Consider the following 1,153,433-nt stretch of genomic DNA (forward strand, 5'->3'; position numbering starts at 1 on the left):
TACATGCAATTGTAACAAAGCATATGATTCATGGACCATGTGGAGCACCCAATCCTAATTCTCCATGTATGACAAATTACAAATGCTGTAAGGATTTTCCGAAGGAATTCCAACATAAAACTATGGCTATCCAAAGTACAAGAGAAGAAATACAGGCCAAAATATACTTCTTAACGGAAAGAAACTTGATAACTCTTGGGTTGTACCATATAATCCTTACTTAGCGTTGAAGTACACTTGCGACATTAATGTGGAAGTTTGCGCATCAGTGAAAAGTGTCAAATACCTTTTTAAATATGTGTACAAAGGTCATGATTGTGCAAATATTGTCATTCAAGAACAAGGTACTTTGAATCACGATGAAATAAAGACCTTTATTAATTCAAGGTATGTCAGTGCTCCAGAAGCAGCATGGCGTTTGCATGGGTTTGAAATGCATTATCAATCAGTTTTTTTCAACCCAAATGACATTACCACAGCAGAACAGAGAGCTTTAACCCGTGATACTCAATTGACAGCTTGGTTCAAATTGAATCAACAAGAAGAGGAAGCAAAGAATATATTATATTCGGACATTCCTTTGCATTATGTGTTTGACTCTCAAAATTGTTGTTGGAAATTACGTCAACTTGGTGCAGAATTTTTTTGGGGACGAATGTATTCTGTCAATTTAACATCGGATACAGAGCGTTACTGTATGCAGGTGCAGTGTCCTTTCAAGATCTGAGGACGGTACAAGGAAATGTCTATCCCACTTTCCAAGAGGCTGCAAAATCAAAAGGACTTATTAACGTTGATCACGTGTGGGAGAACACTCTGGAAGATGCTGTCCACTTCAAAATGCCTAAACAGCTTAGGGAATTATTTGCATATATCTGTGTTTTTGCATCATTACAAAATATGAATGCACTTTTTCTAAAATATGAGCAATATCTCATTGAAGATTTAATTCACAAACATAAACAACACAATGATGATTGCACAGTATGTCGTAAGATCGCACTTAAAGGGAACCTGTCATCAACTTTATCCTAACCTTACTGAGGGCAGCATAAAATAGTGACAGAAATGCCGATTTCAGCGGTGTGTAACTCATGAGCTAAAAGTAAGCGGTTGTCGAGAACCAGCATCATAATCATTGCAGCCCAGGCCTTGAAAAGAATCAAATCTACCTGAGAAGAGTCATGGTTATTAGTAATCTCCTGCTCTCCGCCCATCTGCTGATGGTTGGCAGTTCTCTCAGAAAGGGAGAAAACTAGGTAGAAGACAGTCAGTCGTCAGCAGATGGGCGGAGAGCAGGAGATTACTAATAACCATGACTCTTCTCAGGTAGATTTGATTCTTTTAAAGGCCTGGGCTGCAATGATTGTGATGCTGGTTCTTGGCAACCACTTACTTTTAACTTATAAATGAAAGACCGCTAAATCAATTCACCTGTCTGTACTTTATACTGCTGTTAGTATGGGCAGGTTCCCTTTAAAGAAATAGCCAACATTCTGGTACTATATGTCAAAACCTGTGAAGATTTTGGATTGCCTTCCATTATGCCAAATACTGATCTACTTTGGAATATGTATTAAAAGTAATTACAAAAATACACAGGTGAAGAAATGGAGAAAACATTAACCCTTTCATGACCAAGGGTCATTGACGCCCCAGTGTCCAGGTCAAAATTTACAAATCTGATATGTGTCACTTTATCTGGTAATAGCTTTGGAACACTTTTATTTATCCAAGCCATTCTGAGATTGTTTTCTCGTAACACATACTACTTCATGACGGTCATAAATTTGAGTCAATATATTTCACCTTTATTTATTAAAAATCCCAAATTTACCAAAGATTTTTAAAAATTCGCAATTTTCTAAATTTCAATTTCTCTGCTTTTAAAACAGAAAGTGATACCTCATAAAATAATTACCTAACTTTCCCAATATGTCTACTTTATGTTTGGATCATTTGGTAAATGTTAAAAAAAATCCAAAACCCACTTTTTAAGGACCAGTTCAGGTCTGAAGTCACTTTGTGGGGCTTACATAGTGGAAACCCCCCATAAATGACCCCATTGTAGAAACTTCACCCAAGTTACTCAAAACTGATTTGACAAACTTTGTTAACCCTTTTAGGTGTTCCACAAGAATTAAAGGAAAATGGAGATTACATTTCTAAATTTCACTTTTTTGGCAGATTTTCCATTTATTCCATTTTTTTCTTTAACACATTGAGGGTTAACAGCCAAACAAAACTCAATATTTATAATCTTGATTCTGCGGTTTAGAGAAACACCCCACATGTGGTCGTAAACTAATGTAAGGGGGCATGGCAGGGAGCAGAAGGAAAGGACTGCCACATGGTTTTTGAAAGGCAGATTTTGCTGGACTGGTTTTTAGATGCCATGTCCCATTTGAAGTCCCCCTGATGCACCCTTACAATAGAAACTCCCAAAAAGTGACCCTATTTTGGAAACTAGGAGATAAGGTGCCAGTTTTATTGGTACTATTTTGGGGTACATATGATTTTTTATTGCTCTATATTACGTTTTTTGTGGGGCAAGGTAACCAAAAAAATGGCACCGTTTTGTTATTTTAAATTTTGTACAAGATTCATCTGACAGGGTAGATCATGTGCTATTTTTATAGAGCAGGTTGTTATGGACGCAATGATATCAAATATGTCTACTTTCTTTATTTGTTTGTTTCAGTTTTACATAATAAAGCATTTTTGAAAAAGAAATTATGTTTTTGTGTCTCCATTTTCTGAATGCCATATTTTTTTATTTTTCTGCCGATCGTCTTGTGCAGGGTTTGTTTTTTGCAGAAAGAGTTGAGGTACCATTTTTGGGTACATAGGATTTTTTGATCATTCATTATTTAACTTTATGAAGCAAGGTGACCCAAAAAATTGGCTGTTTTGAAACAGTTTTTATTTATTTATTTTTACAGCATTCATTGAGGGGTTAGGTCCTGTGACAGTTTTATACAGCAGATCGTTACGGACGTGGTAATACCTAATATTTATACTTTTTCTTATTTATTTAAGTTTTGCAGAGAGCAGATCAGAGCCTGGAACAGGCACTTTTACACTGCTGCAATCCGATTGGTTAGTCTGCACAGACTAACCAATCGGATCGATTGCCAACAAGGGACCACTCTGATTGGTCCCTTGCCGGCATTACTGAACTGTATGCTGTCCATGACAGCAGCAGTGCAGGGGCAGAAGCTTTAATCCAAACGTTTTGCAGCGCTTGGATTAAAGAGCTGCTATGACGTCTATACACGTGCTAGCTGCTAGCCGTATGGCAGTCTGGAAGGGGCTAAACAGAGAACAAAAAACTGCTTTAGAAAAAAATATTGTCTGCAAGCAAAAATGACAACCTTTGCTACCGTTGTTGTTTTTTTTTGGCTCATCCAGGAGGTAGTGGTAAAACCTATCTTTACAAAACTCCTCTCTTTCACAGTTCATGGAGAAGGTAACATTGCACTCCCTGTAGCCTCAACAGGTATAGCAGCCAATCTTCTTGAGGGTGGAAGAACATACCACTCTCATTCCAAATTACCTGTTCCAATAGTTGAGAACTCAATAACAAATATGTGTCTCAATTCTGCTGTTGCTGAAAATTTGAGATCTACAGTACTCATTTGGGATGAGTGTACAATGGCCCCGTCTATTGTTCTTACAGTGGTCGACAAACTTCTAAAAGAAATAATGGATAATCACAAACCCTTTGGAGATAAAGTTTTATTACTTGGTGGAGATTTTCGGCAAACACTTCCAGTGGTTCTTCATGGTGACCGGACAAAAATTGTAGAAGCATGTATAAAGTATAATAAACTGTGGCAAAACTTCCAAACGCCCAAACGGGCGTTGCGGGAAAATGTGCAGGTGCGTTGCGGGAACACCCACGATTTTTCCACGCGAGTGCAAAACACTGTAATGCGTTTTGTACTCGCGTGAGAAAAATTGCGCGTGTTTGGTACCCAAACCCGAACTTCTTCACAGAAGTTGTGGCTTGGGATCAGTGTTCTGTAGATTGTAGTATTTTCCCTTATAACATGGTTATAATGGGAAATAATAGCATTCTGAATACAGAATGCATAGTAAAATAGCGCTGGAGGGGTTAAAATTTTTTTTTTTAACTCACCTTAGTCCACTTGCTCGCGTAGCCGGCATCTCTTTCTGTCTTCATCTTAGCTTTTTGTAGCAACAGGACCTGTGGTGACGTCACTCCGGTCATCACATGATCCATCACCATGGTAAAAGATCATGTGATGGATCATGTGATGACTGTGACGTCACCAAAGGTCTTTGTTGCTACACAAAGCAAAGATCAAGACACAAGCAGATGCCTGGCTGCGCGAGCAAGTGGATTAAGGTGAGTTAAATTTTTTTTTTTTTTTTTTTTTTTTTTTTTTTTTTACCCCCTCCAGCGCTATTTTACTATGCATTCTGTATTCAGAATGCTATTATTTTCCCTTATAACCATGTTATAAGGGAAAATAATAATGATCGGGTCTCCATCCCGATCATCTCCTAGCAACTGTGCGTGAAAATCACACCGCATCCGCACTTGCTTGCGGATGCTTGCGATTTTCACGCAACCCCATTCACTTCTATGGGGCCTGCGTTGCGTGAAAAATGCACAAAGAGGAGCATGCTGCGATTTTCACGCAACACACAAGTGATGCGTGAAAATCACCGCTCATGTGAACAGCCCCATAGAAATGAATAGGTCCGGATTCAGTGCGGGTGCAATGAGTTCACTTCACGCATTGCACCCGCGCGGAATACTCGCTCGTGTGAAAGGGGCCTTAAGCTTACTAACAATATCCATTCAGTTGACACTGAATTCAGCAATTGTTTGATCCAAGTTGGCAATGGTGACCATACATTGAAGGTTTGCCCTTAGACATAATTGAAATACCTTAAAAAAAAATGTATATACAGGAAATATTGTCAAATAATTATTTGGAGAAAGAATTCCATATGCTGATGTCTCAAAGATAACAAAAAAATGTATTCTTTGCCTAAAGAACTCTGATGTTGATAGCATAAATGAAGAGGTGCTCAACATTTTGGAAGGAGATACTGTGACATTCCTCAGCTCAAACTCAATTGATGACTCAACTGAAGAAGATATGCAGAACTATCCTATAGAGTTTCTTAATGAGCTAACTCCAACAGGAATGCCGAGGCATAAGCTGAACCTTAAAAAGTGAGCAATAATTATGGTCCTTAGGCCTCATGCACACGACCGTTGTGTTTTGCGGTCCACAAATTGCGGATCCGCAAAACACGGATGGCGTCTCTGTGCGTTCCGCAATTTGCGAAACGGCACGGACAGCCATTGATATAACTGCCTATTCTTGTCCGCAATACAGGCAAGACTAGGACATGTTATATTTTTTTTGCGGACCACGGAACGGAGCAACTGATGCGGACAACACACGGAGTGCTGTCCGCATCTTTTGCGGCCCCGTTAAAGTAAATGGGTCCACATCCAAGCCACAAAAACTGCGGTTCGAATGCGGACCAAAACAACGGTCGTGTGCATGAGGCCTTAGTAATATAAATACTAAAAGAGGATTGTGCAACGGAACTAGCCTCTTTGTTAAAGGGGTTGTCCAAGTTATATTTATTGATGACCTATCCTCAGGATAGGTCATCAATATCAGATTGGCCGGGGTCCGACACCCGGCACCCCCTCCGATCAGCTGTTTGAAGAGAAGGCGCACGCCGTGCCAGCGCTGCCTCCCCTTCACTGTTTACCTTCTAGCTGTTGCATCTGCAGCGGTGAGCAGGTGTAGTTACACCCAAGCTGTCCCATTCATTTCAATGGTATGGATCGCTTCTATACATCGATCTGTACCATTGAAATGAATGGGACGGCTTGGGTGTAATTACACCTGCTCACCGCTGCAGATGCAACAGCTAGAAGGTAAACAGTGAAGAGGAGTCAGCGCTAGAACGGCGCGCACCTTCTCTTCAAACAGCTGATCGGCGGGGGTGCCGGGTGTAGGACCCTAGCCAATCTGATATTGATGACCTATCCTGAGGATAGGTCATCAATAAATATAACTTTGACAACCCCTTTAAAGATTTGAAAAGAAAACTCATTATTGCTCAAGTAATAACAGGTTCAGCTGAAGGGGATATGGTCTTTATTCCCCATATTAATTTGGCTCCATCTTCTACTAATTTACCATTTACCTTAAGAAGGCGACAATTTCCTGTTACATTAGCCTTTGCCATAACAATTAATAAAGCTCAGGGGCAAACCTTAGAAAAAGTTGGCATTTACTTGCCAGAACCAGTATTCAGCCAAGGTCAGTTATATGTTGGATTATCAAGAGTTAGAACTTTTTCAGATGTGGTTGTAAAGGTTGTAGATGGTCCTGAACAAGGCAAACTATTGCCAAATTCAGACAGAATATTTACAAAAATTTTAGAGAAAAATTTCAAGACGTAAATTTTTTTTTTATCTGCTTCAGATATTGTATATTGCAGATTGTTACAAAGTTAAGGCAATAATAATTATACTTACTGTATTGTGATATACACGTTTCCATTTTATTTTTATTATTATTTTAATTCTGATTTCTTGGCAAAAAAATTTTTTGACAAAAATAAATAAAACAAGAAATACAATGTGGTCAAATTCCCTTGCCATTTAATATAGACTACTAATATTAATACTGTTCCTACTAATGTTATTAACGGGCTTAATGTCTAGTCTAAAATAAATGGCTGAAACAGATGCAAAATGTGCTAAGGGATGACTAAAATACAGCATCCATTTTTGTTTTTTTCTGCTCTTCCAGCAGATAAGAAGAACGGAAACGAAAAGGGTGCTGTTGTCCCAGCCTTATCTGCTTAACTTGATTCAGTGACTTAGATTCATTTTGAGCAGCAGTACTTATACTCTCTTCTCCTCATATAGTGACCATTCTGGATGCAGACCAGTCACTTTTTCGGCCGCATTCTGCATTACAATACACAGTTGGTTTCACACCAAAGAGTCCATGGATCTCCAGTTGAAACACAATATTACTCCAGGTCTTGAGCAGTTTGGCTTTCATCCCTAAGGCTGGGTTCACACCTGAGCGTTTTACAGCGCGTTCCTACAAGAAGTACAGTAGCTTCTTTGGGGCGTCTTGTCGCGCGTTCCCGTACATAGACTTTCGGGAACGTGCGACAATGGGCGATCGCTTGTCTCTGTATGCGCGATTGCAAACGCCGATACAATCGCGCATACAGAGCGCTCCATCGCGAACGCTCAGGTGTGAACCCAGCGTTATACACATTGCTTGATGCATAGTAATTACAAAAAAAGTATCTCATCCAGTTTTCATACAGTCACCAGGAACAAAATAACTATTCAAATATAAAACAGCACATTATGCACAAACATCATCTTTATGCGTGCTGGAGAATTTAGTTTTTCCATGCCAACCAGAAACATACATTTACAAATTATTCTGATGGTGATCCCTAATAGCATAAGACTCCTATTCAATCTTGTAGAAGGACAATATCTTGAAATCTTTTCCTTTATAACTCCACTGATTTTGCTGAAAAATATTATTTTTATTCTATAGCTTCATGTGTAATTTTAACAAACAGAGACCTCTAGTGGACAGTTGGCTTAATGACAAGCTTGCCATTCTGGCAGGACAGAATTCACATCTTTCCTATTTCTGGCCACTTTTGTGTCCTGCCCATTTACAAAAAATCTTTTTAGCCCACCTTAGCTCATCATATTTATAACCTGTAGCATTTCTATTTGCTCTGAAGAAACGCACATACACTTTGTAAATCAGTAAGTAATGTCGATAGAATTGTAAAAGGCAAATCAGAGTGTTGTATACAAATCTGTTGAGGGTAAGGCCTTCCACTATCAGGAAGCAGTGATCTTGGAAATGAGGAGTAACTGAAGCACGAAGTGCCACTAAAGGGGTTGTCTCACTTCAGCATACAGAATTTATCATGTAGATAAAGTTAATACAAGGCACTTACTAATGTATTGTGATTGTCCATGTTGCCTCCTTTGTTGGCTTCATTCTCTTTTCCATCACATTAGATACTGCTTGTTTCCATGGTTATGACCACCCTGCAATCCAGCAGCAGTGGTCGTGCTTGCATACTAGAGGGAAAAGTACCAGCCTATGCACACTCCCAGTCACCAGAGAGGCTAGAGCCTTTTAGTACAGTGAGCAAGTATGACCACCACTGATGGATTGCAGGGTGGTTGTAACTCCTGGAAACGAGCAGTGTATAATCTGATGGAAAAATGAACCCAGCCAGCAAAGGAGGCAATATAGACAATCACAATACATTAGTAAGTGCCTTGTATTAACTTTCTCTACATGATAAATGCCATCTACTAAAGTGAGAAACCCCTTCAACTCTAGGGTGCTGTCCATATGAAAAGGTTTACATACATATTAATAAATTAAAAAAACAAGTACAATGAACATGAACTAACCTAGTGACAGACTGGTACAGAGGTACCATGCTCAGAAGGGCTTATAATCTACATGGGTGAAGAAGACAGCAGAGGATGGTCGAAGCGGCTCATCTGGTTGTTTGGTGGCAGCAAAGTTAAAGGGCACCTGTCAGCAGATTTGCTGCATCAGGACCAAAATCCATCAGGACTAAAATTTGCTGCATTAGAAAAGGTACACAAAGATTGGAGAGGAGGTGATTACATAGGGAAACTATCGAGACTAGAAACAAAGAGAATTTATGAATTCAACACTTTGCTACCAATGGGCCTTAATGCAGAGTTTGAACTATTCGGTTTCCTGTAGAAAGTAGGTGGGCGCCATTTGTCGACGGTGGACCGTGTCATATTATATTCTGACCGATCCTCCCTTGACAGTAGGCCCCCACCTATTTTTTAGCCTCCCCTTCTGATTGCAACACTTCATATGTGGAGAGAAGGAATCGAATCTATACACACACACATATATATATATACAGATGTATTTATCTATTCAAATTTCCATGCTTATTATGTTTTTATCTCATTATATCATTGGACTTTTATTTCTAATATTTATTTTGAATTTTATTTCGAATTTGTATTCACTTTTATAGTGTTCACTCAAGAAAATGTTATGAATTGTAGTTCTAATCAAGTAGATACCATGCCTGATTATAGAACTATAAGAAAATTCAATATAACCCGAAATCGCAACAAAAACGCATGGAAACCGCATCATGGCTCCCGATGCGTTTTTTGTTCCTTCTGACACTACATATATAGCATAATATAATGTATGTTTTTATATTTCAGTTTTTTGCTTGCACTAATATTTTATACCTTTTCTATGGTGAATCCATGCCAGGTTTTGAATAGATACGAGATTATGGAGATGAGCGATTTCCATATAAATATGGGGTAAAAATGGGGGACGAATAACCACTGAGGAAGGGACGACACACAGTCCCGAAACGTGTTTGGTACCACCGCCCCCCAATCCAGAGCAAGGAGGACTTCGAAGCACAATATTGGATCCTATATTATTTTCTGCACCACAGCATCAGCACACAATTTTCTACTAAGGAATTAATACAGGGTCATTACCAACCACAAGCCGTAAGCCGTGAAAGAGTGAACCACCCGCCCGCCCATGTGAGGAAGTCATCAGTCTCAAGGTCTATCCGACATCAATACATGTCTGCAGGTCAGCATGTGATGCAAATAAGTGTGCGGTATAATCGAAGGGTGAAAACGTGGACACGTAAATGTATTCATTATCATTACAGCACTAGTGTCTCAGGACTAACGGCTATATACGGCATATCTATATCCCTGCACGTGCCATGAGTTTGGTCCTCATACCATAGGAAGAGAGACTATTTAGAGTACTTTTTGAGTCCAGGACGATTTTTCCAACAACATTTTATGTTTTTATCGTATGGTATTGATTTTACTGTATGGTATTGATTTTATTGATTTGCCATTTATTTTATTGTATGGTTTTTATTTGTATTCTTTATTGTACATTAAATGATTGTGTGGTTCCAAGTACTAGTAAGTGCCCAGCCACTGCTGCGCCCCCTTTACACTTTAATTGACAGGGCCAGGCAGTGAACACATTTTTACTGTCTGGCCCTGTCAATTAAAGTGCCAAGGACGCGGCAGTTGCACAGAAAGCTGACCCTTTAGGAGTAACGGCAACACCCCTGTTGCACCTAGAGGCTCGTTTGCATATATTACAACATCATTTTTCTCAGCAATGTGGACACATATGAACATGAGACCAACACAGATGCCTTCAGCCGCCAAGCGCACTGGTCACAGGTCAGCCAGTGTCATAGGTACAAATCTGACTAATATGACAGATGCCCTTTAACGTAGGTTGTAGGTTTTCCTAAAATGGTTGATGAGGAAGAGTCTGATGTGCTGGGGTAGTGAGTTACAGAGTATGGGAGGTGCACGGAAAAAAATCCTGTAGATGATTATTTGAGAAGCAGACAAAAAGAGAGAAAAGAAAGAGGTCCTCAGAAGATCGGAGATTAAGTGTGTGGGGGGAAGAAGTAGGGGGGGGGGACAGATTGTGGACATCCTCGTATGTCAATGTTAGTATTTTAAACTGAATTTGGGACTGGCAGAGGGTAAAGGCTGAGGAGAAACAATGTATTAATCAAGTATTGGAGCATTGTGTAACCTTTTTTCCATACAACTGGAAAAATCATCATTAACAAACCAATGGACATGTTTGCATATTGTGGTAGTGGAGAATTTAAGATGCTCCCCCAACCCTCTGATAGGAACTGCTGGAAGAGCAACCTGCTCTATTAAACCCAATAGAAGATGCATAAGGCGTCATGCAGTAAGCTCCCCCTAGTACTTGCTCCAAGGAGACAGAATTATACCATTTAAGAATTTATCAATGCTGGACAACATTTTTTTTCCCCAAGGTTTCACAAGATGTATTTTGCACAAGAAATTGTGACTTTTCAGGCTTTTTCACTGCCCGTTCGTACTTTAAAAAGTTGGTTGGGCTTAGAAATAAAGAAGGAATGTTCTCCTCAGCCATAATTTATACCATAAAATTGCCATAAATTATAGGTAAAATCTACGCCAGCCTGTAGTTAGCATAGAATTCTGTCACGATGCACTCTGTGCGGAAGCGGGGATGGCCGGGGCGCGCAAGGTGCCCGCTCCCATGGTAACTACAATAGGGCTGAGCACTAAGCGTCTCACTCGGCGCTCGGCCGCATTAGAACTCAGGAGTCATGTGACGCTGGCCACGTCACATGACTCTGCCAGTGCCCTATTTAAACAGGCAATCTGCTGGCCACAGATTGCCTGTTATTGAGGTCCTTCCTGCGATATACTTACCTGGTTTGTTGTTCCTGCTTGGCTTCTGATTTCCCGTCCGTCTCATTCTTTGGCTTTGGCGTTCCCTCCTGGTTTTTACTTCGGCTTCTCCTGATGATCCTCCTCTTGCTCCTCCTGTACCTTTCTGCTTGTTTGACTTCCCTGTTGCATGTGTTGTTTGTCTTCCCTGCACTTTCCTAACTCAGGTTTGTCGACCAGTTGTCCCTTGTCGCTAGGACTTGCGAGGCAAGTACACAGGGACAGGGGTGCGGGTGGAGTTCAGTGGTCCCTTCCCCACCCCCTGTGTGTGTGACGATTTCACTTTGTGGTTCATGGGCAGCCCAAGATGTTAAATATTTATTAAGGGGCTTGGTGCATCCTACCCTGACCATCTTTTGACTAATGGTACAGACTCACATTCACATTTTAAATGCAGTTTTGGAAGCTAAAATTTGGAGTAAAGCATAAAAGGAGAAAAAGTACTAAAGACAGGTACAGCTGCTTTTAAAAGAAAATTCTTTCCTGGTTTTGGCTGCACAAGAAATGTGAAAGTATGGCAGTGCCTTAAGACTAGCATATGAAATGCCAGTCTTAGCAAATGTAAGACTATTGAGACCCTTGTAAGAATCTGCATAAGATGATAAGAAATAATCTTATTCTTGGCAGAAGTTCTAATAAGGATTCTAGGTGACTCCTGACAATAGTTCTTAGTATTAATGTGCTGGAGACATCTGAGTGGAAGAACAGCAGATATCTCCACAGTCTGAGAATATGAGCTGGAGAATTCCACATTTTTGCATGGAATGGGAGGACACTAAAACTAGGCAAAAACTCTGAGATGCAGATGCTATAAGAAGCGCAGGAAAATGAGTGTGGACAAGTCCATGTTTTCTAGGGATGTGCTCTGTGCGATGTGACTCCTGGCTCACAATGCAGATAATGTACTTATGGATATTATGTATTCATGAAGTGAAGTGCAGTGTATTGCTCTCTTATTCTTCTTCCAGATTAGTTCTAGACAAAAACATTCCATCGACAGGATCATTTTCACTGCAAAACAAAATAATGCATTGTGTGCGCGATGAAGGAAAAATGTTGCTTTACAAGACTTGAAATATTTTATAGAGGTCAGGAGAATCGATACATGGGAAATGGCATTCTTGATAAAATTCAGATTACTAATTCATATAAGATTATATGTCAGTGACTCTGTGACTATCTACAGTGGGGCAAAAAAGTATTTAGTCAGCCACCAATTGTGCAAGTTCTCCCACTTTAAAAGATGAGAGAGGCCTGTAATTTTCATCATAGGTATACCTCAACTATGAGAGACATAATGAGAAGAAAAAAAAATCCAGAAAATCATATTGTCTGATTTTTTAAGAATTTATTTGCAAATTATGGTGGAAAATAAGTATTTGGTCAATGACAAAAGTTCATCTCAATACTTTGTTATATACCCTTTGTTGGCAATGACAGAAGGTCAAACGTTTTCTGTAAGTCTTCTAAAAGTTTTCAAACACTGTTGCTGGTATTTTGGCCCATTCCTCCATGCAGATCTCCTCTAGAGCAGTGATGTTTTGGGGCTGTTGCTGCGCAACACAGACTTTCAACTCCCTCCAAAGGTTTTCTATGGGGTTGAGATCTGGAGACTGGCTAGGCCACTTCAGGACCTTGAAATGCTTCTTACGAAGCCACTCCTTCGTTGCCCAGGTGGTGTGTTTGGGATCATTGTCATGCTGAAAGACTCAGCCACATTTCATCTTCAATGCCCTTGCTGATGGAGGGAGGTTTTCACTCAAAATCTTACGATACATGGCCCCATTCATTCTTTCCTTTCAGTCGTCCTGGTCCCTTTGCAGAAAAACAGCCCCAAAGCATGGTGTTTCCACCCCCATGCATCACAGTAGATATGGTGTTCTTTGGATGCAACTCAGCATTCTTTCTCCTCCAAACATGACGAGTTGAGTTTTTACCAAGAAGTTCTACTTTGGTTTCATCTGACCATATGACATTCTCCCAATCCTCTTCTGGATCATCCAAATGCTCTCTAGCAAACTTCAGACGGGCCCGGACATGTATTAGCTTAAGCAGGGGGACACGTCTGGCACTGCAGGATTTGAGTCCCTGGCAGCGTAGTGTGTTACTGATGGTAGCCTTCGTTACTTTGGTCCCAGCTCTCTGTAGGTCATTCACTAGGTTCCCCTGTGTGGTTCTAGGATTTTTGCTCACCATTCTTGTGATCATTTTGACCCCGCGGGGTGAGATCTTGCGTGGAGCCCCAGATCGAGGGAGATTATCAGTGGTCTTGTATGTCTTCCATTTTCTAATAATTGCTCCCACAGTTGATTTCTTCACACCAAGCTGCTTGCCTATTGCAGATTCAGTCTTCCCAGCCTGGTGCAGGTCTACAATTTTGTTTCTTATGTCCTACGACAGCTCTTTGGTCTTGGCCATAGTGGAGTTTGGAGTGTGACTGAGGTTGTGGACAGGTGTCTTTTATACTGATAACAAGTTCAAACAGCTGCCATTAATACAGGTAACGAGTGGAGGACAGATGAGCCTCTTAAAGAAGAAGTTACAGGTCTGTGAGAGCCAGAAATCTTGTTTGTTTGTAGGTGACCAAATACTTATTTTACCGGGGAATTTACCAATTAATTCTTTAAAAATCCTACAATGTGATTTCCTGTATTCTTCCCCCCCCCCCCCCCCATTCTGTCTCTCACAGTTGAAGTGTACCTATGATGAAAATTACAGGCCTCTCTCAATTTTTTAAGTGGGAGAACTTGCACAATTGGTGGCTGACTAAATACTTTTTTGCCCCACTGTATATATAGCAAATCTACATGTAAAGACTTTTGTAGACAACCTAACAGACAGATAGTATAATCCAAAGAATATATTATGGACATTACTCTTCCACACCACCACACAAATAAAATAAAAGATTATTAATACATGCCACCAGATGTTCTGCAGTCACCCACTACGGACCAGTCACTGACAATCCCTCCACTGGCTACCCACTGCCTACAGAATTCAATTCAAAATAGTAGCAACATAGAAACATAGAAACATAGAATGTGTCGGCAGATAAGAACCATTTGGCCCATCTAGTCTGCCCAATATACTAAGTACTATGAATAGCTCCTGGCTCTATCTTATATGAAGGATGGCCTTATGCCTATCCCATGCATGCTTAAACTCCTTCACTGTATTTGCAGCTACCACTTCTGCAGGAAGGCTATTCCATGCAACCACTACTCTCTCAGTAAAGTAATACTTCCTGATATTATTTTTAAACCTTTGCCCCTCTAATTTAAAACTATGTCCTCTTGTAGCAGTTTTTCTTCTTTTAAATATTCTCTCCTCCTTTACCTTGTTGATTCCCTTTATGTATTTAAAAGTTTCTATCATATCCCCGCTGTCTCGTCTTTCTTCCAAGCTATACATGTTAAGGTCCTTTAATCTTTCCTGGTAAGTTTTATTCTGCAATCCATGTAGTAGTTTAGTAGCTCTTCTCTGAACTCTCTCCAAAGTATCAATAGCCTTCTGAAGATATGGTCTCCAGTACTGAGCACAATACTCCAAATGAGGTCTCACTAGTGCTCTGTAGAGCGGCATGAGCACCTCCCTCTTTCTACTGGTAATGCCTCTCCCTATACACCCAAGCATTCTGCTAGCATTTCCTGCTGCTCTATGACATTGTCTGCCTATCTTTAAGTCTTCTGAAATAATGACCCCTAAATCCCTTTCCTCAGATACTGAGGTTAGGACTGTATCACTGATTTTATATTCTGCTCTTGGGTTTTTATGCCCCAGGTGCATTATCTTGCACTTATCACCATTAAATTTTAGTTGCCAGATTTTTGACCATTCATCTAGTTTTCCTAAATCCTTTTCCATTTGGTGTATCCCTCCAGGAACATCAACCCTGTTACAAATCTTTGTGTCATCAGCAAAAAGACACACCTTACCATCGAGGCCTTCTGCAATATGGGTCCCAGAACAGCTCCCTGAGGTACCCCACTGGTAACAAGACCATGGTATGAATATACTCCATTGACTGTTGTCTCCCCTCTGTTGTCTGTCCCTCAGCCACTGCCGAATCCATTCAACAATATGGGAGTCCAAGCCCAAAGACTGCAATTTATTGATAAGCCTTCTATGTGGGACAGTATCAAAAGCCTTACTAAAATCTAGATAAGCAATGTCTACTGCACCTCCTCCATCTATTATTTTAGTCACCCAATCAAAAAAATCTATAAGATTAGTTTGACATGATTTCCCTGAAGTAAACCCATGCTGTTTTTCATCTTTCAATCCATGGGATTGAATACAAGATCGTCCACTACCTCTCCTATCCATGCATTCCTGGTCCAAAGTTAATACAAGGGCAGGGGTGGATTGGCCATAGACCTTACAGGGAAAGTTCCCAGGGGGCTGCCTGGGCCCTCCTCATGTCCAGCCAGTGGAAGTTTTTGGGGATATATTTTGTGCTGTTTGCAGTATTTTGTGATGGACCATGGTATTTGGGTCTGTGGGGTGGTATAATGTGCCACAATATGTGATTGCTGGCAATGCCTTCCATCAATTTGGACCCAACTACAAAATGGGGGACACTTTTAGTATTTTTTCCAGGGCCACTTTAAGTTCCCAGTCCGCCCCCGAACAAGGCACTTACTAATGAATTGTGATTGTCCATATTGATTCCTTTGCTGGCTTAAGTCATTTTTTATCATGAAGCCAATTCCATCTCTGGTACAGAACTTTTCTTGTCTGCAACACATGCAACTCCCCACATGCTATCTCTAGTCCTCAACCTCTCCTGTCCATACATCTATGACCTACTCTCCTGATACCTCTACACTCCCCATATCTAGTCTCCAGCCCTGAACCTCTCCTGTCCATATATCTCTGACCTACTCTACAATACGTTCCCACACATAATATCCAGTCCTCACAAGACATCTTTCTTTTCTCTCTTATCTGCTCCTTTCACAATTGTCTACAAGATTTATTTCATGCATCCTCCATACATAGGAGTTCACTACCCCAGCACATCTGACTCTGTCCCACCTTTGAAAACCAACCTGAAAATCTATCTCTTCAGAAAAATCTACAACCTGCAATAAAGGTGGATTTAGATGGGCCACCAAGCAGCAGATTGTCAGGAAGTAAGAGCTTCTTCCCAACAGTTGCTGAGGTGAAGCGCTGCATTTACATGCAGCAATCACCTCCACAGTATGAGGACAATGGATCGCGAAATCTCTTGTTCTATGTGATGTACAGGCCTGGTTCATTCTTTTTATAAAGTGATTGTCATGTACCATATGATGTCTGATTTAAATTTTTTTATATCAATCATGGCATAACCCATTTGAGGAGAGCATTTCTTAAAGGGTTATATCTGGATTTTACTATATATGGCCTATCCTCAGAATAAACCATCAATGTCTAACCCCCCCCCCCCCCCCGACCCACGCCAATCAGCTGCTTTATGGTAGGTCTGGCACCGGAACTACACAGCTCCATCGGTGATGGGGGCAGGGCCGATGCAAGGATTTTTGCCGCCCTAGGCAAAGATCCATTTTGCTGCCCCCTTATGTCACTCACTCACTGACAGACACACACACACACACACACACACTGACAGACAGACACACACTCAGACACTCACTGAATGACGTACACAGAAACTCACTGACAGACACACATACACTCACTCACTGACAGACACACATACACTCACTGACAGACATACACCTACCCACTGAAACACACACACACAGAAACTCACTGACAGACACTCACTCACTGGCAGACAAACACACACATATACTCACTGACAAACATACACATACTCACTGACAAACACACAGACACTTACTGACCGACAGACATCCAGACTCACTGACATACACTCACTCACTGACATACACACACAGACACTCAATGACAGACACACATACATTTACTGACAGACATACACTCACTGACATAAATACACAGGCACACACTCACTCAGTGCACTGGGGTCCAGTGTGGTGCAGCTGCTCAGTCCTCCAGCGCGCCGTTTAGTATGCCGGGGCCGGAATGACGTCATATTCCGGCATCACAGAGCGCGCACGAGGGCGGAGTGGGGAGCTGCTAGAACAGCCTCCCTTGCCGCCCGCCTCCTCTCCTCCGGTAATTTACTGGCAGAGCAGGCACCTGCCATCAGGGTAAGCAGATGCCTGCTCTGCCATATTTAAGAAGGACCTCCACCTGCTGGTCCCCCTGTAACAGCGCTGGGGGCAGCTCAAGATCCGCTTGCCCAGGGCTGCAGCCCCAGTCAGGGGGAGCCCAACAGGGCGCCCCCAGCAGGCCGGCGCCCTAGGCGGACGCCTATTTCGCCTATATGGTTGCACCGGCCCTGGATGGGGGTGGTTACTGCAGCACTGCTTCCCATTCACTTCAGTGGGAATACGATTTGTCCACTGCACAGCGGACAGAGTTGTGTAGTTCCTGAGGATAGGCCGTCAGTAGTAAAATCCTGGAATACTCTTTTAATTATATAAAATATATGCAATTCATTAATAATAATTAACCACAATTAGGGTGCCTTTACACATGGCAGATTTTGCTTCCGAAATTTCAGCAGCTGAAAGTGAGTTCCATACAGCTGAAGGGCTTGCAGAAATTCACATGCCTCCTGCCAAAACAGCTCCATTCAGATGCAAGGAATTGATTTTCAGTCGCAGTGAAGGGACCTTTATCATTTGAGCTGTAGTTGAACGTATCTTGTTATATATTAACATACTCCTGGTCCCCTGTTGGTATGAAATGTACAGAATGACCTACACCAAGTTAAATATCACATCCATACGGTAACGCATTACTAAAGCTGCACTTTCATCCCTATTGAATGATTTGTCTCGCTCAGCAGTATTTTCCAGGTTAAGCAGCAGAGGGAGCAAACCGGCTCAGAAAACCATCTACAAATCACCCGAATCCTAGCACATCCTCACACCGAATAACTGTACTGCACATCATACCTATCACAATATGGGAGCAGCTCCACCTCTGGGAGGATGAACACATATCATAAACCAAGTAATATATAATGATATAATAAATATGATAACTTGCGCACTCTGCGGTTATCGCGTCGAGCAGCACCTGGAGCACAGATTTAAAGATTCAGTCTATTACATCTGACTCAGCATCGACATCCCCACGAGGAGAAACAAGGAGAAAGGTCACTTCCTTCTGGCTTCTTCAGGCATTTTGGGAATGTGCAGCTCACTGCAATGCAGAAGGGTTTTCTTCATAGTATTGTTCTCCAGGCAGCAATATCTTAATGTATAATCACTGTACAATTCATTAGCTAGGACTCCAGATGCTGAGATCTAATTTACCAATGTACAAATAGCACGTCCAAGTAATTCCATTATTTTAAAGATTTGCGTCCATTAAAACAAAAATTTGTAGAATTAACTCGGTATTCAGATTGCTCATACCCTAAAGACCATTGCTTTTATTGTTTCCTTGATTTTTTTATTTTTACTTTTTATTTTTTTGCAAAACTAGACGGCTGTCTCATGTAGTGCTACTAACGGACATATAGAGTTGAAACCAGAAGTTTACATACACTATATAAAAAGAAATATATGCATGTTTTTGTCAATATCTGACATGAAATCAGAATAAACCTTTCCTGTTTTTGGACAATTAGGATTACCATAATTATTATTATTAGAAAAATGCCAGAATAATGAGAGAGTATGTTTTAAGGCATTTTTATTACTTTCTACAATGTCAAAAGTTTACATACACTAAGATTACTATGTCTTTAACCCTTTCAGGACCAAGCTATTTTGCACCTTAACCCCTTAGGGACCTGGCTCATTTTCACCTTAAGGACCAGGCCATTTTTTGCAAATCTGACAAGGCCATTCTGAGATTGTTTTTTCGTCACATATTGTACTTCATGACACTGGTAAAATGGAGTCAAAGAATTTGTTTTTATTTATAAAAAAAAATACAAAATGTACAATTTTTTTTGAAAAATTAGCAAATTTCCAAATTTCTATTTCTCTAATTTTATAATAGATAGTAATACCTCCAAAAATTGTTATTATTGTACATTCCCCATATGTCTACTTCATGTTTGGATCATTTTGGGAATGCCATTTTATTTTTTGGGGACGTAACAAGGCTTAGAAGTTTAGAAGCAAACCTTGAAATTTTTCAGAAAATTTCTAAAACCCACTTTTTTCAGGACCAGTTCAGATCTGACGTCACTTTGTGAGGCTTCCATAATAGAAACCACCCAAAAATGACCCCATTTTGGAAACTACACCCCTCAAGATATTCAAACTGATTTTACAAACTTTGTTAACCCTTTAGGTGTTCCACAAGAGTTATTGGCAAATGGAGATGAAATTTCATAATTTAAATTTTTGGGCACATTTTCCATTTTAATCCATTTTTTCCAGTAACAAAGCAAGGGTTAACAGCCAAACAAAACTCAATATTTATTGCCCTGATTCTGTAGTTTATAGAACCACCCCATATGTGGTTGTAAACTACTGTACGGGCACACGGCAGGGCGCAGAAGGAAAGGAACACCATATGGTGTAAAGTGTGTGCATCCAAAAATTATCTGTGATATCCAGTGTACTTTTTCAATAGACTGTCCGCTGTGGACAATAAGATTAGCTGCGCCACATCTCCAGTGTAAAGTGTGCACATCCCAAAAATATCTGTGACATCCAGTGTTCTTTTTCAATAGACGTTTCCACTGCAGACAGTGACATTACCAGTGCCACATCTCCAGTGTAACGTGTGCACCTAAAAATATTATCTGTGACATACAGTGTACTTTTTACGTAAACTCTTTGAACAGTGACATTACCATTGGTACCTCTCCTCCTGTATACAGTGTTCATTTTAGGAATGGTCAGCTATCATGATCAAGTATCAGATTAATGCCAGTGTGACATCTGACCCTGACACCTGACTCTGGCATCCAGGCCTGCGTCTTGGACAGGGGATTGGCCAGCACGTAACACAGGGGAAAAGGAGGCAGTGGTGTGACCCGCAGACACAGATTGTGGACCCAGGCGGTCGGCTCACCTATTACGGTGCTTTGATGCCATGTGGCGGATCATGCTGCTGGTGGTGAGGTTGCTAGTGTTCACACCCCTGCTCATTTTTGTATGGCACAGGTTGCAAATTACAATACTTTTGTCATCTGCACTTTCCTTAAAAAAGTGCCAGACTGTCTCCAGTGTAAAGTGTGCGCATCCCTACGTCATCTTCTTGTTACTGTGGATGCTCAAGAGTTTGGGAATCACCTGCACCTGGACCTTCGCAAGCACCATCAGCGACCACATCCACTTTCATGTCCCAGCGCAGTGTAAAACTGTCCTTACCACAGGCATTTGAACGCAAGCGCAAATACCCAGCCACCTACCCAAAGGCCATAGTATTAAATGCGCAGCTTTCCAAATTACTGGCCCTGGAAATTTTGCCATTTAGCATCGTGGACACTGAGGCCTTCCGCAGCCTGATGCCGGCGGCCTTCCCGCGCTACGCAGTCCCCAGCTGCCACTATTTTTCTAAGTGTGCTGTGCCCGCCTTACACCAACATGTGTCCCGTATTATTACCTGTGTCCTGACCAACGCAGTTACTGGGAAGGTCCACTTAACCTCGGACAAGTACATTCGGCCAGGGACACTACATATCCCTGACGGCACACTGGGTGAATGTTGTGGAGGCCGGGAGCAAGTCGTACCCTGGGATGGTACAGGTGCTACTAACGCCAAGGATTGCGGGCCCTATGTTGATCAGGGTTTCCGCCAACACCTATTACGTTAGTGGCTCCAACCCCCACTTCTCCTCCTCCGCCTTCCCCTCCGCTTCCACCTCCGGGCAGAGGGTGGGGCTGCAGTGTGGGTGGGAGGGTGGGCGGTGTGTGGGGGGGGGCTGGTGCGCGATCATCTGCCCTCCCTCCCTCTTATTTTCAGGATGGCCGAGGGGTTAGCAAGCAGAGTGTCAGCACATTGCTGACACTCTGCTTGAAACGGATGACATCAACACACAGATGTCAGCCGTTTAACCCCTTCCATGCCCCGGTCCGTAGGGACTGCTGTATGGAAGAGGTTAACAGGGAGGGAACTCCCTCTCCCATCTAGGGCTTCTGTGCCTTTTTAGCCCCCGATTCTTGATGGGATTACAGAGGGAGGGGGCCCCCCTCCCTCCCCATCACCCGCTGCTCTGTTGTTGCAGCGAGTGATGGTTACCATGGCAACCGGACGTATTCACAGGCTTCCAGCGGTCCATGGTGCTGATCAGACTTCTGCTAAAGGTAGAAGTCTGATCAGACTTTGTAAAGTGAAATACAGTACAGTACACTATATAGTGTACTGTACTGTATTATGCAGACATCAGACCCACTGGATCTTCAAGAACCAAGTGGGTCTGGGTCAAAAAAGTGAAAAAAAAGTAAAAATAAAAAAGCACATTTATCACTGATTAAAAAAAAAAAAAAATATGATGAAATTGAAATTTTGCCCACCTTACTTCCCAAAAAGGTAATAAAAGTGATCAAAAATCGTACCAATCAAACCGTCACCTCATCTCGCAAAAAATGATACCCTACATGAGACAATGGCCCAAAAAATAAAAAACTATGGCTCTTAGACTAAAACATGATATTTTTCAAAAATGCTTTTTTGTGTTAAATGTAAAAATAAATAAAAAAGTAGACATATTAGGTATCACCACGTCCGTAAGAACCTGTTTTATAAAAATACCTCATGACCTAAACCCCGAGGTGAACACCATAAAAAAAAACTGTGTCAAAAGCCATTTTTTGTCACCTCACATCACAAAAAGTGTAATATCAAGTGATCAAAAAGTCGTATGCCCCCCAAAATAGTGCCAATCTAACCGTCTTCTCATCCCACACAAATTATACCCTACCTAAGAAAATCGCCCAAAAACTGAAAAAACTATGACTCTCAGACTATGGAGACACTAAAACATGATTTTTTTTGTTTCAAAAATTATATTATTGTGTAAAACCGAAATAAATAAAAAAAGGTATACCTATTAGGTATTGCCACGTCTGTAAGAACCTGCTCTAGAAAAATACCACATGACCTAAAAATCTAATAAAAACGGTGTCAAAAAAGCAATTTTTTTGTTACCTTACATCACAAAAAGTGTAATAGCAAGCGATCAAAAAGTCATATGCACCCCAAAATAGTGCCAATCTAACCGTCATCTCATTGCGCAATAATGATACCCAACCTGAGACAATCACCTAAAAACTGAAAAAACTATGGCTCTCAGACTATGGAGACACTAAAACATGATTTTTTTTTTTTGCGTCAAAAATGAAATTATTGAGTAAAACCTAAATAAATAAATAAAAGTATACATATTAGGTATCGCCGCGTCCGTAAGAACCTGCTCTATAAAAATAGCAGATTATCTAACCTGTTAGATGAACGTTGTAAATAATAAATAATAAAAACTGTGCCAAAGCAGCTATTTTTTGGCAGATTTTCCATTTTAATCCATTTTTTCCTATAACAAAGCATGGGTTAACAGACAAATAAAACTCAATATTTATTGCCCTGATTCTGTAGTTTACAGAAATGCCCCATATGTGGTCGCAAACTGCTGTATGTTCACATATAGCACCCGATGACGCGTTCCGGCCAGCCAATCACTTTAATGCCAGCAGCCAACATGGCTACGGCGTTACAGTGAAGGGCAGTACTTACCTGCACGTTTATTGGCTGAAACATGTGGGGAGGAGACTCAAGCATTGCACTTGAGTAGTAATAAGCGGGAGGTGCCATATTCAATTTCGCAATATTTCGCGAATATTCGATTGAATATTCGTCTTATATTCGTCGAGATCAGATATTCATCATTATTCTATTTATCGCGAATAATATGCGATTTTATTATTCGCGTATTGCCATTTTTATTTTTAACTGTATAAGACAACCTTCCTATTGGTTGGCTATTGGCTAATATGTGTATTTTACGAATATTCGCCATATTGCTACATATTCTTGTTTTAGAATATGCCCAATATTGTAAAAAACTAAGTGACAGGAATATAGAGAATATTCGTAAAATACACATATAGACTGCAATTTAGCTAATATGTGCTATAGTATTTTTTTTTTATAGTCTAGCTTGTTTTGTCTCTTCTGAACTTCAGATTTGGAAAAAATTTACACTATAAAAAAAATATACTATAGCACTATATTAGCTAAATTGCAGTCTATATGTGTATTTTACGAATATATGCTATAATGCTATATATTCTTGTCTTAGAATATGATGAATATTCAAAAAAACTAAGTTAAAGCAATATAGCGAATATATTTGTTATTTAGAATATTTGTCTTTTTTTTTTTTATGTGTAGTGTTATTCCACTTCGACAGACTCCTTCTCGACAAGCGTCCCCGTCACCATGGGAATGCCTGTGGGTTAGAATATACCATCGGATATGAGTTTTCACGATCTCAGGGAAAACTCAGATCCGATGGTATTTTCTAACCCACAGGCGTTCCCATGGTGACGGGGACGCTTGTCGGGGAGGAGTATGCGAGCAACTGCACAGATTGGAAAAAAATGCAAATATTCTAAGTAAAAGCAACTGTTTACCAAGTCTGGACTCAACTTTGTTCTACACCATCCAAATTCAACTCAAACCCCTTTTTGGACTGCTTCAGACCCCACCACGTCTGGGATCCACAGATATCCAGGTAGGAACACCATGACACGTGTAAATAACATCTACAGAGACTGTACGCCACCCTGCACCACTCTGGCAATCCTACCCTTGGGTACCAACATTACCATCTACAAAGGGAGCCTTGAGCTTCCGCTGCTTAACCGCAGTTGGCGTCACATTTACTTGCTCTATAAGAGGGACATATTTCGTATAAACCTCCCAAGGGGCAAGGGATACCCTAGGTGTGGCCTAGTGGGCCCATTGCAGAATTACTTGTCTGTGCTGGGCTGCTGTAACTACTTGATCTGACCTCTCCAGGCTTGATCAGGGCCCAGAGGAAAGAAAGGCAGCTATATCTTGGACTAAGCCTGCTCTGCTCCTCCATACACTTCCTTCTCCTCTCTCTCTCTGAACTTGAACTAACTTTATTAGCAAACCCCTGGCTATATATAATACCGGTATGTGCCGCCAGCATCACCTAGGGGTGAATAGATGTAATGCCAACGCCCGCCTGATATTAGGAAATACAATACATTAAATATGACAGCAGCAAAAGTTTAAAGTGCCCACATATAGCACATAGTGGGACACCGCACCTGACAGATTTATCATCATTACGCCACATTTCATTGTAGGAGTACGGACTGCCGGGGGATGCACTTTGTTTATGATAAGGCATGCACCTTTTCATAAATCAATGGCATCCTCCTACGGCACAGGGAAAACGCTAGTCTTGATAAATCTCACTTAAATAGGATTTTATGGAGTCTGTTACCAAGAAATTCATTGTTAAATCAGGCACAATGCCTTGTAGGGCCACATCAACTGAATGTAAAAATGCCTTTCACTGTAGCTTCATTCTGGAGAAAAAAAAGGACTTTAACCCATATGCAAATAAGCAATTACGTGCACTCAGGGCGGGTCTAAGCCACTCTGTGCACTCTTGCTCGTCCTGCTACTTCTGCCAGTTCCTCCATCACTTTCTTGATTGACAGGGCCAGGTTACTGTCAGGTCATTATGCCTGATTCTGTCAATCAAGAAGGAGAGGAAAGGGCTGGCAGATGAAGCAGAAGCAGCAGTATGCACAGAGAGGCTTGGGACCGCCCTCAGTGCACTTAACTGCTGATTTGCATATGGAATAAAAGTACTTTATTTCTTCAGAATGACGACAGGATCGCTAAGTAAAAGGTATCATTAGGCTGAGCTAGGCCTACAAGGCATTGCATCTGATTTAATCGTACATTTCTGCTGACAGACTGTCTTTAAAGCAGTGTTCCTCATGATTTGAGAATATCCCACAGAATAAATACCTGTGGTAAGTCCTAATGCACTGACACTAATTATACCCCCTGCGCAATACTGAGGAAATCCTGAAAATGTTACTGGCAGGTGGGCCCCAAGGACTGGAGTTGAGGTTCCCTGCTTTAAAGCATCCTAATATGTTATGTGTATAAGGGTGTATCAACTGTTCTCTGATGTCAGGGCACTGAAGGATCAGGTGTGTTGGATATCAACATGCTTGAACCCTTTTTGAATTTGTTTCAATTAAAAAAACAAGTGCATGCTTGACCTGCTCAAGAGTGCATTAGGGCATCTGGAAGAATCCCCGGAATAATAGCAATCACCCAAAAGCCTCATTCACACGTCAGTGTTCCACGGATGTGTGCTGTACGTGTTCTCCTCTGACAGTACACGTCCATATTCATTTTAATGTGTGTATTAACACATCAGTGTTTTAGCCAGGTCCGTCGTTCCGTGTTTTTAGCACGGATGCATGCTCTATTTTGTCCATGTTCACAGATCCATCACGCCCATTCTAGTCTATGGGTCCGTGAAAACCACGGATGCAACACGCATGCCATCCATGTTGCATCTGTGTATCACGGATCATTAGTAAGAGATGCTTTGAAAATAATTTTTCAGCTGTTCAGTGTCAGCGAAACACGAATGGCACACGGACCGCAAAAAACGGACACACGGACCCAGCGCGGATCCTTCACGGACAGCTTCACTGATGCATCACAGACCACCGTCTCACGGATTTGAGCACGGACACGTGAATGAGGCTAAACAGAAACCACAAGCAAGTGGAAGTCAGAGAATACCCTATTTGGTTTGAAGAGGTGGTTTGATACACCCAGCTGGACCTTCATTCATAAACTTCCAATGGGAATAATAGAGGAATGGCGCAAAAGAATCATAAGAATAGATGCTCCAGAATTGTTACTACATAGAGAAAGCATGTAGTTAATAAAACAGACATGTCAGGAGAGGTGACAGCTCCACATTAACAGTGAGCAGTCACATTTACATGTCTTTTAGCATACTCCAATTGATTACACATATTATCCTAATTTTATAGCACCTTAACCACAAGGGCTACATGGCAGACATTCTCTTGCAACCTAAGTCAACCAACAATAGTAGATTACAATACAGTGCTCTGGGCAGCCTTCAGGGGCTCCTGGGGAGCCTATGGCTGCTCAAAAAGCCCATCAATATTGTTGGGTGTCTTTCCAGTGCCATGCATTGGAATATTGCAGCATGGTATAGAAGCCAGCAGCTCCTGTCCACGCCATTCACTTTCATAGACCACAGACCACTAGGCCTGAAACCTTTAAGGCAGCTGAACAGTGCAGGTGGTCAAAAAGCAATGACATCACCATGAGGACCTGCAGCACGATGAAATAGTTGGGACTGCCTGAGCCAGGACACAGGCGGCATGATGGCATCATAGCGATTATCTGTGACAGGATGCATTATAACTACTGGGGGCATGTTATAACTACTGGGGCACTATTATAGGCACAAAACTCCTGGGGGCAGTACAGGGGGCATCATAACTTCTGTAAGCACTATACAGGGCATTATAACTCCTGTGGGCAGAATAGCGGGGCATTGTAACTACTGGGGCAGTATAGGGGGGATTATGCAACAGGCAGCCCAGGGGTGATTGGGTCCAAGTGTTAGAAATGCCAAGTGGGCTGTTGAGGCACTAAATATTTGTGTCATGGTGCTCCTACCTGGATACTGTCGCTCGCCAGGGTTAGGTTCCGTAGCAACAAAGGAATTGTAGTTGGTAGAGTAAGTAGAGTCCAGACTTTGTGAAGTTTAATGGTTTTACTTGCATAAACTTGCAATAAACTTGTGTCATCCAAACAGTATTTGATCCTTCTCTTGGCTTTATCAGGCTAAGGTAAACTGGAATACTTTGCTTTATCTGTTTGCTGCTGTGCTAATCTCTGGCTTCAGTCTGGTTTTTATCAACTTCAGTTTCTGTTTCTTATGAGTAGGGTGTCTTTGGGGACGTTTTCCCTCTCAGAGGTACTAATTCTTTTTATATATCAGGAGTATGCTGCTCTTTGAGCTACTTTCCCAAAGCTCCTGCAGCAGTGAGGGGAAAACGCTCCCTCACCACACCATGCTGCTTCATTCTTTCGCTCCAACTCTCAACTCCCTCACTCAACTTCACTCAGCTTCCTGCAGTAGGAAGCAGGTCTAGCCCACTAGTGTCCGAAAAGAGGGGAGAATGGAATGGTAAGTTCCATTTTATCTAAAGGTACACTGCCACCTGCTGGTAAACCTGGCACAGTGCATGAAATATAATACATAAGAGTACATAGCACCTAATGAACAGGCCTGGAAACAGAAGGCATGGTGGTATCACACATTGGTTAGGCATTTAAGACAGTAGCAGGTTGTCGGAATGGTAGGGTCCTCTCTGGGGTACTACAATTATGATATCTGGAGGCATTATAGAGGGCCTTATTACAACTAGGGCCACTAATGAGTTCCTTATTGCTACAGAGGGCTCCATAGGGATGCCTTTTAGACTCAAATGTCCATTTACCTAACTGCCAAATTGAAATCATTCATGCCTTCTTATTGTTAATATATGTACAGTCAGGTCCATAAATTTTGGGACATCGACACAATTCTAACATTTTTAGCTCTATGCACCACCACAATGTATTTGAAATGAAACGAACAAGATGTGCTTTAACTGCAGACTGTCAGCTTTAATTTGAGGGTATTTACATCCAAATCAGGTGAACGGTGTAAGAATTACAACAGTTTGCATATGTGCCTCCCACTTGTTAAGGGACCAAAAGTAATGGGACAGCTGGCTTCTCAGCTTTTCCATGGCCAGGTGTGTGTTATTCCCTCATTATCCCAATTACAATGAGCAGATAAAAGGTCACATTTCTATCATCATCCCCCAACCTGGAGTCCCCACAGTGTTATCCTGCTGCTTGCTGTGCCCCCCAATACCCCAAAATACTATCCTGAAGAAAAATGAGTGCCCCCATAGTAATAGTGCTCCTCATAGTCCCACCGATAGTAATTCCCTTCTAGAATGCCCTCATTAGTAATACTGCCCCCTACAGTGCCCCCAACCATGATAACGCTCCCCCAAAATACCCCTATTAGTAATTCTGCCCCCTACAGTGCCCCCAACCATGATAATGCTCCCCAAAAATACCCCCATTAGTAGAAGAGCCCTCCAGTATTAATACCCTCACAGAGACCCCAGTATAAATAATGCCCCCTATTGTTCCTCCAGTGGTAATAAAGCTCTCTACAGACCCGTCAGTAGTAATAAGGCGGATCTATAAGTCACTTCTATAGAAACCCCAGTAGTAATAAGAACGTCTATAATGTCCCCTGGATTTATAATAGCCCCTACAGTGCCCCCAGTATTTATACTTCCCCCTACTGTTATAATGCTCACCCTAAAGTGACCCTAGTATTTATAATACCCCTACAGTGCCCCCAGTATTTATGCTGCTTTCTACTGTTATAATGCTCACCCTATAGTGCCCCTAGTATTTTTAATGCCCCCTGCAGTGCCCCTGTAGTTATAGTCCTCCCTCAACCATACAGTCCCATGTAAATAACAGCCCTCTCTATCTACAGCCCCCTCCAAAATACAGTCCCATGTAAATAACATCACCCCCTCCCCAGCTGCCTCCAACATGCAATCCCATGTACACAACACCCCCTCAACATTCAGCCCCATGTAAATAACATCATTCCCAACCCCACCAGCCACCTTCAACATACAATCCCATGTAAATAACATCACCCCCTCAACATTCAGTCCCATGTAAATAACATCACTCCCTCCTTCAGACCCCTGTAACATTCAGTCCCATGTAAATGACATCACTCCCTCCCACAGCTGCCATCAACATACAGTCCCATGTAAATAACATCACTGCCTCCCACAGCCGCCTCCAACATATAGTCCTATGTAAATAACATAATCCCCTCCCACAGCCGCCTTCAACATACAGTCCCATGTAAATAACATTACCCTGCCCCAGCCCCCTCCAACATTTAGTCCCATGTAAATAACACCACTCCCTCCCACAGCCGCCTCCAACATACAGTCCCATTTAAATAACATAATCCCCTTCCACAGCTGCCTTCAACATACAGCCCCATGTAAATAACATCACTCCTTCCCCCAGACCCCTCCAACATACAGTCCCATGTAAATAACATGACCCCCTCCCCAGCCACCTCCAACACACAGTTCCATGTAAATAACATCCCTCCCTTCCGCCCTAACATACAGTCCCAGTTAAATAACCACAGCTCCCAGCATTGCTCTGCCTCTCCCTTCAATTACCTCTCCTCATGTAGCAGACATCACCACAGTGTCTTCCCCCAGGTCTTTTCCTCTTCACTGCCATCATCGATGGTGACATCATCGCAGGTCCTTCTCAACCACTGCCTGTTTTACTGGTCACATGACCTGTAATATCACCACAGGTCGTTCAGTTCTTCCAGGGCATTAGATTCAATTGTATTGCCATCCTGAGGGCAGCAATACAGTTGTATCTAGCAGGCAGGCAGGACATTCAGGGCCTGGGACAAAACATCAGGGGCCCAGGCCCCAAATGTTTTAACCTAGCAACTCCCCTGAGTCTTTCTAAATATGTCTTTATCTCTAGGGCTGGGAGAGGGTATACTGTGCAATATATGTTTTTTTTACTCATGGGACCTAAGCTTGAGAAACAGCCCAGGGCTTTTGTGCCACTTAGTACGCCCCGTCTACCGACAGTTGGTATAAAGTTGAACATAATAAAGTTCAACATATGTTTCCTGCCATACACCAATTGTATAATCTAGCAGGAGCCACTATGATAAATGTGACACGTCTGCACTGCCTTAGTTTACTCTGGATTAGTAAATCTGTTCCATATGCGGATATTTATTAGACTATTCACGCCACTTTTGTGGCATAAATAGGTCGGTAATTTTGTTGCACGAAATTTGGGCAGTAAAATTCTTAAATCTTTTTTTTTCCCCCTCCCAATCTCCCCGAGACCAAGACAAAGCAACAGGTAACGCACAAGGGGTTTCACAATTAAACATTGTGGTTTAATATTTATACTGTCAATGAACATTATTAAAGGGGGGGGGGATCTTAAATCTATGTCAGCAAAGGTTCTGGCGTAGAGTTAAGGCTGATACATAATCTGCTGGAGGAAGAACCAAACTTAAGTAGAAACCTGCGCCTCTACATAACTGACGCTTCCTCTGGCAGCGCAGAGTGCCTTAAGACTTAATAAATCTCCCACCATTGTGTTTGCAACTACGTATTTAGTACAGTTCTTGATTCTGATAAAGCCAACAAAGCTATTTGTGTTATAATTTCTAGGTCGTTCCTTAGTAATTATTAGTGGACTGTGCAGTCGCTTTAGCCATTTCATTAATAAAAGACCCAGTAACGGTATTCATCTGATAAATCCCCACTGTTCCAACGCTGACGATTTACTGCTTCCAGTCATCTGTGTTGCAACGATGATGTCATCAACTATCAACTTGGCTGCTGCAGACAATCTCAGGCCTCAGCAGTGCAGTCATTGGCTGCAGTAGTCACTTGGATAGTCAGTGGCATCAGCGCTGTAGAACAAACTGGCACTGGAACAACAAGGATTTACAAAATTTGTACTGGGTGTTTTATTACTTTATGCCATTCTCCCTTTGGTCCACTTTTAATAGTTTTTTTTACATGATACGTGAGATTTTCATATAGTAATATAAAATATATATTTTTAAGAAAGTGAACCTGGCAGTGTGTTATCCACTGTGTTTCTTGCTTTCCTACATTGCATATTGTCCACAAACAAGGATATCATTTAAATGAGGCACAGCGATTTCTCTCTAATGCTTTCCTGGGCAGATTTCATCATGCTATAGAAGTGTACCGAGAAAGATGCCCAGTTTAGAGCATTGTGCTAATGAATTCAGAGCAGCACTCATGATTTCTGCCAGGCTGCTCCTTCGCATACAATTGTACTGGCTAAGAGATGCTTTCCCAGGAGAAAGCAACATCTTTAGGGATATTGCTGTTTCTCAAACAAATTAAATTTATGCTTTTATAGCTTTCCACATAGTGTGCGACAAGGACAGATTCTACCTAGAAAAAATATTATGTCATGTATTGAATGCAATACTTTGACTTCTCTTTTTGCTTAGCTTGACTTAACATAACTAAGGATCCATCAGGTCAGACTAGTAATATCTTCTACCTATACAGTGCTACCCAATGTTATAAGCACAATGTCAATCTTCATATTCTTCTGTTATTTTATACTGTATCTGTACCTGATGGGTCTTTTATGTTGGCATAGGTGTCAACATAAATATAGGTATGCATTCCAAGTCCTCTAGACCAGTCATGGCTAACCTCCAGCACTCCAGATGTGGTGAAATTACGACTCCCAGCATGCTCCATTCATTTCTGTGGAGTTCTGAGAACAGCCAAGCAAGTGTACATTTTGGGAGTTGTAGTTTTACCACAGTTGTAGTGCTGGAGGTTAGCCATCTTGGCTGTAGACCATCCTGGGGTACGCAACCTTTTGTGGTCATTGTGACATTGTTCTATTTCAGGGAGCCGCAAAAAAATAATTTGTCGACCAGCGCTCATTTGCATCAGCCTATGGCACAGGCCGATACAAACGAAATGGGGGATGAATGATTGCAACCACAGTCGTTCTTCCTTCAGCTCTATTGATTATGGGCAGCACATCCCTCATTACAAAGGGAGATGTGTTGCAGATAATGGGAATCTTTTATCCTGATGAAAGATATCCATCAGCTGACTGATCAGTTGGTCGGCAGTACCAGACAATTATCAGGAATGAGTGTTCCTACAATGCACGTTTTTTCACATTTTGTTATGTTGCAGCCTTCTTTTCTTTGCTCCATTCAGCTTTCCCTCAACTCTGACCAGTCTCCATGTTCCAGCTGCTGTAAAACACCCCATAGCATAATGCTGTCTCCACCAAGCTTCCCTTTAGAGATGGGATTTTCTACAGACGGCAGAGGTACCCATAGTGGATGGCATCCGTGTTGTATCCATGTTGCGTCTGTTTTTCACTGAAGACTGATAGGAGATTCTTTGGAAATTAATTTTCAGCTGAGCAACGTCCGTGAATTACGGATGACACATGGATGGAAAAAGACCAACCACGGATCCTTGACGGACATCTTCACGGATGAAATACGTACACTTTTTTTCACGGACAAGACACTGACACAGAATTGTGGACGAGGCCTAACAGGGTTATTAAGACCATTTGCTATCATTGCCTGGACCCTTCATTACATCTGGTATAAGATGTAATATTATACTTTTCTAATAATCTTTTATGTCAGATGAATATATATTATGGTCCACATACACATCTACTGATTTGCCATTAGATAGATGTAATTACAATGGGAATATAGGTGTCACGAGGGTGTCAAGAGCCACGCCTGACTCCGTTGTATCCGGGGTCAGGAGGTCGCAGCGGTTGGCTGCACGCTCTATGTAAGATAGGGATGTTTCCTTATTGTAGCTTTCTGGGTTTGTTTTGCGAACCCTTTTGGCTCACTCAGGGATCCGTAGCTCCTTCTCTCAGCTGTTCCTTGTCCAGCACTCCCAATCCTCCTTATATTCCCCTCTCACACTTCTCTGGTTGCCAGATATAGAGCTTCCTGCCTGGACATCTATTCTGACCCACTGGAGCTGTGTTGCTGCGTTCTCTGGTAGTTGATCCAGAACGCTACCCTCCGGATCCCTGTTGGACCTTTGTGGACAGTTGTTGTCGTCCACCTGGGTGTTTGTTGTGTTTGTCTGTCCTCTCCCTGGTGTTTCCCTCTTAGTGTCAGTGGTGAGGACTAGCGATCCCACCGGCCCGTTCATTATCTAGGGTTCATTTCAGAGAAAGCCAGGGTTTAGGCACGTGATCGCCGCACGGGTGAGGAACCCGTCTAGGGACGTCAGGGCAGTCAGGTGCCAGCCGCAAGGAGAGTTAGGGGTCACCACCTTTCCCTCTCCCTTGGGCAGGACTTTCCCTTTTTCCTCCCTGTGCGTGTTGCCGGTCATTACATTATATCTGGCCCTTATTTTTGTGTAGGTAAAAAAAAAAAAAAAATTTTTTTTACCTACTTAGAATCCAGTATGGATCAAATTGCTGCTCTGTCTGAACAATCTCATGGCCTGTCTTTGGAGGTGGCAGGATTGAAGGCGTCGGTCCTCCAGCAACAGCAGCAATTACAACAGACCGCAAGTCCAGCGGTTGCTACTGGTAACCAGGTTGTTGCGGAACCCAAGGTCCCTCTCCCTGACAGATTTTCTGGGGGAAGGGACAAGTTTTTGATTTTCCGTGAGGCCTGTAAATTATACTTTAAGCTGCGCCCTTACTCCTCCGGTAATGAAGAACAGCGGGTGGGGGTTGTTATTTCCCTGCTGCAGGGGGACCCGCAGTCCTGGGCGTTCTCTTTACCTACTGATTCTCAGGCGTTTCGGTCAGTGGATGAGTTTTTCGGGGCCTTGGGTCTCATATATGATGACCCTGACCGAGTCGCACTGGCTGAATCAAAATTACGGAGACTCCTACAAGGAGAGCGGCCGGTAGAGGAGTATTGCTCTGACTTCCGTAGATGGGCTACGGATACCCAATGGAACGACCCGGCTCTCAGGAGTCAGTTCTGCTCTGGGTTATCCGAAAGGGTTAAGGATGCGCTTGCATTGTATGAGACCCCCTTTTCCCTTGATGCAGTTATGTCCCTTTCTATCCGTATAGATAGACGTCTTAGGGACAGGTTGAAAAAACCGGAGCCATTGGTAACCCCTCCCAAGCAGCAGTTAGTCTGTACGGACTTGGATGAGCCTATGCAGCTAGGAGGAACTACTCGTCAGGTCCGTCCTCCTGAGGTTCGCCGTAGGCGTGGGGTTTGTTTTTTTTGTGGGGAGAGGGGTCATTTCATTAATGTCTGTCCTTCTTTCCTCAGAAACAAAAAAACCGTCGGAAAACTACTAACCCCAGGCTGTGTGGAGGATGTCAGCCGGGGGGTATACGTTTCCTCCATACGTACATCACAATTTGTGTTGCCAGCAGTTATTGTTTTTGGTGATAAGACAGAGACTATTTCTTTCTTTCTAGACAGTGGAGCAGGGGTAAATTTGATAGATGCCCATTTTGCCTGCACTATGGGTTTGTCTCTGTACACTACAGAGACCTATTCCCATATTTGCTATAGATTCTGCTCCTCTGTCTCAGAGAAATCTCACCCACATTGTTCATAACTTACACCTTCGGGTAGGGGACCACCATAACGAGATGCTCTCATGTTATGTTCTGGAGGGGCTTCCCACTCCGGTAGTGCTGGGCCTTCCCTGGTTGGTAGCGCACAATCCAGTGGTGGATTGGCAGGCCAGGGAGATATCGGAGTGGAGTGAGCCATGCAGAGAAAATTGCTTAAATAGCAATTGCTTAGTCGCCTCCATAGCTACCCTACCTACTTTTGTTTCGGACTTTGAGGACGTTTTTTCTGAAAAGGGTTGTCAGAAGTTACCACCTCATCGTCCTTATGATTGCCCGGTTAACCTTATTCCTGGCGCAAAATTACCCAAGACCAGGTTATATAATCTTTCAGGTCCAGAGAGACAAGCCATGAAAGATTATATCTCTGAGAGTTTGGCTAAGGGACACATCAGACCCTCTTCTTCACCCGTGGCTGCAGGGTTTTTCTTCGTTAAAAAGAAAGATGGGGGCCTGCGTCCTTGCCTAGATTTTCGTGAATTAAATCGGATAACCATCCGAGACCCATACCCTCTTCCTCTCATTCCTGACCTGTTTAACCAGATTGCGGGTGCTAGGTGGTTCTCCAAACTCGATCTTAGGGGGGCCTACAATCTGATTCGTATTAAAGAGGGGGATGAGTGGAAAACAGCTTTTAACACCCCTGAGGGGCATTATGAAAATCTAGTTATGCCTTTCGGCCTGACCAATGCTCCTGCCGTCTTCCAACATTTCGTTAATGACATTTTTAGTCATCTAATCGGCAGGTTTGTGGTAATATACCTAGATGATATCTTAATTTATTAGTCTGATCTGAGAACACATGAGGAGCATGTCAGACAAGTACTACAGGTCCTACGGACGAATGAATTATATGCTAAAATTGAAAAATGTGTTTTTGCCGTTCAGGAGATACAATTCCTAGGTTATTATTTATCTGCGTCAGGTTTCCGTATGGATCCTAGGAAGGTCCAGGCAATTTTAGATTGGGATCTTCCTGAGAACCTCAAAGCATTACAACGGTTCTTGGGCTTCGCGAATTTCTATAGGAAATTCATTAAAAATTATTCGGTGATCGTAAAACCCCTTACTGACATGACTAGGAAGGGGACTGATTTTTCTAAATGGTCTGACGCCGCTAAAGTTGCTTTTTCCTCTCTAAAAGAGAGGTTTACCTCAGCACCTGTACTAGTCCAACCTGATGTCTCTCAGCCTTTTATTGTTGAAGTCGATGCATCAGAGGTGGGAGTGGGGGCTGTACTGTCTCAGGGTCCGTCTCCTGGCAAATGGCGTCCTTGCGCTTTCTTTTCAAAAAAACTATCTGCAGCAGAACAGAACTACGATATTGGCAATAGGGAACTGTTAGCTATTAAACTTGCGTTTGAGGAGTGGCGTCACTTCTTAGAGGGGGCAGTCCACCCCGTCACTGTGTTTACGGACCACAAAAATCTGCTGTACCTCGAATCAGCTAAGCGTCTCACCCCTAGACAGGCTAGGTGGTCGCTATTTTTTACCAGGTTTAACTTTGTGATTACCTATCGTCCTGGGGCAAAGAATACCAAGGCTGATGCACTCTCTCGTTGTTTCCCTGGAGGGGGTAATGTGAGTGATCCGGTGCCCATTCTTCAAAGAGGGAAGGTGTTAGAGGCCCAGGAGGACGCCCCGGTCTCTTGCCCCTCAGAGAAATTGTTTGTACCGTTGAACCTACGTCTCGAATTATTAAAGGAACATCATAATTCGGCACTTGCTGGGCACCCGGGTGGTAAAGCAACCTTGGAGCTATTGTCTCGTCGTTTTTGGTGGCCAAGGTTGCGTCAGGATGTATTGGATTTTTGTGTCTTCTTGTTCTACCTGTGCGCGCGCAAAAGTTTCACATACACGTCCTGCAGGGTCTCTATTACCACTCGTCATTCCCAATAGACCATGGACACATCTGTCTATGGATTTTATCACTGACTTACCTTTGTCTGCAGGTAAAACAGTTATTTTGGTAGTAGTGGACAGGTTTAGCAAAATGGCACACTTCATTGCGTTACCCGCACTACCTAATGCTAAAACTCTTGCTCAGGTATTCGTCAGTGAGATCGTGAAGCTTCACGGGGTCCCCTCCAATGTTGTTTCTGATCGGGGAACCCAGTTTATTTCTAAATTTTGGAAAGCTTTTTGTTCCTGTTTGGGGGTTCACTTGTCCTTTTCCTCAGCTTTCCATCCTCAGTCGAATGGACAGACTGAGCGTACCAACCAAAACCTGGAGACATATCTAAGATGTTTTGTGTCTGAAAACCAAGAGTTGTGGTCGTCATATTTACCCTTAGCTGAGTTTGCAATAAATAATCGCCGTCAGGAATCCACTGGCAAGTCACCATTTCTTGGTGCATATGGTTTTCATCCCCAATTTTGTACTTTCAAAGAGGGGGGGTCTTCTGGGGTTCCCGAAGAGGAACGGTTTTCGTCATCTCTTTCATCGGTATGGCAGAAGGTGCAAGCTAACTTGAAAAATATGGGAGGTAAATACAAATGCATGGCTGATAAGAGACGGTCGCCAGGTCCGGACCTAGGAGTGAATGACTATGTGTGGTTATCTACTAGGAATATCAAATTGAAGGTTCCCTCTTGGAAACTGGGTCCTAGGTTTATTGGTCCGTACAAGATTGTAGCCATCATCAACCCCGTGGCTTTTCGCCTGGAGTTGCCTCAGACTTTTAAAATCCATAATGTCTTTCATAAGTCGTTACTCAAAAAATATGTTCCACCTCTAGAACCGTCACTGCTGCCACCCCCTCCTGTTGTCGTGGATGGTAATTTAGAATTTCAGATATCCAAAATTATTAATTCTCGTCGGGTCCGCCGCTCTCTCCAATATCTGGTGCACTGGAGAGGTTACGGTCCCGAGGAAAGAATGTGGGTTCCTGCGTCTGAGGTAAACGCCGACAGGCTGGTTCGGATTTTTCATGCCTCTCATCCTGAGAGACCTGGTCCTGAGTGTCCAGAGGCCCCTCGTAGAGAGGGGGGTACTGTCACGAGGGTGTCAAGAGCCACGCCTGACTCCGTTGTACCCGGGGTCAGGAGGTCGCAGCGGTTGGCTGCACGCTCTATGTAAGATAGGGATGTTTCCTTATTGTAGCTTTCTGGGTTTGCTTTGCGAACCCATTTGGCTCATTCAGGGATCCGTAGCTCCTTCTCTCAGCTGTTCCTTGTCCAGCACTCCCAATCCTCCTTATATTCCCCTCTCACACTTCTCTGGTTGCCAGATATAGAGCTTCCTGCCTGGACATCTATTCTGACCCACTGGAGCTGTGTTGCTGCGTTCTCTGGTAGTTGATCCAGAACGCTACCCTCCGGATCCCTGTTGGACCTTTGTGGACAGTTGTTGTCGTCCACCTGGGTGTTTGTGTTTGTCTGTGTTTGTCTGTCCTCTCCCTGGTGTTTCCCTCTTTGTGTCAGTGGTGAGGACTAGCGATCCCACCGGCCCGTTCATTATCTAGGGTTCATTTCAGGGAAAGCCAGGGTTTAGGCACGTGATCGCCGCACGGGTGAGGAACCCGTCTAGGGACGTCAGGGCAGTCAGGTGCCAGCCGCAAGGAGAGTTAGGGGTCACCACCTTTCCCTCTCCCTTGGGCAGGACTTTCCCTTTTTCCTCCCTGTGCGTGTTGCCGGTCATTACAATAGGTGCCCGTACACATTGATGAAGAACTGCAGCAGTGAGGGATCTGGCATGATCCCTCACTGGCTACAACTTTCCAGAGGAAATTATTGGACATACAGTCCAGCCAGATCTTCTGGTTCAAACAGGCCTACAGCATCCACACTGGAGATGTTTCAGCTTGCAGCCTAGAATCTGACGGTTCAGGACTGAAGAAGGGCTTGTAAGATGTGGTGGTGGAAACTTTGCAGAATCCTGTTCTGTCTGAAGTCTTACTTTTTTTTTTTTTTACAGGAAGCTTTCCAGTTTGGGTTAAAACCTAAAACTGTAAGAGTGCATTTCATGGCTGCCACTGCTTGTATAGATGGAGCCTTTGTGCATTTATGCATTTTTTTTAGGTTTTTGTATCTTGAAAGGTTTTATTTCTGTTGGCAATTACATCAGCCAAGAAGGTATCAGACTTTGCAAGCTCTATCATGTAAAGGGCCATATCTGAAAGTACATCAAGAAGACTTGATTTTAAGGTTGATGCCCTATATCCTACCAAATGTCTCATCTGACATTAATGTAAGTTAAGAAATTCATTTATCAGAATCCCCTAGTTGTAATAAGGCCCTCTATAATGCCTCCAGATATCATAATTGTAGTACCCCAGAGAGGACACTACCATTCCGACAAGACAAACTTAATCTACTGATCATTGGAGAACCAGGGTCCTTCAGGTCGGTTGACCAGCTGTTTATAGAGAAGTATAAAAGCCAGCAAGACTACACTGCTTGGATTAAGAATACTATTAAAGTCTGCTTCTAGATTTCAAGTACTCCAGTTACCAGGTGGATTTACAGCACACTCAACTAGGTCTACTTACGAACCACATGGTATATCCGATCATACTCCAATGTTAATTTCGAGGGCTGACTCTCTACCCCCAGTGGGGAAAAAATCCTTTAGGCTAAACCCACATTGGATACAGGTGGTCGGTGACCAAGAAAAAATTGGGAAAGACATTTCAGAATTCTGGGCACTAAATTATGGATCCACACACATACATTATGTGTGGGATTCCTTGAAGGCCATGATAAGAGGGGCATCTAGTATGAGGATTATGCGGAAAAGGGCGGAATATGCTAACACTGAAAAGGAATTGGTAGAGAGGGTCGGGGCGCTTGAGGCGGCCTTGGCCAAACAAAATGAGAATGGCACTCGATCATTACTAATGGAGGCAAAGAGGGAATACCAGACTTTTCTTTATGAAAAGGCGCAACATAGACGCTTTTTTGCTGGACAGCAAGATTTCTTTGAGAAAGGCAAGACAGGTAGAATGCTGGCATCGGTGATTGCTAGTCAAAAGGCCCAAATCCCAATAAAGCAAATAAAACTGCCAACGGGTGTACTAACTAATGACAGCTTTAAAATCAAAACTGCCATCGTAGAACACTTTACTAAAGTGTATCGGTCGGAGCTCGGGGTGGATGACGGAGCCCAGGCTCTTTTCTTTTGAGGGTATGGCACTCCCTTGCCTTTCTGGGCACTAAATTTGCCACTTTCTCTTGAAGAGGTGGAGAAAGCTGTTGACAGTATAAAGGGCAATATGGCTCTGGGCAGGGACGGCATACCTTTTGAATTTTACAGAGCATTTTGCAAAACTGTACTGCCTCTTCTTCTGCAAATGTTTAATGAATCTTGGAGGAGTGGTTCACTCCCCCCCTCCTTGAGGGAAGCCTCAATTTCCTTAATCCTGAAGAAAGATAAAGATAAGACAGAGGTCGCTACTCAATACCGATTACAAGATACTAGCAAAAGTACTTGCAAACAGGTTAAGGGGGGTTGTTCACCGTCTGATCCATTTGGATCAGACGGGTTTCATCCCAAAACGAGATATACAATCTAATATTCGCAGGGCCTTTCTTAATATATATGTTGGGGTGGGGGAGGATCGCTCCATCCTGTCTTTGGACGCCGAGAAGGCCTTTGACAGGGTGGGGTGGTCCTTCCTGTGGGCGACTTTGGATAAAATGAATTTGGGCGAACATTGCATTAAATGGATACAGTTACTTTATTCGGATTCTAGGGCCAGAGTTAAGATAAATGGGATCCTCTCGCTTGTAAAATCCGGCAGTCTAATCATATCATAGGATTTGGAGGGAGAGGAGAGGAAGATAAGATTAGTCTATATGCGGACGACATTCTTGTATTCCTGAGGCAGGGATGGAAAGCCGTTACACCTGTTATGAATATCTTGAAAGAATATGGGGCGATATCGGGGTATAAAGTAAACTGGGATAAATCTGAACTTCTCCCTCTGGTCCGAGTGCCCCCTGACAGGCCCTTAGGCATTAAGTTACTCGGACTAACTGATTTCATCCGATATCTGGGTATCAGTATAAGTGCGGACCTGTCTCGATATAATTCCTTAAATATAACTCCTATGGTTAATAAGATCAGGGAGAAGATCCGGTCTTGGCAGAAGCTGCCTCTGTCACAGGAGGAAAGGATTGCGCTGATCAAGATGGTGGTCCTCCCTATTGCATTATACCCACTGACAGCATGCCCGATATGGATTGATGATTCCATCTTTGGGTTAGTGGACAAATTGATGAACGACTTAATCTGGGGGAGGGGAAGGGTTAGGATTAAGCAAAAATATCTCTGTATATCGGAGAGAAGGGGTGGCCTTTCCCTTCCATTCCTCCAGGGATACTATATTGAAGCACAGATAAAGTGGTGTTTGGGAGGGGGGAGGACAGAAAGCCAGGCCGCTTTGTTGTTGGGTATCCTCTCAAGGGATTTCCAGGGGCCATATGGGGATATTTTTTTTCTGTCCTGGAGACTGGTCATTTGGACATGAGGAAAAAACTATGTTTGATTAGCGATACACTAAATAAGGTTTGGAATAAGATAAAAAAATTACTGGGTGAGACATTCCCTACTTATTGTACCCCACTTTGGCACAATTATAGTTTAAAAGAATTTAAGTCAATTGTAGATTATAAATACTGGAATTCACGCAGAATTAACCGCTTAAGGCCTCATGCACACGACAATATTTTTTCACGGTCCGCAAAAACGGGGTCCGTAGGTCCGTGATCCGTGACCGTTTTTTCGTCTTCCTTGATTTTTGGAGGATCCACGGACATGAAAAAAAAGTCGTTTTGGTGTCCGCCTGGCCGTGCGGAGCCAAACGGATCCGTCCTGAATTACAATGCAAGTCAATGGGGACGGATCCGTTTGACATTGACACAATATGGTGCAATTGCAAACGGATCCGTCCCCATTGACTTTCAATGTAAAGTCAGGAGTCTCAGACGGATCCGCTCATATAATGCAGACGGTGGCTCCGTTCAGTACGGATCCGTCTGCATTATATTGTTAAAATATTTCTAAGTGTGAAAATAGTCTCAGACGGATCCGTCCAGACTTTCAATGTAAAGTCAATGGGGGACGGATCCGTTTGAAGATTAAGCCATAGTGTGTCATCTTCAAACGGATCTGTCCCCATTGACTTACATTGTAAGTCTGGACTGATCCGCACGCCTCCGCACGGCCAGGCGGACACCCGAACGCTGCAAGCAGCGTTCAGGTGTCCGCCTGCTGATCGGAGCGGAGGACAGACGGTGCCAGACTGATGCATTCTGAGCGGATCCGCGTCCACTCAGAATGCATTAGGGCTGGATGGAAGCGTTCGGGTCCGCTTGTGAGCCCCTTCAAACGGAGCTCACAAGTGGACACCCGAACATTTTAACTTGAAGCGTCCCCATCACCATGGGAACGCCTCTATGTTAGAATATACTGTCGGATATGAGCTAGATCGTGAAACTCAGATCCGACAGTATATTCTAACACAGAGGCGTTCCCATGGTGATGGGGACACTTCAGGTTAGAATATACTGAAAAACTGTGTACATGACTGCCCCCTGCCCTCCCTCCCCTGTAGTTAACTCATTGGTGGCCAGTGCGGCCGCCCCCCCCCCCTCCCTCCCCTGTAGTTAACTCATTGGTGTCCAGTGGGCCCCCCTCCCTCCCCTGTAGTTAACTCATTGGTGTCCAGTGGGCCCCCCTCCCTCCCTGTAGTTAACTCATTGGTGTCCAGTGGGCCCCCCTCCCTCCCCTGTAGTTAACTCATTGGTGTCCAGTGGGCCCCCCCTCCCTCCGCTGTAGTTAACTCATTGGTGTCCAGTGGGCCCCCCCTCCGCTGTAGATAACTCATTGGTGGCCAGTGGGCCCTCTCCCCTCCCTCCCCCTCCTAATTAAAATCGCCCCCCCTATCATTGGTGGCAGTGGAGAGTACCGATCGGAGTCCCAGTGTAATCGCTCGGGCTCCGATCGGTAACCATAGCAACCGGGACGCTACTGCAGTCCCGGTTGCCATGGTTGCTTAGCAATTTGTAGAAGCTTCATACTTACCTGCGAGCTGCAATGTCTGTGACCGGCCGGGAGCTCCTCCTATTGGTAAGTGAAAGGTCTGTGCGGCGCATTGCCTATAGCACAGACCTGTCACTTACCAGTAGGAGGAGCTCCCGGCCGGTCACAGACATCGCTGCTCGCAGATAAGTATGAAGCTTCTACAAATTGCTAAGTAACCATGGCAACCGGGACTGCAGTGGCGTCCCGGTTGCCATGGTTACCGATCGGAGCCCCAGCGATTACACTGGGACTCCGATCGGTAATCTCCACTGCCACCAATGAAAGGGGGGGGCGATTTCAATTAGGAGGGGGAGGGAGGGGAGAGGGCCCACTGGCCACCAATGAGTTATCTACAGCGGAGGGAGGGGGGGCCCACTGGACACCAATGAGTTAACTACAGGGGAGGGAGGGGGGGCCCACTGGACACCAATGAGTTAACTACAGGGGAGGGAGGGGGGGCCCACTGGACACCAATGAGTTAACTACAGGGGAGGGAGGGGGTAGCGGCCGCACTGGCCGCCAATGAGTTAAAAATAGGGGGGGGGGTCTGCCCCCTGCTGCCTGGCAGCACCTCCCAGGCAGCAGGGGGCAGTCATGTACACAGTTTTTCAGTATATTCTAACCTGAAGCGTCCCCATCACCATGGGAATGCCTCTGTGTTAGAATATACTGTCGGATCTGAGTTTTCACGAAGTGAAAACTCACCTCTGAAAAAGCTTTTATGCAGACGGATCTTCAGATCCGTCTGTATGAAAGTAACCTACGGCCACGGATCACGGACACGGATGCCAATCTTGTGTGCATCCGTGTTCTTTCACGGACCCATTGACTTGAATGGGTCCGTGAACCGTTGTCCATCAAAAAAATAGGACGGACAGGAAACACGGATCACGGTCTCGGCTGCAAAACGGTGCATTTTCCGATTTTTCCACGGACCCATTGAAAGTCAATGGGTCCGCGAAAAAAAAACGGAAAACGGCACAACGGCCACGGATGCACACAACGGTCGTGTGCATGAGGCCTAACTCATATAATATCACACGGTAATATTATTCCTTTAGATGAATTAATAAAAGGTACACCGTCTTTCTTAGATAGATATAGGTATGCACAAATTAGTCATGCATATACAGGGAGTGCAGAATTATTAGGCAAGTTGTATTTTTGAGGATTAATTTTATTATTGAACAACAACCATGTTCTCAATGAACCCCAAAAAACTCATTAATATCAAAGCTGAATATTTTTGGAAGTAGTTTTTAGTTTGTTTTTAATTTTAGCTATTTTAGGGGGATATCTGTGTGTGCAGGTGACTATTACTGTGCATAATTATTAGGCAACTTAACAAAAAACTAATATATACCCATTTCAATTATTTATTTTTACCAGTGAAACCAATATAACATCTCAACATTCACAAATATACATTTCTGACATTCAAAAACAAAACAAAAACAAATCAGTGACCAATATAGCTACCTTTCTTTGCAAGGACACTCAAAAGCCTGCCATCCATGGATTCTGTCAGTGTTTTGATCTGTTCACCATCAACATTGCGTGCAGCAGCAACCACAGCCTCCCAGACACTGTTTAGAGAGGTGTACTGTTTTCCCTCCTTGTAAATCTCACATTTGATGATGGACCACAGGTTCTCAATGGGGTTCAGATCAGGTGAACAAGGAGGCCATGTCATTAGATTTTCTTCTTTTATACCCTTTCTTGCCAGCCACGCTGTGGAGTACTTGGACGCGTGTGATGGAGCATTGTCCTGCATGAAAATCATGTTTTTCTTGAAGGATGCAGACTTCTTCCTGTACCACTGCTTGAAGAAGGTGTCTTCCAGAAACTGGCATTAGGACTGGGAGTTGAGCTTGACTCCATCCTCAACCCGAAAATTCCCACAAGCTCATCTTTGATGATACCAGCCCAAACCAGTACTCCACCTCCACCTTGCTGGCGTCTGAGTCGGACTGGAGCTCTCTGCCCTTTACCAATCCAGCCACGGGCCCATCCATCTGGCCCATCAAGACTCACTCTCATTTCATCAGTCCATAAAACCTTTGAAAAATCAGTCTTGAGATATTTCTTGGCCCAATCTTGATGTTTCAGCTTGTGTGTCTTGTTCAGTGGTGGTCATCTTTCAGCCTTTCTTACCTTGGCCATGTCTCTGAGTATTGCACACCTTGTGCTTTTGGGCACTCCAGTGATGTTGCAGCTCTGAAATATGGCCAAACTGGTGGCAAGTGGCATCTTGGCAGCTGCACGCTTGACTTTTCTCAGTTCATGGGCAGTTATTTTGCGCCTTGGTTTTTCCACACGCTTCTTGCGACCCTGTTGACTATTTTGAATGAAACGCTTGATTGTTCGATGATCACGCTTCAAAAGCTTTGCAATTTTAAGAGTGCTGCATCCCTCTGCAAGATATCTCACTATTTTTGCCTTTTCTGAGCCTGTCAAGTCCTTCTTTTGACCCATTTTGCCAAAGGAAAGGAAGTTGCCTAATAATTATGCACACCTGATATAGGGTGTTGATGTCATTAGACCACACCCCTTCTCATTACAGAGATGCACATCACCTAATATGCTTAATTGGTAGTAGGCTTTCGAGCCTATACAGCTTGGAGTAAGACAACATGCATAAAGAGGATGATGTGGTCAAAATACTCATTTGCCTAATAATTCTGCACTCCCTGTATGAGCACTCAGGATAAAAGTTTATTGGCCATTAGGGCAAGCCCCTTTTTGGATTATTGTTTTAGATTTAAGGATTATCAACTTACACTCTCTCAAATATATCATAAACTCTGGGACTGTTTGGGGGAAATAACTATATTTAAAAGTGAGGGAGGCTGGGAAGCTGAATTGGGCGAGGGGAACAGCTTGGAATGGGATATGGTATATCAAAACATAAAAAAAGTATTGATCTCTCAGAAATACAGATTGATACAGTTCAAAATTGTTCACCGCCTATACTACTCCCCCGCCTTCCTCGCCAAGATATATAAGGAAAGGAAGGACTTGTGTTGGAAATGTTCATCAGAAAATGCGGAGTTAGGTCACCTACTATGGAATTGTCCAGAAGTGCGTGGGTTTTGGACTAGTATTTATGAGGAATTATATAAAAGATATAAGATCAAATTGAAGCGAAGTTTTACGCAGGCAATATTGGGTCTTTTCCCCCGCTCTGAGCTGATCCCCTACCAATTACGAGTTAGCATGGAAGGTTTTATGGTGGCAAAGGCCTTGATAATTAGCCCTAGTTTTTATGAATGGAGGGCTCGGCTAGACACTATTGAAGCCTATAGAAGAGTGGCAAGGAAATTGGAGTGATGGCTCTCCGAGGGGGCAGGCCCCCTTACTTGCTTCAGGCCCCCAAGATCCCTTATACTGGAATTTTTGGAAACAGAAATCAAGGTAGATATTAAAATGCGGACGGATCCCACAGCAGGGAAACAAAAGGGATGGGGTGGGTTAAAAGGAACAAGTGTATTAACTTGTATAAAGTATATTTGTAAATTTTAACTGGTTGATAAGAGAACTTGTATATTTGCTCCAGAAAATAATAAAGGATTAAAAAAAAAAAAAAAGAATAGGTCTACTTAGTCGCTTGGGCAGAGAAAAGAGGGAAAAAAAGGCATTGGATCTAATATGCAGGGCCACTACATGTCTTCTCCATGCACCTTTACAAAACAATATAAGTTGGATGTATCTGGTGCTTGCGATTCAGCCTTTGACAGACAAGTAATTATTAAGGCTGCTATTTCTTCCCCCCCACCCCGGTTTGATACTGCTTTTCAGATTCCTATGTGTGTGCTGCCTGAAGGACGATAAGGAAAGTCTAAATTTACTTACCAAAATCTTTCTTTCCTTGAGTCCAAAGGCAGCACATACAGTATATCCCTCCCTGAAAAAGACACTGCTTGGAAAAAACACGGCTGTCTAGTGGGTTTGCACTCCTTTATAGGGGGGTTAATTAGTCTAATTTACTAATGATTTATCTTCTACCCTAGACAGGAGGAGCAAGACATTAACCATTTGTGTGTGCTGCCTTTGGACTCAAGGAAAGATACATTTCGGAAAGCAAATTTAGACTATCTCATTATCTATCTATTTCTAGATCTATCTGTTACACATACACAATTTAATGATTGTTGTGTATTGTTGGTTTTCAAAACCATTCTTCTTAGCATTTAATCAGGAACGGGCTTGGCATATCTGGGGCTCTAAGCAAAGTTATGTCTGCAGATATAGTTGAAAGTTGTGGCCAAGGCAGATTCTAGCTTTTTGCTGCCTGGGGTGAAAATAGAAATGGTGCCCCCTATGCATTGTCCTCAATCCAACCCTTCCCTCCAGCCTTACTGCAAAGACATATCTGAATTGGATATTGAATAAATATTTGAGTTGTTGTGTTATTTAATGTTTGCACTGTACACCAGCAGGTGAGGTATGGTTGGCATCAAGAATAGGGCCAACCACCTAATTCCTGCCCACTTAGTAGGAGTGGGCTGCTCCTACATTCTGTCAGGGGATGGGAGTCTTAGCTAGTTGAACTAGATCTGGTTGAACTAAAAGGCTAGCAACGTAAATGATGGGTTTCCTGCAATAAACCATGCTAAATGATAGATTACTGTGCGTTCCACAGCTAAACTCCCTCTCACCATTTAGCATGGGGATCCATAATTTCACAGACATTTTCATCTAGCACAACTGCAGTGAGAAAGTTTGTACAGAGCAACAGTCAAACGTGCTGCCATTCCATGAAAACTCTATAGAAGTTATGCGACCAGCTAAGCAAAAGTTGTTGTAGGGGAACCACTTTAACCTGTTACGGACACGGGGCGTACCTGTACCGTCGGGCGGTGATCAGAACTGGGTGCCTGCTGAAATCAATCCTGTGACCCCCCCGTATCAGCGATCGCTGCGGATTAACCCCTTCTATGCCACTACCGCGGCATAGAAGGGGTTTGTGTTGGAGGGAGCCCATCGAGTCCCCGCGCTGTTGTGGCAGGGACTCGATGTCCCAGAAGGCAGCCAGATGCCGTGCAGAGGCTGCCCAATGCCTTGCATGGCATCGGGAACTGCCTTCTATGGGTGCCGAGGAGATCCAGTCTCAGGCTAGGTCTCCTAGGCAACCTGTTTGTGTACTACTCACTGTAGTACACGAACAGGCAATGCATTACAATACAAATGTATTGTAATGCATTGCAGAGGGGATTAGACCCCCAAAAGTGAACATCAGAAATAAAGTAAAGAAAATAAAAGTAAAAAAAAAAGGGTTTTTAATAAAATTTATAAAGTTATAAAATTAATAAAGTAAAAAAAGAAAACAAAACGCCCCTTTCCCCTTTTTTATAATAAAAAACTGAAAAAATAAAATAAAAAACACACATATTAGGTATTTCCGCGTCCGCAATGACCGGCTCTGTAAATATATCACATGATCCACCCTGTCCGATAAATACCATAAAAAATAAAATTAAAAACGGTGTAAAAAAAGCAATTTTTGTCACCTTACATCACAAAAAGTGCAATACCAAGTGATCAAAAAGGCGTATGCCCCCCAAAACAGTACCAATCTAACCGTCACCTCATCTCACAAAAAATTAGCCCCTACCTAAGCCAATCGCCAAAAAAATAAAAATAAAATATGGCTCAGAATATGGAGACACTAAAACCATTTTTTTGTTTAAAAAATGCTGGTATTGTGTAAAACTTAAGTAAATAAAAAAGTATACATATTAGGTATCGCCGCGTCCGTAACAACCTGCTCTATAACAATATCACATGACCTAACCCCTCAGGTGGAAAAAAAAACGGTGGAAAAAAAGCAATTTTTTGTCACCTTACATCAAAAAAAGTGTAATAGCAAGCGATCAAAAAGTCAAACGCAACTCAAAATAGTGCCAATCAAACGTCATCTCATCCCGAAAAAAAATGAGTCCCTACACAAGACAGTCGCCCAAAAAATAAATAAAACTATGGCTTTCAGAATGTGGAGACACTAAAGAATCATTTTTTTTTAAATGCTTTGTTATGTAAAACTGAAACAAATAACCCAAAAAAGTAGTCATATTTGGTATTGTCACATCCATGACAACCTGCTCTATAAAAATACCACATGATCTAACCTGTCAGATGAATTTTGTAACTAAACAAAAAATAAAAACGGTGCCAAAACAGCTATTTCTTGTTACCTTGCCTCATAAAAAGTGTAATATAGAGCAACCAAAAATCATATGTACCCTAAAATTGTACCAGCAACCTATCCCGTAGTTTCCAAAAAGGGTAACTTTTTGGGGAGTTTCTACTCTAGGGGTGCATCAGGGGGGCTTCAAATGTGACATAGCAGCTTAAAATTATCCCAGTGAAATCTGCTTTCCAAACACCATATTGCGTTCCTTTCCTTCTGGCCAATGCCGTGTGCCCATACAGCAGTTTACGACCACATAAGGGTTGTTTCTGTACACTACAGAATCAGGGCCATAAATATTGAGTTTTGTTTGGCTGTTAACCCTAGCTTTGTAACTGAAAAAAATAGATTAAAATGGAAATTCTGCCCAAAGTGAAATTCTGAAATTTCATCTCCATTTTCCATTAATTCTTGTGGAACACCTAAAGGGTTTACAAAGTTAGTGAAATCCATTTTGTATACCTTGAGGGGTGTAGTTTCTAAAATGGGGTCACTTTTTTGGAGTTTGTACTCTAGGGGTGCATCGGGGGGCTTCGAATGGGACATGACAGCTCAAAATTATCCCAATGAAATCTGCTTTCCAAAAACCATATGGCATTCCCTTCCTTCTGCGCAATGCCGTGTGCTCGTATAGAAGTTTACGACCACATATGGGGTGTTTCCTTAAACTACAGATTCAGGGCCATAAATATTGAGATTTGTTTGGCTGTTAACCCTTGCTTTGTAACTGGAGAAAATGGAAAATCTGCCAAAAAAGTGAAATTCTGAAATTTCATCTCCATTTTCCATTAATGATTGTGGAACACCTAAATGGTTAACAAAGTTTGTAAAATCAGTTTTGAATATCTTGAGTTGTGTAGTTTCTAAAATGGGGCCATATATGGGTGGTTTCCATTATGTAAGCCTCACAAAGTGAGTTCAGTCCTGAACTGGTCCTTAAAAAGTGGGTTTTGGAAATTTTCTGAAAAATTTCAAGATTTGCTTCTAAACTTCTAAGGCCTCTTTCACACGGGCGTTGCGGGAAAACGCACAATTTTTCTGCGTGAGTGCAAAGTGTTTTAATGCGTTTTGTACACATGTGAGAAAAATCGGCATGTTTGGTACCCAGACCCGAACCCGAACTTCACAGAAGTTCGGGTTAGGTGTTGTGTAGATTTTATTATTTTCCCTTATAACATGGTTATAAGGGAAAATAGCATTCTTAATACAGAATGCTTAGTAAAATGTCCATTGAGGGGTTAAAAATAAACTAATTTAACTCACCCCATCCACTTGATCTCCTCTTCTTTCTACTTTCTTCACGACCTGGCTAAAGGACCTTAGATAACGTCACTGTGCCCATCACCATGTGATGGACTATGTGATGAGCGCAGTGACGTCATCAAGTGGATGGGGTGAGTTAAATTTGTTTATTATTTTTAACCCCTCAATGGACATTTTACTAAGCTTTCTGTATTAAGAATGCTATTATTTTCCCTCATAACCACGTTATAAGGGAAAATAATAAAGATCAGGTCCCCATCCCGATCGTCTCCTAGCAACCATGTGTGAAAAGCACTTGCTTGCGGATGCTTGCGATTTTCACGCAGCCCCATTCACTTCTATGGGGCCTAAAAACGCATAATATAGAGCATGCTGCGATTTTCATGCAACACACAAGTGATGTGTGAAAATCACCGCTCATGTGCACAGCCCCATTGAAGTGAATGGGTCCGGATTCAGTTCGGGTGCAATGCGTTCACCTCACGCACTGCACCCGTGCGGAATTCTCGCCCGTGTGAAAGGGGTCTAAGGCTACTTTCACATTCGCATTATGTGCGGATCCGTCATGAACGGATCTGTTCAGATAATACAACCGTTTGCATCCGTTCTGAACGTTTCTATTATCTTTAACATAGCCAAGACGGATCCGTCTTGAACACCATTGAAAGTCAATGGAGGACGGATGCGTTTTCTATTGTGCCAGATTGTGTCAGTGAAAACGGATCCGTCCCCATTGACTTACATTGTGTGCCAGGACGGATCCATTTGGCTCAGTTTCATCAGACGGACACCAAAACGCTGCAGGCAGCGTTTTGGTGTCCGTCTCCAAAGCGGAATGGAGACTGAACTGATGCAAACTGATGCATTCTGAGCGGATCTTTTTCCATTCATAATGCATTAGAATGCAAACTGATCCATTTTGGACCGCTTGTGAGAGTCCTGAACGGATCTCACAAACGGAAAGCCAAAACGCGAGTGTGAAAGTAGACTTAGCCTTCTAACGTCCCCAATAATAAAATGGCATTCACAAAATGATCCAAACATGTAGTAGACATATGGGGAATGTAAAGTAATAACTATTTTTGGAGGTATTACTATCTATTATAAAAGGTAGAGAAATTGAAATTTGCTAATTTTTCCAAATTTTTGGTACATTTTGTATTTTTTATAAATAAAAAAGAATTTTTTCAACTACATTTTACCACTGTCATGAAGTACTATATGTGACGAGAAAACAATCTCAGAATGGCCTGGATAAGCAAAAGCGTTTTAAAGTTATTACCACATAAAGTGACACTGGTCAGATTTGCAAAAAATTGCCTGGTCCTCAAGGTGAAATATGGCAGGGTCTTGAAGGGGTTAAGTTTGTATGGGCTGGATTTCTTTCGACTGGGAGATGGGATTGATAGAGGGATTTCCCAGTGGGGAATAAAGCAGACCTCAGAATGTTAGTCTGGGGGGGAAGGAAGCCTGAGGGGCTTAGTGTGGTTATAGCCAGGAGGGCTGTTACAATGAAAGGGGTATTGAAGCCTGGAGAGAGGCCTCGTGTGGTCAGAGTCAGGAGGACTGTTGGAGTTAGGGTTGCCACCCGTACGGGATTGACCCGGCCGCCGGTCAGGATGGATTGGAAGCCGGAGAGCTTTGGCGGTCAGGAGCACGAAGACGCTGCTGAAGGAGAGCAGCAAACCCTCGCCCCACAGCATGGTGGCTGCGCTGGGACTGAGCTGCTCTCACTCCCAGATCAGGCCGGATAACAATGAGACGAGTGCTCCTTCCGTCCCCGGCTCCTTTCCTATCACAACACCTCCCCTCATCCCCGGTCTCCGTTACCGGGCCCAGGAAAGCTGCCGGACTCTCACACAACACTCTACAATCAGCAATCAGTGTGCCAGCCGGGAGTGACAGTTCCCGGGGGATGAGGGCCACATTACTCTAACTGGGGATCACTAATGGGGACACTATTTTTAATGGGTGGCACTAATGGGGGCATTTTTCTTACTGGGGGGCACTAATAGGGCCATTACTCTTACTGGGGCACACTAATGGGGGCACTACTATTACTGAGGGGGCATTACTATTACTGGGTACATTACTATTACTGGGGGGCGCTAATGGGGGCTTTAATATTCCTGGAGAGCCACCCTGTGTTAAGCCACGCCCCCAAACTCACTGCCATTTGGGGTGTGGCTTAACTTGCCTGGTATTTTTTGTTGGGAAAGGTGGCAACCCTAGTTGGAGTGTGAATTCCTCAAGGTGCTGTGCTGGCCATAGCCAGGAGGCTGTTGGACCTTATGGCTGTGTGAAGCCGGATCTCCCCTGGTGTGAGCAGTGCTCTATAGGTGAGACAGGAATCACCTTTGTATTAGGTAGAGCCCAGAGGGGAAGGTATTTATTTTTGCTTTGTTATGTTATGCTGGTGCTATCTTCACCTCACCAGGTGATGCTATAACTTGGATGCTACCCTGTTATGCTGAAGTGACCAAATAACGCACGGATTGGACTTTGAAACCCACTGTCTTAGTGAAAATCTGTCATTGCCAACCCTACTGCGAGTACAGATCCCTACAGTACTTTTATGCAAAACGCTTTTCAATAGGCAAATGAGCAGTTAAGTGCCATAAGGGTGGGCCCAAGTAACTCTAAGCACTTTTGCTCCTCCTGCTTCCTCTGCCAGCCCCTCCCTCTCCTTCTTGATTGACAGGACCAGTTTCCTGCATAGTCATCTTGTCTAGCCTTTTCAGTTATTTTTCAGAATGAAGCAATGAATCGCTAAGTAAAATGTATCTTTACACTCAGCTGAACTAGCCCAAAAAGACATTGGGCCAGATTTATCATGACTCTGACAGCTCACTCCATTTTCACATATGTCTAAAGTCAGTTTTAGCCAAGTCAGATTTATGATTGGCCCTTTAAGACTGTAATAAATGTGGTTTGACGGTAGCAGTTAATCCGTCAGTAAGCAGCTTTACAAAAGTCGCACGTTTTTATGAAAAAGTCGCACGTTTTTATGAAAAATATAAAATGGATAAACAGGGCACTCACGGATAGCCGAGACCAAGTATTAGAAGCAATTATTAGCTTTTATTACTACAACAAATAAAGTCGATAAAACAATGTAGCACAATGTGGCACAATAATAATAGATAAAACAATGTATCACAAAAAACAGTATCGTAGGTGAGCTGTAGATAGGATATATTGTAGTCTATTGACCAGCTGAAAAATGTTCAATGATGCGATCTAATATATCTCCAGTCCAATGACGTTGCATCCGAAAATGCTATCAATGATTCATTGACTGCAGTGTTTCAATTGAGAATGGCGGCGTCACGCCGAAGCAATAAGGTAGCGGCGTCCCGCTCCTGAATAGCTTGCAAAGAAAGATAATCCGTTACCTTTACATCGACCTGTAGTTCGTCCGGAAATGTCACTTTAAGCCTTCAGATGTTTTGTTCCCAGAATATGCCTTTTGTTGTATTTTAGCACTATTCCATCAGGATATTGAATTCGGCTCGTTTTTTTCCGTTACGGTCGGTTAGTTGGTAACTCCAATATTTCAGTACAGCAATGGGGTGTAGCACCAGACGCGTTTCGGGGTCCAAACCCCTTCCTCAGTGGTTTGGACCCCGAAACGCGTCTGGTGCTACACCCCATTGCTGTACTGAAATATTGGAGTTACCAACTAACCGACCGTAACGGAAAAAAACGAGCCGAATTCAATATCCTGATGGAATAGTGCTAAAATACAACAAAAGGCATATTCTGGGAACAAAACATCTGAAGGCTTAAAGTGACATTTCCGGACGAACTACAGGTCGATGTAAAGGTAACGGATTATCTTTCTTTGCAAGCTATTCAGGAGCGGGACGCCGCTACCTTATTGCTTCGGCGTGACGCCGCCATTCTCAATTGAAACACTGCAGTCAATGAATCATTGATAGCATTTTCGGATGCAACGTCATTGGACTGGAGATATATTAGATCGCATCATTGAACATTTTTCAGCTGGTCAATAGACTACAATATATCCTATCTACAGCTCACCTACGATACTGTTTTTTGTGATACATTGTTTTATCTATTATTATTGTGCCACATTGTGCTACATTGTTTTATCGACTTTATTTGTTGTAGTAATAAAAGCTAATAATTGCTTCTAATACTTGGTCTCGGCTATCCGTGAGTGCCCTGTTTATCCATTTTATATTATTTGCTGTATTGAGAGAGTGGTCTCAAATTACAGGAGCACCTGGTGTGGTTTCAGTGCCCTAGTGCGACATTTATATATTTATTGGTTTTTATGAAAAAGTCGCATGTTCTATTAAAAAGTCTCATAAGATAAGCATGGTCCTCACTGGAGTGAAATTGCGACTTTTTTGTGACTTTTTAAATAGTCCCAATAGTAAATCTGTCTAGAGATTCATTTACATAAGAAAAAAACGCCCACTTTCAGAAAACTGGCAAGCATAGTGCAGAGCAGAAAAAAGTCACAAATTTGTGCGCAGTTTTAGCGTTTGGGACTTTTTTTGGGACCTTTTCACTCCATTATTCTGACCAGAGCTAATGATAAATCTGGCCCATTGTGCCTGGTTTAATAGTGAATTTCCTGGTGACAGATTTCCTTTAGGCTACTTTCACACTAGCGTTCGATCGGATCCGTTCTGAACGGATCCGATCATATTAATGCAGACGGAGGCTCCGTTCAGAACGGATCCGTCTGCATTAAAATGGCAAAAAAAAGCTAAGTGTGAAAATAGCCTCGGACGGATCCGTCCAGACTTTCAATGTAAAGTCAATGGGGGACGGATCCGCTTGAAGATTGAGCCATATTGTGGCATCTTCAAACGGATCCGTCCCCATTGACTTACATTGTAAGTCTGGACGGATCCGCACGCCTCCGCACGGCCAGGCGGACACCCGAACACTGCAAGCCGCGTTCAGCTGTCCGCCTGTCCGTGCGGAGGCGAGCGGAGCGGAGGCTGAACGCCGCCAGACTGATGCAGTCTGAGCGGATCCGCTCCATTCAGACTGCATCAGGGCTGGACGGCTGTGTTCGGGTCCGCTCGTGAGCCCCTTCAAACGGAGCTCACGAGCGGACCAACGAACGCTAGTGTGAAAGCAGCCTTAGTGAGTCAAATATTAAATCCTTTACATAATTTAAAGAAATCAGACCTTGCAAATGAACCAACATTAGTAATTTTTAAAAAGCTGTTTCAACAGGCTTATTTCAAAGATTTTATGTCAGTTTAGAAGGTCATGTCATGCTAATCCAACCCATGTACAATTAAAGAGTTGGATCTATGCCGACTCTCAAGGGTCTCTGCATAAATGAGCACTTTTCTACACTGTGGCACAGTCCCCGCATATAAACTTATTTCCTAGAGTAGTAGCCTATGGGATCATTCTTAGTAGATCCAGATTTTAAAAATAAGTCCAGTTATTCTAGATTATATATATTTTTCGCCTTATAGGACAAACCTAACCAAAAGACACAGGCCTAGGTTTTAGAGGAGAAAAATAAGAAAAAAAATATTTTTAAATTAGACCCCAGATCAAACCACCAATCCAACCCCCAATGTTAAAGAGGACCTTTCACCTGGAAAAACATTGTATTGTAAGTATCATGACATATAGAGCGGCGCCCAGGGATCTCACTGCACTTACTATTATCCCTGGGCGCCGATCCGTTCTGCCGCTGTGCCCTCTGGTATTTTCGCTCACTTGGTTATATTAGGCGGAGTCTGCCCTTGTTCTGCTGGGCGTCTCCTCCTCTTAGACTGTAGTGCTGGCCAATCGCAGCACAGAGCTCACAGCCTGGGAGAAAAAAAACTCCCAGGCTGTGAGTTCTGTGCTCCGATTAGCCAGTGCTACAGCCTAGGAGGAAGAGACGCCCAGTAGAACAAGGGCAGACTCCGCCTACTATAACCAAGTCCCCTAAGTCTCCGCCTACTATAACCAAGTGAGCGACGATACCGGAGGACATCGCGGCGGAACGGAGCGGCGCCCAGGGATAATAGTAAGTGCAGTGAGATCCCTGGGCGCCGCTCTCCATGTCTGTATACTTAGTTCACAATGTTTTTCCAGGTGAAAGGTCCTCTTTAATCAGACCTCAGCTTAAAGCCCCAAGCAAACCCCCAATATTAATATGACCTCAGATCAGACCCCCACTGTTAATAAGACCCCTTATAAGACCTCAGCTCAGACACCAATATTAATAAGAGCCCAATGTAAATAAGACCCCATTCAGACATCAGCTCAGACACCCAATGTTCATAAGAACCTCAGATCACACCCCCATTAAGGCCCCAGACCGCCATGTTACTCAGAGCTCAGAGCAGAAAAAAAAAAAGAAATCAACTTACTTCTTTTGCTCCGCTCCAGAGATCCAGCGCTCTTCCTGCCACACTAAGCCCCTCAGTCTTCCCTCTCCCCCGACATCTCACAGTGTGAGTGAACCAGCACAGCATGCAGAGCCTTCAGGAGAAGACCAGGAAGCCAAAGCCCACATGGGGAGTGCATTCACCACTCCCCAGTCCTTCTATACCTGGGGGGGGGAAGTGAATCTTATAGGGCAAAAAATATGGTAATGTTCTCTTTGCAACTAGGCATCATCACTGGCTTACCAAGAGGTGTAAAGTTTTTGAAACTTTGAGAGAAAAAGCAGCAATCTTCTTGGCATGAGAAGACCAGGTAGATAGTCCAATGTGGCCAGACTAGAGGGCACAGCCTGGGGGGAGGCCAGCATGATGAGGGGGAGGAATCAGTGAGATAGGTTAGGCAGGGATTGGTGTGTTAGAAGGTAGGGGTGAAGTGCCAAGGGGGTCTTATATAGGTTTGCAGGAGGCGGAAAGGGGCCATTTTAGTGAAGTGAAGCGCAGGCAGCTCCCACCCACTCTCCCCCTTGTTTGCAATTATGTATTGTTTGCGGTGCCGGTTGTTTTGTTTTTCAGGTCACAGATTGCGGATGGGCGAAGTTCTTCTCACGGCAGTCATGACAGTCAAAGGTCCTTAGAGTTGGTGGAATAACAGGATCCGGCTCCATGGTTGAGGATGGACTCCTATGGTTGGTATTTTCAGGGCAGGTTTTAGGTCCATCAGTGGTGCCTCCGATCTAGCGCTCATCGGCTGGGGGCAAGATGGAGTACCCTGTGGAGTAGGGTTTAACCAAAAACAGCTGGGGCTTCGAGGACCTACCTTATAATTAATATATGATATATATATATATATATTATATATATGTTTGGTGGGTGTGTTATATGCTGTTGCACATGGGTTAGTTGTACAGTTTTGGGGGAAATGTAAATATTTAATAATAAAACGGCTGCTGTGGCCGAGTCAATCCAACCTGGTGCCCATGTCATTGTTTCTGGGACATGGCGGGGGTGGGGAGTGGGCCCGGAATCAAGTGCGATAGCCAATACCTGCTTCATGGCTTTTGTGCAAAATACTGCACATACACAATGATGGATGTGAAATGAAAAAAAAAAAATATATGTCTTTTTAATGTACAAAATTAAAAGCGTATTCCACTTATAACAAGTTATTCCCTATCCACAGGATAGGGGATAACAATCATATCAGTGGGGGTCCTACTTCTAGGAACCCTACCAATTGCAGCACGCCAGACCTGCAGGGTATTGCGATAGTGAGGTCACGGTTTTGGGCAATCAAGGGTTACTCACTTTCTAGAGGAGAACCCTGGGCAGGCATGCGGCAGTGAAGGAGAGGTAGACACAAGCTCCTCTGGGGCACACTCTGTATGGAGGGACCAGACCTGATGGAGTGTGAGGTGCCCTGGATGTTGCAGGTATTTTGAGTGCCTGAGGCAAGGTCCCTTTAAGGATCGTGACGCCAGTGCCTGTAACGGTGGCACACCGGTTTATAGGAGTAGTAATGGAGTACACAGATGGTATGGTAAACCAAACGTTGCTTTACTTTGGAAAACAGTCCAACTTTGTACATACAGATGTTTATGCAGTCCCTTATATCACAAATGCCACAGCAGGTTCACTTCACAATATGGCAGGTATAAATCTTGCAAGATACTTGGAGGGTAAACAGTTAATGCTTCGCAGAACTATGCTGCACTATCCCCTAAGCTATTCTAGCTGGCTGGATCCCAAGGCCCGGATGCCTAAATGCTGGCTTTAATCCTTGGTATATAAATCTTCCTCCAGTATTGACCCTTGCTTCTATCTTAACCGCTACAGGACCTGTAATTTCTCCTGGACGAGCCAGCGCGTCCTCTCGCGAGACGCAAGATTTCGGTCAAAGCCGGCCCGCGCATGCGCATTGCGGGCCGGCAAAAGTTCGAGCTGTATTTCGTCACCAGCCTGCCAGCCAATAATCGTTGCTGACGATTTTAAAAAAAATCAAATCAGAAGCCAGTTAACACTTTATATTTGTAAATATAAGGTGTTAAATGGCTTCTGTGCTCCTCTGCTGGTCCTTTTAGTCGGTTGGTCTCAGCAGAGGAGCAGGCATCACAGTGAGTAGCCACCAAACACTACACCTTAGCCCCAGATCACCCCCCAGCACCCCAATTAACCCCTTGATCACCCCTTCTTGCCCCTGTCAATCACCTAGTGAAAGGGAAAAAAAGTGATCAGTGTAAACTGTCACTTTTTTTTTTTCACTGGTATTGACAGTTAGGTTTTAGAATAGTTTAGGCCCCTTTGTTAGGTAGTTAGCGTCGGTTAGCGCCCAGCCCACCGCAGTCGCTGATTCGCTGATTAGCGTATCGCTAATCAGCATTTGTACTTTTATAGTATCTGTAAGTGATCAAAACTGATCACGGTCAGATCTATAATAGTATTAGTGTCACCTTAGCTCGCCCTCCACCCAAAACGCAGTGTTTGCCCGATCAGGCCTGATCGGTCGCCCACACGTGCGTTCACCCACGCCCGCCCCGCCGCAGTGACAAAAAATATTTTTTTTGATCACTGCACAATCACTTTACAAGCGCTGCGGCGATAAAAAAAAAAAAATCTGTTTTGATATTTTTTTATCAATCACAGCAGGCTCCGGTACTTCGCTAGCCTCCCATTTGTAAGACAGGCTTGCTTTTTTTCTTGGGTAGTCTCAGGGAATACCCCTAAATTTAGTAGCCCAAATGTCAAACAGGGGGTATTCTTCTGAAGAGGCCTACAGGCTTCTGACCCAGTCGGATGAGGAATGGGAACCCTCATCTGATGAATCTAGCGGGTCAGAATATGAACCTGTAGAAAGCAGTGGCAGTCTGACCCAAAGTTTGGACGATGAGGTTGAGGTCCCTGATACCACCAGGCGTACCCGGCCCCGTGTTGCTAGACCACAGGTTGCGCAGGATCCGTTTCAAGAGCAGCAGAGTGGGGCTGGCGCTGTCTGATTACGTGGTGAGGCATACACCAGCAGCGCAGCCCACCCTGGACCTAGTACCAGCACTGCCATACAACCTGGTGAAGTAGCGAGCACCAGAAGGGCAGTTGAAGCTGGTACGGTGGCACGTGCAATAGTTACTCCGTCACAGCCACCGCACAGACAGGCCCGTAGACCCCCTAAGGTGCTGGCAAGCCCTGATTGGCAGTCCCCAACTTCAGGAGTGGAATAAGGCGTGACACCCGCTATTTCTGTCCTTACTGCCCTGACCACCCTGCCCTATGCTTTGGAGAGTGTTTCCGGAAGTACCACACACAGGTACACTTAGCATAGGGATCACATCTCACAGGACAGGCACACAGGGCTATTAGGGCCCATTCACACACAGCTGCTGCAAACCTCTCCTTTGACCTGGGACAAAGTGCATAATGTACTTCGCCACATCTTTGGGCGATTTGCGCTTTGCACATTGTCCCATGGGGAAGGAGAGGTTTGTCCTATAAAGGTAAAAAACAAAAAAATAAAAAAAGTAAAATCACCAGTAAGCAAAAAAGTTAACGTTCAGTTCAAAAAGTTAAATAAAGTTTATATGTTCTGTTCAAATGTTATTATAAAGTTAATAAAATTATTGCGTTGCGGCCTGGTTTTTTCTTTTGTTTATTTTTTTTTACCTTCCAGGTGGACCAACCGATCGACTAGCTGCAGCACTGATGTGCATTCTGACAGAAGCATTGCGCTGCTGTCAGATTACACAAAAGTCGGTGTATGCGGCGCTGCAAGACGAGATTTCTCCTCTTCAGTAAAAGATACGTTTGCCGAGGCATATGAGCTGAGGAGGCGGCGGTGTTCATATGCTTTGGCAAACACTTTGTATATATATATATATATATATATAAAAAAATAAATTAAAAAAATCCCGGCAATGATTTATTCATCCACATCGATTGATGTGAATGGAGAAATCGGGTTTGCCAGGGCATACGAGCTAAGTGGGTATGGATGTTGGGCGGAGCTCCTATGTCCTGGCAGACGCCTTTCCCCTCCATTTTTTTTTTGGGCAGAGATTTTTTCATCCACATTGATCGAGGAAGAAATCTGTGCCGTTCATTTTTTCTTTCAGCTCAGAGGCTGAACCGAAAAAAAAAATCTCATTACCTGTATGCTCAATATAAGGGGAATAGTAGAAACTCCTAATGATGGCCATACATGTAATTGCGGAGACCCTCAAATGCCAGGGCAGTACAAACACCCCACAAATGACACCATTTTGGAAAGAAGACACCCCAAGGTATTCGCTGAGGGGCATATTGAGTCCATGAAAGATTAAAATTTTTGTCCCAAGTTAGCGGAAAGTGAGACTTTGTGAGAAAAAACAAACAAAAAAAATTAATTTCCGCTAACTTGTGCCCAAAAAATAAAATTTCTATGAACTCGCCATGCCCCTCATTGAATACCTTGGGGTGTCTTCTTTCCAAAATGGGGTCACATGTGGGGTATTTATACTGCCCTGGCTTTTTAGGCGCCCTAAAGCGTGAGAAGAAGTCTGGGATCCAAATGTCTAAAAATGCCCTCCTAAAAGGAATTTGGGCACCTTTGCGCATCTAGGCTGCAAAAAAGTGTCACACATGTGGTATCGCCGTACTCAGGAGAAGTTGGGGAATGTGTTTTGGGGTGTCATTTTACATATACCCATGCTGGGTGAGATAAATATCTTGGTCAAATGCCAACTTTGTATAAAAAAATGGGAAAAGTTGTCTTTTGCCGAGATATTTATCTCACCCAGCATGGGTATATGTAAAATGACACCCCAAAACACATTCCCCAACTTCTCCTGAGTACGGCGATACCAGATGTGTGACACTTTTTTGCAGCCTAGGTGGGCAAAGGGGCACATATTCCAAAGTGCACCTTTCGGATTTCACAGGCCATTTTTTACAGATTTTGATTTCAAACTACTTTGCACGCATTTAGGGCCCTAAAATGCCAGGGCAGTAAAACTACCCCACAAGTGATCCCATTTTGGAAAGAAAACACCCCAAGGTATTTCATGATGGGCATAGTGAGTTCATGGAAGTTTTTTATTTTTTGTCACAAGTTAGTGGAATATGAGACTTTGTAAGGAAAAAAAAAATGAAAAAAAATTCATCATTTTCCGCTAACTTGTGACAAAAAATAAAAAGGTCTATGAACTCACTATGCCCATCAGCGAATACCTTAGGGTGTCTACTTTCCGAAATGGGGTCATTTGTGGGGTTTTTCTACTGTCTGGGCATTGTAGAACCTCAGGAAACCCGACAGGTGCTCAGAAAGTCAGAGCTGCTTCAAAAAGCGGAAATTCACATTTTTGTACCATAGTTTGTAAACTCTATAACTTTTACCCAAACCATCAAAGACATGTAGAACAATAAATTTAGCAAAAAAGTTATATATGGATGTCGTTTTTTTAAAAAAAAATTACAACTGAAAGTGAAAAATGTCATTTTTTTGCAAAACTTTTGCTAAATTTCGATTAATAAAAAAAAAAAGTTGCAATGTCAGCAGCAATGAAATACCACCAAATGAAAGCTCTATTAGTGAGAAGAAAAGGAGGTAAAATTCATTTGGGTGGTAAGTTGTATGATCGAGCAATAAACGGTGAAAGTAGTGTAGTGCAGAATTGTAAAAAGTGGTCTGGTCATTAAAGGGCTTCTGTCACCCCACTAAACAGTTTTTTTTTTTTTTTTGGTTTACAGTTATAATCCCTATAGTGCGATTTCTGCATACATAAGCTAAATAATCATTTCGGTCCAGTAGAATTTGTTAAAAACGTAATTTTAAAATATGCAAATTACCTTGCTACCAGCAAGTAGGGCGGCTACTTGCTGGTAGCAGCCGCATCCTCTGATCCTAAAGACGCCCCCTCCGCATGTTGATTGACAGGGCCAGGGAACGGGATCGTCCTCTGCTGGCCCTGTTTGAATTCAAAATATCGCGCCTGCGCCGTACCTGTCTTCAATCGGCACAGGCGCACTGAGAGGCGGCCGCTCGCTCGGCCGCTCCATCCTCAATGCGCCTGTGTCGGGTGTAGATGTGACATCATCGGCGCAGGCGCATTGAGGATGGAGCAGCCGAGCGAGCGGCCGCCTCTCAGTGCGACTGCGCCGATTGAAGACAGGTACTGCCCAGGCGCGATATTTTGAATTCAAACAGGGCCAGCAGAGGACGATCCCGTTCCCTGGCCCTGTCAATCAACATGCGGAGGGGGCGTCTTTAGGATCGGAGGATGCGGCTGCTACCAGCAAGTAGCCGCCCTACTTTCTGGTAGCAAGGTAATTTGCATATTTTAAAATTACGTTTTTAACAAATTCTACTGGACCGAAATGATTATTTAGCTTATGTATGCAGAAATCGCACTATAGGGATTATAAGTAAACCCAAAAAAACAACAACGGTTTAGTGGGGTGACAGAAGCCCTTTAAGGGTGTTTAAGCTAGGGGGGGGGGGGGGGATGAGGTGGTTAAAGTACCTCTGCCCATCAGCCTACTTATCTGAGCTGGTTGTGCTGACTCTGCTGGGTTGTAGGTGGCTGCAGGTTGCTCCCAGGAGGTCCATTCCTACTACTGGGGTTGCTTCATCTGTGCTTGTTAGGTTACTGGTCTCCAGGCAGGCTGTACTCCTTCTAGCCTCCTGGGGCAACTAGAAGCCTGGACTATCTAGCTGCATGTCAGGAGGAGGCCCTCAGCATATCTCTGGCTGGTGCCTTCTCACTTCTGTCTCCACAGACTCCTGACTATGACCTAACCCCTCCCTGTGCAACACGCCAGACCTGCAGGGTATGGCGACAGTGAGGTCACGGTATGGGCAATCGAGGATTACTCACTTTCTGGAGGACCCTGGGCAGGCATGCAGCAGTGAATGAGAGGCAGACACTAATTCCTCTGGGGCACACTCTGGGTGTAGAGACCTGGCCTGATGTTGGGTGAGGTGCCCTGGTTGTTGCAGGTGTTTAGAGTGCCTGAGGCAAGGTCCCTTTAAGGTTCGTGACGCCAGTGCCTGTAACGGTGGCACACCGGTTTCCAGTAGCAATAAGTGAGGTACACGGATGATATGGTGAACCAAACGTTGCTTTACTTATAACAGTCCAACTTTGTACATTAACCACCTCCCGACCGCCTAACGCGCCGATGCGTCCGGGAGGTGGTTGATTTATTCCTCCTGGACGCATCGGCGCGTCATCTCGCGAGACGCGAGATTTCCTGTGAACGCGCGCACACAGGCGCGCGCGCTCACAGGAACAGAAGGTAAGCGAGTGGATCTCCAGCCTGCCAGCGGCGATCGCTCGCTGGCAGGCTGGAGATCCGAATTTTTTAACCCCTAACAGGTATATTAGACGCTGTTTTCATAACAGCGTCTAATATACCTCCTACCTGGTCCTCTGGTGGTCCCTTTTGTTAGGATCGACCACCAGAGGACTCAGGTAGGTCAGTACAGTCCCACCAAACACCACACTACACCCCCCCCCCCCGTCACTTATTAACCCCTTATAAACCCCTGATCACCCCCCTGTCATTGATCACCGCCCTGTCATTGATCACCCCCCTGTCAGGCTCCGTTCAGACGTCCGCATGATTTTTACGGATCCGATCCATGTATCCATGGATCCGTAAAAATCATGCGGACGTCTGAATGGAGCCTTACAGGGGGGTGATCAATGACAGGCGGGTGATCACCCATATACACTCCCTGATCACCCCCTGTCATTGATCACCGCCCTGTCAGGCTCCATTCAGACGTCCGCATGATTTTTACGGATCCGATCCATGTATCCATGGATCCGTAAAAATCATGCGGACGTCTGAATGGAGCCTTACAGGGGGGTGATCACCCATATACACTCCCTGATCACCCCCTGTCATTGATCACCCCCCTGTCAGGCTCCATTCAGACGTCCACATGATTTTTACGGATCCGATCCATGTATCCATGGATCCGTAAAAATCATGCGGACGTCTGAATGGAGCCTTACAGGGGGGGTGATCAGTGACAGGGGGGTGATCACCCTGATTACCCTGATCACCCCCTGTCATTGATAACCCTCCTGTAAGGCTCCATTCAGACGTCCGCATGCGTTCTGTGGATCCGATCCATGTATCCATGGATCCGTAAAAAATCATGCGGACGTCTGAATGGAGCCTTACAGGGGGGGGTGATCAGTGACAGGGGGGTGATCACCCTGATTACCCTGATCACCCCCTGTCATTGATAACCCCCCTGTAAGGCTCCATTCAGACGTCCGCATGCGTTCTGTGGATCCGATCCATGTATCCATGGATCCGTAAAAAATCATGCGGATGTCTGAATGGAGCCTTACAGGGGGGTGATCAGTGACAGGGGGGTGATCACCCTGATTACCCTGATCACCCCCTGTCATTGATAACCCCCCTGTAAGGCTCCATTCAGACGTCCGCATGCGTTTTGTGGATCCGATCCATGTATCCATGGATCCGTAAAAAATCATGCGGATGTCTGAATGGAGCCTTACAGGGGGGGTGATCAGTGACAGGGGGGTGATCACCCTGATTACCCTGATCACCCCCTGTCATTGATAACCCCCCTGTAAGGCTCCATTCAGACGTCTGCATGCGTTCTGTGGATCCGATCCATGTATCCATGGATCCGTAAAAATCATGCGGACGTCTGAATGGAGCCTTACAGGGGGGGTGATCAGTGACAGGGGGGTGATTACCCTGATCACCCCCTGTCATTGATAACCCCCCTGTAAGGCTCCATTCAGACGTCCGCATGCGTTTTGTGGATCCGATCCATGTATCCATGGATCCGTAAAAAATCATGCGGATGTCTGAATGGAGCCTTACAGGGGGGGTGATCAGTGACAGGGGGGTGATCACCCTGATTACCCTGATCACCCCCTGTCATTGATAACCCCCCTGTAAGGCTCCATTCAGACGTCTGCATGCGTTCTGTGGATCCGATCCATGTATCCATGGATCCGTAAAAATCATGCGGACGTCTGAATGGAGCCTTACAGGGGGGGTGATCAGTGACAGGGGGGTGATTACCCTGATCACCCCCTGTCATTGATAACCCCCCTGTAAGGCTCCATTCAGACGTCCGCATGCGTTCTGTGGATCCGATCCATGTATCCATGGATCCGTAAAAAATCATGCGGATGTCTGAATGGAGCCTTACAGGGGGGGTGATCAATGACAGGGGGGTGATCAGGGAGTCTATATGGGTGATCACCCCCCTGTCATTGATCACTCCCCCCCTGGTAAGGCTCCATTCAGCCATTTTTTTTGGCACAAGTTAGCGGAAATTTTTTGTTTGTTTTTGTTTTCGTTTTTTCTTACAAAGTCTCATATTCCACTAACTTGTGTCAAAAAATAAAATCTCACATGGACGCACCATACCCCTCACGGAATCCAAATGCGTAAACATTTTTAGACATTTATATTCCAGACTTCTCACGCTTTAGGGCCCCTAAAAAGCCAGGGCAGTATAAATACCCCACATGTGACCCCATTTCGGAAAGAAGACACCCCAAGGTATTCCGTGAGGGGCATATTGAGTCCATGAAAGATTGAAATTTTTGTCCTAAGTTAGCGGAAAGTGAGACTTTGTGAGAAAAAAAACAAAAAAAATCAATATCCGCTAACTTATGCAAAAAAAAAAAAATTCTAGGAACTCGCCAGGCCCCTCATTGAATACCTCGGGGTGTCTTCTTTCCAAAGTGGGGTCACATGTGGGGTATTTATACTGCCCTGGCTTTTTAGGGGCCCGAAAGTGTGAGAAGAAGTCTGGGATCCAAATGTCTAAAAATGCCCTCCTAAAAGGAATTTGGGCCCCTTTGCGCATCTAGGCTGCAAAAAAGTGTCACACATGTGGTATCGCCGTACTCAGGAGAAGTTGGGCAATGAGTTTTGGGGTGTCATTTTACATATACCCATGCTGGGTGAGAGAAATATCTTGGTCAAATGCCAACTTTGTATAAAAAAAATGGGAAAAGTTGTCTTTTGCCAAGATATTTCTCTCACCCAGCATGGGTATATGTAAAATGACCCCCCAAAACACATTCCCCAACTTCTCCTGAGTACGGCGATACCAGATGTGTGACACTTTTTTGCAGCCAAGGTGGGCAAAGGGGCACCTTTCAGATTTCGCAGGCCATTTTTTACACATTTTGATTTCAAGGTACTTCTTACACATTTGGGCCCCTAAATTGCCAGGGCAGTATAACTACGCCACAAGTGACCCCATTTTGGAAAGAAGACACCCCAAGGTATTCCGTGGGGGGCACGGCGAGTTCCTAGAATTTTTTATTTTTTGTCACAATTTAGCGGAAAATGATGATTTTTCTTTTTTTTTTCTTTTTTCCTTACAAAGTCTCATATTCCACTAACTTGCGACAAAAAATAAAAAATTCTAGGAACTCGCCATGCCCCTCACGGAATACCTTGGGGTGTCTTCTTTCCAAAATGGGGTCACTTGTGGCGTAGTTATACTGCCCTGGCAATTTAGGGGCCCAAATGTGTGAGAAGAACTTTGCAATCAAAATGTGTAAAAAATGCCCTGCAAAATCCGAAAGGTGCACTTTGGAATATGTGCCCCTTTGCCCACCTTGGCAGCAAAAAAGTGTGACACATCTGGTATCGCCGTACTCAGGAGAAGTTGGGCAATGTGTTTTGGGGTGTCATTTTACATATACCCATGCTGGGTGAGAAAAATATCTTGGTCAAATGCCAACTTTGTATAAAAAAATTGGAAAAGTTGTCTTTTGCCAAGATATTTCTCTCACCCAGCATGGGTATATGTAAAATGACACCCCAAAACACATTCCCCAACTTCTCCTGAGTACGGCGATACCACATGTGTGACACTTTTTTGCTGCCAAGGTGGGCAAAGGGGCGCATATTCCAAAGTGCACCTTTCGGATTTCACCGGTCATTTTTTACAGATTTTGATTGCAAAGTACTTCTCACACATTTGGGCCCCTAAATTGCCAGGGCAGTATAACTACGCCACAAGTGACCCCATTTTGGAAAGAAGACACCCCAAGGTATTCCGTGAGGGGCATGGCGAGTTCCTAGAATTTTTTATTTTTTGTCGCAAGTTAGTGGAATATGAGACTTTGTAAGGAAAAAAGAGAAAAAAAAAAAAAATCATCATTTTCCGCTAACTTGTGACAAAAAATAAAAAATTCTAGGAACTCGCAGTGCCCCTCACGGAATACCTTAGGGTGTCTTCTTTCCAAAATGGGGTCACTTGTGGCGTAGTTATACTGCCCTGGCAATTTAGGGGCCCAAATGTGTGAGAAGAACTTTGCAATCAAAATGTGTAAAAAATGCCCTGCAAAATCCGAAAGGTGCACTTTGGAATATGTGCCCCTTTGCCCACCTTGGCAGCAAAAAAGTGTGACACATCTGGTATCGCCGTACTCAGGAGAAGTTGGGCAATGTGTTTTGGGGTGTCATTTTACATATACCCATGCTGGGTGAGAAAAATATCTTGGTCAAATGCCAACTTTGTATAAAAAAATGGGAAAAGTTGTCTTTTGCCAAGATATTTCTCTCACCCAGCATGGGTATATGTAAAATGACACCCCAAAACACATTCCCCAACTTCTCCTGAGTACGGCGATACCACATGTGTGACACTTTTTTGCTGCCAAGGTGGGCAAAGGGGCGCATATTCCAAAGTGCACCTTTCGGATTTCACCGGTCATTTCTTACACATTTTGATTGCAAAGTTCTTCTCACACATTTGGGCCCCTAAATTGCCAGGGCAGTATAACTACCCCACAAGTGACCCCATTTTGGAAAGAAGACACCCCAAGGTATTCTGTGAGGGGCATGGTGAGTTCCTAGAATTTTTTATTTTTTGTCGCAAGTTAGTGGAATATGAGACTTTGTAAGAAAAAAAAATAAAAATAAAAAATCATCATCATTTTCCGCTAACTTGTGACAAAAAATAAAAAGTTCTATGAACTCACTATGCCCATCAGCGAATACCTTAGGGTGTCTACTTTCCGAAATGGGGTCATTTGTGGGGTTTTTCTACTGTTTGGGCATTGTAGAACCTCAGGAAACATGACAGGTGCTCAGAAAGTCAGAGCTGCTTCAAAAAGCGGAAATTCACATTTTTGTACCATAGTTTGTAAATGCTATAACTTTTACCCAAACCATTTTTTTTTTTGCCCAAACATTTTTTTTTAATCAAAGACATGTAGAACTATAAATTTAGCGAAAAATTTATATATGGATGTCGTTTTTTTTGCAAAATTTCACAGCTGAAAGTGAAAAATGTCATTTTTTTGCAAAAAAATCGTTACATTTTGATTAATAACAAAAAAAGTAAAAATGTCAGCAGCAATAAAATACCACCAAATGAAAGCTCCATTAGTGAGAAGAAAAGGAGGTAAAATTCATTTGGGTGGTAAGTTGCATGACCGAGCGATAAACGGTGAAAGTAGTGTAGTGCCGAAGTGTAAAAAGTGGCCTGGTCATGAAGGGGGTTTCACCTAGCGGGGCTGAAGTGGTTAAGATGGTAATACAGTCCTTTACAGTCCCAAATGCACAGCAGGTTTATATTACAGCAGGTTTCAATCTTGCAAGATACTTGGAGGGTATATAGTTAATGCTTGGCAGTACAATGCTGCTCTATCCCCACAGCTATGCTAACTGGCTGGATCCCAAGGCCCGGATGCCTATTCGCTGGCTTAAATCCTTGGTATGAATTCCTTCCTCCAGTATTGGCACTTGCCTAAGGTTACAATACCTTTGTTTCCTAGCTGTCTCTCTCTGCTTCAGGTGACAGGTGGCTGCAGGTTGCTCCCAGGAGGTGATCTCCTACTACTGTGGTATCTCAACTGAGCTATCCTTAGCCTCAGGAGCTTCAGGCTGACGAGGTAACTCCTCTAGTCCCCTGGAATACACTGCCCACTCCCCTGTCTGGGCCTTCCTATATATCTAGGGCTCTCTAGCTCCCTCTAACGTCTGGGAGGCTAAACTGCACCCTGACAGGCCTGACACCCAGTTAACACAGGGAAAATACACAAATGCAGTAAAACACATTAACTTGTGTAGTGCCCACCTTTACCCAGTGGGACACTACACCTGTCTGGGCCTGGACATTTATACTAGGGGCTCCCTATCTCCCTCTAGTGTCTAGGATGTCTAACTACATCCAAATAGGCCTGCAAAGCATATAACAGGGGAAACAACACATGTAAAACACACAGAAAATACATTAAATACATAGATAAATATAATATCACTGTCCCTTGTGAGCAGAAGTAACACGTGACCTAATTGACCCTTGTGTAGTGCCCACTCCTACCTAGTGGGACACTACAATCATGAGAACGGAGGCTCCATACCTTGTGGAGCTCCCCTGAAATGGACAGAGCAGCAGGTTGAAAATTCATGCTGCCTAAGAAATGCTGTCCTGTCTCAATGAAGATAAAAGCATAATTCCTTATCAGCAGGGTTTCATGAGGGATCGGTCATGTCAAGCAAATCAGATTAGCTGCTGTGAGGAAGTAAGTTCTAGGCAGTACAACTCGTCCATTTGTACTGTCTTCACAACGACACCTAGTATGGAGGAAAGGTGCCGCTAACAGGACAACAAGCTACAAAAACAGCCAAAAGACTATATGGAAGGTCCAGCACCACAAAGATAAAATTCTAATTCTTTAGGGTACCTTCACACTAGCGTTTTTCTTTTCTGGCATAGAGTTCCGTCACAGGGGCTCAATACCGGAAAAGAACTGATCAGGCATATCCCCATGCATTCTGAATGGAGAGTAATGGATGCATCAGGATGTCTTCAGTTCAGTCATTTTGATTGATCAGGCAAAAGAGAAAACCACAGCATGCTATGGTTTTATCTCGGTGAAAAAAAACTGAAGACCTGCCTGAATGCCGGATCCGTAATTTTTCCCCATTGGAATGTATTAGTGCATTCAAAATACCGGAATGCCGGATCCGTCCTTCTGGCCTGCGGATGCGCAGACCGGTAAAAATGTGAAAAAAAATACAAGACGGATCCGTCTGTCCGCATGACAAGCGGAGAGACAGATCGGTTTTGCAATGCATTTGTGAGACGGATCTGGATCGGTCTCACAAATGCTTTCAGTCACACCCAGATCGGCAGATCCAGTGGGCAGTTCCGACGAAGGAAATGTGAAAGTAGCCTTATTCATATTTTCACGTGTTGAACACGCGATTCCGGTCAGGGGCTCTTACTTGTAGCTAAAGTAAGAACCCACTCCCTCTGAATACTTAAAGAGGTATTCTGGTTTTAATGATTACATTTATTTCTTTAGAGAATATTATGTCATACATTTTCTAATATACATTGTGGTGACGTGAGCACTAAAGTGTATAAGGCCCTACCGGAAAGGGACCCGGAGGCTATGGGATAGTGACCCGATCAGGTGCTGGTACAAGGGTATGTTATTACTTGGCCATGATACGTTCATATGTTTTAACGCGTTTCATCAACTGAACATACCATAATATATAGGGAGATAAATGCAACTAAGTCCCAAGAATCATCAGGGGACACAGGGCTTAGGGCTGAGTACATATAAGACTGCTGAAGGGCGTATGGCGTAACTCCGCAGTGTGACAGTAGAAGCTCCTATGGCGCTTATGGCAACAATCCCATAGAAGGAATGTAGAGTAGACGTGTCCACATTATAGTACTCGGTTTGGCAGCGCCACTATTAATGTAGCAGGGCGCTGTGGAGGACACTGTTACATTGTCAGGGGCCACAATTAAAGGGGCAGCTGCTGTGGAGGTCACTGTTAATGGGACAGGGGCAACTATTAAAGGGGCAGGCCGCTGTGGAGGTCACTGTTAAAGGGGCGGGCACTGTGGAGTTCACTGTTAAGGGGGCAGGGGCCACTATTGAACTGGCAACTACTGCGGAGTTCACTGTTAAAGGGGCAGGCACTGTGGAGGTCACTGTTAAAGGGACGTTCACTGTGGAGATCACTTTTAAGGGGGGCAGGCTGCTGTGGAGGTCACTGTTAAGGGAGGGCACTGTGGAGGTCACTGTTAAATGGGCAGGCACTGTGGAGGTCACTGTTAAAGGGGCAGGCACTGTGGAGGTCACTGTTAAAGGGGCGGGCACTGTGGAGGTCACTGTTAAAGGGGCGGGTACTGTGGAGGTCACTGTTAAAGGGGCGGGCACTGTGGTGGTCACTGTTAAAAGGGCGGGCACTGTGGAGGTCACTCTTAAGGGGACGGGCACTGTGGAGGTCACTGTTATGGGGGATACTGTTGATATCTTTTAACGACACACACAAACATTAAATGAAATAGATGAAAAATACCCATGCGATGCTGGGTCCTTCTGCTAGTAAACTGATAAAAACCTATAGTATTTAGTGCTTCTGGGCTTTTAACACGATTTCCTGACATATTTAACAAGGGGGCGGACTATGCGGAAAGTAGTTGGAGGTTCATGAGAAATAAAATACACCATTGTGTGCCAAAATGTCGCCACAATTCTTGTGTAAAGATCTGTCTCAAAGTAAGGCTACTTTCACATAAGCGTTCTCAATTCCGCTATTGAGATCCGTCATAGGATGTCAATAGGATCTCAATAGGGGAAGAAAACGCTTCAGTTTTGTCCCCATTCATTGTCAATAGGGACAAAACTGAACTAAGCGAAATGGAATACACCAAAATGCATTCTGTTCCATTTGGTTGCGTCCCCATTGCGGACATAAAAATGCTGCAAGCAGCGTTTTTCTGTCAGCTATGTGGTGCGGAGCAAGACGGATCCATTTTCTCTGACACAATAGAAAACGGATCCGCCCCCCCCCACTGACTTTCAATGGTGTTCAAGACGGATCCGTCATGGCTATAGAAGACATAATACAACTGGATCCGTTCATGACAGATGCACGCGGTTGTATTATTGTAACGGAAGCGTTTTTGCAGATCCATGACAGATCCGCATAAAACGCTAATGTGAATGTAGCCTATGCCGACCAATAGTTGGTGTAGAGTCTGAGACGATTGTCCATCCGTGCACCACATTTATCATCCAGCCTGAGCCCCTGTGATAAGCCTGGTGCAGGTCTAAGCTTATATCATCTTTAGGATTAGTGAATTGGGGCCATACAATTTCATGCACCATTTTTTCACCATTCCTTTATTTCATTATTTTCATTAGACCCTCGTTTATATATGTTCTGCTGGTTATAGCAGTATGTAATATATATCCAAGGTCTTCATTGCCCAGCTATGACTGGCACAATCAGAATCCAATTAACACATTAATGGGGGAGAGTTATAAAAACTGATGTAAAGGAAAACTGGCCTAGTTGCCCATAACAACCAATCAGATTACACCTTACATTTTCAAAAGAAGCTTTGAAAAATATAAGGTGGGATCTGATTGGTTTCTATGGACAACTGTCAGTTTTCCTTAACTACAGTTTTGATAAGTCTATATCATGTTTATTGAAAGTGAAAAGAACGATTAAACGTAATGGAATTTATATTAACAATCAAGGAGGAGTTACAAGGATGAGATCAGAGCAGATAACCCACATTACACATAACCCATGTATACAAATGGTAATACATACGTCTAATACAGTGGATGGAAGACTTCGATTTTTCTCAGATTTGTGGAATTACACTCATCAGATGCGCTTCTTCTGCTATTACTTGTATCCTACAGAACATCTGACAGGATTTTATATACCTGAAAATGACATCTCAGGTAAAGAATATTTGTCTTTGAATATGATTGGTCAGTTGCTGATCATGTGACCATGTGGCCTGGGCAATTGTGATGATTACATCTGGAACTTCTGTGAGTGACAGTTGGATCTGACAGTTAGAGAGTTGACCGGCGACGGTGGAGGAGATGTCTGCTGACCCAAAGCAGAGCGCTTTTATGGATGCGGAAGAAGAGGAGGCTACAGAGAGAAGAGAAGGAGTGAAGAGACGAAGACCCGGCGCTGACTCATCGGCTGATGAGCAGAAGTCTTCAGTCAAGAGGACCAAACAACCAGTCCAGAAAAAAGAAGAGATGAAGAAGATGGAGGAGGTGGTAATCCACATGATGGGGGTCAAGAAGAGACCCATGGAGGAAGAGGACAGAAGTGAGCACAGAGGAATGAAGAAAAGAAGACCATTCCTGGAAAAATCCATCAAGACAGCTCCAGAGGTCCAGAAGAAAGAAGGCCTGCAGTGTGACCAGAGAGGCTCAGGTAGATGACCTGTATGTGATTAGGATGGGAAGCCATGAAATTATACTGTATTCATATATCATGTCTAACGCTGTTCTCATGTAAAGAACAAAATTCTTCCATATATTTTATCATGTGAAATGTAATGATGTAAAGGCCACGTTCTTGTCTTATGTTCTCCTCTGTTAGGATAATGATTAACCTCCTCAGGACCGCCGTACGCAGGACTGCGTCCTGCCGGCGGCCCTGCTCTTCTGGGTGGACGCATATACGCGTCCTCCCGCGATACCCGAGATTTCCTGTGAACGCGCGCACACAGGCGCGCGCGCTCACAGGAACGGAAGGTAAGCGAGTGGATCTCCAGCCTGCCAGCGGCGATCGCTCGCTGGCAGGCTGGAGATCTTATTTTTTTAACCCCTAACAGGTATATTAGACGCTGTTTTGATAACAGCGTCTAATATACCTGCTACCTGGTCCTCTGGTGGTCCCTTTTGTTAGGATCGACCACCAGAGGACACAGGTAGCTCAGTAAAGTCGCACCAAACACCACACTACACTACACCCCCCCCGTCACTTATTAACCCCTTATGAACCCCTGATCACCCATGATCACCCCATATAAAATCCCTGATCACCCCCCTGTCATTGATCACCCCCCTGTCAGGCTCCGTTCAGACGTCCGTATGATTTTTACGGATCCACGGATACATGGATCGGATCTGCAAAACACATACGGACGTCTGAATGGAGCCTTACAGGAGGGTGATCAATGACAGGCGGGTGATCACCCATATAGATTCCCTGATCACCCCCTGTCATTGATCACCCCCCTATAATTGATCACCCCCCTGTAAGGCTCCATTCAGACGTCCATATGATTTTTACGGATCCATGGATACATGGATCGGATCCGCAAAACACATGCGGACGTCTGAATGGAGCCTTACAGGGGGGTGATCACCCATATACACTCCCTGATCACCCCCTGTCATTGATCACCCCCCTGTCATTGATCACCCCCCTGTAAGGCTCCATTCAGACGTCCGCATGTGTTTTGCGGATCCGATCCATGTATCCATGGATCCGTAAAAATCATTCGGACGTCTGAATGGAGCCTTACAGGGGGGTGATCACCCATATACACTCCCTGATCACCCCCTGTCATTGATCACCCCCCTGTAAGGCTCCATTCAGACGTCCGCATGTGTTTTGCGGATCTGATCCATGTATCCATGGATCCGATCCATGTATCCATGGATCCGATCCATGTATCCATGGATCCGTAAAAATCATACGGACGTCTGACTGGAGCCTTACCAGGGGGGTGATCAATGACAGGGGGGTGATCAGGGAGTCTATATGGGTGATTACCCCCCTGTCATTGATCACCCTCCTGTCATTGATCACCCCCCCTGTAAGGCTCCATTCAGACATTTTTTGGGCCCAAGTTAGCGGAAATATATATATTTTTTTGTTTGTTTTTTCTTACTAAGTCTCATATTCCACTAACTTGTGTCAAAAAATAAAATCTCACATGAACTCACCATACCCCTCACGGAATCCAAATGCGTAAACATTTTTAGACATTTATATTCCAGACTTCTTCTCACGCTTTAGGGCCCCTAAAAAGCCAGGGCAGTATAAATACCCCACATGTGACCCCATTTCGGAAAGAAGACACCCCAAGGTATTCCGTGAGGGGCATGGCGAGTCCATGAAAGATTGAAATTTTTGTCCTAAGTTAGCGGAAAGTGAGACTTTGTGAGAAAAAAACAAAAAAAATCAATATCCGCTAACTTAAGCAAAAAAAAAAAATTTCTAGGAACTCGCCAGGCCCCTCATTGAATACCTTGGGGTGTCTTCTTTCCAAAGTGGGGTCACATGTGGGGTATTTATACCGCCCTGGCTTTTTAGGGGCCCGAAAGTGTGAGAAGAAGTCTGGGATCCAAATGTCTAAAAATGCCCTCCTAAAAGGAATTTGTGCCCCTTTGCGCATCTAGGCTGCAAAAAAGTGTGACACATCTGGTATCGCCGTACTCAGGAGAAGCTGGGCAATGTGTTTTGGGGTGTCATTTTACATATACCCATGCTGGGTGAGAAAAATATCTTGGTCAAATGCCAACTTTGTATAAAAAAATTGGAAAAGTTGTCTTTTGCCAAGATATTTCTCTCACCCAGCATGGGTATATGTAAAATGACACCCCAAAACACATTCCCCAACTTCTCCTGAGTATGGCGATACCAGATGTGTGACACTTTTTTGCAGCCAAGGTGGGCAAAGGGGCACATATTCCAAAGTGCACCTTTCGGATTTCGCAGGCCATTTTTTACACATTTTGATTGCAAGGTACTTCTTACACATTTGGGCCCCTAAATTGCCAGGGCAGTATAACTACGCCACAAGTGACCCCATTTTGGAATAAAGACACCCCAAGGTATTCCGTGAGGGGCACGGCGAGTTCCTAGAATTTTTTATTTTTTGTCACAAGTTAGCGGAAAATGATGATTTTTCTTTTTTTTTCTTTTTTCCTTACAAAGTCTCATATTCCACTAACTTGCGACAAAAAATAAAAAATTCTAGGAACTCGCCGTGCCCCTCACGGAATACCTTGGGGTGTCTTCTTTCCAAAATGGGGTCACTTGTGGCGTAGTTATACTGCCCTGGCAATTTAGGGGCCCAAATGTGTAAGAAGTACCTTGCAATCAAAATGTGTAAAAAATGGCCTGCGAAATCCGAAAGGTGCACTTTGGAATATGTGCCCCTTTGCCCACCTTGGCTGCAAAAAAGTGTGACACATCTGGTATCGCCGTACTCAGGAGAAGTTGGGGAATGTGTTTTGGGGAGTCATTTTACATATACCCATGCTGGATGAGAGAAATATCTTGGTCAAATGCCAACTTTGTATAAAAAAATTGGAAAAGTTGTCTTTTGCCAAGATATTTCTCTCACCCAGCATGGGTATATGTAAAATGACACCCCAAAACACATTCCCCAACTTCTCCTGAGTACGGCGATACCAGATGTGTGACACTTTTTTGCAGCCAAGGTGGGCAAAGGGGCACATATTCCAAAGTGCACCTTTCGGATTTCACCGGTCATTTTTTACACATTTCGATTGCAAAGTTCTTCTCACACATTTGGGCCCCTAAATTGCCAGGGCAGTATAACTACCCCACAAGTGACCCCATTTTGGAAAGAAGACACCCCAAGTTATTCCTTGAGGGGCATGGTGAGTTCCTAGAATTTTTTATTTTTTGTCGCAAGTTAGTGGAATATGAGACTTTGTAAGAAAAAAATAAAAATAAAATATCATCATCATTTTCCGCTAACTTGTGACAAAAAATAAAAAGTTCTATGAACTCACTATGCCCATCAGCGAATACCTTAGGGTGTCTACTTTCCGAAATGGGGTCATTTGTGGGGTTTTTCTACTGTCTGGGCATTGTAGAACCTCAGGAAACATGACAGGTGCTCAGAAAGTCAGAGCTGCTTCAAAAAGCGGAAATTCACATTTTTGTACCATAGTTTGTAAACGCTATAACTTTTACCCAAACCATTTTTTTTTTTGCCCAAACATTTTTTTTTTATCAAAGACATGTAGAACTATAAATTTAGCGAAAAATTTATATATGGATGTCGTTTTTTTTGCAACATTTTACAGCTGAAAGTGAAAAATGTCATTTTTTTGCAAAAAAATCGTTACATTTCGATTAATAACAAAAAAAGTTAAAATGTCAGCAGCAATAAAATACCACCAAATGAAAGCTCTATTAGTGAGAAGAAAAGGAGGTAAAATTCATTTGGGTGGTAAGTTGCATGACCGAGCGATAAACGGTGAAAGTAGTGTAGTGCCGAAGTGTAAAAAGTGCTCTGGTCATGAAGGGGGTTTCAGCTAGCGGGGCTGAAGTGGTTAAATACCTAACATGTAACGTACTATTTCGTCACATGTCCAAAAAGGGTTAATAGTATATTTTTTTCAAGAGTGAAAAAGTATAGTCTATTAAGCTTTCGAACTAGCTAGTAGTCTGAAAAGACTGTATACAATAAAGGCTGAACTTGTCTTTTTGTAACATTAACTATCCAGTATAGGTTAGTTTTTTTGCCACCTGTCAGTGGAAGGCCTGTATAAAGCTGTATAGGCTTACTAATGCATACAAACATGTTAAAGCAGACATTGCAAAAGCAGGGCTTGAACATGTGTTACAGTGGTGTACCATGGCCACTGCAGCTCTACTCACTCCACTGCTCCAGGTCGCGGCGGCACAGACTCGCTTCCCACTCTGCACTTCTTGCCAGTGGGTTTGACGATCAGAGTAGCTCTGTCCTTCCACGCAGGCTGCATCCTGTTTTCCAGCTCAGTCTCTCTCATTCTGCAAGTAGGGAGTACACGTGTTCACTCAGCCTATCCTTTTTTAGTTTGGAGCCCCATGAGATGAAAAGCCCTCTGACAAAGGCTTTGTGTGTTTCCCAGATTATTGGGCTTGAGGGGCCAGAGTTTTTATTCAGCTCGAAAAAAGCTGAGATTTGTGTTTGTATGTCCGTTAGCACTTTAGTGTTTTCTAAAATCTGTTCATTGAGATGCCATCTCCACATTGTAGGAGGAGTATTTGTTAAGGTGAGGGAAAGGTGAACCGGAGCATGATCCGATATGGATATAACAGAGATACCTGTGGCCGTGACACGTGGTAATAGAGATGTGTGAATCATTAGATAATCCAGTCTTTGGTGTGAGTTATGCACTGTGGAGAAATAGGAATAGTCCCGAGCGGAGGGGTTCTGCAGCCTCCAAATATCTGTAAGAGAAAGGTCAGAAAGTTTAGATCGTAGTTTAGCTAAGGCGCGGTGAGAGATATTGGATTTTGAGGTTGAGGAGTCAAGTAACGGATTCAAGGTGACATTCAGGTCACCCCCCCAGAATTACCAGACCATCTGCAAACAGCTTAAGTTTATCTAAGGCATCCAACAACCAAGGAATCTGTGCATGGTTGGGGGCATATATATTTGCTAAAGTAAGTTTAGTAGTATATATCTGAACCTTCAGGAATAATATTCTACCCTCTTGGTCAGTGTATTGTTGTAGTACTTTGATCGGTAAGGATCTATGGAAGGCTATGGAAACCCCTTTGGAAGCTGAGGTAGCATGACATGAATGGTACTAATCTGTAAAGTGTTTAGTAGGCAGTTTGGGGATTTTGTTTTGTTTAAAATGGGTCTCCTGTAGAAAGAGAATGGAGGCCTTAAGTTTCCTGAGAATGTCGAGTACATGATACCTCTTGTTGGGGGTATTTAAACCACGCACATAAAAGGTGGCACATCTAATTTCACTCATGCTCTCAAGGTCTCTAATCGTTTGAAATAAATAGTAGAGAGGGAAATAATTAGAGTGGGGAAGAAGGGGGTGAAGGTGAGATACATAAATCATAGATACAGGCTTCCACAGCAATATTTTTGAAGCAGGAAGAAGTCATCATCTTCATGATGCTCCTCTCTTTCCTCTCAGGAAGCGGTAAGCGTACCTTGGCCTAAGAAACATACACAACATTTACCAATAGGCCACTTCATTGTGATAGTATCTCTATATCAAAAGCGAGAGAGTGTGGATTAGAGGAAATGAAAGAGCACCACCATCATCTGAAGCATAGCATTCACCTAAGTATTTCAGTAGACATATTCTCAATCACTGCTAAATCATAGCATTTATATCCTATGCAATTTGACCTAGAGTCCTAAGTTTGTGGTACCGTGCGTGGCATGCTCCAAAAAAGACAGGGATAAAAAGATGGACCGGGAAACAGTTCCCTGAGGTATTTAAGAGTTAACTTCACATTTGTCTGAGAAGGACAACTTGCAGACATTCTGGCTAGATCTTCTTGAGGCAGATGAACCGTAAGGACACCTATAGGATTCTGGTTATAGGTAACCTGAACAAAACGTGGGTTGAGAAAAGTTATGAAGGGTATGGTCCTGAAGTCAGCGGTGCGGCGAGCTGGTATGAGCTGAGGGCCTCTTGGTTCTCTGAGGCTTCGGAATGGTGATAGTGTGCCAGGATAGACCATGCGGTTTCAAGGTCAGCTGGGGTTTTTATGATAATTCGCTTGTCATTTTTCATCACAGATATTCCAAAAGGAAAGAGCCATGCGTACTGAAGACCTTTTGATCTCAGCTTGTCCAGCAGTGGTCGCAGCAGGTGTCTTTTCTGGAGAGTTGAAGGTGCAATGTCCTGATATAGGGATATTTCTGCCCCTTCATAGCAAACAGGGCTTTTTTCCCTTGCTGAGCGGGGGATTGCAGCTGTATCCACAAATGAGAGCAGTCCACAGATTACATCTCGGGGTGGCTCACTTGGTTTGGGTTTTGAGCGCAATGCTCTATGGATATGCTCTATCACGACTGTCATGGCGCGTTCTAGCCCCAATAAATCGGTGAAGATCTCTGTGCGCCACTTTAGGGAGCGCCTCCCCTGCCCAGGATTCAGGAATCCCCTTGAACGAATATTTTTACGTCGGCTTTTATTTTCCTGGTCCTCTATCAATGTGTATGCCGTATTCACATGTGCCTCAAGCTGCTCTGTTCTTGCTGCAAGTGCGGAGGCATGAGAGGTAAGCTCTAAGCATGTCGTCTCTAGGGCCTCTGTCCGGAACCCAAGAGCGTGTAAGTCTGTTTTTATGTCAGCCAGGTCAGCTCTTACCGGTTTCAGTGCCTGGGTTAAAGCCTTCTTCAGCACTGCCGCAGTGAGCATTTCATCTGGGGTCTGTTCATCATCACTGCTGGAGTGGCGTTCATCTTCAGACTCCCGATGCTGGGTAAGCTCCGGCGCTATCTTAGTCTGTGAGGCGGGAGAATGCGTATGCCGTTTGGCAAAGAGTTTTGTGACTGCTGCTTGATTTATCTTTGTCCTAGCGGAACCTTCACCTTCTCTCGGTTGATATCGCCCTATATTGCCCATATTTCATGCGATTCAAGGGGTATTTCAATGCTTGTGAGAGTACGTGGCAGGAGAGCTCTTTCTCAAGCTGCCATCCAGTCCACGGTCAAGCTCCGCCCTCCGTGTCACCTTATCTTTTGAGGGGATTTTACATAGAACAGCTTTTCACCGTTGTATAGGTTAATCATGTCCCCCCTTGTTGTCTCATGTCTCTTCTCACAACTGAATAAATAAAATTATCTTAATCTTTTCTCATAACTAAGACCCTCCATGCCCATTATCCATTTTGTCGCTCTCATTTGTATTCCCTCCAGCTCCAGGGCATCCATTCTATGGACTGGTGCCCAAAACTGAACTGCATATTCCAGATGGGGCTGCACCAAAGATTTGTAAAGTGGTAGTATTACATCCCTGCCTCGCAATTCCATACCTTGTTTAATAGATGAAAATAGTCTGCTAGCCTTAGAAGCAGTTGATTGACATTGTATGCTGTTATTTAATCTACACCCAAATCCTCCTCTATAAGTGACTCTCCCAGTGTAACATTCCCCAGGAAATATGGAGCACAGAGATTATTACTACCAAGATACATAACTTTCCATTTATTCACATTGAACCTCATTTGCCAAGTTGATGCCCAATCACTCAGAGTGTCCCAGTCAGCTTGTAGTTTATTGACATCTTCCATAGACTGTAGAGTAGTACACAGCTTAGTGTCATCTGCAAAAATAGAAACTGTGCTATTAATTCCATCCTCAATATCATTTGAAAATAAATAAAAAATGGTGGACCCAGCACTGAATCTTGGGGTACGAACAACACTTATAACCTGGGACCATTCTGAATAGGAATCATTGACCACAACTCTCTGGACACGGTCCTTCATCCAGTTTTCAATCCAGTTACAAACTATACTTTCCAAGCCAATAGACCTTACTTTACCTATTAAACGTCTATGAGGGACAGTATCAAAAGCCTTTGTAAATCCAAGAACACTACATCCACAGCCGCCCCTCTTCCCAGGTTTCTACTCACCTCCTCATAAAAACAAATCAATTTTAGGGTCCATTCACACATCTGTAATTTGCTATTAACCACTTAAGGACCACAGGTTTATACCCCCCTAGTGACCAGGCCCTTTTTTACAAATCGGCACTCCACAACTTTAGCGGTTTATTGCTCGGTCATGCAACTTACCACCCAAATGAATTTTACCTCCTTTTCTTCTCACTAATAGAGCTTTCATTTGGTGGTATTTCATTGCCGCTGACATTTTTACTTTTTTTGTTATTAATCGAAATTTAACGTTTTTTTTGCAAAAAAATGACATTTTTCACTTTCAGCTGTAAAATTTTGCAAAAAAAACGACATCCATATATACATTTTTCGCCAAATTTATTGTTCTACATGTCTTTGATAAAAAAAAAATGTTTGGGCAAAAAAAAAATGGTTTGGGTAAAAGTTATAGCATTTACAAACTATGGTACAAAAATGTGAATTTCCGCTTTTTGAAGCAGCTCTGACTTTCTGAGCACTTGTCATGTTTTCTGAGGTTCTACAATGCCCAAACAGTAGAAAAACCCCACAAATGACCCCATTTCGGAAAGTAGACACCCTAAGGTATTCACTGATGGGCATAGTGAGTTCATAGAACTTTTTATTTTTTGTCACAAGTTAGCGGAAAATGATGATGATTTTATTTTTTTTATTTTTTCTTACAAAGTCTCATATTCCACTAACTTGCGACAAAAAATAAAAAATTCTAAAAACTTGCCATGCCCCTCACGGAATACCTTGGGGTGTCTTCTTTCCAAAATGGGGTCACTTGTGGGGTAGTTATACTGCCCTGGCAATTTAGGGGCCCAAATGTGTGAGAAGAACTTTGCAATCAAAATGTGTAAAAAATGACCGGTGAAATCCAAAAGGTGCACTTTGGAATATGTGCCCCTTTGCCCACCTTGGCAGCAAAAAAGTGTGACACATCTGGTATCGCCGTACTCAGGAGAAGTTGGGGAATGTGTTTTGGGGTGTCATTTTACATATACCCATGCTGGGTGAGAAAAATATCTTGGTCAAATGCCAACTTTGTATAAAAAAATGGGAAAAGTTGTCTTTTGCCAAGATATTTCTCTCACCCAGCATGGGTATATGTAAAATGACACCCCAAAACACATTCCCCAACTTCTCCTGAGTACGGCGATACCAGATGTGTCACACTTTTTTGCTGCCAAGGTGGGCAAAGGGGCACATATTCCAAAGGGCACCTTTCAGATTTTGCAGGCCATTTTTTACACATTTTGATTGCAAGGTACTTCTCACACATTTGGGCCCCTAAATTGCCAGGGCAGTATAACTACGCCACAAGTGACCCCATTTTGGAAAGAAGACACCCCAAGGTATTCCGTGAGGGGCATGGCGAGTTCCTAGAATTTTTTATTTTTTGTCGCAAGTTAGTGGAATATGAGACTTTGTAAGGAAAAAAGAAAAAAAAATGAAAAATCATCATTTTCCGCTAACTTGTGACAAAAAATAAAAAATTCTAGGAACTCGCCGTGCCCCTCACGGAATACCTTGGGGTGTCTTCTTTCCAAAATGGGGTCACTTGTGGCGTAGTTATACTGCCCTGGCAATTTAGGGGCCCAAATGTGTAAGAAGTACCTTGCAATCAAAATGTGTAAAAAATGGCCTGCGAAATCCGAAAGGTGCTCTTTGGAATGTGTGCCCCTTTGCCCACCTTGGCTGCAAAAAAGTGTCACACATCTGGTATCGCCGTACTCAGGAGAAGTTGGGCAATGTGTTTTGGGGTGTCATTTTACATATACCCATGCTGGGTGAGAGAAATATCTTGGCAAAAGACAACTTTTCCAATTTTTTTATACAAAGTTGGCATTTGACCAAGATATTTTTCTCACCCAGCATGGGTATATGTAAAATGACACCCCAAAACACATTCCCCAACTTCTCCTGAGTACGGCGATACCACATGTGTGACACTTTTTTGCAGCCTAGATGCGCAAAGGGGCCCAAATTCCTTTTAGGAGGGCATTTTTAGACATTTGGATCCCAGACTTCTTCTCACACTTTCGGGCCCCTAAAAAGCCAGGGCAGTATAAATACCCCACATGTGACCCCACTTTGGAAAGAAGACACCCCAAGGTATTCAATGAGGGGCATGGCGAGTTCCTAGAATTTTTTTTTTTTTTGCATAAGTTAGCGGATATTGATTTTTTTTTGTTTTTTTCTCACAAAGTCTCACTTTCCGCTAACTTAGGACAAAAATTTCAATCTTTCATGGGCTCAATATGCCCCTCACGGAATACCTTGGGGTGTCTTCTTTCCGAAATGGGGTCACATGTGGGGTATTTATACTGCCCTGGCTTTTTAGGGGCCCTAAAGCGTGAGAAGAAGTCTGGAATATAAATGTCTAAAAATGTTTACGCATTTGGATTCCGTGAGGGGTATGGTGCGTCCATGTGAGATTTTATTTTTTGACACAAGTTAGTGGAATATGAGACTTAGTAAGAAAAAACAAAAACAAAAACAAACAAAAAATTTCCGCTAACTTGTGCCAAAAAAAAATGTCTGAATGGAGCCTTACCAGGGGGGGGGGTGATCAATGACAGGGGGGTGATCAATGACAGGGGGGGGATCAATGACAGGGGGGGGATCAATGACAGGGGGGTGATCACCGATATAGACTCCCTGATCACCCCCCTGTCATTGATCACCCCCCCTGTAAGGCTCCATTCAGACATCCGCATGATTTTTTACGGATCCATGGATACATGTATCGGATCCACAGAACGCATGCGGACGTCTGAATGGAGCCTTACAGGGGGGTTATCAATGACAGGGGGTGATCAGGGTAATCAGGGTGATCACCCCCCTGTCACTGATCACCCCCCCTGTAAGGCTCCATTCAGACATCCGCATGATTTTTTACGGATCCATGGATACATGTATCGGATCCACAAAACGCATGCGGACGTCTGAATGGAGCCTTACAGGGGGGTTATCAATGACAGGGGGTGATCAGGGTAATCAGGGTGATCACCCCCCTGTCACTGATCACCCCCCCTGTAAGGCTCCATTCAGACATCTGCATGATTTTTTACGGATCCATGGATACATGGATCGGATCCACAAAACGCATGCGGACGTCTGAATGGAGCCTTACAGGGGGGTTATCAATGACAGGGGTGATCAGGGTAATCAGGGTGATCACTCCCCTGTCACTGATCACCCCCCCTGTAAGGCTCCATTCAGACATCCGCATGATTTTTTACAGATCCATGGATACATGGATCGGATCCACAAAACGCATGCGGACGTCTGAATGGAGCCTTACAGGGGGGTTATCAATGACAGGGGGTGATCAGGGTAATCACCCCCCTGTCACTGATCACCCCCCCTGTAAGGCTCCATTCAGACATCCGCATGATTTTTTACGGATCCATGGATCGGATCCACAAAACGCATGCTGACGTCTGAATGGAGCCTTACAGGGGGGTTATCAATGACAGGGGGTGATCAGGGTAATCACCCCCCTGTCACTGATCACCCCCCCTGTAAGGCTCCATTCAGACATCCGCATGATTTTTTACGGATCCATGGATACATGGATCGGATCCACAAAACGCATGCGGACGTCTGAATGGAGCCTTACAGGGGGGTTATCAATGACAGGGGGTGATCAGGGTAATCACCCCCCTGTCACTGATCACCCCCCCTGTAAGGCTCCATTCAGACATCCGCATGATTTTTTACGGATCCATGGATCGGATCCACAAAACGCATGCTGACGTCTGAATGGAGCCTTACAGGGGGGTTATCAATGACAGGGGGTGATCAGGGTAATCAGGGTGATCACCCCCCTGTCACTGATCACCCCCCCTGTAAGGCTCCATTCAGACATCCGCATGATTTTTTACGGATCCATGGATACATGGATCGGATCCACAAAACGCATGCGGACGTCTGAATGGAGCCTTACAGGGGGGTTATCAATGACAGGGGGGTGATCAGGGAGTGTATATGGGTGATCACCCGCCTGTCATTGATCACCCCCTGTAAGGCTCCATTCAGACGTCCGCATGTGTTTTGCGGATCCGATCCATGTATCCATGGATCCGTAAAAATCATGCGGACGTCTGAATGGAGCCTTACAGGGGAGTGATCAATGACAGGGGGGTGATCAATGACAGGGGGTGATTAGGGAGTGTATATAGGTGATCACCCGCCTGTCATTGATCACCCCCCTGTAAGGCTCCATTCAGACGTCCGTATGCTTTTTGCGGATCCGATCCATGTATCCGTGGATCCGTAAAAATCATACGGACGTCTGAACGGAGCCTGACAGGGGGGTGATCAATGACAGGGGGGTGATCAGGGAGTTTATATGGGGTGATCATGGGTGATCAGGGGTTTATAAGGGGTTAATAAGTGACGGGGGGGTGTGTGTAGTGTAGTGTAGTGTTTGGTGCGACTTTACTGACCTACCTGTGTCCTCTGGTGGTCGATCCTAACAAAAGGGACCACCAGAGGACCAGGTAGGAGGTATATTAGACGCTGTTATGAAAACAGCGTCTAATATACCTGTTAGGGGTTAAAAAATTCGGATCTCCAGCCTGCCAGCGAACGATCGCCGCTGGCATGCTGGAGATCCACTCGCTTACCTTCCGTTCCTGTGAGCGCGCGCGCCTGTGTGCGCGCGTTCACAGGAAATCTCGCGTCTCGCGAGATGACGCCTATTGGCGTTAGTGTGACCTGGGAGCGCCGCAGAGATGACGCCTTTCGGCGTTAGTGTGACGGGAGGAGGTTAAAGATTTTCAATCCTTTTTTGCGGATCCATGTTTCTGCAAAAACCTTCTGTTTATTTGCAATTGTATATTGCAATTGATAATATTTTGCGGAATGTCATCCATTTTTTGAAGACCGCCAAAAAACGGAAGGAGCAATATGATAGTTGCCAGAGTACAAAAAAAATAAAAAAAATAAAATATATATATATATATATATATATGGGTCCGCCGGCTCCATTTGTGATCATTGATGAGGGTTCCTATTGTCACCCCAGCTCATGCAGCCCTTCCCTAGACACGATCTGGATGACCGGAAGCGCATCTTCAACTATCGATTGACTCGCGCCTGTCAGTATGTGGAGTGTGCTAACCACTAAGTGGAGAGTATTAATGTCGTTCATACCGTTGAATCCGGACAATGCCACCCTGGCGATAAAGGCTTGTGTACTCCTACACAACTTCACCAGAATTCACGATGCCTTCACAGAAGCAGATTTGGGCCAAAATTTGGAATCGTTGTCATTTTTGACCAAAGCTGGCCTGGATAACCTGGAACTGCTGGACTAGCTGTTCAGAAACTCTATGCCGACTATTTGTGCAGCCCTGAGGGGGCATTGCCATCGCAGTTGGATGCCATGGGCGGAAGTCGTTGATTTCAGTTGGAATCTGGTTTATAAATTAAAATAAAATTAGTTTAGTTAGATCCCCTGTTGTTAGTTTAGATTAGGGACTCGCAAGAGAATGAGGACCCTTGACGTGGGCTTGCGGGCTGAGGTATTTTGTAATATCCAAATTCCACTGTCTATTTAATTGTTCCATTAAACACATTTGTTTTTAAGAATTTGGTGTAAATACCTTCTAATACCTCATTTCAAATTACATCTTAGGCTACTTTCACACTAGCGACACTAACCTCCGACAGAACAGCCTGGGCCGCTTGTGTGAAAGTAGCCTTAAAAAGGCAAATTTATTTATTTATTTTTAATTATTTTGACATAATGGGGTTGTCCTGGTTCACAGCTGAAGCCAAACATGTTCCATGTATATAATAATTATTTAGCAAAAAAAAAATTACAAATCGTATAATTCCCTTGTAAAAGGGCCTGGTGTTTGAACAGTTGGGGATCTTGGCTCTGAAAATGTCTATGTGGAGCACGTTGAAAATCAAGCATGCGATCTCTTGCATGCTCAACACAATGCATCACCTCCTGTGGCTCTTCTAGGCCGGCAAAGAGGTCTATCACTAAGACCAACACAGAAATGCACCGAGTTTGCCGTTCACCAGGCACACAATGAAGATAAGGTGCTTGGCTTTTTAATGCCGCCTCTTCCTTGCTGTCAGATCGATTCCGGTTAAGATATTGGAGAACCCGAGAATCGATCAGGCCTCGAATATATACCTCAGAATCAATCTGAGGGCGCCGCCACTGTCTGCTCTTCGGTGCAGCCAAAACAGGGGTGTGTTCTGTGTTGGCCTCAGTGTGCTCAACCTCCATTGCCTGGGAGAGATCCGAAAGCTCCTCGACAGTAAGTTGAGAAGCCTCCGAATGAAGAGCCATTGGTGGAAAAACCTCTGCAGCAGACAATTATTCTGGATTTCTTGAGTCTGAATGCGCAGGATCAGAAAGATTGTCCACAATGCTGTAGAAAAGTAATAATAATTATTAATACAATTATTATTTTTAATTCTACTTTTATTAAAAATAAATATTAAATGACTTACGGACGTAATTCCATCACCGGCTTTAAGAGGAGGAGCGCAGACCCTACAGGTAAAGAGAGGCAAAGCAGGCACACTGCGAGCACACAGCAGGGCTCAGTCTGCCTGGAAGCTACAATGCTTCGGTTGTTGGCTGCCAGGAAGAAGCAAGGGCAAGGCCAGAAAGGTAGGTAATGGAGCAGCTGTACTTACCAGGAGAAGAGCGGCGGCTATGTGAACAAACAAATAGATTTGACTTGGGGCTAAACCTAAGGGCTCAAGCACACGGCCATGGCCGTATTGAGGCATGCAAACAGCATCGGCCATGTGCACCACACATCACGGATGCGGACCTATTCACTTAAATGGGTCCGCAATCCCGGAGGTGCGGTGCGGAACGGAGGCACGGATCGGAAGCTCTACAGAGAAAAAATAATACTTGGTGTAATCTATAGACCCCCTAACATCACAGAGGAGATAGAAGTAAAGCTGGATAATCAAATACTGGGGCTGCACAGGCTGGTGCAGTGGTCATAATGGGAGATTTTAACTTCCCAGATATTGGTTCTTCAACTGCAAAGAAGAGAAAATTCCTCAAATTGCTGCAGGACCACTTTATGGGCCAGTTTGTAGAAGCTCCTACTAGGGGCGAAGCTTTGTAGAATATGGTCATTTCTAACAATGCAGAGCTTGTTGGAAATGTTTCTGTTCGTGAAACAGGAGCCAGAGCACACCCAGAAGCGCGCGCTTCCGGGTTTGCATTTGCATGCGCTCAGAAGCCATGGTAAGAATGAGAGGGCTCCATCTTTAAAGTCCCAACCAATGATGTATATAGCCGTATGGCGGTCAGGAAGGCCTTCATGCATTTTCACGTACATGTACGTGAGGGAATGCGGCTTCTTGAAGCATCCTCACGTGCATGTATGTGATGTTATTGATAGGATGCTGGATCCGCCGGCATCGCTGTATGCGGTGATGCCGGTGGATTAACCCTTTTACATGCTGACCGCGGCACAAGCGGGGTTTACAGAGGGAGGGGGCTCCCTCTGATTCCATCAACCCCCCCCCCCCCGCGCTCCGCTGACAGGGGGCCAATGGTTGCCATGGCAGCCCCGATGCCTGAGGGCTGGGTCTCATAGGCAACTGTCAGCGTTTTACTGTGTAAGACACTGACAGTTCAATTCACTACAATACATAATGTATTGTACTGAATTGAAACAGGGATTAAACCCTAAAAAGGTGAAGTCCCACAGTGGGACAAATATAAAAGGTAGAAAGAAATGAAAAAAAAAAAGTTATATTTATAATAAAAAAAATAAAGTTTCAAGTAAAAAAAAAAAAGCCCCCTCACCATAAAATAGTGTTAAAAAAAATCAACCAAAAACAGACATATTAGTTATTGTCGCATCCATAACGACCTGCTCTATAAAAATGTCACATAATCTACAACCTCAGGTGAACGCCGTAAAAAAAATTATAATAAAATATTTTTGGTCACCTTGCATTACGAAAAGTGTAATTCCAAGCAATCAAAATGACACATGTACCCCAAAATAATACCAATCATCCGTCATATCTTCCTGCAAAAAATTAGACCCTATCTAAGACAATCACCCAAAAGATATAAAAATATGGCTTTCAGAAAATGGAGACACTAAAACATGATTTGTTTTTCTTCAAAAATGTAAGCGAGAAAGAGAAATATACGTGCTTGTAAAATTACCTTTATTTATATATTATGGGTAACAGGACAAACCTGATGATAACCAATTCCAGGCCCTGACATGTGTATCCACGGCGCATGCGCGAGATTATGGCATGTCAGCGCCTGGAATTGGCCTCACAGGACGCACTGCACATGCGCCTGCCGGCAATGAGGAGTGAATAAATTAGCAGTGGGGCGGTGCTGGGCTCCAGGAGAAGGGGCGCGTCTGGGCTCCAACAGCCGGAGTGACAGCCCCTTGGGCACCTTACTCAGGTAATTACCATATTAATAAAAGCGATTTTCTAGACAAAGGACAACACTCGCGGGTGCGATGCGTCAGGTGAACGTATTGCACCCGCACTGAATCCTGACCCATTCCTTTTTATGGGGCTGTGCACATGAGCGGTGATTTTCACGCATCACTTGTGCGTTGAGTGAAAATCGCAGCATGCTATAGAAGTGAATGGGGCTGCGTAAAATACCATAAAATACCCTGCGGATACCATGCGTTGCGTTTTTTCACGGAAGTAACTTAGCAACACTCCTGGGATATATAATACAGGAAGTAGGCGTTTTTTTTCTGTGTGTCTGTCTGCGTTTGGTTTGTGGCAGCACATGAGGGAGAAGTTGTCTGCTGCTTTTTCAAGCCCTCGCGGAGCCAAATCTCGTCAACATGCCAAAAACTCCACGTGCCATGGATGTTGAAAAGCTCATTGCCCTGGTGCAGGATAGGCCCTGCCTCTGGGATCTTCGGTCTTCAGAATACCAGGACAGATATAAGAAGGGCGCTGCCTGGGTGGAGGTTACCCAGGATTTGTTTGCAGCCATATGAGAAACGACCAAAGGCCAAAGTCGCAAGAATTTAAGTAAGTTAACAATGTATACATGTTTGATCCATGTTGTCCTCCCTGGTATATAAGCCTTGTTATACGTTAGTTTACCTATCACTATAGAAATTGATACGTGTTCCTTTCTTGCCTTTCTATTACCAGTTGAAGAGGTCAAGAATCGTTGGCGGAGCTGCCGTGACCAATTCCGCAAGGAAATTAAAAAACAGGGGCAGAGCGGGGCTGGGCCCCCAAGAAAAGACCCTACCTCTTCCGGGAGCAGCTAATGTTCCATCGCGCCATCATGGATCTGCATCCGTAAGTCCATTCTACACACTAAGATATACGCACTGTATGTCGAATTTTTAGGTACTGTGAATGGTTTGAATGGATCAATGTGAAATGTCATAGTTTGCAATAGCAAACATTCACATTGCTCCTTTCTTAACCAAAAGTTGAGTAAGATTGATGGTATGGATACCTAGGTTAATAATGTAGCGGGGTAACCCACATGCTCTATGGGACATAAGATGTCTAATAAATGTGTAAAAAAGTTTTTTTTTTTTCCCTAGTTTTGGTTAAAGTTAACACGATGAGTATAGACCTTATATTTCTGAGTGTGTGGGTTATCCATGCTACATCTATACTACCACAATTACCACATATGTCTTATATTTGTTGGCAGGGGAGTTGCTAGTGTCTGAAAACATCTGGGGCACAAGCCCACTGTACAACGCCCCCGTGAAGCAAAGTCCCACCCATGAAGCTACGTCCCCATCCCCGGGGGGGAGGGGGGCTTCACAGTAGTTATTAACCCCTTTCAGCAGTCCCCCCTTTAGTGAATGGGGGACTGCTGAAAGGGGTTTAATAACTACTGCGAAGGGACTAGCCATCTGGGCAACCCCCAGATCACCCCCACCCCCCCTTGTACTAGTTCAGCTACTTATCTGCTGCGCCAGCATGAGTTCAGTCACTTCTGTGGCATCGGTGCTAAATCGCAGGACGGGATTGATCACCGATGCCACAGAAGTGACTGAACTCATGCCGGCGCAGCAGATAAGTAGCGGAACTAGTACAGGGGGGGGGGGGGGTGATCTGGGGGTTGCCCAGTTCCAATCAATTTAAAAAGTCCCTGGAATATGCCCAAAAAATGCTACCAGCAATCCAGCATAACATTCAGGGCACTGGACAAAATATATGGGGCACAAGCCCCGAATTTTTGCCATAATGACGCCCCTGTTTGTTGGGCCAGTTAGTACTATGTGACAAATGTAGATTGTGTAACTCATGACAGGAATATGTTCAAGGATTTTTTTTAATCGTCATGTATATATATTTTAATCATTTTGTAGAATGGAGGACAACCTAGAGGAGAAAGGAGAAGAATCGGCTCCACAATTGTTCAGTGCTTGTGAGGAGGAGACGACAGCTGGCCAGCAGGAGACTCTTCCTGGACCAACACCAGCACCTTCTGAGCCTCCTGCAGCATCAGGAGCTGATTCCCCCCCCCCCCCCCCCCTCTGGCTCTACCCAGCAGGTCCAGACGACGGGCAAATCCTCCTGCCGAGTCCAACATTAATGTCCAAGTTCTGGATTGTTTATCTCGGGCTCGGCAGGAGGATCATCTTAATATGTTTGCCAGTAGTCTGGCCCATTATATGCGGCAGCTACCTCCAGAACGGTTATTACGAACAAGAACTTCGGTAGAAATCGTTCTGGAGCTAGCAAATTCCCTTCCAGATCCCTCTGTCATGCATGACGCCCTAGAAAATTTGCGCCGCTATGGGCAACTATTTGTCCCCAACAACCCCACAGTTTCCCAGGCATTACCGGACAACCAACAAATGCCCCCCCCAAGGGATCATTATGGGCCACCAATGGCGCCATACGTGCCCCAGATTCAGGGTGAACCCAGCTATGGTCCTCCGGGACCCTCGCCCAGTCGAGCTGGCCCACCACAATGCCTTGGGCCCCCTTCTCAGGCCCAATATTCAAGGGCTCCTTTCCAGAGCCAATATTCGGGCCCCCCTTCCCAGGGCCAATATTCTCAGCCTCCTTCCCAGAGCCAATATTCTCAGCCTCCTTCCCAGAGCCAATATTCTGGCCCCCCTTCCCAGAGCCAATATTCTCAGCCTCCTTCCCAGAGCCAATATTCTGGCCCCCCTTTCCAGAGCCAATATTCGGGCCCCCCTTCCCAGGGCCAATATTCTGGCACCCCTTCCCAGAGCCAATATTCTGCCCCCCCTTCCCAGGGCCAATATTCTGGCCCCCCTTCCCAGAGCCAATATTCTGGCCCCCCTTCCCAGGGCCAATATTCTGGCCCCCCTTCCCAGAGCCAATATTCTGGCCCCCCTTCCCAGGGCCAATATTCTGGCCCCCCTTCCCAGGGCCAATATTCTGGCCCCCCTTCCCAGAGCCAATATTCAAGGGCTCCTTATGAGGGCCAAGCTCCAAATCAGGCTGGACCTTCACAATACTCAGCCCCTCCTTATCAGGGACCTTCATTGCCATCAAGGCAGTATGTTAATTTATAGACATTTTGAGAGACGAATAATTTTAATTTAATATAACAGAGAATTTATTTTCATATTGTGTGCAATAAAACACATTTTTGTTTTCAAGCTTCTAATGTGTCAGATTTTATTTTATTGTGCATACACATACAAATAACACAATATATAGATAGAAAATTTTTACGAAACATTAGTAACCACAGAGGACACATATGAAATGTTAATTTTGCACACAAACACTGACGTTCAATACTTTTTATTTTTAGGGGTTCTTACATCAAAATGTAGGTCATACGAAATTTTTATGAGTATGTTTTATTACACATACATACCAAACATGTTAGACCAACAAATCTATACTCCTAGAACACCATATAATCAATATTAACACATTTTTTTTTACTCTGTATTATACAGAAAATCATTTTGTAAAAATTCTCTCATTTTGCCACATTTAGCACCGTAAAATGTTATGAAACAAAGTGTAGCTAATAGATAAATGAGGTATTAGTACATATTTCACATACCATGTAGATTAGACTATTTGGTAGCAAAATATGTCAGCTCGCAACCCACGTCAAGGGTCCTCATTATCTTGCGAGTCCCTAACTAAAAAAAGAAAAAAGTAACTAAACTCAAACCATCCTGGTTAGGAAAATATACTGGCAGACACAAAAGTCCATGAATTGAGGACTACTGCTGAAAAGGAAAAGAACCGATAGGGGACATAAAATAATCCGAAAATAATTCCCGCACTCTGAGTCCAGCAGATCCAGATCGTCCAAGTAGTAAAGTCTCTCTTGGTGATGGTGTACTGTACACTTGGGCGTCTTCATCAGGTGTGGCCTCATAGGTGCGTATGTAGTTATGCTGCACTACACACGCCTTGATGACCACATTGACATTTTGTGGTGCCAGCTGTATTGCCGACTGGAAAACCCGCCATTTATTTGAAAAAATGCTGAATGTGCACTCCACAAACCTTCTGGCTCTACTTAACCGATAATTAAAATTGCGCTTCTTGGCATCCAAACCGCGTCGAGGGTAAGGATGCATCAGGTGGCTAGAAAGGGCAAATCCCTCGTCCCCTACGACCACATAAGGCGCAGGTGGCCCAGTAGAGCCAGGAAGGTTTGCTGGCTGTGGTACGTCCAGTTGGTTGGACTGAAGCCAGCGACCCATTCTGGAAGCCCTGAAGATGCGAGCATCTGCAGAACTTCCATAGGACCCAATATCTACAATTATAAACCTGTAGTTTGTGTCAGCCAAGGCCAACAAAACTACAGAGAAAAACTGCTTATAATTATAGTATTGGGACCCTGAGTTCAGTGGCTCCATAACCCGTATGTGCTTCCCGTCAAGGGCACCAATACAATTTGGAAATTGAGCCCTCTCCTGGAAGCCATGGGCTATATCAAGCCACTGCTGCCTGGTTGGTTGTGGCAGCACTGAAGCCTTCAGTGTCAACCAAATGGCGGCACATGTAGCCCGTACCATGACAGCAATTGTGGAGGTGCCCATTCGAAAAACAAAATGTAAAGACGAAAAAGAATTACCAGTCGCCAGATATCTGAAAAGACAAAAAAAAAAATGATAATTAGACACTTTCATAGCATATGTTTATAAATCTAGCACATTACTTGACATTATTTAATGGAAAAGTAGCTGGTAAATATATGAAACAAGCACATAGTGGTATATTTTTTAAACATATGCTTTATATTCTTAGATAAAACTAAATAAGGAATAGCATTTAAGCTTCATAAAGTTCTAGACAATTAACATATACACACAGGTGACGTGTCCTCATCATTACATGCTGCATTTAAATTATTAACCCCTGCGGAACTGGATTCTGGTGTGACTAATCTAACCACACACAGTTTATCACTAAAAATAAGGGAGTTTAAATTCAGGTCTACTACATTTACGTACTCAGGCATATAAGATGAAAAGTTTCGAATACATAGGCCATTGACCTAACAACTATGTATTGGAAAACAGGGTGTCATTCAAGTATTTAGTCTGAGAATATATATAGTCTTACCTTAATAATAAGCCGTTCTTCAGGTGACACACTCCGCCGCATATTGGTGTCCTGGAAAGTTAAGGAAGGCCTCCACTCCTCCAACAGACGATCAAACGTACACACCGACATGAGGCAATAATTGAAGAACTTTGGAGGGTGCGCACGGAGCTCAGCGTACAAGCCAACAAAGATACCTTTGCTGGCACGCTGCGAAAGTATAGGATGCACCCACATACGCTTCCTCCGCGGCTCCTCCTCAATCATTTCTGGCTGCTCTCCAAAACAGCGGGAGACCAGCCAGTGCAAAAACACATGGTCAGTGGATGACAGGGTGAAAGTGGACATCCTGCAAAGGATAATCCAATAACAAACACACACACACACCAACCAACACATAAACCACTCCACACAAAAAATGGAGCTGTCCAACAAAACACTGCATGCTGGGGGTATTTATATTGTGTTTGCAGTTACAGGTGAATGTAGTGGATGGATCAGTTTTTTTTCACGCGCGTGAAAAAAAACACATGCCATCCGGATGTCACGCGCGCGGGAAAAACGCAAGAACGCGAGGCAATCGCATAATGAACTGACAGCACTCGCATGAAAAATCGCAAGCTTTTAACTGAACGCACCCTGAACGCATCCGGCAGAAAAAAAACATGATGCCCGTGTGAAAGAGGCCTAAGGGTAGTAATGCTAGTATATTTTAATACAAAACGAGCAGACTGATGTGATGATGTTAAAAGCTCTGTCACTAAAATCCAGGTGATAGAATCCCTTCAAATTTAAAAATCTGCAAAAAAAAGTGAAATGTGGAAATTTCACCTCTATTTTCCTTTCATTCTTGTGGAACACCTAAAGGGTTAACAAAGTTTGTGAAATCAGTTTTGAATAACTTGAAGGGTGTAGTTTCTAAAATGGGGTCATTTATGGGTGGTTTCTACTATGTTGCCCCTATACAGTATAATGTCTCCTTGTGGCCCCTATACAGTATAATGCCTCCTTGTGGCCCCCATACAGTATAATGTCTCCTTGTGGCCCCCATACAGTATAATGTCTCCTTGTGGCCCCATACAGTATAATGTCTCCTTGTGGCCCCCATACAGTATAATGTCTCCTTGTGGCCCCTATACAGTATAATGCCTCCTTGTGGCCCCCATACAGTGTAACGTCTCCTTGTGGCCCCCATACAGTATAATGTCTCCTTGTGGCCCCATACAGTATAATGTCTCCTTGTGGCCCCCATACAGTATAATGTCTCCTTGTGGCCCCCATGCAGTATAATGTCTCCTTGTGGCCCCCATACAGTATAATGTCTTCTTGTGGCCCCCATACAGTATAATGTCTCCTTGTGGCCCCCATACAGTATAATGTCTCCTTGTGGCCCCCATACAGTATAATGTCTCCTTGTGGCCCCCATACAGTATAATGTCTCCTTGTGGCCCCCATACAGTATAATGTCTCCTTGTGGCCCCCATACAGTATAACGTCTCCTTGTGGCCCCCATACAGTATAATGTCTCCTTGTGGCCCCATACAGTATAATGTCTCCTTGTGGCCCCCGTACAGTATAACGTCTCCTTGTGGCCCCCATACAGTATAACGTCTCCTTGTGGCCCCTATACAGTATAATGTCTCCCTGTGGCCCCCATACAGTATAATGTCTCCTTGTGGCCCCCATACAGTATAATGCCTCCTTGTGGCCGCCATACAGTATAACGTCTCCTTGTGGCCCCCATACAGTATAATGTCTCCTTGTGGCCCCCATACAGTATAACGTCTCCTTGTGGCCCCCATACAGTAAAATGTCTCCTTGTGGCCCCTATACAGTATAATGCCTCCTTGTGGCCCCCATACAGTATAACGTCTCCTTGTGGCCCCCATACAGTATAACGTCTCCTTGTGGCCCCTATACAGTATAATGCCTCCTTGTGGCCCCCATACAGTATAATGCCTCCTTGTGGCCCCTATACAGTACAACGTCTCCTTGTGGCCCCCATACAGTATAATGTCTCCTTGTGGCCCCCATACAGTATAATGTCTCCTTGTGGCCCCTATACAGTGTAACGTCTCCTTGTGGCCCCCATACAGTGTAACGTCTCCTTGTGGCCCCCATACAGTATAAAGTCTCCTTGTGGCCCCTATACAGTATAATGCCTCCTTGTGGCCCCCATACAGTATAACGTCTCCTTGTGGCCCCCATACAGTATAACGTCTCCTTGTGGCCCCTATACAGTATAATGTCTCCTTGTGGCCCCCATACTGTATAATGTCTCCTTGTGGCCCCTATACAGTATAACGTCTCCTTGTGGCCCCCATACAGCATAACGTCTCCTTGTGGCCCCCATACAGTATAACGTCTCCTTGTGGCCCCCATACAGTATAACATCTCCTTGTGGCCCCTATACAGTATAACGTCTCCTTGTGGCCCCCATACAGTATAACGTCTCCTTGTGGCCCCTATACAGTATAATGTCTCCTTGTGGCCCCCATACAGTATAACGCCTCCTTGTGGCCCCCATACAGTATAATGTCTCCTTGTGGCCCCCATACAGTATAACGTCTCCTTGTGGCCCCCATACAGTATAAAGTCTCCTTGTGGCCCCTATACAGTATAATGCCTCCTTGTGGCCCCCATACAGTATAACGTCTCCTTGTGGCCCCCATACAGTATAACGTCTCCTTGTGGCCCCTATACAGTATAATGTCTCCTTGTGGCCCCCATACAGTATAATGTCTCCTTGTGGCCCCTATACAGTGTAACGTCTCCTTGTGGCCCCCATACAGTGTAACGTCTCCTTGTGGCCCCCATACAGTATAAAGTCTCCTTGTGGCCCCTATACAGTATAATGCCTCCTTGTGGCCCCCATACAGTATAACGTCTCCTTGTGGCCCCCATACAGTATAACGTCTCCTTGTGGCCCCTATACAGTATAATGTCTCCTTGTGGCCCCCATACTGTATAATGTCTCCTTGTGGCCCCTATACAGTATAACGTCTCCTTGTGGCCCCCATACAGTATAACGTCTCCTTGTGGCCCCCATACAGTATAATGTCTCCTTGTGGCCCCCATACAGTATAACGTCTCCTTGTGGCCCCTATACAGTATAACGTCTCCTTGTGGCCCCCATACAGTATAACGTCTCCTTGTGGCCCCTATACAGTATAATGTCTCCCTGTGGCCCCCATACAGTATAACGTCTCCTTGTGGCCCCCATACAGTATAACGCCTCCTTGTGGCCGCCATACAGTATAACATCTCCTTGTGGCCCCTATACAGTATAATGTCTCCTTGTGGCCCCCATACAGTATAACGTCTCTTTGTGGCCCCCATACAGTATAAAGTCTCCTTGTGGCCCCTATACAGTATAACGCCTCCTTGTGGCCCCCATACAGTATAACGTCTCCTTGTGGCCCCCATACAGTATAACGTCTCCTTGTGGCCCCTATACAGTATAATGCCTCCTTGTGGCCCCCATACAGTATAATGCCTCCTTGTGGCCCCCATACAGTATAATGCCTCCTTGTGGCCCCCATACAGTATAACGTCTCCTTGTGGCCCCCATACAGTATAATGTCTCCTTGTGGCCCCCATACAGTATAATGTCTCCTTGTGGCCCCTATACAGTATAACGTCTCCTTGTGGCCCCCATACAGTGTAACGTCTCCTTGTGGCCCCCATACAGTATAAAGTCTCCTTGTGGCCCCTATACAGTATAACGCCTCCTTGTGGCCCCCATACAGTATAACATCTCCTTGTGGCCCCCATACAGTATAACTTCTCCTTGTGGCCCCTATACAGTATAATGCCTCCTTGTGGCCCCCATACAGTATAACGCCTCCTTGTGGCCCCATACAGTATAATGTCTCCTTGTGGCCCCCATACAGTATAATGTCTCCTTGTGGCCCCCATACTGTATAACGTCTCCTTGTGGCCCCTATACAGTATAATGCCTCCTTGTGGCCCCCATACAGTGTAACGTCTCCTTGTGGCCCCCATACAGTATAATGTCTCCTTGTAGCCCCCATACAGTATAATGTCTCCTTGTGGCCCCCATACAGTATAATGTCTCCTTGTGGCCCCATACAGTATAATGTCTCCTTGTGGCCCCCATACAGTATAATGTCTTCTTGTGGCCCCCATACAGTATAATGTCTCCTTGTAGCCCCCATACAGTATAATGTCTCCTTGTGGCCCCTATACAGTATAACGCCTCCTTGTGGCCCCCATACAGTGTAACGTCTCCTTGTGGCCCCCATACAGTATAATGTCTCCTTGTGGCCCCCATACAGTGTAACGTCTCCTTGTGGCCCCCATACAGTATAATATCTCCTTGTGGCCCCCATACAGTATAACGTCTCCTTGTGGCCGTCATACAGTATAACGTCTCCTTGTGGCCCCCATACAGTATAACGTCTCCTTGTGGCCCCCATACAGTGTAATGTCTCCTTGTGGCCCCTATACAGTATAATGTCTCCCTGTGGCCCCCATACAGTATAATGTCTCCTTGTGGCCCCCATACAGTATAATGTCTCCTTGTGGCCCCCATACAGTGTAACGTCTCCTTGTGGCCCCCATACAGTATAATGTCTCCTTGTGGCCCCCATACAGTATAACATTATTGTGGGACTATTTCTTATATGGCACATCCCTGGCAGGGAAGAGGACTCAGGTCTCCTGCTCTAACGACCCAGAAAGGCAATAGGGCCGATCTGGGCCATTTAACCCCTTAGAAGCCACGGTTGCTATCGTTAAGTGGTGTAGAGGGAGAAGCCCTGTCTCCCATTGGCAGCCTGCCAATAACACAGCTCCATAGAAAGGAAAAGAAAAAAGTAATGGGTCTTAGGATGTAGCAATGCTAAAACATTTTTTAAAAGTTTATTTTTTGTGCAAAAGTATCAAAATGTAAAAAAACTAAACAAAAAGTATATGTATTTGGTATGACTGTAATCATACTGACCAAGGGAGTAAAGGTATCATGTTACTTATGCCGAAAAAATAAATGCTGCACAATGCATAACTTAAGTACTCAGTGGCAGTATTGCTGCCCCCCCCCCCCCAAGAAAAATGTAATAAAAGCCAATCAGTAACTTATGTGTAGCCCAAAATGGCGCCATTAAAAATTTCAACTTGTGCAGCAAAGAACAGCCCCTCACACGACTGCAGCGACGGAAAAATACAAATGTTATAGCTCTTGGAACGCAATGATTAAAGAAATTGAAAAAGATAATAATAAGAAAAAATTGCTTGGTCACTAAGGGGTTAATAATACAAAATAATTGATTGCGATGACCTGAGGCTGGCAGATGAGGTGACATAATGACAGAGGAGAAGGTGCCAGGGGCAGGAGCGGCTGCTGACAAGAATACATCTCTCCATAGAGGTATCCTCGAAGTCTGACCCGACCACCCTGGGCACCTGCGACCACCCTGGCAAACATGGGCATGCCTTTGAGCTTCACAGGGGGTCCTATGTCCGTCGCTGTCGGTGCCCATTACATAACCCAGTTTGCCAGGTAACCATCACCTTGGCACTATCCACCTCGCCTCTAATGAATGAGCAGCATCAGCATATGTGGGCGTTGTAGTCCTCAGGCTGGCAACGCTCCTATACCAAGCGTCGGCCGAAAGCTGGCGGGAAACTACATCTCCCAGCATGCACAGCGCCGTGGAGGCGCGCCCCAGTCATTGAGCAAGCCGCCCGGGTAGCCCCTCCTAGGTGCCGCTATGTGACACTGACATGTCTTACGGGCTCTTGGCAAAGTAGTGCTGCCCATTGGTGAGTGAAGCGTGCGGCCATGGCGGGGGGCAGCGAGACGCCGAGGTCCTCCAGGGCACTGGAGTTCTTCCAGCATCAGGGGGCTCTGGAGCTGCTCGTCTTCAACTTTCTGCTCATCCTGACCATCCTGACCATCTGGCTCTTTAAGAACCGTCGCTTCAGGTTCCTGCACGAGACGGGCGGGGCCATGGTGTATGGTGAGTGGTCTGTACCCAGAGGTGGGCATGGGCACAGCATCTGCAGACGTGCAGGAAGGAGGACCAGAGCTGCCACATCTCTGCATGTGCAAGGACAACTCTCTGCACACTGGCATGATGGGAGTTGTAGGTGCCCTGCACCTTGGGGACCACAAGATGCAATGAGACTAGAGCTACCTGGTGTCAGGAGCAGTGACTAATGTTATATGGCCATGTGTTGTAGGGCTCTCCGGCCTCTTATAGGGGCACTCTACCTCCGGGATCCGGAGCATTTCATCATGCCTTTTGTACTGGGCACAATGATGGCTGCAGATGCCGTCAGTATCCACATGGCGGCCATAAACACGTGTAGGTTAGGCCTCTTTCACATTTGTGTTGTCCGGATCCGGCGTGTACTCCACTTGCCGGAATTACACGCCGGATCCGGAAAAACGCAAGTGTACTGAAAGCATTTGAAGACGGATCCGTCTTCAAAATGCTTTCAGTGTTACTATGGCAGCCAGGACGCTATTAAAGTCCTGGTTGCCATAGTAGTAGTGGGGAGCGGGGGAGCAGCATACTTACCATCCGTGCGGCTCCCGGGGCGCTCCAGAATGACGTCAGAGCGCCCCATGCGCATGGATCATGTGATCCATGCGATCACGTCATCCATGCGCCTGGGGCGCCCTGACGTCACTCTGGAGCGCCCCGGGAGCCGCACGGACGGTAAGTATGCTGCTCCCCCGCTCCCCGCTACACTTTACCATGGCTGCCAGGACTTTAGCGTCCCGGCAGCCATGGTAACCATTGAGAAAAAGCTAAACGTCGCATCCGGCAATGCGCCGAAACGACGTTTAGCTTAAGGCCGGATCCGGATCAATGCCTTTCAATGGGCATTCATTCCGGATCCGGCCTTGCGGCAAGTGTTCCGGATTTTTGGCCGGAGCAAAAAGCGCAGCATGCTGCGCTATTTGCTGCGGCCAAAAAACGTTCCGTTCCGGAACTGAAGACATCCTGATGCATCCTGAAGGACGGACTGTCCATTCAGAATGCATTAGGATAATCCTGATCAGTATTCTTCCGGCATAGAGCCCCGACGACGGAACTCTATGCCGGAAGACAATAACGCAGGTGTGAAAGAGCCCATAAAGGGGTTCATCATGTAGAGCAAGTTATAACAAGGCACTTACTAATGTACTATGATTGTCCATATTGCTTCCTTTGGTGGCTGGATTCACTTTTCCATCACATTATACACTGCTCGTTTCCATGGTTATGACCACCCTGCAATCCAGCAGCAGTGGTCGCACTTGCACAGTATAGGGAAGGAAGCCAATCTCTCTGATGGCCAGGACTGTGGGAGTGCACATAGGCGGGTGCTTTTTCCTATAGTGTGCAAGCACGACCACCGCTGATGTCTCCTTGTGGCCCCCATACAGTATAATGTCTCCTTGTGGCCCCCATACAGTATAACGTCTCCTTGTGGCCCCCATACAGTATAATGTCTCCTTGTGGCCCCCATACAGTATAACGTCTCCTTGTGGCCCCCATACAGTATAACGTCTCCTTGTGGCCCCCATACAGTATAACGTCTCCTTGTGGCCCCCATACTGTATAATGTCTCCTTGTGGCCCCCATACAGTATAACGTCTCCTTGTGGCCCCCATACAGTATAATGTCTCCTTGTGGCCCCCATACAGTATAACGTCTCCTTGTGGCCCCCATACAGTATAATGTCTCCTTGTGGCCCCCATACAGTATAACGTCTCCTTGTGGCCCCCATACAGTATAACGTCTCCTTGTGGCCCCCATACAGTATAACGTCTCCTTGTGGCCCCCATACTGTATAATGTCTCCTTGTGGCCCCCATACAGTATAACGTCTCCTTGTGGCCCCCATACAGTATAACGTCTCCTTGTGGCCCCCATACAGTATAATGTCTCCTTGTGGCCCCCATACAGTATAACGTCTCCTTGTGGCCCCCATACAGTATAATGTCTCCTTGTGGCCCCCATACAGTATAACGTCTCCTTGTGGCCCCCATACAGTATAACGTCTCCTTGTGGCCCCCATACAGTATAACGTCTCCTTGTGGCCCCCATACAGTATAACATTATTGTGGGACTATTTCTTATATGGCACATCCCTGGCAGGGAAGAGGACTCAGGTCTCCTGCTCTAATGACCTAGAAAGGCAATAGGGCCGATCTGGGCCATTTAACGCCTTAGAAGCCACGGTTGCTATCGGTAAGTGGTGAAGAGGGAGAAGCCCTGTCTCCCATTGGCAGCCTGCCAATAACACAGCTCCATAGAAAGGAAAAGAAAAAAGTAATGGGTCTTAGGATGTAGCAATGCTAAAACATTTTTTAAAAGTTTATTTTTTGTGCAAAAGTATCAAAATGTAAAAAAACTAAACAAAAAGTATATGTATTTGGTATGACTGTGATCATACTGACCGAGTTCAGGTACCCGGACCCGGACTTTTTCACTGAAGTTCGGGTTTGAGTGATTTTATTATTTTCCATTAGAACGGTGGTTATAATGGAAAATGGTTATAACGGAAAATAATAGCATTCTTAAGACAGAATGCTAAATAAAATGGCCATTGAGGGGTTAAAATTTTAAAAAAAAACCTCACCTCATCCACTTGATCGCTCAGCCGGTATCTTCTTTTCTTCAGGACCTGCAAAAGGACCTGCGGTGATGTCACCGCGCTCACCACGACCGACGTGCGGTTTAGTCCCATTGAATTGAGCTATATTACGAAGCGACACCCGCCATGTTTTACAGTGGCTTCCATCCGGACATCACGCCATGTTCTTAAAACAGACTTGTGATGGGCGTTAAAAAAATGTACACACTTGTCCGTTTTTCACTGTTGTGTGCCTGTAGCCTTACACCCATGGCCTCCAGACTCACCCCCCGGGATATCCCATCAGTGTCTTCTTGCTGGGAGTCCAATTGCTGGGACTTGGGCAGCCACAAGAATAAAGGCGTCATGGGGGTCGCTCCTAGGCTTTGACTGTCCGCGTTGTCTGGTGTTGTTGCTCAGCCCAATAACTTGGTCCGCAGCACATGGATGGAAGCGGCGCTGAGTTTTAACTTCCCTGCCTATATCATTGTCATAGAGCCAGGTGTACTGATGATATATAGCGGTGATATACAGCGGCATCGCTTGTACAAACCAGTACTGTGCAGCTCAATAGGATTGTAACGCTGGGCGGAGGTCTTATTATTAGGGGCCCCTCCTTTTGTCTTAAGCCTCATTCATTACATCCGTGAGAAGGTGGTCAGTGATGCATCAGTGAAGGATCCGTGTGTGGTCCGTGTGTCAGTTTTTTGCTGTCCGTGTGCCGTCCGTGTTTCACTGACACTGAACAGCTGAAAAATAATTTTCAAAGCATCTCTTCCTAATCATCCGTGAAACACAGATGGCATACGTGTTTCTTCCGTGGTTTTCACGGACCTATAGACTATAATGGGCGTGATGGATCCGTGAACATAGACAAAATAGAGCTGCATCCGTGCTAAAAACACGGACCCACGGACCGTGCTAAAAGACTGAGGTCTGAATACGCACCTTAAAATAAATGGGGACGTGTGCTGTCAGCGGAGAACACGCTGAGGACATGGGTTGCCAGATGGCCACTTACACATCCGCAATATTCAATACGATTTGATACATATGCAAATTAACCTGAGAGTCAGAGCTTGAAAATATGACTCTTCTGGTCACACAAGTAAGATATGACTCTTATGTTAATTTGCATATGTATCAAATCAGTTTTTCTTTTTACACAATAAAAGCACACAGAGCTATGGGGACTGGGTATTGCGGATGTGCTAGCGGCCATCTAACAACCCATGTCCTCAGCTCTATACACAAAATCCCGGTGACAGGTTCCCTTTAAGTTTGTCTTAATAATAAATGCTATTTGCTGAAGTGAGACAACCCCTTTAAGAGCTAAACCCTCCCAAACCAATGTATTAAGAATTCATTACTAGATATTATATATAACTGGCCTTGCTTTCCTTCCATCGAAAGTGTCAGGTAGCTGCAGACAAGCTTGCTGAATATAAATATTTGATGTCCGAAAGTCTTTATATACAGTATGTCTATCTATCTATCTATATGTGTATATTAGGGCTGCATGATATGGGAATTTTGTGCGATTGCGATTAGGGCACTAAAAATTGCGATAACGATATGAGATGCAATATTTTAAGGGAATTGTGCTAGAGGTCTATTTGCACTGTTATGGAGGGGATCTGTGGATGACACTGTTATGGGAGATCTGTGGATGGCACTATTATGGGGGATCTGTGGATGACACTGTTATGGAGCGGATCTGTGGATGGCACTGTTATGGGGGGATCTGTGGATGACACTGTTATGGGAGATCTGTGGATGGCACTATTATGGGGGATCTGTGGATGACACTGTTATGGAGCGGATCTGTGGATGGCACTGTTATGGGGGGATCTGTGGATGACACTGTTATGGGAGATCTGTGGATGGCACTATTATGGGGGATCTGTGGATGACACTGTTATGGAGCGGATCTGTGGATGGCACTGTTATGGGGGGATCTGTGGATGACACTGTTATGGGGGGATCTGTGGATGACACTGTTATGGGGGGGATCTGTGGATGACACTGTTATGGGAGATCTGTGGCTGGCACTATTATGGGGGATCTGTGGATGACACTGTTATGGAGCGGATCTGTGGATGGCACTGTTATGGGGGGATCTGTGGATTACACTGTTATGGGGGGGATCTGTGGATGACACTGTAATGGGGGGGGGGGGGATCTGTGGATGACACTGTTATGGGGGGGATCTGTGGATGGCACTGTTATGGAGGGGATCTGTGGATAACACTGTTATGCGGGATCTGTGAATGACACTATTATGGGGATCTGTGAATGACACACTGTTATGTGGGATCTGTGGATGACACTGTTATGGGGATCTGTGGATGGCAGTGTTATGGGGATCTCTGGATGGCACTGTTATGGGGGATCTGTGGATGACACTGTTATGGAGGGGATCTGAGGATGGCTGTGTTATGGAGGGGATATGTGGATGGCACTGTTATGGTGGATCTGTGGATGGCACTGTTATGGGGGTTGTGTGGATGACACACTGTTATGGGGTATGCGTGGATGACACTGTTATGGGGGATCTGTGGATGACACTATTATGGAGGGGATCTGTGGATGACACTATTATGGAGGGGATCTGTGGATGACACTATTATAGGGGATCTTTGGATGACACACTGTTATGGGGGATCTGTGGATGACACACTGTTATGGGGGATCTGTGGATGACACACTGTTATGGGGGATCTGTGGATGACACTGTTATGGAGGGGATCTCTGGATGGCACTGTTATGGGGATCTCTGGATGGCACTGTTATGGGAATCTCTGGATGGCAGTGTTATGGGGAACTCTGGATGGCAGTGTTATGGGGGATGTGTCATCTGATGCTATGTGCCATCCATAGATCCCCCCCCCCATAATAGTGTCCTTGCAGTGTGAAGGGGCGTTATCTGTATTAGGAGGGACAGCGGAGACCGGTGCAGTCCCTGTATTCTAATGCACCCAGGGCAGGCCTTTGGGATGTGCGAGCTGTGCGGCCGCACAGGGCGCCATGCCAACAGGGGGGCCCGCCGGCCGACACAGCTCGCAGTCGGTCTCTTACAGCAGGCCGGCCCGAGATTGTGTGAGGCGAGCCTGGCGAGCTGAGCCGCTGCAGCTGCCAGGTCAGGTTCCGGAGCGTGGAGGAGGAGCTTAGGGGCGCAGGCGCAGCGTCCAAGTGCTGCGCCTTCACAGAGAGCCGCGGAAGGATCCGCTCAATGTGTGAGGGTGGCAGACTGTGCTCTGCAGACAGGGAGGGAGCAGAAGACTTCAAATAGTGAGTACCTGTTCTTTTTTTTTTTTTTTTTTTAACCAAATATCTTTCATTAAATGGGGGCAGGGTCTAATTAAGGGGGGCAGGGGACTGGATAAGGGTGACAGACACTGGGTATAATTAAGGGGGCAGGGGACTGCATAAAGGTGACAGGGTATGATTAAGGGGGCAGGGGACTGGATTAGGGTGACACTGGGTATGATTAAGGTGGTCAGGGGACTGGGTAAAGGTGACAGGGTATGATTAAGGGGGAGCAGGGGACTGGCTATGGGTGACACTGGGTATCATTAAGGGGGGCAGGGTCTAATTGAGGGGGCAGGGGACTGAGTAAGGGTGACACTGGGTATGATTAAGAAGGGCAAGGTACTGGGTAAAGGTGACAGGGTATGATTAAGGGGGGCAGGGGACTGGCTATGGGTGACACTGGGTATGATTAAGAAGGGCAGGGGACTGGGTAAAGGTGACAGGGTATGATTAAGGGGGCAGGAGACTGGCTATAGGTGACACTAGGTATGATTGTACTTGTTTGCACTTGCACTTAAATTATCTGTAATAAAAAAAAACTGTTTGTTACAAAGATATTTTTCCTCTTTGTGTATGTGTAGGTGACCCGGGGGGAAAGGGGGCCCCACAAGATTAGCTCGTACAGGGCGCCTGAAGACCTAAGGCCGGCCCTGAATGCATAGGCCCCGCTCACTGCTGTATAATTATATATAACTTGTAGGCATTGTTAAAATATAATAATCCTGTATAATCCACCTGTATTACTTACAGCTAAATTCCGTAGAAGAGAGGAGGGAGGAGGCAGGGCGGGCGGGCGGGCGGTGCGTCGCTCACTACGTCACGCGCCCGCGCCGCCTGCTTCATTCATAAAGTGGGTGGCGCCGGTGCATGACGTAAGGAGTGACGCGCCGCCCGCCCGCCCTCGCGGCCTGCCTCCTCCCTCCTCTCTTCTACGGAACTTTAGCTGTAAGTAATAGAGGTGGATTATACAGGATTATTATATTTTAACAATTCCTACAGGTTATATAATATTATACAGCAGTGAGCGGAGCCGGTGCATTAGAATACAGGGACATTTTTGGGTCTGCCAAATCGTCATATCGCAATCGTTGATTATCGCAATACGATTGCTTTGGCGATATATCGTGCAGGCCTAGTGTGTGTATATATATATATATATATATATATATATATAATTTTTTTCTTTCCCTGAATGAACTGTTAGAGTGGACTCTTATGAGGAAGTGGCTGGCATGCACTGATAAGACTACTTACCCAGCACCGGCACTCATCAGCTGCACTGAGCACTGCGGCCTCTTCACAGCATACCAAGCACAGCGCCGTACATTGTATAGTGGCTGTGCTTGGTATTGCAGCCCAGGCCAATTCACTTGATAGTGTATGGACCATACGACCCATCAACATGACATCACTGGCCCAGGAAGAGGAAGTGGCACTCACCAGTGCGCTGTGGCCCATTCCAACAGCTGATCGGTGGGGGTGTCAGAACTTCACCAATCAGATATTGTTGAAGTTTCCTGTGGATAGGTCATTAAAACTTGAATCCTGGAAAACCCTTTATCTGTACATTCCTAACAGCCCGTAAACGCTTAGAACTACAGTCAGGTCCATAAATATTGGGACAATGACACAATTCTAACATTTTTGGCTCTATACACCACCACAATGGATTCGAAATGCAACAAACAAGATGTGCTTTAACTGCAGACTGCCAGCTTTAGGCCGAATGCATACGGCCATGTTCCGCGGCCGAGAGCGGTCCGTGGTATGCCGGGCTGGTATCCTGTTCTGAGCAGGAGCGCACGGCGTCATTGGTTGCTATGACGCCGTGCGCTTCATGTCGCCGCTGCACTACAGTAATACACATCCAAATCAGGTGAACAGTGTAGGAATTACAACAGTCTGCATATGTGCCTCCCACTTGTTAAGGGACTAAAAGTAATGGGACAGAATAATAATCATAAATCAAACTTTCACTTTTTAATACTTGGTTGCAAATCCTTTGCAGTCAATTACAGCCTGAAGTCTGGAACATATAGACATCACCAGACGCTGGGTTTCATCCCTGGTGATGCTCTGCCAGGCCTCTACTGCAACTGTCTTCAGTTCCTGCTTGTTCTTGGGGCATTTTCCCTTCAGTTTTGTCTTCAGCAAGTGAAATGCATGCTCAATCTGATTCAGGTCAGGTGATTGACTTGGCCATTGCATAACATTCCACTTCTTTCCCTTAAAAAACTCTTTGGTTGCTTTTGCAGTATGCTTTGGGTCATTGTCCATCTGCACTGTGAAGCGCCGTCCAAATGAGTTCTGAAGCATTTGGCTGAATATGAGCAGATAATATTGCCCGAAACACTTCAGAATTCATCCTGCTGCCTTTGTCAGCAGTCGCATCATCAATAAATACAAGAGAACCAGTTCCATTGGCAGCCATACATGCCCACGCCATGTCACTACCACCACCATGCTTCACTGATGAGGTGGTATGCTTAGGATCATGAGCAGTTCCTTTCCTTCTCCATACTCTTCTCTTCCCATCACTCTGGTACAAGTTGATCCTGGTCTCATCTGTCCATAGGATGTTGTTCCAGAACTGTGAAGGCTTTTTTAGATGTCGTTTGGCAAACTCTAATCTGGCCTTCCTGTTTTTGAGGCTCACCAATGGTTTATATCTTGTGGTAAACCCTCTGTATTCACTATGGTGAAGTCTTCTCTTGATTGTTGACGTTGACACACATACACCTACCTCCTGGAGAGTGTTCTTGATCTGACCAACTGTTGTGAAGGGTGTTTTCTTCACCAGGGAAAGAATTCTTCGGTCATCCACCACAGTTGTTTTCCGTGGTCTTCCGGGTCTTTTGGTGTTGCTGAGCTTACCGGTGCGTTCCTTCTTTTTAAGAATGTTCCAAACAGTTGTTTTGGCCATGCCTATTGTTTTTGCTATCTCTCTGAGGGGTTTGTTTTGTTTTTTTCAGCCTAATGATGGCTTGCTTCACTGATAGTGACAGCTCTTTGGATCTCATCTTGAGAGTTGACAGCAACAGATTCCAAATGCAAATAGCACACTTGAAATGAACTCTGGACCTTTTATCTGCTCATTGTAATTGGGATAATGAGGGAATAACACACACCTGGCCATGGAACAACGGAGAAGCCAATTGCCATGTGCCATGAGTATCCTGTGTGAGTGGTACATGTGCCATGAGTATCCTGTGTGAGTGGTGCATGTGCCATGAGTATCCTGTGTCAGTGGTGCATGTGCCATGAGTATCCTGTGTGAGTGGTACATGTGCCATGAGTATCCTGTGTGAGTGGTGCATGTGCCATGAGTATCCTGTGTGAGTGGTACATGCGCCATGAGTATCCTGTGTGAGTGGTGCATGTGCCATGAGTATCCTGTGTGAGTGGTACATGTGCCATGAGTATCCTGTGTGGGTGGTGCATGTGCCATGAGTATCCTATGTGTGATTGGTGCATGTGCCATGAGTATCCTTTGTCTGAGTGGTGTATGTGCCATGAGTATCTTTTGTGAGGGGTGTGTGATAAATGATCATTCCATTTAATGAAGATTTATTCAGAACCTTTATCACTCATGTGAAAAGTAATTGCCCCCCTTAAACCTAATAACTGGTTGTGCCACCCTTGACTTTTGGCATCGCTGATGAGTTATGAGACTTTTACATTGTGGTGGAGGGATTTTGACCACTCTAACTTGTCAATTTTTTTTTTTGTTCAGCTACATCGGAGGTGAATTCAGCATCAGCTTTAGGTCACAAACTGATGGGAGGACATTCTCTTTCAGCATATTCTGAGAGAAAGCACCATTCATACTTCCATCAATTGTGGCAAGTTGTCCATGTCCTGCAGAAGCAAAGCAGCCCAGCCCATTATCCTACCACCATCACATTTTACTGAAGTGATTGGCACTGTTCGTATGATATTCGTATATGGTGGAATGTGATGTAAATTTTACGCCAGACGTAAATTGAACCGTGTCTTCCAAAAAGTTCCATACTTGACTCATCAGTCCACAGGATATTAGCCCAAAAGACTTAGGGGTCTAGATATTTTGGCAAGGGCAACACAATCCTTTTTGTACCCATTGTCTTTTTTAGAGTTAATTGCTCACAGTGCGGATTTGTATGCAGAAAATCCACATAAAAAACACAAATATTTACTATTTATTGTGGTTTTGTGCATTTTTTTGCGTTTCTATTGTAGTTTTTGGTGCTGATTTTCAGTTTATTTTAGCAACTCCAAGTATGTGGGATAAGCTGCGGATCTTAAAGAGGACCTTTCACCAGAATAAAACTTCTAAACTGACTACACAGACATGGAGAGCGGCGCCCAGGGATCTCCCTGCACTTACTATTATCCCTGGGCGCCGCTCCGTTCTCCCGTAATTGCCTCCGGTATCTTTACGGTTAGGCCCCACCCAGGGGAACCTGCCGGCGCCTCCTTCTCCCATGCTGTAACGCTGGCCAATCGCAGCGCTCAGCTCATAGCCTGAGAGAGAAAAAAGCCTCTCAGGCTATGAGCTGAGCGCTCTGATTGGCCAGCGCTGCAGCATGGGAGAATGAGCCGACGGCAGGTTCCCCTGGGTGGAGCATAACTCTGAAGATACCGGAGGCTATACCGGGAGAACGGAGCGGCGCCCAGGTATATCAGTAAGTGCAGGGGGGTCCCTGGGCGCCGCTCTCCGTGTCTGTATAGTTAGTTTAGATGTTTTATTCTGGACTATAAAATCTGCACTGCAGGTCAATTTCTGTGCTTGCAAACCTCTGGGACCCTATCTCCAGAAGGGGCACTTGAAAGTGAAGTAAACGCACCGTGCATTTGTGGTGCGCTGTCTATTAATTTCTATAGGAGTTCTGAAAATAGCCAAGGGAGCGTGCTTCATTCACTCCAATGCTCAGCTGTTTTTGACAGTCCAATAGAAATGAATGGAAGGTGGTCGCACATGCGTGGCTGTTCTAACTTTGAAAAAAAAAAAACACCATACAACAGCACTCTGCAAACCACATAAAGTACAGTAATGCCATAGTAATAGAAAATATTCTGGTGCTAATGCTACGCTTACAGGGGTGTGGAAATCGTATCGCCCGATGCCCGGGACATGCAGTTCCGGGCGCCGGGCAGGTAGTTTGTTAAGTAGCTTAGCCCTGCCGCGGGCAAGTAGCAGGGCTGAGATGGCTTTGTTTACCGGAGCAGTGGACGCAGTGGAATGGCGACGAGCTGGGGGCGTGGAGCGGCGGTGACCGAGCAGTAGGCGTAGAGCAGTGATGCAGCCGCGGTGACAGAGCGGGGGCTGGGGGGCATGCAAGCAGCATTTTGACCGGACCTCAGGCATAATTGTGCCTTGCTATCCCGTGCATCCGATCGCCAGCGGCTGTGGCTACGGTGCCATTCACTTCAATGGATCGTCACGCCCCATCCTGCCCCACAACATAGTGAGCCGGCAGTGATGTAGTGCATTCTGGACAGAATCATCTGGTGTGAACGAAGACTAAACTTAGAGTCATTTCACACCACAAAGACTGGAACGCAAGCCAACCACCTCCCTGCATAAGGAAGCGTGGCGGTGCATTGGAATATGGTTTTGATTTAAAATGATTTTTTGCATCAGGACAAGTAGATTGTCATGAGGGACAAGTAGGTCGAGCCCCCGCTTTAGTCCTTCGAAAAGTATTTTTTTTATTTTCATTTCCATACCCCTGGCTTATTTTGTAAAATTTAGATTCTTGGCAAATCCATTTCTACAAAATTATTTGGGCCCGTCTGCCACACGTCAAGGCGACCCTAACACGAATTACAGGGGTGTGAGGTCCGACTCACAAACAGCTCACCAGTTACCTCCAGCATGTAGCCATGCTAGCAATGAGAGGAGGGAGGAGTCTGCGAGCCCCACTCAAGACTGGCTGATATGGCCCAGGCCTCACAGGTGCACCTAAATGTAGCCTGTGGATGGAGTTTATACACCTCCAGGCATCCATATCAGCCAGTCTTGAGTGGGACTCGCAGACTCCTCCCATTGCTAGCATGGCTACATGCTGGAGGTAACTGGTGAGTTGTCTGTGAGTCGGACCTCACGCTCCTGTAATTCGCCCACTGGCTCCTGGTATTGCCCACATGGCCCAGGTAGGTGAGGACCCGAGCTACTTGAGAAACCTTGGCGCGGTGCTCGGGCTCAGACATGTCCTCCACAGTTGGGTATTTTGGCTAATCTCTCAATTCTACATCAGTTTGAGGGTTTAGGAAGACCGCAGAGTGCACCTGTCTTTGCTATTATTATATTGGCTGGAAGTTGCCTTTAATAATGCTTATTTTGTGATATTTTTATTAGACTGGCTTTGTCATTTTGCTTTGTGGAAGCACGTTGTATTAATATAACTTTAGACTGTATGCATGGAAGGATTCACTTCCTGCTAGGTATTTCTTCACCGCTGTCAGCAATGACTAATAGGCCTCATGAATGATTGAAGCATATACAGCAGTATGTGTCCTATACATTTCCTATACATTAACTGCAAGAATCTCATCGGCCGGTTTAGTGTAAAAAGAAATATTGATTTCCTTCTCAGTTCACTCTTTCTGTGCAATTTGCAGGAAATGCTAACTTTTATCTGGCCTGATATTTCACGTGGCGTTCTGACTTCTGCTGTTTCCTTTCACACTGTAGGCTCAGAAACGAATGTCTCCCTCTGCATTTTTGTATGGCAGTTCCTTGTTTTTCATCCAAATTCCTCCACCCAAACAACAAAAGGGGGATCGTTTTACCATGACAGACTCCTGCAGCAGCAACATCGGCGCAGTGCCTGAGAGAAACCCTGGGGATCATTTACGAATATTTTACCCCAGCTTTTGGAATAAAAATAGTCGCAAGGCCCCTTTTTGACCAGCCATGTGACAATATTAGGTCGTATCGCCAGTGTCAAAAAGTTTTCAACAGTTGCGCAGAATGGGAGCGTGATGGGGACGGGACTTTGGCCCGGGCAAATTTACTAAGGGTCCATTCACACGAACCTATGTCATATGGCGGAACGGGTGTGGACCCATTCATTTCATCCGTAGTTCCGTTCTGCGGCCCCGCAAAAATATACAGCATGTCCTATTTTTGTTAGGAATCGCATACAACAATAGGCATTTTCTATATAGTGCCGGCCATGTGTGGTCCGCAAAATGCAGAAGGCACACGGCCGGTATCAGTGTTTTGCGGATTTGCAATTTGCAGACCGCAAAACACTTTCGGTCGTGTGACTGTAGCCTTATATGTACTCCTGGAAACAGGCATGCAAGTTGGCGAAAAACGACACTAGCCCACCAGGCGCACAACTGCCTTAGATTAGGCATAATTCAGGTCCAATTGGAAGTAGAGCGTTTATCAGTCTTTAGTAGTGCAGCTGCCTTCCCTAGCTATGTGAAAGGCCTCGTACTAAAAGCTGAGCACAGCAGGTAAAAGATATAGGGGAAGCTTTATCAAACTGGTGTAAAGGAAAACTGCTTTAGGCTACTTTCACACTAGCGTTTTTGCTGGATGCGGCAGGGTTCAACTAAAACGCTTCCGTTACTGATAATACAACCATCTGCATCTGTTATGAACGGATCCGGTTGTATTATCTTTAACATAGCCAAGACTAATCCATCACGAAAACCATTGAAAGTCAACGGGGGACGGATCAGTTTTCTATTGTGTCAGAGAAAACGGATCCGTCCCTATTGACTTGCATTGTGGGTCATGATGGATCCATCTTGCTCTGCATCCCAGGGCGGAACGCAAACCGCAGCAGGACGGAACCAAATGCATTTTGGAGCATTCCGTTCTACTCAGTTACGTTTTTTCCCCAATGACAATGAATACGGACAAAACTGAAGCGTTTTTTCCGGTATTGAGACGCTAAGATGGATCTCAATACTGGAAAATATAAAAGCTAGTGTGAAAGTAGCCTTAGTTGCTTTTTGAAGCCAATCAGATTCCACTTTTCATTTTCCAAAAGAGCTCTGAAAAATGAAAGGTGGAATCTGATAGGCTTCAAAGAGCAACTAAGCCAGTTTTCCTTTACACCAGCTTTGAACTATCCTACCCACTGTACAGGGCACACACTGAAATCCATGCGTTGGATTCTTCAATGAGAAATGTTCTCTTTGTCGTTGATCTCTTCTGTGGCTAATAGATTAAGCCCTAAATGGGAGCCTCCCTTATCATGTACATCCTTCTTATGGTACGACCACAAAGTGGTCAGGTTTCTGCATGCAGTTTTGGAAGCTAAAACCAGGACTGAATTAAAAAAAATGGAGACATCCTATCACTCCTTTATATTTTCTCTACTTTTAAGATCCAATCCTACTGCATGCAGAAACTTGACCGCGTGGTGGTACCCTGTGGGTGGATCCTCAAAGCCATATTCCAACTTGTGCAGGCTAAACTGGAGCGTAAGGTCTAAGGGATTATGCGTCCTTCACCATATGCCCTCCAAAAGGAGGGATTGATGTTCCTGAAGCAAATCCATAGGTTATGCTTACCTGGAGTACTTTTGGATTGGTGATGTAGCAGTAGCAAAAATAGTCTAGTAACAGGAGGTAAGCAGAAATAACATGGGCAAAGAGAAGAACAAAGTGAAAAGCAAGCCGAGGTCAGAGACACTGTTTGTAAGCAGTGCTAAAATCAAAGAGAGTAGCAGTATGTCTTCAACTAACCGAAGTCCAAGCTGGCAACATGATAGTATTGGCAGTATTGCAGCCTGTGCTTTTGCTAGGCAGCTTGCTGTCAAGTGCATGCGGTTGCACCTGGCAACCTGTGTAGGTATGTGTGCACTTTCCCTGTTTTGTGTGCACGGGGTTTAGGTGTGTGTGCACTTTCCCTTTAAAGAGGACCTTTCACCAGAAAAAAGTATCTAAACTGACTATACAGACGTGTAGAGCGGCGCCCAGGGATCCCCCTGCACTTACTGTTATCCCCGGGCGCCGCTCCGTTCTCCGGTTATAGCCTCCGGTATGTTCATAGTTAGGCTCCACCCAGGGGAACCTGCCGGCGTCTCCTTCTCCCATGCTGTAGTGCTGGCCAATCGCAGCGCTCAGCTCATAGCCATAGCCTGTAGTGCTGGCCAGCGCTACAGCATAGGAGAAGGATCCCTGGGCGCCGCTCTACACGTCTGTATAGTCAGTTTAGATACTTTTTTCTGGTGAAAGGTCCTCTTTAAGTGGCTTCACTACCCTGTCTGGTCTTGGAAGGGTTAATCCCCTTTCCAGTGTGTGTCTGTGTGGGTGTGGCTACTTTGGGCTATTTAGCCTCAGTTGAGACCTGAAGCTGAGGGGTACTCCAGCCTTGTAGTAAGCTAGAGTCATCCTCCTGGTCTTATACCATCTGCCAGTGAGGGCCACCATTGTGGTCATAAAAAGTTATGCTTGATCTTTATTTTATGTTCTTGTGATGTCTTATCTTACTGCAGCTATGGATCTGGGTTCCAGTGTGTATATGTGTGTGTGCTGTGTCCTTTTATGTTTGGTATGGACATTCAGCATGTGAGCACGGGATCCAGTCAGTGTGTCTGTGGCAGGTAGGTGTGGAAGTGGTTTCACTCACCTGCCATATCCATAGGCTGTTTATGTTTCCCCTTCCTTGCAGTTTAGCCAGTTTAGACTCCTGTTCCTCCGTGTCTAGGAGGAACAGGTTGTCTTATCCCAGCTCCTAGCTCAGGGATCTTCTGAGGGCTAGTAGGGACCCGAGGTTCCTGAGTATGAGCCCTCCTACCATCTGGGTCGGCTCATACAGTTAGGAGTCAGGGTCAGAGTTAGGGACGCTGCAGGAGGTGACCTGCTCCCTAATTCTGTTCTCCTGGTCAAGCAGTTTCCACATACGTGTAACATTGCACGGCTGAGGGTTTCCCCCATCCTCAGCCGTGACAGTGGGACAATACGTAATAAGTATTCATGACCAACGGAACCCACAAGTATGCAGGGACAACAGAAGTAGGCGGGGCCTCAATGATGATAAGAAAGGTGAGAAATCAGCCCAGAACTACAAGGGAGGAGCTGGTCAATGACATGAAAAGAGCTGGGACCACAGTTTCAAAGGTCACTGTCGGTAGAACACTACACCATCATGGTTTTAAATCATGCATTGCATGGAAGGTTCCCCTGCTCAAGTCATCACATGTCCAGGCCCGTCTGAAGTTTGCCAATGACCATCTGGATCAGGGGTGGCCAACCTGTGGCTCTTGAGCCACATGCGGCTCTTTGCTTCTTCAAGTGAGGCTCTCTTTTCCTGATCAGGCACTGTTACTACTTTGCAGCTCCAGCTCACTCTCCACTATGGCCTGATGCACACAGTGTGAGAACGTAGTACGTGGAGACACGCACTATGACCTGATGTTGTGCTCATCAGGTCACAGTGGAGAGAGTGTCAGACCTGCAGAGTAGCAGGTGTCTAAACAGGAGCCCAGTGCCTGATCAGGAGAGGGAATTTTTTAAAATTATAGAACTGAGCATGGGGGTCTGATCTGAGCATGAGAGTCTGATCTTAGCATGAGTGGGAAGATCTGAGCATGAGGGTGCAGATTTGAGCATGGGGGGCAGATCTGAGCAAGGGGGTCTTGTTTGAGCATGGGTTGGTCAGGTCTGATGAAAAATACACTTTTTCTTTTATTCTCTAATGACCTCAGATCAGATGAAAAATCATTTTTTTCCTCTTATTTTTCTCTGTTAAAACCTAGGTGCATCTTGTAGGGCGAAGAAAATGGTGACTCGTGTGTAAATGTATAGCTTGTGGCTCCTGGTAGTCATAAGTTGTTTTTTTTGGCTCTTTGTGTATGTAAGGTTGGCCACCCCTGATCTGGATGATCCAGAGGAGGCATGGGAGAAAGTCATGTTGTCAGATGAGACCAAAGTAGAACTTTTTGGTCTAAACTTCACTCGTCGTGTTTGGAGAAAAAAAAAGGATGAGTTGCATCCCAAGAACACCATCCCTACTGTGAAGCATGGGGGTGGTAACATCATGCTTTGGGGGTGCTTTTCTGCGAAGGGGACAGGACGACTGCACTGTATTAGAAAGAGGATGAATGGGGCCATTTTTTTGTGATATTTTGAGCAACAACCTCCTTCCCTCAGTCAGAGCATTTAAGATGGGTCGTGGCTGGGTCTTCCAACATGACAACGACCCGAAGCATACAGCCAGGATAATCAAGGAGTGGCTCTGTAACCAGTCTCCAGACCTAAACCCAATAGAACATCTTTGAATGGAGCTGAAACTCTGTGTTGCTCAGTGACAGCGCCGAAACCTGACAGATCTGGAGAAGATCTGTGTGGAGGAGTGGGCCTAAATCCCTGTTGCAGTGTGTGCAAACCTGGTCAAGAACTACAGGACACGTTTGACCTCTGTAATTGCAAACAAAGGCTTCTGTACCAAATATTAACACAGATTTTCTCAGGTGTTCAAATACTTATGTTCAGCAGTGCAAGGCAAATAAATTATTTAAAAATCATAAAATGTTTTTTCCAAAATTTTTATTTTATTCTGTATTAGTGTTGAGCGAACTTGTGTTTTAAGTTCAGCTTCTAAAGTTTGGGATCAGGTTATCGAAGAATCGCGTTATGGATTCCGCTACCCCGGACCAAGTTATGGTCCGTGGTAGCGGAATCCATAACGCGATTCTTCGATAACCCGAACCCGAACTTTAGACGCCGAACTTAAAACACAAGTTCGCTCAACACTATTCTGTATCTCAGAGTGGGAATGCACTTACAATGTGAATTTCAGACCCCTCCATGATTTCTAAGTGGGAGAACTTGCAAAATGGCAGGGTGTTCAAATACTTCTGTTCCCCACTGTAGTGCCACCAGCTGTTTTCTCTTTTTCTAATTTCTTTGTCCTGCTCACTGAGATGGAAGCACATGCTCAGTTCTATCCTTCAACTGCAGAAAGGACCCCCCCCCCCCCCCCGAGAAAGGACACACCCACTGATCTGTCATCTTGAAATAAAACCAGCAGAGCAATTGCAGCAATGAATAGGGAGAACTCTGGATCCATGTGAGGTACAGGGCTGGTTTTGTATTTGTTAGAAAGAGACAATTGTGTACTATATGATATTGGATTTTCATTTTTTACATGAATCGTGGGATAAGCTCATTAAGGTGTGTACACATGTGCATGCGTGCACTGCTTCCATCATGACTGGGTCACATCGTGGTAAATTATTAGCCTCCATTTTCTCATCCTGCTGCATGGATCTGTGAAAGCGCAGTAGATTTTGAACTAATCCTAGACGTCTTCACGAATACAGCACACGGCCTAAATGGAAGCTGAACTCTGCGGGGACGAGTTACATTTCTGTATGACCTATATTAGCAAATTGTAGACGTCTGTGCATTTTCCGTCTAATAGCCCTGGGTTATTAAACTCTAGACGTCTCAGGAGGCTCCGTAAAGAGCCTGCGAGGCTTGGAAGACTCTGAGTATATTGACTGGCGGCATCTGTTCTGATGGGACATGTTCATCACAGTAACAGGCAGTTAAGTGAAGTCCTGATAGCCTAGAGGTCATGTATAGCACAGTATCCTGGCCATATGACACGGGAATAAAAATGACCCAGTTTGTATAAAGGAATTGGGGGACATGAGATGTCAGCAATTTCTGGCAGTTATATATCATGTACAATGATCCCTAAAAGTTAAAGTAATAATATTACTTAGAAATTGGTCTAGAAAAAGCCATTGTAACCTGAAAATAGTGTCATCTGCGGCCATCAGTGTGTGATGTGTCAGACCATAGCAGTCATTTATGGTGGTAGAACTTGCCTTTGTCACCCTGACCAAGAACTGAGGGATTTCTATTTTGTTATTCATGATAATTTCTAATATTCTGATGAACTCTCTTTATACAGTATATATGGTCTCTCGTGTTTTTCTGAGAAGCAGAGAGAGCTTCTCTATATCTGATACCAGTAAATGGTGTGACAAGGGCACGCTTCCTGGAGAATGGAGGCTAACGCTTTCCTCTGTGATAACACGAGTACTGTCATGTGTTCAGTCTGTGAGTTATGACCTTCTCCGCTACTTTATGATTTTTCTATCTTTTTCTTACATATTATTAATTATATAGGACGACGTACCTTCCTTGTCAGTAAGCCGTCCATTATACTGCATGTGACAAAGATCTAAATACAGTGCATTCAGAAAGTCTTCAGGCTCTTCACTTTTTCACATTTTGTTATGTTGCGGCTTTGGGCTAAAATAAAAAAATAAAAAAATCATGTTCTCCCCATCAGTCTGCACTCAGAACCCCATAATGAGAAAGTGGAAAAAGAAGTTTAGAAATGTTTTCAAATTTATTAGAACCAAAAACTAAAATTTTGTATGGACATAAGTATTCAGACCCTTTGCTATGACACGTAAAATCTGGCTCTGGGTCCTCCCATTTCTCTTGATCTTCTGAGCTGAGAGACAGGAATGTGTGGCCACAGATCTGGAGAGGTGGACAAAAAATGTCTGCTGCACTGAAAGTTTCCAAGAGCTGGCCACCCTTCCAAGTAAGTGGGGGACAAGGGCCTTGGTAAGATGACCAAGAACCCAATGGTTACTCTTGTATATTGGTCGAGAGGCTCAACCAACACGTATCCACCAAATTCTTTACAGGTATGATGTCTATGATCATCGTTCTTCCTCTTCATAACAATCACTGGTTATCAGTATTTGGTAAGTGTTAAGGAGAATAAGATAAATTGTTACATTACCGATCCTTATATGTATCCGAGGAAGCTCTATATTCGGAGCATAGGTAGACCGTGGCACCTTTGATATCTGTAGTGGTTGAGCTGGCCTCGGCGTCCCACGTGGCATCCCACGTGTTATCGGGATGCCGGCCCATTCAGCTCTCCGCTGCTGATCACTCAGAGTGTCAAGGCGCTCCTATTCACCATGGGTAAATGTAATTACATTAAATTCAGCTTGTTTTAATGGTACCAATCTTGCATGTACTGTCTGCCTCTCAAGACCAGACGCGTTTTGGAGCCTCGTGCTGTTTATATTACCCATATTTTCTTTTTCTTTTGTGGTTGTTCATATAGTTTTATTTAGCCCTTTCTTTCATTTCTATAGACTGCAATTGTGTAATTTGTTCTATTTTTTTAAAATTTTGAAGTTTTTATAGGCGATAAGCCCCTGTTCTTCTTTTCTCTTTCAACTAACGCCTATGAAAATTTGAAAAATAGAACAAATTGCAAAATTGCAGTCTATAGAAATGAAAGAAAGGGCTAAATAAAACATATGAACAACCACAAAAGAAAAAGAAAATATGGGTAATATAAACAGGATATAATTAGTGGCATATCTATATCCCACACTGTGTATTTAATGTATAGGTACAATGACATAATACCTTCTATATTTATTTATTATTTATTTATTTTATGCACTTATATAGTGCTACTAATACTTTACAGACATTAGCATCCAACTGTCCCCAGTGGGGCTCACAATCTAAGGTCCCTATCAGTATGTCTTTGGAGTGGGAGGAAACCTATATTGTCTTTCCATATGAAATCGAAGAGTAGACATTTATTAAATTGTCTGAAGATGAGTATGTCTGAAGATGACTGATTATTGCTATTTAAGCTAAATTACTACTTTTAGCAATTTGTATCTAAGATAATATGAACGTAATACATCTATTTATGGAATTTGGACAATTATTATAATTTGTAATCAAATATACATGTTGAAATGAAAAAACGCTTCAGAAACGCATTAAAAACACAGGTGCGTTTTTTGGACTATATACAGATTGCTTATGAATAAGTTTGCAGATGACATAAGTCCTGAATCAGAGCAATATGTGACCCTCTACAAGGAGAAATTATAAGAGGAGATGAAGATATCAGTAATTTGGACCTGATCCATTCCATATATTGGTATTGATTTTGATAAACTGACAAGCACCTCCTTCTTGATTGATGAACTACCTTTAAAAGGATTCATTGCAGCATAGTACTGTCTACCACTGATGAAGGAACATGAGGTTCGGAACTCATCTGGTCTTGAGAGGCAGACAGTACATGCAAGATTGGTACCATTAAAACATGCTGGATTTAATGTAATTACATATACCCATGGTGAATAGGAGCGCCTTGACACTCTGAGTGATCGGCAGCGGAGAGCTGAATGGGCCGGCATCCCGATAACACGTGGGATGCCACGTGGGATGCCACGTGGGACGCCGAGGCCAGCACAACCAATACAGACATCAAAGGTGCCGCGGTCTACCTATGCTCCGAATATAGAGCTTCCTCGGATACATATAAGGATCGGTAATGTAACAATTTATCTTATTCTCCTTAACACTTACCAAATACCGATAACCAGTGATTGTTATGAAGAGGAAGAACGACGACCATAGACATCATACCTGTAAAGAAATCTTGTGCACATTTGAAACTGACTAAAAAAGAAAGCACTAAATATATATAAAAATGCATCATTTAAACTGGTATAATAAGGAACTCTGAATAATCAATTCATTTGTGTTAAGATCCACATGAGGACATTGATACTAACTATAATGTGAGTTACCTATATGGAATACGTCGAACAACACTGCTGAATATTACTGGGTGGACCCAGCTGTATATTTGATGTAACATATATAAACGGTGTAACGTAACACTGCCATACCTCATCTATATCCTTATAACAATCGACGGTATTAATACTATAGTGGACTTTATTATGCCAACATGCACTTGAATAATAAGGATATGGAGTGATGCATGACTGTCGCTGATGGTCTTTTATGCTGCTTTACGTGGTTTTAACCTCCTCCCGACCGCTGTACGCACCGATGCGTCCTGGAGGTGGTTGATTTATTCCTCCTGGACGCATCGGCGCGTCATCTCGCGAGACGCGAGATTTCGTCACAGCCGGCCCGCGCATGCGCATCACGGGCCGGCATCTCGTCGAGAAGTATTTCGTCAGCAACCTGCCGGCCAATGATCGTGGCTGGCAGGTTGCTGATTTTTAAAAAATCCAATCAAAGGCCAGATAACAGATCGTATTAGTAAATATGATCTGTTATATGGCTGCCCTGCTCCTCTGCTGGTTCTTTTCGTCGGTTGGATCCAGCAGAGGAGCAGGCTACACAGTGAGTACACCAAACACTACACTTTAGCCCCAGATCACCCCCCTGAACCCCAATTAACCCTTTGATCACCCCTTTGATCGCCCCTGTCAATCACTAGTGAAAGGAAAAAAGTGATCAGTGCAAACTGTCACTTTTTTTTTTCACTGGTATTGACCGTTAGGTTTCAGTATAGTTTAGGCCCCTTGGTTAGGTAGTTTAGGGATCGGTTAGCGCCCAGCCCACCGCACCGCAGTCCGTTATTCGCTGATTAGCGTATCGCTAATCAGCATTTGTACTTTTATAGTATCTGGAAGTGATCAAAACTGATCACGGTCAGATCTATAATTGTATTAGTGTCACTTTAGTTCTCCCTCCACCCAAAATGCAGTGTTTGCCCGATCAGGCCTGATCGGTCGCCCACACGTGCGTTCGCCCACGCCCGCCCCACCGCAGTGACAAAAAAAATTTTTTTTTTGATCGCTGCACATTCACTATACACGCACTGCGGCGATAAAAAAATCAGTTTTGATATTTTTTATCAACCGCAGCGGCCTCCGGTACTTCGCTAGCCTCCCCTTTGTAAGACAGGCTTGCTTTTTTTTTCTTGGGTAGTCTCAGGGAATACCCCTAAATTTAGTTGCCCACATATCAAACAGGGGGTATTCCTCTGAAGAGGCCTACAGGCTTCTGACCCAGTCGGATGAGGAGTGGGAACCCTCATCTGATGAATCCAGCGGGTCAGAATACGAACCTGTAGAAAGCAGTGGCTCTCTGACCCAAAGTTCGGACGAGGAGGCTGAGGTCCCTGATAGCAGCAGGCGTACCCGGCCCCGTGTCGCTAGACCGCAGGTTGCGCAGGATCCGCTTCAAGAGCAGCAGAGTGGGGCTGGTGCTGTCGGATTACGTGGTGAGGCATACACAAGCAGCCCAGCCCTTCCTGGACCTAGTACCAGCACTGCCGTAGAACATGGTGAAGTAGCGAGCACCAGAAGGGCAGTTGAAGCTGGTACGGTGGCACGTGCAGTAGTGACCCCGTCGCAGCCACCGCAAAGACGTGCCCGTAGAGCCCCTAGAGTCCCTGAGGTGCTGGCAAACCCTTATTGGCAGTCCCCAACTTCAGCCGCACCTGTAGTTTTCCCTTTCACCGCCCAGTCTGGAGTTCGGGTTGAGACAGCTCAGATCGATTCGGCCCTGGGATTTTTTGAGCTGTTCTTGACTGCGGAGCTCTTAGACTTAGTTGTGGCAGAGACAAACCGGTATGCCACACAATTTATCACCGCTAACCCGGAAAGCTTTTATGCCCAGCCTTTCCGGTGGAAACCAGTCCAAGTTTCCGAACTTAAAACTTTTCTGGGCCTCCTCCTCAAATGGGCCTGACAAAAAAGCATGAATTGCGGTCATATTGGTCCACGAACCCGATTCATCACATGCCCATGTTCTCTGCTGCTATGTCCAGGACACGATTTGAGACCATCCTGCGTTTCCTGCACTTTAGTGACAACACCGCCTCCCGTCCCAGAGGCCACCCTGCTTTTGACCGGCTCCACAAAATTCGGCCCCTCATAGACCATTTCAACCTGAAATTTGCAGATTTGTATACCCCAGAGCAAAACATCTGCGTAGACGAGTCCCTGATACATTTTACCGGGCGCCTTGGCTTCAAACAATACATCCCAAGCAAGCGCGCCCGGTATGGGGTCAAATTGTATAAGCTCTGTGAAAGGGCCACAGGCTATACCCACAAATTTCGGATCTATGAGGGAAAAGATCAGACCCTGGAGCCGGTCGGTTGCCCTGACTACCTGGGGAGCAGTGGGAAGACAGTTTGGGACTTGGTGTCACCCTTATTCGGCAAGGGGTACCATCTTTATGTGGACAATTTCTACACAAGTGTGGCCCTCTTTAGGCATTTGTTTCTAGAACGGATTGGCGCCTGTGGTACCGCGCCTGTGGGCTTCCCCCAGCGGCTCGTTAGCACCCGTCTTGCAAGGGGGCAGAGGGCCGCACTGTGTAACGAAGAACTGCTCGCGGTGAAATGGAGAGACAAGCGTGACGTTTACATGCTCTCCTCCATTCACGCAGACACGACAATACAAATTGAGCGAGCAACCCGTGTCATTGAAAAGCCCCTCTCAGTCCACGACTATAACCTTCACATGGGAGGGGTGGACTTCAATGACCAGATGTTGTCTCCGTATTTAGTTTCCCGCAGAACCAGACGCTGGTATAAGAAGGTGTCTGTATATTTGATTCAATTGGCTCTGTATAATAGTTTTGTTCTCTACAGTAAGGCTGGGAGAACTGGATCCTTCCTCAAATTTCAGGAAGAGATCATCGCGAACCTCCTGTATCCAGGAGGTTCCGTGGCCCCATCCACCAGTGTAGTTAGCCGTCTACACGAGCGACATTTCCCCAGTGTCGTTGCTGGTACCTCAAACCGACCGCCACCCTGAAAAAAATGTTGTGTCTGTAGCAGGAGTGGAATAAGGCGTGACACCCGCTATTTCTGTCCTGACTGTCCTGACCACCCTGCCCTATGCTTAGGGGAGTGTTTCCGGAAGTACCACACACAGGTACACCTAGCATAGGGATCATCTCACCAGGACAGGCACACAGGGCCCATTCACTCACTGCTGCTGCAAACGTCTCCTTTCACCTGGGACAAAGTGCATAACGCACTTCGCCACATCTTTGGGCGATTTGCGCTTTGCACATTGACCCATGCGGAAGGAGAGGTTTGTTCTATAAAGGTAAAAAAACAAAAAAACACCAGTAAGCAAAAAGGTTAATGTTTAGTTCAAAAAGTTAAAGTTTATATGTTCTGTTGCAAAGTTAATAAAATTATTGCGTTGCGGCCTGGTTTTTTCTTTTTTTTTTTTTTCTTTTTTTACCTTCCAGGTGGACCAACCGATTGACTAGCTGCAGCACCGATGTGCATTCTGACAGAAGCATTGCGCTGCTGTCAGATTACACGCAAGTCGGTGTATGCGGCGCTGCAAGACGAGATTTCTACTCTGCAGTAACAGATACGTTTGCCGAAGCATACGAGCTGAGGAGGAGGCGGCGTTCCTATGCTTTGGCAAACACTTTGTATATATATAAAAAATAAAAAAAAAAATCCCGGCAATGATTTAGGCTAGGTCTACACGACGACAGTTGTCGCGCGACATTTTGTTGCACCAATGTCGCGCGACAATTTTTATAATGGCAGTCTATGGTGTCGCACTGCAACATGCGACATGCTGCGACTGCGACGCGACAGTCGCAGAAAATCCATTCAAGATGGATTTTTCTGCGACTGTCGCGTCGCAGTCGCAACATGTCGCATGTTGCAGTGCGACACCATAGACTGCCATTATAAAAATTGTCGCGCGACATTGGTGCAACAAAATGTCGCGCGACAACTGTTGCGCCCTATCTGTCGCGCGACTTTTTGTCGCGCAACAAATGTCGTCGTGTAGACCTAGCCTTATTCATCCACATCGATTGATGTGAATGGAGAAATCTGGTTTGCCAGGGCATACGAGCTAAGTAGGTATGGATGTAGGGCGGAGCTCCTATGTCCTGGCAGACGCCTTTCCCCTCGATTTTTTTTTTTTGGGCAGAGATTTTATCATCCACATTGATCGATGCGAATGAAGAAATCTGTGCCGTTCATTTATTTCTTTCAGCCCAGAGGCTGAACGGAAAAAAAAATCTCATTACCTGTATGCTCAATATAAGGAGAATAGCAGAAACTCCTAATGCTGGCCATACATGTAATGATTGCGGAGACCCTCAAATGCCAGGGCAGTACAAACACCCCACAACTGACCCCATTTTGGAAAGAAGACACCCCAAGGTATTTGCTGAGGGGCATATTGAGTCCATAAAAGATTTAAATTTTTGTCCTAAGTTAGCGGAAAGTGAGACTTTGTGAGAAAAAACAAAAAAAAAATCAATTTCCGCTAACTTATGCGAAAAAAAAAAAATTCGATGAACTTGCCAGGCCCCTCATTGGATACCTTGGGGTGTCTTCTTTCCAAAGTGGGTCACATGTGGGGTATTTATACTGCCCTGGCTTTTTAGGGGCCCTAAAGCATGAGAAGAAGTCTGGGATCCAAATGTCTAAAAATGCCCTCCTAAAAGGAATTTGGGCACCTTTGCGCATCTAGGCTGCAAAAAAGTGTCACACATCTGGTATCGCCGTACTCAGGAGAAGTTGGGGAATGTGTTTTGGGGTGTCATTTTACATATACCCATGCTGAGTGAGATAAACATCTTGATCAAATGCCAACTTTGTATAAAAAAATTGGAAAAGTTGTATTTTGCCAGGATATTTCTCTCACCCAGCATGGGTATATGTAAAATGACACCCCAAAACACATTCCCCAACTTCTCCTGAGTACGGCGATACCAGATGTGTGACACTTTTTTGCAGCCAAGGTGGGCAAAGGGGCACATATTCCAAAGTGCACCTTTCAGATTTCGCAGGCCATTTTTTACACATTTTGATTGCAAAGTACTTCTCACACATTTGGGCCCCTAAATTGCCAGGGCAGTATAACTACGCCACAAGTGACCCCATTTTGGAAAGAAGACACCCCAAGGTATTCCGTGAGGGGCATGGCGAGTTCCTAGAATTTTTTATTTTTTGTCGCAAGTTAGTGGAATATGAGACTTTGTAAGGAAAAAAGAGAAAAAAAAATCATCATTTTCCGCTAACTTGTGACAAAAAAAAAAAGAATTCTAGGAACTCGCAGTGCCCCTCACGGAATACCTTGGGGTGTCTTCTTTCCAAAATGGGGTCACTTGTGGCGTAGTTATACTGCCCTGGCAATTTAGGGGCCCAAATGTGTGAGAAGTACCTTGCAATCAAAATGTGTAAAAAATGGCCTGCAAAATCCGAAAGGTGCACTTTGGAATATGTGCCCCTTTGCCCACCTTGGCAGCAAAAAAGTGTGACACATCTGGTATCGCCGTACTCAGGAGAAGTTGGGGAATGTGTTTTGGGGTGTCATTTTACATATACCCATGCTGGGTGAAAAAAATATCTTGGTCAAATGCCAACTTTATATAAAAAAATGGGAAAAGTTGTCTTTTGCCAAGATATTTCTCTCACCCAGCATGGGTATATGTAAAATTACACCCCAAAACACATTCCCCAACTTCTCCTGAGTACGGCGATACCAGATGTGTGACACTTTTTTGATGTCAAGGTGGGCAAAGGGGCACATATTCCAAAGTGCCCCTTTCGGATTTCACCGGTCATTTTTTACACATTTTGATTGCAAAGTTCTTCTCACACATTTGGGCCCCTAAATTGCCAGGGCAGTATAACTACGCCACAAGTGACCCCATTTTGGAAAGAAGACACCCCAAGGTATTCTGTGAGGGGCATGGTGAGTTCCTAGAATTTTTAATTTTTTGTCGCAAGTTAGTGGAATATGAGACTTTGTAAGAAAAAAATAAAAGAAAAAAATCATCATCATTTTCCGCTAACTTGTGACAAAAAATAAAAAGTTCTATGAACTCACTATGCCCATCAGCGAAGACCTTAGGGTGTCTACTTTCCGAAATGGGGTCATTTGTGGGGTTTTTCTACTGTTTGGGCATTGTAGAACCTCAGGAATCATGACAGGTGCTCAGAAAATCAGAGCTGTTTCAAAAAGCGGAAATTCACATTTTTGTACCATAGTGTGTAAACGCTATAACTTTTACCCAAACCATTTTTTTTTTTTGCCCAAACATTTTTTTTTTATCAAAGACATGTAGAACAATAAATTTGGCGAAAAATTTATATATGGATGTCGTTTTTTTTGCAAAATTTTACAGCTGAAAGTGAAAAATGTCATTTTTTTGCAAAAAAATCGTTACATTTCGATTAATAACAAAAAAAGTTAAAATGTCAGCAGCAATAAAATACCACCAAATGAAAGCTCTATTAGTGAGAAGAAAAGGAGGTAAAATTCATTTGGGTGGTAAGTTGCATGACCGAGCGATAAACGGTGAAAGGAGTGTAGTGCCGAAGTGTAAAAAGTGCTCTGGTCATGAAGGGGGTTTCAGCTAGCGGGGCTGAAGTGGTTAATTTGACTTTTATTGTATTTGTGTTTATATAGATGCTTCTTTTTAATAAAATACCTTTTTAGATATGTAGTATTTTTCCATATTTTTTTCTTATAATTCTTTTTATTTGAGAACAAGGCATGAAAAATACAGAACATTAAATATCCATACATGTTCATAGTAAACACAAGATGGGAAATATTAGCATGCCCTTATTCACCTTTTCAAAACGTAACATAACTCAAAAAGAGAAAAAACATCCCTCCCTCCCCCCAACAAATGAGATCTTATGGATGAAGTCTTGCGTCTCTGCTCTGAATTTCAGGTTCCACATGTGATTTTTCTCAAATTTCAGTATTGGGCCATCTCTCCATTCCTAGATTTCCAATTTGCCCAATTTCCCTCCTAGTTGTGCTTCTAGGTACCAAGTGGTCTGGTGAAGGGGGACATCAGTTCCCTAATTTCTCCCTCTGACAATTTAGATTCAATGAATTTTCTAAATTTTTTGATGAACTTGCTAATTTCTCTTTCTTTGTATCTTTCCATTTCTATCCTCTCCATATTGAGCACTTGTTTCATGGTCCCTACCACTTCATCCCACGTAGTTTGTAACCAATGTTTTAGAATGGATTTTTTTTACTGACATGAGTAGTATATGTATGCCCTTTTGAGCTACCTCTGGACCCTCTGCATCTGTTTGTACCCTGGGTATATAGTGAAAGATGCATTGTTCTGGTTTAAGTAGCACCTTCACTCCCCAGACTGTCAAAATGTAATTCACTGCTTGCGACCATTGACTTTAGGTTCCCACAGGCTATGTAAGAGTCCTGCTCTTGAGAGGGAACATTTGGGGCACTGTCTTAGATAGTGGGCTGGGGCATCCTTGTAGGATAGGTTAAATGCATAAGTCGCTCTGTGCATAATCCTGAACTGGATCTCTCGCCATTGTTCATTATGCAGGGCTTTTCTTACAAATTCGTAACCATCCCTCATCTCCTTAGTTAGGTTTAAGACACCAAGTTCCTCCACCCAGGGAGAGAAAGTGTTAGCCACTAAATTAATAGTTTGTGTGTTATGAAGTCTACAGTATATGTCTGACAGAGGTAACATAGATTTATCAGCACCCAAGAGAGCCTCAAACCATGTTAGTCTGTCCGTTTCTCCTAACTTTTCCGATTGTGATCTGCAATAAGAGCGTAGCTGGTGAAACAGAAGAAAATTAGAGGAAGTCACGCTATATTTAGCTTGAAATTCTTCCCAAGTGATCAAAGACTGTTTCTTGTTGTCCAAGATATCTTTCAGTTTATGTATGCCCTTATGTCTCCATATTTTGTACATTTTTATGCAAGAGGATGAGAACCCCCGCCTTCCTATCCCGTGAAGGAGAGCCCAACACTTGTCCCACCCACATCTTTCGCAACCTCCAGAAGTCTTGTACCTCCAGGTGTGTCTCCTGGAGAAGAGCCACATCTATCTTGAGTCTACGTAGCTGTCTCAGAACATTTATGCACTTAAATTTGGAGCGCAATCCCTTGACATTTCATGTGGCTTTTCTCATGAAGAATTTTCCTTATTGGTTTCTACAGAAGACCCCACTCAAGGACCAAGGATCAGTTCCCTATACCTCTCTATGATTTCGACCCCTTTAATGCAGTGCAAGAAAATATCTCTTTCCCATTCCCTCCCGTCTCGTTCCCTCCCCCCAAACACAGGAACCCCAACATTTAAATACAACGATTGCATATATTCTCTGGACTTCTCTTTTTTCGCACAGAAATTGGGGAAGTCGTTGTCCTCCTAATTAACTCTATAATATATTAAATTAACCCCTCTTTGACCTTGTCCGCCCTTATGTCAGTATGGCCACAATGAGTTCCCAACCCAACGTTAAACATATACAATTGGAAAGCGGGTGTCGGGAGCATCTAAACCCGTGTAAGAACACTAGTTATACTTAACATTGTTAAAAGCTATTGTAACGGTATCAGCAATTAAGGTAATGCTAACAAGTTTCCCTTGTATCTCGCACGTTACCGCAAGGATCAGAGTTCTTGTCAGTCCCAATCTGGTCCTTGGCTCGGGAGTTGTGAGGCATCTAACCCCTTAATTTTTGCTGACCTCTTGGGGGAACCGCGGCTTCTTGGTGTTCTATCTCTCCGATCATTCCCCGAGAAGAGATCCGTCTTCGTTGAGTCGGTTTGCGATGAAGGACTTCCCCGCTCCAGATCCAGTGCTTCATGTGCTTCTCTAGGGGTGAGAAAGGTCTCTGTGTTGCCGTCTGGCCGGAAAACTATTAGCGTCGCTGGGTAAATCAAAGTGAATCTAGTCTTCTGTTGGACCAGACTGGAGCAGATGTTTGAGAAGGCTCTCCTGCGTTTCGTCACCTCCACAGAGTAGTCATTGAACAGTAATAGCTTGTTTCCTCTTACTTTTAGCGGCAGTGTGATTTTTCTATAGCTGCTCAAGGTTTCCTCCTTCGCTGCATAGTTTAGGCACTTCACAATGATCGTTCACGGCCTACTGGAGACCAAGGCTTGTTCCGCCTGTCTTGGTGGTCCCAGTCTGTGGGCTCTCTCTACTATAAACTGGCCTTGAAGCCCTAGAGCATAAGGTACTTCTGTTGCACATATCTTGGCTAGTTGAGATGACGGAACTGTTTCTGGTAGCCCAACGATTCTAAGGTTGCTCCTTCTGGAGGGATTCTCCAAGTCTTCTACCTTCTCCTTCAGGGATTGATTAGAGCGTTTCACCTCCTGGGCATAGGTGTGGGCCTTCTCCAGGTCCTCCTCCATCCTGGCTACTCTCTGCTCAAGCTCTGCGATCTGAGTGGAATGACTGTACCTCAGACTGAAGCTGCTGCAGGGCCGTGGAGACTGTGGCTTCTAAAGTAGCTTTAATGTCAGGTGCCAGTAGCTTAGCTACTTCTATTGCCATATTTTTACATGAAATAGTAAGTCCTGGTCCTGAGGCATCGCTCCTCCCTCCTCACCAGAAGTCTCTGCAAGCGCTGTCACCGAGCGCTGAGGTGGCTGTGAGGTTGACCTCGTAAGCCTGCTAGCTCTTTCTGATGCGGCCGCCATCTTACCCCGCTGGTAACTTTCAGTGCGCTGCGGGAGAGCCGGGGTTGGAGGAAGGGAGCCTTCTGCAGGTATTTATAGAATGTGTCGGCAGATAAGAACCATTTGGCCCATCTAGTCTTCCCAATATACTGAATACTATGAATAGCCCCTGGCACTATCTTATATGAAGGATGGCCTTATGCCTATCCCATGCATGCTTAAACGCCTTCACTGTATTTGCAGCTACCACTTCTGCAGGAAGGCTATTCCATGCATCCACTACTCTCTCAGTTAAGTAATACTTCCTGATATTACTTTTAAACCTTTGCCCCTCTAATTTAAAACTACGTCCTCTTGTAGCAGTTTTTCTTCTTTTAAATATTCTCTCCTCTTTTACCTTGTTGATTCCCTTTATGTATTTAAAAGTTTCTCTTGTTTAAATACATAAAGGGAATCAACAAGTTAAAAGAGGAGAGAATATTTAAAAGAAGAGAAACTGCTACAAGAGGACATAGTTTTTCTCCATGCAGTGTCCCGTATTATTAGCAGTGGCTTTGGAGGGGCTTAATGACCCCGTGTCGTGCGGGCTCCCTTATGGGCGGCTGGTGCTGGAGCAACTTACTCTCCCGTCCTCATCTGCGCGCGCCGGAACCGAAAGCCTATATTTCCATATTAATATCAGATGTATGAGTGCCCTCCAAACTCTCTATTCCAATTTTTACTCTAGCTGCAACCCAAAGATCCCATGTGCAGATGGGAGAAACTTCTAGACGCTCAACCATCAGCACAGCACTCCACCAATTTGAGCTTTATCGCAGAGAGGCCAGAAAGAAGCCTCCCCTCACTAAAAGGCACATACAAGTTTGCAAAAAAAGCACACTAATGGACTTTGACTTTGAGAAAGAAGATCTCTGGTCTGATGAAACCAAGACCTTTTTGCCCTCAATTCTAAGTTTTGTGTCTGGAGGAACCAGGCTGCTCAATACTATCCCTACAGTGAAGCATGGTGGTGGCAGTCATCATGCTGTGGAGTTTTTTCAGTGGCTGGGACAGGGAGACTGGTCAGAGTTGAGGGAAAGCTGAATGGAGCAATGTGCAGAGATATTCTGATCCAAAGTACCAAAGGTTTACCTTCCAACAATACACTAAACCTAAGCACACAGCCAAGACAACTCAGGAGTTGCCAAGGGACAACTCTGTGAATGTCTTTGAATGGCTCAGCCAGAGCCTGACTTAAACCCATTCGAACATCTCTGGAGAGACCTTAAAATAACTGTCCACCAACGGTCCTCATCCAATCAAACAGACCTTGAGAGCATCTGCAGAGAAGAAAGGTAGAAAATTACCAAATCCACTTGTGGAAACCTTGTGGCATCATAACCAATAAGACTGAAGGCTGTAATTGCTGCCAAAGGTGCTTCAACTAAGTCCTGAGTAAAGGGTCTGAATATTTATGCCAAATTAAACAAATTCATTAAAATGAATTGCTGAATTCCTCCAGCACGGGAGTAGTTCATTTATTATTTATGCATCTACCATGCACTGCTACAAGAATGACAGGTCTTTGCATACGATTGCATGCTCTCAACCTGATTAACTTTGGCTGTATGATCAGCAATCTTCAACTATAGCATATCTTTTCTTTGTGTTTTTCTTTGTCATTTAGCATCAAATACTGCTACCAAAGAATCAGCAAGCTGCTGTTGATTGATCTTTTTACATAGGGTCATACAGCAGCAAAAAAAGTTGAAGAGGTTTTCCATAAAATTGATGGTCTAACCTTAGACCATCAATTTCAGATGTTGGGGTCCAGCCCTCAACATCCTCACCAATCAGCTGATTGAATGAAAGGGCCAAGAAGACACCAGTAATAAATGGTACATGGTAGGTTGGCGCCCTGTTATGGATTCTGCGTTGGGGCCCTGGAGATTCAGGTTATGTGAATGCTATTTACTGTACATGTATTATTATAATTACAGAAGCATTGTCTCCGCTGAATAATGTTCTTTTAGTTTTATGTAGATGAGAAATGGGATGTGATGGTTGAAGAGAGGCAAAGATAAAATGTCTTGTGGGCTACATGATGGATGATGCCACTTGTGTGACTTATTGCCATCAGTACTTTACTCTGCTACTTGTTTCTTACTCTGTATGTCTGCTCCCTGTCATGTCACACGTCAGCATTGCTTCCACTGTGCGGGGAGCCGAAGCATTTCCACCTGACCGCTTATTTCTATGAAGCCATTTCTCGGATGTTCTTCTTCCCATACCTTTTTTCTGCACACACATAAGTAGAGAAACATTAAGCCCTGCTACCCCTCTGAGCTGAAAGTCTCTGATGCAGCCAACATCTCCTCTTTAAATTGTGATCTTGAAGGGTATGGACCTGCGCCAGACGACTGCGAGAACTGTACCAGGGAGCAGCAGGAGGCATTTTTAGCCGAGCTAAGTGGTTGTGGCAGCAGGACTGCTCTTTTCTCCACAATTATCAGTTCACAGTGTCATATCTCATTTGTGACTGATTTGAAATGAAACACAGCACGAAGCAGAAATGTCCCTGTCCGCCGGCAGATTACAGAACAAGGAGCACATTATTAGCACATTTATTGTTATGCAGTGTAATACACTTGAGATAAGGCAGATAAAGCAACTTCTCAAACCCTGGCAGTACTTTATGTAGGCAAAGCCATTGTAATCAGTGTAACGACACCATACAGGGCAATCACAAGCCTGTCAGGGTACTGTGGTAGAATATGTACATGACTGAGAAGCTTCAAGTCATTACTAGTACTGGAAACAGTGAGATTCCTCTCCAACAGGGCCACCTGAAATGGGTCCATTTACAGGGAATGTGTCACCAGAAAATGACCTATTGTTCAAATCACGTTTTTATGTTTAATATATTTTTAAAGAATTTTTGTTGATGTTATTTTTAATTTTCCATGTCAATATCCATAATCATACAAAAACCATTAAATGCTGCAGTTTTCACACTGACCACTAAGGCTGAGTTCACATCAGTGTTCAGACTTTACGTTCTCCTGCTCCGTCCTGCGTGCACGACCTTTGTCTCTGCTTCAAACATCTTCCTCTGAGCGGAAACCTAATGGACCCTGTTTATAGTCTATGGGGCCTGTAGGCTTCGTTCGGCTCAGTTATGTGCCGAATCGGTCCTTTCCATTCTCCTGCTCCATTAACGGAGAAGGAGAACGGAAAGGCTGAACGCTGATGTGAACTCAGCCTAAGCCTAATAGCAGTTCTTGCTCTTAACAGATCACTTTACTGCAGTTACCTGCTTATCTGTTATTTTAATCCTGCCTGTAATGATATCACCTTTGTGTATAGATAAGACAGGATCCACCTCCTGACCATTGTGTCTATGGCCCATGGGGCTGCCGTAAAGCAATTTTCTTAATGCTTTCTAAATGCTGTTAAGAACATCTCAGGCAAAATGGCCGCCCCCATAATCATGTTCAGAAAATAGAATGAAAAAGTCTGTTATCAGAAAATAAAAACAGATTAGAAAAAAAGGAGATGTGCCACTATCTGGTCTTAACCGGCAGATACAATTTTTGGTGACACATTTCCTTTAATCCTATGAAGGCATAGTGCATTTTACATTGCTCCGCAGGATATTTTGTATATTATTGGTATTATCATTGCTATAACAGTATTATTCATATTATTATTGGAGTGGTATAGTAAAATATTCTCTATTTTAATTTCTGTTGCTCTGAAGAGGCTTTTAAAAAGTCACATCTCTATAGAGCTCTTTTATTCTGGAAATAGGTGGCAGTCTTAGATTACCAGCTGTGACAGCAGCACCTCCATGTTGGTCATGCACTCCTCCCAATTGTCCAAGACTGGTTACTAACTATTGTGAGTAAAGTTTGTAGACCTATGCTTAAGAAAGACTGGTAAGTATCCTGTTGTACAGGTACTCTGGTCAGTGTAAGGACCCATCCGAATAAAATTACCTTGTTACGGCAGGTGGGATCACACAATGTAATCAGACTGTGTGCAGAGAACCTCACATTTCTAAGGGTACGACCACATGACGCAGTATGAGCCGCTCCGAGCTATAACTAAACTAATTAGGAGTGCCTTGTTTATTTGGTCTGTATTGTTAATGGCCACGTGATATTGCAGATGCCGAGCTGACATTAACAATACGGACTGATTAAACAGTTCGGTCTTAACTGGTTTAATTAGAGCCTGCTGTAGCTTGTACGGGTGTGCTGTACTTGCCGCAACTTGACTGCATAGCAATCGCGATTGGTCGAACCCTAAGTCTAGTAAATTTGGCCGAAATGAAAGTTAAATTAGTAAAAGTATGCCTTTTGCATGTACCGTTGCATTGTAGTCACGGTAGACATACACCTACCTATGTATTTCACTTTGTTACCATATGCTTCCACCAATGTAGTCTTCTCTCCAGTAACATGTCAGAAGATCCCATTAATGAAATGTCATCATTTTTGTATAGTACGTCCAATTTTCATTTTACACTTTTTAATTTTCCGTTAAAGGGTTATTCCCATGTGGATATTTATGGCATGTCTACAGGAGATGGGACCCACACCTATCTTAACACCTGCCTCTTTTTATGGCCCCAACAAAGGGAGAGATGACCTTGCATGCGCAGCTTTCTCTGTTCACTTTTATGGTATTCAGAAAATAGTATGGTCACTGGTGGACCACTTGCTGGGATCTCCACTGATCACGGGAATGGAAGTCTCCATGTCCAGTTTGTGAATGGAGCGGTAAATGTTGTGTATGTGAAGATCCCTTTAAATGTTGTTAACCGGGTGCCCCGTGCCTGCGATTCTGGCCCCATACTCAGGTACGGGTGCTGAGCTTCCTTACTCCTCCTCGCTACTCCGCGCCATTCTAATAGACGCGGGCAGCGGGATTCTTAGCTGTGCTCTTCGCTCCTGCTGCCGGCATTCCCCTCCTGGCTCTAAGCGGAGCTTGCGCTTCAGCTTAGAGTTCCTTGTGTGCATAGGGTGTTGGCGGGCGTGTCTCTCCTCCTTATGTGAGGCAGCACGCACACGCCCTCTATCTTCCCCAGCCTATGGCTGGTCTGCAGGATTTATTTAAAAGCGCTTCCTTCTATGGGAAGACCCTTGAGCAACTTGGTCTAGCTTTTCTAGCCCTATTGTGTGAAGGGATTTAGTGTGATTCTGCTTTACTGTGTACCAGACCCTGCTTCTTGTTTAAACAGACTTTGCCTATTTGCTGCCACCCCCTGACCTAGGAATACGTTCACAGACTTTGCCTCATTGCTGCCTGCTTTGAGCTTGGTCTTCGTACCCTGACTACTCGTCCGCCTGATCAGGCTCTAGCCTCCCAGCACCCTCTGGGTGCCCTGTACCACCTGGAGGTCAGTCCAGTGGGTCCACACACAGGTCCCGATTCCCACGTGTCCTAAGCCCCCTCGGAGGTAGCACCTGGTACACCCCTCAGGAAAGTCTATCCTCACCAACAGAGGTATAGTGAAGAACGAGTGGTGTACTTAGACATTGCCCCCTGAACATAACAAATGTAAACCTTCTAGTAGCCCTTAGCATCCAGTAGAGCAATGTTCCTCAACTCCATTCCTCAGGACCCACCTACCTGTGGTAAGTCCTGATGCGCTGACACTAATTATACGACCTGCTCAATACAAAGGAAATCCTGAAAACACGACCAGTAGGAGGGCCCTGAGGACTAGAGTTGAGGAACACAGCAGTTGAGGGAGCATAATGAAAACTGGCCTTGAGGAGTAATGTGTTTACCCCACACACAAGGTATAATAGTAGACTGAGGTTCCGGACTCTCCAGTTTTATTTGTTCTTATTTTATATTCTCCATACGTTTGCGTTAGAAGAAATGTCTTGTGTATTGCAGCAGCTTTTATGTGCCAATAGATGACTATAAACCACCATATACTATTCTTCATCTGCAGGTCTGGTAATGGGACTAATTATACGTTATGCCACAAAATCCTATGACCTGGAAGATGGGGCTGTTTACGACTGTGAGAGCTTGAAGAGTAACCCTACAACGCTGCTTATTAATGTCACTGACCGCGTATATCAGTATGAATACCGTGGAGAAATCAGCAAGCACAACATGAAAAATGACCAAGGGAATGCCATGCTGCAGAAGGTAATTAAGTGCAGATGTTTAGAGATGTTTTGCACGGAGTATGGGAAAGCTCGGCCATACTTTCTCCTACAGTGAAAAGTGTGTGGAGGGCCAAATCCACATCTTTGGCCCCTAGAGTAGAGAAGGGATGGGAGCTGAGAAACCCCTCTCCCCGAAAAGGCAATATGGAATTGGTTTGTCGGTGTCAGACAACTCCTTTAGTACATTGTGTAATGATTAAAAATGAACTTTAAGAGGAATCTATCAGCAGGAAATTCACTGTTAAACCAGGCAAGGTGGCTTGTAGTGATGCCTTTCACTTAGTAACGTATTGCTTCTTTTTGGAGAAAAGGTACTTTTAATCCATATGCCAAAGACCAGGTAAGTGAACTGAGGGTGGGCCCAAGCCATTCTGTGCCTTCTTGTTGCTTCCTCTGCCAGCTGCTTCCTCTCCTTCTATGCAGGAACCTGACTCTCTTAATGTAGAAGAAGATAGAGGGGCTGGCAGAGGAAGCAAGAGGAGGAAGTATGCACAGAGTGAATGGGAGCTGACCTGCAGTATGCCAGCATGGTCGTGCACAGTGGACGAGCCTTCTGCTACTGTCTCTGCCCACTGTTCTAGCGGTTTCTAAACACAGCTGACCTCCACCAATCTAATATTGATGACCTGTCTGGAGGATAGGACATCAATAGCAAAAAAGCTGCAGTACCTGTTTAAAGGGGATAGCCAAGACAAAAAATGATCCTCCATATGCCAGGCTCCTCACAATGAATATACTTACCTGGCTCCCCGCTCCCTGCACCACTCCTGGTCACCTGCGATGCTAGGGAGGCTCGTCCCCCATCCTGCCATTGGCTGCTCCCCCCGACACCGCATGTTTTCATCTGCGCACGGGAAGAAGCAACAGTGGCGGTGTGTGGACCAGGAGCGGAGCAGGCAGTTGGGAGCCAGGTAAGTCTATTCATTGTGAGGGGCCCGGCATATGGGGGATCATTTTATAGTCTTGGATAACCCCTTTAAGACTAGAGGGATCTTTTATTCTATTTTCATCAAAAATAGAAAATTAACATCTAGAGCTGTTTGATACAAGTCAGATAATGTAAACGGTTGCATTTAGAAGAGCTTTCATCTAGTATATTTCTATACATGTTAGCAATCAGTTTCCAAAAGTACATGATTTACCTGGAACAGCCTAGGCCCTTATTAGCAAGTCATAGCGTTTTCAGCTTATTGACGTACCCGGCACTTTTGTTTAAGTGTTTTTGGACTAAACTCTAAAGATGGAGATGGGTACATGAAGTTCCTTTGGCTCTACAGCTATGCCAAGGCAGTGGCTCAGAGAACTGGCAACACTTTCCAAGGCTGTCACCTTCTATGCAGAAAGGGTCCAGGGATGAAGTATAGAGTAACAGCATGTAATATTTAGGTCGAAAATAAATACACGCTATAAGGTGCACAAAGGACTTTTATTCCCTGGTGTCCTCAGTGCCAACTACGCGGTTGGAAGACAATGTCCTGTTTGTGAGTATACAATGAATAGACAGAATAACCTAGAATATGACATGATGAGGCACTTTGTATTTCATGTATGAATATGTCAGTACTACACATTTGGACAAGATAAAGTAGAACCCAGGAACCAGGCAATGCAAAGTTAGAGGTGGTCTTGTCATCCTAGACATTGGTAGCATATTCCAAGGATATCCCATGGTGTGCTCTCCATTCACTTCTATGGGAGTTCCGAAAATAGCCAAGCGAGCGTGCATAGAAGTGAATGGAGAGTGTACCGAGCATGCACGGCCATCTCTCCGTTCACCTCCAGCCGAGCCTTCTGTGCTAGCGTGGTGTGCGCTCGTTCACTTTGGGAGCCCTATTCTAGAAATAGGTGCGGGTATGCCACCAATTTCTCAGATGAGACAACCCCTTGAAAGGGGCTGAACAGTAAGTCACTGTTAGATCACACAAAACATAAACAGTTTTCAACTGGTTACAATTTAACCCTTAGGCTCCCAGCTCAGTAGTGCTGGAGTGTTATTAAACATGCATGCATGCGTGAGTGGGCGCCATAGCTGGCAGGTCTCTGCTGTTTCAAGCAGCAGAGGCCCACGGGTAATGTTCGCGACCGGCAATGATGCCGATCGCAGTCATTTAAGCCTTTTAGATGCTGTGGTCAAGTGTGACCTGGACATCTAAATAGTGAAATACCCGGAAGTGCACGTGCAGCGATCAGGGATGCCAGTCATTCATTCTAATATGCTGAGTCTCTTTGAAGAGACCCAGTGTGTTAGAACTGCAGCAGGTGGCAGGCCAACATAGGATATCTGCAAAATCAACTTATACTGTCATTAAATGGGAATACAGTATAAGTTTTCATCAATCTGTGTACTGTATTTTGCAGTCACCAAGAGGGAATATAAAATAAGTTAAAAAAAAGTTTAAAAAAATATTAAAGAATATAAATAGTTAAATTACCCCCTTCGCCTAGAATAATAACATAAATACATAAACAATAAAAAATAAAAAAATATAAACATCATGGGCATCACCATGTCTGAAAATACCCATGCTTTTAAAGTATAAAAATATTTATCCCATACAGTGAATGGCGTAACGGAAAAAAGTTTTGCAATGGCCGATTCACTAGTTTTTCATTGCTTCTCTTACCCCAAAAAATGTTTTTTCAAAGTATTTATTTATTTTCTCAAAAACTGTGGTTTAATTGAGTTTTTATTTCCAATTTCACCACATTTGGAATTTTTCCCCTGCTTCCCATTACATTGTATTCCATATTAAATGGTGGCATTAAAAAGTAGAACTTATCCCGCAAAAAATTATCCCGCAAAAAAAACCCTCATACGGCTATGTGAATGGAAAAATAAAAAAGTTACGGTTCCTGGAAAACGGAAGAAAAACTAAAACGAAAAATACTCCTGTATCCAAGGGGTTAAACATAATTCTTTTGTATCTTTATATCACTTGTGATGGTGCACCCTGGTGTTCTTTTGAGACCCTCTCAGAACATCTACCTAATGTGTTCAGGGGTTGCTGTCACATGTGTCACTCTGTCCCATCTCTTGGATCTTTTTGTACAGAGGCAGCAAAGTAACCTTGTGTAGGCCTGCCAATAAGAATCAGTGCACTAGAAGCAGATTCTTCTTACCGGCACATTCTGAGACGGAATCAGATTACCACCGGGAGGCGCCATAACAATTATTTGTAATAGTGATATTGAGACACAAGATCATTTTTTAATTTAACTCAGATTATTTTATCAAGAAAAAGTAGGAACAAGTCCCTTCAGGAGAATGTAAAAAAAGCTCTGTGCTCCATCACAAACCTACCTTTATGTTTTTATATTCCATACTGTGATATAAGTGTACCTTTTAAAGGGGTTGTCCAGCATTCTGTTAATGTTGGCCTATGGTCAGGATAAGTCAACAACATCAGATTGGCGGGGGTCTGATGCCCATCTGCCTTGCCAGAACTCAGCGGTGGAACTACACAGCGCCATCCATTGTGTAGTGGACAGAGTTGGTAGCTGCAGCACTGCTCTTATTCACTTCGGAACTTGTGCTAAAATCTTCAACTTATTTTTTGAATCCCTTTTGGCAATGCATGCAGCAGAGCAGGTAGTCCAGTTGTCTATGGAGCCGTATGCCACCGAACGCCTCTACTGCACAGCTCATCAGCTGGACGGCAATTCAGTAAGGAGAGTGGGTGGCCCGGTGCTTGACTCAACCTACAATGCCGGAAACCTCAGTTACAAAGCCCTTTTGCAAAAGCTGAAGAGGTTTTTGGCCTTGTATGGTTGCCCAGATTATGAGACAGAACACTTTTCTATATTTTTTCCTGCCTATTTTGGATGTCTGGTGGGAGGTGTACCTGCAGTCATAACTGGAAGGACGCTTTAAAGGGAACCTGTCACCTGGATTTTGGGTATAGAGCTGAGGACATGGGTTGCTAGATGGCCGCTAGCACATCCGCAATACCCAGTCCCCATAGCTCTGTGTGCTTTTATTGTGTAAAAAAACCGATTTGATACATATGCAAATTAACATAAAAGAGTCATATCTTACTTGTGTGACCAGAGAAGAGTCATATTTTCAAACTCTGACTCATCTCAGGTTAATTTGCATATGTATCAAATCGGTTTTTATACACAATAAAAGCACACAGAGCTATGGGGACTGGGTATTGCGGATGTGCTAGCGGCCATCTAGCAACCCATGTCCTCAGCTCTATACCCAAAATCCAGGTGACAGGTTCCCTTTAAGCTGTCATTCCAGTTTTAAAATGTTATCCGCAGAATAGAGAATAACTATTAGATCAGTGGGGTCCAACCAGTGGGACGCGACTGATCACAAGAATGGGGGCCGCCTATTAGGTTGAGCGTGTGCACTGATTGCTGCAATCATCTCTATTGGACTGCCAGAAATACATAGCTAAGCGCTGGTACTCAACTATTTCCATCAGTCCCACAGAGATGATAAATCAGCAGTGCACACGCTCAACCTGAGAGGGGGTTCCTGCTCTCGGGACCGGTACGGGTCCCAGTGTTTGGACCCCTACTGATCTAATAGTTATCCTTTATCTTGTGGAGAGGGGATAACTTATTACAACCGGAATACTACTTTAAAGCAAGATGTCTACACTACACTACAAGAGAAAAGTTATAATCCAGTGGTGGTGAACTTAGGGCATGGGTGCCAGAGGCGGCACTCAGAGCCCTCTCTGTGGGCACCCGCACTCTGGAAAAAGTCTATGATGAACTAATATGCCTTAGATGTTACCTGCCATTCATCACCGCAGGGCGACCTATGAATGGCACAGGCAGTGCACTGAATGTCGGCAGGCTTTTATAGCTAAATGATGAGGTACATGGAAGATATACTATATTGGACTGTAGTATTCAAGTTAAATTGCCGTGTTGGCACTTTGCGATAAATAAGTGGGTTTTGGGTTGCAGTTTGGGCACTCCGTCTGTAAAAGGTTTGCCATCACTGTTATAATCTATATGAAATCCTCTTTAGTTTTGTAGGTAATTCCAGGCAGTCTGTGAGAAAAGCGCATGTGCTAGTATCCCCCATGGCAACACTTCCGGCTCCTAGGCTCTAGCGGATCTGTTGGACCTCATGTCAGCCAAGACATTTAAACTTCTTGTTTCACTTTATAAAAACACCAAGGAATCTTGCTCATAGACATTCTGGAAGTACAGCTTTCGTGCATGCAGCAGTTTTCTTTTGCCCGTTTCTTGGGATATTTGCCGGAACGCGGCCGGGTCTTCGCCGGTCACCATTATAGTGAATTGGGCTGGACAGAGCCTTAGAAACCTCGGCCAACGCCGGAGTGCGCAGATGTCCAGCAGGCTGTTCCCTCTGACGCTAGTGTGCAACTAGCCGCTTCTGTCCATTTCTTTAGTGTTTTTTCCTGTCTATTATTTTTTCTGTTTTCTATAAAGTTTCTGCACTACCACAGCATCCTGAACAGTCCTCAGTATGAATGTCTGTATCCACGTGTGGTCTGCTAACAGAATTCATATTGCGTCCTGAGCTGAGGCGCTGGGAAGCCTTATCTTCGGAAACCTGCAGAAGTTGCTGGCTGTGCAAATCCACTGGTGTTTTAGGAAATGGTGATGAGATGTGTGCACCACATGTTAGAAAGAGCAAGCAAGGTCGCTGAAATAGCACTTCCTGTTTATCGGCACTGTCACCCAGCTGCAGAAAGTCACTAGAAGAAATCACATCGGGGGGGCAGACGCCTTTAATCATGACCCTCCTGAACCACACAAAAGTGAAATCATTTCTTATAGCATCTTGTGTCTGATCTCTATTAAAACATGTCTAATTTTACATGACGTCTTTTGACCTGTAATACCATATTATTATTATTTTTTCCAGATGACCTTTGACCCTGAGGTTTTCTTTAATGTGCTGCTGCCTCCAATAATTTTCCATGCTGGATACAGCCTGAAGAAGGTAACGACAACATTGTAGTGCATGGACAGAGGGGAGTGCACGTTGATGGCTCCTCACTCTATTGAGTGGCAGATTATCTCTACCACGGGTCACGTTATGTGCTTCTGTTGTGGAAGGGATTCTATTGTAGACATTGTTACAAATTGCATCCACTTGGCCGTGGCCACAATCTTGATTCCTAATATCAGATCATGTAAGATTCCCTTAAAATGCCTTTTCTTACAAAAGCTGATATATAGGGGAGCCCCAGTGATCCCAAGATTGGAGGGTCTCTGAGTCCCCTCTGTGAATGGATCGTTAGTACATGTCAGTCCCTAGCTCTGGTCACTTTTATGGGTGTGACGGAGCTCTGTCATTGTCAGTCCCATGGAGTGACTGGAGCTGTAGACCGACACTGCCCATTCATTCGAGACTCGGACTCACAGAGTCTGGGTTCAGTTGGGGGCCCACTGGTCCAGCCTCTACAATCCAATATTTATTTATAGAATAAGATGATTCATATTTTCATGGGATAACTTATTTAAATGGAACCTGTCACCATAAAAATGCATGTGCACTGAAAACCTTACTTTTCAATCAGGCGTTTGATCTTCCTATATAACACTTTGGTTTAACCAATTTGGTTTATATAATTTTGGAGGTTTTCTTAAATCTTAGTCTATAAATTCGGTTTGTAATGTTCTTTTATTTTAAAGATACTTATTCCCAACGTTTATTAAATTGTTTTCTTCACATTCTCTATATCTCGTCTGAACCCTTTGAACCTTGAGATCCCCCTACCTTACTCCCCTTTTTCTTGACTCTCCATTTGATAAGTGCTAGGAGATTGGTCTCTGAAATAGGTGCCTTATTCTCTAGGGCTTTGTGGCCCATGGCAAAGTGTCATGCCTTCTTTTTTTCCTCCCTGTTAAATTAGTCAGCTAAGCGCATCGAGGCCCGAAGGGTAAGACTGCGTATACACAAGACTATACATCATCATCATCATAAAAATGCAATCTAATCTGCAGGCAGCGTGTTATAGAGCTGGAAGAGCTGAGCAGATTATTTATTATATGGGAATTATTATAGCTATGTGGGAAAAGATTTAGTAAAACTTGTAATTTATTCAATTAAAGGGGTTTATCAATCTTCTCAGCGCCTCCTGCTCTACAACATGCAGTAGCGGCGCAGCCTTCTCGCTGCTTTCCCTAGGCCAGTGACAACACGTCAGCGATCACATGTCCTAGGCACAGCTCAGCCACATAGAAGTGAATGGGGCTGAACTGCAATACTGTGCTTTGCTTGGTGAGCAGGGAGAAGCCCACAGCGCTTACAGCTCTCAACAGCTGATCAGCCGGGGTCCCAGGTTTCAGACCACCCCACCAATCAGATACTGATGACCTATCCTGAGGATAAGCCATCAGTTGTAAAATCTCGGAAAACCCTTTTAAATCTCAGCTCCTTTCATGCTGAGGAGTGCTATGGGTCGTCCTACTTACTAATTGGCAGCTTAGCTTAAAGGGGACCTGTCATGTTGAACATGGTGATCTGCAGGCAGCATGTTAGAGAGCAGGAGGAGCTGAGCAAATTGATATATATTTAGATTTATAGGAAAATACTTAGTATAACTTGTATTTTATACATTTAAATACCTGCTCATTCTGGGCTTTCAAGTCTAGGAGGCGGTCCTATTAGTGATTGACAGCTATGTCTGTATACACAATCATAGAGGAAGGCTGTCAATCAATGATAGGACCGCCTCCTTTACTTCAAAGAATGAGCAGGAATTTATATGACTGAAATACAAGTTATACGGAATCCTTTCCCACATAACTATACATCAGTCTGCTCCGCTCCTCCTCTGCTCTATAACATGCTGCCTGTAGCTTACATTGCCTTTTCATGGTGACAGGTTCTGAAGTATAGAGAGGACGGACAGGACAGGCTGAATGTGGGGCTGTGGTAATGGAGACTGCATACAAGTGCTGCTGCTCATTAGCCACATCCCCACCTCCTCTCTGTACTTAATGTCTCCTCATGAACTCCATTCCTACAGAGATGCAGTTAAATATCATATTAAACTGTATTCAGATTAGTAAGCCCTGACAAGCAGAGCAGAGAGGAGGATGAGGCAGCTCTTTAGCTCAGTGTTGTGAAGTAACTTGTCCTCCTGTGTGATTAGTACAGGTTTAGTGTGTACTAATGATGCTCCCCAGACAAAATGAGCCATTATAACTAATGATAGGTGTTTGGGAATGTTTTTTTTAAAAATAATTTTATTGTATTAATTCCTGGAGAACCCCTTTAAGGTGAGATGTTGCTATTCCCTTGCAGCAGATTTGGCATGGGGACATTCACCACCAGTAGAGCATAACTGCACCAGGAAATAATGATATCTTCCAGAAGATACACTGTCTATAAAATAATGTATATAAGACGTATATACCGGCCGCTATCACGTACCTGTGGTGTAACCTCTATGTTCATCATTTACTATTGTAAGAAACTGTTCACATGATATCAAATGCTATAAAATAAGACTTTGTAGATGTTGTCACCTTGTTGCTATTAACAATCAACCAAATAACTGTCTCTTGTGCTGCAGAGACATTTCTTCCGCAATCTGGGAACCATATTAACATACGCGTTTCTGGGTACCGCCATTTCTTGCATTGTTATTGGGTAAGTGGAAATAGCTTAAGTTTTTTTCTTTCACGTCTGCTATTTCTGTGAATTGACATGTTTTTCTACATATTAATCAGCATTCACATGACCGTGGTGCCGTCATGCCCATGTTGTGGACCCTCAAAGCGCGGGTCACTCCTCATCGCAGTGCAGACCCATGGACTTCAATGGGATCGCGTTCTTCAAGATGTGGCAAAAGATAGGACATGTTCTAACTTTTTGCGGCATGTAGACACAGACCTGGAAGCCCACGGAGGGATTCTGTGTGTTTCTGTGTGCTTCCAGGTCCGTGCCGACATGCCGCAAAAGATAGAACATGTCCTATTTTTTGCTGCGTCTTGCGGATCAGGGACCCATTCAAGTCAATAGGTCTTGCGGTTTGCAGTCCACAACACGGGCTCAGCAGCACCACGGTTGTGTGAATACGGCCTTAACTGGAGTTTGAAACTTTCATTTTGTAATATATAAGGTATTTCATGGACGACACCTTGTGGACTTCGGATACGCTGCTTGTTTCATGCAAAGCTTCTTTTTCCTCCTTGTAGAAAGTTTACCTTGTGCACATACTGTAGAGTAATAAATGACCTATTACAATGTATATACTATTTACCAGTCAGAGGATAACGCGCACAGTTTCCTTAGGGCTCTTTCACACGAGCGGATGCTGTGCTGGTAATCCGCTGCGTGAATGAGAGCCAAGCCCCGTTCCGGACAGCAGAGACATGGAGCATTAACATGGTTGATAATGCTCCGTGCCTCTCTGTGACCTTTTCACTACGAAATCAGTGAGATAAAGTTGTCACTGGGATTGTGTAGCAAAAAGGTCACAGAGAGGCACGAAGCATTATCAGTCATGTTAGTGCTCCGTGTCTCTGCTGTCCGGAACGGGGCTTGGCTCTCTTTCACGCAGCGGATTTCCTTAAACATAGAAACTCACCCACCTATTTCTTTCCTAGAGTGACACTTCTAAAGAGTGACTGTCCATCAAATCTGAAAAGTGAGCACAACCTTGTATAGACTATCCCCCTGGCGTTATGTCCATTAGGGCCTGCTCCAGAATCTGACAGCCAGTGTCACTTACAGTCATTATCACCGATAAATCACTAGTGGCTCCCTCCACCCTCAAATGGTAAAAAATGGCAGCCTTTTACAAGAGTATTCACACAACCGGGATAAGTACCAGTCAAAAATATGTCGTATTAATAGGCACCCAGTGGAAAATTCTGCAAATTACGAGAGTGTAGGTTACCTTTAAAACTTTTAATGATAATACCTAATATAATAGGCCCATAATCAAATAATACAATTAAGATTGTGAGCCCCAGTGGGGACAGGGATGTGAGTGATGACAGTCTCTGTACAGAGCTGCGCAATATGTTAGCGCTATCTAAATGAATAAAATAAATAACTTGACCATTTGGTGCAGATTTTGCTGCTGCGGAAATTCCTGTAGATACGGTGTGGATTTAGGGTGCGTCCACATTTGACATGTCTACTGCAAATTTTTACCCTAAATCTAAAATGCATGTGTTGAGACTCTGCTAATTATAAAAAATAAATACAGTAATAAAATACATTAAATAATCCCCTTGTAGTAATTTAGCCTGCTTTATGTGTTTTTTTTAATTTACCTTACTTCCTATACATTGCTGACATATGTTCAGGCTGTAGCCTAGCTCCAGCCCCAAGAGGAAAGCGAGTTCCATGTGGTTGGATTGGGATGATCAAACTGTTATAACATTATGTGTAGGATGTTATATTCATGGATTACCATATTTTTCGCCCAATAAGACGCACCCCCTTATTAGGCGATGGGGCGAATACTAATGTGCGCTTCCATTATGGAAGCGCTCATTAATACCAGAGGACCAGGAAGCAGTGAAGGCTCTGTACTCACCACTTCCTGGTCCTCTGCTGTTGACTGTGTTGTGGCTGCGCACAGTGTAAGGGCACTCTGTGACAAGATGGAGAAGAGAACTGGATCCTAGGGGCAGTGTTGTCCGGAGAAGGAGAGGTAAGTTGATTTTTTTCATTATATTTGCTTTGCAGCATGGGTGTCTGATCTGAGGCATGGGTGTCTGATCTGAGGCATGGGTGTCTGATCTGAGGCATGGGGGTCTGATCTGAGGCATTGGGGTCTGATCTGAGGCATAGGGGTCTGATCTGAGGCATAGCTGTCTGATCTGAGGCATAGGTGTCTGATCTGAGGCATGGGGGTCTGATCTGAGGCATGGGGGTCTGATCTGAGGCATGGGGGTCTGATCTGAGGCATGGGGGTCTGATCTGGGGCATGGGGGTCTGATCTGGGGCATGGGGGTCTGATCTGAGGCATGGGGGTCTGATCTGAGGCATGGAGGTCTGATCTGAGGCATGGAGGTCTGATCTGAGGCATGGAGGTCTGATCTGAGGCATGGAGGTGTGATCTTAGGCATTGGGGTCTGATCTTAGGCATGGGGGTCTGATCTTAGGCATGGGGGTCTGATCTTAGGCATGGGGGTCTGATCTTAGGCATGGGGGTCTGATCTTAGGCATAGGGGTCTGATCTGAGGCATGGGGGTCTCATCTGAGGCATGGGGGTCTCATTTGTAGTATGGTGGTCTCGTCTGAGGTCTGATTGGAGGTCATTCACATTGGGGTCTGAGCTGAGGTCTGATTGTGGGTCTGATCTGAGGTCTTAGTGGAGCCTAGTTAACATTGGGGGTCTGATCTAAGGTTTGATATTTTTCTTATTGTCCTTCTCTAAAACCTAGGTGCATTATTTTGGGCAGGTGCGTCTTTTATGGCGAAAAATACAGTATATACTGTAGTTACATGGGTTGTATTACGGCACAGTGTGGGTAAACTATCTCCATAGTGACATTTGACCAGTATCCCTGGAAGGTACCTTCTTACTTTCTTCTCATTAAACAGTAATCCAGATTTTTAAAATTTACGGTTTATCCTTAGAATAGGTCATCAATATTAGATCAGTGGGGTTACGACTCCCGACAACCCTGCTGACCAGCGCTGAGACCTCTTCACTGTTAACATTGCACTGTACTGGGCAGCAGCATAGATTTCCTAGCATCTCACCAGAATTAAAACTAGAAACAAGTGGGCGCTGCAGGCTGATGGACAGGGGCTTGCAACCAGTTTCGGCTTTGAACTATCACCTTCATGGTCTGATGAAGGTACTCATTCAGTGCTGAAATATGTAGCTTTGGAATATAACTTCAATAAACCTGATACAAGATGCTGTCCTTACTCCAGCAGCATCCACTTGTCCCTTGGTGTTTCTCTTCTGATGTGATGTTCTTGTTGGACCGGTCATGCATCAAGGCATCCACTATGGAGGAGCAGCAGCTGGTCTATTACTGCTGAAAGCTATTGTGCGAGTTGTGCCTGGTATATGCACATCTCACCCAGGTGAGCAGTTTAATGTTACCCTGCTATACAGGTTTTCTATTGCCTGCAGGGCTCTGAACTATGGGACGCTTTTTTTTTTTCCATTTTTCATATAGGTCTTTACATTTAATAGTGGCTGTGTTGGTTTTTGCAGCCTTTTCTATTCTAGTGAATGTAAGAAAGCTGCAATATTAATCACAACTGCAACTAAAAGTATGGCGCTGAGCACGGAGCGATGTAACAAGGAGGCGGCCGCGGCACTCGAACAGTTTTTGCATAGGTTTTCTAATACAAAGAATTAACGTACTCAGGAATGAGAAGACTATACGTTACAGACTAGCAGTTTTATTGGCCCTGTTGAATTCTCTGAATCCTCAAGAGTCCATTAAAATATGCAAACTACAGAAAACAAATCCATTTATCCAAATGTGGAGATTAAACACAGTCATTTTAATGCAAAGTCAAATGAAGATGAACATCAGAAACACATTTTACCTAAATCAGTATAGTCTACTCTACAGCACTCAATGCCCCAAGAAAATCATATAATACCGTATTTAGAAGTAAATCATGTCTCACATTTTTCTGACACTAATTTCCTTACGACGAAAGTGATTGACAGCTGTCGTGTGTACAGCCAGTGGTCAATGGTTGGTGAGCATAGATAGGGGGTGCCGACTCATTAATTTGGTGAGTGAACCATTTTTATTCTTAGCAGGTTTATGCCGTTTGGTGTAATAGGTCCGCTATAATATTCTGTCCTTACATAGGTTTTTAAGCCCTATTATAAACTACTTCACTTTGCTCCCCCAACCTCATCACCCCAAGAAAAAATGTTTTCATTTAATTTCGACCTCTGCAATCCTGTTCTCTTGTGCACATGATTCATTCTGCTATCGTTCTACAAATCTCATTACTTTATGTATGTATTGCAGTCTGCAAATCACGGATCTGCAAAATATAGACATCTTCGCCTGCACCACTGTCCCTACCTGCTTGCATGATTGATCTGCCCTAGATGATGGCCCACAACTGGACGGTGGTCCCTTCATTACTAAGTGCAGGGGTCCACAGGGCAAGTACCAAACAGTAAATGTAGTGACAAATGCGCAGAGCAGATAACTGAGTCGATGGTTCAGAATCCCAGAACCACAACAGAACCAAACTGAATATTGCAGAGTCGTACAAGCCTAAGTCAGTATCAGGAGAATCAAATCTAAAGCCAAATCAGAAACCGGAAAACAGAAACGAACCAAGCCAGGAGGTCAATCCAGGAAGTCTCCACAAATCCAAATCGTCAGGCAAAGGAGTAGTAGTCAGAAACTTGCCGAGGTCCAACAATCCAAAGGTCAAAGAAAGTAATATAGCAGGGTTATGAGGAGTAACATCCTAATCACAGGCACCTGATTTTCCAATGATGCGACTGTGCAGTGTGTATACTAAACTTGCTGTTCCAGTAAGTAAATGGTGCCTTAACTGTCATAGTGACCGTAGCATGCTAATATACTGTAGTATGGGGACATTTGTTAAACCAGATACGTCAGGTTTGTGTTATAATAATGTCGCACAACACGCCAATTGCAACTTTTTGGGCTAAATTTAGGAGACACACGACTCTTCAAAGTGGTCTATGTTTATGGTAGAAAAGTCAGATTAGACCTGGATTATGGCACATTTGCTATCTGCAACACTTGAAATGTTACAGAAATGTCACATCCGACGCCAGACTGCCCCCTGGTGTAATTTCTAAGACTAGGGCCCCATGTACACGACCGTTCCGTTTTTTTTTGCGGTCCGCAAACCGCAGATCTGCAAAAAAACAGAAGCCGCCCATGTGCCTTCCGCAATTTGCGGAACAGAGCGGAAGGCCCATTGTAGACATGCCTATTCTTGTCCGCAAAATGGACAAGAATAGGACATACTATATTTTTTTTGCGGGGCCACGGAACGGAGCAACGGTTGCGGCCCGGATGCCGACCCCATTGAAGTGAATGGGTCGGCATCCGGGCGGCAAAATCTCCGGCTCGGATGCGTACCATAACTACGGTCGTGTGCATGAGGCCTAAGTCATACAACAAATACATAAAAACAGTGCACTGCTTCATAATTTAGTGCAACCACACAATGCAAAACCAGACTTAAAGGGGTTGTCTCACTTTAGCACGTGGCATTTATCAGGTAGAGAAAGTGAATACAAGGCACTTACTAATGTATTGTGATTATCTACTGTATATTGACTCCTTTGCTGGCTGGATTCATTTTTTCATCACATCATACACTGCTCGTTTCCATGGTTACAACTGCCCTGCAATCCAGCAGCAATGGTCATGCTTACACGGAAATATGATTCCGACCAGCAAAGGAAGCAATATGGATAACAACAATACATTAGTAAGTGCCTTGAATTAATTTTCTGTACATGATAAATGCCACTTTTTGAAGTGAGAGAACCCCTTTATAGTGACATGAAAACAATCTCAAATGATAAATGTTGCCCTACATGTTTAAGGCAGTTAAACAGTGATAATGGGATAATAAAAAAATTATAAAAATTATTTAAAACAGTCTGCAAAATAGATGAAATTTAAAGAGTAACAAAACTTTTAATTACGGTAGTTTTTTTTTTGTAAAATGTCCTAAATGCCCTAATAACACTTTTGCTAATATACTTTTATTAATGGATTTCTCTTTGCGCTTTAAATTTACTTTTCTGAACACTTTATGAATGTGGCTGCAGCAAACAGTATGGGCAGGAGCGCATTTTTACTAAATGCTGGCATAGCACATGGATAGCCTGTAACTATGTGCTATGCCAGGATTAGCTGAGTGGCTCCTGCCTGTGCCTGCTTCGCTACGAGTCCTGCATGCCATTTTAATATAAAATACATTTTCTTCAGCAGACATACATAAAAGTAAAAAAGACACTTGGGTGTCCACACAACTGTAATAATAATAATGTGATGTAATTGAAGACACTCTCTGTACAGCTCTGTAGAATATGTTAGCGCTATATAACCAGTGAAAAATTTATAATAAAGAAAAGTAGTATAAAACAATATATCGGTTGGGTGGGTGCTACAAAAAGTAGAGAAGTGGCTCAAAGTGATCACATTTATTATTAAATTATGAAACACGTGATCTGATGACATCACTCCACATTTCTATAACATTGTTATAGGTGATTTTATAAGTATAAGCGTGATAATATTCTGTGATGTCATAATTTTATTTCCACATTGGTAATTGGCGAGGAATAAATCTATTGTGTGACAATGCCCTGCCATCTTGTGGCAGACCAAACTAACTGCACTGTTAGCAGCATTTCCAATTAAGGCTATATTCACATGACCGCATCCGTTTTGTGGTCCGCAAACTTCGGATTCACAAAATGCGGATACTGACCCTGTGCATCCTGAACTAGGATATGTTCTATAATTTGCGGCATGGCCACACAGATGAGGGCAGCACAACGATGACATCCGTGTGCGGTCCGCAGTTTTTGTGGCTTCATAGAAATAAATGGGTCGGTATGCGATATGGAAAAAAAAGCAGATTGGGGGCAGACCGAAAATAAGGATGTGTGAATGAGGCCTAATGCTATAATAAAATTGTGTAGCTCAGAATGACTTGATTTTTTTTTATTATTATGGGCTTCCTCTTCTTTGCCTTAAATTTTATTTTTATTTTTTGTATACATTAAAAGTGAATACTATAATTGTTAGATTTTGCGTGTAGGTTATCTATGTCCTGTCCCTGTTTGTGAATTAAAGGAGTTTTTCTAGGATTTTGGTATTAATAGCCTATCCTTAGGTCTGACTTCTTGCAGACCCATCAATCAGCTGATTGATGGGACACAGTGAAGTGACAAGTTGTTTCTCCCACAATGCTGTGCGGTTTATAGCTTCAGTTGGACCTGTGGATAGCTGGTGTTTGGATCTCGGCTAGGTTCCTGGTGCTGCCATGGCTTCTTGGAAGTTAAGTGTTACCTTTCCCTTTGTATTTTGGCTTTTCTGTGTGTTGAATTTTGTTGTCATTTTGTATTAGGCCTTAGGGAGACTCCCGTTCATCCTTCCTTTTGGAGGAACAGGTTGTCTCATTGCTGTCATTAGTACCAGGATCCTTTAGGGTTAGCTAAGACTTTAGGTATTCCTGTGTATGAACTCACCTACCTCTGGGGTCTGTTCATACTGGTAGTCAGTCAGGGCTTTGGTTAGGGTTTTCATTAGGAAGTGTCTATTTTCTTTCCCTAGTTTTCAGGCCTTATTTCCTTTCCCCTTTGCCTCCTATGTTCGATGTGGGGTTTCCCTCCCAAACTAGAGCGTAATTTTGTTTGTTTGTTTGAGTGCAGCCATGGATCCAATTGCTGCACTGGCAGGACAGTAGCAAGGGCTATCTTTGGAAGTAGCCGACCTCCGCACGACCATCTCGCAGATTCAGAGGCCACAGGCTGTTGGTCCTGGTGGTAGTGTTGGAGACCAGGTCTCTCTGGAGACTAAAGTTACCCTCCCGGACAGATTCTCTGGGGGACGTGATACTTTTATTCTGTTTAGGGAGGCGTGCAAACTGTATTTTAGGTTACGTCCACACTCATCTGGGAATGAGAAACAGCGAGTTGGTATGGTTATTTCATTGCTTAAGGGGGATGAGCAGTCATGGGCTTTTCCTCTGCTGATCAGATCGCAGTCGGTGGATATATTTTTCAAAGCTTTGGGTCTTACCTATGGCAATCTGGATCAGATATCCCTGGCCGAAACCAAGCTGCGTTGCCTTCGTCAGGGAGATTGTTCTGCTGAGATTTATTGCTCAGAGTTTAGGAGATGGGCTACGGATACTGAGTGGAACGATCTGACTCTCCCTAGCCAGTTTTGTCAGGGTTTATCAGGGAGGTTGAAGGACGCTTTGGCCTTTCATGAAACTCCTGTGTCTCTAGAGGCTGCTATGTCTCTTGCCATATACATTGAGAGAGATCTAGGGGCCCCCACTTTGAGGACGTACTATCACATGATGTATTGTCCTCTTTGGGTGAAGATACTCCTGAGTTTAGATCTGGGGACAAACCCATGCAGTGAGCTACTCCTGGATCTGCTTTTAAGCGTATTAGTCGTAAGAAAGGAGTGTTTTTTTTCTGTGGACAGGAGGGACATTTTATTGGAGTATGTCCATACATTAAGCGTAAAAAAAAAAAGGGACTTTTAATTCCTATTTGACTCTTGGGGGGCTGAGAGGAGAGTCAGAAAATGTGCATTTGTCTTTGACTGGTAATACCTGATTTCTCCTGACTGCTAAGGTGGCGCTAAAGTAAAAAACTGTGGGGATTGCGGTGTTTTTCGACAGTGGGGCAGCAGTGAACCTGATTGATACTCAGTTAGTCCGTATGAACGGGTTGTCACTGAGTGCATTAGAGAAAAATATTTCAATTTTTGCTATTGATTCTGCACCTCTAGGTCAGAAGTGTTTATCGCAAATGGTGCATGATATCAGATTAAGAATCGGTGACTTTCATCAGGAATTTATCTTGTGCTTTTTGTTGGAGAGTCTCCCTGCGTCGGTGGTTCTGGGTTTGCCGTGGTTGAGCAGGCACAATCCAACCATCGATTGGCAAGCTAGACAGATTCTGGATTGGGGTGACTATCGCGTTGCCAATTGTCTTAATACATCTTTTTCTGTTTTAACTGATAAGACATTGCCTTCATTTATATCTGATTTTGCCAACGTATTTTCTGAGTGGATGCCAGGATTTACCTCCACATCGGGAATATGATTGTCCTATCAACCTTATTCCCGGAGCTAAGTTGCCCAAATCTATGTTGTATAACCTTTCTGGGCCTGAAAGAGGACACATAAGACCTTCCAAATCTCCAGTGGCAGCAGGTTTTTTGTTTGTTAAAAAAAAAGACTGAGGTCTTCGGCCATGTCTGGATTTCCGTGAACTCAATTGGATTACTGTCTGTGATCCTTACCCCCTTCCTTTGATTCCTGATTTGTTTAACCAGATTGTTGGTGCCAAGGTGTTTTTCAAGTTGGACTTAGAGGGAGCATATAATCTGGTCAGGATCAAGGAAGGGGATGAATGGAAGACGGCTTTCAATACTGCTGAGGGTCACTTTGAGAACCAGGTCATGACTTTTGGGTTGACCAATGTTTCAGCTGTTTTCCAGCATTTTGTGAATAACATTTTTCATCATCTTGTGGGGAGGTTTGTAGTCGTGTATTTGGATGACATACTAATTTGTTCTCCAGACGTGGAGATACATCAGGGTCACGTTAGATTGTACGCAAAATTAGAGAAGTTTGTTTTTGCTGTACACAAGGTGCAATTTTTGGGATACCTGTTGTCATCTTTGGGTTTTTGAATGGATCCAGAGAGGAAAGTCTGTGCTGTATTGGACTGGGATCGACCCGAAAACCTGAAGGCTCTTAAGCGGTTTTTGGGGTTTACCAATTATTACCGAAAATGTATTTAGAACTATTCAACATGACTAAGAAAGGGACAGATGTTTCAGTGTGGTCTGATTCGGCGTTGCGATCCATTTCTGCAGTTAAGGAGTGCTTCTCTTCTGCCCCTATATTGGTGCAGCCGGATGTTTCACAACCTTTCATTGTGGAAGTGGACGCGTCAGAGGTGGGAGTAGGAGCAGTTTTATCGCAGGGCCCGTAACCTGGTAAATGGCATCCATGTGCCTTTTTCTCTAATAAATTCTGCAGAGAGAAATTACGACGTGGAGAACAGAAAGTTACTGGCCATTATGTTGGCTTTCGAGGAATGGTGTCATTAGTTGGAAGGGGCGATTCATCCAATCACGGTGTTTACAGATTACAAAAACCTGGCTTACCTAGAGTTGGCTAAACGACTGAATCCACAGCAGGCCAGATGGTCTTTGTTTTTCACCATTTTCAATTTAACTGTCACTTATCATCCTAGGGTTAAGAATGTCAAGGCAGATGCCTTGTCACGTCGTTTTCCTGGAGGTGGTGATTTTGAAAATCCTAGCCCTATTTTGTCGGAAGTGGTGGTGATATCCGCCCTATACCCTGACTTGGAGGTGAAGGTGTTAGAGGCTCAGGGAGACACACCGGATTCCTGCCCCTCTGGGAAATTGTTTGTGCCATCGGAATTGCTTCACAAGGTGTTTGAGGAACATCACTGTATGGTTCTTACAGGACACCCTGGGAGCAGATCCACTGCCGACCTCATCTCTCGTTGATTCTGGTGGCCGGGGTTGCGTAAGTGTGTTGAGGACTATGTATCGGCATGTAGTGTCTGTGCACGCGCTAAGGTGACACATACTCTGCCTTCCGAATCCCTACTTCCGTTGCCCATCCTGTCCGGACCATGAACTCCATTTAGCTATGGATTTTATCACTGATCTGCCTAATTCATTAGGAAAGACAATTATTTTGGTGGTGGTTGATCGTTTTAGTAAAATGGTGCACTTTATAGAGTTGTCTGGCCTACCTAATGCTAAAACACTTGCTCAAGTGTTGGTTGACAACATTGTGAAACTTCATGGCATTCCCTCTGACGTGGTTTCTGATCGTGGGACTCAGTTTGTGTCCAGATTCTGGAAGGCGTTCTGTACTCGGCTGGGGGTACAACTGTCTTTTTCTTTGGCTTTTCATCCTCAGTCGAACGGACAGACTGAGCACACTAATCAGAGCCTGGAGACTTACTTTAGATGTTTTGTCTCTGAGAACCAGGAGCAGTGGTTGTATTATGTCTTCTATAGCCATGACGGATCTGTCTTGAACACCATTGAAAGTCAATGGGGGACGGATCCATTTTCTATTGTGTCAGAGAAAACGGATCCGTCCCTATTGACTTACCTTGTGTGTCAGGACGGATCCATCTTGCTCCGTACCACATCGTGGACAGAAAAACTCTGCTTGCAGCGTTTTTCTGTCCATGATGGGGAGGCAACGAAACGGAATGGAATGCATTTTGGAGCATTCAGTTTTGTTCAGTTTTGTCCCCATTGACAATGAATGGGGACAAAACTTAAGCGTCTTTTACCACTAATGAGATTCTATGACGGATCTCAATAGCGGACTTGAAAGCGCTAATGTGAAAGCCTAAGTCGCAGTTTTTTGGGGCATATGGGTTTCACCCGCAGTTTGGCATGTTTTCTGGTTCACAAACTTCTGGTATTCATGAGGAGGAACATTTTTCGTCATCATTATCATCTATATGGCGGAAACGTCAAAATAACTTGATTAATATGGCCAACAAGTATAAACGTGTGGTTGACAGTAAACATATGAAGGATCCGGACCTACGAGTGGATGATTTAATGTGGCTGTCCACAAAAAACATTAAGTTGAAGGTACCTTCTTGGAAGTTGGATCCATGGTTTATTGGTCCATATAAGATCACTGCTATTATTAATCCTGTAGCTTTTCGTCTTGAACTTCCTCAGGCTCTGAAAATACATAATGTGTTTCATAAATCATTGTTGAAGCGATATGTTGAACCTTTGGAGCCGTCTTCCCTGCCACCCGCTCCTGTCATGGTGGACGGTAGTTTAGAATTCCAGATCGCCAAGATAATTGACTCTCAAACTCTACGTAGATCTCTTCAATATCTTGTTCACTGGAAGGGTTATGGACCTGAGGAGAGGATGTGGGTACCGGCATCTGACGTGAATGCAAGAAAGCTTTTCACAGGTCTCACCTGGTTAAGGTCGGTCCTGGGTGCCCGGAGGTCACTCGTAGAAGGGGGGGGGGTACTTTCACGGACGTACCAAGACATACAGACACCCCCAAGACAGTGAGTGGCAAGAGATCTTTGAGACTGGCAACATGTGGTTTGATTAATGGATTAATAGGCGTCTGTGTTGTTTCTGGCACTGGCCACACCCTTAACCTCCAGGTGTTGCTATTGTGGTCATTTGACTTTCCCCATTTATAGTTGTTTCTCCCACAATGCTGTGTGGTTTATAGCTTTATTGGACCTGTGGATAGCTAGTTTTTGGATCTTGGCTAAGTTCCTTGTGCTGCCATAGCTTTTTGGAAGTTAAGTATTACCTTTCCCTTTGTATTTTGGCTTTTCTGTGTGTTGCATTTTCTTGTCATTTTATATTAGACCTTAGGGAGACTCCCATTCATCCTTTTTGGAGGAACAGATTGTCTCATTCCTGTTATTAGTACCAGGTTCTTTAAGGATTATATAGGAATTCAGGTATTCCTGTTTATGAACTCACCTACCTCTGGGGTCTGTTCATACTGGTAGTCAGTCAGGGCTTTGGGTTAGGGTTTTCACTAGGAGGTGTCCAACTTCTTTCCCTAGTTTTCAGGCCTAATTTCCTTTCCCCTTCCCCTTCTATGTTCGGTGTGGGGTTTCTCTCCCACACTAGAGCGTGACATTCACAGCAACTCCAACTCCAGCAGAGGTCAGAATAGAAGAACTGCAAAGTAGTTTTATATCTGTCAGCAAGGGAAGCAGAAAGACTGAGGACAAAGCGAGGTCCACATACACCCCGTGGGGTTACGGTACTGTGCAAAACCATACCTGTGTGATTCTATAGATACGGGACTTTATTGTTTCTTTAAAGCCGGCTGGAGCAAGCCGGTCACTGCTGTTTACTGCCTTATTGTTTTGTCAAGATCAAAAGACAACCACTGCTTTGCTTTCACTGCTGAAAGGCTGCTGCTGGGTTCTTATCTGAAGGCTACCATTGGGGTAGATCCCTACACCTCATTGTAGTTCAATAGCGCTCACAGAAATGACGAACAGTTTGTGAATTTAAAAATCCACGATGCATTCATTAATTTCTTCGGCATATGGATGGGATATAAAATACCTTTCACATACATTGCCAGCTGAATATTAGTAGATTTTGTAAGAATCTAGGATAACAGAATCCTTAATATGTGAACATGGTCTTAAACTGCGCTCGCTAACTGCACCTCAACTGTGAATGGAGATTGGCCTTAGCTTCGTGGTTCCATAGTTGCTCCTACGTAAAAGGAGAACATACTGTGCACTATATGGACAAAAGTGTTTTCATACAGTCCCGTTGCCACAGGTGTATAAAATCCAGCACCTAGCCATGCCTTCTGCCTTTACAAACTTTTGCAAACAAATTAGTCATTTTAAAGAGCTCACCATATTCAAGCGAGGTACTGAAACACAGGGGCATAACTAAAAAAGGCTGGGCCCCATACCAAACTTTTGAATGGGCCCACCTTCCTTACACATGGCATAAATAATGTGCTATTCTCTGGGTAGGTACGATTACTGCAATACCAAACATATGTGATTAGTTTAAGTTTTACTACTTTTGTACAATAATGGCACATTTCATGGAAAAAAAGGACAGTATAGGAACATTGTAAAATGTGTGATGATTGTGTGGACAAGCTCTTATCTGCACACTCCTTTTCTGGAACAAGAGACCTTCTCATATGAGACAATCATAGAAGTCTATGTTACCCATCCTCCTTTGGATATGTACAGTAGTTACACAGGGAGAGGAGGATCTATGTCTCTCTCCTTTCCCTGCAGCCTGCCGGCATGTCCACCACTGCCCCCTCTCATCTTCTAGGCTGGCCGAGATTATAGGTAACCGAAGGGGGGCTGATTTAACTTGCTGTATCTCATTCTGTATGACAGCAAGAGATATGAAGACAATCTGAGCTTTAAAGAAAGACTAGGATTGAGGTGCTAGCTACCAGAAAGCGGGGTCGCCAAGTACTGTGGTGCATAGTTCATATAGGGCACCAACACCCTTCTGACTCAATAGCTGCCAGACCTCCTCTGTCGTTAACATCAGCACAAAAACAGTGTGCCAGGAGCTTCATGACATGGGTTTCCATGGCAGAGCAGCTGTATTCAAGCATTATATCACCAAAAACAATGACAAGTGGCAGATGGGGTGGTGTGAGGGACATGCCGCTAGACTCCGGAGAAGTGGAAACATATTCTGTGGAGGTACAAATCCTGCTTCTATATCTGGAATTCTAATGGGTGAGTCTGGGTTTGGAGGATGCCAGGACAATGTTAACTGCCTGACTGCAATATGCCACCTGTAAAGTTTGGTGGAGGGAGAATACTATGGAGTTGTTTTTCAGAGGGTGGCCTCCTTAGTTCCATTGAAGGGAAATCTTAATACTTCAGCATACCAAGACATTTTGGACAATTATATGCTTTCAACTTGAGGAAGCAGTTTGGAAAAGACCCTTTTCTGACCTAACATGACTCTGCCCCAGTGCACAAAGCAAACCAGGTATGGTTGGGTGAGTTTGGTTTGAAAGAACTTGACTTGCCCACACAGAGCCTGTTAAATATATGTGATACAATAATAATTATATATATTGGCAAGGTTAACTATACAGTACACAGCAGTGTATAAATGATGCACGTCACATATTCACATGTCCATATAATACAATAACAAAACACCAGGCAGCAATTCTCAAGCTCCCACTGTGCTGAAACGTTGCATTGGGTACAATAAAGGATCTTACACTGAGTGCTACCTGGAGTTTTGGTATGGTATCTATATTAAGTATACTAAGGTGGTGTGGGTTTGTCTCACTTCATGTAGAGAAAGTTAATACAAGGCCCTTACTAATGTACTGTAATTGTCCATATTGCCTCCTTTGCTGGCTTGATTCATTTTTATGTCACATTATACACTGCTTGTTTCCAGGGGTTATGGCCACCCTGCAAATCGGGAGTGGTGGCCGTGCTTGTACACTATTGGAAACATTGCTGGCCTATGCTCACTCCCACGGTCCCGGACACTAGAGAGGCCGTGGTGCCTTCGTCCCATGATGTGCAAGCATGGTCAGAGCCCCCATTGAACACCTTTGGGATAAACTAGACAGGCTCTCTCATCCAACATCAGTGTCTGACCTCACAAATGCTCTTCTGGATGAATGGGCAAAAATTCCCACAAACAAGCTCTAAAATCATGTAGAAAGCTTTAAAGGGGGACCAACTTCATATTAATGCCTGTTGATTTAGAATGGGATGCTATAAAAGCTACTTTACAGTAAATGTACTTTGCAAGTGTCCTAATACCTTTGTCCATATAGTGTATATAAATACTGCATTCATTTATATTTTAACATGACTACCACTAGTTACCCAAAATTTATCTGGGTTGGTTCATTATGATGTTTTATTCAAAGTTTTACTAAAATATTTAAAAAATGTTTCTCACACTAACTATGGCTGTATGCAGTCTTCAGAAAATTACCAGTAAGAGAAAAATGTTAACAGCAGTAGACAGTTTTCCTCCACTGAATGAATGTCTTATTTTCCATTTTACATTTTGAAATTGAAATTATATTGATTTTACTTTCTTGTATGCAACATTTTCAGATTACTGTCTTGAAGCATCAGCAATCCGTTCAGTATGCATCAGGATGTCTTCAGTTTAGTCACTCTTACGGTATTTGGCCATAGAAAATACTGCATCATGCTGCAGTATTTTTTCTGGCCAAAATTCCGGAACACTTGGGAGCATTAATTTGCATTGAAATGTATTAATGCCAGATCGGTAACAATATGTAAAAAAAAAAATACCGGATCCGTTTTTCCAGATGACACCAGAGAGACGGATCCGGTGTTTCAATGCATTTGTCAGATGGATCCGTAAAACAAATCCTATCCTTTTGCAACGGCAACGGAACTGCCTGCTGGAATCCAACAACGCAAGTGTGAAAGTACCCTTAAAAGGACAAGCTACACATTTCAGAGGCGGTCCACCACCTTCTTAAGTTTAAATAACCCCTTCAGCCCCCGTGATGTACCGGTACATCACAGTGCCTGAGGAAATATATGAAGCGGGCTGCTGCAGTGAGCCTGCTCCATATGCGGTGGTTGAACCCTGTCATTTAGCCCCTTAGATGCTGCGATCATGGCATCTGTGAGGTAAGGCAGAGGAATGTAGTTCCCTCTAACTTCTACCTTCCGATTGGAGCCCCCGCAGTGAAATTGTGGGGCCCCGAACAGTTAATATAGCAGCCTGGGAGCTGCTCAAGCTTTTGATGTCTTGGTAAGCTTCCTGCTAATCTGTGCACGAGGCACAGAACAACAGGGAGCTCGTCAAAATCCCATTCACCCTAAGGCTTTTACACGGGCGAGTTTTCCGCGCACTGAATCCGGACCCATTCATTTCTATGGGGCTGTTCACACGAGCAGTGATTTTCACGCATCACTTGTGCGTTGCATGAAAATCGCAGCAAGCTCTATTTCGTGCGTTTTTAATGTAACGCAGTCCCCATAGAAGTGAATAGGGCTGCGTGAAAATCGCAAGCATCCGCAAGCAAGTGCGGATGCGGTGCGATTTTCATGCACGGTTGCTAGGTGACGATCGGGATGGGGACCCGATCTTTATTATTTTCCCTTATAACATGGTTATAAGGGAAAATAATAGCATTCTGAATACAGAATGCATAGTACAATAGTGCTGGAGGGGTTAAAAAAATAAATAAATAATTTAGCTCACCTTAATCCACTTGCTCGCGCAGCCCGGCTTCTCTTCTGTCTTCTTCTTTGCTGTGTGCAGGAAAAGGACCTGTGGTGACTTCACTCCGGTCATCACATGGTCCATCACATGATCCATCACCATGGTAAAAGATCATGTGATGGACCATGTGATGACCGGAGTGACGTCACCACAGGTCCTTTTCCTGCACACAGCAAAAAAGAAGACAGAAGAGAAGCCGGGCTGAGCGAGCAAGTGGATTAAGGTGAGTTCAATTTTTTTTATATTTTTTTAACCCCTCCAGCGCTATTGTACTATGCATTCTGTATTCAGAATGCTATTATTTTCCCTTATAACCATGTTATAAGGGAAAATAATGCAATCTACAGAACACCGATCCCAAGCCCGAACTTCTGTGAAGAAGTTCAGGTTTGGGTACCAAACATGCTGATTTTTCTCACACACGTGCAAAACGCATTACAATGTTTTGCACTCGCACGGAAAAATCGTGCGTGTTCCCGCAACGCACCCGCACCTTTTCCCGCAACGCCTGTGTGAAAGAGGCCTAAGGCCTCGTTTTTTGCGGACCGCAAAAACGACACAGTTGTGTGCATGAGCCCTTATAGTAAAAAATGAAACCAGAAGCAAAGCGGTGCATGGAGGGAGTCGGAGGAACGGAAAGACCAACAGGTAGATTGAGGATGTTGTGAAGGAGCGTAAGATTCCAAAACCCGCAGGTAAGTGATAGTAGCAGGATATAAGGTAATTCCAAGTGCTAAACAACCCAGATATCAAACCTAAATAATGAAAGCTGGAAATAATAATAATAGAAAGAAGAGGGAACACAAATAAAACGTGATAATGAAAGGGATGATGATATATTTACACGTATTCTTTATTTGGCATATAACTGGCATAGACCTAACACACAATGAGAAAAAATAGTCTCCTAGAAGTGTTCTGCATTTATTACAGTTGTTGAACACAAGATGGCCCCACTACTCTGACTTGAAATGTGAAAGCAGAAGATATGACATAGATGTTGTGCTAAATGCCATATTCGTGAAACTCCTGCGGCCCAATATCTGATGTATGCAAATTCAGTGGAAAAAGTGGGTGCAACTCCCATTGAGCGCTATTCTTTTAACAGGGTTATCTGGGAATTTGATATGGATGGCCTATCCAGATCAGCCGGGGTCCGACGGGACCCCCGCTAATCAGCTGCTCGAGGAAGCTGCGGCGCTCCTAGATCATTGACGTCATTGTGCATCGGTCACGTGGCCTTAGTGCAGCTCAGTCCCATTCAGGTGAACATTCAGGCACAGTCGCTATACAGTGTACGTTGTTGTGCTTGGTACAGTAACTTGGTACAGAAACTGCCAGGCTCACCAGACCCCGCCGGCGCTCACCATGGGGCAGGAGTCAGACCCCTGCTGATCTGATATTGATGATAGACCATCAACATCAAATTCCTTGATAACCCCTTTAACAAAAAATAAAATGATTATAAAAAATAATAATATGTTGTTACACCGTAAAACAGATTGATTGGCAGGGTTTGTGCCCTGTTGGCAAATCTGCCCTTGGGCAAGAGACTGGCGCACTGTTTATATGGCGCTGCAGCAATAAGAAATCCCTCCCCCCACTGATGTGGCATCACCATGGCAGGTAACATCAGCTCAGCCACCTCCAAAGAAGGTTCCCGAGATAGCGGAATAACGAATAAAGCTAAATACAGGGGAAACCTGGAGAAAAACCACACATAACCCCTGAGCTGCTCACAAGTGTGAATGTGACCTAAACAGTCGTGGTAAGAGCAGACTAGGTATTGTCTCATTAACTCCTTCATTAATGTTGTTCTGCTTTTTCATAGTCAGGGTTTTAGTATATCTTCATATACAATGCATTACATTTTGTTAACCTGCTGGTTTGGGACTGTTAGCTTAATTTACCACTAGGTGTCAGTCTTCTCCTATAAACTGAAAGTCACTAACATCTATTCTGTACAGATTGCACTTTGTGAGGTTGTCCCCGGTTAGGCTGGAGCTACATCTAGACTTCTATTTGATTGACATTTAATTGATTTTAGCTGCAGTGCACAGAATTCATACAAGTCCATGTACTGCTTTGGACTACAGCTGTCACTCGATTATTACAGTCAATAAGAAGTGCTGCAAAAAGTCTAGGACCTGTAGCTCCAGTCTATTGTATCCTCATTGTTGGTGGCAGGAATGAATGCTCTATACTAGAGATCCTTTCATCCTTTCAACTTTGACCTAGATTTTGGTGGCACGATGCAAGCATGGAAATTCTGTTCAGAATTGCACAAAGATCCCTTAAAGGGTTTGTCCCTTTACAACAGGGGTGGGGAACCTTTTTACTGACCAGGGCCATTTGGATATTTGTAACATCGTTCGGGGGCCATATAAAATTCTCAACTTAAAAATTTGACGGCTATATTTGGTCAAACATACAAGTGACTTAGGGGTAAGTTACAAAAAATGCGTTGCAATTAAAAAAATCTAAAGCGCTGTATTTTTGCAGCACAAAATGACACCTGCACTATATATTACAAATAGTACAGGTGCCATTTTGACCACACATAGCTAATATTTAAGTTGAGAATGTTATATATTTAGTTCTTTATTTGGCATTAATGGCAGGAAGCTCATCCCAGGGGGGCCCAGAGAGGGGTTCACTCAGCTTTTACTCTCCCTGCCACTGGCCCTGCCTTTTTCTTTGCAACTGTCCCTACTTTTGTCCCTTTCTCAGCCTCAGATCTGCCCCCTACCTCCATCAGCCTCAAATCAGCCTCCCCAGCCTACATCAGCCTCGGATCAGACCCTCATCAGACCCTCCCCAGCCCTAGATCAGACCCCCATCAGATCCCCAGCCTCAGATCACACCCCCATCAGACCATCCCTAGCATCAGATCAGTCCCCATCAGACCCCCCCAGCCTCAGATCAAACCCCCAATAGGCCCCCCACCCTCAGATCAGACCCCCACCCTCAGATCAACCCCAATCAGACCTCAGATCAGACATTTAAAATAAATACTAAATAAACTTACCTCTCTCAGCGCTGCCACTTGGCAGATTTACTTACCCTCCCTGGTCTTCTTCCTGCCGCTCTGTACTGTAACCTGACAGCGCACAGCGTCAGGTCATAGTGCGCATGACCTGACGCTGGAAGAAGACCAGAGAAGGTAAGTACAGCTAGCAATGTGCTGTTCTCACCTACCTTGCCTTCCCTAATAGAAGCGGTTATTAGCATTTTCTGGCAGGGGCAGGGGGCTACATGAAATGGAGGTTCCCCACCCCTGCATTACAACAACTTATCCTCAATCTACAGGATAGAGGCATTGGAGAATGGGGCCCTGTGTTCCTCCATGTGAATGGAGCGTTGGAAACACATCCATACAACTTGGTGGGACTGCTGGAGATAGCTGAGCTCTTGTAATTGGCTCTTCTGCAGTCCCATAGAGTTGAGTGGAGCTGCAGAGACATATGTATTTCTGACGCTTCATTCAAACAGGGGAACATGGGACCCCATTCTCCCCAGAAGTCAGACCCTGCCGATCAGACTCCTGTGGGTAAGGGAGAAGATGTATTAGGACAACCCTTTTAACCGGTAGCCATCAAGAACGTAGAGAGGTCTTTTGACATTTGACAGGTGAATGCTGCCCTAGGGTTCAGTTTCACTAATCTCCACTCATACACTGACTGTAATTCACAAAAGGTTTTATCTTTGGTCACTGTATGGCAGCATTTTTTTTTACCGCATGTACACAGAGTGGCTCGGAGGTGTGACTAGTGCAAGAGGATGGTTACAGCGAGACATTCCAGTAAACCATGTCCTGTAGGGAAAGCAAAGCACATCTGCTGAATGTGGATGTGTTTAGCTTTCATCCTAAGGCACACCACTTAGTAAATACTGCCGTGCCTTATATTTCTTTGCGTTGTGTCAGTGCACTTGTCATGTGTATGGCACCCACTCAACTGATTCTTTTACAATTGTTTCAGGGTTCTTCCCAGCTGAAACATGGGGTATATTATTACTAGGAGTGCCTAGCAGTATTGTTCCTAAATATATTGCTTCAGGGACACAACACACATCATGGTCAGACTTGGACATTGCCTGGGAGTTCTAGGGTCATGTAGCCCAATGTAGCCTAAAATTGGTTTGGATAGTTTTTTTCCCCTTAATAAATAAAACCATCATTTAAAAACTGCATTTTTGCATTTACTCAGGTTACCTTTGCCTGATATTAAAATTTGGGGATAATCTGAAACATTTTTAAGGGATTGTCCAGGGTCAGGGCTGAACCCGGGCGTTCCCCCTATTTTCACCCAGGCAGCCCCCCTAAGGCTTCTTTCACACTTGCGGCAGAGAGATCCGGCAAGCAGTTCCGTCGCCGGAACTGCCTGCCTGATCCGGCAAAACGTATGCCAACTGATGGCATTAGTAAGACTGATCAGGAACATGATCAGTCTTAAAAATGCCTGATCAGTCAAAAAAATGCATTGAAATGCCGGATCCGGCATTTACTTTTTTTAACCTTTTTGTCAGTCTGTGCATGCGCAGGCCGGAAGGACGGATCCGGCATTCCGGTATTTTGAATGCCTGATCCGGCACTAATACATTCCTATGGAAAAAAATGCTGGATCCGGCATTCAGCAAAGTCTTCAGGTTTTTTTTCGCCGGAGATAAAACCGTAGCATGCTACGGTTTTAGCTTTTTCCTGATCAGTCAAAATGAATGAACTGAAGACATCCTGATGCATCCTGAACGGATTGCTCTCTATTCAGAATGCATGGGGATATGCCTGATCAGTTCTTTTCCGGTATAGAGCCCCTGTGACGGAACTCTATGCCGGAAAAGAAAACCGCTAGTGTTAAAGTACCCTAATATTAGCATTGGAGCATTTTGTGCCCTGCTCTGAATGTCACCTGTAAAATGGCTAGGGCAGCGCTAAAGCCCACCTTTCAGAGACGATGACATCACTGGGAACACTGCTGGGCAGAAGCCTCCTCCTAGCAGTGTGCCAATGTAAACAAAAAAGCCTGTGCCCTGTGCAATACAGCTCAGGGCAAGGGAGAGCATTGAAACATGAAATGCGCCGATGTTAATATCAGGGGAGCCGGAGGGGCGAAAATGGGGGTATGTCTGGGTTCATCTCTGAACCCGGACAAACCCTTTAAGTGTGACAAGTGTGCAAAAACAAAATAAATCTGTAAGGGAGCAAATCCTTTATCACAGCATCTCACATTAATAAATGTGAGTTTATTGTACTCAAGTTCAAGCTGTTGCTGAGACTACATTCACACGACAATGAAAAAAGATGGCCATTAAAAAACGGCAGACATGTCCTATTTTTTGATGGCCACTATTCACTTGCCGTTAAATAAAAACCAGCCATGTGAATAGCCACATTGACTTCAATGATTCTAAAAACAGCCATGTGATGGCCTTTTTCACTGCCATGTGAATGTAGCCTTCCTCCAAAATTTGCACCAGACATTAGAGCCATTTGTAAAAGTGGGCACGACATGCATAGGAAAAAAAATTGACGTATTTAAAAATACCCAAAATTTATTGGCGGTATGTGGCATTGTGATAAATTTGTCACAAACAAAGGCATAATTGCCGCCAGCAAAAGTGACGTCATAAAATTGCTACAAAATAAATACCCCCCATAGAGTGTTACTTATATCCTGCGGAGGGGAGCCTTTCTTCAGGTTAGAAAAATAAAGAAATGTCAGTTTTAGTCCACAAAATGAAACTAAGCTTGAAAATTCCAAGCTTTTAGAACTGCTCTGCAAGCCTTCAGCCCGGTGATGTGAAATGATCCGGTTAACGTTGTGCCAGTGGCGGATCCAGAGCCTGGTCTCGGGAGGGGCATTTCCAGATTATTTTCTGTCCGCTGCCACAAAACAATGGTGCTTATAGAACAGACTACTATACTGTATATTGTGTGGCACAGTGTAGAGGTATACTGTATATTGTGGGGCACAGTGTAGCGGTATACTGTATATTGTGGGGCACAGTGTAGAGGTATACTGTATATTGTGGGGCACAGTGTAGCGGTATATTGTGGGGCACAGTGTAGGCTATATGTGTATAACATAAACATATTTCACATGAAAGCTTACAATTACTTGGCTTGGCCCTTGGGGATCTCGGACACCACTTTGGCCGGGGGCTCAGTGGAGCTGATTTTGTGTTTTATCCTAATGAGAGAGATTTCATAATAAGCATTTGGAGAAGGGGCAGATGGATAGCAGAGCAGGGAGAGGCTGGTGGTGCTACTAGGGGGTCATACCATGGGGAGTAATAAAGCCCACCATAATGCCCCCCCAGTAGAAATAATTCTCCTTATAATGTGACAGTGCAAAAAATACCCCCTTGTTTATGCCCCCAGTTGAGCTAATGTCCCCATAGTGCCTCCATAATGTGCCAGTATAAAATATCCCTATATAGTGCCCCATAGTGCTCCTCTTCCCCCTTCCTCCTAGTGCCCCTCATAATGTACCAGTATATAGTGCCCCAGTAGATGCCCCAATAATTTGCAAGTATAAAATACCCCTTCTTAGTGCCCCCCGTATATGACCCCATAGTACTCCTCTCCCCCCTTCCCCATAGTACCCACCATAATGTGTCCCAGTATAAAATGCTACTGTACAGGGAGCCCCCCATATAAAATACCCCTTATTTGTGGCCTCAGTAGATGCCATTAACAAGAGCCCCCAATCATGTGCCAGTAACAAGAGCCCCCCAATGTGCGAGTAACAAGAGCCCCCCCAATGTGCCAGTAACAAGAGCCCCCAATCATGTGCCAGTAACAAGAGCTCCCCCGTCATGTGCCAGTAACAAGAGCTCCCCCATCATGTGCCAGTAACAAGAGCTCCCCATCATGTGCCAGTAACAAGAGCTCCCCCGTCATGTGCCAGTAACAAGAGCTCCCCCGTCATGTGCCAGTAACAAGAGCCCCCCATCATGTGCCAGTAACAAGAGCCCCCCCAATGTGCCAGTAACCGGAGCCCCCCCAATGTGCCAGTAACCGGAGCCCCCCCAATGTGCCAGTAACCGGAGCCCCCCCAATGTGCCAGTAACCGGAGCCCCCCCAATGTGCCAGTAACCGGAGCCCCCCAGTAACCGGAGCCCCCCAATGTGCCAGTAACAAGAGCCCCCCCAATGTGCCAGTAACAAGAGCCCCCCCAATGTGCCAGTAACAAGAGCCCCCCCATGTGCCAGTAACAAGAGCCCCCCATGTGCCAGTAACAAGAATTCCCCCACGTGCCAGTAACAAGAGCCCCCCCAATGTGCCAGTAACAAGAGCCCCCCCAATGTGCCAGTAAAACTATTGTCTATTGTACATATAAAAAAAACAAAAAAAAAACACTTATAGTTACCTCCATTTCAGCGATACGATGCAGGCCTCTTCCTGCGCTGTACGGCTCAGGCGGCGCAATGACATCATCGCGCTGCCTGCACCGCCCTCTGATAGGCTGCAGGCACTAGGCCGGCAGCCTATCAGAGGAAGGGGAAGGGACACGCCTCTCCCTCCCCTGCCCCGCCGCACCACAGGCATCTGTATCGCTGTCCTGAGGACGGCGATACAGATGACTATGGAGATGAGCGCTCATCTCCCTGTGCCCTGCGGCCGCCGCCCCCCACTTCTGAGCAGCTCGGAGGGGGGTGGGGGGAAATTGCCCCGTTGCCCTCCCCTCTTGGACCTTGGATCTGCCGGTGCGTTGTGCTGTGGCAGAGGTTGCACTTGGTACATGTGGTAGAGAGCAGGGGAGCAGCAGTGTTAAAGGGGTTTTCCAGGCTTTTAATATTGTTGACCTATCCTCAGGATAGGTCATCAATATCAGATGGGTGGGGGTCCTGCACCTCTGCCGATCAGCTATACGAAGAGAAGGCACGCGCTGTGTGCAAGTGCCGTCTCCTGTTTCTCTCCCTGCTTGCCGCTGCTATATCAGGAGTCAGGAGACGGCACGCGTGCACAGCATGTGCCTTCTCCTCATACAGCTGATCGGCAGAGGTGCAGGACCCCCACCCATCTGATATTGATGACCTATCCTGAGGATAGGTCATCAATATTAAAAGCCTGAAAAACCCCTTTAAGGAGGGTCAAGTCAAGCACAGTTAATACAGATTTCTATGTTATAGTGAACATATCTACATTGCTAAATTACCCCAACATACTGTAGTGGTTGCCTGTAACAGTTGTAGTGGTTGCCTGTAACAGTTGTAGTGGTTGCCTGTAACAGTTGTAGTGGTTGCCTGTAACGTGTGGATGGAGATTGGTTTCTGCTCCGTGTTATCAAAAAGCAGAAGGAGAAGCAGCAATTTGTGGTGTCCTCTTGCAAACCAATACTGTACAGATCTATACCCTGTACATCAGAAGTGGCCAGACTTTTTAGTTCAACTTTTTGTGAAGCCTGAGCCAGGTCTGGTCACCGATGTCCCGCTGCCTTCATTACAGGGATAGCGCCCACAGGTAGATCCGTAATGCTCCTCCCTCTGGGGAAGTGTATATTAGCAGTTTTCCAACTTCTCTTTTGAAGCTAGCAAGAGAGCTGCCTTTTGAGATCTACTGGTGTGTGCTCTATTGTCTACTGGTACTTACCTACTGTTTGGCCACCACTAGTAATAATTCCCCTCCTTACCCTGCCCTCACCATACCACCTTTTTGAAAACTGGAGAGGGCAGCGTAAAAACTCCAGTTGCAACTCAATTTACAAGTCACAATGGCATTTACATCCTTGGTGTGCTACTTTTTTATGCCAGAAAACTGCTGCGAGGGGAATATAAATCTAATTTTTTTCAGTTCAGCATGTCCGCAAAACAACGGTTTGCATTCTGCATTTTTGCGAACCCATAGACTTCAATGGGGTCACGTCCTGATTTAGCCTGACAAGTATAGGACATGTTTTATTTGTTTTGCGGAGCCATGGAACCGAAGAAAAGGTCCCCATAGAAGTGAATGGGTCCGCGTCTAATCCGCAAAAGCAACATATGGCCATCTGAGCCCTTAGGGCTCATTCAGATGACCATATGTTTGTGTGCATTTCAATGGGGCCGCAATAGATGCAGACAGCATACCATGTGCTGTCCGCATCCGTACTTCCGTTTTGTGGCTCCGCAAAAAAGATAGAACATGTCCTCATAGGCATTTTCTATCATAAGGCTGGCCGTTCCGTTCTGCAAAATTCAGAACACATGGCTGGTATTCGTGTTTCGAAAGGGCCACAATTTGCGGACCACAAAACAGATAGAGTCGTCTTAATGACCATGTAACAGCCATTTTCAGAACAAGAACAGTCTATTGGAAAGATTTATCATAACCAGGGGCACTGCCGGATTCTGTGCACGCCTCTTCATAAAGTAGACGCAGCATCCGGCATTACATACGCCTACACTGGCGTAGATTTCAGTGTTCTTCTAGAAGATGATAAATATGGTGGGGCCGCTGCCCCCTCCTCACCACACCTTCTTTTCGGGAAAGTGACAAGGCCAGGAGAGAAATGCAAGTGGTGTTTACGTGCAGTTTGCGACTTTTTCACGCCACGCAAGTGGCAATTTTAAATGATGAATCTGGCACTATGGGTGTATTTACATGTCCATTTTTTTAACTACCTATCAAAAAATATGACATATCCTGTTTTGTACATTTTTACGGCCCAACAGGCCCCATACAGTTGAAGGGGACCATTCCTAATGGCCGTTTTTTGGGGGAAAATGGACAGTTTAACCGTTTTTTATTGCCATTTGTTGTCTTGTTAATGTAGACTTAGTTTAGTTGAAGGAAAGGACTTGATTTTTTATGTAAAAAAAATGCTTCAAAAAGTTGTGAAATCTGAACTTTTCCCAGCAAGTGGCGCTAGAGTTCTCTGGATTGTACTGCATTAGTCACACCTTGCAATTTATTAACCTCATATTCTCCAGATTATTACTCCAGTGACACTTATGATTGATTTGATTGCCTTTTTTCTGCCCGTTTTCTTATTTGTGCATGCGATCTTGGACCTCATTTATTTTTCTGTCTGGTTGGGAGCAGGCAGTGGCAGCAGCAAAGCCTGTGGAGGGGATGAGACACAAGTTCCCCTGCAGGCAATGATGATACAGAGTGTGTCACCTTTAGGTCGTGGATAGCATCCATCACTGTTGTCTGGGTGAAACTCTTTTTTCCTGTGTCAGCTTTCCATGGAGGAAGTAAGATGCCGCAAGACTTGAAATTATCATTCAGGACAGTGTTCGTAGCCAGGACCGTTCTTCTAAATTACTTAGGTTTTCATCTGCCAGTCTATTTGTAAGAGGCGGTTCGTTAGTACGGTATATAGTCCAAGCGTAACATACTTATTATTTTCTATAGGAAAGTGGTCATGCATTGACATAGCTGTCAGGGGTTAAAGAAGGTAGCAGCCACACATGCCACATAACACGCCACTATTAGTAATGACATTTGGCCGGTGGGGAGCCCTGTTATTTTCTCTGTGGCCCATTAGCTTCAAGTTCCACAGCCCACGATTCACAAGGTTCTGTTTGTCCAAGACTTGACAAATATGTTATTTCTGCCCAAATATGAACCCCTACCTATCTTACCAAATGAATGTGTACTATTCTACAGTATAGTAGACGGATGTCTACATGCCATGCTAATCATTCGCATAAATAAGAGGTTGTCTTTTGAAGGCATGGGGCATATGGACATCATATGGATGGGTGGTCCTTCTGTGCTCCCTAGAACAGAGGGCCATGCTGGCAGACACAATGCATCCCAATCACTGGATCAGCCGCCTGGTTTACATCCCAAAACGGGTTGTAGGTTTACATCCCAAAACGGGTTGTACCCGTAGGTTTACATCCCAAAACGGGTTGTAGGTTTACATCCCAAAACGGGTTGTAGGTTCACATCCCAAAACGGGTTGTAGGTTTACATCCCAAAACGGGTTGTACCCGTAGGTTTACATCCCAAAAGGGTTGTAGGTTCACATCCCTGGCACATTTTCCGTTTTCTGTTATGGTCTAGGAACAGAAAAAATAACATGAAAAAAAATAAGGAAAACATTGAATCTGACATATAAAGGACACCAACGGCACCCAAGAAACTCCATTGACTATATATAATGCTGTCCTTATACATTAATGTGTTTTGTCGTGCTTTTTTCCCAGAACCTCCACCATAGATGTGAACATTCCCAGGGGAGTAGCTAAAGGCTCATGGGCCCTGATAAAATTGTTCAGCTTGGGCCCCCCTCCCTCAGTGCTTTGTGGCCATGGGGAGGGAAGCACATTCTTGCTGCCTGAGGCAAAAATTGAAACGGCACCCCCGTCAAATTTCTTGACTTAACCTTTCCCTCTAGCCAGAGGTGTAACTTGACCATCAAGCACTTTCTATACCAGTGTCTTCTTATGCGGCACAAGGGTCTTTGTGCCTCCTCAGGCTCCTGGGCCTGGTAGCGACTGTTGCCCTCTGCACCCCCTATAGCTACGCCCCTGAACATTCCCTAAGTAATTCCCTGTTATTTGGACAGTCCTCCAGCAGCGTGCTTTCTGACGATGGATTAGTAGGGCAATGAAGAGTAATCACACACCCTGCAAGACTGACAAGTAGGATATCTCCAACTTGGAAAACTAGCAGTTCTGATAATTTGTATATTATGGAATTGATAATTATGCAGTTTCCTGTTACACAAGGTGCATGTTTATTCCTATGGAGCCTTAGTTTTTGGAAGTATAATACAGAGTTACTGAGCTGGGATCCTTAAGTTATTTTCCAATTTTTTTCCCACCCAACTACTGGGGTGAAATTGTTTCATAACTGTGCATGTCATGCCCACTATTTGCTCCACTTTTACAAATGGCTCTAATGTCTGGTGAAAATGGTTGAAAAATGTGTCCCACAGCAATTAAGACAATTTTGGAGTAAGGCTACATTCACACGACGGCCATCACACGGCTGTTTGTAGAATCATTGAAGTCAATGGGACTATTCACGTAGATTTTTTAACGGCCAGTGAATAGTGGGCGTCAAAAAATAGGACATGTCCTATTTTTGGCCATTTTCATGGCCAGATGGACCCCACTGAAATCAGTGGGACTTGTTTTAACAGTTAATAGACTGGAGGGGTTAAAATAAAAAGAAATTACTCACCTCATCCTCTTGCACTCGCAGAGGCAGAGTTATGACATCACCATGCACTCTCAGCATGTTCGAAGGGAGTGCATGGTGATGTCATCACACTGGGAGCGCAGGTCCTTCTGCATCAAGTGATTGCTTTTCTCAGCGGACACATATGAACATGGGACCAACACAGATGTCTTCTACTGCCAAGTGCACATGTAACAGGTCAGCCAGTGCCATAGGTACAAATCTGCTGACAGATGCCCTTTTTTTACAGCATCCTCACTTCTCTTGTCTGTCAAGTGTGAAAGAAACCCAATATTGAAAGCCACAGGCCAAAAAAAGTAATAGTTTGTATGCACTAAGTCCGTGTCAGTGGGATATGTGTGCTTGAAAGAATTATTTTATTGCCCTACATACAACTACAGGAAATGCATAGTCAAAAAAATACGGTATTTTTTTTTACACACAGGGGGTCGTTTATTAAGACCGGCGTCTTAATATCCCCTATAGCAGGTGGTGGATCTAAAGGAGTTATGAAGAGGCGCAGGCCTCTCCATAACTCTGGCGGATTCACCACCGCTTCTAAAAGTATGACCGCTTCCGAGCTGTGTTATATTTAGAACATTTTCTACCCTAAACCTAAACCCGCCCATGCCAGACCTGGCGTGAGTGGGAAGAAGTCGCAAATTGCGGCACAAAGGACCTTTTGCGCCGCAATATGCACCAGAAATACGCCTAATATAGGAGTGTTTCTGGTTAGTAAATGACCCCCACAGTCTTTAGCATTTTTCTCTTGTTCAGTTGTATGGGCCTCTTTTTTTTATGACACTTGGAAATGCTGTCATACTAGTTACCAATTTTAATTAGTTTCTGATGACATCTGTCAGTTAGTTAGCATCTCCATTCAGAAACAGAGTGACAGTTTGCCGAACGGTTACAAGCAATTTGGCTGTACTTCCTGTTGTCAAAAATGTTACTAAAATGTCACTACCTCTGTAAGTACCGGTAAATAAATGATCACATTTTGGTGTCTATTCTTTAGGTTCTAAATTTTCGTTTTGCATGATTTTCGAATGCATTCTCCATGAAATAGCTATTTCAAAACATCTTTTGTTAGAACTCTGAGATTTGCTGTTCCTGTGTTATTCCTCCTAGAAATACCAGTTTGTATTCTGGAGCTATTCACCCCTAGAACCATATCTCTTCAAAACAATGTCATTTGTAGAACCTCATGGTAGGATAGAGAGGTGTGCTTGACAGGGAGTGGGGCTTAGCAAAATTGAGGTGGAGTTTCATTGGGAAGGGGGTGGGGTCTAAGATACATCAAAATCATGCCACGATTCTAGCTTAAAGGGAGTCTGTCACCACATTTGAGCATATTAGACTGATCAAATAGCGTTATATGTGCCACCGAGAACTTAAAAACTGTACCTTTGTTGTATCTAATGGAGTTTTCTTTCAGCCAAAAATGAACTTTTAAGATTCTGTAAATACGGCCTCTCAAGTGCCCAGGGTGGCGTCTCAATCATCCGAGCCCCAGGCAGCACCTCCTCAACGGCTCATAACCCCGCCCTCCGTGTGCCTCTGCCCGCCCGTTTACTCTCCTCCTCTCTCCTTTTCCACTGCGGCTGCGCGGTCAAATTCGTAGCGGGCGCAGTGGAAAAGGAGAGAGGAGGAGAGTAAACGGGCGGGCAGAGGCACACGGAGGGCGGGGTTGTGAGCCGTTGAGAAGGTGCTGCCTGGGGCTCGGACGATTGAGACGCCGCCCTGGGCACTTGAGAGGGCGCATTTACAGAATCTTAAAAGTTCATTTTTGGCTGAAAGAAAACTCCATTAGATACAACAAAGGTACCGTTTTTAAGTTCTCGGTGGCACATATAACGCTATTTGATCAGTCTAATATGCTCAAATGTGGTGACAGACTCCCTTTAAAAATCTTTTTTAAATAAGACAACTAATAGTTGGTATAGAGTCAATGTCTAACCCTGCTCCAGATTTATCATCTAATCTGAGCCCCTGTGATAAATCTGCGCAGATCCATAGACCATTTAAAAGCCCCTCTGTTCGGGAAGATTATCGCTAATGAGTGTTCGTACAAACGCTTGTAAGGGTCCATTCACACATCCGTAGTGTATTGCGGATCCGCAATACATCCGGCCGGCACCCCCATAGAACTGCCTATTCTTGTCCGCAATTGTGGACAAGAATAGGACATGTTCTATTTTTTCTGGAGCCGCGGACCAGAAGACGGGCACGCTCCGGAAATGCCAGATGCGGACAGCACACTGTGTGCTGTCCACATCCATTCCTGCCCTATAGAGAACGAATGGGTCCGCACGTGCGGAGACATTCACGGACGTGTGAATGGACCCTTAGTGATACTCTAAATGTGTAAAAGTGCTGCCGATTACCCGATGAACTAGCAAAACGCTTGTTCATTGAGTAATGGGACCATTCATGCAGACACCTAAATCATCTTTTGCCAGGAGCAGAGTGCAAACAATAATTCTGGACGAGCAATGTCACTAATCAGTAAGCAATTGGCAGGAAGGAATGCTTTCTTCCCAACAATCGCTTGCTACATTGAACCATATAAAGAGTCACTGTACTTTGACACAATTTCAATTTATTTGACAGAGAATGGTGTAACTACCAAATTCTAAATCACTTGATTTAAAATATAAAATTCATGGCCACTGGTGGTCTTACTTTTACCTAAGTTGCAGTCCACTGCCTGCTGTCAGGCAAGCTCCTTCATTGGTAACAGAGACTCATAAGGCAGCTGAGAGGAAGTGCGGGCATGTCAGAGCTAGCTGAGATCCTGATAAAAAAAACAGCTTCTGCTTTGCTTATGAACATTACCGAAGCCTCCTGTGTGTCTTTAAGTGTGATTTATCCTTCCTTATCTGTTCTGTCAGCTCCGGAGCTGAAAACAAGCATAGTGGGAAGCATGGGAAAGGATGTCACAGCAGTAGAGTGGCGCAGCCAGAAGGGAGATGACTCCCTGCTTCTGAGTGAAGTGCATCTAGCTGTGCAGCTGAAACAGGGAATAATTTGGCTGAAAATAACCCTCAAACATTACTTTTTCTTTACAGTTATGATTGTACATAGAAGCACAGCCATTTTGCAAACTCTTTTTATTTATTTTTTTAAACTGTTGCGCTTCAAGTTTACGACATCTACAGGATTATTAAATCTAGGTCAGAGTCTTAAAAAAATGTGTATTTCTTTAGTTTTTATTTATATTTTATGTGTTTATTATTCTTAGAAACATTCTTTCTGATTGTAAATCAATGTATGTGAAGGTTTGGGATGAACATCCCAATAACATAAGAGCTTTGCTGTGTTTGCCTTATCTGGGATATGTCTTTCCATCAATGCCAAGCTGTGTACATAAGAGGATAATAGAATACTGTGTGGAAATATTGATCCTTATGCAAACATAGCTTAGTAAATTATAGCTTTATACCAGTGATTTTGTATACTTAACCCTTCAAGTGGTTCCTCCAATCTTCCCTTGAATGGTTTCTGAAGTGTTATTTGTTGAGCAAGGTATTGCAAGGATTCTCACTCATTAAAGGTCACATTAAATCTCACACAGTCAAGCTCCTGCTATAGAGGTTAATAGAGACATAAAGACTAATCTGAAAAGGTGAAGGATTAAACGAAAGGCAGGCAGTGTCTGTTAATGGTCACTGTAAAGCGATAAAATTGGTAATTTTTTCAATAGTCACCAGATGTTGTGTTGTTGAATCTGCTGACCTGTGCTTCAGTATGATAAACCTGTACGTATGCTAAATGATGGAGAAACATGTGCTCCTGTAAAGGACATTTCCAATTACATTCATTATGAGGGAGGTCATCACATTCTGGAAATAATGCATTGTTTTTAGCAGTGTCTGACATGTTCGGGCCAGTGCCTAGAAGCAGGTGGATGACTGCACCAGAACTTTGTATTCATGCCAGCCAATCTAAGGGTTTAAATCCACCTGTTTGCCAAAGTAATAGAAGTGCAACAGGATTATGTCAACCTTCATTACTCTTCATCACAGAGCGATGAGCCCTGCCTCTCCATTCACATACACTTCAGGGATCGGTTCTGGAGATAGGAACGGGTCCCAGAGGAGGCTGCATTATTTTGTTTGCCTTGGCGGCGGCTGACTCCCACTGGTTGCTGAGGTTTACTGTCTACAGCTGTCCCCTCGTCTCTTCCACTGGCAAATTTACCCAGTGCTTTACTATTTGTTACACACAATTGTAGAATTTGTTTCCTTGACCCAAGTGCATAATCTTGAATTTATCCTCATTAAACCTTAATTGCTTTCAGTTAATAACATTTTGAACACGACAAATAACAATGGCACATAGTGCACAGAGCATAGTGCTGCTACAGAGTGCACAGATAGCAGCACTATATAGGGTCTACAGAGCAACCTGCCCACATGAAATCACCATATCTATTGCCATTGCCAAAATAATAGTGCTTTAAAGTGACCAAATAACCAGTACCCGAGCTCTACTATACTCTATTAAAAATGGCTGCTGCTCTTAGGCTAGGTCTGCGCGACGACATTTGTCGCGCGACAGATAGGGCGCAACAGTTGTCGCGCGACATTTTGTTGCACTAATGTCGCGCGACAATTTTTATAATGGCAGTCTATGGTGTCGCACTGCAACATGCGACATGTTGCGACTGCGACGCGACAGTCGCAGAAAAATTCATCTTGAATGGATTTTCTGCGACTGTCGCGTCGCAGTCGCAGCATGTTGCATGTTGCAGTGCGACACCATAGACTGCCATTATAAAAATTGTCGCGCGACATTGGTGCAACAAAATGTCGCCCGACAACTGTTGCGCCCTATCTGTCGCGCGACAAATGTCGTCGTGTAGACCTAGCCTTAGTGGGAGGAATGAAGCGCTACTAAGGGATGGAGATACAGCAGATTACAATCTTCCTTCAGACTCTGCTTGTAGTTTCCATCTGCACAGGAAGGGGAGAAACTGGCTTCCTGGGTCACCCATAAGTATAAGGACAGAAAAGTAAGTCCTATCTGGGTCCATTCACGCGTCCGTAGAATGGGTCCGCATCCGTTTCGCAAATTGCGGAACGGTGTGGACCTATTCATTCTCTATGGGGCAGGAATGGATGCAGACAGCACACAGTGTGCTGTCCGCATCTGCATTTCCGAAGCGTGCCCCCGATCTTCCAGTCCGCTGCTCCGGAAAAAAATTGAACATGTCCTATTCTTGTCCTGCAATTGTGGACAAGAATAGACAGTTCTATGGGGGTGCCGGCCGGGTGTATTGCGGATCCACAATACACTACCAACCTGCGAATGGACCCTAAGCCACATGATGCAGTGACTGAAAAAGAAGATGTGAATTTCTGTATAAACTAAGCATCTAAAAATGTAACTTAATTAGTAATGGAGGTTTACTATCTACTAACAGTGGCAGTGGTTCTATCACTATTCATTTATTTTGCGCTAGTCTACTTTATAAGGTTAGACCCACACAAAGCAATTGTTGGATTGATTGCAAAAGTTATCACCATAGTAGGAAATCTTCCATTTTTTAACTGATTACTTTGGAAATGTCTGCAAACAGATTTAGGAAACAGAAAGAAAGCACCATACATATGAAAATGAGAGAAAGCACCTAAAAAAAACATAAAATAACTGGCAACTCTTCAAAAATGGTTTGGGTCTTGATCCTTTATTCCCCCATATATGTTCAGCATTTCAGCCTTTTCAAGCCGTTCCAGTCGTGCAGAGCAGGTACAGTACGTACCACGGTGCATTCATCTAATTACCTTGATGTAGTGCAGAAATAAATATACAGTGACACACCGAAAAAAATTCCATTCAGATTTAGATCTACGCTTTTTAGCAGCCAGATACTTTGTGACAGAATTCCGTATTGCTTTGGCCTTATCAAAGGTGAATTGCTGATTGTGAACTGAGCCTAATAAAAATGGATGATGGCATGACGTGAGGGTGCAATTATACATATGACATATTATCCGTTCACCAGAGGGTCTATTCTGGATTTCAGGTACAGTTTTCCAGTTTTTCCCTTCCATTCTGTTTACATTGCCTTTTGCCAGTAGCTTTTAAGCGAGCTAGCCATTTATGAAATATGTTTTGTAGCCATCGCTGTAAACGGCATCAAATTAAAAGCATATGTATCATCCAAATGATTACATATTCAGGACCCTCCAAGAGATAATCATATTCAAAGCTTGTGTTGCTTCTGCCAGTTATCAGCAGCCTAAAGCTGGGTTTAGGGACTAGTGTTGCTCTGTATGAACAATGCGGAAAGGAAATAGTGTTGTTGCCTTTGGCGCTGCAAAGACATTTATTCTCATGTTGCATCTTATGATGCTTGAGGTGAGAGCTGATGAGTGACAGCGTGAACGACGGCATAGCAAAGACAAATAACAGTGAAGGTTATTGCACACTTAGCTGTAAACATAAATCTTCACCACGACCTCTCTGTAATTCACTGCAGGGTTACATGGGATTGTCTAATGAAAAGTCTATGAGCATTAATGGGAAAATAATGGGAAAGGACGCCTCGTTTCTTGTATTTCTTTCTTATATACAGTTTTAGGTGTGGAACAAAATGCTGAAAATTGTGAGAATACTTTCAAAAATAGAAGCGTTAATACTTTATTTTTATGTCAATTTAAAAATGCAAAGTGATTGAACAAAAGAGAAATCTTAATCAAATCAGTATTTGGTGTGACCACCCTTTACCTTCCAAACAGCAGCGGTTCTTCTAGGTACACTTGCAGACAGTTTTTGAAGGAACTCGGCAGGGAGGTTGTTCTGTGGATGTAGGCTTGCTCAGATCCTTCTGTCTCTTCATTTAATCCTAGATGATCTGTGGGAACAATAGCATCACTTCCAGGACCCCTTGTTCTCCTTTACACTGAAGACAGTTCTTAAAGGGAACCTGTCACCAGGATTTTGGGTATAGAGCTGAGGACATGGGTTGCTAGATGGCCACTAGCACATCCGCAATACCCAGTCCCCATAGCTCTGTGTGCTTTTATTGTGTATAAAAACCGATTTGATACATATGCAAATTAACCTGAGATGAGTCAGAGCTTGAAAATATGACTCTTCTCTGGTCACACAAGTAAGATATGACTCTTTTATGTTAATTTGCATATGTAGCAAATCGTTTTTTTTTTACACAATAAAAGCACACAGAGCTATGGGGACTGGATATTGCGGATGTGCTAGCGACCATCTAGCAACCCATGTCCTCAGCTCTATACACAAAATCCCGGTGACAGGTTCCCTTTAATAACCTTCCAAACAGCATCAGTTCTTCTAGGTACACTTGCAGACAGTTTTTGAAGGAACTCGGCAGGGAGGTTGTTCTGTGGATGTAGGCTTGCTCAGATCCTTCTGTCTCTTCATTTAATCCTAGATGCTCTGTGGGAACAATATCATCACTTCCAGGACCCCTTGTTCTGCTTTACACTGAAGACAGTTCTTAATAACATTGGTTGTATATTTGGGGTTGTTGACCTGCTGCAGAGTAAATTTGGAGACCATCAGATGCTTTTCTGATGGTTTACATGCTAATTTGGTCAGTAAGGAGCCCAAATGGCTGTGCTGGCATCAACCTCAAGTTATGAACTGCTCATGCACTAGTTGTCCTGCGCAGGATTATGGTGTTTCAACTGTGTGACGTTGGGGGAGCAGGGAGAAGAGTTGGAGGATGCGGGGTGGTGCTGAGCTGCGTAAACACTATTAATAGACCCTTACTGACGTAATTAGCATATTTATAAAAATTTTTTTTAAACTAAAGCACCTCTAGCTATGCCACATGTATGTTACGGACATGCTAGTGGAGATCTAGCAGCACATGTAAAGGGGTCTATATGCCCTTTTACCCTTTAACCCCTTAAGGACATAGGACGTACCGGTACGCCCTATTTCCCGAGTCCTTAAGGACCAAGGACGTACCGGTACGTCCTGACTTTAAAATCGGCATTCTGGCGCCGCAGGGGCTAATTTGAACAGGATGCCGGCTGAAATCATTCAGCCGGCATCCTGTTAAAACGCCAGGGGGGGTCATGTGACCCCCCCGTGTCGGCGATCGCAGCAAACCGCAGGTCAATTCAGACCTGCGGTTTGCTGCGCTATTTGCAGTTTCTGATCCCCGCGGTCCCTGACCGCGGGGATCAGAAACTTTAGAGTGTCTAAAATCAATATAGTACACCCCCCCCCTGCACCCCTGCATGATTTGATGGCAGCGGGTGGTGCAGGGGGGGTGTCGCAGGCGGTGGGGGCGTTGCGGGAGGCGGGCGGTGCGGCAGGCGGGATCGCGATCCCCCGCCCGCCTCCCATTGAATAATCGTTGGTGTACAGTGGGTATACCAGGGTGCCAGCACATTGCTGGCACCCTGGTATAAACGGCTGACATCGTTGATGCGATGTCAGCCGTTTAACCCTTTCCATACAGCGGTCCGTACGGACCGCTGTATGGAAAAGGTTAACAGTAAAAGGGAGCTCCCTCCCTCTCCGATCGGGGGGCTGCTGTGCCTTTGCAGCCCCCCGATGGGAGAGGGAGAGAGCCCCCAGACAGCCCCCCAGAGCCCCGTCCTTACCCTTCCCCGTCTGCGCAGTTCTGACCATAACTGAGCAGACGGGGAAGGTTCCCATGACAACAGGACGCCTGCTCAGGCGTCCTGCTGTCCATGGTGCTGAACAGATCTATGCTGAAAGCATAGATCTGTTCAGTGTAAGTAAAATACAGTACAGATACCTATATAGGTTCTGTACTGTATTTTACAGACATCAGACCCACTGGATCTTCAAGAACCAAGTGGGTCTGGGTCAAAAAATAAATAAAATAAGTGAAAAAAGTTAAGATAAAAAAAAAAACATTTATCACTGAATAAAAATTCAAAAAAATAAAATAAACTACACATATTAGGTATCGCCGCGTCCGTAACGACCTGATCTATAAAACGGTCATGTTACTTTCCCCGCACAGTGAACGCCATAAAAATAAAAAAAATAAAAACTATGAGAAAATTGAAATTTTGCCCACCTTACTTCCCAAAAAAGGTAATAAAAGTGATCAAAAAAGTCGCATGTACGCCAAAATAGTACCAATCAAACCGTCATCTCATCCCGCAAAAAATTAGACCCTACTCAAGATAATCGCCCAAAAACTGAAAAAACTATGGCTCTTAGACTATGGAAACACTAAAACATCATTTTTTTTGTTTCAAAAATAAAATCATTGTGTAAAACCTACATAAATAAAAATAAAGTATACATATTAGGTATTGCCGCATCCGTATCGACCGGCTCTATATAAATATCACATGACCTAACCCCTCAGGTGACCACCATAAAAAATAAAAATAATAAATTGTGCAAAAAAAGCAATTTTTTGCCATCTTACGTCACAAAAAGTGTAATAGCAAGCGATCAAAAAGTCATATGCACCCCAAAATAGTGCCAATCAAACTGTCATCTCATCCCGCAAAAAATTAGACCCTACTCAAGATAATCGCCCAAAAACTGAAAAAACTATGGCTCTCAGACTATGGAGACACTAAACAATTTTTTGGTTTTAAAAATGAAGTTATTGTATAAAACTTACATAAATAAAAAAAATTGTATACATATTAGGTATCGCTGCGTCCGTGACAACCTGCTCTATAAAATTACCACGTGATCTAACCTGTCAGATGAATGTTGTAAATAACAAAAAAAAAACGTGCCAAAAAAGCTATTTCTTGTTACCTTGCCGCACAAAAAGTGTAATATAGAGCAACCAAAAATCATATCTACCCTGAACTAGTACCAACAATACTGCCACCCTATTCCGTACTTTCTAAAATGGGGTCACTTTTTTGGAGTTTCTACTCTAGGGGTGCATCAGGGGGGCTTCAAATAGGACATGGTGTCAAAAAAACCAGTCCAGCAAAATCTGCCTTCCAAAAACCGTATGGCATTCCTTTCCTTCTGCTCCCTGCCGTGTGCCCGTACAGCGGTCTACAACCACATATGAGGTGTTTCTGTAAACTACAGAATCAGGGCCATAAATAATGAGTTTTGTTTGGCTGTTAACCCTTGCTTTGTAACTGGAAAAAAAATATTAAAATGGAAAATCTGCCAAAAAAGTGAAATTTTGAAATTGTATCTCTATTTTCCATTAAATCTTGTGCAACACCTAAAGGGTTAACAAAGTTTGTAAAATCAGTTTGAATACCTTGAGGGGTGTAGTTTCTTAGATGGGGTAACTTTTATGGAGTTTCTACTCTAGGGGTGCATCAGGGGGCTTCAAATGGGACATGGTGTCAAAAAACCAGTCCAGCAAAATCTGCCTTCCAAAAACCGTATGGCATTCCTTTCCTTCTGCGCCCTGCCGTGTGCCCATACAGCGGTCTACAGCCACATATGAGGTGTTTCTGTAAACTACAGAATCAGGGCCATAAATAATGAGTTTTGTTTGGCTGTTAACCCTTGCTTTGTAACTGGAAAAAAAATATTAAAATGGAAAATCTGCCAAAAAAGTGAAATTTTGAAATTGTATCTCTATTTTCCATTAAATCTTGTGCAACACCTAAAGGGTTAACAAAGTTTGTAAAATCAGTTTTGAATACCTTGAGGGGTGTAGTTTCTTAGATGGGGTCACTTTTATGGAGTTTCTACTCTAGGGGTGCATCAGGGGGCTTCAAATGGGACATGGTGTCAAAAAAACTGTCCAGCAAAATCTGGCTTCCAAAAACCATCCGGCGCACCTTTCACTCTACGCCCCGCTGTGTGGCCGTACAGTAGTTTACGGCCACATATGGGGTGTTTCTGTAAACGGCAGAGTCAGGGCAATAAAGATACAGTCTTGTTTGGCTGTTAACCCTTGCTTTGTTAGTGGAAAAAATGGGTTAAAATTGAAAATTAGGCAAAAAAATGAAATTCTCAAATTTCATCCCCATTTGCCAATAACTCTTGTGCAACACCTAAAGGGTTAACAGAGTTTGTAAAATCAGTTTTGAATACCTTGAGGGGTGTAGTTTATAGAATGGGGTCATTTTTGGGCGGTTTCTATTATGTAAGCCTTGCAAAGTGACTTCAGAGCTGTAGTGGTCCCTAAAAATTGGGTTTTTGTAAATTTCTGAAAAATTTCAAGATTTGCTTCTAAACTTCTAAGCCTTGTAACATCCCCAAAAAATAAAATATCATTCCCAAAATAATTCAAACATGAAGTAGACATATGGGGAATGTTAAGTCATCACAATTTTTGGGGGTATTACTATGTATTACAGAAGTAGAGAAACTGAAACTTTGAAATTTGCTAATTTTTCCAAATTTTTGGTAAATTAGGTATTTTATTATGCAAAAAAATTAATTTTTTTGACTTTATTTTACCAGTGTCATGAAGTACAATATGTGATGAAAAAACATCTCAGAATGGCCTGTATAAGTAAAAGCGTTTTAAAGTTATCAGCACTTAAAGTGACACTGGTCAGATTTGCAAAAAATGGCCTGGTCCTTAAGGTGAAAATGAGCCTGGTCCTTAAGGGGTTAAGGGTGCATTCAGACGACCATACTTTTGGGTCCGCATCCGTTCCACAAATAGGCACTTCTATATAGGGCTGGCCCTATGGTTCCGCAAAATGCAGATGGCATAAGTCCAGTATCCGTGTTTTGTGGACCACAAACCACTTACGGTCGTCTGGATGTAGCCTTAAGGGCAGCGTCTACTTTTTTATTTTTATTTTTTATTCACACCTGGTTTTGGCTTCAAAACTACATCTGAAAACCTTATAAAAAACTTGATTGTGTGCAGGCAGCTTAACCGTAAAACGGATTGCAGCAACAGTTTGCAACAATGTAACATACGGTAACACTATGTTCTAGCCAAGCCTTTTATAATGTATATGGATGAAGATGGGACTTGAAGACAACTTTTTGTTGATCCTAACTGGACTAACTAGAAAAATAGTGCCTTTTAATTTGTTACTTTTATAAAATTGCTGTGCTGCACTATTTTGTATTCATATTTTTATTGAGTTTCTTCTTTTTAACAAAAAAATAAAAATAAAATAATGCATAAAAATCCCAAACGAATAATGTTGGTGCGTAGACATTACTTTGGAGCACAGTCTATGTTGTTGATTAGGATACAGTGACACGTACTGTACATCTAAAAAGTATATCTAAAGGAATGTTCCCTAACCTGAAACAGTTTGTGCCAGATATCTTTGGTTAATGCATGAAGCCGTTGGTAAGGGAGAGCAACCCATTTTTATATCCCTTTTCACATGGAATTTTTATATCTTATATGAACCTAGAGAGTTTTATTGTACCATGTTTTATATTGAAAGAGGGAAGCTAAGTCCAGTAGTCCCCTGGCTGGATAAATGGCCGATAATAAAGTTTCTCAATCTAGTAAAGAAATGTTCTGTTCCCTTCTGCTTATGCTCCTCAGTGGCTAGTCTGTCTATTCCCATCAGTTTTTTAAAGATGGGAAATGATCTCTGAGACACTCATAGTATCTGACTAGCCATTTATTCAATAACTAGCACCTTACTACTAGCAAGTAATATGTATTATTGAAGAGGACATTTCATCCTCTGGGGGCCTCAACCAGTGAAACAGATTGCTGTCTGGCTTGATGGACAAGCCAAAATTTCATGGCAATTTTTTTTTTAAAGGTTTTTGGCATTTGGATCATGCCATGATCTCATTTGTATATTTTGGGGAGGCTGGTATATTAAAATTGTAGATAGCTCTGTGCATTAGCTTAAGCCATATACAGTATCTCTCCAGCTTCCGTTAATTATCATGCTGTGCACTTTTTACATTCCCCCCTTTCTGTCTCCTATGTCAGCGGTGACAACCGTTTGGGTGCGTGGTGCGGGCTAGCCTGTGGTGCAGCACAACAACTTACAATCTTATCATGCTCTACGGTATACCCCCTCTAATAACTCATCATGTGGTACGTGCCTTAGTGTTTCTCCTGAGTAAGCGCCAGCCTGGCTTGATTTTATGATAAAGTTTATCTGCTCTCCAGGGTGAACTATAACTTTAAACTGAGAAGTCCTTGTGATGAGTAGTCAATAATCCTTGTGGCCTGACAAATTGGAAACCCTAAATAACTAGACTACAGGCCTGATCTCAGTCTCTAAGATACTAGGCGCCATCACTGTAATGAGGTGCGTGCATGATCTGTCTTACTGTCTTACTGACCCCGGTCTGCTCTGCATCAGTTGGTGACTGTGAACTGAGCAAAGGCTTCTCCAACAAGTATACGGTACAGTAGTGTATGTTGCTTTGCTCCTCAGCTTTCATCAGCGTTCCTAGCAGCAATCCTCCTTCCTCTGGACAGAATCAGGGTCTTGAAAACGATCAGCTTCACTTGGCTGCAGCTCTGGTCACAGAAGGATGCGCCCACCCCTGGATGTGAATGGATTCTCTCCTCAGTGTCTCTCTCAGCATCCCTCTAAGATGGAGGATCCTTCAATTCCTTTTCAGGCTTTGTAACTCTCTCTCATGAATATAGAAATATGCAGTCTGTTAGCTGTTTTTGTTAGGTGGCATCTTGTGGCCAAACAGCAGAATGTCAGTCCAGATCATTTAACTTAATTTACACAGTGTTCAGTCAATGAGACCAGTTTCCCCATCTCACAGCTATATCAAGATGTTGAGTCAGTCTCCCAAGATTTAAAGTATTGACAGTGATTCCCTAATGACACTTGTTTGAAAAATATAGTACAGAGATAATACAGAAACTTTTCCCGTCCTAGGGTCGGTGACAACATCAAATTTAGTATTGGCAACATCCTTGCTGAGAGACTCTAGATGTCCTTTGCAGAAAGCTTGGACTTCCATGTTAGGCCTCATGCAAACGACCATATGTATTTTGCGGTCCACAAAAAATGGATCCGCAAAAAATACGGATGCCGTATCGTAGGGATGGGCTGCACTTAAATGGGGAAGGAGCAGCTGTGTTGGGGGAGAAGATGGCTAGAAGGTTGGAGGAGTGTTTAAACTAGGGACTGGGGGAGGGTAATTACGTTACAGGATGGGAAGATAGTGCAAATAGAGACCGGAGCCAAGGTAATGGGACTGGGGGAGAAATGGAAAGAGGGACTAGAACAGCTCAGAAGGAAAAGTGTAAGGTACAAAATATGCATAAACCTCTTAAATGTATGTATACTAATCCCAGAAGCCTGACTAATAAACTGGGGAACTGGAATTAGTGATGTATGAGGAGGACTATGACATAGTGGGAATAATTGAGACATGGCTGGATGATAGCTATGACTGGGCGGTTAATGTACAGGGTTACAGTCTTGTTAAGGAACAAGAAAAAAACAATGTGGATAAATAGAACTGTAAAGAAAGCAATAAAGGACAAAAAGAAAGCATTTAAATCACTAAAACAGGAGGGTGGCGAGGAAGCACTGAAGAACTATAAGGAAAAAAATTGAATATGTAAAAAACAAATAAAAGCAGCCAAACTAGAGACCGAGAGATTAATTACCAAAGAGAGCAAAACTAACCCTAACATGTTTTTCAATTATATAAATGGTAAAAAGTATAAATCTGAAGGTGTCGGCCCTCTGCAGAGATCGATGAAGAGAAAGCAAAGCTATAAAATATTTATTTCTCCACTGTATTCATTGAAGGAAATAAACTGTCAGATGAAATGCAGAATGTAAAAGTAAATTCCCCATTAAAAGTGTCCTGTCTGACTCAGGAAGAAGTACAGCAGCGTCTTAAAAAGATTAAAATAGACAAATTGCCAGGACTAGATGGCATACACCCCCGTATCCTAAGAGAATAAAGTAATGTCATAGCCAGACCCTTATTTCTGATATTTAAGGATTCTATACTGACAGGGAGTGTTCCACAGGATTAGCACATAGCAAATGTAGTGTCAATATTCAAAAAGGGTCCAAAAACAGAACCCGGAAACTGTAGGCCACATCTGTCCTGGGTAAACAGTTTGAAGGTTTTCTAAGAGATGCTATCTTGGAGTTCCTCAAGGAAAATAAGCAAATAACTCCATATCAGCATGGCTTTATGAGGGATCGGTCATGTCAAACTAATTTAATCAGTTTCTATGAGGAGGTAATTTCTAGACTTGACAGCAGCGAATCAATGGATGTCGTATATATCTGAACTTCTCCAAAGCATTTGACACTGTGCCACATAAAAGGTTAGTATATGAAATGAGAATGCTTGGACTGGGAGAAAATGTCTGTATGTGGGTAAGTAACTGGCTCAGTTATAGAAAACAGAGGGTGGTTATTAACGGTACACAATCAGATTGGGTCACTGTCACTAGTGGAGTACCTCAGGGGTCAGTATTGGTCCCTATTCTCTTCAATATATTTATTAATGATCTTGTAGAAGGCTTGCACTGTAAAATATCAATTTTTGCAGATGACACTAGACTGTGTAAAGTAATTGACACGTAAGGGGACAGTATACTGCTACAGAGGGATCTTGATAGATTAGAGGCTTGGGCAGAGAAGTGGTAGATGAGGTTTAACACTGGCAAATGTAAGGTTATGCACATGGGAAGGAATAATGCAAGTCACCCGTACATACTAAATGGTAAAACACTGGGGAACCCTGACATGGAAAAGGACCTAGGAATTTTAGTGAACAGCAAACTAAACTGTAAAAACCAGCTGCTGCCAAGGTCAATAAGATAATGAGTTGCATCAAAAGGGGCATAGATGCCCATGATGAGAACATAGTCCTACAACTTTACAAATCACTTGTCAGACCACACCTAAAGTACTGTGTACAGTTCTGGACTCCTGTGAACAAGGCAGACATAGCAGAGCTGGAGAGGGTTCAGAGGAGGGCAATTAAAGTAATAACTGGAATGGGTGGACTACAGTACCCTGAAAGATGATCAAAATTTGGGTTATTCACTTTAGAAAAAAGATGACTGAGGAGAGATCTAATTACTATGTATAAATATATCAGAGGTCAGTACAGAGATCTCTCCCATCATCTATTTATCCCCAGGACTGTAACCGTGACAAGGGCACATCCTCTGCGTTTGGAGGAAAGAAGGTTTATACACAAACATAGAAGAGGATTCTTTACGGTAAGAGCAGTGAGACTATGGAACTCTCTGCCTGAAGAGGTGATGATGGTGAGTTCACTAAAAGAGTTCAAGAGGGGCCTGGATGTATTTCTGGAGTGTAATAATATTACAGGCTATAGCTACTAGAGAGGGGCCGTTGATCCAGGGAGTTATTCTGATTGCCTGATTGGAGTCGGGAAGGAATTTTTTTCCCCCTAAGTGGGGAAAATTGGCTTCTAAGTCACAGTTTTTTTTTTTTGCCTTCCTCTGGATCAACTTCCAGGATAACATGCCAAACTGGATAGACAGATGTCTTTTTCCAGCCTTATAAACTATGTTACTTCCGTGTGCATTCCTTATTTTGCGTAAGGGAACAGCTGGCCCTTAATAGAGCAGTACTATCCTTGTCCGTAATGTGGACAATAATAGGACATATTCTATTTTTTTGTGGAACGGAAATATAGACATACGGAAAAGGAATGCACATGGAGTAACTTCAGTTTTTTTTGCAGACCCATTGAAATGAATGGTTCCGTATATGGTCCGCCAAAAAAATGGAACGGACACGGAAAGAAAATACGTTCCTTTGTATGAGGCCTTAGGGAAATTGTTTAGGTCTGTTAATTGGCATTTAGACTTGATTTCTACCGATGTGAGCCACCTGCTAAGTTAAAGATTCACTTTTCTCTTTGGATATGGAAAAGGCCATGGCCGCTTCCCTGTGAACTCCGGGTACTCCCAAAAGGGCATGCAGTTTGTCAGCAAAAAGGTGCATTGAGTTTAAATGTTGGTAGTATGAGATAGACACACTTGGTTACACAGGAGTCTACCAGTTAGTAACATCACTTATTACAAATATAATCTTATTGAAAGGGGTTTTGTGCTTAAAAATAAGATTACACAGCACTCTGAGCTGTTTTCCTTCCATTTAGTTGCAAAGATCACTTGATTGATTCACTTGTTTCGATCTGTCATGACAGATCCACTGTAAATGGAGTAGTACCAGCAGTGCCAGAAGAAAAAAAAAAGAGTGTGTGTGTGTGTGTATATATATATATATATAAATATATATATATATATATACAGTCATGGCCAAAAGTTTTAAGAATGACACAAATATTAGTTTTCACAAAGTTTGCTGCTAAACTGCTTTTAGATCTTTGTTTCAGTTGTTTCTGTGATGTAGTGAAATATAATTCACGCACTTCATAAGTTTCAAAGGCTTTTATCGACAATTACATGACATTTATGCAAAGAGTCAGTATTTGCAGTGTTGGCCCTTCTTTTTCAGGACCTCTGCAATTCGACTGGGCATGCTCTCAATCAACTTCTGGGCCAATTCCTGACTGATAGCAACCCATTCTTTCATAATCACTTCTTGGCGTTTGTCAGAATTAGTGGGTTTCTGTTTGTCCACCTGCCTCTTGAGGATTGACCACAAGTTCTCAATGGGATTAAGATCTGGGGAGTTTCCAGGCCATGGACCCAAAATGTCAACGTTTTGGTCCCCGAGCCACTTAGTTATCACTTTTGCCTTATGGCACGGTGCTCCATCGTGCTGGAAAATGCATTGTTCTTCACCAAACTGTTGTTAAATTGTTGGAAGAAGTTGCTGTTGGAGGGTGTTTTGGTACCATTCTTTATTCATGGCTGTGTTTTTGGGCAAAATTGTGAGTGAGCCCACTCCCTTGGATGAGAAGCAACCCCACACATGAATGGTCTCAGGATGCTTTACTGTTGGCATGACACAGGACTGATGGTAGCGCTCACCTTTTCTTCTCCGGACAAGCCTTTTTCCTGATGCCCCAAACAATCGGAAAGAGGCTTCATCGGAGAATATGACTTTGCCCCAGTCCTCAGCAGTCCATTCACCATATTTTCTGCAGCAGATCAATCTGTCCCTAATGTTTTTTTTGGAGAGAAGTGGCTTCTTTGCTGCCCTTCTTGACACCAGGCCATCTTCCAAAAGTCTTCGCCTTACTGTGTGTGCGGATGCGCTCACACCTGCCTGCTGCCATTCCTGAGCAAGCTCTGCACTGGTGGCACTCCGATCCCGCAGCTGAATCCTCTTTTGGAGACTATCCTGGCACTTGCTGGACTTTCTTGGACGCCCTGAAGCCTTCTTAACAAGAATTGAACCTCATTCCTTGAAGTTCTTGAGGATCCTATAAATTGTTGATTGAGGTGCAATCTTAGTAGCCACAATATCCTTGCCTGTGAAGCCATTTTTATGCAACGCAATGATGGCTGTACGCGTTTCTTTGCAGGTCACCATGGTTAACAATGGAAGAACAATGATTTCAAGCATCACCCTCCTTTTAACAGGTCAAGTCTGCCATTTTAACCCAATCAGCCTGACATAATGATCTCCAGCCTTGTGCTCGTCAACATTCTCACCTGAGTTAACAAGACTATTACTGAAATGATCTCAGCAGGTCCTTTAATGACAGCAATGAAATGCAGTGGAAATGTTTTTTTGCGATTAAGTTAATTTTCATGGCAAAGAAGGACTATGCAATTCATCACTCTTCATAACATTCTGGAGTATATGCAAATTGCTATTATAAAAACTTAAGCAGCAACTTTTCCAATTTCCAATATTTATGTAATTCTCAAAACTTTTGGCCACGACTGTATTTATATACAGGGAGTGCAGAATTATTAGGCAAGTTGTATTTGAGGATTAATTTTATTATTGAACAACAACCATGTTTTCAATGAACCCAAAAAACGCATTAATATCAAAGCTGAATATTTTTGGAAGTAGTTTTTAGTTTGTTTTTAGTTTTAGCTATTTTAGGGGGATATCTGTGTGTGCAGGTGACTATTACTGTGCATAATTATTAGGCAACTTAAAAAAAAACAAATATATACCCATTTCAATTATTTATTTTTACCAGTGAAACCAATATAACAGCTCAACATTCACAAATATACATTTCTGACATTCAAAAACAAAACAAAAACAAATCAGTGACCAATATAGCCACCTTTCTTTGCAAGGACACTCAAAAGCCTGCCATCCATGGATTCTGTCAGTGTTTTGATCTGTTCACCATCAACATTGCGTGCAGCAGCAACCACAGCCTCCCAGACACTGTTCAGAGAGGTGTACTGTTTTCCCTCCTTGTAAATCTCACATTTGATGATGGACCACAGGTTCTCAATGGGGTTCAGATCAGGTGAACAAGGAGGCCATGTCATTAGAGTTTCTTCTTTTATACCCTTTCTTGCCAGCCACGCTGTGGAGTACTTGGACGCGTGTGATGGAGCATTGTCCTGCATGAAAATCATGTTTTTCTTGAAGGATGCAGACTTCTTCCTGTACCACTGCTTGAAGAAGGTGTCTTCCAGAAACTGGCAGTAGGACTGGGAGTTGAGCTTGACTCCATCCTCAACCCGAAAAGGCCCCACAAGCTCATCTTTGATGATACCAGCCCAAACCAGTACTCCACCTCCACCTTGCTGGCATCTGAGTCGGACTGGAGCTCTCTGCACTTTACCAATCCAGCCACGGGCCCATCCATCTGGCCCATCAAGACTCACTCTCATTTCATCAGTCCATAAAACCTTAGAAAAATCAGTCTTGAGATATTGGCCCAGTCTTGACGTTTCAGCTTGTGTGTCTTGTTCAGTGGTGGTCGTCTTTCAGCCTTTCTTACCTTGGCCATGTCTCTGAGTATTGCACACCTTGTGCTTTTGGGCACTCCAGTGATGTTGCAGCTCTGAAATATGGCCAAACTGGTGGCAAGTGGCATCTTGGCAGCTGCACGCTTGACTTTTCTCAGTTCATGGGCAGTTATTTTGCGCCTTGGTTTTTCCACACGCTTCTTGCGACCCTGTTGACTATTTTGAATGAAACGCTTGATTGTTCGATGATCACGCTTCAGAAGCTTTGCAATTTTAAGAGTGCTGCATCCCTCTGCAAGATATCTCACTATTTTTGACTTTTCTGAGCCTGTCAAGTCCTTCTTTTGACCCATTTTGCCAAAGGAAAGGAAGTTGCCTAATAATTATGCACACCTGATATAGGGTGTTGATGTCATTAGACCACACCCCTTCTCATTACAGAGATGCACATCACCTAATATGCTTAATTGGTAGTAGGCTTTCAAGCCTATACAGCTTGGAGTAAGACAACATGCATAAAGAGGATGATGTGGTCAAAATACTCATTTGCCTAATAATTCTGCACTCCCTGTATAAATATATTTCAGGAAATAGGGCAGCACTCCTCCAAAGCAGCAATTCGGGTGCCAGCGTTTGACCCTTGATTCTGGGTGTATAGGTAGCTTTAAAAATCCACGGCACACCTCTGTAGTAAGTAATACAACGTGTCTTTATTCACACATGTCACTGCAGCGACGTTTCGGTCCCCTAACGGAACCTTTCTCAAGCCAAGTCAACTAGAGAGGTGTGCCATGGATTTTTGTAGCTATATATATATATATATATATATATATATATTCAAAATCGAGGCAGCACTCCAGAGTAAAGTGAAGATGGTGGACCCTTTATTGACCCCTCTGCAATGTTTCAACTGCTCAATGCAGTCTTTATCAAGGATGCTTGATAACGACTGCATTGAGCGGTTGAAACGTTGCAGAGGGGTCAATAAAGGGTCCACCATCTTCACTTTACTCTGGAGTGCTGCCTCGTTTTTGGATACATATTGCCTTATATTGACTGCAGAGCCTGCGTTTTTTGAGGATTTTGCACCCGTGGTTTATTTGACCAGTGCTGCTGTTTGATTTTTTGTTTATATATATATATATATATATATATATATATATACTGTATGTGTGTGTGAAACTCGAAAAATTAGAATATCGTGCAAAAGTCTATTTATTTCAGTAATGCAACTTAAAAGGAATTACATTAATGCAGCTTAAAATTAGAATATTGTGAAAAGGTTCAATATTCTAGGCTCAAAGTGTCACACTCTAGTCAGCTAATTAGCCCATACCCCCTGAGCAAAGGGTACCTCAGAATTGAGTTTTGGGGGTTTTCATAAGCTGTAAGCCATAATCATCCAAATTATAACAAATAAACGCTTGAAATATCTTGCTTTGCATGTAATGAGTCTATCTCATATGTTAGTTTTACCTTTTAAGTTGCATTACTGAAATAAATGAACTTTGCACGATATTAAAATTTTGCGAGTTTCACGTGTATATATATATATATATATATATATATTACAAACCGGATTCCAAAAAAGTTGGGACACTAAACAAATTGTGAATAAAAACTGAATGCAATGATGTGGAGATGGCAAATGTCAATATTTTATTTGTAATAGAACGTAGATAACAGATCAAACGTTTAATCCGAGTAAATGTATAATTTTAAAGGAAAAATACGTTGATTCAAATTTTCACGGTGTCAACAAATCCCAAAAAAGTTGGGACAAGTAGCAATAAGAGGCTGGAAAAAGTAAATTTGAGCATAACGAAGAGCTGGAAGACCAATTAACACTAATTAGGTCAATTGCCAACATGATTGGGTATAAAAAGAGCTTCTCAGAGTGGCAGTGTCTCTCAGAAGCCAAGATGGGTAGAGGATCACCAATTCCCACAATGTTGCGCAGAAAGATAGTGGAGCAATATCAGAAAGGTGTTACCCAGCGAAAAATTGCAAAGACTTTGCATCTATCATCATCAACTGTGCATAACATCATCCGAAGATTCAGAGAATCTGGAACAATCTCTGTGCGTAAGGGTCAAGGCCGTAAAACCATACTGGATGCCCGTGATCTCCGGGCCCTTAAACGACACTGCACCACAAACAGGAATGCTACTGTAAAGGAAATCACAGAATGGACTCAGGAATACTTCCAGAAACCATTATCAGTGAACACAATCCACCGTGCCATCCGCCGTTGCCAGCTGAAACTCTACAGTGCAAAGAAGAAGCCATTTCTAAGCAAGATCCACAAGCTCAGGCGTTTTCACTGGGCCAGGGATCATTTAAAATGGAGTGTGGCAAAATGGAAGACTGTTCTGTGGTCAGACGAGTCACGATTCAAAGTTATTTTTGGAAATCTGGGACGCCATGTCATCCGGACCAAAGAGGACAAGGACAACCCAAGTTGTTATCAACGCTCAGTTCAGAAGCCTGCATCTCTGATGGTATGGGGTTGCATGAGTGCGTGTGGCATGGGCAGCTTGCATGTCTGGAAAGGCACCATCAATGCAGAAAAATATATTCAGGTTCTAGAACAACATATGCTCCCATCCAGACGTCTTTTCAACAAGGTAATGCCAGACCACATTCTGCATCAATTACAACATCATGGCTGTGTAGGAGAAGGATCCGGGTACTGAAATGGCCAGTCTGCAGTCCAGATCTTTCACCTATAGAGAACATTTGGCGCATCATAAAGAGGAAGGTGCAACAAAGAAGGCCCAAGACGATTGAACAGTTAGAGGCCTGTATTAGACAAGAATGGGAGAGCATTCCTTTTTCTAAACTTCAGAAACTGGTCTCCTCGATCCGCAGACGTCTGAGTGTTGTAAGAAGAAGGGGAGATGCCACACAGTGGTGAAAATGGCCTTGTCCCAACTTTTTGGGGATTTGTTGACGGCATTAAATTCTGGTTCAACATATTTTTCCCTTAAAATGGTACATTTTCTCAGTTTAAACTTTTGTTCCGTGATTTATGTTCTATTCTGAATAAAATATTAGAAGTTGGCACCTCCACATCATTGCATTCATTTTTTATTCGCGATTTGTATAGTGTCCCAACTTTTTTGGAATCCGGTTTGTACATAAGTACTTCAAAAAAAAAATAATATATATATATATATTCTTGAGAAATAAATAAACATGTACCTCCCAACTATCACTAGATTTGATGCCAGTGGATGCCCCTAGACAGAATGAACAGGCTAATACTATAGACTACTGTATCCTTTAGATCTCTCTACAATTTGGTACATTTGCACATGTCTATCTACTCTTAAATTAATTTTATACTAGCATTGTGGAGCTTTTTGTTCTAAATGTTTTGTTCTAAGGTCCACTGTAGTTTCTCACTTTGCTCAAAATCCTGATATATTGTGTGTATATACTGTGTGTGTGTGTGTGTGTGTGTGTGTATGTATATATATATATATATATATATATATATAATTTTTTTAATATATATATATATATATATATATATATATACAGTACAGACCAAAGGTTTGGACACACCTTCTCATTCAAAGAGTTTTCTTTTTTTTCATGACTATGAAAATTGTAGATTCACACTGAAGGCATCAAAACTATGAATTAACACATGTGGAATTATATACATAACATAAGAGTGTGCAAAGCAGTAATGAAAGCGAAAGGTGGCTACTTTCAAGAACCTAGAATATGACATATTTTCAGTTGTTTCACACTTTTTTGTTATGTATACAATTCCACATGTGCTAATTCATAGTTTTGATGCCTTCAGTGTGAATCTACAATTTTCATAGTCATGAAAATAAAGAAAACTCTTTGAATGAGAAGGTGTGTCCAAACTTTTGGTCTGTACTGTATATATATATATATATATATATATATATATATTAGGGCTGCAGTTATCGATTATTTAAGTATTATAACGATTATTCCAACAATTAATCAAGCACTCTAATAAGAAAAAAGAAATTAAAAGAACATTTTCAATAAAAAATCATCAGCCCCCCATGCCATTAGTCCCCTCTCCCCTGCCATCAGTCCTGCCCCCATGCCATCAGTCCTCAGCACCATCAGTTCCCCCCCAGTGTCATCAGCTCCCCCAGTACCACCAGCCCCCCTGTACCATCAGCTCCCCCACAGTGCCATCAGTTCCCTCTCCAATGCCATTAGTGCCTCCCCCAGTGCCACCAGATCCCCCATTCCATCAGTTGCTCCCCCCAGTGCTGTCAGTTCCTCCCCCAGTGCCACCATCTCCCCCTGTGCCATCAGCTCCCTCATGCCATCAGTTTCTCCCCCCCCAAGTGCCATCAGCTCACCCCCAGTGCCTTCAGCTCCACCTCTCCTGTACCACCACCACAATATTATATATTTTATATATCAATCATTTGTTCTACTCTAGAAGACCTTGAACTTCAGCAGATGTTCAAAAAACTTAGAATAATGGTGGAACATTGTATGGTTAGGGACATCCATTTTACTGCCATGTCCGTATGTGTTAAGTGCAACTTCATCATGGAACCTACTCGATGAATAGTGAAATGACATTTTCGAAACACAGACAGTGCTCATTTAAAGCCTTTTCACTTTCCCACATTAGCACACAAGGTTGTAACCTGATCTGTGACACTAAGACACATCGCTGGCTGGGGAATAACCCTCAAGGAATAAAAAATGCTGCCGTAAAAAGCATCTATAAAGACAACCGTTCTCCAGAGTGTTTTAGCACTTGTGGATCATTCCTCATGTGAAGCCTTCCATTTACACTTGCTTTCATCCATTACATTACGTCTGTGAATTTAATATTTGTTTAGGACCTACAAAGTCAAGGTTTGGAATAGTTTTTGTCCTGTATAGGTATTTTCTTGTATACGTGATTCCACTAACAGCATGCCATAGAGCATTTCTACTCCTCCGGGCCAAAGCATCCTGGGTAGGTAGCATAGGGTCTAAATAAATTAAATAAATTGTTTTAGACATTTCTTAAAAATCCTTATTTTTTACCAGGTTTCTTCTTCAAGATGTCTTATGTTAGACTCAGTGATCAGTGATTAGAGGAATGCTGTATTATATCTTATTATCTCCTGGATCTGAGCAGTGGCTCTGGTTCGAAATAGACAGATCTTAGGACTGTGAGGGTCGGGGCAGTGTATCTGCCTGAAATTTGGTTACACAAGTTTAGGCTCTGTTCACATCTCTATTGGGGACTTCATTCCGAGCCATCAGTTCTGTCACCTTTGCTAAGAATAGTGAGACCAACTATAGAAACCACAGTAGAACCCTGAGGGACCCCATTATAAATTTGCACAGCACTTCCTGGCTTCAGTTATAATGGAAGCCATGACACAGTTGTGATCAGAGCCTTATTTAAAGAGGACATATCACCAGTCTTTACATGTCTTTTCTTAGAATATCAATATCAGATCATCGGGGGTCTGACACGCTGTACCCCTGCCAGTCAGCTGTTCTGCAGCATCTTCAGTTCATATAAATGCTGCAGTAACCAGCTTCACCCACTACACAATGGACATAGCTGTGTCGTTCCGGTGCGGACCTCTGGTCCTGCACTACTACATAAGTGCAAGCAAAGTCAGACCCCAGCTGACCAGATGTTGATGACCTATCCTGAGAATAGGCCATCTGTATAAAAGTATTGGAAAGCCCCTTATGGTCTTTAAAGATGGGGCTAGCTCGTGAGTGCAGCGGGACACCATAACTGCCGGGTTTCGGCTGTTTTCAATAGCAGAGTCTGGGGGCTAATGTCTTTAATTATCTGTAATGCAGCTATTTAGACCCTCAAATGTGACCACAGCATTTGGGAGCCCTAAAATCAGGGGCCATACGCTTGTCTCCCCTGACTGCCTTCTCCTGGCTGAGAACGGTGTAAAGGGAAAAAATAAAAAAAACAATTTGAAATTTTTCCCCCTCAGTTTGCCTACCAAAAATGTTGAATGAAAAGTGATCAAAAAGTCACACACACTCCAAAATGGTAATAATAAAAACTACAAAAAAAAAAGCCCTAATACTGCTCGGTAGACATAACTATAAAAAGTTATGGAGGTCAGAATATGGCAATAAATACATTTTTTATTAAAGTATTTCTTTTTTTTCAGCATTAAAACACAAGAAAAACTATAGAAATGTGGTATTGTAATCATACTGGCCAAAAGAATTAAGGGCACAGATCTTTTTTTTTTACCGCATTGCCATATAGTGAATACGGTAAAAACAAAACCCATAAAACTTTGGTGGAATTGCATTTTTTCCCAACTCCATCCCATTTTTTTCCAGCTTCCCACTACATTATATTCAATATTAAATGGTACCATTAGAAAGTACAACCTGTCCCGCAAAAAAAGAAACCCTCATACAGCTATGTGAACAGAAAAATAAAAAAGGTTATGGCTGTGGGAAGGCAGGGACTGAAAAACGGAAAATCGCAGGGTCCTGAAACAGTTAAGCTGGTTGTTTTGTGACTCAGCCGTCTGTTTGATTTTGACATGACTAGTTGACAACAAGTTATCCTGTTTCCACCTTCGATCATCTGCTCCTTACCTTTTTACCCTGGTTCCTCTCCACATTGGATGTTTACCAGATGACCAACAGGCACCGAGGTCCTGGGGTCTACAGAGTACCAAGACCTTATATACATTTGTGAGAAATGGAGTGTTTAGTGGTAATATGAGGTAGAGTATAGTTCTTTTTCTGGATATCATGGAAACAGGCCTGTTGAAGCCAAGGGGAAATGCCCATCGAGGTGTGTTCTTAGACCTCTTTCACCAGGCTCCCTCAAAGATGTCTGCAGGTTGGTTATTGTCCTGACCTCGGTTTTGGTTATATCTATTTGGGTTTTTTCTTTTTCCTTTATGTTTCTCCTGGTCCTACAGCGACTTAGGGATGGCTAACCCTTTGAGTGGGTATGTTACTTCATCCCCTCTGTAGCATTAGGATTTGATATCATTATTTTTTGATATTATTTGGTTTGGTACAGGCTTACCTTCCTTTGTGTTAGGGCTCATGCACAGGGCCGTTGTGCGGCCGTTCTGTGCACTGGGGACCGCAATTTGTGGTCCCCAATGCACGGGCAAGATCCCTGCGGCGGCTGGGACGGATCGAGGCCTATTCAACTTGAATGGGTCCGTGATCCGTCCACACCATAAAAAAATAGAACATGTTCTATTTTTTTGCGGTGTGGAGGCATGGACAGAAACACCATGGAAGCATTCTGTAGTGCTTCCGTGGGGTTACGATCCGTGCTTCCGTTCTGCACCGCATCTCCCGTATTGCTGACCCATTCAAGTGAATGAGTCCGCATCTGGGATGTGGGGTGCACACGGCCGGTGCAATACGGCCACAGCCGGGCAACGGCCGTTTGCATGAGCCCTTATGTACATGTATTTCCATCTTTTGTGGGAGCTATGTGGGTGCTTTTTGGATCCATACTCAGTACGGCGTTTGTGGACATTGTAACTTAGCTAGATGTATTGTCCCCATTTTACATGATTTATGTCTACTTATTTATATATGCTGCAGTAAAGAATATAATATTTTTATATACCAGATTCCTGCTTGCCTTTTCCCTGTCATAGGGTTTTTGTATAGGTTGTTGTTCAATCGGAGCGGGCTGTGTAAAATAGTTTTTTGAGGCTTATTTGTTTTATTTTTTTCTGTTACAAAAAAGAGCACACATTTATATATTTTCTCTTCATAATGATCACTTTTGGTTATTTTGTTCTGCACTTTTGAAGTCTTGCTGATCAAGGCCAGAGCTCCAGATTGCTGCATTACACATGCTCTGCTATCACTTCTATATGGACATGAAATGACCTGATATTAACAATGTCGTATAGCAGGCACTTGGGAAAAACCAAGCTGTGATCCGGGAGCCTTCATCTCCTTCATTCCTTCCTCATCGCTGACGGCTGTCCCCTCAGACGCACCGGCTCATTTGACTGATGTCTGATCTTTGAACACTCTGTCTCGCAGATCCGGTGATCACTGTATTCTTAGCTGTGCCTTGACCTGTAAGCTGTCATTTTGTAAGCCAGATCTGTCAAACAGAGAGACTTGTGCTAACGGGCGCACACGCTGGGACTGGCATTTATTGGGTAGAGTATCTACGGGTGCTGAACTCGACTTGAAACTGGTAAAAATTGAGTTGGGAGAGAAGATTTATAATTTATTGTGCTCGATTTTACGCGAGGTTTGAAATATTAAACTCGTATTTTACCTTTTGTCCCCTTTAAACCAGAAGCTCTGGAGCCTTGTGAATAAATAATACATAAGATGCTTGTGCAGACCTGACACCGCCGAGATAGATACCTGATGAGTAAGGCAATGGAAAGGAGGTTTTTTTTCTGTATTTATTTCCTTTCCCTCTTTTGACATGACAATTAGCGCAGTAGATGTTCTGCTTTAGGACAGTGTCATAGTTAGGCAATGGCCTCCGATAATGAATCATACAGATGTAGAAATGTGCCAGAATCTATTAGATTCCACAAATGGTATTCTAAATTCTAGAATTCCGGCAGCAATTTAGAGCGAGGAGGCCGTAAATCAACATGCGCTTCCATGTGCAGAAAGCATTAGGCGTGAGATCCAAAATGATAAAATCAATGTTTGTGTACAAACTTAAAACATGCTCTGGGTAAACCGAGGAGAGCTAAAACCCCCATGTATCTTCATATCGACTGAGTTCAGGTGAGCCTTTATTACATTTACTTTTTAGCCTTCTTTTTATTACTTTTCAAAAGTAAAAAATACAGAGCGATGCTGGAAATAGAGTCAGCAAGCAGAATTGGTTACCCGCACTGTAGTCCTTTACTTAAGGCCTCATGCACACGGCCGTTGTTTTGGTCCGCATTCAAGCCGCCATTTTGGCGGCTCGGATGCGGACCCATTCACTTGAATGGGGCAGCAAAAGATGTGGACAGCACTCCGTGTGCTATCCGCATCCGTTGCTCCGTTCCGTGGCCCCGCAAAAAAAAAAATATAACATGTCCTTTAGGACAAGAATAGGCATTTATATTTAAGGCTGTCCGTGCCGTTCCGCAAATTGCGGAACGCGCACGGACGCCATCCGTGTTTTGCGGATCTGTGATTTGCAGACCACAAAACACACCATGGTCGTGTGCATGAGGCCTAAAGGTGTTGTCTCACTTGAGCAAATAGCATTTATCATGTAGAGAAAGTTAATACAAGGCACCTACTAATGTATTGTGATTGTCCATATTGCCTCCTTTACTGGTTTGATTCATTTTCCCATCACATTATACACTGCTTGTTTCCAAGGGTTATGGACACCGCTGCAGCGTAGATACAAGGTGGTTGGGACGGGAGCTGCTGCGCATGAGTGCCTATGTGAGGGCCCCCCCCCCCCCCCCCCGGGTCCCTGACACCAGAGATAGGTCCGTGCTTTTTCCTATAGCGAGCAAGCACGTCCACTGCTGCTGGATGGCAGGGTGGTCGTAACCATGGAAACATGCAGAGCAAAATGTGATGGAAAAATGAATCAAAAGTCATGGCCTAACGATTTGAAGGTATATGTTTCTTACAATGAAAAGGAAATCACTGCCTATAGGAAACGTTAAAATAAAACAAAAAATCTTTATTGGTTGTTGATTAAAATGCGCACAGAGGCAGACAAAACCTCTATATAATGAGGGGTTAGGCAGTGTACAAGAGATAGGAGCGGTTTATGTATACCAACAGTCTACGGTGTATTGGGGCATACCAAATGTAAGTATCTTATGCAGCTTTAGGCCAGACCTGACGGTTACCCCATTCTGTACACCCTGCCTGATAGTAGGAGTAAGGCCTCATGCACACAAACATATTTTGTTTCCTTGTCCGTTCCGTTTTTTTTTTGGATAGGATGTGGACCCATTCATTTCAATGGGTCCGCAAAAAATGCGGACAGCACACCGCGTGCTATCCGCATCCGTATGTCTGTTCCGTAGCCCTGCAAAAAAACTAGAAAATGTCCTATTCTTGTCCGTTTTAGGCATTGTTACAACGGATCCGCAAAAAAAGAATGGCATATGGATGTCATCCTTTTTCTTTCTTTTGTGGGTTGCAAAACACATACGGTCGTGTGCATGTAGCCTAAGGCCTAGTTCACACGAACGTTTTTTTTGCGGGTGTACGGGCCGTTTTTTTGTGTTCCGTATACGGTCCGTATACGGAACCATTCATTTCAATGGTTCCGCAAAAAAAACGGAATGTGTTCCGTATGCCTTCCGTTTCCGTTTTTCCGTTTTTCCGTTCCGTTGAAAGATAGGGCTTGTCCTATATTTGGCCGTAAATCACGGGTCGTGGCTCCATTCAAGTCAATGGATCCGCAAAAAAAACGGAACACATACGGAAATGCATCCGTATGTCTTCCGTTTCCGTTCCGTTTTTTCTGAACCATCTATTGAAAATGTTATGGCCAGCCCAATTTTTCCTATGTAATTACTGTAAACTGTACATGGCATACGGAAAAACGGAACGGAACAACGGAACGGAAACGGAAACACAACGGAACTCAAAAACGGAACAACGGATCCGTGAAAAACGGACCGCAAAAAACTATAAAAGCCATACGTTCGTGTGAACTAGGCCTAAGACTGCAAAGGGATTGTGAGAATGAAATCTGTGTGGTGCATCCACCGCTGTGGTCTCACACTCCCGTTCAGAGTGTTGCTCACTGCCATGAAATCCAACATGCAGGACATCTGCTGTCAGAGGACAGTCCCCCGTATGCATTAGATCCTGGGCATGTCTCAGCATAAATCTAATGTGTAGCCAGGCTTACCACTTATCTCTTATTTATGCAAATTAAAGGGGTTATCCAGATCTTTAAGGAGGACCTCTCCTGACATGTCTGTTTTAGTAACTAGGTACTTGCCGTCACCATGACGTAATGACTTTGGAGCATCTGTATGTCCCATTCCTCAGAAATGATCAGTCGGGGTTGTGTCCCTGCAGAGTCTACAGTGCAGAACTGTACAAAAAGAAACCCCTTTGAGCAGAAAGATGAAAATACCCAGCTGTCAATTCATACATTTCTGGGAGGGATAACAGAGGAGCAGTAAAATGTAGAGTTCTAAGAAAAGATGCTCCTTATTCCTTATTAAATAATTTAGTAAAGCAGACATGTCCGCAGAGGTGACAGCCCATCGTTACTGTCCGGTTGGTAGAATAGAGGAGGTAAGTAAATGGTGGAGCATATGTGTAATCCCCGCCAACCTTGTTCACCTACATGGGCACATTTCCACTCCGATTTAGGGCAGTATTTCCAACCTGGAAAGGCGTAGACCCATTGAATGACAATGTGGCTAATCCTCCTGAGGATCTGCGATAGTGCAAACTGCAATCCACGAGACATCTGAGACAGAACCCCGAAGGTCAGGTTTCTACAACTGAAAATACGTATCTGCTGTGTGAACATCTCCTAAAGGAAATGTGTCATCAAAAAGTGACCTATTGTTTAACTCATGTTTTTATGTGAAATACTGTATATTCTTAAAGAATTTTTGGTGATGTTAAGTAAAAAAACAAAAATCCTGCAGTTTTCCCACTGACCACTAAGCCTAAGGCTATATTCACTTTTGTAACGGCCATCACACAGCCGTTTTTAGAACAAATTGAATGTAGCTATTCACTTTGCCGCTTTTTTAATGACCAGTGAATGTCGGCTGTCATAAAATAGAACATGTTCTATGTTTGGGTGTTTTCATAGCACGACGGACCCCATTAAAATCAATGGGATAATTTTTAACGACCGTTAGACAGGAGTGCACCCATCCAACGGCCGTTAAAAATGGGCACACTATAGCAGTATGGCCTTTTAGGGGTTACATATTTTTTTACCCACCTCATCCACTTGCACACGCAGAGGCAGACGCTCCTCTCTTGATTCTGAAGGACCTGCACTAAGCATGCACTGGTGTACAGAAGCTCAGCTCCCATTCATATAAATGGAAGCTGAGCTGCAGTACCCCAGCATGACCACTACACTGTGTATGGCGCTGTCTGCCTCCAGCACTGTGGCTGCATGGAACAGCTAATGGGTGTCAGACCCCCACCAACATGATATTGATGACCTCTCCGGAGAATAGGTCGTAAATATCTGTAGCCAGGAGAACTCCTTCTTAAGGCTACCTTTTACTGTTGCCGGTGCTAGGACATTCTTATATATGTAAGTGCTAAATAATTGCAAAGCAAAAATGAGGAAGCTGATGTATGGGATGAAAATTAGGTAATGATTAAAAAGAAAAAAAGTTTTCTAAAAAAAGAATGAATGTGAGAGGACAAGAACCTCAGCAAAAACCATGGCAAATCCAATAGCTGAACGTCCGTGTGGTCGTACCCTAAGGATATTGGTTTCTCGAGAAGCCCCCCGAGTCCTGTTGCCAGTATCTTGACTCACTTGAAGTTTCTCTTGCACTCAGTGTCTTTTGTAAGGAGTTGTTATATTATTTGTAGGTGATTATTTGGTTTGGACATGTTGCTCCATGCTTGAGGTTTTGATTGTGGTCGGAAGTGTTGCTTGCACACAACTTATTCCGGAATTCTGCTGAGAATATCGCCACAGAAATTCCATTTGTGGAGGTAGTACATCCGAGGTTTACACGGTACTAGGAGTCATACTCTAGAACGATCTGGATGGAACCGCGGATCTTCTGTTAGTGTACATATTATAGTATAGTGTGAACCAGTTTTCCCCCCGTGCACTTCTCAGAAAGATATTTTTAACGTTCTGAGTGTACTCTGCAAACATATAATTTGGTGGCACGTAATAACCGCATGGCCTTCTACTCTTCACACTTGTTTTTCTATCTGGTGTCTTGTCCTATAAAAACATGTAATTACATCCACACAAGCCTTTATTATTCACTTTCGGTAATAGCATCTCCACTTTTTTTTTAGACTTTAAAATGATTTTCTTGCTTTTTATTTGTCATACTACAGTACATTCCTATTGCTTTGATATGGTGTATGTTTAAGAGCTGCCTGAACCCATCAGATGGACTGCTACAAATGCCATCTGCTTGGAAGTCAGTTCTTATTTTGGAAATGACTAATTGCTTTTTTTTTAATGGTACAACTCAAATTTTATTTATCTCCGCATCTGGTGCATGTTCCTTGTGGTCCAAATGTAATCAGTCTTAGAGCAGTCCCAGATTCTTATCTGCGTTAGTTCTGCTAATTGCTGTTAAAGGGGTTGTCTGGAAGCTTCAAAAATGACATTAAGAGCAGGAAATGTTCTAAAATAAAAACAGCCATTACTCACCTGTTAAGTCCCTGCTTCTCAAACGTTGTGATGATATTGATGACCTACCCTCAGGATAGGTCATCAATATTAGATCAGCGGTGGTCCGTGCTGGTGTGAGCGTTCCATCTTCTTAAGTGTTCACCTGTATGCCGTATAATTTGTAGGTGCGGTGCAATGTAATTACAACTGCTCGTCCAATTCAAGCGAACGGGACTAGCAGTTGTAGTTACACTGCACCGCCACTATAATCTAGAGAGAGTATAGAGTTAAACAGTAAAGATCACACAGCACTCGCCGCAACCCCTTGAAACAGGGTGCTGATAGGTGGGAATACTGGAAGTCAGAGCCCTGCTGATCAGATATTGATGACACAACCCCTTTTGACAGGGACGCTGTCTGTGGTTGATGATGGTTGATTTTCCTACAGCGGTGACTTGTTGTATATCCACATGACCGCTGCAGCCAATCAAAGGACTTGGGACATTGATCCAAGTATTATGTCTAAGGCTAGTGATCGGTTTCAGGGTTCATGTGGATAAAGGCACTTCACCACTGCAGGAAAATAAACAAAGCTTGGAGGGACCACCATAGCATCAGCACTGGAGCGGTGGGGATTTAACAGCTAATAGTGTTTTTTTTTGTGTATCGGCGAAGGACAGGTGCTCGTTGCATATGTAGGGTTGGAGCTTGGAGAGGAGCCATGATTGGTGTAAAAAAGTAAAATCAGACTGTTGGGATTCGAACCCGTGACTAGCCACATCCCAGGCAGTAGCCCTGCTTACTAGGCTACCATCCTCTCTGGACATTCCTCCCTGAAACCTATTAGTTAACCTCAGTCTTGCCAAGCCTTGCTCATCACCCTTGATTCCCCACACCTGGTACTTCCCTATATAAGTCCTGCCCCTTGCACTCTAGCTTGCTGATTATTGAGCTCCTGAGCCTTGATCAAGCTTCTCATCTGTTGCTCTTGCTACTGCTGGAAGTCCACTGCTGACCAGGAATTGCCTACCGACTACTCTTCTGCCTTATCCCTACCTACTGAACTGCTACCACCGTTGCCATCCGGATTGTCTGACCACGCTTACTGCCGCCTGCCCTGACCCACCGCCTGCCTACCGACTACTCTTCTGCCTTATCCCTACCTACTGAACTGCTACCACCGTTGCCATCCGGATTGTCTGACCACGCTTACTACCTGCCTGCGGTCCTTGCCACTGGGCTCCACTCCTACCTCCAGCCAGCGGTCCTCTGACACAGGTGAGCCTGTAAGACTGTTACACAGACACAATACACTACATTACAATCTCTTTCTAACAAAGGTAGAACCAGAGTCTTGTATCTCACATAGGTCCAGAGATCTCCCCATTCACTGCTCCAATTGCTCTGCTAGATTCTCTTCAGGCTAGTAGCCCGGGGGGGGGGGTTGTTCTCTCTCAAGGAGTATGTCCTTTCTGATGCAGCTCTCTCCCTGTAACTGTCACCGCTTCTAACAATAGATATGGATGATAGTAGTTGATGGATGAAACCAAGCATGTACGTCCACCTTAGTAGGTGGACGTGCGCATTACTATACACATTAAACAGGAAGGGCGCCATTATGATGTAGTAAAGAGGGTATCTCACAACTAGATAAAAAAAAATTAACACTACATTTTAAAAGTAGCCAATTTGTCATGCTGAATTATACTAAAATAATAATTAAGGGTGGCAAAACCCCTTTAATTACCATCGTCATTCTTATTATTTTTGTAAACATTTTTAAGAGGCCTCACTTCAATGTATACAGATGGTGTGAACCCACAAGATTAGAGGGAGAAATCATTTTTCTCTCCAATAAGACATGGGATGGGAAGACGGGGCAAGCACTTGATTCTGCCATCCTGAGATATGGGAGCGGGTATGGTAGCGTAAAAGCAAACATTTTTTCATTCCTCCCATAGGACGCCCTCTTTTTACCTTTGTTTTACAGTCACTAGAAGATATGCTGTACTTGTGTCCCTCTGATAAATTGGGGAAACATTTATTTGGGTATTTTCAAATTCTTTATTAAGGCCCTTTTACACGTGCAAATATCATCGCAGTTATTGAGAATGGACATTTATAAAAACTTGATCCTGTTGGCTCATTCCCAATAATTGCCCTGTGTGAATGAGCCGCTGATCTCCTGACCCTCAAGCAATCGAGTAATTGCATTTTTCGTGCAAGACCAAAAATCTCCATTGGATGGCAGTGCATTGGCCTGTGCACATAGGGGATGTGGTGCTGAGGGGCGTGTGAAAAGGCCCTTTAAACAAGTTCTCTATCAGGGCTGTAATTGCCACCTGTAAAAGGATCCCTAGGGTGCTAATACACCTGTGGTTTGAGCCTGGGGTACTGCACAGTGGTTACCGCTAATTGCCAGGCCACATCTGTATGTCCTACTAGAAACAAAGGTTAGCGGTGACTGCAGTACTGTAACCGTGGCTCACGTAATAGCGCTGTTAGGAGCGCTATACATATGTCTTGAACAGCTCTGCCTAGTAACAGCTGGATATTGTAAGACCGTGATAACGGAGCTTGTTTCATCTTGACATTCCCTCTTTGGAGAAACATATCCAAAGCATTTTCACAGATATTAAAATTATTACTTCCCGAGATCAAAGTCCCAAAACCATGTCTCTTTTTAGAACATCACACTGCCCGCAGGATGCTTCGGGACTTATCTGGGAGTTCTGTTAGAGGTTTTTCTACAAATGTCACATATATTCTCATCCTGTCTGACAGCATCACAAGTACCCACTCATCTGATTATTTTCTTACAACCGTGGACCGACCAATTTAAAGTAACTGCCGTCAGTGTAGCGTTAACTTGATTGATGTGCTAGGTGTAGTTTGTCGGAGTATATTAACATTGCATATTTTCATTTTTCACTGCATCTTTTTGCATTTTTATCATCATCTCAAGCATGTACTGGTGGAAATTTTAGAGCTTAATTTACAGTTTTACAGGTTTCCCGCTCCCTTATGGGAAATGTGTATTTTTGTGTCAAATGTACCAGTCTTTACTATGACATATTTATAATTTATCTTCCTTTAATTTCCACTGTAAAACTTTAAAGCTGAATTACTTTACAATCGACTGTCAATGAAAAAACGTCAGTTATAGTCTCAGCAGTTGGAGTGTTACTGTTTGCCACACTGGTTCTTTAGGGCTTACACACACAAACGTGTTTTCTTTCCGTGTTCGTTCTTGTTTTTTTTTCGTACTGTATACGGAACCATTCATTTCAATGGGTCTGCAAAAAAAACTTTACTCCGTGTGCATTCTGTTTCCGTATGTGTAGTATAACCGTATGGCTTTTTCAGTGTTTTGCAGTCTGTTTTTCACGGATCCATTGTTCCGTTTTTTGTTTCCATTGTGTTTCCATTTCTGTTCCGTTTTTCCGTATGGCATATACAGTATACAGTAATTACATAGAAAAAATTGGGCTGGACATAAAATTTTCAATAGATGGTTCCGCAAAAATTGAACGGATACGGAAGACATACGGATGCATTTCCGTATGTGTTCGTTTTTTTTTTTTTTTGCGGACCCATTGACTTGAATAGAGCCACGGAACGTGATTTGCGGGCAATAATAGGACATGTTCTATCTTTCAACGGAAAAACGGAAATACAGAAACGGAATGCATACGGAGTACATTCATTTTTTTTTTTTGCGGAACCATTGAAATGAATGGTTCCGGATACGGACCGTATATGGAACGCAAAAAGCGGCTCGTAAACTGAAAATAAAAACAGTCGTGTGGAAGAGGCCTTAAAGTGACAGGTTGACACGCCCTTTTTCCCCACCCATAACCCCGCCCACGCTGCGCACAATCCCTCCCAAAGCGCCGCCCGTCGCACACCCCAAACCACGCCTAAACACCGCCCATTCAACGCCCCTTAGGCCTATTGCACACGGCCGTTTTTTTTCCCGTTTACTGGCCGTTTTTTGCGTTCCGTATACGGTCCGTATACGGAACCATTCATTTCAATGGTTCCGCAAAAAAAACGGAATGTACTCCGTATGCATTCTGTTTCCGTTTTTCCGTTCCGTTTTAACATAGAACATGTCCTATTATTGCCCGCAAATCACAGTCCGTGGCTCCATTCAAGTCAATGGATCCGCAAAAAAAACAGAACACATACGGAAATGCATCCGTATGTCTTCCGTTTCCGTTCCGTTTTTCCCTGAACCATCTATTGAAAATGTTATGCCCAGCCCAATTTTATCTATGTAATTACTGTATACTGTATATGCCATACGGAAAAACGGAACGGAAAAACGGAACAGAAACGGAAACACAACGGAAACAAAAAACGGAACAACGGATCCATGAAAAACGGTCCGCAAAACACTGAAAAAGCCATACGGTCGTGTGCAATAGGCCTTATTCTGTTAGATCTGATATCATGTCAGTAATTCAATTAAGTTTTATGATATTATGACATTAAGCGTGTATTAATCCCTTACTAATCCATTATAAAAATTGACAATGGCTAATTGATCTGTCTATCTTCCTAAAGCTAAAGTAGCTTTGATGATGTCACCACAGGTCCTGGATAAGTCATTCGGGTATAATGTAATTAAAATCCAGTGCTTTCCCCGCTGATACGAATTGTCCGTATTTACAATATAGGCCGCTGGATGGTCGATGATTTTATTTTCCGGTAATAAATCACACGGAAATACACCTTTAAATATGCATCCGGCGTGAAAGTCGCCTTTGTAGCTTTGTAACCGTTCAAAAATTCGAACCAGTCCACAGATAAAGTGTTGTCAGCCTTTTGCTTCGCCGAAATGTGTACGAGTAACATATATTCAAAAACAGCTGATTCCTCTTGAAAATTTGGTTGAAACAGTTGTGGGTGTCTGTTGTCCGTCCAAATATAAGGCGCCATAATTCAGATTATAGTGATTGAAGCACAAAGGATTTCTTTGGCAATTCCCCAAAAATGATTTGTTGTCCACAAACGCTTGTATTACTGTTTTTGGGTTGTTTCCCAGAAAAAGATTCTCATGGTTAGATATGCGCGTGCCTGCGGGAATGCTATATACCTTAAGTGATGCTCGATCGACAGAGTACTTTGCGTTAGGCACGACCTGATTCTCCCAGCGGGCGATTCTTGAACTCTTTTGACAAACAACAATGCGTGCTGTATTTGGACTTTAAAATGGAACGCCCGAGCAGACATAAGACAGAAGGAGTCTTTGTTTCTGGTCAACTTTATCTTTAGATCTAGTCCGTTCATTATTAAGTTAGGCTGATTAAATATATCGGCGTAAATGGGTCCCATTAGTTCCACACTTCTAGAGCGAGTGGTATAGTGAGCTTTTTTGGTGAAACCGACATTACGACCGTCGAGAGCCCAGTCATCATGATGGCCCACGGTATCTTTATAGAATAAGCCGGCTGTAAATTGGGCCGCTAAAGTTAGTAAATTTTAATTTATTAGGGATTCTATATACCCTCTATACGTATAAAAGTTGTCGCTTCTTGAAATCATTGTATTGCTGAGCATTATGTCCAATTGATTAAAAAGACTAGCAATAGGGTAGTTAATAAGGGCGACGCGGGATATGTTGGGTATGGGTGTGTTATCCAGGCTAACGATTCTGCAAACGACGTGTTACAGCGTGTTATTTAGGTTGAAAATAATATTCACTGCTGCCCGAGATGAAGAACTCCAAAGGCGCGTTGTCGGCAATAGCCGCTATCGGTTGTACCTTTACATAAAGCGATTTTTCAATACTTATTTGCGTAAGCGTTATTTGAAAGATATCCAACAATGATTTTCCTACTCGACGGATGCGACATGTACAAAGCTTGGTTAGAAGCGACATGTACAAAGCTTGGTTAGAAGATGTCGCTCGGTGAACGGTTTCTTGTTTTCTGGTGGCTACATCTCTTATTCGGTGCTGCTTTATTCATAAAAGGGGTTAGGACGACACCATCGTGGCCACGTTTTCTTTTCCACGTTTTTCTCTGAATTTGAACGACGTCAGAGCCCTCCTTCCCTTGCTTAGGTCTTTAGCGACATTCCTGGCAGCTGTTTTTATGTACGGTTTTACAAGTTCCACACCTTTCTTGAATAGTGGAACGACTCGACAGAACAGCCCCAGAAATAACCCAGCGAGCCCAGAACTGTGTATGAATTCTGCGCTGTGAAAGCTGTCCACACCATGACTGGCTTGAGATATGTAATAATGCATATACGCATCCGGGTTGCCGTACACTCTCTGGGACAACATTTTAATTCGTCGTCACAGCGCGAGGTCTAAAGATTAATCGCACAATAGTTTTCCCGTATTTGAATTTAACATGTTTTAAAACAGGCAAGCCAGATTAGTTGTAGCACAAAACGATGTGCTCCGCGTCTACATTCTTGTTTGAACGATTGCGTGAGTACCCCTGGAGCCCCAATATATTGCCTAACTTTTCACCAGGCATAAACTTGGCATAAACCTGTATAAGCTCAATTTTGTTACATAAGCAGTTCTATCAATCCCGTTGTATCTTAGACGCAATTTATCAGGTGGTATTTTTATAGAATCAAGTTTGTTATTAATGGCTTTGATCAGCTCGTTGATATTAGGGTAATAACCCAGTTTAACAAAAAACTCTCTGACTTCGCGCCGGGCGATGTAGAATACACATTTGCCAGTTCCAAAGGTTTTCCACATATGAGGGTACTGAATCTCGACTAACGTCACTTCACAAGGACCGCAAAGATGGACGGCTTTTGCTAATTTAGTGGTGTAATCAGCTATGGTATTTTCAGGGTAAAGTTTGGCGGAAGTGTTGCAGGATAGCGTTATAAAAAATGAGCCGTCTTCCATAGTTTACACGCTCACCAACTGCTTTTCTGGAACCCAAGAGTTAAACTTTTCAGGGAAACCGACCCACTTCACAAAATAAAGCGTTTTCCCCCTAACCTTAGCAAAAGATGAAGAAGCCGCGGCACTCAGATGGATAAATTCCAATTTCTTTTATTTCACCTCTTGTGGCAACGTTTCGACCAAACGGTCTTTATCAAGCACAACACAAACATAGTATAGTGAACATATATATAACTCCCCTTGGCCTCACATCGGCCACAATTTAGACATACCCTTTTAACCCTCTATGTACATTCTATACCGTTTCTGATATATAATACAAAACACAAATCCTCATTAGTTCAATTATTTAGGTCTTTGCCTACCGTGCCTCCATGCTGTTCGAGCCCCGCACGGATCTACATCGCTCCGGTGTATTAACACACTGCGTATTACCTCGCCTGGCGTCCCTCAGTTCAAACTGCGCTTGCGCCGGTAGCGTCACTTCCGCCCTTCTGATTTACTTTCGCCAGTCCTTCTGACATGCGACGGAGTTCCCGATCACATGACCAGAAGTCTATAGTGACGTACTGTCACCTGATCATAGGTTGCTATGCTACCGGACGCCAGGCTCTAATTATACACACAACTTCTGGCAAGGGTCTTTCTGAGACATAATGCGGGCGATCCAGAGCACACCAGAGCATAGCCATTCATTCCAACAATTATTTTACTATATATGGGGCACTGTCGATCTTGTAACCTTTTTCCACCTAAAATTAGCTCTATCGTGCACCATGTACCTGTCAGGGAATGTTCGTCGTCTGTGTGGATGCAAATGTCTTTCTGAGAATTCAATGCGCATGTATAGCGTAGCGGAAACATTAGTTTTTTATTCAGTTTTAGAGATGGGACCGGAAAAAATAAATCTCTTGGCGGGTACACTTTAACTTTGGCAATGCTAAAGTATTTTTTTATGTGTCCAAAATGATCATAACAGACAAATACAGGGCGCCGTTAGTTTGGTCTGCAGACATTACTGCATCTATATCTTACATTGTATCGCTAAAGGAACGTCTTTTGAAAATGTATTACAAATATTTTAGTGATTTTAGAAAAAATGACCGTGTTGTACGTACCTTTGTAACAAAGCACATGAAGCAATTATGTATATGTTGCTGTAATTATGCACAAACGTGCCTACCCTACAGCGTAATTGAAAAATTTACCGTGATGCGTCGTAAATAATTTTGTTCAAATCACGTACGCCTTTGATTTTTATTTAACATAATTTCGTAACAAAGTAAATTTCCTAACGAGACAATATGTTTTCGCCGCTCTTAAATAACGTCTTAGGACATGTCCGAACATGCCTTCATCATGTCCAAACATACCTTGACGTGATTCGCAAAATAGGTGTTGTATTTCACAAAATGGACGCTGAGGGCAAAAAATAAGGACGAATATGTCTTCGACGTGTATTCGGCCCCCGGGAAAGTTGGGTGGCGGAATTAGCTATTGTTAATATTCATAAATGATACATATCTGTGTTAGCTGCGGTGATCAAATATTTTGTTCACATACGCCTTCAATTTTATTAAACACAATCGTATATAATTAAAGCAAATTTCCAACATCGCAGGTCCTGCAGGATCTAACAAAGGGAATGCGCCAGTTCCCTTCCATGACCTGTGGTGACATCATTAAAGCTACTTTAGCTTTAGGTAGATAGACGGATCAAATAGCCATTGTCAATATTTATAATGGATTAGTAAGAGTTTAATAAAAGTTTAATAGCATTTTATTTTTAAAGATATTAAAACTTAATTGAAATACTGACATGATATCAGATCTAACAGAATAAGGGGAGTTGAAAGAGCAGTGTTTAGGCGTGGTTCTGGGCGTGCGACTGGCGGCGCTTCGGGAGGGAATGGGAGGGAATGTGGGTGGGGTTATGGGTAGGAAAAGGGGCGTGCAGACCTGTCACTTTTAGTTTGACGAAACCTATAGAAGTTATACTACTCGTATGTCTGTTCCGCAAAAAAATACAACATTTACTATCCACATTACGGACAAGGATAGGACTGTTTTTTATTAGGGGCCAGCTGTTCCGTTCTGCAAAATACGGAATGCACACGGACGTCATCTGTATTTTTTGCAGATCCGCAAAATACATACGGTCGTGTGCATAAGCCCTTTGCTGTGCGGTTTAGGGTACTTTCACACTTGCGGCAGAGGATTCCGGCAGGTAGTTCCGTCGCCGGACTGCCTGCCTCATCCAGCAATCCGGACGCAAACGGGTGCATTTGTGATGCGGTTGTCATCTGGAAAAACGGATCCGGTATTTATTTTTTTCTAATTATTAAAGGTCTTCTCAGATCGGGAAACCAGATCTGGTTTTCCGGAACACTTAGTACTGGATCAGGCATTAATACATTTCAATGGAAATTAATGCTGGATCTGGCATTCCGGCAAGTGTTCAGGATTTTTGGCCGGAGAGAAAACTGCAACATTCTGCAGTATTTTTTTCTGGCCAAAAAACGTAAGAGGGACTGAACTGATGCATACTGAACGGAATGCTCTCCATTCAAAATGCATTAGGATAAAACTGATCAGTTTTTTTCCGGTATTGAGCCCCTGTGACGTAACTCAATATCGGAAAAGAAAAGCGCTAGTGTGAAAGTACCCTTAGAAATACAGCCCACTCATCTAACAGTTGTGGTTGCACAAGCGTATTACCTGGCATCTGCGCAAGTGATTCTGCACACGAGGCGCTGCCTTTTTCCCTTTTTCTCTCATTAGCATCTCAATAAATTTGGCTCATCTTATACCAGTGTATTGCTTAATAAGACTGGCATTAATAAGGTGCCAGTATTAACCCCTTAGGGACCCATGACGTACCGGTATGGCATGGTTCCCGAGTCCTTAAGGACCCATCACGTACCGGTATGTCATGTATAGTTCCGATCACCTCCGCCCGGCGGGCGGTGATCGGAACCCGGTGCCTGCTCAAATCGTTGAGCAGACACCTTGGCTAAATGTGCGGGGGCAATCGCCGCAAACCGCAGGTCAAATTCAGACTTTCGGTTTGCGGCTTTTACCTGGTGCGGCGGTGGTGCCATCGGGTCCCTATGGATCTCACAGGCCGGAAGCTGTATGAGTAATACACACAGTATTAGGCCTCATGCACACGACCGTTGTGTGCATCCGCGTCCGTTCTGTCATTTTTCACAGTTTAGCGGAGGTCCCATTCATTTCTATTGAGCTGTGAAAAAATAAGAAATCATTGTGTAAAACTTACATAAATAAAAAAAAAGTAAACATATTAGGTATCGCAACATCCGGGACAACCTGGTCTATAAAAATATCACATGATCTAATCTGTCAGATGAATGTTGTAAATAACAAAAAATAAAAACGGTGCCAAAACAGCTATTTCTTGTTATCTTGCCTCACAAAAAGTGTAATATAGGGCAACCAAAAATCATATGTACCCTAAACTAGTACCAACTATACTGCCACCCTATCCCGTAGTTTCTAAAATGGGGCAACTTTTTGGGAGTTTCTACTCTAGGGGTGCATCATCTCCATTTGCCAATAACTCTTGTGGAACACTTAAATACCTTGAGGGGTGTAATTTCTTAGATGGGGTCACTTTTATGGAGTTTCTACTCTAGGGTTGCATCAGGGGGGCTTCCAAAATCTGCCTTCCAAAAACCATATGGCAATTTTTCCTTTCCTTCTGCGCCCTGCCGTGTGCCTGTACAGTAGTTTATGACCACATATGGGGTGTTTCTGTAAACTACAGAGTCAGGGCCATAAATATTGAGTTTGGTTTGGCTGTTAACCCTTGCTTTGTAACTAAATTTTTAAATTGTATCTTTATTTTCCATTAATTCTTGTGGAACACCTAAAGGGTAAACAAACTTTGTAAAATCAGTTTTGAATACCTTGAGGGGTGTAGTTTCTAGAATGCAGTCATTTTGGGGTGTTTTTTTTTTCTGTAAGCCTCGCAAAGTGACTTCAGACCTGAACTGGTCCCTAAAAATTGTGTTTTTTGAAAATTTCGGAAAAATTTCAAGATTTGCTTCTAAACTTCTAAGCCTTGTAACATGCCCAAAAAATTAAATATCATTCCCAAAATGATCTAAACATAAAGTAGACATATGTGGAATGTAAAGTAATAACTATTTTTGGAGTTATTACTATGTATTATAGAAGTAGAGAAATTGAAACTTGGAAATTTGCAATTTTTAAAAAAAATTGGGTAAATTTGGTATTTTTTTATAAATAAAAATGCATTTTTTTTTTTACTTTATTTTACCAGTGTCATGAAGTACAATAGGTGACGAAAAAACTGTCTCAGAATGGCCTGGATAAGTCAAAGCGTTTTAAAGGTATCGGCACTTAAAGTGACACTGGTCAGATTTGCAAAAAATGGCCAAGTCTGTAAGGTGAAATAGGGCCGAGTCCTTAAGGGGTTAATAAATTCATGAATTCTTTCCCCCTTTCTAAATATAGGGCTTCTGATCAAACAACTAATTCTAGGTATACACAGAGGTTACTGCTGCCTAGGGTGAAAACAAAAAATAGAGCAACTTTGCAGATAGTTGTAATAAAAATTCATCAATGTGTGTTTACAGCTCTTTCACAAATGTATGTGTCTCCATGGTAACAGACTACAAACTGTGTAGTCTGATCCTACAGCCATACTTTCTGCCATCTTTATCTAAATTCTTACTAACATAACATGCTGTGAGTCTGATCCTCTGATCCTGCAACCACATCTCCTTCTATCCACCCCCTCATTCTCACAGATATCCTACACATTTCTTAGGACAGGCAATTTGATTGCCTGATCTGACTATACAGAATTTGTAATCTGTTACCATGGGTACCATAGGTAAATATAGATCTGCGTAGGAGCTCTAGACACAAAGAAGGAGTTTTATCAAATTGGTGTAAAGAAAAGCTGGTTTAGTGTCCCATAGCAACCATTCAGATTCCACCTTTCATTTTCCAAAGGACCTCTGAAAAATGAAAGGTGGAAGCTGATTTATTGCTACGGGCAACCAAGCCAGTATCTTTTGCACCAGTGTTGATAAATCTCCCCCGATGTACTATGTCTGTTTCTCTTCTTGTGAGACTCTTATTAGACTCTTCATCTGCTCTCCCCTCCTGTTTCACTAATTGTCAAATAATTGCATAAATCTGTCTTCAGTGAAGACGGTAAGCAGCTTACTGAAGGATCACATTACAATTGCAGCCCATAAAAGTCAATAGAGAGAGGAGGAGGGATGTGCTGCTGAAGAGAGACACTGGCAGAGAGACAGGCCCAGACCTTGCTGCTGGCTTGTAAGTGATTTACTGTTTCAGTTCACTGAAGGATACACATCTAATGTCCCTCATTGCACTATAGAAAGTTATGGGAGAAGAATCCCCTGTTCACCCACTAGCTGATACCAGCTAGTCTTCACCCACTAATTCAGGGAAAACTGAGAATTTCAGGAAGAGACTGCAGATGGTAAAACTGCAACAAAAATGCTAGTAATAATTGTTGTATTTGCCAGATATTGGGGGGATGGGGTTATAATTTCTCTCCAATTTTGAGTGGCAAAGCTCACCAAATGTTGCAAAATTTGACCAAAAGTCGCAAAAATGCACAAAATGTGGCACGCTTAACTAGCATACCAGATTTGATAAATGTCCTTCATAGTGTTTTTCCTCACACGGCTTATTTTGAAAAGTCACCTGAAACAGTGGTTATACATTGGAGGCATATCAGATTCCCTCCTCTGGGACCTACACCTATACTTAGAATGGAGCCCGCAAGTGCCAGAGGGCAAGAACTCGGGAAGGGCAAGAACTCCATTCTCTGTCTTAGGGTCCATTCAGATGCCCGTAGTGTTTTGTGGTCCGCAAATTGCGGACAGCAAAACACTGACACCACACATGGCCGGCACTATATAGAGGATTCCTATTCTTGTCCGCAGCTGTGGACAAGAATTGGACATGCTCTATTTTGTTTCAGAGCCGCAGACTGGAAGTTCAGGGCCGCGGACCGGAAATGCGGATGCGGACAGCACACTGTGTGCTGTCTGCATCTTTTCCGGCCACATTGAAAATAAATGGGTCCGCACCCATTCCGCATAATTGCGGAACGGATCTGGACCATTCATATGGACATGTGAATGGACCCAGGGGTGTAGCTGCAGGAGAAGCGGCTGCTTTGGGGCCCAAACTCAGAAGGGGCCCACCCAGGAGGAGGACTAAAAGATTTTAATGTCAAGACCCCCCATAACAATGACGATATATATAGTGACACCAGGCTCAGACTGGCCCATAGGGGTACAGAAGAATCCCTGGTGGGCCAATGAGCATGGTGGGCCCCTAGTCTCCCACACTCTGCACAAGTGGCACATAACACAGTAGACTTACCACACTACTTACATATATTCTATGTACAGCACCTCCACCAGCCTATGTTCATATAAAAAATCGTGTTAAATTTGAATGTGTCCATACGGTGGGCCCCGAAAATAAATTTTACTGAGTGACACTGTAGGAAACTGATGGAGCAGCTACCGGGTTTGTTCTTAAAGAGAGTTATCTTGACTAGCCACAAGAGTGGGGGTTTCACAGGAGGAGGTGGTTGCGAAGAAGTTTCTTGGGGGAAGCCAAATCAAAAATTTGCTGTGGGGCCCAGTCATTTCTAGTTACACCACTAGACCCTGACCCTGGGTTCAGACCTGAGCGTTTTACAGCGCGTTCCTACGCGCTGTAAAACGCACAACAGGCAAGAACCAATGATTCCCTATGGGAATGGTTCTCACCTGGGCGTTTTACAGCGCGTACGATCGCGCTGTAAAACGCCCGACGTTCAAACAAGTGCTTGAGCTTTTTTTTGGGCATTTGTCGCGCGTTCCCGCACATAGATATTCGGGAACGCGCGACAATGTGTGCACGCCTGTCTCTGTATGCGCGATTGTAAACGCCCGTACAATCGCGCATACAGAGCGCTCGTTTCTGAACCCAGGGTTAGTATCATATTAGTTTAAAAGGAACCTGTCACATTACATGTGCAGTCCTGTCTGCAGGCAGCATGGTACAGCGCAGAAGGAGCTGAGCAGATGGATATACAATCACCTAAAGAATTATTAGGAACACCTGTTCTATTTCTCATTAATGCGATTATCTAGTCAACCAATCACATGGCAGTTGCTTCGATGCATGTAGGGTTGTGGTCCTGGTCAAGACAATCTCCTGAACTCCAAACTGAATGTCAGAATGGGAAAGAAAGGTGATTTAAACAATTTTGAGCGTGGCATGGTTGTTGGTGCCAGACGGGCCGGTCTGAGTATTTCACAATCTGCTCAGTTACTGGGATTTTCACGCACAACCATTTCTAGGGTTTACAAAGAATGGTGTGAAAAGGGAAAAACATCCAGTATGTGGCAGTCCTGTGGGCGAAAATGCCTTGTTGATGCTAGAGGTCAGAGGAGAATGGGCCGACTGATTCAAGCAGTCATCAATAGAAGAGCAACGTTGACTGAAATAACCACTCGTTACAACCGAGGTATGCAGCAAAGCATTTGTGAAGCCACAACACGCACAACCTTGAGGCGGATGGGTTACAACAGCAGAAGACCCCACCGGGTACCACTCATTTCCACTACAAATAGGAAAAAGAGGCTACAATTTCTACGAGCTCACCAAAATTGGACTGTTTAAGACTGGAAAAATGTTGCCTGGTCTGATGAGTCTCGATTTCTGTTGAGACATTCAAATGGTAGAGTCCGAATTTGGCGTAAACAGAATGAGAACATGTATCCATCATGCCTTGTTACCACTGTGCAGGCTGGTGGTGGTGGTGTAATGGTGTGGGGGATGTTTTCTGGGCACACTTTAGGCCCCTTAGTGCCAATTGGCCATCGTTTAAATGACACGGGCTACCTGAGCATTGTTTCTGACCATGTCCATCCCTTCATGACCACCATGTACCCATCCTCTGATGGCTACTTCCAGCAGGATAATGCACCGTGTCACAAAGCTCGAATCATTTCAAATTGGTTTCTTGAACATGACAATGAGTTCACTGTACTAAAATGGCCCCCACAGTCACCAGATCTCAACCCAATAGAGCATCTTTGGGAATGTGGTGGAACGGGAGCTTCGTGCCCTGGATGTGCATCCCTCAAATCTCCAACTGCAAGATGCTATCCTATCAATATGGGCCAACATTTCTAAAGAATGCTATTAGCACCTTGTTGAATCAATGCCACGTAGAATTAATACAGTTCTGAAGGCAAAAGGGGGTCCAACACCGTATTAGTATGGTGTTCCTAATAATTCTTTAGGTGAGTGTATAGTGTTATGGGAAAAAATACACTATACAGTATATTGCATTTTATTAATTTAAAATCCTGCAGTGAGTGGTCTTACCTCTGTGAGCATAGATAGAGCTGTCAATCACTAGTAGGACTGTCCACTGGACTCCTGAGTCCAGAATGTGAAGGGATTGAATAAACTACAGATTATACAGAATCTTGTTCCAGAAAACAATCTTACCCGCGCCTTATGACCTGCACAATGCTGCTGCAGATATGACCTCTCATACAATGTGACAGGTTCCCTAAAATAATGGGCATTCTGGGATTTTACTATTGATGACTATTGATCAATATCTGATGGGTGGGGGTCTGACTCCATACACCCCCAACGATCAACTGTTTTCAAGTGGCTGGAACTACACAGCACTGCAGTAACTAGCTCCATGCGCTACAGAGTGGATGTGGATGGAGCAGCTCAGCAAGGACAGGCTGTCAATAAAGACATTACGGAATATCCCTTTGAAAGTTTTATAAAAGTAAACATAGGCGGGGAACCTTTTAAAAATCACTTTTAGAAGAAGTTTTGTGAGATCATGTTTCTGTTGGTACAGTAGTTTCATAAGTTTCTGCATTGTGCAAATAACTTGGCCATCAGTACATATATTATATGTAATTTTCCATATGATGATGCCAGGTTTGAATCTCCTCGAATTATGTTACTGCCAAGCATAAGTACCACTATCCCTCCAGTTTTTCCACTGCAATACCACCGAGAAATCACAGTGCTTTAGATTTGACTCACAGCCGTAGGTGTTACATTTAATTAAGATTCCTTTTATGCTCCGATGCCTCCTGCTCTTACTCTTTTCTTGGTCTCCGCACATGCTAATCTCCTGCAACCAACATCAACCATCAAACAGCAGGAGTATTGTTATGCTTTACAAAATAAGAAAATGAAGTATGATGCAGATCACACAGAGATAATACTGGGATGGGAACGCTAAATCAAGACTCAACCTGAATTTACATCGCTAAATACTTGGTCTTGTCACCTCATTTTATTGCATTGTGGAAAACAGACTTTTCTTCAGCTTCCAAAGTTGAAAAAAAGTCTAAGAAAAACTTTTTCATGACAGACAGTGTGCAAAAAGTTCTTAGTGATCTCAATAATTCCCAAATGCTCTGAAGCATGCAGAAAGAGAACCAGGAACAGGTTGTCAACAGATGGTAGAGTCGGCTTTGCTTTCCTTTACCCTGAAGAGTTGCATCATAGACTAAGCTCTACATTATAGCATCAAGGCTCTTATTTTATTGAATCCTCCTGTGTTAACTGGTACTGAATAGAGACACAGTCTGGACAGAATTGACTAATACTTGCACCTACCAGCAAAGGCTGTGTGGCATGTGGTCGTCCATATGTGTTATGCAACTGTTGGCACTTTCAGGTGGATTGAGGTTCAAGAAATTTACTTATGTCAAGGTATTGGCAGTGGACATGAGTGATAGAAATCAGTGGTTGCGTTTGATAGGTCATACTGGGGGATACCAGGCACACCCCTAGCACTGAGGATGGAAACCAACTTATTTCTTAAAGGGGACCTTTCACCACTCCTGACATGTCTGTTTTAATAGCTACATACATTCCCCATGTAATAACAATTCTGGAACATCTATTCTTATGGCTCTATGTTGTGTCATTCCTTTATTATTTCTACTAGAAGTTATGTATGAATTGCTAGCAGTCTGCAGTAAGGGAACAGAGGGGTGTTACCCAGTTGGGGAGTGTGTACCTGCACAGACTCACTCTATCCAATCAGTGCTCCCATTGTCAGACTGTGCAGGTACCCCCCCCCCCCCAACTGGGTAACACCCCTTTGTACCCTTACTGCAGACTGCTAGCAATTCATTCATAACTTATAGTAGAAATAATAAAGGAATGTCACATTATTACATGGGGAATGCATGAAGATATTAAAACAGGCATGTCAGGAGTGGTGAAAGGTCCTCTTTAACTAATAAGACCCCCATCCATGACTGTGGACATAGACCTTTAGAGCAGGATGTGGACACCATGCTGGTTAATGGCCAACATATCAAGACTGGGATGCTTTTTAGAAATCCATAATTTATGCACCAACTACTCTTACGGATCACAGTAATTGTAGGCCTTGGGAATCTTTTGCACAGGCTCCTGTATTGCATCTGTTTAGCAACACATTTGGTGTAGATGTTTCCCTCCTTACCGTTCTTCTAAGACTGAGGTATCCTGAGATGAATGGCACAAGATCACCAGCTTTGAAAATATGTTTTTCTTTTCAAAGCTTGTCAAGTATTGCCACTCGTCTTGGGATATCTGATGCAATTGGTAAGGAAAGACACATCCTTGGAAGTGTTTGTGGAGTGTCACCTGTATACACCACTACTCCTTCTAGAAAATAATCATGAACATGGAAATCTAGCTCTTTGAGTGCTATGCCCCTTATCCAAGCAGTTTACTTTGACCCTGATTACCGAAATTCCAGCTGGTAAAAAAAAAAAATGTTTATTTGTGCAAGGAATCTATTTGTACAACGCATGGCCATAGATGGGCTGTCTCTGAAGTATGGGCTTGTGCAGTAAAGGTCACTCGAGGGCACTTACATGTATGTTGTCTTTGCCCGGTTTATTGTTATATATGGTTGGAACACAGTTATGAGGGCATCTATAGCATTCTCTTGGAAATTTTGAGAGCTGCAAAAAATAAGCCATGGACATATCTGTATTTACTACCGTTGATGGATATGTGGCTCACTGTTCAGTTACATGAGCCTTTCAACATCTATGCCCTGCAGTCCGAGAGTGCTGCCCCTGCCTCCTCCACCTTCCATGGAGTCAATTGACAACTGCTTTGAGATATATATATATATATATATATATATATATATATTTTTTTTATTAATTCCCCACCTACCCACTCGATGTGTCCCCTGAAGGAAAAGTATACTTCCATGCTTCCTGAAGCTTGGTTCCGGCTCTGTGGTTCCCACACTGTCTTCAGTGCACTTCCAGTCCCTGCATGTAAATTTCTGGCACAGACGGGGTCAAATGCTCCACTCCAACCAATGACTGGCCTGAGTGGTGACATGTTCCCAAGCTGAATGTCACTGCTGGGTCATGTGCCACTTGGGGACACATCATTGCCGAGTCTAGTCATTAGCTGCATCGGTACATGTGACCTCATCCATGCAAGAAGTTGGGAGCTTTGAGCAGGTAAGTGTACTTCCCTTCACAGGTCTCGCTGGGTGGGGAATTTAAAAAAATAAAGTGGACAACCCCTTTAACTGTTTCCTTTTTTATATATCGAATAGAGCTGTATGTTTTACGGAACTTGTTTCAAAGGCCTAATGATTTAATTCTTTTTATTCATTATCATTGCTGTTGCTATTACTTTACACTGATATCCTACGACATTACATTTCTATTTTTCTTTTCTTTTACTAATTATATAGGATGTGTTGTTACCACATGTAGATTTGTAGACTTCCCTTTATTTGTTAAAACATGATTTAAGGTTTAAGACTCCTGCAGCAGATTGCTGGGACAATAATATATTCTCTGCTAGCAGATTTTGGACACCGCACATTTGACACTATTTCTGGCTCATTTGCCTGAGTAATTATAGGATTTTAGTCATCAGTCATATTTGCAGGCCTCCTTCACCTCCTGTAACTTTCACACAGTTTTATATTGTGCTTCTTATGTCTTTTTTTTTTATCTTGCTTAAAGTGTACATTCACCTTTGATCACCATTTAGCAATTTACATGCAGACCATCCAAGCGGGATATGGGAGAGACAGGACCACTTTTAACTTGAAGTGCTGCCATTTTTCAGTTATCTATGACCTTTGCGCTCTAGCACATCACAACGTACATGAATCCGGAAAATGTTAAAATGCCATGCCTGCTTAAGAGGACATAGGTCCTGGTACTGTTTTAGACATTTATGGAGGTACTATAGGTGCTACCTATGGGGTCATGCTGGCTGACATTTGTAGGAGAAGATACATTAGTTGGTCCAGGGCTCGGGCTGGCATTTTTGGGAACTTCTCGGTTGTCACAGCAGACTGTTCTTGGCATAATAGAACATTAGGTGTCTCTTATAGAGGCAACATAGCTATATGGCGGCAGAGGCAGCAGTCTATTCTTGTTATGGTGTCTGAGGGGGTCTAAAGGACTCTACAATGTAAGAAAAGTGTTATTCTAATTTCATATGGCAGATGGGGTCTAGTTTTTTTACTGGCAACCAGGAGCTTTCAGGTACACCTCTGCAGGCACTGTATCTGCCTTTATCATGGAGTCACTTTGGCATGCTCTCCTGTAATGGACTAAAAAGGAGGTTTGAAAATAGAGTTGCACATTTAAATTTCAGGGTGTTAGAGGCTAGGTGTACTATATCTAGATAAAATGCTTTGGAACTTTTTAAAGGGAATCTGTAAGCTCAGACACACCCTTCAAAGAGTAAGCGGTGTATAGTGCTGGTGAGGCAGAGTCCGGTTATGTTGTTTTTTACTTGCACTCTGCAATTCCTGAGGTCGTATGTTGCTGATGACCAGCAATTATGGGTTAAATACCTTCCGTTGGCTGAATTTGCTTTGAATAACCGTGTTAATTCTTCTGCTGGGGTCTCCCCTTTCTTTTGTAACCATGGTTTTCATCCCCGTTTTCATTCTGGGTCGTCCGTCTCCTCCTCTATCCCTGAAGCGGATAAACTCTCCTCGGGCCCGGGTTCAATCGAACCTAGAAATGGCTCAAAGTTCTCAAAAACAAGGCCGATAGGAGACGTTCCAAGGGGGTGAACTTTCAGGTTGGGGACAAAGTATGGTTGTCCTCCAAGAATCTATCTCTCATTGTAGCTTCTAGAAAATTTGCTCCTCATTTTATTGGACTGTATAAGATCATGGAGGTGATTAATCCGGTATCGTTTAAGTTGGAGCTGCCAGAGTCGTTCCACATTCATAATGTATTTCATAAAGCTCTACTTAAAAAGTATTTTGAACCTGTTGTACCGTTGAAATCCTCGCCTCCGCCGGTTCTTGTTAGTGATGCTGTCAAGTATGTGGTGTCTAAGATAGTAGATGTCAGGAGAGTGCGTAATTCCTTACAGTACCTGATTCACTGGAAGGGGTATGGACCTGAAGAGAGATCTTGGGTACCTGCCAGGGAGGTTCATGCTCCTAGACTTGTTCGAGAATTTAATTTAGAACACCCTGAAAGGCCATCGCCTGAAGTCTTGGGTCCGGTGGCCCCTCGTAAAAGAAGGCGCACTCGGTCTCCCATCAGCTGCAGACCTGCTGCTTAGCTTTGGGAGCAAGGATCTGTGTTTGACCTCGTTCCCAGGGCGGCTTTGCTAGCTGGGAGGCTCCCTGCTCCTAGGTCTGCCTTGAGCGCCGAGCTGATCACTCGGTGCTCGACTGGTCGGTCTGTCGGTCATGTGACGCTGGACACGTCACATGACCCTCACTCCCCACTATTAATACAGGCAGCCTGCTGGCCACAGGTTGCCTGTTAATTCTAGGTTCCTGGCATTTTGTTGGACTACTGAATACTTCCTGATCCTGTTCCCTGACGATCCTTTGCCTGCTCCTCCTGTACTGTTCATCTCTCCTGGTATCCTGACCCCAGCTTCCACCTGATGATTCTTTGCGGACTTCTGTTGTACTTCGTTTCTATCCTGGTATTTGACCTGACTATTCTCTGCTCATTCCTTAGTACTGCGTAGCTCTCTAGGTATTGACCCGGTCTGTTCACGTTCCGTTATTTGTCTTGTCTGTCTTCCCAGCACGTATCCTAAGTTAGGGACTGAAGTGAACGGTGCGCTAGAAGCAGGTAAGTATGAAAATGCAAAGTGGGATAACCCCTTTAAATTCCAATAGAGTAGAAGGTAACTTTAATAGTGCAGGGTACATGAAGTTCGATCTGTTGATATCCTAATTAACATTTTTTTTAAAGGATTTATTAAAATAAAACGTTTTTCATATTGTCCTGGAGTGATTCATTTCACGTCATGTCACGTCAATTCATATTAACTACATATGCCATAGAAAGAAGGCCCTTATGATGAGTATATGAGGTTACCGCAGTTCTCTGTACTCACGGATACTTTCCTGGAATATGAAGCAGAATGAGGAATTTCTAGCAGGATGTGTTTTGGAGAATACAGTAGAATTTCAGTTTACAGGAGTGGAGGACATATCAAACTGGCATATGGTGCATTTAGGTCTACTGTACTAGTGCGTGGGTGGTATCTTCAAGGTCTCAGCTCTGTTACACAGGCCACCAGCGGTGACACAAATTGCAGTAAAACAGGGCAGTCAATTACCAAACTACGAGATGGGAAGCAATTTGCTTCAGAAAGATATTGCCTCCGAGGGAGTAAATGCAAGGATGTCATGATTGTAGACTATTGAATTTGTACAATAACTTGCAGCATGATTATAAACGTCCTGCTGGTTGGCATTACGGCTGTTGTGGCCTGAAATTCCTGTTAGTTTGAAATGATCTGATTAACTTTACAATATGCAAAGAAAAAAACTATCACTCTAAAGCGCTCCCTGAAATGTAGCTCAGCCTGCGACAACCACCTAGCTTTAAGACCTTGGTAAATAAATGGCTGGCTTTAACAATATGTTTCTATCTTTTATTCCTCAAAAAAAAATATCCTTTTTATACTCTAAACATGACATAAAATAACCATAAAAAACACAAAAGATGCAGAAAAATAAAACTGATAATAAAAGACGCTTAAAGGGGTATTCCCATCACAATGATCACTGTTAAATCTGTTAATGATTTGACAGTGATTATTTTTGTAAATACATTAAATTACCCAATTCCCACCCTTTTTGAGAAAATAAGTCCCCTCTTACCTGATCGTTGTCTTTCGTCTCCAATGGTTACGGCCACCTCTCCTGTCGAATCCCGCCGCTCTTGCGCAGAAGACTGAAGATTTTCTCTCGGCCGGACCGCGCAATGTCCTCAACGCGCACGCCGCAGCGCATGTGCCATGATGACTTCTTCCTGGCCAGTATAGTACAGAGCCGCGAACGCGCACACCGACTCTTCACTATACAGGCCAGGAATAAGTCACCATAGCTCATGCGCGGCGGCGTGTGCATTCAGGACATTGCCCGGCCGGGAGAAAATCTTCAGTCTTCTGCGCAAGCGCGGCCCGGCCGGGAGAAGACGTCAATCAAGCCCAGCCGAATCCAGGAAGTGAACGTCGCACTCAACGAAAGTAAGTATGAAAAGTGGAACCTATAATCATATGTGGCAGTTCTCATGCGACTTTTTATTGCCGCTTTTGTTTTAAAATTGCGATCCTCCAGTTATATTCCTTTCATACGGTGTTCCTTTATAGTAATATATTGGAATCTTAGTCTCTCCTGTATTACAGCTTTCTTTTGCCGTGCTTATGCCGTGCTGTTTGTATATTACTGGCTGCGATACTCTTACAGTTAGTATCTCTTACCGGCATCCAGGCGTTTTGATACAGCACTCTGCGCTGGTTTATACATATGTAGCTTCTCCCTTTATATGCCTCATCTTCCAAGGCTGTTCTGTCTCAACCTTGGAGTTTGCTCTCGTGCCGCCACCTTTTGTTGTAGTGCATGCGGGCTGGGATTATCGGGATGCCAACTTTGCCATGCACCATGTGCTGTTTCAATGAGGGTCTCTTTGAGATATGATCACCGCTCAACTAAATTTTTCTTTCCAAATGCGTTTCGAAACCGTCAGGTTTCTTCTTCAGTGGTAAGGTTATAATGAAGAATAAGGGACGGACTGCTATTTATATCCCGCCATGATCATTCAAAACTCGGACTGGACTGCATTAGATCAATGTTAATACTAAAATTGTGGATCGGACTATATTTGCTTTTCACTGTTGTTCACACATTACGGTATTATTGATCTATCTTCAACCTGGTTTAAATTGTTAATAGTTAATCGCTTTTGAATAAGCTCATGAAAAAAGGAGGAAAAATAACATTTCTCCAGCAATAACATTGTACACACTGTTGCAATATTATATAGATATACACATAATTAGACTAATTAGGCCTCCCATTTCTTTGAGATGTTTCTATACCTTGATTGGTGTCCACCTATTGTAAATTCAGTTGATTGGACATGATTTGGAAAGGATTTTTTCGATATAAGGTCTCACAGCTGACAAGTCTTATCAGAGCAAAAACCAAGCCATGAGGAGGTAAGAACTGCCTGTTGAGCTCAGAGACAGGATTGTGGGGTGGCATAGATCTGGAGAAGGGTATAGAAACATTTCTGTTGCACTGGAAGCTCCCAAGAGCACAGTGGCCTCCATAATTCTTGAATGGATGATTTTTAGAACAACCGCGACTCTTCCTAGAGCTCTGCTCCCCACCTTCGGGGGAGAAGGGCTGCTATGGATCAGTGAGTGCAGACCCACTATGCGAACTAAATCCTACGGGCGCATCACAACTGCCTGGCCCTGAAGTCTCAAAGTCTTGCGCCTGTGCCTTTTGTTATAGTGGGCAGCACAGGCGCAGTACAAGACTTGGTGGTGGTGGGTGCGGAATGAGGAGGAGTGAGCGGAGTCTCTAGGAGCAGCGAGTTGAAACTGCACCACCCTTGTTTTTCCTACAGGCTTATTTGCATATCGCAAAACTGCAGATATCCCCCTGATTGTAAAGCACTATGGAATATGCTGACTCTATATAAATAAAGATTATTATTGAATGTGGGCCAATGGGACCAAGACCATGATGTTCAGCTGCTAAGGGCTCATGTCTGTTGAGACGGTTTTAGGTCTGTTTCTGATGACAGAACCCCTTTATTACCGTAAAAAAAGCAATATTTAAACTTTATAAGGGGCCATTTGGGTGCCTGTACCACATTTCTTCGATCATTCAATTGCCTGGGCAGTCTTTAATGTTCAGGTGTGCGCTGTGGTTTGTGCAGATAACTAGACCACTCCGACATACAATTCTTAAAATCCCTCGTGAAGGTGAGCTAAATAAGCATTAAACGGACTAATTAAACTTTAGCATTTTAATGCATTTATACAGTTTCAGGTTTATGACTCGTAATTGAGGTAGTAGAGAAAAAATGGTTCTCCTGATAAGAGGAAATAATTATAAAACGCATTAAAGCTTCCGTGCAGTAAGAATAATATATGCATGCTACTAAAAGTGAACTGTTTTTACTAAACTACATTTCCCATTCCACTTAATTAATAGCATATAAATAAAGACTTTTAAAGTATACCGAATGAGTAAAATATTTAATGAGCTTTCTGAAGTTCTAATGCAGGAAATGGGCTGTCAGCAATTTTCCTGATTTGTGTTTGCAGAGTGGAGACTGAAGTTAATCAGCAGATTTAGCTGGTAGACAAGAATCCTCCTCTCTTAAGGGTTTATAGCACAGGAAATTCAGCAGCAAGGATCTTTTGGATGGATTATTAGGCTAATGCGCTGTTGACTTCGTGTACAACTCTGAACTTCAAATACCCTTCTGACGTTTTATGGCGCTCCGTGGTGTAGGGCCTCATCTTTGCTTAAAGTTGTCTTACTAATTAACCTTAATAGAAAATCAATGGTCTATTTCAATCTGTTCCTCTGCAAATTAGTACAACAACAACAACAACATAACAATGACTTGCTGCATTTCAAAAAAATATGTATTGATGCACTCTACATGAAGGCAAGATGTCTTGGCAAAGTTAATGGCTTTAGAGGCAAGCTGTATCTCCATGAAACATATGGACAGCAATCATAAAACCATTCGGATAGTTAGCAGATGATTGTGTATCTGTGTATAATGACTTCCAAACCTTTAGTGATGCAGTATCCTTTCTTCTGATCAATTTGGGGACATAGAGGGCAAAGCCTGGTGGCAAAACGTGATTTTTTAAAACTTGAAACCTATGAATGGATGGAAAGTTCACTGCATTTTGAAACGTATGTAGTGGACCTAACTTAAAGGGTAACTCCAGTGTATGAAAAATAAAAATGAAGAAGCTTTGCTTGTATAGTAGTCTTTGTTTAAACTTGCAGGCATGCTCAACCAGCTGTTGTGAAACTACAACTCCCACAATGCCCTGCTGTAGGCTGTTCGGGCATTCTGGGAGTTGTAGTTTTGCAGCAGCTGAAGGGCCGCAGGTTGAGCATGCCGGGTTTAAAGTGACCTATGTATCGCTATGGCAACAGACTACAGACAAATTCTGTGTAGTCTGGTCCTGCTGCAGGGGCATCACTAGGCATTTCAATTTGTGGCCTGTATGCCAGATTATAAGTATACTGCCCCGGACCTAACTATGAGCAGCAAACATTACGGTACTTTGTTAAACTCCTCTGCCTAAGGGTCAATTCACATGTCCGCAAATGTTTTGCAGTCTGCAAATTGCTGACCTGAAAAACACGGATACTGGCCATGTGCGTTCTGCATTTTGTGGACCGCACATGGCCAGCACTATAATAGAAATATATTTTCTTGTCCGTGTCTGCAGACAAGAATAAGACATGTTCTATTTTTTTGGGGGGCCGCGGATGCGGACAGCACACAGTGTGCTGTCCGCATATTTTGTGGCCCCATTGAAAATGAATAGGTCCGTACCAGTTCCGGAAAATTGCGGAACGAATGCGGACCCATTTTGCGGACGTGTGAATAGACCCTAACACAGCTCTGTCTGCAGCAGCAACACAGTAGAAGTGCACATTTCTTTATACTGCTGTATCAGTGTCTTTTTAAGCAGCGACTCTACACAGTGTAGAACTCAGTTCAGTGTACAAGCAGCATGGACATTGCTCTGATGATGCTGTGTATTATCTGAAGCCTTGCCCCCTGATCCCGCTCTGCCCTGCAGCCAAATCCGTCTATGGCTGCACGCAACATGTATATACAGTCATGTGAAAAAATTAGGACACCCTTTGAAAGCATGTGGTTTTTTGTAACATTTTTTAAAAAAAAGGTTATTTCATCTCTGTTTCAACAATACAGAGAGATTAAAGTAATCCAACTAAACAAAGAAAACTGAAGAAAAGTCTTTTCAAGATCTTCTGTAAATGTCATTCTACAAAAATGCCTATTCTAACTGAGGAAAAAGATAGGACACCCTCACATGTATTCCCTCTTAAATTGGCTCAGATCTCACACAGGTATATCACACCAGGTGCACATAATTAGTAGATCGTTACTCTGCATGTTGAATGAGGCTTGCCCTATTTAAACCTTAGTTTGGTGTGCTCCTGACTGTTGAAGTGAGAGTGAGCACCATGGTGAGAGCAAAAGAGCTGTCAGAGGACTTCAGAAAAAAGATTGTAGCAGCCTATGAGTCTGGGAAGGGATTTAAAAAGATCTCAAAAGATTTTGAAATCAGCCATTCCACTGTCCGGAAGATAGTCTACAAGTGGAGGGCTTTCAAAACAACTGCCAACATGCCCAGGACTGGTCGCCCCAGCAAGTTCACCCCAAGAGCAGACCGCAAGATGCTAAAAGAGGTCTCCAAAAACCCTAAAGTGTCATCTCGAGAACTACAGCAGGCTCTGGCTACTGTTGATGTAGAAGTACATGCCTCTACAATCAGAAAGAGACTGTACAAGTTTAACTTGCATGGGAGGTGTGCAAGGAGGAAACCTTTGCTTTCCAAGAGAAACATCGAGGCCAGACTGACATTTGCCAGAGATAAAGTTGACAAAGACCAGGACTTCTGGAATAATGTTCTTTGGACAGATGAGTCCAAAATTGAATTATTTGGACACAACAGCAGAGGACATGTTTGGCGTAAACCAAACACAGCATTCCAAGAAAAGAACCTCATACCAACTGTGAAGCATGGAGGTGGAAGTGTCATGGTTTGGGGCTGCTTTGCTGCAGCAGGACCTGGTCAGCTCACCATCATAGAATCCACGATGAATTCTACTGTGTATCAGAAGGTGCTTGAAGAACATGTGAGACCATCAGTTAGAAAATTAAAGCTGAAGCGGAACTGGACCATGCAACATGACAATGACCCAAAACATACTAGTAAATCAACCAAAGATTGGCTGAAAAAGAAGAAATGGAGAGTCCTGGAATGGCCAAGTCAAAGTCCAGATTTGAATCCCATTGAGATGCTGTGGGGTGACTTGAAAAGGGCTGTACGTGCAAGAAACCCCTCAAACATCTCACAGCTGAAAAAGTTCTGCATTGAGGAGTGGGGTAAAATTTCCTCAGACCGATGTCGAAGACTGGTAGATGGCTACAAGAACCGTCTCACTGCAGTTATTTCAGCCAAAGGAGGTAACACTCGCTATTAGGGGCAAGGGTGTCCTATCTTTTTCCTCAGTTAGAATAGGCATTTTTGTAGAATGACATTTACAGAAGATCTTGAAAAGACTTTTCTTCAGTTTTCTTTGTTTAGTCGGATTACTTTAATCTCTCTGTATTGTTGAAACGGAGATGAAATAACCTTTTATTAAAAATGTTACAAAAAACCACATGCTTTCAAAGGGTGTCCTAATTTTTTCACATGACTGTATGTGTTTCTTCATGTGCCTGTGCTTGCTGTCATGCAGATTGGAGAGGCAGTCGGCCCCCAGGATGGTTCGGACTGATTCTGGCCAGTGTTCGGACACCAGCTTGTGCTCCCTCAGGAGGATCTGCCGCACGTTTTCAGCGCCCCATGATGCGCACGGTCCGGGTTCCAAACAGATGCGTCTTGTAGATGTGTCCGTGCTTTCTGAGCTTCAGTTGCAGTAATTTACGTCTCTGTAGCACCATCTGCAAGGTTTCTCCAAAGAAAGGCAGCCCCGTAGTGCCTGGGGGCAGCGGGTACTGGAATCCGGGGTCTCTGCAGCTGTAACAGTACAGCTTCCACAGCTTGACTGCAGTGAGCAGCAGCAGGACTGGCATCACAGGCACTGGTGACCAGGGTATAAAGCTCCATGGTTGTGGCTCCCCTCCATATCATGGTGCTACAGAGACGTAAAATCCTGCAAGTGAAGCGCAGAAAGTACGGACACATCTACAAGACGCATCTGTTTAGAACCGAGACCGTGTGCATCATGGGCGCTGAAAACGTGCTGCAGATCCTCCTGGGGAAGCACAAGCTGGTGTCCATGCACTGGCCAGAATCAGTCCGTACCATCCTGGGGGCCGACTGCCTCTCCAATCTGCATGACAGCCAGCACAAGCACATGACGAAGGTCATCGTACAAGCCTTCTCCAGGGAAGCCATGGAGAACTATGTTCCAGTCATGGAGGAGGAGATGTATATATGTGTGTGTGTATATATACCGTATATATGTAAAGATAAAGGATTGGTTGGGGCACTCCGCTATCTGGCACTGTATGTATAATCAATAGTCGACTGGTATAGTAATATATACAGCTTTATTATAAACATAAAGTGCACATACAAATATGTAGATGTGTGACTAATCTCCCTGAAACATTAGGGTTAATGCTATCAGACATCCACTATATCTAGAGACAATATAGCACATAAGCATTGTTTGCTGTAGTTGATCAACTTAAAAAATAAAAAATAAAAATAAGGGTAAAAACTAAAAATAAGGATAAAAATAGAAACAGTAAAAAAAAATTTAAGTGAAAAAGTCACTTATGTGGTTGCCAGTTTGGTAGTCCAGTATGTATGAGGCATATATCAGGATAATAGTTCAGATGATATTGCTCCTGATATTATCAGCCGATATATATTGGTAATGTATAAACCAGACTAATGTCCTTTTGACCATATCCTGGACGTCAAAATCACTTCTCTATCTGCGATGAAATGACACCTGAGGTGCTGCTGTTACTACGGTATCACAGTTGGCCAGGGATGTCATGTGACCACTCCTGTGAAGATGCTTGCTGTGATGCATGCTGGGATTTTTACTTCCACTTTGCAGCTGCTCCGCCCACACAGCCTCTCGTCTATGGGAGCATACTATGCTGAACACATTAGAAAAATTATACCTACACAGTATGCCTCTCGTTATACTAATACCTCGTGGCTTTAGTTATTATCTGGGGCCATTTTTATTTTTTTATGTGTATGGTGGCGAACCCCCTTAACCACTGCAGTTCACTGCACTTACTACACTGGTTTAAATTGTTCTTCATTTTTGTGGGTGAGGGAAGCCATATGTCTTGGGGCTTATCCTCTGATGTTATAAGAGCCTGCAGTCACTCTCCCGTGTATCTGTCACTTAGTTCTTGATAAGGCCTCATGCACACGACCGTTGTGTGCATCCGCGGCCGTTGTTCCGTTTTCCGTTTTTTTTTCCACGGACCCATTGACTTTCAATGGGTCCGTGGAAAAATCGGAAAATGCACCGTTTGGCATCTGCGTCCATGATCCGTGTTTCCAGTCCGTGAAAAAAATAGGATCTGTCCTATTTTTTTCACGGACAACGGTTCACGGACCCATTCAAGTCAATGGGTCCGTGAAAAATCACGGATGCACACAAGATTGTCATCCGCGTCCGTGTCCGTGATCCGTGTCTGTTTTTTCCTATCATTTCAAAGGCAAACTTGACTTAGATTTTTTTTTTCATTTTTCATGTCCGTGGATCCTCCAAAAATCAAGGAAGACCCACTGAAGAAAAAACGGACACGGATCACGGAACAACGGAAACCATTTTTGCGGACCGCAAAAAAAAATCTGCGTGCATGAGGCCTAACTTTAAGGGGGCACGTTAGAAAAAAGTTTGAGAAAGACTGAAGAGGGGTGACTAAGGGAAAATCTAGTCAAAGGTGGGATGAAATCAGATGTACTCAAATGTTTGACATTATGGCTAGAGATCAGCGAATTTCGATTCGGCTGATTTGCCGACTGTTATAAAAAAAAAAAATTGCTTTGTGACAATTTTTTTTGTAAGTAGTGGGTGCAATGACAGGGAGATGCGATTGCGCTGCCCCCCGTCATTGTACCCCTCAGATGCCGCGTTCATACATGATCGCGGCATCTGATTGTAAAAATCATGTCGGCCGACATGCTGACGTCATACTTCACAACGCAAGATCTTCAATCAAGGTGGCGGCTGGCGGCCCCTGGCCCATCGATAGCAAATGGAGGTAAAAATGTTTATTTTTTATTTTTATACTATTTAAGGTTAAATCGATTCGGCTTTAAGGCGAATCGAATTTATCCTGAAATTCGGATCGAATTCCACTTTGTGGGATTCAATTCGCTTATCTCTAATTATGGCCATCACCCTTAGTCAATGATTGGCTGCAGCAGTGTTACAAAGCGCATGTGGATCACCAAGCTGCTATCTCTTGGAGGGATCTCTGTTCAAGTGATAGCTGGCCCAAGGGGGTCAAGAGACACCAGTGCAGATCACTGAAAAGGTCAGGCAAAATCGTAGTTAGGGACCGACAATTTGAAGAAAATGGTGCTTTAATCCAAGAGAAATGAAGTACAAGCAACCTATGGGGTTGCTTGTACTTCATTTTTCTTGGATTAAAGCACCATCTTCTTCAAATTATTGGATGCTGCCTCTTTTTCTACATATCCATTCGGAGGAGTATTTGGATATGGCTCCGGAGACGTGTATCTAGAGTTTCTAGACTCCTTTTTCGGTGGGTGTTGTATTTATTTACTTTTATATATAGTAGTCAGGGACAGGCCAATACCTTCTGTGTGTCAGGGCCTGAGATTGTGATCTGGGTAGGCAGAGTTTGTGCAATCTGATAAACAGCGCGAGGATAGGACAGGCAGCTCGGGATCAGAACAGACATCAGGTAGAGGTCAGGTCAGGCAGCAAAGGATCTGATTCTGAAAACATGCAGAAGTCGGTACATGAGCAGATGATCATAGAAACAGCACACCATTGCAGGACACTAGTGAACTAGAATGTATTGCTCAGGACCACAGGGGAAGGTGCCTTAAATAACCCAAGGAGTGAAGATTAGGGTGTGCAGTGGCACTTTAAGAGGTGGCCTGCATGAATTAGAGGAAAGCCAGCCAAAAGCAGGCCACAGCCTGTGGGAAGAAGTGGAGCTATTTCGGTGACGGATCCTGAGGGAAGGAGGGGAGAGATGTCAGCAAATCTGACCTGTGGGGAACAGGTGAGCAGAGTAGTGCCGGGGAGCAGAGTGTTGGGGAGGGGGGGGGGCACAGTCCGCCACTATAACAAGCAGTCACTTGCAGCATTATAAGGGACAAAAAGTACTGAAACTGTCGAGGATGAGTTCACATCAGCTTTCAGTCTGTCCCTTCTTCTGCTCCGTTATAGGAGCAGGAGAGAATGGAAAGGATGAACTCGGCACTTAACTGAGCTGAACGGAGCCTTCGGACCCCATAGACTATAATGGGGTCCATTAGGTTTCTGCTCAGAGGAAAATTTTTGAAGGGGAGGCAAAATCTTCCTTTGAGCGGAAACCTAAAGGACCCCATTATAGTCTATAGGGCTCCGTTTGGCTCAGTTACCGTATTTGCCAAGTTATTTGCAGTTTTTAAATAAATTGTAAGTGTAAAGACAACCTCTTTAAAATATTATACATGATGCCGTTAAATATATATATTTTTCTTTTGCTGAGCTTTTCATGAAATGTGTGTCCATCACATGTTTAGACCTAACTTTTATCCACTGGAAGTAAACAGTGAAGGTTCCTATAAAATTACGGCAAGAAGAGAGCTTGAACACAGAAATGATGTTGGAAGATTGTTATAACTTGACATAAGTCACATAATAACCTTTATTCGCTGACAGTAATACCCCTTTGAGACTAGATCCTAAAGGTTCTGCTGGTTGCAAAGAAGGATCAGACAAGATTCTTTAATATGCAAAGGGCTAACTGAACCTACAGAATCAATGTGTTGAATTTCATGGAATAATACACTGAATGATATTATAGGGTGAGTGCACGTTTTTACTAAATTCCAATCAATTGTTACAGTGAATATCATTTACAGCGCAGGCTGTGAATACATTTAGTGTGAAATGCCTTTCAGATAACACCTCCTGAAGCTAGTTTATGGTCATAACCTTGCGGAGGTGAAGCAGATAAATTATTTGTCCAGGTTTTTTTTACAACACATTTTCTTTACACATACATACAGTATTTGCATGTTTCTAGAATGGCCAGAATGGCCAGCAATATAGGTCTACATATGGGAGGAACATGCATAAAAATGTGAAAAGAATCAAGTTAATTGTGTAAAATTATTAAATGGAGGCTTTCTAGCTCAGCTAAATGCAATGATACTTTTCACTTAGTGATCTGTTGCTCCATTCTGGAGATAAAGTACTCTTACTCCATATGCAAATGACAGTTAAGTGCACTGAGGGCGGGTCCAAGACACTCTGTGGACGCTTGATGCTTCCTCTGTCAGCCCCTCCCTCTCCTTCTTGATTGACAAGGCCTGGTTACTGTGTAATTATCTGACCTGGCCCTGTCAATGGAGAAGGAGGGGCTGGCAATGGCATTACAGGACCTGGCCCTGTCAATGAAGAAGGAGGGGCTGGCAATGGCATTACAGGAGGCCGCAATCTGTGACTTTTCCCCACTCGCGCCAGGTCTAAAAAAGGGTGTGTGTAGGGGACAGACCGGCAGGCCCATCTCATTTATCATTTTCTCTGCCTGTTTTAGGAGTAGAAAATGGTCTAAATTTAAGCAAGCTAGGAAGATGGCTGTGGATGCGCCGAAATTATGTAGAGGCCGGCGCCACCAGCGCAAGGGGTTATTAAGACCAGCGTCTAAACTGCTGATCTTAATAAATGACCCCACAATGTTTGTGACTTGTTTTACATCAGAAAACTGTAGTGGGGGCAATAATAAATCCCTCCCCCATGGTTTACATTGACCAGAAGTGCCCAAATTCCAAAAAGTATTTCAGCGTGTTATTACTTGCTGATCCCTGCATTTTCCATAGAACAATAAAGGATCTATCGTTGCAGGAAGATATTTTATCGAACATGCGTGCATCTCATTATGTAAAGCAGGTTTTATGGTTCCTGCAGCAAGTCTTGAACGTGTTTTGATTTCATGCAAGGTGTTTTTTTCATCGGAAATATCTCCTTTCATTTTGGAGCCTCCTTCCCCCCAAAATCCCTCTGATTTTGCAGGGAGGAGAAGCCACAGCCAGGCAAACATTTCACTGGCTTTAGCCACCACATAGTAAATATGGGCAACATGTTGGCTCAGTAGTTGGGGGCACTGTTGCCATGCAGCATTGGGGTACTCTGATTCAAATCTATCAAAATGCAACATCTGAATGACTTAGGTTAATTGGCTTAAAAATAATATCTAAAGACCAGTGGTCGCAATAACACCTATACAAGAGTCATAGACGCCTGTACAGGCAATTTACAAAAAGTCTCATACGTATTTCTACGAATGACACTTTCCTTGGCCTGGAGCGCTGTGTTTGCATAGTCGGTGTGGTGTGTTCAGGGCCTGCCACCCATATCATTAATCCTGGTGCGGGTGGCAGGAACTGAATAGGCATAACAGGCTGCCCTGTGACATCGCTTCTGCCCACCGTGGGAACCCAGCATTGACTGAACCTCTGTAACGGTCAGCAGCTGAGTTAACTCCGATGTTGGTCATTTCACTCCGTAGATATTGCAATCAATAATGCTTGGGCTTAACATGACTGTATGGGTAATAGACTTATAGACTGACTGTCACTGGTACTGTCATAGGCCATAGTGCATTGATGTACATTATAAAAGACATGTCCCCTAGTGGGACTAAAACAATACAATAACTAGTTATTAAACTATTTTTTCCATAAAACACAGTTTTATTTTGTAAAACTGTTAAAAAAACATACATATAACACAGTGCTTGCCACAGCCTGTACAATAAAGACATGTTTTTTAAGCTGCCCTATGAACAATGTTTAAAAAACGCAAAAAATACGGAATAGTTTTTTTTACTCTAGACCCCTGTCCCCCAAAATAATAAATGTAAGTCCAGGCTCTTGAAATGTGGTAACATGACAAGACAAGCTATTATTGTGCAAAAGTAGTAAAAAACATAAAACTGACCCATAAAATAAAAGTAACATGCTTTTTATGTTACACTGTGAACATTGTAAAATTAAAGTGCAATCAACAGTGACTGCTTTTTTCCCATTACCAACGAAAAGAAGATAACAAAAGTTATATATACCCAGAGAAGTTATCACTAAAAAGTACAATTAACCCCTCCAAAAAACAAACTGTCATAGACCCAAAAAATAAAGTTATGGCCAGAAAAAAAAAAAAAAGAACAACCACCGAACGTCTTCTTTTTTTACTCCTTTACTGAAAATACTCCTCAAAAATGCTAAAAGGAACCTTTATACAGAAAAAAAAATATTAGTGCAACCATTTAAATGGGTTGTCTCACTTCAGGAAGTTATATTTATTATGTAGAGAAAGTTAATACAAGGCACTTACTAATGTATTGTGATTGTCCATATTGCTTCCTTTACTGGCTGGACTCATTTTATCATTGCATTATACACTGCTCGTATCCATGGTTAAGACCACACTGTAATCTAGCAGTGGCCGTGCTTGCACACTATAGGACCCTGGGAGTCCGCATAGGCTGGTACTTTTTCCTATAGTATGCAAGCATGACCACCGCTGATTGATTGTAGGGTGGCCGTAACCATGAAATTGAGAAACGTATAATGCAATGATAAAATGAGTTAAGCCGACAAAGGAAGCAGTGTGGATATTAATACATTAGCTTGTATTAATACATTAACTTTGTATTAATACATTGGTTTGTATTAACTATCTCTACATGATAAATGCCACCCATTTGCTGAAGTGAGACAACCCCTTTAAACTTAGTCCCTCAATGTATGACCATATACAATACATCATTGAAAAGTTCGTTTATTTATAGGGAGTCTGTCACCACAATTTGCCCTTATAGACCACTTACATAGCACTATAGAATAACTATAGATCAGTCAAACAGTACCTTTGTCTTTTTGTTTGGATGTTCACCAGGGGCAAAAACTGAGTTTTTTTCATATGTAAATGAGGGCTTGCAAGTGCCCAGGGGCGGCGTTTGGGCTGTAAGTGCCCAGGCTGCTCTTCCTCCTTCTCACATAACCCCTCCCCAGCCTGTTGCTTGGCCCGTCCTGTAAGCCTCTTACGTCATCCAGTGTACTGGCCGATATCTTGCCCGCGCATGCACACTGCATGGAATGATGCTGCTGCCCACAATGGTCATCACAGTGCGCATGCGCGGCTGGATATCGGCCAGTACACTGAATGACGAAAGAGGCTTACAGGGCGGGCCAAGCAACAGGCTGGGGAGGGGTTATGTGAGAAGAAGGAAGAGCAGCCCAAACAGCCCTTACAGCCCAAACGCCGCCCCTGGGCACTTGCGAGCCCCCATTTACATATGAATAAAACTCAGTTTTTGCCCCTGGTGAACATCCAAACAAAAAGACAAAGGTACTGTTTGACTGATCTATAGTTATGCTATAGTGCTATGTAAGTGGTCTAAGGGCAAATTGTGGTGACAGACTCCCTTTAAGTAATTCAATCCAAAAAGTGAAACTCATATATTGTGCTTGTGCACACTTTTTTTCTTCCACTAAACTTTCCATTGATATGCATTTCTTTAGATACAGCCAGCTTCTTTAGCTATGACCTTTTGTGGCTTACTCACGTTGTGGATAGTGTCAGTGACTGTCCTCTGGACAACTGTCAGCAGTCTTCCAGACTGAGGGACCATTTAAAGGCTTAGGAAACCTTTGCTGGGGTTTTCTTTTGATTAGCTGATTAGAGTGTGACACCATTAGTCTACAAGATTGAACTTTTTCAGGATATTCAAATTTTCTGAGATACTGACGTTTGGGTTTTCATTAGCTGTAAGCCATAATCATCAACTTCAACTCAACTTCAAAAGAAATCAAAGATTGAAATAGATCACTCCTTGTGTAATGAATCTATATAATGTATGAGTTTCACTTTTTGAACTGAATCATTGAAATAAATTAACTTTTCGATTTATATTTATTGAGGTGCACCTGTAAGCTATATGACCTTTTGCTTAGCCTCTAACCAGGTTTTCAAAAATCTATTGACCGAAGTGAAAATCTTTCTGTAATACCGTTACTTTCTTGTTGTTGTTTAGTGAATACTGGTTTGGTCCAAAAATGACCCCTTCATTGTGAAATGTCATCTTCTGTAGACACCTAATTTATTATAAGATTTATACTTGTATGTTTTACGCCATTGTTTTCCTCCGACCAGATGAAAGAGTGTGATTTTTCTCTCTCTTGAACAGGTTGATAATGTATGGCTTTGTTAAGGCCATGGTACAGCTGGGACAAATTCAAGCTGGCGATTTTCACTTTACTGACTGTTTGTTTTTTGGCTCGTTGATGTCTGCGACAGATCCAGGTAATTATCGTCTCAGGAATGTGTGATCGTCTCCTGATTGCTAAGCCAAGTGCATGTTCAATATCCCATTGCAAATGAGCTTTTTCTCTCTTGTGGAAATAACTATATTTGTCTAGAAACTTTCAAATGTTGTGAAAAGTAAAAGCTTTTTGTTAAAGAGCTCAGTGCTGAAGGATAATTTGTAAGCGTCTGTAAACATAAGCAGTGGTACAAGACAAAATGTCCAATGCAATTTAGTTCTCAGTGATCCATAGCAGTGTACTGTAATAGTCTGCTGCACAGCAATTTCCTAAGTCTAAATATACGATATCAGTCTTTTCTTAAACGAGAAGCACTGGGTCTTTTATTCATGCCATGCCAGCATTTAAACCCAGCCTAAAAATCCACCTGTAATTGTGAGGTAGGAAATAGATAGAATGAGCTAGCATTCTATTCCAGTGACCATTGCTTCCCCCCAGATTCCACGTAGTTTACATTCTTTTTTTTTTTTTTTGTTATCAAATATAATTTTTATTAAAATAAAGTTTAACATTTGAAGAGAGTACAGTATTTTTGAAAATACAGCGTTTGAAAATAGTACAGTTCTTCTGAAAATACAGCATTTAGAAAGAGTACAATTCTCCATGATATCAATCATGTACTCCAGGTAGAAGTGCTACAATATTTTAACACTAACCCTACGGAGAGACCACCGGTAGTTTACATTCTACAACTTGATTGCCAGTTCACCACCCTACCATGTAGGTTGTGGGATGGTTGTGCTGATAGTCAGATATGAATTGGAAGAGTGATTATTTGACATGCTGGACACCTACAAAGCTAGATACATCTTCAGACTGGGTTTCCACATTCAGGTTTTTATGCAGTTTTTGAAGCCAAAGCCAGGAGTAGATTTAAAAAGAGGAGGACACTTTCCTTTAAAGGGTTTGTCTCACTTCAGCAAATGGCATTTCTCATGTAGACAAAGTTAATATAAGGCACTTACTAATGTGTGGTGATTGTCTATATTGCCTCCTTTTGCTGTTGTGATCATTTTTTTCATCACATTATACACTGCTAGCTTCCAGGGGTTACGACCACCCTGCAATCCAGGAGCGTTGGTCAAGCTTCTATACCATAGAAAAAAGTTTGCACTCTTGCGGTCCTGACCACCTGAGAAGCCGGTGCCTTTTCCTACAGTGTGAAAACACGTCCAAAGCAGGGTGGTCATAAATCCTAGAAACAAGCAGTTTATAATGAGATGGAAAAATGAATCAAGCCAGCAAAGGCGGCAATATGGACAGTCACAATACATTGGTAGCAGAAGTGAGACAACCCCTTTAATGTGTCCTCAGTTAATGATCCATTCATGGCTCCACAAACTCCATAAAAAAAAAACTGCCTTTATAGAGTTGTGGAAATACAGTATATTGTCCATACACCCACCCACAACCATGGTCCCTGAGAGAAGCTCTTGGGAACCAAATCTTAACACAGCTTATTACTGATTTTAATAGGTTCATTTGATTCCTATGAATTTGACCTAAGGGCTCATGCACACGGCCATATATTTCTTCAGTGTGTTATCTGTTTTTTCTTGGACACCAGTGACCCTTTGATTACTATGGGGCCATGTACACATCCACTTTGGTAGAATTGTGCGCCTGAGCCCCAGATCCCAGCACATGTCCTATTCTTGTCCGTATCTGTGGATGAGAATAGCCCTTTCTATTGATGGAAGTGAGAAAAACAAAATTTGTATTTTGCAGATGCTTTTTTTTGTGGACCGAAATACAGACACAGATGTGTGCATGAGGCCTAAAGCTGGGTTTACATGTAATTTTCAAGGCTAGAGGCAGAGTTGTTAAGAGCTCATTTTCATCCCTTTCTTCCCAGAATTCCAGAGGAGCATGTATGACCTATAAGTCTCCTCACGCGATTAAGGCGCTCTCTCCCCAAGAAGAGATAGTACCCCCCAAATCATGACTTAGGCCTCTCACCCAGTTAAGCCAGCACTCTCTGCTCTGCACTGATGAGGAGCAATCACCCCGAAACAGCTGTCTGCAGATGAGGTGCTGGCTTATTTAATATCTGAGTCATATCTCGAGGCCTATTTAAATGGTTGAACATTGAGTTATAGGATATCTGCCTTACATCTGGGGGCATTAAAGGCTAAGCTTGTTAAGAGCTTATTTGCATACTCTGTTCCCAGAATTATATTTTTTTCCCCCCAGAATCTGCATTCTGCGGTGCCTGGGAGTGTCTGACACACGCATACTCGGAAGCTGGGTGGGGCAGAGAGGCTCATACTAAGTTTTGCTATGGTGCCCTGTGAAATCCGTGTAGGCCCTGTCCAGAAGGGTTTCAGCATAAATGTATTTTTTTTTCATCAGAAGCAGAGCAATCCTCCATATATAATGCAAATTGTATAGTGATAACATAATAAAATGTTATGAGTTCCATTTCTAGGTCCCGATTATGTTCTCAGAATGGCATCATATCAATCATAAGAATCAGTTTAATGAAGTGTGATAGCAATTATCGATCAGTCCTGTAAATGATGGATAGCTCCTAATGTATGCTTCATTTTCACAAATGCAAGTTTTTCTGAAACGTGCTGACATTCTCTTGTCTTGTTCCTAAAATTGCCGACATCTGGGTTTTTTATTTTATCTTTGCAGTTAACAAGAAACATCCTGTAAAGTATAATTTACTGTACAGTACATGGCTGCTAATGTAAATCAGTGCTTCGCTCCATGTGAGATTTAAAGGAAATCTGTCACCATTGACTGCCCTATCCAACTATCTTCATTGACACATAGACGTGTCAATGAAAAAAAAATTAATGTCCTCCAAAGGGCTTTTATGACCTTATGGGGGCCACAAACTGTAAAATTAAAAAAAAATGTGTTTTATAAAAAAAAATATCTAAGTTTCAGGTGTAAAAAAGCACCCTTTCCCCTAATCAAGTCATTTAAAAATTTCTAATAGAAAAAATAGACATATTTGGTACTGCTGTGTCCATAATAACCGGCTCTATAAAAATATCACATCATCCACCCTATCAGGTAAACGCTGTAATAAAAAAAAAAATAGAAATTATGCCAAAACAGCCTTTTGTCACCTTACCTCCCAAAAAACATAATATCAAATGATCAAAGTCATATGTACCCCAACATGGTACCAACGAAAACATCACCTGCAAAAATCGAGCCCTCACACAAGACCATTACCTGAAAAAAAAAATGTCTCTAAGGAAACGGCAACACAAAAAGAAAATAAAGTGATTAAAACAAGAAAAAAACTAGATTAGGTAATAATAATGGTATCAATCTGCAGAATAAAGTTATCATATATACCACATGGTTGAACCCCATAAAAAATTAAAACCACTGACAGAATTTAAATTTTTGTCCACGTCACCTCCCAAAAATGAGATAAAAAGTGATCATAAACCCATAAGTACCTCAAAATGGTGCCAATAAAATCGATGGCTTGTCCTGCAAAAAATGAGCCCCCACACAGCCCTACAAAAAGTTATGGCTCTTAAAAACTATTTCAGCAAATTGCATGTTAGAAAATCCAGATGCCTCTCCTTCCCTTCCGAGCCCTGGCGTATCACTATCTGTCTTAAAAGCATCGAGATTCAAATGTAACAAAAAGCTAATTTTTCAATTTTTTTGTACATTTTGGATATTTGTGATAATAAGTGTAAAACATATTGAGGCAAATTTACACTAACATGAAGTACAATGTGTCACGAGATAACATTCTCAGAATGGCTTGGATAAGTAAAAGTATTTCAAAGTTATTAGCATTGGTTATTAGAGTGTGGGAGCTCAGTCACTATACAAGACGAGCCAGGTGAATGCTTTTTGGTGTTTCTGTTTTGTTGTTTAATCCGTTTGAAGAAAACGTAAGGCAGCTCTCACCTGCAGTAGTAAAATCACCAGAGGTGCACGGATGCCGCTCCTGGATGCGGTATATACAGTAAGAAAAAGAAGAAAATCCAGCTCTCTCCGGTGAAAAAATGAAAAACTTTAATCCAGCAAGTTTAAATTCCATACAGGTGTACAAATAGCAGTCAACACGTTTCAGACCTCAGAGAAATATGGGTCCTTCCTCATGACAAACGTGTTTATGAAATGGGAGCTCCCTCTTAAGTAGCACATACTAACCCCAGGCTGATAGGTATCACCTGGGAGGTGGAGACCCAAGGGGGCGTTCCCATGCACATGACACAGAAGAAAACCCTTTTTAATCAAGGGCAAACACCAGCAAAAAGGAAAAAAGGAAAAGAACCTTACATACAGGTAAATTAAATCACGATGGCTACTTTCACACCTGCGTTCGGAGCGGATCCGTCTGGTATCTGCACAGACGGATCCGCACCTATAATTCAAACGCTTAGATCCGTTCAGAACGGATCCGCCCGTGGATAACAGCAGATATTACATCCCTATACACTAATATTCCCCACAATTTGGCCATCATTGCGCTGAGGTGGTTTTTTGAATACTACAGTGACTACACCCAGACTTTGAGGGAATATGCTGTCCACGTGGTGGATTTCCTCCTCAGGCACAATTATTTTTTGTTTGGTGAGAATTTTTATCTTCAGGTGTCGGGGGTGTCGATGGGGGCTAAGTTCTCTCCCTCCATAGCTAATATATTTATGGCGTGGTGGGAGGGACACTTTCTCCTCATCGACACCCTCCCACTCCTGGACCACCTACTCTGGTATGGACGTTACATTGATGACCTGCTGATGGTGTGGTCTGGTGATGTGACGTCCATACCGGAGCTTATGAAATATTTTAATTCCAAGGTGGATGACATACAATTTGTTTTTCATACTCACCGAACTGAGATACAATTTCTGGATCTGTGCCTGAGGGGGGACCCCTCCACCAGTGTAGTTAATACACTAACTCACCGCAAACAACTAGCAGGTAATACCATACTTCTGGCCAAGTCATGCCATCCCTCCCATACTATCCATAGCATTCCTAGGGGGGAACTTATACGTGCCCGTCGTAACTGTTCCGATCAGAGAGCTTTTGAGATAGAAGCCTCTAATATTACTAATAGACTGTTACGCAGGGACTATTTACAGCAGGATATACAACATGCTAAAAAAAATGGTTTCACAAATCAACAGACAGTCATTGATTTTTCCGGAACAGTCCCAGGCACGCAGACCACTAGTGAACTCCACTCACTGTCAGCAAGCAACTTATTTCGTTACACAATACAGCCAAGAGTTCTCTGCCATATGTAAAATTATGAAGAAATATCTGAATGTACTCAATTTTGATAACGAATGGTCTGATATTGTGTCCAACGGAATTAAATGTGTAGCCAGGAAAGCACCCACCCTGGGTAATATCATTAGTCCCAGCTTTTTTTCAGTGTCCAAAAAACCACAAGCCATCTGGTTACAGCATAAAGGGAATTTTAAGTGTGGTCACAAAAAATGCATCTGTTGCCAACACATGACCACTGAGAAAACGTTTAAGTCCATGAACAACGAAAGGGTATATAATATTCAGTCCTATATTAATTGTAACACCAAGCATGTGGTGTATCTTATTACATGTACACTGTGTTCCTTGTTGTATGTGGGCTGCACCACCACTCCTTTAAAAAATCGGATCCGCAGACACATTTCCGATGTGCCTCATTATAAGGACCGGAATGTCTCTGCGGTCAGCCTGCATTTTGCAGTGGTACATGCTGGTGATGTATCCCACCTACAGGTTAAGGGCATAGAAAGAGTTTTTTTGCCGCCTAGGGGGGGAGATCACAGGAGGAAACTCCTTAACAGGGAGGCCTTCTGGATCTTCCAGTTAGAATCTCGCCAGCCCTGTGGGTTGAATAGACGCCATGATCTCATTTTACAGTACTAATGTGGGATCGTGCCGTCTTTTTTCTTACACACATTCTTTGCCATTAGTATTTTTGCTCTCTTTGTATTTGTATTTTTATATATTATCACTGTTTTAGGCTGCTTTCACACTGGCGTTCGGGGCTCCGCTTGTGAGTTCCGTTTAAAGGCTCTCGCAAGCGGCCCCGAACGGCTCCGTACTGCCCTGATGCATTCTGAGTGGATGCGGATCCGCTCAGGGTGCATCGTTATGGCTCCGTCTGTCCTCCGCTCCGCTCAGCGGGCGGACACCTGAGCGCTGCTTGTAGCGTTCGGGTGTCCGCCTGGCTGTGCGGAGGCAGGCGGATCCGTCCGGACTTGCAGTGGAGGTCGGTGGGGACGGATCCGTTTGAATTTGATACTATATGGCTCAGTTTTCGGACGGATCCGTCCCCCATTGACTTTCGGTGTGGGGTCGGGACGGATCCGTTTGCGTTGCCGGGGAGAAGGGAGAAAAAAGAGAAAACATATTTTTTTATTTTTTATTTTTGTTCATGGTGATGCGGGCGGATCCGTTCTGAACGGATCTAAGCGTTTGAATTATAGGTGCGGATCCGTCTGTGCAGATACCAGACGGATCCGCTCCGAACGCAAGTGTGAAAGTAGCCATCGTGATTTAATTTACCTGTATGTAAGGTTCTTTTCCTTTTTTTTTTTTTTTCCTTTTTGCTGGTGTTTGCCCTTGATTAAAAAGGGTTTTCTTCTGTGTCATGTGCATGGGAACGCCCCCTTGGGTCTCCACCTCCCAGGTGATACCTATCAGCCTGGGGTTAGTATGTGCTACTTAAGAGGGAGCTCCCATTTCATAAACACGTTTGTCATGAGGAAGGACCCATATTTCTCTGAGGTCTGAAACGCGTTGACTGCTATTTGTACACCTGTATGGATTTTAAACTTGCTGGATTAAAGTTTTTTTCATTTTTTCACCGGAGAGAGCTGGATTTTCTTCTTTTTCTTACTTTAATCCGTTTGGAACTGAAATAAATCCCTACGTTACGTTATCGGGACTGTTGCATCTGTGTCACCGCCACACTGCCCTACCACGCTTCAGACTGAGTCTCCCACACTTTCAGTAGTGGAGTGGGAGTGGTGAGTCCCACTACCACCTATTCACCACTCCAATAAAGCCGGCCCAGATTTTACCATTTACCAACAGTTCAGCAACTAGACTCCTGAACCAAACAACATTATCAGCTTTTAATATCTCGCCCAGCGAAATATACACTCCCTCCAATACAATTCCTGCTGTCTGCCTACACCATATAAAGTGACACATGTCAGATTCGCAAAATAAGGCTTGGTCATTAAGCGTTTAGAAAACGTTATCATTAGGGTTCATTCTTATGGCTGTATGAATGAGTCCACATCCGTTCCGCAATTTCGCGGAATGGGTGCTGACCCATTAATTTCAATAGGGCCGCAAAAGATGCGGACAGCACACTGTGGGCACTATTTTTGTCCGCAATTGTGGACAAGAATAGGCATTTCTTTTATAGTTGCGGCCATGTGCGGTCCGCAAATTGCGGAATGCACACGGCCAATATCTGTGTTATGTGGATCTTCAAAACACTACTCTTTTTCAGATCAACAGAAGAAAAACTGAGTTTTTATCAGGTGAACCACAGCTATGTGGCTATGCAGACAGTTGGACAGGGGTTTGAGTCATTTTTGGGTGGAGTCGGAAGTTGTAAAAATGTGGCGGCTCCTGCTCCAGCTTCAAAACAAAACTAAAATGATGATATAATTTATATATTTTTTGTCCCAAAATTGTTTTCCAATAATGCTCTATGGAAATAGCCTGAATATTTACATGATAATGATGATAAAATGCCTGATGTTATTATTGTACTGCAGTAAATGTGTCATGGCTAATTACTATACATGCTCCATTCAAGATGAAGTTGGAGCTGGACTCGTAGTCAGAGTTGGAAGTTTTATTTACCAACTCTACAGCCCTGGTCTTGGACCTTATCAGCACAGAGCAGAGAACTGATTTTCGAGAGATGTATGGCTATGGCCTTTTTAGGATACAGATTTACTTGTAATCATTAATTAGATGTAATTTGTTTTTACAGTATTTCTCTGGAAGTTTCATTAAAATTCCTGAGACTATCCTTTTATGCAGCTACCAATTAGAACAGGCAGGTCTGCAGTATAAGCTGTGAGTCTGCAACCTGCGTTTAGGATTCGAGTCACTCATGAAGGTCCATCTTACTTGGTGGTACCAGTGCAACTTTTGTTTAACCTCCTAACAGTCACGGTAAAATTGGAAAAACCCTCCCAAAAATTTCACTTTTTTTATTGTAGATTTTTAATGTTTGTCTGCAGTAAATCTTGTTGGCGCGTAACTCTGGGGACGCTACTGCATTTTTAACCCCTTAGTGACATCATTCATTTTCGCCTTAAGGACCAATAATATTTTCCCCCTTTGTGTTCTAGCAGACATAACTTTTGACGTTTTTCTTCAAAAAAAATTTTTATTTAGCGGAATTAGTTGTAGGTTTATAGGAGCCATTTTGGATTATATAGTGTATTAAATAACTTTTATTATTTTATTTTTACGGGAAAGATAAAAACAGCAATTTTTACATTATTCTGTGGGATTTTTTTATGGTGTTCACTCTGTGGTAAAAATAACGTAATATTATTATGTGGGTCAGTACATTGATGATGATCCCACATTTCTATATATTTTTTACAGTTTTTTTTTCTCTCCTCCTGCAGCCTGTCAGCTCTGCTGCTGCTCCCTCATTCTCCTCCAGACTGAAGAGGGGGGGGGGGGGGCTGCTTTAACTGCTCATATCTCTGGTTTGGTACCAGCTACAGATATGTGTTTGAAAGCTGGCATTCCAGGGTTTCAGCCGATACCAGAATGACAGAAATACATTCAGTACAAGGGAAGATAGCACTGATAGAAATCGGGATGCAGTGAATGCAGCTGAAAGTGAAAGTAAAAGCAGATTTTGCCCGTGATTATTCCCGACTCGATTTCTAACAGTGATTTCTCCTCTGTTGCTTGGCTAATGCTGTCATTTTGGTCTTGTATGAAAGCCTGGAATGTCAGCTTTCCAACAAGACCAGTTGCATGTAGCCATTCAGGAGATAGCAGCATCTAAAGCAGCCCTCCCCCTCACACTGCCAGAGCTGGACTCGGGGAAAACAGTTAGGGGGTTAATATTGTATGTTCTTATCAGTGGTGTGATAGGCGAGTGGTGATATGGTTCTCAAGTTTCAGGTGTATACCTTTAGAGGCATTTTTGGATGACCAATCTCTTTTTTAAAAATGTTCAGCTGTTTCTGAGATACAAGAGTTATTTGCAAGCTTTTAATGTGTTTTCTTTGAATCGTCAGATGACAGCTCATGTAGGGCAGGAGATCAGAGATAACTACACATGAGCTGTCAGATGATGAGATTCAAAGTAAACACAAAGTGACAGCTTGCAAACAGACTGATTTTTAACTCTTGTAAATCGAACACAACTGAACATTTTTAAATAAAGAGCAATTTTTAAAAAATGACTTGTAGCCCAAAATGAGTAAAATGTTGTTATAATAAAATGCCCCCGAAGGTGCGCACAGCCTTTTAAGGTCTTCTCATAGGTGACCAGGATCCACTGTATAAAAGCCATGGACTAACTACATCGAAAGCCCAGTTGCAGACGTGCCCTAGTAATGGTGACAGTGAGGTGTTTGTCCCTTAACCTTGTAGAACCTTCTATCTTGATAGTTTTCGGCATGTAAGGACCATTGACCCTGACAATAGCCTGCATGTCTTATCTTGTGTTTAGCAGATTTTCACCATGCCTCTACAAGATAAAATGCAAGTTTCCTCAAGTATGTATAGCAGTACCCTCACTTAGTTCTTTCCGTTTATACAAGAACATTAATAACAGAAGATCCTTTTCTAGACTGAGATTATTCATTATTGTATCTTCAGTACAGATGAGTGTTATTCCTTGAGAATTGCAGACATCTACAGATACCTGCTTGATTAATCATTTTAAGTGCTTGCCAATAGGAACGAAGTAGCATCTTCAAGGGAAAAGTGTGTGCATGCTCTTATTGTGTAATAATATATATGCCAATAATCTTGATATTTTATTAAATATTAGTGCTAGGTCTTCAGAACTGAAACATACATCCAATATGTTGGGCTTAGTCTTGTGTGTAAAGTGAAAATGTATTTATGTATACATTTGACCCATGGCATTAGGGAATATTTGGTGACTGTTAGAAGACAAATATGTCAAATTAGCTGACTCGCCTAAAAGAATACCACATTGGTTGACATATATGAGCAGTAGTAAGATGCAAATCACTTTAAAATCAAATCCAAAATAAAGCAGAACTGATACAGTCCTCCTGTAGCACAGAGACCCCAGTGAATAGGACAATCACCTCCATGAAGCTTTTGATTTTGGAAAGAAGACTCAGAACTCAAATATGTATTATAAACGCAAACCAGAGACTAATCTGCAGACAGCACTGTTTCAGGGATTTTGTCCATCATCAGTACATTGCAGAGAACTGGCTGGCTGAAAGGGGTTGTGCAAGATTGGGGAAGGGGGGTGGGTTTAACAAACCTCCCCACTGGACCTTTAAATCAAAGATTACTTACCTGCTTCCCAGCACTGGCTCTCCGCTCCTTCTCCTCCAAAAAAGCTGAGTCTAAAAAGGCCTTCAATAAATAATGGTCTTTATTAATTGTATGTATAAAACATCATCAAAATAGAGACAAAAATACATCACTAACATGCGGTATACACCTGAGGGAGACTCACATGAATACAATTATCATAGAGGGAGGGGATAAAGTACAAGGAATGATAAACATCCCAAATCCATAAAGAAAAAAGTGACCAGTGCAAAAAATAAATGCTAGTGCATTACAATACATGGAATAATCTGCAAAAAACACCCCTCATAAAAAATGTAACATAAGTCAATCACATACCCCCAGATGAAGGTGTTTCTGAAACGTGCGTCGGGGTGTGCCGTTATCCTGAGGTGACTCTTCCATCAATATGTATGTGATTGACTTATGTTACATTTTTTATGAGGGGTGTTTTTTGCAGATTATTCCATGTATTGTAATGCACTAGCATTTATTTTTTGCACTGGTCACTTTTTTCTTTATGGATTTGGGATGTGTCTCATTCCTTGTACTTCATCCCCTCCCTCTATGATAATTGTATTCATGTGAGTCTCCCTTAGGTGTATACCGCATGTTAGTGATGTATTTTTGTCTCTATTTTGATGAGGTTTATACATACAATTAATAAAGACCATTATTTATTGAAGGCCTGTTTAGACTCAGCTTTTTTTGTTTAGGTGCATCTGTTTCATATTGAGTGGGCTTTTTGTGAGGGGTGGTTATGTGGCCCATTATTGGTTTCGGGCCTTTACTTACCTGTGTTTATTAATCCTTCTCCTCCAAGCCTGCGATGTACCGCTGGGCTCCCTCGATGTCAATATCTGGATTGACATTGCCACAGCCAATCGCTTGCCACAGCGAAGACAGAATTCCCTGGCTGGACAATTTGTCATGACGTAAGGAGAGCCGGTCACCCCTAGTGATTGGCTGCGGCAATGTCAAACTAGATGTTGACATCGAGGAAGCCCAGATGAGCACTTTAGGCCTGGAGGAGAAGGAGTGGAGAGCCAGTGCCGGAAAGCAGGTAAGACATCTTTCCTCTACAGGTCCGTCCAACTGGGAGGGTTTGCCAAACCCCCTATTCTTACACAACCCCTTTAATGTGTTTCGTTAGCCTGCCAACACCATGCTCTGTACTGGAGACGGATAATAACCCTAAAGAGTTCTGTCCACAGAGGAGTCTCTGGTTTGCCTGGTAAGGGAAAAGGTGTATATTTTTTTTCCATGAAGCACTGTCTGAAAATAAGTCCCTGTACACTGCTAAGTCTCTTCAGTTTAAGTCTGACCCTCAAGAAATAAGATTATTTGCCCATCGCTGCTATCTTTTACTACCTCTCACTATAGAGCTATACTGTACTGTTGGGCAGTCTTAGGGTAATCACCTTATAAACACCCTCTAGCAGCGAGACAATGTTTTTCCTGCCAGTCTTTCTCTCTGCCTCTATGTAATGCAATGTGACATTTTAATGCATGCCACTAGCACTTCTGGGTTTTTCAGACAGGTGAGAGTTTCTGTCACTTGTCCATTGCTCATACTTAAATAGACGCTGCCTAGCTAAGAAAGTGCTTGCAAAAATCATTCATTGAAGGGTTAGCATAAGCCTATGTTCACATGGCTAAAAACACTATGTATTCCACCTTTAAAAATGGCTGTTTACACAGAATAATAAACAGCAAAACTGCAACCAGAAGTTTCCCATTGATTTCAAAAGGAAAAATGTGACCATGTGCATATACACAAATACGCTTGAGAAGTAGTTTGTTGCTTCTTTCAAGTGTGCTTTAGCTGCATTTCCCATTGAAGTCATTGGGGAATGGCTAAAATAACTTGCAGTATTTGGCATGTTTTAGTGGTTCAACAACGCCAAGAATGCACTGCTTTCAGAGTCGGATCACTGACTCAGGCCACTATTTCTTGTCACACATATTTTACCAATGTGAGTATAACCTAAGGATAATTTTACTCTAAACCCCGTCCAAAAAATTGCTTTGGTCCAGCTATTCTTGTGGTAAGATTGTGGAGAGATTCTGCCACATACTTTGATCAGTGATATATATGGGGATGTTTCCTGCAGTCCTTTGTATCTATCCATCTCCTCACTATCTCAAGCTCCTTATCATTCTCGCTGTATTTTTTCTTGTGTGTTTATTTTTTCCAGATGTCACACATTCATATATTTTGCCTCAGGCCATTGGCACTTTACATCATATTGCATATTGTATGGTTTTGTTATACATTTGTATGTATTTATTAGTATTTGTGGGTGATGTCATGTATAAATATGAGATTTTAGATGGGAAAATTATTTTCAATGGATCTCTGATGTGTGCATGTTTTTTATTTATTTTTAGTTCATACATAATCAATAAAATGTTTTGATTATACTTAATTTTTCTTGAGTGTGCACAGTTTATGAAGTCTTCTTTGTTGTTCCATACTGCCGCGTGTCCGTCTGGTTGAGGTGCGGTTGGCAATGACAGACTCTCAGATTTCAGGGGTTAAAAGTCCAAACAACTTTTATTGTCCATCCAAATGAAACTGGACTTCAAAGTTCATTATTCACTTTTAAGCATCCATATAAGTGACAAACAAAAATAAATCACCTTGCCCATTTGGGCGCTAACTATACATTAGATTACCTCACCTAGTTGTTCCAAATCCAACACAGGGGAATCAGGCTTTGCACAACCACCACAGGTCATGCAGCTTCCAGGCACTGACCCTGAATGAGGCTCTCAGCCCTGTCTTTATCCCCACATTAATGAGCCCAGCGGTTACACCTGGGTTCATCTTAGGCTAGTAGAACATTTTACCCACCATTCCATAAAAATGAGGATTCTGGGTAAGATATACACCCACTCCAGGACTTTACCAGTCACCATGTTACAATACATAGCTTATACTGTCCTCATACACATTAGCACGGTGTGTAATCTGACATGTAGCTAAACCCCTTGTCTTGATAAAAAAAAGGCTGTGAAGCTGTAACCTTCTCTTTAAAAAAAAAAAATATATTTATTTGAGACACGGTACATCGTACACAAAAACGTACAACCATCATTAAAACATATACAAACATGTCCTGCACATAGAAGAACAATAGAAACCTTCCATGACCAAAGCATTTTTGTCTGAATGTTACACATATATCTCAATCCAGCGAGGGCCTTCCACGGGTTATGTACCTTTAAGCCTAATAATGGTTTTATGTTAGTGTCGTTGTTTTAGCCTACCTAACATGCCTTTCAATTGCTCAGTCAAATAACATTGGGTAAGAGTAAAGGGTCTCATTATTGTATCAATTTCCGAGCTAGAGAGGATTTGCACTATTAAGCTGCGCCATTTTTTAAAGAACTTTCCTACACTTCCCTCCTTACACCTTTCTGCTTCTCTATGTTCCAGTGACAATAAACCTTTCTGTTTTTGCAAGATTGACCCTCTTGAGGGAATCGTGGGCTGCAGCCAATTTTGCAAGAGACATCTCTTAGTCACCAAGCAAATGGCATGAAATAGGACTGGTAGCCTTTGTTCGGTTTGGCCCCCACTGCCCGTTTCCTTCTAGTAATGGAAGAGATAGATCATAGGTCTTAGGGGAATATTGAGGTTCCAGATAACTTTGATTATTTGTGCTACTTGACCCCATAGAAAATAGGTCTGCAGGAGGGCCCAAAGACTGATGCAGATCTGTGTGTGGTGTGAGACATTTTGGGCAACTTGTTAGTCTACTTGGTCTGATGGGGGCTGGCGGCAAATTGAAAGCATAGATAGCATTATGCATTATCCTAAAATGTGTGTCTCTCCAGGTTTCATTTAGTTTAGATTTTCTCAGTGCTCACCAGCCTTTCACAATCTTGTCCCCCACCTCTTGATCTTCCAAAATCTGGGCCCATGGTCTAAATGACAATGGGGGCAGCCCATCCCCTAAGGATTCTGACTTGGGAGTAGAGAAAGGATATGGATTGGGGGCTTGTCCCTCTCAGTAAGATCTTGTCAAAGCCATTTCAATTGGGTTTCTCGAGAGATCAGACAATCTGTCAGTGAGAAATTTCCTGACCTGGGCAAACATGATGCCTTGGAAGGGGTTTAGTTTGTATTTGTCTCTGACCTCCTGATATGTCAACCACCTATGCTCTAAATCATGCATCATATGTTGGGCTGTGAGGATTTTCTTTGGTCTCCATTCTTTAAAGAGATCACTACTCCTACCTTGCTCAAATTCTGGGTGGCCCCATCAAGGTAGGTATTTCGATATCTTTTGACATAAACGGAAATCTTTTCTAAGAGCTCTCCATGCTGCTCAGGTATGTCTGAAAAGGGCTGAATTCCTGAGAGACATAAGCATATCTTTCAGTTCCATGTGGAGCAGGGTGCATGGGTCCCAAGGGCAGCAGAGGTTTTTCTCTGGTACATGGTCTAAGTGAAAACTCGTGTGCCACCCAGTCTAGAATATGTCTGAGTAGGCACCACAGGTTATATAATCGTATATTCGGCATATTCATTACCCCCTTTATTTTGAGGGCCATGAGTTTTTTTTTTATACCTAATCGAGGGTGTCTATCTCGCCACAGAAAATGTGTAATTTCACTGTGCAACTTGGCTGTATCCATATGTTTAATCAATAAGGGCAAAGTCTGAAGGGGGTATAAAAGTCTTGAGAAGCTCATCATTTTAATTAAATGTATCCTTCCCAAGAGTAATAGAGGTAGGTTGTGCCATTTACGTAGTTCTTGAACTATCTTATGGATTAGGGGAGTATAATTGAGCTTGTACAGAGAATCCGCCATGCTTCCCACTTTAATCCCCAGATAGGTTATACTGTCTTTCACTATCGGTATTCCACATAGAGACTCCTGGTTGGCCATGACGTTCCCTTACTGTAACTGTAGGAGTACGCACTTGGCTGTGTTAACTCTGATGCCTGAGAACTTTCCAAAATCATTGATTCTTTTTAGCACACCTAGCAGCTCCTCCCAGGGTTGTTCCTTGAACAGCAGAATGTCATCTGCGAAAAAGGCTACTTTCAGCTCAACATTCCCTACCTTAATGCTCTCAAATTCTACCCGGGTATTCAAATAGGGGGCCAAGGGTTCCACTGCCAAGTTGAACAAAAGAGGAAACAGTGGCAACCCTGCCTGGTGCCTCGATGCAGAACAAAAGGGTCAGACAAGAAGCCCTGGGTGCCTATTCTAGCTTGTGGGTTGGAATAAAGCTGTTTTAGATACATCCAAAAGGAACCCATCATCCCCAGTTTCTTAGCACCCACCCTAGCCACTCCCAATGAATGTTATCAAATGCTTTTTCAGCATCCAGTGTGACCAGGGCAGGAGCCGAAACCCCCCTCCTCTCCGACCTACTGCATCAAGCGCCGCCAGGACTCTGTGGATGTTTGTGACTGCCGATCTCCCCTTTACAAAGCCGACCTGTACTGGGCTGATCAAGCTCGGTAGAATTTGAGCTAGCCTATTGGCCATAAGTTTAGAGTAAATTTTCAGGTCTTGGTTGATAAAGGAGATCGGACGGTAAGAGGCCGGGTTTTTGGAAGATTTGCTCTCTTTTGGCAGCAATCTAATGTGGGCCATATTCACCTGTGGTGATAACACCCATTTGCATTACCCACACATGACAGGGTAGGTGAGACCTGCACTTTCAATATTTTGCAAAAATCTCCAGAGTATCCATCAGGTCCTGGGGCCTTATGACCTGGTAGCTGGGTAATTGTAGTTTGTATCTCTTCTGCCGTGATGGGCGCATTGAGATAGCTTAGTTGTTCAGGGGTCAAAACGGGAAGATCCTATTCCTCAAGAAAATGTATTTCTCCCCCTCCACTGCCCTCAGGCTTGCAATACAGGTTTGAATAATAGTCCCTAAAGATCTTCAGGATTTCCGAGGGGTTTGACTCAAGGGCACCTCCAGGTCTGCGCAGCTGATACAAGGGATGTGGTGGGAAACATCCCCTAGCTAAGCTGGCCATCAATCTCCCTGCCTTGTTCCTATATTTATGGAGTTCTAATTCCCATTGGGATTTATAGAAACCTTCCCTCCTATCTGCCCAGGTTTCAAAATCTCGTCTTGCCTTAATCCAGGCTTGTTTATCCTGCAGCTTTTGGGTTTGTATGAACTCTCTATATGCCTTTTGAACCGCCCAGCTAGCTTTAATATATTGGGTTTTGGTTGCCTTTTTAAGCCCTGCTACATGTATAATATAATAAGGTGGCCCCTTATCACTGCCTTACCCACCTCCCAAAACAGTGTGGGATTGGAGACATGTTCTTGATTTAAAGTATTATACTCTAGCCACCAACCCTGCACCAAACGACAAAGGATTTGTCTTTCGCTAGGGAAGATGGGAACTGCCATACAAACTCTGCTCCCCTCTAGACCATGTCCGCCAGAGTCAGGATAACTGGTGAATGATCTGAGATCACCCGATCTCCAATGAATACCTCCTGCACCCTAGACATCAGTTGGGGATCTGTGAACCAGTAATCGTTTCTAGACCATGAGTCTTGTGCGTGGGAGTAATGGGTATATTCCCGAGATCCTTCACACATCCAGCAAGGATGTGTCCTCTAGAAAGGCAGCCAGAACCCCGCCACCCGCTTTTGTAGTGGCCTTAGGGTCACCTGCCAGTTTGCGATCTTCATTTGGAATTGCTACTGCATTAAGTTCACCCCCCACTATCTTGTCCCGTATTTGATCTTGCAGAAGCCTGTCTCTCAAGGATTCAAAAAAATGGCTTCTGAGCCACATTCGGGCGTATACATTATAGAGACTGAGTTCTCCACTCGGATGGGTTATCTTTAAAACTAGCACTCTTCCTATATCATCTGTGGACTGAGCCTGCACTTTATGGACTAGGTTTTTGTTTTAGTGTAAGCACCCCTGCTTTACCTTGAACTGCTGGAGATCCATAAACCTCCCCCACCCAAAGCTTAGCCATTCTTTGGAAGTCAGACTCTATTAGGTGCGTTTCCAGCAGAAGGGCGATTTCTGCTCCTAGGCGCAGCACCATCATACGCTTCTGCGGGGAGTGCAGACCTTTGACGTTCCAGGTGATTATTTTAACAATTATGTAGTATAAGAGAGCATCTCACCTTCGCTGTGCAGACTCATGTAGGCATGGAAGTAATCAGCAGGATCAAAACAATAATAACGCCAACAGAAAAAAAAAAATAAGTAACATTGTGAACCAAGCAGTAGTCCCACTGTTGATAAACAAAAATACCAACAAAGAAATATAGAAAAATAAAAATAGTAAAAGAAAACAAAAGTCCAAAATAATAAAGGGCAGAGTTAAAAAAAGCACTGCAAAGAATATTAAATAATAAAAGTAAATAAATAGTTCACCACTACGTTTCACGTCTTCTTGCGGTGTCACAGACCTCCGTATGAAGTGGGTTCAATTCACATCAAACAGCAATTATTTCAAAAAGAAATCACGCTGCCTCACATAGGCTGTGACTTGACCCATATGAGTGATGATGGGGATATGGCAGTTCTTTTCAATGCAACCGAACACCTGAGTTCCACCAGAAGATAGTTCTCACCATAGAACGACCCTTCTGTGGATATTAGAGGTTGGAGCACATAGTGAAGTTCCACCAATTTACCATATAACAATAGGTTTTTATTATACTCACAAAAGTATAAAATCAACCAGCATTTGTGCAAACATAAAATCGTCCGTTCTCACAGAGCCGCCTGACCCAGGTTTCGCTAGGATAGCTTCATCAGGAGCTATCCTAGCGAAACCTGGTATGGACGGCTCTGTGAACACGGGCGATTTTATGTTTGCACAAATGCCTGTTGATTTTATACTTTTGTAGGTATAATAGAAACCTATTGTTATATGGTAAATGGGTGGAACTTCACTATGTGCTCCAACCTCTAATATCCACAGAAGGGTTGTTCTGTGGTGAGAACTATCCTCTGGTGGAACTCGTGTTGAAAAGAACTGCCATATCCCCATCATCACTCAGAAGTCACAGCCTATGTAAGGCAGCGCGACTCCTTTTCGAAATAATGGTAGTCCCACTGTAAAGAGAAGAAAAGTCGTAGACTTCCTTTTTTCTCCGTTCCCTCTAATCTGGACATGTTGGGGAAGAAAAATACATAATGTGACAGTACCTTCATAGCTCGATGCCACATTAGGGCGTATCTGTGGATCCAAGCAAGAAGTCCCTCAGCGCCGATGTAGCCTTTGCTCTTTGGTTGCTGGTGTTTAGCGGTCCATCCCCCGGTTTGTTTGACCCGGTGATGATCCAGGTGAGTTGTGCAACGTGGTTCTTGGTCTGATTTTGTTTACTGCCTCGCTGCCGTCTCGATCTAATAAACATGGACCCTGAGCAAAAAGGCTTCAACCTCCGAGGCGGATTCAAAAGTCTTGAACGATCCATCTGCACATTTGACATGCAGCAATGCAGGGTACACTAGTTGAAATCGGATATTGCATTGAAATAAAGAAGTACAAACCCCGCTGAAAGCTCTTCTCTTTTTTGTTACTACTGCAAGCGTTGAACAAGATGATTTTATGACCTTGGTAAGTCAGCAGTTCTTTGCGAGCCTGATAGGCTCATATGATGTCCTCTTTGTCTGTAAAATCTAGGTACTTCATTATGACCTGCCTCGCTCTCTGGGGGACGCCTCCATGTTCTCTCTAGATCCATCTGCAGCATTTAAGCAAGGTCTCAGTCTATGCGTTCCACTTTTCGTGGTATTGATAAGCCAAGTGCTTTAGGTACAGTTGCAAGAAAAAATATGTGAACCCTTTGGAATGATATGGATTTCTGCACAAATTGGTCATAAAATGTGATCTGATCTTCATCTAAGTCACAACAATAGACAATCACAGTCTGCTTAAACTAATAACACAGAAAGAATTCAATGTTACCATGTTTTTATTGAACACACCATGTCAACATTCACAGTGCAGGTGGAAAAAGTATGTGAACCCTTGGATTTAATAACTGGTTGAACCTCCTTTGGCAGCAATAACTTCAACCAAACGTTTCCTGAAGTTGCAGATCAGACGTGCACAATGGTCAGGAGTAATTCTTGACCATTCCTCTTTACAGAACTGTTTCAGTTCAGCAATATTCTTGGGATGTCTGGTGTGAATCGCTTTCTTGAGGTCATCCCACAGCATCTTAATCGGGTTGAGTTCAGGAATCTGACTGGGCCACTACAGAAGGCATATTTTCTTCTGCTTAAAGAGGACCTTTCATCGGTCCAAACATTGTGAACTAAGTATCATGACATATACAGAGGTGCCCAGGTATCTCACTGTACTTACTATTATCCCTGGGCGCCGCTCCGTTCTCCCGTTATGTCCTCCGGTATGTTCGGGGACTTGGTTATAGTAGGTGGAGTCTGCCCTTGTTCTGCTGGGCGTCTCCTTCTCCTAGGCTGTAGCGCTGGCCAATTGCAGAGCTCACAGCCTGGGAGGTTTTTTCTATAACCAAGTGACCGAACATACCGGAGGACATAGCAGGAGAACGGAGCGGGGCCCAGGGATAATAGTAAGTGCAGTGAGATCCCTGGGCGCCGCTGTATATGTCATGATACTTAGTTCACAATGTTTGGACCGATGAAAGGTCCTCTTTAAGCCATTCTGTTGTTGATTTATTTCTATGCTTTGCGTTCTTGCATCACTCATCTTCTGTTTAGCTTCAGCTGGTGGACAGATTGCCTTAAGGTCTACTGAAAAATGTCTTGATAAACTTGGGAATTAATTTTTTCTTCGATGATAGCAATCTGTCCAGACCCTGACGCAGCAAAGCAGCCCCGAACCATGATGCCCCCACCAGCATACTTCACAGTTGGGATGAGGTTTTGATGTTAGTGTGCTGTGCCTCTTTTTCTCTACACATAGTGTTGTGTGTTTCTTCCAAACAACTCAACTTTGGTTTAATCTGTCCACAGAATATTTTGCCAGTACTGCTGTGGAATATCAAGGTGCTCTTGTGCAAACTGTAAACCTGCAGCAATGTTTTTTTGGACAGCAGTGGCTTCCTCTGTGGTATGCTCCCATGAAATCCATTCTTGTTTAGTGTTATACGTATCGTATATTCGCTAACAGGGATGTTAGCATATGCCAGAGACTTTTGTAAGTCTTTAGCTGACACTCTAGGATTCTTCTTCATCTCATTGAGCAGTCTGCGCTGTGCTCTTGCAGTCATCTTTAGAGAACAGCCACTCCCAGGGAGAGTAGCAGCAGTGTTGAACTTTCTCCATTTATAGACAATTTGTCTTACTGTCGACTGATGAACAGCAAGGCTTTTGGAGATACTTTTATAACACTTTCCAGCTTTATGCAAGTCAACAATTCTTAATCGTAGGTCTTCTGAGAGCTCTTTTGTGCGAGGCATCATTCACATCAGGCAATGCTTCTTGTGAAAAGCAAACCCAGAACTGCTGTGTGTTTTTTATAGGGCAGGGCAGCTGTAACCAACACCTCCAATCTCATCTCATTGATTGGACTCCAATTGGCTGACACCTCACTCCAATTAGCTCTTGGAGATGTAATTAGTCTAGGGGTTCACATACTTTTTCCACCTGCACTGTGAATGTTTACATGGTGTGTTCAATAAAAACATGGTAACATTTAATTCTTTGTGTGTTATTAGTTTAAGCAGACTGTGATTGTCTATTGTTGTGACTTAGATGAAGATCAGATAACATTTTATGACCAATTTGTGCAGAAATCCATATCATTCCAAAGGGTTCACATACTTTTTCTTGCAACTGTAGGTCATACTCACAAATGCGTCACAGCTCCAACCCCAATACCTCCTCCGGTAGCCCCACCAGGCGTAGGTTACTGCTGCGAGAGCGATTTTCTAAATCGTCCACCTTCTCTTTAAGCGCGCCGAAATATAGGGGGATCACAGCGGACGAATGGTGGGGGATGAAAAAAAAAAAAAACACCCATGGCATCAGTGGGGGCCGCCCTACAAGGTAATACCATAATTAGCCGATGTCAAAACTGATGAAAGTCCTCTTTAAAACATTTATGGTGCCCCTGCAGTTGATCCAGCAGTGCTAGTTTAGGTAGGGTTTCCATAATTATGTAATGCCCTATCACATTAAACAAGAGATTGCACATGGGCGATTTAAGCAGTTGGGGCTGATGGAGGTGGGAGGGTAGCGGTCTGCAGTCATATTTCACAGGTGAGGCAAGGTTTATTACTTTGTAATATGGATTAGCTTCAATGGAGAGTTTAACAGCACCAAAAAGAGTTTAACAGCACCATATTGCCATTGTAAAGATGTGAAAAAGAGTTTAACAGCACCATATTGCCATTGTAAAGATGTGAGTCACATTTTTCATTAATGCTCACCAGCTCCATGTAATGTAGCCAAGGTTTTTTGGGACCATGCTGTATCTCACAGCTTGGAAACACTCGACGCACTAACACAGTTTTAGGTTCTCTTACAGCTTTCTTTGTCCTCCAGATTAGTTTACATAGTTTGTTCTATACCTACCACTCCCTGTTGTCTTACATGTATAGTTTATTACCTTTCCAACCATTCATACCCTATGACAAATACTTACTCTAAACAGAAACAAGTAGTACATAGTGATCCTTTACATAAAGCTTCATAGACAAAACAGATGGAATTTTCTACCATATGAAACAGGCTCAACTCGTTCTGATGTGCTAATAGGCACCACGTTTTAGATTACTTGAAACAGATATCTGTCGGCTTCTGTTCTCCTTTGATGTAACTTGGTAAGATAAGCCAGCAATGAAAATAGCATGACAGTAACAGAATGACCAAAAACAAGGGACATTGGGGTAGATTTACTAATATTGTGGAAACGAGAAATAGACTGTCTAAAGATGTGCCAGCTCTATCACAGTGGCTGAAGCTGGATGATAACTGTCTAGTTTTTACAATCTATTCGGTGGCTTAGTTTGTGCCAAAGTTACGTACTGAAGTTTTGCCATGCTCTATCCAAGGAAAAGCTACATCTCCATAGACACCACTTGTCGGTCTTGGTGAAAAATTGCCCTACCATTACATGTCATATTCAATTTGTAGATCATTTTTATACTGTAGCTGCTCTGCAGAGATTTGGCTATAAATGGGGAGAATGACTGAGCATGTGTGAGCAACAACACTCAGTTCATTAGATGGATTTGCACATTAATATACACTTTGAACCCCAGGTGGCGCCATACTACGTAGGTAAATGTCTGGACTCTTTACTGGATCGTTTATTTTAAATGGCAAATATGCTTCATTTTTTATGATCTATAAAATGAATACTACAGGTAATAGTGAGACAATTTGTTTAATAAGACAACTGATTTAATAGGACAGCTCTGGGTCCTCCTCTTTTTTTTAAAATGGCAAATATGCTTCATTTTTTATGATCTATAAAATGAATATTACAGATAATAGTGAAAGAACTCGTTTAATAAGACAACTCATTTAATAAGACAACTCTGGGTCCTCAGACTGGGCCTAAGGTTCACCTTCCAACAACACAGTGACCCTAAGCACACAGCCAAGACAAAATAGGAGTGGCTTAGGGATAACTCTGTGAATGTCCTTGAGTAGTACAGCCAGAGCCCTGACTTGAATTTAATCGATCATCTCTGGGGAGACCTGAAAATGGCTGTCCACTGATGTCTCCATCCAACCTGACATCTTGAAAGGGTCCGCAGAGAAGAGTGTCAGAAAATCCCCAAATCTAGGTGTGCAAACCTTATGCCATCATACCCAATAATAATATTTTAGCTTTTCTTTTTCAATACATTAGCAAAGATTTTTACTTTGTCTTTATTGGGTATTGAGTGCAGAATGCTGGGGAAATATTTGCATTATTTTAAATTTACCATATTTTTTGCTCTATACAACACACCTAGGTTTTAGAGGAGGAAAATAAAAAATATATATTTTTCATCAGACCTCAGATCAGACCCCCATTGTTAATCAGACCTCAATGTTAATCAGACCTCAGTCTCATGTGGCCGTATATAACCTTCACTAGGGTACATGAGTATGCTTGGCCTTTCTGTGACCCCAAGCAAAGTTATGTCTGGGGGTCTTAATGAAAGATATATTTTTATATAGCAAAATGCAATATTCACCCACCTTGTACTATGTTTATCTTCTCACTGCAGTCAGAAATTGTAACAGCGGCTGCTGTGCGCCGCTGTTCCCCTGCTTACCGCCGCGGTCCCGGGTGCTGTGTTCAGCAGTGATCTGCTGTCAGTGTTTCCTTTCAGCCCTGATCATATCATGCTTGCCGCTTGTTTCCTGCAGCATTTCCTTAAGGGCCGACGCGTGTCACTTTCTGTGTTTTATGTGTTGGATCATGTGACCTCGCCAACCAATCCTAGCCCTCTTGCACATATATAAGTGGCTCAGACCCCTTCCCAGATGCCTCAGTGTCAAGGTCCTTCTGTTCTGCAAAGGTTCCTGATATCCACCTGTGTTCCTGACTCGGACTTGTATTCCTGGACCCTCTACCTGTTTGATCCCTGCCTGCTTGACTTGACTCTCCTGTTGCCGACTCGGATTGCCTGACCTGTACCTGTGCCGCCTGCCCTGACCTATTGCCTGTCTGACTTTGCTTCTGCCTCATCCTTTGGTCCTGCACTGTTGCTCCTGTTTACGACTCAGCCTGCTGACAACGCCTGCACCTCTGGTACCTTTCCCAGGTACTCCTGGTCCGACTGGACCAGTTGCCTCGTGTGCCTATCCTCCTAAAGAGGTAGCGATCTGGTGTTCCCCTCAGGAAAATCTATCCCCACCATCAGGGGTACTGTGAAGATCGAGGGGTTCACTTAGACAACGCCCTCAGAGGAGGTAGGACAGGTGGCACAGTGGGTTCACACCCGCTGGTTCATGACAGAAATGAACTAATTTGGTTTTGGTTTCCACAAAAACTTTGATAATGTCATATCACTATATACAAGAAGAGGTATAACCTATACCAGCTGTACATATATAATTATGTACAGGAGATTCCCAGGTTATCCCACCATGGTCCATATCACTATATACAAGAACAGGTATAACTTATACCAGGTGTACATGTATAATTATATACAGAGGATACCCAGGTTATACCAGCATGGTCCATATCACCATATACAAGAAGACAAAAAATTAAGAAACTTCGCGGCACTTCCGTGAATGTGCATTTATTCACCCGGTATCATGGTTACCACTGCTTGAAAATAGTCCCACTGAGAGGACTGAAACATTGCATAATACCGAGTGAATAAACACACATTCACGGAAGTGCCGCAGAGTTTCTTTATTCTTTGTATTTTTGGGCTTGAGGGATCGCCCTTCAGCCACTGGCACTCTAGCATTTGCTTGATTTACAGCGGTGCTCCCTGATTTATTTATTCTCATATACAAGAAGATGTATAACTTATACCAGCTGTACATATAATTATATACAGAATATACACAGGTTATACCAGCATGGTCCATATCACCATATACAAGAAGAGGTATAACTTATATCAGCTGTACATATATAATTATATACAGAAGATACCCAGGTTATACCAGCATTCTCCATATCACTATATACAAGAAGATGTATAACTTATACCTGCTGTACATATGTAATTATATACAGGAGATACCCAGGTTATACCAGCATGCTCCATATCACCATATACAAGAAGAGGTATAACTTATACCAGCTTTACATATATAATTATATACAGAAGATACCCAGGTTATACCAGCATTCTCCATATCACTATATACAAGAAGATGTATTACTTATACCAGCTGTACGTATGTAATTATATACAGGAGATACCCAGGTTATACCAGCATGCTCCATATCACCATATACAAGAAGAGGTATAACTTATACCAGCTTTACATATATAATTATATACAGAAGATACCCAGGTTATACCAGCATTCTCCATATCACTATATACAAGAAGATGTATAACTTATACCAGCTGTACATACCAGCATGGTCCGTATTACTATATTGAAGAAGAGGTATAACTTATACCAGCTGCACTTCACTACACCCCTACTCAAATAATAGTATATATAATATCCCATGCTCTCTAGCAGACACTATATATTTATATATACACACTAACATTTGTATATTGTATATCTGTCTCCCTATATATTATATAATGTCCCTTTATAGTGGTCAATACTGTATACATATTGTGGGGTTTTGCTCTGGTAGACAGGCTAGCGGACGCAGTATAGAGGCAATCACAAAGTCTTTAACTTAAACAGTTGGGTGTTCATTCACACATAAGGAAAAACAAAATGACTGTTCACAGTCTTGGTGTTTGTTCACACCATGCAATGTCCATAGAACAAAATCTTCACCTGGTTAGCAGTTTTCCATCCGCAGTCCACAGCGGGCTTTAGGGGCCTGTTTCCCGGCATGCGGCTCTCAGCCCTTTAGCACGGCACAAATTCACAGGTCCCAAAACAGAGAGACTCCCCGGCTTCTCTGTTAGATGGAGGAAAAACCACACCCTGCTGAGACTGCTGGCTGGGTTTTATATAGGCCAAAAAAGACCCGGCCTGGAGCGTGGGGAGAAGCCACCCACCCAGGACTTTGGCTACTCCCAGTAAGAGCCGGCCCGGATCGGCTTTACAGCCATACTAACAACAAAACAGTGTCAGTCAGCACTAGCTGCCGCTGATACTTAAAACTACCGGCTCTTACCTCACCGGGGCCATGAATCTCGGTGACACATTACTTCCATCAATGATGGCCCCTTGCGCCTTCCTACAATACTAAGTACTGTATATGTGCTTTTGCTCTGGTTGCTTATTTCTGCAATATACAATGGGGTATACATTACATATACTGGATTTATATAGTGTATATCAGGGATCAGCAACCTTTGGCACTCTAGCTGCTGTATAACTACAACTCCCAGTATGCACACTTATTCAGTTATTCCTGTAGTTTTAGTTTCAGAGCAACTGGAGTGCCGGAGGATGCTGATCCCTGGTGTATAGCCTCTGAGTACAGTACATATATACTGCAGAGCGGTCACTTGCCCTTTGCACAGGCTTCGGGCCCAATCTCCTCGCTCCCCCACTAGTAGCAGGTGCTCTTCCCATCTCGGAGCTCCCTGATCTCCCGCTCTTGTGTCCAGTGCTTCTGCTCTGTCTGATCAAGTTGCAGGATCGCAATCTTGAGTCAGTTCCTGGCAACAACGGTCTCCAGTAAGGACTCGAGGCCAGGGCTTAGTTTTGTCCAGTGGCCGCCGTAGTAACTGCCCGGGTCACCATCGCCCTGTCAGTTCACCAGGCATCTTTTAGAAGAAGTGAGCTTGCCAATCACTAAGGCTGATCTGAGCCTTCCGGGCTGTGGCCTACTCTGGCCTGCAAGTTCCAAACTTTCTTGAGCTTGATGGGCAGTGGCCCCATGCTGTTGGATGGTTTGCATCGTGGTAAAGACTGCCACTGGGTAAGTGCACACAGCGTGTATTATGCATAGATTTTTCATACAGAAAATCTACAGCCGAATAGAGTACCAGCTAAGTATGTGAGATTTTGAAAATCTCATCTGCATGGTGCAGAAACTTTCTGCATGGAAATTGACCTATGATGAATATTTTGAAATCTGCAGCATGTCAATTGTTATGTGGAATTTCAGTGCAGAGTTCACCCTTTGTAACGCAAATGGTGAGAACTGGAGCAAATCCACAACAAAATCTGAAAGTAACACATGCTTGGTGGTGTAAACGCAAACTAGACATTCCAAAGATGCAATAGATTTATCATCTGGCATCAGCCACTGTGATAAATCTGGGGCAGTTTAAGACTATGATGTTCCAGCTCAGCTCTATATACTGTAGTCATCACATTCTAACATCAGAATGTGATGTTGATGGTCATTTACAGACAGGTGTCGGCAGTTGTAGACTCATGTTGTCACACTCTAATCAGCTAATCGACACAAAACACCTGCAAAGGCTTCCTAAGCCTTTAAATGGTCCTCAGTCTGGTTCAGTAGGCTACACAATCATGGGGCAGACTGCTGACTTGACAGTTGTCCAGAAGACAGTCATGAACACCCTCCACAAGGTTGGTAAGCCACAAAAGGTTAGAGCTAAAAAAGCTGTCTGTTTACAGAGTGCTGTATCTAAACATATAAGGCTACTTTCACACTCGCGTTTTGTGCGGATCCATCATGGACGGATCCGTTCAGATAATACAACCGTCTGCATCCGTTCAGAACGGATCCATTTGTATTATCTTTAACATAGCCAAGACGGATCCGTCTGGAACACCATTGAAAGTCAATGGAGGACGGATCCTTTTTCTATTGTGCCAGATTGTGTCAGTGAAAACAGATCCATCCCCATTGACTTACATTGTAAGTCAGGACGGATCCGTTTGGCTATCTGCAAGCAGCGTTTTGGTGTCTGTCTCCAAAGTGGAATGGAGACTGAACTGATGCAAACTGATTCATTCTGAGCGGATCCTTCTCCATTCAGAATGCATTAGAATGCAAACGGATCCATTTTGGACCGCTTGTGAGAGCCCTGAACGTATCTCACAAACAGAAAGCCAAAACGCCAGTGTGAAAGTAGACTTTATGGGGAGTTGAGTAGAAGGAAAACTGTGGTAGAAAAATGAACACAAGCAACAGGGATACCAGCAGCCTTGAAAGGATTATCTAGAAAAGGCCATTCAAGGAGTGGACTGAGACTGGAGCCAGTGCTTCAGTAGCCACCACACACAGACGTATCCAGGACATGCGCTATAACTGTTGCATTCCTTGTTTCAAGTCACTCGTGACCCAGGGACAACTTCAGAAGTGTCTTACCAGTCAGTGATGGTTTGGGGAGCCATCTCATCTGCTGATGTTGGTGCGCTGTGTTATATCAAGTCTAAAGTCAGTGCAGCCATCCACCAGGAAATTTTAGAGCACTTCATGCTTCCCTCTGCTGACAAGCTTTATGGAGATGCTGATATCATTTTCCAGCAGGACTTGGCACCGGCACACTGCCAAAACTACCAATACCTGGTTTAATAACCACAGTATCACTGCGCTTGATTGGCCAGCAAACTCTCCTGATGTAAACCCGATAGAGAATCTATCGGGTATTGGCAAGAGGAGGATGAGACACCAGACTTAACAACGCGGACAAGCTGAAGGCCGCTATCAAAGTTACCTGGGCTTCCTCAAAGTGAACCTGTCACCTCTACTATGCTATCCTCACTGAGCGTTTCTAAATGTTCATTCTGTTACCCTAAACATATAAATGACACTTTTAATTTCATTTGCAGTCGAATTCAATAAGTATTATACATTTTTGTACTTCCCGCCTTTTATGCAAAGAGTCATATCTTACTTGTGTGACCAGAGAAGAGTCATATTTTCAAGCTCTGACTCTCAGGTTATTTTTCATATGTATTGAATCATTTTTTTTTTACACAACAAAAGCACACAGAGCTATGGGGACTGGGTATTGCAGATGTGCTAGCGGCCACCTAGCAACCCATGTCCTCAGCTCTATACCCAAAATCCCGGTGACAGGTTCCCTTTAACACTTTTGCAGCGCCAGAGGCTGGTCACCTCCATGCCACTCCGCATTCATGTAGTAATTTATTCAGAATGAGCCCTGACCTAGGATTGAGTGCATATACCTTTCAGTAGGCCAAAATTTCTGTATTAAAAATAATATTTAATTGGTTTTATATAATAATCTAGTTTTCTGAGATACTGACTTTTGGGTTTTCATTAGCTGTAAAAGCCATAATCATCAATGCTTGAAATAGATCACTCTGTGTGTAACAAATCTGTATAATATATGTTTCACTTTTTGAAGTGAATTACTGAAATAAATTAGCTTTTAAATTAGCTTTTTGATGATATTCTAATTTATTAAGATGCACCTGTATGTGTGGAAAATTTTCACTGCTGTGATTTTTAAACAGGTTAGTCGTACTTAGAGATGAGCAAATTTTTCAAAAATTTAATTCGGCCGGTTCGCCAAATTTTCCCAAACTATTTGATTCGATCCGAATTAATTAGTGGCGAATCGCGTTTAAAAACAGCCATTTCCTGGCTGCAGAGAGCCTGTATAGTGGTGTAGAACACTGTGCCCTGCAGTAACACGCATAGGGAGTCTGCTGTGGTAGTGAAATAATACTGTGAGTCAGTATGACATGCAGATAACGGGCGTCGCTCTTAGAATCACTGCACACTTCACTTATTTGGGCAGTTACGGGGCCAAAACTGACCAAATAACTCAAGTGTGAACTCAGCCTTACAGGTCAATGTTAGCATTAGGTATAAAGGACTGTGTAGAGGGCCAAGATCCTACTATAGAGTGAAAGAGCGCACTTCTTTTACACCGTTGTCAGCTAATTCCACATAGATGTCTACAGAACCTGTTCTATTAAACACTTATACAAGTAGAGCCCCCCGACAGTGTGGAGAGGGTGTCAGCAGTAAGTTTGTGTTGACATCACTGATTATATTGCCCTTCCTCTGATCCGTCAGAACAATAACCCCCAAAAAACAGATCCTGTCTGTGGAGCATACGTCTTTTCTCGGTCAGCATTTGGTCAGTAATCCATCAGTATTACTAATGCAAAAAAAAAAAGGAGTGGATCCAAAACAGATGACACGTGAATGGAATATTTTCATGTCTTCTGTGTTTTGTACCCACTCCTGCTTTTGGCTACCAAATCATAAACCGATTCTGATGCAAAATAGGGACCTTGTCATGCAGGCCTTACACCTGTTACATAGAAAGGATCCCTTGTGAGTCTCATTTTTCCTTCCTTCTGACAGATCAGAAGAAGGGTCAAATAAATGATTGTCAACCAGGCCCAAAAAACTGAACAGTTTAATCCTAATCCATTCTGAAAGGCGAGCATTCCATTCAGTATGCATCAGGATGTCTTCAGTTCAGTCCCTCTTTCGGTATTTGGACGGAGAAAATACCGCAATATGCTGTGGTATTTTCTCTGTCCAAAATTACAGAAAACTAATTTCCATTGAAATGTATTAGTGCCGGATCCGGCATTATAATTGCCGCACTGATGGATTCCGTCTTCTGGTCTGCGCAGACCTTTAACCTCTTAAGGACACATGACGTACCGGTACGTCATGATGTCCTGGTACTTAAGGACACATGACGTACCGGTACGTCATGAATGGTTCCGATCACCGCCTGCTCGGCGGGCGGTGATCGGAACCCGGTGCCTGCTCAAATCATTGAGCAGGCACCTGGGGCAAATGCGCCGGGGGGTCCTGTGACCCCCCCATGTCGGCGATCGCAGAAAACCGCAGGTCAATTCAGACCTGCGGTTTTCTGCGTTTCCGGGTTATTCGGGTCTCTGAAGACCTGATAACCCGGAACAGGATGGTGATGGTGGTGTGATTTCACTCCACCAATCACCATCCAGCGATCCTGAGTGGTGATGGTGACATCACCACTCAGGATCGCTTTCTGATTGGTCAGTGGGCGGTCCGGCGGCAGATTCAAAAGAGGCAGGCGCTCCTCTCCTCCTCCTTTTGTGTTCCGGAGCCGGAGGAGAGAGGAGCTGCCTGCACGTGTCTGCTGCCACCGCTGCACCGCTGCCTGCACCCGATCTGTGCCCCCAGGACCCGATCTCTGCCACCAGCACCCCCCCATCAGGTACATAGGGACAGCTAGGGAAAGTTTGGGTTAGGCAGGGAAAAAAAGGGAAAGTTAGTTTTTTTACTTTTCATTGCATCACCCTAGTTAGGGTGTCTGGGGTCCACAGCACAGCTGTGTGACCCTAGACCCCCCAGGGGTGCTGCCACTTGCCCCCCCCTGCCCCCCCTCCCCCCTTCCCCCACTTTTTTGGGGTGCAGGATTTTTTTTATTTTTTTTTGTGTACGCTGACTGTGGCCGGCACTCTTAGCGTCCGGCCACTGTTAGCGCATCGCACACCCCACCGCTGATCAACTTCGGACGGTTGATCAGCGGTTTTGAATTTTTTTTTCACATTTTTTGGCCTTTTTTTTAGTCAGTTTTTTTTTTTTTTTTTTGTTAGTTTTAGGGTGAGTTCGTGAACACCCGTGCCCCCACACACACGCACACAAAATAAAGAGTTACACACACGCACATACACACGCAGACACACACTCCCCTATGGCCCGCCGGACGTTCTCGGCCGAGGAGGCATACGCCCAGCTTGCCTCCGAATCCGAGAGTCCCAGTGAGGATGAGGATGACCCCACATTCCTGTTGTCATCCGCATCCTCCTCATCATCTAGCGATGATGATGAGCCCCCAAGGCGGCGGAGACGCCGCCAGGCGGAGCAAGGGGACCGCCATGTTAGGGACCCTGTGGCCCAGCCTAGTACGAGCAGCTCTGGGGCTCGTACTGGTTTCCCGGCCCACCAGTTAAATCCACCGGAGCACCCTGCCGGTGAATTTGTCTGGTGTAGCCCAGAGCGATACGAGCCCGTGATTCCTGATTTTGTAGGCCAATCAGGAATCCAGATTTCCACAGTGGGCTACACTGAATATGACTTTTTTCGTAATTTTTTCAGTGACCCACTGGTAAATCTGATGGTGGAGCAGACGAATCTGTACGCCCAACAGTCTGTTGCTCAACACCCGGGCTCCTTTTCGGCCAGGCCCGGTGGCTGGACGCCGGTCAGTGCAGCCGAAATGAGGACATTTTGGGGCCTCGTGCTGCATATGGGCCTGGTCAAGAAACCCAGTGTCAGGCTGTACTGGAGTGGGGACGTCCTATACCAGACCCCACTTTACAGTACGGCCATGACACGCTCCCGGTTTGAGGCCATCCGGAAATGTCTGCATTATTCCGATAATGCAGCATGTCCCCCCCCCGAGGTGATCCTGCCCATGACCGTCTGTACAAGATACGGCCGGTCATCGATCACTTTGGGGCCAAATTCATGGAGGCCTATGTACCTGGAAGAGAGGTCGCAGTTGATGAGTCTCTCATTGCGTTCAAGGGGAGACTCATTTTCCGCCAGTATGTGCCCACCAAGCGGGCGAGGTATGGCGTGAAGCTATACAAAATTTGTGAGAGTACCTCAGGGTACACTTACAAATTTCGTATATACGAGGGGCGAGATTCCCGGATTCAACCCCCAGAATGTCCCCCCACTCTGGGTGTTACCGGGAAACTTGTGTGGGACCTTATGTTCCCACTGCTGGATAAGGGTTACCACCTTTACGTGGATAACTTTTATACCAGTATCCCCTTGTTCCAGTCCCTTGCCGCCAGATCCACGTTCGCTTGTGGGACCGTGCGGAAAAATCAACGCGGCCTCCCTGCCTTCCCCCTCCAGGTACCTATCCCCAGGGGTGAGACCCGTGCCCTTACCACTGGAAACCTGTTGCTGGTCAGGTATAAGGACAAGAGGGATGTCCTTATGCTGTCCACAATTCATGGTAACGGCATCACCCCTGTCCCTGTGCGAGGTACCGCGGCAACGGTCCTCAAGCCCGATTGTATCGTCGCCTACAATCGGTATATGGGAGGAGTTGATCTCTCTGATCAAGTCCTCAAGCCATATAACGCCATGCGCAAAACCCGGGCATGGTACAAAAAAGTTGCGGTCTACTTGGTGCAGGTTGCCATGTACAACTCTTTTGTACTATCCCGAAGCGCTGGCAGCACAGGGACATTCCTCCAGTTCTATGAGGCAGTCCTCAAGGCCCTGATCTTTTCGGACCGGGAAAGAGCAGGCCGGAGTACCTCGGGAACTGTAGGCGCCCGGATCGTCCCTGGCCAACACTTTCCAGATGTGGTCCCCCATACTGGAAAGAAGGGACGAACCCAAAAAAGGTGCAGAGTGTGTCACAGGAGGGGGATACGGAAGGACACCACAACTCAATGTGACACGTGCCCCGATCATCCGGGCCTCTGCATTATTGGTTGCTTCAGGGAGTATCACACTTTCATGGAGTACTAAATTTATATCCCAATTTAGGACTGACATGGGATAAAAAAAAAACTGGTTCTCAGACTTGAGACACCCAAAAAAACTAAAATAATTTATTAAAAGTATACATATTAGGTATTTCCGTGTCGGTAATAATCTCCTCTATAAAAATACCCCATGACCTAACCCCCCAGATTAACACGGTCAAGGAAAAAAAAAAAAAAAGGTGCAAAAAAAGGATTTTTTTTGTCACCTTACATAACAAAAAGTTTAATAGCAAGCGATCAAAAAGTCATATAGCCCCCAAAATAGTGCCAATAAAACCGTCCGCTCGTCCCGCAAAAAATGAGCCCCCACATAAGATCCCACATAAGATAATCGGATAAGAAAAAAAAAAATGACACTTAGACTTTAGAGATACAAAATTATTTTTTTTGTATCAAAAAGGATAATATAGTCTAAAACCCAAATAAATGTAAAAAAAGTAGACTTATTAGGTATCGCCACGTCCGTAAGAATCTCCTCTATAAAAATACCCCATGATCCAACCCCCCCAGATTAACACGGTCCAAAAAAAAAAAAAAAAAGTGCAAAAAAAGATTTTTTTTGTCACCAAACATAACAAAAAATGTAATAGCAAGCGATCAAAAAGTCATATAGCCCCCAAAATAGTGCCAGAAAAAACGTCCGCTTGTCCCACAAAAAATGAGCCCCCACATAAGATAATCAGATAAAAATAAAATAAAATAAAAAAAATGACACCTAGACTTTAGAGATAACAAAAAAATGTTTGGGTATCAAAAAGGATAATATAGTCAAAAACCTAAATAATTATAAAAAAAAGTAGACTTATTAGGTATCGCCGCGTCCGTAAGAATCTCCTCTATAAAATTATCCCATGAACTAACCCCCCAGATTAACACGGTTAAAAAAAAAATGAAAACGGTGCCAAAAACTAAATTTTTGGCACTTTTTCATTTCAATCCGTTTTTTCCGGTAACAAAACAAGGGTTAACAACCAAACAAAAGTTAATATTTATTACCCTGATACTGCAGTTTACAGAAATGCCATATTTGTGGTCGTAAACTGCTGTATCAGTAAAAGGGAGGCCGCAAAAGGAAAGGACCGACATGGTTTCTGGAAGGCCGATTTTGATGGCCTTTTTTATTGACACCATGTCCCTTTTGAAGCCCCCCTGATGCCCCCCTAGAGTAAAAACTTCCTAAAAGTGACCCCATCTAAGAAACTACACCCCTCAAGGTATTCAAAACTGATTATACAAACTTTATTAACCCTTTAGGTGTTCCTCAACAGTTAATGGCAAATGGAGATGAAATTTCAGAATCTCAATTTTTGGTAACCTTGCCTCACAAAAATGTAATATAGAGCAACCAAAAATCATATGTACCCTAAAAATAGTCCCCCAAATAATGCCACCTTATCCCATAGTTTCCAAAATGGGGTCACTTTTAGGGAGTTTCTACTCCAGGGGTGCATCAGGGGGGTTGAAACAGGACACGGTGTAAATAAACCGGTCCATAAAAATCAGCCCTCCAAAAACCAAACGGCGCACCTTACACTCTACGCCCCGCTGTGTGGCCGTACAGTAGTTTACGGCCACATATTGGGTGTTTCTGTAAACAGCAGAGTCAGGGCAATAAAGATACAGTCTTGTTTGGCTGTTAACCCTTGCTTTGTTAGTGGAAAAAATGGGTTAAAATGGAAAATTAGACAAAAAAATCTAATTCTCAAATTTCATCCCCATTTGTCAATAACTCTTGCGCAACACCTAAAGGGTTAACGACGTATGTAAAATCAGTTTTGAATACCTTGAGGGGTGTACTTTCTTAGATGGGGTCACTTTTAGGGAGTTTCTACTCCAGGGGTGCATCAGGGGGGTTGAAACAGGACATGGTGTAAATAAACCGGTCCATAAAAATCAGCCCTCCAAAAACCAAACGGCGCACCTTTCACTCTACGCCCCGCTGTGTGGCCGTACAGTAGTTTACGGCCACATATTGGGTGTTTCTGTAAAAGGCAGAGTCAGGGCAATAGAGATCCAGTCTTGTTTGGCTGTTAACCCTTGCTTTGTTAGTGGAAAAAATGGGTTAAAATGGAAAATTAGACAAAAAAAAATCAAATTCTCAAATTTCATCCCCATTTGTCAATAACTCTTGCGCAACACCTAAAGGGTTAACGACGTATGTAAAATCAGTTTTGAATACCTTGAGGGGTGTACTTTCTTAGATGGGGTCACTTTTAGGGAGTTTCTGCTCTAGGGGTGCATCAGGGGGCTTCAAATGGGACATGGTGTAAATAAACCAGTCCATAAAAATCAGCCTTCCAAAAACCAAACGGCGCACCTTTCACTCTACGCCCCGCTGTGTGGCTGTACAGTAGTTTACGGCCACATATTGGGTGTTTCTGTAAACGGCAGAGTCAGGGCAATAAAGATACAGTCTTGTTTGGCTGTTAACCCTTGCTTTGTTAGTGGAAAAAATGGGTTAAAATGGAAAATTAGACAAAAAAATGAAATTCTCAAATTTCTTCCCCATTTGCCAATAACTCTTGTGCAACACCTAAAGGGTTAACGACGTATGTAAAATCAGTTTTGAATACCTTGAGGGGTGTAGTTTCTTAGATGGGGTCATTTTTGGGAGGTTTCTATTATCTAAGCCTCACAATATGACTTCAAACCTGAACTGGTCCATAAAAAGTGGGATTTTGAAGATTTCTGAATAATTACAAAATTTGCTTCTAAACTTCTAAGCCTTGTAACATCCCCAAAAAATAAAATATCATTCCCAAAATGCTAAAAACATGAAGTAAACATATGGGGAATGTAAAGTCATCACAATTTTTGGGGGTATTACTATGTATTACAGAAGTAGAGAAACTGAAACTTTGAAATTTGCAAATTTTTGCAATTTTGGGGTAAATTAGGTATTATTTTGTGCAAAAAAAAATAATTTTTTTGACTTCATTTTACCACTGTCATGAAGTACAATATGTGACGAAAAAACTATCTCAGAACGGCCTGGATAAGTCAAAGCGTTTTAAAGTTATCAGCACTTAAAGTGACAGTGGTCAGATTTGCAAAAAATGGCCTGGTCCTTAAGGTGAAATAAGGCTGTGTCCCTATGGGGTTAAAAATGTGAAAATAATAAATAACGGATCAGTTTTTCCAGGTGACACCAGAGATCTGGTATTTCAATGCATTTGTCAGACGGATCCGCATCCGGATCCGTCTATAAATGATATCAGTTTGCATACGGATTTCCAGATCCGGCAGGCAGTTCCGGCGATGGAACTGCCTGCCGGATCCTCACAACGCAAGTGTGAAAGTACCCTAATAAGCCCTTTTTCTTTTTCCCCACTAATACACGCCAAAAAAAGGCTTTAGAACATATAACTGTGGCCGTGAACGGCAAATAATATACAAACCGGATTCCAAAAAAGTTGGGACACTAAACAAATCGTGAATAAAAACTGAATGCAATGATGTGGAGATGGCAAATGTCAATATTTTATTTGTAATAGAGCGTAGATGACAGATCAAACGTTTAATCCGAGTAAATGTATCATTTTAAAGGAAAAATACGTTGATTCAAATTTTCACGGTGTCAACAAATCCCCAAAAAGTCTGGACAAGTGGCAATAAGAGGTTGGAAAAAGTAAATTTGGCAACATGATTGGGTATAAAAAGAGCTTCTCAGAGTGGCAGTATCTCTCAGAAGCCAAGATGGGTAGAGGATCACCAATTCCCACAATGTTGCGCAGAAAGATAGTGGAGCAATATCAGAAAGGTGTTACCCAGCGAAAAATTGCAAAGACTTTGCATCTATCATCATCAACTGTGCATAACATCATCCGAAGATTCAGAGAATCTGGAACAATCTCTGTGCGTAAGGGTCAAGGCCGTAAAACCATACTGGATGCCCGTGATCTTCGGGCCCTTAAACGACACTGCACCACAAACAGGAATGCTACTGTAAAGGAAATCACAGAATGGGCTCAGGAATACTTCCAGAAACCATTGTCAGTGAACACAATCCACCGTGCCATCCGCCGTTGCCAGCTGAAACTCTACAGTGCAAAGAAGAAGCCATTTCTAAGCAAGATCCACAAGCTCAGGCGTTTTCACTGGGTCAGGGATCATTTAAAATGGAGTGTGGCAAAATGGAAGACTGTTCTGCGATCAGACGAGTCACGATTCAAAGTTCTTTTTGGAAATCTGGGATGCCATGTCATCCGGACCAAAGAGGATAAGGACAACCCAAGTTGTTATCAACGCTCAGTTCAGAAGCCTGCATCTCTGATGGTATGGGGTTGCATGAGTGCATGTGGCATGGGCAGCTTGCATGTCTGGAAAGGCACCATCATTGCAGAAAAATATATTCAGGTTCTAGAACAACATATGCTCCCATCCAGACGTCATCTCTTTCAGGGAAGACCCTGCATTTTTCAACAAGATAATGCCAGACCACATTCTGCATCAATCACAACATCATGGCTGCGTAGGAGAAGGATCCGGGTACTGAAATGGCCAGTCAGCAGTCCAGATCTTTCACCTATAGAGAACATTTGGCGCATCATAAAGAGGAAGGTGCAACAAAGAAGGCCCAAGACGACTGAACAGTTAGAGGCCTGTATTAGACAAGAATGGGAGAGCATTCCTATTTCTAAACTTGAGAAACTGGTCTCCTCGGTCCCCAGACGTCTGTTGAGTGTTGTAAGAAGAAGGGGAGATGCCACACAGTGGTGAAAATGGCCTTGTCCCAACTTTTGTGGGATTTGTTGACACCATGAAATTCTGATTCAACATATTTTTCCCTTAAAATGGTACATTTTCTCAGTTTAAACTTTTGTTTCGTGATTTATGTTCTATTCTGAATAAAATATTAGAAGTTGGCACCTCCACATCATTGCATTCAGTTTTTATTCACGATTTGTATAGTGTCCCAACTTTTTTGGAATCCGGTTTGTATTTTTTTGCCACTGATACAAGCCAAAAAGGGCTGTCATTTTCTCACTTCACCACACAACAGCTAATAAGCCCTTTTCCCCCACTAATACACGTCAAAAAAATGCTTTAGAACATATAACTGCGGCCGTGAATGGCAAATAATGTTTTTTTTTTTTGCCACTGATACACGCCAAAATGGGCTTTAATTTTTTCACTTCACCACACAATGGCTAATAAGCCCTTTTTCTTTTTCCCCACTAATACACCCCAAAAAAAGTATTTAAAACATATAACTGCGGTCGTGAACGGCAAATAATATATATTTTTTGCCTCTAATACACGCCAAAAAGGGCTGTAATTTTCTTACTTTAACACACAATGGCTAATAAGCCCCTTTTTTCCCCACTAATACACGACAAAAAAGGCTTTAGAACACATATATAACTGCACTCCACAAGGGCTAATAATACCCCAATAACAAGAACACTTTGCTGGAATTACAGAGGTATCATCTATTGCAAATCTAAAATGAGCAGCAGTATAATGACAATTTGGATCCGCAGTCAGTGCAGCAAGGTGTAATAGGATTGTTCCTATTGCCAAGGCTGTAATCACTCCTATTGAACCCTGTTCTGCTTCAATACTGTGGAATAATTCCTCCCTATCCTTTCCCTACACTTCTATAGCGTGAAAGAGCGCACTTCTTTTACACCGTCGTCAGCTGATTCCACATAGATATCTACAGAACCTGTTCTATTAAACACTTATACAAGTAGAGCCCCCCGACAGTGTGGAGAGGGTGTCAGCAGTAAGTTTGTGTTGACATCACTGATTATTTTGCCCTTTCTCTGATCCGTCAGAACAATAACCCTCCAAAAAACAGATCCTGTCTGTGGAGCATCTGCCTTTTCTCGGTCAGCATTTGGTCAGTAATCCATCAGTATTACTAATGCAAAAAAAAACAGGAGTGGATCCAAAACAGAGATGACACGTGAATGGAATTCTTTCCCTGAACTTCTATGGAGCAAAATATACGTTTTCAAGTCTTTTCTACCACTTTCCCTAGTGCCTGCTGACGTCTCTCCCTGCACTAAGCACTAGGGATCGACCGATATTGATTTTTTTTGAGCCGATACCGATAATCTGTGAACTTTCAGGCCGATAGCCGATAATGTATACCGATATTCTAACTAAAAATTCCTACACAAATCTGCTGAAAATAAACATGTTTATTGTTAACGTGTAGCTTTTTTTGTAAATCTTTATTTTTCATTTATATGTAATATTTTGGTGTTTCTGTTTTTTTACTATTTGTTTTTTTTTTTACTAACCTTTAGCCCCCTTAGGGGCTAGAACCCTTATCCTATTCATCCTGATAGAGCTCTATCAGGGTGAATAGGACCTTACACTCTCCCTGTTGCTCTGTGCTTTGTGCACACAGCAGCATGGAGCTTACCATGGTAGTCAGGGCTTCAGTAGCATCCTGGCTGCCATGGTAACCGATCGGAGCCCCAGGCTTACAATGCTGGGGCTCCGATCAGAAGCTGCCACTGCACCACCAATGAGGAGGGGACCCTGTGGCCACTGCCACCAATGATTAATACTGGAGGGCTTGGGTGGGGGGGGCGCACTGCGCCACCAATGTTTTTAATACTGGGGTGGGGGGGCGCACTGCGCCACCAATGATTAATACTGGGGGGCTTGGGTGGGGGGGCGCACTGCGCCACCAATGTTCTTAATACTGGGGTTGGGGTGGCGCACTGCGCCACCAATGAAGATAACTCTCTCATTAATTCATATACAGGAGGCGGGAGCTGGCTGCAGAATCATATAGCCGCACCCGCCCTCTATGAGCGGTAGCCACTATCCGCGGCAGTTAACCCCTCAGGTGTGGCACCTAAGGGGTTAACTACCGCGGATCGCAGCTACTTGTCATAGAGGTCGGGAGCTGGCTATGTGATTCTGCAGCCAGCTCCTGTCTCCTGTTGAATTTGAATGAGTTAGTTAACATCATTGGTGGCGCAGTGGCCACAGCCCCTCCCCTCCTCTTCTCCTCTCTCCTCTCATTGGTGGCAGAAGCAAAGAGAGGAGGGAGACACTACTTCCTTCTCCTCTGTGCTGCTGAGTGAACACGGATCGCGCTGAGAGCAGCGCAATCCTTGTTCCCGATTTGTTATTGGCATATCAGAAAAATAGATGCCGATACTGAAAACTTTCAAAATCCTGACTATCGGCCGATAATATCGGTAAAACCGATAATCGGTCGATCACTACTAAGCACACTGGAAAATGGCTGAATCCAAGATGGCTGAGGCTATTTATAGGGCTGTGACCAGTGATGGCCAGTTCGCATTGTTCGCCCATGAACACATGTGAGCTGCCATCTTAAATCACAAGTCCGGCGATGCACAGGTAAGCTCTTACCTGTGCCTGCGTCGTGAGCCGGTCTGAAACAAATGCGGTCACCGGGAGCAGGCAGTTCCGAGAACAGCCGCCGGAGGCCTTCATCGGGCTGTTTTCGGAACTGCCTGCTCCCGGTGACTGCATTTGTTTCAGACCGGCTCGCGGCGCAGGCACAGGTAAGAGCTTACCTGTGCATCGCCGGACTTGTGATTTAAGATGGCAGCTCACATGTGTTCGTGGGCGAACACTGCGAACTGGCCAACACTGGCTGTGACATCACAGGGCTGGCTGGCTGCTGTTTGGATGCATGCATGGCATTATGGGTGATCCTGCCTTCTCAGAGTTCCTTGCTCCATGTCCTAACATGTGCAGCAGCCATTTCTGGAAAAGAAATGCGATTAGTTACCACGAAGTGTGAGGAAATTCGGATTCGGTGCGAATCGAATAATTCCTGAAATTCGGATCCAATTCCACTTCGCCAGCTTCGATTCATCTATCTCTAGTCGTAGTGTAACTGTAGATCATGTTCTGATAGCTCTGGGGCTTGTTCAGGTCCATGAGTAATTTTGGATAGAGGCGTTTTAGGTCATCTTACTGTGACCTTTTGTAGTTACCTCTGCTTTTGTGAAAATAGCTGTAATTAGTTATTTTTACCTATAACTACATATGCTATATTTATCTACATTGTATTTGTCATTTATATTAGCATAAGAGGGACTAAGAATGTCATGCATAATGTGTAATCTATGCATAATTCCTGACATTAACATTTATAGAGCATAGCAAAAACGCACAGTCAAGTGTCCTTTTCTTGCCTCATTAACATCTCGTTAGCATCACGGGCCATTGCGCATGATGGTGCTATTATGGAAACAGACATCTAGGATAATTCAACCCTGGTCGGTTTCTACGAGGACAGCGCGCTGATTAACGACTGTTGAAGTTGGCGCCATTAGATATTAGGAACATGACTTAGTGAACCTTAACCTAAAGGGAATTTATTTGGGATTGTAAAATTGCTGAAAATTGAAGGACAAGTGAGCAGACGATGTCAGGGACTCTGCACATCCCCACGTTACTTTCAAGATGTTTTAATCTTTGGGTGACAGATTTATTGAATATTAGTACATGAATGTGAATACATCAAGGTCTTGGCTTGTCATCATCAAAAGGCTACTGGCAGGATCCAGCGATGATACATTGCCATTGCTGTATTTCTCCTTGTCACTGATGGTGTAATTATAAAAAATAATTGCCCTGCTTTGTATTTTTCAGTAACGGTTCTGGCTATTTTCCATGAACTACATGTGGATACTGATCTGTACACCCTGCTCTTTGGAGAGAGCGTCCTCAATGATGCTGTCGCTATTGTCCTCACATAGTAAGTGCTGTGTACTCCTTGAATTTCATTTGAATCTAATATTCATTCTCTGAACATTTAAAAAGCCATTTTTGAATGGGATGAAAGATGTGGTGGTATGAAACATAACCTCCAGCGATCGGATACTGATGATAGGTCATCGGTATTAAAGTTTTAGAAAACCCTTTTAAGAAGAGGGGAGGGCTGCTTTAGCTGCTTATATCTTGAGATTGCTTGCAGCTAGAGATATGGGTCTGGCATTCCAAGCTTTCAGACAATACCAGAAGCACAACATTATATCCATTACATCAGAAGATATAGCTGTTAGAAATCGGGATGGCAGAGAATGCAAATGAAAGTCAGAGTAAAAGCACGTTTCACTGATTTCACTCCTGACTTGATTTCTAACAGCTATATGTTTCTATCAGCTCTCCGCCATTAAAGTCTTGAGGGCCAGGAGGTTTCCTTTCATACTTGGTTGTTCTTTTCAACTTGTTTTTGTGATATTTGTAATCCTGCACTGTTTCTTCCCATTAAATAAGGCACTGGTGAACGTGACTTAAGGACCAGCGCCATACATGTACGGCACGCTGATCGGGCGGGTGCAGGAGCTGCGCCTGCCCGATCAGTGGCACGGACCCACAAGTCACTGACAGCCGGGCCCCTGCCAGCGTGTTAACCCAAAGCTTTAACTGCGGCATACAGAGGGTACAGGTGCCCTCCGCTTCCCTATCGGGTCCCCAGGCTGCAGTGGCAGGGACCCAATGGCAGAGAAGGCAAGCCCGATGCCTTCCATAGGCATTGGAGCTTTCCTTCTACTGAAGCCTGTGAGATCAGCTCAGCTCTTAGGCCCCCTGCACATGAACGTGTGCGCCCCGTGGCCGTGCAACCGCAGCGGATTGCGGACACATTCACTTTAATGGGTCCGTGATCCGCCTGTTTCGCAAAAAGATAGGACATGTTCTATCTTTTTGCGGAACAGAAGTACGGGACGAAACCCGACGGAAGCACTCCGTAGTGCTTCTATAGGGTTCCATTCCGTACTTCCGTTCTGCATCTCCGGATTTGCGGACCCATTGAAGTGAATTCCCACGGACTGGCGCCCATGTATTGTGGATCTGCAAATGCGGTCCGCAATACGGCAATGGGACACTTAAAGTCGTGTGCAGGAAGCCTTAGGCTGGGTCTCACAGGCAGGCTGACAGCATAAAAGCTGCCAGCCATTGCATTACAATACAGGTTGTATTGTAATGCATTGCAGAGTGTCCCAGAGTGGCACAAAAAAAAAAGTAAAAAAAAAAGTAAAAAAAAAAGTTTTTCACATAAAAATAGAAAGTTTCAAGTAAAAAAAAAAAATCCCCAAATAAAAACACATAAAATTGTAAAAACAAATAGGAAGAAAAAAAGGAAAACCAGACATATTGCGTATTGCTACGTCCGTAACGACCAGCTCTACAAAAATATCACATGATCCACCCCCTCACCTGAACGCCGTAGAAAAAATGAAATAAAAAACTGTGCTAAAACAATCATGTTTTTGTCACCTTACATCACAAAAAGTGCAACACCAAGTGATCAAAAAGGTGTATGCCCCCCAAAAATAGTACCAATCAAACCGTCATCTCATCCCACAATCGCCCAAACAAAAAAAAAAATATATGGCTCTCAGAATATGGTTTCAAAAATGCTGTTATTGTGTAAAACTTAAATAAATAAAAAAGTGTACATATTAGGTTTCGCCGCGTCCTTAAGAACCTGCTGTATAAAAATATCACATGACCTAACCCCTCAGTTAAACACCGTAAAAAATAAAAAAATAAAATTTTTGTCACCTCACAAAAAGTGTAATACCAAGCGATCAAAAAGTCATACACACCCCAAAATCATACCAATCAAACGGTCATCTGATCCCACAAAAAATGAGACCCTACCTAAGACAATCGCCCCAATCGCCCTAAAAATAAAAAATAAACTATGGCTCTCAGAATATGGAAACACTTAAACATTTATTTATTTTTTTGTTTCAAGTAATAATAAAAAAAAAAAGGATACATATTAGGTATAGCCGTGTCTGTAAGAACCTGCTGTATAAAAATATCACATGAACTAACCCCCTAGGTGAACACTGTAAAAAAATAAAAATAATTTGTAAAAAAAAAGCAATTTTTTGTCACCTTACATAACAAAAAGTGTAATGCCAAGCGATCAAAAAGTGATATGCCCCCTAAAATAGTACTAATCAAACCAAAATCTCATACCGAAAAAAATGATCCTCTACATAGTACACCCAAAAAATTTAAAAAAACTATGGCTTTCAGAATATGGAGACACTAAAAAATATTTTTTTTTTAAAATGCTTTATTATGTAAAACTGAAACAATCATCCCAAAAAGTAGTCATATTTGATATTGTCGCGTCCGCAACAACCTGCAACAAAAGCACATGATCTAACCTGTCAGATGAACATTGTAAAAAAAAAAACGGTGCCAAAACAGCTATTTTTTGCTACCTTGCCTCACAAAAAGTGTAATATAGAGCAACCAAAAATCATATGTGCCCTAAAATAGTGCTAACAAAACTGCCACCTTATCCCGTAGTTTCCAAAACGGGGTCACTTTTTGGGAGTTTCTACTCTAGGGGGGTCTTCAAATGTGACATGGCAACTTAAAAAATTTAAAAATCTGCCTTCCAAAAACTATATGGCATTCCTTTCCTTCTGTGCCCGTACAGCAGTTTATGACCACATATGGGGTGTTTCTGTAAACTACAGAATCAGGGTAATAAATATTGAGTTTTGTTTGGCTGTTAACCCTTGCTTTGTTAGCGGAAAAAAATGGATTAAAATGGAAAATCTGCCAAAAAAGTAAAATTCTGAAATTTCATCTGCATTTTCCTTTAATTCTTGTAAAACACTTAAAGGGTTAACAAAGTTTTAAAATCAGTTTTGAATACCTTGAGGGGTGTAGTTTCCTAAATAGGGTCACTTTTTTGGAGTTTCTACTCTAGGGGTGCATCAGGGGGTCTTCAAATGTGACATGGCAACTTAAAATTATCCCAGTAAATCTCCCTTCCAAAATCCATATGGCGTTCCTTTCCTTCTGCGCCCTGCCATGTGTCCATACAGCAGTTTATGACCACATATGGGATGTTTCTATAAACTACAGAATCAGGGTAATAAATATTGAGTTTTGTTTAGCTGTTAACCCTTGCTTTATTACTGGAAAAAAATGGATTAAAATGGAAAATCTGCCCAAAAAGTGAAATTCTGAAGTTTTATCTAGATTTTCCTTTAATTTTTGTGGAACACCTAAAGGGTTAACAAAGTTAGTAAAATCTGTTTTGAATACCTTGAGGGGTGTAGTTTCTAAAATGGGGCCTTTTATGGGTGGTTTCTATTATGTAAGCCCCTCAATGTGACTTCAGACATGAACTGGTCTTTAAAAATTGGGTTTTGGAAATTGTCTTAAAAATTGTAAGATTTGCTTCTAAAATTTGACGTCCCAAAAAAAGAAAATGTCATTTACAAAATGATCCAAACATGAAGTAGACATATGGGAAATGTAAAGTAATAACTATTTTAGGAGGTATCACTATCTGTTAAGCAGAGACATCGAAATTTTGAAAATGTCAGATTTGCAAAAAAAAATAATAATGCCCTGGTCTTTAAGGTGAAAAATGGCAGGGTCCTAAAGGGGTTAAAATATAATGTATAAGGGCAGTGATACTGACTATTTTTGTAATATACTTTAATTTAAAAAATCATACATTTTTAATAGAAAAATGGCTCTAAAGTGGCCCATTTTGAGCCTTAGCAACGCTCCTCTGTCTTCTGTCCACAACAGTGTAGACTTGCTAACACTGACTCTGTTATGTAAACAGAAGACAGAGGAGTGTTGCTAAGGCTCAAAATGGGCCACTTTAGAGCTATTTTTCTAATAAAAATGTATGATTTTATTATTTAAAGTATATTACAAAAATGGTCAGTACTACTGCCCCTACACATTACACAAATAAAAATAAAACAGCAGTTACACTTTAGTAATATAATTTTCTTATAGTCAGCAGTAGTTAAGAGACTTTGGGGGTCATTTATCAAACACTGGTGGCGGCAAAGGTTGGCCTTTTTTTATAACAAGATGCAGGCCTCATCATAAATGAGGTGCATTCTTTGCCAGTCTGTGTGCCTAGATTGAAATTTATTACAGCACCTGGCTGGAGTTGATTTCATCCTTTATACCATGAAGCTGCCGTAAATGATAGTTAAATCGTCACTCCCACCTGGTATGCCACACACCCCCCCCCCCCCCCCACATTCCCAGTGACGAGGTTTGTGTAGAAATGCTGCGTGTATTTAAATTAAGGTGCATGGGAATTCAAAAAGTCGCAAAATAAGGGTTTACAACTTTTTTACACCAGTTTCTTGGTTAGGGAGTCCAGGTAAATGACCCCCTTTGCCTATATGAACTGAGTATTGAAGTTACAATTTTTAGTGAAGCACATCCTATAATTTCTGAAAAAAAGAATGTAAATACACTACCAGTAATTAAAGTTTTCTCAATCATAAAAACAGGATACAAACCATTTACTGATACAGCTGGTGAGTCACAAAGGTCAAGAGCTTTGGGCCTTTCCACAAGAACGATATTATTCATTCAGTGCCAGGCCGGCTGGTGCCAGCATTTAATGCCCCTTGGTATTGTACCGGGTGCATTTCAAATGAGCAAACAAAAATATCTGTTGTTAAATTCTACTCATAAAATTACAGAAATGATTCCTAGTCTGTCCAAAAGCTGTGTGGCATCAGGCGTGAAGTACTGTAGATGGATGCAGTAGAAAATACAGCTCCTGGTACAATTGATAGAGCTGCTATCTAGTGACTGAGAAAACAGAAGGCTACCACTGTGTAGATGGCTAATGCACCTGAAGCTCTAAAATCTAACTGTATGAAGCGTAATGTCCACTAGTAAAGAAGCAAGTCTTAATCCTCAAACTTCTTTATTCTCTTCTCTCTTAATGCCATTATTAAAACTCCATTAGTAAAATGACTAGAACCACTGAAAGTAATGATGTGCACGAGTTGTCAACAGATGAGCCCCAGGAGTCTGAATGTTTTGCAATGATCAAGAGAAAAAGTTTGTTTAATGAAGGTATGAACAGTGAGCCAGTATTTAAAGTGGTTGTCCAGCCGGTAATATTGATGACCTATCGTCCATGCGGGCACCGCTTTCTCTTCATTACACTGCACTTCGTCCATGTCAAGGAACGAGTACTTGTAATTACACTGCTCCGCCACTGCACAGGAGATAAGGCGTAGTCTAAAGACCACCTCCTCGTCAAACAACTGATAGGTCACCAATATTAATGGCTGGACAACCCCCTTTATATAGACTTAGGCCCTGATTTATCATGCCTGGCTTCATATAGTCCTAAAATGGGGCATTTGCAACCTTTTGGTCTCACTTGAGAAAACACTTTGAGACTTTTTGCATTTTTACACCACTCACTCCAGTTTCGAAATATGGGTGGGGGAGTGGGTGTGGCTAGTTATGTTAATGAGTTTCACTCAAGATTAATGACTGAGACTTGTTTTAAAAGTCGCAGTCCCACTCCAGTAGGAGGATGGCTTAGGAAAAATTTAGCTTTTCTAGACCAAAGTTTTAAGTTTAAAGGGCTTCTGTCACCCCACTAAACCTTTATTTTATTTTTTGCTTACTTATAATCCCTACACTGCGATTTATGGCTACATGATCAAATTAATCATTTTGGTCCTGTAGATTTAGTTTAAAACAAGCTTTTAAAATATGCTAATTACCTTGCTACCAGCAAGTAGGGCGGCTACTTGCTGGTAGCAGCCGCATCCTCCGATCGTAAAGACGCCCCCTCCACATTGTGATTGACAGGGCCAGTGAACGGGATCGTTCTCTGCTGGCCCTGCCTGTTTGCATTTAAAATCTTGCGCCTGCGCCGCGGCCGTACCTGTCTTCAATTGCCGCAGGCGCACAGGATTGCATTTTACTCATTTTGGGATTAAAATAATTTTTCGGTTGGTCTTTATTTAAAATATTCAGTGGCTTTGTCATAAAGGGTTAACTTTTGCCTAGCTGTGAAAATCTTTGCTAATAACCCTTTTCTCTAAATTACTAATAGCTCAAAATCAATTATTAAAGGCTCATTCTTATCAGTAGAATTGAGCTATGAGTGTTTATAAGATGAGAGATAAGGAGCCCTCAGCTGAGATGCCTGATAGAACACAGTAAAACACAAAGTAGGCTACTAGAGAATCTCAAGGCTGTACAGAGAAAGGGTTTCAAAATCTTTACTAAAGACCTATAGAAAAAATTATTCTTAGCTTAAAATTAGAACAATGCAATGGCAAAAAAATTGCCCCCAAAGGTGTCCATAGCCTTTAACTTACATTACATAATTTCTAAATTTCTTCTAAACATTATTGTAGTGGTATAGAGATGGAAACGAGGCATAATATGAATATAGTCAATAACTGGTAGTTGCTGCTGGGATGGAGACCAAGATAGACAAGCAAAAAGTTTTAAATCTAGAAACATGACACAAAAAAGTAGCCAAAAGTGGGAAAGAATTTAGACAGCATGATATTGAGGCTAGGCAGACAGGTGGAAATGCCTTTTAAATCTAAAAACTGTGACATCAGGTAGAAAGTGGTGGCCTATAAATAACAAGGTGACATGTGAGATCAGCTGAATATACTACAGTCAATGGGAAAAGAAAAAGCCAAATGGACCTGACAAAAGATTGATGTTTCCTAGCACAACTGACACTTTATTATACAGGGAGTGCAGAATTATTAGGCAAGTTGTATTTTTGAGGATTAATTTTATTATTGAACAACAACCATGTTCTCAATGAACCCAAAAAACTCATTAATATCAAAGCTGAATATTTTTGGAAGTAGTTTTTAGTTTGTTTTTAGTTTTAGCTATTTTAGGGGGATATCTGTGTGTGCAGGTGACTATTACTGTGCATAATTATTAGGCAACTTAACAAAAAACAAATATATACCCATTTCAATTATTTTTTTTTCCAGTGAAACCAATATAACATCTCAACATTCACAAATATACATTTCTGACATTAAAAAAACAAAACAAAAACAAATCAGTGACCAATATAGCCACCTTTCTTTGCAAGGACACTCAAAAGCCTGCCATCCATGGATTGTGTCAGTGTTTTGATCTGTTCACCATCAACATTGCGTGCAGCAGCAACCACAGCCTCCCAGACACTGTTCAGAGAGGTGGACTGTTTTCCCTCCTTGTAAATCTCACATTTGATGATGGACCACAGGTTCTCAATGGGGTTCAGATCAGGTGAACAAGGAGGCCATGTCATTAGATTTTCTTCTTTTATACCCTTTCTTGCCAGCCACGCTGTGGAGTACTTGGACGCATGTGATGGAGCATTGTCCTGCATGAAAATCATGTTTTTCTTACCTTGCAGACTTCTTCCTGTACCACTGCTTGAAGAAGGTGTCTTCCAGAAACTGGCAGTAGGACTGGGAGTTGAGCTTGACTCCATCCTCAACCCAAAAAGGCCCCACAAGCTCATCTTTGATGATACCAGCCCAAACCAGTACTCCACCTCCACCTTGCTGGCGTCTGAGTCAGACTGGAGCTCTCTGCCCTTTACCAATCCAGCCATCTGGCCCATCAAGACTCACTCTCATTTCATCAGTCCATAAAACCTTAGAAAAATCAGTCTTGAGATATTTCTTGGCCTAGTATTGACTTTTTAGCTTGTGTGTCTTGTTCAGTGGTGGTCGTCTTTCAGCCTTTCTTACCTTGGCCATGTCTCTGAGTATTGCACACCTTGTGCTTTTGGGCACTCCAGTGATGTTGCAGCTCTGAAATATGGCCAAACTGGTGGCAAGTGGCATCTTGGCAGCTGCACGCTTGACTTTTCTCAGTTCATGGGCAGTTATTTTGCGCCTTGGTTTTTCCACACGCTTCCTGCGACCCTGTTGACTATTTTGAATGAAACGCTTGATTGTTCGATGATCACGCTTCAGAAGCTTTGCAATTTTAAGAGTGCTGCATCCCTCTGCAAGATATCTCACTATTTTTGACTTTTCTGAGCCTGTCAAGTCCTTCTTTTGACCCATTTTGCCAAAGGAAAGGAAGTTGCCTAATAATTATGCACACCTGATATAGGGTGTTGATGTCATTAGACCACACCCCTTCTCATTACAGAGATGCACATCACCTAATATGCTTAATTGGTAGTAGGCTTTCGAGCCTATACAGCTTGGAGTAAGACAACATGCATAAAGAGGATGATGTGGTCAAAATACTCATTTGCCTAATAATTCTGCACGTAGTGTATAGTCCACTGGGTGATAAATTAAACCCCAGCCACTCGGACATACCGGTATGTTGTGAGGTAATGATCTATCTAATTATCCTTGCTTGAAAATGGCCCCAGCGAGTTGAGCTGAACCATTGCATATGGGTGAAAAGAATCACTTGATTTTTCTTATTTTCTCATTGGTTTTTTTTTTTGGTTTTTTTATTGGTACTGAGATACCATATTTTTCAAGGACCTGACATGACTAGATTGTCCCCCATATTGTGTCCTTCACAAACAGATAGAGAACAGACCACTGAAAAATCAATATTGCACTGGAAATGACTGCAATTCTCTACTAAGCATTATTGTGTGAAGCGAGAGTTCAGTCAGTACATTTTATTTTTTTTAAAGAAAGTGATTACAAAAGATTTTCCAATCCAATCTAAAACGTAAGAGGTGAGAATCTAACCCAAAGTTATTTGAAGAGTTGGAAAGAAAGCAGAAGAAAGAGTTCAACATAATATCAGCTTTGTGGAGAGAGATGGAATCCTACTGCAGAATATGGAGACTCCGACCGGCGGTTCCCAGTACAATAATACAATAAACATACATCGGAATTACAAGGGATCTAAGACGTCGCCATAAAGTGGAACAAATACAGCAGCAGGCAGTACAGGCACAGATAGTGCAGAACATACACGTCACTTGTAATAGATACATGCATACTGTACATGGAGTCAGACAGCTGAGGACCTCAAATCTACTCATTTTCAAAAGGAAACGGAGAAGAACAAACTTTTTGTAAGCGGATATGAATACTTTGTAGAGCCAAGTAAACTGCATTCAGATTTGGAAAAAAAAAAGTTTGTTCTTAATAATACGTTCATCCTTAAGGTATTTGTCTGGGTAAGGAATGCAATAAGACAGGATTACTCCCTGTGTCTTCTCGGTCATTGCTACAAGAATAGGTAACTCACACATTTACAATCTATCCTTTTTGGCACAGAACTTCTTTTCTCTTCTCTAACGCTCTTTCAAATACTTATCTGATATCTCACATCTTAGGGCTGTAATGGCTAACCTCTGGCACTCCAGCTGTGGTAAAACGACAACTCCCAAGATGCACATTTGCTTGTCTGTTCCATAGAAATGAAAGGAGCATGCTGGGAGTCGTGGTTTCACCACAGCTGGAGTGCCGGAGGTTAGCTATCACTGTTTAGGGTCTGGCACCAGGTGCCCCAACAAGATTGAGAACAACCATAAATATCCCTCTGCTATAACCTCTTGATTGAAATGAATTGTAGTTACAAATGCATACAAATTCTAACTGTAAACCCAATATGTATGGTATCCAAGTGGCTGAACCACTATAGATATGGCAATGATAACATGTAACTCCAGCCAAATATAAAAAATTCGGACTGTTAAATATATAGAACCTACCACTTCCACCCCAAGTCTAAAGTTACCCACAATACTGACCAGATTTTCTGTAGCCCACATTGGCAGGCTCGGAGCACACCAGTTTTGTTCCCCTTCTCTGAAGTTACACTGGATTTTCCTTTCACTTCTGAAATACTATCTTGTTGATAGGGACCAAATGAACATACGTGAAGTTGGTTATGATTGACAGATCCCTCACTATGCACACAGACCGGAAGGGATCTGTCTAACATAGAAAGGAAGGTGGGGGGAGGAAGAAAGGACACATCTCAGATCCAAGTGTAGAACACTGTGGAGTCATGGCTTTTAAGCTATAATTACTATTACATCACACATTTACAGAAGTACTATTAGGCTGGGTTCACACGGGCGTTGCAGGAAAAGATGCGGGTGCGTTGAGGGAACATGCACAATTTTTCCTCACGAGTGCAAAGCATTTTAATGCGTTTTGCACAAGTGTGAGAAAAATCGGCATGTTTGCTACCCAGACCCGAACCCGGACTTCTTCACAGAAGTTCGGGTTTGGGTTAGGTGTTCTGTAGATTTTATTATTTTCCCTTATAACATGGTTATACAGAATGCTTAGTAAAATAGTGATGGAGGGGTTAAAATAAAATAAAATTTAACTCACCTTAAGCCACTTGTTTGCGCAGCCCAGGCTTCTCTTCTTTCTTCTTCTTTGAGGAAAAGGACCTGTGGTGACGACACTGCGCTCATCACACGGTCCATCACGTGATCCATCACCATAATGATGGATCTTGTGACGGAACCATGTGATGAGCGCAGTGACGTCACCACAGGTCCTTTTCCTCCTAGACAGCAAAGAACAAGACAGAAGAGAAGCCAGGCTTCGCGAACAAGTGGATGAGGTGAGTTTAATTATTATTATTTTTTTTAATCCCTCCAGCCCTATTTTACTAAGCATTCTGTATTAAACATGCTATTATTTTTCCTTTATAACCATGTTATAAGGGTAAATAATAATGATCGGGTCCCCATCCTGATCATCTCCTAGCAACCATGCGTAAAAATCGCACCGCATCTGCACTTGCTTGCAGATGCTTGCGATTTTTTTTAACGCAGCACCATTCATTTCTGTGTGGCCTGCGTTGCGTGAAAAATCGCATGCTGTGATTTTCACGCAACGCACAAGTGATGCATAAAAATCACCGCTCATGTGCACAGCCCCAAAGAAATGAATGGGTCCGGAATCCGGATTCAGTGCGGGGTGAAATGCGTTCACCTCATGCATTGCACCCGTGTGGAAGTCTTGCCCGTGTGTAAGGGGCCTTAGTGTTAGAAATATGGCTTAAAGACTATGTACACCTTCAGAGGCAACTTTCTTGTATGATTGTATGTTACTCATTTTTGGCTAAAAATCTTTTTTTCAATTGGACTGGAAAAATATGTTCTGTCACAAAGGGTTAACTGTTTTTCTAGCTGTGTGACTGGTACTTTCATTTTCACTTTGTGCCAGTCATCTAATAAAGCTTAATTCTAAAGAGATAATAAAGAGATCATAAAGACTTATTTATGCGACATTCTTATAAGTAAGATAAGAACTGAGCTATAATGAGTGTTTATAATGTCAGAGAGCAGAGATAAGGAGTCCATCTGCTCCTGGTCTGGCGGAAAAGAAATACGTTCCAAAGGGTGCTACTAGAGAATGTCAGCTCTGTACAGAAAAAAAGACGACATGTTTTTAATAAAGACCAATTTAAAAAAATGTTTTAGCTCGAAATGAGTACATAGTTTTTAAATGCCTAAACTTACCAGATCTATTTCTACCTGAGAGTAGGAGAAGAAACGCCGGCGCTGCTTGAGTATAGTGGAAACTAATTTATTGACAATAATAAAGCTACACGTTTCAATGTGGGTATCACATATTCCTCAGACCATCTGGACAATGGATCCTCCCTGGTATCTCGCTTCAAGTTTGGCTGCAGCCTGAGACTATACACTACATGCCTTGTCAGCGTTGTGCCTGAATTGCACAAAGTTCCTAAGGTGAGCATCTTTTTAGCTCCCCCACCCCTTCTGTGTGGTCGCAGTATATGTGCTATTGTGGAGCCGTTCTGTGTTTCTTCATTAGAATCCAGTATTTCTACAGGGCAGGATCAACTTGGGGACAAAGGGCGGAATTTATCATAGGGGAATATTTTAAGTCAGTTTTGCTTGAGTCTTTATGTCACATTTATCAAATGTTGCATGCTGTCTGATAAATTTGTCTTATTCTTAAAGGGGATTTAAAGTGGCCACCAGCGACATGTCCTAGAATGTGAGCAGAACTGGTTGCCTCCACCTACAGAGCTGCCTACCGTGAGAGGACAGGGCTTCACTACACTGTTCTACAATAGAAGATAATGATGCGATCCTGCCTATGATATGGCATCATGGCTGTAGTATATGCAAGTGCCAGAGCGTAGTATGGCCCTGCTCCCTCTCACCCCCTAGAAAGCTCTGCAAGTGGTGGTACCAGCCCCTGAAGGTGTACATAGCCTTTAAGTATTTGACGATGATGATGTAAGAATGCCCAATTGGTGAATACTCAAAGAACATGACATGAAAGACCATGCTTCCTTGAGGAAATACCAGACTGTGCTACCTTAGTTTTGTTACTGTATGTGTATGTGTACTGGCAGACGAGGCCTGTGCTATAATAGATGACAGAAATCGTAGCCAGACTTGGCCCTGAAATTCCCCAACTTGTGCTCTCCCCAGCAGATGCAATGCAGTGTCGTCATAGTGAATGCTTGGCTGAGTAGGAGAACGCACGGGCTGAGGATCATCCCCTGTCCTGTTCCCAGCCTGTGTGCTCACCTGTTCGGCTCAGCAGACACTATGACGTCACTGCATAATTCTTGCTGCTGGGAGAGCATAATGTGCTCTCCCAGCAGCTAGGTGAGTATTACTGATTTTATAGAATTAATACTACAAGGGCTTTACTGCTGTAAGAGGTGCAACACTACTGTAAGGGGTGGACTCTCAGGGTCCAGGATTATTGAAAGGGTTCACTAAGGGGACATGACTACTGTATGGGGGCACAAAAGGAGCATAACTACTGTGAAGGGGCACTAAGGGGGCATTCTACTGTGTTTGGGCACTAAGAGGAGATAAGTACTGTGTGAGTGCACTCAGTGGACATGACCACTGTGTTGGGGCACAAAGGTATCATTCTACTGTGTGGGCACTAAGGTGAAATAACTGTGTGGGGCACAAGGGGGCATACAGTCCTTTAGGTGGCATAATGTAAAGTAAACTTTTGACTCCTACTCCTGTCCAGCGCTAGAAAGCATTTTATTTTCATATTTTTGCATGACTAAATTGGTGAGGGTTTGTATAGAGGCCATAGGTAGACTTGACTAGCCGCAGGAGTGTGGGTTGTAGAGAACTTTCTCAGGGGTCAGTTCAAGAGTTTGCTAAGGGGCCCAATGTTTTTGTGTTAGGCTACTTTTAAACTAGCATTAATATTTTCTGGTATTGAGATCTGTCATAGGGTCTCAATACCAGAAAAAAAACTCTTCAGTTTTGTCCCCATTCATTGTCAATGGGGAAAAAACTTAACTGAACAGAACGGAGTGCTCCAAAATGCATTTGGTTCAGTTTGGTTGCGTTCTCTTACCAGAGAGAAAACCACAGCATGATGCAGTTTGCTTTCCGTCATTGGATGCGGAACAGGACGGATCGCCATGACCCACAATGCAAGACAATGGGGACGGATCCGTTTTCTCTGACACAATCTGACACAATAAAAAACGGATCCGTCCCCTATTGACTTTCAATGGAGTTCATGTCGGATCTGTCTTGACTATGTTACAGATAATACAGCCGGATCGGTTCATAACGGATGCAGATGGTTGTATAATCAGTAATGGAAGCGTTTTTGCTGAACCCTGCCAGATCCAGCAAAAACACTAGTGTGAAAGTAGTCTTACGTCCCTGGATAGATACTTTCTCAGTTTTCCACATAAGCATGCTCACCTCTCCATACATTGCAGCCAGCAAAGTGGACCCACATCTATTAGACTTTTATGGCATTTACCATGTGGATATGCCATAAAAGTATGTGATGGGAATAACCCTTTAACATTTTAATGTATTGAAAACATATTTCTTTTGAAACATCCTTTGGTAAATAGTGCCCCTTAAAGTATAGTCCTTGGTAGCGATGGAATACATGGCATTCACTACTAAAATGCAGTGATAATCTATTCCTTCCTCAAAATGTAAGCAGTAACGGGAGTAAGGTGCATAGCAGGCAGATTTAAAAGACTTGTAGTGGAACAGATGAATAGTAAGTAGCATGAGTGACAGCGAGAAATGCATGATGCCATGAATGTGTATGAGAGCTAGGAGTCAGGGTAATTAAATATTTTTGTGAGGTTTTTATCAGCTTATGTAAATGTAACTAGCCCTGAGCAGCCACAATGCCTGAGCCAAATTGCTTTCTGATCCAATGAATTAGAATTATAAGCCTTTCATGTACACATTATTAGAATGTAGCTTCTTTCTTTTATGGCTGATGTTGTCCTATGCAATTAACTTATTTCTATAGTGTTACATCCCTGTATGTTAATGGGAGCCCGCAAAAAGCTGTGAAATCTCAAACGATTGCCTTTCTGTTGGGTAGAGAAAATTGGAAAATAGTTAAATTCAAATGAGGATGTGTGTATTTATCATTGTAAATCGCATCAGAGGTACTGCAGATAGCGCCGCTCATTTATCTACCAGTGAGATTTAAAAGACAAAAAGCGGCAGGGAATTGCATTTCATGCCAATGGATACTGTGGGCATCAGGTTTCCAAGTAATTATACTACCACAATTTTAATACAGTGGCAGGTTTAACATCAAAGCCTCCTTACGTTTGAAATTTATGCTTGAAACACTTTCAAAACTTGTTGTCCCCATATGCCAGGCTGTATTAAGTCCTACCAGATGGTTTACTTCATTTAAATACACTTGAACACTCTGTACTGATGTACTGTTTTACAATGGATCAGGTGTTTAAAAGAACAGCATTGGTACAGTACTGCTTTTCACAGTTCCCACTGCAGTCACAAACTTTAAATTTACTAAAATAACAATATACTCTTATAAGGTTGGCCACTCCCTGCCGTTATGAACTCTGCCATCCCTTGGCATCACAGATCTGGCCTTTTTCTGGATCTCCTTGTACTGTACCTCTTTGGACACACTCATGCCACCTCCTAGTATCTCCTGAGGCTCTGTCCTGTGACCTTCTTCTCTTCTCCTTTAGCTTTGCCTAGGACAGCTCATAGAGTTCAAGGGATTTCAGTACCACTTCTGTGCTGATGACACTCAAATATATGTCTCTAACCAGATGTTACCTCATTGTTATCCAGAGTTCAAAGCCTCTATCTTCTATATGCTCCTTCTCCTCCCACTTTCTAAAACTCAACGAAACGTAAAAAATCTACTTTTCTCTATGTCACTAAACCACAAAGAACCATCAATCACAGTTAATGGCTGCAAAGTTTCCCCAGTTTCACAAGTCCACTGCCTTGAGGAAATCTTTGATTCCACCCTGTCTTTCATACCACTTATGTAAGGTATTACCATCTCCTCCTACTCCCAACAAATATTTATTGATTCATCCCTTTCCTCAACTTCTCATCAACAATATGCTAGTGCCCTCATCATCTCCCACATAGACTACTGCAACATCTTTGTGGGCTCCCATTTAGCACTTTTGCGCCCCTCCAATCTACTATAAGCTGTGCTGCCCAGTTTGTCCACCCCTTCCATTGTTTTTCCTCCTCCTCTTCTCTCTTCGAATCCCTTAGCAATTTGAAATAATAACAATGACGTACAGCATTGTGTGTGTGTGTCCCCTATGATACATCTCTGACCTAATCTCCCAACGCCTTCCTAAACATACAATACAGGGAGTGCAGAATTATTAGGCAAATGAGTATTTTGACCACATCATCCTCTTTATGCATGTTGTCTTACTCCAAGCTGTATAGGCTCGAAAGCCTACTACCAATTAAGCATATTAGGTGATGTGCATCTCTGTAATGAGAAGGGGTGTGGTCTAATGACATCAACACCTTATATCAGGTGTGCATAATTATTAGGCAACTTCCTTTCCTTTGGCAAAATGGGTCAAAAGAAGGACTTGACCGGCTCTAAAAAGTCAAAAATAGTGATATATCTTGCAGAGGGATGCAGCACTCTTAAAATTGCAAAGCTTCTGAAGCGTGATCCTCGAACAATCAAGCGTTTCATTCAAAATAGTCAACAGGGTCGCAAAAAGCGTGTGGAAAAACCAAGGCGCAAAATAACTGCCCATGAACTGAGAAAAGTCAAGCGTGCAGCTGCCAAGATGCCACTTGCCACCAGTTTGGCCATATTTCAGAGCTGCAACATCATTGGAGTGCCCAAAAGCACAAGGTGTGCAATACTCAGAGACATGGCCAAGGTAAGAAAGGCTGAAAGACGACCACCACTGAACAAGACACACAAGCTGAAACGTCAAGACTGGGCCAAGAAAGGTTTTATGGACTGATGAAATGAGAGTGAGTCTTGATGGGCCAGATGGATGGGCCCGTGGCTGGATTGGTAAAGGGTGGAGGTGGAGTACTGGTTTGGGCTGGTATCATCAAAGATGAGCTTGTGGGGCCTTTTTTTCGGGTTGAGGATGGAGTCAAGCTCAACTCCCAGTCCTACTGCCAGTTTCTGGAAGACACCTTCTTCAAGCAGTTGTACAGAAAGAAGTCTGCATCCTTCAAGAAAAACATGATTTTCATGCAGGACAATGCTCCATCACACGCGTCCAAGTACATCACAGCGTGGCTGGCAAGAAAGGGTATAAAAGAAGAAAATCTAATGACATGGCCTCCTTGTTCACCTGATCTGAACCCCATTGAGAACCTGTGGTCCATCATCAAATGTGAGATTTACAAGGAGGGAAAACAGTCCACCTCTCTGAACAGTGTCTGGGAGGCTGTGGTTGCTGCTGTACGCAATGTTGATGGTGAACAGATCAAAACACTGACAGAATCCATGGATGGCAGGCTTTTGAGTGTCCTTGCAAAGAAAGGTGGCTATATTGGTCACTGATTTGTTTTTGTTTTGTTTTTGAATGTCAGAAATGTATATTTGTGAATGTTGATATGTTATATTGGTTTCACTGGTAAAAATAAATAATTGAAATGGGTATATATTTGTTTTTTGTTAAGTTGCCTAATAATTATGCACAGTAATAGTCACCTGCACACACAGATATCCCCCTAAAATAGCTAAAACTAAAAACAAACTAAAAACTACTTCCAAAAATATTCAGCTTTGATATTAATGAGTTTTTTGGGTTCATTGAGAACATGGTTGTTGTTCAATAATAAAATTAATCCTCAAAAATACAACTTGTCTAATAATTCTGCACTCCCTGTACTCTTGTATTCTGTTCCTCACCTCCTTCTTTGCTCTCCTCTTATCTTCTTTTCACACCACTGCCTCCAAGACGTGTCCATTGTATCCTCATACTCTGGAACTCACTATCCCAATCAATCAGTCTCTCTATCCCCATTTTGATACCTTCAAAAGTAACCTGAAATCTCAACTCTTTAAAAAAAAGTCTATTCCTAATGTCTCCTTTCTCACTTGTAGATTGTAAGCACTCGCAGGCAGGGTGTTCTCTTCCTCTGTACCAGTCTGTCACTCATTTATGTCATATTGTACTTGTTTTGTGTCTTACAGTATGTTTGTACTTAAACCCATTTTCATATGTACAGCATCTTACAATTAATGGTGCTTTGCAATGAATTATAATACATCATAATGATGTATCCACAATTCTTAATGATAAGTTCTCTTAGAGACAAAACTATGTCAGGAAATTACCTAGCCATGATCAAGTGCATGGAGTGCATGGCAGTTTTAGAAGGGTCGCTATGCCGACCTGCCAATTAGGTTTCTGGCTTGGGGGCCAATCCCAGAGCTAGACGGGGATGTGCTCGCTGTCCTTGCCTGTAATTTTATATCCTGGTTCCTAACCATTGTGTACTACTCTTTGCACCCCAGTCTAGTAAGTCTACTTCTAGAAAGCTCGCATCAGTTTTCTGCTACATAACTCTGCAGATGTAACCTAAGTTCCTAGCAGCCAAGTCCATCTAGCCTTGCGACAGACCCTGGTATAGTACCTCAATGTAGCCTTAGCTTCCTACCAACCAGAGTGGTTAAGGAAGACTGATAGTAGTTTCTGTGTTTTCTGGGTATGGTTACGGATAGTGACCGCAATTTTTCTGACAAACTGCTCTTGTAGAATTATATATATGTTTCCTCATGTCTTCTCTATAAGGAGCTCTGTTAAAAATGAACCAGCCAGCTCTCCTGACCTGCTTGTTTTAATATATGCACAAGGTATGATGAAAAAGTCCAAAAACCCATATTCCATATATAAAGCTTTGACAATAAATACTTGTTGGCTGCACACTGTAGAATGAATTCCATGATAATACATTGCATAGAGATGAAATATGTGTTGGTGAGACTTTTTCTCTTTTAATAACTACTTGCATTCCTCTTTAACCCTTTCATGACCAAGGGTCATTGATGCCCCAGTGTCCAGGTCAAAATTTACAAATCTGACATGTGTCACTTTATGTGGTAATAGCTTTGGAACACTTTTACTTATCCATGCCATTCTGAGATTGTTTTCTCGTGACACATTGTACTTCATGATAGTCTTATATTTGAGTCAATATATTTCACCTTTATTTATGAAAAAATCCCAAATTTACCAAAAAATTTAAAAAATTCACAATTTTCCAAATTTCAAATTCTCTGCTTCTAAAACAGAAAGTCATACCTAATAAAATATTTATTACTTAACATTTCCCATATGTCTACTTTATGTTGGCATCATTTTTGAAATGTCATTTTATTATTTTAGGACGTTAGAAAGCTTAGAAGTTTAGAAGCAATTCTTACAATTTTGAAGAAAATTTCCAAAACCCACTTTTTAAGGACCAGTTCAGGTCTGAAGTCACTTTGTGGGGCTTACATAGTGGAAAACCCCCATAAATGACCCCATTGTAGAAACTACACCCCTCAAGTTACTCAAAACTGATTTTACAAACTTTGTTAACCCTTTAGGCGTTCCACAAGAATTAAAGGAAAATGAAGATGAAATTTCTAAATTTCACATTCTTGGCAGATTTTCCATTTTCTAAAAAGATTTTCTTTAACACATTGAGGGTTAACAGCCAAACAAAACTCAATATTTATTACCCTGATTCCGCGGTTTACAGAAACACCCCACATGTGGTCGTAAACTGCTGTACGGGCACACGGCAGGGCGCAGAAGGAAAGGAATGACATACGGTTTTTGGAAGGCAGATTGTGCTGGATTGGTTTTCTGAACGCCATATGTTTTTTATTTTTCTGCCGATCGTCTTGTGCAGGGGCTAGGTTTTTGCAGAAAGTGTGGAGGTTTATATTGGTACCATTTTTGGGTACATAGGAGTTTTTTGATCATTCATTATTACACTTTATAGGGCAAGGTGACCCAAAAATTGGCTGTTTTGGAACAGTTTTCATTTATTTATTTTTACAGCGTTCATCTGAGGAGTTAGGTCATGTGATAGTTTTATAGAGAAGATTGTTACGGACGTGGCAATACCTAATATGTATACTTTTTCTTATTTATTTAAGTTTTACACAATAATAGCATTTCTGAAACCAAAAAAATGATATTTTAGTGTCTCTATAGTCTGAGAGCCATAGCTTTATTAATTTTTGGGCGATTGTCTTAAATAGGGTATCATTTTTTCCGGGACGAGGTGACTGTTTGACTGGTACTATTTTGGGGGTGATACGCCTTTTTGATCGCTTGCTGTTGCACTTTTTGTGATGTAAGGTGACAAAAATGGCTTTTTTTTACACCGTTTTTATTTTTATTTTTTTATGGTGTTTATCGGATGGGGTCTATCATGTGATATCTTTATAGAGACAGTCATTACGGACGCGGTGATACCTAATATGTGTAGTTTTTTATTTTTTATAGGAAAAGGCAATTTTTTTTAATTTTACATATTTATTTATTTTTACCTTTTTTTTTTTTCCAATTTTTTTTTTATCAAGTCCCTCTTGGATCATGAAGATCCAGTGGGGCTGATGGCTGTACTATACTTTGCAATGCTCTTGCATTGCAAAGTGTAATACATTCAGATGCCCTGTAGGTGGCAACAGCGGACGCTTTTGCAAAGCGTCCGGTTGCCAGGGCAGCCATCGAGGCTGCCATTGCAGCGCAGCAGCCCAGATGGTGGAGAGAGGGAGCCCCCTCCCTCTATTAGCCCTATGGATGCCGCTGCCGCGGCATCTATAGGGTTACAGAATTTACAGCAGAGTGTCAGCATAGAGCTGACACTCTGATGATGGCGGCGGCTCAGGAATGGGGCCGCCGCCATCAAACAGCAGGGGGGCAGACGGGGGTCAGCGCTGGAAGGGGGGGGAGGTATGTCACGGCAGCAGGGGGCGGACTCAAGGAGGGGGCAGCGCCGCAGCACTAGGAACAGATGGAGGGGGCACAGATAGGCAAGCACAGATCGGGGCGGGGGGGGGGACAATTGTCTGCACGCACAGATTGCGTGGGGGGGGATTTGATGTCTGCACGCACAGATCGGGGGTGGGTGGGGCGTTGCACAGATGGGGGGGACTGCGAGGACACTGCTTTCAGGCTCTGATCTGCAGAGCGCAGATCAGAGCCTGAAACCGGCATTTTAACACTGCCGCGATCCGATTGGTTAGTCTGCACAGACTAACCAATCGGATCGATTGCCGGCAAGGGGCCACTCTGATTGGTCCCTTGCCGGCATTACTGCACTGTATGCTGTCCGTGACAGCATACAGGGCAGGGGCAGAAGCTTTGATCCAAGCGTTTTGCAGCGCTTGGATTAAAGAGCTGCCAGAACGTTTATATACGTGGTAGCTGCACGGGGTATGTGCAGCTATCACGTGTATATACGGATTGCGGTCGGGAAGGGGTTAAGGAATCCTGGAGCATCATGTCTTGCACCTTTACACAGAATTCCAGAGGAGCATGTATGACCTATAAGTCTCCTCACACTGATTAAGGTGCTCTCTCCCTAAGGAGAGTTAGTTCCCCCTGACCTGGACACAGGCCTCTCGCCCAGTTAAGCCAGTACTCTCTGCTCTGCACTGATGAGAGGCAATCACCCCGAAACAGCTGTCTGCAGATGAGGTGCTGGCTTATTTAATATCCAAGTCATGTCTCAAGGCTTATTTTAAGAGCTGAACATTGACTAATAGGATAGCTGCCTTACATCTGGTGGCATTAGAGGCAGAGCTTGTTAAGAGCTCATTTGCATCCCTTCCCTTTCATGAAGGTGACCGCGCTGCCAAATGCAGATAGTAACTGCCAAGTGAGGTCAGGAAATATCAGGCTTTTCTCATATGCAACCAAACATCCAAATTCCAGCAGGGATAGCCCTATCACAAACGATCCTTCAGCGGAGGTTAGAATTTTGTGCACATAGTGAAGATCCACCAGGAAAATAATCTTTAAAAGTTTTATTATACTCACAAAGGAGATTAATTAAAAAAGCCTGAAACAAACATCCAAGCTCATGGATCTGCCCCAACCCAGATTTTGCCTATTCCCTTCGTCAGGGGAGATTGTCACACCCACATAGGGGCGTGCTGTTTATGGGCGAGATGGTTAAACACATAACGAACCCTCCCCTACGCGTATCCGCATTACAGCAGTCTCTTTCATTGTATGCATTCCTAGTGAGATCAATACTATTGGGTGAAGCATACCATGTGACTTCATTATGAACGAAAAAAGGGGTTGAAGGGCAGCAGAGGTGGGGCAAGGAGTTGTATTAGATTATTGGTTATAATTGGACACGTGACTTTTTTATGAATGAGCATCAAGCGCTCCGCATATTGTTGCTTCTACGTTTGTCTTTATGATGGTGGGGATCTAGTGTTATTTGGAAGTTTTATTTTAGATTTTATATACTTTTAGACATATTTTATACTGTAATTGGCAATTGCTGTTTGAATGAAAGAAAAAAACTGAAGGGAGGGAGGAGAGGGTTTCAAATGCTGTTGAATGTGAACTGTGCCCACCTCAAACTGAGATCAGCAGTGCCAAAAAGTAACCATCTCAACAAAGAACTTTTTTATTTATTTTTATGTCTTGCACCATTGCTCCATTTCTCTTTTGTTCCTCCTGTAAGTATATGAATAATTTAACTGGGTGTTACCATTCCCCATGTCGATAGGATGGGTTCCTACAAAGTCCAATATTTCTAGCACTGATTGGACAGTATAGGTACACACCCCTTTGATAGGGTAAATGGTTACACCCAGTGCTCAATGTATTCATTAATTTATAGGAATAAAAATTGTATATATTTCCAAAAGAGTATGGAAACATTTTTGGAAGAGTATTATATATTTTTTCTGTTGAAGATATATAGAAACCACCATATAGAAGTACCGCTGTATAAACAAAAATTTAGCGTGAAGTTAATTTCAAAGTCCCCCACAAAGATCAGATTATCATTAGATTATTATGCTGCTCAAAATGAATCATTTTTTTTATAAAGGAAAAAAAAAACAACAACGAAGGGCACAAGTACTTATTGACTACCTTAGTTTTTTCCTTGCCTTCATTTAGACAGCGGTTCAATGGCCTGCTTGCTATTGACTTTAATTAGGTTGTTGTAGGTGCCTGCTCCTGTTTGCATTCTTAATTTTAGTTTGTGCTTAGGGACATTAAACTTTCAAGGACCATTAATCTGAGAGAAGCAAGGTTTTTGTCACCAGATATTAGGAGGAGCAGCCATAGCATAATAACACAATGGAGTGATTTGTATGGTATGAGGTTTCTTGATTTGTGTCGTGGCCTGATGCTGTACGAAAAATCCAGAATATTTTTTATCTCGATGACCGCTTTTTGCCAGTGCTTGTAAGTATAGTGCTTGTGAACATCTGTTTATGCAAATATATATATATATATATATATATATATATATACACAGTCAGGTCCATAAATATTGGGACATCAACACAATTCATCGCTGTTAATGACTGCAAAGAATTTGCAACCAAGTATTAAAAAGTGAAAGTTTGATTTATGATTATTATTCTGTCCCATTACTTTTGGTCCCTTAACAAGTGGGAGGCACATATGCAAACTGTTGTAATTCCTACACTGTTCACCTGATTTGGATGTAAATCCCCTCAAATTAAAGCTGGCAGTCTGCGGTTAAAGCACATCTTGTTTGTTTCATTTCAAATCCATTGTGGTGGTGTATAGAGCCAAAAATGTTATACTTGTGTCAATGTCCCAATATTTATGGACCTGACTGTGTGTATATATATATATATATATATATATATATATATATATATATATATATATATTTATTATGAAGAGGTAGCACTCTGGTAATTGTGAAGAAAACTGGATCTCCCAATGCAAATATATATTGTAATACGGGGAAGATCGCTCCAATAAACTAGGTGCATGAGCCAGCCCAGGGTTAAAGATAACCTGTGTTTATTTTCCCCAAAAAACTAAAATAGGTACAGCTTCCAGTAGCCAAGGTAAAAAAAACAACTTAAAGTCTGCTTAGTTCAGCATAACATAAACAGTAGAACAGTCCATTCAAATAAAGGTATTATTACCCAGGGTTTTTCTTTAGCCCGTGATAGTTTTCATTCAGCTTTCCTGCCAAACTTTACACGTGTCCTTAGATTCCAGCTTTGCTCACAACCACCCACTGCAGTGTGTTCACCACCCCACACCCGGTTTCTCTCACTGACTCTTATCAGGAGAGTGAGTTAACCCTGTGGGTACCGGATCTCAGGTAGTGAGGAGTGGAGACCCCTTCCCGCCCGAATGTCAATTCGGGGTCTCCGAAATTCCGGATCCCAAATATCCTCTTATAATACAGAGAGGACTGCTAATCTGTCCTCTCCGATTTTGGCAATCTTTTTCCGGAATCTCCTCACCCTCCAAGGGTGAGCCTCCTGACTAGCAGCGCTTTCTTAAAGGCACCACAACTCAAATAGTGGCAATATATATCTGTCACTAAGGACCCAACCGTACAGAAAAAAGCATCCTCTTTATTCCACAGAAAAGCATGGTAGCACTTCAAAACGAGCTTGCCAGAATTTTCCTGCAAACATGGGGGAGATTTATCTTATGCCAGTTTTCGTGCATAAAAAAGTCACACCAGTCACAGTAGGCATTTTTATGCCATCCTCTCAACTTTCCAAAAAGGTTGCATAGTAGCAGTGGACACGGCCATCGGCCTCTGCACAGTTATCATCATGATGCTAATATCTGTAAAACGTTGCGGAATAAAGTAGCGCTATATAAGTGCGTAAAATAAATAAATTTATGCCAGTTTTCTGGCATAAATGATGACTAAAATCCACGCCAGCTACGAGGCCACAGACTGCCAAAGGGTGCATTTAATATATGAAGAGGTGTACGAGGTGTATACATTAAATGCATCCTCTGGTGGTACAGGGGATATAAAGACTGGCATAGCACATGCTTGTCTTGATAAATCAGAGCCAAGTGTCATGCATTTTTACTTTTTTTTCCCATCTGTTCATAGATAGCAAAATGGAGCATCAAGGAGATCTCAGGCAACCTTGAGGTGGACCACAATGTATTTTTTGGACAGCGGCAATCTTTTTCCTTCACAACGCTGTGTATGGAGGAAAAAGAACATTGCAACATTGCCTACTAAGGGTACTTTCACACTAGCGTTTTTCTTTTCCGGCGCTGAGTTCCGTCCTAGGGGCTCAAATCCGGAAAAGAACTGATCAGTTTTATCCTAATGCATTCTGAATGGAGAGTCCGTCCCTCAGGATGCATCAGGATGTCTTAAATTCAGTCTTTTTGACTGATCAGGCTTTTCAGAAAAACGTAGCATGTTGTATTTTTACCTCCGGCCAAAAATCCTGAACACTTTGACTGAACGCCTGATCAGGCTTTTTTCCCATTGACTTGCATTAACGCCGGATCTGGCGCTGTGTGTTCATTCAAACTGGATCCGGTTTTTGCATGTTAAACCCGAAAAATGTGAAAAAAAAGTTAAAGTCCATAAATGGCGGATCCGTTTTTTCCAATGCATTTTTACATTGTGTTTAAAATCCTGATCAGGATTCAAATGTAATCCGTTTTTTACATGTTTTTCCGGATCCGGCGGGCAGTTCCCGGGTCGGAATTGAACGCCGGATTTAAACAACGCTAGTGTGAAAGTAGCCTAACACCAAAACCTCATCCTAACTGTAAAACATGGTGGAGGGAGCATCATGGTTGTGAGCTTGTTTGCTAGATTAGGATCTGAACATCTGAAACATTTAATTCTAAGGTGTTAAAAACATTTTACAGGAGAATATAAAGTAAGCTGTCCATGACCTCAAACATAAGAGACTGCATAATGCAGCAAGACAAATACCCTAAGCACACAAGTAAATCAACTAAAAATGTTTAAAAAGAAGACTGTTGTTTTGGAATGGCCAAGTCAGAGCCCTGACCTTAACCCTATCGATATGTTGTGGCGTGACCTGAAGAAGGCTGTGCATGCAAGACATACAAGAAATATTGATGAACTAAAGAACATTTGCAGAGAGGAATAGTCGACAATACTTTTTCAACATTGTGCAAATGTTACTTGCAGCTACAGGAGCTGTTTTATGGCAGTGAAGTAGGATCTACGGGTTATTAAATTCAAGCGTTAATTTACTTTTTCTTCCTGCACTATGGATGTTAACTCATTGTGCTCAGTATAGGACATGAACAGTGCAACAGTGCTACTTTAGTTACTGTGCATTCTGATTGTGTCTAAATGTGACACGGATAACAATGTTATTAACCAAATTTAATTTAATAGATTTTTAAATCACCTCATTTAGAAAATCTGCCTGCATCCACCTGAAAAAAGGTTTACAGTTAAGGCCCCTAGAGGTCTCACTTCTACCTAACTTGTAGTCCACTGCCTCTTGTCAGGCAACTGAGACATACTGTAGAAGACGGTTCACAGGAAGCGGGGACGTGTCCCAGCTAGCTAAGCCTGGTAAAACAACTGCTTCTACACTTCATCTGAATTCACAGGGGCCTCCTGTGTGTCTGTAAGTGCGATTTCCCCCTCCTTATCTGTTCTGTGAGCTCCGGGGTTGAAAACAAACATAGTGGGAAGTAAGGGAAACTATGTCATTGCAGTATAGTGCTGGCAGAATCCACATAAAGGTGATAATCCCGGCTTCTGAGAGAATCGCATCTAGCTGTGCAGCTGAAGAGAATAATTAGGCTGAAAAAGACATTAGGGAAGCCCAAGAAGACCTATTCCTTCACAGTTATGGTTGCACAAATAAGCACAGCCATTATGCAAACTTATTTTGAAAACTCAGGTAACGTTTTAAGGATGACTGTAGTACAAGTACTTTCTGCGGAAGTCCAGGATTTAAACATGGTGCCCACTCAGAAGCTGAGAAGGCACCGTAGCCACCAGGTTTCTGCTGTTTTAGTCTACATTCACACAACTTAAGCCTATTCATTTCTGCAAAAAATGCAAACTGCACATGTCATCCTTGCTCTCATCCAAGAGGCATTGCCGCAAATTATAGAACATGTCAGATTCTTGTCCATTTTGCGGACAAGTATAGGCATTTTTACAATGGAGCCTGCAAAAAAATTTGGAATGCATATGATCTCATGCGTATTTTGCGGATCTGCAATTTGTGAAATCAAATTTTGATTTTTACAAAGGTTTTTATCTTTTAAAAGTAGTAAAACACAATAACAACTATATAAATTTGGTATTGCCATAATTGTACTAACCCTGAGAACAAGGTTGTCTGTCTTTTTTAGCAGAAAGGGTAACTCAGTTAAAGCAAAACCCAAAATAACAGCACCCTGTTTTCCTGTGCAAGATATGGTAAATTAAGTGGTGCCAATAGAAAAGTGAAAAAAATGTTATGGATTTTGGAAGGCAGGGAGGAGAAAACATACACAAAACCAAAATCTGGCCTAGTCGTGAAAGGGTTAACAGCGTTTTGGGACTTTTGATATGAATATAATTCATGGGATAATTCCTTTAAGCATAACACTTATCTTGTTTTGTCTGTTTCTTGCCTCCTTATCTCCTAACTGCTGCTTTCACCTTTTAATGTGTTTGATCAGACATTTATGCCTAAATGCTCCTATAGGAATAGTGTTCCTGCCCTAACAACAGAAATCAGACAAAGCTCTGATTTCAGCCGTGTATCCCCTTAAAGTGGTTGTATAAGTGTTTTTTTTATTTTACTAAAATGACACTGGTTCTGATAAAATTATTAAAATTATTATCTTCCCGATCCAACGAGTTGGCTCTGTCATCATTCAGAGTTGCAGCCAGTGATGTATTGTTTGGCTATATACCGTTGTGTTCAATCACTGGCTTTAGTTGTACTCTCTAATGGAATTGGAGAAAAAACGCAATTCCTCAACCATTTTTTTACGGGTTTTGTTCCCATGGAATTTTGTTTGCGGCAAAACTGACCCATGCCCTTCATTCTCTGGGTCAGTACGATTACAACAATACCCCATATGTATAGATTCTTTTTCAGTGGCAGTGATGCCTATGATGTTTATATTTATTGTTATTTAAGTATTTATTTTTTTATTATACAGAAAGGGGGGTGATTTAAACATAATTTTTTTATTTTTTATTTATTTTTAACATTTTTGAATTTTTTTGTAATGATTTTGAAGCTCATATATGAGCCTATAAATTCAGTTCGTTAATTTTTCATTTTGTGCTATCATGGATTTTTAAAATGAGTTTTGGACTGCTGATCATTCATTCATTTCTCTTATTGGCCTGCCATCTGGTGGCCAAAATAAGAATTGAAGCATGAACACTATAAGCCTCGTCAGCGAGGCTTACAGTGTTCAGCGCAACTACCGATGCCCCCACCCCCCCTGGGTTTTTGCGCATTTAGATGCCGTGATTTCACTTGATCATGGAATCTAAAGCCTTTAATTACCGCGATCGGCATTATTGACGGTCACGGTAATTAGCCGCAGGCCATGGTGCCTGCTGCACATACGAGTGGGCACCATGTTTACACATTGCTGGAAGCGAAAGGGTTAAAGAGTAGTCTCTCTTTGATATTACAGAGTACACCCGGGCGACAATAGGAACCAGTTTTTCTTTTTCATTGCTGGGACTTCCCCAGGTTTTAGCCAGGACTTCATGTATGTCCATGTGACTGTGCCTAGCCCTGGCCTTTATATAACAATTAAGGCTAATGTTAGTGTACTAATGCTAGTTTATTTATTTATTATACACTCTTATATAGCGCTACTAATTCCGCAGCGCTTTACAGACATTATCATCCAACTGTCCCCAATGGGGCTCACAATCTAAGGTCCCTATCAGTATGTCTTTGGAGTGTGGGAGGAAACCGGAGTACCCGGAGGAAACCCACGCAAACACGGGGAGAACATACAAATTCCATGCAGATGTTGCCCTTGGCTAGTGTACTAATCTGTGCCATACAGTCTGGAAAACGCAACTTTTTAAGCACCAGCACATTTATCACTATTTATTAGTATTTATGCCATAAACTGGCATGAATGATCACTGAAATCTATGCCAGATACGAGCAGAAGTAGATTTCAGTCTGGCACGCAGACTGCCGGAGGAGGCCTGCACCTCTACATAAATTAAATGCCTCCTCTGGTGCCGCAGGCCCTATCAAGACCGGCATGCACACGTCCTTCTTGATAAAGTAGGGCCAAAGTGTTTTAAAAATGTTAAAATACACGTTTGTAACATTCTCATTTTTAAATAGAATGTTCTTTCACATGACAACTCATTTTCCTGGAGCTTTATTAGGGGGGGGGGGGGGGTTCACAATTTTTCTTCATTGTTTTTCCTTTCCAGTTTTTCCATTGTTTTTATTTTTTTCTAAAATGCGAAAATGTGCAAAGGTCAGATGTTTACTAAAAGACAATAGTGAATTATAAAACACACGTTTTTATCTGTGCCGTTTTGGTGGGTTTCTTGATTCTGCACCAAACATAGAATGCTCTTGGTATACAGTTTTTCCAGGTGTTTTCCCATAGACTTTTCTATAGGACTTGAAAACCACCTGAAAAAATGCATGCTAAAATTGTCTTTATTAAAAGCTGCCCTAAAATGCTTGTAAAAAATAAATAAATGAAATTCATGCAAGATCCAACAGGTTTATATTTCGGACAACTGATGTGCCGCAGTCACCTGCAGGACACAACATGACCACATTCACTGTCATTAGTTCCGATGCTGCATCTTGTCACTGTGATAATTGGCTGTACAACCTGTTGCGCTGCCAAAGTTGCCCTAGCTTTAAAAAGGGGGTTTCTCCTCTGAGACAATGGGGGGCATATTGCTAGGATATGCCTCCATTGTCTGATAGGTGTCGGTTCCACCACTGGGACCCGCATCTATATCGAGAATGGAGTGGGCCAAAACGGTGGCTGTAGGACTCTGCTCCAACTACCACCAAGCATTCTCCCCATAGAAGTGAATGGGAGCGCATGCACTGTCACCGCTCCCATACACTTCAGTGGTCCCATAGAAATGAATGGAGGGTGGCTGCGCATGCACAGTGTGCCCTTCGCTTCTTTCAGGGCTCTATTTAGGACTAGGTGCGGGTCCCAGTACCTATCAGACAATGGGGGAATATCCTAGAGATATGCCCCCATTGTCTCAGATGAGACAACCCCTTTAAAAAGGTCACTGAGTTTTAAAAAAAACATTTTTTTCGTAGAGACATATTGAAAGTTTTGATCAGTGGAGTTTGAGAGCTGAGACCCCGACCAGCTAGAACGATGAGAGAAGCGTTCACATATCACTCTCTCTTCCCTCGCTGCAGGAGACGGCTCAGTAGAAGTCTGACTGTCTTGATCCCGTCCTCTACAGGGAAGAAATAGAGACCGCCGTACAGTATGTAAACCCTTCTCTCTCCTTGTTCTAGGGATAGCACTTGTGTCATATGTCTCTATGACATCAAAAGTTTTTTGAAAATTCGATAACCCTTTGAGCACCTTTTTTTTTTCATTTGTGTGTAGCTATTTGTAGGAGCTGAATATAGAAAGAAGATCTCAGAGAATTACAGCTTCCATCGGAATAGTAAAAGTCCTTCATTATGTAATTTTGGCTATTTTATTACCGTCATGGAAAAATGTCTCTGATTTTAACAAGATCCATAATTGCAAAAAAATCTCCATGGGATGGAGCTAGATCGATACACAGGCAGCCAATATGTTATTGTCTGAAGCAGGGGATAAATAATCTGCCCCCGCATCTTTCAGTGTGGAGCATAAGTATTCACATGCCATTATTATAAGTAGGCGCTCTGGGAAAATAAAAGGTCATGTAAATTTTTTCATCAGAGGATGTGCTGAAAATGTAGTAATCAAAATGAAGAGGAATATTAAATGCGAAGCAGGAGAAGTTCATAATTCAAGTATAAGGAGCATTTATTCTGGAGATCATTGGGACAGATTTATCATGCTTTCACTCCAGAATTTTGGCTTCAGAAAGTCGCAGAATGGGGATTTTTCGATACTAGGCTGCACTACTGCACAGCCTAGTATCTTTTAGAGCACATGGCACACGCTGCCCTCAGTGCGCAACATTTTTTCCTTAGCCGGCACATCGAAGAAGGACAGGGTCCCTCCATTCCCACTGACGTGGCCGCCACTGCCACCAATGAAATGATTAAGGGGAGGGGGTATGAAGCTAATACTGAAGGTAATACTGAGGAGGGGGGAGAGGTCACTGCGCCACCAATGAAAAAAATTAACACCTAAATACAAATGTAGGCAGCGGCCTCAATGATAGGAATCCTGTCATACCCCATCAATTAATCCCTCAGGTGCCGCGATCAATGCTGATCGCAGCACATGAGGGGTAATTGATTGGGTCCGGTGGCATCGCCGTTCCTTTTCATTGAGGCTGGGTGCCAGCTGTGTGATACAGCCGCCACCCACATTTGTATTTAGGGGTTAATTATTTTCATTGGTGGCGCAGTGGCCCCCCCAAGTATTATCATAATTATCGACGTCCCCCCAGTATTATCTGCACAGTGGCCTCCCCCGTTTTGTGAGCGGACTCAAAACGTCTGGAAGCTGCATTTTTGTGTCCTATCACTGAAACGGAACAAACCGGATCTGTCACCCATTGACTTTCAAAGTATTTAGTTATGGATCCAGTTTATTCCATTTCGATTTCTCAAAGCAGCATCCTGACGGAACTGATGCATCCTGATATGTAATCAAAACGTTGGGAGCGTGCAACGTTGGGAGAGGAGGTGAAGTGAAGTTCTGAGGACCGGGCGGCGCGGCCGCTAGCGCTTCTATCCCCCCCCTTCCCCCGAGGATGAGGTGAGACAAATCCACGTTTTTCAGAATACCGCTACAGCTAATCCGAGGTAATACCGGGAAAAGGGCACGGGCTTATGGGGAGTTGAAAGCTGGGCCATGAGTGCTGGTCCCAAAGGTGTATATGTGGAACCTGGGTGGCACCCCTACCCCTGAAGGGCCTGTAAATTGGGAAAAGCACAGAAAAAGAGGAAAGCTACCAGCGGTAGAAATATAAAGTTCGATATAGCGATTGCTGTTTGGACTAGGGGCTGGGGGGGGGGGTCTGAGATGGCTCCAATGAAGAGTGACTGAGGCGTGTGGCCTAAAATACAGTTTCTCCACTGGTCTGACCGTTTATTGGAAGGAGGAAAGGCGGAAAAGTGTGGGAAAGAGAGAAAAGGAGGAAAAAGGAAAGAAAGGAAAAAATAAAAAATAAAAGCAGACAAGTGGGAGGTATATGAGGTGTAAACAGCTCGGGAGCCCGCTACCCTACACCCTGAAGTGGAAAGCAAGACTGATATTGCGTTATGCTATGGAGTAATCTTACTAACCGAACTAACCAGCCATCATGAAGGTTATGAATTAACTGGTCAACGAATGCCTACTAATTGAGACTCTATCACTGTTTTCCATTATATAAACCGGCACAAAGTGATTGGTTAATAGAACTGATTAATCACAGGTTGTCATGGATGTTATGAACTAACTCTCTAACTAATGTCTATTAACTAAGAGTCTGCCTCTGTTTTTTTAATTTTTTTATTAACTGGTAATATTCGATCGGCTGTTGGCTTTATGGCTGCTTTCACACTTGCGTTTGGGGTTGCGCTTGTGAAATCCGTTTGAGGGCTCTCAAAAGCGGCCCCGAACTGATCCGTTCATCCCCAATGCATTCTGAATGGATAAGGATCCGCTCAGAATGCATCAGTTTGGCTCTGTTCCGCCTCCATTCCGCTCTGGAGGCGGACACCAAAACGCAGCTTGCAGCGTTTTAGTGTCCGCCTGGCCGTGCGGAGCCAAACGGATCCGTCCTGGCTTACAATGCAAGTCAATGGGGACGGATCTGTTTGACGTTGACACAATATGAAGCAATTGCAAACGGATCCATCCCCCATTGACTTTCAATGTAAAGTCAGGAGTCCCTATTAATATACCAGTACTAATAAGATCAGACTTTTCTCCAATCCGATGGTATATTTTAACTTGAAGCGGGCCCCATCACCACTATGTTAGAATATACCATCGGATTTGAGTTAGATCGTGAAAACTCTGATCCGACAGTATATTCTAACACAGATGCGTTCCCATAGTGATGGGGACGCTTCAAGTTAGAATATACTAAGAACTGTGTACATAGCTGCCCCCTGCTGCCTGGCAGCACCCGATCTCTTACAGGGGGTTGTGATAGTCGCTGGGGCTACGATCGGTTACCATGGCAGCCAGGACGCTACTGCAGTCCTGGCTGTCATGGTTACTTAGCAATTTTAAAAGCATTATACTTACCTGCTCTGTCTGTGGCCGGCCAGGCGCTCCTCCTACTGGTAAGTGACAGGTCTGTGCTATAAGCAATGCACCGCACAGAGCTTTCACTTACCAGTAAGAGGAGCCAGCCACAGACAGCGCAGGTAAGTATAATGCTTTTAAAATTGCTAAGTAACTATGGCAGCCAGGACTGCAGTAGCATCCTGGCTGCCATGGTAACCGATTGGAGCCCCAGCGATTAAACTGGGACTCCGATCGGAACTCTCCGCTGCTACCAATGATGGGGGGAGATGTGATTTTAATTAGGGGGGGAGAGAGGGGAGGACGCACTGGCCACCAATGAATTTAATACTTGGAGGGAGGGAGGGGGGCCGCACTGGCCACCAATGAATTTTATACTGGGGAGGGGGGCCGCACTGGCGGCACCTGAGGGGTTAATTGTGCGGATCACAGCCCCCTGTAGGAGCTCAGGTGCTGCCAGGCAGCAGGGGGCAGTTATGTACACAGTTCTTAGTATATTCTAACTTGAAGCGTCCCCATCACTATGGGAACGCCTCTGTGTTAGAATATACTGTCGGATCTGAGTTTTCAGGATGTGAAAACTCAGATCTGAAAAAGCTGTTATGCAGATGGATCCGTTCTGAATGGATACCATAGTTTGCATTATAGGTGCGGATCCGTCTGTGCAGATACCAGACGGATCCGCACCGAATGCAAGTGTGAAAGTAGACTTGGTCATGAATTTAACTGTATGTGTATACTTTAGGAGGGAGAACGACAATTGGTGGACTATGGCTATTTGAATTGTAGAGGCAACAAAATACGTATGTAAACGGAAAATTGATGGACGTATTGTTGTTCAACGGGTCTGTATGCTGATCCTCCCTCGCTATTGATTAAGCTAGTGAAACTGTGGATTGCTATGTAAGGTGGGTGGAGGAGGGGCGCAAGGGGCAGGTAGTAAGAAAGTCCAGAGATGGCTAGACAGGGAGCTGGAAAAAAAGGCAGGGTACAGGTGGAGCTTAATACCTCAATCTCCCCAATGATTAAAACATCAGAAAAATCAAAGCAGTTACTCCTGACTAGGGATGAGCGAACTCGAACTGTATAGTTCGGGTTCGTACCGAATTTTGGGGTGTCCGTGACACGGACCCGAACCCGGACATTTTCGTAAAAGTCCGGGTTCGGGTTCGGTGTTCGTCGCTTTCTTGGCGCTTTTGTGACGCTTTCTTGGCGCTTTTTGAAAGGCTGCAAAGCAGCCAATCAACAAGCGTCATACTACTTGCCCCAAGAGGCCATCACAGCCATGCCTACTATTGGCATGGCTGTGATTGGCCAGAGCACCATGTGACCCAGCCTCTATTTAAGCTGGAGTCACATAGCGCCGCCCGTCACTCTGCTCTGATTAGCGTAGGGAGAGGTTGCGGCTGCGACAGTAGGGCGAGATTAGGCAGATTAACTCCTCCAAAGGACTTGATTAACTGATCGATCTGCAGCTGTGGATCATTGAGCTGCTGATCCTCAATTGCTCACTGTTTTTAGGCTGCCCAGACCGTTTGTCAGTCACATTTTTCTGGGGTGATCGGCGGCCATTCTGTGTCTTGTGGTGCGCCAGCACAAGCTGCGACCAAGTGTATTTAACCCTCAATGGTGTGGTTGTTTTTTGGCTAAAGCCTACATCAGGGTGAAGCTGTCACACCAAGTGCATTTAACCAGCAATAGTCTGTTTATTTTTTGGCCATATACTACATCAGGGGCAAGCTGCGCCCGTCACCAAGTGCATTTAACCCTCAGTAGTGTGGTTGGTCAAGCTATTACACCAAGTGCATTTAACCAGCAATAGTCTGTTCATTTTTTGGCCATATACTAAATCAGGGGCAAGCTGCGCCCGTCACCAAGTGCATTTAACCAGCAATAGTCTGTTCATTTTTTGGCCATATACTACATCAGGGGCAAGCTGCGCCCGTCACCAAGTGCATTTAACCCTCAGTAGTGTGGTTGGTCAAGCTATCACACCAAGTGCATTTAACCAGCAATAGTCTGTTCATTTTTTGGCCATATACCACATCAGGGGCAAGCTGCGCCCGTCACCAAGTGCATTTAACCCTCAGTAGTGTGGTTGGTCAAGCTGTGACACCAAGTGCATTTAACCAGCAATAGTCTGTTCATTTTTTGGCCATATACTACATCAGGGGCAAGCTGCGCCCGTCATCAAGTGCATTTAACCCTCAGTAGTGTGGTTGGTCAAGCTATCACACCAAGTGCATTTAACCAGCAATAGTCTGTTCATTTTTTGGCCATATACTACATCAGGGGCAAGCTGCGCCCATCACCAAGTGCATTTAACCAGCAATAGTGTGGTTATTTTTTGGCCATATCCCAGTCGAATTCTGTCACTAAATCCATACTGGTCACCCAGCGCCTAAATACTAGGCCTCAAATTTATATCCCGCTAAATCTCTCGTTACCGCTGTACTGTTGTTGCTGGGCAAGTTATTTAGCGTCCGTCAAAGCACATTTTTTGTTCTGGGTTGAAATACAATTCCCAATTTAGCAATTTCATAATTTAGTGGTTTCTGCTATATCAGAGCTATTTGAAATCTATCCCTAAAAGGGTATATAATATTCAAGGTGCACATAGGGTCATTCAGAATAACTTCACACACACGCTACTGTGCATTTCCAAGTCCAATTCTGTTAGTAAATCCATACCGGTCACCCAGCGCCTAAATACTAGGCCTCAAATTTATATCCCGCTAAATCTCTCGTTACCGCTGTACTGTTGTGGCTGGGAAAGTTATTTAGTGTCCGTCAAAGCACATTTTTTGTTCTGGGTTGAAATACAATTCCCAATTTAGCAATTTCATAATTTAGTGGTTTCTGCTATATCAGAGCTATTTGAAATCTATCCCTAAAAGGGTATATAATATTCAAGGTGCACATAGGGTCATTCAGGATAACTTCACACACACGCTACTGTGCATTTCCAAGTCTAATTCTGTCACTAAATCCATATCGGTCACCCAGCGCCTAAATAGTAGGCCTCAAATTTATATCCTGCTGAATTTGAATACAATACATTGGGCCAAATAATATTTTTGTTGTTGTGGTGAACCATAACAATGAGGAAAACATCTAGTAAGGGACGCGGACGTGGACATGGTCGTGGTGGTGTTAGTGGACCCTCTGGTGCTGGGAGAGGACGTGGCTGTTCTGCCACATCCACACGTCCTAGTGTACCAACTACCTCAGGTCCCAGTAGCCGCCAGAATTTACAGCGATATATGGTGGGGCCCAATGCCGTTCTAAGGATGGTAAGGCCTGAGCAGGTACAGGCATTAGTCAATTGAGTGGCCGACAGTGGATCCAGCACGTTCACATTATCTCCCACCCAGTCTTCTGCAGAAAGCGCACAGATGGCGCCTGAAAACCAACCCCATCAGTCTGTCACATCACCCCCATGCATACCAGGGAAACTGTCTCAGCCTCAAGTTATGCAGCAGTCTCTTATGCTGTTTGAAGACTCCGCTGGCAGGGTTTCCCAAGGGCATCCACCTAGCCCTTCCCCAGCGGTGAAAGACATAGAATGCACTGACGCACAACCACTTATGTTTCCTGATGATGAGGACATGGGAATACCACCTCAGCATGTCTCTGATGATGACGAAACACAGGTGCCAACTGCTGCGTCTTTCTGCAGTGTGCAGACTGAACAGGAGGTCAGGGATCAAGACTGGGTGGAAGACGATGCAGGGGACGATGAGGTCCTAGACCCCACATGGAATGAAGGTCGTGCCACTGACTTTCACAGTTCGGAGGAAGAGGCAGTGGTGAGACCGAGCCAACAGCGTAGCAAAAGAGGGAGCAGTGGGCAAAAGCAGAACACCCGCCGCCAAGAGACTCCGCCTGCTACTGACCGCCGCCATCTGGGACCGAGCACCCCAAAGGCAGCTTCAAGGAGTTCCCTGGCATGGCACTTCTTCAAACAATGTGCTGACGACAAGACCCGAGTGGTTTGCACGCTGTGCCATCAGAGCCTGAAGCGAGGCATTAACGTTCTGAACCTGAGCACAACCTGCATGACCAGGCACCTGCATGCAAAGCATGAACTGCAGTGGAGTAAACACCTTAAAACCAAGGAAGTCACTCAGGCTCCCCCTGCTACCTCTTCTGCTGCTGCCGCCTCGGCCTCTTCTGCTGCTGCCGCCTCGGCCTCTTCCTCCGCCTCTGGAGGAACGTTGGCACCTGCCGCCCAGCAAACAGGGGATGTACCACCAACACCACCACCACCACCTCCGTTACCAAGCGTCTCAACCATGTCACACGGCAGCGTTCAGCTCTCCATCTCACAAACATTTGAGAGAAAGCGTAAATTCCCACCTAGCCACCCTCGATCCCTGGCCCTGAATGCCAGCATTTCTAAACTACTGGCCTATGAAATGCTGTCATTTAGGCTGGTGGACACAGACAGCTTCAAACAGCTCATGTCGCTTGCTGTCCCACAGTATGTTGTTCCCAGCCGCCACTACTTCTCCAAGAGAGCCGTGCCTTCCCTGCACAACCAAGTATCTGATAAAATCAAGTGTGCACTGCGCAACGCCATCTGTAGCAAGGTCCACCTAACCACAGATACGTGGACCAGTAAGCACGGCCAGGGACGCTATATCTCCCTAACTGCACACTGGGTAAATGTAGTGGCAGCTGGGCCCCAGGCGGAGAGCTGTTTGGCGCACGTCCTTCCGCCGCCAAGGATCGCAGGGCAACATTCTTTGCCTTCTGTTGCCACCTCCTCCTTCTCGGCTTCCTCCTCCTCTTCTTCCACCTGCTCATCCAGTCAGCCACACACCTTCACCACCAACTTCAGCACAGCCCAGGGTAAACGTCAGCAGGCCATTCTGAAACTCATATGTTTGGGGGACAGGCCCCACACCGCACAGGAGTTGTGGTGGGGTATAGAACAACAGACCGACGAGTGGTTGCTGCCGGTGAGCCTCAAGCCCGGCCTGGTGGTGTGTGATAATGGGCGAAATCTCGTTGCAGCTCTGGGACTAGCCAATTTGACGCACATCCCTTGCTTGGCGCATGTGCTGAATTTGGTGGTGCAGAAGTTCATACACAACTACCCCGACATGTCAGAGCTGCTGCATAAAGTGCTGGCCGTCTGTTCGCGCTTCCGGCGTTCACATCCTGCTGCTGCTCGCCTGTCTGCGCTACAGCGTAACTTCGGCCTTCCCGCTCACCGCCTCATATGCGTCGTGCCCACCAGGTGGAACTCCACCTTGCACATGCTGGACAGACTGTGCGAGCAGCAGCAGGCCATAGTGGAGTTTCAGCTGCAGCACGCACGGGTCAGTCGCACTACAGAACAGCACCACTTCACCACCAATGACTGGGCCTCCATGCGAGACCTGTGTGCGCTGTTGCGCTGTTTCGAGTACTCCACCAACATGGCCAGTGGCGATGACGCCGTTATCAGCGTTACAATACCACTTCTATGTCTCCTTGAGAAAACACTTAGGGCGATGATGCAAGAGGAGGTGGCCCAGGAGGAGGAGGAGGAGGAGGAAGAGGGGTCATTTTTAGCACTTTCAGGCCAGTCTCTTCGAAGTGACTCAGAGGGAGGTTTTTGGCAACAGCAGAGGCCAGGTACAAATGTGGCCAGACAGGGCCCACTACTGGAGGACGAGGAGGACGAGGATGAAGCATGGTCACAGCGGGGTGGCACCCAACGCAGCTCGGGTCCATCACTGGTGCGTGGCTGGGGGGAAAGGCAGGACGATGACGATACGCCTCCCACAGAGGACAGCTTGTCCTTACCCCTGGGCAGCCTGGCACACATGAGCGACTACATGCTGCAGTGCCTGTGCAACGACAGCAGAGTTGCCCACATTTTAACCTGTGCGGACTACTGGGTTGCCACCCTGCTGGATCCACGCTACAAAGACAATGTGCCCACCTTACTTCCTGCACTGGAGCGTGATAGGAAGATGCGCGAGTACAAGCGCACGTTGGTAGACGCGCTACTGAGAGCATTCCCAAATGTCACAGGGGAACAAGTGGAAGCCCAAGGCCAAGGCAGAGGAGGAGCAAGAGGTCGCCAAGGCAGCTGTGTCAATGCCAGCTCCTCTGAGGGCAGGGTTAGCATGGCAGAGATGTGGAAAACTTTTGTCAACACGCCACAGCTAACTGCACCACCACCTGATACGCAACGTGTTAGCAGGAGGCAACATTTCACTAACATGGTGGAACAGTACATGTGCACACCCCTCCACGTACTGACTGATGGTTCGGCCCCATTCAACTTCTGGGTCTCTAAATTGTCCACGTGGCCAGAGCTAGCCTTTTATGCCTTGGAGGTGCTGGCCTGCCCGGCGGCCAGCGTTTTGTCTGAACGTGTATTCAGCACGGCAGGGGGCGTCATTACAGACAAACGCAGCCGCCTGTCTACAGCCAATGTGGACAAGCTGACGTTCATAAAAATGAACCAGGCATGGATCCCACAGGATCTGTCCGTCCCTTGTCCAGATTAGACATTAACTACCTCCCCTTAACCATATATTATTGGACTCCAGGGCACTTCCTCATTCAATCCTATTTTTATTTTCATTTTACCATTATATTGCGAGGCTACCCAAAGTTGAATGAACCTCTCCTCTGTCTGGGTGCCGGGGCCTAAATATATGCCAATGGACTGTTCCAATGTTGGGTGACGTGAAGCCTGATTCTCTGCTATGACATGCAGACTGATTCTCTGCTGACATGAAGACAGATTCTCTGTTACGGGACCTCCCTCCTCTGCCTGGGTGCTGGGCCTAAATATATGCCAATGGACTGTTGCAGTGGTGGCTGACGTGAAGCCTGATTCTCTGCTATGATATGCAGACTGATTCTCTGCTGACATGAAGACAGATTCTCTGTTACGGGACCTCCCTCCTCTGCCTGGGTGCTGGGCCTAAATATCTGACAATGGACTGTTGCAGTGGTGGCTGACGTGAAGCCTGATTCTCTGCTATGACATGCAGACTGATTCTCTGCTGACATGAAGACAGATTCTCAGTTACGGGACCTCTCTCCTCTGCCTGTGTGTGTGCTGGGCCTAAATATATGCCAATGGACTGTTGCAGTGGTGGCTGACGTGAAGCCTGATTCTCTACTATGACATGCAGACTGATTCTCTGCTGACATGAAGCCAGATTCTCTGTTACGGGATCTCTCTCCTCTGCCTGTGTGTGTGCTGGGCCTAAATATATGCCAATGGACTGTTGCAGTGGTGGCTGACGTGAAGCCTGATTCTCTACTATGACATGCAGACTGATTCTCTGCTGGCATGAAGCCAGATTCTCTGTTACGGGACCTCCCTCCTCTGCCTGTGTGCTGGGCCTAAATATCTGACAATGGACTGTTGCAGTGGTGGCTGACGTGAAGCCTGATTCTCTGCTATGACATGCAGACTGATTCTCTGCTGACATGAAGACAGATTCTCAGTTACGGGACCTCTCTCCTCTGCCTGTGTGTGTGCTGGGCCTAAATATATGCCAATGGACTGTTGCAGTGGTGGCTGACGTGAAGCCTGATTCTCTGCTATGACATGCAGACTGATTCTCTGCTGACATGAAGACAGATTCTCAGTTACGGGACCTCTCTTCTCTGCCTGTGTGTGTGCTGGGCCTAAATATATGCCAATGGACTGTTGCAGTGGTGGCTGACGTGAAGCCTGATTCTCTACTATGACATGCAGACTGATTCTCTGCTGACATGAAGCCAGATTCTCTGTTACGGGATCTCTCTCCTCTGCCTGTGTGTGTGCTGGGCCTAAATATATGCCAATGGACTGTTGCAGTGGTGGCTGACGTGAAGCCTGATTCTCTGCTATGATATGCAGACTGATTCTCTGCTGACATGAAGACAGATTCTCTGTTACGGGACCTCCCTCCTCTGCCTGGGTGCTGGGCCTAAATATATGCCAATGGACTGTTGCAGTGGTGGCTGACGTGAAGCCTGATTCTCTGCTATGACATGCAGACTGATTCTCTGCTGACATGAAGACAGATTCTCTGTTACGGGACCTCCCTCCTCTGCCTGGGTGCTGGGCCTAAATATATGCCAATGGACTGTTGCAGTGGTGGCTGATGTGAAGCCTCATTCTCTGCTATGACATACAGACTAATTCTCTGCTGACATGAAGCCAGATTGTCTGTTACGGGACCTCTATCCTCTGCCTGTGTGCTGGGCCTAAATATATGCCAATGGACTGTTGCATTGGTGGCTGACGTGAAGCCTCATTCTCTGCTATGACATGCAGACTAATTCTCTGCTGACATGAAGCCAGATTGTCTGTTACGGGACCTCTCTCCTCTGCCTGGGTGCTGGGCCTAAATATATGCCAATGGACTGTTGCAGTGGTGGCTGACGTGAAGCCTCATTCTCTGCTATGACATGCAGACTAATTCTCTGCTGACATGAAGCCAGATTCTCTGTTACGGGACCTCTCTCCTCTGCCTGGGTTCCGGGGCCTAAATACCTGAGAATGGACTGTTCCAGTGGTGAGTGACGGGAAGCCAGATTCTCTGCTATGGGACCTCTCTCCAATTGATTTTGGTTAATTTTTATTTATTTAATTTTTATTTTAATTCATTTCCCTATCCACATTTGTTTGCAGGGGATTTACCTACATGTTGCTGCCTTTTGCAGCCCTCTAGCCCTTTCCTGGGCTGTTTTACAGCCTTTTTAGTGCCGAAAAGTTCGGGTCCCTATTGACTTCAATGGGGTTCGGGTTCGGGACGAAGTTCGGATCGGGTTCGGATCCCGAACCCGAACATTTTCGGGAAGTTCGGCCGAACTTCTCGAACCCGAACATCCAGGTGTTCGCTCAACTCTACTCCTGACCAATATGCGAGGACAGATTAGTCTGTCAAAAAAGAAAAAAGAGGATGGGTCTCTAGTACAAGAGGGAGAGTCTATTATAGAGGGAAGTTTTAGTCTGAAAACATTAGAGGCGAGTTTCCAGTCTAGGGAGAGTTAATAAACAGGGGAGAGCGATGGAAGAAATTGCTGCAACAAAGGAGGAGCAGGCTCCCAGCCTGCAAGACATATTTCAAGAAATAAAAAAATATAACTTGGTAATTCAGGATCTCTCTCTCTCTCTAGACTGGAAATATTAGGGAGTCTGTGGGGCTCCTCAGAGTGGATGTCCAAAAATACAAAGAAAGGTTGATAGAAATCAAGAAAAGAACATCTTACTGAGGACCTCCTGCAGACAATGGTTAAAGAAAAAAACTCACTAAAAGAGGAAAATAGGGAATTAAAAAATAGAGTACTGGAGCTGGAAAATAGGACTAGAAGGTCCAATCTGAGATGTCTTGGAATCCCTGAGGGTGCGGAGGGGCAAGACCTATGCGCCTTTTTACAATCATGGCTCATGGAACAGTTGGGCCAGGATATCTCAGATTATAAAAAATTTGTGGAATGGGTCTATAGGATACCATCTAAGCCACCGGTATCCGGAATGAGATCGAGACCCATACTCTTTAGTTTGCTATCGATTAGGGATAAGGAGGAGATATTGCGCAGATCAAATAATAAAGGGAAATAAGAATATTTGGACGTAACAGTAATGTTATTTTCGGACTATGCAAAAGAAACAATAAAGGAAAGAAGTTGCTTTATTGAGTGAAAAAAATTCTGCGTTCGAATAATGTTAAATATTCGATGATGTTCCCGTCTAAACTTAGGATTGAGTGGAAAAGTAAAAACTGAGTTTTTGACAAAGCAGATGCGGTACAAAGTTGGATTAAAGAAAATATAAGGAGTTGAGGGGCAATTGGGCTGGGGGCCGGCGGGGAGGGGGAAATGCTAAGAGAGAAAACCAGGAGAGAAATTAACCTGGCTCATTCAGGAGGGAATGGGGGAGGACATTTGCTGTGCTATGTTGTTTTTTTTTTTTTTTGCCTGCCTTCTCTCCTCCCCTCCTCGGGGAATCTAGCTACGTTAGAAGATTGGGTGGACAACTACATAGGTCTTTATGAGAATAATCTCTTGGAATATTAGGGGTTTGAGCAGGGGAGCAAAGAGGTTGGTGGTTTTTGATGCAATACATAGATTTCTACCTGCAATAATTTGCTTACAATAGACGCATCTGACAAGTGAAATAATAAAGGGGTTGTCTAGACCATGGATACAGCACTCTTTTCACTCAGTTTATTCATCATATGCAAGAGGTGTGAGTATCTTGATACATCGGGGGGAGGGGGGGGGGAAACGTGGAGATAGTTCAAAGTTTCAGATTCTTGGGAGTTCATATTAGTCAGGACCTGTCATGGATAGCCTTCAGAGGCTTTATTTTCTGAGGAGTCTGAAGAAAGCACAACTCCCAAAACAGCTGCTAGTCAATTTTTACAGGTGCACCATAGAATCTGTTATCACATACTGCATTACAGTGTGGTACTCTGGCTGCTCTTCTGAGGACAGGAAGACCCTCAAGCGCATCATCAGAATGGCTGGCAGAATCACTGGTACTCAGTTACCATCACTGGATGACATCTTCACTGCTCGCTGCAGCAACAGGGCAAAAATTATCTGCGGGGATCCAACTCACCCCGGCCACAGCCTTTTCATTCCCCTACCCTCTGGTAGGCGTCTTAGAGCCCTACCACTAGGCTGAAGAACAGCTTTTATCCCAAAGCAATCAGTCTCCTAAATGCTCAGAGATTATTGCCCCTTCCTAGGATAGAAACTACCACAGACTGAAAGTTACTGCTGCATTCCTGAACCCATGATGACCTCTTGTCTGCAGTGGTGTCTGAATCAGTGTGTATATATACTCATAAGCACTTCCTACTTTGCTCTTGCTATATATATGCTGTGAACTGTGAATAGTAATGCTTTCTAGTGCAATGTTTTTTTTTTCTAGTGTAATGCTTTAGTTTAAATTTCAGTTCTTGTTCCTCTGTCCATGGCATCTAGGATTGCTCCAAACAACATTTCATTGTATTGTACATTGTATTACATTGTATTGTACAGTGACAATAAAGGCATCTTATCTTATGTTCCGATTGATAGTTTGCTGGAAGGAAGACCGTGGATAATAGCTAATGTATATATACCACCACCTTTTAAAATAGATGTCCTTTTAAAAATGTATGACATAGCGCTCAAGGTAGGGGAAAAAACACTTCTAGTTATGGGGGACTTTAATAAAATTATGGATAGTAAAATAGATAGATGTAGGGTTGGTAAGGTTCAAAACTTCTGCACGTGCACTTGAAAAATGGCAAAAAATCATATTTAGCATGGCTGGATCTTAACAAGGTTCCAAGTAGAGCTTCAACATGCAACAAGAAGAAATGGGAGTGAGACAAAACATTTTTTGAGCATTCAATTTAATGAAAACAATGAATAAACTGAAACAGGCTGTTTTTCAGCTGATCAAAAGTTTAGGACCACACCCCAAAAAAAAACTAAACCCCCCCAAAACAGAAATCCAACTTCCAAACATGAACTCAGTAATGAGTAGCTCCGCCGTTATTGTTTATCACTTCCAAAATTCGTTTCGGCCTGCTTGATGCAAGCGTTTCCATGAGGTGAGTGGGAACATTTCTCCAAGTGGTAATGACGGCCACACGAAGGCCATCTACTGTTATGTTATGTTATGTTATGTTAGGAAGTCTGGAACTGTTGTCCATTTTTGTAAACTTCCCTTGCCATCCATCCCCAAAGGTTCTCAATTGGATTTAGATCAAGGGAACATCCAGGATGGGCCAAAAGAGTGATGTTATTCTCCTGGAAGAAGTCCCTTGTCCTGCGGGCATTGTGTACTGTAGCATTGTCCTGTTGAAAAACCCAGTCGTTACCACACAGACAAGGGCCCTCAGTCATGAGGAATGCTCTCTGCAACATCTGGACATAGCCAGCAGCCGATTGACGCCCCTGCACTTCCTGAAGCTCCATTGTTCTACTGAAGGAAAAAGCACCCCAGACCATTATGGCGCCCCCTCCACTGTGACGCATAGAAAACATCTCAGGTAGGATCTGCTTGTCATGCCAGTGACGTTGGAAACCATCAGGACCATCAAGGTTACATTTTTTCTCATCAGAGAATAAAACTTACTTCCACCTTTGAATGTTCCATGTTTGGTGCTCTCTTGCAAAGTCCAAACGAGCAGTTCTGTGGTGTTCAAGGAGACAAGGTCTTTGAAGACGTTTTTTGTTTTTGAAGCCCTTCAGTCTCAGATGCCGTCTGATGGTTATGGGGCTGCAGTCGGCACCAGTAAGGGCCTTAATTTGGGTCGAGGATCGTCTTGACGGACAGCCAATTGGATCCTCCGGCTCAGTGCTGATATAAAAAATTTGGGTCTTCCACTTGACTTTTTTGTTCCATAACCCTCAGGATTATTTAAGAAATTCCAAATCACTGTCTTACTGCGTCCCACCTCAGCAGCGATGGCGCACTGTGAGAGACCCTGCTTATGCAGTTCAACAACCCGACCACGTTCAAAAAGGGAGAGAATTTTTTGCCTTTGCGATCACAACGTGTGGCTACCTGACAGAAAATGACAATGAATCCACATTTTGCACAGATTTGGAATTTTAAAGGCCTGTTTCAGTTTAATCGTTATTTTCAATTAATTGAATGCTCAAAAAATGTTTTGTCTCACTCTCATTTCTTCTTGTTGCATGTTGAAGCTCTACTTGGAACCTTGTTAAGATCCAACAATGTAAAATATGATTTTTTTGCCATTTTTCAAGTGGTCTTAAACTTTTGATCAGGACTGTATCTGGAGGGTACTACATCCCAAACTAAAAAAATATTCATGCCTTTCAAAGACGCATAGGAGTTTATCACGGATTGACTTAGTCTTCACAAACAACACAGGTGTGTCGGAAATTGAAGAGGTTAAATATGGTCAACGTGGGATCTCGGACCATAACCCAATTATTATAAATATAAAAATATAAAAATAAATGCTTAACGAGAATGCACATAAATATAGGGTGGATAAATATAATGGGGATGCACAATAAGATTTTAAAAGTTTTTTTAGATGAATGACGATACAGCATCAGCTAATATATTCTGGGAGGCTGCGAGGGCCTATATGAGAGGGATTTTTATAAAGTACACGGCAATATACAAGAAAGGGATAAGAGAAAAAAAATATCAAATTGCAACAAGAGGTAGAAAAGTATGAGGATAATTATATTAAAAATACTACGGAAAGTAATTATGAGGCCTGGATAGAGAAAGTTTCAAAACTAGAAGATGAGCGACTCTTAATGGCAGAACAACAGAAAGAAAATTACATGAAGGATAACTATATTTTTGCGCATATACCGGGCAAAAAGTTAGCGGCCCTAGTAGCGATGCAGACAAAAAATAATTATATACATTGCCTATTAGATAAATCATGAAATAAAATCACTGAACACGCAGTGAAAATAGAACTGCTTCAAGAATATTTTAAAGATATATATATAATACTAAGATAAATAAGAATCCTGTGCAAATTCAACAGTTTCTGGAGACAATAACTATCTCTATGCTAACAGCAGAGCAAAGTGAGAAACTGGAGGCCTCCTTGAATGCCCTGGAAGTGGACAAAATATTATCTAATATCACGAAAAATAAATCCCCATGAATAGACGGTATCCTGTTTGAAGTCTATGCTCTATATAAAGAAATATTTATCCCGAAACTATTGACAATGTGGGCGACTAAAGAAAGATAGGGAAATTGCCAGACTCACTGAGAGAGGTATTGATTACATTGATTCTAAAACCGGGGAAAGATCTAACCCTTCCGGACTCATATCGTCCCATCTTGCTAATTAACACTAACAATAAAATATTGGCAAAGATTTTGGCAACTAGACTTAGAAGTGTGGTATCGGGACTGGTACATGAGGATCAGGCGGGCTTCATGTCAGGCAAGACCACAACAGATAATGTCATGCGCTATTTTATGAACACCCAGCTTGAGCCCGAAAATTGCGGTGAACGACTGATTGTTACATTGGATGACTCAAAGGCGTTTGATACTGTAGAATGGCCCTTTTTGATAGCAACATTGAAGAAGATGGGACTCGGAGATGATTTTATATCCTGGGTAAATCTGCTATATACGGAAATTTCAGCAAAAGTGATATTGAACAGGGAATATTCTGATAGTATACATATCCGTAGGGGGTTAGACAGGGATGCCCTCTCTCCCCCCTGCTTTTTGCTATATCTATGGAGCCATTAGCGGATATGATCAGGCAAGATGCAGCAATTGAGGGTTTCAGGTTTGGTGAACACTAGGAAAACATTTCTTTATATGTGGATTACATTATGCTTTTTGTAGGCTCACATAGATCCTTGACAAAGATTTTTTAGGTCTTTGACCAATATGGTGAATATTCTGGGCTTAGAATAAATTGGTCTAAGTCAGCATGCGTCCCGATTGATCCTCTGAACAATTTTATTCCAGGAGCACTGGAAATTATGAAGATTAATTGTAACGGTCACGTACACACACACACGGGGGGAGGATAGTGACCACTGCGCTCCACCCTCACCCCTGGACCTGCCTACTTGCCTCACGAGTCCTGATGACAGGGGACAACTGGACAGCAGTCCCTAACTTAGAATACGTGCGGGAAGGACAGACAAGACAAATAACGGATAGTGAACGGACTGGGTCAAAACCAAGAGGACAAGGCAGTACAGAGGGATAAGCAAAGAAAGGTCAGGAGAAGCCGGCGTCATAAATACCAGGAGAGTCGAGAAGTACCAAAGGAGTCCGCAAAGAATAGTCAGGTGGAAGCCGAGGTCAATATACCAGGAAGGATGCGCAGTACAGGAGGAGCAGGCAAAGGATCGTCAGGGAACAGGATCAGGTAAGTACACAGGTATCCAGCAACTGCCAGGAACCTAAATTAGCAGGCAACCTGGGGCCAGCAGGCTGCCTGTATTTATAGTGGGGAGTGAGGGTCATATGACGTGGCGAGCGTCACATGACCGACAGACCGACCTGTCAAGCACCGAGTGATCAGCTCGGCGCTAAAGGCAGACCTAGGAGCAGGGAGCCTCCCAGCTAGCAAAGCCGCCCTGGGAACTAGGTCAAACACAGATCCTCGCTCCCGAAGCTAAGCAGCAGGTCTGCGGCTGATGGAAGACCGAGTGCGCCTTCGGAACCTCGTTACATTAATGAACCAGTTAAATACAAACCGGATTCCCAAAAAGTTGGGACACTAAACAAATTGTGAATAAAAACTGCAATGATGTGGAGATGGCAAATGTCAATATTTTATTTGTAATAGAGCGTAGATGACAGATCAAACGTTTAATCCGAGTAAATGTATCATTTTAAAGGAAAAATACGTTGATTCAAATTTTCACGGTGTCAACAAATCCCAAAAAAGTTGGGACAAGTAGCAATAAGAGGCTGGAAAAAGTAAATTTGAGCATAACGAAGAGCTGGAAGACCAATTAACACTAATTAGGTCAATTGCCAACATGATTGGGTATAAAAAGAGCTTCTCAGAGTGGCAGTGTCTCTCAGAAGCCAAGATGGGTAGAGGATCACCAATTCCCACAATGTTGTGCAGAAAAATAGTGGAGCAATATCAGAAAGGTGTTACCCAGTGAAAAATTGCAAAGACTTTGCATCTATCATCATCAACTGTGCATAACATCATCCGAAGATTCAGAGAATCTGAAACAATCTCTGTGCCGTAAAACCATACTGGATGCCCGTGATCTCCGGGCCCTTAAATGACACTGCACCACAAACAGGAATGCTACTGTAAAGGAGATCACAGAATGGGCTCAGGAATACTTCCAGAAACCATTGTAAGTGAACACAATCCTCCGTGCCATCCGCCGTTGCCAGCTGAAACTCTACAGTGCAAAGAAGAAGCCATTTCTAAGCAAGATCCACAAGCTCAGGCGTTTTCACTGGGCCAGGGATCATTTAAAATGGAGTGTGGCAAAATAGAAGACTGTTCTGTGGTCAGACGAGTCACGATTCAAAGTTCTTTTTGGAAATCTGGGACGCCATGTCATCCGGACCAAAGAAGACAAGGACAACCCAAGTTGTTATCAACGCTCAGTTCAGAAGCCTGCATCTCTGATGGTATGGGGTTGCATGAGTGCGTGTGGCATGGGCAGCTTGCATGTCTGGAAAGGCACCATCAATGCAGAAAAATATATTCAGGTTCTAGAACAACATATGCTCCCATCCAGACGTCATCTCTTTCAGGGAAGACCCTGCATTTGTCAACAAGATAATGCCAGACCACATTCTGCATCAATCACAACATTATGGCTGCGTAGGAGAAGGATCCGGGTACTGAAATGGCCAGTCTGCAGTCCAGATCTTTCACCTATAGCAGGGATGGCCAACCTGAGGCTCTCCAGCTGTTGCAAAACTACAACTCCCAGCATGCCCAGACTGCCTACAGGTATCAGCCTACAGCAAAGCATGGTGGGAGTTGTAGTTTTACAACAGCTGGAGAGCCACAGGTTGGCCAGCCCTGACCTATAGAGAACATTTGGCGCATCATAAAGAGGAAGGTGCAACAAAGAAGGCCCAAGACGATTGAACAGTTAGAGGCCTGTATTAGACAAGAATGGGAGAGCATTCCTATTTCTAAACATGAGAAACTGGTCTCCTCGGTCCCCAGACGTCTGAGTGTTGTAAGAAGGGGAGATGCCACACAGTGGTGAAAATGGCCTTGTCCCAACTTTTTGGGGATTTGTTGACACCATGAAATTCTGATTCAACATATTTTTCCCTTAAAATGGTGCATTTTCTCAGTTTAACCGTTTGTTCCGTGATTTATGTTCTATTCTGAATAAAATATTAGAACCTCCACATCATTGCATTCAGTTTTTATTCATGATTTGTATAGTGTCCCAACTTGTTTGGAATCCGGTTTGTATTTAGGTATTCAAATAACCCTGAATCCCAAGGATTATATCCAACTGAACGTGACCCCAAAGATAAAGGAAATAAAGAAAAAAATAGAGGTATGGAAAAGATTGTATGTCTCGATGGCAGGTCGTATCTCCTTAGTGAAAATGTGCTTGCTACCATCCCTTAACTATATCCTATGGAATTCACCGATAATAATACCCCCAAAAATATTTAAAATAATAACTAGCACATTAATGGACTTGATCTGGCGAGGAAAAAAAACTAAGAAAAAAAAGCACAAATATTGTGTATTCACGAGAGGGAGGGCGGATTATCAGTCCCAGATGTGGAACTTTATTTTATTTCCGGCCAAATAAAAAACATGATAATGTGGAGTAATACACAAAGAAATAAGTCTATGATCGCAGGAAAAAATAAAAGACTAGAGAAATGTAATATCTTTCAATTAATTGAAGCGGGATTTTGAGACAACAGAGTAGTAATAAAATACCGCTCTTTGAGCTGATGGATATGGTTCGGAGACAGGCAAGGAAACTATAGAACCAGGTGGGACTCCATGCAGACACCATACTGTGGAGTAATATCTAGCTTACTGATCTGAAGCTAATTGAGCAGACAGTGTGGTGGAAACATGGAGTCTACAAACTGGGCCAGATATAGAAGGAAGGCAACATAATAACAAGGACTGCAAATTGGGCAATTTAGAAGTGAGATTCTTCTACCTACAGTTAAAATGTGCATTAAGAAGGTTGGTAGGGAAAACTACACAAATAGAGACCCTTCCGCAGCGGCTTCTTAATGTATCTAGATTAACGGCAGGGGGGAAGCTAGTGTAAAAAATATATGAATGTTTGTTACATCAAAAGACTAAGGGAAGAGCAACTTTTAGCCTAATGCATAAATGGAGAGAGGTTATAAATCCCCAGCAAGAAGAGTTCTGGGTATCAGCAATACAGCAAAAAAACAGGGTTTCAATGAATTTTTCACATAGGATCACCTATACTAAACCGTCTCTATTACTCCCCTGAGAAACTCATAAAATATTATAAACCCAAAGTATTTAGTTGTTTAAAATGTGGGGAAATAGGGGTGGACGATGTCCATATACTCTGGATGTGTAGAATGATTCAGGAATTCTGGGGACAGGTTAAGGACAAAATAGAGCAATACCATCAGTTTATAGTACCTAATAAATTTGAGATTTGTGTATTGGGAGTGATGGAAAAAACGGATACCCCCCAACATCAAGAAATTGCATCCAAACTCCTTTTTCAGGCAAGGAAATGGACATTGGGGAGGTAGGGCTTCCCCCTTGATTAAAGAATGGGAGAGGCTCACTAAAAATGCACTTACTAGAGAAAAATTCCATCTGGTAAATATCTAAAAGAAAAATAGATATAAAATTATGGAAGATATGGCTAGTGTAAGCTTTTTTCTGATATTCTTAGGGCCAGATTTATCATTAGCTCAAGTCAGAATAATGGAGTGAAAAAGTCGCAAATTTTTGCGCAATCGCTTAAACTGCGCAAACATTTGCGACTTTTTTCTGCTCTGCACTATGTTCGCCAGTTTTCTGAAAGTGGGCGTGTTTTCTTATGTAAATGAATCTCTAGACAGATTTACTATTGGGACTATTTAAAATGTCGCAAACAAGTCGCAATTTCACTCCAGTGAGGACCATGCTTATCTTATGAGACTTTTTAATAGAACATGCGACTTTTTCATAAAAACGTGCGACTTTTTCATAAAAACGTGCGACTTTTGTAAAGCTGCTTACTGACGGATAAACTGCTACCGTCAAACCACATTTATTACAGTCTTTAAGGGCCAATCATAAATCTGACTTGGCTAAAACTGACTTTAGCCATATGTGAAAGTGGAGTGAGCTGTCAGAGTCATGATAAATCTGGCCCTTAGTTTTTTTTCAGGTTACTTTTATCTTCTGTGTGCTGGGACCCCGGGTGGTGGGGAGTGAGAAAATGCAGGGAGGTATTAAAAATGTTTCTTTTTATCTTTTTTTTTTCTTCAGGCAGCAAATAAAGAGAATGGGGGGGGGGGGGGGGGCTGGTATGCATGAATTTGTAATTTTAAAGTTACAATGTTTTGTATGATGCAAGAAAATATATAATAAAGATTATAAAAAAATAAAAATAAAAAAATGCATTAATGCCCAAGTGGCAAAAAAGATCCGGTTTTGTGGTCTGCGCATACCGGATCCGTTTTTCTGGATGACAAGCGGAAAGACGGATCCGGTATTGCAATGCATTTGTGAGACTAATCTGCATCCGGATCTGTCTCACAAATGCATCTATATGCGTCCAGATTGCCGGATCCGGCGGGCAGTTCCGGCAACGGAAGGCATTGTTCTGGTGTCCGCCTCCAGAGCGGAATGGTGACTGAACGGAGGCAAACTGATGCATTCTGAGCGGATCCTTTTCCATTCAAAATGCATTAGGGCAAAACTGGTCCGTTTTGGACCGCTTGTGAGAGCCCTGAACGGATCTCGCAAACGGAAAGCCAGTGTGCTCTTACCTCATACTACTGACATACCATGACCTGGATGAATGAGAACCTTCACAGACAAGATGAAGAATGTTAGTTTACGAGGGAGGGGGAGAGGAAAAGGTATGTTCAAACATGGTGGATGCGCTGTGGATCATCTGCCACGGAATTGCAGGTTGAAACCTGCAAAGTATCGCAATACCAGCAAAGCGATGATTTTACAAAATGTTAAATCCGCAGCAGTTTCAGTTGTCAGTTTCTACTGCAGATTTCCACAGCGGGTATCATCCTTTGCTCAGCATAGGGTGAAATATGAAGCCGTTCCACAGCAAACACACTAAGCTCTCAACTTTTTGGACTCTTCAGGCTGTTATTCTTACTGACCAGGTTGAGGTATAAGTTAGGCTTCTGCTTCATTATGGTTGCACCTCCTGCTCCCTGCATTCGTCATACCTCTTGCATTACTTATCCCTGTTCCCCACTCTCAAAACCATGTCTTCTACATTGTTCGGCTAAGTTACCAATGGATTATTCCAGACAGTATATTAATTAGAATTATTAGAAAAATGTGATTTTGACTTTCTTGTACACCTTTACATCTCTTGGTGAGTTTCTTTAACCTTTAACTTTAATATTTTGTGATGGATTACGCAATGACTATGTCTGGGGCATAACTAGCGGGCAAGGGGCATGACAGCAAGTCACTTTGCCTTCATTAAGTAATTTACATATGGGCTTGGGTAGAAAACTGAGTATATGCCCATATATGAAGGAAAGCTTGGCTATGACACTTAACTATATTTTGCTATTTATACCGTTCCTCTTTTCACGCTCACTTTAGATATTTCTCTTTTCTTTTCTCATTCACTTCAGTAGGGCTGAGCTTTCAATACATTTGACTAGCCTCCACATAGTGTATGAAATTGTGCTAGTCCGTGGCAGAGGTGCTGGATGTTGGGCCCCCACCTCTCTGATATTGATCACCTATACTAAGGGTAAATCATCAATATTACAATACTGGAATATCCCTTTAATGCTGTATTATGAAGCAGTGTGTGGAAAAATACAGATCTGTCAGATCAATCATTACAGATCATGATGTATCATTGAAGGGGTTGTCCCACAAAAAAATATTGTATAGTATTCAAACCAGCACCTGGATCTGAATACTTTAATTGCACGTAATTAAAAATTTAGCATAGCCACTGAGATATTCAATAAAATGTATCTGTATAGCGCCACCTGCTGTTTGTTTATTTTCTTATTTCTTTGTCCTGCTCACTGAGATGGCCACACATGCTCAGTTTCATTCTTCAACTGCCTCCTGAGCTGTGGCAGGGAGAGATCCAGCATCAACGACATGCCCCCTGAGCTGTCAGCTTAAAGAGGACCTTTCACCTCTACTGACATGCCTGTTTTAATAGCTTCAGACATTCCCCATGCAATAACAGTTCTGGAGCATCTATTCTTATGGCTCTATGTTGTGTCATTCCTTTATTATTTCTACTAGAAGTTATGAGTGAATTGCTATTAGTCTTCAGTAAGGGTCCAGAGGGGAGGTAACCAGTTGGGGGGGGGTAGTACCTGCACAGTCAGACAATGGTAGCACTGATTGGATAGAGTGAGTCTGTGCAGGGACACCCCCCCCCCCCCAACTGGTTACCTCCCCTCTGTACCCTTACGGAAGGCTAATAGCAATTCATTCATGACTTCTAGTAGAAATAATAAAGGAATGGCACAACATAGAGCCATAAGAATAGATGCTCCAGAATTGTTATTACATGAGGAATGCATGTAGCTATTAAAATAGATATGTCAGGAGCGGTGATAGGTCCTCTTTAAAATAAATCTAGAAGAGCAATGATTGGGGAAATCTCTAGATCCATGCGAGGTACAGGGCTGGTTCTAGCTTTGTTAGAAAGAGATTGTCATATACTATATGATCATTTTTTCCATTAGTCATGGGACAACCCCTTTAAAGGACACATTATGTTCGTCATGGATCCTGGTAAATGAAGCCATGACACCAGCATGAGGATATTCGATTCAAATTAATGGATGCTATGGAACTAAAGTTTTCCCACAATACACACTTATTCCCTATCCACAGGATAGGGGATATGTATCTGATCGATGGGGGTCTGATCAGTGGGATCCCCAAGAATCACGAGAATGAGGGTCCACTGTCCCCCTATTAATAGAGGGTCAGGTTGAATATGTTCTATCTCAAGCAGTCCCATAGAGACTAAGCGAAGCGGTACCTCATCATTCTATCTCTCCATTCATACAGGGACATGGGACAGATAAGATACTTATCCCCTATCTAGCATGGAAGTGGTTAACAAGATTCCAAGTGAACAGGAGAATTAAAGGAGTTTAGCCGCGGGAAATGTTTTATAGCATCTCCTTTAGCTAGTGTCATTTCTTAAACTCTCAGTCTGACCATGTACTGCATCGGCCCAATTCTTTCCCAGCCATGTAAGGACCCTTTCACGCAAGTGTGGTCAGCTGCAACTTGTGTGTTAGCAGATGGGGCAGTTTACTTTTGAGAAGGCATTTCTTGAGGCAGGCCCCTTAAAGGGGTTGGTCACTTGTGACAATGTATATGTAAGATGACTATATCACAATTACTAATATAGCCTTTCTTGATATTCTGTGCCATTCTCTATATTACATAAGCCATGTCCCCTTTCTGGTTCAAAAGGGGAATGCGGCACCTGTAGCCCATTTCCTGCACACGCCTGTACACGGTGGCTCTGGATGTTTCTACTCCAGACTCAGTCCACTGCTTCCGCAGGTCCCCCAAGATCTGGAATCGGTCCTTCTCCACAATCTTCCTCAGGGTCCGGTCACCTCTTCTCGTTGTGCAGCGTTTTCTGCCACACTTTTTCCTTCCCACAGACTTCCCACTGAGGTGCCTTGATACAGCACTCTGGGAACAGCCTATTCGTTCAGAAATTTCTTTCTGTGTCTTACCCTCTTGCTTGAGGTTGTCAATGATGGCCTTCTGGACAGCAGTCAGGTCGGCAGTCTTACCCATGATTGCGGTTTTAATGAACCAGGCTGGGAGTTTTTAAAAGCCTCAGGAATCTTTTGCAGGTGTTTAGAGTTAATTAGTTGATTCAGATGATTAGGTTAATAGCTCGTTTAGAGAACCTTTTCATGATATGCTAATTTTTTTTGATAGGAATTTGGGGTTTTCATGAGCTATATGCCAAAATCATCAATATTAAAACAATAAAAGGCTTGAACTACTTCAGTTGTGTGTAATGAATCTAAAATATATGAAAGTCTAATGTTTATCAGTACATTACAGAAAATAATGAACTTTATCACAATATGCTATTTTTTTTAGAAGGACCTGTATAGTTGTAAGTATTTTATAATCACTTATTTGAAGCCTATATTTTATTTTCCTACCATTGTAGCAGCAATTCGTGTAGAGCAGCGGTGCGCCTTTGTTGACCTTTGCTGTGGGCACCTTTTACAGAATGAGTCCTTTATTCCAGCAGCTATTTAAGGGTACTTTCACACTTGCGTTTTTCTTTTCCGGCATAGAGTTCCGTCACAGGGGCTCTATACCGGAAAAGAACTGATCAGGCATATCCCCATGCATTCTGAATGGAGAGCAATCCGTTCAGTTTGCATCAGGATGTCTTCAGTTCAGTCGTTTTGACTGATCAGGCAAAAGAGAAAACCGTAGCATGCTACGGTTTTCTTTCCAACGAAAAAAACTGAAGACATGCCTGAACGCCGGATCCGGCATTTTTTCCCATAGGAATGTATTAGCGCCGGATCCGGCATTCAGAATACCCGAATGCCGGATCCGTCGTTCCGGCATGTGCAAGCGCAGATCGGTAAAAAATGTGAAAAAATTTAAAAGACGGATCCGTCGGTCCGCATGACAAGCGGACAGACGGATCCGTCCTTGCAATGCATTTGTGAGACGGATCCGCATCCGGATCCGTCTCACAAATGCTTTCAGTCAGCGGCAGATCGGCAGATCCGGCGGCCAGTTCCAACGATGGAAATGCCCGCCAGATCACACTGCCGCAAGTGTGAAAGTAGCCTAATATGCGGCTGTCCTGCTTAAAATGGTATGTAGAATTACCATATGTTTTGCCCTATAAGACTCACCGGCCCATATGACACACCTAGGTTTTAGAGGAAGACATTAGGAAAAAAATATTTTTCATAATACCTTAGATCAGACAGACCGCCAATGTTAATAAGACCTTCAATAAGGCCTCAGATCAGACCCCATGTGAATGACCCCCAATCAGACCTCAGATAAGAGCCCCAATATAAATAAGATGTCAGATGAGACTCCCATACCTCATACCAGCCCCCAGCGATATATCAGCCCCCAGCGATATATCAGCCCCGAGCCTCATATCAGCCCCCAGACATATATCAGCCCCAGGCTCAGATCACATAAAATAAAAAATCTGCTTACCTGTCCCGCTCCGGGCGCCACTGCTCCTCCCCTCCAGCGCTCTCTCTTCTTCCTGCCATCGGCTGTGCTGTGACCTGACACGCACATCAACAAGTATAGAAGGAAGATGCTGCGCATGCCCTCATAAGGATCGGTAATCAGTATGAGGGTCAAATAAACCTGGTAGTGTTGGGACCCTTGCCTACTCTGGCAGTCAAAACTGATAAGAGAAACTGTCTTGATAAAACGATTCTTAATTGGTTTCCAATATTGTGACCAATAAAGAATCGTTTTATCGAGACGCAGTGCTGGATTCCTCTTATCAGTATTGGACTGTTTCCGGAGCGGCTTCTCTGCGCAGTCACATTTTCCTGGGATTGGACCTTGCAAAGTGGTTTAGTGGTGAGCTGTATGACCATCTCTCATCTTTTTTCATTTGCAAGTCAAAATTGATCCAAGCCTTCCAAAGAAGCGAAATAAACTGTGTGTAATGGGAGGAAACCTGAAAGGCAGAGGGAAGACTGCAGAATGTGACTTTTACCTGGAGCCCATGTCGTAACAAAGGAGCTTACCTGTCCTACGTTTTATTGCTGCTCTGAAGTTCACCCATGAGAAATGCCTTGCCACAGAATATTTTAGAAAACTGGGAAAACCAGGACACAGGGAAAGTCAGGTTTATGAAGAAGATGTGGCCTCAGAAACTATTTTTAGTAGCAATTGAGGAGATTATCACAGAACATGTGAAACGTGCCGTAAGCATGGCGTTCATGGGCGGTATGCCAGGGGGATGCTGGTCTTTGATACAGTGGATAAGTGGAAGAAGGAGCTTAAAGCTTTCCTGATGAAGAAATGTAATGGAATTTCCTTCTGTAGAAAGTAACAGGGCCTATGAGAAAAGTAATAAATGTTTCACGTGATAAAAAGAAATGCGGTTGTAACGATATTTACTTCCCCGCCAGGGACTACTCGATAACATCGGTGCCCTCCTTTGCCCTTTCTCCTCTTACCTTGTCTCTGTTTTACAGATGCATTTCATGTCCTTAAAATACACTAAGTGACTCAGCCTGTCCATAGTTATCATTAATCTCCTTTCATGTCCTTATAGACGGTAAGGAATGAACCTGTCATGACTATCCACTGTTATCAGCTGGTGAGAGGTAACTGATATTTGCCCAGGAAGGATCTCAATACCAGCTGGAAGGACAATCTAATAAGCTTGTCATTATCCGAGTCCAAATGTGAAGCTCTTCACCCAGGCATGGGGATATTTATCAGGAAGTCAATTCCTAATACCGTAAGGCCTCGTGCTTACAGCCATATTGCAGCTATTGTTGTTTATGGTGCCAGGCTCCATGCCCTCACAGCTGTATCACCTGTGGCATCTGGGAGTGCAACCATATGATACATTGGCATAGGAAAGTGTATGGATAAAAAGTGCATACAGTAAAAAACATTGAGTGCATTGCGTCCCTTATCGTGCGAAGCAGTGTGGGGCTACATTCACTGGGTGATGCTGGTACCAGTTGATGCTTTGGCGGTGCACACATCACTAAATGTACCCTCAGGGCTCGTTCACATTTGCTTTGGAGGCTCCATTAGTGTCCTCCGTCACAGATTCCATCAAAAACACCAAAGAATTAAAGGGGTTATGTTATAGAGAATGAATGGAGCGACAGGGTGCATGCATGGAACCCTTGTTCTTGGGATCAGTAGTGATCGGACCACTACCAATAAGGCTACTTTCACACTAGCGTTTTTGCTGGATGCGGCAGGGTTCAACAAAAACGCTTCCGTTACTGAAAATACAACCATCTGCATCCGTTATGAACGGATCCGGTTGTATTATCTTTAACATTGCCAAGACGGATCCGTCATGAGCTCCATTGAAAGTCAATGGGGACGCATCCGTTTTCTATTGTGTCAGAGAAAACGGATCCATCCCCATTGACTTGCATTGTGGATCATGATGGATCAGTCTTGCTCCGCATCCTAGGACGGAAAGCAAACTGCATGCTCTCCGGTATGAGAACGGAACGGAATGCATTTTGGAGCACTCCATTCTGTTCAGTTAAATTTTGCCCCGATTGACAATGAATGGGGACAAAATTGAAGCATTTATTTTTTATTTTTTCAGTATGACAGATCTCAAAACCGGAAAATATTAACGCTAGTGTGAAAGCAGCCTAAGTTAGGCATAACCCCTTTAACAGGTAAATAATGGTTGTTTTATTATTTTAACAAAAAAGCAAACAAAAGCTTTATATTCCTAAAACATAATTATTTTTAAGCTTAAAGGGTGCTTTCAGGTTTGGGGTATTGATGACCTGCCCTCAGGATAGGTGAACTCCATTTCACTACAGCTCTTAAATTGGAGCTCGGCTGCAGTAACCCGGCACGACCACTACACTAAGAATGGCGCTGTGGTTGTACCAGGGTCACTGGCTGCTGATCGCGAGGGTGCCCTCAGACCCCGATCAGTCTGATACTGATGACCTATCCTGAGGAATGATCATCAATATTGTCAATCCCCTTTAAAAACAGGATTCCTTTTTGGTAGAGGATGGAGCTAGTAGAATCTTTGTTTTACTACATCCAACATTCCGGCTGGTGTAGGACATTGAAATGGTGCAATTACTAGATGACAAGTATCACCAACCATGTTGATGTTACTGCAATATTTAAGAAGGCTCTAATATGAGATGTGCACTATTCATCAGGAGCCCCAGGCTAAGGTAAATTGGGGAAATAAAGCAGATTGGAATTGGTTTTGGATACTCAAATATTGTAGCATTCAGCTGTATTTGTTTTATTTATGCATTGCAATGCAGCCTTTGTCAGCACAGAATTCATCCACGAGCACGAAGCTGTGTTATACAGCCCAATCTGCTTCTTGGAAGCATTTCCAAATGTACTTTTTTATTTTTATAATGCATTATATTAACAGGAAGCTATCAGGAAAAGTCATATAATTGTATTGATGCATTATAAGTAGAATTGCATTTTCAGTGCGGATTACAATCTCTTTATTTTGTTCTTGAAGTAAATTTACTATTCAAGCAGCATAAGCCGGAACTTGAGGCAGTTATCTGGTTGAGAAAATCCATTTTCTTTTTTAATATTTGTGTTTGTTGTATAAAACTTTATAAAGACATAACTGTATTTTAGCATTGTATGACAAAGACAATTAAAATACAAAGCGCAAAGTCTACAATCTGTCTAAAAAGTGGTGACATTTAGTGCAGCTTTTTACAATTTTTACTGTCTCACTCGAAAAATTGCGGGGCTTAGGCCTCATGCACACGACAGTTGTTTTTCTCGGCCTCCGTTCCGTTTTTTTTTTTGCGGATAGGATGGGGACCCATTCATTTCAGTGGGTCAGCAAAAAAATGCTGATAGTTCATCCTTTTGTGTTCCACGTCCGGTGTTTCTCTTCAGCAAAAAAAATAGTGCATGTCCTACTTTTTTCACATTTGCGGACAAGGATAGGCATTTATTACAAGGGAATTGGCGGGGGCACAATTTGCGGACGCAAAAAACAACTGTCGTGTGCATGAGGCGTTAGCCAGAGGGACATTACTTCATTGAGAAATTGGCGCGGCCTAAAATGTGAATTTTGTGCCAAATTTGTGCTACAATTTTGGTATCAAATTCTGTGTCAGTGCAAGCCAGCCAATAGCTTGTGTAGAGTGTAGCTATGCACCAAATGTATAATCCAGCCTGGCCCAGTGTGACGAATCTAGTGCAGATCTAGAAAGCCTGCCTAAGTTTATACCATCTATAGGTTTAGTAAATCTGCCCCATTGTTTGTGCTAGGACTTGTCCATTGCTATTTTGTATAGCTTAAAACTATGGACACCTTTGGGGAAATTTTTTATTGCATTTTACTCATTTTATACTGAAATCAAGTTTTTTTTTTTTATCATTCAGTCTTTATCAAGATTTTTCAACAGTTTCTGTTCTACAGCCATCACCTTCAATGTACCTGCAGACCTTTCTTTCTGCTTTACTGTGAATCCATCAGAAAGCTGCTCTGATGGCTGGATGTGTAGCCCTTATCGGTGAACTTCCGCCTGCTCATAAACGCTTATTTAGGCCAAATTCTTATCTGTTTTATACAAATTTAACTATATATATATATAGAGAGAGAGAGAGAGAGTGGGGACTCGCTCTGGTAGTTAGGACAAGTGGACGCAGTATAGAAGCAAAGACCAGTTTATAACTCAAAAACGTCAGTGTTTATTCACACTTGTTGCAATTACACAGTACGACCGTTCATTTGCAGTATTGGTGTTAGTTCACACCCAGATAGCTCAAAAACAAAACAGCCACCTTTTGTCCTGGGTGTTAATCCACACCCGACCGGCATAGCTCAGAACAGAGCAGGCCTCCAGCCTGGCACAAGGCTCAGATCCCGGTACAGAGATTTCCAAAGCTCCAATGTCAGAGAGAGATAATTCCCCACACCTGACACTGCTGGCTGTTTTTTATAGGCCTGACAAAACCCAGCCTGGAACGTGGGGAGTAGTCACCTACCCACCCACCCAGCACTACTCCCAGTAAGAGCCTTCCCGGATCAGCTATTTACAACCATACTAAATAGCAAAGTGTCAAACAGCAACTGCTGCTGACACATGAAAACTGTCTCTTTCTCCTCCGAGGCGAGGAACCTCAGTGACACATACCTATCATCCACGATGATTCCTTGTACCTTCTTACAATACCTATTTGGAGGACTTTAAACTGGGATCATTTGATCAACTGCGTAATACAGTGTATTGCTGTTTTATAGGAGACCTAACATGGCAGGCTTAGGCCTCATGCACACGACAGTTTTTTTTCACGGTCCGAAAAAACGGGGTCCGTGGGTCCGTGATCCGTGACCGTTTTTTCGTCCGTGGGTCTTCCTTGATTTTTGGAGGATCCACGGACATGAAAAAAAAGTCGTTTTGGCGTCCGCCTGGCCGTGCGGAGCCAAACGGATCCGTCCTGAATTACAATGCAAGTCAATGGGGACGGATCCGTTTGAAAATTGAGCCACAGTGTGTCATCTTCAAACGGATCCGTCCCCATTGACTTACATTATAAGTCTGGACGGATCCGCTTGCCTCCGCACGGCCAGGCGGACACCCGAACATAACTTGAAGCGTCCCCATCACCATGGGAACGCCTCTACGTTAGAATATACTGTCGGATATGAGCTACTTCGTGAAACTCATTTCCGACAGTATATTCTAACACAGAGGCGTTCCCATGGTGATGGGGACGCTTCAGGTTAGAATACACTGCAAACTTGGTACAAGACTGCCCCCTGCTGCCTGGCACCACCCGATCTCTTACAGGGGGATATGATAGCACAATTAACCTCTTCAGGTGCGGCACCTAAAGAGGTTAATTGTACTATCATATTCTCCTGTAAGAGATCAGGGCTGCCAGGCAGCAGGGGGCAGACCCCCCCTCCCCAGTTTGAATATCGTTGGTGGCACAGTGTGTGCCCATCGCCCCCCCCCTTCCTCCCTCTATAGTTAAAAATCGTTGGTGGCACAGTGTGTGCCCATCGCCCCCCCCTTCCTCCCTCTATAGTTAAAAATCGTTGGTGGCACAGTGTGTGCCCATCGCCCCCCTCCATCTCCCCCCCCCCCATCATTGGTGGCAGCGGAGTTCCGATCGGAGTCCCAGTTTAATCGCTGGGGCTCCGATCGGTAACCATGGCAACCAGGAAGCTACTGCATCCCTGGTTGCCATGGTTACTTAGCAATAGTACAATTGTAGAAGATTCATACTTACCTGCCTGCTGCTGCGATGTCTGTGACCGGCCGGGAGCTCCACCTACTGGTAAGTGAAAGGTCTGTGCGGTGCATTGCTAAAGAACTGTCACTTACCAGTAGGAGGAGCTCCCGGCCGGTCACAGACATCGCAGCAGCAAGCAGGTAAGTATGAATCTTCTACTATTGTACTATTGCTAAGTAACCATGGCAACCAGGGCTGCAGTAGCTTCCTGGTTGCCATGGTTACCGATCGGAGCCCCAGCGATTAAACTGGGACTCCGATCGGAACTCCGCTGCCACCAATGATGGGGGGGGGGGGGAGATGGAGGGGGGCGATGGGCACACACTGTGCCACCAACGATTTTTAACTATAGAGGGAGGAAGGGGAGGGGGCGATGGGCACACACTGTGCCACCAACGATTTTTAACTATAGAGGGAGGAAGGGGGAGGGGGCGATGGGCACACACTGTGCCACCAACGATATTCAAACTGGGGAGGGGGGGGTCTGCCCCCTGCTGCCTGGCAGCCCTGATCTCTTACAGGAGAATATGATAGTACAATTAACCTCTTTAGGTGCCGCACCTGAAGAGGTTAATTGTGCTATCATATCCCCCTGTAAGAGATCGGGTGGTGCCAGGCAGCAGGGGGCAGACCCCCCCCTCCCCAGTTTGAATATCGTTGGTGGCACAGTGTGTGCCCATCGCCCCCCCCCCCCTTCCTCCCTCTATAGTTAAAAATCGTTGGTGGCACAGTGTGTGCCCATCGCCCCCCCCCTTCCTCCCTCTATAGTTAAAAATCGTTGGTGGCACAGTGTGTGCCCATCGCCCCCCTCCATCTCCCCCCCCCCCCATCATTGGTGGCAGCGGAGTTCCGATCGGAGTCCCAGTTTAATCGCTGGGGCTCCGATCGGTAACCATGGCAACCAGGAAGCTACTGCATCCCTGGTTGCCATGGTTACTTAGCAATAGTACAATTGTAGAAGATTCATACTTACCTGCCTGCTGCTGCGATGTCTGTGACCGGCCGGGAGCTCCACCTACTGGTAAGTGAAAGGTCTGTGCGGTGCATTGCTAAAGAACTGTCACTTACCAGTAGGAGGAGCTCCCGGCCGGTCACAGACATCGCAGCAGCAAGCAGGTAAGTATGAATCTTCTACTATTGTACTATTGCTAAGTAACCATGGCAACCAGGGCTGCAGTAGCTTCCTGGTTGCCATGGTTACCGATCGGAGCCCCAGCGATTAAACTGGGACTCCGATCGGAACTCCGCTGCCACCAATGATGGGGGGGGGGAGATGGAGGGGGGCGATGGGCACACACTGTGCCACCAACGATTTTTAACTATAGAGGGAGGAAGGGGAGGGGGCGATGGGCACACACTGTGCCACCAACGATTTTTAACTATAGAGGGAGGAAGGGGGCGGGGGCGATGGGCACACACTGTGCCACCAACGATATTCAAACTGGGGAGGGGGGGGTCTGCCCCCTGCTGCCTGGCAGCCCTGATCTCTTACAGGAGAATATGATAGTACAATTAACCTCTTTAGGTGCCGCACCTGAAGAGGTTAATTGTGCTATCATATCCCCCTGTAAGAGATCGGGTGGTGCCACGCAGCAGGGGGCAGACCCCCCCCTCCCCAGTTTGAATATCGTTGGTGGCACAGTGTGTGCCCATCGCCCCCCCCCCCCTTCCTCCCTCTATAGTTAAAAATCGTTGGTGGCACAGTGTGTGCCCATCGCCCCCCCCTTCCTCCCTCTATAGTTAAAAATCGTTGGTGGCACAGTGTGTGCCCATCGCCCCCCTCCATCTCCCCCCCCCCCCCATCATTGGTGGCAGCGGAGTTCCGATCGGAGTCCCAGTTTAATCGCTGGGGCTCCGATCGGTAACCATGGCAACCAGGAAGCTACTGCATCCCTGGTTGCCATGGTTACTTAGCAATAGTACAATTGTAGAAGATTCATACTTACCTGCCTGCTGCTGCGATGTCTGTGACCGGCCGGGAGCTCGACCTACTGGTAAGTGAAAGGTCTGTGCGGTGCATTGCTAAAGAACTGTCACTTACCAGTAGGAGGAGCTCCCGGCCGGTCACAGACATCGCAGCAGCAAGCAGGTAAGTATGAATCTTCTACTATTGTACTATTGCTAAGTAACCATGGCAACCAGGGCTGCAGTAGCTTCCTGGTTGCCATGGTTACCGATCGGAGCCCCAGCGATTAAACTGGGACTCCGATCGGAACTCCGCTGCCACCAATGATGGGGGGGGGGGGAGATGGAGGGGGGCGATGGGCACACACTGTGCCACCAACGATTTTTAACTATAGAGGGAGGAAGGGGAGGGGGCGATGGGCACACACTGTGCCACCAACGATTTTTAACTATAGAGGGAGGAAGGGGGAGGGGGCGATGGGCACACACTGTGCCACCAACGATATTCAAACTGGGGAGGGGGGGGTCTGCCCCCTGCTGCCTGGCAGCCCTGATCTTACAGGAGAATATGATAGTACAATTAACCTCTTTAGGTGCCGCACCTGAAGAGGTTAATTGTGCTATCATATCCCCCTGTAAGAGATCGGGTGGTGCCAGGCAGCAGGGGGCAGACCCCCCCCTCCCCAGTTTGAATATCGTTGGTGGCACAGTGTGTGCCCATCGCCCCCCCCCCCTTCCTCCCTCTATAGTTAAAAATCGTTGGTGGCACAGTGTGTGCCCATCGCCCCCCCTTCCTCCCTCTATAGTTAAAAATCGTTGGTGGCACAGTGTGTGCCCATCGCCCCCCTCCATCTCCCCCCCCCCATCATTGGTGGCAGCGGAGTTCCGATCGGAGTCCCAGTTTAATCGCTGGGGCTCCGATCGGTAACCATGGCAACCAGGAAGCTACTGCATCCCTGGTTGCCATGGTTACTTAGCAATAGTACAATTGTAGAAGATTCATACTTACCTGCCTGCTGCTGCGATGTCTGTGACCGGCCGGGAGCTCCACCGACTGGTAAGTGAAAGGTCTGTGCGGTGCATTGCTAAAGAACTGTCACTTACCAGTAGGAGGAGCTCCCGGCCGGTCACAGACATCGCAGCAGCAAGCAGGTAAGTATGAATCTTCTACTATTGTACTATTGCTAAGTAACCATGGCAACCAGGGCTGCAGTAGCTTCCTGGTTGCCATGGTTACCGATCGGAGCCCCAGCGATTAAACTGGGACTCCGATCGGAACTCCGCTGCCACCAATGATGGGGGGGAGATGGAGGGGGGCGATGGGCACACACTGTGCCACCAACGATTTTTAACTATAGAGGGAGGAAGGGGAGGGGGCGATGGGCACACACTGTGCCACCAACGATTTTTAACTATAGAGGGAGGAAGGGGGAGGGGGCGATGGGCACACACTGTGCCACCAACGATATTCAAACTGGGGAGGGGGGGGTCTGCCCCCTGCTGCCTGGCAGCCCTGATCTCTTACAGGAGAATATGATAGTACAATTAACCTCTTTAGGTGCCGCACCTGAAGAGGTTAATTGTGCTATCATATCCCCCTGTAAGAGATCGGGTGGTGCCAGGCTGCAGGGGACAGTCTTGTACCAAGTTTGCAGTGTATTCTAACTAGAAGCGTCCCCATCACCATGGGAACGCTTCTGTGTTAGAATATACTGTCGGAAATGAGTTTTCACGAAGTGAAAACTTAGATCAGAAAAAGCTTTTATGCAGACGGATCTTCGGATCCGTCTGTATGAAAGCAACCTACGGCCACGGATCACGGACACGGATGCCAATCTTGTGTGCATCCGTGTTCTTTCACGGACCCATTGACTTGAATGGGCCCGTGAACCGTTGGCCGTGAAAAAAATAGGACAGGTTATATTTTTTTCACGGCCTCGAAACACGGGTCACGGGCGCGGTGTAAAAACGGTGCACAAGCCGAGTTTTCTACGGCCCCATTGAAAGTCAATGGAGCCGCAGAAAAAAACGGAAAACGGCACAACGGCCACGGGTGCACACAACGGTCGTGTGCATGAGGCCTTAGTTGGCTTCACAAGGCACACAGCTGCTGTTGCAGTCTCTTAGCACTGCATGATTGCATCACAAGGGGGTTGATTAGGGGACAGATGGAGCTTCCACTCTCTGTGTAAATTTTCAGATGCTGCATTAACTATTGACTGCAACATCTTATGGGGTGGGTGTCTCCATGTATGGAGCAGGCTTAGCTCCAGAGCTTACTTCATACACTTCTCCTGCACCTGTTACCTACATGTAAGGTGTTAAAGAATCAGTAGTTTGCGAGAATAAAGCAGTTAGGATGTTAAAAAGGGTATGTCTCAGCTACAGATATTAACCACTACAGGACCGTGGCATGCAGGATTGCGTCCTGGCGGCTTCCCTGTTATTCCTCCTGGACGCGCCGGCGCGTCCTCTCGCGAGACGCAAGATTTCCTGTGAACGCGCGCACACAGGCGCTCGCGTTCACAGGATTGGCAGGTAAACGAGTGCATCTACAGCCTGCCCATATAGACTCCCTGATCACCCCCCTGTCATTGATCACCCCCCTGTAAGGCTCCATTCAGATGTCCGTATGTGTTTTGCGGATCCATGGATCCGCGGATCCGCAAAACACATACGGACGTCTGAATGGAGCCTTACAGGGGGGTGATCACCCCATATGAGTCCCTGATCACCCCCCTGTCATTGATCACCCCCCTGTAAGGCTCCATTCAGACGTCCGTATGTGTTTTGCGGATCCGCGAATCCACGGATCCGCAAAACATGGACACCGCGGATCCGCAAAACACGGACACCGGCACTGTGCTTTCCGCATTTTGCGGATCCGCACATTGCCAGAACTATATAGAAAATGCCTTTTCTTGTCCGCAATTACAGCTGAAACTCTATGTCTGCGCGCTGCGATCCACCGCTATTAACCCCTCAGATGCCGCACCTGAGGGGTTAATAGCGGCGGATTGCAGCGCGCAGTCATAGAGGCTGGGTGTCGGGTATGAGATGTGTCCGGCACCCGCAGCCTGCATTTGTATTAAGCATAAACGATATTCATTGGTGGCGCAGTGGCCATAGCCCCTTCCCTCCTCCTCCCTGCATGTTTGTTATCGCCGCATCTGTAACGGCCTGATCTATAAAAGGATCACGTACTTTTACTGCGTAGTGAACACCATAAAAAAAAAAAGAAAAACTATGATGGAATTGCAATTTTGCCCACCGCACTTCCCACAAAATGGTATAAAAAGTGATCAAAAAAGTAATATGTACCCAAAATAGTACCACTCAAACCGTCATTTCACCCCTCAAAAAAATGAGCCCCTACCTAAGACAATCGCGCAAAAAATAAAAAAAGATATGGCTTTCAGAAAATGGAGACACTAAAACATGATTTTTTGTTTCAAAAATGCTCTTATTGTGTAAAAACAAAATATATATAAATATATATAAAAAAAACATATTAGGTATCACCGCGTCTGTAACAACCTGCTGTATAAAAATATCACATGCGCTAGCCCATCTGGTGAACACCACAAAAAAAATAAACCAAAAAACCTTACAACACCAAAAGTCTAATACCAAGCGATCAAAAAGTCAAATGTGCTCCAAAATGGTACCAATAAAACCATCATCTCATCCCACAAAAAAAATTGATCCTACCAAAGACAATGGCCCAAAAAATAAAAAAAAAATATGGCTTTCAGAAAATGCATGTGTAAAATAAAATAAAATAAAAAATGCACATATTAGGCATCACTGTGTCCGTAACAACCTGCTCTATAAAAATAGCATGTGATCCAACTCGTCTGGTGAACACCGTAAAAAATAATAATAATAATGGGCCAAAAAAAAAATCACAAAAAGTGTATTACCAAGAGATCAAAAATTGTGCCCCAAAATGGTACCAATCAAACCATCATCTCTTCCAGCAAAAATTAGATCCTACCTAAGACAATCACCCCAAAAAATAAAGAAAATATGGCTTTCAGAAAATGGAAACACAAAAGCATGTATTTAAAAAAAAAAAAAAATTATTGTGTAAATCCAAAATAAAATTAAAAAAATAGACACATTAGGTATTATCACTTTGTTACGACCTGCTCTATAAAAATATCACATTATCTACTCTGTCAGGTGAACATTGTAAGACAAAAAAAAAAAAAAACTGTGCCAGAACAGTAATTTTTTTATTACATTGCCTCACCATGTGCTGTCCGCATTCGCATTTCCGTTCCGCAGCCCCACAAAAAAATAGAGCATGTCCTATTCTTGTCCGTAGCCATGGACAAGAATAGGCATTTCTATCATAGTGCCGGCGATGTGCGGTCCACAAAATGCACATGGCCAGTGTCCGTGTTTTGTGGATACGCAATTTGCGTACCGCAAAACAGTTGCAGACACGTAAATGGACCCTTATGGTCCGTGGTAGCGGAATCCATAACGGAATTCTTAGATAACCTGAACCTTGTACGCTGAGAAACACAAGTTCACTCAACAATAGTCGCAACATTTTAGCTCATAGCTTGAAAAGAGACTCTGTGAATGAGCTGAAAACAGTGCGACCACAGGAGTGAATAAAGTGTTTGAGAGTGCGGACATTTTTTTCTTATATATGTCATTTATCAAACTGGTGTAAAGTAGAACTGGCTTAGTTGCCCATAGAAACCAATCAGATTCCACCTTTCATTTTTCACTGATTCATTGGAAAATGAAATGAGGAATCAGATTGGTTACTATGGGCAACTAAGTCAGTTCTACTTTGCACCAGTTTTGATAAATCTCCCCCAATGTATACTTCTATATGTTGTGGGGATTTTCTCTAGTAGACAGGCTTGCGGACGCAGTATAGAGGCAACAACAACGTCTTAAACTTAAACAATTCGGTGTTTATTCAACATAAGGATAAGCAAAACAAAAAGTCAGTATCAAGGAAACAGTCACCTTGAGTCTGGTGTTTGTTCACACCATGCAGCAATGCAGAAGTCCTTGGACATAGAAGAAACCACCTGCTCTCACACCAACAAGGTAGCAGGCCTTTACCCAGGCCCAAACTCCCAGGTCTCAACACAGAGGCTGACAGAGATTTACTGTCAGAAAGGAGTAAATTCCTACCACTGACAGTGCCTCCTGTGTTTTATAGCCCAAATCAAGACCCGGCCTGGAACGTGGGGAGAAGCCACCCACCCTGCACTTTGGCTGCTCCCAGTAAGAGCCGGCCCGGATGGGCTTTACAGCTATACTAAATAGCAAAACCATGTCAGCCAGCACTAGCTGCCGCTGACACATGAAATTACTGGCTCTTACCTCACCGAGGCCAGGAATCTCGGTGACACATACCTTCCGTCAATGACGGACCCTTGCGCCTTCCTAGAATGTACATAGCATTGTGTGTCGTCACACTGTACTAATCTGTGTGGGAAAAGTGAGCGCTCACTGTGCGGACTGCACACAATACTGTATTCAGAAGAGAGCGCATGTAGTGAGAGCTGTCAGTAATGACATCTATATCCTGCTTATAACACCATGGTCCTGACTGTAGATCGCTGCACTAATGTTACCAGCAGAAATATCTATTGTGTCTACAAATAATAGACTTTCTACAGAATGGAAAGTGAGAAATAGATCTGCTGAATACAGGATGTAGCATAGTTATAGCAAGACTCACCATGTTGTGGATTGAAATGAAATCTTACAAGTTCCAGCAGTGTATACGTAAGTGGCTGCTAGCTGTGCTGTGCAACTATAACCACCAGACATCTGAGAAGCTCTGAAAGATGTTCTTCAGAACCTCCTGCTTGAGGTTCCTTTTGTTTTGCTTTCGTTTTCTCATCTCGTTAGCCTCTCTCAGCTGTCATGTAGTTGCACTGATTGCATCCCTTTAAATCCCTTCCCATACTGCATCACTTTGCGGTTTATACAACTTCCTGGAGTGTGCTGATGCTAGAAGCTACTACTACTGCATCCACAAGATAAGTCTGTTTTCTTTATTTCTGTTTGCCTGTGGGCTTGATCCTAGGTGACCCTGACTCCCTCCGTATTAAGTGTAGGGAGCCGGTGGTCGTGCCCCCTCACTATTATAGGGTGTTCAGGTGTCATACAGTCGAGGAACGAGGATATGCAATTTTCTACCATTGAGATTTTTGCATAGGCTGAGCAGTAAGGGAGAGTGCTAGGGCTCTTACAGGGCTTACCCTCCTGTTCCTTAGTTTTGGATCAAGTCAGTCAGATCTTCATTTGTGTCTTCTAGTTTTCTGTACACCTTCCGTGACAGTAACAGGATGTGGGGGCGGGGCAGCAGAGCTTGTGCTGGTGCATGTGAAATCAACAGGAACGCCCACAGAGCCTCACAGGAGATGACAGCCCTGAGCAAAACTCATAGAAGAGCATTTTTGAGAACATGTGAGGCAAAGCTGATACCAGTAAACAAACAAGTGCAAATTTATTATGTGCTGTATTATGGTAAGATATGGGGTTATTGATTTTTAGTGCACAAAGGTGTCCATAGCCAGATATGGAACATGTCAACAGGCCTCTTGCACACAAACGTTGTGCATCCGTTCTGTGCATTGGGAACCGTAATTTGCAGTCTCCAATGCACGGGCAATGTCCGTGTGGCGGTCAGAATGGATCGAGACCCATTTAACTTGAATGGATCTGTGATCCGTCCGCACCCCAGAGAAATAGAACAAGTTTTATTTTGTTGCGGTGCACAGGCACGGACAGAAACACCACGGAAGCACTCTGTAGTGCTTCCATGGGGTTCCAATCCGTGCTTCTTTCCGCATCTCCGTGATTGCGGACCCATTCAAGTGAATGGGTCCGCATCCGTGATGCGGAGTGCACATGGGCCGATGCCCGAGTATTGCGGACCTGCTGTATGTGGGCTGCAATGCTGCCACGGGCACACAACGTTTGTGTGCATGAGGCCTGAGCCTGTTTCTATCTTTTTTTACTTGGTTGATTTTTAACATGCTTCAATAAATCTTGGATATGTTTTACCAGAACCGGAGGCTGGATTTTTCTACATTTGCTCAGTTGTGCTCCACCTCATGTTATCAATGGGAGTAGTGGGACCCCTCTGACCTCCAACTGTACGTAGGTCTCCGCAGCATGCAGTTAGCCTCCAGTTATAGAAATAACCTAAAGGTTTGGGGCTGGCCCTGTTATAGGATCTCTAAATAGAATAGAAGAATTAATTAATTTGACTACGGTAGTTGTGTTAACCCCTTAACTCAGAATGCTGTAAAAAAAAAAGCTATTTTTGTCACCTGACATCACTAAAAGTGCAACACCAAGCGATCAAAAAGGCGTATGCCCCAAAAATAGTACCAATCTAACCGTCACCTCATCCCACAAAAAAATGAACCCCTACATTAGACAATCGCCCCAAAAATAAATAAAAAAATATGTTTCAAAAATGCTTTTATTGTGTTAAATGTAAAAAAAAAAGTATACATATTAGATATTGCCACTTCCGTAAAAACCTGCTCTATAAAAATACCACATGACCTAACCCCTCAGATGAGCACTGTGAAAAAAAAACAATGTTAAAAAAGCAATTTTTTTGTCCCCATACATCACAAAAAGTGTAATAGCAGTCGATCAAAAAGTCATACGCACCCCAAAATTGTACTACTCAAACTGTCATCTCATCCCGCAAAAAATGATACCCTACCTAAGAGAATCGCCTAAAAAATAAAAGAACTATGGCTCTCAGACTATGTTGACACTAAAACATGTTTTTTTTTCCAAAAAATGATATTAGTGTATGAAACTTAAATAAATAAAAAAAGGAAACATATTAGGTATCACCACGACTGTATCAACCTTCTCTATAAAAATATCACATGATTTAACCCCTCAGATGAACACCGTAAAAATATGGCTTCAGAATATGCTTTATTATGTAAAAGTTGCGAATCTTTCCAAATTTTTGGTAAATTTGGTATTTTTTTATAAATCAGAATGAAATTTTTTAACTCAATTTTACCACTGTCATGAAGTAAAATATGTTCCGAGAAAACATTCTCAGAAAGGCTTGGATAAGTAAAAGCGTTTTAAAGTTATCACCACATAAAGTGACACATTGTCAGATTTGCAAAAATCACTCTGGTCCTTAAAGAGGACCTTTCACTACTGTATAAACTAAAAACTAACTGGATAAGTGGGCAGAGCGGCGCCCAGGGGTCCCCCTGCACTTACTAGTATGCCTGGGCGCCGCTCCGTTCGCCAGGCTATGAGCTGTGCGCTGCGATTGGCCAAGCAGTGCAGCAAGGGACACGCCTCCTACAAAAAATCAGTCAGAGGGAGCGCAGACACCGGAGCCTATACCGGGCGAACGGAGCGGCGCCCAGGCATACTAGTAAGTGCAGGGGGACCCCTGGGCGCCGCTCTGCCCACTGATCTAGTTAGTTTTTAGTTTGTACAGTAGTGAAAGGTCCTCTTTAAGGTGAAAAATGGCCCGTTCCTAAAGGGGTTAAAGAGGATATCTAGTAAATTATATTGATGACCTATCCTGAGGATAGCTCATCAATATTAGATCAGCGGGGGTCCGACACCCGAGTTAGAGTACTTTCACACTTGCGTTGTGAAGATTCGGCAGGCAGTTCCGTCTCTGGAACTGCCTGCCGGATCTGGAATTCTGTGTGCAATCGGATAGCATTTGTAGACTGATTTGGATGCGGATCCGTCTAACAAATGCATTGAAACACCGGATCCGTTTTGCCGGAACACTTGGTGCCGGATCCGGCATTAATGCATTTCAATGAAAAATAATAATGCCGGCAAGTGTTCCGGAATTTTGGACGGAGAAAATACTGCAACATGCTGCAGGTATTTTCTTCGGCCAAATACCGTAAGAGTGACTGAACTGAAGACATCCTAAAGCATACTGAATGGAATGCTCTCCATTCTGAATGCATTAGAATAAAACTGATCAGTTTTTTTCCGATATTGAGCTCCTAGGACGGAACTTAATACTGGAAAACTTTAACGCAAGTGTGAAAGTACCCTTACTTGCCGATCAACTGTTAGAAGAGGCCGGGTGCTCCTCTTCCAAGGCCAAGTGACATCACCATACATCGGTCACATGGACTAGTTGCAGCTCAGCCCCATTGAAGTTAATGAGACTGAGCTGCAGTACCAAGTACAACCGCTGTACTATGTACACAGCTGTGCTTTGTAAGCTGCTGGGAGTCTGCAGTGCTCGCCAGAGCTCCGGTGAGCGCAGAGGTTCCCTAAAGCTGCTGAACAGCATGGTTTCCCCCTGACCATAGATGGTCAAGTCTATGGAAACAGCCAAGGGGGCTATGCTATTCTTTGTCTGCAGCTGCCATACTATTGAATGGGAGTAACATAAATAGCGTAGAACAGCGATCAGACATTTACATCATATCCTGTCTATATGCCATAAATGTTTGCCATTGGAATACCACTTTAAACAAATTGAGAAACTTTAGAATATTGTTTTAAATTCTTAATTTTGTATGATAATATTTTATACTAATTTGCAAATTATCTAAGGAAAAAAACCTGCCAAATACGGTGCTATTTATGATGGATTGTAACATTTCAATGCCGATTTTTTTAATTTTATTTTTATTATTGTTGAAAGAGAAATTGACTTTTTTACTGTATGTTTTTACGGTGGTATAAAGCAATGAAACAAGTAGATTTTATGGTTGCTACGAGGCAGAAACAATGTTCTCTTGACAATAGGTCTGTTGGCATAGAAACCAATTTTTCTTTCCCATCTCAGGTTTAATACTCTCTTGCTGATTTTCTAATGAACAATTAGAGTTTTCTGCCATTAAAAAATGTGAGTTTACGCATAAAGATTGTCACATTTACATGTTCCAGGAGCAAACAGTGGACGTTCTCACTTTATTGTTTGTTTTTAAATGTCATTGCACGGATACAAACTAACACGATGCTAATGGGTGAATCCCTTTATTTGGTGCCTCCCATGGCACACACAAACCACATGTTTTTTTTAGACATTGTACGTAGCATTGTCCATGGACACAGGGCCATACAGTGTTGTGATTCCAGTCTCGCAAAGATTTATCCCACTATTCAACAACAAAAGGCAGCTGACTCCATTTTTGACTTTTTCATTTTGCAGTTAACGTAGCTGCACGTTGGCTTTTTTTTCCAGATGATTTTTCATTTTTAATGGCAACATATTGGGATGCATATAATTTTTAACTTGTATTCAACTTTTTTCAAGGGGAAATGAGAAATAATAGCAACATAGACATTTTGTATGGATTGTTCTGAATACGGTGATACAAAATATGTGTATTGTTTACGTTTTAGTATGTTTTTTTTTTTTGCCTGGGAGTCTTTGTAAAATTCCTTCCTGCAATAGCAACCCATCAGTACCCCTTGACCATTGGGCTTTTAGAGGGAGCACCGTCCCTCTGTCAAGCCCTCCAGATACCATGGTCACTACTTACCACTGCATCTAAAGGGTCAAACAGCCAGGATCAGAGTTTTTTTTTCTGGTTCTAGTCTTTACAGTGGGAACCCAGCCATCAATCACTGTGACCCATGAAATCCTTAAAGATTTGACAGCATGATCAGCCCTGTTAAATCTGGCATTCTGTCTGGAAGAGTTGATCATGCAGATTAAAAAAATATATTTTTTTGTATGTTAAACAGCTGCAGAGCTATCTGTGTTTTTATTCAATGCAATGAGTAATTGGAGCACCAGGCGGCGGGGCTGTATCCTCGGAGCACTGCTTTTGTAACACTTCTGTACTCTGCACACTCCCTCCTCCTCTTGATTGACAGGGCTAGACATCAGGATGATTAGTCTGAGGTAAAGTACAAGTATTGTATATCATTTTAAATAAGCAGCCGGGACAGTTTGGCCATTGACTCTACAAAAAAAATCCAGATGGACCGGTCAGATTATGATATCATGAGGATGGCTGCCCCCAAAAACTACAGTAACGGTCTATGAACAAGACATGACTTCTGCCTGGTAATATTATATAATAGAACTCATCCTATTGGTTAACCGGTTTGCATTTACTCATTGGGCTTAACTTTATTAACTCTCTGATTTTACAAGCAGCCATTGGTTCCTATCAGTTTAGCTGGCAGCATTGCTGACTAATCTGTGCTGAGAGTTAGGAAAACACTCTTTATTGTTCACCGCTGGTCTGCACAGAGGTTTTGCCCTGTATTGAGGGACTGTACCAATGGGTCTCCATGGTGGTCACCACACAACTCTGGATCACTTAATCGACACCATATTTACTGTCACCCTTGCTGCTTGAAATATGGTCTTTGAGCAGTCCTGGATTGTGGCCATAGGGGTTGGGGCAGTATTAGGCTACGGTCACACGAATGTGTTTTTTTTCATGTCCATTCCATTTTTTTGGGGGGATAGAATGCTGACCCATTAATTTCAATGGGTCCATAAAAAATGTGGACAGCACACCGTGTGCTACCCTCATCCACATGTCCGTTCCGTAGCCCCGCAAAAAAAAAAGGTGTCCTATTATTGTCCGTTTTGCTGACAAGGATAGGCATTGTTACAATAGATTGGCAAAAATAAACGGATGGCCATACGGAACATCATCCGTTTTTTTTGCAAATGCGCAAAACACATACGGGCGTGTGCATGTAGCCTTATTGTACTGAATTCCAATTGAAAACATGAACCATGTCATGCTACGGTTTCCCAAGTCAGACAAAACATTCAGATACTTCTATGTCATCAGTTGCTATGCAGAGATGGAAAGGAATGGAGAAAGTGTGTATAGGTATATAAATCATAGGAACCACAGCATCTCATGTTCCAACAGAAGTCAATGGGAAAATAGGTTTCAAAGATAGATCTGGAACTTTCAAAATTGTGATGACCGCACATAAAACACACCCCGCTGCCCGTAGCTGCTGACTGCATGACATATATAGTTGAGTAGCCGCTTGTTGTATTTGCTTAATCACTGGTGTTATTATTTGAAGTTAATCAGGATGCTAAAGAACCAGTAAATTTCACAACAGTTCAACCAACAAAAAACGCACCCTAAGGCCCCTTTCACACGGGCGTTGCGGGAAAATGTGTGGGTGCGTTGCGGGAACACCCACGATTTTTCAGCGCAAGTGCAAAACATTGTAATGCGTTTACACTCGTGTGAGAAAAATCGCGCGTGTTTGGTACCCAAACCCGAGCTTCTTCACAGAAGTTCGGGCTTGGGATCGGTGTTCTTTAGATTGTATTATTTTCCCTTATAACATGGGAATACTCGCTCGTGTGAAAGGGACCTAAGGCCTTTTTCACATGAGCATGGCGTGTGAGGGCCCGATAAGATGCGCATGCGTTGCGGTATAATGCACGATTTTTCCGCACGAGTGCAAAGCGTTTTAATGCGTTTTGCACGCACGTGAGAAAAATCGCCATGTTTGGTACCCAGACCCAAACCTGGACTTCATCACTGAAGTTCAGGTTTGGGTTAGGTGTTGTGTAGATTTTATTACAAGGGATAAGGGAAAATAATAGCATTCTAACGTTGTTAACCCTTTAGGAATTCCACAAGAATTAATGGAAAATGGAGATGAAATTTCAGAATTTCACTGTTTTAGCTGATTTTCCATTTTAATAATTTTTTCCGCTAACAAATCAAGGATTAACATCCAAACTAAACTCAATATTTGTTGCCCTGATTCTGTAGTTTACAGAAACACCCCATATGTGGTCGTAAATTGCTGTACGGGAACACGGCAGGGCACAAAAGGAAAGGAGCGCCATATGGTTTTTGGAGGGTAGATTTTACTGGGATAATTTTAACTTGCCATGTCACATTTGAAGATCCCCGAAGCACCCCTAGAGTAGAAACTCCAAAAAAGTGACCCCATTTTGGAAACTATGGGATAAGGTTGCAGTTCTGTTGGTACTATTTTAGGGTACAGATGATTTTTGATTGCTCTATATTGCACTTTTTGTGAGGCAAGGTAACAAAAAAATTTGCTGTTTTGGCACTGGTTTTATTTTTTGTTATTTACACCGTTCATCTTACAGGTTAGATCATGAGCTATTTTTATAGAGCGGGTTGTTACGGACGCGACAATACCAAATATGACTCCTTTTTTTTGTTGGCTGTTTCAGTTTTATATAATAAAGCATTTTTGAAAAAGAAATATTTTTTAGTGTCTCCATATTCTGAAAGCCATAGTTTTTTTTAGGCGACGGTCTTATGTAGGGGCTCATTTTTTTCGGTATGAGATGATAGTTTGATTGGTACTATTTGAGGGTGCATATGACTTTTTGATCGCTTGGTATTACACTTCTTGTGATGTAAGGAGACCAAAAAATTGCTTTTTTGACACCTTTTTTTTTACGGTGTTCATCTGAGGGGTTAGGTCATGTGATATTTTTATAGAGAAGGTTTTTACGGACGCGGCAATACCTAATATGTCTACGTTTTTTTATTTACACTAATACTTTTGAAACAAAAAATAATAATCATGTTTTAATGTCTCAATAGTCTGAGAACCATCTTTTTTTTTATTTATTGGGCGATTGTCCTATGTAGGGGCTCATTTTTTGCGGTATGTGGTGTTGGTTAGATTGGTACTATTTTGGGGGCCATACACCTTTTTGCTTTTTTTGACCCTTTATTTTTTTATTTTTTATTTTTTTGGTGTCTATCAGACGGGGTGGATCATGTGATATATTTATAGAGCCAGCCGTTACAGACGTGGCAATATCTAATATGTGTGTTTTCTTTTTTTTTACTCTCTCTTTTTTTTTTTATATAGGGGAATTGCGCAAAAATTTGCGACTTTTTCACTCCATTATTTTGACTTGAGCTACTGATAAATCTTGCCCACAGTGTATAAACTAGACTACACTGCTGTGACTTGGTATAGAGTAAAATAAAATCAGACACAGCCACTCAGCAATGCACACAAATAATTTAGCTCTCACAGATGCTCCCTCACGTAATCTAAAGTCACACACTTATTACAAACACACACTTGAAATTAAACTGCGAACTCTCACAAACTCGCGCTGTTTGTCTGCTTGTATAAGTGCAGCTCTTAAACCAGACTGCTTTTTTTTCTCTGCATTCAAAGAGTTCTTATGACTCTATGTTGTGACATTCTTCTCTTTTTTTCTGCTAGAAATGTATGGATAAAGGTACTATTGGGATGTTTCCCTGCAAAGTCTGGCACTATCCAATCAGTGCTGCCAGTGTCAATATGTGCAGAGACACCTCCCCCCACCACCACTGGTAACATCCAGCAGAAATAAGAGAAGAATGGCATAAGGAAACATGCTGCAGAATAGTTATTACATGGAGAATGCAAGTAGCTACTAAAACGGTATGCTGCTGACAAAAAGCTATGGATATTTGGCTTTCTGGTAAAATCTATGGAAAGTATAAAAAGTTCATGCTACAGTGATATTATATCATGAAAGTTGGGCATTTAAGTAGAAAAATGCAGTGGTGATTTTCTCATCTCAGACTATTTATTGAAACAAAAGCCAACAACAGTGGAGGGTATAACCCCCCAAAAAATGTCAATGTCTTAAAAACTTGTCATGTGGCCTTGAGGATCAATTACAGCTTGACAATGATGTGCTGTTCACAAGTCGACTTATTGTCTACTGAGGTATGGCACCTCGCTCTTCTTGAAGGTCGGCCCTCCGGTCATTTAGTTCCTGGGGTACAGAGTTTCGAGCCTCTACACGGCGACTCAACTGGTCCCTTAGGTTTTAAATGGGATTCAGCTCTGGAGAAAGTGCAGGCCACTCTATTTGAGGTACTCCAGTCTCCAGCACCTGTTCCCTAATGATGCAACCTCGATGAGCTGGCCCATTGTCGTCTATGAAGATGAAATTAGGCCTTTGTTGTTCATGCACAGGCACAATGACTGGATTAATGACGTTATTCAAGTAGTATGGGCTTGTCATTGCACCATTTACAAAGTGTAGGGCAGTTCTGTATTGACCTACATACCTGCCCACACTGTAACACCACCACCACCACCACCAAGGGCTCGTCTGGTGACAACAGTGGCTAATGCATAGCGCTCTCCTTGATGTCTCCAACATTGTTGGTGGCCATTATTTCTGCTCAGAGTGAATCGATTTGCATCAGTGAGCAGCACTGAGGACCACTGGTCCCTCGTCCAGCGTAGATGCTGCCTGGCCAATGCAAGACCATGATGCCTGTGGTCAGCCTGAAATAAGCGGTTTCAAATGGTCTGATATGATACTTGGCCTGGAGTTGTGTGGCATTCATCATCCGGTTTCGATGGGCATTGTTCACAATGAAGCGGTCATCAGTGTGGGAGGTGCCCCTGCTATATCCGTCAACATGTATTGAATGTTGAAAGGCCCACAAGAGGAGAGTGTCAGTATTTAAAACATAACTTTTACTTGGATATTAAGATAAAACACACCACTATGATGCAATAATCTAAAAAAATAAGGGGTCCAAGCCTGGTACCCCAACACTGGTAGATATAAAAAAAAATCCTGCTCCACCTAGAGAGAGGTGCGAGCAGTCTTACCAGACCAATATGTATGATGGGACCAGGATAGGTTTCAAGGGAGGCGAATCTGGAGGACATCAGATGTAGGTCCAATGGATAGCCAAAGTAGTCGATGGGATCTGTATAGATGAAGGAGCTCTGTACCCTAATATACCCTACTCAAGGGGAAGGAAGCTAGTTTCATTCTACCTATCCACACAGAGCACCCGCCCCGACAGGGGCCACCCCGTCCCGGATACCTGTTCCTTAGTCAGGCCTGATCCCTAAATCTTAAGGTTATCGTGACCAAAGATGCATGAGTCCGGAGGATATGATGATCCTACGCTAATCAGGTCAGGAGGATATGATAATCCTATGCTGTGCGAGTCCCCTGTGGTTGGGGGAAAAACTACCAGCAACAGTAAAGCACCTGGCCAGTGGATTTTAAAGTATATTTTGCGCTCTTCTCTGTTTGGACCACCTCCCCACGTGTGGCGTTGGCGTGTGACGTCAGACGCCAGCGTCGCGGTCACACAGGTGGAGGCAGCCGATAGGATACGGAGAGGTTGCGCTCAGTAGTTGCCTGGATACCAAGCTAAACAGGAAACTAAGGGGGACGCGCAGGTGATGCGCGTCCATAGTAGCCTGGTATTAACAACCAGAGAAAATTGTAGCTGACATTATTAGGCAAAATTATCGGGCAACAGGACATGGGAGGATAAAAGTGAGCCGGCTAATATATGCCCCTTAGATTAATGTACGGACCTATTGAAATGTAGTTCAACAAAAACCTGGTTAATAGTACAGACTAAAACTAAAACTTAGTATCCTAAATCCACACATGGTTGTAGCTGGGCATGGTGATATCATATAAAGCAACCATAATTAAGTCTCTCATTGAGACACAAAGGGGCTGATGTTTTTAGATAAAATCCAACGTGATTCACGCTGGAGAAGGTTCCTTTTCCAGTCGCCCCCTCTGGGTGTTGATTTTGACCAGATCAATGCCCGTGATCATTTGTGAGTCTCTTTTATGTAAATGTCCCCCAGGTGCTCGCCCACCCTCCTCCGGAGTTCACGTATGGTTTTACCGTTATACTCCATGCTACATTCACAAGAGATACGATAGATCACTCCCTTGGATTTACAATTGATGAAACGTGAAATGTAGTAGGTCTTACCGGTAATAGAACTGGTAAAAGATTTGGTAGCCTGTATATGTTTACAAGCTACACAGTTGCCACCCCTGTAAAAACCTACAACATTGGAACGCAGCCAAGTTGACTGTTTATGGGTGGAAAAAAAGTGGCTGTGGACCAACCTGTCACGTAAGTTGCGGCCCCGTTTATATGTGATCTGGGAATGTCCCCTACTATCTCCCCTAGGTCAGGGTCCATTTTTAGAATCTCCCAGTGGCGTTGAAATATTTGTCTCACTTGTTTTGATCCACTGTCAAAGGTGGTGATGATACGTAATACTTTGGCATCTTGGTTACTGGACCGATTGGGGGTGAGTAAGGAGGGTCTATGTTGGGATAGAGCTGCTTTATATGCGGGTCTAAGAACATGGTCTGGGTATCCCCTTTGTTCAAACCGTGTCCTCAGATCTCCCGCTTGGGTGACGAAGTCCTGCTTGTTTGAACAATTTCTCTTCAGGCGGAGATATTAGTCCCTAGGGATACCTCTCCTGAATGGGAGAGGATGACTGCTCTCCCACCTCGGGAGGGAATTAGTGGAATTAGATTTCCTGTAAATGGGGGTGTCTAGTTCGCCTTTGGAATTTCTTGTGATTTTAATATCCAAAAATGGCAGACTAGATACGATACTTTGGGATAGGAGCACTGTTTGTTGAGAAGTTTACTCTCAGTTTTTTCCCTGTTCTACTCTCTTTTCAACCACTGTGTTTGTAGGGTATGTATGGTGTGAATACCTGCCTAGTTTGCTAGGGGTAGCGAAATACCCAATTGATTTCGGTTACGAGTTGAGGCTCAACCATGTTGGGATGGGGTAGGTGGGTGTGGGCACCAGGTTTTTGTTTGTTTACATCAGTGTGTATGGGTATGAATGTTGGCTCCACCACGGAACCTAGGGACTATGTGACATTTTTTTGGTGGCTATATGGCGTCAGTTAAATTTGTGTCCTGAAATGTTAGGGGTCTAAATAATAAGATTAAACGCTCATTGGTTTTTAACTACTTAAAAACCTATAACCCTGATATAGTTGTGTTACAGAAAACACATCTGTGAGGTCAGAAGGTTCTGGCTCTTAGACGCCCCTGGGTGGTTCCCACTTATCATGTGGTATACTCTAATTATGCACGGGGAGTCTCTATCTTAATTGCCAAAAGCCTTCCTTTCCAGCTCATATCGGTTAAAATAGATAACTTGGGGAGGTTTGTGTTACTACACACCAGCATTAGGGGGTTTCAATATTTAATCGTAGGTCTTTACATACCACCCCCTTTTAGTAGGGACATACTCAATACTATTATGAGCAAAATTGCAATGTTCTCAGTAGAGATGAGGAAATTGCCGGTTATGAAATTTGTTCACGCTTCATTTACTGGTAAAAGGTGAATTGTGTTATGGATTCCGTTACCACGGACCATAACACAATTCTATGACAGAATACATAACGGAATGCCTTTAGAGGCGTTCTGTTATTCATTCTGTCATAATAGAAGTCTATAGGCTCCATAGTGAATCCATCCCGTTTCCGTTATGCAGGAGAGGACTCCCCTGCATAACGGAAACGGGAAGGATCCGTTATGCAGCCCATAGACTTCTATTATGACGGAATGAATAACGGAATGCCTCTAAAGGCATTCCGTTATGCATTCCGTCATAGAATTGCGTTATGGTCCGTGGTAACGTAATCCATAATGTAATTTACTTTTTACCAGTAAATGAAGCGTGAACGAATGTCAAAATATGAAATTCGCTCATCTCTAGTTCTCAGCAACTCCCTTCATCGTTATGCGACTTTGGATTCTGCTTCCTACACTCACGCGGGAGGATGGGGGGCTTTGGCATCACAGAGGCAGAAATTGAACTGGCTATTAAATCCCTAACAGTGACAAAGGCTCCTGGTCCAGATGGCTTCCTGGCTGAATGGTACAAACTCCACTTTAAGGGACATAGTGCCAGACTCCAGAAGCTTTTTGATTATGCTTCTGAACATGGCTCTTTACCCCCTTCTTTTTCAGAGGCGACTATTGTGGTAATACACAAGCCGGAAAAGCCTCCGGACCAATGCAGCTCCTACAGACCCATCTCACTCTCAATCTTGATGTTAAAATCCTAGCAAAGGTACTGGCACTGCAACTGAGGGAAGTGATCCTCTCTGTAGTGGGGGTGGACATAAACCTGAGACGTGTGTATACAAATCTCCCGGTCCAACACGACAATAAGGGTATGAGGGTCTTAGCGTCTCTGGATAATGAAAAAGCATTTGACTCAGTAGAATGGGAATTTATGTGGGCCACACTTGAACGGATGTGCTTCCCTCAAAACTTTCTTCCCTGGTTGCAATTAGTTTATAGGTCCCTGACAGCTAGGATCAAGGTAAATGGATATATCTATGACTCCTTTCCCCTTGGCAGGGGCACTAGGCAGGGTTATCCACTCTCCCCCTTACTCTCTGCACTGGAGCCCTTGTCTTTACTCATTTATTCTAACTCATCTATAGAAGGTTGGGAGGTGGCGGGTATAACTGAGAAACTTTCCCTTTATACAGACAGCATGTTGGTATACCTGGTGAACCCAGGAAACTCTCTGAACGCCCTGTTGGAGACTGTAGATGAGTTAGGTAGTTTCTCTGGTCTGCGGGTAAATTGGGATAATTCGAGTCTCTGTTTGATAGATGATTTTGATCCTCTCCATATCTCATTGCAATCTAAACTCAAAGTTGTGGAGCAGTTTAAATATTTGGGCATTGTTATTCATCGAGATGCAGTGAAGTTTTACCAGCTTAATGTAGTTTCCACTATGGAATATATTACCAGGAAAATCAAGGCATGGGAGAATTTGCCACTGACTTTGATAGGCCGGGTTAACATCATAAAGATGGTCCTCCTGCCTAGGTTGTTGTATCTTTACAGAGCGGCACCGCTGGCACTTTGTACTCATGGACAAGAGGTTTACCCCTTTCTTGTGGCGTCATATTTACGGGGACGCCTGGCGCTGCCGAATCTCTCAATCTACTACGCAGCAGTACAACTGAGTTATGCAGCGTGGTGGATTACAGCTGATGTGGGCAATCCAGCAGTTGTGTTGGAAGCTGCCCTAGTGGGTTCCTATGAGGCCCTCATGAACTTACAGTAGTATATAGGAAGGGATCTTATGCAGAGTGTTACTATACCCATACTATGGCTGCTACAGTGGCGATCTGGGATAGGTGGGTGAAGATACACACAGTTGAGGATGGTGGGGAGAGATGGTTGCCATATGTGCCAATATCGAGGAATAAAGAACTGTCTGGACTTTTCTCTCTAACAGACTTTGAATTTTGGCCCCAGAGGGGCCTGAGATATCACGTACAACTTTATAACAGGGGCTTGTTCAGGTAATAGTCTGAAAGGGGAATTTAACTTGCCATAATATTACCACATACTTTCAACTTAGAGATGGCTGCTCTACCCAATTTGGTAGAGGTCTGCTGAGACTGGAGTGTGGACCTATAGAGGCGGAGGTGAGAAGAACTCAAATAGCTAAGCCAGTGTCCACTCTATACACGACACTAATGGCTGAGCTAGACTCTCCACTCGACAAGTCCTTTGCCAAATGGAAATACGGGGGGAAATATGTGAGGAAGCTAAGTCACACTTGGAGATTTACAGTTGTTAGCGCCAGAGACCAACTTCTACAGTTGAAATGGCTACATAGGGTATACTATACACCCAATAGACTGTTTCAAATGCGTAAACTGCCTAGTCCCCAATGTACATGATGTGGGAACGACAGTGGCCGCTTCTTTCACATAGTGTGGCAGTGCCCTATTACATGGAATTTCTGGGTGGAGGTTCATGCCTTTATAAATACTAAACTTGGTTTTCCACATATTTGCACACCGATGACGAGTCTTTTGGGGCTAGTCAATAATGTTATTCCTACTTAATATGGTAGGCAACTATACAGGTTACTTTTGTATTATGCAAGAAAATACAGACCGTTTCCTGAAAATCTGGGATCCTTGGTTTAACGCTCAAACAGTAATACCTTAAATGGGTAGGATTCTCTTCTATGGTCCCGTGGGAAGGGGGGGGAGGGGGATGCTTGAGGGACTGTTTTTGGCACACTTTATATTTAATACCTAGGGATCTGCTATCACCTCCTTAAATGTCTTATTATTATTTTTTTATCCTGCAATGTGACATTTACTTTTCTTAAGTGGGGTTCACTGAACTGCACCTGCTGGTGAGCTGTCTGTTTAATTGTTATATTTTGGAGTTTGTTGTACTGAAAATACAATAAAAAATATATTTACTCAAATTTATGACTGTCATATAGTAGAATGTGTCACGAGAAAACAGTCTCAGAATGGCTTGGATAAGTAAAAGTGTTCCAAAGTTATTACCACATAAAGTGACACATGTCAAATTTGCAAAACACGGCCTGGGCAGGATGGTGAAAACTGGCCCGGGGTAGAAGTGGTTGAAACCTGCTTGACCATCCAGATAATACAGTATCAGCAATTTACATCTAGGGAGGGAATCATGGTCACTAATAACTGACAAATAGTCACCATAGATGTAGGTGTAGACCTTGGCGCCGCTCCATGCGATCTACATCTACAGCTATGGTATTTTTAGTCCCTATAAGACGCACCGGCCCATAAGACGCACCTAGGTTTTTGGGGAGGAAAATAAGAAAAAAAATATTTTTAACCAAGGTGTGCTTTTGGTGGGTTTGGAACTAATGGTGGTCTGTGGATGGCACTATTACTGGAGATCTGTGAAGGACACTGTTATGGGGGATCTGTGAAGGACACTGTTATGAGAGGATCTGGGGATGGCACTGTTATGGGGGATCTGTGGATGATGCACTGTTATGGGGGGATCAGTGGATGACACACTGTTATGGGGGATCTGTGACAGACACTGTTATGGGGGATCTGTGAAGGATACTGTTAAAGGGAGGATCTGTGGCTGACACTGTTATGGGGGATCTGTGGATGACACTATTATGGGGGATCTGTGGATGGTACTATTATGGGGATCTGTGGCTGGCACTGTTATGGGGGATCTGTGGATGGCACTGTTATGGGGGATCTGTGGATGGCACTGTTATATATGTGCCATCCACAGACCCCCCACCCCATAACAGTGCCATCCACAGACCACTAGGTCACATGACACAAAAGGGTATTGTGATTGGTGGTAATTAGCTAGGGACCGCCTCGTTGGAGCCTCATTTTAGTGCCCCCTGGAGCACCCCATGCTGCAGACCGCTGTCCAGAACGGATGTGTTTCAACAGATGAGTATCAATTTATCTTCTGTAATCGGTGCCTGTTCTATAATTGTAATCCACATACCAGCATCTGTATTACCGTTGTATACCTTATTTTCTGACAGCTGAGCACTGCCTTAAGGGTGCTCCAGTATTTTGGTTTGGTTTAACTTTGATTTGATTTTGTTAAATCGTTGGTGTGTGGTCACTGAGTATTGGCAGTGACTTACCGGATTGTCCACTTTTTCTTCTGTCTCCTGACGAACCTTGCCATCTAAGGGGAAACGCATCGAGACTAGGACTGTGATTTTAATAACCAACATAAATAAATCTATTATATTGAATGACCCAGGCATCCATATGGGTCAATTTATTGTTGTAAGGGCGCTTTAAGGACAGGTAGTCTAGGCACGGAGACAAAGTGCTCCTACCATCTGGGTGCATCTCTGGGCAGAGACTAGGCCAGGGATACCCTAGGGATACACTAGGGACCCATATGGTATCGCCCTCGGTCCACCATTGTTAACATCCATACCTACACCTGATCCTTAATTGGTTTCTTACTGTCTGTCCTGTTTGTTGTATGTATATCAGTCCTCATGTGAGGGACCTCTTCGATTTTTACTATATTGATAATAAAAGTTATGTTTTAGGTAGTTGGCTTCAGTGATAGTGCCATCCACAGACCCCCCAGCCCATAACAGTTCCATCCACAGACCCCCCACCCCTTAACAGTGCCATCCACAGATGTCCCACATAAAACTGTCATCCACAGATTCCCCCCCACCGCTCCAGTGCTGCAGTATACAAATATAAAATTTGTGATTAAACATGCCCCCTCACTCTTAATATTACCATACACCCTAACAGCTTCTGTACAACGCGCCGTCTGCTTCATTCATAAAAAAGGCGGCGCAGGCACGTGACATCAGAGAGTTATGCTGCCGCCTGCCTGCCTGTATTCTACAGAAGCTGTTAGGGTGTACGGTAATTTTAAAAGTGGGGGGGCATGTTTAATCACTTTTATTTGAATGAGACATTTTATATTTGTATAGTGCAGCTCTGGAGTGGCGGGCTATAGTACAGTGACTGCACCGCCCCGCCGCTATTACCGGCCCCCAGCTCCTCCTCCCAGTCCCTCCCCGCTCGCTCATACATCGCAGCCTGCGATGTAAAAATGTCAGCATTCACCCCATAAGACGCAGGGGCCTTTCCCCCCATTTTTTGGGGGAAAAAGTGTGTCTTATGGGGTGAAAAATACCCTATTTGTCAGTTAGTCAGTGCAAAACAGTTGTTGTCCTATTCACTCTTTATACCTACCACACCAGGGACAGACTGCCCATCTGGCGATTCTGGCAAAAGCCAGGTTGGCCAGTGCTAGAGTGGGCCACCTATTACAGGGGAGTCACTAGGCCAGGGATGCTCAACTTGCGACCCTTAAGCTGTTCTAAAACTACAGCTTCCATCATGCCCTGCTGTAGGCTATTAGCTGTAGGCTGTCGGGCATGCTGGGAGTTGTAGTTTTGCAACAGCTGGAGGGCCACAGGTTGGGCAGCCCTGCATTAGGCTAAAAGATCCCGAACATATTGGCTTAAGAACATACTGCCTACTGCAGATACAACTGTATCGCCATCCTTAGAACAGTGATATGGTTGGATAGTGTTACAGGGCACAGGAGCCAGTGGTTTCCTGCCCCGCCATAAATCACTCTAGTTGGCCACAGCCTACTAGGCTTGAAGCCTATGAGGCAGTGCAGGCAATCTCAAGACAATTACATCATAGCAACCACCTGACCGGGTCATAGACAACTCAAGCCACCGGAAAGTAGCATGGAGTGGGAGGGGGGTTCATGTCACTTTGGGAGAACATACTACTGGGGGCTCAGCATTGTATGGGGGTGTACAAAGTACAGAGGGCATTATAAGTACTGGGGCAATACAGAAGCGCATTATTAGTACTGGGGCAATGTATCAGGATTATAACTATTGTGGGCACTACAGAGGGACATTATAAATACTTGGGGGGCATTAGGTGAACATTATAACTACTGGAGCAATACAGGGGTGCATTATAACTGATAGGGCACTATAAAGGGAATTTTAGCTACTGGTGGCACTACTTATTACTACTTATTACTTATTTATACTGCTGGTTCTATAGGGGACCTTATGGAGGGCCTTATTACTACTGGGGGAACTTTAGGAGACATAACTACTGGTGGCACGATACAGGGGCCTTATTTCTACTGCGACTCTACAGGGGGGCCTCATGGATAGAGATGTCGCGAACATAAAATTTTCTGTTTTGAGAACGGCGAACGCGAATTTCTACAAATGTTCGCGAACCGGGCGAACCGCCATTGACTTCTATAGGCAGGCGAATTTTAAAACCCACAGGGACTCTTTATGGCCACAATAGTGATGGAAAAGTTGTTTCAAGGGGACTAACACTTGGACTGTGGCATGTCGGAGGGGGATCCATGGCAAAACACCCAGGGAAAATTACATAGTTGACGCAGAGTTCGATTTTAATCCATAAAGGGCATAAATCACCTAACAATCCCAATTTTTTTTTTAACAACGTGGTTTAAAACATCCAGTGTGTGTATACGATCAGGTATGATGTTGTAGCTAGCCATGTCCCGTTGATGTCATTGAAGGTTTCTTCCTCCACCCAGCCACGTTCAACACCAAGGGTCCCGGAAAGGTGAATTGAATTGATTTTTCGAACGAGGAGTTGGTTAAAAAAACGCTGGCTCCCCCCCCCCCCCCTTTGTTTGAATCCACGGTCACTGCGTCTGTGCCGTGCAATTTACTGTCCCACCCGATATGAGTGCTATTTTCTATAGTTCTCTCTTCCCATCAGTTAATCCCTGTTACGTCCCCAATCTGGGGTCCATTTATTAAATGGATTTTTCGAACGGGGAGATGGTTAAAAAACGCTGGCTCCCTCCCCTTTGTTTCAATCCACGGTCACTGCGTCTGCGCCGTGCAATTTACTGTCCCACCCGATATGAGTGGTATTTCCTGTAGTTCTCTCTTCTCATCAGTTTAATCCCTGTTACGTCCCCAATCTTTTTAATAAATCCCATTTATTAAATAGATTTTTTGAACGGGGAGATGGTAAACAAATTGCTGGCTCCCTCCCCTTTGTTTGAATCCACGCCACGGTCGCTACGTCTGCGCCGTGCAATTTACTGTCACACCCGATATGAGTGCTATTTTCTGTAGTACTATTCTCATCAGTTTAATCCCTGTTACGTGACGTCCCCAATCTGGGGTCCATTTATTAAATAGATTTTTCGAACGGGGAGATGGTTAAAAAAACGCTGGCTCCCTCCCCTTTGTTTGAATCCACGCCACGGTCACTGCGTCTGCGCCATGCAATTTACTGTCCCACCCGATATGAGTGGTATTTCCTGTAGTACTATTCTCATCAGTTTAATCCCGGTTACATCCCATATCAGGGTGGGATTGCCTTTTGTGAAAAAAAATTTAGGCCGGGTACCTTCGACTGCCTTCACAGTGACAGACCAAACTCTGATACACCAAACTGAATTGATTTTAGGAACCGGGAGATGGAAAAAGCAGCTTGGTCGGTCTTCTTACTCCCAAGTTGGGGCACTGCGCGTGCACGGAGCAATGTGCTGTGAACACCCTATATGAGTGGTGTCTTAACTAGTACTATTCCTATCAGTTTAATCCCTGTTACGTCCCCTATCCGGGGACGTGTGTCGAATTGATTAACCATTGTCGAATTAACAAACCATTACGACATCCTGGAATAATTTAGTTCTGAGCTTTGTACTTGCTTTGTATTGGAATTGATGGGGATTTTTTTAATTGTCTGCATTATTTCTAATAAACTATTAAGAGACTTTATTATGATTTTTTTATTTTATGTATTAAAAACCCACCCATACAACTTAAAAAAAAAAAAGTTTTTTCTATGAAAAATTATCCAGCCGATCGCTTTTGGTCTGATCATAATGAAGCCTTTTTTTGTTTGTTTTGTTTTTGCAGCCACAGTGCAGCACCAGAGGCCAGAAAAATTAGGCATGTACACATGCCTGAAAAATAATGTTATTGTTGCAGCAACGGCCAGAAAAATTTATGTTTTCAAGGCAGAAAGGTGACTAAAACATTGCGGCTTGAACACTAGTTGGTGGCGGAGAATTCAAGAAAGTCATCCGGTATGCAGACATTAAATACAGCAGCGTGGGGACCATTTTGAGGCCAAGGCATGTCATCAGGCCTTTTGTTAGTTAAACATATCCCCTACTGTCATTCCCTTCGGGATCCATGCCTCATTCATCTTAAGGTGAGGTAATCAACACTTTTTTGACCGAGGCGACTTCTTTTGTCAGTGACAATGTCTCCTGCTGCACTGAAGGTCCTTTCTGACAGGACACTTGAAGCGGGGCAGGCCAGAAGTTCTATCGCAAACTGGGATAGCTCAGGCCACAGGTCACGCCTGCACACCCAGTAGTCAAGGGGTTCATTGCTCCTCAGAGTGTCGATATCTGCAGTTAAGGCGAGGTAGTCTGCTACCTGTCGGTCGTTCTCTAAGGCTGGATCCCGAAGGTCTGTGGCGATGTGTAGGACTGAAAAAGCTCTGCATGTCCTCCATCAACAACACATCTGTAAAGCGTCCTGTCCTTGCCGCCATGGTCGTGGAAGGAGGAGGATTACTTTCCCCTCTTCCCCTGTTAGATTCCCGTTGTGCTGTGACATCCCCCTTATAAGCTGTGTAAAGCATATTTTTTAGTTTGGTTTTGAACTGCTGCATCCTTTCTGACTTTCGGTAATTTGGTAACATTTCCGCCACTTTCTGCTTATACCGGGGGTCTAGTAGCATGGCCACCCAGTACAGGTCGTTCTCCTTCATCCTTTTTATACGAGGGTCCCTCAACAGACATGACAGCATGAAAGATCCCATTTGCACAAGGTTGGATGCCAAGCTACTCATTTTCCGTTCCTCCTCCTCACTAATGTCATTGACGGTCTGTTCTTCCCCCCAGCCACGTACAACACCACGGGTCCCAGATAGGTGACAACAACGAGCACCCTGGGATGCCTGCTGTGGTTGGTTTTCCTCCTCCTCAAAGCCACATTCCTCCTCTGACTCCTCTTCCTCATACCCCTCTTGCAGCGTTGCCGCAGGTCCGGCAAGCGATGATGACAAGGCTGTTTCTGGTGGTGATGGTGACCACAACTCTTCCTCTTCCCGCTCATCTACAGCCTGATCCAGCACTCTTCGCAGGGCACGCTCCAGTAAGAAAACAAATGGGATGAGGTCGTTGATGGTGCCTTCAGTGCGACTAACTAGGTTTGTCACCTCCTCAAAAGGACGCATGAGCCTACAGGCATTGCGCATGAGCGTCCAGTAACGTGGCAAAAAAATTCCCAGCTCCGCAGAGGCTGTCCTAGCACCCCGGTCATACAAATACTCGTTGACGGCTTTTTCTTGTTGGAGCAGGCGGGCGAACATTAGGAGTGTTGAATTCCAACATGACGGGCTGTCGCAAATCAAGCGCCTCACTGGCATGTTGTTTCGGCGCTGAATGTCTGCAAAGTGCGCCATGGCCGTGTAGGAACGCCTGAAATGGCCACACACCTTCCTGGCCTGCTTGAGGACGTCCTGTAAGCCTGGGTACCCCAAGACAGTGTGACACTGTTGTATCCGGGATGTGGAATAGCCCCTGGGGAGCTGGGGGGATTCAATTGATGTGCAGCCAGACGCCGCAGCAGAAGAGGACTCAGCCGAGGAGGTTATGGAAGAGGTAGAGTAGGGGGAGTAGAGGAGGTGGCAGTAGGCCTGCCTGCAAGTCGTGGCGGTGTCACCAACTCCGCTGCAGAGCCACGCATTCCATGCTTGGCAGCCGTCAGCAGGTTGACCCAATGCACAGTGTAGGTGATATACCTGCCTTGACCGTGCTTTGCAGACCAGGTATCAGTGGTCAGATGGACACTTGCCCCAACACTGTATGCCAGAGATGCCATGACCTTCTTTTCAATCACTGAGTAGAGGTTTGGGATTGCCTTATTAGAAAAAAAAATTTGCCCGGGTACCTTCCACTGTGGTGTCCCAATAGCGACAAATTTTTTGAAGGCCTCAGACTCCACCAGCTGTTGGGCTAAGAGTTCCGTCAAGCCAGCTGTCAGACGCCAGGCAAGGGGGTGACTCTGTGACATTGGCTTCTTACGCTCAAACATTTTCTTTACAGACACCTGACTGTGGGCAGATGAGATGGAACTGCTGAAGGTGAGAGGCGGAGTGGCGGGTGGTTGAGAGGGGCCAAGGAGGACAGCAGTGGTTGACGTGGCTGAAGATGCTGGACCAGGAGGAGGATGGTGGCTTTGAGCTTGTGTGCTGCTTCTACTCGTCATCATGTGTTGATCCCATAGGCATTTGTGTTGTGCGATCATGTGCCTTCACAAAGCAGTTGTACCTAGGTGGGTGTTGGATTTCCCACAACTCAGTTTCTTTTGGCACAGGTTGCAAATTTATTAATTATTTATTATACACACTTATATAGTGTTACTAATTCCGCAGCGCTTTACAGACATTATCATCCAACTGTCCCCAATGGGGCTCACAATCTAAGGTCCCTATTAGTATGTCTTTGGAGTGTGGGAGGAAACCCACGCAAACACAGGGAGAACATAGAAACTCCATGCAGATGTTGACCTTGGTCGGATTTGAACCTAGGACCCTAGCGCTGCAAGGCACAAGTGCTAACCACTGAGCCACCGTGCTGCCCGAATGGCATCGCTGTTGTCAGAGGCAGACACACAAAAAAAATGCCACACTGCTGAGCTTTGCAATGACGGCATTCTGGTGGTGGCAACAGCATGCGTTGATTGGCGTGCTGTCTGGCTGACCCCGGGTGCCTATACATGCTGTCTGACTGTGCCACTTGCTCCTTGCGACAACCTCCCCCTGCTTCCAACTCGTCTCCTCCTTCTCTCTGTCTCCCCTTCTGAACTTTCCCCCTCTTCTTCTTCTCTTCGAGCAGGCACCCACGTGGCATCCACGGACACATCGTCATCATCAACCACTTCACTTGTATCTGACACCTGAGCAAAGGAAGCAGCAGCGGGTACAACATCATCATCATCATCACACTGTACGTACATGTGTGTAATGCTGCCTGACTGAGACATATCCCTGTTATCTACATCCCCTGTCAATAATGGTTGCGCATCACTAATTTCATCCAACTGATGTGTAAATAACTCCTCTGAGGGATCAAGTGAAGCGGCTGTGGTGGCTGTTGTGGTAGTGGTGGTGGTGGCAGCGGGCGGGAGAGTGGTAACTTGAGAGCAGATGACCAAAGCTGAGCTGGAGGAGGATGGTGCTTGAAGGTTCCTAGCGGAAGCTGTTGAGGATTGGGTGTCCTGTGTAACCCAGTCAACTATTTTCTCTGAATTTTTGGGGTTCAGGGTACGTGGCCTATGAACACTGGGCATTATTCCAGGGCCAGTGGAAATCACAGCACCACGAACACGACGGCCCCTGCGGCGTGGCCTGCCTCTGCCTGTCATTTTTTGTTAGATAAGTTTTACTATGCGTGCAAGGTACTGTGCCACCCTATATAAGTGGGGAGCAGTGGGCGCAGTACAGTCTGTGTGGGCCTGACACACACAGGCTTGCAAATGTGATTAGATCACAGTTAAATTTTAAATAGATTTCTTTTTTCTGAAAGGTATTTAAGTGAATGACACCCTGTAACGGTGTGAGTGCAGGCCTAGCCAGCCACTAGCCAGTGGCCACAATACAGTATGTGTGGGTGCCTGACACACGGGCTTGCAAATGTGATTAGATCACAGTTAAATTTTATATAGAATTTTTTTCCTGCAAGGTATTTGAGTGAATGACACCCTGTAACGGTATGAGTGCAGGCCTAACTAGCCACTAGCCAGTGGCCACAATGCAGTATGTGTGGGCCTGACACACACGGGCTTGCAAATGTGATTAGATCACAGAAAAATATTAAATTGAATTTTTTTTATCTGCAAGGTATTTTCTGTCACACCCTGTATGAATGGTGTGCACTGTGCACACAGTGCTGTCTATGACTGAGCCTGCAGCCTCTCACACACGGGCAGCCAGCCAACTGCAATATATATATATGAAAAAAAAAAAAGCACACTGATGTACCAGCCCTAAAAAGGGCTTTTTGGGGTGCTGTCAGGACGCTGTCCTTACAGCAGATGAGTCTGTGGACATAGAACAATGCCCTAGCTAACGCTTTCCTTATTGAATCAGCAGCAGCTATACTCTCCCTCCTCTCACTGTGAATGCAGTTTCCGAATTAATCTAAAATGGATGCTGTCCAGGAGGTGGGAGGGTCTGCTGCTGATTGGCTGGAATGTGTCTGCTGACTATGAGGTAGAGGGTCAAAGTTTACTCAATTAAGATGTATAGGGGGCGGACCGAACATCGCATATGTTCACCTGCAGTGGCGAACGCGAACAAGCTATGTTCGCCGGGAACTATTCGCCGGCGAACTATTCGGGACATCAGTACTTATGGAGTGGCCTTATTATTAGTGGAGCTCCTTACTACTTATTTCTATAGTTGCAACCTGTTCCATATCACTGTACAGTTACAGAACATATATCCTTTCTTGTGAAGTAGCTTGTAGATAGAGGTATGACTACAGCACTCATCCAAAGGGCTTACGTGGGTGCACATCCCAGGATGATTTCTTTCACCCCAAAAATCTGTACTCAATATTTAGTTCGAGACAGCACACCAAATGATCTTCAGAAAATTGATACTTTTATTGATTTTTCAACATCAGTGTTACATATTATAGCAACGTTTCAGGCCCAAATTTGGTGCCCTTCATCAAGCTATAAAATAGATAAGGATACACAGTGAAAATGCAATCTTCTTAGAAATTATATTTAGAAATCATACATAATTGTCTCAGAAAAGGGGGAAGGGGAGGAAGTTTGGGGAAGGCAGATCACATATTCTTTACATGATTAGAGAATTAGCATATTTCATAACTAAAATAGTGAGTAACTAGTATAAGCAAATCAGTTGAAATGGGTAAGTATTGTGCCGTTATGATAGTTATTTAATAAAGTGTTATACATATGAAAACGTAATGGTGAGTTTAAAATCTAGAACAATAATGAATGGTCCACATTAAAAGCGTCATAAATGATCCATACAAAACATCCTGTATATACATGTAATCTTCGTAGAATGACAAATGAATGTGATCAAAAATTGCAGAGATCATGATTATACAGGAATGTGATCAAAAGACTGATGATTGAATAACACAAGGTATTAAATAAAAACTTCCCCAAACTTCCTCCCCTTCCCCCTTTTCTTTGACAATTATGTATAATTTCTAAATATAATTTCTAAGACGATTGCATTTTCACTGTGTATCCTTATCTATTTTATTGCTTGATAAAGGGCACCAAATTTGGGCCCGAAACGTTGCTATAATATGTATCACTGATGTTGAAAAATCAATAAAAGTATCAATTTTCTGAAGATCATTTGTTGTGCTGTCTCAAAATAGACATTGAGGACTTTCTTGTGAAGTAATTATCTTGCATTCAGGGAATCAGGTCTCCTCTGAATACAGTGAACTGGTTGATCCATTTTTCTTGGAATGCAGATGGCTGGGATTGTAAGCTATGGAGACATATACTGTAAACGTCTGCAAACAATGAGATACACAGAGAGGTGGCCTTGGATTGCTCATATATTTGTTAGGTATATTTGTGCAGTATCTGTCTCCTGGAGAACTATTGTTATAAAGTGCAGCTACACCACTACCCAAGATACTGCACACAAACACATCATCGTCTGGAGATAATCGCTATGCTTTATCCACTATAGCCTCTTATATATCATTTTCTTCCCATCGTTAATTTTTATTGTTAGTTGCCCGAGGCACAAGGTTACATCTTCCAGGTATCAGTACTGTGTGAGTTTTTCTAAAACAGTGTAAAAATAAACATATACTGTATTCAGGGGAAGGAAGAGGCATTGTGTGCATTGCAGCCTGTATCTTTACAGTTCTACTATATTACTTTTTTTAAGATTATTCTTTAGACTACCGTATATAACAAAAGAATGTTGGAAGGAAACAGATGCAATGATAGCAAAAAGGCCAACAATACCATCTTTCCTTACCCTTTTGAAGCTGTTGTTCTGATAGTCTCTTTGGTCTGACTGTCACGTTATAAAGAAAACCAGGAACTATCTATTCTGTGTATGTTATGTGTGTAAACTCATTCCTTATCTCATTTATTTTCCTCATTGTACTTTCTATATTTTATTACAAGAAAATTCACAGAAAATAATAAACTAAAACAATAGATGCAAACATTATATATGGACTAAGCCCACATTCTGATATAAAATCTGAGACTCTCAGCCAATTTATTTTGATCATAACACATCTGTGCCTGCCTACCAGCGCCAAGGTGGTCTCAGTCAGGCAGGTCCTACTCTAAACCTACCTATGCTGTTGGGCATCTAAATTCATGAGGCCAGACCCTGCACACATAGTGTGCTGCTTTTACTTACCTCTGTGTGCACCAAGCAACCAATAAGAGGAGGAGCTTGCACAGCTTTATGTACCACCCAGTCAACGTCACCTGTGGGATAGGCAGGGCAAAAAAGCATGAAAATTCTGCTCCCCAGATAATAGGAGCGCATTCGCACTTGAAGGTGCCACTCCTTCAAGAGCATAAATTTAGCATAAATCACAGAAAAAGATACAAAACATCCTGCATGATATGATAAACAATTATGCAGTGATACATGGCAACATTTATAAAGAAAAAAATCATGTAAAATAATGCACTAACACAATAGATGTGAGCATTATATATGGACTAAGCCCTCACTCTGACATGATAAAATCGGAGACTCTCAGCCAATATATTTTGATCGAAACACATCTGTGGCAGCCTACCCGTGCCAGGCAGGACCTACCCCAAACCTACCAATGTCGTTGGAAATTTACATTAAGGAGAGCAGACACTGCACATATAGTGTGCTGCTCCTAGTTACCTATGTGTGCACCAAGAAACCATTGAGAGAAGGAGCACGCACAGCTATATGTACCACCTAATCAAGGTCACCTGAGCAATAGGCGGGGACAAAAATGCTACTCCCAAGAGTATATTACAGATTAATCAAAAATCACGGAAAAAGATACAAAATATCCTGCATGATATGATAAATGAATATGCGGATGTACATGGCTACTTTTGTGTCTTTTTCTGTGATTTTTTTTTTATAGATTTTATTACAAAATGCATTGAAGAGAGTCCATCATCAGCACATCGCTATGGATCCAATCAAAAAAACACACATGCTTATCTCATCTAATTCCAACTGCCGTTCCTATAGACATTCATAGCTTCCTTGCTGATAAAATAGTTATTTTTGAAAATGCATGATGAATGATGCCTTTAGTACAATGAGGGAGGCGCCATTGCTCTCATTGCACAAAATCTCCACTGCATTCATTGCCTAGCTCCTCCATCAGACCATTGACTGACATACCCACTTGAAATTGCATACCTGCTGCCTTGCCCTGTCAATCAGTTGGCCTTTTATTAAAAATATTGAGCTGTTCTGTCACAAAGGGTTAACTGTTTTTCTAGATGTGTGACTGATACTTTCACTTTGTGCTGGTCATGTAATAAACTTTATCTCTAAACTGCTTAGAGTTCCTAAACACTTATTTAAGCCACATTCTTATCAGTAAGATAAGAACTAAGCTATAATGAGTGTTTATAATGTCAGAGAGCAGAGATAAGAAGCTTGTCAGCTCCTCAGATGACAGAAAAGATAGAAAATCCAGAGGCTGCTACGAGAGCATCTAAGCTCTGTACAGATAAAAGGAAACCATATTTTTAATAAAGACCAATTCAATTTTTTATTTTTAGCTCAAAATTAATACAAAAGTTTCCATAGCCTTTTAAGGCCAATAGAATAGAGCATGCCTAGAAGGAGATGGTGGTCTACAGTGTCAGAAGCTGCAGAGAGATCTGGAAGAATGAGCAGAGATTAGCCACAGTTGTGCTTAGCTGTCAGGAGGTCATTTGTCACTTTGGTGTGAGCATTTTCAGTAGAGTGTAGAGTGCGGAAACCAGATTGTAAAGGATCAAGGAGAGAGTTAACAGAGAGGTAGTGGATGAAGCGAGAATAGACCAAGTGCTTCAGGAGTTTAGAGATTAAGGGAATATTAGAGACAGGTCTGTAGTTAGTTGTGCAGGATGGTTTCTTTAGAAATGGGGTTATGACTGAATGTTTGAAAGAGGAGCGGAAGATACCAGAAGAGATAGAGAAGTTGAGGATTTTAGTTAGGTGAGTAGTGTTAGTTAGAGAGAGACTGGAGAAGGTGTGAGGGGAAAAGGGTCAGTACTGCATGTGGTAGGCCAAGAAGAAGAGATAAGCCTGGAGACGTGGTGTTCTGTGACTGGGTCGATGTAATGTCAGTACGTATGGACAGACACTGACAGTGAGCCATAACTGGAACCCCACCCACTTTTGCAGCCTACTTGTCCGCAACTGGTCAGCGTTTCTTACTCTGCCAAGGTGCGAGACAAACAACACCAAGGAACAAAACAAGACATAAATAGAGAGTTGTACAGAAATGGGTCAGAACCAGGAGGACAATAAAGTACCAAATCGAGAGACAAAGAGTACTGAAAAAGATCAGAACCAGATGAGAAGCTCAGTTAGACAGAGAATGGTCAAAAAGGCAAGCCGAGGTCAGAACACAAGTGATCCAAAAATACATGAACAGGAAAACAGCGACCATCACGGGCAAAGGATTTAAATAGAGGGCCAAGACCCTGGATCAGAACCTGATAGGTCCATGGACTCGGCGCTCCATAGAATAGGATATGATATACACAGTAACTGGGCAGCTGGGCTGTCATTCAGCCGACTGATATTCTCCCCCAGCGCACACACGCTTCAGGGAGAAACAAAGTTTGGCAGCACATCTCACCTGGCGTGGACAGGTGACAGTCAAATGTGGAAAGTAAACCAGAGGAGATTATGGGGGAAAGGGTACTGATTACTTTTGGAGACTAGGAGTGAATTTCATGCTGAATGTTATCAATTTTCTCTTTGGAATAGGTGACCAGAACTTCAGCACAAAGGTCTGTATTAGGTACCTGCACTTTTGGACTTAGGAGGAAGTGAAAAGTGTCACATTTTTATTTATTTTTTATTATTGGAAAGGGAAGAAATCAGAATCGTGAAATAGGTCTGTTTGGTGAGGTGAAGAGCAGAGTTATAAGTTCTCAGCATAAATTTGTAGTGGAGCAAATCTTCTGATGTATGAGCTTTTCTCCATAGACGTTCAGCACTCATGGCATTGGAGAAACCAAGTCTGAGATGTGTGCCAGGGTTGCTTTTGTCTCTGTTTGAAGGGGGTACTACTTCATCCAGGGTGCTTCTGAGGGTATTGTAGTAGTGTTTTTCAGCCAGACTAGGACAGAAGAGGGAATAGATTGGGGACAATAATGACTATAGGGTGTCTGTAAGTTTTAAGGGTCAACAGCATGTAGATTTTTGAATGTGCAAATAGCAGGAGTGTGCTTGGGATAGATGAGGATTTGCCACAGTGAAGGAGAGAAGGTTGTGGTCAGAGAGCGAGAGAGGAGAGTTAGTGAAGTTAAAAACCGAGCAGATCCGGAAGACCAGTTCAATTATATTACAGTCTTTATGTGTCTGAGAATTAGAAAGCCGTGAAAGGCCAAGAGAGGAGGCTAGAGATAGAACCTGGGAGGCATATGGGGAGATCGAGTTGTCTATGTGGATGTTAAAGGGTTGTGCTGCTGTTTATATTGATGAACCCTCACCGATCAGCTGTTTGAACAGGAGGTGGCGCTCCATGCGAGCGCCACTTCCTAAACCATTACACTACGCATTGTCTCCTGTCGAGCAGCAGTGTAGTGTAATTACAAGTAGTGGAGCGAGCACTCGTCATTACACTGTACTTGCGAGACGAAGCAGCACTCGCACAACTGATTGGCGGGGGTGCCAGGTGTCAGACCCTGCAGATCTGATATTGATGATCTATCCTCACAATAGTTCATCAATATAAATGGCTGGACAACCCCTTTAAAGTCGCCCAAAATGAGAGTTGGTAATTTTGAGGACAGGAAATGTGGAAGCCAGGTAGAAAAGTGATGCAGGGTGGGTGAGCCAGTGCGGTGGTAAACAACCACCACTCTGAGGGAGGGTGGGTGGAAAAGTTTTATGGTGTAGATCTCAAACGATGAGAATGAGGGTGATAGTACTGGGGGAATAACCTGAAGGTGCATTGTTGGGAAAGAGGTACATTGACTCCAACACCGTGTCTATTTACAGGTCTGGGCCCTGTGGGTATGAGAAAAATGTAAGCTACCATAAGAAAGAGCAGCAGGGGAAATAATGTCAGCTTGTTGAATCCAAGTTTTAGTGGGAGCCTGAAGGTTAAGAGAGTTAATGAAATGATATGTAGACATGAGCAATTTTTTCAAAAAAATTTGTTTCGGACGCTTTGCCCAATTTCTCCAAGAAATGTGCTTTTTTCCAAGTTAATTCATCACGAAGCACATTAAATCAGCTATATCAGGGCCTGCAAGGAGTGTGTATTCCGGTGTACATCACTGTGCATAATAATCTAGTCTGATCAGGCACCAGTGTGTGGAATTCCTGGCTGATCCATGCCTGATTCATCTTTATAAAGGTTAATCTCTCAACATGTTATGTTGAAAGGCAATTTCTGTTTGGGGTAATTATGCGCCCCGCCACACTAAACACCCGCTGTGATGCCACACTACTGGCCAGGCAGGAAAACTTGCCCAGGGCGAACTCGACCAGTTGCAGCCACAATTCTAGTTTGACTGCCCAGTAGTCCAGGGGATCTTAAATCTGGGGTGACAGGGTACAGTCCAAGTATGCCACTATCTGCTGGTTCAGGTTCTGCTGCAAATCCTGCTGCTGCTAGCTGGTTTCTTCAATTGGCGGGTGATGAAACATGCTCATCAGAGACTCAAGACTTAAGTTACTGCTGCTCCTGTCCCCCATCCTCCTCCTCCAGCAGTCATGGAAGTGGAGCTTGAGCGCATGAGAATGGAGCACATAGGCAGCATCCAACCGACTACATAGGATGTCTCGATAGTAGTTGAGTTTATCGTCCCTCTCAGCAGGTGTAAAAAGGCCCCCATTTTGGACTGGTAGCGAGGTTCTAACATGGTGGAGAGCCAGTAGTCATCCCTATACCAAATGGTAATAATGTGGCTGTTACTATGCAAGCAACTCAGCATGCATCTATGCGATTTGCGCAAGAGAATCGGAGGGACTCCCTGCCTCAATATCCACTGCATACTGCCACGGTCTGTCGGGGTCATCTGCCTGGTTTTCCTCATTGCCCTCCAGCTCCTCATACTCCATCTGCTCCTCCTGTTCTTCTTCTGTCTCTTGGGCAGATGAACCACCTATTTCTGTATACAATTATTTTGCAATAATGTCCTCCTCTTCATCTTCATCCTTCTCCTCTGCCAGTCCTGCCCCCAAAGAGCTTAGGTGGCCATGAGATGTATGCACCACATCTCCTTTCCCATGGCCAGTCAGATTTATCAGCATCTGCTTCAGTATGCGAAAGAGTGGAATTACATAATTCATCCCGTAGTTCTGGCGACTGACAAATAAAGTGCCCTCCTCAAAGGGCCTGAGCAAACGGAAAGTGTCAAACATGAGCTGTACTGTCTAACCTCAAAGTAACATAGGGGAGTGCATTTGTGTGCCTGCATCATCAAGAAATCCTTCACGGCCTTCCTCTGCTCATGTAGTCGGTTCAACATATGGAGTTCCAAAGTGTGGAAACGTCAAATATGAGGCGATGTTGGGGAACACCTTTCTGTCTTTGGAGCTAAAGGAGGGCGTGTTTTGTACAGTAATAGTTGCTGAAGTGCATGTACAGTTTCCTGGCCATTTTCAAGACGTCTTGCAGTTGAGTGGAAGACTTCAGGAACCGGGTTACAACCGGGATTAAATTCGTGTGCTATGCAGGGCTCATGGTTCAGTCCTCCTTGACGCATCACCGACAGAATGTTTCTCCCGTTATCAGTGACCATAATTCCAACCTTAAGTTGGCAAGGAGACAGCCAGGATTCGATTTTCTGATGAAGGATGCAGAGCAGTTCCTCTCCTGTGTGACTCAGTTCGCCCAGGCTGGCCAGGTGCAGAACAGTGTGACACTGCCATGCTCTGAATAGGTGGTATGCTGAAGGACCACTCAGAACTGTTTCTACAGTGGAGGCTGAGAACAAGGTGGAGGCAGAGGAGGACATTAGCACCAGAATCACAGGAAGAGAATGCGGAGGCGGCATTGCCATCACCTAGCCAAGTTGCTGGTGTGCCTGGGCAGGAACCACATTTACCCAGTGGGCCATAAAGTACATATATTGTCCTTGACCATAGTTACAGCTCCACACGTAAATGCTACCGTGAAATGTACCAGACACCAAAAGGATCAAGGACTTGCTAACCTTCTTCTGTCCGTACGTATGTAGGACTGGTGCAGCTTTTTTTTTTTTTTGAGAAGTAGTGACGGCTTGGGACTCTCCACCTTGGCTTGGCACAAACCATCAGTTCCCTAAAATGTGCAGTCAGCCACATGGAAAGGGAGGGATTGTAGTAGCAGCAACTTGGCCAGGAGCACGTTGAGCGTGTGCGCCGTTGGATGAGTGCACGCATACTGTTGTTTCTTTGCAATTGCCTTGGTGATTGTTTGCTGGTGAATCACTTGACGAGGAGTAGGAGGCGTATCGAGACCAGTAGACAATGGGAATAAAACACAGCTCATTATGATGATGAAACACAGTTGCTGATGATGATGATGAAGCTGCATCTTCACCCAACTCCCATGTACGATCAGCTACATCATCATCCACTACTGTCTGCTGGTTACTTCACCAGTCTAATGGCCAAGTCCCTGACTGCTCGCAACCCCAGCTCCCATACGACTGTCATCGCCGCTACTTGCACACCTACAGGAGAAAGCAGCGGACCTCTTCCCCAAATCTGTGCTGGCCAGTAACTCAAAAGTGGAGCAGAGCCGGCAGAAAAAGAAGCAAAGGAAAGCAGGATCAGGACAGGTGAGGGCACAGAGCTTATTCCTAGGCCATGTCACAGGAACCCAGCAACTTCTGGCTGTGTGCCTCTGATGTCAGTTAAGATGATGTTGAAGACCGAGTCAACCATTCAAGGACAGCGGGATTGGTCATCAAAACACGACCGCTGGATAACAATGGCAGCTGTCGCCTGTTGCTGCATCTGCTGCTACCACCCTCCTTTCTTCTGCTGCTACTTTTGCCAGCTACAGCAACATTTTTGCCACTGCATGTTCCTTTGTAGGGCCCTGGCAACTGTCTGTTGGACATACTGTACAGTAACACTAACTGTACATGTGAAATAAGTTATTCAGTGTCAATCTGCACACCCTAATAACAGTACCGATTAGAAAACAGGTTATTCACTCCAAGTTGAGAATCAAGGCCTAATGGAATTGCTTATATATTAAACAAGGTGGACACGTTCAAGTAGTTAGCTCTGTGTCCTACACAAGTATTGATGCAAACTGCAATGTCTTCTTTGGATCCCTTCAGCTTCAGATCACAGCCCCTGCACTATCCCTGCCCTGTCCTTGAAGTCTATTCCTACAGTGTCTGAAAACTTTCCCTACGATCTCCCTCCATTGTCCCTATCCAATATTCTACAATTAAAAACTTCTTGAACATTGTCCCTAGCATTTTTGTCATGTGTTTTCCAATACTCAGCTCACAGTGAAATGGCGGAGGCGGCACAGGATGCGGCTTTTAAAGGGCCGTGACATCACAAGGGCTAGCTAGCTGTGGATTGGCTGTCTGTATGGCATTATGAGTGATCTTGCGTTCCCGAGCTTTTTTCTTTCACTTTGTAACACATGTAGCTTCCACTTTAGGAAAACATCGAATTTGTTACTACAAAGTGCAAGAATACTTGTTGCGAATCATATAAACTTTGGATTGAGTTCCACTTCGGATGCCTCGCAACCACACTTGCAACTTTTTTTTTCTCCAAAAGTCACAAGCGCACAGCCAGCGACTTGTTAAAGCCACTATTCTGGCACAAGGGAGATGATAAATCTCCCCCTTAATTTATTCTCGTTCATTTATATATTTTTATCTTATGAGCTTGGAAGAATCCATTTAATTGTGTTTTGTGGATTGTGGTCCCGTCTGGATTGTTTGGAACGCAGTGAGCATTTTTCTTTGCATGTAAAGTATGTCTGTGTTCATCTATAGCATGCTAACATAATGACCATACAGCATAGCCAGAGTACAAGGCCACTTAATATGCATGGCTTCCACTTAGCATCAGGTGTCATGAGGCCGTTCTTTAGATCACTGCCTGTTGTCTTTTATGCCCAGGAATTGAAGTAATATTGTTCCATTTAGGTCAAGTATCTTTTGCCCTAAGTTATTGCTTGCAATTGATTAACATCCCTTCCTTGATGTACTTTTGCAATGACCTGAGGCTCTGCTGGCTTTGCAGAGAATTAAAAAAGAATTCAGGATTTAAGATCAAATATAAATGTATTTTTGCTGATATTTTATGGCTCCCTGGCAGACCATATTTGTAGAAGATTACAATAGATTCATGACATTCCATAAATGCTTTTGGGCCTCCAAGCGAATAAATGTAACCTTGCATTGTGATTATATGATGAGAGAAGATACTAAAGTGATGATAAAATATGAACGTGAATATTGATATCAAGTGGTATTACCTCTTCTTCTTCAGCCAGACCCATAATTGTGTGTTTCAGCTTTTTGGTGTTCTTTGGGTTTTGTATTGTTTAGATGATTTGTGAGTCATAATGTCCCTGTCTGCTATGTAGAGAAGCTAACCATTACTGGGGGAAAGACTCTTGGGGGTGCTAAAGCATAACTTTAAAGAGTAACTAAACTTTTTTTATACAAGTTGCTTTTAAACTCTTCTAAATACCCCTCCCAATTTTTTTTTTTATATACTTTATTAATGAATTATGTTGTTTTGTAACTTAAAAAGGTACCCAAAGTTCTTGATAGTAACGCTTCTTAAAGAATTTCTGCTGCTGTGGAGAACTCTGCACAGGAGGGAGCACAGATCGATGTCTTGCCTGCACTCTTCCCAAGCTAATTCTGGCACAGCACATCGGTACCCTGTGCCCTGTACCGATGTGCTCTGCCAGGTTTTAGCTGATTAGAGTGGGCTTCTGCCTGTGCCTGCACTCCACTCAGCTCAAGGCTCCCGTACTGAGACAGGCGAGACAGCAATCTGTGCTCCCTCCTGTGCAGAGTTCTCCACAGCAGCAGAAATCCTTTAAGAAGCAGTACTATCAAGAACTTGGGGTACCTTTTTAAGTTACCAAAAAAGTACCCATATTTTTCGCCCTATAAGACGCACCGTCCATAAGACGCACCTAGGTTTTAGAGGAGAACAATAAGAAAAAAATATTTTCAATTACACCTCAGGTCAGACCACCAATCAGACCCCCAATGTTAATCAGACCTCAGCTTACAGTCCCAATCAGACCCCCAATGTCATTTAGACCTCAGATCAGACCCCCAATGCCTCAGATCAACCACCAAACCTTCAGCCATCTATCAACCCCCATATGTCAGCCATCTATCAGCCCCCATATGTCAGCCATCTATCAGCCCGCATATGTCAGCCATCAGCCCCCATATGTCAGCCATCAGCCCCCATATATTCAGCCATCAGCCCCCATATATTCAGCCATCAGCCCCATATATCAGCCCCTATATATCAGCCCCCAGCACAAATAAAATAAAAAACTTACCTCTCTTGCTCCTGGACGCCACAGCTCCTCACCATCGCGATCCTCTTCATCCTGCTGTGTATCGTGGCGCACAGTGTGAGGTCACAGAGCGCCCTCATGCTGTGCGCAGCCCTGCACAGCCGATGGCCAAGACGAGGACCAGGAAGTGGTGAGTACAGAGCCTTCACCGCTTTCTGGTCCTCCGGTACTAATGAAGCGCTTCCATAATCATTTTTCCACCACTTTGGTAATTCAATAATAAAGTATATTATAAAAATGATTTTGGGGCTATTTAGAAGAGTTTAAAAACAACTTGTTTAAAAGTTTAGTTACACTTTAAAACTACGCTGTGTTCTGATAGCAGTAGGAGAGGCTGTCATCTAACAGCATCTTTCTTCTTTGTGATGAATAGCAGTGCTCTGTGAAATGTGCATTTCCCTTGCCTACTATTCGTCACATCCCTGCCTTTTTTTTTTATTTGTGCGCACCATAAATAAAATTGTCAATAGACAGATGTTGATCAAATGGTTTAAAGATAATCTAGCATGTTGAAAATGGCATTTGAGCTGCAGGCAGAAAGTTATAGAGCTGAGCAGATTGATATCGTTTTATGGGGAAAGATTCAATATATCTTGTGTTTTCATTTAAATTCCTGCCCATTATGGGCTTTGAAGTCAAGGAGGCGGTCCTATCAGTGATTGACAGCTATCGCTGTATATACAGTCATAGAAGGAAGGCTGTCAATCACTGTAAGGACCACCTCCTTGACTTAGTCAGCATAGGGACTGTTGACCAGTTGGAGACAGTCGGTTTGGACAGATCAGCCAAGTAGGTAGGGACAGTGGTCTAGTGGAAATTAATGGGGTTATTTATCAAACTGGTGTAAAGCAGAACTGGCATCTACTTTACACCAGTCCGATAAATGACCCCATAAATTTGTACTGTTTCCTACCCGAATGTCCAGTTTGATTCTGGTTATGTTTTTGTCTTGTACGTGTTGAATAAACCAATTGTTTTTGCCTATTCTGTGTTCAGAAGTTTTGTCTGCAAAATATTGTGATATGTTCAGTGGTTCCCCGTGTTCACGCTTGCATTTTTGCCAGTCAGGGTTTTTAGCATTTATAATGTTTTTCTCTCCATAAAAATACCAACACAGCCAGGTTTATGGCTTCATGAACGGGACCATATCCATTTTGCGGTCCACAAAATGTAGATCCTCAAAACACGGCTGACATCCATGTTGCATCTGGGGTTTTTTTTATGGACCCATTGACTTCAGTGGGTCCATGGTACACATTTTGCGGGCAAGAATAGGATATGTTCTACCATTTTGTGGAATCGACACACGGATGCTGACAGCACACTGATGACATCCATGTGCTGTCTGGGTTTTTTTTTTTTTTTTTTTGCAGAGCCATAGTAAAGAAAAGGTCTGTGTGCAATCTGCTAAAATACAGTTCGGACATAGATTCAAAATACTATAGTGTGCATTAGGCCTAAACCTGGCAGGCTCCATTGAAAGACAATTGGGTTCATCAAGATTAATTGGCATCAGTTTGTAAAAGGATTTGGCATAGCTATTGTGGCTCAAGTAGAAATGGAAAACATGACGTTTGTGTGAACAGCACATTAAAAGTTTTCATAAGAATTAATGTTTACTTCACACAAATAAATTTGTAAGTATAACATAACTTGTGGTACAGTTGTATACCAACCTCCTGCACTGATGTCACGGACGTTCCCGCGCCAGGTGGCAGGAGATTGGTGAGACTGGCAACACATGGTTTGATCTGACATGTTTTCCGTTTGTCTGTGTTGTTTCTGGTGCTAGCCACCCCTTCTTTCCCCAGGTGTGGTTATTAGGGTAATTTAACCTTCTCTATTTATAGTTGCTTTTCCCACAATGCTGTGTGGTTTATAGCTTCTGTTTGGATCTTTTGGATAGGTTGTGGTTGGATCTCGGCTGAGTTCCTGGTGCTTCCATTGCTCCTTTGAAGTAAAGTCTTTCCTTTCCCTTTTGTATTTTGTTTGGGTTCTGTGTGTTGCATTTCCCTATTGTTTGTATTAGACCTTAAGGAGACTCCTGTTCATCCTTCCTTTTGGAGGAACAGGTAGTCTCATCCCTGCCATTAGTTCCAGGGTCCTATAGGGCTTGATAGGATTCTAGGTATTCCTGTGTATGAACTCGCCTACCTTTGGGGTCTGTTCATACTTGTAGTCAGTCAGGATTTTGGTTAGGGTTTTCACTATGAGGTGTTCATTTTCCTTCCCTAGTTCTCTGGGCTGATTCCCTGTTCCCTGCTTCCCTCCTATGCTCGGTGTGGTGTTTCCCTCCCACACTGAAGCGTGACAACTGATCCCCACTGACTCTAAGATGATTGCCACAAACAGACAACAGAATGATGCGGCAGGGTCAATGGGGCCACATTGATAGGCGTCTATCAGTTAAAAGTAAATGGCACCGTTAGCCGATCAATGTAATTTTTGATAAAGCCTGGATAACCTCTTTAAATCAGCGGGCAGACCAAGTTCTAATACAGTAAATCTGATTGGAGGAGAGCAGTATTGCTGAGTTCCTGCCTGTGCATTCTTTTTAGAACTCCTGGTGTCTGAGGTGTCCTCACCTGGTGTCTGAGGTGGTCCTCACCTGGTGTCTGAGGTGTTCCTCACCTGGTGTCTGAGGTGTTCCTCACCTGGTGTCTGAGGTGTTCCTCACCTGGTGTCTGAGGTGTTCCTCACCTGGTGTCTGAGGTGTTCCTCACCTGGTGTCTGAGGTGTTCCTCACCTGGTGTCTGAGGTGTTCCTCACCTGGTGTCTGAGGTGTTCTTCTGCCACTGTAGCCATGTAAGGTTTTCAGATTTTGCCTCTGGGCAAATTGACACCTCTAACCCATTATACAGTATTACCAATATTATTTATTTTTCAGAACATTTACTATAATGTTCTGCAATGAAGAAACTTTCTCTCAGTAGTCTGGGTAGAAAATGCTTGTCCAATGACCTGGCAATAGAATTTGGCATACACAAACCTATGACTACTAGGTAATGTAAGCTCTGGTTGCATGTAGGAAGATCGTATTCAGACTGCTTCAAGAAAGCTTTATGAACAGATTTCACAGCTGCAAATGAAATATTCTAGATAAAAGCATAAAGTTCTAAACACTCTGCATTTCCCTAAAAGGCTTATTGGCAGTTTCAAACATTATAGATTTCTATTGCTTCATTCTCGGAAACAACTGAGTTTTTCTCCCAGTGGAACTTCGAACAAATCCAACTGGGAAATATGCTTATAGCCATTTTCAAAAGAAGACAATTTTCTGAGCTGGCAGTGTCATTTTGGGCTGTAATGCGTCAAATCAAATTGCATTATTCATGTCACCAGGGGAACCACAGACATCTAGTGTTTCAGAAATTCAGAAGCTGACAAGCGATAACAGCAAAAATGGCTCAGTCTGCATGTCTGAAATGAGCGGCAGCTAATGATTCTATGGGAGAAAATCCTAATTCTAAAAATAATGTCGGCTAACTGCAAAATTGAAAATAAGGATTCTTGTATTTAAATTAGCCATTAGGAAAGCAATCTTACAGGAAAAAATGTCAAGTTTAATTTACATCACACAAATCAGAGAAATGACATAAAATATGAAGTAACGGATACACTGTAGAAACAGTGATGAGGACAAATGTATAGATATTTGCTAATGCTGGGCTTGGTCAACCAGGATATGCAATGAAATATTGTATATGGTTCTTTACTTCAGACATTGCTATTCATTATGGCATGGAGCCTTTATTTATAGCAAGATGGTTATGAGGCAGTGCCACATTAAATGATACCATCTTTAAGATGGACATTAAAAGGGTGGTACCAGAGGTTGGATGCCCCCTGGTAATCAGCGGGGGTTCAACCTCTGGGACCCCCATTAATCACCAGAATGAGGTATCAATTTTGAATGATCCTCATTTTGAATGGAGTGGGATAACTCAAGCAAGCTGCCAGTCCGTTCAACCATATGGGACTTCTGGAGATGGTTGGGTGCTTGTAATTGGCTACCTTGGGCAGTCCCATAGAGCTGAAAGGAGCAGTAGCATAACCGCCACATCATTCAAATGGGGGAACACCGGACCCCTTTTCTTGTGATTGGACTGATCAGCCATATATCCCCTATTCTGTCATTGAACAACTCCTTTAATAGGAGTCTGTCACCTGGACAGACACAATGTCTAGCAGGGCGAGCGCAGCATTAATATCAGATCACTAAATGGGAGTTGGGCTGCAACACCAAGCATGGCCATTACACAGTGGAAGGAATTTTCTTGTTCCAGCTCCATCCACTGTATAGTTTGCAGTGCTGATGGTGGCCAAAATAGCCGATCAGTGGGGGTGCCAGTTATCGGATGTTAATGACCCACAAGGAAGATATGTCATCAATATTTAGGTTCTGGAAAAACCCTTTACTGTACTAAGTTTGGGCTGAAACCACTCTGTGCTCCTCCTGCTTCTTCTGCCAACCGCTCCCTCTCTTTCTTACATCACAGGATCAGGGGGTCAGGCTCCTGCTAATCTGATAATGATGACCTATCTATCCTGACACTGCACAGCCCATTTAACAGGTGATAGATTCCCTTTAAGGGAAGCAAGTGAACATTCTGTGCCCCCCCAATCTAGAGTTCTAAAAAGGATGCACAGGCAGGAACTCAGCAATACTGCTCTCCTCCAATCAGATTTACTGTATTAGAACTTGGTCTGCCCGCTGATTTAAAGAGGTTATCCAGGCTTTATCAAAAATGACATTGATCGGCTAATGGTGCCATTTACTTTTAACTGATAGACGCCTATCAATGTGGCCCCATTGACCCTGCCGCATCATTCTGTTGTCTGTTTGTGGCAATCATCTTAGAGGCAGTGGGGATCAGTTGTCATGCTTCAGTGTGGGAGGGAAACACCACACCGAGCAAAGGGGGGAAGCGGGGAACAGGGAGTCAGGCCTGAGAACTAGGTGTCTGAGGTCCCAGAGTCGACTGCAACTATTGCACCTTATATGCTTACACTTCTAAAAATGTTATCTGTGTTATCATTTCATCGGAAAAAGGATTTATGTCATAGAACCTGGATAATGCTCATAGGAATATCTCACCACAAACAGTGATGCCACAGTACACAGATAACAAATCCAGTGATGTCACAGTACAAGTAATAAACACAGTGCTGTCACAGTACAGAGATATTACACAGTGATGTCACAGTACAGAGATATTACACAGTGATGTCACAGTACAGGGATAATAAACACAGTGAAGTCACAGTACAGAGATAATAAACACAGTGATGTCACAGTGCAGGGATAATAAACACAGTGATGTCACAGTACAGGGATAATAAACACAGTGATGTCACCGTACAGAGATAATAAACATTGATGTCACAGTACAGAGATAATACACACAGTGATGTCACAGTACATGGATAATAAACACAGTGATGTCACAGTACAGGGATAATACACACAGTGATGTCACAGTACAGAGATAATACACAGTGATGTCACAGTACAGAGATAATAAACACACTGATGTCACAGTACAGAGATAATAAACACACTGATGTCACAGTACACAGATAATAACCAGTGATGTCACAGTACAGAGATAATACACACAGTGATGTCACAGTACATGGATAATAAACACAGTGATGTCACAGTACAGAGATAATAAAGACAGTGATGTCACAGTACAGAGATAATAAACACAGTGATGTCACAGTACAGGGATAATAACCAGTGATGTCACAGTACAAGGATAATAAACACAGTGATGTCACAGTACAGGGATAATAAACACAGTGATGTCACAGTACAGGGATAATAACCAGTGATGTCACAGTACAGGGATAATAAACACAGTGATGTCACAGTACAGGGATAATAAACAGTGATGTCACAGTACAGGGATAATAAACACAGTGATGTCACAGTACAGGGATAATAAACACAGTGATGTCACAGTACAGGGATAATAAACAGTGATGTCACAGTACAGGGATAATAAACACAGTGATGTCACAGTACAGAGATAATAAACACAGTGATGTCACAGTACAGGGATAATAAACACAGTGAAGTCACAGTACAGGGATAATAAACACAGTGATGTCACAGTACACGGATAATAACCAGTGATGTCACAGTACACGGATAATAACCAGTGATGTCACAGTACAGAGATAATAACCAGTGATGTCACAGTACACAGATAATAACCAGTGATGTCACAGTACACAGATAATAACCAGTGATGTCACAGTACAGGGATAATAAATACACTGATGTCACAGTACACAGATAATAACCAGTGATGTCACAGTACAGGGATAATTAATAGTGATGTCACAGTACAGGTTTACACATATGCTTGAGGAAGAAGGCCGAATGCTTTTGAAGTTTGTTGCACAACTTCATCTGTATAGCATGTACCTAAGCTTTCAAATAAACTTCATAAAAAATCTATAAAAATAATTTTTGTGATATACTTTCCTTGCAAAATACGCCCCTGAATTTCATCTGCCGGTTGCTCTTCTGAATCAATACACTCGTACACTGGATTCCACTGAGGCCGGAGTGAGCGATGTACAGGCAGGTGCTCACATCGCTGTTTCAAAGTTATCCCTAATAGAGCCAAACACAACATTTTATGGTTATCATGTTCACATTATATCAATGTACTGCATTGCTGTATGTCATTTTGTATTAATCGCCATGGGCTTTGAAGCTACGTTTAGACATGACGGATTTGTTGCGGATATTCAATACAGAAGCTGTAGCTTGCTGATTACACCTTTCGCAGTGCACAGAGTGAAATGCAGAAGTAAAGAAAAATCTACATATGACCATAGGTGTAGCTATAGGGGGTGCAGAGGTAGCAGTCGCTACCGGGCGCAGGAGCCTGAGGGGGCCCAAAGACCCTTGTGCCGCATAAGAAAATACCGGTATTACAGAAACTGTATGCTCGTCAAGTTACACCTCTGGCTGGAGGGAAGGGGTTAGGTCAAGAATTTGGCATGGGGGAGGGGTGCTGTTTCAATTTTTGCGTCAGGCAGCACGAAGGCAATGTGCTTCTCTGCCCCTGGTCACAAAGCACTGAGGGAAGGGGGGCTCAAGCTGAACTCTTGCACCCGGGCACATAAGCCTTTAGCTATGCCTCTGCATATGAAAAACTTTACAGAGGGAAATTTTTGCTACATCTGAATTTAGCCTTAAGGGGGTTGTCCGGGTTCAGAGCTAAACCCGGGCATAACCTTATTTTCACCCCGGAAGCACCCCTGATGTTGGCATTGGAGCATCTCATGCTCCGATGCGCTCCCTTGCCCTGTGCTAGATCGCGCAGGGCATGGCTCTTCTGTTTACAAAAACACACTGCCGGGCGGAAGCTTCCGCTCAGCAGTGTGTTCGGTGAAGTCAACGGCTCTGATGGGCGAACTTTAGCGCTGCCCTAGCCGTTTTACTGGCTAGGGCAGCGCTAAAGCCCGCCCATCAGTGCCGGGGACGTCACCAGGCTTCCTGGCAGCCCCATAGAGAGCTCGGTACCTCACTGGAATTTCTTAAAAATGCCTTTGCCAACTGCTCCGATGCTCAAGTCCGGGTGAAAAACCCCTTTAATATTAACATTGTAAGCATTATATTAACACACTAGCACCGTTCACAACGTGAGCACCAAATATACAATAGAATGCTATGCTTGTATACTGTTGATGAGTTTTCAAAATTGCACTTTGTTTTTCAGGTTTCTCCTGCCCAGCGTGTTATAGGTGATTGATGTGCCAGTCACATAGAATCTGATGCACATGCGAAGATTGACTTAAAAGCTTGTTTATATGTAATTGGTAATTTCAAAAATGGGCATATTACAGATGTTCTGCACCGATGCTTGGCATTCAAGGTGCGGCACCAAGAGACAAACAACTCTGCAGTCATTTCCAAACCTTGTTATAAGCGCACTAAGAAACAGCTGCTGCCTTATGTTTAGAGCGGCAGCAAGTAGTAGTGTGCTGTGCACAGCAAATGTACGGTATCTATCACAAGGTGAACGGACTGTACTGTATATGGACAGACCTGTCATCCAAGCGGTGGGATATTAAATTGGACGTATCTGACTGTTGGTCACCCATTGGTGTTTTTTTTTTCTAGTCAGATGATCACTGCAGTTCTTGCTCAGGCCTATTAGATAGGGTCAAGAGCTATTTTGGGTGATATATACTTGTATATACCTTTAATTTTCTGGACATATTACTGATGTTTTCGCTGTCTGGTGGCCTGATCTTCGGCCCCATTTCCTCTTCTTAACAAACGTTTAAGGGGATTTGTTGGCAAATCAAAGTGGAAATTTGTTTTGGGTGTAAATCAGTGAGGAGCTGGAGTGTATTTATCACAGAATGGTGTTCTGCAACTTCTGTACTGTGAAACATTTAAGCTGCAGAAGCCAAATAAAGCAACGTGTTTTAAAAAATATTAAAACATTTTTTTAGAGCAAAGTGCATCTAATTAAAAAAAAAAAAAAACATTCCAAAGATGTTCACAACCTTTAATGCTTTGGGCCCCTTTTGCCCTTTTTTGTGTGTTGTAATGTCTGTCATTTTACTGTATGTTTAGAGTCTGAGACTTGTCTTAGTTCCTGATTCTGATATTTTCCTACACTTTGTGACACACTGATACTTGTATACTTTGCCTGAACAACCTTGAACAAGGTCCATTTCAGCAGTCACTTAAAGCATGGGTCCAGCTTCTCCAAGGCATTCAAAATTCTGTCTGGAGTAGGTGTCTTGACTTTGATCATGCTATATACAGGTGTTGGCACTAGGTAAGTGTCAGGGAGAGCATATCTTTTGTGGAAATTTTATTATCAGGAGTAAAGTGAATATGTGTTTTTATTTTGCCAGATTCTGCTCCTGTAAGTGCACTGGAGGCGGGGCCTCACTGTTAAGTGCACTGTGCATCAAGCATATGGAAAATGTCAGCAAGATAAAAATAAATATTACAATAATCCAAATGAAGACCCACTAAACACTATAGGCCTTCCTAAGCATAGACTTCTTGTCTTTCTGCTGTTTAAGCTTATATAGTCTGGTGTAATGCATGTGTAGCCACTATTACTGAACAGAGCTATACCTGGTAAATAATGAAGGGACAAGATGGACTTGAATAATGCAACCCTTTAAGTCTGAGTGATGAGAGACCAAGAGTGAAGACCTCATAGACCAATATTGATGGCTTATGGTAGGGATAGTTCATCAGTTTTGTGGTAAGGGAGGACACCATTAAAGGGGACATCTTTTAAGGACCTTGATATTGATGACCTACTTTTGGGATAGTACTACAAGAGAATATAGACTATAACCTTCAGAATCACAGGTGCATATCCATGAAGCAAACATAACTATAAAAAAGAAAATGGCTGCACACCATTATACATACAAACAATAGAGCTAAGAAATGGGGGTCATTCTAAATAAAAGTGGAACAATACTGACTATAAATGAGTTAATTGAAGCTCTTAGTGGACATATTTCCTCAAACATGTGTCGGGCCCATCTACCAAGCGTCAAGGTTGCTTCCGCCACCTTGGGATAGGTCCTCAATATCAGATCAGTGGCTGTCCAATACTAGCACCCTCCTCAATCAGCTGCTAGCGGGGGCCACAGCCACCTTAACTAGCATAGTATATGGAGTTAGAAGCAGAAGGCTCCATACACTATCTAGTGCCAGTGTCAGCCCCTATTTCCCCCATTGGATCCCTCCAATATCCTTGGTCTTGATGTCACCAATGACTGCAGTTGTGATGCCTTCTACGAATGATAACTTAGTTCACGTAGAGGCGCGCAGGATCAGTTGTTCATTTTGGATCCCAATACAAATTCTAACACATTGCTAAAGGCCTGTTTACATGATAGGTGCAGTCATCAGGAACTTATTCATGATAATTGCCCTGTTTGAAAGTAATACCAATCACCTGATGAATGCGCAAACACTTCATTGGGTGACCACTGTTGATGTAGCGCCTAAAATCATTGGGATAAATTTATCAAAACTGATGTAAAGGAAAACTGGCTTAGTTGCCCATACCTTTTATTTTCCAGAGCACCTTTGGAAAATGAAAGGTGAAATCTAATTGGTTGCTATGGGCAACTAAGCCAGTTTACCTTTACACCCGTTTGATAAATCTCCCCCCTTCTTTCTGGGCAGCAGGTCGTTCAGTGCAAACAGGAATCTGCCACCCAAAAGCAGTGACTCTGTACGCCTTACATTCTTTAGCGATCCCTACAGCGGAGGTGACTGTTGTATGTGCCGAAGATCAAGCATTATCAGGGACAATCAGTTGGATAATTGCCCGTTCAGTCGGCCATTAGGAGTTACAGACGATTACACCGATGGCGTGTTAAAGTATGCCACTCAATTTATCACTTTGTGTAAATGCAACTGTCTGCTTTACAAACGATGGAATATCCGATCAAAATTACGATTTTGTGAACGATAATCCATCTATAGGGTCATTGTTGAAACGCTCAGTACACCAAGAAACAACTCGCTCGTCGCTCAGTTGTACCAATCATCTCCTATACATTAGGAGGCTTTAGATACCCTCAGCCACTAGGACCAACTCCATTAAAATTTCCTACCCCAAGGCAATGACCACATAGTTTTTTGTTAAAAAATTGGGGCATTGATGATATATTGCTAGGATATCCCATCAGCATTACAATGGGAACCCAAAACTGAACAGAGAGCAGCCATGCATTGCGGTCACCTTCTGTTCACCACTATGGGAGTTTTGAAAATAGCCAAGTACTGGCTTTTTCCAGTAGTCCCATAGCCTGGGACATTGATGGCATATATCCATGAACGGAGAGCGTGCCATGCATGTGCGATGTCCTCTCCTTCACTTCGGGGGCTCCATTCTGGAGGGGCCTGCACTTATCTGATATTTATAGCATACCCTAGTGATATGCCTTCAATTTTGCAGATGACCAATCCTTTTAAATGTGACTTTGTTTCTTACATTACACACTTTTCGCATTTGACATTTCAACTATCGTCCATTCTCGGTGTATTAGTTAACTATATATGTAAAGTTTGCCTGTCTTATATAAGATCTGATTATGAACGCACGCCAGTGTCTACCTGCACTGCGAGACAGACGGCATGCAGCACATATTATTCCAGTACAGTCATTATATAAAGTGCTAATGCATGGAGCCGCTCTTGCAGCAGATATATTCTCTGGTGGAACAGTCGTCGAGAACAATGTAACAGCTTGGTGTATAACAAGGACGATTCTATTTATGAAATGCTTGCAATGTTTTGTCTTATTATTTGTTCTGATTGCCTAGAGCTACATAATAACAAGGGGCTTTATAAATTCCAAGCAGCAGAGAAGACATATGGATGATAAATAATGCAAAGCTGTCTGTTTATGCTGCATTTTACTTACACACCTACGGTCCTGAGGAATCTTAAAATGCCTTTTCAGTGACATTTGCAATAAATAAATGTTTGATTCCAAGCCTTATGTTCTTTAAGAACGAGAATAATAATATACTTTTATGTAAAACTTTGAGCAGGATGGCAAATGCTGACATTTCTGATGAAAAAGTTAGGTTCACCTTGTTTGATAAAACAAATCAGAAAAAAAATATTTGTATATGTGGTTATCCTTAGAAAATGCAAAAAGTGCCTCTTTTTATAGTCATTCAATTTACACATTGTATATAAGGATCAGAACTTTGACGTAGAGCTCTGATTCCCTCTGCATACCATGGTAATGTATAGGTTTCAGTGGCACAGGTCCACCACTAGGGGGAGCAGACTGAAGAAAGAGGTTCAGGAAAGCTCTGTCCACACTACAATATAGCTGGGTTCAAACATAGTATGCTACTCGATTCACAGTAATGTTAAATACATATTTGGGTAGGTATATAAACTGAGAAATCACTGAAATATTAAACCTACTTTAAAACGTAACTTTTATATAACGATATTAGCTAAAATAAGTCCCACAGAAACAAATGTTATTTTAGATAGCTGCAGATGAGTCTAGCGGAGTGTAAATAGGGTATGCAGTACCTCGGACAAATATATAACACACACTAGGTCGTATATGACCACTCACGATTCAGGCGTATGGTGTTCGCTGATAGATGTTCAGGGGTTCCCAGATTCCCGATCATCTGATCTCTTGTTCATACTGTAGATATAGTCCTTCAAGCTGCAGGTGTTCCAGGGTTCAGAAGAAAGGGATGTATTAGGGAAAAAAATGATGGGAGATCTAGCCCTATAAGAATAACAATCCCTACCTGAAAGTGGAGATGACCCCCGCCTAATTGCAGAAGTATCACTCCCTAATGGAGCGACCCCACTTATCGACAGCTAAACCCTAGATTCTGACCCTAAAAAGTTACTCCCAATGAGCATTCCTAAATCCCGACGCATTTCTTCTATCACAATTACGTGACAGGTTCATCAGGGGATAAAAAAGATAGCCTAGCCAGATGCTGCTGCTGGTCATCCTTGATAGATGCAGACAGTCCAGTCCTGGACTGTCTGCATCTATCAAGGATGACCAGCAGCAGCATCTAGCTAGACCTACCTTTAAGGTCTGCATGTGGGCTGAGCAGTGCAGGGAAAGAGGTCAGGGATTAGCTAGGAGGTGACCCTTCCCCTGTCTCTCGTCCAGAGCCTGGTTTGTGGGTTATCTGTGAGTCTGAGTGCACGCCCGCCGTGACAGTTTTTTACATTTGATATGTGTTTTTAGCAATTTTCACCTTTGAAAACCATGTGCCCAATAACCTCACTACAAAAGCATAGCAATACACAGTTCGTGCAACTGGTTTTGTGACACGTTAATTGGCCATGCTTCACATTATTGCTATAGTCAACCCTTTGATATTGATGGCCCCTTTAATTTTTTTTCATAAGGTTTCTGTTGCTCTTTGATGACCAAAAAAAGTGGCATGCCATGCTATTCCTTAAAGAATAACGGAAACACGACTGAACGGATCGTCTCATATATCTGACTTGGGCCATGAAATCCATGTAAAGAGAACCTAATGGCTCATTCACACGGCAGTATTATGTCTCAATGGATGGTCTATATATTGGGAGTCCAGGAAGAGACTGGATCCTGTCTTGTGAATTCACGAAAGCCTTTCTCGAACGATAGTTTTTTTTCTGATCTTATATTTCAGAACTTGTTCATGTCATTGGTATTAAATATATGGCCCCTGCACAGACTGCTTTAGTCCTCATTTCCTGATTCACTTTGTGGGGTGTATTCCGATACATTCTCCTGTGGACGTTCAAATTACATGATATTTTAGAACTTTTTAGTAGATATGGGTAGAAGATCTTTGTATGGTTGGGGAGCAGGGCTGTTGTAGGTTGTAGGCCATTTTGAAGAGGTCAATTTCTAGGTTGCTTTTAGAAGATTCCATGATTGGAGAGAGTCTGATGTGTTGGGGTAGAATAGAGTATGGGCGGATGTATGGGAAATATCTTGCTAATGATGAGCAGACGAGGAGTAGTGTTGAGAGCGAATATTCGAATATCGAATTTTTTAGCGAATATCGTGACTTCGCTAATTTGCGAATATTTCGAATATAGTGCTATAAATTCGATATTTCGAATATTCTTTTTTTTTTTTTTTTTTTTTAATTGTTATATTTTTTTCTTTCCCACTTCCCTAAAGTTGTTCTTACCTGTCCTTTGGATTTCTGGCTGCTCCAGTCAGTGCCCGTTGCCGCTTCTGCCGACTTCCGTGCTCATGGAGCGTCCCCATCACCATGGGAACGTCTCCATATACTAGAATGTACTGTCGGATTTGAGAATTACGTTGAAATCGCAATTCGATTATTTCAAGTTATAATAATCGAATTGCGATTTCAACTTAACACTGCTATATTCCATATTCGTTAATTCTAGCCTAATATGGAATATGGCAGTGCTAAAGCTGAAATCACAATTCGATTAATTCAAGTTATAATAATCAAATTGCGATTTTAACTTGGACCTGGTTTACTATGGTTGGCTTGGTAGAATTAGCAAATATGACGAATGTATTCGTCATATTCCACAAAACTAATATGGCGAATGTATTTGTCGTATTCCACAAAACGAAGATAACGAAGTATTCTGCATCTTCGTTTTAGCTACCTATTCATCAACTTCGTGAATTCTAGCAATCATATAGGGAAGTTTACTATAGAGACAGCTAAGTTTAATTCGCTATGCGATTATATTACTTTGCTTTTTTTTTAAATAGAATAATTATAATACCTGATAATATTCAATAAAATGTATCTGTATAGCGCCACCTGCAGTTTTTTTTTCTTATTTCTCTGTCCACCTCGCTGAGGAGTATGCACATGCTCAGTTCCCTTCTTCAGCTGTCTCCTGAGCTGTGATAGGGAGAGAACTGCAGCATAAAGGACATGTCCCCTGAACTGCCTACTTGGTATAGTATAAATCTAGTAGAGCAAATGTAACAATGAATGGGGAGATCTCTGGACCCATGTGAGGTTCAGGGCTGGTTCTAGCTTTGTTAGAAAGAGATTGTCATGTCCTATATGATGTCTGATTTTCATATTTACCATTATTCATGGAACAACCCCTTTAACCTCTTCAGGACACATGACGTACCGGTACGTCATGATGCCCTGGTACTTAAGGACACATGACGTACCGGTACGTCATGTGTTGTTTCGATCACTGCCGCCCGGCTGGCAGTGATCGGAACAAGGTGCCTGCACAAATCATTGAGCAGGCACCTAGGCTAAATGCGCGGGGGGGTCCCGTGACCCCCCCCCCATGTCGGCGATCGCAACAAACCGCAGGTCAATTCAGACCTGCGGTTTGATGCGCTTTTTGCCGTTTCTGATCCCCGCGGTCCCTGACCGCGGGGATCAGAAACTTTACAATGCCCAGAATATATATGTTATTCCTCCCCCTGCACCCCTGAATGATATTATGTGGGCGGGTGGTGCAGGGGGAGGGTTGCGGGCGGTGCGGGCGGTGCGGGTTTCTAGTGGGTATACCAGGGTGCCAGCACATTGCTGGCACCCTGGTATAAACGGCTGACATCCTTGATGCGATGTCAGCCGTTTAACCCTTTCCATACAGCGGTCCGTACGGACCGCTGTATGGAAAAGGTTAACAGCACAGGGAGCTCCCTCCATCTCCGATCGGGGGGCTGCTGTGCCTTTGCAGCCCCCCGATGGGAGAGGGAGAGAGCCCCCAGACAGCCCCCCGACACCCCAGTCCTTACCCTTCCCCGTCTGCGAAGTTGTGGCAGACGGGGAAGGTTCCCATGGCAACAGGACGCCTGCTCAGGCGTCCTGCTGTCCATGGTGCTGAACAGATCTATGCTGAAAGCATAGATCTGTTCAGTGTAAGTAAAATACAGTGCAGTACCCTATATAGAGTACAGTACTGTATTATATAGACATCAGACCCACTGGATCTTCAAGAACCAAGTGGGTCTGGGTAAAAAAAAAAGTGAAAAAAAGTGAAAAAAAAGTAAAAATCAAAAAACACATTTATCACTGATTAAAAATGAAAAAAATTAAATTCCCTACACATGTTCCCTAAATTCCCTACACATGTTCCCTACGACCTGATCTATAAAACGGTAATGTTACTTTACCCGAACGGTGAACGCCATAAAAATAAAAAATTAAAAACTATGATAAAATAGAAATTTTGCCCACCTTACTTCCCAAAAAAAGGTAATAAAAGTGATCAAAAAAGTCGCATGTACGCCAAAATTGTAACAATCAAACCGTCATCTCATCCCGCAAAAAATGAGACCCTACTTAAGATAATCGCCCAAAAACTGAAAAAACTATGGCTCTTAGACTATGAAAACACTAAAACATCATTTTTTTTGTTTCAAAAATGAAATCATTGTGTAAAACTTACATAAATAAAAAAAAGTATACATATTGGGTATTGCCGCGTCCGTATGGACCGGCTCTATAAAAATATCACATGACCTAACCCCTCAGGTGACCACCGTAAAAAAATAAAAATAAAAACGGTGTAAAAAAAGCAATTTTTTGTCATCTTACATCACAAAAAGTGCAATAGCAAGCGATCAAAAAATCATATGCACCCCCAAAATAGTGCCAATCAAACCGTCATCTCATCCCGCAAAAAATGAGACCCTACTCAAGATAATCGCCCAAAAACTGAAACAACTATGGCTCTTAGACTATGTAGACACTAAAACTTTTTTTGTTTTAAAAATGAAATCATTGTGTAAAACTTACATAAATAAAAAAAATTGTATACATATTATGTATCGCCGCGTCCGTGACAACCTGCTCTATAAAATTACCACATGATCTACCCTGTCAGATGAATGTTGTAAATAACAAAAAAAAAAAACTGTGCCAAAAAGGTATTTCTTGTTACCTTGCCGCACAAAAAGTGTAATATAGAGCAACCAAAAATCATATGTACCCTAAACTAGTACCAACAAAACTGCCACCCTATCCCGTAGTTTCTAAAATGGGGTCACTTTTTTTGAGTTTCTACTCTAGGGGTGCATCAGGGGGGCTTCAAATGGGACATGGTGTCAAAAAACCAGTCCAGCAAAATCTGCCTTCCAAAAACCGTATGGCATTCCTTTCCTTCTGCGCCCTGCCGTGTGCCCGTACAGCAGTTTACGACCACATATGGGGTGTTTCTGTAAACTACAGAATTAGGGCCATGAATAATGAGTTTTGTTTGGCTGTTAACCCTTTCTTTGTAACTGGAAAAAAAATATTAAAATGGAAAATCTGCCAAAAAAGTGAAATTTGGAAATTGTATCTCTATTTTCCATTAAATCTTGTGCAACACCTAAAGGGTTAAAAATGTATGTAAAATCAGTTTTGAATACCTTGAGGGGTGTAGTTTCTTAGATGGGGTCACTTTTATGGAGTTTCTACTCTAGGGGTGCATCAGGGGGCTTCAAATGGGACATGGTGTCAAAAAACCAGTCCAGCAAAATCTGACTTCCAAAAACCAAACGGCGCACCTTTCACTCTACTCCCCGCTGTGTGGCCGTACAGTAGTTTACGGCCACATATGGGGTGTTTATGTAAACGGCAGAGTCAGGGCAATAAAGATACAGTCTTGTTTGGCTGTTAACCCTTGCTTTGTTAGTGGAAAAAATGGGTTAAAATGGAAAATAAGGCAAAAAAATGAAATTTTCATATTTCATCCCCATTTGCCAATAACTCTTGTGCAACACCTAAAGGGTTAACGACGTATGTAAAATCAGTTTTTAATACCTTGAGGGGTGTAGTTTCTTAGATGGGGTCACTTTTATGGAGTTTCTACTCTAGGGGTGCATCAGGGGGCTTCAAATGGGACATGGTGTAAATAAACCAGTCCATAAAAATCAGCCTTTCAAAAACCAAACGGCGCACCTTTCACTGTACGCCCCGCTGTGTGGCCGTACAGTAGTTTACGGCCACATATTGGGTGTTTCTGTAAACGGCAGAGTCAGGGCAATAAAGATACAGTCTTGTTTGGCTGTTAACCCTTGCTTTGTTAGTGGAAAAAATGGGTGAAAATGGAAAAATAGACAAAAAAATGAAATTCTCAAATTTCATCCCCATTTGCCAATAACTCTTGTGCAACACCTAAAGGGTTAACGACGTATGTCAAATCAGTTTTGAATACCTTGAGGGGTGTAGTTTCTTAGATGGGGTCATTTTTGGGAGTTTTCTATTATCTAAGCCTCACAATATGACTTCAAACCTGAACTGGTCCATAAAAAGTGGGATTTTGACGATTTCTGAAAATTTTCAAAATTTGCTTCTAAACTTCTAAGCCTTGTAACATCCCCAAAAAATAAAATATCATTCCCAAAATGCTACAAACATGAAGTAGACATATGGGGAATGTAAAATCATCACCATTTTTGGGGGTATTACTATGTATTACAGAAGTAGAGAAACTGAAACTTTGAAATTTGCAAATTTTTGAGATTTTTGGGTAAATTAGGTATTATTTTGTGCAAAAAAAAAAATTTTTTTGACTTCATTTTACCAGTGTCGTGAAGTACAATATGTGACGAAAAAACAATCTCAGAACGGCCTGGATAAGTCAAAGCGTTTTAAAGTGATCAGCACTTAAAGTGACACTGGTCAGATTTGCAAAAAATGGCTGTGTCCCTAAGGGGTTAATGCCAAACTCTACGCCTTTGCAATGCTTTCTTGGCTTTAAAAAAATATATATAAAAAATTTTGCAGAAATTTAGAAACCATGACAAATTGTATTAAAGTTTACCACATGCACAAAGTTGAAAAAACAGGAGTGGGGAGATTTACTGGAATGAGGTGTGGCCAAAACCTTTTTGTATTAGTACTAAAGCCAGAAATAGTGCAAATGTTGACATTTCATTCTCTGACTTTAAAGGGGTTCTTCATCTCACCATTACTAAGGCGCGATGTGACACAATCCCAACCACCAGCCATAGCTCTCATTTACTGCAATGGGAGTTACTGAAACAGTGAGCGCCGGGGTGCCCTGCCGTTTCCCGGCTGGTGGTCGGAACTGTGTCTCATCTCGCTATAGTAACGGCGAGATGAGACAACTCTTTTAAATGCACCTAATTTTTAAGAGGTATGCAACTTTTATTGAATTTGGTTCAAGTCACTCGAGTGATTTTTTATTTTTTTTAGACCCGCATATGAAACGCCAATATGAAAAATGTGATCTGTCTGAATTTTCATGACTTTGATTGTGCCCTTAACTGACAGTACGTTGCATTCAGTAAATACTATGATGCCTGATAGCAGGTCCAGTTCTTCATGATGAGGTTATTCACCTCTTCCATAACTGGCTTTAATCCATAGCTGATATTAAATAGCAACCTTTACCACCCGTTACCCATACCGACAGGCTGCCGAATAAGCACATATTTTGATATAGATCTCAATCGCTGTCTTTCCTCCACAGACATTTGTGATCCCTCTGACAGTAACCATCAACTTTTCATTTTCCTCTGATGGGAGGTGGATATGAAAATTGCGGAGTGCAGATAGCCTTACCCTATGTGTGTTATTTAAAGCTGTATTTCCTTTTATTGAAAAATGCAGGATAATATGTCTTTAAAGCTTGTGCTGACTTCTTCCGGCATGCTCCCAAGACATTGAGGCAGATTTACTAAGAATGTCATTTCAGTAGAAGGTCCGGTGGAATGAGATGCACCAAAGGCAGCTTACAAATTCCATTATTGTTTTCCGTTATAACATGGTTATAACGGCATTCGTAAGACGGAATTCAAAATGGAAACCTTTAGAGGCATTCTGTTTTGATCCGTCATAATAGAGGTCTATGGGCAAGTCTAAAGAATCCGCCTGGTTTCTGTTATCCAGGAAAGAAAAGAAAGTCCTGTCGACAATAACGGAATTCGTAACGCTGATGTGAACCTGCCTTTACTCCACTTCAGGCGCATACTTCAATACATTTGGCACATCTTGGGCTGTCTGACCTGGTAACTGAAATGTGCGCCTGCTGTAAGCTGTATAGATTCCAGATATAATTTAATAAATTAATTAATAAATACTATCAACTAAAATTGTAGAGTAGAAGACACTTGCGCTGCCGTAGGGTACTCACTGTCACTGATGTATTCACCAGAGATGCCGCTGCCTGGTATTGGGGGTGAGTGTCCCGCCTAATCTCACCATTGGTAAGTAACTAATAGCTAAACCTGCTGGTAGAATACCCGCGCTGGCATAGTGAGGATAAAAGGATCATACACATAAATGTATAGGGCTCTAATTAGGACATACAATGATATTTCCTAATAGCTGGTGGCAGTATCTCTACCTGTATTAGTTGGCGATCGTTCAGTAGTGTGGTCCCGTTGTTCCAAGTAGCACTGTACAGATCTAGCAGAACGCTTCTTGCTCTAACTCACACCTCGCGCGCTGCTCTGGCCAGTAGCAAGCGCACGCGTGGAGGAGCCTGCAGGGTTGAGTCCAGGAGCTTCTTCGTGTGACGTCACAACTTCGTTTTGGGTGCCTCTAAAGGACAAATTTCCACCAACGCGTTTCTGAACCTACGGTTTCCTTCTCCAGGGATGATTCATGTTACAAGTCCTATGGGTTAAATAGCCTTCCTGTCCCCATAGTAATTCCTGCAGTGTTTACTTAGATTAGTAGGGACACACTACCATTTGCTGTGGCTCATCCTAGCCAGTTATTGCATAGGGCCTGTACCTTTATTTAAATACAAATAGTTTGATCTCCTGATTAAGACCCTTTGGCACTAAGCTGTTTAATCTGAAAATGTTTTCCCTGTAAAATGTGTAAACACTGTAGGGTGACCAAGCAGTATAATCCCGTTCTGGAGATAGGAGATGATCTAACCACCACACAATCAACAATTCATATTAATAAATGCATCTATAATAAATCAGTCAAACCTGGCCCCTTCCGTAAATGGCAAAAAAACGTACGATATTTAGATGCCAGAAAACTTGAACATAGAGCTTAGTAAATGACCTCCATTGTATTTTCGTGTCAAATTTCATTGCTAGAAATAAACTTTGTAATTGAACTTGTGTCATTAAATTAGAGGATGCTCCAAGTATCAATCTTACTCACGATGTTGCTTTATTTATTTTTTAGCTCCATATCAATTTACAGCCCAAAGGAGAATCCGAATGTGTTTGATGCAGCTGCCTTCTTCCAATGTGTCGTCAATTTCCTGGGAATATTTGCTGGATCATTTGCTATGGGCTCTGGATATGCTGTCGTCACTGCTTTAATATCCTTTCATAATGAATCAGAATATATTAAATTTTTTTTGCATTCTGTATTCCGCATAGGGTACATGATTCTTATATTCTGCACATTTACTCAAGTAGGTTCATGCTGATATGCAAAAAGCCACAGAGTCACTTTGTGTCACTGGAGTAGGCCTCATGCACACGACCGTGCCGTTTTTTTGCGGTCCGCAAACCGCAGATCCGCAAAAAACGGAAGCCATCCTTGTTGCCTTCCACAATTTGCGGAACGGGCGCCAGCAATATAAATGCCTATTCTTATCCGCAAAGCGCGGACAAGAATAGGACATGTTATATTTTTTTAACGGGGCCGCGGAACGGAGCCACGGATGCGAACAGCACACGGAGTGCTGTCCGCATCTTTTGCGGCCCCATTGAAGTGAATGGGTCCGCATCCGAGCCGCCAGATATCATATTATTATCACAAAGACTGAAAAATGACATATTTCCATCCAGAGGCAAAACAAAGAATCTTTCTTAAATAAAGTGGTAGCTACCTGCATAGCCCCTATAGTATATCGTTAGGACCTGATCACTATATCATAATGTTTATTAATGCAAACCTTTTAAACATACAAGCCCTAGGTGACCCAAAGGAAAGCAAAGATCACCCAGCATAGACCCATTTGCCATAGATTAGAACTATTTCTTCCTGAATCCCTATTGGCAACTGAACAGATCTTTAGATCAGCATTTTATGTTAACCCATCCATACATACATATAAGTAAAATATTGTCCAGAATGCCAGTGCGATTAGTTGCCTGCAGGAACATTTATGCAAATGATCTGACTATCACTTGTCAGACTAGGTTGTGGGTCCGTGGCCGTATTGCGGCCCACATACGGCGGGTCCACAATACACGGGCACTGGCCCGTGTGGATTCCGCATCACGGATGCGGACCCATTCACTTGAATGGGTCTGCAATCATGGAGATGCGGATTGGAAGCACGGATCGGAACCCCACGGAAGCACTATAGAATGATTCCATGGTGTTTCTGTCCGTGCCTCCGCACCGCCAAAAAATAGAACATGTTCTATTTTTTGGCGGAGCGGACGGATTATGGACCCACTCAAGTAAAATGGGTCTGGATCCATCCCGGCCGCCGCTCGGATGTTGCCCGTGCATTGGGGGGGGGGGGGGGGCGCAAATTGCAGTCCTCAATGCACAGAATGGCCGCACAACGGCATTTGAATTTTCCTTTCCAATATTGAGATCCGTCATGGTATCTCAAAACCGGAGGAAAACACTTAAGTTTTGTCCCCAATCATTGTCAACGGGGACAGAACTGAACGGAATGGAGTGCACCAGAATGCATTCCGTACCGTTTTGTTGCATTCCCATGACGCACACAAAAATGCTGCAAAGAGCGTTTTTGTGTGCGTCATGGGATACTGATCAAGATGGATCAGCATAAAAAACAATGTAAGTCAATGGTGCCGGATCTGTTTTCTCTGTCATTTTAGAGATAATACAACTGGATCAGTTCCGAACTGATGCAGCTGGTTGTATTATCCTAACGGAAGCGTTCCAGCAGAAAAGCTCTGGCATTGCTGGATGTTACCAGAATTCCCACTGGCCCCATTGACTACAGATGACAAATAGCACTGCGTATTATGCACTCCGGCATATTTGCCAGGTAGCAGCTGGATCTCTGCCAGACACCACACCATTATAGTCAATGGGGCCAGTGGGCATTTCTGTAACATACGGCACTTAAAAAACAGAGGCAAGAATTCATCATCCTCTACGCCAGGTGTGGGGAACCTTTTTGCTGCCGAGGGCCATACAATATGGATATTTGTAACATAGTTCGGGGGCCATACAAAATTCTCAACTTAAAAACTTGATGGCTATGTTTGGTCAAACACTAAATGACTTAGGAGTAAGTTACAGAAATTGCGCTTCAATTAAAAAAAAATCTAGAGCTCTGTATTTTTGCAGCACAAAATGGCGCCTACACTATATATTACAAATAATATAGGCACCATTTTGACCACACATAGACTTCTAATATTTAAGTTGAGAATGTTATATATTTAGTTTTTTATTTGGCATTAACGGCAGCCAAGCTCATCCCAGAGAGGGGTCCAGAGAGGGGTTCACTCAGCTTTCACTCTCCCTGCCACTGGCCCTGCCTCTTTCTTTGCAACTATCCCTACCTTTGTCCCTTTCTCAGCCTCAGATCTGCCCCCTACCTCCATCATCCTCAAATCAGCCTCCTATCAGATCCCCAAGCCTGCATCAGCTTCAGATAAGACCCTCATCAGACCCTCCCCAGCCTTAGATCAGACCCCCAGCCTCAGATCACACCCCCGTCAGACATCCCAACTTTATATCAGACCCCCCCCTAGCCTCAGGTCAGCCCCCATCAGATCCCCCAGCCTCAGATCAGACCCTTTGGATCAGACCCCCCAGCCTCAGATCAGACCCCCCGCCTCAGATCAGACCCCAATAGGCCCCCCAGCCTCATATCAGACCCGTATCTAACCCCCAGCCTCATATCAGACCCCTATCTAACCCCCAGCCTCAGATCAGACCCCCAGACTCAAATCAGCCCCCCTAGCCTCAGATCAGACCCCCCCAGCCTCAGATCAGACCCTCCCCACCCTCAGATCAGCCCCAATCAGACCTCAGATCAGACATTTAAAAAAAATAAACTTACCTCTCCAGCTCCGGACGGCGCTGCCTCTTGGCAGATTCACTTACCCTCATTGATCTTCCTGCCGCACTGTACTGTGACTTGCGTCTACGTGCACTGCGTCCTGACACTGTACGTGTCAGGACACAGCGTGGGGCTGGAAGAAGACCAGGGAAGGTGAGTACAGCTAGCAATGTGCTGTTCTCACCTACCTGTGCCCCCTGCATGCTAACGACCGCTTCCATATTTTCTGGTAGGGGGCAGCATGAAATGGTCCCACGGGCCGTATTCCGGAGGTTCTCCAGCCCTGCTCTACGACACTTCTCTGGCATAAAAAAAAAACGTTTTAAATGCCAAAATGCCAATGTGCCTAATTTATGGTACAAGTTGCATTTATTTCCAAAAAGGGAGCATGGCAGGGGTGATGTGTTGGCCGGGCCATAGGAGCATGGCAGGGGTGATGTGTTGGCTGGGCCATAGGACCTGGCACATTTATTATCATTTATACCAGATTTCTGGCGTAAATGATGACTGAAATTTACACCAGCTACATGGTGCATGGACTGATTAGGCATGCTCCTCACAAATTAAGCGCATCCTCTAGCAGTGCAGGAGATAACAATTCTTTCAAAGCATGCCCCAGGCTTGATAAATGACCCCCAGACTACACTTTCACAAATTGGCAAATGATCAGCCACATTTTTCTGGTCAAGCCATACACTTGCATTTTAACAACAGATTTAAAAAAATCCAACCTGACAGATGACATTTCTGGGAGACAACAGTCTACCAGTGGCCATCATTCTTGCATTTTACTTTAGACTATTAAAGGGCTTATGTGATTTTTAATAATCTCAGGCGACTCCTTTAAGACATTTGGAGTGAGGTGAACCAAACTGTGGTGCTTCTGTGGGATGTTGCAACTATGCAACTCTTTATCAGTGTGGTAATTTTTGGCAAAAAAGCGTGATATGCATAAAAAATTTGCAACTTCGTGACTTTTGTACACCAGAAAAGCTGAGTAAATGTGTTAATAAGTTCCTCATTACTTTCTGTGCTGCAGATTGTCTCACTTCACCTTGTGTGTGAGTTTTCCTTTATCTTTTATAGTTGCCATCTTGTAAGATGAAGGGGTAAGGTCAACATATTACAGACTACATTGTCAGCAAAATTCTAAGGTCATGTGTAATTCATTTTGTAATGGGATGTTAATTGATTTTATATATACCCTTATATTTGTACTAGGTCTCTGCATTTTGTAGCAAGGGACATTAGTGCTGGAATTTAGCATCTGATACTGCAATATTATATATGTATTTTCCACTTCAGTACCAAACTCTGCAGCCACTAGTCCTTAAAAGTTTTCTCTGGGAATTCATAAAATACAATTCCTGAAAATACTTAAATATTACTTTATTATAAGTGCATTACCAAATATTTTTCATTAGTTATAAATGTTCATTTTGTCTAGGGAGCAATTATCAGCGGAAATAAAATAGCCGCCATTCTATTAGTATTCTCAAAACTTGTCCTAATCACACAGAAAGACAAGTTACTTGACAACACTGAGCTAAAGAGCTGCCTCATACACCTCTCTGCTCTGCTTGTTAGGGATTATTACCCTGCATACAGTTCATAAGACCTTCAACTGAATCTCTGTAGGAATTGAGTTCATGAGGAGACAGTGTAGACGGTGTCCGCTGCGGACAGTGACATTACCTGGGGTACATTTCCTGTGTAACGTTTTCACATTCAAAATACCTATGACATTCCCTGTAATTTTATATTAGCCGCTGGTGACATCAGTGACATTATCTGCTGTATTTCTCCTGTGTAACGTGTCCACATCCCAAAAATACCAGTGACATCCAGTGTACTTTTTCCATAGACGGTATCCGCTGCGGACAGTGACATTAGCTGCGCTACATCTCATGTGTAACGTTTCCACATCCCAAATTCCTGTGACATTCCCTGTAGTTTTTCTCCTTTGTAACATTCGCGCATCCTAAAAATGTCTGTGACATCCAGTGTACTTTTTCCGTTGACAGTGTCCGCTGTGGACAGTAACATTAGCTGCGCTACATCTCCTGTGTAGCGCGTGCACATCCAAAAAATATCAGTGACATCCAGTGTACTTTTTCCATTGACGGTGTCTGCTGCGGACAGTGACATTACCTGGGGTACATCTCCTGTGTAACATTTCCACATCCCAAATAACTGTGACATTCCCTGTAATCTTTTTCTTAGCCGCTGGTGACATCAGCGACATTATCGGCGGTATATCTCCTGCGTAACGTTTCCATATCTCAAATACCTTTTTTTATTTTTTTTTGTGTATACACTTACAAATCCTACGCTACTGCTGTACATGTGACATACTTTCAAACATATAACATTCAATATGAAGAAGGCGAGCAGTAAGGGACAGTGAAGTGGCCATGATGCTTATGGGTAACGCAAAGGCCATGGCCCTGGGCACGTTGAAACTGTGCCTGCTGCCAGAGCACAAGAAAAACAATCATCCACGATACCTAGCTTCATGTCCCAGTTTGCAGGGTGGCGCAGGACAACGCTCTCAAAGTCAGACCAGTGCGACCAGGTGGTCGGTTGGATTGCAGCAGATAGTGCTTCCAGTCGGTTAAGCACCACCCTGTCTTCCACCAAGTCCAGTCTTAGTAGCCAAGAGTCTGGTCAACACAGTCCTCACCCTGATCCTCCTTCGGCCCACAATGGAGAGTCTTGCCAAACAAGTGCTCCCCATTCCGAGGAGCTTTTTTCAGCGCCATTCCTTCATTTGGGCCTCTCGACAAGACCGCTTGAAGAGGAACATGAGATCTTGTTCCCTAATTCCCAGACTCTTGAGCATCCACAGTCACAAGAAGATGACGGTGGGGAACGGCAATTAGTGTTTCACGAGGTCGATGATGATGATGAGACACAGTTGTCAATAAGTCGACAGCAATTAGTGTCTCAAGAGGTTTATGATGAGGATGAGACACATTTGTCAATTACTGAGGTTGTTGTTAGGTCAACAAGTCAGGAGGATGAGCAGAGTGAGCAAGTGGAAGAGAAGGTGGTGGACAATGAAGTCACTGACCCAACCTGGGAAGGTGGCAAGCCGAGCCAGGACAGCAGTACAGAGGGGGAGGGATCCGCAGCACCGCAACAGGCTGGAAGAGGCAGTGGGGTGGCAAAATGGAGAAGGCGGGCAACACGAAACAGGCCCGCAACTGTTCCATGGAGCACTCCCTTGCCAAGGGGTAGGTGTTCCACAGTCTGGCACTTTTTTGAGGAAAATGCGGACGACAAAAGAATTGTAATTTGCAACCTGTGACATACAAAAATGAGCAAGGGCGTGAACACTAGCAACCTCACCACTACCAGCATGTTTCGTCACATGGCATCAAAGCACCGTAATAGGTGGGTCAAACGCCTGGGTCCCCAATATGTGTCTGTGGGTCACACCACTGCCTCCTCTTCCCCTGTGTTACGTGCTGGCCAATCCCCTGTCGAAGGCACAGGCCAGGATTCCTCCCACCCTGCACCTGGACCTTTGCAAGCACCATCAGCGACCACATCCACTTCCGTGTCCTAGCGCAGCGTACAAATGTCCTTACACCAGGCATTTGAACGCAAGCGCAAATACCCAGCCACCCACCCACATGCCATAGCACTAAATGCGCAGCTTTCCAAATTACTGGCTCTGAAAATGTTGCCATTTAGGCTTGTGGACACTAAGGCCTTCCGCAGCCTGATGTCAGTGTCCGTCCCTCGTTACGCAGTCCCCAGCCACCACTATTTTTCATGGTGTGCCGTGCCCGCCTCACACCAGCATGTGTCCCGTAACATCACCCGTGCCCTGACCAACTCAGTTACTGGTAAGGTCCACTTAACCACGGACACATGGACAAGTTCTTTCGGCCAGGGACGCTACATTTCCCTGACAGCACACTGGGTGAACCTTGTGGAGGCCGGGACTGAGTCATACCCTGGGATGGCACAGGTGCTACCGATGCCAAGGATTGCGGGCCCTAATTCCATTAGGGTTTCCGCCACCACCTACGTTAGTGGCTCAAACCCCCACTTCTCCTCCTCCGCCTCCTCCTCCACTTCCACCTCAGAATTATCTTCTTGCAGCACCAGTCAGCCATCAGTCAGTAACTGGAAGCAGTGTAGCACTGCAGTGGGGAAGCATCAACAGGCTGAGCTTAAGCTGATCTGCTTAGGTGGCAAACAGCACACCACCGCAGAGCTGTGGCAGGGAAAAAGAGACCAGACTGAGCTGTGGCTCTCGGCACTCAACCTAGAACCAGGCATGGTTGTGTCTGATAATTGCCATTACTTGGTGGCCGCTTTGGAGCTCGGGAAGCTCACACACATCCTATGCCTAGCCCACGTATTAAACTTAGTGGTTCAGCGGTTTCCCAAAACCTACCCCAATTTGCCTGAGCTACTGGTGAAGGTGCGCTGCACGTGTGCCCATTTCCGCAAGTCATCGGCAGCTTCCGCCGGTCTGTCAACGCTGCAGCAGCGATTACAATTGCCAGCTCACCGACTGTTGTTCGACGTGCTGCAACTCAACATTCCACATGTTGGCCAGGAATTGTGAGCAGCAGAGGGCAGTAGTGGAATACCAGCTGCAACATGGTCGTCGCCTTTTCAGTCAGCTTCCGCTCTTCACAAGCGAGGAGTGGACATAGATGTCTGACCTCTGAAGTTTTAAGAAACTTTGAGGAATCAACACAGATGGTGAGCGGTGATAACGCTATTATCAGTGTCACCATCCCACTTCTGTGTCTACTCAAACGCTCGCTGCTCACAATTGAGGCTGATGCTTTGCATGTGGAAGAGGTGGAAATGAGGGAAGACATTACACAGGGTGATAGCCAGACCACCCTCAGTTCGTCTTCTCAGCGCAAATTGGATTATGATGAAGAGTAGAAGAAGGAGCAGGAGACGGTTGCCTCCACTACAGAGGGTATTACCCATGGAAGTTTAATTCCATTTGTTCAGTGTGAATGGGCAGAAGAGGAGAAAGAGGATGAGGAGATTGATAGTCATCCTCCTGATGATGACAGCAAAGTCTTGCCTGTTGGTACTCTGGCACACATAGCTGACTTTATGTTAGGCTGCCTTTACCGTGACCCACGCGTTTTACACATTTTGGACAACACGATTACTGGTTGTTCACCCTTCTCGAACCCTGCTGCAAATAGAACTTCTCATCTCTCATTCCTGTGGTGGATAGGACGCGCAAAATGGTGCAATACCAGAAGGTCCTTGTTGGAAAAATTGCTCCAAAGATTTCCAGCTGACAACGCTGGCGGCAGAGTACATAGTTCCTTGGGCAACCTAGGAGGGGAGACGAGCGGAACACACAGCAGTTCCAACAGAGGCAGGACAGCACACTCCAAAGCCTGGGACAGTTTCATGACACCCCACCAGCACCATCACCCTGATGCACAGCCTATTGTCTCAAGGAGGGAAAATTTTTGGAAGATGATGGAGTACATAACAGACCATGTCCTCAATGATCCCTTTTTGACTTACAACTACTGGGTGTCCAAGCTGGACATGTGGCAAGAACTGGCGCTCTACGCCTTGGAGTTGCTGGCCTGCCCTGCCGCCAGTGTTTTGTCAGAGCAGGTATTTAGTGCTGCTGGGGACATAATAACTGATAAGCGCATCTGCCTGTCAACTGAAAATGCTGACAGGTTGACTCCTATAAAAATGAACAAGGCCTGGATTGCACCTGATTTCTCTACTCCACCAGAGAAAAGCGGCTGAACATAAAGGCACTTTAAATGTGTTTTTTATAACGTACTGAATACACTGTATTCCCATGCACCCCTTCCACCACAAAAAAGGGTATATGGTTCAATCTTCCTTTTCTCGTCCTCTTCCATCATAACAACATGCTTATTAGTCTGGCCTCGCTCCTAATGTTGTAGAGGGTCAGCTGACCTGCATATAATGTTTTAGAGTTTCAGCTTACCAGCAGGCCCTCACCTACAATCTTTTAGAAGGCCAGCTCACCTGCAGGCCCTTGCATATAATGTTTTAGAGGGTCAGCTCACCAGCAGGCTCTCACCTACAAACTTTTAGAGGGTCAGCTCACCAGCAGGCCCTCAATCATAATGTTTTGCACGGTCAGTTCACCAGCAGGCCCGCACCTACAATCTTTTAGAAGGTCAGCTCACCAGCAGGCCCTCACATATAATGTTTTTGAGGGTCAGCTTACCAGCAGGCCTTCAACCATAATGTTTTACAGGGTCAGCTCACCAGCAGGCCCTCACCTACAATCTTTTAGAGGGTCATTTCACCTGCAGGCCCTCGCATATAATGTTTTTGAGGGTCAGCTCACCAGCAGGCCCTCGCCCATAGTTATTTTAATAGTCAGCTCAGCAGCAGGCACTTGTCTATAATTTTTTTGATGCTCAGATCAGCAGCAGGCACTCGCCCTTAATGTTTTATAGAGTCAGCTCTGCAGAAGACCCTCACCCCTAATGTTTTAGATGGTCAGCTCAGCAGCCGGCCCTCACCCGTAATGTTTTAGAGGGTCATCACCAGCAGGCCCTTGCTCCTAATGTTTTTGAAGGTCACGAGCAGAGATCATAATTTTTTAAGAGTGTATGATGCCCACCTTTATGTGTAATGAAGCGTGTATTGGAGTGCCGGTTTTGTGCGTATTATTGTCAGTCTGTAAAAGTGGCGTACTACTTGGACAACATTGTTCGCAGCAGCGACCTGGGAGTCCAAGATGCATCCAGACATCCTCCCCATGCTGTTTCCAAACCATTTTGGTGGTGTTTCTATCAATTTCTGACCTTTTCCTATGAACCAGACACTCTCTGCTCTTTAGAGCAGGGGGGTGCCTTGTTTAATGCTCGGGTGCTCCCATCAACCCAAACACCCAAGCACTTTGGTGCTCGATCAACACTAATATACGCATTTCACTTCAGCAGTTAATTGTGTTGTAAGAGTTTAGTGGCCTATTTCAGTACAAATTGAAAAATATGTACACATTTCACTTCTGCTGTTATATGTGGTGAAAGCGTTCAGTGTCCTATTTCAGTAAAAAAAATATACGCACTTCACTGTTGCATTTATTTGAGGTGAAAGAGTTTAGTTGTCTATTTCAGTACAAAAAGGAAAAATATATATGCGCATTTCTCTTCTGTGGTGAAAGCATTCAGTGTCCTATTTCAGTACAAAAAGGAAAAAAATATACGCACTTTACTGTTGCATTTATTTGTGGTGGGAAAGATTAGTGGCCTATTTCGGTACAAAAAGGAAAAAAATATATACGCATTTCACTTCTGCAGTTATATGTGGTGAAAGCGTTCAGTGTCCTATTTCATTACCAAATGGAAAAAAATATACGCACTTCACTGTTGCATTTATTTGTGGTGGAAGAGTTTAGTTGCCTATTTCAGTACAAAAAGGAAAAATATATACGCATTTCACTTCTGCAGTTATATGTTGTGAAAGTGTTCAGTGTCCTATTTCAGTACAAAAAGGAAAAAAATATGTTCACTGGTGCATTTATTTCAGCTAAAAGCGTTTATTGGCCTATTTCAGTACAAAAAGAAAAATATATTCTCTGTTCACTTCTGCAGTTATATGTGTTGAAAGCGTTTATTGGCCTATTTCAGCACATAAAGAAAAATATATACGTACTTCACTGGTGCAGTTATTTGTGGCAAAAGCGTTTAGTGGCCTATTTCAGTACAGAAAGAAAAAAATATACGCACTACACTGGTGCATTTATTTCTGGCAAAAGCGTTTAGTGGCCGATTTTAGTACAGAAAAAAAAACATAGCACTACACTGTTGCAGCTATTTGTAGCAAAAGCGTTTAGTGGCCTATTTCAGTACAGAAAGAAAAATATATTCGCAGTTCACTTCGGCGGTTATGTCTTGAAAGCGTTTAGTGGCCTATTTTAGTACAAAAAGAAAATATATTCTGAGTTCACGTCGGCGGTTATATGTGTTGAAAGCGTTTAGTGGGCTATTTCAGTACAAAAAGACAAATACATTCTCAGTTCACGTCGGCGGTTATACGTGTTGAAAAACTTGAAATAGGCCAGTAAATGCTTTTATTACAAAAAAATATATATATTCTCAGTTCACTTCGGCGGTTTTATGTGTTGAAAGCGTTTTCGTGGCCTATTTCAGTTTAAAAGAAAAATATATTCTCAGTGCACGTTGGCGGATATGCAGCCAGCCAGTAGCGCAGGGGCAACACGTGAGGTGCACTGTGGACCGATGAGGGGCCAAAATATAACACACAGTTCATCAGTTTACTCACGGTTAGCAGAAAGCCTCCCTGGGCTGGCAGCACAGTGTTGAGGTGGACAGCACGAAATCCTCCGGGGCATGCTCTGTGGTAGGGAAGCATCAGCCAAGATGGTGGTTGAGGTGCCCTTGATGTTAGGGGTGCTTAGGGTGCTTGTTGCGGCTGAGTACCTTGATGGTTTTTGTCATGACGCCAGTACCGTTAATGGTGGTACAACCAATAGTGGTAATAATGAGGTAGACAGTGGTGAAATGCAACTCACAACTTTTACTGTTGATGACTTTGGTTGTAGCAGTACAAAAATGCAGTCTCCTGATGTTACAAAGTTGATTCTGCAAATCCACTGTTTCTAGGCTTTTCAGGTTTTAGTTTGGAGCAGTGGGTTAGGTGTACCTGGTTCCTATTGATGTGCTCAGTCCTATTCCTTGTCCTTTCCCTACAAGTTGAACATTTGGACAGGAAAACTCAACTGTCTCTCAGAAGTATGGTGTGGCTGCCAGAAGCTATAAATCCTCCACCATGCAAAGGTGTCTGTGGCCCTCAATAATTGCTCTTATCACCGATGATTCCTTAGGAAGCTTGTTTCTATTCCAGGGAGGCAAACTCTTCTCCTACTGGTCAGGAATGAAAGTATATAGTCCGGCCACAGAAGGAAAACGCTCTTCTGTGCCTCACATCTTAGTATTACCTCCTAGCGAAGTTGGCTCCACTCACTAATCTGTGTCATGGAGTCGTCACTCTACATTCTCTCCCACTAATCTGATCTGATTTACTCAGATCTGCTCTCGTCTGAACTGCATTTTTCCATCTGCCTCACTAGGCCTGACCTAGGTATATATATGACCTAAGCTTTATCCCCATCTAGTGGTGGGATGTATAAATTACACCTAATCTGCCCGGTAACAGGGATTTTACAGATATAATAGTACAAAGTCATACAATACAACATAATACAGTTTTAAATGTAAAAAAGTGCTTTTAAGCAGTGCCCACACACACGTAGTGGGACGCTGCAATTATATGTTTTTTGTGTATTTCAGTACAAAAAGAAAAATATATTCTTAGTACTTTTCGGCAGTTATTTGTGTTGAAAGCATTTAGTGGCCTATTTCAGTACAAAAATAAAAATATATTCTCAGTTCACGGGCGCTTATATGTTTTAAAAGCATTTAGTGGCCTATTTCAGTTCAAAAAGAAAAATATATTCTCAATTCACGTCGGCGGTTATATGTGTTATTTTGCATTTCAATACAAAAAGAAAAATATATGCTCAGTTCACTTTGGCGGTTATTTGCGTTAAAAGCGTTTAGTGGCCTATTTCAGTACAAAAAGGAAAATATATTCTCAGTTCACGTCGGCGGTTATATGTGTTGAAAGCATTTAGTCGCCTATTTCAGTACAAAAAGAAAAATATATTCTCAGTCTACGTCAGCGGTTATATGTTTTGAAAGCATGGCTGGGAGTCAGCAGGGTGGGAGCAGTGGGAGGTCAGGAGCCAGACGTGCCTGGGTAAGACCACCTGCTTTGCAGCAGCCTACTTGCCCGGGAAGTAGTGGTGCAGGGGTTCACGGAAGCAGCGGTGGTAGCAGTCAGTCAGTGTGAACTGTTGGGGGTAAAATCACCTACTCGGCGGTATGGCAGTTTTTTGTTAAGATGCCGGAGGAGGTTAACATGGCCATATGTAGAATATGTGTGCAAAAGGTAAAGTGTGGCCATGGTGCCAATGTTGGCACCACAGCCCTGCGTCAACATATGCAGCGTCTCCATATGTGATATCCTGATCTCCGCATTATGTCACCTTGCCACTCTGTGGTATCCTCCTGAGGCTGCTGCTGCTGCTACTACTGCCATCTCAACACTATGTCACCTTGTCACTCTGTGGTATCCTCCTGATGCTGCTTCTACTGCCATGTCCACACTATGTCACCTTGCCACTCTGTGGTATCCTCCTGATGCTGCTGCTACTGCCATCTCCACACTATGTCACCTTGCCACTCTGTGGTATCTTGATGCTGCTGCTGCTGCCAACTCCACACTATGTCACCTTGACACTCTGTGGTATCCTGATGCTGCTGCTACTGCCATCTCCACACTTGGTCACCTTGCCACTCTGTGGTATCCTCCTAATGCTGCTGCTGCTCCTGCCATCTCCACTCTATATCACCTTGCCACTCTGTGGTATCCTGATGCTGCTGCTGCTACTGCCATCTCCACACTATGTCATCTTGCCACTCTGTGGTATCCTGATGCTGCTACTGCCATCTCCACACTATGTCACCTTGCCATTCTGTGGTATCCTCCTGATGTTTCTGCTGTTGCCTCCTCCAGACTGTGTCATTGTGCCAGTCGGTGGCCTCCTCCTGATGCTGCTGCTGCCACTTCTACACTCTGTCATTGGGCCACTCTTCGGTCTCCTCATGCTGCCGCCAACTCCAGACTGTTTTATTGTTGTGCCACTCGTTTACCTCCTCATACTGCTGCTGCTGCCGCCACCTCCACACTCTGTCATTGGGCCACTCTCTGGTCTACTCATGCTGCTGCCAACTCCGGACTTAGTCATTGTACCACTCGGTGGCCTCCTTATACTGCTGCCAACTCCAGACTCTGTCATTTTGCCACTCAGTAGCCTCCTCATATTGCTGCCAACTCCAGACTCTGTCAGTGTGCCACTCTGTAGCCTCCTGATGCTGCCGCCACCTTCAGACTCTCTCGTCCTTGTGCTACTCTGGCCTCCTCATGCTGCTGCCACCTCCACAATCTCTCATCGTCGTGCTACTCTGTGGCCTCCTCATGCTGCTGCCACCTTCACAATCTCTTGTCGTCGTGCCACTCTGTGGCCTTCTGATGCTGCCGCCACCTCCAGACTCTGTCATTGGGCCACTCTATGGTCTCCTCATGCTGTTCCCACCCTCCCCACTTCATGACTGGGCCACTATTTTGCCTTTCGGCCTGGCTGACATCATGATTTATTTGATCTTTCTTCTTATCTGTCAGAAAGAAGGAAAAATTTGATGCACAACAGATCCTGTCTGTGTAGCAGCTGTAAGGCCTGCATGGTCCCATCATAATTCGCTAATGATTTGGTAGCCAAAAGCAGGAGTGGGTACAAAACACAGAAGACATGCAAATATTCAATTCGCGTGTCATCTCTGTTTTAGATCCACTCCTGTTTTTTTGGGGGGCATTAGCAATTCTGATGGATTATTGAGCAAATGCTGACCGAGTGAAGGCATGTGCTCAACCGACAGGATCCATTTTTTGTGGGTTATTGTTCTGACGGATCAGAGGAAGGACAAATTAATAAGTGACATCAACACAAACTTGCTGCTGACACCCTCTCCACTTTACTCTACTTGTATACGCGTTTAATAGAACAGAATTTGTAGACATCTATGTGGAATCAGCTTGTAAACGGAGTGCTTCTTCTTGGCGCTAACATCGACCTGTAGCGTTTATATTTGAGTTATTTGGTCAGTTTTGGCCCCGTGACTGCCCTAATAAGTGAAGTGTGCAGGGATTCTAAGAGCGACACCTGTCATCTGCATGCCATACAGACTCACAGTATTATTTCACTACCACAGCAGACTCCTTATGTGTGTTACTGCAAGGCATAGTGTTCTACACCACTATAAAGGCTCTCAGCAGCCAGGAAATTGCAGTTTTTTAACATAATTCGCCACAAATATATTTGTATCAAACCCAATTTTTCCCGAAAAATTTGGCGAACTTGCTAATCGAATTTTTGTCAAATTCACTCATCTCTACTTCAAACTTCTCTATTGTAGCTTTTATAGTTAACGTTTAAAAAAACTAAAAATCTTTTCTAAACAAATAATTAGCTTTGTGTCACTGTGTTTGGACACTCATACGGGGTCATTTATTAATTTTTTTGTAATTTTGTATTCCATTTTTTGGGGAGGTGACCAAAAAAGGCATTTCTAACATTAGGATTTAGTTTTTTTACTACACGTGATAAATAACAGTATTTTAATATTTTGATCATTTGTGAACACATCAATACCAGTTATATTTACCAATTATGTTTATCTTTTTTATTATAAACTTTTTGTTTGAGAAATGGCTAAAGAGGGATTAGATTTTTTTTTTATTTCTATAATTTAATATTTTCAAAAACTTGAAACACCTGGGGTGTTCACTGTGTAATACAGCTAGAACCAACCATGTATCGAGCTTACACAGCATGTAGATTAACCATTGCAACAATTTTTTGTGGGCTTAATTAAAATCCACTGTATCGTGTTACCATCTCTTGTGCAGGCCTGTGTGTCTCCAGACTACTTCTACAAACAAAGCCAATCTGTATTCTCATACTTGCTTCCATCCAGGGGTAGGTTCTTTACTTGCCTGACAGTGGTATGGGTAGCAAAGCTTACTGCGCCACACTGCTGAACATCCATTGCTACAATGCAGATCATTTAATAACACAATACATTGCTCAATCCCCACCTCAATACAGCATTCAGTTAATACTCAGATATAATACCCAATCAACAGTGTCTGAAAGTTTACACTCACCACACGCCTACAATGCTTGGTTTATTACACTATACTCCATTGATATGACTTGTCATCGGTTGGCGCTCACATACAGTGGTTCAGCTCATGCTGGCCAGACTCACCAGTTAATAGGATTCTCAATACATGCTCCCATACATGCCTTAATTAACTTGATTATACGCTGCTCTATAAATGCAGTATAAAAGTAACACTTATGCACAAATGCTTACTTTCATATATACTTAGGCTGTGAACACCTTTTGGGGGAGTTTTTTATGAATGCATTTTACTCATTTTGGGCTAAAAACCTTTTTTTTAATTGGTCTTCAGGGTAACATTTCAGCCTAGCTACAGAGTATCATGCGGCTCAGATACCGACCCAAACAACGTTAGTGTGCAACTTTACACTAAGCCCCTGCAGTGTTGCTGCTCTGACTGCTGTGTGTAGCCCTTATCTCTAAATTCCTGACAGCTCATAAACACTCATATAAGCCATATTATTATCAGTTTGATATACATACAGCTGTCAGAACAGCTAAATTATGAACTAAGATACTCAGCAGCTAGCCTGAAACCTTACCCTGTAGGACAAAAACTGTGGAGCATTTTTAATGAAAACCAATTGAGAAAAATATTTTTAGCCCAAAATGAATAAAAAGAAATGATAAAAAAATTCCCCCAAAAGGTGTTCATAATCTTTAAATACATATTTTTTTAAATCAACTTTTCTGCTATTAGATTTTTGTTGTTAAATGCCAAACAACCCCTTAAACCACTTTCTGACCACCCATAGACCATAAACATCCTGGGGGTCAGGATTTATCTCCGGATGTTTTAGAACGTCCATTCAGAGATCGCAGCTGCAGGGCTACCTATAGAGAAGGTAGGAACCATTCCTGGGTGTCCCTGCCTTCTAGATCGCTGAATACACAGCACTGAATGACCGCTGTATATTCAGCTAAAAAAGTGATGTGCTGCTTCCTGTTCGGCGGTCATGTCACCTGTCAGGTCTTCCTGAGACCACAACCAGCTCTGCAATGAGGCTGTTAAGGCTGTACAGCATAGTATAGTCTCTGGGAGTTGTATTTCCCCTGTAACTGGGGCTACTATATCAGCCCTAGTTACAGGAGAAATCAATAGTAAAAAGTAAAATGTGATTTTAATTGTCCTCCAGAGGTCTTGTATGACCTTATGGCGGATGCAAAATATAAAAATAAAAAAGTGTTTTATATAAAATAAAAAGTAAAAGTTTTGCATGTAAAAAAGGACCCTTTTCCCCAATTAAGTCATTAAAAAAAATTGTTAAAAAAAGGAAAAACTAAATAAAATAGACATATTTGGTATTGCCACGTCTGTAATGAACGCATATATAAAGATATCCGTGATCTATCCCATCAGGTGAATAGATGGGAAAAAAAAAAAAAAGCTATTTTTTTTGTCACCTCATCTCCCAAAAAACATAACATCAAGAGATCAAAATGTTATATGTGCCCCAAAATGGTACCAATTAAAAAAGCAACTCATCCCACAAATAATGAGCCCTAGCACTAGACCATAGCCAGAAAAAAAAAATAATTATGGCTCTAAGAAAATGGCAACACAAAATCTAGATTTTTTTTCTTATTGTGTAAAACGTGAAAAAGATAGCCATATTTGGTATCACCGCATCCGTAATGACCAGCTCTATAAAAATATCACATGATCTACTCCATCAAGTGAACGCCATTAGAAAAATAAATAAAAATTACACCAAAACAGCCTTTTTGTCTCCTCACCTCCCAAAAAAACATAATATCAAGTTATCAAAAAGTCTTATGTACCCCAAAATGGTACCGATAAAAAGTACAGTCTGTCCTGCAAAGGTCAAGCCCTCGGACATCTATGTTGGCAGAAAAGTTATGGATGTTTGCATATGGCGATGCAAAATATAACAGATTTTTTATATGGTATTTGCATAATCATATCCACCTGCGGAATAAAGTTTTCATATAATATTTGCCACATAGTGAACCTCATAAAAATAAAAAGCACTGACAGAATTTCAAAATTTGCCCACCTCACCTCAAAAACAATTAGATAAAAAGCGATCAGAAACCCTAAAATGGTACTAATAAAACTACCGCTTGTCCTGCAAAAAATAAGCCCTCACACAGCAAAGTCAACAACCAAAAAGTAAAAAAAAGGGATGGCTGTCAAAAATAATTTTAGCAAATTCCGTATAAAAAAATACAGATGCCGCTCCTTCCCTTCTGAGCCCTGGCTTATCTCCAAACTACAGTTACGACCACAAATAGGGTACTTCTGTATTCTCGAAAATAGGTAGCAAATTTTGGGGTGATAGTCTCCTGTTATTCCTTGTGAAAAAGAAAGTTTGGGCCTAAAGCATTAATTTCTTGTAATAATTCCTTGGGTGGTGTAGTTTTCAAAATGTGGTCACTTTTTGGGGGTTTTCACTATAGGGGTACCTCAGGGTCTCTTCAAATGCAACATGGCGCCCAAAGACCATTCCTGTAAAATCTGCCCCCAAAAACCATATGGCACTCCTTGTTTTCTGTACCCTGCTGTGCGCCCATACAGCATTTTACAACCACATATGGGGTGTTTATGTAAACTGCAGAATCAGGATAATAAATATTGAGGTTGGTTTTGTTTTTGCCCCTTGATTGGTTACAGAAAAAGGATGAATAAAAATTGAAAATCTGAAAAAAAAGTGAAATTTTAAAATGTCCCCTCCATTTTGCTTTAATTCCTGTGGCATACTTGAAGGGTTAACAGCATTTCTAAAATCAGTTGAATAGCTTGAGGTTTTAGTTATGTAAGCCATACAGAGTGACTTTTAGAACTGAATTGGTCCTTTTAAGGTTCTTCAAAAAATTTCTAAAATTGCTTCTAAACTTCTAATGACCTAAAAAAATAAAATCACATTACCAAAATAATGCAAACATAAAGTAGACATGTGAATGTTAATTAATCAGTATATGTCTTAAAATTAGATATTCAAATTTAGAAAATAGTGAATTTTATTTATAAATAAAGGTTAAAAAAATACTCAAATTTACCATGAACACGACATACAATGTGTCATGAAAAAAAACTCAGAATGGCTGGATAAGTAAAAGCATTCCAAAGTTATTACCACATAAAGTGACACATGTCAGATTTGCTAAATTAGTCAAGAAGGGGGTAAATGGCCAAGTCTGGAAGTGATTAAAGGGCGTCTGACAGCAGATTTGTACCTATGACACTGGCTGACCTGTTACATGTGCACTTGGCAGCTGAAGGCATCTGTGTTGGTCCCATGTTCATATATGCCCGCATTGTTGAGAAAAAAAATGAAAATTTAATATATATGCTAATTAGCCTGTAGGAGGAATGGGGGCGTTGCTGTTACTCCTATAAGCTCAGCGATCTCTGCAACTGCCGCGCCCTTTGCACTGTGATTGATTTTAGGAGGTCAGGGCCAGGTGTGATGGTGTTTATACTGCCTGGCCCTGTGAATAAAAGTGCAGTTGCAGAGAGAGCTAAGCCTCTAGGAGAAACGGCAACACCCCTGTTGCTCCTAGGGGCTCACTTATATATATTAAAACTTAATTTTTCTCAGTAGAAAATGCAACAAGTCAGCCAGTTTCATAGTTACAGATCTGCTGACAGATTGTTTGCCACTTATACAGCTCATGTAATTTCACATGTGGCGAGCTACATGGGGGTGGGGATTGGTAGGATGAACAGGTCAGGCTTCTATTTACCCCCCAGTTCTTCATTCTAGTTATAATTTTTAACAACCAAATCTCCAGAACCCATAGAGAGAGATAGATGGGGATAGAAGGGAGTATAAAGGGGGTTTGACTGCATGATCAGACTACAGAGTTTGTTTGTGGTCTGTATCCATGGGACACATAGGGCTGCTTCATTCTTTTTATAATTTGGAAGCATTGGAGAAGTAAAAAAAATTGGTTACAAAGATGGACTTACCCTTTAATACATTTCTATTAAAAATTAAGTTTTGTGTACATAAATGGTACAAAAGTTGTGCACTCCATAACAAAAGAAACAAAAATAAAGAAACAGAAGAGCAATAAAGCACAGTATTTAAGATGTTGATGTGTTATTTAGACAAGGGAACAATTTATAAGAATGTTTATTCTTTTAAGACACTTCTAGATAAACGGTAACATTTCTTAAGCTTTCCGCAGTCTCTCTCCAGCTTGTTAAAAAGACATGTCTGAATTATTTTTCTGGTAAAATGTGTTTTCCTTAATATGTTTTGGTCACTTGACAAAATTCACAAAATTGTGTGAATTTCCCATGTTGGAGACAGGGCTATTTTTCCTGCTGTCATGGAGTGCTTTCCTATCTGCAGAAGCAGCAGGGCTGACAGGTAAGTCACTGAATGGAAAATTGTATTGTGTAGAATCTAGATTAAGGTGGAACAAATGAAAAACATTGTCTAAAAGTAAGCCAGACAGTGCTCTGCTCAACGTCCAAGAACAGAACCCCAATAAAGGCAAAGGAGTCTACCGGCAGACATTTGGATCTGTCACATTGGTCATGGCTTCGTTATAAACAGAAGCTATGACACTAATATCTACAGCGATTTCTCTTTGTTTTCTGTTAAGGGGGGGGGGGGGGGGGGGTGATATCTTTAACATCTCCAGAAATGTGGTATATTTATGTGTGTGTGTATATATATATATATATATACATATATTTTGTGGGGATCCGCTCTGGTAGGCAGTGGTAGCGAGTGCAGTATAGAGGCAACACAGACCGGTCTTGGTGTAAAACACGATGCTTTGTTTATTCACATGGTGCATACAAGTGAAAGACGGTGCAGTTCATAGGGAGGGTGGTCACACACCACAGCAAAATAATAGTTCAAACACAGCAAGTCCCTGCTGCAGGCTACTTGAGGCCTGTTTCAGTCACATAAAGCAAAGTCTATTTAAAGCCAGGAGTAATGTCACCTTTTTCTCCTTGGTGAAGTAAGTCCATGGGTCCGGCTTTTAGCCACAGGGCACCGATCCCTCCTGGCTTCAGCTGCGGGTTCCTGCACACCCCTTTTACAGGCCTCAGCACACAGCCCAGCTCACCTCCACTTCTCATTCTCACAGCCAGAGAACACAGAAGCTCCACATTGCGCACCACACCCTTGTTGCTGGTCGGGTTTTAACCCTTCCCTGCAAAACCTGGCCTGGACCGTGGGGAGACAGGCACCCGCCCGCATATCTGCCTGCTCCTAGTAAGAGCCGGCCTGGATAACCGCTGCAAAATGCACTTTTCCGGCTCTTACTCCACCAGGGCCAGGACCCCCGGTGGCACGTACCTACCACCACCCCAGGTACTCTCCTACAATATATATATATGCATGCCTGTGTTCCACACAGTGCATTATCTCCTTTTTTTTTTTAACAGTTTGTGTTTTTTTCTCATCTGTATTTCAATGTCAATGATCTGGATCTAAGTATTCATCAACATGAAATAAATACCATTAAGGTATTTCAGAATCAATACTACAGTACTCTAGGAATATTGTAATACCCTTTTATCGGAAAGACATTTGTCTTGTGAAGGACAACCCACTCCTGTTGGGGAATCCAGCTCAACATTAAAGGGGTATTCCCATCACAGACAATGGGGGCATATCGATAGTATATGCTCCCAGTTCCTGATAGCTGCGGGTCCCACCTCTGGGAACGGAGCGGGCAGAGTGGTGGCTGGAGGATCCCTTGTCCGGCCACCACTAAGTCCTCCCCCTATACAAGTGAATGGGAGTGCACCGGGTTTGCGCAGCCACCGCTCCCTGTAATTTCTTTGGAGCCGACGGAATCCCCATAAAAATGAATGTAGGGCGGGTGCACATGCACTTCCGTATGTTCTATTGGGCCATAGGCACAATAGACAGGAATGGACCCCATTGACTTCTGTGCTTCTATGCTATGTGATCAGTGCAGAGGTCAGACGAGAACTAATAAGTTGTGATATCACCTATTGTGAATGGTGGATCCTGTGTTATTTATACAGAGGTGATACTTGTTATTGTAATTCTGTGTTTTGTGATAATGGCTACTGGAAGGAACAGGAAATCACAACCTATTATTAGACCTAGTGATCAGTGTGAAATGTGCAGGATTACCTTATTTTTCGACTATATTGTGCACCGCACTTTAAGACACACCTAGGATTTGGAGGAGGAATATAAGAAAAAAAATGTACCAACATACCTCAACACAGACACCCAAATCAGATCCCCATTCTTCATCAGATCTCAGATTAGACCCTCATTAGACTCCCAATTCTCATCAGACTCCCAAATCAGATCCCTAAGCTCCATCAGCCTCAAATCAGACCCCCCCCCCCGACCTTCACCAGCCTCAAATCAGACCCCCCCGACCTTCACCAGCCTCAGATTAGACCCCTCAATCTCAATCAGCCTTTTATCAGACCCCCTAGCCTCAGATAAGACCCCCCCAGCCTTCATTAGCCTCAGATTAGATCAGACTCATATCAGACCCCCAATAAGCCTCAGATGAGACCCAGTCAGCCTCAGATCAGACCCCACCAACTCCAATCAGCCCTTTAGATCATCCACCCCATCAGACTCCCCAGCCCCTATCAGATTCAGATCAGACCCCCAATCAGCCTCAGATCGGATCCTATCAGCCTCATATTGGACCGTCCAGCCCCAATCAGCCTCAGATCAGACCACCCAGCCCCCATTAGCCTCAGATTGTACCTCTATCACACCTCAGATCAGACATGTGCTGCAGATCCAGGACATATCGCTCCATCGCTTCTTCCGTGTCCCACTGTATACTGTGACCCGACGGTGCCCGGCGGAAGGTCATAATGCACGCCTACGTGCACCCTGTCCTGACGCTGTGCACGATCAGGACACAGCGGGAATGGGAAGAAGACCAGGGAAGGTGAATACAACCAGCACAGTGCTGCCCTCACCTCCCTGTGCCTCCTGCATGATAATGACTGCTTCCATAATGAAAGTGGTCATTAGCATTCAGACTGTAAGACGCACTGCTAATTTTTCCTCATTTTGTAGGGAAAAGAGTGTGTCTTATAGCCGGAAAAATACGGTATATATGTTTTTTTTAAATTATTATTCAGGTGGTGACATTTAATTAAATTAGAAAATGTAAAAAAAAATATATATATATATGAAAAAATACAGCTGGTCATTTTCTGATGACGCATTTATTTTAAGCTGTCTCACTCATTATAAAAGACTCTCTCTGATTATAATATACTGATGGCCATACGTGTTTTAGAATGGAAGATATGCCTGCTTTGACAGTAATGATGCTTACTATAAACTATACTATACACTTACTATTCTATACTTACTATCCAGAGCACTTGCAATATAAAAACATTACATTACATAATTTGTAGGATTGCTGTCCCTCCTGTTAATACAATAGAAGTGCAAGAGTTGGCATTGATGAGATATGTAACTAGAATCTCGCATTAGATGCAAATACATTTTATTTATGGTATGGTCCGATTCACAGGACTATACTGCAGTGATAAAAATGCAATAAGGTATAATTCAGGATGGCCGGCTGAGTTTTGTGAGCTGAGAAATGTTGGAGAATTTAATATATTGCTGTGCAATGTTAAACTTCGGCAGTAAATCATAGATTATGTGCAAGATTTCTGGAGCTGTGACTTTGCTCCGGGGCGGTGTGCCGTCTATAATGAGAGCAGTGTACAGCAGGATTGCTCTGGCATACAGTAGGGGCAGAGTTAATTTGCTGAAAGCAGAGGCTAAAGAGCTGCAAGCGGCACAAAAAGAACTCTGCATGATATCCTGCTATTAACTTTGTGATGGACGTCTTTTTTTATTCCATTGTTCCTGGTCTGTGGGACATAATAGCAAGATTTATTAATGTTTTATGTGTCTGAAAAGATGCTCAGTATTATTCTGTTATCCTGTTTTTATGTTATTCTCTATACCCATTTACTGTCTGTAATGGTCTCAGAAATGGCGCTCTATCTGTAATGTTATATTTTTCTGTAATTAGGGTATTATTGTTCATGTTGGTTGTGTACATATTCTTTTGATAGCGGTCCTTATTTATTTTCTTGTTTTGGGAAATGAGGCCCCATGATTGTTCCAAGAGTGAATCTGCGCCGCTTGTGGGTGCTGTGAGGACCAGGCTGCAGTAGAAGGTGGCGGGTTAGGGCTCATTCAGACTACAATATGTGTTTTGCGGTCTGCAAATTGCGGATCCACAAAACACAGATACTGGCCATGTGTGTTCCGCATTTTGCAGAACGGAACGGCCAACCCTATGATAGAAATGCCTATTCTTGTCTGCAAAAGGGGGCTGTTAGACTACTCTTCTGTCTTTTCTGCATTGGTTCCTTTGGATGTGGCAAGGAGAGGCATTTCTCGGTCATAGCAGAAGTTTGTTGCAAAAGGCAGGTCCTAGAGGAAGACACATCAGCATCTATTTAGTAGGCTTGTCCTTTGGCCACAATCTACAAAAAATTAGTGTGTAAGCCAGTCCTACATCTGTGTGTATGACTACCTGATGTGTGCTGTCCTAGCTAAATCTAAAGTTTGTCCCTCTTGGCTGCATTTGAGGGCAGCCAAGCGGTCAGGTAGGTGCGGGTCCCATCTCTGAGATCCGCACCTATCTCTGAAACGGGCCTACCAAAAGTGAAAGAGTATATTGGTTTGTAGTGGCTCACCATGAAATGGGTGCCCCAACTGATATAGACACACCCCGTCTATAAAAAAGGATCAATGTAGAATATAGAGTAGTTGTGCACACCTCATTTGGAAGGTTGTATTCTTCCAAATGAGGTGTGCACAACTACTCTATATTCTACAAAAGTAAATGAGAGCTCACCACACATGCACGTGGGGTTTCCAAAAATAGGGTTTCTGTGGGGTTTCCAAAAATAGCGAAGTGCGTCATATAGAATGGAGTTCCACTCCGTTCACTTCTGTGGGACTGCCAAATATAGTTGAACAAGCTCAAGATACTTTCGTCAGTCCCATAGAAATGATAGGAGGGAGGCCGCTCATGCACAGAATGCACCGCATTCTGGACATAGGTGCGGGCCCCAGAGGTGGGAGACCTGAACCTGTCTGACCTAGATGGCATATCCCAGCAGTATGCTACCAATGTCTCAGATGAGAAAACCCCTTTAAAATTACTAATGGATCCATCAGATGAGGATTGACTAGGGAGTCTTGGTAGTTGGTATCATGTGTCCTGTGGGTGTAGACCCCCCCCCGTATGGCCCCTTGTGGTACAGTAGGTTGATCACCACTTTTCTTACAAGTTGGGAAAACGTTACGATACTTGATTAGCTTTTGATGAGAAATATTTATATTACATTCTGCTGACAGACGTGATTGGAAATCAAGTAGCAATAAAATGGGCTTAGGGATTACGCATTGAGCGTGCAAGTTTTTACTGACAGCGCCGGCTATACATTAAACTCCCATATTGATTGTTTTGATATTAAAAGAGCCATTTAGAGAATGTGTCTTCCATTGTCAATATGTCACAGTACATTGCATGGGATTTGATATGGGTAATGGCAATGTGAATTAATGGAAAGAGTCTTTTTGTCCCGCAGATGTTAATGGGAGCCATCAATTTCAGTTTTCTAGCCTGTTCCTACATTCCGGCACCAGTAATGCTGCTAAGCACTAGTTACTATTAACCTTGGAACAGTTCAAAATCCATTTTTTGGATCTGACGCTAAAAGCACAAAACAGTAAATGACTGATATAGTGCACACAGTTAATTACATCTGCTTTGTATGTGATTCTTAATTGCCTTGACTCAGTACCAGCATTGCTCTTATTAGAATGAATGCAGTGGTAATCACCGCAACATTCAATTGGAGTCATGGAAGAAGTGATAAGCCTGCCATTTATATGGCAAGACAAAGATTTATCTGACAGTGCAGGGCTACACAGTCTCGGGAGACCATCAGTTCTGGAGAAGTGGTCACAGAATGGCTCAGATCCACAGGTGCATGTAGTATAAATGCTGTGGATTTTCTGCAGCAGAAGTGCATGGCGCTCTGCAGTCTGCTCCATCTGCAGAGAGACCAGCATGGTCGAGTTGGTTCCGTTACAAACTTTTCACATGGAGGCTTTCCCCGTCCATTTCATCATAAGATAAGTGGGTTAACTTTTCCTAATCCAGTGACACCTTATGTACCTACATGTATTGTGTCACCAATACACGTTTTAACCTGTTGCTGGCACCCTCTAGCTCACCTATACCCTATCCCAAACATACTTTTATGTTCCTTTTTAGATCTTTATTGCCCCTGAAAACCATCTTTATATTGGTATGCAAATAAGCATAAAGAAGCCCAAGGGTCAGTACCTTTTCACAATGGAGCCCAGCCACTCCTATCTGAATCGGAGCCCCACTCCTTCCCTCATTGCCTCCTTTCTTGACCCCATCAAGAAACTGCTGGAAAGCTCATGCAGACGCACCTCACCGCTGTGTTTGTGCCTGCGCCGTCGGGGCCCTTCTGTTGACTTCTGTTGTCATCAACTGTGCTGCACATGTCCCAAAAGGCTGATGACTACACTGCCCACAGAAGGGTCCCGACAGTGCAGGCACAAACACAGCTGTGAGGTGAGTCTGCATGAGCTTTCCAGCAGTTTCTTGATGGGGTCAAGAAAGGAGGCAATGAGGGAAGGAGGGGGGCTCCAATTCAGATAGGAGTGGCTGGGCTCTGTTGTGAATAGGTACTGCCCCTTGGGCTTTTTCATAATTATTTCCATACCAATATAAAGATGGTAGTTCGGGCTGCAGGTAACAGCTGATTGTAGCGGTGTTGGACACCAACCCGTTTGATATTGATGAAATATTCTCAGGATAGGTCATCAATATATTTAGCCTGGAAAACTCCTTTAAGGGGGTATTTTGGTAGGTAAGTGTTATCCCCCATCCACAGGATAGAGGATAACTATCAGATCGACGAGTACAGTGCTCGGCTATCTAACGAACTCCCATAGAAATCAATAGAGCAGCCGCGCACATGCGACCGGTCGCTCCGGTCATTTCAAGGGAGCAGCAGGGGATCGGCAGGTGGTACCGGGCCTCCGTTCTCATGATCGGTCCCAGCGGTAGGATCCCCACCGATCTGATATTTATCCTCTATCCTTCACCACTCTAAGGCTGATTGTACTTTGATTTCCTTTCTTTTATGTCTGTCAGCCTGTGTATTGTAAATCATTTAGTGCACAGAGATGCTGGAGTGGAGGAGACCAGGGGACATTATTTATGGATACATAAGCTGCTGGACCTTCCCTGCTGTCAGAAAGGAGAGGTTTGACTTTTTATGTAGCAGCAAAGAGAAGCTGAGGACAAGAATGCAGATGGGTGGCCACAAGGGTTACAGCGTTGCCATAGCACAAATGTGTATGGAAGAGAATGATGAAACTGTACCCGCACCAGTACTCCACCTTTTATTAAGTGATGGCCAATCGTCAGTCAGAGCTATTGCTGAACTGGAAAATGGCATGGGTTGTGAGGTGTTGCAGACATGGGTTGTGATCCCCACAGATCAGCTAGTGATGGTTTATTCTGAGAATAGGCCATCACTTACTGAAAAGTCGACAACCCCAATAAAGCTTTATCTATATCCAGCCTTATACACAGCCATATTAAAGCCGCACTTTGGACGGAGCCATAATAAGTGGTTACATGGAGGTACCAAGAACCTGCTGTACCTTTTGTAGACCTGCAATTTTATGCAGACATTTTCAGTTGGATTTTATACAAGTCTGTCAGGAAAAAAGTGTCTTGCTCTATACAGAAGTACGGATGTAGCAGCATTATTTTAACATGATTTATTGTATTACTGTAATGAGATCTTGTTGCATTAAGCCAACCAAAATAACGGTGGTTACCTCTGTATTCTACACTGGAAGCACTGTTTGTAGGGATGGCCATCTTGCCATTACAAAGAGCGTCACTGACTTTGGAGGACTTAGCATGGCTATGCATTATATGGACAGCTCATTGAGTTCAGTGTGGACTGTGCTGTGGTGGTGTGGCTGACCACTAGGGGTCCAAGCTGTGGGACACCTTGTGATCAGTTTAGCACCACAGGATCAGAAGTTACAAATTATGGTTCTTTTACACAGGACAATCCAACAGGTATTTATCGGGTACAAATCAGACATTCCCGATAATTGCTTGATCATCATTCAGGATGAAGCTGCATTCACATAAGGTAGTGACCCTCTGTATGGAAAGCAGTCAGTTGTCCCTCTACAGATTCAGAGCTTCTGGGCAGTAGATCCCTGTTTATACAAGATAGTCTGTGGCTGCTTGTTCACTGGGTGATCGGCGGCATTTATTGAGAACGGGCAGCCGATAATTGCTCCGATCGTCGGTCTGTATAAAGGACCTTTGGGCCTGGTGTATTTGGAAGTTACAGGTATGGCAGGTTGTCACACTCTGTTCTCTGTATGAAGTTACCGGGGGGTTCCTGCAGTTTTAAAAGAATTGAAGGAGTGAGAATGAATTCCGTTTTGATTAAGGAATTCATTAGTTGGTCATTAAGCCTTAACTCTCTGCTCATTATTTTGGCCTGCTTGGAAAGGACGCTATAGATTCTTTTTTGTTTTTCTTTGCTTGCGTTCAGAGAAGTAATTTATCATGAAGATGTGGAGCTCTCTAGTATACCTGGTTAGTAAAGTACAAGTAATCTGCAAATGATAATATGTGACATATGGGATAAATTTACACCGTGCTACTTCCCTTTTTTTAAAAATAAAAATCTTGTGCTGTAAAAAGATGCAAGCGTATTCCAACTCTATACTTTTATGCATATGTCAGATTTTTTTTTTTAAACAGAGAATTGAGCATTTTTATTTCAGACAAATCCAATGTTATGTTTTGCAAAGAATATACCCATATGTTTGCATGCATCTGCCATTCACTTTCATAGACTTTCAGCTAATATCTGGTGTTTTTATTGCATAAATTGTGCCAAATACCACATGTGCAAAAAACTCCGCTGTAAGGACTCATGCACACAACTGTTGCCTGTTTTGTGGTCTGCATACCGGCAGTGTGCATTCCGCATTTTGTGGAACAGAACGTCCAGCCCATAATAGAACTGTCCTATCTTTGTCCATAATATGGACAATAATAGGACATGTTCTGTTTTGTTGCGCGGAACGGGCATGCGGACATACGGAAACGGAATGCGCGCGGAGTATGCCCTGTACCCATGTACTATGCCAGGATTAGCTGAGCGGAGCGGCTCCTGCTTCTGCCTGCTCCTCTAAGTTAAGGGCCCTTGCAGACGAGGGTTGGTCATGCTGTGAGTCCGCAGTGCAGCACCCGGCCTTAACTCCCAGCGCTGCTCGGGGTCACATAGCATTATATTGATTTATGATGATATGTAACCCTTAGGCCCCTTTCACATGGGCGAGTTTTCCGTGCGGGTGCGATCCGTGCGGCGAACGTATGGCACCCGCACTAAATCCTGACCCATTCATTTCTATGGGGCTGTGCACATGAGCGTTGTTTTTAACGCATCACTTGTGCGTTCAGTTGAAATCGCAGCATGCTCTATATTGTCCGATTTTGACGTGACGCAGGCCCCATAGAAATGAATTGGGTGTGTGAAAATCGGATGGCATCCGCAAGCAAGTACGGATGCCGTGCGATTTGCACGCACGGTTGCTAGGAGACGATCGGGATGGAGACCCGATCATTATTATTTTCCCTTATAACATGGTTATAAGGGAAAATAATAGCATTCTGAATACAGAATGCATAGTAAACCAGCGCTAGAGGGGTTAAAAAATAAAAATTTAACTCACCTTAGTCCACTTGACCGCAAAGCCGGCATCTCCTTGTGTCTCCTCTGCGCTGAACAGGACCTGGGGTGAGCTGCTCCATTAAATATCGGTTAAGGACCTTCGATGACGTCACTCTGGTCATCACATGGTCTTTTACCATGGTGAATCACCATGGTAAAAGATCATGTGACGTACCATGTGATGACCAGAGTGACGTCATCGAAGGTCCTTAACCTGTATTTAATGGAGCAGCTCACCCCAGGTCCTGTTCAGCCACTCAGCGCAGAGGAGACACAAGGAGATGCCAGCTTCGCGATCAAGTGGACTAAGGTGAGTTAAATTATTTTTTATTTTTTTTTAACCCCTCTAGCGCTGGTTTACTATGCATTCTGTATTCAGAATGCTATTATTTTCCCTTATAACCATGTTATAAGGGAAAATAATACAATCTTCAGAACATCAATCCCAAGCCCGAACTTCTATGAAGAAGTTCGGGTTTGGGTACCAAACATGCACGATTTTTCTCACGCGAGTGCAACGCATGACAATGTTTTGCACTCGCGTGGGAAAATCGCGCATTTTCCCGCAACGCACCCGTCTCTTATCCGGGCAAAAAAACTGACGCCCGTGTGAAAGAGGCCTAAGGGTTACATAGCATCATAAATCAATATATTGTTATGTGACCCCGGCAGCGCTGGGAGTTAAGGCCGGGTGCTGCACTGTGGACTCGCAGCATGTCCAACGCTCATCTGGAAGGGCCCTAAGAGCTGACATTCAGGACTGTTAGTTTAGCAGAGTAGGCAGAGGCAGGAGCCCACCCTGCTCAGCCAATCCTAGCATAGTACTAACTGCGCTGCGGACCCATTGATAAAATGTGTTCTTCGTATTTTGAACACCGCAGTGTACAGAGAAGTAGATTTCAAGCGCACAGTGAAAGGTGCGCTTTAGGGAGGAAAAAGTGGAATAAAAATACAAAATACATTAATAAACAATATTACAAAAACTATTATTAGGGCATTAGGGACACGTTCACAAAAAATCATACAAAAGTTTAGTTACTCTTTAAAGGTTGTCTGTCAGCAGGATCAACCTTGTTAAACCAGTGTTGATCCTGCAGACAGATGCTTTTTAAGAGGCCAGTGCATCTTACTTTTTTATTCTGGCTCAGACATGAAACACCAGTCTTCATAAATGCCCCCTAAGTTTTTGTTGTGTTTTGAATGTCATAAGCCCTGATTCATCAAGAGCGGCGTCTTCTGCGATTCCGGAGGAGCCATGTCATTTATGATGAGGCACAGGCCCTGTCCTAAATGCCATGCCTCCTCTGGCAGTTCATGCGCCAGAATGAAATCTATGCCAATTTCTGACATAAGTAACCATGAATGAACCGGGGCCAACTGCTCTGGGCACACCTCTCCCTCTTCACGCCCCCTTTTTGTAAAATTGACGAGTGCAGTGTAAAATGCTAATTGTGACTAGAAAAGTTGTAATTGCATTGAAGAGTCTTATGCCAAAACATGGTGTTGGGGGAACAGTGACTTTCCCCATAGTGTCCGGCCGTTTGAGGGTGGCGGTTCACATGAATGAGACTAATATGCAGGATTTGAGCAGGAAGAATAAAGCCTCATTCACATGTCCGTGCTTATATCCATGAGAAGGTGGTCAGTGATGCCTCTGTGAAGATGTCCGTGAAGGATCTGTGGGTCCGTTTTTTGCTGTGCGTGTGCCATCTGTGTTTCACTGACACTGTAGAGCTGAAAAACAATTCTCAAAGCATCTCTTTCTCGTGATCCGTGAAACACGGATGCTACACAGATGGCATCCGTGTTGTATCCGTGGTTTTTACAGACCCATAGACTATAATGGGCGTGATGGAAAAACGGAACGTGGTATAAAACTGATGTGTGAATACACACATTAAACTGAATGGGGACGCGTGCTGTCCGTGGAGAACACTGACGTGTGAATGAGGCGTAATTTAGCTTAGTAGCAGTGTTTCAAGGGCACAGCTGACAGAGGCAAGGTTCTTACCCGGGGCTTTTTTCGTTTTCCTTTGGCACTCCGCGTCCACAGCCTTTCTAATGCCTTTCACAGTTTATGAGAGGAAGATTACAAACAGATAAAAAATGGCAAATCTTTACTTTTATGGGTGCTGCTGAATAACTTAGTGGGCACAGGACACCTGGCAGGTCCTCATATCTACTATGTGACACACGTCTTCTGCAGCTCAACTCCACTACTTGTCCAGCTGTGAGGTTCTCATCAAGAATTCAATGCGAAACAAAGTGTTCAGCGTCTTAATGAAATCTTTACAAATGACGCATCAGGCTCCTTTTCTCCGTGAATAAGGATACTTTCACACTAGCGTTTTTCTTTTCCGGCACTGAGTTCGGTCCTAGGGGCTCTATACCGGAAAAGAACTGATCAGTTTCATCCCCATGCATTCTGAATGGAGAGAAATCCGTTCAGGATGCATCAGGATGTCTTCAGCTCAGTCACTGAACGGCGCTTTGGACAGAGGAAATACCGCAGCATGCTGCAGTATTATCTCCGTCTAAAATTCCAGTTGTCGGAATGCCGGATCCGGCATTAATTTACATTGAAATGTATTAGTGCAGGAACCGGCATTAAAAATACCGCAATGCCGGATCCGTCGTTCCGGTCTGCGCATGCGCAGATCGGTAAAAATGTTAAAAAAATATATAACTGATCCGTTTCTCTGGAGGACATCCGGAGAGACGGATCCGTTCTTGCAATGCATTTGCATCCGGATCCATCGACAAATGCTGTCCGTTTGCTTGCAGATTGCCGGCTCTGGCAGGCAGTTCCGGCGACGGAACTGCTTGCCGGATCACTCTGCCGCAAGTGTGAAGGAAGCCTTAGAGGCGACTTTCTGCTATTTTTCTTCATACCCCTAAATTCACTAACATGCTATAACATGCTAGCTTCTGATCACTTATCTGCAACAGTATAGCCACGCGGCAGCTAAGAGCGTTGAGGGTATGCCCCCCCCCCCCCATAAAAAGCAGTGCCGCTCTTGTCCATTGTGTCTAGTATTGCAGTGCATCCCCATTCAAAGGCAAACGAAGGCCTGGCTATTTCTGTCAGCCCCATAGACTTTGCTCTTGTTCGAGTGGCACTCCATAAAACCAATCAAGCAGTGAGGAGGAACCTTGAGGTTTCCATTGGTGGGGGTCCTGGTGAAATCCTCTATAAAAAGACAGCAGTGTTTGTTAGCGATTGAATTTATTTGTTTCAGGCTTGGCTGCATTTTTTTCTCCAGATTGTGGAGCACAGGTTACTTGTGCTATAGATACTGTAGAACTAACTACTTCCATCATTATTTAAATTCTTCAGATTTTGGGCATAGCAGGTGGGTTTTCCTACAGTGGGGATCCCTAACTCGTAAGTGTGAGCCACAAATGGCTCACAGGCCCCTTGTGTGGGTTGCATGTCACCTTTGATAAATGGCTGCCGCAGTCTTTCTGTTCAGTCAGAGGAGCAAGCTCCGAGAGGCAGTGAGAGAGCGAGCGTTGCCGAGGATGTATGTGACTGTGCCCGTCACACACACAGCATAAAACTAAACTGTGGTGGTCTTAGAAATAAGCAGGTACCTGGTATCAGTCCCATTCACTTGAAATTGAAGTTGGTAGGCCCCAGTAATCCGCAACCAGTCCCCTTCCTATTACATGCCATTTATAATACTGGTGGTCAGGACATTTTGCCCTCGCAGGAAGCTGCTACCTCTGCCCTCTCTATACTCATGAACTATGTATAACTAATTTTTCCCCGCTTTTTGCAAAACCTCAGAGGGACCCTTTAAAATGAGTCCTATTTTTTATATTTTGGGGGGGGCGGCAGTTTGTTTGCAAGATGAAGGCCTTATTCACAAGTCCGTTTCCGTGACAACCTATGTAACCTATGGCATTTTTCTTCTGTTAGTGGTTAGTGGACTCATAGGCTTTAATGAATGTGTTTGTCCACCAAAACAGGCCTGCACTACTTTGCTCCGTGTTACAGACCAAACATGGTTAAACACATTACTATAAATGGATATGTGTGCTGCCCATGGGGTACATGGAAAGCACACAGGAGACATTGACACATGAATAAACCCTAATAAGAAGTAGAAATGAAGGGCTCCATTGTTCTTGTGAATATTATGCCCCACATGATAGGGAAAAACCATGGTGAGAGCTCTGAAAACAAAAACGCACCCTTATGTGGGCAGAAGGGTGACACAGCAGGTCGGTTAATTGCACATGCGTTTAGCAGGTATACTCAGACAAAGCTATTGGTATCCCTCGACCCCCTGGACTTGTATCCATAGATGAGTCATCTCCCTGGATACATTTGAAAATGGTGTTCTGTTGGGGATCCAGTGCACCATGCCTGGTGCTTGTAGGACCATCCCTCCCAACCTTCCAGATGATCAGAACTTTGCAGTGGTGCTCACTTTTCAGGGCTACATTGTAGATAAATATGTGACTATTGTTGCTGCTCCTTCAGTTTCACCCAATCCAGTTTTTTTTTTTTTTTTAGATTATTATTGTTGCTGACTTACTATACAGAGAAGTCTGAAAAAAATACCACCTGTAGATAAATTAACCTGTAAATACATAGAATAAAATGAATGTTTTTATAACTCCCAATCTCTTTAACATTTTTCCTTGCTCAGCAGTTATGGAGCAAGCACAGGAAGATTTACTTCCAGGCGTCAAACGAAAAGTAACAATTGATTGGGAGTTAAGCATTTGACCTTTCAAAAGCTTTTATCGGCTTTCCCTAAGTTGGCACCACGATATTCATTTAACAACAATCTTTCAGCCACAGCCTTCATTTCCTTGTACTTCTTTGAACATAACTTAGATTTTCTCCTTTTTATTATTAATTTTTTATGGATTTACTTCCATTCATTATCATTTGGCTCCCAGACAGTTCAAAAATTAGAAATGCAAACAATTTTTGCCCATCTAACATTAAATTGTTAGTAAAATGTACTGTTCGTTTCTCTTTTGCAGACTATTAAAGGGGTTGTCTGACCTGGAATATTGGTGGCATAACATTGGTGCACTCTGGTTCTCTTTGGGAGTTCCATTCTAGAGATAAGTGCGGGTCCCATACCTGAAATTGGCGACATAGCCTAACAATATGCCACCAATACTCCATGTGAGACAACCACTGTAAAATTTGGAGCATCCAGACAAGCCCTGTTCACATGCTCTTTTATTGCAAATCAACGTCATAGAGAGGGATCATCACTTGGAGGGCTTGTCCGGGCTTTTACTATTGATGACCTATCTTCAGGATAGGTCATCAATATCAGATTGGTCCAACACCCGGCACCCCCGCTGATCAGCCCTTCTCTCTTCCTGTCCGCTACTGCTGTCTGTTAAGAACAGCTCAGGCAAGATGGCCTCCCCCTTAATAATGTTCAGGAAATAGAATAAAGAAATCTTTCATCAGAAAATAAAACCAGATTAGATTAGAAGAGATATGTTGCTATCTGGTTTTAATTGGCAGAAAACATTTTTGGAGACACATTTCCTTTAAGTTTTAGGACAAGTTATCTCTTCCAATCAAGCACTGTACCAAGTACTGTATGCTCAACAGTTAAAAAACTATTTAGCAATCTCATCTAGTAATATAATTCAGTGTTTACTGCTTTCAGTCAGATTAGCCAATTCTCCCTCTTAGCCCTGCTTCTGTAGCAAAGTAATAAAGATTTTCAAGTACTTCAAGTACACTAACCAACTCCAAATGTATAATTAAAATGTGTTATTTCTTCGTGTGTAATTAGGGAAAAACATAGAAAATTACCTTGGTTGCTTTTTAATCTCATTCTAGCATCCTTTTAATGCTCTCGGCTGCCTCTATTACTGCTTTGTTGCTTGGTTGAGTCATTCTAGGCTAAATTCTCAAATCCTCATTCACTGTGTGATTTAATGCAAGAGCTTTAAGTGTTCTGTGTGCACCATGGACAAGAGTCACTTGTACACTATGCATAGATACAGCAGTAAAGTAAGTGCTCCCCAATCCTGCCTTGTGCATCCCTGATTTATAGTTTGACCTTGTTTGTTTTCTGGAGTCTCAATATCTTCAGAGTCCCTCCAACATTCAAGTGCTTCTTCACGTGATTTGTGGCACTGATTGTCTTTTGGTCTTGTGATTTGTGCACTGTTCTCCCCTATAAAAAAACTTGAAAATCTGGATGTAAAAAGTCATGTTTTATATGTGATGTACAACACCACAACATATTTTTGCACAAGAGCAGTTGAAAGAACACTTTTTAGAGTTGTTTAATTGATAAACCACAATGATAATTGGTATCTTAACTATTGCTGTGTTTTAGGCCTCCTGGTTTGGGGGGTACTATCTCTCCTTGGAGAGAGTGCCTTAGTTTGTGTAAGGAGACTTATAGGTCAGACATGCTTCTGTGGAATGATGGGAAGAAAGGGATGCAAATGAGCTCTTGGCAAGCTCTGCCTCTAATGCCACCAGATGTAAGGTGGCTATCCTATAAGTCAATGTTCAACACTTTAACCTCTTGGGGACATATGACGTACCGATACGTTATGATGTCCTGGTACTTAAGGACACATGACATACCAGTACGTCATGTGTAGTTCCAATCACTGCGGCAGGCGGTGATCGGAACAAGGTGCCTGGGGATCCCGTGACCCCCCCGTATCGGCAATCGCCGCAAACCGTAGGGGAACACCGTAAAAAAAAAAGGTGTAATAAAAGCACTTTTTTGTCACCTTACATCACAAAAAGTGTAGTAGTAAGCGATCAAAAAGTCATATGCACCCCAAAATAGTGCCAATCAAACCGTAATCTAATACTGCAAAAAATGAGACCCTACCTAAGATAATCGCCCAAATACTTAAAAACCATGATTCTCAGAATATGGAGACACTAAAACATGATTTTTTTTTTTGTTTCAAAAATGATATTGTGTAAAACTTACATTAAAAAAAGTATACATATTAAGTATCGCTGCGTACGTAATACCCTGCTCTATAAAAATATCACATGACATAACCTCCCAGGTGAACACCGCAAAAAAAAATGGTGTAAAAAAAAAAAAACATTTTTTGGTCACCTTACATCACAAAAAGTGTAATAGCAATCGATCAAAAAGTCATACACACCCCCAAAATAGTGCCAATCAAGCCGTCATCTCATCCTGCAAAAATCATACCCTACCCAAGATAATCGCCCAAAAACTGAAAAAAACTATGGCTCTCAGACTATAGAGACACTAAAACATTTTGGTTTAAAAAAATGAAATCATTGTGTAAAACTTACATAAATAAAAAAAATTGTATACATATTAGGTATCGCCGCGTCACCACATGATCTAACCTGTCAGATGAATGTTGTAAATAACAAAAAATAAAAACGGTGCCAAAACAGCTATTTCTTGTTGCCTTGCCTCACAAGAAAGTGTAATATAGAGCAACTCATATGTACCCTAAACTAGTACCAACAAAACTGCCACCCTATCCCGTAGTTTCTAAAATGGGTCACTTTTTTGGAGTTTCTACTCCAGGGGTGCATCAGGGGGGCTTCAAATGGGACATGGTGTCAAAAAACCAGTCCAGCAAAATCTGCCTTCCAAAAACCGTATGACTTTCCTTCTGTGCCCTGCCGTGTGCCCGTACAGCAGTTTACGACCACATATGGGGTGTTTCTGTAAACAACAGAATCAGAGCCATAAATATTGAGTTTTGTTTGGCTGTTAACCCTTGCTTTGTACATATGTATGGGTCCGCACTAGGTTTCCACAGGCAGGCGTTTCACTCACAGGAAGATTCTATGGAGATTCCACGATGTTACAGGCACATCTCCAATAACAATCCCGATACCAACCAGCAAAGTTTCTTTCCTCCTCTCCTTCAGGAGAAACAGAACATAGTGCAATACCCAGGGTGTTTTAATATTCAGTAACATAGTAACATAGTACATAAGGCCGAAAAAAGACATTTGTCCATCGAGTTCGGCCTGTCATCCTGCAAGTTGATCCAGAGGAAGGCAAAAAACCCCTGTGAGGTAGAAGCCAATTTTCCTCACTTTAGGGGAATAAAAATTCCTTCCCGACTCCAATCAGGCAATCAGAATAAATCCCTGAATCAACGACCCCTCTCTAGTAGCTATAGCCTGTAATATTATTACACTCCAGAAATACATCCAGGCCTCTCTTGAATTCCTTTATTGTACTCACCATCACCACCTCCTCAGGCAGAGAGTTCCATAGTCTCACTGCTCTTACCGTAAAGAATCCTCTTCTATGTTTGTGTACAAACCTTCTTTACTCCAGACGCAGAGGATGTCCCCTCGTCACAGTCACCATCCTGGGAATGAATAGATGATGGGATAGATCTCTGTACTGACCCCTGATATATTTATACATATTAATTAGATCTCCTCTCAGTCGTCTTTTTTCTAAAGTGAATAACCCTAATTTTGATAATCTTTCAGGGTACTGTAGTTGTCCCATTCCAGTTATTACTTTAGTTGCCCTCCTCTGGACCCTCTCCAGCTCTGCTATGTCTGCTTTGTTCACTGGAGCCCAGAACTGTACACAGTACTCCATGTGTGGTCTGACTAATGATTTGTAAAGTGGTAGAACTATGTTCTCATCACGGGCATCTATGCCCCTTTTGATGCAACCCATTATCTTATTGGCCTTGGCAGCAGCTGCCTGACACTGGTTTTTGCAGCTTAGTTTGCTGTTTATTAAAATTCCTAGATCTTTTTCCATGTCAGTGTTACCGAGTGTTTTCCCATTTAATAAGTACGGGTGACTTGCATTATTCCTTCCCATGTGCATAACTTTACATTTGTCAGTGTTAAACCTCATCTGCCACTTATCTGCCCAAGCCTCCAATCTATCCAGAACCCTCTGTAGTAGTATACTGTCCTCTTCAGTGTTAATTACTTTACACAGTTTGGTGTCATCTGCAAAAATTTATATTTTACTATGCAAGCCTTCTACAAGATCATTAATAAATATATTGAAGAGAATAGGGCCCAATACTGACCCCTGAGGTTCTCCACTAGTGACAGTGACCCAATCTGAGTATTTACCATTAATAACCACCCTCTGTTTTCTATCATTGAGCCAGTTACTTACCCACTTACAGACGTTTTCTCCCAGTCCGAGCATTCTCATTTTATATACTAACCTTTTATGTGGTACAGTGTCAAATGCTTTGGAGAAGTCCAGATACACGACATCCATTGATTCGCCGCTGTCAAGTCTAGAACTTACCTCCTCATAGAAACTGATTAAATTTGTTTGACATGATCGATCCCTCACAAAGCCATGCTGATATGGCGTTATTTGCTTATTTCCGTTAAGATGCTCTAACATAGCATCTCTCAGAAAACCTTCAAACAGTTTACCCACAACAGATGTTAAACTTACCAGCCTATAGTTTCCAGGCTCTGTTTTTGGACCCTTTTTGAATATTGGCACCACATTTGCCATGCGCCAATCCTGTGGGACATTCCCTGTCAGTATAGAATCTGCAAATATCGGAAATAAGGGTCTGGCTATGACATTACTTAATTCCCTTAGGATACGGGGGTGTATGCCATCCGGTCCTGGCGATTTGTCTATTTTAATCTTTTTAAGTCGCTGTTGCACTTCTTCCTGGGTCAGACAGGACACTTTTAATGGGGAATTTATTTCAACATTCGGCATGTCATCTGACAGTTTATTTTCCTCAGTGAATACATTGGAGAAAAAATATTTAACAGCTTTGCTTTCTCTTCGTCGCTCTCTGCGACTCCCCCCTCATTACTCTTTAATGGGCCGACACCTTCAGATTTATACTTTTTAACATTTATATAATTGAAGAATATTTTAGGGTTAGTTTTACTCTCTTTGGCAATTAATCTCTCAGTCTCTAGTTTGGCCGCTTTTATTAGTTTTTTACATGTTCTATTTTTTTCCTTATAGTTTTTCAGTGCTTCCGTGCTACCCTCCTGTTTTAGTGTTTTATATGCTTTCTTTTTGTCATTTATTGCTTTCTTTACAGTTCTGTTTATCCACATTGGTTTCTTTTTGTTCCTTAACCTTTTATTCCCATACGGTATGTACCTCTCACAATGAGATTTTAGGATGCTTTTAAAGATATCCCATTTTGTGGCTGTATTTTTATTTGTGAGGACTTTATCCCATTTAGTTAGGCCTATGGCCTCTCTTAGTTGGCTAAATTTAGCTTTTTTGAAGTTTGGTATTTTTGTTCCTCCCTGTAGAAACGCTCTTTTGAATGATAATTGAAAGGTTATTACTTTGTGGTCACTATTTCCCAGGTGTCCCCCAACCTGCACGTCTGTTGTTCTGTCAGGCCTATTGGTTAATACTAAGTCCAGTATGGCCGTCCCTCTAGTCGGGTCCTGAACCAGTTGGGCGAGGTAATTGTCTTTGGTTATTGCCAAGAACCTGTTTCCTTTATGAGATATACAAGTTTCAGTTTCCCAGTCTATATCTGGGTAGTTGAAGTCCCCCATAATAACCACCTCATTATGATTTGCCGCCTCGTCTATCTCGTTTAGTAGTAGATTTTCTGTGGACTCTGGTATATTAGGTGGTTTATAGTAAACTCCTATTAGTAATTTATTATTGTTTTTAGCGCCATGTATTTCTACCCACAGTGACTCCACATGTTCATGTCCCTCACTTATATCTTCACGGAGTGTGGTCTTTAGACCGGACTTTACATAAAGGCAGACCCCTCCCGCTCTCCGGTTTTGACGATCCTTTCTAAACAGACTGTAACCTTGTACATTAACCGCCCAGTCATAGCTATCATCCAGCCATGTCTCAGTTATTCCCACTATGTCATAGTCCTCCTCACACATCACTAATTCCAGTTCACCAGTTTTATTAGTCAGGCTTCTGGCATTAGTATACATACATTTGAGAGGTTTATGTATATTTTTTACTCTACACCTTTCCTTCTGAACTGTTCTAGTCCCTCCTTCCATTCCTCCCCCAGTCTCACTACCTTGCCCCCGGTCTCTATCTGCACTATCTTCCCATTCTATAACATAATTACCCTTCCCCCCAGTCCCTAGTTTAAACACTCCTCCAACCTTCTAGCCATCTTCTTCCCCAACACAGCTGCCCCTTCCCCATTGAGGTGCAGCCCGTCCCTACGATAGAGCCTGTAGCCGATAGAGAAGTCGGCCCAGTTCTCCAGGAACCCAAACCCCTCCTTCCTACACCAGTTCTTGAGCCACTTGTTAATTTCCCTAATCTCCCACCTCCTCTCTTGTGTGGCCCGTGGTACAGGTAGTATTTCGGAAAATACTACCTTTGAGGTCCTTGCCCTCAGCTTTTGACCTAAATCCCTGAAATCATTTTTAAGGACTCTCCACCTACCCCTTACTTTGTCATTGGTTCCGATATGGACCATGACCGCTGGATCTTCTCCAGCCCCTCCCAGTAATCTGTCAACCCGATCCGCGATGTGTCGAACTCTAGCGCCAGGAAGACAGCACACTGTTCGGCGATCACGGTCTCTGTGACAGATTTCCCTATCTGTTCCCCTAAGGTTTATTGTACTTACAAACATCGATAGGTAAAAAGCGTGTGTAGATGCCCGACTCAGGTTTTGCCTTTGCTTCATCTGGGGCGTTACAAACTAATCAGCCAAAGCTGTGTTCTTATACCTCCCAACTCTTATGTCAGATCCTGTTTCCCGAATTCCGATTCACATATAATCGTATACATTCGATAAACATTTGATTATTTAAATCGTATACATTCGATAAACATTTGATTATTTAAAATCACATTATAAAATCGTATACATTCGATAAACATTTGATTATTTAAAATCGCATTATAAAATCGACCCTTTTAAAACATACAATAAAATCGTATGAAGATTTTTATTTATTTTTTTATATGAAAATTTTCATGAAAATTTTCACACATAAAATCGCCAACACATTGCTACATTGTTGAAAAGGAACATGACTTCAACGAACACATTAAAGCAAAGTGTCAGTGTGCGCGCTCTGAGTTGGACATGAGCCACACATATAATCTAGGTGTCATACTTCATTATATTTTCTACACATTTCATACAAAATACCTCTATTAACCCACCCTGTACCTGAACCACCTTTTTTCCTACATATACTAAATAAGGAGCAGCTGATGGACACTTGAAGATCAACTGACTTCGATATACTGAGAAAAATATGGGAAGAATGATGGCCAGTATAATAAAGTAAATTATCACAATCGGTGGGATTCGAAACCCCCCTCTTTTTGTCTGAACTTTCAAAAATGTTTTATAATATCACACTCATAGGTGACAGATAACTAGATAGGCTCATTACAGCAATTCAAAAAACTAACAGAATTAAAAAGAGATCTCTCATCATTCTTAAAAGCAGGAGCACAATGACCACATATCACAGCCTTGTGGACGACTTCCCCAAACCCCTTTTCTGAAAATACATTTTGTGATAACTTGGAACTGCAAGTAAAAGTCATTGTATCCTTCTGCCCCATGGAGCCCCTCCAACTGTGCACCATCGGTCTGTGGGTGAATGAACGTCGACTTGATTTATCAGATAAGTACTATACTGGTGGTTATTATTGAAGTATCTTTTGACCTCAACATTGTTCTCTTCTATACATAAAGTGTAGTTTATCTCTCACAGACCAGTGCCGGTTTGGGGCGCTCCAGTTTCTTCTTCCTTATTTTTCTCGTTGTCTCCTTTGTGTAAAAAATTTTTTTTTATACACTTGACTTATTATCTAACTATTAATGTCTGATACCAAATGTCCCCTGGCGAACCTTAGTTATTATAAGGGGAAACGCGTTGGGACTGTGAATAGCACTGAGATTGTGAACCAAGTACTGTGTGTCAAATTGTGGGATTTTCAATTTTGTATCGTATATTATATTGAAGTGAGGGCCTTGTAAGGACAGGTTAGCCAAGGTACACGGACAGAGTACACCTACCATCCAGGTGTATCTCTGGGCTGAGGTTATCATTGTAGGGTGGAGCAGGGACAGACATAGGTATATAGACATGTTGCCCCACTGCTCATCCCATTGGCGTTGGCCGCCTGTCCGGGCCATTACAGCTCTTTCTGTAGTTGCATTCTTGTTTATTAGTCCTTTTTTTGGATATTTAATGATCCTAATAAAAGTTAAGTTTTAGATGGTTGCTTTCTGTGATAAGTAAAAGTCATTGTCAAACCTGAAATAATTCTTTGACACCATCTCCAATAATGTCATGAAAAATTATATCATCTCATTATCCAATACTGTATTACTCCAAATTGTTATTTAACACAATTGATCCCTGCAGTATATTTTTTGTATATCTAGTCATATGAACACAGCATCAGCACCCAATATTTCATCAATCTGATTTTAAAAAATATATATCATTGGTGTCCTTCAGGAAGTTCTCCAACTCTCATTATATCTTGTAAAATCCATTTATCCACGTACATCTCAATGATGCAGTGAATTTGTTTCTGATGATGTCATGGAGGCAGGGAGGAGCAGTTGTACCTGCAAAGTGACAAACCGCCCAGTGCATGCCTGTTTATCTTACCAGGACAAATGTGTGGCTTCACCTTCTACCCATCAGTGCAGAATGTACTTTGTCAGGCCTTTTCTAAGGAATGTAATTAGATAAAGTGATGTATGATCCTGGTGCACCTGAATATGCTGTTACCCTCAGTCCGCTGAGTGTGGGCAGGCTATAAGCATATTACAGTTTGTGTTAGCCAGCTGCCAAACACCTTATGAGATTGCTGGCAATACTAATGCATATGATGTCATGAACAGCTGCAATTACTGCCAGCTCTGGAGGGACCTCCGTAGCTGACTAAATGAATGTTAATGGCAAGTTTGAGCTGCTGATCTTGTTAAAATTCATATTTTAAGGGACCTCAGACAATTCTTTAACCTCAAAAGCCACAAACCTAGTCCAGCAGATGTGTCAACTCCCTGCTTGTTTATGGCATTTTTGCAGCAATTTAACATCTGCTCTTCTGCAAATCTGCAGAGAGTCATGAGCATCTTGTGAATTGAGTCCAATGGAGTGTTTACTAGTACTGTACTACAGCAGTTCTTGCGGTTGGATTTGTGTTACCGGCCAAATCGGCTATCACTAAAGTATTATTATTTTGCTGCAGTTACATTATATCAATTCATGGCTATACGGTAAAATATTGGTCATTACTTATCTGGAAGTAAGGTCTTCTCGATTGTTGAGAGTCTGGAGATAGCTTGATTTGATGATCATGTGCATCCTATAAAGTGAAGTCCTTGTACTATGATCCAAAATAGGAAAACTGTAATCTCAAAGCAGTGCAGTAGAGGAAGCTAAAGATGTCTGTTCACGAACTGTCAACTATTAGCAGATTCAACAAGCAAAATTATGATTGCAGCTAGAGATGAGAAAAGTTTTTAAAAATTTGATGCGGCTGCGTCGCCAAATTTCACAAAGAAATTAGCTTTGTGACTAATTACATCTTCACAAAGCACATTACTTTGTATGTAGCAGGCTCAATGACTGGGAGCAACGATTGCACCGCTCCCCGTTTTTGTACCCCTCAGATACCACGTTCATCGCTGTTCGCGGCATCTCCTGGGCTTTCAGAGGTTAAGGAGTTAAGAGCAAAGAGGCCTCTGCGGCCATCTTGATTAAATATCTCGTGTGGTGCGTGACGACGACATTTCGCTGGCCGTCATGGTGACTTCATACGTCGCTGCGCCCAAAATTTCACACGGGATCTTCAATCAAGATGGTAGCCTCTTCACGCTCAAATGGATGAGGTGAGTACGTATTCTTTTTTTAACACCATTTCAGGGAAAATTGATTCGTTACCAGTCCAAAAAACAATCGGAAATTGGGCTTTGCAGTGAATCGAATTTTCCCTGAAATTCAGATCAAAGTCCACATCACATATTCGCTCAACCCTTATTGCAGCTCTGGAGTATGATCTTTCATTTTACACCTGGAGGGCGCATACACACGAGGAGGTATTCACATGTGGCAGATTTGTTGCAAACATTTTCAGCGCCTGTCTGATTTATCTAAAAGCTGTGCTTGCTGCAAAAACAGCTCCTTCGAGATGCATGAAAATGATTTTGAGTTGCATAATTTTTTGCAACAAAACTGCCGCCTGTGAATATACTCTTAGACTCTACCGATCAAATTGGTCAGACCCTAAGTATGGCTTTAAAAATTCCCTAGTTTACAATATACTTGCCTGAGCTATGCTTCTTACTTTATGATATACACAACTGCTTTCCTTTCTGATACATCCCTCATTGCCTCCACCCTTTGCTGTGTTCTCCCTGTATAGTTGGAATGCATATTGCTATACATAACTATTCATCAGCAGCGGCTACTGTCACAGTCAGTAAATTCGCCAATATTCCAGCTGTTACGTGTCATGACATGTTGAAAGAGGGAAATCTGAAGTATACAGTAAGTATAGGGGCACTTTCGTAGAATAATACCACTTTGAGGAGTGTCACAACCATGCCTCATGTACAGGATGCACTTACCAATAAATACTGTGGACTGAAAGAATGGAGCTGGAGTGACTGGTTGAATTGGTTCTGACACCATTAAATGTTATTTTAATATAATTCAGCATGTAAAACTAGTTACTTTTGTCATTTATTTTCTGTTATAATAATGCTCTAGTTGTGAGATATTCTTTTTACTTCATTATAATGGCGCCCCCTGGTGTTTACTCTGTATAGTAATGTGCACATCCCCCTACTGAGGTGATCGCACAAGCTGAGTTCCATCCTTCAACTACTACTAGTCATATCTACTGTTAGAAGCTGTTATAGTTACAGGGAAAGAGCCATAGCAGAAAGGATGTTCCTCCTGAGAAAAGACATGCCCGCTTTCTCCTCAAGAAAGGACACGCCTCCTGAGCTGCCAGCATGAACTAAATCTAGCGGACCAATTTGAGCAACAAATGATGAGAGCTCTGTTACATGGCCAGTTCTAGCCTTGTTACAAAGAGATTGTCATGTTCTTCACGATGTCTGATTTTCATATTTTTTTTACATCTGTCATGGCATAACCCTTTAAATGGATAGCTGATCAATCAGAAAACAAGAACGATAGTATTTAAGAACACTAGTCTTTCTAGACTATTGCATATCAGCCACCTCAGTGATGAAGTCTCTTATCGGAAGTTACCTTTGAATCCCGCCTCTATCTTTCAAGACAAATTACGTCTAATATTTGTCACGCCTTGCCCTGTGAATGTGCGGAGATCTGCCAGGCTGGCTGCACATGTCTGATTCTTCTCTTTGTTTTGGTTTGGGTTTGAGCTGGATCCACCTTCCCTCAGGTGTACTGGGTTGATTGTTAGCGAGGCTATTTATTCCTCCTTCTCCCAGTGGCCTGTGCAGGTTATAGTTCATTCCTGTGGGCTTTGGATGTGTTGTGGATTGTCTGCTCCAGCTCAGCTCAAGATAAGTCCTTGTTTCTTCCCTTGGTGTCCTTTATCTAGGCCTCTAGGGAGACGCTTGCTTCTTACAGTTTTAAAAAGCAGGTCGCCTCTTCACCTTTCCCTACTGCTCAGGGTTCTCCCAGGGTATATAGACTTAGGCACGAGGGCATGTGCATATCCACCATAAGGGTATGCACATGTGCACAGCAGTATAGGAAAAGCCTTAGGCATCGCTAGGAGGTGACCCTTTTCTCCCTAGCTTTTGGGCATAGTCTATTGTTCTGTTTGTTTTCCCCGTGTTTGGTTATTTCCCTGCTTACCTACCTTCCCGTGACAATATTAGAGGTTTAAGAACAGGGATTTTGAATAAATATAAATATATTGTACAAATTTATCTCTAAATATTCCAATTAGAGTGTGGAGCTGTGAGAGTTTATGCTCCTAGTGTGGGAATATCTTTTGAAGCACAGTAATTTTTTAACAATAAACATCCCTAGCTAATATTTTGTGTCCATGTGGGAGATGCAATATACTTTTTCTCACTAAAATCCACTTTTTTCCAATATTTTCTGGTATGGCCACCGCATTGAAACTTTGAAGCTTTTTTTTTAAGGACCAATTCAGTTATGAAGACACTTTGCGGGGCTTACATAATATAAACTATCCCTAAATTATCCCATTTTAGAAACCATACCCCTCAAGTTATTCAAATATAATTTTGCAAACTTTGTTAACCCTTCAGGTGTGCCACAAGAATTAAAGGAAAATAAAGGAGCAAATAGCGTAGCATAAAAAGTATCTTTGAAATTTTTTTTTTTTTTTTTTCTGTCTGTTTTTGGCACAGTTTTTATTTTATTTTTTACGGCGTTCAGCTGAGGGGAAAAGTCATGTGATATTTTTATAGAGCCACTTGTTATGGACACGGCGATATCTAATATGTCTATTTTTATGACATTATTTTTTATCAAAAATCACTTGATGAAGGAAAAGGGCCACTTTTTTTACTGTAAACTTTTTTATTTATTTTTTTCTTTTCATAAAACTTTTTTTTTTTACTTTCTTTTCACTTTTTTTGTTGTTGTCCCAGTATAGGGACTTTAACATTTCAGGGTCTGATCCCTGTTTCAGTGTAGTACGATACATGCTGTATTGAACTACATTAAAACTGTCAGTTTCACATTGACAGTGTGCGTTAGAGACCCAGCCTGAGGGTCCCATACATGGCAGATCTGGAGGCCTTTGCGAGGTGACAGGTTTCTACTGCAAGCCTTCCCTCTATGACACTGCATACAGAGATAGCTGTTAATCACTGATAGGATCGCCTCCTTGACTTCGAAGAGCAGAATGAGCAGAAATATAAATGAATAAAATACAAGTTTTACAGATTTTTTTCCAATAAAACTATATATTAATCTGCTCAGCTCCTCCTGCTCTATATCGTGCTGCCTGCAGCTCAGAGACCATGTTCAACATGAGAGGCTCCCTTTAGGCCTCATGCACACGACTGTTGTGTGCATCCGTGGCCGTTGTGCCGTTTTCCGTTTATTTTCGCGGACCCATTGACTTTCAATGGGTCCGTGGAAAAATTGGAAAATGCACCATTTTGCAGCCGAGACCGTGATCCGTGTATCCTGTCCGTCAAAACCTGTCCTATTTTTTTGACGGACAACGGTTCACTGACCCATTCAAGTCAATGGGTCCGTGAAAGAACACGGATGCACACAAGATTGGCATCCGTGTCCGTGATCCGTGGCCGTAGGTTACTTTCATACAGACGGATCCGAAGATCCGTCTGCATAAAAGCTTTTTCAGAGCTGAGTTTTCACATGGTGATGAGGACGCTTCTAGTTAGAATATACAACGAACTGTGTACATGACTGCTGCCTGGCAGTACCCGATCTCTTACTGTGGGCTGTGATCCGTACAATTAACCCCTCAGGTGCTGCACCTGAAGGGGTTAATTGTGCCTATCATAGCCCCCTGTAAGAGATCTGGGGCTGCCAGGCAGCAGGGGGCAGACCCCCCTTCCTCCCCAGTTTAAATTTCATTGGTGGCCAGTGCCGCCCCCCTTCCTCCCTCTATTGTAATAATTCGTTGGTGGCACAGTGTGCGCCCCCCCCGGCCCCCCCTTCCTCCCTCTATGGTTACCGATCGGAGCCCCAGCGATTAAACTGGGACTCCGATCGGAACTCCGCTGCCACCAATGATGGGGGGGGCAGATGGGAGGCCGCACACTGCCACCAATGTTGTTAATGCTATAGAGGGAGGGGGGGCCAATGGGGGGCGCACACTGTGCCACCAACAAATTATTACAATAGAGGGAGGATGGGGGGGCGAGGGGCCGCACACTGTGCCACCAACCTATTATTACAATAGAGGGAGGGAGGGGGGGCGCACACTGGCCACCAATGATATTCAAACTGGGGAGGGGGGGTCTGCCCCCTGCTGCCTGGCAGCCCTGATCTCTTACAGGGGGCTATGATACCCACAATTAACCCCTTCAGGAGCGGCACAGGGGTTAATTGTGCTGATCACGGCCCCCTGTAAGAGATCGGGTGCTGCCAGGCAGCAGGGGGCAGTCATGTACAAAGTTTGTAGTGTATTCTAACTAGAAGCGTCCCCATCACCATGGGAACGCCTCTGTGTTAGAATATACCGTCGGATATGAGTTTTCACGATCTATCTCATATCCGACAGTATAATCTAACATAGAGGCGTTCCCATGGTGATGGGGACGCTTCAAGTTAAAATATACCATCGGATTGGAGAAAACTCCGATCCGATGGTATAAAAGGGACTCCTGACTTTACATTGAAAGTCAGTGGGGACGGATCCGTTTGAAAATGCACCATATTGTGTCAACGTCAAACGGATCCGTCCCCATTGACTTGCATTGTAATTTAGGACGGATCCGTTTGGCTCTGCACGGCCAGGAGGACACCAAAACGACTTTTTTTTCATGTCCGTGAATCCTCCAAAAATCAAGGAAGACCCACGGACGAAAAAACGGTCACGAATCACGGACCTACGGACCCCGTTTTTGCGGACAGTGAAAAAATACTGTCGTGTGCATGAGGCCTTAACTTAACATATGAACTTTATGAACTAACGCTTTGAATTGCCCAAGGATGTATATAATTACAATGCAGTGTACAGTGGTATTAGCCTTTTATGAAATCCAAAAACATAGCTCCGATACATTTTGAGACAAGCACCAAGTGCTGCTTGCTTAATTCTATCATATCAAGCCACTTACAGCATGATGCATCCCAGCAGTGTGATCCTGGATCCAGATACTGTGTTTACCTCGGCTGTCAATGGCTCTTCGACAGCTGTTTGAAGATAATGATGTTTAAAAATACTTAATTAGATGTGATTTTTGGCTGAGGATGCGCTTTAGTTCATTGGTACAGTACATAGTACAGCAAGGGCTTTCTTCCTGACTGCAATCCTGACAGCTGCAAAGTCCTGCTGATCACTAAACAAAGCAACACTTTAGGCTTGTACTTCAAGTAGATAAGATATTACCTAAGGGGCTTGTGAAATTCATATTTTTGTAGCGCTTGTCGCATGAAGATTTAACAAATGATAGTCATTTTCATTCCTAGAAAATATGAGATGCACAAAGAGTTTTACACTAGGGAGCAGCTCTCTGTTTATAGGCTTTTCATTATATATTGTAGTAAGGCGCAAAGGGCCGTCATTGATAGAAGGTATGTGTCACCGAGATTCCTGGCCTCGGTGAGGTAAGAGCCGGTAGTTTTAAGTGTCAGTGGCAACTAGTGCTCACTGACACTGTTTTGTTGTTAGTATGGCTGTAAAGCCGATCCGGGCCGGCTCTTACTGGGAGTATCCAAAGTGCTGGGTGGGTGGCTCCTCTCCACGCTCCAGGCCGGGTCTTTTTTGGCCTATATAAAACCCAGCCAGCAGTCTCAGCAGGGTGTGGTTTTTCCTCCATCTAACAGAGAAGCCGGGGAGTCTCTCTGTTTTGGGACCTGTGAATTTGTGCCATGCTAAAGGGCTGAGAGCCGCATGCCGGAAAACAGGCCCCTAAAGCCTGCTGTGGACTGCAGATGGAAAACTGCTAACCAGGTGAAGATTTTGTTCTATGGACATTGCATGATGTGAACAAACACCAAGACTCTGAACAGTCATTTTGTTTTTCCTTATGTGTGAATGAACACCCAACTGTTTAAGTTAAAGACTTTGTGATTGCCTCTATACTGTGTCCGCTAGCCTGTCTACCAGAGCAAAAGCCCACAATATATATATATATATATATATATATATAGGATTATGTTGTATATGTTGATTTTGAATTACTTCTTATTTTCATAGTGGTCTCTACAACTTGCTTTGCAGGGATTGTTGCCGTCTTGTTTTGTGGAGTGACCCAAGCCCATTACACATACAACAACTTATCGGAGGAGTCCAAACTGAGAACTAAACAGGTAGGATGAGAGTAAATTTTAATATTATTTGTAATCCTCACTGGAAGTAACTGATCTGTCCTATAGAACTACACCTCCCATGCTAACCATAAAGGCTGTCATCGGCAGAGAACTTCAGATGCTCTGTTGGATTATTAAGCTATTGAGAAGAGTAGAGTACCACTGGTCCCAATACTTCACTTTTGCTCTCCTTTAGAAGTGCTCTTAGTTTTGGAAATCTGACGCAGGTCATATATAGGAGCTACACATTCACAATCTGGAGGGCACATTTAGCCAACCACTGTGTGCTTCTCATTTATAGGCCGTTGGATTCTCCCCTTTAAGCCTTATTCAAACATCCAGGGCGTAGCTATAGGGGGTGCAAAGGTAGCAGTCGCTACCAGGCCCAGGAGCCTGAGGGGGCTCAAAGACCCTTGTGGTGCATAAGAAGACACCAGTATTATAGAAAATGCATGCTGGTCAAGTTACACTTCTAGCTCAAGGGGGTGCCGTTTCTATTTTTGCCTTGGGCAGCACGAAGGCCTTGTGCTTCCTGCCCCTGGACACAAAGCACTGAGGGAAGGGGGGCCCCAAGCTGAACTCTTGCACCAGGGCCCATGAGCCATTAGCTACGCCCCTGCACACATCCATGTCCATTTTTTGCATCAGCAAAATTCAAAATTGACTTGCTGTGCGGATCTTGAAATCTGCAGCAAGTCAATTGCTTGTACACAAACATTGCCTGCACTTTACAGTACATACTGTGGGCATCAGCTTCACAGTATGTACTGCGCAGGTGTTGCTGGGCTCCAGTCTTGTTGTTCCCGATGGCCGTGCACCTCTTCCAGTGTTCTTCTACTGCGCAGTACATACCGTGTAGCCAATGTCCACAGTATGTATTGTATCGTGCAGGCTCAGCGGTAGTCTGTGCCTGCGCGAGATTTGGATGAGTGACATCACCGGAAGAAGGGAAGGTACTTAATGCTTCATTTGCATATACATCAAAGTGTGTTTTCTAGGGATTGGAAGTGGCGATAACGCAATAAGAGGCATGGTTTTGGTGATGTATAAATGCACAATAACACATTGGCGTTAATTACAGATGTAAAATCTAGGTGACAGACTCTCTTTAAGGAAAATAAGTCATCATCCTGTGTGAGCTGTACCAATTGTATTACAGTATGCCAAGTGTGCCGTTTTGGTAAATTTGAAAAAAGGAGGTTTGCTGCCTAAAGTCATGCATTTCACACCTCTTTAAATCTCTGCTAGTATTGAAGTACAGTACATGCTGCCTATCAATTGACTGCACGGAATATGGTCTTATTGGAGCACTTGTAATTGCTATACTTTTGGAGTCTACAATTAGGATTTTTGCAGCAGAGATATTTAGTTGAAGTCGAGGTGATTCTTTAAATATCAGTGTGATTTGCTTTCTACATGACAAGTAAATCAAGTGATAACCACAGTAAACTGGATGTCCAGATTGATGGAATTATAACTGAAAACTCTGTTTTTGCCTGCTTTCATATATACAATTGGACATGGCAAACTGGAGTTTCTCTAAAGCATCATGAAAAAGTTAATGAAGATCTGTAGATTGTCCCTATGAGGGCGAGGGTGCAGATAGCAGAGACTTCAGATTACAGCCATTCTAGTGTGGGTTAGAGCAAAGACTTCTACTTTTTGTGAAGGGTAATGCCCCAACTTTTGTTGTATTTCGCATGTTGTAAGTCTCAGTGGTAAATTCAGTATAGTTTGGACCTCAAGATAGGTGATGACTTCACTCGCCATAATTCACCTATGTGTTGTGCAGGAATACAGTATTAGGCAGATGCAAAACCCCAAAAATATGATTTTATTTGAAAACATTCCTCCAGGAAAAATTCATGTGTTCTTAGATTTTCATGTGTGGTACTTTTCCTGTCAAAGTTCTGTTTATGCCTCAAAGCACCCCTTCTCTCTAAGGGTTGTATTACAGTGCCCAGTGTTTGGGCAGTGTGAGTGCCAATGCATGATAACACATCCACTTAACGGACTGAAAACCTGGTGCAAATCTGATTGTGCAGGGGCAGCTTAAGGTTTCATGCACACAGCGCTGTGTTTCTGCAAAGAATCTGCAGCAAAATCCAAATATGTTATATGCGTTTTTATCACATGTTTTTTTTACCCTAGATTTCTACCTTTGTATTGCAAAAGCTGAAATTTGCACTGAAAATCTGCACAAACAATTCACATGCTGCGGATTTCAAAATGAACACAGCAGGTGTGTTTAGAAAAGTGTGTGAACCCTGCAGAACTTTCTATATTTCTGCATAAATTTGATCAAAAACTGCATCAGATTTTTACGAGTCCTAAAAATAGATAAATATTACCAAATCCAACAAGTGAGTATAAAAATATTCGACTTAGTCATTGAGGAAGCTGATCCAATATCACATGTCTGGGAGTGGCAAAAAATGTGAACCCTTACTTTTAATATCTAGTGTGATCCCTTTGAGCAGCAATAACTGAAGCTAAACGTTTCCGGTAATTGTTTAGTCCTTCACACTGGCTTTGAGGAATTTTAGCCCATTCCTCCGTGCCAAACAACTTAACTTTGTTATGTTGGTGGGTTTTGTTCCATGAACGGTTCACTTCGGGTACTTCCACAACATTTCTATTAAATTAAGGTCAAGGCATTGACATTTCAAAGTGTTATTCTTTAACCGTTCTGTGGTAGAATGATTGAACTTAAGGTCGTTGTCTAGCTGCATGACTCACATTCTCTTGAGATTCAGCTCAAGGATAGCTGTCCTGACATTTTCTATAAGATTTGGCTGATTTAATTCACTGGGCATGCCGTATCCTCATACAACTAATTGGTGGGGTGTCTGGTGTTGGACCCTTGCCGATCTAATATTGTTGACCTATACTGAGGATAGATTATCAAAAGTAAAAGCCCAGACAGACCCTTTAAGCGTCTTACTGATGGTTGACTCATGAAGATTAACAGCTAATGTGAGAATTTCTTTTAGTTGCTTAGCGGTTACCTTGGGTTCCTTTGTGACCTCATGGCTTATTACACGCCTTGCTCTTGACATGATCTTTGTATGTCGACCACTTCTGGGGAGGGTAATAGTGGTCTTGAATTTCCTCCATTTGTACACAATCTGTTCGACTGTGGACTAGTGGTGTCCAAAGTCTTTAGAGATGTCCAGAGTCTTTTGATCTTGTAACCTATTATAGCCTGATGAGCATCAACAGCTCTTCTCCTGAGGTCTTTATAAATCTCTTTTGTTCGTGCCATGGTACATTTAAAGATTAGACTTTCATAGATCCCTGTTCTTTAAACAAAACAAGTCATCCACTCAGGTCATCCCATTGATTGAAAACACCTAACGTAATTGCATCTTCAAATAATCTGCTAACTCTAGGGGTACACATACTTTTGCCACTCACAGACCTGAGATATTGGATAATTTTTCTCAATAAATAAATGACCAAGTTTCATATTCTTAACTTATGTGTTCGATTTGGTTATCTTTATCTACTTTTAGGACTGTACTCTGATGTAGATTTAGGTCAACTTTATGCAGAAATATAGAGAATTCTGAAGAGTTTGAAAACTTTTAAGCACCACAGTACTTAAAAACTTGGGCATAAATCCATGTGTAAAATACACAATATGCACGTGGACTCAAGTTTTAAAGTAGATTATTAAAGCTATGTTTAAACTAAAGTATACAGTGCTGTGAAAAATTATTTGTCCCTCACCTGATTTCTTCTATTTTTGCTCATTCATCACATTTCCATTTTTCAGATCATCCAACTAATTTTAACATAAGATAAAGGCAACATGAGTAAACACAAAATGCAGCTTTTTAGTGATCATTCCAAAGTAATTGTCCCTTGAACTTAATAACAGGTTGTGCCACCCTTGGCAGTAACAACTGCAATCAAACGTTTGTGATGACTTGTGATTACATTGTGGTGGAGGAATTTTGACCCACTCTTCTTTTCAAAATTGTTTTAATTGGACGATTTTTGAGCATGAACTGCCTTTTTGGGGTCATTTTGATGAATCTCAATGGGATTGAAGTTGAATTGGCCACTCCAAGGCCTTAATTTAGTTTCTTTTGAGCTATTCAAAAGTGGCACACTGTGAACATTCGCCTTTGTTTTAATGTGAATTCAAGTGATTTCAGAATAAATAAGTTTATACAGGCTAAGCAAAAAAAAAAAATTACTAAATGTGATAAAAAATATAAAACAGACAAATCACATACAGAGTAGTAAAGGTAAATAACAATAATTCACTGACCTGCAACCAAATGGGGGGAGCTCCTGTTGCCAAGTCGAAGGATATAGTGACCTACAACATCCTATCTGGATGATGTTCTCAGCAGAGCTCCATTATTTTTGTTTGTGCACAAAGGTTTATACCTTTCAGCTCCTCCTCCTAAGGATGTCCACTAGGCAGTACTCATGTCTCGGAGATAATCAATCAGGAATCATCTTGAAAATTCAGAAACATTTTCTTGAAAATAAAAATATTATTGAAAAAAAAAACCTCAGCACAAAGGGATAAGGATTATCATTACAAAGAATATAGAAGATGAATAATTAAAGTGGACAGAACCAATCAGTACTTAATTATGTAAAATACCCTTACAACACATCCTTCAAGATTTTCGGATAGATATAATTTATGATTCTATCAATTATATAACAGGTTGTACAGGTCTTGAGAAGTAAAGCAGCCACAAAGCATAACAATATCAATCCCATGTATGACTGTTGGTATGAAGTTCTTATTGTGGAATGTGGTGTTAGCTTTACACCAGAAGTAACAAGACTCATGTCTTCCAAAAATGATCCTCCTTTGACTCATCAGTCTTACAGATATTCTCCCCCAAAAAAGTATTGGTGATCATCTACATGGGAAATGCAAAACAAGCTTTGTATATTTTTTTGGGGCAGTGGTTTGTGCTTTTCCCATGGATGCTATTTTTGCCCAGTGTCTTTAGTATTACAGAACTTAACTGATGGAAGTGAGGCCTGCAATTCTGTAGAGGTTTGTCTGGGTTATTTTGTGACCTGGATGAAATTCCAATGTGCTCTTGGTGAAATTCTGCTTCATATTACCAGACTGGCTCTATTTAGGTACAGTAATATTTAAATTTAACAGGTCTGGGAGTAATCATGTCTGGATATCGCTAGTGAAAATTGCCAATTGTCAATTGAATTTGGTTAACTGGTTGATTTAGTAGCTAACTGTATTTTCCCCCCAATGAAATCATCATTTAAAAACAACAACCGCAAAAAAAAATTTGGGTTTACTTGGGTTTTCTTCAAGAAACAGTGTACACTAATTTGAAAAAACAAAACAAAAACAAACCAGAATTAACCATTTTTACCAGTAGGATACCAGCGCAACGCATGTACGGCGCATAAATGTGGGACATAAATCCCAGCGCCGTACATGTACGGCGGGCTGATCGGACGGGTGCAGGAGCTGTGCCCGCCCCGATCAACGGCATGGTCACTGATAGCCTGACCCCTGCTGTATGCGCTGGCATCGGTGAAAACACTGATGTCGGGGCATAAACCCTTGCACTGCCTCGTCAGCACTGACCGCGGCACGTGCAGGATACCGCGGCACGTGCAGGATCCTGCCAGGTCCAGGGTAGCCATCGCGTCCCCGCGCTGCTGTGACGGGGACTCGATGGCAGGGAAGGCTGTAAGTGTATTACACTGGTAATACACTTACAGCCAATGCATTACAATACAGAAGTATTGTAATGCATTGTAAAGGTGATCAGACCCCCAAAAGTTGAAGTCCCAGAGTGGGACAAAAAAATAAAGTGAAAAAAGAAGTTAAAAAATAAAGTTTTACAATAAAAATTTAAAGTTTCAAGTAAAAAAAGAAAGTGTCCTTTTCCAAAAAAAAAGTAAAAAAAATTGTAAAAAAATAGGAAAAAAAGAAAAGTAGACATATTAGGTATCACCACGTCTGTATCGACCAGCTCTATAAAAATATCACATGACCTAACCCCTCAGGTGAACACCGTCAAAATTTTTTCATAAAAACTGTTAAAAAAAATAAAATAATTCACCTTACATCCCTAATAGTGCAACACCAAGTTATCAAAAAGGCATATGCCCCCCAAAATAATATCAATATAACCGTCACCTCATCCCGCTAAAAATAAAAAAAACTATGGCTCTCAGACTATGGAGACACTAAAACATGATTTTTTTTGTTTCAAAAATGCTGTTATTGTGCAAAGCTTAAATGTCACGGCTGTTTGTGAGCAACAAGAGCAAACACAGTAAAAAGAGCTACTGACCGGACTCAAACTAGGGAAGATAAAGGGTGACCCCTGTCAGACCCTCAAAGCTCTCCCTATGCTGCTAAAGCACATGCCCGGATCCAAATGGTGGAACGAGGCATGCCCGCGTACCTGAGACTGATGACCACTGTAACCCCTACAATAGTGGAAGGGGCACGGCCACCGGTGCCCTGCTCAGTATATGGAGGGAACCGTGGCCACCTCAGATCCAGTCAGAAAATAACCCGGTACACAACAATGTCTGCACACTTAGCTGAAGGAACTGCAGCCGCAGAGAAGACGGATCCAAGGACAGCTGGCAATATCCGGAGAGCTTGCTGCAGCAGAACACAGGTCCAGTACACTGATAGCTTACAAGTGAAGATACTCAAGCAAGAGCTACAACTGAAATGAGAAATATAATCCACGCCCTACAATAGGAGGAGGGGTGATTTAAAGGCAGGGAAATCAAACGCAGGAGGAACAGCACGCAGGAGGAACAGCTGGGAGTAAAGACCTCATCACAGGGGCGGAGAAACAGAGCAGTGAGAACTCCTCCAAGCTCTAAGTGACATCATCACAGGGGTGGAGTCACAGAGCTGTGAGAATGTCTCAAAGCTCTGGTAGTGACATTAAATCAATAAAAAAAAGTATACATATTAGGTATCGCTGCGTCCGTAAGAACGTGCTTTATAACAATATCACATGAACTAACCCCTCAGGTGAACACCATAAAAAGAAATAAAATAAAAACAATGTAAAAGAAGTCATTTTTTGTCACCTTCGTCACAAAAAGTGTAATACCAAGCGATCAAAAAGTCATACGCACCCCAAAATTGTACCAATCAAACCGTCATCTCATCCCACAAAAATAGAGACCCTACCTAAGACAATCACCCCCCCCCCCCCCCAAAAAAAAAACTATGGAGACACTAAAATATGATTTTTTTGTTTAAGAAATGCTGTTTAAAATTTAAATACCGTAAATAAAAAAGTATACATATTAGGTATCGCCGCGTCTGTAAGAACCTGCTGTTTGAAATATCACTTGACCTAACCCCTCAGGTGAACACTGTAAAAAAAATATATAAATTGTGTCAGAAAAGGCATTATTTGTCACCCTACATCACAAAAAGTGTAATACCAAGCGATCAAAAAGTCATATGTACCCTAAAATAGTACCAAAAAAACTGCCACCTTATCCTGTAGTTTCCATAATGGGGTCTTCAAATGTGACATGGCAACTTAAAATTATCCCAGTGAAATCTGCCTTCCAAAAACAATATGTCGTTCCTTTGCTTCTGTGCCATGCCGTGTGCCGTACAGCAGTTTATAACCACATATGGGGTGTTTCTGTAAACTGCAGAATCAGGGTAATAAATATTGAATTTTGTTTGGCTGTTAACCCTTGCTTTGTTACTGGAAAAAAAATTATTAAAATGGAAACTCTGCCAAAAAAGTGAAATTCAGAAATTTCATCTACATTTCCCTTTAATTCTTGTGTAACAGCTAAAGGGTTACCAAAGTTTGTAAAATTAGTTTTGAATACCTTGAGGGGTGTATTTTCCAAAATGGGGTCACTTTTTTGGAGTTTGTATTCTAGGGGTGCATCATGGGGTCTTCAAATGTGTCATGACAACTTAAAATTATCCCAGTGAAATCTGCCCTCCAAAAACCATATGGCGTTCCTTTCCTTCTGCGCCCTGCTGTGTGCCGTATAGCAGTTTACGACCACATATAGGGGTGTTTCTGTAAACTACAGAATTGGGGTAATAAATATGGAGTTTTGTTTGTCTTTTAACCCTTGCTTTGTTACTTGAAAAATTGATTAAAATTGAGAATCTGCCAAAAAAGTGAAATTTCTGAAATTTCATCTACATTTTCCTTTAATTCTTGTGGAACACCTAAATGGTTAACAAAGCTTGTAAAATCAGTTTTAAATACCTTCAGGGGCATAGTTTCTAAAATGGGGTCATTTTTGGGTGGTTTCTGTAACGAGCCCCTTGCTCGCTCTGTTCCGCTCTCCCAGCACTCCCCACACTTCAGACCGCAATGTCTGATTGTTCAGTCATTCGATAATCCGGGGTTCGAACTACGGCTATGTGACATTCAGATCCAGTGGTAATAGCTCAGAACAAACATCAGGCAGGCTGTATGTAGGTTCCAACAGGAATCTCTCTTTTATTAAATGCACACAACACACTTTTATACACAACAGTTTGAACACCCCGCCCAAACAACCACTTCCTATTGGTTAATTGTAAAGTCCCCTCTAGTCCTCACTCACGTAGGTCCTCTTGGCCATGCAAATAAGGACTTAAAGCTGGGTCAGCAGGGATTGGTCCGATAGCTTGACTGGGTGGGTGTATATGTGTGGCCATGCAATTGAGGACTTGAAACAGAGAAGTCCCAGGAGATAATTAAATTACATAATTAAACAAACAGAACAATGCCTTCCTTCCAAAGTGCGGCGCCATTATCCTAAAGACAAACTGTGAACAATGAAACAACCCCAGAGTGATTCGAACCTAAGACAGGGCAGAGGACCCACCCCTTGTTATATAATCACGGAGTCATGGTTCACTGTTCCAAGGACCATGACAGTTTCTATTATGTAAGCCTCACAAAGTGACTTCAGACCCGAACTGATCCTTAAAAAGTGGATTTTGGAAACTTTCTGAAAAATTTCAAGATTTGCTTCTAAACTGCTAACTGATAGATAACGTATCCAAAAAATAAAATATCCTTCACAAAATGATCCAAACATAAAGTAGACATATGGGAAATGTAAAGTAATAACTATTATATGTGGTATCACTACTTTAAAAGCTTAGAAATTGAAATTTGCAAATTTGCAAATATTTCCAAATTTTGGGTAAATTAGTTTTTTTTTATAACTAAAAATTAAATTTTTTGACTCAATTTTACCACTGTCACGAAGTACAATATGTAACAAGAAAACAATCTCAGAATAAAGGGACACATGTCAGATTTTGCAAAAATCGGTCTGGGATTTAAGGAGAAAAGTGGCTCGGTAGTGAAAGGGGTTAAAGCAAACATAATTTTAGAGTTTACATACTGTATACACTGTAAAATTTGTTAAAAAGCACCTTCAGCAAGATTGACCCTATTAAACCAGGCATACTATCTTCTAGGGTTGATCCTGCAGATTAAAACAATAACTGTCTTGTGAAAATCAGTTATGCCATTCCGAAGAAAAATACTGTTGTTATTCTTATGCAAATTAGATCTTTAGTGCACTGAGGAGTGAGGCCTAGCTCCTTGGTGCACCTCATCTCCTCAGCTTTCCACTGCTGGTCAAGCCCCTCAGTACATTGAAGCCCTAATTTTCATAAAGAATAAAAGTTTTTTCACTGGGCAGTACCACAACCCATTTTCACAAGACAGATATCATTTTAATAAGCAGAAGCAAACCTAATGGACAGCATTTTTTGTTTTTTTCTGGGGCTGACCCTGCTGATAGGTGCTCTGTACCTAACTATCTAAACGTACTGCATTAGTTGCCTTTACTTACCATCTGCATATTTCTGCAGGCTTTGGATATAAAGTCTGCCCGCATTCCTTGCTGGTTTGAAGTCTGCTCAGAATTTGCTCTGCATTCTTTCTGAAAGGTTTAGTGTCTACACAAGATACAGAACAGTAACCTGATTTAGGAGAACCAAACTGTATTATAAGTGTTCAAATAATCTAATAGGACTGTGCCTGCCTATAATACAGACTATTTTGCAGGACTTACCAACCATCTAATCGTTATTGGGGCCATCTGCTTCTCCTCGAAAGGCAGATGGAGTGGGGGTAAAGGGTCAGGAAAGTTCCCTAACGAATTCCCAGCCTACAGCTATCTGATGTACATGGCCAGCCTAAGGACTCATGCACCCGACTGTATGTGTTTTGCAGTCTGCAAACCACGGATCCACAAAACACGGATACTGGGGCTGTGTGCATGCCGCCATTTTACTTTCTATATAAATGTCCTATCCTTGTCTGCAAAACGGACATGTATAGGACATATTCTATTTATTTGTGTGGACATACAGATGCAGATAGCATGCGGTGTGCTGTCCGCATGTTTAGCGGCCCTATTAAAATGAATAGCTCCGCATCCGATCTGCAAAACATGCGGTTCGGGTGCGGAACAAAAATACGGTTGTATGCAAGAGTCCTGACTCAGAACCAGTGGTAGTACCAGAAAAGTAACAATGCGCCCCTCATCTATCAAAACTAACAGAAAAAATGGCCTTGTATTTATAAAATGATTCATCGTTTGAACTATAGATTAATTCTGTTATATAAGTTTATGTTAAAGGTAGTCATGCCTAATTACTAGCCAAGCACATATAGTTTTCTGCTTATATAACCTGCCCCGAGACTGAAAGTGGTCCCTTAACCCTGGGTTCACACCTGAGCGTTCTGAAAGGAGCGCTCTGTATGCGCGATTGTACCGGCGTTTACAATCGCGCATACAGAGACAAGCGAACGCCCATTGTCGCGCGTTCCTGAAAGTCTATGTACGGGAACGCGCGACAAAACGCCCCAAAGAAGCTCAAGAACTTTTTTGAGCGTAGGGCGTTTTACAGCGCTGTAAAACGCTCAAGTGTGAACCAGGGCCATAGGGAAGCATTGGTTTTCACGTGTTGAGCGTTTTACAGCGCGTTTGAACGCGCTGTAAACGCTCAGGTGTGAACCCAGTGTAAGACAGACCTGAAAGCTCTGCACATTCACACTCTCACCAGAACAGTTTGCCCATACAAATAATGTAAAGAAACATCGGCATAAACAAGTAATACCAGCATAAACATTTGCTAGTAGAAATCAAGTATGTTGGCTTTCAGAACATCTTCTTGCCTATGATCATTATCATAAAAGAAGAATGCAGCAACATGCAGACTCATAGTAAGAACCCTATATTGATCACATCACATACAGTGTACCTGTTAAATACTAATATTTAAAGGGGTTTTCCAACCCCACGAAATTAATTACGTAGCTGACATTTGTATAAAATATGAAATGGGTGCTTACCTTACCAATCCACCACCGCTCTCATACAGATAAGGTTCCTGCACCACTGCCAGGTTCCAGCTATTACATAATATCAGTGTATGACTGCTGCAGCCAATCTCTGACTGTAGTGGAGGGAACCTACCAACACCTGCTAGGGCCAGTGATGACACTGCTGAAGCCATGTGAACAGAGACTGGCTGTGGGACCAGGAAAGCATTGGCAAGGGAGCAGGGAAATGGTAATATGAGCATTACTCCATTTGTTATTTTATACCGTTGTTAGTTGTTTGCTGTGCATCATTCAGATTATAAGTAATTAATGCATGAGTTGTTGACTGAGTGTCATCATTTGGCATTTCTTAAATGTGAAGTAATACCAGGATAATGTGAAATGAGTAATCAGGAAGCTTTTAATAAATGTCACATTTCTTTTTGTGGCAAGACTTTTTTTTTTCTCAGCAGAAAAATTGTTTATGATTCTCTCCATGTATATTATTTCAGGAAATAACATTTCTTTGGACTTTAACAGTGCAAGCACTCATAATTAAAACTGGGATGAAAATAACCACACTGCTTATAGAACTCTTTCTTACTTAAAATCAAGTGTGCATGAGAAATTGGGGGGTTTTTTTTGGTTGTTTTTGGCCCCAATTTTACTTATTTTGAGCTAAAAAAAAATAAAAAAATTCAGTTGGTCTTTATTAAAAAATATGGAATCATTTTATGTATGCATAGCTGAGATGCTGTAGTTGCTGCCTGTAGATCTTATGTCTTTTCCGTCATTTCGGGAGCTGACAGGCTCCTTATCTCTACTCTAAACACTCATTATAAGGCTGGGTTCACACGGGCGTGTCCGGATTAGGTCCAGATGCGTCCCGGTGTATTGCAGCAAACCTGCGCGATTAGGTACGCAATTGCAGTCAGTTTTGACTGCGATTGCGTTCCGATGTTCAATTTTTATCGCGCAGGTGCAATGTGTTTTGCACGCACGTGATAAAAAAACCGACTGTGGTACCCAGACCCGAACTTCTTCACAGAAGTTCAGGTTTGGGTTCGGTGTTGTGTAGATGTTATTATATTCCCTTATAACATGGTTATAAGGGAAAATAATAGCATTCTGAATACAGAATGCTTAGTAGGTGATCAATTTAGGGTTAAAAAAAATATAAAAAAATTAACTTACCTTCTCCTCTTGATCGCTTAGTTCCCGGTCTCTTCTTTACTTCTTTAATTATGAATTACCGGCTAGGACCTGTGGTGACGTCAGATCACATGCTCCATCACCACGCCTCAATTGATCACCTACTAAGCATTCTGTATTCAGAATGCTATTATTTTCCCTTATAACCATGTTATAAGGGAAAATAATACAGTGAATAGACTGTCATCTAGCAACCATGCATGAAAATCGCACCGCATCCGCACTTGCTTGCGGATTCTTGCGATTTTCACTCAGCCCTATTCACTTCCATGGGGCCTGTCCTGCGTTAAAAACGCAGAATATAGAGCATGCTGCGATTTTCAAGCATTGCAGAAGTGATGCGTGAAAAAAAATGCTCATGTACACAGCCCCATTGAAATGAATGGTGCCGGATTCAGTGCGGGTGCAATGCGTTCACCTGCCGCATTGCACTCGTGCGGAAATCTCGCCCGTGTGAACTCAGCCTAACTCTATTCTTATCTTACTAAAAATAATGTGGTTTAAAAAAGTGTTTTTGACCTCTTAGGCCTCTTTCACACGAGCGTGCCCGGATAAGGTCCGGATGCATTGCGGCAAACCCTCGCGAGTAGGTATGCAATTGCAGTCAGTTTTGACTGCGATTGCGTTCCGTTGTTCAGTTTTTGTCGCGCGGGTGCAATGCGTTTTTCACGCGCGTGATAAAAAACTGAATATGGTACCCAGACCCGAACTTCTTCACAGAAGTTCAGGTTTGGGTTCAAGGTTGTGTAGATTGTATTATTTTCCCTTATAACATGGTTATAAGGGAAAATAATAGCATTCTGAATACAGAATGCTAAGTAAAATAGGGCTGGAGGGGTTTAAAAAAAAATAAATACATTTTTAACTCACCTTAATCTACTTGTTCGCGCAGCCGACATCTCTTCTGTCTTCATCTGTGAGGAATAGGACCTTTGATGACGTCACTGCATGTGATGAGCGTAGTGACGTCGTCAAAGGTTCTATTCCTCACAGATGAAGACAGAAGAGTTGCCGGCTGCGCGAACAAGTGGATTAAGGCGAGTTAAATTTTTATTTTATTTTTTACCCCTCCAGCCCTATTTTACTTAGCATTCTGTATTCAGAATGCTATTATTTTCCCTTAAAACCATGTTATAAGGGAAAATAATAATGATCGGGTCCCCATCCCGATCGTCTCCTAGCAACCGTGTGTGAAAATCGCACCGCATCCGCACTTGCTTGCGGATGCTTGCGATTTTCACGCAGCCCCATTCACTTCTATGGGGCCTGCGTTGCGTGAAAAATGCACAAAATAGAGCTTGCTGCGATTTTCACGCAATGCACAAGTGATGTGTGAAAATCACCGCTCATGTGCACAGCCTGATATAATTGAATGGGTCGGGATTCAGTGCGGGTGCAATGCGCTCAACTCGCGCATTGCACCCGCGTGGAAAACTCACCTGTGTGAAAGGGGCCTTAGTAGTTTAGAGAGAAGTTTTATTAGATGATCGACACAAACTTAAAGTTAAAGTACAAGTCACACAGCTAGAAAAACACTTAACCCTTTGTGACATAATGGCTCAATATTTTTAATACAGACCAATTGAAAATATGATTTGTTGCCAAAATTTGAAAATAAAGCAAATGCTTTATGTAAAAGAAAGGATTAACGTAAAAATGTCAAAGGTAATTGATCCTAGAGGTAGACATATAAAACACCTCAAAAATAGATCGTCGTTAATTTAATTATATTGTGCAATCAGTAAAATAAGGTCTATGCAAAAACATAAATGATTTATTATATGATAACTTAAAATACAATCAAAGCTTAACCAATAGAAAAAACTCAATAATATGCAATAACACACAGTTATATGCAGTGCCCTAAATTCGCCATTAGATGACTATAACACAAATATCAGCGTTCCTTATTACTTATCAAACCATTACTATGGAATGTGATGATTCCAATCAGAGAGTTTCTCCAATATCAATATTGGATCTTTTATTCAGTAATATGCATCTTTACTGAATAGTTAAAATATTGATGTAGCACTTTTAACATTATACATCCGCTACTAAATATATCAGGTCAATTAATTCAATCAGTACTAGGCATAATCAAGTTATACGTTACCCGAGAATGCAGATGATATGCAGAGTCTAAGGGAAGTCAGCTCTAAAGTACGCTCTGGTCATTGGAATTTTTCTCCTGGGGTCTCTCCTTTCTTTCTTTGTTTCTCTGTGTTTCTGTGTTTGTCCCCCGTCATGTGTGTGTGAATTATGATCACAAACTTATCAGTTAGACACACCTTCCTAACTTGGAGTTTTCCAATCATTGTCGGTTAGGCGTGTACATATGATAATGGCTGTGATGTCACTATATCACCCAGAATACATTTCAACTGTTGGCACAATGTTACCTATTCATACCTAGGTGGCACTATTGCATAATCTATTAGCATCATACTAGTAAGAGTTAAATGTCCAGGTCTGATTTCATCTTACAATCCATACAAATAATATAAGAATCCTAAATCAGAGCTAAGGGTTTAACTTTGACACATATACTCATTAAAACACAGACATTTGGGTACCATTTGAGACGTTTTCCCAAGCTGCCAAATTTATGGTACCGATAAGAAATCAATAGACCGGGGGCGTGGCTTGGCTGCTGTCACGAGGGTGTCAAGAACCACGCCTGACTCCGATATACTCGGGGTCAGGAAGTCGCAGCGGTTGGCTGCGCGCTCTATGTAGTAAGATAGGGCTGTTTCCTTATGGTAGCTTTCTGGGTTTGCTTTGCAACCCTTTTTGGCTCACTCAGGAATCCGTAGCTCCTTCTCCTCAGCTGTTCCTTGTCCAGCACTCCCAACCTCCTTATATTTCTCTCTCACACTTCTCTGGTTGCCAGATATAGAGCTTCCTGCCTGGACTTCTATACTGACCCACTGGAGGTGTGTTGCTGCGTTCTCTGGTTGTTGGTCCAGAACGTTTCCCTCCGGATCCCTGTTGGACCTTTGTGGTCTGCCGTGGTCGCTCACCTGGGTTTATGTGTTTGTCTGTATTGTCTGTCCTCTCCCTAGTGTTTTCCTCTGAGTGTCAGTGGTGCGGACTAGCGATCCCACCGGCCCGTTCACTATCTAGGGCTCATTTTAGGGAAAGCCAGGGTTTAGGCACGTGATCGCCGCACGGGTGAGGAACCCGTCTAGGGACATCAGGGCAGTCAGGTGCCAGCCGCAAGGTGAGTCAGGGGTCACCACCTTTCCCTCTCCCTTGGGCAGGGCTTTCCCTTTTCCCTCCCTGTGCGTGACGCCGGTCATTACAGCTGCTGAGAGGAATGGCCGCTTAATCTTGCAGCTCCCGCACCAGAGCGATTACAATTGAGCTCCCCAGAGCTACTTCGACCCCTTTCATCACCTTCCTGCCTCGATTGAAGCTGGACACCCTCCCTGGCATAATGGGGAAGTCTAAGAGGCAGCTGCCCAAACTACAGAGCGGGAACTTGGACGGCTTCCTTGAGCGGGGTCCAGCTAAAGATGGTGCCGGCTCCCGTACCAGAGCTTACCTGACATCTCCTCACAGCAGTTCATCACCGAAGTGTAACTCTCTCTCCCCGTCGCCTCCCCTGGAACCCGATACCTTCTCTTTGAATGAAGTGGAGTTCCCCTCGCTTCCTCCGACCCCCGGTGAAGTCCGAACACCGGAGGCTATGGCTTCTCAAGATGGCGCCAACGCAGACCGCTCCGGGTCTTCACCTTCTTCTAGTCGTCAGAAGCAGAGGCCACGGCTAGAGACTTCTCACCCTCCTGAGCTCAGTACTGCATCAGAGGCTCCTCTAGCAGTCCCTATACTAGCCTATCAGACCTCAAACAAGCCGCTATGTGAGGACTCACTAAAAAGTATGCTTTTAGCATTACATCAATCAATATGGCAGACATGGCAGAGTTGTTTAACCCCTTAGCAGCTAAAGTTAAAGAAACGGAGAACAAACTCCTACATGTAGAAAGCAAAATGACCGAATTTGCAGCCTCACAAAACAACATCATAGATGCCCATAATGATATGGCAGATGAACTTGAAACTATCAAGAGCAAAATTGCAGACATGGAAGACCGTTCCAGGAGGAACCTCGTCTGGACCACGAGACACCTGACTCCTTCAACAAGACCAGTATTGGTCCAGAACATGGGTGTCCTCTATGGTATTTTTCTGCTACCCAAGCATGGTTAATGGGAATATACGAAGAGACTTGCACTAATTGTGTGGGGTTAAATATTCAACTGCTCTTCATGTTTAGGTGCGGTTTGCCTACTTGAGTACCCTGAACGGCTGAGACTCCTCTCAGCCTCATTTGTGGACTTACGCCACCAATTTACCACCTATATCACTGTAGCGAATTGAAAAGTCTGCTTTTTGTTGAAAAGTGGTATTGCTATTCATAAGGTTGATAAGTTAATTGTCTATAGATTGTTTTATCCGCCTAGGGGATTGGAGCCTCTCCCCATTCATATGGGTCTTAAAATTTTATCGTTAAATGCTAAAGGGCTAAATTGCCCCCAAAAGAGATCCTATGTTTGGCAGGATGCAACCAAAGCCAGAGCGGACCTCGTTTGTATTCAAGAGACCCACTTATTGCAAGAGGACGCTAAACGAATTCACCATCGCTCCTTTCCTCATGTTTTGCACTCTCATTTCAGCAAAAAGTTTAGGGGGGTATTTATCGCCATCAAGAACACGGTTGCCTTCAATACTATCTCGTCCAAAGTGGATCCTATATACTTTAGTCAATATTTATGCACCCAATGCGCACCAAATTACCTTTCTACGTAAACTACTGAAGCAGGTAAATTGTCTGAAGCAGGGGAAAATTATTCTCTGTGGTGACTTTAACACAATAATGGATCAGACATTAGATTCTACTTGCCCATCACGGCGTTTGGGAGGCGGGGTAGCCTCTTTCTTACACTCAGAGGGCCTTATGGATGTCTGGAGAGCCCAACACAGTATGGAGAGAGACTATACCTTCTTCTCACCGCCTCACCTTTCATACTCTCGTATTGATATGTTCTTGGTAGATCACTCCACCCTAATGCATACAATATCCACAGACATAGGACTTATTCAATGGTCGGACCACGCCCCAATAACATTGACCCTAGAGAACTTATACCAGTCTCCAAAAGCCCCCATTTGGCGCAATGACACATCTCTATATACTAACTCGGAGTCTGTTGAGGAACTCTCTAATGAACAACGAGAATTCTTCACCTTTAATGATGGTTCTGTCTCGGATAAGTATATTCTGTGGCAGACCCATAAAGCATACATAAGGGGTTCCTTAATCAAACTGAAACATAAAATAAGGAAAATTAGAGGAAAAGAGATTTCACATTTACTTACGACCATTGCTGACCTTGAGAGACTTAACAAAGCCTTGTCTACTTCCCAAACATCCACCGCACTGAGAATAGAGAGGGACAAATTGAGGAGTCTGTTATCCCATAATTACTCTAAGTCTCTTTTAAGACTTAAATCGAGATACTATGCCCAGGGAAATAGAGCAGGTAAACTTTTAGCCAACCAAATCAAAGTTTAACAATCCGAAACGAAAATACCATTTCTCACCCATCCATCTTCTAAAGCTAAATTGCTACACCCCAGAGATATTGCAGAACAATTCCATGCCTATTATCATGTCCTCTACAACCTAAAGGACACTGTTTCCTTACCAAATGACTACCCAAGCCTAGTGGAGGACTTCTTGTTAAAATCCAATCTACCTACTCTCTCCTCTTCACAGCTGCAATCCCTAAATGCCCCACTTACTTCCGCGGAACTCCAAAAGTTGATTGTAGCACTACCACAGGGTAAATCCCCAGGCCCGGATGGTCTGTCAAATGAATACTATCGACATTTCCTCCCTATACTAACCCCTCATATTCTAGATATTTTTAATCGAGCTCTTGAAGGGACCCCATTTCCTTCTGAGATGCTTACGGCTTTAATTGTCACACTGCCTAAACCCGGAAAATCCCCAGATGTACCTCAAAATTTCCGACCAATTTCATTACTCAATTTGGACATAAACATCTTCGCCAAATTAATAGCCAACAGACTGTCACCCATACTACCATCCCTAATTAAAGACGACCAAACAGGGTTTGTTAAAGACCGTCTATCATCAGATAACACCAGGAGATTGGTGGACCTGTTTGATTATGCTGAGCGGAGATGCCTCCCTATGCTGGCAGTGACACTGGACGCTGAGAAGGCGTTTGGCCGCTTACACTGGTCGTTCGCATTCTCAGTTCTCCAGAAGATGGGATTTGAGGGAGGTATAGTGAAATCCTTCTACAGCTTGTACTATTCTCCCATGGTCAAGATTTGGGTAAATAGTGTGTTATCAGACCCTTTCCAAATCACTAACGGTTCTCGTCAAGGGTGTCCATTATCGCCTCTCCTGTTTATACTCTTAAGCCCTACCTCTCAATATCCCTCAAAAGGATATAGCCTTGGTAAAATCCCACTACCCCCTTGACTGGCAAGAGTCGGAACTTCCGTATTTGGGTATCAAACTCACGTTCCCATGCTCTTTCCCAAACAGGCGAAATTATGAGCCCCTTCTCTCGACCATTTCTTCTGACTTTTCTCAGTTTTCCATGAAAGAAATCTCGTGGGTGGGAAGAGTGGCAGCATTTCAGATGATGACTCTTCCTAAACTGATTTATTTTTTCCGAGCGCTCCCGATTTCGGTACCTGCACTATTCTTTAAAAAGACACAATCAACCTTATCCAAATACATATGGAAATCGTCCAAACCTAGAATAGCTCAGAAGTAACTTTTCCTAAGGAAAAGAACAGGAGGAATAGGCCTACCATCTATTATTGACTATTACAAAGCTATTGGGCTATCACTTGCTAGGGATTGGTGGACACAAGATTGTACCAATGCTTGGCATCCAATCGCATCCCACTCAGTTGGCGGAGGTTACTTGAGAGACCTTTTAATCCGTATCATATGGAACCGGAAAGTCCCTGACCTCACTCTTATGACCGCGAAGCATACAGGGAAACTTTGGTTACAGATTTGCGACACATTCCCAGACTCTAGAGATTCCCTGTTCTCTCAGTCTGATACCTGTACCCTGGAATCACTAATCCAGAACATTAACCTATCTAGATGGTGCGAGAAGGGGATTGGAAGGGTCTCTCAGCTCATTTCTGCTGATGGGATCTTCCCATTCACCAATATTCAACACTTGTTTCAACTTCCATCCGGAGAGATATTCAACTATTTCAGAATTAAACATTTTCTAACAACTATTCTCAGAGCACCCCCATCCATTCATACTCCGGGCTTATTGAGGAAAGGAGCAACTGGCTGCATTTATGATTTCTTAGGCGACAAAACTAAGTTTATTAAAACCAAACCTTTCAAAAAGTGGGAATAGGAAATGGGGCGCTCATTCTCTGACAATTAATGGTTACTCGCTATTGGCTTCTTAACTTCCAATTTTAAATGTGTCACTCATTACGAAGCAGGAGTTAAGACACTACTAAATTGGTATTTTACACCTCAGAAGTTACATGTAATATACCCTTCTACTACTCCTTTATGCTGGAGGGGATGCGGGAACGTAGGATCATTATTTCACATTCTGTGGTCGTGCCCCGTTATTGCTGATTTCTGGAGACATGTGTTCACGTTACTCGGGGAGTTAACGAAGATTGCCTTACTCCCGTCCCCAGAACTTGCACTTTTGTTCTTAGGCATCCATCTTATATACCCTTCCTACAGGCCCATAGTGGGACATGTACTGCTCAGTGCTAAATTAATAGTGACCCGTCACTGGAAAAGTCTAACCCCCCCCAGACGTATCCGAAGTAATAATTGATTTAAACACAACTTTCTGCTACGAAAAAATGCTTCCACCCTCATTGCTCTCTTCCGCAAAATATGAGCGCACATGGGCCCCTTGGATGTCTCATTCACGATTCTCCCGGTAGGAACAATCCTCATTCTCACAGTTTCCTGATACGAAAATTTTAGAATGCCTTTAGCGTCCTCATGGTCGGGTCTCTCCAATAGTTCTTGTTTACTTGTGGTTTTTCCTTATTAGTGTACTAGTACTTTGACACTTGGTTGGCAGCATCCAAGCGGATACCCAGGTGTCCTATTGAAGAGGATGATACCTTACTGATAATTACTACTAGTGATAAGCACATTTAATGATTCTGCTTAGTAAATCTGATGGTATTGAAACTATTGATAATAATATAACTGTACCTTCTTTACGTGGATACGTCTACTACTTATTTTCTACTACTGCAAAATATGCTACATATTACTTAGCGGTTGTACAAACTGTATTATGTTTAATTTTTAGTGGCTGTGTCCACTACATTCTACTTTTTTATACTAGACCCTGCTATACTTTCTTGTGAAAAATGTAATAAAAAACGATGGAATTAAAAAGAATACAATAGACCTTGTGCTCTCACAGACATGTGTGTCTCCTCGTTTACTCCAATGGTTGATTGATTGTTAGTTAAGATAACACTATCTTACTAACAAAGTTTACACTTAAAATATTTCTCATCATGCTTTAGGAGTGTATGCACGTTCCTAGTGAGAAATATATAAGATAATAGATGCATTGACGTCCTTCATAATATTCAATAACATAGTACAATACATATGTCCTATTGATTATCTTATACTAAAACTTAATGTTCATTATACACATGCATACGCATCACAGATTTTCTGCTTCATCAATAGACATTAAACCATAGGGATATTAGTACCAGATGCGTCTAGAAAATATCCTTATCTCAGTCATAAATCTATAAGGAGACAAGAATGACTCTTCTCAGGCTGGTACATCTACAGAGAAGAAATTATATGAACTGTGTCCTCTTCATGAACCTCCATCGGCCTACTTTAAAATATCTCCGAAGGTTTAAATATAGCCTTTAACCCCTTCCCGCCCAGCACCCTACTATTACGGCCCGCTGATCCTGCACTCGCCCGATCAGCTGCAGGGGATTGGCTTTTCCTGTTAGCCGGACCCCTGCTGTATGTGCCGGTATCAGTGAAAACACAGATGCCAGCACATTACATTAACCCCTCTATACCACGGTCAGCACTGACCACGACATAGAAGGGGTTTGCTGCTGGTGAGGGAGCCCATTGGGTCCCCGCGCTGCTGTGGCGGGGACGCGATGGGCAAGAAGGTAGCCCGATGCCGTGCAGAAGCTACCCAATGCCTTTCATGGCATCAGGACCTGCCTTCTACGGGGGCCCAAAAGATCCAGCCTCAGGCTGGGTCTCCTAGGCAACCTGTTAGTGTATTACTCTGTGTAATACACTAACAAGCAATGCCTTACAATACAGATGTATTATAATGCATTGCAGAGGGGATCAAACCCCAAAAAGTTAAAGTTAGAAAAGAAGTAAAAAAAAAGTTAATAACTGTGTTTTTAATAAATAAAAAAATAAAGTTTCAAGTGAAAAAATAAAAACACAACATTTCCCCTGATTTTATAATGAAAAAAAACAACCAAAAAAAACACATATTAGGTATCACCGCGTTCATAATGACCGGCTCTATAAATATATCACATGATCAACCCTGTCCGATAAACACCATAAAAAAAATTAAATAAAAACTGTGTCAAAAAAAGCCATTTTGTCACCTTACATCATAAAAAGTAAAACACCAAGCGATCAAAAAAGACGTATCTCCCCCCAAAATTAAACCAATAAAACCGTCACCTCATCCCGCAAAAAATGAGCCCTTACATAAGAAAATCGCTCAAAAAATAAAAAAACTATAGCTATAGTTATAGCTATAGACACTAAAACATTATTTTTTTTAACACAATATAGCATATTTAAAAGTGACATAAATAAAAAAAAGTATACATATTAGGTATCGCCGTGTCCGTAACTACCAGCTCTATAAAAATATCACATGACCTAACCCCTCAGGTAAACACCGTAAAAAATAAAAACTGTATAAAAAAAGCCATTTTTTTCACCTTACATCACAAGAATTGCAATACCAAGTGATCAAAAAGGCATATGCCCCCCAAAGAAGTACCAACGGTCAATTCATCGCGCAAAAAATGAGATCCTACCTAAGACAATTGGTAAAAAAATTAAAAAGCTATCACTATTTAGTGTCACTCCGACAATGGAGACACTAAATTTTTTTTTTTTTTTCTTCAATACTGATATTATTCAAGTGAAAAAAATAAAAAAAGTAGACATATTAGGTATTGTCACGTCCGTTACAACCTGCTATATAAAAATACCACATGATCTAACCCCTCAGGTGAACACTGTAAAAAAAGAAAAAGTAAAACAGTGCCAAAAAAGCTATTTTTTGTCCCCTTACATCACAAAGGCGATCAAAAAGGTGTTTTCCCCCTAAAATTGTTCCAATCAATCAGTCACCTCATCCCGCAAAAAAAGGAGACCCAACCTAAGACAATCAGTCAAAAAATAAAAAGCTATGGCTCTCAGACTATGGATACACTAAAACATAATTTTTTTGGTTTAAAAAATGCTATTTTTGTGTAAAACTTGAATAAATAAGAAAAAGTATACATATTAGGTATTTCCACGTCCGTAACGATCTGCTCTATAAAAATACCACATGATCTAACTCGTCAGGTGTACGCTGTAAAAATAAATAAATAAAAACTGTGCCAAAATTAAAAAATTTTGGGTCACCTTGCCCCATAAAGTGTAATAATGAATGATCAAAAAAATCATATGTACCCAAAAATTGTACCAATAAAAATGTCTACTCTTCCTGCAAAAAATGAGCCCCTGCAGCAGATGATCGGCAGAAAAATGAAAACAAAAATTTGGCTTTCAGAAAATACTTCTTTTTTCAAAAATGCTTTATTATGTAAAACTGAAACAAACAAACAAATAAAGTAGACATCTTTGATATTATTGCATCGGTAACAACCTGCTCTATAAAAATAGCACATGATCTACCCTGTCAGATGAATGTTGTAAAAAAGTAAAAATAAAAACGGTGCCAAAACAGCCATTTTTGTTACCTTGCCTCACCAAAAATGTAATATAGAGCAATTAAAAATCATATGTACCCCAAAATCGTACCAATAAAACTGGTACCTTATCCCCTAGTTTCCTAAATGGGGTCACTTTTTGGGAGTTTCTACTGTAAGGGTGCATCAGGGGGGCTTAAAATGGGAATTTTATTTTTGATGGCCTATCCTCAGAATAGGCCATCAATATCATATCGGTGGTTAGTCAGGCACTCTGCACTCGACCAAGCAGCTGCTTTAGAGTAGCTCCCATGCCAGAAAATTGTGCTGGACCTACACATTTCCATCCATTGTATAGTGGACTCAGCTAGTAACTGCAGTGCTGCTGCCATTCATTCAGTGAGAGCAGTGCTGCAGTTACCCTACAAGCTCTGTCCACTGCACAGTTACTCCAAAACATCGGACCTCCACTGATCTGATTTTGATAGCTTATTCAGAGTATGGGCCATCAATATTAAAATTCAGGATGACACCTTTAAGTCGGCTTACTCTATTCTCCCTATTAAGAACATCTACACATTTGGCGAAGTCAAGTGTGCATTTGTATGGGGGTGGGGGGGGGGGGGGCACACAGGAGAAATAGAGCTTTGGCTGAAAGAGTATTTGGTCAACAGCTATCTAATATGTATGATCAGTCTAAGGGTCCATTCACACGTCCGTAAGTGTTTTGCGGATCCGCAAAACACGGACACCTGCAATGTGCGATCCGCAATTTGGGGACCGCACATCACAGACACTATAATATAAAATGCCTTTTCTGGTCCGGACCAGAATAGGACATGTTCTATTTTTTTCAGGAACGGAATTGCGGATCCCGAAAAAACTGATGAGGATCCCGAAAATGCGGATGCGGTTCCCATAAATGCGAATTCGCAACCGTTCCAGCCCCATTGAAAGTGAATGGGTCCGCAAATTGCGGAACTAATGCGGACCCAAATTACGGACGTGTGAATGGACCCTTAGGGCTCATGCACACAAACGTATTTTTTTTCCATGTCCATTCTGTTTTTTTTGCGGCCCGTATGCAGAACCATTCACTTCAATGGGGCTGCAAAAAATATGGAAATTACTCTGTGTGCATTTCATGTCCATATGTCTGCATGGCCGTTCTGCAAAAATATTGAACATGTCCTATTATTGTCCGCATTACGGACAATATAGGCCATTCTGTTCCTAACAGTAGTGTGCATAAGCCCTAAAGGTGGATTTAGATGGCGAGATAATCGGGCAGATTATCGGGAATGAACATTCCTGCGAATGCTCATTCCCAACAACCCGGGTAAAGGTTCAGCAGATCACCTGATGAATGAACAAAACGCTTGTTCATTGGGTGAAATTGATGTTCGTGTAGGCACCTAAGTTATAGTTTCTTGTTAGCAGATCATGCTGTCTAAACAGCAATTTGCTGCCCAGAAATAATGCATCTGTATGAGGACGAGTGATCGCTACAGCAATCCACTTGGAACCGAACCCGAGTTCGATACAAAGGTTTCTTACAGTAGAAATTATCTTTCAAAGTCATTACACAAAGTCTCACAAGAACTTCACAAAGTAATCACTTCGGCTCATCGGAGCTAATACATTCCCTCTCCGTATAGTATTAAAACAAAGTTTTATGCAAACCGACATCATCCGAAGTCAATTCGCTCATCTCTATTCCTGACCATCTGCTGCTCATCTGCCCATCTAAATCCACCTCTAGTCTGATGATTGCAATTCTACATTGATAATTTCTATCCTATAAAGAACACAACTCCAAGTCAGGAAACTGCTGATCTGCATTATATAATGTATACTGTGCAGAATATGCATTCACAGGGGTTCCAAACTGGAATGTCCCTTTAAATGATCCTCTAAAAAAAATGTTATAGCCATTGGTTTTATTTGTGTTCTCTTCTATCCAAATTATTTCCCAGTGTCTCTGTAATGTATGCCCTTACACATATCCTAGAAATCTGGCCTAGATGGAAAACAAATCTCCTTTACTGTTTGGCTCATTGAGGGAATCTTCACCTCATGTTTATAGCTACAGGATTTACTGAATAAGATAAGAAAGTATATTACTGCTCAATTACTAAGAGATGCAAAGGCAAGGTCACCTACTGAGTGCGTCTTATCATAATTATATAGAAAGAAGTGGAAACCTTGCATTAAAATCACAAATGGACATTAAATTAACAAACTGTTTTATGCCAAATTTGCACATTTCTGTTAAGTTTTTTTGATACTTAATAGCTGACTGAAAATATAGTTTATCAATCAGCCTGTCAGAGCCTTCTAAACACATACCTCATTCATTCTGTAAACTTAAGGCCCTATTGCACCTGCAAACTAAGCAGGAAGTTGTCGGGAAGGAAGCGTTCCTTCCCGGCAATCGCCTTCTCGCTAGTGGAGGAGACCACTGCTATTACATACAGAGATCTGCTCCTCAGTATAGGGACAAGCGATCGCTAATGCCATCACTCGTCCCCATACTTATTCATTGTTTGCCGGCAGCAGAGTGCTGATTACACGGCATGATCTGCCGCCGGCAAATCATTATTTTTAAACATGTTGGAAGACTCCGATTACCTCATGAACTGCCAGATCATGGCTACCGATGGTTACTACGATCACTTGTTAGCGATGATCTTACCGATTATTATAATAGGGCTTTAAGTATTTAAAGGAATATATATATATATATATATTCATTCAAGGCCCCTGCCTGTATTATATGGTGCCTTATGATAGACTTGGCTGGATATCTGAGCCGCAGGCTACTTGACAGGCTGCGTTAATTTCAAATACGATACAATATTGATGTATAAACAGCAGTGAAGTGCAGCCCACACAGGATCCCCACATTTCTGTATTACAGGCATGTAGTATCCACATATGTCACACATACAGCACATACATGTGTCACACGCACCACCCATGAGCGTTACCTCAGCCATTCACAACCAGGAATGATGTCAAGAGAACCCCTAATGGCGAGAAGAGTTGGATGAGAGAGGTATTTGTGGCATTCTCATCAGTATTCTAATGCAGACCACACATGAGATCGCAGACCCTAAAATTCATACAGACCTCAAAATTCATACAGACCTCCAGACAGACTCCAAAATTAATACATACCTCCAAACAAGACCCCAGAATGAATGCAGAGTGCATATCAGCACCAAAATGTATAAGACTCCAGATTAGACCCCAAATTTACACAGACTCTGGATCACATGACATATTTACACCTCTAAAATTTATAGAGACCTCATATCAGACTCCAAGTTTATACAGACTTCCAGACCAGACCCCAGAGTTAGGCCTAGTTCACACGATCGTTTTTTTTGCGGGTGTACGGGCCGTTTTTTTGTGTTCCGTATACGGTCCGTATACGGAACCATTCATTTCAATGGTTCCGCAAAAAAAACGGAATGTGTTCCGTATGCCTTCCGTTTCCGTTTTTCCGTTTTTCCGTTCCGTTGAAAGATAGAGCTTGTCCTATATTTGGCCGTAAATCACGGGTCGTGGCTCCATTCAAGTCAATGGATCTGCAAAAAAAACGGAACACATACGGAAATGCATCCGTATGTCTTCCGTTTCCGTTCCGTTTTTTCTGAACCATCTATTGAAAATGTTATGGCCAGCCCAATTTTTCCTATGTAATTACTGTAAACTGTACATGGCATACGGAAAAACGGAACGGAACAACGGAACGGAAACGGAAACACAACGGAACTCAAAAACGGAACAACGGATCCGTGAAAAACGGACCGCAAAAAACTATAAAAGCCATACGTTCGTGTGAACTAGACCTTAATGCAGAGTGCATATCAGCACCAAAATTCATAAGACCTCAGATTAGACCCCAAATCTGCCCCCCCAATTCATTTACACTCCAGATCAACTCCCAAATTCATATATACCGTAGATCAGACCCCAAATCATACAGACCCCAGATTAAATCCCAGATTATCCTCCAAATTCATACAGACCCCAGATCAGAACTCAAATTTATACAGACCTCAAATCAGACTCCAAATTTACACAGACTCAAATTTACACTGACCTCAGATCATTGGCGGATCAGGGGGGGAAGGGGCTGGCTCATTCCCCTTTAGCGCTGGCCGCCGCCGCAGCTGTACTTACAGTACCTGCGGGGCTGCTGCCGGCGGCTAAGTTCACATAGGGGGGCGGACTCGGAGACAGAGCCGTGCGTGCGCTGTGCAGGCGCACGTAGCCAGGAGAGGGAGTGGTCACCGTCCCGTCTGGGCGGCAGAGTTGGAAGGAAGAAAAGCCTGAAGCTGCTGCGTGCCGACCCGCGCGCCTGCTAGTGACATGAGGGCTGTCGGCTTCAGCCTGATAGTGTTCGTTCGTACCCGGCTGCTCCCTTAACTACAAGAACTGACTCTGCTCTGCCCTGGCTGAGACCCTCTATATAAGTTATATATAACAGTAAACGCATATAAAGTATGTACCCTGTTAGGCTGCTACCCCTCCTTGGTTATATTACCCCTGTATAATGTACCCTGATACCCCTCTGTTATATAATATAACTGAGGGGTATCAGGGTATATTATACAGGGGGTAATATAACTAAGGGGTATCGGGGTACATTATACAGGGGTAATATAACTGAGGAGGGCTATCATGGATATTATACAGGGGTAATATAAGTTATATTACCCCTGTATAATGTACCCTGATAGCCCTACTCAGTTATAAAGAAGTTTAGCGCTGTACGATATGTTAAATAACATAGTCGGTTCTATAAGCACCACATTATTTTTTGTCCGAAGCCTTAAAACAATCTGGAAGTGCCCATCCCGAGACCAGGCTCTGGATCCGCCACTACCTCAGATTAGACCCCAAATTTATACAGACCTCAGATCAGACCTCTCATTTATACAGACCTCAGATCAGACCTCTCATATATACAGACCTCAGATCGAATAACATTGGGGATTGGGCCCCAGATTTAAACAAACCCCAGATCAGACTCCAAATGTATGCAGACCCCAAATCAGACCGCTATGCCCCCTATAAACCTACCCAACCCCTCTGTCCCCTAAGTGCAGATCTCAGAGCAGACAAAAAAAGCAATACTCAGTTCTCCTCCTCTAATCGCAGCCACCACTCTTCACTTCACTTCAGCACAGCGTTAGGTCATAACCGAACGCTGTCAAGACCTAGTGCAGCGCCAGGTGAAGAATACCAGGGGGCAGTGAGTAATGTCAGTGCAGGGCTACCAGTGATATACTCACCACTCCCTGCATCCCCTGTCCTCTACTATTGAGCGCTTCCACAGTGGAATGAGTGCAGCTTCTAAAAAGAACACACACGGGCAACATTTAACTGCCTCAGGGGCCGCATGTTTGAGACCGTTGTGATAGAGCACTATTACCTGAATATTCTCCTTAACCCTTTCACTGCCAAGGTCATATGCAATACGTCACAACCTTAAATGCTTCCCATGAAAGCAGTGTGGAAGGTTTTACTTCCTGGCACTATTAGTCTGTGGAGGAGACTAATCACAGGCTGTTACTGTCATCTGCCCTCTTATAAAGACTCTTGTGACCAAAAGGGGGGACCGGAACTCTTTGTTCAGTTGTTCACTGAACACGCCTCTTATCCAGCAGATATGATATGTAACCACTATTTCGGGGAAATTCTTCTGTATTCTTACTGCAGAGTGAGAAGATGATCAGCTGCACATCTAAACACCAAACATTGAGAAAAAGTAGATATCAGCTCACCGCACAATAAATGTTAAAAGTGACCAGTCATAGGAAAGAGTGAGCATCTGGTGCATGGAGATAAATGCTGCTGGTCACAAAGTAAAGTTATCATGTTATTTATGCCTAAAAATGAACGTTGCAACATTTATTTAGTAAGAACTCAGTGACAGTATTGCTTTTTTTCCCATTCTCCCAGAAAGAGTTAATAAAAGTTAATCAGCACCATTAAAAACTACAACTTGTCCCACAAAAAACAAGCCCTCATATGGCTACATTGATGGAATGTGACACTGAAAAAAAAATAAAAAATCACATGGTCAAGGCCCAAAACTGACTGGTCACTAAGGGATTAAACCAGTATCTATTATTATTAGAGATAAGTGAATTTTTAGAAAACTCGATTCGCCGGTTCGCCAAATTTTTGGGGAGAAAGTTTGTTCAATCCAAATAAATTTGCAGCGAGTTACGTTAAAATCTGCTATTGCTTAGCTACAGAGAGCCTTTATAGTGGTGTAGAACACATAGGGAGTCTGCTGTGGTAGTGAAATAATACTGTAAGTCCGTATGACATGCAGATGACAGGAGTCGCTCTTAGAATCACTGCACACTTCACTTATTTGGGCAGTCACGGGGCCAAAACTGACCAAATAACTCAGGTCAATGTTACTGCCAAGAAGAAGTGCACTCCTTTTACACTGTCATAAGCTGATTCCACGTAGATGCCCACATACCCTGTTCTATTAAACGCTTATACAAGTAGAGTCCCCCCCACAGAGTGGAGAGGGAGTCAGCAGTAAGTTTGTATTGACGTTACTGATTATTTTGCCCTTCCTCTGATCCGTCAGAACAATAACCCCCAAAAAAACTGATCCTTTCTGTGGAGCATACGTCTTCACTCAGTCAGCATTTGATCAGTAATCCATCAGTATTGCTAATGCAAAAAAAAAACCAGGAGTGGATCCAAAACAGAGATGACACGTGAACAGAATAGTTGCATGCCTTCTGTGTTTTGTACCCACTCCTGCTTTTGGCTACCAAATCACAAGCCAATTTTATTTATTTTTTTGAACGGGGGAGAATAAAAATTTTTTATTTAACAAACAGGATATTAACACACATAAAATTCAACACAGAAGGGGCGAAACCACAAGATTTAAAAGACAAACTGGAAAAACAAAGTGCTTCATCAACAAGAATGGATTGACGACCAGTGTCGGGGTTACCACGATGGTAATGCATATGGATCAAGAAATGTATGGGGTTATGGCTGATAACTGGAGGACAGTCCAGCAAACAAGCCGACTCCAGCTCATTCCGTGATGACCTGGGTTACTGATAAGTGGATTCTAAAGTGTCTGAAGAAATGTGAGTAAAGACTTTTGTAATAAATTGTCCACTTTCACCAACGTGACCTCATCCTTTGATTTATGAATATCATTCCATAAAGTCTTGAAGTCCTCTGCATGGATGGCATAATGAATGTCCATGCGAGGTTCGACGGGCACAGAGAAAATAAGCTCTGTGGCCGACACAAATCCAGACACATCATACCCGGTCCACATCACTGCTAGCCAAGTAAGGTCCTGAGAACTGATCACCAGCTTACCCAAACAACAGTCAAAGTTTCTTTGGAACCATGTCCCTACAATAGCTGTGAGAGCCTCAGAGCCGTTATACAGGACGAACGGGAGGCAAGTAAATGTCTTTGATAACACCTCCAATAGATCGTCCTCTGTGCGTCACGCAAGAACCAACTTGTCCACACAATCTGGTCCTCTGTGCTTGGTGAGTGGAGGCTTAGATGAAATCTGTATGAGCACTACTATTGGATTTCTGTCCTTTCCTTTGAGCCTAGGTAAACAGGAAAATTTGGCTTTTAGGTTCAGCTCTGAGCCCACTTCAATGGCAAGACCCTTCTGCTTCTTGGCAGCTATGTGGGCAGACAGGTGCTTGGAATACTCTTTCAGTCTGGTGTATGAGAAATTATATATCGGTGTCACACTGTACAGAGTCCATTGTTTTTGAAGGAGCAACGCAGCCTGTGCCGGATCAAGAGTTTCCTCCAAGGTGGTGCAATGCAGGATTTTTCGTTTAGACAAGCTTCGCAATGCAGATCATCGATGTGCAGAGGTCAAGCTTCCGGGAGGATACCTCGAGCTGTGAAAATGACTGCTACTTGGTGCCGATGACCTACTTCTGTCGTTTAATACCCCATCAGTTGGTGTTTGCAAATACTTGCGATAAATTATGTTCCCGTTCACTGACTGTAAACAGAGATATTGACAGACAAACGTATCAAACTCTGCCTCCATCTTTCTAGGCGCCACGTCTCCAGTTCCCTGACCAGCCAGATTTACCAGCATCTGTTCCAGGATATGAAGCAGTGGAATGACATCGTTCATCCCGTAGTCCTGGTGACTGACATATAGCGTGGCTCCTCAAAGAACCTGAGAAATTGGCAGGTGTCACGCATGAGCTGCCACTGGCTGACATCGAAGTTACACAGGGGACTACTCCTGTCCGCTTGGATCATCAAGAAATCTTTTATGGCCTTTCTCTGTTCGTACAGTCGGTCCAACATATGGAGGGTGGAATTTGAATGGCTGGAAACGTCATATATCAGCCTGTGTTGGGGGATGGGGTTCTGCCGCTGCAGCTCAAGAAGAGTGTGTACGAGTGGCTGAGGTGCATGCAAAGTTTCCTGGCCAGGATGTCTTGCAGATGAGTGGAAGACTTCTGGAACCACTTGACAACCAGATTGAACATGTGTGCCATGCAGGACGCATGACTTAGCCATCCTTCACGCATCGCTGACACCATGTTCTTCCCATTGTTGGTCACCATGGTTCCGATTTCCAGTTGCTGCGGAGAAAGACAGGATTCGAATTCTTGCTGAAGGACACAAAGCAGTTCCTCCTCTGTGTGACTCCAGAGGAGCAGAAGAGCATGAGAGTGATGAGAGGGGTCGCACATGGCTTGCATACACTACATGCCTCCAACATAATTCTTGGATCTCTACATGAAAATAATGTATTTGGTGTAAATCGTGAGAGGGGGATATTTGGAGACGTTGACTTCACAAGAGAACAGAGCAGTGGAGTTTACTTTGAAATTTAAAATGTCAACACTGCGTAATTCAGCCCATACAGCAAAAGGAGGTGTACAGTCACCCATCAATTTCCCCCAAAAAGCCCATTTCACATATAACATTTCACCACTCCGTAATTTGGCCCATACCGCAAAAGGAGGTGTACAATTACCCATAATTATTTTTTTTTAAACTGTCACATAAAGAATTTCACCACTAAGTAAGTCATTCCATACCACAAAAGAAGGTGCACATTAACCCATACATTTTCTAAAAAAAAGACAGTGTCACATGCAGAATTTCACCACTAAGTAAGTCGGTCCATACCGCAAAAGGAGGTGTACATTCACCCATACATTTTCCGAACAAAAGCCAGTGTCACATAAAGAATTTCACCACTAAGTAAGTTGGTTCATACCGCAAAAGGAGGTTTACATTCACCTATACATTTTCTGAAAAAAAAGCCAGTGTCACATCAATAATTTCACCACTAAGTAAGTCGTTCCATACCACAAAAGGAGGTGTACATTCACCCATACAGTTTCCGAAAAAAAGGCAGTGTCACATAAATAATTTCTCCACTAAGTATGTCGGTCCATATCGCAAAAGGAGGTGTACATTCACCCATACATTTTCCGAAAAAGAGCCAGTGTCACATAAAGAATTTCACCACTAAGTACTTCAGTCCATACCGCAAAAGGAGGTGTACATTCACCCATACATTTTAGGGGGAAAAAACAGTGTTACATAAAGAATTTCACCACTAAATAAGTCGTTCCATACCGCAAAAGGAGGTTTAAATTCACCCATACATTTTCCCAAAAAGAGCCAGTGTCACATAAAGAATTTCACCACTAAGTACTTCAGTCCATATTGCAAAAGGAGGTGTACATTCACCCATACATTTTCCCCCAAAAAAGCCAGTGTCACATAAAGAAATTTCACCACTAAGTAAGTCGGTCCATACCGCAAAAGGAGGTGTACATTCACCCATACATTTTTCGAAAAAAAGGCAGTGCCACATAAAGAATTTCACCACTAAGTAAGTCGGTCCATACCGCAAAAGGAGGTGTACAATCACCCATACATTTTTCGAAAAAAAGCCAGTGTGACATCAATAATTTCACCACTAAGTAAGCCGTTCCATACCGCAAAAGGTTTACATTCACCTATAGTGTCACATAAAGAATTTCACCACAAAGTATTTCAGTCCATACCGCAAAAGGAGGTGCACATTCACCCATACGTTTTCTGAAAAAGAGCCAGTGTCACATAAAGAATTTCACCACTAAGTACTTCAGTCCATATTGCAAAAGGAGGTGTACATTCACCCATACATTTTCCCCAAAAAAAGCCAGTGTCACATAAAGAAATTTCACAACTAATTAAGTTAGTCCATACCGCAAAATGAGGTGTACATTCATTCATACATTTTCCAAAAAAAGCCAGTGTCACATAAAGAATTTCATCACTAAGGCTACTTTCACACTAGCGTTCGGGCGGATCCGTTCTGAACGGATCCGCTCATAATAATGCAGACGGAGGCTCCGTTCAGAACGGATCCGTCTGCATTAAAATGGCAAAAAAAAAGCTAAGTGTGAAAATAGCCTCGGACGGATCCGTCCAGACTTTCAATGTAAAGTCAATGGGGGGCGGATCCGCTTGAAGATTGAGCCACATTGTGGCATCTTCAAACGGATCCGTCCCCATTGACTTACATTGTAAGTCTGGACGGATCCGCACGGCTGAACGCCGCCAGACTGATGCAGTCTGAGCGGATCCGCTCCATTCAGACTGCATCAGGGCTGGACGGCTGCGTTCGGGTCCGCTCGTGAGCTCCTTCAAACGGAGCTCACGAGCGGACCAGCGAACGCTAGTGTGAAAGGAGCCTAAGTCGTTCCATACCGCAAAAGGAGGTGTACAATCACCCATCAATTATTCCGAAGAAAGCATGGTTGAAATAAAAAATGTCACCAAAGAAAGGATAATGGAATTTGGTTCATACAGAAGAAAGTCTATTATCACCCATCAATTTTCCCAAAAAAAAAGCCTGTTTCACATAAAAAATGTCACCACTACATAATTCGGTCCATCCCGCGAAAAGTGCTTCACCACATATAACTGCACCGCTAGTAATACACAGCAAACTGGGCTTCAGAATATATCACTTTGGGTTGATAGTAGCTCCATCCCCTGATGAAGCCACATCTAGTGGCGAAACATGTCGGGGGAGCTCTAGCTTGACATCTTTTTAATTAGGTGTGTGATGGATTCGGCGTCTGAGTAGTGAAAACTGCAGACTCACTAACACTCGGACGCACCAGCGGCAGAGGCTACACCTATAGTGCGCTAATAAGGAATATTTCCTAAACGATATATATGAGTCTATTTCTGAACAATTCATATGATGGTAGTGACACCTTAGGTGGCGCCAGTGGGAATCATCCCAAAGCAATTTAGGACACATTCATGGGAATTAAATCCCAATGTACTGCCGTTAGTATCATCACAGCACCTTTAAATTTTAAAAAGTTTTTCTTTCTTCTCCTTCTCCTGTTTTGTATTAGTTTTATTGAGAGAAATAAATGTTAAGTTTTATTTGACCAGAAACAGGAGCTTTGTAGCCTTAGGCTATTTGAACAATATTATTTCTAAATCCTGGGTCCAAAGGGGTCTATGAAAAAGAAATATATCACTTTACCGCAGAACGGCAATTAGGCCCTATATTTTTTCTAATTTTCCACGAAAGGCTTTTCAACAGATAAGTGCAACGATGAACGGCGAATATATTTTTATTTTGCCAGTAATATACGGCAAACTGGGCTGTAAAATATCTCACTGCACCGTACAAGGGCAATTAGGCCCTAATTTTTTTTCTTTTTTTACACAAAAGGCTTTTTAACAGATAAGTGCACCGATGAACAGCGAATATATTTTTATTTTGCCACTAATAAACAGCAAACTAGGCTTTAGAGTAAAGTACTACACCGCACAAGGGCAATTAGGCCCTAGTTTTTTTAAGATTTTACAGAACACAACAGGCTTTTCAACAGATAAGTGCAAAGCAGGACAGCAATTTTTTTAATTTCACCAGTAATACACGGCAAACTGGGCGGTGCACTGCACAGCACAAGGGCAATTAGGCCCTAATTTTTTTCTATTTTTACACAAAAGGCTTTTCAACAGATAAGTGCAACGATGAATGGCGAATATATTTTTATTTCGTTAGTAATACACAGCAAACTGGGCTTCAGAATATATCACTTTACCGCAGAACGGCAATTAGGCCCTATTTTTCCTCTACTTTTACACAAAAGGCTTTTCAACAGATAAGTGCAACGATGAACGGCGAATATATATTTATTTTGCCAGTAATATACGGCAAACTGGGCTGTAAAATATCTTACTGCACCGTACAAGGGCAATTAGGCCCTATTTTTTTTCCATTTTTACACAAATGGCTTTTCAACTGATAAGTGCAATGCTGAACAGCGAATATATTTTTATTTCGCCAATAATACACGGCAAACTGGGCTTTAGAATATATCACTGCACTGCTGAGTGGCAAATATATTTTTCCTCTAATACTCACAAAAAAGGGCTTTAAAACCGATAACTGCACCGCTAACCGGCAAATACGGTATATTTTACTTTTGCCACTAATACACAACAAAAAGGGCTGCAATTTTCACACTTCACCACACCACGGCTAGTAAGCCCTTTTTTCCCAATAATACAAGCCAAAATATGCTTTAGAATATATAACTGCACCGCACTAGGTCAAATAAGACATAGAAATATTTCCTTGTAATAAAAACCTGTTAATGCCTATATCAAACAGCACTTACACCCTAATAAGAACGGTTTGCTGGAATTGCAGAGCTGTATAATGGCAATTTGGATCCCCAATCAGTGCAGCAAGGTGTAATAGGATTGTTCCTATTATCCAGGTGGTAACCTCCCCTACTGAACCCTGTTCAACATAAATGCTGTGGAATGATTCCTTCCTATCCTTTCCCTACAACTTGAATAATCTTTTCTTGCACTTGTAAATCTTTTTTTAGCTCAATGACGTTTTTTCTATCACTGTCCCTAGAGCCTGCAGATGTCTCTTCCTCACTAAGTACACTGGTAAATGGCAGAATCTAAGATGGCTGCTGCTATTTATAGGGCTGTGACATCACAGGGCTGGCTGCTGATTGGCTGCATGCATGGAATTATGGGTGATCCTGCCTTCCCAGAGTTTCGTTATCCATGTCCTCACATGTGCAGCAGTCATTTTAGGAAAACATGCGATTTGTTACCACGAAGCGCGAGGAAATTTGCATTCGGTGTAAATTCGGAACAAATTCCACTTTGTCAGCTTTGATTCGCTCATCTCTAAATATTATTATAGGTAATTATAATTATGCAAATGTAAAAAAAAACTGATTTGTACAAAAAGTAAAAAACAAAAAAACTGCATTATTTTTTTGTGAGAAAGAGTCAATTACTAATGGAACTCATGGAAAACATCTCTTTGCTAATTTGATAATGAATTTGCCGTAATTAAAATGTTTATATCAAATTTCAAGCTTTTCCTTGTACTCATGAAGGCTTTTAAAAGCTAAAGACTTGACGTCATTTACAATTTATTGAGACTTTGTAATTAGCCATCTGCCCATATAACATCTGCCAAAATACATTTCTCTTAGCTACAAACACAGATTAGTCTTGGCTACAATTAATCAAAATACAGCTTTTTTTATTATTATCCAATAAAACTGTTAAGTCTTCTACAAAAAAAAAGTTTTATTTTCCTGAGATGTAAACTTTTTAATTCTTAGTCTAAGCTTAGTTGGTAAGATTTATTTTAACAGGGTTTAGGGAAATAATTTATTTACAGACATTGAACAAATAGGTTTTGTTGCACCAAGAAAAGTACTGTGAGACAGCTTATTATTGGAATTCTACACATCACCACAAACGTGAAACATTGTCCTGATAATTATGGCACTGGAACTAATGTTCTAGCTTGGGAAAACCAAATGGACAACCGTGTCTAGTGCCCTGGAGCAAGGGTACTTTGAACTACTTATGGACATTTGTGGACATTTTTGAGCATTGGCCCTTTTTGCTACTATGCAGAGCCATCAACTCCCTACTAACCCTATCTTTGAAGGGTTAACTTGCACTGTTGTCACAAGCTTACCATCTTATGTCGAAGACACTATGGATGTCCTTAGGCACCTCAATGATGTGCAGTGTGAGGAGGGCACCCTGCTAGTGAGTTTGGATGTTGAAGCTTTATACAGCTCCTGTATGCGGGATGCATGACAAAGGATGTGAGGCTGTCAGCACATTTATGCTAGAGAGGGGTGCTCACTTCACACTGCATAGTAAATTTGTGTTGATACTACTCAAATTCATATTGAGCCATAACGTATTTTCCTTTGATAGGCGTATCTACCACCAGCTCAGGGGGATGGCGATGGGGAGTCCCTGTGCCCTGACGTTTGCCAACCTCTACCTGGGCTAATAGGAGAAAGAGGTAGTCTTTGGGGAACCAATGGAACAATGGGCTTCATCCATTTTATTATGGATGAGGTACATTGATGACATATTCATCCTGTGGAGGGGTATCAAGGAAGGACTTTGCAGGATAAAACTTACCAGGAAAGATTAAAGGACCTTAATATGTATAGCTTGGAAGAAAGAAGAGACCGAGGGGATATGATAGAAACTTTTAAATACATAAAGGGAATCAACTCGGTAAAGGAGGAGAGCATATTTAAAAGAAGAAAAACTACCACAAGAGGACACAGTTTTAAATTAGAGGGGCAAAGGTTTAAAAGTAATATAAGGAAGTATTACTTTACTGAGAGAGTAGTGGATGCATGGAATAGCCTTCCTGCAGAAGTGGTAGCTGCAAATACAGTGAAGGAGTTTAAGCATGCATGGGATAGGCATAAGGCTATCCTTCATATAAGATAGGGCCAGGGACTATTCATAGGATTCAGATATATTGGGCAGACTAGATGGGCCAAATGGTTCTTATCTGCCGACACATTCTATGTTATGTTTCTATGACTTAGTGAGTTTGTGTCCTCATTGAATGTGAACAACTGGGGACTGTTTTTCACGTTTTAGATCAGTGAATCTAATCTCACCTTCCTGGACCTCTCTATTTGTGTCAACCATGACAGGAGAATAGTCACAAACATGTTCTGAAAATCCACAGCCACCAACTCCCTGCTCCGCTGGGACAGTGGACATCCGGTGCCATTTAAACGAGGAATCCCAAAGGCCAATACCTCAGAGCCCGTTGGAACTGCTCTGAGTGGGCCGATTTCAGAACAGCAGAAGATGACCTGCATAGGAGATTTATGCAGAGGGGTTATTAAGGATGGCTTCTCAACATGCAGCTAGCTGTGACAGGGATAGTCTTTTATATCCGAGAAAACGGATATCAGATAATGGTAAATTACGGATAATCGGTACCTTCGACGTGGCTCACAAAGAGGTGCAGAGGATTTTACAGAATTCGTGGAGTATCCTCCACGAATCAGATCCGATTGTAGGTGACTTAGTGGGTGAATACCCACTTATCACATATCGGAGAGGTGGCAATTTAAGAGATAGGTTGGTACACAGTACTTTTTACACTCCAGTGAGTGAGATGTGGCTTCCTAAAAGACCGCCTGGGACATTCAAGTGTGGTAATTGTGTTGCTTACAAGGCCATCAAAAAAGGCAACACTGTAACCGGCTCCATTACTGGACACAGATATAATATAAAATCTTTTATCAACTGCAGGACAGTAGAAGTGGTGTACCTGGCCACCAGCGCTTGCCACAAGCAATACGTGGGAAAAACTAAGAGGGAATTTAGGAGATGTACAGGGGAGCACCTTTCGGACATTACCAAAAAGAATGACACCCCGCTGGCACAAAATATTGTGATGTTCCACTCGGGTAGACCTGACAGTGTGACCTTTCAGGGGATTACCATGTATGGCATTCTCCAGAGGGGGTGATGTGGACATCTTGATATTGCGTAAAGAAGCGGAATGGACCTTCAGGTTACAAACAGTGGGACCAAAGGGTCTGAATTAGTTCATTTGGTATACTTGCTTTATATAACAATCTCAGCGTTGTTGTGTCATATATTGGTTTTCGGGCACCTTTTTTCCACCTGCTTGTCCTTCTTCCCCCTCTCCCTTCCTCCTCCTCCCCACTTTCCCTGTTTTTTAGGATGGAATTTCACCTTGCCTCCAGCATTACACATACATTGAGATTATTACGGCTGGACAGTATCGTTTTTGGTTTATATCTATACACATTCTTTGATACAGATTTAAGTGTCATCTATGTAGGAGGGGGATATCTGTACATTAGTATCCTTTGTATTACTATTGTATGTTTTTAACAGACCTTTGTTGCTCTATTTTTACATACAGTTGCCACCCTGGTTTTTGAGGAGATGGCTCAGGTGCCATGTGTCGTTCATCTGGGTAGCCCTCTTTACATAATGTGCATAGTTTTGAAATTTTAAACATAATATGGCTACAGTTTATTTTTAGCCCCCAGATCCGTGGTAACAGTATGTGAAATTGTGCTGGGCTCAATTGCCCTTTAAGCGCTACACCGCTTGGTCACATAACTGAGGATCGGTGGCTTTATATATACATGTCCCCTTATTTAGTAAATTACCTTAAGTTGAGGCTCCCCTATATCTGTGGTGACATCACACGACATTACGTTGGGCTTTATTGCCCCTCAGAGAACTTAACATGAGGTTGTGTAATTGTGGATGATGTTTATTATGTTCTTACAGGTTGTTCATCTTCTAATGTAACTCTGTATCTATACCATCTGTGGTTTGCTGGCTGCAAGTTTATATGCGCTGTCCAATAAACCAACATCCTCCCTTATATATGCCTAGCTCTGTGAGTTACACTATGTTCTCCGTAAGTACAGGTTTTATTAAGCCACCATATATTCACCTCGCCTTTGTATTGTCTTCACCTTCGGTCCTTGCCGTACATTGATAGGTGGGGGGAAGGCATATCTATTCCAGTCTTTCCATCTGATTGGCTACCCCTCCTCGAAGGTGTGTCTTCTGCTATTTAGAAGCAGCGCTCTGGCGGCCGTGTTACGGGCGTCATAGTGCCGGAGGCTCTGTTTGTTGTGCGCTCAATGTACTGTATGTGTGTTCTTCTCCATGTCGCTCCTGATGACTTGCTGTCTCTACAGCAATGAAACGCGTTGAGCGATTTGGAGCATGGCATAGTGATAGTAGTCTTATAATAGGAGAGTTAATTTACGGATTCAGATATCACAGGGTCAAATAATACCTCAGGTTCCAGTATACCTAGCACTTTAACAAAGATAGTGGCTAGGTCTGGTGTTTTTGAGGTACCTTACCCTGCATCACCTGTATGTGCGCTCCAGATAGAGTGTGTGTCTGCGTGTTGTGACACTATATTGCCACTGTTTCAAGTAGACACGGTGAAGGTGTGAATGTATTTACCTCGCTCACTGTCCCAGCAGGCTAGTGGGTGATATTCCAGCAAATCACTCCTGGAGGCACAATTTTTTGAACGTTATCTTCCTTATAGTTAATTGTATTGCTTCTTAGCGTTATCTGTCTCTCCAAAAAATATACAGGGCTGAAGGACGGCGTGTAAAACGGGGATCAGCAACCTTCGGCACTCCAGCTGCTGTGAAACTACGTACAACTGTCAGCATGCACACCTACTCAGATGTTCTTGTAACTCCCATGGAAATGAAGGGAGGATTCTGGAAGGTGTAGTTTCAGAACAGCTGGAGTGCTGAACCCCGGTATAAAACAACAAATGAATAACACTCACCTTTTTACTCTGTCCAGCCAACCTGTAAATTTTGTCGGACAACCCTTTAATCATTTTAAATAGTCTTTACTCCCCAAATTCATAATTTTTCAAAATAATGGTGCTAAACACTGTGTGCTTTAAAAATGTAGTCATATGTGCTGTACATTTGAATGTCCCTATTTGATGTAAACATACATAATGCTGACATGTATATGGTACATTCACAAGCAGTAGATTTGTTGCAGAAATTTCTGTGACTGAAAAGCAGTTCCATTTATCAGAAGGAATGTTTTATTTATTTTTTGGCAACAAGCACATCTATTTTTCAAAAACCCCATTTAATTGTAAGGGACGCTCTCAGAAATTTCTGCAAATGGGAAATGGCTCTAATTTTTACCATCATTTATACTGTACACATGTATAATGCTATCATCTATACTGTACGCATGAATGTCATTACTAGTGTTGATTGTGAATATTCCAAAGACATATTTTTATCGTGAATATTAGCACTTCGAGAATTTGCAAAGATATAGAATATAGTGCTATATATTTGTAATCACAGATATTCTAGATTTTTTTTCATCAGTACCCTCACTGCTTCTTGCTTGTGTGCCAATGAGAAGACTGCACTATCTTTATCTGAGCTTAGCAACATCCCTAGCAACCAATAGTAAAGCAAGGTCCATAAATATTGGGACATGGACACAATTCTAACATTTTTGGCTCTATACACCACCACAATAAATTTGAAATGAAACAAACAAGATGTGCTTTAACTGCAGACTGTCAGCTTTAATTTAAGGGTCTTTACATCCAAATCAGGTGTAGGAATTACAACAGTTCGCATATGTGCCTCCCACTTGTTAAGGGGCCAAATGTAATGGGACAATTGGCTTCTCAGCTGTTCCATGGCCAGGTGTGTGTTATTCCCTCATTATCCCAATTACAATGAGCAGATAAAAGGTCCCAGAGTTCATTTCAAGTCTGCTATTTGCATTTGGAATCTGTTGCTGTCAACTCTCAAGATGAGATCCAAAGAGCTGTCACTATCAGTGATGCAAGCCATCATTAGGCGGAAAAAACACAACAAACCCATCAGAGAGATAGCAAAAACATTAGGCGTGGCCAAAACAACTGTTTGGAACATTCTTAAAAAGAAGGAACGCACCGGTGAGCTCAGCAACAGCAAAAGACCCGGAAGACCACGGAAAACAACTGTGGTGGATGACCGAATAATTATTTTCCTGGTGAAGAAAACACCCTTCACAACAGTTGGCCAGATCAAGAACACTCTCCAGGAGGTAGGTGTATGTGTGTCAGAGTCAACAATCAAGAGAAGACTTTACCAGAGGGAATACAGAGGGTTCACCACAAGATGTAAACCATTGATGAGCCTCAAAAACAGGAAGGCCAGATTAGAGTTTGCCAAACGACATCTAAAAACGCCTTCACAGTTCTGGAACAACATCCTATGGACCAAGATCAACTTGTACCAGAGTGATGGGAAGAGAAGAGTATGGAGAAGGAAAGGAACTGCTCATGATCCTAAGCATACCTCCTCATCAGTAAAGCATGGTGGTGGTAGTGTCATGGCATGGGCATGTATGGCTGCCAATGTAACTGGTTCTCTTATATTTACTTGTATTTATTGATGATGTGACTGCTGACAAAAGCAGCAGGATGAATTCTGAAGTGTTTTGGGCAATATTATCTGCTCATATTCAGCCAAATGCTTCAGAACTCATTGGACAGCGCTTCACAGTGCAGATGGACAATGACCCAAAGCATACTGCAAAAGCAAGCAAATCGTTTTTTAAGGGAAAGAAGTGGAATGTTATGCAATGGCCAAGTCAATCACCTGACCTGAATCCGATTGAGCATGCATTTCACTTGGTGAAGACAAAACTGAAGGGGAAATGCCCCAAGAACAAGCAGGAACCGAAGACAGTTGCAGTAGAGGCCTGGCAGAGCATCACCAGGGATGAAACCCAGCGCCTGGTGATGTCTATGCGTTCCAGACTTCAGGCTGTAATTGACTGCAAAGGATTTGCAACCAAGTATTAAAAAGTGAAAGTTTGATTTATGATTATTATTCTGTCCCATTACTTTTGGTTCCTTAACAAGTGGGAGGCGCATATGCAGACTGTTGTAATTCCTACACTGTTCACCTGATTTGGATGTAAATACCCTCAAATTAAAGCTGACAGTCTGCAGGTAAAGAGCATCTTGTTCGTTTAATTTCAAATTCATTATGGTGGTGTATAGAGCCAAAAATGTTAGAATTGTGTCGATGTCCCAATATTTATGGACCTGACTGTATAAGAACCTCCCCAGCAGCTATTTTCTGTAGTTTTTTTTTGCAGATCTGAAAGAGAGAGAGAGAGAGAGCAGTGTCATTGCTGTGCTCTGTGCTTTCATCTGGATCCTATTCCTTATCCAATTACATTAGTTAGTTAGCTCATATATATAATACAGATAGTTAGGGGGAGATAGTCAGTGTAGGTTAGATAGTGATATAGTGTAGCTGATAGGTTCCAGTGCAGGGTGTTAGGTAGTGTGATAGGAATTACTGTTTCTCTGCTGTTCATACATACATGCTACAGACATAGTGCTGTGATGTCAAGACAATACATAGTGCACCAATCAGTAATATCTGCTTAGACCTGATAAAATGTGAAGTTGCAAGTATTGCACAAAAAATATGCGCATGATTAGTGCTGATTTTCGCAATCACGAAAATAATGACGAGATCACGAATTCTAGAATTTGCGAATTTATTGTGAATATTATGCGATTCAAAAAATATCGCAAAAACGAATATTGCCTATGCCATCACTAGCCATCATGTATACTGTACGCATAAATAATGCCATCACAAATGCTGTAAATATGAATAATGTCATCATTAATGATGAGCAAAGCGAGCTTCGGATGCTACATCTAAAGGGGCTTTGGTCAAAACCTCGGATTAAGGGCTCTTTTACATGAACGTTTTTTGCGTTCCACATACGGGCAGTTTTTATCGTTCCATATACGGAACCATTCATTTCAATGGGTCCGCAAAAAAAAACTTAAGTGTCTCCGTGTGTATTCCGTTTCTGTATTTCCGGTTTTCCGTACCGCAAATAGATAGAACATGTCTTATTATTGTCTGCAAAGCAGTTCTTTTCTCCATTCAAGTCAATGGGTCCGCAAAAAAAACTGAATACACACGGAACGCAACCGTATGTCATCCGTTTGTCTTCCATTTTTGCGGAACCAACTGTTCTTCAGGTTTAGGCCAGCCCACTTTTGTCATGTGCTTCTTGTTGACAAATATTGGCAGAACACATGACCTGGAAAGTCCCTAAGGCCTTCAGTATGCATGTCAGAAAAGTGAAGATGGGTGTGGAGAAGCTCATCACACAGATCCAAGAAAGACCCCAAATCTGGGACACCCGCTGTGATGGTTACCATGACCGTGTAGCCAAGGAGCGGCCATGGGGGAAGGTGGCGCAACATATGATGGCCAGCCAATAGGAGAAGGCCAATTCCAAAAAGCGGCGTGACTTAGGTAAGACTACCCATGCTTACGTTTTTTTTTTTTGTTTAAGTATATTACTGTGTACATTTTATGCAGCAGCGTAGCTATAGGGCCCTTGCAGATGAGCGTTGGTCATGCTGCGAGTCTGCAGCGCAGCTCCCGGCCTGACCTCGCAGTGCTGCCGGGGGTCACATAACATTATATTGATTTATGATGTTATCCTTACAGTTCTGGAATGTATTGTATAACACTGGCAGCATTATGTCTTTGTTATCCAATACATTCCAGAACTGTTAAGGGTTACATAAGATCATAAATCAATATAATGCTATGTCTGGCAGCGATGGGAGTTCAGGCCGGGCGCTGCGCTGCAGACTCGCAGTATGACCAACACTCGTCTGCCAGAGCACATTGGGAAGCAGGCCTATTGTGTAATTATCAGCACAACTATGAAGGGGGACATCCAGGGGTGTATACATTTATGGCAAAGAAGTGTCTCCCCCTCAGTACTTGTTTGGATATTAAACTTGTAAAATTGCAGAATTTGTAGGAAGTTTATGTTGTGTCTTATACACTACTCACTTTTTGCCTCCATTGTAAAGCATATCAGTGATTTCTTATGTAATTGAATGTTATGTTTAGAGCCAGCAAATCACATGTACATGCTTCCAAAGTATATAAAGGTCAGCCCCCAGTAATGTATAAGTTTTTTCAAAATCCACTGTGCCAGGGAGAAGGTTCTGGTGTGGAAGCTGGAGGAGTTACCGCTTCCAGTCCAGAAGCACAGGCCAGGCAAGGTCAGCAGAGAAGGGGGGCTAGGGCCAATCCTTAATATCGCTCAGATACTCGAGCAGTGGTTGACAGCTAGGTGTCCAGTGTTTGAGCGAGAGAAGGAAGGAAGGTAAGGAGGAGAGGATGCTTGGTGGCCTAGCTCCCCTGATCCAAGGCTGGCCCCAAGAAAAAACAACCACGTATATGATTTTAATGACATCGGTGTCCACTATAATGGGTTCCAAACCAGTCACACTGGAGCTACTTCGCTTTGTTGATGCCATGAAGCAGCGAGTGTATGCCCAGTCTATTGAGCCCCAACCGGGACCGAGCATGCCACAAACTCGCATTCGCCGTAGCAGTCTTCCTATGCCCCTGTATACACAGGGCCCCCAAACATCTTGGCGCCCACAGTACTCACCACAAAGCACAATCCCCCAACAGTACAATCCACCTGGTGATGTGGATGTTATTCCAGACCAAGTTTGTGGCCCTTTCACCCGAGAGCTTTTTGAAGCTGTGTTTAATTTATTTTGGACATTTAAGATATGGCTGAATGTGAAGCCTTTAAATTTTAATTTTTTTAATGATAAAAACTGTGGACAATCCAATCTTGTGTGGATCTTTTATTACACAATCATTTATTTTAAACATCAAGGGTCACAAGTGACAATGCAAACACATAGTTATATTTATTTCCAAACCATATGATTTTACAAAAAGTATAGTATGTATTGCGAAATCAATCTTCAAACATATATAGATAGGTGACATCTTCAATGTGTGACAAGCAGGAAAATTGTAAACCATCGTAATGTGTCATCCATGCAAACCTAAGAAAAGAAGGATAGATAATGGAAAACGTTAGCACTCACACTCATATAAACATGTTATTCTGGACTAGAAAACATTTGTTCATGTATTAGGTATAAATAGGTAGTTGAGGGTTTATGTTGGCAAAACATTAGACACTTTTGATGTTAAACACAATCATGTACATTGTCATTGTTCCTAAAATATTGGGTACTTTTGGTCTAACAGTTTTGACTACAGTACAATACACCCCAGCCCGCAAGGGTCCTCTTTGTCTTGTGAGTCCCTACACTATCTACTATAATAAAAAAATAAAACCACTGACTGTAAAATAACAAAATACTACACTGGCCAGAGTCCAGATGACATCATTGTCTGCCAAGAACTACGTCCATCTGCCACGTTAATGATCCCTCAGGGCTGGTAAAGTAATCAGCATAGAGGTCTCGAAATGCAAGTCCTGCCGATCCAGGTCGTCCATGAATGTGGAAGAAGAATAGGTACCAGACTCCTCTAAACCAACACCATGAAACCAGTCATGCAGGATCACACAAGCTTTAATAACAAGGGTGGCATTGTCTGGTGACATCTGTAAGAATGACAGGAATACTCTCCACTTGCTGGAAAATGCCCACATCTGCAGTGCTCCCATAGGCTCCGATAGCCACAATTATAAACGTATATGTAGTGTCAGCTAGAGCCAACAGCACAATGGAAAAGTATTGCTTATAATTGTAGTACCGAGACCCTGAGTGAGGCGGCTTCATAACACGTATGTGTTTGCCATCCACTGCCCCAATGCAGTTTGGAAACTGCGCGTCAAGATGAAAGCCCTCAGCAATTCAGATCCAATCCTCAGCTTTGGGCTCAGGCATCATCGCTTCCTGGAGTCGCTGCTAGATCACTTCACATGTTTGACGAACAATCCCAGAGATAGTTGATACTCCCAGCAGGAACTCAAAATGCAGAGAAGCAAATTAATTCCCAGTCGCCAGAAACCTGAAGGAAGACACACAATTTTTTTTTTTTTTATAAAACAGCCACTACTGGGGTCACTAATCATAGTGTTGTAAAGCATAACATGCTTAGGCTACTTTCACACTAGCGTTCGGGCGGATCCGTTCTGAACGGATCCGCCCATAATAATGCAGACGGAGGCTCCGTTCAGAACGGATCCGTCTGCATTATATTAGCTAAAAAAAGCTAAGTGTGAAAATAGCCTGGGACGGATCCGTCCAGACTTTCAATGTAAAGTCAATGGGGGACGGATCCGCTTGAAGATTGAGCCACATTGTGGCATCTTCAAACGGATCCGTCCCCATTGACTTACATTGTAAGTCTGGACGGATCCGCACGCCTCCGCACGGCCAGGCGGACACCCGAACGCTGCAAGCAGCGTTCAGCTGTCCGCCTGTCCGCGCGGAGGCGAGCGGAGCGGAGGCTGAACGCCGCCAGACTGATGCAGTCTGAGCGGATCCGCTCCATTCAGACTGCATCAGGGCTGGACGGCTGCGTTCGGGTCCGCTCGTGAGCTCCTTCAAACGGAGCTCACGAACGGAAACCCGAACGCTAGTGTGAAAGCAGCCTTAGTTGCCCATATGAAATATATATATTAGACCAGGAACGGAAAAAACTGCGGCTCTCCAGCTGTTGTAAAACTACAAATCCCATCATGCCCTGCTGTATGCTGATAGCTGTAGGCAGACTGGGCATACTGGGAGTTGTAGTTTTGCAACAGCTGGAGAGGCACAGGTTGGACATCCCTGCTGTAGGCAGACTGGGCATACTGGGAGTTGTGGTTTTGCAACAGCTGGAGAGCCGCAGGTTGGACATCCCTGCATTAGACATTGGTTTTTATAATGGAGCTGAAAGGTTTGATATGAATGTTTGCTACGGGCAACTAAGCCAGTTCTGCTTTACTACAGTTCAATTAATGACCCCGGATGTTTACACATAACAAAGTGAGTCTAACACTTAATATCAAGATTAATATGAACACATTATTTAGATAACCATTGTAATAAATATACATACCTCAACGTGATGATGAGCCGTTCCTCTGGAGAAATGCAGCGCCTGATATTTGTGTCCTGTGAGTGAGGCCAGGGCGCAGAGACGCTAACAACAAGTCAAAGCTGCTCACAGACATACGACAGAACCCATGAAATTTCTCAGGATGCTGCCGCAGATCCATGTACAGCGTGTGGAAGTGGCCCTTCCTGCGCCTCTGAGAGACTGTGGGGTGAGCCCAATGCCTCCTCTTTGGTTCGTTGTTCAGCATAGTTGGCTGTTGTTCATCGTGCCGAGAAACCAGCCAGCGCAGGAGGAGGTCTTCCTCAAAGTCAGCCATAATACAACAGATAGCCAAAATCAGAAACCAATGCCAACAAGACACCAACTTCTAACAAAGCTCTCAATGCTGCAAAAAGCTGTAGAAAATGGAGTCTGCACCATCGCATGACCATCTTAAATAGGGGGTGTGTAAAAGGGAAAAGAGTCAAAAGTTGTGATTTTTTTCCTGCTTCAGTTTCCGTTTATGATCCTCAAAAACAGATCACATACTGAAACAATACGGACATGCTTTTCCGCAAAAACGGAACGGAAACGGAGTATATATGGAAACACAACGGAATAAAAAACTGAACCATGGATCAGTAAAAAAATGGACCGTTATGCACAACGGTCATGTGCATGAGCCTTAATGCTGCACGGAGATCGGTCTCTGAACAGCATTAAAATGTACAGCCTTCGTTGAGTTGAAGTTAGTTATTTGTGAAATCGTGCGAGACTTCGTTGAATAACTTCAATACTTGATCTTTGAATTGGAAAATCCCTTTAAAACTTGGAATCGAACTCGGCTTCAGTTCCGAGGTACCAGTCCGAACCAAAGCCGAGTTTGGTTTCAAGTTTTAAAGTGGTTTTCCTCTTTAAAAACAATTACCGAAGTCATTCAACGAAGTCTCATGCGACTCCACGAATAACTAACTTCGGCTGATTGGATGATTGGAGCCCGTACACTTTAATACTGTACAGAGACGGATCTCCGTACAGTATTAATCTGAAGTTTTGAGCAAAGCAACTTCAGATGTAGCATTCGAAGCTTGCTTCGCTCATCACTAGCCATCATGTATACTGCACACATGAGTAATATCGTCACATATACTGTATACATGAGTAATGTCATCACATATACCGTACGAGAGTAATGCCATCATATATACTGTACACATGAGTAATGCCGTCACATATACTGCATACATGAATAATGCCGTTACGTATACTGTACACATGAGTAATGTTGCCATGTATACTGTACACATGAATAATATCATATATACTGTACACATGAGTAATGCCGTCACTTATACCATACACAAGAGTAATGCCGTCAGGTATACTGTACACAAGAGTAATGCCGTCACGTATACTGTACACATGAGTAATGCCGTCACGTATACTGTACATATGAATAATATATATACTGTACACATGAGTAATGCCATCACGTATACTGTATACATGAGTAATGTTGTCACACATACTGTATGAGAGTAATGGCATCATATATACTGTACACATGAGTAATGCCGTCACATATACTGTATACATGAATAATGCTGTTACGTATACTGTACACATGAGTAATGTTGTTACTAGAGATGAGTGAATTTCATATTTTGAAATTCGTTCACACTTCGTTTACTGGTAAAAGGTGAATTGTGTTATGGATTTCTTTACCACGGACCATAACGCAATTCTATGTCAGAATACATAATGGAATGCCTTTAGAGGCATTTCGTCATTCATTCCGTCATAATGGAAGTCTATGGGCTGCAAAATGGATCCGTCCCGTTTCCGCATCTGCATCATATACATATAATTTATTATATCTGCATTATTTCTGAACATGTCATAGAAGTCTATGGGCTCCATTTTGCATCCCATAGACTTCTATTATGACGGAATGAATAACGGAATGCCTCTTAAGGCATTCCTCTATGCATTCTGTCATAGAATTGTGTTATGGTCCGTGGTAACGGAATCCATAACGCAATTTACCTTTTACCAGTAAACAAATGGCAAACTAATTTCATAACCGGAAATTCGCTCATCTCTAGTCGTCACATATGCTGTAGACATGAGTAATGCCGTCATATACATTATACATGAATAGCTTTTCTTTTATATGCTACCTGTGATGTGATCACTTTGTTTTGTCCTTGTCAGATTGATTCTACTTTACAATTATTTATGTTTTGTAAAAAGTGCGATAAACAGTTTAAAACCAATCTGAAATCGTACTAACACTATGTTCACATCTGCATCTGAGGCTCCATCAGGATACACCATTGCTGATTCCATCTTATTTGATGGAAAAGAAATAGTGCTACATAGTGCGACACAGCTGACACTGCGATAAAACCCAATGGACAAACAACAATCAACGTTAGTCAGCACGTCCGATAAAATGACATGAATGTGCAGGTGCTCGTCGCCCGCCTTGGTAGAAAATACAAAGCATAGAATATATGAATTGTAAACAGAGAATAAATGAATGGTACATTTTACTATATAACATGTGATACTGTACTTAGCAAAAACAGTACATTTTAATGAAATCATATGTGCCGATCCAAGGTAACCTCTTATAAGGTGACGGATTCGGCACTAATGAATGCTCAGATAACACGATGCTATAACTAAGCATGATATACTGTTCATTATAGCATGATATCACACTGTACGTACCCTCGGTCGCTATAGTATACACTCACACCTAGGATACATGCCGCACACGCTGCCACTCATCTACTGTGTATATGGTCGTACACAGAGTGTATTCAGACATAGCTATCACAATGTGGTTCTTAGACATGTTTTTGGGGCAAGTTTCTGCATGTTTACAGATGAAACAAGAAAACGGCATATCTAGTGACAAAAGCCACATGCAGAGCTCTACAAACACAACATCTGAATACAACCTTACCAGACCATTTTCATCCACTGATGACCCCTGGTGGTGGCCTTGCTGAGACAAAGCATTGCCCACCTCACATTCAAGCCAACACTCCCCCATCATATAGTTATAGGTGATTTTGGGAGAGGAGGTGTGTTGGTTTACTGCTGCACTGCTGAGTACATGCTATAGGCAGGTGGGGTTACATGATGGGTGACGTGTCATGGCTGCAGCAGCCACGTGACCCACGTCTAACCAGATGTTGATTCAGATACTCCTGAGAGATGCAGCAGCAGTGGGTATGATTGCACCCACTGGTCTGGCCTTGCTGGGGGTCTGCACGAGAAGACCTCATGGGTGAACAACCCCTATAACCAAAAAGTCAGCCAACCTCACCCCTCTTCTTCCCCTTCTGGTCTCTCTGTGCATGCAGATAGGCTTGGTCAAAATGGCCTCACCCTGCAGCTAAAAGAATAACTGTCGTCTCCAGCCAGCCACCCACTGTGCGCCAGCCATTTGGGCATTTGTCTGAACGGCCAGATGGCATTTCCATTGGCAATATACAGCTTCCATATTTTAAAAGCCAGTACTAAGTGGTTCTGGAGGTGACTGCCCCATACTTACAGAATCCTGTATTCTTTATCTGTCTGATTTGTACAGAATTCAATAAGAAATCTGTTTTCTATTTTGCCAGATTGTGTCATAGAAAACGGATCCGTCCCCATTTACTTACATTGTGTGTCAGAACGGATCCGTTTGGCTCAGTTACGTCAGACGGACACCAAAACACTGCAGGAAGAGTTTTGGTGTCCGCCTCCAAAGCGGGATGTCGACGGAACGGAGGCAAACTGATGCATTCTGAGCGGATCCTTTTCAATTCAGAATGCATTAGGGCAAACCTGATCCGTTTTGGACCGCTTGTGAGAGCCCTGAGTGGATCTCACAAACAGAAAGCCAAAACGCCAGAGTGAAAGTAGCCAAAATCACAGAGGTACAGTAGAGGCCTTAGATGTCTGTTAGCGCTCTGTACATATTCGGGCCACTTGCACATTCCCAGCTTTCCACCTACAGAGCCTTGTGTCTATGAATGATTCCGTTAAGAGGCTCAAAAATATTTCTTTTGAACTGCACAGAATACAATTTGGGACAATGTCAAATGTTTGAATAGAAAGTTTTAAACTAATAATCCTAATGTCAGTGCGTCTTGTCAGTTCAGAAAAAAAGGAACTTTCCTTGTATCTAGCTGTCCTTATAAATATACAACTCTGTGAAAATGAATGTCATTTTCCAGCAATCACGGCAGATGTGAAGGCAGATCTGAGTATTCTGGAATTGCACATTGCTGTGTAAATCCTTACAAAGATGAGGAATCTGCTGTAAACATAAAATGTTGGTCATCAATAAAAATGCTCCATATGGCCAATTAATAATGAGTGCTGCATGATATTTATTTATTTCCTTGATTATTGCATTTGCATAGGGGACTGTCCTCATTTCCCTGGTGCTGAAACAGCGTTTGTGTGTTAAAGGGTTTGTCCGTGTTCAGAGCTGAAGCCGGACATATCCCTATCTTCACCCCTCCTGATATGAGCATCAGAGCATCTCATGCTCCGATGCTCTCCCTTGCCCTGCAGCACATCATGCAGAGCAAGGGCTGTTTATATTTTTTACACTGGTAGGCGGAGGCTTCCGCCTAGCAGTGATGCCGGTGACGTCACCGGCACTAATAGGCGGGCTTAAGCGCTGCCCTAGAATGTTTTACAGGTTAGGGCACTGCTAAAGCCTAGCAGAGGCCCAGTACGTCACCAGATCTAATAAAAAAGCATGCAATGCTCCAATGCTTATATCAGAGGTGCTGTCTGAGTGAATAAGGGGATATGTCTGGGTTCATAAAGAATTTTGGGGGTCATTTATTAACCATAAATACGCCTATATTAGGCGTATTTATGGCGCAGATTGTGGTGCAAAGGTCCTTTGTGCCGCAATCTGCGACTTCACCCCACTCACTCCAGTACTAAAAAAAGAGGGCGGGATGGCAGGCCTATCTCATTTACCATTTTCTATTCATTTACAATTTTATTTATTAATGATATCGAGGATGAGATAAACAGCACCATTTCTATTTTTGCAGATGATACTAAGCTATGTAGAACTGTACAGTCTATGGAAGATGTCCATAAAATACAAGCTGACTTGAACACTCTGAGTGATTGGGCATCAACTTGGCAAATGAGATTCAATGTGGATAAATGTAAAGTTATGACAATCAGTGATGAGCGGCAGGGGCAATATTCGAATTTGCGATATTTCGCGAATATTTGGGCGAATATTAATCATATATTCAAAAATTCGAGAATTCATGATCTCCAGTCGTTATTTTCTTGGTTTGCGAAAATCGGCAATCGGAAAATTTGCAATAAAAATTTGCGATACAAACTCGCGATAAGAAAATTCACGATCATCACTACTCCTAAAGTCAAAGATATTGCAGCCTTCTCATTGACCCACATGCAAGAAGCAGTGAGGGATCATGGGTTCAGATGAATATTCGCAAATACGAATATATAGCACTATATTCTAGATATTCGCAAATTCTCAAAGTGCCAAAATTCGCGATTAGAATATTCGTGATCAACACTAATGACAATAAATGTATAAAAAAAATATAAAGGGGCTCACACCCAGAAGTAATGGATATTGAGGTTTCATCACCTTGCTGGTTCACCCAGTCCCAGTAAAGAGTAATAAATAAAGCTGGAAAAATAAAAAAAAGTGTGCACACCTTCTTCTAGTTTTGAATATAGGATCAAGTATTTATTAATAAAAAACAAACTAAAAAAACATAAAAAAACATGTATATACATTCCCCAAAATATAAAAATAAACTATCAATAAAAAAAAGCATATATATATATATATATATACACAATTTTAGTACATGATTGTATGGATGAATTGATTGTAAAGATAAATATCTGTATAAATATATTAATGAGTACCTTTTGTGGTAAGCACTCAAAATCACACAAGGATGTAGAGTATTGACATATAATTTACTTGGTAGTTCACAATATAGCGTATATCCACAACAATATAAATGACCAGGATGATTATAGTGAGTCTTTATACTATAAAATGACAAAAAAAGACTTAGCTAATGATTCCAATAGTGTTTGATGATGCCTAATTCATATAATCAAAAAAAGTCACTCCACATTTATTCAACAGAAGCGCCTTGGCCAGTTGAAGCGCTGATAAGCACTGGCCAGCTTCTGTTGAATAAATGTGGAGTGACTTATTTGGAATATATGAATTAGGCATCATCAAACACTATTGGAATCATTAGCGAAGTCTTTTTTTTGGCATTTTTTAGTATAAAGACTCACTATAATCATCCTGGTCATTTATATTGTTGTGGATATACGCTAATTTGTGAACTACCAATTAAATGATATGCCAATGCTCTAGGGATCGACCGATTATCGGAGTTACCGATAATATTGGCCGATATTCATGCTTTTCGAAGTTATCGGTATCGGCATCTAACCTTGCCGATAATGCGTCCAGCGCGCTATCACAGAACATGAGCTCGCTGCTGTCAGCGTACTCATGTTCCCTCAGCAGCACAGGGGAGAAGGAGTCACTCTCTCCCTCCCCCCTGTGCCGCACTGCCAATGAGGAGAGACGGGAGGAGGAGGGGAGGGCACACTGCACCACCAATAATAATTAACGTCTAATACAAATACAGAAGGCGGTGCCCAGCCTATATGACAGGAAGCTGCGACCAGCGGCAGTTAACCCCTCAGGTGCCGTATCTGAGGGGTTAACTGCTGATCGCAGCTCCCTGTCAGAGGCAAGGTGCCGGCTATGTGATTCTGCGCCGACACACCCGCCTCCTGTATTAAACATGAATTATCATTGGTGGGGCAGTGCACCCTCCCCAGTATTAAAAACATTGGTGTCGCAGTGCGCCCTCCCCCCACCCCCCAGTATTAAAAACATTGGTGGTGCAGTGCGCCCTCCCCCCCACCGCCCAGTATTAAAAACATTGGTGGCACAGTGCGCCCTCCCCCCACCCCCCAGTATTAAAATCATTGGTGGCGCAGTGCGCCCCCCCACTCCCTAGTATTAAAATCATTGGTGGTGCAGTGCGCCCCTCCAACCCCCCCAGTATTAAAATCATTGGTGGTGCAGTGCGCCCCTCCAACCCCCCCAGTATTAAAATCATTGGTGGCAATAGCCACAGGGTCACCTCCACTCCTCTTCATTGGTGGCAGACAGTGGCAGCTTCTGATCGGAGCCCCAGCAGTGTAATCCTGGGGCTCTGATCGGTTACCATGGCAGCCAGGATGGGGCTCTGATCGGTTACTATGGCAGCCAGGATGCTACTGAAGCCCTGGCTGTCATGGTAACCTCCCTGCTGCTGTGTGTACTATGCACAGGGCAGCAGGGAGAGTGTGAAGTCCAATTCACCCTAATAGAGCTCTATTAGGGTGAATAGGACAAGGGATTAAAAGGGGGCTAATAGTTATTAAATAAAAAGTAAAAAAAAAGTTAAAGAAACAACTAAATATTAAGTATAAATCACCCCCTTTCCCAATTTTACATATAAAGTATATAAACAATAAATAAACATATCACATATTGCCACGTCTGAAAAGTCAAAACTATTAAAATATATTGGTGAACGCCGTAACAGAAATTTTTGAAAATGAACAGAATATTGGTATAAGTTATCGGCTATCGGCCTCAAAGTTCACAGGTATTCGGTATAGGCTCTAAAAAAATTAATATTGGTCGATTCCTACAATGCTCTACATCCTTGTGTGATTACCACATATGTACTCATTTATATATTGTGGGGATTCGTTCTGGTAAATAGAATAAGTGGACACAGTATAGAGGCACCAACCAGTTTGTAAACCAAAAGTTCAGTGTTTATTCACACGTTAGAAAGTTCACAGAACAAAAAAACACTTTCAAGGAAAAAAAGTCACCTTGCAGTATTGGTGTCAGTTCACACTATGCAGCCTGTTCTGCCAGCAAGAGTCCATCAGCAGGCTTTAGTCTGCCTGTTTGCCCTCACATGGGTCTCAGCCCTCCACCCCGGCACAAACCTCAGATCCCAATACTGAGATCCCCCCTTCATGAACTCAGCTGTCTTTTAAAGGCAGCTAGGTGTTATCAAAAACCCGGGCCGACACTTGCGATCCGGTGTTTGACCTTACCTGAGTGCTAATTAGTCCAGCGGCACATTGGGAGGAAAATACCTGCCTCCTCATACAATTCCCTTTACTGTGTCACAATATCTATATAGATATTTATCTTTACAATCAATTCATCCATACAATCATGTACTGAAATTGCCACTTATTTACTGTCTTGTTCATTTGATCTTGTATTGCAATTGAGAGTGAATTATGTATGCATATGAGGATCCACATCTTTCTATGAATTAAGGCATCTATGATTATTATACTTTAGATCAGAATCATGCACTGCAACTGGGAATGAATTGTGTGTATATATATATATATATATATATATATATATATATATATGATTTTTTTATTGATAGTTTACTTTTATATTTTGGGGAATGTATATACATGTTTTTTTATATAAATGTAAAGTTATACATCTTGGTAGTAATAATCTCCGTGCATCATTTTACCCAGGGGATGTAGCACTGGGAGAGTCACCTATAGAGAAGGATTTGGGTGTCCTTGTAGATCATAGATTGAATAACAACATACAATGCCAATCAGCTGCTTCTAAGGCCACCAGGATATTATCATGCATTAAACGAGGCATGGACCCGTGGGGCAGGGATGCAATATTACCACTTTACAAAGCGTTGGTGCAGCCTCATCTGGAATATGCAGTCCAGTTCTGGGCACCAGTGCAAAGAAAGGATGCACTGCAGCTTGAAAAAATACAGAGGAGAGCTACTAAACTGATAAGGGACATGGAGGGTTTAAGTTATGAAGAAAGATTAAAACAATTGAATTTATTTAGTCTTGAGAAGAGACCTCTAAGGGGGGACATGATTAACCTATACAAATATATAAATGGGCCATACAAAAAATACTAAGAAAAACGGTTCCATGTAAAATGCTATCAAAAGACAAGGGGGCACTGCCTCCGACTAAAGAATAAAAAGTTCAGTCTCCAGAAGCGTCAAAGCTTCTTTACTGTAGGAACCCATGAATCAGTGGAATAGACTTCCTCAGGACGTGGTCACAACAGGAACAGTGCACAGTTTTAAAAAGGATTTAAATGAATTCTTAAAAGTAAACAACATTAATGCTTATAAAAATGTGTAGAAATCTGAGTCTCATTTCCTTCTGGGATTCGCGTCCCAACCTATCCCCTGGTTGAACTTGATGGACCTATGTCTTTTTTCAACTGTATTAGCCATGTAACTATGTAAAATGGTCTAAATGTAAGCCAGCTAGGAAGCTGTCTTACAGTACATTAAGAAGAAGCGGCGGTGGATCCGCAGAACTTATGTAGAGAACTGCGCCTCTTCAAAGCCTTGGCGGATCCACCACCAGCACAGGGCCTCATTAAGAGCGGCATCTAAAGTGCCGGTCTTAATAAATGTGCCCCTTGGGTGTATTTTTTATTTATTTTCATGTCACTGTGTATGTGTAACATAATCCTGAAATCTTGCATATATATATATTTTTCTCTCCATTAATAATAAAAGGTGATGGTCATGACCCCCTTTCCTGCAGGTCACAGAGCATGCATACAGCACTCTCTCATACAAGTCTACTATAGTTTTTTGCTGTCTATATGACTGCTGTAAATCACATCTCTGTCTGCAGGACAGCAGCTCAGGCAAGATGGCTACCCCAACCTGTTGCAGAAAATATAATAGTATCACAGACCTGAGAAGTCTAACCTCAGTGGGTCCAAGAATCTAGGAGAAGTACTCAAATAAGTATATGTCACAGACGTTCCCCTGACAGGTGGCAGGAGATTGGTGAGACTGACAACACGTGGTTTGATCTGACATGTTTTCCTTTAGGACCAAATTATGTCTGTGTTGTTTCTGGTGCTTGCCACACCTTCTTTCCCCAGGTGTGGCTATTATGGTCATTTAACCTTCTCTATTTATTGTTGTTTCTCCAACTATGCTATGCGGTTTATAGCTTCAGTTTTAGTCGTGGATAGCTGGTGTGTGGATCTCGGCTGAGTTCCTGGTGCTGCTATAGCCACTTGAAGTTAAGTATTTGTATTTTGTTTGGGCTAGTTTGTGTGTTGCATATCCCAGTCATTTGTATTAAGGCCTGAGGGAGACTCCAGTTCGTCCTTCCTATTGTTGGAACAGGTTGTTTCAGTCCTGACATTAGTACCAGGGTCCTATAGAGTTAGGACATTAGGTATTCCTGTGTATGAACTCACCTACCTCTGGGGTCTGTGCATACTGGTAGTTAGTCAGGACTTTAATTAGGGTTTTACTAGGAGGTGTCTATCTCCTTTCCCTAGTTTCCAGGCCTTATTCCCTTACCCCTTTCCCTCCTATGTTCAGTTTTGGTGTTTCCCTCCCACATCCGAATGTGACATTATAAACCGCAAAGACCGTAATTTTTTTGCTTGTTTCAGTACAGCCATGGATCCTATTGCTACATTGGCCGGACAGCTGCAGGGGCTGTCTTTGGAGGTAGCTGACCTCCGCACGACCGTCTCGCAGATCCAGAGACCACAGGCTGCTGGTCCTAGTGGTGGTTACCAGGTCTGTCTCGAACCTAAAGTTGCCCTCCCGGACAGATTCTCTGGGGAAAGTGATAATTTCATTTTATTTAGGGAGGCGTGTAAATTGTATCTTTAGGATACGTCCACACTCATCTGGGGATGAGATTCAGAGAGTTGGTGTGGTTATTTAGTTGCTTAAAGGGGACGCTCAGTCATGGACTTTTTCTCTGCCGACCGGATCGCAGTCTCTCCAGTCAGTGGATGAATTTTTAAAAGCTCTTGGTCTCATCTATGATGATCTGGATCGGACCTCCCTGGCCGAGACCAAGCTACGTGGCCTTCGTCAGGGAAAGCGTTCTACTGAGATTTATTGCTCTGAAAGCCGCTATGTCTCTTGCAGTACGCATTGTTAGATGCCTGATATGTAAATTAAAACAAGAGTATGGGTGGGTATCCCCAAACGTATTCAGATATAGGGGAAAGTCACAGACACTCCGTATAGGTAGCGTATCTTTGTGTAAAGAGCACCTATAGTCCTATATGTTAATGAATTTTAACGTATTTTTTCGATTGTAAATATATTCAATTGTTGGGGTATTATGGTGGGTTCATGGAAAGTTCATGGAAAATTCATAATAAAATTTATTCCAAAATTTTTGGCTTATACTTTAGAATTTTCAAATCAAAATGTCTCTCAATTCGATATCTCTCTTCAATCAAAATGTACCCGCTTCAATGGTTATTCACAGTTTAGTGGGTCAGCCCGTTGTGGCATCCCACTTTAGTGGGCTTACCTGACACTGTACCGAGTATTGCTATGTTCGATGTTATCAGGTGAAAAAACGGATTTCAGCACGAAGTTTCAGCCTGGGATATAGTTGTATCCAACCTTGGCAATCTCGCGCTGTGTCTCGGCGTTTCACGCTGTACTCGTTATTGGCAGTTCACGTGATTCACTTAACATCTCGCGGAAAAAATTTGGATTGAGTAATTGCAAGTCTCCAATTTTTAACAAAGGTTTGCTTAAGCGCTTCAGACTTATTTGGTTTTCATAACTTCTTTCTAGTTTTGCGATTGTTCGGACATTGAATATAGTCTCTAATTCCCAGACGCATTTCGGGGAGTACTTTCCCTTTCTTCAGTGGCTATATTCAATGTTTCCGCAAACGATCTTTTATATCCTGTTTGGGCTCTTATCGAATCCTGGTTTGGATTCTCTATAGCAGTGGTGGCGAACCTATGGCACGGGTGCCAGAGGCGGCACTCGGAGCCCTCTCTGTGGGCACCCACACTCTGGAAACAGTCTATGGTGTACCAATATACCTTAGACTCTTCCTGCCCTTCATCAGCGCAGGGCGCTATGAACAGCACAAGCAGTGCACTGAATGTAGGCAGGCTATGATAGCTAAATAATAGAGTACATGGAAGATATACTATATTGGACTGTAGTATTCAGGTTACATTGCCGCTTTGGCACTTTGCGATAAATATGTGGGTTTTGGGTTGCAGTTTGGGCACTCCGCCTCTCAAAGGTTCGCCATCACTGCTCTATAGCATGTAATTTTTGTTACAATGTGGTTTCCATGCGAGATGTATGCGTTTTTTGTAAAGCCATGCATTTTCTTATTTATACTTATGAGATAACGATTCTTGTCTTGTTTATAGGTTCTAAAGTCCATAGTTCTGATATATTAATAATAAATTTGTAATAAAATTCGGATGTATCCATTTTTCGGTGTATTTAATGTTTCTTGGTTCGATTTTATTGAATTCAAGTCCGAATTTTCTATTTAGTTCTTTTGCAGTTGCAATGTGTTATGCATGCGTTTTTTTTGTGTATACATGCTTTTTCTTGTTTATAGTTGCACAATAATAGTTAACAACTTCCCAATGGGTTAAAAAGTCCATATTCCCAACCCAATAGAAATATACTTGGTAAAACTGTTATCAATGAAATTATGGTTAGTAAAATTGTGGATATATCCATTAGGTTATGGTATATATATATATATATATATATATATATATATAGATAGACATAAAATATACATAGAATATACATAAAATATGCATAAAATATATAAAAATATATAAAATATATGAATATTCTAATTATCCAGAAGTGTAAGTTGACAAATATACGTAAATATACGTGTATCCATGTGAATCACCTATGTTCTAGTGCCAGTCCATTTATATATTTTCTACTTTTTATGATTTGGAAGGGTGATTCAACCGGACTAGAGCACCAATCCGTGTATATGGGAGAGTGAGCCATTGCCTATTCTAGTTCAAGCTTTTTTTTACTACTGGGTTTATGTCTGGGGACGAACCCATGCAACTAGGGGGAGCTACTCCTGGATCTCATATTAAGCGTTTTAGTCGTAGGAAGGGAGTGTGTTTTTTTCTGCGGACAAAAGGGACATTTTATCGATGTATGTCCTTGTATTTAGCATCAAAAAGAAGAAAAAAAAGGGGATGTCTAATTCCCATCTGACTCTTGGAGAGGTGAGAGGGGAGTCTGACAATGTGCATTTGTCTTTGACTAATAGTAGTCGATTTCTCCTGAAATGGTGGCGCTAGAGTCCAAGACTGTGGGAATTGAGGTGTTTATCGACAGTGGGACAGGGGTGAACCTGATTGATGCTCAGTTTGTTCGTATGCACAGGTTGTCTTCAAGTGCATTGCGTTGTGAAGATCCGGCAGGTAGCTCTGTCGCCGGAACTGCCTGCCGGATCCGGATAGCATTTGTAGGCGGATCCGGATGCGGATCCATCTAAAAAAATGCATTGAAACACCGGATCCGTTTCTCCGGTGTCATCCGCATGCGCAGACCAGAAAACTGGATCCGTTTTGCCGGAACACTTAGTGCCGGATCCGGCATTAATGCATTTCAATGGAAAATAATGCCGGATCCGGGATTCCGGCAAGTGTTCCGGAATTTTGAACGGAGAAAATACTGGATTGCTCTCCATTCAGAATGCATTAGGATAAAACTGATCATTTTTTTTTCCAGTATTGAGCCCCTGTGACAGAACTCAATACCGGAAAACTTTAAAGGGGTTGTCCAGGTTCAGAGCTGAACCTGGACAGCCCTCCATTTTCACCCCAGCAGCCCCCCTGACATGAGCATCGGAGCAGTTCATGCTCCGATGCTCTCCTTTGCCCTGCGCTAAATCGCACAGGGCAAAGGCATTTTTCAGAGTTCCGGTGACGTACCGGGCTCTCCATGGGGCTGACAGGAACCCCGGTGACGTCACCGGCACTGATGGGCGGGATTTGGCTCTGCCCTAGCCAGTAAAATGGCTAGGGCAGAGCTAAAGCCCGCTCCTCAGAGCCGGTGACGTCACCGAACACACTGCTGGGCGGAAGTTTCCGCCCGGCAGTGTGTTATTAAAAACAAAAGAGCCCGTGCCCTGCGCGATCTAGCGCAGGGCACTGGAGCGCATCGGAGCATTAGATGCTCCGATGCTAGGCTCAGGGGGGCTGCCGGGGTGAAAATAAGGGTATGTCCGGGTTCAGCTCTGAACCCGGACAACCCCTTTAACACTAGTGTGAAAGTACCCTAACTCAGAAGTGTTTATCTTAGATGGTGCATGACATCCGATTAAAAGTGAGTGACTTTCATTAGGAGTTCATCTTGTGTTTTGTGCTGGAGGGTCTCCCTGCTCCGTTGGTTCTGGTTTACCGTGGTTAAGCAAGCACAACCATGGATTGGCAAGCTAGACAGATTCTGGATTAGGGGGATGATTGTGTTAACAAATTGTCTGAATATATATTTTTCTGCTTTAATCACTAAAACATTACCCTCTTCTATATCTGATTTTGCCAATTTATTTTCTGAAAGTGGATGCCAGGATTTACCTCCGCATTGGGAATATGATTGTCCTATCAACCATATTCCCGGAGCTAAGTTGCCCAAATCTAGGCTGTATAACATTTCTGGACCGGAAAGAACGGCCATGAGAGAGTATATTGCTGAAAGTTTGGCTAAAGGACACATGAGACCTTCCAAATCTCCAGTGGCCGCAGGGTTTTTCTTTGTTAAAAAAAGAATGGAACTCTTAGGCCATGTCTGGATTTCCATGAGCTCAGTCAGATTACTGTCCATGATCCTTTGATTCCTGATTTGTTTAACCAGATTGTTGATGCCAAGGTGTTCTCCAAGTTGGTCTTAAGGGGGGCATATAATCTGGTCAGGATCAAGGAAGGGGATGAATAGAAGACAGCTTTTAATACCCCAGAGGGTCACTTTGAGAACCTGGTCATGCCTTTTGGGTTGACCAATGCTCCTGCGGTTTTCCAGCATCTTGTGAATGACATTTTTCATCACCTGGTGGGGAGGTTTGTTGTTGCGTATTTGTATGACATACTAATTTATTCTCCAGACGTGGAGACTCATCAGGATCACGTTAGACAGGTGTTACAGGTGCTAAGAGATAATAAATCTGAAGGCTCTTATGCGGTTTTTGGGGTTCACCAACTATTACCGAAAATGTATTCAGAACTATTCGACAGTGGTGAACCCCTTAACTGACATGAGTAAGAAAGGGACGGATATTTCAGTGTGGTCTGTTTCGGCATTGCGAGCCTTTTCTGTGGTTAAGGAGTGCTTCTCTTCTGCCCCTATATTGGTGCAGCCGGATATATCAGAACCTTTCATCGTGGAAGTGGACGCGTCCGAGGTGCGGGTAGGAGCAGTCTTATCGTAGGGCTCGTCACCTGGTAAATGGCGCCCATGTTCATTTTTATCTAAAAAAAACTCTCTGCCACAGAGAGAAATTGCGATGTGGGTAGTAGAGAGTTGCTGGCCATTAAGTTGGCTTTTGAGGAGTGGCATCATTGGTTGGAAGGGGTGATTCATCTGATCACTGTGTTCACAGATCACACAAATCTGGCTTACCTGGATTCGGCTAAATGACTGAACCCAAGGCAGGCCAGATAGTCTTTGTTTTTCACCAGATTCAATTTCATTGTAATTTACCGTCCTGGGGTTAAGAACGTCAAGGCAGATGCCTTGTCATGTAGTTTTCCTGGAGGTGGTGATTTTGAAAATCAGAGTCTGATACTGTCGGAGGGGGTGGTGTTAACCAATCTATACCCTAACCTAGAGGCTCAGGAAGACAAACCGGAGTCTTGCACCTCTGGGAAATCGCTTGTTCCATCAGAATTGCTTTTAAAGGTGTTTGAGGAACATCACTGTACGGTTCTTACTGGACACCCTGGGAGTAGATCCACTGCCGACCTCATCCCTCGTAGATCCTGGTGGCCGGGGTTGCGTAAGTGTGTTGAGGAACATGTGTCGGGCTGTAGTATGTGTGCACGCGCTAAGGTGACACATACTCAACCTTCTGGATCTCTACTTTGGTTGACCATACCGTTCAGACCATGGACTCACTTGTCTATGGATTTTATTACTGATCTGCCTAATTCGTCTGTAAAGACAGTGATTCTGGTGGTAGTTGATCGTTTTAGTAAAATTGTGCACTTTATAGCGTTGCCTGGCCTACCTAATGCTAAAACACTTGCACAAGTGTTTGTTGACAACATTGTAAAACTTAATGGCATTCCCTCTGACGTGGTCTCGGATCGTGGTACTCTGTTTGTGTCCAGATTCTGGAAGGCGTTCTGTACTCGGCTGGGGGTACAACTGTCTTTTTCTTCTGCTTTTCATCCTTAGACGAATGGACAGATGGAGCGCACTAATCCGAGTCTGGAGACTTACTTAAGATGTTTTGTCTCTGAGAACCAGGAGCAATGGTCCTCGTTTTTGTCTTTGGCAGAGTCTGCCATAAACAATCGTAGACAGGAGTCCACTGGTAAGTCGCCATTTTTTGGGGCATATGGGTTTCACCCGCAATTTGGCACATTCTCTGGTTCGGATACTTCCGGTATCCCTGAGGAGGAACGTTTTTTGTCATCATTGTCTTGTATATGGTGGAAAATTCTAAGTTACTTGATGAATATGGGCAACAAGTATAAACATGGGGCTGACAGGAAATGTATGAATGGTCCTGACCTAAGTGTGGGTGATTTTGTGTGGCTGTCCACAAGAAATATTAAGTTGAAGGTTCCTTCTTGGAAGTTGGGTCCAAGGTTTATTGGTCCATGTAATATCACTGCTATTATTAATCCTGAAGCTTTTTGTCTTGAACTTCCTCAGGCTCTGAAAATTCATAATGTGTTTCACAAATCTTTGTTATATATTGAACCTTTGGAGTCTTCCCCCTTGCCACCCGCCCCTGTCATGGTGGACGGCAATTTGGAATTCCAGATCGCCAAGATTATTGACTCGAGTTCTCCATAGATCTCTTCAGTATCTTGTTCACTGGAAGGGTTATGGACCAGAGGAGAGGATGTGGGTACTGGCATGTGACGTAAATGCCAGTAGTTTGGTGAAAGCCTTTCACAGGTTTCATTTGAATAAGGTTGGGCCTGGGTGCCCGGAGGTCGCCCTTAGAAGGGGGGGTACTGTCACGGACATCCCCACGACAGGTAGCAGGAGATTGGTGAGACTGGCAACACGTGGTTTGATATGACATGTTTTCCTTTTGGATCAAACGACGTCTGTGTTGTTTCTGGTCCTTGCCACACCTTCTTTTTCCCAGGTGTGGCTATTATGGTCATTTAACCTTCTCTATTTATTGTTATTTCTCCCACTTTGCTATGCAGTTTATAGCTTCAGTTTTAGTCGTGGATAGCTGGTGTGTGGATCGCGGCTGAGTTCCTGTTACTGCTATAGCCACTTGAAGTTAAGTATTTGTATTTTGTTTGGGCTATTTTGTGTGTTGCATTTCCCAGTCATTCATTTGTATTAAGGCCTGAGGGAGACCCCTGTTCGTCCTTCCTTTTGGAGGAACAGGTTGTTTCAGTCCTGACATTAGTACCAGGGTCCTATAGGGTGAGTTAGGACATTAGGTATTCCTACCTCTGAGGTCTGTTCATACTGTTAGTTAGTCAGGACTTTGATTAGGGTTTTACTAAGAGGTGTTCATCAACTTTCCCTAGTTTCCAGGCCTGATTACCTTACCCCTTTTCCTCTTATGTTCGGTGTGGTGTTTCCCTCCCACACCCGAATGTGACAGTATATCACAGAAAAAAAAAAACTTCCCCTAAAATGTAACCTTTATTTCTATTAAAAAGAGGATGCTCGGATAACTTTCTTAGTATTTCTAAAGAGTTTCTAAATAGACCAAACCCCCTATTTAGATTTAAAGGGGTGTACATACCTTCTCAGTAGGAATAATAATTATTCAGGCATCAGAAAGCCCCTAGACAAATGTTAGATATGTGATTGGGTGATAAGTGTAATGTCACTAACACTTAAAGGGGTTTTCTCATCTCAGACAATGGGGACATATAGCTTGTCACCTACAATGAGAACAGAGCGGGGAAATGAATGGAGGGTGCACTGCGCATGCGCAGCCGCCCTCCATTCATTTCTATGGGGCTGCAGAAAATAGCTAAGCACTGGCTCGGCTATTGCCATCTGCCCCATGGAAATGAATGGGAGCATGGGCGGTGCGCTCCCATTTACTTCTATGGGAGCAACGCTTGGTGGTGGACGGACCCCGAGAAATCAGGGGTCCTCCAGCCACAGCGCTCCCCGCTTCGTTCTTGTTGTAGGTACAAGTCACAGCGGTGGGACCCGCACCTATCAGACAATGTGGGCATATCCTAGCGATCCTCTATTTGTAGTCCCCTGCCAGGAGACCCACACTTGCACTCCTGGGCAAGCTGGCTCCTCACATTGAGTTGAGCTTACCTGGGCAACTGTCCCTGCTACTGGGGAAACCATTCAGGATGACATATCATCTCCCAGGGTAATTCCTGGATCATCGTCATTCTGAGCAAGATAAGTACTTAGGGACCTTATACTGATGGTGCTGCCTAGATTATGACTGCTGCATATATCTGGCACTACATGTGTTCTCTATGTGTATATCAGACACCTACACTGGGGGCAATCTCTGTACTCTGCTCTGCTATGTAGTGCTTATTACTCTATGTGTACATCACACACACAACCTGATACACTTCTCTAGGGTCTCCATATTGCCCTAGTTTTTTGTTTGTTATACTATACACGCATGGGTCTTGCTCCATCTAGTCCTTGAGATCTTAGGCAGGGCGATATCTAAGGTTGCCTCAATTTGCACTCTATCCTCTGTTTGTATCTCTATAGTAAGACCCCCAGTGGAGAAACGCATCAGGCCAATAGCTAAGTACCTGAGACATCAGAACAATTAGAATCCTACCTTCCCGTTTCATGTGTACATAGGTATATTAGAAAGAAAGGGATGCAAATGAGCTCTTAACAAGCTCTGCCTCTAACGCTACCAGATGTAAGGCAGCTATCCTATAAGTCAATTTTTGTCCCTTTAAATAGCCTTGATACATGACCCGGATATTAAATCAGCCACCACCTCATCTGCAAACAGCTGTTCCGGGGTGATTGCTCTTCATCAGTGTAGAGCAGGGTGTACTGGTTTAACTGTGTGAGAGGCCTAATTCAGGATTTGGGAGGTAATATCTCTCTGGGGGAAAGAGCGCCTTAATCAGTGTGAGGAGACTTATAGGCCATACATGCTCCTCTGGAATTCTGGGAAGAAAGGGATGCAAATGAGCTCTTAACAAGCTCTGCCTGTAATGCCACCAGATGTAAGGAGTATGTATGGCCTATAAGTCTCCTCACATCAGTTAAGGCGCTCTCTACCCAAGGAGAAAGAGTACCCCCCCCCCCCCCCCCCCCAAATATCCTTACTTAGGCCCAACAGGTTTTGAATAAAAGAAATAGACCCTGGTGACAACTAATTGGCTCCAAATGGATTTCTTTGGCGTAGACCTTTTGTCCAATAGGATATTGGAGCCTGGGACCACCAGAGGATTCTTTTGTACTCTGGTGGGCCTTTTCGATCTTGACAACACTTCTAAAGCCTTTTCACACGTCAGTGTTTTGGTCAGTGATTTCCATCAGTGATTGTGAGGCAAAACCAGGATTGAAGCCTCCACAGATATGAGGTATAAGGGAAAGATCTGCCCCTGTTCTGTGTTTAGAGCTGAAAATCAGTGACGTGTGAATGAGGCTGCATAGAGACTGACCAATTGACTGCATGCTTACATTCCATTTTTAGGTGTAAGACAGCAATATTTATATAGAAGAAGATAGTGATACTAATACAGAAAATATATACCAAAGTAAACCAAATGAAAAAGTGTATCTGCACTGCGCACTTTTACTGAAATATTCTGTACTGCGCTGTTTTATAATATTTACAAACGTCATAATTAACTCAGTTGAACATGTTAAACCACCCACGGTGCTGAATACACTTAATTCCTATACTTTCATGAAATTATTTCTTAAATAATACACATTCAGACATTTTTTCTGTTATTCTAATAAACCTACTTTTCCCATATGGAGAATATGTTTACCAGATTGTATAGTCTTTCACAGTTGTATTGTGGAGGCTGTGCTTTTGGGTGGGAGCCTGGCATTCATGTTAAGGCATATTAACCAGAAACATAGTTAAAAATTATAAAGAAGAAACTTGCGTACGATTGCTTTCTTGTCACAGTAACAAAAACTTGAATATAAAATCAGATTTTTTTTGTAGAATTAAGCACATTGCATTTCTTTATAATGGGTTATTGAAAGAATTTTGGTAGTGTTGCCATTAAAATACGTGTGCATATACATAAACGCACACATCTCTCTCCTCAGGGCCGACATGATGCTGAGGATTATGAGAGATCTCTTATCTCTCAGATGTTGTGGTGGGTTACCTTCTAGGTCTCTTCCTACACAGTTTATAAATAATGCAACCCCCATTCCCACCCTTTCCCTGCAAATTCAGCTCTGCTTCTTTCATCTCACTGATGCTATCTAGTGTGTGTGTTCTCTCTCCCTGAATATTTGGGGTGCTCTCCTCCCTCTCTATTGCAGTTTATTTTGCTGTGCACAACTCGCCCCCCCCCCCCTTTTTTTTTAGCTATGTCTAAGGGCTCATGCAGACGAACGTATTATCTTTCCGCGTCCGTTCTGTTTTGTTTGTTTTTTTGCGGACCATATGCAGAACCATTCACTTCAATCGGTCCGCAAAAAAAAATGGAAGTTCTCCGTCTGCATTCCGTTTCCGTATGTCTGTATGTTCTGCAAAAAAATTGAACATGTCCTATTGTTGTCTGCATTTTGGACAAGGATAGGACTGTTCTATTAGGGGCCAGCTGTTCTGTTCTGCAAAATACGGAATGCACACGGACATCATCCGTATTTTTATTTTTCAGATCGTAAAGTACATACGGTCGTGTGCATGAGCATATTGCCCTATGAATCACTCTGGACTTGTCTTTTCACTCTAGCATTGCATGCCATAAAGGGGCATAGTTAAACATGAACCAAAAATATGCCAATATTTTGGCACCGGATTCTTGTGTATAGTAGGCAAGTAATAAGTAGTGTAAAGTTACAATAGATGGTCTAAAGCTATTTCAGATTGAATTTGAGCCACGCATTTTTAGACTGCTTAGTTTACACTAAGTATTAGACAGTATTGGCAAATCTGCCGCACTATGTCTGGTCCTGAAGACCTAAAATACCCTGGGCCTGAAACGCGTAATGTTTCTGTACCTCTCTCCAGTGACTGTATCAAGTGCCATTTTCTTTACTGAGAATCTTGATCTTTGATCTGAACAAGAAAATATTTGCAGTGGTCGCATCTTGTGCTTAGAAGTGGTTAATATGTGATTATACAATGGGATTTGGCTATTCACCCGCATCTTAAATTGTATGATTATGTAGACAATGGAGATTAATCTGAATACTCGAGTTGATGATGATCTTCCTAGAGGCGTCATGACTGCAATCAGTTTGGAGCTTGATTTAAAAGTGGTCTGGCGAGTTCAGTATGTCACTGACACCTCCAACAAGTCATTCTTATTCAGCGCTCACACCAATCAATGTAAGCAGGGCCTAATTTCCAGTTGTAATTTAAATCTAAATCTCTTTCTTTTACAAAACGGAAGTTAAGGGGAAAAAAAGTAGATGCTTAACTATGCATGTTTAAATGGCTCCCAGATGGATATGTAATAGTTCTTGCAAATTGCCTTCTTTTGCATATTTTTGCTGAATTTAAGTTTTTAGAATGTATGCATTATTCATATATTTAGTGTTGCCATATAGACTGGCCTATAACCTATTCAGACAAAATCTGAAAACAATGAAAAAGTGCTATATTGTTATTTTATTCTTTTTCCGGCCCCTTCCACATTAAGGAGGTTTGCCATGCAGTTAGTACAATTTCCCATATGTTGCATCATGGTCATAACATACTGTATTTTTCAGTATGGATCTGGGTAAAGGACCTTTTGTGTTTGATAAATCTTTATTATTGCAGAAATATTTTTCATACTAAAGAAGATTAATAAAAACAAGCACATCCCAAAACATATTATGTTTGTATATTCTAGAATCTCCAAACCTCCATCCCAACCAAAGAGGGGGGAAGTTGAAACAAAAGAGTAGGAGAGGGAAAAATAACAAAATAAAAAATGGAATACAAGTTAAATACAAATAAATAAAAGCCCCGGTTACAGTGGAAAGCTGTGGTGTACACCATCTTCACCTTGTGGCCATCAAATGTTTTAATCGCATATTAACAACCTACAATATATGTAAATATTCTATGGACCAGATTTATCATAGACCAGTGGCGTACTCCAGTCTACAGGGTGGGCCATTTATATGGATACACCTTAATAAAATGGGAATGGATGGTGATATTAACTTCCTGTTTGTGGCACATTAGTATATGTGAGGGGGAACCTTTTTAAGATGGGTGGTGACCATGGGGGCCATTTTGAAGTCGGACATTTTGAATCCAACTTTTTTCAAATAGGAGAAATGCTAGCACAGGCTTCCAGTATCCGTAGTTTCAGGTGCTGCACAGCATATTCTGTGAAGATACAAGATGTGCAGCACCTGAAACTACGAATACTGGAAGCCTGTGCTAGCATTTCTCCTGCAGTGTTGCTATCAGTATGTGAAGAGTGGGAGAAGAGGGTTGCATTGACAATCCAACACAATGGGCAGCACATTGAACACATTTTATAAGTGGTCAGAAACTTGTAAATAACTCATGAAAGAATACATTTACGTTAAAACCAAGCACACCATTGTTTTTCTTGTGAAATTCCCAATACGTTTGATGTGTCACATGACCCTCTTCCTATTGAAAAAACAAAAGTTGGATTCAAAATGTCCGACTTCAAAATGGCCGCCATGGTCACCACCCATCTTGAAAAGTTTCCCCCCTCACATATACTTATGTGCCACAAACAGGAAGTTAATATCACCAACCATTCCCATTTTATTAAGGTGTATCCATATAAATGGCCCACCCTGTATAATAACCAGGCACTCTACTGTACGCTTTGTCCTAAATTAGGCGCAGCTTCCTGCAGTCTGTGTGCCTGTACTGATATCTACATTACCCCCCACCCTCGCCATGGACCCTTTTTGGGAAAGTGGCAGAGCTGGCAGAAAAATACCACTTACGCAAAACCTTGTGCGCTAACAGCATTTAAAAAGTCGCAAACGTACAGTTTGCAACTTTTTCATGCCACAATTTTATATCACTTTTAAATGATAAATCTGCCAATATGTATTTAAGAAAAAGATGGATATCTGGATATACAGTAATTTTATTTAAGGCACTCTATGTATTCTACTTCCTGTTCTAGCTCTTTTACTTCCTCTTTGCCTGGACTTTTAGTACAGCAGACAGTCTTGCTTAGCTGGCAGTGACAGGGATCAGAGAGGACTCTGGTACTGGTCACTAACCCCTCATAAGCTGCTGTCAATAGTGACTGTGGCATCTGCGGGGTTAGAGAGGGGATTCCCTCTGTCCTGCGATCAGAGTCCCCTTGGTGAAATCTCTGAGATCAGATCGGTTGCTATAGCAGCCTAGGGCCTTGTGAAGGCTCCCATGACTGCCTGTTTGGCATGGTTTAACTAATTTCTCCAAATCAATGGCGCAAATTTCAGTTTGTAACAGTATATGCTGTGAATTGATTTCAAGTTCCAAAATAAGTTACTAGTGAAGCTGGCCACATGTACAGTATTAAAGGGGTTGTCCGGGTTCAAAGCTGAACCTGGACATCCCTCCATCTTCACCCCAGCAGCCCCCCTGACTTGAGCATCGGAGCAGTTCATGCGCCGATACTCTGCTTTGCCCTGTGCTAAATCGCGCAGGGCAAAGGCATTTTTTGGAGATCCAGTGACGTACCGGGGCTCTCCATGGGGCTGCCAGGAACCCCGGTGACGTCACCGGCACTGAAAGGGGGGATTTATCGCTGCCCTAGCCAGTAAAATGGCTAGGGCACTGCTAAAGCCCACCCATCAGAGGCTGTGATGTCACTGAACACACTGCTGGGCGGTAGTTACCACCCGGCAGTGTGTTATTGAAAACAAAAGAGACCTTGCCCTGCGCAATTTAGCGCAGGGCAAGGGAGCGCATCAGAGCATGAGATGCTCCAATGCTAGGCTCAGGGGGCTGCCTGGGTGAAAAGAAGGGTATGTCTGGGTTTAGCTCTGAACCCGGACAACCCCTTTGACCTTCATATGCATGTAGCAGAATGGAATGAGATGCAAGAACAAGGTACATTTTGAAAAGTTGTATAAAATTGTCCTAGAAACGGTTATTATGACTGAAGCACAAAGATATTAATGGTAGAATGTAAAATACAGTCACTAAATATGTTCAATAAGGGGTATTCACAAAGTATAATGGTGGGTATAATCATGCTTGTGTGAATGTGCTTTATCCTGCTCACAAAGAAATATTATAATTACAGGAAACTGCGCATTTATACAGAAATTAAAATCCTGTAGAAGAATTTGTATCAGAAATAGTTTCTGCATATGCAGTCAGACTGAGCAACAAAGCCATATGGACAGCTGTGTCAGCGATGGGAGTACATTGCAGGCAGTGGTCTATTTGTCATGCGTGTATCTCGGAAGCTTGTGAAAGAATATTCCGATATTATCTCTGAGCTAAAGAATCCAACCAGACTATTCCGAAATTAATATCTCACTTTTGCTGCTGGTTATAATTTATATGTATACCCCTTTTATTGTTGTACAACTCTTGCCATGCTTTTTAAAACCTATTCTTGCATCTGTGCCCTACACGTAAACTTAGATTATTATTCCAGGGTAGTCAGATTCCTGCCTTTTAGGCATCTCTGTAAGGGCTAGCTGCCATTTTGGAGCTCTAACCAGGTGCCGTTTTAATACATTGGTGGTCTAAGTGCAGAGGTTTAATGAGATGAACAAAGTTTTGAAAAATTTGATTTGCCAGCGCTGCCAAAGTTCGCCAAGAAATTTGATTTGTCACAAATTGCTGTAAAGCAGGTATAACCAGGCCACTCTGCCCTTAGGGTACAGTCACACGGACAGAGCGGCCATGCTGCGGGTGGGTTGCGGCCAGGCTGCCGTGAAGAACTGTGTAGCGAATTAGCCCGCAGCTGCCTTTCACTTAATAATGGAGGCCGCTATGTATAGTTGGTCTTCATCGTTAATGGCCTTGCGGCATCTTTAATGTGGCTGTTGCTGGTATGGGGTTTGGCTGGTTAGGTGGGGGGACAATATGCATATTATACATTCACCTGTCTGTTCAGTCATTTCCCTGCAAGTGGCTTGATCCTGTGACTGCTGCCAGTCAACTGCTTCAAAAGTATGTAATTGTGATTGGCTGCAGTAGTCCAAGCTATTTCATGTACCAGCAAGTATCAAAGCACCCGTGCGAGCGTCACTTCCTGTTCATTATACTACCTGTCATCTCCTATGGAGTGAAGGCATAATCTAATGACAAGTACTCGCTCTATTCAATTCACATCCTTCTGAGAGGAACTGCAGTGTAATGAAAAGGAAGCGGCGCTCGAATGGAGCGCCGCTAACTCTTCAAACAGCTGATCGGTGCAGAGCATCAGACCCCCACAGATCAGATATTTTTTGTCTATTCTGAGGAAAGATCATCGATATAAATCGCTGCACAACCCCTTTAATGCTAGAATTGCTGTTATTTGGTCAGCACCAGAAAAAAATTACGTGGTTTTATATGTCAACAAAAAGCAAGCTTTTTGCTCTTTTTAAGGTTTTTCATTTAGCAAAAATGGTAAAACATGGAATTTATATACCAATAAATGTATATAGAAGGATATTTTATATAAAATTATTGTAACGCCTGTAGGTAGGGACAGACACAGACAGTAAGCCTTAACTTAGAACCCAGCCCGTTTTCCCTACTTACTTGCAGTGCAAGCCCTAGGTAGCAAGACTGCAACTGGTTGACAGTCCCTATGCTACTTATGTGCAGAGACAGACAAAAACCAAAGACAAAACAACACAAAAACAGGGTCATAAGTAAATGAGTTAGAACCAGACAAGCTATGCAGTACCAAAGGAGAGACAGAGAGTGGTCATGGGAATGAGCAATCCAATATGCAGAGGAACCAGGAACACAGTTAGTGAGTCAGAGACTATCACTGGCTCCAGTATATGGCCAGGAAGGGGTTTAAATAGAGCACTGAGTCCCAGGATCAGAACCTGTAGGTCATGACTCGGCGCTCCATTAGTCAGGAATAGAGCAGCTGAGCAATCAGCCCACTGCTAGTCTCCTCCAGCACATGCCACCTGTGGGGAGGAAGAGCATTGCATCCTGTTGCGATGGACACTGTCAAGTCACCAGGAGGATTGGCTTAGAAGCGCATCTCTCCTGGCACAGTCGCACCGAACCTGGAAATCTAGTCGCTGGACCCTGGACTGGTAAGATTGTGACAGTTATATACATTTTTGCTGTAATCTCAGTTATCCACAGAATAAAGTGAATGTAAACACAGTGAATGCCATCAAAATAAAATACAATAAAAAGTCTGCCAAAAATTGCTGACTTGCAGGCCAAACCACTGAATAAAGACTCTTGAATGAATATGTACTTCAGATCAGACGGTAGAAACCCACATAGTGGCTCACCATGTCCTTCTCTGTGGAGCTTTGTTGTTTTATATTTTTTGGGATTAAGGACCTGCAAAGATCTGGTCATTTGACAGCAGATCCTTCAATGGTAATAACACCTTAACCTATTGAGAACAGATACATTGTCTCCATAGGAGCCTATACATTCTAGGCATACCTATGCCAACCAATTCCTTTCACCTCAGGTTTTTCTTGTGATTCTAAAGGAAGATATGGGCGGGGGTTGCTGGGGCAGTTTTAAATTGTATTTGTGTCCAAAGGGTGCAAACCCAGTTAGGGGAAAGGAGCAGATGCACTTCTTGTTCAGCCCCACACTAGTCCCACTCACTGATACTCTGATCACATCCCCAAATGAACCCTGATTATAGCTTCAAGTCTATAGTCCTGATGTAACGACACCAATGGTGGCCTAAGGAATATTTTCAAATACACATGTCCACCCTTATCTTAGTGCTAATTTAGCAAAAAAGTATACTCTTGTTTTCTTATGCAGCCAAGTTACTACAGTACATTGCAATATGCTAGAAAAACCTGAAATACATTTAGGAAAGACATCTTGTAACAAAATATTTCTAAATCATGTTTTTAAAAGCTGGTTATCTTGTGATACACATATCAGGACATGTCCAACAAAGACAAAGGGTAAGGAAAGACACATCTATAGTAGTGTATTGCAAATTGTCCATGCAGTAAGGCCACATTGTGCCTACATACCGTAGTGGAAGCACCATGTAGATTTACACTGCAATAGTGTAGGACAGGCATGCTCAACATGCGGCCTTCCAGCTGTTGCTAAACTACAACTCCCAGCATGCCTGAACAGCCTACAGATATCATCCCACAGCAGGGCATTGTGGGAGTTGTAGTTTTACAACAACTAGAGGGTGCAGGATGAGCATGCCTGTTGTAGGCCAAACAGTACTGTCATCACTGTAGTAGCAACCATATGGAATACAGTATATTGTTACCATAAAATTGTCATACTGTAGCTACATACAAGTCACAAATGATGATGTTGTAGTGCCCATAAAAAATGTGCCAGGCACAGTGCTTCTATGGTATGATACCGATGTATGCTGTGTTTATTTCCTCCATGGTCCTGTACTTCTCCCCATATAGTATTACTGTTCTTAGAGACTTTGTGGCATTCCGCTAATTTGCTTGGAGTCGGGTTCCCACCCCGTCAGGAAATTATAATATAAAACTCCAGCACAATGAAATATCAAGATCTCAGGTGTTTATTGTAAACGCGGCTGTGGCGCATTTTCTTCAGTACATACAGCACATATTTACTACTGAGAGCACCTTCCTTTACCTTCTAGACTTTACATATTCCTTCCAGCGGCACCAGTTTGAAAAAGGCCACACCGGCTGAAACGTCACATGAATCATACAGCCGCGTTTACAATAACCACCCGAGATCTTGATATTTCATTGTGCCGGAGTTTTCTATTATATTTATATAGCATTACTGACAGGATTTTACATTTCAGCAGCCAATTAGCAGACAATCAAATGTAACCTTCTTATCCTTTGTCAAAAACTGGAGAACTCAATTGTGTGGAAGTTGCCTATGATTGATCTCTTCTGTCAGATGTTGGTAAGACAATATAATTGAATTTTGTACACTTGTTTCTCACGGGGTTGGAGAGACAGGAGCCACACATAAGATGTAGGTGCGCCGCATTTGGATTCCTAGGCACACCATAGGCTCCCTTGCAATACTAAATTGTTTAGCCTTAAGATTAGGAACCTTCCATATCTTGTTTTGGGAATCCTTTTTGCGCAAAAAAATTTATACTCAACTGTATAGAAAAATATAAATTTTAGAGTATACCTGATATTGATTAGAATATATATGTGTTTGCGATTTTTTTATTTGTATTTTATTTTAACAGCAACTTGTTGTATGTCCTGGTTTTTACGCGTCCTCGCCACTTTTTCTAAAGGGGATGTGGCAAGGGCGGTAAGGGGACATAATCATCTGCAGCAACTGGTTTACCGTCATTTGCACCACTTTTCTGGCAAAAATGAAGCCAGAAATTTATGGCAGCTCTCAGTATTCAGGCATCCTGTCTGCTTCTCTCTGTGCTATCACCACTGCTCCTTGTCTCTGAAGGGCTGTTTTTCATATGCCTGGCAGCAGACTGTGCAGTGTTATTCAGTAACAGAGAAGCAGATGTGTGTCTCATTGTCCTGTCCATGAAGACAGTGAGTAATTGCAGCTGTAAAAAAAGAAAATGCAATTTCTATCAGAAGCTTAAGGAATCATCGGATCTGTAGTCTTGTACATTGATAATACCATCCACAGCAAGCCCTTGTAACATAAAAACAAATGTACTGCACAGAGCTGAATAGGATGATGAAAATAATTACTTTTGAACTATGGTAACATCATCTGCTTAATGTTCAGGGAACTTCAGGCATACTGTATATTGGTACTTCTGTATTTTCCAGAAACTCAGAAAACTCATTTAATTGTGAATATGTGGAAGGGCAAGACAGACGTCCAATCTGAACATATCAGAACATATTACAGAAAAATTTATACTTTTTCTGTGAAAGTACTAGATTAATTGAACCTGGTATTTGTCTTCAGGGGTCCTCTGGTGTGGATGGACCAGGCAAATGCATCAACATGACATTACATGTGTCTGCCCAGTTGAATCAGAAATTATTTTGTACAGAAAACCCTTTGCTCTTATGGCATAAGCTTCCTGTTTTAAGTTGGGGCATTAATGGTAATGTTCTATAATAGCTTGGATATTCTTCTTATAACTTTCATTATGTACCACTTTGTGTTAGCTATTTTTAATGACAGTCTGGTATTTCCCATGTCTATGTAACATATATTTGGTTGAAAACAACCTTCCTGCAATTACAGTTCACCACCACCTGTCAGTGCACTGGATCTGATTGCGGGAGAAAGTGTTTATCTCAATCTCATATAATTTTTTCTTTGAATACAATGAATGGGTTTTTCTTTATTAAACTATAGATTTTTTTTCTGTGCATCTAAGACCCAGCACAAATTCTGTCAAGACACTTATTGAACTTTAGAATACATTTGAGGAAAATGCTGCAGAATCTACTAAGTCTGCTTACAATCCTCTGTTTGTCTGTACAAAATGTTCACATAAGAACTATTATAATTGCAAGGGGCAAATTAAAAGCAAAGTCGTTTCAAGCCCCTGGCTGTCCTGTCTGCAAAGGACTTCATGATGTAGTTCCAAAAGTCTATAGTGGAGATTTTTCATGAAGGGAGCCTTTAAGGGTATTCTGTTTTGCTGTAATTTGCCACAGAGTTATCAAATGCTGCATGATGTGTGATACATGTATCTCAAAGTCTTGAGATGTTACTCCAATTTCTACACTGCCCCTTTACTGGACAAGGTTGCAACAAATTTTGTGACTTAAAAAAAAAAGGCAGTTAAGAAGTCGGGTTTAAATCGGCTCCATTTTTTAAAACTGGGGTAAGTAGTGTAAAACTGAAAAATGTCACAACATTTTGGTACAAATAAGCTCCAAAAGTTATGAAACTGTTTTGTGACTTTTTAAGCCAGAATTCTGCAGATTTCCTTCTATGCCTCAACTTCAATTTTAGTGGTTTTTTTAAGCACACAGTATACTGAGTAACGAGTTTGGAAGTCACGTGCTGCTTTTTCCCTATAACATTGCAGGCTAGTAACTGTAGCCATGTCTTCTATTTCTCTAGCTTTTTACATATTTATATATTCATGTTGTTTCACCTGTATATTTCTTACAGAAGACTGGAGCTAAAACAGATCAGACAAAAGTCATTTTAGCAAAAAAATATGTAAACAGCTGGAAAGAGGTCGTAGGAAGGCTGATAATAAGCTAATACCATGCTAAATACTACAAACCATTCTGGTGGTCATGGCTACGGCCAAGAGATATCCGAAGAACCCTAGGGAGAGAAACAACGGGAACAACCTAACCCAGCTAGGCATGTCTTAGCTGACCTGACTAAATGGCTTGTTGTTTGCCCTAAGCCATGATCGTGGGTAGGCCTATAAGTGGACATACCCTGTGGAAATGAGAAGATAAGGGAGGAAGGGTGGGGCACCTGAAAACACACGCCTGTGAGTGAGGCTGTGGCTCGTATATGAAGAGCCTCTGCCCCAAACACAAAACTTATCAAAATAAAAAAAGCAAAACCACAAGACTCCAAAAAGCCACTCCATAGCATACCAGATTTAATGAACCAGTCTCAAAAGTGAGTAGTGGTCACAACTAGGGTTGTTGTGGGTATCGAAATTTCGATACCCAATCAATACTTTTGTCCCGGTATCGATATGATACCGGGATTTCCATTTTTTTCGATACTGGGCTGCACTGCTGCGCAGTCTTGTATCTCAGAACATGAGCGCACTGCTGTCAGCACGGCCATGTTCCCTCAGCAGCACAGGGGAGAAGGAAGCAGTCTCTCCCTCCCCCCTGTGCCGCGCTCCTAATAAGGAGAGAGGGATGGAGGAGGGGTGGGCGCACTGCTCCGCCAATGATAGGAGGACCTTTCATGGGTCCGGACTTTAAGTAGCAGGCTACATAGAGTGGCGCCAAGGGATCTCCCTGCACTTACTATTATTCCTGGGCGCCGCTCTGTTCGTCTGCTGTGGCCCAGTTACCGTCTCCTGCTCCGTATGCTAATTACTACTATCGGAGCAATGCGGAGGAGACATCAGCTTCTCTCCTGGGCGTTCCTTCTCCCTGGCTGTAGCGCTGTCCAATCGCAGCGCAGAGCGTCACAGCCAGGGAAAAGGAACACCCAGGAGAGAAGCTGATGTCTCCTTCCCATTGCTCCGATAGTAGTAATTAGCATACGGAGCAGGAGACGGTATCTGGGCCACAGCGGGCGAACGGAGCGGCGCCCAGGAATAATAGTAAGTGCAGGGAGATCCCTGGGTGCCGCTCTGTTTAGCCTGCTAACTTAACAAAGTCAGAACCCATGAAAGGTCGTCTTTAACTTTTAATACAGGAGGCAAGTGCCGGCAGCAGAATCACATAGCCGGCACCCTGCCTCTGACAGGTGCAGCACCTGAGGGGTTAACTGCCACTGATCTGCTGCCGGCATCCACCTATTGTATTAAAGGTTAATTGTCATTGGTGGCGCAGTGCGCCCACCCCTCAACCCCCCAGTATTAAAATCATTGGTGGCCGTGGCCATAGGGTCCCCTCCCCTTCTCATCGGTGGCAGTGGCAGCTTCTGATCGGAGCCCCAGCAGTGTAATCCTGGGGTTTGGATCTGTTACCATGGCAGCCAGGACGCTTCTAAAGCCCTGGCTGCCATAGTCAGCTCCCTGATGCTGTGTGTACTATGCACAGGGCAACAGGGAGTGTGGATGAAAAGATCCCAGTTTCTAGCCCCTAAGAGGGAAATAGTTATTAACCCCTTATGGACCGGGCTCATTTTCACCTTAAGGACCAGGCCATTTTGACTAGTGTCACTTTATGTGTGAATAACTTTAAAACGCTTTTACTTATCCAGGCCATTCTGAGATTGTTTTTTCGTCACATATTGTACTTCATGACACTGGTAAAATGGAGTAAAAAAAATTAACTTTTTTATTTTAATAAAAAAATACCAAATTTAGAAAAATTTCCAAGTTTCAATTTCTCTACTTCTATAATACAGTTATTACTTTACATTCCTCATATGTCTACTTCATGTTTGGATCATTTTGGGAATGCCATTAAATTTTTTGGGGTATGTTACAAGGCTTAGAAGTTTAGAAGAAAAAAAAGATTTTCAAAAACCCACTTTTTAAGGACCAGTTCAGGTCTGAAGTCACTTTGTGAGGCTTACATAATAGAAACCACCCAAAAATGACCCAATTCTAGAAAATACACCCCTCAAGGTATTCAAAACTGATTTTACAAACGTCGTTAACCCTTTAGGTGTTCCACAAGAGTTAATGTCAAATGGAGATAAAATTTCAGAATTTCGATTGTTGGGCAGATTTTCCATTTTTATCCATTTTTTCCAGTAACAAAGCAAGGGTTAACAGCCCAAAAAAAAATTTATATTTATTGCCCTGATTCTGTATTTTGCAGAAACACCCCATATGTGGCCGTAAACTACTGTAAGGGTAGACGATAGAGCGTAGAGGGAAAGGAGCGCCGTGTGGTTTTTGGAAGGCAGATTTTGCTGGACTGGTTTATTTACACCATGTCCCATTTGAAGCCCCCCTGATGCACCCCTAGAGTAGAAACCCCATAAAAGTGACCCTATCTAAGAAACGACACCCCTCAAGGTATTCAGAACTGATTTTACAAACTTTGTTAACCCTTTGGGTGTTCCACAAGAGTTATTGGCGAATGGAGATTAAATTTAAGAATAAAAATTTTTGGGCAAATTTTTCATTTTAATCCATTTTTTCCAGTAACAAAGCATGGGTTAACAGCCAAACAAAACTCAATATTTTATGCCCTGATTCTGTCGTTTGCAGAAACACCCCATATGTGGTCATAAACTACTGTATGGGCACACGGCAGGGCGTAGAGGGAAAGGAGCGCTGTGTGGTTTTTGGAAGGCAGATTTTACTGGACAGGTTAATTTATACCATGTCCCATTTGAAGCCCCCCGGATGCACCCCTAGAGTAGAAACTCAATAAAAGTGATACCATTTTGGAAACTACAGGATAAGGTGGCAATTTTGTTGGGACTATTTTTAGGGTACATATGATTTTTGGTTGCTCTATTTTACATTTTTGTGAGGCAAGGTTACCAAAAATAGAAATTCTGAAATTTCATCTCCATTTGCCATAAACTGTTGAGGAACACCTAAAGGATTAATAAAGTTAGTAAAATCAGTTTTGAATACCTTGAGGGGTGCAGTTTCTTAAATGGGGTCACTTATATGGAGTTTCTACTCTAGGGGTGCATCAGGGGTTCTTCAAATGGGACATGGTGCCAAAAAAAAGGCCATCAAAATCTGCCTTCCAGAAACCATATGGCGTTCCTTTCCTTCTGCGCCCTGCCGTTTGGTCATACAGCAGTTTACGACCACATATGGGGTGTTTCTGTAAACTGCAGGATCAGGGTAATAAATATTAAGTTTTTTTTTGCTTTTAACCCTTGCTTTGTTACTGGAAAAAATGGATTAAAATGGAAAATTTACCAAACAATATCTGTTTTTGCAGGGGTTAGGTCATGTTGAATTTTTATGAAGACAGATTCTTACGGACGCAGCGATACCTAATATGTCTACCTTTTTTTTTTTTATTTAGGTTTTACACTTTTTAAACAAATTTTTTTTAAATATCTCCATAGTCTAAGAGTTATTTTTTTTTTAAGTTTTTAGCCGATTGTCTTAGGGGCTCATTTTTTGCGGGATGAGAGGATGTTTTATTGGCACTATTTTGGGGGGCATATGACTTTTTGATCGTATGCTATTGCACTTTTTGTGATGTAAGGTGACCAAAAAATACCTTTTTTTTGCACCGTTTTTATTTTACTTTTTTGACCATGTTCATCTGAGGGGTAGGTTATGGGGTATTTTTATAGAGCAGGTGTCACACTGAGTGGTGGTGTCCTTCTGTATCCCCCTCCTGTGACACACTCTGCACTTTTTTGGGGACTGTTCCTTCTTTCCAGTATGGGGGACCACACCTGGAAAGTATTGGCCAGGGACGATCCGGGTGCCTCCAGTTTCTGAGGTCCTCCAGCCTGCTCTTTCCCAGTCAGAAAAGATTAGGGCCTTGAGGACTGCCTCATAGAACTGGAGGAATTTCCCTGTGTTGCCAGCGCTCCGGGACAGCACCAAAGAGTTGTACAAGGCAACCTGTACCAAGTAGACCGCAACTTTTTTGAACCATGCCTGGGCTTTGCGCATGGCGTTATATGGCTTGAGGACTTTATCAGAGAGATTAACTCCTCCTATATACCGATTGTAGTCGATGATATAATCGGGCTTAAGGACCGTTGCCGCAGTACCTCGCACAGGGACAGGGGTGATGCCGTTACAGTGAATTGTGGACAGTACAAGGAAATCCCTCTTGTCCTTATATCTGACCAGCAACAGGTTTCCACTCATCAACCGTGACCTCCCTTCCAGGTACATAGGCCTCCAAAAATTTGGACAAGATTTTGTACAGTCGGTCATAGGCAGGATCACCTCAGGGGCACATGCTGCATTATCTGCATAATGCAGGCATTTCCGAATGGCCTCAAACCAGGTACGTGTCATGGCCGTACTTTAAAGTGGGGTCTGGTAGAGGACGTCCCCACTCCAGTAATGCCTGACACTGTTTTTTTTTTACTAGGCCCATGTGCAGCACGAGGCCCCAAAACGTCCTTATCTCGGCTGCACTGACCAGAGTACAGCCACCGGACCTAGCCAAAAAGGAGCCCGGGTGTTGAGCAATGAACTGTTGGGCATACAAGTTAGTTTGATCCACCATCAGATTCACAAAGTGGTCACTGAAAACACAACTAAAATAGTAATATTCAATGAAGCCCACTGTGGCCAACAAAATCAGGAATCACGGGCTCAAAATCCTCTGGGGTACACCATGCAAGTTCACTGGTAGGGGGCTCAGGTGGACTTATCCGGTGGGCTGGAAAACTAGTACGAGCCCCAGAGCTGCCCGTGCTATTGTGTGCCACAGGGTACCTGACATGGCGGTCCACTTGCTCCGCCTGGCAGGGTCTCCGCCACCTTGTGGGCTCATCATCATCGCTAGATGATGAGGAGGATGCGGATGACAAGAAGAAAGTCCGGTCATCCTCATCCTCACTGGGGCTCTTGGATTCGGAGACAAGCAGGCCGTATGCCTCCTCGTCTGAGAACGTCCGGCGGGCCATAGGGGAGTGTGCGTGCGTGCGTGCGTGCATGGAAAACTAACAAAGAAAATAGAAAATCCCAAAAAGTGTAAAAAAATGAATAAAAAAAAGATTCAAACGTGCTGATCAGCGGTACAAAGCTGATCAGCGGTGGGGTGGGCGATGCGCTAACAGTGGCCGGACGCTAAGAGTGCCGGCCACAGTCAACGCATGCAAAAAACAAACAAACACATGTGCCCCAAAACATTTGTGTGTGGGGGTGGGTGGTCATGCTGCAGCACCCCTGGGGGGTCTAGGGTCACACAACTGAGTGCTGTGGACCCCAGACACCCGATCCGGTTGCTACCCCACAGTAAAAAAAAAAATAATAATTCCCCCTAACTCTCCCTCACTATCCCTTCCTAATCTACCTCTCCCTCACTGTCCCTAATATGCTGTTTTGTGCCCGGAAATGCAGCAAACCGCAGTGCTGCTATCGCTGACACTGGGGGTTACAGGACCCCCCTGGGCATTGTACCAAGGTGCCTGCTGAATGATTTGAGCAGGCACCTTGTTCCGATCACTGCCCGCTGCTTGGCGGTGATCGGAACTACACAGGGCGTACCTGTACGCCCTGTGTCTTTAAGTACCAGTTTAAAAAGTTTTAAAAAAAAGTTTCAAAAAACACACCAAAGTATAAATCACCCCCTTTCCCAATTTTACATATAAAATATATAAACAATAAATAAATAAACATATCACATATCGCCATGTCCGAAAAGTCCAAACAATTAAAATATTTTAAAAAAAAATACACAAAAACTGCGATTTGCCATTTTTTTAAATGCGGAATGCATGTGGCTTTTTTTGGTGTTTTTATTTTTTTCTGCGTGGTATTGAATCGTATCGAGTATTGCAATACTTTTTTATGGTATCGAAATCGAATAAAAAATTTGGTATCGAAACAACTCTAGTCACAACACCTAGCTGTGCTCCATTAGGTAGAAAGGACATCAGGGCAGTGGGTGAGCTTCTGTGTGTTTCTCCTACATCACAACCAATTCAAGTGTGTGTCTGAACATTTCTACTGCTTTTCATGACTTGACAAAAACATATACATGTTACCTTATGAAAGTGCATCTATTAAATTTTCTTTAGATGTTACAATGCATTTAGAAAATCTTCATACTCTATCACTTTTTTTCACATTTTGTTATGTTTGTGGCCTTCTGCTAAATTTGAAAAAATACTGTTTTTCCCCATTATTCTGCACTGAATGACAAAGTGAAAATAGAATATTAGAAATCTTTTCTAACTTATTGAAAAGGAAAAAACTAATATTGCATTGACGTAAGTATTCAGACCTTTTACTCAGTACTTAGTTGAAACACTTTTGCCAGTAATCACAGCCTACAGTGTTTTTGGGTATAATGGCACAAGTTTTGCACACCTAGATTCAGGGATTTTCTGACATTCTTTTCTTCAGATCCTTTCAAGCTTCGTCAGGTTGGATGAGGCCGTCAGTGGATAGCCAATTCTGGTGTCTCCAGAGATGTTCACATTCACGTCAGGGCTCTGGCTGGGCCACTCAAGGACATTCACAGAGTCGTCCCTAAGCCGCTTCTGTGTTGTCTTGGCTGTGATTTTGCATTTCTCTTTGGCCCACCCTGAAGTCCAGAGCACTATGGATCAGGTATTCATTAAGAATATATCTGTAATTTCTTCCTTTCAGCTATCCCTCAACTTTGGCTGTTCCAGCCATAAAAAACACTCCACAACATGATCACTGCCATCATCATGCTACACTGTAGGTATGGCATTGGGCAGGTGATGTGCAGTGCCTGGTTTCCTCCATACATGATGCTTAGAATTGAGGCCAAAAAGTTCTATCTTGGTTTTTATCAGGTCATATAATATTAATGCAAACTTCAGGTGGGCTTTCATGTGTCTAATGAGGAGAGGCTTCTTTCTGTCCACCCCACCAAAAACTTCATACTGATGGAGTTCTGCAATCATTGTTGACCTTCTGGAAGTTTCTCCCATCTGCAAACAGGATCGTTGGAGCTCAGCCATTAGGTTCTTGGTCACCTCTCTTACCATGGCCCTTTATCCCCAATTGGTTACTTCGTTTGGTGGAGCAACCAAATCTAGGAAGAGTCCTGGTTGTTCCAAACTTCTTCCATTTAAGAATTATGGAGGCCACTGTGCTCTTAGGAACTTTCAATTCACCAGAAACTTTTTTGTACCCTTCTCCAGATGTGTGCCTCAACATAATCTCATCTCTGAGCTGTACAAGTGGCCTTTTCTCCTGATGGCTTGTTTTTTTTCTCTGATATGCATTGTGAGCTGTGAGACCATATACTGTATAAACAGAGTTGTGTCTTTCCAAATCTTGTCCAGTCAACTGAATTTAATACAGGTGGACTCCAATCAAGGAAGTAGAATCATGTCAAAGATGATCAAGAGAAATAAGAAGCCCCAGAGCTAAATTTCAAGTGTCATAGCAAATGATCTGAATACTTTTGTCCGTGCAAAATTTTAGTTTTTCCTTTTTAATGAATTAGCAAAAAAAAAAAAAAATAATTAAATTCTATATTCACTTTATCCTTATTGGGTGCTACATTTTAGCATAAAATGTGAAAAGGTCTGGACACTTTTCAAATGCATTGTATATGTAGGATCTCAGTGCTGTAGGGATTTAATGTAGCCAAAGATATAATAAACTATGTAAATGGGAAACCAGTAAGGATCTTAAATAGAATAAACAGAATCCCATTGAGGAATTACAATATTAGCATTTCAATATACAGTATGTTAAATAGTCACCAATCTCTAAATATATCCACATTATATCAAAGAAAAGAATGGCCTGAAAGGAAATGTAATGTTGCTAGTGTGTGGGAAAGCTTTCCTCTGTTCATCTCTTAGTGTCCTCTTATTGCCATTGAGGTTCACTGTCTGCCAAAAGCATGTCTTTCAAAAGAAAACAAAGGATACATTGAACATTTTCTTAAGATTGAGCCAGGCCCAAATCTCTCACAAACCTCATCAATGATCGCTTAGACATAACAATTTTGAGCTTAGAAAGAAAAATTGTTTTTGAATGTGTTTCCGATGGAAACATGGGGCATTTTCTGGCGCATCTCAGTAAATTGTAGTTCTATAGATTGTACATTAACTCCTCTGAAATGGAATTGATATCTGCAGAATGGCAATATAATAGCAAACCCTCATTCACAGCTCAAGTATCTCTGAGTTCTTCTGTAAACTGCAATGTGAGTTTAAGCTTTAGCTCTCACAAATCAAATGCAGCCATTCCAGGATAGTGTTTTGCGCCTGGGAATGAAATCCCTTCTTTTGGTATGTAACGCTTGTTAAATCCTTTATTTTCATACCAATGAGACTGAATTGATATTGCCAGAATAGACAACTAAGACTATGTCTTCAGCTGCCTCTTTTTAGAGGTAAGGCAGAATAAAATACATGGTAATGAGCTTTTTAATGTCGTTAAGCTCTTCTATTGAGTTTGACTACATGACCATGTTTCACTAGTCTTTGATGTATTGAGAAATTCAATACAATTTGTTATGACATCAGACCAAAGAAGTACTGAAGATTTTTTAATGCTGGTTGGTCTGGATTGAGAATGATTGGCTTGTGAATGTGATGAGCTATAGTAACAGATTCTGCTCTTAGAAACCAGAAAATATCTGCTGCACCATGGCCCCTTCATTGGATTAATCACAAGGGTTCCATAGATAGGATTCCTTCAATCAAATGTTGATGGTCCATCCTAAGTATAGATTTTGACACTATTGCAATTCCTGCTTTAGTTTCCCAGAAGCCCATTGGCTTCCGCAATCTGACTGGTACGACTTTGACTGCAGTTGAACCCATAGAACATCCACAGGAACTAATCACAGAAATGTTTTATGCAGATGTTACCTCAGATATGCTCAACCACACTCTCTCCAATTCCACTCCATTCCATAAACTAGCACACCTTTGTAGGAATCTCAAACATCTCTCTATTCTCACAGCTGTTTACCATATCTTGCCTTCATGATGCTGACACAGCTGCTGTTTGCTGCAATGCCACAGGTACTTCAGCTCTCGACTCATTCTCGCCTCCCACACACTAGAACTTGTCAACTCCATTAACAACCCTGGCACACTCACCAAACACTGAGACAAGCTTGCAGAGTTTTAGAATGATGCTGGAAGAAAACCAACTCTAAGGAAGACTTCATCTTATGCAAACTTTTCTCAACTTAAAGTCTGCACTCATATCTTCTAAACAGGACTACTTCACTACTTTTATATCATCTGTTTCTCACATACCTCTCATCTTGGCCAAAGACTTTGCCCCATATTTCAAACATAAAATTGACATAATCTGAGAAAGGTTCAACAATCAATCTACTCAGTGCTCTTCCCAATAGCTGCCAAAGCTAAACATCATTACTCTATACTCTCCTTTTTGACCAATCCTCTGCCTTTGAAAAAGTTGACCACTCTCTCCTGTTGCAAATCCTCTAATGCCTCTCGCCCCTCTCCTGGATCTCCTTGTACCTCACCAACACAATCTTCAGCATTTCCCATGTTTGTGACTAGGGATAGGTGTATCGATTTCAGATGAAACATCCAAAGTCGATCCGCATAAAACTTTGTTAGAATACTATACAGAGCGAATGCTCCGTACAGTATAAGAATGTATTGGCTTCTATGAGCTGAAGTTATTATTTAACTAAGGTTTTTAACAATTCAAGGTTTTGGTTCCAAGTGGTACGAAGTAATAACTTCGGCTCATAGGAGCCAATACATTCTAATATTGTATGGAGCGCTCTTTCTGTACAGTATTCTAACAAAGTTTTATACAAATCGATTTCGGATGTTTCATCCAAAGTCGATTCGCTCATCCCTATTTGTGACCCTCAAGTCTCTGCAATAGATTCCCTACTTTTGTCCATTTACACCTTAGGCCTGGGACAGCTTATAGAGTCCCATGGCTTCCAATACCACCTCTATGATGAAGGCAATCAAATCTATGCCTCTGGCCCAGATTTTACTTCCTTTTTTTTTTTTTCAGAATCCCAGTATATCTTCATTGTTCTCCTCCTGCTTCTTAAAAATTAACATGAGCAAAACAGAATTCATCATCTTTTCCGCATATCATTACAGATATGGCACCATGCTTCCTTCAGTCTCATAGGTCCACTGCCTGGGGATAACATTTGATTTAGTCCTTCAAACCACATATCCAAACCTTTACTACCACCTGATGCTTTCAACTCTCTGATCTAGCACTCTCTCACTCCTCCAATCTATCCTAAACTATGTTAATCCACCTCTCAGCTCATTTCTCCTCTGCCTCTCCCCTGTACCAATCCCTTCACTGGCTTCCCATTCCCCAGTGAATTTAGTTAAAAATGCTAACAACTACGTATAAGGCTGTCCAAGGCCTCCCCTCTTTGAATCTCTGAAATGCTTTCCCAATACATCCCCACACATTATATCCAATCCTCACAAGACCTCCTTTGTTCTTCCCTTGTCTGTTTATCGCACAATTGTCTACAAGATTTCTCATGTGCATCCCTTATAGTCTGGAACTCCCTACCCCAGCACATCAGACTCTCCCCCCCAACAATCAAACCTTGTAAAGTAACCTAAAAACCCATCTCTTCTGAAAAGGGTACCACCTGCAATAACCCTGCTGCCACCACACAGCTAGATAATCAGCTTTTACCCTCACCTACTGTGTCCTTCCTCTCTCCCTTGAGGATTGTAAGCTCTCGCAGGCCGAGTCCTCTACCCCTCTGTACAAGTGTGTTAATAAGTTTGTACTTGAGTTTTTATATCAGGGATGTCAAACTCGTGGCCCTCCAGCTGTTGCAAACCTACAACTCCCATCATGCCTGGGCATACTGCAGCTATCAGGGAATGCTGGGAGTTGTAGTTTTGCAACATCTGGAGGGCCATGAGTTTGACATCCATGTTTTATATTATATATGTTTACCCCCTCTTAGATGTATAGCACCATGGTGCTTTCAAATAATTAATAATAATATGCCACAGATTTTACCTCTCGCTATAGAGTAGATCAGACAAAATCTGTGGCAAATGCAAACTGAATCTATGGCGAATAGGACTTTCTGTAGATTAAAATTCACAGCATGCTACCAAATCTGTGCAATTTTTTTCAAAACCCAATTTATATTCGGTGTGAAATTGGGAATGTAAATCTGAAACCAACAAGGCATATCGGAACCCTGCCTTACTATGTGCAATTGCTCAACTTTTTTCTTGCAGTACTTTTTATAAATTTTGTTCCATGGTATTTGTCTTGCTTACATTGCTCCAAACACCAAGAAGTAAAATCTATGGACACTTAGCAACTGCATAATAAATGTGGGCCATAATGTACCACAAAATCACTAGTAAAATCTGTCTTGTGCCTTAAAGGAGTTGTGCACCTTTCGGGGGAGAAGGGGGTAAACTCCCCTTACCCATCTTGGGCTGACCTGCGAAGGGTAGCGTACTTACCTGCTTCCCGGTATTGGCTCCCTGCTCCTTCTCCTCCCCTGCTTTGGCTGCTCTGCTGCTCTCCCAGGATGTAAACTTGTGATTTGGCGCCGATTGGTTGTCGCAGGTCTGCCCAGGGGAGGGGGAGTGGCCAAAAGATGTACAACCCCTTTAAAGGGTTTTTATTGGTATTCATATATTGATGGACTATCCTCAGGATAGGTCATTTATGTCTGATCAGTGAGTATCTGACTTCCAACACCGCACCAATCAGTTTGAGAGGCTAATGAGCGCTGTAGCCTCTTCCTAGGCCAGTGATGTCATGTTCAACGGTCATATGGCCTAGTAGCATTCAAGTTAATTGGCCTGGCATGCTATACCAAGTACAGTCACTATAAAATGTATGGCGCTGTGCTTGGTATACTGTGAGGAGCCCGCAGCACTCACTAAAAATCCACAGCCTCTTCAAACAGCTGATCAGCAGGGGTGCTGGATGTTGGACCCCCACCAATTAGATATTGATAACCTGTCATCTTGAAAAAAACCTGAAATAGGGATACATTTTATTAAACCAATAAGAAACAATACTATAAACTAAAAAAATGTATGTAAATAAAAGGTCCTATAAATAAAAAAATATATACATTTTTCTCAGGTCACATAATCGTTACATTGTTCTTGGGGGCAGTAACTAATGTCCCCTTATTTGCATGCAAGATCTTCAGGCTTTCTTGGAGTTTGCTGTATTTTATGCAGCTCATAAAGAAGCACAGAGCAATCTATTCTAAGGCAATGATTTTGCATATGGCGACTCATTTGTGTATTTTTGAATTCATCGACACAATACATTTTCATCTTGTGTTCCCATTAGTTATGCTTGACTTGTGGCCTTGCTAAGGTTGTCAGACAGGCTGTGCATAGAATTTTAGCGCTGTAAAAACTGAAAATAAGCCATTTTATCGTTTCAAAGATTATTCAGAGAAATGGGCTCTCGCTGATGATACTGCTAGGAAAGCTAATTTATGTGAAATAATTTTTAAAATAGAATTTATATTCCATATAAATCCACTTCTCGCAAAAATATTGAGTGGCCATCTGCTTCCTGTCGACTACGATAATTGCAAAAACATGGATAATTAAGTATATTGTTCCGTTTCATTTTCAAGAAAGCTGAATTTATCAGCATTGTTTACCCCGGCTGCACTGAAGAGAACATAACTTATGAGTTGCAAAATGATTGATGTTCAGTGGAAGGAACATTGAAATTCAATTCACTAAATCCAGCACAGTTTTCTTGTCAATTGCTTGATACGTTTTTCATTAGTAAATAGCCATTTGGAAACATTTAGCACTCACCAGTATACCAAGTACAAGGTGAAATAGTAGTCTTGTAGCCTGAGCAGAAAGTATTGATCCATGATCTAGACAATAGTGGTATACGGGATGTCTCCATATTGTCCACCCAATACTTGAGTAGAATTGTAATTACTTTATATAACGAAGATCTGATATCCATACCTATTTATGTTGATGGTCAATACATAAGACCTGATTCTGGGAGCCATGGCTCTGGTGTGACGTGGTAGTCGTGACTGTTGGGATTTATTTATGTATCCTGCCCTTATGATTGGGATTTGAATGGGAGCAGACTGCAGTAGCCTGAGACAGCCAATACACTTTGAAGGGAACAGCTCCACTCAAAGTGGTAGTTTTGCTGGGAACAGCTGATTGGATATTGATAACCCGCCTTTAGGATAGCTTATCTATATCGAGAGCTTGGAAAGCCCCTTAAAGTTTGAGAATCATGGTGTAGATGTGGTTAGTGGTATTGAGTTGTATCACCTAGCCACACATCATAATGTCATGGTATCGGCAGCTGCATTGGAACCACATTTTAATAAGTGTGGAAGCCATGAGATATTTGATTGCATTTCTGGCCTGTACACTAATTGAAGAATGTTCAAAGTAGTGGACATTTCTGTGGATTTTCAAAGGGATTATTTTTTTTTATGGTTATGAGCAGAATTTGGTATAAACACAAAAATAATCAAATAACCAGTACTCACCTTAATACCTGTATCTTAGTATTTAACCTTAAAGAGGACCTTTCATTACGATAAAAAAAATCTAAACTAAGTATACAGACATGGAGAGCGGCACCCAGGGATCTCCCTGCACTTACTATTATCCCTGGGCGCGGCTCCGTTCTCCCGGTATAGGCTCCGGTATCTTCAGATTTTCGGCTCAACTGGGAGGAGCCTGCTCTTGTTGTCCTGGGCGTTTCCTTCTCCCAGGCTGGAGTGCTGGCCAATCGCAGCGCTCAGCTCATAGTTTTTTTCCTGCGATTGGCCAGTGCTACAGCCTGGGAGAAGGAGACGCCCAGGAGAACAAGAGCAGGCTCCTCACCTCTCTGTTCCCCATTAGTTTTGCAGCAATTACATCATGTATATCATTCATATAATCTCTGTGGCCAATCATTGCTCTCAGCAGTCATGTAACATTCACGTCAGCATCATCACTGAGGTCAATGACTGAAAGCAGCGGTCATATAGGGCCTGAAGAAAAAAATTTGATGAAATCCAGCTTCCCGTAAAAAACTATCTTTATTCACTTGCGGTAAAATCCAAACATCAAACATTTGTGGTAATGCAGGGGAAAGTGACAACATGGAGAGTATGTCACTATGTCTATGTGTCCCATCCACAATTGAAGTGGGTTTGAAAGCCTTGTGCGATAAAGTACATCAATAGTAAAACGTTAGGTCCAAATAATTGCTCTAGATGACACGCATGTGTCATTTGATTTCGCGTAGGACCACCGACATCCCTATTTTAGGTCCCCAACTATAAGGTTAATAGGATGGGGAAGTGATCCATATGAATTCATGATTTAGGATATACCGATGTGTTCCATGTCACGATGCTTTTAACCACCTGCCTCGAATCTATATATATGTTTCATGTGAAACAAAAGCTTTATGACTTTTTAGTCTAAATGTCCGGCTTCATATGTGGATTTCCTGGATATTACCACCTACAACATACATCTGCCGCATTGATCCCTCTAGCATGACGGGATCTTCTCGTCCTGACGCAATTGGCCAGTGGTAGTGAAGGCTGACACTTGTCCCGGGGAGCGGCTTAGATACAGCGCTCCTACCTCTGGAGCTGAGCCAGCTTACTGGGGACAGGTCTGCGCTAATGGGAGGGGTATAATGATATAAAGTAGAGGTTTTCGGTGGCCGCCTTACAGCTACACTAGTCCCGATAGCGCTGCCACATGCAGAGGTGGTGTGCGCTTGTATATGTGTGTCTGTTATGTTACAAAGTATGGTAGCTGATCTACATTAGGGCTCCTGATGAGGGCTATATGTTATCCAGAAACGCGTCGAGCTAGAGATCACAGTTTATTCAGCTAGGTGCAACTAATGACATGCAGTAATAATAGGCAACAGAGACATTATTTTTATTGAGTATTGGACTGAGGGATACATAGGTTGTGAATAGGGCACCTATGGATGAGTAGATTGGGATAGGGTTAGATCTGCGGCGCACCAAGGGAGATAGTGGTGATTATCAGTGTGGCAAAAGCTAACTCCCCACACCCTCACTATAATATATGGGGCAGCAGTGTGTGTTTTTTCACCTAGGCATCAAACCAACGGTAACAGGGTGCCGCACTGACTGCTCTTATATATTGTACATGATATGTATTGAGTAACAATGTTATTATCCTCCCAGTTTTTAAACTAGAAGTACAATAACGTTTGTTATTTTATTTTAGCGCCCCTTTAAGTAACTGAACCGTATTTGTTAGGAACGCAGAAGATTATAGAAAATAGCGGTGATCTGTTATCTGGTTATTAATATTAAAGATGTTGTCCACATTAAAGGGGTTGTCCAAGTTATATTTATTAATGACCTATCCTTACCCGCCACCCCCGCCGATCAGCTGTTTGAAGAGAAGGCACGCGCCATGCCAGCGCTGCCTCCCCTTCACTGTTTGCCTTCTAGCTGTTGCATCTGCAGCGGTGAGCAGGTGTAATTACACCCAAGCCGTCCCATTCATTTCAATGGTATGGATAGCTATAGAAGCCCCCGCCGATCTGTTATTGATGACCTATCCTGAGGATAGTACAAGAAAATTTTGACTCAAACCTTCAGAAGGTGCATATCCATGAAGCAAACATAATTATAAAAAAGAAAATGGCTGCACACCATTATACATACAAACAATAGAGCTAAGAAATGGGGATCATTCTAAATAAAAGTGGTACAATACCTACTATAAATGAGTCAATGGAGCTTCCATTGACTCATTTATAGTAGGTATTGTACCACTTTTATTTAGCATGATCCCCATTTCTTAGCTCTATTGTTTGTATGTATAATGGTGTGCAGCCATTTTCTTTTTTTACTATCCTGAGGATAGGTCATCAATAACTATAACTTTAAAGTTGCTAGTAAGATATACGCACTGTTCTTATACCCTTTTGCCCCTGCTCCAGCCATGAAATCATATTCTTGGTTGCAGTGATGATGTTTTCGTATATCACACTTGACTGCTGCAGCCAGTCGCTAACCTCAACAGTATGTGGAACAAGACCGTTGAGCACTGTTCCCTATAAGCTGTGTTCTCTAGAACTGAAAGTAAAAAATTCCAAACACTACAGCAGGTAAAGCTTTTGTTGGGCTCATTAATGTTCGTTAGTATGTTGTTTAACCCCTTTCCAGTTTGCACAGCTTAGAGGGAACACTGCTGCTGTGGCCAGTGATTGGCTGCAGTGGTCACATGCAGTATACGGGCACATTACCTTTGCAGTTTTGTAAATAAAGTATGGCCAGGAGGACCAGAACGGCTGGTGCAGAGGGGTTTTGAAACAGTAAGTGCAGCATTATTATTATTTAAACCCCTTCTCTGACATTTAGCCATTTTTATTTTATCTCAGTTAACCCGTTTAATGCAATGTTTTTCCATGAATAGCCATGCATATCTTGTATTGGTAGATTTTTTCTTTTAAATACTTTTGAGGTATGCCATAGAGGCCTGATCAGTCGGGGTCCAATGGCTGGGACCCTCATTGACCCCAATAGCACCAATGCTCGGTCTGAGATGATAAGTGAAGTAAATGAAATTATAAATAAAGATTACAGAAGGTATTTCATTGCAACTGTCTATGTCACAATAAACTACCCAAAAAGAAAAGCTTGTTAATTGTCTAAGTCTGAAATTCTATGTCTTTTCATTATTGCTAAAATTAATAGAAATTTTGTTGCAACCTTCACATCTGAAGACATTACTTCATGATAATATTACGTTGCCCTCATTTTCCTAACATTGCTATTTTGTATTAAACAGATTCATCACATAATTCATGTGCATTAATTGTAAGAGATATATTGGAATGGTGTTTAATTAGAACTGATACTTCAGATTTTTATGAATTAATGATGCACATAAATAGATATGTGCAATCACAATCATCTCCCACAAAACCTTTCTATCCTTTACAACTTACAAGATAATTCATTCCTAGATGAGTGTTTGAATAAGTAACATTAATTACAATGGTTGTCATATTAGCTTATCTTTACATTTCAGCTTGGAGATATTTGGTATGTCACCTATCATGTCCTTATCACTTATTTTATTATAAGGGTATTTAAAAGAACTGATTGATTCTGTCGCCTTTAATTCTGTATCTTTTATATTACCTTTAATGTTCTGCTTATTAAAGTCTTCCTTGTAATGTAGTGGGTTAGAGATAGTTAGCACCCATTCCCCATTGGGCTGATAAGACCACATTCCTGAGTGATCTCAGAAACATGCATGCTGCACACTGGAGGAGGGGCTGAAAGGTATAACTCTGGACCAACAGATATTTGGCACTCAATTGAAGACTTCCTTCTAGGTAGGATGTATGTTTTGATTTGCCCTATTTGTTGTACATCTTGGGGTGTCGGCCAAGTGCCATAACATGGTCGATTCAAAGCTCCACCCCCCTCCCAGGCAACTGATGATTATTTACTTTTTATTATTCTGTATGTGATTTGTCTGTGTTATCTTATATTTAATCACACTTAGTAAATATATTTATTCACTTATCCTGTGTAAGCTTATTCATTCTCAAATCTTTTGAATTGACATTTTAAAACACTTATCATGCCCACTTATCAAACCCGGCGGCTATGGCGCTCGCTGCATGTGCAAGCGGGCGCCATGTTTAGGGATCGGACCTCTACTGTACATATACGGCGGAGGTCCTTAAGGGGTTAAACGTAAGAGACCATGGACTTTACCCGGGTTACGGTCCCCAGTATAATCTTCAATCAAAAATTAGGTAGCAGGTAGTCAGAGATGTGGTCAAGACAAACAGGAAAAATGCCAGGGAACTCACCACCAGGGATGATTACAGGAGCAGTTCTCTTTTAAGCTCCTAGTATATCTCTATCCTACAGCTACAGCCACACATAAAATGACACCAGAATCTCAAAATATCCAGCAGTGCTTGAATTTTTTGTGATTCTATGGTTGTGGTCACAGCAACTTAGTGCTCAAATAGTGATTTTTTGCCATGCCATACTTGTTGCAGCCGAAGTCACCTTGTGGTTTGGCCTTAAAATGGCATTTTCAGTACATTAAATTAACTTACAGAGCTCATTTTCTGCAAACTTCTTGCATTTCAGTAGATACAAGATGTGTTTTTTTTGGAAAGAGGGGATGGCAACCACATTGCCCAACACGTTTAAGATTACTTTTGCTAGTTTTCTGGTGCAAGTAACGTTTGAAATCTCCATTTAAGATTCTGGCGTGTGGTCGAGAAGCTCCAAAATTGAGAGGTGTGCCTTTTTAATAATTTTGGCACATCTCACGCCTCCCCCAACCATATAAAAAACTGGCATTAGAAACTTCAGTCTTGATAAACCTCCCCCGAGAGTCTGGAAGGTTTGTGTGAAACCTTTTGTCAACAGGCAAGTACTAGTTTTATATCATGGCAGGAAAAAGGATGTCTGTACAAAATATTCATTACAACATCATTGATTTTACTAATACTTTTCTCCTCAGGAAGCAAAGTTTAATTATAAAGGTAATAGATGGGAACTCTTTTAGCCATTATTCCAACATTGTCACTAATTGATGATATTAGCAAATATTTCTTATAATGGCTTTTATTAAAAGAGGCACAAACCTTTGCTTTGTAAGTTTTATAAGTTTGATGAGGATAAAGGCAGCCATTAAAGGCAATATACCGACCTTTCAGACATGCTGAATGAGAGACCAAGTGTATTTCCTACCAGTTGCTGTGTTTCTCACAGTCCCCACAATCGTTTAACCTCTTCTCCTCCCTGCACTGATCACACAACTTGGTGTCAGGCAGGAACAGAGAGAAGCGTTCAGAAAAAAGTTTGCATAATGGCTGTGCTTCTTTGTGCAATCATAACTGTGAAGGAACTGTTTTTTTTTTTGGCGGTTCCCTAAAGTCTCTGTCAGCGATATAATTCCCTCATCTAGATGCATTTCTCTCAGAAGCAGGGGATGTATTCCTTCTACCCATACTGTATGCAGTGACCTCACTTCCCTTACAGCCCACCATGTTTGTTATCTTCTAGGGAACTGAGAAAGCTGATAAGGAGGGATAAATCACACAGAAAGGCAGCAGGCTCCTGTGATGCTCAGTAGCAGTATAGAAGCAGCCATTTTATAAGGCTCAGGAGCTCAGCTAGCTCTCTCTTGCCGCCACTTCCTGGGAACTGTCTTCTAAGTCTGTGTTACCAGAGACGGAGCTTGCCTGACTACAAGCAGTGTATTGCATGTTAGGTGGAAGTGAGACTCCTAGTGGCCATAACTTTACAGCTTTTTTTCAGGTGGATACAGGCATATTTTTTAAATGAAGTGATCTAGAAATTTGCTAGCACCATTCTCTAGTAACCCCTTCGCTACCAGTGCCATACATGTACGCTGCTGGAGTGATGAGCAAACATGACGCCCGCTTTCACGTACTGCGGGTTTCGTGGCCGGCGGGTCTCTGCTGTGTCAAATGGCAGAGACCCGCAGCTAATGCAGATCTCGGTCATTAAAGCCTTTAGATGCCGTGATCAAGTGAGATCACGGCAATTAAAGGGTAAAAAACCTGGAAGCTCATGCTTCTGGGCATCTTACCGGCATCCTCTGCAGCCAATGAGGATGCCGGTAATTGATTTTAATGCTCTGGGTCTTGCTGAAGTGACCCAGGGCATTTAAGCTGCAATTCTTATTTTTGACAGCAGGTGGCAGGCCAACAAGAAATGAGCAATTCTCAACAATTAATGGATGTAAAAAATCCATGATTGTTCAGAAAAAAAAATGTACAGGGTGGGCCATTTATATGGATACACCTTAATAAAATGGGAATGGTTGGTGATATTAACTTCCTGTTTGTGGCACATTATTATATGTGAGGGGGGAAACTTTTCAAGATGGGTGGTGACCATGGCGGCCATTTTGACATCGGTCATTTTGAATCCAACATTTGTTTTTTCAATAGGAAGAGGGTCATGTGACACATCAAACTTATTGGGAATTTCACAAGAAAAACAATTGTGTGCTTGGTTTTAACATAACTGTATTCTTTCATGAGTTATTTACAAGTTTCTGATCACTTATAAAATGTGTTCAATGTGCTGCCCATTGTGTTGGATTGTCAATGCAACCCTCTTCTCCCACTCTTCACACACTGATAGCAACACTGCAGGAGAAATGCTAGCACAGGCTTCCAGTATCCGTAGTTTCAGGTGCTGCACATCTCGTATCTTCACAGCATAGACAATTGCCTTCAGATGACCCCAAAGATAAAAGTCTAAGGGGGTCAGATTGGCCACTGGATATGCGAAATTGCTACATGATAATGTGTTTCCCTCTTTATGCACTGAAGCTGGCACGTTCCCTGAGTTTTTCCAGCAAGATAGTGCACCACCACTTTATGGGTGTCAGGTCCGAGCATTCCTAGATGAACAGTTTCCTGGAAAGTGGATTGGTCGTTGTGGTCCAGTTGAATGGGCCCCCAAGGTCTCCTGATCTGACCCCCTTAGACTTTTATCTTTGGGGTCACCTGAAGGCAATTGTCTATGCTGTGAAGATACGAGATGTGCAGCACCTGAAACTACGGATACTGGAAGCCTGTGCTAGCATTTCTCCTGCGGTGTTGCTATCAGTGTGTGAAGAGTGGGAGAAGAGGGTTGCATTGACAATCCAACACAATGGGCAGCACATTGAACACATTTTATAAGTGGTCAGAAACTTGTAAATAACTCATGAACGAATAACGTTAAAACCAAGCACACCATTGTTTTTCTTGTGAAATTCCCAATAAGTTTGATGTGTCACATGACCCTCTTACTATTGAAAAAACAAAAGTTGGATTCAAAATGGCAGACTTCAAAATGGCCGCCATGGTCACCACCCATCTTGAAAAGTTTACCATGTCTTGTATCAGAAAGCAGGAAAAAAATATATTTGTGGGTTAAAAAAACAAAACAAAAAAAACCCACACACAATTCCGCCAAGATTTTTGAGGTTTTCACATCACAGCGTTCACTAAAAATGCCGTCTTTATTCTGCGGCTCAATACGATACTAAACTTGTATGGTTTTTATTTGGTTTAATTACTTTAAAAAATTACTTTTCTATATTTCGGTCTATGTGAGGGCTTGTTTTTGTTTAACGATCAGTAGTTTTCTGGGGGAAGGGGGGGGCCCATACAAAAATTTGCTGTGGGGCCCAGTCACTTCTAGTTACACCCCTGGTTATGTGGGGAGTTACATAGGACTGCATGGAACATCTACTACATTATCTGTACACAGAACGTTAGCACTGTTATCTGGGCTGTTACATAGGACTGCAGGTGACAAATTAAATTTTTTGTTGCCAAATTTCAAATACATACGATTATGATAAAAAAAAAGACTTGGAGGAGAAAATGAGATGCAGGTCACAGTGGTGAGCCAGCTCTACATATAGGAGAATACAGCACCACATACCTGTTACATCCAGTGACCTCCTGTCATGTAGCTCTTCTCTTTCCTCTTCTCCTCCGTTTGCCCAGAACGCCATGACTAATTCTTTCAGCCGCATCTTGTCTCTACAGAGTTTGTTACACAGACACGTTAGATTTCTCATAATTGGGGTACTTTATCAAACTGGTGTAAATTAGAACTGGCTTAGTTGCCCATAGAAACCAATCAGATTCCACCTTTCATTTTCCAAAGGTGGAATCTGGTTGCTATGGGCAACTAACCCAGTTCTACTTTACACCAGTTTGATAAATTACCCCAAAGGTCCCTATAGTGTCTACAGCAATTATAATGTCCCCTAGAGTGCCCCCAGTAATAATAACACCCTATATTGTGCTCCAGGTAATAATGCCTGTATAGTGTCCCCAAAAATAATATCCCTTAATAGAAACGCCCCCACACTGCCCCCATATAGTAATTTCCCCCACACTGCCCCATATAGTAATTTCCCCCACACTGCCCCCACATACAGTTGCAAGAAAAAGTATGTGAACCCTTTGAAATGATATGGATTTCTGCACAAATTGGTCATAAAATGTGATCTGATCTTCATCTAAGTCACAACAATAGACAATCACAGTCTGCTTAAACTAATAACACACAAAGAATTAAATGTTACCATGTTTTTATTGAACACACCATGTAAACAGTCATGGTGCAGGTGGAAAAAGTATGTGAACCCTTGGATTTAATAACTGGTTGAACCTCCTTTGGCAGCAATAATTTCCACCAAACGTTTCCTGTAGTTGCAGATCAGACGTGCACAACGGTCAGGAGTAATTCTTGACCATTCCTCTTTACAGAACTGTTTCAGTTCAGCAATATTCTTGGGATGTCTGGTATGAATCGCTTTCTTGAGGTCATGCCACAGCCTCTCAATTGGGTTGAGGTCAGGACTCACTGACTGGGCCACTTCAGAAGGCGTTTTTTCTTCTGTTTAAGCCATTCTGTTGTTGATTTACTTCTATGCTTTGGGTCGTTGTCCTGTTGCAACATCCATCTTCTGTTGAGCTTTAGCTGGTGGACAGATGGCCTTAAGTTCTCCTGCAAAATGTCTTGACAAACTTGGGAATTCATTTTTCCTTCGATGATAGCAATCCATCCAGGCCCTGACGCAGCAAAGCAGCCCCAAGCCATGATGCCCCCACCACCATACTTCACAGTTGGGATGAGGTTTTGATGTTGGTGTGCTGTCCCTCTTTCTCCACACATAGTGTTGTGTCTTTCTTCCAAACAACTCAACTTTGGTTTCATCTGTCCACAGAATATTTTGCCAGTACTGCTGTGGAACATCCAGGTGGTCTTGTGCAAACTGTAAACGTGCAGCAATGATTTTTTGGACAGCAGTGGCTTCCTCTGTGGTATCCTTCCATGAAATCCATTCTTGTTTAGTGCTTTACGTATCGTAGATTCACTAACAGGGATGTTAGCATATGCCAGAGACTTTTGTAAGTCTTTAGCTGACATTCTAGGATTCTTCTTCACCTCATTGAGCAGTCTGCGCTGTGCTCTTGCAGTCATCTTTACAGGACGGCCACTCCTAGGGAGAGTAGCAGCAGTGCTGAACTTTCTCCATTTATAGACAATTTGTCTTACCGTGGACTAATAAACAGCAAGGCTTTTGGAGATACTTTTATTACCCTTTCCAGCTTCATGCAAGTCAACAATTCTTAATCGTAGATCTTCTGAGAGCTCTTTTGTGCGAGGCATCATTCACATGAGGCAATGCTTCTTGTGAAAAGCAAACCCAGAACTGGTGTGTGTTTTTTATAGGGCAGGGCAGCTGTAACCAACACCTCCAATCTCATCTCATTGATTGGACTCCAGTTGGCTGACACCTCACTCCAATTAGCTCTTGGAGATGTAATTAGTCTAGGGGTTCACATACTTTTTCCACCTGCACTGTGAATGTTTACAAGGTGTGTTCAATAAAAACATGGTAACATTTAACTCTTTGTGTGTTATTAGTTTAAGCAGACTGTGATTGTCTATTGTTGTGACTTAGGCTCCTTTCACACTAGCGTTCGCTGGTCCGCTCGTGAGCTCCGTTTGAAGGGGCTCACGAGCGGACCCGAACGCAGCCGTCCAGCCCTGATGCAGTCTGAATGGAGCGGATCCGCTCAGACTGCATCAGTCTGGCGGCGTTCAGCCTCCGCTCCGCTCGCCTCCGCACGGACAGGCGGACAGCTGAACGCTGCTTGCAGCGTTCGGGTGTCCGCCTGGCCGTGCGGAGGCGTGCGGATCCGTCCAGACTTACAATGTAAGTCAATGGGGACGGATCCGTTTGAAGATGCCACAATGTGGCTCAATCTTCAAGCGGATCCGTCCCCCATTGACTTTACATTGAAAGTCTGGACGGATCCGTCCGAGGCTATTTTCACACTTAGCTTTTTTTTTGTCATTTTAATGCAGACGGATCCATTCTGAACGGAGCCTCCGCCTGCATTATTATGAGCGGATCCGTTCAGAACGAACGGATCCGTTCAGAACTAGCCCGAACGCTAGTGTGAAAGTAGCCTTAGATGAAGATCAGATCACATTTTATGACCAATTTGTGCAGAAATCCATATCATTCCAAAGGGTTCACATACTTTTTCTTGCAACTGTAGTCATTTCCCCCACACTGCCATCCATTAAGTAATTTGCCCCAACACTGCCATCCATATAGTAATTTCCCCCACACTGCTCCATATAGTAATTTCTCCCACACTGCCCCCACATAGTAATTTCCCCCACACTGCTCCATATAGTAATTTCCCCCACACTGCCCCATATAGTAATTTCCCCCACACTACCCCATGTAGTAATTTCCCCCACACTACCCCATGTAGTAATTTCCCCCACACTACCCCCCATGTAGTAATTCCCCCCACAAAGTAATTTGCCCCCACACTGCCCCATCAAGTAATGACCCCACACACTGCCCCCATTAGATAATTTGCTCTGACACTGCCATCCATTAAGTAATTTGCCACGACACTGCCATCCATATAGTAATTTTCCCCCACACTGCCATCCATTAAGTAATTTGCCCCAACACTGCCATCCATATAGTAATTTGACCCACACTGCCATCCATTAAGTAATTTGCCCCCACACTGCCCTTCATTAAGTAATTTACCCCAACACTGCCATCCATATAGTAATTTGCCCCCACACTGCCCTTCATTAAGTAATTTGCCCCATCAAGTAATAACCCCCCACACTGCCCCCCCATTAGATAATTTGCCCCAACACTGCCATCCAATAAGTAATTTGCCCCCCACAGTATTAATTTCTTCATACTACCCCCCACAGTATTAATTCCCCCCATGCGCCGGGATTTTACTACCGCATAGGCTTCAGGTCTACTAGGCCTGAAGCCTATTGCGGTGATTGGCGGCTGGGCAGGGAACTATGCTCTCCTGTGCCCCGCTGTTGTTTGGGTCGGCATTGGAACCCCCAGCGATGCTGGGCCTGGGGCAACCGACCGAAATGCCCCAATTATAATCCGCCACTGCCCGGCATTTTTACTAATTACCATGCCAGAAACATGTAAAAAAAACTACTCCAGCCAATGTTTTTTTACGACACGCAAAAAAGACCGCCGTAGATGCACCTAATTTATGATGAGCCTTGCATTGTCATAAATTATCCAAGCCTACTGGCAGCGCATAGTGGCGAATTTAAAACTGGTATAAAAAGTCAGTCTTAGCAGGGGCGTTGCTAGGGTCTCAAAAGATCTGGGGCCAAGCCCCAATGAATATGGCCCAGTTCTCTAAGTCGACCCTCCCCCACACACCGCATTTTGCTGTACATACTATGCATCAGAACGTACGTACCTGTCACATATAGGGCCCCAAGGTGACGTCTTCTCTGATGTACACTCACCTAAAGAATTATTAGGAACACCTGTTCTATTTCTCATTAATGCGATTATCTAGTCAACCAATAACATGGCAGTTGCTTCAATGCATGTAGGGTTGTCGTCCTGGTCAAGACAATCTCCTGAACTCCAAACAGAATGTCAGAATGGGAATGAAAGGTGGGCTACAACAGCAGAAGACCCCACCGGGTACCACTCATCTCTACTACAAATAGGAAAAAGAGGCTACAATTTGCACAAGCTCACCAAAATTGGACTGTTGAAGACTGGAAAAATGTTGCCTGGTCTGATGAGTCTCGATTTCTGTTGAGACATTACATTTGGCGTAAACAGAATGAGAATATGTATCCATCATGCCTTGTTACCACTGTGCAAGCTGGTGGTGGTGGTGTAATGGTGTGGGGGATGTTTTCTGGGCACACTTTAGGCCCCTTAGTGCCAATTGGCCATCGTTTAAATGCCACGGGCTACCTGAGCATTGTTTCTGACCATGTCCATCCCTTCATGACCACCATGTACCCATCCTCTGATGGCTACTTCCAGCAGGATAATGCACCATGTCACAAAGCTTGAATCATTTCAAATTGGTTTCTTGAACATGACAATGAATTCACTGTACTAAAATGGCCCCCACAGTCACCAGATCTCAACCCAATAGAGCATCTTTGGGATGTGGTGGAACGGGAGCTTCGTGCCCTGGATGTGCATCCCTCAAATCTCCATCAACTGCAAGATGCTATCCTATCAATATGGGCCAACATTTCTAAAGAATGCTATCAGCACCTTGTTGAATCAATGCCACGTAGAATTAAGGCAGTTCTGAAGGCAAAAGGGGGTCCAACACCGTATTAGTATATTGTTCCTAATAATTCTTTAGGTGAGTGTAGATCTTCTCTGTTGTCATCTTCTCCATTTGGTCCGGACAACTTTTTTCAGCCGTGTCTCGTCCCCGCAGAGTGTGACACACAGACATCTTTGCTTCCTAACATTTCTATCATCATCCCCCAACCTGGAGCCCCTACAGTGTTATCCTGCTGCTCGCTGTGCCCCCCAATACCCCCAAATATACTGAAGAAATATTAGTGCCCCCATAGTAATAGTGCTCCTCAAAGTCCCCCTAATAGTTATTCATTTCTAGAATGCCTTCATTAGTAATACTGCCCCCTACAGTGCCCCCAACAGAGATAATGCTCCCCAAGAATTCCCTCATTAGTAATACTGCCCCTACAGTGCCCCCAACATTGATAATGCTCCCCAAGAGTGCCCCCATTAGTAGAAGAGCCCTCCAGTATTATTAATACCCTCACAGAGCCCCCAGTACAAGTAAGACCCCCTATTGTTCCCCCAGTGGTAATATATACTGCCCCCTACTGTCTTTATGCTCACCCTGATGTGCCCCCAGTATTTATGCCTCCTGCAGTGCCCCATGTAGTTATATTCCTCCCTCCTCCATACAGTCCCATGTAAATAACATAACACCATCTCTCTAGCCCCTTCCAAAATACAGTCCCATGTAAATAACATGCCTCTCTATCTGCAGCACCCTCCAATATACAGTCCCATGTAAATAACACCTCCTCCCCAGCTGCCTTCAATATACAGTCCCAAGTAAGTAATATCACCCCCTCACCAGCTGCCTCCAACATGCAATCCCATGTAAACATCACCCCCTCAACATTCAATCCCATGTAAATAACATCATTCCCCCCCACCAGCCACCTTCAACATACAGTCCCATGTAAATAACATTGCCTCCTCAACATTCAGTACCATGTAAATAACATAATTCCCTCAGACCCCTGTAACATTCAGTCCCATGTAAATAACATCACTTCCTCCCCAAGCCCCCTCTGACATACAGTCCCATGTAAATAACACAATCCCCTCCACAGCCGCCATCAACATACAGTCCCTTGTAAATAACATCACCCTCCCCAGCCCCCTCTAACACACAGTTCAATGTAAATAACATCACTGCCTCCCCAAGCCCCCTCCAACATGCAGTCCCATGTAAATAACATAATTCCATCCCACAGCCGCCTTCAACATACAGTCCCATGTAAATAACATCACCCTGCCCCAGCCCCCTCCAACATACTTTCCCATGTAAATAACATCACTCCCTCCCACAGCCACCATCAATATACAGTCCCATGTAAATAACATGACCCCCTCCCCAGCCACCTCCAACACACAGTTCCGTTTAAATAGCATCCCTCCCTTCAGCCTTAACATACAGTCACAGTTAAATAACCCCAACTCCCAGCATTGCCTCTACCTTCACTTATCTCTCCTCATGTACAGACATCACCACAGCTTCTTATCCCCTTCACTGCCATTCTCTCCTGCACTAGTCACATGTTGGTGATATCATCGCAGGTCCTTCTCAACCACTGCCTGTTTTACTGGTCACATGACCTGTGATGTCACCACAGGTCCTTCAGCTCTTCCAGTGCATTAGATTCAATTGTATTGCTGTCCTGGGGGCAGCAATACAGTTGTATCTAGCTGGCAGGATGGACATTCAGGGCCTGGGACAAAACATCAGGGACCCAGGCCCCAAATAGTTTTAACCTAGCAACTCCCCTGAGTCTTGGTAAATGCCCCCCAATATGTTTAAAACATATTACCCTCTCCAGGGAGGAGGAGGTGCTGCTGGGTTCACATTTGGAAAAATCGATATAGTAGAAGACCTGATGAGAGCTCCCCTTGAATATAAAACCCATATGCCATTTGATTATACAATGGGGTCAGTTTTTGAAGTAGCAACGGAGAAAATACATTATAATATTGAAGGATCTTAGACATAGTTTAAAGAAGGATTTAGAATGAACTACGACGGACATAGCCTAAAGTACAAAGAAGACCAGCAGGGTTTCAGACTTTAAAGGCTTTTGTAGGTTAAAAATGGAAAGTTGGGAACCAAAAGTGAGATGTAAGTGGTGAGAGTAGAAAGCCCCTGAATGATAGGCAGCTCTTGCGGCAAATTATGCTGGAACTGTAAAGGAAAGGTGCCAAGCAGGTGCTCGGCTGCCTTTGAACTGCGTGTCTACATTTCATTGTATGTCAGTTTATATAAGACTGTGTAGCCGTAGAATACAGAACTGCTCTTTTCATTCACTCTCAGTTTCTGTAGTGACAGCTGATAAAAGGCAATGGGCAGCAACTGTGTACTTTAGCCCGTGCTCTCCGGAGTGCCTTTTTACTGAAGCATAGCTATGGGCTGTGCCAGCCTATCTTCAATCCTCCTGCCAATGCTTTTCTGTTTGGTCTCAAATTGGTTTGATTGAAAGGAAGAGAAACTTTTCTGTTTCATGTCTAAGCTGCTGCAAACACTAGTTTTACTTCCAGTCACGGAGTATTAAAAGTACTTTTTAAGAAAGTATTCTTTCATCGCTTCAAAAGATATCTCGCAACAGTTTGCCATTGGCCTCCCAGAGAAAAAGGAAACTTACCAAATGATGATGATGATCATTTTTCTTCATCATATGGATCTGTACTGCATTTAACAACTCAGAGAAGTCTGTTAATTTGTTTCCTTAAAGGGGTTCCTCGTACCTGTATCTGAAAAGCATCTTTCAGCTAACCTGTGACAGAAGATACCTTGAACAGTATTTACAATTTAATTGTTCCTCCACTTCCACAACCCGACTGGGATCGCACAACTGGCTGCGAACTCTTCTTCTGACATAGCCACCAGGCATGCTCCCAGGGTCGTAGCTATAGGGGGTGCAGAGGTAGCAGTCACTACGGGGCCCTGGAGCCTGATGGGGCCAAAAGGCCCTTGTGCCGCATAAGAAGACTATAGAAAGTGCATGCTGGTCAAGTTACAGCTCTGGCTGGAGGGAAGGGGTTAGGTCAATAATTTGGCATGAGGGGTGCCGTTTCAATTTTTGCCTCAGTTAGCACGAAGGTTATGTGCTTCCCTGCCTCTGGGCACAAAGCACTGAGGGAAGGGGGGCCCAAGCTGAACTCTTGCACCAGGGCCCATGAGCCTTTAGCTAAATCTCTGCGTGCTTCTCTTTTTTCCTGTTCAGCTACATCTACATTAGTCAGCAGAACAGGAAGAAAGAGGAGGACATTTTGTAACGATGTCAGATAAAGAGTACACAGTCGGGCACCCACCTAATTCCAGCCAGAATTGGCGGAGCAACAGAAGTATAAGTTCTGCTCCAAGTGTCTTCTGTCCACAGGTCAGCAGAAAGAGACTTTTTAAGTGCAGCCCAGAGAACCCCTTCAAAGATGTTGTGCATCTTAAATGTCCAGCAATCAGCTGAAACCTGTGGAGGAATACAGCAGTAAGTGTTCTGCTCACCTCCCTACAGGGAAAATGCAGTATTATGTGATGTTCAGTGAAATCAGTGGACCTATTATGTAACGCATGACTTTAATGGGTCCTCCAGATTAAGACATTCTCTGTTTATGATCTCCACTTTGGATAATTGATAGAGGTTATCCTCTGTAAGCTCTGAATGTTCTAATGTAGGGTAATTGGGTTTTCAAACTCTTGAGCAGTACATTTTCAGGTATAACATTATGCAGATTGTAATGGCAATTCTAAAAATGAATCTCAAAGTAAAATACATTATTATGACCAATTACAGTTTGTTATGCTTATTTTTCATAATTTTTTTCAATGGATCTTTTTTCATAATTTTTTTGTTAACAGTGTTCTCAGATTTTTTTATTGTCTTATTTACTGTGCTGTACTGCTGTCAGCGGGCTGTAGGACTGATTATGAGATCATCTTAGACCACTGAGGACAGTAGCAGTAGCTGATAGCAGTAGTCATGTGCCATATACCAGACCCGAGGTGGTGGAATATGACTCATTGCTCCAGAATATATATTTGTACTGCTCCAGAGTCCAGTGGTGATGTGCTTTACAAACTGAAGGGTAATTTTATGTACTGTATTTTCCTGCATATAACACATGAAAATCTTCTCAAAAGTCGGGGGTCGTCTTATACGCCGGGTGTTGTCTTATATGCCGGTATACGGCGTGCTGAAACTTACTTCCTAGCTGGACTGGAGAAGCTGTCCTTCTCCATCTTCAGGGACAGGCGCCCTCTAGCTGAGCCACCGCGCGCTGCATCCCGGCCAGCCGCTCCTGAAGCAGCCCCCTCTCCCTGCTCTCAGTGGTTTTCTCATGCCGGCAGTATCACATTGCGTACTACCGCTCAGATAGTCTTGGAGACAGGGAGGGCTGGGCAGGCAGGGAGAGCTGACCCACCCAATCCAAGCAGGCTTTGTATGCAGTGTGCACAGAAAATACCTGTACATCGCTTGCCGTGATTGGCTGGTTGTTGTATACTGGGTTGGATTGGTGATTCTGAGAGAAGGCAGGGGGGGAGCAGGAGCATCTGCACTTCAGCCAATTCTAATGTTGGAACAGCGGATCTCTAACGAAGTTTGGTGTGCATCTTATCTGTGGTGAAAAAACAGAGTCTATCTGGGGAGCAGATACATGTGGTGGTGAATACAGTACAGCACCAGTATCTGTACCGGTTCATACAGTACAGCACCAGTATGAAAAAGCATTAAAGAGTATGCCAAGGGGTAAGTGTGCATTAAGAAGAGGCACCCCACATTGGCCAGAACTCGAAATACATGTAGCAGACATGGTGGATGAGCATTGCCAAAACGGTTATGTAGTGACACAAAATAAAATACGTTTGTTTGCACTTCAGTGGCCAAATCTAACCCAGATCACAGCAACAGATTTAAGGCCACTGTATCCTGGTGTACTAGATTCTTGGAAAGGCATAGTATGGTACTGATGCAAAAGACGAAAATTGCACAATTACCTGCAGATCTTGATGCCAAAGTAAATAGCGTTGGAGGGGTAGTCTTATACGGGGAGTATACCCCAAACCCTATATTTTAACTGGAAAAGTTGTGGGTCGCCTTATACAGTATATTAACACTGAATATTTCTGTATGTCATAAACAACTGGTTATACATAATACAGTACATATTATATGGTATTTCTTGAACAGGTCCTTAGTGTCTCTCTCTTATTTTGGACACAATTTTTTTTTTCTTGTTTGCCATACTAGCTCATATTGTGTGGATGTATATTTTATCTACTCCTGAGCCGTTTTTTCTACAAGTCAGTACTTCTCTCCTAAACCAGTGCAGTTATTTCATTTGCACAGTTTGTCCATTTATTTGCCATATTGTGCAGCGTCCTGATCTTCTCCCCTAGCTATTGTTTGGGGATCTTAACTGGATCTATGCATCTCTTGAGTATGTATTAATTTCTAACTTTGTTCTATTATCTGCGCCTCATTTGGGACCTTGTACAGTGAGTTTATACTAGATATTCCATATATTTTCTGGTGCATGCGTCATTTACTACCTATACAGCATGGTGTTTGGATTGCCTTTCTGGCCCCACATGACCTGTATAACTTACATTTATCCTCCAATATCTACCTATTCTTACGGATGATAATACACCGCGTAGCATCCCGCATGATGGATTATGCCGTATAGGTGCCCTCCGTCATTGGGACAGATATTGTCACCTTGTCTGTTTGTATAAAACAACTATGTTGGGGACCAATTGGATTCAATAAAAAGGATATTTGGGTGGTACACCCATGTAGAACTTGTATATTTGTTAAATCTGGCCACAGTTTCAGGAATTCTCAAAGTAATCTTGAATTCCACATAGGGTCCTATAACAAGTGCAACTCTGATTTTGATGATGATCCTTTGTGTGTAATAAATCCTATATCGGCTGTACTACTAGACATTTGACAGTGCATGGTCTAAAACATTTAAATGATATTATTAATCCGTAACAGTCCAATAGAAATATATCCAATGCCTTAGTCACTTTGTACAAGTGCACGGGTGTTCTGCTACACATTTTATGATTATAGGAATAGAAAGGTAAGAGGTGGGGACAGTGAGATAATGCTCCATAATCGTCAAGGATTTTGGATATTTCAGTGCAACACATGTGGCCCTTAGCTTTAAATTCAAAACAGGAAGCCATACTACATTATTAATAGGCGATCGTGCAGTCATATTGGCCTCAGGATATCCCACACAATTTTATGCAATTGTAAGTGTATGTTCACATGCTTTATATAAGCATTTACAGACTCAGGCTGGTCTATGCATGCTTATCGTCCAACCACACCCTTCTCACTTTGTACTAAGGGCATGCTCACATTCACATGCTGACCTGCATGGTTTCTTATATATTTATTGGCTTTTACTGCGTCAACTACATTCATCCATTCATGTTCAGAGTATTAAGTATATGTTCACATTCGTATGTTGACCTGCAAGATGTTATATATGTATTTTATGCCTTTATAGTAACTATTATATAATATTTGCTATCATGATCACTACTATTCATAGTAACCATATGTTTTCACTTCAATTCATGTAAATCTTGGCGCTTGTTCACATTTATACGCTTTTATTTGATGGAACGCACAACCAGGCTCTCTCCTTTGCGCTTATTACTCGTGATGCCTTGATCATATGCGACATTGCAGGCAACTTTCATCTGTGGCGTTTTATATGCTTCTTTATCCGTGATGACATTCACAGTTTGTTTCCATATGCTACATGTTCTGTGTCTACCATCAGTGTCTTTGTTTTTACATTGTACTTGTCTTTATTATTCCATTGCGGTAATCTCCTCCTGCTCTGGGTGCTAATTCTTAATCAAGTCTATTATGGACTCGTAAGACTTATACTCCCCATTGCAGGACAGGGTGATAATCAAGCTATTTAAACTGCTGTAGCTCCTGTACTCTGTCATGAGTAAGATCTGTTGATCGAAACGCGTTGACAGCTATGTAATATGCCCCCAGAGTGAATTGTAATCATTTGGAATAAAGAATCGATGGTTTTATTCCCGAGTGCTGGACAACTTTTTGCACAGTCTGTCTAACACTGTTTTGCCTGTATTGTATAGAGCCGGGACACGTTTCTTAAAAACCTTATATGATGTCACCAAATGGTGCCAGCTCCATCAACCAATCGCCTGCCTCTGTGTCATGATGATCATGTTGCTAGGTTTGAGGATTTACATGCAGCGATCACCTCCACAGTATGAGGACGAGGGATGGCTACTGCTGTCTCTCGTCCCCCTACCAAATCTTTGTTCCTGGGCTACAGAATGCTGTTTGACCGCCCCTCATTATTTCACCTGATCAGTGAGTGTTTCGCTCGTTCGCTGGGTGATCTGCGGCACGTTTAGACAGGCAGGTTATCGGGAACATCGGGCCGTGTAAATCTAAAGTTATTAAAAAGAGAAGTAAATAGATTGGGGGGGGGGCATTGTTCTGGTATTTATCCACAACAGTGATATGCAGGCACAGCCATTGATATTATTGTGAAACACACGTTGGTGCCCTAGCTCTATAGTGTAGAGGGAAAAGAGTGTTAGAGTGCCTTCACACGTGGCAGGTTTGTGGCAGGAATGTTTAGAATCAGTTCCATTTCTTTGAATGGGGTTATTTTGGTGGGGGGGGGGGCACTTGGATTTCTGCAAGGAGCCACATTCAGCTGAATGGAGCAGATTTTCAGTCACAGAAAATGTTCTCTTCCAAAATCTTTCGGTTGTGATCCTTAGGCAACGTTTACATCTGCATTTTTGCTGGATTCAGCAGGGTTCAGTAAAAACGCTTCCTTCATAATAATACAACCGGCTGCATCCGTTATCTCTAAAATACCCAGGATAGATCAGTCATTAAAGCCATTGTAAGTCAATGGGTGACAGATCCGTTTTCTTTTGTGTCTGGGAAAACAGATCCGGCACCATCTGTCTTGCATTCTGATACACTCAGTTCAGTTTTGTCCCCATTGACAATGAATGGGGATAAAACGGAAGCGTTTTCCTACGGTATTGAGATCCTAAGACAGATCTCAATACCGGAAAGGAGAAACGCGGATGTGATAGTCAGTGGATTCTGATCATACAGTTAATGTCTAAAGGTACATTTACATTCAGCGATCCCCTCCGCTGTATGGGGACAAACGATGGCTGCTTCAATCGCTCATCCCCGTACAGCAGCATATTGCTGATTACATAGCATGATGTGCTGCCCAGACATGATGATCGAAGTGCACGCACCAATGATGGTTAAACCCAATGAACGAGCGTTTTGCTGGTTCTTCGGGGGGAGCGGCGGCACCTTTACACAGGATGATTATTGGGAACCAGCATTCATAGTAATGTTCATTTCCAATAATCAGCCCGGCAATTACCCCATAGAAATCCACCTTTGAATACAATTTGATTAGTTCCCTGAGCATCAGCTGGAGCTCATTTCATTTTGTGATATTTTGCATTCCACTGCAACCCAGGATTGGATTTTTAACTGTTTAGGTGTAGGTTTAAATTTGAGTATTTGCCTTTAGGGCAAGTTGTTGTATTACGCTAATCTAACCTGGTCTGTTTATAAGGCTGTGCAGGGACTCAACTGGTAACACCCAGAAGGACCTTTGTAAACCTCAAAGAATTTAATTCATAAACTGGTAGGAGGAATAATAGAGCAGTGGCTCAACATAGCGTCATGCTCCAGAATTGTTATTACATAGGGGGTACAAATAGTTAGCAAAACAGACATGTCAGGAGAGATGACAGGTCTTCTTTAACCTCCTAACAGTCACATTAAAATTGGAAAGATCATCCCGAAAATGTCACTTTTTTTGTTGTAGATTTTTAATATGTGTCTGCATTAAATGTTGGCACAGAACTCAGGGGACACAATTGCATTTTTAACTAATTAATTTAAATAATTAATTTTAGGCTTAAGGACCAATAATATTTTCCCCCTTTGTGTTTCAGCAGTCATAACATTTACATTTTTTCTTCTAAATTATTTTATTTTATTTTGCGGGATTAGTTGTAGGTTTTTTAGAAATCATTTGGAGTTTTTATATAGTGTATTAAATAACTTGTATTATTGTAATTTTAGGGGGAAAGCTAAAAAACAGAAATTTTGACATTATTTTGTGGAATTTATTTACGGCCTTCACTGTGTGGTATAACAAACATAATTTTATTATGTGGGTCAGTACTCTGATGATAATGCCACATTTCTATATATTTTTTACTGTTTTTCTTCCTGCAGGCTGTCAGTTTTGCAACTGCTCCCCCTTCTCCTCCAGACTGAAGGGGAGGGGGGGGGGCTGCTTTAGCTGCTTATGTCCTCTGGTTTGGTAGAAGGGGCTTTGTATTGTTTGAAAGCTGACATTCCAAGCTTTCAATGACAGCATTATATTCAGTACATAGGAAGATATCACTGTTAGAAATTGAAGCTGAAAGTAAAAGCAGGTTTCTCCGCGGTTATTCCTGACTCAATTTCTAACAGTGGTATCTCCTGCTTAACTTGGGCTAATGCTGTCATTTTGATCTTGTATTGGCCTGGACTGACAGCTTTCAAACAAGACATAGTATTTGAAGTATCTTTGTGTATGTTTTTGAATAAAACATTTCTATTTTGGTTGCACTGGAGCAATAAATGTGGTTTCAAAAGTTGAACTACCCTTTAACATCCTGTTATTTTCAATTAATATTATCAGTTACCATTTTTATATCTTGTTTTTTTCTTAAATATTTTACTATTCAACTAATTGACAAAACTGAATATGAAACCATACTTAGTATTAAAAAAATGTATTTGCTTTTTAAGATACTGCAGTTCAGAAGAAAATGAACATAATAAACATAAAGGATGTTTTGAGTTAAAATTGCAAATGTTGAAGGAGACTCTTACTAATTAGATAGTATTGGTCGCTTACTACAGTATGTAAAATATACATCTAGGACCACAAGATACTGTATGACCATAGAGCTGGATATTTCTTCTCTTTCCTTAATTTAGCTAGCTTTGTTGGAAATGAAAATGCAAAGTCAGCCTTGCTCACTTTACTGTCAGTCTATGAATAGTAATAATATTGAAGACAGTGGCAGATGGCTGAGCTAATACATAAAGATGTTGCCACTTGATCTTTTATTTAGCTTGTACTTTTCTTTGCATCTTAGAATGGGAGGAGATACCAGTGACTACATGTGTCTGCCATGACCTGATCTAATACCATGAACCATATGTAGCCCTTATGCTTACCCAATCCACATATTTTTCTTTTAAATAATATGGTATGTAATTATGTTCAGCACATAGTTCAGTTGGAGACAGGGTGTTTGTTTCGGTATAGACAGCCATTTATGCTCCCTGCAAACATTAAAGGGGTTTTCTCATATTGATGACCTAACAGTGCACCGATGCGAAGCACTGAGGGATCAGGCTTTACTGATAGTCAGGAATCAGGGCAGGCAGCTGAGGTTCACTACCATAAACAGGCAGTGGACAGGTCAGACAGCGGAGGGTCAGAGTTGGTAAACATAAGAGGTTCGTACATGGACAGACAAACAGAAACAGCACACCTTAATTTGGAACTAGCAAGCAAGACAACCTAAAGTTCAGGCACCCTTACCCAGGCAAGGTGCTTTTAAAAACATCGATTGATGGACCCTTTTGACTTTGATGGGATTCATTGGTGTTCTGTTGAGATTTTAGTTGTTTGATGGAAAAAATGTCACTGCATGCTTTGCTATTTTGAATGTAAAAAGTAACTCTGAAACACATCATTCCCGTACACCAGAAAACTGCCATTGAAAAGTTGCAGACCCCAGGTTTGCAACTTTTTAAATGCAATATGCACAAAAATTTTGTGCAAATGGCATTTCACCGCCAACCCCACCACTTTCCAAAAAAGAGGATGGGACCATCGGTCCCAGCAGATTTATCAGCACTTACGCCATTTTGTAAATAAAGACTGAAATCTGTGTGGGTTCAGATTTCATTCTAGATGCCCGGGCTGCTGGAAGTCGTTTACATCTCCCAGCAGTACATGGGATATCAAGACCGGCACTGAAAATGCTGGTCTTGCTCAATCTGCACCGTTGTGTCCAAGAGTTTTTTTTTTTTTTACATAAATGACTCTTTGTTAAAACGTCTTACCTGTTTCATTTAGTATAATTAGAGATGAGCAAATTTCTTAAAATTCAATTCTGGTCACATTCAGATGAATCGGCAGTCTGATTCGATTTGGGTCCGAATAAATTCTACCCAAATCAGAAGTGTTCTGATTGCCTGGAAAGGTCTCTCTCTATCGCTCTTGATTTTTAGTAAATTCACATGGGAGAAGAAACAAGCTACTCACTCCCACACTGCTGCCACCACTGAACTCTAGTACTGTAACCAAAGCACCAATGCTTTCCTAAGAAGAGAATAATATTGATGACTGCATGAGTTCACTCTATGTTCTATGTCATTCTGCTTAGTGCATTGCATGTTTGTATAATCTCCTACTGCCATTGATCTACTTTTTCTGCAAAAGTGTAAGGCGGATTATTCATAATTTTTCTGTGATAAATTGAATAGACAACTGTGTTTTGATCATGAAAGGCAAATAATGATCTCAGTTGGAAATAAAACCTAGAATGGTAAGAAAGCGAAACAATTAAGCAATTGGCGTTTACTAAACGGCGGGAGTTAATGGTGAGAAGAGCATGTTCCTGTGAGATAAGGAATTAATTTTTGTTGCACAGAAGACGTGACAAAGCCTTGTGGATAACAATTGTTACAGTAACTTATACAGCACAATAGGTAACTTATTTGTATTCTTACATAGGTTTATAAACTTAATTTATGGTTGGAATCTAAAATATCCATTGATTGTTCCTTTATGTTCCTATAAAATACTGTGAAGTTAATTAGCTACTTAATGAATTAATATAATGGTAGCAGGTTAAATCAACTTGATGAGCCATATGTTTAGGCTTTATATCATGTTTCACTGTTTTGTTACCTGATATATGGACAGCAATTTTCTGTAATACACTTTTACTTATTTCCTACTTTTTTAATGCTTTTTCGTTATAACCAAGCACTCAGCTGTTTCCATCAGCCCCATAGTTTGAATGGAGTGGCAATGCATATGGTCAACAGCCAATCCATACAAACTCCTCTTCATCACAAGTGTACGACTGAGGGTCTGACTGGTCATATATATATCACCTTTTCTGTAGATAATTGATAATTGTATTTGATTGAAAAACTGCTAAAATGGAGATCACAAGAACATTGTTCCTTCTTCATGGCACCATCACATTCTGGAGGGATTTCATAGATCTGTGGTCCATCATGCATACTAGTGATTGTGGAGTTCTTTTTATGTTTGCTATGTTAAAAAGGACCTGCCCCTAGCATTGCAGGTTGTAGTGCTGTAAGTTTATTTTCACTTATTGTCTTATAACACCAATGTTTCTACTCCTGGCTCATAGAATCTATGCCTAATTTTACTTTTTGGAAAGACCAATTTAAGGTTGAATATATGTTGTTTTATTGAACCAGTTTTTTTTTACCACTTTTTGTGTCACAGATGGGGCTGTAATGTATTAACAAGGCAGAACTGGCTTTGTTTTAATTTTTAAGGGGAAAATCACGTAGAAATAAGAGAAGAATCTGCTTATTTTTCTCTTGTAATTTAAGTTAACAGAAATTTGTACCAAACATGTATCTCTGTATTGCTCCAGAACAGAAGCCAATGTTTAATGTCTCCTATCCTTACCACATGTGGGCTATGTGAACAGTTATAAGCATGATATGCCTTTAAAGTGGAGAATACAAATTTATTTCCTAGCTAAATGTGGCATTGGCAGCTTGGACCCAAATATACAGCTGAGGTGATAAGGGGGAGTTGATAATATTAGGAGTTGTGGTTGAAGATGACATTTGACGATTGCGTTGAATCTCCAGCTTCACTTCCTGCTCCATCCATAGGCTTTTTGGTTCTTGTAGAAATGACTTTGTGGGGTATACTGGCAATCCAGTTTTGTGAGTGTATATGTAATTGGCTACATTTATTCATATAACACATGCCTTTGGTCCAAGCTATTTATGACTCCAAACACAGCTTCACACTAGTGCCAATGCATACAGGAAAGAAGATGTATCATGAAGTACATTTCCATGTGACATTTCTATACAGTGGTCTTTCTGGCCTTCTAGAACCAATAACTTGACAGGTCTACTTTAAAGAGGTATTCCCGTTATAATCAATTATGACATATCCATGGAAAATCCATATTTATAGCTTTTTGAGTTCCATAAACCTGAGATTGAGACCTCTCTATGATAGCCGGTCGAGAGGTGAGCTTTGCTATCTTGGCTTTTTCCATGAATAATGTTTAAGTGCTATGGGGAGAGAGGCCCTGCTAAATTGAGGGTGACAGGATTCCTGCCTTCAGTGGTGGGACTTGCACTTATCAGTTTTTACCATTGTCATAAATGTTTATATTGGGAAATATAACCCCTTTAAGTTCTTTTGCACAATTATATAAAATCTAACTTATATTTTTTCTTTAGCTACTGCTCTTTACATGGATATCTTACACTTAACGTGGTATGTACATAATAAGAATTTATATTCATGCATATTGTTCGTGGTGTTGTCTTGCTGGCTTCCATATCATCGCACTTCACGAATACAAGATATGGTGTTGTTGAAATCTGTGTTTCTTCCTTGAGTGAAAAAAAACAAATTGTTCACCTTTTAATCCACTCATATGTCCACTATGTAGGCCAGCCAGCCTGGCTGTTGACTAAGGCTGTTATCACATAAGTATGGAGATCTGTTGTAGCCACCTGCTGACTGCGGTGCCTTCTACTAGACAACAACCAAACATATTGGTCTCTTACAGTAAGAAAGTATAATGAAATTAAATGCTAGGAAAGCTGAAGCTGTCTCTGATGAGTTATCACAATGGAAAACCCTATTTTTGTAGGATTATATCTTTACACAGTGTTATCATGCACATTTGTGAACAGTGACTATGTCTCCTGATCTCCACGTTCATGTCATCATAAGCTTATAAATGTTATGATTCTCACTCTTTCTGACTTCCCTCACTTTCAGCTGTTCGAATTCATGAACTTCCTGGCAGAGAACTTCATCTTCTGTTACATGGGGCTGGCGTTATTTACCTTCCAGAACCACATCTTTAATGCTCTCTTTATATTTGGAGCAGTCGTATCCTTATTATCCAAAATCCCAACTAATTGGCCAGTCACATTTTTCGAAAAGTCAAGACTGCAGATTAAAATCAGAGAACATAATCCAAGTTTCGATGTTAATCCAAAATACATTTTATTGAAATGTAATTAAATCTGTGTGGTTTCCCTTTCAGATGTTTTTAGGGCTGTGGCAGGTTTTATATTACGTGCCTGTTCTTTGATTAAAATTTAACCAACATGTGTATAGAATTAAACATAGATTATGTCTTCAATGCCTTGTGATGAAGGGAAGACATTTACCTTTGTAGAAAATGTAAATGGCTTTCATTACTTTTATAGCAATGTTTTCGCTAGCCATAAATTTTCTTATGAATATGTTGCACTAATTGGACATCATCATGTGAATATGTGAACATTCTTAGGGCGGCTTCAGATGGGAATATTACACCTGTGTTCTACTGAACATTAGTTGGACTGAACACTTTGACCTGTTGTGATGTTATAGAACTGAACTGAAATAATCATAGAACCCTTTGGTGATCTAAGATTTAGTAGAACCGTAGGATGTTCGGAGGTTTTCTAACGGCCATGTGACAGACACAATGGTGCCACCAAGAATTATTCCTCTACCCTTGTATTAGTCATCGTAAAGTTGGTGGAAAAGATCTGACAGTTAATTGATTGAATGACTAAATGGAATTTAAAGAAAATTTCCATTTTGTGTAAGAATAAATATCTAAATTTATATTTATTAATTTACCATACGCAAACTCTTGTCAAAAATCGTTATTGTTCACATTTCAATTTTGTGATCTTAATGATGGTCTACTCCTTTAATACGAGAGTGATTGCCACTAATCCATCTAGTGCCCCATGGACATCAAATTAACCCCATAGTGCCCCCTAGTATGATAAATGCCCCTATTAGTGCCTGCCAGTATGATTAGCGCCCTAGTATGATTAATGACTTCATTAGTACTCCTCCAGTATTATTAATGCCCCCATTAGTGCCCACCAGTACTTATTATGCCCCCATTAGTGCCCACCAATATGATTATTGCCCCCATTAGTGCCCACCAGTATGATTAATGCCCCCATTAGTTCTTACTAGTATGATTAATGCCCCCTTTATTGCCCACTAGTATGATTAATGCACCAATTAGTGCCCACCAGTATGATTAATGCCCAAATTAGTGCCCACCAGTATGATTAATGACCCCTATTAGGCTACATCCACATGACCGTAATGTTTTGCAAATCTGCAAATTGCGGATCTGCAAAACAGAGATACTGGCCAGTGTGCATTCCGCAATTTGCGGACTGCACATGGCCGCTGGACAAGAATAGGACATGCTCTATTTATTTTTTTGGGTGGGGCCATGGAATGGATCTACGGATGCGGAAATCACACTGCGCGCTGTCCGCATCTTTTGCGGCCCTATTGAAATAAATGGGTCCGCACCTGTTCTACAAAATTGCAGAACGGATGCGAACTCATTCATATGGTTGTGTGAATGTAGCCTTAGTGCCTTTCAGTATGATTAATGACCCCAACAGTGACCCCCAGTATGATTAATGACCCTTTTAGTGCCCCTCAGTATGATTAATGGCCTTCATTAGTGCCCCTCACTATGATTACTGGCCCCCATTAGTGCCCCCACTGTGACTAATGCTTCCATTTGTGCTACCCAGTAGGAATAATGCCCTTCTTAGTGGTTCCCATTCTGCTTGTGCAGAAAAAATTATAATACTCATCTCATCCACTTGCATGCACAGGGACACTTGCTCCATACTTCAGACAGCAGGACCTGAAGCTCCCAGGGTGATCTGGTGACATCACCAAACTGGGATCATCAAGTCCTGCTACCTCAAGTGAGGAGCGAGTGTATCTCCATGTGCAAGTGGATAAGTTGAGTATTATTATTTCAACCCCTGAGGGCCCTATTTTATACAGTACACCAGTTTGCATTCCTATCTAAACAACCTTTAAAGAAGTCTCTTTGAATTCAGTGGTGTCTATCATCAGAGACGCTGATGAGACAGGCGGTGGCCATGAAAAAGGCCAAAAATAGGACATGTCATATTTTTTGATTGATGCTTTTTACAGGCTATTAAAAAATGACCATGTGAATAGCCACTTAGACTTTAATTGGTTCTGAAAACAGCCGAGGCAGTTACAAAAACAGCAATCACATGGTTGTTTTTCACATTCGTGTGAAATAGGCCTAACCCCTTCAAATGTTGCATTTATTTTCCAATTGACTTTAAAAAGTGATTACCCTGTAGTGTGATTGCAGTATAATTACTTTGTTGAATTGGTATGCATCCACAAAATGCATTGTTAATAAATAATACTGGGTAATACCTGATATGGGGCTTGTACTTTAATTTACCTTTTTCCTTGATTCAAGATATACAGATATCAATCTTTGTTGCAAGAGCTTGTAACATATACCCACTTACATTTTTCTTGAATTTGGGTCGTAGAAGAAGAATTCCCTGGAATTTTCAACACATGATGATGTTCTCAGGTAGGTACAAAATAAACCTTAAGGCGTCTCTTACCTTTCAAAAGACTTTGCATTAATCAATAGTACAAGTGTGTACATGAGGAATAACACAATTTCTCGCCATTATATCACTTGTATCTGGCAGTTTTAGCAGTTTTCCTCTGTGCATAGTTTGGAGTTCTCTAAGAAATAGTGTTTGGGGACTACCTGCCAGCCGCTGTACACAGAAAATAGAGGATAATCTGTTTCCCAACCTTCTCTTATGCACTTAGAAGCATTCCCAGGATCATAGAGGACATTATAGAGAGGCACTGATCTGTATGGTTGTGAATAAAGCACTTAGTTGGCTTGTCTGTTTGTTGTACTGTCCACTCCTCCCCTTCCCCTCTCTGTAGACTTGCATTGATATGTGTAATATGATCCTACTGTGGAGCTGGTCCGTCTTGGATAGGATTAAGTCATTTTTTAAAGTGAAAAGCAATTAGCAAAGGGAGGAAGGAAAGGTAAACATCTGATAACATAATAACTAGACATTTATCACTGATAAGACATATTACAAAGTTTCTTGTGGTTGCTTGTACAATTGATTTATGCAGAGTTGTGTAAAAAGTTAAGGTGGTATTATACAGATCACAATAAACTATCAAAGATGTAGCTACTTGTTAACACGTATACTCATAGATAATCGTTCATACTTGCGGTTGTTACTTGTTCGCTTTTAAGTCGTTCCTTGTTAATACATGTAAAGATGGGGACAGGTGCTTAGTGAAAAGGAATGTATAAGATCGCTAGCAAGTAGATGACATATTATACGAACCGATCTATTAACGAGGAATGCTCCTTTTATAGCATGCTGAAAGATCACGATGGACAAGCGATTTAGGCGCTAGTCTTTAAATTGTTCATACTTATTACACACGATTCTCGTTCATATTCGCTCCGTGTAATAGGGCCTCTAGTGACCATTTAATTCCTAGAATTATCTTATTCCCCAGCTGATTCGTAAAGGAAAATTGTTTTCATGTAGGCCCAAAGGTTTATTACCATTGCCCTGATTTTCTACTCAGCAAAGTGTTCACAAATCACAAATATATTGTAACAATTTGTATAACTCTGGCTATCGAGTTCTAGGTGTCACGTTTTATAATTCATTTTCACACCTGATAATACAAACACAGTAATAAATGCATAGAAAAAATAAGGATTACGTAAGTGCTGTAATATTGATGTTTATGTTATTAATTTTCTATCCGATAAGTATTGAATACTGCGCCATACAAATTGTGTGTACAGTGTTCAGCTAAATAGTGGATACAATGTGTAGATAACTAGTGAATACTGCTACCAGATTAATAGTACAAATGGTACCTGGATAAATAGTAAATACACCATCTAGATAAGTAATAATGAATAATGCATACACAGTAGTTAGATAAATAGTGAATTCAGTACCTAGATATGAGTGTGTACAGTTTCCATATAAATTATATCATGCAGTGTCCAGATAACTCTTAGGATTTCTGTGTTTACCTATAAGTCAAAATGTTGCCATCCTTCTGAAATATAATGAGAAAAGTGATTCATGTTAATGTGCCTGAGGGTCTAGGGAAGTAAAAAGGTTAAGTCCTACATAACCTGGTGATCTACGGAAGTGAAGCATTAATGCCAAAATTACAAGTGGTCTATGGTAGTGAAGGGTTATTTTAACATCGTTGGTGGTCTACAGTAGTGAAAAAGATAAGTCATACCTGGTATCCAATGGGTTATTCATCTCTCGAAGCTCCAGCTATTACGGTCTGTGACTGAAAACTGAATGTCATTGACTGATCACGTTCATATTCCTATTTTCACCCTGCACTAGCCATACTGTACACATCACAGCAAAATATGAAGAGGACCGTGGTTTTAACTCTACGAACAGCAGAATGCTTTGTGAGCACTCTAATCACTAAGGGGTAGTCAAGGAGTTTGTGCAGATACAGAGTTAGGGTCCATTCACATGTCCGTTGTTTCTTTCCTGATCTGTTCCGTTTTTTGCGGAACAGATCTGGACCAGATCTGTACCCATTCATTTTCAATGGGTCCTGAAAAAAAATCGGACATTGTGCTGTCCGATTTTATTCAGGACCCATTGAAAATGAATGGGTCCAGATCTGTCCTGCAAAAAACGGAACAGATCAGGAAAGAAAGAACGAACGTGTGAATGGACCCTTACCGTGAATAGGTTGGTTTGAAAAGCTACATGGCTGTGCCTGTGACGATTATTGAGAGCACATTTGTGGCCTCCGTTACTTGCATTGTTGTTTTTTATTTATTTTTATTTTTGCAGAGTTAAATTTTTTATATTTCAGAAATTTTACACAAAAAACTATTTTGGGAAAAGATACGTTTTTGTAACACCACATTCAATTTTCGATAGTTTTTTTATTCCATTGCAGCAAAATCCTGATATCTATGTGTATTGCAGGCAGCTCCTGTTGCACATGGGGCAAGCTTTGTTCCTGAATCCCTGCCATAACAGCACCATAAATGTCCAGTGGCAGTCCCATTCAAATGCTGGATAACCCAACAACTAAATATGCAACTGTCCAGATGTTCTATTAAAGGAGTTTTCCAAGATTCTGATATTGATGACCTCCACCAATCAGCTGTTTGCAGAGGCCATGGCATGACCTCCCCACAGCTTATTAAGCACAGCACTGTCCATTGGATAGCAGCTGTACTTGGTATTGCAGTTCAGCCCCATCCACTTGGTCACCATGAGACAGATGAATGTTACGTAACTGGCCTCTTCCAACAGTTGATGACGGGGTCCCGGAAGTCAGGCCCCCACCTATCAGATACTGAAGACCTATCCTGAGGATAGGTCATTAGTTTTAAACATTCGGACAACCCCTTTAAACATGTTAGTAAATTAGGTCCATACTTATGACATAACCAAAGTTGAACAGCAGTGATGTAATAATGGCTAGCACAACGCTCTGCAGGGTTTATTAGTTAAAGAAATTATAATGCAGTAATCCCCGAGTCAGTGGCAGTTGGTCCGGGGCGGACCAGAAGGTACCTGGTTAGGTACCAGGCGTTAAAGCGTAGTCAGGCGGGCAGAGACGTTACCAGGAGCAACAGTGCAGTGCGGGATGAGGCATAAGGGAAAGATGAGGTCAGACAGGCAATAGGTCAGGGCAGGCGGCACAGGTACAGGTCAGGCAATCCAGGTTGGCAACAGGAGAGTCAAAGCAAGCAGGAAGGGATCAGATGATAAGCAGAGTCCAGGAACGAAGACTAGATCAGGAGCACACGTGAGTATCAGGAACCAGCAAACACAAGGACCTTGACACTGAGGCATCTGGGAAGGGGGCTGACCCACTTAAATATATGTAGGAGAGCCAGAGTTGGTCAGCGAGATCACCTGACCTAACCCACACAGCCCAGGGAGTGATGCGCTCCGCCCTTAGAGTAATGTAACACGAAACAAGCCGAAATCATGCTGTGTCCAGGGCTGAGTAGAAGCTATGGAGCAGAATCCTCAGAAGCAATAACACCTACAGAAACAGAGCCCAGGACCGCAGCGGTGAAATGAGAAGCACCGGCCACAGGTCACCGCTGAACACGGCGCCCGGGACCGTGGCAATAAGTGGGGGAACAGCAGTGTACAGCAGCCGCTGTTACAATCATATTTACTGATTTGCTCTACTTGAGGTGGAATTTCTAGAAGCGTTCTCTTGCCTTTCTATGAGTGGACAAATATTGCATTTTATATTCCATTGTCTTCTAATGTTCTGTTCACTTATACTTGAAAGACTTATGAAATATGCAGATTCATGTAAAAATGTAGTGTTATTGTAAAGTGTAAACCTAGCCAGTACATTACTTCTGCATCTTAATGTTCTAGCTAATTACAATTTGCAAGATGTCTGTAATGAAGACGGGCAATTAAGTAAGTGAAATATTTGTTACACGCTCTACGCTGTGATTTATTTCACAGTAATACAACATTCCACAAGTTCCTTCCTTCAGTTGAACAAAACAATATATTTATAATAAAGTTACAGAGCATCACTTACCCTTATAAATAATGAAAGAGGCGGCACGCGCCTTCTAATAAATACCAGGGGTCACTCTTCATGCTCTATAATGAGAACTACTAACCAAAAATATTTTCGCTGCCAATGCAAAGTAAGCTTGTGGCGCAGAGGAGTCCCACTCTCTGTGTCATGAACAGTCATTTTCAGCTGCATCTCCTGATGTCTATGCAGGGGCAGAGTCTCCATAGACTTTACAGGGAAAGTTCCCAGGGGGCCGCCTGGGCCCTCCTCACGGCCGGCCGTGAGGCGGGCAAGTTTTTGGGGATGTATTTTGTGCTGCTGGCCACAATATGGTATTGCTGGCCATGCCTTCCATCTATTTGGACTCATTTACGAAACGGGGCCACTTTTAGTATTTTTTCCAGGACCACTTTGAATTCCCAGTCCGCCTTTTTGTCTATGTCCTAGGTTGGCAATCAATAAATCAGGATCTACTGTTAGATCTCTGACAGGCAGTGGCGTACCTACCATATAGGCAGACCACGCAGCTGCTATGGGGCCCGTGAGGAAGGGGGGCCCGCAGTGGAGGAGAATCCCCGCCCCCGTCTATCTTCCTAACTGTCTCCCGTCTGCTAGCCCCGCCTCTCGTCGGCTAGCTCCGCCTCCCGCCTGTTACCTCCATTATGCCTGATTCCATCCTGGATTGCCACTGCCCCACCAGTAATGAAGTAAGTGACCACTTGTAGGTGAGGACAGTGGGGGGGGGGGGGGGGCTATTCCTCTGCACATATGCCATTCAGAACAGGAGGAAAGCTGGGTGCTATTATGTAATGTGACTCAGCTTTCCTGATGTCCTGCATGGCACAAGTGCAGAGACATGAGAAGATATGAGGGGAGGTGGGAGTAGTGTCACTCAGCTTTCTCAGATTATTCTCATGTCTCTCCACATGTGCCATGCAGGACAGCAGAAAAGCTGGGTGCTATTACATCATGCAATGTCCCTCAGATTTCCTGCTATCCTGCAAGGCATAAATGCAGATAATAAGAACATGGAGAGGCAGGGGGAGGGGGGCACCCAGCTTTCCCAGAGACTCCTGTCTGCACATGTGTCATGCAGGATAGCGAGTAATGACAGTGTCTCCCAGCTGTCCTGCATGACACAGAGGATGGGGAAGGGGGGCACTCGCTCCCTCAAACTTTTCTCATGTCTATGCGCATGGGCCATGCTGGACAGCAGGAAAGTTGGGTGGTATTACATCATGTAACGCCCCAGATTCTTGTCAATATATGCTGAACACCGCCGGGACCTATCAGATCCCATTCTCTAAGGCTACTTTCACACTTGCGGCAGGACAGATCCGACAGGCTGTTCACCATGTCGGATCCGCCCTGCGGCTATTTCGTGCGACCGCCGCTCCGTCCCCATTGACTATAACGGGGGCGGAGCTCTGGCGCAGCATGGCGAAAGCCGCCGGACTAAAAGGTACTGCATGTCTGACTTTTTAGTCCGGCGACTTTCGCCGTGCACCATATAGTCAATGGGGACGGAGCGGCGCTCCGGCGGCACGGCGAAATAGCCGCAGGATGGATCCGACATGGTGAACAGCCTGTCGGATCCGTCCTGCCGCAAGTGTGAAAGTACCCTAATGGGTCTGTTGGGATCCGGCATGAGTACTGCCATTTTGTAGAACAAAATACTTCTGCATGAGGTGGGGCAGGGGAGAAGTTAGGGAGGGTAGTGGGAGGAGCCAGGGCGCATAGTAGGAGGGACTAGGAACGGGCATGGGGGCCCAATCTAAATTCTTGCTATGGGGCCCAATGATTTCTGTGTACGCCCCTGCTGACAGGTCCAGAGTGGATCACAATGATCTAGAAATGTTACAATTCTATATGACGTGTCTTTCATGGATGGTCTTTCATGCCATAAGTGAAAATGACTGACTGAGGACCTGGACTTCTATCCTTATCTTTGATCTGAGCGTCAGTTAATGAGGTGCAAATCTGTTTGGCACCAACAACTGCATCTGACAAAGACCGACAAAAGTCAGATTAGATTTTTCACAGCTTTGTCTTTTGGTCAGTGTCTTTCACATCACTTAAAAAGGTGAGTGATTGAAATAATTAGCCAAATCAGTCATTTTGGATCACAAAAATCATTAATGTATGAACCTGTGCAGGACCCCCACCCCCCCTCTTCCCAGTGGTTCATAAACAAGTTGTGAGGAATTGACCAAAGGGTTATAAAAAGGATGTAGAGGGGAAACAAACACCAATGCTTCTAGGACCGACACTTAGCAATTATTACATGACAATGACATTATCTGGAGTACAGAATATTATCATTAGTGTTGGACGTGAATTTTCCAATAACGAATATTGATTGCGAATATCGGCACTTCGAGAATTTGTGAATATTTGAAATATGGTGATATATATTCGTATTTTCGAATATTCAAGATTTTTTTTCATCTGAACCCATGATCCCTCCCTGCTTCTTGCTTGTGGGCCAATGAGAAGGCTGCAAAATCTTTGTCTGAGCTTAGCAACATCCCTAGCAACCAATAGGAAAGCTGCCTACCCCTTACTATATAAGAACCTCCCCAGCAGCCCTTGTATGCAGTATTTTGCAGATCTGAGAGGGACAGCAGTGCCATTGCTGTGCTCTGTGCTTTCCACACATTACATTACATTAGTTAGATTATATATATATAATACAGATAGTTAGTGGGAGATAGTCAGTGTAGGTTAGATCCTGATATAGTGTAGCTGATAGGTTCCAGTGCAGGGTGTTAGGTAGTGTGATAGGAATTACTGTTTCTCTGCTGTCCATACATACATGCTGCAGACATAGTGCTGTGATGTCACAACAATACTTACTGCACCAATCAGTAATATGTAGTCAGAGCTGCTAAAATGTGAAGTTGCACGTATTGCGCCAAAATATGTGCATCATTAATTGCCGATTAGCTCAATTGAGAATATATTTGAGCACTCTATCTGCATATAAAGCCATTTTTAATGTTCTGCCGTGCCAAACTTCTTCAGTCTCAGGAAACTTCTAGCAGCTTGGAAAATGTAGCAAAAGTGACCCACGCCTGTATTGCGTGCGCTTTACATGAATATTACATTGCCGATTTTCGCAATCAAAAAAATAATAGCCAATTCTCCAATATATGATGAATATTCTACAAAATATTCGCGAAATATCGCGGATTCGAATATTGCCCCTGCCGCTCATCACTAATTATCATATTATTATATTGTTTTTTAATGGCTAACTGAACTGGTAACATTGAACTGTGAAGACTGACATCATACAGAACTGAGAGATTGTCATATTTCTTTAGCGTGACTTTGCCGTGACAATAATAAGATTTACTGACTTGGTTATTAAGAGTGCCTGATCGTATATCATGTGTCATCTTCATGTATTTAATGGGGCTGCCAGCTAAATCAACACTTCCCCATAAACTCATCTTTTATGATTGGTAGAGTGATAAAATGCAATGAAACCTGAAATCTATCTCATAGATTCTACTTGGGATTGTATTTAATGTATTGTGAGACATAAAATCTGATGCCATTGCACAATTATCTACATATCTGGAATAATCCAACTTATGTAACGCTAATGAGACGCTTGCTACTGAGGGCCTCGCACATGCTGAAGTGAAATGACCGCCGCTCTGCTAGGCTGGTAATGAAATGCACAGACTTGTTTTTCTTCTTTTTATTCATCAGCCTTATTCATATTTAATGTTGCATACACTACCATTTTAAAGGCTTTTTAGGCTCTTTGCACAAAGTGATCTGATATCTGCCTTTTAAAAGCCACTGTTTCATTTATCTGTGTTGGTGTCTGGCAGCTATTTTCAGGGCTTTAAAAGGTTGAAATCTGTCTTTATCAGCGGCGGCAGTCATCTGTTATTTTCTCTTAGCATTCCCTTGTCATTCTCTACTGTCTGGCCTTGCACTTTGTTTCTCTCCCAAGCTCTTTGTTTGTCACATTCAAACCCTCAGCCAGGAGAACCTTCCAAAGCTTCTCCTGCCTTTTCTATAATGGCGTGCACCGCGGAGTGCAATAGTCATAGTGATGGCTATTTAACATGAATTTACCATTGTACATTCAGTTTTGCAGCCATTTTACCTCTCAGCACTTTTATTGACCTTCTAAGCGATATGCAAGTGATGACTGGAAATAGATATGATATTCCTTTTGTGCTCGGCAAACACACTAGAATATCATTGACTGCTGGTCTTCACTGCCTTTGACGTAAACCCTTTGTGTGATGATCTGGGGTAGTGCTGAATTTTCTGGGGCCCCAAGCAACGTTGTTTCTGGGGGCTCTTGTTACACCACTAAGCTCCACCCTGCTATAGCGTTTTGCCTCGTCACTGTCAGCCCATTAAGCCCCACTATCCGCTTAGTGGTGCAGCCTGGGGACATCTGCTTCTACTCTTAAGCTGGGAGGGACTCTCTGCAGAAGAACCGGCTGCACAGCGACTATATCTGCTCCTTTAGTTTTATTTTGTCAGGCAACCGGTTGTGGCCAGAAGGGGGACCCCTAATTTCTGAGGTCCCAAGCATTTGCTCCCGGAAATTGGCAAATTTATGAGATATTACTTCATCATAGCTGCAGAGTGGAAAAGGAATAATTTCATATTAGTAAACGGGGAAATTGTTATAATAAGTAGACTTTGGGTGTACAAGATGGAGAACAACCCCCATAAGCAGCTGGGGGGAGCGAAACGTATGTTGGGTTGACTGGTACTCCACCTCGGTTTGAATTCACACATTAGTATTAGTGTTGATCGCGAATATTTTAATAGCAAATTTCTTTCGCGAATATTGGCACTTGGAGATGTAGAATATAGTGCTATCTATTTGTAATTGTGAATAATCTCGATTTTTTTTTCTCATCAGTAACCTCCCTTCTTGCTTGTGGACCAATGAGAAGGCTGCAATGTCTTTGTCTGAGCTTAGCAACATCCCTAGCAACCAATAGGAAAGTTGCCTACCCCTTACTATATAAGAACCTCCCCAGCAGGCCTTGTATACAGTATTTGCAGATCTGAGAGAGACAGCAGTGTCATTGCTGTGCTCTGTGCTTTCCTGTGTCATTACATTAGATAGTTAGTTAGCCTATATATATAATACAGATAGTTAGGGGGAGATAGTCAGTGTAGGTTAGATAGTGATATAGTGTAGCTGATAGGTTCCAGTGCAGGGTGTTAGGTAGTGTGATAGGAATTACTGTTTCTCTGTCCATACATACATGCTACAGACACAGTGCTGTGATGTCACAACAATACATAGTGCACCAATCAGTACTACTTCTACTCAGGCCTGATAAAATGTGAAGTTGCATGTATTATGCAAAAAATATGCGCATCATTAGTTCCGATTTGCGCAATCGTGAAAATAATGACTGGAGATCACGAATTCTATAATTCGCGAATTTATGCGTAAACGAATATTGCCTTTTCCGCTCATCACTAATTAATATTTGTTCAACAGATTTATGTTCTTTCTGATTAGCCCTGCTACTGATTTTTTAGTATTTCCCTGGTTAATAAGGATTGTCTGCCATGTAATAGTTACTAAAGGAGCTATTCGATTTGTGATGTATAGGGTATTGTTATTTGTACTATAGGCCATAATCTGTGGTTTAGCAACATAATTAAATCATTTTATGTATTTTTTTTAATGTTATTCTGGGTTCACGAGACAATAATAATTTTGGCATTGTCTTTGACCATGGGAGGTGAGCAGGGTTGATAATCGTCAAGAAATTCCTGGACAGTCTATAAAATAGGGCAAGGCTTTAAGGTATCTGTGACAAGCTGCTGGTACTTCAGCAGGTTGTTGTGATTGTAATTATCATCATTTTATGGCTCACAGTAACGACTGCTAATACATTCATATGAGAATATTGAGCTATAAATATGTAGTATCCCTAATTTTCACTTTGGCTTTCTATTTTGTTCTTGGGGTGGCCTTGGGATATGACAAGGGAAAATAGCCAAGCCATTGGATGGATATTCGGCTTGGCTATATATATATATATATATATATATATATATATATATAGTTGTTTCAATAAAATAATGCTAACTGTAAAGGCCATTATGTTGCATGATATACTGAGGCCTTGACTGATATATAAAGCTCCTGCATGTTGTCCCAACTGTAATTATAAGACTCTGTATATTGTCTGTAATTGAATTTAACTACTGACTACTCCTATGGGACTATTTATCTGCCAGTGATGTGGTTTGCTTTTGTGAGCTCTGCATTCATGTCTGCCTTTCAAGAATAGGTCATTAGCTGGACTTAGAGAGAAGAGATTGTTTCTTTTACCTTCTTGTAATATGTCACCTAGTGGAGAAGGAACAATGCAACTGCTCATGAATCATGGAAACACCATGTAAAGACATTGCTCATTTTCCGAGTAGTAAATTAAAATAATAATAGTAACAAAATGCTAGTGTTCTGCAAAATTAATCTCACGTCTGTATGCTGTCTCCTGTACATGATTTACGTATTTATACTGAAGATTACAGAACAGGACAAACATTGACAAAACAATAAAGTTCTATCTACCCTATTCATCTTCTTTAACCACTTCCAGACCGGGCCATTTACCCCCTTCCTGACCAGGCCTAATTTTGCAAATCTGACATATGTTACTTTATATGGTAATAGCTTAGGAACACTTATTTATCCAAGCCATTCTGATATTGTTTTCACGTGACACATTGTACTTCATGATAGTTATACATTTGAGTCAATATATTTCACCTTTATTTATGAAACAAGACCAAATTTCCCAAATATTTAGAAAAATTAGCAATTTTCAAAATTTACATTTCTCTGCTTTCAAAACAGAAAGTGATAACTATGATATGTCTACTTTATGTTGGCATAATTTTGTAAATGTCATTAAATTTTTTTAGGACATTACAAGGCTTAGAATTTTAGAAGCAATTCTTAACATTTTTAAGAAAATTTCAAAGCCCACTTTTTACGGACCAGTTCAGTTCTGAAGTCACTTTGTGGGGCTAACATAGGGGAAACCCCCCATAAATGACCCAATTGTAGAAACTACACCCCTCAAGTTACTCAAAACTGATTTTACAAACTTTGTTAACCCTTTAGGTGTTCCACAAGAATTAAAGGAATATGTAGATCAAATTTCACTTTTTTGGGAGACATTTTAATCCATTTTATTCTTTAACACATCGAGGGTTAACAGCCAAACAAACCATAATATTTATTACTCTGATTCTGCGGTTTACAGAAACCCCCCACATGTGGTCGTAAACTGATGTAAGGGCACACGACAGGGTGCAGAAGAAAAGGAGTGCCATATGTTTTTTTTGGAAGGCAGATTACGCTGAACTGGTTTTTACAGGCCATGTCCCATTTGAAGCCCCTTGATGCACCCTTACAGTAAAAACTCCCAAAAAGTGACCCCATTTTGGAAACTAGGGGATAAGATGCCAGTTTTATTGGTACTATTTTGGGTACATATGATTTTTAATTGCTCTATATTAGGTTTTTTGTGAGGCAAGGTAACCAAAAAATGGCTGTTTTGGCACTGTATTTATTTTTTACAACATTCATCTAACAGGGTAGATCATGTGCTATTTTTATAGAGCAGGTTGCTACAGACACAAGAATATCAAATATGTCTACTTTCTTTGATTGTTTCAGTTTTACATAATAAAGCATTTTTGAAAAAAAATTATGTTTTTGTGTCTCCATTTTCTGAACGCCATTTTTTTTTCTTCGGCCGATCGTCTTGTGCACTGGTTCGTTTTTTGTAGGAAGAGTAGATGTTTTTATTGGTACCATTTTTGGGTACATATGAGTTTTTTGATCATTCATTATTACACTTTATGGGGCAAGTTGACCAAAAAATTTGTTGTTTTAGCACAGTTTTTATTTATTTATTTTTACAGAGTTCACCTGTTAGGTTATGTGACATTTTTATGGAGCAGATCGTTACGGACGTTGCAATATCTAATATGTATACTTTTTCTTATTTATTTAAGTTTTACACAATAATAGCATTTTTGAAACCAAAAAATGGATGTTTTAGTGTCTCCATAGTCTGAGAGCCATAGCTTTTTTTATTTTTTGACCGTTTGTCTTAGTTAGGGTCTTATTTTTTGCAGAATAAGGTGACAGTTTGATTGGTACTATTTTGGGGGCACACTTTGTGATGTTAGGTGACAAAAAAATGTTTTTTGGGAACTGTTTTTACATAGGTCATGTGATATTTTTATAAAGCTGGTTGTTATGGATGCGGCGATACCTAATATGTGTACTAACAAGACGAGAGGGGAGGCGATTACATCAAAGCCATGTCCAGGATAGAGAGCCAATGGATTTTTAAATGCAATAGTTTGGCCCCTAACGGACTCAATCAGGAAATAGAATTGTTTGCCTTCCAATAATAAATAAACATCCAATAAGCCCCCCAAAGAAGTAGAGAATAAATAATAAATAATAAAAAACAAAAAAATTATGAAATAAATAAAGATATTGAGAATGTTCTATGGATATGCATATAACCAAATTAGATCAAAGTTGTTACCCTCCTGTATAACCTAATCCCAAATAATGCAAAAATGAAACAACAAATACATAAATGAACATTTGAAAAGAAAATGAATAGCACTTAGTATGTCCACTGTAGATTGACAGTCTGGCACCTCCCCTGTTCCAAGATCAACGCCTGCCTGTTGCCATGGGATACCGGACAAGCTATTTAAGCCTCCAATGCACAACTAACAGACTAACCCTGACGAAGGAGCCCGCTAGGCTCCGAAACGCGTTGGTTATAGTCTTTTGTCCTACGGAGGCTTCCGTACCTGCATCGGTGACGTCACCGCAAACGGTCTCCCAGGTAACAGACCAAGCTCCCTCGCGCCGCGCGTGCTTCCGGCCGGGGCCGCGCTGCAGCTGGCAGGTGAGCAGAAGAACGCCGCGATCTGAAAGGAGAACAGCACCCCTACAGGAACATCGAGAAGATCTCAAAACACGGCAGATTGAACGTCCACCCAGGGAACATTTTGGAGGAAAAGACAAGGTATCAATCACATTGGGAATATCAGCATTAACCCTTCATTTACAGCTTTACGGTTAGCACCAACACTCATATTCTCTGACCTACATACCTTTTGTCGCCCCCATTTATTGACCACATGTTTTGATCCCTATAACCAGCCACACTGGTATACTTATTCTTGCAGCCAAATAGACATTTATTCAAACTAGTACCTAATCTTAATACTCATCTAATGGATTAGTTGTTTTTGGACTGTGTACTCCAGCGCTTGTGTCCCATATCCCTTACAGGTGATATATCCATTTTGTATACATTATCCCAAGGAGAACAATAGCTCCTCAGCAGACATTAAGCAGCAGGATCTCCCCATACAGGAAGATTCACACAGATCCATACAATAGGAGCGCAAGGGGGGGGTCTCTTTTCTCTTCATTTAATATGTGTACTTGTTATTTATTTATTTCACTTTAACAAAACCAAATCACTGAATAAAGTGGCCCAAATGGGAGAAAGTGCTCAGAACCCCAAATACTGTAGCAAAAGGTGCACTACAACAATATGCAAATGATAATATATAGCTAAACCCTCATGCTGGTGTTAAAATGAGATTTTAGCAAATAGTCAAGAACATATTGGAGCCTGCGCACCCCGTCAAGGTATCTCAGTGTAGAGAGGAACCTAACGCTAAACTACCTGTAGTGTGTGAACACTGTCTGATAGGTGGAAAAGTCCGACTCACAGCCAAAGCTCCCAAAAACCTCCAATGTAGGATCACAAATACAATGGGAGGAGGCTGTGAGCCCCACCTCTAACAGGCTCATATGATGCAGGCTACCAGGTGCACCAGAATGGGAGAATCTGTTCACAGGACAACTATTAGTCATGTACTCCACAAATCTGGCCTTTATGGAAGAGTGGCAAGAAGAGAGCCATTTTTTAAAAGCAAACCACAAGAAGTTCTGTTGGCAGTTGCCACAAGCCATGCAGGGGACACAGTAAACATGTGGAAGAAGGTGCTCTGGTCAGATGAGACCAAAGTTTAATTTTTTGGCCTAAATGCAAAACGCAATGTGTGGTGGAAAAGTAACATTGCACATCACCCTGAACACACCATCCCCACCATAAAACATGGTGGTGGTAGCTTCATGCTCTGGGGGTGATTTTCTTCAGCAGGGACAGGGAAGTTGACCAGAGTTTATGGGAAGATGGACAGAGCTAAATACAGGGCAAACCTGGAGGAAAACCTGGTAGAGGTTCTGTAAAAAAACTTGAGACTAGGACGGAGGTTCACCTTCCGGCAGGACAATGACAAGCATACTGTGACGGTCACATACACTACACACAGGGGGAGGATAGTGATCACTGCGCTCCACCCTCACCCCTGGCCCTGCCTACTTGCCTTGCAAGTCCTAATGACAGGGGACAACTAGACAGTCCCTACCTAAGGATACGTGCTGGGAAGACAGACAAGACAAATAACGGAACGTGAACGGAGCAGAGAATAGTCAGGAAAAGCCAAGGTCAAATACCAGGAGAGAAATGAAGTACAACAGGAGTCTGCAAAGAATCGTCAGGTGGAAGCCGGGGTCAGGATACGAGGAGAGATGCGCAGTACAGGAGGAGCATGCAAAGGATCGTCAGGGAACAGGATGAGGTAGTATTCAGTAGTCCAACAAATAGCCAGGAACCTAGAATTAACAAGCAACTTGTGGCCAGCAGGCTGCCTGTATTTATAGTGGGGTCTGAGGGTCATGTGACGTGGCCAGCGTTACATGACCGACAGACAGACAAGTCGAGCACCAAGTGATCAGCTCGGCGCTCAAGGCAGACCTAGGAGCAGGGAGCCTCTCAGCTAGGAAAGCCGCCCTGGGAACGAGGCCAAACATAGATCCTCACTCCTGAAGCTAAGCAGCAGGTCTGCGGCTGATAGGAGACCGAGTGCGCCTTTGGCGCCCCGTGACGCATACAGTCAGAGCTACAATCGAATGGTTTAGATCAATGATGCCCAACCTACGGCCCTACAGCTGTTGTAAAACTGCAACTCCCACAATGCCTTCTGTAGTCCTATAGCTGTAGGCTGTCCAATCATGCTGGGAGTTGTAGTTTTTAAACAGCTGGGGGGCCAAAGGTTGGGCATCCCTGGTTTAGATCAAAGCATATTCAAGTGTTAGAACGGCCAAGTCAAAGTCCAGACCTAAATCCCATTGAAAAAGAATGACAAGACTTGAAATTGCTGTTCACAGACGCTCTCCATTCAAACTAACTGCTTGAGCTATTTTGCAAAGAAGAATGGGCATACATTTCAGCCTCTAGATATGCAAAGCTGGTGGAGACATTACCCAAAAGACTTGCAGCTGTAATTGCAGTGAAAGATGGTCCTACAAAGTATTGACTCAGGGGGGCTGAATAGAAATGCACACCAAACTTTCCAGATTTTTTTTATACATTTTTTTTTTTAAACCATGGAAAAGTTCAAGGGGTATGAATATTTTTACACTGTAGGTGTAATGGCAAAGCCCTTTGTTCTTAGAGGCTCGTTTGCATTTAGCAATCTGGGCAATTAGGAACATAGGACCAACACAGATGCCTTCAGCTGCCAAACACGCAGGCAATATAGGTTAACCTTTTTTATAGGTATAAATTTGATGACAGATGCCCTTTGTCTTTCAAACAATCTTCTTAATAGCGTCTTTAAGCTTTTAAAAATGCAGACGTTAGAAGGATGTTTACCATTTGGAAGGGGTAGAGAAACAGGGGCAAGATGTCAATTTTCATGGCATTAATGAAAGCAATGTTGACCAGTAGGGTCAATATCCTTAGCAACAGTGAAGACAGCAACCAATTTTTATAAAGCGATGCTAACGAATTTAGACTGTACATCTGGATTAGTACCATGATACCACTATTATAATATTTGTTGTTAGAACAGGACTATGATTAGTTTTTAAATGGGTCTCCTGGAACATCAGGGCATGAACCATCTGTTTCTGCATGTTATACAATTTCAGAACTATGGGGTAGATTTATCCCCCAAAGGAGCTGTGAAAAATGAATGCTGGAATCTGATTGGTTGCTATGGGCAACTAAGACAGCTTTCCTTTACACCAGTTTTGATAAATCATCTCTTATGTTTCAGTAAAACTACAAAGGAAAAAAGAGGGTGGAATGAGAGGGGTGTGACAAAGAAAGAGAAAAAGATAATAAGATGAAACAAGCAGGTAAAGCTAAGTTAAAGGGGTTGTCCAAGATTATAAAAAATCTTGGAAAAACCCTTTAATTGATTAAAATTGAGAAATTATGTTATACTCACGCTTTTCTTAGTTCTCTGTGGCAGTGACTAGTAGCTACAGGGGAAAGACATGCAAAAAGTGTCCATTCAGACGTATTATAAATGTGAGGCTGACTGAACTGTGAGCCCTAGAACCCCCTAACTGCAACAGCTTGTTTAACGGAAAAAATAATAATAGACACCATATATACTGATAGCCAGAACCTAAACAGGAAACTGAGAGGATAAAAGGGGTGCAATCCAATTATAAATCTGTATGTAGTAGTTAGGACTAAAAATTATATGACACAAATAATAATGGCCTAAACCAAATAATTCCTTATTGCAAATATACATTTGCAAGTGGTTTATATAATTTGGAGCCAGACTTCTGAGTAAAAAGTACAGTAAATTCTAACAGGACTCCTAGGAAAGACTATGATTACCCTATCCACACAGGGTGATTGGCAGCTTTCTGTGTACACATACTTATGCAGGGAGAACTGTCAATCATCCTGTGGGGGTGTGGTATTCAGGATTCTTGCTGTGTCTCCCAGGAGTCCTGTAAGGATTTAATCAACTTTTTACTTAGAAATCCTTTTCAAAATTCCATAAACGTATATATCATAGAGCTGAGCTTTTCTCCCTCTAATATATTCAGCTGTCAGACAGGATGGCAGAGATCAGATGACCGGTAGGATATATTGATACATCTTCCCATGATACATATCACAGTACAATGTGGTAGAAAAGACATAAAGATACCTGTTTTATATAAAAGACAGTAAAAAATAAATATAGTGTATATGTTTGTAAAGGTGACAGGCTTCCCTTTCAACATTTTGGGATAATCCGAGATTATTTGGTCTGATTCTCTGTCTCTGGTCAGGCTGATATACGCATTTCAAGGTCCTAAGTTATCTCACATTGAGATACATGATAGCCTCCTATAGGTGGCACTGAAAAGACAGTTTTCTTTCATCTGGAGAAAAGCTACAGTATTTTACATACTTTTACCAGAAAGGTGTTGCAGTAAAATCTGTCCTCCTGTAGCAGGATCTCCAGTACAGAGAAGGAAAGGGATGAGAATTAAAGGAAAATGCTGTAGAGCAAGAAATAAACCATTGTAATCTAAATCTTTTAGTTTTTAGTCTATTTTAAAGCAAATATAAAAAAATATAACTTTTGATTATACAAAAAAATACTGGGCTTTTCAAATAAAAAAAACAGTGGAAGAACACCAACACAGATAAGATCCAATAATTAGTTGCATTCTGTCAGCATCTATATACAGTATATGAAGCAATCCCATGTTGAACAAGCATCTGAACTACTTGTAAAATTGCCCCCTCCCAAGCCATAACATCAGTTCATGATGCCCCCCTCCTAAGGATAGACCATCAATATAAGATCAGCAGGGGTTCAGCACCCCACACCCTTGCCAAATACAGTATCTGTGCTAGAAGTCGATTCTGGCCCCATCCATTGTGTAGTGGATGGAGCCAGTAACCACATTATAGCACTGCTTCCGTAGGAAACGCCCTCTTAGCCAATCACTGGCTGAGGCGGGTCACTGCTGGTCCGGTGATTGGCCGAGCAGCCGTCTCCAGGTATTTCTCTTTGTGCACAAAACTTTCTTGGAGCCAGTGCAATGATTCGTATAGATCCATTTGGAGTGATCCGGGTAAAAATTCACTGAAAGGCTACATGCACATGAACGTTGTTTGTTTCCGTGTCCGTTCCTTTTTTTTTTTTTTGTGGATAGGATGCGGACCCATTCATTTCAATTGGTCCGCTTTTGTATGTCTCGCAAAAAAAATTGAACATGTCCTATTCTTGTCCGTTTTAGGCATTGTTACAATGGATCTGCAAAAAACAAAACGGATGGCATAAGGATGTCATTCTTTTTTTTTTTTTTGTGGACCGCAAAACACATACGGTCATGTGCATGTAGCCAAAATGTGATAGGAATTCCTTTTTTTTTTTTTTTTTTAAACAATATTAGCCCCTCCCCTGATATTTAAAGCTAGGTAGTGCCCTATTTGGGTGTGATTAACCTCAAACTGGTATCTGTATGCAGGACAGTAACAAGGGGTATGGTTACTGTCCTGCATACAGATATCAGCTTGAATGTGATTGTAAACCCTTCTGCTATTTCTTGTAGAACATTATACATTATATACAGTACACGGTCCGATATAATAGGACCAAATGTATTTATCTCTGAAATGCATATTTTAGGGAAGATTTATCAAACTGGTATAAAGTATAACTGTCTTAGTTGCCCATAGCAACCAATCAGATTGCTTGCTATGGTCACCTAAGCCAGTTTTACTTTACACCAGTTTGATAAATGACCCCATTTGTTTTGATTACTTACTTTTCATGCACAATTTCTTTTCGCAGGTTTACGTGGCGCTATAGCTTTCGCACTAGCTATTCGAGATACCGATTCTCAGCCCAAACAGATTATGTTTACCACAACGTTGTTGGTTGTCTTTTTCACCGTGTGGGTTTTCGGAGGTGGTACAACACCAATGCTGACATGGCTCCAAATCAGGTTAGTTATATGTGTTTTGCGAAATTTACAGGGGTTTGGTGACTTAATATGGTGTTCATAGTTCATGTTATTATTAAATCCAAACCTTGTAATAATACTCAAGAAACCTAATGTGAATATAAAAGGATTCAAAGGCATGCAGTATATTTGTTCTCTTACTGTCTAAACAACGTTGTCCCGTATACACATGCTATCTATGGGTCCATATGTACATGGCCAGATAACCTGCTTAAACCAATGCCACTCGTTGATATGGCAAATTTTACACGCTGCACTTGTGCATTTTTCATTGAGCTGGTAGTTTCTACGATCACTTATTCCCCACAGTTGAAAAACTGACAAACGATGATTTTAATGGCCACATAAATGATGCGAAGATTGCTTGCTTGTTGTTTGATTGCTTTACATGTTTACATAGGGCAGTAATCAAGACCAAAGTACAAATGACCGTATGAGTATTCTGGGCACAGCAGTCATCTGGTTTAGGCTTTTGTTGGGTGCTCGTCCCTAGGTGATCCCACTCCACCCTTGGATCAGTGGCTCAAAATTCTGTAAATATGTCTTTGTTTAATTCAGCCGTAAACAGTGCATTAATAATACAGAAACTTTTCATGAAGCTGTATAGCCCAGTGGTTAAGGTTCTCAACTTTAATGTAGAAGGCTGTGAGTTCAAATCCCAACATAACCATTTCAAAAATAGAGGCTAAAATAAAAACTTAAATAGACACACCAACCTTTTGGAAAAGGATTTAGGAAAACGAGAGGAATGGTCAAAAATCTGGCAACTAAAATTTAATGTTAATAAGTGCAAGATAATGCACCTGGGGCATAAAAACCCAAGAGCAGAATATAAAATCAGTGATACAGTCCTAACCTCAGTATCTGAGGAAAGGGATTTAGGGGTCATTATTTCTGAAGACTTAAAGGTAGGCAAACAATGTCATTGTCACTACCAGACATCTGAGAAGCTCTGACAGATGCCTTTCAGAACCTCCTCCTTGAGCTTCCTTTGTTTTGCTTTCAGTTCCTCATCTCGTTAGCCTCTCTCAGCTGTCATGTAGTTGTACTGATTGCATCCCTTTAAATTCCTCCCCATAGTGCATCAGTGTGCGGTTTATATTACTTCCTGGAGTGTGTGTGCATGCTGATCCTACTTCCCAGTCTTCTACAAGATGAGTGTTGTGCATTCATTTGTGTTTTTCTGTTTGCTGGATCCCAGGTGACCCTGACTCCCTCCGTATCTAGTGTAGGGAGCCGGTGGTCGTGTCCCCTCACTATTATAGGGTGTTCAGGTGTTATACAGTCGAGGTACGAGGATATGCGATCATCTACCATTGGGATTTTTGCATAGGCTGAGCAGTCAGAGAGAGTGCCAGGTCTAATGCAGGGGTCTCCCTTTTTGTTCCTTAGTTGTGGATCCAGTGAGTCGTATATTCATTTTGTGTTGTCTTGTTTCCTGTACACCTTCCGTGACATTAATAGAGCAGCCGGAAATGCTAGCAGAATGCTTGGGTGTATAGGGAGAGGCATTACCAGTAGAAAGAGGGAGGTGTTCATGCCGCTCTACAGAGCACTAGCGAGACCTCATTTGGAGTATTGTGCTCAGTACTGGAGAGCATATCTCCAGAAGGATATTGATACTTTGGAGAGAGTTCAGAGAAGAGCTACTAAACTGGTACATGGATTGCAGGATAAAACTTACCAGAAAGGTTAAAGGACCTTAACATGTATAGCTTAGAAGAAAGACGAGACAGAGGGGATATGATAGAAACTTTGAAATACATAAAGGGAATCAACAAGGTAAAAGAGGAGAGAATATTTAAAGAGGACCTTTCACCTGGAAAAACATTGTGAACTAAGTATCATGACATATACAGCGGCACCCAGGGATCTCACTGCACTTACTATTATCCCTGGGCGCCGCTCCGTTCTCCCGTTATGTCCTCCAGTATCTTCGCTCACTTGGTTATAGTAGGCGGTATGTTCGGGGACTTGGTTATAGTAGGAGGAGTCTGTCCTTGTTCTGCTGGACGTCTCCTCCTCCTAGGCTATAGCGCTGGCCAATCGCAGCGCAGAGCTCATAGCCTGGGAGGTCTTTATTGTATGACATCATGGTTACATATAAGTATACTGTATATATTTAATTCAAGTAAATGGGTCTGAAAAATACAGATGTATCTGGATGCTACGTGGACATTCACATACATCTGGATTTTCTGGATGGAAATCAGAACCACTGAACTAAATCAGCAGTTCAGCAGTGAGAGACATGTAGATTTATACATTTGCCATAATATTTTATGCAGATTTAAATATACAGAGTAAAAGTATTCTCCTTCTCCTGACTACTTTGTCTCCTGAGCAACACTTTATGCATTGGAAGCTTGGTCTCACATGTCTTCAGCACGAATCCAGCTTTCTTTGCCAACTTTATTGACTTTACTTCTGTTACTTCTCATGGTTCTGCACTAGAGGTGAATGTTACAAAGTGAGAATCACTATCACTTCCACTGTTGGCCAATAAAGACCTTGATATGTGACAGTCCAGCCTGTAGCTGTCTCCTTTCTGTATTGAGGATGTCTGTCTGATGTCTTTAGTATCTACTGAACAGGGCTAAATCAACCAACAGCAAAGCGTCTGAGAAAAAACAGTGTATTTCGGCAGGGGTGTACAAAGCACACAGGCTACGTGAGCTAAGGAATTCATTAGTTCAGTCTCATACAATTTGCAATTTAATAGACAGTATAAATCTGTTTTTAAGGTAACAATGACCTTCAACCTACTGGATCCACCTGCAGCTGCACAGGTTGGACACATGGTTAGAGTTGAGCGAACACCTGGATGTTCGGGTTCGAGAAGTTCGGCCGAACATCCCGGAAATGTTCGGGATCCGAACCCGATCCGAACTTCGTCCCGAACCCGAACCCCATTGAAGTCAATGGGGACCCGAACTTTTCGGCACTAAAAAGGCTGTAAAACAGCCCAGGAAAGAGCTAGAGGGCTGCAAAAGGCAGCAACATGTAGGTAAATCCCCTGCAAACAAATGTGGATAGGGAAATGAATTAAAATAAAAATTAAATAAATAAAAATTAACCAAAATCAATTGGAGAGAGGTTCCATAGCAGAGAATCTGGCTTCCCGTCACCCACCACTGGAACAATTCTAGTAAGAAGCAGGGCGGCAATACCAGAGGGTTAGACGGATCGTTAGTGATAGGGATATGTGTCAAACAAGATTAGACGATATGACCAATAAATTTAGAGAGCGAGGCTACCCCCCTGATCTATTGAAAATACAGCGTAATAAAGCTGAGATTACACCACCAGATAGAACTAAGAAAGAAACAAGGATCCCCTTAGTGATTAAATACCATCCCTGGTCCCAGCGCCTTAGGACTATTGTTAATCAGCATTGGCACATATTATCTAAGTCCTATCCACGGATAGGAGAGTTCCAGAGGCCACCCATGATATGCTATAAACGGGCAGAAAATATTAGGGATAAAATAGTCCGGGCGGATGTGGGAAGTAATAAAATAGAAAGAGGACAGAGTACTTTATCTACACCTAGACGGGGCACTTTTCCTTGTTTAAACTGTGTCAATTGTTCCAGCGTTATAAAGGGTTCATGTTTCTCCCACCCTCACTCAGGTGAAAATATTCCAATAAGGGGCACGTTCACTTGTGATAGTAGATTTGTGGTTTACATTCTTAAATGTCCATGTGGATTACTATATGTGGGGGAAACCTCAATGAGAATGAAGGACAGACTAAGTAAACACAAATCTACTATCCGTAAACAGAATTTATTACTCCCAATACCCCTTCATTTTTATGATAAAAAACACAACATCTCGCAGTTGAGGTATCAGATTATTGAAGGTGTATCATTACCCCGTCGAGGGGGTGACAGAAATAAATTGTTATTGAAAAGGGAGGCTTACTGGATCCATCGTCTTCAGACAATGGAGCCCAGGGGCCTCAATCGTGAGTACAATGTGTCCTGCTTCCTATAAGGCATTCGGCCTTATGCAATCTGATAAATATATTTCTTTTTTTCTTCAGCGTGATTAATCACTGCAAGAATGGACTATGTGACTGAAAATCTTCGCCAGTATAGAGTGGATATGTTTTTTGCGAATTTTCAATTGCGAATTTTCAGTTGCGAATTTTCAGTTGCGAATTTTCAATTGCGAATTTTCAATTTTCAATTGCGAATTTTCAGTTGCGAATTTTCAATTGCGAATTTTTCAATGCGAATTTTTCATTGCGATTATTTGATATGCGAATTTTATTTAATGAGGGAGGCGGAGCTTCTTTGATGATGTCAGTTCCTTTGTGTTTCATTTATGTATAAATAGCTGGAGTGTAAGATGTTTTATGCAGTCTGATGAAAGCACATCTGTGCTGAAACGCGTCACTAGGCCATTTTGAATATGTGACTGAATAAATCTACATTGTGATCTACATCAGCGAAGTGCCGGTCCTTTCCTTTGAAACCACCACTGGAACAGTCCATTCTCAGATATTTAGGCCCCGGCACCCAGGCAGAGGAGAGAGGTCCCGTAACAGAGAATCTGTCTTCATGTCAGCAGAGAATTAGTCTGCATGTCATAGCAGAGAATGAGGCTTCACGTCAGCCACCACTGCAACAGTCCATTGGCATATATTTAGGCCCAGCACACACACAGGCAGAGGAGAGAGGTCCCGTAACAGAGAATCTGGCTTCATGTCAGCAGAGAATCAGTCTGCATGTCATAGCAGAGAATGAGGCTTCACGTCAGCCACCACTGCAACAGTCCATTGGCATATATTTAGGCCCAGCACACACACAGGCAGAGGAGAGAGGTCCCGTAACAGAGGATCTGGCTTCATGTCAGCAGAGAATCAGTCTGCATGTCATAGCAGAGAATCAGGCTTCACGTCAGCCACCACTGCAACAGTCCATTGTCATAAATTTAGGCCCAGCACCCAGGCAGAGGAGAGAGGTCCCGTAACAGACAATCTGGCTTCATGTCAGCAGAGAATTAGTCTGCATGTCATAGCAGAGAATGAGGCTTCACGTCAGCCACCACTGCAACAGTCCATTGGCATATATTTAGGCCCAGCACACACACAGGCAGAGGAGAGAGGTCCCGTAACAGAGGATCTGGCTTCATGTCAGCAGAGAATCAGTCTGCATGTCATAGCAGAGAATCAGGCTTCACGTCAGCCACCACTGCAACAGTCCATTGTCATAAATTTAGGCCCAGCACCCAGGCAGAGGAGAGAGGTCCCGTAACAGAGAATCTGTCTTCATGTCAGCAGAGAATTAGTCTGCATGTCATAGCAGAGAATGAGGCTTCACGTCAGCCACCACTGCAACAGTCCATTGGCATATATTTAGGCCCAGCACCCAGGCAGAGGAGGGAGGTCCCGTAACAGAGAATCTGGCTTCATGTCAGCAGAGAATCAGTCTGCATGTCATAGCAGAGAATGAGGCTTCACGTCAGCCACCACTGCAACAGTCCATTGGCATATATTTAGGCCTAGCACACAGGCAGAGCAGAGAGGTCCCGTAACAGACAATCTGGCTTCATGACAGCAGAGAATCAGTCTGCATGTCATAGCAGAGAATCAGGCTTCACGTCAGCCACCACTGCAACAGTCCATTGTCATAAATTTAGGCCCAGCACCCAGGCAGAGGAGAGAGGTCCCGTAAAAGAGGATCTGGCTTCATGTCAGCAGAGAATCAGTCTGCATGTCATAGCAGAGAATCAGGCTTCACGTCAGCCACCACTGCAACAGTCCATTGTCATAAATTTAGGCCCAGCACCCAGGCAGAGGAGAGAGGTCCCGTAACAGAGGATCTGGCTTCATGTCAGCAGAGAATCAGTCTGCATGTCATAGCAGAGAATCAGGCTTCACGTCAGCCACCACTGCAACAGTCCATTGTCATAAATTTAGGCCCAGCACCCAGGCAGAGGAGAGAGGTCCCGTAACAGACAATCTGGCTTCATGTCAGCAGAGAATTAGTCTGCATGTCATAGCAGAGAATCAGGCTTCATGTCAGCCACCACTGCAACAGTCCATTGGCATATATTTAGGCCTAGCACACAGGCAGAGGAGAGGTTCATTCAACTTTGGGTAGCATCGCAATATAATGGTAAAATGAAAATAAAAATAGGATTGAATGAGGAAGTGCCCTGGAGTCCAATAATATATGGTTATGGGGAGGTAGTTAATGTCTAATCTGGACAAGGGACGGACAGGTCCTGTGGGATCCATGCCTGGTTCATTTTTATGAACGTCAGCTTGTCCACATTGGCTGTAGACAGGCGGCTGCGTTTGTCTGTAATGACGCCCCCTGCCGTGCTGAATACACGTTCAGACAAAACGCTGGCTGCCGGGCAGGCCAGCACCTCCAAGGCATAAAAGGCTAGCTCTGGCCACGTGGACAATTTAGAGACCCAGAAGTTGAATGGGGCCGAACCATCAGTCAGTACGTGGAGGGGTGTGCACACGTACTGTTCCACCATGTTAGTGAAATGTTGCCTCCTGCTAACACGTTGCGTATCAGGTGGTGGTGCAGTTAGCTGTGGCGTGTTGACAAAAGTTTTCCACATCTCTGCCATGCTAACCCTGCCCTCAGAGGAGCTGGCCGTGACACAGCTGCCTTGGCGACCTCTTGCTCCTCCTCTGCCTTGGCCTTGGGCTTCCACTTGTTCCCCTGTGACATTTGGGAATGCTCTCAGTAGCGCGTCTACCAACGTGCGCTTGTACTCGCGCATCTTCCTATCACGCTCCAGTGCAGGAAGTAAGGTGGGCACATTGTCTTTGTAGCGTGGATCCAGCAGGGTGGCAACCCAGTAGTCCGCACAGGTTAAAATGTGGGCAACTCTGCTGTCGTTGCGCAGGCACTGCAGCATGTAGTCGCTCATGTGTGCCAGGCTGCCCAGGGGTAAGGACAAGCTGTCCTCTGTGGGAGGCGTATCGTCATCGTCCTGCCTTTCCCCCCAGCCACGCACCAGTGATGGACCCGAGCTGCGTTGGGTGCCACCCCGCTGTGACCATGCTTCATCCTCATCCTCCTCCACCTCCTCCTCATCCTCGTCCTCCTCGTCCTCCAGTAGTGGGCCCTGGCTGGCCACATTTGTACCTGGCCTCTGCTGTTGCCAAAAACCTCCCTCTGAGTCACTTCGAAGAGACTGGCCTGAAAGTGCTAAAAATGACCCCTCTTCCTCCTCCTCCTCCTCCTCCTCCTGGGCCACCTCCTCTTCCATTATCGCCCTAAGTGTTTTCTCAAGGAGACATAGAAGTGGTATTGTAACGCTGATAACGGTGTCATCGCCACTGGCCATGTTGGTGGAGTACTCGAAACAGCGCAACAGGGCACACAGGTCTCGCATGGAGGCCCAGTCATTGGTGGTGAAGTGGTGCTGTTCTGTAGTGCGACTGACCCGTGCGTGCTGCAGCTGAAACTCCACTATGGCCTGCTGCTGCTCGCACAGTCTGTCCAGCATGTGCAAGGTGGAGTTCCACCTGGTGGGCACGTCGCATATGAGGCGGTGAGCGGGAAGGCCGAAGTTACGCTGTAGCGCAGACAGGCGAGCAGCAGCAGGATGTGAACGCCGGAAGCGCGAACAGACGGCCCGCACTTTATGCAGCAGCTCTGACATGTCGGGGTAGTTGTGAATGAACTTCTGCACCACCAAATTCAGCACATGCGCCAAGCAAGGGATGTGCGTCAAATTGGCTAGTCCCAGAGCTGCAACGAGATTTCGCCCATTATCACACACCACCAGGCCGGGCTTGAGGCTCACCGGCAGCAACCACTCGTCGGTCTGTTGTTCAATACCCCGCCACAACTCCTGTGCGGTGTGGGGCCTGTCCCCCAAACATATGAGTTTCAGAATGGCCTGCTGACGTTTACCCCGGGCTGTGCTGAAGTTGGTGGTGAAGGTGTGTGGCTGACTGGATGAGCAGGTGGAAGAAGAGGAGGAGGAAGCCGAGAAGGAGGAGGTGGCAACAGGAGGCAAAGAATGTTGCCCTGCGATCCTTGGCGGCGGAAGGACGTGCGCCAAACAGCTCTCCGCCTGGGGCCCAGCTGCCACTACATTTACCCAGTGTGCAGTTAGGGAGATATAGCGTCCCTGGCCGTGCTTACTGGTCCACGTATCTGTGGTTAGGTGGACCTTGCTACAGATGGCGTTGCGCAGTGCACACTTGATTTTATGGGATACTTGGTTGTGCAGGGAAGGCACGGCTCTCTTGGAGAAGTAGTGCCGGCTGGGAACAACATACTGTGGGACAGCAAGCGACATGAGCTGTTTGAAGCTGTCTGTGTCCACCAGCCTAAATGACAGCATTTCATAGGCCAGTAGTTTAGAAATGCTGGCATTCAGGGCCAGGGATCGAGGGTGGCTAGGTGGGAATTTACGCTTTCTATCAAATGTTTGTGAGATGGAGAGCTGAACGCTGGCGTGTGACATGGTTGAGACGCTTGGTGACGGAGGTGGTGGTGGTGGTGTTGGTGGTACATCCCCTGTTTGCTGGGCGGCAGGTGCCAACGTTCCTCCAGAGGCGGAGGAAGAGGCCGAGGCGGCAGCAGCAGAATAGGCCGAGGCGGCAGCAGCAGAAGAGGTAGCAGGGGGAGCCTGAGTGACTTCCTTGGTTTTAAGGTGTTTACTCCACTGCAGTTCATGCTTTGCATGCAGGTGCCTGGTCATGCAGGTTGTGCTCAGGTTCAGAACGTTAATGCCTCGCTTCAGGCTCTGATGGCACAGCGTGCAAACCACTCGGGTCTTGTCGTCAGCACATTGTTTGAAGAAGTGCCATGCCAGGGAACTCCTTGAAGCTGCCTTTGGGGTGCTCGGTCCCAGATGGCGGCGGTCAGTAGCAGGCGGAGTCTCTTGGCGGCGGGTGTTCTGCTTTTGCCCACTGCTCCCTCTTTTGCTACGCTGTTGGCTCGGTCTCACCACTGCCTCTTCCTCCGAACTGTGAAAGTCAGTGGCACGACCTTCATTCCATGTGGGGTCTAGGACCTCATCGTCCCCTGCATCGTCTTCCACCCAGTCTTGATCCCTGACCTCCTGTTCAGTCTGCACACTGCAGAAAGACGCAGCAGTTGGCACCTGTGTTTCGTCATCATCAGAGACATGCTGAGGTGGTATTCCCATGTCCTCATCATCAGGAAACATAAGTGGTTGTGCGTCAGTGCATTCTATGTCTTTCACCGCTGGGGAAGGGCTAGGTGGATGCCCTTGGGAAACCCTGCCAGCGGAGTCTTCAAACAGCATAAGAGACTGCTGCATAACTTGAGGCTGAGACAGTTTCCCTGGTATGCATGGGGGTGATGTGACAGACTGATGGGGTTGGTTTTCAGGCGCCATCTGTGCGCTTTCTGCAGAAGACTGGGTGGGAGATAATGTGAACGTGCTGGATCCACTGTCGGCCACCCAATTGACTAATGCCTGTACCTGCTCAGGCCTTACCATCCTTAGAACGGCATTGGGCCCCACCATATATCGCTGTAAATTCTGGCGGCTACTGGGACCTGAGGTAGTTGGTACACTAGGACGTGTGGATGTGGCAGAACGGCCACGTCCTCTCCCAGCACCAGAGGGTCCACTAACACCACCACGACCATGTCCACGTCCGCGTCCCTTACTAGATGTTTTTCTCATTGTTATGGTTCACCACAACAACAAATATATTATTTGGCCCAATGTATTGTATTCAAATTCAGCGGGATATAAATTTGAGGCCTAGTATTTAGGCGCTGGGTGACCGGTATGGATTTAGTGACAGAATTAGACTTGGAAATGCACAGAAGCGTGTGTGTGTGAAGTTATTCTGAATGACCCAATGTGCACCTTGAATATTATATACCCTTTTAGGGATAGATTTCAAATAGCTCTGATATAGCAGAAACCACTAAATTATGAAATTGCTAAATTGGGAATTGTATTTCAACCCAGAACAAGAAATGTGCTTGAACGGACACTAAATAACTCGCCCAGCTACAGCACTAACGAGAGATTTAGCAGGATATAAATTTGAGGCCTAGTATTTAGGCGCTGGGTGACAGGTATGGGTTTAGTGACAGAATTAGACTTGGAAATACACAGTAGCGGGTGTGTGTGAAGTTATTCTGAATGACCCAATGTGCACCTTGAATATTATATACCCTTTTAGGGATAGATTTCAAATAGCTCTGATATAGCAGAAACCACTAAATTATGAAATTGCTAAATTGGGAATTGTATTTCAACCCAGAACAAGAAATGTGCTTGAACGGACACTAAATAACTCGCCCAGCTACAGCACTAACGAGAGATTTAGCAGGATATAAATTTGAGGCCTAGTATTTAGGCGCTGGGTGACAGGTATGGGTTTAGTGACAGAATTAGACTTGGAAATACACAGTAGCGGGTGTGTGTGAAGTTATTCTGAATGACCCAATGTGCACCTTGAATATTATATACCCTTTTAGGGATAGATTTCAAATAGCTCTGATATAGCAGAAACCACTAAATTATGAAATTGCTAAATTGGGTATTGTATTTCAACCCAGAACAAGAAATGTGCTTGAACGGACACTAAATAACTCGCCCAGCTACAGCACTAACGAGAGATTTAGCAGGATATAAATTTGAGGCCTAGTATTTAGGCGCTGGGTGACAGGTATGGGTTTAGTGCCAGAATTAGACTTGGAAATACACAGTAGCGGGTGTGTGTGAAGTTATTCTGAATGACCCAATGTGCACCTTGAATATTATATACCCTTTTAGGGATAGATTTCAAATAGCTCTGATATAGCAGAAACCACTAAATTATGAAATTGCTAAATTGGGAATTGTATTTCAACCCAGAACAAGAAATGTGCTTGAACGGACACTAAATAACTCGCCCAGCTACAGCACTAACGAGAGATTTAGCAGGATATAAATTTGAGGCCTAGTATTTAGGCGCTGGGTGACAGGTATGGGTTTAGTGACAGAATTAGACTTGGAAATACACAGTAGCGGGTGTGTGTGAAGTTATTCTGAATGACCCAATGTGCACCTTGAATATTATATACCCTTTTAGGGATAGATTTCAAATAGCTCTGATATAGCAGAAACCACTAAATTATGAAATTGCTAAATTGGGAATTGTATTTCAACCCAGAACAAGAAATGTGCTTGAACGGACACTAAATAACTCGCCCAGCTACAGCACTAACGAGAGATTTAGCAGGATATAAATTTGAGGCCTAGTATTTAGGCGCTGGGTGACAGGTATGGGTTTAGTGACAGAATTAGACTTGGAAATACACAGTAGCGGGTGTGTGTGAAGTTATTCTGAATGACCCAATGTGCACCTTGAATATTATATACCTTTTAGGGATAGATTTCAAATAGCTCTGATATAGCAGAAACCACTAAATTATGAAATTGCTAAATTGGGAATTGTATTTCAACCCAGAACAAGAAATGTGCTTGAACGGACACTAAATAACTCGCCCAGCTACAGCACTAACGAGAGATTTAGCAGGATATAAATTTGAGGCCTAGTATTTAGGCGCTGGGTGACAGGTATGGGTTTAGTGACAGAATTAGACTTGGAAATGCACAGTAGCGGGTGTGTGAAGTTATTCTGAATGTCCCTATGTGCACCTTCAATATGATCTACCCTTTTAGGGATAGATTTCAAATAGCTCTGATATAGCAGAAACCACTAAATTATGAAATTGCTAAATTGGGAATTGTATTTCAACCCAGAACAAGAAATGTGCTTGAACGGACACTAAATAACTCGCCCAGCTACAGCACTAAGGACAGATTTAGCTGGATATAAATTTGAGGCCTAGTATTTAGGCGCTGGGTGACAGGTATGGGTTTAGTGACAGAATTAGACTTGGAAATGCACAGTAGCGGGTGTGTGAAGTTATTCTGAATGACCCTATGTGCACCTTGAATATTATATACCCTTTTAGGGATAGATTTAAAATAGCTCTGATACAGCAGAAACCACTAAATTTTTAAATTGCTAAATTGGGAATTGTATTTCAACCCAGAACAAAAAATGTGCTTTGACGGACACTAAATAACTTTCCCAGCCACAACAGGACAGCGGTAACGAGAGATTTAGCGGGATATAAATTTGAGGCCTAGTAGTTAGGCGCTGGGTGACCGGTATGGATTTAGTGACAGAATTAGACTGGGATATGGCCAAAAAATAACCACACTATTGCTGGTTAAATGCACTTGGTGATGGGCGCAGCTTGCCCCTGATGTAGTATATGGCCAAAAAATGAACAGACTATTGCTGGTTAAATGCACTTGGTGTCACAGCTTGACCAACCACACTACTGAGGGTTAAATGCACTTGGTGACGGGCGCAGCTTGCCCCTGATGTAGTATATGGCCAAAAAATGAACAGACTATTGCTGGTTAAATGCACTTGGTGTCACAGCTTGACCAACCACACTACTGAGGGTTAAATGCACTTGGTGACGGGCGCAGCTTGCCCCTGATTTAGTATATGGCCAAAAAATGAACAGACTATTGCTGGTTAAATGCACTTGGTGTGATAGCTTGACCAACCACACTACTGAGGGTTAAATGCACTTGGTGTGACAGCTTCACCCTGATGTAGGCTTTAGCCAAAAAACAACCACACCATTGAGGGTTAAATGCACTTGGTCGCAGCTTGTGCTGGCGCACCACAAGACTCAAAATGGCCGCCGATCACCCCAGAAAAATGTGACTGACAAACGGTCTGGGCAGCCTAAAAACAGTGAGCAATTGAGGATCAGCAGCTCAATGATCCACAGCTGCAGATCGATCAGTTAATCAAGTCCTTTGGAGGAGTTAATCTGCCTAATCTCGCCCTACTGTCGCAGCCGCAACCTCTCCCTACGCTAATCAGAGCAGAGTGACGGGCGGCGCTATGTGACTCCAGCTTAAATAGAGGCTGGGTCACATGGTGCTCTGGCCAATCACAGCCATGCCAATAGTAGGCATGGCTGTGATGGCCTCTTGGGGCAAGTAGTATGACGCTTGTTGATTGGCTGCTTAGCAGCCTTTCAAAAAGCGCCAAGAAAGCGTCACAAAAGCGCGAAGAAAGCGACGAACACCGAACCCGGACTTTTACGAAAATGTCCGGGTTCGGGTCCGTGTCACGGACACCCCAAAATTCGGTACGAACCCGAACTATACAGTTCGAGTTCGCTCATCCCTACACATGGTATGTCCGCCACTGTGTTTTGGGTTTGAGATATAGGCACAGTGAATTACAGGGCCTGGTAAATTAGACCAGCCTATGTTAGGTACATTTACAAGGTCTGATCACTGACTGAATTTGTACTTCTTCAGTGGACACACCAAAATTCTTTAATTCAGCCGTAAATAGTGCATCAATAATACAGCATCGTTATGGGACTAAATTTTGAACCCCCTTTTCAAGCATGCATATGTGTACTCCCGATTAGGACATGGAAGCTATCCTAACCAGGAGTGCACATACATGCTTGAAAAAGGGCCTCAAAATTTAGGCCTTAAACTCCTTCACTGTATTTGCAGCTACCACTTCTGCAGGAAGGCTATTCCATGCATCCACTACTCTCTCAGTAAAGTAATACTTCCTGATATTACTTTTAAACCTTTGCCCCTCTAATTTAAAACTATGTCTTCTTGTAGCAGTTTTTCTTCTTTTAAAGAGGACCTTTCACCTGGAAAAACATTGTATACTAAGTATCGTGACATATACAGCGGCGCCCAGGGATCTCACTGCACTTACTATTATCCCTGGGCGCCGCTCCGTTCGCCCGTTATGTCCTCCGGTATGTTCGGGACTTGGTTATAGTAGGCGGAGTCTGCCCTTGTTGTGCTGGGCGTCTCCTCCTCCTAGGCTATAGCACTGGCCAATCGCAGAGCAGAGCTCATAGCCTGGGAGGTTTTTTTCTCCCAGGCTTTGAGATGTGCGCTGCGATTCAGTAGGTTAAAGGTCACTGTTAAAACAAAAAACTAGAAGTAGTGTACTGAATATACGCCTATTTACACAATCAAAACAAATAATGTGAGGATAGGCGCTAAAACAAAATAACAATTACTTTATTATATATTCTGTTTAAAATGAAGGGTGTCCACCTGTCAGTGCCACAGTCAGCGACTGACTAATACTAAATTTGTGAGAGTGAACCTGCGTCTGCAACCAGGGCAACCACCTGGAGCACACGTCAGTCTCACAAACTAAACCCACCAACACATAAGGGGGCTCAAAAACACCACAGGGTACAAGGTGTGTAACCCAGGAGAAAAGTACTATCTAGGAGGATACCTGATGCCGTGAAAACCACCAAGTAGCACTCCTAACAGTGAGTGTCAGCGCGCATACTCTCACTGCACAAAGATAGTATCGGTGCAGGACTATGGCAGAGCATTAGCCGTCACTCCAATTGTTGTATATGGAGCAAGGATTGCCCTGACATACTCCTTTATGGTAAAAGCTCAACGCGTTTCCATGCATTAACAATGCACTTCATCAGGAGCTATGTGCACCATACTTGAACAAAGCCCACAGCCTCTACTGTGATGTTAGACCGAGGCAGTGGATGACAACCAACAGTAGGATAACCTGCCTAACACCGAATTCCTCTAGTGTGAGGTACGGTGTTGTCACTAACAGACTACTGTCCTGCCTAAGCTACACACCTCTAGGTTGAGGCGTAGCGTGCTGATGTGCATACAGATTGGCGCTGTAATGGCCGCGAAGCGGCCCACAGAACGCCGAGATTTACAGGGTGAAACCCCGCCCTGCTAGACACGCCTCCGTCTCACAGCCAATCCGGCCAGGAGGCTCGGTCCAAGGAAAACCAATGGCTGAACAGAGGAGGAACTCGATAGGTCTCAGGGAAAGCGCAAAGCGCCGCATTAAACAAGAGAATTCAAGAGGCGGCTTAACATAATGTCACCGCAGCATCAAAACCTATTCGTCCGTATACAGTGGGGTGAGATAACAATAAAGGGATATGAGAACGAGCGACCACATGCATTAAGAAATGAAATGAACATGAATCTCATATTAACCCCCTCATTGCTGACTTATAGAAATAGACACAGTCCAAAATAAGCCAGTGTACTCATCCTATAAAGGGGACAAATGAGATCGCATCATTGAGGCCTGCTGGTTTGATGGTATTTAGTGAAAAAATCCATCTTGCCTCTTTTAGCAACAACATGCGATCACAGTCGCCACCCCTAGATGACAATTTCACAGAGTCGATCACTTGAAATTTGACCGATGACATATTCCCTCCGTGATGATCAAGTACATGGCGTGCAATCGGGGTGTCTTTGAGATTCGTAATGTCCAGAATATGTTCCCCAATCCGTCTTCTTAGCTCTCTAATGGTTTTGCCAACATATTTGATGTTGCACACGCATGTCATTAAATAGACAACACCCACCGACTTACAATTATAAAAAGACCTAGTGAAAAAGGTTTTATCTGAGGTGCTGTTGGCAAAACTTTTTGACTTATTGATGAAACCACAAAATTTGCAAGATTTACAGGGAAATGTCCCTGTAAGTGGGTTCCGTAACCATGATTGTGATTGGGGACTAGCATATAAGCTATGTGTCAACATATCCCGCAAGTTGTTGCTGCGCCGATACGTGACTGAGGGTCTCGATGGAATCATGCTGCCAATATCGGGATCAGATTTAAGTATGTCCCAGTGTTCAGCAAGAACCTGGCGTACTGTCTCATGGGCACTGTCATACGTCCCAATAATCCTCACAATGTTGTCACTGGTATCCCTCTTTTTGGGGGACAACAACAGGTCCCTATTGGTACTCAGTGAATGCTGGTAAGCCTGTTTTAAACATTGCTGCGGATAACCACGACGCTGAAACCTCTGCTGAAGTTCTTTCGCAGCCACCCTAAAGTCACTCAGTTGGGAACAATTCCTCCTCACCCTTAAATATTGGCCCTTCGGAATTCCTCTTTTAAGGGCCAAGGGGTGCCCACTCTCCCATTTCAACAAATTATTAGTAGCTGTGGGTTTCCTAAAGACATTAGTACTAATACGCCCATCAGCAGCAAGTGAAATGGCGAGATCCAGGAAGGAAATGGTGGTAGAATCAATTTCTGAGGTGAAAAAAAGTCCCAAAGTGTTCTTATTAAGGACTGCAACAAACTCTAGGAACAGCTCACAGTCGCCCCCCCACAGGATCAGAACATCGTCGATGTATCTGATCCAGAGGCGGACCACACAGGTGAACCGCTCCATATCCTCGCAGAAGACCACCTCCCTTTCCCACCAGCCCAGGTAGAGGTTCGCAAAGGTTGGGGCACAAGGACTGCCCATTGCGACCCCCCTGAGCTGGTGGAAAATGCGACCATCAAACAAAAACACATTGTGTTTGAGGATAAAACTCAGAAGTTCCATGACAAAGATGTTATGATTCCTGCACTGTTCGCCTCTCTGTTGGAGGAACGTAAGGATCGCTCTACAGCCCAACTCATGAGGAATCGAGCTGTAGAGCGCCTCCACGTCCAGACTGGCCAAAAACTTTTTTCCTCATGAGTTGGGCTGTAGAGCGATCCTTACGTTCCTCCAACAGAGAGGCGAACAGTGCAGGAATCATAACATCTTTGTCATGGAACTTCTGAGTTTTATCCTCAAACACAATGTGTTTTTGTTTGATGGTCGCATTTTCCACCAGCTCAGGGGGGTCGCAATGGGCAGTCCTTGTGCCCCAACCTTTGCAAACCTCTACCTGGGCTGGTGGGAAAGGGAGGTGGTCTTCTGCGAGGATATGGAGCGGTTCACGTGTGTGGTCCCCCTCTGGATCAGATACATCGACGATGTGCTGATCCTGTGGGGGGGCGACTGTGAGCTGTTCCTAGAGTTTGTTGCAGTCCTAAATAAGAACACTTTGGGACTTTTTTTCACCTCAGAAATTGATTCTACCACCATTTCCTTCCTGGATTTCGCCATTTCACTTGCTGCTGATGGGCGTATTAGTACTAATGTCTTTAGGAAACCCACAGCTACCAATAATTTGTTGAAATGGGAGAGTGGGCACCCCTTGGCCCTTAAAAGAGGGATTCTGAAGGGCCAATATTTAAGGGTGAGGAGGAATTGTTCCCAACTGAGTGACTTTAGGGTGGCTGCGAAAGAACTTCAGCAGAGGTTTCAGCATCGTGGTTATCCGCAGAAATGTTTAAAACAGGCTTACCAGCATTCACTGAGTACCAATAGGGACCTGTTGTTGTCCCCCAAAAAGAGGGATACCAGTGACAACATTGTGAGGATTATTGGGACGTATGACAGTGCCCATGAGACAGTACGCCAGGTTCTTGGTGAACACTGGGACATACTTAAATCTGATCCCGATATTGGCAGCATGATTCCATCGAGACCCTCAGTCACGTATCGGCGCAGCAACAACTTGCGGGATATGTTGATACATAGCTTATATGCTAGTCCCCAATCACAATCATGGTTACGGAACCCACTTACAGGGACATTTCCCTGTGGATCTTGCAAATTTTGTGGTTTCATCAATAAGTCAAAAAGTTTTGCCAACAGCACCTCAGATAAAACCTTTTTCACTAGGTCTTTTTATAATTGTAAGTCGGTGGGTGTTGTCTATTTAATGACATGCGTGTGCAACATCAAATATGTTGGCAAAACCATTATAAAGCTAAGAAGATGGATTGGGGAACATATTCTGGACATTACGAATCTCAAAGACACCCCGATTGCACGCCATGTACTTGATCATCACGGAGGGAATACGTCATCGGTCAAATTTCAAGTGATCGACTCTGTGAAATTGTCATCTAGGGGTGGCGACTGTGATCGCATGTTGTTGCAAAAAGAGGCAAGATGGATTTTTTCACTAAATACCATCAAACCAGCAGGCCTCAATGATGCAATCTCATTTGTCCCCTTTATAGGATGAGTACACTGGCTTATTTTGGACTGTGTCTATTTCTATAAGTCAGCAATGAGGGGGTTAATATGAGATTCATGTTCATTTAATTTCTTAATGCATGTGATGATATGTGGTCGCTCGTTCTCATATCCCTTTATTGTTATCTCACCCCACTGTATATGGACGAATAGGTTTTGATGCTGCGGTGACATTATGTTAAGCCGCCTCTTGAATTCTCTTGTTTAATGCGGCGCTTTGCACTTTCCCTGAGACCTATCGAGTTCCTCCTCTGTTCAGCCATTGGTTTTCCTTGGACCGAGCCTCCTGGCCAGATTGGCTGTGAGACGGAGGCGTGTCTAGCAGGGCGGGGTTTCACCCTGTAAATCTCGGCGTTCTGTGGGCCGCTTCACGGCCATTACAGCGCCGATCTGTATGCACACCAGCACGCTACGCCTCAACCTAGAGGTGTGTAGCTTAGGCAGGACAGTAGTCTCTTAGTGACAACACCGTACCTCACACTAGAGGAATTCGGTGTTAGGCAGGTTATTCTACTGTTGGTTGCCATCCACTGCCTCGGTCTAACATCACAGTAGAGGCTGTGGGCTTTGTTCAAGTATGGTGCACATAGTTCCTGATGAAGTGCATTGTTAATGCATGGAAACGCGTTGCGCTTTTACCATAAAGGAGTATGTTAGGGCAATCCTTGCTCCATATACAACAATTGGAGTGACGGCTAATGCTCTGCCATAGTCCTGCACCGATACTATCTTTGTGCAGTGAGAGTATGCGCGCTGACACTCACTGTTAGGAGCGCTGCTTGGTGGTTTTTATGGCACCAGGTCTCCTCCTAGATAGTACTTTTCTCCCGGGTTACACACCTTGTACCCTGTGGTGTTTTTGAGCCCCCTTATGTGTTGGTGGGTTTAGTTTGTGAGACTGACGTGTGCTCCAGGTGGTTGCAGACGCAGGTTCACCCTCACAAATTTAGTATTAGTCAGTCGCTGACTGTTGCACTGACAGGTGGACACCCTTCATTTTAAACAGAATATATAATAAAGTAATTGTTATTTTGTTTTAGCGCCTATCCTCACATTATTTGGTTTGAAGGTCACTGTTACCTTAAAAACAGATTTATACTGTCTATTAAATTGCATGTATGAGACTGAACTAATGAATTCCATAGCTCACGTAGCCTGTGTGCGTTGCACACCCCTGCTGAAATACACAGTTTTTTCTCAGACGCTTTGCTGTTGGTTGATTTAGCCCTGTTCAGTAGATACTAAAGACATCAGACAGACATTCTCAATACAGAAAGGAGACAGCTACAGGCTGGACTGTCACATATCAAGGTCTTTATTGGCCAACAGTGGAAGTGATAGTGATTCTCACATTGTAACATTCACCTCTAGTGCAGAACCATGAGAAGTAACAGAAGTAAAGTCAATAAAGTTAGCAAAGAAAGCTGGATTCGTAGTCAGCTGAAGACGTGTGAGACCAGGCCTCCAATGCATAAAGAGTAGTCAGGAGAAGGAGAATACTTTTACTCTGTATATTTAAATCTGCATAAAATATAATGGCAAATGTATAAATCTACATGTCTCTCACTGCTGAACTGCTGATTTAGTTCAGTGGTTCTGATTTCCATCCAGAAAATCCAGACTTATGTGAATGTCCACGTAGCACCCAGATACATCCGTATTTTTCAGACCATGATGTTTGGTGGTGGAAAAGATACCACAGTGTGTCCAAGAGATTTTTTTATGGTTGGGCAGAGCACATAGGCTGAGCCTAATTTTTGACGAGGCGTACGCAGCCTATGACAGTCCATGCGCCTGAACTGAAATTTAGGCCAGCCCCTGGCTGTCCTAAATTTCAGTCTCCTTCTAAGGCCTCATGCACACGGCCGTTGCTCGGCCATTCCGTGCATTGGCGACCTCAATTTGCGGTCCCCAAATTACAGGCAACATCTGTGCGGCTGCCACAGACGGATCCAGACCCATTCAATATGAATCGGTCCGTGATTTGTCCACACCACCAAAAAATAGAACAAGTTCTGTTTTTTTTTCTGCGGGGAGGAAGCACGGAGAGAAACTGGAGGGTTCCATGCCTCCGTTTCACATTGCACCTTCTGGATTGTGGACCGATTCAAGTGCTGTGCTCAAACGGCTGGGACCTGTATATTGGGCCTAAGCCAGAAAACTGGACTGAAAGAAGAGTAAATGTGTCGGGGCCATTGGCCATGCCTCCTGCCAGCCCTTGCCATGCCCCCTTTTCTGAAAAGTGGCGAGGGCAGCTGAGAAACACCACTTTAGTGTTGAAAAAGGTCACAAACATGCAGTTTAGCAACTTTTTTCATGCCATAAAACTGTTGTATATTAATAATTAATTAGGCCCTATATATTTGCCTTCTCCGTGAGCGCATGTCGGGCACACAAGATCTGTATGCATGCAGGTGGGCAATACTAAACAATGAACACATTAGGAATAGCAAGGATTGGATTTTGTGGCAAACAGAGCAATCTTTTACTTTCAAGTTCAGGAATTAGAATTTTTGTGCTTTATCCTAAATAAAGAGTATCTCGGTGTGTCGTGTGGTGCAGAATCGCATTCCCATTCATTCCCAGAGCACTCTATTGGTTCCTTCTCAACATCAATGATCTCATTTCTTTGTATTATCATATTATTTGTTTAGTAGGACCACCGATCAGTCACAAGTGTAATTATTGAGCAGAGAGCTTAGGAAACGTTTTTTCGCTTCAAGTGTTCTTGATTTACAAGTGTATTGTTTGTTACAGTTCACTCATTGCATGACGCAGGAACATTGTGTACTCTGTAATTTCATTTTTCAGCAATTCAATTGTGGGTTCAGAAACGCTTATAAAAATTTAATTTTACATATAATATTGTATTAGAGTGAATCGTTTTTCTTAGCAGACTGCTGAGGAATTGTCTATACAAAAATAGATTCCAAGCTTAATCAGATTTGTCAGCATGACACATGCAAAGTGTCTGTGTGGGCTGTAAATACTGTCTTTGTATTCTCAGGATATTCGGAGCGTTAGGTCTGTGATGTACGGTGTATTATTAGCACCTTGTCTTTAGGCTTTATAGCATAGCTAAAATGGGAAAAAATAAAAAGATATCAGTCCAGATTTTACCTATACTGTCGCTGTTCTGTCATGTTTTATAACTGCAAAATTTATGTATGGATCTTTGACTTCATGGTCCTCTGGCTTATGGTCTGTCTTATTGGTGGTCATCTGGGACTCAAACTGATATCCTAAATGAGCCTAGTGCCTGTTTCCAGTGCATGTGTAGCCATCTTGCCAGTGAAATCATTGGGTATCACCAAAGCATGTAAGGTCTCTCAGTGATCTAGTTTACATGTATAGATCCAAAAGTATGTGTCAAAATGTGTTGTGAAGGCCACTTCTCTGGAGATTAGCAACGTTCCTTCACTGAGTGCCTTCCCCTTCTGTCTCACTTCCCTCATGGGCCTTGTATGGACACCTTCTGTGTGCATTCCACATTTTTTTCACTCCTGTCAATAGAAAGGACTATTCTTGTCAAGAATGGGACATGTTCTATAATTTACGGAATGTGCACACTGATTGGCAAAAAATATGGATGTGTGCATGGCCTCATAGAAATGAATGGGTCTGTCTGGTGTCCACAAAAAATGCTGGTAGCACATGTGCATGAGGCTTTTAGGCTAGGTCTGCACCTAGACTTTTGTAGACTTGTACACAAGCAGATATTCTGCCCAGTAATAAACACCAAGTGATGATACCAAAATGTCGATTGGCACTTGTTGCCTGCGCCAATAATTGCAGTATATAGGGATGATTGTTTGTCCCCACACAGTTTGCTTTTTATAGGAAGTACATTGCCTGTTAACATGGGGAGACATGCTGCTGTCAAGCAAGCCTTCTTTTTTTGGAAACTATCCTCTCACCAGCTAAATGAGCATTTCCTCATTAGTCTTGTGATTGGTAGCATGTTTACATTGGACATTGATAAGGAACGCGCGTTGTTCTTTGCTAATAAACAGCCTGCGTGAAAGGCCCTAGGACTTTTTCACACAGGCGTCATGTTTTTGGCCCGGATAAGATGCGGGTGCGTCGCGGGAAAATGCACGATTTGTAATGCGTTTTGCACGCGCGTGAGAAAAATCTGCATGTTTGGTACCCAAACCCGAACCTCTTCACAGAAGTTCGGATTTGGGTTAGGTGTTGTGTAGATTGTATTATTTTCCCTTATAACATGGTTATAAGGGAAAATAATAGCATTCTTAATACAGAATGCATAGTACAATAGGGCTGGAGGGGTTAAAAAAATAATTTAACTCACCCTAATCTACTTGTTCGAGCAGCCCGGCTTCTCTTCTGTCTTCTTCTTTGAGGAATAGGACCTTTGATGACGTCACTGCGCTCACCACATGGTCCATCACATGATCCAGCACCATGGTCATGGATCATGTGAAGGACCATGTAATGAGCGCAGTGACATCACCACAGGTCCTTTTCCTACTGCACAGCAAAGGTGAAGACAGAAGAGAAGCCGGGCTGCGCGAACAAGTGGATTAAGGTGAGTTAAATTATTATTATTTTAACCCCTCTAGCCCTATTTTACTAAGCATTCTGTATTAAGAATGCTATTATTTTCCCTTATAACCATGTTATAAGGGAAAATAATAATGATCGGGTCCCCATCCCGATCGTCTCCTAGCAACCGTGCGTGAATGCTTGCGATTTTCACGCACCCCTATTCACTTCTATGGGGCCTGCGTTGCGTGGAAAACGGACAAAGAGGAGCATGCTGCGATTTTCACGCAACGCACAAGTGATGCGTGAAAATCACCGCTCATCTGCACAGCCCCATAGAAATGAATGGGTACGGATTCAGTGCGGGTGCAATGCATTCACCTCACGCATCGCACCCGCGCGGAAATCTCGCCTGTTTGATAGAGGCCTAAGTGTAGCTTCTGCCTAAATCTTGTCGGACTGCTGCCTCACTATTACCACAATGCCTTCTGCTCCTTGTCTCTACTGACCTGCCACTATGACAGTACGGCCTTGTAGGAGGAAGGTGGTGTATTTACAGCTGACCTGCCTTGCAGCGCTCAGCATATTATCTCTTTCTGGAGATCCATCACTCTGACCATGCCAGTCCGTGGTTTACCTTTTGGGCCTTTGCGTTTCTGAGTTTTGAGTCAGTATGGTTTCACTAAAATCCTATATAATAATAATGGCCTTGCCATGAAAAACTCAACATTACTCTTTATGAGGACATATAAAGTAATATGAAAATCCGATATCACAGGCAGCAGCAAATGCAAAGTCCTTCTAATGATTTCTCTGTCAATCAGTAGTCTCTTTTCGTATTTGACACTGCCCTTTTATAATTGAGGAACTTTTAGAAAGAAAAAGGGCTTAGTAACAGGTACACTTGAAATACTTTTGCTGAATTATTAATGTGTGCCTGCATTATTCCATTTTGAAATGAGACCTGTTTTATTGACAGAGATTACACTGAGCACAGACAATATTCACAAGGGAAGTAAATCCCACAGTTTCTTGCACATGAAAGATTTTTAGTTACATTAGTACTTGCATTGCCAAGCCTTCCATGCAGGACGCCAGGCGCGCGCATTGAGAGTTATGTGCGTATTTTCTGGCTTGCTTTATTAAGATATTCTCACTTAAACATACAGGCCAGGAAGATCAATGTTGCCAACTCATTTAGGGCTCATGCCCACAAAGGCAAGAGCTCCATGCCCGTGCTGCGGACCTCCGTAGTGCTTCTGTGGGGTTCTGATCCGTGCTTCCGCACCGCATCTCCGCATTTGCGGACCCATTCAAGTGAATGGGTCTGCATCCGTGATGCGGAATGCACACGGCCGATGCCCCGTGTATTGCGGAACCACTGTATGCGGTCCACAGCATGGGCACGAAGCCCTTATGTTCGTGGGCATGAGCCCTTAATCTGTATAAATGCTCTTATATGGCCGATCCTGTTGAAAAAACCTGTTGAATCATGTCATAGCAATGACAAACAGGAGTTACACTGGTTAGTGTATAAAAATAAGACACAGGTCAAACTTTTAATTGTCCAAAAGTAACAAGTCATCCTGCTATTGTCAGGGGTTGTCACACAGTGTCCTTAGAAATCTGTGTCTTATTAGAAATATTCCAAAAAGGTATGTCCAATAAGAGGTGACAGGCAGGCTGTACTATAACTTACTGTACTTCAGAAGACTGAGACTGGAGAAGTACAGTGAGTGAAGCTATATAATATCATTGGTTTACTGAAAGAATGGATCCCAAGCTTTGCTGTTCACATTAATATCATGCTATATGTGCATGGGCTCAATGCCTTACAGTTGATGGCCTTACAGTTGATACATAGACAGGATCCATTGTGCGTCTCATTTTTCCTTCCTTCTGACAGATCAGAAGAAGGGTGAAATAATTGATGATGTCAGCCAGGCCGAAAGGCAAAATAGGGGCCCAGTCATGAAGTGAGGAGGGTGGGAACAGCATGACAATTCCACAGAGTGGCCCTATGACATAGTGGTGAGGTGGAAGCAGCATGAGGAGACCACAGAGTAGCCCAATGACAGAGTCTGGAGGTGGCAGCAGCATCAGGAGGTGGCCACAAAGTGGCACAATGACAGTTTGGGGGTGGCAGCAGCAGCATCAGGAGACCACAGAGTGGCAAGGTGACATAGTGTTGAGGTAGCAGCAGCATCAGGAGACCACAGAGTGGCAAGGTGAGATAGTATGCAGGTGGCAGCAGCATCAGGAGACCACAGAGTGGCAAGGTGACATAGTGTGGAGGTGTCATCAGCATCAGAGACCACAGAGTGGCAAGGTGACATAGTGTGGAGGTGGCAGCAGCATCAGGGGACCACAGAGTGGCAAGGTGACATAGTGTGGAGGTGGCAGCAGCATCAGGAGACCACACAGTGGCAAGGTGACATAGTGTGGAGGTGGCAGCAGCATCAGGAGACCACACAGTGGCAAGGTGACATAGTGTGGAGGTGTCATCAGCATCAGGAGACCACAGAGTGGCAAGGTGACATAGTGTGGAGGTGACAGCAGCATCAGGAGACCACACAGTGGCAATAAGACATAGTGTGGAGGTGGCAGAAGGACCAGGATACCACAGAGTGACCCGGTGACAGAGTGGGGAGGTGGGTGGCAATACCAGTACCAGCTGAAGATGGTGGGTGAAAGAAGGAGCACTTGGCATCAGATGTGTGGTATCAGGCGGGTGGCAGCATCAGAATAGTAGCTGAGGCAGGTAGCCATAAAAAAACCTGTCTCTTTTGTAAAAGTGTTGGTGTTGCACCATGGATGATCTAGTTTATATGTTCTAGGCTTTAGAACATATAACTTCACCGCTGAATGGCAAATATATATATTTTGCCACTAATACATGCCAAAAAGGGCTGTAATTTTCTCACTTCACCACACAATGGCAAATACTTTTTTTGTGCCACTAATACATTCAAAAAAGGGCTTTAGAACATATAACTGCACCGCTAAACAGCAAATATATATTTTTGTGCACTAATACACGCCAAAAAGGGCTTTCATTTTCTCACTTTACCACACAACGGCTAATAAGTCCTTTTTTCCCACTAATACAAGCCAAAAAAATGCAAGGGGAAATAAGATGTAGAAATATTTCCTTGTAATAAACCCTGTTAATAGCTGTATCAATCAGCACATGCACCCCAATAACAAGAACGGTTTGCTGGAATTACAGAGCTGTATAATGACAAATTTGATCCACAGTCAGTGCAGCAAGGTGTAATAGGATTGTTCCTATTATCCAGGCTGTAAACTCCCCTACTGAACCCTCTTCTGCTTCAATACTGTGGAATGATTCCTCCCTATCCTTTCCCTGAACTCATATACAGCAAAATAAAAGTTTTAAAGTATTTTCTACCACTGTCCCTAGCGCCTGCTGACTTCTCTCCCTGCACTAAGTAATCTGGAAAATGGATGAATCCAAATTGGCTTGGGCTGTAAAATCACAGGGCTGGCTGCTGATTGGCTGCATGCATGGCATTGTGGGTGATCCCTCTTTCCCAGAGTTCCTTGCTCCATGTCCTAACACGTGCAGCAGCCATTTTAGGAAAAAATGTGATTCGTTACCACGAAGCACGAGGAAATTCAGATTCAGTGCGAATCAAATTTTTCCTGAAATTCGGATTGAATTCCACTTCGTCAACTTAGCTTATTTGTACTTATAAGAATAAAAAGGGTAAATCTAAAAGGTGTTGTCTCACTTCAGCAAATAGAATTTATCATGTATAGAAAGTTAATACAAGGCACTTACTAAAGTATTGGGATTGCCCATATTGCTTCCTTTTCCTATATTGTGCGGCTGTACTTGCACAATATAGGAAAAAGCACTAGCCTATGTACACTCCCATGGTCGCAGTCACCAGGAGGGCCGATACTTTTTCCTATAATGTGCCAGCACGACCACCATTGATGGATTGCAGGGTGGTCATAACAATGAAAACAAGCAGTGTATAATGGGATGAAAAAATGAATCCAGCCAGCAAAGGAAACAATATGGACAATCACAATACATTAGTATTTAACTTTCTTTACATGATAAATACAACCCCTTTAACTAGACAAAAAAAAAAAAGGTGTGAAGGACAGTAAAGCTATGTTCACACTAGTGATGAATCGATTCATCCCACTACAGACAAACCCAATTTGTTCATCATATTATCTGTACTGTGGCCGAGGGACTGTCTGTAAAGCAATGTTAAAATGTACTCTTTACAATGAACCCAGATTAAGATGACCCTGGTCTTGCAAGACCATCTTGAACCCACGCATGCGCCATTACTGTGAGTAGCAGCACATGCGCAAATATACGCAAATATTACGAATGTAGGATTTGTTGTGTGTGCCACAATCATAACAAATCTGGGTTCAGATTCGTAATGAAGTATATTCACTTGTGTGCCGCTACACACAGTAACAGTGCATGCATGAAAATTACATATCATCTGTCCACAGTATGGGTGATAACTAAGGCTACTTTCACACTAGCGCTTGATCGGATCCGTTCTGAACGGATCCGATCATATTAATGCAGACGGAGGCTCCGTTCAGTACGGATCCGTCTGCATTAATAACTTAGAAAATTTTCTAAGTGCGCAAGATGCCTGAGCGGATCCGTTCAGACTTTCAATGTAAAGTCAATGGGGGACGGATCCGCTTGAAGATTGAGCCATATGGTGACCTCTTCAAGCGGATCCGTTCCCATTGACTTACATTGTAAGTCTGAACGGATCCGCTCGCCTCCGCCTGTCCGTGCGGAGGCGAGCGGAGCAGAGGCTGAACGCCGCCAGACTGATGCAGTCTGAGCGGATCCGCTCCATTCAGACTGCATCAGGGCTGGACGGAGGCGTTCGGATCCGCTCGTGAGCTCCTTCAAACGGAGCTCACGAGCGGACCGACGAACGCTAGTGTGAAACTAGCCTAACAGATTGTGGGAGGTCTGACTACTGGGACCCCCAGCGATGTCAGTCTACCTCTCCATTCAGAGAGGAACTCTAGGGTCCCTTGTGGTCAGATCTATTTATCACCTATCCTGTGAATAAGTGAGAAATAATTTTTTAAAGAGAAAAAATCTTTAAAGAGTATGTAACCTTTCAAGAAACTGCATTAATCAATAGTACAGTGTGTGTCCATGAGGAATAACGTTATTTATGGTGACTATATCACTTGCATCTGGCACTTTTTAGCAGATTTCCTTTGTACATGCTGTACATCTAGTTTTCAGATCTCTCAGACTTGGTGGGTGGAGACTAGCTGCCATCTATTGCACACAGAAAGTAGAGGAGAAGCTGCTTTCTAAGCTGATCTTACTCAGAAGTATGCCCAGGATCATGAAGTGTATTACAGAGAGGTAATGACCTTTATTAGTTGTGAATTAAGCACTTGTGCTAAGATATAATTCTCCTATATAGCTGTGCAGTCTCTTTGGTGTCTTTGTCCCATGAGTCCTGTCTCACTCATGCTGCTGCTCACTCCTCCCCCTCTCCTCTCGATAGCCTTGCATTGACATGTGTAATATAATCCTCCTATAGAGTCCTCCTTCTTGTGAAGGAATTCAAAGCTATTTTCAAAGTGAAAAGCAATCAGCAAAGGGGGGGGAGTTAAACAGCTGATAACATGAGAACTAGACATTTTTTACAGATAAAATATATTATAAAGTTCACTGTGGTTGCTTGTACTATTGATTTATGTAAAATTGTATGAAAGAACAGTGACTCTTTAAGCTACTTTGATAGTGAAGATCGCGGATTATGTTTTTGTTATATAAGTGCATGTGCCAGTTGCACAGCTGTTTCTGGAAGGTTGCCACACTGACTAGCCAAGTCCTGGATTGTCAACATATTAGAAAGACAGGACACTAAGCCAGCCAAACGAGCCTCTGTCTCAGTGTCCAATAAGAGGACTAAGCAGGGAATTTAAATCAAGAACTGACTCTTTATCAGTGCCTGTGATTTTGCATGTCTCCTGGCTCCTTTTTGTCCTGCTTTGCTTAGTGCTCATTCCCTATTCTTGCTTAGGTATCCTCTGTGCACCAATGTTGGCTTAGCTCCCAATTAATCTTTTGTATATTGTTTTGGCTTCTACTTACTCTCCTGGTTTTGGTCCTGGCTCGCTGACTACTCTTCTGTTTCCATTTTGGTTATCTGGTATGGTCTGCTACCTGTTCTGTTTTCTGTAACTTTATTCTGCAGACGTAACCTGGGTCCCTTGCAGACAAGTTCATCTGACCTTGTGCCAGGCTCTGGTGAACACCTAGGGGTTACTTTAGATTTTACTAACCAGAGTGGTGTAAGAAGATTGGTAGCAGTTTTAAGTTTTTTGACTGTGGTTCCAGACAGTGACATCTGAAGTTTACTTTACAGGGATCTTCTCACGCAGACATCTATTCCTTAATAAGTAAATCTGATGTTACTGAACATGTTTCACAGACAACCATTAATTGAGGAATAGTTATTTGGTTTCGCAACGGTAGATTTCATTCTCAGAAAACCTAATTGAAATGATTGTATCCAATAGTGGTGTCTGCCCATCGGGAGTAGTTAGACCTTTCTGCTGCCTCAGGCTCCTAGGGTGTATTGTTGTCTCTTAGAGATTGATTATGTCTGAACGATTCTGTGCTCAAGAGCTAAACAATGCTGGATGAATTTCACCTGATGGATCACTATAGTTTCATCCTACAGACAGTGAAAGGCAGAAGTAAATTGTTTCAAGCTGTATTTACTGCTACTGAGTAGTCTTCATTAAACGGGCAAATATATACTACACTTGCAGTACCATAAAGTGTTAGTCATCATAGGAGTGTGTTTTCAGTCAGTATAAGCATGCAGCAAGATTATGTGAAGAATCCAGCCATACAGAGAAGTATACCAGCAGTTAGTGTACCATCTCCTAGGTGGAGCCTCCTTCCCTACTTTGTCACAGAGGAAAAAGAGATTTAACTAATTTCCATGTGCCAAGTCAATTGGTCATCAGAAATTTACAATAAATCCACCCTCATAGACATGTTAATTTGCCTGTGGATGCCCATCTTTAGAGTACGTGAAGCTTTCCCAATGTTTTTTCTATTTGTTACTGTATATGCCATGCACTTTGTTATCTAGTGTTGCCATATTGTTCCAGCTATGGATTTTCCATAGTCCATCATTGTTTGCGTCCATGTTGATTTTGAATTTTGTGATGAAAAAAAAAGGTACAGAGATCAGTTCCTTAATATACTCCTTTTATAGGAAAACTTTTATCCTAATGATAGTTCATTAGTATTAGATTGGCCGGGGTCTGACAATTGGCACTCCCACCAATCAGCTGTATGAAGAGGCCGTGGCCATGGAGAGGAAGAGATACAGGGATTGATACTTGGGATCAGGGATCAAGGATCTAGAACTGCTTTAACTTTTCAAATCAATAAATGCTGCTACAGTTCCAAAAAGCACTGAATATCACCATTGAGCCCAGGGGCACCACAAGTCCCAGCTAGACAACAGAACACAGAGGGGCACACTGAACCTCTCTGGACGCAGTCGTCAACGACAATGGCTGCATGCAGAGGGATTCTTCCTGTTTCCTCTGCCTCTTTATCGCTGCCAATGGCTACTATACAATACAGGCCAAACACCAGTGTTCCCTGTTCAATCTCTAGGCTAATTGGTGCAGTTTATTTCAGTACCGATCATCCCCGTCTGAGCCCAACTGGCTTAAATAGTGATGGAGCTGCAACTGACTGGTCTGCATGTACAAGCCAATCACAGCAATCAGAGCTGCAGGGAGAAGGTAAAACCTCCTTGGGCCCTTAGAAGGGCTGTCCCACGAAACATATTCTACAGTGTTCAAACCAACACCTGGACCTGAATACTTTTGCAATTGCATTTCATTAAAATTTTTGCATAGCTACTGAGTTATTCAATAAAATATATCTGTATAGCTCTACCTGCTCTTTGTTGTTTTTCTTATTTCTTTGACCTGCTCACTGAGATGGCCGCACATGCTCAGTTTTATCCTTCAACTGCCTCCTGAGCCGTGATAAGGAGAGCTGAGACATGCCCCCATAGCTGTGATAGGGAGAGCTGAGACACGCCCCTGAGCTGCAGCAGAAAAGACACTCCCCTTGAGCTTTCAGCTTGGTATAAATCTAGCAGAGCAATCAATGGAGAGATCTCTGGACCCATGTGAGGTACAGGGCTGGTTCTAGCTTTATTAGAAAGAGATTGTCAGGTACTAGATGATATCTATATTAGTCATGGGATCATCCCTTTAACTAAGATGGCTGATTGGGCAGAGCAGCCATCTTAGCCTGGTCACTGTGCGATTAGGCATGGTCACTAGTTTAATGTTGCATGGCATTAGGTCACTGCCTGCAGCCACGTACATGTACGGTGCAGGGTGTCTATGGATTAATCCCGGTAATATATGAATTAATTGACAACTAGACACTATCATTTCCCCTATAATTAGGGTTTGCCCATACACATATACTTTAGCCTGTATTATGCTGGCAGCCTGCAGTTCATTATGCTTCCTGGTTCCTCTCAACATGCAGGAAATGACTGTTCAGCTTTCACACACCTCAGCCAGTGATTGGCGTCGGTCATTTCCTGCATGTCGAGAGGGACAAGGAAGAAGAGGCCAATGGGGCATCGGGAAGTGTCATAATGGAAGCAGCGGGAGGTCAGTAAGGAGGGTGTCACTGATTTCAGCATTTTACAGCTGAGCCTGCTTTAAAGGGGTTATCTAAGATAATTAAAAACCCCAGACAAGCCCTGCATTAGCCCCATTCTCCCGAGAACTGCAGCGTAGGTCTGGTTCTTCTGTCTCTGCTTGTTTACCAGCTGAAGCAGGGATGTGCGGGTATATGGCACGTGACCATTCCAGGCAGTCTTCAGCAGTCTTACACTGAGGACAGCGATTGGCACAGTACAGAATGTCACTGCTGCAGCCACTCACTGTGATTGGACAGTGATTGGCTAGAGACGTCTCGTGCTGTATAGCGGTACTTCCTTGCTGCAGTTTATAAACAAGCTGTAGCAGAAGGACTGGACCAGCTCTGCAGAGAACGGAGCTGGACAACGACAACCCCTTTAAGTCATAAGTCTTACACACAGCAATATTTAGACTTTATCAGAGCATTTCCCATCACATGAATTTGAAACATCACTGGGTGTAAAGTAAAACTGGCTTACAGTAGTTGGCCATAGCAAGCAATCATGAAAGGTGGAATCTGAGTGGTTGCTATCAGCAATTAAGCCAGTTCCACTTTACACCAGTTTGATCAATCTCCCCCTTTAGTTTTGCTAGAATGCTAATGTCCTGTCCTTTCTTTTGGATATTTCAGTGGATGGGTGAGAACTGACCCATTGGCATGGCGACGGATAAATTTGCTGCTCTATTCACCACTTTTCTAGGTGGCTTCTGACTCTTCTGCTCAATTCTTAAATTGTTCCTACACATATCAGAAAATACTCAATCACATCAATGCACTGTAGGTGAATCAACATATGAATCGTGTCATTTGTAACATACAATGAAGTAGACAACTGTAAGAATTATTTGTGTAGCTAGTCCATAGTCAATGACCATTTTTATTTAGCTAATTTTAAGCTTCTCTTTAACAATTCAGTTCAGGTAAGTGGGCATCTGATCTACAACTTGAGGTTTTCATATCTAGGAACCTACAGTGATGCTTAAAGGGAGTCTTTCACCTAAAATCACCATTATAGAATGCTAACATCAGGATCTCCATTACATTCCCCTACATGCTACTGTACCTTCCATATTGCTGTCCATCACCGATTTTCTCAGAAAAACACTTTTATTCAATATGTTAATTAGCTTCTGAAGGTGCCCAGGGGCGGTGTTCATGCGGCTGGTGCCCAGGCCCCTCTGTGCTTTTCATATGAAACTCCTCCCCTTTCACCCCTCTGGCCCGCCCCCTTCATTGATGTGATTGCCCGATATACTATATACTAATAATGGAGTATTTTCTGATATGTGTAGGAACAATTTAAGAATTGAGCAGAAGAGTCAGAAAGCCACCTGGAAAAGTGGTGAATAGAGCAGCACATTTATCCCTTGCCAATGGGTCAGTTCTCCCCCATCCACTGAAATATCCAGCTCCAGCGCCGTTCAGCAGATTTGCCGCGCCTGCGCACTTCATTCCCCATTATGGGCAGAGGCACAAGAGCGTTTAATGCGCATGTGTCGGCCCGTACATCCCGATCTAGCCGGTCTTGTGCCTCTGCCCATAATTGGAAATTAAGTGCACAGGCGCGGTGAATCTGTTGAATGGCGCTGGCGCTGTATTTCTCACTAAGAGGAGGACGTAATCAGAAGAATCTAGGGTGGCCCAGAGGGGTGAAAGGGGAAGGGTTTCGTATGAAAAGCACATGAGGGGCCTGTGCACCGGCCGCATGAACGCCGCCCCTGGGCACCTTCAGAAGCTAATTAACATATTGAATACAATAGTTTTTCTGAGAAAATCGGCGATGGACAGCAATATGGAAGATAGCATTCTAATATGGGGAATGTAATGGAGATCCTGATGTTAGTGTTCTATAATGGCGATTTTACTGTAGGTAAAAGACTCCCTTTAAATCCCTTTCTACTGAAAACTGAAAAGGATTACTGACATCCACTTATTTCTGTGACCTTATTAGACCATGACCAGCCTAGAGGCAGACACATGGAAAACAAAATCCCAGCTAAACAATATCTCCTACAGGGTAGCCAACCGGGTGAGAAATTAATTAAAAGACAACAAGTCAGCTGTAGAAGAAGTTATAAAACCCCTAGTATTCAGTAACTGAATTTTATAAGGTCTCGTCTGAATGAAAAGGAATATGATCTTGTTTGCAATTCCAATAACATATTATGAGCTAAACTTCCTAGGTCCATGGTTTTAACCCTATCAGGACCGGGCAATTTTCCATTTTTGCATCCGTTTTTTTTTTAACTTCTGGAATATAAGAGCAGAAATAACCAAAACGAAAAAGAGGAGGTTAATCAAATCTCCAGGAATAGGAGTCTTTTAAATAATGAAAAGCCATGGGCGCTGTGGGGATTCACTCTGGTAGTCAGGGTAAGCGGACGCAAACCAGAGGCAAAAGAAACAGTTTGTAAAACAAAACCTCATTGTTTATTCACACAGGAGAAACAAACTAAGCAACATTGACAGTCTTAGTGTCCGTTCACACAAAGGAAAGTCCAAAGCACAAAACAGTCACCTTGTTAAAAGTTTTTTTCAGCGTTCCACAACAGGCTTTAGGAGGCCTGTTTCCCCGCATGCGGCTCTCAGCCCTCGAGCACGGCACCATGCCTCAGATCCCAAAACAGAGACCTTGATTCTGAGCCCAGCTGCCTATTTAAAGGACAGCCAGGTGCTGCCAAAACCTGGATCGGCACTTAAACTCCGGTCCGGTATTTGATCTCACCTGGGTGGAAATCAGCCCAGCCGCCCATATTGGGAGGAAAATACCTGCCTTCCCAAACAAAACCTCTTGCTATGTCACAGCGCCAACAGGGAAGGAGTCCAACTGGTGCAATAATCATACAAAAAAAGCTGTTATAAAGTCAGTTGAGAGAAGATCATGAAGAAAGGGAAGGCAGCTGCATAAAGTGTTGGTAGTGTTCTGGTTCTGGCCAAACTGCCAGTTCGATTTGATGTACTGCTCCAAATTAATTAAGATACGTGCATGGAGAGATCAGACAGACAACTCACTACATGGAGTTAATCAGTATCTCTGGTTTATTTCTGAAAAAAACAGACAATACATAGTTTTCACGAGAGGAGGGAGTGGGAGGGGGGTGAAAGATAAAGTATATATTTTCTATTGGCTATGAACTCTCTACTTTTCTGTAACCTTGACGGCCAGAGGAAATTCCTTCTCCCTCCCCCCCCTTGTTCCTGGGTGAAACCGTTACTTCTTTCTTTGTAGCTGCTTGCTTGAGCTGAACGGAAACCACAAAGAAACACATGATAAAAACACAAAGTAAGATTCTAGTTTATAGGTGTAGGCTGAATGCCTGGCCGCCATCTTAGCTCAACAAGCAAGTATCCATTTTGTATCAATAGTCCATAACAGTCCCCCCTTGGAGACTTGATTGTAGACTTTCCCTTTGCCTAGCGAATCCCCTGGGCATACCATTCGTATCCTCTTCACCCACAGTGGCGACAACCTACCCCTTATAGGTAGGCTCCCGGTTGCTCGGACTTGTGGTAATACCGTGGGATTCATCTCACCCTATCTCAGCCAGGCATCATTGTGAGGAGGGGGAGCTGTGTTGAACGATGTTTCCTTCTGTCCTTCCTCATCGTAGAGGAGCATAATAGGTTGTTCATCAGTTTTCTTCATTCTTTTTGAAAAGCGGGTCACACAAAAAGGAACGAGCTTAATCACTACATATATCCCCAATATTATTAGGGCTACCTGCAATATTACTTGGACAATTCCCATTAGCCAACCTCCAATACCTTTGAACCAGTTATTGGGGTTAAGGGAAGAGAAGGTATCAGACCACCATGTATCTTTATCAGCTTTATGTGCATCCAGCCATTTATCTCTTAAATCCGCCATCTTCTCTATATCCACCTTAACTTGCAAATTACCCTGCGGGTCTATGTAATGGCAACAAGAGGGTCCCACAACCTGGCACATACCTCCATCTTTAGCTGTAACATAATCTAGAACTAATGTGTGTTGGTTGGTGACAATGATTAACTGGTTTTGCACAATGTTTGAGGTATTCATAAGTCTCATCACTTCCCATATTTGGTCATCCAGGTAGTCTGTTGCTACTACCAGATGATCCCACATCTGCGCTATCATGGGATATATGAAGATGGAACTAACAGTTTTGTTGGTAATGCTCATCTCTACTACATGTGGCTTGCCATTTGGTCTGGGTGTGTTATCTTTGGCCCTACGATACAAGGTGTGTTTCTGATGTGTTTCTTGACCACCACCCACTCTCCAGGTTTGAGAGTGTGTATTCCCTCTAGGGAGTCAGGATCTGGAATGGAAGAGAAAACTTGTGCACGTATGTTAGACAATTGTTTACTCAGGGCAATCACATATTTAGCAACAGATTCATAATGCATTTGCAATTGCTGTGGGAAGTACTGTCCCATCCTAGGCCGTGTCCTAAACAAAATTTGGTGTGGAGGCCTAGGGGTGTGTCTAACTGAAAATAGTGCTATTGGCAGGCATTGTACCCAACTGAGCCCTGTCTCCCCAGTCATTTTCAGCATCTTGGACTTCAGTACCCCGTTCAGTCGTTTGACTTTGTCGCCGCTTTGGGGTCTGTAGGGTGTGTGATAGGCTAAGTGTGACCCTACCATCTTCCAGACTTCTTGGGTTAGCCTAGCAGTGAATGCTGGGCCCTGATCACTCTCAATGACCTCAGGTACTCCGAACCTACAGACAAGCTCCTGCATCAGTTTTTTTTTGCAGTAGTGGTTGCTGTCTGGTTTCGGACGGGGTAGGCTTCTGGCCACCCAGAGAACAAGTCTATCACTACTAGCACATATTGAAACCCTTGGCACATTGGCATCTGGATGTGGTCAATTTAAATCCGTTGGAACGGGTACTAGGTTTTGGGGAGACATTTGGTTGGTGTAGGCTCAGGTCTTCCCGGGTTGCACTGCGCACAGATGAGGCAAGACTGAGTATGCCTCACCAGGACAGGGGTTATCCCTGGGGCCATTGTCTATTAGTTCTTTCATGATGGTCTTAGATTGGTGGGTGGGCCCATGAGCTATTGAAGCTATCAGAGGATAGAGAGCTTTGGGCAGAGATGCTCTCCTTCCTTGGGTCCACAGTCTAGATTCTTTCTCTTCTTGGGCTGACTCTTTTAGCCAATCCAATTTTTCTTGTGGTGTGGCCTGTTTCTGTATTTGTTTCAGGAGGTCCCATGTGATTTCTTCTTGTTCCAGGTCTTCCTGTGTTATCATAATCTGGTCTGACTGGACTCTTTCCTCTTTCACTGCTGCTTCCTTGGCTGCTTGGTCAGCTAGGGCGTTTCCTCTGGCCTCAGAGGTGTCAGCTCGAGTGTGCCTGTAGATCAATAAAATCTTCAGAATCTCCATTATACTCCCCCCTTGGAAGAGGAAGGAGTGCAGCAGGATTGAGGATGTGGCACCTCTGAATGGTGACATTATCTGGCAGAAGCAAACTACACGGAAGCCGGAGGTGGCGCTGTGCAGTGAGGTATTTAGGTTGAGTCTGCTGGAGGATGGCAGAAATGTCATGGGGAGCCCAGCACAACGTCAGATGTGACGTGTAGAAGAGAGCTGGCAGCATGGATAGCTCTGACACAGGAAGGGGCTTCTCTGGCTACTGGGTCCAGTCTCTTTGTATGGTAGGACTTTGGGGTCCTTCAGGGTCACAGTGACTGGTGGGACATTGAGGTATCCAATATCCTGGGGTCCTCTGGCCCAGAGAGTATTGGGGATGAGGTGCAAAATGGTTTGCAGCGAATCCCCTTGCTCATATAAATCAGTGCAGAATTTTATTGTCTGACATCCGGCAGCCGTGGGTGTCACATAATTTGAGTGAAAACCACAAAGACCAAGAAGTGAGACAGTTTCTTATCAGAAAGAGGAGCTTAAACTAACACGGCAAAAACTAACATTTCTGTGAAAAGAAAAAAAGGTGGGGGTCAACTGATCCCCCGCAGCTGTCCTGCAATGTGGAATGATCTGCTAATTTAGCTTTTGTCCATTTCTGTAGTTGTTCTATAAAGAATTTTCCAGACTCATGATCCCGGGGGTCAAAGTTAGCACCTTTAAGTTCAGGGATGTGGATTTGATCCATTATCAGTGTGGAGTATTCACCTGTCTTGTTTTCCACTATACTTTGCAGGTCCGACCTTGTGCACCCATAGGTTTGATGCACTTGGGACAGTTTCCTGAAAAAAGGCATGGGATGGGTCTCATTGTGGGTTGAAAGACACATATTTTGGTGGTCCCTGAGGCCGGTTAAGTGCTAGGGCTTCTTTCAGTGTCTCAAGGTTTCCCTGCTCAATTTTCTGTAAGTTCTTTTGTAACTCTGTAATCTGACCCTGCAGTATTTGATCTTGTGAACGTCGTGATGGGCGCACGGTCATGGGTACAGTCCACTGTGGTGCCAGGGGTAAAGTTGGCGGATCACCGTAGTCTGTCGGGGTACCCCGCGAAGGAGTCTGCATATTACCCGGTGCATTTTGTATGCCCATTGTGGATTCTGCAGCACGTCTGCATCCCCCTGTTCTGCTTCATCAGGTTGCCCCCCTACCATTATAGGAGTAAGGGTGGCAGGTGAGTGGGGTAGCATGAATGTACCGTCCGGGTTAACCATGGGGTACAAGGTAGTAGGAAGGGGCAAGGGTGACATAGGAGTGACGGGGGGGGTCCGGACCGAATGATATTAAAGGTCCGTTCATGGGCGTTGCCTGGGGTCAAGATGGCGCTGTAGCTAACACGGGAAGTGATGGGACGTGCCGGGGAGTAGTTACCAAGGTGTGGTTTTGTGGGTGGGGAACCCCACAGGGAAGGCACGTATCACGGGAGGAGGGATTCTGTTGACCACATGTTTTGCAGGTCCACCCACCTGCTTTCTTCCCGGTGCCATTATAGGGTGGTGGCAAGTCATGTATCAATGCAACACCAGGCTCACAGAAATATCTCTGTCTTTTCTCATCAAAATTTAGTTCCCCCCGGTCTGTTCAAATTCTTTACTACAGTCCAACCACACACGGTCCATGTCTGTCAATTTATCATCTTCTAACTTCCCTCTCTTCTCGTTTAACAACACTTGCCAGGTGGCACTACATAGGATGCCTCCTTTACAGACACCTTTAACTCTTCTCCAACTTACTTAATCCTTTTATGAAACGTTTGCCTCTCCTGTCCGCCACGTACTGTTCAGGTGAACAGTAACCCTTCGGGACACTTTCCTCATTTCCCATTATCTCTCGTACCTACTGAAGCCGCCTAAAGACCTCTGCATAGAGTAATCACTGGACGCGAAGACCTTTGAGTCCCGGTCAGCACACTCTGGGCTACCGCGAACCGCTCTCCACCCATCTGTGATCGTCCCCTTTATGGAGATTCGAGTCAGACACCGGGCTGAACTCCGATACAGGCACACAGGAGAACTCCGTGTCTCAGTCAATGATACTTGTCAACAGGGTCTTCACAACTTATAGGCACAACACAGTACATCAAGACTTTAAGAAAACATATGGGGTTCTTACTTTCATGCCCTCGAGGACGTCCCAGACTGCTTCCGCACCCCTCCCTCAGACGAACACCAAGAGGCTACACCAGGGGACACTTTATAGGCAAGATGACTCAATTTTCCTACCTCATATCACGGGTTGCGATCCCGGTGTCCGTTAGTGCGCCTCTCCTCGTCTGGTCTCTGGGGGTACGGGAACAGAGGGCCAATCCTCGAGCCCCACGTTGGGCGCCAAAATTGTTCTGGTTCTGGCCAAACTGCCAGTTCGATTTGATGTACTGCTCCAAATTAATTAAGATACGTGCACGGAGAGATCAGACAGACAACTCACTACATGGAGTTAATCAGTATCTCTGGTTTATTTCTGAAAAAACAGACAATACATAGTTTTCACGAGAGGAGGGAGTGGGAGGGGGGTGAAAGATAAAGTATATATTTTCTATTGGCTATGAACTCTCTACTTTTCTGTAACCTTGACGGCCAGAGGAAATTCCTTCTTCCTCCCCCCCCTTGTTCCTGGGTGAAACCGTTACTTCTTTCTTTGTAGCTGCTTGCTTGAGCTGAACGGAAACCACAAAGAAACACATGATAAAAACACAAAGTAGATTCTAGTTTATAGGTGTAGGCTGAATGCCTGGCCGCCATCTTAGCTCAACAAGCTAGTATCCATTTTGTATCAATAGTCCATAACAGTAGGACCATGCACTTGGTAAAAGAGATAGCGGATAGAAAACAGATAGCGGTGGTGTTTTGGGGATCACTTCACCAAGTGAATATTATCTGTCTACTAAAAACGAGCCAAAAATAGAGCGCCACTCCCTGTAATGATAGAAAAAGGTATCACAGGTATAGAACCTCAAGGCTTCAAATCAGTCCTTTTATTGCCGATAATATGTGGCTCAATGCGTTTCGGTGGTCCAATAATCCCCCTTCCTCAGGACAGTGTGTAAAAGAATGGACATAAGGCAAACATACATATAACTCACATATTTATAGTGTTCTGTTTGTTTGTGCATTCGTTTCCAGGGGCATGCAGACGCCAGAATCGGTGATGTCCGGTGTTCTATATGGAATGCACCTACCTTCTGGTCTATGCATTTCACCCTGGAAGGTATCAGGCGCCTGCAGACGCCAGGACCAGAAGTGATGTCACCGGAAGTGACATCCGGTGCTCTGCGTATAACGCACCCTCCTTCTGGTCTATGCGTTCCACCCTGAAACACATCGGAGTTCCAGCTATGAGAGGAACCCTGGATATTCTAAGTGGTAGCAGATTCAAAATGTAATTGATGTGTTTCATTAGTGGAAAGTATATCCATATTCATATGGGATTGCATAATTTAAAACAACACATGTGGGAAATATAATTAATTAGATGAATAAATATGTACATAAATAAAAACCTCACCTGGTGATTCACTAGAAGAACCCATGGGATCAATACCCAAGAATATATAAACAATATATAATTTTAGACAAAATAAAAAAAGATTAATGAATATATTAATAAATGGGCCTTGATTCTGTTTAGCACATGTCCAGGTCTAACATAATTTACATAAATAAGTATCATAAATAAGTTGATAAATACATAATATATAACATACAAATTTGAAGGGGTAAAGAATATAATAAAATAATTCATATTTGTGAACTTGCAATAAAATATTATAAAATAAATGTATAATAGAGGAGATTTCATGTTAAAAGCCATCGATATGAGGATCCTAAAAAAAACTGTTGCTCTCGTAGTCAAAGATATATATATTCACCTACAATTAATAGTTAATATATTCTAAAGATTTGTTTAGTCTGAATGGCACCAAGGTGTTCAGCTGGTAGATCCAAAAGATTTCTTTCCTACAAAGGATTTGGTAGGAATGAGGAACCCACTCAAGGGGGGTTACTTTGTGGGAAGTTGGATCACCTTCATGGTGGATTGCGAAATTGCAGGATACGCTGTGGGTACCTATTTTTTCGTTTGATATTGGATCTATGCACATTCATAAGTTCACAAAGGGTTTGTGACCTACATACTATACGTTACAAGTCCATTGTAGTAGATAGATAGCATTAGATGTGCCACAGCTCATATCCTGTGGTAATACAATTTGCCCTTTGAATGTTGGTATCCTAACTTCCTTGAAGCTGTTTGAGACGATGTCACAGCATTTACATCTCTTTATACCACACTTAAAGGGAACCTGTCACCGGGATTTTGTGTATAGAGCTGAGGACATGGGTTGCTAGATGGCCGCTATCACATCCGCAATACCCAGTCCCCATAGCTCTGTGTGCTTTTATTGTGTAAAAAAAAAAAATTTGATACATATGCAAATTAACCTGAGATGAGTCAGAGCTTAAAAATATGACTCTTCTGGTCACACAAGTAAGATATTACTCTTATGTTAATTTGTTAATTTGCATATGTATGAAATTTTTTTTTTTTAACACAATAAAAGCACACACAGCTATGGGGACTGGGGATTGCGGATGTGCTAGCGGCCATCTAGAAACCCATGTCCCCATGTTAAAGGAACCTTTTCTACCCTGGCTACTTTTGGTTATCATCGTCTGGCTACGGGAATTGATTTGAAACCTTGAGGTTGCGCTGCCATCAATCTTCACTATTCGACATGTGATCCTGGCCAATATGATCCTGGCCTGGGGGGTTTAAAGTCTCACAGGTGTCTTGAGCTTATCCTGCAGACCACCCCCAGAGAAGTGAGTGCATATTTTACCTTTAGATGTTTTTAATGGTTCTGAATGGTTTTAGAAACTTTCAGTATTGTTTCAGTATTATATTATATTATTAGCAGTTACCACTGAACTTTGTCCTATACTTTCTACTTAGTAGTCCCACTGCTAATTGACCACTATATGCAACTTCTCATGCCACCAAATTAACCTTTTTGGTGAATATATATATACAGTACATATAACTAAAGGGAACCTGTCATCAACTTTATGCTGCCCATACTAACAGCAGTATAAAGTAGAGACAGGTGAGTTGATTTCAGCGTTCTGTCATTTATAAGTTAAAAGTAAGTGGTTGCCGAGAACCAACATCACAATCATTGCAGACTGGGCCTGGAAAAGAGTCACGGCCATCTGAGAGGAGTCATGGTTATTCATGAATTCCTGCTCTCCCGCCCACCTGCTGATTGGCAGTCTTCTACCTAGTTTTCTCCCTTTCTGTCTAGTAGAGAACTGCCAATCATCAGCAGATGGGCGGAGAGCAGGAGATTATGAATAACCATGACTCTTCTCAGGTAGATTTGACTCTTTTTCAAGGCCTGGGCTGCAGTGACTATAATGCTGGTTCTCTGCAACCACTTACTTTTAGATCATGAGTTACACACCGCTGAGATCAGCATTTTTGTGACTATTTTATGCTGCCCTCAGTGAGGTCAGCATAAAGTTGATGACAGGTTCCATTTAAGCCCCAGGTTAAATTCTATACCTGGGATACCTTTTTCTATCATTACAGGGAGAGGCGGTCTATTTTTGGCTCGTTTTTAGTAGACAGATAATACACGCTTGGTGAACTGATCCCCATAACACCACTGTTATCTCTTTTTTTTTACTCCTGGCCAGGTTTTGTGGTGATCTTTAAACTATTCGATCCTAAAACCACAGGAAATACAATGGCTGCATGTTACAGAGATATACAAGAGAAAATGCTAAAATAATGCCCTTTCTCTGATATCACTGAGTGGTCGGCAGCTATTGGCTAAGTTTTACAACACTGACGTCCTCATCCACACCCCTTGCATCTCCTCTGCAAATAATACTGCTAACATTGAGAGCCCTCTGCTTCATGGTGCAAATGCAGGTTGAGGCAGCTGTAAGAAAACCCAGGGCTCCTTGTTAACTGCAATCATATCTGAATTTTAAGAGTCTGAGTAAAAATGAAAGTTTCATTGTTACAATACACCTTTTACTGGCTAAAACTGAAAAGACTGAGATTTCCCAGTTTGAGGTATCACTCTATGGGTAAGGCCACATGGGACCGCAGTGTCAGACTGGCCCACCAGAGTACAAGAAGATCCTTTGGTGGGCCTAGAGTCTTATACTCTAGTGATCACCAAAGAATAAGAAAAAAAAAACATTTGGAGCCAATCACTTGTCACTAGGGTCCATTTCTTTGAATCAAACCCTATGAGACTTTATTGATGATATTAGTGCTTAGGCTCAGAGAATAATTTCCTCTTGTGGGCCAAGGGAACACTAATCCGACACTGAGGGCGGTACTGACGAGGGTACAATATTTCAGGCGTGGAAAATCATCTGGCCACTTATCAATCATTTGAAAAAAAGCAGTGGCATGAGTTTTAGCCAACATTGCCACTGTTTCAGTGCTGCCCCATTGGTCTTACTCTAAATCTGGCCATACACATTATAGTTTTGTTGGCCGAACCTTCCAAGAACGGCAGGTTCAGCCAACACACTAATGTGTGTGGGGAGCTTCCAACTCTTCCCCCATCATATGATGTTGGGGAAGATGAGTATCGGGCGAAATTAATATTTTCACCCCTTCCTTTTGTTCTCTGGGGAGATAGCATACACAGACACATTCAGCCAAGCTGTATGTGTATGTATAGGGGAGCTAGGAGGGAAACAGGAGAGATAGCAGTTGGACGAATGATGGTCCGGCTGACAGCTATTGAGAGTGTATGAACCTTCTGGCAAGCTTTGTACAACACTCTACAACTTATAGCGGGTTTCAATAGAATTCAACTTTCACAAGCTTGCCTGCCAAATCTGTAATGTAGAGTTAAATATTTGTCCTATTTATTAGCCTAACTGGCACAACCGGTCGATAATTCACAACTGACATTAATATGGGGTTTATTGCAATTACTAGTCTACAGATTAGTGAGAAATTGCTTTGAAGTATATGTGTTGATGCGCAAATAAATAGTATTGCGTTGTAAGACTTTTTTGCAGTTTATGTGTTAAATGATTGCCAATAGAGATTCTCTAGAACCTAATTATAACAATTTCTAACCATTCCTTTATACATCATATTTAACCTAACGCCATATATCACTGGAAGCAAATTACAGAGGGGAAATTGCTAGCATTGGAAGTGCCGCAGTTTGCCTGTGCTTTGTGTTTCTTCAAATAAAATGGATATGGAGTTTTTGCCTGATTGTGTATTCATTTCATATTCCTCCTTACACAACAAAGTATTTCAACATTAAAGAAATTTGCATGAAAAACTACAGTCATCATCATTCCCTGTTTGAAAAAAAAAAAAAAAACTCCCTTGGTAACTAAATGGCTTATCTTTTAAAGATTTAACTTGGAAAGGAAATATTTCCACAATTGAAATTCCGTTAATGACATTTACTGTGTTATCATGCCTCCTCAGTATTTGTGTAATCAAATTAAATTTGTCGGGTAGGTTTGGCTCAGTGGTCTGAACCTGCATAGAATACAAACAAATGGTTGATTTCATTGATCCAGCAGCACACAGGGCTTTAGCTTTCAAACTATTTACCACATTACAATTCAATAACCCTCAATGCGATAACTTAAATATAAAACTATTAGGCCAAGTTCACACTTTAGTTATTTGGTCAGTTATTTCCATCAGTTATTGTGAGCCAAAACCAGCAGTGAAGCCTTCAGAGATTATGGTTAAAGATTTGCACCTCTGTGTTTTTGACCCACTCCTGTTTTTGGCTCACAATAATTGGTTAAAATAGCTGACCAAATAACTGAAGTGTGAACTCAGCCTAAACCTCTAAACAGTTAGACCGAGTTCACATCACCGTTTACCTGAAATAAAAAAAAGGGATCTGTTAATTTAAGCATCACTTACAATCAGTTCATGTCACTTCTGTCAGAGATCAGTTATTTTTGACGGGAGAAAAGATACTATATGCATGACTTTTTCTTCCATCAAAAAATACTGATCTCAGTCCAGAAGTGACACAAACTGATCATAACTGATGCTAAATGTAACAGATCCATTTTTTAAATTTTTTGTCACGTTCATAAGAAGCCCTTAGCATATCACGAGCGAACCAGGCAAACGGATCAGAGAAGACAAAACACCACTTTATTAAACATGACCCACAAAACATACCGTATTTTTCGCCCTATAAAACGCACTCCCCCCCCCCCCCAAAAAAAAAAAATGGCAGTGCGTCTTATGGGGTGAATGCTGCCGTTTACACTGATACACCGCCAACCGCATGCTGCACAGGGAACCGCATCCTCAGGGACCGCATCCTCACGGAATCTGTGGATGACACATAGCATAAGATGCTAATTATCTGTCATTCACAGATTCCCCCCATAGCAGTGTCATGCCATCCACAGATACCCCCATAACAGTGCCATCCACAGACACCCCCATAACAGTGCCATCCACAGACGCCCCCATAACAGTGCCATTCACAGACCCCCCATTACAGTGTCATCCACAGACCCCCATAACAGTGCCATCCACAGACTCCCATAACAGTGCCATCTACAGACGTTCATAACCGTGTCAGCCACAGACCCCTATAACAGTGTCATCCACAGATCCCCCATAATAGTGTCATTCACAGGCTACCATTAGTTCAAAGCCCACCTAAAGCACACTTTTTGGTTAAAAAAAAATGTCTCTTATTTTCCTCCTCAAAAACCTAGGTGCGTCTTATGGGCCAGTGCGTCTTATAGGGCGAAAAATGCGGTAACAAGAAAGACATAACCTTGGACAAATGGGAAAGGTAAACAGGCAAGATAAACAGTGGCAGATGGATCACCAATGGTCTAAGTGCACCGGTTTGACTTGGAGCCAAATCCTAAGGGCGTTGTCTAAGTGAACTTTCAATCTTCACAGTACCCCTGATGGTGGGGATAGACCGTCACGGTGGGGAGTGGGGGGGAAAAAAACCACCGCACAGTGTCTATATTGACCATGCCACTAGGCCTGGAAGCCAGGATAAGGGATCAGGTCACCTTCTATGCATCTCTAAATAAAATCCCTGACCTCCTGACTGTATGAGCCAACCCTGATGGTGGGAGGGCTCATACCCGGAACCTTGGACCCTAATTTGCTTTGATGATCCCTGATGGTAATGTAAGGAGAAAGAGACAACTGGTTCCTGCAAGACACGGAAGAACCGGAGTCTCCCATAGGCCTAGCAACAATGAAAGAGCAGAAAGAAAGCATAAACACATAATGGCAGGTAAGAGCCTAGCGCAAACGACATGCACTGGAACCACCACCACATACCTGCCACAACGACTGGGGGGAACAACTACAGCTTGCTGACTTGTGTTTCACCCCTCCGGGAAACCATGGAGCCCACTTTCGCAGGCACAGACAGACAGGGGAAATGTCAAACAACCATGCTGGACTACAAACACCAAATAGACCAGACATGGAACACCAAATAACATGCAACAAACACCCTGTACATAAACCCACACCAAACATCATAAACAGGTGAGTAAGGGTAAGGGGACTCGGGGAAACATTGGGATGACATTGCCAAAGACCTTGATGTTCCACAAGGAGGCCCTCATGGACAGGTGACTCATCCAGAGAGGAGCAAAGCTTCTACTCATACAAAGGCAGACATACCACTAACCTCGTGTTAACAACTCCAGTATAAGAAGAGTCATGAGGCCACCAGCAACAAGCATGCACGGCAAAAGTGTCACAGTCCACTACCACCAGACCATGACAGCTGTGACATAGACCTTACCGAGGGTTGCTACCTCCTGAGATGTTCCTGGTGCACTTGGCCAAAACCTGCAAGATAACCGACACTGGTGCATAACACAAGTAGTCCAGTCACAAAAACAAAACAGAAACTGGAACCCAAACAACCAGAACATAGGACACCATTCAAACATAAATCACATACTAAACAGGATATAGGACATAAGGCGAACACTGGCAAACAAAGACAGACGCTTGGACCCCATGCAGAATGGATACATGGCAGTCACAGACATTGCTGCTAAGACCTGAGACAGGCAGATGCCTGGACCCTATGCAGAATGGATGCATGGCAGTCATAGACAGAGCTGCTCAGACATAAGACAGGCAGATGCAGATTACTGATAACATTCTTACACAGATGGCTGAGAGGAGATAGATTATAAGCTTCACTTGAGGGAACAGGTTACAGCTACTGCCCATAGAAGTCTATAGGAAGGGGGATGAAGAGGAAGGAATTAGCTTTAGAGGGACAGAGGGAGAGAGATCTGCTCAGCTCCTCCTGCTCTAGAACATGCTGCCTACAGCTCGGAGACCACGTTCCATGAGACAGGTTCCCTTTACCATGAATAATACTTATCTCCCTATCCACAGGACCAGGGGGGAAGTGATTGGTGGGGGGAATGGCCAATGGAATCCCCATTCACAAATTGGAGGTTCCTGTCTTCACCAGTTAGAATGGATCGGCAGTTCCAAATGTCCTCTGCTGCTCCATTCATTTCTAAGGGACTGCTGGAAACAGCCAAGCATAAGCCCAGTGTTTGATCACAGTGAGATCTGTTTTCCACAGATTGTCATGTTTCCGAAGTCAGGTTATTATTTTTATAATAAAGATATTTTGTGTTTTACATTTTTCCCCTGCATTATTATAGTATCAAATCCTCCCGAACATACCTTTTGTAGATACCAAAGTGCTTTGCTGATATAATTTGCTTTGTCAATATAGTATATGTTGAGTCCCTGTCCTCATTTCTTCTAATTGCTGTCATTCACTATCACTGAAAGAAGATCTATTTAAAATGTAACTTTTATTCATTCCATGGATGATAATAAGAAACAAAATATTCAGGTGAACATGGCCAGAGGGCTAGGAGGGTAGCGCACGGGATGGAGGTAGAGAAAATATTGTCCTTGTAATTCAGTTGTTTGATTCTTGTTATTGTTTGCCCTTTTTATTTTCCTTGGCGTGTTTTGTATAGCATTGCTGATTTTATGGCTGTTTTTTTGCACATTAAGTTGCTAGGACAGAAAGACTCTTTAATTGGATTCCATCCGGCTCTCACGTGCATTCTGCTTTGTACGTCTCATTAATTTGCAATTGTTTTTTCCTGACAAGCACTTTTTTTTTTTTTTCTCCAAGAGTTAAGTGATTTCACTATCGAATGAAATTACCAATGATATCCCAAAACATTACAGGCTGTAACAGCCGTATGGGTTCCCATAACCGAGTGCTGAACTTTAAACCTCAGATGAGTTTGCTGGCTGAGGACTATAACCCCAGTGGTTGTGAGGCGTATCTTCTCGATCTGATGTAGAATGAGGTCATTGTTTAGATAGTGCTGCTGTGGCTGGGAGTTGAAACATGAAATTATTTTCCAGTTCACAAAACGGGGCAGCGTTCTATATTCCCTTGTGCACAGTACAGTACCTTACATGACTGCAAGGATTCCATCATTTCATTGTTTTAAAAATGCTTGCAAAGAGCACCATGCATTTAAAGAGTGTAAAAGTAACGTGTTGCCATGAAAATGCTATCCAATCTGCAGGCGGCACGTTATAGAGCAGGAGGAGCTGAGCAGATTGATTTATAGTGTTGTGAGAATGGTTTCAGTATAACTTGTATTTTAGTCATTTAAATTCCTGCTCATTCTGGGCTTAGGAGTCCAGTGGGCGGTCTTACTCAGTGACGGACAGCTATGCCCACTGGCCTCCTAGGCATAGAAAGAGCAAGGATTTCAGTCAATAAGTTAGTTGGCTATTTCCCTGCAAAATTATATATCAATCTTCTTACCTCCTCCTTCTCTATAACATGCTGCCCACAGATCATGCTGCATATACAATGTGGCAGGTTGCCTTAAATGTCTTTGCATTTTCTTCTGGTTCAATCCATTTGAGTCCACTCCATGTATTCTGGATGTCTTTATATTTTGATTGGCCTGATTACCGTCTGTTGTGGTTAGCCTTATTTAAATGTATGTAATTTTTTCTGACTTTACAACCTGATGAAGGTGGTGGCCCACCACTGAAACGCGTAGCTAGCCTTTTATTTTTAGTGTTTTATGTATGTTTTTGATAAAAAAAAATTTAGATAGCAGAGCAGCGCTCTTTTTTTTTTTTCATTTTATGCTCTGTTGACCGAATGTGTTCCTAGGTTGCCTTAAATGTCATTTTTTACAACTGCGTAGGGACTGTCTGTAATTTCGTGAAACAGTCCCTGCAACTTTGTTTCAAGGAATTTAGCTGTTTCATTACTTTTCGCAGGAAGGGGATTTGGTGGTCATTAGGTGCATAAACGTTAACTATGGTGTAGGTTATGTTATTGATAGAACATACCAGGATGATGTATCGGCCGTTGGAGTCCACTTTTGAGGATATGGTAGTAAAGGCCACTGAATTCTTGACAGCTACAAACACCCCTCTGGACTTCTTGCTAAAATGAGAATGCAATATATGAGGAAAAAAGCGATTATGAATACGTTTAGCATCTTCCTGTAATAAGTGGGTCTCCTGAATGCAAATCAGGTCCACTCCAGCTTTGGTTGCCTCCCGCCAAACATATGATCTTTTCTGTGGACAGTTAAGTCCCTTAGCATTCAATGATAAAATTTTAAGACCCATGTGAGTGAGGGGAGGAACCAAGTCCTGTGCGGGTAGACAGACAGTCAGAGATTAGCAGATCAACTTCGATAACAATAGACAACTGCAAAGAGTCTGCTGGTAGACAATCTAGGCAGCAGATTAGTGAGGAGTCTAGATGGGTTAGAAAAACAACAGGGAAAGGGAAAAGTAATACAACTCCAGACGATCAAACCCATCCGTGTAATATAGGTGGCGTAAGTCCACTGGTGAGGCTGAGAGGAGTCTAAACTATACTAGATGTGCAAGCATAAAGACCGCACCTAGACATAAAAGGTTAGACATCAGACCCCATATGAACAATGCAAAGGCGTCTCCGCTCCTCTGAACCACTGATGATCCAAGGCAAAGTACTAACAGCAACTCCTTCATCTTCAACCTGGATCTATGTTAGTCCCGTTGAGGAAATTGACCGTCCTGGGTTCCAGTCGCAGACATTTGATCGTCCCGTCTGCGGTTCCCTCTTTTTTCCAGCTGAAGAGGAATGTCCCATGTTAGAAGTAGTTCTCGCCCTTCTGCAACCGATTTTACCACATGGGTTTTTCCATCTTTCCGGATCAGCAGCTTTTGCGGGTAGCCCCATTTATATCGAATGTCATTATCCCTGAGGGCAAGGGTGATCGGCTGTAGTTCCCTCCTTTGCCTCAAAGTTGCCACGGAGAGATCGGCAAAAAGCCTGACTGTTTAGAAAGGAGCAGGGAGTTTGTCGCAGTTTCTAGCTGCTAGCATTAAGGCCTCTTTAGTGTGGAAAAAATGGATCCTAGCTAGCGTTTCCCTTGGGATATCTGCACTTAGGTGCGACGGCTTTGGAATTCTATGAGCCCTGTCAATTATCATGTCAGGGACAGGGATTCTTGGTAGCAATGCTTTGATGAGGCTCTTGAGATAGGACTTCAGATCTCGAGGTGCTACATCTTCTGGGATGCCCCTGAATTTAACATTATTCCTTCTGGAGCGATCCTCCAGATCTGCTAATTTACTTTTGATGATCTCTAGTTCATCCGCCATGTCATTGTGGGCATCTATAATGTTGTTTTGTGAAGTGGCAAAATCTGCCATTTTACTCTCCACATGCAGGATTTTATCCGTAGTTTCTTTAACTTTGGCCGCCAGAGGGTTAATTAACCCTGCCATATCTGAGCGCAGGGACTGGTGTAAAGCCAAAAGCATGTTCTTAATAGAGTCCTCACACAAGGGCTTATCTGAGGTCTGGTATGCAATGATGGGCATTACAGCGGGAGTCTCCACCGCTTGTGCCCATTGCCCCTTACTGACCTCAGGAGAGCACGATGAGTCCAGGCGTGGCTTCTGCTTCTGGGGGCTGCAGGAAGGTGAGAGCCCAGTGAGTTTAGCGGCGGCGCCATTTTGTACATCCGTAGTCCCCGGAGACCCCAAGTCGCTTGGAGTTGCTGGGAGCGAGGGGAACTCTGCTTCCGTCAGGGAAGACGTCGGGCTCCAGTGGGGGTGATGAGGAACTGGAGGTACTTTTCGGCGATGCGCTTCCCTGAAGAGATGAGGTACGAATTCCGCCGCGGGAGCACGCGCCATCTTTGGCCGGGCCCCGCTCAAAGAAGCCGTCCAGGTTACCGCTCTGCAGCCTAGGAAGCTGCCGTTTAGACTTCCCCATGTCATCCTGAAGGGTGTCCAGTCTTGGTACCGGCAGGGGTGTGGAGATGGCAGTAATCGTAGCCCTGGGGAGCTTCTCTGTAATCGCTGAGGTGCAGGAGCAGTGAGATCAAGCAGCCATTCCTCTCAGCGGCCAAGCCACGCCCCCGTCCCTGCAACTTTGGACTGTCCCAGGCCAAGAATGGACATGGCTTATGGAAACACTCCCTATAAATGATTTTCAGGCGTGGGGCCTATTTGACCCGCATATACCAACTTCAAAGTTGATAAGTGTCATGTTTGTAACATTTTTTACTGGTGTTTATTTAATTTATTTATTTACTTATATATTATTTATTTTGTGGTCTTGAAATCCTATAGAGAAAATGCTATGGGAAAATGCTATAAAAAAAATGCCATACTTAGAACTTGCTGCATAAAAATGCTGGCCCCCAAAATGCAACAAAAATGCAAAAACCTTATCATGTAGACTATATAATTTTGCTATACCCTTTAATCCATGTTAGTATAATCTTTATACTAGTATGCCGAGGGAATTATACCTAGAAATGCTAGTGTATACTGTCAAAGCAGAATACAGTATTTGCCCCCAAAAAAATCACTAATATGATTGGAGCAGATTAGGTTTAAAAGGGTTATCCCATCATATTGATCACTGTTAAATCTGTTAATGATTTGACAGTGATCATTTTTGTAAATATACTTGATTAACAAATTCCCACCGATTAGGATAAAATTCATCCTCACTTACCTTATTGTTGTGACTCGGTCTCCCCTGGTTACGACCACCGCTCTTCTCCAAAATCCCGATGGTCGCGCTTGCCCAGAAGACTCCTTCTCTTCTCCCGGCCGGGCCGCTCGCTGTCCTGAACGCGCACGCTGCCGCACGCTGCCGCGCATGCGCGACGGTGACTTCTTCCCGGCCAGAATAGTACAGAGCTGCGAACGCGCACGCCGGCTCTATACTATACTGGCCAGAAATAAGTCACCATGGCGCATGCGCAGCGGCGTGCGCGTTCAGTCCAGCGAGCGGCCCGGCCGGGAGAAAACTTCAATCAAGATGAAGCCCGCCCCCAGCCAGAATCCAGGAAGTGAACGCGCGGTGGCAGCAGGTAAGTATAAAAAAACGCAAAGTGGGATAACCCCTTTAACTTTAAAATAACAAATCTGCTTGCTTGATGTTGAAAGAATCCCATGTTTCTTATGTAGCACAAAAATCATGCTGAGTATTTTAGTTTCCGGCTCTATTAACATTCATATCCTCCATACAATGAAGCTTGAATTCAGATGCAGTATCCTTACTAAGTCAAGTATGTAAGTATTAAAGCAATTACCGTGCATGTTTTCCTGTTCAGTTACGCCAGCAGTTCAGGCCATGGACAGTTCATTGATTAGAAGCACACTTTAGAAATCAAGCCTTGTCCTTAAATGAAGAGTGCCATGTATCAATAGGAAGTCCTCAAAGAATGGATGCTGCCAAAAATATAGTAATGCACTATGATATAAAGAACAAAGGGCCTTCGGGTGTTGAAATATGGTGTTGACTGTAACTGATGTTACTGTAGGTTGCCTTGATCAGTGCATATAAATGTATTGCAAAAATGTTTAAAATCCTGTTCATACACTATATTAAAATAAACTGAAACAACAGTTAACACTTTAAGCTACATTCACACTTCCATTAGAGGGAGTGCTGTTCTCCTGATCTGGATGGGGAACACTGAGTTGGGGTCCATCAGGAGTCTTTGGTGTTTGTCACTTGACAGATCTGCTGCTTTCTTAGTTTTTTTATTGTTATGTATTATTATAGTAATACACAGTGCAACATCTTCATAAAACAACCATAACAGTAGGTATTCTGCAAATAATCAGTGGGGAGGGCCCAAAGGGAAGACAAAAAAGACTTTATTATGATAACAATCTGTTACAGGTTTTAGTTATAATTTCCCATCCTCCGGTTCATCTGCAAATAAACTTAATAGTGTATGTTATTACCCAGAGAGTGACTACCCATCCATACACTCCATTTCCCCCTCAAGCTTTTTACTTGAAATATATCATTCTCATCCATACACAATTCGAGTAAATGATAGTTATACACCTTAGAAATGACCTCCTCCAATCTGGGGGTAATCTCCTTTCTCCAATTCCTAGCTATTAAGCTTCTAGCTGCCATGAGAAGTTGATTGACCACCCATCTACACCTATATGTTACAGCTTCCGTTCTAAGGTATGGCACTGCCAGCTCTGGGTTTGGTGTAATGGCACAAAGTTTAGAAACAATACCAAAAACAATATTTTCAGATCCTCATAACTTTAGAGTAATCCCACCAGAAATGCAGCAAACTACCTGGCATCCCACAATTCTTCTATAATGAATCCCAATAGCTTGGTGAAAATGTCTCCATTTGTACTGGCGTCAAATACCATCTCAATTGAAGCTTATGGGTAAGCTCAATATGATTTATGCGTCCGAAGAATTTGTTACTCCGTCGCAAGGCTTTCATCCATTTATACAACCAGAAACCTTTATTTAGATCCTTCTAAGGAAATGTACCTCTATCTTTAAAGGATTTGAGTTCTCTATATATAATAGAGATACTCCCTTGTAAATACCGCTCTAAACAAACTAATATACCCACTGTGGCTGTGTTTACAAACCTTGACGGAGGGCCATGTAAGAGATGATATGCCTTTATCAGGGATTGAATCTGAAGATACTGAAAGAAGGAACCCCTAGGAAGACTATATTCTAGTGCTTTGTTATTTCCATTTTTCTATGCCTGTGATTGAACAGAGAAAAAAAAAATATCTGACTAGAATACAGCTATAAGAATGAGGCCTTACGCTGCCCATAGACATCGAATAATCGTTTGGCCGTCAGCTATTTCTCCAGACCCCAGCCCCCCCACCCCCGATCAGCTTTCTCAGTTCAGCTCGGCCGAGCGTGTATGTACAGTATATTCTATGGGGAAAACAGAGAAAGCCCCTTATCTCCCTGGAAAATAAAAGGATCAGGCAAAAAGATGATGTCCGGGGATAGTCGGAAGTTAGTGTGCCGGCTGAACCCGCTGTTCTCTGTGTATGGCCAGCTGTAGGCAGCAGTGATTTACGTGTTTCCTAGTTGAAATAAAAACTATAGCCGCTGTTGATAGAGTTCTGAATATGGGTCTCTGTTGTGTATTATTTTTTGCTCAATTTAATTAAATTGTCAAATTGATTTAACCAAATTAAACTAACTGCAGTAATAACCTGATGATATTAATAGCACTGTGACAAGAACATTTCTGGCCAGAAATCTATTTCCTGTATCTTCATCAAAAGCAGTAAAATGCAGAACATTGATCTTTGTTATATATTGATCTGAATTAAAGGTAGCAGTAAAGTAAACTAGCAATAGTAACGATACACAGAAAGAATGCATCAGGATATAAATGAATACAGACATAGAGTCAAGGTTTCCATTTATGATGGATTCAAACAGTGAGTGACAAACTTTTTTAATGGGGTATTGTTGCAAGATTACAATTTTTGATTTTTTTTCCAGAATGACCAGATGAAAAATGCTAAATGCTTGTGTGGTCCTGAGGGCCAGAAAAACCCTGGTCCTTGAGGTGTCAAAGGGGGCCCTGTCAGTTTTGTGGCCTCACATCTTCTGACAAACTGTATGGGGGACAGGGAGAACAACTCAGGCATGCCTAGAGAGATGATTATGCAGGTTGTATGACTGAGAAATCAAAATTTTCATCCCCCCCAGCTGTGCGACTGCAAGTGTCGCAGAGCTGAGGGGGATGAAGTCCTTTCATCTGGGGCAGATTGGGAATTTAAAGTGGCCCTGGAAAAAATACTAAAAGTGGACCCATTTTGTAGTCGGGTCCAAATGGAAGAAAGATAGTGCCAACACAAGTAGGCGGGCCAGCAATACCATACTGTGGCACATTATAACCACCCCAACTGAGCCAAATGCCAAATACTGCCACCAGCAGCACAAAATACATCCCCAAAAACTTCCACTGGCCAGCGGTGAGGAGGGCTCAGGCAGCCCCCTTGGCATCGACCAACTGGTAAATTTCCCTGTAAGGTCTATGGCCAATCTACCCCCGCCTTCCATGTTCAGTGTCGTGGGCAGAAGGAAGGGATCTGAAAGTACTCAGTGCAGAAAGCCAAGAGCACTGAACTTGAAGGAACTGCCTTGGGGACACTTGTCATGCAACTTGCACGATCATCACTCTACCTGTCACCTGTATAATGCTGTCAGTAGTTCTGAGAGCTTAAAACAGCTGACAGACTCCCTTTGTAATAAATGATAAGTAATAAAAACAAACATTTAAAAAAAAAAAAAACATTCATAAGTAACAAATTAGCAATTTGGCTTCTTTAGAAGTTGACCCTAGTGTGCGTTATGCAGTGGCGTATCTATCACGAGGCAAACAAGGCATTTGCCTAGGGTGGCACTTGCCAATGGGGCGGCAAAATGCCTTGTTTGCCCCTTGTCCCATCAGTCTTATATGCCGCCAGTATACTCAGAAGATCCGATGGTATATTCTAACCCCCAGGCGTTCCCATGGTGACGGGGACGCTTGCCTGGGGGTTAGAATATACCATCGGATCTGAGTTTTCACTCTCTCAGTGAGAGCATAAAAACTCAAATCCGGTGGTATATTCTAACCCCCAGGCGTTCCCATGGTGACAGGGACGCTTGCCTGGGGGTTAGAATATACAGGGCCACGCCGCTCACAGAAGAACATTTAAAAACGAATCAGTAACTTTAACTTTATTCATTGGTGATCTCTTAACTGGATACCTTACTCTGTCTTAGCTCCCGTAACAGCAGGCAGTGCGGGCGGGCGGCTCTCACTCACTGACGTCACGCGCCTGCTGTTATCGGAGCTGAAAGACAGAGTAAGGTATCCAGTTAAGAGATTACCTATGAATAAAGTAAAAGTTACTGATTCGTTTATAAATGTACTCCTGTGAGCGTCGGGGGGGGGGGGGATCTGTTGATGGCACTATTTAGGGGGGAGATCTGTGGATGGCACTGTTTAGGGGAGGGGGATCTGTGGATGGCACTGTTTAGGGGAGAGGGATCTGTGGATGGCACTGTTTAGGGGAGGGGGATCTGTGGATGGCACTCTTTAGGGGAGGGGGATCTGTGGATGGCACTGCTTAGTGGAGGGAGATCTGTGGATGGCACTGTTTAGGGGAGGGGGATCTGTGGATGGCACTGTTTAGGGGAGGGGGATCTGTGGATGGCACTGTTTAGGGGAGGGGGATCTGTGGATGGCACTGTTTAGGGGAGGGGGATCTGTGGATGGCACTATTTAGGGGAGGGGGATCTGTGGATGGCACTGTCTAGGGGAAGGGGATCTGTGGATAGCACTGTTTAGGGGAGGGGGATCTGTGGATGGCACATAGGAAAGGGTGGGGTTTAGAGAGAAAGGGGTTTGGCCTTGACAGGAAGGGGTGGGTCAAATTTATAATAGGGGGGTGCCCGAGTTTAGTCTCGCCTAGGGCAGCACAAAACCAAGATACACCACTGGTTGTATGTTGGGGTTGAGCACCTATACGGCAGCCATTGACTTCCCAGGGAGTCGCCGCAGCCTCACAACTATCCCTCACAACTAGTCAATGTGAGAAAAGCGCATTACAAATGTTTGTCTTTGTCATTATCTTCTAATAATCAGGCGTATAATGAGAGATTGTTTTTTTTTTTCTCTGCTTTCCCTAACTGTAATCTAATACGACTACTAGGCCACATCGCTGTAAATGTAAAATTCTCTTAGGTCTTCTGTGATTGAAATGTATTACGATACTACGCTAAAATCACTAACTTTAATAAGCATAAGTGAACCAGTGTGAATGCAGCTGACACCATTATGTACTAATAGGATTGCGTGGATTAGACAGGTGGTGTCTGGACTAATTAACTAATTGCATTGCAATAGACAAGAGTAAGCCCATAGTGATGCTTATAGGGCTGCCATCCTCGGATCAAATGCACTGTGCGCTTTGTGGCTTGTATAATGAATGGAAAGCTTAGCTGATGGCATTCCGAGCTGGGAAATGATACAGTAATCTTGCACAATTTAATATTGGTGTGACCTCAATAGTGCTGCCTGATGAGAAAAATGGATTTTCAATCCTGATTTCATTAAGATGATCAGTCATGTAATTTTGCAGAATGTGAACAATTGACTGTTTAATATCTATCCAGCTCAGAGTTGAAGCCCATGGACGCTAGGAAACGTGATATTGCCCAAGTAATTAGATTGACTTACTTGGTTAGCTTCAGTTTTGACCAAATATTCCAAAAGATTTTGTAATGTTTGAAAAAATATGTTGTCTCGACAACACAGCAGACACCGTGGTTTTTAAAAGATGGCTGCCCTGAGACACTCCTATCAGCTAGATGCTTTGTCTGTAAGGACAGGGGCAATTCATTTTGTTTACTAGTTGACTGATTACTATAAGGTAATATGTTTTCTTACATTTTTTTCCTTCTTTTCGTATGTGTGGGACTTGGCAGCATCCTGAACTCCTGTAACAGTTTTTTTAGAAGAATATATAGAATACTGGGTTAGGATCACAGTTTGTTTTTATTTTGAAAATCATTGAAAAGTTTTTGTTCTTTCCAAATAATGAGATCTGATTAGTAGGAATTAGCCATGACCATCTTCTTCCCATTTAATTCAGTGGTAACTGATTGAAAAATCAATGTGAATTAATCCAATTTTGTGCTTGAACTCAACACATGATAGATCAGGGCTTTTTGGCGCCCGGACACGTCCAGGTTTTCATTTCAGATGCAGTTTTGAAGCTCAAACCAGGAGGTTTTTTTTTAAAAGAGAATCTGCCCTTTATACTATCTCTCCCTTTACAATTCACACCTGATTTAATCCTTAAAACTGCATCTGAAAACATGATTGTGTACAGGCAGACTTATAGGGGTTTTTATGTACACATGGCCCCTGAAACAGAAGATTCATACTTACCTGCTCCACTCCACTCCGGTCCTCAGCACTGCCTCTATTCTTTCCATCTTCCGGTCCTGGCACTGTTTACACCCAGCTGGCTATGGGCTCGGTGACTTGCACCGCTCCAGCCCATTAAGGCTGTATTACACTTCCCGATATTTGGGCAGTGCGAGTGCCGATGGTTGATAATGCATTCATCCTCTTATGAACCACGTGGCCCCGCTGCAAAACATAGCACATGTCCTATCTTTGGCCACAACATGTGGATCGTGGACCCATTGAAGGTCATTGGTTTGAAAATCAAGCTGTCTAATAGGTCACTTAGGCTACACAGGCTCGTCTTATTATCTGTCTTTATTATTGAATACATGAGTGGATATCATAACATTGAAGAAAGAAAAGTTTTTCCAAAATGTTCCAGATGTTACCTAAATCTGATTGCAGTTGCACATGCCACAGGCCCATTCTACTTGTGGCCATCCACTTCTGTTTCCAGATAGAAAGCACAATGTATGAAGGCAGAAATGAACCAAAATCCACTTTATTTTTATTTATTCATTTCACTTGATTATATATATATATATATATACACACACACTCACCTAAAGAATTATTAGGAACACCATACTAATACGGTGTTGGACCCCCTTTTGCCTTCAGAACTGCCTTAATTCTACGTGGCATTGATTCAACAAGGTGCTGATAGCATTCTTTAGATATGTTGGCCCATATTGATAGGATAGCATCTTGCAGTTGATGGAGATTTGAGGGATGCACATCCAGGGCACGAAGCTCCCGTTCCACCACATCCCAAAGATACTCTATTGAGTTGAGATCTGGTGACACTGGGGGCCATTTTAGTACAGTGAACTGATTGTCATGTTCAAGAAACCAATGATTCGAGCTTTGTGACATAATGCATTATCCTGCTGTAAGTAGCCATCAGAGGATGGGTACATGGTGGTCATGAAGGGATGGACATGGTCAGAAACAATGCTCAGGTAGCCCGTGGCATTTAAACGATGGCCAATTGGCACTAAGGGGCCTAAATTGTGCCCAGAAAACATCCCCCACACCATTACACCACCACCACCAGCCTGCACAGTGGTAACAAGGCATGATGGATACATGTTCTCATTCTGTTTACGCCAAATTCGGACTCTACCATTTGAATGTCTCAACAGAAATCGAGACTCCTCAGACCAGGCAACATTTTTCCAGTCTTCAACAGTCCAATTTTGGTGAGCTCGTGCAAATTGTAGCCTCTTTTTCCTATTGAGATGAGTGGTACCCGGTGGGGTCTTCTGCTGTTGTAGCCCATCCGCCTCAAGGTTGTGTGTGTTGTGGCTTCACAAATGCTTTGCTGTATAACTCGGTTGTAACGAGTGGTTATTTCAGTCAACGTTGCTCTTCTATCAGCTTGAATCAGTTGGCCCATTCTCCTCTGACCTCTAGCATCAACAAGGCATTTTCACCCACAGGACTGCCGCATACTGGATGTTTTTCCCTTTTAACACCATTCTTTGTAAACCCTAGAAATAGTTGTGCGTGAAAATCACAGTAACTTAGCAGATTGTGAAATACTCAGACTGGCCCGTCTGGCACCAACAACCATGCCACGCTCAAAATTGCTTAAATCACCTTTCTTTCCCATTCTGACATTCAGTTTGGAGTTCAGGAGACTGTCTTGACTAGTGTTGAGCGCGAATATTCGAATATCGATTATTATTTTTTTGCGAATATCTTCACTTCGCTAATTCGCTAATATTTCGCATATAGTGCTATAAATTCGATATATTTTTTTTATTGTTATATTTTTTTCTTTCCCACTTCCCTAAAGTTGTTCTTACCTGTCCTTTGGATTCCTGGATTCCTAGCTGCTCCAGTTAGTGCCCGTTGCCGCTTCTGCCGACTTCCGTGCTCATGGAGCGTCTCCATCACCATGGGAACGTCTCCATATACTAGAATGTACTGTCGGATTTAAGAATTACTTTGAAATCGCAATTCGAATTATTTCAAGTTATAATAATCGAATTGCGATTTCAACTTAACACTGCTATATTCCATATTCGTTAATTCTAGCCTAATATGGAATATAGCAGTGCTAAGCTGAAATCGCAATTCGATTAATTCAAGTTATAATAATCGAATTGCGATTTCAACTTGGACCTGGTTTACTATGGTTGGCTTGGTAGAATTAGCGAATATGACGAATGTATTCATCATATTCCACAAAACGAAGATAACGAATGTATTCATCATATTCCACAAAACGAAGATAACGAAGTATTCTGCATCTTCATTTTAGCTACCTATTCATCAACTTCGCTAATTCTAGCAATCATATAGGAAAGTTTACTATAGAGACAGCTAAGTTTAATTTGCTATGCGATTATATTACTTTGCTTTTTTTTCAGGTATTATAATTATTCTATTTATTTTTTTTAAAAAAGCTAAGTAATATAATCACATAGCGAATTAAACTTAGCTGTCTCTATAGTAAACTTTGCTATATGATTGCTAGAATTAGCAAAGTTGACGAATATGGAGCTAAAACGAAGATGCAGAATACTTCGTTATCTTCGTTTTGTGGAATATAACGAATATATTCGTCATATTCGCTAATTCTACCAAGCCAACCATAGTAAACCAGGTCCAAGTTGAAATCGCAATGCGATTAATATAACTCAAAGTAATCGCATGGTGATTTCAACTTAGCACTGCTATATTCCATATTAGGCTAGAATTAACGAATATGGAATATAGCATTACTAAGTAGAAATCGCCATGCGATTACTTCGAGTTATATTAATCGCATTGCGATTTCAACTTGGACCTGGTTTACTATGGTTGGCTTGGTAGAATTAGCGAATATGACGAATGTATTCATCATATTCCACAAAACGAATATGGCGAATGTATTCGTTATATTCCACAAAACGAAGATAACGAATTATTCTCCATCTTCGTTTTAGCAACCTATTCATCAACTTCGCTAATTCTAGCAATCATATAGGAAAGTTTACTATAGAGACAGCTACGTTTAATTCGCTATGCGATTATATGACTGCTTTTCGCATAGCGAATTCAACTTAACTGTATCTATAGTAAACTTTCCTATATGATTGCTAGAATTAGCGAAGTTGATGAATAGGTAGCTAAAACGAAGATACATTCGCCATATTCATTTTGTGGAATATGACAAATACATTCGTCATATTCGCTAATTCTACCAAGCCAACCATAGTAAACCAGGTCCAAGTTGAAATCGCAATTCGATTAATTCAAGTTATAATAATCGAATTGCGATTTCAACTTGGACCTGCTATATTCCATATTAGGCTGGAATTAACGAATATGGAATATAGCAGTGCTAAGTTAAAATCGAAAGTCGATTATTATAACTTGAATTAATTGCATTGCTATTTCAATAGGAGAGTAGCCTTTAAGTTAAAATCGCAATACGCGATTATTTAAATCGCATATTAATCACGATAACTAGAATAATGACGAATATTCGATTTCGACTAATATAAAACAAATATTCTATCGAATATTCGCAAATTTCGTCGAAATCGAATATGGCACCTGCCGCTCATCACTAGTCTTGACCAGGACCACAACCCTACATGCATTGAAGCAACTGCCATGTGATTGGTTGACTAGATAATCGCATCAGAGAAATAGAACAGGTGTTCCTAATAATTCTTTAGGTGAGTGTATATATAGGGTATATACCGTATTTTTTGCCCTATAGGACGCACCTAGATTTTTGAGGATGACACTGTTATGGGGGGATCTGTGGATGACACTGTTATGGGGGGATCTGTAGATGACACACTGTTATGGGGGATCTGTGGATGACACTGTTATGGGGGGGGATCTGTGGATGACACTGTTATGGGGGGGGATCTGTGGATGACACTGTTATGGGGGATATGTGGATGACACTTATGGGGGGATCTGTGGATGACACTGTTATGGGGGGGATCTGTGGATGACACTGTTATGGGGGGGATCTGTGGATGACACTGCTATGGGGGGATCTGTGGATGACACATATATAGCATCTTCTGCTATATATGTGTCAACCACAGATCCCCCCCATAACAGTGTCCCTGTGTAAATAGTGACCCCCAATACGGAGGGTGGAGGCCAGCAACTGGTGTTGAAATTACGGTGGGGCCCGATGCAGTCACTGTACTCTATTACACCGGGCCCCGCACACAGCAGTATTCATATGTAAAGTGTAGGCAATTCATTTTTACAGTGTAGGAAATCCATATGTAAAGTAAAGTAATCCTCTGCGGTAGCACAATCCACTTAGTGCCTACATACTAGCAGGCTGGCTGGTCACTCACTTCGTTAAGCACATGCTCCTCCCACTTTATTAATGAAGCAGGTGGAGCATGCGCGTGGCGAAGTGAGTGACTGGCCAGCCTGCCTGCTAGTACAGGAGTTTCATAGTGAGTACTACGTGGATTGCGCTACCGCAAAGGATTGCCTACACTTTACATATGAATTGCCTACACTTTACATATGAATACTGCTGTGTGCGGGCCTGGTGTAATAGAGTACAGTGACTGCATCGGGCCCCGCCACGATTCCAACAGCAGTTGCCGGCCTCCAGCCCCTCCTTCCTCCCCGCTGGTACATCGCAGGCCATGCTGTGCAGCATCCTGGCCCGTGATCTATCAGTGTTAGCAGAGTAAAAATGGCAGCATTCGCCCCATAAGACGCACTGACATTTATCCCCAAAAAATCCACTATTGGGTGGGGAGTGTGTTTTATGGGGCGAAAAATACGGTATATATATTTATATATTGTGACACAGTGAAGGGTATGGTCTGGGAAAACAGATATTTTCCTCCCAGCGTGTGCAGCTGGGCTGATTTGCAGCCAAGTGGGGTCAAACACCGGACTGAATATTAAGTGCAGGTCCGGGTTTCGGCAGCAGCTAGCTGTCATTAAAAGACAGCTGGGCTCAGCAGCAAGGTGTGTGTGCTGGGATCTGAGGCTTCTGCTGTGCTGGAGGGCTGAGACCCGTGTTTAGGGGAAACATGCCCCCTAAAAGCCTGCTATGCACTGCTGGAGGTAGAACTACCAACAAGGTGTTTTTGCTATGTGGACTTCCCATTGTGTGTGACCTAACACCAAGACTGAAGTGACGTTTTGTTTTTGCCTTATGTGTGAATGACAGAAGTTTGCTTTAAGAACTGGTAATTTGCCTCTGTACTGCGTCCGCATACCCTGTCTACCAGAACGAATCCCCACACACTATATACATATATATATATATATATTTATATATATACAGTTAGGTCCGTATATATTTGGACACTAACACAAATTTAGTTTTTATTACCTGTTTACAAAAACATATTCAAGTCATAGTTATATAATGGACATGGACATAAAGTCCAGATGTTTAGCTTTCATTTGAGGGTATCTACATTAAAATTGAATGAAGGGTTTATGAGTTTTAGCTCCTTTACATGTGGCACCCTGTTGACTCAAAGGATGTATTATGGGCAGGTGTGGGCAATTCCTTAATTATTTCATTCTCAATTAAGCACATAAAAGGCTTGCAGTTTATTTGAGGTGTGGTGCTTTAAGATTTCGCTGTGAAGGAAACTGTCACGAGGGTGTCAAGAGCCACGTCTGACTCCGTTATACCCGGGGTCAGGAAGTCGCAGCGGGTGGCTGCGCGCTCTATGTCTAAAGATCACAGTGTTTCTTAGTGTTTGTTTTCTGTGTTTGCCTTGCTATCCTTTTTGTCTCACTCAGGGATCCGTAGCTTCTCCTCCTCAGCTGTTTCTTGTCTGCCACTCCCAAACTCCTTATATTCTCCTCTCACACTTCTCTTGTTGCCAGTTATAGAGCTTCCTGCCTGGACATCTATGCTGACCCACTGGAGCTGAGAATCTGGTTGTTGTTCCAGAGTGCTACCCTCCGGATCCCTGTTGGGCTTTTGTTGTCTCCTGTTGTTGCCCTCCTGGGATTATATGTTTAGTTTGTATTGTCTGTCCTCCCCTTGGTGTTTTCCTTTAGAGCTAGTGGTGCGGACTAGTGTTCCCACCGCCCTGTTCACTATCTAGGGCTCATCCTAGGGAAAGCCAGGGTTTTAGGCACGTGATCGGCGTACGGGTGAGGAACCCGTCTAGGGACGACAGGGCAGCCAGTCGCAAGGTGAGTCAGGGCTCACCACCTTCCCTCTCACTAGGGCAGGGCCTCCCTCTTTTCCTCCCTCCGTGTCACGTATGTGACAGTTACGCCGATCGTGATAGAAACATGCAGTCAAAGGCGCTCTCCATGCAGGTAAAACAAGCCGTCCTTAATCTGCGAAAATATAAAAATCCCATCCGAAAAATTTAGCTATTAGGAGTGTCAAAATCTACAGTTTGGTACATCCTGAGAAAGAAAGAAAGCACTCAACAATGCAAAAAGTGCACGGTGTAAGCCACTCATAAGGCTCAAGAATAGGAAGGCTCATTTGAACTTTGCAAAAAAAAAAAATGTCCTACAAAACCAGCACACTTCTGGAAGAACATTCTTTGGACAGATAAAACCAAGATCAACCTCTACCAGAATGATGGAAAGAAAAAAGTATGGCGAAGGTATGGTACAGCTCATGATCCAAAGCCTACCACATCATCTGTAATACATGGCGAAGACAGTGTGATGGCTTGGGCATGCATGGCTGCCAGTGGCACTGGGTCCCTAGTGTTTATTGATGATGTGACACAGGACAGAAGCAGCCGGATGAATTTTGGGGTTTTCAGAGACATACTGTGTGCTCAAATGCAGCCTAACTGATTGGTTGGCATATCATAATACAGATGGACAATGACCTAAAACATAAAGTCAAAGCAACCCAGGAGTTTATTAAAGCAAAGAAGTGGAATGTTCTTGAATGACCAAGTCAGTCATCTGATGTTAACCCAATAGAGCATTTCACTTGTTAAAGACTAAACTTCAGACAGAAAGGCCCACAAACAAACAGCAACTGAAAACCGCTGCAGTAAAGGCCTGGCCGAGCATTAAAAAAGGAGGAGACACTGCGTCTGGTGATGTCCATGAGTTCAAGACTTCAGGCAGTCATTTTCAACCAAGTATTAAAAATTAACATTTTATTTACAATTATTTAATTTGTCCAATTACTTTTGAGACCCTGAAATGAAGGGATTGAGTTTAAAAAATGCTTTAGTTCCTGACATTTTTATGCAATCATTTTGTTCAACCCACTGAATTACAGCTGATAGTCTGAACTTCAACTGCATCTGAATTGTTTTGTTCAAAATCCTTTGTAGTAATGTACAGAACAAAAATTTTAAAAATGTTGTATCTGTACAAATATATATGGACCTAACTGTATATATATATAATATATAAAGCTAAGTGTATGTGTGTGTATGTATATATGTCCGCTAAAGGAATCCACACCGTCGCATTTACAATCACGAAATTTGGCACACAGGTACATCAGATGTCCGGGAATGTCTCAGCTCTCTAGGACGTACCGTTCCTGAGATATTCCCAAAAAATGCATTAGCCAATAAAAGCCTGGTCACATGACCCTTATCAGCCAATAAAAGCTCACAGGCCGTTAGCCTCCACATACACAGTTTTACTCCAGGTTTCCATAACAACCCAGCCATTTATCTTAACTGCTGTAGGAGAGCTTTAAAGGAAATATGTCACCAGGATAATCGCTATTGAAGTAAAGCCATGGCCTAATAGCACTTAGTACCTTATTTCAAGATGTGCCTTTGTTCCAGCAATAGGTGTTTTTATCCTCTGAAAATCCAGTTTATTTGATATGCAAATGAGCCAGTAAGGTGCCCAGAGGGGCATCACTCTTGCAGGAAGGAGCCCAGACACCCCCTCTGCCACAATGTGTCCACCCTCAAAAGACAAACTTAAAACTCCGCTCCCAGGCCCCACTAAACCACGCCCCTGATCAGGTTAGACCACACCCCCTCCAAATTAGCCTACAGGGATTGAAAAAATGGTAAGGCCATTCCCACTCCTCAGCCAACAGGGATTGAAAAAAATGAAGTTAACCACCTCCCGACCGCTGTACGCGTATATGCGTCCGGGAGGTGGTTGCTTTATTCCTCCTGGACGCATATACGCGTCTTCTCGCGAGACGCGAGATTTCCTGTGAACGCGCGCGCTCACAGGAACGGAAGGTAAGCGAGTGGATCTCCAGCCTGCCAGCGGCGATCGCTCGCTGGCAGGCTGGAAATCCGAATTTTTTAACCCCTAACAGGTATATTAGACGCTGTTTTCATAACAGCGTCTAATATACCTCCTACCTGGTCCTCTGGTGGTCCCTTTTGTTAGGATCGACCACCAGAGGACTCAGGTAGGTCAGTACAGTCGCACCAAACACCACACTACACTACACTACACCCCCCCCCGTCACTTATTAACCCCTTATAAACCCCTGATCACCCATGATCACCCCATATAAACTCCCTGATCACCCCCCTGTCATTGATCACCGCCCTGTCATTGATCACCCCCCTGTCAGGCTCCGTTCAGACGTCCGTATGATTTTTACGGATCCACGGATACATGGATCGGATCCGCAAAAAGCATACGGACGTCTGAATGGAGCCTTACAGGGGGGTGATCAATGACAGGCGGGTGATCACCCATATACACTCCCTGATCACCCCCTGTCATTGATCACCCCCCTGTCATTGATCACCCCCCTGTAAGGCTCCATTCAGACGTCCGCATGATTTTTACGGATCCGATCCATGTATCCATGGATCCGTAAAAATCATGCGGACGTGTGAATGGAGCCTTACAGGGGGGGTGATCAGTGACAGGGGGGTGATCACCCCCTGTCATTGATAACCCCCCTGTAAGGCTCCATTCAGACGTCCGCATGCGTTTTGTGGATCCGATCCATGTATCCATGGATCCGTAAAAAATCATGCGGATGTCTGAATGGAGCCTTACAGGGGGGGTGATCAGTGACAGGGGGGTGATCACCCTGATCACCCCCTGTCATTGATAACCCCCCTGTAAGGCTCCATTCAGACGTCCGCATGCGTTTTGTGGATCCGATCCATGTATCCATGGATCCGTAAAAAATCATGCGGATGTCTGAATGGAGCCTTACAGGGGGGGTGATCAGTGACAGGGGGGTGATTACCCTGATCACTCCCTGTCATTGATAACCCCCCTGTAAGGCTCCATTCAGACGTCCGCATGCGTTCTGTGGATCCGATCCATGTATCCATGGATCCGTAAAAAATCATGCGGATGTCTGAATGGAGCCTTACAGGGGGGGTGATCAGTGACAGGGGGGGATCACCCTGATTACCCTGATCACCCCCTGTCATTGATAACCCCCCTGTAAGGCTCCATTCAGACGTCCGCATGCGTTCTGTGGATCCGATCCATGTATCCATGGATCCGTAAAAAATCATGCGGATGTCTGAATGGAGCCTTACAGGGGGGGTGATCAGTGACAGGGGGGTGATCACCCTGATTACCCTGATCACCCCCTGTCATTGATAACCCCCCTGTCAGGCTCCATTCAGACGTCCGCATGCGTTCTGTGGATCCGATCCATGTATCTATGGATCCGTAAAAAATCATGCGGATGTCTGAATGGAGCCTTACAGGGGGGGTGATCAGTGACAGGGGGGTGATCACCCTGATTACCCTGATCACCCCCTGTCATTGATAACCCCCCTGTAAGGCTCCATTCAGACGTCCGCATGCGTTCTGTGGATCCGATCCATGTATCCATGGATCCGTAAAAAATCATGCGGATGTCTGAATGGAGCCTTACAGGGGGGGTGATCAATGACAGGGTGGTGATCAGGGAGTCTATATGGGTGATCACCCCCCTGTCATTGATCACCCCCCTGTCATTGATCACCCCCCCCCCTGGTAAGGCTCCATTCAGACATTTTTTTTGGCACAAGTTAGCGGAAATTTTTTGTTTGTTTTTGTTTTTGTTTTTTCTTACAAAGTCTCATATTCCACTAACTTGTGTCAAAAAATAAAATCTCACATGGACGCACCATACCCCTCACGGAATCCAAATGCGTAAACATTTTTAGACATTTATATTCCAGACTTCTTCTCACGCTTTAGGGCCCCTAAAATGCCAGGGCAGTATAAATACCCCACATGTGACCCCATTTCGGAAAGAAGACACCCCAAGGTATTCCGTGAGGGGCATATTGAGTCCATGAAAGATTGAAATTTTTGTCCTAAGTTAGCGGAAAGTGAGACTTTGTAAGAAAAAAACAAAAAAAAATCAATATCCGCTAACTTATGCAAAAAAAAAAAAATTCTAGGAACTCGCCATGCCCCTCATTGAATACCTTGGGGTGTCTTCTTTCCAAAGTGGGGTCACATGTGGGGTATTTATACTGCCCTGGCTTTTTAGGGGCCCGAAAGTGTGAGAAGAAGTCTGGGATCCAAATGTCTAAAAATGCCCTCCTAAAAGGAATTTGGGCCCCTTTGCGCATCTAGGCTGCAAAAAAGTGTCACACATGTGGTATCGCCGTACTCAGGAGAAGTTGGGGAATGTGTTTTGGGGTGTCATTTTACATATACCCATGCTGGGTGAGAAAAATATCTTGGTCAAATGCCAACTTTGTATAAAAAAATGGGAAAAGTTGTCTTTTGCCAAGATATTTCTCTCACCCAGCATGGGTATATGTAAAATGACCCCCCAAAACACATTGCCCAACTTCTCCTGAGTACGGCGATACCACATGTGTGACACTTTTTTGCAGCCAAGGTGGGCAAAGGGGCACATATTCCAAAGTGCACCTTTCGGATTTCACAGGCTATTTTTTACACATTTTGATTGCAAGGTACTTCTTACACATTTGGGCCCCTAAATTGCCAGGGCAGTATAACTACGCCACAAGTGACCCCATTTTGGAAAGAAGACACCCCAAGGTATTCCATGGGGGGCACGGCGAGTTCCTAGAATTTTTTATTTTTTGTCACAATTTAGCGGAAAATGATGATTTTTCTTTTTTTTTCTTTTTTCCTTACAAAGTCTCATATTCCACTAACTTGCGACAAAAAATAAAAAATTCTAGGAACTCGCCATGCCCCTCACGGAATACCTTGGGGTGTCTTCTTTCCAAAATGGGGTCACTTGTGGGGTAGTTATACTGCCCTGGCAATTTAGGGGCCCAAATGTGTGAGAAGAACTTTGCAATCAAAATGTGTAAAAAATGCCCTGCAAAATCCGAAAGGTGCACTTTGGAATATGTGCCCCTTTGCCCACCTTGGCAGCAAAAAAATGTGACACATCTGGTATCGCCGTACTCAGGAGAAGTTGGGCAATGTGTTTTGGGGTGTCATTTTACATATACCCATGCTGGGTGAGAAAAATATCTTGGTCAAATGCCAACTTTGTATAAAAAAATGGGAAAAGTTGTCTTTTGCCAAGATATTTCTCTCACCCAGCATGGGTATATGTAAAATGACACCCCAAATCACATTCCCCAACTTCTCCTGAGTACGGCGATACCAGATGTGTGACACTTTTTTGATGCCAAGGTGGGCAAAGGGGCACATATTCCAAAGTGCACCTTTCGGATTTCACCGGTCATTTTTTACAGATTTTGATTGCAAAGTACTTCTCACACATATGGGCCCCTAAATTGCCAGGGCAGTATAACTACGCCACAAGTGACCCCATTTTGGAAAGAAGACACCCCAAGGTATTCCGTGAGGGGCATGGCGAGTTCCTAGAATTTTTTATTTTTTGTCGCAAGTTAGTGGAATATGAGACTTTGTAAGGAAAAAAGAGAAAAAAAAGAAATCATCATTTTCCGCTTACTTGTGACAAAAAATAAAAAATTCTAGGAACTCGCCATGCCCCTCACGGAATACCTTGGGGTGTCTTCTTTCCAAAATGGGGTCACTTGTGGCGTAGTTATACTGCCCTGGCAATTTAGGGGCCCAAATGTGTGAGAAGTACCTTGCAATCAAAATGTGTAAAAAATGGCCTGCAAAATCTGAAAGGTGCACTTTGGAATATGTGCCCCTTTGCCCACCTTGGCTGCAAAAAAGTGTGACACATCTGGTATCGCCGTACTCAGGAGAAGTTGGGGAATGTGTTTTGGGGTGTCATTTTACATATACCCATGCTGGATGAGAGAAATATCTTGGCAAAAGACAACTTTTCCCATTTTTTTATACAAAGTTGGCATTTGACCAAGATATTTTTCTCACCCAGCATGGGTATATGTAAAATGACACCCCAAAACACATTCCCCAACTTCTCCTGAGTACGGCGATACCAGATGTGTCACACTTTTTTGCTGCCAAGGTGGGCAAAGGGGCGCATATTCCAAAGTGCACCTTTTGGATTTCACCGGTCATTTTTTACACATTTTGATTGCAAAGTTCTTCTCACACATTTGGGCCCCTAAATTGCCAGGGCAGTATAACTACCCCACAAGTGACCCCATTTTGGAAAGAAGACACCCCAAGGTATTCTGTGAGGGGCATGGTGAGTTCCTAGAATTTTTTATTTTTTGTCGCAAGTTAGTGGAATATGAGACTTTGTAAGAAAAAAATAAAAAAATAAAATCATCATCATTTTCCACTAACTTGTGACAAAAAATAAAAAGTTCTATGAACTCACTATGCCCATCAGCGAATACCTTAGGGTGTCTACTTTCCGAAATGGGGTCATTTGTGGGGTTTTTCTACTGTTTGGGCATTGTAGAACCTCAGGAAACATGACAGGTGCTCAGAAAGTCAGAGCTGTTTCAAAAAGCGGAAATTCACATTTTTGTACCATAGTTTGTAAATGCTATAACTTTTACCCAAACCATTTATTTTTTGCCCAAACATTTTTTTTTTATCAAAGACATGTAGAACAATAAATTTGGCGAAAAATTTATATATGGATGTCGTTTTTTTTGCAAAATTTTACAGCTGAAAGTGAAAAATGTCATTTTTTTGCAAAAAAATCGTTACATTTTGATTAATAACAAAAAAAGTAAAAATGCCAGCAGCAATGAAATACCACCAAATGAAAGCTCTATTAGTGAGAAGAAAAGGAGGTAAAATTCATTTGGGTGGTAAGTTGCATGACCGAGCGATAAACGGTGAAAGTAGTGTAGTGCCGAAGTGTAAAAAGTGCTCTGGTCATGAAGGGGGTTTCACCTAGCGGGGCTGAAGTGGTTAAAAATCAACTTCTGTCAGCGGAAGGGGTGGGAAGTCCGGTGACTTTCTTCCTGCAGCTCCCACTCAGACAGCACAGTGCTGCTATCTTAGAGTGAGCTGTTCAAAAGGACCTGCCCCCGATCTGGTTATGCCACGCCCTCTCCCACTCAGCCGACAGAAATAGAAAAATTTACTTCCAGGTCCTGCTAAGCCACACCCCGATCTGGTAAGGCCATTCCCACTCCTCAGCCAACAGGGATTGAAAAAAATGAAGTTAAAAATCTACTTCTGTCAGCTGCAGGGGTGGGAGGTCCGGTGACTTTCTTCCTGCAGCTCCCACTCAGACAGCACAGTGCTGCTTTCTGAGAGTGAGCTTTTCAAAAGGACATCCTTGTGTCCATCCAGGCCCTGCGCCAGACGGAGGACAGGGAGTCTGGAAGCCAGACTGTCCGGCCTAAAACTGGACCTCTGGCTACCCTAGGGGCAGGCTGCTGTGGAAGTCACAGCTAAGGGGATGGTCCGCTATGGAGGTCAGTGTTAAGGGGCAGATTGCTGTAAAGGCCACTGTTAAAAGGGCGAGTCCCAGTGGAGGTCACTGTCAAGGGGGTGGTATGCTGTGAAACTCACTGTTGAAGGGGAAGGCTGCTGTAAAGGTCAAAGTTAAGGGGGTGAGCTGCTGTGGAGGTCCAATTTTAAGGGACGGGGCACTGTGGAGGTCACTGTTAAGGGGGCAGGGTGCTGTAGATGTTACTGTTATAGTGGATAGTGTTGATATCTTTTAACAACACACACAAACATTAAATAAAATAGATTAAATATCCCCGAGCGAAGCCGGGTCCTTCAGCTAGTATTATATAGGGCTGACATTCTGCAGCTCTTCACTGTCCACAGTGGGGCACACAATCTAGATTCTCTATCAGTATGTCTTTTGGAGTTTGGGAGGAAACTACAGTACCCTGAGAAAACCCACACAAACATGGGGAGAACACACAAACTCCATGCAGAGTTCAGTTTTCCTAAATTGTATTTAATTCCAGAACCCCAGTGCTGCAAGGCACCAGGGCTAAGCACAGAGCCACTTGGTGACCACTACTTGCCATTGTTTTGACCACATTGTGTGTCCCTAACTGTGAAGAAGGAAGCTACAGTTCTTTGATTCTGTAAATGAACATATTCCTTTTAGTATACATTTGATCCAGTAGAAATGCATAGGATCTGATTCATCATGATTTGTGCGAACCTTGTCCAAAGAAAACTACTCCATCCAATGGAAACCCCACTGTGATAAATCAAAGGAACAGTTGAATTAAATCGGTATTATGGATTGCATGATTAAAGGGGTTGTCCAGCTGTTAATATTAATGACCTGTTGTCAGGATAGGTCACCAATATCTGATCGTCCGATCAGCCTATTTGAAAAGGAGGTGGCGTTCCATGTGAGCTCCGGTTCCTCTTAATTACACTGCACTTTGTTTCAGAAGTGCAGTGTAATACAAGTACTTGCTCCATTCAAGTGAATAAAGTGAGTACTTGTAATTACACTACGCCACCGCTCCACCGCTGAAGAGGAAGTAGCGCTTGCATGGAGTGCCGCCTCCACTGCAAACAGCTGAATGACACCCCCGCCGATCAGATATTGATAATGTATCCTGACGATAGGTCATCAATATTAACGGCTGGACAGCCACTTTAACTCTTATTTTTCTATATGGGTTTTATTACACTTTTTGTAAACGTCCCTCATGGTCTTTGAGATCTTTCCTCCAGCCATTCAATAAGAACCTTCATAGTTTGCTTCAAGTGAATACAAATCTGTCACAGTCATGTTGTAGATGCAAGTGAAGGGCCGGTTACAGTAAAGATGGGTGTACACTGGCCGGCAGAGCAGGAAAATTATCGGGAAGGGCCCATTCCTTCTGGACAACTACCTACTCGTCTGTGAGGAAAGAATTGTATTTACATGCAGCAATTACCTCCACTGTACGAGGATGAGTGACGGCCACTGCTATCACTTGTCTTCATACAGACTTATTGTTTCTGGGTTTACACAGCACAGTCTTCTCTCAGAAACGATGGATTTAATGTGCTGCACGAAAGATCCTTTCACCAGATGAACAAGTGTTTTGTTCTTTCATCTAGTGATCAGCAGCACATTTATCGGTGCCTATTATTGAGAATGAGTGGTCGTAATAAGGTTTGTTCCCGATGATCAGCCCGAGAATTGTGTGGTGTAACAGCACAGTTATTACAGCCGTGCCTTATAATCTACTGAGCATCGGTGTGATCATCTCATGACCAGTTAAAGCCAAAAATATACAGTGCGCCATCAAGTGGTATAGTCTGCACAGGAGTGAAGTTCACCAAAGTTGACCAAATGTGGGCTCACCTGTTATGGTTGTGTAAGGCTAGTTTAGCACTTGCTGCTGAGATCTTCGGCAGGCTGTTTCAGTAAAGAACAGGCTGTCAGAGTTCTCTGGATCCAGCGTTGCCGTATATTGGTGCTTTCCTGCCGGCCCCCATTGACTATATGGTGTCAGGCAGAGATCCAGCCGCTACCCGGAAAATATGTCACAAATCGGCCTGACAAAAACTGCTGCACACACTGTCTTTTGTCCAGCCAATTCCCAGCATTGCCCGCCCGGACCTGCCGGCTGGAAAACCCGCCCGCAGATGTGGATGTAGCTTACTTTTAAGCATAGTCAAATTTAGCATTTCATCCAAATTGGCTGCTGCGTTCCTCGAAAGCTCCAGTACTCAGGGTACGGTAGAGCAAGCTTGAATGAAGATGAGTTTGGTAAAGATAACTTTATATTGCGCTGCCATATATATTGGGCAGTGTAACCACCTTTACCAATTGTATCTTCATCCATCACATGACCAGGACAGATTTTTATCCTCTGGGAGTAAACGATGAGCGTTTTTTATTGAATGGCAGCAAGCAGGGATCTTAAAAACAAAATAACGTAGGTGTTCCAGGGTCTGGTAGGGCTCTGTTTATAAGTTACAGTGAGAGAAGTATATTTTTTGACACCTGAGGCCAGTTTCACACAAATCGCTGTCGCACTTTTTCGGCTGCGCATTTTTTTGCGCACCTGTTACTCTAAAAGGATTCTGCACCGTTTGTTAAGTAATGGCCTGTCACTGATCACTAGCTGATCGGCAGGGGTCTGATACTTCCCCCTACGATCAGCTGTTCGGCGGTAGCTCTGGTGCTGGAAGCAGACAGCTCTGTCTACATGGTAGTGGACTAAGATTGTCACTGCAGCACTGCTCTCACTGACTTCAGTAGAAGCAGCATTGCAGTAATGAGCTCAATCCACTACAAAGTAGATAGAAATGTCTGCCTCGGTGGATCAGTGGTGGTGCTGATCGGTGGGGATGTAGGGTATCAGACCCCTGCCAATCAGTTAGTGATGGCCCATCCTGAGGATAGGCCATACTTTAAAAAAAGGTGGATAACCCCTTTAAAGTCTATAGTGAAACACTGGAATGTCTAAACCGCACACTGCTGTTGGCAACCAATGACTCTCTATGGGGACGAGCAATGTCATTAGCGATCACTCTTCCTCATATTGTAGAGAAGATCATTGCATGTAAATGCAGGGGTCTCCTCTACTCGCGAGCAAGAGATTGTCAGGAAGGAACACATAATTTTCTCTTATCCTGGGATGACTGAACCAGTCACCAGTTTTCCTTAGACTAATGGACTCGTTACAATAGTTGCAACATACAGTGGTTGTCTTGGAACCAATTAATATTGTCATTTGAGAGACCACTGTATTTTGTAGACATCACTGAAATGAATATTTACATAGCACCAAATCTGTGAAACTATTGGTAAATCTTCCACATTGAGTTGTGCCAAATGGCAATCTCAGCCTAGCTCCATGGCTTGCAGTAATCCATTAATTAGCATAGAGTAATCTCTTAAGTAATTGTGCTGTAGCTACTAAGGCGGCACGCACAGCCAGTCCAGATGGAGAACTCTGATTACCCGGATCGCTGAGATATTTGTCTACACAGTAAACATTTCATTGAAACTCTACTTGGCATTTGCTTAAGGACATTCTCGGAGACGGTAATGATGGTCATGGAAACAGGAATAACACGTGCTTTCCATGTAATAGCTGTAAGCATGAATCAGCAGCCTGTAAGGTCTTCTAAAGGGGACGTTTTAATTGGTCACTATCACTAATGTAATTAATAAATCAGCCTAACCATCTGCCATAGAGTATTAATAGGCTAGTTTGGATTTCGAGGAAATGAAATTGCCATCTACTCATTAATTTCCAGTCAAGAAGACACAAGCAAATAAAATGATGAACTTGTCACGTAAGGGGAGAGCGTGCACAGCCCTAAGCTCAACCCACACCTCTGTCCCTGCCTACTTGCACAGTCCGCCCTAGGCGACAGTGTACAACTGGACGACGTTCCCTAAACTGAGTATGTGCTGGGGATTAAAGGGGACAATGAAACTGGAGAGGCAGGCACGGAGGGGTTAATATACAAACAATGCAAATATAAGCAGCGGTCAAAATACAGGATAAAAGATACATATAACAAGCCGAGGTCCGTACCAGGAGGTCACGTCAGTACAAAGGAATAACCAAATCGCAACAAACACAAGCTGAGGTCCGAATGCCAGGAGGTCAAGTCAATACAGAGAAAAAGCAGAAGCGGGGTCAAGGAAAGAGAGCCGAGGTCAAGGTACATTGCAAACCAATACAGAGAACTTGGTAAATGAAAAGACCTTATTCACAGGCAACCTGTGGCCAGCAGGCTGCCTGTTTAAATAGGCCTAGCTGGTGAGTCACATGACGCGGCCAGCGTCATGTGACTCACTACAGCCCAACTCAGCCGAGCACCGATCATCATTATCGGCGCTCAGCTCTCCTGCAGCTCGCCTGCTGTCATGGAGACGAGGACGCAGGCTACGTCCTTGTCCCTCTCCTTGCGCAGGATGCCGGCCGTGCTGCGAAGGAAGCACACGTCGCCGACCCCTCATTACAGAACTTATATCTGGTGATGGTGATGTCAGAATTTGAGATCATTAATATCCCTTTCATTCCATGGCTACTGAAATATAGAAGTTGCCTTATCAACCTTAACGACTTTACAGCCCTGTGACCCTCATAAAACCACCCTGTCTAAATGATGATATTTTTTTCCTACGTAGCATGGAGTATTGGAATATTCTAGGTATATATATTAATTCTAGAATATATATTATACTATAGTTCTTCTCAGTTACTGAAAGCTGAGAATGGGCTTATTTCTATTACCATAATGCAATTCTAATAATCCATCATACATAGAACCAAGGTGACAATTTCTCAAATCTACTGGATTTCAAAACACAATGGAAAAAACTGAAAACGCTCAGAATTGTAAACCATTGATTTTCTCATGGTTGAAAATTATTGGGCTGACTGGTTCCTATAAGCAACTCGGATCTTTTTTTTCTTAGAACTAATGTACCAATGTACAGAGATGGAAAAGTAGACTATTTTCTACTTGTTAAAAAGTTACTAATCTTTTGAATAAAATTTGAATGAGATGTTCCCAATGCCCTAATAATAGTTTTTCTAATACAATTTATAAAGGCATTTTGTGTTTTTATTACAGCCCCCCTCCTAAAGCGCACCATTCACTGTGTTCCTTCCCAACACTTGCTACATTGGACCATGTAAAGCCGGGATGCCCAACCTTTGGCCCTTCAGCTGTTGCAAAACTACAACTCCCAGCATGCTTGGACAGCCTACAGCTATTAGGGTATGCTGGGAGTTGCAGTTTTGCAACAGCTGGAGGGCCGCAGTTTGAGGATGCCTGCTGTACACCGCTGACTTCTCAGCGGTGTGAGGAGTACGGACATGACATTTAATGCATGGGGCCGCAGCAGCAGGGAGTACAGGCAGGAGCGCATATTGCTGCTCCTGCCCATGCACTACGGAGGTTTACTAACTCCTGGCATAGCACATGAGTACCTTGTAACCATGTACTATGCCAGGCAGAAGCAGGAGCCTGCTCCGCTCGGTTAATCCTGGCATAGTACACTGTTACAGGGTACATTTAAGGGAAACCTTTTAAAGGGCATCTGTCAGCAGATTTGTACCTATGGCACTGGTTGACCTGTTACATGTGTGCTTGGCAGCTGAAGGCATCTGTGTTAGTCCCATGTTCATATGTGCCCGCATTGCTGGCGTTTTAGTGTATGCACTTTGCCCGCTGCACTTTGACAGGTCCAGGCAGTGGAAATGTGATCACGTCGAGCCCTGACGTCTCCCAGTCTTGCACTGCAGGGGGCTCAGCAGTTGCATAGTGAGCGGAGTCTCCATTTGACACTATGTTACAAATTCTACACTATTTTGAGCATTTTCTAAACAAAATTAGCTTAATTAGCCGGTCAACCCCTTTAAGGCCTCTTTCACACTTGCGTTGTCCGGATCCGGCGTGTACTCCACTTGCCGGAATTACACGCTGGATCCGGAAAAACGCAAGTGTACTGAAAGCATTTGAAGACGGATCCGTCTTCAAAATGCGTTCAGTGTTACTATGGCAGCCAGGACGCTATTAAAGTCCTGGCTGCCATAGTAGGAGCGGGGGAGTGGCATACTTACAGTCCGCGCAGCTCCCGGGGCGCTCCAGAATGACGTCAGAGCGCCCCATGCGCATGGATGACGTCCCATGCGATCACGTCATCCATGCGCGTGGGGCGCCCTGACGTCACTCTGAAGCGCCCCGGGAGCCGCACGGACGGTAAGTATACTGCTCCCCACTACACTTTACCATGGCTGCCAGGACTTTAGCGTCCCAGCAGCCATAGTAACCATTCAGAAAAAGCTAAACGTCGGATCCGGCAATGCGCCGAAACGACGTTTAGCTTAAGGCCGGATATGGATCAATGCCTTTCAATGGGCAATAATTCCGGATCCGGCCTTGCGGCAAGTGTTCAGGATTTTTGGCCGGAGCAAAAAGCGCAGCATGCTGCAGTATTTTCTCCGTCCAAAAAACGTTTCGGTCCAGAACTGAAGACATCCTGATGCATCCTGAACGGATTTCACTCCATTCAGAATGCATTAGGATAAAACTGATCAGGATTCTTCCGGCATAGAGCCCCGACGACGGAACTCTATGCCGGAAGAAAAGAACGCAGGTGTGAAAGAGCCCTAAGATTGCTGAGTACAGGAACTGTACTTATAGAAAATATATTGTTATGTTTTAAAACTTTATATAAAAAACTTTCTTTTAATCTAAATGGTTTGGTGAATGGAAAATGTAGGAACCCAGTTTAAAGAATGATTCCTTAAAAAAGACCTAGCTCAGTCTAATACATCTTTTCTGGTACTATAGCTGCCCTTGTCAAGGGAATTGAGGTTGTATTTCTGTATGTCTCATTTGGAATAACTGACACCATTCTGTCACAGTTATTAATGAAATCCGAAAGGCAGGAACCTAAAATCCGTGCTGTATGTACATTTCGAAAAAAATGCAAAAGGGTACTTCAAGATTTAAAAAACATTAAAAATAGTTATATGTACACTGTGTATATTCCACCCTGTAAGACATCCCATACCAAGTTACTCAGCCAAACTATATTAACGTGAGTCAGTATTGAAAGGGAGCATATGTATGTACTGAAACTGCTATTTATTCAGTCCCCTACCATTTAGCAGAGGTTCACAAAGGGTGGCACTAATCTTTAAGGCTGAAATAACACATGGGAATGTTTAATCAGAAAATGGTCTTTTTACGTTTTTTCTGTTAAACATTTTAAAGTATTACATTTCCATATCATTGTCTATATTTAAAGGATAACTGTCACATTTAGACCCTAATTTCAATTTTCATATATGTAGTTACTAATAACATGATATTCCAGAATCAGTTACTATTAGACTGACTTACCCCATATTTAATAAGATTCAGCCCTTAGCAACCAGTCTGCATAAAACTGCAATCTCACTATTCAGTTAAGATGGCCGACACTGCCCTCACCCTGAGGCTAATCCCGCCTGCCCTCACTAGCCAGTAAAATAGCCCCCCAAAAGTGTCAGTAACCAGAGCCCTCCCCATAAAGGGTTAATCTCCTGCAGCAGAAAGGGGTCCTCTTACCACATGTTGCTTTCATTTATACACTGAGCAGATGGCAGATCTCCCTTCCCTGGTCTGCGCTGCTTCAACCCTGCATTGTCCCAGCCTGCTGAGTGAGGGAGCGTCTGCCAAGCGCAGGGACAGGGAGAAGTGCACACAGCCCAGGCACTGTTATCAGCTGCTAGGGAGGACCTGGCTTTAATCATTTACTTACAGTCCCTGGCTGTCAGTAATCTGACCTTGCACGCTGCTGCTTCTGGGTCCTCCGTCCTTCAACACATAGACAGACCATGCCTAGTAACCCTATTTTAAGCAGAGGTAAAAGTAGGCAGTACAGAGAACAAAACTGTGGAATTAAGGGGTAATTGAATACACAGTGAAAAGTTGAAATAGGGCCACCAAGGTGATACTTTAAGCATTCTAAAATCCAGCAGTTTTCTCCCTGGCCACTAAGCCTAACAACAGAAACCACTTCTTGATCTCTACAGATTGCTTTTCAGCAGTCACCTCATTATCATCACAGGCAGGATAATAAAGAAGATATCACCTATCTATAGATAACAAAGAATCCACCATTCACAGTAAGTGATATCATATCTTATCTACTCCTTCCTGACCTCTGCACAGGTCACAGATCATGCCTGGAAGACTCACCCATAGACGTCAATGAGGCCAGCGCCACACTATTGTATGTATGGCTAATGGTGGTTGCTGTAAAGCATATTTCCAAGTGCTGTTAACACCAGCCCAGACAATATGGCTGCCCCAATAATCATGTTAATTAAGTAGAATAAAAATAATTTACAATCAAAAATAAAAACAGATTAGGAAAAAGAATATGTGTCATTATCTGGTTTTGACAGAAATAATTTATAGGTGACACATTCCCTTTAAGCCAAAGCCAAGAATTGATATAAAATTGGTTAGATGTCTTTCCTATGTACTTTCTCTTCCATTTGTATCACCCCCTAACTTTGGCTTAAAAAAAAAAAGGCTAAAAAAAAAACCTGCATAAACATCTTTAGGGCATTATTTAGGTAAAGTTACACTCTAAGGAAATACTGCAGAACTCTAAATATGCACTGAACAGTATTAACGTAAGTGCATGATTCTGGTTCCACCCTTCTAACCCCCAAATTAGGAAAATGGCCAGCATAGATGTAACATAGTCACAGGTCATAATTCAAGACCCACTATATCAAACACTGCCAGTATCGCCATGGAAGAGTAATATTTAATGCCACATCCATTTTGAATTAACAGGGCACGTTCCTACCCATCATATGGGCTTATGTATCTATCTCCTATGCCAGTGATCAGCAACCTCTGGCACTCCAGTTGTTGTGAAACTACATCTCCCATCATGCACACTTGCTTGGCTGTTCTCTGAACTCCCACAAAATTGAAAGAAGCATGCTGGGAGCTGTAGTTTCAGAACAGCTGGAGTGCCGAAGGTTGCTGATCCCTGTCCGATGCAGACCTGTACGTCACCATGGTTACAGACTTCAAACAAAGCTTTTGTAGTCTGATCCTTGAGTTACCATACTTCAGTCCCTCTGCTCCCTATTCTTGCTAACATGCAGAGCAGAAGAGAAGGAAGATATAAATATATATACATATGTTTGCAGGATCAGAGCACCCAGAATTTGTAGTCGATAACGATGGAGACACATGAGTCTATTTAGGACTTGTCTATAAAAAGAGAGTTTGTCAGAAGTTTAATACAGAAGTATACCAAGCCACTAACACTGCCGGGTAGGTGACCTAAATTTTTTTTTTACATTTTTGAACTCATTGGTGGTGGTGGGGGGGGGGGGGGGGGGGGGGCATCAGGGGTTCCAGGTGTTAAATCCACACAGATGAGATCTGGGTGAAAGGTCGTTGGTTCAAAAATCTTGGAAAACCATTTTAGAGAACAATCTTCCAATGAGAAAACTCCTGAATCCACCTCATATGTGCATGCACCAGGGAGAGGCATAGTCATGGGCCTGTCTACAGTTGCAGTGACATTCCGTCCCTAACATAGAAGAGAAGCGTCACATGACTGGGTTCTCGAGAGGCCGATCCATCAAACCTCAGGACAGTAAGTATATTACAAGCTTTATGCTACAAGCAAGTTATGTGTAATTAAGGCAGAGGTGTATCGAGGCTTTCCAGCACCCTGGGCAAGGATTCAGCTTTGTGCCCCCCCCCCCCCCCCCCCCCCGACTCTTGGCACTCAAATCTACATAAAGAATGAAAAGTTGATCAAATTTTTTTACACTAAGCCACTCCTCTAACTCCACCAAATACTTAACTATACTCACCCAGTCCCACTTTCCTAATAAAATCTTTCAATACACCTTGCAATAAATGAAAGAACCAATTGGTCCTATCGCATCCAGGGTTTCACTGGCGTGTCGACGTGATGTCCACTAGAGCAAGGTCCCTGTGGTGATAGAGTAAAAAGAATAACCACATCAGTAAGGGATGGTAACTTCCCCTGTGAAATACCCAGGAGGGGGCACCATGTTGGCCCTTTAAGACCGAGCCATCCCAATGTATAACAGGGTAATCTAGGGCTTAGTGTTACCACACAGTACAAATGCCCACATCCTGCCTCCTTTACAGCAGAAATGTCCACATTGTGCCCCCTCACTGTAGTTTTGCTCACATCTTATCCCCTCACAGTAGTTATGCCCCCCTCCCCCTTTGCGACCCCTTCACAGTAGTAATGTCCTCTTTGGTCTCTCCTTTAGCCCCTAGTGCCCTCTCTAGCTCCATAAAAAACCCACAAATACCTGTTTCCCTAAAGATCGGGCACATCCTGTGTTCCCCAGCAGCAGCGTAACGTGCTCACACATGCACATTGCGCTGCTAGCTGTGCAGGAGGGTGATTCCCGGGCTTTCACTGCTCCTCCCACACACCCAGCAGTGTGATGTGCGGCCTGCTGGGGAGCACCGGAGCTCAGCAGAATGGTGAAACAGGGAGCGGACTGCTCACTGCTTCACCATGTAGACGAACCGCCCGGCAGGAGTGCCTCCCCACCTCTGCGCCAAGGGCATATTCCCCGGCTACCCCCCTTGCTATGCCCCTGATTAAGGTGGGTTTGTGTCACTGATTAGATCCTGAAAAACAGCTGTAAGTGACCTACACAGCGGTGTTACTGGCTTAGTAAGCCACGTTCTTCTAAGAGACTCTCTTTAAAGGGAAACTGTCATATTTTTTTTATTTTTATGTAATTGGATTGGTCTGACTAAGTTTACCTTAGTTCCCTAGTTAATACTTTTGCATAGGTATTGAATTACCTAGTAATTGCAGCGTGTTCTTTCCTCCCCCAGGCCTTTCAGTGGTGCGCCTTATACAGCGTTGCTAGGTGTCCTCCGTCTCCTATCTTCTATATACAGAAGATGGAGGACGTAGTAGTGGGAAGCCCCGAACGCTGCGTGCGAGCTCCCATCCAACGGGGTAGGGCCGATATTCCCAATAAAAATTCACAATTACTAAGGAGGAAGAGGGCGTGTTTAAGTCTTGAAAAGATCTTGTGAGGAGCGGTTGCTATGGACGGAATCTAATTAAACAAGTGGTATGTGAACACAATAATTAGTGATTATTGATTATCACCACAGCAGCAACAACATACAAACCGGATTCCAAAAAAGTTGGGACACTAAACAAATTGTGAATAAAAACTGAATGTAATGATGTGGAGATGGCAAATGTCAATATTTTATTTGTAATAGAACGTAGATGACAGATCAAACGTTTAATCCAAGTAAATGTATCATTTTAAAGGAAAAATACGTTGATTCAAATTTTCACGGTGTCAACAAATCCCCAAAAAGTTGGGACAAGTAGCAATAAGAGTCTGGAAAAAGTAAATTTGAGCATAACGAAGAGCTGGAAGACCAATTAACACTAATTAGGTCAATTGGCAACATGATTGGGTATAAAAAGAGCTTCTCAGAGTGGCAGTGTCTCTCAGAAGCCAAGATGGGTAGAGGATCACCAATTCCCACAATGTTGCGCAGAAAGATAGTGGAGCAATATCAGAAAGGTGTTAACCAGCGAAAAATTGCAAAGACTTTGCATCTATCATCATCAACTGTGCATAACATCATCCGAAGATTCAGAGAATCTGGAGCAATCTCTGTGCGTAAGGGTCAAGGCCGTAAAACCATACTGGATGCCCATGATCTCCGGGCCCTTAAACGACACTGCACCACAAACAGGAATGCTACTGTAAAGGAAATCACAGAATGGGCTCAGGAATACTTCCAGAAACCATTGTCAGTGAACACAATCCACCGTGCCATCCGCCGTTGCCAGCTGAAACTCTACAGTGCAAAGAAGAAGCCATTTCTAAGCAAGATCCACAAGCTCAGGCGTTTTCACTGGGCCAGGGATCATTTAAAATGGAGTGTGGCAAAATGGAAGACTGTTCTGTCGTCAGACGAGTCACGATTTGAAGTTATTTTTGGAAATCTGGGACGCCATGTCATCCGGACCAAAGAGGACAAGGACAACCCAAATTGTTATCAACGCTCAGTTCAGAAGCCTGCATCTTTGATGGTATGGGGTCGCATGAGTGCGTGTGGCTTGGGCAGCTTGCATGTCTGGAAAGGCACCATCAATGCAGAAAAATATATTCAGGTTCTAGAACAACATATGCTCCCATCCAGACGTCATCTCTTTCAGGGAAGACCCTGCATTTTTCAACAAGATAATGCCAGACCACATTCTGCATCAATCACAACATCATGGCTGCGTAGGAGAAGGATCCGGGTACTGAAATGGCCAGTCTGCAGTCCAGATCTTTCACCTATAGAGAACATTTGGCGCATCATAAAGAGGAAGGTGCAACAAAGAAGGCCCAAGACGATTGAACAGTTAGAGGCCTGTATTAGACAAGAATGGGAGAGCACTCCTATTTCTAAACTTGAGAAACTGGTCTCCTTGGTCCCCAGACGTCTGTTGAGTGTTGTAAGAAGAAGGGGAGATGCCACACAGTGGTGAAAATGGCCTTGTCCCAACTTTTTAGGGATTTGTTGACACCATGAAATTCTGATTCAACATATTTTTCCCTTAAAATGGTACATTTTCTCAGTTTCAACTTTTGTTCCGTGATTTATGTTCTATTCTGAATAAAATATTAGAAGTTGGCACCTCCACATCATTGCATCCAGTTTTTATTCACGATTTGTATAGTGTCCCAACTTTTTTGGAATCCGGTTTGTATATGAAAATTTAATTTTGAGTGAAAATATGACAGTAATCCTTTAAGACTATTTGCATAGTTGCTTCATTTTCTACTTTTCTTACAATGGAGCAATATAAAAAATAGTTGCTTTATTGTATGGCAGGTACTTCACCTATAGCATTAAAATTGCGTGGGGGGGGGGGTTTAAAAAAATAATAATAAGAGGTAGGAAGTAAAATCCTGTAACTGCCATTTAGATTAAACATGAATAAATTTTCAGACTTTTCAGAGTAGCATTGGATTAATGTGTTATTTATAGATAGATAATTCCTGGCATACTTAAATGGCAGATGACACGTGTAAATCTGATGTCAAGTACAAGGGCTAAAAAGAGAGCGTGTATCGAGGCTGGAGCTTAAAACAATACTGCAATCATACACAATTGACTGAACAATGAGTACTAGGTGGTATTTACAGGCATCTTGCTGTGAGTTCAGTACTGTGCCCTATACTGTATTGACTTATCACTGTAGAATCAGGTCCCTTAAGGGCAGGGAAGCTCTGAATGCAAAAACTGCACAGAACAGATTCTTCTCTTTTATGAGAACATTTCATACCGTAAATGCAACATAACCATCAAATTCAGTCCACTCTGTGCTGCGAGCGGTGATATGTAGACAGCACAGTCCATCAGATGTTATAACGGCCTATTACAGCATTCTAGAAGGTGAATCCTGATGCTGTTTTGTGGCTAAAACTGGCCATACATATTAGTCTTTCGTCAGCCAAACCGGCAGAGAATGGAGACATGTGTGTGAGAACCTCCCGGCATCATCTGTCGGGGAGACAAGGATCAGGCGAAATTAATATTTTCACCTGATCCTTTTGTTTTTCTGGAAGTTAAGGCGACTCCAGAAGTGTCTGGAAGCAGCTTTCTTTACTCTTCCCATCAGATACACATATACATTCGGCTGAACTGAACGTGTAAGCGTATGGGGAAGCCAGGAGGGAGTCGGGAGCAGCTATTGAATATGTATGGGCACAGGGGCGTAGCTAAAGGCTCATGGGCCCTGGTGCAAGAGTTCAGCTTCGGCCCCTCTTCCCTCAGTGCTTTGTGGCCAGGGGCTGGGAAGCACATAGCCTTCATGCTGCCTGAGGCAAAAATTGAAATGGAAACCCCCCATGCCAAATTTTTTACCTAACCCCTTCCCTCCAGCCAGAGGTGAAACTTGATCAGTAAGCACTTTCTATAATACCAGTGTCATCTTTATATATGGCACAAGGGTCTTTGGGCCCCCTCATGCTCCTGGGCCTGGTAGTGACTGCTACCTCTGCACCCAGGTACGGATTGCCCATAGACCTTACAGGGATACTTCCCGGTTGGCTGATGCCCAGGGGGGCACCCAAGCCCCCGTCTCTGCCACTGGCTGGGTGGGTACAGAATAAGCTATCAGTGGTAATTAACTCTGTGAGAATCAGGTACTCGGGTACCCAGCCAGCGACAAGCCCTTCTCAATTCAACTATGTCCCGCATCTCACCTCCTAAGCACCCTGCTCCATATCTTAATCAGAGACAACTGGAAGAGGAGGAGAGAAAATGTCTGCCATTGATGGCCAACTCGGAGTGATAGCTTTTGGGGCAAGATTTTGTGCGGCACTGTGGTATGTAGTATTTTGCTTTATGGTATTGCTGACCCCCCTACTTTTGGTGCCGCACTTCCTGTCAATTTAGACCCTCTTACCATATTGGGCCACTTTTAGGTATTTTTGTTCCAGGGCCACCTTTGGTTCCCAATCAGCCCCTGCAGACTGCATCCCCCTAATATCAAAGACAAAAATCCTGTACCCAGTACGTGCGGCTAATGTCCCATCAGTAATGCTTTCAACCCAAGGAAATGTCTAATAGCCCTGTTATCAGAACACCACTAACTAAATGGAGCAAGATTGAACAGCATAGTATTATATTTGACTATATTATACTTTTACATATTAGCCTGGTTTCCACTTTTAGGTATTTTTGATTGATGTTTTTGCAGCCAAAGCCAGGAGTGGATTCACAGTAAGAGAAGTATCTTTTTTCTACTTTATGTTTCTCCCCAATTAGGGTCCATTCACACGTCCGCAAATGGGTCCGCATCCATTCTGCAAAACCGGGAATGGGTGCAGACCCATTCATTCTCTATGAGGCCAGAAGATATGCAGAGAGCACACTATGTGCTCTCCACATCCGCATTTCCGCAGCGCAGGCCCGAACTTCTGGGCTTTGGCCCCAATCTTCCAAGCCGCGGCTCCGCAAAAAATAGAACATGTCCTATTCTTGTCCACAATTGCGAACAAGAATAGGTAGTTCTATGGGGGGTGCCGGCCAGGTGTATTGTGTGTGAATGGACCCTAAATGATCAATTTTGGGCTTTGGCATCAAAAACTGCATTAAACAACCTGACAATGGAAACCCAGTTTTATTACATCTACAGTGCCCCTAGCTTCTGCATGTTGTCCTCTCGGACAGGTTGACCTGCATATACCGTATATGTAGAATGCCAACATGCTGATCTTTTTGTTCACACCAGAGGACACATGCACATGTACAGTGAGCCCTTGAAATTTGGTTATTCAAGAATTTCCTCAAAATGACTGATGATCAGGCTTGGTCCGTTGCCCACAGTCAACAAATGTATTTAGTCCTTTTTTTGTGGCACATTTTGCCTCTTGTCAGTAGATGAATGTATTTTTTGCACTTCGTCCCTGTTTCCTTCTCAAGTGGGTGTTTTTTTTTCTCAGATAACAACCTCTTTTCGTTTCCTGTTGTAGCTTGTTAATTATATACATAGAATTTCATTTTAATTCCGACAATTTTTTTGTCCAGTCCAGTAGAGGATTATGTGTTTAACACACTGATTCAACTAAGAGCATCTTAATTTTAAGGTGATAATGAAAATGAAATTACATTACAGGTAAAAGAGTCCATTTGAGAAGTGTGAGTTGTATGGCAAAGTTATATCAAGCTAGCCACAGACAGAAGTAGAACGTGGTAGAAAAAAGTAATAACGTACAAAATATATGAGAGGGCTAGCAGTGTATTCAGTTAGTCATTAGCTAATCAGGGCTTCAGACCAAAAAAATGCCTTTTCGCTCTTAAACTGAAAAATAGAGGAGCCAAGTAAAGTAATTAAATGTAAAAGTCTATGTAATTAATGTTGAAATTGACTTTACTCAAATACGCCTAAATTAGGCATAATTCAGGCGCACATGCCAGCGCAACTAATAGTTGCGCCGCTATCTGTGACTTCGTCCCGCTCACGCCAGGTCTAAAATTGTGGGCGGGGAAGGGGACGGGCCGGCAAGCCTGCCTTATTTACCATTTTCTATGCCTGTTTAGGCGTTGAAAATAGTGTAAATGTATGACAGCTAGGAAGCTGTCTTACATCTAGAACTGGTGCTAGATGCGCCAAAGTTATGAAGAGGCACCTCTTCATAACTTCGGCCAATCCTCCGCCAGCACAGGCCCCTTATTAAGACCGATCTTAATAAATGTTCCCCTTAGAGTTCATGCACAGAGCCATGTCTGTATATCAGTCCACGAACAATAGATCCTTAAAATACAGATGCGTCTAGGGATCCCATTAGATGTTACACTTACAGTTGATATGGCAGATTATCGGGAACTAAACAAACATTGCCAATAATTGCCTGATCATCTGCGGAAATAAGGTCTGCATTTATATGCAGCAATCACCTTTGCGGTATGGGGACAAGCGGTTGTTACAGAGATTACTTGTCCCCATAAGAAAATCATTGTTCCTGGTCAGCAGATCGTTGTTTAGACAGGTACGATGATTTTTGGTGTCAGCAGAATAACACACTCACCCAATGAGTGATCACTGGCAACTTTTATACAAGTAGATTATCAGTAACAAGTGTTTATGCAAATGCTCATCCCTGATAATATGCCACATCATCAGTCTGTGTAAAAGGACCCTTAAGGAGGAGCAATCGACAATTTAGTGAGTCATTTGCATTTGAAAACTGTTGAACTACAGTACAGACCAAAAGTTTGGACACACCTTCTCATTCAAAGAGTTTTCTTTATTTTTATGACTATGAAAATTGTAGATTCACCCTGAAGGCATCAAAACTATGAATTAACACATGTGGAATTATATACATAACAAAAAAGTGTGAAACAACTGAAAATATGTCATATTCTAGGTTCTTCAAAGTAGCCACCTTTTGCTTTGATTACTGCTTTGCACACTCTTGGCATTCTCTTGATGAGCTTCAAGAGGTAGTCACCTGAAATGGTTTTCACTTCACAGGTGTGCCCTGTCAGGTTTAATAAGTGGGATTTCTTGCCTTATAAATGGGGTTGGGACCATCAGTTGCATTGTGGAGAAGTCAGGTGGATACACAGCTGATAGTCCTACTGAATAGACTGTTAGAATTTGTATTATGGCAAGAAAAAAGCAACTAAGTAAAGAAAAACGAGTGGCCATCATGAAGGTCAGTCAGTCTGAAAAATTGGGAAAACTTTAAAAGTGTCCCCAAGTGCAGTCACAAAAACCATCAAACGCTACAAAGAAACTGGCTCACATGTGGACCGCCCCAGGAAAGGAAGACCAAGAGTCACCTCTGCTGCGGAGGATAAGTTCATCCGAGTCACCAGCCTCAGAAAACGCAGGTTAACAGCAGCTCAGATTAGAGACCAGGTCAATGCCACACAGAGTTCTAGCAGCAGACACATCTCTAGAACAACTGTTAAGAGGAGACTGTGTGAATCAGGCCTTCATGGTGGAATATCTGCTAGGAAACCACTGCTAAGGACAGGCAAGAAGCAGAAGAGACTTGTTTGGGCTAAAGAATACAAGGAATGGACAATAGACCAGTGGAAATCTGTGCTTTGGTCTGATGAGTGCAAATTTGAGATCTTTGGTTCCAACCACCGTGTCTTTGTGCGATGCAGAAAAGGTGAACAGATGGACTCTACATGCTTGGTTCCCACTGTGAAGCATGGAGGAGGAGGTGTGATGGTGTGGGGGTGCTTTGCTGGTGACACTATTGGGGATTTATTCAAAATTGAAGGCATACTGAACCAGCATGGCTACCACAGCATCTTGCAGCGGCATGCTATTCCATCCGGTTTAGTTGGACCATCATTCATTTTTCAACAAGACAATGACCCCAAACACACCTCCAGGCTGTGTAAGGGCTATTTGACCATGAAGGAGAGTGATGGGGTGCTGCGCCAGATGACCTGGCCTCCACAGTCACCAGACATGAACCCAATTGAGATGGTTTGGGGTGAGCTGAACCGCAGAGTGAAGGCAAAAGGGCCAACAAGTGCTAAGCATCTCTGGGAACTCCTTCAAGACTGTTGGAAGACCATTTCAGGTGACTACCACTTGAAGCTCATCAAGAGAATGCCAAGAGTGTGCAATAGCAGTAATCAAAGCAAAAGGTGGCTACTTTGAAGAACCTAGAATATGACATATTTCCAGTTGTTTCACACTTTTTTGTTATGTATATAATTCCACATGTATTAATTCTTAGTTTTGATGCCTTCAGTGTGAATCTATAATTTTCATAGTCATGAAAATAAAGAAAACTCTTTGAATGAGAAGGTGTGTCCAAACTTTTGGTCTGTACTGTACATGGCACAGTAATCACAGTTTTTATTTTCAATATCTGATTGCAATCGTTGCTCGTTCCATCCTACAAACCGCACCTTATCTCTGACCTGCTTATGATTGGCAGATTTCTAGTCACGGGAATATGGGACAACTAACCATAATTTTTATTTCAACATAAAAAATCCAATCAACGACAAGCACACAAACTCTTGCTTGTCAATTGATGATGATACTAGTGATAATTGTTCTAATTTGAATGATTATGCACAATTATCACACTGTGTAACATACACTGAAGGGTTTCCCAGGTTATGGCACTTAAAGCCCTGTAGCGGGATCTGGTCTTCACTGCAGGGAATCTCCAGATTTTGACTCCCAGGGTAGTTTTGAATTGGTGGTTGCCTAGCACTAAAGCTAGAGTAGTCAAGAACCAGGCAGAAGTTGGCATTGAGTAGTGATCACAGGTAATAGGGACAGAAGAGAAAGCAAAGTCAGAGCAAATGGAACTTAATTCCGTGTGGAATGTACGGGGACCGCCATGTCACGTGACCAAGGTGCGATTGCCAAGTTTTGATCTATTTCGCATACTCAAACCCACATGTCCCTACACAGAGGCCACAGATTGAACATAAAATCACATCCCGACACAGCCTTTCATGCACCCCAACATGCTGCCATCATCTATAACATTTTAATTAATATATGGGCTCATAGAAAACCCCACAGTGCACTCACTGGGCTTGTTTAGGCCACAAGGCAAAACCATTAAAGATGTAGCTTTAATGTAATAATAAATGTACACTACTTAGGTTACAAAATTTTAAAGAAATAAGAGACATACATAGGCGTGCAGAAACAGCTATAAAAATAAAAGGATAAAAACAGAATAAGAGTCCGTTCTGGTCCTAGGAGAATATGGAACACAACCCAATGTCTATCTGATCCCCAATTTGTGGTAATAACGGGTTCCAAATCCCTTATTTTTATCCACATTCGGAAAGGGTGGAGCTGAGAAGAGTCTCCCAACTATTCTTGGCCAAGCCTTCTGTGAAGGCATTCATTACATGTGCAGGCTCCACCTCTCTCACTCAGCTGGCCAACCTGAAATATTAATAAAACATGCCTTCCCATCCTCACACAGGGGTCTACATGCTTTAATAGCACATGTTTCATCATGTCGATCGTTTTAATACTAAATATGACCAGTGTAGGGGGTCCCAGGATGTGAGATGCTCATTATGTGGGAGTGCTGGCTGCTCGAGGTGGGATGTTTAGACTTCATGTGATGCCCACATTATACTGAGCGCAATTATTACAGTGATTTATATGTGTACCAGGAATGAGTTACAGCTTATGATATATTTTATGCATCCTGTTATTTAAGCTTAAAAGCTCCTAGACACATGCTGTGAGAGTGTCATGTCTATGGTGTATACATTTCTATTGGGCTTGAGATTAGAATCCAGGAAACCTCTCATAGGGGAGGCAGATTCTGAAGAGCATCTAGCAACCACACAGCCGAAACTACCGGGAGCATGGAGCTCCATAATGCCTATCTCGTTGTGCATTGTCTTGTGTCCATGACTGAAGGTGCATTTAGATGTTTGCAAGGATCAGCCAATTGTCAGGAAGGAAGCATATCTTCTCGACAGTCAGCTGCTCGTTAAGTGGAGGTGATGCACTTCATTTACATGCAGCAATCACCTCCACAGTATGAGGACAAGGAATGGCTACTGCTGTCTCTCGTCCCCATACAAAATCATTGTTACTGGACAGTAGAGTGCTGTTTAGATATCACGATCTGCTGCCCGGGATTGATGATTGAGGTGTCCGCACTTAAGTTCATTTCACCCGAGGAACAAGTGTTTAGCTCGTTCATCGGGTGATCTGCGGCACCTTTAGACGGCCAGATTATCGGGAACGAGCATTCAGAGGAACATTTGTTCTCGACAAACGGCCTGAACACCGAGCCGTGTAAATCCATCTTAAGATCCTTCTGCCTTCAGTGTAAAACCTTTAAAATCCTTAGGTGTAAATAATCATTGCTCTATTAATCTGCTTGTTTCATTAACTTTGACAACTTTAATCAACAATTAGGATTGGTGAAGCAGGTCCGCCGTCACATTGTGCGTGCTTTTTTCCAAATACTAGGATTTTGTCTGATAATTACCTTTTTGAATTTTGTTATTAACAAGTAACGCTGATTTCTTTCTTCTCCAAAGTCTAAACACAAGGGTTATAGTTAATTCCCGTAACTCTTGCAAATTACATTTAAAATCTGGTCCGAGTCCCACTATAAACCAGCTTGGCGAGGGCATCAGAGAAGGCATATGGCCATATATTAGAAGCATCTGACATATTTATACAGCTGGCAACCTCTGCTCAGGCTCTAAATTGGTCAGGGCTTCTACCCTGGGACAGAGGTATCTCGCTTAAGGTGCATGGAAAATGCAATCTGTGGTTTGGCTGTAGCTTTGGAAGCTGGCAGTGATGGTGAATGGAAATGAAGGCTGTCTGCTGTGAACAGGTTAAACTGCATTACATCTTTATGGACTGTTAGTATGCTGCGGCATGGCCAGATTTATTTCTATGTGCTTTGAAGGATAACTTTCAAAGGACCTTGGCTTATTTATGCCTCAGATCCACCTTTTCAAATCAGTCTTCCATAAAGCGCACGCAAATGCTTGCAGGCAGTGTGGACCCCTCTCCATCTGTCCTGTCCACATCATGGAATTCCTCTCACTGGCACATACAGGACTGAACAGATTGCGGAGTGGAATGAGATTAAAGTCAGGAGTGAATAACAAAATCACTTGGTAAAGAGTCTGTCCGCTCATTTCATCTTCAAAACCAGACTTCAATATATTCAAGTACATTATTGCACATTGGCTGTATTTGTGCACAATATCAACGCACATGATACGGTAACAAAGTGTATCCCAGTAACTATATGGCCATAGAAAAAGAAACGAATGTTGGAGGAAAACATTACATGGCCCACCTAGTAGGCCCTTATTTTTTTCTTTTTAGGGTACGACCACATGGCATGGGCGTGCTGTGGTTGGGTTGTGGGCGTACTGCAGTCATGAACCACTCGGTTAATTAGCCCACAGCTGGCTTTTATTTAACCAATGAAGACCGCACTGTATAGTCGGTGTTCATTGTTGATAACCGCGTGGCAACTTCAATACAGTACAGTCTTCATTAGTTAGTTAGAAAATAAAAATCCAAATAGTGTAGAATTGGGAAAAAATGCAATTCTGAAAAAGGTTTTTATTTTTATTTTTTCCACTGTACATTATGCAGTAAAATTGACCTGTTATCTTCATTATCCAGGTCAGTACGGTTGCAACAATACCACACTTGTATAATGTGTCTTGAATTTTAATACTGAAAAAATAATTAAAACCTTTGAGGAAAACCCCAAAAAACTTTATAACCATATTCTGACCCCTATTAATTTTTTGTAGTTATGTGTGTGAGGGCTCATTTTTTGCGGGACAATCTGTTCTTTTCAGTGATACCAATTTGAAGTGTGTGCCACTTTTTGATCACTTTTTATTAAAAAAATTATTGTGTAGTTGAAGTGACAAAAAATGGCAAATTGGCATTTTTTTTTCCCATTACACCATATGCCGTATGCCATTAATATTGTTATATTTTAATTGAATGGGAATTTCCGTACGCGGAAATGCCCATAATGTTTTTTTTTATTAGTTAAGTATTGATTTGAACTTTATTTATTTTTTAAACCCCGCGGCTAAGGTGCCCGCTGCACATGTACGGCGGAGGTCCTTAAGGGGTTAAAGTCTACAGAGAGCTTTGGGGACAATTTTTTTAACATTGCATTCTACCTATTTTGTGAATGAAATAATTTTTTTCAATTGGTCTTTATTAAGAATTTTTAAATGGTTTTCATCGACTGCGTTCACTTTCATTGTGTCTGCAGGCTATTGCATCCTCCTTTTCAGAGAATCCGTCAGGGAGCAGATCTGTGTGATCCATCTGTAGCCCTTATCTCTGAACTCCTGCCAGCTCATGAACACTCATTTCTCATTTATGCATTTTGCACTTTAGTGATGAAGGATTTTATTTTTTTAATTTTTATCGTTGCATTATGGATGTGGAGGGGATTTTTTATTTTTTCTATCTGGAGATTTTTTTTAAAATAAATCACAGGGGACTTTGACATGCAATCCTTTGATTGCTCACATAGTACACTGTACTATTAATATATAACAGTATATTATGCTGGCACAGCCTAAAAGGGCATATACAGAAAGGGCAGACTTGGGGTCCTTCATTGGACCCCGGGTGCAATGTACAGACATCAGCACCCTGTGATCTCATTCCTGGTGGTGTTGATGGCTGACAGAGGGAGCCTCTCTCTCTGAAACCACTTAGATGCTGTGGTCACTATTGACAGTGTCATCTAGGGGGGTTAAACAGCTTGGATTGAAGTTTCTGCCGATCAGGGCCATTACAGGAGCCTGACTGTCATTCGAGATGTCATAAAAAGGGGGTAGCCTAGAATAAAGTCCTTTAATGACCCAGTGAAAAGGCGTATCGGCGTCATTAAGAGGTTAAACTAAATTCTTATGATGACATAAGAATTTTGCTATAATGAGTGTTTGTGAGCTATTAGGAGAGAACAGATAAGGGCTACAGATCCAGCAGTTCTCTGATGGTCAGTGTGAAGAAGAGAGCCTGATAGTCCTTAAATGCACTGAAACTGAAAGCTATATAGAAGAAAAACAGTTGGAAAATTTTAACCAACTAAAAGATTAATTTTATCACAAAAAAGTACAGACATGCAATATTAAAAATAAAGTGAATGTCCATCCTTGAACATCATCCTGTTTTCTGCCACAATTAGGTCATTTCTCATGGTTGGAGCTCCATTTTTCTGATACATTGCTTTAAGGCTCCATTCACACAACCGGATTTTTGTTCTGCATCCGATCCACATTTTTTGCGGATCGCGCACAGACTCATTCATTTCAATGGGGCCACATCTCGATGTCTGTTCTGCGGCCCTGCAATGCGCCCCCCCCCCCCCCGCCCTCTTCGACCCCCTCCTCACGTCCATACATCTCAGTAAACCAGCACATTCATGCCATTAAAATAAAATACCTAAAATGTAGAGATTAAGAATAACTATTATCTTTGAAGATGGGTTATTGCTTCTTTATTGACAACCCTGACATCAAAGGTTTAGAACACAAAAGATTGGGTGAAGCCAAACCTGGAAAATTTAAAGGGGTTTTCTGTAATTTAAAGGGGTTGTCTCACTCTAGCAAATTACATTTATCATGTAGAGAAATGTTATATAAGGCACTTACTAATGTATTGTTATTATCCATATTGCTTCCTTTGCTGGATTGATTCATTTTTCCATCACATTATACATTGCTTGTTTTGAGGGACTACAACCACCGCTGCAGAGCAGATACAAGGTGTCGCATGGTCCCGGTCACCAGAGAGGCTGGCGCTTTTTCCTATATTATGCAAATATGACCACCACTTCATTGCAGGGTGGTCGTAACCTCTGGAAACAGGTAGTGTATAATATGATGGGAAAATGAATCAAGTTAGCAAAGTAAAATATGGACACCCACAATACATTAGTAAGTGCCTTGTATTAACGCTATTTGCTGAACCCCTTTCAATATTGATGACCTACCTGTCCTCAGTATACGGTAGGTCATGAATATCTGATCGACTTGTATCAAGTTTGTATTCCTGTCTATAACAAGTGACATTTTGGCTTTTGCTCTTGAGAACCTATGCATATAACCCGAGTCAGGGTGTCAGTGTATGATTCGCCTGTGAGATTTTCCCTTGTTTGACTAATTTTCACCCCTTTGTGTTACCGGTATATTCTGAACCATCTTTGCCTTGTATTTGTGTCGGATGAGATGTCACACCTGATATATTGTTAATCAGACTCCCACCTAGCCTCCATGTTTAATTGGATTGTGCTCCATCACACGCACCTCTCAATGCCTCTGTCCTCTGACAACTTTCCGCTCTGTTGGTTCGGCTCGGTGCTGAATTAGCAGCTCTGTCAAGTTAACTTATTCCACTTTTGCGCTGTGGTGGATGACAGCATTTTTCAGTACAAGGTTCCAAGTCAGAACTCCTGCCGTGCTGACATTAGTGTCCAGAATGTTTACTAGTCGCCAGATCCGGCATGTTTAGTCCCTAAAATCACATAGGTAGTAAGATCTTACTGGTCTTTGGTTTCTTAGGATTATTTTGATATCTAAGGCTTTGTTCACATTGGGACAATGAATGATGCAGCTGGTGGCCCCGAAACTGTTTTCTCCTGAAAAATGCAGGTAGTCCAGATGGCCAAACACTGTTTGATTTTCTGTTAATTTTATTTGTATATTTGCTTATCTGAATAGATTCATTCACTATAAATAAAGCCAATGTGCTCCCCGATTCCTTACTTTTCTCCTTTACAATTGCTGTGGATACAGCATTGGTTGGGGAAGACAATACAGTGAGGGTTATCTTTTGCACCATGTTAAGGCAGTTTTCCCATCTAACAAAGTGAAGGATCACTTTATGATCAGTGAGTTCATACCTTTGAGACCCCATTCATTCTGAGAATGAAATATGCCGTTAGTATAGGACTGCGTTTCCTTCATTATGTTTAACCTACGAGGTGGTGCATTGGCCAGCCGCTTTGCAGGGAAACACCCTTTAAGTGTAACTGGGTAGAGCTAGGTGGCCTGAAATGCCGCTATGCTTGGAAAACACTAAAAGGTACGGGGGTCTCCTACATTTTGAGGAGGATCGGAGGTCACACCCCCACCCATCATAAAGTGATGGCATATCAATCATTTTATAAGATGGAAATACTCCTTCAATGAATCATCAAAATAGTATCACTGTGTGGGCGCATGTACAGTAGAGGTGTTTCATGATTCGTAGTATATCACTATGTAGTAGTGGTGATCTTCTACTGGGAAGCTAATACAACTGCTGAACGATCTCAGTGAGATAGCATCGTGCACAAAAGCAGTTCAATAGCAATTTGAGCTCTGCTACATCTGGGTTGGCTATGTTTGTGCTAACTGTATAATGTGCAGTGTATGTTGTATTGTGTGCTCCCTTCTCTGACATTTGTAGTTTCTCAAGGAGGTTTAGATATGTTGGCTTGCAAGGCCTGTAACAACTCACAAAAGCCCAACTCACACTCAACCTAATTACCCGAGAAACACTTAAAATTTGGCGGTCCTACAAGGAAGATCTTAGTCCCATTCTCTCCCCCCTTATGTCCATAGCAGATATAACAGATTTATACTCAGCCAAATATAGAGATATAGGAATTAAACCCTAAGACCTGAAATCTATCAAGATACAATCTTTTCTAGACCAAGATAGCCCTGACGACCCACTTTCTTGTACCCAGTTACACCTGATACAGAAGGCCCACATCAAATCATTAATCACCCCTGTCCTGACTACATCTAAACACATATAGAGAGCTGGCCCCTTTTGAGAAACTCATTGTTTCACACCATTCTCCTCGCCATGTTTTGTCACAAGTCTACAAAATACTCCAATCCATTAGAAACCCTAATGATATGACATACATCACAGAATGGAGCAGAGACTTTGAAACTACATTCACAGACAGAGCATCCAAACAAATCTACTTAAGCTTGCATGGGATCACTAGATGCACACGTCTCCAGGAGAACTCCTTCAAACTAATAACCAGGTGGTATCTCACCCCAGTTCGACTCAAACAGATGCACTGCCTCAGCACAGACATATGTTGGAGGTGTTCCCAAACCAAAGGCACTGTCACGAGTGAAGTTGCAGATAGCTGGAACTTATAAATAAATGACTGACTGGCTTGATCCAAAACTAAGGAGCATATAGGTGAGCCCTTTAAAACCCTAAGAGCTCTCCCTGACTGCTATGCACATGCAAGGATCTCAATGGTAGACGATTGCATGCCCATGTACCTAAGACTGTGTGACACCTGAAAACCCTATAATAGTGAGGGGACACGACCACCAGCTCCCTGCACTTAATATGGACGGAGTCAGGGTCACCTAGAATCAAGCCAGCAAGGAAATGACTTATCTGAGCAAACAGCAGCCTCCAGCAGTGAACACTTCATCCAGGAAGTAGTATAAACCGCAAAGTGAGGCAGTATGGGAGGGAATATAAAGGAAGACGATTAGTCTAAATAAGTGACACCTGGCAGAAGGAAAGGAGATGACAAAGTGAAACCAAAACAAAGAACGTCATACAAGAGGTAGAGAAGAACGTCTGTCAGACCTTCTCACAGAACTGGTGGTGACAGACACATACCTACACATGTGGTGGCACTGCCCTGTGATTCAGCCTTTCTGGACTGAGATACTTAAACTGGCTAAACAAATGTGTTCTTTACCCGAGACCCTATCCCCCCTCTCAGTCCTACTACATGTCAGACTGGAAAACATTCCCTTTAGGAAACGCAGACTTTTCCTTTACCTCATGGCTGCTGCAAAATCCCTTATACTACAATATTGGAATAAAAAAACACCACCGACCGTTTCACAGTGGCTAAATAAGGTCAACCATATTTACCACATGGAGGAACTGTCAGTCTGGGAGAAAAAGATCCCACACTACATTTCAAAAAATATGGGAAGATTGGTTATCCTTCCGAAATACTACACCAGCACTTAACATGCTTTCTAACATATCTGAAACACCGAACTGATCTTCACAAAATCTGTTCTTCTTTGATCCTGGATACAACACACCACTCGTACCCCACCCTTAACTCTCCCCCCTCCCACTCCCTCACTCCCCTTTCCCGTCTACTCATTACTCCATGTTCATCATTATGTTATAGAACGAGCACTGTTGCATATCAACTTGTCATAATTGTTCTTGATTTCTTCTACATCGATACAATGTAAACAGTCTCTTATTTTATTATAAAAACTAATAAAAGGAGAATTAAAAAGAAAAGAAAGGCCTGTAACATATTGTTCTTCTTTGTAATTGTTATGTTTATGGCTTGAAGAAGCCTGTAACATCCTGTTATTCTGTAACATCCTGTTATTCTGTAACATCCTGTTATTCTGTAATATCCTGTTCTTTGTTAACATCCTGTTCTTTGTTAACATCCTGTTCTTCTGCACCATCCTGTTCTTCTGTAATATCCTGTTCTTCTGTACCATCCTTTTATTCTGTACCATCCTGTTATTCTGTAACATCCTGTTATTCTGTGCCATCAGGTTATTCTGTGCCATCCTGTTCTTCTGTACCATCCTGTTCTCCTGTAACATCCTGTTCTTCTGTAACATACTGTTCTTCTGTACAATCCTGTTCTTCTGTAACATCCTGTTATTCTGTAACATCCTGTTATCCTGTACCATCCTGTTATCCTGTACCATCCTGTTATTCTGTGCCATCCTGTTATCCTGTGCCATCCTGTTATCCTGTGCCATCCTGTTCTTCTGTAACATCCTGTTCTTCTGTACCATCCTGTTATTCTGTACCATCCTGTTATTCTGTAACATCCTGTTATTCTGTAACATCCTGTTATTCTGTAACATACTGTTATTTTGATTGTTTCAGCTTATTGTTCCGTTTTATTATTCTTCTCCGTCCCCCTCCCTTTTCTATACGCTATTCCTCCTACAGTGTTGGGGTTACAAACGCCAAACTTTTCACACTTCTTTGACCTATAGTTAGGTAAATTGTTTGTGCTTTAATAAGCGATCCCACCCTTTGGGCCCCTGCGGCTGACTTTTTTGCTCCCACTCGCACAGTTTTGAAGCTACACTCCCCAAACTTGGACCACATATTGTTGGTGTCAACCCATATGAAAGGGTAAATTTTGAAGGGACACCCCAAAGTGGGAGGAGCTAGCAATCGCCAATGAAAATTTAGCTATTTTGTATACACTACTCCTCCCACAGTTTTAGGAGTACAATTACGAAACTTTGCACACTTGTTCGGCATATACCCGAATAGGTTGCTTGTGATTTGGAGCCACAAATAACCAATCAGATTTTCCCTATTGACTTCAATGATAACATTTAAAAAGCTGTCATTCTTACAGTATTTAAGCCAGAGTAACCAAACTTGGCACCGTGGGTCACTGGGTGACTGAGATTAAAATGTCTAAAAAGTGGACGGAGTCTACAATGGCCAATCAAATTTCAGCCATTTGTTTAAATGGGAAAAATTTTAACTGCCGCTGCTCTTAGACTGTTAATGGCAGGATCCTCAAACTTGGCACAGTTGGTCACTGGAGGACTGGGATTAAAATTCTAAAAAGTGGGCAGGGCCAAAAACAACCAGTCAGATTTATTTGATTGATTTAAATGGGAAAAATACAAAATTCTGCCATTCTCACATTATTGATGTCATGGATCTCAAATATCACAAATGTGGTCATTGGGTGTTTCCACTTCAACGTTAGAAAAAGTTGGCGGAGCCACCAACAACCAATCAAATTTCCGATTTTCAACTGAAAAAATAATTTAGGAAACGTGGGTAGAGCCTAAAACAGTCAATCAGATTTCACCTATTGACTTCAATGTAAAACTTTCAAAGACTGCCATTCTCACACTTTTAAAGCCAGAGGCCCCAATCTTGGCACAGACCATGACTGGGTGACTGGGCTTAAAATTCTGAAAACTTGGAGGAGCTTAAAACAGCCAATCAAATATTACCTAGTGCTATTCAATGGAAATATTTAAATTGCTGGCTTGGTACATTCGGTTACTGGGTGACGGGAATTCAAATTTAAAAAGTGAGCGGTAGCCACAAACAACCAATGAGATTTTCCCTATTGACTTCAATGAGAAAATGTAAAAAGCTGTTATTCTTACAATATGAAATTCAGAGTCCCCAAACTGGCACCATGGGACACTGGGTGAGTGTGGTTAGAACGTAGGAAAAGTGGGTGAAGCCTTTAACAGCCAATCACATTTCATCCATTTGTTTTATATGGGAAAATTTCAATTACTGCCGCCCTTTGACTGTTAATGGCAGGGTCCTCAAATTTAGCCCAGTCAGTCATTGGGTGACTTGGGTTCCAATTTAAAAAAATCGGTGAAACCACAAACAGCCAATCATATTTCAAGCCAACGTCCTGTGGTTTCTTCAGAAACAACATTATCTAGTTACGTTTTATTATTCTTCGAGCCCCCTCTCTCTCTATACGCTACTACTCTACTCCTCCTACAGTTTTGGGGGTGCATACAAAAAACTTTCCACACTTTTTCGACCTATAGCAAAGTAAGTTGCTTGTGCTTTAATAACCGATCCCACCCTCCGCGCCCCTGCGGCGGACCACCGAAGACCCCTTTTTCACCATTGACTTTAACAGGGAAATTTTCAAATCGCTCCCACTCGCACAGTTTTGAAGTTGCACTCCCCAAACTCGGACCACATATTGTTGGTGTCAACCGGAATAAAAAGGTGAATTTTGGGGGAAGACCAAAAAGTGGGCGGAGCTAGCAACGGCCAATGAAAATTTAGCTATTTTTTATACGCTACTCCTATCACAGTTTTAGGAGTACAATTACGAAACTTTTTCGGCACATACCCAAATAGGTTGCTTGTGCTTTGTTAACCGTTCCCACTCTTCGTGCTCGTGGGGCGGCCCGCAGAAGGCCCCACTTTTAGCCATAGACTTTCATTGGAAAATTGTAAACTGTTGCCACTCGTACAGCTTTAAAGTTAAACTCACCAAACTTGGGTCACTTAGTCATGGGGTCAACCTGAAAATTTCTGTCACATTTTGGAGACTCCAAAAAGTGCGTGGAGCCGCAAACAACCAATCAGATTTTCCCTATTACCTTAAATGATAAAATTTAAAAAGCTGTCATTCTCACAGTATTTAAGCCAGAATACCCAAACTTGGCACTGTGGGTCACTGGGATTAAAATGTATAAAAAGTGGGAGGAGTCTACAATGGCCAATTTGTTTAGATGAGAAAATTTAAAACTGCCGCTGCTCTTAGACTGTTAATGGCAGGGTCCTCAAAATTGGCACAGTTGGTCACTGGAGGACTGGGATTAAAATTCTGAAAAGTAGGTTGGACCAAAAACAACTATATTTCTTTGATTGATTTAAATGGGAAAAATAAACATTTCTGCCATTCTCACATTATTGATGTCATGGACCTCAAATATCACAAATGTGGTCATTGGGTGTTTCCACTTTAAGGAAGTGAAAAAGTGGGCAGAGCCTCCAACAACCAATTAAATTTCACTCAAAAATAAAACTGCTGCCATTTTTACACGTTAAATTCCCATAATTCCCAAACTTTAAAGTGTTAGTCACTGGGTGACTGTGGTTCACAATTAGGAAAATAAAAGGGGCGTGGTAACAACAGCCAATCAGATTTCAGCCATTGACCTTAATGGAAAAAAAAGATAAACTGCTTTTATTATCACAGTTTAAGTGCCAAGTGTTCCAAACTTAGCACAATTACTCACGGGGTGACTGCGGTCACAATTTTTGGAAAAGTGGGTAGAGCATAAAACAGTCAATCAGATTTCACCTATTGACTTCAATGTAAAACTTTCAAATACTGCCATTCTCACAGTTTGAAAGACAGAGGCCAATCACATTTCAGCCATTGTTTTATATAGGAGAATTTTATATAGGAAAATTTAAATTGCCACCACTAAACTGTTAATGGCAGGATCCTCAAATTTGGCACAGTCAGTCATTGGGTGACTTGGGTTCAAATTTTAATAAACCAGGTTAAACAGACTTTGCTTATATCTCTAGCGTTTTCAAGCCAACATCCTAGGGTTTCTTCAGAAACGTCCACATCTAGTTTGTATTGTTGTCGGTCTTTCCTTTCTTCAGGTCTTGCTTTAGTGAATTCCATTCCTTCGATATTCTTTATGCATTATTTTGGAACTCAGGGTTTGCTAGGCATCATCTGAATAAGTTGATGCTATCGTTTTTCAACAGGCGTAAGTGTCAGCCAGTGACTTCTCACTTTATCAAGCGGTACATACAGATTTCTTAGGGTGGGTTCGCATTGGCATTATTGAATTCCGTTATAGGTTCCGTGATAGCAGGTATATAATGAAATTTTAGGACGGAATGCAAAACGGAACACTTTGAGAGGCTTTACGTTTTGCTCTGTCCTAATACATGTCTATGGGGACAAATAACGGTTCTGTTTTTTTCCCGTTATACATGACTGAAAAAGTAGTCCTGTCCACAGGACTCTTAAAGGCTTCCATTTTGCGGAATTCTGTTATATTCCATTATAAGGCTTGTTATAATGGAGCCTATAACAGAATTTCCTAATGCCAAAGCGATCTCTAGAAAAATATGGCCGATTTCCCAAAAACTATGCTTTGCTCTATTAATATGGATGGAGCTGAGCTGCAGTACCACAAACAACCTGTGGACACACGTAGCACTGTTTTTTAAATTTTGTTTGTTTAAAAAAAAAACGCAACCACTTTTCTAATCCTGGTGATTTCTAAAAGCAAAATATGACAGAAGGAGGGAAGCTGAGCTGATATATAGCACATATGATTTGAAGAAGAATTTCTGAATAAAAACCAGAATAAATCCTGACAGGACTCCTAGCAGAGACAGTGAGAGTCCTGTTTACCCCACCAACACATGATGATTAACAGTTCTCTCTATCAGTATGTGACAGAGAAGGCTTTCAATCACTGATTTGTTTTAGAAATCCTGCTCCAAACCATATAAACCTATATATCACAGAGAAAATGATAAAATCCAGCTTCCAATAAAAAAAAAAAAAGTCCTTTATTTAGTTGCGGTAAAATCCAAAGACACATTTCACATACAACGTAGGTGGTACGTGAATTGTGTCTTTGGATTTTACTGCAACTAAATAAGACACATCGTTTTTTTTTTATTGGAAGCTGGATTTCATCATTTTCTCTTCAAGTTGCCTTCCATCCTTGTCCATGCGGTTTTCGTGCTTCCTTCAACGATACACAGGTGAGCCCTTCTTTTCTGTGATTTTGAATTTAGTTTACCTGTTAAATAAGAGTATGAAACAGGAATGACAGTGTAGAAGACATACTGTGGTATAAATTCATAAATTGAAACTGATATAACATATCAATTCAATACACACAGAGTGAACTATTTCAAGTGTTTATCTCTTTTAATGTTGATGATTATGGCTTACAGCTAATGAAAAGCTAATGATTTTTAATAGAGAAATGTTGGCCTACTGAAAAGTATGTCCAGTATATTCAGTCAATACTTGGTCGGGGCTCCTTCTGCATGATATACTGCATCAATGTGGCATGGCAGGGAGGTGATCAGCCCGTGGCACTGCTGAGATGTTATGAAAGCCCAGGTTACTTTCATAGCGGCCTTCAGCTCACCTGCATTGTTGGGTCTGGTGTCTCTCATCTTCCCCTTGACAATAAACCAAAGATTCTCTATCGGGTTTACATCAGGAGAGTTTGCTGGCCAATCAAGCAGAGTGATACTGTGGTTATTAAACCAGGTATTGATACTTTTGTCAGTGTGCCGGTGCCAGGTCCTGATGGAGAATGAAATCAGCATCTCCATAAAGCTTGTCAGCAGAGGGAAGCATGAAGTGCTCTAAAATTCCCTGGTGGATGGCTGCGCTGACTTTGGACTTAGTAACATAGTATATAAGGCCGGATAAAGACATGTGTCCATCCAGTTCGGCCTGTTATCCTGCAAGTTGATCCAGAGGAAGGCAAAAAAACAAAACTGTGAGGTAGAAGCCAATGTTCCTTACTAAGGGGGAAAAAATTCCTTTCTGACTCCAATCAGGCAATCAGAATAGCTCCCTGGATCAACGACCCCTCTCTAGTAGCTATAGCCTGTAATATTATTACACTCCAGAAATTCATCCAAGCCCCTCTTGAATTATTTTATTGTACTTTATCACCACCTCCTCAGGCAGAGAGTTCCATAGTCTCACTGCTCTTACCGTAAAGAATCCTCTTCTATGTTTGTGTACAAACCTTCTTTCCTCCAGACGCAGAGGATGTCCCCTCGTCACAGTCCTGGGGATAAATAGATAATGGGATAGATCTCTGTGCTGACCCCTGATATATTTATACATATTAATTAGATCTCCCCTCAGTCGTCTTTTTTCTAAAGTGAATAACCCTAATGTTGATAATCTGTCAGGGTACTGTAGTTGCCCCATTCCAGTTATTACTTTAGTTGCCCTCCTCTGAACCCTCTCCAGCTCTGCTATGTCTGCCTTGTTCACAGGAGCCCAGAACTGTACACAGTACTCCATGTGTGGTCTGACTAGTGATTTGTAAAGTAGTAGGACTATGTTCTCATCACGGGCATCTGTGCCCCTTTTGATGCAACCCATTATCTTATTGGCCTTGGCAGCAGCTGCCTGACACTGTTTTTTACAGCTTAGTTTGCTGTTTGTTTGCTGGTGATTTGCATTATTCCTTCCCATGTGCATAACTTTACATTTGTCAGTGTTAAACCTCATCTGCCACTTATCTGCCCACGCATTGAATCTATCCAGATCCATCTGTAGCAGTATAGTGTCCTCTTCAGTGTCAATTACTTTACACAGTTTAGTGTCATCTGCAAAAATTCATATTTTACTGTGCAAGCCTTCTACAAGATAATTAATAAATATATTGAAGAGAATAGGGCCCAATACTGACCCCTGAGGTACCCCACTAGTGACAGTGACCCAATCTGAGTATGTACCATTAATAACCACCCTCTGTTTGCTATAATTGAGCCAGTTACTTACCCACATAGAGACATTTTCTCCCAGTCCGAGCATTCTCATTTTATATACTAACCTTTTATGTGGTACAGTGTCAAATGCTTTTGAGAAGTCCAGATATACGACATCCATTGATTCACCGCTGTCAAGTCTAGAACTTACCTCCTTATAGAAACTGATTCAATTAGTTTGACATGACTGATCCCTCATGAAGCCATGCTGATATGATGTTATTTGCTTGTTTTCATTTAATTCGTCCAAGATAGCATCTCTTAGAATACCTTCAAACAGTTTACCCACAACAGATGTTAAACTTACCGGCCTATAGTTTCCGGGGTCTGTTTTTGCACCCTTTTTGATTATTGGCACCACATTTGCTATGCGCCAATCCTGTGGAACACTCCCTGTCAGTATAGAGTCTGCAAATATCAGAAATAAGGGTCTGGCTATGACATTACTTAATTCTCTTAGGATACCGGGGTGTATACCATCTGGTCCTGGCGATTTCTCTATTTTAATCTTTTTATCGCTGTTGTACTTCTTTATGGGTCAGACAGGGCACTTTTAATGGGGAATTTACTTTTATATTTTGCATTTCATCTGACTGTTTATTTTCCTCAGTGAATACAGTGGAGAAAAAAATATTTAATACCTAGCTTTGCTTTCTTCTCAATGCTCTCTGCAACTTCCCACTCATTGCTCTGTAGAGGGCCGACACCTTCAGAGTTATACTTTTTACCATTTATGTAATTGAAAAACATTTTAGGGTTAGTTTTGCTTTCTTTGAAAATTAATCTCTCGGTCTCTAGTTTGGCGGCTTTTATTTGTTTTTTACATATTCTATTTTTTTCCTTATAGTTTTTCAGTGCTTCCTCGCCAACCTCCTGTTTAAGTGATTTAAATGCTTTCTTTTTGTAATCTATTTCTTTCTTTACAGTTCTATTTATCCATATTGGTTTCTTCTTGTTTCTTAACCCTTTATTCCTATAAGGTATGCACCTCTCACAATTAGATTTTAGGATGCTTTTAAAAATATACCATTTTGTGGCGGTATTTTTATTTTTGAGGACTTTGTCCCAGTTAGTTACGCCTATGGCCTCTCTTAGTTGGCTAAATTTAGCTTTTTTGAAGTTTGGTATTTTTGTTCCTCTCTGTAGAAACTCTTGTTTGACGGATAATTGGAAGGTTATTACTTTATGGTCACTATTTCCCAGGTGTCTCCCAACCTGCCCATCTGTTGTTCTGTCAGGTCTATTGGTTAATACTAAGTCCAGTATGGCTGTCCCTCTAGTTGGGTTCTGAACCAGTTGGGAAAGGTAATTGTCCTTGGTTATTGCCAAGAACCTGTTTCCTTTATGAGATGTACAGCTTTTAGTTTCCCAGTCTATATCTGAGTAGTTGAAGTCCCCCATAATAACCACCTCATTATGATTTGCCACCTCGTATATCTGGTTTAGTAGTAGATTTTCTGTGGACTTTGGTATATTTGGTGGTTTATAATAAACTCCTATTAGTAATTTATTATTATTTTTGCCTCTGTGTATTTCTACCCACAGTGATTCCACATGTTCATGTCCCTCACTTATATCTTCTTGGACTGTGGGCTTTAGACAGGACTTTACATAAAGGCAGACCAACATCAGCAGATGACCATCACTGACTGTGGAAACTTCACACTGGACCTCAAGCAATGTGGACTGTGTGCCTCTCCACTCTTCCTCCAGACTCTGGGACCTTGATTTGCAAATGAAATGCAAATTTAACTTGCATCTGAAAACAGGACTTTGGACAACTGAGCAGCAGCCCAGTCTTTTTTCTCCATAACTCATGCTTCTGACGTTGTTTCTGGGTCATAAGTGGCTTAAAACAAGGAATACTACCATATGGATAGAAATGATTTAAGTGTTTTTATTTTACCTGTTCAATCCACAACTTACTGGCCACACATGTGTGGTTCTATTTAGTTATTGTAGCTTACCCTTATGGTTACAAGGAAGATTAGCGTCTGGGTTGCCTAGGTAACCGGACGCTTTGACGTGTATATAGTGCGCATGATAGCGCAATGAGGTCATTGGCCTGATGGAACGCAAGTTAGCGCTAAACAGACGTCGCCGCCAACTTCTTCTGTGTATATCAGCACCGTATGCTCCTGCCTCAAGATTTTATATACGAATGAATAAAGCATTGTTTTATCAACACTGGTGAGTGCCACCTTTTCTACTGTTCTCCATATGGTTATTGTACCAGATTTTTGAGGCTGTGCACCACTTTTTGTGTTTTTAAAGAGACAGGTAGTTGAGGACCCAGTGTATGTGTTAGTAACATTTGGCAGTGCCGCCTTATCTTTTTCTTTCTCTACTATTGTCGACAAGGAATACTACACTTGTAGCCCATGTCCTGTATACGTCTGTATGTGGTGGCTCTTGAAGTTATGTCTCCTACCACAGTCCACTTCTTGTGAATCTCCCCCAAATTTTTGAATGCCCTTATGACAATCCTTTTAAGTCTGTGGTTATCCCTGTTGCTTGTTTACCTTTTTCTACCACAGTTTTTCCTTCCACTCAACTTACCATTAATATGCGTGGATACAACACTCAGTGAACAGCCAGCTTCTTTAGTATTGACCTTTTGTAGCTTACCCTCCTTGTGGAGGGTGTCAATGACTGTCTTCTGGACAACTGTCAAGCCAGCAGTCTTCCCCATGATAGTGTAGCCCAGTGTTTCCCAACCAGTGTGCCTCCAGCTGTTGTAAAACTACAACTCCCACAATGCCATGCTATAGGCTGATATCTGTAGGCTGTGCGGGCATGCTGGGAGTTGTAGTCTTGCAACAGCTGGAGGCACACTGGTTGGGAAACACTGGTGTAGCCTATTGAACCAGACTAAGGGACAATTAGGGCTTAGGAAACCTCTGCAAGTATGTTGTGTTGATTAGCTGTTTGAACTTTTTCACAATATTCTAGTTTTGTTAGTGCTATTTATTCTATTTCCTACAGCCCGTATATTTTCCATTTCATGGATGCAGATTATTGAAGTTGTCTGAAAAATATTATGCATATAGGTTAGGAGTGTAGCTGTCCCGTATTATAATTTCACATTATTACCATACCTCTAAATTGAATCTTTTGGCATTTTGGGTCCATGCAATATTCTATGTATATTTTTATACAGTGGAGTGTTAACATTTGTGATGGTCTCCACAGACCCTGTACATACCACCGGTCAGTGACATGATGTGGCAACCAGGTAATCTGGTGCATGAATTTCTACTGTGCCTTATGTAGTGATGTAGTTGGCTTAAAAGCCAGTTCTTTTGAAAAAGAAAAAGCGACATTGCTAAAGTCAGCAGGACTGACTGCTGGACCTTGAAAACTGTGGGGCAGCAGGATTTATCTGGAGAAGCAGATAGCTTGAAGCAGGAGATATGACTGTCACAGACATGGCTGATGGCTTTCTGCTGAAGAAGTGTTTTTTTTTTTAGCTAAGGACACTTCTAGGAAAAGTCAGGAATCATTTTATACATTATCCTAAACCAATCTTTTGAAACCAAAGTTATGAGAGGCATATGCAATGAGTTAAGCTGGATTTTTCTGCTCCTTCCAGTATAAATGTACCTTTTCTGGGAATGAATTATTGATATGGTTACTGCTCTGCTTTTTTGTGATATAATTACTCTCTTGGTAAACAAGAATTATTTTCTTCATTGTCCCTTATACAACACTAAAATTTTAACAAACATTGATTTTGTCATATGTCTGTAAATGCACAATCATATGTATAACTAAACTACACAACAGCCCCATCATGAAATAACTATTCCCAAATGGATTGCAGCTCTTGATGAAGAATTGCCTACTAGTGATAATGTCAGATATATTGAGATGGAATTTTCAATGCTCATGCTCCGGCAACGCAGGAGATTTCAAAGACTGACATAAAACACCAGCCTTTGATAAATTTACCCCATAGAGTCCATGTGGCTCCGTATTATGGAGCCATAGGTACGCCTGGTGCCTCTGTATGGGACCACGGTATTGCATTACTCAGGTATTCAAGCAATGCTTCTAGGGAGTAAAAACTCTATAATATGGCATTCAATGGAGCACAGTTTTTTCCATAAGACTACAGAATTTGACAAAAACCTCTTTATGCATCCATGTGAAATTGATGTAATGTAGAAGGAGCAGGAAATGAAATGTATCCCAGGGAACAATACTTATTTACTGTATATACAATGCATTTGGAAAGTGTTCGTATTTTTTATGTTGTGGCTTTGTGCTAAAATAAAAAAAGAATCTAGTTTTTCCCTGTCATTCTGCGTTCAATACCCCATTATAAAAAAAAGTGAAAACAGAACGTTTTAAATCTTTGCTAATTTATTGAAAAGCAAAAACTGAAATACTGCATTGACCTAAGTATTCAGACCCTTTGCTCAATACTTAGTTGAAGCACCTTTGGCAGTGATTACAGCCTCCAGTCTTCTTGGGTATGATGTCACAAGGTTTTCAGACCTGGATTTGAGGATTTTCTGCCATTCTTCTCTGCAGATCCTCTCCGGCTCTGTGGGTTAGATGGAAACCATTGGTGGTTGATTTTCATTTGTGTTCAAGTCAGGTCAGAGCTCCTCCAAACATAACACCAAGAATTGAAGCCAAAAAGTTCAATCTTGGTTTCATGAGACAAGAGCATCTTGTTTCTCACAGTCTGAAAGTCATTTAGGTGCCTTTTTTTGCAAATCCTAGGTGGGCTTTCATGTGTTTTTTACTGAGGAAAGGCTTCTTTCTGGCCGCTCTGCCATAAAGGCCAGATTAGCGTAGTGCTACAGTGAAGGCTGACCTTCTGAAAGTTTCTCCCATCTGCACACAGGAGCTCAGCCAGATTAACCATTGGGTTCTTGGTAATCTCTCTTATCAAAACCCTTTCTTTTCCAAATACTTTATTTAGTTTGGTGTGGCTACCAGCTCTAGGAAGAAACCTGGTTCTTCTAAACTAATTCCTTTTAAGAATTATGGAGACCACTGTTCTCTTGGGAACTTTCAGTGCGGAAGAAATGTTTTTTGTACCCTTCTCCAAATCTGTGCCTCCACACAATCTTGTCTGTGAGCTGTACAGGCATTTCTTTCTCCTGATGGCCTGTTTTTTTTTTTTTTTTTGCTCTGATATGCGCTGTGAGACCTATAGACAAGGGGTGTATTTCCAAATCTTGTCCAATCAACTGAATTTACCACAGGTGGACTCCAGTCAAGGTTTAAAAAAAAATCTAAGATTATCAAGGAAAATGGAGGGCCCTCAGAGCTAAATTTCAATTGTCAAAGCAAAGGGTCTGAATACTTTTAGTTTTAGTTTTTCCTTTTTTATACATTTGCAAAAATGTATAAAATTCTGTTTTCACTTTCTCTTTGGAAAAAAACTGAATTTTTTTTAAAAGCACAAGGTCACAACATAACAAAATGTGATATAATTAAAGGGTCTGAAGATTTTCCAAAATTATTGTAATATTCAGAGTATGCAAAAAGCTATATGTTAATGACCACCATCAGTAGGAGTCACCTGGCAGTCATTACCTATGTAAAAGAACAAGATATCTCAAAAATATTTGTACACAAATATCTGGTCTTTTAGTGTCTTTTACAAGCATGACTCTGCTGTACCACTCCGATTTTCCAAGTTGACCTACTATATGAAAAGAACATAACCCTGTAACAGAACCATTCAGTTCCCATGGCTGTCAGCCTTGTAGTATGAAAAAAGCCTCTCCATGCCTGCTTGAGTAGTTCCAACCTAAATACACGTAGACGACTGTTTTTAGATATAACTGAGTTACATCAGCATCTGGCGTCTGTTGGACTCTCCAGATTCCAATCCAAGCCATGGAGAAGAGGCTGCGGCTATTTCTCCAAAACTATGAAGTTTCTGGGCAATATAAGACACAGAAAATGTTACTGAGAAGCAGCCATGTTATTTTTGGGGGATTCTGTTTAGATTTATGTACCGTTTCCAACTGCACCATGTAGTATACTCATACGATGGCAGGTTCAGCATAAGCTTCAGTATTTATCAGCGGAAAATAACAGCTATTCCTGATTATGAGCAATGTGTCAAAAAGATCTTGCATATGAGAATACATCAATAAGAAATGTTATTAGGATACATTACTCTGGACCTAAGCAAATAACATAAGACAAGAAAAAACAATAAGCACAGAAGACCAAGTACACAGGGAGGGGAAAGGGGATTGTGTTGAGGAATGTTGTCCAAAACCACAGCATCTACTCTCATATATTTTGGGTTCAGATCCATTCACAAGAACAGTGCCTTGCTCTCCAAATAATCCACTCTTAAAGGGGTTTTCTGAGTGTTTTATACTAATCCTTAGGATAGGTCATCAGTGTCTGATCGGGTGGTGGTTTGGTGAGTCCAACGGCCTCTTTGCAGCTTACCAAGAACAGCGCTGTCCATTGGATAGTGGCTGTGCATGGTATCACAGCTCAGCCCCATCCACTTGAATGGGACTGAGCTGAACCTAGCCAGGGGTGGCCAACCTGCGGCACTACAGCTGTTGTGAAACTACAAATCCCAGCATGCTCCATGTATTTCTATAAGAGTTCTGAGAAGAGCAGAATCAAGTATTGTATTTTCACAACAGCTGGAGTGCCTCTTGTTGCCCACCCCAACCCTAGGCCATGTGACCAATGAATGTGACATCAACTGTGGAGCTAACTGGAGCGCCGTGGCCTCTTCCAGCAGCTGATTGGTGGGGGTCCTGGGAGTTGGACCTCCACCCATCAGATACTGATGACCTATCTTGAGTGTAGAAAAAATGCATCGAAAACCATGTGGAATTTTCTGTTAGCCTATAGTGGAATCCCCCTTGCTGACTACAGTCATAGGCTAGGTTCTCATGTGCATCAGATGCTTCTGCCTACTCCGCTAAGCTAATATTCCTGCATGTCAGCTCTTAGCTTAGCGGAGCAGATAAAGGCAGGAGCCGCCCCGTTCAGCTAATCCTGGCACAGTACATAGGTACAGGGTACCCATGTACTATGCCAAGAGTTAGTAATTGTCCAGGGAGCGGAGGCAGAAGCAGCAATGAGCTCTCCTGCCCGTACTCCTTGCGCTGCTGCGGCCCCGTTCATAAAATGAGTACTTCGTACACCGCTGAGTTGTCAGTGGTGTAGGGAGAACAGAGTTTTAAGCGCACACTGGATGTTGTGCTTTAGGCATGTAAAAGTACAGTAAAAATACAAAATTAATAAATAAAGTATATTAGAAAAATATTATTTAGGGGATTAGGGACAACATATTAAAAATTATTATAAAAGTTTAGTTACTCTTTAATGATCTACAGGATATTAGTACTCCACCCCCTGTGACAAGCTCTCATGTTATTATAGAGCACACATACTCGTGATGGGTTCACATTATGTTTTTCCCATCTATTTAACGTATACAAAAACCATATACATTAAACTGATGCCCGACACTGATGCCATACAGGGGCATCTGTTCACCATAGAGTTCCATTGTAAAAAAAATAAACGTATACGTGTTTTTACCGGACTGTGCAGGATACAAGAACGTAGTGTGCTGCATTTTTGCATCCTTTTTTTTTGCAACTTATACGTGAAACGGCGGCATAAAAAGTGATGTGAACCCAACGTAACACAGGGAAACTGTAGCCAAGACTATTGTTCTTGGATGTGTACAGTACATGTGAACTTAAAACTGCCTCGAGTTTCTGTAGACACAAACACATGAATATTAAAGGCAGGATTCTTTCCGGGCTTGACTGGAAACAGTTGTGTTTTATACTGAAATGGAGAAATGGAGCCACCTGCGGCTCTGGGGCGCAGTGTTTGACATGCCTGCATTAAGGGCTGAATTCTATAAATATTCGATGAATGCTACAAAAATGAATCTTTAGAATTGCTGGCTGGCTGTGCCCCGCTCTCCAGCAACATTTGTCGCTCACTATATTGTTTTAGAGGGGACATCATCTAAACCACGTGGCTTAATACGTAAAAAAGAATATGCACCTTTTATTACCATTTTTATATAGTTGGTTTGTTTTCCAGGTGCATTAATGGGAGTTGGAGCTCTGTTTTACTGATACAGAGCTCCAAATCCCCTGCCTTCCTTCAGCCATATTTGAATTCTAGTACAGTAGTTGCCATGACTGGGAGCTTTTGATGTTGTTATATACAGGTTTATTACTGAGTATAGTGGGATCTGTATAAATCCTTGTTGTGAAGAACTCCCCCTGGTGGTGGCAGCAGGCAGCCGGAATCTGTGAGTAAATCAATAATACTTTGTAATATGTCTAGGAGATAAATGCCGTGTTCTAGACTGCTCTCCTCTTTTCTAAATAAACTGTTTAGTAAGACCAAGACAGGGCAGTCTGCTCATCCCATAGAAGTCTATGGAGAGGGAAAGGTGAGGGAGGAATTGCAGAGACAAGTAGAAAGAGAGACAGACATGATCAGCAAATCGTGTTATATCTCACCCCACATCGTTATTCATATACGCTGCTTCTGGGTGATTCTCATTTAATGAATTAGGGTCAGTTCACACTGATTTTCTAATTACACGTATAAAGATCCAAGCAGATTTTTGCTCCTCTAAATTCTGTATGTTTTTCATGTATTTTTTGACACATTGTTTGTAAAGCGTTTTTCAGGTTTCAGTTTTTTTACTTTATTAAATCATATAGTACTTTTCCAATAACGCGAACATTAACGCGAGAAAAAAATGCACCTATATGCATCTCCTATGGTGTGTTCTTTTCTTTTGATTAATTTGAATGGTAAAATCAGCGCTGATTCTGCCCCAAGATAGGGCATGCTGCGTCTTTTTTACACGCTTCTTTTTGCCTTCCTCTGGATTAACTTGCAGGATAACAGGCTGAACTGGATGGACAGGTGTCTTTTTTCAGCCTTATAAACTACATTACTATGTTACATGTGAAAAGAAGAAGCAAGCGCTGCTTCCCACTCAAATGAATAGGAGGTTTTGTTTTGAGGTGTTTTTGGAGCAGATTTGGAGATGGAGGCAGAAACGCTCCAAAATCAGCACAAAAAAACTGTGTGAACTGACCCTTAGGAAGAATAGTCTTCTGTCTCTATGGGAAGACATGATGAGCAGCTAGTCTCCATCCGTCAGCTCAGAGACAACTGAGAATTAGAGATTCGGCATGCAAAAGAGAAAACATTTGCACTTTAGTAATTTTATGTAAATTAAAATTTAGTACAGTTATTCAATAAATCATCTGGATAGCACCACCTGTTTTTTCTCTTTATTTTTCTGTCTACCTTGCAGAGGTGGCCGCGGCGCACATGCTCAGTTCCATACTTCAGCTGCCTCCTGAGCTGTGACAGGGAGAGAGCTGCAGCAGAAAGGACACGCCCCCTGAGCTGCCACCTTCATATAAACCTAGCAGAGCAATTAAAGCAATGAATGAGGAGCTCTCTGGATCCATGTGCGGTACAGGGCTGGTTCCAGCTTTGTTAGAAAGATTTTACATGTAGTTTATGATGTCTAATTTTTATTTTTCATTAATCATGGGACAATCCCTTTGATTTTGTATTTTCTAAGAGCATATGAACTGGCATTCGAACTTGCTAGAGTGTGCTTTGTTAAACAGTAAAGGAGACCTCCACCTTTATCGTTGGCTTATGTTGGAGGACATTATGGAGCTTTAGTATCCATCTCCATGTATTTATCAGCAAGATGTATTGTTATTCACGTACTTTTAACATGATAAATGTTTCCTCGGCTCATTCGATTCATCTCTCTACACTCCACCTGTCATTTTCTCATGGATTCCTAGAAGAGCTGACAGCGGTTGGTATCAGCATAAATTAAACATGTAATCAAGATTTGCTCATCTCATTCATTTTCACAAAAAAGAGTGGTAGTCACAGGTAATAGATGACGGCGTATACATGTAATCAGCGTGGGGGTATGGTAGACTCCTCAAGCTCCCAGTTAAAATTCAGCCACATACACAACCCAATGAACAGTGCTGCGCTTTTCCAGTATACCTTCTGTACCATTCTTTACAGTTTTCAAGATCTCTGTTTGCAAGCTTTGAATAGATTGTATATGAACCCAATTCAAAGACATGCTCTATTACATGCAGACTTTGAAGGTATTCTTCCAGGCACCCTAGACATAGTGTACTACTATACCACTTCCTGCGAATGACTCTAATGACCCTTTCACACGAGCGAGTTTTCCGCGCGGTTGCAATGCGTGACGTTAACGCATAGCACCCGCACTGAATCCTGACCCATTCATTTCAAAGGGTCTGTGTACATGAGCATTTTATTTCACGCATCAGTTCTGCATTTGTAAACCTTCAGTTTTTTATCACGCATCAAAACGCATTGCACCCGCGCAGAAAAAAAATTAACAGCTGAACGCAATCGCAGACAAAACTGACTGAACTTGCTTGCAAAATGGTGCGAGTTTCACTGAATGCATCCAGAGCCAATATGTCACATGTCATGTGAAAGAGGCCTAAATTGTGTCACGATAAAAGCAGTCCAGTCATATAGTTAATATTAGTTAAAGGGTTTGTCCATTATTAGAAAAAGATGGCCACCTTCTTCCTAAAACAGCCCCACACCTGTTCATGGGTTGTGCCTGAAGTCAATAGGGATGAGCTGTAATACTACGCACAGCCTGGGGCCAGGGGTGGTGCTGTTTTTGGAAGAAAGCAGCCATATTTTTCTAATCCTGAACAAACCCTTTAAATTAATTAATCAGAATAAATGTAAAAAAAAAGATCTGTGTGTACTTAAATGCTACAAATATTCATCGAAAGCAGAGAAAGGTGCCATGGACTCCATTAATAGACCAAATCTTTGGGTCCTTTTACAGTGGCCGATGCTGGATTGGCATGAAGGAGAATCAACGGTCTGTGTTGGTCCCATGTTCCTATGTGCCTGCGCTGCTGGGAAAAATGGAGGTGTTGCCATTACACCTAGCGGCTGTGCTCTCTCTGCAACTGCTGCTGCCTCTGCATTTTGATTGACAGGGCCAGGATTGATGATGTTTTCCCTGCCATATCTTAAAATATCCTTTTTTATCAGCAATGCAGACACATATGAACATGGGACCGACACAGATGCCTTCAGCTGCCAAGTGCACATGGAACAGGTCAGCCAGTGTCATAGGTACAAATCTGCTGACAGATGCCCTTTAAAGAGGACCTGTCGCCTCTCCTGACATGTCTGTTTACTAGCTACCAGCATTCCCCATGTAATAACAATTCTGAGCATCTATTCTTATGATTGTATGTTGTCATTCTTTCCTGTTACAAGTTTATGGATAAAGGTACAGATGGGTCTTACCAGTTAGGGGTGTGTCCCTGTGCAGTCTTACACTGGCAGCACTCATTGGACAAGGACACTCCCCAACTGGTAACACCAATCTGTATCTTTGTCCATAAACTTCTAGCAAGAATGGCACAACATAAAGTCATAAGAAAAGTCATTTCATGTGGAACAGAATTATTTACTAAAACAGACATGTCAGGAGAGATGACAGGTCCTCTTTAACCCTTTCCCGACCCGCTGACCGGGTCTTTAAAGATGACGCGGGTGGCCTTCTGTTTCGTATAACACCTGCTGCTAATGTCTGCAACCGGCAGTAATGCTAGTTCATTGGGGTCTATAAGAATAGCAATCTAATGATTGCTTATTATAGTTCCCTATGGGAACTATAAAAAAAAAGTGTAAAAAAATAAATAAATAAAGTTTAAAAAAAATAAAAAACCACCCCCTTTTCCCAAAATAAAAATAAAAGAACTAAAAAAAATTCAAAAACACACATCATGGGTGTCGTGATGTTCGAAAATGCCCATAGTATAAAAAAATATTTTTCACCATAGGGCAAAGAGCAAATCTTAAAAAAGCGTCAAAATGGACGATTTGCTGTTTTTGGTCGCTTTATTTTGGACAAAAATAAATACATAGTGATCATAAAACACCCCAGAATGGCATCAATGAAAAGTTCAGATCGCCCGCAATAAATGAGCCCCCACACAGCTCTGCACACATAATTATAAAAATGTTATAGGGGTCAAAATATGGCGATGAAAATATAAAACTGATTTTTTCCCCCACTTTTTTATTATTTTATCAAAACGCAAGAAAAACTATACAGATAAGGTATCACCAGATTCGTACTGACCTGTACAATAAAAGTAGCTGGTCAGTTTTATCGCACATCGAAATTATGACCTTCGATGTGAGATAAAACTGACCAGCTACTTTTATGAAAGTGGTGGCATTGGAAAGTGCAACTTGTCCTGCGAAAAATAAACCCTCATATGGCTATGTGAACAGGCAAATAAAAAAGTTATGGCTCTGGGAATGCAGGGAGTACAAAACGAAAATGCAAAAAACCTCTGGGGTAGAAAGGGCTAAGGCCCATATATAGGAAGTGATCAGCTGACAGAGAGAGTTTGCTGGTTTGTCGTCTGATCACTGGGCACGATTCGGGAACAAGTCTTCTTTTGAATGCTCATTCCATCGAGTATCGACCCATGTAAAAGCGCCCCTCCTGTGTTAGGTATTACTTATTAAACTTTTCAGGATATGTGCATGAGCACTGAGGATTTCTCCACATGAGACTATCTATATATATATACACATACATACAACTATCTAAAAGTCTGGTAACAGCAAAGTACTGGAGATCAGTGCTAGCATGCCTCAGATCCATCAGAGCACGCACCCTATTAATGAATTTGCCAAAGACTTAAATCAATGTCAGAAATTGTATATTGTTCCACTTTATCCTGTGCCCTGACAAATAGTCATTTAAGCCCCACCCCTGGGAACGCCCTAAATCAGCCCAACAATGCCCACTTCTGTAAGCCCTGCCCAATTTGTGCCCGGGACAACCTGAATTTCCTGGGATGGTCTCTGAACATTAGATACAATCCCTACAAATTCAGCAGATGTGGGAATGTTGGCACCTATGGAAAAAGTGATAGAGGGGTTTCATAAATTAGGCTTTCAATTGAGTTCTAACTGTCTTTCCAAATTCCAGTCAATTTAGAGATAAAACTAATTAATAAGAGAGCACTGTGCAGTTCCATGTCCTTGTACACCATACCAAGAAGACTGGGTGACTAATCCCCACTAATAAACAAATTAGCTTAAAAGGAGGGCTGACGGGGCACTGCTCTTCCTCTACTTCACCCCAGTGCTCCATTCAAGATGCAGATCCACCTCATGAGTTCATGGGAGAATGTTCCAATCTGCTTGTGCTGGCCAATGTGCTGGTCCATAGATGACCCAAAACTGCTAAGTACCAGCTGAAAGATAAAAACGGGTGGGGGATAGGAATAAGGAAGGAAACCAGAACAGGCCAGAATTTATCTCACAATCTATCTATCTAACTGAGATGCTTTAGATCCTGACAATAGAGTATGAAATATGAGGACTTTTTCTCGTACTGGACATTGTAAGAAAGGAGGGAAGAAATACAGGTGACTGAGTGATCTCATCGCTGTGGTTTATAGCAGAGTGAAGCTTTGCCTAGAATATGAAATGTGTTTCTCCTATGGTTTCTCCGGCTAAAGTCCTTCTTAAAGTTTAGTAAGTCATTTCGTTTCCATGCATCAGCCTCTTATAAAATTTAGTGGATTATAATTGGCTGCAGGACAACTCTGAGTGGGTCTCCTTGTGTTACAGGCTGGTAAGACTCCATGTCATGGTCTATTACGCTTGCCATGAGACTGACGACTGTGAAAATCTGATCCCTGTTGCCAAATGGCTTACAACACTGCATGCAACGTGCTTTGAGGTACAGGGAAAACTTTCTGATACAGAACTTTCACAGTATGCTTTTCCAGGGACATTGTGAACTAATATTGTAGCTTTTAAAGGAGTTTTGGAGGACTAAAATGTTGATGACCTATCCGTATATGCAATACTTCGGCCTCCAGGGTGCCTGTCTAAGCATCGAAGGAGCATCACAGAACCTTGGTTCTTAAAGGGAGTCCTCACCAGAAAATGTATTATTAGCCTACCCATACACGGTCGGGTGTTGATCTGGTTTTCAGGTGTACCGTAGTTTTGAAGCTAAAACCAGATATTACAATGGAGAAGTCTACATGTTATACTTTCTCTCTCTTAATGATTTCTTTATAATCCACACCTGGTTTTGGCTATAAAAAATGGCTTTTGGTTTTGTAGGACTAGCTCAGCTGAATGTAACAATACCTTTCACTGAGCGATTGACTAACAGGACCAGATTCCTGCATAGTCATCTCGCTTGGCTCTGTCAATGAAGAAGGAGAAGAAGGGGCTGACAGAGGAAGCAGAAGGGGTAACAGTGCACAGAGTGGCTTGAGCCCACCCCCAGTGCACTTAACGGCTTATTTGCATCTGAATCAAAGGTACTTTTTCTCCAGAATGAAACAAGGGTGTGCCTACTTCAATTGAGCTAGCCCTACATTGTGCCTGGCTTAGTCTACTTTTACATTTTTGCTGGATCCGGCAAGGTTCACCAAAAACGCTTCTGTTACTGATAATACAACCATCTGCATCTGTTTTGAACGGATCCGGTTGCATTATCTTTAACATTGCCAAGACGGATCCATCATGAACTCCATTGAAAGTCAATGGGGGACGCATCCGTTTTCTATTGTGTCAGAGAAAACGGATCCCTCCCTATTGACTTGCATTGTGGGACATGATGGATCCATCTTGCTCCGCATCCTAGGACGTTAAGCAAACTGCAGCATGTTGCGGTTTGCTCTCCAGTGTGAGAACGGAACGGAATGCATTTTGGAGCACTCCGTTCTGTTCAGTTACATTTTGTCCACTTTGACAATAAATGAGACAAAACAGAAGCGTTTTTCCCTGATATTGAGACCCTATGAGGGATCTCAATACCGGAAAATATTAACGCTAGTGTGAAAGTAGCCTTATCTGTGAATTTCTTGGTAGCAGACTCCCTTTAAGTGTCCATTCACACGTCCATTGTTTCTTTCCTGATCTGTTCTGTTTTTTGCAGAACAGATCTGGACCAGATCTGGACCCATTCATTTTCAATGGGTCCTGAAAAAAATCGGACAGCTCAATGTCTGATTTTTTTTCAGGACCCATTGAAAATGAATGGGTACAGAACTGGTCCAGATCTGTTCCGCAAAAAACGGAACAGATCAGGAAAGAAACAACGGACGTGTGAATGGACCCTTAGTCTGACCCCCAATCTCCCAACAATAAAACACTCATGGCCTGTGCTAAATATAGGCAGTCAATGCTTTAGCAAAGCAAACCCCATTCTGGCAATTTGATGTACAATGAAGAACTCAGCAGGCAGGTCAGTAAAGTAAACATTACAACTTATAAGTAGAGTTATGAGTGTCCCATCTTGTAGGACATATTAGGTTGCACAATAAATACAAAATTATACAATAAAGGTAGAAATGAAGTCAAAGAAAAAAACTCATATACCCAACCTGCACCCATTATAGCAAACCTTACAGCGCTTTATGAAATCTGATAGCATTAAGCTGCCATGTTTCTACCACGACTGTCTGCATCGCTCTGACCATGTTGCTGGATCTAATCAAAGCAGTATTTGCATGGAGTTTGTATGTTTTTCCTGTATTTGCATGGGTTTCTTCTAAGTGCTCTGGTTTCCACGTACACTCGCTAGAGTCATGCTTAGGCTACTTTCACACTGGAGTTTTGGCTTTCTGTTTGTGAGATCCATTCAGGGCTCTCACAAGCGGTCCAAAACGGATCAGGTTTGCCCTAATGCATTCTGAATGGATAAGGATCCGCTCAGAATGCATCAGTTTGCCTCCGTTTAGTCTCCAACGCTGCTTTCAGCGTTTTGGTTTCCGCCTGACAATGCGGGGACGGATCCGTTTTCACTGACACAATAGAAAACGTTCCATTTTGGCTATGTTAAAGATAATACGAACAGATCTGTTCTGAACAGATGCAGACGGTTGTATTATCTGAACGGAAGTGTTTGTGCAGAACCATGACGGATCCGCACCAAACCTGAGTGTGAAAGTGGCCTTAGGTTAATTGGCTTCCTATGAATCAGCCCTAGAAAGTACTGCATGTAATTAAGCATCCTCTGGGTAGGGAAATTAAATTGTAAGCGCTCCTGGGGACATAGACTCATGAGAGTGCATTGTATGTACCAAAGTGTGGAGTAAGAAAGTAATAATGAAGATAGTAATACGGATGTTAAAAAAAAATATCGTGACAAATTGATTACAGTGAATTGCCTATGACATCCACCTGAAAGGCTATGAATGATTTTTTGGGACTCATTTTGGGATAAAAAAAAAAAATTACAAAGTTTTTTATTTGACAGCTTTCCCTTTCAATATAAATGGCTAGCTTTCTATTTTACATTAAATACACAAGACAGCAGCTCTGAGGAGTCCATTTGTAGTTCTTATCTCAGAACTGCTGACAACTTATAAACATTTAAACTGCTATGGGTTTATAAAGTCACGGAAAATAATGCACGAAAACAATAGATGCAAACATAATATAAGGACTAAGCCCTAATCTGACACGCTTAGCCAATATATTTTCATCAAAACACATCTGTGGCCACCTACCTGTGCCACGGTGGTCTCAGTCAGGCAGGTCCTGCTCTAAACCTAACTATGCCTTATGGGGAGCAGACCCCGCACATATAGTGTGCTGCTTCTTGTTACCTCTTTGTGCATCCAGCAACTGATGAGAGGAGGAGAATGCTCACCTATATGTACCACCTAATCAAGGTCGCCTGTTATATAGGTGGGGCAAAAGTGCACATGAATACTACTCCCAGGATAGAAGCGCATTCACACCTGAAGTCCCACTGGAGTCCCAGCAAACTTCAGCCAGTAGCTAGCAGTACTGACCTGCACCTGGATAAGGAAGGATAACCGCGGGCACTGACCGACCTGGGAGGCCACCTTTTATGTGCCTGCTAACAAATCCCAGGGCGCCAAGTGTCCACTCCCCATAGGTCATGATCCTGCCCTACACCTGTGTACAAGGTTTTAGTCGGTCATTAGTCGATCAGACCAATGCCGACCCCCTAATCTACTTTGAACTTGCAGCCAGGTGCTATTTCCTTTGCTGGTGGGCGAAGAGCGTACACGCAACCGCGTATCTACTTATGAACCCGTTTTCAAATGTAAATGCAGATGCACAACAGGCTCTGCGAGAGTGCGTGAGCGCGTCGACATGGACACCGGAATGGAATTTGCCATAGGCACCAGAGGCAAGCTCGGCCGCAGCGTACTGCCACTAGCTCGGCCAAGCTGTCCCCGAAAGCCATGCGGTCTTCCCCTCTGGCGCACATGCAAACGCATCCCGGCGTCGGTTCGCAAAGGGGTCGGAGCTGGTGTATCAATGGAGACACGCGTGACCTGTCCCGCAGCTCCACGAGGACCCTTTTTGGTCACACCAGAGTGCGAGACAGGTGAGGATCTTACACAATGTCTGTGTGTTTCCCCATTCATATGCCAGCCAAATTATCAGAGCACCTGGTGAACAAGTCACGTTATTTGAATAGTGAGATAACACAATACAATGTGCTGCAATAGCACAAACTAGGATTCATATATAAGGCCAATGAGTTTCTCTGTGCTTTTATTATAGGACAGTGCAAATTATTTTAGATCTGCAACTTTCTATTGGGGTCAACTCTTAAAGGGAACCGCTCACATGTTATCTGAGTAGTAGACAGCATGTTATAGATCAGGAGGAGCTGAGCAGAGTGATGTCGTTTTGTGGGAAACGACTCAGCATAACTTTTATTCATATAAATTCCTGCTTCTCCTAGGCTTTGAAGTCAAGTAGACGGTCCTATCAGTGATTGACAGCTATCTGTGTATACACAGCCATAGACGGAAGGCTGACAGTCATTGATAGGACCGTCTCCTTGACTTCATAGCCCAGAAGAAGCAGGAATTTATATGAATGAAATACAAGTTAGGCTACTTTCACACTTTGGTGCGGATCCGTTCAGAGAATATAACCGTCTGCATCCGTTCAGAACGGATCCGTTTGTATTATTTTTAACATAGCCAAGATGGATCCGTCTTGAACACCATTGAAAGTCAATAGAGGACGGATCAGTTTTCTATTGTGCCAGATTGTGTCAGTGAAAACGGATCCGTCCCCATTGACTTACATTGTGTGCCAGGACGGATCTGTTTGGCTCAGTTTCGTCAGACGGATCAGCACCAAACACAAGTGTGAAAGTAGCCTAACTTGTATTTGAGTCTTTTAAATTCCTGCTTCTTTGGTGAACTTTTGCCACCAAAGCAGAATGGAGACAGAACAGAGGCAAACTGATGCATTCTGAGCGGATGCTTTTCCATTCAGAATGCATTAGGGCAAAACTGATCCGTTTTGGACCTCTTGTGAGAGCCCACGATGGATCTCACAAACGGAACGCCAAAACACCAGTGTGAAAGTAGCCTTATGCTGAATCTTTTCTCATAAAACTATATATCAGTCTGCTCTGCTCCTTCCTCTCTATAACAGGCTGCTGACAGATCACACTACATTTTTGTGGTGATAGGTTGCCTTTAAAATACTGAATTTCTGCTGAATCTCACTTCATATTTTACTAGCATTTGTTAAAATTGAGCTCGGATAAAATATAATTTTCCAGAGAGTAGACGCTCCCTGCAAAATATTAAGGGATGCACCATACATCTGAATAATTAGGCGGAGTACTGAAAGATCTAAACTGAGCACTAGGTTTGTCACGATACCAAAATTTTGATTCGATTTAGATACAATTTAGATACACCAAAAAAGCTGTGTGCATTCTGCATTTTATGGAAAGTCCGGCCCATAGGACTTCAAACTCTTTCTGCTGCCCCGTGCTCTGTGCACACACCAGCAGGGAATTTACCATGGCAGCCAGGGCTTCGGTAGCGTCCTGGCTGCCATGGTAACCGATCGGAGCCCCACGATTAGACTGCTGGGGCTCCAATCAGAACTGCCCTGCACCACCAATGAATGAAGAGGAGGGGACCCTGTGGCCACTGCCACCAATGATTATAATACTGGGCAGTTTGGGGGGGGGGCCCACTGCGCCTCCAATGAAGATAAGTAACCTTTTAATACAAATACAGGAGGCGGGTGCCGGTGATGTGATTCTGCTGCCGGCACCCGCCTACTGTATTTGTGTGCAGAATCACATAGCCGGCGCCCGACCTCTATGACAGGGCGCTGCGATCCGCTGCAGTTAACCCCTCAGGTGCCGGTGTATATTGATACAGTACAGGATGGTGGCAGAATTGTGATATTACACAAGTTGCACTGTTAGCTAGCTTGTTTTTTTGAGTACACAATAAAGGAGCATGTCCAGAGGATTGGATTTTAAAGTAAAAAATTGGGTAGGAGTTCCTGAGGTTCCTGACGTGAACCCTGTGGAAAGCTGTGTCCAGCTGTACTCTAATCCTACCACAATCCACTGTTTACTATTGCTTGAGTGCAAATTATAGATGTCTGTAGATAAAGTTGCTAAGTTATGAAATGTCGTACAATAGGGGAAATGTATCATAGACCAGCGTTTTGATATCCTCGGGTGGTTCGGGTGCGATATTTGTGCTTTGATCGAAAGCTATGAGCATCATGCCTGCTGCAAACTGTGATTTTACAGACTAGGGCAGAGGGGAGCCATTAGCGTTATCTATAATTATCATGGATATGTGCATCTATGATAACATTTGACAATTGTCTTTCGTTATTTTCATTGTCTTTTACTTTTATTAACTGGGAGGTTAATAACAGCTTCTAGAAGCCTTTTTGTATTCAAGTAGTGTGCATTTAAGCAATTATGTGGGTGTAGAAATGTCCCTATTAATTCCATTATTTGCTTACAAGGGTAAACACATTGTATTAGTAATTATCTTCCAGAACCATGGGACTATAAGCAAGAAAATAGCAGTTTCAGGGTATTACTTCCCACATGGAAATGTAAAAGCAAATTTAAACTCAAAAAGAAATTGGGACTCCTCATACTTGTCTGAATCAATAGTTTTTCACATCAAGTACTGCCATTTTTTAAATTAGCACACAAAACGAGTTGTGTTTTTTCAGCAATGTCAATAATAAACCCATCACAAGCTTTTTACACATAATCAGTCACAACCTGCAGCCTGTTGGCAAAGTACTGCGAAAGAACTAGATTAATTCTACCCAAGGAGAATGGTTTTTCTGGGTCAGCCGGAGAGCTCATCATCAATGAGGTGTTGAGGGGGTGATGCGTAACTAAACATTGAGGGCTTTTATCTCTAACACTCCAGATTTATTTATGTACGGTGTTTTCACAAGCGTTTCTACGTTTTGTACAATTTCTTGCCTAAATATGGCGCTTTGGACAAGTCTAGTAAGTCGCTATGTAATTGCTTTATTGGGGCAATTACAGATGCAGTAAAGCTAACTTTACATTTGGTGCAAAGCAGCACGGTGCCACAATGTGATAGGACTCAAATGAAACACTCAAAACCTCAGTGAAATTGTACAATATATCTTTATATTTCAGTACAAAACCTTATCTATAAATATCTGTTTGTTCCATTAACTGCATAAAAACAACTAATCAGTATACAACACAGAAACCACTACAAATGGCTGGTAAAAATACACATAAAACTATGTGTACCATACATGCTGACCCCTGCATGGCTTTTTTTTAAACTCATAGTATTCATAGAAAACATTTTTATTATAATTTTTTGACTGTTTTTCTTTTTAATTTCAATACAACATGAGTAAGAGATAGTGTTGAGCGAGCATGCTTGGCCGAACACCATGTGTATTGAAATGTAATATAGCATCTATTTCTGAAAAGTTTCTGCCAGGATTTGAACTCACAACCCCTTGTACATTAGAAGCAAGGACCTTATCCACTCAGCTATAACGCTAAATGCTAAACAGAAAAACCTCATAGTAGTTTCTGGTTTAGTGAGTATTCCTATTCAGCAGGAGACTTATTTTATATTTCTGTGCAGGTGGACATGTAGCTGTATAGTGTAGTGGCTAACTTCCTTGCCTCTAATGTACAAGCTTGGGAGTTTGAATCCCGGCAGAAACTTTTCAGAAATTAGATTTAAATACACTGGGGTGTCCCCAAGCACTGACTCCATATATGGATATAGCTATATATGGAGTCAGAGCAGGGACTCCTAAGCCGAACTAGAGTCCTGACACCCTCCCCTTTTCAGAGCAGGGGGTGCCTGGGGTTCTCCCATTGACTTCAATGGTGCTCAGTAGAACACCCGAGCATTGCGAAGTGTTCTACTCGAGCACACAAGCACTTTGGTGCTTGCTCAACACTAGTGAGAGAAGGTTACGAAGCAGATTCTCCTCTACTTTCTATGTACAGTGGATGGCAGCTAGTCCTTCACCCACCATGTGTAAGTTAACTGCAAACTAGATATTCACTATGAACAGAGGGTAACTGGTAAAAAATACCAGATACAGGGAATATAATAGCCAGAAATAGTGTTATTCCTCATGCATACACACTGCACTATTGATTAATGTAAAGTCTGTTGAAATGTTAGTGAACCTTCAATGTATATTTTATAACACCTGATGGGAATGATCTGACCTGTATATAGCCCCTAATAAGGCCTAAGATGTTATAAAAAAAAAGGCAAACAGCTCAATCTCTAAAGTTAATACATTTTGCATAAGCGTGTTCAGAGGGTCTCTGCTCTAGGCATTTTACCAATGAAATATAAAACATTTATTATAATAATACACTAATACTATTATCCCTTTAAATTATACTGCAACTGTGTGAATTGTTACAAATTGTAATACTGGTATCTACTGATAACTAACCTGCATTTGTTATTTTCTTGTCCCACACCTGTATTGCTTGGTACATCACTGGAACTAGTGCATGTATTAAGAAAAAACAGGACAGATGAGATAATTGAGTTTACTTTTGCCTTCAACTTGTACCACTGAGATGAGATTCATGTGTCTGATGTACGATGTGATCTGTGTAAGCACTTTCAGAGGCTTTCTTCATATATATAAGGTCTTCTAGTCCTTATGGCAACATAAAAATCATCACTGCCCTGACAACCTTCTTGACATTTTGCAAGAGTAACGATTCTGCAATGTCTATGTCATTAAAAACGGCCCATTACTAGAGGGTAATTATGTCTCGAGACTTACATGAGCTCCAGAGCACATCTCTGTAACATACTCATGAGCTTAATGCACTTCTACTCTCTGCGGTATTCACAATCATTTTAGCTCACTTGCTTTTCAAGGTGGGACTTCGAGTCTTTACCTTGTTTAAAGGGGTGGCCACTTTCCGGGTACTGTTGACTGATGTGTTTGTGAGATGATTATATGGAAGTTACTAATATTGTCTTTGTTGAAATTCTGTGGCATTTTGTATATTTTATAAGGTATGATCCCCTTGTTTGCCAAGTCTTTTTTTGCTGTCCACACAGAGTTCCTGTCCATAACATGGCCGCTGATGGAGGGCCATGTGTCCAGACTAACCACCTTCATGTGATTCCTCCTCCATTCATATACACTGCACCTGCCATCTGTACTTATTCTGTTGGGATTGACACATAGAGGTGATTTTCCTGGTCACATGACCCTCCATCAGCAGCCATTTTATGGACAGGACCTCTGTGTGGACAGCACAAAAGACTTTGTAATCAAGGGAGAATATCTAAAAAAAACATAGAAAATGCTGCAAAATTTCAACAAAGATTATATTAGTAAGTGCCATATAGTCATCTCACAACCACATTGGTCAACGGTAACCAGAAAGTGGCTAACCCCTTTAATTTTTCTCTCTTTCTTACTGTTACAATGATGGGAAAATGTGGCTTTTAATGTGGTTGCGGTGGTCTTGTTAGAATAAGGCTGTGTTCATATTGTATACACAGTGTTTATAGTAAGACAGTGTAAAGTTATACAAGTAATCTAAAGATCCTCCAGACTAACCGCAGTATGATGCTGGGTCATAAATCCGGTGTCCCTTTAGACTGTCTAGTGCAGGGATCAGCAACCTCCAGCAGTCCAGCTGTTCTGAAACTACAACTCCTAGAATCCTCCTTTCACTTCTGTGGGAGTTGCAAGAACAGCCAAGTAAGTTTACATGCTGGGAGTTGTAGTTTATGAACAGCTGGAGTGCCGACGGTTGCTGATCCCTAGTCTAGTGTAACTTCATACCACCTATTAGTTGGCTCACTTTGTGACAAGAGAATTTTGGCACAAAATGTCATACATTAAGCCATATTCTTCCAAGAGAAGCCACCCCTTTTCATTTAGGCCCCCCCACCTGACACTTGTGAAACAAGGGGTGGTGGATTATTTTCTTTGGCCTACTTGCTTCATATGTATTTCTAAACTGAGATGTGCCACTTTGGACCAAAAATGCATTCAAATTTAGCACAATTTACACCAGAATTCAGATGCAAACACAATAATAAAAGTGGGCCAGAGTACAACTAACGTTTTCGGCAGGAAATGCCCACTAAACGTCTCCATAGACTTTAATGACTGGAAATCATCTGAAAGCCATGCATGGCTCCCACATCCAGTCTGCGAATGAAGTGAGTGACAAGCTGTTTGATTGGTTTTATTGTCTCCATACAGAGTTGGTGTGGATCCAGACCAGGACTTGAAGGATCGACCTGCAAACCAGGTGAGCCTCTAGGGTGGTTATTCTTACGTGGTGGTAGGTAATGCTTAAGTGTTGTAAGACTATAACTTACAGACTTCTAGGATTGTTTGGCTAAAGCAGGTCCCCTCTGCTATTGGTAACTGGCTGAGCAGGCATCTCCTGCCATTTACTACAGGACCAGAAAATGGAGAGTGACAATTTTAAAGATGACTCCTAACTTGTCTAGTGTAGCAACTACTTGCATTCCCCATCTAATAAGAACTCTGATACATCTATTCTTTTGATGTTATGTTGTGTGCTACAAGTTTATGAATGACTTGCTAGCAGTTTTCAATAAAGGTCCATCTGGGTGTGTTCCTGCACAACCTTCCATTGACGCCACTGGTTGGATAGTGTCAGATTGTGCAGGAACACAGCCATAGTGGTAAGACTAAGATGGACTGTTATTGCAGACTGAGAATGCAAGTATTACTAAGGCTACTTTCACACTTCCGTTTCTGGGTCCGCCTGTGAGATCCGTTTTAAGGCTCTCACAAGCGGCCCCAAACGGATCCGTTCAGCCCCAATGCATTCTGAATAGATATGGATCAGAATGCATCAGTTTGCCTCCGTTCAGCCTCCATTCCACTCTGGAGGCGGACATCAAAACGCTGCTTGCAGCGTTTTGATGTCCGTCTGACGAAACTAAGCCAAACGGATCCGTCCTGACTTACAATGTAAGTCAATGGGGACGGATCCGTTTTTACTGACACAATATGGTGCAATTGAAAACGGATCCGCCTCCCATTGACTTTCAATGTAAGTCAAAACGGATCCGTTTGCATTATCATGTTCATGGTAATGCAAACGGATCCGTTCTGAACGGATACAAGCGTTTGCATTATAGGTGCGGATCCGTCTGTGCAGATACCAGACGGATCCGCACCTAAACGCAGGTGTGAAAGTAGCCTAAAATAGACAAGTTAGGATAGGTGGCAGGTCCCCTTTAAAAAAAAAAGTTGCATTGTTTCAGGTTGCAGTCTTCATTCAATCATTTTAAACCTGCTGGTATCTAATTTATTAGATCCTTGTGTGAGTCACTTCTCACATGGACATGTCTCTTCCAATAATGCATGCTGATATGAGATCTGTGTGTTATGGATGCTGCTGCCTTCACTAGTTATCATACAATGCATTAGGAAAGTCTTCAGACCCTTTCATTTTTTTCACATTTTGTTATGTTGTGGCCTTGTGCTAAAATAAAAACTATTTCCACTTTTTCCCCATCATTCTGCACTCACTCCCCCAATAATGCCAAAGTCAAAACAGAATGTTGGAAATCGTTAATTTATTGAAAAGGGAAAAAACAAAATATTGCATTGACATAAGTACTTTCCTTTCCTCAGCATTTAGTTGAAGCACCTTTGACAGCGATTACAGCCTCCAGTCTTCTTGGGTATGATGCCACAAGGTTGGCACATCTGGATTTAGGGATATTCTGCCATTGTTATCTGCAGACCTCAAGCTCCTTTTTAATAAATTAGCAAAAATGTCTAAAATTCCGTGCAGAATAATGGGGGGGGGATTGTGATTTAAAAAAAAATCTTTTAGCACAAGGCTAACGACAAAATGTGAAAAAGTGAACGGGTCACTTACAGTAAACACTAACACAGTGAACACTGTATTTCAGCAGATCTTAATTCTGTACCACTTTTCCCTCTTACAGCCCATGGAAGTGTGTGAGATCTTTTTTCTCTCTTGGGCCTCTTGCACATGACTGGATGCCCTCCGAGACATATGGTCCGTGAGGGGGCCATATGTCCCGGAGTGGCATTGATTGTGGGAGTACACAGCATCATAGATTACAATGATGCTGTGCACGTCGGTCCGCCCGCGGGGCTATTGTCCCGCGCTCATATGATCTTATGAGTACGGGACAATAACCCCGCGGGCGGCCCGAAGTGCACAGTATCATTGTAATATATGATGCTGTGTACTCCCGTACGCACGATCAATGCCGCTCCGGGACATATGACCCCCTCACGGACCATATGTCTCGGAGGGCATCCGGTCATGTGCAAGAGGCCTTATGTGGTATGTTTGCTCTCTCCCCACTCTCCCTGCAGATTCTGCTGTGTCTTCTCTTCTTTCTACAGACAGCCTCTGTACAATAACCCCCCCCTCTTCCTGCAGATTAGGCTATGGGTTCTGCTCTTTAACTATATAGCCTGTGTGGTCTTTTCCCGTAGAGACTGCGGGTGCTTTCCTTGTCTCTAACAGCTTGCTCTGCTTTGTACATTCTCCCCCCTTTCCTACCTGTTAGGTATATCTAATACAGAAGGAATGGAGAGCAGAGAGTGCAGATGATGATGTGCGCTGTCAGATTTATGGCAGGAGCGCAGCCAGCTTGGTAAAGGTGTTACACAGACTCTTCAGGAGCAAGGTGGTAGGACATTCTTAATGAATGCTATTTAGAAAGCTGCCTGATTTTGCATTTAGTTAGCAAGGGAACAATAAAAAAAAAATCGATGTCCATAGAATTTAATGCTTACTTTTCCCTGTAACGTAGCTTCAGGGAACATGAGCACTTACACTCCAGGCGCTGAGAGCAGCTTTAGGGTACCTGCACACAATGCGGATTATGTGAGGTTTTTCTGCTTTGCTTTTGGTGCTGAAAAAAAACACAGATTAAGGGCTTGTTCACACGACGGTGTGAAGCCCGTGCTGTGGACCGCAAATTGCAGTCCGCAATGCACGGGCACCGTCCGTGGGGCAGCCGCATGGGGATCGCAGACCCATTCACTTAAACAGGTCCGCGCACCGTCCGTTCTGCAAAAATATAGAGCAAGTTCTATCTTTTTGCAGTGCTGAGGCACGGAATGGAACCCCATAAAGCACTCCGTAGTGCTTCCGTAGTGTTCCGTTCCGTGCTTGAAACGGAACACTACGGAAGCACTACGGAGTGCTTTATAGGGTTCCGTTCCGTGCCTCCGCACAACAAAAAGATAGAACGGCTGCCCCACGGACAGTGCCCGTGCATTGGGGACTGCAATTTGCGGTCCACAGCACAGGCACGGGCTTCACACCGTCGTGTGAACAAACCCTAATACAGTTCCAGCAAAATTAATGAGATTAATTAAATCACGCTTTGCACTTTTTTATTTGCGTAAATTGACCTGTTGTGCTGATTTTAACATCTGCAGCATGTCAATTGTTTATGGATTCTGCACTTTATGTATAGTGGTTTTCCCCAAATCACAGAAAATTTGTTATCAGAAAAACCACAATAAATATTGCGGATTTATGTGCATTTTTTATGCGGATTTTATGAAACTACACAATGTGTGCAGTTAACCCTACTCTGTGGGAAGAAAAGACATTTCTAGGGCTTAGTGGTCATTTATGTGGCTCATAGATCAGTTTATCATGGAAATGATGAAAGATTTCATCCCCAGCTGTGGGAAACAGAGTGAGTATCCAAGGCTAGATTTCTTTTCTAAACTTTTCTCTGGCATCTATTATTGTATTAGTTGCTGTCGAGCGGCGAATTGTTCGGCAAACTAATTATAAAAAGCCCCATGCTGCATTCCTGTCCTGTCCTCTGTCACCCCAGTGCATTAAAAATGCTTATTAGCTACAGCACCTTTTCACAAAGCTGTATTTGAATCCAGCAAACAGTTCATCACTGCTGCCTCTAATGAATGCAGGAAATTCTTTGATGTCTCTCTGGCTGCGGAAATCAGAACCATATCTCTGTGTTTAGAAAGCTGAAGTAGCTGTTCTGCATTCATGTTATCCATTGTGGAGAAGATGCTTCAGAACAAAGTGCTTTGCATTTAATGAATACACAATATATAGGGGAGATAATCAGGTATATACCCTACTGCTAGCTCTGTTGATACTGATGTCACTGGGCTATAAATACTCGCCACTTAAAGGGGTAGTCCCAGAAAAAAAATATTCTACAGTTTTCCAACCAGCACCTGGATCTGAATACTTTTGTAATTGAAAGTACCGTATTTTTCGCCGTATAAGACGCACCGGCGTATAAGACGCACCTAGGTTTTTGGGGAGGAAAATAAGAAAAAAAAATATTTTTAACCAAAAGGTGTGCTGTGGGTTTGGAACTAGGTGGTCTGTGGATGGCACTATTACTGGGGATCTGTGGATGACGGACACTGTTATGGGGGGATCTGTGGATGACGGACACTGTTATGGGGGGATCTGTAGATGACGGACACTGTTATGGGGGGATCTGTGGATGACTGACACTGTTATGGGGGGATCTGTGGATGACGGACACTTATGGGGGGATCTGTGGATGACGGACACTTATGGGAGGATCTGTGGATGACGGACACTGTTAGGGGGGAACTGTGGATGACAGACACTGTTATGGGGGGATCTGTGGCTTTCACTGTTACAGGGGGATCTGTGGCTGGCACTGTTACAGGGGGGATCTGTGGATTGCACTGTTATACATGTGTCATCCACAGACCCTCCCAGCCTATAACTGTGCCATCCACAGATCCCCCGCCGCTCCTGTATACTAATATAATATGTCTTATTCAATTAATAGTTATTAAATATGCCTCTTTATTCCTAAAAGTACCTTAAATCCGAAGCGCTTCAGTACAATGCCGGCAGGCCGGGCAGCCGGCGCGGCGCGTCACTCACTGACGTCACTTGCCTGCGCCGCCTGCTTCATTCATAAAGTAGGCGGCGCAGGCACGTGACATCAGGGAGTTACGCTGCCGCCCGCCCGGCCTGCATACTACTGAAGCGCTAAGGATTTAAGGTACTATTAGGCATAAAGGGGCATATTTAATAACCATTCATTGAATATGACATATTTTATTAGTACACCGGAGCGGCGGGGCGGGCCTTTAGTACAGTGACTGCACCGCCCCGCCGCTATTGCCGGCCCCAGCTCCTCCTCCCAGTCCCTCCCCGAGTCCTCGCTCTCTTTACATCGCTACCAGCGATGTAAAACTGACTGCATTCGCCGTATAAGACGCAGGGGCATTTCTCCCCCATTTTGGGGGAAGAAAAAGTGCGTCTTATACGGCGAAAAATACGGTAATTAAAGATTTTGTATAGCCACTGAGTAATTCAATAAAATGTAATATCTGTATAGCGATTTGTATAGCGGTTTGTTATTTTTCTTATTTCTCTGTCCTGCTCACTGAGAAGGCTGCACATGCTCAGTTTCGTCTTTCCACTGCCTCCTGAGCTGTGATAGGGAGAGCATTGACACGCCTCCTGAGCTGTGATAGGGAGAGCTGAGACACGCCCCCTTATCTGCAGCAGAAAAGACACTCCCCTTGAGCTCTCAGCTTGTTATAAATCTAGCAGAGCAATGAATGGGGAGATCTCTGGATCCATGTGAGGCACAGGGCTGGTTAAAGGGTCGAACACCGACCTATAGGATAGCTGCCTTACATCTGGTAGCATTAGATGCAGAGCCTGTTAATGGCTCATTTGCATCCCTTTCTTCCCAGAATTCAAGAGGAACATGTATGACCTATAAGTATCCTCACACCGACTAAGGCTACTTTCACACTTGCGTTCGGAGCGGATCCGTCTGGTATTTGTACAGACAGATCCGCTCCTATAATGCAAACGATGGTATCCGTTCAGACGGAACCGTCTGCATTATATTTTAATAAAAAAATCTAAGTACAATTTGTATTCAGACGGATCCGTCCAGACTTTACTTTGAAAGTCAATGGGGGGCGGATCCGTTTGAAAAATGCACCATATTGTGTCACCTTCGAACCGATCCGCCCCCATTGACTTCCATTGTAACTCTGGACGGATCCGTTTGCCTCCGCACGGCCAGGCGGACACCCAAACGCTGCAAGCAGCGGTGCCAGACTGATGCATTCTGAGCGGATCTGCATCCACTCAGAATGCATTAGAGCTGGACGGATCAAATGGAACTCACAAGCGGAGCCCGGAACGCTAATGTGAAAGTAGCCTTAGGTGCTCTATCCCCAAGGAGAGATAGTACCCCCCAAATCCTGACTTAAGCCTCTCACCCAGTTAAGCCAGCACTCTCTGCTTTGCACTGATGAGGGGCAATCACCCCGAAACAGCTGTCTGCAGATGAGATGCTGTATTATTTAATATCTGAGTCATGTCTCAAGGCCTAGTTAAAGGGTCGAACATTGACTTATTGGATAGTTGCCTTACATCTGGTGTCATTAGAGGCAGAGCTGGTTAGGAGCTCATTAGCATCCTTTTCTTGGCAGATGATAAACACATTTTAATTTGAAGACCATTCGTTTTTGATCCTCCTTGTCTTCAGTTTGAAAATACATTTTTTGTTGAGTAAAATGTTAGAAATAATACAGTCACCAAAAACTACATGGCTTTTTGAAAGATCAGGCTTGGCTGTATTTGTGAAGACGTGAGCTTCAATCCGGACAGGGAGCTTTCAGGTCATGTACTGCAATGTGACATTTCTAGGTATTGTGATTCAACTGTCTGGGAAGTATCGTTTGTTAGCAGGAGAAAAAATTGCTGAAAGGCTTTGTTTAGAAGCTTTGTAATACCTCGCATGGTCAGTGATACTGTACAGGCTGTATTTGCAGGTTTTTGGGAAGTTTTTTTTTACCTTTATTTTGTGAAACTGCAGCGTTTTACTATGGTTTTTGATCAAATTTAGAAAAAAACCTACATGTTAAATATATCCACGGGAAATTACTATTAAAAGTGATGCAGAAGTTGGGGTCTCTGCATTTACAAATGACACCACAAGTGCACGTCCTCAAACAATAGAGGTATTTACTGTGACTCCCTATTGCAGAAAGTGGTGTCAAAAAGTCACAAACCTCAGCTTTGTAACCTTTTGAACACCATTATGCCTAAATTCAGGCGCGAGTGGTGTTTCTATACTTCCTATGCCACTTTCTAAAAAGAAGGAGTGGCGGGGAAGGGGTGTGGATGGGGCCATCAGCATCGGCACCGTCACAGTTTACTGGCGTAAATGAGTGCTGAAATCTACTCCGGCTAGATATCAGTCCAGGTGCACAGACCTGCAAAGGGTGCACCTAATTTATGATGAGGCCTAAAGGAAATAATTGACAGCAATATGGACAGCAATCTAAAAAATTATCCCAGTTGCATATAAATGCATCATTATTAAGAACTTGCAAATACACCACACTGCCATAATTGCAAAATATAAAAAAGTGGTTATTTCACAGAAATAGAAGCTGAGCACTTCGGATCCAACTTCTTTAAACCCTTTCGATCTGATTAATGTGTGTGGTCGTCCATTTCCCATATAAAGGTTAGGGCTCATGCACACGACCCTAGCAGGTCCGTGCCTGTATTGCAGCCTGCAAAAAGCAGGTTTCATGGATGCAGACCCATTCACTTGAATGGATCCGCAATTCAGAAGATACATTACGGAGGCACTGCTTTCCTGGCATTTTGGTCCGTGATTCCACACTGCTAAAAAAATAGAACATGCTCTATTTTTTGGCGGTGCTGACGGATTTCGCCCCCATTCAAGTTGAAAAGGTCTGCATCCATCAGCACAGCCACACGGACGGTGCACGTGCATTGGGGACCACAATTTGAGGTCCCTAATGCACGGCATGGGCGGCACACATAGTGGGAAAATCAGCAGCAGAATTGTTCCAGTGTATCGGGGCACCAAATAGTGCTGGTTTTCCAGAAGATTCTGGTGCTGAGATATGGTGGATTTGCATTGCAAAGGGTGACATTTTTCAAAATCTCAACCCCTTTGCTGCTATTGTACTACAAGAAAATTTAGACTAGCACATTCATAGTTGTAGGTGCACATCCACTGGGAAATAGGGATTATTCTAAATTAAAGTGGTATTATACCTACTATAAATGAAAAAAATAGAAGCTCTCTGTGCAGATTTTTGATCAAACGTGTGTCAGGCCCATCTACCAGGTGTCAAGGTGGCTTCTGCAGATGGGTTCCTAAGGCCCCTTTCACATGGGCGAGCTTTCCGCGCGGGTGCAATGCGTGAGTTGAACGCATTGCACCCGCACTAAATTAGGACCCATTCATTTCTATGGGGCTGTTCACATGAGCAGTGATTTTCACACATCACTTGTGCGTTGCGTGAAAATCGCAGCAACCTCTATTTTGTGCGTTTTTCACACAACGCAGGCCCCATAGAAGTGAATGGGGCTGCGTGAAAATCGCAAGCATCCGCAAGCAAGTGCGGATGTGGTGCGATTTTCACGCACGGTTGCTAGGAGATGATCGGGATGGAGACCCGATCTTTATTATTTTTCCCTATAACATGGTTATAAGGGAAAATAATAGCATTCTGAATACAGAATGCATAGTACAATAGCGCTGGAGGGGTTAAAAAAAAATAAAAAAAAAAAAAAAATTTTCTCACCTTAATCCACTTGCTCGCGCAGCTCGGCTTCTCTTATGTGCTGTGTACAGGAAAAGGACCTGTGGTGATGTCACTCCGGTCATCACATGGTCCATCACATGATCTTTTTACCATGGTGATGGATCATGTGACGGACCATGTGATGACTGGAGTGACATCACCACAGGTCCTTTTGCTGTACACAGCACAAAAGAGAAGCCGGGCTGCGGGAGCAAGTGGATTAAGGTGAGTTAAAAAATATATTTTTTTTAACCCCTCCAGCGCTATTTTACTATGCATTCTGTATTCAGAATGCTAATATTTTCCCTTATAACCATGTTATAAGGGAAAATAATACAGTCTACAGAACACCGATCCCAAGCCCGAACTTCTGTGAAGAAGTTCGCGTTTGGGTACCAAACATGCCGATTTTTCTCACGCGCGTGCAAAACGCATTACAATGTTTTGTACTCGCGCGGAAAAATTGTGCATGTTCCCGCAACGCACCCGCACCTTTTCCCGCAACGCCCTTCTGATAAGAGGCCTAACACTAACAGAACTGCCTCTCCTGGGCTTGACCTAATCCTACAAAATTTAGGGCAGTGTAGGAACCAGCTACATTTATACTCTGCTCAGAAGCCCCAGGCAGATGGGCGTTGCTCAATCTAAAAGAGGCAGCTACCCGCAATATATACTACAAGAAAATTGTAGTATAAATGTAGCTGGTTCCTCCTACACTGCCCTGAACATTGTAGGCTTAGGTCAAGCCCAGGAGAGGCAGTTCTGTTAGGCCTCTTTCACATGGGCGTCGAGTGTGAGGGCCGGATAGGAAGCGAGTGCGTCGCGGGAAAATGCGCGATTTTTCAGCGTGTGTAGAAAGCGTTTTAATACATTTTGCACGCGTGTGAGAAAAATCAACATGTTTGGTACCTGGACCCGAACCCGGACTTCTTCACAGAAGTTCGGGTTTGGGTTACTTGTTCTGTAGATTTTATTATTTTCCCTTATAACATAGTTATAAGGGAAAATAATAGCATTCTTAATACAGAATGCTAAGTATAATGTCCATTGAGGGGTTAAAAATAATAAATAAATTTAACTCACCCCATCCACTTGGTCGTGTAGCAGATCTCCTCTTCTTTCTTCACCATGGTGATAGATCATGTGATGGACCATGTGATGAGCGCAGTGACATCGCCACAGGTCCTTTTCCTCCCAGGTCATCAAAGAAGAAGTAAAAAGAGAAGCCGGGCTGCGCGAACAAGTGGATTAGGTGAGTTAAATTGTTATTATTTTTTTTAACCCCTCCATCCCTATTTTACTAAGCATTCTGTATTAAGAATGCTATTCTTTTCCCTTATAACCATGTTATAAGGGAAAATAATAATGATCGGGTCCCCATCCCGATCATCAACTAGCAACCATGCGTGAAAATCGCACCGCATCCGATTTTCACGCAACCCTATTCACTTCTATGCTGCGTGGAAATCACCGCTCATGTGCACAGCCCCATATAAATGAATGGGTCCGGATTCAGTGCGGGTGCAATGCGTTCACTTCAATCATTGCACCCGCGCAGATATCTCGCCCGTGTGAAAGAGGCCTTAGTGTTAGGTACTAATCTGCAGAAGCCACCTTGACGCCTGGTAGATGGCTCCGACATACGTTTGATCCAAAATGTGCGCAAAGAGCTTCTATTATTTTTTTTTGAGTGAGTATAATACTACTTTAATTTAGAATACTCCCCATTGCCCAGTTTTATTGTTTGTATGTGAAATGTTGTGCTGCCATACCTTTGTTTGTTTGCTTCCTATATGCTAGCTTTATGGATCTGCACCTGCGACTATCAATGTGCTAGTCTAAACTTTGGGCTCATGCACACGACTGTATGGCTTTTTCAGTGTTTTGCAGTCCATTTTTTACTGATCCGTTGTTCCGTTTTTCCGTTCCGTTTTTCCGTATGCCATATACAGCATACAGTAATTACATAGAAAAAAATTGGGCTGGGCATAACATTTTCAATAGTTGGTTCCGCAAAAACGGAACGGATACAGATTTCCGTATGTGTTCCGTTTTTTTGGTGGACCCATTGACTTGAATGGAGCCAAGCACCGTGATTTGCGGACAAGAATAGGACATGTTCTATCTTTTCACGGTACGGAAATACAGAAATACTGAAACGGAATGCACACGGAGACACTTCAGTTTTTTTTTTGCTGAAACAATGAAATGAATGGTTCAGTATATGTACCGCATACTGAACTAAAAAAATGGCCAGTATACCGAACGCAAAATTCTGTTGTGTGCATGAGCCCTTTCTTGTAGTATGCATTGAGGGTAGCGCCTCTTTTAGACTAAGCAACGCTTATCTGCCTGGGGCTTCTGAGCAGAGTATAAATGTAGCTGGTTCCTACACTGCCCTGAATATTGTAGGCTTAGGTAAGCCCAGGAGAGGCGGTTCTGCTAGTGTTAGGGACCCATCTGCAGAAGCCACCTTGACGCCTGGTAGATGGGCCTCGACACACGTTTGATCAAAAATGTGCGCAGAGAGCTTCTATATTTTTTTATTTATAGTAGGTATAATACCACTTTAATTTAGAATGATCCCCATTTCCCAATTTCATTGTTTGCTGCTAATGTAAAAGCTGCAAATTTTACACATTCAATTCCGATGTGGAAAATCTGTGGTGCTTATGCCACGTGTGGACGTATCCTACTGCATGGAAACTCTGGGTTCGGCAGTGCTGCTTTCTATTCTGGCACCTCCCTATTACCACCTTCTATAATGTCCATGTGCCCTAATAAGGGCATGTCCTGGAGCAGGAAAACGGAAAGGATGGATTCGGCACATAACTGAGCCGAACGGAGCCCCATACACTATAATGGGGTCCGTTAGGTGTCCGCTTAGAAGAGGATTTTTGAAGCGGAGACAAAAGTCCTGCATGCAGTACTTTTGTCTCCACTCCAAAATCATCTTCTGAGCGGACACCTAACGGACCCCATTATAGTGTATGGGGTCCGTAGGCTTCGTTTGGCTCAGTTATGTGCCAAATCCGTCCTTTCCGTTCGCCTGCTCCTAAACAGAGCAGGAGTATGGAAAGGCTGAACGGTGATGTGAACGAAGCCTAAGCTCTACTGCAGGAAAATGCTTAGCGATTTTTATAGCTTCCATTGAGTTTAATGTTAACTGTTGAAATTCTTATGCATTGAGCCTAGGTTTTACAATCTTGGTTATTTAATATAAAAAAATTTGAAGCTCACCAGGGAAGCATGACTCTCTGACACAGACTAATGAAAGTGGACAATTTATTACTGGTGTCTACACTGAATGACAGATTTATAAAGGTAACAGCTTGTAAGACGATCGTTATAAAAACTGACAGAATTATCAAAGCTGAAGCCAGCAATGTGCGCTGCCAAAAGGAAAACCTCATGTACAGTGCACAAGGGCCTTCAGTCTTGAATGAATCAGCTGCATATGTTTACCACACTTGTTTAGTCTGATGTATTTTCAGAACCAACACAGCAGATTTCATTGAGGCCTCATGCACACGACCGTTGTGTGCATCCGTGGCCGTTGTTCCGTTTTCTGTGATTTTCTGCGGACCCATTGACTTTCAATGGGTCTGTGGAAAAATCTGAAAATGCACAGTTTTGCAGCCGCATCCGTGATGCGTGTTTCCTGTCCGTCAAAAAAATAGGACCTGTCCTATTTTTTTGACGGACAACGGTTCATGGACCCATTCAAGTCAATGGGTCCGTGAAAGAACACGGATGCACACAAGATTGGCATCTGCGTCCGTGATCCGTGGCCGTAGGTTACTTTCAAACAGACGGATCCGAAGATCCGTCTGCATAAAAGCTTTTTAGAGCTGAGTTTTCACTTTGTGAAAACTCAGATCCGACAGTATATTCTAACACAGAGGCGTTCCCATAGTGATGGGGATGCTTCTAGTTAGAATATACTACGTACTGTGTACATGACTGCCCCCTGCTGCCTGGCAGCACCCGATCTCTTAGGCCCCTTTCACACGGGCGAGTATTCCGCGCGAATGCGATGCGTGAGTTGAACGCATTGCACCCGCACTGAATACCGACCCATTCATTTCTATGGGGCTGTTCACATGAGCAGTGATTTTCACGCATCACTTATGCGTTGCGTAAAAATCGCTACATGCTCTATATTGTGCGATTTTCACGTAACGCAGGCCCCATAGAAATGAATGGGGTTGCGTGAAAATCGCAAGCATCCGCAAGCAAGTGCGGATGCGGTGCAATTTTCACGCACGGTTGCTAGGAGACGATCGGGATGGAGACCCGATCATTATTATTTTCCCTTATAACATGGTTATAAGGGAAAATAATAGCATTCTGAATACAGAATGCATAGTACAATAGCGCCGGAGGGGTTAAATTTTTTTTAAATATATTTAACTCACCTTAGTCCACTTGTTCACGTAGCCCGGCATCTCCTTCTGTCTCCTTTGCTGAACAGGACCTGGGGTGAGCATTCATTACATGAACAGGATCTGTGATGACGTCACTCCGGTCATCACATGTTCCATCACATGATCCATCACCATGGTAAAAGATCATGTGATGGAACATGTGATGACCGGAGTGACGTCATCACAGGTCCTGTTCATGTAATTAATTCTCACCCCAGGTCCTGTTCAGCAAAGGAGACAGAAGGAGATGCCGGGCTACACGAACAAGTGGACTAAGGTGAGTTTAAATTTTCTTTTATTTTTTTAACCCCTCCAGCGCTATTTGACTATTTGACAGTTTTTATTTAATTGGTTTTCAGTCCGGCCCCCCCTCCCTCCCTCTATTGTATTAATTTCATTGGTGGCCAGTGTGCGGCCCCCCCGCCCCCCCTCCCTCTATTGTATTAATTTAATTGGTGGCCAGTGTGCGCCCCCCCCCCGCCATCCCTCCCTCTATTGTATTATTTTCATTGGTGGCACAGTGTGCGGCCCCCCTCCCTCCCTCCCTCTATTGTATTATTTTCATTGGTGGCCAGTGTGCGGCCCGCCCCCCCCTCCCTCTATTGTATTATTTTCATTGGTGGCTAGTGTGCGGCCCCCCTCCCTCCCTCTATTGTATTATTTTCATTGGTGGCATAGTGTGCGGCCCCCCTCTCCCCCCCCCCCCGATCATTGGTGGCAGTGGAGAGTACTGATTGGAGTCACAGTTTAATCGCTGGGGCTCCGATCGGTAACCATGGCAACCAGGACGCTACTGCAGTCCTGGTTGCCATGGTTACTTAGCAATATTAGAAGCATCATACGTACCTGCTGCGCTGTCTGTGACTGGCCGGGAGCTCCTCCGACTGGTAAGTGACAGATCATTAAGCAATGTGCCGCACAGACCTGTCACTTACCAGTAGGAAGAGCTCCCGGCCAGTCACAGACATCGCAGCGCAGCAGGTAAGTATGATGCTTCTAATATTGCTAAGTAACCATGGCAACCAGGACTGCAGTAGCGTCCTGGTTGCCATGGTTACCGATCGGAGCCCCAGCGATTAAACTAGGACTCCGATCAGAACTCTCCGCTGCCACCAATGATCGGGGTGGGGGGGAAGAGGGGAGGCCGCACACTATGCCACCAATGATATTAATGCAATAGATGGAGGGAGGGGGGGCTGGGGGGGGGGGCGCACACTGTGCCACCAATGAAACTAATACAATAGAGAGAGGGAGGGAGGGGGGGCCGCACTGGCAACCAATTAATTTAATACTGGGGAGGGAGGGGGGTCTGCCCCCTGCTGCCTGGCAGCCCCTGATCTCTTACAGGGGACTATGATACGCACAATTAACCCCCCTCAGGTGCAGCACCTGATGGGTTAATTATGCTGATCACCGCCCCCTGTAAGAGATCGGGTGCTGCCAGGCAGCAGGGGGCAGTCATGTACACACTTCCGATGGTATATTTTAACTTGAAGCGTCCCCATCACCATGGGAACGCCTCTGTGTTAGAATATACTGTCAGATCTGAGTTTCACGATCTAATTCATATCCGACAGTATATTCTAACATAGAGGCGTTCCCATGGTGATGGGGACGCTTCAAGTTAAAATATACCATCGGATTGGAGAAAACTCAAATCCGATGGTATAATAGGGACTCCTGACTTTACATTGAAAGTCAATGGGGGACGGATTTGTTTGCAATTGCACCATATTGTGTCAACGTCAAATGGATCAGTCCCCATTGACTTGCATTGTAAGTCAGGACGGATCCGTTTGGCTCCGCACGGCCAGGCGGACACCAAAACGATTTTTTCTTCATGTCCGTGGATCCTCTAAAAATCAAGGAAGACCCACGGAAGAAAAAACGGACACTGATCACGGAACTACGGACCTCGTTTTTGCGGACCTTAAAAAAAAAAAACGGTTGTGTGCATGAGGCCTGAGGCTTGGTGTTGTACAGTTAGGCCCCTTTCACACGGAAGAGATTTCCGCACGGGTGCAATGCGTGAGGTGAAAGCATTGCACCCGCACTAAATCCGGACCCATTCACTTCTATGGGGCTGTGCACATGAGCGGTGATTTTCACACACCACTTGTGCGTTTCGTGAAAATCGCAGCATGCTCTATATTGTGCGTTTTTACGCAACGCAGGCCCCATAGAAGTGAATGGGGCGCGTGAAAATCGCAAGCATCCGCAATCAAGTGCAGATGAGGTGCGATTTTCACGCACGGTTGCTAGGAGATGATCGGGATGGGGACCCGATCCTTATTATTTTCCCTTATAACATGGTTATAAGGGAAAATAATAGCATTCTTAATACAGAATACTTGGTAAAATTGGGATGGAGGGGTTAAAAGAAATAAATAATTTAACTCGCCTCATCCACTTGTTCGCGCAGCCCGGCTTCTCTTCTGTCTTCTTTGATGACAGGAGGAAAAGCACCTGTGGTGATGTCACTGCGCTCATTATATGGTCTGTCACACGATCCATCATCATGGTGATGAATCATGTGATGGATTATGTGATGGACCATGTGATGAGCGCAATGGTTAAAAAGGCTCAAGCGCCACAGTTTTTCTAAACGTGAAATTGCAACAGAATGTGACTTATCTTGGCATTCATTACGAGGCAGGTTTTTTCATCATCCCACCTTTTCCCAAGTCATAACTTTTTTTTATTTTTCTGTTCACAGAACTGTTTGAGGGCTTGTTCATTGTGGGATCAGTTGACATAAGCAAAGACATCAATCCTAGTATTGTTTTTATTTCTTTTGGGGCTCGTTCACACAAACATATTTTGCGTTCCGTATACGGACCGTTTTCTGCGTTCCGCATACTGTCCGTATACGGAACCATTCATTTCAATGGGTCTGCAAAAGAGGCGGACAGCACTCTCCGTTGCTCCTTTCCATTGCCCCGCAAAAATTATCCGTTTTGCGGACAAGAATAGGCATTTCTATAATAGGCCTCCTGTTCCGTTCTGCAAATTGCGGAAGGCACACGGGCGCCATCCGTGTTTTGCCGATCCGCAAATCCGTCGTGTAAACGAGCCCTTACTTTTACAGTGCGGAGTGCAAAAATAATATGATAATTTTATAGTTTGGATATATTGTTATAGACCTGGCTATTCCAATTACGTGACTTTTTATTGTGTTTTTTTTTCTCTTTTTACATAATCAATGTATAAGGGAAAAAGGGTAATTATTTTGTGAGCTTTAAATATTTTTTATTTTTTTTAAACATGTTATTAAACTTTTTTTACTTTCTTTTTAACCCCACTAGAAGACTTGGGGTACTTTCACACTAGCGTTTTTCTTTTCCGGTATTGAGTTCCGTCCTAGGGGCTCAATAGCAGAAAAAAACTGATCAGTTTTATCCTAATGCATTGTGAATGGAGAGCATTCCATTCAGTATGCATCAGGATGCATCAGTTCAGTCCCTCTTACAGACATAGAGCTGTGATGTCACAACAATACTTAGTGCACCAATCAGTAATATGTAGTCAGAGCTGCTAAAATGTGAAGTTGCACATATTGCGCCAAAATATGCGCATCATTAATTGCCGATTTGCGCAATCGCAAATATATTGGAGCATTCTATCTGCATATAAAGCTATTGTAATGTTCTGCCGTGCCAACCATTTTCTCCAGTCTCAGGAAACTTCTAGCAGCTTGAAAAATGTAGCAAAAGTGACCCACGTCTGTATTGCGCACGCAATATTACATTGCCAATTTTTGCAATCAAGAAAATAATGGCGAATTCTCGAATTTGCTAATTTATGACAAATATTCGCCCAAATACTCGCGAAATATTGCAAATTCTAATATTGCCTTTGCCGTTTTAGTGGGAAGCATAGGGTTTCCTGCAAGTCCCATCTAGGTTGATGGAATTGATTTTTTGTCGCAGAAATTTCTACAACAAAATCTGACACATGTGAAGGCACCATTGTAGCTTCATACAAAGTCAAGTGCATGAGCCCAAAATTGATGTTCACACACAGCAGATATGTCCCAGAAACAGGGGCGTTGCTAGGGTCTCAAAAGATCCGGGGCCCAAGCCCCAATGAATATGGCCCAGTTCTCTAAGTAGCCCCCCCCCCCCCCCCCCCCCCCCACACACACATCGCATTTTGCTGTACTTGCTATACAGCAGCACTTACAGCTCACATCCAGGGCCTCCAGGTGATGTCTCTTCAGATGTAGATCTTCTCTGTCATCATCTTCTCCATTTGGTCTGTACAACTTCTTTCAGCACCGCCTCGTCTCTGCAGAGTGTGACACACAGACAACTTAGCTTCCTCACATTTCTATCATCATCCCCCAACCTGGAGCCCCCACAGTGCACAGTGTTATCTTGCTGCTTGCTGTGCTCCCCTATACCCCAAATACTATCCTGAAGAAATATGAGTGCCCACATAGTAGTGTTCCTCATAGTCCCACCAATAGTAATTCCCTTCTAAAATGCTCTCATTAGTAATACTGCCCCCTACAGTGCCCTCAACAATGATAATGCTCCCCGATAATGCCCGAATTAGTAATACTGCCCTCTAGAGTGCCCCCAACTGTGATAACACTGCCCAAGAGTGCCCCATATTAGTAGAAGAGCCTCCAGTATTAATAATACCCTCACATAGCCCCCAGTAGAAATAAGGCACCCTATTGTTCCTCCAGTGGTAATAAAACTCTACAGACCCCTCAGTAGTAATAAGGCGGATCTATAAGTCCCTCCTATAGTGCCTCAGTAGTAATAAGAAAGCCTATAATGCCCCTGGATTTATAATACTCCTACAGTGCCCCCAGTATTTATACTGCCCCCTACTGTTATAATGCTCACCCTGAAGTTTCCCTAGTATTTATAATGCCCCCTGCAGTGCCCCCTGCAGTTCTATTCCTCCCTCTACCATACAGTCCCATGTAAATAACATCACATACTCTCTCCTGCCCTCTCCAAAATACAGTCCTATGTAAATAACATCACCCCCCTTCCTCCAGCCCTTCCAATATATAGTCCCATGTAAATAACACTATTTCCCTCCCTCTGCCATAGAGTCCCGTGTAAATAACATCACACCATCTCTCCAGCCCCCTCCAATATACAGTCCCATGTAAATAACATCACTTTCTCCCCAGCCGCCTTCAACATGCAATCCCATGTAAACATCACCCCCTGATCATTAACCCCAATGTAAATAACATCATTCCCCCCCACCAGACACCTTCAACATACAGTTCCATGTAAATAACATCTCCCCCTCAATATTCAGTCCCATGTAAATAACATAATTCCCTCCAACAGCCGTCATCAACATACAGTCCCATGTAAGTAACATCAATGCCTCCCCCAGCCCCCTCCGACATACAGTCCCTTGTAAATAACATCACTTCCTCCCTCAGCCCCCTCCAACATACAGTCCCATGTAAATAACATCACTCCCTCCTACAGCCGTCAACATACAGTCCCATGTAAATAACATGACCCCTCCCCAGCCACCTTCAACACACAGTACCATGTAAATAACATCCCTCCCTTCAGCCCTAACATACAGTCCCAGTTAAATAACCACAACGCCCAGCATTGCTCTACCTCTCCCTTCACTTACCTCTCCTCATGTACAGACATCACCACAGCTTCTTCCCCCAGGACTTCTCCTTCACTGCCGTTCTCTCCTGCACTGGTAACATGATGGTGACATCATCGCAGGTCCTTCTCAACCACTGCCTGTTTTACTGGTCACATGACCTGTGATGTCACCACGGGTACTTCAGCTCTTCCAGTACATTAGATTAAACTGTATTGTCGTCCTGAGGAGTGTAATACAGTTGTATCTAGCTGGCAGGCAGGACATTTGGGGCCTGGGACAAAACATCAGGGGCCCAGGCCTTGAATATTTTAACCTAGAATTGCCCCTGCCCAGAAATATCCACAACTGACATTTATATGAATTGAGGTTTCAGAAATCCTTGCTCATACTGCGGAAACAGCAGAAATTGATGTCAACCAACCAATTGTGTGGTTGTATCTTTCCCTACGGACCGCAAAGAACTTATGAGACGGTTCATCCTTGGTTTATAAAAAAAAAAATATTTCAGTGTTCAGTATATTACAGTTAGAGCCCTTTTAGTGGTCAGAGTCAAACACAGTTTTTATACTCCGAGAAAACTTTGTGATATATTCACCGTTTTCCAGTTTGCTTCGACATCCTTTTTTATAATCATTTATGAAGGAAGCTGCAATATTGTAATATATTTATTTTATCCTTATTGCTTCTATTTTCTTCTGGGCTGTGGTCACATGACCGTGTCCATGCAGCTTTCTTATTTCCTGTGATGTTATGTCCATGGGAGTGTCAGTGATAGGGGAGTGTCTATGTAACTAGCTGGGTGGGAGGAGCTATAAACTAGCTGGGTGTTAGGGACAGTGATAGGGGAGTGTCTATGTAACTAGCTGGGTGGGAGGAGCTATAAACTAACGGGGAGTTAGGGACAATGATAGGGGAGTGACTATTTAACTAGCTGGGTGGGAGGAGCTATAAACTAGATGGGTGTTGTTAGGGGTGGTGATAGAGGAGTGCCTATGTAGCTAGCTGGGTGGGAGGAGCTATAAACTAGCTGGGATTGTTAGTGGTGGTGCTGAAGCTGTGACAGAGAAAGGAGAAGTGCATCATGGGTTTGGTTGGATACAACAACAGGATAGAGACAAACCAGAGTGATTTGTGTACATAGTGAGAACGGGAGAATCCAAAGAGTCCAAATTGAAAAAAAAAAAAAGCACTAAGAAGAGGTACATGAGGCAAGCAACTACATGAGCATATCTGTTACCAGGGATTTTTTTTTTTACAGAGGCGCTGACCCCTCTCCTGACATGTCTGTTTTGGTGACTACTTGCATTCCCCATGTAGTAATAGTTCTGGAGCATCTATTCTTATGACTCTATGATGTGCAGTTCCTCGATTTTTCCTTCTAGAAGTTATGAATTACCAGCTATGAAGGTCCAGATGGGCGTGTGTCTCTGCACAGTATGACAGTATCCAATTAGTGCTGCCAGTATCAGACACCCCCCAACTGGCAACACCCCAACAGACCTTCATTACAAACATCTAGTAATTTATTCATAACTTCTAGCAGGAGTAGTACAGGGATGGCACATTATAGAGTCCTAAGAGTAGATGCTCCAGAATTGTTATTACACGGGGAATACAAGTAGTTACTAAAACTGACATGACCGGGGAGGGGACAGGTCCTCTTTAAAGGAAAACTGACCTAGACTGAGATGTTCAATATGGCCAGTTACAAATCCCAAGTATATTAACTTCCAGCGCTCGTCTGGCCACCGTCCAGCAATCCCTGACCTGATAATTGCTTTAGTGCATTGAACTCATTGGACACTGGGCCTGTATTTAGACTACAATTAGAATGAGCAGTAATTGGCATGCTAAGACATTCACGCACGTTACAGACGCAGCACACTAAGGAGAGCTGACCTGTATTTTAGAAACCCGCAGTACGCTGGGCTGAAGGCGTTCAGCACCACGGAGATATATTGAAACAGTTTATTCTATGTGTGTTTGCTTGTATGAAGAGGGGATAGGTAGCAAAAAAAACGTCAGAGGGTTAATTGCAATTTTAGGTGAAGTAAAATGGTTTGAACAAACCTGATCCATGCTCCCTAAAAGCTTTCTATTCCTTTTCAATTCTCTCGGTTACATCAGTACCCATGGCAACAAAATCTTTTTAGAAGAACTGTGAATAGCTTTTCCTAGAGGGGAGCTCTGCTAGTGCCAGCTATCTCTCTCGAGACAAACATGCCAGTTTCCTTGACTTTGCCTTCTTTTTTCCCTATTTCATCGGAACACAAACGCCCAGAATAGAAAATGTTGCCATCCTACACTTTTTCTCACATTTCATGATTTAATAAAACATATTATGTTGCTTGATAAACATACTGTATATTACTGATTCATTTATGGACAGTCAGTGCAGCCATAGTTACAGAAAAAACTGATTTCAGTGCAGTGATTTTCAATGATAGGTTTCAGTTCCCGTCCGACACCTCCTAGGGTTTCCCATGGGGTGTCGAGGTTATGGTTACTTGTAAGTTTTCCAAGACAGGGTGCCAAGGATGAAGAATGAAAGATACTGTAAAGACTGCGATGTCACATACATCTAGATCCTTGGTTGTGAGGGTATGTATGGAGTGGCCTCAGGAGATGAGCCCGCTTCATTGACGGATGCTGGCTGTGTTATACATCTGAGACCCACCAGCCTTTTGATCCCTCCCATGCCATGGTCAATAGCAACCATGACATCTTTGTCCTCTAGTTATAACTTTGGAGCCATTTTTACATATCCTAGCCATTCTGAGACGGTTTTCTCGTGACACATTGTATTTCATGAGTCAATATGTTTCACCTTTATTTACAAAAACAAAATCCAACATTTATAAAAAAAAATTGAAAAATTAGGAATTTTCTAAATTTGAATTTCTCTGCTTTTAAGATGGATAGTGATACCTCATAAAATTGTTGTAAATGTCATTTTATTCTTTTAGGATGTAAGAAGGCTTAGAATTTTAGAAGCAATTTATGAAATGTTCAAGAAAATTTCCAAAACCCACTTTTTAAGGGACCAATTCAGTTATGAAGAAAAAAATACAATGCAACAGCACTCTGCAAACCAACTAAAGTACAATAATGCCATAGTAATAGAAAATATTCTGGTGTGAATGCTATGCTTATTTTGTAAATTTGAGACTCTTGGCAAATACATTTTGTACAAAATTATTTGGGCCCGCCTGCCACACATCAAGGCGATCTCTGTAAGACGGGAACCTAACACTAAATGCTACCTGTTATGTGCCATAACGGCCACCATAAAATTCAGGGAGTGCAGGTTCCACATGCATGCTGGGTCCACTCTGCTTTTTATCATTTTTGGTGCCAAAATGGCCTTCATTAAATTCAGGGAATACAGGTGCCAACATGCATGCTGAGCCCACTCTATACCTCTCCTGGTGCCAGACGGCTTCCTATGAATGCAATTAAAGTCCACTCTATACCTGTCCTGGTGCCAAAAAGGCGTCCAGTGAGTGCAGGGAGAGCAGGCTACAGCTTCAGGGCTCATTCACACGTAATTTGCGTTCCCCAATGCACGGGCAACCTCCGTACGGCCGCCGGGATGAATCCAGACCCATTCAACTTGAATGGATCTGCATTCGTCTGTTCCGCAAAAAGATAGAGCATGTTCTATCTTTTTGCGGAATGAAAGTACAGAACAGAGCCCCACGGAAGCACTCTGTAGTTCTTCCGTAGTGTTCTGTTCCGTGATTCCATTCTGCATCTCCGGATTTTCGGACCCATTGAAGTGAATGGGTCCTCATCCATGATACGGAATGCACACAGAACGGTGCCCGTGTATTGTGGATCCGCAAATGCCGTCTGCAATACGGCAACAAGCAGCACACGTTCATGTGCATGAGCCCTTACACTTACACTAATTAAAATCAACCTATAGGGGAGACAGGCTGGTCAGGGGTGCAAGACTAAATGGAGTCAGCCACTACTCCAGTACAAACTGCAAAGAAAAAAGGGGATCAGTCAGTACATCCCAATCTGCAGATGCACGCTGCCATGGCCAGAAACACAAAGAAAAAAATCCAATGCACTCTGCAAACCAAATAAAGTACAATAATGGCTTAGTATTAGAAAATATTCTGGTGCTAATGCTACGCTTATTTAGTAAATTTGAGATTCTTGGCAAATACACTTTGTACAAAATTATTTGGGCCCATCTGCCAAATGTCAAGGCGATCATTAAGCAAGATGGCCCATCTGGAGCAAATGTTTCTGTAAATTTTACACTGCATTTTTACTATCAGATGCATCTGAGGGGTACATCGAACCCACAAGTTACAGAGAAATGTGCTTCATCACGAATTACTTCATCACGGGAGAGCACCTTTTTTTGGGCTAAGCAGCAAATTGAATTTTGAAGAGCTTCGTTCATCTCTAATACCTCAAGTATGAAACTTGTGGTGAGTGAAACAAAGCATCTGAAGTTGAATTCAGTCCGAGTTTTAGGAAAATATCGTATAAATTAAACACCAATTATGAGCCAGTAAATGCTCACAAATCTCCCAACAAAAATCTAACTATAGGAACCGATATCTAAGGAGGGGATAATGGAGGAGATAAAACTTAACTTAAAAAGATGCCGGGGTCATGCCAGTTAGGCCTAGATCCCAAAATATATATAATCAATAGGGACCCCCCTAATGGGTCAGTGGACCAAAATTATAGGGAGAAAAAAAATGAAAATATTTCCCTCATCTAGCAGACTCCTACCTGGCATCTTTTTATGCCCCTGCATTTACTATACTTTGAAGATTCCCTAAGGGAAGTTTCCCCTGATAAGTTATCAAAACGAAACGTGGAATGTTGGGAAGTGTTTTTAGGGTTCAACAGGGATATTGCCTGGTCTAGGGTCAAGTATCCGGACAGGGTCGCCCCTTTTGGGGCGGGTGCTCTGTATAGATAGGCAGAGTATTTTTAGTCCCTTATTTTAGGGTTTATTAGGGTCAGATGTTCCCGCTGCCTATCTATACATGATGTTTTTGGCCATCTGAATTTGAAGCTGGACCACATGCAACCGAATTCCATTTGCAGCAGAAGTACATGTATTTTAATGACACCTGCATGAGGCACCCTGGTAAGAACTTTCCAATTATTGCTAATCTCAACAACTTGTGCCGTGTGATGATAATTTTTTGCATTATTGGATCTGTTAAGTCCTAATTCAGGGGTTGGCTAAGTATGATGCTCTGCTTATTGATGCTCTGATTATTATTGAAAGTTAAGTTTTATCGCCTTCATTTTCCCCTCCTGGGATAGTGGTTCCCAAGATTCAGGAAAAATTTGATTCCAAACTAAGCCAAATCTCCTTGCGCTTCATGGTACCAAATAATTTTTACTATTATTTGCATAGTACACTCCTCTAAAACAGCCTCTGGCAGCGCTATAAACCACCCATCTGTGTCCGTGACATCACCGGGCTCACTGTTAGGTGGAAATCTCCGCTTAGCATAGTGATGCGAATCCCGGCACACAACAAACACCGCCTAGCGCTGCATGATGCACCTTGGCCAGAGCAATGTTCCGATGCTTCACTCATATGTAGTCAGGGGATAAAGAACAGCCCTGAACCCAAAGAACCCCTTTAACTTGCATTTGTGGATTGCACAGAGAACTGTGTTGACAAACAGTGATTTTGGGAAGTTTTGCTGAACCCATGCAGGGATTTCCAGTACATTGCGTCTGTTTTTAATGCAGTGCTGCCTGAGGGAATGTAGATTATGAGCATCTAGTAATGACAGTCGGCCTTGTCCCTTGTTCTCTGAATCTTTTGATGACATTATGTACTGTATGGTACATAGATGATGACAAATTCAAAGTCTTCACAATTTTATATTGTGGAGAATTTATTAGATTTTTTTAATGCAGTTTTTAGATGCAGTTTTTCGCAGATTGGTGAACCTCTGCCCATCATTGCTTCTGATAGACTCTGCCTCTCTAGCATGCTCTTTTTATACCAGTCATGTAACTTGGTAGGGAATTGCTACACCAGCTGTATTTTATTAGTAACACTTACTTTTTCAGCTTTTTGTTGCCCCTGTCACAACTTTTTTGAGATGCGCTGCTGCGCTTCTACTATCAAGTTCTAATTGAGTTATTTTTTTCATGAAATGTTAAAATGTCTTACTTCCAACATTCCTAAAACATCCTGCCCATTTTCCACTGTGATCACACCTCACAACTCAGTTTTTGCCTACCTAAGGATCTACGTACATATATATCTAGTAAGCCAATGTTTGCAGCAATACCAATACTAGCAAGATTTTTTTTCCTTGGCCACTTCTCTACTTACTGCACTTGTGAACCTACAGTACTTTGCAGAGTCATCTCATCTCCTTGATGTTGGCTGGGATGTCTAGCCAGTCAGTCAGTGGTGCATTATCTCCATGAGGTTGGCTGGGATGTCTAGCCAGTCAGTCAGTGGTGCATCATCTCCTTGAGGTTGGCTGGGATGTCTAGCCAGTCAGTCAGTGGTGCATCATCTCCTTGAGGTTGGCTGGGATGTCTAGCCAGTCAGTGGTGCAGTTTATGTGGCTTGTTGGTAGAAATATTCTTTACTGGACGGCACTTCATGTCCATGACATTGTGGGGATGACAATAATTTTTTTGCTCTTAATTTCCTTTGGAGTAATTGCAACCGTTTTCTTTTCTTGAGTCTTTAGAACTTTACTTTTATGCGTTCATGCTTTTTAGACTTATGCGACATACCATTTGAACTTTACATTTTGTCTACCTGAATAGAAAATGTTAGCATCTTATGCTTTGTTATGACTAGTGTTGGGCACGAATATTCTAATCACGAATTTTAATCACGAATATTGGCACTTCGCGAACATTCTAGATTTTTTTTTATCAGTAACTTCCCTTCTTGCTGGTGGGTCAATGAGAATGTTGCAGTGTCTTTGTCTGAGTTTAGCAACATCCCTAGCAACCAATAGGAAAGTTACCTACCCTTTACTATATAAGAACCTCCCCAGCAGCAATTTTCTGTAGTTTTATGGAGTTCTGAGAGAGAAAGTAGTGCCATTGCTGTGCTCTGTGCTTTCCACACTACATTTGATAGTTAGTTAGTTAGCTTTTATATAATAGAAAATAGTTAGTGGGAGATGGTCAGCGTAGGTTAGATAGTGAAATAGTGTAGCTGATACATACATGCTACAGACATAGTGCTGTGATGTCACAACAATACTTAGTGCACCAATCAGTAATATGTAGTCAGAGCTGCTAAAATGTGAAGTTGCATGTATTGCGCCAAAATATGCGCATCATTAATTGTCGATTTGCGCAATTGCGAATATATTGGAGCACTCTATCTGCATATAAAGCTATTGTAATGTTCTGCCGTGCCAACCATTTTCTCCAGTCTCAGGAAACTTCTAGCAGCTTGAAAAATTTAGCAAAAGTGACCCACGCATGTATTGCGCGCACAATACGCACATATTTAATTGCTGATTTTTGCAATCAAGAAAATAATCGCAAATTCTCGAATTCACAAATATATGATGAATATGCGCGATATATTGTGAATTCGAATATTGCCCCTGCCGCTCATCACTAGTTATGACTTATATTGTTCTTGGGTGCTTAATGTTAAAGGGGTTGTCCGGGTTCAGAGCTGAACCCGGACATACCCATAATTTCACCCAGACAGCCCCCCTGATGTTAGCATCGGAGCATCTTATGCTACGATGCGCTCCCTTGCCATGTGCTAGATCGCGCAGGGCACAGGCTCTATTGTTTACGATAACACACTGCCGGGCGGAATCTTCCACCCGGCACTGTGTTCGGTGACATCACCAGCTCTGATGGGATTGCTTTAGCGCTGCCCTAGCCGTTTTACTGGCTAGGGCAGCGCTAAAGCCCGCCCATCAGTGCCTTCCTGGCAGCGCCATGGAGAGCCTGGTTCGTCACCGGAACTCCTGAAAATGCCTTTGTCCTACACGATTTAGCTCAGGGCAAAGGAGAGCATCGGAGCATGAACTGCTCCGATGCTCATGTCAGGGGGGGCTGCCTGGGTGAAAATATGGGTATGTCCGGACAACCCCTTTAATTGCTAAAATGGGAAAATAATGGTCCCTGGCACTTCACACAAAGACGGCTGAGGTGGGAAATTATATAGACCTGTGATGACTAACCTTCGGCACTCCAGCTGTGGTAAAACTACAACTCCCAAGATGCACATTTGCTTGGCTGTTCTCAGAACTGCATAGAAATGAATTGAGCATGCTGGAAGTCGTAGTTTCACCACAGCTGGAGTTCCAGAGCGATTGCTTTATTCATACATAAAATTGCGTTTCTTAATATATTACTGGCCTTGTTTGTGAAAATAGTAATGAACAATAGTTCACATTTGCATTTTTATGTTTCTAGTAAATTTTTTACATCATTTTCCCATCATAGTAAGTATTGCACTTGTCAGGACTTCCACAGTTTATAAAACAAAGGGGCCATGATGCTACGTTAGCTAAGAGCTTTGGCTTCTTTTCATGGTTTCCCTGTACATTGATACCCCTGGTCATCCATTGTGGGGCTGTGTTGCAGTTCCCTCCATGGCAGGTCCCTGCATTCTTGAAATCAGTGGGGACCTCAGACGTCAAACCTGCACTGATCACAATTTCATGGCATATCCTAGAATTATGCCATATCTTTAGAAGATGAGGACACCCCATTAAATTCATATAAAATTGTCTGCTTAATAAATTATTACTCTCTCTTCCTCTGTCACAAGGAATATATCACATTTTTTGCAAGCCAACAAGATAAAATACCAGTGAATTGTCAGATCTTATATGACAAGCGTGTTATTGAATTATACAAGTTGTCAAAAAACGGATTTGATTAAGCTTGTGCAGCATGAATAGACTAAGACTAATAAGCATGTGCAAAAATCTCACTGTTGAACAATATATTGCCATGTAGTTAGTGTTATTACATAGATGTGAATTATGAATACAGGTAAGTGATGTCCACATTCGAGTGCTGTCCGAGTTTAGAACAGACAGCACATTGGCTGATGAGCCAATTCACATGTGTGATTTTCCGCACTGACCATCACGGCATGCACCATTTACGTGGGATTGTCCCTCAAGACTCATCCATTCAAGTGAATTGTTTGCCAGTATGACCCCTAAGTTTAATGAGTCTCACGCTGTCATCTGACAGTATTGAAACACAATAATATAAAAACAATTGGAATGAAAGCAAATAGAGGTTTTGAGGAATATAAAATTTACATAACTGAAGTACCTTAAAGTGGTTGTCCGGTTTCAACAACTCAGGGGATTTATCTCTAATAAAGAATAGATGATTATCTAACAGATCCCACGCCGTCAAGGCTCTGTTTCCCAGCTACAGGAGTGATGTCACGTCAACAACACGTGACCACTGCAGCCAAGCACTGCCTCTCCAGTACACCATTGAGGCGAGTGATTGGCTGCAGCGCCAGCGGTCACTTGTTGTCGAAGTGACCTCACCACTGCAGTCAATACAACAGAGCCCTCCTGGGAGAATAAGAGCTACAGTGCGGGATCTACTAGGTAAGTGATCATCTATTCTTTATTACAGGTCGATTCCCTGAATTGTTCGGTTTCCTACTCAAGACAAACTGTTTAATGCAAGGTTGTCAACTGTCTGCAAATTACAGGATAGTCCAGGATCAGAACTCAACTTTTTTCAGTGCTGATAGAAAAAATGATTCTTTGAGGCAGGAGGCACTTAAAGAGGACCTTTCATGGGTTTGTATTAACCTCTTCAAGACCAAGCTAGTTTTTACCTTAGGACCAGGCCATTTTTAGCAAATCTGACATGTGTCACTTTATGTGGTAATAACTTTCAAACGCTTTTACTTATCCAGGCCATTGTGAGATTGTTTTCTCGTCACATATTGCACTTCATGACAGTCATAAAATTGAGTCAAAAAACTTCATTTTTATTTATAAAAAAATATAAAAATATATATAAATATAAAAAAATGTTGAAAAATGTATAAAAAAAACATGAAAGGTCCATTTTAAGCATAATTATCTTAATTTCACAGCTCACAAAAAATGCTGGTAATGAGTTCTTAGCTAGAGATTTTTGTGCACGTTGCCCAGTGTTTCCACTACTAACCGCTGTTCTCAGAGTCAGATCAGCCTACTGACCCCTCACTGTTTTCTGTCACACGTTCCAAACCAATTATACCTGTTAGAAACTTTACACCATTATCACTGAGACCACTCTCATAGTTGTGTAAAAATAACAGTCCGAGGTCACAGTCATCCTAAAGTCACATCCAGAAGTCACGTTACCCAAAGGCTCTATTGCACTAGCGAATCAGATACTGTGGTCATATGACTTCAGTATATCACATAACCACTGAATGTGACATCCAGTAGGTTGTACATGACATATTCCTGAAAAATACCTTTTAGGAGAATTTATTGTAAATTCTGACATTGTACTGTATGTGAAGTAACCTGAAGTTTCCGGTTTGATAGGTTCATTTGCAGTTTACCAGATATGTTTACAGTAAAACTGAGGTTATATTTATTTTAGTAACTTCCTTACTAAAAAGTATAAGCCCCCCCAAAAAGTGATATATTAGAAAACATTTAAAGGTCTTTTAAGTAATTTGATATTTTTCTAGAACAATGCATTTATTGTATGGTGTACATGTGAAATAGATATTTTTAACCTTGGGGTAACGTTCTGTACAACTGTAATCTTCTGCATGCACTGTACAATATGTAGAATAATCAGCGTTGTGAAAGCAGCCACTTTCCTCTTTTGTTTTAGCCAAGCAGTAATTTCCCTGATAAATTGCTTTGTGTGCTTTGTTTTGTTGCTGCTATTGTAATCTATTTAGTGTCTATTTATGTCAGATTATATTTTAGCGCAGTTCACTCAATGTTCACTAGATGCCTTTTGTAGCAACGGTTGCTTAGATGGTCGGTTCCCACTCCTCTACTTTTTTTTATCCAGCCATACACTTACATGCTGCTTTACCACGTCATTTTATTTGTATTACTCTTCAGGTTCTGTATATTTTATAGTTAATATAACTTCTTTTTTTTTTTTGTAGTTTATGCTTTGAGAACTTTTATGTATTATAATCTCTTGTCTATGCTTTTATTTCTGGTATTGCAGTTCAGTCCAAAAAGACATCTATCTATCTATCTGCCTGTCTAACCTATCACACTCCCAGTAAGGTGAAAAGGTGGTGAACCCGCTTTATTCACCCCCAACTGCAACGTTTCAACTCAATACAATGAGGTCTTTCTCAAGCAAGAAAGACTTCATTGTGTTGGCTTGACATCTTGCAGTTGGGAGGGGGGGGGGGGATAAGGTGAGTTTACCACCTTTTCACCTTACTGGGAGTGTTGCCTCTTTTTTTTTATTTTTGATATCTTTGGACCTTGAGCCAATGGTCTTTGATAGATTGCTCCCACTTCTATATTGAAATGTGAACAGTGCTGGAAGGTGTGTTGTCCCACTTCAGGTACCTCAGATGGGTGAGACAGATAAAATCCAGAGAGTGGCAGTAGTCTCAGCAAAGCAAAGTTTGCTGAGACATTTCTGTATACATTTTCTGGGCTGGATTTTACTTGGACTGGTGGCTAGGCTTGGTAGAGGGAGTTCCCAGTCCACACCCTTCCAGTACGGGTTTTCCTTTCTACCTGAGGTGATCGCAGGTGAGGCCTGCTGTAATCAGGCTCGCATAAAGCGCCTCAGAGTAGGTCAGTCTGGGGAGGGAGAGCGAGAAGCAGAGGCTCTGTGTGTGGTTTCAGTCAGGAGGACTGAGGGGCCACCAGGCTTTGAATAGCCTAAGGTTTGGAGGACCTAGCAACACCTAGAGAACGAGAGTTGCACGCCCAGCGTCTGGAGGACTACTGGGCCACACTCCCCCAAAAGGTACTGGAGTTGCCGCAGCCTTGAGGCTGCAGTATTGATGATGGCTGAGGAAAGCCGCATATGTTGTCCATGTGTGAACTGAGCTCTATGAGTGAGGTAGGGACGTATTGTGTTTAGGTAGCGCCTAGACGGGCAGGAGTTTATTTGTGTTTTAAGTGTTGGCGGTGCGGGAACCTCACCCCACCCAGTGATGTATAACTGGACTATCCTTTATTAGAAGACTGTCAAAATAAATGCACAGTTTGGACATGAAAATCCGTTGTCTGGTGAGATATCTGTGATTGAGACCCCCTGAAAAGAGACGATCGCTTACACTATCTATCTATATATCTATCATCTACTTTGGCAACATCTTCATTGAGTTTCTTTTCCTGTGTAGTTTTCTGCTGAAATCCATTTTGCTCTTACACTCCTAAAACATATTTATTAAGTGGCGTAATATGAAATTGGTTGTAGTGTGTTCATGTGAGATAGATTAAAGATACTCAGAGTAGACTGGGAGTGATGGGAATGAGCACAATCTGTCAGCAGCTTATATACTGGTGCTATACCGTACGAGCATTGAAGAACCTTGGATCATTACCGGAATCAATGATCTATTGTATATGTTTTCTTCAACAGAGAACAGAAAACCCCACTGAAGGTTCTACCAAGGAAGAGAGCGCCCATCTGTTCAGAGTATGGTATGGTTTCGATCACAAGTATCCTTTGTATTATTGCAGCTTCACCTTCTTTAAAAACTTTGTAAATGTGTCTGCAATCGAAGGGTTATCTCATCATATTGGTAAGATTTGCCATAACTTTATGATTTTCAAGGGTCCAACCATTTGAACCCCCACCTATCCTGAGAAAGAAGGGACCACAGCACTGGTTTATCTTTGCTTCCCCTTAAGGCACTTAACTATATTTTTTATCTGTATGTATTCTTTGTGGCTAGCACCCTGACCTATTCATTTCTATAGGTCCATGCACACATTGTAGATCCACATGGCCACTCCGCTGAGGTACTGTTCTGGTTTCTATTGCGGACAAAAATACGCTTTTCTATTGATGGAAGTGAAAAAAATGCGGAATGCACACGGAAGGTCTACGTATTTTGCAGATTCATTGTTCGGCCAAGTGCATGAAGCCGTAGTGTTTTCCTCTGCACAGCAAAACTTTGGTTGGGATCCCAACGATCATAGAATGATGGCATACCATAGCGATATGCCTTTACTTATAGAGGTTTCTGAGTGTTTTGTGCTAATTTCCTGTCCTCAGGATAGGTCATCAGTATCTGATTGGTGGAGGTCCGACTCCCAGCACCCCCACAGATCAGCTGCTTGAAGAGTGCCGTGGCCTCCTCGCAGATTACCCTCTGCCAATGAGGTCATGTTCATCAGTCACATGGCCTAGGCGCAGCTCAGCCCCCTTCAAGTGAATGAAGCTGAGCTGCGATACCAAGCACTGCTGCTGTCCAATGGACGCCACTGTGCTGCGAGTGCCACAGCCTTTTCAAACAGCTGATCAGCGGGGTTGCCAGGAGTTGGACCCCTGTCAATCAGATACTATTGAGCTATGCTAAGGATAGGTCATCAGTATTAAACACTCAGATAACCCCTTTAAATATACCAATCCGCATCTGTGCCTGGAGTTACCCAATGATCTGGAAGTAGTAGGTTCCTGTGTAGCCCCTACTGATGTGGATATTAATTTGGAAATACAGCCTCAGGGCTCATTCACATGACCATATGAATGGGTCCGCATCTGTGCCTCAATTTTGTGGAACGGGAGCGGACCCATTCATTTCAATTTGGTCCCAAAAGATGTGGACAGCACACCACATGCTGTCCGCATCCGTAGTTCCATTCCGCGCCCCCGCAAAAAAGATAGAGCATGCCCTATTGTTATCCGCAATTGCAGACAAGAATAGGCCTTTTCTATGACAGTGGCCGCCAAATTGCGGAATGCACACGGGCCGGTATCCGAGTTTTGTGAGACCGCAAAACACTACGTTCGTGTGAATGTAGCCTAATGATGTACGTACATGCTCTGGTTACAGTTTCTGTACAAGATCATGATTAACTTGTTGCTGACCATGACATTTTCAATATGTTGGAATTTTCCACTTTCTCTGCTGCAGTAATGACCTGTGTGTGGTTCAGTTTATTGTAATGTTATCTACATGTTAGGGGGGGTTTATTTTACTCATTGCAAAGAATTCTTGCTTTAAAAAGTCGCAAAGTCCTAGGTTTATTTGTGCAAAAATTTTGCAACATTTTGTATTCTTACTCCACTCCAGTTTTGAAACATGGGTGGGAAAGTGGGTAAGGCTAGGTCTACACGACGACATTTGTCGCGCGACAGATAGGGCGCAACAGTTGTCGCGCGAAATTTTTTTGCACTAATGTCGCGCGACAATTTTTATAATGGCAGTCTATGGTGTCGCACTGCAACATGCGACATGTTGCGACTGCGACGCTACAGTCGCAGAAAAATCCATCTTGAATGGATTTTCTGCGTCTGTCGCGTCGCAGTCACAGCATGTCGCATGTTGCAGTGCGACACCATAGACTGCCATTATAAAAATAGTTGCGCGACATTAGTGCAACAAAATGTTGCGCGACAAATGTCGTCGTGTAGACCTGGCCTAATAGTGCAGATGGTAATGTCACTCCAGATTTATTGCTGCAACTTTTTTTAAACGCAATCCAGTATGAGAGTGGTGTAGAAAAAGTGTAGTACATGGCCAAAGGTGTCCTGTTTAATGACATGTGACATTTATTAAACAACGTGCAACAGATAATAAATTTGGCTCAAATTATTTCATACCAAACTGAATAAAAACTAACTTCAAAATGACCTCCTGATAAATCCCATACCGTGTAGAAAATAGAATGCAGTACTTCATCGTTTACATTGGGGTCGTGCACATTGTCTGCATTAGGACAAGTTCATCTTTATGAACAGTTCTGCAGCACATTAGGCCTTGTTTACACTTCAGTTATTTGGTCAGTTATTTCCATCAGTGATTGTGAGCCAAAACCAGCAGTGAAAACTACTCGTAGATAAGGTAGAATGGGAAGATCTGCACCTGTTCTGTGTTTTTGGCTCACAGTAACTGGAAATAGCTGATCTAATAACTGAAGTGCGAACCCATCCTTATCCAGAGAGCAGGTAATGCACCTATTGACACAAGTCAAAACTGATGTACTGAGTTGTGCCTAGTGCAGGTCAGAAGAGGCACCACACAAGAATCCAAGGTTTGAAAGAACCAACCTGTATCCCACTGCTCCCCCATGTCCTGCACTAGGATTAGCAAAGTGTGTAAATTTACTTATCTCTAATGTAAAATATCATAGTCTAGTTTATTTCTAGGTTATTCTAGAGAAAAAGTACTTTTACTCCGTATGCAAATGAGCAGTTAAGTGCACCAAGGGCAGGTCTAAGACACTCTGTGCACCCTTGCTCCTCCTGCGTCTTCTCCCAGGACCTCCCTCTCCTCGGGTTGGCTGAGGAAGCAGGAGGAGTAAGGGTGCACAGAGTGCTCTGGAGCTGCCATTGGTGCACTTAACTGCACTTTTCCATATGGTTACAAAGTATTCTTTCTCGAGAATGAGGTATCGGTTCACTAAGTGAAAGGTATCTTTCCATTCAGCTCAGCTAGCTCTACAATGCCTTGTGCCTGGTTTAATAGTGAATATACTCACACTAGACCATTTAAATAGGTGGAAATGACCAATATGTTTAAAGGGGTATTCCAGGATATGTATATTGATGGCCACTCCTCAGGACAGGCCACCAATATCTGATTGGCGGGGGTCTGACATCCCTCACCGCCACTGATCAGCGGCTACGCAGCTCTGTCCATGGTGTAGTAGAAGATGCTGGTTATCGAGTAGCATAGCCATCTCCATCCACTACAGTGGACAGATCTTTATAGTGCCTATGTCCAGCAGCGAAGCTACTATATATTTCAGAATAATTTCTGCTACAGCTGTAAACTAGTTTATGACTAGTCACTTCCAAGAAATTTGTATTCAAGAGATAAGCATATTTTCTTATATGACTTGAGATATATTCCTTTGATGTGACCATGGAACCTGCATACATTTCCTTTAGAGTAAAATCAAAGAAACCATTGGAATGGAGCTTTAAAAGGATGCCCCCGGGACATAATGTACTCTAGTAGAGGATTAGGTGGGGGGTAAAGAAGCCTGACCCAGATTGCTGCATTTTACTTACATTCACTGTGTGATTTATAAGACATCTCTGTGTTGTAGTTAGATGATCGGTTCCTCCTCCTCTACTTTTCATTTCATTTTTATTTCTCTTTAGGTTCTATACATTTTTGATAGTTAATATTGAATTTTATTAATTAGTTTATGCTTTGAGAACTCTTAAGTATTGGGATCTCTTGTCCATGCTGCTATTTCTGGTATTGCAGCTTAGTCTTAAAGGGCATCTGTCAGCAGTTTTGTGACCTGTTACATGTGCACTTGGCAGCTGAAGGCCTCTGTGTTGGTCCCGTGTTCATATGTGCCTGCATTACTGAGAAACATGATGACGTTTTAATATATGCAAATTAGCCTTTAGGGGCAATGGGGGCGTTACTGTTACACCTAGAGGCTCAGCTCTCTCATTAACTGCCCCTTCACCTTGATTGATAGGGCCAGGCAGTGACACTGCCTACACTGCCTGGCTCTGTCGAAGTGCAGAGGGCGAGGCAGTTGCAGAGAGAGCACAGCCTCTAGGTGTAAATGTAACGCCCCCGTTGCTCCTAGAAGCTAATTTGCATATATTAAAACGCCAGCAATGCGGAACCATATGAACATGGGACCAACACAGAGGTCTTCGGCTGCCAAGTGCACATGTAACAGGTCAGCCAGTGTCATAGGTACAAATCTGCTGACAGATGCCCTTTAATTGTGCCCGATTGATGAAAACGTGGATGTTCTCCAGTAAGGGGGCATATACTAATTGCAGGCAGTAAAACTGTAGTGTTTTATAGTGGTGGATAAGATAAATCTCATCCATAGGCTGTGTCAACTCACTGTGTGCTATTTATATTGTAAAATCCAGTACAAAAGCGATTTTTAGTTGGATTTTGACGCAAATCCATTGCAAAATCAACAGGGACTTTTTCTGCTGCAGTTTACGTCCCATGTGGACATACCATCAAGGTTAAAGCAAATCAGTGAGCACGTTATTCTGTCTTAGTTAAGCCAAGCTATACTATGCTATATTTTTCAGTGAGGAAAGGAGGCTAAACAGGGCAAAGTTTTACTGTGCTGATTTCTAGTGACCGTTTAGAAAAAAATATATATGAAATGAATATATATGTAGGGAAAAGCAACATGTCGGAAGCAAGAGTCTGAAATTATTTGCATAATGTTTTATTGCCGTTGTGTACCTGATGGTATAGTAGTATGCCTTCCTTAGAGCAGCATTCTACTCTGACAGATCCGCGTTAAATACACGTCCGCACAGGATGAAAATTTCAGCAGAAAAATCCCCTGTGGATTTTGCAACAGATCCACGTCACTTACCCCACATGCAGTTTTTCATGGTATGTAGCTGCTTTGTTAAGTTGTATTAGGGTACTTTCACACTTGTATTGTTTGATTCCGGCAGGCAGTTCCGTTGCCTGAACTGCCTGCCTGATCAGGCAAACTGTATGCAAACGCATGTAATTTTTCTGACTGATCAGGCATTTTTCAGACTGATCAGGTTTTCAGACTGATCAGGATCCTGATCAGTCTGAACAATGCCTGATCAGTCAGAAAAATGCATTGCAATACCGGATCAGTTTTTCAGGTGTCATCAGGCAAAACGGATCCGGTATTTATTTTTTTCTCATTTTTAAAAGGTCTGTGCATGCGCAGACCGGAAGGACGGATCCGGTATTCCGGTATTTTGAATGCCGGATCCGGCACTAATACATTCCTATGGAAAAAAAATTACTGATAAGGCATTCCGGCAAGTCTTCAGTTTTTTCGCCGGTTTTCTCTTTTGTCTGATCAGTCAAAATGACTGAACTGAAGACATCCTGATGCATCCTGAACGGATTGCTCTCCATTCAGAATGCATGGGGATAAAACTGATCAGTTCTTTTCCGGTATTGAGCCCCTGTGACGGAACTCTATGCCGGAAAAGTAAAACGCTAGTGTGAAAGAGCCCTTAGACACCTGTAGGGTTTAGATGAGGGTAGAAGTTAGATTTAGAAGTTTTCATATAATTGTAGTGTTCTTTGTGATGATATCTAATTTTAATAGGCTGCTGCCCTTTTTGAGGGTGTAGAATTTAGATTGAGTGAGATTTACAGGATCAGTTTTCAGGAAAATAAATTGGCATCCTTTTTATTATGTGTTTTAGACACTTTTTGCGTCTCAGTAGACAAAGAAGTGGGACTTATCGGAACCAGGAGTGAATTAGCAGGAAGAGGCATGACTTCAAAGGCAACAATGTGCGCCACAATTTTGGTGCAATATAAGCCAATCAACAACTGATGTAAAGCTAGACACAAGTGACTGGCTGGACACCAGACTTATACAATGTAAGTCACAGTGGTAATTTTGACACATCTTTACACTGCCTGGTTTAGGTCTACGCTGCCTAAATATTAGACAGGGATAGTGATTCTGCCCCATCGTTTCATTTTATAAATTTAAATAGTGAAATATTAGCCACCAAGACAGGGCTGTAACGAGTCACGTGAGTGTTTCATCATGCAGCTATTTATGGGACCAGCCACGGAGGTAAGTTCAGTTGGGTTTTTACTACTTATTTACGTCTAAATGGCTCATCCCATCATAAACGCTCATCTAAAGATTGGTTATATTACTGATCACTGTCATAATGATTTCCACCTAAGCTGGGTCTTTTCAGAATCTTAATGTGGGACCCCAGCATCACCACTTTACCCAACAAAGGAAAAATTGTTATAGTTTTATTGGTCCAGAGTTCTTTATTCTATATAATTACAATATTTTCGGAGGGTCTCCACAAAGCAGACTGGAAGTACCTCTTTTTGATGGAAATGTACATAAACTTGAATCCTTTTTTTGCTAATGATTTTACATATAGAAAGTGATATAAATATTATGATACCCTTCCTCCCCTCCCCCATGGACAGTTGGACATGTGTTCTACGAGTTCGTGCTTAGCAGTTCTTGGAAGTGCTATTAAAGTGCAGAGATGCACATTAGTGGCCACCTGTCCATCCCCAGCTGGGCGTGATGGGGGGCATCCTTCTTGAGTGAGGAGGAACCGGCACCTACTGGACATTTATAGCATATCACATAGATATGCCATAAATGTCCCAAATAGGAATACCCATTTAAGCAGTCATACATTAATTATATCATCTGTATGGAAAAATCATAATGTAATTTCTTGCCATTTTTTTTACAATGAGGCAGCTCTTTTTGTTTTGGCGCATGTCCAGCCATTCCATTAACATCATAAATTTTAAGATTTTTATGACTTGTACATATTTTGGAGGGTCATTATGGATCTTGAAATTTAATGTGGTCCTTTTTTGCACTAACTAATATAAAGTGCGTTATACATAACCAGACTATTGTTATCAATCCGGATATGAAAAAACAAGAGTCAAGTTTTAAGCATTAATGAGAAATTAAAGGGAACCTGTCACCGGGATTTTGGGTATAGAGCTGAGGACATGGGTTGCTAGATGGTCGCTAGCACATCCGCAATACCCAGTCCCCATAGCTCTGTGTGCTTTTATTGTGTAATAAAACTATTTGATACATATGCAAATTAACCTGAGATGAGTCCTGTCCCTGCACTCATCTCACATACAGGACTCATCTCAGCTTAATATGCATATATATCAAATCTTTTTTTTTTTTTTTTTTTTTTTACAAAATAGAAGCACATAGAGCTATGGGGACTGGGTATTGTGGATGTTCTACCGGCCATCTAGAAACCCATGTCCTCAGCTCTATACACAAAATTCCGGTGACAGGTTCCCTTTAATTTTCTTTGAGTTAATTTATGGCTTTATTTCCTCTATTTCTGGCAGGTATAAACTATTGGCAGATATGATTATTGCGTAGATGTCAAATGGCAACAAAAATACCATCTTGGCCTATAGTTTTCTGTCGTCTTTGTAGCATGTATAACTTTCTACAGTACTCGTTGTGAGGGCATTTATGTGAGGATATAGTCCAGCAACCATGGAGCAGGGGGCAAAAACTCAGAACTGGGCAATTATCCAATAATTTGTACTGTAGCAGGACTATAGCAATATATAAATGTATCTTCCATTGAGTTGGGCATACTGGGGTTACTGGTTTCTTAGGTTCTATAGATGTTTGTTCATTTTAGAGAGCGGAGAACTATAGACTGTCAGATGAGAAAAGCGAAACCTGAAGACACATTTAAGCTTGACGGTAAATTCAGAAATAGGTCCTTGTGCTTTCTTTTAAAGTTATTCCTCTTTCCTGAAGCAAAGGACTTGGTATCTGACCATTGATCTTAGAAAAATAATCTCCTCTCTTTTATTGCATCAGGAGCAGATTTGCTTCCTAGTGAATTCTCCAGAAGGTTTGAGGCTCCCAGTTATCCAAGGTAACATGACCTGAAGGATTTCAATTATAGCTGCCAAGCTGAAATTTGCAAAACTGATGCTTATCCTTTCCTGTGATGAGCGTAAGAAGGTGAAGACTCCTCATCTCCGTGATAACCCTTGATTTTTAACCTAAAGAAAAGGACATTTTAGCTTCTTGAAACCTAAGGTCTAGTGGTGTAATCCTTTTTACAGCCTGACTGCCGAAGGTGATTGTGAACATGATTTGCTTACTAACACAGGTCTTGATGATATAATTGACACAATTCTCTTCTCATGCTATCTTACTGACATGGTGTGCTCAAGTCAAGTAGCTGTGATAATGGATGATAGACTGGATATTAGGGAAGTGTTCCATCAGGAGCCAACCAGATGTTAAAGGGAATCTGTCACACATTTTAGTCCTTTCAATTTAACTTTATTGTCATTCTGTCAATAGAGAATTGTTCAGTATAACAAAATGCTCAGGGTACTTCTCCAGTGTAGTAATAAAAAAAATAAAAAAAACGCCAAGGGCAGCATAAACTGGTGACAGATACCTTGAGCAAAACCCATTTAAATATGCCTTGTGATCTAGGGCAGAATATTTGGACTGAGTTTGAACTACTTATCACGTCAGTCATTATAGGGAATTTTTCATCCGCAAGATCATTGTTAAACCTTGTAGAGATAGCTCAGCTGAACGTAATGATGGCTTTCACTTACTGATCCAGTGCTTCATTCTGGAGAAGACATACACGACCAGGTTCCTGCATAGTCACCTCGCCTGGCCCTTTCAAGGAGGGGCTGGCAGAGGAAGCAGAAGGAGGATGGGTGCACAGACTGACTTGGGCCCGCCTTCAGTGCACGTAACTACTCATTTACATATGAATTGAAAGTACTGTTTCTGCAGACAGGAGCAATAGATCGCTAAGTGACGTAGCAATACATCCAGCCTCTGTATGTTACACCTAGCCATCTTCAGCATATAGTAAAGGAGACACATTACAGGCTATTTTCTTATGAAATACACACATTTCTGTTATAAATTATAAAAAAAATATATATTAAAATCACTATCCTTACACAATATTAAAGGGGTATTCCAGTTTTAATTATGAGATTTATTTGTTTAGAGAACAAGATGTTGAACAGTTTTCTGTATTATATTTCTAAAATAGTTTCTTTATTATATCCATACAGTAGCCTCGCCTTAAAGAAAAAATATGGTTTGGTCCATTTTAATCCTATAAAATGCATCTAGAGGAGGGCTGGATAGGACTAAACCTGGTGTCAATCATGTGAGCTGGATGCCCAGGTGTCTAACAGGTGGATAGTAGTGTATGAGAGAGCAGAACATACAGTGTATACAGTATTCTCATCATGTCTGCCAGTGTGTGTTGTGTTTGTTTGTAAACACTAAACTATCAACAACATAACATCACCTAGAGACAGGCCACCAAGAAAGTACACAAAGTAATGTAGATAATGTAATAAACACAATAAAACCACGATCCCACCATTAGTCTTATTTACTTATCACATGGATGTGTCCTGTGTGCTGACCCAGCACATGTATGTCAGGTAACACGGCTGCATACTGAATGTCAGGGATTGTATGATGTGACAAGTGTCACATGACTGATACAATGTTTCAGTTACAACATGGACACGTTACACAGGACTGATACATGGGCCACACCATTCTACTGCATATAGGGGCTGACCGCCTGAGATAAGAAAAGTATGAATGCAGAATTTTCAATACATGTATATTCAAAAATTGTATGATTTCCTATTATATAAACAAATAAATAAATAAATAAAAATATATAAAAACTGGAATACCCCTTTAAGAAAAATAAAAATGACAGGTACACCTAAAACCTTCCGTATTCATTTGCCATAATTGAAGTGTGACTGTCACCTGTGACATGTTAGAGGCTTTGATCGGCTCTTCCCTAGTTGACTTCCTATGAGCCAGTCTTCAGCTAATGAGGAGAGAAGGTGCTCAGCTCCTCTGCCCCTTTGTTTTAGGGATTGTTAGGGGTTTGAGTGCCCGGACTGATCACAACTCTTGTCACTATGAAAATTGAAAGTTCCACTATAAAATGTTCTCATCTTCAGTTCATTACATTTCAGACAAGTAGAATCCACTATATTACAAAGGAAGACATTGGGGCATGGGTATAAAAAGCATCCTTGTGCTGACCGTGTCTTGTCTGCCCACATAGGAATACATTTGCTATTCTGGGATACACACATAGGTGAACAGAGCACCTTATACATTTCATGTAGATAAATGATGTATTTATTATAACAGTAATTAATTCAGTGATAGATGATATTTCTAGCGTTTTGCATACATAATTGAGTTTAAATGATTGCAGCGGGTGATATCTTTGAAGGTGACCTTCCCTCACCATATCAGATGCAATACATTCAGACAGGAAATCATTTGTTAAACACTGGAAATGTTATTTGCGTTTAATCTTATTTTCTCCTCATCAATCATAACGTAGTAATATGTATGCGCGTCTAGTAAGTACATTACACTTTCCTGAACTGTAAAGGACAGTAGAACATCATTGAATATCTACCTGTAACCGTACAAGTGCTATACGACTAAAAATGAACATTAAATAAATATCCCCCTGTCCTTGTGGAATTGACTGTAAAGGGAACCTATGGCGATGAAATGTAGCGCAATCTGCAGAAAGCAAGTCAAGGAGGAGCTCCTTGTGGCCCCCATACAGTATAATGTCTCCTTGTGGCGTCCATGCAGTATAATGTCTCCTTGTGGCCCCCATACAGTATAATGTCTCCTTGTGGCCCCCATACAGTATAATGTCTCCTTGTGGCCCCCATACAGTATAATGTCTCCTTGTGGCCCCCATACAGTATAATGTCTCCTTGTGGCCCCCATACAGTATAATGTCTCCTTGTGGCCCCCATACAGTATAATGTCTCCTTGTGGCGTCATACAGTATATTGTCTCCTTGTGGCTCCATACAGTATAATGTCCTTGTGGCGTCATATATTGTCTCCTTGTGGCTCCATACAGTATATTGTCTCCTTGTGGCTCCATACACTATAATGTCTCCTTGTGGCCCCCATACAGTATAATGTCTCCTTGTGGCCCCCATACAGTATAATGTCTCCTTGTGGCCCCTATACAGTATAACGTCTCCTTGTGGCCCCCATACAGTATAATGTCTCCTTGTGGCCCCCATACAGTATAATGTCTCCTTGTGGCTCCATACACTATAATGTCTCCTTGTGGCCCCCATACAGTATAATGTCTCCTTGTGGCCCCAATACAGTATAATGTCTTCTTGTGGCCCCCATACAGTATAATGTCTCCTTGTGGCCCCCATACAGTATAATGTCTCCTTGTGGCCCCCATACAGTATAATGTCTCCTTGTGGCCCCCATACAGTATATTGTCTCCTTGTGGCTCCATACACAATAATGTCTCCTTGTGGCCCCCATACAGTATAATGTCTCCTTGTGGCCCCCATACAGTATAATGTCTCCTTGTGGCCCCCATACAGTATAATGTCTCCTTGTGGCCCCCATACAGTATAATGTCTCCTTGTGGCCCCCATACAGTATAATGTCTCCTTGTGGCCCCCATACAGTATAATGTCTCCTTGTGGCCCCAATACAGTATAATGTCTCCTTGTGGCCCCAATACAGTATAATGTCTCCTTGTGTCCCCAATACAGTATAATGTCTCCTTGTGGCCCCAATACAGTATAATGTCTCCTTGTGGCCGTCATACAGTATAATGTCTCCTTGTGGCCCCCATACAGCATAATGTCTCCTTGTAGCTGCCATACTGTATAATGTCTCCTTGTGGCCCCCATACAGTATAATGGCTCCATGTGGTCCCCATACAGTATAATGTCTCCATGTGGTCCCCATGCAGTATAGTGTCTCCTTGTGGCCCTCATTCATTATGTCTTCCTGTGGCCCCAGTATAGTATGTCTCCCTGTTGCACCTATACAGTATAATGTCTCCTCGGGGCCCCCATACAGTATAATGTCTCCTTGTGGCCCTATACAGTATAATGTCTCCTTGTGGCCCCTATATAGTATAATGTCTCCCTGTTGCACCTATACAGTATAATGTCTCCTTGTGGCCCCCATACAGTATAATGTCTTCTTGTGGCTCCTATAAAGTATAATGTCTCCTTGTGGCCCCTATACAGTATAATGTCTCCTTGTGGCCCCTATACAGTATAATGTCTCCTTGTGGCCCCCATACATTATAATGTATCCTTGTGGCCGTCATAAAGTATAATGTCTCCTTGTTGCACCCATACAGTATAATGTCTCTGTGTGGTCCCTCTACAGTATAATGTCTCCTTGTGGCCCCCATACATTATAATGCCTCCTTGTGGCCGTCATACAGTATAATGTCTCCTTGTGGCCCCTATACAGTATAATGTCTCCTTGTGGCCCCCATACATTATAATGTATCCGTGTGGCCATCATACAGTATAATGTCTCCTTGTTGCACCCATACAGTATAATGTGTCTGTGTGGCCCCTATACAGTATAATGTCTCCTTGTGGCCCCCATACATTATAATGTATCCTTGTGGCCGTCATACAGTATAATGTCTCTGTGTGGTCCCTCTACAGTATAATGCCTCCTTGTGGCCCCCATACATTATAATGCCTCCTTGTGGCTGTCATACAGTATAATGTCTCCTTGTGGCCCCCATACATTATAATGTATCCTTGTGGCCGTCATACAGTATAATGTCTCCTTGTTGCACCTATACAGTATAATGTCTCTGTGTGGCCCCTCTACAGTATAATGTCTCCTTGTGGCCCCTATACAGTATAATGTCTCCTTGTGGCCCCCATACATTATAATGTATCCTTGTGGCCGTCATACAGTATAATGTCTCTGTGTGGCCCCTCTACAGTATAATGTCTCCTTGTGGCCCCCATACATTATAATGCTTCCTTGTGGCCGTCATACAGTATAATGTCTCCTTGTGGCCCCATACAGTATAATGTCTCCTTGTGGTCCTCATACAGTATAATGTCTTCTTGTGTTCCCCATACAGTATAATGTCTCCTTGTGGCCCCATACAGTATAATGTCTCCTTGTGGCCCCATACAGTATAATGTCTCCTTGTGGCCCCCATACTGTATAATTTCTCCTTGTGGCGTCATACAGTATAATGTCTCCTTGTGGCCTCCATAGAATGGGATAAATTGCTATTTATGGTAATACATTTCTTAATATCAGTATCTTGGAAATATTTTTGATATCCCACAAACCTAGCTCATCCTGCTCTATAACATTTGTGGTGACAGGTCCTCTTCAAATGCCCTTCAAAAGTCTTTAAAGAGGACCTGTCACCAAAAAATTAATTACAATCTGTAAAACCTGTATTTTACACATTTATATCTCTGCTTTTGCCCAAAAAAACTTTTATTCTTGCACGACCCCCTTTAAAGAGTCCCTGTACTTTCACACAATGTAATTTAATAGAGAATGGTGTAAGTAGCACATTTCCAAATCACTTCATTTAAAAAATATGCCTGTGTCCACCTGGGAAAAAAAGCTGTAAAATCTTGGCCACTGGGATCTCACTTCCACCTAAGTTGCAGTCAACTGTCTGTTGTCAGGAAAGATACGTCCCTGGTAACAGAGACAGAGAAGACGGTGGAGTGTAAGTGGGGGCATGTCAGAGCTAGCTGAGATCCTGATAAAACTGCTTCTACGTTGCTTCTGAACATCATAGGAGACTCCTATATGTCTTTAAGTGTGATTTATGCCTCCTTATCTATTCTGCTCCAGAGCTGAAAGCAAATATAGGGGGAAGTAAGGGAAAGGATGTCATAGCAGTATAGTGCAGGCAGAAAGGAAACGCCCCTTGCTTCTGAGTGAAATGCATCTAACTGTGAGCGCATTTAGATGTGTTCATTACACTGCTGTCGTCTTGAAAGTGCAGTGTAATGACAAGTATAAATGAAGCGAGTAGTTGTGCCGCCTTCTCTTCAAACAGTTGATTGGCGGGGGTGCCCGGTGTTGGAACCCTGTAGATCAGATATTGATGACCTATCCTGAGGATAGATCATCAATATCAACAGGCTGCACAACCCCTTTAATTAATAATACTAATTAAAAACACAATAAAACCACATCATTGCTATGGTAGTATCACACAATGACCAACATATTCACAAATATTAGTGTAGTATTTTTGTAGGCAGTGTACACTGGGTAGAGTACCTACATGGCTGATGGGACATCGTAAGACGTCGATTATAATCCATCCTTGTATTTTGTTTTGTGCGTTGTATATGCACTATAGTGGTGCTGGAACACCACCCTATATATTGTTGCAACTGTAGTGTTTTTGGAAAAAGAATATACTTATCTTGCATCCAAGGATGAATATGAAGTAACTGACACAGCCTGACATTTACAACTGCAGAGGGTTAAGACTAGGTTTAAGAAATTTCCATCAAATATTTCCCAACAAAGAGGTAAAAACGATTTATCTTGAAGCATGTCCTATCTTGTCTGTCAGATTTCAGGGGAGATCTGCCATTCAGAGCACTGGATAAGAATTTGTTCTGCTCTATAATATGTAACTTCGCCTTTCCTAAATGAGTTTCCCTTGGTGCTGCTAACAAGCTGAGCTTTATAGTCTAGATCAAAAGTTTAAAGAGATTACACTGGTATCTTCTGGCCAAATAAATACCGCTGTCACCATTATAAGCAGAATGTATTTTATCTTGCCTCTTTCTGTCATGCCTCATATAAGTTATTCTGAAAATCACCTTTTGACTTTGTGCTGTAGTTTTATCAGTTCTCTAAATAGGACAGACTTACCAGCATCTCATGTACAGAGTAACACATCCTGACAAACCGAGAGAGGTTCTTTTCTTCTCGCTTTTTCCATATTTCAAGAAGGGTTTTTATACAGTGCTATTATATTAAAGTATTTGTCCCCATATTGGTATATTCAATATTTTTATATTTCTTGCACTTAAATGTTTAAGATATACTGTATAATCATGATTTATTCAAATACAAAGAATACATCAGGACTGAACTTTATAAGAAAAAATGTATCAAACCGTACTGGCTCTATCTAAAAAAAGGAATTGCCCGTTAATTGAACCAATTAAAGGTACTATCACACCAGCGTTATTCTTTTCCGGCATGGAGTTCCGTCCTAGGGGCTCAATACCGGAAAAGAACTGATCAGTTTTAGGCCTCATGCACACAACCGTTTTTTTTTTAAGGTCCGCAAAAATGGGGTCCTTAGGTCCGTGATCCGTGACCGTTTTTTCGTATGTGGGTCTTCCTTGATTTTTGGAGGATCCACGGACATGAAAAATGAAAAAAAATCTAAGTCAAGTTTCCCATTGAAATGATAGGAAAAAACGGACAAGGATCACGGACGCAGATGACAATCTTGTGTGCATCCGTGATTTTTCACGGACCCATTGACTTGAATGGGTCTGTGAACCGTTGGCCGGTCCTATTTTTTCTCGGCCAGGAAACACGGATCACGGATGCGGCTGCCAAACGGTGCATTTTCCGATTTTTCCACAGACCCATTGAAAGTCACAACGGCCACGGATGCACACAACGGTCGTGTGCATGAGCCCTAATCCTAATGCATTCTGAATGGAGAGCAATCCGTTCAGTATACATCAGGATGCCTTCAGTTCAGTCACTGTGCAGTTTTTGGACGGAGAAAATGCCACAGCCGCAGTTAGTGGTATTCGGCCTACAGTTACATTGGTTACACTTAGACTAGACACACCAGGCTTGATTGCTACCAGCACTTTTGAATCTAGAAAAAGATGTTGTAGGCGATAGTTATTCCTGGCGCATTAACACACAAGCTTATTGCGCCAACTTAGTTTAACAAAGCTTGTTCCCCTATCAGATTAAGGCATTAAATGGGTTCTCCAGGCTTTAAATATTGATGACATATCCTCAGTATGGGTCATCAATATCAGATCGACGGGGGTGAGACACCCCGCCGGTCAGCTGTATGAGGAGATGGTGCGCCTATGGCAAAGCAGTGGTGAACAAAAAGAGAGAAGGGAGACGGCATGTGCACACTATGGGAGAGATTTATCATAGACCCGTGGCATACTCCAGTCTACGATAACCAGGCATGCTGCCAAATGCTGTGCCTAATTTAGTCCAGCTGCCTCTCGGCTTGCACTGCCATATAGTCAATGGGGACGGAGCGGCAGTCCGGAGGCATACGTGAACTAGCGGCAGGACGGATCCGACAGGCTGTTCACCCGCCAGAACAGCCTGCCACTAGTGTGAAACTAACCTTACCTGAGTTTTCAAAAAAGTTTGTATAACGGCTGTGTACAATTATAACTGTGAAGGAACAGTTATACTTGAGCTTACCTAGTGTTTATTTCGGCCGTATTATTTCCTGTTTCAGCTGCACAGCTAGATGTATTTCACTCAAAAGCAGGGAGCATCTCCCTTCTGCAAGCATTGTACTGCTGTGATATCCTTTCCCTTACTTCCTACTATGTTTGTTTTCCAAGCTGGAGCTCACAGAACAGATAAGGAGGGGTAAATCACACTTACAGACACACAGGAGGCTCATGTGATGTTCAGAAACAGTGTAGAACTAGTTCTTTTATCAGGTTCAGGATCTCGGGTAGCTCAAACATGCCCAGACTTCCTTTCTGCCATCTTCTGAGTCTCTATTACCAGAGATGGATCTTGCTTGACAACAGGCAGTGGACTTCAACTTAGATGTAAGTTGGACTCCTAGTGGCCATGACTGTATGGCTTTTTTTAGGTGCATACAGGCATATCTTTTAAATAAATTGATTTAAAAATGTACTAATTACACCATTCTCTATTAAATTAAATGAAATTGTGTAAAAGTACAGTAACTCTTTAATGAAAGCCCAACTAGAGGAAGCTCCGACCAATGTATAAAGATGCAAGTGCCTTTTAATAAATTTGTCGCATATTCTGCTGTCTATGTACTAGAACTGAAATCTCCTATCTACTCCTGCCAGGTACTAGAGTAAATTTCTGGTGTAATGTGCGCCAGTTTTCAGGAGCATATGTTAAATGAGTTGAGCTCCCACCATGGCTTGTCTTATCCCAATGGCGGGTGAACCTAGTCTGGTGGTTCCAAAGAAACCAAATGGATCCAACCGGACGTGATTAAAAAAACAGAAAACACTGTAAAAGGCGCCACTCCCAAGGATATAAAGGGGATAGGTGTGGTGGATAGTGCCCCCTATACCAGAGGATGATATTATGATAATAATATAAAAATATAAAATATAGAATACTGTCCCAAAGGGAGATTCCTGTTTTGAGAGTTAGAGTACTCACTTCACAGGGGGGGTAGTCACAGGATAAAGCTCAAGACACCCGTGACTAACTGCCCCCCTAGCCGGGATCTCATGTCAGATGGTGTGAATTGATGGCAGCCAACGACAGGGCTTCTGATCAATGCAGTTTATTTCAATAAAATATGCCAATGCGTTTCGGAGGTCTTATAATCCTTCTTCTTCAGGGGTATTAAGAAAGAAAAAAGTTTGAGACATACAATATAATCAAATCAGTTCAATACACAAAAAGTGATATACTCATAAATAGATATGATATATAACTTAGAACACCTGTGATCGCAGTTATATCACTAATATCAAGTAAAATAGAGTCAGACTGTAGTATATTCCATTTGTAGACAGTGTCCTATAATATATGAATCATTATATCAACCCAATCCTCACTCCAAGCAGATTTAGGTTCAATATTTAGCAATGTATTAGAACATCAAAAGACTTTTACCTTCAGGGGTCTTATCATAGAGGTCTCCAATACTTCAAAATAAGATATTCCTTTTAGGTGAGCTTCCTCTTTAAATGGAATTTTAGGCAGCACATGGGGGTGGCGTCCAGGGAAGAGAAGGCCCAAACCGGAAGTTAATGTCCCTCCAGTATAAACCTAACAAGTGGCCACAGTGGGAAGGGAATATCGCAATTGACCAACCACACATGTACTCACAGTCTTCACCATATATTCTGATGTAAAACTATAGTTTGGGGCCAGAAACTAGCCGGATCGCCATGCGTTCCAGCGTGGAACGCACCGCGACTTCCGGTATGCGGCCCGCATTAGACAACCTATCCCACCCCTTTTAGTTTCCCCTCCAGTAAAATATATAGCAAAACCTCCTATAGGTACAACATCCTCGTTTATTAAGAACACCAGTTTTGCCATCCTGGGCAGGATCTGCGGTTGAGTTCTGTAATGGAACGCATAAGAGGGCCACGATCTCTGCTGGAAGACGCTGTGCGTTCCACCATGGAACGCACAGGAAGTGATGTGCTGGCCGCTTACCGGAAGTCGCGGTGCGTTTCACGCTGGGCTAGTTTCTGGCCCCAAACTATAGTCTTACACCAGAATATATGGTGAAGACTGTGAGTACATGTGTGGTTGGTCAATTGCGATATTCCCTTCCCACTGTGGCCACTTGTTAGGTTTATACTGAGAGGGACATTAACTTCCGGTTTGGGCCTTCTCTTCCCTGGACGCCACCCCCATGTGCTGCCTAAAATTCCATTTAAAGAGGAAGCTCACCTAAAAGGAATATCTCCTTTTGAAGTATTGGAGACCTCTATGATAAGACCCCTGAAGGTAAAAATATTTTGATGTTCTAATACATTGCAAAATATTGAACCTAAATCTGCTTGGAGTGAGGATTGGGTTGATATAATGATTCATATATTATAGGACACTGTCTACAAATGGAATATACTACAGTCTGACTCTTTATTTTACTTGATATTCGTGATATAACTGCGATCACAGGTGTTCTAAGTTATATATCATATCTATTTATGAGTATATCACTTTTTGTGCATTGAACTGATTTGATTATATTGTATGTCTCAAACTTTTTTCTTTCTTAATACCCCTGAAGAAGGAGGATTATAAGACCTCCGAAACGCGTTGGCATATTTTATTGTAATAAACTGCATTGATCAGAAGCCCTGTCGTTGGCTGCCATCAATTCACACCATCTGACATGAGATCCCGGCTAGGGGGGCAGTTAGTCACGGGTGTCTTGGAGCTTTATCCTGTGACTACCCCCCCTGTGAAGTGAGTACTCTAACTCTCAAAACAGGAATCTCCCTTTAGGAGAGTATTCTATATTTAATATTTTTATATTAGTATCATAATATCATCCTCCGGTATAGGGGGCACTATCCACCACACCTATCCCCTTTATATCCTTGGGAGTGGCGCCTTTTACAGTGTTTTCTGTTTTTTGAATCACGTCCGGTTGGATCCATTTGGTTTATTTGGAACCACCAGACTAGGTTCACCCGCCATTGGTATTTGTCTATTGGGAATGAAACCATTTTTCACCTCCCTATAACACTTGTGCAGCCTTCCCTAAATAGTCATTGAACGGCACTTAGTTTGTGGTGCTATTTTATATAGTATATTTTATACTTTTCCTTCTATTCACACTTCCATCTTCTCCATCCCTCTGGCGCCTTTTCCCCAGGACCTCTAGTCTCAACCTCAACCTCTTTTTTTCTTGTCTCTTATTGTCTTATCCCACCCATCCCCCCCCCCTCCCTCCCACTTTTTGGAAAGTGGCAAGGGTGTTGGATTTGGCTAAACGGCAATATTTTTTGCCGTTTACATTTTTTAAAGTAGACATATATGCCGGAAAACGTCAATCTATAACAAATGACCCCCACTGTCTATACAATAATATAGTCGGCTTCACAATTCTGCTTTGTAAAAAAATGGAAACTGGACAGATGTCAATAGGATCCATCTGAAGATCCGTCATGTGGATGGATTCTGTAAGTTCCTAGCGTATACATGTTAACCTGGTATGAACTGGCCATTGCATTAACAGTAAAGCGCAGTAACAGGGGCAAATAAAGAGTCTATGGAAGAAATTTTAACAGACTGATCTGGCTCTTTAATTGTTTATATTTTCTCATGCGCTATACATTTATGAAAACGTGAAATGTTATTTTTATAATTGAAGGGCATTTTCTGTATCAGTTGTTGCCTTTGCACTCGTTTTTCCAGTTAAAGGATTTTTGATTAAAGTCTTTCAATGTGTTTAATGGCACAAACGTAATAACACATGGTAGATCGGGCAATAACACTATTACATAACGTGACATCATTTTACCGCCGCAGCATCAAGCCTCACATGCTATGGTAATCTATGTTGAATTGCTTGGGTGTTTTTTCTCAGCATTTGCTGTGGGTGCAATAGTTGTTCGGAAAACACAGCATGCTGCATCATCTGTACAAGAAAACTGTCAGCTAGTAATTGATAATATAATTAGTGACTCAAAATTATGTAAAATGACTATCATTACATTTTTATGCCAAGAAATCAGGCGAAAGATGAATTTCGAACCAATTGATTTTACTGTATATGTCCCATCTTCCTGGACATTACAGAAAAATGTGAAAATAGATATTTGTCTAAGATTGAAATGTACATTTTAAAGGTTAGACTGCTCAATAAGAGGTAGAAGTAACAGTTTAATTATGGTTAGATCATTATTATAACATTAGTGTCAATGAGCTTAGCTTTGCTTTAAATGGGTTATCCAATAGTACAGATACTCCCCACAATGCCCGGGCCCCTCCTATAGACGATCCCCGACACCCAAGTCCCTCCAGATCCTGGCATGGCCACCACTGCATCTCCCCATCACACGGATCAAAACATCCGGCGATGGGGGGAGTAGCCAATAGCAGGCTGTGATGGTGACCAGCCTCCCTTACATCGCAGGAGTAGAACATCTATGACCTATCTTTCAACATCAGATAGGTGCGACACTCTTCTTGTCTATCCTATCTAGTTTACAGTATACCAACTTTTTGTTGTCTTACCCCAGGGATGCTACCCCGGCAGCTCTCCAGCTGTTAAAAATCTACAACTCCAAGTATGCCCTAATCCCTGTCCAGGCATACTGGAAGTTGTAGTTGTGCAACAGCTGAAGGACTGCAGGTTGGGCATCCGTGGCTTAACCTAAGCAGGAAATTTGTCCTCAAACCCTGAAAATCTGTCCCAGTGCCCCAAAATTGTGTCCAACAAAAACTTGACACCAACTTTAAATTGGTCTAATCTGCACCACTTTTATGCGCCAGAATCATCAGACATCAGCTTCGTAAATGTATCTATAAGGTAGACGACAAAAGCTGGCCAAGCCCACATTCTAGTTTCAAACCAGGAAATGTTGAAGATGTTGGGAAACAAAATCATTGTTTTTGTCCCATCTGAATATATGTCTTACCACAGTAAAGGGGGGCTGATGTTCAGTAATTGTTTTGACAAGAATGTAAGATATACGATAGATGTCTTCTTAGATTGGTTTTGACTCTCTTGTGACCATATCAAGTTTGTTTCTTTGGTGTGTCGCATCTTCTGTCCATTTTACAGGCTGCTTAACTATGAGTTTATTTCTGTAATAGTATCTATCTACCCTCTTTCTGATTGTCTGTTGTCCATGTGTTATTTCTGGTATTGTAGGTCAGTCCCATTAACGTTAGTGGCCAGGAGCTGCAATACCAGACTCAGTCCATGGACAACCGTGGCGCTAATTCTAGAAATAAAGCAGAGTCTAACCCCAAACAACCCCTTAATGTGCTCTTAACATAATAGTTTAGTCCTTTGTCCATTCTGGTTTAGAAATAATTTCTTGCTTTTCAGGTCAGGTCTTATCGTGCTGTATATGATATACTGTATGAATATACTGTATACCAATAAATAAAGATATATATATATATATATATGTCCAGACTACTACTAGGCCAGCTATTCTTGAAATTTCTTATGAACCGTAATATATCTACTAACCCTTGTGTAAACTCCTGACCCTCTTCCTTGCATTCATCCATTCATCAGTTATCACTAGATTTACATCATGTGCTTGCCATGTGTTTCAAAGATTCCTTTCTTATGATTGTAAATGTCTTAAGTAAAATTTTCAGAATTGAAAGCGGCTCTATGTGCCCTGGAGGTACAGCAGTGCTTAGTTGACATTGCAGATACTGGAAACACTTGTAGTTGTAGACATCTCCAAGCTCCTGTAGAATATAATTAGTTGGTACCCAAGAGACTGTTGGGTTGTTGTAGTACTAAAGACTTTTTCTTCGCTGAAACTTATTTCATTTGCACTTTTCAGTCCTTTGTTTCTGCCTATTCACTGTTTTCCCTATTCGACTGAGCTTATCATCCCAAAGTCAGTGAACACATTTCTTAATGACTTAGGTTCGGTACAATGTGCTCATTATTCAACAGCTGTCACATCGTGATTCTGCTTTATGTGAAGGAGGTGACACCTGACTAGCAACCGGAGGCCTCCAACAAGAAAATCTATTCAAACTTGTCTGCCTCTTTCTTTCCCTCCTTGGACATTCTTCGGGCGGACATCAGTGGCTGTTAAAACACAATATGAACCTCAGATGTTCCTATTTTTTATTTCTTTTCAATAGCTGAATGCCTATCCCAGTCATTAATTAATTCACTTATGGTGGGATGAAAGTGGCAAGCAAGGAAAAAAAAAGACCCATTTCATGCTGTATACAATGCTCTGCTCCTCTTTGTCTTATGCAATAACCTTGGCTGAACTGCATAAATACAACTATACAACATGTATAATGCTATGGTGGTGTTCTAGGGGCTTCCTAGGTGATGGAAAGTTTACAGGTCATGTACTGACTTATAGGGTAGCCATCTATATGTAGCACTAGAGAAAGTTTTCTTTCTTCTGGGGCCAAGCGATTTGAATACTAAATTAAATAAAACATTGTTAAAATTTCTTGGTTTTTTATATTGACGGCCTAATATCAGGATCAGTGGATTCCACTACTGAGATGCCGCTTTGTGCTCCTACAGACTGGGTTGCACAAACTTTCCTCCTGCTCTCCTTCCATGCAGGCTGTGGCTGCTTGCCGGCAAGGCTTCTGCTTCTCTGCCCGTAGGTCACACATGCATGTGCTTCCTCCAGCTCTTAAAGGGCCAGCACATGTAAACCCTAATCTGCTCCAGCCTATGGCTGGCTTCCTTGGGCTACTTAAGGCACCTTCCCTTGTGGGAGCATGCCTGAAGGATAGGTTCCCTAGCTTGCTAGTATCCTGTGAAGGTGTGCTGTTCTGTTGTCTGCCTGTGTACTGACTTTCTGCATGATTCCTGCATTCTGACCCTCTGCTGTCTGATCTCACCATTGCCTGACCTCCGTATTGACCCTTTTCTGCCTGTCCTCACCTGTCTGAACCTAGCTTGTTCCTATCTACAATTTGGTCTGACCCCCTGTGTCCTGCATCGGTGTCTCTTTAGCCCCATGTATCAGCTGTCAATCATACAGAGACTACTCCAGGAGGTAGCTGACTGATGGTTCCCCCGCAATGAAGTCCAGATGAAAACCAGGGAATGCCCCTACGAGTAGCCCAAAGTCAAATCTGTTGGTTGACTCACCCAGATCACACACAAAGATCTGTGATGTAGCATTCAGCATGTTCCATTGGGTGCCATAATATGGCATCCCTATTCCTATTTTGTATTTCTTTTCAATAGCTTCACATAAAGCAGAATTATGATGTGATAGTTGTTGAATAATGAGAACTCAACTTTTGGTTGTGTCTATTAAAGGGTTTTTCATTTTTGTAAAAAAAAAAGTATGGCCTATCCACAGCCATGATCTATTGATGTGTAGTACCCCAGTCCTGGGGTTACTACAATTGGTTAGTAATGTAATGCTTTGTAATAGTCATGTTATGTCACCTTTCATGCAATATTACAAAAAACAAAATGGCTGCACACCATTATATATGCAAACAATAGAGCTAAGCAATGGGGGTCATTCTACATAAGTGGTACAATACCGACTATAAATGAGTAATGGAAGCTCTTAGCGCACATACGTGTCGGGCCCACCTACCAAGCGTCAAGGTGGCTTCCGCAGATGGGTCCCTATCACTAAAGATACTGCCTCACTTTGGACTTACTAAAGCCTCCAATATTCAGGCCTGTGTAGGAACCAGCTACAAAAGTACTCTGCTCAGAAGTCCCAGGTAGATGGGCATGTCCAGTCTAAAAGGGGTGCCACCTTTCATGCAATATACTTTGTTCACCAGCCAATGGGATGTGGTTGGTAGTGTTTGGCAGCAGCAATAGGACTTACTATCCCATTCCTCCCCTCTTGGTAGGAGTGGGCTGGTATGACTTCCTCTTAAAGGAGGGTCTGAGCAGTATAGAGTTTAGAAAGGAAAGTGAGGAGTTAGTGAGCATGCAATCCATCTCCTACACATCCAGGCCATGTGGACTACAGAGGCGGCTCATCTAGGAAAACATCATTGCCCCAGAGAGACTGCACATTCCTAAGCCACAGAAGATTTGTAAACTAATGCATATTTTAGTCAGCAGAATGATCAAGCAATAAAGTTATCAAGACTCCGCTGCAAGGTGGTGGGCAACATGTTAAGACACCAGCCCTGCAGTTCACGAAAGGCATAGCTAAAGGGAAGGGAATCCAAAACGAGACTGTGTCAGCTACCAAATTTCTCTGTGTCCTCTTTTGTGACATTGCAAGCCATCATACCCCATCACCTGGGAGGAGAGAAATTGCACTTTGTATGAACTGCGGTTGAATGCGCAAGTATTAATTTTTTGCACTCACTAAAGAAAGACGATCTTTGTTCTTACATCTCTGCCTGCTTCCTGTAATCATAACCTTTACTCACCGAATCTCAGAGAGCGACTGCCTGAGGTGGCACACTGTGACACTAGAACACTTCATCAGGGCCACTACCACTCCCTTCATCTGCACTAGCATCTTCAGAACTTGCTGCAGAGGTCCAACACCCACACACCTGCCAATCAACTGTCTCGGAGTAACTCCTATGAAGTGAAATAGAGCAGCGCTGCAGTAACCAGCTGCATCCAATGCACAATGGAAAGAGCTGTGCAGTTTTAACTCCTGAGCTACTCCACAACAAGTGGCCTATCCTGATATTAGGCCGTCAATATAAACATTTTTAAATTTAATTTAGTATGCAAATCACTTGGCCCCAGAAGAAAGAAAACTGTCTCTTGTGCAACATATAGGTGGTTACCCTATAGCTCAATACATGACCTGTAAACTTTCCATGACTTTGGAAGCCCCTAGAACACCACCATAGCATTATATGTGTTAATAAGTTTGTAAAGATTTCACTCTAAAATAAAAAAAAATTATATAAAGACAAAAAATAAGTTATGAAGTATTGCACTATGTACCTGTGAAAAGTCATGCTGACTGTCATGGAGTATTCATGCTGTCCTGGTTTCCAAGTCAGCTCCAGCCGTTGTTATAATGGCGTTTTACTTATTGCCACCAATCTGGGTGCAGGTGCCGGCTTCTTGTGGGTTTGAGTTTGGGCTATTGTGTTCAATGGCGGTTCACGTTTGCCACTGTCCCGTGCAACCTGACTTTGACTTCTCTTGGGTGTGACTTTAGGCCATTGTGCCTTTTATCTCGCTACAGTTCAGTACAGCTAGGGTTAATCTGCCCTGGCTCTGCGTGTGCAACTGTTTGTCTTATGTGTCCATTTTTCCTGCTCTATATTTTCTGAGCTGTGTGTTGTGCCCCCGGATGTGCAACAAATTTGTTTGGGTCTTTTGAGATTGTGTCTCCTTGTTCTATGTTGGATCTTTTATTTGTCTGCCTGGCCTCTCCAGTTTGTGTTTGTATCTGTCCAGGTTCTAGCTGTGTCTGGATTCTGACCTAGTTCTGTCTGTCATTACCCTGTGTCTGCTCCACGGATTAGTATGTATGATTTATCTGTACTCTGTTTGCCTGACCTTGTCTGGTTCAGTCTTTGTTTGCCTTGGACTCGTTTGTACTCTGCCAACCTATTCTCCACCTGGTTCTGTATGTGCCCCTGGAGCTTTGCACTGGATTCTGTGACCCCTGTAAGTCAGCTACCAACTACACTGGGGCTATTTCAAGAGGTGGCAGCCTGGTGGCTTCCCGGCAGCGAAGACTAGATGCCTGTGTAGGGGTTAATGGGTGAAAACCAGGGGACTGCCAGGATAATGCCCTTAGGATTAAACCTTCGTCAAACCGGTAAGATGGCACATAGGCTCCTGTAACAGTGGCATTTTTTCTTGGCTTCATCTGTGCACTGTGCATGCAACCGATACTGTTGAGATTGGCTTGCTCCATCAGATGTTAAAGTTTTGGTTAAACAGGGGAATATGGACATAGCACAGTACGGAGCACTATTAGGCAGCACTTACAGCTCCATAGTACAGAGCTGTCACCGAACAGCTTTCGTGCACACAGCTTTGCATGTGAAAGAGGCCTAAGGCTACCTGTACACGATGCAGCCTCAGCAGCCGGATCTGCATACCGCTTTCTGCATCTCTAATTGCCTAAATTATTTCTAATAGCATGTACAAGTCCAGGTAAGGCCCTTGAGATGCTTATGGATCTTGCTGCCAGAGCCACTTGTATTGGCAACCTTAACCCGTGGTGAATAAGTTATGCACTTGGAAATCTCCATCCCTGACATTTCACAGTTCATCCAAGTGACGGACTCATGATTTGGGGTATTTTCCCCCCCTGTAGTTAACTCATTGGTGGCCAGTGGGCCCCCCTCCCTCCCTTGTAGTTAACTCGTTGGTAGCCAGCCCCCCCTCCCTCCCCTGTAGTTAACTCGTTGGTGGCCAGTGCCCCCCCCCCTCCCTCCCCTGTAGTTAACTCGTTGGTGGCCAGTGGCCACTGCCACCAATGATTAATACTGGGGGGGCGCACTGCGCCACCAATGATTAATACTGGGGGCTTGGGTGGGGGGCCCACTGCGCCACCAATGATTAATACTGAGGTTGGGGAAGGGGCGGACTGCGCCACCAATGAGTAATACTGGGGTTGGGGGGCGCACTGCGCCACGAATGAAGATAACTCTCTCATTAATTCATATACAGGAGGCAGGAGCTGGCTGCAGAATCACATAGCTGGCACCCGACCTCTATGACAAGTAGCTGCGGTCTGCGGTAGTTAACCCCTCAGGTGCGGCATCTGAGGTGTTAACTACCGCAGATCGCAGCTAACGCTCATAGAGGTCGGGAGCAGGCTATGTGATTCTGCAGCCAGCTCCCGCCTCCTGTATATGAATGAATGAGAGTTATCTTCATTAGTGGCGCAGTGGCCATAGCCCTGCCCCTCCCTCTCCCCTCTCCCTGTCCCCTCTCCTCTTATTGGCGGCAGCGGCAGCAGCAGCGGCACAGGGTGGAGGGAGACACTGTTTCCTTCTCCCCTGTGCTGCTGAGGGAGCACGGAGAGCGCTGTCAGCAGCGCGATCGTTGTTCCCCATGCGTTATCGGTATATCGGCAAAATAGAAGCCGATACCGATAACGTTCAAAATCCTGAATATCGTCCGATAATATCGGTAAAACCGATAATCGGTCGATCCCTAGTAAAAAGACATGCAGTGTCGGAACATGGCAGCTGAGAAATCATGCTAATAAGATAGGCAAGTGTTATCACAGGGTCTGACTACTGCATCGCCCACAGCGTCTAAAGGTGTCTCTACAGGTACAAATTACAACGCTATTTTCTATTGTGAGGAAATAAAAGAATCACATTATTCGTTATTGACTACTGTCGGCTATATAACAGTGGTCACGTCATAACACATTACTGACTAGTGTTGTACAGAAGCTCAGGTGGGACAAGCAAGGGGAAAAATGGTGAAAAGTCTGAGCCACAGTTACCAAATAAAGCAGAATTTTAGGCCCTGATTATCAAACTTGTTGGGCCTTTATTTTGTAGTAAATTGCGACTTTTCTGTCATTTTACTATTTATCAATAGTCTACAACAGGCAAAAGTTATTTTTTGTGTCTGCGAAGTCAGTTTCAGAACTGCGTCTGTTAGTGGGCGTTCCTGTGGAGAACGTTGTCAACTGTCCTCTACTCCTGACCTGCCTTAGCTGTGGCATGTGAAAATAAGGCTTCTTTCACATTCGCGCTAAAATCTTGCGCTAAAAGCTGGAGCCCATTGACTATAATGGCACCCGGTGGGGATCTGGCCTGTTTACGGCATTAGTGCCAGGATTTGGAGGTTTCTATGTCTGAATCCCAGCACTAATGACAGAAACAGGCCGGATCCCAGCAAGGTCCCGTTATAGTCAATGGGCCCCTTCCTGCTAGATATGCTGAACATCCCCAGGTGTAGACTGTCAGCTTTAATTTGAGGGTATTTACATCCAAATCAGGTGAACTGTGTAGGAATTACAACAGTTTGCATATGTTTCTCTCACTTCTTAAGGGACCAAAAGTAATGGGACAATTGGCTTCTCAGCTGTTCCATGGCTCGTGTGTGTTATTCCCTCATTATCCCAATTTCAATGAGCAGATAAAAGGTCCAGAGTTCATTTCAAGTGTGCTATTTGCATTTGGAATCTGTTGCTGTCAACTCTCAAGATGAAATCCAAAGAGCTGTCACTATTAGTGAATCAAGCCATCATTAGGCTAAAAAAACAATACAAACCCATCAGAGAGATGGCAAAAACATTAGGTGTTCCCAAAACAACTGTTGGGAACATTCTTAAAAAGAGGGAATGCATCGGTCAGCTCAGCAACACCAAAAGCCCCGAAGACTACGGAAAACTATGGTGGATGACCGAAGAATTCTTTCCCTGGTGAAGAAAACACCCTTCACAACGGTTGGCCAGATCAAGAACACTCTCTAGGAGGTAGGTGTATGTGTGTCAAAGTCAACAATCAAGAGAAGACTTCACCAGAGTCAATACAGAGGGTTCACCACAAGATGTAAACCATTGGTGAGCCTCAAAAACAGGAAGGCCAGATTAGAGTTTGCCAAACGACATCTAAAAAAGCCTTCACAGTTCTGGAACAACATCCTATGGACAGATGAGACCAAGATCAACTTGTACCAGAGTGATGGGAAGAGAAGAGTATGGACAAGGAAAGGAACTGCTTAAGCATACCACCTCATCAGTGAAGCATGGTGGTGGTAGTGTCATGGCATGGGCATGTATGGCGGCCAATGGAACTGGTTCTCTTGTATTTATTGATGATGCGACTGCTGACAAAGGCAGCAGGATGAATTCTGAAGTGCTTCGGGCAATATTATCTGCTCATATTCAGCCAAATGCTTTAGAACTCATTGGACGACTCTTCACAGTGCAGATGGACAATGACCCAAAGCATACTGCAAAGCAATCAAAGAGTTTTTTAAGGGAAAGAAGTGGAATGTTATGCAATGGCCAAGTCAATCAACTGACCTGAATCCGATTGAGCATGCATTTCACTTGCTGAAGACAAAACTGAAGGGAAAATGCCCCAAGAACAAGCAGGAACTGAAGACAGTTGCAGTAGAGGCCTGGCAGAGCATCGCCAGGGATGAAACCCAGCGTCTGGTGATGTCTATGCGTTCCAGACTTCAGGCTGTAATTGACTGCAAAGGATTTGCAACCAAGTATTAAAAAGTGAAAGTTTGATTTATGATTATTATGTCCCATTACTTTTGGTCCCTTAACAAGTGGGAGGCACATATGCAGACTGTTGTAATTCCTACACCGTTCACCTGATTTGGATGTAAATTCCCTCAAATTAAAGCTGACAGTCTGCAGTTAAAGCACATCTTGTTCGTTTCATTTTTAATCCATTGTGGTAGTGTATAGAGCCAAAAATGTTAGACTTGTGTCGATGTCCCAATATTTATGGACCTGACTGTATGTAACCCAATAAAGGTGCAATAGGACAGTGGTGAACATTGGAGCTGGCTTTATGATAGGATGTGTCGTACAACATAGAAGACAATATTACAGGTAGTGGTATGACAGCAATGTGACTTCCCATTGTGAAAAATAAATAAATTCATATGCTTTATGTGTGGTACATGTACAGAAGCTGTGCCTGTATAATCAACAACAGCAGCCAGTGGCAGCCAGTGCTCATACAAAGGCCCCCACATCTGACAATGGTTTCTGCCTATTAGGTCATGTCCCCTAGTGGGACAAAGAAAATGTACAATTAAGTTTAAAGAGCTTGTCCGGGCTTTTTAATATTGATGACCTATCCCCAGGATAGGTCATCAATATCAGATTGGCAGGGGTCCGACACCCGGCACCACCTCCGATCAGCTGTATGAGGAGACGGTGCTTGGAGTGCACACGTGCTGTTTCCCTTCTGTCTTCCTGTCTGCTGCTGCTGTCCCAGAGACATACTGCGGAGAGCAGGAATAAAGAAGGAAGATGGTATGTGCGCGCACCGTCACACCATACATCTGATCGGCAGGGGAGCCAGATGTCAGACCCCTGCCGATCTGATATTGATGACCTATCATGAGGCCTGGTACAGAGGCTTGTGACCACAGTGAATTTAAATATGAATTGTATAGAGCCATTATTGGTGTATGGTACTGTTAGATTTATTATTACATAATAAGTATATATCTTCACATCATGTATCATTGCTGTCCTTTCTAAACTGCCTGCCTTATAATAGTAAGTGAATAAATATATGTAGCTTGTTGCTTTTCTTTGCTTTTTATCTATGGTGTGCATCTTGTATGCCACCTATGTTTTCCCTGATGTTTAACACTTCAAGGAGTATAATTTTAGTAATTTCTTCAGCTTTGTCCCACCTATGCCTGTGGCTCTAATAACCTGTAATTCCACATAAATGCCAAGAGTGCACTTTGCTCAGATGTTTTTGTACTTTATTGAGCTGTACCTTCAGTATTGGCCAATTAACTGAAATGATATTTTATTCCCACTTAAACTGCTCTGCTGATGATACTACTGAGATGCTGCTTTGTGCTCCTTCAGACTATGCAGAGGCCATTTGTCACGGCGATGTCTCAGTTGTTGTAGTTCGCTGTGACATGTCTGCCGTGCATGCAGTTGCCTGGGGCAACGTGTTATGAATGTTTGTGCACTGCTCCCTTTATCTTTGTTCCTTCCCAGTCTGGTGTGTGTGGAGTTAAGGTGTGGATCTAGGTGTGTTCTGGGTGTGGCCTCATGGTTCTATTTATTCTGGTGCTGTGAGAATGTGGTCAGTGGTATTCCTGCCTTGGTTGGTGATGGAGCCTTGCTCCTGTCTGGATATTACTTCTGTCCAGTGTGAGGGCCACCTAGACATCAATGTCTCTCCTATTTCTTCCCCTTGTTTCTATGTCCTTTACCCATCCTATCCTGCTGTTTTGTTTGGTGTGGTTTATGTTCAGGGTGTGTTGTTATGTCTAAATATTTGATAATTGTTGTTATGTCTAGTTTGGTGTTCGATGTCTGGTCTGTTTGGTGTTTGCAGTCCAGCATGGTTGCTAGACAAGTCTGTGCCTTTGGTGAGAAGGTTGCTGGGTTCCCCGGAGTGAGCAGCTCTTCCTGGTGCCGCCATGCATCTGGTTCGCATGGGGATCCAGGTAGTTATTGGTGTTGGTGTTCCTCCCTGTTGCTGCGGCAGTTAAGTGCTTGTTGTTCTGGTGTGTTTTTGTATCACTGGGTTTTTACCTGTAGATCCAGTTGCTGTTCACTGTCTTCCCCTATCTTTGCTTCTAGGCCTGTGGAGACTCCTGTTTGTCCGTGTTGTGGAGGAACAGGTCGTATATAGTTCCTGACCTTAATTTCAGGGATCATCAGGATGACTCAGGGTCCAAAGTTCCTGTGTATGAGCCCTCCTACCATCTGGGTCCGCTGATACGGTTAGGAGTCAAGGCTAGGATCAGGGTTGCATTAGCAGGTGTCCTACTCCCTTATCCCGGTATCCAGGCCTAGTTTCAACTCCAGCTTCCCATTGGTGTTCGGTGTGGAGTTCCCCCACACCGCACCTTGACACCATCTATGTTAGTGTTGTGGGAGGCAACGTGTGTTTTAAAATTTCATATCCTATTAGACATACGTGTTTGGTATTTCAGAAAGTTCAGTAGTAAAAAGACAGACACTTTAATAAAAATTCATTCTTTCCACTATGTTAGAAGGATCTGTAGCACTATTTATAATTTGGAGACAGGGGCGGATTAAGTGCATGGTAGGCCCGGGGCTGTCTACCGAACTTCGGCCCCTTCAAATTTAGTTTATTTTTTTTAGTTATTTTTTTGTATGAAGACGCTGCGGTGCCACAGTCTCTTTCTAGGCCATATGACATCTCTAGACCAAAAAAAATAAAAATACCCCAAATTACCCCAAATTGGCTCATAATCATTAAAATTTGGTAGCCAAATTTAAAATACAATACATAATAATTGTAATAAAAAAGACTTGGAGAAGAATACAGCACCACATACCTCTTACATCCAGGGACATCTCCTGTCATGTACAGCTTCTCTTTCCTCTTATCCTTCGTTTGACCCAGTCCACGATCACAAATTCTTTCAGCCGCATCTTGTTTCTACAGATTTTGTTACATAGACACATTAGATTTCTAAATTTTTCCATCAACCCCCCCATCCTGGTGTCCCAACAATGTCATCTTGCTGCCACCCCCAATACTGTTACTGTGTCCGTGGTGCTCCCCAATGCCCCTGGTACTATACTGCTGAAATTTTTTTGACCCTAGTAGACACAATTGGGGTCATTTAACAAACTGGTATAAAGTAGAACTGGATTTCCAAAGAGCTGTCAAAAATGAAAGGCGGAATCAGATTGCAACTAAGCCAGTTCTACTGTACACAAGTTTGATTAATGACCCCAAATGTCCCTATAGAGTCTACAGCAATTATAATGTCCCCTAGAGTGCCCCCAGTAATAATGACACCTTATATTGTGCTCCAGGTAATAATCCCTGTATAGTGTCCCCAAAAATAATGTCCCTGTAATAGAAATGCCCCTATAGTGCCTCCCCAATAGCAACTGCACCCACATAGTAATCCCCCCATAGTAATTTCCCACACACAGTAATTTCCACCACACTGTCCCCATATAGTAATTTGCCCCACATAGTAATTTTCACCACACTGCCCCCATATAGTACTTTGCCCCCACATAGTAATTTCCACCGCACTGCCCCAGATAGTAATTTGTCCCCACATAGTAATTTCCACCACACTGCCCCATATGGTAATTTTCCCTCACATAGTAATTTCCACCACACTGCCCCATGTAGTAATTTCTGCCACAAGGTAATTTCCACCACACTGCCCCATATAGTAATTTACCCACACATAATAATTTCCACCACACTGCCCCCATATTGAAATTTGCCCCCACATAGAATTTTCCACCACACTGCCCCATATAGTAATTTGCCCCCACACAGTAATTTTCCCCACATAGTAATACCCCCATAATAATTTTCCCCCACATATCCATCCCCAATATAGTAATCTGCACCCACACAGCCAGCCCCAATATAGTAATTTGCCCCCACACAGCCAGCCCCAATATAGTAATTTGACCCAGAATAACCGTCCCTTAACTAATATGTCCTCCTGTGCCGCCCCCCATAGTTGGCACATAAGAAATAAAAAATAAATTAAGAGCTAAATACTCAGCTATGTGTGTCCAGGCGTGCGATGGCACGCCTGCGCCCAGATTTCACTACTGCATAGGCCTCAGGCCTATGGCGGTGATCGGCGGCACGGAACTATGCGCTCCCGTGCCCCGCCGCAGTATGTGGGCGTTCGGGCTGCTGAACTGAACGTCCCTATTATAATCTGCCATTGTTTGCAGGTCTGCTGGATTGGAGTGGATTGCTTGGTGACAACCCCTATGGCTTCAGTAATATTAGCTGCACTACAGAGCCACTCGATTTGCTGTATGGTGTGTCCGTACAGCGCAGTGTTACAGAGATATTGTTCTGGCAATGGGTATAGGGGATAATACTTCTGTCATATGGTATCCAGTGTAGCATGCTACATTTTTGGGGGCTTCAGTATGAAATCAGTTAAAATTCCACTTTATGTATGAGACCTTATAGAATCACCCAGCACTGAATACATACATCCTAAAGCAATCGAGTGTACCAACAGGCCGTAGATGTGGCAACGGTAAAGCAGAGTTTATAGTTAAAAAACACATGGATTTACTTTGTATAAAATGAGTCCCACAGCACATGAATAGTACCCAGAACAAGCCATATAACTGATATGATGCAATACCTGCCACAACATGGCATACAGGATAATAACGTTAATAGTCACCTGACCCACAGATTAAGATCAAGCAACAGCTATACAGATTCTACAGGTCTGCAGCTATAGGGGCCACAGTGAGCTCTGTACATCACTGCGCCTCCTGTGCCCACTCCGCTCAAGATAAAACCTAGCATAGCACATTAGAGACCGATGTGCCAGGTAGAGCTTTTAGCTGATCCGAGCGTGCCCAGTCAGGAGTTCTGCATAGAACAAAGCTGCTCCTGCCTGTGCCCGCTCAGCTAAAGCCTGGTACAGCACATCAGAGCAGGTGTTCCTGCCTGCAGTACTGCAGAATCCATACTCCACATATACGTGCGGTTCTGGTGGGCAGATTTCAAAGTGCTATAGAGATCTGAACTTCTGATGGCTATTATCTCATTAAAACAGGAAGATACATTAAATAAAGTACTTTACAGACCATTTAGAATTGTTTAAAATAAAGTTATACAAAAGGTTAGTTACACTTTAATCTTTATTGTGAAAAACATAGCATATTGGTTTGCTCCATCTATGGCCTGTTTGGATACTTAATTGCTGTAGGTTTTGTTCCGTTGGTTGGAGCGGGTCCAGTGACCTTTACATTACATGTCCTCAGCCCAATCATTTTTGGTCATACAATTTGTGGCACAGACAATACAGTCTTCGCACAAACGTATATGTAGTCTGCATCCAATCTGCATATTTTGCGGATCGCACGTCAAGCCATTCATTTCAATAGGGCTGCAAAGATGCGGAGAACACACCATGTGCTGTCTTATGTCCATTTCTCGCCCCTGCCCAAAAAATAGAACATGTCCTATTCTTGTCCGTTCTGCGGACAAGAATAGGCATTTGTATCAGAAGTGGAAAATGCGGGATGCACACGGCCGGTATCTGTAATTTGCACATCGGTCATGTGGATGCCCCCTTATTTGTTGAGCAACACGAATACATAGTACCTACTATACCGCTCAAAAAGAAAAGCTTACTCTGATAGAAGCTTTGTGCGTAACAGAGGAAATGTAGAAAGCGATAATTGGACGTCTTTGGTCTTCTGTTTCAGACTTAGTTTCTGTTCTTCACAGGAGCTTTTAAAAAATTGGCCTAAGTGTAACGTAGACTCATCCTTCAACACACGCATAATCAAAGTGAAATCTAAGATTTATCCCATAGCAGCAATGTAACAGGGAGATGAAACATTCCTCTGCCGCCTATCTGTGCATTAAATGAAATCGCACACTGCTTGACCACTTGGAGGGTGAAAGGCTTATTATGCTGCAGACAGAAATGCTATTATAGATCGGAATAGTGACACAAGGATACATGGCTACAAGATGCAGATAGCAGGGCTGTGCATGGTACAAATTGCAGAATCATGGGAAGGGGTGGTGGGGGATGAAGCCGCTTATGGGATAAATGGGTATCTGATCTTTTACCAGTTCGAGTAAGTAATGCTTTGCCAAATCAAAGGGTGTGCACAGCCGGGTACTTATAGTCTGGAGCTCAGATCTGTGACCCCAGTCTACATTTTTGGTATTCAGTTGCTGTAGTCTGTAAATGAGTGATGTAAGACCCCACCTTTGATTCACATGGTCACGTAGTCAGCAAAATTAAATCTAACATCTATATAATAAATGTATCTCGTCCCATTTTCACTCATTTTTCAGTTGTTGATATAATCTGCTGTTTTCTCCTGTTCCAACCTGTAACTCGTCTGCTGTTGACAGATCTTGTTAGTTCTGGTCTAGGTATGGCTTGTGTCAGGACCCGAGGCGGCTTTGATAAACACCCATATAATGTGGTCATTCACGTGTTATGAGCGGGTCTGGAGATATTAGTGAACTCGAGGTGGGCACAGAAAGACACCAGCATTCAGAGGAAGTACTGAAAACATAACACGGGCACAAAGTAAGACTAAACAATCCATTAACAGCAGCTCGTTGATGGTTTCCATTGCTATCTACATGAAAATAAATACTGTTGAGCTTTACCTCATTTGCAGATTTACTTACCAGGGTAGAATATAATAAAAAGGGGGTCATTAGACATATGCAAGTTGTATGTTGTCTCAGAATATCTCCTAGAAATATTACCTGTGTATAGCAATAGAAAATATCCTCATCACCATTGAACTCTGCAGTGGTCATTTATTGGAGGCGTTAAAGGGGTGTTCCCGTTACAACAATGTATCCGCTATCCATGTTAGGTTGGAGGGGGTCCCATGTGTCCCGGATTGAATGGAGCGCTGGTCAAGCATGCGCACATCTGTGGGACTCCTGGAGACAGATGAATACAGCTCTCTGCCATCTCTGGCAGTCCCATAGACTTCAGTGTGCACAGCTACAACAACATACATTTCTAATGCACTTTTTCTCATGAGGGGCTACATAAAATATTTGAAAAAGTACATTTAAAACGTTTTAGAGTGAATAAATTGGTGTTCTTGGATGACAGATTACTCCAAATGTATTAAAGAACCAAGTATAGAAAGTGTGGGGTACTATAAGAGAAGAAAGGAAATGGCATAGGAGCATTAAAAATACCTTTATAAAGGTTTGCCCATGAAATATATTTTACTTTTTCAGACCAGCACCTGGATGTGTTTATTCATTAAAATGTATCTGTACTGTGCCACTGAGGTGGTCGCACATGCTCAGTTCCATTTTTTAAAAGCGAACAGCTGTATCTACTGTTAGAAGCTGTGACAGTAAGGGCTCATGCACATGAACATATGTATTTTGTTCTCCACAAAACACGGATCCGCAAAAAAAAACAGATGACGTCCGCCACATCAGTGTTGCATCAGTTTTTTTTTGCAGATCCATTGTAACAATGCCCGTCCTTGTCCGCAAAACGGATATCTTTTTTGCAGGAACGGACATGCGGAGATAAGGACATGGAATGCACACAGAGTAGTTTTTTTTTCCCAAGCCCTATTGAAGTGAATGGTTCCGCATACGAACCTGTAAAAAAAGGAACGGAAAGGAACAAAAATACGTTTGTGTGCATGAGCCCTAACAAGGAGAAATCTATGGCAGAAAGGACACTCCCCTAAGAAAGGACACTCACCCTGAGGGCTTATGCACACAAATGTTGCCAGGACGTGCCCGTATTGGGTCCACAATCCGGGAGATACAGAGCGGTGCGGAAGAGGCACAGGTCGGAAGCCCACAGAAGCAATACGGAGTGCTTCCGCAGGTTTTCTGTCTGTGCCTCCGCACCGCAAAAAAATAGGACATATTTTTATATATAAATCATGTCATAACCCCTTTAATATATTAATTTAGACTTCAGAGCCATGGTGTGTCCAAACTTATGCTGAATTTCAAAAGTGAAAGAGCTGGGTTTTTTATGGACATTTTCAGGCTGTTGAATACTTTTTCTAGTCTGTACGTTAGTAAATGTGGGCTAATGTACTGACATATTTGTAATGTGAGTGCACCTAGATGTTGTCAGAAATTGCACCAAAATTTTAGTAAAATCCACTGCAGCTTGCCAATGGGTGTGGCTTAATGGGAAAGGGGGGTGACTTAGTAGACTAGGGGTGTGGTCCTAATATATGTCATCTGGTGCCATACTGGTGTAAAATTCTGTCTGAAAACAATCCGACCAATAGTTGGTATAGAGTCAGATTTATGATTCAGCCTGACTACATGTCCACCATCTACAGGGTTCTGGTAAATGGTTTCAATAAGAAGGATGCACATATGGAAGGAGGGATGCCCAGCGCCATTGGGATAACTTGTGTATACAAAGCCGTCTGAGAATGGCTACCTAACCAAAACCAGCCCGAGGGAAGAAGGGGTATGGTAGAAATGTCTGTGTAATATGCTTCAGAATAATGTTAGAACGTCGGCGTATGTCAGTAAATGGCGCTGCTGTGTACACACTTGTCAGTCTTATAGCAATACATTAACTGCTCTTTCCCTGAGATCCCGAGTTAACAGCGCTGTCAAGAGACACTTTAAAATACCAATTTCAGTGGTTTTGACATAAATAGCTTTTACTCCTTCACAATAAGGGCAATGCATCTCATTTGGAGGTCACCTGTCAGTCACCAGGGAAGAGCGCTGTGCGTATTCTGGGTTTACAATGGCAATAAATATGGCCCTTTTACAGCTCCAGCTAATAACCGCTAGTCACCTGGTGACCCACTTATTTCCTCATAGGGAACATATTATCAAGCGCACGCGCTGACACTAATTGCCACTAAGTAAACTGTGGCAGGAAAATCTCAGCTTTTGTACACATGAAACATACACGTTTGATTCTTCTAAAATAATTTCTAATGGTCAGGGATAGGTAGTCTGATGGTCGGCTCGTGATCCTATGGTAGGAAGGAGACTGTTTCATTTTCTTCCAGCCCCGATCTTGCTTTGGCTGCAGTATGCCGCGTTAAAAATCGGCCAGAGACACACAAAAAAGCCACAAGATGGAAAAAAAACACTACTAGGCAACAGTTTTACATTCCGAATTTCATCTTGCCCATAGACCCTCAGCTAACAGCTTGAGTTGGCATTTTTCTGAGAAAAGAAAACTATGGACATAGATAGGACTGTTCCAAAAACGCACGTAATTGATAATGTGTGCAGTTAGTCTTAAGCCTCATGCACACGACCGTTCCATTTTTTGCGGTCCACAAATTGCGGATCCGCAAAACACGGAAGCTGCCCGTGTGCCTTCCGCAATTTTCGGAACGGAACAGGCAGGCCCATTGCAGAAATGCCTATTCTTGTCTGCACAACGGACAAGAGCAGGACATGCTATATTTTTTTTTTTGCGGGGCCACGGATGCTGCCCCATTGAAGTGAATAGGTCCGCACCCGAGCGGCAAAAACTGCGGCTCGGATGCGGACCAGAACAATGGTCCTGTGCATGGGCCTTAGGGTAATTTCAGATCTGCCATTTTGTTCCAGGTTTTCACACAGTCTTTTAAGCCAAAGCAAAGCGTGGATAGTAAGAGAGGGAAGATATAGGGCAGATTCTACTATTCTCAGGTCATCAGTATCTGATCTGTGGGGGTCCCCCGCCGATCAGCTGTTTGAGAAGTAAGCGGCGCTCACAGTAGCGCGGAGGCCTACTCCAGCTTTCCTTAGGCCGAATGACGTCACGTTTATCGGTCACATGGTCTAGGCGCGGCTCAGCCCCATTGAAGTGAATGGGGCTGAACTGCAATATCACGCACAGCGGCTATACAATGTACTGTGCTGTGATTGGTGAGCAGAGAGAAGGCTGCGATGCTACTGCGAGAGCCGATGCCTTCTCAAACAGCTCATCGGTGTCGAACCCCCACCGATGACCTACCCTGAAGCTCCATTCACACTGCTTTTCTGGCAAGCACCAGGAATATAGCCATGAGATATGCTATGTCTCACATTTGTTTCTCATTGATCCCATTGTTTGCTACCTAATGTCATTTTATACATATTATTGCTTCTAATTATCGTTTCTTATACATTCAGTGCTGCATAAATCCTGCAGGAAAGGGCATTTAGATCACCACGATCTCAGGCTGAATAGAGATTTTTAGCAAGATGCTTATTGTACTTGTGTGGTTGTCAAATACCTTCATCTCAGAGGGAACAGAAATGTCTTCAGTTTTCTCAGATTCATTGAATCGTCTCCATTACTGCATTTACATTTGTTCCATAATTATTCAGATTTTATTAAAGAATGGAATGAACATGGAGGTAGAGGAGGGGCACATTAGGCTAGTCCATTTATCAGCAAGATATAAACAGATCTTTAATCATTTCTGGGATAAAAGGACACATCATTGAGGACATTTTAATTAGGTTTTGCTCATTCGGCATGCTAATTAATGTTTTATCTGCTTTAATCTCAACATGAGATTATTTTACTTATATATTTTTGCATTTTCATATGAAGCCAGCCAATCACATTAGTAAATGTGGGCCATTGTCTCTAGGAGAGAGTACCTCGGCACCTGCAGCAGGCCCCTGATATATTCTGTAGAATTCAGCACTTCGGCATGCCTTGTATGAAATCAGAGACCTATCGGGCTACAGTAGAGGTCTCATGCAACTTGATGGGAGTGCGGATAAAACTCTGTACAAAACCTAGCTGTAAATGGTATCACTGCCTGTTATAGACGCTAAAATATGAAAATGCTAAATCTTTATTCGTGATCCAAAGTAAAAAGGGTGGCACCCGATTAAAGGCTTACACAGAAATACTACGTCCTCTGGGCCTCAGAACCCCAATTGCTTAAACACCACAAATGCGTTAAGCGAGTCCCTGTAATATTAGGTGGGCGTTCAGTCCAAGAAGGAAAAATTTTAGTAATATTGGGATTCTTGTAGCATGCAATATAAAGCATGCGGGAAAGCAAATCAGAATTCATGGAATTAATTGTGCTACTACCCAAAATCAGAATGTTTCCACTGTAATACCAGCAGATAAGTGATCCCAATAACCCAAAAGATAAAGTGCTAACCTAGGCACTAATCGTCACATCATAGGTATTACATACCAAGTGCTCCGTGGCGGCACATACAGTAGTATTAAAACAATAGCAGTGTTTGTATTCTTCTTTTAAGGCCTCATGCACACGACCGTTGTATGCATCCGTGGCCGTTGTGCCGTTTTTCGTTTTTTTTCGCGGACCCATTGACTTTCAATGGGTCCGTGGAAAAATCGGAAAATGCACCGTTTTGCAGCCGAGACCGTGATCCGTGTTTCCTGTCCGTCAAAAAAATATGACCTGTCCTATTTTTTTGACGGACAACGGCCATTCAAGTCAATGGGTCCGTGAAAGAACACGGATGCACACAAGATTGGCATCCGTGTCCGTGATCCGTGGCCGTAGGTTACTTTCATACAGACGGATCCGAAGATCCGTCTGCATAAAAGCTTTTTCAGAGGTGAGTTTTCACTTCGTGAAAACTCAGATCCGACAGTATATTCTAACACAGAGGCGTTCCCATGGTGATGGGGACGCTTCAAGTTAAAATATACCATCGGATTGGAGAAAACTCCAATCCGATGGTATAAAAGAACTCCAGACTTTACATTGAAAGTCAATGGGGACGGATCCATTTGAAATGGCACCATATTGTGTCAATGTCAAACGGATCCGTCCCCATTGACTTGCATTGTAATTCAGGACGGATCCGTTTGGCTCCGCACGGCCAGGCGGACACCAAAACGACTTTTTTTCATGTCCGTGGATCCTCCAAAAATCAAGGAAGACCCACGGACAAAAAAACGGTCACAGATCACGGACCTACGGACCCCGTTTTTGCGGACCGTGAAAAAAAACGTGTGCATGAGGCCTAACTCAAACATTCACTATATAAACTGAAAAATGTTTGATGATTTTGCTTTCCTTTGAATCACTGGACTAATATTTAGTTGTATAACCGCTGTTTCTGAGAACTGCTGCACATCTGTGGTGCATGGAGTCACCCACCTTCTGGCCCCTGTGAACAGGTATTCCAGCCCTGGGTGATTGGAATACATTCCACAGTTCTTCTCTATTTCTTGGTTTTGCCTCAAACAGTATTTTTGATGTCACCCCACAAGTTTTCTATTGGATTAAGATCAGGGGATTGGGCTGACCACTCCATAACGTCAATCTTGTTGGTCTGGAACAAAGATGTTGCACGTTTACTGGTGTGTTTGGGGTCGTTGTCTTGTTGGAACACCTATTTCAAGGGCATTTCCTCTTCAGCATAAGGCAGCATGACCTCTTCATGTATTCAAACTGATCCATGATCCCTGGTATGCGATAAATAGGCCCAACACCGTAGTATGAGAAACATCCCCATATCATGATGCTTGCGCCACCATGCTTCACGTCTTCACAGTGTACTGAGGCTTGAATTCAGTGTTTGGGGGTCATCTGACAAACAGTCTCCGACCACTAGACCCAAAAAGAACAATCTTACTTTCATCAGTCCACAAAATGTCTCTTTAGGCCAATCAATGTGCTCTTTGCAAATTGTAACCTCTTCAGCACATGTCTTTTTTTCAACAGTGGGACTTTGCAGGGGACTTCTTGCAGATAGCTTGGCTTCACATAGGCATTCTTCTACTTGTAACAGTACTCACAGGTAAAGCATTTGCGATCATTGTAGCTGAGCAGCCTATCATTTTCTGCACTTCTTTATATGTTTTCCCCTATCCAATCAACTTTTTAATCAAGGTACGCTGTTCTTCTGAACAATGTCTGTAACGACCCAATTCCTCAGAATTTCATGAGAGAAATGCACTGTAACCAGCATGTACAACATTTGCTGCCTTCCTTCCTTAAATAAGGGCAATAATTGCCACCTGTTTTTCAAAGAATGAATGACCTCATTGAACTCCACACTGCTATTATTTTGAACATGCCCCTTTCAATAAGTGATTGAATTACAGAGAATCAGCAGCATGCATGTCATGACTGTTGGGTCTGTTGGATTTCTATTACTCTACTACACCTGCCAGAAAATTATTTGCCATGTAGAAATATCATTTCTACCAAAAACAGTGACTGATCAGGTTAGTGATGTCTGACTGCTATTATTTTGAACACAACTGTATATGGTATGGCCGTACTAGCGCCAGACACCCCACCACACACCACCAGTGTGGTCACATCTTCCAGCATCAATTGATACATGTTACAGTTTACAGGTTCCTGATACTTTTATGTTGAAACACGTTGAGCCTTTACATTCATTACTCTTCTCTCTGGTGCCCTAGAGCTTCGCCTCTGTACACTGTATTTAGACTAGCTGGGGTGGAGAGCACACTGTAGCATCCAGTATTGCTTGCAGTACAACTTGCATGTCAGCAAGCGTTTACTGTGAATTTTTTGATAGTAGGCAGTAGGGGTTTGCTGCACCCCAGCATGGGGAATAGCCACAAATATGAGACGGATGGATGGAACTACTAGCATCCATTTGGATTTCTGTCATTATCACCTGCTGGGAGGAGCGTAATCCTGACAGCATACCATATAGGTACTGCCACGGAGCACTTGGTATGTAATACCTATGATGTGACGATTAATGCCTTAGGTTAGCATTTTATCTTTTGGGTTATTGGGATCACTTATCTGCTAGTATTACAGTGGAAACATTCAGATTTTGGGTAGTAGCACAATTAACTCCATGAATTCTGATTTGCTTTCCCGCATGCTTTATATTGCATGCTACAAGAGACAGCAGGTGTTTAAAATCCCAATATTACTCAAATTTTTCCTTCTTGGACTGAACGCCCACCTGATATTACAGGGACTCGCTTAACGCATTTGTGGTGTTTAAGCAATTGGGGTTCTGAGGCCCAGAGGACGTAGTATTTCTGTGTAAGCCTTTAATCAGGTGCCACCCTTTTTACTTTGGATCACTAATAAAGATTTAGTATTTTCATATTTTAGCGTCTATAACAGGCAGTGATACATTTTTCATATTAGATGCACACCCGTTTATTTGTTTTCTGTGAATGTAATCTAGCTGTAAATCGCCATGCGCATGAGCCCTAATAATGAGCTAGGAGATTTTGAATAATCAACAATTAGGTTAAAAAATGGGTATATAAAAAAAAAATTAAAATCAAGAAGCCCTATGCTGTATTTTTGTATACTATACAGTTTCAGTGCACATGTTTGGCCTTAACGCATCACTAACCTTTCAAAATAATCTTTGCATTAATCAATAGTACAATGTGTGTACATGAGGAGAGTATACTATTTCTGGCCATTATATCACTTGTATCTAGCATTTTTAGAAGCTTTCCTCTGTGCATAGGGAATATCTACTTTGCAGTTCTCTTAGACGCTTTATACGCCGGTCTTAATAAAGGCCCATAACTGGCAGTGGATCCGCCGGAGTTATGAAGAGACGCAGGTCTCTCCATAACTTTGGCACATCCAGCACCAGTCCTATATGTAAGGCAGCTTCCAAGCTGTCTTACATTTAGACCATTTTCTACGCCTGAAACAGGCGTACAGAATTCTGAATGAGATGGGACTGCCGGCCCCTCCCCTTCCCTGCCCACAAAACACCCACAATTTTAGACCTGGCATGAACGGGGAGAAGTCGCAGATAGTGGTACAGCTAACTATTGCGCTGCCATCACGGCCTGAAATACGCCTAATTTAAAATAGTAAATAACCCTCTTAGACATGGTAGGTGGAGACTAGCTGCCATCCATTGCGCACAGAAAATAGAGGAGAATCTTCTAAATCTAAAATCTTAAATTTAACTTTCTCTCACTCACTCAGAAGCAGCCCCAGGATCATGAAGGACAGAGAAGTACTGACCGATAGGGTTGTGAATAAAGCACTTGGGATGATAATATAAACTTCCTATTTAGCTGCAGCTGTCTTTTTTTGTTGTCTCTCCTGGAGTCCTGTCTCTCCTGGACTCAGCTCCTGCTCACTCCTCCCTCCTCTCCCCGTAGACTTGTATTGACATGTGTAATATGATCCTCCTATGGAGCTGCTCCATGTAGGACAGGATAAAGGCATTTTTCTAAATGAAAAGCAATTAGCAACAGGGGCTGGTGGGTGGGGGGAAAAGTACAGAGCTGATTGCATGATAATCATATATTTCTCACTGATTACACATATTACAAAGTTTTTTGTGGTCTCATGTACTATTTTTGCAGCTGACACTAAACTGTGTAAAGTAATTTTCACTGAAGAGGACAATATATAGCTACAGATGGATCTGGATAGATTGGAGGCTTGGGCAGAGAAGTGGCAGATGAGGTTTAAGACTGACAAATGTAAGGTTATGCACATGGGAAGGAATAATACAAATCACCCGTACATACCAAATGGTTAAACACTCTGTAACACTGACATGGAAAAGGACCTAGGAATTTTAGTAAACAGCGAACTAAGCTGTAAAAAACAGTGTCAGGCAGCTGCTGCCAAGGCCAATAAGATAATGGGTTGCATCAGAAGGGGCATAGATGCCCGTGATAAGAACATAGTCCTACCACTTTACAAATCACTAGTCAGACCACACATGGAGTACTGTGTACAGTTCTGGGCTCCTGTGAACAAGGCAGACATAGCAGAGCTGGAGAGGGTACAGAGGAGGGCAACTAGAGTAATAACTGGAATGGGGTAACTACAGTACCCTGACAGATTATCAACATTAGAGTTATTCACTTTAGAAAAAATATGACTGAGGGGAGATCTAATTATAACTATATGTATAAATATAGCAGGGGACAGTACAGAGAGCTATCCCATCATCTATTTATCCCCAGAACTGTGACGAGGGGACATCCTCTGTGTCTGGAGGAAAGAAGGTTTGTACACAAACATAGAAGAGGATTCTTTACGGTAAGAGCAGTGAGACTATGGAACTCTCTGCCTGAAGAGGTGGTGATGGTGAGTACAAAATAAAATAGTGGGGAAAATTGGCTTCTACCTCACTTTTTTTTTTGCCTTCCTCTGGATCAGCTTGCGGGATAACAGGCCGAACTGGATGGACAGATGTCTTTTTTTCATCCTTGTGTACTATGTTACTATGTTATTGATTTATGCTATGGTCTTGGAAACCCCTGCTGAGTACAGTGCTGTTTCCGTCAGTCCCACAGAAGTAAATGGAGTGGTGGTCACACATGAGCACCATAGGGGACCTCCTCCTTTTTGTGATCCCTGGGAGTTCCAGTGGTTGAACCCCTCAGCAATCAGATACTGATCCCTATCCTGTGGATAGGGTGTGAATGTTTTTGGATAAAAACATATCCATTAGAGAAGGTACAGTACTAGGGAAAGGACCTGACACAATAATTTATTGACTGAAAGTTTACAAGCTGCAGAAAATCCTAATTTATTTTTTCAGCAGAGCTTTTCTGCAACAGGCGAGAAAAAAAGTAAAGAGTACCTGATATTGATCTGCCACCCTGACCGCCAAGCTCCTGATAAGTCTAGGCTTTATTGATAGGTTTCTAATTAAGAGCTATGGTTCCTTGGCATGTTACCGGGGCGGCATTGCTATTTGTTATTTTGCACATAGATTGCCGTGTCACTCTACCTGATTTTACAAACCCTTATCTGTTGTGTGACACCAAACTCTATCTACATGACTATTCGTTCATCCTTTAAGAACTGACTTTACTTACTTTACTTCAATTGACAGATGGCTTCTGTTCATCTGTGGTTCCTCCTGGGAATGTAAATCGACTGGGATGCATTCTCACATGCGCTCACAACTGCACTTGGCTGGAATGTAAGCTTCATGACTAAATAATGCAATAGGTTTCTATTCAGTGGATGTAATGTACAACAATCTATGATTTCCCATTTCTGTCAGACTGAAGGGAGAGCTCATCAGTCTTTGGCCTCTCCAGACATTAGCTTGACAATTGCACACTGAATAAGTAGGAAGTGCATGAAGAGACATGTGTGTGTCTTCTCAAGGGGTTTGAGGAACTCTAATGTTGTGTCCCTTCACGTATGCAGAAAGGAGAGTGACAGTGGAACTGGACCATACAAAACATATGGGAACTCCAAATGTATATGAATATATTTAAAGAAAGTATGTTTCTTAAGAAAACAAGTAAGTTAGGTGAAGGCACTGTCACCACGATTGTCACTCCATTTAAAAAAGAAAAACTGCTACAAGAGGACATCGTTTTAAATTAGAGGGGCAAAGGCTTAAAAGTAATATCAGAAGTATTACTATACTGAGAGAGTAGTGGATGCATGGAATAGCCTTCCTGCAGAAGTGGTAGCTGCAAATACAGTGGAGGAGTTTAAGCATGCATGGGATAGGCATAAGGCCATCCTTCATATAAGATAGGGCCAAGGGCTATTCATAGTATTCAGATATATTGGGCAGACTAGATGGGCCAAATGGTTCTTATCTGCCGACACATTCTATGTTTCTATGCAAGCATCCTAGGGACCTCCGTTCTCATGATCTTTTAGGATCCCAGCAAGTGAATCCCTACTGATCAGATACTGGATTAATGAAGGTGTGGACAACCCCTTTAAATGATAAAAGTCTAGCTGTCTTCTACCACCATTAGATGGCGCTTAGGATCTTACTGCTAAATGTTTGCATGTTTAAAACACATGGACAACATGTAGATCTTACTTTGTAATATGTTTTAATACAGAAAATGCCTCTTTGCCAAGTGATCAGGCTCCTCTCCTCTCCCCCTCCCTCTTGTACTGAACAATATCTCAGAATTTAATTAAAAAAATTTGTATGCAGAAGTCCATTCACTGTAGGGTTGGGTTACATATGCTTCCCGTAGAATTCTATTAAGTGTAGGGTAGGAAGGGGAGGAAGCAGCTGCAGATAGTGATGCAGGACACCCTGCTGCTTCTACCCTCTCATCCCAGAGCTGGGTTCACAGCTACTCTGCTCAGTACTGCTGTATAAAGTCCTCCATACTGCTGCTGCCTATGACGGTGTGCTGTAGAGAGATAGGGGAGCTAGATCTCCTCTCCTCAATGTGATGTGTAAATGGAGTCATCATAATAGCCAGTCTGTCCACTCTGAAGTCAAGCTAATGGTAGAGGAATATGCAGAAGCAAAGGGATCTACCTAGTCAGTGATCTACTTAGTGATTCTTCTGCTTGAGGAGCTTGATATTGAAGCCTATAAACACAAGGACAGTTTAGACAATCAGGCTTTTTAATTTTTGACCATTTGAGAAAGGCCTGAATCATCACAATAGTCGCAGTGCCCAGAAATACACCCTTTATTTTAGAGTCCCGATCCTTACTTTGCAAGACAAGATACATTGCCCAGTGATTACTCCGAACAGTTGTGATCACGTTGCCTCCAGAAGTTGCGTAGTTTCTTTGCAGAGGTTTTGGTGCTGTATGTTTGCCTAAGTAATGCTAACCACTCGCTTATCCTGCTGCTTCTCTCCCTGTCTCTTTTTTTAAACTTTTTAGAGGAGATGGGTAGCTACCGAATAAGCAACAGACATACATTTTACCTATTTCCATGCTAAATGGAGAGATCTCTTTTACTGAGCATTTACGAGTGTCCTGGCTCCCAGACCTTCTCCATCCCTCCCAATCTGGCAGTACAGTCCCGGATTTAGGTGGCTGGGAGTTCTGTGACATGTCCTGAGGATGCAGATGTAATATTAGGCTCCATGCTTCGCTATTCCCCAGCTTGTGCTTTCTCTTGCACAGTGCAGCAGGTGTGTTGCGGTGACGTCATAGCACCAGCTGCGCTCAACAATAGAAAGCACAAGCTGGTGAATGATGTGCACTGTTTATCAGGGGATGGGACTAGGTATTACTTTTTATTAGATTTACACTATGGGGCAGTACTACTCTGGCACTGAGGGCAGTACTATGGTGAGGGGGTACTAAGGGGTTTGCACTATTGTGAGGGGACACTAATGGGCAAAACTACTGTAAGGGGGCACTAAGGGGCTATTCTTACTTAGGGGGCACTTAGGGGGCATAACTAATGTGAGGGGGTCCTTAGGGAGCATAACTACTATGTGGGGGCACTAAGAGGACATAACTACTGTGTGGGGCACTAAGAGGGCATCACTACTATGAATAGGGCACTAAGAGGGCATAACTACTGTGTGGGGCACTAAGAGGGCATCACTACTGTGAATAGGGCACTAAGGGTATGGGGTGGAATTGGGAATGTATAGCTAGGCAGTGGGAGGAGTTAAAGGTGTGGCCTAGTGTAAAAAAAACTAGATGTGATATTTTCCCTCCTTAGAATATTACATTGGAGATGGCATACCTCCCAAATCCTAAGTATAGAAAGTATAGAAGTCATACCACTGTTTGCTGTGCTTCTCAAAATCTTGGATTTAAGTTTATTCCAAGTGATATGATGTGAAAGGCACTGACAGGACAGGATGAGGTTTGCTTTTATGAGCATGCACTTTCATACGTATTTGTTAGTTTACATAGCACACATGGTGTCCCCATGCTGTATTTCCATACACTTTGGCTAGCATGTCTATGATCCTATGTCCTTTGTGTCACCTACTATGTAAACATGTACGGCATTATTAGTACTGTCTGTGTCTTCCTCATGGGATCACTTCTGCCCTGTGTTTTACACCATAGAAAATCATTAACTTTACTAATAAAGCAAGGCAGAATTTCTGTAATACAATGATTATGTGTGCCATGAACAGCTGGAAGACCAGCTAATTTACCTTACTAAAAATCTTATAAGACGTTCTATTAGTTTCAGTGTTGTTTCTTAGTCTTCTTTCTTTATTGTAGCTTCCTCCAGTGCCCATAGTTATTGCTACCAGGATTTCCACAAGGCACATACAGTAACTGCGCATTTCTACATAGTCCTCCACTCTTTGCTAATGCAATGCCTGTGCATATAATATCCATTTGAAAGACAAAATGTATATTTTTTCCCCCAGCAAAGTGTGACTTGGGAGTTTAAATATCTAATTTGTGATTTATAGCTTTGGTGTGAACTTTTTCAGCATGGAAATATTCATCCATTCCATTTGTCTTGAATTGGGCAGGTAGTTCTTGTGTGAAGGCATCAGGACACACAGTGCTATAGATCCAGACTAGATATGGAAGAAAAAAATGTGTTTGATGTGACATTAATAGCTGCAAAGCAATCTAATGGGGCGCTTCTGGAATAAAGTCTGAATGCATATCAGCAATATTAAAGGTGTTGCGTCAAGTTTTGAAGTTATTCTCTATCCATAGGATAGGAAATAACTGATTGATTGGTTGGGATCTGACCCTTGGGACCCTCACTGATCCCATGAAGGGGGGGTCCTGTTCCCTCATCCTGATGGGGTTACCCCCTCTATAATATGTATATGCTCTAATAAGGCATACAACAAGCGGATGCCTTCACGAAACAACCTACTTAGTGAATAACCCCTTAGTGACCACCAATACACCTTTTTACGGCGATTACTAAGGGGCTTTAGGCTGGGCTGCCGTCTTTTTACGGCGGCCCAGTCTAAGCACTGCACGGATCTCCCGTGCAGCGGCGCGCTGGGGCTCCGCTCTCACATGAGAGCCACCTTCCTGCTCTAATAGCCCGAACTAGCAGGAGCGCTGATCCGGGATGTTAAACCCTTTACATGCCGCGGTCAATGGCGACCGCCACATGTAAGAAGTTACAGAGGGAGAGCACTCCCTCTGTCTCCCATCAGTACCCTGCAAATGAGATTGCAGAGTGCCAACGCCAGTACAGGCAGGCCGGGCCTCTCTGGTGCCGTCTGCTGGTTGTCAGTATAGCACTGACATTAAAATATATTGCACTATAGGAATAGTGCAATGTATTTTAGAAGCAATCAAAATATCGCCTATTATAGTCCTCTTGTGGGACTATTAAATGGTAAAAGAAGTGAAAAACAAAACATTTATTAAATAAATAAAAATCCAATTAAAAGAAACATTTTTTTTTTCAAAAAATGTAAAAATTCTAATCTCCCCATATTTGGTATTGCTGCATCCATAATGACCCACACTACACAACTATCATGTAAATTATCTTGTACAGGGAATTCTGTAAAAAAGAAAAACAACAAAATAATGCCAAAATTGGTGTTTTTTGCTTAGTTGCCCCCCAATAAAACAGAATAAAAAGTGATCAAAAAGTGTTACGTACCCCAAAATTATAAAAAATGAAAACTACAAGTCGTCCCACAACAATGAAGTCCGCACACAGCTCTGTAGAAAGGAAAATAAAAAAAGTTCTCAGTCTTGGGATGAGGCGATTCAAAAACTTTTTTTTCCTTTTTAAAAAAGGGTTTTTATTGCACAAAAGTAGTAAAACGTAAAAAAAATTATATGCATTTGTTATTGCTGTAATTGTACTGATAAAATAAAGTTATCATGTTATTTATGAAAAATATGAATGTCGAAAAATGTATAACGTAAAAATTATGTGTACCCCATAATGGCACCATTAAAAACTAAAACTGGCTACATCAGGGGTCAGCAACCTTTTTTGTATGGAGTGCCAGAAAGAAAAAAAAATCTAAGCGAAGTGTGCCGTGCCATACAATTAGTTACATTCCAAAATTTGCAAAAACATTGCCTGACTTGCACAGTTTAAAAAAGTTTCACCCCAGAAAGCCGAACCTCATCGTCCATGCCCCAAACAGATAAGCCACGCCCCTGCTCTGTGAAGCCACACCCCATCGCCGGGTGGGAGAAATTTGTTATGGAAGAAGAGGGAAGAACTTTCTAAGGGGAAGGTGAGCTGGGGGCAGCTGGGGTGCTTCTCTCCCCCTTAGTCAGCTACAGGGAGCCATGTCTGCGGCTCTAGTGACTGACTGGGGATGAGGGAAGCCTCAGTCAGTTGCTGCAGCTCAAGCTCAGACAGCGCAAGCTACTACATCCCTGTGTGTGTCCAGGCCCTGCTCCATATAGAGGACAGGGAGCCAGAAAACCGGACTGTCCGGCCCAAAACCGGACTTCTGGCCACCCTAGCGCCGGCCCTCTCCGGTGTTTCCATAAGCCCGGCTAACTGGGGCCAGCACTTAGTCCCATCTCACCATAGAAACGGCGAGATGGGACAAACCCTTCGGATTGTCTCACTTCAACTAATTATATTTATCACGTAAGCTAGTTAATACAAAGCACCTACTAATGTACTGTGATTGTCCATATTGCCTCCTTTGCTGGCTGGATTCATTTTTCCATCAAATTAAACTCTACTAGTTTCCATGGTTATGACCATCCTGCAATCCAGCAGTGGGGGCCGTGCTTGCACACTATAGGAAAAAGCACCTGCCTTTCTGCTGGCCGGGACTGTGCGCTGGCACTCGTAAGCAGCAGCTCCCATCCTGGTCACCTTGTATCTGCTCTGCAGCGTGGTTGTAACCCCTGGAAACGAGCAGAGTATAATGTGATGGAAAAATGAATCCAGCCAGCAATGGAGGCAATATGGACAATCACAATACATTAGTAACTGCCTTGTATTAACTTTATCCACATAGTAAATGCCATTTGCTGAAGTGAGACAACCCCTTTAATGGGCTGTATCTGGTACTGCAGCTTTGACTCATACCTTCAGGAACTGATAGCTCACAAAATAAATATTTTTTACATTTTTCATATACATAAAGAAATTATTTTGTTAGTTCTCTTTTGTTGGCTTGTGATATACTGTAGTGAGTACATTGCATCTCATTAATTAGAGTGTAGGATTAGGTCTGCATTTTCAGACAGATTTTCATAGTGTTGGTCACACATGGGATGTAGGCCTTGGCGCCTACTAGACAGAGGAGGCAAATGGAAAATATATCTACAATGGTAACTCCTGTGACACCGCAGTACAGTACATACAGTGGTGATCTCACTGGAAAGAATTTACTGCTGACTTCCACATCACACATTAGCTCCATGCGATTTCATTTTGCCTGAAGGCTATGTGCATGTTAGTCACTAGGGATGAGCGAATCGACTTCGGATAAAACATCCGAAGTCGATTCGCATAAAACTTTGTTCTAATACTGTACAGGCTCCTTCATTAATTTCTCAAGTGGTTTGCTCATCCCTATCAGTCACCATTTATTTCTATTGTTCCAGTGCATCTAAAGTGCAAAATAAAGCAACTTTGCAAATAGTCTTGATTACAAATACCCTGCCGTTTTATGTCTATCGCTTAGGCCTATTGCACACGACCGTATGGCTTTTTCAGTGTTTTGCGGTCCGTTTTTCATGGATCCGTTGTTCCGTCTTTTGTTTCCGTTGTGTTTCCGTTCCGTTCCGTTTTTCCGTTCCGTTTTTCCGTATGGCATATACAGTATACAGTAATTACATAGATAAAATTGGGCTGGGCATAACATTTTCAATAGATGGTTCAGAAAAAACGGAACGGAAACGGAAGACATACGGATGCATTTCCGTATGTGTTCCGTTTTTTTTGCGGATCCATTGACTTGAATGGAGCCACGGACTGTGATTTGCGGGCAATAATAGGACATGTTCTATGTTAAAACGGAACAGAAAAACGGAATGCATACGGAGTACATTCCGTTTTTTTTGCGGAACCATTGAAATGAATGGTTCCGTATACGGACCGTATACGGAACGCAAAAAACGGCCAGTAAACGGGGGAAAAAAACGGCCGTGTGCAATAGGCCTTAGATAAAGACTTAGGCCCCATGCACACGGCCGTGTTTCACAGCCGTGTGCGGGCCGTGGAACCGCGGCCTGGATCCCTCCTGAGAGCAGGAGCGCACGGCGTCACTGGTTGCTATGACGCCGTGCGCTCCCTGCTGCCGGCACAGTACAGTAATACACTGGTATAGATCATACCAGTGTATTACTGTACTGTGCCGGCAGCAGGGAGCGCACGGCGTCATAGCAACCAGTGACGCCGTGCGCTCCTGCTCTCAGGAGGGATCCAGGCCGCGGTTCCACGGCCCGCACACGGCTGTGAAACACGGCCGTGTGCATGGGGCCTTACTGAAAACGCCTGTCTGACCCTGTCAATCAACATGCAGAGGGCCACAACATCTGAGTTTTTAAAATCTCGTGAGTGCTGTGCTCCAGGGGCCCGACAGCTCCCCCGCACCGAGATCGAGGGAGCTGTTTGGTTGCTGTGGCAGCCTTAGGAGTTCCGAATTTAACCCCTTTTGGAATTTTTTTCCAGCTTCCCACTACATCGTATGCAATATAAAATAGTGCCATTAGGAAGTCCAACTTGTCCTGCAAAATACAAACCCTCATACGACTATGTGAATGGAAAAATTCAAAGTTTATGGCTCCGGGAAGGAAACTAAAACACAAAAACAGAAAATTGCTTGGTCCTTAAGGGGTTAATGTCATCATCCTGGTCAGCTGCTGATCACCGCTTATTTGAGTTGAAGAAACCAGGCCTCCTTCCCCTTAGGTACACGAGCATGTGTATTGTGGCCCATTATGCAGTGTTCAGAACAGGACCTCAGTTCTGAGTGAGGTTCTCTAGAGAAGACTTTCCCTCCCAAACCATTTGTCTATCTCTTATCCCGATTTACATCTGACCCAGACACTAAGCTCTGTTTAATAGAGCAGCTATTCATTTCTCTCCCGCTAGCAGAAAGTTTCTGAAACCATCCAATGATTCTCCATTTCCTTTAATATTCCATATTTGTCAGCATCCATTTTTGATCATTAACCAGAAAGTGACATTTGACTGCCTTTATCTGGCCGTTTATAAGCATATTGCTGGAATAAAGATCAATGCATAAGCGGACTACAGACGTCCTATCGTAGAATACAGTATTAAACCTTTGGATGAAATTGAAAATTAATTCAACTTATTGATTTTCCCTTACTCAACTGGCTCTTTGAAGTGTGCAGTACACCAGACCTTGATGTTATGAAAGTGCTGAATAGTTATACTTGCTGAATAATTTGGACTGCAAACTTCTTTCTTTCTGTCTTTCTTTCTCTCTCTCTTTCTGTCTTTCCTTGCTTTTTCTTGTTCCCAGCATACATTGCATCCCTTCACCACATCACACTGAAGTTATTATGGACTCCACTTTGTTAAACAGTTTATTTCCTCTGTCGCTTCCTGATTCGCCTCCTGCCGTACATTGAGGTTGAAGCTAAATAAATCTTAAAGGAATGCTTCAGTTTCAACAAACAAGTAAATTTTTTCTGTATAATGAAAATGATGAGGAATGTGGAATTATGATCTAATTCCAGCCATTTGCTGTGAGATAGCAGAGGATGTGAACTCCGCAGGGGTCTTAGCTTCAAGCAGGCCGCAGGCGTACAATTCACACCTCACTCAGCCAACATGGAGGCCAACTCATCCTACAGCAAAAAAAAAACTGTAGGGGGTCTCAGCTATTACCCAGATCACGCAAATCTATCAGACATCATGGAACCGGGGATTCATAAAGAATTATGAATTGCCCGTCCATTTTACAGGCATAAACCAGTTATATATCTGCTACTCTGGGGCCCAGACGGACACGCCCCTGGTCGTAGTTTGGGGGTTGGGTGCCAGGAAGGGATGATACAGAGATCTCCCAGCAGGAAGCTAATAACAGTGCCATGTTTGGTCTCCACCTGTAGCCAGAACCCAGGCTACAGGTCCCAGAACAATCTCCCTGTGACCTTCTGGTCTGGAGCTATGGGCCATAATGGATGTTGTGGGTTGTTGGCTACCAGGACAAGGAAGGGAGGGTGGACTCCTCCTAGAGGACGGGAAGGGCATGACCAACTTCAGGTAAAAAGGCCCATGCAGGCCAGAGGCCAGGGTTTTTTCTCTGAAGGGGGTCACATCGAGTAATATGTTTGGAGGAACCGTGGACAAACTGCTGACATCACTGCCCCCATGTGACTACAGCCAACCATTACAGCAAGCCAGAACTCATCATAACCCTAAGGATGACTCATCCATCTGGTAACTCACCCTTGCTCTGTTTAACTCTGTTGCATCATACCACCTGTATTTGCAGATCCGACCACTGTAAATATTCTCTGTGTGTATCGTGTATTGTCTAGTGCGCCCTTAATGCAATTAAATATATAATTTAATCTTCTGCTGTTCTTGTATCTCGGTCAACGAATTCCCACGTCCGTGTTTTGGCATAGTTATATGTTCGTTTCTCACCCTATATAATCCCGTTAGCGGACCGGACTTATATCAAACGAGGAACTGGTGGCAGTCTACCAGGCTGAGAAAGCTCTGTTTCACTGGGGCTTGTCAGGGTTGTAAGCAAGTGTGGAGTTACTCCGGAGGTCGTGTGGACCAACGTCTCTCACCCCCCTGTCTCTCTGTGCCCGCGTGGACAGGAGGCATCTGTGTAAACTGTATCAAACTGACCTGACGTGCTCCGAGGGAGGGTGTAATGTCACATCTTGGCAGGACCGTTTCTACAGCTGGGCGAGGGGTGCGACCGCACAGGGTGCATCACTCAGGACAGAAGACGGGGGCGCCGTCAGCAGGGCCCAGCGCCGGAGGGGGGCCCTTTCTGTCTGGAGGCAGCAGGAGTGGAGTTGAGCGCTTCCATTGTGGAAGAGCTCATCTCCATATTCATCTGTATCGCCGTCCTCAGAACCCCCCTCATTATGGGGGTTCTATGAAAAAGTGGGGGGTAAAGGAGCACTATGAGGTAATTTACTGGGGGGACCTATTTACTGGCACGCATTATGGGGGGCACTATAGGGGCATTATATAGGGGTATTTAATACTGGCACCCATTTTGGTGCCACTATGGGGAAGGGGGGAGAGGAGCATTATGGGGGCATCTAAGTGGGGCAGTCTATAGGGGCATTTTATACTAGCACATTATGGAGGACACTATGGGGACGTGGGGACGGGAGGAGCAGTATGGGGCATCTTCTGGGGGCACTATATAGGAGTATTTTATACTGGCACAAATTATAGGGGCAATATGGGCATCTAAGCTCAACTGGAGGCACTAAATAGTTTTTTTCTAGTGGCACACAGTACAGGTCTTTGGAACACATGAGGGCATTCTGAGGACATTGGCACTAAGATGTTTTTTTTTTTGTTTTTTTACTGACACACAACTGGGCATTTTTTGTACTTGCACACATTATAAGGTGGCGTTTTTCTACTGTCACACATTATAAAGACAATTATTACTACCAGGGGCATTATGGTGGGCTTTATTACAACTGGGGGACTATGGTAGCATTATTACCGTACATCTGGGACACAATTACTGTTGGGGGCACTATTACTACTAAGTGCACTTTGGCACAGAATTATTACTATTGTTGGGATTTTGGGGAGCACTATTACTGTGGGGGCACCCTGGCACAGTATCAGCTTAGCACAGTTATTTTTGGGGGGCATTATGGTTACACTATTAGTGTCAGGGACACTATTTGCTGGATGCGGTTATTTTTTAGAGCATTGTGTTCCAATAATTATTGAAGGGGGCGCTATCTGTGTGTAACTATTTTTTTCAGGGGGTTTATCAGTTTATGCAATATAGTTTTGGGGGTTCATGATTGGATGTTGAGTAGGTGGGAGGATGATGGAAAAGTAGGAAACTAAGATGTCTGTCTAACTCTGCAGAGAAAAGAGATGGCTAAAATAAATCATCATGGCAGAGAACAGCCTGCCAGAATTCACTGGATCCGGCACTGAATGCCCGCCGCCCCCATCAACTACAATGGGGTACGGCAAAGATCCGGCCACAATCTGATCGGGGGGGGGGGGGGGGGGGCTTTTTTGATGTTCTCCCTGTTGGTAAATTTCCCTAGAAACTGCCCTGCGTCTTGGAAACCAGTTACTAAACCGTATCTCGTGAGCTCTACGTAGTTGACATCAGGCAGGGCCGCGAGGTGTTTGTCACAATGCTATTTTCCAGTATAATTACTGCATCAACTCCTTGCTATTTTCAAGATCTCTGATTGCTGTCTATAATGGGAAACCTGATTGTTTACTCCTAGAGGATAAAAATCTGTCCTGGCCATGCAATGTACACACTGGTGCCTGGCTCAAGAGACCCATTTTGGATAATTGTACTGTACTCGTAATGCGCTGTGCATTTATGGAAGCCTGTATCTGTATGTCATGTACTGTTTATGCCATGTTAGCAGTAAACTGTATTATGCAAAAAAGTTACACTATGTTCACAACTGCTTTGGAGACTCCTTTAGGGGCTTCTGTCACAGCTTCTATTAAAAGAGGCCTAGGAAAATGGTGCAGCATACTGTGCTATGTGGCCCAGTAAAATTACCACAGATGGATACTCAGTGGACCCCAATATAGTCATCTCAGTCCATGTTAGGATTTTTATCTGGGATTCTGTTTTACTGTTCTTATAGGGGAACGCCTTGTGACCAAAACCTTCTTATTGAAGTAAAATTAATGGAGGAAACAAGCAGAAAGATGCTGCAGCATTGTAGGGCTAGTTTCACACATGCGTCAAAGAAATCTGGCAGATAAGAGCCCCGCTGGAGTACTCTGGATCCGGCTGGATGGTACCGCATGCCCGCCGGACCCCATCAACTATAATGGGATGCAGCGGGGATCCAGCAGAATATATGCCACTATTCATCCGGACAAAAACTGTTGTGTGCAGCAATTTTTGTCCGGCCAAATCCCAGCTAATATCTCGGGGAGCTGGCGGATACTTGCCGCACCCAATTTTAGTCATAGAATTCCAGCAGGCTCTTCTCTGCCGGAACAGCCTGCTGGATTTCTTTGACGTATGTGGTAAACTAGCCTAAGATATCTGCAAATAATCAGTGTTTGAATCATTACTGCGATTGTGAGGTTCTTAGCATGGATCAGTGTGTGATCCTATTCAGACCTCATTCGGATGCATGTCTAAAACTATACTGAGAACCTTATATGTAAAATAGTCTAAACATACAGTAGCAGTAATGCAATTCAAAAGAGGCCAGACAGCCAGTGTTTGCATATATATTGGTGCCTGCAGAGTGCTGCTTCCCCGCAGGGCCCTCTATATACAGCCAGGTCCATAAATATTGGGACATGGACACAATTCTAACATTTTTGGCTCTATACACCACCACAATGGATTTGAAATGAAACAAACAAGATCCGCTTTAACTGCAGACTGTCAGCTTTAATTTGAGGGTATTTACATCCAAATCAGATGAACGGTGTAGGAATTACAACAGCTTGCATATGTGCCTTCCACTTATTAAGGGACCAAAAGTAATAGGACAGATTAATAATCAGAAATCAAACTTTCACTTTTTAATATTTGGTTGCAAATCCTTTGCAGTCAATTACAGCTTGAAGTCTGGAACGCATAGACATCACCAGACGCTGGGTTTCATCCCTGGTGATGCTCTGCCAGGCCTCTACTGCAACTGTCTTCAGTTCCTGCTTGTTCTTGGGGCCTTTTCCCTTCAGTTTTGTCTTCAGCAAGTGAAATGCATGCTCAATCGGATTCAGGTCAGGTGATTGACTTGGCCATTGCATAACATTCCACTTCTTTCCTTTAAAAAACTATTTGGTTGCTTTTGCAGTATGCTTTGGGTCATTGTCCATCTGCACTGTGAAGCGCCGTCCAATGAGTTCTGAAGCATTTGGCTGAATATGAGCAGATACTATTGCCCGAAACACTTCAGAATTCATCCTGCTGCTTTTGTCAGCAGTCACATCATCAATAAATACAAGATAACCAGTTCCATTGGCCGCCATACATGCCCACGCCATGACACTACCACCACCATGCTTCACTGATGAGGTGGTATGCTTAGGATCATGAGCAGTTCCTTTCCTTCTCCATACTCTTCTCTTCCCATCACTCTGGTACAAGTTGATCTTGGTGTCATCTGTCCATAGGATGTTGTTCCAGAACTGTGAAGGCTTTTTTAGATGTCGTTCGGCAAACTCTAATCTGGCCTTCCTGTTTTTGATGCTCACTAATGGTTTACATCTTGTGGTGAACCCTCTGTATTCACTATGGTGAAGTCTTCTCTTGATTGTTGACTTTGACACACATACACCTACCTCCTGGAGAGTGTTCTTGATCTGGCTTTCTTCACCAGGGAAAAAATTCTATGGTCATCCACCACAGTTGTTTTCCGTGGTCTTCCAGGTTTTTTGGTGTTGCTGAGCTCACCGGTGCGTTCCTTCTTTTTAAGAATGTTCAAAACAGTTGTTTTGGCCATGCCTAATGTTTTTGCTATCTCTCTCTGATGGGTTTGTTTTGTTTTTTTCAGACCTTTTATCTGCTCATTGTAATTGGGATAATAAGGGAATAACACACACCTGGCCATGGAACAGCTGAGAAACCAATTGTCCCATTACTTTTGGTCCCTTAACAAGTAGGAGGCACATATGCAAACTGTTGTAATTCCTAAACCGTTCATCTCATTTGGATGTAAGTACCCTCAAATTAAAGCTGACAGTCTGCAGTTAAAGCACATCTTGTTTGTTTCATTTCAAATCCATTGTGGTGGTGTATAGAGCCAAAAATGTTAGAACTGTGTCGATGTCCCAATATTTATGGACCTGACTGTATATCGCACGTCCCAGGTGTAGGAAATGCTGAGTGGTATGTTGCGGCCTAAAATGTCTCTTTATGTGTGTCACGGTGCTCCTACCTGGATACCGCTGCACCCCAGGCTTTGGCTCCGAAGCAATAAATAGGGGGAATAATTGAGGGATAACCGAATAACTTGAGTCCAGACCTTGAGATGAAGTTCAATGGCAGCTTTACTTTGCATAAACGTTCTCCAAAACGGATTACAGGCTTTGTCTGGGTTCCAGCATGAAACTGGCAGGCAAACTCCACTCTGCAATATGTTTCCTCTCTGGCTCTGCTGTACTGACAGGCTGGCTGTATAATCCAGCTTCTTCCATATGCTGCACTTCACTTTGTAGTCTGACTCTAGGTTATGCCAGGGAACTTTCCTCCTGGCTTCTGAGGCTTCAAGCTTTGGCCTCCAGGGCCAGCAATGCTTAGGGTGCTCTGGCTGGCGTGGTCACGTCAAGCAGAGACGTGCCCTTGCACACCCTTTCCCTAGCTGGGGGTGAACTAGACTAACTAAAACTTCTGCCCCACCCTTCCTGCAGGAAGTAGGACTCGCCCACCTCTCTCCAGAGAGGGGGGGGGTTAAAATGAAATGGAAGGTTTTATTCTATCTAAATACATCTCTGCCGTGTTTGCTGCCACCTGCTGTTGAACCAGGCACATTATATGTGAACATAACAGTTGCATAACAAAATAGGAATGCAGATTGTGGAGGACCTGGAATAAATAAACAAGATGACATGAGGTTTGACCAATAAAGACAGTAGCAAGATGCAGAAGTGGTAACACCACTCTGGGGTGTTTTGTTTGTGTTTGCATGGAAAATATTATCAGATATTTGAATATTCCCCAGCTGCCCAGCTCTTGGATTGTTCTTTCCGCCTGCAGGAGAGTTTCAAATGACAATCCATTAAGTCACTTCTTCTATACCTGTGAAACGTAACACCTGAAGTGCGTAAAAAGTGATGTTAAATGTGCCTGAGATAAACCTATATCTGTTGTCCTTCTACATTGCAATGTTTCTAGAACCTGCTCTTAATAATTTCCAGTTTATACCACAGTTCTGTTAAAAGGACAAGGCTTTACCTTCCCCTGGATCTAGTAAATATTTGGGATCTGTATGGTGCTATTATTTGGTCAGTGTATATCCGTTTTATCCTGGCCACTTATGGCATTTTTATTTGTGCAGTATAGGGGCATGATATGGCAGTATTATTTGGGAACAGTATGGCTGTATTTGGATACTGCATTGTGGTATTTTAAGAGCACAATATGTTACTGTTATGTCTGCACTACATTTTGTTGGACTAGTGCTGTGATTTCATACCTGTGCAGTGTGTGATTATCCCACGTCTTATGCTCAATCACCTTCACTGAGCCCCCATATAAGGATTTATTACGGATGTGAGCTGTTCGTGGCGCGAGCGTGCCTCTTATTTAACAAATGAAGACCACTCACTGTATAGGTGGTCTGCATTGTTAATGGCCATGTGGTATTGAAGGTTCCGTAAACAATACAGACCAGCTATACAGCGCAGTCTTCAGTTATTAAAAAAGAGACAGCTGCCGCCCTTACTCTCTGTTCCATCACACATCTGCTGGTTTTGGTGCAAGAAAAAGTTCTGTCTGTAGGACTTTTTAATTCACCAAAACAGATACATGACAAAAGGATGCTTTCCATTTTTTACATTAAAGTCCATGGGTAATGGATATAAAAAAATGTTCCTTTTGCATCCATCATTTGATCAATTTAATACAGGGGTGCACAACGTTTTATGGTTGGGGGCCACATTGTTAGACTGAACCAATGACAAGGGCCGAAAATAAATGTAAAGGGTTATTAACAATAGTGATGAGCGGCAGGTGCAATATTCAAATTCGTGATATTTTGCAAATATTTGGGCGAATATTCGCCATATATTAGCAATTTTTTTATCTCCAGTCATTATTTTCTTGATTGCGGAAATCGGCAATTGAAAAATTTGCGATAAAAATTTGCATTACGAAAATTTGCAATCAACACTACTTCTAAAGTCAAAGATATTGCAGCCTTCTCATTGGCCCACAAGCTAGAAGCAGGGAGAGATCATGTGTACTGATTAAAAAAAAATCTTGAATATTTGAAATTACGAATATATACCACTATATTCGAAATATTCGCTAATTCTCGAAATGCCGATATTCGCGATAAAAATTTGCAATTCGAATATTCGTGGTCAACACTAATTAAGAATTGAAATACTGTGTTTATGGCCTCTTGCACATGCAGCATATACTATAAATGTCTGGTTACACCTCCAGGACTCCCATCTAATGGGAGAATACATGAAAAATGCATGTGAGCAGCTATAGACAAACATGTCTGTTACTAGATGGTTGGGGGCTGCACAGAATGGTATCAAGGGCCGTGCACCCCTGATTTCATATCCATCTTTTTTTTCTTCTGTTTTTGTGATGAATTTGAAGAAGAGAAAGCTCAACACCAGTGGTGTACTAAGGGGGGGGCGTGGGGGTCCACCCTGGGTGCCGGCTCTCAGGGGGGTGCCAAAAGCAATGAGCGCTTCCATCAATAAAGATGGAAGCGCTTATTGCTGGAGTGCTGGGAGCTGCGGTCCTGTCCCTCACCGCTCAGCTCCCAGCGTTCCTCCCCTCCTTCAGGTCGGCGGCGCACAGAATGGTAAAGCAGGAAGACTTCTCCACGCTCCACCATTCAGCCTGCAGACCGCTGCCAGCCTGTGTGGGTGGAGCCTGCAGCCCAGTAATCTGCATGAGCTCCGCCCACACAGTGCAGTGCAGGGAACAGAGATATGTGAGGAACGAGACAAGGTGAGTAGTTACTGCTTTTTTTTTGTTTTGTTTTTTAATACAGAGGGGACACAGAGGGCTTTATTACTATGGAGAGGGCACAGACAGACTTGTTATTACTATGGAGCAGGCACAGAGGGCCTTATTACTGGAGGGGGCACAGAGGGCTTTATTACTATGGAAGGGGCACAGACAGACTTGTTATTACTATGGAGGGGGCACGGAGGACTTTATTACTATGGAAGGGGCACAGACAGACTTGTTATTACTATGGAGGGGGCACGGAGGACTTTATTACTATGAAGGAGGCACAGAGGGCTTTATTACTATGGAGGGGGCACAGAGACTTTATTACTATGGAGGGGCACAGAGGGCATTACTGCTATGGAGGGGGCACAGAGGGCATTACTAATGTAAAGGGGGCACAGAGGCTATTACTAATGTGAAGGGGACACAATGGGCATTTCTACTATAGAGGGGGCACAGAGCCAGAGTGCATTACTACAATGAAGGGGGCACAGAGGGCATTATTACTGTGATGGGGGCACAGAGGGTATTATTACTGTGAAGGGGGCACAGTGGGCATTATTACTGTGAAGGGGCACAATGGGGATTTTTACTATAAAGGGGGAACAGAGAGCATTACTACTATTAAGGGGCACAATGGGCATTATTACTGTGAAGGGGGCACAATGGGCATTATTACTATGAAGGGGGCACAGTGGGAATGATTACTGTGAAGGGGGCACAATGCAGATTATTACTGTGAAGGGGGCACAAATGGCATTACAACTGTGAAAGGGGCACAGAGAGGGCATAACTACTGTGAGGGGGCACAATGTGGGCATAACTACCGTGAGGGGGCACACATCTTTACACAACTACAGTGAAGGTTTTAAAATGAGGGCAATACTACAGTGAGGGGGTACAATATTTTTTAAAAGTATTAGGAGGGGGGTGCCAGACAGTCTAGGCACGACACTGCTCAACGCAGACATGAACAAGCCCTAAACTAAGCAATACTTGCAAACAGTGTTTCATGGAATGGATTTTCGTTTACATTTGCTGTTATTTATGGATAGTAGTAGTGTCAGCAGTCAGGATAAGTGTGACCTGTGGCAAATCTTATGCTTAAATAGGATAAAATAAGACATTAATGAAAAAAAAATCACATGAAACAAATAATGTACTATTACAATAGATGCAAGCATTATATATGAACTAAGCCCTCATTATGATATAATAAAATCTGAGACTCTTAGCCAATCAAAACACATCTGTGCCCGCCTACCAGCGCCAAGGTGGTCTCAGTCAGGCAGGTCCTATACTAAACCTACATATGTCATTGGGCTTCTATGTTCAGGAAAGCAGACTCTGCACATACACTGTGCTGCTCCTAGTCACCTCCATGTGCATCCAGCAACCAATGAGAGGAGGAGCAAGCACGAAATACATAAAATAAGACATTCTCCTCATTCGGTGCAATGTTACGTTGGAGTTCAGCGTGTGACTGTGATGTCATTCCATGTTAAGCGCTTATCAGTGAATGAAACAAGCTGTTCATGGCAGTAGTAAAAGGCTGTTACAGTAAAGGTCTTGTGACTATGCTTCGGGCTCCAGCAGTTTATGCTAACCACAAACATTCCCATGAGTAATAATTAATCTGGAAAAATTAAATCTGACAACTTTGTTTTTTCCCTATTAGTTGACATCAAAACTAAATCTTGCTAGTAAATATCTAGAGATGCTGCAAGATGAGTCAGATTTTTTCCATCCTTTATCTTAAAGGACTATTTACATCAGAAAGGGATACTTTTTAAAGGGGTATTTCCATCACATACAATAGGGGCATATCGCTAGGATATGCCCCCATTGTCTGATAGGTGTGAGTACCACCTCTGGGACCCGCACCTACAAGGAAACTGAGCGGGAAGAGCTGTGGCTGGAGGACCCCGGGTTTCCCGGGGTCCGTCCACCACCAATCGCTGCTCCCCGCTGCTGCCATACAAGTGAATAGTAGCGCACTGCCCACGCACGGCCCCTACTGCTCACGCACTGCCCACGCGCGGCCCTATTTAAATTAATGGAGAGTGGCTGCTCATGCGCAGTGCACCCTCCATTCATTTCCCCACTCTGTTCTCGTTGTAGGCGGGGACCCACACCTGTCAGACAATGGGGACATATCCTAGCGATATGCCCCCATTGTATATGATGGAAAAAAAACTTTAACTCAATATTCATAGAAAACATTTTAATATTTTTTTTTCATTTTGGCAGTACTGTGCCATTGAAAATTAAGCTCAAAATACTGTCCTTTCATAGCAATCAACACAAACGATAGATAGGTATAAAGATAGTTAATCCATTGTCAGTTTGCTGCTGCTGTGTGGAGGAGATGTTATCTTTAAGGGAATCCTCATTATAATAGTAGATGTAGAAGAGGGATAATAGTATGACAACTCCATTGTTCTACTGGATAAAGACGCCCACAGAAGAGCATTGCATTTATTGATGTAATATGTGATGCTCTAATGGAGTCATACCTCACCCCTCTCTTTCCAGAGTCATGGCCTGACTGAGAGAGTTAGGCCCCTTTTACACGGGCGAGTATTCCGCTCGGATGCGATACGTGAGTTGAACGCATTGCACCCGCACTGAATCCGGACCCATTCATTTCTATGGGGCTGTGCACATGAGCGGTGATTTTCACGCATCACTTGTGCATGTTCTATATTCAGCGTTTTTCACGCAACGCAGGCCCCATAGAAGTGAATGGGGTTGCGTGAAAATCGCAAGCATCCGGAAGAGAGTGCGGATGCGGTGCGATTTTCACGCACGGTTGCTAGGATGGAGACCCGATCATTATTATTTTCCCTTATAACATGGTTATAAGGGAAAATAATAGCATTCTGAATACAGAATGCATAGTACAATAGCGCTGGAGGGGTTAATCAAAATAATAATAATTAAACTCACCTTAATACACTTGATCGCGCAGCCCGGCTTCTCTTCTGTCTTCTTCTTTGCTGTGTGCAGGAAAAGGACCTGTGGTGACGTCACTCTGGTCATCACATGGTCCATCACATGATCTTTTACCATGGTGATGGATCATGTGATGGCCCATGTGATGACCAGAGTGACGTCAGCACAGGTCCTTTTCCGCAACGCACCCGCACCTTTTCCCGCAATGCCCGTCTGAAAGAGGCCTTAAGCGACGGGCACCCCCACTGATCAGCTTTTTAAAGGAGGCGGCGCACCATGTGAGGGCTGCTTCCTCTTCATTACACTGCCTGTTGTCTCGGAAGTGAGTATAATTACAAATACCTGTAGTTAGACTACGCCGCTGCGGCAAGGGAGACGTCGCGCAGTGCAATGAAGAAGAAGCAGCGCTTGCATGGAGTGCCGTCTCCTCCTCAAACAGCTGATCGGTGGGGGTGCCGGGTGTCAGACCCCTGCCGATCAGATATTTATGACCTATTCTGGCACAAACCCTTTAAGCAGTAAATTAATCTGCGTTTAGCACTAAAGATTCGACTACGCTGTCATTTTGGTTGCGTGAGTTGTCGTGCCCAAGGATCGCAGTGGGATCATAGAAAAGCTAGCGTAGAAATGAATGTGGTCACAGCAAGACTAGCATGTGTGGCACGACCCCAGGATTGCACAAAATAAAAAACTGCTGGTTGTTTTGGGATTCTGGGGTTGCGGTTGTGGCAAACATGCGAATGGTGAAGCTACACTATTCATGTGTATACTAGCACCGCTACACTGGGCGCAACATATGTCCCGTGATCAAGATTGTTCTGTAGCCGAACCCTAAAGATGCATGCAATATAAAAAACTCAATTATCAGAGAAAATATAAGGATTTAAAGAAAACTGGGGAGGATGGAATATTTTGGTCACAGCTGTACTGGAGGATACAATTACAATACCTTGTGTTGGATGTATTTATTTTCTATATTACAATGTGTTCTTACATCAAGAAAATACTATGGAGCTTACTCTATGCATGTTCTACATAACTGACTGCATATATACATGTGACACAGGACACCAGAAAACCATACTCCTGATGCTTCTTCCATACATATATAATTACTTGAGACCTTATATTTTGGGTGCGAGCAGTGTTATCTTCAAGCAAAATCCATATCCCAGCTCTAAACTGGGCGGTGGAGAGTTTACTTCCAGCTGTTGCTCTCAATCTCTGATCTCTGTAGACAGCACATTTGTGATGTTTATTCAAGCTGATGAGAAATACATCTAAGCATAAAATACTCATGAATACTCACTCATGTGTTAGTAATCCTTGCTAATATGCAGAATGTATGTATCGTCTTTTTAAAGCAAAAATCATAGATTCCAAGGTTGGCAACTGTTGACCTGTGATAAATAGAAAACCTGCAAGGGTCCTTCAAGTCAATAAAAGGAATGGACAATAAAGTTGAGATTTCCTATCAGACTATATGCTCAGATGTCTCAGAAATAGTCCATTACCAAGTAAAGTAATAAATGCCCAATGATATATCATAATCCAACAACAGTACAGTAAGAAGCATATATTTTGGATGCAATAAAAAAAATTAAAGCAAGATAATGACCCTTTTCTGGATCAGTGCTTCTCAAAATGGTGGGCCTTACACGTGACGCTTCCCATACACAATTACTCCTAATACTCAGGCCTTTCTCTAGACGCAACAGTATGTGTGAAACAGAAACACAGTTGACCCCTTTGTGCCTATTTTAATTATACCGCATTCCAGAGAAAATAAAAATAAATATTTTCTTTAAATTTTGGCCACTGGTAACAGCCATGTAGCACAATTTTTGGCCAATGAACCACCAGTTGAAAAACCACCAAAGCTCCTTGTCTGGAGGAATACGTGCTATTTATTGGCTCTTATATTGTTGGAGATTTGACAGTGAATGGTGTAAATAGCAAATTTCAAAATAATGTCATTAAAAAACTTCCTGCATCCACCTGAGAAAAAGTCAAGGTCAGGCTCGGACTGGCCTACAGGGGAACAGGTGAATGCCCTGGTGGGCCCCTGAGCAAGGTGGGCCCCTAGTCTCCCTCCCCCTGCACAAGTGGCACATAACACAGTAGGAAAGAAGGGAGAAGCGGCAGTGCGGGGACGGGGAGCGGGGTAAGTATATTACCTGTGAGGGGCACGGCACATGGGGGGGCTGTTTGTGAAGTTGGATAACCCCTTTAAAGGACAGATCCTTACAAAATTACATACTATAGTTGATTGGGTTAAGGCCTCATGCACATGACTGTATCTGTTTTGCGGTCCGCAATCCGCGGATCTGAAAAATATGCATACTGTTCGTGTGCCATCTCCATTTTTTGGCGGACCCACTGACTTCAATGAGTCCGTGAAAAGTATTTTGCAGACCAGAATAAAATATGTTCTATAATTTGTGGAAGGATCATACAGATGTGCTGTCCACATTTATATGTCCATTCCCCAAATTATAAAACATGTCCTATTCTGGTTCACAAAATGCAGTCCATGGACCAATTGAAGTCAATAGTTTTTCATAAAATGCAGATGGCTTGCGGACGGTATCTGGTTTGCGGACCTCAAAACGGATATGGTTGTGTGCATGAAACCTAAACAAAAGGCGCAGGTCCATCAAGTCAACCCAGTCTTGAGTGTTTATTGAGGGGAAAGCAAACACCCCTTATACGAAGTTGCTGATTGTCTCACTTTAGGGGGAAAAATTCCTCCAACTCTCTTTCACAAAATGTCAGGTTATTTCACTGTAAATGGAATTTATGAGGAATCTTTGTAGCATTTTTTTCTTGATGAATCTGTATATGTCTGTTTTCCGTTAGGGTTTTTTTTAGTTAATTATCATTTGATGTAAGAAGGTTGTATTGTTGAAGGTTCAGGAGCAGTGGCCATAATTACATGCTAGCCATACCCAAATGTGTACAATGTAATTCATGTAAATACCTGCAGAAAAATGGAAAAGAAAAAGCTGCTGCACAAGATGTCATCTTCTATTTTTTTATTTTTATTTTTTACTTTGATCTAGATTTGATATGCCTCATGCTGTGCTTACACTCTCATTAAGTATATCATTAACACTTCTAGGTGTATAAAATGTTCTGTCTTGCTTATTGCTGCTATAATTACCACAAATTTATGTTTCTACAAATTTTATAAGTGCCAGAACATCAAATCGATGATTCTACTAATAAGTGGAGGACCAGGATATATCTGTATATTTATTTTCTGTGTGATTCATTTTGCAAAACAGTCTGAAATGTAGTCATTAGTGAAATGGGTTTCACCCACTGTTAAAGGCTATGGACACCTTTGGGGGCAATTTTTTTAAAATTATTGCATTATAATTATTTTGAGCTGAAACAATTGGTCTTTATTAAAAACATTGAGCCCCTTTCTCTGTACAGCATTGAGATTCTCTAGTAGCCTACTCTGTGTTTAAGTCTACTTTCACACTCACGTTTTGGCTTTCCTTTTGTGAGATCCATTCAGGGCTCTCACAAGCGGTCCAAAACAGATCAGTTTGCATTCTAATGCATTCTGAATAGAAAAGGATCTGCTCAGAATGCATCAGTTTGCATCCGTTCAGTCTCTATTCCGCTTTGGAGACGGATCCATCCTCTATTGACTTTCAATGGTGTTCAAGACGGATCCGTCTTGGCTATGTTAAAGATAATACAAACGGATCTGTTCTGAACGGATGCAGACGGTTGTATTATCTGAACGGATCCGTCCATGACGGATCTGCACAAAAGTAATATGTTCCAAAGAAGGTCGGCACTGCTCAAGAGGTGTAGCAGTGCACGTGTCTGCGGGCAGGAATCCCAGTATATAATTTGCAAATAAAGACCGGCACTCGCTGATGAATATTCATGTAGATTTATTCAGTCACATATTCCATCATAGTGACGCGTGCGTTTCAGCAAATCATATGCTTTCATCAGACATGTGTAAATACCTTACCACTAGCTCTGATATATATACAAAGGAAATGACATCACATTGTTACTATAGGCTCCTCCCACAATCAGGTGTCTGGGGAGTATGTTATTCAACTCAATCAAACAGGTGAAACATATTGTCAGAAACATCTAGTTTAATCACAAAAAAAACTGAGCAAATAATCGTATTACATGAAGCTACTGACATTATAATCTCTGTTGAGGCCTTTTGGATCCATTGTTTGTAACCGATGGATCCAATATGCCTCTCTTTTCAAAAGCAACTTATTTCGGTCTCCACCGCATCAAGGTAAAGTAACGCCCTCTATGACCTGGTAGCGCAATTGTGCTATAGTGTGGCCCTTTTGATGAAAGTGGTATGGTAGTGGGATTAGCAAGTTCTCCTTTCTGATTGTCGATTTATGTTTAAGTCGATCTTTTATTCTCATAGAGGTTTCCCCCACATACAATAAACCACAGGGACATTTAAGAATATACAAATCGACTGTCACAGGTAAAAACACCTCGAATAGGGATTTGTTCACCGGTATGCGGATGTGAAAGGTAACCACCTTTAATAACATTAGAGCAATTCACACAATTTAAACATGGGAATGTGCCGTGTCTCGGGGTGGATAATGTAGTCTGTCTAGGGCCAATCTTGTTACTGCCTATGTCTGCTCTGACAATTTTATCACGCAGATTATCCGCTCTTTTAAAACACATAAATCGACAATCAGAAAGGAGAAAATGAAAATACGTAAATATTACTTTATTATAAATATATTCCCTAATACCTTTCATTAGTTATAACGGCTCTTTTTGTCTGGGGAGCAATCATTAGGAGAAACAAATTGGCCGCCGTCCTGTTAGTACACACAAAACCTGTCCTAATCACACAGGAGGACAAGTTACTTCACAACACTGAGGTAAAGAGCAGCCTCATCCTTCATCCATGTCAGGGATTATGATCCTGAATACAGTTTAATATGATATTTAACTGAATCTCTGCGGGAATGGTATTCATGGGGAGACATGAAGTACAGAGGATGGACAGGAGACAGACTGTGGTAATGTGGGGCTGTGGTAATGGAAAATTGAATACAAGTACTGCTGCTTATTAGCCAAATATGATCATGAACTCCATTCCTACAGAGATTCAGCTAAAGTTCTTATCAGCTATATTCAGGAGGATAACCCCTGACAAGTAGGAAGGAGGATGAGGCAGCTCTTTAGCTCAGTGTTGTAAAGTAACTTGTCCTCCTGTGTGATTAGAACAGGTTTTTTGTGTGCACTAATAGGACTGCAGCCATTTTATTTCCCCCGATGAGTGCTCCTCAGACAAATCGAGCCATTATAACTAATGTAAGGTACTTGGGAATATATTTATAATGAAGTAATATTTAAGTCTTTTTATTGTCTTAATTCCCAGAGAACCCCTATAAAGACCAAATTGAAAAAATTATTTTAAGTCCAAAATGAGTAAAATGCAATCATACAAAAAAGCCCTCAAAGGTGTACATAGTCTTTAAGGGTAGTGGGAAGGGATAGTTGTTGGCTGAACAAGCCATTGACTGCTATCTTACGATACCCATACACCTTCAATAACTGTTGGCTGAATGATCGCTGAGATAGGAGAAAAACTCTGCTGGACACCTCTGGAGGAGGCTTATCTGCCAGGAGAACAGAAGGGTATGGTATTAAAATTCAAAGCTCCTGAACCTTTTATGACCCGACAACAATAATATGTATGGGGGCCTTCTGTCACGGTCCCTCCTGTGAGAAAGGTGAGAAGATCAGATAGACGTGCTGCACGTGAGGCTATCTGACAGGTCTCTCTGTTTTCCTCTATGTATGTTGTTGTTTGGCAGGATCTCACCTCTTCTCTGGTGCCGCTCGTTATCAGTGATGAGGCTCTATTTAGATTCGCCTCACACTGCTGATCATGCAGTTGATAGTTTCTGCTTGGAGTTGCTAGTGCTGGTTTGTCTTGGATCTCCTGCTTCTCCAAACATCTCTAAGCTAAGTACTTGTTGCCTTCGCTGTTTCTTATTATCTGGTGTGTGTTGTTTCTAGGCCTCGGGGAGACGCAGGTTCCTTTATTCTGGAAGGAACCAGCTGTTTCATCCTTTGCTACCTATCCTAGGGCTCGTCAGTTTTAGCAGGGCTTTAGGTATCCAGTGTATGAGTATTTCCATCATTAGGATCTGCTTCTACTGGCAGGAGTTAGGGAAAGGCCTAGGGATTACTAGGAGGTCACCATTCTTCTTACTTAGCTTTTGAGGCCTAGATTGTTGTCTATTCGCTGTGGTGTGTATTTAGCGTTTTCCCTTTCCCTTAACCTGGGACACCATTGTGATGAGACCAATCTCGCCACATTGCATTGGAGAAGCCTGGTTGCCCGCCTGCTTCCTTTAGACTATGGCCCCATGTTGAAAAGCTTGATTTTCTTCTGCAAAGACATGAAAGCCGGGTCATTTGGTACTTGCCCTATGTGAACAGTGATACCCCAGATAGCTATGCCATGGAGCCCATTCGGATAACGAAAGACTATGTGAAAGACTTTGGCTCCATGGCGATTCTACTGTATTCGTGTAGTCTGAGTGCCATTCACCTAATAATATGCACTCAGACCTGAGCTATCTGGGGATATGATAAATGTCTATGTTTACTGCAATGGTTGTGACATTGTATATTTGAATAGTGATTTATGTCCTCGGTTGTCTCCAGGGCAGAGAGGAGGAAACCAGGATGTATTGTGTCTGTGTGTCCTGAATTGCTGCTTATCTGTCCTGTGTCACAGTCTTCCATCTGGTCCCCTAGGGGAGTGTCCACCAGATGGGGACCTGCATATATACGGGCGGGTAGCCCTCAGTAAAGAGAGATTCTGATTTACCCTCAACAAGGAGCTTGGTCTCGTTCTTGGGGGGATTTATTGTATGCTGTTCCAGTACGACTGCTAGGAGTGTAAACCTTTCATATGGTTTTTCCTATTCGGCTGTATGCAGCATTCATATGGTTTCCAGTGCGGGAGATTGGCATCTTTAGTAGCTGCCTTAGCATCTGGAAAGGGAATATCTCTTAAATGGCTTTTACCCCCCTTTTATGCCCGGGGTGCCGTTACAACCTTCATATACAGGTCCTTCTCAAAAAATTAGCATATTGTGATAAAGTTCATTATTTTCTGTAATGTACTGATAAACATTAGACTTTCATATATTTTAGATTCATTACACACCAACTGAAGTAGTTCAAGCCTTTTATTGTTTTAATATTGATGATTTTGGCATACAGCTCATGAAAACCCAAAATTCCTATCTCAAAAAATTAGCATATCATGAAAAGGTTCTCTAAACGAGCTATTAACCTAATCATCTGAATCAACTAATTAACTCTAAACACCTGCAAAAGATTCCTGAGGCTTTTAAAAACTCCCAGCCTGGTTCATTACTCGAAACCGCAATCATGGGTAAGACTGCCGACCTGACTGCTGTCCAGAAGGCCATCATTGACACCCTCAAGCAAGAGGGTAAGACACAGAAAGAAATTTCTGAACGAATAGGCTGTTCCCAGAGTGCTGTATCAAGGCACCTCAGTGGGAAGTCTGTGGGAAGGAAAAAGTGTGGCAGAAAACGCTGCACAGCGAGAAGAGGTGACCGGACCCTGAGGAAGATTGTGGAGAAGGACCGATTCCAGACCTTAGGGGACCTGCGGAAGCAGTGGACTGAGTCTGGAGTAGAAACATCCAGAGCCACCGTGTACAGGCGTGTGCAGGAAATGGGCTACAGGTGCCGCATTCCCCAGGTCAAGCCACTTTTGAACCAGAAACAGCGGCAGAAGCGCCTGACCTGGGCTACAGAGAAGCAGCACTGGACTGTTGCATGTCATTCGGAAATCAAGGTGCCAGAGTCTGGAGGAAGACTGGGGAGAGGGAAATGCCAAAATGCCTGAAGTCCAGTGTCAAGTACCCACAGTCAGTGATGGTCTGGGGTGCCATGTCAGCTGCTGGTGTTGGTCCACTGTGTTTTATCAAGGGCAGGGTCAATGCAGCTAGCTATCAGGAGATTTTGGAGCACTTCATGCTTCCATCTGCTGAAAAGCTTTATGGAGATGAAGATTTCATTTTTCAGCACGACCTGGCACCTGCTCACAGTGCCAAAACCACTGGTAAATGGTTTACTGACCATGGTATTACTGGGCTCAATTGGCCTGCCAACTCTCCTGACCTGAACCCCATAGAGAATCTGTGGGATATTGGGAAGAGAAAGTTGAGAGACGCAAGACCCAACACTCTGGATGAGCTTAAGGCCGCTATCGAAGCATCCTGGGCCTCCATAACACCTCAGCAGTGCCATAGGCTGATTGCCTCCATGCCACGCCGCATTGAAGCAGTGATTTCTGCAAAAGGATTACCGACCAAGTATTGAGTGCATAACTGAACATAATTATTTGAAGGTTGACTTTTTTTGTAATAAAAACACTTTTCTTTTATTGGTCGGATGAAATATGCAAATTTTTTGAGATAGGAAATTTGGGTTTTCATGAGCTGTATGCCAAAATCATCAATATTAAAACAATAAAAGGCTTGAACTACTTTAGTTGGTGTGTAATGAATCTAAAATATATGAAAGTCTAATGTTTATCAGTACATTACAGAAAATAATGAACTTTATCACAATATGCTAATTTTTTTAGAAGGACCTGTATATGGCCAGCTTAAAGGGGTTATTCCACAAATAATATTCTACAGTTGTCAAACCAGCGCCTGAATCTGAATACTTTTGTAACTGCATGTAATTAAAAATGTATTTTAGCTACTGAGCTACCTCTGGATCCATGTGAAGTACAGGGCTGGTTCTGGCTTTCGTAAAAGGAGATTGTCATGTACTAGATTATGTATGATTTAATTTTTTTTACATTTAATCATGGGATAACCTCTTTAACTTTATGACCTTACACTTCACAGAGGACCTGTCACCTCTCCTGACATGTCTGTTTTAATAACTATTTGAATTCCCCATATAATAATTCTAAAGAAAAAGAGGAGTGTAGCAGCTCTCACCTGCCCTTCCTTTGGTTGTGAGCACGGACAGCCCGTGTCAGGTGCGGGCGGCAATAGAAAAAAGAAGTTGAGAAAATCCAGCTCCACTTAAATAAAGGAATAGGCGTTTATTCAGCTTGCGGTTAAAAACTCATCCACGGATACAAAATAGCAGTCTTGTCTAAGCTTTTCGGGCTACTAGAAACAATTCCAGCCCTTCTTCATGACACAGAAAAACATTGAAAGTGAGACCTTTTGTAGGGGAGTGTGCACCTGTGTTCACTAATGTTCCCACAGGCCTGTAACCGCCCCCAGAAAGAGGTACCACACCTTCAAGTTAACTCTTCATATGAAAATCAATTAAAAGAAAAAACACAAAAATATATAACCATATGTATGCATAGAGAAAATATATATGGCTGATAGCTATGCAAAAACTATGTCATACAAGGATATACATATATAATGGATACATGAAATATAAACTGAATATATAACTGTATTTTGCCAAAATATGATGGAATATAATGGAGATCACATTATCAGAGAATTGAGTACTATAATACTTCCAGAGAAAAGAGGAGTTCACATATCAGATCCCTGGTATGTGAATCATTGCTGCATGATCAGATCTAGGCGTTTATTGAGCCCCTCAGGTTGACGTGTGTTCAGCGAAAAAATCCAGAAGGATTCTCTATTTAATAGTTTCCTTCTATAATCTCCTCCACGCTTGGGCAAAAAAACCTTTTCTATGCCTTGTACTACCATGTCTGATGTGTCCCCATCATGGCAGACAGCAAAATGCAGACTAGCTGCAGACACATTGCGACTGCCATGATGGGGCACATCAGAGATGTGTTTGCGTATTCTAGATTTTATAGCATTAATAGTGCAACCCACGTATTGCAATTTACATTTAGTGCAAGTGATCAAATAGACAGCATGGGTTGTATTGCAGTTGAGATACGCTTTCATTGGAAAAACTCTATTATTTACTGTTGAGGAAAAGGTCTTGGATTTAATCATGTGTGTGCAGCAAATGCATCTGTGGTGTCCGCACTTATAACTCCCCTTGGTCCTAAGCCACACAGGTTGCGACTTTTTCTCCTCTTGATATAGACTAGGACTGACATAGTTTGCAATTGTGGGTGCCCTTCTAGCTGCACATTTAACCCCATCTGCAACTATGTCAGTCCATTGACCATCATAAGACAGGACAGGAAAATGTTTTTTTATAATATGACAAATCTGTTGGTACTCTGTACTATATTGGGTCACAAACAAATTATTCCTTGTGTCCTTGTCCTTGATATTACAGTTTTTATTTCTGTTTTTGTCTTTACTGTTGGTGTCTACATCAAGAGGTGGAACCTCCCTTTGCAATGAATCTTGCTGTTTAGAATAAAGGAGGGATCCCCTTTCAATGGTGGAGACCTGAGCTATGGCATCTTTTATGTGTTTTGCACTGTAGCCTCTTTTGCCCAGTCTATGGGAGATATATCCAGCCTCCTCCATAAAGCTATTTTTATCTGTGCAATTTCTTTTTGCACTGATTATTTCCCCCCTGGGTATATTGGCAGTTACATGTTTTGGATGACATGATGTTGCATTTAATGTGGTATTACCTGCCATAGGTTTCCTGTATGTGCAGGTAGATACCTGACTGGTGGCGGGGTCCCCCCTCAGGCGCAAATCCAAAAAAGCCACCTCCAATGTGTCATGATGGACACTAAAGGAGATGGTCTCCACACAGGAATTGATGTAACCACAAAAGGAAGGTATGGCCGCCACATCACCCGTCCAATCAGGATCAGGTCATCAATGTAACGGCCATACCACCTGACGTGGTGCCAAAAAGGGTGGGTGTCGATGAAGAGAAAACACCTCTCCCACCATGCCATAAAAATGTTTGCAATGGAGGGAGAGAATTTGGCCCCCATCGACACCCCCGATATCTGAAGATAAAATTTATTATTAAACATGGAAAAATTGCGCCTGAGGAGGAAGTCCACCACCATCAGGACATATTCCTGCAATCCTGCAGTAATATTAACATATGTTTGTAGAAACCAGGTTAATGATTTAATAGCCAGTTCATGGGGGATGTTGGTGTACAGGGACACTACGTCTGCTGTGATCCAAACACAATTTGAGGACCATTCCATGTTATCAATTGTTTGCAAAACAGACGTGGTGTCCCTGAGATAACCCGGTATTAATGGAATGAGTGGCTGGAGTATAGAGTCAACCCATTGTGACATTCTCTCCGAAAAGGAGCCGATGCCCGCTACAATGGGCCTAAGAGGGGGTGGAAAAACATTTTTGTGTGTTTTTGGGAGTGCATGAAACACTGGAATAATTGGGGACATGGTATAAATGTACTCTGATTCTTTATTAGTTAGGAAGCCTGATTGGATTCCTAAATCCAGAATAGCCCTGAGTTCCTTCTGAAAGGAGGGGAGGGGATTGTCGCTAAGAGTGACATACACTGATGTATCACTAAGCATGGATTCAATCAGGGTTCTATATAGACCACTGTCCAGCACGACAACCCCTCCCCCCTTATCAGATTGTTTGATGACAACATCAGCTCTTGTTTTAAGATCCCGGAGTGCCTCTTTTTCTTTTTTAGAAATGTTACTACAACCCCCAGAGTCAAGATTGATCTGATCATGCAGCAAAACTAAATCACGTTCCACTAAATCCTGGTATCTATCCAGTGCTGGAGATCTGGACTGAATCGGGTAAAAGTCCCGATTCTTTGTATGAAAATTCATGGACCTGTTATACAGATCCAGATCATCCAGAACTGTGTTAGATTCCTGTAACTGACAGACATGCATCATCTCTTGAAAACTCATATGCCTATTATATAAAGTATACGCAGCAGCACACACAGTGGGATCACTATTGGACGCAACAGGGTGATCAGCGTCCCCAGCCTCCGTAGCACAAACATCATTACCACCCACCTGAAAATGCCGACGGAGAGTGAGGGCACCTCTTCCTATGGCTCTATGTTGTGACATTTCTCTATTATTCCTGATGCTATGATGATGTTATGAATGAATTGCCAGCAGTCTGCAGTAAGGGTCCATCTGGTTGTTACCTTACAATCTGACCCAGGCAGCACTGATTGGATAGTGTCAGACTGTACAAGGACATTCCCCCAACTGGTAACACCCTGATGGACCTTGTTGCTAACTACTAGAAATGTATTCATACATTTCTAGCAGGAATATAAGAGGAGTTGTGCAACATAGAATATACAAATAGATGCTCCATAATTGTTATTACATGGGAAATACAAGTGGTTACTAAAACAGACATGTTAGGAGAGGTTACAGGTCCTCTTTAATGGGCCCTAAGCATTGTGTAGCCCACCTACAGAACAAAAAACATTATATGACAAAAATCAGATCAGCTCACTCAATACAATGGCTGACTGTCCTGCTTGACCGGAGATCATTCAGAGACAGTTGGATGCTGACTGATCATTGCCTTACTGCATTGTTACTTCGCAGTACCCCATGAGATGTGGGGTTCGAAGGACCATCTACTATTGGTTTGAGGCCAGTTACAGTGGTTATAAAACCAGTAACTGGGTAATTTGCATTATTGGTATAAGAAAAATGTAAGGTAGTAATATTAATATTATTGGTAGTGAGCAGTGTAATAGAGGTGGATATCCAATGTACAATGCAGGCAATGAGGTGTTTATCTGCGGTTGGCTCAAGTGTGTGATGGACCAAAGGACTTTTACTTTGATTGATCTGTGACTTGAAGGGGTTGTCCCATATGGGAAATTTATAGTATATAATCAGGATAATTCCTACATTGTATACATATTTTCTACTGTGAATTTTTTATATAATCAGGATATACCATAAATGTCAGACAGGTCATACAGGATACGGCATAAATGGGACCCACTTTTATCTCCAGAACGGTCCTCTAAGTAAAGGGAGAGAAAGCCACACTTACAAAAGCAGCCAAGAGCTGGCTTAGCTGTTTTCAGATGTTGGTGAATGGAGGGGTGGCCCCGCTTGCATGCTCAGCTATTTTCAGAAATCCTGGTAAATGGAGAGGATGCCATGCGTGAACAACTTGCTCTACAATCACTTCGGGGCCCATTTTGGAGATAAGAGTGGGACCCCAAAGGTGGGATCCATAACTATCTGACATTTATGGCATATCCTAGCAACAGGGCCAGATTGGCCATAGACCTTACAGGGAAGTTTCCAGGTGGGCTGATGCCCAGAGGGCTGCCTGGGCCCTCCTCACGGCCGGCCAGTGGATTTTTAGGGGATGTATTTTGTGCTTTTGGCAGTATTCTGTGGTATTTGGCTCTGTTGGGGTGGTATAATGTGTCGCAATATGGTATTACTGGCCCTTCCTTCTATCAGTTGGGACCCAACTACAATACGGGGCCACTTTTAGTATTTTTTTCCAGGGCCACTTTAAGTTCCCAGTCCGCCCCTGCCTTTAATTACCATACCCCTTTAATTACTATACAGGTGCATCTCAATAAACAAGAACATCATTGAAAAGTTCTTTTTTTTCCAGTAATTTAATTCAAAAAGTGAAACTCATATTATATAGACTCATTAACGCAGGGTGATCTGTTTTAAGCATTTATTTCTTCAAGATTTCTATTACTTCAAGATTAAACTGCACGTCGTCACAAAGTTCTCAGCGGCGCGGTGTAATTACAAATGCTGGCTAATTACACTGCACCACTGAGACTTCCGGGATGACATGCAGTTTAATCTTGGAGAGGAAGTAGCGCCCATATTAGCGCGACGTCCTCTTCAACCAGCTGATCGGCAAGGGAATCGGACCCGCACCAATCAGATATTGATGACCCATCCTGAGGATACATTATTAATATGTATTGGCTGCACAACTCATTTAAGCTTTACCTGTGTGGAATATAGTGGGTTAATTTCTGCCGGCTCGTATAACCAAGTACTTTTGTAGAAAACCGCAGTTCTGAATGTACCGAGTCCATAAATAAGTGGTGACACAGCTGCATTTGGGGCCTGTTAACCAAAAGGACTCACATCTTTAAAGTCTGCTCAGCGACAAAAGCCCATTGATCGTCTATCATCACACGACTCGGACTCTTCCCTTGTGTTCTGTTTGGATCATTAACATTCTCCGAGTTGAGTGCCAGCATGTGGAGGGCGTGCTTGTGCTTCCATATCGCTTTTATTAAGCACCCGCTGCCAGTTTACTGTGAAGGGTACTTGTGTGAGGATAATGCCAAGTTTGATGAACTTCCGATACCTTGCTAAGTGCTGCATTTAGTGTCTACTCTACTATACATGCACTGCATTAACAGAAGGGAGCTGTAGTGATTCTCACTGGAGTCACCTCTCCTCAGACCACACATGGAGTACCTCTCCTCATCCTCTGTGTATAGCAGGAGGGACTTCAAGTCAAAGCTGATTTATAGGGCTTTTCCCATCTCAGACAATGGGGGCATATGGCTAGGATATGCCCCCATTGTCCTTTAGGGGCGGGTCCCACCTCTTGCACTGCGCATTCGCAACGGCCCTGCATTCATTTCTATGGGGCCACCGAAAGTATTCGAGCACAGGCTCAGCGTTTTCCGTCAGCCCCACAGAAATTAACGGTAGCGGTGTGGTGCGCTCCTATTTATTACTATGCGGACAGCACTTGGTGGTGGACGGACTCTTGGAAACCTGGGATCCTCCAGCCACCACCTTCCCCGCTCAGTTCTCGGTGTAGATGCTCCCGCCCCTATCAGACAATGGGGGCATATCCTAGCGTCTTTGTCTCAGATGGGAATACCCTTTTAAAGGGAGTCGGTCAATAGTTAACCAGGCACAATGCCTACAGGTGAAACTCGAAAAATGTGAATATCGTGCAAAGTTTATTTATATCAGTAATGCAATTTAACAGGTGAAACTAATATATGAGATAGACTCATTACACGCAAAGCGAGATATTTCAAGCCTTTATTTGGATGATTATGGCTTACAGCTTATGAAACCCCAAAGTCACAATCTCAGGTACCCTTTGCTCAGGGGGTATGGATTATTTAGCTGACTAGAGTGTGACACTTTGAGCCCAGAATATTGGACTTTTTCACAAAATTAAAATTTTAAGCTGCATTTATGTAATTCCTTTTAGGGTACATGCACACATTCAGGATTCATGTGCGGAGAATGCCCACTGAAATCCGCAGGTGTTCGCAGGCAAATCTGTGCGGTCAATCCGCATTAATTGGTGCGGATTTGGTGCGGATTCGGTGCAGATTTTCCGCATGCGGATTTTACTAAGTGAATTAAGAAAATCCGGTCAGGAAAAATAAAATAAATTGACATGCTGCGGATAATCCGCACCGCAGGTCAAAATCCGCGTGGAAAAAATCCACATCGTGTGCATTGAGAATTTCTAATTCTCATAGAATACAATGTACATGACCTACGGTGCGGATTTTCCGCACGCAAATCCGCGCAGAAAATCCACATGCAATCCTGATCGTGTGCATTTAGCCTTAATTTGCATTACTGAAATAAATTAACTTTTGCACGATATTCACATTTTTAGAGTTTCACCTGTAGTAGGGCTAGCTCAGTATTATATAATCATACCTTTTATTTTGTGATCCAGTGCTGCATTCCAGAGTAAGGCTACTTTCACACTTGCGTTCGGAGCGGATCCGTCTGGTCTCTGCACAGACGGATCTGCTCCTTAAATGCAAACGACGTTCAGAACGGATCCGTCTGCATTATATTTGCATTATAATTCTAAGTCTGAAAGTTAGTCAGACGGATCCGTCCAGACTTTACATTGAAAGGTAATGGGGGACGGATCCGTTTGAAATTGCAACATATTTTGGCAACTTAAAAAACTGATCCGTCCCCATTGACTTACATTGTAAGTCTGGACGGATCCGTTTGGCTTTGCACGGCCAGGCGGACACCAAAACGCTGCAAGCTGCATTCAGGTGTCCGCCTGCTGAGCGGAACAGAGGCCAAGCGGTGCCAGACTGATGCATTCTGAGCGGATCCGCATCCACTCAGAATGCATTGGGGCTGTACGGATGCGTTCGGGGCCGCTTGTGAGAGCCTTCAAACGGAACTCACAAGCGGAGCCCCGAACGCTAGTGTGAAAGTAGCCTAAAACTGCTTTTAATTAATATGTAAATGAGCTGTTAAGTGCACCAATGGTGGGCTTGAGCCACTCAGTGCACTGTAGCTGTTCAACTCTTATCTGACCCTCCCTCTCCTTTGTGATTTGATTCATCTGTACAGCATGCATTAGATGGCCTCAGGTGTGTAATATTGTTTTATTCTCTGACTAGCAGAAGGACCTGGCTTTGCACGGGTATATTTCATCTACATAGTAACATAGTACATAAGGCCGAAAAAAGACATCTGTCCATCCAGTTCGGCCTGTCACCCTGCAAATTGATCCAGAGGAAGGCAAAAAAAAACTGTGAGGTAGAAGCCAATTTTCCCCACTTTAGGGTAATAAAAAATTCCTTCCCGACTCCAATCAGGCAATCAGAATAACTCCCTGGATCAACGACCCCTCTCTAGTAGCTATAGCCTGTAATATTATTACACTCCAGAAATACCTCCGGGCCCCTCTTGAATTCCTTTAGGCCCCTTTCACACGGGCGAGTTTTCCGTGCGGGTGCGATGCGTGCGGTGAACGCATTGCACCCGCACTGAATCCTGACCCATTCATTTCTATGGGGCTGTGCACACGAGCGGTGATTTTCACGCATCACTTGTGCGTTGCGTGAAAATCGCAGCATGCTCCTCTTTGTGCGTTTTTCACGTAACGCAGGCCCTATAGAAATGAATGGGGTTGCGTGAAAATCGCATGCATCCGCAAGCAAGTGCGGATGCGGTGCGATTTTCACGCATGGGTTCTAGGTGACAGTCTATTCACTGTATTATTTTCCCTTATAACATGGTTATAAGGGAAAATAATAGCATTCTGAATACAGAATGCTTTGTATAATAGTGCTGGAGGGGTTAAAAATAATAAAAAAGTTAACTCACCTTCTCCTCTTGTTAGCGCAGATGCCGGTCTGTTCTTTATCTGTGGGCTAAAGGACCTTTGATGACGTCAGATCACATGCTCCATCACCATGGTGATGGACCATGTGATTGGAGCATGTGATCTGACGTCACCTCAGGTCATTCAGTCCACAGCTAAAGAACAGAGTGGCATCTGCGCGAACAAGAGGAGAAGGTGAGTTAACTTTTTTATTATTTTTAACCCTTCCAGCACTATTATACAAAGCATTCTGTAGTCAGAATGCTATTATTTTCCCTTATAACCATGTTATAAGGGAAAATAATACAATCTTCAGAACATCAATCCCAAGCCCGAACTTCTGTGAAGAAGTTCGGGTCTGGGTACCAAACATGCGCGATTTTTCTCACGCGAGTGCAAAACGCATGACAATGTTTTGCACTCGCGCAGAAAAATCGCGCATTTTCCCGCAACGCACCCGCCTCTTATCCGGGCAAAAAACATGACGCCCGTGTGAAAGAGGCCTTATTGTACTCACCATCACCACCTCCTCAGGCAGAGAGTTCCATAGTCTCACTGCTCTTACCGTAAAGAATCATCTTCTATGTTTGTGTACAAACCTTCTTTCCTCCAGACGCAGAGGATGTCCCCTCGTCACTGTCAGTCCTGGGGATAAATAGATGATGGGATAGATCTCTGTATTGCCCCCTGATATATTTATACATATTTAGATCTCCCCTAAGTCATCTATTTTCTAAACTGAATAACCCTAATGTTGATAATCTTTCAGGGTACTGTAGTTGCCCCATTCCAGTTATTACTTTAGTTGCCCTCCTCTGCACCCTCTCCAGCTCTGCTATGTCTGCCTTGTTCACAGGAGCCCAGAACTGTAGACAGTACTCCATGTGTGGTCTGACTATTGATTTGTAAAGTGGTAGGACTATGTTCTCATCACGGGCATCTATGCCCATTTTGATGCAATCTATTTCATTTAATGTTTGTGTGTTAAAGATATCAACAGTATCCCCTATAACAGTGACCTCTACAGCACCTCGCCCCTTTAACAGTGAACTCCACTGTCCTCCACCCCTTAACACTTACCCCCCCCCCCCCCCACAGTGCCTGGCCACTTTAAAATGGGACCTCCACAGCAGCCCATCCCCTTAACTTTGACCTTCACAGCAGCCCGCCCCTTTAACAATGAGTTTCACAGCACCCCACCCCCATGACAGTGACCTCCTCAGGGGTTCGCCCAATTAACAGTGACCTCACAGTGCCCTGCTGCCTTAACAGTGACCTCCACAGCAGTTTCCCCTTTAATATTGTTATTATGAGTTTTACAGGCAGTTTTTCTGCCCAGGAGATGCACGTCATAGGTCTCCTTGGTGACAGGATGCTCCCCTTTGTTGTACTGCGCACAGGACATGCTGGAGATGATAGGGGAGTTTTACTCCCGCCAGCTCTCATAACACCAGCTGAGTGACATGAGGGGCGTCTGGAGGGGAGTGATATTCCCAGCCCCTTATACCTTATGGCGGGTCAGATGGTCCGGATAACACTCCCACTCTCCTGGGATTGGTCCACTGATTGGGCTTGTCCAGAGGATAGGTGGGGTTTACCATTTATAAGAGAGGATGATGCTTGGGAAACTCGCCACTGGCCCTCTGACTAGCCATGCTGCACTGAATGCTCCACCACACTAGGCTAGGGTCTAGGTTCGAAGGACTGGTTTTCTGCTGCGCAAGTGGTAGGGCAGACTCAGCAGACATGCTCAAAAGGAGACTAGGGGATGAGTAGACGACCCCAGCAGCCTCATATTTGAAACCTGTGTACATATACCTTTGTATTTGTCTGTTCACACTGTGTATTTTATGTGAAGCAAATAAAAGTTAAAGGGGTTCTGCAGTTTGTTTAAACTGATGATCTATCCTCTGGGACCCCGCCGATGATCGACACCCGGGACCCCACCGATCAGCTGTTTGAGAAGGCAGCGGCGCTCCAGCAGCGGCACGGCCTTCTCACTGTTTACCGCTGGCCCAGTGACGTCACGACTAGTATCACTGGCCTGGGTGCAGCTAAGCTCCGTTTACTTGAATGGAGCTTAGCCCCGCCCAGGCCAGTTGATACTAGTCGTGACGTCACTAGGCCAGTGGTAAACAGTGAGAAGGCCGTGGTGCTGCTGGAGCTCCGCTGCCTTCTCGAACAGTTGATCGGCGCCGGTCCCGGGTGTCGGACCCCTGCCGATCAGATGCTGATGATCTATCCAGAGGATAGATCATCAGTTTAAACAAACTGCAGAACCGCTTTAAAGTTTTATTCCCCCTTGCTAGCCACTTTATCTGCACAGGACAAATATATTTACAGTTTGGACATTATCAGACATGGTCCATTATTATGACCACTTGCTACTTTCGATGTCAGCAGCGTAGCTCATGAAGGAAGTCACGTGTCATGAGCTGGCTTGGTGGGTGTATAAGGTTCTCTGGGATGGTTCTGAGCACCGGTTCTATGGATTACCCCAAGCAATGAAGTTAATTCACATCCACAGTTTTAGGCGCTCCCTAAAAACACTTTTTTTTTTAGGTTAGCCTATCACCTATCACCTTCAGAATCATTCCTCTGAACCTGATCCATCAGTGTCCACCACACCCCATGCACTCAGAAGCACTACAGATATCGGCTGGTGACTGGCTCAGGCAGCCTACTCTCCTATTGTGTTAAGATGACCAGACCATTGCACGAAACATGCACGTCTACCTTTTGTCTCACCCCTATCTCCTCATAGATTGTAAGCTCTTGTGAGCAGAGCCCTCATTCCTCTTGTTTTAATTGTTGAACTGTTTGCTGCTATGTTATTTATGACTCTGTCTATACTTGATCCCCCTGATTATAAAGCACTGCGAAATACAGTATGTAGGCTCTATATATATATAAAGATTAATATTATAAGGTGTGTCTACACACATATCCCTTGTTGCTGTCATGGGTAAAAGGGGGGATTTATCAGAGTTGCACAAAGGGAAGATTATTGGCTTTTGGGCCAAGGCTTGCAGTATTTCTAAATCTGCGCAGTTTGTGAACTGTTCTTGTGCTGCTGTGGTAAAAGTGTATCCTGCTGTGGACAAATGGCACAATTGTGAATGTGACTTGGAAACTGTGGAGCACCACGTCCCACTGATGTGAGAGTTGAACATTGGCTATGAAGTGGTATGAAGTCAGACTGACCTCCTACAGTGGAGCAACCCAACACCAAAATGAATCAAAAGCTACCAGATGTGTTTCTAAAACAACAGTTGCATCAAGAAGTTGCATCAGCAGAAAAGGCTTCAATTTTCTCAGCAATATCGGAATTGGACCTCTTCTGATTGGCAGAGGGTTCTCCAATGAGTCATGTTTTCTGCTTCATCGAAAAGATGCAGGTTGGTGTGTCAGGTGGGAAACATCAGAGAACAAACACATTGCAGCCATCACTAGAAGAACACAAGCTGGTGGTGGCAGTGCTATGGTCTGGAGAATGTTTTTATATAATTTTCTGGGCCAATTCATCCATGTGGAAGGCACACTCAACCGATTTGGGTATGAATCCAACCTTGCAGATCACGTACACTTATACATGCTGATTGTCTTCCCTGGGATGGATAGGATCCTCCAGCAAGACAATGTGATGTCACATGGTTAGAAATATCGGACATTGGTTGGAAGAGCATGACCAAGACTTCCAAGTACTCCCCTGGACCCCTAATTCCCCTCACTTGAACCCAATTGAGCATCTGTGGGTATTGTTGTGTTCACTCTATGGATCCTCCCATATGCCCCCTCCAGTAGCTGCAATCAGCATGGCTTCCAGATACCCATGACAACTTACCAGGACCCTATTTTGTCACTCCCAGCCTGTCTAGCTGCTGGTTTTGCCACTTTTGGAGTGGTCAGCATGTCACGGGTTGCTTGCTGTCGATTCCAAATGATTGTATGGACAGTTTCTGACCTGATGATAAAAAATCCTTAGTGTTGTGATGTTTGCACTAAAAGCTCAAAGTCCCATGGTACTCCCAAGGTACTCAAAGGTAGCCTGTTGTTGAGACATACCCTTCATAAACTACATAGAGAGACATTGAAAAAAAATGATAGACACAGTATATTAAAGGGGTGTTCCAACAATACAAATGATCAGCATCCGACCAGTTGGTGGTCCAACTGTTGGAACCCCCACCAATCTCGAGACTGAGGGTTTCATTCCCCTAAATGAATTTGCTCAATTTATTCCCTATGGCATTGCTGACGGTAGCCAAATACAGAGGTTAGCAGGAGGGGGTGTGGCCTTCTGCTGCCCAACAGATTTATTATGATTTATTCCAGAAGCTGGTGTACATCATAACTGAAATCTATGCCAGCTCCTCACTGGTGTAGATTTCAGTTTCTGGCAGATGGACAGCAGGACGATGCTTCAAATTTATTAAGAGGTGTGTCTCTTAATAAACTTGGCACATCTTAGTCCGGCAGTCTTTTTATGTTTATTAACATGCCACTTAAAGAAGCTACTGCCTTAGCAGTGAAATAAATCTTTGTCTTGGAATAAGGAAAGCCTAGCAACGCTTCTGCTGATGATTCCTTAAAGGACAAACAGTAGAGAGAAGAACACTAATGTGCTGTATGCTGGTTTTCAGGCATGAAAGGATTGAAAATTCTAGCACACAGTGATTTTTAATGATTTTTCACCACTGTCACCAACTTTCAAAATGGGTGGGAAAGTTGATGTGGTTAGCCAGGCGAGCAGGTATATGGCAGGTTTAACAGATGCAACTTTTTTCAAAAAGTTGTAGAAAATGTTGCTCACTCCTGTCAGCGTAAAAACTGACGTAACATTTCTAGACAAAGGGGGAGATTTACCAAGACTGGTGCTTTCTGCCCCTGTCATGATATCCCCTATGCATGCACCTTGTCATAAATCAGATATTGACGACAGCTCAGAGCTGCCATAGATTTCTGCCTTCATTTACACTAGAAAACGGACATAAATGAAGATAAGTTTGTCGCTGCGTCTTGCCACGCTCCCTTCACCGCCCTTGCCACACACCCTTTTAGAAAAGTGGAAAGGATAGGGAAAAAGGGGAGATGTGACAATTTTTTTAAAAGTCTCACGTGCAACTTTTTAATGCCACTTTTCAGGCGTAAAGTTAATGATAAATCTCCCCAAAGTGTTTTGTTGAAGTTTTAAAGATATTTAAAGTATATCAAACATTGTGTGACATTTGATGAATTTGCAACTAATATGCCAACACAGTCTCTTAAAAAAATTCTGCTCAAGATAAATCTTGCTCAATGTTTTTCTCATAAATGAATACCAATACAATGAGATATTGTACATTTATAAAAACTGTCTAAACTAAAAATGTTTGCCCTTAGCAACCATCATGGCAAAGCTCTCAATTTTCAGGAGCAGTATAACAGCCGTGTGTAGCTTCCAGGGGCAACAAAAAGTTGTTCCTTTGGAAAGGTCTCTCAATGTCTTAGTCCTGTGTATAAATCAGATTGATTAAAACCGGCATTGTGTCTTAATTTGTCCTGCATTGATGTGAGATGTGGCACAGTTATTAGGAGGCGCACAGCCCTTAATAATTGTGGAGTTTATTTGGGCCACCTGTGCACTAGAACTGAAATCTACACCAGTCAGGAGCTGGAGAACATTTTGGGTATACGTACTGTGGACCTGTTTTCTGGTGCATTCAGTTTTGAGCCACGGAGATCCCACCTGCAGCCTGCCCCTCCTGCATACAACTAGCTTACTTTTTATAACCGTGATGAGGGTGCTGAAAACTGAGAAAAGTTGCAAATTGTGGTGCAAACCAGTACTTGTGCAAAAAATTGAGAATTTTCTACTCCAGAAAACTGGTGCCTCAAATGGGCAAAGTGGCACCAGACCTCTAAGACAAGTTCTGATAAGGCAGAGTGATGGTGTATCATTTCACCCGGTCACAATGATCAAAGACACACAAAGTCTCCTCCATCCTCTTCTCTGCAGTAAGAATATTATAGTATTAAGTATTCTGGTACTCATGTACATCTCCATCATTCATGTGTCCTGGTTTCTCGTCTATAATCCAGTACAACATATCTGATGTTGTGGCAAAGACATAAGAACACAATCAGATTAAACAAGAACAGACTGATGTTGGTATTTGAGAAATGTTTTTTGTAGGCATTTGTCAAAACAGAGACGCACAAGAAGCAAGTGTGAAAAGAAAAAGCCTTAGTGATGTCCAGTGATCAGTGTTACAATGACATTTCTTGTACAAGTCATTTCAATTTGCATCAACTCACGGTTGTTGTCAGAAGATAAAAAAAAAAAAGAACAGAATTAGGACAATTTGTAGTTACTATAGAAGCAGTTAGCAGAACATTAATGGTAACGCTGTGGAAAAAGTGGAGCTGAAGAAGATATGTTGGCTATTATCCAGAGAATACAATTCAATGAATATCTAGAAGAAGAATGATGTAAGTTTGTGCCTAATGAATTGTGTCGCTCATTTCTGTGAAGATATTTCTGACTTCTCAGTAAAGATAAAGTTCTGATCTCCCATCTTTACATGTTCTCGTGATGAACTACCTTGGATGGAGGGAGAAGCCATAGCAGCATAGCCACTTGGGGGATCTAGCACGTGAAACACTTCTAATTCAAATTTTTCGGTAATACACAGGAGTCAATAATACTGAAAAAGCTACAAAAGGCAATTGCAGACTATTTTGTAATCCAATTGCATGTCACCAGTGGTATGCATCTTGTATGTGTGAATAAATACCGTTACAATGTGGATATATGCTCTGTACCAGTAAATGCAGTATTATCTCCTGTAAACTAATGAGACTATAGGTCTCTTTACACAGGACGACAATCTAGCAGATTGTCAGGTAGGAAGGGTTCCTTCCCAACAAACTGCTGATCGCTAGCGGAGGAGACTGATATATTTACATTCAGCGATCTCCTCCAGCTCCTCCATAGCATGGTGAGGATGAATCGCTAATGCCATCGCTCTTCCACATACTGTCTCGTTTCCCGGCAGCAGATTGTGTTTACACAGGACAATCTGCCACCGGGAACTGATGATCTTTTGTGCTTTACAGAAGATACAACTACCCGATGAATGAGTGTTGGGTAATCAGTGGTGCATTTACAGATCTAAGAAAGGTTCTGGATCAATCAGTATGCACCAGGAACGAGAGCCAGGAAAGGTAAAAATACATAAAGAACCTCAACCTGGTGAGTGAGGAGGAGGCATCCAATTGCCTAGCATGCATGGAAGAATGGAAGAGATAGCTCTCGGACAAAAGTAATCTCATGTCTAACTTATTAGAGCTAATGTTGACATACATAGCTGTCAGCCAATCGCACGTGGTTTCCCCCCGGAAGCCCCCCTGACAGGAGCATCGGAGCAGTTCATGCTCCGATGCTCTCCTTTGCCTTGCGCTAAATCGCGCAGGGCAAAGGCATTTTCCGGAGTTCCGGTGACGTATCGGGGCTCTCCATGGGGCTGCCAGGAACCCCGGTGACGTCAACGGTACTGATGGGCAGGATTAAGTGCTGCCCTAGCTAGTAAAACGGCTAGGGCAGCGCTAAAGCCTGCCCATCAGAGCCGGTGACGTCACTAAACACACTGCCGGGCGGAAGTTTCCGCCCGGCAGTGTGTTATTGAAAACAAAAGAGCCCGTGCCCTGCGCGATTTAGCGCAGGGCACTGGAGCGCATCGGAGCATGAGATGCTCCGATGCTAGCCTCAGGGGGGCTGCCTGGGTGAAATTAAGGGTATGTCCGGGTTCAGCTCTGAACCCAGACAACCCCTTTAAGCCGCTGCAAAGCTACAGCAGAAAGGACTGGGGTACTAAAATCCAATATGCTCAATCCTTCATTTCTAAGACATCTGCCATACACACTAAATAAATTGGCAGATTTTTTTGTTCGCTAGTTATCTAACATCTCCAACCTCAGAGAATAGTTGTGTGTGCAGTAGACACATTACAAGCTGTTTGCCTGCATTTTTAATCACAAGTTTCAACTCTGTAGAACATTGTCCAATGTTGATATCAATAGGAGGCTTCACAGCCCACACTGGTTATATGTGTATCTCACTTGTGCACTTTACATAGCATATTGCCAGTGCAGTCATAGCTGTTGGTATTTTGGGCTTATTAATGTGAGATTTCTTCTACTCCTCTCTAAGTCTGTGCCACGCAGTGTGTTGCTTTTACTAACCAACCGTGATGGCTATTAATTTGAAACACTCTGGGAACAATTCACTGTGCTGTTTAATTTATGGGTTGGAAAAAAAAGTTATTGCAGAAACTTAGGGGAAATGCAAAGCGTTGTTCAAAACTGGATTCAAGAGAAAATGTTCTTTTTCATGCATGTAAAATGCATAATATAATGAAACCGGAATGGAGAATTCATTATTGATTGGAAAGGGAAGAGGAAACTATTTCCCACCCTTCTATGCAGTGATACATAAAGCGTAATTGCCGTGCTTTGGGATTGTAAATAAATAAAATAAGATTTGCTGTAATTTCCTTTTAATTGTGCCAGGTCTATGCAGTTTACGTAATTGCATAATAAAATTTTAGACCTCACTGAGCCATGCCTAAACTCCTGTGTTTATAGGAACATATTGAGATACTTCTGACTTTTTCAATTTGGCTGCAGATATTGTCTGGGTCTGCTAATATAGAAAAAAAGACATATGACAGATCCAGGAATATCTGCACCACCCTTTGTGGACTAGTCATTTTTATAGATACAATAATGGATTCAACTGATTGTAATGGTTCTTTAGTGGCAGCATTTTACAACACATACTTGTCTTTTTAATCTGCATCGTTACCTGACTTTAGAGGAATGAACTGAAAACTGGTAAATAACAAACACAGCTTCATTAGGATTGTGTAAGATTTAGGCATGGATGGCCCTCAAATCAAAGATTCTATTTAAAATAATAAAATGCTGCACTTTGCTTAATATCATACTAGCCGGAATGTGTGTATTTTCTTTTATCTTCATACGGTAGGTCAAAAATGAAGTGTTTTGGGGATTAACTACTAGACATCGTTGTAGTGCTTAGGTTTTTGGCTTCAGGGTTCCATCATGGATCTGCAAAAACGCATACATTACAATAATGCAACCGCATGCATCCGTCATGAACGGATCCGTTTGTATTATCTGTAACATAGCCAAGACGGATCCGTCATGAACTCCATTTAAAGTCAATGGGAGACGGATCCGTTTTCTATTGTGCCAGATTGTGTCAGAGGAAACGGATCCGTCCCCATGAACTTACATTGTGTGCCAGGACGTATTCGTTTGGCTCAGTTTCATCAAGCGGACAGCATGTCCCAAGGCTTGTTAAAAAGTCAGTACTCCGTACTGGTGAGGGGCAAAGATTTTGACTCATAAGGAGTCCCTTCCAAAGGGTGGTGCTAGCAAGATTGTTTGCTTTCATTGGGACATATCTCTTTGCATATTATTTTCCCATGGAGCATTGCCACTACATTTCCATACACAAAGCGCTGCGGAATATGGTGGCGCTATATAAGTAAATATTATTATTATTATTATACATAGCTGTCTCTTTAAAGAGAGCCGATACCCTTAGGCCTCTTTCACACGGGCGTCATGTTTTTTGCCCGGATAAGAGGCGGGTGCGTTGCGGGAAAATGCGCGATTTTTCCGCGCGAGTGCAAAACATTGTAATGCGTTTTGCACTCACGTGAGAAAAATCGCGCATGTTTGGTACCCAAACCCGAACTTCTTCACAGAAGTTCGGGCTTGGGATTGATGTTCTGAAGATTGTATTATTTTCCCTTATAACATGGTTATAAGGGAAAATAATAGCATTCTTACTACAGAATACATAGTATAATAGTGCTGGAAGGGTTAAAAAAATAAAAAAGTTAACTCACCTTATCCTCTTGATCGCGTAATTCTTGGTCTGTTCTTTGCTAGCTGTGGGCTGAATCACCTGTGGTGACGTCAGATCACATGCTCCAATCACATGGTCTATCACCGTGGTGATGGAGCATGTGATCTGACGTCACCACAGGTCCTTTAGCCCACAGCTAGCAAAGAACAGACCGGGAACTACGCGAACAAGAGGATAAGGTGAGTTAACTTTTTTATTTTTTTAACCCTTCCAGCACTATTATACTATGCATTCTGTAGTCAGAATGCTATTATTTTCCCTTATAACCATGTTATAAGGGAAAATAATACAGTGAATAGACTGTCACCTAGAACCCATGCGTGCAAATCGCACCGCATCCGCACTTGCTTGCGGATGCTTGCAATTTTCACGCAACCCCATTCACTTCTATGGGGCCTGCATTGCGTGGATTATCGCACCGCAACGCACAAAGAGGAGCATGCTGCGATTTTCACGCAACGCATAAGTGATGCGTGAAAATCACCGCTCATGTGAACAGCCCCATAGAAATGAATGGGTCAGGATTCAGTGCGGGTGCAATGCGTTCAACTCACACATCGCACCCGCGCGGAATACTCGCTCGTGTGAAAGGGGCCTAAGAGTGAACCAAGGGAATATTTCCCAGCGTCCATTTGAGAAACCAGGCTTTCTCACTATTAAGCCATTTCAAAAGCATTTGGCAACCACAAGCCTGAAGGGCAACAGAATATTATTTCTTTGCCTTGTTTACTGCTGGAACCACAAGAAGTATCAACAGCTTTGTGCCTGCCACCATCCTGCTTTGTGGGGTGGGCATGAGCGCCACATCACTCACCTAATCTTTGCCCAGGGGCAGTTGCCAGACACCTGTTTGACTAATGATCTCATTAGCCCTCCTATATATTCTGCTATATATTCTGAGCTATTTGTTCCACCCCCATGCCTGAGCAATAGATTCTTTTTTGTTTCACTTGCATGTTAAGCCCTGCAAAAAAGCTATAATTGGATTGACTATCTGTGTACCGACTTCTGTCTGTTTCCTAGATCCTGACTCTCTACTGTACTGACCCTGAACTGCTAAGAGATAGAGGCCTGGTTGCTCCCTTGCAGTGAAGGCCATATCCCTTCATAGAGGTTAAAGGGTAAAAACCAGGACACAGCCTGGATAACGCCCTCAGGATTAGCCCAAAGTCTGGTTGGTTGGCACAGTGGGTAAAGAGTCAATGCCCATAACCAAAAGTAGCACCAACGTCAGAAGACAATTAGGTAATTTAGTTTACTGGGCCACCTGGCTTTGACCAAATGCAAAAACTGAAAAATGTATTTGGTCAGCGCCTATGAATATTATTTTGCTTGTGAAACAAACTTTTGAAGGTTCCCTTTTTCGTATTCTCTAGTCTAGAAGGAAGATGGTAGATGAAGCACTGGATGAGTTTGATCATAAAAGTTGATGATAATACAGGGTGGGCCATTTATATGGATACACCTTAATAAAATGGGAATGGTTGGTGATATTAACTTCCTGTTTGTGGCACATTAGTATATGTGAGGGGGGAAACTTTTCAAGATGGGTGGTGACCATGGCGGCCATTTTGAAGTCGGCCATTTTAAATCCAACTTTTGTTTTTTCAATAGGAAGAGGGTCATGTGACACATTAAACTTATTGGGAATTTCACAAGAAAAACAATGATGTACTTGATTTTAATGTAACTTTATTCTTTCATGAGTTATTTACAAGTTTCTGACCACTTATAAAATGTGTTCAATGTGCTGCCCATTGTGTTGGATTGTCAATGCAGCCCTCTTCTCCCACTCTTCACACACTGATAGCAACACTGCAGGAGAAATGCTAGCACAGGCTTCCAGTATCCATAGTTTCAGGTGCTGCACATCTCGTATCTTTACAGCATATGCTGTAGATGAGAATCTGTCAGAATGAAAGAGACAAACCAGCTGACGTAAAACAACAAACTAAGCAGCATTTGTGTCTTTGATCTCCAGAACCCAAATTCAAATTTAACCTTGGCAGAAAAATGTACCCACTACAATGACTGGCAGCATTGTGTGCTCATTAGTAAAGACGTTTTATGTGCCAGTTGTATTTTGAACTCATAAATTGAAGCAAAACTGGCTTAATGATGGACAAACTAATTAGAAATTGTGTGTACTAATTTAAGATAGGAGATAATGACTCATACATGCGATTTAAAAAATTGCAATAGTTTTGTATTTGTCTGTGAATCATCCTGAGCCTGCCCATGTGTTATATTTAAAGGGTAACTGTCATATATTTTTTTATTTGCTAGTTTATTAGAGCTAGGCATGTATACCTGAGTTAGTCTGTCAACGATTGCCAAAAGATCTGTAATTACCTTATAATAACAGCTTTCATTAATGTCCTCTGTCCCTTTCCACTGCTCCCGTTGCTAGGGCTTGTGTGTCTTCCTTTTAGTATAAACAGAAGACAGAGGGGCGGTCCTTCACACTGTATGCCTTCATTAGGCTTCAGAGTGAGGAGGCGTGTCTCTCAGTAATCTAATCTGATTGGCTGGCAGGGAGCTGCTGGCTACAGCAAGTGTGTATGGGAAGTGAGGGAAAGCAGTTTTGGCCTCAGAGAACTGGCAGAGGAGCCATCTTGATAAGGTCCTAATATTGTAAATGTTTAAACAGCCGTAACTAAGGGAAAAACTCAAGGAAAACAGTGGTATGTGAAGTAACTAAATTTTGCTTTATGCATAATGCTGCTGCAGCAGTAAAATATGCTAAAATAGATTTTTTGATGAAAACATGACAATTACCCTTTAATCATATGTAATGTTATTATTGCTATGAGTATTTTGAAAGCAAATGGTTTCTTATGCGTCTTTAATGTATAAGAATACATCCTGTAGTCACACTGCATGACAATATAATTCTAGCATAAATACACTAAAATTATGACCGAATGCCATATTTATGAATCCGCTGGGCCATCTTTTTCCTACACATATGACTGTTGTGCCTTCCATTGTATAATGTACTGACATATAGATACAGTATGTGTTAGTACATTATAGTAAATTATAACTACAAATCCCTCTGTAACAGAAAAAATAAATACTGTAAATAAAAAAAACATTTAAAATCATTACACTCAAACACTTTTTTTTTTTGCAATACATAAAGTTTATTACCGGTAACTATAAGTCCCAAAACATAAAATAATATACACTTATTTGGTGTTACTACTGTAATAACCTGTAAATTAAGTTTATAACATCATTGATAATGATCACAGTGCCGCTATCCCTTCAAATGCCAACAGTCGTACCCCACTGATCTGATATTGATAGCCATTCTTCGGAACAGTTCATTAGTATTCTAAATCTGGAAAATTCCTTTAATATGAAGTAACTTCCTAATGACCATGCCTATAAAGGCCTTAATGAACGGCAATTATTTTTTCATTTTTGGCTCTCTGCATTTCAGCAGCCATAACTTTTTTATTTTTTCAGCGACATGGCTGTCTGAGATATTATGTATGTGAGAAATATTATTATTTGGCGCTGTTCAGGGGAACATATAAATTAGGGTATTTAGATATATTTTTTCTTCAGAAATATAGAAATATGTTTTTTTTTAAATGTGTGCTCAGGAAATTGTATTTTACACAAAAAATGCTGATATTTTTGTTTTTAGTGCTTTTCATTTTTTTTTTTTTATTACATTATTACTAGGGATGAGCGAACTCGAACTGTATAGTTCGGGTTCGTACCGAATTTTGGGGTGTCCGTGACACGGACCCGAACCCGGACATTTTCGTAAAAGTCCGGGTTCGGGTTCGGTGTTCGTCGCTTTCTTCGCGCTTTTGTGACGCTTTCTTGGCGCTTTTTGAAAGGCTGCAAAGCAGCCAATCAACAAGCGTCATACTACTTGCCCCAAGAGGCCATCACAGCCATGCCTACTATTGGCATGGCTGTGATTGGCCAGAGCACCATGTGACCCAGCCTCTATTTAAGCTGGAGTCACATAGCGCCGCCCGTCACTCTGCTCTGATTAGCGTAGGGAGAGGTTGCGGCTGCGACAGTAGGGCGAGATTAGGCAGATTAACTCCTCCAAAGGACTTGATTAACTGATCGATCTGCAGCTGTGGATCATTGAGCTGCTGATCCTCAATTGCTCACTGTTTTTAGGCTGCACAGACCGTTTGTCAGTCTCATTTTTCTGGGGTGATCGGCGGCCATTTTGTGTCTTGTGGTGCGCCAGCACAAGCTGCGACCAAGTGCATTTAACCCTCAATGGTGTGGTTGTTTTTTGGCTAAAGCCTACATCAGGGTGAAGCTGTGACACCAAGTGCATTTAACCAGCAATAGTCTGTTCATTTTTTGGCCATATACAAAATCAGGGGCAAGCTGCGCCTGTCACCAAGTGCATTTAACCCTCAATGGTGTGGTTGTTTTTTGGCTAAAGCCTACATCAGGGTGAAGCTGTCACACCAAGTGCATTTAACCAGCAATAGTCTGTTCATTTTTTGGCCATATACAAAATCAGGGGCAAGCTGCGCCTGTCACCAAGTGCATTTAACCCTCAATGGTGTGGTTGTTTTTTGGCTAAAGCCTACATCAGGGTGAAGCTGTCACACCAAGTGCATTTAACCAGCAATAGTCTGTTCATTTTTTGGCCATATACAAAATCAGGGGCAAGCTGCGCCTGTCACCAAGTGCATTTAACCCTCAATGGTGTGGTTGTTTTTTGGCTAAAGCCTACATCAGGGTGAAGCTGTCACACCAAGTGCATTTAACCAGCAATAGTCTGTTCATTTTTGGCCATATCCCAGTCTAATTCTGTCACTAAATCCATACCGGTCACCCAGCGCCTAAATACTAGGCCTCAAATTTATATCCAGCTAAATCTGTCCCTAGTGCTGTAGCTGGGCGAGTTATTTAGTGTCCGTTCAAGCACATTTCTTGTTCTGGGTTGAAATACAATTCCCAATTTAGCAATTTCATAATTTAGTGGTTCCTGCTATATCAGAGCTCTTTGAAATCTATCCCAAAAAGGGTATATAATATTGAAGGTGCACATAGGGTCATTCAGAGTAACTTCACACACACCCGCTACTGTGTATTTCCAAGTCTAATTCTGTCACTAAATCCATACCGGTGACCCAGCGCCTAAATACTAGGCCTCAAATTTAATTCCCTCTAAATCTCTCGTTACCCACCGCTGTACTGTTGTTGCTGGGCAAGATATTTAGTGTCCGTCAAAGCACATTTTTTGTTCTGGGTTGAAGTACAATTCCCAATTTAGCAATTTCATAATTTAGTGGTTTCTGCTATATCAGAGCTATTTGAAATCTATCCCAAAAAGGGTATATAATATTGAAGGTGCACATAGGGTCATTCAGAATAACTTCACACACACCCGCTACTGTGTATTTCCAAGTCTAATTCTGTCACTAAACCCATACCTGTCACCCAGCGCCTAAATACTAGGCCTCAAATTTAAATCCCTCTAAATCTCTCGTTACCGTTGTCCTGTTGTAGCTGGGAAAGTTATTTAGTGCCCGTCAAAGCACATTTTTTGTTCTGGGTTGAAGTACAATTCCCAATTTAGCAATTTCATAATTTAGTGGTTCCTGCTATATCAGAGCTATTTGAAATCTATCCCAAAAAGGGTATATAATATTGAAGGTGCACATAGGGTCATTCAGAATAACTTCACACACACCCGCTACTGTGTATTTCCAAGTCTAATTCTGTCACTAAATCCATACCGGTGACCCAGCGCCTAAATACTAGGCCTCAAATTTAATTCCCTCTAAATCTCTCGTTACCCACCGGTGTACTGTTGTTGCTGGGCAAGATATTTAGTGTCCGTCAAAGCACATTTTTTGTTCTGGGTTGAAGTACAATTCCCAATTTAGCAATTTCATAATTTAGTGGTTTCTGCTATATCAGAGCTATTTGAAATCTATCCCAAAAAGGGTATATAATATTGAAGGTGCACATAGGGTCATTCAGAATAACTTCACACACACCCGCTACTGTGTATTTCCAAGTCTAATTCTGTCACTAAACCCATACCTGTCACCCAGCGCCTAAATACTAGGCCTCAAATTTAAATCCCTCTAAATCTCTCGTTACCGTTGTCCTGTTGTAGCTGGGAAAGTTATTTAGTGCCCGTCAAAGCACATTTTTTGTTCTGGGTTGAAGTACAATTCCCAATTTAGCAATTTCATAATTTAGTGGTTCCTGCTATATCAGAGCTATTTGAAATCTATCCCAAAAAGGGTATATAATATTGAAGGTGCACATAGGGTCATTCAGAATAACTTCACACACACCCGCTACTGTGTATTTCCAAGTCTAATTCTGTCACTAAATCCATACCGGTGACCCAGCGCCTAAATACTAGGCCTCAAATTTAATTCCCTCTAAATCTCTCGTTACCCACCGCTGTACTGTTGTTGCTGGGCAAGATATTTAGTGTCCGTCAAAGCACATTTTTTGTTCTGGGTTGAAGTACAATTCCCAATTTAGCAATTTCATAATTTAGTGGTTTCTGCTATATCAGAGCTATTTGAAATCTATCCCTAAAAGGGTATATAATATTGAAGGTGCACATAGGGTCATTCAGAATAACTTCACACACACCCGCTACTGTGTATTTCCAAGTCTAATTCTGTCACTAAACCCATACCTGTCACCCAGCGCCTAAATACTAGGCCTCAAATTTATATCCAGCTAAATCTGTCCCTAGTGCTGTAGCTGGGCGAGTTATTTAGTGTCCGTTCAAGCACATTTCTTGTTCTGGGTTGAAATACAATTCCCAATTTAGCAATTTCATAATTTAGTGGTTCCTGCTATATCAGAGCTCTTTGAAATCTATCCCAAAAAGGGTATATAATATTGAAGGTGCACATAGGGTCATTCAGAGTAACTTCACACACACCCGCTACTGTGTATTTCCAAGTCTAATTCTGTCACTAAATCCATACCGGTGACCCAGCGCCTAAATACTAGGCCTCAAATTTAATTCCCTCTAAATCTCTCGTTACCCACCGGTGTACTGTTGTTGCTGGGCAAGATATTTAGTGTCCGTCAAAGCACATTTTTTGTTCTGGGTTGAAGTACAATTCCCAATTTAGCAATTTCATAATTTAGTGGTTTCTGCTATATCAGAGCTATTTGAAATCTATCCCTAAAAGGGTATATAATATTGAAGGTGCACATAGGGTCATTCAGAATAACTTCACACACACCCGCTACTGTGTATTTCCAAGTCTAATTCTGTCACTAAACCCATACCTGTCACCCAGCGCCTAAATACTAGGCCTCAAATTTAAATCCCTCTAAATCTCTCGTTACCGTTGTCCTGTTGTAGCTGGGAAAGTTATTTAGTGCCCGTCAAAGCACATTTTTTGTTCTGGGTTGAAGTACAATTCCCAATTTAGCAATTTCATAATTTAGTGGTTCCTGCTATATCAGAGCTATTTGAAATCTATCCCAAAAAGGGTATATAATATTGAAGGTGCACATTGGGTCATTCAGAATAACTTCACACACACGCTTCTGTGCATTTCCAAGTCTAATTCTGTCACTAAATCCATACCGGTGACCCAGCGCCTAAATACTAGGCCTCAAATTTAATTCCCTCTAAATCTCTCGTTACCCACCGCTGTACTGTTGTTGCTGGGCAAGATATTTAGTGTCCGTCAAAGCACATTTTTTGTTCTGGGTTGAAGTACAATTCCCAATTTAGCAATTTCATAATTTAGTGGTTTCTGCTATATCAGAGCTATTTGAAATCTATCCCTAAAAGGGTATATAATATTGAAGGTGCACATAGGGTCATTCAGAATAACTTCACACACACCCGCTACTGTGTATTTCCAAGTCTAATTCTGTCACTAAATCCATACCGGTGACCCAGCGCCTAAATACTAGGCCTCAAATTTAATTCCCTCTAAATCTCTCGTTACCCACCGTTGTACTGTTGTTGCTGGGCAAGATATTTAGTGTCCGTCAAAGCACATTTTTTGTTCTGGGTTGAAGTACAATTCCCAATTTAGCAATTTCATAATTTAGTGGTTTCTGCTATATCAGAGCTATTTGAAATCTATCCCTAAAAGGGTATATAATATTCAAGGTGCACATTGGGTCATTCAGAATAACTTCACACACACACGCTTCTGTGCATTTCCAAGTCTAATTCTGTCACTAAATCCATACCGGTCACCCAGCGCCTAAATACTAGGCCTCAAATTTATATCCCGCTGAATTTGAATACAATACATTGGGCCAAATAATATATTTGTTGTTGTGGTGAACCATAACAATGAGAAAAACATCTAGTAAGGGACGCGGACGTGGACATGGTCGTGGTGGTGTTAGTGGACCCTCTGGTGCTGGGAGAGGACGTGGCCGTTCTGCCACATCCACACGTCCTAGTGTACCAACTACTTCAGGTCCCAGTAGCCGCCAGAATTTACAGCGATATATGGTGGGGCCCAATGCCGTTCTAAGGATGGTAAGGCCTGAGCAGGTACAGGCATTAGTCAATTGGGTGGCCGACAGTGGATCCAGCACGTTCACATTATCTCCCACCCAGTCTTCTGCAGAAAGCGCACAGATGGCGCCTGAAAACCAACCCCATCAGTCTGTCACATCACCCCCATGCATACCAGGGAAACTGTCTCAGCCTCAAGTTATGCAGCAGTCTCTTATGCTGTTTGAAGACTCCGCTGGCAGGGTTTCCCAAGGGCATCCACCTAGCCCTTCCCCAGCGGTGAAAGACATAGAATGCACTGACGCACAACCACTTATGTTTCCTGATGATGAGGACATGGGAATACCACCTCAGCATGTCTCTGATGATGACGAAACACAGGTGCCAACTGCTGCGTCTTTCTGCAGTGTGCAGACTGAACAGGAGGTCAGGGATCAAGACTGGGTGGAAGACGATGCAGGGGACGATGAGGTCCTAGACCCCACATGGAATGAAGGTCGTGCCACTGACTTTCACAGTTCGGAGGAAGAGGCAGTGGTGAGACCGAGCCAACAGCGTAGCAAAAGAGGGAGCAGTGGGCAAAAGCAGAACACCCGCCGCCAAGAGACTCCGCCTGCTACTGACCGCCGCCATCTGGGACCGAGCACCCCAAAGGCAGCTTCAAGGAGTTCCCTGGCATGGCACTTCTTCAAACAATGTGCTGACGACAAGACCCGAGTGGTTTGCACGCTGTGCCATCAGAGCCTGAAGCGAGGCATTAACGTTCTGAACCTGAGCACAACCTGCATGACCAGGCACCTGCATGCAAAGCATGAACTGCAGTGGAGTAAACACCTTAAAACCAAGGAAGTCACTCAGGCTCCCCCTGCTACCTCTTCTGCTGCTGCCGCCTCGGCCTATTCTGCTGCTGCCGCCTCGGCCTCTTCCTCCGCCTCTGGAGGAACGTTGGCACCTGCCGCCCAGCAAACAGGGGATGTACCACCAACACCACCACCACCACCTCCGTCACCAAGCGTCTCAACCATGTCACACGCCAGCGTTCAGCTCTCCATCTCACAAACATTTGATAGAAAGCGTAAATTCCCACCTAGCCACCCTCGATCCCTGGCCCTGAATGCCAGCATTTCTAAACTACTGGCCTATGAAATGCTGTCATTTAGGCTGGTGGACACAGACAGCTTCAAACAGCTCATGTCGCTTGCTGTCCCACAGTATGTTGTTCCCAGCCGGCACTACTTCTCCAAGAGAGCCGTGCCTTCCCTGCACAACCAAGTATCCGATAAAATCAAGTGTGCACTGCGCAACGCCATCTGTAGCAAGGTCCACCTAACCACAGATACGTGGACCAGTAAGCACGGCCAGGGACGCTATATCTCCCTAACTGCACACTGGGTAAATGTAGTGGCAGCTGGGCCCCAGGCGGAGAGCTGTTTGGCGCACGTCCTTCCGCCGCCAAGGATCGCAGGGCAACATTCTTTGCCTCCTGTTGCCACCTCCTCCTTCTCGGCTTCCTCCTCCTCTTCTTCCACCTGCTCATCCAGTCAGCCACACACCTTCACCACCAACTTCAGCACAGCCCGGGGTAAACGTCAGCAGGCCATTCTGAAACTCATATGTTTGGGGGACAGGCCCCACACCGCACAGGAGTTGTGGCGGGGTATAGAACAACAGACCGACGAGTGGTTGCTGCCGGTGAGCCTCAAGCCCGGCCTGGTGGTGTGTGATAATGGGCGAAATCTCGTTGCAGCTCTGGGACTAGCCAATTTGACGCACATCCCTTGCTTGGCGCATGTGCTGAATTTGGTGGTGCAGAAGTTCATTCACAACTACCCCGACATGTCAGAGCTGCTGCATAAAGTGCGGGCCGTCTGTTCGCGCTTCCGGCGTTCACATCCTGCTGCTGCTCGCCTGTCTGCGCTACAGCGTAACTTCGGCCTTCCCGCTCACCGCCTCATATGCGACGTGCCCACCAGGTGGAACTCCACCTTGCACATGCTGGACAGACTGTGCGAGCAGCAGCAGGCCATAGTGGAGTTTCAGCTGCAGCACGCACGGGTCAGTCGCACTACAGAACAGCACCACTTCACCACCAATGACTGGGCCTCCATGCGAGACCTGTGTGCCCTGTTGCGCTGTTTCGAGTACTCCACCAACATGGCCAGTGGCGATGACACCGTTATCAGCGTTACAATACCACTTCTATGTCTCCTTGAGAAAACACTTAGGGCGATGATGGAACAGGAGGTGGCCCAGGAGGAGGAGGAGGAGGATGAGGAAGAGGGGTCATTTTTAGCACTTTCAGGCCAGTCTCTTCGAAGTGACTCAGAGGGAGGTTTTTTGCAACAGCAGAGGCCAGGTACAAATGTGGCCAGCCAGGGCCCACTACTGGAGGACGAGGAGGACGAGGATGAGGAGGAGGTGGAGGAGGATGAGGATGAAGCATGGTCACAGCGGGGTGGCACCCAACGCAGCTCGGGTCCATCACTGGTGCGTGGCTGGGGGGAAAGGCAGGACGATGACGATACGCCTCCCACAGAGGACAGCTTGTCCTTACCCCTGGGCAGCCTGGCACACATGAGCGACTACATGCTGCAGTGCCTGCGCAACGACAGCAGAGTTGCCCACATTTTAACCTGTGCGGACTACTGGGTTGCCACCCTGCTGGATCCACGCTACAAAGACAATGTGCCCACCTTACTTCCTGCACTGGAGCGTGATAGGAAGATGCGCGAGTACAAGCGCACGTTGGTAGACGCGCTACTGAGAGCATTCCCAAATGTCACAGGGGAACAAGTGGAAGCCCAAGGCCAAGGCAGAGGAGGAGCAAGAGGTCGCCAAGGCAGCTGTGTCACGGCCAGCTCCTCTGAGGGCAGGGTTAGCATGGCAGAGATGTGGAAAACTTTTGTCAACACGCCACAGCTAACTGCACCACCACCTGATACGCAACGTGTTAGCAGGAGGCAACATTTTACTAACATGGTGGAACAGTACGTGTGCACACCCCTCCACGTACTGACTGATGGTTCGGCCCCATTCAACTTCTGGGTCTCTAAATTGTCCACGTGGCCAGAGCTAGCCTTTTATGCCTTGGAGGTGCTGGCCTGCCCGGCAGCCAGCGTTTTGTCTGAACGTGTATTCAGCACGGCAGGGGGCGTCATTACAGACAAACGCAGCCGCCTGTCTACAGCCAATGTGGACAAGCTGACGTTCATAAAAATGAACCAGGCATGGATCCCACAGGACCTGTCCGTCCCTTGTCCAGATTAGACATTAACTACCTCCCCATAACCATATATTATTGGACTCCAGGGCACTTCCTCATTCAATCCTATTTTTATTTTCATTTTACCATTATATTGCGATGCTACCCAAAGTTGAATGAACCTCTCCTCTGCCTGTGTGCTAGGCCTAAATATATGCCAATGGACTGTTGCAGTGGTGGCTGACATGAAGCCTGATTCTCTGCTATGACATGCAGACTAATTCTCTGCTGACATGAAGCCAGATTGTCTGTTACGGGACCTCTCTCCTCTGCCTGGGTGCTGGGCCTAAATATATGCCAATGGACTGTTGCAGTGGTGGCTGACGTGAAGCCTCATTCTCTGCTATGACATGCAGACTGATTCTCTGCTGACATGAAGCCAGATTCTCTGTTACGGGACCTCTCTCCTCTGCCTGTGTGTGTGCTGGGCCTAAATATATGCCAATGGACTGTTGCAGTGGTGGCTGACGTGAAGCCTCATTCTCTGCTATGACATGCAGACTGATTCTCTGCTGACATGAAGCCAGATTCTCTGTTACGGGACCTCTCTCCTCTGCCTGTGTGTGTGCTGGGCCTAAATATATGCCAATGGACTGTTGCAGTGGTGGCTGACGTGAAGCCTCATTCTCTGCTATGACATGCAGACTAATTCTCTGCTGACATGAAGACAGATTCTCTGTTACGGGACCTCCCTCCTCTGCCTGGGTGCTGGGCCTAAATATATGCCAATGGACTGTTGCAGTGGTGGCTGACGTGAAGCCTCATTCTCTGCTATGACATGCAGACTAATTCTCTGCTGACATGAAGACAGATTCTCTGTTACGGGACCTCTCTCCTCTGCCTGGGTGCCGGGGCCTAAATATCTGAGAATGGACTGTTCCAGTGGTGGGTGACGGGAAGCCAGATTCTCTGCTATGGAACCTCTCTCCAATTGATTTTGGTTAATTTTTATTTATTTAATTTTTATTTTAATTCATTTCCCTATCCACATTTGTTTGCAGGGGATTTACCTACATGTTGCTGCCTTTTGCAGCCCTCTAGCTCTTTCCTGGGCTGTTTTACAGCCTTTTTAGTGCCGAAAAGTTCGGGTCCCCATTGACTTCAATGGGGTTCGGGTTCGGGACGAAGTTCGGATCGGGTTCGGATCCCGAACCCGAACATTTCCGGGATGTTCGGCCGAACTTCTCGAACCCGAACATCCAGGTGTTCGCTCAACTCTAATTATTACTATAACTTTTAATCCAATTATTACTATTTTAGGACTTTATTTCAAACTTAAGCTGTATTAGTGTACTCCTGTATTTTAAAACATCGTGGTCTGTGCCACAGTGACACAGGCTGCTGTTACGGCAAACACTAACAGCTGATTTACTGAACAGATAGCCCTGTCATACTTGCTAAGTCCTTAGAGGTGACTGCAGCCTCGATTGGATCACTGGAAAATCTGATGACATGATTGTCAGGTGAGTCCCATATGATCATGCTGCAGCATGCACCATGGGGCAGTAAAAGAGTTAACAGCTGGTAAGTGGGATTCTTCACTAAGAGCCAAGGCTGTTAGCAGCAACCAGTTCTTAGCGCAGGAGCCCTCTACTCAACTGCAGTGACTGAGACCCTGCACCACCACCCATCAAAAGAGTGTGGACGGTCGTTAAGGTCCTAAACAATGTTACAAGTACCAAAATAAGGCACCTACATAAAGTAGAAAAACTGTCTTATACATCTATGTTGAGGAGAAAAAATTGTCATGTAAAAAAATGCAAAAAGGTAAAATTTAAACATTGTTGATATCCTCAGGACCAACATTGGCCCGTCCTCAGGAGGCTGAAAAAAGTAGAGAGTTTTGGCTTTTTTGGTGCTTTTTGGGATATTTTCCCAATTAGAAAATAGAGCTTTAAAGGGAACCTGTCAAAATGAAAATGCCATGTAAGCTGTAGGCAGCATGTTATAGAGCAGCAGAAGCTGAGCAGATTGATTTATAGCTTTGTGGGAAATGATTCAGTAGAACTTCATTTATCTGCATTTCCACTCATTCTACTCTTTGAAGTCCAGGAGGTGGTCCCATCAGTGATTGACAGCTGTCTGTGTATACGCAGTCATAGAAGGAAGGCTGTCAGTCACTGAATAGGACCGTCTCCTTGATGTCAAAGCCCAAAATGTGCAGGAATATAACTGCATAAAATATAGGTTTGGTGAATTTGGCCTAACGATAACATTAGGGAGCTACATAAATAACAAATGTCCATCATAACATATTCTAAGATTAATTTGGGTAAATTGGATTAAATGGAATTTCCCCCATATACACCATAATAGTAATCGGTTATGACTTCAGCTCTCTAATACAGTATTTAAAAGGGGTTTAGAACAGGAGCTGCACTTTCCTGTGTCCGGTTTTCCATTCCAGACAGCCTCTGTCTTATGTGTTCTGTTTGTCTCTGTAGTAAGCTTTGAGATGTTTCTATGAAAGGCAGAAGAACGTGGCACTTCGGTCTCAACCATAGTGTCCCCTACTGTAGTATGTCATTTTTCCACCATCTGTAATGAATGGTACACACATTTCTTTTCTTCTGCTCCTCGGTATCCATTCCAGCAACACTTTCCACACCCATTACATTCACATCCAGCAGCCTAAAGCCAGGTCTCAATGCATCTGACTTTGGCGTTATTAAAGGGTTTTAGTTACAATGCTGTACTGTGTTCATATTGTTATGAGCTCATCAAGACTTTCTAAGTTTATAAGTAATGTCTGCTGTCAAAAACATCCATACTAATGCCTCGCTCAGAGAATAGGACAATTCTGTCTTATATTAGTACTGCATCGGTCTGCTCCCTGTCCACCCATTAAATTAAATAGAGACTTACAGCGTGGCAAGAGTGGCTCATAAAAGAGAAGATCCCTGTCATTTTGGAACACTTAAAAAAGAGAATGTATTATTGATCCTGCCCTCCACATCTAAATTAGATCCATGCTATCTATGATTTCATGGAGTGTAATGATTTTATTTCTGCTTCACGTGAGGCATATTTATTTGTATCTGCGAGAACTGTACCTGGCATCTGCGGTATGCCAGACCAAACAGGGGAATTACATGTGAGGTGACGGTGTGAGCATTAGGTGGGCCGAGGTAAATACAGTGCTGGTTACTCACGGTAATGTCGTCCCTGGGCAGGCTCGCATAATGAAGAGGAGAACGGCACAAGAATTCTCTGGGGGACACTGGCCAGATGGTGGTTTGAGGTGCCCTTGACGGTCTGTATTAATGTGCCAGTGGCAAGGTCCCTTGTAGTCGTGACGCCAGTACTTTTTGTATGGAGGTACAACCATTTACTGTTGTGTTAATTGAGGAACTTGAGACTGAGACGAGAAGGATGAAATCCAGGGTGGAACTTTACTGAAGATAAATCCTGGTAACAGTACATCCAAGTAATAACAGTTTCTTGGTACAGCCAGATAGTAAATACAGTCTCCTATGCATATGGGGGGAAGGAGAATGCAAGTCCTTGGTGGAAACAGGCTCTTTGTAATGAATATGAAAGCTATTGCTTCAGACTAGGCTTATGAAGTATGAAGGTCTTAACCTCTTCAGGACACAGGGCGTACCGGTACACCCTGATGTCCTGGTACTTAAGGACACAGGGCGTACGGGTACGTCCTGTGTATTTCCAATCACCGCCCGCGCCCGGTGCCTGCTCAAATCATTGAGCAGGCACCTTGGCTAAATTCGCGGGGGGAGGGGGGTCGTGTCGGCGATCAATTCAGACCTGCGGTTTGCGGTGGCGATCAGCGGTGCCATCGGGTCCCCATGCATCTGTAGGGGGGTCCCGATGGCATGGAAGGCAGCAAGTGATCAAAAAGGCGTTTGCCCACCAAAATAGTACCAATCTAACCGTCACCTCATCCCGCAAAAAATGAGCCCCTACCTGAGACAATTGCCCCAAAAAATAAAATAACTATGGCTCAGAATATGGAGACACTGAAACATCATTTTTGTTGTTAAAAAAAAAGCTGTTATTGTGTAAAACTTACATAAATAAATAAAAAGTATACATATTAGGTATCGCCGCGTCCGTCCGGCTCTATAAGACTATCACATGACCTAACCCCTCAGATGAACACCGTAAAAAATAAAAATAAAAACTGTGCTAAATAAACCATTTTTTGTCACCTTACATCACAAAAAGTGTAATAGCAAGCGATCAAAAAGTCACACGCACCCCAAAATAGTGCCAATCAAACCGTCATCTCATCCCGCAAAAATCGTACCATATCCAAGGTAATCGCTCAAAAACTGAAAAAATTATGGCTCTCAGACTATGGAAACACTAAAACATGATTTTTTTTTTCTTCAAAAATGAAATAATTTGTGTAAAACTTACATAAATAAAGAAAAGTATACATATTGGGTATCGCAGCGTCCATAATAACTTGCTCTATAAAAATATCACATGAACTAACCCCTCAGGTGAATACTGTAAATTTTTTTAAATAAAAACGGTGCTAAGTAAACCATTTTTTGTCACCTTACATCACAAAAAGTGTAATAGCAAGCGATCAAAAAGTCACACGCACCCCAAAATAGTGCCAATAAAACCATCATCTCATCCTTCAAAAATCATACCCTACCCAAGGTAATCGCCCAAAAACTGAAAAAATTATGGCTCTCAGACTATGGAAACACTAAAACATGATTTTCTTTGTTTAAAAAAATAAATAATTGTGTAAAACTTACATAAATAAAAAAAGTATACATATTAGGTATCGCCGCATTCGTGACAACCTGGTCTATAAAAATATCACATGATCTAACCTGTCAGATGAATGTTGTAAATAACAAAAAATAAAAACGGTGCCAAAACAGATATTTTTTGTTACCTTGCCTCACAAAAAGTGTAATATAGAGCAACCAAAAATCATACGTACCTTAAACTAGTACCAACAATACTGCCACCCTATCCCGTAGTTTCCAAAATGGGGTCATTTTTTTGGAGTTTCTACTCTAAGGGTGTATCAGGGGGGCTTCAAATGGGACATGGTGTCAAAAAAACTAGTCCAGCAAAATCTGCCTTCCAAAAACCGTATGGCATTCCTTTCCTTCTGTGCCCTGCCGTGTCCCCGTACAGCGGTTTACGACCACATATGGGGTGTTTCTGTAAACTACAGAATCAGGGCCATAAATATTGAGTTTGGTTTGGCTGTTAACCCTTGCTCTGTAACTGGAAAAAAATTATTAAAATGGAAAATCTGCCCAAAAAGTGAAATTTTGAAATTGTATCTCTATTTTCCATTAATTCTTGTGGAACACCTAAAGGGTTAATGTTTTTAAAATCAGTTTTGAATACCTTGAGGGGTGTAGTTTCTTAGATGGGGTCACTTGTATGGAGTTTCTACTCTAGGGGTGCATCAGGGGGGCTTCAAATGGGACATGGTGTAAAATAAATACTGTCCAGCAAAACCTGCCTTCCAAAAACCTTATGGCATTCCTTTCCTTCTGCGCCCTGCCATGTGCCCGTACAGCGGTTTACGACCACATATGGGGTGTTTCTGTAAACTACAGAATCAGGGCCATAAATATAGAGTTTTGTTTGACTTTTAACCCTTGCTTTGCTACTGGGAAAAATGGATTTAAAATGGAAAGTTTGCCCAAAAATTGAAATTCCGAAATTTCATCTCCATTTACCAATAACTCTTGTGGAACACCTAAAGGGTTAACGACATTTGTAAAATCTGTTTTGAATACCTTGAGGGGTGTAGTTTCTTATATGGGGTCACTTTTAAGGAGTTTCCACTCTAGGGGTGCTTCAGGGGGGCTGCAAATGGGACATGGTGCCAAAAAAAAACAGTCCAGCAAAACCTGCCTTCCAAAAACCATATGGCATTCCTTTCCTTCTGAGCCCTGCCGTGTGTCCATACAGCGGTTTACGACCACATATGGGGTGTTTATGTAAACTACAGAATCAGGGCCATAAATATTGAGTTTGGTTTGGCTGCTAACCCTTGCTTTGTACTTGAAAAAAATTATTAAAATGAAAAATATGCCAAAAAAGGGAAATTTTGAAATTGTATCTCTATTTTCCATTAATTCTTGTGGAACACCTAAAGGGTTAACAAAGTTTGTAAAATCAGTTTTGAATACCTTGAGTGGTGTAGTTTATAGAATGGGGTCATTTTTGGGTGGTTTCTATTATGTAAGCCTCGCAAAGTGACTTCAGACCTGAACTGGTCCCTAAAAATTGGGTTTTTGAAAATTTCTGAAAAATTTCAAGAAATGCTTCTAAACTTCTAAGCCTTATAACATCCCCAAAAGATAAAATATCATTCCCAAAATGATCCAAACATGAAGTAGACTTATGGGGTATGTAAATTAATAACTATTTTTGGAGTTATTACTATGTATTGTAGAAGTAGAGAAATTGAAAGTTAGAAATTTGCTAATTTTTCCAACATTTTGTTAAATTTGGTATTTTTTTATAAATAAAAATGATTTTTTTAAATTAAATTTTACCAGTGTCATGAAGTACAATATGTGACGAAAAAATAATCTCAGAATGGCCTGGCTAGGTAAAAGCGTTTTAAAGTTATCACCACATAAAGTGACACTGGTCAGATTTGCAAAAAATGCCCTGGTCCTTAAGGTGAAACAAGGCTGTGTTCTAAAGGGTTTAAACTGGTAAAAACTCTTGCCTTATTCTAACCTTGGTTGAAGGTCCTTTTCTGAATCCTTGAACCTCTATTCCAGTGTTGTTCTGACAGTTGGCCTAAACTGTCCTCAGGGTTTAAACTGGTGGTGAGGATGCCTGATGCTGTCTCATACACCTGGTACAAAGGTTCCTAGTAAGCCCTCAAGTAATGGCTGTCTTGCTGGTCCTTTGTCTTGAATAAATTGTAGTAATCCCTTGGATACTTGGCTGAATGCAGCTTGGACACTGGTCACTCCAGAGGGGTGATCTATAGGAGTGGATTGCTCACCTCTAGGTTCATAGAATAGTTGCAGGCTTTGAATTAGTCCCAGCCTAATATTTGGGCAAATTATTGGGAACAAATGTTACTAACCCTCGTTCCCAATAATCTGCCCTTGATCTGTACAGCAGATCACCCATGAACGAGCAAAGTGTTCGATTATCAGGTGAAACTGTTGTTAGTGCTTGCAAGTAAATTTTCGTATCTGGGTAGCAGATTGTGCTATCCTAACAGCGATCTCCTGCCCAGAAACAATGCAGCTGTATTATGAGGACAAGTGATCGCAATAGCGATCCCTCATCCTCATACTGTGGAGGTGATTGCCGCATGTAAATCCGCTCTTCACCTCCACTTAACGAGCAGCTGACTGTTGGGAAGGAACGCTTCCTTCCCAACAATCTGCTTCTCCTCACCCAGTCTAAATATACTCTTAGGCTAAGAACCAGGAGCTTTATATTCAAATTTCTAGGTTTACAGGTCCTTGAATGTGATCTTCGGGTTCCAGGTCCCAAAATCCCCTTCAGAATAAGTCATAATTAAATACTTGTCCATATGTCCTATAAGGACTTATAAACATCATGGAAGTGGGGTCCATGAGTGGGACCTTCAATTAGCCAGAGAAGTGATCCAATGCAAAGAGCAGCTCGTGCTCTGCAGGACTTGGCAGGACAATGTATTATATAATTTAAATGGATATTATGTAATACTACATTTTCTTTGCAGATATGGCCACTGGTAGCTTCCCAAGTGATGACTCTCAGTGATCTACTGATCACCAGAATGGCTTTCTTTTTGAGAAGAGGTTGACCAGCCATGACATACAGTACACAGACATGTCATTTGCCATTAAAATGCCTTTCTGCCATGAAATACGGTATGTGTAGATAGATCTTTGGCAGATCCTTGGTCCAATGCCAAGATATGATGACTTTTTCTATGGCTGAACTACTCCTTCAGTTTGAAGGGTACCTGACGTTATGTGGCCAACCACATCTCCCACCAGAAGTTTGTAAAAGTGAAGGTGGGAGATGCATCAGTAACATGACTTTGGTCATCTTTTAACACATATGAGAAGTTCAGATAGGTGAGCTCCTTTACAACATAATTAGAGGAGCCCTTTAAAATTTCCAGTTGAACTATATATATATTTATATATATATATATATATATATATATATATATACACATATTTGTATAACACGTGTATAGTATAGGACACATCAGTAATAAATAAGCTTTTTATACTTACTCATTCATTCTTCGCTGTAAGTGTAAGATATCGTCTGTTTTAAATGGATTTCTTATCCCAGTAACCCAGTTCAATTATTTATATTCAGATGACACGGATACTGGTGTTAAACTTTTAATATATTTTGTATCTATCCCAATTGCTACCATGTACAGACTGGGAAATTAAAGTGTCCCTAGAAAAAAAAAAAAAATGGCCCCATGTTGTTGGTTGGTCCAAATTAACAGAAGGCCAAGCAACACAATGGGCAGAGACAACCGAAATAGGTGGGGCCTGCAATACTGTAGTGCAGCATAAAATGTCACCCCGGCAGAACCAAATATCACAGTGCAGCATAAAATACTGCCCTCACCACAATATTCAGGAGGGCACTTGCAGATGTGGGCCAGGTTCATAAGTACCTGATGCTCCTAGCATTAAATAATGCTGAGATTATTATGTATCCAGCAGCAGCAGTGAGGAGGGTTTAGACGGCCTCCTGGGCATCGGACCACCAGGAAATCTCCCTGTAGGGTCTATGGCCAGTCCGCCCCTGTGTACTACATTTACATGATGGTAAAAGAGGAAAGTAGTAGTTTTTCTAATGTCCTCAATAGCTTCAGTAAAACTTGATTTATTGTACAATGACAGCATTGCTACCATGGCAATATGCCCACTATTCATGTGATTTCACCTCACAATTAGCTCTGAGATTAAAATTTAAAATAATAATGCTGCTAACATTAATTTTACCATGAATCCAGACGTTAATGTCAGTTCGCGTAGTCAGAAGGCTTCACCCAGAAGTCTTGACGAGAATGATATTAATTGCTTTTAAATCTTTTATGTTCTTTCTTTAGAATAGAGTTCAAAGGCTTCCACAGCTACATACACTCTGCAGCTCATATTTTCCCATTAATAAATCCACCGCTTACTACGTAGAAGCAGTGAGTACAAGGCATTGTATAGCATGAGATTGTCTAAACACAACTTTATTGATAATCTGTTCTTCTTTGGTACAAAATCTCTGTTGTTTACTTTATGTTAAACAGTACAGAGCAAAGCATGCTGGGTTTGGTTAGAAACAGGAAGCTGATAAAAACAGGAAGTTCTGCATGTAAACATCCTGCAAGGATACAGTGATGTCGAGAAAAGGGGAAGGAAAGTTCTGGCATGAAAAACAGGTATATGGGGCAAAAATACAATGCAGTGTTTGTGTTACTCTTGGTGATAAGATACCGGAGAACCCTTTAAAATTTAATAAAGTTTTGTTTTGAATTATGACCCATAATACAGTGCTGTGGACATCTCTATACCAAAAGTATTGCTCTTTAGACTTTATACAGTAAAACCCCTTAAAGGCAAAGCCCATTTTGTTTTTTTCCTCCCCACATTCCAAGAGCCATAACTTTTGCAATTTATATAGCCATATAAAAGCTTATTTTTTGCAGGGCAAGTTTTATTTTTAATAGGAAACATTTAATATGCAAAAAATTTACCAAGGTTTTTTTAGATTTTGACATTACAGAGTTCACTGTGCACTAATGGCACAATATCCTTTTTCTATGGGTCAATACTTTTACAACGATACTAAATTTGTATAGTTTTTTAGTTTTATTTCTTTTAACAATAAATAATCCTTTGATAAAAGAAAATTTTCTTTGCATCTCCATTTTCTGACAGCTAGAACTTTTTTATATTTCCGTTTACAGAGCTGTATGATGAGGGATGAACTGTTATTTGTGGGATGAACTGTAGTTTTTATTGGTACGTATGGCTTTTTGATCACTGTTATTCAATTTTTTGGGTGGGACAAGGCAAATTTTTTATTTATTTTTTTCTTCCGTTACAGCGTTCACCACGCAGAAAAATATTTTTATATTTTAATAATTCAGACTTTTTCAGATGTGGCAAAACCTGTTATGTTTATTTTTTTATTAGGCAATATACACAAACTAGGAATGCTCACCAAAGTGAGCTATAATTACGAGTGAACAGCCTGCTGTATTCCAATTAGCTGCTAATTTACCATAAAGTGAAAGATGACTGGCTGCCAGTAAAAATATTTAATAATTATCAACATCAACATAGAAACAAAATGCAAACAATATTATCCCAAATATATGCAGTAACGGTCCCTTTAAAATACAGAATTGTGGAGCTCTCACATTTAAATTGGCACTTTCAAATCCTGATAATGTAGGTGGCTAGATATGGCTGGACAAGATAGCAGATTTAGTTTTCTTTGTCATTGTGCACAGTTCATACTATTGCAGTATAGATAGTCTCCTTTGTTAATTGCAGTACTGCGGTGTTAGGTTATAACTACCCCTTTATAAGCAGCAAGTCTGATCAAGGTTAGTAACTGCTTAGTGAGAAATCACATTCAACTTAATCTGTGCCTTTGGCGCATCTCACCCCTCCTTGTCAGGCACTCGGTGTGCTGCGCTTTGCAGTCCCACAGTGAGCAGGCTTCACGGTGTTCTCTATGCGTATGCGCTCTCCGCTGTTGTGAACGCTGTTCTCTACACTTCACTACGGCAGCACTGTGTTTGTTTCGCCAGCCAAGATGATTGTGTCTGAAGGGTTAAATGACCAGGTTTGGTGTCATCACCGATCCTGGTGATTGCACCCGGGTGCCACTGACCATGTATGGCTCAGCGCACCTGAGAAGGGGTGTGGTCTAATGACATCAACACCCTATATCAGGTGTGCATAATTATTAGGCAACTTCCTTTCCTTTGGCAAAATGGGTCAAAAGAAGAACTTGACAGGCTCAGAAAAGTCAAAAATAGTGAGATATCTTGCAGAGGGATGCAGCACTCTTAAAATTGCAAAGCTTCTGAAGCGTGATCATCGAACAATCAAGCGTTTCATTCAAAATAGTCAACAGGGTCGCAAGAAGCGTGTGGAAAAACCAAGGCGCAAAATAACTGCCCATGAACTGAGAAAAGTCAAGCGTGCAGCTGCCAAGATGCCACTTGCCACCAGTTTGGCCATATTTCAGAGCTGCAACATCACTGGAGTGCCCAAAAGCACAAGGTGTGCAATACTCAGAGACATGGCCAAGGTAAGAAAGGCTGAAAGACGGCCACCACTGAACAAGACACACAAGCTGAAACGTCAAGACTGGGCCAAGAAATATCTCAAGACTGATTTTTCTAAGGTTTTATGGACTGATGAAATGAGAGTGAGTCTTGATGGGCCAGATGGATGGGCCCGTGGCTGGATTGGTAAAGGGCAGAGAGCTCCAGTCCGACTCAGACGCCAGCAAGGTGGAGGTGGAGTACTGGTTTGGGCTGGTATCATCAAAGATGAGCTTGTGGGGCCTTTTCGGGTTGAGGATGGAGTCAAGCTCAACTCCTAGTCCTACTGCCAGTTTCTGGAAGACACCTTCTTCAAGCAGTGGTACAGGAAGAAGTCTGCATCCTTCAAGAAAAACATGATTTTCATGCAGGACAATGCTCCATCACACGCGTCCAAGTACTCCACAGCGTGGCTGGCAAGAAAGGGTATAAAAGAAGAAAATCTAATGACATGGCCTCCTTGTTCACCTGATCTGAACCCCATTGAGAACCTGTGGTCCATCATCAAATGTGAGATTTACAAGGAGGGAAAACAGTACACCTCTCTGAACAGTGTCTGGGAGGCTGTGGTTGCTGCTGCACGCAATGTTGATTGTGAACAGATCAAAACACTGACAGAATCCATGGATGGCAGGCTTTTGAGTGTCCTTGCAAAGAAAGGTGGCTATATTGGTCACTGATTTGTTTTTGTTTTGTTTTTGAATGTCAGAAATGTATATTTGTGAATGTTGAGATGTTATATTGGTTTCACTGGTAAAAATAAATAATTGCAATGGGTATATATTTGTTTTTTGTTAAGTTGCCTAATAATTATGCACAGTAATAGTCACCTGCACACACAGATATCCCCCTAAAATAGCTAAAACTAAAAACAAACTAAAAACTACTTTCAAAAATATTCAGCTTAGATATTAATGAGTTTTTGGGGTTCATTGAGAACATGGTTGTTGTTCAATAATAAAATTAATCCTCAAAAATACAACTTGCCTAATAATTCTGCACTCCCTGTAATAACGGCCCTCCAGCTAAGGTTGCGTTATCATTTGCGCTGTGAACGCCATCAGTCTGTTCTGGCAGAGGAACAGACTGCCGATTTCCACAGTAGCCAGCATATATGCTGGCTTTCGGTAGGACAAATAATACTTCACGTAGCATTTTTTCTCTGACTGATAGCCTGCATAGATGCCAGAAAGGGGGCGGATGCCAGCCGGATCTTATTACAGGGAATGGGGATCCGGTAGTGCACAGTGGTATCCGGCTACTCCGGCGTTCTGTTTTTCTGCTGGAACAAACTGCTGGAGTTCACAGCTCCAGGGCAGTGATAGGGAGGATAACACAGCATGTGAAACAAGGAATGGAAGGAGACAGCAAGGTGCAGATGTGTAGAAAGATATTGAGCGGCGATGTGTATTGCTTACACAAGTCTGTATGCAGCAGCGTTCAGTCTTCCAACTTGTTAATTCAGTATGTCATGGCGGCCGTGTCTATTCATATCACTTATTCCTCCCCTGGTTTTGTGTTGGGGAAACATACTGGTGCCGGGACGTGATTATCACTCAGGTCAGTGAAAAGTCTAGCAGAATGGCCTTTTCAGCTGGGTACAATATCTGCTATAATTAGATCTTAATGAGAGCCGTGTGTATTGTTCTGCAGGCTCATGTTAGGCTTTTCATAGGATGGCTTAGGTCTGACGATCGCTATTCAGATGGTAAATTATAAATGTGGCGAAAATAACCTCACCACTGGGTTTTGGAGGGGCCTGTTTGCCAGCCTCTTGCCTCAGGACTATGGCCCATATACTAACTTTGAAGGAGAAGACAGACCGGCCGTACAGCCTAAATCTGTGAAACTGTTTTGGGCAGGAAAGCGATGCTTGCGGTCGGCCTAATGTGACTTCCATGGAATTCAGGAACCCCTGCTCGGATCTGGGTGATTTTTGGATTTGTTGTTCACCCAGATCAGAGCTATCCATGGATGTATAAATTATGGGGATATGGGGGGTTTTGAGGTGGTTTCTGTGTTTTGGGGAAAAATGTGTGTTTTCTGCCTGTGAGTGATTAAGTTAGCCCATTATATTTGGTATTTGTATCACAGGCAGAGCCCATTGTGTTTTGGTAATTGTATTTTGTTGCGTCAAAGACAATGCCTATTCTGTTATTGAGTGCGTCACAGGCAATGCCATTGTGTTTGTTAATTGCGTCCCAGACAATGCCAGTGTGTTTGTTAATTGCGTCACAGGCAATGCCATTGTGTTTGTTGAATGTATAGTTTTTGTGTTTAAACTGTAAAACTGTAAGGATTGACTACTATGTTATGTCCTCAGTTTCCAACCAGGTCCCTGGGGGTGGTACCCTTGTTGGAAAATGTGTATATAAGTCAATGCTTGTGTGTTCAATAAAGAGTTCCTGTTTTACCCTTAATCATGTTGAGGCTGGTGTTTGGGTAACTGATCGACACTGGTGAATGCTATACGCTGTATACTCCCCTGGCTATAACTCCTAGCTCTTGTAAGAGCTGTTCCTTGTTCCTGTGGTGGTATCAGTGTCGAGTGGAGTTCTTGGAGCCCTCGGGAAGCACTAGGAGCATCCATCAATGGAGGTACCCGGTCGGGGTTTCAGGAGATCCGTTACAATAAACCAGACTTGAGAAAGGTAGAAGAGCTGTTATGTGAACTGATTATTATTCTTCCTCTATTGTTAGCTAATTATACGGCACTACATTACTCTGCACATCTAAGGCTTTGGAGAGAATCAGGAAGTAATGGCTAATAGGAGGTGAGGGAAATTTTTATGAGGTTTCACTTTTTCTACCGCGGTTGACAAAGGGATATGGCTATGTGAGAAAGAGGCCGTAGAATCAGATGCTACATTGTGTGCTCAAAATTCTGGCACAAAGTAAGCTAATAGGTAGTAGAAATGCAGGAGGGAGTTCGTGTAGCCCCAGTACAAGTACTATAACATTGAACATTAAATGCAAAATACATATTGTAGCAGTGAACACAAAAGAAAACACCTACTGGATAATTCATTGTCAGTTTACTGCTGCTGTGAGGGGAAGATGTTATCTGAACAATAATCCTCATGAAATTAGTAGGTGCACAATTGGGATGCCATGGCTAAGGCTAGGTCTACACGACGACATTTGTTGTCGCGCGGCAATTTTTATAATGGCAGTCTATGGTGTCGCACTGCAACATGTTGCGACTGCGACAGTCGCAGAAAAATCCATCTCGAATGGATTTTCTGCGACTGTCGCATCGCAGTCGCAGCATGTCGCATGTTGCAGTGCGACACCATAGACTGCCATTATAAAAATTGTCGCGCCACATTAGTGCAACAAAATGTCGCACGACAAATGTCGTCGTGTAGACCTAGCCTTAGGGCTGAAACATGTTGGTTACTGTTTGTTATTGTACAAGATGTTTTTGATCATAACTGAGTAAAGAAGATATGTTTTATTGAAGTGCTGGGTGTATTTTTTATTTTTTTTTGCACAATAGGGAGAACAGTATGACAGCTCTATTCTTCTTTTCATAGACCTAGATAAAGATGTCCACAGAAGGGCACTTTATTGCTTAGTGCAGGCATGCCCAACCTGCAGCCCTCCAGCTGTTGCAAAACTACAATTCCCACATGCCCGGACAGCCTACAGCTATCAGCCTACAGTAGGGCATGGTGGGAGTTGTAGTTTTACAACAGCTGGAGATCCGCAGGTTGAGCATCCCTGGCCTAGTGTAATGTATGATGCTCTAATTAAGTCACTACTACACTGGTCGCAGTAATGGTCGGAATGAAAAAGTTAAGTAAGATGAGACTACCTGACATGCTAAAAGTCCAAGCAAAGATCAATGACAAAGTACAGTAAGATACATGGAGTGAATTTTTTTCCCCACAAATTTAATGGTCTGCGCATGCGTGGACAGAAAGGATGGATCCATTTTGCCGGATCCGCCATTAATGCATTCCAGCAAGTGTTCAGGATTTTTTGCCGAACAGAAAACTGCAGCATGCTGCGGTATTTTCTCCAGTCCAAAAAACTTAAGAAAGACAGAACTGATTCATCCTGATGCATACTGAACGGAATGCTTTACATTCAGAATGCATTAGGATACAACTGATCAGTTTTTTTCCGGTATTGAGCCCCTAGGACGGAACTCAATACCGGAAAACAAAAACGCTAGTGTGAAAGTACCCTTACAGCCTAAGCTCAGAGCACCTGCCCTGATAAGGGTCACCCCGTCCACAATCTTTCCCTAGGAATGAACTTTGCCCTACTGTGCTGACTGACCTGCCATATTTCTATCCAACTAATTGGACTCATCAGGGAATCTAATGGGTAGAGAAAAACAGAGAAAATAGAATTAGGGACAAAAGAAAGCTATGCCTGTGGCATAAGCCAACCGAGTATGCGTGCTGTGAGTCAGTGAACCAGGTGCTGGAGTAGATTTCAGATGTATGTGCACCAGTTTTCTGGTGCACATTTTTGTAAAGGAGTCATGGACCTGGAAATCCCGCTTACTCCCACCCACACCGTGCCCCCTTTTTGTAAAAGTGCAGAGGGTGTTGGAAATAGCTAAAAAGTTTTGTGGCATTTTCACTAGCGACAAAATTTGCCACTTTTATTGCACTCAAAATCTGACATAGAATATTTGTAAATGATCCCTTTTGTTTTAGTTTCGGCCTTTTTTTTTAAACGTCTGTCAAAAATACAGACGTATTTGTGTCTCTTTTGTAAAAAAAAAAAGTGACTTTTTGCTCATTTACACTGTGCTTGTCACCTTTCAGAAAAGTGTCTGGGACTTTAATGAGACAGGAAAGCGGAAATTTACTGTTATAAATGCCCAAAAAACTGTGAATTACACCTGAACCATTATATATGCCAAAAAAACTGGTGTTAATTACACCTGAAAACTACAATATCTCCTATCTGGCATAGATTTCAGCTTCTGGGGTATAGACACCACACATAATTAATAAAGGGGTTATCCAGTGTCTGCAACAGCTCCCCCCCCCATGTGCCGGGCCCCTCAGTGGTAATATACTTACCCCGCTCCCCGCGCCGCTCCTGGTCCCCGCACCGCCTCTGCTGCTTCTCCCTGTACACGGATTAAAACATCCGGTGTCAGGGGGAGCAGCCAATGGCAGGCGAGGACGGGGACTGGATAACCCCTTTAAAAGTTGTGCGCATCTTTACTCCAGCAGGACCAGCACTACATCTGATTGAGACACTCCACTCCAATAAATTGGCCCCAAAGTGTATTAGAAAATAGCATAACTCTTCATTATACAATCATTACACTTTACTTATACCAAAACTGAAACCCCATTATTGTAGTAATTGCTTTACTCAGCAGCCAGTTGATAGATTATGTATTCAGCATCTCCCATGGAACATTTATTTGTGAGATATGATGTGAAAGATATCATTTAGGTCTCTTCTCATTTTCTAATTAATATCCAAAGTTCACTCATAACCTGTGGGACTTTAAAAGTACACTGACTTCTGGTAATGAAAAAAGTTTCCAGATGTCTGTCAGTATGAGTTCATTAACAAGACTGATACCTCAAACCAGCTCTTTGATTCCCCTTATTAGCCACTGCCAGGCTTGCTGACAACCAGAGGAAAAAAATTCTGAAATGAGAAATCTTCTTTCCACAGATAAGCATCTTGACCGGCTTAAAGAGGAGCCAAGTTCAGTGAAAACACTGTTAATATAGCATGGATTTATTGGATTTAGATAGTAAAGGATGTACATATATAGTCCTCGGGATAGGTCATCAATATGAGATCCGCGGTGCTCTGTGATCACTTAGCCCTCCTCCTAGGCCATGTGATGTGACGCTCATCGGTCACATGCCCTGGGCACAGCTCAGCCCTATTCAAGTGAATAGCGCTGAGCTGCAGTACCAAGCGCAGCCGCTATACAATTGTAGAGCTCTGTCCTTGATAATCTGCTAGGAGGATAGGTCATCAATATGTAAATCCTGGAAAACCCCTTTAAGAGATGTGTCCCAATACTTTTGTGGATATAGTATATAAGTATATGGTATAATGTACATAACACCGAACAAGGATGCCAACACAATGACCAAAATAATAATGGAATCCAATTTCACTTTTATTACCGAACGAATTTCAAGTTAAAACATACAATAAAAATAAGAATAAAAGCAGACACTGGAGTGCAGATAGGTGGAAAAACCCACTACATAGAAATGTAAGCAGTGTCTCACATTAAATGGTGACAATACAGCATAGATGACACAGAATATACCTAATTCTCCACTACAGGATAACAGTATAAAACCATATAACTAAACAAGAGGCATAACTACACATAATTAACAAGGGTATACCAACCAAACAGGGCTCCCGGCAGTCTCAACAGATGTCTTGCTTCAATGGTTCCTCTGGTACTTTACCTTTTAGAGCAGGCATCCTCAAACTGCAGCCCTCCAGCTGTTGTAAAACTACAACTCCCCTAATGCCCTGCTGTAGGCTGTTCGGGCATGCTGGGAGTTGTAGTTTTGCAACAGCTGGAGGGCCGCAGTTTGAGGATGCCTGTTTTAGAGAATGCACTTGCCAAATTGACCTTTATAAAGCCAGTTTCAAGCAAGCGTATTCAGTCTCGGAATTGAGCTCAATGTGGGAGCACTATGTCCCAGACTGAGCTCTCCTCCTTTGAAGTGAACTCATAGCATCAGTTTCAATTCACTGCAAGTCTACTAAACTGTAGTCACATAATGCCGTAGACTCATGGTGAGACTGATGCTGCAAGTTCACTTTAGAAGAGCAGTGTTCAGTCGAGGAGATACTGCTCCCACACGGGGTGTTTCCCAGACTGAAAACGCTCATGTGAAACTGGCCTAACAAAGGTAGTTCTGTGTTCATTTAGATGTTGGTTTTTCAGCAGGATTTATAATTGCTCATATAGAGTGAACAAACTTAAACCAGGGAATTACATTTTTGTGACCTCGAAACCTTAATGGATAACTCGCCTGTGTTTGGACAGGCAGTGCTCAGCTCTGAGAACCATCTTGCCACATCTTGATTGTGTACAGATACCAATCTGTCATTACTTTTTGACACAGATGTGTTTACTGTCATGGGGTTAAGTCCACTACATTAGTGGTGGTTAATATTCCACCCCCCCCCCCCTTCCCCCAAAACATTGTTTGTCTGCTTGTAACACATCAAACAAAATCTGAGTGAGAAATAAGGCTCCCTACATTATGGTACATAAAAGCTAGGCTTTACTGAGAGATGGGATTTTCCAGGTAATGTAATTATGATTCTTTTTTACAAGGTGTATAGCAAGAAACCAGTTCAAGCGAGGGCCATACATTTTTTTCCATTCATTTATTATTTTTTTTATATCTGGAACTTTATTTTTATGTCATTTTTATTTTAGAATTTTTATGTTTATATGGTTTTCATACCAAGGAAAATGTAATTAAAAAAATGTAATGCTTTTCCACGTTTCTTCATTTCTTTTACTAGCAACTAAAATACTTTTAAAACTATGCCCCCCTTTCAATAAACATCATTTTAATATAAAGGGGATGTATGGGTTATGTTCGCTGGGAGTGCGGTTAGAAGCTGTGGTGTGGAGTGTGTCATACAAAACCTTATTGTGGGGCATTTAACATTGTTTTTTTCATTGCGGATTTCTCCTGTAACTTGGGCTGATAACCAACCCACAAGAATAGGGGGATACAGGCCCAAGAGAAGTTGTACAGCCTCACATCAGAGCTGCTCAGGGTCTGCCAAGACCCAGCAGCTCGTGCAGACACTTGGCCTCCGGTGATCACATGATTGAATGATTGGGCGTATATAGTCAGTGGGTAGTCTGCGAGTAAGTAAAGGAGGGTGTTCCAGACAATCAATTGCTAATTTTAAATTTTGGCCAGAACAGAATAAAGATGTTAATTGTAGCTGGCAATAGAATTTGGACAGTCATCTGGTGGTGAGACTAATGGTTTTACTACTGCCAATAACTGGCAAGTAATACAACATATTCTCTGTTGCAGCCGCAGTAGGGGAAATGAGGGACAGGTTCTCCTGCCACTAACAAATAATCTCCATGGGTTAAACATCTGATGTTAGGGCAAATCAATGTCATAATGAGCTGGGGCAGAAAGCCACCAACAAACTGTAGCTTTCGCTCTTCCATGCATGTCTTATATAGACAATCATTCATTTAAATGGCCTACTCTGTAGCAGTCACTGCAGGGAAATGTATAGTTAATGGACACATTTTCTGTCAAGGTCAGCTGTTACACTTCCAGGGGTGTAAAGCCAGAACCAAGATGATCGCTGTGGTTTTTTATTTGTAAAGGAGCACATAGGAAAAATATTTAGGCTTCCCCCAATAGTTTATAAGACTAAGTATAACAAGAAGGCATCCATTGCATCTAGACAAAAGAAGGTTTCTACACCAACATAGACGGGGGTTCTTTACTGTAAGAGCAGTGAGACTATAAAGCTCTGCCAGAGGAAGTTGTAATGGTGAACTCACTAAAAGATTTGGAGTGTAACAATATTACTTGAAGAGTAAGGAAATATTTTTCCAGGACTTTAATACTCATTACCTATCTGTAGGATAGGCCATTGATGTTGGATTGGCAGAGGTCTGACTCAGGGTACCCCCACCAACCAGCTGTTTGCAGAAGTTGCAGCACATCAAAACCAGGCACATCTCCATACACTGTCTTCTGGCCATTCCTGGTTGTTTCAGTTTAGTTTACAGTAATACCAGTGAATCCAACCAGTTATTACCACTACACTGTATACCGATCTGTGCCTGGTTACAGTGCACTGCAGTCTCTGCAATCAGCTGATTGCATTGGTGCTGGTAGTTGGAACCTCACCAACCTGATATTGATGATCTATCCTACGTTATTCTGGAAACCACTGTGGAAGCTGATATGGTGGTCACATTGGCTGCCAACTAGCATTTTTTAAGCAATGGATATAATAAAATAGTTGAGTAGAATCTTTGATAGAAGACAGTTTTAGGGAATTTCTGATATCAATTGCAGCTTGTTTTGTTTTTGTATAGTGAGAAATTGGATTCCTTACCAAAGTTCACAGAATGGTAACACATGTGTACAGTACATGTCCATACAGTAGATATGTCCATTCTAATGGCAATTTATTTACTGAGCAGCAAGAGGTTTTATATTACATTAACCACTTTTTGTAGTAAATAATTAAATAAAACCAAGATGGCCAAGCAAAACGTGTCTGCCTAAAGGGGCTGAGGTTCAAGCAGGTAATTTAAGGTTTTTTAGGTCACCTTCCACTGATTTATTTCAGCTGCAAACTACAGGTAGTATATTGCTATCTTATTTCATCATAACCAGGTTATGGTTAATCCACAGGAAACACTCATTTTAACCCTTTCCCGACCAGCACCGTATTAGTACGGCGCTGGCCGGGTCTTTAAAGATGGCGCCCGCTCCTGAGCGGAGCGGGTGCTATAGCCGCGGGTGGCCTGATGTTTCTTATAGCAGACACCAGCGGCTAATGTCCTCAACTGGCAGTAATGCAGATTGCGGACATTTAACCGCTCAGATGCTGTGGTCAATCCTGACCATGGCATCTGAGCATGTGAAACACCGGAAGCGCGCGCTACCCTTGATTCTCCGGCTTCCCCGTGCGGCAATCGGAGGAGCCGGAGCTTGTGTGCAGCAGCCCCTGTCTTTGTGAATAACTTTAGGCTGCTGCATAGTATTTCCTATGGAGCCCTTTCCTGTCATAGGGCTCCGTAGGAAACTAGCAATTTTCTCATAGACTCCAATGCTAGTGCACAAAAATTACACATAATGGGTGTCGCCGTGTGCGAAAACTCCAATAGTATAAAAATATAAAATATATTCCCCATACGGCAAGCAGCAAAACGGAAAAAAGCATCAAAATTACCAATTTGCCGTTTTTGGTCGCTACATTTTCTACAATTTTTTTTAATAAAAAGTGATATACAGTCATATACACCCCAGAATGTTATCAAGGAAAAGTTCAGATCGCCACGCAAAAAATGAGCCCCCACACAGCTCCGTACACATAACCACAAAAAAATTATAGGGGTCAAAATATGGCGACGACAAAATAAAACAAGAAAAAATAAACATATAAGATATTGCCGGATTCATACTGACCTGTAGAATGAAAGTAACTGGTCAGTTTTATCGCACATCGAACTTCGTAAATAAAAAAACCCGTAAAACTGTGGTGGAATTTTTAATTTTTTTTGCAATTTCACCCCATTTAGATTTTTTTTCCCGCTTGCCACTACATCATATGCAATATCAAATGGTGGCGTTGGAAAGTGCAACTTTTCCTACAAAAACAAGCCCTCATATGGCTATGTGAACATACAAATAAAAAAGTTATGGCTCTGGGAAGTCAGGAAGTGCAAAACGAAAACGCAAAAACAAAAAAAGGGTTAAATGTGAACTCACTTGGAACAATAAGAAACACAAAATGAAGACATCTCTGACCTGTAATGACTGGGGACCAGAGGTTTATAGAGCTAGGGAGAAATATTTAACTGCATCAGTAATTTATGCACCAGAATAATTTGACAGGATGTCGCAGAATCTTGTGGATATAGACATCATTTGTTCTCTTTTTGAGTATATTTAATTATTAAAGTTGAGCCTTAATGAGCTGGTAATCAGAAAATATATAGGTCAGAAATGGATTCCGGTCAAGTGTCTTGCAACTAATTTACCTTATGTATAAGACTAAACATATCCAGAATTCAAATCCACTGTTTGTGAAGCAAAGCTTCAGGAAGCTTAGTGATATTTCTGGTTTAGTCTGATAGGTACATATCGAATGCTCTTGTGTTACTTTTATACTTTTTCAGCACTTGTATGTATTTGTTGAAACAATTTCTGGAGGAGTACACCATTAAAGAGCAGGACAGTACTTCGTAGTATTTGTATAAATCATGTCAGAACAGCAACTAGAATGCCAGTCTTCTGTCTCCATGTGGTTCCTATCATTTTGAATTTCAAAAACATACTCTTGAGTCAGTATTAAAACTAGTAAAAATAAGAACATAGATGTCCAAGAGAAGTGCTTACATTGTAAACTTTCTGGAAGAGACAAAGTGAAGACAAGCTTGGTTGCCAACGTCAGTATCATAACTTTTCCCTGTATTACATGATTACTAGCACCTTTGTAAAAAAATATTACAAGCTAGCAGTGCAAGTATATTTTTGATCATAGATTGTAGTTTATGACACAGAGTGTGTGCTGGCCTTCAAATAAATTAGGTATGGTTGATGTGTTATCAGCAGAGGACAAAAATAATGGTGCATAGTAATATATAAAGCTCAGAACATAATCTGTTGTGGGTTATAAAATTGGACTGAAAGCTATTATATAGGAATAATGTAGTTCAGCTATAGCTCACAAGATGTGTCTACCTTTGCCCTAAAGGAACATTCATGAGTGTGGCCATACAGATGAGGCCTCAGGTATTTTGCAATCCTCCTGTTCATTGTTACAAAAAAATGCAAAATAACAAGGCAATAATTGGAACAAAGAACAAAATGGAACGATAACAAATTGGAACAAGGAAATATTCAGAACTGTTAAAAATCCCCTTTAGTTGCTTTTTGTTCTCGTGTTCTCATCCCTCTCAAACTGGAAGAGCTGGTAATATTCCATATGTTTTCTATTCTCTGTCCTGACATACTGCAAGAATTTTTGCTTGTGGTTTTAATTCCATGAGGAAGTATTAAATAGATATATACTATAGAATTTTTGCACTGAAGTAAGGGCATTAGTAAGTGCAGAGCTGCTCTTCATAGCAGGGGCTGTTATCCCTGTAACTAGAATCCTATGGATAGAAAGCTTTTCTGATACCTTGGGAACATGTTATGTAACAACAATTTTATACATACATAACTAAATATACAATGCATTTGGAGAGTCTTCATACCCTTTCACTTTTTCCAAATTTATGTTGCAATCTTGTGCTAAAAAATAAAATAAAGTTTTCCTAAAAGATTCTCTAGTCTGATGAAACCTAGATTGAACTTTTTAGCCTCAATTCTAAATGTGATGTCTGGAGGAAAGCAGGCATTGCACATCACATGCCCAATACCATCCCTACAGTGCAGCATAGTGTTGGCAGCATTATGCTGTGGGGGGGGGGGTTTTCAGCGACTGGGACAGGGAGACTGCTCAGAGTTGAGGGAAAGCTCAGTGGAGCAAAGAACAAGACATACCGTATTTGTTAATAAAACCCTGATACAGAGTCCTCTGGACCTCAGACTGGGCTGGTGGTTTACCTTCCAATGAGACAATGACCCTATGCACACAGCCGAGATAACACAGGAGTGACTTAGGGACAACTCTGTAAATGTTCTTGAATGGCCCAGCAAAAGCCCTCACTTGAACCCAATCGAACACTTCTGGAGAAACCCGAAAATGGCTGGTCTCCATCCAAACTGATAGACCATACAAAACTGCTTGTAGAGGCAGAGGAAATTAGAAAATTAACATTTTTTATTCTGCCAGGTTTTGCTCCTGCAAGTGCTCAGGTGGTGGATCTTCACTGTGAAGTGCACTCCACTTTCTGCATTGAGCTGTTTCGCAGAACTCCCCTTGCTCTGAGGAGACCACGACCAGTACTGCTGTCACTCAGAGCATGGTGGGGGCTGGGAAGCAGCTCAGTGCAGAGAGTAAAGAGCATTTCTCTCCAGTACACCTACAGGAGCAGTACCTGACACAGTAAACGTTCTTATTCACACTACTCCTGATGATAAAGGCTCCATAAATATTAAACAAAAAGCTAAATATTGGGAAGCTCACCAGAATAGAGCACGACCGGCTACCATCCCATAGCTATTAAAACCTAATAAATATACTGATGGTCGGGCGCACAAGACGTCAAAGTTACTTATTTATTATTATCTCTAAAAGAGCAACTATGATAAAATAGTCAATGTAATTGTAATAAAAGATTCATTAAAAATAGAAACATATATAAGTGACAATATAGAATATTAAAAATGGTCACGGTCCCTCCTATGTAGTGGGTTGCGGAGCTCACGCAGCCCACAATTTTATACTTCAGCTGCGATCCTTTATGAACTGAAGAAACAATATCAAATGTTTCATTCAGATTGATTTGTGAAAAAAAACTTTCAAAAACGGATAAATCCTGTGTTTTTGAGTGCACATATATAGCGTTATGGTGCACTTACTACCCTGCTAGTGAGTTTAATTGCAGTGTCCTGCGCTCTTGTTCTGTATGTCCAGACTATAGCGCTTTTGTTAGCAGATGGAGAGAAAGTATCAAGAATGTCCTGCACACCTTGACATAATGTCCAGTATAGCTGCACATAAGAGATGGTTGACTGAGGTAAGATATGTATACACCTCCCCGGGAGATGAGTGCAGTATATGGTTGATTGTGATAGATTGATATACACGCAATACTTGTGTATGAGTTCACTCACATGTATGCTGGTTCACCCGCCTTGCATATGCTGCCGTATGCTTGATTCCTATTACTCACACAGCATTGAGTGCAAATGCCTTTCTTACCGGTTGTCTATGGCTTCGTCTGTGGAGTGGTACCTGCATGAATCCGTGTTGCGTATGGCTCGTACGCTGGCGGCCTCACGAGTCGTCTCTCGCTGGTAACGGCACTTCACACATGCGTAGTGTAGATTTCCGGACACCAAGGTGTAACTTTTCATATACTTTTGTAGCAATCTGTAATATAGCGGTCTGCAATGTAGCAGGGTATCTTCAAAGGGATGCAGCTGTTGATTAGATAAGATCGCCAGACGCGTTTCAAAACCACAAGGGTTTCTTCCTCAGTGGCAATAAAAATTTGTTGAAAAGAGAGGGACACACCGCTCCTTATAAAGAGCCAGTGACTAAGTTAAAACCTGGACCGGACCGTGACTTATAGTGTCATGGCTTGCATATTACTGTACTTCATTCACATTATGCTTCTTTGTGTTCTAGAGTTGCTATATTAGCTTTCGCTATAGCTCATATCTATTGTATTATTAACATACACTGCCTGTCCCAAACCTGGATTTAACTGAGCAAATAATGAGCCTCCTATTGGATAATTACTGCATGGGCGATTATCTTTCAGCTGGCAATAAGTTATTTAACCCCAACTGGTGCAATGAGTTGCTTCTCATCTCTTAAACAACCATGTCGAAAGACACATCTCATGGTCGTGTAAAAGATGTTAGTCTGTTTGAGAAGGGTCAAATCATTGGCATGCATCAAGCAGAGAAAACATCTAAGGAGATTGCAGAAACTACTAAAATTGGGTTAAGAACTGTCCAACGCATTATTAAAAACTGGAAGGATAGTGGGGACCCATCGTATGCGAGGAAGAAATGTGGCGGGAAAAAATCCTGAATGATCATGATCGGCGATCACTTGAACGTTTGGTGAAATCAAATTGAAGAAAAACAATAGTAGAACTCAGGGCTATGTTTAATAGTGAAAGTAAGAGCATTTCCACACGCACAATGCGAATGTAACTCAAGGGATTGGGACTGATCAGCTGTGTAGCTGTAAGAAAACCAGAAAAAAGGCTTAGATTTGCTAGGGAGCATAAAGATTGGACTGTGGAGCAATGGAAGAAGGTCATGTGGTCTGATGAGTCCAGATTTACCCTGTTCCAGAGTGATGCGCGCATCAGGGTAAGAAGAGAGGCAGATAAAGTGATGCACCCATCATGCCTAGTGCCTACTGTACAAGCCTGTGGGGGCAGTGCTATGATCTGGGATTGCTGTCTAGGTTCAGCAACAGTATGTGCTCCAAGAATGAGGTCAGCTGACTGCCTGAACATACTGAATGACCGGGTTATTCCATTAATGATTTTTTCCTTCCTGATGTCACGGGCAAAACGACAATGCCAGGATTAATTGGGCTCAAATAGCGAAAGAGTGGTTCAGGGAAACATCATTGTCACACATGGATTGGCCACCACAGAGTCCAGACTTTAACCCCATTGAGAATCTTTGGGATGTGCTGGAGAAGGCTTTGCGCAGCAGTCAGACTCTACCATCATCAATGCAAGATCAATTGAAAAAAACGTTTTTTAGCCCAAAATGAGTAAATTGCAATGATAAAAAGTGTTCCCATTGCCTTTAAAGAATATGATTACTTGATACAATTTACATACATACTTTTTCTCTTTTTTACTACTGAGCCATAGTATAAAGCATTATTGTAGCCGTTGGGTGGAAATGTAATTTTTGGTTGACCCATTTAACCACTTATGTACAGCACGTAAAATATGCAGTTGACAGCTGCAGCACAATTAGAACAATTCCATTAGTTTCTCTCTCTTAGATAATGAAAAGACTTTGGGAGTAATTTATCATCAGGGGAATTTTAAAGTCAGTTTTTCAGAGTTCCTTTGCTATAATATGGGCCATTTTTATCAAATGTAACACAATTCTGGAAAGATTTGGTGTGTCTTTAAAGAGATTGGCCATCTTTGTGTGTGTGGTGGGGGTGGGGGGTGTTAGAGCTGCAAAAGGGAAACATACTTATCTGCTCCTCGCTGCTGAATCTTAGCTCTTTTTCTGCAGCTGCATCAAAGTGGATGTTTACAGTGGGGGGCCTGAGTGGGTCAGCTGAGGCTGGGGAGCAAACGATATGGGATCCTGCATCGGGAGCAGGTAAGTATACTTCCCTTTCTTAGGTCTGGCCATGGAGGGGGTTTACCAAAACCCCCCAAAAAGGTAACCAACCCCTTTTAAGTCTAATCAGTCCATCAGGCCCCTTACATGGCCTGATGGAGCTGATGATTGACGGAGAGGAAGCGTTCCTTCCTGACAATCGTCTGCACATCTCAGTATGGGGAGAAGCAATTGCTAATGCCATCATACAGAATCACAGTTTGCCGACAACAGAGTGCTGTTTAGATGGCACGATCTGCTGCTGGCAAACAATAAGGTGACTGCTCGAACTATCATGCATGCAGAACTTTTGTCTCCGCTCAAAAGTCATGTTCTGAGCGGACACAGAACGGACCCCATTATAGTCTATGGGGTCTTTCAGCTCCGTTACGCTCAGTTAGTTATCTGAAGAATCCGTCCTTTCTTTCTCCTGCTCCTCAACGGAGCCGGAGAACGGAAAGGAAAAACGGTGATGTGAACGAGGCCTTAATCAGATCGCTTTGCAGTTTGTGTTTTTTATTTGCAACATTAGTATCAGTTACAAATAAACACTTCCTAGATCCTGAGTTAATAGTTCTCCTATGTATCTATAACAGAGTGTTGCTCTGCTACAAATATCACTTTTTCCAAAACACACCACATTTATCATTAGCTCAAGTCAGAATAATTGAGTGAAAAAGTCGCAAATTTTTGCGCAATCACTAAAACTGCGCCATAATTTGCGACTTTTTTCTGCTCTGCACTATTCTCGCCAGTTTTCTAAAAGTGGGCGTGTTTTCTTATGTAAATTAATCTCTAGACAGATTTACTATTGAGACTATTTAAAAAGTCGCAAAAAATTGCGCTATTTCACTCCAGTGAGGACCATGCTTATCTTATGAGACTTTTTAATAGAACATGCGACTTTTTCGTAAAGATGTTCCACTTTTGTAAAGCTGCTTACTGACTGATAAACTGCTACCGTCAAACCACATTTATTTGTCACGGCTGAGGATGGGGGAAACCCTCAGCCGTGAGATGCCAGGTGGTATAGTGGCTACTCGGCCATGAGAACAGGATAGGGAGCAGGTCACCTCCTCAAAGCATCCCTAACCTGACCCTAACTCCTACCTGCATGGGCCGACCTTTAAGGTAGGAGGACCCATGCGCAGGAACCTCGGAGCCCTATCTTACCCTCCGCAGATCCCTGCGCTAGGAGCTGGGTAGACGACCTACTCCTCCTTGGCACGGAGGAGCAGGAGTCTCAATGGCCAAGCTGTTGGGAAAAGGGGAACACTAACAGACTAATGGAAATGGCAGGCGAACTAGGTAGTTCTACCAACCTGCCACAGCCTTGCTGACTGGATCCCTCAAGAGACAGGAATCCAGAACCATTAGCTGCACCAAAACATAGCAAGCTCCCAACAGAAGAACATACAACCTCACCAACATAAAGACATCAACAAGAACAATAATTTTTATGACCACAGGGGTGGCTCTCACAGGCAGGTCAAATACACAGGAGGCTGCTCCAGCTAACAGGGCTGAAGCAACCTACTGAGCCATGCCAGAAACTCAGGCTATATAGGCCAAGAAGCCACACCCACAGTCAGACACACCCAGTGACATCACACATACACTGGGAAGGGAGTTAACCCTTCCAGCACCACAGAAGGGAAAACACAAACTAAAAGGGGAAGTGCACACAATACATAAACACAAGTGCACACATACACACAGACACCTAACAGAGGTTGCTAGGTGCAACCGCATGCAACTGCAGCAAGCTGCTTAGCCACGCTCAGGCTGCTGCTGACACATACACATGAGACGACAGGTTGCCCGCGGCAACCACAAGTTAGGCCACACGCCAGCGGCCCTCATCTGTGGTTTAAACCCACACGAAACCGCAGGCAACCGCATGCGGTTAGAGAGTCCCGGTCATATCCATGGCCGTGACATTATTACAGTCTTAAAGGGCCGTTCATAAATCTGACTTGGCTAAAACTGACTTTAGCCATATGTGAAAGTGGAGTGAGCTGTCAGAGTCATGATAAATCTGGCCCACTATCTCTATCTATTTACTTTGGTCAGTCTTGTATATCTACTATCAATCCTATCTTGAGAGCGTCTGCAGTAGGTTCCCCTTGTGAATCACTCATGTGCTTTTTATTTTAAAAGACAAAATATTATCTCCCCCGACATGTTTTACCAGCTATGTGGCGTCTTCAGAGCTTAGAAGCATCTAACACGAGCGCTGAATTTCTCATGTCTTTAAGGAGGAAGAGAGCCCTCCTCCTTCTATGTTGTCCATATCGTGTCTCTATTGACGGCGATGCAGACCCTAACAGTGACAGATTGCTATGTCTCTGTTCTTATTAGAAGCGCCAGCATTTGTATTTTAGCCTATCAGCTTTCCTACCTTGCGCTTGGGTTAGAACTTAGAGGGAGACAGGATCCTTTCTGTTTTACAGCGCATGTATCAGGTCTTTGTTGTTTTTTCTTGTCTGTCTTGTCTGCTCACTGTGCATGTCTTTGAACTTAGTTCCAAAATTGATCGCTGTGTTCTTTCTCTAACACAGTGCGCATGTATCATGTCTCTATTAGTGTTAATCAAGCATCGTAGTGCTCGGGGGCTCAGACTGAACACATCGGGACGTTCGGGTGCTCGACCGAGCACCCAGGCACAATGGAAGTCAATGGAAGAACCCGAGCATTAAACCAGGTACCCCCTGCTCTGAAGAGGGGAGGGTGTCTGGTTCATAGGAAAATATCAGAAATTGATGGAAACACCACCGAAATGGTTCGGGAACAGCATGGGGAGGATGTCTGGATGCATCTTGGATTCCCAGGTCGCTGCTGGGAACGATGTTGTCCGAGTAGTACGCCACTTTTACAGACTAACAATAATGCGCACAAAGCCGAAGAAAAAAAATAGATTTTAGAGGAAAAATTGATAGGAAACATGTTTTCCTGTATATTTACTTGTATATAAAGTGCAAGTGCTGCCATAAATTACAAGAGGCACTCCGATACAACATGTATATAGGAGATGTGGCGTGTTACTGTATATAGCACCCGATGACGCGTTCCGGCCAGCCAACATGGCTGCTGGCATTACAGTGAGGGCAGTACTTACCTGCACAAAAAACATGCGGGGAGGAGACTCGAGCATTGCGCTCGAGCATATGCAGTACTCGATACATGTGCCGAGCATAGCGATGCTCGAGCCGAACTGATATTTGGCCGAGCATGCTCGCTCAACACTATTCTTTATCAGTTTTTCTTATCTATTCAGTGCGCATGTCCTATTTGTTCATTCCTGTGACATACTGTGCATATACTTAGACTTGTATCTTTTCAACCCTATATTCACTTTATTTTGATACTTAAAGGGAACCTGTCACCAGTTTTATGGTGTCCTAACTAAGGGCAACATAAATAAGTGACTGATTCGCTTAGCAAAATGCTGGGTCACTTTCTTTAATTGACCCAGTCAATCTGCCAACATCTTGTATTGAAAAGCTCCAGCTGATAATGATGAGTCATGAATATTCATGAGCTCCTGACTCCCCGCCCACCTGCTGCTGAATGATAGTTATTTTCCATATGAACCAGCAGCAGGTGGGCAGGGGAGTGGCTATAGCTCTGAATTAAATATACGCTGGACTCAATGACATCACGCCGGACTCCAATCAGCTCATTAGCATGCGGCATGCGGCATCTTTGTGTGTATACTATGAGGTAACCATCTGTCACACCAGTAAGTGAATACATCTAAGGTACTTTTTAGTAGTTAATGATTGTATATAATTAGTTAGATTAGATTAGAATCAAATATCCACATGACAGGTTCCCTTTAAGACATACATTTTTATTTTAGATGCTGGTGATGTTTTTTTGTTTTTTACCTTAGACGTTTATTATAAAAATATCCATAAAAATTATCATGAGGATAATTATAAACCTTATATTCACTCTTACTTATTTGATGTCAATAGTTCCTAAATGATCTACTGTCTTTTTATAAATATCTATATGTTCTACTAGTATCAATTAAGGGTATATGCTTCAAATATAGTGATCCCTTCAGTACAAAACAAAGAAAGAAAAAGGAAAACACAACACTAATGTGCTTTGAATATTTTATTGTCATTAAAAGGCTTATTGGAAAAATGAACACGTTTTCTTTTTAGCAAGACAATAGGCCATACACAGAATTAATGTAGCCTTAGGCTATTGAAATCTATATTTTGCAACTTATGCCATTCTGTATTGGAGGGCTTTATGCATGTGATATTTCTCTTAGGGTGCATTCACAGGCTGGATCTGCAAAAAATACAGACGACGCCAGTGTGACATCTGTGTTGCATCCGTTTTTTTTTGTTTTTTTTATGGACTTATTGTAACAATGCCTATTCTTGTCCACCGAAGCGTACATCTTTTTTAGGGAGCTGTGGAACTGATATATGGATGCAAATAGCACACGGTGTGCTGTCCGTATTTTTTGCGGACCCATTGAAATTAATGGCTTCGCATGCTAATCCACAAAAAATGTGGATCAGACGCGGAGCAGAAATATGGTTGAGTGAATGGGGCCTTATGCTGACTTCAATGAAAACGTGTCAAGAGAAGTTACATCTTATACCCTGCAGAGAACAATCTGATATATTTGTGATATGTAAAGCTCTCCTTGCCCTTGAGCCACTGATTGACAGATTTCTCCCTATTACTGCACACAGGGAGAAACCTGCCAAACCAAAGTGAGTGGGCCGGGGACCCTGAATATCAAGCTGTCAATTGGTAGTGAGTGGGCAGAGCGTCCTGTATGGCACGAATACATCGGACACTTCACTGGCGGTGCCGACTGTATACTGCAAGGAAGAAGATGTCAGTTCTCCAGAGCTGTAGCACATTAGCACCTCAGTGACAGGCCTCTTAAGCTGTCATGTCTGTCAGCCCTCACTGTTGTAGTACACAATGTCAGTTATGTACCAGACTTGTTATAGATGACACCATATATTCCATTTCTTGTTCATCAATGTATGACTTGTCAACCCATCTTTCATGCTCAGCATTTCAAGACACAAGAAGCAATGCACTGGGTATGACTACTGTATCAGAAAGGCACGCAGCATCTTGTCAGTGGTTGCCATATGAAGGCTGCAGTCCTTAACGTTCTTGAGAACATCAGGAATCCGAGCAAAATGGGTTCTACTGCTGTTAGAGAATACGTGCAAAGTATGGAATATGTTCGCTTTTCGTACTTTGCTAGAAATCTGTCCAGGGGTTGATGTATGCGCCGATTTGTCTGTTTTCATTATTGTTTCCAATCCTTAACCAATAAACAGATACCTCAAACCCATATTAACACACAGTGGTCCTCCTCTCACAAGCACATTGCCGCAGTGGTGCAGTCCTATCGCCAGAGTGCTGACCAGCCCCAGGGCCTACTCAGTAAGTCTTGATATGCTGATATACACTAAGGGCTTATTTTTTTGCGGGACAAGTTGTACTTTCTAATGGTGCCATTTACAGTTGCATATAATGTAGTGGGAAGCAGGGAAAAAAATCTAAATGTGGTGGAATTGGGAAAAAACGCAATTCTGACAGTTTTTTGTTAGTTTGTTTTTTGCACCATTCACTATGCAGTAAAATTGACCTGTCACCTTCATTATCACCATATTCTGCCCCCTATAACTTTTTTGTAGTTATGTGTATGGAGCTCTCTACTTTTCAGTGATACCATTTTGAAGTGTTTGTGACTTTTTGATCACTTCTTTTATAAAAAAATATTGGGGAGTTGAAGTGACAAAAAATGGCGAATTGGCAGTTTTTTTTCTCCCATTATGCCATTTGCCGTATGGCATTAATACTGTTATATTTTTAATTGTATGGGCATTTTCACACGCAGCGATGCCCATGATGTTTATTTTTTATTTTTATTGGTTAAGTATTTTTATTTTAGGGAAAGGGGAGTGATTTGAACTTTTATATTTTTTTAATATTTTAAAAAACTTTTTTTACTTATTATTTTTTTTAAAACTTTTTTTAAGTCACCCTGGGGCACTATAACAATACAGTGCTGTCACTTAGTGGCCTGTATTGGTATATTCTTCTAATAGCCTCTGAAGCCTGCTTGAGGATTGGGGCTATTAGTGTACTCTAACAGCTTCTCCGATCTCAGCCGGGGGAACGCCGTTACCAGAGCAGGAGCACGCAACTTCCGCTTCTGGACTGCTCAGATGTCGTGGTCACATTTGACCACGGCATCTGAGGGGGGAAAATTTAGGCAATCAGCCTTATGGCTGATCACATACATGTGCCGCAGGTGTCTGTTGTTTACATGGCGCCTGCTGCACATGCGAGTGGGCGCCATCTTTAAAGACACGACTTCCGCCTTGAAGGGGATACTATTATATATAAAGATATGAAAAGCAAGACTTGTTATTCCATATTAACATGTATGCCTGATTAAATTATATTTTTGGGGTCAGATAAACCCCTCCTTGCTTTATGACAGATATATCTGTCATGCACACAGGGTATGTATGGATCAGGCTCATAAATTGAGCCAAATCCATTCATAGCGGTGGACCGCTGTATAATACAGTGGGCTCCGACCGGAAATGAGTGAGATCAGAGAACTCCAATCCTGGTCATTTAACCCCTCATGCCACAGTCATTAGTGATGCAGCATCTGAGAGCTTAGACAGAAGAAGGGGGCTCCCTCTGTCCTCTAATTGGACCTCCCACAAGGAAATCAAAGGCTTCGATTGGTTGAGGCCTTTTGGAGGCTCCCAGTCTGCCATAGCAAACTGCCTGTTAAACTCTGCTTCAGGCAGGGGTTAATAGGTAGTGAAGAAAATTCCCATAGACTGCGATAGTATACTACGGAGCAGTCTATGCTAAGTGATTGAACAATTGCAGGTTCAAGTCCCTTAGGGGATCTAAAAATAAGAACAAATTGTCCTGAAAAAACCAAACCCTCGCGCATTAATGTAAATAGAAAAGTAAGGTGGGGAGGAAGAAAATGAGAGTGGAAAAAAATGAAAATTGGTCTGGTCTCAAAGGGGTAAATAATATTGGACTATGATAGTGCTAGCTGAATACTTGTAGTCAAAATGCCATCTTATTCTGACGTGTGTGAATTTCTTTTCTAGCAGGAAGAGCTGAAAGATGATGATATGGACTGCATTGTCAGCCATGATGAACTGACGTCATCCTACGAGGACACCCAACCGGCTACTACCCTTCCCCCTACTGCACAGCAGAGCAGAGATGAGCAACAGTCGGTACCGGCTGAGGGTACAGATAATGTACGGGATGGAGATCTTGGACTTGGGAGACATGAATTTTCATTTGACAGAGTATCATATCCCCCTCATCTCAGCCAGCCCGGGGGGCATGTAACCATGTAATTGTGCTTATAAATTCAGATCTTCCTGGAGATATAATACATATTATTCTGGATGAAGGAAGGGGTTTTATTTGGCTATGGATGAAGGAAGGGATTTTTATTTTTATTTCTTTTAACATGTTGCATGGACAAAGAGCCAGCCATTTTGTCCTAAAATGTAACATGCCAGTTTACTAGGAATCAGTATACCTCAGTTAGGTGGGTTATTAGGGTATGCTATAGTGATAGTATGGGGTCTCTATAAAAGGGTGGGAGTTTGGGTGCCGAGACTTCAAGGATCGCTAGAACAAACTGCAGTGTTCTGACTAGGGGCGCGTAAATATTAAAAGGAGCATGGAATCATCGCCCGCTCCCAGGTTACAAATAGCTAGTTAACATGAGCCAGGAATGGGGGAAAGATTAGCGGGTGTACTCCCGACCGGCACACTGGCAGGGAGCACCTCCTGTGACTCTTCTTCGTGTTCCCAGCTTGCCGCAGTGATTGTAACCAGGGGGCCTGTCAGGAGTTTATGCTGTCCATTGTTTGGGTAGCACAAAACTGATGACAGGTTCCCTTAAAATCTTTAATTTCTACTTAGTGAACACAATGCAATTGCCTCAGCCTGTAGTCTAATTTATATATATCTAAAGTGCACTTTTATTCCAAGACTATGCACAATTTATATTCGTAATCATTATTCTGTCCGCACTATTGTCAGATTTATAATACAGTATATAATGTTTCAGAGTTTATACTCAATGTTGTGAAACCCCAATCACTTGTATTGATACATATATTAAGTCATTTAACTATAACCCCTAGAATATAGATAGAATATATATGTAATACGTATTGAGAATTATTATTATTATTATTATTATTGTACCTTAAAGGGGTTGTCTCACTTCAGCAAGTGGCATTAATCATGTAGACAAAGTGAATACAAGGCACTTACTAATGTATTGTGATTGTCCATATTGCTTCCTTTACTGGTTTGATTCATTTTCCCATCACATTATACATTTCTTGTTTCCATGGTTATGACCACCCTGCAATCCAGTGCTTGCACACTATAGTAAAAAGCACTGGCTTCTCTGGTGGTCAGGACCGTGGGAGTGCACGTATGCTGGCGCATTTTCATGTAGTACGCAAGCACGACCACCACTGCTAGATTGAAGAGCGGTCGTAACCATGGAAACGAGCAGTGTATAATGTGATGGAAAAATGAATCAAGCCAGCAAAGGAAGCAACATGGACAATCACAATGCATTAGTAAGTGCATTGTATTAACTTTCTCTACAAGATAAATCTAAATTGCTAAAGTAAGACAACCCGTTTTTACTTGAAATACCCATGTTATATGAATGTCAACAGTATATAAAAAGTATAAATGCAAGGTTCTGTTCACATCTGCAGTAGCCATCATATTTGACAGGATACTGTAAGTAGAGCTGGCCATCTTGGCAGAACCCAATAGAGCCGTTTAGTCATTGTGGTCTATTTGGCACCATTGCTGTAGGTTGTAGTAAGAGATGAGCGAATTTCATATTTTGAAATTCGTTCACGCTTTGTTTGCTGGTAAAAGGTGAATTGCGTTATGGATTCCGTTACCACGGACCATAACGCAATTCTATGACGGAATACATAACGGAATGCCTTTAGAGGCATTCCGTTATTCATTCCGTCTTAATAGAAGTCTATGGGCTGCAAAATGGAGTTGTTCAGTTTCCGTTATGCAGGGGAGTCCTCTCCTGCATAACGGAAACGGGACGGATCCGTATTGCAGCCCATAGACCTCTATTATGATGGAATGAATGACGGAATGCCTCTAAAGGCATTCCGTTATGTATTCCGTCATAGAATTGCGTTATGGTCCGTGGTAATGGAATCCATAATGCAATTCACCTTTTACCAGTAAAACGAATCGCAAACTAATTTCATAAACGGAAATTCCCTCATCTCTAGTTGTAGTGATTTAATCATTTACAAATGAAAGCGCAAATGTGAACAGATATTTATAAACTTAGGAAAATCTATAGGAAAAGAGTTTTATTGTCATACGTTTTGTGGTGATAATAAAACGTGTTTTCAGATTTACTTGAAATAAACATAGATTGGAGTAGCTGTTCCTAAGAATGTTTAATAGCTTGCAGAATATTAAAATAAAATTGCAGTAGTAACATATGGTGTCAAAGGGAAGGGCTTAAAGGCGTTATACCATGATTGATATAAAAACTAAATATCTGACATCACACAGTACATGACAACCTAGAACCAGCCCTGCACCTCACATGGTCCAGAGATCTCCACATTCATTGCTCCAATTGCTCTGCTAGGTTATGCTTTCTCTTCAGCCTAGCAGCTCAAGGGGCAGGTCCTTTCTGCTAACTGCCCCAGCTTCTAACAGAACATATGGCTGGTGGCAGTAGATTTAAACTGAGCATGTTCGACTAGCTTTGTGAGATGGACAAAAAATAAGGAACATTACAAACAGCAGGAGGCGCTATACAGATACATTTTATTAAATAGCTCAGTGGCTATACTGAATTTTTAATTACATGCAATTACAAAAGTATTCAGATCCAGGTGCTGGTTTGAAAAATGTAGGATATGCTTTGTGACACAACTCCTTTAAAGGGATTGTCTCTCTTTAGCAAATGACATTTATCATGTAGAGAAAGTGAATGCAAGGCACTTACTCATTTACTGTGATTATCCATAGTGTCTCCTTTGCTGGCTTGATTCATTTACCATCACATTATACATGGCTCGTATCCAGAGGTAATGACCACCCTTCAATCCATCAGCGTTGGCTGTGCTTGCACATCATAGGTAAAAGCAGCAGACTCTCTGGTTGCCACATGTGCAGCAGCTCCCGTCCTGGCCATCTTGTATCTGCTGCAGGGTGGTCGTAGCCTCAGGATACGAGCAGTATATAATGTCATGGAAAAATGAATCAAACCAGCAAAGGAAGCAATATGGACAATCACAATACATTAGTAAGTGCCTTGTATTGACTTTGTCTACATAATAAATGCTACAGTATTTGGTGATATCAGACAACCCCTTTAAATGTCCCGTGATATATTGGCAACTATCCATTGGGGTGGATAAAACGGTTCTCATGCATAAAACAATTGTAAAAAGAGGCCAGCGTTGCCTTCAGCAACCAATCAGATCATATACTTTATTGTAGACCATGGGATTTGTTTTCTTTATGGTGATCTTGTATAATCTAAAATTCTGCGTTTTCTAGGCCAAACATTCGGTAAGGACAAAATGTTGACACGGCATCACTGCTTCCATATTTACCACATCCATGACAGATATGACAGTTCCTGTTTAATCCACCATGATCTTTTATGATCCATTAGGATTTATTTTTGACTTCACTGGTTGTGACATGTTTCCATCAGGTGTCTTTTTCAGTTGGAGGGAATTTTGCAGCATGCTAGGCTATTCTGACCATTAAGAAGTAATAGAAAGGTGATGGACTCATTTTAAGTCATTGGGGTAGAAGATCAATTTAATAATAAAAAGGGATATTTGGATTAAGAAAAGATAATTACATGACCATTATATCGTTTTATATACTGGAATTTTATAATATTTTGTTTAATTATAGTGTCTGTTTTCTTTTTTTTATTGTCTCTCTCGGAGTTGCCCTTTCTCTTTGTGGGTTTGTAGGTTGGTGAGTTGTTTGATTGGGTTTTATGGGTCGTTTTATTCATCTTTTTTTTATTTATTATTTTTGAAAATGAATAAATTTAATATGAAAAAAAAGTCATTAGGGAAGAAAAAAATGAATTCTAATGGACTGTAACAGATTCAGCAAATGGTTCATAATGAGTCATAGTGGATCCATCATAAAACTGTCTCAGATCCTGTAGCAGTGTGAACAATGCCTTATATACCCCTGTACGGAGCATTGTAACAAAAACGCACTATACAAAGTCATCCTAACTAATAACATTTGACTATATGATTATATATACAACTTTATTGTAGCTTCCAAGATAAAAGTAATGGATTATGTGTTGTATATCGGGTATGCAGTGATAGCCAGTCCCCTCTGAAGTCTGGTCCATACACCTTGGGTATTTCTTCAGTTCACTTTGATTTAGGCCTCATGCACACAGTTTTTTTTCATGGTCCGCAAAAACGGGGTCCGTGGGTCCGTGATCCGTGACCGTTTTTTGTCCGTGGGTCTTCCTTGATTTTTGGAGGATCCACGGACATGAAAAAAAAGTCGTTTTGGTGTCCGCCTGGCCGTGCGGAGCCAAACGGATCCGTCCTGAATTACAATGCAAGTCAATGGGGACGGATCCGTTTGATGTTGACACAATATGGTGCCATTTCAAACGGATCCGTCCCCATTGACTTTCAATGTAAAGTCTGGAGTTCTTTTATACCATCGGATTGGAGTTTTCTCCAATCCGATGGTATATTTTAACTTGAAGCGTCCCCATCACCATGGGAACGCCTCTATGTTAGAATATACTGTCGGATATGAGCTACTTCGTGAACCTCAGATCCGACAGTATATTCTAACACAGAGGCGTTCCCATGGTGATGGGGACGCTTCAGGTTAGAATACACTACAAACTTTGTACAAGACTGCCCCCTGCTGCCTGGCAGCACCCGATCTCTTACAGGGGGATATGATAGCACAATTAACCCCTTCAGGTGCGGCACCTAAAGGGGTTAATTGTACTATCATATTCCCCTGTAAGAGATCAGGGCTGCCAGGCAGCAGGGGGCAGACCCCCCCCCCTCCCCAGTTTGAATATCGTTGGTGGCACAGTGTGCGCCCCCCATCGGGCCCCCCCTTCCTCTCTCTAATGTTAGAAATCGTTGGTGGCACAGTGTGCGCCCACCATCGCCCCCCCTCCCTCCCTCTATTGTATTAAATCGTTGGTGGCACAGTGTGCCAACCACCATCGGCCCCCCCTCCCTCTATAGCAGTAACAACATTGGTGGCAGTGTGCGGCCTCCCATCCCCCCCCCATCATTGGTGGCAGCGGAGTTCCGATCGGAGTCCCAGTTTAATCGCTGGGGCTCTGATCGGTAACCATGGCAACCAGGACGCTACTGCAGTCCTGGTTGCCATGGTTACTTAGCAATAGTACAACAGTAGAAGATTCATACTTACCTGCTTGCTGCTGCGATGTCTGTGAACGGCCGGGAGCTCCTCCTACTGGTAAGTGAAAGGTCTGTGCGGCGCATTGCTAAAGAACTGTCACTTACCAGTAGGAGGAGCTCCCGGCCGGTCACATACAGCGCAGCAGCAAGCAGGTAAGTATGAATCTTATACTGTTGTACTATTGCTAAGTAACCATGGCAACCAGGACTGCAGTAGCGTCCTGGTTGCCATGGTTACCGATCGGCGCCCCAGCGATTAAACTGGGACTCCGATCGGAACTCCGCTGCCACCAATGATGGGGGGGGGAAATGGGAGGCCGCACACTGCCACCAATGTTGTTACTGCTATAGAGGGAGGGGGGCCGATGGTGGTTGGCACACTGTTCCACCAACGATTTATTACAATAGAGGGAGGGAGGGCGTGGCGATGGTGGGGGCACACTGTGCCACCGACGATTTATTACAATAGAGGGAGGGAGGGGGGGGCGGCGATGGTGGGCGCACACTGTGCCACCAACGATTTCTAACATTAGAGGGAGGAAGGGGGGGGGGCCCGATGGGGGGCGCACACTGTGCCACCAACGATATTCAAACTGGGGAGGGGGGGGGGTCTGCCCCCTGCTGCCTGGCAGCCCTGATCTCTTACAGGGGAATATGATAGTACAATTAATCCCTTTAGGTGCCGCACCTGAAGGGGTTAATTGTGCTATCATATCCCCCTGTAAGAGATCGGGTGCTGCCAGGCAGCAGGGGGCAGTCTTGTACAAAGTTTGCAGTGTATTCTAACTAGAAGCGTCCCCATCACCATGGGAACGCTTCTGTGTTAGAATATACTGTCGGATATGAGTTTTCACGAAGTGAAAACTTAGATCAGAAAAAGCTTTTATGCAGACGGATCTTCGGATCCGTCTGTATGAAAGCAACCTACGGCCACGGATCACGGACACGGATGCCAATCTTGTGTGCATCCGTGTTCTTTCACGGACCCATTGACTTGAATAGGTCCGTGAACCGTTGTCCATCAAAAAAATAGTACAGGTCATATTTTTTTGACGGACAGGATACACGGATCACGGCCTCGGCTGCAAAACGGTGCATTTTCAGATTTTTCCACGGACCCATTGAAAGTCAATGGGTCCGCGAAAAAAAACGGAAAACGGCACAACGGCCACGGATGCACACAACGGTCGTGTGCATGAGGCCTCATTGTGCATGGCAGAGACACAGTGACCAAATACAGTTTTGTACAATGAGGTGTACTTCTTCTTAGCCCTTCATGCTTGGTTTTCCTGATGCACAAATGTAAACTTTTTTCAGAGTGAATAAGGCTACGTTCACATCTCCGTTGTATACTCTGGTAGTCTGTCCTGGCAGAGGAACAGACTACCAGAGAACGCCGTATCCAACATAGCTGCCGGGCACCACCGCATCCCCATTCCCCAGAAAGCCGTTATTTATGCAGGATACCTGCCGGATCCCCATAGAATTCCATTATAGTCAATAGGGATCAAGTGGTACCCGGTGGTGTCCCGCTATGCTCAGTACTGTGTACTCCCGTTCCTCGGGTGGAACAGACTACCATAGTGCACATTGGAGATGTGCATGTAGATCAAGTAGAAAAGAAGGGGCTATTGTATTATACAGTTACAGAACATTATATAATTGTAATAGGATTGTTTTATGGATTACTGTATCCAGCTACTTTAAAGTTGGGATCATAGTTTTTCTATTTTTCCTGCCAACTCACTTGTCATATGTGTCTAAGTATCAAAGCCAATGTGGGGGGAGAAGAAAACAGACTGCGGGAACTTTTTGTAAGAACATTGTTGGCAGCAAGTGGCTTTGAGTTGGCAGTAAATTATGGTTCTGCTCAATAAGGTCATATTTGTCAGATATGCCAACAGTTTAGTAACTATCAATCTACTAACACAGTATGATGAAAATCCCTTCATGTAAACATGCGGGAGAACAAAAGCAAAACTTTAGCTTAATGAGATACTGTATAATATATCTGCAACTATGTGAAGATTTGTATTTGGTTTCTGTGGCCACCGAGGGAGCACATTTAGGAACTTTATCTTAAAGTGTTCACCCTTATGTTTTCCCTTAGTCCTCTGCAGATATTTGCTTTGCAGACCCTCATCTGTAGCATTACCTGGAGATCTGGACTATAATTCTGAGGACCTTTGCTTATAATGTTCTGCCACTGTAAGTCTTACAGACCCTTGATGGGCATAACTAATATAGGACGCCATACCATGTGCTCTAAAAAGAGTAGAATTGCCTCATCTTTCAAATTAGGTAATCGTCATCAATACCCAATTGCTGAGGGTCCAACTCCCCCCCCCCCCCCGATCAGCTGTTTTAAAAGCGAGTGCTGTGATGAGCACTGCAGCCTCTTCCTAGACCAGTGACATTACATCCATCTGTCACATGGCCAATGTGCAGCCCAATCCCATGCCATTGAATGTGCCTGGTGCAGTAGCAAGCACAACCACTATACAATGAACAGCTCTGTGTCTAGTATGCATTGAGCAGGCTGCAACGCTCCCCAGAGCTCTGTGGCCTCCTCAAACAGCTGATTGGTGGCTGTGCTGTGAGTTGGACCTCCACCGATCAAATACTGTATTAGTGACCTATTCTACTCCCAGAAAACCCCTTTAACTATGTTTTTGCATATTGCACTGCTCTTACCTGTCTTCAGATACCAATTGGAAATGGCGAAAATATATGTTTACAAAGACAAATGCATCGCAGTAGGGTGAAGCATCTTAAGGTGGCCATATAATGTAGAAAGCTGTTATCCAAACTCTCATCCAACCAACAGCCATTCCTCCCACAAACCGATCTCGTGTGTGTTCTTAATAGAGAAAGAGGAATAAGCCACCGCCCTTATCTCCTTTGAGAACAAAAGAATTGGGCAGATTCATATCTATCAGCCTGACCCTTCTTTAATCCCTGCATGTGATGTCAAGTGAGACACCCCCATACACATGAGATGGTTGGCCAGTCATGTTGGCAGGTTTAATGTCTATCTAATTGTACGGCCATCTTTGGACAACTAGAAGGTTCTCGTCCCTCTTCAATGCTGTTTGTCTGTCTTGACTGTTTCTGACAATCTGTCAACATTACAGTTCATGGGATTTGCCGGGATCACAATATCCTTAGAATAGGCCTTGAATACCATATCGGTGGGGGCCCGCAGTTTGATGAGGCCAGCCGAGCACTGCCTCCTCATTACTGTTTACTTGGTGGCAGCTGTGTGCGGTACTGCAGTGTTGTCCCATTCACATTGATTGATTGAAATGGTTAGGAACCTTTTTCAAAGTCTCCACATGGGATGAATCTTTATGCAACTTCTGAATTTCAGTATCAATTATTTCACCAACATTTCAATGCCAGCTGTGCTGCTATAAATGTATGAATATCCCAGAATGTGATATGTTGCACTAAATGTATAGTGCCTTCTATCTGAAACACTCTATTATACTCAAGACAATAATTATACAGCCACATCCTGCTACAGCCACCTTTTAGCCTTCTGACTGAAAAATGATCTGTATGTCCTCAAAGACAGAAATAGAAGATATAATTATTACCTACACACAAATACTCTTTAATGCAGGCCTCCAGCCAAACATGCATATCTTACAGTGCTCTTCTCCATACTTGTATTGTTGCATTAGAAAGTGTATATAAAACGTTAAGGGGTTGTTTGGTTTCGGATAAAATCTAGAGGGTTGCCTGGTTTCATCCTTTTAATGGGTTTTCCCAAAAACAACATTTATCTCCTATCCAAAGAGTAGGTGATAAATGTATGATCACTGTGGTTTGACCGCTTGGACCCCACCGATTGTGAGAACAGGGTTCTCTAAGGCCCCTGTGTAAATGAAGTGATAGCGCACATGCATGACCAACTCTCCGTTCACTTCTATGGGATTACCGGAGATAGGCAAGTGTTGTACTTGGCAGTCCCATAGAAGTTATTAGAGTGGTGGTCTTGTGGTGTCAGACCTCAGCAATCTTACATTTGTTGTATCCTGAGGGTAGATGATAGATGTTGTTTATTGGAAAACCCCTTTAAAGATCACTTTGTCAACAGAGTCATCTTATAATGGGATTGATCATGATTAAAATTATGAAAATTTGGTTGCAGTTTCCCAAGAAAAAATAATTTTATTGTTTATGCAGATGAAGACTTCAGTGCACCGTTGGGTGGGACCTAGACACTCAGTGCTCCTTAGCTGTCCAGTGCTGACCACTAACAAGCCGTAGGGGGTCATTTATTAATCTGAAATACGCCTAAATTAGTTTTATTTCAGGCGGAGATGGCAGTGCAAGTAAGCGCGACTTCTCTCCACTCATGCCAGGTCTAAATGTGTGGGCATGGCATGGGCGGGGAAGGGCCAGAAGGCCTGTCTCATTTACTATTTTCTACGCCTGTTTTAGTCGTAGAAAAACATCAATACAAGAAAGCTTAGAAGCTGTCTGACATTTAGAACTGGCGCTAGATGTGCCGTAGTTATGGACAGGCGTGCGCCTCTTCATGACTGCAGCGGATCCTCCGCCAGCACAGGGGCTCTGTTAACACTGGAGTCTAAAATGCCGATCTTAATAAATGTGCCCCATAGTTTTCATAAAGAATAAGGTTTTTTCTTAGGAACTCCACAACCGATTTTGACAAGACAGGTATCATCCTAATCATCACAATCAACCCTATTAGTCGTACACAGCAGCACAGTTCTGAAGACCACTGCCTCATCTCAATCTTTGTGTGGCCAAGGAATTAAACCTTGAACAAAAGACTGGCGTAGTGCGGTGAGAGGGGAGAGGGCGGACTGGACCGGGGAATGTGCTGGTGACCAGGAAATCATCACTGCAGCCTCATACATGTTAGGCTCCATTCACACGTCCGCAAAATGGGTCCGCATCCTTTCCGCAATTTTGCGGAAAGGGTGCGGACCCATTCATTCTCTATGGGGACGGAATGTGCTGTCCGCATCCACATTTGCGGATCCGCACTTCCGCATCCGTGCTTCCGTTTCCGCAAAAAAATAGAACATGTCCTATTCTTGTCCGCAATCGCGGACAAGAACAGGCATATTCTATTATGTCGGCAATGTGCGGTCCGCAAAATGCGGAAAGCGCATTGCCGCTTTCCGTGTTTTGCGGATCCGTGTCTCCGTGTATCCGCAAAACACATTGCGGACGTGTGAATACAGCCTTATACTGGTACTGAATAAAGAGATAGGACTGGAGACAACACACAGATCTGCCAAATGAGGACGCTGTGAGGTTTGCATTTCACCCTGTTCAAAAATGTATTTACAGTATATACAGATGTGGCAGCCGCCATCTGTACAAACGCATGCTATTCAATTTGAGCAGAATGGTATGCACCGTTCTAATATTAATTTCTACAGATGGTGATTAATACACTGATGGTGCTGTCATTGGGAACTGTGGGGGAAAAGTCCCCTGGGCCTGAAAAGTAGCGTAAAAAGTTGCAAACTATGCATTTGCGACTTTTTTTTAAAATTGTCGCATCTTACAGTTTTTACACGGCTCTTACTACTCACAAGAGTAGGAAGGAGGCATGATCAGCAGGCACAACTAATTTAGCTTCATTTACGCCAGTTTTCTAGCGCAAACGAAGCCACAAATCTTCGGCAGCTCAGAGCTTTGGTGCACGGACTAAATCTCCCCCTGTGTTTGTTAATATACATGTATATACCCTGCGCCAACTTGTTTATTTTCCACTGCCTCTTTTATTGTTTTATATTAAAAAAATTCTGGTGATTCTTAAAACTTTCTGCATAAACTTTGTTAAAATTTGGCCCATGGCCACTCACATCAGGATCTACAGTGACAAAACGGTGGCACTGACTGCTCATCTGTATGTGATGCCATTTCCATATATTTGTATGTATGAATCCTGTGTATCTCATCCATATAGATCACTGTTGATACTGCACCCCTTCCCCCCCAGCAGTAGCAGTCCTTGAGATCAAGTATCGGGTACTAAATTGGTAATATAGCAGCCCCACAGATTTCAAACCAATGAGTTAAATTTAATATCAAATAAATCTAAATTATATTTTACATCATTTCATATTTCTGTATAATATGCAGTAGTAAAACAAGGTCTAATGTGAAAAGTATCTTTATTCAATGCAGGCTGGTAGCTTGGCTTCAATGACTTGCGATGATATACAGGCAGTAATATACTGTAAGCTTTACGAGGACCGATAACTGCTCCAGACATGTATGTTTTAGTAAGTACTTGCATTCCCTATGTAATAATACTGGAACATCTATTCTTATGACTCTATGATGTGCTATTCTTCTATTATTCCTGCTAGAAGTTATGAACTAATTATTAGCAATTTGCAATTAAGGTCCAGTTTTTTTTTTTTGTTTTTTTTTGGGGGGGGCGGGGGGGAGCTGTCCCAGCACAATCCGACACTATCCCGTCTGTGCTGCCAGGGTCAGACTGTGCAGGTACACTCCCCCGACTGGTAACACCCATCTGGGCTCATTGTAAAGTACTAGTAATTCTTTCTAAGACTTCTATTAGGACTAATAAAGGAATGGCACATCATACGGTCACAAGAATAGATGCAAGTAGTTACTGGGGAGGAGAGGACACAGGTCCTCGTTAACTATGCACAATGATATGAGCTGAATGTAGCAATTCAAAGAACAGCAATATATTAATTCCTACATAATACTTAGAGGTTTTTCTTAATGTGCTTTAATTTTTATTTTATATTTTTTAAGCTGATGCATTTCAGTAAATGTGTTCACCAATGTATTGTATGTCTGAATGCTTTGTTATAGCTTACATACGGTAAGTCTTTTACTTTCTTATAAACTGTTCTTATTTGTATTAGAAAGCTCTTTTTCTGAATTTTCAAGCTCTTTTTGAATTCCTAAAAGTCATTTCAATAAATATTCTTCAAGATGACAACCTTGTTGTTCTTGTGACTGTGTCTAAGACATTTAAAATCGTGAAAATTGACCATTTAAAAGCAATTGTGAAAAATTAGAAAGGTATGTTTAAAGCAACGCTTCAGTTAAAGAAAAAAAAATCACACTCTCTGGGAAATTAACAGAACGCTTGCCTTGAAAAAGTATTTATACCCTTTGAACTTTAAAAAAAAAAAATCACGTTACACCCACAAACTTAACTGTTTTTATTGGGATTTTATGTGATAGACCAACAAAGCAGCAATCATGTGTGAAGTGAAAAGAAAATGATACGTAGTTTTCAAAAGTTTAAAAAAATAGAAATCTGAAAAGTGTGGCGTGCATTTGTGTTCAAGTACCCGAGTCAATACTTTGTAGGACAATATATTTTTCTGCATTTGGGTATTTGGTTCTGCTGGGTCAGCATATCGTGCTGTACTTTGGTATTTGATTCTGCGCAGAAAGAAATACCACAGTGCAGTATACTTTCCCAGCAGCACAATATACCTCCCGAGAAGCTACCCCTCCGTGGCGGCCAGAAACAGGTGCTACATTCTGTCCTCTTCCTCCAGTTGTCTCTAAGATATGGTTGAGGGAGCTGAGACATGGGTCACAGCAGTGAGCCAGCTCTACCAAACATACAGGAGAATACAGCACTACATACCTCTTACATTCAGTGACGTCCCCGCTGACCTATACAAAAGTATGTGGATAGAATATCCCAGGGTGCAAAATTCCAATCCAGATGGTAATAATGAAGAGATACTTTTATTGCAGAAGAACCCTGTTACCTAGACGTCTTTAGACATTTCCTCATCTTCTCCGTTCAGCACAGTCTGTCTCAACAATTTTTTTCAGCTGCATCTTCTATGCAGAGTTTGCCACACTGACATCTTATATTTCTCACTTTTCCATCATCCTCCCCACCTTCTCAGCACAAACTTCCTATCCTGATGTCCCAACAATGTCATCCTACAGCCACTCCCTACTATGCTTCTCAATGGGCCCAAATACTATACTGCTGAAATGGTGCCCCCATCAGAAATAATATCTACAATCCCATTCATTATCATTTTATCGTGTATCTAATAGTAACAATGTCCTATAGTGCATTCAGCTAAAATAATGCCCCAATAACAAAAATGTCCCTACAGTGCCTCCAGCAATAATACCACCCTATTGTACCCCCAGTAAAATGGCGATATAGTGCCCCCAGTATTATTAATGTGCTCTATATTTTCTCCAGCAATAATAACACCCGTTATTGAGCACTCATTAATAAAAATGAGTACAAAAAATACCCCTATAGTGCCTCAGCATTAAAATGCCCCCCGTGCCTGCAGTAATGCCCACTATATAGACCCAGTATTAAAACTTCCCAGTGACTCCAGTAATTCTCCCTATAAAGTTCCCAAAATTAAAATTTCCCCCATAGTGCCCCCAGTAAAGCCCCCTATAGTGCTGCTAGTAATGTCCCCCAGCAGTATTGTCCACAACAGTGTCCCCCAGTAATAATGTCCCCCAGTAATGTCCCCCACAGTGCCCCCCAGTAGTGATTTGTCCCTCGGTGCCCTCCAGTAGTAATGTCTGCCACAGTGCCCCCCGGTAGTAATGTCTGCCCCAGTGCCGTCCCAGTAGTAATGTCCACCATAGTGTCCCTGCTCAGTACTCTTGCCCCCCACAGTGCTTCTGCCACTAGTAATGTCCCTCACAGTCCCCCCAACCCCTGTTATTAATGGGGACATAGTAGGCCTGAGGCCTATGAGGTTGAAGGGCGGGGCAGGGAACCATCAGCTTCTGTGCCCCTCCTCAGTATGCAACGGCTCTGCTGACTTCAGGGCAGCAAAACAGTGGGACTTGCGGCTGCTGGCTGGGTACATAGATACCTGGTGCTCTACTGCAAGATTGTTTTATACACAGCCGGCAGCTGTTATGGTGACCAATTAGGCATGGTTCCACCGCCCACCAACTTCCTGGTGACCAACACTTGTGCCTTCAGGTGTCTAATGGAAAATATGTTCCTGACTAGGGTATAATTATTTGAATCAAAATCCATTAGACTTTATTGATGATATGAGGGTTGGGACCTGAGAATATTTTCCTCCAGTGGGCCCAAGGCACTTCATTCCAACCGTGAATAAAGAACTATTTGTTTCAGTAAACACTTTCCTTCCAGGAAAAATATGTACATAATATGCCGGTGTACTGACAGGTCATACTGCAGCATGTTGTCAGCTTCATAGTATACAATTGCAGGGCCCCTGTGTGCCCTTCTACTGGCCCTGAAAATGAGAATGAACGCTTCTATAATATGATTCCTGTAGAACAATAGGAACAGTGCATGGAACTGTGTGCGGTATATTAAAAAGTTATTATTAGCAACAATAAGCTGCTCCATGTCTGCAGTCTGTGGGCAACTTTGGGAATAGCTTTCACTGTCCACTTAATTTTATTTATCTTTACTCATTGAATGAACTTTAGCTGAATATATTTCAGGAGGACAAGTGAATAATGACTAATTTAACCTCAAAGTGACTGGGCGAGCTGCTTTCAGGCTCAGTTCTAACCTGTAACATTTTCCCAAGGAACCTCGTGTTCCGCCTGAAATGTCTCCTGACAATGGTAAACAGAGACCAGAAGAGCATTATTTCTACTAAATCCAGAAGAAAGAAGATATGAAAGGTTAATTTGTAAAGTAAAGCTAATTTTAGAAATCTACCAATTAAGGTGCATTCCCATCTCACAAATAATGGCAGAGCTGACCAATGCATTTCCAGCATTGGGACTTTTTAAGGTATTCACCATGCAGAAATAATAATTTATACTATTTTAAATATTTTGGGCATTTTTAGATGCAGCAATACCAGTTCTGCTTATTTTATTTTATTTTTCTAAACTTTATTGACTTTTTTTACATTCTTTTTTTACATTCACATATCCCATGCCACTTACCGGCTCTCCGGCTGGCTTTTGCTTCCAAGTGCCGCACGACATGCAGGAAATGCCCCCTCACTGGCTGAGACAGATCCTCGCTGTGGCCAGTGACTGACTGGGCGGGCATTTCCAGTGTATCGAGAGATACTACGAATCAGAGACTAGGAGGTCACCTAAAAAGTATTAGAATTGTAGTGACGAGGGATTGAGATTGTTTGAGATTTTGCTCATTTTACTGTATTTTTCATCTCATACTGCTTTTTTTCTGATTTTTTTTGTATCCACCTGACAACCCCTTTAAAAATGCTATATTCCAGTATTTCTTTTGATGCTTTGTGAAGCAGATTATTGTCATTGAATAAAAAGTCCATTTTCATCTACTTAGAAACTATTACAGCATTATACACATACAGTGATGTCCCTCATGTGTGAACATGTGACTCTAGGTTATTTAATTATCCGTACAGCAGGGAATGTCCAGGTCACCCAATTTACTCTTGTCCAAGCTTTATTCTGTTACCAATAAAACTCTGTATTATTGCACTGATTCAACATCCTGTCCCCTGGAGATTTCAAAAGCTTCTATTTTTTGCTTGTTTTAGCTTTAAGAGGTTGTGAGGCATGGAAAACTGACTGGTGCATTAGGAATGTAGAATTTGTGTCTTTGCTAAAGTGGTATGAGCCGCAGGTTCCTGTGTCTTCCTACAGGCACATTTCTCTCCTAATGAGATGAACTGAACTTTTAAAAGCACTGTTCCCATTATCTCGTTGTCAACAATGTAGGCACATCGTGTTACTTTTAGGGTTGTTTTGTTAGTGCAGTGGCAGTTTTATAGGATCTAAGACAATACAAACTAAATGGAATACAAATCTCAATGTAAATTTATGAGACTACTGCCAATATTAATAAAGCCACCCATAATCATGGTGTTTAAGTTTTTGTGTAAATGGGTTGTGCTAAGTTTTAATTATAAAATAAAGAAAAAATCTCCTATCCACAGCATGTGTCTAAATGGTGGGGTCTAACCAATGGGACCCCACCAATTGTTAGCATATCTGTCACCCTTTATGAATGGAGATGCGATCCAGCTTGTGCAGTGCCACTCCATCCCTATGGAATCAGTTTTAGACCATTGTACCAATGTGCAATATCCCAAGCAAGATCTAAAGGTTTTGGGAGGAACATTATATGCCTTTTCTTGACATTATAAAACATTTTCACCCCTTACCATATTCTTCTAATCCTTTAGTATTGTCTACTTGCTGTTTTGGATTGAACCTAAAGCACATAAAAGGCAAAAAGTAGTATTAATATTATGTATTGCACCGCACTGTGTCATTTGTGACCTTATTATAGGGCTAATATTTCAGTAACGGACAAGTTTATTATGTGCATCAAGCTCGGAATCCAGATCAACAGAACACTAAGTTCAGTCAATGAACCTCACACGTTATCTTTACTGGGACCACATCTGCCTGACACTCATTAAACCACAATAAATATCTCCACTTGCTTTTATTTTGGAGCTGCATCCCCATTAGCCAAGTCTTGTGGCCAAATAAGTATGTCAACCATAAATGAAATCCTGGAAAGTGGGGTGCTGTAGGTGATGTAGTAGTATAGTGTTTGGTTGGTTCTTCTGGGTACTGAAGAAATCAGATCAGTACAATGATGATACAAAGGTCCCAATAAATACTCAAGGCTTTGGGACGTTGTTTTGGTTGTGAAGCTAATTAATCTTTGTTTATACTCTACTTTTCATCCCGTTCTAATTTTTGGGTTATAAATTCAAATACGTGTTTGCATATAATTTCATGGCCATTGGTTATATTTGGTTTCAATAGCAAAGATCAAATATTTATTTTAATAAACTATATGGCAGATCTTCATAGAGTACTTAATCAAAAAGTTAACATCATACAAAAAAAAATATTATAATGAATTGCTAGCAATATTTGACAACATCTATTCATCAAATCTTTCATCAAATTAAAAATTTAGCATGGCAAATAATTGAAACAGAATATACTGCCACCATGCCTGAATGATCATAAATTTTAACAAATATGATGAGGACTTTGGTATAAAATGTGTTGAGAAGATTAATGTTTTAAAAAGCTTAACTTTAATATACTAAGAAATATTTAACTATGAATTAAAACAGTAAAGGAAAGCAAACATATCACATGAATGGTGAAGCTCTGATTAGATAGGACCACCATAAGAGTAACGCCATCCCCCACAGATAACCTGCTTTTCTCATCTTGCTTTCCGCCTGCCCATCCTTTTTTCCTCCATTAGGTTTGCTCAGGGTCAGCTTAGCCCACAAGTTTACTAGAGGATCCTGCAATGGCCCAGTCTCTGACACAATAATTAGCTCCAAAGGTCTAGCAGGAAAGAATACCACTGGAGCCAAATATAGAGGCAATCAATTAAGTGCTCGACTAGGCCTCCACTAAAGGCAGACATTTCTCCAGTGACTGTTTATTTTAATTTGGCCATACACATTAGATGTTTGTTGCCAATTTTGGCAGGACAAGTTGCCTAACAAATGTGTATAGGGAATCCCTCAATGGCAAATTTCAGAGAGAAAAGGATCAGGCATGTTGGAGTCCACCTGCCTGATCCTTTTGTCCTCAGGGAGATAAACTACTGACAATAGAGTCTGGAAGTGGCTTCTTCCCCTCTTTCTACTGAGAAAACATTCATACTCTGCTGACCGTGCATGCTTATAAGACATATTAAAGCTGTTGGTCATACAAGCATTCAGGCGACAGTTATCCTAAGTGTATGGCTGGCCTTAGGTATGGTTAATTAAGGCATAATTTTTGAAAGCTTGTTCTGAACAAGCCGCTGTTTCTTTTGACACTACCATTTGTGTGTAGAAATACGGGCAGGCATCTGCCCCTATTAAGTCATAATTTTTGGACACCGCTTGTTCAGAACAAGCCTCTGTTTGTTCAGTCACTACCATTTGTATAAATACGGACGGGCATCTGCCCCTTTTAATGCACAATGATTGGACCACTTGTTGAGAACAAGCCACAGTTTTTTTTTTTGTGTTTTTTTCCTAATAACACTGTGTCTAACACCATCTGCCCTGATAAGGGACACATTTTTGAATGTTTTTAATTTTAAAAAGCATAATAAATGCATTGGCACATTATGTTCTTAAACAGGCTATTTGATAACACCATTAACCATGCATTTATCGATAGCTATATATGTCAGCGTCGCTCTGACATTATTCACTAAGAGCTTAAAAGGGGGAGGGGGAGAAGAAAAAATATGATTTTTGGGAGACCACAAACTGTCATATACAAATTTTCAGGCCAATTGGAGCACTTTTGATTTAAATTGAATAAATTTGGACATGTATCAAAATTTGGGACCGCTCATCTCAAGTCCCGAATTTAAAGCCCAAACATAATATAAAGGGAATGACATATTGCGCAACAACGTCAGCTTCTGAATAGGAATTATATAATCCAAAATACGTAGATGGGGTTGAAACATGCCAATAGCCCTTTATTGAAATCTTACATGGAAAACTTATTTATCAAGTCAATAAGAGGAAGCTATGTCCATGTGGGATTGTAAATCAATGACTGTTGGTATATTTCAACCCCATCTAGATATGATTTGGAAAGACATACTTCTGTCTATATAATGTCTCACAGCTAACAATGCGTATCGGAGCAAAAACCAAGCCATGGGGAGGAAAGAACTGCCTGTAGAGATCAGAGACATGATTATTGTCACATAAATTAGAGAACAGTGCAGCCCTAAACTCAACCCAGACCACTGTTCCTACCTAATTGGACGATCCGCCCTAAATAGTGGCCCCAAACTAGGAAACAGTCCCTAGCCTGACTAAGTGCACAGGACCTAATCTGAGTAAAGGGTTAGTCAGACAAACTGGGTCAAAACCTGAGAGTCAAGTCACAGAACCAAAGGAGAGACAACGCATAGGGTCACAGAGGTGATATCACAAACAGGTAGCAATTCAGAGATCCAGAAACCAGAGAGCATACGACAAAGAATGCAGAATATAAACAATTACTACAAATAAAAGAAGCAAAACAGTGTTATAAAACAGCATTCACAAAAAAGCAACAAAAGCACATGCATGAAGAACGACAGGAATAGTTAAAAGGGAACAAAAAGAGAGCAAAATGAGAAAGAGAAAAGAAAAAGAAAAAAGTTGCAATCTAAACAAGACTGATATTTAGGAAGTGCTCCAGTTGGGTAAGAAATCTGGTATGAGGAGACTTTTAGTATGTTGACAGTGTTTCAGCCTTTCGTTTGACATCTTAGCATTAGGTTTATTATTTTTGTTATTGTTAGTTAGTCGGTCTGTGCCCACCACGCTACTCATAATGCTGCCCAGCCCCATCCTCTGCAGGTTGCATCCTGCACGTTCCCTGTCATCTTACCAGTATTTTTACCCTTAGGGCATGCTCACATCCAGCCTCTTAACGGGCCAGCACACACACACTTCCAAATTCTTCCCCAGTCAATGGCTGGGGATCCCTTGTTATTCCTACCAAGTATCGAAACTGCCGGTCTTGTCTGTGACTTCACTACCACCCTGCCTGCCAGTTTATCGTGTGTCTCCTACCAACTATGCTACAAGAGTGCTGTCTGGATCCTCTAATCCTGCATTTAAGCCTTAGTGACTGTTTAGACTTCTCCTGTGGTTTGCCTGTTGTTCTGGTGTGTTTTCTGTATCCTGAGCTCCCGCAACACATCCCTTGACCTCAGTGGGTCAGCTGCCAACCACACCGGAACTATCCCAGGAGGTAGCAGTCCAGTTGCTTCCCTGCAGCGAAGGTCAGATCCCTGTACAGGGGTTAAATGATGAATACCACGGGATCACTGGAATAATACCCTTAGGCCCCTTTCATACAGGCGTTGCGGGAAAATGTGCGGGTGCGTTGCGGGAACACCCGCGATTTTTCCGCGCGAGTGCAAAACATTGTAATGCGCTTTGCACTCGCGTGAGAAAAATCGCGCGTGTTTGGTACCCAAACCCGAACTTCTTCACAGAAGTTCGGACTTGGGATCGGTGTTCTGTAGATTGTATTATTTTCCCTTATAACATGGTTATCAGGGACAATAATAGCATTCTGAATACAGAATGCATAGTACAATAGCGCTGGAGGGGATAAAAAATAAATAAAAAATTTAACTCACCTTAGTCCACTTGCTCGCGTAGTCGGCATCTCCTTCTGTCTTCATCTTAGCTTTTTGTAGCAACAAGGACCTTTGGTGACGTCACAGTCATCACATGATCCATCACCATGGTAAAAGATCATGTGATGGATCATGTGATGACTGTGACGTCACCAAAGGTCCTTGTTGCTACAAAATGCTAAGATGAAGACAGAAGGAGATGCCGGGCTACGCGAGCAAGTGGATTAAGGTGAGTAAAACTTTTTTAATTTTTTTTTTTTAACCCTTCCAGCGCTATTTTACTATGCATTCTGTATTCAGAATACTATTATTTTCCCTTATAACCATGTTATAAGGGAAAATAATAATGATCGGGTCTCCATCCTAGTAACCGTGCGTGAAAATCGCACTGCATCTGCACTTGCTTGCGAATGCTTGCGATTTTCACGCAACCCCATTCAATTCTATGGGGCCTGCGTTGCGTGGATTATCGCACCGCAATGCACAAAGAGGAGCATGCTGTGATTTTCACGCAACGCATAAGTGATGCGTCAAAATCACTGCTCATGTGAACAGCCCCATAGAAATGAATGGGTCGGTATTCAGTGCGGGTGCAATGCGTTCAACTCACGCATCGCATCCGCGTGGAAAACTCGCCCGTGTGAAAGGGGCCTTAGTCCGTGCACACCCTGTCGGGGTGAAGCACAACAACCGCTTCAACTCCACCCCCCACGGACTTTCTTCCAATCAACACAGACACTTCTTCCTGGCCACCCCTTCTTATCCTCAGCAAGTGAGTGCGCGCTGAGTATAGTCAGCATCCTCCATGTGCTGGGCGATCAGCGTCCGTGTCAGCTACTCAGCTGACTTTATTCCAGGTACCATCTTGCTCCTCCTTTGTCCACAGCGTTAATTATCTTGCACACCGGCTCCATTATTTAAAACTGAGACAAATGCATAATATAATAATAGTGGCAAATGCATTATATCATATTATATTAATTCCCCAAATAGCAACTCTGGTTTAATTCTCACATAACATGCAGTTCCCTTACAGTGTCTTAGCATTAGGTGTTCCATTATAAAATGTATATATTTATTTAATTATTTATCTTCTAACTGTTACAGTTGTTTGACCCCTGTAGAATTTTAGCTCTTTCATATTATTTCTTAAAATAGCTCTTTTAGGGGTTTTTCATCAAATACACATTTAATCAATTTTTTTTATCTAATCATCTAGTTTAGTTCATGTGATCCTATAGCACTGTTGGGCATACACATTTTATTTATTTTATGTACTTTCAAAGTCCTTTTATGATAATTGTCTCTGTCCTATTGTATATGTATTTATATTTTTCATACATACCTTTTATACATACCTTTATGTATAACCATTTACATATATATTTTTCTATATTGTATTTATATTTACTTATTTTCCTTTAGACTTGATAAACTGGTCAGTGGTACCCCAAAACGCATCGTCATACAATAAATTAAATTTTGTTTATCAACTGGTTGCAAAAGTGTGCCCCATGTTGTCCACACGCTTGGCTTCTATGGTCCGGCGTTCTCTTACTTCTACTGTCTACCTGATCGGCGGTGAGGCTCCCGCCCTAGGCGATTGGACAAGTTCAGGCTGCACCAACAGTTAACTATATCTATTTGGCCTTCACTTGGTACAACCTAAATAGGTGAGCAAACCATTTTTCACTATCTGCGGATTTAATGTTCACTTAACATAATCACCCTATGAGCGCCTTTCAATCATTATTGCCACTATTTGCTATATTCACACTATGTCGCCTTGACACTCTGTGGTATCCTCCTGTTGCTGATGCTGCTGCCATCTCCACACTATGTCACATTGCCACTCTGTGGTATCCTCCTGCTGCTGCTGCCATCTCCACCCTATGTCACCTTGCCACTCTGTGGTACCCTGATACTGCTTTCCCCTCATAAATATGTGTGGTATCCTTTTGCTGCTGCCATATTCACACTGTCATCTTGTGAATCTGTGGTATGCTGCTGCTGCTGCCGCCGCCATCTCCACGCTAAGCCACCTTGACACTCTGTGGTAGCCTCCTGCTGCTGCTGACATTTTCACACTATGTCACCTTTCCACTCTGTGGTATCCTCCTGCTGCCATCTTCACACTGTTACCTTGCCTCTCTGTGGTATCCTGATTCTGCTGCTGCTACTGCCATCTCCACTCTATTGACACTCTGTGGTATCCTCCTGTTGCTGATGCTGCTGCCATCTCCACACTATGTCACATTGCCACTTTGTGGTATCCTCCTGCTGCTGCCATCTCCACCCTATGTCACCTTGCCACTCTGTGGTACCCTGATGCTGCTTTCCCCTCATAAATATGTGTGGTATCCTTTTGCTGCTGCCATATTCACACTATGTCATCTTGTGAATCTGTGGTATGCTGCTGCCGCCATCTCCACACTAGGCCACCTTGACACTCTGTGGTAGCCTCCTGCTGCTGCTGACATTTTCACACTATGTCACCTTTCCACTCTGTGGTATCCTCCTGCTGCTGCCATCTTCACACTGTTACCTTGCCTCTCTGTGGTATCCTGATTCTGCTGCTGCTACTGCCATCTCCACTCTATGTCACCTTGCCACTCGGTGGTATCCTCCTGCTGCTGCTGCCATCTTCACACTATGTCACCTTGCCTCTCTGTGGTATCCTGATGCTGCTGCTACTGCCATCTCCAGACTATGTCACCTTGCCACTCTGTGGTATCTTGATGCTGCTGCTGCAGCCATCTCCACACTATGTCACCTTCCCACTCAGTGGTATCCTCCTGCTGCTGCCATCTCCACACTATGTCACCTTGCCACCCTGTGGTATCCTCCTGCTGATGCTGCTATCCCCACATTATGTCACCTTGCCACTCTGTGGTATCCTGATGATGCTGCTTCTGCCATCTCCACACTATGTCACCTTGCCAAGTTGTGGTATCCTCCTGCTGCTGCTATCTCCAAACTATCTCACCTTGCCACTCTTTGGTATCCTCCTGCTGCTGCCATATACACAATATGACACCTTGTCACTCTGTGGTATCCTGATGCTGCTGCTGCTACTGCCATCTCCAAACTGTTACCTTGCCACTTTTTGGTATACTCCTGCTGCTGCTGCCATCTCCACTCTATGTCACCTTGCCACTCTGTGGTATCCTCCTGTTGCTGATGCTGCCACTTTTTGGTATACTCCTGCTGCTGCTGCTGCTGCCATCTCCACACTATGTTACCTTGCCCCTCTGTGTTCTCTTGATGCTGCTGCCATCTCCACACTATGTTACCTTGCCACTCTGTGGTACCCTAATGCTACTTTCCCATCATAAATATGTGTGGTATCCTCCTGCTGCTGCTGCTGCCATCTCCACACTATGTCGCCTTGCCACTATGTGGTAGCCTCCTGCTGATGCTGCCATCTCCACATTATGTCACCTTGCCACTCTGTGGTATCCTGATGCTGCTGCTTCTGCCACCTGCACACTATGTCACCTTGCCACTCTGTGATATCCAGATGCTGCTGCTGCTACTGCCATCCCCACACTATGTCACCTTGCCAAGTTGTGGTATCCTCCTGCTGTTGCTATCTCCAAACTATTTCACCTTGCCACTCTCTGGTATTCTCCTGCTGCTGCCATATACACAATATGACACCTTGTCACTTTGTGGTATCCTGCTGTTGTTGCTGCTACTACCATCTCCACACTATTTTAACTTGCCACTTTTTGGTATACTGCTGCTGCCATCTCCACTCTATGTCACCTTGCCACTCTGTGGTATCCTCCTGTTGCGGATGCTGCTGCCATCTCCACACTATGTCACATTGCCACTCTGTGGTATCCTCCTGCTGTTGCTGCCATCTCTACACTATGTCACCTTGCCACTCTGTGGTATCCTCTTGCTGCTGCCATCTCCACACTTTGTCAACTTGCCTTTCTGTGGCACCCTGATGCTGATGCTTCTGCCATCTCCACACTATATCACCTTGCCACTCTGTGGTATCTTGATGCTGCTGCTGCAGCCATCTCCACACTATGTCACCTTTCCACTCTGTGGTATAATCCTGCTGCTGCCATCTCCACACTATGTCACCTTGCCACTCTGTGGTATCCTCCTCCACACTGTGAAACCTCGCCACTCTGTGGCATCCTCCTGCTGCTGCCATATTCACACTATGTCATCTTGCCACTCTGTGGCATCCTGATGCTGCTGCTGCTGCGGCCTTCTCCACACTATGTCACCTTTCCACTCTGTGGTATAATCCTGCTGCTGCCATCTCCACACTATGTCACCTTGCCACTCTGTGGTATCCTCCTTCTCCACACTATGAAACCTTGCCACTCTGTGGTATCCTCCTGCTGCCATATTCACACTAGGTTACCTTGCCACTCTGTGGTATCCTGATGCTGCTGCTGCTACTGCCATCTCCATAGTATGTCACCTTGCCACTCAGTGGTATCCTTCTGCTGCTACCATATCCACACTATGTCAACTTGCCACTATTTGGTATCCTCTTTCTGCTTCCATCTCCACACTATGTCACCTTGGCACTCTGTGGTATCCTGATGCTGCTTCCATATTCACACTATGTCACCTTGCCACTCTGTGGTATCCTAATGCTGCTGCCTCCATCTCCACACTATGTCACCTTGGCACTCTGTGGTCTCCTGATGCTGTCATATACTCACTTTGTCATCTTACTACTCTGTGGTATACTGATGCTGCTGATGCGGCCATCTCCACACTATCTCAACTTGCCACTCTGTGGTATCCTCCTGCTACTGCTGCTATCTCCACACTATGTCACTTGCCACTCTGTGGTATCCTCCTGCTGCTGCTACCATCTCCACACTATCTCTCCTTGCCACTCTGTGGTGTCCTGCTTCTGCTGCTGCCATCTCCACTCTATGTCACCTTGCCACTCTGTGGTATCCTGATGCTGCTGCTGCCATCGCCACACTATGTCACCTTGCTACTCTTTGGTATCCTCCTGCTGCCATCTCCATACTATGTTACCTTGCCACTCTGTGGTATCCTCCTGTTGCTGCTACTGCCATCTTCACACTATGTCACCTTGCCACTCTGTAGTATCCTGCTGCTGCTCCCATCTCCACACTATGTCACATTTCCACTCTGTGGTATCCTCCTGCTGCTGCCACCATTTTCACACTATGCCACCTTGCCACTCTGTGGTATCCAGATGCTACTGCTGCTTCTGCCATTTCCACACTACGTCACCTTGCCACTCTGTGGACCCCTGATGCTGCTGCTTTTGCTGCCATCTCCACACTATGTATCCTTGCCACTCTGTGGTATCCTCCTGCTGCTGTTGCCATCTCCACACTATGTCACCTTGCCACTCTGTGGTATCCTCCTGCTGCTGCCATCTCCACACTTTGTCACCTTGCTACTATTTGGTATCCTCCTGCTGCCATCTCCATACGATGTCACCTTGCCACTCTGTGGTATACTCCTGCTGCTGCTACTGCCATCTTCACAATATGTCACCTTGCCACTCTGTGGTATCCTGATGCTGCCATCTCCACACTATGTCACATTGCCACTCCGTGGTATCCTTCTGCTGCTGCCATTTTCACACTATGCCACCTTTCCACTCTGTGGTATCTTGATGCTACTGCTGCTTCTGCCACTTCCACACTACGTCACCTTGCCACTCTGTGGTCCCCCGATGCTGCTGCCATATTCACACTATGTCACCTTGCCACTCTGTGGTATCCTGATGCTGCTGCGGCCTCCATCTCCACACTATGTCACCTTTTGCTCTCTGTGGTCTCCTGATGCTGCTGTCATATACTCACTTTGTCATCTTACTACTCTGTGGTATACTGATGCTGCTGATGCGGCCATCTCCACACTGTCAACTTGCCACTCTGTGGTATCCTGCTGCTGCCATCTCCACACTACGTCACATTGCCACTCCGTGGTATCCTCCTGCTGCTGCCATTTTAACACTATGCCACTTTTCCACTCTGTGGTATCTTGATACTACTGCTGCTTCTGCCATTTCCACACTACGTCACCTTGCACTCTGTGGTCCCCTGATGCTGCTGCCATATTCACACTATGTCACCTTGCCACTCTGTGGTACCCTGATGCTGCTGCTGCCATCTCCACACTTTGTCACCTTGCTACTCTTTGGTATCCTCCTGCTGCCATCTCCATACTATGTCACCTTACCACTCTGTGGTATCCTCCTCCTCCTGCTACTGCCATCTTTACAATATGTCACCTTGCCACTCTGTGGTATCCTGCTGCTGCCATCTCCACACTACGTCACATTGCCACTCCGTGGTATCCTCCTGCTGCTGCCATTTTCACACTATGCCACCTTTCCACTCTGTGGTATCATGATGCTACTGCTGCTTCTGCCATTTCCACACTACGTCACCTTGCCACTCTGTGGTCCCCTGATGCTGCTGCCATATTCACACTATGTCATCTTGCCACTCTGTGGTATCCTGATGCTGCTGCTATTTTCACACTGTCACCTTGCCACTCTGTGGTATGCTGTTGCTGCTGCTGCCGCCGCCATCTCCACACTATGTCACCTTGCCACTCTGTGGTCCCCTGATGCTGCTGCCATATTCACACTATGTCATCTTGCCACTCTGTGGTATCCTGATGCTGCTGCTATTTTCACACTGTCACCTTGCCACTCTGTGGTATGCTGTTGCTGCTGCTGCCGCCGCCATCTCCACACTATGTCACCTTGCCACTCTGTGGTACCCTGAAGCTGCTTTCTCCTGATATATATATTTTATGGTTCCACTATGTTGACTTCACCTGCTGTTCCCACCCTCCCTACTACATGACTGGGCCACTATTTTGCCTTTCGGCCTTGATAACATCATGATTTATTTGACCCTTCTTCTAATCTGTCAGAAGGAAGAAAAAATGAGACGCACAACGGATTCTGTCTGTGTAGCAGCTGTAAGGCCTGTATGGTCCAATCAGAATTGGCTTATGATTTGGTAGCCAAAAGCAGGAGTGGGCGCAAAACAGAAGACATGCATATATTCCATTCACGTGTCATCTCTGTGTTACATCCACTCCTGTTTTTTGGCGCTTTAGCAATACTGATGGATTATTGAGCAAATGCTGACCTAGTGAAGGAGTATGCTCCACGGAGAGGATCCGTTTTTTGTAAGTTATTGTTCTGACAAATCAGAGGAAGGGCAAATTAATCAGTGACGTCAACACAAACTTACTGCGGACTCCCTCTCTACTCTCTCCGGGGGGGCTCTACTTGTATCAGCGTTTAATAGAACAGGTTCTGTAGACATCTATGTGGAATCAGCTGACGAGGGTGTAAAAAGAGTGTGCTTCTTGTTGACGCTAACATCGACCTGTAAGGGTTCATTCAGATGGCCGCATGCTATCCACAAAAATGTGGATCCGTTTTTTTGCGGATTAGATGCTGACCCATTCACTTCTATGGGGCCCTTTTCTATTCCATGGTTCCGCAAAACAAATGAAATATGTCCTATACTTGTCAGTGAAAATCAGGACATGGCCCTATTGAAGTCTATCGGTCCGCAAAAATAATGAATGCTATCCGTTGTTTTTTTTTTGCAGATCCTTTTTTTTTGCGAAAAGCAATCAGCATTCAGTATTTTTGCGGAGAGCATACTGCTGTCTGAATGAGCCCTAAAGCTGAGTTCATACTTGAATTATTTGGTCAGTTTTGGCCCCGTGACTGCCCTAATAAGTGAAGTGTGTGGTGATTCTAAGAATGACGCCTGTTATCTGCACGTCATACGGACTCACAGTATTAGTTCACTACCAAAGCAGTCTCCCTATGTGTGTTACTGCAAGGCACAGTGTTCTACATCACTATGAAGGCTCTCTGCAGCCAGGAAATAGCCTTTTTTTTAAAATGTAATTAGTTTCAAATATATTTAGAGCAAACCAAATTTTTCCAGAAAAATTTGGCGAACCAGCGAATCGAATTTTTTTTAAATTCGCTCATCTCTACCTGGAGACTTCTTATTCTGTGACTAGGTCAAATGTGGAGAGTGAGCCAGAGGCAATGCAGGTGGGAAAGGGATCAATTTAATTAGGTGGCTAGATCTAGTAGGCACCTGCACTTTTGGACTAAGGAGGGAGTGAAAAGTGCCAAAGAGTTTTTTTCGGATTTCTGGATATTGAAAAGATCAGGGTAGTAAAGTACGTCTGTTTGGGAAGGTGAAGGAAAGAGTTAAAAGTTGTCAACATAAGTGTATAATGGAAGAAGTCTTGTGTTGCATGAGCTTTTCTCCATAGGAGTTCAGCATCGCTGGAGGAATTGAGTTTGAAGTCTAAGCCAAGATTGCTTTCTTCTCTGTTTGGAGGTTCTGAGTGTAGGAGGCACTACCTCATCCAGGCTGCTTTGAGGGTGTCATTAAAGTGTTTTGCAGCCAGGTCTAAATAGGAGAGGGAGGAGATTGGAGACCGTGATGACTGTAGAGAGTCTGTAAGTTTCTTTGCATCAATGTCATGTAGATTTCTGAATGTGTGATAAGTGTGATAAGTGGGAGTGTGCTGAGATAGATGAGGACCTGTCCCCTGACATATCAGTTTTATTAACTACTTGCATTCCACATGTAATAACAATTCTGAAGCATCTATTCTTATGACCCTATGTTGTGCCATTCCTATATTATTTCTGCTAAAAGATTACAGCAGTCTGCAGTAATGATGCTGCTGGGTGTTACCAGTAGCAGGTGTGTCTTTTTCTGTCGAATCAGTGCTGCTGGTATCAGACTGTACCTTTACTGAAAACTGCTGGTAATTCATTCCTAAACTTCTAGAAGAAATGACAGAGGAATGGCACAACATAGAGTGATAAGAGTAGATAGTCCAGAATTATTATTACATGGGGAATGCAAGTAGTTTTCAAAACAGCTTGTTTTTGTGGGGCGCTGATGGGTTATAGTGGGTGCCCCCTCCCTTCCTCTGAAACCACCTACATGCCACAGTTGCTATTGAGAGCGGAATCTTAGGGGTTAATCGCTGTGAAAGGAGGTGTCACCAATCCTGGCTTTACAGCAGTTAACTACGAGACAGCTGGACACCTGCTCCACCTAGCATGGAACATCTATGCTGGGCTAAAACTGCACCACCATAAAAAGGCAGCAAACAGGCAGTCTCTAAAGGGAATGTGTCATAAGAAAATCACCTATTGTTTAAATATATTGGAAGAGATTTATCAAGACTGGTGCTTTCTGTGCCGGTCTTGATATCCCCTGCACTGCCAGAGTATGCACCTTATTTATGGCAAGGCTGGGGTCTCGTCATAAATCAGGCACATCCTCCGCCACACCATGCAACTAAACAGAAATCTATGGCAGCTCTTTATTTGCCTCCTGACGAAGCAAGTGGGTTGGCAAAACGCGCGTCGACGTAGCAGTAATACCTGGAGCCCCGGGTCACCTGTCCACCATGGGTAAAATATTTTGAGTTGTTACATTTGTGACTTCCACCTACTATTTGCCTCCAGGTTTCTACATCCACGTCCTGCTTAATGTAGTTCCTATCTTGGATCTTAGACACGGGACATTTTTTCTTATGTCTTACTCTTAGTGTCTTTTATACATTGCAGGCCTGGAGGTAGTTGCCGGTGTTATTGATTGGCATCAGTGCACATAAATACTACTCCCTAGATAGGTGCCTATTAACAAATGAAGGTGCCACTCCTATCTTGGGAGTAGTATTCATGTGCACTTTTGCCCCACCTATCTAATAGGCGACCTTGATTATGGTGGTACATATAGGTGTGTGTGCTCCTCCTCCCGCCGATTGCTGCTGCACATGGAGGTAACTAGGAGCAGCACAATATATGTGTGGGGGTCTGTGCTCCTGAACATAAATGGATAACGGCATAGGCAGGTTTAGCGTAGGACCCGCCTGAACTGAGACCACCTTGTCGCTTGGTAGGTGGGCACAGATATGTTTTGATCAAAATGTATTGACCAAGTGTCTCAGATTTTATCAACAGAGTGAGGGCTTGGTCCATATGTTATGCCCAAAGAAAACCAAACAAAATGATGTTCATGTATATGATCACTCGCATAAATCAAGGAAGGAGGAAGTGAATAGTGATCTGGAATATTCAAGACGTAACTTTTACTTCTTATACATTAAAAGATATATCCCTCAATATTAATGAAAGATCAATGTGAATACAGTTTTCCACAATCCCGCACACAGGGGACTCATTGGAAACAGAAACAACCGTGTCCACACTTATACATTCAGTGTAAGACACTAAAAGGTAATAAGAGCCGATATGCACTAGCACCTTAGGTACACAATTCAGCAATGATGTTGGAGACGACATGTAACAGTATATACATAATGCGCGGCGGCATCAAAGAAAAAAAACTATAATTTGGTGCCAAAAATCACCATGCAAGAGAGTGCACAGCTGCGCCTATATCAAGAAGGTGCACGGCGGCACCAATGAAACCCAGTGTCCTACCCTACAGATGATGGAATCTTCAGACACCTTCGTTTTACAGTTTCTTGACAGGGTGGTCCGGTTCAATGGTGGGAGGTCCTTGAAATATGAGGGAATCACAGGTAGATAATCCTATATGTCCCTGGATGACCCTATAGGGTCCTACAATAGCCCTATTGGTCTATCCACGGAGTGTCCCACTAGTTGGGCCCCCGTCCGGAACCTAACCCTGGAATTGTGTTCCCTATTTTGCCCTGAATAGATCCCGACATGCACGTTTCTGAGGCAGAAACAATCTTCTCATCAGGGGAACATAAAAAGTGGACTATGAGTAATTCACTTGCTGGAGAGAATATTCACCAACAAGCACTTGCTGGAAAAAATACTCGCCAGCAAATACAAAACCACTGGGAAAGATGATTCCCAGTGGAGTAAAATACACAGATAAGTGCCAAAAAAAAAAAAAAAAGTGGAAAAGGAAGAGGGGCAGATAGAAGACCCCCTCTCCTAGTTGCGGTACACGATTGACGCCGCAGGCATAGATGTTACCTGGCTGTCTGCAGGGGCCCACCGATATTTAAAGTGTCGTGTCCACCTGTGCGCGCGGCGCACAATGTGATGACGTCAACAATCGCGAGATGTGGCGGGCGCATGCGCAAAGGAGTTGCCAGGAACCAGAGTACAGCACGCATCAAAGGACGATCACTGCGCCTGCGGCAGTGGCCCAAATCGAAAGTAGGTCACACGCAGGCGCGTCAGCCCCAATACACACGCTGTGGCTTTTAAATACACTGCCGACATCGCCGAAATTAACAGTCGTCATGCTGATATCGGTGGCATGAAGGAAGCCACCACAGTGTATGGAATGCAAGCATAAAGATAAATGTCTGCTATATACACACTGTGGAAGCATTTTTAACACAAAAATAAGGGCAAAATATGGATAAATAAATTGTCCAAAAATATGGGCATCGGTATAGGAGGACCATATTGGTGTGTTCTGATAGGCATCGGGATATATGCCCATACAACCCACACCTAAACAGACCCAGATATGGGTATGTAATAAATGGGAGATGGTATTTGTGGTGGTTTAATGCTTTAATTTCCTGACCATGGCTAAAAAAGAAACCCAAGGGGGCTGATTGGCACTATATAGTAAAGAGCCTGCTATGGTGGAATATGCAAAAAATAAGGGACATCATTGGGATAAATTCCTTATGTTATTTCAGGATAAATAAAAAAAGGCAAATCTGAATTGACACTTTTAGTAGATGTTAAAGGAAGCAGACAAAATGGAGTTGCTCGTTTAAGCCTCTATGGGATACCGTATCTAGTTTAAATGTCCAGTGCGCTTCCCGCTGTAGGAGAAGACGATCCCAATCACCACCACGTGGAGGCGGTGGCATTTTGTCATTTTGTATCGCGCTCATTTGCGATATCGCCCAGGTGCTCCCCGAGGCGTCTCCGCAACTCTCTCTTGGTTTTGCCTATATACTCGAGTCCGCACATGCACGTGATCTTATAGATCACACCCAGTGTGCGGCAATTAATGAAATCTTTGATAGTAAAGGACTTCTGTTAATTCGAGCTGTGGAAGGTTTTACTGCTCTGTAGTATCTTGCATGCCACACAGCCACTGCGCCTATAACAGCCATTGATCTTACGTTCCAACCACGTGGCCCTTTTAGTGGCTGGGTTATAGTGGCTGTGGACAAGCATGTTTTTGAGGCTGTTGCCTCTCCTAAAGGAGATCTGCAGGTAACTAAAGATGGTCTCTTTAATCCCAGGATTCATCAATAGGACGGGCCAGTGTTGACGGAGAATATCCCTAATTTGTCCTGATGCTTCATCAAATGTTGCGATGAGGCGTACCTTAGGCACCAGCAAATTAGACCGCTTTGCTGATAGTGTGGTCTGGTATGCTGGTTTTAGGACACCATTAGGATATCCTCTAGCAAGGAACTGCTTTTGTAGGATCCTTGCTTGATCGATGAACTCTGATTTACTGGAGCAGTTGCATCTTAGACGCAAATATTGGCTTTTTGGTATACCCCTTTTCTGAGAAAAGGGGTGGCCACTGTTCCAGTGTAGTACAGAGTTCGTCGAGGTGGGCTTCCTGTAGATTGTTGTGTCAAGCTCATTTGAAATGCCTCTAGATATTTTAATATCCAGAAACGCCAAGTTGTCCCTGTTTGCTTTTGAAGTGAAGCATAGTCCTATTTCATTGGAGTTAATTTTAACCACAAACTCCAAAAAAGACTCTTTAGTGCCATTCCAGATGACAAAAATGTTGTCTTTGTACCGGGCCCACATTAAAATGGGCCCGGTACATGACGACATCGAATCACCAAAGACCACTGTTGCCTCCCTCCAGCCCAGGAGCAAATTGGCATAGGACGGCGCACAGGAACATCCCATTGCCATGCCCCTGAGCTGGTGGTAGGTCCTTGTATTGAAAAGGAAGAAGTGCGTTAAAGAAACCTTAGTAGTTTAAAAAAAAATTGATTATGTGCCCTGTATTGGAGTCCTCTCATGTTGAGATAATACTCAACTGCCCTGAGCCCTGCCTCATGGGGAATGGAGGAATACAGGGCCTCAACATCAATACTGCCCAGGATGCTGTTATCCTCAATAGAGACATCGTCAATTTTCCTTAACAGGTCCATACTATCACGAATGTAGGACAGTAGGGATACCACGAATGGCATAAGAATGCGATCTATATACAGACGTGGACAAAATTGTTGGTACCCTTTGGTCAATGAAAGAAAAAGTCACAATGGTCACAGAAATAACTTTAATCTGACAAAAGTAATAATAAATTAAAATTCTATAAATGTTAACCAATGAAAGTCAGACATTGTTTTTCAACCATGCTTCAACAGAATTATGTAAAAAAATAAACTCATGAAACAGGCATGGACAAAAATGATGGTACCCCTAGAAAACACAGAACATAATGTGACCAAAGGGACATGTTAATTCAAGGTGTGTCCACTAATTAGCATCACAGGTGTCTACAACCTTGTAATCAGCCATTGGGCCTATATATATGGCTCCAGGTAATCACTGTGTTGTTTGGTGATATGGTGTGTACCACACTCGACATGGACCAGAGGAAGCAAAGGAAAGAGCTGTCTCAAGAGATCAGAAAGAAAATTATAGACAAGCATGTTAAAGGTAAAGGCTATAAGACCATCTCCAAGCAACTAGATGTTCCTGTGAGTACAGTTGCACATATTATTCATAAGTTTAAGATCCATGGGACTGTAGCCAACCTCCCTGGACGTGGCCGCAGGAGGAAAATTGATGACAAATCTAAGAGACGGATAATCCGAATGGTAACAAAAGAGCCTAGAAAGACTTCTAAAGAGATTCAAGGTGAACTTCATGCTCAAGGAACATCAGTGTCAGATCGCACCATCCGTCGTTGTTTGAGCCAAAGTGGACTACATGGGAGACGACCAAGGAGGACACCATTGTTGAAAACGAATCATAAAAAAGCAAGACTGGAATATGCCAAACTACATGTTGACAAGCCACAAAGCTTCTGGGAGAATGTCCTGTGGACAGATGAGACAAAAATCGAAGTTTTTGCCAAGGCACATCAGCTGTATGTTCACAGACGAAAAAATGAAGCATATCAAGAAAAGAACACTGTCCCTACTGTGAAACATGGAGGAGGCTCTGTTATGTTCTGGGGCTGCTTTGCTGCGTCTGGCACAGGGTGTCTTGAATCTGTGCAGGGTACAATGAAATCTCAAGACTATCAAGGAATTCTAGAGAGAAATGTACTAGCCAGTGTCAGAAAGCTTGGTCTCAGTCGCAGGTCATGGGTCTTGCAACAGGACAATGACCCAAAACACACCGCTAAAAACACCCAAGAATGGCTAAGAGGAAAAAATTGGACTATTCTAAAGTGGCCTTCTATGAGCCCTGACCTCAATCCTATTGAGCATCTTTGGAAGGAGCTGAAACATGCAGTCTGGAAAAGGCACCCTTCAAACCGGACACAACTGGAGCAGTTTGCTCATGAGGAGTGGGCCAAAATACCTGCTGAGAGGTGCAGATGTCTCATTGACAGTTACAGGAAGCGTTTGATTGCAGTGATTGCCTCAAAAGGTTGCGCAACAAAATATTAAGTTAGGGGTACCATCATTTTTGTCCATGCCTGTTTCATGAGTTTATTTTTTTACATAATTCTGTTGAAGCATGGTTGAAAAACAATGTCTGACTTTCATTGGTTAACATTTATAGAATTTTAATTTATTATTACTTTTGTCAGATTAAAGTTATTTCTGTGACCATTGTGACTTTTTCTTTCATTGACCAAAGGGTACCAACAATTTTGTCCACGTCTGTATGTCCCTACATTCTGACAAAAGCTGTTAATCCCCGAGACTATTGGGCGCCCCTTGATAGGGTTAGTCCCCTTGTGAATTTTTGGGTGGCTGTAGAAGGTGGCCATGGTCGGGCTCTTTGGACAAAGGAATTCAAATTCTTCCTCTGAGATATTCTTCTCTCCTTTTGCCTCATTTAGAATCCCCCTCATTTCTCCCAAAAAATCTACAGTGGGATTATATGAAAGCACTGTGTAATTATTCCTGTCAGTAAGGAGTTGACACATATTAACATAGTCTATGGTGTTCATTATAAAGTGTTCCCACCCTTGTCAGAGGGTTTAATAGTAAAATTGGAGTTTCTCTTCAGGGACTGTATTGCATTCCATTCCTCATCCGGGTAGTTGCAACTGGGAGAAGAGGGTCGGATACCTGCAAGATCCCTGAAGACCAACTGCAAGAAAACATCCAGGCAGGAGATTTCACCTGCCGGTGGTATTTTCTTGCTACTATTCCTCAGGGAGGTAAAAGGGCCCTCCCCTTCTTTTTTGTCCAATTCATCGGACAAGCCATAGAGTAATTTGACATCGTCGAGAAGATTAAGGGGGATCCTCAGGTGCCAGTGCATACCGGCCATTGCTACCTTACAATTGTGTACCTAAGGTGCTAGTGCATATCGGCTCTTATTACCTTTTAGTGTCTTAGACTGAATGTATAAGTGTGGACACGGTTGTTTCTGTTTCCAATGAGTCCCCTGTGTGCGGGATTGTGGAAAACTGTATTCACATTGATCTTTCAGTAATATTGAGGGATATATCTTTTAATGTATAAGAAGTAAAAGTTACGTCTAAGGCTACTTTCACACTAGCGTTTTTATTTTTCGGCGCTGAGTTCCGTCCTAGGGGCTCAAATCCGCAAAAGAACTGATCGGTTTTATCCTAATGCATTCTGAATGGAGAGTCCGTCCCTCAGGATGCATCAGGATGTCTTCTGTTCAGTCTTTTTGACTGATCAGGCTTTTCAGAAAAACGTAGCATGCAGTATTTTTACCTCCGGCCAAAAATCCTGAACACTTTGACTGAACGCCTGATCAGGCTTTTTTCCCATTGACTTGCATTAACGCCGGATCCGGCGCCGTGTGTTCAGTCAAAACGGATCCGGCTTTTGAATGTTAAACCCGAAAAATAGAAAAAAAAAGTTAAAGTCCACAAATGGCGGATCCGTTTTTTCCAATGCATTTTTCAATTGTGATCGAAAGCCTGATCAGGATTCAAATGTAATCAGTTTTCACACGTTTTTCCAGATCCAGCGGGCAGTTCCGGTGTCGGAATTGAACGCCGGATTCAAACAACGCTAGTGTGAAAGTACCCTTAAATATTCCAGATCACTATTCACTTCCTCCTTTCCTCCATAGGTTATGCTTGCATCTATTATTATAATGCATTATTTCCTGTGACTGTATAAATGTAGCCATGTACATCCGCAACATTTATTATCATGTCGTGCAGGATGTTTTATATATTTTTTCCTGTGATTTGTTTAAATTGTCTTGAAGGAGTGGTACCTTCATTTGTGAATATGCTCCTATTTTGGGAGTAGTATTCCTGTGCACTTTTGCCCCACCTATCTAATAGGCGACCTTGATTATGGTGGTACATATAGGTGTGTGTGCTCCTCTTTCCACTGGTTGCTGCTGCACATGGAGGTAACTAGGAGCAACACACTATGTGCGGGGTCTGTGCTCCTGAGCATAAATGGATAACGGCATAGGCAGGTTTAGCGTAGGACCCGCCTGCACTGAGACCACCTTGCCGCTTGGTAGGTGGGCTTAAATGTGTTTTGATCAAAATGTATTGACCAAGTGTCTCAGATTTTATCAACAGAGCGAGGCCTTAATCCATATGCTATGCTTGCATCTATTATTATAGTGCATTATTTTCTGTTTAATCTGTAGGATACCAGTGCCTTACATGTACAGCGCTGGTATCAGGTTACAAATCCCAGCGCCGTACAGCTCCGACGCTCTGATTGGGCGCAGGAGATGCGCCTGCCCAATCAACTGCAGAGGTCCGGCAGTCACAGATAGCCAGACCCCTGCTGTATGCGCCGGCATCAGTGAAAAAACACCAATGCACCAACCCTTGCACTTCCACGGTCAGCACTGACTGCGCCACTTGCGGTATCCTGCCGGTTGCAGGCATCGTGGCTGCCATGCTTGAGAGACTGTGAGATCCAGCCCCCTGTATCTCACAGGCAGGAAGCTGTAAGTGTATTACAGCGAGTAATACACTTTCAGCAAATGCATAACAATACAGTATACAAGTATTGTAATGCATTGTAAAGGGGATCAGACCCCCAAAAGTTGAAGTCCCAGAGTGGGACAAAAAAAGTGAAAAAAGAAGTAAAAAAATGTAAGTTTTACAAAAAATAAAAATTCCAAGTAACAAAAAAGCGTCCTTTTCCCAAAATAAAGTAAATTTTTTTTATTTTTTTTAAATAGGGAAAAAAAGAAAAGTAGACATATTAGGTATTGCCACATCCGTATCGACTGGCTCTATAAAAATATCACATGATCCACCCCGTCAGGTGAACGCTGTAAAAAAAGAAAAGCTGTCAAAATAGCAATTTTCTGGTCACCTTGCCTCACAAAAAGTGCAATACCAAGTGATCAAAAAGTCTTATGTACCCCCAAAATGATACCAATTAAACAGTCATCTCATCTCTCAAGCCCCTACCTAAGACAATCGGACAAAAAATAAAAAAATAGGGCTCTCAGAAAATGGCAACACAAAAACAAGAATTTATTCTGTTCAAAAATGATTTCACTATGCAAGGCTACATGCACACAACCGTGGTGTGTTTTGCGGTCCGCAAATTTCGGATCCGCAAAACACGGATGGCGTCCGTGCGCGTTCCGCAATTTGCGGAACAGCGCAGACAGCCTTTAATATAACTGCCTATTCTTGTTTGCAAAGCGCGGACAAGAATAGGACATGTTATTTTTTTTTTTGCGGGGCCACGGAACGGATCAACGGATGCAGACAGCACACAGTGAATGGGTCCGCATCCGAGCCGCCAAAACTGCGGCTCGGATGCGGACCAAAACAACGTCCGTGTGCATGTAGCCTAAAACATAACAAATATTAAAATGATAGACATATTAGGTATCGCCGCATCCTTAACAACCTACTCTATAAAACTCATTATATGCCCCTCAGCTGAATGCTATGAAAAAATGCAAAACAAAACTATTCCAAAAGAGCAATTTTTTAACCTTGCCTCACAAAAAGTTTAATACCAAGCAAATAAAAAGCCTTATGTACCCCAAAATGGTACCAATCAAACCATCATCTCATCCCACAAAAAATGAGCCCCAACATAAGACAATCACTTAGAAAATAAAAACCAATGGCACCCATAAACCAATCCATCAAAATCTGCGCTGCAAAAGCCATATGGCATTCCTTCCGTTATGAATCCTGCCATGTGCCCCCATAGCAGTTTACCATCACATATGGGGTGTTGCTGTATTCAGGAGAAAATAGGTAACAAATTATGTGGTGCTTTTTCTCCTGTTACCCCTCATGAAAAATGTGGGTCTAAAGCAACATTTTATTGGAAGAAACTAAACTTTTCATTTTTATAGCCAAGTGTTTCCAAATTCCTTAAAACGCTTAGGGGGTCAAAGTGCTCAGTACCCCCTTAATATATTCTTTAACCCCTTTAGGACACAGTCATATTTCACCTTAACCCTTTCATGACCATGGGTCATTGATGCCCCAGTGTCCAGGTCAAAATGTACAAATCTGACATGCGTCATTTTATGTGGTAATACCTTTGGAACACTTTTACTTATCCACGCTATTCTGAGATTGTTTTCTCGTGACACATTGTACTTCATGATAGTCATATATTTGAGCCAATATATTTCACCTTTATTTATGAAAAAATACAAAATTTACCAAAAATTGGAAAAAATTCACAATTTTCCGAATTTTAATTTCTCTGCTTCTAAAACAGAAAGTCATACCTAATAAAATATTTATTACTTAACATTTCCCATATGTCTACTTTATGTTGGCATCATTTTGGAAATGTTATTTAATTTTTTTTAGGACGTTAGAAGGCTTAGAAGTTTAGAAGCAATTCTTAAAATTTTTAAGAAAATTTCCAAAACCCACTTTTTAAGGACCAGTTCAGGTCTGAAGTCACTTTGTGGGGCTTACATAGTGGAAACGCCCATAAATTACCCCATTGTAGAAACTACACCCCTCAAGTTACTCAAAACTGATTTTACAAACTTTGTTAACCCTTTAGGCCCCTTTCACACGGGCGAGTTTTCCGTGCGGGTGCGATCCGTGCGGCGAACGTATGGCACCCGCACTAAATCCTGACCCATTCATTTCTATGGAGCGATGTTTTTAACGCATCACTTGTGCGTTCAGTTGAAATCGCAGCATGCTCTATATTTTCCGATTTTGACGTGACGCAAGCCCCATAGAAGTGAATGGGGTGTGTGAAAATCGGATGGCATCCGCAAGTAAGTACGGATGTCGTGCGATTTGCACGCATGGTTGCTAGGAGACCATCGGGATGGAGACCCGATCATTATTATTTTCCCTTATAACATGGTTATAAGGGAAAATAATAGCATTCTGAATACAGAATGCATAGTAAACCAGCGCTAGAGGGGTTAAAAAAAAATAAAAAATAATTTAACTCACCTTAGTCCACTTGCTCGCGAAGCTGGCATCTCCTTGTGTCTCCGCTGCTGATGAACAGGACCTGGGGTGAGCTGCTCCATTAAATAGAGCTTAAGGACCTTCAATGACGTCACTCCGGTCATCACATGGTCTTTTACCATGGTGAATCACCATGGTAAAAGATCATGTGACGTACCATGTGATGACCGGAGTGACGTCATCGAAGGTCCTTAACCTGTATTTAATGGAGCAGCTCACCCCAGGTCCTGTTCATCAGCAGCGGAGACACAAGGAGATGCCGGGCTTCGCGAGCAAGTGGACTAAGGTGAGTTAATTTTTTTTTATTTTTTTTTATTTTTTTTTAACCCCTCTAGCGCTGGTTTACTATGCATTCTGTATTCAGAATGCTATTATTTTCCCTTATAACCATGTTATAAGGGAAAATAATACAGTCTTCAGAACATCAATCCCAAGCCCGAACTTCTATGAAGAAGTTCAGGTTTGGGTACCAAACATGCGCGATTTTTCTCACGCGAGTGCAACGCATGACAATGTTTTGCACCTGCGCAGAAAAAATCGCGCATTTTCCCGCAACGCACCCGGCTCTTATCCGGGCAAAGAAACTCACGCCCGTGTGAAAGAGGCCTAAGGCGTTCCACAAGAATTAAAGGAAAATGGAGAAGAAATTTAAAAATTTCACTTTTTTGGCAGATTTTCCATTTTATAATTTTTTTTCTTTAACACATTGAGAGTTAACAGCCAAACAAAACTCAATATTTATTACCCTTATTCCGCGGTTTACATAAACACCCCACATGTGGTCGTCAACTGCCGTACGGGCGCACGACAGGGCGCAGAAGGAAAGGAATGCCATATGGTTTTTAGAAGGCAGATTGTGCTGGATTGGTTTTCTGAACGCCATATGTTTTTTATTTTTCTGCTGATCGTCTTGTGCAGGGGCTCGTTTTTTGCAGAAAGTGTTGAGGTTTTTATTGGTACCATTTTTGGGTACATAGGATTTTTTGATCATTCATTATTACACTTTATGGGGCAAGGTGACCAAAAAATTGTCTGTTTTGGAACAGTTTTCATTTATTTATTTTTACAGCGTTCATCTGAGGAGTTAGGTCATGTGATAGTTTTATAGAGAAGATAGTTACGGACGTGGCAATACCTAATATGTATACTTTTTCTTATTTATTTAAGTTTTACACAATAATAGCATTTCTGAAACCCAAAAAATTATGTTTTAGTGTCTCTATAGTCTGAGAGCCATAGCTTTTTTATTTTTTGGACGATTGTCTTAAATAGGGTATCATTTTTTGCAGGACGAGGTGACGGTTTGATTGGTACTATTTTGGGGGTCCTAAGCCTTTTTGATCGCTTGCTGATGCACTTTTTGTGATGTAAGGTGACAAAAATAGTTTTTTTGGCACTGTTTTTTTTATTCTATTTTTATGGTGTTTATAGGACAGGGTCTATCATGTGATATATTTATACAGACGGTCGTTACGGACGTGGTGACACCTAACATGGGTATTTTAGTTTTTCATTTTTTTATAGGAAAAGGCAATTTCTTTATTTAATTTACATTTTTATTTATTTATTTATTTATTTTTACTTTTATTATTTTCACATTTTTTTTATCAGTTCCCTCTTGGATCTTGAAGATCCAGTGGGGCTGATAGTTGTACTATACTTTGCAATGCTCTTGCATTCCAAAGCATAATACTTCCAGATTGCCTGTAGGTGGCAGCACTGGACGCCTTTGCCATAGCAACCATCGGGTGCTGCAATCACAGTGCAGCAGCCCCGATGGAGGAGAGAGGGAGCTCCCTCCCTCTGTTAACCCCATGGATGCCGCAACCGTGGCATCTATGGGGTTACAGGAGAGTGTCAGCATAGAGCTGACACTGTGCTGATGGCGGCGGCTCAGTAATAGAGAAGGGGGATCGGGGCAGCGCTGGAAAGTGGGGGGTCGGGGGGTACTGTAACTGCCTACAATATTGAGGGAGGCTGGGGCAGGGGGCGGCTAGAAAATGAATGCATGGGGCGGGGAGGGGGCGGACCGCATCAGGGCAGGAAGGAGATGAGCGCAGGAGAGGGGGACCAAGGGCTTGGAAGGGCACAGATCAGGGGGCATGAGGAACACTATCTGCTTTCAGGCTCTGATCTGCAGAGCGCAGATCAGAGCCTGAAACCTGCATTTTTTCACTGCTGCGATCCGATTGGTTAGTCTGCACAGACTAACCAATCGGATCGATTGCCGGCAAGGGGCCACTCTGATTGGTCCCTTGCCGGCATTACTGCACTGTATGCTGTCCGTGACAGCATACAGGGCAGGGGCAGGGGCAGAAGCTTTAATCCAAGCGCTTTGCAGCGCTTGGATTAAAGAGCTGACAGAACGTATATATACGTGGTAGCTGCACGGGGTATGTGCAGCTATCACGTATATATACAGATTGCGGTCGGGAAGGGGTTAAGGACCAGGCCATTTTTTGCAAATCTGACCAGTGTAACTTTTTTCCAAGTTTCAAGTTTCCTGCTTCTATAATACATAGTAATACCTACAAAAAATAGTTATTACATTACATTACTTTATATGTCTACTTCATGTTTGGATCAATTTGGGAATGATATTTTATTTTTGGGGGATGTTACAAGGCTTAGAAGTTTAGAAGAAAATCTTGAAATTTTTCTGAAATTTTCAAAAACCCACTTTTTAGGGACTTACATAATAGAAACCACCCAAAAATGACCCCATTCTAGAAACTACACCCCTTGAGGTATTCAAAACTGATTTTACAAACGTCGTTAACACTTTAGGTGTTACACAAGAGTTAATGGCAAATGGTGATAACATTTCAGAATTTAGATTTTTTGGCAAGTTTTCCATTTTAATTATTTTAATATTGCCCCGATTCTGTAGTGTGCATAAACACCCCATATGTGGTCGTAAACTACTGTACGAGCACACAGTAGGGCGTAGAGGTTAAGGGGCGCCATATGGATTTTGGAAGGCAGATTTTGCTGGACTGGTTTTTTTGACACCATGGCCCATTTGAAGCCCCCCTGATGCACCCCTAGAGTAGAAACTTCATAAAAATGACCCCATCTAAGAAACTTCACCCCTCAAGGTATGCAAAACTCATTTTACAAACTTTGTTAACCCTTTAGGTGTTCCACAAGATTTAATGGAAAATAGAGATACAATTTCCAAATTTCACTTTTTTGGCAGATTTTCCATTTTAATATTTTTTTTCCAGTTACAAAGCAAGGGTTAACAGCCAAACAAAACTCAATATTTATGGATCTGATTCTATAGTTTACAGAAACACCCCATATTTGGTCGTAAACTGCTGTACGGGCACACGGCAGGGTGCAGAAGGAAAGGAATGCCATATGGTTTTGGATGGCAGATTTTGCTGGACCGTTTTTTTTTACACAATGTCCCATTTGAAGCCCCCCGATGCACCCCTAGAGTAGAAACTCTGAAAAAGTGACCCCATTTTAGAAACTACGGGATAGGGTGGCAGTATTGTTTCTACTAGTTTAGGGTACATATGATTTTTGGTTGCTCTATATTACACTTTATGTGAGGCAAGGTAACAAGAAATAGCTGTTTTGGCATCGTTTTTATTTTGTTATTTTCAACATTCATCTGACAGGTTAGATGATGTAATATTTTTTTAGAGCAGGTTGTCATGGACGCGGCGATACCTAATATGTATACAATTTTTTTATTTATGTAAGTTTTACACAATGATTTCATTTTTGAAACAAAAAAAATAATGTTTCAGTGTCTCCATAGTCTGAGAGCAATATTTTTTTCAGTTGTTTGGCAAATATCTTGGGTAGGGTATGATTTTTGCGGGATGAGATGACGGTTTGATTGGCACTATTTTGGGGTGCATATGACTTTTTGATCGCTTGCTATTACACTTTTTGTGATGTAAGGTGACAAAAAATAGCTTTTTTACACTGTTTTTTATTTTATTTTATTTACGGTATTCACCTGAGGGGTTAGGTCATGTGATATTTTTATAGAGCAGGTTATTACGGATGCGGCGATACCTAATATGTATGCGCTTTTTTTATTTATGTAAGTTTTACACAATTATTTCATTTTTGAAACAAAAATTCAAGTTTTAGTGTCTCCATATTCTAAGAGCCATAGTTTTTTCAGTTTTTGGTTGATTATCTTAGGTAGGGTCTTATTTTTTGCGGGATAAGGTGACAATTTGATTGGTACTATTTTGGCGTACATACAAATTTTTTTATTTCACTTTTATTACCTTTTTTGGGAAGTAAGGTGGGCAAAATTTCAATTTCATCATAGTTTTTTATTTTTTATTTTTATGGCGTTCACCGTTCGGGTAAACTAACATGACCGTTTTATAGATCAGGTCGTTATGGACATGGTGATATCAAACATGTGTAAGGAATTTTATTTTTTCATTTTTAATCAGTGATAAATGTGTTTTTTACTTTTTTTTTTTTACTTTTTTTCACTTTTTTTTTACCCAGACCTACTTGGTTCTTGAAGATCCAGTGGGTCTGATGTCTGTATAATACAGTACAGTACAATATATAGGGTATTTTACTAACACTTTGTCTGAACAGATCTATGCCTTTAGCGCAGATCTTTTCAGCACCATGGACAGCAGGATGCCTGAGAACAGACGGGGAAGGGGAAGGAGGGGAGCTCCCTCCCTCTGTGACCCCATCCTATCTGGGGGCTGCAAAGGCACAGCAGCCCCCCGATGGGAGAGGGAGCTCCCTGACTGTTAACCTTTTCCATACAGCGGTCCGTACGGACCGTGGTATGGAAAGGGTTAAACAGCTGACATCGCAGCACAGGTGTCAGCCATTTATACCAGAGTGTCCGCAATGTGCTGACACTCTGGTATAACCACTGGACACCAATGAATATTCAAGAGGAGGCGGGCGGGGGATCGCGATTCCGCCTGCCGCACCGCCCGCCTCCCGCACCGCCCGCACCACCTGCACCACCTGCTGGCATAATAATCATTCAGTGGTGTAGGGGGGGTGAAAAATCAATATTTTGGGCATTTTAAAGTTTCTGACCTGCGGGGATCAGAAACTGCAGTCTGAATTGACCTGCGGTTTGCTGCTATCGCCGACATGGGGGGGTCACAGGACCCCCTGGCGCATCTAGCCAAGGTGCCTGCTCAATGATTTGAGCAGGCACCGCGTTCCGATCACCGCCCGCCGGAAAGAGGCCTAGATCAGGGCAGGAAGATTTTGTACATATCAGGGAAACTAATGAGAGGTCAGGGCTGGCAAAGGTTGTGCGTATCCGAGTAACTAATCCGAGATCAGAGCAGGCAGCGGAATATCAGTTGGTAAACAGGCAGAAGTTCGGTACATGGCAGACAAACAGAATAGCATAGCTTCACTGGTTAACTAGACAACCAGAAACCTAAGCTCTGGCAAGGAGTGAGAGGACAGGGCAGCATTTATAGAAGAAGCTGATTACAGTTAGAAGCAGCCATGCAAGGAGAGAGGGGGAGTCGTAGTAGCATAAATAGGAGTAGTAGTAGCTCAATGAATGTTCTTTACAGCGATGGGCACAGACTGCTGATGTAACAATTCTTTTAAATGTCTCACGATCAATGTCTCTAATATAACACCCTGTTGTGTAATGCACAAGGTTGCAGTTCCGACCTTGACTACATGTGCTTCAGTCTCACAGTTCTGTCTTGTGACAATGATAACTGTGTCTCAGCTGTGACCAACAAGTCACGATCCTACCACACTCCACTTCTGGAAGCAAAAGGTAGCAAAGTGTAATAGGTGTCATTAGCAGCCTCATAAATAGGTATCGGTAGAATTTGATCATTAAGGGAGCAAGTTTCCTGCAATATATTTTAGGACCTTCTTGTTCTGTAGTACACAGCATGCCATCTTCAGTAGGCTGAAGCAGGGTTTTCCCTATGAGAAATATGGCCTGAAACTATTTAAGAAACAATAACTTACATTCATTTTTTCCACAGCTGCTTCCTTTGTTCACTACGATTTTCTGCTGCGTAACTCGCACAAAAAAGGACATTATTCATAAACGTCCCATGGAGATTCCATGTGATGCTAATGTGCATGGGACTATCCGAGCCTGATTAATTATACTCCCACACGTTTCTATGGCTCAACTTTCTGGACAAACGCAAAGAGTAATATAAAACTTCTCATAAATGAAGCTATGAATAACCTTAGCTATGCTGTGTTTGAGGAAAGCAAAAAAAATATGTTGCAATTAGATTGGAAATGCAGGTATGATATCTTCTGTTTGTAAAAGAGTTTAGGGGTCATTTATCAAACTGGTGTAAGGTAGAACTGGCTTAGTTGTCCAGAGCAACCAATCAGATTCCACCTTTCATTTTCCAAAGGAGCTGTGGAAAATGAAAGGTGGAATCTGATTGGTTGCTATGGGCAACTAAAATAGTTCTACTTTACACCAGTTTGATAAATGACCCCATTTGTCTTTTAATTTTTATAACTTTTAAAAAATTGTTACAGTGTGTCAATTTACAGACAAAACAGCACCAAATTGATGCGTTTCCAAACCAACAGGGTCCTTTATTATTAAGTCAATGCTTGAGACTGTAATTAGAACTAATAAGGCATTTTTCCTCAACCCCATAGGGCAATAGGTTCTTCTGTTCTATCATATCAGCAGAAAAACGGATTACATGCCAAAAATGGATCCATCACATGGTGGAAGCCAAAGGCTCCTGACAAACCCCATGGACTATAATTCTTTAATTTCTGTCATAGTGTCTGTCATTTTACTGGACAAACTAGAGCTGCATGCTGCACTAATTTGGGATTTTTTCTTTACAAAATCTGTCAACAAGGTTCTGCTTATCATAGGCACTACACTCTGAGGAGCCATAGAAGTCAATAGCTGTTGACTGTTCGGACAATGGCTATCTCTAGATTCTCCCATACACATGCATGTTTGGTTCAGCGGAGCATGCATGTGTTGTCAATGAGGACAAGACACTGCCAGACACTTCTACTTCAAGCAACCAACATTGGGCAGACTAGATGGGCCCAACGGTTCTTATCTGCTGACACATTCTATGTTTCTTATCTCCTGGGATAACAAAAGGATTAGTCATAAATATTCAGTTCACCAGAAACTTTTCTCCCCAATATCCTCCGTCTGGGAGCATACACATTATATTGTTTTTACCGAAAATACATTGTGTATTTGGGTCTTCAGCTGTCTATGTACGAGGGAAGATGTCAAGGCACTGTAGTATAGACTTGCTCTTGGGATGTCAAGGCACTGTGGAAACATCTCTGTGGATGTCTAAGCTGCAAGTATCTTCTGAATAGAGAGTTTTACTGAAGAATAAGGACAAGACGTTTTGACCCTGATGCAAGATCGTCATCAGGCATCTGACAAGTCATGTCTGACAAATATCACGGATCAGGATGGAAATATGGAAATACATTTCCAATGTCAACAAACACAATGCAACAGCACTCTTCAAACACAAATAACAAAGTAACTACAACAGTGCCGTACTCACTATAGGAAATGTACTAATGCTAATGGTACATTATAAATGGTAGATTTAGTATAAAATCATTTGTGCCTGTCTGCAAACAGAAAGGCTATCGATTTAGGACAGCGACCTACAACTAATACTACCTCATCTGGTGCCATACCGACCTCCATTGAATTCAGGGAATGCAGGTTCCACATACATGCTGAGCCCACACTATATTATACCTCTTTTGGGGCCAAAAAGACCTCCATTAAATCTAGGGAATGGAGGTTCAAAATGCATGCTGAGCCCACTCTATATTGTAACTCTCCTTGGGCTAAATGGCCTACAATAAGTTCAAACAAAACAATAGCTAATCGTTGGGAGACCAGCTACAGAAAACACTGTGGAGCCTCATTTAAGAGTCTCAACACAGCAATCCAAAGTGCAAAGCTCCCTGGGAAACAGTGATATACAAAATAACCGTGGAGCCCCAGTTATGGGTCTTCAACACAGTGAAAGCCAGATATCCCTCAAAGGAAGGAAAACCAAGCAAAGGGGTGTCCCCGTTACAGAGATCACCAAAACCACCATATTAAGTGGCCCCTATGTCAAGATCCTGCTCTTTTACAAGCTTTAAGGATGTGACGGGGAAGACCTAAGTTAAGTTACAATAAGTTCAGGGAGAGCAGGCTACAGCTTTATACTTGCTATAATTAAAATCAGCCTATGGGACAGACAGGTTAGTTAGGAGTACACGACCAATGGAGTCAGCCACATCTCCAATGCAGACTACAAAGAAAAAAATGGAGGTTATTTAGCACATCCCAATGTGCAGGTGCACTTCACCATGGCTGGAAGCACAAAAGCAAAAAACAAACAAACACAGTGCAACAGCACTCTGCAAACACAAAAAATTTAGTTTGTATAATGTAGAGAGAATCTGGGTCGCACATCCTCATTCCTATACTTCTAATATGACAACTGTATGAAATTTGCAGCATTTCGTTTGATAAAACAAGGCATAGGCCCACTTACCGCGACAAGGTTGCCTCTTGTTAAGTGGGGACCTACTCTAACCATAGTGCGGCACCGTGCGGCGACCACCGCGCCTCCACACCGCTCCAGCAGGCAACGGGATCCGGCAGCCACACCGCGGCCCCACCGTGAGGCAGAGCCACTTAGGCAGCGACGGCTGGACGGTGGCCATCGCTGCTTCTGTGCCGTGCTGGTGGAGTGATGGGATCCGAGGCCTAAGTGGCTCTGCCTCACGGTGGGGCCGCGGTGTGGCTGCCGGATCCCGTTGCCTACTGGAGCGGTGTGGAGGCGCGGTGGTCGTCGCACGGCGCCTCGCTATGGTTAGAGTAGGTCCCCACTTAACAAGAGGCAACCTTGTCGCGGTAAGTGGGCCTATGCTCTTTGATCAAACTGTATACTAATGCCTCTTTATAGTGCACAGCAAATGATTGATACTAGTGCTGTATAGCCTTGTTTTATCAAACGAAATACTGCAAATTTCATACAGTTGTCATATTAGAAGTATAGGAATGAGGATGTGCGACCCAGATTCTCTCTACATTATACAAACAAAAAATGTAGTAAATACAATAGTGCCATACTCACTATAGAGAATGTACTAATGCTACTTTATAAATGTGAGATTCTTGGCAAATACATTAGAGTGCTGAGCAGAGTGCTGTTGCATTGTGTTTGTTTTTGTGCTTTCAGCCATGGTGGCGTGCACCTGCGCACTGGGATGTGCTGACTAACCCCCGTATTTTTCTTTGCAGTCTACATTGCCGATGTGTTTCAATAAAAGTCTTCATAAAGTTGCCATTTTTAGAAGGTCTGGACATCCTAGGTTCAGGTTTAGAATTGTTACTACAGTTCCTTGTTAACAAAAAGAGATCTCCAGTTCAGGATTCCTTTTTATTGGTACAAAGTAGATAGCAACTACAAAAAGATTTAGTTAGGTGAGTGCAATAATTTTAATAGGAACTGGTTAATACTCCATTACCCCAGTGGTGATGCTTTATGAGAACTGAGCATGTGCTGCCAGGTTCCTCCACAGATTTGGGTAATCTCTGTTTACAGCAACGTGACAACCTGTGGTCATCTTATCACTGAGGGACCCCCTAACCATAGGGGACTGCCCAAAGGTTGTTCCTTCACTAAATATAAGGATAGTCAGACATGTCAGATAGCATGTCTTTGAATAAAGCCACCCTTGAATTCAGTCTTCCCTATCTATGAGGACTCCTTTACACCTGTGTATGAAAATATAGATCAAAGATGCATGCCCAATATAGATCTTTCCTTTTCCAGTTCGTTGTGTTTTTGGTTCCGTGATGTGTCAATTTTTGCTATATGTTGTCTAATTTTCATCAATACTTGTTCGAATTTTGTTAAAAGATTAACAGTTTTCTTGCTGTTTTTGTAATGTTGATGAAAATCGTGATACTTTGTATAAAAAAACACAATGTGAATATATAAAAAGAACGTATAATAAATTAAATAAAACCATTAAATATACTGGCACAGTTTTTTTTTTTTTTTTTTATGAAAAAAGAAATGAATACTGACCTGTAATATGGAAACTGAACTTAATAGAGCTGTATCTTTTTTCAACCTGAAGAACTAAGAACGAGCCCTAAAGAAGAAACCGCAATTCATGATATGGACTGTAAAACCCAAGAAACAATTCACACCTAGTCATTACAGTACATAGGCACATTTTTGTCCTAAATTCCCCTGATTTTCAGGTGCAAAATGGTTTCAACCTCTGTGTATTTATTAGCTGCTATTAAAACATACTTTATAATACCGTATAATTCATATTATAAGTAAACCAGGTTTTCAGTTTATGGGTATACACTGGAACCAGCAGCAAAAGCTTCACTTTATAATATCATATACCTATCAAGTATAACAGCTCCTCATCTCGAATCACCTCTAACACATATGTAAAATGACTGTAGGATATTTATCTCACACACCTTCATTGCTTATTATGTTATCAAGGATATCGTATGAATAGGATGTCGATTTAGTATAAAATGTGATTTAATGGCAGTAAAAAAAGTAAAGAGAATCCAATAAAAGTAATGATAGATGGAAAAATGTCCAAACGTTTTCATATTGACATGGAATACAATAATTCCCTATATATGTCTTAGGTTTTTTCTATATTTTTTTCTAATTAAAACCACATTGAATTGGATATCCACGGAGTAAGCATCAACCCTTCAAGGATACGGCCATGAGGGTAGCAGCAAAGTGGATGAGCTTTTAAAGGGAACCTGTCATCAACTTTATGCTGACCTCGCTGAGGTCAGTCATCAGCAGGTGGGCAGGGAAGCAAGAATTCATGAGTAACCATGACTCTTCTCAGATGGCCGTAACTCTTTTCCAGGCCCAGTCTGCAATGATTATGATGTTGGTTCTCGGCAACCACTTACTTTTAACTTATAATTGACAGAACGCTGAAGTCAACTCACCTGTCTCTACTTTATACTGCTGTTAGTATGGGCATCATAAAGTTGATGACGGGCTTAATAGATCTGTGTTGATGTGTTTTTTTTTTTCCCAGTGGAGTCGACACATAACTTGAGATGCAATGTGGATTTTGCTGCAAATTCACCCTTTCCAATGCAGTGGGTAAAATGAGTGGCAATATGCAGGCAGAAATAATAAATACCTGTGCAAAAATTAAAGTACGACTCTCAAGGCTCAATGAAACAGTAAACAAAATATATTTATTCTAAAATATATAAAGTAATATAAGACGAAACAATGGTGGTCCAGTCCACATCATTAGTGTGGGCCCTGCAGCTATTTGTCACTGTATAAAATATAATACAGCGGTCCCTCAAGTTACAATATTAATTGGTTCCGGGACAACCATTGTATGTTTAAACCATTGTAATCTGAGTCCATAACTGGAAAACTGATTCCAAAACCCCAAAATGTCATCCCAGAATAAGAAAAAGTAAAGTTTACAGATTAGTAAGCAGATAATCAAGATATATAAAGCATGTCCTTAAGTAAAACAGTCAGGAATAAATGCTGGAAGCTGTAAATGACTTTCTAGGTGAGGGCAGGAGCTTCTTCAGGGTGCTCCATAATACACACATGTACCAGAATAATAAAATGAGTCTCTGCTGAACTTGTGTCTAAAGGAGCAGCTCATCCTGGCACAGACAGGGGGCAGTACAGAACGTTTAGTACCATGGAGGAGCTACTACACAACCAATAAAGGTGTTTTACCAGTGAAATGGCCGTGTTGATCGGTTGGACCTGAGTCTGAGGCATCGTACGCTGAGTCTGGTTTCAACTTACAATGGCCCAGAAAAAGACCATTGTATGTTGAAAATATTGTATCCTGATGCCATTGTATCTTGAGGGACCACGGTATAATATAAATTTATAGTTATAGTGATACAGTATACCGATATGCTGTAGAGATATAATATGTTGCAGTCCTAAAGTAAACAATACTGTTCTTTAAATAGCGTCATATAGTTTCATCGTGACTCTGAGTTGTTTTTACAGGTAAGGCTGGAATCACACATGCCCTTTATGTTCCAATTTTAGATGCAGGCTTTTGAGACAAAAATAAATGGGAAGTATAAAGGAAGGGCTTATACTTCCTTCTGCTGGATCTACAGTACTTCTGGATACGGCTCAAAAAACTGTCCCAAAAAAGTTCAGTGGTGTTTTTCTAAAAATGTATCTGTTTGGTGCGTGTCTACACCATGAAGAAGAAAGGATATAAACCATGACTTCAGAGAAGCAATTGACAACATACTGAATTTGTTGCATTTCTGTCATCACTAGAAGGAGTATGTTCTAGAAGTACAGTAGGTGAGGACCACACATTCATTACTCAGATCCTGATAAATAAAAGCTTGGATTGAAGGAGGTACTTTTTTACATGACTCTGTATATTTCAGATTTACAGTGGGTTATTCTGCACCAAATATAAAGTAAAAATAAATACAAGGGAATAGAGTCTAACAAAAAAACTTTCACAAGCTATGAGAAAAATATCAAATACATTTTGAGCAGGTTTTTGAGCAGTGAAGCTCACAGATGTAGGAGGTAATAGTGAAATCGAGAGACGGTTGGTGGTTCCTGTTTCCACTCTCTATCTATCTTCCCACGACAGTACTATACATACGGTTGTTAGGTCATAGACATTTCAATGAGTCAATATAAACTTTGCATTAAGCATTTATTATAACCTAATATCCTTTTTAGTCCAACCTGAATCCTAGCAATTGAACAGGGCTACTATATGCTGGAGACATACAGTCCTTGACCATGCTTTCTTCTGCATATAAATATTAATAGCTAATCAACAGTGCTTATCCCCCAAAAATGGGTTTACAGCCAAGTACCTATATGATATAATATGTATACATCATAAAATTATAGATGATGATCAAGTGGTTGGGAGCTCCACCATTCTTAGTAAAGAGGTTACTATGGACACGTGGTGGAGTTGGAAGCCGAGCTATTGGTAGCAGCAGTCATACCAGGGCCTTGATGCATTGGAACCCAGAAACATGAAGTTACTGTTTATTGGATATTACAGCAATGTCAGAGTAAGACCACTGGCCCACTACAAGCAGTTTAGCAGTTGTACTGGATAAAACAATGAAATACCTACATTATTTTTTCCTTTAATTGTCTGGCATGTATTATTTATTATTAGATGTAGTCTGTGTTCTGAAATCTTCAGTTCATATGTTGACTTAAAAAGGGTTGTCACTGCAAAAGGTGCACCACAATGATATGCAACTGATAATACTCCCTAATCCCTCAGGCTGATGTTAAAAACTGAGACTTTAGCCAATGTATTCCAGTCAGGAACACAACGGAGCCCTTTTCCACCACCGTCAAAGTATCTCAGTGTGGCATGGTCCTACCACTAGACTACCTGTGGTGTGTGAACACGGTCTGAAAGGTGCCAAAATCTAACTAACAGCCAAGCTTCCACATACCTCCATAGTGAGATCACTCATGTAGTGGGAGAGATGGTAAGGCTGAAAGCTCAGTCGGCTGCAGAGTTTGAAGGGGCGTGACCTAACCGGGTCAGGGGCGTGGTTTAGTGGGACCTGGGGCAGGGTATTTAAGCCCGTATTTTGAGGGTGGCCTAAATGCCCCTTTAAAGCTGACCTACAGCAGCGAGGGGCTCCGATATGTTCCTGACTGGAAGATATTGGCAAAGTTCTCAGCTTTTAACATCGGCTTGAATAATTAGCTAGCATTGTCAGTTACGTATCATTTTGGTAAATTTTTTGCAGTGATTCTGACCTACAGCAGTGAAGAAAAATGGCTTGGTTGTTAAGGAAACCTGGTTTGAAACTGTGTGTATGTGGAGACTAAGGACTTGCGAGCTTCTATTGGCTGATAAGGGTCATGTGACCAGGATTTTATTGGCTAATGCATTTTTTGGGGAATATCTCAGGAACGGTATGTGCTAGAGAGCTAAGACCTGGTTTAAAACCTTCCCGGACACCTGATGTGCATGTGTGCCAAATTTTGTGATTGTAAATGTGACGGTGCAAATTGCTTTAGCGGACATAATACATACATACACACATACATACACTGAGCTTTATATTATATATATATATATTAATTATATAATCTATAATACTGTTTTATCATATCAGTATGTCAGTGTGTGTGTGTGTGGTTAAAAGACACCTAGAGTGCCCCCATAACAGTGACATCCACATCACCACTATAAAAATTGCATACCCAGTGCTCCCCATAACAGTGACATGCCCAGTGCTCCCCATAACAGTGATAAGCCCAGTGTTCCCCATAAGTTACATGCCCAGTGCTCCCCATAACAGTGACATGTCGATGCTCCCCATAACAGTGACATGCACAGTGCTCTCCATAAGTCACATGCCCAGTGCTCCCCATAACAGTGACATGTTGGTGCTCCCCATAACAGTGACATGCCCAGTGCTCCCCATAACGGTGACATGCCCAGTGCTCCCCATAACAGTGACATGTTGGTGCTCCCCATAACAGTGACATGCCCAGTGCTCCCCCTAAGTCACAAGCCTGGTGCTCCCCATAAGTCTCATGCCCAGTGCTCCCCATAAGTGACATGCCCAGTAGTTTCACTAAGATCGTGATAGCACAGAGGCAGATCACTATGTTCTAAGTTAGTAAAGTACAGGCTTCACTAAAAGCCTGAACACGTACGTCAGTAAGGACGGCCGGCGATTGCTCATGTGCAGTAGGGTTATCCTATTGCACAAACGTTGGAAAAAAGGAAGGCCGACATGAGGCTCCATTTCCCGCTTCAGACAGGAAATGAGAGAAGACGGGCTGGCACCGGGAGCCCTGAATACACTGCAGGAGTGGTCACGTGACCACGCAGAGGATTCAGGAACAGACTGCACTGCGGCAGGTAAGTATTGACTAACCTTTCTTCTTTTAACAGGTACCAATCAAGGCCATTTTTTACACCTATGGCCGGATAACCCCTTCAATATAATTCAGCATAAAAAACAAGTTACTTTTGTAATTTACTTTCTGTCACAAAAATGCAAAATTTCTGAGATATTCTCTTTATTTCATTATAATTGTGCCCAGGGCCGGCGCTACCATAAGGCAGACCAAGCGGCTGCCTTAGGGCTCACCCTGGGGAGGGCAGAAAAATAAACCTTTTTTTTTTAAATCTCTTACTTGTGAGTTGCGCCGCAGCGCCGATAGCCGCCCGCCCCAGCCCTCACTCGCAGAGCAGCACGGGCCCGGCAGCACGGTCACGGGGTCAGGCCAGGGGGGGTGTGACTGGCGAGTGGCACAGTGGCGGGTGGCAGCAGGGACTGAAGTTGACTGTGTCTGTGAGTCTGACTCACACACAGCCAGATTGCCGTAGCAGCAGGACAGGTGGGTAGGCGATCACTGATGAGCGCACTAGCGCCAGAGTGCATGGTATAAAAATATTACACAAACAACAATCATAAATGGAGGGTGGGGGGATGATGACCGTGACATGATGGGAGGGGGGAAAATGTCTGTTGTCTGTGACATGGGGATGGGGCCAGGGCCGGGAGGGGAGGGGGTGATGTGCCATGGGGAGGACTGAAATGTGACACAATAGGGGGTAATAATGTGATCATGATGTGACACGAAGGGGGTGATGTGACATGGTTTGGAGGGGGAGAAATGTGACATGGATGGAGGGGGAGAAATGTGACATGGATGGAGGGGGAGAAATGTGGCATGGATGGAGGGGGAGAAATGTGACATGGATGGAGGGGGAGAAATGTGACATGGATGGAGGGGGAGAAATGTGACAAGGAGGGAGAGAAATGTGACATGGAGGGCTGATGGGACATAGATGATTTAACATGGAGGGAGAAAAATGTGACATGGAGGGGGAGAAATGTGACATGGGGAGAAATGTGACATGGGGGTGATGTGACAGAGGGGATTATGTGAAAAGGAGGGGGAGAAATGTGACATGGAGGGGGAGAAATGTGACATGGGGGGGGGATGTACTCCTGAGGCACTCCTGAGGAAACCAGCAAGTCTGGCGATACGCGTTGGGCTTTTCTTCTGACCGCCACAGACACCCCCCATCATGCCATTTTTATGATAAGTATTTATTATCTATTGTTGATGGATTTCATGCACTTTATATTATTACATGCTGATTGATGTGGGGGTTTATACATGCATTTGTGGTGATTCAGATGGGCATGCGCCGATACACGGCTTACATGGCCCAGACCTGTTGTATACAACGATTTTAAAAATCTTTTTTATGTTGTGTCTGTTGCCTCAATAAATTTGTATTTTTGTAGATGTGCGGCTCCTATTTCGGTATTCTTTTTCTCCTCTGTTACATGGAGGGGGGGATGTGACATGGAGGGGGAGAAATGTGACATGGAGGGCTGATGTGACATAGGGGGGTGATTTGACATGGAAGGGGAGAAGGACATGGGGGCTGATGCTGACATGGGGGGCTGATGGCTGACATGGGGGCATGATGGCTTACATGGGGGCATTATGGCTTACATGGGGGGCTGATGCATGGGGACTGATGGCTGACATGGGGGTCTGATCTGAGGCATTGGGGGTCTGATCTGAGGTCTGAATAACATTGGGGGTTTGATTGGGGGTCTGAAGCAGAGAGAAGAGAGAAGATACCAGGACCACACAGAGGAGAAGCCAGCTGCTGCAGACGGGACCAGGGCCAGGTGAGCTGTGAGGTGGGGGGGACGCCAAAATGTAGTTTCGCTTGTGTTGGCAAAAATCCTTGAACTGGCCATGATTGTGCCCCCTGGTGTTTACTCTGTATAGTTATGTGCACATTTACCCACTGAGGTGGTTGCACATGCTCAGTTCCATCATTCCACTTCTGCCAGCCATATGCACTGTTAGAAGCTGTGACCGTGGCAGGGAGAGAGCTGCAGCAGACAGGACACATCCCCTGAGAAAGGACACATCCCCTAAGCTGAGAGCGAGAAGAGAATCTAGCAGAGCAACTGGAGCAATGAAGGGGGAGATCTATGTAGGGCTTGTTAGAGCTTTGTTAGAAATAGATTGTCATGTGCTATAGTATACAATGTCTGATTTTTGCTTTTTACATTAATGCTGGAATAACCCCCCTTTAAGTTCATTTATTTGCCTTTTCTTTATTTGATAGAATTCTGTCGCGTTAATTCTTCTCTAAGTACTTTTTAATCCTATAATCAAATAAAGCATGAGGCATGTATTAAGATTATCAGAGCGCTGAAACTAATACCGCCAATGCATTGAATTACCAGATCCGCCTCTGATTACACACTAGGAAATCTAATTGAGACTACTTGCGGGGTCACACACAGTTACACCACACTGAACCAGCCAGGTACATTTACCATAGGACACAGTGTATTAAGCTGTATTGCTAACTCCAGTTATGTTTAGATCTGCAGCTATAATAAATATAGAGGTAAGAGTTGAATCTGTATTAAAGTATAGCTATTTATCAGTTTACTTGACTATGTTAGCCTGTGTTTCCTCTTGCGTCATTGCCGATGTTATTCCAGGAGCCATGATGAATATGACAAATCCGTGAAGTAACAGATCCTGACTTAATGATTTATAATGGGTCCATCAGGTTTCCAGTATTCAGCTGTTTCACCCAATACAAAAAGTACTCCTCTGTTTTTGGGATTGAATAAAATGTTGAACTCAGTGGGAGTTTGCATCAGCGTTCGCAATTTCAATATTGCTTTCTGTTATAACATGGTTGTAACGGAAAAAAATGAATTGTAAGATGGAATTCAAAAGGAAATCTTTAGAGGCATTCCGTTTTGATCCGTCAGAACAGAGGTCTATGGGCAAGCATTATCCAGGACATTAGAGAAATACTTCTTTCCTGTCATGTATAACGGAAAAAATCGGAACCGTTATTTGTGACCAAAGAAATGTATTAGGACGGAGCAAAACAGAATGCCTAAACTTTAGGGTCCTGTTTTGCATTCCGTCCTAAAATTTCGCTATATTCCGTTATAACCCTGTTATAACGGGACAGTATAACGGAATTACAAACGCTGTTGCAAACCCACCCTAACCTGTTACTAGCATTACTGGAGGTGAGCAAATCTTGCCGCTGTTCTTATTACATTTTTAATTTATTTAATTAATTAAAACTAATTTGTTTCTTGTTATAGATCTACCATCTAAATGTAGAATTAGAAACATATTGAGAGGGTTTGGGAATTGCAAAAAAAAAAAAAGGTGCACTTCATTTATTGCTTATGACACTTTAAAAAGTTTGCCCTACAAGAGGTGTGGCTTATTAGAAATGGGTGTGGCTTTGCACAAAGGGGGCATGCCTTACAAGGCAACATCAATGAAAAAGCGCAATAGTGAAACGGACGTCGGGCTGTTCCTCCAGCCAGGTCTGGTATTTTCACATGCTTATGCTTTTCACTGATGTTTGTGTCTTTGCCAGTATTATAGTTGTCCTTTATTTGTATGGTGGTGGTCCCTTTTATTCATGTTCTGTCTTGCACATGCCACTACTGTGGCGCATATATACACGTGTATGTAGGGCCACACTTGGCATATCTCCTGCTCTGGCGTATTACACTTACAACAGTAGTCTTTGCAATATCATAACTGTATTATCCTTGGATCTGGAGGTTTCATCCACACTCCTCTGCATTTCCTGATTTTTATTATGTATGTCATTGTATTTGTTATAATAAAGATTGATTTAGTTACTATTCGCGTGTTGGTTTGACTTTATATAGGAGTTCATCAATGCACCAAAAATTAGATTATCCTTAGTCAACGAATATGTAGGTGTAGTCTATAGATGTGCCAGATTTATCATCCAGCATCCGTCACTATTAGGCCTCACGCACATGGCCGTATTTTTGTTCCACATCCGAGCTGCATTTTTGTGGATCGAATGCGGAACTATTCATTGGGGCCGCAAAAAATGTCCATTTTGTGGACAAGAATGGGATACTTCTATTAACCCTTTCTACCCTGGAGATTTTTGCATTTTTGTTTTCTGCTCCCTGCCTTCCCACAGCCATAACGTTTTTATTTTTCCATTCATATAGCCGTATAATGGCTTGTTTTTTTGCGGTGTTGTACTTTATTATTATTTTTTTTAACACTTTTTTATAGCTCCGATAGGGAACTATTACAAGCAATCATTAGACTGCTTTTCTCATAGACTCCAATGCATTAGCACACAAGTTATTCTACCAAAGAATGGTTTAAAAGATAGTTAAAGGTTTGGAATGGTCAAGTCAAAATCCTGACCTTAATCCAATAGAAATGTTGTGGAAGAACCTGAAGTGAGCAGTTCATGGGAGGAAACCCACTAACATAACAGAGATGAAGCTGTTTTGTACAGAGAAATGGGTTAAAATTCCTCCAACTGATATGCAGAACCAATTACCAATTACCAGAGACGTTTAGTTGTCTTTATTGCTGCAATCCAGATACAGGAAGCAAAGATTCACATACTTTTGTATGTCAGTCACAGACATGTGATATTGGATCTTTATTCTCAATAAATAAATAGACGAAGTCTAATCTTTCAGACTCATTTGTTTGATTTGGTTCTCTGTAACTACGTTTAGGATTTTTATGAAAATCTGATGTGGTTTTAGGTCATATTTATGCGGAAATATAGAAAATTGGGAAGGGTTCACAGACTTTCAAGCCCCACTGTGATATCTGCCATTATAATCCTACCTGTGATGACAATAAGGTGAATGCTGAAAACTGATTTGTACAGACCAGGATGTGATGCTTATTATTAGGGCTAGTGGCCAGTGTGAAAACTGCAGGATTGTGCAATAAATATAGATAGTGACATGGAAAATGAAAAATAACCACCAAAACTGCTTTAAAAATATGTTTCACCCCTTCCTGACATGTGACGTAATAGTACACTGCATGTCTAGTCTTTAAAGATAGAGCCCACTCCGAAAGCACCCAGGGCTAATGTCTGCAAATTGATATTTAACCCCTCAGATGCCATGGTTAAATGTGACCATGGCATCTGAAAGGCCGTAAACCCGGAAGTGCATGTTTCCCGGACAGGAACACCTCCCCCTGGCTGAGATCTGGGAAGGTGTTCAGTTGCTGTAATAAGCCAGAGCCTGTTCTAGGCTTCTAGGCTTCTTATTTGTATATTACAAATCAGGCCAGCAGGTGGCAGCACTGAATTGTAATATACCAATCTTTGTATGGTGCAGGGGCATAGCTATAGGGGGAGTGGCTGCTTTGGGGCCCAGACTCAGATGGGGCCAACTCAGGAGGGGGATTAAAATATTTTATTGTCAGCGCTCTCTCAACAGTATTATAGAATGACATTATATACAGTGATAGTATATACAGTGTAGGAAACGGAAGGAGCGGTGCCGGGCCTGGTCTGAGAAAGTGATCTTTACTAACCACAGGAGTGGGGGTTGCATGAAAGGAAGGGGTTAAGAAGAAATTACTGGGGAAGGGGGGGCCCCATTTAAAACTTGCTGTGCTGTCATTTCTAGTTACGCCACTGATACAGTGTAATGGATAAACTTCCATTACTTTATACAAATTGCAGTCTAATGATGAGGTCCACTAAGGGCCTAAAAAAAAAATAAAGTTAAAAAAATTAATTAATTAATAAAAAAATATTAAATTCAAATCACCCCCTGTCCCCCCAAAAAATATATATAAAAAAACATTATAGGCACACGCTCAAAAACACCTGTAGTATTAAAATATTTACAAAAATTGTCATCACCTCCCCCCGAAAAATAAATAAAAAATCAAGTCATCAGTCATCAGTCGTAAAGAGTATCAATAAAACTACAGATTGTCATGCAAAAATGTAGCCCTCACACATCTCCATAGACGTAACGATAAAAAGTTATGGGGGTCAGAATATGGAGAGGAAAAGAAAAAAATACTTTTTTCTAAAAGGGGTTTTCCCATCTTGCTATTTCATCCTCACCTGCAGCCAGCTCTGCTGTTCACTTCCTGGTTTCCTGCTTCTAAGGGTCCATTCACACGTCCTGTTTTTTTTCATCCTGAAAAACGGTCCGTTTTTTGCGGATCCGTTGTTCCTGAAAATGTTTCCGTATGTCATCCGTTTTTTGCGGATCCGCAAAAAACGGAAACATGTATACATTTCAATAATCAAATAAAGTTGTTTGGATTTCTTTGAAAAAAAAATTGAAAAAAAAAATAAAAAAATAAAAATAAAAAATTTGTTATGTGTTTCCAGGAACGGAATCCGCAAAAAACGGATGACATACGGAATGACATCCGAATGTCATCCGTTTTTTGCGGATCCATTGACTTTGTATTGTACCAGGATCCGATTTTTCAGGACAAGAATAGGACATGTTTTATATTTAAACGGACATGCGGAACGGAACAACGGAAACGGACAGCACACATTGTGCTGTCCGATTTTTTCCAGGACCCATTGAAAATGAATGGGTCCAGATCTGGTCCTGATCTGTTCCTGAAAAAACGGAACAGATCAGGAAAGAAAAAACGGACGTGTGAATGGACCCTAAGGCTGGGCGGGCTTAGGCAGTTTGAGTGAAGGCCGGCCATGCCTCTTTCTGACATCACACTGCTTGCGTGCTCGTTCATGTGGATAGTATGAGTCATCAGTCTGGGAGCCTGCAGTGTCTGTGAAATCCATCCTCCCTGCTGGGAAATCATCACTCAGAGAGCCATGGGAAGTGGGCGAAGAAATGTGGCATTCCTGCAGTCTAAATGCAGTTTTACACACAAAAACTCTTATATTTTAAAAACCCACTCTGTGCAGCAGATAAATAAATTTGTCCCCAGCATCCCTGCACTAAAAAAAATTACCCTCTGCGTCCCTGCACTAAAAAAAATTGTCCTCTGCGTCCCTGCACTAAATAAAATTGTCCTCTGCGTCCCTGCACTAAATAAAATTGTCCTCTGCGTCCCTGCACTAAATAAATTTGTCCCCAGCGTCCCTGCACTAAATAAAATTGTCCTCAGTGTCCCTGCACTAAATAAAATTGTCCTCAGTGTCCCTGCACTAAATAAAATTGTCCTCAGTGTCCCTGCACTAAATAAATTTGTCTCCAGCGTCCCTGCACTAAATAAAATTGTCCCCAGTGTCCCTGCACTAAATAAAATTGTCCCCAGTGTCCCTGCACTAAATAAATTTGTCTCCAGTGTCCCTGCACTAAATAAATTTGTCTCCAGCGTCCCTGCACTAAATAAATTTGTCTCCAGCGTCCCTGCACTAAATAAAATTGTCCCCAGTGTCCCTGCACTAAATAAATTTGTCTCCAGTGTCCCTGCACTAAATAAATTTGTCTCCAGCGTCCCTGCACTAAATAAATTTGTCCCCAGTGTCCCTGCACTAAATAAATTTGTCTCCAGCGTCCCTGCACTAAATAAAATTGTCCCCAGTGTCCCTGCACTAAATAAATTTGTCTCCAGCGTCCCTTCACTAAATAAATTTGTCTCCAGCGTCCCTGCACTAAATAAAATTGTCCCCAGTGTCCCTGCACTAAATAAAATTGTCCCCAGTGTCCCTGCACTAAATAAAATTGTCCCCAGTGTCCCTGCACTAAATAAATTTGTCTCCAGTGTCCCTGCACTAAATAAAATTGTCCCCAGTGTCCCTACACTAAATAAAATTGTCCCCAGTGTCCCTGCACTAAATAAAATTGTCCTCAGTGTCCCTGCACTAAATAAAATTGTCCTCAGTGTCCCTGCACTAAATAAAATTGTCCCCAGTGTCCCTGCACTAAATAAAATTGTCCCCAGTGTCCATGCACTAAATAAAATTGTCCTCAGTGTCCCTGCACTAAATAAAATTGTCCTCACACGTCCCTGCACTAAATAAAATTGTCCCCAGTGTCCCTGTACTAAATAGATAACCCCCTTTGATGGTTATAAGAAATAAGAAATAAAATCGTTGGTGGATTAGTGGATGATGTTATCCTGCTGTGAGATACCGGACTGGCATTGCAGGAGCGCACGGCGTCATTGGTTTCTTATGGCGTTGTGCGCTTTGTGCCGCTGCTGCAGTACAGTTATACACTCGTATGATGTATACCAGTGTATAACTGTACAGCAGCAGTGGCACGAAGCGCACAGCGTTATAGTAACCAATGTCGCTGTGCGCTCCTGCAATGCCAGTCCTTGTACCTCACAGTACTCTCTCCGCTGCTCGCTTTGAAAGCCAAGCTGCATACAGAGCATGCGCAGCTCTGTATCAGACACGGCCGAGAACAAACAAGATGAGCGCATGTGCAGCTAGCGTGCACGTTCCTGTGTGAATGACCAGCCGCCTGGGTGAAAAGTAAGTGCGGTCTGCGCAAGCACAGCTCATAGATGCGGCCGTGGAGCGGTGGCAGTATCTATGGGTTACCATATGTAAACAATGGGGTAAGAGGGAAGGGAATTTAGCAAAATGACAGCATTTTAAATAATAGAAACTAATTACAAAAATAATCTATGGCACTAATGGATACTTTTTAAATATGATCTTCCAGATGGGAATACCCCTTTAAGTTATTATATTTTTTTTTTCAGTATTAAAATACTGACTGACCCAAAGAATTAAGAGCACAAGTCAGTTTTACTGCATAGTAAAACACGTGAAAACAAAACCATAAAACTGTGGCAACATTTTTTCTTCCAATTCCACCACATGTGGAACTTTTTTGAAGCTTCCCACTACAAAACCGTTGGCAAAACCGTTAACAGATTTATTTAACCAATCATTAGTAACAGGAGTCGTCCCGGAAGATTGGAAATTGGCAAATGTCGTGCCCATTCACAAGAAAGGTAGTAAGGAGGAATGGAGCAACTATAGACCAGTGAGTCTGACTTCAATAGTAGGCAAATTAATGGAAACCCTATTAAAGGATAGGATTGTGGAACATCTAAAATCCCATGGATTGCAAGATGAAAAACAGCATGGGTTTACTTCAGGGAGATCATGTCAAACAAATCTTATAGATTTTTTTTTACTGGGTGACTAAAATAATAGACGGTGGAGGTGCAGTAGACATCGCATATCTAGATTTTAGTAAGGCTTTTGACACTGTCCCACATAGAAGACTTATCAATAAACTGCAGTCATTGAGCATGGACTCCCATATTGTTGAGTGGATTAGGCAGTGGCTGAGTGACAGACAACAGAGGGTTGTAGTCAATGGAGAACATTCAAAACAAGGTCATGTTACCAGTGGGATTCCACAGGGATCTGTACTGGGACCAATTTTGTTTAATATCTTCATAAGTGATATTGCAAAAGGCCTCGATGGTAAGGTTTGTCTTTTTGCTGATGACACAAAGATATGTAACAGGGTTGATGTTCCTGGAGGGAAACGCCAAATGGAAAAGGATTTAGGAAAACTAGAAGAATGGTCAGAACTCTGGCAACTGAAATTTAATGTGGATAAGTGCAAGATAATGCACCTGGGGCGTAAAAACCCAAGGGCAGAATATAGAATATTTGACACAGTCCTGACCTCAGTATCTGGGGAAAGGGATTTAGGAGTAATTATTTCAGAAGACTTAAAGGTGGGAAGACAATGTAATAAAGCAGCACGAAATGCCAGCAGAATGCTTGGATGTATAGGGAGAGGTATAAGCAGTAGAAAGAGTGAAGTGCTTATGCCGCTGTACAGATCACTGGTGAGACCTCACTTGGAGTATTGTGCGCAGTACTGGAGGCCATATCTCCAGAAGGATATAGATACTCTAGAGAGAGTTCAGAGAAGAGCTACTAAACTGGTCCATGGATTGCAGGATAAAACTTACCAGGAAAGGTTAAAAGACCTTAATATGTATAGCTTGGAAGAAAGAAGAGACCGAGGGGATATGATAGAAACTTTTAAATACATAAAGGGAATCAACTCGGTAAAGGAGGAGAGCATATTTAAAAGAAGAAAAACTACCACAAGAGGACACAGTTTTAAATTAGAGGGGCAAAGGTTTAAAAGTAATATCAGGAAGTATTACTTTACTGAGAGAGTAGTGGATGCATGGAATAGCCTTCCTGCAGAAGTGGTAGCGGCAAATACAGTGAAGGAGTTTAAGCATGCATGGGATAGGCATAAGGCTATCCTTCATATAAGATAGGGCCAGGGACTATTCATAGGATTCAGATATATTGGGCAGACTAGATGGGCCAAATGGTTCTTATCTGCCGACACATTCTATGTTTCTATGTTTCTATCCTATGCAATATTGAATGGTTCTATTAGAAACTACAATTTGTCCTCCCAAAAAGCAAAACAAGCCTTCATATGGCTATGTGAGCGGAAAAATAAAAAAGCTATGGTTGCAAGAAGGCAGGGTGTAAAAAACGGAAACACAAAAACGAAAAAGGGGTTAACACGAAATTTTGATCTTAAACAGTAGATCATTTACTGATGACACCCTACAACTACCCATTTTTACTATTATAAATGGTCAATAAGAAATAGTAAAAAAATTGTCTAGTTTTTGAGAGCTCTAGCATTGCTGAGAATGAGAAACGCTTAGAATCAAATATCAGAAAAATATTTCCATGAGAAATAAGTGACACGTATTTAAGAATATCTCATGGAGGTTCAAAATGTACTCTCCGTTTTCACATCCATAGTGTATGAGTTTTTTCAGACCTTCTCTAAGACAAATTTTAATTCCAATCCTTGTTGAGGCTATAATGTTCAGATTTATCATGTGCCGTCATCAGACACAGTGCACAATTGTATTCGTAAAAGAGTCTTTTTGTATTTGTCATGCATAAACAGATTTATGGGTCAGCAGACCTTGAGCGTATTTAATGCTTAGATATTTCTCATCTGACTATCTGGCTCATTCAGGAAACTAGGCACAGTTAGAAATGGTCTCCCATTCAGTCATGCAGACTTGGTTAATAGGACAGCACCGTCCGGGCTTCCTATTTTTTCACTGTAAGAAGTAAGAACATTCAGATAAAAACTGCAAAATATAAGCTTATTCTCCACTGATTCATAGAGGCACTAGTTCTATCATATTCTGTCAGTGTAAATGCAATGCCATAGTTAGAACCATCACATGTTTGTGTCATTCAGTATAAACGCTCCACGCGTTCCAGGCATAAAATAACAGAAACTTTTATTCCCCTTCACCTGCAGTCTGAAGAACGTCTCATACAAAAAAAAGCAGGGACGTGAACACTAGCAACCTCCCCACCACCAGCATGATCTGCCACAAGGCATCAAAGCACCGTAATAGGTGGGCCAAACGTCTGGGTCCACAATCTGTGTCTGTGGGTCACACCACTGCCTACTCTTCCCCTGTGTTACGTGCTGGCCAATCCCCTGTCCAAGGCGCCTTCCGCCCTGCACCTGGACCTTCGCAAGAACCATCAGCTAGCACATCCACTTCTATGTCCCAGCGCAGCGTACAGATTAGAGATGGCCTTGCTGTTCTTCCGGCGGTTGTTTTGCGGAGAACTTTGCTCGTTCGCGATTCGCCGAACATGCAAATATATGGCGATGTTCGCATGCATCATATTCTTTTGCATTGCACTGAAACTTTGACCCATGACACATTCATCAGGTGGGACAGGATGCCTAATTGAGACGTTTCAGCACATGGACACACCCCACCTTATAACAGAACCCGATCTGGCAGCCATTTTACATTCTGTGTTTTGCCAGTGTGGGGAGAGGTTGCTTTGTGGAGCAGAGACAGACTGTTAGGGACACCAAACGCTAGCTAATAGGGCCACAAAAGTCCTTTTAAGGACTGATATAAGTGTACTATCGATAGGTGTGATGTACTGAGGGGTGTGATATACTTATAATATAACTTCTAACATAGAAATTATATTATAGTGCATTTGTATTGTGCAGCAGTTGTGTGCAGTTCTGCTGCGATACTGCAGGTATATAGAGGGACAAACGCTATTGAAATAACTAATTGCAACTGGTGTGATATACCTGTTGCCCCCCAAAAAAAACAATTGAGGGGTGTGATGTACCTGCTTCCACAAAATACTGATTAAGGGGTTTGATATACCTGCTTCCACAAAATACTGATTGAGGGGTGCGATATACCTGCTTCTACAAAATACTGATTAAGGGGTTTTATATACCTGCTTCCACAAAATACTGATTGAGAGGTGCGATATACCTGCTTCCACCAAATACTAATGGAGGCCTGCGATACACCAGCTTCCACAAAATACTGATTGAGGGGTGCAATATACCTGCTTCCACCAAATGTTGATTCAGTGGTTCTATATACCTGCTTCCACAAAATACTGATTAAGGGGTGCGATACACCTGCTTCTACAAAATACTAGTGATGAGCGGCAGGGGCAATATTCGAATTCGCGATATTTCGCGAATATTTGGGTGAATATTCGGCATATATTCGCGAATTCATGATCTCCAGGCATTATTTTCTTGATTGCGAAAATTCGCATATTTTTCGCATAAAAATTCGCATGAACTGGTATTTTCGCAGAAAATCGAATATTCGCAATTACGAATATATTTTGCGAAATTCGAAATATTCGCGAATTCTCCAAGTGCCGATCAACACTACAAAATACTGATTAAGGGATTCTATATACCTGCTTCCACAAAATACCGATTAAGGGGTTTCTCCGGATCTGGCCTCAGCGAAACACATAGGCCAAAAGGTGTCCGACTACATTGGGTTAACAGCCAATGTGGACGCTCTGAGAAGCGAGGAACCCCTGGAATACTGGGTGTGCAGACTTAACCTGTGTCCCCAGAGCTGGCACAATTTGCCATGGAACTCTTGGCTTGCCTTTCGTCAAGTGTCCTGTCCAAAAGGACGTTCAGTGCAGCAGGGGGGATTGTGACGGATAAGCGCACTCGCCTAGCTCACGACAGTGTGGACTACCTCACATTTCTAAAAATGAATGAGGCATGGATCTCGGAGGAATTCAACATCTGTGACAACCACGTGTAATTGAATTTCCTCATGCCAGCCACACATATCCGCCACCACCCAGAACAAAGAATGGTCTTTGTCTTATGTATATGCAGCTGCATAAAACATGACCTTTTCTGTCAGGTGAATGCCTAATTTTTGGGGCCTCTACTCCAGTGGCCTACAGTAAAATAGTTATCCAGTGACCGCCTATGGTACCTCCAGACACATAATCACTTGTTCTTTTCTGTCAGGTGAATGCCTAATTTTTTAGGCCTGTACTCCACTGGCCTACAATAAAATTGTTATTAAGTGACCGCCTAATGTACCTCCAGCCACATAATCACTTGTTCTTTTCTATCAGGTGAATGCCTAATTTTTGGGGCCTGTACTCCACTGGCCTACAGTAAAATTGTTATTCAGTGACAACCTAATTTACATCCAGCCACATAATCACTTGTTCTTTTCTGTCAGGTGAATGCCCAATTTCTGGAACCTGTACTGGCCTATAGTAAAATAGTTATCCAGTGACCGTCTAATATACCTCCAGCCACATAATCACTTGTTCTTTTCTATCAGATGAATGCCTAATTTTTGGGGCCTGTACTCCACTGGCCTACAGTAAAATTGTTATTCAGTGACAACCTAATGTACATCCAGCCACATAATCACTTGTTCTTTTCTGTCAGGTGAATGCCCAATTTTTGGAACCTGTACTGGCCTACAGTAAAACAGTTATCCAGTGACCCGTCTAATATACCTCCAGCCACATAATCACTTGTTCTTTTCTGTCAGATGAATGCATAATTATTGGGGCCTGTACTCCACTGGCCTAAAGTAAAATTGTTATCCACTGACTGTAATATATGCACCTCCAACCACATAATCACTTCATTTTTTCTGTCAGGTGAATGCCTAATTTTTGAGGCCCGTACTCCTGTGGTCTAAAATAAAATTTTTCTAGGCTCCAGCAGGGCACATTATTGAGAGTTTCCCTTTAATACGCATAAAAATGACCCCTGATAAGCGCATCCGACTGTCAACTGAAAATGCTGACAGGTTGACTCTTATAAAAATGAACAAGGCCTGGATTGCCCCTGACTACTCTACTCCACCAGAGGAAAGTGGCTAAACATAAAGGCTTTTATGATGTATTACATACTCTGTATTCCCATGCATCCCTTCCACCACAAAAAAGGGTATATGGTTCAATATTCCTTTTCTCATCCTCGTCCTCGTCCTCCATCATATCAACATGCTTATTAGGCTGCCCTCGCTCTTAATGTTTTAGACGGTCAGCTCAGCAGCAGGCCCTCAACCATAGTTTTTTCAATGGTCAGCTCAACAGCAGACCCTCAACCATAATTTTTCGATGGTCAGCTCAGCAGCAGGCCCTGAACCATAATTTTTTCGATGGTCAGCTCAGCAGCAGGCCCTCTACCATAATTCTTTGGATGGTCAGCTCGCAGCAGACTCTCAAGCATAATTTTTCTATGGTCAGCTCAACAGCAGGCACTTGTCCCTAATGTTTTAGAGAGTCAGCTCAGCAGCAGGCCCTCACCCATAATGTTTTAGATGGTCAGCTCAGCAGCAGGCCCTCGCCCATAATGTTTTACATGGTCAGCTCAGCAGTAGGCCCTCGCCCATAATGTTTTAGATGGTCAGCTCAGCAGAAGACCCTCACCCATAATGTTTTAGATGGTCAGCTTAGCAGCAGGCCCTCGCCCATAATGTTTTAGAGAGTCACCAGCAGGCCCTTGCTCCTAATGTTTTTGAGGGTCACCAGCAGGACATCAATCATAATTTTTCAAGAGTGTGCATGATGCCCTCCTTTATGTGTAATAAAGGGTGTATTGGAGTGTCGGTTCCTTGTAATTTTTGGCAGCACTTGCACTTTATATACAAATAAACATACAGGAAAAAATATTTCCTAACAATTTTTCCTCTAAAATCGATTTTATCTTCAGTTTTGTGCGTATTATTGTCAGTCTGCAAAATTGGTGTACTACTCGGACAACATCATTCCTTGCAGCGACCTGGGAGTCCAAGATGCATCCAGACATCCTCCCCATGCTGTTCCCGAACCATTTCAGTGGTGTTTCCATCAATTTATGACCTTTTCATGTGAACCAGACACCCTCCCCTCTTCAGAGCAGGGGGTTTAAATGCTCGGGTTCTCCCATTGACTTCCATTGTGCTCGGTAGAGCACCCGAGCATCCCGAGGTGTTCTACTCAAGCACATGAGCACTTTGGTGCTCGACCAACACTAACAGTCACTTGACATGGAGCATAAACAGTGCATGAAAAAAACAAAAGTCCTTGCCCATTTGGGGCTGCAGGGAGTGACCCACTATCTTAGAATTAAACCATCCAGGCTCAACCAAACCACTTTGTGCAGAATTGTGGGGTAGCCACAGCTTTTTTTAACCATATCTAAAAAACACAGTCATTTAACGCAACCCAACTTTCTGTTTTCCAAAGACACATAACCTCCTGTTATGCCAACCGCTTGTTTCAGGGCTACCTTCCGCCAGCTGTGATAATTCTGAAAGAAAGAAAAGAAAAATCAACACCATGAAAGACCAAAAACCACCAGCTAAATCAACTGATATTCCCAAACCAAATCTGGATTAGTGGGCGGGCACGTCCTCTCTGCCCCTGGTGATCTCTGCCTTAGCCCCTCCCTCCTGCTCTTTTATATCTTCCACCAGGCACTCCTCTGGTTGTGCATTAACCAACCCTTTGCCTGGATTTTCCCGCCAGAGCATTAACCCCCTTATGCGCCTTTCCCCTCGACCTTGCAGTCCCAGGCGCCCTCGCTATTCACTTTGTCGCCACATGTACTAAATAAACACAGTTTTTTTTCTCACCTATGCTCTGCACAAGGGCTTGTTCACACGACCATGTGAAGCTTGTGCCCGTGCTGTGGACTGAAAACTGCGGTCCGCAATGCACGGGCAGCGACCGTGGCCCAGCCGCATGGGGATCGTGGACCCATTCACTTGAATGGGTCTGCGATCTCTCCGTACCATAAAAAGATAGAGCATGTTCTATCTTTTTGCGGTGCGGAGGCACACAACGGAACCCCAGGAAACACTCCATAGTGCAGATAGTCCGCAAAACTGCAACGGGCAGCACGCGTTCGCGTAAATGAGCCCTAGCACAGGAGATTAAGCTATATACAGTCAACAGGTCATGAAGCTTTCAGCGCTTCTGACCTTGACAGAGCATTTCAGCCCTGTATTTATTTCTCTAGGACTGAGCCCAGGAGTAACACCTGGGTTTGTTTCAGGCTAAGAAAAGTATTGTACTGGAGTGGGAAGTGAATGCAAGTACCACTACCAATACCTACATGCCATTCCATAAAAATCCAGGCCCATAAAAAACTTTAAAGAAAAGTGCCTCAGCAAACTACACTTTGCTGAAATCACCCAGGTTTCCTGGATTTTTTTTTACCTCATCCATCTGAGCATTCTGGGTGAGAACTTTACTAGCCACCATGCTACACCATGGACAAAATGAGCCAGAAGAATAATACATTCACTCTATACATTAGCTGTTTCAATGTCATCTATTTTGCTGACTGATATCACCTGATCAGTTCTGGTTTTGATCCCATTCTGTATACTGCTGACTCAGCACAAAATTGCTTGTGGTTGCTGAATACATTAACATCCCTCTAAGTACAATAGAGAATATTATGTTTTTTTTTCCATAAAGAAGCTTTATTTTCTTCCCATTGATTCTAAGGCACATTTAGTGCTTTGAATATCTGAGAGACGCAAATATAAAATGACCATAACTTGTTATCAAAGGCTGCTGAATGATTAAGTATGGCGCCTCGGAGACTGAGATCAACTAAAGCAGATAAAACAGAATCTATCATTCTAAGTTCCTGTGTTTCTCCTCAGGGGTGTAACAAGTAATCATGAGGCCCCATAGCAAATCTTGGGGCCCCACTCAACCATGACTACCTCTAGAAGCAAATTCAGAACATGAAAAGTTCACAATTATTTGGGTTTCCCAAATGCCTCATTATAGGCATAAGGGGTCATGCACACGAACCGGTCGGCAAAAACGGGTCCTCAAAAAATACGATGACGTCCGTGTGCATTCCATATTTTGCGAAACAGAACAGCTGGCCCATAATAGAACAGTAGTATCCTTGTCCGTAATATGGACAATAATAGGACATGTTCTATTTTTTTGCGGAACGGACATACAGAAACAGAATGCACATGGAGTAACTTCCGTATTTTTGAGGACCCAGTGAAATGAATGGTTCCACATACGATCCACACAAAAACCGGAATGGACACGGAAAGAAAATACGTTTGTGTGGATGAGTCCTAACAAGCATGAGATAATGCTCACAGTGATATCATATCACAGCACGTACACATGATTTCACAGTACAGAAAAATTTGAAAAGTAATGCCCTCTTCCAGAATACAAAGTGATCACTAACTATACCTTCTGTCTGAGGCGAGATGGACCCTCTTAGATGCTGGGCCCCATAGCAGCTGCAATGTTCGCTACCCTGGTAGTTATGGCGATGTTTCTACTGTCTCCTGGAGTGAGACAAATATACTCAAAATCTGATCTCCACCTACAGTCAGACAGCACTGCAAAATATCATATAGGGCCACCATTATGGTGGGACATCCTCTACCTACAGAGGGCCATCAAGTGCGAAAGGGACTGAGGCAATACTTATGGGACGAGAAAAATGGTGGAGAGACAGCCTGAATCAAAGTAGGCGTCCATCTGACAACTGCTGAATGGTCCATTGTATAACAGGTGTCACTGTATAGATGATATAAATCAGGTATTAGCTAGGATATCCTTGTTTTGAAAGATGCTTGTCTGATGTACTACATATAATCTCGCTATAATCACTTAAAGGCCACATGCACACGACCGTATGTGTTTTGCGGTTCACAAATTGCAAAAAAAAACAACAGACGATGTCTGTATGGCATCCGTTTTTTTGTGGATCCATTGTAACAATGCCTATCCTTGTCTTCAAAACGGACAAGAATAGGACACGTTCTATTTTTTTTGCGGGGCTACGGAATGGAAATGCGGATGGGGATAGCACACGGTGTGCTGTCCGCATATTTTGCGGACCCATTGAAATTAATGGGTCTGCATCCTATCCGCAAAAAAAAAACGGAACGGACAAGGAAACAAAAGACGTTCGTGTGCATGAAGCCAAACGCAAATCTTTTCAAAAGGCTTTTTTCCACAGATAGCGCCATTCTCGTCCATGGTCTGTGTCTGGTATTGCAGCTCAGTCCCATTAAAATGAAGGGAGTTGAACTGCAATACAAAATGGAGCCCAAGAATAAGAGAGATGCTATTTGTGGGAAAGCAAGCTGACTCCATCCAAATGTACTGTATATATGTTTTGTCCCTTTCTTAAAGCATTAAAGAGTTTTCCAGGATTTTAATATTGATGGTTTATACTCAGGATAGGCCCTCAGTGTCTGATTGTCGGGGGTCTGACACCCTGCACTCCCGCTGATTAGCTGCTTTGTGGCAGATCCAGCACCTGAAGTTGGTAACTGTAGCTCTGCTCCAATTTCGCTTCAATTGACAACAATGGAGCGGTGTAGTTTTGGCGCCTACTTCAAGCACCAGACCTACTCTGAAATTGCTGATTGGCAGAGGTGTAAGGGTGTCAGATCCCAATGATTCAGGTATTGATGACCTATCCTGAGCATAGGCCATCAATATTAAAATCGCAGAAAACCACTTTTAAAGGGTTGTCTCACTTCAGCAAATGGCATTTGTAATGTACACAACATTAATACAAGGCACTTACTAATGTATGGTGATTGTTCATATTGCATCCTTCCCTTACGTCCTAACCAGCAGCACATGTGGGGAGTTCTCCCCTGTGAAACTGGTAGGACAGGTGGAATTTTTATTGACATTACATTCCCTACCAAGCACTAATTAAATAATTAGTAAAACCCACCCCTATAAAAGGGGAGACTGCCCAATTCACAGTGCTTTTTTTCTCTGTCCCTGTGGACAGTAGGATGGGTCAGGCTGTGGCCTGTTACCTTAAAAAATTCTTTATTTTTATTATTTTTTCCCTACCAGCTAATCCTTAATTTTCTTCAGCTTAAATGTTTCCCCGTCTGCCTGCCGACTCCCTAATCCCTCCAGTCTTTCTCCTAAGACCCGCTGATCGTGCTGCGGTCGTCCGCCTTCCTGTATCGGCGGTCCGGGCTGGAGGTGTGGAGCCTAACGCGGCAGCACTGTGCCTTTGCTCGGCTATCTGGCGTTAGGTGACGACTTCCGGGTCTCGCGCCGGTCATTTCTCTTAAACTATAAATAGAACTAGGTAGCAGTGCCTAGTAGGAGTATTGTTATTAATATATTTATATAATATATGCATAAAAACCAAAAATTCCAAAGGGATAAAGGAAAATATAGTATAGGGGCGGGACTATCGGCGGGGCAGAGCTTAAGGGGGGGAGGTGGAGTTCTCCACCTATATAAACCCACAAGCAGGTGGAGCTCTTCCTCTTTCCTTGCTTACGTTTTTTTCTTCCAGATGGCGTCTCCTAATGACGCTCAGCGCGGGAAGGCTTCCCACAAGCAGAGACACCTAACCTAAGACATGTTCTATTTTTTTGCGGAACGGACATACGGAAACAGAATGCACACGGAGTAACTTCCGTATTTTTGAGGACCCATTGAAATGAATGGTTCCACATACGATTCACACAAAGACCGGAATGGACACGGAAAGAAAATACGTTTGTGTGGATGAGTCCTAACAAGCATGAGATAATGCTCACAGTGATATCATATCACAGCACGTACACATGATTTCACAGTACAGAAAAATTTGAAAAGTAATGCCCTCTTCCAGAATACAAAGTGATCACTAACTATACCTTCTGTCTGAGGCGAGATGGACCCTCTTAGATGCTGGGCCCCATAGCAGCTGCAATGTTCGCTACCCTGGTAGTTATGGCGATGTTTCTACTGTCTCCTGGAGTGAGACAAATATACTCAAAATCTGATCTCCACCTACAGTCAGACAGCACTGCAAAATATCATATAGGGCCACCATTATGGTGGGACATCCTCTACCTACAGAGGGCCATCAAGTGCGAAAGGGACTGAGGCAATACTTATGGGACGAGAAAAATGGTGGAGAGACAGCCTGAATCAAAGTAGGCGTCCATCTGACAACTGCTGAATGGTCCATTGTATAACAGGTGTCACTGTATAGATGATATAAATCAGGTATTAGCTAGGATATCCTTGTTTTGAAAGATGCTTGTCTGATGTACTACATATAATCTCGCTATAATCACTTAAAGGCCACATGCACACGACCGTATGTGTTTTGCGGTTCACAAATTGCAAAAAAAAACAACAGACGATGTCCGTATGGCATCCGTTTTTTTGTGGATCTATTGTAACAATGCCTATCCTTGTCTTCAAAACGGACAAGAATAGGACACGTTCTATTTTTTATTTTTTTGCGGGGCTACGGAATGGAAATGCGGATGGGGATAGCACACGGTGTGCTGTCCGCATATTTTGCGGACCCATTGAAATTAATGGGTCTGCATCCTATCCGCAAAAAAAAAACGGAACGGACAAGGAAACAAAAGACGTTCGTGTGCATGAAGCCAAACGCAAATCTTTTCAAAAGGCTTTTTTCCACAGATAGCGCCATTCTCGTCCATGGTCTGTGTCTGGTATTGCAGCTCAGTCCCATTAAAATGAAGGGAGTTGAACTGCAATACAAAATGGAGCCCAAGAATAAGAGAGATGCTATTTGTGGGAAAGCAAGCTGACTCCATCCAAATGTACTGTATATATGTTTTGTCCCTTTCTTAAAGCATTAAAGAGTTTTCCAGGATTTTAATATTGATGGTTTATACTCAGGATAGGCCCTCAGTGTCTGATTGTCGGGGGTCTGACACCCTGCACTCCCGCTGATTAGCTGCTTTGTGGCAGATCCAGCACCTGAAGTTGGTAACTGTAGCTCTGCTCCAATTCGCTTCAATTGACAACAATGGAGCGGTGTAGTTTTGGCGCCTACTTCAAGCACCAGACCTACTCTGAAATTGCTGATTGGCAGAGGTGTAAGGGTGTCAGATCCCAATGATTCAGGTATTGATGACCTATCCTGAGCATAGGCCATCAATATTAAAATCGCAGAAAACCACTTTTAAAGGGTTGTCTCACTTCAGTAAATGGCATTTGTAATGTACAAAATATTAATACAAGGCACTTACTAATGTATAGTGATTGTTCATATTGCATCCTTCCCTTACGTCCTAACCAGCAGCACATGTGGGGAGTTCTCCCCTGTGAAACTGGTAGGACAGGTGGAATTTTTATTGACATTACATTCCCTACCAAGCACTAATTAAATAATTAGTAAAACCCACCCCTATAAAAGGGGAGACTGCCCAATTCACAGTGCTTTTTTTCTCTGTCCCTGTGGACAGTAGGATGGGTCAGGCTGTGGCCTGTTACCTTAAAAAATTCTTTATTTTTATTATTTTTTCCCTACCAGCTAATCCTTAATTTTCTTCAGCTTAAATGTTTCCCCGTCTGCCTGCCGACTCCCTAATCCCTCCAGCCTTTCTCCTAAGACCCGCTGATCGTGCTGCGGTCGTCCGCCTTCCTGTATCGGCGGTCCGGGCTGGAGGTGTGGAGCCTAACGCGGCAGCACTGTGCCTTTGCTCGGCTATCTGGCGTTAGGTGACGACTTCCGGGTCTCGCGCCGGTCATTTCCCTTAAACTATAAATAGAACTAGGTAGCAGTGCCTAGTAGGAGTATTGTTATTAATATATTTATATAATATATGCATAAAAACCAAAAATTCCAAAGGGATAAAGGAAAATATAGTATAGGGGCGGGACTATCGGCGGGGCAGAGCTTAAGGGGGGGAAGGTGGAGTTCTCCACCTATATAAACCCACAAGCAGGTGGAGCTCTTCCTCTTTCCTTGCTTACGTTTTTTTCTTCCAGATGGCGTCTCCTAATGACACTCAGCGCGGGAAGGCTTCCCACAAGCAGAGACTCCTAACCTGCGCCTCTTGCGAGATGCCAATGCCACACTCCTATGAGTATAATAGGTGTCCGCTGTGTCGTCCTCCTCAGTCTCAGCCCACCATAAGCGACATGTTTGGCTGGATGTAAGACTTCATGGGTAACTCAATTTCCGAAATCAAAAGTGCCCTCTCTTCTAAGAGAGCAAGAATATCTTCACCGGGTCCGGTGCCCATGGCGGAAGATGCTATCTCCATGGATGACCGCTCCTCCTCCTCCTCGGATGATGAAGACTCGTTGTACTTGTTTCCAGCCGAAAAAACTCAAAGGCTGTTACGCTCCATCCGGTCAAGGGATCGTGATGTCGAGCAAGGGGAAGCTCCGCTGTCCACCTCTAGGGGGCTAAGGACCTTCAAAGTGGACGAGAACCTTAAGAGATTAATGCTAACCGAGTGAAAGGACCCGGAGAAGGGTCCAGTCCTCAACAAGAGGTTCAAACTAATGTTTCCCCTCCATGAGTCAGAGTCAGACCTTTGGGTACCGCCTCCGAAGGTCGACATGGCGATTTCCAAATTGTCTAAAAGGACCCTAGTCCCGTCAGATGACGGTAGTAACCTCCAGGACCCGTTAGATCGGAGGGCTGAATGCACCTTAAGGCGCAATTACTCCGCGGCGGCAGCCTCCGCTTCGGTGGCTGTTGCCTCCTCCGAGGTCGCGGACTTTGTATGCTCCTGCATCCTGAGGATTCAGTCTGACCTAGAGGCTGGGGTGGCCAGAACGGACATTCTGGATCAATTCAAAACCCTTCTGCTGGGAGCGGACTTTTTATGCGATGCTTCGGCGCAACATGTAAAGCTTGCTGCGAAAGGTATGGAGCTTTCTTCTTCCAGCCGTAGGCCCCTCTGGCTGCACCCTTGGATCGCCGACAACGCCTCCAAGTTCAATTTATGCGGCCTGCCCTATGAGCCCAGGAGGCTATCTGGTTCCGAGCTGGACAGGCTCATGGAGAACCTGGCAGACAAAAAAGGGAAAATCTCCCTCAACATTCATTTCGGGGCCGCAGTAGGTCCGGGAACACAAGACCCCAGGGCCTCTTTAGGTCCCAGAGACGCCAGGGGTCTTCCAGACGTGGATGAGGTCGCGGTCGGGGCAAAGATCGCAGAGCGGACCTATGACTCTCTTGCTTACCTTTCCCTCCAGGCCCTCCGTGCGACACACAACTTTTAAGTTCTCCTCCGGTCGGAGGTCATCTACGTTTTTTTCAGCAGGCCTGGCTGCAAGAAATTCCAGACCAGTGGGTCCTAAATATAATTTTGTGCGGTTACACAATAGATTTCATGTCTCCCCCTCAGGAGAAGTTTGTGTTAACTCGGACTCTACCTCAAATAAACAGAAGATCCTGGAGGACGTGGTCCTCCTTTACCTTAACAAGAGGGCCCTAGAGGAGGTTCCCTCCCACGAAAGAGGGCAGGGAGTGTATTCCCCCATTTTTCTAGTCCCAAAGCCTTCTGGAGACTGGCGCATAATAATAGATCTGCGCTACCTAAATCGCTTCATAAAGCAGAAGCGCTTCAGAATGGAGACCATCCGCTCCTTGATCAACATCCTAAACCCATAGATCTAAAGGACGCTTATCATCATGTCCCTATTTATCCAACTCACCGAAAGTTCCTAAGAGTTGCGGTCTCCATAAAGGGTGTGGTAAAGCATTACCAGTTTGCTGTTCTACCCTTTGGCATCTTTTCCGCTCCCCACACCTTTACCAAGGTTGTGGCTCCGGTTGTTGCCAAGCTCAGGCTTCAAGGGCTAGAAATCGTGCCATATCTAGACGACTGGCTTCTAAAAGCCGCTTCTCTAGACGTTCTTCAAATCCATCTTCAGCTGGCTCTTCAGACACTCCAGCGCTTAGGCCAATTGGGAGAAGTCCCAGATCCTGCCTTCCACCTCCAGGGTATTCCTGGGATTTATAGTGGATTCTCAAAGAATGACGCTTTCTCTCTCTCCGGAAAGGAAAGATCGAGTCAGAAGAGCCGCACAGTTCCTCATGGCACCTCGACGAGTGTCCATCAGAACACTTATGAAGATGTTGGGCCACATGTCAGCATCTGCGGAAGCAGTTCCTTGGGCCCTTTGACACCTTCATCCACTTCAAGAAGAAGTGTAAGCAGTCTGGAACCACAACCCCAGGGGGTTGGACAAGACTCACTCCCTGTCTGTCAAAGCCCAGTCCTCACTCAGATGGTGTAGGAACCTATCAGATGGGAGGTCCTTGATTCAACCTTGTTGGATCACGTTGACCACAGACGCCTCCCTTCTAGGTTGGGGAGCCCACCTGGAAGACAGTCCAGTACAGGGTACCTGGACTCCACAGGAGAAGCTTCTCTCTTCCAATATGAGAGAACTAAGATCCGTACGTCTAGCTCTTTATCATTTTGCTCCTCTCATCCGCGGGAAGGCGGTGAGAGTCCGTTCAGACAGCACGACTGTGGTTGCTTATATCAACAGACAGGGAGGTACAAGGTCTCGACCTCTTCTCCAAAAAGTTGGTATTATTCTCTCTTTGGCAGAACTCAGTCTATCCCACCTTTCCGCGGTTCACATCAGGGGAGATCTCAACATAGTTGCGGATCGGCTTAGTCAGAGTCTGCCAGTTCCAGGCGAATGGTCACTGAACAGGGACATCTTCATCCAGATCACTCTACGTTGGGGCACTCCAGAGATCCTACTTGTAGAGGGAGCAGAACTTGTCCACCTTCGCGTTCAACCGGGCCGCGAACGGATGATGGCGACCCAGTTGAATGCGAAGGTGGACAAGTTCTGCTCCCTCTACAAGGAGGACAACCCTATGGCGATAGACGCCCTGTCCATACCATGGAGGTTCAGGTTCGCATACATATTCCCTCCACTTTCCATGATACCAAGGGTATTGACAAAAATCAAACAAGACCAGACCCCGGTCATTGCAATAATACCATTTTAGCCGAAGAGGTCTTGGTTCACCCAGCTCATGAAGATGAGTCAGGGCACTTATTGGACACTTCCCCTAATGCAGGACACAGGTCCCTGCCTAGATCTGAGGAAACTCAATCTGACAGCCTGGAGGTTGACAGGTCCCTACTAGAAGCTAGAGGGCTTTCTGCGGAGGTCTTGAGAACTATTTCACACTCCCGTGCGGAGTCTACAAACAAGGCGCACTCAAGAATTCACAAGATCTTTCTTTAGTGGTGTGCTGTTAAAGAGGTAGTACCCGCAGATCCTCTTCTTTCAGCTATTTTACAATTCCTGCAGGGCGGCCTGGACAAGGGTCTAAGCCCTTCTACTCTCAGAGTCCATACCAGTGCTCTTTCTGCCTTTCTAGGTAGACCATTATCTCAAGACCCCCTACTCTTTAAAACCTAGAATCCTGAGACCTATCCCTGGTTGGGATTTATCCGTTGTTCTAAAGGGGCTATCCTCTCCCCCCCTTTGAACGCCTGGAAAATGTAGACCTTAGATTTCTATCTTTAAAGGTCACATTCCTACTGGCCATAACATCGGCCAAAAGGATTGGAGAGTTACAGGCCTTGGCAGCCGCTGAGCCTTGTACCCTCTTTCTCCATGACTGTGTCCTGTTGAGATTTTTACCGACCTTTGCTCCCAAAGTTCCATCATTCAGAAACCGAAATCAGACCATCTCCTTGCCGGTCCTATGTCCCACTCCGTCATCTCCTGAAGAGGAAACCCTTCACTCCTTGGACATTTCCAGGAATCTCATAATCTACCTGAACAGGACTGCGGACTTTAGAAAATCAGAGCACCTGCTGCTCTCCTTCTCGGGTAAAAACAAAGGTCTAAAGGCCTCCAAACCCTCTCTGAGTAGATGGGTAAAAGAGTTAATCCGGGAAGCTTTTCTAGCCCAAAGGTTAGCTCCTCCATCCTTTGTCACCGCCCACTCCACGAGGGCAATATCGACTTCCTTCGCGGAAAGAAGTTTAGTCCCGCTAGAACAGACGGCTTCTTGGAGCTCCCACAGCACTTTCATTAAACACTATTGCCTAGACTCTAGGCGCTCTGAGGGGGTGGCATTCGGACACACCATTCTATCTGCCGCCCTCTCATAATGAAAAAAAAGGGGTATATTTGAGTACCTAGTAGGTGGGACCCTCCCAATTTGTCCATGTTACTTGCTAGGTCCCCACTTGTGCTGCTGGTTAGGACATAAGGGAAGCGTTCATTTTAACGTAAATTTGTTTTCCCTAACAGCAGCACACAAATTTCCCACCCTCATTTTGGTTCCTACTTGATAATAAAGCACTGTGAATTGGGCAGTCTGCCCTTTTATAGGGGTGGGTTTTACTAATTATTTAATTAGTGCCTGGTAGGGAATTTAATGTCAATAAAAATTCCACCTGTCCTACCAGTTTCACAGGGGAGAACTCCCCACTTGTGCTGCTGTTAGGACTAAGGGAAAACAAATTTACGTTACAATTAACGCTTTGCTGGCTGGATTCGTTTTTTTTCTATCACATTATACACTGCTCGTTTCCATGATTACAGACCACCCTGTAATCCAGCAGAGGTTGATGTGCTTGCACACTACAGGAAAAAGCACCAGCCTAAGAGCACTCCCGCAATTCCAGGGGGCCAGAGAGGCCGGCATGTTTTCCTATAGTGTGTAAGCATGGCCACTGCTGATGGATTGCAGGGTGGTCATAACCATGGAAACGAGCAGTGTATAATGTGATGGAAAAATGAATCTAGCTAGCAAAGGAGGCAATATGGACAATCACAGTACATTAGTCAGTGCCTTGTATTAACTTTCTCTACATGATAAAGGCCACTTGCTGAAGTGAGATGACCCCTTTAAGTTAATTAGCTGTGTACTTTTTTGTGTATGCATTCAATATTGAGAAATGCCTTATGTTAGGTTGGGAACGGCATGCTACATTGTGAAGTTTGAGGTTGTTTATCCAAGAACATCTCAATGGCCATCACCTTCACAGCTCAGGCAAAGCCTTAAATGGGTTGTCCCTCTAAGATAACTTGTCTTCTACACACAGGGCAGGGCTAAGGGTCTGATCAGATGGGGTCTGACTGCTGGGGCCCAGTTGATCATGAGAACCCAACGATGCATGTATGTCTGCAGCTCCATTCAAGCCTAGATTCTTGTGAACGGTGGGGGTCCCAGCTATATGTACCCCTTCCGATCAGACACATCCCTTATGTGAATAGAGGATACGTTGTCTTAAAGGGACAACCCCTTTAAACAGCAGCAAAAAATTCAGTCCATGAGATCACCTTAAGCTGAAGACATACATGATCCTCTCCTCAACAAAACTGCAGCCATAGACACAAATGTCATTGACAATTATAGGGTTAAATACCTTGATACATGACCAGACAGCAAGATGTTCTCCACAGTCTGCCATTTACACATGAAAAACTACAGTGTTAGAGCAATCATCTGAACTGTAAAGCATTGCGGGGAACAGGAGCTTTTTACTTCAGAGGATTTAGAACTGGAAAAGGTGAAGTTAAGGTGACCAGATAACTTCAGATCATAAAGACAAGGTCCTAGACAGTGCTATCAGCAATCTTACTGCAAGCCAAAGTGCCTCTCACCCTGTGCCTGCTGTATAGCGGTGAGCCACAGCTGCACATTTTATTCCCTTTTTAAGATTCTCTCCTCTGCATTAATAAAACATTACTATTATCAGTTACATTATTATGCGGTTTAAAGCCTACAGATTCAGGCATGTTAATGCAAAATGGATTCCAACTGACACTGTGCAACAACACAACTTGTTAGGCTGAGTTCACACTTCAGTCATTTCTCTCAGTAAGAGCTCATTAAGACGGACGTATGCTGTCCGCAAAAATGCAAATCCGTATTTTTTGCGGACAGTTCAGCATGTCTGCAAAAAACGGATTGCATTCAGTTTTTTTGCTGATCCATAGACTTCAATAGGGCCATGTCCTGATTTTCACTGACAAGTATATGACGTGTTTAATTTTTTTGCTGAGCCGTGCAATGAAAGAAAAGGGCCCCATAGAAATCCATGGGACAGCATCTAATCCGCAAAAAAACGGATCCGCATTTTTGCAGACAGCATACTGCTATCTGAATGAGCCCTAATTATGAGCCAAAACTAGGTGTGGATTGAAAACACAAAATAGGTGCAAACCAAATAATTACACCTAATCTCTGTGTAGGCTTCACTACTGGTTTTCGTTAACTACTGGTTTTGACTTGACCAAAGTCCCTCTGTTCCTTTCTGCTACTTAAAGGGAACCTGTCATCAACTATATGCTGCCCATACTAACAGCAGTATAAAGTAGAGACAGGTGAGTTGATTTCAGTGGTCTGTCATTTATAAGTTAAAAGTAAGTGGTTGCTGAGAACCAACATCACAATCATTGCAGACTGGGCCTGGAAAAGAGTCACGGCCATTCATGAATCCCTGCTCTCCCGCCCACCTGCTGATGACTGACAGTCTTCTACCTAGTTTTCTCCCTTTCTCTCTAAGAGAGAACTGCCAATCATCAGCAGGTGGGCGGAGAGCAGGAGATTAGGAATAACCATGACTCTTCTCAGGTAGATTTGACTCTTTTCAGGGCCTGGGCTGCGATGGTTATGATGCTGGTTCTCAGTAACCACTTACTTTTAGCTCATGAGTGACACACCGATGAGATCAGCATTTCTGTTACTATTTTATGCTATCCTCAGTGAGGTCAGCATAAAGTTGATGACAGGTTCCCTTTAAATGTCCCTTTTTCATCTGGGAAATAAATATGCATTAATTATTTTAGCAATTTGTCTCTTAGTGCTCTATCTCTGGTTCCTACCTGAACATTAGGCCATAACTTACATATTTTTTCATTACTTGGTACAATTTGGACCTTAAAATATATATAATCAAATGATTTCTATACTAATATTTATGGTTCAATTTGTGTTTATTGAAACCAGAAGCATGAAGTAAAAACAGTAAATTATAAGAGGTTTGTGTTTCTCATTTACATTATTTTCTACGCAGGTAAAGATCAATAAACATCAATCTAGTAACAGGAAATAAAAATATACAGGGAAGACAAGACAAAGAAAAGGAGTGATGAGGTGGGGAAGGGAGGGGTATAGGAAGAAAGAGGGACTAGTAGCCCAGTTAAGAATCCAGAACAATAGATCTAATACAAACAGGTTACGCAAGAATTCCTGAAGTCAACCAGCCTGAAAAGTTAGCCGATGCATGGAATTGATACCAGGCTTCCCACTGTTTGGCATGTGCAGGACCCTTTCCCTGGTCCCCGGCGTCCAGCTCCTCCATTCGAGCCAAATGATCCAGAGCTGTTACGCATGTGATTCTATTGAGGCTTTCCGTTGAGCGCCAGGATTGAGGAATGATTTGGCGCATTGCTATAATAAAGAAACTAAGAATACTTTTCTTTACCAATTTGACTCTTCCTGGGAAGACCGATAGCAATCTGCGGAGATGGAGGACCTATAGAGATGCTCATGGAGCTTGAATATGTCTCGACATAGCGAGGCAACCCCGGGGCAGTCCCACCAGATGGGTAACATGGTACCCCTTGAACTCAGGCAGCGCCAACAGGTGTCTGGTACGTAGGGGTAAAACTGGTGTAGCTTAACCGGGGTCCTATACCATCTAGACCAAATCTTGTAGTTGAGTTCCTGTATCTTACAGGATATAGAGGACTTGTGGGAAAACAGTAAGGACCTCTTTAACTGATCAGATGTGAGGGTACATCCCAGATCGGTCTCCCAGGATTGTATGAGTTTCTTAGCCGGAGCAGGGAGCTCCTCCGAGTCGTCCCCGATCTCTCCCGAGTTCAGTATGGCGTATATCAGGAATATAGGATGTCCAGGCGCAGAGGTCGCAACACATAGTTTCTCAAAATTGGATAGGGAGAATTGAAGTTGTGATCCGGGTGCCAGAGATCTAGTAAAGTTGCGTAATTAAAAAAAAAAGAACCAACGTCCCGGTGAGTCAGGTATGAGATGCAACAGGTCTCTAAGTTCCATTAACCCCTTAGTGGAGTGTATGTCTCTAACTCTGACCTGAGGCTTGGCCTGCAGCCCAAAAGAGGGTAGGGCCTTGAGGTTGGGGGGTAGTGATGGGTGACCGGATAGGCTCGTGAGAGGGCCAGGGATCGTGGCCAATTTAACCTTGGAGGCGAACCCAATCCAAGTACCCACTATGGAAGACAGAAAAGGCGAGAACTGTTGAATGGACAATTGGTTCAAAGTGTCTTTCGGGTACCAGAAGACACCAGGGATCAAGCCGGGGGCCAGCGCATGTTCTAACTCGACCCATAATTTCCTGTTTAAGTCGTGCGTGAGGTCAATTACACAATTGGCGACCGCTGCTCTATAATATGCCAAGTTGGGCAACCCCGTGCCTCCCAGGTTCTTTGTTCGGGTCATTAGGTTGTAGTTCAATAATAAATAAAGACCGACACTCACTGTAGTCTTCAAAAAAAGATGATGTCTTTATTGGTCACATACAATAATCTGTGACGCGTTTCAACTCACATCAGGAGCCTTTCTCAAACGTATGGATATGGATGTGGCATACAAACATAGTGAGCACACGGAATTTAAATAGACCGCCAAAGCGGAAGTGACATCACGTAACCATGGTGATAGGATAAACAAAACAAGTAGAATCCAAAAACAACTGAAGAAAAGATCCCAGCCGCAACAATCGCCATAATAACCGGGGGGCTGAGTAAGGGACTTATGCACCTTGGGAAGTGTATAAAACACTGGCGTAACAGGATGATGATTGATCAAATATTCGCCCAATTTGGGATCTAAAAAAAAAAGAAAAAGCATTACCCCGTTCCCAGTTCCAGAGAATTCGCAGAATCGTCTCTGATGCTGGGGCTGAGGAAACCCGCCTCAATGAGACACTATGTTTGTATGCCACATCCATATCCATACGTTTGAGAAAGGCTCCTGATGTGAGTCGAAACGCGTCACAGATTATTGTATGTGACCAATAAAGACATCGTCTTTTTTTGAAGACTACAGTGAGTGACGGTCTTTCTTTATTATTTATGTGAGATCGTTATCTCGGACGCGTGCACCACGCCATTTCATCAGAGTGTCGGCTGATCATTATTTTATTAGGTTGTAGTTCAGTCTAACCCTGGACCTACCCCAAACTAAGCGAGAGGTTATTCTTCTGAGTCGGGCAAAATAAGAGAGGGGAACCCGGCATGGGATTATCTGAAATAAATATAGGAGTCTGGGCAGGACGTCCATCTTTAAGATGTTGATCCTGCCGAACCAGGAAATATTTAAATTCGACCAGGATTAAAGGTTTTTTCGATGGTATGGACTAGCGGTAAATAGTTGAACTTGAACAGGTGGGAAGGATCCGGAGATATGTGTATTCCCAGGTGTTTAAGCGTGAGTGGGGACCATTTAAACAGGAAGGGATTCTTGAGAGTGTCAACTTCCCTGGAGGGGAGAGTGATATTTATAATTTCAGATTTTTGGATAATAACTTTGAAGTTAGATAATGAGCCAAAGATCTCAAATTCTTTTAACACAGAGGGCAAGCCATTTCTAGGATAGGTTAGGTATATCAGTAGATCGTCGGCGAACAGTGAGAGTTTATGTTCTACATCACCAAAACGGAGGCCTTTTATCTATTCGCTGGCTCGTAGGGCATTATCTAAAGATTCCATGACTAGTATGTAAAGGAATGGGGACAGGGGGCAGCCCTGGCGCATTCCGTTTGAAATAGGAAAGGGATCCGAGAGTGTACCATTGCCGCATACTCGGGCAGTGGGGCAGCTATTTTGGTTCTCAGGCCAATATGGGTTAAGGTCCTCTCCAGGAAATACAGTCCTGATCAAAAGTTTAAGACCACTTGAAAAATGGCAAAAAATCATATTTAGCATGGCTGGATCTTAACAAAGTTCCAAGTAGAGCTTTAACATGCAACAAGAAGAAATGAGAGTGAGACAAAACATTTTTTGAGCATTCAATTTAATGAAAACAACAAACTGAAACAGGCTGTTTTTCAGCTGATCAAAAGTTTAGGACCACATGCCTTTAAAAGGCCAAATCTGTGAAAAGATGTGGATTCATTGTCATTTTCTGTCAGGTAGTCACATGTTGTGATGGCAAAGGCAAAAAACCTCTCCCTTTTTGAACGTGGTCGGGTTGTTGAACTGCATAAGCAGGGTTTCTCACAGCGCACCATCGCTGCTGAGGTGGGACGCAGTAAGACAGTCATTTGGAATTTCTTAAATGATCCTGAGGGTTATGGAACAAGTGGAAGACCCAAAAAAATTTCATCAGCACTGAGCCGGAGGATCCAATTGGCTGTCCGTCAAGACACTGAATGATCCTCGACCCAAATTAAGGCCCTTACTGGTGCTGACTGCAGCCCCATAACCATCAGACGGCATCTGAGACTGAAGGGCTTCAAAAACAAAAAAAAGTCTTCAAAGACCTCGTCTCCTTGAACGCCACAGAACTGCTCGTTTGGACTTTGCAAGAGAGCACCAAACATTGGACATTCAAAGGTGGAAGAAAGTTTTATTCTCTGATGAGAAAAAATGTAACCTTGATGGTCCTGATTGTTTCCAACGTTACTGGCATGACAAGCAGATCCCACCTGAGATGTTTTCTACGCGCCACAGTGGAGGGGGCGCCATAATGGTCTGGGGTGCTTTTACTTTCAGAGGAACAATGGAGCTTCAGGAAGTGCTGGGGCGTCAAACGGCCGCTGGCTATGTCCAGATGTTGCATAGAGCATTCCTCATGACCTAGGGCCCTCGTCTGTGTGGTAACGACTGGGTTTTTCAACAGGACAAGGCTACAGTACACAATGCCCGCAGGACAAGGGACTTCTTCCAGGAGAATAACATCACTCTTTTGGCCCATCCTGCGTGTTCCCCTGATCTGAATCCAATTGAGAACCTTTAGGGATGGATGGCAAGGGAAGTTTACAAAAATGGACAACAGTTCCAGACAGTAGATGGCCTTTGTGCGGCCGTCTTCACCACTTGGAGAAATGTTCCCACTCACCTCATGGAAAAGCTTGCATCTAGCATGCCAAAACAAATTTTTGAAGTGATAAACAATAATGGTGGAGCTACTCATTACTGAGTTCATGTTTGGAAGTTGTATTTCTGTTTTGGGGGGGTTTAGGTTTTTTTGGGAGGTGTGGTCCTAAACTTTTGATCAGCTGAAAAACAGCCTGTTTTAGTTTATTTGTTGTTTTCATTAAATTGAATGCTCAAAAAATGTTTTGTCTCACTTCCTTTTCTTCTTGTTGCATGTTGAAGCTCTACTTGGAACCTTGTTAAGATCCAGCCATGCTAAATATGATTTTTTGCCATTTTTCAAGTGGTCCTAACTTTTTGATCAGGACTGTACCAGCTGACAAAGGCCTTTTCCGTGTCGACCGATAGCAGGCATAAAGGGCTCTTCGACTGTTTAGCTTTAGATATCAGACTAATGGATATGATGGTGTTGTGGTGGGCCTCTCGTCCTGGGACTAATCCCACCTGTTCTCTATGAATACAGTTTGGAAGAAGTTCGGGTTTGGGTACCAAACATGCCGATTTTTCTTACGCGCGTGCAAAACGCATTACAATGTTTTGCACTCGCGCTGAAAAATCGCGCATTTTCCCGCAATGCACCCGCCTCTTATCCGGGCAAAAAATATGACGCCTGTGTGAAAGAGGCCTTAGAATGTCCTTTCAGTGCCCCCTTACAATAATGATGCCCCTTTATTGCCCCTCAGACAGTATCATATCCATTTAGTGCTCCACAGAGTATGATACCCCTAAGTGTACCCTCATAGCAGGGTGATGCCGTAGTGCCCTGGACACATTGTAATGCCTCCTTAGCTCCTCCCTACATAGTATGAATACCCTAAGTGCCCCATCACAGTAGTAATGCTCTCTCTTCATAGTAATAACCCCCATTGTGCCCCCTTCATAGTAATAATCCCCCATTGTGCACCTTCATAGTAATAATCCCCATTGTGCCTCCTTCAAAGTAATAATGCCCCATAAAAGTAGTAATGCTTATTGTACCCCCTTCAAAGTAACAATGCCCATTATGCCACCTTAATAGTAATAATGCCCATTGTGCCCCCTTAATAATAGTAATTCCCATTGTGCCCCCTTCACAGTAATAATGCCCATTGTGCCCCTTCACAGTAGTAATGCCTTCTGTGCCCCCTCCATAGTAGAAATCCCCAAAGTGCTCTATTAATAGTAGTAATGCCCTCTGTGCTAGTAATGCCCATTGTGCCCCCTTCATAGTAGTAATGCCCTCTGTGCACTGTGCTCCCTCCAGAGTAGAAATGTCCATTGTGTCCCCTTCCCATTAGCAATATCCATTGCGCCCCCTCTGGAGTAGAAATGCCCATTGTGCCTCCTTCACTTTAGCAATACCCATTGTGCCCCCTTCACATTAGCAATGCCTCTGTGCCTCCTGCAGAGTAGAAATTCCCATTGTGCCCCCTCTGTGTTAAAAAAACACACAAAAAAACAATACACAGTAGCTACATACCTTGTCCCGTTCCTGAAGCTCACAGTCCTCTCTCCCCTGCAGACACAGAAGCTCTGCAGCACTGTGTGGGTGGAGCTTATGCCGATTTCTGGGCTACAGGCACCGCCCACACCGGCTGGCAGCGCGATCCGTGCTGAATGGTGATGCAGGGCTAAGTCTTCCTGCTTCATCATTCTGTGCACCGCCGGCCTGAAGAAGGAGAGGAGCGCGGGGAGCTGAGTGGTGAGTGAAAAGACCCAGCTCCCTGTGCTCAAGCAATGGGCGCTTCTATCTGTATTGATGGAAGCGCTCATTGCTTCTGGACTCTGGTACCCCGAGAGACGGCACCTGGGTGCATGCAGGGGTCCGGACAGCTGGCAACCCTGGTCTGGATTCGGACCGCGGTCCGACAGTTGAGTACCACTGCTCTAGACTCTAGAGTCCAAATGTTGCAGCCAGGGGTGGGATTCTAATTTTTAAAAACAGGTTCCCTACTCAACGGCAGATACGCGGCGTCATGACACATGTTTACATATACATACACACACCACCAATATACAACACACATAAATACACCATATACATGGTACACATACATAAATGTATACACTACACACACATACCACAAAACTTTTAAAAAGCCTAAAGAGCTAAACTATCAGTGTTTTTTTTTTTTACAACGCTGGCCCACACCTCTAACTCTTCCCAATGTCTATCTGTACATGTCTCAACCCTGCTTAGTCTCCATTGTGCCCCCCACACAGTAGTTATGCCAGATCTGGGATGGTTGGGAGGTATGCATAAATAAACAGACTATATAGACACTACAATCACATTATCACATATACAATATACACCATACAATATATAAATGACACCTAGGCTACATTTACAGTAGATTTAGGGTACTTTCGCACTAGCGTTTTCTTTTCCGGTAGTTTCGTCCTAGGGGCTCAATACCGGAAAAAACTGATCAGTTGTATCCTAATGCATTCTGAATGGAGAGCATTCCATTCAGTATGCATCAGGATGCATTAGTTCAGTCTCTCTTACGTTTTTTGGCCAGAGAAAATATTGCAGCATACTGCATTTTTCCTGAACACTCGCCGGAATGCTCGGAATGCATTCATTTCCATTGAAATGTATTAGTGCTGGATCCAGCATTAAACTTGCCGCATTGATGGATCTGTTCTTCCGGTCCGCACATGCACAGACCTTTAAATCTGTAAAAAAAAAATACCGGATCCGTTTTTCCGGATGACACCGGAGAGACGGATTCGGTATTTCAATGCATTTGTCAGATGGATCTGCATCCGTCTGACAAATGCATCAGTTTGCCTACCGGAATCCTCTGACGCAAGTGTGAAAGTAGCCTTACCTCCACCATATACAGGTCCTTCTAAAAAAAATTAGCATATTGTGATAAAGTTCATTATTTTCTGTAATGTACTGATAAACATTAGACTTTCATATATTTTAGATTCCTTACACACCAACTGAAGTAGTTCAAGCCTTTTATTGTTTTAATATTGATGATTTTGGCATACAGCTCATGAAAACCCAAAATTCCTATCTAAAAAAATTAGCATATCTTGAAAAGGTTCTCTAAACGAGCTATTAACCTAATCATCTGAATCAACTAATTAACTCTAAACACCTGCAAAAGATTCCTGAGGCTTTTAAAAACTCCCAGCCTGGTTCATTACTCAAAACCGCAATCATGGGTAAGACTGCCGACCTGACTGCTGTCCAGAAGGCCATCATTGACACCCTCAAGCAAGAGGGTAAGACACAGAAAGAAATTTCTGAACGAATAGGCTGTTCCCAGAGTGCTGTATCAAGGCACCTCAGTGGGAAGTCTGTGGGAAGGAAAAAGTGTGGCAGAAAACGCTGCACAACGAGAAGAGGTGGCTGGACCCTGAGGAAGATTGTGGAGAAGGACCGATTCCAGACCTTGGGGGACCTGCGGAAGCAGTGGACTGAGTCTGGAGTAGAAACATTCAGAGCCACCGTGTACAGGCGTGTGCAGGAAATGGGCTACAGGTGCCGCATTCCCCAGGTCAAGCCACTTTTGAACCAGAAACAAATGTGTAAGTGTGTATACAGAGATAGCTGTCAGTCACTGATAGCTGTACATGGGGAAGTGTTACCAGTGATTGATAGCATTATCTGTGTAAGTGTGTATACAAAGATAGCTGTCAGCATCTGATAGCTGTACACAGAGGAGGTGTTATCAGTGATTGATAGTATTTTCTGTATAAGTGTTTTATACAGATATAGCTGTCAGTAACTGATATTTGTACACAGGGAAGTTGTTATCAGTGATTGTTAACATTCTCTTTGTAAGTGTGTGTACAGAGATAGCTGTCAGTAACTGATGTTTGTGCACAGGGGAGGTGCTATCAGTGATTCATAGCATTCGTTGTGTAGGTGTGTATACAGAGATAGCTGTCAGTCACTGATAGCTGTACACAAAGGAGGTGTTATCAGTGATAGCATTCTCTGTGTAAGTGTGTATACATAGATAGCTGTCAGTCACTGATACCTGCAAACTGTGGAGGTATTATCAGAGATTGATAACATTCTATGTGTAAGTATGTATACAGAGATAGCTGTCAGTCACTGATACCTGTACATGAGGTGTTATCAGTGATAGCATTCTCTGTGTAAGTGTGTATACAGAGATAGCTGTCAGTCACTGATACCTGCAAACCGTGGAGGTGTTATCAGAGATTGATAACATTCCCTGTGTAAGTATGTATACAGAGATAGCTGTCAGTCACTGATACCTGTACATGAGGTGTTATCAGTGATAGCATTCTCTGTGTAAGTGTGTATACAGTGATAGCTATACATAGGGGAGGTGTTATCAGTGATTGATAGCATTCTCTGTGTAATTGTGTATACAGGGATAACTGTCAGTCACTGATAGTTGTACACAGGGGAGGCATTATCAGTGATTGATAGCATTCTCTTTGTAAATATGTACACATGGATAGCTTTCAGTTACAGACAGCTTTACACTGGGAGGTGTTATCGGTGATTGATGACATTCACCGTGCAAGTGTGTACAGAGATAGCTTTCAGTCAATAAAAGCTGTATACAGGGAAGGTGTTATCAGTGATTGATAGCATTCTATGTGTAATTTTGTATACAAAGATAGCTGCACTGAATCCTTTCTCCTCCTCCCATGTACAACTAAACTCAAAAAAGATTTATATGTAGAAATGACAAGTTCTTCTCAATCTTTTTCTACAAAGCTGTATACTAGCTATATATGTTTCCCCTGAAAATAATACCTACAACAAAAATAAGCCCTAGCATGATTTTTCTGAATTTTTGGAGGGTGTTTCAAATATGAGCCCTCCAAAAATAAGCCCTAGTTATAGTTCATAAAAAAAAAAAAATTAAATAGTGTCCAGGCAGCTACAGTGGGGAAAAAATATTTAATACACTGGTGATTTTTCAACTTTTCCCACCTTCAATGAATGGAGAGGTCTGTAAATTTTATGATTTTTAAATAATTAATTAGCATTTTATTGCATGAAATAAGTATTTGATACAATAGAAAAACAAACTTAATATTTGGTACAGAAACCTTTGTTTGCAATTACAGAGGTCAGACGTTTCCTGTAGTTCTTGACCAAGTTTGCACACACTGCAACAGGGATTTTGGCCCACTCCTCCATACAGATCTTCTCCAGCTCTTTCAGGTTTCCGGGCTGTCGCTGGGCTACATTGAGTTTCAGCTCTCTCCAAAGATTTTTGATTGGGTTCAGGTCTGGGGACTGGCTAAGCCACTCCAGGACCTTGAAATGCTCTTTAAGGAGCCACTACTTATTTGCTAGTGTAGAGCGAGCATGCTTGGCCGAACAGCAGTTCGGCTCAAACATCGCTATGCTCGGCATATCGCAGTGTTCGGCCAAATACTGTGTATGCTCGAGCACAATGAAAATCAATGGCACCCCCTGCTATGAAAAAGAGAGGGTGTCTGCTTCACAGAAAAAGGTTAGAAATTGATGGAAACACCACCAAAATGGTTTGAAAACAGCATGGGAAGGATGTCTGGATGCATCTTGGACTCCCATTAGACATACAATAGACAACCACACAAAGGCTATATTTCAAAGGCCAAGTATGTGCAACCTAACAATCTACCCATAAGATGTATACAGTCAGCATACCTTACAATGGCAGGCTTGTGCACTATGAGACATTCAAAACCAGCTCAATTTTTTTTTTTTTTTTAATCAGATAGAAATATTTACGATCTATCACTCATAAACGTTTCATCCCATCATCATAGGACTTTATTGCATATTTTCTTATCAATTCTATAACTCCTAAATGTTCCATCCCATCTGAGGCTTTCCAAACCAGCTCGCATTTGACTGAGAGCCAGTAAGCCTCAAAGTTGCTTCATAACTGTTAGATGGCTTGGGTGGACCTGCACACCTAGATCATTATCAAAAAGTTTTCTAATTGTCTAACACAATATTCAATTACCTTTCTATACCGTTTTGTCATGTAAACTAATTCGCATAATTGTGGGCATATGCAAATTAGCTGAATCTGCTTGTTTGGGCTCATGCACACAACTGTTGTTGTTTTACGGTCTGTTTTTCACAGATCCGTTGTACAGTATATAATTTTTTTTTTCTTTGAATTAAGTACTCCTCCGTTCCATTATTCCACAAAACATCTCCGTTTTTTGCGGGTCGGAAACGGTAACAGTAACTTATTAATCACCAAACACATGAGCGATATGGGCTGGGAATAGAATTTCTACAGTATGGATCCGCAAAATACGGATGAAATACGGATGACATATGAATGTGTTCCGTGTGCGTTCCGTATTTTTTGCAGACCTATTGAATTGAATGGTGCCTCGGACCGTGATTTGCAGACAATAATCGGACATGCACTACTTTTTTGCGGAACAGAAATACGAAAATCGAATGCACACGGAGTACCTGCCATTGTTTTTACGGACACATTGAAGTGAATGGTTCTGTATACGGTCCACAAAAAAACTAAACGGAAGCGGAAAGAAAATACGTTCACGTGCATGAGCCCCATTTTCAGCTGAAACACCATTTGCAAGGAAAATTTGCGCTAAAAATTTGCGATTAGAATATTCGCGATCAACACTATTCATGAACAGCGCCATCTATTTGTTTCATAGTCTTTTTTTTTTAAAGACATTTTATTAGGTTTTGATATAATTTGATAATATCTGATTTGAGACTATTGGTGAAAACAGTCCCACTGATATTTCAAGATTAACAAAGCTCTGAGTGGCCCACAATGTAAGAAATGTGGGGAAATATCCTTATTTAAAAATTAACTTTTATACGATATACATTAAAATATACACCTAAGGATGTATCACAAAACAAAACATATAGTCAAGGGGTTCTATGGTGTCGACCCCACTGCTGGCAGGAAAGAAAAGGCACTCATTTGCACTGATGCGCCTGTATGTGCGCTCAAAGTGTTACCCAACCAACACACACAAACAACATATATTGAGGTTCAATGGTAGGTACCCCACTTCTGGTGGAGCAAGGATAAATGTTACTGCTGCGCCTGTGTAGACGCAAGCAGTCTTACCTTACCGACCAGGTGACTAGGATCAGCGCAGCAGGGGACCAGGCCTGATGGAAGGGAGTATAGACAGGAGAGGTAGTCATGAAAATAGCGATGCTGTGCCCTATATCACCCTATATTCTTGGTAGGAATGGGGCCTATTTTCATGCTACCTGTCTATACAGAGCACTCGCCCTAAGAAGGGCGACCCCGTCCGGATGCCTGTCCCTAGTTAGGACCTGAACCCTAGAATACAAAACAAAACAAAAATAGATACTATAGTGACTACAGGCCTCCCGACGTGGCACGTTTCTGTCGTGTCGACTCCTCAGGGGGATTTAGAACATGTAGAGACAAAAAGGCAAAAAACCGGTCTGTAACCACAGGTAACAGTTGAGTATACACTGCGGTTAAGCGGTTACATGAAACACTAGACTCAAAAAATAATAATAGAGGTCAGAGTCTAGGGGCAGGCATCCGTGGTGCTGGATCGCCATGCTGCAGAGGGATGGATACTTCTCCGCTTCTCAGTGTGAGAGGATATGGTGGTCCTCAGTACGGTGGTGTCCCTGTCATTAAGGGGGTTCCTAAACCTATACCAGCCACCCTGACACATACCTTGGTGGAGTTTAAATACATCGCCAGCGCGCCTCTTCCTGCGAGACCGCCCTGTCAGCACCTGCGTCGGCGTGTGACGTCACGCGCATGCGCCTCGACGCACAACACGCCGCTGCCTGTGCCACATGATTGCGGCGACCAATCAGATCCGGAGGCGGAGGGAGATGGCGGTTACCTTGGAGAATATGTCAACAGGAAGTAACCTCACAGTACGTCCCTGAATAGAGGCGTCCGTGACAACGCTACGATATAGAGTCACAGCAGAATAAGGCCGATATTTCTTGCATGATACCAGCGACATGATTACAATAAAAAGAACTGGACACGATACCAAGAACATTACAAGTATTTGGAGTAGAAAAGATGTCTCATGCGTGTGCATGTTATCCTAAGGAAGAAAATACCTTCATGATTATGGGCATAGACTCCAATACAGGAGAATATACATTGCCATCGCCAATGTGGGCATGATCTCTGTTATTAGAGAAATTACCCCACACTTTATATAAAGTAGATAAATAGATGAGGGGGCACACTCAAAAGGAAAACACTACTGGATGATGTAAATTTAATTTAATAAAGTTATTATAAAAACAAACCCCTAAAATACACATAAAACATATACATCAAAATATCTGAATATGAAATATGCAGCAATCAATGCATAAGAATATAACAAAAACACCAATGTCCTGCTTGGATTTGTAGATATAAATGTAGTAATCCCTGCAGTATAATTACATATCTACCCCACAAGGTAATTTGGTTGAAAATCGGTGAAAAACGGCACTGTGGCCCTTTGAAGTTGATATTAAAAAGCCCACATTATGCTGCTGCTATGGTGCCGTGATTTTGAGTAATGTTCCAATTAGAAATAGAATTGGGAATAGAATGTAGGTGCCTTTTTCCTTGAATATCAGGATTCAGTGTCCTTAGATATATAAATCCACTTAGGCTGCTAGTGGTGGCTTGGATTAGAAATCAAAGTCCGATACTTCGTTTTATGCAGAGCTGCGTATATAACCTCCCAAGTTACTTACTGGTTCTTGCCGCTGTGACTTCTTATCCTTACCCCTTCTTGCTGCGAGACTGCAGCGCTGGTATCCCAGGTGGCCGTACACGGCCGACTGTGGCGTCCCACGTGACCTGGTCTCTGGGGTTCCGGGTAGACGCTTGTCTATGACGTCACTGTTTGTGCGGCTGTAACTTTGATATTGGAGGTGAACCGATGATGTTTATAGACCGCTAGTATTTTTCAGCGATGTTTGGCGATCTGGCTGATGTTGAGGTTCCTTTCTTTGTTGGTTAGAATCCGCGCTCACTCTGATATGCCAGACGCGTTTCGAGGTATTACACCTCTTCCTCAGTGGCCACCGAGTGAGTGGATTCTCACTCCTTAAATACCGTATAGTCCCACCCATCAATCAACTCTCATATGTGTAATCTAATGAGTGGGATGGATTTGATTGCTGTTTTTCTTCCATCAAGATATAAAATAGCAAAATTTAAATTCACATTAAATAGCAATATAAATATAATTTAAAACATATTAAACACTTATATGAGTGATCTGCATGATCAAGACCTGATTTTCGAAAAAAACGCATTGAAACCGCATCAGTGTGAATTGTGTCTCACATGTGGTTTTTGTATTTTTATATTCAGCAGGATATAATAATCCCTTTTGGAGTCAATGGACCCAAAGACGCGTCCACCAATGTTGTCATTTGGTGCGTCTTTGTGCTTCCTCGTTATCAGTACCTATTTTTGAAGGGTAGCATGTGGGGGAAGCTGCCTGGTGGGGAGGGGAGACCACAGTGTCTATAACTGACTAATCTGTGGTGTCTCATCCCCACCAAGCAGCCCACCCCCGACTCCAACACGACAAGAGACAAAGAAACATATGTACACAACACAGAACCATGTTCACGACTACAACCTGAGGGATCGCCCGAGGGAACACACACAAAACAGAGGACACTATCAAACACACAGACAGGAGTACAAACATCATCAAGATACAGCACACCAATACACACCAACACTGAACAGGTCACAAAAATACAATCACAACGAAGAATACGAAGGGGACGACATGCACAAAAGACGAAAACACAAGAGATAAAAATGCCAATCACTAATATAATAAATATCAGTGACACTACACTTACAGAAACTCAAGTGCAACTTCTCAACAAAGGGTTAAAATTTGCTCCTACCAACCCTATGGATAAATTTGCCACATACATAGGAGTTGAGAAATTTATTAGACGCCTATGTCTTAAAAAATACTTCCTTAAAAACCCAATCAATAGAGAGATAGATATGGGTAATAATGTAAAGAAATATCCACATACAGATCTTAAGGCTAGATCGAAGAAATATCCTAGGCAGGAAATCAGTAATGAAATGGCCACATTTAAGAACAATGTGGAACGCGATATAAGAAGAATAAAGAGTCGCAGGATAAATTCAAATCTAAACAGAGAAGAGATTAAAGCCATCAAATCCCTACAGGAAACAAACGATATTGTTATTAGGCCCGCAGATAAAGGCGGAGCTGTAGTAATATTAAACAAAGTAGACTACATAGAAGAATGCTATAGACAGCTAAGATCTGGCAATACCTACCAAAAATTAAAAGGAGACCCAACACAAGAATACTACAATATTCTTAAAAATTATTGTGTAAGGGGGGTAGAAGCTGAATTTCTCTCTGACCAGGAATCCAGGTTTATTCTGGACACTGAGAGGAGGGTTCCGATGTTCTATTGTGTCCCCAAGATCCACAAAAGCCTGGATACACCGCCAGGTCGCCCGATTGTGTCGGGCATTCAATCTATATCATGTAATCTGTCCAAATATATAGATCAGTGGCTTCAACCTTATGTCAAACAAGTGCCATCGTATATTCGTGACACTACAGACATCATTAAAACTTTGGAAGAGGTCACTTGGACGGATGGGTGGATCTTGGGGACACTTGATGTCGGATCTCTCTATACAATTATTGAACATACCAGGGGGATTCAGGCATTGCACCAACAATTGTCAGGAGGAGGACTCTCTATGGAGCAATTAGGGTTTCTATTGGATGGAGTAAGATATATCCTCACTCACAATTATTTTGCTTTTGAGCAGGAGTTTTATCTGCAGTGTACCGGCACCGCCATGGGCACCAGATTCGCCCCCAGCTATGCCAACCTTTTTTTGGCACAATGGGAGAAGGAAGTCATCTTGCCCAGGCTGGGGACGGATCTGGTGCTGTGGCGGCGGTACATTGACGACATCCTGTTCATTTGGTGCAATACAGCTGAGTCCCTCAATCTATTCCTCAGTGATATAAACAAAAATGATAACAATTTAATATTTAGTCCAATCACCAGTAAAGAAAAAGTTGAATTCCTGGATTTAGAAATATGGATCAAGGGTAGTCAGCTACAGTGCAGTACTTTTTTCAAGCCAGTGGCTAAAAATAGCTTCATCAGATTTGCTAGTTGCCATCTTCCTCGATGGCTGATCAATATACCAACCAGCCAGTTTCGCAGATTAAAGCGAAACTGCACGGTTGATAGCAAGTTTGATGAAGAAGCCACTGGCTTGAAACAACAATTTGTGGAAAGAGACTATCCAATTCAGATTATAGAAAAATCTCTAGAGAAAGTAAAAAAGATGGAAAGGAAGAGCTTCTTTGAGATAGGTCCATCACAAATACGAGATGAAGAAATAAGAATCATTCTCCCGTTTAGTTCCCAACATAAAATGATAGAAAGAACCATCCGAAAACATTGGGAACACCTGCTAAATGATAAATTAATTGGCCCACTGTTAAGTGATGTGCCAAAAATAACATATACAAGAGCGAACAACTTAGCAGGCAAAGTAGCACCAACTGTCAAAATTAAAATGGATAGTCAACAACAACACAAACAAAAAAATTGGCTGACAACCAATGGATTCTTCAAGTGTGGGAGATGCTCCAACTGCAAAATCACTAGCTTCCCCAAAAAAACAAGTAGGGTAACATCCACAGTAAATACATTCAGTGTAGAAATACAAGAATGTTTGACCTGCGACTCTACAGACGTGATATACCTGCTGGAATGTGGATGTAAAAAACAATATATAGGGAGAACTAAAAGGACACTCAAAAAGAGAGTAGCTGAACATGTGGCAAATATAAAGAAAGGTTTAGAAACACACTCCCTATCGAAACATTTTAAGATTCAACACAATTGTGATCCAACCAGCCTCAAATTTACAGCTATAGAAAGGGTCAAAAAATTGTGGAGAGGAGGAAACCATATTGCTCACATGTCAAGACAGGAATCCCGCAGAATTTTTGAGTACGATACCATCATCCCAAGGGGGCTAAATGCGGAGATGGAGGTATTCGGATTCCTGTGAAAGGGGGTGGGCTGCTTGGTGGGGATGAGACACCACAGATTAGTCAGTTATAGACACTGTGGTCTCCCCTCCCCACCAGGCAGCTTCCCCCACATGCTACCCTTCAAAAATAGGTACTGATAACGAGGAAGCACAAAGACGCACCAAATGACAACATTGGTGGATGCGTCTTTGGGTCCATTGACTCCAAAAGGGATTATTATATCCTGCTGAATATAAAAATACAAAAACCACATGTGAGACACAATTCACACTGATGCGGTTTCAATGCGTTTTTTTCGAAAATCAGGTCTTGATCATGCAGATCACTCATATAAGTGTTTAATATGTTTTAAATTATATTTATATTGCTATTTAATGTGAATTTAAATTTTGCTATTTTATATCTTGATGGAAGAAAAACAGCAATCAAATCCATCCCACTCATTAGATTACACATATGAGAGTTGATTGATGGGTGGGACTATACGGTATTTAAGGAGTGAGAATCCACTCACTCGGTGGCCACTGAGGAAGAGGTGTAATACCTCGAAACGCGTCTGGCATATCAGAGTGAGCGCGGATTCTAACCAACAAAGAAAGGAACCTCAACATCAGCCAGATCGCCAAACATCGCTGAAAAATACTAGCGGTCTATAAACATCATCGGTTCACCTCCAATATCAAAGTTACAGCCGCACAAACAGTGACGTCATAGACAAGCGTCTACCCGGAACCCCAGAGACCAGGTCACGTGGGACGCCACAGTCGGCCGTGTACGGCCACCTGGGATACCAGCGCTGCAGTCTCGCAGCAAGAAGGGGTAAGGATAAGAAGTCACAGCGGCAAGAACCAGTAAGTAACTTGGGAGGTTATATACGCAGCTCTGCATAAAACGAAGTATCGGACTTTGATTTCTAATCCAAGCCACCACTAGCAGCCTAAGTGGATTTATATATCTAAGGACACTGAATCCTGATATTCAAGGAAAAAGGCACCTACATTCTATTCCCAATTCTATTTCTAATTGGAACATTACTCAAAATCACGGCACCATAGCAGCAGCATAATGTGGGCTTTTTAATATCAACTTCAAAGGGCCACAGTGCCGTTTTTCACCGATTTTCAACCAAATTACCTTGTGGGGTAGATATGTAATTATACTGCAGGGATTACTACATTTATATCTACAAATCCAAGCAGGACATTGGTGTTTTTGTTATATTCTTATGCATTGATTGCTGCATATTTCATATTCAGATATTTTGATGTATATGTTTTATGTGTATTTTAGGGGTTTGTTTTTATAATAACTTTATTAAATTAAATTTACATCATCCAGTAGTGTTTTCCTTTTGAGTGTGCCCCCTCATCTATTTATCTACGGTATATCAATTTTCTGGTCTTGAGGGTAAGGCCGGAGGGTGAGCACCTTTCCATACAAAATAGCAGTGAGCCGCTGTATTTTTCTATTTCTTCCACTTTATATAAAGCACCCGAAGTCCAGCCTTTCATTTAGGCCTAGGGGTGCAGATGTTTTGAGTTGAAAAATCCATCGAGATTCTTGTTGCAGCAGACACCTGTCCCAATTACCCCCTCTCACAGGCGGTTTGACCAAGTCAAAACCCAGGAATTTCAAGGAGGGTTTTCCGTTGTTTACAGTATGTACATGTTTCGAGATAGGGGTATCTCGTTTATGAGAGATGTCCCCCAAGTGCTCCCCTATCCGCCTCCTGAATTCACGTATCGTTTTACCAACATATTCAATCCCACATTCACACTGGATCCGATAGATGACCCCTCTGGATTTGCAGTTAATAAAATGTGGGATTGAATATGTTTTGTTGGTGACATTGCTCACAAACGACTTGGTGACATCTATGCGTTTGCATGCTATGCAGTTCCCACATCTATAGCATCCCACACTCCTAGATCGCAACCAGGTGGTTTTGGTGCGATCAGGTGCATAGTGACTATGCACTAGTTTGTCGCGTATGTTCGATCCCCTGCGATAGGTAATCTGTGGTTGGTCACCCAAGACGTCTTTTAGGTCAGGATCCATTTTGAGAATTTGCCAATGGCGTCCTAAAATCTGCCTCACTTGTTTGGACCCCCTATCGAAATTGGCAATCATTCTCATGACCCTAGTTGACGGAACAGATGGTTGATTAGGAGTGAGCAATGAGCCTCTTGGTCGAGACAGGGCTGTCTGATACGCCGATCTCAAAACATGGTCGGGGTATCCCCTGGACAAAAATCTACTCCTCATATCCGCTGCTTGATTGACAAAATCACGTTTGTCAGAGCAATTTCGTCTAAGACGCAGATATTGACCTCTAGGAATTCCTGTCCTGAGTGGGAGAGGGTGGTTGCTCTCCCACCTCAGGAGGGAATTCGTAGAGGTAGCCTTCCTATAAATTGATGTATCCAGTTCCCCCCTCCCATTCCTGGAGATTTTTATATCAAGGAAAGGCAAAGTGGTGGGATGGGACTCACTAGTGAAGCGCATACCAATCTTATTGTGATTAAGATGCTGGACAAAGGCTTCAAAAGTCCCCTGATCACCATTCCAGAGAATGAATATGTCGTCGATGTATCGCGCCCACAGACCAATCTCGTACGTGTCCAGAGCTTCATCCTCCCTAAATACGATGGTCTCCTCCCACCAGCCCAGGAATAGGTTGGCATACGATGGGGCACAGGGGCTCCCCATCGCTGTACCCCTGAGCTGGTGGTAGGTCCTCCCATCAAAGGTGAAAAAATTACGTGTAAGCGTAAACTCAAGCAGACGTAGGACAAATTGGCTGTGGGCGCGATACTGACAGCCCCGTGATCGGAGAAAATGTTCTACTGCCTTGAGACCCAAGTTGTGTGGTATAGATGAATACAGGGCTTCAACATCAATACTGGAAAGGAGACATGTCTCCTCCAATGTCAGCCCCTCAAGACGCTTGAGGAGGTCGGTGGTGTCTCTGACATGGGAGGGAAGAGCCGTGACAAACGGTGCCAGTACCCGGTCGATATAAATACCCAGATTCTGGTTAAGGTTGTCCACCCCCGATACAATGGGCCTCCCCTTTAGGGGGGTAACCCCCTTGTGCACCTTAGGGAGACTATAGAAGGTAGATTTCCGAGGGTGCAGAGGGAACAAAAAGGCAAATTCATCAGCGGAAATGATGTTATTAGCTTTTGCTTCTTCCAAAATATTTTTAAGTTCACGCCTATAGCCCTCAGTGGGGTCACTGTGTAGTACTTCATACGTCCCTGAATCAGATAGTATACTCCTACACATATTCACATATTGCGCCGAGTCCATGACCACGACATTCCCCCCCTTGTCAGCGGGTTTAATGACGATTTGGTGGTCATCAGCTAGTGATGAAATAGCAGTGGTCACAGACTCGGCGCAGTTGGAATGATGTGTGGACACCTTGAGATCCTCAAGGTCCTTGGTAACCATATTAAGGAATACATCTATACATGAAAGTTCATTCGCAGTGGGTGGCATCTTTGTACTCTTTACTTTTAAATTTGTGAAGGGACCGTTGCCCAGAGGGTTGTCCTTATTGGAATCTAGGGACTGCAGGATTTCTACATCCTTGAGTAATTCAATGGGGATCCCTAACTCAAGGCATTGGCGACGGTCCATGAGTCTAAAGTGTTTGTGCCACCTTAATTTGCGAATAAATAGATTGACGTCTTTAACAGACGAAAATCTGTCGAATTTTGGGGTAGGCACAAAGCTCAGACCTAATTCAAGGGCCTTTTTCTCCTCAATATTGAGGACACGTGAGGAAAGGTTTAGGACTTGTGGTCCCAAGACTAATTCGGAGGTTTCTGTATGCGATTGCGTAGCGGATATTCCATGTTCTGGTTGAACTGGCCTAAAAAACGGTTATCCTGGCCTCTATACGCGCCCCGACCTCTACCTCTCCTATACCTACCCCTATTAGGGTGTTGACCCGCTTTGGGGGCAGTTTCTCTCTCAGAGTCGGATAGGTCAGTTTCAGTAGAAGATCTCTCAGAATTGCTTGGTATAGTATCTCTTCTTGTGTTACCGAGAGAGGAATATATACGATTTTCTTTGAAATCTGAGAGATCTCTAATAAACTGTCGATGTTTCCTTTCTTTAAGATGGTATTGGTATTTTTCTAAGGTAAGTTGGAGCTGCTTTTCTTTATTCTGAAATTCCGCTTCTTGTGAAAAAGTGTGCACTACCTCTGTGTATTCTGTCAGTTTCTGACTGAGGGTGGCTAGGTTAGCTCTCTCCTCATCCAGCAGAAGCCTCATCAACCTGAGGGAACTACTAGTGGCTTCTTGCTCCCATTTGGTTAAAAAGCCAGGGTGTTGTCGTAAGCGAGCCGCTTGGAGGAGAGAGATACGTAACCCCCTTGGAACAATGTTATTTTTAATATAGTTGTCTAAACTTTGCACCTCCCACCAGGACGTAATCTGTTCTTTGTAGACCTGGGTAAGGTCTGCAATAGCGGTTTGGAAAGATGGTAAATACTTTTTTTGGGTAAATTGTTTGTCCGAAAATATATCCTTGGCCTCATGCAACCAGTTCTCTGCATCAAATCCCGTCGCCAGGAATCCTGCCATATCAGTAGGAGAAGATAATATCTGATTTGAGACTATTGGTGAAAACAGTCCCACTGATATTTCAAGATTAACAAAGCTCTGAGTGGCCCACAATGTAAGAAATGTGGGGAAATATCCTTATTTAAAAATTAACTTTTATACGATATACATTAAAATATACACCTAAGGATGTATCACAAAACAAAACATATAGTCAAGGGGTTCTATGGTGTCGACCCCACTGCTGGCAGGAAAGAAAAGGCACTCATTTGCACTGATGCGCCTGTATGTGCGCTCAAAGTGTTACCCAACCAACACACACAAACAACATATATTGAGGTTCAATGGTAGGTACCCCACTTCTGGTGGAGCAAGGATAAATGTTACTGCTGCGCCTGTGTAGACGCAAGCAGTCTTACCTTACCGACCAGGTGACTAGGATCAGCGCAGCAGGGGACCAGGCCTGATGGAAGGGAGTATAGACAGGAGAGGTAGTCATGAAAATAGCGATGCTGTGCCCTATATCACCCTATATTCTTGGTAGGAATGGGGCCTATTTTCATGCTACCTGTCTATACAGAGCACTCGCCCTAAGAAGGGCGACCCCGTCCGGATGCCTGTCCCTAGTTAGGACCTGAACCCTAGAATACAAAACAAAAATAGATACTGTAGTGACTACAAGCCTCCCGACGTGGCACGTTTCTGTCGTGTCGACTCCTCAGGGGGATTTAGAACATGTAGAGACAAAAAGGCAAAAAACCGGTCTGTAACCACAGGTAACAGTTGAGTATACACTGCGGTTAAGCGGTTACATGAAACACTAGACTCAAAAAATAATAATAGAGGTCAGAGTCTAGGGGCAGGCATCCGTGGTGCTGGATCGCCATGCTGCAGAGGGACAGATTTTCGTCTGTTAAAGACGTCAATCTATTTATTCGCAAATTAAGGTGGCACAAACACTTTAGACTCATGGACCGTCGCCAATGCCTTGAGTTAGGGATCCCCATTGAATTACTCAAGGATGTAGAAATCCTGCAGTCCCTAGATTCCAATAAGGACAACCCTCTGGGCAACGGTCCCTTCACAAATTTAAAAGTAAAGAGTACAAAGATGCCACCCACTGCGAATGAACTTTCATGTATAGATGTATTCCTTAATATGGTTACCAAGGACCTTGAGGATCTCAAGGTGTCCACACATCATTCCAACTGCGCCTAGTCTGTGACCACTGCTATTTCATCACTAGCTGACGACCACCAAATCGTCATTAAACCCGCTGACAAGGGGGGGAATGTCGTGGTCATGGACTCGGCGCAATATGTGAATATGTGTAGGAGTATACTATCTGATTCAGGGACGTATGAAGTACTACACAGTGACCCCACTGAGGGCTATAGGCGTGAACTTAAAAATATTTTGGAAGAAGCAAAAGCTAATAACATCATTTCCGCTGATGAATTTGCCTTTTTGTTCCCTCTGCACCCTCGGAAATCTACCTTCTATAGTCTCCCTAAGGTGCACAAGGGGGTTACCCCCCTAAAGGGGAGGCCCATTGTATCGGGGGTGGACAACCTTAACCAGAATCTGGGTATTTATATCGACCGGGTACTGGCACCGTTTGTCACGGCTCTTCCCTCCCATGTCAGAGACACCACCGACCTCCTCAAGCGTCTTGAGGGGCTGACATTGGAGGAGACATGTCTCCTTTCCAGTATTGATGTTGAAGCCCTGTATTCATCTATACCACACAACTTGGGTCTCAAGGCAGTAGAACATTTTCTCCGATCACGGGGCTGTCAGTATCGCGCCCACAGCTAATTTGTCCTACGTCTGCTTGAGTTTACGCTTACACGTAATTTTTTCACCTTTGATGGGAGGACCTACCACCAGCTCAGGGGTACAGCGATGGGGAGCCCCTGTGCCCCATCGTATGCCAACCTATTCCTGGGCTGGTGGGAGGAGACCATCGTATTTAGGGAGGAAGAAGCTCTGGACACGTACGAGATTGGTCTGTGGGCGCGATACATCGACGACATATTCATTCTCTGGAATGGTGATCAGGGGACTTTTGAAGCCTTTGTCCAGCATCTTAATCACAATAAGATTGGTATGCGCTTCACTAGTGAGTCCCATCCCACCACTTTGCCTTTCCTTGATATAAAAATCTCCAGGAATGGGAGGGGGGAACTGGATACATCAATTTATAGGAAGGCTACCTCTACGAATTCCCTCCTGAGGTGGGAGAGCAACCACCCTCTCCCACTCAGGACAGGAATTCCTAGAGGTCAATATCTGCGTCTTAGACGAAATTGCTCTGACAAACGTGATTTTGTCAATCAAGCAGCGGATATGAGGAGTAGATTTTTGTCCAGGGGATACCCCGACCATGTTTTGAGATCGGCGTATCAGACAGCCCTGTCTCGACCAAGAGGCTCATTGCTCACTCCTAATCAACCATCTGTTCCGTCAACTAGGGTCATGAGAATGATTGCCAATTTCGATAGGGGGTCCAAACAAGTGAGGCAGATTTTAGGACGCCATTGGCAAATTCTCAAAATGGATCCTGACCTAAAAGACGTCTTGGGTGACCAACCACAGATTACCTATCGCAGGGGATCGAACATACGCGACAAACTAGTGCATAGTCACTATGCACCTGATCGCACCAAAACCACCTGGTTGCGATCTAGGAGTGTGGGATGCTATAGATGTGGGAACTGCATAGCATGCAAACGCATAGATGTCACCAAGTCGTTTGTGAGCAATGTCACCAACAAAACATATTCAATCCCACATTTCATTAACTGCAAATCCAGAGGGGTCATCTATCGGATCCAGTGTGAATGTGGGATTGAATATGTTGGTAAAACGATACGTGAATTCAGGAGGCGGATAGGGGAGCACTTGGGGGACATCTCTCATAAACGAGATACCCCTATCTCGAAACATGTACATACTGTACACAACGGAAAACCCTCCTTGAAATTCCTGGGTTTTGACTTGGTCAAACCGCCTGTGAGAGGGGGTAATTGGGACAGGTGTCTGCTGCATCGATGGATTTTTCAACTCAAAACATCTGCACCCCTAGGCCTAAATGAAAGGCTGGACTTCGGGTGCTTTATATAAAGTGTGGGGTAATTTCTCTAATAACAGAGATCATGCCCACATTGGCGATGGCAATGTATATTCTCCTGTATTGGAGTCTATGCCCATAATCATGAAGGTATTTTCTTCCTTAGGATAACATGCACACGCATGAGACATCTTTTCTACTCCAAATACTTGTAATGTTCTTGGTATCGTGTCCAGTTCTTTTTATTGTAATCATGTCGCTGGTATCATGCAAGAAATATCGGCCTTATTCTGCTGCGACTCTATATCGTAGCGTTGTCACGGACGCCTCTATTCAGGGACGTACTGTGAGGTTACTTCCTGTTGACATATTCTCCAAGGTAACCGCCATCTCCCTCCGCCTCCGGATCTGATTGGTCGCCGCAATCATGTGGCACAGGCAGCGGCGTGTTGTGCGTCGAGGCGCATGCGCGTGACGTCACACGCCGACGCAGGTGCTGACAGGGCGGTCTCGCAGGAAGAGGCGCGCTGGCGATGTATTTAAACTCCACCAAGGTATGTGTCAGGGTGGCTGGTATAGGTTTAGGAACCCCCTTAATGACAGGGACACCACCGTACTGAGGACCACCATATCCTCTCACACTGAGAAGCGGAGAAGTATCCATCCCTCTGCAGCATGGCGATCCAGCACCACGGATGCCTGCCCCTAGACTCTGACCTCTATTATTATTTTTTGAGTCTAGTGTTTCATGTAACCGCTTAACCGCAGTGTATACTCAACTGTTACCTGTGGTTACAGACCGTTTTTTTGCCTTTTTGTCTCTACATGTTCTAAATCCCCCTGAGGAGTCGACACGACAGAAACGTGCCACGTCGGGAGGCTTGTAGTCACTACAGTATCTATTTTTGTTTTGTTTTGTATTCTAGGGTTCAGGTCCTAACTAGGGACAGGCATCCGGACGGGGTCGCCCTTCTTAGGGCGAGTGCTCTGTATAGACAGGTAGCATGAAAATAGGCCCCATTCCTACCAAGAATATAGGGTGATATAGGGCACAGCATCGCTATTTTCATGACTACCTCTCCTGTCTATACTCCCTTCCATCAGGCCTGGTCCCCTGCTGCGCTGATCCTAGTCACCTGGTCGGTAAGGTAAGACTGCTTGCGTCTACACAGGCGCAGCAGTAACATTTATCCTTGCTCCACCAGAAGTGGGGTACCTACCATTGAACCTCAATATATGTTGTTTGTGTGTGTTGGTTGGGTAACACTTTGAGCGCACATACAGGCGCATCAGTGCAAATGAGTGCCTTTTCTTTCCTGCCAGCAGTGGGGTCGACACCATAGAACCCCTTGACTATATGTTTTGTTTTGTGATACATCCTTAGGTGTATATTTTAATGTATATCGTATAAAAGTTAATTTTTAAATAAGGATATTTCCCCACATTTCTTACATTGTGGGCCACTCAGAGCTTTGATATAATTTGCTAATTTAAATTCAAAGGTACATATTGTACGTATATCAAATTACAGGTCATATTCCTTTTTTACATATATGTGCAGTGAAAACAAAGATAAAACATATATATACAGTGCAATAATCCTTTCTCTAAACATCTCCCTTCCCCCCTAACCCTACCTCCTTCTATACAGGTGATGTGGTTTAAAGTTTACTTTTTATTATAGGTATTTTTGGAGGTGTACAGTGTCTCATTTCGGAGTTTATGTGGATTTATTGTTGTGTAGTCTCATGGTAGTGTGTCTTTATGTAAGGATCGATGATGCTTTATATGTTATTGGTTTCATAATCTTTTGACAAGACTATGAATCCAAAAGATGGCGCTGTTCATGACTCATGAACAGCAGCATTTATTGGATTCATAGTCTTATCATAAGACTATGAATCCAATAGATGGCGCTGTTTATGACTCATGAACAGTGCCATCTATTGGTTTCATAGTCTTATGACAAGACTATGAATCCAATAGATGGCGCTGTTTATGAGTAGTGTAGATCGTGAATATTGTAATCGCGAATTTCTAATGCAAATTTTCCATGCAAATGTTTTTTCAGCTGAAAAACAAGCCAGATTCTGCTCATTCGCATGTCTTTCCCATATGCACATGTTTATGCAAATGAGTTTACATGACAAAACGGTATAGAAAGGTTATTGAATATTATGTTAGGAGTTAGGACAATAAGAAAACTTTTTGTCACCCTAATGATAATGATCTAGGTGCGTAGGTCCACCCAAGCCATCCAACAGATATGAAGCAACTTTGAGCCTTATGGGCTCTCAGTCAGACGAGAGCTGGTTTTGAATGTCACATAGTGTACAAGGCTGCCATTGTAAGGTGTGCTGACTATATCTGTCTCATGGATAGATTGTTGGCTTGCACATCCCTGACTTTTGGCATATATCTTTTGTGTGGTTGTCTATTGTATGTCATAGATAATAGGAGTCCAAGATGCATCCAGATGTCCTCCCCATGCTGTTTCCATCAATTTATAACCTTTTTCTGTAAACCAGACATCCTCTTCAGAGCAGGGGGTGCCTGGTTTAATGCTTGGGTTCTCCCATTGACTTACATGGTGCTCGGTAGAGCACCTGAGCATCCTGATGTGTTCGGCCCGAGCACTTTGGTGCTTCACGAACACTATTCGTTGCTCTGGCTCTGTGTTTCGTGTCATTGTCATGCTGGAAGACCTAGCTACGAATATTCAATGCTCTTACTGAGGGAAGGAGGTTGTTGGCCAAAATATTGTGATACATTGCCCCATCCATCCTCCCTTCAATACGGTGCAGTTGTTCTGTCCCCTTTGCAGAAAAGCACCTCCAAAGCATGATGCTTCCACCCCCATGGGGTTGTATTCATCCTTATTCCTCCAAACACGGCGAATGGAGTTGATACCAAAAAGTTCTATTTTGGTCTCATTTGACTACATGACCTTCTCCCATGCCTCTTCTGGATACTCCAGATGGTCATTGGCGAACTTCAAATGGGCCTGGACATGTGCTGGCATGAGCAGGGGGGCCTTGCCTGCCCTGCAGGATTTGAATCCATGACAATATAGTGTGTTACTAACAGTAATCTTTAAGACTGTGGTCCCAGCTCTCCTCAGGTGATTGAGCAGGTCCTCCCATGTAAGTCTGGGCTCAGATGAGAGCTGGTTTGGAATGTCTCATAGTGCACAAGGATGCCATTGTAAGGTATGCTGACTCAGCCTGTCAACTGTCTCATGGATAGATTGATGGCTTGCATATACCTGGCATTTGGCATATAGTCTTTGTGTTGTTGTCTATTGTATGGTGTAGATAATAGGAGTCCAAGACGCATCCAGCCATCCTCTTAATGCTGGTTTCAAACCATTTTGATGGAGTTTCCATCAATTTCTAACCTTTTTTTGTGAACCAGACACCCTCTCTTCTTCAGAGCAGGGGGTGCCTGGTTTGATGCTCGGGTCTCCCATTGACTTTTATTGTATCAAATTGTACTCGAGCACCCGCAGTATTTGGCTGAGCACTCTGAAGTGCCGAGCATAGCGATGCTCGAGCCGAACAGCAGTTCGGCCGAGCATGCTCGTTCAACACTAGTACCTACGATAAAAATTACAGGCTTCTCCTTTCTTTGTTGAAGTGTACCTACCGAGGTGTGTTACTGTAGCTATTTAACCACTTCCCATCCTGGCCATTTACCCCATTCCTGACCGAGCCATTTTTTGCAAATCTGACAAGTGTCACTTTATTTGGTAATAACTTTGGAACACTTTTACTTATCCAAGCCATTCAGAGATTGTTTTCTAGTGACACATTGTACATACTTCATGATTTTAAAGCAGAAAGTGATACCTCATAAAATATTAATTACTTAAAGGGGTTGTCCAAGTTATATTTATTGATGACCTATCCTCAGGATAGGTCATCAATATCAGATCGGCGGGGGTCCGACACCCGGCACCCCCGCCTATCTGCTGATTGAAGAGAAGGCACGCGCCATGCCAGCGCTGCCTCCTCTTTACTGTTTACCTTCTAGCCGTTGCATCTGCAGCGGTGAGCAGGTGTAATTACACCCAAGCCGTCCCATTCATTTTAATAGTATGGAACGCTCCTATAAAAGTGTATAGAAGTGATCCATATCATTGAAATGAATGGAACGGCTTGGGTGTAATTACACCTGCTCACCGCTGCAGATGCAACGGTGAGCAGGTAAACAATGAAGAGGAGGCGGCGCTGGCACGGTGCGCGCCTTTTCTTCGAACAGCTGATCGGCGGGGGTGCCGGGTGTCGGACCCCCGCCAATCTGATATTGATGACCTATCCTGAGGATAGGTTATCAATAAATATAACTTGGACAACCCCTTTAACATTCCCCATATGTCTACTTTATGTTGGCTTCATTTTGCAAATGTCATTTTTCTTTTTTTAGGACGTTACAAGGCTTAGAATTTTAGAATCAATTCTTAAATTTTTTAAGAACATTTCCAAAACCCACTTTTTAAGGACCATTTCAGGTCTGAAGTCACTTTGTGGGGCTTACATAATAGGAAACCCCCCATAAATGACCCCAATGTAGAAACTACACCCCTCAAGTTACTCAAAACCAATTTTACAAACTTCGGTAACCCTTTAGGTGTTCCACAAGAATTAAAGGAAAATGGAGATTACATTTCTAAATTTCACTTTTTTGGCAGGTTTTCCATTCTAATAAAAAAATGTATTTAACACATCGAGGGCTCACAGCCAAACAAAACGTTATATTTATTACCCTCGTTCTGCGGTTTACATAAACTGATGTAAGGGCGCAGAACAAAAGGAGCACCATATGGTTCTTAGAAGGCAGAGTTTGCTGAACTGGTTTTTAGATGCCATGTCCCATTTGAAGCCCCCCTAATGCACCCTTACAGTAGAAACTCCCCAAAAATTGTTACAGACATGGAAATGCCTAATATGTATACTTTTTCTCATTTATTTAAGTTTTACACAATAATAGCATTTTTTAAACCACAAAAAATGATGTTTTAGTGTTTCCATAGTCTGAGAGCCATAGCTTTTTTATTTTTTGACCGATTGTCTTAGTAAGGGTCTCATTTTTTGTGGAATGAGGTGACAGTTTGATTGGTACTTTTTGGGTAGCATACGCCTTTTTGATCACTTGGTGTTGCACTTTATGTGATGTTAGGTGGCAAAAGATGCCCCTGAAAGAGGCTTCTGTGAGCATGAAGGAGGCTGCTGATAAAGGATGTAGAGATTCTAAGTTCTGTCCTGGTGATAAAGTGTGGCTTGCCTCCAAATACATCAGGCTCAAAATACCTTCTTACAAAATGATTCGACGCTTCATCGGTCTATTTGAGATTCTTGAGCAAATTAATGATGTTTCTTACAAGCTGAAGCTGCCGGCCTCTCTTCAGGTACCAAATTCCTTCCACGTCTCCCTGCTGAAACCTGTCATCCTGAATCGTTTTTTCAAAAAACCTGTCTCAGCTCCTGTTACCGTCAGTAATGAAAACATCTATGAGGTAAAAGCTATTCTGGGGATTAAAAAGAGTAGAGGTAAAACCTTGCTTCTTGTGGTTTGGTCCTGAGGAAAGATCTTGGGAACCTAGAGAGAACATCAATGCCCTTCTTCTTTAGATTTTTATTTTTCTAGGGCCAAGCCTGAGGAGAGGGGGTGTAGAGTGGGGGGGGGGGGGGGTACTGTTAGCCCAGCGGTCAGTGCCAGTGCTGCTGCCCCTACCCACGGGCACGGGTGCCGGGCTCCCTCTTTCCCTCCTGCTGCCATGCGCCGTGTTGACAAGCGTAGGCAGCAGGTAGCTTAACTGTTGTATCTGTGCTCCATGCCAGAGATTTCTGGAACTTCCTGCTGGAGAACTGTACTGTTTATTAGGGCTTGCATTGGTATGTGTCTCTCCCCACTTGTGTGGCAGCACGTACATGCCCTCTGTCTCACCAGCTTATGGCTGGATTGCAGGAAATATTTAAAGGCACAGGAAGACGCCTGAGCAACTCATGATCACTAGCTTGTCTAGTTCTAAGTGTGAAGGTGTTTTATTTTTTATTTTTTATTTTTATAATTAAATTTTATTTATTGTGATACAAAAACTTAAATACATATTACATAATTAACATTATAAAATCCATAAGTCCGCCAATTCTAATCTGTGAACGTGGTTAACAATAATTTCATACGAATATACATAATAGTGTCGACATTTGAACCTTCACATTCTACAACTATGGAATAAATGCTGAAAAGCCGGACAGATAGCATTTTCCGCCATAAATTTTGGGCCAAAGCCCATTTTTTTCATTACCTCCCAAAGAAAAATCCACTCCACCCTGTCGAAGGCTTTAGTAGCATCCAACGACAGGATGGAGCGGGCGCCGCGCCCCGGGGATTGAATATTCATAAATAGCCTATGCAAATTGTGATGGGTGCCCCTGTTTGGCATAAAGCCGTTTTGATCCGGATGAATAATCGTAGGGATAACGCGCGAGAGCCTCCTAGCCAGGACTTTTGATAGTAACTTAGCGTCTGTATTTAATAGGGAGATTGGTCTATAGGAGCTCAATTCGGCCGGATCTTTATCCTTTTTTGGAATTAGAACAATAAGGGCCTCCATCATAGAGTGTGGTAATCTCCCTCCCTGTGCTGCTTGGGAGAAAACCTCCAGCAGCTGGGGGAGGATCACCTCACTATGCTTGCGATAGACCTCATATGGAAGGCCGTCTGTTCCTGGCGATGAGTTCCCCGAGACAGACCCAAGGGCCTCCTGCAACTCAGCAAGAGAGAGCTCCTCCTCCAGATATTCTTTTTGAGTTTCATTTAACGTAGAAAGTGGAATTTTCTCGAGGAACCGCATCACCAGTTCAGACGACAGTCCAGGGGAAGATCTATATATCTGAGCAAAATATTGTAGAAAAATATTCCCAATTCCCTCTGGATCTGTTATGGTTTCGCCCTCTACATTACGAATTGAGATGATAGATTGTTTTTTCTTATCTTGTTGCGAAATTATTCTAGCTAGAAGCTTGCCCGGACGTCCAGACTCGATGAAATAATTGAGCCCCTTGAAGAATACCCTATGATTTGCTTTCTCTGTTACATATTTCTCCAAGGAGCAACTAGCCTTCTGCATCTCTTGCCTATTATGCTCAGTGGGATGGCTAGCGTATCGCTCAGCTGTGAGTGTAGCGATCTTACCCAGTTCCTCCTCTTTCTTTCTAAATGTTCTCTTTACTGCGGCAATCTCACTTATAAAGACCCCCCTTAAATATGCTTTCAAGGCATCCCATACTGTGTTGATATTAGCAGAGGGAAGGTTAACCTCCCAAAAGGAGGATATCAGTAGTTTAATCGTCTGCAGATTGTCCAGAATAGTGAGCCAATATGGATTTAACTTAAATCCTAGCCCCCTAGTATCCTTATTCTTTCCGCTGCGAACCTCAACCAGTAGGGGTGAATGGTCCGAAACTGTTCTTACTCCGTATCGCATCTTGCAGATATTACTCAGATTGCTCTCATTAGTAAATGCTAGATCGATCCTAGACATTGCTCTGCCCCCCCTACTGACACAGGAGTATACTCTCTTTCCTCCACCAAGATGTTCCCATATATCCACCACTCCCACCTCAGAGCAGAATTGAGGCAGCGGGGAGTTACAAGGATACCTCCCCTTTTCCACATCAAGTGAAAATCTGTCTTTATTAGGATCAATGACCGCATTAAAATCCCCTATCAGGATTAAGCGGCATTCTGGTCTCTTTTCAGAAAAGAGCATTAACTGAAGCAGTGGGTACATTGAAAATGGCGGAGGTATATAGAAAAAGGCTAGAATATAACTATCACCATTAAGCTTGCCATGCAAGAAAATAAATCTGCCCTGGGCATCTATATGAGATTTTATAAGGGTGAAATCTATGGAGTTATGAATAAGAACCGAAATACCCCTGGAAGAGCCACTAAAGGTTGAATGATACGATTGGGACTGCCATCCCGTTGTCAGACGGGACAAGGTTTCCCTAGTTAGGTGAGTTTCTACTATACAGATAATTGCTGGAAGATATCTTTTTAATTAAGACGCCTGAGCAACTCATGATCACTAGCTTGTCTAGTTCTAAGTGTGAAGGTGTTTTTCAAGTAGATTTGGCTTTCGATACCATCTCTATGCTGACGACACCTAACTATACACTTCATCTGCTGATATCACCCCTGCTTTACTTCAAAACACCAGTAATTGTTTGGCAGCTGTCTCAACATCATGTCCTCTCTGTATATAAAACTGAACCTGTCAAAAACTGAACTTATTTTCTTTCCCTCGTCTACTAACCCTCCTAAACTTTATATTTCAATTTCGGTCTGCGGCACTATAATAACTTCTGTGCAACACGCCCACTATCTTGGGGCCACGTTTGATTAAGATCTTTCCTTTGTTCTCCATATCCAATCACTTGCACACTCTTGTCGTCTCTACGTAAAGAATATCGCTAAAATCCGCCCTTTTCTTACAGTGAAAACCGAAAAAAACTATTGTTACTTTGATTCATTCGCTTCTTGACTACAGAAACTCATTACTAATCCGTCTCCCTCTCACTAAACTCTCCCCCATTCAGTCTGTCCTAAATGCTGCAGCCAGACTTATCTAACTATCCACCCGCTATACCGATGCTACTAGCCTGTGCCAATCACTTCACTGGTTGCCCATCCACAACAGAATGCCGTTCAAACTTCTCACCCACAAAGGTCATCACAGTGCTGCACCTCCATACATATCCTCCCCCATTTCCGTCTACCACCCTACTCGTGCACTCCGTTCTATTAGTGACCTCAGATTAAAATCCACCATAGTTTTAGCCAATTACGTTGTGATGTATTTTGTTTTGTACATGAACCCTCTGATTTGTAAAGCTATGTGGAACATGGTGACGCTGTATAAATAAATAGTTTAATAATTTAAAACACGGGATAACAAAATACGTGTGATCACTAGATATAACAACCAGTGGTCAGACCTTTACAGAATCCGGAACACTCACTTTTTTTTACTTCTATCAGATGGTAAACTTGCTTCACATATTGATAATGAACCCAGGATCCTAACCTGAAGGACACTCTAGTACGCAGCCACTTCCAACGCCCAGGAGGCACCACGGGAAGCGTAGGCACCTTGAAAGGTACACACCCCTGTGGGGACTGTAATATTTGCCAATTCATGTTGAATTCAGATAGCTTTTCCTATGGAGAGAACAGTAGGGTGGATTTAAAATAGTACGTCAATTGCCGCTCCCGGAATACAGTCTATGCCCTTTTGTGCCCCTGTGACAGGATATATGTGGGCCAAACTATGCAGGAGCTGAGGAAGAGAGTACAACAGCACACATCCAATATTCGGTTGGCCGCACGAGACAGAAGCAAAGGGGAAAAACCTTTAACATCAGTGGCGACCCATTTCTTGGATTGCCATGAGGGTTGGTATGACGACCTACGGGATGTGGGGTTGGAGACGATTCGGGGCAACATTAGGGGCACACACATCTCTAAGAGATTGCTCCGTTCTGAATCAAGGTGGATATTCAACCTTGGTTCACAGGCCCCAGGGGGTTTACATGAGGAACTCACTTTCACTGTTTTTTATACATAGGCCTTTCCAGTTGGAATAAGCCTATGTACTATTACCTTGCACTTTTTATTATTTGTATTTTTGTCTGTTTTTCCACTTTGTAGGTTTTTAAGATTTGATTACACAGGAATGCAGGACCTACTGAGATGCGGACATCTTCTTCTTGCTTCCCTTTATGATTGTTCACTGTTTGTGTACATGCAAATGCACATATTATGGCACTTAGCACTTTATTATTATTCATTGTCTATTGGAGCACATACAACCTTATGGTCGTCTTTCTCTACTTGGATATTCTTTGATCCTTTTGATACTTTATTAAATTATATACTTTTAGATATTGCTATCATGGAATATATGCATATGAAATTTCTTTCCCTGTTTGCATTAATCATTGATTATCTATATGATGCTTGTAATATGTATTGAATTGTTCTTTTCCTACTTTGTGCTTGCGTTCTTGGCCCCCTTTGCCCGGTGCATGGTCCCCTATCCCCTTGGACAGAGGATATGGGTGTAGATATGAGTGTGGATTGATTATTATTATTAAATCATACAGTCTTATTATATCTATACTATAATAACAAAGATGATACATGCTCAGGGCACATTGAGGTTGACAATAATATAAACTAAGCCAATGGGTTATAATGAAATTCATGATATATTGTATTTATTTATCGATGTGAGTATTGATAATAATATAAACTAAGCCAACAGGTTATAATGAAATTCACGTTATATGTTATTTATTTATCTATTGATGTGACTATTTTCAATTTTCTTTTTTGTGCGAAACACATTAGGGGGATGGGTGTCCTGATTTTATTGTATGATGTTGATGATTATCCTGTGCCTCCTTTTTTTCGTCTATGTACTGCCTATTATGGATATCTGTATCACATGTATTACTCAATCATGCTCTATTTTGGTCTATTATATGCACAGTTTGTTTAATTTATACGTGATTATGGAGTTACATTTTTAAATGGCATGTGTAATCTTGAATTATGTTGGGACACTTATGTAGATTTACTATAATGGCTTTTCAATTGACATGTATCTCGGATCACTGTGCCCTGTTCACATACCGGAACCAACAGCATCTGCGTCTGTTCCGGCGATCCATTGGGGGATGTACTCGCCCGGCCGTCCGCTCTTGACTGACGCTGAGGCCGTGATGCACTTCCAGTCCTTGGAGCGCATCGCGGCGTCGACTTCCGGTTGGGCGCCATCTTGCGCATGCGCACCTGCTTATCCACCACGCCGGTTTTCTACGGCACCTGCATCTGCGCTCGGACCATGCACCGGGGAATATTCAGGTAATGCGCTTCTCCTTGGTTCCTCCCTCCTTCATTATTCTATTGTTCTGACCACAACTATACTCAATTATCGATAATTATGATGACTATAATAGTCTTGAAACGTCAATGTATATCCACATGGACCTCTGAGGAAGTGGTGACTTTGAATCATGTACATGATTTTACCCAACTGTGGGGTCTGCTCCATGTAATAATGTTTTTAACTAGTATGTTTCAATAAATCATGTTTTATCTTTGGAGGTGCGGCCTATTTGTGGTATTTATTTTCTCTGTTTTGTTCATGTCTGCTTTTTGATACCAAGGCCAGCACTCCCCCATTATAATTATAAGGTGTGCCCCCCTCTGTTGGTATTGTATAAATAAATAGTATTATTATTTTTGTGGTGCATTATGTCAAAACAAAATAACAGATTTAGACACATTTAACAATCCAAAAACTAAAAATAGGTCAGGGACAATATTGTGGAGCAAAATAAATATATCTGCCCTAATGTTCCAAAATCACAATAAACAAGCATCTGGCTAAAATAGTCCCAAAGTACATTTTCATGAACTGACCTGGTATTCCAGTAGGTGGCCCTGCATGTTATGATAATAACTTAGGGCTCTTTCACACTTGCAGTTGTGCGTTGTCCGGATCCGGCGTGTACTCCATGTGCCGGAATTACACGCCGGATCCGGAAAAACGCAAGTGAACTGAAAGCATTTGAAGACGGATCCCGGGGCGCTCCAGAATGACGTCAGAGCGCCCCATGCGCATGGATGACGTGCCATGCGATCACATCATCCATGCGCATGGGGCGCTCTGACGTCACTCTGAAGCGCCCCGGGAGCCGCACGGACGGTAAGTATACTGCTCCCCCGCTCCCCACTACACTTTACCATGGCTGCCAGGACTTTAGCGTCCCGGCAGCCATGGTAACCATTCAGAAAAAGCTAAACGTCGGATCCGGCAATGCGCTGAAACGACGTTTAGCTTAAGGCCGCATCCGGATCAATGCCTTTCAATGGGCATCAATTCCGGATCCGGCCTTGCGGCAGTGTTCAGGATTTTTGTCCGGAGCAAAAAGCGCAGCATGCTGCGGTATTTTCTCCGGCCAAAAAACGTTTCGGTCCTGAACTGAAGACCTCCTGATGCATCCTGAACGGATTTCTCTCCATTCAGAATGCATTGGGATAATCCTGATCAGGATTCTTCCGGCATAGAGCCCCGACGACGGAACTCTATGCCGGAAGAAAAGAACACAAGTGTGAAAGAGCCCTTAGCAATATTCTCCCTATGAAGAAGCCAACATTACAGGAGTTCTTTATGAATGAAGAAAATGAAAATATTTAAATATTACGTTATTATATATATATATATATATATACAGTGTATTCCCAAATACCTGTCACGGTCCTTAATGTGACAGGTGTCAGAAGATCTAAGAAACTGGCTGCACGTGATGTTATCTGACAGCCTCTTTGGTTTCACTTGTCTCAGTGTTGTTGCTGGTAATGACCACACCTCTTGTCTCAGGTGTAGCTTAGTAGTCATTCCAACTCCTCTATTTAGTCTGGCTTCACCCATCATGCTATGTGGTTGATAGCTTCAGTTTGGTATTGGAAGTGCTGTTGTGTGGTCGTCTTCTGGGTTTCTGCTCGTCCATTTACTTCAGAAGTTAAGTGTTACTTCCCTTTTATATTTTGTTGTTTCCCCTCTGTCTTTAGTTACTAGGCCTCAGGGAGGAACAAGTCGTCTCACGCCCTGACACTATTCTAGTGTAATTCAGGGTTTCCAGGGTCATAGGTTCCAGTGTATGAACATTCCTACCCTCAAGGTCCGTTCATACGAATAGGAGTCAGGGCTAGTATTAGGGTTTCTATAGGTGATGCCTGTTTCCCTTTCCCTAGCTTTGAGGCCTAGTTCCTTTTCTCTTCTGTTGTCAGTGTGGTGTTCCCTCCCACATCACTAACGTGACAATACCTTTCATTAGTTATAATTAGTCTTGATCGAATCGAGCTTCAGAGAGTTGATTTGTTCAAAAACGTCTATTATAATGCTGTCTCTGTGCACCATTAAAATGTATGGGCTGCATGTAGGCAAAATTTGTATCACCCAAAGTCACGAGCGACTTCTGTGAATTAATTCGGTATTCCTATCTGTGTCTTTGAAAACATTTGAAATTAGGAATCCGACCGGTACCAAACCCGATTTCAGATTCCTATTTTAATATGTTTTTAAGGCCACAGATAGGAATACAGAATTAATTCCCCGAAGTCTCACGAAACTACAAATTTTGCCTACGTGCCACCTATATATTTTGATTCTGTAGGGAGAAAGCATTAAAATCTAAGTTTTTGAACAAATCGACTTTGGATCATAGATCTGAAGCTTGATTCACTCAAGACTAGCTAGAATGGCTAAATTTGTGGGAACAATTATTAGGAGAAATAAAATGGTGGCCGTCCTATTAGTACACACAAAACCTGTCCTAATCACACAGGAGGACAAGTTACTTCACAACACTGAGCAAAAGAGCTGTCTCATCCTCCTCTCTGCTCTGCTTTTCAAGGGTTATGTTGCTGAATACTAATGATAAGATCTTCAGCTGAATCTCTGTGAGAATAGAGTTCATGAGAAGAGAGGATGGACAGAAAAAGTTGTGGTAATGGAAACTGTATACAAGTCCCACTGCTCATTAGCCACATCCCCATCTCCTCTATGTACTTTATGTCTCCTCATAACCTCCATTCCTACAGAGATTTACCTGAAGATCTTAAGAGCTGTATTCTGGTTCAGGCAGGTCTTTAGCTCAGTGTTGTGCAGTAACTTTTCCTCCTGTGTCATTAGGACAGTTTTTTTGTGTACTAATAGGACAGCGGCTATTTTGTTTCCCCTGATGATTACTCCCTGGACAAAACGAGTCATTAAAACTAATGAAAGGTATTTGTGAATATACAAACCGGATTCCCAAAAAGTTGGGACACTAAACTAATTGTGAATAAAAACTGAATGCAATGATGTGGAGATGGCAAATGTCAATATTTTATTTGTAATAGAACATAGATGACAGATCAAACGTTTAATCCGAGTAAATGTATCATTTTAAAGGAAAAATACGTTGATTCAAATTTTCACGGTGTCAACAAATCCCCAAAAAGTTGGGACAAGTAGCAATAAGAGGCTGGAAAAAGTAAATTTGAGCATAACGAAGAGCTGGAAGACCAAGTAACACTAATTAGGTCAATTGGCAAGGCCTGTATTAGACAAGAATGGGAGAGCATTCCTATTTCTAAACTTGAGAAACTGGTCTCCTCGGTCTCCAGACGTCTGTTGAGTGTTGTAAGAAGACGGGGAGATGCCACACAGTGGTGAGAATGGCCTTGTCCCAACTTTTTGGGGATTTGTTGATACCATGAAATTCTGATTCAACATATTTTTCCCTTAAAATGGTACATTTTCTCAGTTTAAACTTTTGTTCCGTGATTTATGTTCTATTCTGAATAAAATATTAGAAGTTGGCACCTCCACATCATTGCATTCAGTTTTTATTCACGATTTGTATAGTGTCCCAACTTTTTTGGAATCCGGTTTGTATTTATAATAAAGTAAAGTAAAGTATTTTCAGTAATTTTATTTTCTTAATCCTGGCTAGTGATGGATGAACATCGGCACGAATGATTCGTGAACGTACATTTTTTTTCTACCATGGATCTGTTTGGTGAACGGACGCCACTGTACGGCATCAGTCTGAGGCATCTATTAACGCATACATTTTTGGTATGCATTAAATGTATGGCAAAAATAGGATGTGAACCTGGCAATAGTGTCAGAATAAGCACCAGTACACAGAGGAGCAGCGTGGTGGAGAGTGGAGGCCACCATGTACTGACAGAGCGCTACCTGGTCCTGGTGGTCTGGGATGAGGATTGTGTTTCCCAAGGATCATTTTCTACTAGAAAATACAGGGCACAGTATAATATATAATATAAAGATATTAGCCCTACCCCCGAATGATAATACAATTAGGTGGTCATTTATTATATAGAAATACGTCTATGTTAGGCGTATTTCTGACACAGATTGTGGTGCAAAGGTCCTTAGCATCACAATCTGCATAATTTCCTCACTCATGCCAGGTCTAAAAAAAGGATGGCGTGGGCAGGGAAAGGGATGCAGTTATGGCCATCCAGTTATTAGATACCACCGCCATATATTGACCGGATAACACCTCTGTACAGTGAACGGATAACACTGTCATAGCGTGACCGGATAAAAGGGTATAAGAGGGCACAGTAGTGGAAATGACTAGGGGCACTGCACAGGGTGTGCTAAGAGGGCACAATGCAGGGTATAAAGGGGCACAGTACAGGGTGAGGGGCACAGTACAGGGTAGGGGGCACAGTACGGGGTAGGGGGCACAGTCACATGACCCTATGACATTAGAAGGTCCTTATGGTGAATGCGGTTCATATGCCACCATAATGAGAGGCAAAGGAGTGAGACAAGAGTGTGATTATGTGGCTAGAGATAAAAAATTAAACTATCGGCTAGTACAGGTCCAAAAAATTAGGCAATAGGCATTCATCTGACAGCAAAGAACTTTGGATTCTGTGGCTGGAGGTACATTAAGCGTTCACAGGATAAATATGTAACCGTCGGTCAGTACAGGCCCCAAAAATTAGGCAATAGGCATTCACCTGACAGCAAAGAACTTTGGATTCTGTGGCTGAAAGTACATTAGGCGGTCACAGGATAAATATGTAATTGTCGACCAGTACAGGCCCCAAAATTTAGGCAATAGGCATTCACCTGACAGCAAAGAACTTTGGATTCTGTGGCTGGAGGTACATTAGGCGGACACTGGCTAAAAATGTAACTGTCGGCCAGTACAGGCTCCAACAATTAGGCAATAGGCATTCACCTGACAGCAAAGAACTTTGGATTCTGTGGCTGGAGGTACATTAGGCAGTCACAGGATAAATCTGTAACTGTCAGCCAGTACAGGCCCCATAATTTAGGCATTCACCTGACATAAAAGGCATTTTAAGCCGCTGTATATACATAAGGCAAGGACCATTCTTTGTTCTGTGTGGTGGTGGATATGTGTGGGCCGGCATGAGGAAATTCAATTACACGTGGTCATCACAGGTGTTGAATTCTTTTGAGATCCATGCCTCGTTCATTTTTAAAAATGTTAGGTAGTCCACACTGTCGTGAGCTAGGCGAGTGTGCTTATCGGTCACGATCCCCACTGCTGCGCTGAATGTCCTTTTGGACAGGACACACAAAGAGAGGTAAGCAAAGAGTTCCATGGCAAATTGTACCAGCTCTGGCCACAGGTCAAGCCTGCACAGCCAGTAGTCAAGGGGTTCGTCGCTTCTCCGAGCTTCCACATCTGCCGTTAACCCAATGTAGTCGGACACCTGTCAGTCTAGACATTCCCTGAGGCTGGGTCCGTAGGGCGGCTGTCGATGGGTTGACTGCAAGAATGATCTTATATCCGAAGTGACCAACGGTAGGATTGGTACCCGCACCTGTTTCGCTGTGGGTGGAAATTCCTCTGCCAGCGCCCGCAACAGCAGAATGCAGCATCTCTCACAACAAGGCCTGGAAATGCTGCATTCTGACATCCCTCTGTGATGCTGGTAACATGTCGGCCAGTTTGTGTTTGTACCGGGGGTCTATGAATGTTGCCACCCAGTACAGGTCCTTGACCTTTATGCTTTTTATACGTGGGTCCCTCTTCAAACACTGGAGCATGAAGGCCCCCATTTGCACTAAATTGGAAGCGGTGAAGCACCCTGCCTCCTGCTCATCGGTTTATGCAAATAGAGAAACACAAAGAAAAAAAGCAAGAGGGAAGGGGGTTAAACGGAATCCTCTAAATAGAAGATAAGGAACCCCAAAGGCGCCAACAGTGATGGAAATGGAAAAACAGAAACTGATGCTGTTAATACGTATAGACAGTTTTGTAGTGGGTTTTAGACCAGGTCATCGCCCAGGAGAATTTCGTCCTCGGTCTCCTCCCCAACACCAGGGATCCTAGAAAAGTTTAAAGCCTGCTCTTCTTACTCCTCCTCCTCCTTTCAGCCACCATCCCCCTCTGACTTCTCTTCAGACTCCTGATGACTTGTCTCAGTTGTGCCTTTCTCATGTTCCAGCTCCTGCTACTCGACGGCTTGATTAATGACACAACTCAATGCACGCTCCAGAAAGAAGGCGTAAGGTATGATGTCACTGATAGCGCCCTGGCTGTGACTGACTAGTTTGGTGATCTCATCAAATGGTTGCAGAAGTCTGCATGTGTCGCGCATGAGCAGCCACTGGCGCAGTGAAAAAAAACCAAGCTCCCCATAACCTGTCCTGCCGCAGAGTTCGTACAGACAGTCGTTAACAGCACGTTTCTGCTGAAGTAGACTATCAAGCATATTCAAGGTGGAGTTCCAGTGCGTCGGGTAGTCACAAATAAGATGTCTGAAGGGCAAGTGGTGTCGTCGCTGAACGCCAGCAAGACGAGTCATGGCCGTGTAAGATCTTCTAAAATGGCCAGAGATTTTTCTAGCCTGCTGCAAGACATCCTGGACCCCGGGGTATTTGGCAGCGAATTGCTGCATGACTAAACTCAGAACGTGTGCCAGGCAGGGCACGTGTGTCATTTTGCCCTGTTTCAGCGGAATCAGAAGATTGACATCATTGTCGCACACCACTTTACCAACTGTCAAATTGAGCAGGGTTAGCCACTGATCGACCTGTGACCACAGAGCTGAAAGCAGTGCAGGACCGGTGTGGCTCTTGGCTTCCAGGCACAACAGCCGCAGCACAGCATAGCAAAGTCCCACCTGGCACATCGAATAGGTTCTGGGGAGCTTGCGGGGTGCAGCGGAAGAGGCGGAAGCAGTGGAAAAAGAGGAGTCAGCCCGAGGAGGAGACGGAGGATGGAGTAGGAGGAGGAGAAGAAGAAGAGGCAGGCCTGCATGCATTCCGTGGCGGTAACAGCAAATCCACACGGGTGCCACAGGTTACATGCTTGATGGCCGTCAGAAGTTTCACCTAGTGGGCAGTAAAAGTTATGTACCTTCCCTGCCCATGTTTGCTAGACCACGTGTCTGTGGTCAGATGTATCTTGGCACCGACACTGTGCCAGAGATATATTAACTATATAGTTCAGATATACCCTTCTCGGAGAAATATATTTTTCCAGGGACCTTCCATTGCAGTGTGCCAATGGCCACAAATTTTCTAAAGGCCTCAGAGTCCACCAATTTATATGGCAGTAGTTGGCGGGCTAGCAGTTCCGACATGCCAGCGGTCAGCCGTTTGGCCAGAGGATTATCCGGCGTCATCATTTTAGCGTAATTAAAGCAAAAGGTGGCTACTTTGAAGAACCTAGAATATGATGACATATTTTTAGTTGTTTCACACTTTTCTTTTATATGTATATAATTCCACATGTGTTAATTCATAGTTTTGATGCCTTCAGTGTGAATCTACAATTTTCATAGTCATGAAAATAAAGAAAACTCTTTGAATGAGAAGGCGTGTCCAAACTTTTGGTCTGTACTGTATGGCAGGCCTCAATCAGTTGTTAGTTGAAGCAGGTATATCAAAACCCGCAATCTGTATTTTGTAGACGCAGGTATATGGAAAACTTCTACCACTATTTTGTGGAAGCTGATATATGGCAGGCCTCAATCGGCTGTTAGTTGAAGCAGGTATATCAAAACCCGCAATCTGTATTTTGTGTACGCAGGTATATGGAAAACCTCTACCACTATTTTGTGAAAGATGATCTATGGAAGGCCTCAATCAGTTGTTAGTTGAAGCAGGTATATCAAAACCCGCAATCTGAATTTTGTGGACGCAGGTATATGGAAAACCTCTACCACTATTTTATCGAAGCTGATATATGGCAGAATTCAATCAGTTGTTAGTTGACGCTGGTATATCACCCTCAAGCAGTAATTTTGTGGATGCAGGTACTGTATATGAAAAACCTCTACCACTATTTTGTGGAAGTTGATATATGTCAGGAGTCAATCAGTTGTTAGTTGAAGCAGGTATATCACCCTCAAGCAGTAATTTTGTGGACGCAGGCATATGCAAAACCTCTACCACTAATTTGTGGAAGCTGATAGATCGCAACCCTCAATCAGTATTTTCTGGAAGCATACAAATGCACTATATTTTCTATGTTAGAAAGTATAAGTATATCACACCCCTCTGTGTATCACACCTATCGATAGCACAATGTTACCAGTCCTTAAAAGGACTTTTGTGGCCCTATTAGCTAGCATTTGGTGTCCCTAACTTCCTAACAGCCTGTCCCTGCTCCAAAATGCAACCTCTCACTACACTGGCAAAACACATAATGTAAAATGGCTGCCAGATCAAGTTCTATTATAGGGTTGGGGGGGTGTCAATTGGCTGTCCTGTCCCACCTGATGAATGTGTCATTGGTCAAAGTTTAGCGCAATGCAAAAGAATATGATGGATGTGAATATCGCCATATCTTCGCATGTTCTGTGAATCGCGAACGATCAAAGTTCACCCCAAAATGACCGCCGGGCGAAAAGCAAGGCCATCTCTATTCCTGGGGAACCTATTTAATTACTATCCGCATATTAGCCACAGAAACATTGGCATTCTGGGCTCATCATGTTGGTGCCAACATCCTAATGTGGAATTCTCCAAATGCCATAAGGGGTCTGTAGAAGATAAAGGAAACCTGTCACTAGGTTTCCAGTATAAAATTATGTTAAAGGGAACCTGTAACCGGGATTTTGGGTATAGAGCTGAGGACATGCGTTGCTAGATGGCCGCTAGTACATCCGCAATACTCAGTCCCCATAGCTCTGTGTGCTTTTATTGTGTAAAAAAACCGATTTGATACATATGCAAATTAACCTGAGATGAGTCCTGTCCCTGACTCATCTCACGTACAGGACTCATCTCAGGTTAATTTGCATATGTATCAAATCAGTTTTTTTTACACAATAAAAGCACACAGAGCTATGGGGACTGGGTATTGCGGATGTGCTAGCGGCCATCTAGCAACCCATGTCCTCGGCTCTATACACAAAATCCCGGTGACAGGTTCCCTTTAACTAGCTTCAGCAATATGCTCTTGAATAAATTGTTTTACACGCATCATGTGCTAATTAATGAGGGTGCCTCATGAAAAATATTCTACAGTTTTTAAACCAGTACCTGGATCTTAATACTTTTGTAATTGCATGTAATTAAAAATGTATTACAGTCTTGAATTATTCTATGAAATCTATCTGTATAGCGCCACATGTTGTTTTCTCTTTTTCTAATTTCTCTGTCCTAAGGTAGAGGGAAGCACATGCTCAGTTCCATCCTTCAAATGCCACCAGTTGCAGCAGAAAGGACAGACCCCCTGAGAAAGTGCACGCCCCTGAGCAAGTGCACGCCCCTGAGCTGCTAGATTGAAATAAATGTAGAAAAACTATTGGAGCAATGAATGTGGAGATATCTGGGTCAATGTGAGGTACAGGGCTGGTTCTAGCTTTGTTAGAAAGAGGTTGTCATGTACTAGATTATGTATGATCTTAATTTTTCCATTAATCATGGAATAAGCCCTTTAATAGACATCTGGAGGTGCTATTCATGTAAATAGTCGTGTAGTCCTGGCTGTAATCACATCCATTGTGGCTTGGTTGACATATCACATAGAGTCCCTTTGCACCGGTATATTTCTGCCTGTGTAAGTAGCGCCGATCAATGCTATAGCAAAATAAGGCTATTTTTACTTCTGCGTTGTTGCTGGATCCGTCATGGATCAGCAAAAACGCTATGTGAGATTCATCTTATGATGGATCTCAATACCGGAAAGGAAAAGCGCTGGTGTGAAAGTAGCCTAAGCAGATAATTTCCCAAAGCAATGGAATCATGAATGAGCAGATCATTCTGTTGCTCATTTATTGTTTTCAGCACATCCCCGTTTAGGCTGTTTTAACATCAACAATTTTGCTGCCCAATTTTGAGATCTAGTATGGGATCTCAAAACTACAGCAAAACGCTTCCATTATAAAATACTACAACCGGCTGCAACTGTTCAGAATTGATCCAGTTGTATTATATCAAAAATGAATAAACCGAATTCGGCACTAAAACCATTGTAAGCCAAAGGGCGGTGGAACATTAAGTGTCCAAAAGAAATGGATCTGGCACCGAAAACCACGTAAGTTAATGGTGCCAGATCCGGTGGACACTAAAAAAATGGATCCGGCGCCCATTCAGTCTCCCGTGCCGGACACACACTGCTTGCAGCAACTTTGTGTCTGGCATGGGAACGCAACAAACCGGAACTGAATGCATTCTGGGGCACTCCGTTCTGTTTGGTTCAGTTTTCTCCCTATTGACAAAGAATGGGGACAAAACTGAAACGTTCTGCTGCCGTTTTGAGACCCAGTGCTGGATCTCAAAACAGGACAGCACGGCGCAGATGTGAAAGTAGCCTTACACATGCTGACAACAATAGATCATTTTTCTTCTGGCATAGAGCATCAGATGAGCCAATTTGGGAACTGATTGGTGGGCCTTTTATACCAGTCAGTGATCAGCAAGGTACACTCTATTCAACTGGTAATTGGCCTGTGTAAAAAGCCCTATAGTCTGACAAAGCAGGTTCCCAGAATATTAGATATTCTTAATTTTACAGTAACTAATAACAGTTAATTTATGCAGTTCTCCGCGTTTTGTTTTAATACCTCAGACACTTCATCAAAATCATAAGGCATTAGAGAGAAAAAAAAACATATATAAGTTTCAGTAACTCTCTTAATCAGCATAAAACTATCGTTAACATCTAAAAGAGGTGACCTTTATTGTGTCATTTCAGCATTTAATTACTTCATAGAGATAATTCAAGAAAACAAAACAAAAAAATCAAAATAAATGTTCTCTTGTTATCAGCTGAGAGGATGAGACACATCAACAAGCAGACTGATTATAACCTGCAATTCTATATAAGAAATATGAATTTTCTCTGATTTACCAGGGATTTGGGTCACTGAACCTTAGAACTTGTTATGGGGAAATATTACATTTTGATATCTAATGGCATTTAAATCACAGAGTGTTAGCCATGGATAAACACACACAGAAATGACATAACACTGACAGCTTGACAAGTGAGTAAATATGGGTGATCTCACACCCGAGATTACACAGACTCTGCTGTCTTCTAAAGTGATAGGCCTTGTTTGATCACTACCGTTCAGCACGTTTCATTTGACTGACTGAAGATACCTGGCATTTTAAAAAGATAAGAACTTTCATTTCCTGTTGAAAAATGAGGTCAGGAAGGCAGCAACATAATATAACAGGCATTAATGAAATAACTACAGTGTATATGGGAACAAAACAGCAGAACGGATATGACTGCGGCCATATTACAGTCATTTGGTAGAATTATTATAATAATATTCATGCCTCATTACTTTTCACTTAAAGGATCACATAATAAAATTGATGTGAATTTAGAATCAGGCAAATTACAAAACAAAATTACTTTCAGTTATTACATCAGATTTTCCTGCTGGTAAACTGTTCTGGATTTACATATCAAACACAATAGAGAACAAAATAAAATGTCATCTGCAAGGCAGAGTTGGGAGCTATCCATACACATTAGATTGTTGGCCTAACCTACCATTCCCAGCAGGTCGGGCCGACATTACCCTAATGTGTATGGGGGCCTTTTATCACCTGCTGATCTACTTCTTCTTCTGCTCGAGACTGACTGAGGTTAGCTAAGGGGTGGGGCATGAACTATTTTTTGTCCTACTACAGAAAAAAAAAAAAATCACAGAAGGGTGGCTCCTGCTCCAGCCACTTGTCTTACAGCTCATAGCAGGACAGTAAGAAGGAGGAGGTGGACATGAGTGACCTCCTGGGACACAGAGAGATTTAGTTAGATATTTCTGGGTTTTAAAGAGAACCTATCAACATAAAATTGCAACAATGCAATCTGCAAGCATCATGTTACAGATTAGGAAGAGGTAATCAGATTGTGGGAAAAAGATTCAGTAAAACTTGTAATTTACACATTTAGTCCTCTGTTCTTCTTGAACTTAAAACCACCCATATACACAAAAAATCCTATCAATCACTGATAACACCTCCCCTGTGTACAGATATCAGTGACTGACAGCTATCTCTGTATACACACTTACACAGAGAATGCTATCAATCACTGATAACACCTCCCCTGTGTACAGCTACCAGTGACTGACAGCTATCTATGTATATACACTTATACAGAGAATGCTATCAATCACTGATAACACCCCCCTGTGTACAGCTATCAGTGACTGACAGATACCTCTGTACTCTATACACACTTACATAGTGAATGCTATCAATCACTGATAACACCTACCCCATGTACAGCTATCAGTGACTGACAGCTATCTCTGTACTGTATACACACTTACACAGAGAATACTATCAATCACTGATAACACCTCCTCTGTGTACAACTATCAGTGACTGACAGTTATCCCTGTATACACACTTACATAGAGAATGCTATCAATTACTGATAACACCTCCCCTGTGTACAGATATCAGTGGCTGACAGCTATCTATGTATACACACTTACACAGTGAATGCTATCAATCACTCATAACGCCTCCCCTGTGTACAACTGAAGTTGGAAAAAGCAGGGATTTAAATATATAAATTACAAGTTTTATTTAATATTTTCACGCAAAACTATATAACAATCTGCTGAGCTCATTCTGCCCTAGGCTGCCTGCAGGTTGCACTGCATTTCTGGTGACAGGTTCTCTTTAAGTGTGATACGAGACAAAACAGGACCAAGGAAAAGTAGGAGATAAAGGAAGGGTTTTTTGCATTATCTATTTTAGTGTCCCTTTAAACATAAGGCAAATCTTTTTGGTAAGCGTGCTTGTTTTATTGTCATGTGCAAACAAAGGTTATCTTCACGTAATGATCTTGATTTAAGAAGAAATGACACAGACTGGTGCAATGAGAGTAGATAAAACGATCACGTTAAGGATGGCATCTGTTTTCTTTATGAGAGCACGTTGAGCCTGTGATGTTTAAACCAGATGGCAAGGTATAGAGAAGAAATATTTACTCTTGCTGTCAAGAGTTTTTCTTGCATCCGTAATGTTTTCAATCAAGGATATTTTCTATTGAAAATTGCATTTTAGAAAACAGACAAATGTATTATACTTGTCATATGTATACAAACATCACACAAGATAATATAATGTTAATGCAATATTTACACAATAGATGTCTCTGATATGTGGTTGATCAATTGTGACTGTGATGCACTGGCTTGGCTGGCATGGAATGAATGCCCTGGAAATGCCACTGAGAATTTGACACAAAAACTTGAAATCATTGAGACAGATAGCAGATATTATCAGTGGTAATGGCTGATAATGACAAGAGACTGAGCTACCATCTGGTACCACAGTTTAGGGGATTTAGCTCTATTTCAGTATATTCTGCAGGGAACAAGCTAGGATTATGTTTGTGGTAAATCTGATTTATCTAATTCGGTGTCCTGATAATCTGAAGGTGAAAATAAAAACTCAGCTTTCTATATAACAAACATATAAAAGCAATAAACATGTAAACGTAAAAAAATAACTTTAGGATTTATCTTCCTTTATTGGTAAGGGTCAAGTGGGCTTTGTCCTGAGACAACCAGCATCAGACAACATTGGATGCCTGACCCATCCCACTCACAACTGTTATGCTAGGGACATTCCTGCCATGTTGTGCTCTCTAGATATTCATAAGACTTTTGATACCCTACCATGTTCTCTGTACTGAGACATTGGAGGTTCCCCCTCGAAGTTCTTACATAGTTTCAAGTACTTTATACTAAACTTCAAGGGTTTGCAAACTATAAAGTATTTCACTCTGAACTACCGTGATCTCAGTCCGGCAGGGTACACAACAGAGATGCCGCTCGTCCCCTTTACTGTTTATATTGGCACTAGAACCCCCTGGCAATGCGAATTTGAAGCAGTATTGATATTAAAGGCATGGAACTTACATCAATTATTGGTGTACCTGGAATATCTAGGATTCCATTTAACAGCTTATGATACACTTTACTCATACAATTATCCACCTCTCCACCGAAAGTTGAGACTACTTCTAGAATTCTGGAGCGGCCACCACATATCTTGGATTGGGAGATCCATCTCTCTAAGACCACTAAATTGTTTTACATGCCCAATTTATTATACTATTTTAGAGCTCTCCTGGTCAAAGGTCAGACATTTTTCCTGAAAACCATACAATCGATGTCTCTTTGATTTGTTTGGAATAATTAAATTCCTAGAGTGGTGCTCCACTTTATGTAGACACAGACTCAAAGGAGGTCTCCAGGTACTGAATTATCAAAAATATTACCAAACAGCTCAAATAGCCCTTCTTCACTCTATCAGAGATGCCCCGCTCTGGCTTTCCCTTAATGCTTTGGGGACTAATCCATATAGATTCCACCTGCATCTCGACCTACTATTACTAATCCCATCCTTAAGCATTCTTTTAAAATTTGGGACTGAGCTTGGTTACTTTCCCCACACCTTCCTTTTCTACCAATTTACTACCACACTGCATATCTGGTGGGCCTCCTCTCAGGTGAAAAGACTTTGGATCAGAGTCTATAAGAATGGGTTATTATCTGTAAGGACCCGTGGGATTACTTAAAATCTGTCAGCAGATTTGTACCTATGAAACTGGCTGACCTGTTGCATGTGCACTTGGCAGCTGAAGGCATCTGTGTTGGTCTCATGTTCTTATGTGTCCACATTGCTGAGAAAAATGAAGTTTTAATATAAGCAAATGATCCTCTAGGAACAATGGGGGCGTTGCAGTTACACCTTGCAACTGCTGCACCATCCCCACTTTAATTGACAGGGCCAGGCAGTGAAAACATCACATATGGCCCTGTCAAACTGGAGAATGTGCAGCAGTTGCAGAGAGAGAGGAGTCTCTAGGTGTAATAGCAAAGCTCTCTTTGCTCCTAGAAGCTTACTTAGTTGCCTTCAGATGCAATGCACACATGCAACAGGTCAGCCAGTTTCATTGGTACAAATCTGATGACAAATGCCATTTAATAACAAAACTCCAAGAATCCCCCACACTCACAATGGTTGATAGGTTTCTTTGGTTGGCCACCAAACAAACAATTGCAGAGGCCTGGAAAAAATGTCTCCGTAGTGAAGTGCAGACTACAATTTTACATGGTCAACAAAAATTTTTACTCCATTTTAGTAGACTGTCATGGTCCAAAATATGGACACCTTGGGTGGAATACTCCCTTCTTACTCCTCCTAACAGACCTCTGTTGTCTATTTAAGAATCTACCTCTACCTCGCAAGAGATCCCCCCCCCCCCCCTCACTTGGAGCTACTACCTCAGTACTGTTTTGCTATTAAGTCATTGGGGAGGCCGTATGATGGAAAACTGTGAACTGTAACTTACAAATGACCAAATACCACTCATGGGTATCTGTGTTTCTTTTCTCTATACGTCCTTAGTTAGGCTACTTTCACACTCACGATTTGTGCGGATCCGTCATGGATGGATCCGTTCAGATAGTACATACGTCTACGTACATTCAGAACAGATCTGTTTGTATTATCTTTAACATAGCCAAGACGGATCCGTCTTGAACACCATTGAAAGTCAGATTGTGTCAGTGAAAATGGATCCGTCCCCATTGACTTACATTGTGTGCCAGGAAGGATCAGTTTGGTTCAGTTTCATCAGACGGACACCAAAACGCTGCAAGCGGCATTTTGGTGTCTGTTTCCAAAGTGGAATGGAGACTGAACTGATGCAAACTGATGCATCAGATGAATGGAATAATGACAAAATCTTCTTATTCCCCAAGTTTGCATACGTTCTTAATGGGGAGAAGGAAGTAAGTTGCTGCCAGACCCCTTTGGCGGCAACCTAGAGTATCTCTCAAATAACAAAATGATCAGCCATCTTGAAATTAACTATTCTCATCCTTTTTTTCCTCCAACATCTCCCATCAAGGAGAGTTGAATTTGGCCAACAGTCTCAGTTCAGTCTCCATTCCGCTTTGGAGACAGACACAAAAACGCTGCTTGCAGTGTTTGGGTGTCAATCTGATGAAACTGAGCCGAACGGATCCGTCCTGGCACACAATGTAAGTCAATGGGGACGGATCCGTTTGGCTCAGTTTCATCAGATTGACACCAAAGCGGAATGGAGACTGAACTGATTCAAGCTGATGCATTCTGAGCGGATCCTTTACCATTCAGAATGCATTAGAATGCAAACTGATCCGTTTTGGACCGCTTGTGAGAGCCCTGGACAGATCTCACAAACGGAAAGCCAAAACGCGAGTGTGAAAGTAGAATTAGCTGTAAAAAGATGTTTGATTGACAAGGCCAGGCAGTAAAAACATCAAAGTGTAGAGCATATATTAAAACATAATTCTTCTCAGCAATGAGGGCACATATGAACATGGGATCAAACACAGATGCCTTCATCTGCCAAGTGTACATGTAACAGGTCAGCCAGTGTCATAGGTACAAATCTTCTGACTGATGACCTTAAAGCACAAAGCTGACCATGCACATTACATAAATGTTGGCCAAACCCAACTCTCCTTGATGGGAGATGTTGGAGGGAAAAAAAGGATGAGAATGGTTAATTTCAAGATGGCTGATCATTTTGTTCTTTGAGAGATACTCTAGGTTGCCGCCAAAGGGGTCTGGCAGCAACTTCCTTCCTTCTCCCCATTAAGAACGCATGCAAACTTGGGGAATAGGAAGATTTTGTCATTGTCCCATTCATCTGATCCATGCACATGCTATAGAAACAACCTCAGATGTATGGAATGGTTTTTCAGCCTCAGAATTTTTTGCATCAAATTTGCTGTATGTGACTATACCTTAAAGAGAACTTGTCACCAGAAAATGCAGTGCAGCCTGAAGGCAGTATGTTATAGAGCTGGAGAGGCTGAGCCCATTGATACTGTGTTTCCCCCAAAAAATACAGGGTCTTATATTCATTTTTGCTCCAAAAGATGTGTCAGGGCTTATTTTCAGGGGATGTCTTATTTTTTTTTTTCCATGAACAACAATCTGCATTTATTCTTGAAAAAAAAAAAATCTACATTTATTCAAATCTAATCATGTCATCCCATTCTCGAACATCACCAGGACTCTCCAAATCCTGAATTCCATCATTCATTTCTTGAGACTCTATTTCCTTTTCCCATGTATGACAATCTACACTAACCAGTATTTATGAACAAAAATCTACATTTATTGAAATACAGTCATGTCATCATCTTCTGGAATATCATCATAACTGTCCAAACCTGAATTCCATTGTGAATTTCTTGTGACTCAATTTTCTCATGTCTAGCAATAGTGCTTTCCTTAAATGAGCACCTCTTGTCCATGTAGCCTGCTCGTAGCACATTGGCAAAGCAACTGTCAGTGATTTTCTCCCATGAATTCTTCACCCAAGCCACAACCTCTTGCAGTCTAGGCTTCACAAAGATAGGCAGTCATTCCTGTAGAAAATGTTATCTATTTTTCTCTCATGAAGGAAGTTCTTCATGTCTTTAGCATGGTGTGTACTGGCTGAATCCCAGACTAGCAGACCTTTTTGGCCACCTTAAAATATAAGCGACAGAATTAAATTGAACTGCTTGTGTGCACCAGGATTTTTCGGTTTCAAGAATATATATGCCTGAAACATGTTCAATATTATCCTTCTTGACCTTAGTAATGATTAGAGGTGGGGCTTTAGTTCCATCCAGAAGAATTGACAAAATACCGGTGCACCTCCATAAGTGGAGGGAATGTAGACTGAGGAGGCACCCCGCAGATCAATTGTCGTTTGAGATCCTTGGTCCATAAACACTGAAGTTTCATCTATCCATAGCAATCATATTGCAAAGTTGGCATTTAGAAAAGTTGATGCCATAAACAAAGATTTGAATGTAAGTGCAGGTTTAAAGGAAATGTGTCACCAAAAATGTATCTGCCATTTAAAACCAGACAGCGACATATATACTTTTTTCTAATCTGTTTTTATTTTCTACTTACAGACTTTTTTTTATTTATTTTCTATTTCCTGAACATGATTATGGGCGGCGGCCATCTGGCTTGAGATGCATTTACAAAGCATTAAGAAAACTGTTTTATGGCAGCCCCATGGGCCATAGACACAATGGTCTGGAGAGGACCTTATTGACTTCTATGGGAGAGTTTTCTAGGCATTCTTTGTCATCTGTGAAAAGGTCAGGAGGGTGAAGATAAGCTGTGATATCACGTATTTGTAATACACAGAGGTAATATAACAAGGCTAGAAAGTTAACCAGATAACTGCAGTAAAGTGATCTGTACAGATCAAGAAGTGGCGCCTATTTTTGGACTTAGTGGCCAGTGCGAAAACGGCAGGATTTTATGGTTTTTGTTTAAATATAAAAAGTGACATGGAACATTAAAAATAACATCATCAAAAATTATTTAAGAATATGCTAAACATAAAAAAGTGATTTAAACAGCAGGTCATTTTCTGATGACACATTCCCTTTAAGGTCCTTTCACACAGACAGATGTACAGTAATACGTGAATTGCGCAGCACACAGATTCTTTTGGTTGCAGTTTAAGACATTTATTAGTGCGATATCATACAAAGTTTATGATCCAGTTACATTTAAAGTCGAAATGAATAACCACTCTTGGCAATGGTGATCGGACGTTTCAGTCCAAGCGGCTCTTCCTCAGCGGTCTTATTATAAGATATGACCAGAAAATTCAGTGGGTGTTTATGAAAAAATCACATTCACGGTTAAGGCCATTTGGTGACAATGCCCCCAACTTGTGGATCCAATACGCATCTCGCTGTTTTAAAAGTAATGTCCAATTGCCACTTCATCTAGGAGAGCTTGCCTGTTCCATTATTTGGAAACTTAATTGTCACACTTGATGTTTCATCTGCACAAAATGGTGTGGAATTGGTAGCTTGGTGTGTCCCAGTCTGATGGTGGATTTATGTTTACTGACAGTCTCGGATGTGTTGTGTGGTTTCTCCAACATATGCGAGGCCACATGGGCACTTCGGTAGCTAAACCACAAAGCTTGAATCATAGGTGAAAAATCATTTAATGGGAAAAGATTGTCCCATTCATGGATGGATTGTGTACTGACCTTTGATGACACTTGAGCATTGCGCGCAGCTCAAGCAGGGAAATGTTCCCTGTCTCTGGCTCCATATAAATAATTGCCTAGGTAGTTTGGTGAAACTTCCCACATCGGCTTTGACAAGTTTGTCTCTAATGTTATGTGGTCTTTTATAACATGTCAATGGAGGCTGGTAAAATTCTTCTATGTTAGGATTAGCTTTTGTGAGTAATGGCCAGTGTTTTCTTAGAGCTTGGTGGATTTTAGGTATTATGGGGTGGGGGTGGCAGAAATCAATCAAGGAGGCCGGATCCAGGCACAATCCCTGGTAAGGAGGACAATCTAGTAATTAACATTTCCTCATTCAACGTATCCCCAGCCCAGACTAGCCAATTACAGAAGGGCTTGTCATTTTGCCCCACACCAAACTTAAACACATTTTTTACTAGAACAAGAACTACAGAAATTCTATCGAACTTTAAGATTTAAAGCACATTTCAGCGAAGCGGGTCCAAACCAACAGACTATAACTTATCATCCAGGCTGTTGTGCATTTTCAGACGTATACAATATTATCTAATGACATTATGATCAAAATATATGCTTATTTCATAGCCTTTAACCACCTCCGGACCGCCTAACGCAGATTCGCGTTCCGGAGGTGGCAGCCCTGCGCACAGTCACGCATATATGCGTCATCTCGCGAGACGCAAGATTTCCTGTGAACGCGCGCACACAGGCGCGCGCGCTCACAGGAACGGAAGGTAAGCAAGTGGATCTCCAGCCTGCCAGCGGCGATCGCTCGCTGGCAGGCTGGAGATCCGAATTTTTTAACCCCTAACAGGTATATTAGACGCTGTTTTCATAACAGCGTCTAATATACCTCCTACCTGGTCCTCTGGTGGTCCCTTTTGTTAGGATCGACCACCAGAGGACTCAGGTAGGTCAGTACAGTCGCACCAAACACCACACTACACTACACTACACCCCCCCCCCGTCACTTATTAACCCCTTATAAACCCCTGATCACCCATGATCACCCCATATAAACTCCCTGATCACCCCCTTGTCATTGATCACCACCCTGTCATTGATCACCCCCCTGTCAGGCTCTGTTCAGACGTCCGTATGATTTTTACGGATCCACGGATACATGGATCGGATCCGCAAAACGCATACGGACGTCTAAATGGAGCCTTACAGGGGGGTGATCAATGACAGGCGGGTGATCACCCATATACACTCCCTGATCACCCCCTGTCATTGATCACCCCCCTGTCATTGATCACCCCCCTGTAAGGCTCCATTCAGACGTCCGCATGATTTTTACGGATACATGGATACATGGATCGGATCCGCAAAACACATGCGGACGTCTGAATGGAGCCTTACAGGGGGTGATCAATGACAGGCGGGTGATCACCCATATACACTCCCTGATCACCCCCCTGTCATTGATCACCCCCCTGTAAGGCTCCATTCAGACGTCCGCATGTGTTTTGTGGATCCGATCCATGTATCCATGGATCCGTAAAAAATCATGCGGATGTCTGAATGGAGCCTTACAGGGGGGGTGATCAGTGACAGGGGGGTGATCACCCTGATCACCCCCTGTCATTGATAACCCCCCTGTAAGGCTCCATTCAGACGTCCGCATGTGTTTTGTGGATCCGATCCATGTATCCATGGATCCGTAAAAAATCATGCGGATGTCTGAATGGATCCTTACAGGGGGGGTGATCAGTGACAGGGGGGTGATCACCCTGATCACCCCCTGTCATTGATAACCCCCCTGTAAGGCTCCATTCAGACGTCCGCATGTGTTTTGTGGATCCGATCCATGTATCCATGGATCCGTAAAAAATCATGCGGATGTCTGAATGGATCCTTACAGGGGGGGTGATCAGTGACAGGGGGGTGATCACCCTGATCACCCTGATCACCCCCTGTCATTGATAACCCCCCTGTAAGGCTCCATTCAGACGTCCGCATGTGTTTTGTGGATCCGATCCATGTATCCATGGATCCGTAAAAAATCATGCGGATGTCTGAATGAAGCCTTACAGGGGGGCTGATCAGTGACAGGGGGGTGATCACCCTGATCACCCCCTGTCATTGATAACCCCCCTGTAAGGCTCCATTCAGACGTCCGCATGTGTTTTGTGGATCCGATCCATGTATCCATGGATCCGTAAAAAATCATGCGGATGTCTGAATGGAGCCTTACAGGGGGGGTGATCAGTGACAGGGGGGTGATCCGGGAGTCTATATGGGTGATTACCCCCCTGTCATTGATCACCCCCCTGTCATTGATCACCCCCCTGTCATTGATCACCCCCCCTGTCATTGATCACCCCCCCCCCCCCCTGTAAGGCTCCATTCAGACATTTTTTTGGCACAAGTTAGCGGAAATATATATATTTTTTTGTTTGTTTTTTCTTACTAAGTCTCATATTCTACTAACTTGTGTTAAAAAATAAAATCTCACATGGACGCACCATACCCCTCACGGAATCCAAATGCGTAAACATTTTTAGACATTTATATTCCAGACTTCTTCTCACGCTTTAGGGCCCCTAAAAAGCCAGGGCAGTATAAATACCCCACATGTGACCCCATTTCGGAAAGAAGACACCCCAAGGTATTCGCTGAGGGGCATATTGAGTCCATGAAAGATTGAAATTTTTGTCCTAAGTTAGCGGAAAGTGAGACTTTGTGAGAAAAAAAACAAAAAAATCAATTTCCGCTAACTTATGCAAAAAATAAAAAATTTCTAGGAACTCGCCAGGCCCCTCATTGAATACCTTGGGGTGTCTTCTTTCCAAAGTGGGGTCACATGTGGGGTATTTATACTGCCCTGGCTTTTTAGGGGCCCGAAAGTGTGAGAAGAAGTCTGGGATCCAAATGTCTAAAAATGCCCTCCTAAAAGGAATTTGGGCCCCTTTGCGCATCTAGGCTGCAAAAAAGTGTCACACATCTGGTATCGCCGTACTCAGGAGAAGTTGGGCAATGTGTTTTGGGGTGTCATTTTACATATACCCATGCTGGGTGAGAAAAATATCTTGGTCAAATGCCAACTTTTTATAAAAAAAATAGGAAAAGTTGTCTTTTGCCAAGATATTTCTCTCACCCAGCATGGTTATATGTAAAATGGCACCCCAAAACACATTCCTCAACTTCTCCTGAGTACGGCGATACCAGATGTGTCACACTTTTTTGCTGCCAAGGTGGGCAAAGGGGCACATATTCCAAAGTGCACCTTTCAGATTTTGCAGGCCATTTTTTACACATTTTGATTGCAAGGTACTTCTCACACATTTGGGCCCCTAAATTGCCAGGGAAGTATAACTACGCCACAAGTGACCCCATTTTGGAAAGAAGACACCCCAAGGTATTCCGTGAGGGGCACGGCGAGTTCCTAGAATTTTTTATTTTTTGTCACAAGTTAGCGGAAAATGATGATTTTTCATTTTTTTTCTTTTTTCCTTACAAAGTCTCATATTCCACTAACTTGCGACAAAAAATAAAAGATTCTAGGAACTCGCCATGCCCCTCACGGAATACCTTGGGGTGTCTTCTTTCCAAAATGGGGTCACTTGTGGCGTAGTTATACTGCCCTGGCAATTTAGGGGCCCAAATGTGTGAGAAGAACTTTGCAATCAAAATGTGTAAAAAATGCCCTGCAAAATCCGAAAGGTGCACTTTGGAATATGTGCCCCTTTGCCCACCTTGGCAGCAAAAAAGTGTGACACATCTGGTATCGCCGTACTCAGGAGAAGTTGGGGAATGTGTTTTGGGGGTGTCATTTTACATATACCCATGCTGGGTGAGAAAAATATCTTGGCAAAAGACAACTTTTCCCATTTTTTTATACAAAGTTGGCATTTGACCAAGATATTTTTCTCACCCAGCATGGGTATATGTAAAATGACACCCCAAAACACATTCCCCAACTTCTCCTGAGTACGGCGATACCAGATGTGTGACACTTTTTTGCTGCCAAGGTGGGCAAAGGGGCACATATTCCAAAGTGCACCTTTTGGATTTCACCGGTCATTTTTTACACATTTTGATTGCAAAGTTCTTCTCACACATTTGGGCCCCTAAATTGCCAGGGCAGTATAACTACGCCACAAGTGACCCCATTTTGGAAAGAAGACACCCCAAGGTATTCCGTAAGGGGCATGGCGAGTTCCTAGAATTTTTTATTTTTTGTCGCAAGTTAGTGGAATATGAGACTTTGTAAAAATAAAATCATCATCATTTTCCGCTAACTTGTGACAAAAAATAAAAAGTTCTATGAACTCACTATGCCCATCAGCGAATACCTTAGGGTGTCTACTTTCCGAAATGGGGTCATTTGTGGGGGTTTTCTACTGTTTGGGCATTGTAGAACCTCAGGAATCATGACAGGTGCTCAGAAAGTCAGAGCTGTTTCAAAAAGCGGTAATTCACATTTTTGTACCATAGTTTGTAAACGCTATAACTTTTACCCAAACCATTTTTTTTTTATCAAAGACATGTAGAACAATAAATTTGGCGAAAAATTTATATATGGATGTCGTTTTTTTTGCAAAATTTTACAGCTGAAAGTGAAAAATGTCATTTTTTTGCCAAAAAATCTTTACATTTTGATTAATAACAAAAAAAGTAAAAATGTCAGCAGCAATAAAATAGCACCAAATCAAAGCTCCATTAGTGAGAAGAAAAGGAGGTAAAATTCATTTGGGTGGTAAGTTGCATGACCGAGCGATAAACGGTGAAAGGAGTGTAGTGCCGAAGTGTAAAAAGTGCTCTGGTCATGAAGGGGGTTTCACCTAGCGGGGTTGAAGTGGTTAAGAATAAAATCAGCCTGAACCAAAGTTCTATTATGTGGCTGAGGAAGCCAAGATGAGTTCATGGCAAGTTCAGTTTATAAAAAATAATTGTGAACATAAACGGACATTGTGTTTAAAAGTTATTGCTAAAGATATGGGACCATCTGTAAGGAGTAAGTCAACTCCCTAAGACATATCTGTCTGGAGGGAACAAGGTTACTTGATAAGGTCTCATATCCTTGAGGCACACCTGCTATATGAAGTTCAATTTATATATTCATAATTATATATATCTCTGCATGGTATATTTAGTTTACAACATATGTTAATCAATAATTCATATAATGTATTATCTATGTGTAACAATGTATCAATTTTTATATATATATATATACATATATATATATATATGTCATACCATGTATTTACCATTTAGAAGGTATTGTAGAAGGTATAGAAACAAGTAAGTTTATGTTAATTGGATTTCTGGGAAGAGTAAATGCCATTTCAAAACAATAGTTATTCATGGATGTAGATAAATGAAATGTACAAGTTCCGATGCCAAGCACCAATGCCGCTATATAAAATTTTCATCAAGTCAACCTATATTTCAAAAAGATAGGAGAAGACAGTCAACTCCAACAAGTCCAGGATATAGGTAATTAAAAGTGTCAGGGAAAGACCTTCCTCAATGATTTATATAGAAAGGTCAACGAGGTCCTGAGAACATATTATTAGATATTTAATTTTAAATGCTTAAAGTTGTGATGTTCATTTACAATACCGCAGTGCCATCTGGAGGCAGATGGACAATATTATATTATTTCATTATTTGTTCTTTACCATATTAGGAGTTGATATGACATCATGGTCTTATTGGCATGCAAGTACACCCACCTTACCTAATTGGGAATCCCTAACCTAAAGGGGATGATTCTTAGATAAGGGGGGGAATAATTACTTGTGTGCGGGGTAGCAAGGGAGAACTAGAGAGAGAGGAAAAAAGATCCATATATCCATTGATCCATTCATTCAATCAAAAAGAAAAACTTTATCAGAAGAAACTTGGATTATTCTTTTTGGATTACTAGGAAAGTTCTTCAGAACTGGTCCCATCTGAACTCTGTCTACCTTTGACCCGGTAACGTATATTTTGTTTACTACTCATGATATTAATAAGATATTTCTCTCGGTATATAGCCAAGAGTTCCCATACTGTGGGAATATATAGTCTTAGGTGCCTCCATAATGCTGATTATTCTCTTAGCAAAGATGCATATTGTTAATGGAAGATCTGACATTATTTGAAAAGAGGACTAAATCCTTGGAAAGTTATTTTCCTTAGTCTGATTGCCGAGCTGAATATTTTATCATATTAATATCATATATTTTTGATTGGTCATAGGAAAACAGAGTCAAGGGATAACAGTTATTTTCCTGTAAATCCGTATTTTATTGTTATAGCCTGTTTGATAACAGAAGATCCTAAGTTTCTCTTGGTATATGAGTCCGTTTGTTAAAAGTATGACACCTGTTGTCATAAATCATTAAATCATACTGTGCTGATCAGATAGGGGTGTGTTAACACCACCGTGTGGTACATTTTGGGTGTTACTTTGTAACTTCATCATTTGTTTTGCAGTTGTATTGTTTTATATTCTTGGTTTTTATAATAAACGATTATATATTTTTGCATATACAATTGTTCCTTTGTTTCACTGCTTGCACAAATCAAATTAAGATACTTGATAAAAAAAACAACTTAGAGGCGTTTTTTTATGTCCGCCTGAAGGATAATATAATTTTTATATTTTTTTTATCCTCTTTTACATGAAGATTCTTTCATATAGAAGATATATGACAAGGCACATTGTCAATAGAAAATTTAGGGCTCAGGAATAAAAGTTACTTTATGCCCCACAGAACAAACATCCTATCGAGACTTATATTTCTCTTGGTCAGGACGCAATACAAAATATTCTAATTGATAACACACAAGGCATATTCAAACAGACCAACAATTTATCTGTGGAAGAAAGGATGGCACTGGATTCATTACAGAGAAACAATGACATTATTATCAAACAGCCCGACAAAGTGGGAGCTTTGGTAGTAATGGACAAAACAGAATGCCTCGGAGACATCAGGAGACAATTGGCAGACACTGAGATATATGAGGTTCTACCAAGCGACCCTACCAAACACATACAGAGATTAATATATCACACATTAATGACCTATACATGCCAAGGTGTCATTGATTCCACATTCCTCACCAAACAGGACCCCCTCACACACCGTTTTTTTACACATTACCCAAGGTACACAAGAGACTCAATAATCCTCCTGGACGCCCAATAGTAGCATCAACAGATTCTGTTTCCCCCCCTCGCAATTTACATGGAAAAGATCCTTACATCCTTAACTAGACTATCTCAATCATTTCTGTTAGACACAACTGACTTTCTCACCAAACTGAAACAACTTGACAAAGTATCTGATTGCATATTAATGACACTTGATGTTACTAGTTTGTACAAATCAATTGTACATGAGAAGGGTCTAGAGGCAACATCAAGACTACTCCACACTCACTCCAACCTTCAGGACATACAACAGCAGTTTTGTCTTGAATTATTGAACATTATACTAACAAAAAACGTCTTTCTTTTTGGGGACACATACTATGGTCAGAAGAGGGGGACCGCTATGGGATCTAATGTGGCTCCTCCTTACGCTAATGCATACATGACAGCATTTGAGGAAGATCATGTATACAGACACCTTTCGTTTCGCCAACATGCCATTACTTGGCTCCGCTTCATCGATGACATTTTCTGCATATGGAGGGACCTAGAATGCTCCATCCACAAATTTGTGCAAGACCTAAATCATGTACACACCAAACTCAGTTTTACCATTTATACTAGCCAAGAAGAAATCAGCTTCTTGGACACTAAGATTAAAATTGATCACATAGGAGATATTACAATAGACCTCTTCAACAAACCCACTGATCGCAATAGCCTCCTTCACTATGACAGCTGCCACCTCAAAGCCACAAAGAAATCCCTACTCCTTTTACAATATAAGCGAGTAAACCATATTTTGTCTAACAATGACACTAAAAAAGAAAGACTAAGCGACATGACAAAAAATTTCTGACAAGAGGTTATCCACAACCACTCCTTGACACCGCATTAACTAACCGCGAAAACTACCACACCACGACCTGACAATAGAAACTGAATAGCCTGTGTCACAACCTAACACCCCTTAATACATAAATCCACCAAGCTCTAAGAAAACACTGGCCATTACATAGAAGAATTTCACAAACTTCCATTGACATGTTATAAAAGACCACATAACATTAGCGACAAACTTGTCAAAGCCGATGTGGGAAGTTTCACCAAACTACCTAGGCAATTATTTATACGGAGCCAGAGGTAGGGAAGGGAACAGCAAACTGAAAGACAAATTAAACAACGGACTAGGCCCCATAAGCTAGGGAAAAAGCAAGGTCACCACTTAGCAATCCCTGACACACTTTCCCTAGGATGCTAAGCCCATGTGCATACCACAATGGTAGATATACACATGTCCCCGTGCCAAAGACTATAACACACTAAACACACCCTCAGCAATAAGGAAAAAGGGTAAGAGACACCCAGCGCCTTCTACCACCGAAAGTGCTAGTGTCCCCACTAGAGGCCTAGACCAAACAGAAACCAAAAGGGAAAAAGAAGGGAAAATACTTATCTGATACAAGAAGGAGCAGACAATCCACCAAGCATCCAAAGCTCACACAAGGTAGAACTATAACCCGCAAAGGCTATAGGGAGAGGGAGGAATAAATAGCCTCCCCAATGACCAAACTAACCACACCTAATAGGAGGTTGGATTCTGTTCAAACCCAAAACTGTCAGATCGAGTCACGTGCAGCAACTCTGACAGATCGTCTCAGAACACCCACAGGGCAGGGCGTGACACAGAGACAGGGAACATTTCCCTGCTTGAGCTGCGCGCAATGCTCAAGTGTCATCAAAGGTCAGTACGCAAACCATCCACGAACGGGACAATCTTTTCCCATTTAAAGGATTTTTCACCTGTGATTCAAGCTTTGTGGTTTATCTACTGAAGTGCCCGTGTGACCTTGCATATGTTGGAGAAACCACACAACACATCCGAGTCCGTGTCAGTAAACATAAATCCACCATCAGACTGGGACACACCAAGCTACCAATTCCACACCATTTCGTGCAGATGAAACATCAAGTGTCACAATAAATTTTCCAAATATTGGAACAGGCAAGCTCTCCTAGATGAAGTGGCAATTGGACATTACTTTTAAAACAGCGAGATGCGTATTTGATCCACAAGTTGGGGACAAATGGCCTTAACCGTGAATGTAATTTTTTTCATAAACACCCACTGAATTTTCTAGCCACATCTGATAATAAGACCGCTGAAGAAGGTCCGCTAGGACTGAAACGTCCGGTCACCATTGCCAAGAGTGGTTATTCATTTTGACTTAACTTTGTATGATATCACACTAATAAATGTCTTAAACTGCAACCAAAAGAATCAGTGTGGCGCAATTCACATATTACTATTTACGACTACATAGTCCTTCCGGGCACCAGTAACCATAGTGTGCGGTGCTCTATCTCTAATATTACAGGCTGATGTATAGGCATTTATAAGCAAAGAACTTAACGTTCTCAATAATGGCCTCATCATGAGTGGAGGTGATAGCTACAATTAGAACCAGCAATCACCACCGCTATATGGGGACGAGAGATGCTATTGCAATCACTCCTCCACATGCAGCTTCATTGCTTATGGGCAGCATATCCCTGTAAGCACATAACCATCTGCTGCTCAGAACTGATGAAATAATGAGCTACAGCGATGATGCTTTCACCTAAGCAATGAGCATTTGCTGGCTTATTGGGTGACTGGTGGCACCTTTACACCGGACAATTATCCTGGGAATGAGCATTGGAACCCAATCACTGGCCCTGTAATCTGCCTATGTAAAAGAGCCTTTACTCTTATTCTTAAGGCTCATTGTCCAGCCTCTTTACAGCTGCCAATACATAGGCAATGATTATGAATGCCTAATCATTGAGCAGAAATCATAGCTATGTTTACATGCAGCAATCATATCCTCTGTATGGGGGGGGGAATCGGCACTGTGATCGCTCATCTCTATAGAGAATCAGTGATTGCTGGCAGCAAACGATCACCTAATGTAAAACGTGAACAATGCAATCACCTGATGAACAAGCATTTTCTTATTCTTTGGGTGATTGGCAACACATTTACACAGGGCGGTTATAGGGAACAAGTGTTCTTATGGATGAGAGCTCATACACAATAATCCGTCAATTTCAAAAGGCTTTTACAATCTGTTATCTGTTTAGTAAGGTAGGACTGCCATAAATAATGGAAATTTGTAAGCAGCAAAGCGATAACTTATATTTAGTAAGAAGACATCTAGGCAGTCCAAGATATGAGAGAAATCTGAATTTAAACATCATAGTGCACACGGCACATGCATTTACTTTTACTGCAAATTGTCACATTTAATGTAACATGACTTTGCTAGAGATTCATATGGCGGAACTAAGGAAATAGAGATTCTTGACTATAACATGCAACTCCATAGAGTACTTGCCCATAACATCACTGCATGTTCTTCAGTGTGTCACAGTCTTTTCCAGGGCTTATGTACAACACTGATGACTGAATAATGCATAGCTTTTTATTGTATGTCTATAAGGAGAATATCTGAGCTTCATACAAAGATACTTGAAATATTCAAGAGACCCTTTGCCTACAGTAAGGATTGGATCCCAATTCCCGATACATCAACTTTCCTCAAGGCCTTCACCCTGATAAGAGCACTCAGAGACTGAGCTCACAATAGCGCTCTAATGTCTCTAATACATACATTGTGGAGTATCACTGTGAAGAACTGATGTCAAGACATGTCATACTTTGTTTCCCCTCTTAGTAGAAAATGTAGCACAGCCAAGGTTTAATGTTGACTTAAAGGGGTTTTCTCTCTTCAGCAATTGGCATGTATCATGTAGAGAAAGTTAATACAAGGCACTTACTAATGTATTCTGATTGTCCATGTTGCTTCCTTTGCTGAATGGATTCATTTTTCCATCGCATTATACACTGCCCGTTTCCATGGTTACAGCCACCCTGCAATCCACCAGCAGTGGCAGTTTTTGTACACCATTGGAAAAAGTGCTGGCCTCTTTGGTGGCCCAGACCATGGGAGCTCACATAGGCTGGTGCTTTTTTTCTATAGTGTGCAAGCACGACCACAGCTGCTGGATTGTAGGGTGGCTGTAACCATTGAAACGAGCAGTGTATAATGTGATGGAAAAATGAATAGAAACAGTATTTATCTAATTATTCATTTAATCACTTATCTATACTTCATATCTCTTATTTTGGTGTATCCTAAGTATTTTAATTATATTACCATTACCATTACGATATTTTTATTGTTACCGTTTGGTGTTACACCAGTCCGTCTCTTGGGTTACTAATAATATTTTCCCATCCTGATTACGTAGAGAGTGGCGCTGACACTTTTTTGATTGTCTTTTTGTTTTCATTCATAAGCTGGTTCGTCATGAGACGCCTTTATTGACGTTTCAACTGTTGACTGACTGTTTTTACCTATTACCTATGGGTAACTAAGCCAATTTTTCTATACACCACTTTTTATTTTACGCGCTTATATAGCGCTGCTATATTCCGCAGTACTTTACTGACAGCTGTCCCTAGGGGAGCTCACAATCTAGATTCCCTAGCAGTATGTGTTTGGAGTGTGGGAGGAAACCGACGCAAACACAGGGAGAACATACAAACTTCAAGCAGATGTTGTCCTTGGTCATATTCAAACCTAGGAACCCCAGAGCTGCATGGCACCAGTGCTAACCACTGAGCCACCATACTGCATGCTTTTCTACTGTTCATAAATCTCCCCTAAAGTGTGCTCGTATAGCACCAGATGGACAGTCATCTATAACTAGTTATTTCAAAATATAATGTAATTACTTGAATAGCCCATTATAATGGAGTAAATGCTGTATTAGTATTATTATTGGAGACTTGAAGTGTTTTTTTCCCCATTGAGCCGACCACCTCCAGGCAGATTTTTTATATTAGTTTTGTTAATATGCACAGAGCCAGATGCACACAGTGAACACCCCATAATAACCAGATGAGACTTCCTATAAACAATATGCCATTTGCTTATCCCATCATCTATTTTTACAAACCACAAAATAACAATTTCTTCTTGACCACAAACCACTAATGGTAGACCCTAGCCTTTTTCATCTAAATCTTCCAAGCAAAAAAGAGCACTACCCATTATAGTGCGATATCTAATGGAAATTCAAGGGAGGATCTGTAAGAATCAAAGAGACAAATAATATCAATGATGGCACCATTAAGAATAATTGTTCTCAATCCATCATCTGTGAGTGCGCGTATACTTTGTGCTGCACACAATGGCCTCAGTCTTACCAGCACTCATTACAAATCTTATCTAATGGCTAATTTTGTAGCAGCATTATGTTCAGACAGCATATCATTCAAATCACTGGCTGAAGAGGAATAATCTAATTCCACTTGCCGGAAGCATAAATGAGTTTTAATTCTGAACTCAAATAGAAACTTGGGAACCACAAAAGAAAACAATTAGTGATTATATTAATAAAGGTAACTGGACCTTGTCCCTTTGTAATTCCGCTCAACATGTTTGAAATAGTTCATAAGAAAATGATCAGGCGCAGTTCACATCTGCATCGGTATGCAGCACTACTTTTTCCCCATTAAATCAAGGGACCCTATGATAAAACCTGATGGTCCCCATTGTAAGTAAATGGTGCTGCATTGTGGTTTCCATCATAAAGCGTAATTACAACATACATATGACCAGTGCCATACACAGTACATTATTGTTGGCCAAACCCACCATTTTTGGTAGGACTGGCTTACCATGCATGGTGGTGCCTCCAATGGCAGATGTCAGGGGCAGGATTCAACTCTGGATTTCAACATGTCTGACTCTTTTGTACTCAGGGGAGATAAGCTGTTGTCAGTGCAGTCTGGCATCAGCCTATTTTACATACTCCCCCCCCCCCCCCAACCAACAGACCCCCACCAAGCAGATACAAATTATAGTGGCCAGCACAAAGTCTTATGGTCTATTAGATTAAACAATTTTCAGCCTAAATATTAAGAACAAGCATTCACAGGAACATACAAACTGCCCCGTATAATCAAATTAGCAAATACTCTCTTGTCGGGTGGTTTTCTGTTATCTGGCTAAAAAAGGGAGGAATGACTGCAGTAGTAATCATTCCTCCCACATTCACTTTGCATCAGCCCATGTAATAGGCCAATGTAAACGAGTGCAGAGGGATGTGTTTATTGTTCATCAAAGCTCATCCTACCCAAAGATTGGGCAGTGTAATAGGGGTCTTAGTGGAGCAGCCCATTTGCTAACATGCATGATAACTGTAACATGTTAACTCCAAACATTCTGGTTTCCTCCCATTCTGGTTTCCATCATTAAAGACGTTTTTTGGATGGACATCCAAAGGTACCGCATGCATACAAGCATAAATGACCAGCCCAACATTTCAAAAGTTCTTCCTTGATCAATAGTGATAGATCTGAGTTTGGTTTAGTGTCTAGTAGTTTGCTGAATATATTAGCACACCTACAGTGCCTAGAAAAAGTATTCATACCCCTTAAACTTTTCCACTTTTGTTCACGTTACACCCGCAAACTTAAATCTACTTTATTGGGATTATTGGGATTTTATGTGATAGACCATTACAAAGTGGCAAGTATGTATGAAGAGAAAATGATACATCATTTTTAAAATTTTTAATACATACAAATCTAGAAAGTGTGGCGTGCATTTGTATTCAGCCCCTCTAAGTAAATATTTAGTAGGACCATCTTTCACTGCAAATACAGCTGCAGGTCTTTTGGGGTATGTCTCTACCAGTTTGCACATGTAGATGCAAAAATGTTGGCCCATTCTCTCTTGCAAAAAAGCTCAAGCTCAATCAGATTGGATGGCGAGCGTCTGTGTACAGCAATTTTCAAGTCTTGCCCCAGATTCTGAATGGGATTTAGGTCTGGACTTTGACTGGGCCATTCTAACACATGAATATTCTTTGATCTAAACCATTCCATTGTAGTTTTAGCTGTATGTTTAGGGTCATTGTCTTGCTGGAAAGTGAAATTCCGCACCAGTCTCAAGTCTTTTGCAGCCTCTAACAGGTTTTCCTCCAGGATTGCCCTGTATCTAGCTCCATCCATCTTCCTATAAACTCTGATCAGCTTCCCTGTCACTGCTGAACAAAAGCATCTCTACATGATGCTGCCACCACCATGTTTCATGGTAGGGATGGTGTCTTCAAGGTGATGTGCAGTGTTTGTTTTCCGTCATGCATAGGGGGTCATTTTTTAAACTGGTGTAAAGTAGAACTGGCTTAGGCTACTTTCACACTTGCATCTTGTGCGGATCCGTCCAGATAATACAACTGTCTGCATCCGTTCAGAACGGATCCGTTTGTATTATATTTAACATAGCCAAGATGGATCCTTCTTGAACACCATTGAAAGTCAATGGAGGACGGATCAGTTTTCTATTGTGCCAGATTGTGTCAGTGAAAACGGATCTGTCCCCATTGACTTACATTATGTGCAAGCAGCGTTTTTGTGTCTGTCTCCAAAGCGGAATGTAGACTGAACTTATGCAAACTGATTCATTCTGAGCGGATCCTTTTCTATTCAGAATGCATTAGAATGCAAACGGATCCATTTTGGACCGCTTGTGAGAGTCCTGAACGGATCTCACAAACAGAAAGCCAAAACGCGAGTGTGAAAGTAGACTAAGATGCCCATAGCAACCAATCAGATTCCACCTTTCATTTTGGACAGCTCCTTTGGAAAATGAAAGGTGGAATCTGATTAGTTGCTATGGGCATCTAAGCCAGTTCTACTTTACACCAGTTTGATAAATGACCCTCATAGTGTTTTGCATTTAGTCTAAGAGGTTCAACTTTGGTTTCATCTGACCAGAGCACCTTCTTCCACATGTTTTCTTTGTCCCCTGCATTGCTTGTGGCAAACTGCAAACAGGATTTCTTATAGTTTGCTTTCAAAAATGGCTTTCTTCTTGCTACTCTTCCATAAAGGCCAAATTTATGGACTACACAATTAATAGATGTCCTGTGGACAGATTCTCCCACCTGAGCTGTGGATCTCTGCAGCGCCTCCAGAGTCACCATGGACCTCTTTTATGCTTCTCTAATTAGGGCTCTCCTTGCCTGGGCTGCCAGTTTAGGTGGACGGACATGTTTTGGTAGGCTTGCAGTTGTGTCATACTCCTTCCATTTTCAGATAACGAACTGAACAAATGAACAACTGCCTGTCTGGGCTCTAACTAATACACATGTTGTCTTTACCTCACTTATAGAGCACAGTACAGACATGGTATTAGATCCGGCTTCCTCAGCCATATACGGTCCAGCAGCCTCCAGGCTGTGACCACACCAGCACTCTTGGGGGGGGGGGGGGGGAGATAGTCCAGAAGTCCTCCCGACTGCTCATGCGACCCTCTTTCCGTAGGCATCACCGGGCCCCCCAAACTTCAGGCTTTACAAAGTCTTGAGGCCGCTCAGCCCTCCTGGCTACAACCACACAAAACCTCTCATGCTTCCCTCTCTCTCAGCCTTTCTCCCTCTCTTTCATAGACAGAGGGTTGTTTTATCCCTCCTTGATTGCAGCAGCAGTCCTCACCTGCAATCACCTCTGAAAAAAAACAATACATGTAGTGGAAGGGTATGGACTGGAAGATCCCACTACCAAACCTATCCCCCAGTCCACATGGAATCCAGCCCAGAACATCTAGACAAAACTATCTCAGCAAACTACACTTTGCTGAAACCACTGCAGTTTTCTGGATTTCAGTTATCTCACGCCTCCCTGCACCTATACTGTACACATCACCACACTTCATACATGCTTGCTACTTTGTGTTGGTCTATCACAAAAAAATCCCAATAAAGTACATTTAAGTTTGTGGGTGTAATGTTCAAAGGGTTGGGTGTGTTGGTTCAAATACTGGTCGTCGAGTAGAATAATATCTAATACCCTAGGCCACCTTTAGCTCTTGGCTAAAGATTTGTCTCTTCTACTGCTAGTGGATGGGGTTGTGCTGACAGTGACCACCTCAAAAGGCTATTTATAAAGAGGTTTTTATATGTAAGACACCCCTCTAATATGCATGTAAGGGGTTGTCCGGGCTTTTACTATTGATGACCTATCCTCAGGCAAAGACCATAGACAGCAGCGAAGAACAGGAAGAGAGAAGGGAGAGGAACGTGCCGCCAGCTGATCAGCTGGAGTGCCTGGTGTCAGACTCCCACCGATCTGATATTAATGATGTATCCTGAGGATAGGTCATCAATACTAAAAGCCTGGACAACCCCTTTAAAGCTTCTGCAATAAGAATATGGCTGTCAATGTGGGATCATTATTAAAACAGCTACAACACCACCACTATATAAAACCGAAAGAAGGAAAAACACATTTCTGAGCTTCTTCTACTCCAAGCGTAGCCATGCTGGTGTATATACAGTATCCGAACAAAATAGTGCTGATAAGAAAGCACTATAAAATGGTGATTTTATCTCTGTGTGGATTAAACCTACAGAGCTCTGCAGACTTCACAGCAATTTGTGCTAACACATCCTTGACCTTGGCTTTGAGTTTGTTCTTGAAGTTCTGTTTGAAATATAATCAATTAGTCCAATAAAATTGCACCAACTGTTTAAAGAGGTAAAAAATCAAATACAAAATAGGTCAGAATCATTCATTTAGTGAAAAGCTCTGCTATCCCATTATAGTAATTTAAAATATTACCATAGGGGAACAGGCTAAAGTGGTCAGAAAGTATTAAAATACTTTTCAAGGGTTTGTCTGTCACATTATATAGGATATATGGCAGATGTTAATTGTATTTCTACTCAGGGGCGGACTTGGCATTTCTGGGGCCCCAAGTAAAGTTATGTTTGAGGACCCTAATCAGACATTTTTGTATCGCAAAATACAATATGTTAACACAGTATTATCACTAATATGTTGTGCTATTGTAAGAAACAGCCCAGTAATGTCCCAAGTTTCATTAGTCTGTGTAAACCAATAATGATGTCAGCCGGCCTGTTTTGCAGTGTGTGAGAAGAGAAGCAGGCTGTGACAAGACAGAGAACAGCAGCCATCTTGGTAAGCGAAAAGACAGGCGTCTGTGCTGTATTGAGAGTGTGTGGAGATACTGGAGAACTTTTCTGTGCAGCCAAGCTGTAAGTATTTCAGTCCAGAGGCAGAGTGTAAGGGCCCACCAGAGCGATTAGCTTGGGGGAAACATGGGGGCAATGACCCCCATATTTATTGCAGAGTTACTAGGCAGTTTGTGTTCTCTACCCCCCCCCCCTCCTTTTTCTTTCTCTTCCCGCCTTATTTTTCAGGTAAATTTACCTCAAAGAAGCTGAATCCGGTTGAAGCTGGTTCTGTTTATGTTGAAGATTTTGGATGGCAACTGAAGCAGGGCTTCTAATTGGTTGCTGTCCTGTTGCTGGGGGAGATTTCCAGCTCTGTGATTTGTCCTTGCCTGCAAGGCGGGAAATTTGTCCCCTTTATATTCCCAGGTTCGCAGCTACCTCAGGGCAGTCGTCGCGGATCTGGACAGCGCCCGCCCTCCCTCCCTCCCTTAATTTTGTGCTATCTGTCGCTGTGCTTTATTAGAGGGGCTGTATCGCTCAGCTGATGCTGAGTGGATCTTGGTCTATATGGATGGTTTTAAATTGGTATTTGTTATGGTTTATGGTTTTAATTATTAATTAATTAATTAAATTATTTATTGGTTTTAATTTTGGTTACCCTTAATAAAGCACTTCGGCCATTTCTATTCCCTTAAGTAAAAAGTTGTCAGTGTTTTTATTTATCTAAGTCACATATGGTTAAGGAGGAGTGGTGTCATTTGCCTTCATGTAAAGAGACGTGCGTTTAGTGAAGCCGTTTAGTGAAGCCACGCTGAATGGGCTGTGCTCAGTGGCTAGTCAGTGAAACCGACATTTTGGCTGTGAATATTGCCACCAAAGTTAGAGACCCGCAGTGCTGCTGAAGTACAGGACAGTAACTGCAAAACCCCAGTTTACATCACACCTCAGTGTATGGATTCTGCAGGACTGTCAGTCTGCTGAGTGATATCTGCTGTTGGATTCCACTGCATCCATTTGTTTCCCTGCCTGCTGAGAAGTATTTCATTACTGCTGATATCGTGATAACTGCGAGGAGAGGACGCTTCGCTATCAAAGAAAGGAACGACATTGGACCCCACCGAGCGCGCGCTTCTACAGACTGTAAGCCAAGCATGTCAAACTCAAAGGCTAACATGGGCCAAAAAAACAAAATTTAAGTTTATGTGGACCGCATCAAATTTTTTTTTATTTTTTTTACAATATAATGCAGACGGATCCGTTCTGAACGGATCCACCGTCTGCATTATATGAGCGGATCCGTCTCAGACGGATCCGCTCTGAACGCAAGTGTGAAAGTAGCCTTAGGGGCGAGAACCTGGGATCTTTTATCCCTTGTCCTATTCAGCTCTATCAGGGTGAATAGGACTTCACACTGTCCCTGCTGCTCTGTGCCTTGTGCACACAGCATCAGGGATGTTACCATGGCAACCAGGGCTTCTGTAGCGTCCTGGCTGCCATGGTAACTGATCGGAGCCCCAGGCTTACACAGCTGGGGCTCCGATCAGAAGCTGCCACTGCACCACCAATGAGGGGGAGGGGAGAGGTCCCTGTGGCCACTGCCACCAATGATTTTAATACTGGGGGGGTTGAGAGGGGCTGGGCTGGCGCACTGTGCCACCAATGATTTTAATGGGATGGGGGGTTGAGGGGGGGGGGCACACTGCACCACCAATGATAAATTACCCCTTTATACAGGAGGCTGGTACTGGCAGATCAGCAGTTAACCCCTCAGGTGCGGCACCTAAGGGGTTAACTGCCTCTGATCGCAGCTCCCTGTCAGCGGCAGGGTGCCGGCAATGCGATTCTGCTGCCGGCACCCGCCTCCTGTATTGTGTTAAAGACTGACTTTCACTATCAGGCCACACAGAGTGGCGCCCAGCGATGTCTCAGCACTCACCATTAGTCCTGGGCGCCGCTCCGTTCGCCTGCAGTGCTCCATTACTGTCTCCTCTCCTGCTCCACATGCTGCTGATTACTATCGGAGCGATGGGAGGAGACATCAGCTTCACTAGTGGGCGTTCCTTCTTCCTGGCTGTAGCGCTGTCCAATCGCAGCGCAGGGAGAAGGAACGCCCACTAGTGAAGCTGATGTCTCCTCCCATCGCTCCGATAGTAATTAGCAGCATGTGGAGCAGGAGAGGAGACAGTAATGGGGCACTGCGGGCGAACGGAGCGGCGCCCAGGACTAATGGTGAGTGCTGAGACATCGCTGGGCGCCGCTCTGTGTGGGAAATGGGAATAGTCCTATCATTGGTGGCTCAGTGCGCCCGCCCCTCCTCCGCCCCTCTCTCCTCATTGGTGGCGCAGTCCGCCCGCCCCTCCTCCCCCCCCCCCCCTCTCTTCTCATTGGTGGCAGCGGCAGCAGCACAGGGGGAGGGAGGACAGCTTCCTTCTCCCTGTGCTGCTGAGAGAACATGAGCGTGCCGATAGCAGCGCACTCATGTTCAGAGATACTAGACTGCCGGGCCGCAAGATATTCATTGCAGGCCACATGCGGCCCGTGGGCCGCATGTTTGACACCCATGCTGTAAGCGGTCCACCTGGACGACGGGGAGAAAGGGGGATGCGCCAGAAACTGACGTAGTAAAAGTGGAAATTATTTCTGAACCTGCCTTGAATTGTTTATACTATACTGTATATTTTTCTTGTCCTTCTCCCTGTTCTTTCCCCTTTAACTCACCTTTATTAACTTGTATTAAATGCATTTTTCTTGAACTTGACCACTGCATGTGTGTTCTTTTCTGGTTGTGGAGCCCAAGCTACCTGCCTTGCTCTCGGTTCACATTATTGCCTCACAAACATTGTTTTATCTGCATCGTGACAAACTTATGACTTTTTTTTATTCCTTATGTTCATGCTCAGTGTTTCAAAGAGTTTATAGCTGAATTGTAGAGCACTGGTTAGTTGATGACCTCCTGCTGCGTTATGGCCTCACCTTCTGAGAGTTGGCAAGGGGAGCGGGGAATTATGGGATTTAGGCTCCATCTTACCTTTGTTTAAAGAGACTGAAAATGACTCCCTGGACCCATCTAAGCTCCAGTCACCAAATGGATTGGCTGATGGGCAGGACACAGCTGATAACATTATATGTTAACCATATGATTGGGCAAAGGAAATATAGAGGGTGTTTCCAAGAGAAAGTATAAAAATCCCACCTGTGTGGGCGAGAGTCTGTGAGAGTGGAGCTATGCTTTGACATTGACCCACAACTTTCTGGATAAATGACTACAAGAACTGAATGCCAATCTCCACTGGTGGGACTACTCAAATGACCAGGGGCGGATTGGGAACTAAAAGTGGCCCTGGAAAAAAAAATATAAAAGTGGCCCCGTTTTACAGGTGGGTCCAAATTGACAGAAGGTACTCCGGTTTCCTCCCAGACTCCAAACACATACTGATAGAGACCTACCTTGTGAGCTTCATTGAGGACAGTTGGATGCTGGTGTCTGTAAAGCGCTGTGGAATATAGTAGCGCTATATAAGTGCATAAAATAAATAAATAATAAGGCAAGTAACATAATTAGGCAGAGCCAGCAATAGCATAGTGCAAAGCTATATACCACCCAAGCTGAACCAAATACCATAGTGCAGCACAAAATACTGCCACCTGTGCCACAGTATTGAACTGTACTGCTGCCCTGAAGATGTCAATACAGTTGAATTCAGGAGGGCACCTGCAGCTGCTGGCCAGGTGCATAGGAGAGAATCAGATCATTATGTACCCAGCTGGCGGCCATGAGGAGGGCTTGAGTGGCCCTCCTAAGCATCGGCCCACCAGGATATTTTCCTGTAAGGTCTATGGCCAATCCGCCCCTGCAAACGACATATTTTAGGGGCTGTGAGCTTAATTTTTAAGTAATTCCGTTTGTTTCACCTTCCTTAGCATTATCCGTCTGTAGCTGTAACTTGTATGCACTGTTGTTAAATCATATAAAACCGTTAAGTGTAATAGATGCTGTGTTGTCCTGTTACAATATAATGTGTGTAATGTAGTGTATTGGCTCGGCTGTAGAATACCCGAGAGTGGTACCCTCTGCAGCTTCTGTGCAGTGGGTGAGAGTATTCCTAGCATGGGTGGGAAGTAGTTAAGGGTGGGCTCCCATTAAATAGAGCTTTGCATAGCCTGAGGCAGTCTGGGGACCGCCCTCTGCATTGACCCACGGGGAAGCGAGCATAGGCCTAGCCAAGGAGGAGAGGGTGAAAGATGATGTCTGGTATACTGTACTGTGACAAGCATTATATCCTGTGTTATCAGAAAAATATTCTGTTATTACCTCACAGACAGGATAGAAATACTGATAAAATGGTGTCTGTACACAATATATTACTGCTAATATGGTACGTGAGGGAATAACACAATATATTACTGCTAACTAAAGATGGGTGAATTTCTAAAAAATTTGATTCGGCCGGTTCGCCGAATTTTTCGAAAAAATTAGGTTCGATACAAATTTATTTGTGGCGAATCGTGTTCAAAACAGCTATTTCCTGTCTGCAGAGAGCCTTTATAGTGGTGTAGAATACTGTGCCTTGCAGTAACACGCATAGGGAGTCTGTTGTGGTAGCGAAACAATATTATGACATGCAGATGACAGGCGTCACTCTTCGAATTACTGCACACTTGACTTTTTTGGGCGGTTACAGGGCCAAAACTGACCAAATAACTCAAGTGTGAACTCAGCCTCAAAGGTCAATGTTAGCGTCAACAAGAAGCGCACTCCTTTTACACCGTCGGCAACTGATTCCACATAGATGTCTACAGAACCTGTTCTATTCGTCAGAACAATACCCTCAAAAAATGAATCCTGTCTGTAGAGCATCTGCCTTCACTCGGTAAGCATTTGGTCAGTAATTCATCAGTATTGCTAAAGCCCAAAAAAAAGGAGTGGATCCAAAACAGAGATGGCACGTGAATGGAATATTTGCATGTCTTCTGTGTTTTGTACCCACTCCTGCTTTTGGCTACCAAATCATAAGTCAATTCTGATGGAAAATAGGGACCATGTCATGCAGGCCTTACACCTGTTACATAGAAAGGATCCATTGTGCGTCTCATTTTTCCTTCCTTCTGACTGATCAGAAGAAGGGTCAAATAAATGATGATGTCAGCCAGGCCGAAAGGCAAAATAGTGGCTCAGTCATGCATGAAGTGTGGGGGGTGGGAACAGCATGAGAAGTCCAGAGAGTGGCCCTATGACATAGTGGTGAGGCGAAAGCAGAATGAGGCGGAGGCCACAGAGTGGCACAATGACAGTGTGGGGGTGGCAGCAGCATCAGGAGGAGGCCACACAGTGCCACAATGACAAAGTGTGGAGGTGGCGACAGCAGCAGCACCAGGATGAGGCCACAGAGTGTCACAATGACAGTGTGGGGGTGGCAGCAGCAGCATCAGGAGGCCACAGAGTGACACAATGAGAGAGTGTGGAGGTGGCGGCAGCAGCAGCGTCAAGAGGAGGCCATAGAGTGGCACAATGACAGTGTGGAGGTCGCAGCAGTAGCATCAGGAGGCCAAAGAGTGGCACAATGACAGAGTATGGAGGTGGCAGCAGCAGCACCAGGAGGAAGCCACAGGGTTGCAAAATAAAGGTGTGGAGGTGGCAGCAGCATCATGGAGAGGCCACAGGGTGGCAAGGTGACAGTGTGGAGGTGGCAGCAGCATCAGGAGACTACAGAGTGGCAAGGTGAAATAGTGTGGAGGTGGCAGCAGCATGAGGAGACAACAGAGTGGCAAGGTGACATAGTGTGGACGTGACAGCAGCATCAGGAGACCACAGAGTGGCAAGGTGACATAGTGTGGAGGTGGCAGCAGCATCAGGAGACCACAGAGTGGCAAGGTGACATAGTGTGGAGGTGGCAGCAGCGTCAGGAGACTACAGAGTGGCAAGGTGAAATAGTGTGGAGGTGGCAGCAGCATGAGGAGACAACAGAGTGGCAAGGTGACATAGTGTGGAGGTGGCAGCAGCATCAGGAGACCACAGAGTGGCAAGGTGACATAGTGTGGAGGTGGCAGCAGCGTCAGGAGACCACAGAGTGATCCGGTGACAGAGTGGGGAGGTGGGTGGCAATATAAGTACAAGCTGAAGATGGTCGGTGAAAGAAAGAGCACTGGGAATCAAATGTGTGGCATCAGGCGGATGGCAGCATCAGAATACTAGCTGAGGCAGGTAGCAAAAAGAAATGGGTCTCTTTTGTCAAAGTGTTGGTGTGGTACCGTGGATGATCTAGTCTGATGCATCAGGCAAGAGGCATTGGTGGGTGATAATCCTGGCTGATCCACGACTGATTCATCTTGACAGAGGTCAGTCTCTCCACATTTTGGGTGGACAGGCGAGTTCTTCTTGGGGTAACTATGGCCCACGCCGCACTAAACACCCGCTCTGATGCCACACTACTGGCTGCTAGTGAGTAGTTTCTTCACTAGGCGGGTGAAGAAAGCTGCTTATCAGCGACTCTAGACTCAAGTTGCTGCTGATGGAGCTGGAACTGCTCCTACCCCTTTCTCTGTTCGTATAGTTGGTCCAACATATGGAGGGTGGAATTCCAATGGGTTGAAACGTCGCATATCAGCCTATGTTGAGGGATGCCGTTCTGCCGAGGCAGCTCAAGGAGGGTGTGCTTTGCGGTGTACGAGTGGCTGAAGTGCATGCAAAGTTTCCTGGCCATTTTTAGGATGTCTTGCAGATGGGTGGAAGACTATAGGAACCCCTTGACAATCATATTGAACAGGTGTGCCATGCAGGGTCACCATTAGTGTTGATCAAGCACCAAAGTGCTCGGGTGCTTGGGGGCTCTGGCCGAACACATCGGTAAGCTCGGGTGCTCCACCGAAATGGCTCAGGAACCATGTTGTCTCTGCTGGGAACCATTTTGTCCGAGTAGTACGCCACTTTTACAGACTTAAAATTGTTAAGAAACATTCTTTCCTGTATATTTACTTGTATATAAAGTGCAAGTGCTGCCAAAAGTTACAAGGAAGAGGTACTCCAATACAACCTGTATATCACATAATGGAGGGCCACATTGTGGTATAATAGTTCAGGTAGTGGGACTCCTACACTCCTATGCACTAAGCCTATGCACTAAGTGAAAGGGCTGCCAAAAAATACAAGGAACCGTCACGCCAAAACACGCTTTGTTACACATAAAGGAGGACACCATACACACCCTTGAAAAATTATGGTTGATGGCCTGCTGGTGACCCTCAAAAACATTTGGAGCAAGGGCCTGCTGATCTGAGCATCTAAAACATTAGGGGCGAGGGCCTGCTGACGCATTGGTGAATCTAGATAACCTCTGGGCGATTGCACGTCCCCGTGATGGCGATAATCCATTTGGATGTCCTATTAAATTTCAATGTTCTTTTCTGTGCCTACCATGGTGATCACGGGTAACGGGGAATCAGAGTTCGATGCCAGAGAGGGAGCCTGAGAAACGGCTACCACATCCAAGGGAGGCTAATGGCTAAAATCTGATTGGCTGTTGTTGCCTTGCCCCTTTTATTTCCTAATTGTGAACCACCCAGAGAGGGTGGGTAAAGTTATCAAAGCACAAGCATCCAAGGAAGGCAGCAGGCGCGCAGCTACTACCCACTACCAACTCGGGAGGTAGTGGCAATAAATAACAAGAGGCCGTGTTATTGGAATGAGTACAGTTTCCGTTTACGAGGATCTATTGGAGGGCAAGTCTGGTGCCAGCAGCCTACTTGCTCCCGGCCTCCACAATGTTCACTAAGTGTGCCATAATGGTGAGGATTGTGTTAACCAGACTCTTGGCTACTGAGACTGGACTTGGAGATGAGAGCCTGCTGCTGCTTTGTTGACTCTAGATAACTTCTAGGCGATCGCATGTCCCCATGACGGCGACGATCCATTTTGATGTCTGCCCTATCAACTTTGGAGCAATTTTTCAACAAGGACCTTCTGATATAGCACCGTTTTGCTTGTCCTCTCCACCAGATGAATGAGAGATGAGAAGTTCTCTTTGTAGCGGGGGTCGAGAAGCTGACCCTGTAAAACATTATATGCGAGGGCCTGCAGGTGAGCTGACCCTGTAAAACATTATATGAGAGGGTCTGCAGGTGAGCTGACCCTGTAAAACATTATATGCGAGGGCCTTCAGGTGAGCTGACCCTTTAAAACATTATATGAGAGGGCCTGCAGTTGAGCTGACCCTGTAAAATAGTATATGCGAGGGCCTGCAGGTGAGCTGACCCTGTAAAAGATTGTAGGTGAGGACCTGCAGTTGAGCTGACCCTGTAAAACATTATATGCGAGGACACGGTCTGTCTAAAATGCGTATAACGCGCGGGTCGCTGGAAAGGTAGCCTAACGTGAAGTCAACCATGTGTGCTAGAGTACCAACAGGCAAGACTTTGCTGTCGTCATCAGGAGGATCACTCTCAATCTCCTCATCCTCTTCGTTCTCTTCTGACCACCCACGCCAAACAGATGGAATTAAACTTCCATGGGTACTACCCTCTGTAGCGGAGGCAACCGTCTCATGCTCCTCCTCCTCTTCCACTTCATCGTCCAATTCGCGCTGAGTGTAATGATAGGGGCATGGCCTGAATGGGCTTTGCACCTCATGGTGCCATAGAAACATGGTTTTCTGTAGTGTTTATACCCCCCCCCCCCCCCTTGTTTCTTTTTCTTATTATTTTCCTCAGGTTAAGTAAGCCGGTTAGATACTGGACAGCTTCAGGATTGGTCAATTACCTTATGGGTCAGCGTTTCTATTGGTGAAATCTGTTGCTGTCCGGTATATTGGTTTGAAAATGGTTGAGTTATGTAACCCCCAAGAATTTAATAAAGACCGCGGCCTTTTCATCCATATTGAGGTTTGTCTTATTTATTTATTATAAAAGGTTTTATTGTTGAATATGGCACCATGTCTTCTTCCCCCATTTCCACATCTTCCACATGCAAAGCGTCATTTGGGGTAGGTTTTGAGAAACCGCTGAACCACTAAGTTTAAGACGTGGGCTAGGCATGTGTCTGAGCTTGCTGAGCTTCAAAGCTGCCACTAAGTTACGGCCATTATAACACACAACCATGCCTGGTTGTAGGTTGAGTGGCGAAAGCCACAGCTCAGTCTGGTCTCTTATTCCCTGAAACAGCTCTGAGGCGGTGTGCTGTTTGTCCCCCTAAGTGGGGGTTGGAGCCACTAATGTAGGTGCTGGCGGAAACCCTGATGAAATTAGGGCCCGCAATCCTCTGCGTCAATAGCACCTGTGCCATTCCAGGGTACGACTTGCTCCCGGCCTCCACAATGTTCACCCAGTGTGCCGTCACAGAAATGTAGCATCCCTGGCTAAATGCACTTGTTTATGTGTCCGTGATTAAGTGGACCTTCCCAGTAACTGCGTTGGTCAGGGCACGTGTGATGTTAAGGGACACATGTTGGTGTAAGGTGGACACGGCACACCTTGGAAAATAGTGGTGGCTGGGGACAGAGTACCGCGGGATGGCCGCCGACATCAGGCTGCGGAAGGCCTCATTGTTCACAAGCCTAAATGGCAACATTTCCAGGTCCAGTAATTTTAAAAGGTGCGCATTTAGTGCTATGGCCTGTGGGTAAGTGGCAGGGTATTTGCGCTTGCGTTCAAATGCCTGGAGTAATGACATTTGGATGCTGCGCTGGGACAGGGAAGTGGATGTGGTTGCAAATGGTGCTTGCAAAGGTCCAGGTGCAGGGCAGGAGGCATCCTCGCCTGCGCTTTCGACAGGCGATTGGCCAGCAGGTACCATAGGGGAAGAGGAGGCACCGGTGTGACTCGCAGACACAGATTGTGGACCCAGGCATTCGTCCCACTTATTATGGTGCTTGGATGCCATGTGTCGGATAATGCTGGTGGTGGTGAGGTTGCTAGTGTTCACGCTCATTTTGATGTGGTACAGGTTGCAAACTACTATTCTTTTGTCGTCCGCACTTTCCTAAAAAAAAGCACCATACTGCAGATTTACTTAAGGGGGTGCTCCATGGAACAGTTGCGGGCCTGTTTGGTGTGGCCCGCCTTCTCCCTTTTGCCACCCCACTGCCTCTTCCAGCCTGTTGCGGTGCTGCAGATCCTTCCCCCTATGTACTTCTGTCCTCGTTCGGCTTTCCACCTTCCCACCACCTCCTCTTCCACTTCCTCACTCTGATCATCCTCTTGATTTGTTGACCTAATCACAACTTTAGTGATTGACAACTGTGTCTCATCCTCTTCATCAACTTCTTGAGACAGTAATCGAGGTTGACTCATTGGCAACTGTGTCTCATCATCATCCACCTCATTAAACACTAATTGACGTTCCCCACCGTCATGTTTTTGTGACTGTGGATGCGCAAGTGGTTGGGAATCAGGGCACAAGATCTCATGTCCCTCTTCAACCGTACTTGACAAGAGAGCCAAATCAAGTAATGTGATGAAAAAGCGCCTTGGAATTTCCAAGTGAGGGATCATTTGTTTGGCCAGACTCTCCATGGTGGGAGGAAGGAGGATGAGGGAGAGGATTCTGTTGACCAGACTCTTGGCTACTGAGACTGGACTTGGTGGAAGACAGGGTGGTGCTTAACTGACTGGAAGCATTATCTGAGTTTTGTCCTCCGACACCCTGCAAACTGGGACATGGAGCTAGGTATCGTGGATGATTGTTTTTCTTGTGCTCTGGCAGCAGGCAGTTTCAACGCGCCCAGGGCCACGGCCTCTGCGTGAACCATTAGCATCACGGCCACTTCCCCGTCCCTTACTGCTCGCCTTGCGCATATTAAATGTTATATGCACGCTTGACACACAAGATGTGGCACAGATGTCACAGTTCACAGCAAGCACAGTATATGGAAAAAGCACAAGTATGGAAAAAGGAAAATAGATTTCAATTATATTTTTCCTATCTCTAGCCCTGACACACAGAAGGTATTGGACAGATGTCACAAGTCACTGCAGACACCCTCTATAGAAAAAGTATTGAAAATGATTGAAAGAATATAGTAATTTTCACTTATATTTCTCCAATGTCTGGCCCTGACACACAGAAGGTATTGGACAGATGTTACAAGTCACTGCAGACACCCTCTATAGAAAAAGTATTGAAAATGATGGAAAAAAATATAGTAATTTTCACTTATATTTCTCCAATCTCTGGCCCTGACACACAGAAGGTATTGGACAGATGTCACAAGTCACTGCAGACACCCTCTATAGAAAAAGTATTGAAAATGCTGGAAAAAAATTGTACTGTAGCTGTACTGTACTGTATACCCAGTCTGCCTGCCACCACACACAATAGTCCTTAAAATAACTTTTGGGTCTTTGAAATGTTTTTCTACTAAATAGATTGCGATCACACTCCCTACACTCTCTGTCCCTTCCGAAGCACAGCTCTCCCTGACTACAAATGAGCCGAACATGCGTCATCGGGTGCTATATAGCACCCGATGACGTGTTCCGGCCAGCCAATCACTGTAATGCCAGTAGCCAACATGGCTACTGGCATTACAGTGAGGGAAGTACTTACCTGAACGTTTATTGGCTGCATAGCAGCCACAAAACGTCCGGGGAGGAGGCTCGAGCATGGTGCTCGAGCACATGCGGTACTCAGCTTAGTACCGCCATGTGCCGAGCATAGCGATGCTCGAGCCGAACAACAGTTTGGTCGAGAGTTGTCACGGAGAAAGCCAGGATTCAATTTATTGATGAAGGACATGGAGCAGTTCCTCCCCTGTGTGACTCCGTTTGCCCAACGAGGTGCAGAACAGCTTGACACCGCCATGCCCTGCACATTTGGTATGCTGGAGGGGCACATTGAATTGTCCTTGCAGTGGAGGATGAGGAGGCAGAGGCGGACATTGTCGCAGGACCAACGGTGTGAGAACGGTCCCTGACCATAGTTACAGCTCCACACGTCGGTGCTGCAGTGCCCTTTGGCAGACACCGACAGGCTCAAAGACTCGCCAACCTTCTGTTCTACATACGTGTGCAGGGCTGGTACTGTATTTTTGGCAATGCAATTACGGCTTTGGACTCTCCACCTCGGCTTGGCACAAGCCATCAGTTCTCTGAAAATTTCAGAGTCCACCACTTGGAAAGGGAGGGACTGCAGCACCAGCAACTTGGACAGGAGCACATTCAGATTCTGCGCCGTTGAATGAGTGCATGAGGAGTGACTGACGAGGAGTAGGAGGAGGAGCAGGAGCATCAGGACCAGCATATTTCTCCTATCTCTGGCCCTGACACACAAAAGGTATTGGACAGATGTCACAAGTCACTGCAGACACCCTCTATAGAAAAAGTATTGAAAATGTGTCACAGGCAAGCTGCCACCCTCTTCTCCTGAGGATGATGAAGCGCCTAATTCACCCGGCTCCCAAGTGCAATCAGCTACATCATCATCATCGAGTACTGTCTGCACGTCACTGATGTCCTCCTCAATGGTCTCTGGGTCAAGAGCCTGACCGCTCGCAACACCAGCGCCCACACCACTCTCCTCAACACTACTTGCCCGCCTACCGGAGGAGGCGGCGGATGTCTCCTCTACATCTTGGCTGGCCAGTAGATGCTGACTGTCCTCTAGTAGCTCGTCCTTGCTGTATAGTGGAGCAGAGCCCACAGCATATAATACTTGTCTGGCTGAGGGAACAGAAAAGGACAGAGGCAGGTTGAGGACAGGTGAGGGCACAGGGCCGGCTCCCAGGCCATGCCAACTAAGAGTTGTGTCTGAGGAACCCATCGACTCTTGGGTGGAAAAATCTGATGTCACTTGGGACGAAGTGGATGACTGAGTCAACCATTCAAGACACGACTGCTAGATGACACCGGGAGCTCAGGCCTCTCACTGCGACTCATGCTGCCATGCCCCCTTACTCTGCTGCGACCTTTGCCTGTGCCAGAAACATTTAGGCCTCTGCGAGGGCCTGGCACTTCACTGTCTGACATACTGTTTGTTCAAATAAATAAATAAAAAGGAAATTAAAACACCCCCAAAAAAGTCTGTAATTTTCTCACTTCACCACACAATGGCTAATAAGCTCCCTTTTTTTCGACTAATACATGCCAAAAAGGGCTTTACAACATATAACTGCACTACTGAACAGCAACTATATATTTTTTGCCACTAATACATGCCAAAAAGGGCTTTAGAACATATAACTGCACTGCTGAACGGCAAATATATATTTTTTTGCCACTAATACACGCCAAAAAGGGCTCTAGAACATATAACTACACCGCTGAACAGCAAATAATATATATTATTTTGCCACTAATACACGCCAAAAAGGGCTTTAGAACACATAACTGCACCGCTGAACGGCAAATAGGCTCTTATTTTTTTCCACTTATACACACCACAAAAGGCTTTAGAACATATAACTGCACGGCTGAATGGCAAATATATATTTTTTTGCCACTAATACACGCAAAAAAGGGCTTTAGAACATATAACCGCACTGCTGAACGGCAAATAATATATATTTTTTTGTCACTCATACACGCCAAAAAGGGCTGTAATTTTTTCACTTCACCACACAAGCCCTTTTTTTCCCACTAATACAGGCCAAAAAATGCTTTACAACATATAACTGCACTGCACAAGGGTGTCACACACACAGCGGGTGGGGTAGTGACCAGTGAACTCCACCCTCACCCCTGTCCCTGCCTACTTGCCTCGCAAGTCCTAGTGACAAGGGACAACTGGTCGACAAACCCTTAGCTAGGATAGTGCAGGGAAGACAAACAACACATAAACAGAAAGGTCAAACAAGCCGCGTCAAAACTAAGAGAGCAGATAAGGTACCGGAGTAGCAAGCAGAGAATCGTCAGGACAAGCCAAAGTCTAAACCAGGAGAGCTACTTCCTATGTTTTTCTGCTAATTATATCAGCTTGGAATAATCTTTGTGCTCACTAAATTGTGGTTAAAAGCAGACCTGGATTGAGACCTATAATTATTAACTCTGTCCTTGCTTCTAAAAATCATTTGCTGGACTGTTTTGCCTTCTCTTATTAATATTCTAATCATCTTTGTGCTTACTAAAGTGCGGTGAAAAGCGGACCTGGATTGAGACCTATAATGAATAATTTCGACCTTGTTTCTAAAAATAATTTTCTGGACTGTTTTCTCTTCTCTTATTAATATACTAATCATCTTTGTGGTTACTAAAGTGAGGTGAAAAGTGGATCTCGATTGAGACCTATAACCATTAACTCTGCCTTTGCTCTTAAAAATAATTTGCTGGACTGTTTTGCCTTTTCTTATTAATATACTAATCATCCTTGTGGCTACTAAAGTGCGGTGAAAAGCAGACCTGGATTGAGACCTATAATCACTAATTTTGACCTTGATTCTAAAAAGAATTTGCTGGACTGTTTTCCCTTCTCTTATTAATATACTAATCATCTTTGTGGTTACTAAAGTGTGGTGAAAGGTGGATCTGGATTGAGACTTAAACCATTGACTTTGCTTCTAAACATAATCTGTTGGGCTGTTTTGCCTTCTTTTATTAATATACTATAAGGAGAAGGAGGAGGGAGAAGAGGGAAGAGAAGGAATGAAGGGAAAAAAGGGGAAGGGGAGAAAAGAAAGGAAAAAAATAAAAAGGAGGAAGATACCTAAAAAAAAGGGAAGAGCAGCAAGGGCCTAGTAACAGAAGATCTGGGAATGGACTGGAAACTAGGCAGAGGCAAAATGCCCTAAACAAGTATCTGCTTCCTACAACCCCTACACCGAAACCTTTGGATTCTGAGAAAGAGTCAATGGAGGGATTAAATCCTAAATTAAGAGAAAATATGCCCTTAAGTGGTTTAGAGGGACAAGAAATAAGTGACGTAACAACTGTAATGACTTGAAAATGTGTTAGGGAAATTAGTTACTCAGATTGGTTCGGTACAAACAGATGTGAGTTTAATCCGGGAGGATTTGGTAAAGATGAGAGAAATCGTTTGAACGAGATGGAGAGTAGAACAGCGGCAATGGAAGATGTAATATCTAAATTAGAGAAGGATGTAACATCTCTAAAACAGTTAAAGGGAACCTTTCATCAACGTTATGCTGCCCATACTAACGGCAGCATAAAGTAGAGACAGGTGAGTTGAATTCAGTGGTCTGCCATTTAAAAGTTAAAAGTAAGAGCATGCCGAGAACCAACATCACAATCATTGCAGACTGGGCCTGGAAAAGAGTCACGGCCACCTGAGAAGAGTCATGGTTATTCATGAATTCCTGCTCTCCCTGCCCACCTGCTGATGACTGACAGTCTTCTACCTAGTTTTCTCTCTTTCTCTCTAGGAGAGAACTGCTAATCATCAGCAGATGGGTGAGAGTGCAGGAAATTATGAATAACCATGACTCTTCTCAAGTTGATTTGACTCTCTTCAAGGCCTGTGTTGCAATGATTATGATGCTGGTTCTCAACAACCACTTACTTTTAGCTCATCAGTGATACACCGTTGAAATCAGCATTTCTGTCACTATTTTATGCTGCCCTCAGGGAGGTCACCGAAAAGTTGATGACAGGTTCCCATTAAAGCTGACTTTGGAGCATAAATTAATAGATATAGATGATAGGACAAGAAGAACAAAGCTCAGATGTATAGGAATGCCAGAAGGGGTTGAGGGCTCTAATTGTGTGGAGTATATGGAAAAATGGTTCCACAAGAATTGTAAATCTGGAATACTCTCCAGTCTTTTTGCCATAGAGAAAGCTCACAGGGTTCACAGTAAAAAAAAAAAATTGCAAGGGGAATATCCAAGACCAATTATGGTAAAGTTTCTTCTTTAAAGATCGGGACGCCATCTTGCTGGAATCCAGATCTCCTTAAAAATTTCAGATTGAAGGGATACAAATAAGAATTCTTCCAGATTATTCAGCCACCACTAATGAAAGAAGAAAGAAATATGCAAATATAAAGAAGAGATTTAGAGTGGCTGGTTTGAAGTATAGTTTGATTTTTCCTGCAAAGCTTAGGGTGGAGTATCAGGATAGGACTTTGTTTTTCCAGTCTCCTGTACAAGCCAAGGACTGGGAGGATTCACAGGGCCTGTAAGAAGTGATTTAGTATTAATAAAAGTAAGAGAGGGATATAGGGAGTAAGATGCTTAGTGTTAGAGCTATCTCTTCTTTTATTTGGAAGGGAGCTGTCTGGGGGTGGGATGGGGAGGGACCTTGTGGAGAGAGAGATTGGGGAGGGATTTTTTCCTCTTTCTTTCTTTCTTTCTTTCATTCTTTCATTCTTTCCTACTTTCATTCTTTCCTACTTTCATTCTTTCCTACTTTCTTTCTTTCTTTCTTTCTTTCTTTCTTTCATTCTTTCCTACTTTTTTTCTTTCCTCACAACAATTTAAATGTTGAGCATAATATCACTTAATGTATGGGGGTTTAGAGAAAGAATAAAGAGATTTGCCATTTTTGACTGGCTCAGGAGGTACTTGCCTGCCATCATCTGCCTGTAAGAAATTTGGATAGAGGTTCTGTGAAATGGGTGAAGAAAAGATGGATTGAAGTGGGTTACCACACGATATATACATCATATTCTAGAGGAGTGTCTATCTTAGTTCATAATTATTTTTTTTGAATGTGTGACATGTAAGGGGGATGACACTGCGGCAGGTATCTCATTTTACAATGTAATATAGATTATATAAAAATGGTTATAGCAAATAATTATATTCCTCCTCCATATACACTTGATGTGTTATACGATCTACAAAGGTATATGTTAGATAAGCAAGAATGTATTTTGATAGCAGTAGGAGATTATAATGCAATATTGGATCCAATCAAGGATACAATATCTGATGGTAAAGCTGAATATTACAATACTAACTTAGCTAATTTAATGGCTGAGTTTGATTGGGTAGATGTCTGGCAATTATTGAATCCAGACGAAAGAACTTATTCCTGCTGTTCAAAAACACACCAAACTTGTTCAAGGATTGATATGGCCATTGGAAATAAAAGATTATTTGAAAAAATATATCAAGAATAAAGTCTGTTCCCATGGCCATATCAGACCATTGTGCACTTATAATGGAGGTTGAACTTTCTCTTAGGCAGGGCCCTTTTTTGTTTAAATGTAATCCCCATTGGTTAACTATATTAAAAGACAAGGCAGAATTAAAGTGTTTTTTTTTTTTTTTTTTTTTTTCAAGTAAATAAAGATTCAACCAATAAGCAAGCAGTTTGGAATGCATTCTGATCAATAAGATGAACTTTTGGAAGAAAAAAGAAAAAATAATAAATTAAAAAAGCAGATCAGAAGTTGGAAGAGGCAAGAAGCAGTTATATAGCAGATCCCTCAGAAGATAGTTTGAATAAATGGGAAGAGGAACAGGAGAATGTTAAAGATATTTATATGGAAAAACTGACTGGATGTGTACCTGCAGATTAGGTTGATGAATATCTGTCCATATCTAACAACCTGCCAAAGCAACCATGTGTCAGCTTAGAAACATAGAAACAGAATGTGTCGGCAGATAAGAACCATTTGGCCCATCTAGTCTGCCCAATATACTGAATACTATGGATAGCCCCTGGCCTTATCTTATATGAAGGATGGCCTTAGGCCTATCCCATGCATGCTTAAACTCTTTCATTGTATTTGCAGCTACCACTTCTGCTGGAAGGCTATTCCATGCATCCACTACTCTCTCAGTAAAAAAAGTACTTCCTGATATTACTTTTAAACCTTTGTCCCTCTAATTTAAAACTATGTCCTCTTGTAGCAGTTTTTCTTCTTTTAAATATTCTCTCCTCCTTTACCTTGTTGATTCCCTTTATGTATTTAAAAGTTTCTATCATATCCCCTCTGTCTCGTCTTTCTTCCAAGCTATACATGTTAAGGTCCTTTAATCTTTCCTGGTAAGTTTTATCCTGCAATCCATGTACCAGTTTAGTAGCTCTTCTCTGAACTCTCTCCAAAGTATCAATATCCTTCTGGAGATATGGTCTCCAGTACTGAGCACAATACTCCAAAAGAGCTCTCACTAGTGCTCTGTAGAGCGGCATGAGCACCTCCCTCTTTCTACTGGTAATTCCTTTCCCTATACACCAAAGCATTCTGCTAGCATTTCCTGCTGCTCTATGACATTGTCTGCCTACCTTTAAGTCTTCTGAAATAATGACCCCTAAATCCTTTTCCCCAGATACTGAGGTTAGGACTGTATCACAGATTTTATATTCTGCTCTTGGGTTTTTACGCCCCAGGTGCATTATCTTGCACTTATCAACATTAAATTTTAATTGCCAGATTTTTGACCATTCCTCTAGTTTTCCTAAATCCTTTTCCATTTGGTGTTTCCCTCCTGGAACATCAACCCTGTTACAAATCTTTGTGTCATCAGCAAAAAGACACACCTTACCATCGAGGCTCAGAACAGATCCCTGAGGTACCCCACTGGTAACAATACCATGGTCTGAATATACTCCATTGACTACAACCCTATGCTGCCTATCCCTCAGCCACTGCCTAATCCATTTAACAATATGGGAGTCCAAGCCCAAAGACTGCAATTTATTGATAAGCCTTCTATGTGGGACAGTATCAAAAGCATTGCTAAAGTCTAGATAAGCGATGTCTACTGCACCTCCTCCATCTATTATTTTAGTCACCCAATCAAAAAAATCAATAATTTTGGTTTGACATGATCTCACTGAAGTAAACCCATGCTGTTTTTCATCTTTCAATCCATGGGATTTTAGATGTTCCACAATCCTCTCCTTAAAGAGGACCTTTCACCAGAATTAAACTTCTAAAGTAACTATACAGGCATGTAGAGCGGCGCCCAGGGACCCCCCTGCACTTACTGTTATACCTGGGCGCCGCTCCGTTCTCCCATAATTGCCTCCGGTATCTTTACAGTTAGGCTCCACCCAGGGGAACCTGCCATCGGCTCATTCTCCCATGCTGCAACGCTGGCCAATCACAGCGCTCAGCTCATAGCTTGAGAGAGAAAAAAGCCTCTCAGGCTATGAGCTGAGCGCTGTGATTGGCCAGCGCTGCAGCATGGGAGAAGGAGGTGCCGTCAGGTTCCCCTGGGTGAAGCCTAACTGTAAAGATACCGGAGGCAATTACGGGAGAACGGAGCGGCGCCCAGGTATAACAGTAAGTGCAGGGGGTCCCTGGGCGCCGCTCTACATGCCTGTATAGTTACTTTAGAAGTTTAATTCTGGTGAAAGGTCCTCTTTAAGTATGATTTCCAGTAATTTCCCCACTATTGATGTCAGGCTTACTGGCCTATAGTTTCCCGATTCCTCTCTACTACCTTTCTTGTGAATGGGCACAACATTTGCTCATTTCCAATCTTCTGGGACGACTCCTGTTGCCAGTGATTGGTTAAATAAATCTGTTAATGGTTTTGCTAGTTCACCGCTGAGCTCTTTTTAATAGCTTTGGGTGTATCCCATCAGGCCCCTGTGACTTATTCGTATTAATTTTAGACAGCTGACTTAGAACATCTTCCTCTGTAAAGACACATGCATCAAAATAATCATTAGTCTTTTTTCCTAACTGAGGTCCTTTTCCTTCATTTTCCTTTGTAAAAACTGAATAGAAGTATTCATTGAGGCACTCAGCTAGTTCTTTATCTTCTTCCATATACCTTCCTTCTTTTGTTTTTATTTTGGTAATTCCTTGTTTTAGATTCCTTTTTACATTTATTTATCTGAAGACTGCCTTATCGCCCTTTTTCCTTGACTGAGCTAATTTCTTTTCTGCCTGTGCTCTAGAAGCTCTTATAACTTGTTTGGCCTCTCTCTGCCTAATCTTATAAATTTGCCTGTCATCCTGTTTTTTTTTTTTTTTTAATATAATCCCTAAATGCTATCTTTTTGTTTTTAATGATTTTGGCCACTTCTGCTGAGTACCACAGTGGTCTCTTCTTCCTTTTCTTGCTTTTACTGACAAGCCTAATGCAATTTTCTGTTGCCTTCAATAGTGCCACTTTTAAGTTGTCCCATTTCTCCTGGACTCCAATGAAACTGTTCCAATTTAATAGGGACTCGTATACCACTAATCTAATTTTAGAAAAGTCTGTTTTTCTAAAATCTAAAACTTTTGTTTTTGTGTGGTGTGACTCAGTCACTGTACTTATAGTAAACCACGCTGACTGGTGATCACTAGATCCCAAGCTTTCCCCTACAGTAATATCATATACCAAATTCCCATTTGTGAATACTAAATCTAAAATGGCCTCCTTCCGGGTTAGCTCCTCAACTACTTGCTGTAGAGATAATCCCAGTAGGGAATTTAGAATATCTGTACTCCTGGCAGAACTAGCTATTTTGGTTTTCCAGTTTACATCAGGAAGATTGAAGTCTTCCATAATGATAACTTTCCCCTTCAAGGTCATTTTAGCTATTTCCTCAACTAGTAGATCATCTAATTCTTTTACTTGTCTAGGTGGTCTATATATCACACCTACACGAGTTACCTTATGATTATGAAGCTGCAAGGTAACCCAAACTGACTCTAAATTGTTCTCGCTAACTTGTATCAAATTAGATGTTATGCTATCTTTCACATACAGGGCCACCCCTCACCCTTCTTGCCTTCTCTGTCTTTCCTGTATAGAGAGAACCCTGGTATTGTTATATCCCAGTCATTACTCCCATTGAACCACGTCTCAGTAATAGCCACTACATCTATATTCTCAGATGCCATTATAGTCTCAAGTTCATTGACACGTGCAGGCATTGGCTGTGAAATGTGCTATGTGTACCAATAGTTAGCCAGGTTAACAGGTTGATTTGTGCCTGTATCACAGCCAATGCCTGGCTATTTAACTTCTCCTAATTAGATAGCCACACCCTAAGTACTCACCTGTGCAACACCCTGGAGAAGGAAGAGAAAAAATAAATAAATTAAAAAAATTAATCACAGTATACTCTCAGCTGCTATGAAATAAGCCTGGCAGCGAAAGCAAGTCACAGTGTATAAACTAGACTACACTGCTGACTTGGCATAGAGTGCAATAAAGTCAGGCACAGGCACTCAACAATGCACACAAATAATTTAGCTCTCACAAATACTCCCTCATGTAATCTAAAGTCACACACTTAATACAAACACACACTTGAAATCAAACACGCAAACGCTCACAAACTCGTGTTCTTTGTCTGCTTGTGTAAGTGCAGCTCTCAAGCCAGACTGCTTTTTTTCCTCTGGATTCACTTATAGTAGAAAGTTGTGGCGCTGTGATGCGGATTGTTTTAAATTATAATTATTTATTTTAAAGTTTTTAACTCCAGGGAGCTAAACATAAAAAATATAAAAGGACTTTAGAGCAGTTGTCCCACAAAAATATTCTAATTTTTTTAAACCAATACCTGGGTCTGAATGCTAAAAAGCTACTGAATCTATATATATATATATATATATATATATATATATATATATATATATATATATAAAAAGAAGAACGTATGTATGTATGTATGTTCTGCGATCACTCAAAAACGCAACCACTGATTTTAACAAAACTTGGTATACACATCCCTTGCTACCTGGAAATAAATCTTGTGGGGGTCACAGCTCTCTAGCATGTACATTTCCTGAGATATTCCCCAAAAATGCAAATATGGCACATCACATGACCTACATTAGTCAATACTGCCATACACATGGTCACATGTCCTTTATCAGCCAATAGAAGCTCGCAGGTCCTTAGTCTCCACATACACACAGTTTTACACCAGGTTTCCATAACAACCCAGCCATTTTTCTTCACTGCTGCAGGTCAGCTTTAAAGGGAAAGGGAGCTGAGTGGGAGATGCCCCTCCCACTCCACAACCGACGGGGATTGAAAAAATAAAGGTAAAAGTTTACTTCTGTCAGCTGCAGGGGATCGAGGGAGGGTGACTTTCTCCCTGCAGCTCATGCTCAGACAGAGAGTGAGCTGTTCAAAAGAACATCCCTGTGTCCGTCCAGGCTATGCACCGGACGGAGGACAGGGAGTCTGAAAGCCGAACTGTCCGGCCTAAAACCGGACCTCTGGCCACCCTAGGGGCAAGGCTGCTATGGAGGTCACAGTTAAGAGAACAGTCTGCTATGGAGGTCAGTGTTAAGGGGCAGATCGCTTTAGAGGCCACTGTTAAGGGGACGCGGTGTTGCATGCACAGCAGCTCTTATATCTCACATCTCCGCTGCATCGGTGGCTTAACCTTCTTGGTAAAAGCCATGTATAATGCAATGGAAAAATGAATCAAGCCAGCAAAGGAATAAATATGGACAATCACAATACATTAGTAAGTGCCTTGTATTCACTTTGTCTGAATTATAAATGCCAACCCCTTTAAAAAAAAAATCACATTAACTGGGGAACGAGCAGAACACTTCCATGGTGACCTCCTTTTCATCTTTATAGTCGCAGATCCGCTAATTCCTGGACTCCCTTTCTGTCATCCAAGATGGCTGCATCGCTTCCCAGACTATCTCGTGCACACTGTGTATTGGTAGTAAAAAAAACTTCCTGCTTATCCAGCCCCACTCTTGGATTGTCCGGCACTGTTCTCGTGAGCAATGCTGGCCAATCCAGGGCAGCGGGAAGTGTCTTGGGATTCTTCCCCTACAAGTCCCTACTCAAATTAATCTATATATCGCTGCACAGGGGGTAGAAAATGCTCATCCGTGTCACTCCTAACTCCTAAAAGTCCCTTCTTTGTCCCTACACCTCGCCAGTTGACTGCCCAGCTTTGTCAAAAAGAAGGAAACAACAGAAGGGGCACTGGAATTACTACAAATAACTTTTTTTTCAACGCGTTTCATTGGCTTAGGGCCAACTCATCAGGGGACTCACAACAATGTATCAGCAAATCATAAACAAATTAAAGATTAGATTTAGCTTAGGAGTAGAGATGATGACTTGGATACAGAGTTATAGTCTGGAGATCACCATCCACTTGACCCCACAGATAGTGCCCACCATTTTCACTGTATGGTATCCAGCCGGGCTTGTGGCAGCAACGTGTGGCAGCAGTGCATAAGAAGCTGCGTGGTGGCGCTTTTTAAAGTAGACTGTGCAAACCAGTAATCACGCCCCATCTGGCATGTGACCTATAGTATCACCCGTGACGTGATCAAATGCCCGTGACGTCACCGTAACATGGGCCGTCACGTGACCGGGAAGGTCCGGTGTAGCAATCACATGATGGAGGGTGGGCGCTCCCAACACATTTCAAGTATGCCCACTCAATGACGCTAATAACATTAGTAGCGCTAGTGTACCTAATAGAAGACTGCAGCACAATATAATAAATCTGCCCAGTCTAATTAGGGCTTCAATTGGAGATACAAAGATACAAATGATCAACACGGTCTGGCAAAAATCTGGTTATCTCTCAGAGCAATCAAAGAAAAACAAAAGAGCATACACATTAAAAGGGGAGGCACTATTTAAGGTAGTATATCCTCCACCTAAGAAATATCAACAGAATGCAGAGAAAAAACGCAGAGGGAGACCTTGGTGGAGATCATATATAACAACCATAGAAGAGTTGTTCAATGAGACCCCTTGGTTGGGTCGTTCTGAGTTCAAATATCCACCAGGTCTCCCTCTGCAGGATCTTTTTCTCCCAATCCCCTCCTCTCTTTAATGGGGAAACAATCTCGAATACCACGAATCTCAATTTTGAGTAGTCTCCCCCATTCATAAGGTCAGTATGTTTCGCTAGGGTAGTGTCCCTTCTGTGACGCAGAATGCCCAGATGTTCTCCGATCCACCTATGGAACTCCCGAGTGGTCTTTCCCACATTTCCCCCATTGTAGATGACCCCCTTGGATCAGCAATTGATAGAGCCTTTGATAGGGTATCTTTTATGTGCCACGTTACTGACAAATGTGCGACCCTGGTTGATATATGCACATGCTATGCAGCCACTACAATAATAGCATCCACATATCGGGTGAAGGCCCCACTGTAGTGACTGTGGACTGTGGTCCCGTAAGTTCAGTCCCCTACGATATGTAATCTGTGGGGCTTCTGAACTGGAACTCCTAATGTCTGGGTCAAGTTGTAAAATTCCCCAGTGTTTGGAGATAATCTTTCTGACCTCATCTGCTCCGCTATCAAAGGTGGCTATCAAGCGGATTGACTCATTCCATTTTTTATCCTTATTGGGATGCAGGAGTTCCATACTGGCACTTTTAAGGGGGCTTTGATATGCACTCCTCAAGATATGATCTAGGTATCCTTTCTCCCGGAATCTTATACGAAGGTCCCCTGCCTGTTCTTTAAAGTACCCAAGTGTGGAGCAATTTATTTTCCTCCTCAAATATTGGCCCGTAGGGATCCCCTGTTTTAATGGTCTAGGATGGTAGCTTTCCTAATTCAATAAAGAATTGTTTGCTGTGTGTTTCCTAAAGGTTTTTGTTTGGATCTTCCCGTTGGGGCCCCTTTTTACCAATACATCCAGAAAGGGAAATGAGTTGCTCGCAATTTCAGAGGTAAATCTCAAGCCTATATTGTTCTTATTCAAGGCTAGTAGTAGGTCTATGAATCTCTCCTTCTCCCCCCGCCAGACTACAAATATATCGTCTGTGAATTTTGCCCACATAACAATGTCCATTGTGTGTGGATTGGAGGGATCGGTGAAGACTATACTCTTCTCCCACCAGCCCAGAAACAAATTTGCATATGATGGGGCACAAGGGCTCCCCATTGCAGTGTTCCTGAGCTGGTGGTAGAAGGTGCCATCAAAGAGGAAGTAGTTACATGTAAGAGTAAATTCCAGTAGCTTTAGAATCAAGGAGTTGTGCGCTTAAAACTGACAGCCTCTAGTTACCAAAAAAGATTCAACTGCTTTCATACCAAGATGGTGCGGGATTGAAGAATAAAGGGCCTCTACATCAATGGACTAAATTGAGTCCTCATCAAGGTAAACACTCTCCAATCTACCCAATAGGTCACCCGTGTCCCTGATGTAAGAGGGTAATGTTTTAACAATAGGTGCCAACATGGTATCGAATGGAAACTGCTTCCAATATTGTCTGCAATACTCTTATTGCACACCGTGTCTAGGAAAATCAAGAAGGCATAAATGTTAAAGAATCTTTTTCAAGGTTTTTCGCCTGGCATGAGTGGCATCTCCGACAGCTTCGTGGATGCACAATTCCTTGCACTACAGTATTTGTTGCACACATTCGCACAACTACCACACCTCCAAAATCTATAAAAGTTAATGTTTTTTTGCGCAGTTGTGCAGCAAACATTTGTCATTGTTTTTTTTGTTCACTTAGAAGTAATTTAATGATCCCTGGATCTATGACCCTTCTTCATAAGTCTAGCCACTACATTGTAATATTATTACTAGAGATGAGCGAATTTTTCAAATGTTCAATTCGGCTGATTCGCAGAATTTGACAAAAAAAATTGTTTCGTGAAGCGCATTTTTTTGTAAGTAGTGGGTGCAATGACAGGGAGCTGAGATAGTGCGCCCCTCCATCATTGTACCCCTCAGATGCTACGTTCATACATGATCATGGCATCTGAGTGTAATTTTACCGCCTCCTTTTGCTCGCAACAGGCCGGCCGCCTCCATCTTGCTTGAAGTTCTGGCGCGAAATCTGGCACAAGATTACGTCATCATGGGATTTTGCCCGAGATCTTCAATCAAGATGGCGGCTGGTGGCCCATCACGAGCAAATGGAGGAGGTAAGTATGATTTTTATTTTATTTTTTTACACTATTTCAGGTTAATTGGAATTGCTTACCCGAAGCACGAGGAAATTCGGCTTTAAGGCGAATCAAATTTATCCTGAAATTCGGATCGAATTCAACTTTGTGGGATTTGATTCACTCATCTCTAATTATTACTCTCCAAAAATATATTCCGGCCACTTTTGAATTCTCTTTCAGGAGCCGTTGCCTCAGTAGTCGCAATTCCTGTGTTTGTTGATGACAACAGGAATGGTGTTCCTGAATGGCATGCAACAGGAGGAGGAGACAGTGTCATTACATGGTGCCCTCTGTTGTTTCGCAGTATCTGTAGGTGGGGCTTAGGTGTGTCCAGATAACCGTCTGTGTGTGGTGACTTTAGTGAGTGTGGTGTAAATGAAATCTGCTGTAAGCCTGGGTAAGGTCTGGGCTTAGTTGGCCACTGAGAAGCTCATGGGCGGGTTGTGAGAGAGGCCAAATGACTGACTGATGCATGAGGAGAAGATATGCTTTCGAAAACACCAGTTGAAGATATGTATAAGAGAAAATAGGAGATGGTCCTGGAGCTGAAAGCCCTCAGAGTAATCACTCAGAGATTGTGCCTGAGAAGCAGAGGCTGGTGAGGATTCAGCAAGTTTAGAACTGTATTAGGGCATATCTCTTCAGCCAAGTCAAGGTTCTTGTGAATAAAATCAATGACTGAAGCCTCTTATATTGCAGGGCCATAAAGGTTCTCATCAGTCATTTGGTGTGTACAGTATGTACAGTCCCTGACAAAAGTCTTGTCGCTTGTGTACAAATTGATCTGAAGTGCCGCTAAAATATATTTCTAATCAAGATTTTGTTACAAGAAATGGGTCAATTTAATCCCAACAGCTTTTGTAATAATGTTTCAGTGCAAAACAAAACTGACAAAAAGTATTCTAATATTCACAGCTTGGTAAGGGTACTTTCACACTTGCGTTGCTTGATTCCGGCAGGCAGTTCCGTTGCCTGAACTGACTGCCTGATCAGGCAAACTGTATGCAAACGGATGTCATTTTTTCTGACTGATCAGGCATTTTTCAGACTGATCAGGATCCTGATCAGTCAGAAAAATGCCTGATCAGTCAGAAAAATGCATTGCAATACCGGATCCGTTTTTCCGGTGTCATCAGGCAAAACGGATCCGGTTTTTTTTTTTTTTTTCATTTTTAAAGGTCTGCGCATGCGCAGACCGGAAGGACGGATCCGGCATTCCGGTATTTTGAATGCCGGATCCGGCACTAATACATTCCTATGGAAAAAAATGCCGGATCCGGCATTCAGGCAAGTCTTCAGTTTTTTTCACCGGAGATAAAACCGTAGCATGCTACGGTTTTCTCTTTTGCCTGATCAGTCAAAACGACTGAACTGAAGACATCCTGATGCAAACTGAACGGATTACTCTCCATTCAGAATGCATGGGGATATGCCTGATCAGTTCTTTTCCGGTATAGAGCCCCTGTGACGGAACTCTATGCCGGAAAAGAAAAACGCAAGTGTGAAAGTACCCTAAAGCATATTGAGTCAATTTTTGCCAAGACATAAGTGTTGTCGCCTTGTCATATGAGCTTCACCTGTGACTAATAATGGATCAATTAGGTCTCAGGTGTGTATAAAAAGAACCCCAGTACACTAGACCTTCACATAAACTGCAACTAGACCTCTGCAAACATGCCTAAGATTCACCCGGAGACTAAAGTGTTGATTATCAAGAGGCTGAAGACCAGATCCACTGCTAATGTGGCAGACACCTTCAATGTGTCTCAGCATCAAGTTCAGAGGATAAAAAAAAGATTTGAAGAGACTGGAGACGTTTTGGACAAGGCCAGGTCAGGCCGACCCCGCAAGACAACTGCTCGAGAGGACCGTTTGTTGGCTCGAAAATCCAAGGCCAGCCCATTTTCCACTGCAGTAGAGCTCCACGAGACCTGCTCACCTGAAGTCCCTGTGTCAACCAGAACAGTTTGTCGGATTCTGTCTCAAAAGGGTTAACAAAGTTTTTAAAATCAGTTTTGAATACCTTGAGGGGTGTAGTTTATAGAATGAGGTCATTTTTGGGCGGTTTCTATTATGAAAGCCTCGCAAAGTGACTTCAGACCTGTAGTGGTCCCTAAAAATTGTTTTTTTGTAAATTTCTAGAAAAATTTCAAGATTTGCTTCTAAACTTCTAAGCCTTGTAACATCCCCAAAAAATAAAATATCATTCCCAAAATAATTCAAACATGAAGTAGACATATGGGGAATGTAAAGTCATCACAATTTTTGGGGGTATTAATATGTATTACAGAAGTAGAGAAACTGAAACTTTGAAATTTGCTACTTTTTCAAAATTTTTGGTAAATTTGGTATTTTTTTATGCACAAAATTTTTTTTTTTCGATATCATTTTACCAGTGTCATGAAGTACAATATGTGACGAAAAAACTATTCTCAGAATGGCCTGGATATGTCAAAGTGTTTAAAAGTTATAAGCACTTAAAGTGACACTGGTCAGATTTGCAAAAAATGGCCAAGTCCTTAAGGTGAAATAGGGCTGAGTCCTTAAGGGGTTAAAGTAAGTAGAACCATTAAAATTCGCAGAATTTTATTAAACGGTACTGCACAATGTGTTTTTGTCCCAGTGCAGATTCAGATGGAACAAAATACCTACGTTGAACCTGGGAAGTTTGGAAGAGCATGGGGAGAGGAAGTGGTGTAAGTACTAGTAGTCTGTGCCAAACAATTCCCATTGTGTTCCATTGTAGGTATACGGAGGATGGATGACTAACTCCATACATACCAAAGGTGTGGTGAGAACTTGTATGGTCCTGTAGCTTTGTTATACATATAAGAATTTTGTTTGCAATTATATAAAAAATGTTTTCCTGGTCTACATGGGCCGGGTTCCTAATGGTAGCTCACAGTAGATTCCAATACTGCCTCTTTTTATATTTTGTGCCAAGTAAAAACTCAGACTGTGAGAGTGTGCTCTAATAGAAAGAAGCAAGTAACTGCACCAGTGAGAGACTGATACGGGATCAGTATCTGGGAACACCTTATTCCGGCAAGCAGAGAACGGTGCAAGAAGCACTAAGTGATGTGATATAAATAGCAAAGTTGTTGTCAAGGCGCCTGCTCAAATCATTGAGCAGGCACCTCGGCTAAATGCACGGGGGGTCCGGTTTGCGGCTTTTACCTGGTGCGGCAGAGGTTGTCGGCGGTGCCATTGGGTCCCCATGCGGCTGTAGGGGGGACCCGATGGCATGGAAAGCAGCGCGATGCCTAAGGAAGGCATCTCGCTGCCTTCCGGTAAAGAGCCTGTGAGATCCAGCCCCCTGGTTCTCACAGGCCGGAAGCTGTATGAATAATACACACTGTATTACTCACACAGCCATTGCATTCCAATACAGAAGTATTGGAATGCACTGTAAAGGATTAGACCCCCAAAAGTTCAAGTCCCAAAGTGGGACAAAACATAAAGGGGGTAAGTATACATATTAGGTATCGACGAGTCCGTATCGACTGGCTCTATAAACCTATCACATGACCTAACCCCTCAAATGAACACCGTAAAAAAATTAAAATAAAAACAGCAAGCGATCAAAAAGGCGTTTGCCCACCAAAATAGTACCAATCTTACCGTCACCACATTCTGCAAAAAATGAGCCCCTACCTGAGACAATCGCCAAAAAAATAAAAAAAACTATGGCTCAGAATATGGAGACACTAAAACATCATTTTTTTTGTTTTAAAAAAGCTGTTATTGCAAAAAACAGTAAAAAAAAGTATACATATTAGGTATCTCCGCGTCCATATTGACCGGCTCTATAAAAATATCTAACCCCTCCGATGAACACCGTAAAAAATTTTAAATAAAAACTGTGCTAAATAAACCATTTTTTGTCACCTTACTTCACAAAAAGTGTAATAGCAAGTGATCAAAAAGTCACACGCACCCCAAAATAGTGCAATAAAACCGTCATCTCATCCCGCAAAAATCATACCCTACCCAAGGTAATCGCCCAAAAACTGAAAAAATTATGGCTCTCAGACTATGGAAACACTAAAACATCATTGTGTAAAACTTACATAAATAAGAAAAGTATACATATTAGGTATCGCCACATCCGTGACAACCTGGTCTATAAAAATATCACATGATCTAACCTGTCAGATAAATGTTTTAAATAACAAAAAATAAGAACTGTGCCAAAACAGCTATTTCTTGTTATCTTGCCTCACAAAAAGTGTAATATAGAGCAACCAAAAATCATATGTACCCTGAACTAATACCAACAATACTGCCACCCTATCCCGTAGTTTCTAAAATGGGGCCACTTTTTTGGAGTTTCTACTCTAGGGGTGCATCAGGGGGGCTTCAAATGGGACATGGTGTAAAAAAACCACATTCCTTTCCTTCTGCGCCCTGGTGTGTGCCCGTACAGTAGTTTACAACCACATATGGGGTGTTTCTGTAAACTAGAGAATCAGGGCCATAAATATTGAGTTTGGTTTGGTTTGGCTGTTAACCCTTGCTTTGTAACTGGAAAAAAATTATTAAAATGGAAAATCTGCCAAAAAAGTGAAATTTTAAAATTGTATCTCTATTTTCCATTAATTCTTTTGGAACACCTAAGGGTTAACGACTAGAGTTGAGCGGACACCTGGATGTTCGGGTTCGAGAAGTTCGGCCGAACTTCCCGGAAATGTTCGGGTTCTGGATCTGAACCCGATCCGAACTTCGTCCCGAACCCGAACCCCATTGAAGCAGAGAATCAGTCTGCATGTCATAGCAGAGAATCAGGCTTCACGTCAGCCACCAGTGCAACAGTCCATTGTCATATATTTAGGCCCAGCACCCAGGTAGAGGAGAGAGGTCCCGTAACAGAGGATCTGGCTTCATGTCAGCAGAGAATCAGTCTGCATGTCATAGCAGAGAATCAGGCTTTACGTCAGCCACCACTGCAACAGTCCATTGGCATATATTTAGGCCCAGCACACAGGCAGAGGAGAGAGGTCCCGTAACAGAGAATCTGTCTTCATGTCAGCAGAGAATTAGTCTGCATGTCATAGCAGAGAATCAGGCTTCACGTCAGCCACCACTGCAACAGTCCATTGTCAGATATTTAGGCCCAGCACCCAGGCAGAGGAGAGAGGTCCCGTAACAGAGAATCTGTCTTCATGTCAGCAGAGAATCAGTCTGCATGTCTTAGCAGAGAATCAGGCTTCACGTCAGCCACCAGTGCAACAGTCCATTGTCATATATTTAGGCCCAGCACCCAGGCAGAGGAGAGAGGTCCCGTAACAGAGGATCTGGCTTCATGTCAGCAGAGAATCAGTCTGCATATCATAGCAGAGAATCAGGCTTCACGTCAGCCACCACTGCAACAGTCCATTGGCATATATTTAGGCCCAGCACACAGGCAGAGGAGAGAGGTCCCGTAACAGAGAATCTGTCTTCATGTCAGCAGAGAATTAGTCTGCATGTCATAGCAGAGAATCAGGCTTCACGTCAGCCACCACTACAACAGTCCATTGTCAGATATTTAGGCCCAGCACCCAGGCAGAGGAGAGAGGTCCCGTAACAGAGAATCTGTCTTCATGTCAGCAGAGAATCAGTCTGCATGTCATAGCAGAGAATCAGGCTTCACGTCACCCACCACTGTAACAGTCCATTGGCATATATTTAGGCCCAGGCACCCAGGCAGAGGAGAGAGGTCCCGTAACAGAGAATCTGTCTTCATGTCAGCAGAGAATCAGTTTGCATGTCATAGCAGAGAATCAGGCTTCACGTCAGCCACCACTGCAACAGTCCATTGTCAGATATTTAGGCCCAGCACCCAGGCAGAGGAGAGAGGTCCTGTAACAGAGAATCTGTCTTCATGTCAGCAGATAATCAGTCTGCATGTCATAGCAGAGAATCAGGCTTCACGTCACCCAACATTGGAACAGTCCATTGGCATATATTTAGGCCCAGGCACCCAGGCAGAGGAGAGAGGTCCTGTAACAGAGAATCTGTCTTCATGTCAGCAGAGAATCAGTCTGCATGTCATAGCAGAGAATCAGGCTTCACGTCACCCAACATTGGAACAGTCCATTGGCATATATTTAGGCCCAGGCACCCAGACAGAGGAGAGGTTCATTCAACTTTGGGTAGCCTCGCAATATAATGGTAAAATGAAAATAAAAATAGGATTGAATGAGGAAGTGCCCTGGAGTACAATAATATATGGTTAAGGGGAGGTAGTTAATGTCTAATCTGCACAAGGGATGGACAGGGCCTGTGGGATCCATGCCTGGTTCATTTTTATGAACGTCAGCTTGTCCACATTGGCTGTAGACAGGCGGCTGCGTTTGTCTGTAATGACGCCCCCTGCCGTGCTGAATACACGTTCAGACAAAACGCTGGCCGCCGGGCAGGCCAGTACCTCCAAGGCATAAAAGGCTAGCTCTGGCCACGTGGACAATTTAGAGACCCAGAAGTTGAATGGGGCCGAACCATCAGTCAGTACGTGGAGGGGTGTGCACACGTACTGTTCCACCATGTTAGTGAAATGTTGCCTCCTGCTAACACGTTGCGTATCAGGTGGTGGTGCAGTTAGCTGTGGCGTGTTGACAAAACTTTTCCACATCTCTGCCATGCTAACCCTGCCCTCAGAGGAGCTGGCCGTGACACAGCTGCCTTGGCAACCTCTTGCTCCTCCTCTGCCTTGGCCTTGGGCTTCCACATGTTCCCCTGTGACATTTGGGAATGCTCTCAGTAGCGCGTCTACCAACGTGCGCTTGTACTCGCGCATCTTCCTATCACGCTCCAGTGCAGGAAGTAAGGTGGGCACATTGTCTTTGTACCGTGGATCCAGCAGGGTGGCAACCCAGTAGTCCGCACACGTTAAAATGTGGGCAACTCTGCTGTCGTTGCGCAGGCACTGCAGCATGTAGTCGCTCATGTGTGCCAGGCTGCCCAGGGGTAAGGACAAGCTGTCCTCTGTGGGAGGCGTATCGTCATCGTCCTGCCTTTCCCCCCAGCCATGCACCAGTGATGGGCCCGAGCTGCGTTGGGTGCCACCCCGCTGTGACCATGCTTCATCCTCATCCTCCTCCACCTCCTCCTCATCCTCGTCCTCCAGTAGTGGGCCCTGGCTGGCCACATTTGTACCTGGCCTCTGCTGTTGCAAAAAAACTCCCTCTGAGTCACTTCGAAGAGACTGGCCTGAAAGTGCTAAAAATGAGCCCTCTTCCTCCTCCTCCTCCTGGGCCACCTCCTCTTCCATCATCGCCCTAAGTGTTTTCTCAAGGAGACATAGAAGTGGTATTGTAACGCTGATAACGGCGTCATCGCCACTGGCCATGTTGGTGGAGTACTCGAAACAGCGCAACAGGGCACACAGGTCTCGCATGGAGGCCCAGTCATTGGTGGTGAAGTGGTGCTGTTCCGCAGTGCGACTGACCCGTGCGTGCTGCAGCTGAAACTCCACTATGGCCTGCTGCTGCTCGCACAGTCTGTCCAGCATGTGCAAGGTGGAGTTCCACCTGGTGGGCACGTCGCATATGAGGCGGTGAGCGGGAAGGCCGAAATTACGCTGTAGCGCAGACAGGCGAGCAGCGGCAGGATGTGAACGCCGGAAGCTCTGACATGTCGAGGTAGTTGTGAATGAACTTCTGCACCACCAAATTCAGCACATGCGCCAGGCAAGGGATGTGCGTCAAACCGGCTAGTCCCAGAGCTGCAACGAGATTTCGCCCATTATCGCAAACCACCAGGCCGGGCTTGAGGCTCACCGGCAGCAACCACTCGTCGGTCTGTTGTTCTATACCACGCCACAACTCCTGTGCGGTGTGGGGCCTGTCCCCCAAACATATGAGTTTCAGAATGGCCTGCTGACGTTTACCCCGGGCTGTGCTGAAGTTGGTGGTGAAGGTGTGTGGCTGACTGGATGAGCAGGTGGAAGAAGAGGAGGAGGAAGCCGAGAAGGAGGAGGTGGCAACAGGAGGCAAAGAATGTTGCCCTGCGATCCTTGGCAGCGGAAGGACGTGCGCCAAACAGCTCTCCGCCTGGGGCCCAGTTGCCACTACAGTTACCCAGTGTGCAGTTAGGGAGATATAGCGTCCCTGGCCGTGCTTACTGGTCCACGTATCTGTGGTTAGGTGGACCTTGCTACAGATGGCGTTGCGCAGTGCACACTTGATTTTATCGGATACTTGGTTGTGCAGGGAAGGCACGGCTCTCTTGGAGAAGTAGTGGCGGCTGGGAACAACATACTGTGGGACAGCAAGCGACATGAGCTGTTTGAAGCTGTCTGTGTCCACCAGCCTAAATGACAGCATTTCATAGGCCAGTAGTTTAGAAATGCTGGCATTCAGGGCCAGGGATCGAGGGTGGCTAGGTGGGAATTTACGCTTTCTCTCAAATGTTTGTGAGATGGAGAGCTGAACGCTGCCATGTGACATGGTTGAGATGCTTGGTGACGGAGGTGGTGGTGGTGTTGGTGGTACATCCCCTGTTTGCTGGGCGGCAGGTGCCAACGTTCCTCCAGAGGCGGAGGAAGAGGCCGAGGTGGCAGCAGCAGAAGAGTCCGAGACGGCAGCAGCAGAAGAGGCCGAGGCGGCAGCAGCAGAAGAGGTAGCAGGGGGAGCCTGAGTGACTTCCTTGTTTTTAAGGTGTTTACTCCACTGCAGTTCATGCTTTGCATGCAGGTGCCTTGTCATGCAGGTTGTGCTAAAGTTCAGAACGTTAATGCCTCGCTTCAGGCTCTGATGGCACAGCGTGCAAACCACTCGGGTGTTGTCATCAGCACATTGTTTGAAGAAGTGCCATGTCAGGAAACTCCTTGAAGCTGCCTTTGGGGTGCTCGGTCCCAGATGGCGGCGGTCAGTAGCAGGCGGAGTCTCTTGGCGGCGGGTGTTCTGCTTTTGCCCACTGCTCCCTCTTTTGCTACGCTGTTGGCTCGGTCTCACCACTGCCTCTTCCTCCGAACTGTGAAAGTCAGTGGCACGACCTTCATTCCATGTGGGGTCTAGGACCTCATCGTCCCCTGCATCGTCTTCCACCCAGTCTTGATCCCTGACCTCCTGTTCAGTCTGCACACTGCAGAAAGACGCAGCAGTTGGCACCTGTGTTTCGTCATCATCAGAGACTTGCTGAGGTGGTATTCCAATGTCCTCATCATCAGGAAACATAAGTGGTTGTGCGTCAGTGCATTCTATGTCTTCCACCGCTGGGGAAGGGCTAGGTGGATGCCCTTGGGAAACCCTGCCAGCAGAGTCGTCAAACAGCATAAGAGACTGCTGCATAACTTGAGGCTCAGACAGTTTCCCTGATATGCATGGGGGTGATGTGACAGACTGATGGGGTTGGTTTTCAGGCGCCATCTGTGCGCTTTCTGCAGAAGACTGGGTGGGAGATAATGTGAACGTGCTGGATCCACTGTCGGCCACCCAATTGACTAATGCCTGTACCTGCTCAGGCCTTACCATCCTTAGAACGGCATTGGGGCCCACCATATATCGCTGTAAATTCTGGCAGGTACTGGGACCTGAGGTAGTTGGTACACTAGGACGTGTGGATGTGGCAGAACGGCCACGTCCTCTCCCAGCACCAGAGGGTCCACTAATACCACCATGACCATGACCATGTCCACGTCCGCGTCCCTTACTAGATGTTTTCCTCATTGTTATCGTTCACCACAACAACAAAAATATTATTTGGCCCAATGTATTGAATTCAAATTCAGGCCTTTTTTTACAGACACCTAACACTATCTGGCTATCTATTTAGGTACCGTATTACACTAATACAGGCACAGCAATAATGACAGATTTAGCTGACTATGAATTTGAGGCCTAGTATTTAGGCGCTGGGCGACAGGTATACGTTTTACGGACAGAATTAGACTGGGATATGCACAGTAGCGTGTGTGTGAAGTTATTGAGAATGACCCTATCAGCACCTTGATTCTGATATACCCTTTTAGGGATGTATTTAAAGTAGGCCTGATACAGCAGAAACCACTAAATTAGGAAATTGCTAAATTGTGAATTGTATTTCAACCCAGAACAAAAAATGTGCTTTGACGGACACTAAATAACTTGCCCAGCCACACCAGTAACGACAGATTTAGCTGGATATAAATTTGAGGCCTAGTATTTAGGCGCTGGGTGACAGGTATAGGTTTACTGACAGAATTAGACTTGGAAATGCACAGTAGCGTGTGTGTGAAGTTATTCAGAATGACCCTATGTGCCCCTGTAATCTGATATACCCTTTTAGGGATAGATTTAAAATAGCTCTGATACAGCAGAAACCAATAAATTAGGAAATTGCTAAATTGGGAATTGTATTTCAACCCAGAACAAAAAATGTGCTTTGACGGACACTAAATAACTTGCCCAGCCACAACAGTACAGCAGTAACGACAGATTTAGCAGGATATAAATTTGAGGCCTAGTATTTAGGCGCTGGGTGACAGGTATACATTTTACGGACAGAATTAGACTGGGATATGCACAGTAGCGTGTGTGTGAAGTTATTGAGAATGACCCTATCAGCACCTTGATTCTGATATACCCTTTTAGGGATGTATTTAAAGTAGGCCTGATACAGCAGAAACCACTAAATTAGGAAATTGCTAAATTGGGAATTGTATTTCAACCCAGAACAAAAACTGTGCTTTGACGGACACTAAATAACTTGCCCAGCCACAACAGTACAGCAGTAACGACAGATTTAGCAGGATATAAATTTGAGGCCTAGTATTTAGGCGCTGGGTGACAGGTATACGTTTTACGGACAGAATTAGACTGGGATATGCACAGTAGCGTGTGTGTGAAGTTATTGAGAATGACCCTATCAGCACCTTGATTCTGATATACCCTTTTAGGGATGTATTTAAAGTAGGCCTGATACAGCAGAAACCACTAAATTAGGAAATTGCTAAATTGGGAATTGTATTTCATCCCAGAACAAAAAATGTGCTTTGACGGACACTAAATAACTTGCCCAGCCACAACAGTACAGCAGTAACGACAGATTTAGCTGGATATAAATTTGAGGCCTAGTATTTAGGCGCTGGGTGACAGGTATAGGTTTACTGACAGAATTAGACTTGGAAATGCACAGTAGCGTGTGTGTGAAGTTATTCAGAATGACCCTATGTGCACCTTGAATCTGATATACCCTTTTAGGGATAGATTTAAAATAGCTCTGATACAGCAGAAACCACTAAATTAGGAAATTGCTAAATTGGGAATTGTATTTCATCCCAGAACAAAAAATGTGCTTTGACGGACACTAAATAACTTGCCCAGCCACAACAGTACAGCAGTAACGACAGATTTAGCTGGATATAAATTTGAGGCCTAGTATTTAGGCGCTGGGTGACAGGTATAGGTTTACTGACAGAATTAGACTTGGAAATGCACAGTAGCGTGTGTGTGAAGTTATTCAGAATGACCCTATGTGCACCTTGAATCTGATATACCCTTTTAGGGATGTATTTAAAGTAGGCCTGATACAGCAGAAACCACTAAATTAGGAAATTGCTAAATTGGGAATTGTATTTCAACCCAGAACAAAAACTGTGCTTTGACGGACACTAAATAACTTGACCAGCCACACCAGTAACGACAGATTTAGCTGAATATAAACTTGAGACCTAGTATTTAGGCGCTGGGTGACAGGTATACGTTTACTGACAGAATTAGGCTGGGATATGGCCAAAAAATAACCACACTATTGATGGTTAAATGCACTTGGTGTGACAGCTTGACCAACCACACTACTGAGGGTTAAATGCACTTGGTGACGTTTGTAAAATCAGTTTTGAATACCTTGAGAGGCCGTAGTTTCTTAGATGGGGTCACTTTTTTTGGAGTTTCTACTCTAGGGGTGCATCAGGGGGGCTTCAAATGGGACATGGGTTCAAAAAAAACCAGTCCAGCAAAATCTGCCTTCCAAAAACCGTATGGCATTCCTTTCCTTCTGTGCCCTGCCGTGTGCCCGTACAGTAGTTTACGACCACATATGGGGTGTTTCTGTAAACTACAGAATCAGGGCCATAAATATTGAGTTTGGTTTGGCTGTTAACCCTTGCTTTGTAACTGGGAAAAAATATTAAAATGGAAAATCTTCCAAAAAAGTGAAATTTTGAAATTGTATCTCTAGTTTCCATTAATTCTTTTGGGGTTAACGACGTTTGTAAAATCAGTTTTGAATACCTTGAGGGGTGTATTTATAGAATGGGGTCATTTTTGGGTGGTTTCTATTATGTAAGCCTCGCAAAGTGACTTCAGACCTGAACTGGTTTCTAAAAATTGGGTTTTTGAAAATTTCTGCTAAATTTCAAGAATTATTTCTAAACTTCTAAGCCTTGTAACATCCCCTCCCCCCAAAAAAAAAATAATTCCCAAAATGATCCAAACATGAAGTAGACATATAGGGAATGTAAAGTAATAACTATTTTTGGAGGTATTATTATGTATTATAGAAGTAGAGAAATTGAAACGTGGAAATTTGCAATGTTTTACACATTTTTGGTAAATTTGGCATATTTTTTATAAATAAAAATGAATATTTTTTTACTTCATTTTGCCAGTGTCATGAAGCACAATATGTGACAAAAAAAAACTATCTCAGAATGGCCTGGAGAAGTCAAAGCGTTTTAAAGTTATCAGCACTTAAAGTGACACTGGTCAGATTTGTAAAAAATAGCCAAGTCCTTAAGGTGAAATAGGCCGAGTCCTTAAGGGGTTAAAGGGGTTATGCCATGATTATTGTAAAAATGAAAATCGGGCATCTTATAGTACAAAACATTACCTTTCTAACAAAGCTAGAACCAGCTCTGTACCTCACATGGGTCCATGGATCTCAACATTCACTGCTTCAATTGCTCTGCTAGATTATCCTCAGCCTGGAAGCTCAGGGGACGTGTTCTTTCTGCTGCAGCTCTCTGCCTGTAACTGCCACAACTTCTAACAGAACATATGGCTGTTGGCAGTTGAAGATTTAAAGGGGTTATCCCATCTTAGACAATGGGGGCATATCGCTAGGATATGCCCCCATTGTCTGATAGGTGCAGGTCCCACCTCTGGGACCCGCACCTACAACGAGAACGGAGCCGGGGACCCGGGTTTCCCAGGGTCCGTCCACCACCAGGCACAGCTTCCCGCCTCTCCCATTGAAGTGAATGGGAGCGCACCGCGCATGCCCAGCCACCGCTCCCATTCCTTTCTATGGGGCCGACGGAAATAGCCGAGCCAGCGCTCGGCTATTTTCGGCGGCTCCATAGAAATGAATGGAGGGCGGCTGCGCATGCGCAGTGCGCCCTCCTCCACTTTCTCTGCTCCGTTCTCCTTGTAGGTGCGGGTCCCAGCGGTGGGACCCGCACCTATCAGACAATGGGGGCATATCCTAGCGATATGCCCCCATTGTCTAAGATGGGATAACCCCTTTAAATAGCACGTTCGACCAGCTCAGTGAGAAGTGACAAGAAATAAGGAAAAGAACAAACAGCAGGTGGCGCAATACAGATACATTTTATTGAATAGCTCACTCGCCATACAAAATTTTTAATTACATACAATTACAAAAGTATTCAGATCCAGGGGCTGGTTTGAAAAATGTAAAATACGTTTTGTGACACAACCCGTTTAACAGTCGCAGAAATCCCTAAAGGTGTCAGAACATCATATATTTGTCATGAGGATTTCACGAACCTATCGCTGATCCTGTTGTGCCTGGGGTCAGAAGGTCGCAGCGTGTGGCTACACACTCGGTTTCTCAAGAGATCGCTCCACGACCTAGTGGTGAGAATAGATTCCGGCCAGGTTTTCCTGCTTGGCTTTGCGATCCTTTTTGTCCCATCTAGGAATCTGTAGCTTTTTCTTTCAGCTATTCTCTGTTAGCCACTCCCAGCTACTGTATAGTCTCCCTTTCTGCTTTCTTTGTTGCCATATATGGATCTGCTATTCTAACCTCAGGTGGAGTTGGGACAACTGTTGCTGTGGAGCCGTTAGAACTGGTGCTGTTGGATCTCCAGTTCTCTACTGTTTGTTGTCTCCCTTCAGGGATTGTTTATTGTGTTTGTGTTGTTTGTCCTTTCCCTGTTGTTACCCTAGGTGTCCGTGGTTGGGACTAGTGCTCCCACCTCCCTACTCACTACCTAGGGCTTATTTCAGGGTAAGCCAGGGACGAGGCACGTGTTCGGTGTACGGGTTAGCAGCCTATCTAGGGACATCAGGGCAGCCAGGTGCCAGTGCCAGGCAAGCTAGGGGTCACCACTCCACCCTCTCCCTAGTGGAAGGGTACTCCTCTTTCCTCCCCTCTGCGCCGCACGTCTGTAACCTGCCATATCAGACGTGATATTACTAGAAGCTGGGACAAACATCACCGAGAGGGGCTTTGCTGTGGTAGGGAGAAGTTTCCCTTTGACCCATGGTAAGGAAGTTTTGGGCAAGAGCTGTTAGCCAAGTTTGTTCACCAAAGCATGAGAGAAACTGTCAGGCTGTGAATCACTGTGAGAGATTAACCATTTGATAACACAGTACCAGTAGAGTCTTATGACTCTACGTGAAAAATAAAAAATTCTTGTTTGCACCAAAAAGTTTCTGACATTTCATAGTACCCCTTTCTGCTGTCAGTAAGTACACATTTTTCAAACATAACTGAGCACAATAGACATGAATTTACTTCATCTGCAGAGGCGTAACTCCTGTGCCTCAATGGAAAATCTTTATTTAGTAAAGCAGACATGTCAGGAGTGTTGACAGGCCCTCTTTAACAAATGCAAAGACGCGTGGATAGGAATAAAAGCAAAAAGCAATGTTTTTACCTGTCTCAAGATTACCGTAAACTGTAGTGTTTTTGTCTATGATGGAGCCTAATAAAATATTGCAGCTGATATTTCTAATCTGGATTTTACACAACACCTATAGACTGGTCTTTATCAACATATGTATATGTACTTTAAGTCATTTTTGGCAAATCAGTAAAATGTTTATGATGCAATGCTTTAAAAAGAAGACAATACTGCAATCGTTTTCATATCTAAATGACTCTAAATGTATATTTCTCTCCCGCTGTTAATCATTACTTGCATTGGTCTAGCAGTTTGAAGTCAAAGATCCAGTATTCATCTTGACCTTTCAAAGAACAGCCAATTCCATTGGGGCATCCATCATCATCTTCAAGCTAACATGGTGTGATGGGGATGTAAATACGTGAGGTCAGTGCAAACAATAACCTTCTGTTTTCTTCGGTGTAACAGATGGTAATGAAAAAGTTCAAACTTGGATGAAATTAAAAATTGATTTCTTTCCCAGATAAACATATCCCTCATGATGATGTTGCATCCATTACCAATGTTTAACTTACCGTTTTAGGTATGTGTACACGCATGTACATTGAGGTTGTAGCATCAATCTTAACCTGTTATTAGACAAAAAATAATATTGTAAATTGTCTTCAAAATTAAATTACAATCGAAAGATTCTGGTTACAAGGCTTCATGCACAAGGGCCATGTCATGGCTCAATTTTGTATGGGCTGTAATAGGGCACAAATAGAAGTGCCTTTATAGTGTGAGTTTGTGGAACAGCTCTTCCTGTATAATGTTGGTGCATAATTAAACTCTAGGATTGTCGTTTTGCATTTAGGCCACAGGAGGCCGCTGGTTCTGTGTTACAGCTAAGTGACTGCTGGATTTAAATATGCAAAGTAGAGGATGACTCATGCTGCTGCTGCTGCTGCTAGAAGAACCAGGAAGTGAGAGGGAGCTGAGATGGTGGAATGATTTTTTGTGTGAGACTGAATCCGGTTCCATCTTGGTTGCCGAGTATCCTTGAGTGATTGGGGACACAGTGGAGGGGAACTAGCCTTTGTCCCTCACCTAGATCCGGCCCTTAGGAAGAGGGATTGTCTCAGGAGGACTGCTATAGCTTTTGGGACAGAAGTCTAACTACCAAGCAAGGCCGCGTGTGCAATAAGGGACTGGTGGCCATCTCGGTTAAGAGGCATTCTCTGATACAGAACGGACACATGTCAGTAAATCCGTTTTACCCATCGCATTATATTAGTGGCGCCTGAAGCATCAGAGACTAAGTTTAGGCCTGCAAATAGTTAGTTAGTTAGGACTTGCATGCTTGGCAGGCTTTACAGAATTGCTCTGCGGCACAGTATTGACTTGCAGGCTCTGCTGTGTGCGCCATCGGCTAGGTTTGTTCTCTTTTGCGGAGCAGCATCGACTTGCAGGCTCTGCTGTGCACGCCATTGTGATAGGTCTGTTCAACCTTACAGGGACAGTGACTGTAGGCCTGTGGTATAAGATCTTTGGTACACCTTCACATTGTTATGTCTATATTACTGTTTTAGTAAAGTTTCTGTTTTGCACAAAGCTCTGTGTTGTCACTTTCCTCATCTGTGACTTCGCTGTATCCTGGGGGTCCCTCCCCGGTCCACGGTCTTACAATAGTACTTCTGTATGCCTCTGATTTCATCCAGAGTTATACAGAGGTCTTTGTATGTTGGATTTTATATAAATTCAAAAAAGATATATTGTGGTATGCTCCAATGAATGCTGTATGTACATGGTGTTCTCAAAATGCACTGCTGACTGAGTATTGTACGGTGGCACAAGTAGTCCTATACGACTCCACACAGAACTCTGTGTGCCACCGTATAAATAAATGTACCCTTTACATTAGACTGAGCACCTGATATGGTAAAATATTCTGATAGCGAAACTTACTAATTCACTTCCAGTGAGAAGACCTTTCAACTCAGCAGGAGGCACTGACTGCATAGTATTTATATCTCAATTCAGTAAAAAATAAAAAAGGTAGAATTTGCTCTGTGAACATTCATATTCAAATTATATGACCAATGAATACTTCATCAACCTTCTTACATTGGGATCCAACCACTTGAATCTCCAGCATTCACAAGAATGATAGTAGAACGGTTTTATTCTCTTTGCTAGGGAAAAGAAAGCTATCCCTCATTACTATTTTCTACCATTTTTTTCACTTCACTCAGCCAATGACATGATTTTTAACCTTCCTTATTACATCCTCTCACTCTCGACTGCAGGTCTTCTCCAATGCTACATCCGTTATGTCAACTCATTGCCTGGACCATGGAACTTGCTTCTAACACTCTCAGTTTTAATAGTTCCTGGAAAACTTGTTTCTTCGTGGAGGCTTTTGTCACATAATCATAGTCCATGACCCATAAAAGCTTGACCTAGTCACACAGTGGTGCATGAAAGTTTGTGAACCTTTCAGATTCTTCTATATTTATGCATAAACCAAAACTACATTGGATATTCACATGTCCTAAAACTAGATAAAGATAGCCAAATCAAACAAATGGGTCAAAAATATTAGACTTGGCTATTTATTCAGGAAAATCCAATATTATGTATCTGTGAAAGGCAAAAGTATGTGAACCTTTGCCTTCAGTATCTGGTTTGACCCCTTGTGCAGCAATTACTGCAAGTACGCATTTGCAGTAATTTCTGATTAGTCCAGCACATTAGCTTGGATGAATTTTTGCCCATTCCTCCATACAAAACAGCTTCAACTCTTATGTTGGTGGGTTTCCACCCATGAGCTGCTCACTTCAGATCCTTCCACAACATTTGTATTAAATTAAGGTCAGGATTTTGACTTGACCATTACAAAACTTTATTCTTCTTTAACCATTCTTTATTCGAATGATTGATGTGTGCTTAGAGTCATTTTCTTGCAGCATGATCCACATTCTCTTGAGATTCAGCTCATGGACAGATTTCCTGACATTTTACTTTAGCATTTACTGTTAAAATACAGAATTCATTGATCCATCAAAGATTGCAAACAATCCTGGCCCAGATGTAGCAAAACAGGCCCAAATCATATTACTATTTTTATTGTGATTCACAGATTGTGATTTTTTTGTTGTTGCTGGAATGCTGTATTATGCTTTCTGAAAACATAACACTTCTTATTTAAACCAAAAAGTTGTATTTTGATCTGATCCATCAACAAACATTGTTCTGACTTGTCCAGGTGATCTTTAGCAAACACCAAATGGGCAGCAATTTTCTTTTTGGAGAGCAATGACTTTCTCTTTGTAATTCTGCCATGAACACCATTGTTGTTCAGATAATATTGGTGTTGAACTTCTTCCATTTCTACACAATCTAAAAAAAAATATAACATCCAGCAAACGTTTTTTTTTAAGAGCGGCTACAATAATATTATATCATTATTGTAGTCGCTTGTCAATAAAAGCACAGATTTTGCAACGTAATGTTATATTTTGTTCTGCATGAATGGGGTAGGAACCCTACTCCAAGCACAATAGAGAAGTCACAGTGTGCCACAAGTTATTGATTCTGATTTGTACACAATCTGTCTGACTGTGGATTGGTGAAATCCTAACTCCTTAGAGATAATTTAGTAACTTTTTCCAGCCTGATGAGCATCAATCTTCTTCTGAGGTCCTCAGAAATCTCATTTGTTTGTGCCATTATAGACTTCCACTTGTTCTTTAAATCAAACAGATGACCCACACACATGATTATCATCTTATTGACAGAAAACAACTGAAAACATCCAGTTTTACTGTCAAATTATCTGCTAATCCTAAATATTCAGATACTGTACTTTTGACACTCACAGACGTGATATTGGATAATTTTCATTGTAACATAGTTTGTAAGGCTGAAAAAAAGACATCTATCCATCCAGTTCAACCTGTTATCCGCAATAAATAAATGACCGAGTCTACTATTTTTCCCTCATTTGTTTGATTTAGCTATCTATATCTACTTCTAGGAAGGGTCCAGAAACTTTCAAGCACCACTGTATATCTCCAGTGCACTCTAATATGTACTTAACTAGCTACCCATGTTGTACGACTCTGCACTTTAGATCTGTGTTGGCTCATGTAAGTTATACGTTCATCTAACTACATACAGTCATGTGAAAAAATTAGGACACCCTTTGAAAGCATGTGGTTTTTTGTAACATTTTTAATAAAAGGTTATTTCATCTCCATTTCAACAATACAGAGAGATTAAAGTAATCCAACTAAACAAAGAAAACTGAAGAAAAGTCTTTTCAAGATCTTCTGTAAATGTCATTCTACAAAAATGCCTATTCTAACTGAGGAAAAAGATAGGACACCCTTGCCCCTAATAGCGAGTGTTACCTCCTTTGGCTGAAATAACTGCAGTGAGACGGTTCTTGTAGCCATCTACCAGTCTTCGACATCGGTCTGAGGAAATTTTACCCCACTCCTCAATGCAGAACTTTTTCAGCTGTGAGATGTTTGAGGGGTTTCTTGCACGTACAGCCCTTTTCAAGTCACCCCACAGCATCTCAATGGGATTCAAATCTGGACTTTGACTTGGCCATTCCAGGACTCTCCATTTCTTCTTTTTCAGCCAATCTTTGGTTGATTTACTAGTATGTTTTGGGTCATTGTCATGTTGCATGGTCCAGTTCCGCTTCAGCTTTAATTTTCTAACTGATGGTCTCACATGTTCTTCAAGCACCTTCTGATACACAGTAGAATTCATCGTGGATTCTATGATGGTGAGCTGACCAGGTCCTGCTGCAGCAAAGCAGCCCCAAACCATGACACTTCCACCTCCATGCTTCACAGTTGGTATGAGGTTCTTTTCTTGGAATGCTGTGTTTGGTTTACGCCAAACATGTCCTCTGCTGTTGTGTCCAAATAATTCAATTTTGGACTCATCTGTCCAAAGAACATTATTCCAGAAGTCCTGGTCTTTGTCAACTTTATCTCTGGCAAATGTCAGTCTGGCCTCGATGTTTCTCTTGGAAAGCAAAGGTTTCCTCCTTGCACACCTCCCATGCAAGTTAAACTTGTACAGTCTCTTTCTGATTGTAGAGGCATGTACTTCTACATCAACAGTAGCCAGAGCCTGCTGTAGTTCTCGAGATGACACTTTAGGGTTTTTGGAGACCTCTTTTAGCATCTTGCGGTCTGCTCTTGGGGTGAACTTGCTGGGGCGACCAGTCCTGGGCATGTTGGCAGTTGTTTTGAAAGCCCTCCACTTGTAGACTATCTTCCGGACAGTGGAATGGCTGATTTCAAAATCTTTTGAGATCTTTTTAAATCCCTTCCCAGACTCATAGGCTGCTACAATCTTTTTTCTGAAGTCCTCTGACAGCTCTTTTGCTCTCACCATGGTGCTCACTCTCACTTCAACAGTCAGGAGCACACCAAACTAAGGTTTAAATAGGGCAAGCCTCATTCAACATGCAGAGTAACGATCTACTAATTATGTGCACCTGGTGTGATATACCTGTGTGAGATCTGAGCCAATTTAAGAGGGAATACATGTGAGGGTGTCCTATCTTTTTCCTCAGTTAGAATAGGCATTTTTGTAGAATGACATTTACAGAAGATCTTGAAAAGACTTTTCTTCAGTTTTCTTTGTTTAGTTGGATTACTTTAATCTCTCTGTATTGTTGAAACGGAGATGAAATAACCTTTTATTAAAAATGTTACAAAAAACCACATGCTTTCAAAGGGTGTCCTAATTTTTTCACATGACTGTACATATTCCCTTTGCCAATACAAGGGCTTGGGCCCATGGACAAAATTAGAAGTTTGTACCTATTCCTTTTAGAGTGTTCGTTCTTATGGACAAGGGCTTCTCTCTTTTTGTCTCATTTAATTTGAATTTTCACAATTTTTTTTGTTTGGTATTTCCCCAATTGTAAAGTGTTGTGGAATATGTTGGTGCCATATACGCCAATATAAATAAATGTTACTTTTTTTTTATACCAGAGAAGTGGATCCACCAAGCTGCAGTTGGTTTGCTGCTGGTAGGACTGGGGTGTCTCCCCATCCTTCACCCCCATCCCCCTCAGCATATGGGCGTTCCTTATCAGATTCCTGAGTGGAAGCCTGTAAATGCATAGGTGTGCCATAGCAAGTCAGAAGTGTAGCTAGGGGTCTTGACTGAATAGCAATTAGGATGCAGAAAGCCAGAGGAGATGACAGATTTACCATATACCCAGAAGGCAAACCAGGAATCGGTAGCAGGAGTGGAACCAAAAGAACCAGGTGACAAATACATGAAAGTTGACAAGGGAATGGTAAGGATCAGTGTCATTAATCAGTAGCAGAGTCAGATAGCACAGGTACAATAGCTAGGAGAGCAAAGGATATACCTTGATTTTCAGGGGAGTTGTAAAGGTTGGTCCTATTGGCTAATTTAAGGAGGATCCAATGTAATTTGCCAGTTGCCCTGGCATCTTGATGCTGATGATGGCGCAGAGGAGGAGAGCTGTGGCTGCATCTAGCAGAGTCATGGCTGATGACAAGAACAGAAGAGGCATACTGTTGCTGGTGGCTGGAGCCCCAGACAATCGGAACTTGGTGTGTCGAGTAGAAATAAAGACTATTACAATATTAATCTTTCTATCTGTGTATCTCTATGAAATAATTAAACATATATGGACAGACACCCTTTCTAGTTGATGGGTCTAGCAATTTTGGTTGAAAACTGAAGCACAGTGCTGAGCCATCTTCATAAACAAACTAGCAGTAATACAGTCCAGAGTGAAAGTGACTTTCAAAGTGGCATTGTCGAACATTAGCAAGCCAATTCATCAAATTGCTGCCCTGCTAAAGCTGCTCAGGTCAATTGTGAGGGACTTTATTGTGAAGTGGAAATGTCTGGGAGCAACAGCACAGGGCCACCGTCACTATTCACTAATGAGGATTAAACCTGTCATGGAAATATGTTCTCTAGAATGAAGCTTCACCATTGCCAGCCTAATGGTCAAATATAGATGATTATGTGCTATCACGAGGAACATGTAAGCCATCTTCTTAGAAATTCATATTTTAACAAATTATATACAAGGATTATTGAATAATATCAGTACCTGACCTCACAGAAACGCTTATGACTAGAGGCAAATGCCTGCAGAGATACTCCAAGATCTGTTAGAACCGAAGAGAGGAGGCTGTGATGACATCATGTGGAACAATATAAAGCCGGCCATTCACATGACATTAAAGTTAGGCAAAATGGCCAATTCTGGTCATCCATTGTTTGAAAATGAATGCAAACTATCAGTTGTGATGACAGACAACAGACCTTTGTATGCTCAAAATGTCATAAGCAAGGTTCGAAAATTTCATCCGAAACTATTGCCTGGCATGTTGCTACAGAGATCAGTCACAATGTCTAATGTTAGTGGGTAGTTTTATAATCTAATACCTATGCTAAAGCTGGACAAACTGAAATGCCCATGGTTTTGGAAAGAGACGTTTAATAGTAATTCATGTATGTGTTATAGGCAATGTATGAAATCAGGCATTGTATAAATTGCCTAGATATTCTATAGAATGCCTAAAGTATTCAGGCAAAGTATGAAACAATTAATATTTCATACCTTTCCTAGGTGTTCTATATAATGCCTAAAGGCAAACCAACAAAGTATAAAATACTCCCTTACAGAGACATAAAATCACCTTTCGAGATAAAATCAAAATGGCAAAGTATAAAATATTCCCTTCCAGAGGTCGTCATTGGGCAAACTGGCAAAGTATAAAATACCCTCTTCCAGAGGTCACCGCACAGAAACAGTCCCATAAAATCTCCAAGTGCCATAAAATAAAAAATGGCAAAGTATAAAATACTCCCTTCCAGAGCTTGTTGCACAGTGACAGCATCATAAAATCACCCCCATACAGTGACAGCACCATAACACAAATGAGGACAATACTGGTCTCTTTCTCTTTTTTTTCTGTAAAAAGTGCTGTTCTTCGGCTATTTTTTTAAAAACAAATATAGTTTATTGAGGACATTTGCATTTCTTCTGTACAAGAACAAGAGCTAAACTATAAAGTGCTCTTGTGTGAGAAAGACAACTGCAATTCAAATTGTCATTCAAGCCTTTCTTGTTGCAACAAGTGAGGACAGTACTGGTCTCCTTCTCTTGTTTTTTTCTGTAAGAAAGTTCTATTCTTCCACTACAGTATTTTATAACAAGTCTAGTTTATCTGGTGCCATGGGTGTGTTGCACTGTGTTCCTGGGGCAACATTTCTTTTAATCTATTTGTCATATAGGAAAATATAGATTAAAAGTGTTATGCAAACAGGAAGCATCCATGGCACCAGATGATGGCAAATATATACACACACATACATGAGTGACAGACAGGTACATAAGGAGAGAGGGTCCTGTCCATGAGCTGGGTCTCATTGCATCTTTGAGGGGGATATCGTTTCCCTTAGAATCCTGTCTTAGACTCCATGGAATGTTTGGTTCATAGTGGCTGCCATTTTGGAAAAGGGCATGGAGTTGGACTGGGAAGAATACGGTGAGTTCCTCAATGCTTAGTCCATCTCAGTTAGGAGGGGGTCCCATTTAGCGGCCACAGCAAACTGAGCTGTGGCCGAGATGCAGCCAAAATGTCCTTGTAATTTGCAAATGAATTGAGTGTGAACTGGTCATTGTTAATGGCCGCTTGGTCCCTCAGGGTTGGGGAGTTTAGATCAGGAGTGGTGAGCATATATCGCTACTGCCTTACAGATTTGACTTGTGACTTGACCAAACGGTAACAGTTTGATCCATGAGGATCTGGTTGGGATATATGTCTGTGACCATGATATGGCATTCCTATGTGTGTTCTGAGGAAAAAAACACTGGAAATGCTTTTTTTTTTTAACCCTTCCTGGCCCTTAAAAAAAAATCATCCCTCAGAAAACCCCTGTATTGGCTGAGCAGATTTAGGCAACAGCCAAGAAACCAAGCCAACTGGGGGCTTTTGAAAAACCACTAGGCGGAACCCCATCCTTAACAGAACTAGGCTGATAATTAAAGGGGTTGTCCCATGAAAATTTTTCAAAATTTTTCAAACCAACACCTGGACCAGAATACTTTTGTAATTGAATGTAATTAAAAATGTAGTATAGCCACTGAGTTAGGCCTCTTTCACACGAACATATTTGTTTCGTGGCCGTATTGCGGGCCTCATTTGGCGGTTCCGCAGCCGTGTGCATTCTGCATCATGACTGCGGACCCATTCACTTGAATGGGTCCACAAATCCGTAGATGCGGTGAGGAACGGAACGGAAGTGCGGAATGGAACGGAAGCACGGAACGGAACCCCACAGAAGCACTATGGAGTGCTTCCGTGGTGTTCCATTCCGTGCTTCCGTTCCGCAAAAATATAGAAGTTGTTCTATCTTTTTACGGAACGGACAGATCGCGGACCCCATTTAAGTGAATGGGTCCACGATCCGCATGCGGCTGCCCCACGGTCGGTGCCTGTGCATTGCGGTCCACTGCATGGGCCCGGCCAGTACACGGCCGTGTAAAAGAGGCCTTAAAGGGGTATTCCCATCACGCTGTTTTATACTTACCTGCTCCCGGCGCGCTGTCCACTTCCTGGTTTTGGCAGGGGGTAGGCTCCATCTTGATTGATGGAGCGCATGCGCCCTGGTGACTTCTTCCTGGCCAGTATACTATACTGGCCAGGAGGAAATCACCATAGCGCATGCGCGGCCTCGGCGTGCGCTTTCGGGACTGCGCGTGGCCGGCCGGGAGAAAAGAAGAAGTCGTCTGCCCAAGCGCGGCCACCACGATTCCGGAGAAGAGCAGTGGCCGTAACCAGGGGAGACGGAAGACAACAGTCAGGTAAGTACAAACCGGATTCCAAAAAAGTTGGGACACTAAACAAATTGTGAATAAAAACTGAATGCAATGATGTGGAGATGGCAAATGTCAATATTTTATTTGTAATAGAACGTAGATAACAGATTAAACGTTTAATCCGAGTAAATGTATCATTTTAAAGGAAAAATACGTTGATTAAAATTTTCACGGTGTCAACAAATCCCCCAAAAGTTGGGACAAGTAGCAAGAAGAGGCTGGAAAAAGAAAATTTGAGCATAATGAAGAGCTGGAAGACCAATTAACACTAATTAGGTCAATTGGCAACATGATTGGGTATAAAAAGAGCTTCTCAGAGTGGCAGTGTCTCTGAGAAGCCAAGATGGGTAGAGGATCACCAATTCCCACAATGTTGCGCAGAAAGATAGTGGAGCAATATCAGAAAGGTGTTACCCAGCGAAAAATTGCAAAGACTTTGCATCTATCATCATCAACTGTGCATAACATCATCCGAAGATTCAGAGAATCTGGAACAATCTCTGTGCGTAAGGGTCAAGGCCGTAAAACCATACTGGATGCCCGTGATCTCCAGGCCCTTAAACGACACTGCACCACAAACAGGAATGCTACTGTAAAGGAAATCACAGAATGGGCTCAGGAATACTTCCAGAAACCATTGTCAGTGAACACAATCCACCATGCCATCCGCCGTTGCCAGCTGAAACTCTACAGTGCAAAGAAGAAGCCATTTCTAAGCAAGATCCACAAGCTCAGGCGTTTTCACTGGGCCAGGGATCATTTAAAATGGAGTGTGGCAAAATGGAAGACTGTTCTGTGGTCAGACGAGTCACGATTCAAAGTTCTTTTTGGAAATCTGGGACGCCATGTCATCCGGACCAAAGAGGACAAGGACAACCCAAGTTGTTATCAACGCTCAGTTCAGAAGCCTGCATCTCTGATGGTATGGGGTTGCATGAGTGCGTGTGGCATGGGCAGCTTGCATGTCTGGAAAGGCACCATCAATGCAGAAAAAATATATTCAGGTTCTAGAACAACATATGCTCCCATCCAGACGTCATCTCTTTCAGGGATAATGCCAGACCACATTCTGCATCAATCACAACATCATGGCTGCGTAGGAGAAGGATCCGGGTACTGAAATGGCCAGTCTGCAGTCCAGATCTTTCACCTATAGAGAACATTTGGCGCATCATAAAGAGGAAGGTGCAATAAAGAAGGCCCAAGACGATTGAACAGTTAGAGGCCTGTATTAGACAAGAATGGGAGAGCATTCCTATTTCTAAACTTGAGAAACTGGTCTCCTCGGTCCCCAGACGTCTGTTGAGTGTTGTAAGAAGAAGGGGAGATGCCACACAGTGGTGAAAATGGCCTTGTCCCAACTTTTGGGGGGATTTGTTGACACCATGAAATTCTGATTCAACATATTTTTCCCTTAAAATGGTACATTTTCTCAGTTTAAACTTTTGTTCCGTGATTTATGTTCTATTCTGAATAAAATATTAGAAGTTGGCACCTCCACATCATTGCATTCAGTTTTTATTCACGATTTGTATAGTGTCCCAACTTTTTTGGAATCCGGTTTGTATATGTTCATTTTCTTCTAAGGGGTGGGAATTAGTTAATCAAATATATTTAGAAAAAGGATCACTGTTAAATCATTAACAGATTCAACAGTGATCATTAAGATGGGCATACCCCTTTAATCGATAAAATCTATCTGTATAGTGCCACCTGCTGTTTGTTCCTTTCTTGATCTCCATGTTCACCATAGTAAAATCTTAAACGTGGATGAATATGCTCAGTTCCATACTTCACCTGCCACCAGTCAGATCTTATTTTATAAACTGCGGCAGTTACAGGGAGAGAACTGTATCAGAAAGGACACATCCCTGATAAAGGACACGCCTCTGTGCTGCAAGCCTGAAATAAATCTAGCAGAGCAATTGGGGCAATGAATGGGGGGAGCTCTTGATTCATGTGAGGTATAGGACTGGTTCTGGCTTTGTTAGAAAGAGATTGCCATGTACTATATGTCAATAATTGGATAACCCCTTTAATTATCTACAGCATCTATATAAGACAAGGTTCGTTTCCAGATTGTGTTGGTGAGTATGTCTGGGGCAGTTCCCTATTGACAAGGGATAAATGAATAATAAACGCACATATTGCTGTGATTCCTGTGCTATGTAGAGTGGCCCTGGTATAGTTAGGGCCATTGTTTGTTGTTAAAGGAAAACAGGATTTATTTTCCATTTTTATGTAAACTGTAGAGGATGCCAAAATTTAACCCAGGCAAGGTGAAGTGAATAATGATAATCTCATGAGAGCATCTTCAGAGCTGTAGGTGTTGTAGGAAACTCCTGGTATGCAATGATTAGGCTCTACCAAAAGCGGTTAAATGAAGGATGACTCAATGGTCATGGGCATCATGGGCATAGCTATAGGGCAAGCAGCTGCTTTGAGGCCCAAATCCACAAGGGACTCTCTAAGAAAGATTTATTGTCAGTGCCTCCTTAACAGCTTTATACAATGACATTATATACAGTGACACTCTAGGAAACGGATGGAGCGGCTGCCGGGCCTAGTCTGAGAGCTCAATCTTGACTAGCCACAGGAGTGGGGGTTACACAGGGGGGAGGGAGTTGCGAATAAGTTGCTGGGAAGGGGGAGGGCATTCAAAAATTAGCAGTGGGGCCTAGTCAGTTGTAGTTACTCCACTGATGGGCATCTAAATGCTCATTGATGCACATGGGGAGTGGAGGCTAGCCCATCTGGTCTAATCCCAAAGAATATACTGTAGCACAAATTGCTAAAAAAAAATATATGGCTGGCAATAATAGATGTCAGAATACACACATTGCTGGTTACTATGTATAGGGCTACATAGCCAAGACTGGTCAGAATGCCCATGCTGACCCCTTCCCACCACCGAAGGTGCCTACAATGGACATGTGAGCATTCAAACTACTATAGAGCAAGCAAAAGAAGAAGGTGGCCTGGTGTGATACATTACATTTGTGGACATCCAGGTGCAGTGATATGCTCAGGGCAATCTATTGCTGGGGAAGCTTATGAGGGAGATTTATCAAAACTAGCAACCAATCAGAGTCCACTATTCATTTTCCAAGGAACTCTTTCAAAGGAACTCTTTCAGTTACTTTAGTAAATAGTTCTAAAACAATATCTACCGTTAAAGATTATGAAGGAAACTTGTAATAAGGCAAGGCGAGGCAGCAATCCATAAAAGTGTATGGTACTCTGTATAAAGTCCCTCTGTTATGTCATTGCCACATCATGCTAGTGTGGAAGTGGCAGGAGAGGTAATTTGCAATGCTACGCATTCCTAAAAAAGAGAGATTCCTGTAGTAGAGAGGTCAATGGATGATGATTTTCAACGGCAGGGGTCTGCATAGGATAATTTTATCTGGCTGTGATGTCTGAAGGTGACTTTGTGCCGGGTACTGGCTGCTTCAGACGTAAAGGTTTAATGCAAAGCACATTTTTTACAAATGTAAAATAATTTCCTTGTACACAACAATTTATGAAGCACAAAGCTCTTTATTGATTACTACAGTTCTTGCCTTCCTGACATTTTTATCATATGCTTCCTTTCATCTTCCTGTTGGCTGTATATGGAGGGCACAGCATAATGTGGGTGCCATAAATCATTCAGAATACTGAGACATGCACACTGCATTAGCAGAACATTAAAGACCATCAGAGGTGTATACCATGTCAGTACATTACGAAAATCCTTCGCCATTCATTGTCCTTGAGGGATAACATTAGTGGGCTGAACTGGATATTAATTAACTGGAATTACAGTGACCCAATATAAATATCAGAGCCTATTAAAAGTCTTTATACCCCATTGGATGCGCCCATGATTTATTGCAGAACACCACTACATTACTTTGGATTTAATTTGCCCTTTTTAGACACTAATGGACAGAAAACGACAATTTAATGTCAAAAGATTGTCCATATGCATTACAGTTATTAACCACAAAATAATTGAATTGAAAAATGAACACAACAGTTTAATATTTCGTAGTTGGTCCTTAGGAAGTAGCAATTGCAGTCTTATGTATCAATCCCTATGGACTGTGTAAATAAATCTCTGTGAAAGTTGCAGTTCTCTTGAAGACTGCAGCAGGCTTTGCTTTAAGATTTAGCTTTATTTAACTGCGTTCAGCTTGCCTTAATAAGTCTTCCAGGGCTCCATCTCAGGCACGAAGGCTTGTAACTTAATGGTTTTTGTTGTCCACCCTCACTAGTGTCCACTTCATATGAGCACTCCATTTCTGAGGATAGTATGGGGTTAACAGATTTACAAATATGTAATATTACTTTAGGTTTTTTTTTTATATTGACAACTGTACTCTTAGAATTATTCAGTGACATCTTCATATAGAATTTTTCAATAACCTGGTCACAGTGCCTTCTACAAAACACAATAAAACTTGACTATATTAAAGGGAACTTCAGAAGAGATCATGGCAGATGGACTACGTTCATAACAGTAGAAAGACTGAAGCCAGGGCTGTGGGAGTTCAGGCATTAGGGTTGTCAGGTAAAAAGTCAAGTTGGGCAGTGGACAGGTAAACAAAGTCATAATACAGGCTGGGTCTATACCAAGGAAAATGAATCAGGAAAACACCTTACAGCTAACTGGCACCTAAAGCTCATTATGAAGACTGTGACCACTGGCCATTAGCTAGGTAAAAAGTGCACTGGTGCACACTGGCCCTTTAAAAACCCAAGAGTCACTGCATGCACATATCACAGATTGGAGGTAAAGACCTATAAGAGCAGTGGCAGGGAGAACAAGCAGACGAGCAGGAGAAGCAAGCAGGATGCCTATAAAAAAAAGGCCAGGGGCTAATGGGTAGACAGAAGAGCGGGACATCAGCACAGAGCCCCAAAGGTAGGGGAAAAAGCATGACATTGTACAATATACTTTTATTTTATAATAGAATCTTATGGGCAACATATGCCATTGCATGCCTTTATAGTGGCATACGTCAAAGCCTTCTATTGAAGATATATATTCTGGAAACTCTTTCTCTTTTATACTGCTAATAGAAGACCGCATGCCACTGTATATGCATCCGATGGCATATGTTGCCCATAGAGTTCTATTATAAAAATATATATATATATATTGTAATGCCGTGGGCTCCTATGAACAGTTTTAAAGACAGGCAGGGACACAACAAAGTCACTTTAATACAGTTTATTGCTTGTTCCAGCCAACTTACAGTTCAGTTCAACCGGATCGCAGTTCACCCGGATCGCAAGTATTCAGTTCATGTCATCCACAATAAAGGTAAGCAGTCTCGGGGCTCCTATAGAAGCGTCCACAGGCCAGTGTTTGCTTCACATGCACCTTGCAGGGTGTGATCTGCAGGCTCTCACACAACAGACACACCCTGTCTCATGCTGCTGACTTTTAAACGCAATCGTGGACATGGGCCACGTATAAACCCCGGAGTGGATCGTGGTGAGTAAGCACCCACCCAGCTCTTTGCTTACTCCCAGTAAAAGCCAGGCCCGGATTAGCTGTTACTAGCTCTACTAGGTAACAACAGTGTCCACTATCTATCTTAGTGGACACTCTAGCTTCTGGCCTCTACTCCACCAAGGCCGGGTACCTTGGTGGCACATCTCAGGTGCACCACAGCAAACCATAATATGTATCTCCTTAATAGGTTTCCTGCACCATTCTGGGAGATACATACCTTCCTTCATATATGAGGCCTGTCACTGCCTCACAATATATACACCACAGGTGGCGGTAGCCATCTATATTGGAAAGTCTGCTACACTGACCTATACTTTAAAAAAAAGTTATGATACCAGCCTAACTGAGGTCAAAAGGACACCTTTTGGCCTGTTTTGGGTAAACAGAGCCCTATAGATACTTTCCACGCACATACTAGTACTGGTAACGCTGGTAAACAGCAGTAAATAGATATACAGATGATTATGTACAGTATATAGCATCAATTCCTAGAGGCACTACTCAATAGTAAGTCATAAAGCTATAACCACCTACCATAATTTTCACTCCATAAGCCCCAGTTTTTTCCATAAAAGAAGGGGTAAATGGCAGAGAGAGATAAGTTCATTTATTTATTTTTCTCTGATGGAGCTTGGGGGTCTGATGTGAGCTCTGAGAAGGAATGAGGGTATGATGGGGGTCTGATCTGAGGTCTGAGGAGGAATAGTAGTCTGATGGGGGTCTGCTCTGAGAAGGAATGGGGATATGATGGGGGCCATATTTGAGGAGGAATGAAGGTCTGATATGGAGGTCTGATGGAACTTGGGGGTTTGATCTGAGGTCTCTGGAGGAATGGGGGTCTTATCTGAGGTCTGAGGAGGCTCTGAGGTCTGATGAAAAAATGTTTTAATTACTTTCCTCCTCTATATCCTTGGTGTGTCTTATGGTGTGAAAAATATCGTATATATAAACAGGATATCAAAGAAATAATCACACCTACAGCCCAAACGTCATCACTTTTTCCAGAGGAACCTCATATCACAACTCTTGATAGGCATCCCAAATTTGTCTTTAGATTTGTCACTGTGCTGTATACGGACCACAAAACGATGCAATTAGTGCATATTTGACCTTCTAGGTATCCCAAAAGCTTAGTAGGCTGAGAGTTAATAAAAATTATGACGCCATACCATTCAACATATTGAAGGAAACACTGGACCTTGGATCTACTGTAGTCATAAATAATTTACCTGGCAAACAATAATATGTTGCTAACTTCTTGTACCTATCAGACGTGAGCTAAGGTATTATATAAAAAATTAAAAAAATTCATGGTTGGTGTCCAAGTAGTAGTGAACCTCGCCACCTAGGCCTATCTATATTAACAGGTGACAGCTGGTTCTTTTATGTTGTCAGGTGCTCCCTGAATGGTGCAAATGGACAATTCTTTATTACATGCTGCCAAGTCATCAGCGCTATAGCTATCATTGAAGAAGTTATGAGTCTGGTATACTTCATTACCTCTAACATACTTAATTTGTTAACGTTTAGACAGTCCTTCTATGCTGTAGGACATTTTTGTCCACTTGTTCCCTTGACAGACAGTTGCTGGCTCTCCACTGTCTGCGTCTCTACAATACATTAGAAAGACGATTTCAATATATTAACCTATTATAGTTATACTTTTATTTCAAATATGTCAATCATTATACCAACAAAAAAATGCATAAAATAGGTAAAATTGCTAGTATAATTTATACACTCTTCCAGAATAACATTTACCTGGTATAAATTATATAGGTGTGAGGATTTCCTTGGTGTCTAAAATGGGGTTATCATCCCTTGAATTTCAACTTGACTTGGGAAAACAAGGCTATTTTTCAGAGATGTGCTGTGACTTATTTATATTCAGTCTTATCATTTATGCATGATTTATGTTGACTGGATGTTTTATGAAGTGGTTTCAATGTACAGCCAACAAAACATTTTAGAATAAGCTCGTAAAACAGAAATGTAAGAAAAAGAGTATTCTCAAAGACATTGTATTCTTGGGGTCTTAGGCTTATTTATGGTGAACAAAATGACAAAGAAAAGTAGTCTTAAGAGGCAGAAAAATGCTCAAAACCCTAAATGCTACTGCGCATTTCTAGCTGGGGGAGCAAATTCTGCCCATGTAATCCGTTGCTAACAGCAATTCCCAGCAAAAATGCATACAATGGAGGATGCCTGCAACAGACCACACGTACCACAAATACATCGTACACAGGATAGCCAAATGTGCGGATGTGATTGACTATATAAAACAGAATTTTGCAAAAATTGGTGCGCTACAATAGTAAATGCAATGGACAATATATGGCTAAACCCTCACTCTGATATTAAAAATGAGACTTTCGCCAATATAGTCTTATATGAAGAACATACCGGAGCCCGCGCACCTCTTCAAGGTCTCTCATAGTGGCACGGGACCTAACGCTAACCTACCTGTGCCGTATGGGCAATTGCAGGGGACGTATGGGCAATTACAGGAGCATTAGGTCCAACACACAGCAAACTCCCAGGTTACCTCCAGTGTGAAATCACACATACAATGGGAGGAGGGAGGAGGATATGGGTCCCAGGTTACCTCCAGCGTGAAGTCACACATGCAATGGGAGGAGGGAGGGGGCTGTGAGTCCCACCTATTACTGAGTCATGTGACGCAGGCTACATAGGTGCACCTAAATAATACTCAACCTGGAGTTGCCACACCTTCAGGTGCACATATACAAACAAAACGACAAAGTAAAGTGGCCTTAAGAAGCAGAAAAATGCTCAAAACCCCAAATGCTGTTGTGCATTTCTAGCTGAGGGAGCAAATCCTGCAGATGTGATCCGTTGCTAAAAGCAATCCCCAGCAAAAAGGCATACAATGGAGGATGCCGGCAGTGGACCACATGTACCGATATACCGATGTAGTAGAGTTAACACTCATTCTTTCTGAGATTTATGAGTTGTTTTATCTAAACTAAGCAAACACCTTCAATTGCTTTTCAATGGGTTTTGTTTCAAGATAACACAATGATTTAAGACATTTTAGTTAAGAGTTTGAGTGCTAACCCTGCTACATCTGTACCACAAAAACATCCTACACAGGATAGCCAAATGTGCGGATGTGATTGATTATATAAAACAGAACATTGCAAAAAATGGTGCACTACAATGGTAAATGCGATTGACAATATATGGCTAAACCCTCACTCTGATTAGTGTTGGCTGTGAATATTCGAATAGCGAATATTAATTGCGAATATCGTCACTTTGAGAATTTGCGAATATTTAGAATATAGTGATATATATTCGTAATTTCGAATATTCTAGATTTTTTTTTCATCAGTAACATCCAGTCTTGCTTGTGGGCCAATGAGAAGGCTGCAATGTCTTTGTCTGAGATTAGCAACATCCCTAGCAACCAATAGGAAAGTCGCCTACCCCTTACTATATAAGAACCTCCCCAGCAGCCCTTGTATGCAGTATTTTGCAGATCTGAGAGAGACAGCAGTGCCATTGCTGTGTTCTGTGCTTTCCTGTGTCATTACATTAGATAGTTAGTTAGCCTATATATATAATACAGATAATTAGTGGGAGATAGTCAGTGTAGGTTAGATAGTGATAGCATGCTGTCCATACATACATACATACAGACATAGTGCTGTGATGTCACAAGTTCACAACAATACTTAGTGCACCTATTATATGGGGGAGAAAAAAGAACTGGGTCGCACATCCACAGTGCTTGGCTTTGACCTAAAAAGTGTACAGCCCCCCATATTGCATGCTGTACAAGAGGCATTAGTGTACATTTTGATCAAAAGGCATAAGCCCACTCACCACGTCAAGGAAGCCTCTATTGAGTGGGACCTACTCTGACAAAAGGGCGCAGCACGGTGCGATGACAAAGCGGCGATATCCTGGTAGGTGGCGGGACCCAGGAGTCAAAGCAGCAACCATGCTGTCTGACGATGCCACCCATGGCACTGGGTCCCACCAACCCACCAGAACAGCACCACAAAAACAAAGGCCACCGCACAGTACTGCACCATGTGAACAGCTGTCTAACACAGCATGTCCATTACTATCAGGAGCTACAGGTCAATGACCACTATATGCAATCCTGTGTGATTAAAACCACCTGTGCCGAATGGGAGGAGTGCTGACACCAGTAATAAAGAAGAAAGATTCAAATAACAATTATATGGGGGAGAAAAAAGAACTGGGTCGCACATCCACAGTGCTTGGCTTTGACCTAAAAAGTGTACAGCCCCCCGTATTGCATGCTGTACAAGAGGCATTAGTGTACATTTTGATCAAAAGGCATAAGCCCACTCACCACGTCAAGGAAGCCTCTATTGAGTGGGACCTACTCTGACAAAAGGGCGCAGCACGGTGCGATGACAAAGCGGCGATATCCTGGTAGGTGGCGGGACCCAGGAGTCAAAGCAGCAACCATGCTGTCTGACGATGCCACCCATGGCACTGGGTCCCACCAACCCACCAGAACAGCACCACAAAAACAAAGGCCACCGCACAGTACTGCACCATGTGAACAGCTGTCTAACACAGCATGTCCATTACTATCAGGAGCTACAGGTCAATGACCACTATATGCAATCCTGTGTGATTAAAACCACCTGTGCCGAATGGGAGGAGTGCTGACACCAGTAATAAAGAAGAAAGATTCAAATAACAATTATATGGGGGAGAAAAAAGAACTGGGTCGCACATCCACAGTGCTTGGCTTTGACCTAAAAAGTGTACAGCCCCCCGTATTGCATGCTGTACAAGAGGCATTAGTGTACATTTTGATCAAAAGGCATAAGCCCACTCACCACGTCAAGGAAGCCTCTATTGAGTGGGACCTACTCTGACAAAAGGGCGCAGCACGGTGCGATGACAAAGCGGCGATATCCTGGTAGGTGGCGGGACCCAGGAGTCAAAGCAGCAACCATGCTGTCTGACGATGCCACCCATGGCACTGGGTCCCACCAACCCACCAGAACAGCACCACAAAAACAAAGGCCACCGCACAGTACTGCACCATGTGAACAGCTGTCTAACACAGCATGTCCATTACTATCAGGAGCTACAGGTCAATGACCACTATATGCAATCCTGTGTGATTAAAACCACCTGTGCCGAATGGGAGGAGTGCTGACACCAGTAATAAAGAAGAAAGATTCAAATAACAATTATATGGGGGAGAAAAAAGAACTGGGTCGCACATCCACAGTGCTTGGCTTTGACCTAAAAAGTGTACAGCCCCCCGTATTGCATGCTGTACAAGAGGCATTAGTGTACATTTTGATCAAAAGGCATAAGCCCACTCACCACGTCAAGGAAGCCTCTATTGAGTGGGACCTACTCTGACAAAAGGGCGCAGCACGGTGCGATGACAAAGCGGCGATATCCTGGTAGGTGGCGGGACCCAGGAGTCAAAGCAGCAACCATGCTGTCTGACGATGCCACCCATGGCACTGGGTCCCACCAACCCACCAGAACAGCACCACAAAAACAAAGGCCACCGCACAGTACTGCACCATGTGAACAGCTGTCTAACACAGCATGTCCATTACTATCAGGAGCTACAGGTCAATGACCACTATATGCAATCCTGTGTGATTAAAACCACCTGTGCCGAATGGGAGGAGTGCTGACACCAGTAATAAAGAAGAAAGATTCAAATAACAATTATATGGGGGAGAAAAAAGAACTGGGTCGCACATCCACAGTGCTTGGCTTTGACCTAAAAAGTGTACAGCCCCCCGTATTGCATGCTGTACAAGAGGCATTAGTGTACATTTTGATCAAAAGGCATAAGCCCACTCACCACGTCAAGGAAGCCTCTATTGAGTGGGACCTACTCTGACAAAAGGGCGCAGCACGGTGCGATGACAAAGCGGCGATATCCTGGTAGGTGGCGGGACCCAGGAGTCAAAGCAGCAACCATGCTGTCTGATGATGCCACCCATGGCACTGGGTCCCACCAACCCACCAGAACAGCACCACAAAAACAAAGGCCAACGCACAGTACTGCACCATGTGAACAGCTGTCTAACACAGCATGTCCATTACTATCAGGAGCTACAGGTCAATGACCACTATATGCAATCCTGTGTGATTAAAACCACCTGTGCCGAATGGGAGGAGTGCTGACACCAGTAATAAAGAAGAAAGATTCAAATAACAATTATATGGGGGAGAAAAAAGAACTGGGTCGCACATCCACAGTGCTTGGCTTTGACCTAAAAAGTGTACAGCCCCCCGTATTGCATGCTGTACAAGAGGCATTAGTGTACATTTTGATCAAAAGGCATAAGCCCACTCACCACGTCAAGGAAGCCTCTATTGAGTGGGACCTACTCTGACAAAAGGGCGCAGCACGGTGCGATGACAAAGCGGCGATATCCTGGTAGGTGGCGGGACCCAGGAGTCAAAGCAGCAACCATGCTGTCTGACGATGTACTGTGCGGTGGCCTTTGTTTTTGTGGTGCTGTTCTGGTGGGTTGGTGGGACCCAGTGCCATGGGTGGCATCGTCAGACAGCATGGTTGCTGCTTTGACTCCTGGGTCCCACCCCCTACCAGGATATCGCCGCTTTGTCATCGCACCGTGCTGCGCCCTTTTGTCAGAGTAGGTCCCACTCAATAGAGGCTTCCTTGACGTGGTGAGTGGGCTTATGCCTTTTGATCAAAATGTACACCAATGCCTCTTGTACAGCATGCAATACGGGGGGCTGTACACTTTTTAGGTCAAAGCCAAGCACTGTGGATGTGCGACCCAGTTCTTCTTTCTTCTTTTTTCTCCCCCATATAATACTTAGTGCACCAATCACTAATAAGTAGTCAGACCTGCTAAAATGTGAAGTTGCATGTATTGCACCAAAATATTCGCATCATTAGTGCCGATTTCGCACTCTATCTGCATATAAAGCTATTGTAATGTTCTGCCATGCCAACCATTTTCTCCAGTCTCAGGAAACTTCTAGCAGCATGAAAAATGTAGCTATAGTGACCCACGCCTGTATTTTGTGTGCATTACGCAAATATATTCCATTGCCGTTTCTTTGCGATCAAGAAAATAACCTCGAATTCACGAATATATGACGAATATTCTACCAAATATTCGCAAAATATTGCGAATTTGAATATTGCCCCTGCCGCTCATCACTAACTCTAATATAAAAAATGTGATGAGCAGCAGTGCCAATATTCGAATTTGCGACATTTCGCAAATATTTGGTAGAATATTCGTTATATATTTGAGAATTCGCAAATTCGAGATTATTTTCTTGATCGCGAGTTTTTGGCCGGACAGTCCAGCTTTCAGACTCCCTGTCCTCCGTCTGGCGCAGGGCCTGGATGGACACAGGGATGTCCTTTTGAACAGCTCACTCTCAGACAGCAGCACTGTGCTGTCTGAGTGTGAGCTGCAGAGAGAAAGTCACTGTCCCTCCCACCTCTGCAGCTGACAGAACTTGATTTTTAACTTCATTTTGCAATCCCTGTCGGCTCAGGAGTGTAAAGGGGGCGTGGCCTAACCGGATCAGGGGCATGGCTTAGCGAGACCTAGAAGTTGATTTTTAACTTCATTTTTTCAATCCCTGTTGGCTGAGGAGTTGGAGGTGGCATGGCCTAACCGGATTGGGGGCATGTCCTTTTGGACAGCTCACTCTAAGACAGCAGAACTGTGCTGTCTGAGTGTGAGCTGCAGGGAGAAAGTCATCATCCCTTCCACCTCTGCAGCTGACAGAAGTTGATTTTTAACTTCATTTTTTCAATTCATTTCAATCATTTTCAATCCCTGTCGAGTGAGAGGGGGCGTGTCCTAACCGAATCAGGGGCGTGACTTAGCTGGACCTGGGGGGGGTTTAAGTTTGTCTTTTGATGGTGGACACATTGTGGCAGGGGTCGTGTCTGGGCTCCTTCCTGCAAGACTGATGCCCCTCTGGGCAACTTTTTTTTTTTTTTTTTTTAACAAATCTTTATTTAAGATTATCATCGATATATAAAGTATAGATAAGGTGCTTATCATATTGTAAACAACGTTAACAAAAACGTGAAAAGTACAGCCAAAGGTCCAGCATTCACATATTATGAATACAAAATTGTAAAAAGAATACACGACATGAGAAAAGTACATGATGGCAGACGGGTTAGATATGCATTTTGGTACCCTACTTAGTACAAAAAGTCAAGATATATAAGAATACAGGGGTGATACGCGAAGAACCCAATTCACTGGGGTACACTATTCAACAGTCACCACTGCAGTGTCAGCCACTGCCGTTTGTGTCAAGGCATTCTGACTAACAGCCTGCCATTGCAGCCATGGAGCCCACATCTGTAGGTGTTTGTCATGAGACAGGGATTCCCAACTAGACATCTCCTCTAATAGACGAATCTCCTGAACTTTGTTTATCCAGTCCGAGAGTAATGGAGTTTTGTCGGTAAGCCACAGAACTGGGACCAGGAGTTTTGCCGCAGCTACTAGGGAGGATAGCAGAGAATTTTTGGTGAGAGTGAATTTACCATTGGGAAGATTCAACAGGACCACTAAGGGGGTCAACGGGGACGAGGAAGGGACAATTTCCAATATGGACTTGGAAACCGTGTCCCAATATGTTTGAATCAAAGGGCAAGCCCACCAGATGTGGAATAATGTACCCCTGGACCCTTTGCACCTCCAGCACAGCTCCGAATGTGAGGGATCCATGGCATGCAATTTTGCTGGCGTATTGTACCACCTAGTTACTAATTTATATGCATTTTCTTGGACCCTAATGCACCTAGAATAGCCGTGAGAGCGACTAAGAATCTTGCCTACCGTTCCCTCATCGAACGTGGTATTTAGCTCCTCTTCCCAATGGGTAATGATACCAAGGTTTGACCGAGCCTACTTCTTCCAACAATTTATTGTACACTCTAGAAATGCTCCTTTCCTGTTCGTTTGTTTGAGTAGGCACGTGTCGTACCAAGTAGGGTCTAGTTTTTTAGGGGTGCAGGCCAGATATTGGTTGCATATTTTTTGGAACTGGGAGAATTGAATGGACGACCATGGTATGTGAGGGAATCTCAGTTGTAAGTTTTGGATAGAGGGGATTGACCTCCCTCCTAAGACATCCCCTATTGCCACGCTTCCCAGTGCTCTCCATAACCCCAAGTCGTCTTGGAATCCCTGACTTACCAAATAAGGAATATAGCAGGCGGGGGTATATGGAGACATGCACGGAGAGCTACGCAGGAGTGGAGATATTCTTGACCAGGTATTCATGACCCCTTGCATTGAGTTGAGTCCCCCTGTACCCATGTGGTGGCTCGTCACTAGTTTCGGGTCCCATAATGCCGCCACACCCCTTGGGCCTAATATATTCCTAGCTATTTTGCAACCAAGTTTCATATTCGTGGGGCTGCAAACTTCCGAGTGTAGCCGAAGCTGAACAGCTCTATAATATACAGCAACATCAGGGAGTCCAAATCCTCCTCTAAATGCGGGTTTGGTGAGGATCTTATATGCCAACCTGGGCCTATAGCCCCCTCATACAAATGAGGAAAGGAGAGTACGGATTTTTGCAAGGAAAGATTGCGGGAGGGGGATGGGTAAGGTCTGAAGAGTATATAGTATTTTAGGAAGGATGTAGGTCTTCAATAGGTTTTTCCTTCCTAACCAGGATAAGAAGGGAATCCGCAGGTCAGCTAATTGCTGTTTTATGCTATCATATAGTGGCGAATAATTCTGCTGAAATAATAAACTAGGGTCTTTAGTTACCTTGATCCCCAGATACTTAATATGGAAATTATTCCACTCAAACGGGAAAACCTTCTCCAACTTTGTAACTGATGAGTGGGAGATGTTAATACCCATCGCCGTGCATTTAGAAAGATTGATCTTAAAATTGGAAAGGGCGCCATACACCTCCAATTGACGTAGGAGAGCTGGGAATGCTTTTTCAGGGTTGGTTAGGAATATGAGCATGTCATCTGCAAACGCGGCGACAGTGTGTAAGTCCCCGCCTATTGTGAACCCCTGAATTCCAGGATCCTGCCTCAGGGATTGTATAAATGTCTCCAAGCACAGAATAAACAGCGTGGGCGAGAGCGGGCAACCCTGACGCGTCCCGTTTGAGATCTTAAATGAGGGTGACAGGATACCGTTCACTTGCACTCTTGCGGAGGGGTTAGAGTACAGAGACAGCACCGCCCCTACAAATTGGGGGGGTAGGCCAAACTTATGCAACGTGGCTTCCATGTAATCCCAGGCCACTCTATCAAATGCCTTTTCGGCATCGGTGCTAAGGAATACAAGTTTCTTCCCATATTTTAAAGCAAACTGCTGAGCCTGGAGAACTCTGAAGGTGCTGTCTCTGCACTCCCTGCCCCCCACAAAGCCCGATTGTTCAGGGGATACAATCCCCGGAAGTAGAGGGGACAGTCTATTGGCTAGGACTTTAGCCCATAGCTTCACGTCTGCATTTAGCAGAGAGATTGGCCTATAGCTAGAGGGGACTTCCACATCTTTACCCGGCTTAGGCAACACAATTATATGTGCCTCTAGAGCCTGGCTGGTTATAGGGGTACCGCTTAGAAGAGCGTTGAAAAAATTGACTAGTTGTGGGCCTAGATCCGGGAAAAACTTTTTATAGTACGCCACCGTAAGGCCATCGGGACCTGGGCTCTTGCCTGATGGGGTTGAGTTTAGGACTTTTTTTACTTCAACTAATGTAATGGGGGCCAACAGTGATGATTTGGAAGAATCATCGAGGGTGGGAAGGTGTAATGCCCTCAGGAAATGCTCAATCTCCCTTTTGCGGTCTATCCGTACTTCCTCCTGTTCCTCTCCCCTAAGGTTGTACAGATTATGGTAATAATCTCTAAAGATTTTTGATATATCTCGGGAGTCGGTCTTGACAGGTCCTGCCTGTGATTTCATTCGCTTAATGAATACCTGGTCATCTCGTTTTTTCATGAGTGCAGTCATTATTTTTCCGCCCCTGTTTCCGTGGACATAGTGTTTGTGTTTCACTTTTAGATATGCTTTAGATGCCCTAATATTTAACAATTCCTGTAATTCCCGTCTCGCGGTTTTTAACTCCTCCAGATCCCTAAGTGCACAAGAGCGTTTATGGGATGATTCTAAACTAGCAATGCGATTTAAGAGGTCTACCAGTTTACGCGTTCTCAATTTTCTAATATAAGATCCCAGGGCAATAAATTCTCCCCTAATCACCGCCTTATGCGCCTCCCATACAATCGCATGAGACATGTCGGGTGTGGCGTTGGTAGCGAAGTATGACCGTAGTTTTTGCGAGATGCTAGTCACCTGGGTCTGTGAGTCCAAAAGAGTATGGTTTAACCTCCAGGTCCATTCCCTGCTACACAATTCTGGGAACCCAATAACAAGGGAGACCGGCGCATGGTCAGAGACCGTGATATTGTGCAGGGTGGAGGACTTAACAGCTTATAAGTATTTATCCTGCACAAAGAGATAGTCTAACCTCTGGTATGTTTTGTGAGGGTTAGAATAGAACGTGTAATCACGCCTGTCACCATGCGCCGATCTCCAAACATCACTAAGGTGCAAGGATCTAAGGCGTGTCTGAACCTTTTTGAGAGCACGGAAAGAGACGGCCGATTTCTGGGCAGAGGAGTCAAGTAAAGGGTTCAAGGCGAGATTAAGATCTCCGCCGATTAACAATAGGCCAGTAGCAAACGGACCAATCTTGTCCAGCACATCTATCAGCCAATTTACCGTCTGCACATTTGGTGCATAAAGATTACATATCGTGACAGATACATGTCCTATCTCTCCTTTCAATAATAGGTACCTCCCTTCTGGATCCTTCACTTCAGATTGAAACGTGAAAGGGATGCCCCGCCTGAAGCCTATACTGACCCCTCTGGCCGCAGAATTATTGGAAGTAGCATGATACCACACATTAAATGGGCTATGTTCTAAATTAGGGACATGCAAGTGGGAGAAATGGGTCTCTTGGAGGAGTATTATATCCCCCCCTATTCTCTTGAGAACCTGAAACACCCTACTACGTTTTTTAGGACTATTACATCCATGCGCATTAAGGGTGGAAAAACATAGGGTTAACGGAGCCATCTTAGCAAAGTGACAGTCTGCAGATTGAGGCCGTGTGTCTGACTAGGCCATTTGGGTGTACTAAACAGATCAGTGAACTGAATAAAACAACAACTGTAATACAGATATAATTGCAAAGAAGTACGGACTTCTGGACCGGGGGGAGATGAAAGGATTGCACATGTAGACACCATGTGTATCCCAACCAGCCCAGAACTCCACTTCTAAGCCTCATGCACATTGAATTAGAGCTTAAAAAGTAAAGCTATCCTGACCAACATTATTTGTTTTTTCCAAGAAAGGAAAGGCACAATATAGAGCGTTATAACGGCTTAGCAAAGCATAACCATAGGCAACCTAGTCACACAGCAATGAGTTGATAGCCAATCATGAAGCTAGCAAGTGAAAATTACCAGTGACTCTGCCTATCTTAGGAACACAGAAAAACTGGGCAGTGAACAGAGACGCATCCCGTCCGTTCCAACAATGCCACAACTGCTAGGAAGAAAGAAAAATAGTGTTAACAGCGAACCCTCAGTCCGGATCTCCTCGGGGCCATGCTCTCTTATTCTTCCCAGATCTTTGAGGTTTCGGTTTCATCCATTTAGACACCTGGGGGAGCGGTGGTAAGTCCTCCGCAGGCAGAACGGGTAACCAGGAGGGGATCTCAATCGGAGGCTGCTGTAGTGCTTCCCAAACCGGTGGTAGATCCTCAGGTGATCGTACAGTGTAGCGGCGGTTCCCTACTGTGATAGAAATCCCAAATGGGAAGAGCCATCTATACGGGGACTTAGACGACCTCAGGAGATCAGTGAGGGGCTTCAGTAAGCGCCTTTTTTGCAACGTGGATGCCGCTAAGTCCTGATATACTTGAATCTGGACACCTTGAAGCTTCACTTCTCCCTGCTTCCTAGCCGCTTGGAGGATTAATTCGGTATCCCTGTAGCTCAGGATACCACAGATTACGTCTCTTGGATTATCCCGGGACGTCGGTTTCGGTTTCAAAGCTCTGTGCACTCTCTCCACAGTGATGTGTGCCGCTTGCTCCGGTCCTAACAGCGTGCTGAAAAGGGAGTCCATGACCTGAAATAAGTCCTCTTTATCCTCTGCCTCTGGGAGCCCCCTTAGTCTGATGTTCCTTCTCCTATTCCTGTTCTCTTGATCCTCCATTTGAAGCAGGAGTGTGTTCATAGCCCTTGCGTGTGAGAGCAGGGAGTCTTTCACTGCTGCATTAAAGGTGAGTATGGCGTCTTGCGACTGCTCCAGCGTCTCCACGCGGTCACCAATATGGCGCACGTCCGCTTTAATCACCACCAGGTCCGCGGCTAAAGGAGCGAGGGCCCGCTGAAGAGCCTCCTCCAGAAAATCTCTAGTGAGGCCGGGTCTTTCATCGCTGTGCGGAGCGCCATCATCCCCTGTAAGCTGGGCTGAAGCGTGGTCTCCAGCAGCCGAGCCGGGAGGTTTCGACGCCATCTTGTTAGGCCGCGCCGGCTGCTGGGCCGCCGGTTTACTCAGAAATTTGTCCATCTCTAAGCTGGAACTCGGGTCCTCTTTACGCCCCGATGCAGTCTGCATACAATCCTTCGGCTGGATCTTCATGCCGGTGTCAGGATAGCGCTGAAATGAGGCTTAGACGGGTTCTGGTGGCGAGAGCTCTGCTAACAAGCAGCCGCCATCTAGCTCGGTCAGGCCACGCCCCCCCCTCTGGGCAACTTAATGGATAATTTGCATACCAAGTAAACTGGATTATCAGAGAAAAAAACATCTATTACTGGAACAAAGGCACATCTTTAAATAAGGTACTAAGTGCTATTAGCCCATGGCTTTACTTCAATAGCGATTATCCTGGTGACAGATTTCCTTTAAAGCTCATCTACAGCATTGAAGATAAATGGCTGGGTTGTTATGGAAACCTGGAGTGAAACTGTGTATGTGTATATGATAAGGGTCATGTGACCAAGCTTCTATAGGTTAATGCATTTTTTGGGAATATCTCAGGAACGATACGAGAGCTGAGATCTGGTCTAAAACCTTCCCAGATACCTGATGTACCTGTGTGCCAAATTTCGTGATTGTAAATGCGACGGTTCGGATTCCTTTAGCGGACATACACACACATACACTCAGCTTTTTATATTAGATATTCTAAATATTCTCAAAAATTCTCGAAGTGCCGATATTCGCGAATAATATTTGCTATTCGAATATTCGAGCCCAACACCATTAAAAATGAGACTTTTGCCAATATATTCTTATATCAAGAACATACCGGAGCCTGCGCACCTCGTCAAGGTGTCTAATTTTTTTATATCAGAGTGAGGGTTTAGCCATATATTGACAATTGCATTTAATATTGTAGTGCAACAATTTTTGCAATGTTCTGTTTTATATAATCAATCACATCCGCACATTTGGCTATCCTGTTTAGGATGTTTTTGTGGTACAAGTGGTACATTGCAGGCATCCTCCATTGTATGCATTTTTGCTGGGGATTGCTGTTAGCAAAGGATCGAATGTGCAGGATTTGCTCCCCCAGTTAGAATTGCACAACTGCATTTAGGGTCTAGAGCATTTTTCTGCCTTTTAAGACCACTTTACTTTGTCATTTTGTTTGTATATGTGTACCTGAAGGTGTGGCAACTCCGGGTTGATTATTATTTAGGTGCACCTGTGTAGCTTGTGTCACATGACTCAAAGCCTCCTCCCTCCTCCCATTGCATGTGTGACTTCACGCTGGAGGAAACTGGGAGCTGTTCACTGTGTGTCGGACCTTATGCTCCTGTAATTGTCCATACGACCCCTGTAATTGCCCATGCGGCACAGGTAGGTTAGCGTTATGGCTCTTTTACACAAAAGTTGTCACAGTGATTTTGTAGTAAAAAGGTCACAGAGAGGCATGGAACATTATCAATCATGTTAATGCTCCATGTCTCTGCTGTCCAGTGCGGGGCTTGGCTGTCTTTCAGGCAGCGGATTCCACGCACGGCATCCGCTAATGTGAAAGAGCCCTTAAGTCCCGTGCCACTATGAGAGACCTTGAGAGGTGCGCGGGCTCCGTTATGTTCTTGATATAAGAATATATTCCCGAAAGTCAAATTTTTTATATAAGAGTGAGGGTTTAGCCATTTAGCCATATATTGTCAATTGCATTTAAGATTGCAGTGCACCAATTTTTGCAATGTTCTGCTTATTTATGGTGACTCAAATATGAAGAAAACATTGGGCAATCTTCAAGTAGGCTGTAGGATTGATAAATAGCTTCCATAAAATACAGTATGTGTCTAGGCTCCACTTCGCTTACATAGGTCATAGACACATACTGTATTTTATGGAAGCTATTTATCAATCCTACAGCCTACTTGAAGATTGCCCATTGTGTAGTTTGCAGAAACACCCCATATGTGGTCGTAAACCGCTGTACGGGCACACGGCAGGGCGCAGAAGGAAAAGAATGCCATACGGTTTTTGGAAGGCAGGTTTTGCTGGACTGTTTTTTTGACACCATGTCTCATTTGAAGCCCCCCTGATGCAACCCTAGAGTAGAAACTCCATAAAAGTGACCCCATCTAAGAAACTACACCCCTCAATTTATTCAAAACTGATTTTACAAACGTTGTTAACCCTTTAGGTGTTCCACAAGAGTTATTGGCAAATGTAGATGAAATTTCAGAATTTCAATTTTTGGGAAAATTTTCCCTTTTAATCCATTTTTCCCAGTAACAAAGCAAGGGTTAACAGCCAAACAAAACTCAATATTTATGGCCCTAATTCTATAGTTTACAGAAACACCCCATATGTGGTCGTAAACTGCTGTACGGGCACACGGCAGGGCGCAGAAAGAAAGGAATGCCATACAGTATTTGAAAGGCAGCTTTTGATTGACTGTTTTTTTTTTTTTTTTACACCATGTCTCATTTAAAGCCCCCCTGATGCACCCCTAGAGTAGAAACTCCAAAAAACTGACCCCATTTTAGAAACTACGGGAAAGGGTGGCAGTATAGTTAGTACTAGTTTAGGGTACATATGATTTTTGGTTGCTCTATATTACACTTTTTGTGAGGCAAGGTAACAAGAAATAGCTGTTTTGGCACAGTTTTTATTTTTTGTTATTTACAACATTCATCTGACAGGTTAGATCATGTGATATTTTTATAGACCAGGTTGTCATGGATGTGGCGATACCTAATATTTATACTTTTTATTTATTTATGTAAGTTTTACACAATGATTTCTTTTTTGAAACAAAAAAAATCATGTTTTAGTGTCTCCATAGTCTGAGAGCCATAATTTTTTCCGTTTTTGGGTGATTACCTTGGGTAGGGTATGATTTTTGCGGGATGAGATGACGGTTTTATTGGCACTATTTTGGGGTGCATGTGAATTTTTGATCGCTTGCAATTACACTTTTTGTGATGTAAGGTGACAAAAAATGGCTTTTTTTTACACCATTTTTATTTTTATTTTTTTACGGTATTCACCTGAGGGGTTAGGTCATGTGATATTTTTATAGAGAAAGTTATTACGGAGGCTGTGATACCTAAAATGTATACTTTTTTTATTTATGTAAGTTTTACACAATGATTTCATTTTTGAAGCAAAAAAAATCATGTTTTAGTGTTTCCATAGTCTGAGAGCCATAATTTTTTAAGTTTATGGGCGATTACCTTGGGTAGGGTATGATTTTTGCGGGATGAGATTATGGTTTTATTGGCACTATTTTGGAGTGCATTTGACTTTTTGATCGCTTGCTATTACATTTTTAGTGATGTAAGGTGACAAAAAATTGTTTATTTAGCACAGATTTTATTTTAAATTTTTTACGGTGTTCATCTGAGGGGTCATGTCATGTGATATTTTTATAGAGCCGGTCGATACGAATGCGGCGATACCTAATATGTATACTTTTTTTTATTTATGTAAGTTTTACACCATGATATCATTTTTGAAACAAAAAAAAAAAATCATGTTTTAGTGTCTCCATATTCTGAGAGCCATGGTTTTTTAAGTTTTTGGGCGATTATCTTAGGTAGGGTCTCATTTTTTGCGGGATGAGATGGCGGTTTGATTGGCACTATTTTGATCGCCTGCTATTACACTTTTTGTGATGTAAGGTGACAAAAAATTGTTTATTTAGCACCGTTTTTATTTTTTATTTTTTTACAGTGTTCATCTGAGGGGTTAGGTCATGTGATATTTTTATAAAGCCAGTCGATACGGACGTGGCGATACCCAATATGTATACTTTTTTTTAAATTGGCTGTATGAGCAATACTGTGTGTATTACTCATACAGCTTCCGGCCTGTGAGATCCAGGGACCCCCCCCGTGCATTTAGCCAAGGTGGCTGCTCAATGATTTGAGCAGACACCGGGTTCCGATCACCGCCGGGCAGCGGTGACCAGAAATACACAGGATGTAACCGTACGCCCTGTGTCCTTAAGTACCAGGACATCAGAGTGTACCGGTACGCCCTGTGTCCTGAACAGGTTAAGATTGTTGCGGTTTTTGTCCCTAAAATATTAAATTGTATCGTTTCTCCTGTGCCCGTTTTCTATAGGTATCCTAGAGGTATATTGAATGAGTACAGGGTTAAACCCTTAAAGGATGGGTGACCAATGAACTTCAAAAAGGAAATTAATTAAAGGAATATTCCCATCTGGGACATTTATGGCATACTGCTTAAATATGCCATAATTGTCAGATAGGTGTGGGTACCCTCTGTGGGACAGGTCCTAAAGTGAACGGAGAGCACCTCGCACAAGCACAGTGTCCTCTCCATCGATTGGTATGAGTATTCCAAAAATTGCCAAGCAGGTGCGCTGTGTATACAATCTCATCATGAGTGATACTGTCTGCTGAGCTGCTGAATCTAATCCTATCATATATGATACTGTCTGCTAAACTGCATATCTAATCTTCTTCCAGAGCGCACTCGTTAGTATTGGCACTCTCAGTATTTATAATGTTCCCTGTAGTGTCCCAAATATTTATAAAGCCCCCTTAGTGCCCCAATGGTTTTACTCTCTTGTACTGCTCCCGGTATTTATATTGGGGGCACTATCGGGGCATATATTAATACTGAGGGACACTAAAAGACACAGTATAAGTCCATGATGTTATGTGTCTGGATGGGTTAAAGGCAGGGCGTGTAGCAAAACACAGTTCCAATTGTACACAGTGCAATTCTCTCCCAGATAACAGTGAGTGCATTTAGGCAAGGCTAGGAGTTATGGCTCTCGTTGCACACTTTTTTTCTAAAGTCTCTCTCAGTGGAATCTACCGAACCTTGACAGTAATGGCTGTAATGTCCATTGCAGGAAACAGGGTTTTGAAGGCATGTCTGGCCAGGGTGTGTCCAGGTGTGAAGGGTGTCTTAACATTGTCCCTCGCTACAGCAAAGTCTGAATGGCTGTAGTCACAGATTACCTTGCTAACTCCTATGCTTGGCCATGAAGAGTCTATATTCTCATTTTCTCTCCTTCTCTTTGTTTTTGCCTCTTTCTGTGTATCTTGCAGAGATATGTTATTCTCAGTAGCTTTTTTGGGCCTAAGAAGAGGGAGCATCAGGCACAAATTTATTAGCACTTGGCTGTGCCAGCTATACATGGCTATACTTGATCCAATACATGTCAAAACAATACTTAGCATAATATTAAATAACAATACATTAAAGAATAAACCATTTGCAGATACCCCCTGCTATGGGGTACTACAAGGACCTGCTTGTGATGTCATCATTAGAATCCTGGTGGATGACTCACTTATTTGTGGCATTATAATGGCGGCCATGGCTCATTTACATATGACTTCATAATCAGCTGTGGTTATAAATGGAGGTGATGCACTGACCCCAGTATCAGTCTCTAGGGCTGACTCTTACCATTAGGGGTGTTGTGCCCTGGTGCAGGGGGTACTTGGATGTTTGGACATTAGTGGATATTTGTCTATTTCCCCTATGCAAAGTTATAAACTTCTTACTTTATTTCTTTTGAATAGGTTAACTTGCACTGTTAAATACTGTGTAACTGCATTTGTGACTGTTTGTTAGTGTTGAGCGCGAATTTTCGAATTGCGATTTTTTTCTCAAATATCTCAATTTCGAGATTTCGCGAGTATTTAGAATATAGTTCTATATATTCGCGAAATCGAATATTCGTTTATTTTTTATTTTATTTTTTTAATTGTTATATTTTTTTCTCTCCCACTTCCCTAAAGTTGTTCTTACCTGTCCTTTGGATTCCTGGCTTCTTAGCTGCTCCAGTCAGTGCCTGTTGCCGCTTCTGCCGACTTCCGTGCTCATGGAGCGTCCCCATCACCATGGGAACGTCTCCATATACTAGAATGTACTGTCGGATTTGAGAATTACGTTGAAATCGCAATCCGATTAATTCAAGTTATAATAATCGAATTGCGATTTCAACTTAACACTGCTATATTCCATATTCGTTAATTCTAGCCTATTAGGCTAGAATTAATTTGAAATTGAAATTAATTTGAAATTGTTAATTTGAAATCGCAATTCGATTATTATAACTTTAATTAATCGGATTGCGATTTCAACTTAACACTGCTATATTCCATATTCGTTAATTCTAGCCTAATATGGAATATAGCAGTGCTAAGTTGAAATCGCCATGCGATTACTTCGAGTTATATTAATCGCATTGCGATTTCAACTTTTTACGTATATTCTTAATATTGCTCTAACTTCGTCTTTTAGAATATTCGTAATATTCTAAAAGACGAAGTTAGAGCAATATAACGAATATTCTAAAAGATGAAGTTAGAGCAATATTACGAATATTCTAAAAGACGAAGTTAGAGCAATATTACGAAATTTCGTAAAATACCCATATAGATTGTAATTTAGCTAATATACTGCTATAGTAATTTTTTTAATAGTGTACATATTTTACAAAACTTAAAGGGATTCTGTCACCAGGTTTCACCCCCTCCAGATAAAAATATGGTTATGTTCAGGGAGCTTTAACCATTCCTAATGTGGTCTTATAAATGTAATCTGTAGGCTCATTTTGCTAAAAATACGCTATTACTAACCTGTCAGTCATAAAAATAAGGTGCCCAAGGGGATGTAAATGGCTCCACGCTGCCGCCCTCACCTGCTGCCATTCGTGCCCAGCCTCATAATCTTCTGTGACGCCTCCAGCTCTCCCTCTGTAACATGCTGTGAAAGCCTCCTGCTCGCTCTCTCTCCCTCCCCCCTCCTCCCTCTGTAACATCCTGTGAAAGCCTCCTGCTCTCCCTCCCTCCCCCCTCCTCCTGCTGCTGTAATATTGCGATGTTACAGAGGGAGGAGGGAGGAGGGGGGAGGGGAAGAGAGCGAGCAGGAGGCTTTCACAGCATGTTACAGAAGGAGAGCTGGAGGCGTCACAGAAGATTATGAGGCGGCGCTGGGCACGAACGGCAGCAGGTGAGGGCGGCAGCTTGGAGCCATTTACATCCCCTTGGGCATAGGTAATAGCGTATTTTTTGCAAAATTAGCCTACAGATTACATTTATAAGACCACATTAAGAATGGTTAAAGCTCCCTGAACATAACCATATTTTTATCTGGAGGGGGTGAATCCTGGTGACAGAATCCCTTTAAGTTCAGAAGAGGCTAAAAAAATTAGAGAAAAAAAAAGGATTATAGCACTATATTAGCTAAATTACAATCTATATGTGTATTTTACGAAATTTCGTTATATTGCTCTAACTTCGTCTTTTAGAATATTCGTAATATTCTAAAAGACGAAGTTAGAGCAATATTACGAAATTTCGTAATACACATATTAGCCTAGCCATAGTCAATTAGTCATAGGAACGTTGCCTTATACTATCAAAGGAAAAATCGCAATACGCGATTAATTAAATCGCATATTATTCGCGATCATTGGTATATATTACGAAATATCGCAAAATCTAATATGGCACCTCCCGCTCATCACTACTGTTTGTGACTGTTTGGCTTAGCTATGTTGTTATGTCTGGAAACTTGTTTGGAAAAACTACTGTGTCATTGCCATGTCTGAGTTTTCGTGAACTCAATCAGATTACTATCCGTGATACTTACCCTCTTCCTTTGATTGCTGATTTGGTTAACCAGATTATTGGTGCCAAGGTGTTCTCCAAGTTGGACTTAAGGGGGGCATATAATCTGGTTAGGATCAACGAAGAGGATGAATGGAAGACGGCTTTTAATACTCCTGAGGGGCACTTTGAGAACCTGGTCCTGCCTTTCAGGTTGACCACTGCCCCGGCGGTCTTCCAACATTTTGTGAATGACATCTTTCATCACCTGGTGGGGAGGTTTGTGGTCGTTTATTTGAATGACATTCTTATTTATTCTTCAGACATGGAAACACATCAGAATCATGTGACAGGTGTCACAGATCCTAAGGGATAATAAATTGTTAGCAAAATTAGAGAAGTGTGTTTTTGGCGTACACGAGGTGCAGTTTTTGGGCTACATTCTGTCATCTTTCGACCCGAAAATCTGAAGGCTCTTATGCGGTTTTTAGGGTTCACCAACTATTACAGAAAATATATTAGGAATTATTCGACAATAGTAAAACCCTTAACGGACATGACTAAGAAAGGGACGGATGCCTCTGTATGGTATGATTCAGCATTGCAAGCCTTTTTTGTGATTAAGGTATGCTTCTCTTCTGCTCCCATATTGGTGCAGCCAGATGTGTCACAACCATTTATTGTGGAAGTGGACGCAGTTTTGTCACAGGGCCCATCACCTGGTAAATGGCGACTATGTGCATTTTTCTCGAAAAAACTATCCCCCGCTGAGAAAAATTATGATGTGGATAACAGAGAGTTGCTGGCGGACGCCTTGTCATGCAGTTTCCCTAGAGGTGGTGATTTTGAAAATCTGAGTCCTATACTGTCTAAAGGGGTAGTGATATCCGCCCTCTACCCTGACCTTGAGGTGAAGGTGTTAGAGGCTCAGGGAGACGCACCGGACTCGTGCCCCTCTAGGAAACTATTTGTGCCACCGGAATTGCGTCACAAGGTGTTGGAGGAACATCATTGTACGGTTCTTAAAAGGACATCCTAGGAGTAGATCCACTGCCAACCTCATATCTCGTAGATTCCGGTGGCCAGGGTGGCGTAAGTGTGTGAAGGACTATGTGTCAGCCTGTACTACCTGTGCACGTGCCAAGGTGATACATCCTCGACCTTCTAGATCTTTACTTCCGTTACCCATTCCGTCCAGACCATGGACTCATGTATCCATGGACTTTATCACTGATCTACCTAATACTTCAGTAAAGACAGTTATTCTGGTGGTAGTTGATCGCTTTAGTAAAATAGTACATTTTATTGCATTACCAGGCCTACCTAATGCTAAAACCCTTGCACAGGTATTTGTTGACAACATTGTGAAACTTCATGGCATTCCCTCTGACGTGGTCTCGGATCGCGGCACTCAGTTTGTTTCCAGGTTCTGGAAGGCGTTCTGTACTCGTCTGGGAATTCAACTGTGCTTTTCTTTGGCTTTTCATCCTCAGTCGAACGGACAGACGGAACGCACTAATCAGAGTCTGGAGACTTACTTGAGATGTTTTGTATCTGAGAACCAAAAGGAGTGGTCTTCCTTTTGTCTTTGTCAGAGTTTCCCATAAACAATCGTAGTTAGGAGTCCTCTGGTGAGTCGAGTTTTTGGGGGGCCTATGGGTTTCACCCGCAGTTTGGCACATTTTCTGTTTCTAATACTTCTTGTATCCCTAAGGAAGAAAGTTTTTCGTCATAATTGTCATCGATATAGCAAAAAATTCTAAATAACTTGAAAAATATGGGCAACAAATATAAACGTGTGGCTGACAGGAAACGCATGAATGGTCCGGACTTAAGTATGGGTGATTCTGTGTGGCTGTCCACAAGAAACATTAAGTTGAAGGTACCTTTCTGGAAGTTGGGTCCAAGGTTTATTGGCCCATATAAGATCACGGCCATTAGTAATCCTGTAGCTTTTCATTTTGAGATTCCTCAGGCCCTGAAAATTCACAATGTGTTCCATAGGTCTTTGTTGAAAAAATATGTGGAACCTTTACAGCCATCTTCCTTGCCACCTGCTCCAGTCATGGTGGACGGTAATTCGGAATTTGAGATCGCGAAAATAGTTGACTCTTGAGTTCTCCATAGATCCCTTCAATATCTTGTCCATTAGAGAGGTTATGGACCAGAGAGGATGTGGATGCAGGCATCTGACGTTAATGCCAATCGTTTAGTGAATGCCTTTCATAGATCTCACCCGGATAAGGTCAGTCCTGGGTTCCCGGAGGTCACACATAGAAGAGGGGTACTGTCACAGACGTTCCCGTGGCAGGTACCAGGACATCAGAGAGACTGGCAACACGTGGGTTAAATTGACAAGTTTCTTGTGGATCTTATTGTGTCTGTGTTTTGGTGAAAGCCACACCCCTTGCTTCAGGTGTTGCTTATTGATAATTTAACTTCCTTATAAGTAGCCGCTTCTCACTCTTGGAGGTGCGGTTTATAGATTTCGTTCCTGTCTTCTAACTAGCTGTTCAGTTGTACTCTGTGGTGCTTCTGGAGTTGCCAGTTTTCTACTTTAAGCTAAGTCTTGTATTTTCTTATTGTATTGTGTTTGTCATATTCCCTGTTGTTTGTATATGGGCCTAAGATAGAGACTTCCAATCGTCCATCTGGGGAGCAATGGGTTGTCTCTGGTCCTAACCTTATTCCAGGACCTTATAGGGAAATAAGGGCCTAGGTATACAGCATATGAATACTCCTACCTTCAAGGTCTATTCATATTGATAGGTAGTTAGGGCCCGGATTAGGGTTGTTTAGGAGGTGACCTGTTCCTTCCCTAGTTTCCAGGCCCAGTTCCTGTTCCCCTTCCCTCCTGTGTTCAGTGTGGAGTTTTCCACCCACACTGATCATGACAAATCCTGACTGACTACCAGTATGAACAGACCCCAAAAGGTAGGTGAGTTCATACACAGGAATACCTAGTCCTATCTAGCCCTATAGAACCCTGGTGCTAATGGCAGGGACGAGACTACCTGTTCCTCCAAAAGGACGGACGAACAGGAGTCTATGTCAGGCCTTATACAAACAATAGGGAAATGCAACACACATAACCCAAACAAAATATAAAAGGGAAAGGAAAGGCTTAACTTCAAATAGGCTATGGAAGCACCAGGAACTAAACTGAGATTCAACCACAAACAATCCACAGGCACAAAAGCTATAAACCGCACAGCATAGTGGGAGAAGCAACTACAGACGTGGACAAAATTGTTGGTACCCTTTGGTCAATGAAAGAAAAAGTCACAATGGTCACAGAAATAACTTTAATCTGACAAAAGTAATAATAAATTAAAATTCTATAAATGTTAACCAATGAAAGTCAGACATTGTTTTTCAACCATGCTTCAACAGAATTATGTAAAAAAATAAACTCATGAAACAGGCATGGACAAAAATGATGGTACCCCTAACTTAATATTTTGTTGCGCAACCTTTTGAGGCAATCACTGCAATCAAACGCTTCCTGTAACTGTCAATGAGACATCTGCACCTCTCAGCAGGTATTTTGGCCCACTCCTCATGAGCAAACTGCTCCAGTTGTGTCCGGTTTGAAGGGTGCCTTTTCCAGACTGCATGTTTCAGCTCCTTCCAAAGATGCTCAATAGGATTGAGGTCAGGGCTCATAGAAGGCCACTTTAGAATAGTCCAATTTTTTCCTCTTAGCCATTCTTGGGTGTTTTTAGCGGTGTGTTTTGGGTCATTGTCCTGTTGCAAGACCCATGACCTGCGACTGAGACCAAGCTTTCTGACACTGGCTAGTACATTTCTCTCTAGAATTCCTTGATAGTCTTGAGATTTCATTGTACCCTGCACAGATTCAAGACACCCTGTGCCAGACGCAGCAAAGCAGCCCCAGAACATAACAGAGCCTCCTCCATGTTTCACAGTAGGGACAGTGTTCTTTTCTTGATATGCTTCATTTTTTCGTCTGTGAACATACAGCTGATGTGCCTTGGCAAAAACTTCGATTTTTGTCTCATCTGTCCACAGGACATTCTCCCAGAAGCTTTGTGGCTTGTCAACATGTAGTTTGGCATATTCCAGTCTTGCTTTTTTATGATTCGTTTTCAACAATGGTGTCCTCCTTGGTCGTCTCCCATGTAGTCCACTTTGGCTCAAACAACGACGGATGGTGCGATCTGACACTGATGTTCCTTGAGCATGAAGTTCACCTTGAATCTCTTTAGAAGTCTTTCTAGGCTCTTTTGTTACCATTCGGATTATCCGTCTCTTAGATTTGTCATCAATTTTCCTCCTGCGGCCACGTCCAGGGAGGTTGGCTACAGTCCCATGGATCTTAAACTTATGAATAATATGTGCAACTGTACTCACAGGAACATCTAGTTGCTTGGAGATGGTCTTATAGCCTTTACCTTTAACATGCTTGTCTATAATTTTCTTTCTGATCTCTTGAGACAGCTCTTTCCTTTGCTTCCTCTGGTCCATGTCGAGTGTGGTACACACCATATCACCAAACAACACAGTGATTACCTGGAGCCATATATATAGGCCCAATGGCTGATTACAAGGTTGTAGACACCTGTGATGCTAATTAGTGGACACACCTTGAATTAACATGTCCCTTTGGTCACATTATGTTCTGTGTTTTCTAGGGGTACCATCATTTTTGTCCATGCCTGTTTCATGAGTTTATTTTTTTACATAATTCTGTTGAAGCATGGTTGAAAAACAATGTCTGACTTTCATTGGTTAACATTTATAGAATTTTAATTTATTATTACTTTTGTCAGATTAAAGTTATTTCTGTGACCATTGTGACTTTTTCTTTCATTGACCAAAGGGTACCAACAATTTTGTCCACGTCTGTATAAATAAGTAAGGTTAAATGACCACATAAGCAACACCTGGAGGTAAGGGGTGTGGCCATTACCAGAAACAACACAGGCACCTATTGATCCACAAGGAAAACCTGTCAGATCAAACCACATGTTGCCAGTCTCACAGATTTCCTGCCACTCACTGTGGCCAGGATGTCCGTATGTCTCGGTATGTCCGTGACAGTATCCTAGGGGTCTATTAAATGGGTACAGGGCGGAACCCTTGATGGTTATGTAACCAATGAACTCCAAAAAGAAAAATAATTAAAGAGATATTCCCATCTGGGATATTTATAGCATACCGCTAAGATATGCCATAAATGTCAGACAGGTGGGACATGTCTTAAAGTGAATGGAGAGCACCTTGCACATGCACAGTGTCCTCTCTATTCACTGGTTTGAAACTTCCAAAAATTGCCCAGCAGGTATCCTGTGTATCTACATATCATGTGTGATACTGTCTGCTGAGCCGCTGCATCTAATCCTATCATATGTGGTACTGTCTGCTGAACTGTGTATCTAATCTTCTCCCAAAGTGCCCTCATTAGTAATGGTGCCCCCAGTATTTATAATGCAGGAAAATCTCCCAGTGGGCCCCTGAGTAAGGAGGGCCACTAGTGTACCACCCCCTGCCCACAAGTAGCACATAACCCAGTAGACTAACTGCACTACCTATAGAGAAGCAGTGTGTAGTACCTCAACCAGCCTAAGTTCATATAAAAAAAACTGGGAAAGTTATTTAGGAAACTACCTAGTTTGTTACTATAGATGTGATCAGTTGGCTGAGAAGTATTATAGATACAAGAGCAAATCAGCCAGTATCCTATTTTCCCAGTGACCCACCTTCTCAAAGTTGCTTCAGGAACCCCCATAATTAATCATCTTGTAGTGTCTTGCTGCCATCAGCAGCTGTGTGAGCAGGTAGTATTTGTATGTATCCTAATGGAGGGCCCCCGAGAATTTTTTTTACTGATAGGTCCTAGGCAACCCAGTTAAGCACTGTTATGTAGTGAGTTACCGACTGTATTAAAGCACTGGTTTTGCTGGTTGTCATTAGAAATAGTGAACAAATTTGTTGTTGCCCTTAAGTTTATTTGCCATTGTGCAGCCACTTTTAATGTATCTACTATACAGGAGCTTGAAGTTATGAAGGATAAACTAATAGATCCATTGTCCTTTAATATTCACTATGATGAATGATTAAACTTTGAGGAGGTTACAGAGAGCAGTTTAAAAATAGTACAAGAAATTCCATTTATAATAATATGAGGTTGTGATCCCTTAGAAGGTCTATAAACCTTTGTTTTCAGAGCAAACTTAAAGGGCCATATGACTCAGCAACCACTTGACTTCATGAATGGTCTTCAAAGAAACACATGGCCGAAAGGAAAATACATAAAGTGAATTGACATTAGTTGGATGTTATAACAATGCTTACCACTTATGTTAAAAATGTATACCCTAAGGAGCTACAACTTCCAATTCTACTTTTTTTTTCTAGACCTTCACATGGAGTCATGGATATTGCATTAAAGGGCATCTGTCAGTAGATTTGTACCTATGACACTGGCTGACCTGTTCCATGTGCACTTAGCAGCTGAAGGCATCTGTGTTGGTCCCATGTTCATATGTGTCCACATTGCTGAGAAACATCTGAGCAACAGGAGTGTTGCGGTTATACCTAGAGGCTCAGCTCTCTCTGCAACTGCCGCACCCTCTGCGCTTTGACAGGACCAGGTGTGATGACGTTTTCACTGCCTGGCCCTATCACTCAAAAAGAGGGAGCAGCAGTTGCGGAGAGAGTTGAGCCTCTAAGTGTAATGGAAACGCCCCCTTTGCTCCTAGAGGATCATTTGCATATATTAAAACTTCATTGTTTTCAGCAATACGGTCACATATGAACATAGGACCAACACAGAGATGCCTTCAGCTGCTAAGCACACATGTAAAGGGTCAACCAGTTTCATAGGTACAAATCTGCTCACACATGCCCTTCAAAGGGGTTATCCCACGAATTAAAAAAAAATCGGAAGTGAGTAATGCACACCATTATTTTAACTATATCAATGCAAAAAATGCTGGTATCCAGTGTAGTTTACATCTATTTTAATCACATTATCTGGAGGACTTTTCTTCCCTTTTCTTTCTTTTCTGTGGGAGGGCATCGGCTCATCCATTGTGGTAATCAAGCACCTGTATCCCCCAGGAGTAGCCTGCAATCAGCTCTTGTTAAACTCTTACCTCACACACAGCCCCAACGATTTCACTCATTCATAGCAGTACAATGCCCCCCCCCCCCATCCCCCAATTTCCTTCTCCACATATCAGTCGTTAGCGCTGTTGCCTTGCCTTGCTGGGATGGTGGGTTTGAATCTGACAAAGGGCAACATCTGCATTGGGTTTGTATATTTTCTCCATGTTCGTGTTGGTTTCTTCTGGGTAATCCAGTTTTACCCCGGACTCCAAAAACATACTGATCATTAATTGGAATGCAGATTGTGATCAGATGATGACAGTCTCTGTGGAATATGTAACCACTATATAAATTAATAAACTAATAGTAAATATACTTAATGCAGAAATTTCTACTGCCCAGAAATATCAAAAGTTTAATTGGTGTTGGTCTAGACCCCAGCTGATCACTAGAATATAGTCTAACATTTCTCCTTGCTGCAGGAGATGGACACGAGACGGGTCCAAAGACTTTCTATTGATTCCATCTCGCTTTCATCTCCTGCAGCAAGCAGAGAGAGCAGGTGGTATGTAATTCTATCTACTCACTCTAGCCATTGGTGGGGTTCTCAGCGCTCAGACCACCACCGGTCAAAACTTTTGGTATGTTGCTATGACATATCAAAAGGTTTCCTAAAGTACTGCCAGTTTAAAGACTCACTTGTTCCATTGCTTTCATGGCCAAATACTGTAATCCAAGCATGTTTTTAGAATGAGAAAATAAACGATTAACCTGTACAAAAATGAACACAAAACTCAATACATACAGTATGGTACCTTGGGTAGGTTGGCATCAACGTATGAATGGCTCATGAATATTTAGCACCCCCTGCCTTCTCAGTGGAGCTCAGTGCTCTAGAGCTCGAAAGGCAATATAGTCATAGTTTCTTCCGAAGATTTTTTTTATTGTTGAATATTATAACAGTGAATATGAAGCAGCAAAATGAATCATATTTATAAATGCCATGACTCAATGCCCCAGCAAAATCTCTTGCTTTAGCTTAGCATTGTAATTATATTACGGCAGATCTCTGGCTGGCTATATATGAATACACAATGCAAACAACAATGATAAACAGGCATTTTTCATATTACATACCGGGATAATCCCTTAATACTGTAGTTTTGTAGAGTTTTAGCCACAAGATAAACATTGTTATCAAAACTAGCGGTAACATTATTGGCATTATTTGTGCATGTTTTAACATCTGCGAATATGCAGAATAGGAGGGGGGGGGGGGGAAATCACATCTGTTGTTCTGCTTTTCTTGCCAACTCAAACACAAATATCTTCTGGTGCTAATGAATTAACTTAGTCTTGAATTTCATTATGACAGATTTAAGCAGTAAAATGTAACGGTGCATTTAAATCAAAACAGCTCATGTCAATGCAAAAGTCACATGTTCTGCATACAACCAGCACGGGAGTGCAGAAATAACACTAGCAAAATTATTTGATAGTGAATCTCCAGGGAAAGCTGAATATGAAGACTAACTGGTTACTCATCAGTTCCCATCATCCTCAAGAACTGCATTTTGTGATTGTAAATGCGATGGCGCAGATTCCTTAAGCGGACATACATACACACACACATACATACACTCAGCTTTATATATTAGATTTTTGAAACCATATATCATTTTCTTTTCACATCACACATACTTGTTACTTTGTGTTGGTCTATCACATGAAAATCCCAATAAAATACATTTAAATTTGTGGGTGTAATGTGAAAACGTGTAGAAAAGTTCAAGGGGTATGAATACTTTTTCAATGGGGACGAATGAGAAAGCTGTTCCCAGACTCTTCTAGTGGTGGGTTACCTCCAGGGTGAACAAAATTATCGGGTGAAAATATTACATTTGCTGATCCTTTTCTCTTCCAAATCATCAGTCACACACAGTAGACTGTCAGACAAACCTGCCAAGAATGGTCGAAAATACACCAATGTGTCTGTGGGCCTTAAGTTTTAGCTCTAGGATCTGGTTAGATACCGTACAACCAGCTTGAAGCCTACTGCTCTAAGGGCTCTTTCACACTTGCGTTGTTCAGTTCCGGCATAAGTTCTGTCGTCGGGGCTCTATGCCGAAAGAATCCTGATCAGGATTATCCCCATGCATTCTGAATGGAGAGAAATCCATTCAGGATGCATCAGGATGTCTTCAGTTCAGGACCGGAACGTTTTTTGGCCGGAGAAAATACTGCAGCATGCTGCGCTTTTTGCTCCGGCCAAAAATCCTTAACACTTACCGCAAGGCCGGATCGGGAATTAATGCCCATTGATCCGGCCTTAAGCTAAACGTCGTTTCGGCGCGTTACCGGATCCAACGTTTAGCTTTTTCTGAATGGTTACCATGGCTGCCAGGACGCTAAAGTCCTGTTCGCCATAGTAAAGTGTAGTGGGGAGCAGGGGTGCAGTATACTTACCGTCCGTGCGGCTCCCGGGGCGCTTCGGAGTGACGTCAGGGCGCCCCACACGCATGGATTACGTGATTGCATGGATCACGTCATCCATGCGCATGGGGCACTCTGATGTCATTCTGGAGCGCCCCGGGAGCCGCACGGACGGTAAGTATACTGCTCCCCCGCTCCCCACTACTACTATGGCAACCAGGACTTTAATAGCGTCCTGGCTGCCATAGTAACACTGAAAGCATTTTAAAGACGGATCAGTCTTCAAATGCTTTCAGTTCATTTGCGGTGTTACAGATCCGGCGGGCACTTCCAGCAAATGGAGTACACGACAGATCCGGACAACGCAAGTGTGAAAGAGCCCTTAAACAGTCCAAAAATTAATGCGTACCTTCTAATACTCTTATCATTTACAGTAAAGTGTCCATTATCTCATATTCAAAATGCTAGCATATATCGCCCTATAGTAAATATAACTTTTATTTCTCTTTATATGAATGGATACCTTGTCCCATGTCAAGACTGTAACCATGGTCCCTAAAAGAAAAAAATATTTAACATGCTGTTTGGTGTACAAAACCTAAAATTCACCATTAAGCCTCATGCACATGACCGTAGTTTCTGTCCGTATCCGTCTGCATTTTCTGTGGGAAGAATGAGGACCCATTCATTTTGTGTGCTGTCCTGATCCGTATATGTCTGTTATGTAGCCCCACAGATAGAACATGTCCTATTCTTGTCCGTTTTGCAGACAAGTATAGGACATACTGTATCTAGAGGAGTTTAAAAAAAAATGTTGCAAAATGGATATGGTTGTGTGCATGAGCTTATAGAGTGGGATCCTTATTTCAGGACCCTCATCAGAGCCGGAGTGAAAAGTGTCTACAGAGTGCATCTCTTGCTCTGGAGGACATATTTATGCATTCAATTAGAAAAGTATAAAGATTCTTGGAGTCTTTGGTGGCGCTACAGGAGAATTAAATACTTGTTAGCGGATTCCCCAACAGATTACAGCCAATCCCTGGGGGTTGGAGCAGTAGGACATAATGTCATTTGCTTATTAGATATACCATCCCAATGGCTAGGATATGCTCTTGGGAACTAAAAGAAAACTATACTACAAAGCCATAATACATCTAGTGCTATACAAAGCTAACCCAATGAATGGCTGCCTAGAAATGATGGTTTTAATTCTTCCATACAATTTACAGTAGTGAAGGAAAATTCATAGGCCACTCATCTGAAGAGTATTGAGACGTAACAGAAGAGAAATTCTATTTTAAAAGTCAAATGTTAAAAACAGATGTCCGCTTCTAAATTTGTAGAATTACAGGTGCCTGAAACATGCCCCTTTCAGACGAGCGAGTTCTCTGCGCAGGTGCAATGCATGACGTGAACACATAGCACCCGCACTGAATCCTGACCCATTCATTTCAATGGGTCTGTGTACACAAGCGTTGTTTTCCACGCATCAGTTCTGCGTTTGCATGAAAAACGCAGCATGTTCTATATTCAGTGTTTTTCACGCAGCCCTGGCCCCATAGAAGTGAATGAGGCTGCGTAAACAACGCATTGCATCTGGAAGCAAGTGAGGATGCAATGCGCTTTTTTACTAATGGTTGCTTGGAGATGTTGTTTGTAAACCTTCAGTTTTTTTATCAGACTCGTGAAAAACGCATTACACCCGTGCGGAAAAAACTGAACGCAATCGCAGACAAAACTGACTGAACTTGCTTGCAAAAGGGTGCGAGTTTCACTGAACGCATCCGAACCTAATCCGTCACGCTCGTGTGAAAGAGGCCTTATGGTCACAGACTCGCTTCATGTGTTTAATTAAAGAACCTTTACTTCTGATTACTCTTGTGTTGAGTGGAAGTTACATCCCTGCAAGTACACATCTACAGTATATAAAACTATATAAGACAGGAAACCACAGCCAGCAAATGTGATGGTCCCTACATGTCGATAAATGTAACAGAAACAGCTGCATATCATTGAAGTTTACGAGTTAGGCCTCATGCACATGACCGTTGTGTGCATCCGTGGCTGTTGTGCCGTTTTTTTCCGTGGACCCATTGACTTTTAATGGGTCCGTGGAAAAATCGGAAAATGCACCGTTTTGCAGTCGCATCCGTGATCCGTGTATCCTGTCTGTCAAAAAAATATGACCTGTCCTATTTTTGGGACGGACAACGGTTCACAAACCCATTCAAGTCAATGGGTCCGTGAAAAAACACAGATGCACACAAGATTGGCATCCGTGTCAGTGATCCGTGGCCGTAGGTTACTTTCATACAGATGGATCTGAAGATCTGTCTGCATAAAAGCTTTTTCAGAGCTGAGTTTTCACTTTGTGAAAACTCAGATCCGACAGTATATTCTAACACAGAGGCGTTCCCATAGTGATGGGGACGCTTCTAGTTAGAATATATTACGAACTGTGTACATGACTGCCCCCTGCTGCCTGGCAGCACCCAATCTCTTACAGGGGGCTGTGATCCATACAATTAACCCCTCAGGTGCCGCACCTGAAGGGGTTAATTGTGCGTATCATAGCCCCCTGTAAGAGAAGGCGAGTTTTCAGCGCTGATGCAATGCGTGAGGTGAACGCATTGCACCCGCCTTGAATCCGGACCCATTTATTTCTACGTGGGTAAAGGACCTTTGATGACGTCACTGCACTGTTCACATGGTCCATGGTGATGGATCATGTGATGAGCGCAGTGACATTATCAAAGGTCCTTTATCCAGGTCCTGAAGAAAGAAGAGGAGATCCGCCACGCGACCAAGTGGATGGGGTGAGTTAAATTTGTTTATTATTTTTTTTAACCCCTCCATCCCTAATTTACTAAGCATTCTGTATTAAGAATGATATTATCACTGCTCATGTGCACAGCCCCATAGAAATAAATGGGTCCGGATTCAAGGCGGGTGCAATGCGTTCACCTCATGCATTGCATCAACGCCTTCTCTTGTTTTTGAATCCACTCCTGGCTTTGACTTCAAAAATTACATTTAAAAAATGTGGATGTCGATATCCAGGCCTTCTTATCTAAACGAAAAGGTCTAAGGCTTACCACTCTCAGTTATCAGGGAGAATTTTTTGCTACTAAGTTTTGTTATTTCAGGAATCTTCTGGAGATGTTCCTGGACAGTAGGCCGGTACAGTACCTTGAAAAAGTATTCAGACACCTTGAACCTTACACCGACAAACTTTCATGTATTTTGTTGGGATTTTATGTGATAGACCAGCACAAAGTAGCAAGTATATGTGAAGAGAAAAGTATACATGGTTTTCAAAATGTTTAATAAATAAAAGTGTGGCATGCATTTGTATTCAGCCCCCCTGTACTCTGATACTCCTAAATAAAATCCAGTGTGACCTATTGCCTTCAGAAGTCACCTAAGTAGTAAAAAGAGTCAAACTGTGTGTGATTTATTCTCAGTATAACTACAGCTGTTCTGTGAAGGCTTCAGAGGTTTGTTAGTGAACATTAGTGATCAAATAACATCATAAAAAACAAGGAACACACCAGACAGGTCAGGGATAAAGTTGTCGATAAGTGTAAAGCAGGGCTAGGTTATAGAAAAATATCCAAAGCTCTGAACATCTCATGGAGCATTGTTCAATCCATCTTCCAAAAATGGAAGTAGTATGGCACAACTGCAAACCTACCAAGACCTGGCTGTCCACCTAAACGGACAGCCTAGGCAAGGAGAGCACTAATTAGAGAAACAGCCAATAGGTCAATCTGGAGGCGCTGCAGAGGTCTACAGCTCAGGTGGGAGAATCTGAACACATATTTCTATTGTTTTTGTCAGAATGGGCACTTGTACAAAAAAAAAAAAATGTAGTCCATACTATTGCTATGCTTCTAAATCAGACTGAGGATACATGCACACGACAGTGAAAATGGCCATCACACGGCCATTTTTAGCACCAAGGAAAATCTACGTTTTTTTTTACATCCAGTGAATAGAGGCCGTAAAAAATAAATAAAAAAAAGTCCTATTTGGCTGATTTCACGGCCAGACAGACCCCATTGAGGAGTGCACCCATCTAACGGCGGTTAAAAACAGGGTACAGTAAAACAATATTCTCACCTCATGCACTTGCACGTGCAGCAGCAGTCACTGCTCTCTTTATTGAAAAGGCACAAAAAAACAAAAGGTGCCAATAATGCCACTAAAAGACAAACATGTAAAAAAAAAAAAAAAAACATCACTAAAAACCTGTGTGTGTAGCCACCAGGTTTGCAGCTGTCCAGAAATTTCTGGACAGCCCATAAAAATAGTTGACTTTTTTCCTGTGTCAATGAAAAACAAATTGATGTGTCCATGATATTTTTGAGGCTGGTACTTAACTAGATTATTTTGCTGGTAAGGCCTCATGCACACGACCGTTGTTTCATTCAGTGTCCGTTGTTCCGCTTTTCGTGATTTTCTGCGGACCCAATGACTTTCAATGGGTGCGTTGAAAACTCGGCTAATGCACCGTTTGTCATCCGCGTCCGTGATCCGTGGTTTCAGTCCGTCAAAAAAATATAACCCGTCCTATTTTTTTTCACAGAAAACAGTTCGCGGACCCATTCAAGTCAATGGGTCAGTGAAAAAACACGGAGGCACACAAGATTGTCATCCGCGTCCGTTTTTTTCCTATCATTTGCATGGCAAACTTGACAGACTTTTTTTTTACTTTCCTTCATGTCTGGTGATCCTCCAAAAATAAAGGAAGACACACGGAAACAAAAACGGATCACAGAACAACGGACCCCCATTTTGCGGAACGGAACACAACGATCGTGTGCATGAGGCCTAATTCTCATCATTTTACAGCTCACAGTAAATGCTGGTAATGAGTTCCTATCAGTATATTGAGCTGTAGACATGGATTCATCTTTATCATTCATAATGGTTTTCCTATTTGTCCGTAAAATAAGTTGGCTGTAATTTTGAGATAAGTTGCCCAGAAAAAAGAAAAATTCTGGTTGGCAACTCTGCTACCCCCCTTGATGGGATCATATTTTATTAGCAAATCTGCTAAAAAAATAAAATAAAATAAAAATGAGGTTTGGTTTATAGCTGGGGAGAGTTACAGCAGGGCCTGCTCTCCATATTTTGCCTCATGCACACGACCGTGGTGTGTTTTGCGGTCTGCAAATCGCAGATACGTAAAAGAAGGATGGCGTCCGTGCGCGTTCCGCAATTTACGGAACGGCACAGACTGCCTTTAATATAAGTGCCTATTCTTGTCCGCAAAGTGCAGACAAGAATAGGACAGATTATATTTTTTTAGCGTCGCCACGGAATAGAGCAATGGATGCGGACAGCACAAGGAGTGCTGTCTGCATCTTTTGCGGCCCCATTGAAGTGAATAGGTCCGCATCCGAGCCGCCAAAACGGCTCGAATGCGGACCAAAACAACGGCTGTGTGCATGAGGCCTTTCTCTGTGATAAATACTTGCTAACATAAATACCTAACATTCAAATGTGTCTCCAAAGCGGCGGGAAGTTGCCCATAATCTAATCCTGCACTTGATCACACTGTAGCATTTTATTTGCATTAGGATCTTGGGCATAATGTGTTTTTTTTTTCCTTGACAAATTCCATCCTGGACTTTTCATTTAGGCCTCCTGCACACGAATGTGTGCGCCCAGTGGCCATGCATTGGGGCAGCGGCAGCGGATCGCGGCCCCATTAAAGTGACATGTTCTATCATTTTGCGGAACGGAAGTACAGGACGAAACCCCACAAAAGCACTCCGTAGTGCTTCCGTTCCGTTCTTTGTTCTGCATCTTCAGATTTGCTGACCCATTGAAGTGAATGGGTCCGTATCCGTGATGCGGAATGCTCACTGAACAGCGCCTGTGTATTGCGGATCCGCAAATGCGGTCCACAATACGGCAACGGCAGTACACGTTCGTGTGCAGGAGGCCTTAAGAAGATTTTGCAGATAAGGCAGAGTTCACATCTGCGTTCAGCCTTCCGTTCTCCTGCTCCGTTATAGGAGAGGACAGATTTGGCAAATAAGGGTGGGTTCACACTAGCGTTAGGGATTCCATTATGGCTTTCCGTTATAACATGGATATAACAGAAAATAACGGAATGCCCAGACAGAATGCAAAACTGAAGCCTTTAAAAGGCTTTCAGTCCTAATAGAAGTCTATGTGAATCAAAACGGATGCGTCTGGGTCCCGTTATGCAAGACAGAAAACAAAGTTCTGTCGACAGGACTTTCTTTTCCGTCTTGCATAACGGGACCCAGACGCATCCTTTTTGATTCACATAGACTTCTATTAGGACGGAGAGCAAATGGAATGCCTTTTAAAGGCTTCAGTTTTGCATCCCGTCATAATACAAGTCTATGGGCAGAAGAATGGATCCGTCCTTCCGTCTTATGGATTCCGTTATTTTCCGTTATAACCATGTTATAACGGAAAGCCATAACGGAATCCAGAACGCAGATGTGAACCCACCCTAACAGAGCCGAAGAGAGCCTTCGGACCCCATAGACTATAATGGGGTCCGTTAGGTTTCCAAAGGAAAACGGAAAGGCTGAACGCTGATGTGAACTCAGCCTTAGGCCTCTTTCACACTACAGTATGTCCATTTCAGTGTTTTGCGGTCCGTTTTTCACGGATCCGTTGTTCCGTTTTTTTTGCTTCCGTTGTGGTTCCGTTTCCGTTCCGTTGTTCCTTTCCGTTTTTCCGTATGGCATATACAGTAATTACATTGAAAAAAATTGGGCTGGGCATAACATTTTCAATAGATGGTTCCGCAAAAAATGGAACGGATACGGAAGACATACGGATGCATTTCCGTATGTGTTCTGTTTTTTTTTTGCGGACCCGTTGACTTGAATGGAGCCACGGACCGTGATTTGTGGGCAATAATAGGACATGTTCTATCTTTCAACGAAACGGAAAAACGGAAACGGAATGCATACGGAACACATTCCGTTTTTTTTGCGGAACCATTGAAATGAATACGGACCGTATACGGAACCCAAAAAACAGACCGCAAAACGGAAAAAAAAAAAACGGTAGTGTGAAAGAGGCCTTACAATGCATCCTTAGAATACACACAGGATGTGGCTTAGAGTATTGGTGCTATATGATAAACCTAAGAATTTATAGTCTGCCTGCTACAATTCACTAGTAAACACGCCCGTCTGAAGGAGGACGGCTCGCCCAGTCATGTCCGTACAGGCAGCAGCGTTTGTAGCTTCTGCATTGGAGCAACTGCATAAAAAATGTACATTGTGATGTAGAAACCCTCAGACCACTGCGGAGGTAAACAATGTATAGTAATGTGGGCAGAGGCATTGTGTCTCCAGCATGCGTCCGTTCTT

At 42.8% G+C, this 1,153,433-nt stretch overlaps 1 protein-coding gene across 1 annotated transcript; it reads left to right on the plus strand.

Annotated features, from left to right (window-relative positions):
- Nucleotides 1-100,946: 100,946 nt before the first annotated feature.
- SLC9A9 (solute carrier family 9 member A9) lies at nucleotides 100,947-905,744 on the plus strand. The gene is made up of 16 exons (XM_044291747.1): nucleotides 100,947-101,214; nucleotides 138,289-138,491; nucleotides 144,369-144,446; nucleotides 147,031-147,107; nucleotides 245,498-245,613; nucleotides 287,704-287,809; nucleotides 414,517-414,655; nucleotides 434,405-434,510; nucleotides 464,791-464,879; nucleotides 584,095-584,208; nucleotides 586,612-586,723; nucleotides 605,479-605,632; nucleotides 734,976-735,024; nucleotides 765,965-766,044; nucleotides 902,746-902,851; nucleotides 904,558-905,744. The coding sequence occupies exons 1-16, from the start codon at nucleotides 101,037-101,039 to the stop codon at nucleotides 904,813-904,815; spliced, it is 1,965 nt and encodes a 654-aa protein (XP_044147682.1). The 5' UTR covers nucleotides 100,947-101,036; the 3' UTR covers nucleotides 904,816-905,744.
- The last annotated feature ends 247,689 nt before the right edge of the window (nucleotides 905,745-1,153,433 follow it).

The sequence above is a fragment of the Bufo gargarizans genome, chromosome 4, assembly GCF_014858855.1.
Source record: "Bufo gargarizans isolate SCDJY-AF-19 chromosome 4, ASM1485885v1, whole genome shotgun sequence".
Taxonomy (NCBI): domain Eukaryota; kingdom Metazoa; phylum Chordata; class Amphibia; order Anura; family Bufonidae; genus Bufo; species Bufo gargarizans.

Excerpts from the sequence above, each read along its gene's own strand:
- SLC9A9 (XM_044291747.1), top strand. The coding sequence starts at position 101,037 with ATGGCGGGGGGCAGCGAGACGCCGAGGTCCTCCAGGGCACTGGAGTTC. Across the intron at positions 414,656-434,404 it reads ATGCTGTCGTCACTGCTTTA|TTGACAAAATTCACAAAATT; the intron begins ATATCCTTTCAT and ends TGTTTTGGTCAC. Across the intron at positions 605,633-734,975 it reads CTGACATGGCTCCAAATCAG|AGTTGGTGTGGATCCAGACC; the intron begins GTTAGTTATATG and ends GTCTCCATACAG.